This window comes from Mesoplodon mirus (assembly GCF_964341445.2).
Source record: "Mesoplodon mirus genome assembly, chromosome: 2".
Taxonomy (NCBI): domain Eukaryota; kingdom Metazoa; phylum Chordata; class Mammalia; order Artiodactyla; family Ziphiidae; genus Mesoplodon; species Mesoplodon mirus.
The window spans coordinates 150,338,170-151,326,839 of NC_138977.1; the positions used below are offsets into that span (position 1 = coordinate 150,338,170).

General features: G+C 38.0%; 7 protein-coding genes and 4 pseudogenes across 51 annotated transcripts in view; 7 read left to right on the plus strand and 4 right to left on the minus strand.

Moving 5' to 3' along the window:
• The window catches only part of CAMK2D (calcium/calmodulin dependent protein kinase II delta), a gene marked incomplete at its 3' end in the record, with an annotated part of 288,766 nt that extends 279,405 nt beyond the window's left edge, over positions 1 to 9,361 (plus strand). For 3 of the 8 annotated variants that reach the window (XM_082611545.1, XM_082611541.1, XM_082611542.1), the window contains 4 exons: positions 1,915 to 2,009; positions 3,957 to 4,185; positions 6,049 to 6,144; positions 7,306 to 9,361. In XM_082611545.1, the coding sequence (XP_082467671.1) occupies positions 1,915 to 2,009; positions 3,957 to 4,185; positions 6,049 to 6,115 (391 nt within the window). Of the gene's footprint in view, positions 1 to 1,914; positions 2,010 to 3,956; positions 4,190 to 4,607; positions 4,655 to 6,048; positions 6,145 to 7,305 lie in introns of those variants that run through there. The other 5 variants (XM_082611546.1, XM_082611544.1, XM_082611547.1 and 2 more) reach the window with 3 other exon arrangements.
• Positions 9,362 to 91,999: 82,638 nt separating this feature from the next.
• Positions 92,000 to 802,376, minus strand: ANK2 (ankyrin 2). 25 transcript variants are annotated; one of them, XM_082640899.1, is made up of 49 exons: positions 692,510 to 692,698; positions 609,369 to 609,429; positions 494,710 to 494,870; positions 314,560 to 314,661; positions 270,146 to 270,244; positions 267,865 to 267,963; positions 247,123 to 247,221; positions 242,798 to 242,983; positions 242,330 to 242,353; positions 239,303 to 239,401; positions 237,499 to 237,597; positions 230,685 to 230,783; positions 227,951 to 228,148; positions 225,428 to 225,526; positions 225,164 to 225,262; positions 219,843 to 219,941; positions 214,894 to 215,091; positions 212,035 to 212,133; positions 211,398 to 211,496; positions 207,291 to 207,488; positions 202,819 to 202,917; positions 202,348 to 202,446; positions 182,213 to 182,311; positions 181,212 to 181,310; positions 172,534 to 172,606; positions 162,897 to 163,041; positions 156,416 to 156,503; positions 155,614 to 155,717; positions 142,338 to 142,562; positions 139,399 to 139,553; positions 136,656 to 136,867; positions 136,148 to 136,352; positions 133,918 to 134,014; positions 130,966 to 131,194; positions 129,772 to 129,897; positions 127,481 to 127,603; positions 125,463 to 125,495; positions 123,505 to 123,526; positions 112,699 to 112,773; positions 110,419 to 110,550; positions 109,012 to 109,155; positions 106,025 to 106,307; positions 104,103 to 104,394; positions 101,460 to 101,552; positions 100,880 to 100,963; positions 100,602 to 100,766; positions 99,415 to 99,597; positions 97,394 to 97,485; positions 92,000 to 94,261 (listed from the first exon to the last, which is right to left on the minus strand). In XM_082640899.1, the coding sequence occupies exons 3-49, from the start codon at positions 494,842 to 494,844 to the stop codon at positions 94,078 to 94,080; spliced, it is 6,090 nt and encodes a 2,029-aa protein (XP_082497025.1). In that variant the 5' UTR covers positions 494,845 to 494,870; positions 609,369 to 609,429; positions 692,510 to 692,698; the 3' UTR covers positions 92,000 to 94,077. The 25 variants fall into 25 exon arrangements, with proteins under 25 accessions (XP_082497025.1, XP_082497024.1, XP_082497009.1 ...); XM_082640898.1 differs by having other exon boundaries at positions 156,416 to 156,518; positions 692,510 to 692,697; XM_082640883.1 differs by lacking the exon at positions 211,398 to 211,496 and having other exon boundaries at positions 156,416 to 156,518.
• On the minus strand, positions 144,726 to 145,606 carry LOC309798666 (ER membrane protein complex subunit 3-like; annotated as a pseudogene). The gene has a single exon. The product of its transcript is annotated as an ER membrane protein complex subunit 3-like (transcript).
• Positions 382,554 to 406,462, plus strand: LOC309798667 (peptidyl-prolyl cis-trans isomerase A-like; annotated as a pseudogene). The gene is made up of 2 exons: positions 382,554 to 382,727; positions 405,936 to 406,462. The product of its transcript is annotated as a peptidyl-prolyl cis-trans isomerase A-like (transcript).
• Positions 419,424 to 420,142, plus strand: LOC309797327 (thymosin beta-4-like; annotated as a pseudogene). The gene has a single exon. The product of its transcript is annotated as a thymosin beta-4-like (transcript).
• LOC309798622 (ubiquitin-conjugating enzyme E2 N-like) lies at positions 420,495 to 420,991 on the plus strand (annotated as a pseudogene). Its single transcript has one exon. The product of its transcript is annotated as a ubiquitin-conjugating enzyme E2 N-like (transcript).
• Positions 722,153 to 722,953, plus strand: LOC309816870 (ATP synthase F(0) complex subunit C1, mitochondrial-like). Its single transcript, XM_082644683.1, has one exon. It carries the CDS (start codon positions 722,224 to 722,226, stop codon positions 722,632 to 722,634), a length of 411 nt encoding a protein of 136 aa, XP_082500809.1. The 5' UTR covers positions 722,153 to 722,223; the 3' UTR covers positions 722,635 to 722,953.
• A 41,560-nt stretch (positions 802,377 to 843,936) lies between the features above and the next one.
• On the minus strand, positions 843,937 to 863,603 carry LARP7 (La ribonucleoprotein 7, transcriptional regulator). 2 transcript variants are annotated; one of them, XM_082629719.1, is made up of 13 exons: positions 863,452 to 863,603; positions 857,384 to 857,594; positions 856,797 to 856,897; positions 856,641 to 856,724; positions 856,349 to 856,513; positions 856,177 to 856,270; positions 855,750 to 856,097; positions 855,522 to 855,666; positions 853,487 to 853,638; positions 852,577 to 852,695; positions 849,021 to 849,180; positions 848,681 to 848,772; positions 843,937 to 844,256 (listed from the first exon to the last, which is right to left on the minus strand). In XM_082629719.1, exons 2-13 carry the CDS (start codon positions 857,583 to 857,585, stop codon positions 844,176 to 844,178), a joined length of 1,743 nt encoding a protein of 580 aa, XP_082485845.1. In that variant the 5' UTR covers positions 857,586 to 857,594; positions 863,452 to 863,603; the 3' UTR covers positions 843,937 to 844,175. The 2 variants fall into 2 exon arrangements, with proteins under 2 accessions (XP_082485845.1, XP_082485846.1); XM_082629720.1 differs by having other exon boundaries at positions 843,938 to 844,256; positions 855,750 to 856,100; positions 863,452 to 863,601.
• A 225-nt stretch (positions 863,604 to 863,828) lies between these two features.
• Positions 863,829 to 936,149, plus strand: ZGRF1 (zinc finger GRF-type containing 1). 5 transcript variants are annotated; one of them, XM_082631047.1, is made up of 28 exons: positions 863,829 to 864,036; positions 867,392 to 867,481; positions 868,613 to 868,693; positions 875,396 to 875,455; positions 877,526 to 877,711; positions 878,023 to 880,234; positions 889,753 to 889,826; positions 891,862 to 891,909; positions 906,154 to 906,256; positions 906,347 to 906,444; positions 909,640 to 909,763; positions 911,592 to 912,247; positions 912,968 to 913,106; positions 913,606 to 913,790; positions 915,386 to 915,582; positions 916,784 to 916,923; positions 919,197 to 919,340; positions 920,623 to 920,737; positions 922,167 to 922,429; positions 924,122 to 924,281; positions 927,825 to 927,902; positions 928,108 to 928,255; positions 929,972 to 930,099; positions 931,775 to 931,898; positions 934,333 to 934,509; positions 934,647 to 934,781; positions 935,500 to 935,761; positions 935,937 to 936,149. In XM_082631047.1, exons 2-28 carry the CDS (start codon positions 867,461 to 867,463, stop codon positions 936,092 to 936,094), a joined length of 6,216 nt encoding a protein of 2,071 aa, XP_082487173.1. In that variant the 5' UTR covers positions 863,829 to 864,036; positions 867,392 to 867,460; the 3' UTR covers positions 936,095 to 936,149. The 5 variants fall into 5 exon arrangements, with proteins under 5 accessions (XP_082487173.1, XP_082487174.1, XP_082487176.1 ...); XM_082631048.1 differs by having other exon boundaries at positions 863,829 to 863,984; XM_082631050.1 differs by lacking the exon at positions 863,829 to 864,036 and adding an exon at positions 896,112 to 896,297 and having other exon boundaries at positions 867,446 to 867,481.
• LOC309809721 (uncharacterized protein) lies at positions 930,113 to 969,693 on the minus strand. 5 transcript variants are annotated; one of them, XR_014294896.1, is made up of 4 exons: positions 969,478 to 969,693; positions 957,582 to 957,728; positions 935,403 to 935,584; positions 930,113 to 931,139 (listed from the first exon to the last, which is right to left on the minus strand). XR_014294896.1 is itself a non-coding variant. In XM_082631111.1 (4 exons), exons 1-2 carry the CDS (start codon positions 961,560 to 961,562, stop codon positions 957,655 to 957,657), a joined length of 339 nt encoding a protein of 112 aa, XP_082487237.1. In that variant the 5' UTR covers positions 961,563 to 962,116; the 3' UTR covers positions 935,711 to 935,753; positions 950,814 to 950,888; positions 957,582 to 957,654. The 5 variants fall into 5 exon arrangements, 4 of the variants coding, with proteins under 4 accessions (XP_082487236.1, XP_082487238.1, XP_082487237.1 ...); XM_082631111.1 differs by lacking the exons at positions 930,113 to 931,139; positions 935,403 to 935,584; positions 969,478 to 969,693 and adding exons at positions 935,711 to 935,753; positions 950,814 to 950,888; positions 961,298 to 962,116; XM_082631110.1 differs by lacking the exons at positions 930,113 to 931,139; positions 969,478 to 969,693 and adding an exon at positions 961,298 to 962,116 and having other exon boundaries at positions 935,455 to 935,584.
• Positions 969,694 to 969,939: 246 nt separating this feature from the next.
• On the plus strand, positions 969,940 to 971,097 carry NEUROG2 (neurogenin 2). The gene has a single exon (XM_082631094.1). It carries the CDS (start codon positions 970,077 to 970,079, stop codon positions 970,893 to 970,895), a length of 819 nt encoding a protein of 272 aa, XP_082487220.1. The 5' UTR covers positions 969,940 to 970,076; the 3' UTR covers positions 970,896 to 971,097.
• Positions 971,098 to 988,670: the final 17,573 nt, after the last annotated feature.

Here is a 988,670-nt window from a genome sequence, read left to right on the forward strand (position 1 = left end):
TTTGTCTGTAATCTGGCTTGATTTTGTACACTCAGACCCAGGGATAATCCAAGAGGACCTTCCATTTGGGAGCTTTTTGCATGGTAGAATGTATTGGTACAGTCCTGTCAGCTGGTCCTTAGAACACCTGTTCAGAGCATACACACCCACAGGTCAAGTGGCAGCTTTGTGAATCTTTTATTAATCCAAAGCCTGTGATAAGAGAGAGAGAGAGATACATACATACATTACTTACATAGAAGAAACATATGAGAGAGAGAAAGACCACATTAACAGGTTTTCAAGTATATTGACTCAATGGCTGGGTAAAAAGGTCCATCATCATACAGTGATTCTCAGGTGATTTTGGTGCTGATATAAAGTAGTAAAAAATTTTGATTCACTAATGTTGACAACCAAAAGTCATATTTATAGAGAAAGTAATAGCCCCTGGCAGAATAAAGTCCTGTTACCATGGGAACACTGTTTTTCCCGTTTTACTACTTAGAAAGAGATTATGTATATTTAACTTTGAGCTTTAATACCTGCCCACCAGGAAGTCTGAGGCAAAGTTTAAAATCCCCATCCACTCCCACCCCACCCGCAACTAAGGCTTTCTTTACCACAACAAATAACCACTGTGATTTTTTACTTTAAAAGTATTCTTAAAAAAAAAATCAGTTCCAAAACTCTGTGAACCATACGTTCAAGAACCTTAATGAGTGAGCCTTTTGAAACTTGCATTTCTGTTGAACAGTTAAAATATTTTACCTCCCAAATGGGCAATTTCCATACAAAATTAGATGTAGTCCCACCAAATTAATAAATGATCCAAAATTTTTCAGTATATATTCCTTTTATCTAACTTTGTGAACTACTAATTCTTCAAATCCAGATTTTACAGCACCTTCTGTGAGAAGCCTAAGCTGATCACCACAGGCCCAAGGAAATATTTTCTCCTCTGTTTCCATGGGACTTATATACATACCCAGTCCCAGTGCTCACCATATCAAGCAACTACCCATCATTCCCCAACCATACTCTGCCATTGTACTTGCTGCCCTCCTCTGCCTACCCCCTTCCACACACCTGGAAAACTCCTACTCATTCCGGAAAGCCCAGCTCAACTTTCCTTTCTCACATATAGGTCATCTGGTTTTTGAGCACTTTGTATTTATTTCCATTCCAGTATTAATTGTTGTGTTATAATTGTTTGTTTCAAAGAATATCTGCTACATAGTAGGTGTTTAACAATTCTTTGTTGAATAAATAAATTTTTCCAAGAAAGCCCATCGGCTTTCTCTGAATATTTAAAATAGTATATTTTTTTCTTGAATTGCATTTCTAGGATTAAAAAGAAAACTAATGTGCATTTGAATCTCTCATTAATTTTATTTTAAGTCAATTAAGCTTGTTAATTAAAGTTTACTTAAGTCTGTCAGACATTGCCAGAAAGTGTAGGATAAGACACCTGCCTTCAAATCAATCATATATACGTTTGATATGAATGTAGATGGTGTCAAAAATTATTCTGAAAGTATTTAATTTCAGAGCCAAAGTTGATTTTATAGGACTTGGAGAGCATTTAAAAAATAATAAACTTATAACTAAAATACTAGGGAATTAGAAAAACTGGGGAAAGCCTAGAGAGTTCACCTTGGAAATTGAAAAGTAGACATTTTAAAAAAGGAAACTTCCTAAAGTGTGATAGATTCTCGCCTGCTGGAGCTGGTTTTATTGTCCTGCCCCCGTCTGAGGTCTCTGCAATATTCCTTTTTAGGGTCTGCTCCTCAAACCACCTTGCCAAGCCCTGTGATAGAAATTTTATATTTGTAGTGTTTTTTTTAAAAAACTCCTTCATTGGCTGATAAATAAGAATAGATATGTGTGAAACAACGAAATACATTAACTCATTTATTATTTTTTTTCCTACAGGAAAATCTGTGACCCAGGCCTTACTGCTTTTGAACCTGAAGCTTTGGGTAATTTAGTAGAAGGGATGGACTTTCATCGATTCTACTTTGAGAATGGTACATTTATTCTATATTTAATATCATGCCTTTTCCAAATTCTCTCTGAATTTCTCCCAAATTTACAGATTCTTTGGCTCTTTGCTGCAATGAGAGTTTTTACCTTAGTCCAGCATTTTGCATCGTATTTTAAAATTTTTGTATTTGAAATTGAAAAACATGACAGCCTTAAGAGTTTTGGTATGTTTTGAAAAGTATCTAAGTTTATATAAAAGTGATGTTGATTGAATATACCCCATAGAAGTCCCAGTGAATGTATAATATAAGCTGTCAAATTAGTGACCAAAAATTGTTGAATTTTTCATAAAACATCGTTTTATGAAAATGGTTTTCATAAAACATTGTATATGAAAAGATAAAAGAAACCACAGCATGCCAGAATATTTGACATAGAGGAGGGCTTTCAAGCATAATTAGTGCTCCTTTTCAAGGTAAAATATAAATGAAGATGGGTAATCAGATAAATATTTCAGTTCCAATTACAAGAATTTTAATGGCCTCAGGGGAAAGAGAAAGTGACAAAACAAACTCCTGCAGAATTGCTTCAGGTCACCAAGAAAAGCGTAAGCCAGAAGTTCCTTTTCCTCACACCTAATGACATTAGGTATCATGTTGTGTTTGCATGATGCAGGGAGGGAATTCACCTTTTGCAGTGAGATTTTGATGAATTAAAGAGGAACTGTAGTAATGATTAGGATAATCAAGCTCACGTCCAGTAATTATAAGCACTGAAAATGTCTGCCTTGGCATGGATTTTTACATTTAATGAATTGCTTTGTCTTATATGCATTATATAATGCATATAATGCATATAATATAATGTCTTATAGACATTTGCAAGCAAAGATAATTATGTGGTAAATTGGCCTTAACAAAGCTTCAGTAAATGTTCTCTTGTTCTCTCTGTTCCATCCCGCACTGTGATTGACAGCATCTCATAATGTTTTTCTTCAGTTGACTGTCAATTGACACCATCTCACCTGTAGTAAAAAAATAATTAACCATTAATATTTTAACTTACCTCAACATAACACTGTACATCATTACTTTCCATAAATACATATTCTTCATAATAGGATATTCTTTTTTACATGACTGTAGCACTAAGTAATTTATTCAGATCTTTTCTGAAAATGGAGGATGTGTTTGGATAACAGGTAAAACAGTTCTACCTCTTTCAGTGATCTAAGAGAGTAGCATCATCAATCAATTATCTGCACTAAATCTTCATATCTCTTAGTCATTGAATAACTAGAATAAATAGCTATTGTCAAAACAACAAAGGCTGGAGCCTAGTGAGGGCTTGCTCAACCAAAGAAGACAGCTAGAAAATCAGAATCAGGCTATATGGCCAACACTAAATTTTGGGTTTTTACTGGATGACCACAGCTGGAGTAACATAGAATGGATGCTACTAAATAAAGGAGCCACAGGATGAGATGGGGAAACAGATTCACACTATGGCCAGACTGTTTAGGAGACAGCAGTCTCCATGCTTGATATGTTCCCCTTGTCCCATGTACTTCACCAACTAACAAAAAAATGAACAAGCCCACAGGATACCCTGTCAACTGCCCCAGTGGTTCCTTCATTAGAAAGACAGGAACTGCTCCGTGTACCTGGGCCAGCCCTTCTCCATCTCTATTCATATTATGGCTTGTTGCTAACCACTTCCCAATATAAATAAATATGTCTCTCCAGCTTTCTCACTCAAAGTTTTCAGAGTGGCATACGATTTAACTACAAAGGGAGTCAAAGAGAATAATGACTGTATTTACTTCTGCTCTTTTTCTTTATACTTTGCACAGTACCAGGCATTCAATTAATGCAAAGAATTAATAGTTGAATGAATGGCATTCTATTTATTGGTCCCAACTGAAGTTATTATTGGTTTTGGTTTACTTTACATAGAAACTAAATTCTCTTTTCCATGTTGTTCTCTTTCAGCTTTGTCCAAAAGCAATAAACCAATCCACACTATTATCCTGAACCCCCATGTACATCTGGTAGGCGATGATGCTGCCTGCATAGCATACATTAGGCTCACACAGTACATGGATGGCAGCGGAATGCCAAAAACAATGCAGTCAGAAGAGACACGTGTGTGGCACCGCCGGGATGGAAAGTGGCAGAATGTTCATTTTCATCGCTCGGGGTCGCGAACAGTACCCATCAAGTAAATATTTCCAGGCTGTCAGCTTCTTTGTTAATATACCCCTGGTCAGCGTCTTTTACTTATTCCATTGTTAATAGCATGGCATCTGTTATTTAATGCTAGTGGTCATTTAGTGGTCAGTTACACTGGTGGGAATTAATGTTTCATGAGAAGCAGTCTGTAATTATCCAGAAAGATCAGACTAGCCTTTTGTGGGTTGAAACTTGCCCTAGAAAGTACACAATAGTTTTAGATAGCAATTAGAGGATACCCTATTAAGCTGATTTCTCTTATGGTTAAATCAGGGAGAATTCATGTAATAAGGTAAACTATTTATGACTTCATTGTCACAATTGGCAGAGGAAGGGGAAAAATTAGGGGAAAAAGTTTCTAAAATGACCAATACAGTTGACCCTCCTTATCCATAGTTTCCTTACTCACAGATTCAACCAGCCTCAGATTAAAAATGTTCAGGGGTGGAGAAATTCCAGTAAGTTTCAAAAAGCACAACTTAAATTTGTCTTGCAGGGAACTATTTACATAGCATTTACATTGTGTTAGGTATTATAAGTAAACTAGAGGTTACTTAAAGTATATGGGAGGATGTGTGTAGGTTATATGAAATACTGTGCCATTTTATATAAGGAACTTGGGAATCTGCAAATTTTGATACACTTGGGGGTTCTGAAACCAATCCCCCACACACATACTGTGGGGAGACTATAATAGCAGGAGCTTCATTTCATAGATTTTTTTCTACTGGTGCTCAATTACAAATATTAGGATAAATTTATGAAATACAGCATTTAAAATGCAAGTATTAGGTATTTCAGCATCTTTCTCACTACACCACTCTACCTCAGATGTCATGTTTGCTCTTCCAATCAATAATTAGACATATTTATTGCACATCACATAGGTGCTTAACTTGTGCCAGGTAAAATGCAAGATGAAAGATGTTGCCCTTAAGGAACTTATATTCTGGTTTAGAAAGCAACTTATCACCAGTACCAAAGAAAAAACTAAAATAAAGTTTATAATCAACTTCAGTGTAGAAGTGAATGAATGACCAATGTAGCAAACTGTTTATAACAGTTTGGAAGTATACTGTATATAAAAGATAGAATTTTGAACAAGGTCTTGAGGAGTGGAATTTGGAGAAATGGAAGGATAGAAAGAACAAAAGGAAGATAGTCCAAGTTCAAGGAGCATCATGAGGAAAAGCACAGGGTCAGACGTTAGCTTCCTGTGGTAGAGGATTGTCAGTAAGGAAGGCTGGCTCTAGCTCGAGTCAAGGGAAATCATGGGAATTAAGGTTGCATCAGTAAAGTGGGGTGAGATGAGAACAAGAAGGGGTGTTCAGAATCAGTAGAAGTTCGGCCAACTGCTGATCTCATTCCAGATTCTCTCACCAGGATTACCTGTTAATATCTAGGGGGCATGGGATGGGGAATCAAGGCCACACAAACAGCCATTCAACTCACTCCAGAGAATCCATCAAAATGTCTTAGTTTAATAATGTCCCACCACAGTGGTTTTCAATGGCCTTCTCTATAGCCTTATTATGTATCACTGTTGGATTTGTAAAAAGTGGGTCAGTAAGGAAAAAAGAAAAAGGTTGAAATTCACTCCAAAAAAAAATAGCTAAGTAAGAGAAAGACAAAAAGATGTAACGATAATGAAGACAACTGTGTTTGTGCATTTCTGTGTTTTTTACTCCAAAGAGGTACAACACAAATTGCCAGTTAATACAGAAGGGATTACATTCATTCAGTACTAGAAGGTTAGGTTTTTCTACAATTCCCTAAAGTGTTTATGGGATAGAGCCTATTTAAGAAAACTTCATTTTATGCCAGGTGGCTTAAATGGGGCTTCTCTTAATAGGCCATCTTGTATTCCAATTGGGAAAGAAAACTTCTCAGGAAGCACCTCTTTGTGGCAAAACATCTAAGGCCTGAAAACCCTTCATATGTGGGTCTTGTAAGTAACACCCTGCTCCATGATACTTTGTGATTGGAGCTAATGACTGAAAAGCTGCATGGCTGTTTTTCCTCCCTTTGAGGATATTTTCCTCACATTATTTCAGTGAAAACCATATTTGCATGAGCTCTTGAGTCTAACGTTTGGCACCATTGTGTAGCATAACCCATATTTTCAAGGTATTAAGATGCTGAGGAGACCCTACCTTCAGCATATGGATTGTGGCAGGTTTGGAATATCCTGGAGTTCTCACATCAAAAGTCAATTCTATCTGGGTCAATTCAGACAACTCTCAATTATCCAGAATTAATTTATATCAGGCTCTAGGATGTTTTGGTGTCTTACTGTTGTTCAAGAGGTTACAGTTCCTGTTCTGTGCTTGGCTAAGGTTAATACGTAGATTAATTTGCCTTGCCTGACTGAGTATAATGGTATTTGACCACGAGGAGGAAGTCAAGCTGAAATTTAAAACTCACAAAGTGAGTAATTCCAGAGGATAATTGAAAGTTGACTGTAATTCAATTCATGCCTGCATTGTTATTTCCTAAAATTTGCTTCTTACCTTGGATTAGAAGAATTCAGATATGTGTGGTACTGTTGTGAATTTTTTCCCCATTCAAAGCACTGAACCTTGTCAGACCTTGGAAGAAGTAGTGCTCCCAGCTGTTGGTTTAAAGAAAGAAGACCTCCAATTTAATAAGAACAATCATGTTTTCCCTTCTTTTGAGGCTGTAAAATTGACTTCTAGGTTTGATTTCCAGCAGAGTCTAAGAATAATGACAGAAGCTAGAGGATGAATTTGAACTTTTAGTCTCTTTCAACCAAATAATGCTATTCATTTATTAATTTGTCTGGTAAACATGAATGCTTGAACTGTATGTTTAGATTTAATCATGTGATTGCAGCCTGGGTCCCTGTCTATTTTTAGCTTAGCTCGGTGTGGACAAATTGACAGATTAAAGTAGAAGATCCATATTAATTGCTTAACATTGTGCATTTTCTCTTTTAATGACTGCAAGCAAAGATCTCTTATACATAGTATTTTCAATCTATTACTTAACTGCTGAGTTATGAAATCGTAGCCTAGCCTAATCTTTGGCAAAGCAATTTGGTGATACTTTGTAAAACAGTTTAATTTATGTCTCCCCTCTCTCCTTTCAGCTAAGTATCAACAGTGCCACTTCTGCATTCTCTGTTCTCACCTGGATGGTAACCCTGGGCCGTCCTCTCCTCCTCTTCATGCATGTTTCTGAGTGCATGAAGTTGTGAAGGTCCTACGTGTAATGCATATGTGATGCATCATCTTGTCATATATTCCTTCCTATACATTGTTTACACTTCAACTATGGAGATGTTCCATGCAAACTTCAATCACTGTTGGCAAACAATAGGGGGAGGTCAGACAAAAAAAATTCCACAATACTCCAAGTACAAACCTACTCATCTAGTTTCTCTGCTTATGCCAAGACTTAACAGACTTCAAAATTATCGTTCTTTGAATGACAGTTTGTAACAGAAATGTAAGTTTTTAAAAACTCTTTGCTGTTCATCTGTTTTAGCTTTTTTGTTTAACAAAAAAAGGCAAAAGAAATTACCTTCAGTTTCCTGGTGTGATCCTGGTTGAAATGGATGATTTTTCACTGAAAGCTGTGTTGCTGTTTAACAATTAAAGGGGTTGATATGTGGGCAGAATCACTTATGAATGTGGAAGCGAGAATCGGTGGGTTTGCTACTACCTAAAGTCATGTCTTTTTTGGTCAAACTGTGTAAACTGGAAAAACTCACATCATTGACGAGTTTGATCACTTTAAGGTATACTTGCACTGTTCTGGTGAAATTTGCTGAATTGAATTTTTTGTTCCTTTCTCAAACCTATGCTCTTTTTTCTTCATTTTCTCCTATTTCTTTATTACTTTTGTTTGCTTCCTTTATATTTTTCTGTTTTTCGTTCTTTTTTCTCTTTTTGTCTAGTAGTGTGAGAAAAGTGGAATTTGCATAATGAAGGTAAAATGCAAACTGAGGCCTAAACTAGTGCTTTGTTCATCTTCTGGGCCCATAAAAACGATGTCAAGGATTTCAAAAGTTTGTAATTCTGCTCCAGTTGGGACGTAGGGATCCTAACTATGTTGGAGGTATTAGAATTGTTTAAACTTATAATAAAAGCAAGTAGGTTCCTACTGTACCTGCACCACGTCTTACTGATTGGTGCAGTTGCCAGGAGGGTACCAAGCTGGTCGTCAATCAGGATTTTGTGCAAAGGCACTTCCTTCTGCCTTGCATCACTGTGTCATCACTGGCTAGTTTTCTGAAGTTAGAGAGGCCTGCAGTTGTTTTCCATTCTCCTTAGTGTTTGTTTTGAACTCTGTCTCTGTGACTTGTGCTTTTGTAGCTTCGCTCATGTGTCAGAGTAACATTATCTTCCTGCGAGGAGTTAGCATTTTCCTATTTAAGAAAAGGGGGGGGGGGTGGGAGGGATTGTCCCTGTTTTCTCTGTGCTTCTCATTTCTCCTTTGTTTATTCAATTCCTGTGGGGCTTTTTCTCCTCCCTGAAATGCTTTATAGTGCATGGTATCTTCATCAACGTTATTTTAACAATAGTAATTCACAATCCTCAGAAGCCTATTTTTAAAGCAGAAGCAAAAAATAAACAAAAAAATCAACCCTCCCTCTTTTCTCTCATTTCACCTTTCTGTGTTGATTACTAATCACTTTAGATATTGTTGCTAGTGGATGTATGGTAGATGGATTGAAGCTTTTCTGATAATTATTACACGATTTAAAACAATATATATTTAAAATAAAATAAATATATACAGTAAATGTATTGGGCCATGTTAACCTGCCAATGAGATCTGTGAAAAAGTAATGGCCTCATTTTTCCCTTTTTAATTTCTTTTACCTTTTTGTGCAGCAGTTATACGTGGCATACATGTATTTTTTAAAAAAAAAAATAGGTATAGAGTGTTTTTTTTTTTTTTACACTTTTAGCATGTGGTGTTGAAGTATTACTGTAGATCAAGTTTGTCTTCCACACTAAGACGTGAGGAAATTGTGATTTGTTCTCTCCACCACAATTAAATTACACATTTATTAATTATCTTCTCTCATTTTGAAACACTGCAGTTTACCGTGGGACACTGTATATATTTCTTGCCATAATGGTAAATGACTGATTGATATATTTAAGAGTTAATAAATTTGTGATTTCTGCTGACAATGTGTCCATTTTTATTTCTTAAGAGGTACTGTATTTATTTATGCATGTGTGACACTGGCTAGTGCCAATGGCACTATATGGTCTCATTAGTCCATAATTTACCTTTGACATAAAGATGAAGCTACTGAGCTGAGCTTCCTTCTAAGAATGTACTTGGTGATGATAATGACAAGTTTACTTACTGTGTGCACAAAATCTGTCTCTCCTAGGGAAATTTTTTCTGAGAACAAAGCAGTTAAAATAAGAGTCCTAAAAATTTCTAAATGTGCCTTCCACTCCATCCTTCTCATGGCTGCTAGCTAGATTCCATTTTTAACCCAAACCTGACCCTATAATACTTTTGTGTTATCATCTCCAACATACAGGCAAGTGCCTCATCTCCCGCTACTCCTCAACTTGAACTTGAGTGTATTAAAAGCACCACACGTTTATGTTTCTAGAATATTCTTCCCCTATTTCTTCAACCTAATTCTTACTCATTCCTTGAAATTCAATTTAGACTATCATCCCCTCCAGCAAACCTCCCTAGACCATGCTCTAAGCTCGCTCGCTCTCTCTCTCTCTCTCTCTCTCTCTCTCTCTCATTACTGGCATAATAATTTGTGTTCACCTCTTCCACCAACCACATTGTTTTGGAAATACATCTTTGTGTGTTCTCTACTGGAGTAATGCCTCTCTAGGCAAGAACTGTGTGTTTGTATCCGTGGCTCCATATAAGGGCCAGGAAGGGAGACGTTGTTAGTAGTTGCTGAACTGTGGCCAAACCATAAATGGGAAACTCACAGTGCAATCGGAGTCCTGGGTTTATTGTTCGGTTCTGTCGTTGTTGTCTTTGACACTCTGAGCAATTTGCCTCTTCCCTCTGAACCTTCATTTTCGTGTTTATAAAATGAGAAGAAAAAAAAAAAATAAGCATATTGTGAAGGTTAGAGATAATAGGTACAGAGTACCTAGAATACTATTTGGTGGAAAATATTCAATGGTAGCATCTCTAACTGTTCTAATCACTGATAGTAATACTCCCAATGTTCTAGTTATTCCTTACTCAGAAGCGTATAGAACTCTTATTTTGATATGAGCTGCCCTGTTTACGTAGATTTACTGATATTGGTAAGGATATACTCATATTCAAATGTCTCAGCAGCAAAATGAGGAATAGCAAGGTAGTAATCTAGCCGAAAGTAGGGAAAATGAAATGGAGTAAATCAGTATGTTCTAGGGAAATTCAAAGAATCTTAGCCTACAGTAACTGAAATTTTGAATCTCTGTAAATAAAAACTATATATAATTTAAGGGTGAACACAGAAAGCACAACCTTTGAGTGATTTCATTAAATAAAATTCTACTGACTTCTACAAATGTTTGTTTCCATGGTTTCCTTTGTCAGATGAAAGTGAGAATATATATTTATTTTTAAAAAAAAAAAAAAGAAAGAGAGAGGGCTTCCCTGGTGGCGCAGTGGCTGAGAGTCTGCCTGCCGATGCAGGGGACACGGGTTCGTGCCCTGGTCCGGGAAGATCCCACATGCTGCGGAGCGGCTGGGCCCATGAGCCATGGCCGCTGAACTTGCGCGTCCGGAGCCTGTGCTCCACAACAGGAGAGGCCACAACAGTGAGAGGCCCGCATACCACAAAAAAAAAAAAAAAAAAAAAGATAATGACTATCAGCACACTAAACCATGTGTCCGTGATCAGAACAATAAGCAGTCATAAAACACCTTGGCCTGAGAGAGCAGCACGATGTATTTACGGTACTTCTGCTTTTCTGTCAAATAAAACAATTCTCAAAAGTAAGCTGAAATGTTCTCCTGAGGACCTGGCTTCTGACTTCACAGCAAGAAATAAAGCCATCTCTGCATCTCTGTCTACGCACCTGGCCTTCTCTCCCGTTGCTGTGGATAAATAGTTTGTGCACCTGGCAGAGGCCGACACTCTTCCCCCTCACACCTGATGGCAGGCATTGCAAGTCTCCCCGCCTCACCCCATCATCATAAATTGCTTCCTCTACACTAGACATCCCCACCAATGCCCCGTTTCTTTCCTTCATGTCCAGATTCCTTGAAAGGCCTGCACGTGCTTGCTGTCTGCCACCTCTCTCCTCCTGTCCCCTTAAGCCCACCCTCATGAATCCACAAAGCAGTTTTTCCCAAAGTTACTCATTCCAGGGACAAATTTTCAGTCTTCATTTTACCTGCTCTCTCAGCAGCATTTGACACAGCTTCCTGTCTCAATCTTGAAACATTTTTCTCTTGTCCTTCAGACAATACACTTGCCCAACTTTCTTCCTACCGTTCTAGATGCTTCTTCCCAATCTCTAACTGGTCCCTTTTCAAAAACCTGGTTTTTAAATTTTGGAACGCTTCTATTTTTTTCTATATTCACTCACTCCCAGGATAATTGCACCCAATCTCAATGACTTTAAATTATGTTAATGACTCTCAAATATGTCGTTATCTCCAGCCTGGATCACTCTCTTAAACTCCAAACATGTAGATCCAACTGCCTACCTAAAACCTACATTGCAGATCTACTAGGCATCCCCAAATGTCCAAAGCCGAGCTTTTAATCGTCTTGTGTCAAAACCTGCTCCCCTTACAGCTGTTTCCAAGAATTGACAATTTAATTCTTCCTCTGATCAGGCCAGAAATCTTGGTGTCTCTCTTAATTCCTCTATTTGAAATCCCGTCATTTTAACCTCCAAATTATAACCAGAATCTGACCACTTCTGACAATGGCTTCTGCTACCTCCCTTGGGCCAAATCACCATCGTGTTCTCTATACTGTTGGAATAGCCCCCTAATTGGATTCTCAGCTACTCTTATCTCTCTTCTGTTTACTCTTAATGTAGCAGCTAGAAATGAGCCTGTTCAAATAGAAGTCAAAGCATGTCACTTCTCTGCACAAAACCCTCCAGTAGTTCCCCTTATCACTCAGAGTGGCCTTCGAGGCTGGACCTGATACTGCTCCTTTACCTTTAACACTACCTCTGTGAACATGTTAGCATGCTCCCATCTCAGGGCCTTTGCAATTGTCTTTTCCTGTGTTGAAACACTCTTCCTCAGAGATCCAAGTGGCTGTCTCCTTCACTTACTTATTTGTTTGCAAAATTAGGTCACTTTCTCAGTAAAGCCTTCCCTGACCATCTTATTTAAGACTTCAAACCATCTTATCCGAGACTACAGACCTAACTCTCCTACAGGACACTTCATATCTTCCTTCCCCAATTTTTTTTTTTCTCCTTACAATGACTATTTAACATATGGTTTCTTCATTTTATCTATTATATGAGGGTGGAGATTTTTTTCTTTCTTGTTCGTGATATATTCCCAGCTAGTAGAACTGTGTTTGGAACATAGTAGGTACTTAATAATTTGTAGTTGAACAAATAAATTAATGAATTGCTCTCCTCTTTTACAGTTAGAAAAGCTGAGGCTCCCAGCCCATATATGAGTTGCCTCAGAGTAATGCCAAGGGTTGTGAACTGCCTACATCATAATTACTTGAAGAAAGAAAAAAAAAAACTTTAGTTAAAGAATAAACTTTCAGCATCAATGTACAAATTTGGAACTTTTTTAGGCTGCAAGGAACAGAAAACTGAATTCCAAATAGCTTAACAAGGAAAATGCATTATTTCACAGAACGAGAGATGGATGAATTAGTTCTAAGGTTGATAAACAATCTGGATAAACAACCTGAAAAATTCAGTGACAACAACATAAACATTTTCCAGCTTGCCCTTCCAAGGGTATAAACTTTATAATCCAGTTTAAAAGACCTCAAGGTCCCAAAATACATGACATGGTTTCTAGTGACACATCTGGACAGGACAACATCCAATGGAAGGTTGGATTGCTCTCTCTCTCCTCTACCTGCCACCCCTCACCCCCCAGCAAAGAAATATTTCTTAGATCACATACCTTACCCTGTTCAGCTTAGACTGATAAGGACCTGCCCCAGGGCTAGGGGTGGGCTACTTCCCCGTAGACTATGGGTGTCTACAGAAGGGAGGAGACCTGTACAGAGACTGGATCAAACATTCAAAAAGTTTAGGAACAAATATTGTCATATAACAAATACATTGGGAAGGTCCAAAAAAATCTTTGTTTTTATCGTCCCCTTTAAAGCTGCTATTCTATACATGTAATGAGAATGGTGAAAAAAGAAAAAGAAAATGAATTGTTATCTCCTCCAAACTCTACATCTCATCCACAGAAGCCTCTCTCTTGTGTTATATTCCTGATGTGCCCAGTGAATTCAGTGCTAGAGAATTCTCCCCCAACAGAACTCCTTAGGAGTAAGAAAGTTTAGTCATTTCACTCCACTGTAAGTTCTTCCAAGAACTCCAGTACCCAAAAAAGGGTCCACTTAAGCCCTCCAGACACCCTGCCCAAACTTCAGTGAAAAACTCGAAAAAAAAAAGTAAAAAACATTTGGTGCCTGAAACCACATTTAGTGATCAATTTCTTCAGTGCTGTTTTTCTTTTTTTTTTTTATCACTTTAAATAAGTAAAGTAGGAAAGTGGGATGTCGAGCCCGGGGAGTGTAACAACTAAGTACACATCAGAGGCCTTATTCACCATCCACCCACTGGATTCTGCTCCACAAAGTGAACAAAAGAACAGGCAGTTCATCTCTAGAACCTGTTCCTGCGGGGTCTGAAGCAACAGTTTGCTGGTGTGTGGGAAGAACTGATTTGTGATGACGTGGTGTTATGTGTACAATGCTCTTTTTGTATCACAGTCGCAAATATAGGTGACTCAGGCATCTTCCACTGAAGATGGGGTTGGTCACCAGTCTCTCTTCCAAAAGGCTTAATTCTCAGACTTTACCTTCCTCTCATATTTGCTCTTTGAATATATTCATAAGCACCTCTTCACCCCCAAACAAAAGAACTAGATTCCCTATTACTCAAACTATGAGGGAGGGGCTCCCTCTAGGGTGCAGGGCTAAGAGGACAAATTTGAAAAGTGACCACTGATCTCACGCTCCCACCTCCCTTCATTCAGTTTGTAAGAAAATTAGCTCATCCAGGGCTTCCCTTGTGGCGCAGTGGTTGAGAGTCCGCCTGTCGATGCAGGGGACGCGGGTTCGTGCCCCGGTCCGGGAAGATCCCACATGCCGCGGAGCTGCTGGGCCCGTGAGCCATGGCCACTGAGCCTGCGCATCCGGAGCCTGTGCACCACAACGGGAGAGGCCACAACAGTGAGGGGCCCGCGTACTGCCAAAAAAAAAAAAAAAATTAGCTCATCCACCTTGAGACCACTCTGCTAAAAGATGAAATGCTAAATATACACAGGCATAAGCTTACATATATATGAAGAGACAGGGAGAATGAAGCGCTTTGGGATGGCAAACAGGCACCAGGCTGGCAATTGAACGTGATGAGTGGGAAAGACAAAACAAAACTAAATGCCCTTACAGGCAGGAAACAAGAACAGAAGGAAACATTGACCAAATACCTACTCTGTCACAGGCTCAGTGATAAAAATTGTCCCAGGAGAGGGCCCCTTGCCAGGAGATGGCCGCTGTGGGTGTCTACCTTGTTCTTAAACTGGCTGTCCTGCTCTCTGACTCACGCTAAGGTCACCAAACTCCCTAAAATTTACACAGGTAAACATATCTCACATTCGGTAGACGTCAAGAAAGCGGTCTCTCACCACCCAATCTGTTACCATTCCCTAAGAGCCGTCCCCAGGGTTTGAGGCACGGAGGCTGCAGAAGCCTCCTTGCCTCATACTGTTTCCCCCTGAACAACGCAGGTCTGAAGAGCACGGATCCACTTACATGTGGATTTTTTTTCAGTAGTAAACATGACACCACTGCAGGATCCTGGCTGCTGGAATCCTCAGATGCAGAACTGCGGATATGGAGGAACCGTGTATAGGGGGAAAGCTGACTATAAATTATGCAAGGATTTTCGACTGCATGGAGAGTTAACATCCCTAACCCCCATGTTGTTCAAGGGTCAACTGTATAATGTTTCCTATATGATTTCTATGCTGATTCAATGATGCCACTTGGCAGGAAAGAAGGAAAAAGGGAGTTAAAAGATAGAGGGATAATGAAGCTCTAGATCCCAGCAGCCTGAAACCTCAAGTTTCTCTTTTGAGTTAATCCCACCTTTGTGCTCCACATTCACTCTTTTCTTCTTTTTTTTTTTTAACATATCTGTTAAAAACATGAATACACACACCCTCCCAAGAACAAATATTAATTCTTCCAAGACAGAAAGTGATAAAAGAAATTTTTACATATTGAGATATGGGGAAGTCATTCTGGCTTATACATGAGTTAACTTCAGTTTGATGCTAACTAAAACAGCCTGTTTGTGGCCTATCAAACATACACTGTACATCTGCTTTAATTATTAGAGAAAAAGACACAATGACCATAAGTAAAGAATATACATGTTGGACTTCCCTGGTGGAAGACTGGTTAAGAATCCACCTGTCAATGCAGGGGACATGGTTTCTGTCCCTGGTCCAGAAAGATCCCACATGCCACAGAGCAAACAAGCCCATGCACCACAACTACTGAGCCTGCACTCTAGAGCCCATGTGCCACAACTACTGAAGCCACACACCTAAAGCCTGTGCTCCGCAACAAGAAAAGCCACTACAATGAGAAGCCCGCGCACCACAACGAAGAGTAGCCGCTGCTTGCTAGAACTAGAGAAAGCCCATGCACAGAAGACCCAATGCAGCAAAAAATTAATAAATAAATAAGTAAATAAATAAATTTATTTCTTTAAAAAGTCCATGTTAAAAAACAAAGATTAAGTGCCTCTCTTCCTGGCATGCCAGTGCTGATTATCCTTTGATGATAATACTCCCTTCCCAGGTGAACGGCCATGCTAACTTGCTATGTACATGATGTACGTTTTTGGTTTTTTTTTGAAACTTTGAGAAAATGTAACCCTGATGTGGTTAGTGTTCGTTTCTTTGTTCTGACAAGATATAATACTGTGCTGAAAACTCTGCTACTCCAGAGCAGTTTCTCAGAGTAATCCGGGAAGTGGGCTTCCAAGCTAGTCCTCAAATAAAACTCTTTTCTATTCTTATTATAGATTGTTTACTGATTATTTTCATTGACAAAAGGAAACACATTGCTAGTTGCCTCATGATCACCAATAGCCTTTCTCATTCTTAATGGATTTGGTTTCTTTCCTACTTCTCCTCCAAGCTTACTAGAAAAATGACAGAGCCCTGTTACCTTTACTGATTATTTCATAAGAGAGGCTTGTAATGCTGAGGATCTTTTGTTTTTATCATTCTTCATCTACAGGAAGGAAAAACTCACTGTTCAGTTCTCCCAATTACAGACATAAAACAAAAATAAGATGATACTATATGTTCCCTTATATAAGTTTTTTTTTTTTTTTACTTGCTGGCATATAATAAACAAATTTCATTTCAATATGCTCCTATACCATTACTTTTAGTAACCTCATACTAAACTATTTACCCAAATGATATACCATTATTTATTTAACCAATTCTCTATTGGTGAACATGCATGTTTCTTTTTACTTTTATTCCATCAACAATAAGTCATGAACATCCTTGTAGCTAACTTTTTGCACAGATCCTTGATTATTTCCTTAGAGAAATTACCAGAGAAGAAAATACTGAGTCATCCATTTAATTTTAGCCTCACAAAAACAGTTATGATTTACAGGGAAGAAATAATCAGAGAGGAGAGGAAACAAGATGGCAGAGTAGAAGGATATGCTCTCACTCCCTCTTGTGAGAACACCAGCATCACAACTAGCTGCTGGACAATCATCAACAGGAAGACATGGGAACTCACCAAAAAAGATACCCCACATCCAAAGACAAAGGAGAAGCCACAATGAGAAGGTAGGAGGGGTGCAATCACAGTAAAATCAAACCCCATAACTGGTGTGTGGGTGACTCACAGACTGGAGAACACTTATACCACAGAAGTCCACCCACTGGAGTGAAGGTTCTGAGCCCCATGTCAGTCTTCACAACCTGGGGTTCTGGCAATGGGAGGAGGAATTCATAGAGAATCAGACTTTGAAGACTAGTGAGAATTGATTGCAGGACTTTGACAGGACTGGGGGAAACAGAGACTCCACTCTTGGAGGGCACACACAAAGTAGTGTGCATCGGGACCCAGCAGAAGAAGCAGTAACCTGAGGGGAGACTGAACCAGACCTACCTGCTAGTGTTGGAGGGTCTCCTGCAGAGGCGGGGTGTGGCTGTGGCTCACCATGGGGACAAGGACACTGGCAGAAGAAGTTCTGGAAAGTATTCCTTGGAGTGAGCCCTCCCAGAGTCTGTCATTAGCCCCACCAAAGAACCCAGGTAGACTCCACTGTTGAGTCACCCCAGGCAAAACAACCACCAGGAAGGGAACCCAGCCCCACCCATCAACAGTCAAGCAGATTAAAGTTTTACTGAGTTCTGCTCACTAGAGCAACAGTCAGCTCTACCCACCACCAGTCCCTCCCATCAGGAAACTTACACAAGCCTCTTAGATAGCCTCAACCAGAGGGCAGACAGCAGAAGCAAGAAGAACTACAACCCTGCAGCCTGTGGAACAAAAACCACATTCACAGAAAGATAGACAAGATGAAAAGGCAGAGGGCTATGTACCAGATGAAGAAACAAGATAAAACCCCAGAAAAACAACTAAGTGAAGTGGAGATAGGCAACCTTCCAGAAAAAGATTTCAGAATAAAGACAGTGATGATGATCCAGGACCTCAGATAAAGAATGGAGGCAAAGATCGAGAAGATGCAAGAAATGTTTAACAAATACATAGAAGAATTAAAGAACAAACAAACAGAGATGAACAATACAATAACTGAAATGAAAACTACACTAGAAGGAATCAATAGCAGAATAACTGAGGCAAAAGAACGGATAAGTGACCTGGAAGACAGAAAGGTGGAATTCACTGCCGTGGAACAGAATAAAGAAAAAAGAATGAAAAGAATGAAAAGAAATGAACACAGCCTAAGAGACTGCTGGGATAACATTAAATGCAACAATATTTGCATTATAGGGGCCCCAGAAGGAGAAGAGAGAGAGAAAGGACCAGAGAAAATATTTGAAGAGATTATATTCAAAAACTTCCCTAACAGGCTTCCCTGGTGGTGCAGTAGTTGAGAATCTGCCTGCTAATGAAGGGCACACGGGTTTGAGCCCTGGTCTGGGAGGATCCCACATGCCGCAGAGCAACTAGGCCCGTGAGCCACAACTACTGAGCCTGCACCTCTGGAGCCTGTGCTCCACAACAAGATTGGGCATGATAGTGAGAGGCCCGTGCATCGCAATGAAGAGTGGCCCCCACTTGCCACAACTAGAGAAAGCCTTCACACAGAAACGAAGACCCAACACAGCAAAAATAAACTAATTAATTAATAAAATCCTACCCCCAACATCCAAAAAAAATTTTTTTTAATTAAAAAAAAAAAACTTCCCTAACATGGGAAAGGAAATAGCCACACAAGTCCAGGAAGTGCAGCAAGTCCCATAGAGGATAAACCCATGGAGAAACATGCCGAGACACATAGCAATCAAATTGGTAAAAATTAAAGACAAAGAAAAATTATTGAGAGCAGCAATGGAAAAATGAAAAATAACATACAAGGGAATTCCCATAAGGTTAACAGCTGATTTCTCAGCAGAAACTCTACAAGCCAGAAGGGAGTGGCATGATATACTTAAAGTGCTGAAAGGGAAGAACCTACAACCAAGATTACTCTACCCAGCAAGGATCTCATTCAGATTCCATGGAGAAATCAAAAAAGCTTTACAGACAAGCAAAAGTTAAGAGAATTCAGCACCACCAAACCAGTTCTACAACAAATGCTAAAGGAAGTTTTCTAAGTGGGATACACGAGAAGAAAAGGATCTACAAAAACAAACCCAAAAGAATTTTAAAAATGGTCATAGGGACATAAATATCAATAATTACCTTAAACGTGAATGGATTAACTGCTCCAACCAAATGACACAGGCTTGCTAAATGGATACAAAAACAAGACCCATATATATGCTGTCTACAAGAGACCCACTTCAGACCTAGGGACACATACAGACTGAAAGTGAGGGGATGGAAAAAGATATTCCATGCAAATGGAAATCAAAAGAAAGCTGGAGTAGCTATACTCATATCAGATAAAATAGACTTTAAAATAAAGAATGTTAAAAGAGAAAAGGGGGGCTTCCCTGGTGGCGCAGTGGTTGAGCGTCCGCCTGCCAATGCCGGACACATGGGTTCGAGCCCTGGTCTGGGAAGATCCCACATGCCACGGAGCAGCTGGCCCCGTGAGCCACAATTACTGAGCCTGCGCGTCTGGAGCCTGTGCTCCGCAACAAGAGAGGCCGCGATAATGAGAGGCCCGCGCACCGCGATGAGGAGTGGCCCCCACTTGCCACAACTAGAGAAAGCCCTCTCACAGAAACGAAGACCCAACACAGCCATAAATTAAAAAAAAAAAAAAAAAAAAAAAGAGCTGGTGACACGTACGTGCGCCAAGACAGCGCGAATTGGAGAAAAAAAAAAAAAAAACCTCAATAGGTTACCAGAGTAATTCAAGGTAAACTACAAATAAAGGATAATTGAGACAGAATTAAAAAAAAAAATAAAAATAAAAAAATAAAAGAGAAAAGGAAGGACACTATATAATGATGAAGGGATCAATCCAAGAATAAGATATAACAACTATAAATATATATGCACCCAACATAGGAGCACCTCAATACATAAGGCAACTGCTAACAGCTCTAAAAGAGGAAATCGACAGTAACACAATAATAGTGGGGGACTTTAACACCTCACTTACACCAATGGACAGATCATCCAAAATGAAAATTAATAAGGAAACACAAGCTTTAAATGACACAATAGACCAGATAGATTTAATTGATATTTATAAGACATTCCATCCAAAACCATAAGATTACACTTTCTTCTCAAGTGTGCATGGAACATTCTCCAGGATTGATCACAAGTTGGGTCACAAATCATGCCTCAATAAATTTAAGAAATTTGAAATCATATCAAGCATCTTTTCTGACCACAATGCTATGAGATTAGAAATGGAATTACAGGGAAAAAAACATAAATAACAGAAACACATGGAGGCTAAACAATACGTTACTAAACCACCAAGAGATCACTGAAGAAATCAAAGAGGAAATCAAAAAATACCTAGAGACAAATGACAATGAAAACATGATGATCCAAAACCTATGGGATGCAGCAAAAGCAATTCTAAGGAAGTTTATAGCTATACAAGCCTATCTCAAGAAACAAGAAAAATCTCAAGTAAACAATCTAAACTTACACCTAAAGCAACGAGAGAAAGAAGAACAAACAAAACCCAAAGATAGTAGAAGGAAAAAAATCATAAAGATCAGAGCAGAAATAAATGAAATAGAAACAAAGAAAACAATAACAAAGATCAATAAAACTAAAAACTAATTCTTTGAGAAGATAAACAAAACTGATAAACCATTAGCCAGACTCATCAAGAAAAAGAGGGAGAGGACTCAAATCAATAAAATTAGAAACGAAAAAGGAGAAGTTACAACAGACACGGCAGAAATACAAAGCACCCAAAGGGACTACTACAAACAGCTCTATGCCAACAACATGGACAACCTGGAAGAAACGGACAAATTCCTAGAAAGATATAAACTTCCAAGACTGAACCAGGATGAAATAGAAAATATGAACACACCAATCACAAGGAACGAGATTGAAACTGTGATTTAAAATCTTCCAACAAAAAAAGTCAAGGACCAGATGGCTTCACACGTGTATTCTATCAAACATTTAGAGAAGAGTTAACACCCATCATTCTCAAACTCTTCCAAAAAATTGCAGAGGAAGGAACACTCCCAATTTCATCCTATGAGGCAACCATCACCCTGATATGAAAACCAGACAAAGTTACTACAAAAAAAGAGAATTACAGACCAATATCACTGATGAATATAGATGCAAAAATCCTCAACAAAATACTAGCAAACAGAATCCAACAACACATTAAAAGGATCATACACCATGATCAAGTGGGATTTATCCCAGGGATGCAAGGATTCTTCAATATATGCAAATCAATCAATGTGATACACCATATTAACAAATTGAAGAATTAGAACTATATGATCATCTCAATAGATGCAGAAAAAGCTTTTGACAAAATTCAACACTAATTTATGATAAAAACTCTCCGGCAAGTGGGCATAGAGGGAACCTACCTCGATGTAATAAAGACCATATACAACAAACCCATAGCAAACATCATTCTCAATGGTGAAAAACTGAAAGCATTTCCTCTAAGATCAGGAATGAGACAAGAATGTCCACTCTCACCACTATTATTCAACATAGTTTTGGAAGTCCTAGCCACAGCAATCAGAGAAGAAAAAGAAATAAAATGAATACAAATTGGAAAAGAAGAAGTAAAACTGTCACTGTTTGCAGATGACATGATACTCTACACAAAGAATCCTAAAGATGCTACCAGAAAATGACTAGAGCTAATCAATGAATTTGGTAAAGTTGCAGGATACAAAATTAATGCACAGACACCTCTTGCATTCCTATACACTAATGATGAAAAATCTGAAAGAGAAATTATGGAAACACTCCCACTTACCATTACAACAAAAAGAATAAAATACCTAGGAATAAATCTACCTAAGGAGAAAAAAGACCTGTATGCAGAAAACTGTAAGACACTGATGAAAGAAACTAAAGATGATACCAACAGATGGAGAGATATACCATGTTCTTGGATTGGAAGAATCAATATTGTGAAAATGACTATACTACCCAAAGCAATCTACAGATTCAATGCAATCCCTATCAAGTTACCAATGGCATTTTTTATGGCACTAGAACAAATCATGTTAAAATCTGTATGGAGACACAAAAGAGCCCGAAAAGCTAAAGCAGTGTTGAGGGAAAAAAAATGGAGCTGGAGGAATCAGACTCCCTGACTTCAGACTATACCACAAAGCTACAGTAATCAAGACAATATGGTACTGGCACAAAAACAGAAACATAGATCAATGGAACAAGATAGAAAGCCCAGAGATAAACCCACACACCTATGGTCAACGAATCTATGACAAAGGAGGCAAGGATATACAATGGAGAAAAGACAGTCTCTTCAATAAGTAGTGCTCGGCAAACTGGACAGCTACATGTAAAAGAATGAAATTAGAACACTCCCTAACACCATACACAAAAATAAACTCAAAATGGATTCGAGACCTAAATTTAAGACCAGACATTATAAAACTCTTAGAGGAAAACATAGGCAGAACACTCTATGACATAAATCACATCAAGATCCTTTCTGACCCACCGCCTAGAGTAATGGAAATAAAAAACAAAAATAAACAAATGGGACCTAATGAAACTTCAAAGCTTTTGCACAGCAAAGGAAATCATAAACAAGATGAAAAGACAGCCCTCAGAATGGGAGAAAGTATTTGCAAAGGAATCAATGGACAAAGGATTCATATCCAAAATATATAAACAGCTCATGCAGCTCAATATTAAAGAAACAAACAACCCAATCCAAAAATGGGCAGAAGACCTAAATAGACGTTTCTCCAAAGAAGACATACAGATGGCCAAAAAGCATATGAAAAGCTGCTCAACATCACTAATTATTAGAGAAATGTAAATCAAAACTACAATGAGGTATCATCTCACACCAGTTAGAATGGGCATCATCAGAAAATCTACAAACAACAAATGCTGGAGAGGATGTGGAGAAAAGGGAACCCTCTTGCACTATTGGTGGGAATGTAAATTGATACAGCCACTATGGAGAACAGTATGGAGTCTCCTTAAAAAACTAAAAATAGAATTACCATATGATCCAGCAATCCCACTACTGGGAAAACCCAGAGAAAACCATAATTCAAAAAGACACATGCACCGCAATGTTCATTGCAGCACTATTTACAATAGCCAGGTCATGGAAGCAACCTAAATCCCCATCAACAGATGAATGGATAAAGAAGTTGTGGTACATATATACAATGGAATATTACTCAGCCATAAAAAGGAACGAAATTGGGCCTCCCTGGTGGCGCAGTGGTTGAGAGTCCGCCTGCCGATGCAGGGGATACGGGTTCGTGCCCCGGTCTGGGAGGATCCCATATGCCGCGGAGCGGCTGGGCCCGTGAGCCATGGCCGCTGGGCCTGCGCATCCGGAGCCTGTGCTCCGCAACGGGAGAGGCCACAACAGTGAGAGGCCCGCATACAGCAAAAAGAAAAAAAAAAAAAAGGAACGAAATTGAATCATTTGTTGAGACTTGGATGGACCCAGAGACTGTCGTACAGAGCGAAGTAAGTCAGAAAAACAAATATCGTATATTAACGCATGTATGTGGAAACTAGAAAAATGGTACAGATGAACTGGTTTGCAGGGCAGAAGTTGAGACACAGATGTAGAGAACAAATGGGGGGAAACTGCAGAGGGGTGAGGATGGTGGTGTGCTGAATTGAGCGATTGGGATTGACATGTATACACTGATGTGTATAAAATTGATGACTAATAGAACCTGCAGTATAAAAACACAAACAAACAAAAGCAATTAATACTAAACTTTCTTTGGGTTATTTGTAAGGAAATATATTAATATAAATGTTTCAGACATTGCATGAAATTTCTAAAAATCGTATATGTTCTGGTATAATGTTACAAGTCATAATTCTAGTTATTATTTTAAAATGTATATCTCAGAAATAAATAAATTTCCTTGTCAATTACATTACTATGAACTTTCATCAAATCTTTAACCATGGTCATTTTTAAGTCTGTTGTCATGTACAGACAGTTCTGGGTGTACTCTGATGCTTTTGCAAAAATGTTCCTATAAAAGGGTTTCATCTTCCAGGAATTCATGGAAAAGACTCTGACTAGTACAGGTTTCTGGTAACTGACTATACTGCTGTACTGAATGAATAAGCATTTTCAGATCTCTAATGGAAAACTAATGAATTCATAAAAGTGCTAACAAAAGATCAAGATGGAAAAAACATTAATTACATGGGACTGAGTGAACTGATGAGGATGATTATAATTTTTGTGACTTTGTTTGAATAATAATAATAAAAAAATCCCACAAGGACTCAGAGGCAAAAAATATACATATCAATTTTCACTGCAAAGTAAAGGAGCTGTTACAGTGGAGGATTACTGGACTGAATGTCAATATTGTGACATAGTATGAGTGTGTTTCATGTTTGGTAATTGCAATCATTTTTGCTTTTGTTGTGGTCATCCATTTACAATGCTTGGTGTCAGTTTATTTATCTCTTGTAAAAATAAAATACAGTGTGTGTGTGTGTGTGTGTGTGTGTGTGTGTGAAAAAATTATCAGAGAGATTAAATTACATATCCAAGCTCACTCAGTGACAAAATTTTATCTCAAATCCAAGTTTCCTCATTTCATGTCTAGTATACGCTCCACTGCCCAATCATCTGAAGTTCCTTTAAGCCCCCATGCTCTACTCTGGTCACCATAGTGGAAGGACAAGGTACCACATAGGAGGGAAATTCCAGAACACTCTTACTATTCATAGTTTTAGTTTTGAAATACTTGTTCTTTCAACCTGATTACATACATCTCCAGATCTTCCTACACATGGACCTTGCTGTTTAGGCCCCTGTTTGGGCTTTTATTCTTTTTTTTCTTTTTCACTTCCACTTGTCCTTTAAAATTGACATATCTGTTTTTCTAGAGATCATTTAGGTTGCTGTTAAATATTATTGGGGTTAGCAAGTTCCCTTAGACAGGCCTAGGAAGTCCTGATGGAATTACTCAGCCTGGATAATCAGTCTGGTAACAACAGATGGGTGAAAATGACTATGAACACTCAAAAGGATCCAAGATCCTTTGAAACTTCCCCTTGTTATTTTTGTTCTATTGGTTGTATTAGTTAGGGTTTTCTAGAGAAATAGAACAAATACAATATATGCATATATAAAGAGATTTATTATAAGAAATTGGCTCACATAATTATGGAGACTCAGAAGGCCCATGATCTGCCATTGGCAAGCTGTAGACCCAGAAAAGCTAATGGTTTGGTTCTAGTCTGAAAGCCAGAAAGTTTGAGACCTAAGAAAAGCCATCTTTCCATTCAAGTCAGAAGGCAGGAAAAGACCAACCAAAGTCCCAGCTCAAAGGCAGTCAGATGGGAGGAGCTCCCTCTTACTAGAGGGAGGGTAAGCATTTTTATTCTATTCAGGCCTTCATTTGATTGGATGAGACCCACTCACATGAGGGAGAGCAGTTTGCTCTACTCAGACTGCCAATTCAAATATTAAACTCATCCAGAAACACGCTCACAGACACACCCAGAATGACATTAACCAAATATCTGGGCACCCCATGGCCCAGTCAAGTTGACACATAAAATTAACATTCACACCAGTATTAGACGTAATAGAGAAAAAAAACTGTCTCATTTTCAAGAAGACCAGATAAATTGACAGCTTATAGATGGCATCCAATCTAGTAGCCAATCTTGTGAGAAATAAGACCCAAGAATTGGCAAATAGCTATTACCAATTTTAAATGTGGAATGAAAAGGATGAATTTATGAAACCTAGAGCAATGTTTCTCAAACACGTGAGTCTTTGGACACTTTGTTCCCTTAAAAGCAATTGACAAACTCATAAAGGTATTGTTGATGTGGGTACGTTTATTGACATCTACCAAATTAGAAATTAAAACCAAAAAAGGTTTTCAAACATGATAATATACAAGCACACCATCCATTAGACCTTAGAGCAATGCTGTCACCATATGTCATGCAACCTCTAGAAAAACCTACTGCCATCATGAGAGAATAAAACAGGCAGTTAAGACTTTAGTATTATTATGAAAATAGTTTTGACCTTATGTAAACCTTGCTAATGTCTCAGGGACCCCTCAGATATTCTCGGGTCATGCTGAGAACTTCTGGCCTAGAGGAAATAAGAAAAAAGTGTGGAGTAACTAATCAGAAATGCAGTAATGTTCCTGAAGTCTTCACAGAAAGAAAGCTATTTACAATCCACTCTCCCCCAGTACATTTATGATGATAAACACAAACAGTGATTAGATACTAAACAGAGAATTAATTAAATGTAGGATGAGAACAAGGTGAAGGTCACCACTGATTAATAGAATAAGATGTAAAAAAGATTTGGACAGAAATAAGGAGGAAAAAATGCAGCCAAAGGCAGAAATTGACTGTATGAATATGACAATTGGAGGATAGGAGAGAGAAGTCAAGCATCCAAAATTAAGTATGTCAAGATGGAATACCAGGGGCTGAATTTACCCTCCTGACTGAAACAATTTTAAAAACAGACAAAACAGTTAAAAAGCAAACCATGGTTTTCAGGCGTTAGGTATTAGGTGCCACAGGACAGTGACCTCTGAGAGATAGGAAGAAACAAGGTAAACCCTACGATTACCCAAGTTCACTGCCTGGAGAGAGTTTCCAGCCGTAACACAAGGTGAGGGTGGGGGCCCAAGAATTACTCAATAGTCTCCTTGAGTTGAGAAGAAGGAGGTGTGAGAACAGGGAGGCCAAGGCAAGTAGAATTCACAGGACCAAGTTCCAGGAAGAAGAGAACTGCACGGAGAGTTCTGTGGAGATTTTCAGAGGATCTGCTTCGAGTCTTCAGGTGAGTAATGATTAGCAAGTCTGGGGGGAAATACCTGAGAGCTAACCATGAGGGGTCACATAGGCCTGGGAATAGTTTGTGCTTTCACTATCCAGAGTGGGAAATCCTTGTAATTCACAGGCATCAGATAGAGTACTCAAAAGTACACTGCTCTTGTAGTGGAAGAAAATTAGTCCTACAGGATTTTCTTATCCCACCTAACAGATCATTTTTAAAAACCTCAAAAAGAATCAAATTCTTTCCAAGTAACTTAACTGAGCCCCAGAAAAAAAGTTTTTTAATAATTACAAGAGTACAAAATACCCAGCAATAAATAAGGTAAAATTCACCGTCTGGCATAAAATAAAAATCACCAGGTATGCAAAGAAGCAGGAAAACACAAACTATGTTCAGAAGAAAAATCAATAAGATGAACAGATCCAGAGAGGGCACAGATGATAAAATTAGTAGACAAGGGCATTAAAACCGTTACTCTACTTCTTGTGTTCAAGAAAGTAGAGGAAATGTTGAGAATGTTAAGTAGAAATTCAAATATAATAGGAAAAGGTCCAAAAAGAACTTCTAGATATAAACATGACAATGTCTGGGATTAAAATACACTGGATGGGATTATTAGCACATTAGACACTACAAAAGAAAAAAAATGAATGAACTTAAAGACAAAGCAATTGAAACTATGCAAAATGAAGCATGGAGATAAAAACTGAAAAAGCAAGAGCAGTAGTTTAATGTGCTGTGAGCAACTTCAGGCAACCTAATACATGTATACTTGAAATCCCAATAAAAGGAGAAGAATAGGAGGAAATAAAAAAAATTTGAAGAAATTATTGCCAAAATTACCCATATTTGATTTTAAAAATATAAGCATATCACTATGGTTGTGTATTTTCTCCATATGATGTGTATTTTCTCTGTATTTCTTGTGCTTGGGGTTCATGGGCTTCTAAAACTGTCAGTTATATGACACAGGACTGGGTCGGGGGGGGACAATTACAGGAGCAAAGTCCTTGAAAGGAGATGGGATCCAGTACCCCAGAAGAAGGGTTGCCTTAGATGGAAGCACTGGCAGACCTTTTATATAACAGGAGGAAAAGTGGAGAACAGTAACTCACTACATACAGGATGGTAGACGGGCAGCATGAAATTCTCTTCACTTTTTTCCTACTGTTTCAATTAAATAGGAAGCAAAATCCCCAGCTTAGTGAGAGGACAGAAGATGGGATATTAGGCTTTGAGAGGGGAGGAAAAGGTAGGAAATATTGCTGAGGGAGGAAGAAGGAGAAGAGGGAGCAGGTTAGGGAAATGTACTTGTGTTGACAGTAAGTTCTGAGAGCCCACTAAGGTTTATGGTCACAAATAAAATATGAGACAAGTCAGCACAGTGAAGTGTTTTTCTCCTGTCATATTCATCTGCGTGGGTGCTGGTATAGAGCAAATCAATAGTTGGATTTTGTCAGGCTTATGCAAGGCAATTATCAAAGACTTCAGTTGAGCAGGTACATATGTTAACATTTGAAACATTAATAGAAGCTTTCTAGAAGAACTAAAGAGGAGATTCAGGTAGATGGAACAACATGTGGGAAAAAATGAAAGGCTAAAATGTCATGATACATTCAGAAACCTACAAGAAGTTTAGTGTTGCTGAAGCAAAAAGTAGAAGAGCAGGGAATGTGTCAGGAAATAATACTAGAGAGATTGGTGGTTTAGTGTTTTCTCCTGGCAGGTAAATCTACTAAAAGTAGCAGATAGCAAAGGACATGCAATATCATGTATGGTAAGAATAACAGAACTTATACATAATGGATAAAGAGACATTAAGGAGTTGTGATGATCCTTCCAAGACACAAAAGTTAAGGACCAGATGGTTTCATTAGTGTATTCTTACCAAACATTTAAAGAAGAATTAATACCAATCCATCTCAAACTCAGCTAAAAAACAGAAGATTAGGAAACACATCCAAACTCACTTTATGAGGCCAGTGTCACCCTGACACCAAAACCAGATAAAAACACCACAAAAAAAAAGAAAAACACAGGCCAATATTCCTGACGAACATAGATGCAAAAATCCTCAACAAAATATTAGCAACCAAATTCAATAATATATTAAAAGGATCATAAAATACAATAAGTGGGATTAATTCCAGGGATGCAAGGAAGGTTCAACATAAGAAAAATCAATCAACATGACACACCACATTAACAAAATGAAGGATAGAAACCATACAATCCTTTCAATAGGTCAGAAAGAGCATTTGACAAAATTCAACATCCAGTAATGATAAAAACTCTCAGCACAGTGGATATAGAGGGAATGTACTTCAACATAATAAAGTTCATATATGGCAAGCCCACAGCTAACATCGTACTCAATGGTGAAAAGCTGAAAGCTTTTCCTTTAAGATCAGGAAAAAGACAAGGATGCCCACTCTCACCACTTTAATTGAACATAGTATTCAAAGTCCTAAGCAGATCAATTAGGTAAGAAAAAGAAATAAAACTCATCCAAATTGAAAAGAAAGAAGTAAAACAGTTATTATTTGCAGATAACATGACATTTTATATATAGAAAACTCTAAAGACTCCAACAAAAAACTGTTAGAATTAACAAATTCAATAAAATTGCAGGATACAAAATCAATATACGAAAATATGTTGTGTTTCTATATACTAATAATGAACTATCAGTAAGATAAATTAAGAACACAATCCCACTTACAATTACATTAAAAGAAAATACCTAGAAATAAACTTAACCAAGAAGGTAAAAATCTTTATACTGAAAACTACAAGACATTGATAAAAGAAATTGAAGACATAAATAAATAGAAAGATATTTGGTGCTCAAGGCTTGGAAGAATGTTGTTAAAATGTTTACACTGCACAAAGCAATCTACAGATTCAATGCAATCTCTATGAAAATTCCAATAACATTTTTCACAAAAATAGAACAAAAAACCCTAAAATTTGTATGGAACCACAAAGACCCTGAATGGCCAAAGCAATCTTGAGAAAGAAGAACAAAGCTGGAGGCATCATGCCCCCTAATTTCAAATTATATTCAAAGCTATTATAATCAGAACAATATGGTATTGGTATAAAAACAGATATATAAATTAACAGAAGAGAGTCCAGAAATAAACCCATGCATATACAGTCAATTAATTTATGACAAAAGCGCCAAAAATATACAATGGGAAAAGGACAAGCTCTTCAATAAGAGGTGTTGGAAAACTGGACAGATACACGCAAAAGAATGAAAATAGACCACTATCTTATACTGTAAACAATAATTAACTCAAAATGGGTTAAAGACTTGAATATAAGACCTGAAACCATAAAGCTCCTAAGAAGAAAATGGGTGATAATCTCCTTGACACTGGTGTTGGCGATGATTTTTTTGATTTGACACCAAAAGCAAAGGCAACAACAATAACAAATAAACAAGTGGGACTACATCAAAAAAGTGTCTGCAGAGCAAAGGAAACCATCAAGAAAATGAAAAGGCAACCTACCAAATGGAAGAAAATATTTTCAAATCACCTATCTGATAAGGGGTTAATAGCCAAAATATATAAAGAACTCAAACTACTCAATAACAACAACAACAATCTAATAAAAAAGTGGGCAGAGGACCCAAATAGATATTTTTCCAAAGAAGATATACAGATGGCCAACAGGTACATGAAAAGATTCTCAACATCACTAATCATCAGTGAAATACAAATCAAAACCAAAATTAGATATCACCTCACACTTGTTAGAATGGTTATTATCAAAAAGACAAGAAATAACAAGTGTTGGTGAGGATGTGGAGAAAAGAGAACTCTTGTGCACTCTTTTTGGGAATGTAAATTGGTGTGGCCACTATGGAAAACAGTATGGAGATTCTGCTAAAAATAGGGTATTTACTCAGAGAAAACAAAAACACTAAATCAAAAAGATATATGTACTCCCATTTTCACTGCAGCATTATTTACAGTAGTCAATATATGGAAGCAACCTAAGTGCCCATCGAAGGATAAATGGATACAGAAAATGTGCTATATATATATATATATATATATATATATATATATATATATATAATGTTTTTCAGTCATAAAAAAATAAGAAAATCTCTCCATTTGTAACAACATAGATGGACTTTGAGGGTAGCATGCTAAGTGAAATAAGTCAGAGAAAGACAAATACCATATGATCTCACTTATATGTGGAATCTTAAAAAAAAATACAGCTCATAGATACAGAGAACAGATTGGTGGTTGCTAAAAATAGAGGATGGGGGTGGAGGAGGGTGGTAGGGGAAATGGGTGAAGGGAGTCAAAAGTGCACACTTCCAGTTATAAAATAAATAAGTCATGGGGAAGTAATGTACAGCATGGTGACTGTAGTTAATAACACTGAACTGCATATTTGAAAGTTGCTAAGAGAGTAGATCTTAAAAGTTCTCATCATGAGTAAAAAAACTGTCACTATGTATCATGATGTATGTTAACTAGACTTACTATGGTGATCATGCTATAATATATACAAATATCAAATCATCATGTTGTTTATCTGAAACTAATATAAGATTTTATGTCAATTTTATGTCAATTATACCTCAATTTAAAAAAAAATTTTTAAATCATGTATGTCATAGGACACAACAAAGTAAACTGGGAAATTACGAATGTTCCTGCTTCTGTATCTGATATGCATTTTCTCCAGTTGGTGTGATCTCATTTGATTCTTCATATTAGGTTTGCTTTGAGAAGTGGTTTTCCAAAATTGACTAGTCTAGTAATAAATTGTACTACTTCTCAAAAAAAATTGTAATGATACAAATTATTTTGTTAGTTTTGTACTTTAGAGAGATCACTCTGGCAGCAGTGTGGAGCATATATTGAAGTGAGTCAAGATTAGAGACGTGGATTCTGGGGTAGGCAAAATAATAACCCTTCAAAGATGCCCATGTCCTAATTTCTGGCACCTGAGAATATGTTATCTTATATGGCAAAAGAGATGTTATGCATGTGAGTAAATTAAGGATTTTGAGATGGCAAGATAATCCTGGATTGCCTGGGTGGACCTAGTATAATCTCAAGAGTCCTGATAAGGGAAGAGAGGAGGCAGGGAAATTAGAGAAGATATGACTACAGAACCAGCCATGAGAGAGAGAGAGAGAGAGAGAGAGAGAGAGAGAGAGAGAGAGAGAGAGAGCGAGCACAGGAGAGATTTGAAGATGCTATACTGCTGGCTTTGAAAATGGAGGAAAAGGTTATGAGCCGAGGAACACAAGTGGCCTCTAGAAGCTGGGAAAGGCAAGGAAACAGATTCTCTCAGACAGCCTCCAGAAGGTACACACTTTAGCCCAAGGAGAGTTCCGACTCTCAGAACTGTAAGAAAATAAATATGAGTTGTTTTAAGCCACTAAGTTTGTGGTAATTTCTTACAGCTGCAGTAGGAAACTCGTACAGACTTCAACTAGGAATTTAAGGCAGTAATCCAGGTGGACGATGGAAACTCCTGAGCCCTGATGGTAACAGTGCATGTGGAGAAAAGAGGATGAATTCACTGGGTATTTATTAGTTGCCACCATAGAAAATTAGTGTTCTGGTGTCCAGATCAAAAAGAAATTTGCCCTAAAAAAGGAAATGTGGCAGATGACTAACTTGTCACCACAAATCATTCTCCTTCCTAAGTACAATTGTGTCACTGGAAAGTCGCTGCCTGGCCCTGGGGAGGGATTGCATGTCTTAGTCCTCCCCCGCCTCCCCCCCCGGCAACGAGTGGTCATGTGACTACTTCTCGCCAATGGAATGTGAACAGAAACATCGTGTGGCACTTCTAAGGCCAAAGACCTGAAAACCCAGGTGTGCATTCTGTCCTCTCCCCATCCTTTGTCTGAGTGAGGATTCTGAGGCTCTGGGTGGCAGAAGAGTAGGGCGTGCAGAATCACAGTGTGAATGGAGGTCCCCAAATCTCTACATGGAAGGTCACTTGCTGACAAGGAACACCCACATAGGTCTGTGTGAGTAGCAGGAAATACACTTCTATTTTTTCAAATCACTGACTGAGACATTTGTTTTCATCCTAAAAATTGGCACTGCAACTAGTATGCTGTTCTAACAGAATCCTACAGTAAGTGCCATCATTCAGGGGATGGCAGAAATTGATGGAGGAATTGGAAAGAGGGAGAGTCATGTTATGCGGTGGCAACTGATTTGAAAAAACTTGGCTGCCAATAAGTAAGTACCAAGCTTGCAGCTCTAAATTAGAATGCTAGTTGCGTTAGCTCGTTACTGGCTCTTTTTAGCACGCTGTTGGAAGAAAGATGAGCTTAGGCAAGAATTGACCAGTTTGCAAGCAAAAATGAAAGGAAGTATAGAGAATGCAGCTCTCTGGCATTTCTCACAATTGAGAAGTCTGCATAATTCTAGCAGACATCAATAGGTAACTGAAACCTCAAACATCAATAGGTAACTGAAAAGTTTTCGAACAACAGAGGTCCTTTATGTTTTCAGTTAAACAACGTGACTCAGTCTTGGGACACAAAATCAGAATAAAGATATTTCCTTCCCACCTAGGCTCGTTGTTTTAAGATAGTTTTAAGATAGGCATCACTAAGTTACGAGGAAGGTGTGGGGCAAGAAATCCAAGAAATAAAGCAGACCTGAGAATGAGGTCTGGGATAAAATTCTAGTTGTAAGTCCTGGTATATGAAACTGACTGGGACAGGAATCTACTGTAAGTTATGGAGGGAGGAAGTTACATTGCCAAGGAATCCACAATCCTGAACAAAATGTCTGCTGATGGTACAGCCACTATAGAAAACAGTGTGCAGTTTCCTTAAAAAACTAAAAATAGAATTACCATATAATTCAGCAATCCCACTCCTAAGCATATATCTGGAGAAAACCATAGTTTGAAAAGATATATGCACCCCAATGTTCATAGCAGCACTATTTACAATAGCCAAAACATGGAAGAAACCTAAATGTCCACCGACAGAGGAATGGATAAAGGAGATGTGGCACATATATACAATGGAATATTATTCAGCCATAAAAAAGAATGAAATATTGCTATTTGTAGGAACAAGGATGGGCCTAGAGATGATCATACTAAGTGAAGTCAGACAGAAAAAGACAAATATCATACGGTACCACTTATATGTGGAATCTAAAAAAAAATGATACAAATGAAATTATTTACAAAACAGAAACAGACTCACAGACTTAGAAAACAAACTTATGGTTACCAAAGGGGAAAGTAGGGGGGATGCATAAATTAGGAGGTTGGGATTGACATATACACACTACTATATATAAAATAGATAATCAACAAGGACCTACTGTATAGCTCAGGGAACTCTACTCAGTACTCTCCTCAGTACTCTGTAATAACCTATTTAGGAAAAGAATCTGAAAAAGAATAGATATATGTATAACTGAATCAGTTTGCTGCACCCTTGAAACTAACACAACATTGTAAATCAACTATACTCCAATATAAAATAAAAATATAAAGAAAACAAAGATATTCAATGCCCATGAAAAAAATTGCTGTTGAACATTTAAGCATTATCCTCAAACCTCAAAACTTGCACAAACAGAAAGCTCAACAGAAACAAAGGACAGTCTCTGACGCCCACTCCAATATGACCATTCCCACCAGTGGAATCCCTACTAGAAAGCTGGTTCCATATTGAAGCAAGGGACACTTCCCCCACCTACCACTCACCCGCTGTCTAGGACAGATGGACTGACTTCACAATGCCACAAACTCAGCATGATTTCAACTTTGCCAGGGAACAGGGACTTCTGTGTGATTCCCATTTTTCCTCTGAATTGTTGAATGCCCCAGTGTCATTAGTCTGTTAAAACAAATCTAAATATTTTAGACCTCATTGCAGTAAAAGAGATCACTGCCTCTTGGAGGTTTAGCTGTGTCTCAGGAAGGAGAAGTCAGAAATGGGATATTGATAGATTTCAGAGTCCAGGATCAATTGGTTTAGGGCAAGTCATTTAAGGTGAGGAAGTATTTGAGTTAAGGCAAAGTATATGTTATAATAGTTTAGGATTGGTAGATGTAAGTGAAAGGGAAGGTCTTGAAGCGAAGCCTTGATAAGTAAGTTGTTACTGATAATTGAGCTATTTACCCAGGTGAACAGACCATTGTATCTCAATGAAAAATCTGTGAGGAGCCTTGCCACTGGTTCCAGCAATGTGAATGCGATGGGAGTAGAGATGATGCAGGTCACTTTCAAACTTGAAATCTGTGAAAAAGATGTGCATTCTCTGTTTTCTCTTTCTCCATCTGCCACTGAAGGCAAACTATTTTCAAACTCTAAGGGAGGACCAAGCCACAAGGGGAAGAAGCCTGGATGCCCGAATCCACATGTGAAAACTTGCCCACAGACCAGAGCTACTCACAGTGGTTTGTTAGGTAAGGTAGATATAAGCTTCTCCTGGGTTAAGTCACTGAGATTTGGCAGCATATTTATAATCATAGGTAGCATTGTCCTAACTAATACATAGAGCTTATTATAAAAGCTGGAAAATATATATCAGTAGCAACAGTTGATATATTCATTGTAAAAGCAGGACAAGCACACATGAATGGAATCATGCTATCTTTGTAACAATCACCATCTATATAAATAGAAGAATCAAGGAAGAATATCCATTAAAATTTTAATAAACAAATCTGAATATTGTCATTACTGATAACTCCTGTCTTATTTTTTATGCTTCTCTGAATTTTCCAAATGCTCTGTAATATGAAACTTTTTTTTTTTTTTTTTTTTTTTTTTTTGCGGTACACAGGCCTCTCACTGTTGTGGCCTCTCCCGTTGCGGAGCACAGGCTCCAGACGTGCAGACTCAGCAGCCATGGCTCACAGGTCCAGCAGCTACATGACATGTGGGATCTTCCCGGACCGGGGCACGAACCCATGTCCCCTGCATCGGCAGGCAGACTCTCAACCACTGCGCCACCAGGGAAGCCCATGAAACATTTTTGATATAAGGAAAAAGAAGCTTTTTTTAAGAAGATGTAGCTATTAATAACCATATGTCAGTGTCTCTAAGACAGAAACCATTACTACTGTGTCCTGGCACATAGTAGATCCTCAACAAATATATTCTTAATGATAATAATATTAATAATAAAGCTCTCATACAATACCCTTTAGTTTCCCAGGGGTTGGTGATAGAGTAGAAGTGGAGTGTTGCATAGGTGATTTTTCAGGTTTGTGTTTGAAGATGTTCTTTTCTCAACAAAAAGCAACTTCATTAATAAGTCATTTTTTAAAAATAAGAGTGTTTGGAAAGTAATACCAAAATGAACTTTACTCAGGCAAAGTTTTAAAAGTGTAAGACTAAAACAACAGCTTTCCAGACATGCCTGACTTAATACTGCTGTGACTCATAATTAAGAACCATCACCAGGGTAAGCAACTGGTTCCTGAAACTGCCTGCGACCAGAGTGGAGTTGCTGGCAGTGGTGTCTTTCTCCCCAGGGGAATGCTGAAGTGCCATCCAGTTCTGACTACCTCTGAAAACATGCCTTCTATCACCATAGCAGCAAGGCTGATCATCTCATCTTGATTAAAGAGGTCTCTGCTCTCAATTCCATGAGGGTAAAATCAGCACTTCCAGACGCAGGATGAGTCATTGTTTTTGGCCTCATTAACATGGTACAGCCCTTCTGTCTGCTAACAACCAGATATTTAAATAAAATTAAAAAACAAAGTCAGTTAACCAAGTGAGTAAAATGAGGCAGCCAGGCAGTGAGAATTACAGCAAATAATTCCAAATCCCAACTTTGCTTTGGACGAAGAAAAGGTGAACTAAAAAACAAAACAAAAAACACAACTCTAAAAAACTACATTAACCCTTTAAATGTGCATGTTCTCTAAAGAGCCAGGACCACCTGGTTGTTAGAAGAAAATGTTAATTCAAGTATGTACTTAGTTCTGAAGAACAAACAAGTTTGTTATGATGAAGGATTCCCGGTTGAATGTGCCTCTTCAGAAGAGATTTGGAGCCAAAGCAGAGGTTGTGTCTTGCTGCTGCTGGAATGGAGGGTTTGGTGGACAGGAAATGGAAAACCCAGTAACAGCTTTGCATGGAGAGGAGCCAGTTAGGCAGTTGGGAACATTCTGAAGCAACCTTGTGGCTTTTGGAACAGTAGATATGTTTTGTTAAGTAAGAGAAGGCACATGAAAGAGACTGAGCTGGACCAGAAGAAAATGCAACTGTTCAGCTCAAAGTTGTCTAAGTAAGGATTTGTAATCATATTTTCCCAGGGTTACACACACACACAGCATAGAAAATAGAGTTCAAACTAGAATTTTTTCCACTCCCCTCACCACAAAAATGTACAGACAGCCTTCAACACTAATAGCTAATTGAAGCCCCATTTTTTTTTCCTTGCAAGGATGACCCTCTAAAATTTCACAATCTTTAATACAGCAACTGGGTTAATATTCTTATATGGAGACCCTTCCTGATGATTCTGGTTCCAAAGAGAGCATATCTTGTGGACTGGGATGGCAAAACTAAGACGCTCCATTAGGATGAAAGGAGAGGCTAATAATTTGTCAATAAAAGTTATGAAGAGCAAGCAGTAACTTTAAAGAGCCCAAGTGAACATGATCTCATTCTTAAAAGCATTACAACATAGAACAGGTTGGTAACAAGACAGAAAAGTTGAGGAAAAGAGATTTCATCCAAGACGGCAGTGAGATCGACAACATGCCTGTGCAAGTGGAGAGCAACTTAGAGGATCTCCTAAGGTCAAATGTATACTGTGGATGGAGAACAGCAAGTAAGTTCTCAGTTACTCTGAATGAAACCTATCTCAATGTCTCCAAATGAAGCATTGGAAGAAATCCAATAAACAAAATAGATTCAGGCTCTAGAAACCTCTAACAAAATGTGGTTACTGAGGAGAAAACACCCAAATGTGAATTGTAAACTAAACAAGTGCAGGAAATAAAGAGCCCAGTGACTATATTTAGTTTGCAATGTACTAGTAAATTAAATTTCACATTTCCTAAGGCAGTCTGATTTTGCTTGGGTTGAATGGATACATGATTTTCCACAGAAAAGAGCATAGCAGTTGAAAATAATAGAGTACATATTAACCAGTGAGATTGGTGACAAAATGCTTGTAGACATGATAAGATTGTCTTTTAAAAATCTGTGGTGCCTAAGATCTACTAACAACACATTGTCCATGTTAAGGGCTACTGGACAACCTCTTCCTTAATTTCATGGGACATCTACCTTGCTTAGAAAATTCAGGTAGGTAATTGCTCATTGGTATTTTCTCTCTCCCTCTCTCCCTCACCTTACATAAAAGCTTCAGAGAAGAATAAATGTTCCAACTAAATCAAGGATATGGAGTTTGTTTCCTACTCCACCCTAGATAAAAGCATATTTAAAGATGTAGGAAAGAAATCCCTTTTCCTCCATGCATTACATTCAAATATCAGATTAACAGTTAGGTAGTTGTCGAAAATCTTCATTTTGCTTCTTTAACAAATTGAACTGGAAGCCCTCTGTGAAGCAGTACAAGAATCTGTGACAGGGGCTTCCCTGGTGGCACAGTGGTAGAGAGTCCGCCTGCTGATGTAGTGGACACGGGTTCGTGCCCCGATCCAGGAAGATCCCACATGCGGCGGAGCGGCTGGGCCTGTGAGCCATGGCCGCTGAGCCTGCACGTTGGGAGCCTGTGCTCCGCAGTGGGAGAGGCCACAACAGTGAGAGGCCCGCGTACCGCAATCAATCAATCAATAAATAAAATAAATTTTTAAAAAAAGAAGAATCTGTGACAAATTCAGATAGTGTTAATATTTTTCTCGTGTGGTAAATATCTAGTTAGAATAGTCTACATCAATAGAACTAAGGTTAAGAGGTTTGAGGAGTCAAGTAGTATTGAATTTCTACTTTGTTAAGGATTGTTCCATAGGATAGCCCATGTTTGAGTAAAAGTCCATTTTTGGATTTATCTTTTGAAATTTCCAAATTTTGGAAATTTTTTGTTTTGTTTTTTGTTTTCAGTCACACTGCCATTAGACATATGAGGACCTCTTTCTCTGAAATCTTTCATATTTACTTTCTTACCAAGAGCCATAAAATGCCACCATTCTGGATATCTCAGTTTTATGATTCCAACGCAATCCTGGAAACAATACACTAGAGGTAGGAAGAAGTCATGATCATCATTCTCAAATGATCACAGTCATTAATTCTTTCATAACACCAACCCATCCAGGAATGTCCCAGGTTGGATTGCCAAGAAAAGGATGATGAGATGAAGTAAAGGCACAAGACATTTATTAGGGATCAACACCTATGAAGATCCCTCCCTCCCTCCTGTCTGTCTTTCCTTCTTTCTTTCTTTCCTTCCTCCCTCCCTCTCTTCTTCCTTTCACTCTTTCTTTTTTCTTTCCTTCCTCCATCCCTCCTTTCTTTTTTTCTTTCCATCCTTCCTCCCTCCCTTCTTTCTTTCTTTCTTTCTCTTTCTTTCTTCCTTCCTTCCTTTCTTTCCTTCTTCCTTTCTTTCTCTCTCTCTTTCTTTCTTCTACTAATTCTTTCTTTCTACTTTTTCTCCCTTTTATTGTGAGCTGGTTAGATGAAAGTCTATTGGTGCTGCAGCCAGGAGTCAGTGCTGTGCCTCTGAAGTGGGAGAGTCAACTTCAGGACACGGGTCCACAAGAGACCTCCCAGCTCCACATAATATCAAGCAGCGAAAATCTCCCAGAGATCTCCATCTCAACACCAGCACCCAGCTTCAGTCAACGACCAGCAAGTTAAAGTGCTGGTCACCCTGTGCCAAGCAACAAGCAAGGCAGGAACACAACCCCACCCATTAGCAGAGAGGCTGCCTAAAAATATAATAAGGCCACAGGCACCCCAAAACACACCACCAGACGTGGACCTGTCCACCAGAAAGACAAGATCGAGCCTCAACCACCAGAACACAGGCACTAGTCCCCCCCACCAGGAAGCCTACACAACCTACTAAAACAACCTTAGCCACTGGGGACAGACACCAAAAACAACGGGAACTACAAATCTGCAGCCTGCAAAAAGGAGACCCCAAACACAGTAACATAAGCAAAATGAGAAGACAGAAAAACACACAGCAGGTGAAGGAGCAAGATAAAAATCTACCAGACCTAACAAATGAAGAGGTAATAGGCAGTCCACCTGAAAAAGAATTCAGAATAATGATAGTAAAGTGGATCCAAGATTCTATTTCCAAGATCCAAAATCTTGGAAATAGAATAGACAAAATGCAAGAAACAGTTAACAAGGACCTAGAAGAACTAAAGATGAATCAAGCATCGATTAAAAACACAATAAATGAAATGAAAAATACTCTAGATGGGATCAATAACAGAATAACTGAGGCAGAAGAACGGATAAGTGAGGTGGAAGATAAAATAGTGGAAATAACTGCTGCAGAGCAAAATAAAGAAAAAAGAATGAAAAGAACAGAGGACAGTCTCAGAGACCTCTGAGACAACATTAAACGCACCAACATTCGAATTATAGGAGTTCCAGAAGAAGAAGAGAAAAAGAAAGGGACTGAGAAAATATTTGAAGAGATTATAGTTGAAAACTTCCCTAATATGGGAAAGGAAATAGTTAATCAAGTCCAGGAGGCACAGAGAGTCCCATACAGAATAAATCCAAGGAGAAATACGCCAAGACACATATTAATCAAACTGTCAAAAAATAAACACAAAGAAATCATATTAAAAGCAGCAAGGCAAAAACAACAAATAACACACAAGGGAATCCCCATCAGGTTAACAGCTGATCTCTCAGCATAAACTCTACAAGCCAGAAGGGAGTGGCAGGACATAATTAAAGTGATGAAGGAGAGAAACCTGCAACCAAGATTACTCTACCAAGAAAGGATCTCATTCAGATTTGATGGAGAAATTAAAAACTTTACAGACAAGCAAAAGCTGAGAGAGTTCAGCACCACCAAACCAGCTTTACAACAAATGCTAAAGGAACTTCTCTAGGCAAGAAACACAACAGAAGGAAAAGGCCTACAATAATGAACCCAAAACAATTAAGGAAATGGGAATAGGAACATACATATCAATAATTACCTTAAATGTAAATGGACTAAATGCTCCCACCAAAAGACACAGAGTGGCTGAATGGATACAAAAACAAGACCCATATATATGCTGTCTACAAGAGACCCACTTCAGACCTAGAGACACATACAGACTGAAAGTAAGGGGATGGAAAAAGATATTCCATGCAAATGGAAACCAAAAGAAAGCTGGAGTAGCAATTCTCATATCAGACAAAATAGACTTTAAAATAAAGACTATTAGAAGAGACAAAGAAGGACACTACATAATGATCAAGGGATCGATCCAACAAGAAGTTATAACAATTGTAAATATTTATGCACCAAACATAGGAGCACCTCAATACATAAGGCAAATACTAACAGCCATAAAAGGGGAAATTGACAGTAACACACTCATAGTAGGGGACTTTAACACCCCACTTTCACCAATGGACAGATCATCCAAAATGAAAATAAATAAAGAAACACAAGCTTTAAATGATACATTAAACAAGATGGACTTAAATGATATTTATAGGACATTCCATCCAAAAAGAACAGAATACACATTTTTCTCAAGTGCTCATGGAACATTCTCCAGGATAGATCATATCTTGGGTCACAAATCAAGCCTTGGTAAATTTAAGAAAATTGAAATTGTATCCAGTATCTTTTCCGACCACAATGTTATGAGACTAGACATCAATTACAGGAAAAGATCTGTAAAAAATACAAACACATGGAGGCTAAACAATACACTACTCAATAACGAAGTGATCACAGAAGAAATCAAAGAGGAAATAAAAAAATACCTAGAAACAAATGACAATGGAGACACGACGACCCAAAACCTATGGGACGCAGCAAAAGCAGTTCTAAGGGGGAAGTTTATAGCAATACAATCCCACCTTAAGAAACAGGAAACATCTCGAGTAAACAACCTGACCCTGCACCTAAAGCAATTAGAGAAAGAAGAACAAAAGACCCCCAAAGCTAGCAGAAGGAAAGAAATCATAAAGATCAGATCAGAAATAAATGAAAAAGAAATGAAGGAAACGATAACAAAGATCAATAAAACTAAAAGCTGGTTCTTTGAGAAGATAAACAAAATTGATAAACCATTAGCCAGACTTATCAAGAAAAAAAGGGAGAAGCCTCAAATCAATAGAATTAGAAATGAAAAAGGAGAAGTAACAACTGACACTGCAGAAATACAAAAGATCATGAGAGATTACTATAAGCAACTCTATGCCAATAAAATGGACAAGCTGGAAGAAATGGACAAATTCTTAGAAATGCACAACCTGCCAAGACTGAATCAGGAAGAAATAGAAAATATGAATAGACCAATCACAAGCACTGAAATTGAAACTGTGATAAAAAATCTTCCAACAAACAAAAGCCCAGAACCAGATGGCTTCACAGGCGAATTCTATCAAACATTTAGAGAAGAGCTAACACCCATCCTTCTCAAACTCTTCCAAAATATAACAGAGGGAGGAGCACTCCCAAACTCATTCTACGAGGCCACCATCACCTTGATACCAAAACCAGACAAGGATGTCACAAAGAAAGAAAACTACAGGCCAATATCACTGATGAACATAGATGCAAAAATCCTCAACAAAATACTAGCAAACAGAATCCAACAGCACAGTAAAAGGATCATACACCATGATCAAGTGGGGTTTACTCCAGGAATGCAAGGATTCTTCAATATACACAAATCAATCAATGTGATACACCATATTAACAACTTGAAGGAGAAAAAACATATGATCATCTCAATAGATGCGAGAAAGCTTTTGACAAAATTCAACACCCATTTATGATAAAAACCCTGCAGAAAGTAGGCATAGAGGGAACTTTCCTCAACATAATAAAGGCCATCTATGACAAACCCACAGCCAACATCATCCTCAATGGTGAAAAACTGAAACCATTTCCACTAAGATCAGGAACAAGACAAGGTTGCCCACTCTCACCACTCTTATTCAACTTAGTTTTGGAAGTTTTAGCCACAGCAATCAGAGAAGAAAAGGAAATAAAAGGAATCCAAATTGGAAAAGAAGAAGTAAAGCTGTCACTGTTTGCAGATGACATGATACTATACATAAGGAATCCTAAAGATGCTACCAGAAAACTACTAGAGCTAATCAATGAATTTGGTTAAGTAGCAGGATACAAAATTAATGCACAGAAATCTCTGGCATTCCTGTACACTAATGATGAAAAATCTGAAAATGAAATCAAGAAAACACTCCCATTTACCACTGCAACAAAAAGAATAAAATATCTAGGAATAAACCTACCTAAGGAGACAAAAGACCTGTATGCAGAAAATTATAAGACACTGATGAAAGAAATTTAACATGATACAAATAGATGGAGAGATATACCGTGCTCCTGGATTGGAAGAATCAATATTGTGAAAATGACTCTACTACCCAAAGCAATCTACAGATTCAATGCAATCCCTATCAAACTACCACTGGCATTTTTCACAGAACTAGAACAAAAAATTTCAAAATTTGTTTGGAAAAACACAAGACCCCGAATAGCCAAAGCAATCTTGAGAACGAAAAACGGAGCTGGAGGAATCAGGCTCCCTGACTTCAGACTATACTACAAAGCTACAGTAATCAAGACAGTATGGTACTGGCACAAAAACAGAAAGATAGATCACTGGAACAGGATAGAAAGCCCAGATATAAACCCACGCACATATGGTCAACTTATCTTTGATAAAGGAGGCAGGAATGTACAGTGGAGAAAGGACAGCCTTTTCAATAAGTGGTGCTGGGAAAACAGGACAGCTACATGTAAAAGGATGAGATTAGATCATTCCCTAACACCATACACAAAAATAAGCTCAAAATGGATTAAAGACCTAAATGTAAGGCCAGAAACTATCAAACTCTTAGAGGAAAACATAGGCAGAACACTCTATGACATAAATCACAGCAAGAAACTTTTGGACCCACCTCCTAGAGAAATGGAAATAAAAACAAAGATAAACAAATGGGACCTAATGAAACTTCAAAGCTTTTGCACAGCAAAGGAAACCATAAACAAGACCAAAAGACAACCCTCAGAATGGGAGAAAATATTTGCAAATGAAGAAAGTGACAAAGGATTAATCTCCAAAATTTATAAACAGCACATGTAGCTCAGTAGCAATAAAACAAACAACCCAATCCAAAAATGGGCAGAAGACTTCAATAGGCATTTCCCCAAAGAAGATATACAGACTGCCAACAAACACATGAAAGAATGCTCAACATCATTAATCATTAGAGAAATGCAAATCAAAACTACAATGAGATATCATCTCACACCAGTCAGAATGGCCATCATCAAGAAATCTAGAAACAATAAATGCTGGAGAGGGTGTGGAGAAAAGGGAACACTCTTGCACTGCTGGTGGGAATGTGAATTGGTACAGCCACTGTGGAGAACAGTATGGAGTTTCCTTAAAAAACTACAAATAGAACTACCATATGACCCAGCAATCCCACTACTAGGCATATACCCTGAGAAAACCATAATTCAAAAAGAGTCATGTACCAAAATGTTCATTGCAGCTCTATTCACAATAGCCCAGAGATGGAAACAACCTAAGTGTCCATCATCGGATGAATGGATAAAGATGTGGCACATATATACAATGGAATATTACTCAGCCATAAAAAGAAACGAAACTGAGCTATTTGTAATGAGGTGGATAGACCTAGAGTCTGTCATACAGAGTGAAGTAAGTCAGAAAGAGAAAGACAAATACCGTATGCTAACACATATATGTGGAATTTAAGAAAAAAAAATGTCATGAAGAACCTAGGGGTAATACAGGAATAAAGACAGAGACCTACTGAGAATGGACTTGAGGATATGGGGAGGGGGAAGGGTAAGCTGTGACAAAGCGAAAGAGAGGCACGGACATATATACACTACCAAACATAAGGTAGATATATAGTGGGAAGCAGCCGCATAGCACAGGGAGGTCAGCTCGGTCCTTTGTGACTGCCTGGAGGGGTGGGATAGGGAGGGTTGGAGGGAGGGAAATGCAAGAGGGAAGGGATATGGGATCAGATGTGTATGTATGACTGATTCACTTTGTTATAAAGCAGAAACTAATAAAAAAAAAAACACCTCTGCAGAAAAGGAGAGGAAGCAGGACTGGGGATAGGAAGAAGTCAAACTACAACGGACTACCAGCAAACCTTGGCCAAGCAGACCAGAAACTCTTGAGCAAGTGTGGCCTGTCAAGAGTGTCACACATTGAATGGAAATGGTTGGTCTTTAGATTCCTGCTCTGGTCAGTCATTCTACGTGGGCTGCCCTGGGAAGGGCATGAACTTAAGTGAGGAGATTCTTTGCTGCTGAGGCAGACATTGAGGGAACTGACAGATTATCAGGTCATCTAGTAATCATACTCTCCACAAACTGAGTAGCAAGCTTTTCTTTGAAGGGGATCTAGACAGTGCTTTTTCATATTTATCAAAGGAAATTTTTGAATTTCCTCTTAAAAATGGCCATGACTCATCTGTCCACACAAAAACTTATACATTAATGTTTAGAGCAGTGTTATTCATAATAGGCAAGAAGTGGAAACAACCCAAATGTCCATCAACTAATGAGTGGATAAATACAATTTGGTATATCCTTCCAAAAGAATATCATTTGGCAATGAATAGGAATTAAGTGCTAATAGATGCTACAACATGGATGGATCTTGAAAACATAATGCTAAGTTAAAGAAGCCAGTTACAAAAGATCACATATTATATAATTTCTCTTCTATAAATATCTGGAATAGGAAAATCTACACAGACAGAAAGTAGATTAGTGGTTGCTTAGGACTTGGGATGGGGATGGAAAGGAAAATGACTGATAATATATATGAGGTTTCTTTTGGGGACGATGAAATATCTAAACTTAGATGGTTGTGATGCACAACTCTGTAAATACACTAAAACCACCCAGTTTACCATTTTAAATCAGTGAAATTTATACTATGCCAAGTAGATTTCAATAAAGTTGTTTTTATAAGGGTCACCACTGAAGTCAGGTCGGCAAATGTACTTATTGCTCTCCTCTGAACATATTGGACTAATCATTACCATTGGCAACATCATTATTATCATCATTAATATTTACAGGCACTGGTACCAGGCACTCATCTAAAATGCTTTGCATCCATTTTCTCATTTCTATATCAACCAACAATTATTTACTTCCCCATTTTATATATGATAAAATTTAGGCTTAGAGAGAATTAAGTAATTTGCCTAGGACTACAGAGTTAGTAATATCAGAACTATGATTCAATCTCTTTCTGATTCCAGAGTTGCTTAATGGCTACATTACCTGTGTTTTAGAAAGAGATCAAAACACCTGTGTTGATTTAGTGGCACTGTCCTAAAATTAACCCTGTATGATGATATGATGATTTTACATTTTATATGCCCTGTCCTCTATGAGGTTTAAGAGAGCTTAAATCATATCTTCTAATTATTCATTTTGATTTTATTTGGATAATCAAGTTTTAATCCATTTCTCTACTTTTGGGAGCAGATTACCACTCTACCTCCATAATAAAATAATTATTTCCTAGCATATAGAGAAATCTGAAGAGAATTAGACAGTGGTTGAGTGTTTTCCATTGAAGATATTAAATTTTCTTTGCATGTGGGTATATAACAAACTTTACAAGAAGATAAAGAGACTGAGAATGGGGTGACAGTAAGGTTTATGTAGAATGTTGTTGGATTTGTACAAACTTGTAGACTAATAATTTTTTTTTCTTTATAGACAGTTGCAAACTTTTTGAGGCATGGCATGGGAACATTCTTTACACTATGATTTAATATGCCAGAAAGTAGGACTGAAAACAAAAGACCTCATGGAAACAGTCTCAAAAAAATATTCCCTGGGCTTCTCTGGTGACGCAGTGGTTGAGAGTCCACCTGCCGATGCAGGGAACACGGGTTCGTGCCCCGGTCTGGGAAGATCCCACATGCCGCGGAGTGGCTGGGCCCGTGAGCCATGGCCGCTGAGCCTGAGCGTCCGGAGCCTGTGCTCCGCAACGGGAGAGGCCACAACAGTGAGAGACACGCGTACAGAAAAAAAAAAAAAAAATGTGCCCTGACACTTTATTTAAGGCCTTGGGGTTATTTGTGATGTTTCTTCAGTTAAGTGGGATTTTAATTTGTTATATATTAGACCATTTGAGTCTAGAATCTATCTCTGGCGGGTGCTCCTTGCCTGGGAACAAAATGATATCTGAAGAACTATGCATCTCATCAAGAGGGAGTCAATTCAGTATACACCCCAAGGAAGTTTATTTTAAAAATAAGAAATTTTGACAAAGTGAATAATGACATTTTGGACAGAAGCAAATTTTAAAATTCAGAGATTTAAAAAATTATTGTTACCAAGAAAAAAAGAGAAAAGACACAAAATACTAATATCATAAATGAAAAAAGAGTCATTAACACCAATCTCCTGGATGTCAAAAGAATAATAAAGGAAAACTATGAACAGCTCTATGCTCACAAATCTGATAACTTAGATTTAATTGACTAATGTCTTGAAAGACACAAACTACCAAAACTCATACAAAGAAAAACAGATCATTTAAATAGGCCTAGGGCTTCCCTGGTGGTGCAGTGGTTGAGAGTCCGCCTGCCGATGCAGGGGACATGGGTTCGTGCCCCAGTCCGGGAAGATCCCACATGCCGCGGAGTGGCTGGGCCCATGAGCCATGGCCGCTGGGCCTGCATGTCTGGAGCCTGTGCTCCGCAACAGGAGAGGCCACAACAGTGAGAGGCCCGCGTACTGCAATCAATCAATCAATCAACAATCTTGTATCTATTAAAATAACTGAATCAATAATTAAGAAACTTCCCCAAAAAAGAAAGTGCCAGGCCCCTTTCACTGGTTAATTCTACTGAACACTTAAGAAAAATATTATATAAATTCTCCACAATTTCTTCTAGAAAACAGAAGCAGAGTGCACACATTCTATAAGGTTAGTATAACCTTAATATCAAAGCCAGATAAAGACATTATAAGAAAGGAAAACTATAGACCAATATCCCTCATGAATATAGATGTAAACATCCTCAATAAATATTAGCAACTTGAACCCAAACTTTATTTAAAAAATTAAATACCTGGCTTCCCTGATGGCACAGTGGTTAAGAATCTGCCTGCTAATGCAGGAGACACGGGTTCGAGCCCTGGTCCGGGAAGATCCCACATGCCGCAGAGCAATGAAGCCTGCGCACCATGGCTGCTGAGCCTGTACTCTGGAGCCTGTGAGCCACAACTGCTGAGGCTGCATGCCTGGAGCCCGTGCTCTGCAGCAAGAGAGGCCACCGCAATGAGAAGCCCATGCACTGCAACAAAGAGTGGCACCAGCTCGCTGCAACTAAAGAAAGCCTGAGCGCAGCAATGAAGACCAAACACAGCCAAAAAAAAGAGAAAAACAAATACCATATGCAGCCAAAAATAAAATTAAAAAAAAAGAAAGCATAACCTTTAAAAAAAAATTAAATACCATAATCAGATGGTTTATTCTGAATATGCAAGGCTGGTTCATCATTTGAGAATCAATTAATGTAATCCATCATGTCAATATGTTAAAAAATATGATCATATAAGTTACAGAGAAAGCATATGACAAAATTCAACACCATTCATGATAATAAGTCTCAGCAAACTAAGAACAAAAGTGGTTTTCCTTGAGTGATGTCAGCAAGATAATGGAATAGGAGATATGAGCCTTTGCTCCCCCTTCAAACCCAACAATTAGACAGCTATCCATGAATGAAAATAATGCTGGGAGGGCTCATGAGTACAGTAAGAACATGCAGCAACACAGTGGAACAAAAAACAGAGAATAAATGTAAACAAAGAATTGCTGGGGAGATTGGCATAAGTGAGATTTCTGGAAATGGCTAGGAACAAAAAAGAATGGTGGGAACTCTCAACATCAGCCATGCATCAGGTGACACCATGGTTTCCAGTGGTCCTTGTGGCAGCTGACAGCTGCAGACTCCCTATAGTTTTCACAGCTGAGGGCCCCATAGTGTTCATCAGTGTGGAGCCTAGGGGCCTGCACCAGCAGCTTTTGCCACTGATGCAACCAACAGCCATCACTGCAGTGAACCCCTGGAGAAGGAGACATTGCTGCATGCTCACCCACTCCCAAAAAGCAGCCACTGTTGCACCACCCCAAGACGAGGTCTTCCCTACCCCCACAATCCTTCACACACCCCAGATCTGGAGCTGCAGCCACTATGCGTGCCCACACTCCAGACCTCAGCTTTGTGGCTACTCTGCCCATGCCCATGCTACAAATTCTGACTCAGCAGCCAGTCCATGAGTGCCTGTGCCTAGAGCATGAGCTCGGCAGCAAGAGCACCCACACCCCAGACCTGTGGCCTCACTGACAGAGCTGCATGGAGACTATTCTGCTGCACCCTCCCCGGTGTTGAAACCACCACCCAGCCAGTGCTCTCACACCCACTGGTAGATAAAGATCTTTCCCTACCAAAGCCAGTCCATAACGTTTGGAAGAGATAACTGTTGCATCAAACTTGTGCAGACATCAAGGCAAGTCTACAAGAAACATGAAAAAAAATCAAGGGAAATGATAGTACCAAAGGAACACAATAATTTTCCATAACTGTCTCCAAAGAAATGGAGACTGAAGACTTGATGGACAAAGAATTCAAAATATTTTTTTCAAGGAAGCTCAGTAAGCTATAAGAGAGGATAGACAGAATGAAATAATATCAGGAAAAGAATCCATGAACAAGAAGGTCAACAAAGATAGAAATTATGAAAAAGAACCAAACAAATTCTGAAGCTGAAGAATTCAATGACTAAAATAAAATTGCAGTGGAGAATGTCAACAGAAAACTTGATCAAGCAGAAGAAAGAAACTGTGAACTCAAAGATAAGTCATTTGAAATTATCCAGTTAGATGAACAACCCCACTCCCCCAAAATGAATAAGGTTAAGGCAAACATATGGAATTTATTGGACATTATCCAGTGAAACACATTAGGGGAGTCTATGAAGTAAAAGACAGAGAGAAGGGAAGAGAAAGCTTATTTAAAGAAATAATAGCTGAAAACACCTCAAATCTGGGGATAGATATGGACATCTATGTGAAGCTCATAGGTTCCCAAGTTCAATCTAAAGAGGATTTCACAAAGACTCATTATAATAAACATGTAAAAGTCAAAGACAAAGAGAGAATTTTGAAAGCAGCATGAGAACAGAAACTCTTCATATATAAGGGAATCCCATAAGGCTATCAGTGTGTTTTTCAGCAGAAACTTGTAGGCCAGGAGAGAATGAGACGATATATTCAAAGTGTTAAAAGAAAAACCTGCCAACCAAGAAGACTTTACCTGGCAAAGCTGTCCTTCCAAAATGAAGGAGACACCCATGGTCAATTAATCTATGACAAAGGAGGCAAGACTATACAATGGAGAAAAGACAGCCTCTTCAAATAAGTGGTGCTGGGAAAACTGGACAGCTACATGTAAAAGACTGAAATTAGAACATTCTCTAACACCATATACAAAAATAAACTCAAAATGGACCAAAGACCTAAATGTAAGGCCAGACACTATAAAACTCTTAGAGGAAAACATAGGCAGAACACTCTGACATAAACCTCAACAATATCTTTTTTGATCTTCCTCCTAAAGTGATGGAAATAAAAACAAAAATAAACAAGTGGGACCTAATTAAATTTAAAAGCTTTTGCACATCAAAGGAAACCATAAAATGAAAAGACAACCCACAGGGCTTCCCTGGTGGCGCAGTGGTTGAGAGTCCACCTGCCGATGCAGGGGATTCGGGTTCATGCCCCAGTCCGGGAGAATCCCACATGCCGCGGAGCAGCTGGGCCCGTGAGCCATGGCCACTGAGACTGCACGTCCGGAGCCTGTGCTCTGCAACAGGAGAGACCACAACTGTGAGAGGCCCGCGTACTGCAAAAAAAAAGAAAAAAAAAAAAAAAAAGAAAAGACAACTCACAGAATGGGAGAGAATATTTGCAAACAAAGCAAATGACAAAGGATTAATCTCCAAAATATACAAACAGCTCATGCAGCTCTAGGTCAAAAAAACAAACAACCGAATCAAAAAATGGGCATGACATAGTGTACTTCCTTGTCTCTTCTGACAGTCTTTATTTTAAAGTCTATTTTGTCTGAGATGAGTATTGCTACTCCAACCTTCTTTGATTTCCATTTGCATGGAATATCTTTTTTCATCCCCTCACTTTCAGTCTGTATGTGTTCCTAGGTCTAAATTGTGTCTCTTGTAGACAACATATATACAGATCTTGTTTTTGTACCCATTCAGCCAGTCTGTCTTTTGGTTGGAGCATTTAATCTGTTTACATTTAAGGTAATTCTCGATATATATGTTCCTATTACCATTTTCTTAATTGTTTTGGGGGCTACAGTAATCAAGACACCATGGTACTGGCACAAAAACAGAAATGTTGATCAATAGAACAAGATAGGAAGCCCAGAGATAAACCCACTCACCTACGGTTACCTACTCTATAACTAAGGAGGCCAGAATATAACGATGGAGCAAAGACAGCCTCTTCAATAAGTGGTCCTGGGAAAACTGGACAGCTACATATAGAAGAATGAAATTAGAACACTCCCTAACACCATAAACAAAAATAAACTCAAAATGGATCAAAGACCTAAACATAAAGCTGGATATTATCAAACTCTCAGAGGAAAACAGAGGCAGAACACTCTTTGACATAAATCACAGCAAGATCTTTTTTGACCTACCTCCTAGAGCAATGAGAATAAAAACAAAAATAAACAAATGGGACCTAATGAAACTTAAAAGCTTTTGCACAGCAAAGAAAACCATAAATAAGATGAAAAGACAACCCTCAGAATGGGAGAAAATATTTGCAAACGAAGCAACTGACAAAGCATTAATCTCCAATCTATAAAAACAGCTCATGTAGCTCAATATCAAAAAAATAAACAACCCAATCCAAAAATGGGCAGAAGACCTAAATAGACATTTCTCCAAAGAAGACATATAGATGGCCAAAAAACAAATGAAAAAATGCTCAACATCACTAATTATTAGAGAAATGTAAATCAAAATTACAATGAGGTACCACCTCACACCAATCAGAATGAGCATCATAAGAAAATCTATGAACAATCAATGCTGGAGAGGGTGTGGAGAAAAAGGAACCCTCCTACACTGTTGGTGGAAATGTAAATTGGTACAACCGCTATGGAGAACACTATAGCGAGGTTTCTTTAAAAACTAAAAATAGAACTACCATATGATTCAGCAATCCCACTCCTGGGCATATATCTGGAGAAAACCATACATCAAAAAGATACATGCACTCCAATGTTCATTGCAGCACTGTTTAAAATAGCCCAGACATGGAAGTAACCTAAATGTCCATCAATAGAGGAATGGATAAAGAAGATGTGGTACATATATACAGTGGAATATTAGCCATAAAAAAGAATGAAATAATGCCATTTGCAGCAACATGGATGGACCTAGAGATTAGCATACTAAGTGAAGTAAGACACACAGAGAAAGACAAATATCATATGATATCACTCATATGTGGAAGCTAATTAAAAATGATAAAACTGAACTTATTTACAAAATAAAAACAGACTCATAGATTTTGAAAACATACTTATGGTTACCAAAGGGGAAAGGTGTGGGTGAGGGATAAATTAGGAACTTGGGATTAACATACACACACTACTATATATAAAATAGATAACGAACAAGGACCTACTGTATAGCACAGGGAACTCTACTCAATATCTGTAATAACCTATATGGGAAAAAAATCTGAAAAAGAATAGATATATGCATATGTATAGCTGAACACTTTGCTGTACACCTGAAGCTAACACATTGTAATCAACTATATTCCAGTAAAATTTAAAAAATAAATTTAAAAATTTATACAAAAAACCCACAACAAAATGAAGGAGAGATAAAAACTCTTTTTAGACAAACAAAACCTGAGGGATTTCATCACCACAAAACCTGCCTTACAAGAAATGCTTAAAGCGGGAGTTATTCAAGTTGAAATGAAAAGACACTAATTAACATAAAACATATGAAAGTGTAAAACAATGGTAAAGGTAAATATATAGTCTAATTCAGAATATTATAATACTGCAATAGTAGGTGTAAGTCACTGTTAACTCTAGTATAAAGTAAGGTAAGTATTAAAGACAAGTATAAAGATAAGAGTGTTAAAAATAACTATAGTTATAATAATTTGTTATGGATAAACAATATAAAAAGTAAATTGTGACATCAAAAAGCATAAAATGTGGGTAAGGGAGTAAAGGGGTAGAGTTTTTGTATGCAATCAAAGTTATTATCAGCTTAAAATAGACTGTTATAGCTATAAGATGTTTTATGTAGCCTTATGGAAACCACAAAGCAAAAACTTATAGTAGATACACAAAGGATAAAGAAATCAAAGCATACCACTACAGAAAATCATGAAATAACAAAGAAAGACAGCAAGAGAGGAAGGAAATTACAAAACAGCCAAAAAACAATGAACAAAATGGCAATAGTAAGTCTTAACCTATTAATAATTACTTTAAAGCTAAGTGTATTAAACTATCCAATGAAAGACAGAGTGGCTTAATGGATTAAAAAATAAGACCCAATTTTATACTGCCTACAAAAGATTCACTTCAGCTTTAAGGACATACATAGGCTGTAAGTGAAGGGATGGAAAAAGATATTCCATATAAATGAAAATCGAAAGAAGAGAGGTAACAATAATAATATCAGACAAAATAGACTTCAAGTCTGAAAATTTAATAGGAAACAAAGGTCATCATATAATGATAAAGGGGTCAATTCATCAAGAGGATATAACAATCGTAAATATATATGAACATCAGCCCCTAATTAATATATTACTATGTTAAGCAAGGAGATTAAATCAGTTGTCAAAAATCTCCCAACAAAGAAAAGTCCAGAACCAGAGGGTTTCACTGGTATATTCTAGCAAACATTTAAGAAAAAATTACTGCCAGCCCTTCTCAAACACTTCCAAAAAGTTGAACATGAGGAAATATTTCCAAACTCACTTTATGAGGCCATAATTACCTTGATACTATAGCCCGATAAATTACAGGCCAATATCCCTGATGAACACAGATGCAAAAATCCTAAACAAAATATTAGCAAATCTAATTCAACAGTAGATTAAAAGGATCATACACCAAGATCAAGTGAGATTTTTCCCTGGGATGCAAGGATGGTTCAGCATATGGATATAAATCAACGAGATACACCATGTTAGAAGAAAATGAAGGATAAAAATCATATGATCACCTCAATAGATGCAGAAAAAGCATTTGACAAAATTCAACATCCTTTATGATAAAAACTCCTCTTAACAAGTTAGGTACAGAAGGAATATACCTCAGCATAATACAGACAAGGCCACAGCTAGCATCATACTCAACAGTGAAAACCTAAAAGCTTTTCCTCTAAGATCAGGAACAAGATAAGCATGTCCTCTTTCTCCATTGTTTTTCAACAGAGTACTAGAAGTCCTAGACAGACTGTTTAGGCAAGGAAAAGAAATAAAGGCATCCAAACTGAAAAGGATGATTTAAAATTGTCTGTTTGGGGCTTCCCTGGTGGTGCAGTGGTTGCGAGTCCACCTGCTGAAGCAGGGGACACGGGTTCGTGCCCTGGTCCGGGAAGATCCCACATGCCTCGGAGCAGCTAGGCCCGTGAGCCATGGCCGCTGAGCCTGAACGTCCGGAGCCTGTGCTGGCCACAACAGTGAAAGGCCTGCATACCACAAAAAAAAAAAAAAAAAAAAAAAAAAAATTGTCTGTTTGCAGGAGACATGATTTTATATATAAACCTAAAGACTCCACAAAAAAGTTGTTAAAGCTAATAAACAAATGCAGTAAAGTTGCAAGATGCAAAAATCAAAGTGCAAAAATCAGTTACATTTCTATACATTAACAACAAATTAACTGAAAAAGAAATAAATAAAACAATTCCATTTACAAGAGCATCAGAAAAATAAAATATTTAGGAATAAATCTAACTAAGTAGGTGAAAGATCTGTACACTGAAAACTACAACACGTTGATGAAAGAAATTGAAAACACAGATAAGTAAAAGAATGTCCTGTGTTCATGGATTGCAAGAATATTTTTTAAATGTCAATACCACCTGAAGCAATCTACAGATTTAATGCAATCCCCATTAAATTTCCAATGGCATTTTTTGCAGGAAAAAAATCCTAAAATTTGTATGGAACCACAAAAGACCCCAAATAGATAAAGTGTTCTTGAGCAAGAAAAGCAAAGCTGGAGGAATCATGCTTTCTGATTTCAAATTATATTACAAAGCCATAGTGATCAAAACAATATTGATCTGGTATAAAGACAGACACATAGACCAACAGAACAGAATAAATAGCCCAGAAATAAACCCATGAATATATGGTTAACTAAACTTCGACAAAGATACCAAGAGTACACAGTGGGGAAAGGATAGCCTTTCCAACAAATGGTGTTGGGAAAATGGGTTACCCACGTGGAAAAGAATGAAATTGGACCACTATCTTACACCATACACAAAAAATCAATTCAAAATGATTTAAAGATTTGAATTTAAGACCTGAAACTGTAAAACTTCTAGAAGAAAACATAGAGGAAATCTCCTTGACTTTGGCCCCAGCAATGATTTTTTGAAGTTAACATCAAAAGCACAGGTAACAAAAAACAAAAACAAGTGGGTCTACACACTTTAAAAAGCTTCTACCCAGCAAAGGAAACAATTAGAAAAATTTAAAAGTAACCTATAGAATGGGAGAAAATATTTTGAAAACCATATCTAATAACCATATCTAAATATCTAAAATATGTAAGGAACAACTCAATAGCAAAAACCAAAACCAAAACAAACAAACAAACAACTAATTAAGAAATGCACAAAGTACCTGGATAGATATTTTCCAAAGAAGACACACAAATGACCAACAGGTTTATGAAAAGATGTTCAACATCACTAATTATCAGGGAAATTAAAATCAAAACCACAATGAGATATCACCTTATACTTGTTGGGACAGCTATTACCAAAATGCCAAAAGATAATAAGTGTTGGTGAGGATGTGGAGAATAGAGTACCCCTGTACACTATTGGTGGGAATGTAAGTTTTATAGCCATTATGGAAGACAGTATGGAGTTTCCTCAAAAAATTAAAAATAAAACCATCATATGATACAGAAATCCCATATCTGGATATACATCTAAAGGAAATAAAATAATCATCTCTAAGAGATAGCTGCACTCCCAGTTTATTGCAGCACTATTCATGGTAACCAAGATACGGAAACAATCTAACTATCCATCTGTGGATGAATGGATAAAGAATACACACACACACTCACACACACACACTCTCTCTCTCTCTCTCACACACACACACACACACAACAGAACATTATAAGGTCTTGATAAAGAAGGAAATCCTGTCATGTGTAACACAGAAAGACAAATTTACTGCTGACCTCACTTACATGTAGCATCTAAGAAAAAAGTCAAACTCATAGTAGCAGAGTAGAATGGTGGTTGCCAGGGGCTGGGGGGTAGGAAGAAAAGGGAGATGTGAGTCAGAAGGGACAAACTCTCAGTTATAAGCTGAATAAGTTCTGGAAACCTAAAGTACATCATGATGACCATTTTAATAATAATGTATTGTATACTTGAAATTTGCTAAGAGTAAATCTAAAGTGTTCTCACCACAAAAAGGGTGGAAGTAACTATTGGCAAATATATTAATTAGCTTGATGATGGTAGTCATTTCACAATGTATATGGATATCAAAACATCATATTGTACAATCCAAAATGTATACAATTTTTATGTAACATAAAAAACTGGGAAAAAGAAATGTCCTTTCTCAACTTGGTAAAGCACATCTATAGAATACCAACAGCTAATATCGTACTTAGTAGTGTAAAACTGAACACATTCCCCCTAAGATTAGGAACAAGGCAAAGATGTCCACTCTCACAACTCCTATTCATCATCATATAAGAACTCATGCAATAAAAAAAAGTACACAGATTGGAAAAGGGAAAAATAATTTTTTTAAAACAAATGACAGGATTGCTGATGTTGAAAATCTCCCAAAATTGACAAGAAAACACCTGGAGTGAATAAGTGAATATTGCAAGGTTGTAGGATACAATGTTAATACAAGAAAATCAATTGCTTGTCTAAGTAACAGCAATGAACAATGTGAAATGTGAAGTTTTAAAAAAATACTATTTACAGTAGCACAAAAAAATGAAGGACTAACAAAATATATGCAAAATCTGTATACAGGAAAATACAAACTCTGATGAAAGAAATCAAGAAAGATATAAATTAAGAGATATTCCATGTTTATGGATAGGAAGCCTTAATACTGTTACAATGTCATTTCTTCCCAACTTGTTCTATAACTTCAGTGCAACCCAATCAAAACCCCAAGAGGCTATTTTGTAGATAATTGACAAAATGATTCTATAATTTATATGAAAAGACAAAAGACCTAGAATAGCCAACACAATACTGAAGAACACAGAGGACTTACATTACCCAATTTCAATACTTATTATACAGCTCCAGTAATCAAGTAATCAAAACCAGCATTGAATTGGTGAAAGAATAATACACTGATCATTGGACCAGACTAGAAAGCCCCCCCCAAAAAAATAGACCCAAACAAATATAGTCAATAGATCTTTGACAAAGGAGGAAAGACAATTCAGTGGAGAATTGATACTTTTTTCAATAAATGATGCTAAAACAAATTGGATGTCCATATGCAAAAAGATGAACCTAAACATAGACCTTACACTTTTCACAAAAATTAACTCAAAATGCATCATAAACGCAAATATAAAATGGAAAGCTATAGCATTTCTTCTATAGTTTCTTCTAAAAGTAGAAAAATTCTAGGAGACAAAAATCTATGTGACTTTGTGTTGGTGATGATTTTTTAGATACAACGCCAAAAGCATAGTCCATGAAAGAAAAAAAAATTGTTAAGTTGAACTTTTGCTCTGTGGAAAACACTGTTAAGAGAATGAAAAGACAAGTCAGACTGGAGGAAAATACTTGCAAAACACATATCTGATAAGGGACTTGTACCCCAAACATACAAAGAACTCTTAAAAGTCAAAAATGGAAAAACACAGTTTAAAAATAGGCAGAAAAAAACACCTTAGACACCTCACCAAAGAATATATACAGATGGCAAATAATCATATGACTCAACATCATACATCATTAGGGAATTACAAGTTAAAACAGCAAAGTGAAAGCACTGCACCCTCATTAGTTTGGTTAAATTTTTTTTAAAAACTGATAATACCAATTGCTGGTGAGAATGTGAAGCAACAGGAACTCTCATTCTTTGCTGGTGGGATTGTAAAATGGCACAGCCAATTTAGAAGACAGTTTATTAATTTCTTGCAAAGCTAAACACAGTCTTACAATACAATCTAGCAATCACACCCCTATGTATTTACCCAAATTGATAAAACTGTATGTCCACTCAAAAATCTGTATTAGAATGTTTATAGCAGTATTCATACCCCAAACTACAAGCAACCAAGATGTCCTTCAAAAGGTAAATGAGTAAACAAACTGGTACATGATTACAATGGAATGTTTTTAGCAGAGGGGATAAAAAAAGAGGTATTAAATGACAAAAAGCCATGTATGGATCTTAAATCCATATTGCTAAGTGAAAGAAGCTAGCCTGAAAAAGTACATACATGATTCCAATTATATGACATTCTGGAAAAGATACATTTCTGGCAATGGTGAAAAAGAATTAATGGTTGGCAGAGTTTTAAGGGTAGAGGACACACTGAATAGGTGAAACATGGGACAATTTTTAAGGTTGTGAAACAATCCTGTATTGTTACTGCAATGGTGAATAAATGACACTGTGAATTTGTCAAAACCCATAGAAGTTTACAGTACAAAGAATGAATCTTAAAGCAGATTTAAAAAATATCATATAGGAGGTCAGGGGATCCAAGGATGGAATGCAGAATGTGACAATACAATCTAACTGTATCACAAATGTATGAAAAAAATCTCACAAAAGAATGTGAGGGAAAAGGTCCTTATCAAGGTAACTTTGCAAAAGAGTGGAGTGTAAGACTGAAAGCAAAAGAAATTGTATATAAGCACTGTACTCTAATTGATAAATTTGTTTCCAATGGGGGTATTGGTTAATAATTCTGATACCACTATACATATATACTAGAAGCAAACATTATATAAGTGAAAAGCAGCTGGTTTGAATGGGAGATAAGTAACACAAATGAATGGTAAGATAAGGGGAAGAGACTAGAATGACTCATGTAGCAATGGATTAGAGTTGGAGACATCAATATGAACTCATATGTAGCCTAATGTAGATACAGATGGTTACAGATAATATTTTTCAATATATGTATATGTGAGGGTTATTATACACAAACATTTCCTTGCTCTGTCAGCTGAGAAGACCTATGAGAAACAATATTTCAGTAGCAGTGAGCACACTTAGTGCCCAGATCTTTATACCATTCTCCAATGAAAGGAACCGAGAAATGGCTGGTTCTAGGACTAGAGCAGGAGATAAACAAGATGAGCCCTGAATATCTGTAGTGCCAATATGTAAAGAAGTGCTTAAAAAAATACCCCACAGTGATGGGAATGTATCAAAGGGAATACTGGAGCCAAATGAAAGGGCTCCCAATGACCAAAGCTGAAACAATTTAATCAACAAAATAAAGTTGTATTGGATTGTAACTCAAGATATAAAAATGTTCCTAAGTCCATACTGATATAAATAAATGATCAAATAAATGGAGGGAACAGGTAAGTCTCCTTTGCATAAGAATTAAAAATAATTCATGGACATGTCTCCCTCAAGGAGGTGGAGCATAACTATCCACTCCTTACGTGTGGGCTGTGAAGAATGACCTTCTTCCAAAGTTCAGAAAGGAGGGAAAGAGTAACTTTACAGTGGAGAAAACTGACAAGCACGACCTGAGCCAGGTGATCAAGGTTTAATACCAGTAGTGATGTCACAGTGAGATGGGTACTATATACCCCTGAAATATGATAAAAATGGTACATTCCCTCTGGGGTTTTTCTCCCTCAAACATATAACTCTGGTCTAATCATGAGAAAAACATCAGACAAACCCCAATAGAGGGACATTCTCTGACCTGTACCCCTCAAAATTGTCAAGGTCATCAAAAATAAGAATGTCTGAGAAACTGTCACTGCCAATAAGAGTGTAAGGAGATGTAACAACTAAATGTTATGTGGTATCCTGGGATAGAAAAAGGACAGTGGGTAATAACTAAGGAAATATGAGTTAGTATGAACTTTAGTTCATAATAATGTATCATATTGGTTCATTAATTGTAACAAATGTACCATACTAATGTAAGATGCTAATAATAATAGAGGAAATTGGATGTGAAGTATACGGGAACTCTTTGTACTTCACATTTTTTTCTGCAAATCTAAAATAAGGATTTTTTTTTTTAGTTACTGTTAGAGAGGGGTTACAAAAGTTTACTTTGATAGAAAAAAGTTGACCAAAGTACAGAATCCCTGCCTTAATTTGAGCTTATGTGTATAATTATCAGAGAATACCATGATAGGTGAGATAGCCAACCTGAAAAGTATATTTCTTGAGGCATAGCTCCTAAAAATTAGAGCCAATTTCTAAGTTTAGGAGATAAGATTTTCTCAGCAAAGCATACCAGCAGTTTATGAATATTAACTTTTAGTTCAGAAATGAAGCCACTGCTCCATCAAATTATGATTCTTGTTGGACATCCTGCAGTGATGTCCAACAAGTCCTTCCAAACCCGGAGGTCTTGATAAATGCGGCTCACTTTCAATTGTATCATTCAAGATTCCCTGTTTTTCTTTGCTGTGTAAAATCGCCATCCTGCCTGAGATCTTAGAAATTCTAATACTGTGTCCATGAATTTTAGTCGATTCTATAACAGTTCCTGCTTATCATCTAATGATAATAGAGAAGGAAAGAGGGAGGGAAAGAGGGAGACATCACATGCTTATCTTGCATGTCACCTTCAAACCATATAAAGCAAATGTGATATGGAGGAAATAATTACTCCTGTGTCCCTTGAAACCTTAATTTCCTTGCTCCTTTCAGGTGAGTAAACATTGCATGTAGCTACTGAATGACTGAAAGTCTCCCGGCAGAAACCTAAAACCCTTGCCTCCTAAGCCAAGGCTGGATTCTGGAATCATACTGGCAGACAATGATGCCTGTCTCTGAGTTAATCACTTTGTGTAATAAAGTATATGGAATTGGTTCTGCTATATCAAGCTTCTGTTCATATATCCAATATGACAGCTTTGTAAGCTAAAAGCTATTTTTTGGCCAGCAATTTAACTTCCTGGGTCTCAATTTCATCATGTGAAAAAGGGGAGTTTGTGACATATTATAAGAACCCTCTCAGCTCTATCAGTCCACACCCAGTGGCCTGAGATTAATTTGAGACCCAGAGCTTTTGTACTTGGTCTCTGTTATTTTAATGCATGGTAATTCTATTTCTATCTTCATTGCTTTTCAGAAAATTTGACTTCAACTTGAGTTACCTCCTTGCCTATCAACCTTATTTTCCCACCCTCAATTTCTAACAGTCCATTTACCAAACCAGAAAATTCCTTAGAAAATTCTTATGTCCCACAGAGAAAAGTTCTACAATTTCATAACATTTTAATTTGTTCTTTTTAATTCTAAATATCATTTTCAAGAAGTATTTTCAAGAAGTATACCCATTTCCAGGGGCTGCCATGACAAAATACCATGAACTGGGTGGCTTAATCAACAAAAATGTATTGTCTCAAGTTTTGGAGGGTGGAAGTCAGAAATCAAAGTGTTGGAAGGGCTGGTTCCTTCTGTGGTCTGGAAGGAAGAATCTGTTCCATGTCTCTCCTAGTTTCTGGTAGCCTCAGGCATTCTCCCCATGTCTTTACATTGCTTTCTCTCTGTCACGTTGTATTTCTGGGCCCAAATTTCCTCTTTTTATGGACACCAGTCATATTGGATAGGGCCCACCCTAATGACCTCATCTTAATTTGATCATCTGCAAAGACCCTATTTCCAAATAAATTCACATTCACAGGTACTGGAGGTTAGGACTTCAACATCTTCAACACAATTCAATCCATAACAAGAAGAGAAAAATTGTTACTCCTAATAACAGGTAAAAATGTTTCCTCTTCCAAGTTTGATATTTATAAAATGACACTGACATCTAATGTCTAGTTGGCATAATCTTGCTTTCTTTTCATATTTATATAATTCTCTCCTTCTCCTTTTTCCCTTTCCCAATCACTTTTTATTTCTTTCTTCCTACATCATATGAAAATCTAAGAACCTGATGCAGACTTTTGAACTTTCTGTTTTTTCTCATTCATCAAATTAGCTTCAGCCAATGCAGATCATAACCCAGAACTATTTGTTTAGCAGGGATGGCTAGGAAAATGTACTTAACCCCAGGAAGGAGGGAGAGTTAGAGCAAGGGAGGGAGGAGTCAGCATCAGCTATGAAATGAAAAGTGGCCAAGGAAGGGTGAGATTCTACCTGCATGTCCATTTGCCCAAGCCTGGATAATTAAGAAAATTGCTTGGGGAGGGTGTAAATTGGAAGATTGGGATTGACATATACACACTACTATATATAAAATAGATAACTAATAAGGACGTACTGTATAGCACAGGGAACTCTATAATGGCCTATATGGGAACCTAAAAAAGAGTGGAAATATGTATAACTGATTCACTTTGCTGTACACCTGAAACCAACACAATATTGTAAATCAACTATACTCCAATAAAAATTTTTAAAAATAATAAAATATTGTAACAGATTGAATGGAGAAACAGTTATGACAATCCAGCTCTTTTATTATTAAGCCAGGTATTAAAGAAATTTTGAAAATTAAAAAACAAAGAAAATTGATTGTAAAGCTGCTGATAAAATTTGTATAATTCTTCTTGGTTGTAATAGGACACCCCCTCACCCCAGATCCTGACTGTTATCATGGAATAAAATTGGCTCTGGTTTGAATTTTGTACTTATACCAAGGTACCATTAGTGTCTATGAAATAGATCTTGAACTTAACATTAGCAAGATACACATAGTGCCAAAGCCAATTAAGCCCATGAGGAAAGCTACTTAAAGCTCCTGGATCTGAGACTGGTCAGCGATTAGCATCTCTGTGCTTAGCACTTATTAGCAAAGAGGATTCTAATGCTGAAAGGCATGTAGCATATTTAAAGTTGTTTGCCCCTTCTTTGAAAGGCATGATAGATACACGGAAGAGGAATCTGTGTCTCTGCCCGCACCCATGGTAAACCTTCCTCCTGCTGTTTACATATGCAGCGTATCTAGTAGTTTCATGCCACATGGATAGAACTATTTTATAATTCAGCAAATTTGATAAATAGTGATTTTCGGTCTCCCTAATTCTTTTCAAGTCCAGCTGAAAGATATTGTTTATAATCTTAGCAGGTCCAAGAAGAAAGCATCAATCTGTTTTCTTCATGCATTTTTGCTCGATATAAATTGTGTTTCAGTGGTTTCTGGGACTGCAATATAATAAGTATTATTCTCTTTTTATCCACATTTATTATCATGGGTTAAATGTATTCCTTATATCTCTCTTTATGTTCTTACTTTACATGTATATCTATGCCAGATTGTACTCTAAGATTGTAAACTACCGTAGCAGTACGCCTAAACTGTGGTGTGCATAAAATCACTGAATTTTATTTTTAAAATGCATGTTTAGGGCCATTATCCAAACAGATTCTTAATCAGTAGATGTGGAAGAGAGACCCAAGAACCTGTACTTGTAACAAGCATCCTATATGGTTCTGATGCACCTGGTCCTTGGACCCCACATTAGGAAACAAACTGAAAGGATGGGGATTAATTCCATTTAAGTTGATTTATACCATGCTGGGAGATATTTAACTAACTCTGGGTGTTAGCCGCTGCTGACTTCCTCCTAAGCACTCCTTATAGCCAACTTGCTGTACAAAAATGGAGTTTTACATGGTTCATTAGCCACTGAGAAACAGGAGAAAGGGCTGATGGATTTTTTTTTCCTGAGTAGTAGAGATGGCCATTAATTCCTAGACAAGTTACTCAGATGCCCTCTTTTCTTCAGTGCATACAATCCCTTTGGCTACAGCAGTTCTTATAGATGGCTATTCTATCTATGACTGACAACACATGAATGGAAAAATGTTTAGAGTTTTAGAGATGTACTCATTTCTCTTTCTGTTTTGCCTCAGCATGTCACTTCTCTTCACATTTGTCTGATGTCAGTTGAGGAAGATGCATTTGTTTTATCAATTGCAAAAGTATTGCACACGAAGGAAAGTACCTAGTAGGCAATACCACGCCACTAAGGCTAAGGTTTCTGTACAAAGAGCTCTGCAACTTCAGTACCCCTGGCAGATACTTCACCTGACCCCACATGATGTAGTCTAGCATCCTCTGCCCACCTCACTCCTTTTCTAGTCTCCTACAGTACAGTGTCATAGACTATTTACTTGTCTGAATCCCACTGTCATTTCTCCTTGAGGGTAGGAATTATGTCAAAACCATCTGTATCCACAACTCTTGGAAAATGCCTGACTTAAAGTAAACAATGTAAAAACAAAGGCAAAAGGCAAGCTTAGACCCATGAAGGGGGCGTGTGTGTGTGTGTGTGTGTGTGTGTGTGTGTGTGTGTGTGTGTGGTAGGTGGGAAGTTAAAGGCATTCTCACAGATTATAAAGCTTCTGAAACTAACCGTTCACAATTTTCAAGTGAATAATCAGTTTGGGAAAATTATGGGCCACAGGCTGAAATCACAGCATTATGGTTAGTTCTCCCACTGAACTTAAAGGGATCTTAGGATACAGAATTTAGCTTATAAAATCTCTATATATACAAGCTTTATATTAAAGCACCTGTGATTACTTCCATTAAAAGACTCTTCTGTACTTCACAATAAAAATTTTATAGGAAATTATATGCTATGTAGCTGGAGATTTTAAAGACAATTTTTCTACATATCCAAAGCAGTATTTTCTACCATCCATGAAATCAAGAAGCAAAAAAGACTGTGGTTACTGAAAATAAAATCTTCCTAAGACATCATTTCATACAATACAAAAATAATCTACTGCTGGCAGAAACGGTCCCTTGGAAATAGTGGCTCATTTGTTTAGAGTTCTACTGTTATTAACTTCTGGTGATCAGGGAGTGAGAAATGGAAAGGATGCCACAGAGAATCATTAAGAACAACACACCAGACAGAGAGAACCATTTAGCTGACAAGCCATATAATGCACTTTGGATTAAAAGCAAACAAACATAGAAAAACAAAGAAAAAGTTTAAAGCCACTGCTGGAGAGCATGTCCCTGAAAATCCTGGCAGATTCCTGAGGTCTCTACAAAGGAAGAGGTCACTGCAACTTTATTGTCCCAAAACAGTAACAAATGCCTAGTGCATTTAAAAGGAGCTAGGAAAATGAAAAAGAGACATTCTTATCTGGATGTTGGCAATGTTTAAATGAGAGATTTGAAGTGTCTAGTGGCTCATGACCTTTTGTGAACTTAAATGCTCAGATGCGTTGGAGGGGCAGAGCCTACAAGGTCAGGCCTGACTTGACTGCAGAGACCTATCTGAAAACTTCTGTGAATTTCCAGAGAGCCTTGATCCCTTTGGGTTATTTATTTATTTTTTTACTGTACTCTCTTTGTGCTGCCACTTACTCAAAATGATAGAATGAGGCTTTGAGCTCTAAGACTAAATTAATCATTGTGTCCACACTGAAAACTTTCCCAAACACTTGGTGAGGGCAGAAACTGTACTGACCTTCAAGAAGGTGAGGGTGTGATGGACCCACTTCAAGCCCAGAGCAGAGCCCCCTCTCCAACACAGGAAAGATATGAAGGATGCTTATCCCCTCTTCTTGGGACTTTGACAAAGTCACCATTGAGTGAAATCAGCTAAAGGGTTAGAGCATTCTTGCCTTCTTACTATTTTCTTCCCTATAGTTCCAAAATCCCTATAGTTCCTCATTTTGGAAAATAGGATAATAATTGCATAGGCACCAAAGGATTTCCCAGTGCAGTTATTCAGATATGGAGGAGATGACCAGGATTCTTGATTCCACACACAAAACAGTTTAGGGATATTCTCAGTCATTAATAGAAGATTCAGGGATGTGGATCATATCAGGCTTGCAAAATGAAGTACCTTCAAATTATTAGATTTATTTGACTCATAAATAGAAGCTGGAAAACCAAGTCACGTTTATTTGCCCTTGAAGAAAGACTTTTACCTGAATTCATTTTCGAAAATTTAATCTTATTGTGGTAAGAACACTTAACATGAGATCTACTTTCTTAATTTTTTTTACCTGAATGTATTGATCACTGTCTCATACCTTTACTTTTTCTCTATCAGAGAAGCTTTTCTGTTATTTGTCATAAAAATAATTGCTTCAAAATGAAATGCAGTTAAATCAGTTATTTGATAAAATATAGTATGTTTTGTTTGAATTTAACAATGCCTTATATAAACAGATTTGACTGTTTTATTTTAAACACAGCCATTTTAGACAAAATCTTTTGAGATTTCTTCACATTGTTTTATCCTTCCAAACCAATTAGTTAATTTCATAGGTGTCTCAGTCCTTTTGGGCTACTAAAACAAATTACCATAGTCTGGGTGGCTTATAAACAATAAAAATGTATTTCTCACAGTTCTGGAGGCTGGCTGCCAGAATGGCGGCGTTCTGGTGAGGGCTCCCTTCCAGGTTACAAACTGCCTACTTCTGGGTGCATCCTCACAGGGAGGTAAACAGTGAGAGAGTTCTCTAGCTTCTTCTTGTAAAGGCACTAATCCCATTCATGAGAGCTCCACCCTTATCACCTAATCACCTCCCAAAGACCCCCTCTCCAAACACCATTACATAAGGATTAGTCTCAACATATGAATTTGGGGGGAACACAACTCACAGTCCATTGTAATAGGTTTCAGCCATAAACACAATCATTATGGAACTATTTCTCCTTTTTGCAACACAAGGACCAAAAGGAATCAACCTATATATAAACGACAACACTCACTCTTCTTTCTGACCAGTCCTTCTTCCCCACATAGCTCTAAGCCTCACTCTCTTGCCTTTTTCAAATCTTTACTCAAGTGTCACCTTAGTGAGACCTTCCCTGCCCAGTCAGTTCAAAATTACAGTCCCACCCCTACACCCTAGTTCTTATTATGCTTCCCTGATTATTCATCTCAATAAGACCTTTACTATCTGTGTTGCTATATATTTTATTTCTTTAGGAAAGCCTCCCATTTCCATGAGGGAAGAGATCTTTGTCTCTTACTTGCTGCTATATCCCCAGGATCTAGAAGAGTACAGACACATAGTATGCAGTAAATAAAGACTTATTGTATGAAGGAAGGAGAGACTTGTTTAATTGAAAATTTGCTTTGCAATCATCTCTGAAGTCACTTTACTATGAATGGAATTAATTTATAGATAGTCCCCAACTTACTTAATGATTCTACTTAACGATTTTTTGACTCTGCTACGGTATGAAAGCCATATGCATTCAGTAGAAACCACTCTTTGAGTTTTGAATTTGGATCTTTTCTTGGGCTAGCGACATGTGGTACCACATTCTCTCGTGATGCTGGGCAGCGGCCACAGCTCCCAGTCAACCATGTGATCAAGAGAGTAAACAACCAATACACTTTCAACCATTCTGGACCCACACAACCATTCTGTATTTCACTATCAGCACAGTATTCAACAGATTATATGAGATATTCAACACTTTATTAAAAAAATAGGCTTTGTGTTAGATGATTTTACCCAAGCTGTAAGCTAATTAAGTGTTCTGATCATGTGCAAGATGGGCTAGCCTCAGCTATGTTGTTCGGTATCTTAGGTGTATACAATGCATTCTCCACTTAGGATATTTTCAACTTACAATAGGTTTATGAGGACATAACCTCACTGTAAGGTGAAGAAGATCTCTATATATCCAGGAAAAATATATCATAAAAGGTCTTTGCAGGGTAAATCAAACAAACAAAAACAAATAATGATAGTAAATTATACATTATTTTTAGATGTTATGAAATAGAACAGAGAAAGGGCAAGCTCTGTGGGGGGACAAACATACAAATTCTATATTTGAGTAGAGAGACTAATTCTCAAAAGGGCTTTACAGTGCTTGGAACTCTACTACAATAAATAGGGTGCATGGTCATAACTATTATAAATGGGTGAGTTGGCTGCAGTTTACTGTGGGTTTTCAGTTCCTTCACAGGTGACTGAAGAGGTTGCTAAACCTCGTGAACTGAAACCAAAGGAAAGATTTCCCTGAGCTGCTGACAGGCTCTGACTGACAAGGGTTTGATGTTTCTGATCTAGAGGTGCAGTTGAACAGCAAAAGAGACTTCCTGTAGCTAACGAGCCCTTTTGCAGGTGCTCTGCATTGCTGAGGCCTCACAAAAGTCAACACCATATCAGGGATTGCTCAAGGGAACTTTCTGGAGCCAAATTGAGCTTTCCAATATTGTCATTAGGCACAACTATTGGTATGCCCTCAGGTGACCCAAGCTGCCTGCTCTGTACTCATTGCCGCCTTCTTTATCACCCGCTAGAGAAAAGTTTGCAATTTGTTGAGTTACAGGACAGAAAGGGCAGAAAAGGATTTAGTGTGAGGCATGATGGCAGCCATCTAACCTCACAGGAGACCTCCCTCGTAAGCTAGGTAGACCAGTCAACAGAACTGGGACCAGCAGCATCTATTCTGTCCTGTGTGTGGAGGACAAGGGTACACAGTGTGGCTCCCTCTCTCTGCTTTCCATTTTCTCTTGATGTTAACTTCCTTCTCCTCTTATAGTAGGCTGGGTCTCTAAATTCCATGACCCAGGCATACCTTGGAGATACTGCGGTTTGGTTCAGACCACTGAAATAAAGCGAATATAGCAATAAAGCAAGGCATGCAAATTTTTTGATTTCCCAGTGTATATAAAAGTTATGTTTACGTCATGTCTAGAAAAACAACGTCCATACCTTAATTTAAAAAATACTTCATTGCTAAAAATTTCTGACCATAATCTGAGCCTTCAGCAAGTCAGAGTAGTATCATCAAAGATCACTGATCACCATAAAATAATAATGAAAAAGTTTGAAATATTGTATTACAAATACTGACAGAGACAGGAAGTGAGCAAATGCTCGTGGAAAAATGGCACCAATAGACTTGTTCGATATAGCATTGCCACAAAGCTTCGATATGTAAAAAACACAGTATCTATGAAGTGCAGTGAATGGAAGTGCAGTAAAACATGGTATGCCTGTACTCTATCGCCAGCTAGCTGGTTTGATGAAGTCTGTCCAGGGAGCATTGCTTTAATGACTGAGTTAACAAAATAGAATGGGAGATCTCAGCTCTCGATTCGATATTTCATTCCACTCTAACCCCATGGAGGAAAGGAGAATATCACAGATTAATTCACTTTCTCAAAAGAAAAATATGTTCACCATACTTTCTCTAAGAATGAGTATGCCATAGTTTGCTATTAGAATATGGAGGGTAATATAAAGGTTCAACTCTTGGTTTCTACAATCAGATAGCACTGCTTCTTACTAGGTATGTGTGCTTGGCTATGGCCCAATTTTTGTGACTATGAAATAAGGGTAATAAAAGCATCTACCATTAGGGTTCTAGTGAGAATTAAATGAAACCATGTACATAAAGTATTTAAGACCATGCTGGACACACAATCTCTCAATAAACATGCACTGTTACAATGATTTCTTGTTACACTGTTGAAAAGAAAACACTACAGTTCTTCCCAAACGTGTAGGAAACAAACAAACAAACCCAGTCTTTCCTTCCTATGAGTCTTTCTTCTGTTTTTCTTTCCCATGTGTCTCCTTTACTACTCAACACAGAATACCTCACTCCTGACACTTCTCATCACCAAATGTGTTGGGGTTTTTCCCCACACCAGGCAATTCTCCAGGCCAACTGGGTGGCCTACAACTTAATTCACTTCTGAGACTTTCTACCCAGCTACATCATCAGATCCCACGGGTTAGGGGCTCAGTCGCATCAGATTGCTGCTCCCCATTTAGATGCTAATTCCAAACCCAGGTTGTCACCTGTGTTTCTGACCTACAAGCTATAGATTAGAGCTTCCAATGATCCCCTCCTTGAGTTTGATTGATTTGCCAAAGGAGCACACAGAATTCATGGAAAGATTTTACTTACGTTTACTGGTTTCTTCTTAAATGATATGATAAAGGATACAGAGGAACATCCATATGGGACGGATGCATAGGACAGGGTTTGGGGAAAAGGCACAGAGCTTCCACGACCTCTCCAGGTACCTCTACTCGTTCACCACCCTGGAAGCTCTCCAAACCCAGCTTTTTTTTGGAGTTTTTATGGAGGCTTCATTACATAGGCATGACTGACGAACTCAGTGGCCGTTGGTGATTGGCGCAAGCTCCTGCCCTTCTCCCCTCCCCGGAGGTCGGTGGGTGGGACTGAAAGTTCCAACCCTCTAATCATTTTGTTGGCTCCACTGGTAACCAGCCCCCGACCCTTAAGTGCTTTCCAAAAGTCATCTCATTAACATAATAAAAGACATTTATTGCTCTCTTCATTTAGGAAATTCTAAGGGCTTTAGGGGTGAAAAAGGGGACAAAGATCTAAAAGATACTTCTTATTATAAATCACAATATCATAATGTGAGGAAAAAACGCTTTAAACTCTTCTTCCCATGAAGATGTGATAAATTTAGAGTGTTAAATAATATCACAGACACCTCTCAAGTATCTGCGCATCTGAGACCAGGAGGAGATAAAGGACGATCATCAACAGTTCTAACTGCATTTCAGCTGCAACTGGTCAACTCCATTTTCACCAGTTTTAAGAAGTAATTAACAGGCTTGTGTTTAAGCTCACCATCTCTAGCTCCTCCTCAACATCTAGTTCAGGTGCTAATTTGCAGTGAAATAGTTGAGGGAAGAGAAGAAACAGAGAAAAGAGGAGAAACCTGGGGCCAGGCTGATCCCAAGCAAAGCAAAGACCCTGAGTTAGTAAGCAGGAGCCCCATCTGGTCCAGTGGCATGTGGGATTGACTCCTTGAGTTCAGGGTCTGCTTGGAGCAGTGGAAGAGCTGATGAATGGCTCTGGGTCAAGTGGCCACCTATATACAGGTCCATGTTGTACTTTTCTACCATTACAAACCTAGGGAAAACTACAAAGGATTAAATGACATTAGTGAGTCTGTCTGAAAAATCCTGGGAATTAGTTTAAGCCACAGCACGAGGATTCAGCTTATGTGGTGCCTGGCTACAGGACATGGTTTCCTGACTGTGTGAGGAAAAAAAATCTGCCTCTCTTCACCCTCCAGAGCAACAAAGCTCCACACTCTGGGATTTTGGCTGAAACTCTTGATTATCTGCCCAAATCCATCCTCCTTTTCTTCCAGGGTGATAGGACTCTAATGGGCAAGACCTTGCGGCCATGGGACTGAGTTCTCACCAGTGAAACGTTAGCACAGGGGATTTTGCCACTTCCTGATGGGAGCTTTTAACAGAGCAGCAGGGCCTCTCTACACTCTTTTCCTTCCACCACTGTCCGCATGCACCTGTAAGGCCTAGCACATGGGTCTCTGAATCGCCATGTGAAGAAAAGTTATCCAGTCACCCAAACATCCACACTGGATTGTTGCGTGAATGGGATATAAAATTCTGTTGTATTTGACCGATGATATGGTGGTTTAGACCGTCCCAATTAATCCACCACCTTCAATTCCACTGCTGGAAATGTACTCCTTTGGATTAGAGACTTATTCCTTTGTCCGACCCCAATAAAAGACAAATATGTCTGGGATATGCAAAATAAATGTTTTCTTAGTCATTTTCTCCTTAGCGAGATGATTCAATCAAAGATCTCTTGAAAAGTGATTATGACATGGATCACAGAGGAGGAACTATAAAAAAAACAGGAACATAACATAAGAAGGGAGAAGAGATCAGGACCTTGAGAGAATAGGTAAGAGTGACCTTTAAGTCCTTTACAACTCTGTGTGGAGCCCGCTCTAACCAACATGGTGGACTTAGTAAGACCAAACCCTATCCTCTCTGTGTTTATAGGATGAATGGCTTTTCTCTCAGCCTTGCTCAGGAAACCACTCACATGGTATCTGCTGTTCTCTGGGGCATGTATAAAGGAGTTCCTCTCTGTTGACTGAGCACCTACCATGTGCCAGCTAATGTACACAATGTCCCAAAGAGCTACACCCCCCCAGGAGTTACCAGACCTCTGACACTTATGCCAGGGCTTTCCACAGGGTAAGGTGGGGTTCACATCTGTACCCAAGGTCACCACGGCTGGAGGATTCCATTGGACAAAGTGATAGCTGATGTTTTTCATAAAGGTGGCTGATTCCAAAGGAGCTTTGATCTACTAGACTCACTGGGCTTGGCTGCTAACCAAATATATATATATTTCTCATTATAAATCACAATAACACAACATTACAAGGAGGAAAAAAATACATGAAACTCTTCTTAACATGAATATGTGATAAAGTCAGAGTGTTAAATAATCTCACAGACACCTCTCTCAAGCATCTCTCAAGCATCTGTGCCTATGAGACCAGGAGGAGATAAAGGATGATTAACCACAGTTCTAACTGCATTTCAGCTATAACTGGTCAACTCTATTTTCATGAGTGTTAAGAAGTAATGACCAGGCTTGTGTTTATTTCACCCTCTCAATCTTCTCTTCACCATCTGGTTCAGGTGCTAATCAGCAGTGAAACAGCCAAGGGTCTTCCTGAACCAAACAGCCATTTCCAAACTACTTTCATTTAGTAGAAGGGCATTTATTGAGTATCCACTATGTGCCGGGAATTAGGTATTTGTTAGAGCATTAACTTTCCTCTTTCTCCTTTGAGACGAAGAACTTTACCCATATGTACACATCTGCCCATGTTCTGGGAGACTGAAGTTCAGAAGAACAGGATCAGCCTCCACTAGTGCAGGAGCTGAGGGTGAGGAAGAATCCAAGCCATTGTGGATAGAGAGGCCAAACAGAGAAGCCTTCTTCCTCATCTCTGCCCCCAGCCTTCCTCCCCCAACAAGGCTTTTGACCTTTCCTCAGCTCTTGGCTCTTGATTCAAATTGGCTCCTAACACAAAACCCTGGATCAACACCAAACCTTGATTCTCTGCACAAAATCTTGGACCATTATTGAGGAATCCAAGCCAGAAACAAATAAGACCTCTATTCATCAGTTTCCATTTGTTACAAGGCTCATAGTTTGTTTCAGGGATAGCTCAGTTACCAGATCTTCCCCTGATAGGGAAGGGCATGAGGCCATAATGATCTGTTTACTCCATCATTCCTAAGCCAAACAGAAAGACCAATAAACACTGCTGTTAGCTCTGAAACTGAACTCTTATTTTAAAACTCCTTATAATTTACTCTCTTCACTTTAATGATCATTAAGTCCATTCATTTAATCCAAAGGAAGGAAATATATAAAATCCTAAGTAAAGCACTAGTAAAAGAACACCATGGATATTGTGAGAACTGATCCACCAATCACCTCATTGCATCTACAGAGTCCTACATTTTTAGCAATAGGAAAAAAGAATTCAGACATGTTCAGTAGTAAGCATGACATTTATTACCACATTCCTCATGTTGCTAAAGAGAGTGCTCTATTCCCTATGAATGAACAATTTTTGAAGAAAATGATTTCTTTTCCTCTCACCTTGCTATGGCAGGTCCAGAAAGTTTGCAGGACATATGTCTTCTTGTAAGACATTACCCTGCTGTAACCAAGCAGGACTCTAGGGGGTCTTCTCGGGAGAGACACCCCCCGCCCCCCATGTCCTCCATCTACCTCTTGTTTGTGGAAAAACTTTACCCTCCTAGGCCTTCCCTGAGTTCCAAAGAATAAATTTAATCAGAGAAGTGAGAAAATGCAGAAACAAAGGCAAACAGTCAAGCAAGACAAAGTAATAATAGTTTAGCCATTAAACAAAGTCAGGGACCTTTAGTTCCTCCTCAAGGGCTAGAGATAATATTCTGAGACATATTCTAGAGCTATTTTGCAGATACTGAAACCCCCACCAGCCGGAAGAAGTTAACTGTATGCTGACCACAAGCACATAGACCCCAGACCGGTTGGAATCAAAAGGTTGATGATGTTGACTCCTGGTTACCTCACCACCAACCAAATAGAATAATGTCCATGAGCTGATCACACACCCCTCAAAATTCTCCCTCACCCCTGAGAGCCAGGGGTGTTCAGGTCTTTTGAGCATTAACTGCCTGGACTCCTTGTTTGATGCCTGCAATAAACACTGCACAACCCACTGTCAGTAGATTGGCTTTACTGTGTGTGGGTGAGTGGGCCCAAGCTTGGTCCAGTAACACTGCCACTACGTGAAAAGTAAGGTCATCAGGGCAAAGCCTCTCCACCCACCCTTTCAAACTGGGTGGAAAAGTCAGCATAAAAAAGTGGGAACAGAGTAGGAAGCCCAATTTTGGCCCAAATCCTTGCCTACTCCTAATTTATCTTACTACCAAAGTAAAGCTGATCTTTACTCCTAAACTTTTCTCCATCTGGTTGAGAACTCTCAGGAGAGGGGATGTGATTCATCATCACCTTCAGATCCCACGGCAAGCAGGGAGGTGGGTAATTAAAGAAAAATATTCACTTCCTTATACATAAACTCAGATTTGGTTTATGAAAACTGTTTTCAAAAATTTATTTTGAAAGTGGAAATTCCAATATCCCTTTTGAATGATATTTTGAGTTTGTTGACCAAATTCTGGGTTACCTGTGACTCTCACTGGAGATGACCAGGTGGCTGACTATGATACAGGAGGCCAGAACGAGAGGACATTCAGAACCTCCAGTTTGTGGTGAGATAAGCAGGGTGGGGGGCGAACTTCTGTTGATGTTATGTGTGTGATTCCAGGCTTCTGTTGTGATTATTTGAAGGAAAGGAAGAACATTCATGCATTAATCAGATTTTCTAAGTAAATATTTATGAGCCACAACCATTTCTAATGCAATATAAAGCCCCAAACTGAACTTTCAACTTTCAAATGTGAAATCAGCACAATTGGAAGGTCTTTTTTTCAAGGTGCAATAACTTAAAATATTTCACTGATTTTTATTACATAAGTTAGTAAGGATTTCTGCAAGGTAAAGAATGAAACCATAAATTTTCACAAATAGAAACAAGTCAAATGGGTCATTAGACATATAAGAGAGGAAATATTCTTTCTCTGAGGAGTTTTACCAAATTGGAGTAAATTACATAGAATTTATTTTGCTTTTATTCTTACATTTTACAATATTTAATATTTTGTTACTTGTGAAAGTAACATATTTTCAAGGCAGAAAACTTGGAAAGCACAGAAAAGCAGAAAAGAATTCCTTTTTGTACTCACAGAAGACTATTGTCCATCTTACCCTTCCTCCATGTTGTGCATGAGTGTATGAGTGTGAGTGTGAGTGTGTGTGTGTGTGTGTGTGAGAGCCTGTGAGTCTGAGCAAGAGAGTGTGCACATATGTGTGTGAGTGTGTGCGTCTCAGATGCTAAATGGTCCTTTCCTGCTGACTCACAGCTTGGAGCTTTTGTGAACCCCAAAGGGCAAGAACTATAGGTGCTCAGCCAGTTTGGCAACCCTAGCTCATCACTCACTCTACAAGAATTGAACCGAACGGGGAAGGTAGGGGAAGAGCCAGGCCTGATGATGTGGAGTACAGGTTGCCCCCCAACCCCCGCTATCTGAAAGCAGAGCCTTCCTATAAAACCTTTGTAAGCCGAAGTGACATACAACAAAGACGCAATTACCTTAGGGACATGTCTTGCTCTGGATACACAAAATAAATGGAGCAAAAGACCAGATGCTCACAGACACAGGTCAAAACTATGGTGGCCTGATGCTGAGATGCTGAGTGTAGTTCCCAGGTAAGGAGCTTGGCAGGGCCCCTCTCAGGGCTGAGGGTGCACACTGCCTCTATAAAGGCTCCTGCAAAACAGACACTGAACGCTCTTTTCAATTTTCGCCTTTTTCCATAGAGGCGAAAAACCTTTGGCATTTCTTTCAGTTGGTGAAAACAAGTATTAAAATTAGGTCTTTTGTAAAGGCGATGTGGCATAAAGCAAACTTTAGAGAAGTGGGGATGCTTGTACTTTGCAGAGACTGCTGATGTCCTGTGAATTCCGCTTTCATTATGCAGGGGGAGCTTCAAGGAAACCACTTGTGCAGATAGGTAAATGTACTCTGCAATTGGGGAGATTGAAATCGCCTGACTCAGGCCCAAAGAGTCTGGAATGGTCTGTGGTGGCAGAGCAAAGGCAAGAAACAGGTCTGCTTTGGTATGGCCTGAACTTCCAGATATTAACAGGGCAAGAATGCACAAGAGCCAAGTGGACAGAAAAAGGTGAGTGGCCTTGAGCTGGCCTGAGAAGAACTCAAGATGAGGACACACAAAGTGAGGTGGCCCCCAAACAGATTATTGGTAGCTGGGGGTAAGGGGGGTTAGCAAGCAGCCAGCTGACGGGCTCCAGAGATGGGGGCTGCAGTCAGAGGGAGAGGATGGAGGTAGCGCCTCAGGCCAAATCACACACACAGACGAGCATGCGCGCACACACACGTGCAGAAGACCACCCTGTCCCTCCTAATCCCCCTTAGTTTTTTTCAAAGCATTAGTTATGTATACATGTATTCGTATGTGCATTTCTCCTTTGCAAAATAACATTTTACTCCACATACCAGTAACTCTCTTCAAAAATTTTCCACTCTGCGTAAAATCCCATGTATAAACACATTTTTTAATACTAATTGCAGCTTTATTTTAATAAACCCTGCCCTTGGTAATTATATCCTACTTTTCCAATAATGTTCTTATTTTCAAAAAGTTTGCTCTTGGTAACACCATCAGGATTTCCTTTTCTTTTCCACGTTTGCCAGGCTCTCCTTCCTACACCACACAGCACAGCTTTCTGTGTCACCTGTCTGTGTCCCTTCAACGTATTCTACCCAGCGCTTTCCTAATCAAATATCTGCTGTGGCTGCACAGGGCTAACCCCATAACATCCAAACTCCACAGCTTGGATTAAGACTTTCAGTAATTTAATTTTTTAAAAAACTTTTCAGATTTACTTCTCATCATTCCCCAAAACCAGCTTCCACTGTCATGAATACTGGTCTATTAGTACTCCGTGAATATGCCGTCCACAAGTCCTCCTCTCTGGGTGTGCTCTTACATTCCTCCAGGCTCCTCTCCACCTACCAAGGAATAGTAGGTGAAATTTTTGGCCTTAAGGTTGGGGAGGAAGAGATATGGAATGTATTTGGAGGAAATAGCAGATTCTAGTCAAGTTTGTTTTAAGTTAGGCTAGAAAACGACATGGGGAGGTGGGAGACATTGCCAGCAGCTATAGAGATGGGGGCGGAGAGAGATTAGCGCAGAGATCAACAGCCATTGCAATCAACAGATGACAATGCTTTTATGGTAACAAAATATTGTTGAAATAACAAGGTATGGGATGCAATTGCATGATTATATGCCTTGGAAAAGCTCCCAAGAAAGTCATTTTCTTAAAGACAAAACTATGAATTGCCAGCCAGATGCAATTAATGACATTTTATTAGACATTTGGCTTGCCTTTCATTGCACTAGTTCCCAGCATGATGGAGCAGTTATTATAAAGGTGGCCTCTGGCACCAGAGCTCTCACATCCTGGCCCTACCCCTCCTGGCTGAGAGACCTTGGGCAAGTTACCTCCCCCTCCTCTTCTGCAAAATGGGAGCGTTAACTGCAGACACCTCAAATGGAATGTTGTGTACAAGCAAAGTGCTTAGAACAGTATCTGGCTCATAAGAAGCTCTCCATAACTCTTAGCTTTTTTAAAAGGAATAGAATGGTATCTAAACAGAGTTTGGCTTAAATAAAGTTTGTTTATTTAATGGTTAAACTTTAACGTGGTTAATTTCTAACTGTGCCCCTGTAGTCACTGAGTCTAACTGCAAGTTAAAATCACAGCTTGTTAGAGCTGGCAGAGGTCTTAGAGTCTTCCAGTCCACAACTCGTCCCCATGTCTAATAAAATGACATTAATTGCATCTGGCTGGCAATTCATAGTTTTGTCTTTACAGAAAATGACTTTCTTGGGAGCTTTTCCAAGGCATATAATCATGCAATTGCATCCCATACCTTGTTATTTCAGCAATATTTTGCCACTTCCCGGTAAAACTGAGATCTGGAAAAGTTCAGCAACTTTTCCAGTCGCAAAGCTCCTGAGCTGGGCGATTCCCACTCTTATTGTGGCAGCTACCACCTGGAGCTGTATGGCAAATGACCCATCGTCTGCTGCCCTCTAGTGGCACGTTGGGGAAATCCTCTTATGTACAATGATCGCTAAGAAAATTGTACTAATGATAGTACAGTGGATCCTTGAATATGGGAGGACAGGGGTTAGGGGTGCTAACCTTACAAGCAGGTGAAAATTCGGGGGTAGCTTGTAGTCGTCCCTCAGCATCTGTGGTTCCATATCCACAGTTCCCAGCTGAGGATCGTGAGGTACTGTACTGTTTACTATGGAAAAAAATCTGTAACTAAGTGGACCCTCACAGTACAAACCTGTGTTGTTCAAGGATCAACTGTATAACAAGAACTGCTTATTTGTAGAGGGCTCAACAGGCATGGACCAACGTCTCTCTGTGTTGTCTCTATAATGAAGTGAAAGTTAAAACTACTAGATGTTTGTATTATTTATGTTTATAAGTAGCTAAAATTCTTTCCACACAAATAATATAAGGGATTATTCCTCTTTTATATACAGGTCTCCCTCATCATACAATGGGGTTACATCCTGATAAACCCATTGTAAGTTGAAAATATTGTAAGTCAAAAATTTAATACACATAACCGACAGAACATCATAGCTGAGTCTAGCCTACACGCTCAGAATACTCACATTTGCTTAAAGTTGGGTAAAATCACCTAACACACAGCCTGTTTTATAATCAAGTGTTGAATATCTCATGCAATTGAATTCTGCACTGAAAGTAAAAAACAGAATGTTTGTATGGGGACAGAATGGTTGTAAGTGTATCAGTTGTTTACCCTCATGATCACATGGGTGATGAGAGCTGTGGCTGCAGCCACTGCCCAGCATCATGAGAGAGTGTGGTACCACATATCGCTAGCCTGGGAAAAGATCCAAACTCAAAATTCCACATATGGTCTCTACTGAATGCATGTTAATTTCACACCATCGCAAAATTAAATGATCATAAGTCTGCGACTGTCTGTATTTACATTTCCCTGTTTCATGTACCTCCCCATTTGTTTAAAATTAAAGTGTTGTTTATGTATTAACAATAGCTCTTTATCAGTATCTATATCTACTTGGGTTTAATCACCTATTGAATAACTAGATCATCTCTCTCAAATAGTATGTGGTTTTTAAAAAAAGAAGAAAGAAATTAAACACAGCCAGAGGCTACATAATACTGGATTAGTCTCTCGTGCATACAACCTGGGGAACAACCGCCAATAGATTCACACATTCTCACCAACACATATATATTAAGTTCTACACAGATGTGGACATACTATACCCCTTCCTCTGGACTTTACTTATTCATATAAGACGTACTTGAAGATAACAGCTACATACTCTTCCATTATGCATCCTATTATGGATATAAAATTTGTCTCCAGGGTTTTTTTTTTTTTTTTTTTGAAGGTACAATATTTTCCTTTCCCATGGAGACTATCAAAAAAATCCCTTCAGGTAAAACTGTTGAGTCAAAGGATTTGTACATATTTAATTCTGAAAGGCATTGCTTTGTAAATTATTTTTTATTCCCACCGGCATATAGGTGCCCCATTTTCCCACACTTGGGCTAATACTTGGTCTTAATGAAAATTCTAAGAGTGCCTAAATTGATAGGTTTAAAAATAGCATATTATTGTTATTCGAACGTTAGCATACTATTGTTTAAAAATAGCATATTATTGTTATTCGTACGTTAATTCAGGGGCCTAATTGAAGAAAGCGCAGACTACTGGTCAGAGCATCTAGGCTGGCAGAAACCGTCAGCCTAAGGTGGCTGAACAAATGTGGGGCGGGGTAAAACCGCCCCCCCCCCCAGTGTCTCTGCGCATCTCTTTCCTGGACCCTTAAAGGTCATTAGAATCTATAACACTACCAATGCTGGTGCTCAGGCGGATGAGCAGTGAGGCAGGAGGCCTGGGGACATTCAACTTCACCTGGAGGCTGCTGGGGAGAAGTTCTGCCCCTCCCCCCCGGGTGTGAGGACTCCCAACTCAGCAGGAAGCATTTACAGAAGAGGGGTCTGCACCCTCAGCACGCCAAGAGACGGGGCTATTTTCCCAGGTAAACAAGTCATTTGAATTTCTTCCTATACCTCTGTGAAGTCTGTCCGTATCCTTTGCTGTTTTCATGTTAGGTTGTTGACATATGCAGTCTCTTTATATAATCAGTAAATTCATACTTTTTCACTTATATTTTAATTTTGCTTATGTTTTTTCTGTGTGCAAATTTAAAATATTTATATCATCAAATGTATGGATTTTGTTCCACCTGGGCTTCTGGTTTTTTTCTTGACTACAAATATCTTCCCTATTGAAGTTAATAAAAAATTTGCTACTGCTTTCTTTTATTATTTTTATGGTTTCTTTAAATATTTTTGCATTTAACTAATTGAACTATCTATAATTTGCTTTAGTGAAGGGAACAAATAGGGATTTAGCTTTATTTCATCCCCAAAATAACTAGTCATTTGACCTGCTCTTTTCTGCTTGATTTGAAAGACTACATTGATCATATACCAAATTTCAATTTATTTTGGATCAATTTCTCTTTCTGGATTTCCCATTCTATTTCATTGTTCTTGCTGTCACTTACTACACTCATATTAAACTAACTTAGAAACAGTAGCTTAAAATACATTTTAATATCCAGTCGGGCTACCTTGTTACAAACATTCCTTTTTTTTAGGCCCTAGAATCTTGATTAATTTCACATGCTTGTTTTTGTCATACAAACTCAAAATCCTATAAGAAATTTTATTGTGATCATATTAGGAAATAAATTAATGGAAAATTGACATCTTTACAATATTTTATAATTATATACAAGATAGTATATCTATCCAATTACTTAAGTAAAGCCATTACACATTTTTTAATAGGTCCTGTACATTTCTTGTTAAATTTATAACTAGAAATTTAATCTCTTTTGTTGCTATTGTAAATTATATGTATTTTTTCTTCCATTTTTATTTTTAATTTGGAGATTTCTTATGTTAAGGAAAGTTATGGATTTTCTATGTTAATATTGAAAAGAGTGACACAATTGTTGACTAATTTTTCTTTCAGTCTGTCTCTGGTTTTCCTGTTTCACAAACATATTACTGGTATAAATTGATGTTTTCCACTTCTTTTCTAGGTTTTATGCTTTAATTTCTTTGTTTTTTATTCAAATTTGCATTAATACTTCTTGATCAATTCTGGGCACTAATGGAAATAATGGACTTTTTTGTCTTGTTCAGAGTTTTAAAATAGGAATGCTCCCATTGTTCAAGGTTAAAAAAGATGAATTATGGTGTAAGGGGCACAAGTCCCCTCCTTAGTGCCCTTAATTCATTAAAAAATAATCTGGGTTACAAGGCAAAAAAGCAATGAAATAAAAGTTATTTTCTATGAAGTACAAATTTTGCTTAAAATTGCTACATTATCTGTGAATTATGAAAAGGAAATTCTTTCTATTTGCAGTATATGTGTAATGAACAAAAGAATACTCTATTGCACATTCTTTCTGTTCTTATGCTTTAAATAACTTAATGAATGTACAAATTTTGAAACTTCTACATGTGAGGATTCATAAATATTCCAGAAATGATATCACCTTGCAAAGAGACAAGCTTGGATACAAATGAAAAGTTGCTATTTGAAACAACCTGGATAGACTTGGAGGGTATTAATGCTGGGTGAAATAAGTACAACAGAAAAAGACAAATACTGTATGATATCACTTATACATGGAATCTAAAGAATACAACAAACTAGTGAATAAAACAAAAAAGAAGCAGACCCACAGATAGAGAGAACTAGTCATTACCAGTGGGCAGAGAGAAGGGGGGAGGGGCAACATAGGAGAAGGGGATTAAGAGGTATAAACTATTAGGCATAAATTAAGCTATAAGAATACATTGTACAACACAGGGACTATGGCAAATATTTTATAATAACTGTAAATGGAACATAACCTTTAATATTGTGAATCACTATATTTTACACCTGTAACTTATAACATTGTATATGAACTATACGTCAATAAAAACAATTTCATTTAAAAAAAGCCATGGGGGATGGGGAGGGAAGAAAAGAGAAAGAAATTCTTTCACTGGTGATAAAGGAAATCGTACATTGGGACCCACAAAATAGAGGCCACCCCAGTGGTCTGGCCCACGTCACAAATTTGTCAGCTGCCACTTCCAGGAAACACATCACTGTCAAGGAATCCTAATATACCAATCACAACCCTCCAACTTAGGTTCAACTAGCTCTCCTGACCCTAGAAAATAAGGCCTGCTAGCCTTATAAGGAAATCCTCCACCTCCTGGCCAATCATGCCCTGATTCTTAGTTGTCTCCTCTAATGCTCTGTGAAACTCCCTCTTGTCCCAAACCCCTCAGGAAGAGCGCCCCACCTCTTGGGAGGCACTGCATTCCTTCAAGCCATTTGTTGCTTTTCCCTTGAATAAAGAATATCAAACTCATTTGATATTAAAACTAAATTATTTTCTTTTTGTCATATGACGCTGGTGATGCAGAGGGCTAGCACAAGGCAGTTGAGGAGAGGCATGTGGTTTTGTGTGGTGTGCAGTCAGAAAGAAGGTTTTCTCTATTACTGCAAAAGCCGGGCTCAAATGGGCATGATTTAAATGCGCTCACCAAATTTATTTGAACATTTGTTAAGGAAGTGTTGTTTATACATACACATGTATCATGCGATCATTTTAAGGAAGAATATATTTCTTCTGACTTTCTTAAAAAGATACAAAAATGAAGACTGGAGGGGCTTCACTGGTGGCGCAGTGGTTAAGAATCCGCCTGCCAATGCAGGGGACACAGGTTCGAGCCCTGGTCTGGGAAGATCCCACATGCCGCGAAGCAACCAAGCCCGTGTGCCACAACTGCTGAGCCTGCGCTCTAGAGCCCATGAGCCACAACTACTGAAGCCCGCGCACCTGGAGCCCGCGCTCCACAACAAGAGAAGCCACCACAATGAGAAGCCCACACACCGCAACGAAGAGTAGCCCCCGCTCGCCGCAACTAGAGAAAACCCGAGCAGCAACGCAGACCCAACGCAGCCAAAACATAAATAAGTAAATAAATGCTTTAAAAAAAATCAAGACTGCATGCTACATTTTACCAAATGCCTCTTGCCCAACTGTGGGTTTTTCTTTCACTTTTCAATATGGGTAATATATTAACAGCTATTAGTAATGAGCCACTTTCATCTTGGAATGAAGCCACTTAGTCATAGTTTATTATTTTTAAAAATGTGTGCCAAATTATATTTGCTATTTTGTGATTTTTGCATAGCTATGCCTTAGTAAAACTGGTCTATGAGTTTTTTTGTTGCTATTGTTATTTTGGATGTTTTTTGGTCGCATTTTGTCCAGTTTTGGTACCAAAGATATACTTGCTTTGTTAAAAAAAAAACTAATGGGAAATTTTCTTTTCTCCCAGGGCCCTGTGGCAGTTTAAATGGTATTGGAATTGCCCATTTACTGAAAGCTTAATATAATCCATCTGTGACAGCACCAAGACCTGGAGCTTTCTTGTGGGGTTAAGTCTGGCTACTTTCTCAATTTCTTCCATGGTTATTGGGTGTGTTAATCAGTGTTCTCCCGAGAAACAGAACCAATAGGATATATATAAATAGATAGAAATTAGACAGAAGGAAAGGGGGCCAGGGCACAACCTTTAAAAGAATGACACAGCCATTGATGGGTTAGAACAAATTAGATCCAAAATGGTGAAATATTCAACTTCTAGTGGACCTTGAGCTTCACTATACGTTCATTGTAATACATCAGCATCTAAATGACACACCCACAGACGCCATGACAGCCCCGAGGCCGACCATAAAAGGCCAAGAAGTGGGTAGTCGCCCAGTTCCTCAAAATCCTCACCCCTTCCCCAAAATAGTTGGAATAATCCTCCCATATACTAGCCTATGAAATTACCCACCCTTAAAAACTGACCACCCCTGCAGCCCAGGCCACTCTCACCTTCTGAGACAGACAGCATTCTGCCTATGGAGTGTATATCTCTCTAAATAAACCTGCTTTTACTTCACTGTGGCTGCTCTTGAATTCATTCCTACATGAAGCCAAGGACCCTCCTTTGGCAGCCCATCCCACAGACTCACCTGCGACCTGAGACATGACCATCCTTTCGCGCCCCATTCCCCTGTAACGGAAAGAGATTCATTGTGAGGAATTGACTTACACAGTTATGGCGGCTGCGAAAGCCCCACGGTCTGCTGTCTGCAAGCTGGAGGCCCACGGAAGCCGGTGGTAGAGTTCCAGTGAAAACCCAAAGGCCCGGGAACCAGGTGGTCCATTGTATAAGTTCCGGGCCAAGCCCCGAGGCCCGAGAACCAGGAGCAATGACGTCTAAGGCAGAAGATAAACGTTCCAGCTAAAGCAAACTCGCCCTTTCCTTGTCTTTTGTTCTGTTCAAGCCTTTAATGGGATGCACGATCCTCACCTGCGTTGGTGAGTCAGCGTCTTCTTTACTCCGCCTACTCATCAAATGCTACCCTCTACTAGAAACAGCTGAAGTAATGTACCAGCTCTCTGGTCATCCCTTAACACAATCAAATTGACAGGCAAAATTAACCATCACTTTGGGGTTTACCTTTACTATCTCTTCTGTGATCAATTTTTAAACAAAATCATCTCTTTTATTCAGGTTTCTGCATTTACTCACATAAAATTAGGTAACATTTTCTTATAATTATTTCCTCCCTGATTATCTTCCTAAAGAGATTCTACTCCTCATTCCTGTGTGTGTGTGTGCGCGCGTGTGAGTGTGTGTGTGTGCATGCGCGCACGTACTGGCTAGGTGGAGGGGGCAGGCGGGGGGAGGGTGAGGATTCCCCACCCTAAGGAGCAACCCTCCAACACCAGCTGGATGGGGTCGATTCTGACACTATACCCGGAGACAGCATCAGACCCCACATGTTCAGGGCTCAGTCTTACAAGACTGTCCCCTCCCCTACTCCCCCCCAACTTCAGACACCAGTCAAAAGCCCAGATTGTTACCTGTGTTTCTGAACACTAGCTATAGAGTTTCCAATGACCCCCTCGCTGGGTTCAATTCATCTGCCAAAGCAGCTCATAGAACTCAGAGAAACATTGTACTTACTAGATCGCGGGTTTATCATAAAAGGATATAACTCAGGAAGAGCCAGATGGAAGAGCTGCACAGGGCAAGGTGTGGGGAAAGGAGCTTCCATGTCCTCTCTCTCCTAGCGCCCACTCTCCCCACATCTCCAAGTGTTCATTCACCCATCCAGAAGCTTTCCAAACCCCAGCCATTTGGTGTTTTATGGAGGCCTCATTACGCAGGTGTGATTGACTAAATCACTGGCTGTTGGTAATTGATTTAACCTCCAGCACCCGCCTCTCCCTGGAAATTGGGGGGTGGGGTGGTGGACGCAATATTCCACCCCTCTGTTCACGGTTGGTTCCCCTGGCAACCAGTCCCCATCCTTAGGTGCTTTCCAAAAGTCACTGCATTAACATAAACTTAGGTGTAGTGGAAAGGGCTTTTTAAGAATAACAGGACATCTATTTCACATTTGTGGCTCTGAAGCCATTTGAGGAACTGAGGAAAAGAGACCATATATTATAACAAAAGACGCTCCCATTGCTTTTGTCCCTCAGGAAATTCCCAGGGTTTTAGGAACTCCATGCCAGAAACCAAGACCAAATATATTTCTTATTATAAGCCACAATATCACACTCCCCCATTCTCTTTCTTACCATTGCACATTTCTGCTTTCTCTGACCTCTTATGTTAGTGGCAATTATCTGTATAGTTATTTCAAAAGACGGCTCTCAGATTTTTCATTTTTACTGTTTTTTTATTGTAATTGTAATTAATAAATAAATAAATTATTTTATTGTAATTAATAAATTGATTCTTGAAGGTTTATATTTATCTCAATATATATCACATGTGGCACACTCTCTAAGTTTGCCACAGGCCTTACTAGTTCTTATTTTCTTTGCCCAGACAACTCACACATTATTTTCCTGTCTGGCCACTCTAGGCATAAAAATTATGACCCTTAGTTTAAGGCTTTTAGTTTTCCTTTGACCTATGCTTAGACATATCCCGTCGTTTCTAACGCATTAAGTTTGTAGATTTTTTTGAAGCCAGACTTGAAAGAGGATTGTGGAAGAGGAAACTGGGGAAGCATACGCAGGGAGAGAGAGAGAGAGAGAGCATTGGTTGCCAGGACTGGAGGATAAATTTGTTTTCTCAGAAACTAGGAGAAACCTGAAAGTGTGCCTAGGCTGGAGAGAGAGCCAGGAGAAAGCATAATTGGTGAGAACAGTGGGAGCTAGCGTGCATGTGGATATGGATAATTTGGGAGGTAAGAAGAGGAAAAGCATTTGTGATGGTTAATTTTATGTGTCAACTTGACTAGGCCCTGGATGGTCAAGCATTGTTCTGAGTGTGTCTCTGAGAGCATTTCGGGATGAGATTAACAATTGACTTGGTAGGCTGAGGAAAGCCAATTGCCCTCTCCAACGTGGGTGGGTGGGCCTCGTCCATCAGTTGAAAGCCTAATTAGAACACAAAGGCTGACCCTCCCTTGAGTAAGAGGGAACTTCTTCTGCCTGACTGCCTTAAGTTAGGGCATGGATCTTTTCCTGCCTTCAAACTCAGACTGAAACATTGCCTCTTAAATCTGGACCCTGCTGGCTCTTGGACTGAAACTATACCATCCTGGATCTCAGCTTGCTGACTGCAGATCTCGAGACTGCTTGGCCTCTAAAATCACATGAGCCAATTCTTTATTATAAGTTTCTATTTATGCATACATCCTACTGTTTCTGTTTCTCTGTAGAACCCTGACCAATACAGCACTGAAGTAATTAATGCCCATTGAAAACTAATTACTTATAAAACAGAGTCAAGGTCATCAGCTGAGTATGAAGCAGGTGAGGAAGAGAAAGTCAGTTTTGGGAGAGATTTTGCAGAAGGATAGATGTGAGGATGGTACTGAACAGGGCTTATTTCCTTATAAATAAGGTAACAAGGTATTTCTCTAGAAGAAACTTAAATTTTAATTAATTATTTGTGAAATTATTGGTTCCGTATGTCTCTGCTGCAAGATTATAAACTCAAGGGGTTTGAAAGACTATGTCTTTCAAAGATGGTTTGCTATCGGAGTCATCTGCTTGGGTTCTTATCCTAGCTTTGTGTTTTTCAACTGCACGATCTTGAGTGAATTACCCAAGCTCTTTGTCCCTCAATTTCCTCATCTATATATACTTCATAGGATTTGGTAGAAATTAAAGAAGTTTCAAGGGCACTTTCAATGGCAACTGGCAATGGTAAAAACTCATGATCATCTTGGCCTCAAACTACCCTAAGTACTTAGCAAAATGTCTGGAATAGAGTAGGTCTTGAGTGCATGAGTGAATGAATGGATGAAGACTGTTATTCTGTGGCTCAGCCCCTGTGTTTTTGCTGCTCTATTCTATATTCTTCCCTGCAGGCAGGGGAAGATGCTCAGAGCTATATTTCTTGGAATCCCTTTCCGGTGGCATTATGTGATACATTCTGCCAATGATAAGTGTTTGCCTGATGTTTGAAAGGGAAAGAAAAGGAAACAAATTATTTGTCAAGGGGAAGCTGGGGAGCGTGCCTGGACTTTGGCAGAAGACAGAGGAGGGTTTTGTGCACTCATGTCTGGGCAAGCACACACTTCTTGCTGCAAAGAGCCCAATCCATCAGTGGCTGTTTGGAGTTCTGTTTTGGAGTTCTGATTTCTGATTTCTGCACCTAAGAAGTTTCTTCGGCTTCCTTGCCTTCACTCTTCTGACTCTTCCAATATTTGTGTAAGCATCTAATTCCCTGCATTAAATCCTTCCCTACTTAAAATACCTAGTGGCTTTTGTTTTTTTGGACTAAACCCAGTTGTGGGTGGAGCTGTGTCCTCCAAAAACTCATATGTTGAAGCACTAACCTTCATTTTGTCAAAATATGACTGTAGTTGGAAACAGAGCCTTTAAAGAGGTGATTAGTTTAAAATGAGGCCAGTCGGGTGGGCCTGATGGAATCTGACTGGTGTCCTAATAAGAAGAGATATTTGGATGTACAAAGAGACACAGGGATGCACACACACGTGAGGGCACAGGGAGAAGATGGTCATGTGCAAGCCAAAGAGAAAGAGTAAGGCCTCAGAAGAATCCAATCTGCTGACACCTCGATCTCCGATCTCTGGCCTCCAGAACTGAGAGAAAATTCATTTCTGCTATTTAAACCATCTAGTGTGTAGTGTTTTCTTATGGCAGTCCTAGGAAACTAACATACCAGTCTAAAGGCTAATGGCATTGTTGGAACAACAGACTCTCCAAATTGTTCCTCTGACTTTTTGGGGTGAGAGACTGGGTGGCGGGGGGAGGTGTTTCTCTAAGGTATCAAATATTTGTGAGTCATTTGGAAAATACACACAAGGTCCAACTCATCCAGAAGTTGCTGCTAGACTAGTGTCACGTAAACCCTATATCCTGGCCTGGAGGAGGGCTGAATTCTGATCAACGCCCAAGAGAAACTGGCAGGATGTGGATTTCACGCTGACATTGTAATTCAATTGTTTCTGCACAACCGCAAAGGCAGCTGTTGTGTTCGGATCCACCTCCAGTCCAGCCCAGGGCCCTGCCAGCACTTCTTTTTGCAGTAGCTAAGCTGGACTTAGGGGAGTTTGGGTGGCTTTATCTAATTCTCTAGTTTTGAAAGTGGAAAAGAAAGAAAACCCGAAATAGAGTATGTGTGGGAAGTTTGAAAAAGGACTGGAGACCAGAACTGTGCGCTAAGAGCCTGATGAGAAAAAGAGATCCTGAAGAATCCTTCCCCAGAAGGGGAAGTGAATCAAAGGGCTTCATTGACAAGCATGTCCTGCGAGTCCCTGAGAGGAAGCAGCTAACTTTATTTTCTAATCTAGAGGGCTAACACCTTCAATACCAATCCAGAGGCTCACTCCTCCCCAAAGAAGTGGAAGGTCACAAATATGGGTCCATACCTAATGGTCTCCAAGGACACATAGGCCACAGCGGCATTTCTGGATTAAAGGGGGTGACAAATGGGGCAGGACTTGTTGCCCTTCCCTGGGTCTGGTAAGGCCAGAGGGTTCTGAGGCAAGTACAGTCAGCCCTCCTTATTCGAAGTTCTGCATTCTTGGATTCAACCAATCATGGATCAATTTTTCACCTATTGAATCCCTGGATGCAGAACTCGCAGATTTGGAGGGCTGACTCTACTACACAATTTTATGCAAGGGACTTGAGCATCCATGGATTTTGGTGTCCGCAGGGGGTCTGGAACTATCCCCCGTGGATAATGAGGGATGACTGTATTATCCTCTCTTATTTTACTGATAAGGGAATTGTGTTCCAGTGGGTAAACTTTCACAAAGTCACATAAATATTGATATAGCTGGATTGATTCCAGTCCAGTCTTTTCCAAGATCATCTATTTAACCCTTGTGTCATATGGCCTCACTGAAATATTTCAAGGATGTATTAACTGAGCATTTCTAGTGATTGAAGATATCTGTTGAAGTACTGCAAATACCACTGTCAAGTATTTCTGGCTACCATACATAACAGCTCTACCCAAAGTATATTTATGTGTATCGTTTACTCCATAGCTTGGAGCTAATCCAAAGCAAGGGAGTACTTCTTTTTTTCCCAGGAGTATAACCAAAAAAGAATATTTTAACTCGTGTGCAGGAGTTGGGTGGGAATGAAGGTTTTTCTTAAGGTCTTTAAAAGATTTTCTTAAATGTCCTATTCTTAGAGTGAGAAAAAGTTGTATTACATATTTACATAGGTGATTCATTCCAAGATTGTAATTCTAGCTTTAATTAGATCAGAAACAGAAAGCATACCTTAACTGAAGGAAGGAGAGTGTAGTTTTTAAGCAGGGAGTGGTGACTGACTTGTGAACAGACTTGTTCAAACAGCTTTTTTATATATATATATATAACATAATGAAAACAAGCAGACCATCTTTATGAAATAAGAAAAACTTGCAGTGATTTTGGTTCTCATTAAATATTCGTTTAACTTCCCTTTATCTGTTTTATTCATGTGCTTGTCTACTTGCCCACACCCAGACCTTCCGTGATGACATAAATGACACAGGCATCTCAAGTTCAAATTCAAGTTTGTTTCAATGTGCATGTATTTAATTTGCAACTCTTTATGGTTAATTCAAGTCATTTATAAGATATGCATAATCTCCCCTCAGTCTGGAGGGTTTCCCCCAACTTCACATTTTAAATATATTTCTGTAAAAGGTCATATGATCACTGTTCCTTTTTTTTTGCTGGGGTTTGCACACCACATAATTAAACATGGGAAGACACTGAACATTCTCTGATGCTTTAACCTCCTTAATCAAATTCAAGGCAATGGAAGCTCAGAGTCCCTGTCAATAGAAAGCACAGCACATGAAACAAATGGGAGGAAGACGGATGGTCACACAGACACTCCCACTCTGGAAAAAAATTTTTTTAGCTTTGACTCTCTTTTCTTTGAAATACTTCAAGCATAACTGGTACTTTAATTTTGGAAGATCTTGTAAATCATCCAGGCAGATAAGCCAGATCCAGTGAGTTTCCTATCTCATACTAGATAAGATTTAAATAAAACTTAATTTTTAAACCATGTCTTTCTGTTCTGTTTTTTGCAGTAAAAAATGCTATAGCAGCACTAAAGGGAGTTTTCAAAAAGCAAAACCCAAAATCGTCTCCAAACAAAACTGATTTCAGTTTTGCATATTCCTGCCCTGTCTTTATTTCTATTAACAGATCCATTTCATTTCTAATTCTCAGTCAATGAGAGATAAATAAAACCCCAGAGCTAAACACTGTTCCCAAAGGCAGAAGGTGTTTCCTGAGAGCCATGACCTTACAGGAGAGAAGTGAATCCGGGGTCCCTCTCTGTGCTGCCCACCCCTGGATCCCCTCTCCTCATCTCCTCCAAGCCCACAAGTTCCTATTTCTCATTTACTAGTGATCCCAAAACTAAATCTTTGTTTTTCTCCCTTTGCATAACGATAGCAATAAAAGTTCTTTGAGAGCAGGGATACAACCTTTCTGTTTCTCCCAGTGCTTAAACAGTGTTGGGCATACAGCATATTCAGTTACCAAATAAAAAGAACAAAGGCAAGCTGTTTTTCTTTTGGCTTCACATCTATTTCATCTCTTTAATAATGTCTTACCTCCTGAAATCACAGGTGAGTGCTAAAGAAGAACAAATCATTGTTGCCACACTTAACACTTGTACATTTTATTTAATTAAATCAGCCATTGTACACATTGCAGCTATGTATTGTTAGTGTTGTATTTTTTTCCATTAACTAATACATGCCCTCATAGATATATTCAATTAGTGTTATCACCATGGGAACAAGATGCTGATTCATCAACTGAAAATTCACTTCTTCTCACATTATTCAAGTTTTTTGATTACACGGCAAAAATCAAAATCAAAAAAAGGTGATTAACCATTATGTTGTTACACAGACATCATCTGCACTGCAAATAACACAACAGAAATGCTTTTCTTGAGCTCCAGTGAAGGTGTAGACAAGGAGGCCATGGTATGTCCAAAATGTTTCACCATTGGCCTCCTTCATTTTGGCTGCCAAAGATGCTTTCTTTCCTATCCAGCTGCCAAATGTGCTAGCATTCGAGGCTTAGGAGATTTGGCTTGTGGGAAAACTCCCTCCCAGGAAATCTTCTCTCTTGGCAAAATTACTTGAAATGATGAAATGCCATTGTTTGTCATCTTTGTTTTTCCCATTCAGAACAATGAGTCATTTTTGCACAACAGGAAAAGACCAGATAGAATTCGAAAAGGTTTAATCCCTGGAGGATAGACTCTGGTTTTCAAATTTTTTTTTAATTTCATCTTCATTGAATATACTTTTCTTTAACAAATAACTGATTCAAAATGTATACCGTTTATATGAATATATTTGTGAATATATATATATATGTTAAAATGCTACACAGCTTCAACCACTAGAGGAATAAGGAATAGGACATGGAAATCACTCAGATGATTAAAGTCCCTTCTTTGAAACAAACAAACAGGAAAGTGCACAAAGGCACTTCAGGGCTTCCAAGGGAGTTTGGATTTCAAATAAATAAACCCAAAATTTTAACCCAAACCCAAATTTTCAGGATTTCTCAATCTCATCTGCAAGCTAAAAAACAGACCTAGCTGAAAAGTGAAAAGTGCTTGCTGAGGGTAAAAAGAATGAAAACCATCAATATGATTAGAAGATGGGTTTGAACTGTGGTTTGATTCTTAAATGCTACATGCAGGTATTAGAGAAGATATAAACCTGGAAGAAAAAAAATGAAAGAAACCACTCCAGCACGGTGAAGGAGTTTAACCATTTGTGTAGGGGGCGAATCTTGTTTCCAATGAATTATCTACAGTGCAGTGGCCAGGAGAAAGTACCACCAATAAGACAGCGTGGTTTGCTAAAGCAGCAATGAAAACTGGAAAACTACAGTAGTTATAGCTTTTTAAAATACCCTGCCAACATGTCCCAAATCTAAAGGACCTGAAGATGCTAGACAGCTGCAGGATGCCACTGCTGGCAACTGAATACCTCACTGCTTCACCTCGTTGCCACGGCTCCCTTCCTCACTTCCCTCGGTGGCTGCTGGAGAGTCATAAATCACAGCTGGCCAGCACCAGCAATAAGTGCTTAGTTAGGACAGTTCTTCAAGGTTATGAACCCATCTTTCACTAGGAGCCAGGGCTACTCTGGAAGTTCTAAGGACATGGTAGGTCTGAAGTGCTTCTTTTGCAGGAGAACTGTATTACGTTCGATTGTGTTAGCAATATCTTAGTGAACCATTGTTCAGCAATTCCTAGAGGCCTTTTATTCCGTGATGCCCAGTGTAGTTATGACAGGCAGTGGTTTTAATATGTTGTTCGTCTGAGCATTTTAGCTATATATATTGTACACGGGTATCTCTTTGAAGGATTCCTAGGTATCGTCATTTGAAGAGGTCTGCAGGTGAAGTTCTTCTGTTCAATGGATTTTCATGGAGCTTGTGCAGAAGCCAAGAAGAATAATGGAGGTGGCCAGGTCCCAGGTGAGCACAGACACAACAAAGGAGTGGATACAGCATCCAGGATGAAGGATGCTATCTTTGGTCACAAATTAGCTTACAGTTAAAGAGGATGGGGAAAAACTCAAATAAAATGCAGTGTATATGCTAAGGGTGGAAATCCCATTCATCAAGCCAGTTAGTTCACTCCTCTAATGAAACGGGAAGTTGCATATCGAGTGAATGTGTGGTTTCTGCTGTGAGAATTGGACAGCCTCTCATTTGGCCTCTTGCTTCAAGTCCTCCTTGCAGAAATGCCGAAGGAGTTGCTTGAGGTCATGCTGGAGGTCGTCCTGGTCTAGTGCTTCTGGGACATCCTCCAGGTGCTCCAGGTAAATGCGTTTTCCATGCTGGTCCTTCACCACAGCCCTCTTCTGGGTTCTAGCTTTACTCATTGTTGTCCTGGAGGAAAGCAGACAAGAGAACATTATATTCTTTCTTCACGGCTAAAAGGCAGCCACTACCTTTGGTATGAGAGAACCCATGATAGGAAAGTACTGCTTACTGTCTTAACCTCTAGATATTTCTGCACTGGGCTATTAGTAGAACAAATACAGCCATCTTTTCCCTTCTTTCTTTTAAACATGGTTCTCCTATCTGAAATGACTCATGAGATTCTTAAAAAGTATTTTGGAACAAGGAGTTTTTTTTAAACCTTTAAGAAATATTTCAAATAAATGAAACTGTGCTTTCATATGATTCTCTCAAAAAGTAACCACACAATCATTCATGTTTTGATTAGGAAAGAACATGGCTCCTCCTGAAATAGTGATTCCATATGTAATTTTTGACAGGCTACGAAAAACAGTTTTTAATTTAATTTATTTAAAATACCTTAATCCTTAAAGTACTACCCAGCTCAAACTTCCCGAAAATGTCCTAAGAGAACTTTTCCATGGGATATAGGTCTTTAAAAACTGGAATAATATTCTATCAGCATAAAGGCAGGTGACTACCAGCAAGAGTTGCAGGTTGGCCCAGGCCTCTGAAGCTCCATCTGGAGACAGTGGGGAAGGGAGAGGGAAAGGAAAAAAAACCACTGAGAGACAAATCCTTCCTCTGTCTTCCCAGAGCGCAAGTACTGGCCCATTTTATACCTCCTACAGCTACTCAACAGTGTGCTGCTTTCTTGGCCCTTCATCAGACTGGCGATTACTTGAGAAAAGCGGCTCTGACGTATTATTACTATTATTTTCCTGTATCCTTGCTTGAAAATGATCATACTGTGATTTGTTCCCTCTCAGTTCTTCTCCCTCTCTACTTGTTTATGTATTTATTTTTGGCTCCATTGGATCTTCGTTGCTGTGCACGGGCTTTTCTCTAGTTGTGCCGAGCTGGGGCTACTCTTCGTTGCAGAGCATGGGCTCTAGGCGCGCGGGCTTCAGTAGTTGTGGCGCACGGGCTTAGTTGCTCCGCGGCATGTGGGATCTTCCCGGACCAAGGATCAAACTTGTGTCCCTTGCACTGGCAGGCGGATTCTTAACCACTGCGCCACCAGGGAAGTCCCTCCCTCTCTACTAGTAAATACAATTCTTCATTCGGCAAATATGTGGTGAATGTGCCTTATGGGCCAGGTACTATTATTATAATAACAAGTAAGGAAACTGGATCTCAGAGAATTTAAGCAATGCTCCAAATAAAAAATAATCCAGTTACTACACAGCGGGGCCAAAGGTCAAAGATTCCAGAGCTTGAATCTGTAACCACGACGCCATGCAGCCTTGCTTTACACCACCATCAGAAGGATCAGTTTTCGTAGCTTTATCCAGCATTTTCCTTATGGATTCCTAGTGTCCAGAAGCTGGGGGCTCTGCCCATGGGCTGCCTTTAGCATTACTCTACCTTCCAACACCTCTATGCATTTCTTAAGATCACCTTGATTTTTAAAAGATGGCTGACTTCAGCCAGAACTCTTCTGGCTTTCCTTTGGACATCTTATCTCCTTCCTTCTTTTGTGTTTTCTTACCTCCTCTTTTTTTTGATTCTACATGAATTATTTTGTATCTGAAAGCAAATTTAAATTAGTTCCTTTTGATAAAAAGGTCAAATTTGGTTCCAGTGGTTGAAATCAGATTATGTTTTCTAACTATTCAGCATCCACATATATTTTTTTTCTCCCAAAAGGCAAATATCTGACTATCGCTGCCAAGAGCTAGTAAAAACCTCTATGGCATTAGTGTCAGGGGATAAGCTTCTATCATAGGACATTCCCTGGTGTTTTGTGCTCACACATGTAGATGAATATGTTTACAAATATGCATATGTATACGACTCAATCAGCGGGTATGATCAAATGTCTTCAGTAACATATAAGATAAAGTGTTGCAGGTCACAAATAGACTTCCATGACTAAGTAGCTGTGGAACTGGATTGAGATGTCTATATCCCTAGCTTCGCAACTCACCAGCTGTCATTGCGAATTTTGGATTAATTGATCTCTAAATCTATTCCCATGTGAAGCTCTCATGATGCTAGGGTGTCTGTGGTTTATGTGGTTCCATATGAATGATTGAGTAAAAGACTTAAAAGTTCAAAGTATAAGAAGCACTTTATCCTTAATTCATATATAGCATTTTTAAAGTTCTGTGAGCAATTACTCTCTTTTACATTCCTAGCTGGGGCTGTTTTTCACATGTGGTTGGAGGGTGGAATTGTGACAGAACCTTTAACTTCACTGTTCTAATTATTATGTCCTACAGGCTAAACATAGCTTTGTAGAGTACTATAAATGACAATCTCTTCTTTTCAATGAAGTGAAAAGCACAACAGTAACTTCAATTTCCATTGTCTGTTTTCACTGCAAAGCTGAGAACGTTTTCTCAATCCTCACAGTGCTGCTAGAGGCCCAGAGAGAGGTGAGGGTAGACCAAGGCAACAGTGAAGTTTACACATCAAATAGGTGATGGGGATGGGGGTGGACTAAAAAGCCTCATAGCTAGTCCCTGTTCATATGCACAAATATGAGTTGCTTACTGCTTTTATGATACTTTCTTAACTTATTAAAGCCCCTGGTTTCAGCCTCGCTAGGTGCATTGAGGTTCAAACCTCAATGCTCATGTTATTTGCCACTCATGCTCATGTTATTTGCCACTCACATGCAGAGTCATGAAGCAGCTTGTTTAAAACAAAAACAAACAAAAAAAAAACATGTGCCATTCAAAGGAATGATTACCAAGAGCTGAAGGCAGCTGGTCACAAGATTAGTTTGTGAGCAATTGATTAGATTCCTCTTACTGTGCTTGACAATGGAATATCCCAGCTGCTTGGCCTCAACGAAATTGATGACTTGCTGAAACCCAGGAAGCGATTGTGTAAACAGTTGTCTGACTATCATCATGCCTTAGTATTATATTTAAAGCATCAAGAGGACACTTCAGGGATGACACACTTGACAAAAATCTTACAATGCAGGGAGAGTCTGCAGTTTCCAAGGGGTTTTAAGGTAGATGCAGGGGCGCTATTTTTCTTTTCTTAAAGTTGGAAAACTTTTTAAAGGTGTTAGTTGGCAAAGCTTCACCCCATGCTAACCCAAACCTTCTAAGTATTGATCCATCCTCCTTCAGGACTTCATTCTCTACTAAACTGGGGGAGTGGACTTTCATGTGGCTACCTGTGTAACTCAGAGCCTGAAGTAAGAAAAAAAAGAAAAGAAGACAAAACCCATCATAAACCATAGACTCTAACATAACCTATTACTCTGCTTAATGAATAGTATAAAAAAACATGCTTGAAAGGATAAAGAAAAACAATTCTTAGGGGCAGATCTAATTATTGAGTTTTATTTAGCAAGTCTGTTAAATTTCTCCCATTTGTGAGGGAGATTTGTTCTATTGAGAATTATTTTACAATTCTTGCAAACTATACTGGTTGACTTCTACTTTCGTGCTTGCCTCACCTGCATTCTTTCTGCAGTGGAGACTCTAATAACAAATACAATGAATAATGACCAGAGGCAAAAACAAGCAACGAACAAATAAGGCCCAAAGTGTATAATCAGATAATACATCTTTTGATTGTCCAAGGTCACCAGCTGTCAAAATGTGAAGAACTAAAAGTATTTAAAATAAGGTATGCTCTTAATATCCCAATGCATTCATATAAAATCTCAATGCATATTGTGGGTATAAAAGAGGACATACATGTAACATTTAACTTCAAAATGTTTCAATAGCAAAGAATGTTTTGAAGATGTTTGCACATGCCCGCCGTCCCTTAGTTGAAACCTTTGGGGCCAGATGTGTTTTAGATTTCAGAATTTTTTTCCTTTTGGATTTTAGAAAGGTAATATGATGTATATACTGTATATTCTAATAGCTCAGATAGGATAGGGACAGCATCCTGTAATCAAAGCCATTGATATATCAATAGCAAAACATGAACATTCACTCTTGCAGAATAAAAAAGACTGCCAAGTCATTACAGCCCCATGTCAGTTCACATTAAGTTTTATTGCCAAATTAGCTTGCTACTAACTTATAAAACTTGTTCTGGTTTTCAGAATGTTGGGATTTTTTTTTTTAAGATATGGAAATTTATTTCAGATGATCTTCACCAGCACCATAAATTCCATTCACTGGATCAAAATTCTTATACCAACATTTTGATATCTTCAGTGTTCCAAATCCAGAATTAAAAATAGAAAATTGTGACATTTTATTCAAATTGACTGCTCATTTATTGATTTGACCTAGAATGTGTAGTTTGAAAAACATTCTAGACAATAAGCAGCAGCCTGAAACCCTCTTTTAACTGGTGATATAGAAACAAAATATTCAATTATTATATAAAATAAGCCAATTCATTTTTAATTGCAAAATGCTAATATAAGGTTATCAATTATGGCATTTGTAGCATTACCAATCTATTAGTTGTGGGGGTTTTTATTAATTTTTATTGGAGTATGGTCGCTTTACAATGTTGTATTAGCCTCCACTGCACAATAAAATGAATCAGCCTATACACGTAGAGATATCCCCTCCCTTTTGGACTTCCCTCTCATTTAAGTTACTACAGTGCACTAGGTGATTTCCAGAATGTTGGGATTTTTGAATTGTAATAAGTGTTTGTGGATGTCACTGTGGACCTGTTTCCTAATTATTGAAAATCAGAACTTAACTAATAAAAGATACCTGAATTTTCTTTAATGCCTATCATTGGAAATATCTGAGAATATTAGCTAGCAAAGATAATGTACAATATCTGTTTCTTTCCCTTACTAATTGGGAGTGCAAGTCACTTCTGGGACTTTTAGGCAAGACGTACAATCATGTCCCGACTTCAGAGATTCTGATTCTCATTGAGCTGAAGTGAATCCTGGTCATTTGGATTTTTTAAAGCTCTTAAGGTGGCACAAATCAACACAGTAAGTTGAGTAAAATATTATTTCACTGTACATATTATTCAAACAGGAATTCTACTCTCTTGAATTATTCTGCATCCTTCCATGAATACATGTATGGAATGACACAATGATAAATCATTTTCTTCTCAAACACAAAGCACACATAAAATACCTCCCCCCTCACACACACAGACAAAGTGATGATGCTTTATACCTCTTCAAAGTCATCTTTGGCTGAAGGAAGATCAGTGGCTAAACTAGAATCCCCCAGATGCTTCTCCATCCTCTCTCCATGTACCACAGTTGTTTTAACAACTTTGCTGACTCTACGGCCTTCCACTGGTTCAGCCTGAAATTGTGAGGTACTGGACAAAATGCTGGGCTCAGACAAAGTTACCTGATGAGTGAAGGACATACAATATACAGTTTCTGACTGCCAAAATGTAACAATGATGAATTTTTCTATGTTAAAAAACACATTACAATGGTATATCCTGAAAACAGCATTTTGTCAACAAGAAGCAGTTAGAAGAAAAATCTAGAATCAGTTGGTAACATCTATATTATGACTATATGTACACAGTACCAAATCAACCACTTAACTAGTCACTTGAACGAAAATTGTTCAGGAAGCTTCATGACTGAGAAATTGACTGCTCAGTGCAGTGCAGACATAGCACCCTGTGGATGAACTCTCTCTTCCCATGTGTAAATGCTTTGTTTTGACATTATGAAGTCAAAATTAACCTCCAAAGGAGGAACTGTCAGAGCTATGAGAAACTGAAAATGCAGATTTTTAGAGAACCTCATGTGTATAATAATTACATTTTGAGGATGTGAATGAATGCAAGATGGTAAGAATCTCCCAAGTTACATGTCAAAAAGAGTAAATATGTTTCTGAAAGAGGGAAGTAAAACAGAAAGAAATAAAACTATAAATCAAGTGAGTTTCTGGATCCTGATTTCAGTGACTCTGAAATGCAGAAGTTTGTAAATCAAATATTTATCTAAGGTGCCCTACAGAAGGCTGCTATTACCGACTGGGCAAAGCACCACAGTCCATTTGCACAAGTTTTTTTTCGGAACCTACTGCTTGCCAGACGATGGGATCGCTGTCTTTTAAAATTTGACTTTTGGATTTCTGCTGCAGTCAACTGAATTAAAGAGAAAGTAGAACTAGAAAGGACCAAAGACAATGAGTATAATGGTTACAAATCTCACTGATGGTTATCTAAAAATTTCACAAAATCATGAAGAAAAAAATGAATGTGTAACTAAACGAAGACTGCCTTATAAAGGGGAGAAGTGAGGCCAATAGGAATAAGCAATCTCGTCCATCTCTTGTGAGCTCTATTTTAAACCTCTTCATAAAATTAGTTCTGGAGAATCAGATGGTCTCACCTCCGACTGTTCAGTGTCACTCTTTAACACAATGCGCTTTATGACTTTGGAATAGCCATCCCCTTCCTCAATGTTGATGGGATCCTGTGGTGTTCCCTGCATCGTAATCTCTTCTTTCTCTGTGCCATCAGAGGAGACGTACCGCCTAATGATTTTCCTAGTAACCTGGAAGATATTTTATTCATGTATCTTGTTTTTGAGTGACAGGGTGCCAGGGTACTGATACATTTTAGACAGGAGGCTTGAAATGAACCATGGTAAGATACTTAAGATAATACCTTCTTTACCACAGTGTGTCCCTGCTCATCGATGTATTCTTCTTCTGTGACTGTTTCCGGGGGTATGTCAGGCATATCATCTCCCTACACATTTGAAAGAAAAGGGTCACTTCCATGTTTGGCATCAATGCTGAGGAATTACTCCCAAGTGCTTACAATGCCAGGAACGTTAGAAAATTAAAGGGGCTTTGAGAAGCATTGCTGAGATGCCAAATCCTGTCAAGTAGTATGTTTAAAAGAAAAAAAAAAAAAAAGGTGGGTAACAACATGCTAGAGAACCTGACCAAAGTTAGCTCAAACTTAAACAAACAAACAAACAAGCAAAAACAGACAAGCCAGAGGTGAGGTGGGTGGAACTGAAGAGGCTAAATCTTGCTCTTTGCTCTCTTGGAGGTATGTGGCGAATGTCATTATCGCTGCATTTCTTCACAAACAGAACTTAGGAGGGTTACGGGATCTGCTTTCTGAAGGCCATGCACTACCAAAGGAGCATGCCAAGCCCTCCGTTCCAGGTCGGTCACTCTCGAAGGGTTACGGGGACAGAACTGTCCCGGACGTGCAATAATTTAACAGCTGGTACCTGAATAATCACTCGTCGGCGGACAACCCTGGTAGTTAGCATTGCTTCCTCATCTGAGCTGGCCTCCAGCTCACCTAATTCCTCTGTTAGCTCCTGGTGGAAGCATGGAAGCACTTTTTTTTTTATCATGCTAAGGAATGTCTTCACTACTGGTTTCTGCTTTAGCTCACACTGGTTTCTGAAAGCTTTATTCATGGTGATTTTGGTGGAAAAGCCAGCAGGGGTGAAAACAGTGCATGCTGAGCTCAAACTTCAGTGAGAATATAGCTTTTTGTTCATTGAATGAAAAAAAAAATTCTGGATTCTGAAAGCTGTCTGAGCACCCATCTGTCAAAATCCATCAGAAGAAACAAGCAGCTTGCCAACATTACATCTTGGACTCAAACTCCTAGTGAATAACCAAATGTAAACATAGACCCTAGGCAGCACAATAAATACTTGTGAGCCATTGCCTCTTGGGCTTAGGCTTAGAATGATCCAACCAAAGGTAGAGAAATGTCTTAATTCTTGTAGCAGAACTTTCTGCAGGAAGTCAAAATTTCCTGTAGCTATTATCTGGCCAGTAGTACATTTCCCTACTGGCAAGATAGAGGAAGAAGAACAGGCTACAAATAGTATTAGACTCATTTTGCAGAGAAGTTGAGGTGCAGAGGCCAATCCAATTTTATGGGTCTGGCCCAAAGCCAAAGCTGGAGCTAAGAACATAACTTTAGATTAAAACGTATGTCTTGGGAGCTATATATCGAATCACTCTTTCCTAATGGAATGCTATTAAAAAAAAGAAAAGAAAACTCAACTAAATTTTGTCAACACAGTTTAAAATACCACTTATATTTCTATATTCTTTCCTGCTAAAGGAAAACATGTACATTTTAAACCAAATTATTCTTTAAATACACTTAGGAATCTGCTGCCTAGAAATATGGTCAGCAAGAAAAGTGATTGAAATTGGACCCTCAAGTCAGGGTCATGAGAAGATAAGGGTCAAAATAGGAAGCTGAAGAATTGGAAATTCATCAAGAATAAGTAGAACAGGCCCATATAAATAATGTGGAATACAGGTCAACTTGTCAAAATTTATTTACATACACAGAACAGATTAAATATATGAATTATCCAGATAACTGTCTCAAGCCTATGCTTCAATTGGCCTATAGATTCTTAGATTAAAATTGGAAACTTTTAAGTCCAGACAGCATCTACCAAACATTTTTACTAGGATTCATTTAAGCCAAAAACTTGGAGATGAATAATTTTATACAAAGGCAAACTTGGAATAAAAATCCATTCATGGGATGAATTCATTATTTAAGATAACTGCCAAAATTTCGAGCAGTTCTCATCTGCCTGGACCTCCGCTAATTTTAAACTATGATTTTAGATAAATCCGGCTAGCAGATATCACACTCATAGTGAACAAAAACAAATGTAGATGTTAAGCCCAAAGATATGCCGTATCACTTTCTCCCCCAGAGTTTTAACTTTTTTTTTTTTTTTTTTTTTTTGCGGTATGCGGGCCTCTCACTGTTGCGGCCTCCCCCGCCGCGGAGCACAGGCTCCGGACGCGCAGGCCCAGCGGCCATGGCTCACGGGCCCAGCCGCTCCGCGGCACATGGGATCCTCCCAGACCGGGGCACGAACCCGCACCCCCTGCATCGGCAGGCGGACTCCCAACCACTGCGCCACCAGGGAGGCCCCAGAGTTTTAACTTTTATAAAACATTCTTTCCTAAAAGATGTATATTCATGCTTTAAAAATACTTCAACATACATTTTTGAATCCAAAAAGGAAAAATATATCTAATTTAATCCTCTACAGAGTTACTGAAATGCAGATTCTTCTCCCCTCTCCTCCCCTCCCTGGGATTCATTCTGATTCAGGAGTCCTGAGTAGGGAGGGATCAAGCTCTCCAGTTAAAGCTGAGGGATATGAACCATTCAGACCACATTTTGAGAATAAATAGTTTAAATGAGTTTCTCCACCTCTCTTCACAACATCAAAGCTCACTTAAAGACAAAGGAAAGACAGTGATGCATATTCATGCTGCTATCGATTTTCTGACATTTAGAACCAGACATCAATATAGGCATAATGTCCCTTTTCTGAGTCATTCTTAAAATAAATATAAGGAGATCTCGCTTGGAAATAATCCTTCCTCTAATGAGAAAAATTTGTTTTGGGAGTAAACCCCACTCAATATCCACAGTTTGTGTGCTCATCACCTGACAGCACGGACCTAATGAACAAGAGTGCAGGTTCCAGCAATTTCCCATGGCGGGCCGACTTACTTACCTGAGGTTCGGTTAATTCCCCTCACTAGTCTTCCTTATGCTCAAGATTACTAATTTTGAAAAGCTACATCTGGTATATTGTTTCACCCCAGGGTTCATTTTTCTTAGCAAAAGGGTTTCCAGCTATAAAATTAGGGCTGATGGTCAAGTAGCTAGAATTGGAACCATGTATCATCTTTTTCTAGATTCACTGGTTCTCAGATATTAAAAGGGATTGAGGGCTTCCCTTGGCCCAAGTTAATTAATTTGGCAAACCTTTCTGTGAAAACATAAGCCATCAGAGAAATGGAAACTGGGAGAACGTTTGTAGCTTTGTTACATGTGGGCAAGGAAATAGAGGAGGAGATTTTACCTTTTGAAAAGCAGCATCTTCATCGAGCCTTTCAAAGGCCTGTGGCTGGTCATCAGCAGACTCCACTATTACGAGGCTGGTTTTTCGAGGTGAACTCTCTTCCCTACGTTCTGGGGGCTCTTCGGGTTCTTGCACAATGGGAGAGTCTCCCCGCTCACTTGATGTCGGGGTCTGGAGATATGGCCTCTCCTCCTCAGTAGGGGTGCTGATTTCCTCAGGTGTCTTGGTGGGAGAGCCAGATGCTGCCATAGCCTTCTGAGTCTCTGACACTTCTGTCCCTGGGGTTGTCACACTGAAACAGAAAAGCCCAATTATACCATGAGAGCATATGCATTTCTGCCCCTGCTGATGCAAAGGATTTGGAAGGAAAGATGGAACTTGTCTTCACAGTCCGTGAAGGTCTAAAGAGGTTTTGTAAATTTGGCTAAGAAATGAAATGTGAATAAAACTTATATGTAAAATATAGAATATAGTTACAGTTCATTGATCTAGCATTGATTGAGAAAAAATGTATTCTAAAATAATAAAAATTATCCTCAAATGTATTACCATTTCCTAATCTCCACAAAGTAGAGATAATTAATAAATAATAATTTCATCTTTCCTTTGATAACTCAAGGTAATATTGATGATTTGAGGAGGTTTATATAACAAAGATCTGTAGACAATAAGGCTTTTGAAGCAAGGATCAAAATTTGGCAAAATTTAAAAAAAGCAATATATAAACCCCATGTTAATATAGTTACCATAATCATAAATATAGGGAGATTCTTATTATCCATCCAGAAAGCTGCGTTACTTGATAGGAAGATCTGTTGGCATTGAAACTTTTTCTACTGATATAGTTTGGAGATAAGCAATGTAATCTTTATAATATTCCTAAAAGAAAAAAATGATCTGCTTTTTCTGTTCCTTCTTTCTAAATTTCTGTCACTCCATAGATATTGAATGCCCAAAGTGCCTTTCTGATAGCCCCTCTTTGCTTCCCATCTTTTTCTCTTTCCTTCTCTCTTTTTCTGACCTCTTCTTTATGCTCTCCCCTACAATCTAAAGGTAGATGGGTGAGGGGGCAGTGCTCCATGGAAGAAAAGCTCATTTCAATACCCCTTTCACCCTTTTCTCAAGTTCCAGTGACTCCAGCACAAAACTCACTCAAGGACAAAGGAGATGCTGTGTTACAGCCTCCTGACACGCTATTCTCACATTTCAGGGCTGGGACACGCTTGCCTTTCTCATGATCTGGTTGCTTTTTCTAGACAATAAGTGTCATTTATACAACTCTTTTTTGCCTTTGCTTCCAGAAAGCCCAGAACTTGAGTTCTAAGTCGACTGCGCTCTGCAGCTTCCTTTAGGCAGAAGCGCTCTAGAAGACTTCTCTTTATTCCCACCCCAACCCCTAATGGGCTTTCATTCTGTGTGAGTAATCTGTGTTGCATTTCTATTTTTATTGCTAGCCACCTCATAGCTTTGTTGAAATACACAAGGGCTGCTTCACCTACACTGTCACTGTTCACCTTCTGAACCAGCCAGGGTGTGACAGGCACATATACAGAGAAGTGAGGTGCAGCAAACATACAAGTAATGACTGTGTGGTCTACAGTTTCAACAATGGTTTCACAGGCATATCCTTGACCTTTGAGCCTGTAAGATGAATAAGGTGTATATTATTATCATAATTTATAGATGTGGAAACTGACACTCAAAGGGCTTACGCCTTTGCCCAAGGTCATGGAACTGGAAGTCGGTTCAAGCAGGCTTGTGCCATACAACGCCGTCACAGTCATGTCTCAAATACTTTGCTTTTTTCCCTGTAGTTCTGAAAACTATTTGAAAACGATTTACGCTTGTATATGCTTGGCACCCTCTGCATATTGGCTTGTGTCTTTGCAATGACACTGCATAGGCTTTCTTTTGGAACTCACAAGTATTCCTGCTGTTCAAGAGCTGACTCTTCAGGCAGGTCTTGCATTTTCCCTGAGAAATCCTGTTGAACTTGCTCCTTGTGAGTCTGGGGAAGGAGCTCTGTTACTGAGCCGTCGCCCTCAGTTTTGGAGATGCTATCCTGAAAAGCGGAGTAACCGACAGAAATGTCTTCCTCCGAGACGATGGGAGGGTGATCATAGGACTCGTCCTCTTTAGAAGCAGCTTGCTCTTGTTTCTGCTTGTGCTGGGCAGTGCATAGCTCCTCTTGAAGTACTGAGAACCCTACAGGGGAGAACGACTTAAATTAAGTATTTAATTAAAGCTAAACTATATTAAGTGGGTATTTATTAAGTGACCACTACATGCCATGTCTGTGATCGGTCATGGTTACAAAGCTGAAAGAGGCACTGTGTCTGCCTTCAAGATGCTGACCATCTAGGGAAGCTCAGGCAAGTAAGAGATAATTAAATGCAGAGTGACTGGGCCACAGGTGCCAGTCAATGAATGCCGAGCATCCAACTCAGGGTTAAAGAATCAGGAAAAAAAATGCAGAGGGTATGACATCTTAAGGAGGCCTAAAGATAGGCAGGTATCAACTGCGACAGTTGAGGCATAAATCTACATGATAAGAAGAGCATTAATAATAAGAAGAATAAATAGCTAACACATTCTGAATATTTACTATGTGTCAGGCAACATTCTAGGTGCTTTGCAAGTATTAACTTGTATTAAACAACACTCTGAGGTTAGTACTCTTTTGATGAAGGGTCTCTTAGGCCAAGCTAAGGAATTTCATATAGCAAGGGCAATAAGGAGTCACTGAAAAACTTTCAGCAGAGGTGTGATTGACCTTCATCTATCTAGTTATTCACTCAGTAGATATATATTGAGTATCAACACTGTAGTAGGTGCTGTTAGATGCTGGATACATAGCAGTGAACAAAACAGAAGAGGCTTCTGGCCTGACTGAACTTGCATTTCTGCAGATTCATATTTCTGAAACCAGGGTAAAGAAAGGTACAAAGAAAAGAGGGTCAGTTTTTTAGATAGATTTGTCAGAAAAGGCTCCTCTTAGGAGCTGATGTTTGAGCAGAGGCCTGAATAAAGTGAGAGAAAAAGGTACCTGGTGATCTTAGGGAAGAAAACTACAGAATGCAGGGAAGAGGAAGCACCAGAGCCTGGAAGCCTGAGAAGGTGTAGGGTGCCCAGGGCACAGCCCAGAGGCCAGGTGTGTGGGACTTGGGAAAGAGGGAGAGAGATGGGAGATGGGCCGAGCTATGAGGCTCTTGCTGAACAGTAATACATGCCATCATGTAAACCTATGGAAAGTAAGCTGCAGAAAGACATTGAGGAAGACTGTCCTATAAAATAAGAAAATAAAAAAAAAACAACAACAAGAAGAGAGGTTATCATGGAAAGTGAGTGAAGAAAATGTCTTAAGAAGAAGGGATTAATTTTCTGTGTCAAATGTTAAGAAGAGGTAAAGGAAGATGAAGACTGAGAATGGCTCAGTGCATTTGGCAATGAGGAAACAATTGGTTAATTTTGCAAGATTTTTTTCTGTTGAGTGGTGATGACAAAACCAGACTTGTGTGGACTCTAGAGACAGTTCTAGAGAGAAGGGAAGAGAGAAAGTAGAGAGTGGTGACAGAAAAGTTAGACTATTCTTTTGAAGAGATTTCCTATGAAATGGATGGAGAAACAGAGCAGTCATACAGGGGAGCATATTGGGTGAAATGAGTTATTTGCTTTGCTTTGTTTTTAAAGCTGGGATCTATTAAAGCACGTTTCAGTGCTGCTGACAATGTTCTAGTTGTAGGAGCCAGAGTGGGTGATTGCAGGAGTGAAGTCAATAGTTGGTAAAAGGGGATGAGATCCAGTACAAAAGAAGAGATGATGGCTTTAGCAAAGGAAGACCATTTCATACAGCAGGGAAGGTAGAGTATAAGCACTGAGATGCACTTAGGTTGAGAGACTTTGTGGTGAAAGAACATGGACATTTGCTTACAGGTATTCCTATTTTTTTCTAAGGAATATGAAGTATGGTCATCAGGTTGGAATAAATAAAAAGAAGAGTAATGTTGGAGGCTTGAAACAAGAGAAAGTGTAAAAATAGCAATGAGACAGAGAGAAGGAGAAAGAATGGGAGTGAGTGAGCATGGAAGTGAATGAGGGTGGATTCGAGAAACTTTAATACTGAAAAGGGGGTAGGACCAATGACTAGAGGTCCAGTGGGTTTGCAGAATTATTGTGTAGAAGTAAAAGAGGATGTAAGTATAATGCTTCAAGTTAGGACTTGGAAGTAGTACAGTCACTGATAATGATTTAGTTTGGGTTGTGGGCACAGAAATGGGTCACTAAGGTAGAGTAAAAGACACAAGTATCAGAAGTGTCATCAAGGAGCTGAGGAAAGGGCACTGGATGGATCATCCATGTTGATGGCTGTTATGGACTGAATGTTTGGTTGCCCTTCAAATTCATATGTTGAAACCCTAGTCCCAACGTGATGGTATTCAGATGTGGTAACCCTGCGAGGTAATTAGGTCATGAGGGTGGAGCCCTCATGAATGGGACTGGCACCCTTATAAGAAGAGGTCAGAGGGCTAGCTATTTCTCTGTTCCCTATGTAAGGACAGAGCAAGAAGACAGCCATGTACGATCTAGAATAGGGCCCTCACCAGAACCCAGCCATGCTATCACCCTGATCTTGAATTTCCAGTTTTCAGAACTGTGAGAAACAAATTTCTGTTGTTTAGGCTACCCAGTTCATGGTATTTTGTTATAGCAGCCCACGCTGACTGAGACAATGATGAAATAACAAAGAACGAGAGGGATGGGGGCACCTAAAATGGGCAGGGAATTCTCAGGAGAAGAACGTATCAGCAAAGTCCATGGTCGACGCTCTGAAAAAAGGAAGACAGTGGGTCCAGCTGCCTGAATTAACCATACATCATAGACACACATACATGTACACAAATTGTCTGACCTTCACTATGATCCAGTGTAATGGTCTGTTCAATCTCTGCATAGCTATGACTGATGTGCTCCTGGAGAGGCTCTGTGCTGGTCTCCATGAGATGAACAATATCCATTCGGTTGATCTTGGTGAGACATTCAATGAGACTGGTATCTGGGATATTAGAGAAAAACTATTTATTACATCTGAGGGCTACTCTTTTAAAAATCTCTTTCATTTAGTTGCCTTACTGAATTTTTTTGGTGATATATTTTAAGCATAGGAAAAATTTACTAAAATTTTGATGTTTGTACAAAAAACAACCGAAGCCCAATTAAGGGTCTTTGTAAAAGTAAGCAAACAAACAAGACCTATGTACCAAATGGGTGACACAGCATGGGCATAAGCCCTAAAAGTAGAGTTGCTAGATAACACATAGGACACCCTGTCAAATGTGAATTTTAGATAAAAAACAAATTTTTTTTAGTAAAAGTATATCCCCAATATTGCGTAGGATATACTAGAAAAGTATCTGTTGACTATCTGAAATTTAAATTTAACTGGGTGCTCTCAATTTTTATTTGCTAAATCTGGCAATCCTACCTAGAATAATGGTAAGAGAAAGAAAGATAAATGTGGGCTAGATGTAAATAAGGGAGGTCTCTAGGTAGGTCTTCAAAGAAGCATTAAACAAAGTGGCAAACTTAGACCAGCTGAGAGATAAGAAGTAGTTATGTTCTGTATCACTTCCCATTTTATTTTATGTGGTCAGAATATCATATATAAATCATTATGTAGAATATCTACTTGACATTTTCCCCCATTTTATTTTATTTTATTTATTTATTTATTTAATTTTCTTTTTGTGGTACGCGGGCCTCTCACTGTTGTGGCCTCTCCCGTTGCGGTGCACAGGCTCCAGACGCGCAGGCTCAGCAGCCATGGCTCACGGGCCCAGCCGCTCAGCAGCATGTGGGATCCTCCCAGACCTGGGCATGAACCCGTGTCCCCTGCATCAGCAGGCAGACTCTCAACCACTGCACCACCAGGGAAGCCCCCCCCCATTTTAGTTATTTAGGAGTAAAGGAAGCAGGAACTGAATGTAATGCACCATCAACAAGACAATTGCTAATAAAGCAAGTGTGTCTGCTGTCAATACATAGAAAATTTTAGGACTTTAATAACTTTCCTGTTAGCAGCCAGTGCTAGTATCACTTTCCACTAGTTAATACTGTTCAAAGGAACACAGTACAAGAATTTTTATGCAACATGCCTATTTGAGAAATGTTACAGCTTCTTCTCATTTGCTTACAGTAGCACTTCAGGTTGATGGCACCTGTCATTTTATCTTTTTACTGAATTTGCATAAAAGGTTTGTTGAACAAGACTTTTTTCTACCTCCAGCCTATTGCCTTTTACATATAGCTCTCCACCTACCTGTCGCATGTTTCCCATCCCTTTCTAGCCAGTACTTCAAAAGTGCATGACTCTGGTCTTGGAGGGAGTTAGGGTTCTCAATTCGAATTTGATGAATTTGTTCCTCAGTGAAATCCAGTTCTCTTGCTAATTCTAAAAGAGAAAATACTCCTTTGTAAATACATTAACTTCATAGTTTGAGTCTCTACACCTTGCATTGTGATTTTGTAAATGATGTGTTCTTTGTATTGCTGTAACAGAGTTCCTTTATTTTTTCCTACTTATTAGAAATGACTCACGTATACCTTTGTTCTTCTAGCACTAACTGCAGATATTTTCCTTAAATTTGGGTATAGAATTGATCACTGTCATAGTGGCAATAGTAAGTTTGAGGCAATGGTGATAAAATATGTAAATTCAGGACCATTTAATTCCAAAATTTGGAAGAGACCATTAATACTGGCTTATACTCTTAACCAAGACAATGGAAAATAAATGACTGAAAACAGTAGAAAGAGACAATGTCTCACTTTTAATCATAATTAGGGGACTTGCAAATACTATAAATTCTGTTTCTGGGTACTTGGATAAATACTGGTTGTAGCTATATTATGGTGGTTGGATAAACTCCTTTCTGTGATTTGATGTCACATAAATAAAAGGTCTGGGAAGGATTAACTGACCTAGGGAAGAAGCCTCAAAGTTTTCCTTTAAAGTCTACCATTAACATTCTATATGGTTGCTTATACATTGAGGTGTGTGTGTGTGTGTGAGTGTGTGTGTGTGTGAATGAGGTGTCCTTTTTGGAGGGCAATTTGCCAATATCTTTCAAAATTAAAAATATACATATATTTACGCAGCTTTTTTCCTTCTAAGAATATGCCCTATAGAAACACCCACAAAAATCTATCGGTGCACAAAGATATCTACTGCCACTAACAGGAAACAACCTAAGTAGCCATCAACAAAGGCCATTGATAAAATTATGGTACCTCCATACAGTGGAATTAAATAGCCATTTAAAAGAATGCCATAGATATTTCTATGCTGATGGAGTATTTATGAAGATTACTGTTAAGTAAAATTTTGCTTATTTTTAAATAATAAGCATAGATGTGGGCACTGCAGATTTTTTTCTAAATACATGAGAAAATGTTAGCAGTTACCTTTGAGGAAAGGGGCTCAAAGACGAGATGTAGGTGTGAAAGACTTATTTACTTTTCATTTTATACCATTCAGTGTGATTGTAAGGTTTGAATTTTCACCAACTATAATAGATATTATGTTTAATATATACACTCATAAATACTTAAGAAGCAAAATAAATAATTCTGAATGCTACCTACTTAGTCAGTCAATCAGGGATATTTTGATACCCTTCCTTCCCCTAAATCCCTCAATTAAATAAATCTGCTCAGTATTTTTAAATTACTTTAAAATGCTTTAGTCATTTATTCTACATTATCAATTATCTTTGTTAAGGATATTATGACTCCTATCTCCTTGTCATACCAAATTTTTAAGAAACTGAAAGGAGATTAATATTAACTTTAAACTGCTTGTTTCAATTAAGTAGTCACAAGTGACATAAAAGGAAGTCAGACCAAACAAACAAACAAAAACAGAAAAAAGAAAAAAATCCAGTTGGACAATCTTGCTTTAATATGTTAAATAGCAGGAAAGATGAAAGGTTATAGCTTTTAAAACCTACGACTCATAATTTGTAAATAAACCATATTGATTTTAGAATTCACTTTCCATTAAAAAATTATTTAACATACAATTTCTAAACTGAAACATACCCATCTCTCAGAAAATTATTAAACATCTCATTCATATGTACTTAAACATTCATCTGAAGTAAATTTTAGTACTGTTCAGGATGAAGATATCTGATTCAAGGTATCTAAAACAAGGAGCCCTGGTTGAATCTCAAATTAAATTTTATGACAATTACAACTAACAATGGTTTTGAAACACAATAATCTCCCCAAAGTTTAGATATCCACAGCTCCCAAAGGAGGGTAGTGGTGCTTGTTATATTCTCAAAATCTCTTAATGTAAAGTTTTATTATTCAAAATGCCAGAGACAATATAAGGCCTGCCCTGGTTCACACAGTGAGTTAATGGAGACCCTGGATTTTCTAGTTCATAGTATCATTCTTTTCACTATTCCATGTGGTCTTCCTCAAGGAAAGAAAAAAAATACCTTTTTTCATTGTTAATGGCAGTTGGCTGATGCAACAATGTCATTTAAACTAAGCAGGTTTTGTTGAAAAAAATGGGTCACACTCATTTTACCTGTCCAGCTGAAACCAAGGTGATCAGCAATATAAGCCAGCCTTTCCTCAATCCGTTCCTGCTCATCCTGTTGATCTACAGAAGGTCAAAAACAGAATGGCCAAAGGTTGTCCATGACAGGAGAGGAACCACAATACTGATCATCCAAAGAAAGGCAGTAAATTGTCCAAATATTTGATTATAGCACAAATTAACTATTACATTTTAAATCATATTAAACTGTGTGTTTGCCTGATTTCTGGAATGGAATGGGGAATAAATGTAATAAAAATCATGAAAACCATCTGCTTCCATATCTCTTTAATCAAGACTAGTCACTGGACATAATTATATAAGTTACTGATTTTTATTAATCTTAGGACTTTCCTCTTAAAATTATCTGAGAGGATACTGCCCACCCGAAGAGAATCATCTAGCTCATCAAACACCAGAAAAATCATAAATGGGATGGAGAAATGGAGTAATTGGTTAGGACCTCCTATTATTGCCTGTGGCAGTATAAGATCACTTCTGGGTCATGTTGCAAAGAAATCACATCCAAGATTCACAAGAGACCAAGATCATGGGTTGATCAGACCATCCTGGCTTTTTTCAGTATGGCCAGAAACAACGTTTGTCTTGGTCCTGGTAACCTTGGAAGAAGGAAGAATGAAGTGTATGTATATGTATGTGTATGTTATATTAGTGTGTATATATGTCTTTTGGGCAAAGTTTCTGTCTGCTTACTACTAAGTAAGCTCATATAATACTCCCACAGACTATAATTTTCCCTTTGATTTTTAACCCCCATTAATTGATGGGCAGCATTTTAGGTCATGGTCATTTTTTTATAACACAAATTTAAGAATAATAGTCTTTATTGTAGAGATATTGGAAGACCAGAGGCTACTTCTCAAAGCCATCCATGGTTTCCTTTTTTTATAATTCAAAGAGCCATCATCCCCTCATAGTCAACTTAAATCATGCAAAGTTTGAGTTTTTGTTGTCTGCTGCATCTAATCAGAGTCCATTCTCCATTCATCTGCCACATAAATGAAAAGCATGTTTTTAACCTTATGATTGTTTGCTTAAAATGTTTACCAATGGTATCTGAAATCCAACCTTTCTGAATCAAAAACAAATCCTCAACAATTAGAATTTCATGGTATGTGAAATCTTCTTGTGCAAATGGCTTCCTAATCATTAAAAAATTGTTAAGTACTTATTAAAGTACTCAAAGGTAATTAGAAAAAGCAATGAATCTTCATAATATGAAACAAAGCCAAATATATCCGTATACTTAATTTAAGGCTAAGCCTGGAACATCAGAACAACAAAACTCAAAGCTTGCATGGCCTCACGTGCAGCAGTTAGAGAAAAGGCAAGATCCCCATTGCCTGTCGATCATGTTTATGTTTTCCATAAGCATTCTCATTACTCAATCTTGAGATTGTTTCCACAGACAAGAGTATACAGAGAAAGCACAAAACACAAAGGGCTTACACAAACATAGTAACCACTACAGAAAGCTTAAAGAAAATGAGACACAAATCACCAAATAAAACAGACACACACAAAAACTATATCAAATTTATGACATGCGTAGCACAGGGAATCCCAGTGGCTGGCAAATACCTTCAACATGGTCATGGCCATTTTCATCAGGGATGCGTTCAATCAGAGTCTCAATGGACTCATCCCAAATGGGCCTTGTGTCAAAGATGTCCTCAGGAATTGAGTTCTCGGTCTCAACAGGTGGCAGATTTTCAATTACTGAAACTTCCAGGGCACTACTACTTTCGTCATCTGAAACTAACTCCTGTTCCCTTTCTGACTGTGTAAGTCTATCCACTAACTTGGAAGCCTCATCACTAATCTCCTCAAAGAATTCTATGGAGTTCCTGTAAAGGTCAAAGAAATGCTCCTTATTTTCTTTTGTGGGGCTCGTGGGGCCCCTGCAGGAAGATGTGGTGCTTTTGCTCTTTACTGGCAATCGGGATGCAAATATCTTTGGTTTTGTGGCCCCTTCCTCTGATTCTAACTCAAGCTCCTCTGCCCACTCTGTGCTTTCTGTTTCTGTCTCAATGTAACTTCTAGTTTTTACTGGACATTTGGTCTTTGCGTCCAAACTGGCATCAGATTCAGGTTTGCTTCTATTACTTGGCGCTCTGCTTGTCATGTCCTGTCCCTGAGGAGCCTCTGTTTTCTGTAGAGACAGGTCTAGATGCGAAGGCTGCTGCTCGACTCTTTGGACGGGCACTTTCGTGGGGATTTTAGACTTTGGTTTTGTTTCATCCTCTTTACTTTCCTCATTCAGGCTGGGTAGAAAATCTTCAGAAAGGGAGCTCTCATACTCCACAGATGGAGGTGCTGGGGTTGAAGTGGGTATAGTCCTTACAGGGATTTTGGATCTGCTTTCAGTAGAAGGCACATTCTCCATGGGTGCAGTAGGGATTTCAATGACTGATTTCTGTTCCTCTGGGGATGAATCGGGAGAATCATCACCCCGATCTGCATATACAGACCTAGTGACAGTGGAAAAATCTAACTGAACTTGTCCAACTGGTTTAGGGGAGTCGGGGCAAGCTGTCTGCTTCACACTGGACAGGGGAGGTGTGTCACCCATTCCCATGGAGGGGAGGTCCTCAGCTCCCGAAGAAGTTGCCTCTTTCACTGATGTTTCAATGGAGGCTGAAATCCCCATTTGGGAGTTAAGTGGAGCATCTGAAGCGTGTATTTCTTCTACTTCCTCACTCAGGTCATCTGGGAGTAGCTCTGCTTCATCATCCACTGTTTCTTTCGATTCTAAGAGTGCTAATGACTCAGCTGCTGTCTCCAGCTGTAGAGGCTCAGCACCAGTACCCCCCTCTCTCATGTCTTCAGAGAGAGTCTCTTCCCTGGATTCTTGCCCAATTTGGAAAAAGTGAAAACTTTCATCTGCATAGGACCTTTTGGTCATATCAATGGCACCACTTCGGGTCATCTCAAACAATTTTCCTTCCTGAAAGAGAAATGGATTTTGCTCACTGGTTGGGGTCCCCTCTTCAGTTGGGGTCCTAGCAGGAGTGGTGTCAGGGGTGGTACCCTGCGATTGTCTGTCTACCATCAAACCAAATATCTTCTGTTCTTCCTCTTTCACTCGAGCCTCAAAGGCTTCATCATCCTCACGGATTTCACTCCAGGAATCAGAATCCACATCAGTTTTTGTGATGATGACTTTGCTTCTCTGTTCACCAGCAACTGTTGATGTACTTGGTACAGTTGGCTCTAAAGATGAGGAGGCTCTATCCAACTGCATTTCGCCCAAGGTACTTTCTTGTTTGGGTCCTATGTCCAGGTTCTGGTCCTCAAAATTAGATTCTTCACTTGAAACAGTTCTTCCAGAGGAGCTTGTCACTTCTACGTCTTCAGTGGAGGATGTGATGGTAACAGAATACACTTCAGAAGAGTGAAAACTTGTGTGTCTTGTATCTGTTTGGGTTTTGCTTTCTTCACTAGAGAAAAAAGATTGGGAAGGAACATTTTCATAAGGGCTTATGATTTGAGGGTCAGAGATTTCATCAGTGTCTGCTGGGTCAGATACTGGAACATCCAAGGACGATCTATCAGTTTGAGTAGTAATGGATGGGTCTCGAGTGGACCAGTCCTCCAGTAAGCTCTCAAAAGCTTGGTCAGGTTTTGTGACCTCCATTTTTGTAGCAGAAGATGTAGAGACTGTGTCTTCATCTAATTCTTTTGCTTCAGATGCTGGACAATGATGCAAAGAGGACAAAGATGAAGAGCTTTCACTGGGGCAATCTACTTGTGGAGATTTGACTCCAGAAACATCAAGCTCTTCTTCTGTATCTTTTTCAGCAGTGTCTTGGAGAGCTAATGATTCCTTATGGATAACTAGCTGCTCACTGACATCATCACCAGTGGAACTGCGGAGACCTGAAGAGACTGGAGTGGCTGAGCCACTGGGACTCCCTGCTTCATACCCATGGTCATCACAAATTTTTTGTTGATCAGCATCTCTGTTTAGATCATCATAAGACATCTCTGGGCCATCAGTAGAAATAGTATAACTGTCTTCAGGTAAATGAGATTCACGATCTTTTTCTTCCTCTGATTTACCTGAATCTTCCTGAGTATCTTCATTCATCTTAAAAGTATATTGTTTGGAAACGACAGGCTGGAATTGTACTTCTTCAGGACTGGAATTTGAGTCTATGCTGGATGGAAGTGGGGAAGGGGGTTGCACTTGAATAACTGGCTCTGATAAGAGGCCTGAGTCATCACCTTTTTCCAGCTGTGTCAACTCAGGTTCACTTTCTGAGGAGGAAGAAGCCTTTCTGCCCTCTGATGTTACAACCACAGGGACATCACTTTCATCCTCTACACTCTCCGTGTGTTTTGTTTCATCCATGTCTGCTGAACACTCAACATCTGCATCAGAGGATGAAGAAGATTCTTCTTGCTTGGGTTCTCTTTTGTAGTCCCTTTTCTGCTTTGCCTCTTGTTCAAGTTCATCAAACATTTTGATTTTGGTTACCATTTTAAACATTTCCTCTTCAGGTGTGAACCTCTTTCTCTCCCCATTTTCTGAGTCATCCTCCTCTGCACATTCAGGAATCACAGCTGGTTTTGGGGTGCCTGCATCTGTGGTTTTGGGTGTGACCTCATAGCTAACTTCTTCGGAGCTGGGGGTGTCAGGGGAAAGGGGGCTCTTCCCTGAGCTCTCCATGAGTGACGTCTGCTCAAGGCTGTCATCCTCAGCACTGCCGTCCGGGTCTCGGAGTAGCCGGGACCGCATAGAGGCCACTTCCGTGAAGAGTTCTGTTTTGGCAACGGCTGAAGGAAGAGGAAAGTGACTCGGCAGAATTCCAGCCTTCATCTTTGGTTCAACAGGGCTGCTTTCAAGAGAATCATGGCAAGGGGATTCTTTCAGAGGACTCGGTTCCAGAGAATCCGGAGTTTTGTGTGAGGAGTTATCCTCCAGCACTGGGCTGGCTTCCAGGGAGTCTTTGTGGCTCACTGTGAAGGATTCATCAGCCCCAGGGCTGAGGACCTCACTATCACGGTTAGGGAGTGCAAGTTCTAACCCTTGGGGACTTCTAATGACTCCCTGGGGCTTTGATTCAGCCCTTGGACCTGTCTTTACAGCAGCATCAGGCAGAGGCAAGACCTTTGTCTCATCTGAGGGCTTGGTGGCTATGGATTCCTGAGCTTCAGTATCAGTTTGTGTCTCATGGGCTGAACTAACATATTTAAGTGGACCTTCATCACAGGACACTTCCTCAGTCAGTCCTTCGGATGTTTCTTTTGCTAATGATACACCTTGACTGCCAAGGCCGTCACCTTCTTGTGGGGGGCACGTGTCTTTGGAAGGGTCTAGGGTGACCTCCTTCAGCAAACACTCAGCAGAGGGCTCTGTGCCCCCCATGACTGCAGCATCTTGCCCTTCAGAACCATCAGTAATGTCTTTGGTTGAGGGATGTCCTTTTTCGGAATGAATTTCTGGTGGTGTTTTTAACTTGGTAGTTTCCTTTGTTTCCCCAATTTGCTCCTCCCTTTTCTTTGGTGAGAAAGAAAGGCTTTCTGGACTTGTCTCAGGGGTCTCTGCTAGGCCCTCATGCTTATAGCTTTCTTCTGAACTAATCTGAGGGGTCCCTTCCATCAGGCTGCCACATGGAGAACCTGCTACCCCCTCCTGCTTCAGGCTTTCAGAACTGCCATGTAAGGCACCGCTCTGTAAAGACAGGGCTGGGAGGAACTCATCTTTCATGTAATCTAGTGGGAATGTTGTGTTGAAAGGACTAGTGAGCACTTGGTCTAAGTGAAGCTGCGCCTTCTCAGTCTCTTCACTCAGGCGGAACTGTTGGTATTTGTCACTGTCTTCCAGTTCCTGCTTAATGATGTCAGAAAAGTCAGTAGAGGTTTTCCTGTCTGGGCTGATCTGGAGATCCATGTCTCCCTGTTCATCAGCCAGCTTTTCTTTGGGGACTTCACTATCTTTATGGCTTTCTTCTTCAGGTGCTGGCTGAACAGGTTCAGGTGTTTTGTGGTTGACCGCTTTCTCCTTTTCTTCAGCTACGTCTTCTCTCTTTAACCCTACGGAGGAAGCACGGACTGCTCTTCTGGATTCTGAAGGTCCCGTGACCAGGAATCTCTGGCCTCGTTTGATTGTCTGACTCTCCGTTTTCTGCGTTTCTCTCGGGGTTACTATCTGCCCCTTTTCTTTTTCTGCCCGAACTTTGCTTTTTTCTTGTGGCTGTTTTGGTTTTGCTGATTTGTGCTCAAAGAGTCCAGTCTTATGTTTAGATGGGTCCTGACCTGACTGGAAAGCTTTCATCAACTCCCGAACAGACATTGTCTCCTCGATTCTTTCTGTTTTTGAGGTGGGGGAGACAGGTGGTTGCTTGTCTGTTTTCCCAGAAGGTGACACAGGCAGGTGCTTCTCAGTTTTCCCAGAGGTTGAGACAGGGGAATGCTTTTCCATTCTTCCAGCTGGTGATACAAGCAAGCGTTTCTCTATTCTGCCAGGTGACACTGGTGGATGTTTCTCTGTTCTCCCAGAGGGCGAGCTGGGTGGGCGTTTGTCTGTTTTACCTGAAGGCAAAACAGGTGGGTGTCTTTCTGTTTTTGTAGAGGAGGATACAGGGGAGTGTCTTTCAGTTTTTGCGGAGGGTGACAAGGGTGAGTGTTTCTCAGTTTTACTTGATGATGACACAGGTGAGTGCTTTTCAGTTTTTGCGGAGGGTGACAAGGGTGAGTGTTTCTCGGTTTTACTCACTGGTGATACTGGAGGGTGTCTCTCAGTTTTTGCAGAAGAGGAAAGAGAAGAGTGTCTTTCTGTTTTCAAGGAGGGTGACACTGGCGCATGTCTCTCGGACTTCAGAGAGGGGGATGCAGCTAGATGTGTCCTTTGTGTTATCTTTTTTGGTACATCTTCTTTGCCTTTGACTCTGACAGGCAACTTGCTTCGCCCTTTCTGTTCATCTTCCACTCGTTTTTGAAGGGCCTTCACCTTGTCTTTTATGGAACCAATGGGAGTTTCTTCTATCAAAGGTGACGTAGCTTTTACAGGGGGAAGAGGCTCGGGGGCTAAACCTGGGTCCTCATCTAATGACTCTTCTGAACTACCTTTTTTAAGTTCAGTTTTTTCTGCACTAGCTTGTGAACTATCCTCTTTTTGTTTTTGTTTCTCTTTTAATTTCCTTCTCACTGGCTTCTTTATGGCCAGGCTTGGTTTGGGCTGTTTCTGTGTACTCTGTGTCTCCTCTGAAGATGCTTCTTTATCTTTCCCTTTGCTTTCAGAGCTCCTGCAAGGACCCAGAGCCTCACGTTTCTCCCCTGCCAGATCTTGCACTGTCTGTGGTGGCTCTTTATGAGGAGACACGTAAGAATTTAGATCCTCAGTAAGGTAGTTCACTAGCCCTGTTGAGTCTTTCTCTACTTTTACTTTGGTCTCTTTCTCTATTCTAACTTCTGCACATGGGTATTCGGTGATTTCTAAAGATGCTTTTTGCTTAGCCTCCTCTATTTCCTCATCACTGACAATAACCCATTCCTCTTCTACTAATTCTCTCTCTGGCTGAGACCTTGGCACACTGTCTTCATCTCTCATGCAGGTTCCACTTCTCAGGATTTTGTTCACCTTCTCTAAGTCCTCTTTAACTCTTTCAACAATTTCAAAAGGCTCCCCTGGCTCTTCCTCAGCAGCCTTCACCAGCTCCTTCACTTTCAGGGGACCTGCCCTATCAGATCCATCTGTCGTCAAGATGGCAGTCATTTTGATCAAATCTTGTTTCATCTCAGAAACTTCAGAGAGCAAGTCCGGACTTGCTAGGACAGGAACTTCATTAACCAGGTGACTTTTCAGGACAGATGTTTCTGTAGATTCTGTCTCATCATCTTTGATGTGAATGAAAAAACATTGAAAGTAAAATGGAAATCAAAAAAGATATTGGCAAATGTAATCAGGACTGAAACGACACAGTGTCTTTTCCTGTCGTGGTGGGTGGAACAACAAAAATGGGCTGGGAATGGTGGATCCACAAGGTCTCAGGATACAAAAGCAAAGCAAGGCTAACGGAAAAAAAACTGAAAAGGAAAAATGAGCAGGAAATAACTTGCTTAATTTTCTCACTTGTAGCACATCCACACATACAACAAAACTGTAACAAATAATCAAGACACACAAAACAAAGAACGAACGCAGTGAAATTACACAGAGATATCTCAAGATTGTTCAGATGTTACAGATCAATGTTGAAAAAAGATGAACATGGGAAAAAAAAGGAAAAAAGCATTAGAAATTGCAGAAAGTTGATTTCCTCTAGGAGAAAGCCAGTAGTAGCAAACTCAGAATATCGTCTAATGATGCATAGACATTATTTAATCATACAAAAATCTGGAATTCAGTATGTTTAGTTCTGCCAATATACAATGACTATATAAAATATATCTGAATCAGCTGCAAACCGGCATTTCATCTAAGGGAAATTCACACTAACAACGAAACAAACAGTCTTGTGCTGAGAGGCATGGTCCTTTCCTTGGAGCAACCTCCTTGTTTAGACACGTAATGGACAGACCAAGGAGGGAAAGAAAGGAAAGGAAAGAAAAACAACAAAAACAACGACTGTGATTAAACTTATATGTGAGTCCAAAGTTAAAATGTGATGCATGGCAACCCAAATCAGAGACAGTCACACAGGACACACGCACAGTTTATGTAAGCCAAGTTATTTCCATGCAAAGCAAAGATGGAATAAAACTGGTGGGAGAGGTGGCCTTGCTGAAATGTGCAGGCAGGAGAATGGTAAGAAATTAGAACAAATATGGAAAACATTACTGTGGTGAAGCGTATTTACTTCCCTAAAAGTCCACATACAAGATGCTCGATGCAGTATGTTTGAGGCGTAGGTAGTTGGGGCTTGCATCCATTAAAGGCAAGGGGGAAAACTCAAACTCTTTTAGGATTTACTCATGAAAAGACCTTAGGAAAGAGTCATTTCAACAGAGCCCTCCTTTGGAGATTATTTCATGCCTGGTTGAAGATTATTTTATGATTGTCTTTATACTAAAAGAAAGCCAAACATGAGTCTATATTTGAAACTTTTAAAGCAGTCACAATACCTGGGAGTCATTCAGGAGGATCTATGACATTATAGCAATATAGTAACTTTTTTAAAATGATTGAGCCAGATGGATGAATTTTTAATTCCTACTAGCTTGTATCCAAGGAACAAAGGCCCATTTAAATAAACATAATAGTCCCAGAGAAGAAAGTGGGATAATAAAATCTCTTTTAAAAAAGGAATTGGGCTTCCCTGGTGGCGCAGTGGTTGAGAGTCCGCCTGCCGATGCAGGGGACACGGGTTTGTGCCCCGATCCGGGAAGATCCCACATGCCGCGGAGCGTCTAGACCCGTGAGCCATGGCCATTGAGCCTGCGCGTCGGGAGCCTGTGCTCCCCAACGGGAGAGGCCACAACAGTGAGAGGCCCGTGTACCGCAAAAAAAAAAAAGGAATTAATGAAGGCAATGATAATGTAAATTTTTTATAAACATAAATGCCTTCTCTTGAGAGAATCAGTATATGTTGAGGAGCTATACTACATGAAATGCAAATACAAAGATATATTAAACTAATTTATATCAATAGATTTGTTCAGATATAAAACAATGAAAACATCCAGAATTTCAAATATTCTAGTCCTGAATAATGATTTAACATGAGGGTAAGGAGACCCTCATTTAAAAGTATTCCAATAACTTAGCAGTAAATTACATTGTGCTAGGACTTCAAAAGAAGGGGAAAAAAAAAAAGCCTGAAGATTATTGCATAGGGCCTGATGACCATATTAAACATGGTTCTAAGTTTTCTCCTTTTGGGAATAGCACCCTGAAATACAGTGAATCAAAATAAATCTTAAAATGAATAAACATTAAAAATTAGATTTTTTCTAGAGCATTTGGGGCATAAAAGCAAGAAGGAAACCTGAAAAACTCAACTTCTTCCACATAAGAAGCTAGAGTCACCAGAAACAGTCCAACAAACTAAAAATTTAATTGAATGTTACAAACCTGAAATGAACTCTAAGATAGCTCTCTCAAAGTCTGTAAAGACCAGTTCTCTTTGTACTAGATTACGTTTAGGCTTTGAATCATTACTTAAAATTAGCATTATTATGACATACTGTTGTGATTAATAATTTCATCCAGGAGGTTTTAATTTTTGCTTCTCTGGTTCTTATTTTTTTCAGAAAGTTTTCACAAAAGTCCATTAGACCTCAGCCCTAGAAAAGTCAGTTATACTTCACCACAGTAAGAGGTGCAAGGGGTAGGGGTCGGGGTGGGGTGAGGGGAGAGTTAGCTTTAGCTGAAAACTATTAAGACAGTATCACTTTTGCAGGTGTAGCCTACATAAATAATGAGCTCTCTACTGATGTCAGTTGTTGCTTGATATAAAAAGTGATACTGCCACATCAGAGCTTAAAAAAAATGAGATGACAATATTATGCTAACAAATGGACAAAAACGGTAGGGTAGGTTTCTAAACAAGCATAACAGCAATAGCAGGGTTAACAGGGATCTAAAAGAAAGTGAATGCTTAGATGAATAATCATTGCATTTTACTGCTAATTAGCTCGCAAATTAGATATATTCATAATTTAACTGGCCAAGCTGCTTTTCTAAATGAATATTAATGATTAATAAGGATAATATAAAAACATAATTATTATAGTGGTTAGTAATGGCAACTAGCTTGCATCTTGATTCATGCTTTTCTTTATTGTAGCCAGCTTTCAAACAAAACTCAATTTTATTTAAAATCTTACTTTTTTCTGATGTCATATCGATCTGAAAGAAAACATATATAAATTGAATGGTTACAAATAGCATCTTGCCTCACAGTCCCTGATGTGTATAGTAAGCTCCTATTTTATATACCTGGGAAATGCCATAAGCTAGAGGAAGGTCAGAGTAATTTGCTACCGGTCTTCCCTAGAGTCTCTGATTCTTATCCTAACTTTGCAAAAACAAATCTCCTTTCTAGACACTATGGGTGGAAAGTCCTTTCTAATATACTCCTGGGAAGGTATGATGCAGGTATGTTTGACGTTAGAAATACATATTACGGAAAAGGCCAGGAAAAAAGTGAAGTAGGTTTTAATCAGTAGGTATCAATTTAGTTGAGAGAAAGGAAAGAACAAAGAGCATGCCAGGGTGTTACATTCTACAGAAGTAGTTTCATTATTAGTTATAAGCCAGAATTCCAAATCCTGAAAAGAATACAAACTGGATCTGTCGCCCTGAATAGTTCCTGAAAATACTCATTAGAAAAATCATAAGCCTAATGGAAGAACTCATTTGAACATAGCAAAGTTGGTTTCATAATTGTGTTGCTCTTTCAACAAGGTATGCACGTATCATTTTGAACACCTTGGGGATCGAGTCACCAACTACAGAAAGGAAACTGAATATGAGAGACAAAGAGTGACTGCACATTTGAGGGAAAAAAATGACTTCAGTCTTGTCGTAAGTTTATTGTGTATCTGGTTAGACATAGCAGGACAATGAGTCTATAATCACCCCTCTCATCCTGCCCCACTGCCTGGGTATCAGTAAAGAAGTGAATTCAGGGGCAGTCTATGAACTGATAAGGCCTTACATTTTAAGCTGGTGAGTACAAGGGTGTTTATTATGTTTTTCTTTATGGTTTTCTAGTTTAAATCCAACAGAACAACATTAAAAAGTAAAATTAGTATATTTGACAACATTTACGTGCAACTAATAACAATTCCATTTGTCTATCTTAGAAAGAGGAAGCAATATGTTAATCAGTTAAGTGTAAGGACTTTTCCAATGATTTCTTTCATTTCTATGATAATGTTTGGGCATTTTCAGACCTTTATAAGGGAAACAAACACATACTTGCTTTGACTATCGAAGTAGGTATAATTCAAATGGCTATTTATTCAAGGTAACCTCTCTAAGGCTCATTTTCTTCATCTGTCACATATCATCTATGATATGATAGCACACAGCTCATAGGGTGATTGTGAGATCAGTGTTTGTGGGGTATGTGGAGCACTTAGTAAAGAATCTACCTTATAAGAAGTGCTCATTACATGTAGAGTTCTGCATTATAATATTAGTATAATCAAATGGATGAACTATATGCTCCTTAAAGTTTTTTATTTCAGTGGTTCTCAAACTTTTTGTTATTAACCCACCTTTACACTCCTAAAAAAATACTGAGGAGTCTGAAGAACTTCTGTTTATGTTTAACATATATAAATAAATATCTGTATTACAAATGAAAGCTGAGAATATACAAGAACCCAAGTATACACAATCACACATTCCAGAGTGTCAGGGTGATGATGTCATCACATGTAATGGAGCCTCTGGAAGACTCCTATGTAGCTTGTGAGGATATGGGAGCTAAAAGGCAAATAATGTCTCAGTACTATTAAGGAAAGAGTTTTGACCTCCAGGCGTCTCCCGACCAACCTTTGAGAACCACTGAGATAATGGTTTTGGTCTTCAGCTGTTGGTAGAGAAATCTATATTGTTGCATAAAGACAGGTAACAATTTATAGGGAAATTTTACTGTCCTCTGAAATCAGTCCATAAGATGAGAAAACAGGCTCAGAGAGGTTAAGTAAGATCATGACCCTTTAATTACTAAGGACAATGGTGTAACCCTTCTAAGACACAGGTAACCATGTGCTCTTATCAGTGGTTATAGCAATAACACAGCCATTAACAAGTGACAATGCCACACAATTACCTCTTCCTCCTGTTCTTGATCTGACTCTGATTCCTTGCCGCCCCAAGATGCCATGCAAGATGGAAAAAAGAGAGCAGGAAGAGTAGAGAGTATTTAGAAGAAAAGACAAGACTAAATACCCTGACAACAGATATCAATAGGTAAGCATACGTCAGCATACTTGTATTTTTTCTTACTAACAGTGTACAGAAAACAAGCACAAAACTTAAAGAAGATTGATTTAAATGCAAATGTCTGTAGATTCAAGAGACAAAAGAACCAAGATTATAAATAGACCAATCTACTAGACAAAAGAACTAAAAATATAAATATACTAATTTCAGATGCTTGGTTACCAGCAGCCTCAAAGTTTGACATTTAATGGATTTGATGGCATATGTCTACAGAAATGGTGATGACAATATCTCAGCCATTACAGATATTGGCTAAAAATGTTAAAATCCACAAATAAACATATGGTGAAAATATTTTCAATACACAGGCAATATTTAGGAGTTCTATTATAATAAAGAGCTACTAAGTTCTAAAATATATCTGAACTATACATTGTTTGGCAATTTTTTCTTTTGTTTTGAGTTACTAAATGGAAAGTTGTCCTGGAACATCACAGCATTAATAACTGTGCCTGATACATCTTGACTTAGAAATAAAAAGTAATAATAAACTAAATGCTTTCTTTTATAGCACATTGAAAGCTCATTGAAATCAGAGACAAAGCTCATTCATCTTTACTTATCACTTAGGTGGATCGCCCCAGCAGTACATATTTCTTTGTGGTTCTTATTTAGTATTCTGCTTCAGTGACTCAAAAGTGATCAGCACTACAAACTCCAAAGTACATTCTGTACCATTGGAGTGCAATTACAGTACACTCACTGGATCAATATACCTATTGCTGTATTCTAATTCTTGTAATAATATGTAAATTTATGTAAACAGATACTGGTATTTCATTTAATTTTTATCATTTAATAAGAATTTACAATGTTAAGCATGACACTACATGCTTATCTCTATGTGACTGATCTCTAATTTATAAGAATAATTAAGTAAGAAAAATATACTGTGGTGAATAAAAAGAAGTATAGGAAATGTTTTGTTTTGCAGGGTCAAGATTTAGGATTTTAAATATACTTCTACCTCTCCTCCAGGTCTCACCTGCCACTACTCACCCCACTTCCCAACCTCTAAAATTCACACTGATAACTTGCTATAACCTCCTGTAAATTGCCATGTGGGAGCTTTCCATTAAAAGGAAAGGGATACTGGTTAATTTTTTTTAAATAATAAATAAAGTTCTCCCCAACATTTAATTCATCCCCCTTGCCTTCTTTGATTTGATCAGAGTAATCAAAGAATTCTATAATGGGGAGAGGTTTGACTAGAAAGTAATACCTGTAGGTAGATTTGGGTCAAGAATTAATGAATTTTCCTTTCAACAATGTTTCAAATCTACTCCTATAACATGCGAGTATTTTATACACTAATCATGTTAAAATAGTTGAAAAATTAATTTGATGCTCCTAAAACAGCATAGGTTACAAGATGAACAAATAATTATTTTAGCAACAAGGTAAAATATCCTGTTGTTGCTCTGAATTTCATAATACATAATCCACCTGTGAACTGGTAGTAAACCGAAGCTAATAGACTCATAAAGTTTTGGTAGGGTGAAATGTACTAGTATGGTGCCAGGAGGGCACATAAAAACAATAAGAAAGGCAAAGTGAATTATTTAATTTTTAAAAATTAGTCCAAAAAATTACATCTTAAATTTGAATTTTCTCTCTTCCATATCCAATATGTATTTACAGAAAATTTTCCATCAAAGTGAATTTAATGTGAAATAAGGTAGAGCTACTTTTTCCCTTACTTAAATGGAAAATAATAAATTGGACAGGGTATCAAAAATGACTGTTATATATGGTTGCATTCAGTGTCTTTGCTTTTATTTATTTTAAAGAATTTGAAAATCAAATCCTATACTCCCTGCATTGCACTACAGCAGATTACAATACCTTCGCATAAATTGGCAGAGTGATGTTTAAGTTGCAAATAGCTTGATGCACCAGGCCTCTTGTAGATTTTGGCTCTTTCATAAATGATAGTCGTCCACAAGGTTCCTGAGTTGTATCACGTACCTTGAACAAGAAAGACATACATGCTTCATCCATATGATGCACACTATTTATTTTAATGAGATGATACTCAAAAGAATCAGGAAAAATCATTAGATAATGCTAAATAAGGATTTGGAGGTGTTCCTTTTTCCCTTTCCTATTATTTAGAATGGTTAAAAAAATCATTTAGCTTAAAAAAATGTGGTAAAATATACATAACATAAAATTTACCATTTTCGTTTATACACTTACCATTTTCAAGCATACAATTCAGTGTCATGAAGCACAATCACAAAGTTGTGCAATCATCACTACTATGCAGAATTTTCCATCATCCCAAACAGCAACTCTGTACCCATTAAGCAGTAATTCCCCGTTCTACTCCTCCCCCAGCACCTAGTAACCTCTATTCAACCTTCTGTTGCTATAAATTTGCCCCTTCTATGTGCCTTGTATAGGTAGAGTTATACATTCACGTTGCAACATATATCAGAATTTCGTTCTTTTTAAAAATTTGTGTTAAATTATACATAAAACATTTCAACCATTTTTACATTCACAGTTTAGTAGCATTAAGTACATTCACACTGTTGTATAACTATTACCACCATGAATCTTCAGAATGTTTTCACCTTCACAAACTGAAACCGTTTCCATTAACTTCCCATTCCTTCCTTCCCCAATCCCCTGGTAACCACCATTCTATTTTCTGACTCTGCATTTGACTACTCTAGGTACCTCATATAAGTGGGAACATACAATATTTGTCTTTTGTGTCTTTTGAGCTAATTTCACTCATTTTAAGGCTGAATAATATTCCATTGTATGCATATACCACATTTTGTTTATCCATTCATCTGTGGATGGGTGTTTGGGATGTTTCCACCTTTTGACTACTGGGAAGATGCTGCTATGAACATTGCAAGTAACTGAGTCCCTGCTTTCAATTCTTCAGGAATTGCTGGATCATATGCTAATTCTATGTTTAACTTTTTGAGGAACTGCCATACTGCTTTCCACAGTGGCTGCACCATTTTACATTCCCACCAGCAATCAGTGCATCAGGATCCCAATTTCTCCACATCCTTACCAACATTTGTTATTTTCTGTTTATTTGTCTGTTTGTTTTTGATAATAGCCAACCTAATGGGTATGGAGTGGGATCTCACTGTGGTTTTAGTTTGAATTTACTTAAGCTTTTGAGCATATTTTCATGTGCTTATTGGCCCTTTGTATATCTTGCTTGGAAAAATGTTTATTTAACTCAATTTCCTATTTTTGTATTGTGTTGGTTATAAAATGACTTTTGCACATCAATAATATCAAATATTAGCACAATTATACAGCTGTTTTTGTTAAATAGATCCATTGCCCCTCAGCAGTTAGTGCTTAATGTGTGATCTGTAAGAGCCTTTCTTTAATCAGGCAAAACAACTGAACCAGAAATGGCACAATGAAAGCCTGTAGTAGAGATCTTGAGAAAACTTAACAGACTTATTAAAACTTAAGTAGAATTATTACTTCAATTTCACGAATCTCTCACTCATATCCATTTTTGTCCCTCTTTAGAACTGGGAATCTAGGATAAAACTTGTATATGTTACTGTCAAATTCCTAACGTGGATTAATATTCCTAAAGAGGGACAACAAATTTATGGTACACTGAAGTGTCTCCATAAATGTTTGTTGAATGAATTTATGAAAGTATATCCAGTCTACAGCTCTATCTGGGATAATCTCTTAATAGATTAAGTGAGATCCTGGGTCTTTTGAGAGTTTTTTATTACAAAAATTTGTCACTAAGAACTCTTTTGGTCTCTACAATTGTGAAATCACATGTTTTAAAAATTTAAGCACAAATATTTAAAAGAAATAATAGTAAAAAAAAAAAGAGAGAGAGAGAGAGAGACTTCCCTTAAAATTTGGAAAAGAATGGCCAGTTTTTCTAATTAATGAATTGGCTATTTGTCCCTCATTCTTAGCCTTAAACATAGTCTATGACTAAAAATTAAGGTTGAATTTGAAATTTTTAAAAATGGTTGGTTTTATAGGACTTGAAAATTTTACAGAAATCGTTTAAAAAAATCACTGGAAATGACTGAAAAGCAAATATTTTCTTCTACTAAAGGAAGTCAAAGCTTTACTTGATCTTTAATTAAATGCATTACAAAGTTCCATGTATATATTACCTTGACAAAGAGAGGAAGTCTGTTTTCTTTGAAGGCAAAAAAACTGAATATATGATGTTGGCCACTCTTGGTTAATGGCACGAGGTTGCCAAAACAATCAACATAGATGGGTTTTCCTTCTAATACCTGGTGGAAATAGAGAAAAACAACACAGAACATAATAGCTGCAATTATTACTTGTTATTTACATGAAGAAGTGGTGGTATTATCTGGAACATTAAAATTCTTAAAATGTGCATACAGTAATCTTTAAACTCCTGACTGACATTTGGTCTTATCTGTGACAAAGCATGTACCAGCACTCCCTCTTCTTGCTAGTAATGGGAATCTTCAAATGCATAGTGGCATTTAATGTTAATGGTCTCATTTCTAATCCTCTAACATGTTACCTTCCCAAACCAATATATCTTTAAATCCTAAATTTAAATTTCTTTTTGACATCACAATGAGTCAGGTTACTTGAGTTCAGTACCCAAAGGCCCACAATGATGGAAAATTCTGAAATAAGAAAAAGTAATGTAGAAAAGCCCTGGATATCATACTTTCACATTTTTACAAAGTATATACTTCCTGGACTGTTTTCTTCACTATTAAAGAATAATAAGAAAAAAAAAAAGAAATCAAATAAATATTCACCTCAAAAAATAATAACAAGGAAAGATAAAAACATATAAATTTCCATATTCATTTACATACTTTGGATTTATCAATGACATATAATTTTTCCCACAATAATCTTTTAAGAGTCCTTTTACCTCCTCACATACACTGAGACTATCCCAATTGAATAGGTCCAAACTGGCTAAAAATGACTGATTTTAGACCTTGACCTTCTAACTGATCAAGATGTCAACTGGTGGTCTTCCCTGGTGGCGCAGTGGTTGAGAGTCCGCCTGCCGATGCAGGGGACACGAGTTCGTGCCCCGGTCTGGGAAGATCCCACATGCCGCGGAGCAGCTGGGCCCATGAGCCATGGCCGTGAGCCTGCGCATCCGGAGCCTGTGCTCCGCAACGGGTCTCAGAGGCCACAGCAGTGAGAGGCCCGCGTACCATAAAAAAAAAAAAAAAAAAAAAAAGATGTCGACTGGTCTTTTTTTTTTGATGGCTCTATTTATGGTATACTATTTTAAATATAATTTATTAATAAAGGTATAAACAACATATTAACAAAAATTGGTTTTTCAAATACAGTACCTCCACATCCCTGCTTCTGGCCACCTCAGCAAAGTTTTCTTGTTGTTCAAGCGTCTTATCCACTTTATCATCAGTCATGCAGAAACACCTCAACCTGGCTTCAATGGGGTCATGTGATTTGGCAAACACTACAAATTTGGCCATATATGGTACACAAATAATTTCTCTATACACTTGTGATGCAAAGGTAACGGACTCCTGGATTTGTCGACAATCTATCAGCCAGAACCTATAAAATAAAATATGGTCACTTATCTGAAATTTAACGTACAGTTAGCCCTCGGTATATATGAAGGACTGGTTCCTAGAACTCCGCAGATACCAAGATCCACAGCTGCTCAAGTCCCTTATTTAAAATGGTGGAATACAGTCAGCCCTCTGTGTCAGTGGGCTCCACAACTATGAATAAGGAAGGCCAACTGCATGAAAACCAAGTCAGTTTCTTCAATATGATCAAAGTAATCATTAAATGCCTCTTGGAAAAAGAAGGGAGCAAGAAAGGGAGATAATAAGAGGAAGTAAAAAGGAAGGGAAAGAAAGATAGGGAAGGGAGGAAAGGTAGGAGGATAGATGGGAAGGAGGAAGCAGGTGAGGGGAAGAGAAAAGAGGTACCAGGTGTTTAAGGTCAACTATTAAATACTGTGTTTGTAATTTTTTCCCTTGGAAACTCTTCTGAGTATTCAATCTCCTGAATATAGCTTCAGTGTTTAGAATCCTTGAGTGGTATAAGCCCAGTATTGGACATTATGACAAGTATCTCACTGGATGAGTTTCTGTTTTCCATGATTGCCCCTCCTGTTCTTCATTTCATTTCTGGAAACTCCTTTCAACAAAATCTACCTAGCTTTTTTCCTCATTCCGTCATTCTTTTCCAAAGGACTCACAGTCACCAAAGTTGGATCAACCTAGCCACTTAAAAAAAAAATCTGCTTTTGCTTCAGAACTCCTAAGTATTGCTTAATACAATTAATAGAAGAAATTATTAGCTTTGTGACTAATTTATGATTTCTAGCCTCAGCTAAATCTGTGACATATTTTGGCAACTTCTTCCTCAGATACCATTTTATTCAGTACAGTAATGGTGCTAAACCTTTATGATACCCCTGAACCTTCCCCCTCACCTCAGACCCTCAGAAAGGTAACTTCACTGAGAAAGCAGAGACAATCAGACGGCCATTCTCTCAATTTGCTATTCATACACTTCAAAGATTTATTCCACATCCTCTTACTTTGAAACCTTTCTCCATCTGTGATCACTCTCCTTCCCCCAACTCATTGCCCATAATCTTTAGGTATTCTGAGATTTCCTTATCTTCTTAGCCTTTCTTTCCTTCAGTTCCTAACCCATCTTTCTTCTTCTTCCTTTCAATTGTGATAAAATATATGTAATATAAAATTTACCATTTTAACCATTCTTAAGGGTGCAATTCATTGGCATTAAGTACGTTTACAATAGTGTGCAATATGACCACTCTCCATTTCCAGAGCTTTTTCATCATCCCAAACAGAAACACTGTACCCATTAAACAATCACTTCAGATTTTCCCCTTCACCTCAGCCCCTGGTAACCTCTATTAAACTTTCCGTCTCTATAAATGTGCCTGTTCTAGGTACCTCATTTACATGCAACACCTGTCCTTTTGGGTCGGGCCTATTTCATTTACTATAGTGTGTTGAAGGTTCAGCATACTTCCTGGCTCTCGGCAGGCACTCAATATTACCTTCCTCTTTATACTGATTGAACTATACTTTATTCACTGCTTCTTCAATTGTCTGAAAAACTTAAATTATTAATACAATAACATAATAACTCATGATTTCTTAGTCTATCCTACAAGGCCTTCTGTAAATAATGTTGTTAACCAACATTCCAGCATTATTGCTGAATTACAGACTCCATTGTTGCCAGCTCCCAATGCTCTTCTGCATCTTGGCTCATGTTACTGTCTTTTCCACTTTTATATATCTGCCTGTTAGGTTCCTACCTATCTCATGAATCACCTCTTCTCAGACATCCTCTGTGACCACCCTGATGCAAACACCCTCCTCTGAATTCCTTTAGTACCGCTTTTGTACCTTTCCATTCAGAACTTGTCATTTTCTGGCATTAGAGCGTGGATGCCTGAGTGGCAGGGCACACTGACACATAGAACCGGAGACTCAAAGTTGAGCCCTCCGGGTGGCTCGAACTATAAACATGTGTCACCACACCCAGCTATTGCTATGCACTGTTATTCATGCATCTATCTTTCTCCCCCCCCGAATAAGAATTTAAGATTTAACCACTCTCAACTTCAGTTTTCTCATCTGTAAAATGGACATAATGCTTCTTGCCCTTCTTAAGTCACAAAGTTGTTGTAGTAATCAAATTAAATAAATGGGAAAATGCTTGGCAATCCATTAACGATCATGCAAATGAGAACTCATATTAATAAACTGAGTTAGTGTATATACATGGAATAAAACTAAATAGCTTAAGCTTTTTAAAGATGTGTGATACATAAGTGGGCAATATGTAAATGTGCTATGATGCATAAGCATCACTGAAACCTCTAAACTGTTTAAGCAAACCATGATATGCTTTGTGTTTTGGTTATCATTCTGCTGGAAAAAGTAGTTCAGGCTATTTTGTTGACAGCAGGAAATCTATCATTCCTAAGACCTTTGGGCCTGGAAAAATCAGCAGTGGCTGCTAAAACGAGAGTCTGGGTCATACAGTAATAGCCAACAATCATTTATTTTCTTTAGATTTTAATCTGACTGGCTGTTCTTTGTTATTGCATTATCACTATTACATTTATTGGCAGGTCTAGTTTATAATATGAAGGTAAATGCAGACCATATTTAAAACCATACCCAAAAAAATGACTTTTAAAGAATGTAAGGAACAAAATAAAAGACATCAGGGGCACACAATGTCACAGTAGGTTTTTCTGTGCAGCATAACCATACCTGGCAGACACATTGGTTGTAAAGGAAACACATTCATTGACAAATGTTAATGGCGTAGTTCCTGTAATATCTTCCCACTGAGCAGGGGTGGTTCCACCTGAAATAATATGATTGTTGAAAAAAAATTAGGCAAAACTCCAGACCCTGCATTGTAAAATAAAGTCTTTGTGGTTCTAGCTATGTTCACTCACCCTTCAAGATGACACATTGGAAGCAAAATGACTAAAAATTGTATGCTAAAAAATGACGCGTTGAAAACAAACAACAAACACCACACTTCACGGAACTAAATTTAAGGGAGGTCATTTGAATAACTGCTTCAAATTACTAGGCACTCTATTCTCTGCCTGACATTCTAAAGCTTTTATTGTAATTGCGAGGCTCTGAAGATAATTTTGAATTATATATAAGTGATGATTTTAAAAGATCCTTTGACCAACCAAGGAGCTGGATGCTTTGTTAAAACAAAAATCCAAATATTCTTTTGTTCTTTAACTTCATATTTTATGCAATTATTTTCAAGAAAGAAAATTTCCTCTCAATTTGTAATTGAAGGCTGGCAAAAAAGTGCTTGGAAAATATTAAGAGCTCAATAAATACTGCAAAGTGAATGAGCAAATGATTGAATGCCAAAGGATGACCTCTGTGTGCAGACAAATCACTATGGAGGGTGATGCTGATTTCTATTTCCACTGAGAAATTAAGTTGGCATAGATAGGGAAAAATTGTCTTCAAGCACTGCAGGAGAAATATATGCTTGAGATGAAAACAAATTTTGACAAAGGTTTCTTAAAGAAGGGAATGAGTTATCAAACAAAGGTCATGGAAACTTATTCTTGGAGGCCTCTAAAATATACACTGTAAGCAGAACCATAAAATATAACTGAGCAAAACACAAAAATCCAAACACCTATGTTAACATATTTGTAAAAATGAATAGATAAATTAAAGAAGTTGTTTGCTACAAATCCATCCAAAGACAGAGGGCTGGAATAACTAGATCAGATGGTGCCTAGGCCCATGTGGTATCTTCATTTTATCATCTATAAGGGCAGGATGTGCCATGGACATTTTTCAATCTGACTTGTTTTGCATCCATGCTATTATGCTGCACATTGTAGGAAGGTTAATCATATACACATGGACCAAAAAGTATGGGAAAGATACCCAGGAATGCTTTGTAATAACCAGAAATGAGTAATTGGGAAGAGGTCATAGGTGAAGCATATGATTTCCCACTACCCTCATTTTAGTCCATGTACTTTAAAATTATGTCATATTATTAAACTTATGCAGTAAAGTCTCAATGATTCGCTATCAAGAGTACAGAAAAAACATTAATAAGAAGGAAGAATGAAAGAGAGAATAAAAAAGGGTAAACATTTCTGCTAATATGAAGAAGAAATGAAAAAAAATTTTAACAATACTTAAGCAAGCAGAGATGGTCATTATTCCTACTGACAACAGTAGGAGTATTTACTGAAAGCCAATACCATGTAGTTATTGTTAATTAGGGAAATTATCTGCCAAATTGTGTAGTTCTAACACAGGTTACTTGTGTGGATTTTTTACCTCTCACCATTTGTGGTGGTATTATTGGCAGAGACAGCCAATATTCTGGGAATGTCTTTTTGGAGTTTGGTAGCTGACTGAAAGCTATTACAACTTCCAATTGAAAAGACCAAAATTCAGTTAATCATTAAAAATCTTCCTTTTGTTTTTCCAAAGTTAGTTCAGCAGACCAATGATAAAGACATAACCAATTCCTGGACAGAAAAGTTTGAATTATTGGGTATAATTATTCAAGATATTATTTATTTTTCAACAGGTATAGGATGATGTCTTCAAAGAAGGCTTAAAGCTTGGGTTTTGAGGAATATGGGCTTGGGTTTGAATCTCAACTCTGCTAGATATTTATGGTATAATCTCAGGCAAGTTATAGAATTTCTCTCAATCTTGGTTTCCTTTTCAGTAAAATAGGATTAAAGTTTCCTCACTTTAGGGCTACTGTGGAGATAAAAACAACAATGTATATGAAGTGTCTAAAAGTTTCCCATACAGGCTTTATTTAGTAAATATTAGTTCATTTCCTTTCCCCTAGTTAGAGTGCCTTTCCTGAATTAATGCATATAACCTTGCAGGCATCTTATGACCAAAGTAATTTAATATTTACGACAATCTAAGTTTCTTCTTTCAGAACTTTCTACTACAGTAGTCACATGTGACTCACCTGTGATGCTGCATAGTAATCTTAAGGTTGGTGCATCTCCCCCAAAACCATTCAACATGACATCACTTGAAGCTTTGGGGACAGGAATGGTCATGGTAATTGGCTTGTGAAATTTTCTTCTTCTAGGTTCCAAAGTGACTATAGGGCTGAAGGTAGCTTTGTTGCCTAGGATCTTCTTAACCAACTCACTGTGCATAGGTTGAGCCTTTTAAAAGAAAAAATAAAATAAAATAAACAATATATCATTATATTCCATGTCAAGTTTCTTAATTCATTGCTCTTTATTTCATAAATCAGTTTTCTGGCTTCAAATATGGCAACTGAAAGTTTACTACTGTTACCAAATGCTCATCTAAAACTTTATGAGACATATGATCTCCTAGGGCAGCTTTTGCACACCCAGGAATAATTTGATGCTTTAACCATTTAATTCCCATTTGAAAAGTTGATTCTTAATCACTGGAATAAAATCCACGTTCGGTTAACTTGCATCTTGATGTGGGCATACCTGTAGGCCTACACGGATCCGCTTGGTTAGTGCCCCCTCTGGGAAGACGGCCTGCACCTGGGGTACCACTGTGCTGCTCAGCACGCCTCCCTCTGGGCCAATCAGGTTGCTGTCCTGTTTGATGCGAGACACCACTGCAAAGTACTGTGGGAAGTCACGGGTGATGATGCGGCAGATCCGTTTCTTTTCTAGGTCTTCCGGGCTATCCAGCACTGAGACAAGAAATGACCCTTCTTCATATAGCAAGAATTTCCTTCTGAAAGCATTCTAGCGCACTCACTGGCATAGTTAATAGTGAACAGGTGTTGTAACAAAACACTTCCTTTTTTAAATAATAGGAAAATTTAAAAAGTAAGCCTATCCTAACAACACCAGAAAAATGACTGCAATCTTTCAAGACCTGTCAGCATTTAGCTGGCACATTTTCTCTCTTTGTGGAAAGTAGGTCTTTCCAGGGCACTGTGAAAGAAAAGCATCTAGTTCCAGATGCGGTATTGCAGGGCTGCCTTTGTAAATGAGGGGGTTTGAGGGCAAACCTGGAATGAAAATGAACCTGTTCTATTCTCGGCTCAACATGATGGAGAGGAAATTTGTTATGGGCTCCTTTTCTTTGCAAATTTCAAAGTTAGCTCAAAAACCAGTTATTGTGGTTTTAAGAAGTAATATGGCCCTTTCAGTTCTCAGGGGAGCAGTGCAGGAATAAAATCTGTCTTGGAAGGGTAAGATTCGTGTTTGTGTGTTCATTCCAGTGGCATGGTTGTCTCTGAGATAATCATTGTGAATATTAAAAAAAAAATCAGTGACTATAAATTCAGGGTTTCAATATTCCCCTGAAACCATTAACTTACCAAACAGACCATCTAACATCAGGAGAATGGGATAATGGGCTCTTTATAAATTGTATTAGTGTAGATATGTAGGGCAATACAATAAATCTGACTGGTTTAAAATGCTGAAAATTTGAACTAAGTGGATCACTGAATTTTAAGGGATTATGGAACTGTATTCATTTTTAGAAATCATTTACAATTCTTATAGAGGCATGAACAGCAATCATGTTTTTCTTAACTATTGAATATAACTAGAGAGCAAAAGTCAGAAGTCCCAGGATCTGATCATTCATGATTGAAGATCGATGCATTGGCAAATACTAGCTTATACTTATAAAAGAACAGGTTACCACAAATAATGAACATAAAAATATACAAATCTGATTCTCTGTTTTAAAATGAGCCTTTTACATATGTAAAAAGTTATAAGAGTGGGTTCCCATCCAAGGACAAGATGGCAGTGTTAATGATAGGTAAATACTTCAGATGGAAATATCCTAAACTAAATGCAAGCAAAATAAATGGTTTCAAGGAGTAGAAGCAGCTAAATACTGCACAGAACAAGCCTTATCAGTAAGAATCCTGATCTTTACATCTTGCATGGAAGATGCTGACCTACACATCTAGAAGGCATAATTTCCTCTTCCATCCACCTCCTGGATAGGGTAAGCCTGGCCTCTCTTCTTATTCAACCTCAGCAGGGTGCAGAAAGAAACGTTAGAGCAGCTGCTGTCAATCTACACTTTATTATTCATGAGCCATACCTGAAGCTACAGCCAGTGGTCCTGGAAGACTGATAAAACTTGATAAACAGCCACACAGCTGTGTGTCTACCTCTGTGCAAACTTTGGTAGGCTCTTGGGACTTAGGCAGAGAACTTGCCCTATTTGTGTAGTTACATAAAGTGCAACATATCTGCAATTATCAGGACTGAGAGACCTCATCTCTGTGCAACCTCGGGAGGCCTAAGAATGAGGCACCTCCCTCTAGTTCAGACTAAGATATTTCAACCTGGGGCTAGATGGCCTAAGCTGGATTTGGGGTTTACAGAGATTAAAGCCCTAATGAAAAATAAGTTCCTTAACTATATGTGTACATTTGTATATGAAATTCAACCCTAACTAACTCCCTGTTCAAATTATATATAAAGTGTGAGTGAACTTAATTTTCCTATCTCCTTAATAGAAAGTTAAAAATTATATTATCCTATAATGCAGTAGTTATGGTTAAATGTAGGTTTTCCTACAGAAAAGCTTAACACTTTTTATCAGTGTCTTAAATATCTAAATGTTCAAGTTAGGCATTTTTTTAAATCATGGATTTATTATCCAGTATCAGTCATTTTGTTATGAAACAAAAATATCTATTCTATCTCACATTTTAGAAAAGTTTGCACTAAAGATAGAGATGGGCTGTATCTCTTTATTAAAATGAGATATTTACTATTAACGATTTTATTTTCCCAAATGTAACAAAAGTAAGACTAGACAAATATATTGTATACTCCAACACATCACCATTGGAACATACCAGAATACTTGCTGTGGTAAAATAACAAAGGGACACATTTGTTACTAAACCAAACTTGGGTCTGCTTACCCTTGTGCAGTAGAGCCAATCTATTGACACCAGGTTGTGGTGAAAGAAATTGTGGCATTTACTGCAGGTGCTAAACAAGGGGTCTGGGCAGCTAATGCTCTAAAGACCCAGACTCCTTGTTTGGTACCTGCAATAAATGCCGCACCTTCCTTCACCACAACCCGGGATCAGTAGATTGGCTTTACTGTGCAATGGCGAGTAGACCCAAGCTGGATTAGGCAACACACACACACACACACCCGTAGGACATAAAGAAATGCATCATTATCATGCTTTCACTTCAGAGTTCTTTTAAAACGTTTAATATGAAGTACCTTCATCCATGCCATTAAGGATTTCATTCAGTTCATCTTCAGTGTATTCGCAGTAATGCTCTTTCCAGCTGTCCCCATTCTCACTGCGCAGGACAACCAGTTCCCTCTCTTTTCCTCGAAGGGCAGCAAAATGAGGGATCTCCACGATCACAGGCCTGACACAGTAAGGCAGAACATTCAGTGTGGACAGGAGCTAACCAATAGCAGGACAAGCACCTTGACTCTGTTGCAAAGTGACCTGGAATTCTTCTCTTTCTGGGGACAGGGACATAGTGGGCCATCCTCTGAAGCCCTGAGGCTAGCAAATGGTCCCATGGTAGCTAGCACTTCACCTCAGGGGCACCAATCCTCAGGGCCATGCTGCTACCTTAAACCAATGATGTTTCTCTGTGAGTGCATGTGGCATTCTGGAACTTTTCCTTTGATAAATGTAAGGATAACACATTTAACCAAAAGAAATGTACATGCATATCTATGAGGTGTGCCAATCTCTTAAAACGTTTTCTACAAGGTACAAAATGACAAAATGGTTTAAGAGGAAAAATGGCTTATACGCTGTATACGCTGTAATTTGATGTGTTGTAAATGTTGTAAATGTGTTGTAAATGAGGAGATGTCAGAAAAGTCAACTACTTGGTAACTAGAAAGACATGCACTCGTGGGATTTTTTTCCTTATATTTTCTCCATTCAAGAAAACAATAGGCATGTGTACACAGTGTGGCCCTAATTGAGCACCTCAGCAGGCAGCCCAATTTGTGTCCAATGCCTATTATGTTCAGGATCCGGAACATGCACTGCCCTACTGTTTTTAGGTCACTCTCAAAATTTAGAGAGGCTTTTGATTTTTCAGTCCAGGTTGCTTTGATACAGACTCCAAATTTATCATAATCACATCATAACTAGCACATAGTACAACTAGGCAGATCTCATGCTTTAAACGAAAATGAAGGTCACAGCACTTTAAGGGAAAAGATAGAAAAACATCACTCGAAAATAAAAGTCACATACCACAAGGGTCAGAAATGGTCCACTAAAGATAGGTTATACAGAATTTAAATCATAGAGAGGGACATGTCATGGGCACAATGACAAAAAGAGAAATCATATTGCAGAAGAAGGAGAAGAATGGGGGCCAGCAGCCATCAATTTGTTTTAAGTCACTCCTACCCAAGGAATTTGGTTCCAGGAGGCCCCAGCTGAAGGATGCGGCTGACCAAACTTTCTCCCTCATTAAGTGGGGGAGGAGCCGTTGGCAGGTGAAGTTTACTGAGTACATCCAAAGCAGCAGTGAAAGAAAGAACATAAGTAAGCTTCAGGTGTTGTTTTCCACAGAACCCCAGCGTCACCAGCTGATGAACAGGGTGAAGTTTGGTTTCACACTGCATTTGGTTCTGCCCCCTCCATTGGTCACAAAGAGCAAGAACAGAGACCCAAAGTGTACAATGGAGGCGCGTGGAAGGAGGGAGTGTGGGGGTCGGATCTGTCCCTACTTAGGTTCACCGCCAGGGCATGAGCCAAAAAAGAAAAAAATATGCTCCACTGGAAAAACAGAGCTGTTGGGGATATAGTAAAAACTCTGACTCCATAGCGAGGTCAGAAGTTTTCATGGATATTCCTCAACAGATGTGATGAGTATTAAAAAGCCTACAACTACCTGCACATGAGGGAGGGGAAAGGACCTGGTACATACAGAATGAAAGGAACCACTGGGGAATTACTCCAACCACAATGACATCTTCTGATGCAAACCAGAACTTCACAGGCTCCTTCTAAATCTCTGGTCTGTCTGACAGGAGGACATGGGAGTGGTTTCCATAATTTGGAAATACAGACACACCACTTTTCACGTGTGAACATAATTTGGAGCAACCTGTTAACAGTTTGCTCCAAATTACAAGGCTTTAGAACAGTTCCTGAGTTCTAAAGCAAGAAATCCTTTCCCCAATATGACACTGGCAAAGCAAGAGTTCATGATTAATAGGATTTTCTCCCAGTTTTTGAGCACAAAGAGTTGATATGACAAGACTTAAATACAATTGATTTGTTTCAAAATATTTTGAAACTTGTCCCCCTCCAAAACTTCATAGTTTTGTCAGTTTTCAGCAGTAGCTACTCACTTCTTGGCATACTGAGATACCACTTAATATAATAGCAGCCATACAAACAAACAGAAGAAAGAAGAAATATTTATTTCTGCTCAAAATTGCTAAAATGAGCATGGTGAAAGTTATTCTTGATTTGGTCCTCTTAATGAACACTATGCCTAAATAAAATGCCAGTATAATTATAAGACTCAAGGTAGCAATTTTGACAACAGAAAAGACAAATCACATAGACTAAATTTTTGGATGTTCTATAAAGAATACTGCTCTCCAAAGTGAAGATAATGATTCTGTTTTGTAACTATACAAGACTTTATATTTGGAATAGACTAGTACAGTTGACCCTTGAATGACTAGGCAGGTCCACTTATGCCCTGATTTTTTTCAATAGTAAATATTACAGAACCACACAAGCCGACTCTAAGGTGTATGCAAAGTTTCGACTGCGTGGAGGGTCAGCATCTCTAACCCCTGCATTGTTCAAGGGCCAACTGTATTTTTTCTCTATGACTTCACCACTTAAATCTCAGATTAAAAGAATACCTACCATTGACCAAAACATGATTATTCATATTGGGAATCTAGCATCTACTATCACATTCAAAGAGAAAGAGTAATAGTTAACCTGAATGTTTAACCCATTAATGCCTAAAATAAGAGGCATTTAAGTGGAGTCAAGCATTGAGGCATTACTTCTAATTCTTAAAAAAATTTAATAGAGGCCAATCTTCTTTCAAAATGTTTTGACGTACCTTTTTCCATTCCATCCTAGTGATTTCATGTGGAGGACACAAGCTCATCGGTGACTAAGTGGGAGGTTTATCAGAAACCCTTACCCAAGGAACTGAGCACCCGAAGGTCCGACTTCAATCAGGCGACTGGCCAGGCCTTCTCCTTCCACCATTGGAGGCATTGTTGCCAGTCTATGGCGTTTGACCAGTCGGCAGGTGACTCGTGTTGGGGCAGTACATTTCCGAGGCGGAATGATGATGCGGAGCCCATTGTGTCTGCATCCTCGCATAGCACCACCTCGGGCATCCACCATAAAACTAACCAGGAAACTAAAAATTAAAATAGAAGATTAGATGTGTTTAGAAATATCAATGGCAGATAAACAAGCTTTGTCAAGTTATTTTTTTTCCATAATGCTCTGTTCTTAAAACATCTCTTTTTTATTTATATTCATGGTGGCCAAAAATTTGCCCTTAAAAGTTATTTTACTTTATACCAATGCCTTTATTTTAATTTGGTTGTTGTTTTAATTTTTGTATTTTTTGATCTGTAACTAAAGAAGAGTTCTAATTTTTTGATAATGGTAATATTAAATATAAATTGTAAATTAAAAATATATCCAATTGACTTAGAAAGTAGAGTGAAATTACATAAAGAATATTGATGAGTTTCCTTTTGTTATAAATGCAAATACTTTTGCTTCCTTCTATGTGTGTCCTGAAAAATCCATATTTTGAAACAATATAAGGATAGAGCAGAGGGGAAAGACTAAATTGCAACTTTTCTAAGTAAACTCAACTTGACTTTTAAAAATTACATATTGTCCAGATCATTTTAGTATAATTCTATGACTTAAAAAAATTCACAGGCCTTCTCCCAAGATCAAACCCATGTACACGCATCCTGCTCCAACATCGTCTTACCCAGGATGCAGGTTTTTAACCCAATACATTCTAAAAAAAAAAAAAAAAAAAGAGGAAAAGCAAAATAATCAAGTGTTTTGGATAGAACCAATTTACTGGTGAAAATGGACTTTTTCACTTCTTAGGTAGAAATCTCTCTGCTATACCATTCTAACTGAAGGGGTAGATAGGAAACAAAGATTATAAATACCCTCTAGTCTGGGCTTTGAAGTGGGAAAACCTGGGCTCATGCTAATGGAGGATATCTGTGCATCATGATTTTCCCCAAATTATAATAAATTGAATATGGAAAGTCATACGTAGTAATTTAGAAATGTAAAGGCATCTCTATTATTTTTGCTCCTTTTTTGCCAAGCTAATTACTTGTAAATAGGGGAATAATGATCCAAGGTGACTTGGTTTGTTTATTTTAAGTGTACCAAGAGAAAGGGTTTATCTTAACTTTGAAGTTGTTTCCTTTGGGCTGTTTCTGCAGCTTAGTTTGAGTTTTTCTCGCTATGTTAGTGTAACACTCATTAAAGACTTGGAAGCACGCACTGTGTCAAGGAGCAAAAATTAAACCAGGCAATCTGATGGTCATACACATATACACAAAGACACACACAGTGTGCACACCCTTACACAAATAACATTACTGTCTTTCCCAATTCTCCTTGCATTTGCAAGCTTTTTATACCAAAACAGAAAGAGGAAAGCACCATATAGGTGTATTATGGATCTACTGATAGCTTAACCAGCACAGAACTATACCAGATTCATCACACCTAGATATTGCATCCATGACAACATGTAAAACATTTCAAAGGTGTTTCATCAAAGGAAGTTATGGGATAGAAACACAATACATTTATGTTATTTTTAGGTAAGTGAAGGAAAAATACCTTAGCGTCCTCTTTATAGCAGATCACAACTCATTGAGCATGCTATTAAACAGAAACCCTGTTGCTAGTAATACAAATGGATGTGAAGGAGCCCAGACTGCCTGTCTGAAGCAGGTTGTGCAGGATGAGACCATGAGAAAAGGCGACACACTTCTTCCCATATGCAGGAGCCGGTCTAGACCTACCAATTCATACCCAGTCCTCTAAGTTTTTAGTAGGGGGCACAAACTGGACAGTATAATCAACAGTTAAATCCTGAAGTGTGGATATTTCCGGTCTTTATCAAGTCACAATGAGAAAATGTTGGCTTTTTTTTTTTTTGATCCCAAGAAAACAGGAGTTTACTGTGGTTTAGAATTCAGAATGACTGTACATAATAATTAGGTTTAACTGACAACACTTCTCCTGAAATTTCTGAATTTTTGCTAAGTTTTATATATTATCACTAGCTTGAGTTCCCCCCTCTCTCTTACTTTTATTACTAGAGTCACCAGAAGGAGAATTTAAAATATTTCAAAAATAGCTGTTTCTGGGCAAGTCACCCAGCACACACTCCTAATGTTTCCTCTGGTTTCAAACATAAAGGGGAACCCGGCTCAGACAAGAACAATCCTTGCTGCACACCCGCCGGCTCATGTATCCCCCTTTTTATTCTGAGAGGCTCCAGCTCAAAACAAAAGTTACAAGGTTAAGCGCTACTCCGAGTTCCTGACACAGCTGACTCCTGCTTCATCTTCAGAAAAATAGAAGTCTGTAATTCCTTTTTGAACATGTATTCGAAGTGGAGGTCTTTGGCCATGAGCTCCTTTCTGACACCATCTAGTGCCCACTGGTGGTCCGTCAGCTCCAAAGCTTCCCACTCTGTCTTAAAAGCTTTATTGGTGTCTGTGGGCATGGGCATGGCCATGGCTGCTCCAGTCATCTGTTCCTGCATTATCCGTGATTGGTCAGCAGCATTATCTTGGCCCAAAATCATAGAGTAAACACTCCAAAGCCCAAAGACATTGAGGAAATACCAGGATGCAGAACTCACCCAGGAGGCATCTAATGTGAGTAGTTCAATTTCTTGCTGTAGCATAGGCTTAAAACAGAGGGTCAGTGGAAACAGGACCTTGGTTATGACAAAGCCTGAAAATGTCATGTTGATCCATCCACCAATAAGAATCATAGGGAGGACATTTGTGACATTGCCTTTCATCATGTTGGTGAGCATAGTGGGATCAGTCATAGGAGAAGGAGGCACAACATTCCTTTTAGTTTTTTGAAAAAACCCATCCTCTGGGTTGTTGAAGTAATATTTTCATGTCAGGAAAGACTGTTTGGGAATGTTTTTCCGTTTTCCCTGAGGACTCTGCTTCAAATTAGGACTTGACTGTCGGAGACTTGTTCCTGGGTGAGCTTCTTGTCACTCTGCAGCAGGATGGACATGTAGTGGAAAATCATGCCCATGAAGAAGGTGATGATAACGATGGGCAGGACCACCCAGAGGCAGATGTTGGAGTCGAGCAGCAGCTCCGGCCCTGCCATTTTCACAGAGAGCCGGCTCCTGGCCGGCTGTAGCGGGGTTGATCTTCACCGGGGCTTGGGCTGCGGGGCTCCTCGTCAAGTTCGCCTCCGGACCTTCTCACGACCCTCAGCCAGGTGAGCCTGGGACAAAACCACAGCCTCGGCCCTTGTGCCCTGCCCACCGCCAGGCCGCCAGGCCGCCCACTAAGTAGGAATTCTCAAAAAATTATTTTCTACTTGCCTTTTAAAATGCACTATTGCTCAAAAGAATGAGAGAACTGGTAACGCTTCTAGATGACTATGAAGGTTTCTTTTCCATTTTACTATTTTCTTTTGACTATGATATTTATGTTGATCTTTATAAAAACTAGAAAAAAGTGACTTAAGTTTCAACCAGTGCTGTTCCAAACTCATTGCTACATTTCTGACTTTCTCTACTTTCTCTGATTTTGTTTCATCTTTTGAATACTAGCAGCACTGGTAAAGAACAGGGACTCAAACTAGTAAGGAACTATAGTACATCTGCTTGATATTATCAAGCTTCAATACTATTTGTACCATTTGAAGGCATTTAGGGAATTTCCCAATTCATGTTACATGCTGTTATATTTCCACTATGTTTATCCCAGTGATGGCTTAGGGCCTATATAACATCTCTATTTAGAACATCTTCTAGGGGTGCATTCTCTAAGGCAGGGGTCCCCAACCCCCGGGCCATGAACTGGTATCTGTCCATGGCTTGTTAGGAACCAGGCCACACAGCAGGAGGTGAGTGGCGGGCAAATGAGTGAAGCTTCATCTGTATTTACAGCTGCTCCCCATCGCTCACATTACTGCCTGAGCTCCGCCTCCTGTCAGCATTATGGTGAGTTGTAATAATTATTTCATTATATATTACAATGTAATAATAATAGAAATAAAGGGCACAATAAATGTAATGCACTTGAATCATCCCAAAACCATCCCCCTCACCACTGTCTGTGGAAAAACTGTCTTCCATGAAACTGGTCCCTGGTGCCAAAAACGTTAGAGACCACTGCTCTAAGGAATGAATTGAAGTAGCTATGTTCTTGGCTGTAACAATGTTAAAGTAACTATATGTTTGATTACTTTCTCTGATTTTGTGTCATTGACTGATCTTTTTAAAATTCTCTTTTGTTCTCATTTACTCCATAATTTCCACACCCCTTTTCATGCAACAATTTGTTACCCTCCTAGTAAGTGCCAGGTGTCCTGCTAGGAACTGAGTGAGAATACAGAAAGTAAAGACATAGTTGCTGCTGCCAACATACTCACAGCCTAAGCCCCAAATGTCACATGATGGTTTCACTTACTCAGAATCAGTTCTTTCCTGGTCAATGAGAAATGAATTAAACCATATATAGAAGCCATATCAGTGCCACAATGGCAGTGACCTTGTTCTCCATATTTCTTCCTGTGTCCCCCCAGTGCCTAGCACAATGTAAATAGAGCACATAGTAGGTAGTTAATAAACAATTGCTGAACAGTGAATGAATGGAAGAGTGAAAATGGTAAGTTGTGAGAAGCTGTATATATTTATTTCTAATTGAGAAGAAGCCTAAAGTAGAAGGCTATTTAATTCTCTGGTCCCTGGACAAACAATCCAGTCAGACCTCATTCAAATTACTACACTCAGATATTTCAGCTCATAAAATAGCAAAACAGTTGAGAAGGACCGACCTCAATGCTAAATATTCCTCTATAGGTATTTTCCTGCTCCAAAATGAGAGACCCAATATATTTATTTCCCTTGATAGAGGATGAAGAAAGACCAAAGATTGGAAAATAAAAGAACTTAAAGACCGGAGCTGCAAGTAGATAAATTTAACTGTATGTGTCTTGGTGTCTTCACAGATCTGGAAAATTATATTTAAGTACTGCACTGGAACACAAAGCAAATTGGAAAAATTTAGGTGCCAATGTGCATAATTCAGAGAAAAGAAAAATTAAATTTCCAATGAAAACAAGTTTTTGTGTCTTTATCAAATAACTAAAGGAAATGCAACAGAGTAACAAAAAGCAACAAGCTCTATTGAGGGAATTATTTGATGAGAGAGAAAGAAAGGGACAAAGAAAGGGGTGGGGAGGGAGGGAGGGAGATGGAGAGGAAAATAAATCAGAAGGATATCAAGAAAGAAACAAAAGCATTGGAAGTCATGAAAGAGCTAAATACTGATAGTAAAAATGAATAAAAATGTCTACAAATTTAGCAAGAAAACACCCTAAGCCAATCAGACTCAAATAATGTAACTGCAGAATAAACAGCTAATTAAAAAGCTGACTATGTAGAACTCTATACCAAAAGAAGTCTTTTCTTCAAATAAGAGGGCATAAGAGAAATAATGATTCAAGTTTATATCTAGTGCTGATGAAAAATCTTTTAGATAAAAGTCAACATGCTAATCATTAATCCCAATAGTTTGTAATATAAAATTGGTTTAGCATTTGAGCATTTTCATTTAAAAAGATCAGAATCAAAAGGTGTCACTATTTGGATAGGCAGTAGAATTAGTGGATAGTTATTTTGTGATGTATAAAACAATTTCAAGGGACGTCCCTGGTGGTACAGTGGTTAAGAATCTGCCTGCCAATGCAGGGGACACAGGTTCGAGCCCTGGTCTGGGAAGACCCCACATGCCGTGAAGCAACTAAGCTCGTGCGCCACAACTACTGAGCCTGCGCTCCAGAGCCCGTGAGCCACAACTACTGAGCCCGTGTGCCACAATTAGTGAAGCCCACGTGCCTAGAGCCCATGCTCCTCGACAAGAGAAGCCACCACAATGAGAAGCCCATGCACCACTACGAAGAGTAGCCCCTGCTCGCCACAACTAGAGAAAGCCCTGGCGCAGCAACGAAGACCCAAAGCGGCCATAAATAAATAAATTTATTTAAAAAAAATTTCAAAAAGCAGATTATAAAAGATCATTTACTTTTTTTGGTACCATAGGAAAAAGTGAAAAGTTGGAAAGGAGGGAATCATGAGATGAATCAGTTCACATACTAGGTTTGATTAAGTAAATATGATTTTCTCATATTTTCAGATTAAAAATGGGACAAGATAATGCCTATAAACAGTTGGAGATGAAAGGAGTTGAAGTAAAAACATGTAATTAAGTATGCACAGAGGTATCATATATGGATTAAAGCTCAGCTCCACTGTTTGTGAGCACTGACTAAAGCCTCTTCTGTCAATGAAGGATAATCATACCACCACTTAAGGGCAGAGTGAGGATTAAATCATATATGGGTAAAGCATATAGAATTCAATAAATGCTTGTTCCCATCATTTTCCTTTCCTGGCACCGTATGATTTTATATATTTTGAATGTCTTAAAAATTATAGTATAACATAATACCTAAAAAATAAACAGAGAAACTAACATTTATTAAATACCTACAATGAGCCTGGAACTTTGCTAAAGCAGTTTAATATGGAGTTTTCATTGGTTTATGAACTGTACTTTTCAAAGAAGATATAAAAATACTATTATCACAGAGCACAAGATAATGCAGCAAGTACCATGCTGTTTCCTAGATACAACTCTGATCTACCAAGAGATCTATCCCTGTCTTGAATTATTGCTGTAACCTCGGGCAAGTCACTTAACACATTTAGGTTTCAGTTTTCTCATCCATAACATGAGAGACATTAAATTCTTAAACTCTAATGTGGCCTACTGGTGTTAAAATTCTAACTAGGTTAGGCAACCTATTGTAATTTTCCATTTCAGATGTTTTGGAAGCATTCTTATCTGGAAAATAAACTGCTTCTCCTGCAAGAAATATACACTATTTTTGCTGTATGGTTAAAACAGTCAAGGAGCAGTTTTGCAGAAAATGTATACACATACTGCACTAAACATTGACTTCAGACTGTACAGACAGAAAACATCACGTAACATACTTGGTTTTAATTGTATATCTTACTCTCCAAATGAAATTCAACAATCATGCAAAGTAGAAACTCTTATTGACGTTTTCTAAATTGTGAGATATGATGTTATCACAATTTAAAAGGAATAAAAGCAAAAGCAATCCACCATTATTATGCAGATGACTTGCCTAGGAATATGTAGTTGATTAGCTAGACAGGTACATGCTTCAGAGGAGGCAGCAGAAAACAATGATTCTGCAATTTTGAGGACTATATCCTCCACCCCAAAAGTTATGTATCCTTAGGTTTACTTTTAATTCATCCAGGACCATGGGGTGGGGACGGGGAGGACACTGCAGCATTCATAGTTAGTTATTGATTGAAAATAGGGGGAAAAATGTCATCAGGGTGCTTCAGTGATCCACATATACATAGCAAGAGGGCCTTAAATTAAATCTGATTTCTGGGGTACTATGAGAAAACCATATGATGAGCTTTTTCTCCTCTATAATTTCCTTAATTCCTTCCCAATCTTTGAAATTCCATGAACTGAAAAAGTGATGAAATACAGCTTTGAAAAAAGTGCCTCAAACTTGTTAAAATCACCAAAAAAGGGCTTCCCTGGTGGCGCAGTGGTTGGGAGTCCTCCTGCTGATGCGGGGGAAGTGGGCGCGTGCCCCGGTCCGGGAAGATCCCACATGCCGCGGAGAGGCTGGGCCCATGAGCCATGGCCGCTGAGCCTGCGCGTCTGGAGCCTGTGCTCCGCAACGGGAGAGGTCACAACAGTGAGAGGCCCACGTAACGCACAAAAAAGAAAAAAATCACCAAAAAAGTATTTATCACTCACTATGTTCATCCATAGAGACATAATATTTAGTGTGTATTTCAGAAAAAAGTAAAAGAATGGATGTAAATTTTTCAAAATTGAAAACTGTTTTATTTGTAGACAATCTTTAGCACCATGATGGATGACTGTAAAATAAAATACAATAATCAGCAGTTTGATAAGAACCTTTACTTTATTAAAATGAAATAGAATAATGGATATCTTTAGAACACTGGAATCATTCTATAGCACAATTTGTAAAATATCAAAAGGCTGCATTTAAAGTAGTACTAGCAAGCAAATGCACTATTAATAAACTTTTAGCCCTTGGTTCACCTAGAATATAGTTTAAAAAAAAAACTCTGCTAAGTGACACTTAAAATTATAACCTTTACTATAACTTGAAAATAGCTCAACCAATTTGCATAAGTGCTGGAATAGCATTTTTCAGCTCTATGTAGCACTTGTTCTCACAAAAGAAGCTGAGATATGGAGACCCATGACCAAGATAGGCTCTCACTTTAGGTCTACATTCATTTTGGTATAACCTCACCTAATTTCCAACAAAATAAGAAATACCCACTTTCTCTTTACCATATGGCCATGATTTGGAGAAAATACATCATCCTCGCTCTCTCTCTCTCTCTCTCTCTCTCTCTCTGGCTAGGTATGGTCACACTAAAGCATCCTGAGGCAGGGTATATGCAGAAGGAAATGACAAAAGGAGGAGAGGAAGAGGCAACATGTTCAGAGAAAGAATTATGCAGAAGTTCACCTGCTGTTGTCACGATCAAGACATGGAGAGGTGCGGCTGCAACAGAATAGATACTTTAGCACAGAGAAGGAATGGATAACGTGAAATATAAAGAAGGAAATCAGAAGTGACTTTCAACTGAGATATATTATTTATATACCAATATCGTATTCATTGAAAAAAAAGATGGAAATACAAATGAGATACAGCTCTATGCAAATGCTGAGAGAAGAGCCAGGTACGGGGGCTATGTATCAACTCCCAGGTTAGGGAACTGGGATATTATAAAATCACTGGACATGGATTTGTAGCCTTCTTCAACTCTGGCTTACGTGGGCACTTAAAATCTAAATGTCCAAGAAGCTACAAAGCATCAAAGGGCATTATAATGAGAGTTACAAAGTTTTCGATTTGATGTACATAGTTTTGCCTCCAAGCTTTTCTTTCATACTTTTAATACTTTCAAAATAATGGTAATGACATTTTGGGCTCTTACAGAAGAAATGCAAACAGAAAAGGCACAATTTAAAAATTAGCTCCAATGACACACAATAGCATAAACTGTAAGGCAGAGTAGGTAACATTAATTACCTACTAGTAAGTAACAAAAACTATGCAAACAAAATCTTAGTGCTTTTTTCAAGACTTTCACTCCCTGTTTTGGGGATTGCTGTCTTCCTTGCTGGTCGTATTGTTGAATCCCACTTTAAAGTCCTGCCTTTCACTCCTCTTCTACCTGAGTCTGCTCTTCCTCAAAACACTCCATACGTTTTTCACAGAGTTCACTTGGGTTTTCAACACCTGATGATATAAAAATGGATATACATATCCTTTGGACCAGAAACCCAGCCTTACAAAACAGTTGTTTTACTACTTATAAAATAATTTTCTTCATCCAGAAGAATTTACCTTCATGTATCTTTAAAAAAAAGGAGTGTTTGAAATACACTAACAGCTAAATTAACCACTATTTGTACTTAGATAAATATTAACGTTGTCAAATGAGAAACAGCTTTAACTTCCTTGAGTTTCAAATATCACCTTCCACTATTTGAGCTAACATCTTTACTTTTTTTTTTTTTAAATAGACTATATTGTTTAGAGTAGTTTTAGGTTCACAGCAGAGCCATCTTCAACAAGTTTTTATGAAAAAGAAGTCCTTTAAAAGATTACTTTCTTATTGACTTTTAGTTACCATATCTTATAGTATAACATCATGAATTGACATTTATTTGTTGGCACTTGGCTGTTATTTAAAAAGTATAAAAAGAAAGACTTTCTAAATAATATTTCAAATGAGTCACAAAACTAGCTCTCACTAGGAACTTGTGCCTTATATCTGTTGATTCATTATGCACTTATGAAATAGGGAAGATTAAATTCAAATTCAATCTTGTCCAACCTTGTGTTGGATGTGATTATGACTGGGATACTAGAAATAATAATTGTTGGTTAGAGTGTGAATCAGTAAGGCAACTTCTTCAAGAACAACAACAAAAATATTACTGTCAGCCTTTCTTTTGCTAGCTATTGGCTGTATCTCTTGGTCAGAACAGATTTTTTAATCACTGATACCTATTCTCCTATAGTGACAGGCATTAGTCATCAGAAAAAGAAGTAAAAGAAAAATCATTAATAGTGCTTATTGGTAGAAGCTGTGTCTTCCATTAATCTAAAATCCCTTTATCTAATCTAATAGAACATTATACATCAAATTAGTGGCATATGCATATAAAAGCTAACTTTATTATCCCTTCTATCAAAAATTATTTTTTTCTTACATTTAGGGCAGATTTTGAAGTGGCTTAGGAATTCACCCAATTAATTAAAGAGAAACTCAGTTCCTTGAAAACTATATAAAAACTATTACTCAGGAATCTGGTGTATAATGAATAAAATTACATGTCATTGTTACATGATATATTATGAATGTTATTCATATACATTCATATCATGGTAGCTTTCAAATACCATCACCCTCAGGATCATTGAGTTTTCAGTGGTAACTACTCATCCTATTAGAGTCATCTTTTGCACTGTGTTCATTCAAATAATATAGTAGAGACACAACTTTATGATGGATTACCTGATTAAAAATAATAAGTCAAACACTGCCATTATGAACTGTACCACACTGGTTATTGTCATTTAGAGGATTCAGAATACATTTTGTTTCACTGATTTGGAATTTGTTAAAGATGTGGAAAATGTGTATGGGGATTGTATAAATACTAATGGCTATAATCTATTGAGTACTTATTCTTTCTAGGCAAAATACTAACTACTTAAGAAGCATCTAATCCTTAAAGCTCCACTATGGAATTCATAATATAACATTCATCTTATAGGTAAGTAAACTGAAACTTATATATTTTATACAGCTTGCCCAGTGTCACATATTGAGTGTCAGGGCCAGGATCTGCATTCTGATTGATCTGATTCCAAACACACTCTTAACCATCATGTTATCTCTCTTCCAGAGATTGTCTTCCAAGTTCCAATAACAACACATAGGTGTGTTTCTTAAAGGTAGTGGCTAGGTTTTACTCATATATTTTCCTTAGTGCCTGGCACAAGGTTTGATACATTGTAGAATTCAAAAGTGTGTGAAGAACGAATACTTAAGTAAATGGAAAGGATAAAAAAAACTTGAAGTAATTAGTCATATGTTCATTACCTAAGTCACCCTTAAAGTCAAACTTTTACTAGGCAATTTTGTTCCTTTCTAACAGTTTGTATAAAACATATATATCTGTTCCATTGGTACTTGTAGAAAATACCAGTGCCAAGGCCCCAGTGACAGAGACTGTGATGTAACTGATTTGAGTTGGGGCCTAGGCATCAATATTTTTTAAATCTCCCAGGTGATACCAATGTACAGCCAGCGTTGAGGATTAGCATCAGTGATCAGGTGTGAAGTTCACAGAAAAACTGATTTGTTAGAGATCAAGATTTTAAAGATCCTTATTTTAATGAGTGATTAAACTTTAGCCACTGGATATTCTTGTTTCATCATAAGTAATCAATTCTAATTACTTATACATGTATCTAGTTTTATACTATTGGTATGTATATTGATGTACTTCATCTGAGTATTTTACTGCCCTTCAGTAGTTAAGACTTCTTTAAGAAATTCATTTTTTAAAGTAAATTATTTTGGAAATTGAAATATCACCATAACATGTTGACTCTTTTATAAAGTCGGTTACTAATAGTTAATTACATTTTGCTTAAAATAATCTTGTCACTTTGTAGGCTGGGTATGGGCTTCAAATACTAGATTATGGTTTCTAGATTCTGAACTATTATCCATCAACACTCTAGGTCCAACTTTCTTTTTTTTTTCTTCTCATCACTGTTGAAAAACTTAGTAGCAGAATGCAATGTTATGTTTTTTGAATAATTTATAGCTGTCAGATTTTAATTATTTTATACTTAAAAATATGTAAGTAAATTTGGATGAGGTTTAATTGATTTTTATTCCCTTGAATAACACCTGTATCAAGAACTAGCTTTTACTTATTTAACAAAGAAGAGTATTGTGATTATTTTCAATAACTAATTTTACATTCATTCTCCGAAACTTTAACAGATCAGGCTAAGAAGTACAACACTTTTAATTACAATATCTTAGAATGCTTTCCTGAAAGGAGAATATTTTAGAATAATCAGAACAAGAAAGGATCTACTAAAAATAGTTCTGGGGATTATGGAAAAGGAGTTTGGGATAATAATTTAAATCAAAATATTCTAGTTAGTTAGATAAAATATGAGCAGGGATTTAAAGTGATTAAATAAAAACATCTTAAAAGTTTATATGTAATTATGAAATTACTATACAAATTGGCACCATTAAAATGTAAGGGAAAAAAATGTAAGGAAAAAAGCAATCATGAAGAGTTTACAATTTAAAACTCCTTAAGGAATTTATATTCCACATAATTGAATTCTTATAACTTAAGGACATCTTTAAGAATGTTTAAAATTATTAACTCAAAGCCCTACTTTTTCATGAGTTAATATAAATAGGCAGCATTTCTTAAGTAGTGGCATATATATTATCTGGATGACTTTTAAAAGATAACTGAGAACCTGACTGGTTGCATTCAAATTTTCCTTTTTAGAATATCCTTACTTCAAACAGCTTGTGAAATCCTCTATACATTTGTATGACTCACACTTCTGTAAACATTATTTTAAATGCATTAATACATAAGCAAAGGCATTTATTAAACTAGTGAATCTTAGTAAATAGAAATTTCAAAAAAGCAAATGATCTTGCCCCTCTTTTCAAGGTCATCTTAAAAACGTGAACAGTAAGGAGGCCACTGGTATACTCTGGTTAGTTAGCAAGCTGTTTGACGCAATTCTACGACTTATTTTAAAACAACGGTCAGTTCTTCTATGCTGAATTCAACACTTTTTGCTAGTTTGTTTGTGTGGATAGAGTCCATGGTGGATAAAGCAGTGACAAGTTTTAAAAAAGGTCACTTCCCCTGTAAGCTAGCCATCAGCTAAAGCTACTGGACAAAGCTGTTATTTTCACTCATCTCTTTTTACCTCTTGATCTGGATGCATAATATTGATTTACTTACCCTGAATGAATAGGGCTGGAAGAAAGAGCCACGTTGTCTAAGTTCTCGGTGCCCCAGCTTAGACGATAAGAATTCCTTTCTGCCTCCTTGGCTAGAGTTGACACCTAAACACAAAGAACACTGGATTTAATAAAAAGACGTTCCTTCAATTAAATTAAAATATAATGAACTTTAAAAAAATGGCATTATAGGAAAGTGGTATTACCTGGAAAAACGTTCATTTAAAAATGTGATAGAAGACCAAGGTATTTAAAATGTATCTTTATAATGCATTCCTATTTAAATTATATTATTGATATAAGATCACATTTCTGTAATTGTCTTTGAAAAGAGTTGGTGTTCATCTACTTCCTATATCCAGCCAAGCTGATAAAATTATATCCAAAATGAAAATATTCCATAACAAATTCTACATCTTTTCTAATAGAAAACAATTTTAAATGTAGAGAGACATATTTTAACCTGTACCTTTCATCTTATACCTTAAATGCATCCTACCTTACATTTTCCTTTAATAGAGATTTTAAAAAGGAATTGAATTCTATATATAATGTCCACACGGAAGAATCCAGTATAGCTGAAGAAACAAGCAGTATGTTATTTTAGAAAAACTCTGCTCACTGAAAAATGCAGCAAACATTTTTTATGTTTTAGAAAAACTCTTAAATCCCTTATCCTAGATTATCAACTGAATTAATACAATATTTTTTAGATTAAAAAACTTCCTCTGGACATTTCCGGCATCAGATAATGCTAAAAAGCTCTCCAGAAAGCAGAAATGTGAAGGCAAAAAGTCACATACCTGGTGACTGGGGATCACAACTGTGTCGTCAATCATGGCACTGTCCCTCAGGTATGAGGCATGGCTCAGGGTGTGAGACCTGTCGGAACTGAAGGATCGAAGGCTGGTAGGTTGGCAGGAGGTCATGGTCATATACCAACAGCAGTAGTAGGGTTGGGAGGATGAAATGATGAGCCGAGCAGGAGAGTGAAAAAAGCGTGCTATTAGCTAACAGTGCAACTTCCAGGGGGACATAAATCGCAACCGTGGAAGAAGGAAACACAGGTCTCTGTGTTGCCGTACCTCTCTGTCCAACAACTAAACTAATGTATCTTTTGACTGGTTCCTACCACTCAATGGCAAGGGCACAAGGGAATCCAGAAGATAAAATTTGATACTCCTAATCTGATTCATTTTCTTCCCAGAAATGCTTGAAACCAACAACTGTAGCTTACTTACTGCCAGTATAAGAAATTCACACAGAAAATAATTCCAGGATAGATTGCTTAAATCTGTGTTAAATGTAAATCTCCCTGCAACTAAGAAAAATATTAGGGGGTGGGGGAGGGGAATAAGACGACCCTTGGAGACAATGAAATGAAAGCACAGGTTTCATTTTCACTCATTTTCCTTTCCCTCCACGCCTCTTTTTCCTCTTCTCCAACTGTGAATGACTGAATGTTGGTGCACACCCCTGGAAGCTACAGAGTGAGATGAACTGTGGCCAGATGCATGTTTCCTGCGGAAGTGGTGTTCCTCCTGTTTGTCCCTGGTGTTTCCAACAATGCTATTTCAAAGGATAGCACTGTTCCTTGTGAATGTCCTGTGTGTGGTGAGTGAAACACCAAAGAGTGCTGGTTGCTGTGGCAATGAGATGCAAGAGCACAAGAAACTGTTTCCAAGACCAACCCACATAACACACACATACACCAGCACGAAAACGAATTGCCAGTGGACACCGACCAAAACTGAGGTTTGGCTTCAAAATGGGATTTAGGCCTTGATAATCAATGCTTTACATTTTTGATAAATCTGAATTTCAAAGTTCTGAATTATATACTCAAATGACATTGGTGAACCTTGACATTTGCATAGATGCAATTTCATTCCTTCCTAGTCAATTTGTACAGTCAAATGACAAATAGATTGATAACTGAAATAAACTATATTTTATACATGTTAGTCCAAGTATTAAAGATCTGTATTCAAAATATTAGCCCAAAGCCCATAGGGGAAAATAAAGAGATATGCAAACTTTCACAATATTGATAGAAGCAAGGTTTCATTTACATTTAGCTAGTAGGTATTTGGCTAGTGAAGCGCTATAGAATTATGGACTAAATGTCAAGTTAGCATATTTATTAGTAGAAGCTATTTTCTTTTGCAAATATACCTAAGTTTGTAAGCCACATACTGCCATCTTTATGAGGTGTCAATATTGCCAACTTCAATTATTTTTGAGGAAATCATCACTTGCTAGATAATTCATAGTAATTTGGGGCCTTCTCCTATTCTGCTGTAGGATTTATGCCCCCAAAGTAAATGCTGAATATTAGAGGGTAAGTGACGTGAATCAAAAAAAGTTTAACTGTCTGATCCTGGGACTTCCCTGGCAGTCCAGTGGTTAAGACACCACACTCCCAATGCAGGGGACAGGGGTTCGATCTCTGGCTGGGGAACTAAGATCCCACATGCCACATGGTGTGGCCAAATAAATAAATAATCAAATATACTTCAACAAAAAATAAAATAAATATTTAATTGATCCTATGTTTTTACACCTATATTAATCTGTGTTTATAATAAAATTAAATCTAAATAGAATCTGACAATATACTATTTTATGTTACATAAGCTCTTGGGGAAGATTGAGGCTCCTGACACAGCCAAGGCAGGAGCAGCCTGAATGCCTAGCAAACCTATTCACGGGGGTTTTAGTCCTGGCACTTGGAAGCAGCTTATATATAGCTGTTTTTACAGTTGTGCAGTTAGATTTTGATGGTGCGCTTCATAAACAGGCTGCTGTGACTAACCTTGGTGTGACCTTGAAATTGAGGATGGGAAGGCAATTAAATTATTGGGGAAAGGGGTTTATAATCTCAGCAAAATCTTGTCTCAATTAGTGGACTGAGCTTTTTTTTTTTTTTTTTCTGCACTTGTTTTGTACCAGGCAGCACTAAGATCACAGCTCTTAAATACTATTATCCTTTATTTTGTTTTGAATTGAGCCAAGAGAGGGAAAACAGTAGAGAGGTCAACCTCTTGAAATGATATGGTGTCTACAGGCTCAACCACCTGCCCCCATTAGTTCTGTTGGGCTCAGATTTGTTAATTACTTAATCTCTATCCTCAGCTTTAAAATTCAAAGATCCAGATGGTGACTTTACACATTTAAAAGTGCTAGATTCATATGAATGAACAGTACTAAAGGACCAACAGGCACTGGAGTAAAGGAGTAAAAATGCCTGCTCATAACAACAAGTAGAGACTTCGTCACTATGTAGATTAACTCTTAAATGCAGCACTGGAATAGTAGAAACACAGGTCTCAAAGGGGAAATGGAAATTTAGCTTGGATGGGAACAATTCGAATGGCAAAAAGAAGGTACTTCAAATAAGACCCAGTGAAGTGGCTGCCACCACTGTAAATGTGTGAACTTTGAAAAAAAAAGGCAGCCAGGTCTCAATGGCCACTCACAGGGAGGCACCATAACTGGGTGGATGTCTGTCTGCTTTAAGAATGAGGAATTAAAGAGCTCATTTGGCTGTGAATGTAGAGCTACATCCTGCAATCAATGTATCAGTAATAAAGGTGGATTATTGATATCCATCTACCTGATACCTGGGTCTATCTTTCAATTGGTTTTGAAACAGGAGGAGCAAAGGGGTGTTGGTGCTATTTTTTGTCTTTCCTAGAGCCCCAACAGGAAAGAAATACAGGGGGAGAAGAAAGGAAAGAAAGAGACAAAGTGACTGACCACAAAAAGGAGATTGGGGTAGGGAGAAAAACACATTAGAAGATGCAAACAGTGAGTGAGGAAAGTTGGAGAGACAGAGGGAGAGAGAATAAGTTGAAACTATATGTCTAAATATCTCTATCCTCTGATTTTATTCTAGTTCACTCTGTTTACTACCTTCTAAAATGCTAATTGGTATTTAATCAATGTTTATAGTTCTAACTGATCTTTTTTCTATGACATCATAGAATCTACTTAAATGAAATAAATGAAGAATATTCCAAGAGTAAAGAAATTATTCTCTCTAAAGGAATCATGACCAGCACAAAGGTCTGGGATAATTCAAGTCTCTGGATCAGAAATTGCCTACCCTGATTTAAAACAGTGCAAGCAAATTCAAATATTTTGCAACAGAGTTGCCATTTTTTTCCCAGTAAGTCAGAGGTGGTGCTGTTCAGTTAATCAATCTGCAATAACACATATCCATAAAAGTGTAAATTTTTACTTGCTGTTTAGCTAAAGGATAGGCCAAAAGTTTTGTATGATCTTAAATTTATACTTTTTTCACCATGATACAACTGGTTTCTGGACACATATTACGTGGTATCAAAGTCTGTAATTCCACAGAAAACTATAATAATTACTATCTTAGGAAGCTTCAGTATTTATTAGACATCCAATTAACGGTGTTTTCAAACCTACTGAGCAAGTGAATATCCAAAAATTTCAATATGTCTGCTTTAATACATGGAGAATCTTTTGTGGTTCATTGTTATTTAGTGTTTTACATTGAATTTGAATAGTATTTTTAATTTGTGAGTAATACTAAAATAAAATGGACACAAAATCCAACGAATCAACTTGACTGTGTTTCTATTCAATGTGATTAAAATTTACCTATTTTTATTCTTCTGCATCCATGTACATTTTAGGTATCTGAATCATTTTTTTTTTTAATCATCAACTATACATAGGCTAATTAGGTTCCTTTTGAGGGAGCCATGCTAATGTTTTATCAACCACAAGGTGGAGCTGTGACCACAGACTTTGATTCTAGTAAAATATTCACCCTTCTAGCTTGAATATTCAATTTAATACATAAAAATCCTAATTTGAGAATAAATCCATAATTCTAGAATATAAGCACCCGCTGCCAAGACACACACACACACACACACACACACACACACACACCCCTACACACACATTAAGCAGGGAGCAGGGAAATGTGGATGTATCCAGGAAGGTCATGTTTTCATGCTATGTAATACCTACCTGGGCATGGTACTATTGAAAGCACACCAAATAAAGAAATAATGAAAAGGAAAAAAATGGTTACCGAGAAAAGGTAACTTATATTGAATTGTCTAAGCAAAATTTAAAAAATAAATAAAACACTGCATTGCAATCATGAAAATTAGATACTGACTATAATTCCATCTTGGAGAGCATGAATACATCTGGTGTTCTAGAAATGCAAGTGTGGACCTGGACAACAGCTCACGTCTTCATTGTTTCATATCCCCTGTCTTTACAAGCTGAGAAGTATTCAGTTTAGGTAGAATCCTCCAACCACTGACCCCTGTCTTATAGAAAGTATTGTTCTAAATCTTTCTCAGTACTAAGTACTTTCAAAGAAGGCAAAAGGATCAAATCAAGCACTTATTCTTAATAAAAGAAATCAAGCTGAAAAAAAAAAGGATTTTTGGATAACAGTAATATGATTATTCATAGCTTATTATGAATTTTTGCAAAGCCATAAACATTTCACTTTATTGAAATTTGAAGCCTTTTAAGAATTTCAGACTGTGAGGCCCAAATCAATCAGTGTGTCAAAATTCAATATCTAGAACACTGACACCATCACAATCTCCCCTACCCTCACCCACCAGATGGCTTCTCCTTCTGTACCCTGATCCCAAGGACCACTCTCTATCTAAGTCATTGAAGCCAAGGAGCCAATCGAGTCTTCTTCCTCTTCTTCACCCACCTCATGAAATCCATCGCCAAATCTGGCCAGTTTTACCTCACAGATATGTTCTCAAATTTTTCATTTCTAAAACTCTCCCCATGACTGCTACCACCCAGGTTAGAGTTCAAGTCGTGTCCTAGTAACTTCAGCGAACATTACCGCAATAATTTCTCAGATGGTCGATACTGCCGAGTTTAGCCCTTTGACAACTTTCCTCTAAAATTCATCCTGTATATCACTGTCAGAGGGATCCATCCAAAATGTAAATGTGACCTCCTCTCCTTCATACTTACACTCCAGCCACACTGCACTATTCTGTTTCTCTCACACACCACGAGCCTTTGCTCACTTTATTAAGGCTTCAACTGCCCTGCCCACCTTTCTTCACCATCATCACTATTATTCTGTCTTGGTTTGGGCTCACTCCCTCCAGGAAGCCTGAGGCTCAGGGCTCCAGTTGCACTCTGTGGGTACCACTAGCTTCATCTCTTTCTCACCCCAGTAGATTCTGAATTTAGCAATTACATATTAGTCATGTTTGTACCTCTGGCACCCACCACAAAGCCAGCCCAGAAAGGCACTCATTACATGCACACTGAATTGTTTAAAAAAAAAAAAAGATAGGAGGGAGGCATTAGTACTCAAGGGAAAGGCCCAAGAAAAGCTTGTTTTTGCTAACTGTCCATTCAGAATTGACTACTCTTTAAGGCATTTATTTCTTACACTCCAAATGTGCTGGATACAGCCAAGAATAGAGCCAATACTAAAGTTATAAACCTAAGATAATTGATTAGCAAAAGACATTACATTATATGTACAACCACATGCTTAACTTAAATTAGCAGTCATACTTTTGATGAGGCACCATGGAATGTTCTTAATCAGTTTACCTCAAAAAATAATAAACACCTAAAAAATAATAATAAACACCTGGTATGCTAGTTAGTAATAAACCAAAAAACTGATTGTATATTTCAGAATATAATATAAACCTCCTTGGATTTGGCTATAAAATCTGGGCTCCTTCAGATTTTGCTATGATTGCTTTTGGCATCCAGGCTCTTTAGGGATTCTGTTCTGATTCTTTTTCATGAAAAAATCAGTTGCAGGCAACATTTCCTTCTCAATTTGTTACTTTTTAATCCTCTTCACAACATACTTTTGTTCACAGAAACTATGGCCCTAACAGAAAACCCCAAGGAGATTGGGAGGATCTTATAACTGTCATTTATTAAGAGTGTCCATAAGGCAAAACTGTCCTTTTAATTTGCCTAGAGAAAAAAGTTGCAGATGATAAAAAATATCATATTTTAATGGTTCAGAGCTCTTTACTGATCATGGCTCTGATTCTTACAATGCTTGACTTCCACTAAACTACTTAATCTCTCTAGGCCTCGGTTTCCTTTAAAATGGACACTTGAAGTTGTTAGAGAATGCAGTAAGATAACATGCTAACTGCTGAGAGTAGGGAGATACCTATCGAGTATCAATAATGGTGTATACCTTTTTTTATTATTATCATAAAAGTGTGTTGCACTCACTTCTGATACCAAGGGAAAGCTTTATGTGAATACCTGTCAGAGCGTCCTCCCTCCAAGCTGTATCTCAGGTAATTCATCCCATCCAGGAACTGGCTGCTAGGTAGGGAGTCATCACCCAGTTCTTTTAGATCCTCAGGTCTAAGGTACTCTCCCCCATCACCTGTCATTGTGTCATCACCTTCAAGCAATCAGAGATAGATGGAGAATTACTTGTTGAATGTAATATCAACTACAAAATACGATTATGATTGTGAAAAAATCAGCATAATAGCACTGACATCACTGAAACACTGCACACTAGAAAAAAAAAACAGAACACATGCAATTAAAGAGTGCTAAAACTCAGGTAAACAATATTTGACCCATTTTCCTATTACCTACTAAGAAGAAATAATTACCTGAATTGGAATTCTTTTAATATAAGTCAATTTTCTTTACTCATTTCTTTATCCCGATAGCTGATTTATCATGATAGCTGATTTATAGCTTTATATTTAACTTAACAATTAGTACAATATGTAGACAACTTAGCTTCTGTCTATAGTATCAATAATTTTGTACATAATGTCCAGCATTAACAGTCTTTTCATGTAATTGACAATATGCTAAGAAATACTTACTGCTCTAAAACAAATAAGAGGCATATTAAATGGAATAATATGACTTATAAGATTAGCAAAATATGCACATTAGGGAAAGAACACTAGAATGAAGTAGACAGATTGTGACATTTTAATAAACAACCTGGAATTTACTTTTAAAATCATTACAGAGCATAAAAAGCATGCTTTGTTGGCAACTAGATGGTTTCCCAAAGGTGAAGTACAGGGAAAAAAGTGAGATAATAATTAAGCAGTGGCAAAAAGCAATGACTAAGTGTTGTAGCTCTCATTTGGAAGCACAGATGGTATGAGTACATTCCCTGCCCATGAACTGGAATAGGACACTTTCAAAAATACACATTTCAGGAAATTCAATAAATAATACCTCATTCACAGAAATGCTCTCCATACCAATAATGTACTGGGATGGGGGAATAATTTAGCTGAGAGAAATTATTTCTGATGGTCCTTTAAGAGCACTAATCACACACTGAAAGCCTGATAACCAATGTAAGGGAAAATGTGAAAGAATCTAATTCATTCCTATAATTAAATTAAATATTTATTTTAATCTCATCTGTTTAAAATAACTGTTCTAAATCAATACTAATTTATTTATAAAGATACAGCATTAAAGACTTTTAAGAGGAATATGTCTTCAGCATCTCATTACTTCCCTGTATATATGATCCTAAGAGGCCATAATCAAGACTATTAGCTCTCTAAATTACTGAAAGGCAAAGATGGTTTGAACAAAAGACCTTCCAGTAAATAGAAATGTAACTTGTTCACCACTAATTTTTTTTCTCAAAATCAATGCATTTAATATTTGGCAGTTACAGATCTCATCATTAAAATTACTTTTTTGCTCCTCAGTGAAATCATTAGATTTTTATTTAGTTTTAGCTAAGTGAATTAGGCTATACAGAGTAGTTATTAAAAGTTTAGTCTTTAAAATCAGATAGACCTGGGTTCAAATTCTAATTCTACTACTTACTGGCCAGTTAATCTTCCTAAGCCTCAGTTTCCACAAGAAGAAAATGGGAATGATACTAATAATCTATCTCACGTGTCAGTTATCTGAATTAAATAACATATAAGGATGTATAACAGAGTTCTGCAATATAGTAATTGCTGGCTATTATTTTTATCAATACAAAGTGATCTAAGTGTTGACATACCAATGAAATATGACCTAAATTTCATTTATGCAGAATAATTTTTGAAAAATTTAAAGAAAAATAATTGTACTGTTTAAATATTTCATAAACCTGACAACTCTAATGAAAACATGAATGTTTTTTAAATTAATTTTGTTAAAGTGGTTCCCCCCAACTCTTGTATATATTCTCTTCTTCAAAGTGTTCCCTCACAAAACACGATGCAGCAATAGCAGCAATCCAGAGATAAATAACAACATAGATGAACATGAAATGCATGATGCTGGTGAACTTTAAGAGCCAAAAAGGTCAGAGGAGGGAGAGATCACTTTAGAATAATGTAGTGGGTTGAGTAATGTCTCCCCTGCCCCCAAATTTCATGTCTACTTGGAAGCCCAGGATGTGGTCTTGTGTGGAGATAGGGTCCTTGTAGATGTAAGTAAAGTAAGGATTTAGACGAGATCATACTGGATAATTGCAATGAGGGTGTTTTTTACAAGAGGAAGAGAAGGACACACAGAGACAAAGAGGAGAAGGCCATGTGAAGGCAGAGGTTGGAGTGATGTGTCTACAAGCCAAGGAACACCAAGGATTGCTGACAGGCACAGAAGCTGGAAGAGGCGAGAAAGGGTTCTTTCCTAGAGCCTTCGGAGGTTAGCATGGTCCCACCATGGACTTCCAGCCTCCAGATCTGTAAGAGAATGAATCTGAGCCACCAGCTTGTGGTAATTTGCTGTGGTAGCCCTAGGAAATTCCCAAGGAAGCTGGAGAAGGATCACTGAAGGAGGAATGGGAGCTGGTCAATTGTTTGGGGGCAATTTTGATGGGCAGAGATGATGGTATTTCAGGTGAGAGGCTAGTGTGTAAAGGGTCATGGAGGGCAGTAAAAACAGTATGAATAAAAGAGTAATATGCATTACTTACTTAGAGAATACTAAGTGGAATAACTTAGCAATAGTCAGTGTCCATGTTAGTGAGCAATGGCAGAAAGTCCAGGAAGAAAGCTGGTGTCTGAACAGAGTGACAAGATCACGAAGCTTGGACATTTTATTATAGGACTTGTAGGACTTATGTGTTCCACTATTTCCCCCTTCTTGTAAATCTTTATATAGGAGTATTTTTATGAGTCAAATAAGTTGGGATCCCCATTGTTTTATTTCTGGGAGAAAAAAAAATTCTAAGATCAATCCTAAGACTTGGTTTACCAAAACACAGGCATTGTCTGGTTTGGATATAAGCCTAAATTATTTTCAGAAAAAAATATGCAAGTCCTGTTAACATTTCAGAAAACTAAGCCTATTCTTATTTATGAAAAAGTGAAGGGAATGACTGAATGCAGGATGTCATATAATACAAGCTGTACCTTATGAATCCCTTGAGCAAGAGGCCTACAAAATTATGTAAAACCCCAAAGCCTGCTTGAATATACTCTCTCTCTCTTTCTCTATTCCCCACTCTACTACCCACCCCCACCCCTAATCCCCAAGAAGCTAAAATAATTGAGCTTTGCTTTCTAGCATCTAATTCCTAATTTCACCCAGATTAGGGCATCATGCCCATCCTCAGAGTCAATCTGCTTTTGCATTTCATCTTGCTTCTCCTAATTTGCCAGTTCTCACCACAGTCTCTTAGAAACCAAGATGGTTACAGAGAACACAGACAACTTGAAATAAGCTTCAATTTCTTGGTTCTTAAAATTACTCAAAACTCCTTAATACAGTAGGGTCTGCACTTCAAGTTTTCTGTCTTATTCCTCTTATCTTCCCCTCTTGCTATTCCTTGGTAAAGAGAAGGTTTATAAGAGTGAAGGAAAGAAAAGAGAAAAGAAGGAAATCTAGCTGGATTGACTCCTAGTATGGAGAAGCAAGGCCCAGTGTCAGCAGTTTTATCTTGTAAAAGATGCAAACAAACTACATGAACTTAACTTTCCCCGTCTTGCGCATAAAGAAACTTACTATAAGACAGAAGGAAAGCAACTGGAAGAGTACATTTTTAATCAAATGTATCAAATTGTGTGCCTCTGGTGTTGAGTCAATGTACAATTTCAAAACCCCTGATTACACTGAGTTTGTGAAATAGTGGATGTCCTTTACATTCTCCCTCATTTCTGCATTTTGATAGCTTTATTACAATGCTATCTGACTAAGACAGCTGCTACATTAAAAAATCCCCTCCTAGGTTCTGTGTTACCAAATGTGAAGTTTAGGGGTTTGGGGACACCTATGGTGGCCTTAGGTGTATATCCTGATGTCTTGATTATGTCTCAGAGAGAAATGGCCCAAAGATGCAAAATCCCTAAATGCTGTTGTCAGTGGCCAGATGCTAACCCAATGTTGGAATTAGCTGGAAAGGTACCTGTTTAGGTACTAATCTCACCAGTGCTACCATAAAATGTCTCTCCCAGGATATGTGTGTATAAAGCATGCTATGCGATAGTACATATCTGCAGTGTGGGATGGAAAGTAGAAATGCCTGTAGAAAATGAAAAATCAATTTGGGAAAAATATAATACAGCTCAACACTTTAAATGTTATTAATGTGTCCAAAAAATAAGATAATCATATCCTTGCCTTTCATCTTGGTAAGTGAGACGACCTCTACAGTCCAAGTCTAGCCTATCCCGGCCTTTAAATCCTCATCTTCTTTCATCTTCCTAGATACCTTGTCTGCTAGACCCTTCATCTTCAACCTCTACTTCTCTGTCAGCCCCTTCTTTCCACAGTAACATCATCCATATTTCTGCCATCTTTGAAATACAGCTTCCTCCGGCTCTTTAGGCCTTCTTTACTTCACACTCTGAGTCCTCTTCCTTTCATAGTCAAACCTATTAAAAGAGGCTTTCTATTTTACAAATTAATCAGTGGCCAAGAGGTGATTTCTTCTTTGGAAAACTACCCTCCTTAATTTCTCTGACATAAATCCCCCCTGGTCTTCCCCCTACCTCTCTGAGTCTTTCTTCTCAGTCTCTACTCTCCTTAAATGTTGATACTTCCCATTTGGCTTTTCTTCTCATTTGACAAATTATCATGTGTTTTTAAAACTTCAAGGACCACCTATATTTTGCCTACACATATATCTGCGTCTATTCCAAACCTCTCTCACAAACTCAACATGCACATCAAATGCTTCCTGGACTCCACCTGAACTTCCTATAAGCATCTCAGATTCAGCATGGTAGCACACAACTCATCTTCTTCCCCACCCCACTCTCTGCCCATCTGCTTCTCTGCAAATTCCCTACAGCAGTAAATAGTACAACTACTTCCCTACCCTAGCCAAGGTGGGGGGTGGGGAAGGGATGAAGGTCTGCTTTCAAATAAGATTTTGAATTTAAATATTTAATTCTTGTTTGAGTACAGTTCTATTAGGCTTGGAAAGAATTTTGCATAACTCAGAAAGCTTATGAAAGAATGGTTATACCCTAACATACTTTCTTTTATCAACTTACTTATTTGATGTAAAACAAATAAACAAAAAGCAACCCCTATGTTTTTGCATCATAACAAACCTAAAGTGAATTTCCTTTTTGTTTCCTATACTTGAACAACCCCTTCCCTGCCATTACATATTTACTTACTTAATAGAATTCTGACTTCCAGGTTTTAGGACTTAACTTTTTTTCATTGTATTCTCCAATCTTTCCAAACAATTTTATGAAAACCCTTTCCTACTAATTGTATAGCATTGATGTATTACTTGCTTTTAAAGTTTCATGCTTTAATATCTGGAAACTACAAGATTCCTCAGTGATAGAGGCACATTTAGCCATGACCAGCCTCTATAAGACACAGATCACAAGAGTATGGGAATAAATTAAGATAAAGTGGGAAGGTCCCAAGGATTCTTCATTCTGACAACTTTTCACAGTGCTGGGAAGAAGGAGATTCTCTGACATGTCACTGAGCTCTCTCTCTCTCAAGAATACTCAGCGCTTCTGCTGATAAGTGGGTAAAGGACTGAAACCTCGGGTGAGGAGCCCCGCTAACGTCAAGCATCCACAGTGGAAGTGTGTCAAGAGGAGAAGGTAGATGTGCCTCCGTATTTCATCCCAACACTCAGTCATTCTGGAGTTCTCTTGATTATTAGTACACATCGTCCCAGAGAACTACTGGAGAAGTTTATACAAACCACCCACTCACAAATCTCTGAGTATAAGGGATATATGGGTCACATTTCCACAGGTAATTTAGTTACACAGGTGTATAACCCCTGAGCCCTACCATATAATTTATGGCTATGGAGCTGAGTCAGCAAAGACAGGAGTCAGCTCAGGATCCTATGAAGATGTAGAGGATTACATTTACAGCTTTGTTTTAGTCTTCACAGTAGAATATTCCTAGACTGAATTCCCATTTCTCTTTTTCTTCCATTTCTCTGCCATCTTGCTCCATCAGGACTCATTTACATCATGACTGAGCTATTACAACAGCTTCCAAAGTGGGTTTAGATTCCACATTCACCACTTAGTAGCTCTGTGCCACTGAACAAACTACTTAACGTGTTTAAGCCTTAGCCTCCTCATCTTCAGGTGAGCCTTTCTCACCTGAAAAACAAATGAGGGGAAATCCATAGCCTATCCTATATGGATGCTGTAGGGATTAAATGAGACAATGCACCTAGCATTGTGATGTCTAGTAAATGCTTTCTCTTCTCTCAGATACCTACTTCCTTCCAATTTCATCCTAATGCACTCCTTCGGTGTGCCACTGCTGATTTAATCTTTGTACGAAACAGATTTAATTGTTTCAATCATTAATTGAAATCTTTAACACATCCTAATTTCCTTGACTTTTCAGTTGATATTCCAAACATTCCACAGCGAAGCCCCGTGTGTTTTAATGTATCAGCCAAAATGAATGACTAGATTATTTTGTCACTCTGTGTCTCTCTCTTGCCCTTTCCCATATCGGGACCTTCCCATACTGTTCCTTCTCCACTCCCTAAAACCTGTGCCACCCTCCTATTTATCTCTCAGCTTTCAGCAATTCCTTGAGACTGTGCTAGGTCTCTCCCTCTCTAGATTTTCCCAGGCAGATATGAAAAGCAGATGACATAGTGTCTTTAGCTATGCTTCATTAATTTATACATTACCTCTCCATATATGTTCACTTTTGATTCCCCCATGGTACCAGTCATAGAGCTTTACACACAATAACATCACATTCATTATCTGTTGATTGGATTCATGAGTGGAAAATTCTGATTGCTTCACTATAGCAAGTTAGCCTGAAAGGACATCTGTACTTGGTTTGGATATTCTTCTCAGTATCGACACATAGACTATCATTAAAATAGTAGAGCTGTAAAGAAAACAGGGACTGGCTAATACTATCCAAATACATGTGGCTGCACTTTGTCCATATAAATAAATGATGGTAGGTTCTGTGAAAACATTTTAAGAGCACACAAAATTAAAGGATTGGCAATGTCAACTAGTCAAATTCCTTTATACTAATTGTTTGTACTAAAAAGTTACTTCACAAAACTCAAATATATTCTATACAAAAATATTATTCAACTTGAATTTCTTTCTGGGGAAAAATGTTAAGTTTTTGGCTATATCTAGACATGGAGAGCTTCCTCCATCACCATGAAAGATATTCTTGATCATTAGCCAACATTCCTCTCAAATCAAGAGTTCTTATCACTAATAACTTTTAATATATAATAGTTTTAACAAAAGTGTACAAGATGTTATACCTAGGTCTTATATTATGCAATGGGCAGGTCCAAGAGGATGTTTCACACAAATGGAATTTCTAAAAACCCAGTAAATACTTTGGATGCATTAGCTATTGGAATTCTTTAACAATTATTTTGGGAAAAAATAACTATTTTTAAATTAAATAATCACTATCTAATTTATCTGATTTATAAAGTTAGATTTTCATGTAATAGGTTTGCTTAAAGTGGTACCACATATACTTTGGAAACTTCTTGCTAGATAGAATATTTTATATTATTCATTTTTCCCTATATGCCAAAGTGCTCCCTAAATAATTTTTAAAGGCTACTTTATTCCTAGCTAACTTTTAAAAATTAGATTATAACTACTAACTTAATATATTTCTAACCACATCTAAAATATATCTTTATCCAGGAATGGGATGACTGCATATCAAGTAGTCTAACGTAGTTGTTAACATGTTCATGTTAATTCAATGTCAACTTATCAAAAAATTAATTTTTCTCTAAATTTGTATTCTAAGAAGAAATATTAGTTTTGGGAAAATATTTATATAATGTTCATTAGATAATTTAATTATGTTAATAGGTCTCAATAATAGTTTCAAAAATCATTAATAGTATAAGCAATTCATGGTGTCAAGCTTCCAAGTTAATAAAAATCTACACACCCAAATGCACACACAAGCAATTCCACTCATATTACACATGCTATTTCAAAAACCACCAGATTAGTATTAGGCACCCAGATTTAATTAAGCTAGTTGCTTCTAGCCAGTTAAGAAAAATTAAAAGCAAAGACAAACTTTCACTTCAACAATTTCCTCTAAAGGTACCTGAATCACTAAGCACTTCCCCATCAATAAAGTGGTCACCAAACTGTTTAAAAGCTGTTCAACATGTAAGTGAAGACAAGAAAGAAGATCACATGAAACAAAATATAGTGTGCATGTACGGATGCTGAAAATTGGCAAGTATTACCATGGAACGCAAGATTATTATAATAAATACTTGGAACCATTAGCTTTGGCAATACCTTTTAATTTACTTACAATAATACATTGACCCAACATTTGTTTGTTCTTGTCGTAAGTTCTTATAAAAGCTGAGACAACTCAATGTCTGTTACCAATAGGTGAATTAACAAATTGGTTCCAAATAAGGGCGTCTCAATGTAAAGTTTTACCTTCTGAATACATCTTGAAGAACCTAAAGAAATACTTTTAATATTTCTCCATAAAAGCAGTTAGTATTGGGCCTACTACTAGGGTCAGTATGGCAATAATTTTTCAAACATGTATACTTATGTACATGTATTCATGTATACATGTCATGTCATGTATATACATACATATATATTTTTCTAACAGGTACACTTGACCAATAGCTGAACTACTGAAACTTGGTTGCATACTTTATGTGCTGCATTCATGATTTTTTCAGCAGATTTTTCTTTTTGTTCAAGAAAAGTCAACTACTCTAGTTGAAGTAGAGGTGGGGAGCCAGAAACCCTGCTGGCAGTACCTCTAGCATGATGCCCCATACCCACCCCAAGGCAGTCACTGGTGCTCCTCGTAGAGCTTCTCAGACCTTTGAAATCCACTGGCTTAGATAATTTTTATCAACTCTAAAACTATAGGGGGCATACAGTTCTTCTGATTTAAAGAATCAAATTCTTACGTTGAATTTGTATGACTTACTGCTGCGCTATTTTTAACCTTCGTTAAGGCTCTTTTTTTCTATATATTTATTAGTTTTAAAATATTTTTTTCTATATATTAGTTTTAAAATATATTCTGTATGTTTGAACCAATTAGAAAGGAGAGATTTCTCAATATACCATTGATAGAGTATATGTTAAGTTCTTTTACTTTAAAGCATTTTAATAAAAAATGTATTTTAGCATAGTTAAAACATATTAAAAATAATTGTATTATCAGGTAGATATTTTAACAGATGGCCAACTTCCAGTTTCTCTCCCTTGTCCTAGTCCTGTTATTTAGTAAGTGATTAAAGATAACAACAGTTGAAAATATATAAACAAAATCCTCCCTCCCCCAAATTGAAAAAGTAAATGTATTGAAACAAAGGTGAAAAGGTTACTTTAAGTGCTAAGATGCTGTCATCCACATCCACTGTACCAGCTTGTTTCCTGAAAAAAATGATGGTTTCCTTTGTGTAAGACCATGACAGATGTCATAGAAGAGTGAATAAAAGTCTTACCCTCTTCATCAGAAACATCAAGAACCTCAGTCATGGTCTCTGGAACATTTAGCTTGTGTTTTTCAGTGATAGTCTGGAAAGACAAAAATCATTAATGTTCAACTTAAGAACAAAAATCAAACAAAAGATCAAAAGAATCACAGAGGAGGCCATAGTCAACAGCATCAGCAAGCGATCAGGCCCCGAGCACTCCATCTTCTCCACATGGACATTTTGGAAGCTTAGTCTCTTATTCTCCTTCATGGAAACTCATTTGCTCTTTCTGAAGATAAATGATCATTTACTCCAGTGAAGTTGTACAAGAGAAAGTTCATTATTTTGAATTCCCATTTGCAAAATAAATTCTTTAGCAATGGCATTAACAGCCATATTGAGAAAGCAGATTCAGGTTTTCAGGGCTTCCCTAAAATGAACTAAGTAATGTCTCCAGAAAAGCTTTAAAAAGAAGCAGTGAATATATGCAATTTATGAAAAACAAAGCCACTGGAATGAAGTTGTAAACAATGTGAAAGATATAAACTTTGGGGCAGAAAATGTGATGCATCTCTTCTGGGATTAGAGGATCAACAGTGGAGAATCACCCATCCTTATAGTCTTTCATTGGTCTACAATTCTGGCTTGCTGCTTATTTGCCTTCCATAATAGCCCTCCAGAGTTGTCAGATCCACTGCCTTCCATCTCTGATGGATGATGTAAGGTTAAGAGACCAGGCTCTGGAGTCTGGCTACATGGGTTCAAATTCTAACTTCAGCATTTATTAGCTATGAGGCCTTAGCAAGTCCCTTTGTTTCTCTGTGCCTCAATTTCATCATTTGTAAAACAGGATAATAATACTACTTCATAAAATTGTTATGAAGATTAAATGAAATATATAAGAGCTCTAAGAACAGTGCTTAGTATATGTTAGTATTCAATAAATATTAGCTAGCATAATTTATCATCACTATATTTTGATATTAAATTAATCTTAAAAACAAAGGGCCTCTGAACTTTTTAGTCATTCAGGCACTCAAGAAACATTCTGAGTGCCTATTGCATGCCAGGCACTGTTTCAGACGCCAGGGATACCACAGTGATAAAAAAAAAAAAAAGGATAAAAATCCACATCTCATGACTTGAAATATCACCTAAAGATAGTTGAGTCTCAAATTCCCGTCTCTAGTTTCTGCACTGAAAGTGTATTAAGTACATCAATTGGCATTGTTATGAGAAATTTAAAAAACTAATCTCCTGAAATAAGAGTAAAATCTTCAACTAAAGCCACCAAAATACAGCAAATAGGTTGTCTAGGTTGTTAAGCTTTGCTACCTACAGACTACAGGCTTGTTTGGCTACAATACCCCTGCCACCAACTCTTTTTTTTGCAAAAGCAGTAGAGAACTTCAAATAATTTTACAGGGAAATTCAACTGATTAATTTAAGAATACATTTACATACATGGGTATAATTTCTATATGTTAAGAAGGACTGATTAAATCACAATGTGATACTGTATAACCTTTCAGTGGCTTCCCATTTTCTTCAGAAGAAAACTTAATACAGTTGATCCCCGAACAATGCAGGTTTGAAACTCATGGGTCCACTTACACATGGATATCTTTCAATAGTAAACACTACATTACTACATGATATGAGGTTGGTTGAACCCACGGATGCAGAACCGTCCATACAGATGGCTGACTGTAAGTTATATTCACATGAACTCCCCGGGTTGTTCAAGGGTCTGGCAAACTGGCTGGGAAGATGCCTGGTGATGTAGTAAGGAGAGGCAGGGAGGTCTCATCCCTCCACCACACGCTACAACCGTGTTGGCAGCCATGTTCTCTTATGCCTCTGCTTTTTTTCCCCATATATCCTTTTCTTTACCAGAAATGTTCTTTCTTCTCTTGTCTTGGCTCATATAAGATGCAACTTCCTTGGAGAAACACTCCCTGACCCTCCCCAATGAATGTGTTTGTTCAACCGTGTTTATCTGCTGCTACCCACTCCTATAGCATCATGTGCCCCACATCACACACACCTGTACGTGCCCCCTCCACCTCCCACATGAGTGTGAGTCATGAAAGAAGCTGTTTCCACAGAACCTGAAACATAGTAGGGGCTTCTCAAATACATATTGGAATAAATTGATGACATAAAATTATGCAAAATACATTTAAAATCCACATAATGACCACATAGATTTTCTTTGGGAAGAAGAGAAAAGGAAGAAATGCAGAAAGGAAAGAAAGTCTCATGTTATCCAGATGAAGGCACAATTGAAGACTAGAGTAGTAAACTAAGCTTTCCAGCATGTTGTTTCTGATGTCTAAATAATTCCATAATGTCTTATTCACTGAAAACAGATTAAACACTGTAGGAAAGACAAAAGCTTCTATCCAAAGTTCTGGAGAATAACAGGTAGTCAATAAGAATTTGATGAGTGAACAAACTTAAAAATACACCATTTAATTATAATATTAATTAATTTATGAATTTAATACAGAAAGATGATAACCTAAGTTCTATATTAACGGTTCTCAGCTCTACCTGCATATTATAATTATTAGAGAAACTTAAAACATATTGTTGCTTGGGTCTCAACGCAAGCCAATTAAATCCTCATCCCTGAAGAAAGGGCCCAGCTATAGGTATTTTTTAAAGTTCCTCAGGTGGGTCTATTGTGCAGCTCAATTTGCAACCCAAGTTCCTGCATTAGGAAAGTGTATAGATTGCAGAAAAATGACTTACATTTAAAATAAAGGATAGAGACAATGACACTCAATTAAACTATGACTTTTGGGGAAACTTTTAAAATAAGTGTCTAAATGTACATTAAATGATTAAAAATTTTAAGGGATACCTACTGCATTAGATCACTCCAGAAAGTCCATTTTTTCAGAAATGTTCTAGAGTATTTGCCCTTCATAGGAAACATTTCCACAAGAAGATGCTTCTCCATTTGAAAATAACTGATGGAAATACACTTTAAATGATTAAATTATATTGCCTGACATTCTCAGTTTCTACTTTCAGATGCTGATAATGTGACTATATTTTCTTTGAACTTGTGAGAGTGGAAATAACTTTGCTTTAGTTTGGTTATTGAATGCTCTTAAGGTTATTATCAGCAAATATATGTGGCAATAGAAAAAGTAACACTGATCATATTGGTCATGGATATTTTTTGGCGCAGATATTAAAACTGCTTTCTATATACAATGTAGTAAATATAGTATGCATTTGTACATGACATAGTGCCTGACCCTTAAAAGGTCGTCAGTAAATATTTGTTGAATGGATAATAAATAAGTCTTCCCACTCATTAGTAATGTGATAAGAAATGAAAAAAATTGTCCCTTTAAATGAAGTGTCCTTTGAAAACTTGACTAGCTAAACATAAATATGGTTTTATGCAAGTACATCTGAATAGCCCAAAGAAAACAAGGATATAATTAAATGATCATGGGCATCTTCTTCTGCTATAGAATCTCAGATTCTATGGTCAAGATTAGAAACTACTTTAAAAGTTAAAATGAGTAGTGCACGATGCATAAGTTTAATAGGATGTAATTAAATCATATAATGTGGCAAAACAAATAGAATGCGATAGAAGGCAGACTTAATAATGAGTTTTTAACATTTATCATGATGTAGAAAATAAAACATGAGTCCTTACATGGTGTTTTATAAATGGGGGATAATATCTGCTTTTTCTGTGTGCAAAAGAAAAAGTGTGCTTTACTGCTCTTCATTTAGCCCATCTCTCTGGTCAACCACTTCCTTTGTACCACTTACTCAGCAAGTCACAATAAGTCACAGTGTGGCGAGTGACCTTGGCTAGTATGCCACCTTCTAGTGCCCACATACATTGGCTCCCATCAGTGCTACAAGCTAAACCTGGTTTTGCTCCCAAACCCTCTTATACCAATTGTACATGTTAACATAATTTTTATATATAAGTTAAATACTACATAGGTAATATTTTTCTTAAAAACTAAGGTAAATGGTTTGCAAAGTCTCAACAAAGGTGAGTCTCCAAAAATAACTGCTACTCAGGTGTGGTTGAGACAATTATAGCACGTTGGGGAAAAAATGTCAAAAGTTTAAAAAGGTTCTGCACTCAGAATAGTGTCTCTTTAAGATAATACACAGGATAAATTTTATATAGATATAGATATTATAGGATAGACACATACACACACAATACAGTATGTATTATAGACGTTCTTTGTTCAAGAAGGACAACTTAGCCTTCTAGTCAATGGATCTGTATTCAAAGAAAAGTTCTTGACTCCACTTAAAAAGTGTCAAATGGGCTTCCCTGGTGGCGCGGTAGTTGAGAGTCTGCCTGCTGATGCAGGGGACGCGGGTTCGTGCCCCGGTCCGGGAGGATCCCGCATGCCGCGGAGCGGCTGGGCCCGTGAGCCATGGCCGCTGAGCCTGAGCGTCCAGAGCCTGTGCTCCACCACGGAAGAGGCCACAACAGTGAGAGGCCCGCATACCGCAAAAAAAAAAAAGAAAAAAAAAAAGTGTCAAATGACTTTACATGTATTTATTGCACTGCCACTTTTATGATTCCCATTTTTTTTTTTTTTTTTTTGCGGTATGCGGGCCTCTCGCTGTTGTGGCCTCTCCCGTTGCGGGGCACAGGCTCCGGACGCGCAGGCTCAGCGGCCATGGCTCACGGGCCCAGCCGCTCCGCGGCATGTGGGATCTTCCCAGACCGGGGCACGAACCCGTGTCCCCTGCATCCGCAGGCGGACTCTCAACCACTGCGCCACCAGGGAAGCCCTGATTCCCATTTTAACTGACTTATGGCATCAGATAAGATTTAGAACCAAAGCTTAAATGGTAATATAACTATAATGTCATTTTTATTTTAGTAGCTTATTCAGTAATTTATGCTCTATATATCAATGATTATATGCAACGATCACTTTAAAACTATGCAAATAATGGATGATAGCTTATCAGTAAGTAAAGGGATGAGTCATATCTCACAGTTCTTCCAAACTGCATTAGGAGACTGAGCTTGCTGGCTTCTGCTGCCAGAAATGTGTCCCTCCCACTCTGATGTCCATTCCGGCAAACAGACAATGATTGTAATCCCCAGAGAATGCTCAACTGTCTCATATCCTCTGCTAGGTCTTACGAAGTAAAGTTAGAAAAGCAAAGGTTAAGGAAACAAACCATGATTCCAAAAATGTCTCACAAATTTCTGAAGCAGTGACTTTTCCTTTACAAACTGCTGCCTTACTCTTCTCTCCACACAATGACTTTATTCATATTTTGAGGTGAAGAATTCTGGAAGGAGGAATAGCAAAGGAAACTTTCTCTGATGGCAGAGAACTCACATTGCTGCTCAAATGGCACATCGTATGAAGCCAATGATGTGAAATTCGTATGTTAGATGTATGGCTGTAGTTCAACTATTACATTCAAATGGTAGTAACATTAAATTTAATTTGATTAATTTTACATAATTATTGCCTTGTGCTATTTGCCTACCACCAGTGAGTAGTTCCAAATTATTTTTAGTGAATCTGTAGATTTTAGAAAATGATACTGAATATGCTAATTCCATGAAAATCAATAAAGGGCGTTATTTAAGTGAGTTTTTAAAAGTGGAAAATTCCTGGTAAGCTACTTTTAGCAAAGCCAAGATCAGTTATATCAGAGTGGTTAAGAATATGGATTTTGGAATCTGACAACCTAAATTTGAATCCTAGATCTACCCTCAGTGTCTGACATATTTGTAACTACTAAATTTTAGTTATAGTTTTTAATATCATTATGTGGGAAAAGAATGAATGAAAATCTCTTCTGAAAGAGAAGAAGTATAAAATAAGAAGACTCACATCACAGAAGGAATAAGTTCATATTTTCAATCCTTAACCCCAAATTCCATTTCACAAAACAATAAAACTCACAGTTCTAAGAATCCAATTCTAAGAGAAGAAGAAAGTAAAGATAGGGCAGCATTAAAAACATGTAACCAGGGCTTCCCTGGTGGTGCAGTGGTTGAGAATCTGCCTGCCAATGCAGGGGACACGGGTTCGAGCCCTGGTCTGGGAAGAGCCCACATGCCGCGGAGCAATTAGCCCCGTGAGCCACAGTTACTGAGCCTGCGCGTCTGGAGCCTGTGCTCCGCAATAAGAGAGGCCGCGATAGTGAGAGGCCTGCGCACCACGATGAAGAGTGGCCCCCACTTGCCACAACTAGAGAAAGCCCTCGCACAGAAACGAAGACCCAACACATCCATAAATAAATAAATAAATTAATTAATTAATTTTAAAAACATGTAACCAATAAAACTACCCATTTAGATAAAGGGGGTACTTGTTTAGTTAATGTGGGCAATGATTTCTTATTTTCCCAACTGAAAGCAGACATGCTATTATGTTTTACATTTGTTTGTTGGCTTTTCACCTAGAAACTTGATTTCTAAGTATGGTGGTTTTTGTTGGAGCAATGATTAGCTAGGCAGCATAGAGACTAATAGTTACCAGAAAAGAAAAAAAGCTCACAGAAAGTTTTATGAGGAGTTTTCACATCCCCCTAGAGCTACATGTGTGGAGATATGACCATAAGTCTGATTTCTGACAAGGTATCTGAGAACTTTAGCAATAGTATTTTTTTAAATTCCTCCTCTTTTTAAATATAGACCTGTATAGTTAAAGTTATTCACTCTAAGTAATATTTATGAGCCTGAGATCTCTTTGAAATTAGACATGTACGTTCTATAATTCTATTGATATTAAACAAGAATTTATTGATATTTTCTTACAAAACTTAATTCTCATTCTTCACTCCGACTACACTGTAAGTTGCTGGTAGGGGGGAGTAGTGTTTTCACTGTTGATGACACTTCAGCACTGAGCACAGAACCCAGCACATATTTTATATCCAATAAACACTAAAGGAATGAATTAATGAAATGAATGGAAGAAAAAGCAGGTCATGATAGCTAAAAGATGCAAGTTTGCCATCTAGTGGTCATCTGATAAAAATGTACATGCATAATTCCCAGAACATGCAAGAGGCAAAGTTGAGAGAAAACATGACTTCTAAGAACAAAAGTGTTTACCCAATCTTGCCACCAAAACCTTCACTTATCTGTGGTGTGCACATTGTTTCAAAAATGCCAAATAAAGATATATGTACAGGTCCCCAGTATGAAGATTTTCCTGGTATAACAAATCATATAGTAAGAAAAAGCCATTACGATTCAGCCATATATAGTGACTCAGAAGTATAGTGCTAGGTGATGACAAGACTTGTTTTTCTCCCATATAATTTATTGACACTATACTTTAAATCTTTAAAAATATTGTGGTACACTGGCCAAAGATTTTGCTTGAGAAAGCAAGCAGTGCCATTCTCTCATCTAAATTCAGTCTCTGTCTTGTAGTTCATTAATAAACCATACTCCACTCTATTTAAAACTCCACATCAAACCAACTACCTCAATATCTGTCAACAGGGACTTGCTGTCAGCCTGAGGAACAAAATTCCTTTCTTTTTCCTTACATCTATCAAAAGAACCAAGTGTTCCAAAACTCGTTTTTACTAGAACTTTACTAGAACCTCATTCAGAATTTTATATTTGTTGATTCATGATCTGATTGTCTCTCAGGAACATCTAAATGTTCTGCTGTCGGTCTACTTTTCTACTTTATGAAGAGAAATTAAAGAGTTGATGCTTAAGGAGAAAAGTTAATAAATATATGCAAAGAGAAGAGCACTTTCAGCTGTGAGTTTCCTCCCAGGAGGCCTCCTTTTAAGCTTTGCTCCAGCTGAATAGCACAAGAGCATTAGGACTCATTAACATCACGTCCTCACTCTTCCAGAGTTTCTCTGGCAAAGGCCAATGATGATCACTGTTCTCTCCTAAAGAATCAGCAGTCATATTCCAAACAGTGAAAATAAAAAATGTTAAATATTTATTCTGTCAAGATACAGACACAGGGCTTCCCTGGTGGCACAGTGGTTGAGAGTCCGCCTGCCGATGCAGGGGACGCAGGTTCGTGCCCCGGTCCGGGAAGATCCCATATGCCGCGGAGCGGCTGGGCCCGTGAGCCATGGCCGCTGAGCCTGCACGTCCGGAGCCTGTGCTCTGCAACGGGAGAGGTCACAACAGTGGGAGGCCCTCGTACCGCCAAAAAAAAAAAAAAAAAAAGATACAGACAGTTTCTCTCTTAAGCACATTCGATTTTCTTTTTGAATAAAAAATAATCAGAAATAGGAAGAAAAGCAGGATGAATTGTTCTCACTGGGAATGCATCTGACCCAGTCGTGAGCATAGCAGGGATCAGGGTCTTCCCAGAGTCTGGCGTGACCACCGAGCTAAGATAAAAAGTTTGCTGTGGAGTGTCCTACCACTTTGCCAGCGGTAGGTGTCACACCCAACTACAGCAACAGGGCAGAGGAGCCAGAAAAAAAGCAGTCAGTCACAGAAAAAGGAACTAAGTATTATAAAATTACATTCACACATTTTATATGGATTTATGTTGACCAAAGGAAGCTGAAATCCCCGTTACTAGTTGTGTAAATGCCTTTACATCTGCATACTTCAATGTATGCTCTACAATAAAAGAAGTTCAAAATCAAAAGCTCAAAACATTTTGTAAGTGAAAATGTCTGTGGCTTAACAGCCACGACAAGGGAGCCGAAGCCGATGGGTTCGTTTCACTTACCGTGGTGGTGGTGGTGACCTCCTCGGTTACAACCTTCAGGGTGTCCACCACGGAGATGTAGCCCAGACGCTTAGCAATCGCCAAGGCAGTGTTGCCATTCTGAAGACAGAGTGAAAGAGAGAGTGAGAGCCGGGAGGGAGGACGGCGATGTGAGCCAATGAGCTCACCCTCGGCTCCACATGAGCCAGCATTTCCTTCCAAAACAGGCACAGCTTAGGAAAATCACTAGTTTTTACCATTACATCTGAATCTTCTTTGTAACTTCTTTAGACTATAGCCCAGGTCACCATGGTAACACAACAAGCTGCAGCTGCTTGCTCTTTCTAATAAGAAGCGCTTGACGGCTTTAACCCTGAAGTTGTCAAACCCCTCTCCGAATCCTGTACTATGATTAGGAAAGTAACTCTTGAACTGAGGATGAGGCCTCCGAAGAAAACTATTCAAGTACCAAGTACACTCTCTCCTCAACAGAGGTCAGGCCATCTGTTGCAGGTAAGATGTTACCGCAGGGAACACAGTAACATATTTAGCTGCAGCTGTGCAGAAGCTCACTGTGCAGCAAAAGGACACAAGCAAGCAACGCAGGCTCCAGCGGCCACTGGGGATCCCGGTTTGTTAAATTGCACCGCTTAGTTTACAATTCAATGGCTCCACATCCCAAACAGCTTAGTCTGAGCCAGCAGCCTCGGAAACTGTGCTCCCTTAAGAAGGCCGGGCGGGAGGGGCGGACTCCGCGCCCAGCCGAGAGCCAGCTGGAAGCCGAGCTCGTTCCGGCAGCCCGAGCGCAGGGCCCCCTCCCGGGACGAGCGCTCCCTCCCGGGACGAGCGCTCTCAGCGAAATCCCAGGCTGATTTCTTGAAATCCCAGGCTTTCCAGAGTGCGGAGGCTCATTTAAGGAGGCTGTATGGGGACTCAGCTCAGCCAAGCGGCCCCCCTGGAGGGGGATGGGGGCGAGGGCAAGAAAGGAGCTGCGCGGAGAGGGGCAGCCGGCGCCGCCTTACCGCGGTGGTGGCGTTGGGCTTGGCCCCGTGCGGCAGCAGGACGTTGATGATGTGCGTGTGGCCCTGCTGGGCGGCCTGATGCAAAGGCGTGTAGCCGTTCTGCAGACGACGGTGGCGGCAGACCGAGCAGAGATTTGCAAAAGGAGGAGGAAAACTAGGTTAGCCTTTATTTTGAATTTCTTAGTCTTATTTACAACCAAACCGTCACGGATGCCTGCGTCTTTGGAGCACAGTATCACCAGCAGCCCATTTTCTCAGCAGCAAAACTCCCCCCCACCTTATCGTCTGCTAAACAAAGAGGCTGGCTTATGAAGTAGCAAGATTAACAGACTCCAAATCATAACTAGAGTTATATTTTCACCAATTAGCATTTTAGTTAGCATTAAAAATGTGTATGCTGGGCCTCCCTGGTGGCGCAGTGGTTGAGAGTCCGCCTGCCGATGCAGGGGATACGGGTTCGTGCCCCGGTCTGGGAGGATCCCATATGCCGCGGAGCGGCTGGGCCCGTGAGCCATGGCCGCTGGGCCTGCGCATCCGGAGCCTGTGCTCCGCAACGGGAGAGGCCACAACAGTGAGAGGCCCGCGTACCGCAAAAAGAAAAAAAAAAAAAAATGTGTATGCTGAGAGAAGATTTATAATGAGAAAGAGCATTGTCACAGTGATTTCTTCCCTAGGAAAAAGGAACGGTCAAGTGTTTCACTGAAGCTTCGGAGGATCATACAAACCGCTGCTTGTTCATCGTGACTTCCTTCATCATTAACCTCTGGGCTAGCTTTAAGAATTCTAAGTTAATGAAAATAAATCTAAATCTTATATTCCTTTCAGAGAACACCTCAGTCAAAGACGTACACACTTAAGAGAAGAGAAGATTTCATTGGAAGCTGAGTGGCCCACTTTCAATTAAAAAATGTCTTTTAAAAGTAGGTTCTTTTTAACATTCTAGTCTAAACTTTCACTCAGATGAAAGTTCTGTAATCCGTGATTTGTGAGGAATTGTTGTTGAGGTTAGTGGGAAGCCAATCTTGCTCAAAACTCTAGTGGGTGGTGGGTATGGTACAGGTTGGTTGCATATGCACATTAATTAAACTGCATTGCAATCATTGGAGGCACAGCGAAACATTAATAGCTATTGTGTATTAAGCATCCATTTTACGCCAGATATTGGACCTTATATTTATTGTCTCTCTCTCTTTTTTTTTTTTTTTTTTTTTTGCGGTACGCGGGCCTCTCACTGTTGTGGCCTCTCCCGTTGCGGAGCACAGGCTACGGACGAGCAGGCTCAGCAGCTATGGCTCACGGGCCCAGCCGCTCCGCAGCATGTGGGATCCTCCCGGACCGGGGCACAAACCCGTGTCCCCTGCATCGGCAAGCGGACTCTCAACCACTGCGCCACCAGGGAAGCCCTATTGTCTCTTTTAATCTTTACTACCATTCTGAAAATGAGAGTGCTTGGTACACAGTAGGTGTTTTATAAATAATGGGTGCCTAAATGAGGGCATGAACAAATGTCTGAATAAATGAATAATTTTCTCCCCATTTCAGAGATGATGAAACCGAAAATAACAAGGCTAAGTAATTTCTTCACAGTCATTCAAGGTTCAGATCCTATGTAGAAGAGCATGATAGACAATGACTACCAGATTACTTTTTTATTGTCTACCTGCCTCACCCCCGATAAAATTTCATCCATGTATGTCAAACCCAAGTGTCCTGGGCACAAAGTCCTGAGTAGCCCATTCATACCTTAAACTTGTAAGAGTATATGTCCCATATATCTAGTGTCACTGCCTCCTCATGACCAACAGGCACATTTGCTTCTCCTGTCTACATGAAGTGTCTGTGCTGTTGAAAAGAAAACCACAGGCCCAAAATGGAATCACTTATGCTAAGCCACACCACCATATTGGGGCTTAATACCTAACCTAATTGAAATTTAGTCTTAACCAGGCAGTCAAGAATTTTCTAGTCAATACCAATGAGGCAATACATTCATTCCCCAAAGGAAGATGAAGTAATCTGCCACATAGACCTTTTCTGTCCCCCATACATAGGTTATCTAAGCCTGAAATAATCTTGCTTGTCCTGCCTTTAAAAATCTTTCCATTTTGGTAGCCCTTTGGAGCTCCTCTCTACTCACTAGAAGGATGCTGCCTAATTCGTGAATCATTCAATAAAGCTAATTAGAGCTTTAAAATTTAGTCAGATGAATTTTGTTTTTTTAACAGATTTGGTGGCAGCAGTGTGATCCAAAGTGGAGTTCTGATGGCATTTTGGGACAACAAGAAACACAGTCGTGATACCTGCAAACTCCTATCTGAGTTCACTGTCTTTCTCTCCATTTCTGGGGGCTGTTGGTAAGTTCCTCTCAGCTTGAGCTCCGCTCTTTTTGCGTTGAACTCCAGATCTAACTGGCTTTCCAGTTGGTCCCCAATTTGTTTGGAATCACTAGTTCCATGTTGGGTACTTCTGGTAGTCCTGACCACAATTTCCTATTTGATTGGAAACCCCAGCTTATGGTTCTGTCCCTAGATTCCATGTTGGGAACTGCGAGCTACAGTTCCCCATTTGTTTGGAATCAGTCCACAGACCCTATTTGTTGAGGTCTGCTGGTTCATTTCTTCACCTCAGCCTCAGGTTCCAAGTTGGGAATTGTTGGTAGTGTACCAGGGCCTTTTTCTTGGCCAGGCTGCAGTATTTGGTATTTACTGTACTTAATTCTGCAGTGTTATGGTACACATACTTGTTTGTCCTGTTTTGTGTAGATAAAGGCTAGCTAAAAGAGATGGGATCTTTAATTTCTAAAGAGTCAAGTGCACCACCTTCTGGCACAACTGCCTATTTTATGTCTAAGAACTATAATCGCAGAAGCTATACATATCTACAAAAATGTCAAAATCTTACTGTGTCCTGAGAGTTTTACCTGGTAACTATCATGTTGGGGATCCCCAAAATATGACCAGACAGAAATGTGGGTGACACTCCATTTGTGGCAAAATATGGCTGGACAGAAGTGTGAGTTGAACCTCATATGAAGCTAGGGTCCTACCAAACTGCTGCCAGCCCTCAGGGAAATTACAATGGCCATTATGAGGAACATTCCAATTAGATAAAATCTTTTAAGAAGTGAACTTAAAAGCAAGGGATACATAATTTAATTGGTATGCAAAAGCCTCCAAAAGGCTTCAGAATTCCAAAATAGCTCCATTGAAAGTTCTGTTGCAAAGAGCTAAGAAAAAATTAAAGATATAAGAGGTTCCTAAAACAAAAGACTGTAAGACTGACATAACTCCAGTGCTCCCCTCTTTCCTCCTTTACTTAAGTATTTATTCTAGTAATCCTGTCTGAATTGTCTTTTCCACTCTAAAGAGACCAGGAGACCGTAAACAAAAGCCCACCATGTTATTGGCCTTACAGACACCATGTCTATCTTCGAAGGAGGGCCCCCATGTGGACACCTCTCAGAGTTGATGAGACTTTGAGGGATTTTCTGGTAAACTGCTACACTATGCCCTTAAACTGCCAAGGAAAGCTAAAATTAAAATGAATAAAAAAAGGAGCCTGCAGAGGGGATCCAGGGAAAAATGGCAGAAGCCAGGGAAAGGTAAGAATTCTTACCAAATCCAGTTCTACTGAACCTGTCTATAGTGCCCAGGTGAAAGAGGAAAATAAAATTTCAACTTGTCCCTTCCTTTCCAAATACAGATCCATTGGTTATTGATCCTTTCTCTCCCAGGGATAGCCATTGCCTTCTTGCTTGTTTTGCTTGATGCCTTAAGTACCTGGCTTGGCTTTCTGCCTGCCTGGGACATGCAAGTTGTCAGTTCTTTCTTTTGCTTGCCTGTGGGTGACTCTAGATCTTGTGAATATAATATCTTTTGCACCCTTTTGGGGGACACCTCTTGAGTCCAAGAGTTTGTTCAATATTACCAGAAATATCCATTGTTTGTCCTGGCTGAAAACTGACAAGATATTTGAAAGGATTTAATAACTTTATAACCAGAGGTTTGGCCAAATTGGAAGCTGATATTCAGAGCCTGACAGATTAAAAAAAAATTATTTTTGGCCATCTTCTCTAAGCTAAATGTAACCAGAGAGAAACATTCCAACATAGGTAGAGGGGTATGTCAGTCCATTAGCATCCAGGCTCCAACCCAGTTCTTTAAGGAATTGAGAACAACTGTCCTTATCTTAAAAGTCTTTGCAAAGCTAGAAGTATAGCTCTAGAGAACTGCAGAAAAAAAAAAAAAGGAGGTGGAAAGGGGACTTTAAAAGAAATATACAAATTGCTAAAGCAGCACTCTTGCCCAAAAATCTAGTTCAAGGAAAATTTTTAAATGAAAAATGTAAGATCTCTGTTTATGTCTGTCTGTATGCTCATGTGTGTCTATATACGTGTTGTAGGTGTGTGACATTTTTCTACCTTCGAATGGTATTGCTAAAGTTAATTTGTAAAAGAGCTCTACTTAACTGGCTTAAACAAGCAAGCCTTTTACAAATTTAGGATTCAAACTAACCCAAATGCTTTTCAAGTTCACATGATCTGTGATAATGTTTGGTAAATAAAGGCTAGTTTAAGTTTGATGGTTTAATGAAAATAGATATGACTTTAGAGTTAATAACATTGAATATAATGCAAACAAAACTTTTTATTCTACCTGGGCTTATTAGTCAAATAAGTTCATGTTATCTCTTGCAAAATTTGTCAGCCAGAAAAATAACCTAGAACATTAACAGACTTTGTCTAATGTTTCATGAGGTTTTTGTGGGTGGTCTAAATATAATTATTAAAAACACATAAATTACATAAGTGTAAGTGAGAGAAAAGTTTCTAGACGAACTTTCTCAGTACTTACCCCATATCTTTCTAGTATCCTGAAACCTTAAAGTTTTGCTAAGTTGAATTAAATGACGGATAGTCATTGAATATCCAGATCATTTCCAAATAGGATAAAATATTGAAACATTTATTACTGGGCATAGGTTTATCCACTTTTTGCTTCCTTTCACAGAGGAATTAAAGATATTTGGGTCTATTAGCAAACATGCTTTGTGCCATTGTGAGAAGCATATTTCCAGAAATTATAAAAAGTATTTATAAGTCTGACAGTCAACAGAATGCTGATATAAATGACAGTTTATAATGCTTACTTCTTAGGTTTCACTAGAAATTAAAGGTTACTAAGAGTTAAATATTCTTATATGTGCAGTTAGTTAAGCCTACTAGAAATAATAAGGAAAAGGAATTTTACATGTGGTCAGGACTAGATAAGTAGAATGAATTTAGTTAAGTAAATAAGTTTGAATATCAAAAGTTGGCTGGTGCAAAATTGGAATTTGGTTTTTTCTCTGTTAGAAGGTCAACATTTTTTGTTTTCTGTAAGTCTGTTCTTGAAAATAAGAGATTACGAAAGGTTTTTCTTTAAGTAATCTGCCTAGAAAAAACAAAGATATTATGTCTTGTCAAAATAATCACCTATGTTCTATGTTGTCATTATCAGGTCATTGATTAAATAAACCTAGTCCTCTAGATATTAAAAGAGCTAAGTTTTGCTCAGAACTATGTAACCTTCAATGTCTACCTAGGAAATTTTTGTTATTTTGATTAAATAGGTAACTAAGTATTGTTTCACAATGACCTATGACCCTATTCGATCAAGTGTTATAAGATCTTTTGATATTTTTGACAAACTTCCCCAAAATCAAATTCTAAATGAAGTCTTTTTGACCTTAAACTAACATGGAAATTTTCCAGAGGGTCCCTGGAATGTTTCAAAAGATTTGTTCTCTCTCCTTATAAAAAGGGAGATGCTTATTTGGTATTAATTATGTTTATTTGGTACGTTAAGTTACATGGGAAGCATGTAAGAAGTAATACAAAGCCTTCTTTATGTTGTGTTTATACAGGTATATGTTATAAGTATTTCATAAATTGTGTGAAATTCCTGGAAATCTGATATGTCCTAATTCCAGTTATTATCTAAAAATGTTGTGTGTCACAGAAATAACTAAATATCCTTGTTAATTACATCAGGTCTTTAATAATGGACATTTTTAAAGTCTTCTGTCATTTGCAGAGAGCTATTGTTTTACTCTGACACTTTGCAAAAGTCTTCCAGCAAAAGTATTTCATCTTCAGAAAAATTCAAGAAAATAACTTTTTGACAAGTGCAGGCTTCTGTTAACTTTAAGATCATAAAACTGAATTGGTAAGAACAAAGCCTGCCTCTGAATATTCTTGGAAGGGATTATACCAAGTCCCCTTTACTATTCAGATGACAGCTAAACAACAATTCAAGCCTTGGGTACATATTTCACAGTTAACAAAGACTCCAGCTGACATCTGGTCCCATCCAAATGCTGGAGACCTCCAAATTAAACTGACTAGGAAGAGAAGTAGCTGACATCAAGGTAGACTGCTTCTTCCCAAGACACCAGATCATGACTTCAAGCTTTAACTAAACGTGAAACCCTCTCTTCTCCTTCTTTCCTTTACTCCAGCATTGGCCTGGAAAGATAACACCACTATTCATATCTCCCAGGCCACTGCTAAGAGAAGTAACTTTTCAGACTGCTGGATTTGTCATCAAAAACTCGGATCTGTCCATGAGGTTAGAGACTCCTGGTATGTTTCCCTGTCTCTTATTAATACCCCAAATTTGGGAAACTTTGTGTCCAGGTTCTATGCAAAGAAAGGGATACAAGGCAAGAATAACCAGAATGCAACTGCCTACATGGTCCACAGACCCTTAATACCAGGAGGCATTCATGATTCCAAATTAACTCTCTTTGACAGACCCCTACATCCCTGATTAGGAGTAAATGTTAATGAGGAACCTCTCTTTAACTTTTGAAGATATTCCAGATTCTGTTGCTAAGATAAGAGCTGCCCAACAAAGATCCTTAGACTCTGTGGCCAAAGTTATTCTTGATAATAGGATAGCTCTTGATTATGTTTGAGCTGAGCAAGAGTGTGTGTTGCAGCCAACACCCCCTGCTGCACTTGGATTAACACTTCTGGGGAAGTTGAAACAATTACATAAAATCACTGAGCAAGCCACTTGGCTTAAAAAGGGTGACTCCTTCAATGAGGACTTTCCTTGACTTAGCTGATTTCGGTCTTGGGCACCATGGCTCAGAAGTTCACTCCAAACATTGGGAATTATCCTGCTTATAATAATTATAATAATCTCCCTGGTGCATCGTGTTCTTGCAAAAGCTTTAAATACATGTTCACAGCCACTACCACAAAGCAAATGATCTCCCTAAGACTGAAACATCAGGAAAGGAACAAAGAGAATAACCAATTTAAAGATTGTGAACCTGAAGCTCTAATCTGTGAATATCATCACAGGGGTAGGAGAAACATCATAACCTATGGATACCACCAAAGGGATGATAAAAACCATGAGAACTTCAGAGAGGTAGCTGAGAGTGATGCTAATGCCTTAAAGTTTGATCACTTCTTTCAGTTAAGCTGAAAGTCTGATCAAAAGGGGGGAATTGTTAAAAAGAAAAGCCATAGGCCCAAAATGGAGTCACTTGTGCTAGACCACACCACAAAACCGGGGCTTAATACCTAACCTAACTGAAGCTTCAACCTCCCCAGAAATGTAGTCTTAATTGGTTAGTCAGGAATTTTCTGGTCAGCACCAAGAGCATAATCTGTCACGTGGGCCCTCACCATCCCCCAAATGAAGATATGGTAATCTGCCACTTGGACCCCTTCTGTCCCCCATATGTAGGATACCTAGGTCTGAAATAATCTTTTTTCTTTATGACTTCCTTGTTCTGCCTTTAAAAACCTTTCCCTTTTTGCAGTCCTTTGGAACTCCTCTCTACTTGCTAGATAGATGCTGCTGATTCATGAATCATTCAATAAAGCCAATTAGATATTTAAAATTTACTTGATTGAATTTTTTTAAAACAATGCACAGGGTGCCACATGATTCCTTCTATGCTTTCACTCTGGCCTTTCCATCCATGGGGATGTACCACATCTGTGACAGTCTATTTGTCTGACTACCCCCTGGCTGGAATGTCATCAGCTCTGCCTTGTCTGTTATATATCCCTACAATAGAATGACCCCAGGAAACCTGGAAATATAAATCAATTACAAGGACTCTGAGGAACTTATAGCTACTGCAAGGACTCTGCTCTCAAATCAAGTAATCCATGGATATTTCAGGAGCATAAAGTAAGTAATATTTATTTTCCTAAAAAAATTACTCCTTTCTATTGTGTTTATAAAGATTATACCAAAGTTTTATAAAATTTTCCAAATTTTTATACCAAGTGATGAATGTTTGATGAGTAAATGAAATACATATGTTTATATTTTCATAGCAACAAAACAATTTTTTAGTAACTATGGTTACATATGGGATGTGAGGAAGAAAACATGATTCCTCCTCCAAAAATGTCATTTTATGTGAAAAAATTCTGAAGTATTTATTAAAAGAATGTCCTTTGAGGTATGTATCTGTCCACTCCCCTGAAGATATATGAAAATATATATTTACTTCCAAAAGCAGGTAAAATCTACATAGTTCACTTTTTAAAAATCTGAACAGTTAAAATGAGATTTTTCTCTCAACCAAATGTCCATTTGAATGCAGATGAAACCCAGGGGAGGTAAATGATGTTATATAGACAACATGTCTGGCTTCTAAATATCCTAACCATTTCAACAAACACTTAACAAAAAAATATGGTAAACGTTTTCAAGTTCTGACAAAATCTCATTGCATTGCTGCATTTATGCCTTTCAGGAGAATACCTGGATTCCAACAAGAAAGTCTTTCCAGTAATACTTATATGTGAACTGACTCAGCAAAAAGGTATCACACACTAAAGCCTGAGAATTCATATGGAAGCTTTTAAATAAGTCTCAAAGTGCAATTTCATGAAAACTCAAGAACTGCTCAGAAACTAGGGAATAGTTATTCTTGTTAGAGTCAGATTAGAAGTTTTGAATCTCAAATGTTATTAGTATTATTAATAATTTAAAAAATCACTTTATTTTTAATTCAGTTACAAATAAGCTTATGTATAGGCATGCTTATGTTTCTACTTCAAAGAGGATATAAAAAAACTGAGTTCCAAAACTTATGTTTCTTTTTTTTTTTTTTTTTTTTTTTTTTTTTTTTTTTTTTTGCAGTATGCGGGCCTCTCACTGTTGTGGCCTCTCCCGTTGCGGAGCACAGGCTCCGGATGCGCAGGCCCAGCGGCCATGGCTCACGGGCCCAGCCGCTCCGCGGCATATGGGATCCTCCCAGACCGGGGCACGAACCCGTATCCCCTGCATCGGCAGGCGGACTCCCAACCACTGCGCCACCAGGGAGGCCCCAAAACTTATGTTTCTAATTAGTAGCAGCTTTTTTTTTTTAACATCTTTATGGAGTATAATTGCTTTACAATATTGTGTTAGTTTCTGCTGTATAACAAAGTGAATCAGTTATACATATACATATATCCCCATATCCCCTCCCTCTTGTGTCTCCCTCCCACCCTCCCTATCCCACCCCTCTAAGTGGTCACAGAGCACTGAGCTGATCTCCCTGTGCTATGCAGCTGCTTCCCACTAGCTATTTTACAATTGGTAGTGTATATATGTCCATGCCACTCCCTCACTTCGTCCCAGCTTACCCCTCCCCATCCCCATGTCCTCCAGGCCATTCTCTACGTTTGTGTCTTTATTCCTGTCCTGCCCCTAGGTTCATCAGAACCACTTTTTTTTAGATTCCATATATATTTGTTAGCATACGGTATTTGTTTTTCTCTTTCTGACTTACTTCACTCTGTATGACAGACTCTAGGTCCATCCACCCCACTACAAATAACTCAATTTCATTTCTTTTTATGGCTGAGTAATATCCCATTGTATATATGTGCCACATCTTCTTTATCCATTCATCTGTCGATGGACACTTAGGTTGCTTCCAGGTCCAGGCTATTGTAAATAGTGCTGCAATGAACATTGTGGCACATGACTCTTTTTGAATTATGGTTTTTTCAGGGTATATGCCCAGTAGTGGGATTGCTGGATCATATGGTAGTTCTATTTTTATTTTTTTAAGGAACCTCCACACTGTTCTGCATAGTGGCTGTATCAATTTACATTCCCACCAACAGTGCAAGAGGATTCCCTTCTCTCCACACCCTCTTTAGCATTCACTGTTTGTAGGTGTTTTGATGATGGCCATTCTGACCTATGAGGTGATACATCATTGTGGTTTTGATTTGTATTTCTCTAATGATTAGTGATGTTGAGCATCCTTTCATGTGTCTGTTGGCAATCTGTGTATGTTATTTGGAGAAATCTCTATTTAGGTCTTCTGACCATTTTTGGATTTGGTTGTCTGTTTTTTTGATATTGAGCTGAATGAGCTGCTTGTATATTTTGGAGATTAACCCTTTGTCAGTTGCTTCATTTGCAAATATTTTCTCCCTTTCTGAGGGTTGTCTTTTCGTCTTGTTTATGGTTTCCTTTGTTGTTCAAAAGCTTTTAAGTTTCATTAGGTCCCACTTGTTTATTTTTGTTTTTATTTCCATTTCCCTAGAAGGTGGATCAAAAAGGATCTTGCTGTGATTTATGTCATGGAGTGTTTAATGCATGACATTTAATCCATTTACATTTTTTAACATCTTTATTGGAGTATAATTGCTTTACAATGGCATGTTAGTTTCTGCTTTATAACAAAGTGAATCAGTTATACATATAAGTATGTTCCCATATCTCTTCCCTCTTGTGTCTCCCTCGCTTCCACCCTCCCTATCCCACCCCTCTAAGTGGTCACAAACGACCGAGCTGATCTCTCTGTGCTATGTGGCTGCTTCCCACTAGCTATCTATTTTACGTTTGGTAGTGTATATATGTCCATGCCACTCTCTCACTTTCTCACAGCTTACCCTTCCCCTTCCCCATATTCTCAAGTCCATTCTCTAGTAGGTCTGTGTCTTTATTCCTGTCTTGCCCCTAGGTTCTTCATGACCATTTTTTTTTCTTAGATTCCATATATATGTGTTAGCATACGGTATTTGTTTTTCTCTTTCTGACTTACTTCACTCTGTATGACAGACTCTAGGTCCATCCACCTCACTACAAATAACTCAATTTCATTTCCTTTTATGGCTGAGTAATATTCCATTGGGTATATGTGCCACATCTTCTTTATCCATTTATCTGTTGATGGACACTTAGGTTGCTTGCATGTCCTGGCTATTGTAAACAGAGCTGCAATGAATATTTTGGTACATGACTCTTTTTGAATTATGGTTTTCTCAGGGTATATGCCCAGTAGTGGGATTCCTGGGTCGTATGGTAGTTCTATTTGTAGTTTTATAAGGAACCTCCATACGGTTCTCCTTAGTGGCTCTATCAATTTACATTCCCACCAACAGTGCAAGAGGGTTCCCTTTTCTCCACACCCTCTCCAGCATTTATTGTTTCTAGATTTTTTTGATGATGGCTATTCTGACCGGTGTGAGATGATATCTCATTGTAGTTTTGATTTACATTTCTCTAATGATTAATGATGTTGAGCGTTCTTTCATGTGTTTGTTGGCAATATGTATATCTTCTTTGGAGAAATGTCTATTTAGGTCTGCTGCCCATTATTGGATTGGGTTGTTTGTTTTTTTGTTATTGAGCTGCATGAGCTTCTTGTAAATTTTGGAGATTAATCCCTTGTCAGTTGCTTCATTTGCAAATATTTTCTCCCATTCTGAGGGTTGTCTTTTCATCTTGTTTATGGTTTCCTTTGCTGTGCAAAAGCTTTTAAGTTTCATTAGGTCCCACTTGTTTATTTTTATTTTTATTTCCATTTCTCTAAGAGGAGGGTCAAAAAGGATCTTGCTGTCATTTATGTCATAGAGTGTTCTGCCTATGTTTTCCTCTAAGAGTTTGAGAGTGTCTGGCCTTACAGTTTGGTCTTTAATCCATTTTGAGTTTATTTTTGTGTATGGTGTTAGGCAGTGTTCTAATTTCATACTTTTACATGTACCTGTCCAGCTTTCCCAGCACCACTTATTGAAGAGACTGTCTTTTCTCCACTGTATATTCTTGCCTCCTTTATCAAAGATAAGGTGACCATATGTGTGTGGGTTTATCTCTGGGCTTTCTATCCTGTTCCATTGTTCTATGTTTCTGTTTTTGAGCCACTACCATACTGTCTTGATTACTGTAGCTTTGTAGTATAGTCTGAAGTCAGGGAGCCTGATTCCTCCAGCTCCATTTTTCGTTCTCAAGATTGCTTTGGCTATTCAGGGTCTTTTGTGTTTCCATACAAATTGTGAAATTTTTTGTTCTAGTTCTGTGAAAAATGCCAGTGGTAGTTTGATAGGGATTGCATTGAATCTGTAGATTGCTTTGGGTAGTATACTCATTTTCACAATGTTGATTCTTCCAATCCAAGAACATGGTATATCTCTCCATCTATTTGTATCATCTTTAATTTCTTTCATCAGTGTCTTATAATTTTCTGCATACAGGTCTTTTGTCTGCCCAGGTAGGTTTATTCCTAGATATTTTATTCTTTTTCTTGCAATGGTAAATGGGAGTGTTTTCTTAATTTCACTTTCAGATTTTTCATCATTAGTATATAGGAATGCCAGAGATTTCTGTGCATTAATTTGTATCCTGCTACTTTACCAAATTCATTGATTAGCTCTAGTAGTTTTCTGGCGGCATCTTTAGGATCCTCTATGTGTAGTATCTGTCATCTGCAAACAGTGACAGCTTTACTTCTTCTTTTCTGATTTGGGTTCCTTTTATTTCTTTTTCTTCTCTGATTGCTGTGGCTAAAACTTCCAAAACTATATTGAATAATAGTGGTGCGAGTGGGCAACCTTGTCTTGTTTCTGACCTTAGTGGAAATAGTTTCAGTCTTTCACCATTGAGGACGATGTTGGCTGTGGGTTTGTCATATATGGCCTTTATTATGTTGAGGAAAGTTCCCTCTATGCCTACTTTCTGCAGGGTTTTTATCATAAATGGGTGTTGAATTTTGTCAAAAGCTTTCTCTGCATCTATTGAGATGATCATATGGTATTTCTCCTTCAATTTGTTAATATGCTGTATCATATTGATTGATTTGCATATACTGTAGAATACTTGCATTGCTGGGATAAACCCCACTTGATCATGGTGTATGATCCTTTTAATGTGCTGTTGGATTCTGTTTGCTAGTATTTTGTTGAGGATTTTTGCATCTATGTTCATCAGTGTTATTGGCCTGTAGTTTTCTTTCTTTGTGACATCGCTGTCTGGTTTTGGTATCAGGGTGATGGTGACCTCGTAGAATGAGTTTGGGAGTGTTTCTCCCTGTTATATTTTGGAAGAGTTTGAGAAGGATAGGTGTTAGCTCTTCTCTAAATGTTTGATAGAATTTGCCTGTGAAGCCATCTGGTCCTGGGCTTTTGTTTGTTGGAAGATTTTTAATCACAGTTTCAATTTCAGTGCTTGTGATAGGTCTGTTCATATTTTCTATTTCTTCCTGGTTCAGTCTCAGCAGGTTGTGCATTTCTAAGAATTTGTCCATTTCTTCCAGGTTGTCCATTTTATTGGCATAGAGCTGCTTGTAGTAATCTCTCATGATCCTTTGTATTTCTGCAGTGTCAGTTGTTACTTCTCCTTTTTCATTTCTAATTCTATTGATTTGAGTCTTCTCCCTTTTTTCATGATGAGTCTGGCTAATGGTTTATCAATTTTGTTTATCTTCTCAAAGAACCAGCTTTTAGTTTTATTGATCTTTGCTATCGTTTCCTTCATTTCTTTTTCATTTATTTCTGATCTGATCTTTATGATTTCTTTTCTTCTGTTAACTTTGGTGTTTTTTTGTTCTTCTTTCTCTAATTGCTTTAGGTGCAAGGTTAGGTTGTTTATTTGAGATGTTTCCTGTTTTTTAAGGTAGGATTGTATTGCTATAAACTTTCCTCTTAGAACTGCTTTTGCTGCGTCCCATAGGTTTTGGGTCATCATGATTTCCTTGTCATTTGTTTCTAGGTATTATTTGATTTCTTCTTTGATTTCTTTAGTGATCTCTTGGTTATTAAGTAGTGTATAGTTTAGTCTCCACGTGTTTGTATTTTTTACAGATCTTTTCCTGTAATTGATATCTAGTCTAATAGCGTTGTGGTCAGGAAAGATACTTGATAAGATTTCAATTCTCTTAAATTTACCAAGCCTTGATTTGTGACCCAACATATTATCTATCTGGAGAATGTTCCATAAGCTTTTGAGGAAAATGTGTATTCTATTGTTTTTGGATGGATTGTCCTATAAATATCAATTAAGTCCATCTTCTTTAATGTATCATTTAAAGCTTGTGTTTCCTTATTTATTTTCATTTTGGATGATCTGTCCATTGGTGAAAGTGAGGTGTTAAAGTCCCCTACTATGGTTGTGTTACTGTTGATTTCCACTTTTACAGCTGTTAGTATTTGCCTTATGTATTGAGGTGCTCCTATGTTGGGTGCATAAATATTTACAATTGTTATATCTTCTTCTTGGATGGATCCCTTGATCATTATGTAGTGTCCTTCTTTGTCTCTTGTTATAGCCTTTATTTTAAAGCCTATTTTGTCTGATATGAGAATTGCTACTCCAGCTTTCTTCTGATTTCCATTTGCATGGACTGTCTTTTTCCATCCCCTCACTTTCAGTCTGTATGGTTCCCTATGTCTGGAGTGGGTTTCTTGTAGACAGCATATATACAGGTCTTGTTTTTGTATCCATTCAGCCAGTCTGTGTCTTTTGGTGGGAACATTTAATCCATTTACATTTAAGGTAATTATCGATATGTATGTTCCTATTCCCATTTTCTTAATGGTTTTGGGTTTGTTATTGTAGGTCTTTTCCTTCTTTTGTGTTTCTTGCCTAGAGAAGTTCCTTTAGCATTTGTTGTAAAGCTGGTTTGGTGGTGCTGAATTCTCTCAGCTTTTGCTTGTCTGTAAAGATTTTAATTTCTCCATCAAATCTGAATGAGATCCTTGCTGGGTAGTGTGATCTTGGTTGTAGGTTTTTCTCCTTCATCACTTTAAATATGCCATGCCACTCCCTTCTGGCTTGCACAGTTTCTGCTGAAAGATAAGCTGTTAACCGTATGGGGATTCCCTTGTGTGTTATTTGTTGTTTTTCCCTTGCTACTTTTAATATGTTTTCTTTGTATTTAATTTTTGATAGTTTGATTAATATGTGTCTTGGTGTGTTTCTCCTTGGATTTATCCTGTATGGGACCCTCTGTGCTCCCTGGACTTCATTAACTGTTTCCTTTTCCAAATTAGGGAACTTTTCAACTATAATCTCTTCAAATATTTTCTCAGTCCCTTTCTTTTTCTCTTCTTCTTCTGGGACCCCTATAATTCGAATGTTGGTGCGTTTAATGTTGTCCCAGAGGTCTCTGAGACTGTCCTCAGTTCTTTCCATTCTTTATTCTTTATTCTGCTGTGCAGTAGTTATTTCCACTATTTTGTCTTCCAGGTCACCTATCTATTCTTCTGCCTCAGTTATTCTGCTATTGTTCCCTTCTAGAGTATTTTTAATTTCATTTATTGTGTTGTTCATCATTGTTTGTTTGCTCTTTTGTTCTTCTAGGTCCTTGTTAAATGTTTCTTGCATTTTCGCTATTCTATTTCCAAGATTTTGGATCATCTTTACTATCATTATTCTGAACTCTTTTTCAGGTAGACTGCCTATTTCCTCTTAATTTTTAGGTCTGGTGGGTTTTTACCTTGCTCCTTCAACTGCTATATGTCTTTCTATCATCTCATTTTGCTTATCTTACTGTGTTTGGGGTCTTCTTTTCGCAGGCTGCAGGTTTGTAGTTCCCGTTGTTTTTGGTGTCTGTCCCCAGTGGCTAAGGTTGGTTCTGTGGGTTGTGTAGGCTTCCTGGTGGAAGGGACTAGTGCCTGTGTCCTGGTGGATGAGGCTGGATCTTGTCTTTCTGGTGGGTAGGTCCACGTCTGGTGGTGTGTTTTGGGGTGTCTGTGGCCTTATTATGATTTTAGACAGCCTCTCTGCTAATGGATGGGGCTGTGTTCCTGTCTTGCTAGTTGTTTGGCATAGGTTATCCAGCACTGTAGCTTGCTGGTCGTTGAGTGAAGCTGGGTCTTGATGTTGAGACGGAGATCTCTGGTAGATTTTTGCCATTTGATATTACATGGAGCTGGGAGGTCTCCTGTGGACCAGTGTCCTGAAGTTGGCTCTCCCACCTCAGAGGCACAGCACTGACTCCTGGCTGGAGCACCAAGAGCCTTTCATCTACACGGCTCAGAATAAAAGGGAGAAAAAATAGAAAGAAAGAAAGAGGATAAAATAAAATAAAATAAAATAAAGTAAGATAAAATAAAATAATTAAAATAAAAAATAAATATTATGAAAAAAAATTTTTAAGTAAAAAAAAAAAAAAGAACGGATGGACAGAATCCTAGGACAAATGTTGAAAGCAAAGCTATACAGACAAAATCTCACACAGAAGCATACACATACAAACTCACAAAAAGAGGAAAAGGTGAAAAAATAATATATCGTGCTCCCAAAGTCCACCTCCTCAATTTGGGATGATTTGTTGTCTATTCAGGTATTCCACAGATGCAGGGTACATCAAGTTGATTGTGGAGATTTAATCCGCTGCTCCTGAGGTTGCTGGGAGAGATTTCCCTTTCTCTTCTTTGTTCACACAACTCCCGGGGTTCAGTTTTGGATTTGGCCCCGCCTCTGCATGTAAGTCGCCTGAGGGCGTCTGTTTTTCACTCCGACAGGACCGGGTTAAAGGAGCAGCTGATTCAGGGGCTCTGGGTTACTCAGGCCGCAGGGAGGGAGGGGTACGGGATGCTAGGAGAGCCTACAGTGGCAGAGGCCGGCGTGACATTGCACTAGCCTGATGTGCGCCATGCATTCTCCCGGGGAAGTTGTCCCTGGATCATGGGACCCTGGCAGTGGCAGGCTGCACAGGCTCCCGGGAGGGAAAATGTGGATAGTGACCTGTGCTCGCACACAGGCTTCTTGGTGGCAGCAGCAGCAGCCTTAGCGTCTCATGCCCGTCTCTGCAGTCCGCACTGATAGCCGCGGCTTGCACCCGTCTCTGGAGCTGCTTTAATCAGCGCTCTTAATCCCCTCTCCTCGTGCACCAGGAAACAAAGAGGGAAGAAAAAGTCTCTTGCCTCTTTGGCAGGTCCAGACTTTTTCCCCGGACCCCCTCCCGGCTAGGTGTGGCGCATTAGCCCCCTTCAGGCTGTGTTCACACAGCCAACCCCAGTCCTCTCCCTGGGATCTAACCTCCGAAGCCTGAGCCTCAGCTCCAAGCCCCCGCCTACTTCGGTGGGTGAGCCCACAAGCCTCTCGGGCTGGTGAGTGCTGGTCGGCACTGATCCTCTGTGCGGGAATCTCTCCGCTTTGCCCTCTGCACCCCTGTTGCTGCGCTCTCCTCCATGGCTCCAAAGCTCCCCCGCTCCGCCACCCACAGTCTCTGTCCATGAAGGGGCTTTTAGTGTGTGGAAACCTTTCCTCCTTCACAGCTCCCTCCCAGAGGTGCAGGTCCCATCCCTTTTCTTTTGTCTGTGTTTTTTCTTGTTTCTTTTCCCCTACGTAGGTATGTGGGGGAGTTTCTTGCCTTTTGGGAGGTCTGAGTTCTTCTGCCAGCATTCAGTAGGTGCTCTATAGGAGCAATTCCACGTGTAGATGTATTTCTGATGTATCTGTGGGGAGGAAGGTGATCTCCGCATCTTACTCTTCTGCCATCTTCTCCTTGAGCCCCAATCCCTTTACTTTTAAGGTGATTATCAATTTGTATGTTCTTATTACCATTTTCTTAACTGTTTTGGGTTTGTTATTGTAGGTCTTTTCCTTCTCTTGTGTTTCTTGCCTAGAGAAGTTCCTTTAGCATTTGTTGTAAAGCTGGTTTGGTGGTGCTGAATTCTCTTAAACTTTGCTTGTCCGTAAAGGTTTTAATTTCTCCATTGAATCTAAATGAGATCCTTTTTGGGTAGAGCAATCTTGATTGTAGGTTTTTCCCTTTCATCACTTTAAATATGTCCTGCCACTCCCTTCTGGCTTGCAGAGTTTCTGCTGTAAGATCAGCTGTTAACCTTATGGAGATTCACTTGTATGTTATTTATTGCTTTTCCCTTGCTGCTTTTAATATTTTTTCTTTGTATTTAATTTTTAATAGTTTGAGTAATATGTGTCTTGGTGTGTTTTTCCTTGGATTTATCCTGTATGGGACTCTCTGCCCTTCCTGGACTTGATTGACTATTTCCTCTCTCATGTTAGGGAAGTTTTCAACTATAATGTCTTCAAATATTTTCTCAGAGCCTTTCTTTTTCTCTTCTTCTTCTGGGACCCCTATAATTGGAATGTTGGTGCATTTAATGTTGTCCCAGAGGTCTCTGAGACTGTCCTCAATTCTTTTCATTCTTTTTTCTTTATTCTGCTCTGCAGTAGTTATTTCCACTATTTTATCTTCCAGGTCACTTATCCATTCTTCTGCCTCAGTTATTCTGCTATTGATTCCTTCTAGAGTATTTTAAATTTCATTTATTGTGTTGTTCATAATTGTTTGTTTGCTCTTTAGTTCTTCTAGGTCCTTGTTAAACGTTTCTTGTATTTTCTCCATTATATTTCCAAGATTTTGGAACATCTTTACTATCATTATTCTGAACTCTTTTTCAGGTAGACTGCCTATTTCCTCTTCATATGTTTGGTCTGGTGGGTTTTTTACCTTGCTCCTTCATCTGCTGCATTTTTCTCTGTCTTCTTATTTTGTTTAACTTACTGTGTTTGTGGTCTCCTTTTCGCAGGCTGCCAGTTCGTAGTTCCCATTATTTTTGGTGTCTGCCCCCAGTGGGTGAGGTTGGTTCAGTGGGTTGTGTAGGCTTCCTGGTGGAGGGGACTGGTGCCTGTGGTCTCGTGGTGTGGCTGGATCTTGTCCTTCTGGTGGGCAGGGCAGTGTCTGGTGGAACACCTGTATATCTTTTTTTCTTTTCCTTTGTGATTTTCTAGTTTCACTTGAAGTGCACCCCACTCTTCAGACCAGAGTTTCTAGTGTGAAATGGCTGCACCCAGCACCTCAGCTTGTCAGGCCATGTGCCTGAGCGCTATGCTCCACACAGGCAGCTCTCTCTCTCTCTCTCTCTCTCACTCTCTCACTCTCACTCTCTTTCTCTCTTTTTCTGTGTCAATTGTGTAGTCTGTCAGTCTTATCCCCCTGGGAAGCCTCACCAGCAGCTCTGCCCAGCCTTGGAGCCTTTTTATTTTCTTTGTGCTTATTCTAGTTTTACTTGCTCATAGGGTACCGCATGCAGAGGCCTCGAACCCAGTGCTTTAGACCAGAGTTCCTCATGGAAATCGGGACACCACAACAGCTCACCTCAAGATGGTGGCGGCTAATTAGTATCATCTTGAATTATGACTTTGAAAACTCCCAAATGTGCTCACACTAATTTCCTTGAGCCTATTCACACAGCTGCAATTAGTGATTTCTGATACATGAACTTAAAAAAATGCAATTACATACTTCTTTGGATCAAGAAAATTGGAGCTGCAGGTTATATTATGCATAGTAGCAGTAGTTATTTTACGCATTTCTCTGCCTTGAAATAAGTTGAATATACCGAAGTATGGTTTTATGTTCCCATAATGCTTTGCAGGATAGGACCCTTCAGATGGTACTGGGAAAAACAGTCAGCTCTGCATTATCTTTGAAAACTTCCAAGCCAGGCCTTACACAGTATTGCCTCACTGAGCACAACCACATGGTAGTCCAAATGTGACAGAATTCATTAAAAATGAAAGGCATGCAGTCCAGGCTGCCTGTCTGTATTTCCTCACCAGAGACTGAGAGCTAGGGGAGGGCCAAGGCCCTGAAACAATGTAAAGGAAATCGGCCAGAACATCAAGATATTCTAGCCAGCATCTATTGTATCCTGTAGTAAATTGTTATATCGATGTCGCCTACATGGTTGTCAAAGGTTATTAGAATGAAAAGTCCCAAACAATTGTACAAAACTACATCACTTATTCAAAATCACTAAGAAGAACTAAAAAGAAAATATGTTTGTAACTATGGTGAGCTACTGAAGTGTCCATATGGCCAAACCATTTGCTTTTAGAAAATAAAAATGAGTACATGTATTTTACCTTGGTTTTTGCATTGACATTTGCTCCCTGCTTCAGAAGAAAGTTGACCATTTTCACGTTTCCATAGTGACAGGCCACAATTAAAGGAGTGTAACCAAGCTATAAATAATAATAAACAAATATATTACTACTCTAGTAGTTAATACTCAAGGGGAAAGGAGGGCATGGAGGGAAGCAAGTACAGGAAAAAAAGTGCAAGTCATCCTGACTAGCTGAAGTAATGAGGGAGAGAGGGTAAACCTAAGTCTGCAAAGTTGGAATCTTTTTGCAAAGATTCCTAATATCTGCTATCCATTTGGACTTGATTTCAGCAAAAATGGAGAACCATTATAGATTTGTGAGCAGGAGAGTCATAACTAATTCAGAATGGGCTTTGAGGAGGGAGAACTTGGACTTTTGGTGACCTGAATGGGGGCTACTGGGAATAATCCAAGTCAGAACCTGTCACAATATTACAGTGATTCGCTTTACCTTTGTGTGTGCATCCTGGTCAGCCCCATGCTTGGTGAGAATATCAGCAACATTCACTTTATCTTCCTGGGCTGCAAGGTGTAAGGATGTGAGTCCACTCTATAGAGAGAAGGGAAGCAAAGGGGTACAATTGAAGAAGAAAATACATTGTATCATCTATAATACTATGTCTTGAAAAATCCTGAAAAATTCATAGCCTCTCTCTAGAAACTGCATTTTCTGATATCTAAGACAAACCCTCCAAGTTAATATGACTTTCCACCTAAGACATACTCTCTAAGTTACTCAACACTTTCTTCAAATTACATTTTCTATACTCTGTACTTATATTATGATGTGAGCCTTTAAAATAACTCAGCTAATAAGCTTCCAAACAACATTTATTTCAAACCCATCTGTGCCTCCTGCTGAATCAATTTATTTCCTTAAATAATGGACCAACCGGTTACTACTTCTACATTATAACCACAGCAATAATTTATATTTTCATCAATAAAACATCACATCAATGAAAAAAATGTCCAGAGTTACAGGAAATGAGTTCAGAATAATTTTCTCCAGCATCCAAAGATAGCATATTATTTTGGGGGTTCCTCTAAGTGCTAAATAGTGACCCCATCATTTATATATTGCCCCATAAATTTGTCCAGTTTTATGTAAATGTCCTGGCACACATATATCAAGTAATTATTTTAATTATTTGAACATGCAATTAAAGTACAGTTAAGAATTAATAAAAGATGAAAGAATAGAGAAAGGAGGAGGGAAAAGTGGTTTATTCAGTCAATGCCACAGTCTAGCAGTGTCACTACATATGCAAGTATCTCCCATCAAGCAAAACTGAAATTTAAAGAGTATCTTTAAAACCTAAATCATTTGTATGTTTAACCAGTGGTTTTATTTATTTATTTATTTATTTATTATTTTTTTTTGCGGTACGCGGGCCTCTCACTGTTGTGGCCTCTCCCGTTGCGGAGCACAGGCTCCGGATGCGCAGGCCCAGCGGCCATGGCTCACGGGCCCAGCCGCTCCGCGGCATATGGGATCCTCCCAGACCGGGGCACGAACCCGTATCCCCTGCATCGGCAGGCGGACTCTCAACCACTGCGCCACCAGGGAGGCCCGTACCAGTGTTTTTTGAGTACCTTTCACATGCCAGGAAGTGTTCTAGGCACTCGAATATATCAGTGAATAAAAGTTTCTGCCCTTTTAGAGCTTATATTCCAGCTAACAGTATATTCATGCCGTATGTTTCTCTCCTGCTATATTGTTCAAATACCTAGTATATTTATCCTCTTCCTGTACATCCTGCATCAGTATACTGAGGTATCTTACTTGTCCTCTGAGTTGGCACCCCCTCTCCCCCAATTCACATCCAATTAAAGTTGACTAGCCCTCTTAACCATGGCTCTGCAGGCCTGCTTTACTTCTATAAACTAAGTTCTCTGACCTTTAAAAAATCGAAGTGATATTTACAGAGGAAGAAAAATTCTCCAACTAGAGAAAGGGCTTTATATTTAAGAATCCAAGGCTTTTTGATTCTTAGAGTTCTGGCTGAGCTCAGTTTTTGTTTTTCTTTTTTTTTTTTTTTTTTTTTGGCTGTGCCATGCAGCTTGTGGGATCAGTTCTCCAACGAGGGATCGAACCCAGGCCCTTGGCAGTGAAAGCTCTGAGTCCTAACCACTGGACCACCAAGGAATTCTGGAGCTCAACTTTGAGTTTCATAAACCATGAGGATGAGGTGGAATATGCACCCTTTTGCATTAAAATGTTATCACTTCTAAACAAATAGTATACAGTCCTAAAGTATAAACAGTATGAATATTAGGACAAAACAGAAGATTATTCTTCATGTTGTTTTTGTCCATATTAAAATAGCGAACATAAAAATATTTCTCCTTTGAGATCATCGGTCTTTTAAAAATGTTATTGAAGTGATCATCAAATATCTCAAAGGCATCTTTAATGGCCTTTCAAATATATGTGCTGTTTTCTACATGATTTTGCAGAATGGATTTTCTACAATATAAGATTGCAAACTAACAACCAGTATGAAAATCCTCTATAGTTTATTATGGTAAGCTTGCATACCTAAATCAAATTATGTAAACCTTCCTAATAAATTAAGAAAATAGAAGATGTTGAGGAGTTCTTTTCAAAAAAAGTAATTTATTTCCTAAGACGTACTGGTGGACTCTACAGTCGGTTTTATTTTATTATTACATGGTGATTAGATAAGGAATGTAATATCATTTCTATATTACAGTTCTTACTGAGAAATAATCATTTAGAGAATATGAAATTACTGATTTTAGTTGGTCTTAAGTAGAAAAACAATATATGTAATTTACAAAAACAGGATAATTTGTTATCTGCTTTGCTTATTACCTGAGATACTTTCATGGTTGCATTATCATATAATTTATTTATTTCATATATAACTTATTTATTATTATAATGTATAATTATAAATAATACCAACTAAAAGCCAGGGTTATATTTTTATATATTATATTGTTATTCAGATATATCTTAACATATTTACTAACATTTTACTCTAGTAGCAAATATCAGTACATCATGCCTTTGTCTTTAAGACACCGTCCAATGTTGAAATCATTGTTATAAAGATAACATAAATACATTGTGATTCAAATTGAATATTTTTCTCCATTGCTGAGTGGAGAAAATACTCAAAAATACTCATGAAATATTTGCTGATTGACTGCTATAATTCTCTCAAAGGAAGTAATATGTTTAGAAGAATATTATCAGGGAGAACATAGTGAACTGATTCCAGATATGTATCTACAATTTTTATGAATTAAAAATTATACCATCAGAAGCACTGTGTGATCAGTTTCATGAAATGTCTAGAATTTCCATTCTACTCAAAATTTTGCCTGATTTGTTTATGGATTTCTTGTGTTTATTTTTTAATGAAGATCTGTTTTTAATGGACAATAAACACTTACATGACTCATTTGTATACTGATGTTAAATGAAATATTCTACTATTGGTTTCATGGTGACACTATCCCCAGTGGGGTAAAAGACCACCTGAGAGGCATGATTTTAATGACCACAAGGAAATCCATGCCCCGGACTTTAATGACTGTCTGACACACTGAATTTCACCATAAGGCTTCATCATGTTCATTCTTGTTAAAATGCAAATATCTTTTGGAGGGCTAACCATGTAATTAGTCTCACCATGCCTTAAAAAAGGATCTCAGAGGCCTTTTGATAGAGAAGAGAGAAGTGCGTAAGGGCAAGGGATGTACTGGAACACTTCTGAGTGATAAAGACACAGAATAGGGCTCTAGAGGCATTCAAAACAGCCTGTCTTTTTCACAGCTCTTTCTAAAGGACATAAGCTACACGACCCATTTACAAATGTTATTAAGACCAACTTACTACTGAGTCTCCAAAAGTACTAATTAATTCAACAGTGAGTTGTGGAAAACATCTTATTTGTATATTTGTGGAAAATCCTAAGAAACTTAATTTTCACTAAACCCACACCACGTGTTACAAAAAAGTATTAGGAGATCTAACTGATGAGCTAACTTACAAATACAGGCTCCAATTTTTTGTTTCTCAGCAGCTGGCTCCAATGGAGTACATAGAAGTATATATAGATATAAATATATAGATATAGATACAGATATAGATAGATATAGATATAGATAAGATAGATAGGGGTATAGCTATATATGGAGAGAGACTGACATGTACTTGTAAAAATCTAAATATTTTAATATTTGAATTATCTCTTTTTCTGATATGTCCCTAACTATTACTCTATTAGAGCTAATATGCTGTCCACAAAGGCTATTCTCTGGAGAGGTGTTTTATCTGACCGCTTCCACAGCAACCAGCCAAGCTAGGCTCAACTGAAGCTGGCTCAGAAATCTTTATTTTACTGAGTTCCCTGCTCCCAGCCAACAGGTGCCTCTGAAGCTCAGCCCAGCTGAAAATGACTTAGGTCATGGGTATAGACCAGCAGCTTAGAAGCAAATGTTTGGGCCAGAACACAGATGAAACTGCCACCTCTCTCCCTCTCTGGAATTTGGAATTAGGACCAGCAGGTACCATGGCAATCTGGACTGACTGCTTGAATTGCAGCAATGCTGATTATTGGCAGCTATAGGTTAGCCTCTTTGGTCACATACACAGAGACGCTCAGGAAGCAGATCCACAGAGAGAGGCAAGTGAAACTGACTTCTCGGGAAAAGTCAAGACACAAACATGCAGCCCTGCAGGCAGAGTCTGTGAGCCTCATTCCTTGCTTCATTGTGATCTTCCAGTCCCTCATGAGGCTTGACTCCTTTGTTACACTTGAATTCTATGAGATATTCCCGTTTCTCTTTAAAACCTGCCCCCTTTTTGTTCCAAATTATCTTAGATTGGTTTCTATTTACATTCATTCAGAAGACTCTTCACTAAAGCAAGAGGCAAAACCGGAATACCTTGGTTGACATGTGGATATTTGCTCCCTTATCCAGAAGCAAGGTGACCATATCTGTGTGCCCCTCTTGCGAGGCCAGATGGAGTGGAGTGACTCCTTGCTTTGTCACAATGTTCGTCTCTGCTCCATAGTTCAGGAGTGTGGAAGCTATCTGCATTTGATTCTTCTTGGCAGCAATATGTAAAGGAGTATAGCCATTCTAAAAAAGTAAAGATAAAACACATGTAATTTGTAAGCTTAGCAATGGCCGTGATATATGTCTGAAGGAAATAAGAATCTCTAATCAACAGAAAAGTTAAAAGTGCGTTTATAGTAAATCAAAATTCTTGCCCATCATAAGTTTCCATCCAACAACACCCAAATCTTTGCAAGCCCCATGTCACAAGGCACCCCATTCTACTTACATGTAAGACAGATATAGACACAAATGCCCCAAAGCTTAAAATCTCCCCCTCATAATGCTGCTCCTGAAGAGCAATAAGCCAGATTGCTCTTCTATATGACTGTCCTTTAAATACCTGGTGATGGTTTTCATATCTCCCTTTAGTCTTCACTTTTCCAGGCTAAATTTCCCATTCCTTCAACTATTCCTGACAGAAGCCCCATTTCTAGAGCTCTCTCCATTAAGGATGACCTGCTCTGGACTGATTCTAGTTTGTTGATATAGCTCTTGAATTGTGCTGCCTGGAACTGAATACTACATTTCACACATGGTTTTAGTAGAAGAGAATAAAATGGAATTATTTCTATGGTCTTGTTATAACATTCCTACTAATGTGCTTCTGGTTGGGTTGTACTTTTTACTCACTCAACAACTATTTAGTAGGTGCCTAGCATATGCTCGTCAGTGTGCTATGTGTGGGGATATAGAGGTGGACAAGACCTGATCCCTGTCTTTAAGAGGCTGCATTCTGGTGAAAAAATATTAATAAAATAGGCTTCTATTAATCCTATTAGGTTAATTATTTAATTAATCCTATTAGGTGGTCAGTTAAAATCCTGGATCCCCCCTTCATCTCTACAAAGTGCTCAAAAGTAGCAATCAGAGGCTACTAGTTTTATGTGGGAGTTTGTGGAGAGGACCAGAGGAACTCATACTTTGTTTACAACAGCCAAACTTTAAACCCCATACTTAGTTAAAAAAACAAACAAACAAACAAAAGCCTGGAACAAGTGTAAGTCTGGAACCTGTATTGTTTCCTTTCCTTTTCTTTATCTAGTCAGGTAGAATTTTCCATGAAAAATGCGTGATAGAAATGAAAAACAGTGGCTTTGCCACTGACTGTGGCATGCTGAAGGGAAAGACTGCATATTGATCAAGGGCTTCTTGTGAAAGTCTAAGAATTTTAGGTCAAGGGATTTCCTGAAGTCTAAGTGCAAAGAGTACCAAAAAAATAAAAAGGAGTTTTGAGAATTTAAATGCCCTTATGTGTTGTCATGAAACCTTGATCTTCAAACGTCCCTACATTATCTATCTATTCTGTCTTCCTTTCTCCAAGCCAAAATAAGCATCTTTCAGTTCAGATGAATGATATTTCCCTCTAAGCTACTCAAGAAATTCAGCAGCTCTTCTTGGAAGTCCTTTCATAGGTCCTTGATGTTCCACGTCCTCTAGAACATTGCATTTGGACCGTGGGCTCTATTAACTAAAAGGGCACATAGATTTTTGTGGAACCTATAAGTTTAAACACTTTTTTGGCTACAGTGGGCTTTCTTCAGCCCCAACTCCCCCTATTTCTGCAGCACAGGCTTCACCAAGGCTAAGCAAAGAATCAGTAGACCTACCAAGTTTAGGTAAAGTCAGAGACCTATGTAGAGGAGGACAGGGAGGTTTTAACATAACAACATAAGAGATCATCAAAAAGAGTGTCAAATTTTTAGTAATATAAGAGGTCTGACTGTCCAGCAGATACTCAACCTGCAAGTCTGAAGAACCCTCCTAACTCCACATAGAGTCAAAGTTTTTGGAACCAAATAACAATAACAACAACAAAACCCAATGAAGACTAAGAAAAGATTCCGGATTTTGGTAGAAAGAAGCAAAGAGGTTCTAGGGTTCAAGGGACCACGTGTGTTGAGAGGTGGGATGGGGAACTGTAGTGAATAGAGTGTCAAAAGTGGAGTTAGGGGTGGGGTCCAACCAACTGGCAGCCTCTCAGACCGGCCCCCGAGCTACAGGACTCATGGTGATGGACAGGCGAGGTCAGATGAGTGGAAGACACTAGAGGAGCCTCCTGAAGCCCCCCTACTGCAGACCCTGGAGTAGAGGATGCTCTCCCTAGTCTTCTGGACTTTGTTAACGTGTGCCAAAGAGTAAGGACCACACTCTATAGAGGCTGGAGATCATAGGTACATTTGTCTCTTTAGAAGAACCATACACATTACTTTAAAAGTTAGGTCTTCTCTCCCTGGTAGATTGAGAGCCCACTGTGGGAGGAGAACAGGTGTTTTATAGTTTTACTACAATCCCTTCTTTATACATACGTGTTGTATTGGGTGTTGATAAAGTCATATCTTTGTTCAAAATGGTCAGCCTAGAAAGTTAATGAAAAAAATACTGGCATGTTAAATGAGCATATTTTTTTATTCCATTGGAATAGTCGCTCAGTCTTCATTCTTCCATTCAAACTTATTGAGACCCCACATAATACTGAATGAGACACCTCAGAGCTATGCAAAGATGAATATGACATGATTAATGTCCTCAAGTAGTTTATAATCTAGTAGGAAGAAAGACATAAAACAAATGCATGATTGATGAGATTACAGAGAAAGGGTTATAAAGAAATAAGAATGGTATGTGCAATAAAAACATTTGTCCTGCTCTTTTGACAGTGTAAATATTTTATTATAAGCCATATATTTGTACCAATAAAATATGCATATGTGTGTATATATACATACATATATAGATCTATATATAGGTATGGGTACAAAGTTATACATATATAATATTTTATTATATATAATTTGTTTATATACAAAATATACTTTCACATAGAGTATTCCATTTTATTATATATGTATAATGTGTATAATTTAAATAGACATGTGAGTATATATGTACATAGTTATATAATAGAAGTGGAATATTTCTCCTCTACTGCTTTGGGATGCAGTAGACCTAGTGGTTAAGAGTGACGCCTCTAAAGTCAGATTGTCTGAGGTCAAATCCTAGCTCTGTCAATTATTAGTCATGTGACTTTGTACATACAAAGTAACCTATTTAAATCTCACTTCCTCATCTGTAAAATAGAAATCATTATAATACCAATCTCATGAGATTATTATGAGATTAAATGAGATATTGCATGTAAAATGCTAGGCACAGTGTTTGGCACGTAAGTGGTAATAGTTGTTGCTTTATTATGTCATCTAATATAGCATGAATATTTTCCCACAAGAAATATTTTTCTTTTTAAATAAACTATGACATCTTCTCAATATATATTTACTGAATGAATAAATGAAAGATACATTGATGACTTTATCTGTTATATGACATTTATGTATATTTTCAGTGTAATAAAGAGGCAGCTCAAATGGTGGGAAACACTCTGTCCAAAGGTTCAAGTCTTAGTTGGAGCTGTTTTATGAGTTGGTGCTACACATACCCCCAAAATGCATTCCTAGCCTAGGAACATGGAAGGGTGTATGCTACAGTTAACACGAATGAAACATGTAAAAAACAAAGAGTCTTTCACATAGAGCACAGTGAAAAATTTGAAGTCAGAAGGAATGAGTGAATAAAAAAAAGGGTAGGTGTATCATGACATTCTGTTTATACGAGAGAAGGGAAAACCTGAACTGCCTTTCTTACGTTTAATTTCTCAAAACTCATACTTGTGTGTCTAAAACACTGAGTGTTGGCAATCAGAGTCATCTGTATTGGTTCCTGGGCACGTCCCCTTAGTATTTGCTGACTTGTAAAAAATCTTAAAAGGCTTTGTGGAAGCAAACGGTCGGGAAAAAAAAAAAAAAGGACAATACCAAAAGCTACTATTGCCAGGACTGGTTGCAGTTATATCAGCACCATGTGCTTAATTCCCATGTCCGGTCAGATTAGAGTTACACCCTACAGTCTATAAATCCTTTCTGTGGTCCTCACCTTGGCAGTGGCATGAGGGGAAGCACCCTTCTCCAGTAACAGCAGCGCCACCTTCTGGTTGTCATAATGAGCAGCAACATGGAGCGGGGTAAGGCCATTCTGTAATGGGTGTGTTGAAGTTTCAGTATTAATAAATTAGCATTAGCTGCCCTGAAGCTGCCAGGATGCAAGGAAACTGGTATCGATTAAGTCCATGTTAATTAATTAATATAGTCAATAGGAAAAAATAAAAATAAATACCTCATGATTTTCTTATTAGAAACATAACTAAAACTGAAAATGATACGTTGAGCTTTCAGTTAGCACAGGGCATCTTGATTCCACCATAATTAAAAGTCTAAAATGCCATGTAAGGATTATCACGTTAACATTGCAAGGATCCTTCTTAACATAGAGAAGTTCTGGGCCCTGTTGTGACAGGAACACACATTTGAGGCACAGCTCTTTTAAACACCTTCTGAATCAGTGTATATGTGGGCAGGTCACGGACACCACCATCATATCTAGTTGGTATAGTTTCATCCATTACATTCATATTCCTTTAAGAAGAGTGAGCAAAATATCTTGAAATGCAGATCTCCCAAGCGTCCAACTTGACCGAGTTATATAACAAACATATATGCTTGAAAACTTTTACCTTCCCTGCAGAATCTGCAGCAGCACGGCGTTGTAAGAGAAGTTTTGCCACATCCAGGCTTCCATACTTGGCTGCTACGTGCAAGGGTGTGAAACCCTTCTGAAAATGTGAAGAACAAAAGTAAAATGTAGCAGTTTTCTTTGTGACAGCTAACAAAATCTTTTTTTTTACTGGTTAACATAGTAAGCAAACTTATGTTGATTTTCCATTTGGGAAAAATACTGGGAGCATTCAATGTTAGCCATAAACGAGGACTAGGACAAAGAATAAAGTGTAACAAACAAGAGTTTGGCTTGACAGACTGAACAAAAGAAATTTTATTTTGAGGGCTTAGAGACTGAAATTTGACTTTCTAGGCTTGGAATGTATGTGTCAGTAAAATGGTTCTGATTTGTGAGTGAAAAAAAAAAAAACTGTCTTTTTCTTGCCTCTAAAATTAATAGGATTGAGACAGTAGTACTTCCTGTCCAGGCTTTCTCGTTTTTCCTATCCTTTTTGTAATACCTGAATTCCAAAGTTCTTTATTTAAGGTTTAGAGTATTTCAGCAGCTATGATTAAAAAAAATTATTTGTGGTTCAGTTGATTGCATTTTCTGCAGAAATAGCAAGATAAAATAGTGGACAGAAAAACAGTTCACCGTTTAAAAAGCACTTCTCATCCTGACTTTTATCCCTTGTCTCAAAAGACCCACACTTTATATAAGACCAATTCCTTTCAGAAAATACACTCTACTTCTGGCAGGATGTTGAGCTGATTAACATCAAACTTTTAAACTGCTGCTCTCCTACACATGTTTACACGTACAGATTCAATGTCTTGTGTGCCTAACCAATGTCACTCTCTGTAATTAGCAGTGTGTTACAAATACAGCTAGGTCCCTGGACTCAGATCTCAAGGATGGCACAGTTCCTACACCATGATCTCAAATCCATCCTCTTGGCCAGACAGTCTAATCACTTGTTCTTCTGGCACTACATTGGGAGTGGGAGAATTCTAAAGCTGACCCGGGCTTGCAAAACACACACAGCAAACATGCCTGGGTTAAATGGAAGGAATCACACATCTTCCTTCTTCCCCTATGTTAATCTCATCAGGATTTCATTTACCCTCTGATATTTATCAACACTTAAATAGCTTTACTGATGGTGAGTCAATTACCCTTCAGAACCCCAGTCAGTTCCACTGTGGAACTGTTTTGTTTAATAGTTTCTTCCATTTAACTCTCCTAATTTACTATTGCTTTAGATATATTTTTAATTCTAAAAATCTTTGGAAGACAAGGGATTATGTTTTATTCCCTATTTCTGTATTTTATATATATAAGTTTCATTTATTTATCACCTTCATCTGATGAGACAATCACCCAGTCTCTCTTGGGTTATTATTACTATTATTATTATTATTACACAGTTGCCCCTTGAACACAGGTTTGAACTGTGAAGGTCTATTTATATGTGGATTTTTTTCAATAGGAAATACTACAGTACTATACAGTCTTCAGTTAGTTGAATCCAAGGGTGTGGAACCATGGATATGAGGAACACAAGATACAGAAGAACTGCGGATATGAGGACAGACTATAAGTTATATGAGGATTTTCAACTGTGTGAAGGGTGGGCACCCCTAACCCTCTCATTGTTTAAGGATCAACTCTATGTTTGTTGTTTCGTTTATGATTTTTTTAAAAAAAGATTTTAAAAATCCTTTCAACCCTTCTGATTTCAGCACTTGAATAATTACCAACTTCTTACATCAAAGCATGTTTTACAGCCATAGGCAACCAGGTAAGTCGTAACAGCCAGCAGGCTGCTCCTACCTCTAAGAGAACAGATGCCACCACAGTACTTCAGTTCATACTTGCAAACTCCCTTCTCCCCCAAATGCAGTATTTATGCCCGTTCCTTAGTAATCTGAATCACTGTTGTATTTGTGGGAATTATTTTGCCCTGTGAATAATTCACTTTTTGTAGGCTGTAATCTGTCTCATTCTTCTTCTCTTCTGTACTAGTCCAATTTCTTTTTCTCCAATTAGCTGTGTTCGTGTTTTATTCTAAGTCATATCCAAAGAGGGGATCTCAAATATAATGTATCAAGTGGAGATAAAATTACTCTGCCCTAGCTCAAAACTTTGAACATAAGTAAAATGCTTTGTTAGATGACAAATAATACAACTAATAAAGTGGGACTCTCCAGCCCAGTTCTGTTTAGCCACAGTGTAGCTGGTAAAGTGTAGGGAGCATAAAGGGCATAATAGCTGAAACCAGGGATGGAAAAATGCAAGATTATGTGAAGTGAACTTTTAGGTAGTACTAAAACTCAACAGATACAGTATTGCCAATCTAATGCAATATTATCTTCCTCAGTAGTAATACTAGCTCAATGTATTTGGGAATTGTATTTTTTTTCTATAATATATTCATGGCAATATATTATAGATTTTTATCATGGAAAGTAAAGAGAAAAAAACACTTGCTTAATGGAAATCATCTTAATTAAAGTTCTAGAGGGAATTCCCTGGTGGTCCAGTGGTTAGGACTCCGTGCTTCCACTGTAGGGGGCCCGGGTTCGATCCCTGGTCAGGGAACTAAAATTCCACAAGCCACACAGCGTGGCCAAATAATAATAAAAATAATAAAGTTCTAGAAACAACACTGGCATTAATTAGAAGAAGAGAATCCAGTCCTCCTTTTGAAGATATTATATGCAATCTCACAATCCCCCTTGGTCATTTAGAAAATGAATCTAAAATATTCAAAGAGGAAGAAGAAGTCGGAGGCCTACAGGAGATCTACCCTTCTTGACACTCTATGATTTAGGATTGCTCTTGGTCCATGTCAGCATGAAACCATTCCTCTTACCTTGGTAGCTAAGGAGTGGGCGGCTCCTGCTTCCAGGAGGACTGATGCCACGTCTACCTGGCCTTCCCTGGCAGAGATGTGCAGTGGTGTGTACCCATTTGTAGTGGCCGCATCTGGATGAGCCATATGTTGTAGAAGCAGCTGAACAATTTCTGTCTTACCCAGGCGAGAGGCAATATGCAAAGGCGTCTGTTCCTCCTACAACTCAGATCAAGTAAAAAGTTAGTGCCAGGACAGACCAAACTTCACTAGTAATACATTTCACTCAGACGTTTCACGATGTCTTCTTGGAATCTCCAGGAGCCCCTATCCAAAAGGAAATTACTGCTACTCTGACTACAATTTATATCTTGTTATAGAATGACCTGTTTGGTCACAAAATCTTCCTTACATTTTTTTAAAAGTAGATATTTCCATGAACTTGGTCATTGTTTTCTGGGCATGGCAAAATGTTTCTCAACTCATTAAGGTCTCAGCCTTCACTTATGTTTAAATATAAACCAGCTCATGGTTCTGAATAAGAAAGAAATCTAGTCCAGAAGTCCTAAGACCTAGATTCTCATCCAAAAGCTTTCACTAAGAGACAGTATTTATTCTGGGAACTGTATCAAGAGGGAAAAAAAAGAGGGTTGCTGGGAAAACTTTGTTCTTACTCCACTCAGCAAGCCAAGGATACACATGCTGGTTATTTTCTTCAAGGAGAGACTGTGGATAAAGAAGATGTTGCAATCTGATTTAAAAAGTTGTTGTTCCAGGAAATGTTGCAGATGGGTCTGGGACTTACATCCAGGGCTTCAAAGATGAAATGGAAGCCTAGCGAGGAGTAAATGGGGTTAAGTGTTTGCCAAGTGCTTCTCATTTAAAAACAGGGAGAGGAGATAGCTGGTATAAGGGACAGGAAGGACACATTGTAGAAGGCTCAAGAAATCACCTGACTCTAATGTGTGATCAGGAAAATGTTTTCAGTGTTAAGAAAATGAGGCCAAACCATTGTCTTGATAAAAGAAAATTGTGTGTAACCTTAGTGATGAAAAGAGGTATATCTCTATAATCTGCCCAAGGGCATGTCATAACAAAGGTGAGAAAGGAAAACCTGGGCCAACTTCCAGGGCTAAGAATGAATGGAGAAGGTAGAATAGAATAGGGAGAACTGTTCAAATAAATGCACTTTATCTTAAAGTTATAAGGAAAAAAGTATTAAGTGGAAGGTACAGGAAGAGATGAAATAGCACTGTACGCATTTCAGGGTGGTAAGAACTAAATAATAAACAGTAATAATACAATTATTTTAGCAATAGAATTGGAATTTTAGAAAAATTTGCACCCTATAAACTTCTTTCATGTATGATGCATACTTGACAAGTCCTATACTTAGACCTGAAAGGAAGGCGTAACATATATTATTCAACCATTTTCCAGAGAAAAGAGATTAAGAGGAATTAAATGAGTTTTCCAGGATTGTCCAAGGTTATGCAGCTATGAAAACAGAACTTGAATTCAGGCATTGGATTCTAAAGACATTTCTTTGTCTATTCATTCCACAGAAAGAGATACAATATGATGGCCTCTAAGAAAACTAACAGGACAAGAGGTTTCTCAATAGGAAGGGAGACAGAGAACACTTAAAAGATACAACTTTCTCTGAAATACGGAGGAGAAAAGAGAGGAATGGAGAGAATTAACAGTTACAAAAATAAATGGACAGCAAAACACAATCAAAGACCAAAGAACTTGAGGAGAGCTATCATGAACATCTGTTGTTTCTGGGTTTCCTGCTTGGACTTCTGCCCAGCAGAATTTGATTGAGGTGGGTATTACAAGTGACACACTCTAACATGTGCTTTCAGTGAGCGAGGGGGAGCGTTAGGGCAATGGTGACCCCTTAATCCATAGCTGAGAAGCGGCAGTCCTTGACTGGCGGTGGCCAAGTAACTGGTTAAATTATCGAACAGTGTCTCTTGGTTCTCAGAGCATTAAGGTACTTATTTTAAAAAAAAGAAAGAAAGTTAAGAAATAAGCTGTTTTGCCCATTTTCTTCAACTTTTGGTACGCTCCTATCTGAAAGTGGAAAAGGGAAGAACCTACAAATCTGATAAGAAAGTCTTTCCACCTGTAATCAGAGATTATAAGACCTTGGAGGTTTGGGTAATTGTTTCCCTGTAGAATTGCAAAAGTTGAATTTGCCACCCCAAGCTAAAGCTAATTCAATCCAAGGCAAAGAATTGGGAAATCACAGAAGATAATATTCATGGGAAGAGCTAAAGAAAAAAATGTGGGCAGCTTGATCCTCTAGGCCTCTTCCGAATATAAGGGGCAATAATTCTCTCATCATAAAGCATCACTGACAGTGATACAGCCTGATCCAGGAAGACGTGAGCTCTGCCTTACCATCACTTCTAGTTTCCAAAATTAGGGAAACTTGCTGAGCCCCAACTCCTTTTACCAAAAGACAGAAATAGCAAAGGCTGGGACAGGGCTCAAATGTTTGATAAAATTTCTGCTATAAGTTACTAGCTAACAGGATTCCCAGGAACCATATATACCAGCAGTTAACTAAAGTTTAAAGTGAGTTAAGTTTCAAGTGAGTTTAAGACTAGGGGCCCTGTGATTGCTCAATCCCTGGAGCAAATGCCAGGCCCCTGTATTGTGCCAACAGAATACGGGCACCTAAAGCAAGAGAACTCCCAAAAGGGCAGGTCCCAGCGGCCCTCTCAGCTATGTCCATGGAGGACACTGGACAAGAAAGCACCTTCCTGAGGGCAGGGCCCGGGGGACAAGCACATTGGCTGACCCAGGAACTTATGCCACTGCAGCCCCGGCCTTCAGTCTGTACAGCAAAATATGTCTTGTGCTCTTGACTGGTGAATAGAGCATGCTGCTTGCACTTTTAACTGAGAGATATTATTGTGATGATATGACTTTTCTTTCATTATATATCGGGAGTAGGCATAAATATGACTTAGCCCCATGATTATATAACCATGAGGTATTATTTCTACTCCTGATAGAGAAGAACACAGACTACCCAGAGATCTTGACCTTGGAGATCAGTGTAGTAACTGGGTATAATTTTAACTGCCTCCCCTTTGGAAGGGAGTGAATTGTAGAGCAATGGTACTAGGTTAAGAGAGGGAGTTTTCAGAAGTGCATGCATGTGGGAATTTGACTACAAACTATTAAGCAGTTTTATTTTATATTAAGAGGGATTAATAAGAAACCCTTTTATTATTAAGTATGGATTACAAAATATTTACCAGGAACACTACCACAATTTCTGGTAAAATTAATGCAGTTCATGATATTCAGATCGCATTGACGGACCATAAATTTTTTTTTAACAGCTGAATTGCCAGGTAAACTTAAAAGGAAATGAGACTAGGCAGAGCACAGAGGATTTTTAGGGCAGTGAAACTACTCTATATGATACTATAAGGATGGATACATGTTATTATACATTTGTCCAAACCCATAGAATATACAACACCTAGCGTGAACCCTAACGTAAACTAGGTGCTTGGGGGAATAATGATGTATCAGTGTAGGTTCGTCACTCATAACCAATGTACCACTCTGGTGGGGAATGCTCATAACTGGGAAGACTATGGGGTCAGGGGGCCTATGGGAAGCCTCTGCACCTTCCTCTCAATTGTGCTGTGGAACTAAAACTGCTTTTAAAAAATAGTCTTTAAGGGGCTGGGGAAGGGAAACAAGAAAAATGCCAAGGCAGGGAAGAAGAGAGTTTGAATAACAAAAGCATTTAATACATAAGAGCGTAAAATGCCAATGATGAGTACCAAAGAACATAAATTACACTACTTGTACAATGTATAGAAAGGCAGAAAATAATTAAAACTACTAGAGTAATGAAGGCTGCCCACGTATCACTGGATTCTGCATGAAGGTCTGTGGGAAAAAATGCTATAAAATTCATAGAGTCAGAGAATGTTAAGAAGTCTGGAAAGGAGTTTCAATGTTTCTAAGTCCAATCCTTATCTTTTAATAATAAAGACCCAGAAGTGAAATGACTTGTCTGAAATGACAATTTGTATGTTTCCAGCTGAATGTTTTCATTCCAATACAATACTGTTTTGAAAATGGACTCACTACAGTAGGATTCAAGGTGAAGTGAGTTCTAGCTTAGATATATCAAATATTGAACAAGAAGCGAAAGTGTTTAAATATTCCATTAGAATCCCAAAGGTGCTAGTGCGAAAGTTAATGAAACAGCGTGGAAAAGGAAACAGAAGATATTGATAAAGTATTCAGTGTAAAGGAAGAAGGTGAAAAAAGCAACTGGGAAGGGAAATTTTTTAAAAAGAAGAAGAAAAAAATCAAGTGGTGGGAATCAGAAATAGGAGAATCCAATCACACAATCTCCTGGGCCTAATTCATTTTTTTTTTGGAATAGTGGAAGGGTAGAATGCCTAAATATGGAAAATCAAAGTAAGAAGAAAAGTAGAACTCATTATAGAAATGAGGAAAGTAAAACAGATGAAGGGAAACATTAAAACTTTGAATATGGTTTGTTTTTAAGTTACTAGTAAGGAATGTCTATGGAAATTTGATTGGCTTTGGTGGTAAGAAATAAATTTTAATATATATAGTATCTATATAATATAGGTTAAAATGTTAAAATTCATGAAAATGAAGATATATGTGGAAGTGCTTTCATAGGTAAAAAAAAATTATTAAAATGTTAGTCAATGCCAAATTTCTTAGATACTAAATTGTATTATTTTTTCAAATGTTAGTGTTTCTGAAATTGAAGTGCATTTTCCATTGTGTATATTTACTGTACCATTTCACTTTTGCCTGAAAAACTGTCACTGAATTGATGTTTTCACTTACAGTCTTTGGCATTTCCACATCAAGAGATGAAGAATAGCAGCATCTCTTAAGGATAGAACTCATGCACGTTACAGAAGAAAACCGCAAGCACCAGCACCTACCCTGGCTCTGGCATCGACAAGGGCACCATTTCTCAGGAGGCATCGGACCACTTCCACCTGCCCCGCCCGGGCTGCCATGTGCAGTGCAGTCTCCCCACGCTGCCAGGAAACAAAGACCATTCAATCATAAGTAACCCATTGCTCTGCATGGCATAGAATAAAAATGTGCCTTTTTGTGAAAGATAGCATTATATCTAAAAATTTAAGAAATCTATGAAAAGGTATAATTATTTCATAATTGTTTAGTCTGGAAAAACAGTATCTTCTCCATCTTCAAAAGGTTAAGACAAGTGTTTAATTTTTTTTTCCACTCATGTCAAACCAGTGAACTTACCCAAACATTCAGGATACCCTGAGGTTTAACTTCACCATCAACGTGGCATAACCTAAATTGCTTTTGGTGATATGAAGTTACATTTCATCCTTCAAATCTAAAATCTGTGACACTGAAATATGTGATTACAGCTCTATCCCGTTTTTATGAGAAACTCTAGATGCTGAAGATCAAGTCAACGCAGTGCAAAAAAATCACATCATCTGTACCATACATGTCATTTTTTTTCAGAATTCAAAATTTACTTCTGAAATAAACTATTTTTTTTTTTTACTTTGGCTTTATCTTTGTGTTATGAGACTAGATAAAGACTGTTCATACGTGGAATCTGATTTGCCCAGGAGGTCCTCTGCTTATTATTGATGAGCATATTTAATTACAGACAGTTATTTGAGAGAAATACTGAGAGATGAGTAAAGCAATGTTAACAGTGCCATCAGTTGAGGTGGGCAGCACTGAGCTTCAGGTGTCTCCTCAAGTAGCTTCATGCTGCATCAAGGAAGACACACTTACCACAAAAAGGTAGCTTAACCTGCAGCATGAAGGATGATGGTTAGACAACAGAGAATTTTCTCATTGGGAAGCCTGTTAATTACTGCCTCTAAGAGAAGGGATTTTTTTTTTCAATCCGCATATTTTAAAACCACATGTAGTTCTAAAGAAAGCAGGGATTCGTTCTTTCAAACAATTTTACAGTTATAAAAGAATAAGATACTGGAATAAAAGTTATTTTAGTCACCACAACTATACTAGAAAATAAGGTTGATTTCAACCAGGTAAACTATTCCAAATAAACTAAATTGATTTCAACATTGGTTGAGGTAACTGGATAACGTTTGACAAATTCCAGTGAATAATTTCTTCTGATTACTTGCACAACAAACCCTTAAACCCAGATTTAAGACAAACTTTAGTTTGATACTTAGCTCAGAGTTCGTTTTTTGCTAGTATTCAGAGACCCATTCCTTATGAAGTTATGAGAAATTCAATTCCAATGATTTGAATTTGAGAGCATTAAACTGGATGTCTATGCTATTCTTCTTTTTGTTGATAATTCATTTATCCTCTAATGGCCTTATTTTCTGATGACATCTTTTGACTTTTGTAGAGTAAATGTATTTGGAATATGTTATTACATAAAATAACATGACTGGAACAGCAGTACTGTTTTCAGACTTTGGATGTATGGCAAGGCTTTTCCTCTTCAGACAGCCATGATTTCTAACTTTTCTATATCACTTAAAACCTGCCTCTAAATAGATGAAGCTGGATCTTCTAACTATTAAAAAAAAATCCTCAAATCTTTATTCCATTTCTAAGTCTTATAATAGTACAACAATTTTACTAATTTTAATAGAATGAAGACAAAAAATGAGTTTCCTTATAAGAAGTTAAGTCAAAGAGGCCTCAGCAGTAACTACTCAACAATGAATTTATACTCTTACAAGCCAAACTTTATCAATGAGGGGTTTTCAAAATCTAAAAGGTTTCAAATATTAGTCTTAGTATTTCTAGTACCTTTATTTATGCTTAAAATAAGTTGTTTTTATGATGTTTACACATTTGAAATTGACAAGTTAGATATAAAACCTAATCTAAAGTATTAAACATTATATACAAAGAAAACATTATATATACATATATATATATGCAAATGGTCTCTCTACTTTAAAACAATGGTCTTGTTTAATTCTTATTTAATGATTTTTGTGTAATTGACCTTTATGTAAATTGCCTTTACCCTTTTATATTATGTTACCCTTGTTTATACATAAGTATAAATAAGAAAATGAAAGAGGGTATATATATTTTAATCAGTAGGTTCCATTTCTTAGTTATTGGGCACCTCATCTTATTCAATGCCCTGTTTTCCTTATCTTAAGCTCATTAACTTTAAGGATTAGGGGAAATTCTTAAACATAATATGAAGTGTGAACTTAGTCATGAATCCGTTGATTTGCTGTAAGAAGAGAAAAACTTGATTGTCCCCCACTTTGCATTCTGGACAGCTCCAAAAGTGCTGGGTTTTCTACTCCCACGGTTGTCAATGAATACTTTGGATTATGGATGTATTACAACTGGCAGTTCAGCTTTCTAGGTTTTCAAGTGCATTTGTGAGCCTTCTGGAAAGGGAGATTTGCGGTAATAATATCTGCACATGATTGAGTTATTGGTACACTTCACACTTGGAGTGAATTTTGAGACAAAAACAACACTGGCAGGAGAATGGGTATGCTCATGTCCAAAGCAGGTACTACATTTCATGCCCCTCCCCCAGTTGTTAAAACTGACTCTGCTGACAGCTACATTGACTTCCACTTTGGCTGCATCAGTTGTAAAGCATCAAAGCACAACAGACAGCATTGCATTCAAAAATGCAACATGATTTCAGGCAACACACAAAGGCTTCAAGGGTAGGGTACTTTGGGGTCAGGAAATGACCAACTCTGACACAGCAAGCAGGCAGTCAGTGTTCACACCGTTTCTTAATCAACCTGCAAAGAGTTTTGGATGCAGCAGCTATATCCTCACGTTCTGAGAATACACCAGTTCACAGGCATCCCACTGCTAGAGAAAGTTAAATTCCTCTAAATGTAGGGTTGCCAGATTTAGCATATCAAAATACAGGATGGCTGGTTAAATCTGAATTCCGGACCAACAAAGAATATTTTAGTGTAAGTGTGTCTCAACTATTGCATGGTACATACTTATACTAAAAACAATTATTTGGTGTTTATCTGAAATTCAAATTTAACCAGGAGTCCTGTATCTTATCTGGTAACCCTATGTACATGGTATCTGCTCCCTGAAGGACACATCATACAAAAATTAAAATGAACAAACAAAAAGCAACTAGGAAACACATTTGAGAAGAGGATTACATCGGCAGGTGGCTCTCGAGTATTTGTTTTGAGAAGGCTGAAGAGACAGATTATGTAATGGATGAATGAGAAGATAAAACAAAATGAAGAACTTTAATTTGTTTTGAGAAGGCTGAAGAGAAAGAGTATGTAATGGATGAATAAGATAAAACAAAATGAAGAACTTTATAATGACCAACAGGTGGAATTTAAAGTTTAATATAGCAATTGCCAAATTTGGGAGTATTCAAGAACCTAAATATGTCACCATTTTTATTGTTTTAATTGATATTTTGTTTAACAAATAAAATTTGTTTTTTATTTGAAAATCTATATGTAGCCCATGTAGTTTTTTGGTTTTGTTTTTGTTTTTTTTGTGGAGTGGAGTCTATCAATATGGAGCAAATACATAACCATCAAATTATTTGGAATTGGTCAGTTAAGAAGCAAATTAAGAGTGCCACAAAATCATACAATCATTTCATGTGGCTTTTCTTTGATGATTTTGCAAAAATCTCCCCTCAAAACGATTAACATGGGGCATTTCAATCAAGCATTGCATAGAATATACTTGTCTATGTTACTATGATAATATGAAAATATAATTTCACATAGTATTACCATTGCTCCTGAGATCCTGTAGGCATTTTAATGCAAAGAAGGAAAATACAGTACAGTGGGAAAGTACTCAGAGAACTTCTTTTAAAAGGTACCGGTTTGTGTAGGTCTCAATTTTAAAAAGGGAGGTGGTCATCTCTGAACAGAAAAAGGATGCTATTGATTTCTTTTAAAGTTCTAAGAAGTGACCATAAATTAAACTCAAATTGGCATGTTGTGAAATTACTCTTATCCTTAGTGGAGAAATTTAAAATTAGCATATATTATTACTTTAGGATCAGTAAACTGTAATTAGGGGGGCTGTATAAATACAGACTATATTTCAATTCTTTAATGGTTTTATACTCCAATTGTGAATAATATGAAGAGAGGTATTAACTCATATTTAAAATCAAGTAAATTTATTTCACATGGATTTTGTCCATGCATCAGAAACTTCAGCACAGAAACAGTGTATAAAATACAAGGAAATGAGAAAATGAAAGGGAATATGAATAAAAAGTAAAATTGAACATTCTGTTTCACAACTCAAAAGGAATGGAATACCAAAACTTAGCAACAATAGTAAACCAATTGCTTTTGAAAATATGATTCATTTTAATAATAAGCACTAACATTTATTTGGGGAGTTATTTCTGTTGAATACTTTTTTTAAAATTTCAATTTTCCAGTGGGTCCTGGTGAGCTTCAAATATATGACAGTATTTTGTACAGAGCAAGTTCTCTTGCTCAGGAGAAAATCTGCATTCAATGATCAAAGTTTAACTGGGCTGACTCCAAGAAAATGAGAGAAATATAAAAAAAATGAGAAGTAAAAATCCTAATTTAGATTTAGAAGAATTCTGGAATATCCAGCATTTATTGTCAGAACAGAAGTTGTCTGAAGACCAACATGGATTTCAGGATACATGAAAAAGTTGCAAGTTATAACTAATTCAGCTAACCAAATCAAAAGGAAAAATCAAAGTAAGGTTGGAAAATGGAAAATCCATGTAACTGAAGGAGGGAGGGAGAATTTGATATTAAGTAAAAAATCTTCTAATATTGGTCTATCTCTGGTTAATCATTTGATAGAATTGATTATGGTACTGACTTAATATTTTAACCAAAATTTCCTGGAATATGATTCACTCAAGCAAGTAGGGTGAGTCCTGAACATTTTATTCCAATCAATCATTCCTTCACGTTCAGAGGAGCTTTTAAAATGTATTTTGTTTTATAAGTGTATTTAAGATGCATGTTCAATTTATCTGCACCAGGAAGCTGACACAGTCTTATTCCACAGCTTCCATTTTATTACTTTCTAAAACATTGTTTACCCTATGGAGGTTCCTCTCAGCGACCTTCTAGCAATTATTTCAATAATACGTTATCACGGGGGCTCTTCTCAAAGCTCAGCCGCTGAGCTTTGATCACACACACAGACACACACACACACACACATTCCTACACACCCACACGCTTCCTCTCTTTCTCCCTGTGGTTATTCTGACCCAAGCCATACTCACAATGTTAGTGACATCTGGAGAGGCTCCATTCTGCAGCAGAAGTAGGACAATGTTCAAGTGGCCCATGAAGGCAGCCACATGTATTGGTGTGAGGCCAGACTGTGAAACAAAGCGACAGCAGTTTTACTCCTCTGCACCGGTGGGGGCTTTGGGGCTTCTTCAGATAAATAATACTTGAGTGAAGAGGACAGAAGATGGGCAGAAGGAAGGGGAAGGAGGAGTAAGAGAAGGAATGTTTCGTGACAAGCTGAAACATTTTTCTACCTCTGTTATAGCTTGGATTGAAGCCCCATATTTCACCAGCAGTTCCATGACTTTGATGCGGTTTTTCTTGCAGGCAATGTGCAGTGGAGTAAAACCATTCTGTGCAAAAGACAATCAAGTTAGTTGAAAACATGCAGAAATGATTCTCACACAACTCCATGCTGGCACATTGCAGGCAGTAATGTTACATCCTCATGTAGTGTGACCATTTCTTCAAGTGCTGTAGGTGTTGGATTTAGAGAGAAAGTGGTGGTGTATTCCTGGAGGCTCTGAACTTGGTTTATATGTGGTGGGTAGGTATGGCATTGTTTGTGTGGTTACAGAGAAAACAAAAAGGAAGAAAATTACATGGGCCTACTCTTCCAAGAAGGAAAAAACTGAGACAATTCTACTTTACAAGTTCTAAAATGTTTTAAAGTATACTGATTGGTCAGATTATGGAATGGCTTAAAGATGCATCAAAGATAAGCATGTGTTTTTCTGATGATGAGCTATTTCTTTTTTTTTTTTTTTTGGTGGTACGCAGGCCTCTCACCGCCGTGGCCTCTCCTGCTGGGGAGCACAGGCTGCGGACGCGCAGGCTCAGCGGCCATGGCTCACGGACCCAGCTGCTCCGCGGCATGTGGGATCCTCCTGGACCGGGGCACAAACCCGTGTCCCCTGCATCAGCAGGCGGACTCTCAACCACTGCGTCACCAGGGAAGCCCGATGAGCTATTTCTTAAAGCGAAAAATCGTTACCTGTTTTACTTCAAAAATCTAAGAACATGACTATAATAAATGTTTCAGCCTAGCTACTATTTTCTTTAGGGAATAGGTATTACAAATTAACAGAGATCGTTATTTGTGTTGATAATTATTTTATATCCAGAAGTTATAACGTTTATATTAAAAAGTTTTTATGAGGACTTGTTGCATGTTAGTGGAAATCATTATTTATGTTGATAATATTTAATACCCAGAAGTTATATTTCTTATATTTTAATATAACATATTTTTTTATAACTTATGTCAATCACATATATTTTGTTTCAAAAAGGAATGATTATTAAGTTCCCAAATATTTTCAGAATAAGTATGGGGAATTTTTGGAATAACTGGATGAAGGTACCTCTTAGAAGTAAAGGAATGTGGAGAAGTCTTTAAGGTACTTTCTAACTTTCCATACTGGGCTAATGTGCAGCAATTAGGGGAAACTACATAAAAATTTGTTAACTATCCCCATGCTTAATCCTTATGTGTTATATTTAAGTATTATATTTTTATCTGAACAATGATGTCTCTATATAGAATCATATCTATTCTGCTAGTTAACAATTTTGCATGTCCCAATAGGGACTGTTTATCAGTCAATATTTTTCTATACTAGCAGTTCTCAGGAAAGCATATGATTTTCTTTATCCTAATGACATTATTGTTCACAATATTTGTTAAGTAATTTCCCATTTATGAGCTATGTAATAAGCCAGATATAAATAACTACATGTATGTGCAGCACTTAAAAGACCTGCAGTGATTAGAGTGTGATATTTTACATGCTTATTGACCACTATCCAAATGAAAATGAGTACTTTCCTCCTCATAAGAAAATAAATATCCTTACATAATTGCACATAAACCTAAAAGTATAGTTGCTTCCCAGGCAATAATAAATAAATTGATTCCAATGGAAAATTTCCAATAAAAATAAGATTCAATATTTGCTAATTCTAATGACATTCTCTTAAATATTGATTGTCTAAAGACTAATTTAACTTACACAAACCATTTAACAAATAGAAAAAAGGGTTTGCTTTTAGTTGGAGAATTAAGAAACAAGAGGCATAAATTAGTACGTCTAATACTTCCAATGATTATGGTTAAAATATAAGTGAAGCAAGAAGATTTATTCAATATTAGAACTTGGGAGAAACAGAAGCTGCTCTAGGGACAGCCTCTTGCAGATTTCTCCTGAGCAATTCCTGAAATAGTTTATATAAAATGCTTCCTGAGGCAAGAAGATGCTAAGCATTACTTTTCTATTAGCCTGTGGCTGAGTAATCAGGTCAATAAGGAATATCTCCAAGTGAATTCTTCACAGGCTTACATTTTACATTATCTTATGTAGTAAAATCTATTCACCACTTTAAAACTTTCTTTGTCAAAAAGAGATTAATAAAGTTCAACTTTTTTACAATTTTATTCTGACTCTATATAGAGGTGTCTAGAACTTACTTGATAATTGCCTATTTTTCAACTTCTATTTTCCGTTTAAAAATGCTTATCACTCCAGAAGTTTCATACCTGTCTATGAGTTGCTAATTATGGAAATGTTACCTTGGTGTTCTCTTAAATCTATCCTTGACATCATTTAATAGCAAACTATGAAGGCATGAAGTAGGCAGGCAGCTTGTGGGAGGTGACAAATTTAGAATTAACTACACATCTGTAACCATGCACTGCTGTGTCTACAACTATTGGTAAATCAATGCGGGTTTGCTTATGTTGACCTGTATTCAGTTAATGTGGACTGGGCTAGGTTTACCAGGGCTCTGGCGTTTGGATTAGCTCTCTTGTCCAGAAGGAGTTTGGTTACACGGTAGTGACCACAGTGTGCGGCAACGTGGAGGGCCGTCAGGTAGTCCAGGGTGACGTCATCAACAGGCGCCTTGTGCTGGAGCAGGTGCTTCACACATTCCACGTGGTCTCCTTGGGCAGCCATGTGAAGCGGAGACAGCCCATTCTGCACATCAAAACCAAACCAAACCAAGACCACATTTTAGTCACTACTTTCAGATTCTGAAACATGACAAAGTCAATTCTTGATCTCTGGAACCATTGGTAGCAGAGAAAAATAATTTCCACTTGACACCTAAACATACAGCAGATTATGTTTGGCAGAGAGGAAAGATAAGAGAATGTTTAATTTCATAACTGTGATATTCTTAGGCAAAAATTAATAGCTATTTCATGAATGAATATATAGTACGTGTACCAATTCAGTTGGCCCACAATTATTAGGGTAATATTAGATGTACAAAAACAAGTAATAGCTGATGCTTAAATTATCTGTATCCAATTCCATACATAGAAATCTACATTCAATTCATCTCTCTGCATGAATTTCTTTACTTCTCAATGGAGGGGAAAGTGGATGCAGGAGGAGCAAGTGGGTAGGTCAGGGAGAGAAGGAGTCTTTGATCATCTCTTAGATCCACACTGCTCGGAAATTCTGCAACTTCTTTTTTCTGTCATGAGACGTGAATTGGATTTGGAGAAAGCAGTCAGATAAGAGCTAGAAAAGTATAAGGCAAATATGGATCACGTGTCAATGACCTCCCAACTTTAAAATTTTGAGGATAATCTAAATTTATCATCATTGATACTGCCAAAAACAGCTTTAGACTTAATCCTCAGAGAAGGTCAATAGCAGGAATACAAGACAGCCAAGTAGTTCACTGATAATTATTAGTCTAGGTGAGACTGTCATTTTAAAAAATTAAATAAATAAGCTTACAGGAAAAAGCTAAATTAGAAAACATTTGCTCATTAAAAGAAGGGGACTATTGTCCTTTCTTACTAATCAATGCAAATACAGTCACTAGAAAAAAACTGTTGACCAAGGATTTGGCAGTTTGGCAGTCATTACATTCAAAGAAGCAGAAACTGTCTGGATAAAGAAGCTAGAATAGGCCAAAGGCCCAACATTCTCAACAAGGAAGGTGACTTCAACAGTGTAGGACAGTCACAGATTATGCAGTCACAGATGCTTTATGCTGTATGCTTATATATGAATGCTTTATGCTGTAACCTTATATGATGCTTTATGCTGTATCCTTATATATGAATGATATTTGATTTTACAAGAAGGCCATTAAAAAAAGTTCCATCTAGGTAACCCATGGTCTTCATTAGTGATATGACAATTACTGGCAGATTTTGTAGATGAGATTATTTTATGGTTTGTGCAACAGTATATCTACCTATCCTCAATTTGATATAGGCCTTTTATTGGTTATAACATGACTAGTCTGAAATTGTGTTATTTCCATTTAAATTTCAATCCGTTTCCTCAAGAAAACTTTCCATAATTATCTTTGCATGACCCAGCCCAAAATGTTACATTTTAAAGACAGATCTCTACAACATTCTTAGTATAGGTATGAGAATAAAAATAATGCAGATGATTTATTTCTCATCTTCATATATTTCTGATTTGGAGCCACCCTTTCATGATCTGCGTGGCACATCTCTAAAGACTGAGTTCATTCTATACAAATTTTGAATGTGTGGGCCAGTTTTGCTCCAAATGATATCAACTAAATATTCAATTAAGATATAATATAAATTAAAAAATATTTGCTGTTTGCTGCCTTATTTTTCTCAGCTTACCCTAGTAACAGCAACAGTTGATATGAATCATGTTCAGGGTATAGGGGAGATGAAATAGGGAGAAAATATTAAGACATGTCCCTTGTCTAAATTTTTGTTGTATTTAAGGATCTGAGGGTTGTTACATGTCCCATTAAACAACTCTGTGTGATTATCTTCAAATTTCATCTCATGATATTTTCTGGTAACCCAAAGAAAACCTCCAACAAATCAGCTCATCACTGGGTTTCTATTTATATGGATAAGAGTTTTCCCCATGGTTGGGCATGTTGATGAAATGAGACAAAAAATACTAGATGTACTGTACCATAGAGAACAGTATGCTTGTTTATTGGTTCTTTGTAGCTGGCCTATCCTAACTCATGCTTTCCACATCACCTATTAATCCCAATTATAATCAACCAACACCACCGGTGAGTAATTCTTTTTACTAGTATTGTCTAAGAGATAAAGATTGGAGAGCCAAAAGACTTATCTTGTATTGCTACTTGTGCTTCTCTAAAAGACAGTTTTATATATATTTTATAGTCATCTCAGAGTACCATAAAAATGTAGACTAATAGAATGTAAGAAATTTTCTCACTTATATATAATATTCTCATTCATGTATAATACAGTAATATTTACATTTCCATCTGCAGAGAGAATAGCAGGTAAAAATATAGAAAGAACTTGAAGTTATACATTTAATACATCTTAATGCATTTTTATTTTAAATAATTTAAAGTTTGATATCTATTACTCATTCCTTGAACACAAATATTGATCAATTAGAATATGTTTGGCTGATGCTTTGATTTCAAGAAGAATAGAGATATCAAAGAATAGAGATTATCAAAAAACTCTTAAAGAGTTTGTTGGATTCCATCTTCCTCATAATGACTCACCTTCGTCCTTGCCAGCAAGGGAGCCCCCCGCTCCAGCAGAAGCTCCACCACTTGGTCATGTCCACTTCTTGCAGCGCAATGAAGGGGCGTCAAGCCATCCTGCCAAAAGAATGAAAGATAGGCCTGAGTTCACTTTTTTTAAAAAAACAAGATTGTATCTATTGCCACCTTGAAGAGAAGGTTTCTGAAACTCAGCCCTAGAGACTCAGTAGATCAGTAATAGAATTGCTATCAGTTAAATGATAAAGAACAGTAAGAGAGAAAACAAGACAGAGATCTTGGCAGAGAGAAAGAGAATGCGAAAGACAGAGACAAAACAGAAAGAGAGAGAGAGCAAGAGAAATCCCATGTGTGGCGGTTTAATGTAAAAAACACTGTGGCTGGTCATGTGTTTGCATATTTAGGAAGATGGAAAAGTAGAGGGTGTTGCATTTGTTGAACTTGAAAGCCCTACCTGCCTGGAGCCACACCCAGAGATTATACTGTTATACTATTTTCATTCTGGTTGTCCTAACACAACTCCTAAAAATTCTTCTTAATCTGATTTGTCTATCTTCTCTCTTGAATTGTCATTATTTTCATAAATTCTCCTAAAATGCTCCCTGAGGCTCGTAAAAGGGAAGGGTCATTTTTTTCACATTCTTCTAAAGGTTTCCACTATTATTTTTCATCATTTTACAAAATACATAATTATTTTTCAAAACTTAAATTTATTATCAATAAATAGCATTAAAATAGTGTCAATAAAACTATGGCACAACTGTATGTTATGCTATCTATAAAACTTTCTGATCCTGATAACCTCACAGGTAGTTTCTGATTCTAGAGCAATCTCCAAATACCCTCTGTCTTCTGGGTTTTATTTCTCTTATTCATGGCCAAAAAGCAGAATAGCTGGAAAATATGAGGCAAAATATAAGAACAATGGGCAAGAAGTGAAACAGAAAATAAAATCATGACTACATAAACTAACTGGTGATTTCAGACTTAAAGGATTGTCTCAGGGAAAGAGGTTGAGAAGGTAGGTAATGGTCTAGAAAATGAGGGATGACGAGAAGTTAAGAGGACTTTAGGGGCTTCCCTGGTGGCGCAGTGGTTGAAAGTCCGCCTGACGATGCAGGGGACACGGGTTTGTGCCCCAGTCCGGGAAGATCCCACGTGCCATGGAGCGGCTGGGCCCATGAGCCATGGCCGCTGAGCCTGCACGTCTGGAGCCTGTGCTCCACACCGGGAGAGGCCACAACAGTGAGAGGCCACAACAGTGAGAGGCCCGCGTACAGCAAAAAAAAAAAAGAGGACTTTAGAAGCTTCTGATTTATCCAGAACTCTAATGGACCATATCTCTGGGTTATGCTTTCCTCCTAATAAATATAATTCACCTGGATTACAACACTTCCTGATTCAACATTCTGGGATTTCTAAGCTAGCTATCTTCCATTTGCCCTTCCAGATCCATGCTCCTCCCTTCTCCACCGTTTCTTGTCAGCTGGTCTGATCTCTCTCGATTGTATCAGTGGGCTACCCTGCCCTCTGGCTTCTGTTTGGGGCTGGCCAATGGGATCTGCAGCAAGACAAAGAAGCAACTCCCTGAAGTATCTACTAGATCTGGCTGTGACTCTTTGCCCAAGGTTACGCTCCTGCCAAATCAGCCTTCTCCATACAATTTTCTCCTTTGAAAGGATGGTAACCTCTTCTACTTCTCACCTTTCAGGTCTAGGGTTGGTAATGAGCCCTGCTGTTAACTAGCCCCAAGGGTGTCCCACTATCCCTTGTGCCTCACCTTCAGTCTAGCCACAATGGTATAAATAAGCCCTTTAATAATCTCTATTCAAATTATCAAATTTGAGTGTGTCATCTGTTTTTGTCTAGGACCATGATGATAATTATTCCTTGCTTTGTTAAAGCTATTTAGCCAGTATTGAGATACTAAATAACCAAAACAGACCTTGCAATTTTGGTTACCTGGGAATTAGCATGAAAAGACTGTCTTCTGAGAAAAAAGTATGTAACTACTGTAGTTGGGATGCCAAGTTATTTTAAAGTTTGCCAAAAGGAGCTTAAAAAACAAACTGTGTGGGCAAAGTGATTAAAATGATGATGATTTCGTATCTTGTCCTCAGTGCCCTATGGTGGAAACACAGAGCATTGGTTGCTATATAAGTGAAATAGCAGTTAGCTACAGCTTGATTTCTCAAACATATTCTTGGTGGGAGCTTCATGGAGATCTAGAGTTTGAGAAATCCAACACAGCGAATGAAGGCATGATGTGCACGGTCCAGCGGGTAGGCCCTGGAATCACAGAGCTCTGGGTGTGAGTCTCAGATCAGCCCATCATGGGTGAAGCTCTCTGAGGCTCAGCTTCATGATATGTCAAATGAGGATGCTTTTTCTTACCCTGTTTAATTGACAGGCTTGTTTGAAAAATGAGGGGATGCTGCCTTACATCATTTTTAAAAAGGTAGAGTATTGTTTTCTATGGATTACATGAAATATTCATTGTGTAATCATGTTGAAACCTCTAAAATACTCTCAGAACAACAAAAGGAAAACATGGAGAACACTTAGTAAACCCGCAAGAACATCAAGTAACGATAAGGATTAAGTAATTGGGTCTAAATCTTACAGTTTAGTGATGCAGTTTATCTGCTCTTATAAAGGATATGTGAATTATATCAAATTCACGTTGCCCAACATGCTCAATCTGGGTAGATTTTGGATATTTTCTACAAAGTGCAGTGTCTCATTATTGTCCCCCATAAAATCTTTATCAAAAGGTTTTGTATTCAAGAACTTTTCAACTTACTCTTTTAAATTAGTTTTTACTCTTAGAGACTATGATCTGTTCATTATCTTTTTTTTTTCTTTTTTTAAATTCTTAAGACTGTGTTTGAAGTTTACATTTTCCTCCCCTCCAGAGTCCCCTTCACTGTGTTCTCTCTTTTTCTTCACTGGAATCAGTTCAAATCACATGGTGCTGTCAGTAATTCTTAAAGGGACACCATTCATCTAGCTGGTAACCCACAGCGTTAGATTCTTACTACCATTTCTCTCCTTATCTTTTCCTCTCTTCCCTCTCAGCTTAGATTATTCTTCCAGCAATGTATCCTGAATTCTGTGTACTAATATAGGCTCTGCTAATTACTAAGCTGTGTGTCCTAGGTTAAGTTATATAACTCCTCTGGAACTCATTTTTCCCCTTGGTAGTCTCATTTCTCAAATGGAGACCTCCACATTTTCTCAACAAGAAAACAACTTTGTAAGTTGTTAGGAAGATGAATTAAGATGATATTTGTATAGTACTTAGCAGGGTGCCCAGAACATTGTGTGCATATGACAATTGGTAGCCACTATTGTTATTATTTTAATTATTACTCCTAATAACAAGTAGCAAGGGTGATCCTTTTTTCTGATGTATTGTTTTTCATTCATCACCCTTTAATGTTTTTGTATACTTTTATTGTTTGCATTGAAATATGTATTTCAATATTTTAGCCATAATCCTTATAGGAAGTATTTCCACATTTAAATAAAAAATAGGTTTAAAAATAAAAATCAATAATGCCTTTAATAAAACTTGAATTAATAATATCATTTTAGCTATAATGTTTCTGTTTTAACATTAAAATGAGTTTTTTCAGATACCAGAAAACCAGGGCTCTGGTGAAAATGTCTCAGAGTTTCACACTAGATTCTAGTCAATGATGAGAATGCCAATGAGATGCAAAATGTCTCAGTGACTGACATAGTGCTGGTGAAAGTGGTGGAGAAACTACAGGTATGATTTTTTTTTAATTACCCCAAAGCCTTTATATATCTTGCTCTTCTCCTAATGAAAACATTATAAGTGAGAAAATAATAAGACCAAGGGAAAATTGTTGATGGAACATACTAAATTCAGAATGTTTATGACTAATTTGACTGCTAAGGGAAATTGAGACCTCTGGGAAAAAAATGAAACAATAATATTAATATTATTTTAAATTCCATATAAAGACACACTATTGTTTTACCTAAAAAGATAGTCAAAAACAAGTATAACATTTTTTAATTTACAAATATATTTTTAAAGGACAAAAGAAAAAGCAAACCATATTCCCTTAGTAATCAAATATTATAGTTCCAAAAAAATAAGAATAAAAATATTATAGTTCCAGAATTGGCCTCCTGATTCCAGACCACAGTACTGCATTTCAGTATTTACCTCCTACTTGATTTTACTTTTGGTAAGAAGGATACAGTTCTGATAGTTATAGCCAAAACTGAAAGAACCTAACTGTTTTTAAAATCCTACTCCTTAGAGATGAGGAAGTATTTTCACTTACAGGGAAAAGCTCAACACCACCTTCATTATTGTGACTGATCCTTAGGGTGCACTGGAACCAGTTTGCACACACTAGTGAGAGTCAATTTTTTGCACATCTTTTCCCAATTCTGCATTCAGTGATACCATATTGGTAGCTCCAATTGGCCACGGTGAAAATATCGAAGTATTTACACCATGGAAATCATCAAAGGCAAAGGTTACAAATCAGAGCTTTTTATTTTATTTTTTTGAAGAGCTGATTATTAAACTTTTACCAATACACTGCTAACCTAATCCCTTGGGTAGTGTTGATTTGCATCTCTGAGTAAAGGGATATAGTCTGTCTTGTTAACTGCTGTTATCTCTAGGGTTCACAACACCAAGTAGGAAATCAATAATTATTTGTTTAAGGAAGGAATGAACAGAATGTCTGTACAATGTATAATTAGAAAATCCATTTTACTTTATAAATTCTTGAATGAAATTTCATTTATTTGCTATATCTAAAGGCTACACTGGATGAAATACAGTCCAAATATTCCCTTCAAGAATAATAAACCAAGGCTTACATTTCATTGTTAACTTGCTCAAGGGCAATTAGTTAATGGCAGAACTAGCATAAGAATCCATTTCTCTCCATTTCTTAGTACTCTTTTATGAAAAAACAATGCCTATTTGGAGTTAGACTTTTAAATTGTATATGCAAATGTATGTAGGGAATGCAAATTAGAGCATCTTTTAAAGAATAAAGCAAATATTGTGATGATCAATAAAAACAAAATCAATTGCCTCAATAATGAATGAATACTCCAGAAAAGCATTAATAAGAGCAATGTGCATCCTTAAGACATTGACCAAGATAAAAGTTTTTTGCATTTACAAAGTGCTGTCTTTCCATTGGTACTCTCAATTATTAGAGAGTCTCAAGAGAAACAGAAAGGTAAGTGGAAAGGGACTCATTATGTTTGAAATGTACTTAAAGGAGGAGGTACAGAAACTCTTTCCTTTAAATATAGAGAACAAGTAAGCAAAGCATGCAGCATTATATGTAATTGTTCCAAATTCTGCACACCTACAGCATAACAAGGGAAAAGGCATGCCATCAAAGCAAAGGGTAGAAACCATATAAAACTCTGATGCAAAGATAATGGACACCACAACAAAGATCTTGATAGACAAAGCAAACCACTCCAGAACTTCCACATGATAATATGACACAAGTGGTCTGGACCAAATGTCTTAGAGAAATGAGATGAAGAAAGCAACATTTCCTGAGGCCATTAAAACCCAAAATGTATAGTCTGGGACTGGTGTAGTTTCTAGAAGCTCAAAGATGATAAGGTTTATTAAACAAAATATTTGTTAGCCTCAAGATTTGCAAGGGAATTAAATTAGATCCTTATTCCTTGGACTATGAGAATGCAAAGTCCCAGAATTAAACAAAGTGAAGTTAAAATATCACAAGGGACATATTCTATCTACTAACTTCCATAGACTTCTTCCACCATATATTTCAAAATTTTATATAATAGGAATGTTTAAAATTTTACTTAAGTCTATGATTAATCAAGTCTACTCCAGAGAATTAGTATTAAAGTACAATACTAGTTTAGCTTTATGTTTAAGCAAGTAATTGTGCATAATTTCCATTACATAATAAAAAATTATGAGTAGCTAAGTAATTTAATTAACACCACATAAAAAATACCTAAGAGTTGATTCTCACACGACCCTATGAGGTAGGTAGTATTATAGCCTAAGCTCAGAGAAGGCAAGTAAATTGCCAATGTCATTCAGCTTGTAAGCAGTAGAAGCAGGATTTGAAATTAGGTAATCTGCATTCAAAGTCTGCACTTTCAACAGGTGTACTGTCCTGCCTATCTTATTATTTATTTGTTGGGAGTATGTAAAAACTCAGAATTATATTTAACTCAACAAGTTTGAAATGAATGAAGGGCACTGCCTCTTAGCGAGTTGACATGAGTAAAAGTGCAACATAATAACTGTATGCCTTTTTTTCCATAAGCATAATAGGAGATCTCCTGCTCAGATCCCTATAGCATAACCACTTAAGAAAAACGACTTAGGAGCTGAAAAGTTCGAAGCAAAAGATTTTCAACATGTATTAAAATATTTTACATAAAAACCACACTCTCATAGCTTAATGTATGCAAATGAGTTTGGGTCCTTGATACTTACAGCTAGCCAAATCAGAGATGAGTAAGTTCAATCTTTGGTCTTTGTTCCATGAAAATCAATAAGCAAGGACTTGAAAAACTGTCTCATTGAGGAGCTAGCATTCTGTTTCTCCAGGTACTTATGAGCAAATATTAATTCCACTTTACATATGATGTGCAACCTTTAAATGCTGTATAAGGTTTAAATCGAATCCAAGAAAGCAATTTCCTTGAAAACACATTGCCTGTGTTTAGGGACTGGTATTTTAAAGTGTCTGCTAAAAGAATACAAAAAATAATAATGGTAGGAAATTGAAAGAACAGAGACACTCACCCTAGTTTTGGCATCGATCTGACCACCACGATCCAGTAAGAGCTTCACCATGTTTGTGTTTCCCCTTTTGGAAGCCACATGCAGAGGAGTGATTCCATTCTACACCGTGGAAAGACCAAACAAGAGCATGTTGGGTATGACAGGGCATGATGGTGATGGCTTCATATTAGCACAAAGGAGATTGTGACCTATTTTGTAATTTTATCTGAGGTTTCTATGGTTTCAATGTTTTTTATTTTTAAGGAACAAAAAAGCACACAAACCACAAAGCACTGTAGAGAATGATAAATGGAATGAAACTGCATAATTAAGTTAGTCAATAACTAAAACATATGTACTGAATGTACACATCACAGTCAAAAGACAAAGGGAACACTTTGGCATAATATTCAATAGAAACAAAATTTCAGATCCTACCTAGATAGAGCCCTAGGTTAAAGTCTATCTTTCTTATTATAACACTTATGTACTTAAAGATTCTGGGATCCTAAAGTTTACTATGCTTAAAAATAGAGTATACATATACATATCAATACCCAATGGAAAAATGATTCTTAAAAACACCTTCTTCAGAATAATTCAGTATGAAAAACTTGAAAATAACTCAATGTAGTTTCATAGAAGAAGACTTCTAAGGACAAAAATACTATATACACGAATTATATGTATTTCCTTACTTGGCTATCATATACCATCATTAGATCAAGGATGTGTACCTGATTTTTTGGTATGTTATGATTTTGCAAATATTCAAGTACTGCATTTACTGATTCATATTAAGTACACTGAGTTTTATAATTGTCATGTAAGTGAATTCTTTCCAGTGAAAGCATACCATTAAAACTATAACACAACATAATGTCTTTTTACTATTTCAGTAAGACTCCTCATATAAGCAAATTCTCAATTTATTAAAAAAAAAAAATCCCGGGACTTCCCTGGGTGGCGCAGTGGTTAAGAATCTGCCTGCCAATGCAAGGGACACGGGTTCAATCCCTGGTCTGGGAAGATCCCACATGCTGTGGAGCAGCTAAACCCATGCGCTGTAACTACTGAGACTGCACTCTGGACCCCGCGAGCCACAATTACTGAGCCCGTGTGCCACAACTACTGAAGCCCGCGCGCCTAGAGCCCGTGCTCGGCAACAAGAGAAGCTGCGGCAATGAGAAGCCCGCGCACCGCAATGAAGAGGAGCTCCCACTTGCCGCAAATAAAGAAAGCCCGCATGCAGCAACGAAGACTCAACACAGCCAAAAAAAAAAAAAAAAAATCCCTGTCAAATTGTATGCCCTAGAGTCACTGTTAGGACATAGTATAAATGTAGTTATACATTTTATACTTAATGTTTTAACAGTTTAACTTTTTATCGACTTGAAGCTGCTTGTTCATGTTTCGTGGTGTGACCTTTAAATGTAACTGCTCATACTGATGTCAGAATCAACATCTTCCTTACTGCAAATGATTTGTGTGCATGTGAACTGACACACTATTTTTCACGTGTTGGGCTGTGACGACTTCCTGTGATTTGAAGGGAAAAAAATGGAAAATCTAATATCTCCAGCACAGATAAATCCAGGTAAGGAAAAGGAAATAAAATATTTATCATTGTTAATCTTTACTTTAGTAAAATGCCAAATTCTCTGGTGGTCCATTGATTAGGACTCCACGCTTTCACTGCCAAGGGCCCAGGTTCAATCCTTGGTCGGGGAACTAAGATACTGCAAGCTGTGCCTCATGGCCAAATAAAATAAAATAAAATAAAATAAAATAAAATAAAATAAAAAGAAACTATTTTAATCCATACCCTGGCTGTGAAGTCCACAGCAGCTCCCCGGTTTAGAAGAAGAGTTGCCACATTGACGTTTCCATAGTGGGCAGCGATGTGCAAAGGGGTGAAACCACTCTGTGGAAAGCAAAGAAAATGACAGTCAGTAAAGCATTTCACCTCTGTATGTTGCAGTCACTGGATTAGAGAAGAAAATCACATCTACCTAATAGGTGAACAATGTAATTCAGATCATAAATGCTTTATAAGACTTTTTAAGTTACAGTGCTATTATTTAAATTTAGTGGTAAATAAGTCAACATATAAACAGGTAAATAAATATCCTACATTTCTTGGTAACATTATTTCCAATCACATTAACAATTTATCTATTTATGAGATTTGTTATCTGTATGAAACCATGTTTCTTGAGTTGATTTAGCTTTAGAACAAAATGATATGATTAAACAGCATATTTTTTCAGCCATAGAATTAATATAATTATGAATAAAAAATGTTTTCTCCAGAGGAAAATCTCAAAACTTCTATTTTTTTCATTTGTTTGTGTTTTGGTTTGGGTGTTTTTTTAAATGAAAAACAGCATTGGTTGATATTGTATCTTTGGAACTATGAAAATATTGTGAGAAATTCTTACAGAACATATACAATTCATCTTACATCATTTACACTGTCCTGACATTTCTATCCTCTTTAACAACTATGTTTAGTCAGACTATATTGTTATAATAAAAAAAAAGTTTAAAAAATTAAACAATATAATTGGAATTAATATGAATATAAAATAAAGAAAAAAAGTAAGTGGAACCCAATTTTGAATGTTAATTAAACCAAACTTGATCAATAAAATAAGACTGATATAGAATAAAAAATAAGCAAGTTGAATCAATTACATGAGCATTAGAGAACAGTTTGCTATCAGAATGTTTTAAAAATGAGTCTGAAAATCTTAAATGGAAGAAAAGCATATTTCCTTTCTTTTTTTTTCTAATGAAAATTTCGTTAGAAATCTGCCATTTTCACAGTAGAAGCATATTAATTCTTTTCTTATTAAAGTATGAAAAGAGGCATTATTCTTGCTCTCCATAATATTCATTGCTTAATAAAAGATTATAGGAAAAATAAAGACTGTTCCTGTAAAACTGGATATCAAATCCTGCAGTTTTGAGGATATTTTGCATTGTTCTCTTTTATTTGAAATGAACTTTGATGTGTATAATACTGTTTCTAAGAAACATTATCTAAATCACAGCCATTATTTTTCTATTCACTTGATATATAGATTTTGGTGACTTTATTTTTAAAATGGCCTAAAGAAGCATTCAGATACCTTAGGTAATAGAAATTCCTCTGTGCTATCAGCCAAATTATCTGCAAATAATTTCTGACTATAGCAAATCAAGACACAAAATAAGAATAGTAACTATCAATCCAAATCCTACTCTTGTGGTCATGATATTTTTATTTTGTGTCTACATGATGGCAAACACTAATGTCAATATAGAAGAAAAAAATCAGTCTACAACCTGGCTATTATTTTATAAAATGTCAAGCTTTAGTATTTTAGGAAATAATTCACTAGATGTTTTTCATTTTTATCTTGATATTTCCTGTCACCCAGTTATATCCTGAATATGCATCTTTTATTCAAGTTACAATTTAATTTCAGAAAAACATAGTGACTGCTGATGAATCATTTTCAATTTATTCAAGTATAATAATATTATTTTTCCTATTTGCAGAAATAAACTAATTTATCTTCTGACACAGCCTCATTGAAAATCCATGATGATGCCTCAGGCTGTGACTCTTGGATCAACACGAGGCTGGTATAAGCCCCTCGGAGGAACTTTTCCCTGAGTAACGTGGTGGTGGAAGGCTCAGGTCACCCTCCTACAGGACTATTGATGGAGGAGTTTTCCCTCTTTGTTATTCTATTGTCCCCGAAGAAATATTTCTAACTCAGCCTGTATCTACTCAAACTGCTTCTTTCAGCATAATGATTAGAGCCAATACTGCTTTAAAAAATGTAAACGATTACCAAAAATCACCTACAAAAGAAAGGTATTAAAATCAGTAATTAAGATATATCAATTTGTATGATTCCAGTCTTGAGCAATTTCACCAAGCAGTTGGGCTTTTTAAAAAAAATCTCTGACCTAAGTTCCACACACAGATATGGAACAGAAGAAATGATATGAATAATTCAAGTATATTCACATCTCACTGGGTAAATTTGTCAAGAAACAAGATATTAGGTTTAGAAATACACTACTCTCCGTAAATACTAAGTGTGAATGCTCAAAACTCCCATAGGCCCACAACCCAGTGATCATATGAGATGTTAGTCTAAAGAATTCCCTGAGCAAAGTGAAAATCAACCTACATAAGCAGTCGCTTGCCTTTGAAAGTTAATTTTTATAATATAGGTTAATTTTTATAATATACTTTCAACAATGTTTGTGTTAGTGCCTCTTATACTCTTAATTGATGGGACTTATTTAGGTATGTGGAAAATAGATGATTTCATGACCACTGTTGTAAGAGCAAGACAAAAGTAAATGTTTTGCTCATGATAGGCTCAATGTTATTACTGATTATATACAGTGTGGTAAAAATAAAGACAGAATAGAAGGGCAACTGCAATTAGGTAAGAGGATGAAACAGTGGCAGAGAAACCTCCTTAGATTACACTTCACTAAATTCTAAATGGAGAATTCTCATTAAGAAAGGAGGTCACATCTCTTATTGGAAAAAAGTTAATAATAAAGCTCACCTAGTAAAATATATATTATGGAAGAGTCTTGTTTCATGCTCTACTCTAATAAGCTATTTAAAGTTTCACTGATTAAATAATACTTCAAATACATGCTATATTAAAATTTTTGAATTATCCACTTGCCTTAATTATGGGCAAAGTTTCCAAATTAATTAATTTCCTAATAATGAAAATTCCAATCATTAGTATAAATTAGTGAGCATTTATTCTAATTGGACAAAAAATAAAATAAAAACAAAGTATATTTTGATATAACCGCAATACTGTACCTCGGTTGTCCTATTCACCATCATCTGAAGCGGTGTTGTATGGGAAAAAGAGGGAAGATATTACACAGTGCAAAATTAAGGAAACATTCTGTTCTCTGCAATTGAATATACCGTTCCGGCATGCCAAAATGCATTCTACTGAAAAAAGACAACTATAACATTATACAATTATATCTTTCTAATTCTGTTTCTACTATTTTTTACCACAAATAGAAATAGAATGAATAAGCAAATTTCTAAAAAGCTGAACCTCACCTTTTAACGAAAATTATCTTGAGGTTTTTTTCTGTTTTCTTACTGTACTCAAGAGACAGTCTCCTTTTTTTCTGAAATACCTCTGAAAGTAAAGTATCTCTTTTGATGACCAGAAGTAATTTTGCATTATCACCATGGCCTACTTCTTTATCATCTCCCAGGAGGAATCTGGTGGCCGAAGAGTGCCTTTCCACAAATGCATGCAGCTTTTACCTTGGATTGTACGTCAGCGTTGTGATCGTTCTGAAGCAGGAGTGCAGCAGATTTGGTATCATCTTTCCTAGCTGCAATATGCAGAGCTGGCAGCCTCACTTTCCCTTTGGTGTCATTCTCCAAGAGGATGGCCACTGCCTGATTGTGTCCCTGCTGGAGCGCCACCGCTAGGGGTGTAAAGCCATCCTGGTAAAACAGAAGAAAAAAATCTTCCATCAACTTTTGGAAGCCTGGGATTCAACTCCAAGAAATAGTGCATCTAATTTTCAAATTAATGATTAAGATTGACAAGAAAAATGAAAGGATTAATTATTACTGTGAAGATTAAAGCAAATTATCATCATTTGTTGTACTATCACTGGCTTCATCAGATTTTTTTAAATACCCATTCTATTTATTTTTTAAAACATCTGCATTTCCTAACAAAGTGTAATGCACACAGGATGTATTCAAATGTGTTTTGAAAATAAAAATTAGAACCAACCCTAAGTAATGCCTGCTTATGGAAAGGAAAATGTGGGAAGGGTAGAAATAATGGAGAACAAGTCTGACTGAGAAGCAAAGATATGGTAGCTAAGACAGGGAAATAAATTACATGATTAACTATGCAAGTTGCTAAATATCTCACAACAACTGTAATGGAATGGTCTGTTACCAATCAATTTGGGAAGTTTAGGACATAATATGATCTAAAATTCTTTGGCAAATAAGACTAATTCATTAAGTTTGCACTTAGTTGAATTGTATATTATTTAACTCATTTAGATATAAAATTGTGCTAAGTAATGTAAAGAAAATCAGTCTTTCAATTCGAAACTTAACAAACAATTAAAAAAATAACAAAGATCATCAAAGTTAGAGGAGCCTTAGAGGTAGATGGATAACCACATTAGAAAAATTAGAAGCTATGTTTTCTCTCTAGAAACAAGTATTCAGCAACGAAAAGGTGATGAATAAGTAGAAAAAAATATACGTATATATTCTAGGCTCTGTTAATGTGAAAACCTCCTTTAATTCACAAAAGCTTGAAAATGAGTCTCAGAGTTAAATGTTTCCATTCACAGAAGAGATGAGGGCAATTGGATATGGTACATCTATTGAATATATTCCAGAGACAATGGCAATTTATCACCATCTAACTACTCCATTTGTTTTCAACAGTATTTTTTTAAAAGGTAACTTTAGACTTCGGAGGGAAAATCATTTCCCTCAAATGCACCATAGCATGTATGCACTACCACAGTAAGGGTTGAATTTTTTAAATTAGAATTGAATTTTAAATAAATACATTACTTAATGGAATGGAAGAGTAATGCATGTAGTGTTGTAAGATGAAAGAGAGTAGCCTAAATTTAGAACTTTGTTTGGCACAAATTAAGCCCTCTGTGAAGGAGGAAAGAACAGGCTCATTATCATGCACACATTTAATTTGATTCCCCCCCTGCAACACTGGGATAGTTTATATTAAAAGAATGTGAACTTTATTTGTTCTTAGAGACAAGGCATTTGCTGACAGCACCGAACCTAATTAAAAAGTTTTTAGCCTTCAATTTTGGTAACATTCAGGAAGAGGGAAGAAAGCAGAGAATTATAAAAATGGTACTGGACAGACAGAGAAGTCCTTTCAGAGAATTTAACTTTGGACCTCCACCACATGGATTTCATTCTAATCTACAGTTCATGGGAGAAGGGTAAAGATTTGAAATGATTTTTTGAAGTACCTTCACTAACTCTATGAAAAGGAAACCTATATTAAAAAGCTGTAGCTTAATTTTTCATCATTTATTTACCAATGTTAATTGCTATGATTATGGGAAATTTCAACACTTGAAATATTTCTTTTCAAACATGAGTTTCATTGCCATACTGAATGATCTCATAATTATCTGATTTTTAAAGTGGTCACAATGTCTTGATTAGTAACTAAGTTTTGCAAATTAGGGCTACTAATGGGTTCAGGGTAATTGTCTTCTTTAGGTATATTCATACATGTACACACAACCATAGAAGGTATTTAGCAATATAGCCTAAAAGATCAAATAGTAATCAACCATATAGCCCTATGAAGATGTTATTCATTCACAGAATGATATACTAAAAGGGAACATGCAAAGATTTTTCCATTAGTGTATCTCCTGATAACCATTCGGGCCAGTGGTATGGAATTAATCAACTAAGTTTATACATAGCCAGTCAGGGAAAATTAATTTTACTTATTTAAATGATTAAAAAACAAAAATATGTTCGTTTAGAGGCATATATGTGTCTAAACTAGGATTCAAAACTTCATGTGATTTACTTGCAACAGTCATATTTCTTTGTGGAAATAAGAGACAGTTTTAATTCTCTGAGAATCAGAGTGTAACACGGACTCCACTGATGCAACATACATAAAAGGGTATTTCTGGGGCTTCCCTGGTGGTGCAGTGGTTGAGAATCTGCCTGCTAATGCAGGGGACACGGGTTCAAGCCCTGGTCTGGGAAGATCCCACATGCCGCGGAGCAACTAGGCCCGTGTGCCACAGCTACTGAGCCTGCACATCTGGAGCCTGTGCTGTGCAACAAGAGAGGCCGTGATAGTGAGAGGCCCGCGCACTGCGATGAAGAGTGGCCCCCACTTGCCACAACTAGAGAAAGCCCTCGCGCAGAAACGAAGACCCAACACAGCCATAAATTTAAAAAATAAAAATAAATAATTTAAAAAAAAAAAAGGGTATTTCTGGAAGCAGAGTGAGATGCTACAGAGGTCCAGACTGGAGGAGTCTTGAGAAAGCTGACAATGCTGTCAGGCTGCATTTCCCTAAATCATACACTAGAACAGTCTATTTGGTGAGTAGAACTCTGTAGTGTAAAGGTTTCTCTAGGTAAATGATTCTGCTTTCAAGGAAATAAAGTAAAACAAATGCGTATTTCCATAGTTTGGTACATTTCTCAGAGGTCCTAATGCAGAGATACAGTCTCGTACTGTTATCCAAGCTTTGTCTGAGGATATTCATGTGCTACTCATTGACAGAATTAATGTCTCAGAAAGTCATAAAATCATAATCATAAAAATCACGCTGTACTCATGTGGTAAGAGTGTAAAATCTGTGTGTGCTGAGTAGAGAAGGTGAAATCATTTCATACTAGGCAGTTGTGTTTTCCAGTCATAAACAGGAAATGTGGTCCCATTAATAGTGATGTCTTGGGATTGTTTTTAACTAAGGAGAGTAAGCTGTTAGAAAGTTATTGCCAGGCTCCATAAAAAGTTTTCTCTCAAAGGGCCTGGACATGAATTTAATAGATTATAAATGACCTCTCCCCACAGTGCAGGGTAGAAGGGATTTCATGTTTGTTTCACCTAAAGACTTAATTGCCCAGAAAGGAGGCCATATTAGACATTAAAGGTTATCAAGATAGTTTCTGGGTGACAGCCATCTATCTACCAGTCATCTTTCACTCCAGGGAAGGAGTTTTAAAATTTTCTCAGTGGAGCCACAGAACGTGAAATAGGAAAACTAAAGCCTGGTTGCTTTTGGGTGAGGAGAGGCATGTCCCAATGGAGCTCTCTTCCCCTCCTCTCCTGTGTCACCTACTCCCAACCTTCCAGTGGCCCCTGAGGCACTTTCTCCAAGCTCTAAAGCATCCTAAGCATCACTTAAAAATCACTGTTCCAAACAATCACTGAACTCCCTCCTTCATCTGTTTAGGCAAAAATGAGAAGGAAAATACAAAGGAGGTTCAGCTTATTGGAGAACACACACAGGAAAAGGAAAGTGATGTTCTAAGTTGGCCCATTCCAACCCCTTTTTATGTCTAGATGGCCTGAACGTTTTGAGACTGGATTGATTTTGAACATTCTATTCAGTTGTTGCCATAATCACAGTCACACAACCACATGTCATAATTTGTACTTCATTAAATATGAACAGCTTTCTGATGACATATTCCTCATGAAATTGTGTGAACATAAATAATTCTGAATTATTACATAATCATTAAAAAACTTTCCTTTAAGGAATTGTATTAGATCCTAACAAAGATAAAACATTGATGAAAAGAGATGGATAAAATTTACTATAAATTGATTTTAGAACAGTATAAAGCTCCCAAAAGCTAGAGAATGGCAAATTGATGGAAGCATGATTTCACGTAAGAATAAATTGACATGAATCCCAAATCAAGGCATAAACTCATTGAACTGTGTGCACTGGGTCATTCGTTCATGGCCACTGTTGTAGATTACAATAGTAACATGAACACTCGTAGGATAAATGTAATGGAGACCCTTTGCATCTGGATACAAAGAACATGGACATTAAGATCAAAGAATTCAAGTGTCTTACCTCAGTAGCAGTGCTCTGATTAGCTCCATTTTCCAGCAAATATTTTACAACATCAATGTGGTTCTCTTGGGCAGCCATGTATAAAGGAGTGAAGCCATTCTGAGGATAAACAGTGAAAAAGGTATCTTCAACCATTTGTAAAGTTTAAACCAGGGAAGAATACAATACAAAGAAAGAGAGAATACTGTGAAGCAAAACTTTGAAATGGTGAAACATATAGCATACCTTCACATTGAAGAAGTCATACATGCATTTACCATCAGAAAACTAGACAAATCAAAGTTAACCAATTCCCACCCACAATTTTTGAAAGAATGAGGAGAAAGGGAAGAAGTATCCCCCTCATTTCCTGCCTTCATTTCAGCACCAGAGATTCACATTTCTTATCATCCAACACTGTGTTAAAAACTAAAGATATTTAGTATCTTAATATCTATATAATTCTATATCATTCATTATATATAATATCTATATAAAGTAATATTTATGTATCACCTATATTTATCAATTTATAACCTATTTAAACAGATGATGATTATCTTGAATATATACATTTCAACACCCTTAAAAGTATAAATTATTACTCATATCAGAATAAGCTGAGAGATTGCAAAGCTGATTGAAAATTTTAAAAATCTGTATTTCAATGTTCTGCTGAGGTAGCATGATTTATACTGAACATCTTTACATTACTTTTTAAAAGCCATTCTGAAATTCTATCATTTGTTAATTCTCATATTCATTTATTCAATTATTTAATAAAAATCCAAGCACTGGTAGCTGGGCCATCACTGGGAAACAATAATAAACAAGACAGACATCTGCCCTCATGGAGTACATACTACGGTAATATGATAACATTATGTAGTCATAGGTTTTTTTTTTAAAGCACTGAAATTTTGTAACATGAGTTTGAAACTAAGTATAAACTGGCAAATTTTCTTTTCATTAGATCATTTGCAATATATAATACTTCATTAAGGTAAAAACCCACAAAACTTTATTTAAAAAAGAAAACTTGTGAAATAATTCATCAACTCTCAAAACACAGCATTCTCTTAAAATTATGTCAGAGTCTTAAAGACAGTTGATTACCTTAAAAATTCCACACATTAATGAGAATGAGTAAAAACATAGATGAAACTTCAGGTATTTCCAAAAATTTACAAGGAGAGAAAATTTTTTTCTTTTTTGAAAAATTCTTCTGTATACCTTGTATAAGTGTGGAAACATTATTCAAAATGGTCAAGATAGAGCAAAATACAAATACAGAGTATACAAGTAGAACAAGAAAAGTAACTTTAAATTTGATTACAAAAGAAAATCTGTAGGTTTCAAATGATGGTGGAAACTTTAAAACTAAGAAACTTTACAAACGGAATGAACTGACAATTTTGTAGGATTCAGGAATAACTTGCTAGCTGGAGAGCATATTTTTTAAAACACAGAAAATAGGTGAAATCTTGTGTATTTTAAGAACTGAAGAGGTGGCGGAAGGATGGAATTAGAGATTCAAAGGAAGGGAAAGCCAGTGAGGATGGTTAAAAACAATGAGTGGGTGTGGAATGGGGCTCTTTCACGACAAGTAAAAGGCAGGGATGCAAAAAGAACTTTGAACAGAATAAAACAATTTGCTTACATGTTTCCCTCTGACAGAATCATGTGTGTAGATCAGAAGAAAGGGAAATAGACTGTGGTTACCAGATGAATAGGGGAAAGGAGAGATGTGCCATCCCTAGGCTCTTGTCCTGGGTCCTAAACTTTAGAGAGACCTCTTCTAGCTGAGCAGGGCAAGGCATCCAGAGGGCCAAGGGGGCATGCCCATCCTGACCCTGCAGCTCCCCTGCTTCCAGATCACACACCAGACATGAAACCACCCAGAGTTCCTGCCCACACAGCCCCAAGTGTGGTTCCAGTGCTGGCTCAGATTTCTTCCTTGGGTTCATCCTCCCAAGGGTCCATGGGTAGGCATACCCTACAGTAGGCTGAATATCGCCCCCAAATATGCCCACATCCTAATGGCCAGAACCTGTAAGTGTTAACTTAATGGTAAAAGGAACTTTGTAGATGTGATTAAGTTAAAGATCTTGAGATGGGGAGATTATCCTGAATTATCCAGGTAGACTTGATATAATCACAAAAGGTCTTTATAAGAGGGAGGCAGGAGGTCAGAGAGAAGATACCACATTGCTTCTCACTTACAGCCTCAAGTAGGAACCAGAAGTGCCAACACCTTGGTTTTAGCCCTGTAGGACTGCTTTTAGACTTCAGACTTCTAAAATTATACAAGAATAAACTTGTGTTATCTTAAGCCACTGAATTTGTGATAATTTGTTACAGCAGCAACAGGAGTCTAATACACACTCTTAGAGTTGTTTGTGAGGGAGGGTGGAAGTTAGGAGATGAACAGAGCTTGAATGTGCAGGCTGGGGTGTGTACACCTTTACCCATGATGCTCTTGTGGTGTGGATGGACCACGGGATGAGGAGAGGAGAGGGGCCAGAGTGCAAAATCAGCCCCAGTCCTGCATGGAATGAACTCCAAGGTTTCTAAGAAGTCTAAATTTAGACCTATCATATTGCTAGAAAGATATATTTATCAAGGTAGGAGGATAGGAGAAACTTATTTGATAGTTTATTAGCTTGATATATAGCTTTTAGTTTTAAAAATATATTGTAAGTGGACCTCTTTTGCAGTCTTGTCCTGGGCCCTGCAAGTGTTAATGGTGGGCTAGAGTAATAGAGAAAGAAAAGGGAAAATATAAAAAATAGAGAAATATCAGGGCTGACAACATATAGTATCTGGTGGGGAAACGGCAGTGACAGACAAATGATCAGGCTCTTGGTTGCCACAACCTCAGCATGCAAGGGCTTCCAGCAGAGTGGGATGCACGTATAAAGAATGATAAAAATAAAAATGATTTATTGAACTTCTGCTCTATGCCATTCACTGTGGGAAATGCTTTGACTCTACTGCTTCAAATTACCATGACCACATGCTCTGGTTTCCCCAGGATGGTCTAAGTTTATGCATAGTTATCTTGGAGTAATTATTAAGAGTATCTCAGTTTGGATGATAAATTAAATGGCCCAACATCATCTCTAATCCTTAGAATAGTGCTGTAACATTGGTATTATTATCCCCATTTGAAATAAGGCAGCTGAGACTCAAACACTTAGGTAACTTGGCCAAAGTCTCCCAGCTAATAAGTGAACTGGAAGTGACAGACAGGAGCCAGTACATGGACAGCCTTCTTCCCCATAAAGGAGTTGGGATTTGATCATGTGGATGTGTGGTTCGCAGCCTGGCTGTGTTATAGAATCTCCTGTGGAAACTTGTAAGAATGCCTAGGGACCACCTTGCCTCTCCTGAATTGTAGTCTCCATAAATGAAGCCAAAGTACATGCGTTTTTTAAAAAAGCTCAATTTTAAAAACTGCCCTAAGGACATTGTTTTAGGTGAGGCAGAACAACTGAGCGGTTTTGGGCAGGGATCACATATGCATTTTGGAAAGTTCACTCTGGTGATCATAGATGCCTTGGTTTGGGATGGCAGGATTCAAGAATGGGAGTAAGGGATTAATCAGCTTTTGCAATATTTGCGATAGTGTATTTAAATGATGAAGGTAACATGAGCTAAGACAGCACCTTGGCTAGAAGAAGGGGAAGCTATTCACTGTTACTAAACGTATGAAGTAAGAAGGCAGTAAAGATTTACTACAGGTCCTAAAGATGTGGGAAATTATCCTTCCTTAACTTACTGATGCTATTTAAGAAGAACTAGTCCACCAGAGAATGTGAAGCACACCTCTGGGTAATTGGGAAAGGGCATGGCAGCACTTTAACACCATTGTAAATTTTATAGGAAAGCTTTTACCTTCCCACATAAATAGGTCAACCACACAGGATTATTGGCTCCTATGTCCATGTACCCAAGTGCTTTCCAATATATTATGTCTCCACGTTTTTTTAAAATAGTCTGGCTGCAGGTAGGTATGAAAGTATATGCATTCTCTCCTTTTTGATATTAAAAAAGTCAAAGAGATTCGGAGCCCAAGTTGATACTTGAAGGATGCGTACAAGAACAGCATGATTTGTTGCTAGGGTAATTCCACGGTGACCAATACGTGCCTCTACCAACTGGTTATTAAATATTTTGAACATTATCCCTCTCCATGGCAAATTATTAACTATTTGCCATTCATTTATATTTACTCACTAAAACTGCGTTTGGTGACTCTTCACTGCTAGGCATTGTGCTCAGCTTTGGTGATTCAGAGATGAAAGCTCCCTGTTTATTAGGAGCTCACTGTCCAGGGGCTGAGATGGGTAAGTAACCAAACTACTGTATTACAGTTCAGTGAACACATATATAGTTAGTTTCTTTAAAACAAAAATAGTTATGGGGCTTCCCTGGTGGCGCAGTTGTTGGGAGTCCGCCTACCAATGCAGGGGACGTGGGTTCGTGCCCCGGTCCGGGAAAATCCCACATGCAGCGGAGCGGCTGGGCCCGTGAGCCATGGCCGCTGAGCCTGCGCATCCGGAGCCTGTGCTCCGCAATGGGAGAGGCCCGCGTACCGCAAAAAAAAAAAAAGTTAAGTGTTGGGTATAACGAGAACATAAAAGGACACAGAACTCAACTGGATAAAAAATTACATCTGAAGGAAACACTGGGAGTGATACTTGGAAGACACTGGGAGTGATTGGGTTTGAGCTAAGATATGAAGACACTGAATTTAGGCACAGAGGCAGGAAAGGTATTTCAAATAGAGGAAACCCCATGAGAAAAGAAAACCCTGACCACATAGGGATCTTTGGAAAATTCACTGTGACTAGCGGGGTGAGGAGGCTGAGACAGACAGGGATCAGCCCCCATCCGTCACGCTGAGGCACCTGAATTTTATTCTGAACTCTTGGGTGTCACTGAAGGGTTTTAAGCAGGCGTTTGACATGGCCACATTTGTATTTTAAAGAGATTAATTTGCCAGAGAGGGGAGGATGAATTAGAAAGTGGCCAGAGAATAGTCTGGAGGAGTAGAAAGAAAGTTTTTGTAATAATTCAGATGAGAAGTGAGGATTAGAAACATTAAAATGGTTTTGAGATTTTGAAATGTCATTTAGTATTCATGTATTTATATTCCACTTAAAGATCAGAAGTGGTTTCAGTCTGCATGAGTTATTTAGTTATTGATAACATTTCTCAGATTTATTAAAAAGTTAAAATACTTTTCTTCAAATCTAGAAATTGTATCCTATTTTAGAGAATTCAAACACTTAATTACCAAAAATGTTGTTCCTATTTTCATTAGTGGTATATGAACCAGTAATCAGGTTTTAGCCACTGGAGAAAAAACTTTCTTTTTTTTTTGATAATTGGATTATCTGGGAAAATTGAATGAACATGAGCTGATAATCCTCCTATCAAATGTTAGATTTATTGCAGTTTGGGGGAACATTTTAATGCAATAAACCTATTGATATCTGTATGTTATTTCAAATAAATTATATAGAGACAAATAATGTCAGTATGAAAAGTAATAAATGGTTTAGAATCAATGTTTTGGATAAGGATCAAAACTCTAAGAAGTATCAATATTACCTATTTTTACAGAATCTTAACTTTTCAGACATAATTTTGCCAGAACATATAACCTTATTCTTCTATTACACAAATTAAGATTCATCAGTCGGATGACTTGAAATGATCATACAAAATCACTTTTATCTTAACATAAAGGTCAATGTTCAAACATATGGACACCAAGGGGGGAAGTGGTGGGGGGTGGTGGTGGGATGAACTGGGAGATTGGGATTGACATGTATAAAATAGATAACTAATAAGAACCTGCTGTATAAAAAAATAAATTAAATAAAATTCAAAAAAAAGTCAATGTTACTATTCAATTCAAAAGGTCTCTTTTTAAAAAATTAGATGCAATTAACATGTTATATTAGTTTCAGGTGTATAACATAATGATTTATTGTTTGTACATATTGAGAAGTGATCTCCACAGTAAGTCTAGCTATCATCTATCACCATAAATAATTTTTCTTGTAATGGGGACTTCAAAAAAAGGTCTCTTTTTATAACACCAAATTTGTTCTAAAGTTTTTCACCTTGACACTGGACTAGGTGCCAAGTAACAAATATGGACATAATACTGTTCCTGCCCTCAAGAGCAGAAAATATAACAGATTCACTGACTACATGTATATGGAACCATAGCACAAGACATACTATAGTTGCCAAAAGAGAAGCATGAATAAAATGCTGTCAGAGCACTAAAGAGTTAGCAATTGATACCATGAAGAAAGGCATCTCAGGCCCAAGCACACAGACCTAAGAGGAAATTAGGAGGCCTTAATGAAATCAAGACAGAAGATCTAAAGAAAAGAAAATGTTCTTTGCCATTTTTTTCTATTCTTCTTTCATTCTCCCTCTCAAGAAATGTGGTGTTTGTCTGAAAAGTCAGAGTGTATTTGCTGTAGGCATATATCACTTGGGGAATTCTGTTCTCTAAGCACAATACTGAGTCTAATGAATTAAAAAAAGAACTTCAAGTAAATTTACCAAACACGAGTAAAATCTAATGCAAGAATGCATCTTGAAAGGAATTCTTACAGGTCTAAAGTTTTTTTTTTTTAATTTCAAAGATCTCTAATTCATGTCTAACATATTACCACCCAGCTAAAGATATACTTTAGGTAATTTCATAGATTGAGTGTAAGCTTAAAGAGTAGAAACTGATTATAGAAACTTCAAATGGTATATAAATTAATTTCTCTGTAACTGCTCACTGTCATTTTACTTGTTCTTACTTTCAGTTCTATGCTGGTAAAATTATTAAGTATATTTCAATGATTAAAAGAAATTGCCCTATTTTTCTAGATGAAAATGTTATAGCTAAAAGGAGACTTATCCTTTTACCGTTGAGGACATTTTAACCCAGAGATTGAGTAAACTTCCAAGTGGACTGGGCAGTTAATAGAGGTTAAGGAGGGAACAGGAGGTTAGTAGGAAGTAAATGGACACAGCAGAGGCAAAGATGCTTGGAAACTTTTGCCCTTTTCTTTTCATCTTTCAGGAATGACACAAGTGTCACCCTCTCTGAGAGGCCTTATTCAGTGCCCATAACAATCTTAGCACATAGTAGGTGTTCAATAAATATTCGTTAAATGGATGAATAAATAAAGTGGAATAGGATCCAAGTTTCTTTCTACATCTGTGGTGGTTTTAAACTATGTCTACAGATTATTTTCCCATAAAGGTTATTATAGAATACTGAGTAGAGTTCCCTGTGCTATAAAGTAGGTCCTTGTTGGTTATCTATTTTATATATAGTAGTGTGTATATGTTAATCCCCAAAAAGAATAGACATATGTATATGTGCATGTATAACTGAGTCACTTTGCTGTACACCTGAAACTAACACAACATTGTAAATCAACTATACTCCAATATAAAATAAAAATTAAAAAAAGAACAATGCATATGTCTAAAAGCTCAAAACCTAAGTATAAATTATGAAGAGAATTCTGGAAAAGAATTGTGTTGTTAGCAAAATGGCATCTTAAAAAATCAAAAAAAAAATTAAAAATTCACACACAAAAATATATGGCTGTGAATTCTTTGACACTCCTCCCTTCAAAAGTGGAACCTAACTCCATTTCCCCAGAGTGTGGGCCAACTTAGTAATTCACTTCTAATGCATTGATTATGGTGGAATCGATGATGTGTGACTCCTGAGGCTAGGGTTCAAAGTCACTGTCCTATTACTAGGTTTCTCTTGGGTGACCTGCTCTGGAGGAAATGAGCTGCCATGCCATATTAACATTCAAGCAGCCAGTGGAGAGATTCACATGAGATGGAACTGAGACTTCCCACCAACAGCTAGTAACGACTTGCCAACCATGTGAAAAAAATTACCTTGGGAGTGAATTCTCCAGCCCCAGGAAAGCCTTCAGATGGCTTTAGCTCTGGTCAACATCTTCACTAAAGACTCATAAGAGACTCTGCGCCATAATTTTACAGCTAAGCTACTACTGAATTCCTGATCCACAGAAGCTATGATGATAATATATGTTTATTGCTGTTTTAAGCCACTAAAGTTTGGGATAATTTGTTACACAGCAATAACTAACACAATGTCTAACAAGGCCATACATGATCTGGCCACAGCCTACCTTGCCGACCACATCTCTTACCACTCTTACTCTATTCTACTTCCTTTCTGCTTATGAAAGACATTCAGATCCTAGATAGTTTTTTTTTCAATTTTTCTAGTCATATAACTCTCTTCAAATGCTATCTAACCTAAAAACTCTGAAAACAAAATATTAAACACTGCTGCTCTGTTTGATGTTGAATGAGCTATAACTTTCAGCAATGTCTTCCTTATTCTCAAATTACCAGGACAATCGTTTGTAAACTGTGCTGTGTTCCAAGGAGGTATATCAGGGATCCTTCTAGTAGAATGGTGAGTTTAAGGAGCTATCACTGTTTGAAAACACAAAGACAGACTAGCCTGACATGGTAGTCATGTGTTACTTTTCTTTTAGTTTTTTGCAATTAAAAATGATATAGCCTTTCCATTAATAAGAAGGAATGAGTAAAGTAGGTAGTTGTGTATATTTGCTTAGATGGAGCAATCTATATCTGAGAGTCTGAAAACTGCAGCTTTAAATATTTATAATATCCTTAATTCCCTGTGCCATTTGCCAGTTAATAAGAACATTACATATACTCTCCACATCTACTGGAAAACTCATCAACAGATTACACAATCAATCCCAACAGTAGAAAATGGGAATGGTTATAGATAGCTCTGGGTTTAAACTTAGCAAAAGTAGAATTCCCCTTTTGATGAAACCTTCTTGTCTTTTGCAGGAAGGTCACTGTTAAGATTTAGATTTTTTTCACAAAGCAGAAGTCTTCAGCAGACTTAGCTATGAAATGGTAGTAGGCTTTTTGTCACACACCGGTTAGCACTGGTTGGGAATTACTACTCTAGTTTCTATTCCAAATACTATGTATCATCTTCTTCTTTTGAATTAGCATTATGAGAGAGAAGTTTGGGAAGCATCCCAAAGTTATCACACAGCTTTAAGGTCAGGATAATTCGAATTATTTCCCTAAATATACTGTAAATGCACAGCTGCAAAGGATGTAAAAAAACCAATGGGTACTAATTGTAGTCACAAAAATAAAGACTACTTTATGTACTTTGCGGGTGTGCTCAGGGCAAAAGAACAAAAGATACAATTATATGCTTGCTTGGTAGTTAAGAAGGCATTTTATTAATTAAAATGTCATACAAATTTTCTCAGATAATCAGAACATGACAATTCTTTACCAGGGTTAGGATAAGTTATTTTAACCTCTTCTCTCCGAAGGTCCTCTTTAAAGGATTATAGCTAAACCATTAGATGACATTAAGATGATTAATGTACTAAATCTTTCTAGGAAGGTTAAACTTTATGGAGTGTTTACTATGTCATCGTGTTTCATCCCCACCCCTATGCTATTAGGGCCACTTAAGACTACAGCTCATAGTCATTCATCCAAGGGCACACCCACAAGTGGTGTGATCAGGGTCTGAAGACTGAAGGACTCCAAACACAGTGCTCTTTCCACTCCCCTCAGCTGTCCCCTACAATCGGGATCAGATTACCTCAGAGAACAAACACACTTTTCTCCAGTAATTGGACAATTAGCCTTTTCTTAAGCTCTTCACTAGAAATGACAGTATTGGAAATGCCATGACTTGCTTAATGAAGAATGTCCAAGCGCCCTCTTAGGTACAAGAATTCTTCCAGTCTTTATTTCCAGTGATTAAGAAATTTGGGGTGGTGGTAGTGAGGAGAGAAAGCTACACACTTTATATTTGTTATTTAATCCTAACAGCCCAGTGAAATAAGTAATATATCTCTATATGACTTAAGGAAATTAACACTCACAGGGATTAGGAAGCATTCCTAAAGCTTCACATCACTTACAATGTGGAGCTGGGATTTGAATACACATATAACTAATTCTAGAGCTCATGTTCTTTCTACTACACTATTCTGTCATGTGTTTTAGCAGCAAATTTGACAGACAGTATTTTATCATGTCTGGGTATTGCCAGCAATCAGAACCACCACTGAAAATACTGTATTCCCATAATCACTGCTTTCACCTCCTCATGGATAAATTACCAAGAAAACATGTGAACTATTTTACATATTTCAAGTTACTCACTCCAGTGCACCCTATACATCAACCTGAACTAATCTTCCTAAAACTATTTTCAACACTTTCCTGAATTGATTGTCATCTTACTGACCATAATTAAATATCAGTTTTTCACAAACCATGGCTAAAGATGAAGACCTTTTATACCCTAGCTCCATTGTCATATTAAGAACAAACCTTCAATACACATTCTGATGTTGTTCCAGACCAGCTTGTCTCACCAATATTTCTACACTCACCAAGCTCAATTGTACCTCCCACCACTGTTGTAACTAATCTTCCCATGTGGAAAGTCTTCTGTTTCAATTTCCCCTCTGCAGAACTTTCAGTGATGGGCTCAGTTCCTCTGAGAATTTTTCATTAATAGAATTTGGCCAATTTCAACCTTCCTCTCTAGAATATAATCTAGAGAGGAAGGTTGAAATCATCTACCATCTTCTGTTGTTTGCCTTTGTTCCTGGTGTACTTGTCCTGACTTTGCAGGTAGCCTATGTACTTTTAAAAGCAGCTTCCTGCCTGACACTTGTTTAGAATCCTCCACAGCAATGAGAACTCTGCTGAGTACACAGTAAGCACCCAATAAACAGCTTCTGACTAACAGTTTACCCTCAATTCCTGACAATGATGAATAACTTAGATGTATGCTTCTCTCCTTTATTCGTTTAAAATTTAAATTTAACAGGTGACTTACCACCAGTTCATTCTATAAAGGAGATGAGATGGCTGGTGATGTTCTATTCATTCTCACATAACTCCAAAATACTGAAAACATTTATCTCCGTGTTCTACTTTACAAAAATGAATAAATACCTCATTACATTGTTAAGCCATTACTGATAGCTATAGAGTTAATCTCCTTGGATTTGTCAACAAAAAATGAGAAGCAAATGAATTTTTAAATAAATATAGAGAAAGCAAATGAGTTTTAAAAGAAAGTAAGTGAAATTTTAAAACTGAAGAAAGCAAATGAATTGTTTTTTTTATTCAGAGTCCAAAAAAAAAAAAAAAAACACAAATAAACAGATGTAGTATACAACAAATATAATTTGTAATGAATTTTTTAAATGGAGTGCCCAAGATATATAATAGGTATTGGTTGATGTCTACCCAGGATCCCTCCTCTTTTTTTGAAAGCATCCTGGTTTTTCCTTAGAGTATCTGTCTTTACTCACATAGTTCATGTAATTCCAGCAAAGCTGAACTTCTCAGCTTCCAGCTCCAGGAAGAGCATCAGATGACTTAAGCCAATCAACACATTCGATTCTCTTAGATACAATGAGTGGTTCAAGTTTGGGCAAGAGATTTAAGATGGTCTAATCAGTCAAACTCAGGATTCTCTTGTCGAAAGCTGGGACAAAGTTCCCTTATTTTAACAACAAGAAAATGTCTGACTCTAATCTTAGGTCCACAAAAAGAATAAAAATGACAACAGTATCTAACATAAAGCGCTTGCTATGTGTCATGGTTTGTGCTGTATACTTCACTCCTCAAAACAGCCCTACATTTTATGTACTATAATTACTCTTGTTTTACAGATGAGTAAATCCAGACACAGATATGATAAGTAACTTACCCCAAATCACAAGGGTAGGAGGTGGGTGATGGGGGCAGGATTCGGGATTCAAGATTGTCTGACCCCAGAGATGTTGCTCTTAACCACTGCTAAACTGAAGCCTTTCCAAGTTTAAATCAACTGCTTATTACGCTGGTCTTGATTGGTTCTCATTCTAGTTCTTCCAGACCTGCTATTTTTCACTCACTGTACATTAAGAATCAAGAGTCCTCTGGACAAGTACTATAAAATTTTCAAATTTTTGGCCATATATCCCAAATTTTCTTTATCACCTCACTTTCTCCAATCTGAAAAATTTCCTTAAAACCTAGACCCTCTTCCACTTCTCCTTGGCTTCGCTGCTTTGGCAGTCTCATTCAATCCACTGCTTTGATAACCACTTCTGTCAGATGATGCATAAATGTCTTCATTTCATTCCGGAATTCTCCTCTGAGCTCTAGACTTGCAGCTGAGACTTACCATTAAAACCTCCTCTTGGATGTCTAACAAGCACTTAAAATAAAACTCATGCTCTCTACCCTCCTTCCCACCCCAAACAAAAACAAAACCTTGTCCTTATCCCATGTTCTCTATATCAATGGACTGCATCACCATCCATACTGACAGAGGAGAAATCCAAAAGTCATCCTTGTACCATCCTCTTCCTCACCTCCCTTCTGCCATCATCACCAAGTGCTCTGAAAGAGGTCCTACATCTCTCTCAAAGCAGTTCCCTTTCACCATCACCCAAAGCAGCAGCAAGCACTCCACTCTAACTAATATCACCGACTGTCTAGAGTCAACCTCTGTAGCAGTCTCCAAATACTTTGCTTTGCTTCTGTCTTGGCCTCCCTCCAAGCTGTTCTCCGAACTGCAGCAGGTGAGCTTTTCAAAATCCAAATCTTGTCTTGCTCTATCTCCCACCTCCACCTCATACTGGACTTAGGATAAACATCTTAAAATGAAATCCTTAATATGGCTCACAAGGTCCCATAGGATCTGACTTTCTCTCTCAGCCTTCATATAAACCACATTTCCCACTCATGTTTCAACTCCCAGATTTCTTTTAGGCTCTTGCACGTATTATATCATTTTCCCATAGCACACTTTATCTCCTCTTACCCCTAGTTTTCATATCAATCCTTTCTTTAAGAGAATAGGTCATTGGAGGTCATTATGCTAAATGAAATGTCAGACAGAGGAACACAAGCAGCACGTGGTATCACTCATATGTGGAATCTAAAAAAAAAAAAAGCCAGACTCATAGAAACAGTGCATAGAAAAGCAGTTGCCAGGGGCTGGGGGTTGAGACAAATAGAGGTTGGTAAAGTGTATGGACTTTCAGTTATAAGATGAATAAAGTTTGAGGATCTAATGTATAACATGGTGGCTATAGCTGATAACACTTGTATGACTGAAATTTGCTGAGAGTAGAACTTAAATGTTGAAAGAAAGAAAGAAAGAAAGAAAGAAAGAAAGAAAGAAAGAAAGAAAGAAAGAAAGGAAAGAAAGAAAGAAAGAAAGAAAGAAAAAAGAAAGGAAGGAAGGAAGGAAAAAGGAAGGAAAGACGTGAGGTGATGGATTGTTAATTAACTCAATGTGGGGGGAATCCTTTCACAAAGTATATGTGTATCAAATCATCACGTTGTACACTTCAACTATCTCACAATTTTACTTGTCAATTATACCTCAATAAATTTGGGGAAAAATTTTTTTTAATTATCTATGAGTTTAAAAAAAAGAGAGCAGTTTAGTCATCACTTCCTCAGACTCCACCACCTCCACCTATTAGAGAGCACACATTAAATTCCCAAATACCTACTAAGTGAGTGAGGGAAGAAGGGAGGGAATGAATGATTACTTTCAACAATTTTCTATTGGGAAGTTTTATTTAGTGTCATATTTTTCCAATTTTGCTTTGTTTTGTGGTCTTTGCCTTAAAGGATGATTGTTTTGAGGTCTTCCTGATGGTTTCACCTACATCTTGGTTGCTGTGGAATGAACACGTTAAGCTGTGAGATCTGAAGTAAGAGGTAGACTGCTACAGTGTTATTCTAACTATTTTCTGCTGGAGTAGCTTATCCTCCATATTAACTCAGAAGGAGAGAGAAAGAATAGACTTCTGTATGAAATTCAAACTCCATATTTATTAACAGAAATTTGGAGCTATCTTTGACATTTTACTCTTCTCCCTACAAGTCTTACCTTACTACAAATTTATTTCCTTTAAAACGCAGTAATATTGGACTTGGATAGGCTTGTGAAGGGATAAATAAATGGGACATCTACCAAAGAAATAGATTTGATGATGCTTATGCCTTAATTCATTCAATTTTTAAAGATATCAATTCTCATCATTTCTCTAAGCATATTGGAGGATGGAGAACTGGAGAAAGCATATTTCCTTTATTTAATTTGGAATGCTGAGGAATGCAGATGCTCTTGCAAACTTGTAATCACCCAATAAACTGACTTTCAGAGTCAAAAAGACAACAAAAATATCCTGACTTCTCTCGTACCTCTGGTCAAATGCAAGTAGATGCCATCATCTTAACTTTAGAGAATTTGTATTACAATAGTAACTTTCCCAATTAAAAAATGAAGAACCTTATTAAAAAAGAACCATATGTATATGTTTGGAAAAAAAGCTGAAAAGAAAACCTTTTTTGGAATCTGTGATCATGGATCCCATTTTATACTGTGTGTGTGTGTGTGTGTATGTGTGTGCGTTGACAGAACGGAATGTTCCATTATGAGTTTTTATTTTGAGAGGCAAGGATGGCTCTACGGCCATATGGAAGCGATTCAGTGTAGTGGGCATGCTGGCCAACTGTGTAGGCTTTCTTCCTCTTCACAACCCAATTCAAATTACGTTTGACAATGGGTGAGTGCCAATGAAGAAAAAACTATTGGAAGCTACACCTGAAAAGACATTTATCATTGCATACATTGTATGCACCCCTAAAATTCTGGGGGTGTAATCAATGGTCATGTAATCTTGCAACTGGCATTACTGGTCATAATCTGAACATCTGAAAGCTAATAAAATAACAGCCTAATCATGTCTGTGTTACAAATAGGAAAGTCTTCTTCTGGAATAAAATTTCCAGGAGTAAATGAACACAGAGTAGTGAGCATAAAATAGGCAAAATGATTCAAGAAAAATAGAAGTAAATTCAGTAAAATATGGTATCAAGAATACCAAATCAGAATATCTTATTTGGACTAATTACCATCAAAATAAAATAAAAAGAAAAATATAGTGTTCCTGAAATCCTCATAAAAGGATTGAAAACATAAGAAATTCCAAGAAAAAGTAGAACAATGTAGACAGAGAGAATAAAAATGAATCAAAACAATCACAAACCACATTTCAGAAAGTATAATCTTCCCTGTGTTAAAAATTGTTTGGTAAGAGAACACTCCAAGAAAATGGATGGCTGAGTGTTCACAGTGCTAATGAATCCCCTTACTTGCTAGTTGTCTAGCTTCTGTGAAATGCTTTTAGTATCCCCAGCATCTGAGTGGACAGACCAGGAGAGAATGGATGGCATTTAAGCCATAGAGCTGGCTCTTGTGGGATGTAAGTAGGATGTAAGTAGGGTCTTGGACCTCCCTAGAGGAGACAGAAGGTCTCCTGGGAAACAGTGAAGTATGCTGAGGATTTTTGGAAGGGAGGGGTCCATGTCATTTGGGTTTGTGGCTCCATTGCTAATTTTTTATAAGACCTTGGTTCTCTTATTTGTGCCTCAATTTTCCCCATATCCAAAATGAGAATAATCACTGCTGATTCACATCATTATGAAGATAAAATGAGATTAATGAACACATAAAAACACTTTTTAAAATTAAGAGTCTAAGTGCAAGATATTACAATTGGGCTGTATTTCTTTGGCATCTGGAATCTATTCCAAGCAACACTCAGCTCCCTGGACGTATACTTCTAAATCAGTCTCATGAGAGCTTCTAGCCTATCCTTTCTTCTCATGAAATCACATTTTCCTCTCTCTATATAACTGTCAGAGAACTCAAACATCATAGGCTCCACTGAATAAGGTAAAAGATAGAGAGCTACAGCTGACCGCAAGTTCTATGCTCCCCACGTTCCACAGTTTCACTTAGCTGTATGGAGATATCACCTATTCTAGGACCCAGTTTGCTTTATAAGCTGTGGTAAAATATAAATAACATACGTCAGTTTTCTTTGTAAAATCAAAAACCAAATACCTATTTTTAAGTCACTTTGTTATATTTCAGCGGTCGTTCTGATTTTAATAATTTTATATACGCACACTATAATAAAGATCTAAAACCAATACACTCATATACGAGGAACAAGAAGTAAATTTTGGTAGAGAAGATTAAAGAGGGGCGATTTCTCAGGCTAGATTTCCTTGGAAGAAACAGCACTTGGTTCATGCTTTGTACATTTTGCAGAGATACAGCGTTTATAGTTCACAAAAAGTACCAAGTAAAAATTTTTCACCTTAAACCTTTTGCATGGATTCTACTTCAGAAGAATCAGCTTACTTGGACCTAAATAGGGTTTGGGCCAAGAGAAAGAGGAATTTTAAAAATTATTCTCTGGGGTCTGTAGTGAAGGTAGAACTGTTACAGGAACTATGAGAAGCAGTTTTGCCTGGAGAAGAAAATTATGAGCAGGTAAATGAACCATCTTTGTCTCAGTCTGTCATCAATACTGACAGAGTCAATGAAGATCAAAAGACATAATGCACACAATGCACCACAGACAGTGCCTGGCAGCCGGTATTATTATTTGTACTATTATTAATATTAACATCTACTGTTAGGAATGACTGGAATACGCACCAAAGCTAATTCTTATACATGAAGAGGATACATGCATATGTTTAGCCTCCAGTTGTAAGTAAGCAAGACACTGTGCCAAATCCTAAAACTATAAAGTACGAGAAAAATTATCTGCTCCCAAGAAGTTTACCACCTTGCAGAAACTGTAACTATCCATTTAAAAAATAAACCTGAGATGGGCAAATATCAACAGGCAAAAAAGTCTACAAGAATTTAGAGAAACTCATCACTCTGAGAATATTATTAAAACCTTCTCAAAGTATAATTTCTTTGATAATATATAATAGGAACAATTTTTAAAGTCATATCGCCAAGTCTAATAGGTTTACAGGTTACAAAAGTGACAAACAAATGTCTGCACAGATAGCTGGAAAGCATTCCAGCGTTACTTATATAGGACTGTTTAAAGGATGTTAACACGCTTAAATTTTATGAACGTGCCTGTGTTTTTCAGAAAGCAAGCAAACACCTTCAAAGCAAATAGCATTCCTCAAATCACTCTAATTTGACTTCCCGCCCCATTATTCCACCAAAACAGCTTTCACTGAGATCTTGATGAGATCTTCACACCATTAAATCCAGGAGACTAAAGAACCAAGCCAGAGAGCTACATGGTCAAGGCAAGGCTTAAAAATCACACCAAGAGCTGACTCAGTAGAGACTACACTGCTACCACACTGAGCACAGAAACTTAAACATTTCTTGACTGTCATTGTATCAGTCACATGATTCTATTTAAAACACTTAAATTGCTCCTGCTAGTATACTGGAATTCTTTATGAATTAAGCACACTGCCTACCAGAATTGGCTCTGTGCCATGTTGAAGGTCAGTCTCCTATGGATCTCATAGCTTACGTAGAGAATGCAGAAAAATTCCATAGAGGCGTACATCTCCATAACCTAGGAGCCTGTAAATGTTTACTGAGTGATTGTTCCTTGGAGCTTTTCAGAGAGTTTCCTACCTTCTTAATTCAACAATAACCTTAGTGCTCCATTTCCAAGTAACTCGAAAGTTTGTCAAATGTAAACTACTATGCAGTCACTCACGTTCCTATAATAACAGAGTATTCTGCACCCACTTTGTATCATGTTCTTAAAAAGATGTAGGAGAAGGTATAATTTGAGTACAAACTTCAGAATTTATGTTGTGCATCTGGGATTCCTATGCCCTTTTTCTGGTTCTCAAAAGGAGTGACTATTCAACTATCATGAACATGGCTCCTATGCCAATGGTTCCTCCATTCACCTGACATTCATTGTTGTCACACAAGAAATTTGTATCGTAAACAAGACACCACCACCAAGAATCATACATAGAGAGGGGCTCACATTCCCCCTCAACAATCCTTAAAACCATGCCTTTGGAATTTGACCACACACAGGGCAAAATAATCAACCTCTTTTATATAAATTCCTGCATTTTAATTTCAATTATTAAATTATAAACTATTCTAAGTAATAACAATTTGTGTTAATTGTTAATGATGGCTACCTAAATTTAATAGCAAATGATGTTACAGGTCTTATCATATGACTTATGCATTTAGAAAAACACCCTAAATTTTAATTACTAATTGTTCTTACAGTATAAATTAAAACTTTCTCACAATATAAAAATCAGTGTGAAACTATCTGTCAGGATCTCCTACAATATAATCTAAATAGAGCTAACTGAGTACAGTACAAATAAAGATTATTTTAATCTCATCGATAATATAAATTTTCCTTTAAGATCTGTTATTATCTGGCATGATTGTGACTATGAAGAACAGCCTCATTGACACTGAAAGCAAATCACTGATTAAATGGTTTTAGCTTGTTTTCCTTGAAAAGTCTCCAAAGCATCTAATGTCTAATAAAACAGTATAACAACTGATACAATTTTTAACAAGTTTTTACCTTGCAGCATTAGATACCTGTCAACTTTTATGAAATCACTATGTTCAACTAGTCATTTTGAGGAAAGTAACCAAGCTCTTTTTATAGATATTAACAGCACCAACACATATGTGAACTCCCTGTCAAAAGTAACCTCCTACGGGCAATGGAAGGCTTTTACTGCCATGCTTTTTTAAGAACACAAACTACTGATTCATGCATGTAGTTGAATCTATATTTAAACATTCTTACTGCGATATTCTTACACTCAGTTTTCTCTTACATTCTCTAAATCAAAGGTTCTCAAAGCATAGTCCCTGGACCAGCAGCACCAGCACTACCTGATAACTTGTGAGAAATGAAAATTCTCAGGTCCCTAGCCAGAACTGAATCAGAAACTCTAAGGTGAGGCCCAGAAACATGTATTTTAACAAGCCCTGCAGGTGACACAGGCTAAAGTTTGAGAACTTCTGTTCTAAAGCAAAAAGATGTTCTCCAGCTGTAAAGAAAAATTTTTATCCCTTACTTTGGAACAGTCAATTTTGTAGTATCCTATGTCTCTAAGCCCAAGATGCTATTATACATTATAGAATACACCAGAGTTCTTTACAAATGATACCAATTTTTTAAAGAATTTCATTTAACCAAGATTTTAGAATATGGCATATTCTCAATAAATGTTAAAATATTGATGCACACTTAACTAAAAATGTGGGTTGTAAGGGGAAAATGTGGTTATTCAAAGCAGCATGATATTATAGAGATAAAAATGGATAATGTCTTGTCTGTCATAATTTAAACAGATTCTTCCCTATAATTAAGGTCAAAGAAAATAGGGCTGTTTCTAACTTTTCCCCATTGGTATTTTATGGGTCCAGAACTTGTGCCATTTATACAAGTAGAGTCATGTCTGCACGACGAATGAATGAACAATATAGGTAACACATATTCCTATACAAAGGCCTTCAAAGGCCCAAAGAATGGATAGAGAGGAACTGGTTTGTTTGCCAATAGCCTGCATGGTGTGGCCTATGTTATTAGAAAGGCGAAAAACTTTAAAAAATAGAAGAAATGGATTTGATTATAAAGATATGCACCTCAATTTCTGCATAAATATATAACAGATACTAAGAGTAAAGCTTTGGGCAAAGCAATATTTTCTTCCCCTTTCAATCAGAGAAAAAATAGGGATCAAATTTATAGTATGATGTATTTTGATTATTCTTTTAAAATTGTACTTAATTTCATTTTAAGAATATCATTCCCTATTCTATACAATTGTTATTACATGCATCATAAAGCTGTGGGTCTCAAATTTTCCTTTCCCTTAGGAGCTTTGTAAAAACCATATTTTACATGCGAAGTACCCAAAGTAGTGTGATTCCCACTTTATAGCAGATTTCCCATTGGAATACAAATCTTTTGAGAATTTTTTAAATTTAAGAAGAGAAAATACTTTTATAGAGCAACATAACTTGCATGAATAATTCATCTTTCACAGACATCACTGTCATTCTAGAAAAAAACACTATATTTTCTTTTTTTTTTTTGCACTTAAAGACAATGATAGATTGTGAACTTGTCAAATTTTCAGTTATATTAAGAGGAGATGATGTGCTAAGTGAAGTAAGTCAGAAAGAGGAAGACAAATGATATCAAATGATACCATATGATATCCCTTATATGTGGGATCTAAAATATGACACAAATGAACTTATCAATGAAACAAAAACAGACTCACAGGCATAGAGAACAGACTTGGTGGCTGCTAAGGGGGTGGTGTGGTGGGGGAGGGAATGGGAGTTTGGGATGAGCAGATGCAAATCATTATATCTCTATATGGATAAACAACATGGTCCTACTGTATAGCACAGGGAACTATATTCAATGGTTTTCTATATGGTTTTCCTGTGATAAACCATATGGAAAAGAATATGAAAAAGAATGTATATATATGTATAACTGAATCACTTTGCTGTATAGTGGAAATTAACACAACATTGTCAACCAACTATACTTCAATAAAATAAAAATAAAAAAGAAGCTAGAAAAAAAGAGGGAGATGATGACACATCACGAAAATAAGAAATGTCATGGCATGAGTTAATAAAATAACTTGCCTGAAATAAATCACAGAGCATTTATAGTGAATCTATCTACCCAACAGCTGGCTAAACCCATTAAATCAATTTCACAAGGCTGTTCTAAGTTAAATTCATTTATATAAGAGAAAATCTGAATGTAATACCTGAGACTGTGCATTAATATTGGCTCCTTCCTTAACGAGAACTTTGACAACTTCTGCTTGTCCAGCCAAAGATGCAATGTGAAGAGCAGTATTTCCTTTCTGTTTTGGAGAAACAAAATGGAAAATGTTGGAGGCTTCCAAATTTTGTAGAAATCAAAATGTACAGGTATTTTCAATTTTGCTGATGATTTGAAGCGGTTAAAACTTGGCATTCTATCAAGATTGCAGCCCACCTTGGGAAAAGATAATTTTTACCATCAAAACATTGGCCATCCCATACAGTGTCTTCCTTTTCTATCCTGCACAATTCCAGTTTAGTGTTAAGAACATGAAAAGACTGAGTTCTTACTGAATCATATAATCTGGGATGTGTGTACGTGCGTGTGTGTGTGTGTGTGTGAGAGAGAGAGACGATATTACCATTCACGTTATTACCACAAGAGTCCTACCCCAAGATAATATAAACTAAAAAAAAAAAAAAAAAAGTTTATCTGAACCATTGAATTTATTTCACCTTGCAGAGAAACCTAGGAATTTTCAGTGGTAGAAAAATTGACAATTCACAGTTGTATTTCGAGTCACTGGAGCACACGGTTGTTCAAAATATTTGGGGAATAAAATAATAAATTTCACATGAACTATACAATGTTACCAGTAATTTCTACCATTTGCTACATCAAAATTTATCATCAACAGTACCAAACAAAAATGAAAAATAATTTAAACCTATCATGAAAAGAAAATATAGGCTAAGAGACTGAAAGATGCCTATCATGGGATTAAAACAAATAACAAAAAGAAAAATAAAAACCAAGCAAATCTATACATTCAAAGCCATAAATTTTGGACACTAGTTCTCTTTTTGCCACCTACTCACTGTGGGCCTTTATCCACTCATACTATTTTGAAGACTTACTTGCCTTCTCTTTAAATGAGGAGATTTAATGAGATATTTTTCTGGATCTAAAATTCTACAATTGTAATCTGTGATTAAAAATGAACCTATATTTTAAAACATCAACAGAGTTTAAAGGAAAGGAAACAAATGATAATAAACAGTTAAGCAATAAAGAGTGATTGGTTTAATGAATATATTATTATGAGCAACTCAGGGGAAGCAGATAATTTGATATACATTCAAATTGACATTCTTAAATATTTGTTTAACATTTATCTCATGTTGTCAAGGGAAATGTTAATAAAAATGTTTATTCTCTCTTTAAAGTAAGCAATTTCTTGCAAAGCAAACATATTTTAACATCTTTGGAACTGCCAAAGAGTTCTTCGTTTGTTTTCGTTTTTGAATTTCCACTAGAACTGCTGTACACTATACTGTGAGCAGGGTCAGTCTACATTTTGGCAATTATGTATGAGGTGTTGGAAACCCAGGTTAACTGGCCATATCCCTAATTTACTCCAGGGCTCTTTCTGTCTATCCCTGATTAGACTAATGACCAGGCTGGGGGTTTGAGTGCTTGCCACCTCTCTCTGCATCTCCCACGACCAAACTGTCACACTGCAGCCCTGGTCAAATGGCGTGATTCTGATTGGCTACTGTTTTTTTTCCAAATTAAAAGTTCACCTTCTAAAGATAAAGATTTGTCACCACTGACATTTTTTTAAAACACCTGTTGCTTCTGAAATGATCCCCCAAAGACAATGTTCAAATATATTTAACCAAAAGAAGTATCAACAAGGAAGTAACAGGTCGTAGTATACCAAGCATCTTGTAAATTCCTTTAAAAATGAGTCAGATTTCTTTACAAACACACGTTACAGTGACAAAATCTAATTTTACCCTAATAATTCAATCCATGATCCCCAAATCCCTTTTCCATTAGAGTATAAAGGATCTGTATATTCTCTTACCAAGTTAAATGAATACATTAAAAGATATAACAATTTAATGAAAGCATGAATATTATTTATTCATTTTCATTGAGAAGTTTATTATATCAATTATTTTAAAAAATGAATTAACCTTGGGAAAATAGGTGCTTTTGTCTACAGAGGATTATATTAGTCTAGTCTCTCTGTGAATCAAAGGAAAAAAGATAGAATACTAGAAACTAGAGATACAGAATTCTTCAGTCTCTGATAAGTCCCTAAACGAAACCATTCAAACTCTGCAAAGTTTAATGGACAGGATTTCGATTTCAGTTCTGCACTGTTAAGAATCTTTGGTGTTCCAGCAAACCTCTGAAATGTATAACCCGGGAAGAGAAGCTTTAAATCATTTCCTCTTTTCCAAGGAAATAAATCCTACTAGCATAAACATTACCTTAGTGGCAGAATCCACAGCAGACCCTCTTCCCAGTAGCTCATGAACCAGCCCCACATGACCTTCCTTGGCAGCCAGATGGAGAGCGTTGAGTCCATTCTGAGAAGAGAAACAAACAAGGCCTCAGAAGTGGAGTAATGATGAGGCAGACAGTGGCTGATCTTATGCAAGTATGTAACCCAGAAGATGGACAGACTCGGATCCCCTCATTTTCTCTTTCTTTTTGCATTAGCTTGAAACTATTAATTTCAGAGAGACTAATTTCTAGGGATTTTGATTCAGAGAGGCAAAGATATTATCCACATTAGAAATGTGGATCTGCCACTTCATTTCAACAAACTTTCTTTTTAGACTAAGAAATATCTAAATACTTTTCCAATGAGGAAAGAAAAAGAGCAACTCTATATCATTTGTTGTGTCAGCCAGAAATAAAATTCTGTAGTTTCTAGAACATAAAGAACTTTAAATAAATCTTACTTTTTTAACAAATGGGAGAGAAATGTCCTCTTCATAAAAAGTAATTAGTGTCATAGGACAAATTCTAAGGTAAAACAATTTTGTAAGGACAACACTGTACTTAAAAAAACATTTAGCACTATGTCACTAATTTGTCTTGAGGGTTTTTTTTCAAAATTTTATCTTATAATCTATGATAGGACTGTAATATCTGGTTCCCATCTATCTAAATTCCTGAAAAATTCATTACTCACCATAGCACTGAAAAAACTCTTTGAAAATTTCACTAAATATGGTATCTACATATATTATACTGACAAAGTTTGAAAGCAGATCTTGTCATACATATAGGAAGAACCAAATACAAGTACAAATTGCTTCATGGTAAATTTCCAATTTGTGGTCATTGTATATCTTATACTTAATGGTTCTCTTATGAAAAGTATTCAGGCTTTTACATGTGACTCAAGAATAAAGTAATATTTGTTTTTCTTCTTTGCAAAACATGGTCCCGGTTTGTCACCAACATTTAACTTTGAGTAGCTGACAAAGTTGTATTCAGTACTATTAATACACTCATGTCATGGTTTCCATATATTTACTGGCACAAAATGATAAGAATTAAATTTATTATTATCATTTATTAAATTAAATTTTGAAATTTATGATTATGTATATTCCTAGAAAATTTAACAAATGAATTGACAATATAATAAAAACTTGAAAAATATGAAGTTTTATGATCCCTGGATTCTACTAGTATGCAAATGATGTCAATGGTGTTGACTGTACACAAATGATTCCACAAAGAAAATTAATTTTCACTCCCTTTACCAGACCAAGGAAAGCATTATATTTTAAAGTTGTTTTCTGAGTTAATTACTCAACACCCAGTCTCCTTGGCAACAGGAAGTATTTGATTTATACAGAGGTAATCTATTTCACGAACAGTAAACTCATTCTAACAAATAAGGAAGGGAAAGCAGTATGTCCGTTGGGTAGGATTTTTTTTTTTTTTTTTTTTTTTTTTTGCCGCATGCGGGCCTCTCACTGTTGTGGCCTCTCCTGTTGCGGAGCACAGGCTCCGGACACGCAGCCTAAGCGGCCATGGCTCACAGGCCCAGCCGCTCCGTGGCATGTGGGCTCTTCCCAGACCGGGGCATGAACCCGTGTCCCCTGCATCAGCAGGCGGACTCTCAACCACTGCGCCACCAGGGAAGCCCGGGCAGGAATTTTTAAGGAGCTAACTAAGCCTGATAAGTTAAGAGCCTTTAACTTTCCCGATATCTTTTTACTTTATATATTCTTCAGCATGACATTTATTGATTTTCCTAAGTTGTTTACAGTAAGAAATCTTTTACTCTGTATCATGAGCCATTGCTTAAATGTTTTGGAGAGTGGGTCCATTCTTTCAGTCTGTAAGAATCAAATGTTCCAATCCTTGGGAATTGTTGAAATAGCCTAGCAAACTAATATTTAAATAATTTTGCATTTTAAGATGTTTCTTTTTTTTAAAGATGTTTCTTGTAATAAGTTACCTTTCCTTTTCCTCAATTCCTACCCTAGACTGGCTTGAAAATGATCTCAACAGTGCATTCTGAATGTAACTTTCTATGAAATTTAAAATAGAAAGGTTTGAGAATTAAGACTTTTTAAAGGTGTAAATTTTTATTTGATTACATGAGTGACTAACTTTCTGAAGGTTAGAGCATTTGCGATACTCTTCTCAATCTCCCCTCTGGGAGATATTACTCCCGTCACTACAGCATCGGCTCAGCTGAAACCTTTAACTTGCTGTAGACCACACTGTTAGAACACTAAACTTACTGTGTCCATGTTTCAATAAATATTGACAAAAACTTTTTAAAACGTTAACAAAGGTAACAAGACACCATCTCAAATAGAATATAGTTGACACAATCTAAAAACTTATGAAGTTCAAATATATATTTAACTTAAAAAATTTCAGGAGACATTATTCTAAGGAGGACTCCAATGCCAAACTATTTCTCTTAGTTTACTCCAGACTTTTCATGAATTCAAAATGTAGCCAACCTCATTTTCACACACACAAAAACACAAACAGAAAACATTTAAATCTGCAGAACAGGATAGAACATTTTCTCAATAATTGGCTAGCTTTCTTCTCAATTAATTACAAGGCTGGGATCTAAATTAAAAGAATTTTATGAGGACAAAGTACCTTTATGGGGGGGCACAAAGATCCTACTACAAATCACTGCAATGTAGTTGCAATTTATTTAAAAAGTCATTAAGAATATGATTTAAATTTTTTATATGAGGGAATAGTTCAGAAACAAAATTGTCTATAATATGTAAATCGAATTCAGGATATACATATGTCTTCAAGATTTCTGTAACAAGGGAGATCAGCTCGGTGCTTTGTGACCGCCTGGAGGGATGGGATAGGGAGGGTGGGAGGGAGGGAGATGCAAGAGGGAAGGGATACGGGAACAGATGTATATGTATAACTGATTCACTTTGTTATAAAGCAGAAACTAATACACCATTGTGAAGCAATTATACTCCAATAAAGTTGTAAAAAAAAAAAAAGATTTCTGTAACACTAATACTACCAAATCTAGAGTGATTATAAAGACACAGATGATAATAGGTGAAATTCTAATTATAAATGTAAATTCTTAAGCTGCCTTCTTTTAAAATACAGTCAAATTGGGACTGCTATCATATCGTTGAATTCATGTCATTCAGCTGTAGGAAACAGAAGACAAGCAACTTTCTTTAAGCTAATGTTTTGGTTTTAGAATTTCTAACCCAAAATATATTTAATTAGCAATTGAATATGTTGGGTAATTGTTATCAGAAAAAGCAACTCAGCAGCAACTGGACTTAACACCAAAATGTTTGATCTTGTGAATATGAGCTAACATATAAATTAATCATGTTTAAAATAGAAAGTGATAAATAAACCTACTTAATAGTACAGCTCAGCTAACTCTTTGAGAATGTATTTTGTAGTTAACCCATTTGGGTGAGTCCCTCAGATCATACTTCTAAAAACCAAATTCCCCATAGGAGCTACGCTAACGCTCTTTAGCTTTCCACAGTCAATTACCAATACTGGCCCACATTCCAAAGGATGTTTTGTTGTTAGATATTTTTCACTTTGTTGGATGTGGGGTGGGAAGGAGGTAGACGTGCAAAACTGGTCAGACTTTTTGTATTTCGGTTCAAATACAGGGCAGGGCTTAGTATTTTCCCAGTAATGCCTCCCACACATATGGTATTTGAGGCACATAGGTCCTTTTTTATATCAAAACAGAAGATATTGTCACTTTCTGCATTTATTAGAACACCCATGATGAGCTTACTGAGCTTACTGAGCTCTGGCCAAAAAGTGTTCTGAGGCAAACTCATATTTAACAGAAACATTAACTATTCATTCTCCTAGATTAATATCAGAGTAGACATTCAGTGAGATCACCAAAAAGCAACATACCTGGGACATGTTATCTCTATTCTCTACAGAAATGGCTTCACGGAATCATAAAATGTTACGAATTTGATTTTTACATAAGGCAGATACAAGCAATGTCCATTTGAGCAATATTTATGTCCTTGTGTCTATTTTTAGATGGGTTATTTTGATGAACTATTGTTGAGTTCAATAGCAGGAAAAATTTTAGTAATAGGAAAAGCCACTATGATTATTCTCACTAATCTTTAATTTAGGAAAATTGCATAATTCAATGTGTTTGTCTTTTTTCACAAGTTTAGAGGAAATACAGAATAAATTCAGTATCCATTGGAATTAAGTAACACACATCCTTATTCCTCTCGTCTTTTTACTTGGTTTTGCTTTTGTCTTGTTTAGTTTCATTTTTAATAATATCAGAATTACAGTATACTAGTGAGTGTGTATATATTGAATATATGTTGTGCCACCAATACTTCATGGCAAAAAAAAATTGTCAGTGATTTTGCATCTCAGAACAGCACTATGGGGCTTCCCTGGTGGCGCAGTGGTTGAGAGTCCGCCTGCCGATGCAGGGGACACGGGTTCGTGCCCCAGTCTGGGAAGATACCACATGCCGCGGAATGTCTGGGCCCGTGAGTCACGGCCGCTGAGCCTGCACGTCCAGAGCCTGTGCTCCGCAACGGGAGAGGCCACAACAGTAAGAGGCCCGCATACCGCAAAAAAAAACAAAAAAACAAAAAAACAGCACTATGCCAAGTACTATTCTCACTTAGTTTTATGTATTCCCTACCTGATAGGATTTATAGACAGCAATCATACTTTGATAGACAGAGTTGCTGATTCTAATTAGCTACTCAGTGACTCAAAATACTGACCAACACTTTGGAAAAAACTTAGAAAATTTTAAATGATTCAAAAATCAGAAACAAAATTTTAAGAGAAAAATTCAAGAATTAATTAAATCTGAAAAATAGTAGGCTAAGCAGTAAGTTAATATCCTCAGTATGTTTGAGAATAAAATCATTGGTATTATAATTCTGTTGAAGCAAACCTGGAGGAAAATAAATAAATTCCCAGTAAAAAGAATTTATATGAGCACTGGAAGAACATCCTTATCACTGAGTTAAAGAATATTGGAAATATTTCTTTTTAAGGTTTTAAAAGTTTAAATATTTCTCATTTGTATGTGATTGACTGAATGTGGGGATTTTCTTCCTTTTTCTTTCTTCCCTTCCTTTTTATCTTTTAATCCTTCTTCTTCTACTACTACTTTTTTTTTTCTTTTTTTCTTTTTGAGACAGTGTGGTCAACTGCAGGAATAACATGGTAATGGGAATGATAAGAAATGCAATCTTCTCCTTGCTCTACTACTAACCAGAAGTGTGAATTTGGGCAAATCACTTAACCTCTCTGTGGTCTAATGGTCTTATCTACAAATAATATTTATAATGATGACAATGAAAAACAATGATGATGATGGTAAAGAAATAAACATTTATGAGCACCAGTTATGTGCCCATCATTGCTTTAGCCTTTTTCGGGGGGTCGGGGCAGGGAGGAACATAAATTTATTGAAACTGGTTTTGGGGAGGATGGGTGAGTGGATAGTTATGGGTTTTCCAAAAAGAACTGTGGGTAGCAGCCAGCGCCCAGCCAAGAGGGTGTGGGTGCTCAGCCACAGACCCTATCTCAGTCCCAATTTCTTCTTCTGCTTCTTGCACTCAAGGCCCAGGTTCCGGGTCTTCTACGTGCTCTTCTGCAGCTTGGTGGGGCGCGAGCCTACGTACTTCACATTCATCTCAACACACGGAGCGCACATAGTTGCTGGGGTCCTTAAAGCTGAAGAAGCTATAGCCCATGATCTGCCAGTGCGCTTGTCACAGATCCCCTTAGCCTTAAAGAAGCATGGGAAGGGGAAGGGGTTAAAGGTGAGTTCCAAGATGGCATCTCCATTTCATTGCCCAGATCCCCACAGAAGATTCAGAAACCATCTGCATCCCACTCCAGCAGGCTGGGGTCCTCCCAGCTGCTCCCAGCTGCCGGTGAGAATGCTGTGTCAATTTCTCTGGCTTTCCTTTCTTCTTGTCCTCACCCAGGGACTCTGGGATCTAGAGGGTCACAAGGCCAGGGCGAGGGGGCAGGGGCCAGGAGCTAAGGAATGTGCGCTGGAGGCAGTAAGCCTGACACACTACTTCCAGCAGGAGGGGCAGGGGCTCAGGCAAATCCATGGTCAGGGCCAGTGGTAGGTGGCCAGGACCCAAAGACCAGGACCAGCTGGGGTGCTTCCTGCCCTCACAGCCACCAGCACCCTAGCCTCCTCCAGCCCAGCTGCTGCCACCACCACTGCCTCTTCCTTCTCTTCCAGAATCAACTCCAGGCTGACGCCCAGCTCTCGGTATGCTGCTGGCTCTTCTAGGAGAGGCCTCAGAGCAGCCATGGAACCCAGGGAAGGGCTTCGGGACACCGAGCCATTGGTGACAGCATTAGAGGTGGTCCTGGGGGGGTGGGGGTCCAAGCAGAAAAGGGGGCCCACGGGGGCCTGGTGAGGGGGCAGCAGGGCCATGGGGTGAGGACTGCCTGCTGCAGAGTAAAGAGCAGAATGTGCTCTCTGTAGCACGTGGGGGACTAGTGCTGGATACAGGAGAGGAGCCCTCTGTGGTGGGTGCCACAGCTGTTCATGGCAGGAACAGGGCTTCTCTAGCCTTTGGACAGTCCAGTTGAATCCAATCATGGGGGCCAAATGCACCTGGAAAGGAGGTACACCACAGAGGGAGGGTCACCCACCATGGGAGGAACCACTGTGGCCATGGTGACTGCCCAGGTCTGGAGAGTCTGTTGGACCTGCCAGTATGTTGGTCGCTATCATTGGGCAGGCACAGGAACTGCTGGGAACTGCATCGCTTCTACCATGGGGACTATGGGCACTGGGGTACAGCAGGCATAGCAGTTGGGATTCCAGTTACCAGAGCCCCAGAACTTCCTGCTCAAACAGGGCCGTCTCTGCCTCCACCTCTTCCAAGCTTTCCTTGCTGCCCTTGCCCGGGTGCTGGCACCAGGGCCCAGGACCACAGGTCCTCCTGCACCTGGAGATCACAGGGCTGGCCTGCCACCTGCTATCATTACTGTGGCAGCATCCTGAATGGGGACCAACCAAAGCAGGCTACTACTGATAAGTCTTTGATATTGGCTTTATGTAAGTTAACGTGGATAAAAGAATATGAACTTGAGCCGTTTGAAACAATCAAGAAATATTCATTGACCTGGCTTATTGTGAGCAAAATATTGATTGGGCTTATAGATCTGTGAGTCCCAGGCAAGATATCACTTTGATCTACAACTTTTGGAATAATTCTATTTCTATATAATATCATTAAAATGTCTAAATATACCATGTAGTTTAAAAATAAGATCTTAAGGCTACTTTGAAACAACCATGTGCACATTAATCAACCTTAAAGGACAGAGTTATCTTTTTTGTTTAGCACTTCTATTAAATTTTTATAAAGCAATATTATAACATTTTGTTTATAATCAAATTTTGCAATAAGCTCTATTCTCCATTTCTCTTGATGATTCTATGAGATATTTTGCCCATTGACTGCTTTTCTGTGATCATATAAAACTAGTGGATGAAACCCCAGGTAGAACTAATAAAAATTTTATACCACCATTTGAGCATTGGTTACATTTCTGGCACATACGGAAAGTGTAGAGATTAGTCCATTTTTAAAAGTTGAGGAACAGATTCAAGAAGATACAGCTAACAATACATGAAACTTAAATGCTTGCATCAAAATCCATTAAACTGTTTTGGATCTTAGGACAAATCTGTAATTAATATAAACTTATCAGTTAATCAACAAGCATTTGCTAGTTACCCACCAAGTACTCAGCTCTAGGTGCTAGGTTCTAAGGGAGGACCAGTGACATAGTTTCTGTCCCCAGAGAGCCCCCCAAATATTTATTATTAAACAATTGAAAATCACCTCTGTGCTAGCATATACTCATCCATGATTTTTTCAAATCTTTGGCTATTCTACTTTGCAAATCTTACATGTTGAATTAAGGGTCCTCCAGTCTGTCAGAAAAGTACAACTAAATATATAACTTCCTTAATAACATTAAAATTTAAATATTTGAAAGGAGGCAATTGCAAATATGAGTTCTTGAAAATATTAAAGGAAAAAGATGGAGGGCAAATGGATACATCAACGAGAAAATAATAGAGAAGAGAAAGTGAAATTTGTTCCCTAACCTCCACCCCACCCCCACTCATAACGGGGCTCCTGTGTCAGAGACATCCTAAATGAGGAGCTCTTTTCAAGAGGAACTACATGCCCACATATAGAGATACAAATAATTATGAAATGCAGTTTACAGTTTCACTCTGCCATTACCATAAATGACACTGGTGAAAGGAATCATCTATATAATGGGAGGAAAAAAAATCAAACTCAAAATGAAAATGACCTGTTTACATATTCCCAATCCAATTCCCACTCAGTATACTCATCCATAATCTATCTGCAACTTTCCCACCTCTTTCATGGTGGTTGCTCTAAACTAAGAGTACTCACTATGATGGAATTAAGAATGTATTTAGTTTTCATGAAGATGGGGAAAAGCAAAGCGCGCGTCAACTTTTGTCAGTTGAACTGATCTTACTGTGTCTTTGATGTCCAAATATTTCTGATTTAATATATAAATCAAACTATGGATGACCCAAGAGGAAACTTGTTTTATTAGTGAGTTATTCTCAAATCCTAAAGGCTTTCTTTTTAATTCCAAAATGATGAATATTTAATGAGGATTTGCTAAGTCTTCATCAATTTAAAAATATTTACAATGAGGCTTGAAATTTGGTGGCTCATTGGTCATTTCATAGGGAAAAAGCTTAGAATAAGAGCGCTTCAGGGCTTCCCTGGTGGCGCAGTGGTTGGGAGTCCGCTTGCCGATGCAGGGGACACGGGTTCATACCCCGGTCCGGGAAGATCCCACATGCCGCGGAGCGGCTGGGCCCGTGAGTCATGGCCGCTGAGCCTGCGCGTCCGGAGCCTGTGCTCTGCACCGGGAGAGGCCACAACAGTGAGAGGCCCGCGTACCGCAAAAAAAAAAAAAAAAAAAAAAAGAGTGCTTCAAAGATACGACTTTATATAGTCTATTTCTGGATCTCCATTTCAACCATAGTGGAAGCCCATCTAGCACTCCTGGCTGGTAGCTCCCTTTTTAGCACTGGTCTTTTCCCCTGTCTAACCCCATCAAATGTTTCAATCATACAATCCCCCACATACGGAGAATGACATTAAATATGATGGTGAGTTAGCCTGGGAGAAGAAAGAGTTATGAAAATTCTTCAAAATCTAACTAGGACCAAGAAGGATGAAAGATTATGAGAGCTGAGAAATAAATACTTAACAAATGAAGCAGAAGCTTCATAACATAGATATCATTATTACATTTTACATTTTACATATATTATTATATTTTATAGATGAAGATACTAAAATTCTCAGAAGCCAAGTGATTTGCCCCAAAGATCCTTACCACCAAGAAGAGGAAGAGCAAAAGTTCAAACTTAGATCTGATTTCCAAACTCATGCTTTCAAAAAAGCTAAAATAATTAAGCTCCACACCAGTGTTTCAAACTGTAGGTCATCATGCACAAGTACGTCATAAAATCTGTTTAATGGATTGCCAATCAGTGTATTTCAAAACATGAAGTAGAGCAAAGAAAAATAGAGTGCACTGAGGATGGCAAGTGTTGATTTTGTTTTGGAGGGGTTTCTTTGGTGAAACTTTACATACACACACATGTGTACACATGCCTGAATGTGTGTGTGCATGTGGTGTGCACCTGTGTGTGTGTGCATGTGCACACATTCTTCTCTAGATTCCAAAAAAAAAAACTAAGGAAGTTTAGGCAAGACCCAAGACATGAAGGCATCTTGGGGAAACAAGATGTTGTTTCAGACCAAATAAGTAAAAAAAGCTGATGCTCACAAAGGGCATTCTAAGAGAGGAATGGTTTTTATGATATGCTTATTTGAATTTTATGAAATCAATAATTTTCATTTTAGATGAGTGCTGTGATGCAAATAAGATGAATAACGTTGGGACAAATAAGAATTCTTCTTTTTGAAAATACTAGCCAAATCATGGTTAAACCACATCCACATCTGGAGTTCCAAGAGGGAGTGTGGAATAGTGGAGAACACACATGTTAGAGTTCCTATTCTGTCTCTCCATTACTAGCAATGTAATTTAGTTCCTTCACTAGTAAAAGGGGAAGTTTCCACCTTGCCTTCTATAGATAGTTATTTAAAAGAGAATATAGAGGAGCGCCTTCAAGATGCTGGAGGAGTAAGATGTGGAGATCACTTTCCTCCCCACAAATACATCAGAAATATATCTACATGTGGAACAACTCCCACAGAACACCTACTGAACGCTGGCAGAAGACCTCAGACTTCCCAAAAGGCAAGAAAATCCCCACGCAGAAGGGTAGGGCAAAAGAAAAAAGGAAAAATAGACACTAAACAATAGGGACGGGACCTGCACCTCTGGGAGGGAGCTGTGAAGGAGGAAAGGTTTCCACACACTAGGAAAGCCCTTCGCAGGCAGAGACTGTGGGTGGCAGAAGGGGAAAGCTTCAGAGCTGCGGAGGAGAGTGCAGGAACAGGGGTGCGGAGGGCAAAGCAGAGAGATTCCTGCACAGAGGATCAGTGCCGACCAGCACTCCTCAGCTCGAGAGGCTTGTCTGCTGACCCGCCGGGGCAGGTGGGGGCTGGGAGCTGAGGCTCAGGCTTCAGTGGAATCCCAGGGAGAGGACTGGGATTGGCTGCGTGAACCAGCTGGAAGGGGGCTACTGTGCCACAGCTAGCCAGGAGGGAGCCCAGGAAAAGTCTGGACCTGCTGAAGAGGCAAGAGACCATTGTTTCAGGGTGCGTGAGGAGAGGGGATTCAGAGCACCGCCTAAACGAGCTCCAGAGACGGGCACAAGCCGCAGCTATCAGTGCGAACACAAGAGAAGGGCAGGCATGGGGCTTCCCTGGTGGCGCAGTGGTTGAGAGTCCGCCTGCCGATGCAGGGGACACGGGTTCGTGCCCCGATCCCGGAAGATCCCACATGCCGCGGAGCGGCTGGGCCCGCGAGCCATGGCCGCGGAGCCTGTGTGTCCGGAGCCTGTGCTCCGCAACGGGAGAGGCCACAGCAGTGAGAGGCCCGCGTACAGCAAAAAAAAAAAAAAAAAAAAAAAAAAAAAAAAAAAAAAAAGAGAAGGGCAGGCATGAAATGCTAAGGCTGCTGCTGCAGCCACCAAGAAGGCTGTTTGCAAGCACAGATCACTATCCACACCTCCCCTCCCAGGAGCGCGTGCAGCCTGCCACTGCCAGGGTCACGTGATCCAGGGACAACTTCCCTGGGAGAACACACGGCACCCATCACGCTGCTGCAACATCACAAAGGCCTTTGCCACTGCAGGCTCGCCCCGCATCCATACCCCTTCCTCCCCATGGCCTGAGAACTCGGCACACTAAAGAATAAAGAACGAAAAGAATTGAGGACAATCTCAGAGACCTCTGGGACAACATTAAATGCACTAACATTCGAATTACAGGGGTCCCAGAAGAAAAAGAGAAAAAAAAAAGGACTGAGTAAATATTTGAAAAGATGATAGTTGAAAACTTCCCTAATATGGGTAAGGATAGAGTCAATCAAGTCCAGGAAGTGCAAAGATTCCCATAAAGGATAAATCAAAGGAGAAACTTGACAAGACACATATTAATCAAACTACCAAATAGTAATACAAAGAAAAACTATTAAAAGCGGCAAAGGAAAAGTAACAATTAACATACAAGGGAATCCCCATAGGGTTAACAACTGATCTTTCACCAGAAACTCTGCAATCCAGAAGGGAGTGGCATGACATATTTAAAGTGATGAAAGGGAAAAACCTGCAACCAAGATTACTCTACCCAGCAAGGATCTCATTCAGATTTGATGGAGAAATTAAAACCTTCACAGACAAGCAAAAGCTAAGAGAAATCAGCACCACCAAACCAGCTCTACAACAAATGCTAAAAGAACTTCTCTAGGCAGGAAATACAAGAGAAGGAAAAACACTTGCAATAACAAACCCAAAACAGTTAAGAAAATGGAAATAGGAACATACATATCAATAACTACCTTAAATGTAAATGGATTAAATGCTCCAACCAAAAGATATAGACTGGCTGAATGGATACAAAAACGCTTACATATGCTGTATACAAGAGACTCACTTCAGACGTAGGGATACATACAGACTGAAAGTGAGGGAATGGAAAAAGATATTCCATATAAATGGAAATCAAAAGAAAGCTGGATTAGCAATTCTCATATCAGACAAAATGGACTTTAAAATAAAGTCTATTACAAGAGACAAAGAAGGACACTACATAATGATGAAGGGATCGATCCAAGAAGAAGATATAACAATTGTAAATATTTATGCACCCAACATAGGAGCACCTCAATACATAAGGCAAATGTCAACAGCCATAAAAGGAGAAATCGACAGTAACACAATCATAGTAGGGGACTTTAACACCTCACTTTCACCAATGGACAGATCATCCAAAATGAAAATAAATAAGGAAACACAAGCTTTAAATGATACATTAAATAAGATGGACTTAATTGATATTTATAGGACATTCTGGCCAAAAACAACAGAATACACTTTCTTCTCAAGTGCTCATGGAACATTCTCCAGGATAGATCATATCTTGGGTCACAAATCAAGCCTTGGTAAATTTAAGAAAATTGAAATCGTATCAAGTATCTTTTCTGACCACAATGCTATGAGACTAGATATCAATTACAGGAAAAAATTTGTAAAAATTACAAACACATGGAGGCTAAACAATACACTATTAAATAACCATGAGATCACTGAAGAAATCAAAGAGGAAATCAAAAAATACCTAGAAAGAAATGACAATGAAAGCACGACGACCCAAAACCTATGGGATGCAGCAAAAGCCGTTCTAAGAGGGAAGTTTATAGCAATACAATCCTACCTCAAGAAACAAGAAACATCTCAAATAAACAACTTAACCTTACACCTGAAGCAATTAGAGAAAGAAGAACAAAAAACCCCAAAGTTAGCAGAAGGAAAGAAATCATAAAGATCAGATCAGAAATAAATGAAAAAGAAATGAAGGAAATGGTAGCAAAGATCAATAAAACTAAAAGTTGGTTCTTTGAGAAGATAAACAATATTGAAAAACCATTAGGCAGATGCATCAGGAAAAAGCATAAAGACTCAAATCAATAGAATTAGAAATGAAAAAGGAGAAGTAACAACTGACACTGCAGAAATACAAAGGATCATGAGCGATTACTACAAGCAAGATGGACAACCTGGAAGAAATGGACAAATTTTTAGAAAAGCACAACCTTCTGAGAATGAACCAGGAAGAAATAGAAAACATGAACAGACCAATCACAAGCACTGAATTTGAAACTGTGATTAAAAATCTTCCAACAAACAAAAGCCCAGGACCAGATGGCTTCACAGGCGAATTCTATCAAACATTTAGAGAAGAGCTAACACCTATCCTTCTCAAACTCTTCCAAAATATAGCAGAGGGAGGAACACTCCCAAACTCATTCTACGAGGCCCCCATCACTCTGATATCAAAAGATGCCACAAAAAAAGAAAACAATAGGCCAATATGACTGATGAACATAGATGTAAAAATCCCCAACAAAATACTAGCAAACAGAATCCAACAGCACATTAAAAGGATCATACACCATGATCAAGTGGGGTTTACCGCAGAAATTCAAGGATTCTTCAATATATGCAAACCAATAAATGTGATAAACCATATTAACAAATTGAAGGAGAAAAACCACATGATCATCTCAATAGATGAAGAAAAAGCTTTTGAAAAAATTCAACACCCATTTATGATAAAAACCATCTAGAAAGTAGGCATAGATGGAACTTACCTCATCATAATAAAGGCCATATATGACAAACCCACAGCCAACATTGTCCTCAATGGTGAAAAACTGAAACCATTTCCACTAAGATCAGGAACAAGACAAGTTTGCCCATTCTAACCACTATTTTTCAACATAGTTTGGGAAGTTTTAGCCACAGCAATCAGAGAAGAAGAAAAGGAAATAAAAGGAATCCAAATCAGAAAAGAAAAAGTAAAGTTGCCACTGTTTGCAGATGACATGATACTATACAAAGAGAATCCTAAAGATGCTACCAGAAAACTACTAGAGCTAATCAATGAATTTGGTAAAGCAGCAGGATACAAAATTAATGCACAGAAGTCTCTTGCATTCCTATACACTAATGATGAAAAATCTGAAAGAGAAATTAAGGAAACAGTCCCATTTACCATTGCAATGAAAAGAATAAAATACCTAGGAATAAACCTACCAAGGAGACAAAAGACCTGTATGCAGAAAACTATAAGACAGTGATGAAAGAAATTAAAGATGATGCAAACAGATGGAGAGATATACCATTTTCTTGGATTGGAAGAATCAACTTTGTGAAAATGACTATACTACCCAAAGCAATCTACAGATTCAGTGCCATCCCTATCAAACTACCAATGCCATTTTTCACAGAACTAGGACAAAACATTTCACAATACGTATGGAAACACAAAAGACCCCGAATAGCCAAAGCAACCTTGAGAAAGAAAAACAAAGCTGGAGGAATCAGGCTCCCAGACTTCAGTCTACACTACTAAGCTACAGTAATCAAGACAGTATGGTACTGGCACAAAAACAGAAAGAGAGATCAATGGAACAGGATAGAAAGTGAAGAGATAAACCCACGCACATATGGTCACCTTATATTTGATAAAGGGGGCAAGAATATACAGTGGAGAAAAGACAGCCTCTTCATTAAGTGGTGCTGGGAAAACTGGACAGCTACATGTAAAAGAATGAAATTAGAACACTCCCTAACACCATATACAAAAATAAACTCAAAATGGATTAAAGACCTAAATATAAGGCCAGACACTATAAAACTCTTAGAGGAAAACATACGCTGAACACTATGACATAAATCACAGTGAGATCCTTTTTCACCTACCTCCTAGAGAAATGGAAATAAAAACAAAAATAAATAAATCGGACCTAATGAAACTTAAAAGCTTTTTTGCACAGCAAAGGAAACCATAAACAAGATGAAAAGACAACCCTCAGAATGGGAGAAAATATTTGCAAATGAAGCAACTGACAAAGGATTAACCTCCAAAATATACAGCAGCCCATGCAGCTCAATATCAAAAAAACAAACAACCCAATCCAAAAATGGTCAGAAGACCTAAACAGACATTTCTCCAAAGAAGATATACAGATTGCCAACAAACACATGAAACGATGCTCAACATCACTAATCACTAGAGAAATGCAAATCAAAACTACAATGAGGTATCACCTCACACCGGTCAGAATGGCCATAATCAAAAAATCTACAAACCATAAATACTGGAGAGTGTGGAGTAAAGGGAACCCTGTTGCACCGTTGGTGGGAATGTAAATTGGTGCAACCACTATGGAGAACAGTATGGAGGTTCCTGAGAAAACTAAAAACAGAACTACCATACGACCCAGCAATCCCACTACTGGGCATATACCCTGAGAAAACCATAATTCAAAAACAGTCATGTATCACAAAGTTCATTGCAGCTCTACTTACAATAGCCAGGACATGGAAGCAACCTAAGTGTCCATGGACAGATGAATGGATAAAGAAGATGTGGCACATATATGCAATGGAATATTACTCAGCCATAAAATGGAATGAAATTGAGTTATTTGTAGTGAGGTGGATGGACCTAGAGACTATCATACAGAGTGAAGTAAGTCAGAAAGAGAAAAACAAATACCATATGCTAACACATATATATGGAATCTAAAAAAAAAAAAAAAAAATGGTTCTGAAGAACCTAGGGGCAGGACAGGAATAAAGACTCAGACATAGAGAATGGACCTGTGGACACAGGAAGGGGGAAGGGTAAGCTGGGATGAAGTGAGAGAGTGGCATGGACATATATACACTACCAAATGTAAAACAGATAGCTAGTGGGAAGCAGCTGCATAGCACAGGGAGATCAGCTTGGTGCTTTGTGTCCACCTAGATGGGTGGGTTAGGGAGGGTGGGAGGGAGACGCAAGAGGGAGGAGATATGGGGATGTATGTATATGTATAGCTGATTCACACTATTCATATGTATAGCAGAAACTAACACACCTTTGTAAAGCAATTATACTGCAATAAAGATGTTAAAATAAATAAATAAAAATATAAATAAAATAAAATGGCAAAAATGCAAAAAACAAAGAATATAAAGTAATGTATGTTTATGTTATTTGGACTCTTACAAATGTAAGATATATGATTTCGTGGTTAGATGCAGAAAGTAATAAATTCACACATATTCCTAACTCTTTCTGTTTTCTATCACAGAGATCTGGTTAAAGATGATGAGCTGAATTGAGTGTTTTTTCTTTCATGGAAGGGGCCACAAGCAGATGGCACTCTGAAGTCAGAAGTCCACATTGAGTTTCACCGGGCTAAAATCATGGTGTCAGCAGGGCTGCATTCCTTCCAGAGGTTCTAGGGTAGAACAGTTATTTTTGCCTTTTCCAGCTTCTAGAGGCCATCTGCATTCCTTGGCTTGTGGCCTCTTCCCCCATGGTTAAAGTCCACAGAGGAGCATGTACAAATCACTCTTGAATTGAGTATTTTGGGTCTAATATATAATGCTTACCTGGGCTGGGAAAATTATTAAGTTAGACAGAAATGATTATTTTTAAATGTATTTTGAATTCTAATGAAACCTAAAAAGCAGATGGGAACCTGGTCTCTTAGTAGTCATCCTGTCAAAAATTCAAAGAGCTGTTATTTTACTACTGAGTTTTAACTCTCCTAAGTTAAATGTCATTTTCACATGGTCTCATTTCTCTGGTTAAATTAATTTTATGAGAAATGATAGATAAATTATTTCTTTAGTATTTGACTTAACATGTGTTAAAGCAAGACATCTGACTTAACATGAAGCTCAAAGACAGAAAATTATTTGAGCTACTTACTATAATAATCATGGTTTAAAGAGATTTAGACATTAAAAGTCAGCAGCAAATTATTTAAATAAAACCTAAAACTTATTACAGTTTATTCTCATGTGTCAGGCTTAGATCTAAGCTTTTAATTGCATTAACTCATTTAACCCTGAATTGAACACTATGAGTTATGAACTACCTGGTGATTCTAGCTCAGAAACTGTACTCTTAACCCCTACCATTAAAACAAACAAACAAAAAAAAACCTATGGGCTCTGCATTATAATTCTATTTTGCTTTCTTTAGACCTCAATTTCACATTAACTCTTAGTTGATATTTTTTAGAATAAAAATATCTTAGCCTCTGATAATAAGTCAGTAGTTAAGGAGAAAAATTATTTCCTTTAGGCCTCTAGACTTACAATCTCTAAGAGTGTCAAAATTAGAAAGGAATTCTATAATGAATTCTAGACAGTTATAGTATTATGTCCATGCCAAGCTTAGTTAGTTTTAATTTAACTTAAAAATGGAGGAAAGGGGTTATGTTTGGTTGATCCCATAAGTTACTTACAGTACAGTAAAATTCTTTGTTCTTAAATGACAAGTAATGAGAGTATAATTTCCAGAAGATTTAAAGAAAATATCTACTAGATGAAGTCTCATCTTTGTATATTTATCACTGACTCATTTAATATTTCAATCAACTCATCTTAAAAAAGGGAATTAAAAACATGGATCTTCTTCTGACATAGAATTTATCAAGATTGGCAAACAGGGGAAGGAATGTATATCAGAATTAACCAGTAACTTTATTTTAAATGAAATGAGAAAACTCCTCTAGTGGGGCAGCCTGAAGTGGATGTGCCTCCAGGGGCCAAGGGTGAGATTGAAGTGAGAGAGGGAAAAAGCAGCAGGATCTCAAAGGGAAGGAAGCAAGACAGGAGCATGCAACCTAAAATGGCTCCACTCAGCTCATTCTAGTATGTGCTGTGTCCGCCTACTTCTAGTGAGACACAAGAATGTTGTCCACAATATTAAACTCAGATAAAAACATGGCACAGAGTTTCAAATTAATGTAAACTAGAGAAAGCTTAAATTCAATAATTAATAATAACTGAATATCAATTATTCACCTAAACTTTTTTTGTACATGTATGCCAAGCATTGTGCAAGGAACCAAGTTTACATTTCCAGGTACCCACAAAAAATCTAGTAATGTTATTAGATAATTAATAATATCCCCCTTTTTTACAATTTTAATTAAAAATAAGCCAAATTTGGCTTGCTGGGCTCTGAAAGAATATGGGAAGAGTGAGGAGGGAGCCATCAAACAAGAAAAGTTAGCTTATGGGAGTCTTCCAAGTACCACATCATCACTCTGCTTTCCATCATAATATTGGGTTGGCCAAAAAGTTCATTCAGGTTTTACCAGACGATGTTATGGAAAAAACTTTTTGGCCAACCCAATAAAATGATTCCTGCAAATTGCATTCAGTATCAATTTCAGGTTTGTCTGTGATACACAAGCCAGCTTAGTCACTTTATCCTCTGAACAATCACAAAATTTGGTTCTTTTCACAATTGATTGTATTTTGTGTTCTATTTATCTTCCCAACAAGGCTTCTTATGAACAAAAGTCAAATCTATTCACCTTTGTAACCTCTACGCCTAATATAGTACCTAGCACAAGGCAAAGGATACTGCAGTAATATTCTTGCAATGAATGAGCTAATGAATAGTATGTACCATGCAGAGGTAACCAGGATTTTGTTTAATTCATCCAGTCACTGTGCATTCTATCAGGAAATGTGGTCAGTGCACAGACAAGTCAGGTACAACTACATCCACCTCTAGCCTTTGGAAACACAATCAGGAAAAGTGCACTCTCCGAGGCTGAAGCTGGTTAATATTAACGTGTATAAGAGCAAATTATACCGTGAGAGAAGGATTTAATCTAAAGTGGCTTTTCCCAGCCTGGAGTCCTTGGATGTGCTCTTGAGGATCTCAGAATTCTCTGAGAATTTTTTTAATCTGATATTTTCATTTAAGTGCCAATCTCAAAAAAATTAATAGACATATATGCTAGATCATCTGGGTAAATCACATTTAATTAAATATCATCTAGTAATTTCTTGTTCTTGTGTTCTTGATTGATTCCAAGGGATCATTTAAAGGAACATGAATCTTAATGCAGGATTTCTTAAACTGAAGCATACAGATGTATTCTCAGGGTTCCCCCCAAAATCTCCTTCTCTAATAAGAGAAATACTACCTCAAGAGATGGTCTGTAAACATAACCTGATGAAACTTGGGTCTTTCCATTCGGAAAGCAGAATAGATGCTTGAGGAAGCAAGACTAGAACCTTCCTAAGTGTTAGAAGCTTTACTATTTCCCACAGAATTACAAGTTGTCTGAAAGGAATAATGACAATTTTGATTAAGTTGGAAGGAATAAACTTGTTAGAACTTATCCAGAATTTGTCCATCCAGCTACACTAGCTTGAGTGAAATCATCCATTGTGGCCAGCCCAACTTTTTGTTAATTAACTTCTCTCCAACTGCAACTGTCACAGCCATAATTTGGTCTCCTGAATGAGTGTGTGCAACACAGTGGGTTTTCTCACATATCATTTGAGCCCAAAGTAGTCTCCCTTTAAGGTAGAGAAGTATGTTGTGAAGATTACATACATAAAGTATGTAACACAGTGATGAGCATGTAGTAGGCATGCAATAAAGAAACTATTATTTGATATCATAGGTATTATAACTTCCCATTTCACAAATGGATTATTTGACTCAGAATAATTTAAGTGATTGGTTCAATGTCTGTGTTTATTCAATTATTCATTTATCAAATATTAATTGGAAACCTACTGTGTGCCAATCCTGGGTCTTATTCCTTCCAGCAAAGTGCCCTTTTCACTAAACAACACTGAAGCTTAAATACTAGTTTATAAATCATTCTTTGTGATCTGGTTAATATAAGCTAGTAACCGTATTTAGATTGGTATACTTCATGGGCCTTTATTTTTAACCCCCTTAATTTTCCTGTGTTGTTGATGCTCCAAGTTCCCAGTTTGTGGATCTTGCCTTCCTTTCTGTATTGCTAAATTGTTAGCTGTGAACACAAATGGTTAATGAGAATCTAATGTCTTCTTTAGAGGCACAGAAATCTCACTAAAAGGAGTCATTAAAAAGGGCTGTAGAGACCGTCTCCAGTTTGAGGTTAATAATTAATAATTAATAATTTCAAGGGAACTTGAATAACAGATCTTTTGATATAACTTCTGGTGGTTGCTTTGGATGAGAAAATATATTTTCACCTCCCTGGTAAATTGCTTCTTTCTCATGCTACTTCCCTCCTCTGCCTCCCATGGGCACTACTGTTGTCTTCCCTCATTCCTTAAGGGAAATATCACATCACAGGTTCTCCAATAAACCTCTTTCCCAAGGGCAGTGGCATGCTTCTCTCACCCCTGCAGTGAGTCTGCATACCCACTCAGGTGCAGGGTTTAATTTCAGACTGTCCCCTCTGCCCCCTCTACCCTGCACAAAGAAGTTTTCTTCTTTTTATTGATGGTAGCTTTTTTTTTTGGTGGTGGTAGCTAGGGGAATGAGGGTGTGGGGAGAGCCAGGGATGACCTCTTCCAAGGTGTGCCCTTATGAGCTTTTGTTCATCTGCATCTTAGACTCTTTTATCCTACCCTGAAGACCTTTCATTTCTGTGGGAAGAGGCTGAAAAGAAACTGAGTAAAGGACTAAAATTAGTCACCTACATCAAGTTATATGCATGTACATATACAGGCTTATCAAGAGACAGGTAGCCCCTGATCATGTCCACCTCAACAACCACTTTTTCATATGGAGCTGCTGAATTTTCTTCTCTTTTTCTGAATCTGAAGAAGGTATCATCTGAAAACAAGGTTTCCTTTTTTTCCTTCCTCCTTATTCCAGAAGACACAAGGACTTGAAAAGACTAGAGATCCTAGGATTTGGGGTTACACCTTTATAATCATCAAAATACATACACACACACATGAAAGGAGAAGGAGAAATCTATGAGGGTAAGGAGGGATGGGAGAGGCTTGGGAAACTTCTATAGAAGAAAGGAAAAAAAAACTGTTTAGAATAAGTGATCAGCAAACAAAGAGACTGTTAGACTATGAGTGGACAAAATCTCAGTTACTGCAAAGGGGCTGGTTGATTTTTAATGGCACAAAGAAAATAACCAAGCAGAAAAATGACTAAGCAAAAATGGCATCTACCTCTTACCTCACACACCACCTGTGTTTGGTTGTAGTGAATATCTGAAGAGCTGTATTGAATACGTGTTTGGATCAAGATCTTCCCTCTGTTGACCCTCCATAGCAGAAATCAAGGTGGGACTCCATAGCTCTATGGGCTCCTGGCTAGACTCCCTGCTGCCTCTTATCTTTCTCCAGACAACTCTCACAATCTCACCATCACCATCTGGTTGGGACCATGTGGACTAAACTTATCACACCCTGTATCCCTATTGTGCCAGTCACCGGGTCAATCCTTATCCCTCCAAATGCAACCCCTCTATGCCTTGCTATCCCCTTTTCTAACCATGTCTCTGATCACTTCCCATGTCCTGAAACTCTTATACAATGTCCTCTAGAACACATGAATGTGGTTATTAGCAGCATCCGTGTCTTAAATCTTTTCTCTGAGCATTCCTTTTAACCTTTCTGTTCTAAATGAAACCTGAAGCTACTGCTTCCCTGAAGTCTACTCAAGTGATAATATTTATCCCCTACACCCCAATTAACCACTGGACTCAGTGGAGCTATGCTAATGCTCCTTGCTCTTCAAAACTATTTTTTCCTCATCCTTTTACATAAACCTCCAGAAGCCACCAGCCTATATGTTTTATTTTATTTATTTATTTATTTATTTATTTATTTATTTATTTATTTATTTTTGCAGTACACGGGCCTCTCACTGCTGTGGCCTCTCCCGTTGCGGAGCACAGACTCCAGACGCTCAGGCTCAGCGGCCACATCTCACGGGCCCAGCTGCTCCACGACATGTGGGATCCTCCTGGACCGGGGCACAAACCTGCGTTCCCTGCACCGGCAGGTGGACTCCCAACCACCGTGCCATCAGGGAAGCCCAGCCTGTATGTTTTAGATCCCATCCTCATCTCTTGAAGATTTTAGCTTCTAGTTCATTCCACCTTTTCCAACATATATGAAGGTGGTTTTTCCAGAACTCTACACATTCAGGTTCCTGACTTTTCTACCAATAATTTTTCTTCTCTCTACCTCATCTACTCTTTCCACGGTCATTTCCAATGATATAATCTTCCTCCAGGATTTCAACTTCAAACACCTGAGCCATTAACTTCCATTTACCCTCCTGCCAATCTACTGACCCAAGTCAAATAATCCTTCAGCCCCTGACACCTAGAGTCTGTTCACCTTTTCACTGTGTCCATTTCTTTCCTCATTCAGCCTAAATTCCATGCATAATCTTTATAATCATTTTAGTCATTCCTTTGTATGCATCCGCAGTTCGCTTGCCCTTCTCTGGCTGTACTATACATGCTTAGCTCAACCACAGTCTCTGCAACTGATCCCATGTCTGAATGTGGCTGCAGAGATACACATACGTGCTCGCTTGTCATAATCCTTAAGTGGGCCCTTAACACTGCCTGACAATCATACTCTGTTACCCTTAATCACTCTCTCTCCCACTCTCTTAGATGATTATTTCATATCTTCTGTCTCCTCAATCTCCAACACCTCCTCTCCCATCTTAGCTCTCTGCTGATGACATTCATATTTCACGAAAAACTAGAAGCAATTAAAAGAGAATTTCCGTTCCACATCCAGCTCCCAGCACCACACCCACACCACTTCTTGGTCTTTTATCCCTAAACCTTTCTTTTTCCTGAACTATCCATGTTCTTAGCAAAGGCCGACTCCCCCACTTGTGCACCAGGTCCCATCCCCTCTCACCTACCCTAGGACACCATCCAGCAAGTCTACCTTCTCTCTCATGCATCATTGATTTTTCCCACCTCTACTTCTTTTTTCCATTAATGAAAAAAAAAATGCTATAATTTATCTCACATTTTTTTAAAAAAGCCTCTCTTGATCCTACCTCCTCTTCCAGATACGTCCCCTGTTCTCTCCTTCCCATTACAGAAAGAGACCTTCCAGTAGTATCTGGTCTGCTCATTACCGACTGACTCAACTCCAGTCAGGCTTTCACCCCACCAGGCAACTGAAAATGCCTTTAACAAGTCATTAGCTACCACCACTTTACTACAGCATTTGTTCTGTTCCTCAGCTTATTTGATCAACAGCATTTTATAGGGTTGATCATTCCCTCCACCTGAAAATAACTCCTTCACTTGGCTTCTGGGACACCACACTCCAGGGTTTCTTGCCACTGCTCTGGGCGCTCTTCCCCATTCTCCTTGCTGGTTCCTCCTCATCTTCCTGACCTCTAAGAGATGGAGTGTCCCAAGGCTCAGTCCTTGGACCTCGTCAATTTTTCATAAAGTTTTCACTCACTGTTTTGGCAACCTTGTCCAGTTTCCTGGTTTTACATAACATCTGTAACCCTGAATGCTCCAAATAATAGATCTCTGACCAAAATCTCTCCTCTGAACACCAGACGCATCTATCCAACTACATGCTCAATATCTTGGATATCAACTAGATAAATCAAATTTAACATGTTCTCAAGTGACCTTCTAATTATTCCCTCAAACCCACTCAAACCACAGTCCTTCCCATCTCAGTTAATGAAACGTTAGCCCGCATTCGTCTTGCGACCCCAGCCTTCATCCCTGACTCCTCCCTTTTCCACTCATCCTACTTTCTGCTCGGCAATCATTCGCTGTTACACTTAATCACTCTCTACCACTCTCCTAGACGATTATTTCACACCTCTCTCTCCTCTCAGGTAATGAATCTTCCACCCTCATTCTTCTCTTTGTGACCCCAGCCTTCATCCCTGACTCCTCTTTTTTGCTCTTAGACTACATGAAATCCATCAACAAAACCTATCAGTTCTATCTTCAAACTATATTCAGAATCCAACCACTTCTCACCATCTCTCCTGCTTGCTTGCCTAGAATAGAACACCTCATCTCTCACTGAAAGTATGACAAAAGTGTAATACTCCTTTGTAAAGTGTAAAGTGTAATAACCCTTTGTAAAGTGTAAAGTGTAATACTCCTTTGTAAAGTGTAATACTCCTTTGTAAAGTGTAATACCCCTTTGAAAAGTGTAAAGTGTAATACTCCTTTGTAAAGTGTAATACTCCTTTGTAAAGTGTAATACTCCTTTGTAAAGTGTAAAGTGTAATACTCCTTTGTAAAGTGTAATACTCCTCTGTAATGTGTAATACTCCTTCTTGGTAAAGTATTTCAAAAGTGTTCCCTCCTTCTGCCCTTGCTCCCTTTCAGGCTAAGGGTCACTATTCAAACTTAAGTAAGCTTATGTTCCTTCTCTGCTAAAAACCCTCTAATCACTTCTCTTCTCTCAGAATTAAAGCCAAAGTTCTTAAAATAGCCTACATGCTCTCTGGTGCTGCCTTGGGCTCTCCCTGACCTCCTACTTCTCTTCCCCTCCCTCGTTTTACTCCAGTTACACTGGCTTCAAACACGCCAGGCATTCCCCCTCCTCGGGGCTTTCTTCCCATCAAGACTTCTAAGATATACTCCCTCCAAACAGTGCAGGGCTTCCTTGTTCAATTCCTTCAGGTCTTCCTCTGACCATCCTACCTCAAGTAACATGCTGCTCCCCTTCCCCTCCCTCTCCTCCCCCCCTGCTATATTTTTCTCCCTGTCATTTACTTCCATCTCTCCTTCCAGATATTTTACTTTTTTCTTTGGTGACTGTCTCTCTCCTCTCAGGTTGTAGATTATAAGCTATATAAGGGCAGGGTTTTGCCTCTCTCTTCATGGCACCTAGGACAGTGCCTGCCACATAGTAAATACACAATACATGCTTGAATAAACAGATAAACAAATGGTAAGCCTGAGTTCAGACTGGCCGAAAGACTGCTATGATGATAAAATTTGAGATGACTTAGGGAGGTTTGAGTGGCTGCCTGGGAGTTATGTTTTAAAATCCACATCTTTTAGTCATAGAAAAAGAGCATTCAAGAGAATTCTTAGAATATAAATTGTTTTGTTCAATCTAAATCACATTAGCAGGGTACTTAAGAAGACAAGTCGGGATTTCCCTGGTGGCGAAGCACTTAAGAATCTGCCTGCCAATGCAGGGGACATGGGTTCAATCCCTGGTCTGGGAAGATCCCACATGCCATGGAGCAACTAAGCCCATGCACCACAACTACTGAGCCTGCGTTCTAGAGCCCGTGTGCCACAGCTACTGAGCCTGAGCTCTAGAGGCCGTGAGCCACAACTACTGAAGGCCGCGTGCCTAGAGCCCAAGCTCCACAACAAGAGAAGCCACTGCAATGAGAAGTCCGTGCGCTGCAATTAAGAGTAGCCCCCGCTCACCACAACTAGAGAAAGCTCGCGGGCAACAACAAAGACCCAAAGCAGCCAAAAATAAATGAATAAATAAATAAATTAAAAATAAAATAAAAAAAGACAAGTCACAAAAAAATTTGAATGAAGCTACCCTTGGCAATTTTTAAATGAAAGAAGAGTTGCATTTCAAACATCTTCATAAACCTGTGTAGTTACATACAAAAGCAAAGCTTTTTAGAGGTATGGACAAGTAGTTGAGGAAGTCTCTACTGGAATCACTTTACATTGAATGACTTATCAACACTGAAATTAAAAATTCTAAGTTCTCAAAATATTTAGCAGACATTATTCAACTCCAACTTAGTGCTACTCAGTATAGAGCAAGAATTGGTATTAATGTATTAAAAAAAATCAGAGAATAATGCAGAATCCAGAAACAAAAGAACACACATTGCCAGAACTAGACAGATGCAACACATTTTGCTTCTTCTAAATGAGGGGTCAAAATAAACTCATAGATACATAACAGGATTATTTGTACAAATATTTTTACCTCATTTAACTTGTTAGAAAACTATATATAGTTCATTCCATATTCCATTAATTCTATGAATTCAATTCTCAGTTATTTATTTTTGTTGTTTCTGGCATTTTTAAATGTCGTTTCTGGCATTTTTAAAGAGAGATCCTGACCAGATGGATCCAAATGGCATTTATAAAAATGATTTTAGGGCTGCCGGCTCTGGCCCCGTCGCCCGAAGCCACGACAGTCGTGGTGACGGCGGGCCCGTTGTTTCAACAAGTAACTTAAAGACAAATGGAAAAACAAGGAGGTTTGTGCCTGAGATCATGTTGATGTGAAACCAGGGATGGCCACCTTGTGCCAGTCCTAGGTGCAAATATTAAAGTGATTTCCGAGACGAGGGGAAGATGGCAGATGAGTAAGACACGGAGATCACCTTCCGCCCCACAGATACACCAGAAATACATCTACACGTGGAACAACTCCAACAGAACACCTACTGAACGCTGGCAGAAGACCTCAGACCTCCCAAAAGGCAAGAAACTCCCCACGTACCTGGGTAGGGCAAAAGAAAAAAGAAAAAACAGAGGCAAAAGAACAGGGACGGGACCTGCACCAGTGGGAGGGAGCTGTGAAGGAGGAAAGGTTTCCACACACTAGGAAGCCCCTTCGCGGGCGGAGACTGCGGGTGGCGGAGGGGGAAAGCTTCCGAGTCGCGGAGGAGAGCACAGCAACAGGGGTGCGGAGGGCAAAGCGGAAAGATTCCCGCATAGAGGATCGGTGCTGACCGGCACTCACCAGCCGAGAGGCTTGTCTGCTCACCCGCCAGGGCGGGCGGGGCTGTAAGCTGAGGCTCGGGCTTCGGTCGGAGCGCAGGGAGAGGACTGGGGTTGGCAGCGTGAACACAGCCTGCAGGGGGTTAGTGCACCTCAGCTAGCCGGGAGGGAGTCCAGGAAAAGGTCTGGAGTTGCCGAAGAGGCAAGAGACTTTTTCTTCCCTCTTTGTTTCCGGGTGTGCGAGGAGAGGGGATTAAGAGCGCTACTTAAAGGAGCTCCAGAGACGGGCGCGAGCCGCGGCTAAAAGCGTGGACCCCAGAGACGGGCATAAGACGCTAAGGCTGCTGCTGCCGCCACCAAGAAGCCTGTGTGCGAGCACAGGTCACTCTCCACACCTCCCCACCCGGGAGCCTGTGCAGGCTGCCACTGCCAGGGTCCCATCATGCAGGGACTACTTCCCCGGGAGAACACACGGCGCCTCAGGCTGGTGCAACGTCCCGCCGGCCTCTGCCGCCGCAGGCTCACCCCGCACTCCGTGCCCCTCCCTCCCCCCGCCCTGAGTGAGCCAGAGCCCCCGAAGCAGCTGCTCCTTTAACCCCGTCCTGTCTGAGTGAAGAACAGACGCCCTCTGGCAACCTACATGCAGAGGCGGGGCCAAATCCAAAGATGAACCTGGGGAGCTGTGAGAACAAAGAAGAGAAAGGGAAATCTCTCCCGGCAGCCTCAGGAGCAGCAGATTAAAGCTCCACAATCAACTTGTTGTACCCTGCATCTGTGGAATACATGAATAGACAACGAATCATCCCAAATTGAGGAGGTGGACTTTGAGAGCAAGATTTATGATTTTTTTTCCCTTTTCCTCTTTTTGTGTGTATGTGTATGCTTCTGTTTGAGATTTTGTCTGTATAGCTTTGCTTCCACCATTTGTCCTAGGGTCTATCCGTCCGTTTTTTTTTTGTTTTTAGTTTGCTTGTTTGTTTTTAATTTTTTCTCTTAATAATTATATTTTATTTTAATAACTTTATTTTATCTTACTTTATTTTATTTTACTTTATCTTCTTTCTTTATTTCCTTCCTTCTTTCCCTCCTTTAGACAACGAATCATCCCAAATTGAGCAGGTGGACTTTGAGAGCAAGATTTATGATTTTTTCCCCTTTTTCTCTTTTTATGAGTGTGCATGAGTATGCTTCTGTGTAAGATTTTGTCTGTATAGCTTTGCTTTCACCATTTGTCCTAGGGCTCTATCCGTCCTTTTTTTTTAAATTTCTTTTTGTTAATAATTATTTTTTATTTTAATAACTTTATTTTATCTTACTTTATTTTATTTTACTTTATCTTCTTTCTTTCTTTTTTTCTTCCTTCCCTCTTTCTTTGCTTCCTCTCTCCCTCCCTCCTTTCTTTCTTTCTTTCTTTCCTTCTTTCTACTTCTACTAATTCTTTCTACTTTCACTCCCTTTTATTCTGAGCCGTGTGGATGAAAGGCTCTTGGTGCTGCAGCCAGGAGTCAGTGCTGTGCCTCTGAGGTGGGAGAGCCAACTTCAGGACACTGGTCCACAAGAGACCTCCCAGCTACACATAACATCAAATGGCAAAAATCTCCCAGAGATCTCCATCTCAACAGCAGCACCCAGCTTCACTCAATGACCAGCACGCTACAGTGCTGGACACCCTATGCCAAACAACTAGCAAGACAGGAACACAACACCACGCATTAGCAGAGAGGCTGCCTAAAATCATAATAAGGCCACAGACACCCCAAAACACACCACCGGACGTGGACCTGCCCATGACATCCACCAGGTCCACCAGACGTGGACGTGCCCCTTTCTGGACCTGCCCAGAAAGACAAGATCCAGGCTCATCCACCAGAACACAGGCACTAGTCCCCTCCACCAGGAAGCCTACACAACCCACTGAAACAACCTTAGCCAGTGGGGACAGACACCAAAAACAACGGGAACTACTAACCTGCAGCCTGCAAAAAGGAGACGCCAAACACAGTAAGATAAGCAAAATGAGAAGACAGAAAAACACACAGCAGATTAAGGAGCAAGATAAAAACCCACCAGACCTAACAAATGAAGAGGAAATAGGCAGTCTACCTGAAAAAGAATTCAGAATAATGATAGTAAAGATGATCCACAATCTTGGAAATAGAATAGACAAAATGCAAGAAACATTTAACAAGGACCTAGAAGAACAAAAGAGCAAACAAACAATGATGAACAACACAATAAATGAAATTAAAAATACTCTACATGTTATCAATAGCAGAATAACTGAGGCAGAAGAATGGATAAGTGACCTGGAAGATAAAATAGTGGAAATAACTACTGCAGAGCAGAATAAAGAAAAAAGAATGAAAAGAACTGAGGGCAGTCTCAGAGACCTCTGGGACAACATTAAATGCACCAACATTCGAATTATAGGGGTTCCAGAAGAAGAAGAGAAAAAGAAAGGGACTGAGAAAATATTTGAAGAGGTTATACTAGAAACCTTCCCTAATATGGGAAAGGAAATAGTTAATCAAGTCCAGGAAACACAGAGAGTCCCATACAGGATAAATCCAAGGAGAAATACGCCAAGACACATATTAATCAAACTGTCAAAAATTAAATACAAAAAAAAACATATTAAAAGCAGCAAGGGAAAACAACAAATAACACACAAGGGAATCCCCATAAGGTTAACTGCTGATCTTTCATCAGAAATTGCAAGCCAGAGGGGACTGGCAGGACATATTTAAAGTGATGAAGGAGAAAAACCTGCAACCAAGATTACTCTACCCAGCAAGGATCTCATTCAGATTTGATGGAGAAATTAAAACCTTTACAGACAAGCAAAAGCTGAGAGAGTTCTGCACCACCAAACCAGCTTTACAACAAATTCTAAAGGAACTTCTCTAAGCAAGAAACACAAGAGAAGGAAAAGACCTACAATAACGAACCAAAAACAATTAAGAAAATAGTAATAGGAACATACATATTGATAATTACCTTAAATGGTAATTAAATGGACTAAATGTTCCCACCAAAAGACACTGACTGGCTGAATGGATACAAAAACAAGACCCATATATATGTTGTCTACAAGAGACCCACTTCAGACCTAGAGACACATACAGACTGAAAGTAAGGGGATGGAAAAAGATATTCAAGGCAAATGGAAACCAAAAGAAAGCTGGAGTAGCAATTCGCATATCAGACAAAATAGACTTTAAAATAAAGACTATTAGAAGAGACAAAGAAGGACACTACATAATGATCAAGGGATCGATCCAAGAAGAAGATATAACAATTGTAAATATTTATGCACCCAATATAGGAGCACCTCAATACAAAAGACAAATACTAACAGCCATAAAAGGGGAAATCGACAGTAACACATTCATAGTAGGGGACTTTAACACCCCACTTTCACCAATGGACAGATCATCCAAAATGAAAATAAATAAGGAAACACAAGCTTTAAATGATACATTAAACAAGATGGACTTAACTGATATTTATAGGACATTCCATCCAAAAACAACAGAATACACATTCTCCTCAAGTGCTCATGGAACATTCTCCAGGATAGATCATATCTTCGGTCACAAATCAAGTCATGGTAAATTTAAGAAAATTGACATTGTATCAAGTATCTTTTCCCACCACAATGCTATGAGACTAGATATCAATTACAGGAAAAGATCTGTAAAAAATACAAACACATGGAGGCTAAACAATACACTACTTAATAACGAAGTGATCACAGAACAAATTAAAGAGGAAATTAAAAAATACCTAGAAACAAATGACAATGGAGACACGATGACCCAAAACCTATTGGATGCAGCAAAAGCAGTTCTAAAAGGGAAGTTTATAGCAATACAATCCTACCTTAAGAAACAGGAAACATCTTGAATAAACAACCTAACCTTGCACCTAAAGCAATTAGAGAAAGAAGAACAAAAAAACCCCAAAGTGAGCAGAAGGAAAGAAACCATAAAAATCAGATGAGAAATAAGTGAAAAGGAAATGAAGGAAACAATAGCAAAGATCAATAAAACTAAAAGATGGTTCTTTGAGAAGATAAACAAAATTGATAAACCATTAGCCAGACTCATCAAGACAAAAAGGGAGAAGACTCAAATCAATAGAATTAGAAATGAAAAAGGAGAAGTAACAACTGACACTGCAGAAATACACAAGATCATGAGAGATTACTACAAGCAGCTCTATGCCAATAAAATGGACAACCTGGAAGAAATGGAAAAATTCTTAGAAAAGCACACCTTCTGATACTGAATCAGTAAGAAATAGAAAATATGAACAGACCAATCACAAGCACTGAAATTGAAACTGTGATTAAAAATCTTCCAACAAACAAAGCCCAGGACCAGAAGGCTTCACAGGCGAATTCAATCAAACATTTAGAGAAGAGCTAACAGCTATCCTTCTCAAACTATCCCAAAATATAGCAGAGGGAGGAACACTCCCAAACTCATTCTACAAGGCCACCATCACCTTGATACCAAAACAAGACAAGGATTTCACAAAGAAAGAAAACTACAGACCAATATCACTGATGAACATAGATGCAAAAATCCTCAACAAAATACTAGCAAACAGACTCCAACAGCACATTAAAAGGATCATACACCTTGATCAAGTGGGGTGTATTCCAGGAATGCAAGGATTCTTCAATATACACAAATCAATCAATGTGATACACCATATTAACAAATTGAAGGAGAAAAACCATATGATCATCTCAATAGATGCAGAGAAAGCTTTCGACAAAATTCAACACCCATTTATGATAAAAACCCTGCAGAAAGTAGGCATAGAGGATTGCAGGGAAGATGGCGGAAGAGTAAGACACAGAGATCACCTTCCTCCCCACAGATACATCAGAAATTCAACTACACGTGGAACAACTCCTACAGAACACCTACTGAACGCTGGCAGAAGACCTCAGACCCCCAAAAGGCAAGAAACTCCCCACATATCTGGGTAGGGCAAAAGAAAAAAAGAATAAACAGAGACAATAGGATAGGGACGGGACCTGCACCAGTGGGAGGGAGCCGTGAAGGAGGAAAGGTTTCCACACACTACAAGCCCCTTCGCGGGTGGAGACTGCAGGTGGCGGAGGGGGAAAGCTTCGGAGTAGCGGAGGAGAGCACAGCAACAGGGGTGTGGAGGGCAAAGCGGAGAGATTCCGGCACAGAGGATCGGTGCCCTCAGGCACACACCAGCCCGAGAGGCTTGTCTGCTCGGCTGCCGGGGCGGGCGGGGCTGGGAGCTGAGGCTCGGGTATCGGCTTTCAGTCGGAGCGCAGGGAGAGGACTGGGGCTGGCGGCAGGAAGAGAGCCTGAAGGGGTTAGTGCACCACGGCTAGCCCGGAGGGAGTCCGGGGAAAGGGTCTGGAGCTACCGAAGAGGCAAGAGACTTTTTTCCCTTTTGTTTCCTGGTGCGCGAGGAGAGGGCATTAAGAGGGCTGCTTGGGGAAGCGCCGGAGAGAGGCGCGGACCTCGGAGACGGGCGTGGGACGCTGGGGCTGCTGCTGCCGCCGCAGGGCTTGTGTGCGAGCGCAGGTCACTGTCCGCCCCGTCTTCTGGGGGGCCTGTGCACCCCGCCACTGCCGGGGTCCCGGGACCCGGGGACGGCTTTCCCGGGAAAGCGCACGGAGCGCCTCGGGCTGCTGCAACGTGACGACGGCCTCTGCCGCCGCAGGCCTGCCCCACACTGCGCGCCCCTCCCTCCCCTCTGCCTGAGTGAGCCAGAGCCTGCGAATCAGCAGCTCCTATAAACCCGTCCTGTCTGAGCGAAGAATGGACGCCCTCCGGCGACCTACGCGCAGAGGCGGGGCCAGGTCCAAGGCTGAGACCCGGGAGCTGTGAGAGCAGAGACAGGGAAATCTCTCTGTGCAGCCTCGGAGGCAGCGGATTAAAGCTCCACGGTCCATTTGATGTGCCCTGCGTCTGTGGAGTGCATAAATGGACAGCGAATCATCCCAAATTGAGGAAGTGGACTTTGAGGACAACATTTAAGACTTTCCCCCCTTTTCCTCTTTTTACAACGAATTATCCCAAATTGAGGAGGTGGACTTGGAGAGCAAGATTTTTGATTTTTCCCCCTGCTCTCTTTTAGTGAATGTGTATGTGTAATCTTCTGTGTAAGATTCTCTCTGTACAGCTTTGCTTCCACCATATGTCCCAGGGTTCTATCTGTCCGTTTTTTTTTCAATAATTACTTTTTAATTTTAATAACGCTACTATATTTCATACTTTATTCTATTTTACTTTACCTGCTCTTTCTTTTTTTCCTACCTTCCCTTCCTCCCTCCCTCCCTCAGCTCCTCCTTTCCTTCTTCCTTTTTCTTTCCTCCCTCCGGCCCTCCCACCCTGCTTCTTCCCACTTTCTTTTTCTTTCCTTCCTCCCTCCCTCCCTCCAGTCTTTCTTTCTTTCGTTCCTTCCTCCCTCCCTTCTTCCATTCACTCTTCCTTTTGCTTTCATTCCTCCCTCCCTCCCTCCTTTCTTTCTTTCCATCCTTCCTCCCTCCCTCCCTCCCTCCTTTCTTTCTTTCTTCCTTCCTTCCTTCCTTTCTTCCCTTCTTCCTTTCTTTCCCTCTCACTTTCTTTCTTCTACTAATTCTTTCTTTCTACTTTTTCCCCCTTTTATTCTGAGCCGGGTAGATGAAAGGCTCTTGGTGCTGCAGCCAGGAGTCAGTGCTGTGCCTCTGAAGTGGGAGAGCCAACTTCAGGACACGGGTCCACAAGAGACCTCCCAGCTCCACATAATATCAAGCAGCGAAAATCTCCCAGAGATCTCCATCTCAACACCAGCACCCAGCTTCAGTCAACGACCAGCAAGCTACAGTGCTGGTCACCCTATGCCAAGCAACTAGCAAGGCAGGAACACAACCCCACCCATTAGCAGAGAGGCTACCTAAAAACATAATAAGGCCACAGGGACCCCAAAACACACCACCAGACGTGGACCCGTCCACCAGAAAGACAAGATCGAGCCTCAACCACAAGAACACAGGCATTAGTCCCCCCCACCAGGAAGCCTACACAACCTACTGAAACAACCTTAGCCACTGGGGACAGACACCAAAAACAACGGGAACTACGAATCTGCAGCCTGCAAAAAGGAGACCCCAAACACAGTAACATAAGCAAAATGAGAAGGCAGAAAAACACACAGCAGGTGAAGGAGCAAGATAAAAACCTACCAGACCTAACAAATGAAGAGGTAATAGGCAGTCTACCTGAAAAAGAATTCAGAATAATGATAGTAAAGCGGATCCAAGATTCTATTTCCAAGATCCAAAATCTTGGAAATAGAATAGACAAAATGCAAGAAACAGTTAACAAGGACCTAGAAGAACTAAAGATGAATCAAACATCGATTAAAAACACAATAAATGAAATGAAAAAATACTCTAGATGGGATCAATAGCAGAATAACTGAGGCAGAAGAACGGATAAGTGAGGGGAAGATAAAATAGTGGAAATAACTGCTGCAGAGCAAAATAAAGAAAAAAGAATGAAAAGAACAGAGGACAGTCTCAGAGAACTCTGGGACAACATTAAACGCAACAACATTCGAATTATAGGGGTTCCAGAAGAAGAAGAGAAAAAGAAAGGGACTGAGAAAATATTTGAAGAGATCATAGTTGAAAACTTCCCTAATATGGGAAAGGAAATAGTTAATCAAGTCCAGGAGGCACAGAGAGTCCCATACAGAATAAATCCAAGGAGAAATACGCCAAGACACATATTAATCAAACTGTCAAAAATTAAACACAAAGAAATCATATTAAAAGCAGCAAGGGAAAAGCAACAAATAACACACAAGGGAATCCCCATCAGGTTAACAGCTGATCTCTCAGCAGAAACTCTACAAGCCAGAAGGGAGTGGCAGGACATAATTAAAGTGATGAAGGAGAGAAACCTGCAACCAAGATTACTCTACCCAGCAAGGATCTCATTCAGATTTGATGGAGAAATTAAAACCTTTACAGACAAGCAAAAGCTGAGAGAGTTCAGCACCACCAAACCAGCTATACAACAAATGCTAAAGGAACTTCTCTAGGCAAGAAACACAACAGAAGGAATATACCTACAATAACGAACCCAAAGCAATTAAGGAAATGGGAATAGGAACATACATGTCAATAATTACCTTAAATGTAAATGGACTAAATGCTCCCACCAAAAGACACAGAGTGGCTGAATGGATACAAAAACAAGACCCATATATATGCTGTCTACAAGAGACCCACTTCAGACCTAGAGACACATACAGACTGAAAGTAAGGGGATGGAAAAAGATATTCCATGCAAATGGAAATCAAAAGAAAGCTGGAGTATCAATTCTTATATCAGATAAAATAGACTTTAAAATAAAGACTATTAGAAGAGACAAAGAAGGACACTACATAATGATCAAGGGATCGATCCAAGAAGAAGATATAACAATTGTAAATATTTATGCACCCAACATAGGAGCACCTCAATACATAAGGCAAATACTAACAGCCATAAAAGGGGAAATCGACAGTAACACAATCATAGTAGGGGACTTTAACACCCCACTTTCACCAATGGACAGATCATCCAAAATGAAAATAAATAAGGAAACACAAGCTTTAAATGATACATTAAACAAGATGGACTTAGTTGATATTTATAGGACATTCCATCCAATAACAACAGAATACATATTTTTCTCAAGTGCTCATGGAACATTCTCCAGGATAGATCATATCTTGGGTCACAAATCAAGCCTTGGTAAATTTAAGAAAATTGAAATTGTGTCAAGTATCTTTTCCGACCACAATGCTATGAGACTAGACATCAATTACAGGAAAAGATCTGTAAAAAATACAAACACATGGAGGCTAAACAATACACTACTCAATAACAAAGTGATCACTGAAGAAATCAAAGAGGAAATTAAAAAATACCTAGAAACAAATGACAATGGAGACATGACGACCCAAAACCTATGGGACGCAGCAAAAGCAGTTCTAAGGGGGAAGTTTATAGCAATACAATCCCACCTTAAGAAACAGGAAACATCTCGAGTAAACAACCTGACCCTGCACCTAAAGCAATTAGTGAAAGAAGAACAAAAGACCCCCAAAGCTAGCAGAAGGAAAGAAATCATAATGATCAGATCAGAAATAAATGAAAAAGAAATGAAGGAAATGATAGCAAAGATCAACCAAACTAAAAGCTGGTTCTTTGAGAAGATAAACAAAATTGACAAACCATTAGCCAGACTCATCAAGAAAAGAAGGGAGAAGACTCAAATCAATAGAATTAGAAATGAAAAAGGAGAAGTAACAACTGATACTGCAGAAATACAAAAGATCATGAGAGATTACTACAAGCAACTCTATGCCAATAAAATGGACAACCTGGAAGAAATGGACAAATTCTTTGAAATGCACAACCTGCCAAGACTGAATCAGGAAGAAATAGAAAATATGAATAGACCAATCACAAGCACTGAAAATGAAACTGTAATTAAAAATCTTCCAACAAACAAAAGCCCAGGACCAGATGGCTTCACAGGCGAATTCTATCAAACATTTAGAGAAGAGCTAACACCCATCCTTCTCAAACTCTTCCAAACAATATCAGAGGAAGGAACACTCCCAAACTCATTCTACGAAGCCAGCATCACCTTGATACCAAAACCAGGCAAGGATGTCACAAAGAAAGAAAACTACAGGCCAATATCATTGATGAACATAGATGCAAAAATCCTCAACAAAATACTAGCAAACAGAATCCAACAGCACATTAAAAGGATCATACACCATGATCAAGTGGGGTTTATTCCAGGAATGCAAGGATTCTTCAATATACACAAATCAATCAATGTGATACACCATATTAACAAGTTGAAGGAGAAAAACCATATGATCATCTCAATAGATGCAGAGAAAGCTTTTGACAAAATTCAACACCCATTTATGATAAAAACCCTGCAGAAACTAGGCATAGAGGGAACTTTTTCAACATAATAAAGGCCATATATGACAAACCCACAGCCAACATTGTCCTCAATGGTGAAAAACTGAAACCATTTCCACTAACATCAGGAACAAGACAAGGCTGCCCACTCTCACCACTCTTATTCAACCTAGTTTTGGAAGTTTTAGCCACAGCAATCAGAGAAGAAAAGGAAATAAAAGGAATCCAAATTGGAAAAGAAGAAGTAAAGCTGTCACTGTTTGCAGATGACATGATACCATACATAGAGAATCCTAAAGATGCTACCAGAAAACTACTAGAGTTAATCAATGAATTTGGTAAAGTTGCAGGATACAAAATTAATGCACAGAAATCTCTGGCATTCTTGTACACTAATGATGAAAAATCTGAAAGTGAAATCAAGAAAACGCTCCCATTTACCATTGCCACAAAAAAAGAATAAAATATCTAGGAATAAACCTACCTAAGGAGACAAAAGACCTGTATGCAGAAAATTATAAGACACTGATGAAAGAAATTAAAGATGATACAAATAGATGGAGAGATATACCATGCTCCTGGATTGGAAGAATCAATATTGTGAAAATGACTCTACTACCCAAAGCAATCTACAGATTCAATGCAATCCCTATCAAACTACCACTGGCATTTTTCACAGAACTAGAACAAAAAATTTCAAAATTTGTTTGGAAAAACAAAAGACCCCGAATAGCCAAAGCAATCTTGAGAACGAATAATGGAACTGGAGGAATCAGGCTCCCTGACTTCAGACTATACTACAAAGCTACAGTAATCAAGACAGTGTGGTACTGGCATAAAAACAGAAAGATGGATCAATGGGACAGGATAGAAAGCCCAGAGATAAACACACGCACATATGGTCAACTTATCTTTGATAAAGGAGGCAGGAATGTACAGTGGAGAAAGGACAGCCTCTTCAATAAGTGGTGCTGGGAAAACTGGACAGCTACATGTAAAAGGATGAGATTAGATCATTCCCTAACACCATACACAAAAATAAGCTCAAAATGGATTAAAGACCTAAATGTAAGGCCAGAAACTATCAAACTCTTAGAGGAAAACATAGGTAGAACACTCTATGACATAAATCACAGCAAGATCCTTTTGGACCCACCTCCTAGAGAAATGGAAATAAAAACAAAAATAAACAAATGGGACCTAATGAAACTTCAAAGCTTTTGCACAGCAAAGGAAACCATAAACAAGACCAAAAGACAACACTCAGAATGGGAGAATATATTTGCAAATGAAGCAACTGACAAAGGATTAATCTCCAAAATTTATAAGCAGCTCATGCAGCTCAATATCAAAAAAACAAACAACCCAATCCAAAAATGGGCAGACGACCTAAATAGACATTTCTCCACAGAAGATATACAGACTGCCAACAAACACATGAAAGAATGCTCAACATCCTTAATCATTAGAGAAATGCAAATCAAAACTACAATGAGATATCATCTCACACCAGTCAGAATGGCCATCATTAAAAAATCTAGAAACAATAAATGCTGGAGAGGGTGTGGAGAAAAGGGAACCCCCTTGCACTGTTGGTGGGAATGTAAATTGATAGAGCCACTATGGAGAACCGTATGGAGGTTCCTTTAAAAACTAAAAATAGAACTACCATACGACCCAGGAATCCCACTACTGGGCATATACCCTGAGAAAACCATAATTCAAAAAGAGTCATGTACCAAAATATTCATTGCAGCTCTGTTTACAATAGCCCAGATATGGAAACAACCTAAGTGTCTATCATCGGATGAATGGATAAAGATATGGCACATATATACAATGGAATATTACTCAGCCATAAAAAGAAATGAAATTGAGCTATTTGTAATGAGGTCGATGTATCTAGAGTCTGTCATACAGAGTGAAGTAGGTCAGAAAGAGAAAGACAAATACCGCATGGTAACACATATATATGGAATTCAAGGGGAAAAAATGTCATGAAGAACCTAGGGGTAAGACAGGAATAAAGACACAGACCTACTAGAGAATGGACTTGAGGATATGTGGAGGGGGAAGGGTAAGCTGTGACAAAGCGAGAGAGAGGCATGGACATATATACACTACCAAATGTAAGGTAGATAGATAGTGGGAAGTAGCCACATAGCACACGGAGATCAGCTTGGTGCTTTGTGACCACCTAGAGGAGTGGGATAGGGAGGGTGGTAGGGAGGGAGACGCAAGAGGGAAGAGATATGGGAACATATGTATATGTATAACTGATTCACTTTGTTATAAAGCAGAAACTAACACACCATTTTAAAGCAATTATACTCCAATAAAGATGTAAAGAATAAATAAATAAATAAAGTGATTTCCAAGAGGGTGGTAAATAAGACAGCTATGTTTATGCTCCAAAATTAGCAATAAAGCATAATACAATTGTAAATGCAAAAAAAAAAAAAAAAAAAAAGATTTTAGTTCCAAAAAAAATTTTACTTTAAAGAAACCCAGATAGGGGCTTCCCTGGTGGCGCAGTGGTTGAGAGTCCGCCTGCCGATGCAGGGGAAACGGGTTCGTGCCCCGGTCCGGGAAGATCCCACATGCCGCGGAGCGGCTGGGCCTGTGAGCCATGGCCGCTGAGCCTGCGCGTGCGGAGCCTGTGCTCCGCAACGGGGGAGGCCACAACAGTGAGAGGCCCACATACCGCAAAAAAAAAAAAAAAAAACTAAGAAACCCAGATAAACAGTAACTGTTACCAAATTGCTACTAAACGTGATCTTTCCTAATTGGTGACACAGGCTATGATAATACCTTTTATGTTCTGTCCTGCCTGTGAGAACCAGCACCACTTTTGCTAAAACTTAGGTTGACAATCAATATAAAAATATTTGCTAATATTTATTGAATACTTGCTCTGTTAACCTTGTTTATAATATTGTAATCTTATGAACACTTACTAAATAAATTTAAAAAATAAATATATATGAGTTTCAAAAATAGGGAGCAAACACTAAGATTTATTCTCTTCTGTATGTACAAGAGATTAAAAGATAAATAAGTACATTACCAGCTTAATCTTTTAAGGAAAATGAAAGTTAACAAATTAACAAATTAAGTATTTGGGAAAGATAATGAAAACAAAGTTTTTTTTGTTTTTGTTTTTGCGGTATGCCGGCCTCTCACTGTTGTGGCCTCTCCCGTTGCGGAGCACAGGCTCCAGACACGCAGGCCCAGCAGCCATGGTTCACGGGCCCAGCCGCTCCACAGCAGGGGGGATCTTCCTGGACCGGGGCACGAACTCGTGTCTCCTGCATCGGCAGGCGGACGCTCAACCACTTTGCCACCAGGGAAGCCCCAAAGTTTTTTTTCAAAGAATATTATCTTGTGTCAAATTTATGAATTTTTCCCACATCCTTTAAACAATTAGAAGCCAAGTGGTATTTTTCAATTAAATTTCAAAATTCTCATGGTATTTATGAGACCAATTTTATAAAGAAAATGATTTTCATTGAAATTTCAGTTTAAGGAATCTTAGCACGCCAATACATGTGGTATTTTTTGGAAAGTTGGTACAGCCCAGATTGCCTTTCATTGAGAAATACAACAGGGTACAGAAAGTCCTGCTTTATATATACATGACATAATGCTCCCCAGAAACTCAGGCTTACAAGCAAACTAGAGATTACTTTTTCTTTTTTTCTTTCATATGTCATATTAGCTTTGAGCTTTCACATATTTAGAAATAGCAGTACTTTGGCTGAAGAGTTGCCTCTTTTGCCCTCCTAAGTGTTTGGAAATTATATTCTGTTCTATATTTTATTTGAGTTTTAGTAGTAATCCTGGTGGTGGTGCTCTTTGACTTAAAAGTTCCTTTAACTACATATTATGTTGATCTGAGGATGAATAAAGCCCTTTTTATATTAGCAATGGTAGATTAAAAATAAGATTCAAACATCTCAGGAAGGCGTTCTGAAGTAGAAAAGATTTATATATGAGAGACAGATCTGTGTGACCCTGGGGACATTACTTAACCACTTGTGGACTCAGTTTCTGCACTTATAAACTCAGGCGAATGCCTACCTTATAACATTTGTCTCTGCTGATTGATGAGACATCACACATAAAGCCCCCAGCACAAAGCCTGATATATAGCAGCTAACTAGTTAACATTAGTCACTTCATTTCCCTAATCTCTATTTAATGTACATTCTTGAATGGTAATAATAAAGAACCAACACCAGACAACAACATTTACTTTCTACCTAGTAAATTCAGGTGACTGAGGAGAGTCAATCCCATACTTTGTGTGGAGGTCAATTTTAATTTTTCTGATTCTTGGTAGACATACACAGTAACTGCAATTAGAATAGGTACACCTTAGAAAGTCCTTTCATATTTCATATTTAATTTACACTGCAACTCGGTGATGTAAGATTGAATGTATTATTACTTTCTTGTTTTAGAGATTAGAAAAATGTCACTTTCTGAATTGAAATGACTTAACAAAAGTGGAGATGGAACTTGAACTGCTGGGCTCTAAGTTCTGTGCGGTTTCATGACATTTTGTTGCCTTCTTACAAAAATACATGTTCTTCCCCTTTATAGTAACATGCTAGTGGACAGTCATCCACTACACGAAAAATATGTTAGGCAGCTAAAAACTTCTCAAGGTAACTCAAGAACTGAGGTTGGTCAATAAAGCAAATAAGAATTGAGTGTTTACTGCTGAGAGTTTATTTTTCTTTAAAAATAAACTCCAAGATCTTTTATAAGATTAAGATATTTCTTATACTTTAGGATGAAGTGGACTTGGTTTGACTGAAGTTAACTTTATTTTCCTTGGGTTCATCTTTTGGTATCACTTACAATGATTTTACCAAATGAACTAATAGTTCTAACAGTTTCATCGTCTATTTTCCAGCATACTGCAAATTTAGAATGTTAATGAATTGATATTAAAATTGGGGGAATGTATTTAATATACTTGAAAAAAGCCTAAAACAACATGTGAAGGGACTTCCCTGATGGCCCAGTGGTTAAGACTCCGCACTTCCAATGCAGGGGCACAGGTTTGATCCCTGGTCAGGGAACTAAGATCCGGCATGCCATGCAGCCAAAAAATAATAAAATAAATAAATAAAATTAACATGTTTAAAATTTAAAATATTTCATATTCAATCTCACAGGTAGTTTTGGAAGAATTTCATATATCTATATCTATATAGGAATTTGGATGTTGTCTTTCTCTTTTAAAGTAACTAATGTATCTAAACTTCAAATTATTTGTTCAAAATGACACAAAACATATCAAAAAAAGATTCATAATGAAGTATAAGATGGATAAGAAACAGAGATGTAAAATATGAAGATCTTATATATTGGGATAAAGGAATTTAGTCTTATTCCATAGGTCAATGTCAAGAACTATGTAAGGTCTGGGATTTTATCTCACCTACAAGCTAAAAAGCTTAACTGCTACTATTTCCTGATACTGGTAGAAGACATGAGTCTCCTGGATCAGAGACAATGGACTTTATAGTTCATGGCAAAAGGAGTGGCTGAGTGTCAACATGTTGCTTACACCAGTTCCCTATGCCCCCTCCCAATCCCATGCGAGTGACACACAGGACCAGTGATGGATGCCTGTGAATGTCGTGGGTTATGTTAAAGAAGAACATTAACCTTGGGGAATTCACAGCTTTTAAAATAAGAAAGAACAAGCCTAATTCTTATCTGGAGGAAAGAGTTACCTAATCCCTCAAGGTTGCTCACTGCAATCACTGCCCCGAGAAATGCTCCAGATAAAGAGCATACAGTGTCTTTCATTCTTGACACACACAAAAGAATATATAGGGATGCTCAGGGTGACAGCAGACTGCTATTCCCTACAGCAAGCAGCACTCAATATTTTTGATGCCACGGGAATTACTCCTCTAAAGGATAAGAAATACTGCCATCAATGACAGTGCTTCTTAAGCCGGTTACTCTCAAGAGAAGCAAGGAAAATCCTGCACCCTTTGCAAAAGGCTTCAGGTAATTTTTAATTTTTTTTTTTTTTTTTTTTTTTTTTTTTTTGCAGGCCTCTCACTGTTGTGGCCTCTCCCGTTGCGGAGCACAGGCTCCGGACGCGCAGGCTCAGCGGCCATGGCTCACGGGCCCAGCCGCTCCACGGAATGTGGGATCTTCCCGGACCGGGGCACGAACCCGTGTCCGCTGCATCGGCAGGCGGACTCTCAACCACTGCGCCACCAGGGAAGCCTGGCTTCAGGTAATTTTTATACAACTATCTTACTGACCTAAGCATTGGAAGCCATAGAAAGTTTGATAGTGAAAGGAGTGCCATAATCATATATTTATTTTAGAAAGATGACTCAAGACATAGTGTGGAGATTGACCAGAGTGGACAAGATGAAGACAGGACCTAATTAAGGAGGCTGTTATGGCAACCATGGTAAGTGACCATGTTGTGAGTTAGTGCAAATTTGTGGATGTAGAAGATGAACCGAAAAAGGAGTGCTAGACTGGCGTAGGGGAGAAGACACGGGTGGAGAGCTGTTGGAACTAACATATTGGTGAGGAAACCAGCAGGTAGGAATTTGAGAGGAGAGTAAGTTTGAGTATGAAAAGATATCAGGTTGTTTTTGAAAAGCTGTACTTGAAAGATATACTAATTTCAGACGACTGTAGATGGAACATAACTGGGCTCAATATATATCAGAATATATATCAATATATATCACAGGCATTCTATAGATGATTTAGAATCTGCCAATGAAATTCATCTCCTGGTAACTTAACATTACTCAGGATTATTCACTTCCCAGTCAGCTCTGTCTCACACCCACACACAAACACACACACACACACACACACACACCACACACACATACCAATGTGCAACATTTAGCACACTCTATTGAATACTGGAGTCCACTAGACACTTTAATTCATGGCATTAAAATCTTAGTTAAAAATAACACAAAAATCTCAACATCCCTGGGACCAAATAATATCCAAATGTATAATATTGTCTAAAGTCCTTAGTGAATGGATGTGATAAATAAATAATCCAAATACCTCACTTAAGCCAACAGTTGCAACCTCTTCTCATTCAAATTTATATTTTAAAACTAATTGGGGGGATCATTTTGGTGGTCCTAGTCAGTGTAATAGAGCATAAAAAATAAAGGCATAAAGTTGAAAAAAATAAAAAACTAATTAGGGGGAAAGGGAGGGATAATTTTGATTTTATCCTCTTATTTCTCTATCCCAAATTGTAACAATCAGTTACCCCTAAGTAAAAGGCATACAGCAAACAAGAAAAGAAGCCAGAGTCTGGATAACTAGTTGATAAATGAGAAGTAAAACATCATTCTTGGTCAACATTCCAGCTCAGGGCAGCCCAGATCATTTCATAGGCAAAACTGATGTTCAATTATTTTTGATCTATCTAATTTGCCCACCTTATTAGCTCTAGATACAACCATATGAGGCTTCAAAAGTTGGTAAGGATGAAAAATGGACTTTCATAATTCTGAATTGCTGCTATTTGAGTAAATTCAACAAGCACACACAAAAAAACTGGGCTCTTGGAATGTATCTGCAGGTAATAAGAGTGTCTTCAATGTATAATACAGAGCCAGCGGCCGTGCTCTTACCTGGTTGCAGGTATTGATGTCTATGCCCCCTTTGAGATATTCCACTACTTTGTCTAAGTTGCCTGCTCTGGCAGCACGGAGGAAGCTTGCATTGCTGTCAGACTGTGAGAAAAAGAAAAGACCTTTAGTGAATTACTGATAAAATGAAGACACATCAAAGACAGAAACACAAGAATGTTTGCACCATGCATCAGAAAAGCTTCAGTTGCACTGTGTCCATCGACAGATGAAAGGATAAAGAAGATGTGGCACATATATACAATGGAATATTACTCAGACATAAAAAGGAATGAAATTGAGTTATTTGTAGTGAGGTGGATGGACCTAGAGTCTGTCATACAGAGTGAAGTAAGTCAGAAAGAGAAAAACAAATACTGTATGCTAACACATATATGTGGAATCTAAAAAAAAAAGGTTCTGATGAACCTAGGGGCAGGACAGGAATAAAGACGCAGATGTAGAGAATGGACTTGAGGACACAGGGAGGAGGAAGGATAAGCTGGAACAAAGTGAGAGAGTAGCATTGACACATATACACTACCAAATGTAAAACAGATAGCTAGTGGGAAGCAGCTGCATAGCATAGGGAGATCAGCTCAGTGCTTTGTGACCACCTAGAGGGGTGGGATAGGGAAGGTGGGAGGGAGATGCAAGAGAGAGGGGATATGGGGATAAATGTATATGTATAGCTGATTCACTTTGTTATAAAGCAGAAACTAACACACCATTGTAAAGAAATTATACTGCATTAAAGATGTTAAAAAAAAAACAAAGAAAAGCTTCAGTTGCAAAATATTTCAATCCTGAGTTCAAAACACTGAATAATAATTCACAGTACAAGTCAGCAACTTCACAGTATTTCTAGAGAGATGTTTAAGGACATTAAAGTCAATAGGAAGTCAATACTCTGCTGTATTAAAGAGTATAAAAGAACAATAGAAATAAAAATAATTATTACCGCTTTACTCCAAATCTTCAGCCAATTTGAAGATGAATTTACACTACCCCCAAATCCAGTTATCCATTCATTTTAGCTTCAGGAAGCTAGTGACTTTATACTGAGCCTAACATCGAGCTAAAAAACAAATGAAATAAGCTACTGGGTTTCTTCTTTCTCTTCTTTTACTGTTTGGTTTTCAGATGCATCTGAGGGAGAGTACTGAGTATGGGTCACCTGACAGTTTGTCCTCATTATAAGGGAATAACAGAAAGCTCCAAGGATGCTTTGAGGAAAGCAGATAGCACTAGTTGGCAAGTGTGGACTGGGCCGATGCAAATTTTGTGATCCCAGTGATTTTGGAAAAACAAGATTAAATTTAAAACAGCTGACATAATATCAGGCTCAAATCTCTTGGTAAAGATGATCACTCTGGGTACAAAGTGCTTTTTAAGTCCTCATCTTGTGCCCATTCCTCTCAAAATCTGATTCTGGGAGAACAGCTGAATTTCCCCCACAAAAAGTCTCGGGGAGGCTACTCAAGAGATGTAGCCACAATCGCCCTGCCGCTCTGACTTGCTGACAAAGTCTGATTTTCAAACCTTAACACAAGGATGATGATAAACTTTCGTTAGGTTCCAAGACACTGGCATCATTTTATAGTTCTTTGGGTGGTACAACATCTGACTACAGAGAAAATGGTAACATGAAAAGGGACCTACTAGGAATTAAGATTCAGGTGGGGCAGCTCTTAATCCATCCTCCTCCTCAGTAGGCTGCCCTGCCCTCCCTCGAAGAATGGACTTGGCCAGGGCCCTTGGCACACTCTGTCAGGCCTATTTATTTTGACTGGTGATGACGTACGGAGATAGAAATGGAAGCGTTTTTCTCTGGGAGTCTCAAATACAGAATTATTTGCATACCATTAAAATGATTTACACAGGGGAAGACTGAAAACCCTAGGACGAAATTACCTCATATTTAACCCAAATACCACAATGGCGTATAAATTTACAAATAATATAGGTAATTTATGAGGATTTGAGAGGTATGACTGAAATCTACACATCTGGAATTCATGCTCGGAGTCTTTACAAATGTACCCTGGTATGACTAACATCGCACTGTTTCTCGTCCCGCCTGCCCTGCTACGATGCCTCATGCTGCATCCTTCCTGAAAGCTGTGCCCATGGCAGGGTGCCCCAAGTATATCTGCAATGCTGCAGGGACTGAATTATGACTCGTTTTTAAATGCCTATTCTATGAATGTATTTTGCGGCTTGCAGCAAATTCTAAATTCCAGGAAGATTTTCCGCCTTCAGGTTTCTTGCCGCAGTACTTTAAAGCGAAACATTATACTCTGCAGCATGTTCTGTCAATATCCCACAAGAAACAGCATTTACTAAAAAACAACCAAAATTAAGTAATATTAGGTCACAGAAAGTATGATGTTATTTCCCATAGATTTTTAAAATAAATGTTATTTCCCATAGATTTTTAAAATAAATCCACATGCTCTATATTATATTAAAGAGGATGCCTAGAAAGTACTTCCATCTTATACATGAAGCTTCATAATTATAGGTAACATTTATGAGTGTTTACTGTGGACCAGGCACAGAGCTAAGAAGTCATATGCATTATATAATTATTACAATAAAACTAGGAGAAAGGAACTATTATTACGCTCATTTAATAGGTGAGGAAAGAGGCTTGGAAAATTTCCAAGGTCACATAATTTTTCAGTGGAAGATTCAAGATTTAACTCATGTTTATCAGCCTCAAAGCTAGTCTTATCTGCTACTCTACCTCATCCCTGCAAAGTATCAAAGCAGATGTTAGTACAAATACCTAACTTATGAGCTATAAGTTTGTTTCATTTGTAATAACCTCAGTATGCCCTTGGTCTACATATTCGCTCTGTAAATCATGGCACTTGCTAAACAGAGTGTCTTAGCTGGAGAGGGAATTCTTGGCAGACAGCCCTAGCCTCAAATTTATCAGCCATCTATGCACCTAGAAAAATGAAGAGCTGGCTTGAGACAAACTAATTAGAAACATACTCACTTGGGAATAAAGAAAGAGATGGTAAAGTACACACTGCATTAAAAAGCCAGTTGACTGTCTCTCTCTACATGTCTAACATGACTAAACTCATGAACTAAGATCAGGGTGCTCTATTATTCTTGTAAAAAAAAAAAAAAAAAAAAAGAATGCCATGAACAAGTAGAGCCAGAAGGGACACTTTAGGGATGAAGAAACACCTGGAGACACCTTGTGGAAGCTTACAGAGGCAACTGTTGGTATGAAGGGGGCTTCTGGCATCACGGAGGGGAATCTATTAGACCCTCTTAGAACCTTCTCTAGGGACTGGGCATGACATTGAGGATTGCTTTTGCTGTTACATAACAACACGTTTTAATAACTATTTTTCTCTTTTCTGAATCAAACTACTAAAAAGTAGAGGCAAGTCAAAGACTTACAGCCAGTCCCTGGAATTTTAGCAAAAAATGCTCCCAGTGCTTTAGAGGGGCTAGAGACAGTGGAAGTGTAACATCTGAGCCATCCTGCCAGGGACCTCTTCAACAGTTGAGTCACAGTAGATTTTGCTATAACTTGGATTCTTCTAGAACCCCACTAAGGGATTGAGTTTTCCCAAAGTGAGAAAATGTATTAGAAATGCATTTTGCAAAAGCAAATAAGTGTGTTATTATAAAACGGTTCCAGAGCATGAGTTTCAAGAACAAAATTCAAATGAGACTTCAAAATTTATATGGAGATATTGACATCTTTGAAGGTTTAAAGTATAGACCAGCATGGAAGTATATATTTTTCTCCTACTTCCACATAAACACATGCAAACCCTATGCTACAAAGAGGTCAATCTGTGATTAAAGCTCTTAACACAAGAGCTTAGGATAAACAGCAGTCAGTCTGGTTACCTTCAATCAACACAGAGATAAAAGAGGATTCAGGGACTCATGGTGAGAGATGCAGCAATTTTTACCATGCTATGTTTCCCTCTGAGTATGACAAAAGTAAGAATTTAAAAATTAAAATTAGGTATTAGTAGGGGAGAAGCATGCTTTCAAAATAGACTGTTGTCTCTTGCCTCAACCAGGAGATTTCACACATAAAAAGTACAAGAAAGAGAAAATGAGGCAATAGCAATTCCTTTGGGGGAAAAGTCTCAGACAAATAGACTAACCTCTTTCTGCTTTGCTGCTTTAGGTCCCTAGAACTATCAATCCTAAAACCAATTGTACTTATGCCTATAAAGTGTGGCTCTGGACAAGGCATTCAAATGCTGAGCTCCACTTATTTTAATCTGCAACAGATGGATGTCATTAAAACTTGTCCCCTTTTCAACCTGAGTGTGTCATCTCAAGCCGAGAAAGAAAAATTTCCTCTTCAGTTCTTCTTGACACAGTTCTGTACACTTTTGATCAGAATGTTAGAAAAACAAAACTTTCTCAGCATCCAGCAGGGTGGACATGAAAGGCAAGGAGGAATGTGCATTCACAGAGCCACATTATGTCCTAAACGAGTGCTTCCCCGAAGGGCCCAGGGGCACACTCACAGAGATTCATGAGTTTGCTCCGAGATTTTGTAAAACTTCTATGCTTACAGTTCAATAACAAGCTAATAAGGAGAATATAAGCATGTTCCAGGTCATCTAGATGGCTACCCTTTAACTGAGTACAACCATATAATTTTGGTATATGCCTTTGTGTTTATAATTCAGTGCATAACAGTTGAAATAAGGATGGAATATAGACAGATGCATGGGATGCAAAATATTTTGCCATGGGACAGAGACTGATCAGAGAATCTGGCCATCATACAAGGTAGGATGTACCAAAAGAACCTGAGCACAGCACTCAGTAGTACATTAAAGCTGCAAATAACAACAGGCTCAGATGCTATCTTTGTATGATCCAACTTGCCTGGACTATTAGCAGTGACTGTAACAGAAAATCCAGAGTAAAATGTTTTTCAGTTCCCAGTTGCAGCTTTTTTTTGGATTAGGTACACATCTTTACCACAATACTAATTTCATCTCCAAGTAAATGAAGAGACCTTTAAATGATTATCAAATGGCATGCCATTAAAATTGGCATTGGCAAAGTTCTCTAATCACTTTAACTATCCTGAAGTAGGAAACAAAGCCTTAAATGTATTAATAATGGTTGTACAACATGCTTATAAAATGTACACTCTATATTATCTTTATTGAAGTCAAATTCAGAAATGTATTATAGAAATCTTAGGTTAAATCTTTTTACTGTTAAATCCAACACCTGTGATTTAGTTTTAGACAATCCTATCCATTCTATTACATTGGTGTTATTTATTTGAATAATACTAGTTTTGTAGTTCTGTTCATGCTTAATTTGTACAACTTTCTTTTTAGTAATGGTCTAAGAGTTTAAGGAATTTTATGTAGTTTTATTTTTGCACTTAAATTAACGCTATAGGGCATTCCCTGGCGGTCCAGTGGTTAGGACTCCATGCTCTCACTGCCAAGGGCCCAGGTTCAATCCCTGCTCGGGAAATTAAAATCCCACAAGCCTCACAGCATGGCCAAAAAAAAAAGTCTTTTTTATTTAAAAAAAATAAATTAACACTACAATAAAAATAACAGCACTGGAGGTCACAAACTTTTTTTATACTTCAAAAGAGAGGAATACATTATTCAAGTTTGAGAAGCAGGCATCCTCTAGTGTGAGTCAGCCACCAGCCTCAGCTAGCCTAGGGAGTGACATGGGGCACCTCCCCTCACAGCCTCTGGCTTATCCTGTACCCTCCACAAATATTTGCTGACTGATTAACCATAGGAAAGCACATGCTTCTTGTGGAATTTAGGGAATTTGCTTATTTTCTTAGGATGCAGTTATTCCTTTGTAAAAACAGGGTCATTTACCTGCCTACTCCAAGATCCACATTTTTATAGTAATACAAAATAAATAAAATATATTAAAGTTACTTGAAGGGAAAACCTTTAATATATACATAATGAAATAAGGGACATTTCTACAATTCCTTAGGTCTTTTCCCAGGAATGTTGGATAAGTTAAAACCATGTCCAGCAAATCATGAGTTGTATGATCTTGAGTCTTTGTGGGTCTTAATTTCCTTATCAAAAAATAAATGTATTTTATAGAGTTGCTGGGAGAATGAAATAAGATTTGAAGATGCTTAGCTCAATGACAGGCACAGAGGACACTGACCGAGTTTTTTTAATAATTGTAGTTTTTCTTGTAAATGATAAAGGCAAAACAACAATGACAAATCAAAGGATAGATGCATACACATTATCTTCTTTAAATAAAAAGGTTGTTGCCAGAAGACCAGAGTGTTTGAAAATATTTTGCTGTGTGCAGGTACAAAAGGAAAAAAGGAAGGCAGACCTGGGTGTGGTCTGTCTCCAAAGATGAAGATTTTACAAAACACCCTCTTTGTGATATATGAATGCTTTCACTTAAATAATCATACTTTTGTATAGGGACTGCTGGATTGCTTAAATGTTTTAGCTCTTTTAGTAGCTCAAATTGTTATCACCATCTTGTCATAAACCAAAAATTGGGGGGCAACTGAGAACCGCACACTAGATGTACTGAAATATTTCAGAAAGAATTCCACAAGTTGCCTTCCTGCAGTTAGAACATATAAATGACCAATAAAACACTTTATACCATGAAATCCTACTTAATTTCAATTCAGCTGGACACTAATAACAAAAATTGCTATAAACCATAAGTTTGTACACTGTAGCTCAACCATGCTGATTAAGCTCCATTTTTAGCATCATTTCAATAGGTCTTTACACTGCTCTTAAATGGGAAATGCAGAAGGAGCTATGATCTTCAGAAAGAAATAATGCAATTTCTCTAAAGACTGTTCCTACTTCAGTGACCTATGTTTTAAGAAAATTGGTTCAGGCATAGGTGTTTCTATTTTACTTTCAAAATGTTACTTAACAGACTTCCCTGGTGGTCCAGTGTTTAAGACACTGTCCTTCCAATGCAGGGGGTACGGGTTCGATCCCTGGTCAGGGAACTAAGATCCCACATGCCGCATGGTGAGGTCAAAAAAATAATAATAATAATGAAATAAATGTGTTTTAAAAAATAAATAAAATAAAATAAAATGTTACTTAAGATAATTAATGATTAACACATTAAATTAATTATTAACACATAAAATATCAAAACAATAACTAAATTCTGCCTGCATATTTTAAGTAAATATCTTTTTGATATGTGAGATAATTTGGAATTACACTTTTATATAAAGACAAAGTTTTTTTTCCCTTAACTTAGTATTACACTTTGACACTGATTTTTCACTAGTATGCTAAAATTATTTCATTATCAGTGTCTTCCCTGAGATTATCATCCATGAAAAGAAAGAACTGCCTATAGCATACCAATTCCATCCCTTTCAAAGCATTAAGAATATTTTGCAATACTATGTAGAGATTCATGAATCCCTTGTACAATTCTTACACTTCAAAAAAGAGTCAATCTAGAATATTACATAACAGTGGGAACACAAGTGAATGAACCATATCCACGTGGAACATCGACAGATCTCACACAAAAAAAAGGCTAAGCAAAATAAGTCAGACCCAAAAAGGACATCTTTATGATTCCATTTATTAAAGTTCAAAAACTGACAAAACTAATCTATACCGTTAGAAGTCAGAATAGTAGTTTCTGGAAGTAGGCAGGAAGGGCCTTCTGGTTGCTGGTAATATCATAGTTCTACCTGCTCATTCTGGGTGTTGTTAAATGGGTATGTAAACTTTGTGAGAAATATCAAGATAAACAATATAATTTATGCATTTTTCTGTATGTATGTTATAATTAAATGAAACATTTACTTTAAAAAGATGGTGACACTGAAAAATAAGTTGTTCCTAACTTACACAATAGTGACAAAATCACTGAAGAGTAAATAGATGAAAAAATTAGTATTCAAAATCAGTATCTTTTTCTTACTATGGAGGCAATTTTTCTAATGCAGACTATTCATATTATGCAAGGCTTTTAATGAAAATTTTATTTGCATATATTTAAGGTGCTACACAGTCTAAGAGAAAATGCAGACTACTAAATGCCCATGGCTTTGTGCTTGAACCCAGAAGAAGGTTGTTGCTAACTCAAATTCTACAGCATCTTTTTATTATACTGTACAAATAGTACTCCTCTGGTCTTCAAAAATATTTACTACAAATCCAAGAAGACCAGGTCTGGTTCAGAGATCTCGGTTGTTACGTCTTCTGGGATAAATATAAGTAAGTTCTAAGAGACAATTTTATACCTTAAAAAAATTTCTGTACACTCATTTTCTGTGTCACTCACTTTTCTGAAAACTGAATCAAAATATTAATAATGTGACAATATCTTTCTCAATAAATTAGAAATACTGCAAGAACACAAAACTAGTAGGAACAAAAACCCTAAATCAGAAAAAAAAAGTTGTGATATATATTTGATAAATATTTTATACTTCAGATTCCCTGCGATTTTGAAATTTTAAAATGCTTATATATTTTTATAGATATTCATTTTAAAATAATTATTGAACAGAAGAAATAGGAATTCCTGAGTTAGTATATTATGAGACAGTAAAAGTCTATCTTGCAAAGTAACTGTTCTGCTGACATGAGTTTGGTTCCATAAGATGTTTCTACAACTAGGCTCAATTTGAAGATGTCAATACAGTGAGACATTAAAACTTTCACTAAAATGGGAACTTTTACAGAGATAGGTAGAAACTTTCTTAAGTTTCTTAAGTTAACTTGCTTATGTCTCAGTTTCCTATTGAACTTTATTATAAGTTGAAAATTTAAGCAACTTCTCCTAAGGCAGGGAAATCAACAAGTTTTGATTACTTGTATTCTAGACATATGCTCTGCCTATGACTCCAAAACACCTACAGAACTCAGAAGTCCTATCACAAAATAAAACACACCAATTTTTTTTCTGAATTTAAATGGGAAAATGGTAAATTTGTAGATGGAAATATTTGTGGCTCCTCCACAACATTGACAAATCTAAGAAAATCAGAATAATGAGGGAAACATTTTGCTGTCACTGTAGGTCAGACATCAGATTACATAATTGGAGGATCATCTTAAAAATTTAAATTGAAGAACACTGCAACTGAATGCTTCAGATTGTCTCAAAGGATAAGACGCTCTTTGAGAGGCTTCAGTTACATGAACAGATTTTTTTTAACATCTTTATTGGAGTATAATTGCTTTACAATGGTGTGTTAGTTTCTGCTGTATAACAAAGTGAATCAGCTATACATATACATACATCCTCATATCCCCTCCCTCTTGTGTCTCCCTCCCACCCTTCCTATCCCACCCCTCTAAGTGGTCACAAAACACTGAGCTGATCTCCCTGTGCTATGTGGCTGCTTCCCACTAGCTATCTATTTTACATTTCGTAGTGTATATATGTCAATGCCACTCTCTCACTTCATCTCAGCTTACCCTTCCCCCTCCCGTGTCCTCAAGTCCATTCTCTACGACATGAACAGATTTAAGACATTATTGCTTTGGTTAGGTAAGCACCTTAATGATTGCTTTAGCTATTAAACTATTTATCAGGAGTTAATATTTCTTCCTAAAGAGTGTATCATGCTTTGAGAATATGGCATATGATTAGGAGATTATGACACCCCACTTTCATCACTGGTTCCTCTTGAGGTAGAAATATCTTGTCACACCATGTTTTAATGCCATATACAACCACTAACACTATTGGGTGAACTGATACATTTGAAAAGTTCTGCTTTACCTTTTTTTTTGACTTTTTAAAAAAAAATTTTTACTGGGGTATAGTTGATTTACAATGTTGTGTTACTTTCTGCTGTACAGCAAAGTGAATCATATACATATACATGTATCCACTCTTTTTAAAATTCTTTTCCCATATAGGTCATTACAGAGTACTGCTTTACTTTTTATGTTCAAAATGTTGACAATGCAAAGACAAGCAAAATATTCTACAAATCTTATACTGAATATTATACTTTCTCTATAATATTCCCTAAATTTTCAATATCTAATGTAACATGGATATCTGCATTTAACATGCCAACAATAAAAATAATGAAAATCTAGAGCTCCACAATAGAAATTTAATAACACATACCATATCTATATAGGATTGAATTCTAAACGGTTCTCTATTATTGCTTTGGGATCTCCAATTGGTTTTGTGTGTAAAATAATGAAGCATTATTTTTAAAACAATCTGTATCCCAGGTCTAATATCTTTCCTAATTTTCAATGAGCTGGACATCTCTGTAAAAATGTTCTGCCAGCATCTTAAACTCAAACGAACATGGGCCAAAACATGGAAGAGCTTATCAAGCTTTTATGCTGTGTACACAAACCTCCAAAGGAATTTCCCTTTGGCCCACAGCTGGCCATAAAAAGAGTAGGTTTTATAAATGAATAATAACCTACTATAATAATACTTGGGTCAGGAGAAAAAAGAGAGACCTTTTGATATAATTTGGCAACAATAGTTTATTTAATGCTTTCTTTAAGAAATCTTCTCTACAGGAAACTCTTCATTCCCTGACTAATCAGTGTGTTAAAATATTACAGGGCATTTGGAGGGAAAGATATATTAGAGTTTATCCCACTGCTATACTTAAATATCAGGATAAATGGAACTGAATTAGGTTTTAGTCTCCTTTGAAGACCTTTAGAACTGTCAGGATATGAAAAAGCCAAACCCAACCAAGTGAAAATATCTTTCATCAATTCTTTATTATGCCAGGCATCCGACAGTGTTAATTTACTATTGCCACCTTGAGGTAGGCACCAAATTTCTATCCCCATTGGTCTGATTATTCATCTTCAGACCATCTGCTCTGAAACAAACATCACTCAAACAGAAGCAGCTTCGTGACACAGCACAGATGAGGCGCTGACCGCAGCCCCACATACTGCATACACTAAAAAGAGGACTGTTTCTCTTGCATCGAATTATTCAAGATGGAACAACAAGAAAATATACTCTTGGAATGAAAGCTTCACAGTGGCTTACCTCATTATATGACCACTATTTTAAAAGAACTTGCACATATTTTTGTATCCTTACACTGTTGATTTTAGTGTAGCCCTGTTAACATGCACATGGAAACAGAAAAGGGCTTTCTGTTTACCACAGTCCAGTGTACATCTGTAGTTGTCAGTCAGATGGATTTTCTAGGGGGTATCACTTAATTACAGCTCAGCAAACATACACAGTAACAACCTGACTCTACTTGTTTAAATGTAATTCTGAACTCATACTGTTTTCAAAAAAGACTAATTTAGAGAAAATGCATCAAAACTGAGCTGCTAACTCAATTTTTTTATTTTATTTTTTTGAGTGCATAAGTTCTGCAATATTAATGTCTACTCCAGAATAAATAAGAATTTGAATTCATCACTTTCTAAAAAAAAGTGATTCAAGATCAATTTTTGTCCCAAGACAATATTTTAATTTTATAGGAATAATAGACCCAAGAACTCTATTTGTGCCACCCTTGGAGTTTCTATGTTTTTGGAAATCTTTCTAATTACTGGGTGTCAGAAATTTCAGCATGATAATCATGTTGTTTATTAGAAATAATCTGTGTCTCTAGTCCCTTTGGTTAAACTGCTACTAAGTTCATTGTCATCTGTAAAATGCAAAAGCCCTTCTTTCTAATGTGCATATAATTTTTGAGAAGTTGTTTATTCAACCCATTCTCCTAAGTATGTGGGTCCCAAAGGAGCATGGACAGTTTTCAGACTCTTTCGCACATTTCTGATGATTTACATGGAAAGCAAAATTGCAATTCTCAAAAAATCTGCATCATCCTAAATGTAATATAGAAAATCATTTTTACATTCATTTCTTGACCCTCACCATGCTGGTCTGTGATGAATGTCAACAGACCTGTTAAAAATTAAATTAAAAATTTTAAAAACCTAAAGAATATGCAACATGTATGCTGTATAAGAAGTAAATAACTTCCAGTTTGACTCACTTTATTAACTTGATTAAATTTCTGAAAAGATCTATAGTTGTACCTATCTAAACGTGTACATATTGGAAAAATCACAGCTTCAGGGGACTTCCCTGGTGGTGCAGTAGTTAAGAATCTGCCTTCCAATGAGGGGACGTGGGTTCAATCCCTGTTCGGGGAACTAAGATCCCACATGCCGCGGGGCAACTAAGCCCACGTACCACAACTACTGAACCCGCACACTCTAGAGCTCGTGTGCCACAACTAGAGATAAGCCCGTGCACCACATGAAAAGATCTCGCATGTCACAACGAAGCTCCCGCATGCCACAACTAAGACTCGACACAGCCAAATAAATAAATTAATTAAAAAAAAAATCATAGCTTCAGTTTGGAAAAAAGTGAAAATAAATTAGTCAAACAACAGATTACTTTGATAATAAATATTATATATAGAATGGCTAAACAACAAGGTCCACTCTATATAGCACAGGGAACTATATTCAGTATCCTATAATGAACCATAATGAAAAAGAATATATATATATATATATATATATGAAACTGTCACTTTGCTATACACCTGAAACTAACACAACATTGTAAATCAACTATGTTTCAATAAAAAATAAAATTTAAAAAATTAGTTAAAATAATTTAACCAGCTCCTAACAACCAGGCTAAGACAAATATTTTGGAAGCACCTATTGTATGTCAGGCAGTGTGCAAGGGATTAAATGTAGAAAAAATAAACATGATCCATCCCTTCAAAAGATTTTAAGATCTGCATTAAAAAAATTTTTTAGCTGCAACATATTCCATGAATTAGATAGAAATGGGTAAAAGTGGATCCAGGGAGATCCATTTAGAGACAGTAGTCCAAGCGATAGATGCTTGTTTTGTTTTACAAATATATTTTACATTTAGATATAGATTAGGAATAGCAACATAGCATTTAATAAAGTTCCTGGTGATAAGTTAGGTGGAAAACATAGCAGGCACAGGGACTAATGAGTGCAACATCATAGTGGTAGGAAAGAACACAGTATGAAGAAAATTATAAGTAATGCAGTGTGTGTGAATTATAAAGATCGTGTTGGAAATGAGAAAGAAGTAAAATTCTCAAAGTAAGGCAGGGCCCAGACCATGAATGTTCTTATATACCTTCATAAGAAGGCTGAGCATTACCCTCTAAGTGAAAGGACAGGAAAAGCCAAGATCAGAATACTGTTTCAAAATAATCACCCTATAACATATGGAAGATGAGTTAGAGGGGAGTCTGTGAGACAATCTGGGATACTATTGCAACAGTTCTGGCGAGCAGTATATCAGGGACAGCAATGTGAAAAAAGTAACGATTTGTCATAGATGAAAGGAAAAGAAGCTATAAAACTTGGGGAAATTGAATTTAAGGGTTTATGGAAAAGAAATTTAGGAAAATTTGGCAACATCTAGCTTTGGCATGTAATGAGCGACATTACTAATCAAGACCAGAAATTTGGGGAAACAGAATACCCTAAAATTGGAGAGAACACAATAGCTTGGTTTTGGTCTGGTGAAATTTGATGTGCTATCACGGCATGGTAGTGTGTTGAGAATGCAAGACTAAAAAATCCAGGAGAAGATATGGACTACAGACAGAGGCCACAGCCTAACCTCTGGGAGATGGTCTGGGTTTTTTGGAGCAATACTGGATTTTGCTTCATTCCTTACCATTTCTCTGTCAATAAAACTCCTGGGAATAGGGAAGCACTTCTTGTATTGCCTCTGGAAGCAAATACTGTTGACCTATCAACATCTTGCATTAAATGCCAGGAAGTGCTGATAAAATAAAAAATTGTAAGATGTATGTATACTGCAGTATATGTGTATACATATACACCAGTGAGACTAAAATAGATTTCTGTACAGGAGATTTTGCATGAGCTCAGAATACTAATTTCATGCAGCTGACATTTCCCTATAAGACCAGGGTACAACTGAGCTATTGCTTTATCCACAATGGATGTGACCTGCTGTAACTTTCTAAATTTACCCTTGTGCTATGAACTGCAATTATCTAGACTAGTTTGAGCTATTCAATTCTAACTCTATGCAAGGTAAAGAGCTTCCGTAACTTTACACTGAAATGTAAAAAGAGGATGGAAAACTGGCTTTAAAAAGGAATGTGTTTAATTAATTACAGTACATGACACATGGCAATGGAAAAAGACTAGCAAATCAAGTATTTGTAGCTTGCACTGCCTTTTTTCTTTTTAAAAATATTTTAGCTTATACTACAAAATCCCTCAGTTGGAAATCAGTCAATAAAAACCCCTCTGGTTATTACTGCATTTCAGAGAATATCTGAACTTCTTCTGAGGCAGCTATCAAAACAAATTCTTGATTTGTTGGGTTAAGAGCATTGGCATCAACTCCAAAGAGAATTTTGAAAAGTAAGGAAACTCAAAATTTAAACATAACTAAAAACAAAAATAGGGTTAATTTATCTCATGAAACTAAGCTTTGGTTCAGATACCCAAGACCATTTTTTTAAAAAATCGGGCTTAAGCCAGCCAGGTTTAATGAGAAATGGAGAATTCTCTGTTAGTTGTTTTTTATTATTTGACTTCTACGAAAAGTTGTATTAAGTGGATCCTATGGGCGTATTCCCCAAAGGCTTGGGATAACTTCTTCACAACACCCTCCCAACCTACCCTTCTCCCCTCAAGTTTGACCAAGTTCCTTTACTCTGGGGTCCCATAACATGCTGAGAATTCAGTCATTCATAAATGTTTGTTGACTACTAGTTATAAGCACAACACTACACTAGATATTGTGAATGGCTCTAGCAGGATCCCCAAATTATCTGTTTACATATGTATCTCCCCAGCTATCCTGGTCCTCCAGGATAGATGAGGCCATGACTTCCTCACCTTTGTGTCTCCACTGCCCAGCACAGGTCCCAACACAGAGTAGATCAATAAATACTTGTGGAAATAAAACAAAATAAAGGAAGAACTTCAACAAAGTGAAGGTGGCCAAATAGACACACGAAGCAGCATTGGTCTGTATGAATTAAACTAGTGAAAAGTTTGCTGAATCAAGGCTTCCCTGGTGGTGCAGTGGTTGAGAGTCTGCCTGCCGATGCAGGGGACACGGGTGCCTGCCCCGGTCCGGGAGGATCCCACATGCCGCAGAGCCGCTGGGCCTGTGAGCCATGGCCGCTGGGCAAGTTTGGTGAATCAAGTAAATTTATATAGACTTACTAAATTGTAAAGCTTGATTTTAAATCCTGATTAGCAAAATTTATACGTGTTATGTTAATTCTATTAGATAACCACAATAAAACCAAATCCTGTCTAACTCTTCCTAAGGGTAAGTGAATAAAGAATAATGGGTCAGGATGCCCTCCATCTGTATAATTATTATCTTACAATTGAAATCATGGGAAAATGACTGTACTTAGCAATGGAATTGATTAGACAGGCTATGGAGCTCAACATTCTCTGACCTTAATTAGTTTAACAGATAATTGCCAACTCTGACATTAGTAATGAAATTAAACATAGAAAGAAATGGTATCATACTGATACTGACTACACAGAATCATTAGTATCCTGTTTCTCAGAAATAAGAAACTATAATTTTGTTCTTTTCTGGGGGGAAAACTTTACATAGAGCAATAACATAAGCTTTTATTATTGTATAAATTATCCAAAGAAGAGGGGAATTACTGAATGCATAACAACATATGGTAATATACTGCACTATCCCCAGAAGTTACAGTAAGACTAACTTCTAAATAAAAGAGATCATTGGTATGTTTAAATTATTCAATGAAGATACAGAGGAGAGAGGCTGTTTTCTTTTAGAATTATTATGCATGTAAAATTCACCTCACTTCAGTCATAGGTAAAACTATATATTTAATTCTACCTCTACATTCTCATATAAATATCTACCTGTAATATGACATGTAAAATTAAACTATCCTATTTGTGCATATGTGTATGTGTGGTATGTGTGTGTAAGAATGTGTGTGGAGAGTGGGAGAGTCATATATCCCACCAGTCAGAACAAAATTATAACTTCTCTTGAAGACAGAAGCTATGCCTTATAATTCTAGAATTTCCAAAGCATAGTTTAGTGCCTAAAATATATTAGCCAATAAAGATGATTATGGTGACAACAGAACCTTGGGCAGAGCAATATCATATTTTTTAGTCTTATGCAAAGCTGAGAACAGGTAACATAGATGCAAGATATTCTAGTTTTAATTGCTCAAAACTTAAATTTAGAAATTAAAGAAAAGTTAGATTACTTTTGTACATATAAAAATATAGCATTAGAACTTTTTTTGCAAAGCAGTAAACTGTAGCCACAAAGACCTCATTTGTCCACCAAAATTAACTTAGTTGATATATCAATATTTTTTCTTAAATATTAACAGCATAGAACCTTATTTTTGGTCCTTGACTAAGAAGCAGGTGGCAGGCTACATTTGTCTTAGTAATTAAAGGCCAAAACTTGTGAAACTAAAAGATACTAAGATTTTCATTCAAAAGATGTTTAGCCATATATGAAAAACTCATAGCTAACATCATAGTCAATTGTGAAAAGCTGAAAGCATTTCCTCTAAGCTCAGGAACAAGACAAGGATACCCACTCTCACCACTTTTATTCAATATAGTATTGGATGTCCTAGGCAGAGCAATCAGAAAAGAAAAAACTAAAATGAATCCAAATTGGAAAGGAAGAAGTAAAACTGTCAATGTTTGCAGATGACATGATACCATACATATAGAAAATCCTAAAGATGCCACCAGAAAACTACTAGAGTTCATCAATGAATTTGGTAAAGTTGCAAGGTACAAAATTAATATACATAAATTGTTGCATTTTGATAGATTAACAATGAAATATCAGAAAGAGAAATTAAGGAAACAATTCCATTTACCATCACATCAAAAAGAATAAAATACCTAGGAATAAACCTACCTAAGGAGGTAAAGGACCTATACTCAGAAAACTCTAAGACACTAATGAAAGAAATTGAAGATGACACAAACAGATGGAAAGATATACCATGTTCTTGGATTGGAAGAATTAATATTGCTAAAATAACCATACTGCCCAAGGCAGTCTACAGATTCAATGCAATTCCTATCAAAATACCAATGGCATTTCTCACAGAACAAGAACAAATAATTTAAAAATTTATATGGAAACACAAGAGATCTCAAATAGCCAAACAGTCTTGAGAAAGAATAACAGAGCTGGAGGAATCATACTCCCTGACTTCAGGCTATACTACAAAGCTATGAAAACAGTTTGATACTGGCCCAGAAACAGACACATAGATCAATGGAACAGAATAGAGAGCCCAGAAATAAACTCACACACTTATCGTCAGTTAATCTACAACAAAGGAGGCAAGAATATACAATGGAGAAAAGACTCTTCAATAAGTGGTGCTGGGAAAACTGGACAGCCACATGGAAAAGAAGTTAGAACATTCTCTAACACACACAAAAATAAACTCAAAAGGCACTAAATCCTAAATGTAAGATTGGAAACCATGAAACTCCTAAAGGAAAACAGGCAGAACACTCTTTGACATAAATTGTAGCAATATCTTTTTGGATCTGTCTCCTAAAGTAAAGGAAATAAAAGCAAAAATATACAAGTGAGACTTAATTAAACTTAAAAGCTTTTGCATAATAAAGGAAACCATCAACAAAATGAAAAGACAACCTACTGAATGAGAGAAAGTATTTACAAATGATATTACTGATAAGGGGTTAGTATCCAAAATATATAAAGAGCTCATACAACTCAACATCAAAAAAACAAACAACCCAATTAAAAAATGGGTAAAAGAACTGAATAGACATTTTTTCCAAAAAGGAAATGCAGATGACCAACAGGCACATATAAAGATGCTCCACACATCACTAATCACCAGGGAAATGCAAATCAAAATCACAGTGAGATATCACCTCACACCTGTCAGATGGCTATCATCAAAAAGAACACAAATAACACATGGCAAAAATGTGGAGGAAAGAGAACCCTTGTATACTGTTGGTGGGAATGTAAGTTGGTGCAGCCACGGTGGAAAACTGTAGAGAGGTTTCTCAAAAAGCTACAAATGGAACTACCATATGACCCAGCAATTCCACTCCTGGGCATATATATGAAAAAAAAAACAAAAACAAAAACATGAATTTGAAAAGATACATGCACCCCAATGTTCACAGCAGCATTATTTACAATTGCCAAGATATAGAAGCAACCTAAGTATACATCAACAGATGAATGGATAAAGAAGCCATGGTATATACATACAATGGAATACTACTCAGCCATAAAAAAGAATGAAATTTTGCCATTTGCAGCAACATGGATAGACTTGGAGGGTATTATGCTCAGAGAAATAAGTCACACAGAGAAAGACAAATACTGTATGATATCACTTATATGTGGAATCTAAAAAATACAACAAACTAGTGAATATAACAAAAAAGGAGACTCACAGATATAGAGAACAAACTAGTAGTTACCAATGGGGAAAGGGAAGAAGGAGGTGTAATTAGGGGTAGAGGATAAAGATAAACTATTATGTGTAAAGTAAGCTAACAGGATAAAATGTACAGCACAGGGAATATAGCCAACATTTTATAAATTTATTTGTAAATGGAGTGTAACCTTTAAAAATTGTGAATCACTATATGGTATTGTACACCTGTAATTTATATAATATTGTACATCAACTATACTTCTATAAAAATAAAAATTAAAAAAATAAAAGATGTTTGGATTGTGCCATTTCTGATTAACAATGTTTAACATGAGAACCCAGCACATAATGTGAAGCTTGAAGAGAACTTGGGTATATATTAAAATCCTGTGGCATCCCTACAAGGTACAGTCTTTTATAGTTGGAGAAGCTCCACTTCTATTTGGTTTCCTTTTCCCACATATAAGAATTGTGGCATATTTCAGCAATTGAGTTCCCTCTACTAATAATATCTTTTCATAAATGTAACTATTAATTTAGCATGAATTATGTAAAGTAATCATTACAAAAATTTAGCCTGACCTAAAGCCTTTCTCTTCTGGTTATGATTTCAAGTAAGAGAATTAATTACATGTGTTTTGATTGGGGTGACTACACTTTTGTTCACTATATTTTGCTTGAAGATAATTATCAAAGTCACATTTGAGCAAGTCAATTTTTCATCATTTTTACATGATTTGTTTATATTTATGTAGTTTTAGTGATTTTTTTTACTTAAATTTAAAAAATATTTTCTTACAGAATATGAACTGACATACACTGTATTAGAATTTTACATGCCACCTAGACTTGCTTTTTATTTTAAGTCATTCATCTACTCATGAGATTCCATGACATGCAGCTTGCTTTGTGTGCATACATTCTGGCTGCTCAACTTCTTGAAGGAATGAATAATAGTTTGTACTTTTTGTCAAAAAGTTTGTACTATTGTACATACTACTACAATATTAATGTAGTATGTCAAAACATTTATAGTCTCATTTAATCCTCATAAAGCACCCAATTGAAGAAACTGAGGCTTAGTGAGATTAAAGCACTTGTCCACAGATACTTGGTAATAAATGCCAGAGCTGCAGTTGGTACACAGTCAGTCTTACTACAGAGGCCATGATCATACCACCGTGCAGTACCACTTCCCTAGCTCCACCTAAAGATGCCAAATACCTTTCCACTGTTGAATGATTTGTAGAAGTGACTGCTGCTTCCTGTTCTGGGGAAGAACTACTGCAATCACATTCCTGGCCTCAGTGATCATGTTAATGTTGTCCTTGTTGCCCAATTCCCTTTCCTGTGCTAGGGGTAGGGCCTAAAGTTTGAACATTTGCCACTGACACCTCTGGACTACCAAGATTTCTTTTCTTTAATGTTGCTAACCCAAGAGTTGTGACTTTAAGGGACTCAGTTACAGTACTTCAAAATATTATTGCATATTATACTCGACAAGTGAATCTAGAGCAATGTCTCCATCACCATTATTATTACTACCATGCACAGAAAAAAATATCAATCTCCACAGCACGGTAGGCTTCAAAGACAACAATTGTTCCTCTGTTTTCAAAGCAGCATGCAGACTTTTACAAGCTCGTACTGACATATTTTCGTGAGTGGGATTTAAACCTGGACTGCTTCCAAGGTGGATGAAACCTCTCTCAGCTGTTTTTAATTAATCACCACACCTGCTATTTAAATGTTGATTACACCTATAGAAATGATCATAGTAAATCTTATTTTCCCTGTAAAAACTTAGTAAAATGTACCCATAAAAGTCCTCTCCTCCAAATTAATTGAAAAGCTAAATAAGTGTAGAATATTAAATAAAATAATAATTTGTTATGAAACCTAAAGAATACAGAAATACATATTCCATCAGAGCATTTATCTAAAACTATAAAACTTTCTAGGTTCTTTAGCTACTTTTTTGTTCTTACGATCTCTCTTCTCTTAAAAAAAACATAGGGGAATCATTATAAAAACATATACATATTCTCACAGAACATTTAAGAAATGAATTTTAAAAAATCAGCCAACAGCCATAGTCCCATCACTCAAACTTAACACTGCATATTTTGATGCATTTTCTTTTAGAATTTTTCTACACATACACTGTATCTGTGCATGTAAATAATATTTTTACAAAGTTGGGATAATAATACTCTGTCTTCTACTTTTAAAAACTAACATTACCAAATAAGTATTGCCTACAGCATTCAGAAGTCATGAAAGATATTCTAAATCTCATATAGTAGTTTACAGATGGGTTACAATTGTTTTTAGCTTTCCCTAATTATTTGTAGAACTAGTGCCTTTGTTTTCATTGTTGTCAAGAATGCTATGATAAAAAGTTAGGTACATAAGTCTTTGTCCTTGTCTTGATTGTGTCCATTGTTTAAATTCCTGAGGGTGGAATAATGATGTCAAAGGATGTAGATTCTTGGTACATATTGTAATATTGCAAAACTATCCTTGAGAGAGGCTGAAGCAAAAGATGCTACCATAACTGTTTGTGGAAGAGCCTGTCTCAACTTAATCACATGCTCAAATTTGTTTTGCTCAATTGATATGCCTATCTTAACGGTTTTGATTTACCTTTTTCATTTTTGAAGAGTTTAAAAGCTCAGTCATACATTTAATGTCAATTACAATTTTTATCTTCTTTGACTTGTCAACATTTTTTGTCCTTTCAGAGTTTCAAATGTCTCTTTTATTCTTAAAAACTTTATATAGACAGGATAACACTTTTCCAAGTTTGTTATTTTCTCTTTAATATATTTTTTGACTTTTACAAGTTTTAAATTCTATAAATTGAAAAGTATAAATTTAGATCTTTATTCCATTGCTTTCATGCCTTTCAACCCTGAAATCAATAAAATACTTCTTCTCATTTTCTTCTGGCTTAAAAATAATTGCTTTTCTTTCCATTTAACTTTTAGTAACCTGAAATTTGTTTTGGTATGGGGCATAAGTGACAATCTTACTTGAAATTTTCCAAGCAGGCAATTTTTTTCAATTGTTGAAAATCATTCAACCCCATTTAACTTCCCCTAATGTCTCCTCTTTACATTTCTCTGTCTTTGAAAAGTTAGTCTAATATAATAGCTTCAAACTACTTTTTCAAGGAGAGTACAAATGCAGGGCTTTTAAAATGCATTTGAAAGTAAGAGACCAGCAACTTAAAACAATCACGTATATGTATAGACTGCTATTTAAAAAGTCCTCATGGTAACCAAAAGCCAAAAATCTATAACAAATACACACACAAAAAAGAAAAAGGAATCTAAACATAACACTAAAGATAGTCATCGAATCACAAGAGAAGAGGGCTTCCCTGGTGGCACAGTGGTTGAGAGTCCACCTGCCGATGCAGGGGAAACGGGTTCGTGCCCTGGGCCGGGAGGATCCCACATGCCGTGGAGCGGCTAGGCCCGTGAGCCATGGCCGCTGAGCCTGCGCGTCCGGAGCCTGTACTCCGCAGCGGGAGAGGCCGCGGCGGTGAGAGGCCCGCGTACCGCAAAAAAAAAAAAAAAAAAAAAAAAAAAATCACAAGAGAAGAGAATGAAAGAAGAAAGGAAAAATCTACCTTTGCAATCCTGGTTCTATCACTTACCACGAGTTGTGTGACCATGAGCAAAGTACTGAACTCAAATAAGCCTCAGTTTACTTGTCTATAAAATGTATAGGATTATATGGACTAAATTAGATAATATATGTAAAATCCCTAAGAAGAGAACATTGGAATAGCAGACAATCAATAAAAGTAAATTTTAATACTTGATTCACAGAGCTATCATAAGGAGTAAATGAAATTTATATATGTAGATGGTATGTGGAGCACCATTACAGAACCTGGCAAATAATAGGGGCTCAATAAATGATAGCTATTATTATTATTAATTAACATAGAACCTCCCCTACATTTCCACTTTCATTTATTTATTTATTTTCTTTATTTTTTATTCTCCTGCTATGTTCCACATCTAAGTCAACTGTCGATCCTGAATAGAATAGATCTAGTCTCAATGCAAAAATCAAGTGGTTAGGGGTAGACCAGAAAGCAGCCCAGTATCAATAACTTGGCTGACAGTGTTATGGCTAGGATCTGACATGTAGCTCTAAATGCTTGGGTCACATTTTAAATAGAAATGAAAGTTGACATGTCCATCTGGATCACTGTTTAATTCTTCAAATAATTAATTGGTGAGTTTACACAAATCAACACCAAAGAAAAGACTGATTCTTTAATCTGTATTTATATATTATATAACAAAAGAAAGAAAGAACGAAAGAAAGAAAGAGCATGTAGACAGTGGAATTCATTATTTACTTTCGTGGAAGAAACTGATTTAATACTTAATTTTACAGGTCTTTTAGAAATGCATATATAATTTTTTAAATTGAAAATGTACAGAGTGAATATTTGACACCTCACATTAGTTGATGTACTAAGAAATTTTAATGAGGCCAAAAGAACTTTGTTAATCATCTCTCACATGCTGCATGACATTTTAGGCAGAAGTGTGGAATTTAGCCAGGAAATCGTACTGGACTTCAATTCCAAGAAAGGATCAAATCATTCAGAACAATCTTACTGTTCAAGCTGGCTGCTCAATAGTGGAATGAAATTCTGATTTCTAAATAACTGGGAGACACATTTTCATAACAACATCTTATGTTGTTAGCGCCTAGATTTCTGACGGGAGTTTACAAGCTTAAACAATGAAAGGACTCTATATAGGCATACAGCAATTATTAGTTTTAGGAAGTGGAGGTTAAATTTACTTTAAGTACTGTGATTTAAAATTACATTGCGATACAATGCAGACACCTTCTTACTTTCAAGATAATGCATAGGAACGTAGGAGGCCCCATTCGCTGGCAGAGCAGCCTCTGTCCCCACGTGTCCTGTGTGGTCTTGGTGTCTTTAATTGCCAGTAAACAGAATTTGGCAATCAGTTGAATTAACCTGGATTAGAAGAAACTTAATATAATGTGAAGGGTTTTAATACTCTTATGCCCTTATGTGCCGTTGTTACATATTCAGCCCCATCTTTTCAGTAAAGTCAACCTCTTAGAACATAAAGCAGTGGTTATCATACAATAATGCACTTAAGGGTTACTTAGAGATCATGCTTAATCTTGTTAAATAAATATTCTCAGCTCCCACCTCAGAGATTCTAATTCTGGAGGTCTGGAATAGAACTCAGCAAGCTACATCACTTTAAAGCACCCCAGGTGATTCTTCTGATGTGGGCAGTTCATGGAGCACACTTTGGAAGGTGATGACATAAGGGATTAACTAGACCTTTCATTCTATGTATTTATTACACAACCCAAAAACACTTTATCCCTGATGTCATCCTCAATCATGTAGGCAGTCAGAATGTATGATGTAAGAATGCATAAGAAGCTGAATATGATAAACCAGTTTTTAAAGAAATAATTATGCATTATAGACATATGGACAATTTTGTGAAACATACACCTTACTAACAGAAAACTGTTGAATGTCTTTTACTTCTGAAAAAGTAGTTTTTCCTTTTGTAAATCTAAAGAAAAAATTATATGTGATGACCAGTGGTTTTCAAAAAGAAAAGAGCCACAAATTTTCCTATGTACTTCTGTTTTACTAGATGTCTTAGTACATGCTTTCTAACTAATTTCCTTCAGAAGGCTAACAATCCAGAAAGATATGATTCTAATGTAGCACATCTGAAGACACTTCAACTGTAGTTTTAACATATTATTTCTGTCTGGAGCGATCTTTTCCGTGATAAAGTGAGAATTCCTCATTAGACAAATTAACAATCTTAGATATTTAATTTTAAGTACATGATGTATTTATTTAATAGAGTTGTTAAACTAGATAGAGAAAGTGCTACGGTATCAGGAAGAACATAAGATTATACTTCAAAGCCCCCTTTTGATAACTGAGGTAGGTAAAGAGTACAAAAAAATCCAAATTTTAAAATAATATGTCAGTAACATTTATAATTCATCAAAAACACTGTTTCAACTCACAATCTCTACTATTCAACACCTGGCTTTCACATAGCTTTTAGATACAATTCATTAGCTCAAAGATGCCATTGAAATGATATTTCCGATGATCGTTGTAGTATTTTTACACCTTATAAGCAAATTTAAAGGTACAAAATAGTTTTACTATAGTCACATAAGCCCATACAAATATGACGTAAATGTAAGCTTTGAAAAGTCAAACTCTTAAAAGTCTGACAATGAAATGTAATTTAAGATGCCCCAAATTTCAAAGAGAAGCCTTTAAATGAAAATGAAGGAACCAGTAGTTTTTTCTTATGGCAAAATAAATTTTAAATTTCACCCATTAGGAAGGCATTCAATCCAAAGCAGCAACTGAAAGTGGGTAAGTAACAGCAGATGTCTGTGTGGGAAGGAAGCAAAATATGGTTGAAAAGACAGCTCTCTCTCCACAGAGTATTCTCAGCTCTACCATACATGTGACCCTGAAAAAGCCACTGTATATCCAGTAGAACCAATGTTATTAAATACAGAAGAAAGACTTAAAATTATTACATAGTTCAAATTGTATTTGGTTTGGATGAACCTCATTATAAGAAAAATATAATGGAAATAGTATTAGATATTGATTGTTTATATTATAATAATAATTCCCCTTATCACAGTGTAACATTTCACTGAAAGGCATCTATTGCATTTTATGTACAATTTCATATAGAGATTGCATAATAATTCAAGGAATTATTATAGTAAATATGTTTTATACAATTAATATTTCACAGCAGTAATGTGTATACACTTGCAGTAGGGTACTTTTTTTTTTTTTTTTTGAGCAGAAGGTTATAATTAAATCTTCTTAGTTTTAATTCTTAGTTTTTCCAGGTTCTTTAAATATTTTTAGAAATGCCTTTTGTATCTCCATCATTTTTTCAATTGTCACAGCCTTTGGTTTCATCTGGGGGCTTGTCACCTGCAGCTGGAAAATGCCCACAACTAGATTCGCTATCTTGGGTGGTTTCTTAGTCATTAATTTCTTCAAGTTTTCCAAAAATATTTATTGAGCATCTGTTAGGTACTAGGTGCTTGGTTAGGCACTGCAAAGAGAGTGGAGCTTCTGATACGCAAACCACAACCTAATTGGTTCTCCTAAAACAGCCTTTGTCAGTGGTCTTTCAGTAGAACAGAGTCCAAATTCTGAAGCTTGGTGTATGAAGCTCTTGATAGTCTGATCTCATGTATATTAACCAAATTTCATGAATTCCACATGTGTCCAAAAAAACGAGGTGTTACAGCCATGGGGATTCATACACTTCTTCTCTCATTCTAATGTTACTATTGACTCCAAGACTGAGCTTGTGATCTGTTCATAATGCTTCAAGATTGGACTTTTCTGTAACCCTCTGAGACTGAGTTGTCATTCTTAGGTATTCCACAACACCCTGTGCTTTCTCACCACACTGTAACACCATATTGGGACTCTTGCTCTGTCCATCCTTGGATTACGCTCCTTCAAGCTAAAGTTGCATGTCTTATTCATCTTGGTAAGCCCAGTGCCTGGCACTTAATAAATGCTCAATAAATAGTTACTGAATGTGCCTTCTTCCCAACAGGAACCAAGATTGTACTCTGCTTCCAAGATCTACTGTAAGCTAGCACATCTATACAATGGAATACTACTCAGCCATAAAAAAAGAATTAAATTTTGCCATTTGCAGCAACCTGGACGGACTTTAAGGGTAATATGCTAAGTGAAATAAGTCAGACAGAAAAAGGCAAATACTGTATGATATCACTTATATGCAGAATCTAAAAAGTACAACAAACTAGTGAGTATAACAAAGAAGAAACAGACTCACAGATTTGGAGAACAAATTAGTCATTACCAGTGGGGGGGGAGCAAATTAGGGGTGGGGATTAAGAGGTGCAAACTACTATGTATAAAATAAATAAGCTACAAGGATATATTATATAGCACAGGGAATATAGCCAATATTTTATAACTATAAATCGAGTATAACCTTTAAAAATTGTGAATCACTAACTATGTCATATACTTGAAACTTGTATAATATTGTACACCAACTCTACTGCAATAAAAAAATTAAAAATAAAAATTTTAAAAATCTACTACAGGCTCCAACTTCTCCATTAGCAGAATGGATGTTCAAAATATTTAACAACTGGTACAGTTCACACACCAGCCAATCACAATGGACACTGTCTGTAGCACTGGAGGAAGGTGGTCCTGGAGGCCCCTAGCTGGTCCAGGCATCATTCCTCTATTTGTTCATTTTGGGGTTGGAAGTGGACTGGGGAATCCTGAGGATGGGCTCCAGGTAGCCACAGTAGAAGGAGCAGCTTAGCGGGCTCATAGAAGCAGCTATTTAATTAGTCTGCATGGAATCATTTCAAAGTATAAATAATTGGTACAGCTGTTCTGCTCCATACCAGCTGAATCTCAGCCCTGTCCATGAGACATTCCCAAAACAGTATGATCTGTACTGTTCCTCTTCTTCCTTGTCATCTTTTAGGTGCTCATTTCATCACTCACACCGCCACCTACTCTCCTATTGACTTTAATAGTTAATTAATTACATGTGGGTTAGTCCTGCTTCTAAAACTAGATTGAAAGTTCCTAGATGACAGAAGCCATATCTTATCTTCTTTCAATATTTATCTTTAAATAAATTAACCAAAAGTTACATAACCATGCTCTATATCATTTCATATTTTTAAAAATGCTTTCTTTACCAGAAAGATTTTCATCATACTCTTGGAACTTTTTAGGGTTAATAACAAAACTATAGGAAGAAAGTTTTCTTATAATGGTTATAAAAAAGGCTACCAAAGATAATGTTCACAATATCATTTAAAGTCTCTTATTTCTATCCTCTTAGAACTCAAAACTGAAGAAAAGTTTAACTCTCTTGGCATACTGTGCGCTTCATAGATAGGGAACCATCTCTCTTTCTTTCACACACACACACCGTGAGCACACACACACACACACCACTCCACCTTAGTAAATAGCACCATCTTGTACCCAGTTGCTTAAGCCAATAATCCCTTCTCTTTCTTTCAAGAGCCAAAACAATCCTTCAAAAAAAACAAAAGTACATCCGGAATCTGATCACTTCTCTCACCACCACTGTTAACACCCTAATTTAATCCTACATCATCGTTCACCTCAGGGGTTTCTGGGACAGCTTAAGTTGTCCTCCCTTGATGGAATTTACAATCCATTCTCCACCAAGCAGAGATAGAGAGACAGAGAAAGACAGAGATACAGACAGAGGCACAGAGAGGGAGGGAGGAGGAGAAAGCTCACGCGAGAAAGATCTTTTGAAGCATAAGTGAGGTTCTCCTATTTCTCTAAAACCCTCCAGAGGTTTCCCACTGTACTTTGAATGAAATCCAACATCCTTTACCAAGGCCCACTACATTTAGAAAGAAATCTAAATTTCTGCCAAGGTAGGCCTGTGCCTGCCTCTCAGACCTCATTGTCAGCCCCTTTCTTCTCTGTTCACAATGCTTCAGCCATGCTGCCTTTTTGTCCCTTGGACTCACCCGGCACATTCCTACCTCAGCTGGGCAGCACACTCCCCCCACCTCCCTATGCAAGTTTAATGTTTGTCTCCCCCTACTCTGTCTCATCCACATATGGCCAGCATTTAGATCGATACCTAGCTCAATAAATATTTGCTGATTGACTTACTACCTTTTGATTCAGCACAGCAGAAAAGTACTAAATTGTTTTCACAAAAACACCAGAATTCAATGCCCATGGGCTAAGGTCACAGGAAAATGTATACAATAACAAGAAGGCTGAAACAAAGAAGATAATTTTTTTTTTTACTATAACTGAAAAAATGTTTAAATAAATGAAACAAGAAAATAAAAATATCTGAGAAAAAACTGGTAAAACGAGGAGGATAACAATTTAAAAGTCATCTAGGACAGATAATCTAAGTAATATTTGTGATGAAGCATCACATTTATGGTTTTGCTCTTGGGACAAAGCAAATTGATATGGTAAAGAAACTACAGTGTATATATGTCCATGCCACTCTCACACTTTGTCACAGCTTACCCTTCCCCCTCCCCATATCCTCATATATACACTACCAAACGGTAAAATAGATAGCTAGTGGGAAACAGCCACATAGCCCAGGGAGATCAGCTCTGTGCTTTGTGACCACCTAGAGGGGTGGGATAGGGAGGGTGGGAGGGAGGGAGACGCAAGAGGGAAGAGATATGGGAACATATGTATATGTATAACTGATTCACTTTGTTATAAAGCAGAAACTAATACACAATTGTAAAGCAATTATAGTCCAATAAAGATGTTTTTTTAAAAACAAAAGAAACTACAGTGAAAAGTACATGATCTCAATGCAAGACAAATATAAAGAACACTTAGACCAATATGCAAATATTTAAATGATGCCCTGACAAAAATACAAGCCAAGAAGAACAAGAAATGAAGATCTATTCCTGACGCTGCTCTAGTCTGCACTTTACCAAAGCATGGTCAAGAAGCCGTCTCTCTGGAGCCCACTTAGCCCTTGCATGGCTTTGCGGACTCATGTCCCAGACAGAGCTCCCCTAAGAATCCAGGACAAAATCTATAAAACATCTCTGAGAGCTTCTTCTTTCATAAGTAAAACTGGAATATATATACCCATCATCTGTAAAAAGGAAAAGGTATCTGAGAGATCATGCAGTTTTCCCTTCTGTGATCAACAGAAATATTTAGAAATATCACTAGGACTTACTCTGAATAAGAATTTTAGTACAGCTGAATTTTGTTCTCAACTCTACTACCCCACATGCTTCCTCTTTTTGGAACTGTCAAGCAGATTGTGATAATAGCAGATCTTGGAGACCTTTAAGGACTAATGTAAGAGGCAAACACATTTCAGAGGAAAACTCTAACATAGGCTCATAAGCCTTACATCTTCATTAGGAAGGCAGACATTTTTTCTCAGTAGATTTGGAATAAGGTGTCTCTGGGAGTAGAGTTCTCTCGTGCCCTCAAAGTTTGAGTGAAGGGAGGGATGGACTTGGGAATACTCACAACACAGGGGCTGGAGTCCAGTGCAGTTCTTTATCTGTGGTCGGGGGTGAGAGTCTGCCCTGAAGGTTTGCCTACTCTTTTTCTCCATGCAAATATCTCCCTGCTACTAGAGTCCTGGCTGCACCAGCAAAATGAAAAAGAGACACTGTAACTAGTTTGAAATGTATTTCCAATTTGCTTTCCAAATACTTAGAAAAATTTACAGCATACCCTGGAATGTCTACCAGTCTCAACACACTCTTCTAAGACTGAATATTATTATATTTTATATCTTTGTTAACAGACAGAATACCTTTTATTGTTTTAATGTATATCTTTACAAAATAGGAAAAGAATACTAAAATTAATATTTAGTGACTGAAAAATTTATCAATCAAAAATTTAATAATAGAAAAATGTAGCAATTGTTGGAAAACAGCCAGGTCGATTTGTTGCCCTACTGTCTAAGGCTGCATTTGCTCTACAACCAACAGGGCTGAGGAGCAGCAACAGAGACCATGTGCCCACAAAGCCTATAATATCCACTCTCGGACCCTTTACAGAAAGAGTTTGCTGGACTTGGCTTTGGAATTTAAGTATTAATTTGAATACACATTATAAAATATTATTTGTTCAGTTATAGAACTTTAAAATTTTGTGGCATATTAGCTGTTCATCATTTTTGCTATAATCTTTTTTTAAAAAATATGTATTTATTTATTTTGGTTGTGCCAGGTCTTAGTGGTGGCAGACGGGCTCCTTAGTTGCAGCTCCAGGATTTCTTAGTTTTGGCTTCCCGGCTCCTTAGTTGCGGAACATGGGCTCTTTAGTTGCAGCATGTGAACTCTTAGTTGTGGCATGCATGTGGGATCTAGTTCCCTGACGAGGGATCGAACCCGGGCCCCCTGCATTGGGAGTGCAGAGTCTTATCCACTATGCCACCAGGGAAGTCCCACTATAATCTTTTAAAGTTACTTTAAAACTTAGGAAATTATTATATTGCCACAATAATATTTAGTTTCATTTTCTACTTTTTTACGGTATAATTTCTGGGTTTAATTATGTAGCATATCTGGAAATAATTATGGTCTGATTTTTTTATCTTATAAAAAATGTATAAGCCTATTAAGTGGAATTTCAAATATTCACATACCATAATATTGCTCTAGAAGAAATTATTTTTGTTTGCTTACTTTCAACAATTCCTGGTAACTGATTTATTCCTCACTGTTATACTTATATATACAAACAAATGTCAGACTATTCAAAATTCTAAATAAAACTTATAGAAAAGAATGAAGTATTAATTTACATAAAGCTCAGCAGTTTTAGAACTTTAAATTTATAGTTTTTTCATGAGTTTACTTCCGATTATGAATAAACCTGGAAATTTATTTAGTTGAAATTTTTGTCCCCCAAACACAATAAACTCTATGAAACATTTCTAAGTTAATTTCCAGAAGAAAAAAAAAGTGCTAAGGACCTCTGTTTCTGTTTTTCCCCCCAAAAAAATATTATTATAAAAATAAAAGTTAATAAGTTCTGAACCTCTTAACTTAATCATTAATAATGACAAGGATAAATGATGAAAAGGGACTAATTATGAAATGTATCTAGATGATGTAAGGAGTGAGTGGCTTCAGTCTTACAGTACCCATTTAAAAGTAAAGAAAGATGATAGATTTCTTAAACTTGGGAAACTTAAAGCTAGATAGAACCACATATTTTGCTTGTCATCTTTGGTATTAGCTTTTTTTTTTTTTTTTTTTTTTTTTTTTTGCCCATGTCTAACGTGGTGAAATCCTAAGTAAAATATCAATTCAGAAAGTAGACAACAGGTGCATTTCCACTTTTACCATACCTTTCCATGTTACAACAATCATTATATGCTCCTGTCCATAAAATCTTTGACAGAAGAGATTATTCAATGATCAGCAGGTTATATTATTTAATTCAGAGAAATCAGATTGTAATAATTTTTAAAATATCAACTCTAATTTTTTTCAGGGCTAATATCTATATTAAAATGGATAGGAGGATTTTAACAAGGGAATGATATCGCTATTGATTATTTCTTTTAAAAAAGTGTTTAATCATTTTCTGAACTCGAAAGTTTTGAATGAATTTCTTATTTCAGCCCTTGAATTTAAAAATCACGCTAAATCTTGCTCTTATTTACCCAAAAGAACCTATCAGTGCATCAAAACATCATCACTTCTGTTCTCTATGTTTTAAAAATAGGCTTTTATATTTAATTTTTAAAATACCTCTAATTTAATTTCATGCTTTACATTTTTCTTAATGGTTTTTAAAAGGTGAAAACAGGGAATACACTTGTGTAGCTTAAAAATATTGAGGGAATTATTAACTAACATTTTAAAGAATGGTCTTAATGTTAAATTAATGAAAAAAAATTCCTAGAAACTACCTTTTAAGCAAGGTAGCCACTTATTGGAGAATATATTCATATACTGCAACTAAGCAAGCTTGTAGAACTACTAAACAGTTACCCAAAAATTCACCTTTTTTCACCCCTTCAGTCCAGAAATTGCACTTGAAGTGGCCACTCAGAAATCCTGAATGATGCTGCTGGTGGATGTGGATAATTTAAACCATAAAACCATAACCCAGAATGAGAAATGCAACAGCCCCTGGTCACAAACCTGGGCAGTGTGGTTGTTAAGGCAGGTGTCCTCCCTCCCCACCCTTTTGCTTAATCTCTTGCCTGGGGTGGCTTCTCTCCAATTTGGGAAGCACCATCCTCATTTGCACTACAGTGCTGACAGACATTCTTTTCACTGCAGCTATCTGGAAACACTGGCTCTGCACGTTGTTCTTACTGGTAAGTTCTTAGTTTCTCTTTCAGTTTCACTGTGGTCTGACAGAATTTCAATGCTACGAAATTATGAAATTCATCCAGGTCAGAGTAAAAGCCAAAGAGAGTAGGGAGTCACCTCAAAGTCCTCACTCCTGGAAATATCAGGCACACACTTCAAAGTACAGAGTATGTTTCTCTGATTCAGAAATCTTCCTTATCTTAGTTTCATGGTTATGCTCTGAAATACATGACTTGCAATAAGGTCAAATTCCTGCATCTGACAGATCAAAGAGAAACTTTATCCTCCAGCAAATAGGAAAATCAAAATATTTCAGGAAGATTTTTGCCCCCCCCCAAAAAAATCACAATAAGCCTTTGTAATCATTTTAAGAAACATACCATGACTATGAATTATTAAAGTCTGAAAGTCAACTTAGATATCTGATGGCTCGACTTTTAGGCCTCTGCACAAAATATTATCATCATAATCAGAACAGTATTTAAAGGGCTTTTCACTGAAGTTAGTTAAATATTAGAAGAAGAACGCCTTTATAGGCTGAAACTGGGGAGTTAGTGCGTGCTTTTTAATCCTAATGAAAAATGATCCTAATGAAAAATGAACTATGAATATATAAACAGGCAAAATAATTTAACAGCCTGAATGTAAGTGAATCTTTGCAATATTGCTGCAAGTCACTCCATAATAAAATATATGTTCAGCTTTGGACAAAACTTAATTAAAGAGACGGCATCCTTGCTTATTCCCAAATGTCAGTTCATAGCTAAAGCCAGCTCAGAAGGAACAAACATGAACATTGCAGAACACGAAGAGGAAACAGCAGCAGGCCACTGAATCAGAGGCAGTCAGCTGGTTTGATCACATTGGTTTTATTCTGTCAACTTCCTTCCAGGAAGTTTAGAGTTTTAACCAATGAGGTCCAGTGTTGATTCTTGGGCCACCATCCTCCTCTCCTCCAGTCTTTGACTTAGAACTTACCCGCACCCCAAGTTCTTTGGTGTCCTCGCTGTTACAGCCATAGTAGTCTGGGGTTTTGTCCAATTCCTGCAAGTGTCCCTGTGCTCTTACACTCTTATCCGCATGACAAGACGGGCAGAGAGCTGCATTACCCATCTCAGTGTTACAGTTCCTGCTGTCAGTGGGGCCGTCCTTGCCCTCTGTGCTCTGTCCAGGGCTCCCAGGGGGACACTAACGTGGCCGATTCATCCAGACGATCCTGGGTTCCTCTGCTCAATTCCCCTACACGCCCCTCACCAGTTCTCCCCATCTGCTGGCTGGCTTGCTGGTGTCAGAGAGAACTCAAAACCCGAGCAACTGCAGGCTGCCTTCAGTGACCATTTCCAATTCAGGCTCTGCCAGTCTATTTTTACACCTACCAGGCCAGCTATGCATGTCAATGGAGTGAGGGGGGGCGAGGCTAGGGGGGAGCAGGGGAGGGGGCAGTGTTGTTTTGTTTTTCGCCATGCAAGCAGCCTCCTTTACACATGGACTGAAGTTCCTGCTGTGTAAAATGTCTCTACATAGGAGAATTTTTGCATTACTCATGAATGTCTTTGATTTTCCCCCTCTCCGTCTTCTTATTCACACAGAACACTAAAGTTGCTAATGACCTCACTTCACCAGCATAACAGGTAAAAGTTACTTTTGTGATTGCTTAAACCAAGAAGGATTCACTTGGCTTACAGATTTTTTTTTTCATAATCATTTACAGAAAACAATTAGCCATCCTTGCAGCATTTAAAATTCACTGGAAACACATCAATCAAAATAGCTCATTTTACACCAGTATGGATGTTTTAAATTTAATAAGTTTTCCACGGTTTTTCATTATTCATGAGTGTTCCAGTAAGAACAAACATTTTGCTTCATTTATATATTTTTTTTAATTTTTACTATTTTGAAAATGTTTCCCTCAGCTTTACAATAGATAATCAAGAATGGCTTTCAAGGGGAGGGGAAAAAAAAAAGAATGGCTTTCAATATGATACATACTATCTTTGAAACCATATTACAGATTTTGAAAGAAATTGTTTCCCACTGAGATGAGCACAGCAAACACACCATACATTTTTTAACATCTTTATTGGAGTATAATTGCTTTACAATGGTGTGTTAGTTTCTGCTGTATAACAAAGTGAATCAGCTATACATATACATATATCCCCATATCCCCTCCCTCTTGCGTCTCCCTCCCACACTCCCTATCCCACCCCTCTAGGTGGTCACAAAGCACTGTGCTGATCTCCCTGTGCTATGCAGCTGCTTCCCACTAGCTATCTATTTTACATTTGGTAGTGTATATATGTCCATGCCACTCTCTCACTTCGTCCCAGCTTAGCCTTCCCTCTCCCCACACCATAGATTTTTGAAACCAATTATGATATTTTTAAAAATCAAGACATTGTTATAGACTATTATGGGTTCAACTTCATTCCCCCATTGAATTTCCTCTACAATATTATATATCTAATTATTTTAATAGTCCTGTCCTTCTTTATTTGTTATTTGTTTTGTGTGTGCATATTTTCTCTTCCAAATAGGTTTTAATCTCTTCACTGGTAGGGTCCAGACTTGATTATGGTATCATCCATCCATATGTTACATATTAAATATTAAATGTTTAAGAAATGTACTGAAATGAAAGCAATCATTTGGGGAAAACAGGAAGTAGAAGATATCAATACTTAGGAATTAACCACATTACATTTGATAGAATTCACCTTTCAATTTGTCATTTTTTGAAAAAAGTAAAAATGCTTTGTCATTTTTTTGTTAAAAACAGCATTCCTGAAATAGTCCATCACTCTGTATTTCTGTCCAAAGCCCTATGAACTCAAATCTGCAATTGGCACTTTTGGATTGTTGATTTCCACAAGAGCCCCACAATGCTTTTTTACCAATCCTGTTTTGAATAACTCTTTATCCCAGAGTTCATGAGCCTAGGGTGTTACTAAATATTGGAGCCCTACACGTCAGTATCTGAGAGGCATTATCAGCATTCAGTGAAATTATTTTTACCTTTCAGCTATAGGTGAAGATATTGTTTAAACCTTTCTTAAAAAATTAATTGACTGAACCAACAATATTAGGACAACAATGGAGGGGTGGAGATGATTTCTCCATTCACGTTAAAGAGGAGCATAGTCTAAACATTTAAGATATTAAAGATTTGGGTGACAGTATTAAAAAAGATGGAGCTTCAGTATCAGTAACAAGATTAGACTGGTAGCTGAGAGGTATCAAGCAAAGCCTTCCAAGTTGCCTGAATTATTCTTATATAGACTAAACTAATGATTTTTTATAATGTGGTAATTTTTCATCAAACGTTCCATATACTTTGAACCATGTACTGTAGGAATTAAATAAGCTATGATGTTTAATGATGTGGTTACAAACTCTACCAAAAGGATATGTTTTAATTTTTCCTATCTTCTCTAGAAGAAGGTTCATAAAGCCGTATAATGCCTTACAAAGTCTCAAGACAGCTGCTTCTTCTTGAATATATATGAACTATTTTATTCAAAATAGAAAACAATATTTCACCAACCGTTTACATTTACGCACATTTAGAATTAGTAAGTTGACTATTTTTAAAACAAGAAATTTAATATTTAACAGTCTTTTGATATAAAATCATGCAACTTAAAAACTGGAAGCAAATCCTGAAAATTCTCTCTAGCCTCCCCCCCTCATTGAGCTGTACTTATACATATAAAAGAAATATTTAACGACTCGGATTGGAAAAGATGTTCCTAGGTGCTTCATAAATTCTTCTACAGTGCTTTAACAGCATGAATTGTTTCCTGGCATGTTTCTGTCGTGTTAGTACATTACCCATTCTACCACTGTGTCTTATGCTTCTCTTTCAGCCAAGCATGCATCTCCCTTCCTCTACCAGTACAAGTTCACTGTCTTTTTCAAAACTCATCTTAAAATTCACTTTCCCCTGGAAGTCTTAATGACACCTATGTTAGTCTCTTAATTTGTTCTATCTTTTTGAATAAAGTTGAGACTACTATCAGCTCTTGTCTTTTTACATAAAATGCCGCATCTCTCTCACTGACCTTCTCACAGAAGTAAAACACACACAGGAGTATTAAATGTTTGTTAAGTAAATGAATAAGAGGCAGCCCCAAATAGGAGCACAATTCATAATATCAATATTTAACTGGACTACACTGACCTAAACATCTCCTTTTACACATTAACAGATTTGAAAATTATAACAGCAACAGATTTGAAAATTATAATTATAATTAACAGTAACAGATTTGAAAATTATAAACATTTTAAGCATAACAAATCTTTAATTTTATTTCCAGATTTGTAATAAACACCCCTTTTAGTGTTTGGAAAAAATATTAACATTGTTTGGTGTGTATTTTCCTAGAAAATAATTTGTAGTGCTTTGTTACAAGAGAAAAAAAAAAGTCTAAAAGTACACTGAATTATAAACCAACAAAGAAACATGTTGACAACTCTTAGAAGATACTTTTTCTAAGTGACTAGCCATCAGTTTTCTACCCTTCTCTCCCTTCATCCCAGGGAAATCTTCTCATTCTTTCCCTACTAGAGAAACTTCATGCTTGTTGAAGATAACATCCATGCTCCTATCATTTGGGCTGCCCAAAATACGCCCCATAGTGGTACCAAAATCTCACTGCTAAAGTTGAATGCCTAAAGAAGAAGGAGCAGAGGAAAGACAGGTACACACCGCTTGTGCTCCTGTGATTGCTGAAATTTTCTATTTTCTGGCTGAACAGATTTAAATTATCAACCTGGAAGATATGATTGCTACGAAAACATAACTTGCAATGAACAGCTTTCACATTTGTGATCACTCCAAACTTTGCCAATGGTCTGATGCTTTCAGCCTGATCAAAACCAAGGAGGAGAAGGGTCCACAGAAGAGGGTATTTACTTCAGAAGTTAAAACATTTCCAGTTTTACTCCTAGTGCTTAACTAAGAGTGGCACCTGACAGGTTTGTCACAAAGGCTTGGGTGATGTGACAGCCTATATACCTAACATTGTGTCACAGAGAAGGCAAGATTAGCAAATACTGTGCAGCACCCATGTCTTAATAATGTGCCTGCAGACTACTGGGATCTCTGTGGACATAACAAGGGACATGTTTTCTGCCAGGGCAGAACAATGTCACCACTGTTTCTCAAAAATGCTTCAAAGTCATTAGGGCAAATTACTCAGAAAGCAAATATTTGCATGCTTGGCCACACTTGGATACTTGAACTTAGTATATGACATAGAAAGTGAAATTCAAGACACCCGTGCTGTGACATATTTGCAATATCTTCTTAAATTCCCAAGCACTTTTACTGGTATTATTTCATCTGTATTGCTGTGTTTCAAATCCATCAAAAGAGAGAAGTGATTAAGGACTGAGAACAAAGGCCAGCTTCTCAGCTGTAATCTTCTGAAAGTAGCTGCGAAGGTCCCTATGACAGCAAATCTGAAAACCATCCACTGCAGTTTTAAATTTCACCTCTTAAGTAAGAAGCAATGATTACAGAATCATCAGAAAACTAACACCTTGGAAAAGAAATAACTGTCACAGTTCTATAATTTAACCTAAAGACTTAGATCACAGCTCCTGTAGAGGTGTGAAAAGACCTCTTAGCTAGGAGTAACTAATCCCAAATTTTGGTTCTACCACTAATTTACCTGTGTGGATGTGTGTAATCTTTATCTAATCTGGGCTTTCATTTTCTCTTTTTTAAAATGAGGGAGTTAGACTGAATGATTGCTAGATCCCTTCCAGCTCTGAAGTTCTTTACTTCTATGAAACAGAACTTGTTAACACTTGAACATAACATCTAACACTAGGTGGTCTGAAGCTGACCATCTATTTAGTTTGTTAGCGTGAAAAACAAACAAACAAAAAGGATAAGAACTACTCAGTGTCTTGCATCATGGATTCCTGTGCTAGGAGCTGACTATGATCCATAGCATTTCCCTGGGAGACTCACAAGGAAAGATGAAAGGACCACAGTGTGAAATACGACCAACTCTTTGTTGGGATCCGGAGCTCTTTTCCAGGATGTAGACCCTTTTGCTCTTGCCCCACCCTTCCTGAATATTAGCCCCACTGAAAAACTTCAAACATTTTGGAAAACACACCCTGCCAGTTTTCTACATCTCACAATTTGTAATAGAACTTTCACTCTGAATGGTCTCACTCACCAAAACAGACGTGGTAGGACAGCTTTATAGGACTTTGTAGAACAAGTTTTTGCAAATCAACTGCAAACACTAGTAGGAGTTTTATTCTCCTTTAAATATTTTGATTCGCTCATTCTTAAAGGGCAAGTGCTATCATATTAAAAATACTGAAAAAAAATATTTTGCCGAAAGTCTTTAAAGTGGCAAATCAGAAAGAAAATTTCACTCAGAGTCACGGAAATTATTTTTTTCCTCTCTTCTAAGTTCTAAGAGTTATGCAAGAGTATCCATCACACAGATGAAAAAAATCAAGGTAGAGTCTCCCTTAATCTAAACTATCATGTACAAAATGCACTGTCCTAACATGATATTCAGTTAACACTTTGTATTTTGCAGGTCATTGTTAACATGTAAGATTTACATTACCTTTGCTGAATTTAGAAATCTGCTTAGACTACAAAACATCTCTCCCTTTCCTCTTTTTTTCCCCATGGTAGTCATAATTCAAGCCTACCCAGTATCCATTCTGTACTACCTCCTTAGAAGCAGAGTCCTGAGTATTCTGCCTAACCAAAACCTTACATTTCCTAGTCTGCACTTCAGATAAAGTTGCACATTAGGATTTAAGAAGAAGTGGGAAGAGAGTCCTAGGAAAGCTCTTTAATGGTGCGCTCCCTTTTGCCCTTCCCCCTTTCTCCTTCCCATTGCCTGGGATGTGGATATGATAGCTGGCACTCTAGCAGCCACTGGGACCATGAGGTGACCTTGAAGATGGAAACCTATGTTAAAGACTGTGGAACAACAAGATAAAAGAAGTCTGGATCTATAAGAAGTTGAGGTTATATATTATAATCTCTAGGGTAGCCACTAAAAGAAAAGAATATATAACTAAGAAATTCAAAGAAGAGGAAAAAAATGGAACAATAAAAAATAGCTGATTAATCCAAAATAAGGCAAAGAAGAATAGGAAAAAGAATATAACAGGTGGGACCAATGGCATACAAATAGTAAAAAGGTGGCAATAAACTCAAATAAATCACAAGCCTAAAGGCTGCTGGAATCCGAGCTATCACACCTACACACTGACCCAACGTGGGAAAATCTGCACCTCAATAGGATAATAAAAGCACTGGGTTGAAACTCAAAAAAAAAAAAAAAAAAGACTGTTTTGGTCGAATGTATTTATCTGATTAAACTAATATTTCGTTACTCTTATTGTGTGCAAAATTCTCCATGCCCAACCACATGAAACCAAGGACAAGTTCTTCTAACTTTGGGAATCACTGACCTGTGGAAATAAAACTGGAACATTTTGTGCAACAACAGAGGCAGCATGTTATTTTCTCCCAAGTCTGGGTACATTCAATATCATTTCTTTGGCTAAAAGTTAAATATGTAATGATTTTCACCAGTTGGATCTGTTATATAACTGATCAATCATGAAAACTGTTGCATAATTTATAGATCTACACTAGATTCCCTATATTAACATGTGGCATAACTTTTCTAATTGAGGTCAGTACAAAGGAGTTTTACTGTTTATGCTGTACACAAATGAATCAAAATGAATATTGCCAAGCTATTTATGTGCCCACAAACATTAATTAACCAATTTAATTTTACATTCCTGCCAGCGACTATTTTCATTCCAGACTGCTGCCTCTTGACTTCTAGTACATAAAGGAGGACATTCTTTAATAAACAGTGCTAACAACTTGAGAAGTTTTCTAAAGGCTACTCCACACAATGCCCACTACAAAGTAGGCACTCAATAAATGTCGTGGGCTGACATTAAAGAGACTATGAGGCATGAAGTGTAGGGTATGCAAAGCTAGCCATTTGACCAATTCTATGCCCTGTCATATTAAACTGGATTTTGAAACACAACATGAATAAAACAATTTAGCCATTGTGCACTCCTACTTTCTCCGAAGAAAAATATGTGTGTACATAATACTCAGAAAAAGGCAAATTACTAAAGCAGGGGTTCCCAGCAAGCTTTGTTTATAGAGAGGGTCAAGCGATGAAAATAAAAAAAGAGGAAGAGGGCTCTATTACAATCTGGCTTTAATTGTTACCGTTTGATACACAAGTCAGTGTTATAGTTCACTAACATTTCTTGTAAGTTTCTATCTGTAAACTAGGAAGACTGCTGACAGAAGTAATCTGAAAAGTACTCTGTTAAGGTGATTTTAAAATCAGTGAATGGTGCATAGCACAACTGTGGATTAGTTAATGGGGAAAGTCTAGTGCTCAAAGGAACAACGTTCTCAGAGGCTGGGGAGAAAGCTGACCAGCTCTGCTCTATATGTTGTGTGCCACAGTTGTCTAGACCCATCTATCAGAGAGGTCTCTGACACGCCACAGTGGTTAGACACAGGGCTTGAGCCTTAGGACAAGATGAACAGAAGAGCTGTACTAGTGAGAATTTATAATCAACCTCTCCAAATAATGTTCTCCTATTAAGCATATAGGGAACCCCACTACTAAGCTTAAATGAATTATCCATGACTGAGACTAGCAAATAAAAATTTACTAATCCTTTCTATACTTCTCAATTCTCACTTCACTCAGTATCTGGACAGTGTTTTCCTTTGATGGTTCACAGGCATTAAGCTACATGTATTTATATTCTCAGTTTGTACATTCACCTTAGAGGTTATAGAGAAATAGCAACTTTTCATCAACTTTGGGGGTTATGACATACAATATGATGGTTTAAATATTTTGATACATTTGTCATTACTGCAAGAATGTCTTCAGTTGTAAAACAGAGCCCAGTTCAATGTAATCATATACTGACAAATATTTTAATCTATTGGTCTCAAAATATTTTAAAATAATATTTTCTACACAAATTAATGCACATGTATACACACACACACACCATTTGACATACACTGCCAATCACTGATCAATCAAGAACAAATTCAAGTTCAAGCTAAATATCTAATACTGGCTCAAACTGAAGTAGATATGAGTGTTCATCAAAATTACCAATTAAACTGATTTATTATGAGGATGATAACTGATATCCTCATACTATATTAAAACATTGAATCATGTAGGTTCATCCAGTTGTGTTGCACTTACCTCAGTGAGTGATTGTAAACTATGGTATCACAAGTTTTTTTAAATGGCATGTTAAGTGTGCATTTAATCAAGAATTAAAAGAACTAAAATTATCAAGTGATAGACTATATTGAACTTATTTCAAAGTCTGTGAAAACTTAGAGCACCAAAAAGAATCTGAATTGCATTGTCCAACTGATAATTCATTTGGGCTCTTTTTCAAGATCTCTCTAGAGCAAATTTATTCTTTGTACCTTAAAGTATAAATAATTGTTTATAATCTTTCACTTATTATTCATACTGGAATAAATATCCTGATTATTATATATCATTTGTTCTCCCTGAAAAATGGGAGAAATTGTTCAAAAGATTTTAATTATGCCCTAATTTTTTTGAAGACAGAATAGTTTTATAAGCAATCAAAAATCGTGGTAATATAAAGATTAAAATATCATAAAATTCATATTGTTAATTCAATTCTTCTAAAATTGTGTCAGTGTGGTCTTATGTCCTCCAAGATACAATGTTATTGGCCACATGTTGTTAAGGAATGAATACTGGACAGAGCACTGTCAGCTGTCATATTGAAATTTGTTCTCATCTGTATAATAATGAGCTACAGTAAATAGACTCATGCTAATATGTGTATGTGTTTAATCTTTAGAGTTATAAGTCTATAAATCATGCCATGAGGTCAGCAGATGATTTATCTTCTCTGCAGAAGGAAGAAGGTAGGAGGAATGGAAGGAAAGAAGGAACATAAATATGATAAGAATACAGATCTGTTTCTAAACCTTAAGAGTTTTTTTTTAAGAGGAGTTATTTTAAAAATCTTTTTAATAGAAATGTTTTTCCTTTTTACTAGATCTTTAAAGCTAGTATTTAAATATGCTCAGGGCTTTCCCGGGTCAATAAACATCTCTCCTCGGAGCTACTGTTCTCCCCAAAACTGCTCCTGACCCTGTCTTCTTCCACTCACCGACCAGCACCCCTATACACACCTTGCTGCTCAAGCTGGAAATGTTCATGGTTGTGACATTCCCTCTTCCATACACCCAATCCTGAAGAGTCTACTTTTGTCCATCCTTTTGCCACTATGTTAGGTCAGGAATTCATCATTTCCTGACTGATTTACTGTAACCATTTCCTAAATAGTTTCTTACTTCTAGCCTTGCTCGATTCCAATCCATTCTCCACACCATAGCCAGAGTGATCTTTCCAAAGCTTAAACCTATTCAGGGCACTTCTTATAATCTTCACCATAAAAGAGAGAATCTTTAATGTAGTCTACAGAGTCCTGTAGTATCTGATCCCCTCCTCCCCTCATCTTAGCCTTTTCTCTTGTGATTTCTTCTGGACTTTTATAAACAACTAATATTCCATCTGGATCACCTCCCTCCCCCCCTCTTTACAAGCCTCTTTACAAGGCTTCTCTTGGAAGCCCTGCCTGGCCAGCAGGATTAAGAGCCTATTGTGAACATAGAGCCATCACAGTGATTGCTACACTGAACTGTAATCATCTTTTTCTACGCCTCTCTCCTTCACTAGAATATGAGCTCATTATATTTTATTTTTCTGTTTTGTCTTTAGTGCTTCTGATAATGCCTCTAATATAGCAGACACTCATAATTGATTACTGAATATAGAAAAAATAAAGATCTTCCTTAACACAGTTAAGATAAGATTGGTTTTTACAAACATTTATTTCATCATCCCATAAATATCTATTCAGCACTATATGCCAGACCAAAACATATCATTTAAATAAAAAGAGGCAAATGTGTAATATTTCTGATGTACACACAGAAATGCTTCAACAAGTCTCTGAGAATGTCAATCCACAGCAATCTATTCAATTACCAGTAAATGCTCCTTGGTTTTGTTCACATTACTATTCTGTCAGCTCTCATATGATTATTTTTTTAGATGTTTGATTTTGTCATGAAACGGTCTAGGCACTGAACCTATTGGTAATCATCTGAATATGAGGAGGATTGAAAAGCACAAAAATACAAATGACCACAAACCAGAAGATGGTTTAATGTAAGAGTAAGACAATTGATCACACCATGGATATTTCATCCATGCCTAAAACCTATGGAGAATAATCACTGCTAATGCCAGAGAAATGCAATGAATACTCTTACAGTGAATGTCTACACACACACACACACACACACACACATTATGCTGTGGCTTGGCCACCATGGGCCTCTAATGTGTTACGTGTGGTGGAAACTCATTTTCATTCCATTCTTTCCACCTGGAGAACTGCTCTGTGATCCTTCATTATTGGCTCTTTTTTTTATTGATGATGATAGATCATCAATAGATCCCTGCCCTTACTGTCACATATAATCCCCTTCATAGCCATCACTTCTGTACAGCCAGAACCTCTGACATTGCCTCCAATCTATGACACCCACTTCCTTCTCCTCTCTCCACTGTTTTTCTTTATTTCTTCACACATACCCTTACTTCTAATATGTCTTACCTCCAGTGCAAACACTAACCTCTTGTAGACAACAACAAACAATACAATCACAAATTCATAAATACAAAAACACCTCACAGTGATCAGCTTATCATAGGACTCATAGAAAATATGTACATTTTCTACTTTTGTTCATGAAAAACAACGAATTCAGGTGCTCAGGTGGAACTCTCCAATCTTTGACACTATTAGACATCAGTCATCCAGATATATGGTAACTGCAGTAAATGTGCATCTTGAAGAAGGGAACACCATAAAAATTCAACTCTTGCCTTCTTTTTTTATGTCACATCTAATGTTTGAAATTAGAATTTACAATTTCTAAATCCCTATGGCAATAACATTTATTTCTGACTTCATATTTTGATAACTCATAGGGCTAATCAGATTTTGTCAAATTTTAATGAACACATAGGTAATGTTCTATTTGGCTGACTAAAAAGCATGTTATGATAACTTAATTTTTTTAACATCTTTATTGGAGTATAATTACTTTACAATGGTGTGTTAGTTTCTGCTTTATAACAAAGTGAATCAGTTATACATATACATATATCCCCGTATCTCTTCCCTCTTGCGTCTCCCTCCCTCCCACCTTCCCTATCCCACCTCTCTAGTTGGTCACAAAGCACCGAGCTGATCTCCCTGTGCTATGTGGTTGCTTCCCACTAGCTATCTATTTTACGTTTGGTAATGTATATATGTCCATGCCACTCTCTCACTTTGTCCCAGCTTACCCTTCGCCCTCCCCATATCCTCAAGTCCATTCTTTAGTAGGTTTGAGTCTTTATTCCCGACTTGCCCCCTAGGTTCTTCATGGCCATTTGTTTGTTTGTTTTTTAGATTCCATATATATGTGTTAGCATATGGTATTTGTTTTTCTCTTTCTGACTTAGTTCACTCTGTATGACAGACTCTAGATCTATCCACCTCACTACAAATAACTCAATTTTGTTTCTTTTTATGGCTGAGTAATATTCCATTGTATATATGTGCCACATCTTCTTTATCCATTCATCTGTCGATGGACACTTAGGTTGCTTCCATGACCTGGCTACTGTAAATAGAGCTGCAATGAACATTGTAGTACATGACTTTTTTGAATTATGGTTTTCTCAGGGTATATGCTTAGTAGTGGGATTCCTGGGTCGTATGGTAGTTCTATTTGTAGTTTTTTAAGGAACCTCCATACTGTTCTCCACAGTGGCTGTATCAGTATACATTCCCATGAACAGTGCAAGAGGGGTCCCTTTTCTCCACACCCTCTCCAGCATGTACTGTTTGTAGATTTTTTGATGATGGCCATTCTGACCGGTGTGAGATGATATCTCATTGTAGTTTTGATTTGCATTTCTCTAATGATTAATGATGATAACTTAATTTTTATCCTAAATTCTTCCTAAAAAAGAATCACCAATAAGCGTGAATGTGGCTTCCATTAACCACTGACATTTTAAAATGTCAATTTTGCTAAAATATGTTCTTTCTATTTTAATAACATTCGATTTTAGCCACTTTGGGGATCAAATGTTAAAACCATATCTTATAACTTTCCTTCTCTTTGCTCTGGAACCCAGAATAGTTCAGTTTATTATTAGCCCACACTAAAATAAGGGAAGATCGACCTCTCTATATTATAAAGATAATATACAGATCCTGGACCTCACTGTTAAGCGAAGCAGAAATGGCATTCAAAGACCTTTACGTGCTGCCCACCTTTTTGTGTTTGGAGTCAACAATACCCCAGTGGTCTTCCTTTTCCAGTTTGTTTTGTATTTATGTCCTTGGGTTCTCTCTGTGGTCCAGTGAAACAACTAATTTTCAAGAAATTTTAGAACTACGTGCATCTGCAATTTGATAAACTGACTTCAAATTAACCAACCATTTGATATTTTGGATCTATGAGACCTACATCATCTGTCCTCCACTCTTACAACAGATTCCTGTTGAAGACATCTAGGACTTAGACATCTGCTTTGAAGGTATTTTGATTGTTGGAGATGCGAGTCATACTTGAGCACTTGATAATTTTAACCATTCTGTCCTTCTTCCTATAATCTTATTATTGAAGACCTTCATGTAGTGTAGACCACATTATGACTCTTAAGAGGCCCCTCTATCCTGTTTGCTTTATTCCTGGAAGTGTTAGAAATATTTTTGTGTATCTTAGTGACATATATTCTACAGCTCAGCTACTTTTCTCTCTAGCATTATAAGTAGGAGAAGTACAGATACAAGTTGTCCAGAGCTTTCTCTTTCTTCCTTCTTAAACCTCACTTTTCCCACTTGACAAAAGGGGTTTATAATCATTTCTACCTCATGGTGCTGCTGAGAGATAAAATAAGTTTCTGTATCTTAAATGCTTAGCATAGTGCCTGGCACATAGCATTGTTCAGGAAATGTTAGCTACGATTATGTTTCCTCAGCTTTACTCTTCCTTGTTTGAATTGTACTTGTATCTATTTATCTGTTCTATAATTTAATTTAAAACTACTACAAAATTAGATATTGTGTCATAGTACATACCAGCATGGTTTAAAGAAAAAGCATGAGCTTTGAAATTGGATATCTGTGATCTATTTGCTGTGAGATTTGGGGGCAAATGAATTAGTCTTTCTAAATCTCATTTTCTGCACCTGAAAAATGAGGCTGAAAATATCTACCTCATTGTGATAATCAAATAATATAGTGAATAATTGTTTAAAAAAAAAAAGTACAGGACCTATATGGTCTTATTTCCCTCTGCCTCCCATCTGCTGCCACCATTCATCCTTAATTTCAGAATAAATGGATCAGACTTCCTCAGGCTTCCACCTAGGGGTAGCTCACAATGAAGTCATCTTCAGGAAAAGTTCCTCTTTCTCCCCTGTCTCACCAACCATTTAGAAGCAAGTCCTTGTACCTTCACCTGTATCTAGGGACAACCAATAATGATGTCACCCTAAAGTATAACTTCATTTTCCTCTACATGTTGTCACTGAAGAGGAGTAACCCTTCCTTCTAAATTTAGTCTGTGTGACCAAAGCTATAGTGTCTCTGGTTGGAGAGCTGCCGTGAAGAAGACTGTGGGTGGTACAACTTCCAAGTTACATTCATGACATTTTCCTTTCCCAATATCAAAGCTTTATCCCATAATCAATACCAGTGAGTGGTATCATGCTGGCCAAGAAGAGATGTTTGCTTGATTCCCAAGCTGCTGAAATTCCCCATTTCTATATTCCCCCTGCCCAATAAAAACCCCAATGTTGACTGTTTTCTACATTGTGGATGAGGTAATTATGTGATAACATGCCTGGCATACCTGGCTGGGCCCAGTCTCTGCAACTATTTGGGTCTAATGCCAGATCCCAAACGCACCCATCCATCTCCTGAGCTATGTCTGTCTGAGACAGCGTCATCAGGCCTCAGGCTAGAGTTGCAAGGTATACAAAGCAGTGCTGTGAAATGATTCTATACTTTAAATTTTGATACTTTTTAAGTTACAAAATTTGTTTTCAATTTCACACACTTATGACAAAGATCACTTCTTTTGTTGATTCTTATTAAAATGATCATTCCCTTAAGTACACTTGAAATACATACTACAGTAAAACTGCAATGCTGTAACTTCAATATATTGAAAACTCAGGGGGAGAAAAAATAGACAGAGAGAGACATTATTAAAACACATATAAAAATGGAAATAGGGCTTCCCTGGTGGCGTAGTGGTTGAGAATCTGCCTGCTAATGCAGGGGACACAGGTTCGAGCCCTGGTCTGGGAAGATCCCACATGCCACGGAGCAACTAGGCCCGTGAGCCACAACTACTGAGCCTGTGTGTCTGGAGCCTGTGCTCTGCAACAAGAGAGGCCTGCGCACCGCGATAAAGAGTGGCCCCTGCTTTCCACAACTAGAGAAAGCCCTTGCACAGAAACAAAGACCCAACAGAGCCAAAAATAAATAAATTAATAAATTAATTTTTTTTAAAGTAACAAATGTTCAAGTACAATTGGTGTCTTAAAAAAATGGAAATAAAATTTTGAGAAATACAGATGTATAGACTATTGATACGTATGTACATACATATACATACACATCATACCTTAAGAACAGAATTCCAAGGATAGGTTTTCTCAAAGAAGAACCTACTTCAAAGTGAGCTAATAAAAAAAAAACCCTCTAATCAAGTTGCATTAGTATTTATGATCTGATAGTTGTGACATCTCAGAATAGTATCCTATTTTTTTTCTTTTTTATGGTAGAGACACTTTCCTAGTCAACTTTACTACTCTGGTAGGTCAAATTCTTGACCTATCTACTCCAAGGAATTAAATGATCATTGAACTCAAAGAGGAAAGGGGGAAAAAAAGCCTTTGAACTCTAAGGCTTTTGTCTATACATTTCATTCTTATATCTTGCCTGGATGTGTTTTTATCCCTGAATCTTTCATGAAAAATGCATGTGGTTTCACACAGAGAAAAACTGCTTCTTCAGGATATGTAGCATCACAAAGAGTCTCATTTAACTCTACCACACTTTCATGTGCAGGAATGTTAGAAGGTTTATACTCAGTTACAAAAGTGTGCCTTTAGTGTTCTGTTCTGCAGGTTGGTCTCCACTTGAGAGTCTATAGAATATGCTGACATGCCAGCCTTTAAAGTCTAAATGAGCTTCACACTTCCTTGCTTTACTTTTGCATTTCAACGATGTGCATACTTTCCAGCAGCTTTCCAATTGGAGAGACCTATATGTATCAGGAGAGGTAATCCCTCAAAAGTTTTATAAATCACTAGAACTCTGATATGTCTCCCAAGGAATGAAACCTAGATTTCAGTAATGCAACCTATACCTAAATAAGCTATATGCCCAGGTCACTGGCATGTAGACACATCGCAGGAGCCTGGGTGGCATTCATCAAAATAGAGCAGGAAGAGAACAAGGAAATTTATGGAGTTTGGCCATGCTTTAGGGTAGCTAAATGTGCTAAACATGAGTGTGAACAAGGATCAAGGTTAACAGGAGAAACAGGGCAAACAGGAGTCGTGAGAGAGTGTTGCCAGCCTAATGTAGTAGACTTCATGTACCACAGAGGAAAGTTTCAGGTCCTACAAAGATGAGAGAATTTGTATTGAAAACAGTAAAATTAATAGTTTACAAATTTACTAACATAGTTTTAAACGTTAGTGTGACTTTAAGATGCAAAAACAGTGCATTAACATTTAAGTATACAAATACAAGGGAAGATAGAAAATATTTCTCCAGAAAATTTTTTGTCTCATCCTTCATAACATCTTTAATTTCCTTATTAATATATATAATTGAGAATAGCTGTTCACAAAATGTTAAAACCTCTGGTTCTGTTGCATTCTGTGATAACTGCTTATGCTACAATCTACAAGTTGCCCAAATAAACTTCTTTCTAGGTTTGACTCAGAAGACTAGCCTATGATAAATTTGAGTTTAGGACACAAAAAGAGTAATTAGATTGTTTAGAACCGGTAGGGTATCTACTGTGACTTAGGCAATGGTAACATGATATAGGAAGAAAATCAGTAGCCATTCTGGGCACAGCAAGTTGGTCATATACCATGACATCCAGGTATTAGGCTGTTCCATGAAGGACACTGTTCTCATCATATGCATTAAAGCTTCAAAGTACGTAGGCTTAGAGAAAGAACTTTGTCTTCCTAGGTAAACACATTAGTTACCACTCTATCATACAGTCATTTACACAGAGAGAATGCATGTAACGTTAACAGAAGTACTCGTGTGGGCTCTGATCCAGGGTCAAGTGCTCTCTGCAGGAGGTTGTTTAAAATACATGCTCAACTTACAGTATCATCATACATTTGATTACAGCTAAGAATTTAGTGTCAAGAGTGAAACAGCATTACACACCTAAATATTTTACCAAGCTAGATTGAGGTAGGCAAATGAATTACTATAGGCAAAGGAAAACAAAAGGAAAAATTTTACTAACTTTGGCCATGCGGTAGCAAAGTTAATTAAAAGGAGAAACGGAGTGCACTTTTTGGAGGGACCAGGGAGTGAGTCATTAGTTGTGAGATTATCATCTGATACATGGAGAGCAGCTGCCTGCTCATGAAAATTATCAGAGAATCAGCATGGTAAATCAAAGAGAAAGTCAATTCTCATGGTCAAAGTGGACAAAGGACAACTCTGTCATGTATTATCACCGCTGAAACAGGTTCCTGCAGATTCACAGTGTGTCTTAGTTACAAAAAAGAGACAGAGAATTAGGACAATTATCTCAGTAATCAAACTATGTAAAATTATAATTTTGCACACCAATGGGAAGATGAAAAGTGCTCAACAAATGTTAGTTGCCAGTGTAATTTTATCACCAGCAAAGAAATATAGCCCACCTATTACCAAAACAAGGATCTTTTAAATTATCATTTTACTCAAAAAGGATTCAGGAATAAAATGAAAAAAAATAAGAAAAGCATTGCATCGATGCCAACATCATCTATGTCAAGAGTGCAATATTCAGTATAAGGCAGACATATGATTCATACAGACACAATTTAGGTAACTGAAAAATAGCAATGTCATGAATAAAATATCATTCTGCTAATTTGGTTATATTATTTGATATACTGTATATAAGTTCTTTGCATGTGCCTTTTAAAAAATATTAATTTATGTAAAAACTTTCAGAAATACATATAAAACAAAAACCCAAAACAATTCTGTTTTGCATTTATAATTCCATTATATCTTTAAAATAAATCATTAAAAATATCATAACACAATCTCTTTATCTGAATGTGTTTGGGAGTTCAAAAGTTATTCTAAACTATACAAGATAATTGTGTCTCCTAAGTTTTTCCCTCTTTGAAGACTTAGGCACAATCAGTTAATTATTACCAAATTATTCAGCTAAAAACAATTCACTGATAGAACTTTTAATAGTTTGAACTATCTAACAAGCTAGATTGCTGTTCACCTTGATATTAATCATAATTTATATGATTTCCTCCAGATTTGTTAATTGGAATTCTACTGTAAGAAAAATATTCCCCTTCTCCTTATTTATTCATTTATCCAATTATTTATTTCTATAGTATGGATTCACAGATATTTATTTTATTCTATAAATTAATATCCATTACTTTCATTATTTATTTTGTTGCTGAAATTTCTCTAATAGCAGGTCGTTGTGAGCTTCTTCAGGTTGACATGCCCCATCATTTTTTGAGCACTTTCTTACTTGAATCAGCCATTTCCCCAAGGGATTATGGTTCCTTGCATTGGAAAATATTTAGAAAAGGTCTGGGCTACATATGCCCATTGCTACTGAAACATCATTGCGAGATATATGTATTTACACATACACACAACATAGCTCTCTATATTTCTCTTTATATCTATATGTATGTATAGATATTTAAAATAATGAGTTTATATCAATACTTTCATGAACTTTTTTAATCCTTTGAGTGGTCAGTGTATTTCCTTTTCTCCTTCTCCCATGTTAAAAAGGGGAAAAGTTTGGTGTATAATATTTAATATTATCATGTGCATAGTGCTTTCAAAAACATTGTTTCATTTTAGTCCTTACAACTACTCTGTGATACATATATATATTATTAGAGTTAGTCATCATTCACATAAATAATGATTCTGTAAATCATTATTTTCTGACTTGCAGAAAAGAAAACCAAAGCTGAGGATCATATCACCAGAATGTGGTGAAGCAAAGCAGGATTCTGACTGAATTTCATACTTCTTTCACTATACCAAAACAGAAAGAAAATAGTTTTATTTTTTTGGCCTTTATGTATAAAGTCTCTGTATTTAAGTAAAAGAGATATCATCTTGCTACCATATATAAAGTATACGTATTTTTATTTTTTCAAACCCTCCATATATAATGTATATTTATTTTCCCCCTGAATTGCACTGGAAGTTTTTATTTCTGTCAAAGATACCATCATTTTTAATATTATTCAAATGCATGACCTTAAGGTCATTTTTATTCACCTCTTTTGTTCCTTATTCTTAGTTGAGTGCTAATATCCATCCTGTTTCCCTCTCCACCGATTTTCCTGTGCAACTCTTCTAATCCAAGCCTGATTCACATCTCTTGGATGAATTTACAGTCTCCTGGGTGACCTCACTAGCTCCATTTCCTCCCCATAAGCTTACATCATCACAGAAACTTCCATAGTTTCTTATTTTTTGCTTCACTGAGCTCAGTTACCTCTTCCTTGTTTTAAAGGCTCTCCTGTGCCGTCAGCTTTATTTCCAACTATCCACAAACTCCTATCCAGCCCTACTCTCTGGTCATGCCATGCTAGGCTGTTCATCAGCTTCTATGTCTGTCCTCTGAGACAGCCTCTCCACCTAACTCAACCTTAATTATCCTGCTAACGCCCAACTTGAAGTCCACAACCTCTATAAACATAAAAGGCTATTACACCAATCTATCACTGTCCTCTAATTTTTTCCCCATTGACATCAACCTTAAATGCCTATCTAGAAGGGAAGTTGTTTGACAGAAAATATTTCTTTTACTCAATCAAACATCTTTACCGGGCTTCCCTGGTGGCGCAGTGGTTGAGAGTCCGCCTGCCAATGCAGGGGACACGGGTTTGAGCGCTGGTCCGGGAGGATCCCACGTGCTGCGGAGCGACTGAGTCCGTGGGCCACAACTACTAGAGCCCACGCAACTAGAGCCCATGCTCCGTGACAAGAGAAGCCACCGCAAGAGAAGCCTGCGTACCACAACGAAGAGTAGCCCCCCCCCGCAACTAGAGAAAGACCGCAAGAAGCAACGAAGACCCAATGCAGCCAAAAATAAATAAATAATTTAAAAAAAAAAATCTTTACCACTCAACTTAAAAGTTAGCTCTGGGCTTCCCTGGTGGCGCAGTGGTTGAGAGTCCGCCTGCCCATGCAGGGGACACAGGTTCGTGCCTCGGTCCGGGAAGATCCCACATGCTGCGGAGCAACTAGGCCCGTGAGCCATGGCCGCTGAGCCTGCGGGTCCAGAGCCTGTGCTCCGCAACGGGAGAGGCCACAACAGTGAGAGGCCCGCGTACCGCAAAAAAAAAAAAAGTTAGCTCATAGTAGTTATTCATTTAATAATTATTTTATCCAAGAACTGCAATATCCTGAATTATGTTACATCTGAACTCATATTAGAAATAGAGAGGATGATTAATGGGAAATGAATTGTGATTTTTTTAATCTAACACAAGAAAAAAGAGGAATTAACAAGTACAATCTAAAAGCTTCTGGGTGGCTCTAAGTGAAAAATGTAAAACTCTCTAGCATAATTATCTGAGTTTCTTGACTAATTGAGTTTTATAGAATTTTAAAGATCATTGGAGTGACTACATTGTTTTGTAAGCTCTTATACAACTTACTATAGAATACATAACCCAGAAGGCTCATGTGTGGAGGCTAATTACAGTGATTAAAGAGACATGCATCTCAGTTATCAAGCTGCCTTTGATAACAAAAAAATTTCTCATATTAGCTTACTACAAATTCTTCTTCCATCTTTCTAGTATAAAAGTCAAAAGTTCTGAAATATTGCCTCTTGTGTTAAATGGCTGAGTATGAGTATTTTATGTTATATACAAAATCCTTTATATGATTCAATATAGTGTAGTCATAGGGCTGGCATCTGCTACTGGGTCCTTTGTCATCTGCTTCCTCCCCATTAACGACAACTTGTGCTTTCACAGATGGCTTTTTTCTCCCCCACCCACGCCCAGTCTTTGATTCCTGTCCCTCAGAGCCCACATTGCAGCCCCATGTTTTGTAGGTGACTGCCCTGAACAAAAGCTCCTCGTTTCCTAAGTGACCTCTTCCTCAAAGGAGTTACTGTTTCCAGGTAACCTGTGCTACTTACACTTTATTGGTTTCAGTCATGTTAGAATGTGACATAGTTTAATTAAGCATCTGGCCCAGTTTGAGGCAGGAGCCATAAATAAGGAGGAAATCTGCACTTCTACCCCAGAAGAACGCAGGAGATGTCTTATTTTCCCTGAGCTATACAGCTAAATGGTTTGTAAATTGCTGAGGTTTCTTTAAGTGCTTACCATGGGCTCTTGTTAGCCATAGCGCCCTGTGGTTCAAAGGCAGTTACCATTACTACCATTGGACCTTTGTAAAATGATTAACAACACGGTGATGATATTTGTCTGCGGGTTTATAAGTAATGGCAGTACCAGTATACACAGGCTTAATAGAAAATAAGGGAACCACAATAAACTTCTTCCTGTGAAATGACTCAAATCAGTACCTAAAATACAAACAAAAACAACTGCAAGCTTCATAAGATTACTTCATTTTCTATATCTACTGCCTTAACAACTTCCAGAAAATTTCAAGTACCATAACAGGAACAATTTCCCTCCATTATTTCTTCTGCCAGATAAGAGCTAACAAATACAAGACCTATTAAAGAAAACTTGCATCATATATACAAAAATAGACAATTTCCATTGCAACTTAATGGCCCAAATAAATTTTATTCTTGTTATTTGTGAAAGTACCTATCACCCCAGGTGGTCTGAGAGCTTCTTGGATGCAGAAACTCTGTCTGAGACATAGTGTCAGCTCAAAAAAAATCCTATTAGATGAAAAAAAACTTGGAAATTCCATTGAACTATCTCAATCACTTACAAAAATAGAAAGAAGCAAAGACAATTTAAAATGGTACAGAATCATACAAGAACAGAAAGACTTCTAACAGATTTCAGGTCCTCATGATTTTATAGGTGAAAAAACTAAGGTCAGGTCAATAATTTACCCAATGTCACAGTTAGTTGACAGAATTACACACAGGTCTCCTGAATTTGTTTTTGTTTTGTTTTTACGGTACGTGGGCCTCTCACCGCTGCGGCCTCTCCCGCTGCGGAGCACAGGCTCAGCGGCCATGGCTCACGGGCCCAGCCGCTCCGCGGCATACGTGATCCTCCCGGACCAGGGCACGAACCCGCATCCCCTGCATTGGCAGGCGGACTCCCAACCACTGCACCACCAGGGAAGCCCCCTGAATTTGTTTTTATGGAGCTTTAGAAGTATCTGGTAATTTTGTGTAAATATCACTTATTAAATTAGTAAACAGCTTTCTGGTATGTGGCCTGTTCTTTATAACCTTAGATCCCATATCCACTTCTAATCATGCTGAATGTCTTGAAAGTGTTGTCAGCTAAACTTAGTTTCAAATGCAAAAGTAATATTTGATCCCTGTATATTAATAAAAAAATGAAAGTAGATTCTTAGAGTTCATGTTTGTGATGCTAATATAATTTATTTTTAAAAAGTTAATCTAGAGATTAAATAGCTCCCCTGAAAAAGACATTTGGTAAAACCAACATTACTCACATACAGATACATAGAGGTCAATGTCAGTTTTGATTTCAACCTCTTTTTACAAACTGTAAACAAATGAGTTAAAATTGGTAATGAACAGGTCTCTATGCAAAATATAGAGAGAGCCAAGAAATATATATATATATATATATATATATATATATATATATATATATTTTTTTTTTTTTTTTTTTTTTTTTTTTTTTTGCGGTACGCAGGCCTCTCACTGTTGTGGCCTCTCCCGTTGCGGAGCACAGGCTCCGGACACGCAGCCTCAGCGGCCATGGCTCACGGGCCCAGCCGCTCAGCAGCATGTGGGATCTTCCCGGACCGGGGCACAAACCCGGGTCCTCTGCATCGGCAGGTGGGCTCTCAACCACTGCGCCACCAGGGAAGCCCAAGAAATATATATTAATGTGAAATTACTAACATGAAATAACACTATCACTCCTAACCAAATAAAAACTAGATTATGTGTTTATAATAACTGTTGTACCCTGATATTTCTCCTCCTTAATACCACATGGTTTTCTATCAAGGTGTTCCTCATGACACGAGCAGTGCAGTAATGATATACATACAATAACGGGAAGTCTCTAGAAAAAGGTTAAGTCATACAATAAAGGGACGTCTCTAGAAAAAGGCTAAGTTGGATTACCATGAAAGTCTAATGGGAAAAAGAAGTTTTTCTTTTTTTCTGGCAAGCTACGAATGAAGTGATGGAAAATGGAAGGAGTAATTCCAACTATACATGCTAAAAAGTCCATTCCAGACTTCTGTACAACCTAAGCGGGAATCCCTTTCTGGCTGCCCTGGCAGCTGCGGTGAGCCAGGAGGAGAGTGAGAGAGCAGTTGATAAAATATTCATGCAAGAAACCAAAAACATAAACAAACAAAAAACCCTGACATTGTAAAGATCCTGTTGAGTTAGAAATATTAAAAGGAAATATCTGGGGCTTCCCTGGTGGCGCAGTGGTTGGGAGTCTGCCTGCCGATGCAGGGGACACGGGTTCGTGCCCCGGTCCGGGAAGATCCCACATGCCACGGAGTGGCTGGGCCTGTGAGCCATGGCCGCTGAGCCTGCACACCCGGAGCCTGTGCTCCGCAACGGGAGAGGCCACAGCAGTGAGAGGCCCGCGTACCTCAAAAAAAAAAAAAAAAGGAACTATCTGAAGAATTGGGAGAGAGAATTTTTCTATGAGTTGCTCATTCCTTCTTCCTTCCCCACATTCATGGATTTTATATAATTTTGAAGATATGAAAAATCTAGCAAAGTCAAGTACAAAGAACAAAAAGTAGTTACTGACTTGTGTTTAGGAGTTCCAGAAGTGCTGACATCTCTAAAGGTTTGAGGTCTCCAAAGGCTGCTAAATTACCAATTAAATTCCCAGGACATTTACTTGAGTTCATTCAAAACAGCACAATCTGTTTAAGACATAACTTTTAAAACACACTTCAGTGATTTTCTTTCAAAAATTTAGCTTGGATAACACCTCGATTCTCTATGAGCTTAGTTATGTATGTGTATATACACAGAAGCATACAAGCCTCATTCCTGAATATCATACCATCAGGGCAGAGATAGTCATACTGCATGCAGATCATGAAGCCTTACAACTTACCTATTAAACACTCTTTCCTCTTTTCCTGGCTCAAAATTAATTGGTTATTATATAGACCAATTAGTCTCATTAAACATTCAAAAAGTTGCCAGGGTGTCTCCTATATACACATGGAAAATTTTTCTCAATGGCAATTTAGAGTAATCCTGATTATTAGAAGCAGATCTGTTATTGCTTCAAATCAAAGATGGAATAGAGTAAGAGTTGGTGGTGGCATGAAAATATTTATTGAAGTGGTTTCCAGTTCTGGTTGGAATCACCAGGGGAGGTTTAAACATATATAGATTATGGTCTTCTTTCCCTTTCAGTCTACCCCAGGATCCTGATTTATCATGAATGGAATGGAGCCAGATGACTCTAATGGGATTTTCCACAATCTACATTTAAAAATGACAAGTCACCTTTGAAGTAAAAGGGTCACACTCAAACAGCTGATGATTCCACTAGCAATTTCCACAGAACTCCAAAATTTTGGAAGTGACTTCTTTGTACTATTCTCCATTTTAATATACCGTGTCTCTGTCTCTGATGCTAAAAGTAATCATTCTTTGTGAAGAAGAAATTATTTCGAGAAATACAAATGAAAAAGGGCGACATAATGGAAAAATAAAAGCACACACAAAAAATCATTAAATATGGCATGAGTAGAATTCTTAACTTCCTTGTATTTTCACTGACTCCTATAATACTTTTACAAAATATTTTCAGTATACTTTATGATGTAAAAATGTGCTGTAAATATCATTACTTTTACCCAAATGATGAATAAAGTAACTAATAAAATTAAAATTTGATAACAAAAGTCACCAATGAAAACTGTTTTCATAAAGAATAAAACATTTATATGAATTCAGATTAACACAACTAAAAAGGGGGTGGGGAATTACATTGAGTTTGTTTAAAGAGTTTAGATTCCAAAAATAAACTCATGCACAGTAGGTTTTTTTACTTCAAGATTTTGTCTTTTAACAGTCTTCCTAAAAACTTACCTCAAGCCATATACTTGGGACTATTTTTGCCACAGTCCCACAAATTTGACAGCTGTAACCCTAAGCTAGTAGTTAGTCACCCACTCAAATGGTTGAAAGAGGTTCTTTATAATTAAAAAACCAATAAAAACCCAGACTTAGGATGCTGGCCAAGAGTGCCATTAATAGTGCAAGTCACTTATATAAAGATAATTATTCTAGTCCAGAAAGGGTTTCTGAATTGAACTAAGAAAAGGGGATAGAAGGAGGATTAAAGAAGAAGAAAATAGGTTTTAAAAAAAATCATGCTTCTGCGAGTTCCCTGGTGGTCTACTGGTTAGGATTCAGCGCTTTCACTGCCGTGGCCCGGGTTCACTCCCTGGAGTTGAGATCCCTCAAGCCACACGGCATGGCCAAAATTTAAAAAATCATGATTTTATGGAAGCCTCCACATGTAAATAGATATGCCTGAAAGTATTTATTTAGACTGAAGTGAACATTAAGTCATCAAAAGAGATTAAGCTGTCCAGATAAAGCTCAAGACCTCACCAATCTACTTTATGTTAGTGTGGTTTCTAGACATACTGATGTATTGATGAAGGGGTTATAGGAAATTATATAAAGACAATTTGATGTAAATGCTAAAAAATGTTACTGGAATTTTCCATGTTTGAAGAGTTCTAGAATGTAATACATTATACAGGACAACATTATTGTGTTGTGATTTGTACTTTTAGTCACATTGCATTTGGTTTGGTGTCCAGAAATCTTTGCATGCATGGTTCTTGACTAAGTTTTGCTGGTCTCAGAGCTGGGCTTCCCTTTGGAATCAGGTTGGGTGCCCAAGCAAAAGACTCAAGGACAAAGGACAGGAGAGATAGCTGGCCTGTCCACTCTTCTCCCTACACAACTGGGTTCACTCAAAGACCACCAGGGAAGGCAGGTTCAGCTGGCCATTATATTTTATGTTTATTTACAACTCTTAAGTCAAAAGTTGCAGAATACATTCCTCTCCACACTTGCAAATAAGCATTCTTTCATTTTAACAAAGTATACTAACAGAGTAACTTTTAAAATTCTTCATCTCTTCATGTTCCCTTACAACTTAGTAATAAGTCCATTATAAATACTCAGTAAGTATTCTCATTGTCATCAACTTAATAACAAAGTGGACAAGGAGAATATGGTTGGGGCAGTCCCCCAAAGGTTATCCTAGAAATAAGAAGTCTTATTCCTTCCAAGATTTTAATTATATACATGTAAAAAAGCAAATAACTGATCAGAACCCTCTTCTATGAAATTCAATGAAAAGGATGTGGAAAAAAGTTTGCTTTTATTTTCTATTTAATCCTATGCAAGGTCACCTTTCAGTGTCAGTTTAATAAATGTAAATATGCAAATACATTTTGAAGTCTTGGTAAAACTGTAACAAAGAATGATCATATATAATCATCCATCATTGACGGCAACTGCTATATTTAAGAACCAAATGTGGACTCCTAATAGCTGATTTTCCAAGAAAGCTCATGAAATGTTTTGGTGCAATCACGACAGAAGCATAACCTTAAGTTTATATAATTTCCTCTCAAATATGTCATTTAACTTATTCTCACAGTAAATTTCAGTTATAGGAAGGTATTTTGGAGGTTAAAAAACCAAGGCATTGGCAGATTAAATGATTTACTTATGCTCTAGATTCAGTGTAGGTACAAGACCAAGCAATCATATTCCGTTTTTTTCCCAATGAACTTTGGAGCCTGGGGATCAAATCCCAACTCTGCTATATACCAGCTGGGTATGATTTAAGCAAGTTCCATAATGCTGAGCCTCAGTTTCCTCATTTGTGAAATGGGGAGAATACCTAATATATAGGACTGCCATCAGGATTAAATAGTACAACGTGTGTGCCAGACACAGGGCCACATTGGTACTCAGTAAATATTCTTATCATAGTTTTTACAGGAAATGTAAACTCTGGCATTTTAATAGTATAAATTAAAATAATAGGAATACCAAGAACTAGTCATACAAATTGCCTTTTATGCATTACAATGCCAAGGACTAGTCATACAAATTGCCTTTTATGCCATATGATTTCAGTGAGTGGTGCAGACATTATGATGGACTAGAGAATGGTTTGTCCCTGCTGAGAAATGGAGAACATTTCTCTTATTTGAAAATAACTGGTAATCATAAGTTTAAATGAGGAAGAGAATTTAAACACATGCTTTACATCAAGAATGAAATTGTTTTGTTTACTGATTCTCTGAAAATTATTTATTTTTCCAAATTAAAAAAAGTACAGTTGGGAAATAGTATATGATTGTAGAAAGAATATTATACTCAAAATCTCATTCTAGAACAAAGTCTTACAAGTCTGTGAGAAAGCATTCCTTTTGGAATCCTTCTCAAGTCTAAAATTCTCAGTGTTTAGAATAGAAACTAGACATCTGGACATACAAAGAAATGACTGAAGTTAATATAAGCTAATAATGAGCCCTATCTCTGTAAAAAGCTGGAATATCAATGTACTCTTTTGAACAAATAAATGGTAAATTAGTCTGCTTCAACTAATCTTAATCTTGGTCCATTAGCTTGAAGCTTAGTTTTATTCTAGGTCTACCACAGTATGACACATATACAATATATGTTTGGTACCTACTATATTTAAATATTAGCTCTCCAGACTGTAGCCCAAAGAAGCCTGAACATTTTATTCCAAGATAAATTCTGCTTGTAATGAGGTTGAAACTAGGTCCCTTAGTATACAAATCCAGCCATTTACAAAAACCATAGCACTGAGAAGTTGGTAGAGGGCTTACAGCCAAGCATGCAATGTGTTTTAACTTTACAAATAATTAAAATTTATTTTAAATGTTTTATGGAGTACAAAATAATAATGCAAAGATTCTTTTAATTAGCAGTGAGTTTACAAAAGAATATTAAAATGAAATCCAAATATATGCGGTGAGTTTACAAAAGAATATTAAAATGAAATCCAAATATAAGGCTGCTTAATTGATTTGTTTTAATACTCAATAATTTTACTTCAGTAAAAATCTTTTCAAAACCAGTTTGTTTTTTTCAAGCTCCATGGTTGGCTTTTATTGCCACTAGGGCAGGTCTCATCTGAATTTTCGAATAAACAGATTCATCTGCAACGCACTTTACAAACGGACATGCAAACGATAAACTCAATCATCTCTACAACTGATGTATTCCCTTATGGTTATAAAATGGCATCAGCAAATAAAGTATAATGATTTTTAGATTACTTTATGGAGATGCTGTTACAGAGTGCTACTAATAGGCAACCATCCTTTTTCTATTTCTTTATGAATTACCATTATATATACCTTAAGGAATAATTATGAGGTAAAGTTTTCTTCTTTTAAACCAAATTTTAGAACTGGCTCAATTGCTTATGTGTGCATGGGGCCAGGGGAGGGGGAGGTATAAATGTATCTAAAAAATAAATCTGACACAGCTAAAAAACCCAGCCACTCTTTCAGCAAGCATTTGTTCTGCTATGTAAATACCTATGTAATGCCACATGCACCTGAAGTAGAAAAGGGAAGGGGACCAATAGATGTGTATATATATATAAAAAAAGAGGAACAAAAACAAATAGTAGCTATGCCATCATTCCCCCAATTTCTCTGGTTCTAACTTAATGATATTATCTAAATACGAAGATCAGATGATCCTGTCATATGATCACAGTATCAACCAATGATCTCTCTCCTGCCGTGCTGGATTCAAGCTAAAGCAATGCAGCATCCAAGCAACTGAGGTTCTCAACAACTATTGGCACTTTTCCATCTTAATGATGTGGTTTTTCAATTTTAAGAAAGTATAGAAAAGGAAGAAGCTTGAACTAGATACAGAAACAAACCAGAGTGAGACCAAGAGATTTGCCAGGTGTATGCGTGGTACTCTAGGTGAGTGAAGTTACTAGGTCACACTGTGTACTGAACAAGCACTCCCCGGCAAAAAATAATAGACTGTGTTTTGGAGAACAAAAGATAAAAAAGATGTAATCACAGGAAACTGCTTTATGCCGTAAAGTTCCATTTAGACGATTAGAAACAGAACTGCAGTAGCTGTCGAGAAGGGTGCCAACTCCCACAAAAATGGCCAAAAATACTTTTGATATTATGAAAAAGAATTAATGCATCCTTGAAACAAGGCCTTTTAAAGGTCAGACAGGCAGCGTTAAAGTTTTCCCCAGAAGGGAAATGATAATATACTGCAAATTTTATTTATTCGTGTTGCCCAGTGACAGTCATTTGATCTAACTACTGATGAAATAAGTAGTAAAACTGAAATGTAAGGAATCCCTATGCAGTAAGATCTCAACTTAATGCGGGTCCTCAAGTGTCCTTCCAAAAGTAAGGCAAAGCTAATATCCCCCAAATGGAAAGGTAAACACATCTATTACTGAAGAAAAAAAAGACATTGAACACATGGATTACTAAGCCTATGGATCCCCAGTGCATCCTTAATCCCAGAGCTATGTTTAACAGCTTGTATACAAACCACGATTTTTATGCTCTGCTAATGTAATATGCCATTTATCGTCTTCTGAAATTATTCAGTGACCTACTTTGTTAATTAAAGCATTTACAGAGATCTTCTTCCCTTATAGAAACAGAGCACTAGCTAAATGAATATAGCAGTTCCATCAAGTTGTAAGGTTGTTTCTATTTTAAAGAAAAACAATATTTTAACAGACAACGATTCTACACTTTATCGTAAAGGGAATCAACATTTTGTCCCATTAGTTAACCTTGGTCTTTTCATTTAGTTGCTATAGTCAGAAAAGAAAATCATAAGATTAATAATGAAAACCAAAAAGTGAATTAATTAAAATTAAAAAAATTCTGATACACGGCTCACTGCACCAAGATTCTTAGCGCAGTTTTACATAGAACAGTGTCAACCTTCAGAAGGCGGGGGGGAAAGAGTAAATAAAACCTGTTGTTTATTCTTAACCAGAGATCTACATTAAATACATGGAGTCAGTGAGAAGGCACAGACTAAAGATCTTGTAGTAGAGGTGAGGAACAAGAAGAAAATACTTTAACCCTCCAACCATAAACCAATCCCTTCCTTCTTCTAAGACAAGTGTTCAGAGTCACTTGGAGAAATAAAAACACCTGGCTTTGAGACTGAATAAAGATATTGAGAAAAGCAGAAAAATGAAGTAGAGACATTTTCTTGATTTACTTGGTTAAAGCCAAGGAAATGTGCCCTGCTCAGGCATCTCCTCCCAATGCAGCAAATTTAGGCATGAGCTATAGGCTGCAAACTGAGCTTGGAAATGGTGCAGGGGAATGATGGAGGGAAAGAAGGAAGTTGCCGGTTCTGAGGCTCATGGTTTTACACAGAGCCACAGAGGCAAAGGGTTAAAGGGATGCTCCTCATACCTTTCTTTTCCGTTCCATACGTTCCCTGGGGATTTTCCGTTGTTTTTTCCTCTCTCTCTCAAGGATTTTTTCCTTTTCATCCAGTTCAGCCTCTCGAACTTTTTTAACAGAAGCAGCAGCGTGAGCCATTTTTGCAGAGGGAAGCAGCAGAAGCAGTTGCCGCGGCTCAGTTTCCACTCCCGAGCAATCCAGGTGATTTTAGAGCTAGATGGGGATGTGATTTTCCCCGCTAGGGCAATGGCTGGCAGCCAGAACACTCACAAAATAATCCACTCCACCCCCGAGCTAGGTCGTACTCTTGCTCCAGCCTCTGCAGCACCATAATTCACCACAACGTACCAAGGTCCCAGGCCAAGCCCCCCAGGAGCACACACCTGCACACACGAGGGCTTAGGTGTGCGCCCACACTCGGAAATGGTCCCACGGGAAGGCAGAGCACTAGACTTCGAGCTCTTCAGCCGTTGGGTAGCCGCAAGTGCAGACAAGCATCCTACTAGTTGAAAAAGCCTTCCTTAGGCACACATCACCAATAGGGACTGTCTTTGGGGACTCCTCCAGACAGTCTGTCTTCCGACTGGAGCCAGGAAGAGGCCACCTCCGTGGAACTGCTAGGGGGTGGGTAGTTTATTGCCGCTTCCAACCACACCTCTATGCAGGGTGAGAAAAAAATGGTGCAGTCGCGCTAAATGACTCGCTTCTGCTGCTGCCGCTGCTGCCGTTGCTACTGCTGCTCTGCTGTAGCACATGACACGAATCCCTGCCTTTTAAATCTCTCAGCCCTTCCCTTCTCCAAGGTTCATTTAAGAAAGAAGAATCAACGCTGCCGTTTGGGGAGAAGCCGAGCACAGTTGGAGTTACTTGCCACTGCCAGCGAAACACAGGGCTGTGCACCTCTGAGAAGGGCTGGGAGAAGCCCAGTCCTCGGTGTGTCAATTACAGACCTACGTGAGGCTGCCTTAGGGAGCTGCATTAAGCAGGGAATCGAAAGGAGCTGTCAGTGAGCACGCAGCATAATCTGGGCTCAGCCAGGTTATCCTGAGAGAAAGAGGGCGCCCTCAAAAGAGGGAGAGGAGGACAGAAGCAGAGAAAGGGAGAGAGGGAAGCAGGCAACACCTGAATCACTCTCCATCATTCTAAGAGGCACACAGGTGCTCATTATTCATTACCAAAAACTTTCATTAAATACCAAATTAACATTAAATAATGTGATGAAGTAACGCAGAATTAGTATTTCTGGATGTTCCTGTATGTATACCCAATAAAGAGACACAGTGAAAGAAGAGAAAGGATACAACCTGTTAATTCAAGAAGATGAAATTCTCTATAGTCTTCCAATTGCATACACTACCAATTTTTCAGAATTTTACCACAATTTTATCAAGGGCCAATAAGATGTCACTCATTTCTTAATTATTCATCCCTGGACTCTGGAGACAGAGTCATAACACTGTGTTGTACACAGTGGATTACGGACACCACCACTCTTACATACAATCACACAATTGTCTCATTTTAGAAGAAAAGTTTTGATAAGTACCTTAACTTTTGACATTTAAACAATATAATTCGATTTTATATATATATATATATCCTATTAAGAAAAAAGTAAAATAATATTAAAAGTGTCCTTTTAGAAAATGACATATTTTTGTAGCCTAACTCTATGACATATCTACTTACATAAATGGAAAATGTAAAATTTCATTTCAGTACTATTTCTAGGAGGGAAAACACTAATTTTCTATACTGTGGGTGGTCACTACATGTTTTAGCCTATTACAACAAAATTTATAATTTTTCTTTTTTACCTAAATTAAGTTGAAAGCTGTAGGATTAATAAAATATCCCACAAGCAAGCAAAATGCACTCCATGGCATAGAGAACCCACACTTAATTGGATTCAAAAGTCAGTCAAAGGAGAGAATAATTGCCAGGGCATGAGCCAGCATTGTATTGGAGCCATAATGGTTCATGGGTCAGTTAACTTCCAGGCAGCATGACTAGTTTCATATATATGGGGAGCATAATCTTCTCTCACTTGAGCAGCTGAGAATTCATCTTCTAAAAAAAAAAAAAATCAGCTTCTTATTAACTCCCTCCTCTGGAAAATATTTACAAAGAAACACACATAGACATTTAGTCTCCTTAACCAGGTGAGTCATCACCTGCCACTTTATATAATTCAAACATTTTCTCCTCTGAGGTACTTTGAAATAATTAGCTGTGATGGTGTCAAAGCAGTCATTAGGAGTGAAAGTGGTTCCGTGAAAGCATCAAGACTGGAGCACAGGTGATCTTAATGCCATCTGGCATTCTCTTTTCTTTTAAAGATTTTTTTTTTAAATGTTTACAACCAACAAGTCTTACTTGATTTGTGACTATCCTTTTAACTTAATAACATGAGTCCCAACAAACTGTAGTGGAGCCTCCTACAGTAGATTCCCTTTAGTGAGGTTGACTCTTCTGGGCTTTGTCTAGGATAATGTCCTTCCCATGGCCCCTTTAGAACCTGCTTATACTATATCACAATATTTTCTCCCCTCTACAGATTTCCCAAAAGGAAACTGAAAAACTACAAGCAGTAGCTGAGAAGAAAGTGGGGAGTTCCTGTTGTCAAAAACATTAGTTTATTTCATTAGCCTTTAATGAACTCAATAGACCTACTTGTAAAATTGGACAACATCAATTCAATTATGTGATTTTCTAATGCCAGGAGAATTACACATTTTTAAAACTTCAATCTAATAACTTTAAAAAAAGAATTTAGACATGGTTAACAAAGTCTTAGTCCCCTAGATTCCCTCCATTTTTCTACAAAAAGTATGAGAGCTCTTTTCTTCACTTTGTCACATGAAGAAAAGGTAATGAGTCAGATGCTAGTTTGTTAGATGTTAGTTTGACATTCATATTTCACAAAACACCATGATTGTCAAATCTTTAGAAACAATAATTACACTACTTTGCTTACATTTTCTCATATCTTTGGATGCAACCCAGAGAAGCAAAGTCACCATAATTTTACAGTGGAGGACCCTAGAAGGCAAATGACTTGTTCCAGATAGCCCTCCCCAGGAATGGCAGGAGGCCTGGTTCAGTGCTCTTAAATCAGCCCACCTCAGGAGAAGGAATCGACTCATAAAACCCTCCTGTGGGCTCCCCTACTGAAATCACAAAACAGAAAATCTCAGACTAGTATGAATACTTTTATATAAAATCAACTAATCACAAGTTCTTTTTTAGCATGTGATTTTTCATTTATCCTTTTCTCAATCACAGAAAATTTTGCTCCCACATGAGATGAACGAAGACCACATAATCCTTTTTGGAGCACCAGGCAGATTAGACATTCCTATACAACTAACCTATTCCTATACAACTAACCTATTCAGTAGTAAACTGTTGAGAAAATAATTTCCTAAAATCATTCCTTCTTGTATATTTGTGTTGCTCAAACTTTCCTATAATTTCTATTTGAATGGGAAAAAAATCAGTATCAGTTTTCTGGAGAAAGAGAGCGGCACACACTCACCAGCTGACCTCTGCAGAGACAGGGCACCAGGTTCCAGTCCCAGGAGCTCCCGGCCATTTAAATGATGCTCGTACCACATTAAAGGAGTCTTCCCATCAAGCCTCCAGCAGAGATATAATACTGGCTGAATTTTGAACTTGTAACAAAAGCTGTTTCCTTTCACAAAGCATCTTGGCCATCAATGGGATAAGCTTGTGTCTGCCTTCAAAGTAAGGAATACACTGTCGTTTACATTTAAACTTGAGATCCAGCTTAGATAGATCACCCTTCAGGGAGGACATACTTCATTTTAAAGACAGGAGAGAAAATGGCCATTTGCTGTTCTCAGTGTCCAGCATTCCATTGATCAGAATCCAAAGAAAATCCTCTGCAGACATCAGGCATCAGTCAGGATGTTGTTCAATAACAACTGAGCTAGCCATACGCAATTTAATCCCCCTGCTCTCTCCCCAGCCTCACCCAGGAGAAGCGGCTATGCAATTAAATAGCATATATTGTCACTCTTCCACAAATGGAATGTGGGTGGTAAGTGGGAAAAGAAGCAGATACACTACAAAGACAGTTAAAACATCACCTAACCAGAATCAAAAAAGGCTCTGCTCACTTGAACTATGAACCAAGAGTTCATTCTACTCAAGTTCAACGGTGTTTATCCATATTTAAAAATTTGTGTGTGTTCTGAGACTAATGAATGGTCAGGGTAAGGTAAAGCAAACCTAGCGAGTGACTACATTGATATATCACCACCCAATTTGTTTTACCTGAAGCCAAATCCAAAAGTCAATTTGATAACATGAATTAATAAAGCAGAGCTTGCTAGTAATATAATAGATCTTACTTTCTGTTGATAACAGTTTCTGAAGGAGATGACTTCATTAAAATTAGAATACCCAAAAGGTATCTTCCTTCTACTTCTGCCTGAGGAATGGAAACAGAGGGTTTCCATAGCTCAGGATGGAGAAGCAAAGCAGTCTCAAGATCCCCACCTTCCAGCCTCTGAAAGAAGCTCATAGCACTTCTGAGGTTTCCCAGAAATGTTCAGCTGGTAACAATGGTAAGCCGACAAGGAGTGAAAAGCTTCCCTCTGGAGATGCCTTTACACATAAAGAAGATCAAGCCACACAAAGTGTAGGTCATAAATATAGATAGCATTTTGTGACCACAGGTCTCAGCTCTATAATGACGGTGAGGATGGTCAGGGGATTACTGGCAGCAGTTACATCTGCAACGGGCAGAGGTAAGAGAAAGGCACAGAGAAAAGACAATTGAAAAAGCCCAGTTCAGAAGAAAAAGAGAGACAGCCTATTTCTCCTTGCGTCCTCCCAACCTCCATCACCAATCATTCATTCCCAGAGTGTGAATTTAGATGGACAAAGATGCCGGTGCCTTAGCCTCGCCTGCATAAACTGGAGTCTGTGGACATGGGTTGGATTTGCTCATTGTGAAAAACTCTTCTGACAGAAAATCCTTTCACTGAGGCTTCTTAATCAAATTTATTTTCTCTGTGCTCAGTTGGACAGGAAAAAAAGAAACAAGTTCATTCAGGAATCAGAAAAGCCCCACAATGCTAAAATCTTCCTTCCTTTTAATTTACTCAATGGTATCTTGGATTGAAAGCCTAGGAATTAATCTTAAAGTGTGCTTTTAAAATAAAAACTTTCTCCCTGTCCTCATCTTGTTACTGCACAGCTTCTGTCTCTGGTGCCATCTTTTTATTGAATACAGTTACTGAAGGCCAGTCAAGGAACACTGGGGATCTAGTAGTAAAAATGACAAAGTCCCTGCCCTCGTGGAGTTGAAAATCCAGCGGTTATATATTTTCAGACTTCCGGCAACACCTCAGTCACTTCGTAAAATCTGCAGTGACTGGAAGTACGAATATTCAGATCTTGACTAGAAAGCTGCTTCACAAGCTTCACATGCCTGGTTCCAAGTTTCCAACTATTTCTAGATATCTTCAAATGTCTCCTCAAGGCCACTCTCTTCTCATAATTAAACTTTTATTCTGAAAAACATACTGATCCTGGACAAGAAAGCCCCATAGTCTATTAGAGATTGAAATATTGGGGTTAAATTCTAACTCCTACTGAAAATTTACTGTTGTGTTTTAAAAAACATAAAACTTCCCTTTGGGGTTCGTAACAGCTTTTTATAAAACCTGTGAGCGTATTTTTTAGCCCTTTTGTTTTGGTCAAATAAAGAGTACTGAATTGTGGTTAAAATGTAAAAATGCAGTCTCAAGCCTGTTAATCCTGGAGACCCCTGAAGACGTTCTGTGTGCCTATTAGCCATGAAAACATTTATATTTTTATTTTAGAATTTTTTTTTACTCAGGAATTATTATCTGTTAGTAGCTCTAGCATCGCAAAGGAAACAACTTATTGGTAAGAGAGAGAGAAGTCTGATCAATACTTGAAGGTTTATATTTGCATAATGTCAATTATAGAAGTGTTATTGGGATAGTTTGATAGAACATGTTTTAGTTAGACACAAAAAAAGATTACTTTCTTGGTTGTGACAAAACTCTTTTTAATTGTTATTCTTTATGTGACTCCAAATTTAAGCCATGGGTGTCTTAAATTTTCATGAAATAATTTATATTTGCATATAAATCAGTAAGGCTTAACCAGTAAATGTAGCTTTAAATGACTGGGTTATTATTCTACACTTTTTATGGACCATGAATTATAGCCCTCTAACTCAGTATTTCCTGGCCAGTAAATTATTAGCAAAAAAAGATCTCATTGTTTTTCAAAATTAACTGTAGAAAGATGGCAAAATGTAATCTTAGAGTATAATCAAATCTGCTGAAGATCAAATATCAAATCAGTGATAGACACTTCGCATCTCTGATTTTCCAACCCTATGCCCTTATCATTAAACCATACACATAAACACTTTCAGCAATTTCAACAACCAATGCCATGCCCAGCAGTTTCTGTGTAGTAGATACTGCAATAAATATAAAAGACTTATAAAATATCTTGTTTCAATAACACAGACATTCAAAAAAACAATCCCCTTATGGCTGCATTGATGGTACCAGAAAACTGAAGTGCTCTAAAGTGCTACTGATGTATCCATGGGTAGTTAGCAATTTTTATAAAGGTCTGGATTATTTCTGGACGCTACTACATGTATTTAACTGTCTCCTCCCTGCCCCACTGAGTGTCCATGAACTGCTTCACATAAGATATTCTTTTTATTGCAACCTCTGTTTAATTAACTTATAAATAAAATCTGTTGCTAGGCAGTCAGTGTTTCTTGCTTTAAGCATGACCAGCACTTTTCATTTTATACTTACTCATGCAAAGTCATCGTCCCCGAATATGGAAGCCAAAGTATAAAATTAAATCAAACTTTCTTTGGAAACCACATTTTCAGAGGTAAGGCATAGTAACGCCTTTTATGTGACATGGTGTTTGTATCACTTCTAAATCAAATCAATCATGGAAATACTAAGCACTGTACAGTATGTGTTTCCAGCTAATAGGAGCCAGGTCATTCAGACCCACCCTCCCAATGAAACACATTAAGCATGCTGGATAAAACATAAATAACTTCCTATTAAAAGCAACAAATAGCTGACATGATAATAAGGAATTCCTAGGCAAAACTGAAGGAAAATGGAACCACTGGGAGATAAACAAGCAGAAAAACTCCTTTTGTTTCCTGAGTGTATTTCCTAGAAAATTTGAACTTTCATTTTGAAAACTTCATGAGCAAGAGGGCAGAAATCAAAGACCAATGTCTACACAAGGTGCAGAGTCTAACAGGGGGGCTCCCCACAATTATCTGAGATCTCAAAAAGCTATATTCTTAAGCTAGGGGTAGAATAATAAATAACCTGCTCTCCAGCAGAGGTTTTATTGCCTGGATTTTCAACAAAGCTCAAACCTTGAACTTGGTTAGGGTGATTTCCAAAGCATTTGTGACCACAGACCCTGGCAGAAGTAAATATATATCTTCTCTGCAGAAGTTACCTTCATCCTTGACCTCAAATTATCTACATAAATAACTTTGCAAGAACAATGCCCAGCATGTAATCAAAGACAACCAAGCATACAGCAGAAACCACAGAGCAGAGAAACAGACTTATTAAGACTTGAAGTAATGGAACTATGAACAAGGCCCTGACACAAAAGAGGTGAATTAAAAGAAAAAAAAAAATCAGTTCTGGTCCCCCAAAGTAAGATCACTTAGTTGGGAAGTTAAGTAATCCAAACTCTTCAAACTAGTTTTATTTCATTTTTTTTCTGTACCTTTCCACCAAACTATACTACTTTGCATAAGAACAAATAATAATAAATGTTAGATAAATGAGCAATATAAGCATCAAATGAATTGTAGAAACAATATGTACTCTAGGACTTTAGAACATTATAATTATTTCTTTTCTTTTTTTTTTTAAACATAGAGTAGAAGTTCTCTTAACAAACCTTTACTTAGCAGAATGTCTCCATTCCCTCTGCATACTGACTGATGGCCACCGTATTAAAAGCTTGTAGCTTAATAGCTTTTCTTTACTATGTGTACATTCTTCACCCACCAGTAAAGTCGTATGCTTCCCAAGAGCTAGGTATGTTTATTACTAACCTTTTCATCCCAGTTGTAACTGTTATTGCAATTATGTGATTTAAATGAAACTTATGAAATATGGGTAAAAGAGTTGTGGGCTTTTTGAAAATTAATATAAATACTTTGTAAGGACTTGATAAAGATGAATCCCTAACAAATATCGCTGTTGAATTATAGGTATGGTTGAAATAAATGTAAAAGATTGGGGAGGCAGCTTTGTAAATCTAGAAATTCTACAATCAGATTGTTTTGCAAGTGTCTTTTAAGTTCTGACTCTAATTAAAAGATGCCAAACTGGGGCTTCCCGGTTGGCGCAGTGGTTGAGAGTCTGCCTGCAGATGCAGGGCACACAGGTTCGTGCCCCAGTTCGGGAAGATCCCACATGCCGCGGAGCGGCTGGGCCCGTGAGCCATGGCCGCTGAGCCTGCGCATCCGGGGCCTGTGCTCCGCAACGGAAAAGGCCACAACAGTGAGAGGCCCGCGAACCGCAAAAAAAAAAAAAAGCTAAACTGGAAAATATAGATGAAACAATACCTTTAAGTAGGTATTGTTTATTCAAAAAAGATAAGGTGAAGCCCCAAACAGTGGGAAATTCGTAAACAAAACATTCTTTTTTTTTTTTTTGCGGCACGCGGGCCTCTCACTGTTGTGGCCTCTCCCGTTGTGGAGCACAGGCTCCGGACGCTCAGGCTCAGCGGCCATGGCTCACGGGCCCAGCTGCTCCGCGGCATGTGGGATCTTCCCGGATTGGGGCATGAACCCGTGTCCCCTGAATCGGCAGGCAGACTCTCAACCACTGCGCCACCAGGGAAGCCCAAACAAAACACTCTTACACGAAAGATTATGATCCTACATCAAACCATTGGTAAAAGAATTCCAATGTATATGTTTCAAATAAAAAAAAAAGTTTAAAGTATGTATGTATCATTGTTTTTGGTTCTCCACTTTAACCACCTTTTTTTTTTTACTAAGGGATAAAAATAATAGCTTTGATAATGTTATAAAATAGAGCTTCTTTTGTGTGGTAAAGGGTCTTGAGTTTGGGTTTTGAATTCCAACTTGGGCTTTATAACTTTGGGTATATTATCTAGCCTACAAAGACTTCAATCTTCTCTTTTTTTTTTTTTTTTTTTTTTTTTTTGCGGTACGTGGGCCTCTCACTGTTGTGGCCTCTCCTGTTGTGGAGCACAGGCTCCAGATGCGCAGGCTCAGTGGCCATGGCTCACAGGCCCAGCCGCTCCGCAGCATGTGGGATCCTCCCAGACCGGGGCACGAACTCGTGTCCCCTGCATCAGCAGGCGGACTCTCAACCACTGCACCACCAGGGAAGCCCCTCAATCTTCTTTTGTATAAGTGGAGATAATGTCTATCAAATGGAACCAAGAGAACTCGCATATGTAAAACATCTAGTAGGTGCTCAATAAGTAGTAACTACTATGATTATTGTTCTGAGAAAAAAAAACCATGAATATAAAAGCATGAAAGGGAAGGAGAGTAGACTTGTAAAACAGAAAAACAGGGAATAAATAGGAAATGAGATAGGATCACCCCTCAAAATAGTGTGTGTAGAAGGACAATGCTGATCACTTTGGTTAATCAACACCAATAATATGTTCACACTTCTTAAGACTATATGGTAATAATGAAATCCAACACAAACCTTGTAACAGAATAAATCGCAAAGTCAATGAACATGTGCTATGGTCTGAATGTTTGTGACCCACCCCCAAAATTCACACCTTGAAATCCTAATGCCAAATGCAATGGTATTAGTAGGTGGGCCTTTGGGAAGTAATTAGGTCATGAATGAGATTAGTTCCCTTATAAAAGATACCCCAGAGAGCTCCATGCCTCCTTTCCACCAGTGGAGGATACAAGGAGAAGCCTGCACCTGGAAGAGGTCCCTCATCTCACCTGACCATGTTGGCACCTGATCTTGGACTTTCAGACTCCAGAACTAGAAGAAATAAATTTCTGTTGTTTATAAGCTACCCAGTCTGTAGTATTTTGTTATAGTAGCTTGAACAGACTGAGACAACATATGTGCCTTGGAAAGTATTTATTAGCCCCTATGAAAGCACAGCTCTTTACAGTTATAATACTTAAGTAAATTCAGTACCAAAGATTTAGACCAGGCCTCAATCAGAATAAAGGGACATCCTACAAAAGCTTCATTTTGATGGAAAAACAAAGCAAAGAACAATTATCATTTGGCTAGGAGGTAGGCATAGTTCCAAATGGAAGGCTCTGTAATGGTTTCTTTTGCAAATTGATTTATTACCAAGGCAAAGTAACAAATAGGCAAGAGATGGAATGTTTTTTCACTCTCATAATTAATCCCTAAAATTCAGTTTTAGTAAAGGGCAAAACTGGTCCCGTTACAGGAATAGTTTTAGAAGTACAGTCAAACAGTCCATCAGTTTGGCACACCTATGAAATATTGTGAAGAAAATTTGTCAAAATAAATGCCTTTTTCACTCAAAAGATTGGAGATAAAGATGCCATCTTTCCCGAAACAAAACAAAAACAAACAAGACATATAACCACACAGTAGGAACTACAATTGAAGACAAAACCCTGTATGAGGCACTTTCATAACTTGAACATTATTCTGCTTATATTTTTTCCCTGCAGTGTCAGCATTAGGATTTTTACGGAGGGAAAAATATTTACGACTATACTCAAGAAGAGCTGACTTTGAATTTGGAAGAGTATTTCCGGATAAATCAGAGCAGAGGGTTTCAATTATCTTCCACACCTCACTGGGGTTTCTGCAGAGGCAGCTCGGGGGTCCTTCTGAAATTAAAGCAGCTCCATGTGCATCTCCCTTATGTGTTGGAAAACTCCATTTTAAGAAAAGGGTCTGGTGCTTAAACAAACAAACGACTAGAAAACTGAAATAAACTATATAAATTTGTAGTCATGTGTGTAACTTGAAATTGATAGAGTTTGCTAGCCCTCTGCTGGATGAAAGATATTAAATCCAGTTGCTCTAAAATATTATTTGAGGAACTAAACGTTTTCATAAGGTTTATAGGACAACTTTAATGCTTGTTATATGCATTTTTTTGTTTAGTGGATATTTTTCTGTTATTGCAGAAGAGAGATAGGAAATATCCTCTCTGCCAAGCCATATAATGTAACATTAAACTAGAAGAATCTAATGCAGGTTATAAATTAAAATACTGTGCAGGTTTCTTAAAAATAAAAATAGAAATGGAAAAAAGCAAGTAAAATTTGCAGACAAGAAATATATTTATAGGTTGTCAGTTGTCAAATCCCAACCCAGGATTTCTCTTAACCTCATTCTAAGTTAGATCAATATATTTATAACCAATTTAAAAAATTATTTGTTGATGCAGTCTCAAACTGTATACTAATATGCATTGTCAGATCTAATCTTACACACATTTGATTAATACAAGATAGTCAGGTTTTTGTTTAGAGTAAGAACATTTCTAAACATCATGGCAGAATCAGTCTAGAATATTCACCTCTTAATTTGGATGTGCAATTTCTGAAGCAAATCACGTCCTAGAACAATACTATTTTTACAAAAATTGTTTCACAATTTAACTTTCATGCTTACATCAAACCCAAATGGAAAATTAGTTCATGTATATTTTTAAGTCTCAATAGTAAGCCTTATAATGAGTGAGTCTTGAAATAGTCTGTTTAGGTCTTGGATCAATTTCTGGTTAATTTTATTTCACATATCCAATCTTTTCAAAATCCCATCTTCCTGTTGTAGGACTTAAAACTGTTTCTTACTTTTAACCCTCTCTTCATATGCCCAGCCTCTGTCACTACTTCTTCCTAAACCAACTGATAAGGTTTTGCCTGGTTCACAGTCTTCAATTTTCCCAACCCCACAGCAAAGGCCACTTGATGTTCACTTTCAAATTCTGCTAATCTTGTCCCAAGGCAAGAAGGGTTTAAGGAATTCATTTCCAATTCTCCAAAATGCAGAACCAACTCACTTTTACATCTCAGTTTAGATAACTGGGCTTATGCTTTGATGTCAAAATTAATCCCAACCTGAGTTGGTAAAATGCCTATGACTTCAAAAGTGCTACCTACTGACAAGAGTTGCCTGTTACCAACTGCCCATCATTCTACCGAATACCCAGAATGACTCTCCTCCTGGATTTCCAACTCCATGCCTTACCTGTCTGCTGGGACACCGCTGTCATGCATATTAGACCCTCTCAATCTGTTTGGATTATCACCTATTTCCTGGAGCCATTTTCTAATATCACCCTAACCACTGAGTATACTGAATCTAGCTATTTCCTGTTTCTGCTGTTCATTGTCCTTAACCAGACACTGCTGGAGGGGTTCCAAGGTACTACGTTTATTACCAAAATTATGTTCTTCACCTTCACCCATTATATTTTATTTCACTTATTTTAAATCATAAGACTCACTTCACTTGCTTTTTTTAATGATCCTGCCTTCTCCTTCAGTTTTTTTCTCAATTATACATGTTTTTCACAATTCTTTTCTCTTCTTCAAAAAAACTGTCTAGATTTATAAAGCTCTTTGTGTTAATAAGGTTTTCAAATTTTTTTTAAAGGCAAAATCTGCTTTTCTTTTTCTTCTCATTTGCCAACCCAGAATTCCCACAATGTCTCCATCAAAATCACAAATCACTAACTTTTGGGAAAAAGGACTATAGCATTTCACCCAGGGAACAGGAACATTAAGTAGGGGTTACATTCTTAGCTTACTACTGAAAAAAGAAACAGGCTGGGGAATGAAAATGCGGACAAAGGAGGTTTACCCTTCAATCTGTTCCTAACGTTAGCAAATACTCATCACACCCCAGGTTTCTGAGACCCTTGATATTTTAAAAAGTACTGCCCAAGTCAGCATTTTGTCTGTCTTCTAAGGGAAAGAATAAGAGGCATGTAGGAGGACAGGGACACAAATGACAACTAATATTTTTTAACTTCCTAAAATCCAAATATTTGTCTTTTATTACAAAACTAGGCTTAAACATCTTCCCCTTATTTTATATTTAAGTAAACATTCCATGAGATATTTATACAATATCCTAAAAAATTACAAATGGATATATCTAACGTGTATACTCTATCAACTTTATACAGCTGACTTTTAAAACACTGGCAATAAAACTTATATTCCTAAATGATGATGAATCATTCAAGGCACAAATCATATTCAGTAATGCATTTCCAGAGATCCTATGTGCTTCAAAAGTACTAAGCACTATTTTAACTGGATTTTGCTTAGTGCTAAGCAGGATTCTAAACTATTTAAGTCATTTACAGTATATTCATGATGATGCATTACTGGAGCAATTTTGACTACTTTCAAAAATTGCCATTAAAACATCACCAAATGAAGAGGAATTTTTCCCCCTTAGGTAAAAAAAAAATCACTAATATACATTTATTTCAAAAAACGTCTTCTACTTAGAAGAAATCTTCAGTCTTAGATAACACAATTTTTAAAACAGTTGATGCCTTTGTACAGCAAAGTCTATCAAATGTAATCAATTCCTGACCACGTAAGCATTTATTTCTTAGCATTTAATGCCACATCTTTTCTTATATGAACATTATAAAAAATTAAAGAAGTGAAAAAAGGTGAAAAAGTTCAAGTCATCTTGACATAAGCCGTGTCACGGTATTTGTGTTCCAGATTAAGGCCAATTTCATTTTATGCGATGGATTACAGCAAATTAAGTTGCAAAGAAAGTTCTATTTGTGATTTAATTACATCAGGAGTAGACAAAACAAGGATGTAGTCACATGGGTTTGATGAAACAGATAATATTTTATTATTGATTTTCCTAAGTAGAGGAAGGTAAGTAAATTAAGTAAATCTAACAAAGAGGAAAAGTAATTCTATGAAGGATGGTACAAAATAATTATATATTGAATATACGTTGTATTAACTTTTTCTTTTGTCCTGTTTCATTCTCCCTGTCTCCCCTCTCCATGTGTCACACTTTTCTTTTGGCTCAAAGGGAGGAGAAAAATTAGACAGATAGGGGAAAATAACTTGGAGCAGAAAAGAAAATGAAGTCATTCCTGGGGACAATACAATGATGAGAAGGCTAAAGAAGAGGATGTTCTAGAAATCCAGCTCAGTCTAGTTATGTGCTTTCAAGACACCTGGAAATACCTTACTAAGTTACCAGTGACCTCCATGCTTCCAAATCTTATAGAGAGTTGTCAGTCTTCATATTATTTGACCTTCTAACAGTATTTCATATAACTGAATATTCCTTCCTCTTTTGGAAAACTCTCTTTCCTCAGTTCTGGCTCTAGAATCTTCTGTTCTTCCTCCCATCATTTTAGCTAGGCTTCAGTATTCTGTGGGGTGGACTCATTTTCCATCATCTGAACTCAGATGTTCCAAACTGTCCTGGAGTCTTCTCTCTTCTCACACTACACGTGTTCCCCAGCAGCAGCAACTTCCATGAATAACAGCCAGCCAAAAACCTGGGAATTGTCCACATTCAATCTATCTTGTATCTATATTGTAAATTTTTCACTTAAATGTGTCTTCATCATGTCCTTTCTGGTTTTGGTATTAGAGTAATGCTGGTCCATAGAATGGTTCTATTTTCTGGAAGAGATTATAGAGAACTGATCTTATTTCTTCCTTAAATGTCTGGTAGACTTCATCAGTGAAGTCATCTGGGCCTGATGCTTTCTTTGTTGAAAAGTTATTAATCATTGATTTAATTTCTTTAATAGATACAGGCTTATTCAGATAAGTCTTATTCTATTTCCCTTTGTATGAGTTTTGGCAGATTATGTTTTTCAAAGAATTGGTCTATTTCCTCTAAGTTGTTCAAAATATTTCTTTTTTTAAAAATATTTATTTATTTATTTGGCTGCATCAGGTCTTCGTTGCGGCAAGCAGATCTTCGTTGCGGCATGCAGGATCCTTTTGTTGCAGCGCGCGGGCTTCTCTCTAGTTGTGGCACGTGGGCTTAGTTGCCCCGCGGCATGTGGGATCTTCCCCGACCAGGGATCGAACCCACATCCTCTGCATTGGAAGGCGGATTCTTAACCACTGGACAACAAGGGAAGTCTCCAAAATATTTCTTTACTGTCTTTTTAATCAGTAGTGATAGTCCCTCTTTCATTTCTGACATTAATAATTTGTGTTTTTTCTCTTCTTTTTTCTTGGTTAGCCTGGCTGGAATTTTATCAACTTTGTCTTCTCAAAGAACCAGCTTTTGGGTTTGTTGATTTTTTACATTGTTTTATTATTTTCAATTTCATTGACTTCTGCTCTAATTTTTATTATTTCTTTTCTTCTGCTTGCTTGAGGTTTATATTGCTCTTCCTTCTATAGCTTCCTAGGGTGGAAGCTTAGATTATTGGATTTTGGATCTTCTTTTCTTAAACTGCATTCAAGGACATAAATTTCCTTCTAAGCACTGCTCCTGCTGTTTTGCTTTGCTTTGCTCATCTTTATTTTTTAATTTTTCAAAATAGATTCAACACATATTACACATATAAGCAAACATAGAAAAGAAATGGAAACTTTGAAACATGGCTAGAACTTATTGATCACTAAGATGTTAGGCCTTATTTATCACTTTATTCAAATCATACGTGTATATATGTGTTTATGTGTATGTGCAAAAGAAAAACATCTATAGATATTTTGATTTTTTTCTCTGAGCCAACAGTTAACCCAAATTTCAAAACTAGCTTTCTAAAAGGTAAGATAATTAGCAGTCCTCAAATATCTGCAGCATATGAATGTTCCTGAATCTATGTCCACAATTTCTCTTGACTGTATCTGAAAATTAATATCCTTTCAAAGAGGATCAGCCTTAGGCAAAAATTAGAAAGTTTTTCAACTATACAATGCTTCCTGAAATAAATATGTATCAAAAGCAGATACCTCTAAAAATGACCTAACATTAATTGATCCTGATTTATTTTCCCTTTGGATTAGGAAAAAGAGTAAACTTTGATAGGAAAATATTCCCAAGCTGCGTAAATTGGGCACAACTGCATTCTGGAATCTATTATTCTTACCATCACAGCTTGAAGCAGCCAGATCTACCAGAAAAAAACATAAGCTAGGACTCATTTAGAAAAAAAGAATTACGTGCTGAGTGTCTAGAAGTCCACAATAAACAATCTGCATGAGTACTATTAACTCTAGCAGATGGCCCCATCAGAAACATACCTTTCTGTGGCCAGACTTTAGGGGAGTGAATACTTGTCATCAAAGCGTGCCATCTGGTACAATCTGGTGCAAAGATCACATCATACAGAGAATTCTAGCACAGCAGAGAGAGAATGAGTGACTTACTTTGAGCAAGTCCAATGAAAAAAGGAAAAGGAAAAGTGGCGCTGGACAATTCTATAAATGACAATCTTAGCTAGAAGGGAAATTAAAGGAGTGGTAATATTTTGCCATAGAGAGGGCCAAATCAAATAGCCCATGATGGCATTGGAGCCAGTTAATACTGGTTTGGCCCAAGGTCAGCTAGTGGGTGGTCCAGAAAACTATTTGCATGACCATTGTGACAAAGCCCACTTGTTATTCCTCAACAGCTATTCTCTCTATTGCCATAATAAAGGCTATATTTTTCAGTTTCATCTGAAGCCAAGTATAATAATGTAACTATGTGATAACCAATAGGTTTTTTTTTTTAAATAATGACCACTGCAACTTTTGAAAATGTCCTCAATGACAAGGCATGAATACCCTTCCCTACCTTTCCCCTTTCTGTTAGATATGATGATTAGAGCATGAGTCATTAGTTCAGGCTGTGAGGTGAAAGCCTCACGGTGAGGATGACAGAGCCAAAAGATAAAACGACACTGGATTCCTGACCCAGTGGAGTACCTTACCAGTCCCAAATTATTTTATGTGAGAGAGAAATGAACTTCTCTCTCATTTAAGCCACTGTTACTATGGGTTTTCACTGGTTCTAGTGATAGATGAATCAGTCAATTAACTAATTAATTTAATGATGAAGAGAGTAGTGAGCCTTTTGGTAAACAAACAAACAAAAAAACTCATCCAATCTTTTTATCAAGTGATGTTGAGAAAGCTGGATGGCCACATGTTAAAGAATGAAATTAGAACACTCTCACACCATACACAAAATAAATTTAAAATGGCTTAATGATGTAAATATAAGACATGATACCATAAAACTCCTAGAAGAAAACATAAGCAAAACATTCTCTGACATAAGTTGTAGGAATACTTTCTTAGATCAATCTCCCAAGGCAAAAGAAATAAAAGCAAAAATAAACAAATGGGACCTAATCTAACTGAAAAGCTTTTGCACAGCAAAGAAAACCATAAACAAACATGTTTGTTGTCTTGAACAAACATACGTTGTTCAAGACAACCTATGAACTGGGAGGAAATATTTGCAAATGATGCGACTGACAAAGGATTAATTTCCAAAATATACAAATAGTTTATACAGCTCGATATCAAGAAAACAAACAACCCAATTAAAAAATGGGGGGAAGATCTAAATAGACATTTCTCCAAAGAAGACATACAGATGGCCAAGAGGCACATGCAAAGATGCTCAACATCGCTAATTATTAGAGAAATGCAAATCAAAACCACAATGAGATATCACCTTACACCAGTCAGAATGACCATCATCCAAAAGTGTACAAATAATAAATGCTGGAGAGTGTATGGAGAAAAGGGAACCCACTTACACTGTTGATGGGAATGTAAATTAGTATAGCCACAATGGAAAATAGTATGGAGATTCCTTAAAAACTAAAAGTAGAGTTACCATATGATCCAGCAATCCTACACTTGGGCATATGTCCAGAAAAATGAAAACTCTAATTTGAAAATATACATGTACCCCAATGTTCATAGCAGGACTATTTATAATATCCAAGACATGGAAGCAACTAAGTGTCCATCAACAGATGAATGGATAAAGAAGATGTGGTGTGTATATATATATATATATATATATATATATATATATATATATATATATATACACACACACACATAATGGAATGTATATATACTATATATATACAATATATATGTGTGTGTGTATATGTGTGTGTACATACACACACACATGCACACACACACACACACACTGGAATATTACTGAGTCACAAAAAAGAATGAAATATTGCCATTTGCAGCAATATAGGTAGACCTAGAGAATATCATACTAAGTGAAATAAATCAGAAAGAGAAACACAAATATTATTATACCACTTATATGTGGAATCTAAAAACATGTTACAAATGAACTTATTTGTACAACAGAAACAGACTCACAGACACATAAAACAAACTTATGGCTTCCAAAGTAGGGGGCGGGGGTCAAGGGATAAATTAGGAGCTTGGGATTAACAGATACACACTACAATATACAAAATAGATATATAAGGACCTACTGTATATAGCACAGGGAGTTATATTCAATCTTATAATAACCTATAATGGAAAAGAATCTGGAAAAGAAAATATATATACATATATAAAACTGAATATATATATAAAACTGAATATATATATATAAAACTGAGTCACTTTGCTGTACACCTGAAACTAACACAACATTGTAAATCAACTATACTGCAATTAAAAAAAAAAAAACTCATCCAAATGGAAAAAGAAGTGAGACACAGAAGATTTATGTCATAACAAGGTCGTCTTCATAAAACAGGAAGAGCTGGCAGCTGTCACAGATATTTAACTCCTTATAAGCTCCTGAGTCCTCTCATATTTGAACTTTATAGAAAGAATTGGAATGAACTCTGTAAGACACTGGGACACAAGCTACACTACTGTGGCCGCCCTTCAGTGTAGCACAGTGGGGAATGAGTTCCAATCAGTCCCTTGGTACCTCAAGGGCACTGGTGCTGTGTCAGTGGAACCTGGAGACAGAGCCGTGGGCAGTGGAAGAAAAGGAGTGATGTGCTCAAACGCCTTATGGCAGCCGATGAAATAGCTCACCAGACTTGATCATGAGCACGTGCTAGATCCCACCTAGAGACCCCACCTCCCAAAATACAAGAGTGGTGAATGAGGGCAAGGAGAGTAGACTTCTCAGGAGAGCGAGATGGGGGTATGGGTCATAAAATAAGACATGTGACTATTAAACTGACATCATTTGTATCCATGGCTGGTGAGGTTTAAGAAAATTTGGACATCCAGATGTTGTTTCCATCTGCCAGTGCCTCAATTACAGTTAACAAATACAAAATGCCACATACACAAAAACTATAGAAGAATATAAATGTGAGCATGCACAGACAGTGACATGTACAATATAAATGTATTAAGATGAGAAACTAAAGCAAGGGATAAAGATTCCATAGTTCCTGGAAAGCAGAAGGAAAAAAAAATATGCAGTGGTGGTGGCCTGAAGGAGGTGAGCAGAAAAATCTTAGAAAAAACTTAGTAGTGGTGCAGATTTTCTCACAATTGGTCCTAACCAATCTAATTGATATTTGAGGTTCTCCTTTTAGTATTTGAAGAATTTGACTTTCTATAGATGAATTATTAACATACTTATAATCAGAAAATTACAATATTTGATTCACCTATTCTAATCTAGACTCTTTCCCTGATCCCCATCATTTTATGTCTACTGCTGGGGACAACAGAATAATAGAGAGAAATAATAAGGGGAAAGGACATGCCAAAACATAGTTCAAGGTCTGAACACTCCCTATCTTCAGGCAAACCTCCCAGTTACCCAAACTCATCATTAAAATGGCTTCAAATTAACAGGGCCATTGTTTTGTGGATCCTTCATTTTCACCTATATAGGCACAATTTCAGAGTTCTTAGAGTATCTAACCAAAATTAAAAGCTGCCAGAAAAAAAGGCACAAAAGAAAAAACAGGTAATACAATAAAGATATATGTTGAAGAAGTGTCAGCATAGCAGAGAGAAGACAGCCAGAGAGAAGTAAGTCTCTTCTCTGAGAAAAAGAAAATCAATATAAACCTTCCTCTGTGAAAAAGTCCTGAGCAACAACTGCATTAAAGTGTCACCCAGTATCAGAACACTATTTCCATATTGGAGGAATCCCAAGACTAGAGGGAGACAGTTCCCACCTCCCGTTATGGAAGACCTGATGTTCCATTTCACGAGCCCTGTGGATTAGCACATGGCACATGATCTTAGCTGATGTGTCATTGCTCTTTAAATTCACCTGTTGCTTTGAATCTAGCAGTGATGCTGTTCTGCCTAGACACCACTTGAAGCCAGTCACGCTACAGTATGAATTGCAGCCACACTAAATTAAACATATACTTACATCTAAACTGTATTTACAAAAACAGTGCTTGTGACCAAACACAAATAAAGGTACACAAATCTAATTTTAATTTTAAAATTCAATATAATAGTAAAAATTTTTTCTGGAGAAGAGATGGGATTTGGTTTTGACATTTCAGTTAAACACCTCCATCAATCCAAAGATAACTAAGTATGTTGATTATCTTGATTGTGGTGATGGCTTTACGGTTTATACGTATGTCAAAACTTATCATATTGTACACTACACTAAATATGCACACTAAATATTTATGTCAATTATATCTTTAAAAGCTGCTAGTAGAAAAGAAGATACAAACACACAAGAGTTATATACAAACACATGCATACACAAATACACACACATATACACACATACATATACACACATACATATACACACAGACACATACACACATACATACACTCATACATACACACATACACACACATATACACACACATTCACACACAAGAGCTACACACACACACACACACACACACACACACACGAGCTATACACTCGTCTCCAGATCAGTAAATTTTTTCTGGCCCTCTCAGTGCTGAAGTAATCATTTTGAATCCATAACCAAAGATCTTTCTTCATATAAATGTCCAAATTTTTAAACTTTATATAAACATGGTTCCCTTGAGATTGTCTCTTTTCTAAGGACACAAAGCCTTTTCCTCAGAGATATGTTGATAAGAAAAGTCTTTATTTATTTGTAAATCTGATGACAAGCAAAATAGCATTCCTATGTTTTTTAAGAAACCACTCTTTTAAAAAAATGTTTTTAAGTTATTTATTTATTTATTTATAGCTGCATTGGGTCTTCATTAATGCACATGGGCTTTCTCTAGTTGCGGTGAACTGGGGCTACTCTTTGTTGTGGTATGTAGGCTTCTCATTGCGGTGGCTTCGCTTGCTGCGGAACTCTTTTTTTTTGAATCACAGAGTACCTCAATGGGATATGACTTACAGATGTATTAAAATAAGCAGAAAAAAATGACCCAACTTAATTTGCATTCACTTTAACATTCAATTCAATTTAAATATTTATTAAATGTGCTGGCCACATGTTCACCAGGAAAATTTACCATCACTAATTGAGAAAGAGAAATAAAGGCAGCAAATGAAGAAAGGTCCAAGAAGTTCTACTCATTTATAAAAGTTTCATAATATACTCTGGTCTAACATAAACCCTGGCTAAGTTGATTATGAATCTGGGACAGGTTTTTCAGGCAAAGAAGAATTAGTCAACTCCAAACACTTAAGTTTTTGGTTATCGTAGAGTTGATATTTTGCTATAAACTTTATACCCAGAAAAGAGAAGCAACAGATTTCAGAGAGTTTTCCAATGGAGAGCAGACAATTAGGGTGAAGTCACTGTCTTTCACTCAATGAAGATTTACTGTGTGCCTGCAATGATTCAGCCAGTGTGCTCACATAGTGCCTAGACAATAAGGTGACAGAAAGAGGAGAAGACAGCAGACTTTTATTTGAAGCTTTGATAAATGAGCTATTACATTTTCAAATAACAAATTATTTCCTAAAGAAATAATGGATTTGGGATTAGATATAGGCAATTAGGGTATATATGTGTGGCTGAAACAGTAATTTAATAATTTGAATGATTTTCTGAAGCTTCTAAAAGTACCCAATACAGTGCCACAAAAGAGCAGTCATCTGAACACAACTTCTCATCATTAAGATAATAAATGCATAATAATTGGGTTTTGCCAGTTCTATAAAATCTATAAAATAGTACTATAAGCATTTTGTAGCATTTTATGTTCTCATATAATATCCATGAAATCCAAAGATGTCAACTGACAGGTCCAAGGTCAAGAGAATGGGACTAGAGTATAGTCTGTCTAATCCCTACTCCAGTGTTTCCTCCACTGGGCTCTTTAACTAGAAAATCTTCCTCCTTTTAACTTCAATTTAAAAGCATATTTATATTGGTACAACTTGGGAAAACAATTTTGTATTGCCTCATAAAATTGAAAATGTGCAAAAAAAAGCGTATCTATTTATAAGTATAGGGAATTCTGAAATAAATGTATTATCTCACTTGCCATGTGATCAGTAAGGTAATACAGTACATCAGATAAACAATAACTAAAATAACCATTGCAGGCATTTATTAACTGCGTACTATGTGAAGGATGGTCCATACACCTTTTAATCATTACTTCATTTAATCCTTACAATAGGATGAGGTAAGTATTGTTACTACCTCTATTTTCCAAGCAACTAAATGAAGATACAGAATTAACTGGTCCAGAATCAATGTAGCAAGTTGCAAGGAAGGAGGAAACTAAAATAGAGGTATAGTAAGTGACTTATTCAAGGTTGCACAACTAATTACTGGCAGAATCCAATATCTCTAGCCCAGTGATTCTCAAACTTTAGTGTGTACATGAATCACCTGTTGATGTAAATATAGGTCTGATTCCCTAGGTCTGGGCTGGCATCTGAGATTATGCATTTCTTACAAGGGGATGCCCATGCTTCTGGTCTATGGATACACTTTGATTAGCAAGGATTTATACCATTGTTTCTGCCTCTATATCAAGTTACTTCTCACTAATTTTTCCGTATATTTATTAAGCTTAATAGTTATTAAACCCCAGTCCCCACCATCAAGAGTAAGGGCAGTTCTGCACTGTGATAAGTGCTATATATAACTTTGCTCTTGTGTATAGTATAGACTTTGACCACATGGATTTTAATCCTATAGTCAGACACTACTTTAAATAAATCCAAATATTCTAACCTTAATTTTCATCTTTGTACATTACCAAATTTTAAAAGTAACTTTGAGAATGTACACTGACTCTATTCAAACCATCTTAGAGTAGAAAAATAATGTTTAGAGTAGAAAAACATGATTTTATTTTATAAGATTCTACCAGTCTTCATATTGATGAATCTTGTTTTTATCTGTCATTATAATACCTATGATGAAAATTACTTAAGTTTCATACAATACGTTCCAGAAGCCCAGTACACTTTAGACTCTTGCACATTATTACAATGTCTGAAAACAGGCCTTTGTGAAATTCAGTGGAGGCTGGAATGTGTGTCTGAGAGAGACCAGCAGAGAGGAGGTAGAGAAGAGTGATTAAGAGAAGACTTGGAAATCAGACTGCCAGGAAACAGATCTCTGTGTTCTGTGAATTTAGACAAATTTTATTCCCTCTCTATGGCTCAATTTTCTTATCTATAAAGTGGGGCTGGACTTCCCTGGTGGCACAGTGGTTAAGAATCCAGCTGCCAGTGCATGGGACATGGGTTTGAGCCCTGGTCTGGGAAGATCCCACATGCCACAGGGGAACTAGGCCTATGCGCCACAACTACTGAGCCTGTGCTCTAGAGACCGCAAGCCACAACTACTGAGGCTGTGTGCCACAACTACTGAAGCCCATGTGCCTAGAACCCGTGCTCCACAACAAGAGAAGCCACCGCAATGAGAAGCCCGTGCACTGCAACGAGGAGTAGCCCCCGTTCAACACAACTAAAGAAAGCCCGCACGCAGCAACGAAGACCCAATGTAGCCAAAAACTAATTAATTTTTTTAAGTAGGGCTACCTAATAGAAACAAATGAATTAATTAACATGGAACTTAAAATACTGGCATGTAATAAGCTAACAAGAATGTTAGCTAGTGTTATTAAAAACTAATTTTTATAATTTTCAAAATTATTCATGCTGATCCATTCTTTGATTCAGAATGGAGAACTATAGACATTTGGTAATTTTTTCTTTCTAATCACCCTTAAAATTGCCAATTTGCATGAAATTCATAACTATACTCTGGGAAAAATTTAATAATGACAAACATGGCAGAACACATAACATTTAGAAATAGAGAGATATCAAGGAACACATCTTATAAACGCTGTCCCAATCCAAAATATGATCAAAAGATTTGACTACTATTTTTTTTGCCTAGATTCCTGAATTCAGAATTCAAGGCAACTTGGAATTATATATATATATATATATATATATATATATATATATATATTTTTTTTTTTTTTTTTTTTTTTTTTTTTTTGCGGTACGCGGGCCTCTCACTGTTGTGGCCTCTCCCGTTGCGGAGCACAGACTCCAGACACGCAGGCTCAGCGGCCATGGCTCACGGGCCCAGCTGCTTCGCGGCATGTGGGGTCTTCCCGGACCGGGGCACGAACCCGTGTCCCCTGCATCGGCAGGCGGACTCTCAACCACTGCGCCACCAGGGAAGCCCTATATATATTTTTATCCTTTGTAGCTTTATAAGAGAGAAGTCAAAATTTCATGCTGTGTTGGTCTGCATTTCAATATGATGCTAAAGATGACTGATAAGAAGTATTTTTTAAAACAGCAGGTGCAATCTGTGCTGAAATATTACTGCCAAAATCAGGTTTTATGATATAATTCAGAGACAGGCAGAATCCATACCACTGTAGTTCAGGAGGCAGATAGACGGAGTTTCTTTTTTTCTCTTTGCACCCATACACCTGATGGTCTCCATACTCTGTTACTTGTATACCGTTGACACCCGTTGTAGCCCCCAAAGTCTTTGACTATCAGACATCACAGGGATGTTTGGATCCTTTCAGCCATAATTCCTTCGCTGTCTCAAGCTCAAATGCCTACACAGGCATTTGCAGGTTAGGTAAGCATAGGAAGTGGAGATGATGGTGACCAGATTGCATATGCCCCATCTAAAGAGGGCAACTTCTATTCAGCTTCAAACCATTATGTTCAAGTGGGAATGCTGGCCCAATATTATCAGATATTATTTTTTTTATTGGAGTATAATTGCTTCACAATATTGTGTTAGTTTCTGCTGTACAATGAAGTGAATCAGCTGTATGTACACATATATCCCCTCCCTCTTGGACCTCCCTCCCACTCCCTCCATCCCACCCATCTAGGTCACCACAGAGCACCGAGCTGAGCTCCCTGTGCTATACCAAATATATCAGATATTCTGATTTTTGTAGAGAAGCTGGAATTTCAGACTTTTATGTAAAATCTTCTATCAAAATATTGACAACTAAGTCAATTTTTAAACATTACATAAGCAAAACAGAATATGCCTGTAGCTTAGGCCATGTATTTTCTAATCCCCAGATCTTATCATACAGGATGCAATTTGAGCAGACAAACTTATATAAAAACAAACCAAAAAACAACCAAAACGCAAAAAAAGGAAACTTTAAATCCTTCCAATGTCAGTTACTGGCGCCATTTAAGAACAGATCACTCAGGGTTAATTTTCAAGAACTTATTCCTAAATAAAGTTCCCAAATCTCAGGCAGCCTCCTCTTAGAAAAGAAATCTCAGGAGGATATCTCTTTTTGTAGCACCATTTAGGTTTTCCATTTTAGAACTCATTTTAGCACACCGCAATAATATTTTGAGATGCCAAAAGAAATTAGATTTTGGAAGGAGAAGGAGTTAAGAGTAATAATTTATTATGTAAAATTGTAGTTTATCAATTATTTGGTATTTTTATGAAAGTCATATTCAAGGTTAGAATAATTCTTAGACAGAGAGGATGTCACTGAGAAATCTTATATTGGGGGAAAGCCTTTAGAGTTAGCAGGTATTTCTGCATTAGCCAGGACCATTCCATGTCCATAATATGATTCCACAGACTTCTTGGTATGAGAGCACTGGATCTAATAGTATTAAGTATCTGAAGGATGGCAAGACTTTGACTTCACACAGCTTTTACTTATTGCTTGATTCTACACAACAACAATCAAAAAATTCACATTTCATAGCATTTTAGAAAATTATTAATGCCTCTGTAAGTCTAGGTGAAAATTCCTATGCCCTATGAACTAGAGATTATGTTTCACATTTCTTTTTCATCTCTTTTTAATCTATTAAAAGTTCCTTTCAACTGCAAATCTAGCATCTTCTGTAACACCTTAGATTACAGAGGGCTCTATTTATAGGTTTTCAAGGTATCTTCATGCTCCTTCACAATGGTAAAGTAGGACAAAATTAGGAGACATATTCAAGAATCTAAAATATTGGGCTTCCCTGGTGGCGCAGTGGTTGAGAGTCCGCCTGCCGATGCAGGGGACACGGGTTCGTGCCCCGGTCCGGGAAGATCCCACATCCCGCAGAGCAGCTGGGCCCGTGAGCCATGGCCACTGAGCCTGCGGGTCCAGAGCCTGTGCTCTGCAATGGGAGAGGCCACAACAGTGAGAGGCCCGTGTACCGCAAAAAAAATTTTTTTTTAATTAAAAAATAAAATGTCATTTTCTAACATTCTTTAGTGCTTTGGTAATAATGCAACATAATATAACATATTAAAAATTAAAAACAGAAAAGAATAGTGACCAATTAAACATGGTCATAAAATGTTTGCAGCCATTCCCATCAGGAGACAAATTTTTTTTTCCCACCCATTGAATCTGGGCTGGCCTTGTGACTTGCTTTGACTAATAGAATGTGGTGAAGCAGCACTGTGGGACTTTCAGAGCCCAGGTCTTAAGGCTCCTTGCAACTTTCATTTCCATCTTCTTGGAATGCTTCCTTGAGACCACCATGAAAAAAAGATGATCGAGCCTGCTAGAGTATGAGAGAATCTAAATTGTTTTAAACCATTAAGTGTTCTGCTGGTTTGTTATGCTGTGATAATTAACTAGAGCAGAACTATGGCTCAGAACAATCAAATCATGTGTTTTAGCAGAACTGGGACTCATGATAGGTAAGACCATGGACATTAGAGCCAGAAAGACTGTATTCCAATTCATGATCTGGTCATCCAACTTCTCTGAGCCTTAGTTTACTCATCTGTAAAATATGGTGCTAATGATGTCTGTGTAACAAATTGTGGCACATGAACTAATGTAAAAGACCCAAATACAGATAACTGTTAGCTGCCTTTCCAGCTCAGGTCATTTGTCTTCTGTTTCATTGTCTTTTGGAGACATAAAATGTTCTTCTTTTCTAAATAACATTTTGTAAAAGATTAATATTCTGAGGTTTTTGAGCTTTGTTACATAAAGCTCATTAAAGCAACACTGCGATCATGTTTTTAGGCATGTGAGACCAGTTGTTGACGATGGTGTGCTCTGGAAGTCCCCACTTTAAAATTATGTTTGAAAATTAAGGAAGATGCTAATGTTTCTGCTCACATGGACACGCATATGCTAAAACACCACCGCTATCTGCTCATTCCTAGACGAACTGTGACTGTTGCCAACCGCTAATGAAAGGCCCCCTCACATAGCCAGAGAGGCTCCTGTGAAAAACTCCTAGTGACCCAACTGTGCCTCTCAGGGAGCTGCCTACACCTCCGGAGAACCCCAGAGTCCCTGAGCTCAGGTTTTACACAGACTGCAGTATCCCAGCATCAAGGGATAGCTGACATAGCAATTTATCAGCCCTAAACCTATCCAGTGAACAACACTCATGAGTGAATTAAAACTTCTTATAGAGAGCATACAACGCTGTTCTAGGAATTCTCGAAGCACTTAAATCTTCAAAAACAGTATAATGAGGCTCTGCAGATGCCACCAACACCAACACCCAGCCAAGGTCAACCCACCCTGTTCTTTGACATCACAGTCAAGGGTGAGACCTTAGGCCACGTTTCCTTCAAGCTATTTGCAGACAAAGTTCCAAAGACAGCAAAATACTTGCATTCTGAGCTCTGGGGAGAAAGGGTTTTGTTGTAAGGGTTGGTGCTTTCACAGAATTCTTCTGGGGTTTGTATGTGATAATGGCACTAGTGGCAAGTCCATGTAGGGGGAGAAATTTGATGATGCAAACTTCTTCCTGAATCACAGAGTCCTGGCATCTTGTCCATGGCAAATACCGGGCCAACACAAACAGTTCCCAGTTTTCCACTTGCACCGTCAAGACAGAATGGTTGGGTGGCACATGCAGGTAACGCGAAAGAGGGTATATAGTGGAAGCCATGGAGCACTTTGGGTCAAGGAATGGCAGGACGAGGAAGAAGCTCACAATTGTACACTGTGGATGACCCTAATAAATTTGACTTGTGTTTTAACTAAATCACCAGGTCATTCCTCCTGTAGCTCAGGAGAGTGCCTGCCCACCCCCACCAGCAGGCAGCATCCTGTAATCTTCAGGCTCTCCCTGCAATTCTTCAAGGTCCCTCTTTTCCTATATCCCGGCAGGTCTAGTTGGCTTCCAGACTTAGGTTTATGATTATAAAATAACAAACAAACAAAAAAGAGTACCAATGAAAATATTACATTGAGAAAATTTATGTTCAGAGTCTAGAATTTATTTATAATTTATTTCTAAAAGCTTCCAGCCAGGATGTAAGATAATAAAGCAAATAAATTTTAAGCAATGATAACAGTCATTCAAAATATGTGAAATCTCCTGAAAACTAATATTACTTAAGCATGAAACAGTTGTTAAAAATACATTACCGGATGGACCTAGAGTCTGTCATACAGAGTTAAGTAAGTCAGAAAGAGAAAAACAAATACCGTATGTTAATGCATATATAAGGAATCTAAAAAAAAAAAAAAAAATGGTGCTGATGAACCTAGTTGCAGGGCAGGAATAGAGAGGCAGACATTGAAAATGGACATGAGGACAAGGGTTGGGAGGGCGAAGCTGGGGCAAAGTGAGAGTAGCATCGACATATATACACTACTGAATGTAAAATAGTTGGTTGGTGGGAAGCAGCAGCATAGCACAGGGAGATCGGCTCGGTGCTTTGCGATGACCTAGAAGGGTGGGATAGGGAGGGTGGGAGGGAGGCTCAAGAGGGAGGGGATAAGGGGACATGTGCATGCATATGCCTGATTTGCTTTGTTGTGTAACAGAAACTAACACAGTATTATGAAGCAATTATAATTCAATAAAGATCTAAAAAAAAGGTACATGTACACCTTCCCTATGACCCAGTGATTCACTTCTAGAGAAATAAAAACATATGTCCACAAAAAGAAAAAAAAAAGTCACCTTGACTCCCGTGTTCATTGTACCATTATTCCCAGTAGCCAAAATGTAGAAACAACTCAGTGTCTATCAACAAATGAATGGATAAACAAAATGTGGTCTATACATACAATGGGATATTATTCACCCATGAAAAGGAATACATTGGTGATGTATGCTACAACATGGATGAACTTGAAAATATGTTATGTAAAATAAGGCAGTGACAAAAAGACAAATATTGTATGATTCTATTTATATGAAATATCTAGATAGGCAAGTTCAGAGAGACAGAAAGTGGAGTAGAGGTTCCCAGTGGCTGGGAGAAGAGGTGGATGGGAGATATTGTCTTATGTTTATAGTTTCTTTTTGGGGTGATGGAAAAGATTTGGAAACACAGAGCAGTGATGGTTGCACAACAGTGTGAATGTAATTAATACACTGAATTGTACAATGAAAATGATTAAAATGACATATTTTTTGTCATATATATTTTATCACAATAAAAAATGTTTAACCCCCCCAAAAAAATACATTACCATATTTATATCTCTAGAACTTGCAAAGAGTCAATTTCTGTGAGGAAATCCATCATTTTTAGAAGTTAAATAATCATTAAATAATATATATATAACTTTGAGATCTTGATTTTTTTTTCCCAAAAACTAAAAGTTAAAGTAGCCTTGGAAATTCTCCTTGTTTTCCTGCACTGAGGAAATGAATAAATCATCTCTATTTGATATTATTAATTGATTGTTAACAATTTTCCCTGCTTTTAAGGAGTGCCAAAAAAAAAGAGAAAAACAATGAGTTTAATATAATGGATATACATTTTAAACTTCCATAGAATAAAATAACTCAAATTAAGAAGGAAAAACAGTCTAGAATACTTTACTGTAATGTCTGAAATATTTTTGTAACTTGGGACCTTTACTATTTGGTTCCATTCTATTTTCCAGCCTCATCTCCCATTACTTTCCAATATACATCTTTGGTTTTTGTTTTGTTTTTTTCTTAATCTCATTAAACATTTTTCCAGACCTAAAAATATGCCTTGGCTTTGCCATGTGCTCCTCCTTTCCCTTCCTGGAAAACTCCTATTCATCCTTCAAACTCCATTTCACCATCATTGCCCCCACCCTGCACAGTGCAGTTAGTTATGCTATCTACTGCATTTTGTTCCTTTCTTTATAATGGCACCTAACACATTGCATTGTAATTTATTTGCTTACACATCTCTGCGTATTTGAATATAAGCTTCGTGAAGCTAAGGGCTGTCACTTCTGTATTTCTGTATCCCAACATATACCTGCCACACACAGTGGCACTTTCGTGACCTCTGACCTTATCTCTGACCATTCTCTTGGTGTTTCAAGGTCTATACTAAGAGAGTACTCTGGTTCTTAAATGAGTTCTGAGGTAGTTTTTATGTTTATATTAACTATAATATAGTACCTTAGTTCTACTATAATCTTCTGACCAATGATCAATAAATATATGCTTTGGACCAACTTTTGGGTCACACAAAAGGAAAAACCTGTAAGTAAACTGACTTGGATTTTACAGGGACTCGAAGCTAAAAGCAATCTTGCTAGGTCCTCTGTTCTTTCCATTTTTCCCTCTCCTGTCTATATTCATGCAGAGCTTCCAATAAACTGTTCCAGAAGATGAGAAACAATTTCTCTTAAAGAAAAATAGATCCAGGTTTTATAAAGCCTAGTGACTGAACGTTTCTCCCTCCTCTAAACGCCTTAGGCTGCCACCTAAGCCTGTGCTGGTGGGCTTCCCCACCATGTTCCCACAGCCAGCCTTTCTGCTAACAGGGCCTTCAGGTAGTTCAACACTTTCACAAACTTGTGTTCTAGGTCTATTTTCTCTATGATGAACTTTCTTTGATCTGCCAAAGGACTTTAATATGTAAAGTCACAATTTACATCCATTGGTGACTTCTAGGTAGGCAATAAATATTACCACTGGGACTAATGAAAACAAAAAGCCTGCAGAAGCAAAAGTGCCACAGAAACCTATGGAGGACAAAGACTGACACAATAAAGTTGGGCATGAGTAACCCACATGGAAACAAATACACATCATAAGTACATCAGAGCAGGTGCAGGAAATGATTCAATGCGCGATTAGCCACGGGTAGAACAGAGACGAGTAAAGGGAAGGATAAACTACAAATCGAGAAATACACATAGGTCACAATACATGACAGGATAGAATAAGTTCAAGTTAATTACAAATCTAACCATAATTCATGCCTACTATAATATCTTATTTTTTAATTGGTTTTATTTCCCAATGTTTATGACTCTCTACTGAGCTATCCTTTAAATTACTTTTCTGAAGCCCAGATGTGCATATTATATTTTCATATTATTTCAGAATTTTAAGTCAAATATTGATAATGTAACTGAACTTTGTATTTTACATCTTAAAAAATACTATGTGTCAGGCTTCCCTGGTGGTGTAGTGCTTAAGAATTCGCCTGCCAATGCAGGGGACACGGGTTCAAGCCCTGGTCGGGGAAGATACCACATGCCCCGGAGCAACTAAGCCCATGCACCACAACTGCTGAGTCTGCGCTCTAGAGCCCGCGAGTCATGACTACTGAGCCCTCATGCTGCAACTACTGAAGCCCGTGCACCTAGAGCCCGTGCTCCGCAACAAGAGAAGCTGCTGCAAGCCTCCACACCACAACGAAGAGTGTTCCCTGCTTGCTGCAACTAGAGAAAGCCCGCATGCAGCAACGAAGGCCCAATGAAGCCAAAAATAAATAAATAAATAATAAATAAATAAATAAATTTATTTATTTAAAAAAATAGAAGTACCACATGTCTGTTTTGAACTCGCACTCATCCTTCCAGAATCAATTCAAACATCACCTCCTCTGGGATACCTTCTACAGCAATCACTCCATCCCACCCAACACTGAGGTAGCCTCTACTCTAAGGGCTTATAAGCCTCCCTGAATATTCTTCTTTCATCAACTTTACCAGATTGAGAAGTCTCTGCTTACTCTCTAACCCTCGTGAGACTGTGATCTTCTTGAGAAAAGCAACTTTGTCTTTTATATCTGTACTGAACAATTTTAGGCAATAAAAACTCAATAATGTATCAGTGAATAAAAAGTTTAAAAGTTATTTATACTAAATAAAATCATTTTTGAAAAATATAGAAGAGTTATGGGTTCATTTAGAAATACACTGGAGCTACAGCTTCGATGGCCCTTGTGAATTAAAAGAAAAAGCCTTAAGATCTGTCCACTCCTGGAATTCTACTCTATGAATATTTAAAAGCTAATACACAAGATATGCCTACACCAGCAAAATGAATAAACCAACAATGCTGATCTGTTATTTCAGTCACCTTGAGATTCTCACATCACCTGCATCAGTGGTCATTTTTATAGATTGTACAAACTGCAAAATTCAAACTAATGGTCCTTTCCAGTGTCCAGATAGATTCAGTCATGTAGGTAATGAAAAGAGCATTACAAGATTACAGTTCTTGCTCATCTAATCCTTACAATCCAAAGTATTTTAAGCTGGTTATTTAAACACTGTGAGTCTATATTTCTTTTTTTTTTTAACATCTTTATTGGAGTATAATTGCTCAGTCTATATTTCTTGTCCAAAAGGGGGCTAATAATATCTTTTCTATCTTTCTCAAAGTCTCATTGATGAGCTCAAGTGGCATAAGGATTTAGAAATACTTTGTAAAGTACTATAAAGACACAGTTATTCTTAATCACAGAACTTTATTTTAGCAGCACAGAATGATTATATGTCAAAATCATTATAATACAAAAGGATGTGTTGTATATATCTTCTAAATAAAACTAGCATCTTGCTTAGCAATTTTATGTAAGCAACTACAGAAAGAGGGCTTTTTATCCCATTACTTAAAAATAATCACCTGAGGGAAAAAAGTAAATAACTATTTTGAACATCCAAAATCTAAGAATATCTCCATAATCATCCACACGGGATTCTACTTGATGACACAACAATCCTCTAGTTCTAAAACAACAGTCCTAAATATATTCAATTATGGATTGATAATGTTTAGTTTTCATTTTTAAAAATAGCCTTATTTTTAATACCATTTCTCCAAAGACAATTTTCAGTTGTTGCTTGAATACAGCAATAATAATCACTCTCTTACCATAGCAGAGGAAGCAAGCTATTTACCAAAAATTCATGCTGTCCTTTCACAGAGAAGTGTTGTTTTTGGAAAATGGCCACCCACTGTTAACCTCATCTTCCCACTCCTTTTGCATTTGGTTAGACTGTAAGACAGATTATGGAACCCAAGTAGAAGAAATACACACCCCTCTCAGATAAAAGTCCACAATTCTCCACATTTCATTTCCTCAGTTGGTCAACCCCGAGAGACACCTCAGAAGCCCAATGTTACAAGAAGCAGAGTTTTTAATCAACCTGAGTCTCTAAACAGACCTGTATAAACCCAAGTCCCTGACAATTGTGTGCAGAATATATAAGAACCTCAACCCACAAAACACCATCATCACACTAGACTTTATGTGAACAAAAACTAAGCTTCTTTTGTGCTAAGACATGAAATTTCAGGCTTGTATGTTATAGTGACCATCAACCATAACTCTTGTATCACCTAAATTTAGCATAAAATCTAAATATCTTTTTTTAACATCTGTATTGTGTATAATTGCTTTACAATGGTGTTAGTTTCTGCCGTATAACAAAGTGAATCAGTTATACATATACATATATCCCCATATCTCCTCCCTCTTGCATCTCCCTCCCACCCTCCCTACCCCACCCCTCTAGGTGTTCACAAAGCACCAAGCTGATCCCCCTGTGCTATGTGGCTGCTTCCCACTGGCTATTTTATATTTGGTAGTGTATATATGTCCATGCCACTCTCTCACTTCATCCCAGCTTCCCATTCCCACTCCCCATGTCCTCAAGTCCATTCTCTATGTCTGCATCTTTATTCCTGTCCTGCCCCTAGGTTCTTCAGAACCATTGTGGGGTTTTTCTGTTTCTTTGTTTGTTTAGATTCCATATGTGTTAGTATATGGTATTTGTTTTTCTCTTTCTGACTTACTTCACTCTGTATGACAGTCTCTAGATCCATCCACCTGGCTACAAATAACTCAATTTCGTTTCTTTTTATGGCTGAGTAATATCCATTAGAGATACATTTTCAGAAAAAAGTAACCTGAATGACTTGCTTATTTATACCAGATATATAAATATTTTACATACTTGCTATTGGCTAGTTTCTTTAATGAGACTGAGATTTCTTATTTCCTAAGCAACACTGTCACTATAAATCAATACATATATGTTATGGTTTTGAAGTTCAATGCCCACATGATTTTGTTTCGCTCAGAGGGCCTTATAGATTACATGGTGGGAAGAAAACATTGTAACCCCCCTTTCCCACTCCTTATACCCATCAGTGATGGAACTGATTTGTGCTTCTGAAAGAAGATGGAGTTGAGGACAAGATGCAAGTCACTTGTGTAATCTAACTGCAGAACTAACTAGGAAATTATAGAGAAATGCACTGTCCTGTCCAATGGAGCTGAGGGCATGTATCAGAGAGTAACTCACACTACTTGTGCCCAAGCTGCCCAGACATGTTTCCATCTTTGAGACTCAGACAGATCTTGTAGTTTTAAGCAGGACCACTTTCACAAAGATGGCTCAAAATTTATAGCAGAATTTATATGATATTTTAAGAAACATAACAATGAACTCTAAATATAAAAAATTTAAAGAGAGAGCTAGGAATAAATTACCAAGGCATTCTGTCTGGTAATAGTCATAAGATGCAAAGTATATTGAGTCAGAATATTTAAACCACTTTTTCTCTCCTCTCTTGTATAATATTCTCAACTGAAGCAATTATCCACAACAGAGGAATCCACTCATTGTATTTCAAATACTGAAGCTGAATTGGTTTTGTAAACAGTCCAATGGATAAAATGAAAGGGTAAATTGTGCACTAAAACTAAACATGTTTCATTAAGTTTTAATAATCATGGCATTTCATCATTAATAATAGTATAAAATTAATTATTAAATAAATAAAATGTATAGCCATTAAAAAATCTGAATATAAATGTAATCCTGCAGAAATAAGAAGTAATGTATTCTTGTACCAAATGAAGCTGAATTATTGTACACATTTGCTGCATATTTAAATGCAAAATGTAGATCATGCAAATCCAAAACCAAGTTAGTACAAAATGTAAAATTTCTGTACATTACAGATTTTCATGTATTATTTATTCAGCAAATATTTATCATGTACTTAGAAGGTGCAGCCACTTACTAACTGCTGGGAATATAAGTAGGATCAAGTTATTTTACAGGGTGTAACATGGAAAAGCGTAGAATGTAATGATTGAGTTTACTTAAGTAGAAAAGATTTCCTTAAAGAAATAGCATCTAATCTGAGACTTGACAGATGATTGGCCAGTTTTGCTTGTTATTAATAAATAATTTTTCATCATCATTAAAAGCACTTATCATTTATCATGTAAAACCATCTGAAGTCTAAACCAACAGCTATTATGTGTTCTCCACTAGTGATTTAAATAATCTAGTCAACCATCAAAACACCTTGACTGTAAAGCAGAAGAGCAAGATTCTGCTAAGAATAGTTGCCATGACAGCAAAAACTTCCCCAAGAATTGTCAATGAGAATAAAATTTTTACATTAAAAAATAGATCTTTCTTTCTATTAAATATTCAGCTTCTTATTACTTTATTACTAAATGGTCCTTAATGTAATGCTGCTAGGATAGAGATAGTTGAATTAGTGATTAACTCAATTAAATGGAAGCCAGCTTTATTAATTTGGAAAAAAAATGTCCAGTCATTGTAGCAGGGCATCAAAGACTGTTATCCTGGAGTGGAATCATGTTCCTTAAAGGAACTAATGACTATTTAGAAATATACTCCTTTTAAACTTAAAAGCAATCATCATACGTAGGAGTTTCCCGCTGATACCAGTTCACACTGAGCTTAAAAATCTAAAGTGGTGGTCTTCCCTGGTGGTGCAGTGGTTGAGAGTTTGCCTGCCGATGCAAGGGACACGGGTTCGTGCCCCAGTCCGGGAAGATCCCACGTGCCGCAGAGCGGCTGGGCCCGTGAGCCATGGCCACTGAGCCTGCACGTCCGGAGCCTGTGCTCCACAATGGGAGAGGCCACAACAGTGAGAGACCCGCGTACTGCAAAAAAGAAAAAAAAAAATCTAAAGTGGTAAGTGGAACTAGATATACACAGTAAAAATATTAACAGGCCTAATTAAAAGACAGTCTGAGTTGGTGAAAACTCTATATTATAGTATTTTTAAAAAGAAATTCAACTTCTTTAAAATACACAAGATAATAGATTTCTGGATTCTGATAATAATAATATATATTCTGTAAGTAATACCTTTGAAGTGCTTGAAAACAGTTTGTTCATGTATTTTATAGATTTAAATTTTCCCATACAATTTTGTTTATACTGTCAATGTGTTGATAGTGGATCAATGCAGAGGTTACCACACTGTCCCTAATGGGCCTTCCTGTGTCTTTTTTCTCTGCCATCCTCTCCCTCCCCATGCCTGCTATTTCCTACCTACAGCATCCCTGGTCTCACTTTCTCCCACATCTCCCTTTGTCTTTCTGTCCTAGGGAGATGGATTCCAAATACAAAGGTGTAAAAAAGAATACAAAATCAGTGGGTTACTTGCCCACTAACCAACAGGTGACAGGGCACAAACAGGAAAACTAGTAAGCAGGTGAAGCCAGCTACAGATGTAACGGATTTATTTCCAAGTAGCAGGATTTCTTGCCTTCCATTTGAACAGTTTCTAATGGCCTTTCATATACATATGCTAATTCCAGGCTTGAACATTTTAACCTGTTTAAGAGTATAGTCATGAAGTTGGTTTTCCTGTGTAGCTTAGTCACTCACAACTGTAATCGCCTAAAAATTGGTCATGGCTTGAAGGTTCCTTTAAAAGCTAAAAACAGAGTTATCATATGATCTAGCAATACCACTTCTGAGCATATATCCAGAAGAGATGAAAACTCTAATTCGAAAAGATACATGCACCCTAATGTTCATATCAGCGCTATTTACAATCGTCAAGACATGGAAGCAACCTAAATATCCACCAACAGATAAATGGATAAAGAAGATGTGGTATATATATACACAGTGGAATATTAGCCATAAAAAGGAATGAACTAATGCCATTTGAAGTAACAAGGATGGGCCAAGAGATTATCATACTATGTGCATTAAGTCAGACAGAGAAAGACAAATATATATATATATATATATATATATATATATATATATACATATATATATATATATATAACTGAATCACTTTGCTGTACACCTGCAACATTGTAAATCAAATATACTTCCATTTTAAGAAAATTAAAAATAAAATAATAAAAATAAATAAAAAAATAAATTGGTCATGGCTCAATTTAGAAAGTGACCTTTCAATTTGATTAGAACCTAAGGTTTATAGATAGTAGAGTCTATATCCATTATTTTGGGTATATTTTCTCAAAACGATATGGGAAGGAGGCCTTCCAAAATGTGCACTTAGTAAGCAAAACTGTTTTTCCATCAAACAATTTAAAAGGCTTTCCAGGGCTTTTATACTTTATACTGATTTTTAAAGTCTTCTACTGATAAAGAATAACAATGGAAAACATAACCATTAGGGGTTGACTGTGAAATGACAGACTGCTCTAACAATAAAACCAATTCTACCTTAATAAACCACACACAAATCTCTTCCTCAGGAGAGCAATAGCAACTGTTTTGCTCTGGAGATCATCTTAAAGCCTAGCTAACCATGTGTCAAGTCCATCATGCTCTGAGGTCACAAAGGACCACAGCCAGATTAGCTAGAACTGCAGCTGCCAGAAGCAAGACATTAAGAATGTCAGGGTTGGGCTTCCCTGGTGGCGCAGTGGTTGGGAGTCCGCCTGCCGATGCAGGGGACATGGGTTCGTGTCCCGGTCCGGGAATATCCCACATGTCACAGAGCAGCTGGGCCCATGAGCCATGGCCGCTGAGACTGTGCATCCAGAGCCTGTGCTCTGCAACGGGAGAGGCCACAACAGTGAGAGGCCCGCATACCGAAAAAAAAAAAAAAAAAAAAAGAATGTCAGGGTGACAACTGGCTCTCCTCTCTTAAATGAATGGTTAAAATTGCTTTCTGTTATCATCTTTGATTACGTTTGAATATTTTTTGCTTTAGTTCTTGTGTAGGTTCCACCTGTTTTACTATGAGAATTTTAGGAGGAAATGAGCCTTCTCTAGGTTTTAATTTCTAATTTTTAGAAAATAAATGGGTTATATGAAATATTCTGTGACTTTCCATCTTTGAAACTCTCCTCTAAGATTCTCTAATTTGGGAATGAGCAATTTTACTTGTATATTAAACTATGAGTTTGAGAAGAAAGCAGCTTACTATTTTGCATTATTTTTATATGAATGGCTAACCCTAAAATACACTCTGGCAGTTATTTCTTCTAAGTGCTTCAATGTTCCTTTTTGAACTTTGTTTAGAATACTTATGGGTAAACATTGCTAGGTACTGTGCAGTAGAGGTTTGACAATCAGCCTACCTAGGAGGCTCCAAATTTTGGTCCACTACTTACCAGTCAATTGACCTTGAGTGTTTTGCCCAGTTTTTCTTAACCTCAGTTTCTTCATCTTTAAAATGGCAATAACAATGGTATACCATAGTACTGATAAGAAGAATCAATAAGATGAGGCACATAGAATGTTTTGTATAATGCCTAGCACATGTGAATTGTTCAATAATTGCACTTACATGTTTTTACATTTCTTTTCTCTACTAGGTTGTAACTAGACAGAGAACATTGGTAGCTACCTCTTGATGTGTCACCCTAGACACCCAGTCTAGAAACCTGTTTACACCCAGTCTATACCTGTTGATCTCACCTCCTTAATATTTCTTGAATTCTTCTTCCCATCCCTGACTACCAATGTGCCCACTGAAGAAATCCCCATCTATCCCCTGGATGATAATAGCATTCTTATATGTCTCCCTGACTAGACAGCTGCCAAAGTGACTTTTCTATAATACAAATATGGCCATCCTTTCCTCTCTTGATCAAAACTCCACTGCCTAAAGGACAACGTAGCTTGGCTTTTAAGGCTCTCAAAAAATATGGTGCCTGATCAGCTCTTTGCATACCAGGCTTTAGAAAAAAAACCATAGAATGATCTCATGGAGAGCATCAGGGAAGGTTTAATCAATAAGGTAGAAAGAGAATCAGAACAGTATACTGTTCTATAACAAACATCAATAGTATTCCTCCTTTCTCAGAAAGATAGGAATACTGCTCTATAAATTTAGTAATAAAACAGCTAAAGAAACCATAGCAGGAAAGGCTCATACCTGGGTATTTTTCTATTCTGACAAGAAAGAGGAAAATGTCTATCTACCACAAAATTAATAAACTTTTGAAAGACAAAAGAAATCAGTGCTGATAACTCTATGAGGTTTAAGCTTAATTTTAGAAAAAAAAATCATAATTCATCTGGGTCCAGCCTATGCCTCGGACAAGCTGTAACCACTAAATCATTAGTAACATAGTGCTTCACTTGACCTTATTTCCCCAGACACCACTGCCACTACTGACCAGCAGCATCCAACATGCTGAGAGAATAATGTCATAAAAAATCCTCAGCAACTCTGCCTTCTGGAATTGCTGCTCCTGCCAGTGACGTCACAGCTTGTCAGCTCAATATGCCACTGGCATATGGGTTCACTTCAAGTGGTGCTAATAAATAGCATCAGGCCATCCAGATGCACTCCATTTTGAGATCACATTACAAAGCTGCATGAAGTCCTGGGCAAGGCAGGAGGACTGATGCTATTTTACTGTCTCTTTAGCATCATTATATACTTGAAAAGGAAAAGAAATCATGAGAAAAATATGAACATAATCATCTAACAACTCACTGTAGTTTACAAACTTCTTTCTTACATGCTTTACAGGAGATAGATAAAGCCAATATGATTCTAATTTTAAAGATAAGTAAACTGGAGTTAAATTGAGTTTCCCAAGGCCACTCAATAAGATGTGGCCCTCATGTCTTCTGTCTTCATATTTTCTGTATGTATTGCATGAGCAGAATCAGATAGACCAGGCCTCGGTGGTGTCTGCTTCTTATGCAGGCATATTCAATACAGGGGAGCAGGGTCCCTCTTGAGGAGCTTGGACTTGGACTATTGTTCTCCGTAATAGCATGGATGGCCAGATGCTGGCTTTGGTTCAGTAGCCAGTTGTAAAAAGTGAACAACACTTGCATAGAAGCAAAGTAGAAAGCAGCCCTCCTTGGGGACAGCTTGAACTCAATAAGTAGCTCCATTAGTTTAAGGCTGGAGATATGCACAGGGATACAGATAGAACTCACAAAGGCACTGTTTCTTTCTACCTTTACTAATTGCATCTAACTTCTTTCAGTTGTTACTGGTTAATAGGACTGCACAGATGGTCCTTAGAATTGAAGGGACATTAAAGGTTCATTTCTCCCATATGCCTGTTCTTAAACAGAACCACCCTTAACACCATATCAGATTTTTTTGTTGTATTTCCTTAAAATTGTTTCCTAATTATAAAAGTCACATAAGCTCATTGAAAAGATTTTGAATTATACAGAAAATTATCAAGAAAAAATTAAAATCACCTACAATTCAATACTCTAGATATGGCCGTTACTACATTTTGATGTGTTTCCATTCAATTTTTTACATGTATGTTTCTATCGTTTTCAGAATTAATTTTATTATATCCTGCTTTTTTTCTCTTAACATTATATGAGCGAAGCTTGATTATATGATGAGAATCTTCCTATTAAATATTCTTGAAAAGTATTAATTTAAATGGCTGCACTTTTCTCTCATATGGATACACCAAAATATGTTTACCCTTGTTTCTACAGTTCAACAGTCAAGCTTACTTTGTTATTGATAAAGAATGCTGCAATGATCATCCATTTACAGAAATGGTTGTTCAAGTTTCTGATTATTTTCTTAGACAATCCTAGAGAGGGAATTACTAGCTGAAGGAGCATTAAGATTTTATGACTTTTGGGCACTCGGCGGCGACCACTGCGCAGCTTCCTCTGCAGCCATGTCTGACAAACCCGATATGGCTGAGATTGAGAAATTCGATGTCGAAACTGAAGAAAACAGAAACGAAAGAGAAAAATTCACTGCCTTCACAAGAAAGTCGCAGCTATTGAACAGGAGAAGCAAGCAGGCAAGTCGTAATGAGGCGTGTGCCGCCAATATGCACTGTACATTCCATGAGCATTGCCTTCTTATTTTACTTCTTTTAGCTGTTTAACTTTGTAATATGCAAAGAGGTTGGATAAAGTTTAAATGACTGTGCTCCCTCTTTTCACATCAAAGAATGGAGAACTACTGACAACGAAGGCCGCACCTGCCTCCCATCTGCCTGTCTGGCTGGCAGGGAAGGAAAAGAACTTGCATGTTGGTGAAGGAGGAGGCTGGGTGGGACGACAGTGAAATCTAGAGTAAAGAGCAAGCTGGTCCAAAGTGTCCTGCAGGCTGTAAAATTCAGTTTAATCAGAGTGCCATTTTTTGTTGTTGTTGTTGTTCAAATGATTTTAATTATTGGAATGCATAATTTTTTTAATATGCAAATAAAAAGTTTTAAAACCTGAAAAAAAAAGATTTTATGACTTTTAATACAACTTATTTTTTACTACAACTATGACTTTTTTTGTTTTCAAGAAAGCTCCAGCAACATATGAGGGACGCTTTACATTCATCAGCTTTAAATATGTTCTATATTTGTTTGAGTTTGCTAATCCAAGAGTTTGTGAATATTCCTGAAATGTATTTTCTTTTTAAAGACATTCAGAGAATGAGATTTGACATCCTCCCTTGACATAACCCTGCATGACTGATTGAAGATAAACTGGCTTTGAATATAACAAAGTTTAAAATGTTACAGACACTTGTTGTTGTTGTTTGATGCAGAATAAAATTAGGAACAAGAGATAAAGTAGGCCGGAGACCAGACCAGAGGCCGAACTCGGGATCCGACAAGATGGCCGGGCTGCCCCGCAGGATTATCAAGGAAACCCAGTGTTTGCTGGCAGGACCAGTTCCGGCATTAAAGCAGAACCAGATGAGAGCAACGCCCGTTATTTTCATGTGGTCATTGCTGGCCCTCAGGTATTCCCCCCTTTGAGGGAGGGACTTTTATACTTGAACTTTTCCTTCCAGAAGAATACCCAATGGCAGCCCCTAAAGTATGTTTCATGACCAAAATGTATCATCCTAATGTAGACAAGTTGGGAAGAATATGTTTAGATATTTTGAAGGATAAGTGGTCCCCAGCACTGCAGATCTGCGCAGTCCTGCTGTCGATCCAGGCTTTGTTAAGTGCTCCCAACCCAGATGACCCATCAGCAAATGATGTAGTGGAGCAGTGGAAGACCAACGAAGCCCAAGCCATAGAAACAGCTAGATCATGGACTAGGCTATATGCCACGAATAATATTTAAATCTATCCAATCATCAAGTGTACATCACTTCTCCTGTTCTGCCAAGGCTTCTTCCTTTTTTGTTTGCATTTAATGGACACAGTCTTAGAAACATTACAGAATAAAAGCCCAGACATCTTCAGTCCTTTGGTGATTAAATGCACAGTAGCAAATCTATGTCTTGTCCTGATTCACTGTTGTAAAGCATGAGCAGAGGCTAGAAATATCATCTGGATTGGTGCAAAATGTTTAAAAGCAGTGGCCCTTCTCTGCTTTTATTCATTTCCCCCATCAGGGTTTAAGTATAAAGCACTAGGAATGAAGGTAGTTGTCAGGGTTAGCTGCAGGGGTGTGGGTGTTTTTCTTTATTTTATTATTTTTTTTTTAGTGGTGGGGGGGAAGGTAGTTTTACTTTAATTTTTTGGGCTCCTTACCCCCTTTTTATGGTGATCTAATTGCATTGGTTAAAAGCAGGTAACCAGTTCTTTAGAATATGCTCTCTAGCCAAGTCTAACTTTATTTAGACACTGTAGATGGACAAGCTTGATTGTTTGAACCAAAATGGGAACATTACACAAACATCACAGCCCTCACTAATAACACTGTGACTTTGCTGTCAAGTGTAGAATCCTCCCTTCAATTAAAAGCTTGTGACCACTTTGTATGGCTTGTCTGGAAACTTCTGTAAAACTTATATTTTAGTAAAATATTTTTTGTTATTCTACTTTGCCTCTGTACAGTTTATTTTACTGTGTTTATTTCATTTTTCCCAACGTGACAATCGTATTTAAAAATTAAAACTGATGGAACATTCTATTTTGGTCTTCACCGTCTGACAAATTGAATGGTGAGAGATAGATTTTGCCAGTCTCTTTTCACTGATGCAAATTTGTATTAAGATATATCACTGAATGGAGTATTTATAAGCTGGCCCTGAGCATGTCTAAAGCATCAGTATGTGACATTTTTTAACTCCTAGAAATTTGAAATAAATGTGTTTGTATTGTCTGATTAGTTAGACGATCATAGAGTCACAGCACAGCACACTTGTGACTGGCTTTGTGTGGGACTTTCACATGTGCCACATTTGTGTCTGGCATTTGCATTATGACCTTGCTCTTATTTCTTGTCTCAAAACTTCATGTGTGAACACTGGTGTGTATTATTAGGAAACACCAATCTGATAATCACTTGGGGTTTGCTGAGGCATTTATGAGTCTTTCTTACAGACCTGCTGAGCAAATCTCAAGCAGCCAGCTTGCATAAGTGTCATCAGAAAGGTTTCTCCCTTAGAAGGCATCATATCTTCAGTTAATGATTCTTACTGTCATCCCTCTAATATTAGCTACGGGAGCTCCTTTTATTCTTTAATTTGATAATCAGCTCTTTTTTCTGCATTGACAGAGTTCCTCCCCCACAAAACTGTTCTTTCCTACCATTCCATATCTAATTCCTGATTCTTGTTGTTTTTAAGACATAAATGCAGTCAGTCATAAGTATGTAAATGTTAACCTGTGGGTTGGAACCTTTGTCTCTTTCAGTTTAAGGTAATGTATATTGTAGCCCATCTGAATTTTCCCCACTCTTATTCTTGTAACTTCTGGAGTTTCTTCAGAATGTGGTGTATTTTATTGTGCTCCTATGTAAGATGAAGCATTATCTATTAAAATTACATTTTCAACATAAAAAAAGATAAAGTGATACAGAACATGAAGGTAATTTTGATCATACTACATCTCAAATAAAAGGTTTCTTCGTGTCTTAAGTAACGTAAATCAAGTACATTGTTCCCCCTTACTGTCAAAAAGGTATTTCAAATTTGTCAACCTGAGTATTTTATCTCTTCTATCTTCTTCTGTAATACAAAAGGTCTTAGCTCCATTTTATATGGGAATGCAATAAAGTCATTGACTAGTCACAGTTGTAAAAGTTCACTGATAAATTATGGAGGAGAAATGATACAAACTCCCCACTTTCTAAGATAAAACCTGACATTGACCCATGCAGCAGATTGTCAACAGGACAACTGTTATCTAATATTTCTCAGCCTAGTGAATGACCTCAAAATGGATAGGAACATCCGTTCCTATTTTCTTATTTTCTTTTTTCTTTTTTCTCCTTCCCTCCTTTCCATCTACAATGGTAAGTATGTATGGAAAACAACAACAACAACAACAACAACAACAAAAAATTTCTAGCCCAGTAAAGTCAGATACTAATTATAAATTTCTTACAAAAAAATGTACTGAACTATTTCCTACAAAAATGCAACATGATCAATAATCAACTATAATGGATTGTACATTTCAATGCTTAGAATATGAAATTCTACAGTGAATAAAAAAATCATTTTCTAATATCATCTCCTTCAGAAAGCTTGCATGATCAAGTGGATTAATCTACAGTTTACTAAGCTTAGGTAATAGCCTGACAATTAGGTTTTAGCTAATACTGATACTGGAAGAAAGTTATCAATTCCTAAGAATATAATGCCTACAGCAATGTTTTTTCAAAATGTAGTATTCTTAGATCCAATAAAAGAATCTCCTGGAATATTTGTTTCAATGCAGATTCCTGAGCCATTTCCAAGTTACTGAATCAGAATCTCAGTAGAAAGGAATGTCTTAATAATTATTTGTGAATATACAGCCTTTTCTTGAATCAGAGGCACTGTTGGAAAATAGCCATTCATAAAATATTCTGCCATTTAGCAAAATCTCTCTGAATCACTATTTACAGTTATGTGTTAACTTCAGATTAAAGAGGTAAATAATGCTTAAGCATCTATGCTAGACCCTCTCCCTATGTACATCAGGTCTATTCTGGCATCCAGGTTTCCATGTATGAAGTTTCACAGGCCCCTGTCTTTCTTTCCCATCTGCCATATGCCACCAAACCCACATGTAGTAGGATGGCAGTGGTATAGTATAGTGGATTATAATGGGTTTTCAGAGGTGATTTTGAGGACATCTATTTGAAAAGCAAACACAATATTATCAAGGTCTAAAGTAAAAAGATCTTCATTCAGGACATGAGGATTGGAACTGAAGAGGAATACCTCTGAAAGTCACATGAATTTAAATGTATTAATCATGCTTAAGGAAATTATCATATGGGAAAATAAGGTGTGATAGATATTTTTAAAATCTGATAAAAAGACACAATTATTGCCTATCAATATTATATATTGTTCTCATTCACAGTCAAGTATAATTTAATTTATTGAAACATGTGCTTACTTCTCTACTGTCCTCAGTTGATTATAACTGTATAGTTGAAATAGTAATTTAGATACAAAAGTAGTATTTCTCAGACTTTAGTGTATATACAAAAATCTTTCTAAAATGCAGATTTTGATTCTTAGGTCTGGGGTGGGGCCCAAGATCCTATATTTCTAACAAACTACAGATAATATGAATGCTGGTGATCTGAGGACCACACACTGTGAATAGCAAGGTGCATTTTTACAACCATTTTTAATTGAAGTATAGTTAATTTACACTGTTGTCTAAAGTACATTTTTAAATCTATACCTACTGCACCATACATAAGGCACTTTTAACTTTGTGGTTTTAGGAGTAATGTTAAGAGCATGAGAAAAAAAAGTTGTTGAAATATCCCACCATTTCATAAATGTATCTGGACTCTTACTAGCTAGCCAAAAATTACAAATCCATGGTACTTTTCATAATAGCAGTCAACCCCATACTACTTTTCTCAAAATATGCATTAGCTACTCAGTGTTCACAGAGCTGGCCCCATTCTTTCTCATCTTTGACTTTGACTCTCTTCCTGGACACCCAACTCTGCCAGTCAAAATTTTACACATTTAAAGTCCATTGAAATATTACCTCCTTCATGAAATTTTTCCTGATGGCCTCAATAGAATGTAATTTTTCCTCCTTCCAAATTCTCATACTTATCAAATAGACAAATGATATAAACACTGTCCTTTGAACATCTACTTGGACTTGGCCATCTACCTTTTCACTTCCTTTAGACCAGTTGTTCTTTCTCAAATCCAGTGGCACATTATGCATATGAGGAGACATATGACAGAAACTGAGGCCACAAGCCTCACCTAAGACTAATTAAATCACAGTTTCTGGGTAGTGAGACCCAGGCATCAGAATTGTTTTAAATTTCTGGGATTCATGGCACCACAGTTGAGAATCACCATCTTAGATAGTAGGCTCTCCAAAGGGTTGCACTAGGTCTTAGGCATAAGCATTTATAATAGTATACTCAATTCAACTCAATAAATATTTACTAGGGGCCTTGAACACTTAATAGTAGGCACTTAATAAATACACATCAAATTGAACATTTAAATTTGTCATAGTTGAACACTGGGAAGAAAAGGAAAGCACATTAATCAAACATTTTAATTCTTCACAACACATTCTTAGGTGATAGACTATCAAAACAGACAAAATCCTTTGTATAAAAAAATTTTGAAATTACTGATCTATTCCTCAACTCCTCTGCCATCACATGTTCACTCTGTAGATTAAGATTTTCCATAAGACTGCGTCCAATTTACTCTTCTTTTTTCAGAAAAGCACTTTTCTCCTCTCTTCAAGTTGAATACATATTACAAATCATTAATGGAATTTGCAGCAGCAACCATACTGGAAATAATCAGCTGACATCCAAGGTAGGGCACACTTTTTGCTGCTGTCAAACAAAATTAATCACAAATTTCCAGCATGCTGAGTAGAGGCGGCCTGGGCTCCATCAGATGAGGTGTTTCTACAGCCTGGCAGCCGTCGATGACCAGCAGGAGAGCCAAGCTGTTTTCAGAAAACACTGCAATGGGTTTCTGTATCTTCTCTTCTTTTCTTTCTTCTTTTCAATTCCTAAGGGAGAATCTCCTGGCAATGTACCCAGGAGATTCCAATGCCATGGAAACAAGGAAGTGGAGTGTTTGAAAACCTGGATGTAGGAAAGAATGCCATTCTCCTTGCTTTGTTCTACCTCTGCGTTATAGTCTTTTGCAGAGGACTCGGGGAATTATTTAAATAATTCAGGCTGAGTCCTAGTTTCACCTGAGTTATACAGATGATCCAGGTATACTAGGTTGCCCTGGACATATTACCCAGATATACCTATTCTAGTATTCTTCAGTATTATTTAGTAGAGATCTAAGTTGTATATGCTCAATCAACAATGAGTTAACTTACTCATTATTTAAAAAATAGGGCTTCCCTGGTGGTGACGTGGTTGAGAGTCCGCCTGCCAATGCAGGGGATGCGGGTTCGTGCCCCGGTCCAGGAAGATCCCACATGCCACAGAGCGGCTGGGCCCATGAGCCATGGCCGCTGAGCCTGCGCATCTGGAGCCTATGCTCCACAACGGAAGGGGCCACAACAGTGAGAGGCCCGCGTACCGCAAAAAAATAAATAAACTGCCAGGTATCGTGCAAAACTCCAAGAATCGACACAGTGGAGAAAATAGGCAGGTCTACGAACAGTACATTTCAATTGTCATAAATTGTATAACAGAGTTTGAATAGGGACACTCTAATATTTTTAATTACAGCACCCAATAAACAATAGACATGTACTTTGGGAGCTAGAAAGGAAGGACAGCAAAAAAATTTTTCTTGAAGTAACTGGTTTTTTTAAGAAAAAAGAAAGAACAATCAGAGTCTTCATGGTAATTTCTTACACTTACATTTTGGTTGAGTGTTGACTAAGGCATTGTTATTGCCTAAACAACCTCCCTATACAACTCTCTGAGGTGATCTCACACCCCATGCCCCCCAGTACCTCTAAGGAAATAATCTTCTAATTTTGAGAATACCTCATGCTTACTTTATTTGAACATTACAAAGGCCAGTCTAGCAAGAAGACTGACACTTGAACACCTGGATAGACTGGCACTTGAACTCTGCAGCATTCATAATACAGTTTTCCGGTACTTCCCTGGTGGTCCAGTGGTTAAGAATTCGTCTTGCAATGCAGGGGACGCTGGTTTGATCCCTGGTCAGGGAACTAAGTTCCCACATGCCGCGGGGCAACTAAGCCCATGCACTGTAACTACTGAGCCCGCACGCCACAGCTGGAGAGAAGCATGTGCACCGTGATGAAGACCCCAGGCGCCGCAACTAAGACCCGATGCAGCCAAAAAGTAAATACATATTTAAAAAAAAAAAAAACACACAGTTTTCCCCCAGAAATTCAACTGTCTATGTTGCTTGAGTTTGCTTGTTATATGACTCCATACAACTGAATCTCTGATTCATTCCTGCCTGCTAGAGATGCCCTAGACAGAGGATCTGGTTTGAGCACATAAAGACTGTTACAGAAGCTGTGTCTTATTGGCCTTCTTTCTCATACTAAGTAACCCTTAGGTTATCATGAAGCCAGAGCCCCCTCCTACTTATATCAATAGGATGATGGTAAAAGTGTTGGTAAAAGTGGGGGGTTAGTTGGTAAATGCCTCCTCAAGGTACTTGTCTTTCTGTCTGATCTCTTTGGCTGTACAGTGCTGATTTTATTAAAAAGACAAGGGGTAAGGTGTACCGCTATCTAAGCCTAGACCAGATTATAAAGCTATTATGGCAACAAAAAGGAAGCAGTTAATCCTACCAGGGGTTCGGGTAGTGAGTAGGGAAGAGTAAATATATTAGTGGATCAAGGAAAGAGGAAGCCTGGTTAAGGAGAAGGTGGATTTAAATTTGGAAGGAGGTTTTCTGGCAGCCAAGGTAGGTTACAGTCCAGGTAAGGTACAAGATATGAAATATACGGAGATGTTCACAAAGTCCTGCCTGAGCCCTTGGTCTGAATAGTGAACTGTACTATGCATTTCTTTTTTCTTTTTTTTTTTTTTTTTTGCGGTACGCGGGCCTCTCACTGTTGTGGCCTCTCCCGTTGCAGAGCACAGGTTCCAGACGCGCAGGGTCAGCAGCCATGGCTCATGGGCCCAGCCGCTCCGCGGCATGTGGGATCTTCGCGGACCGGGGCACAAACCCGTGTCCCCTGCATCGGCAGGCAGACTCTCAACCGCTGCACCACTAGGGAAGCCCTGTACTATGCATTTCTATAGCACTCTTTAAAAATATGTAGCATGGCCTTCATCGCAGTGAACTGTAAATGCTGTTTATTATCTAGCCTACCACCCTGTCAGCTGACTGACGTTGGAAATCATGCTATTGTATCTGCCAGTCCCTGTCTCTAATCTGAGTGAAAAGACATCAGGCCTAAGCTTCTGTCAGCTCCTATTTCATTTAGGCTTTATTTTTAAGTAAATGTGAGGCAATTAAGACGTACAATATACATGAGAAGCAGTCATTATTTTAGGACTATGGGATGGTTGTCATCTCAATTTAAAGTGGACTCAGTCTTATTCTTAGGGCTTTCTCCTGTCTATTATTTCTTTCTAAAAAAAATCTAACTAGACATTCTTGGCTATCACTTCTCTGGGGTGTGATAGTGTCCTTTATCCATCACCATTACTGTCATCAAAACTGGATGTTATGATAGGTACCAAGGGTTTACTAAGCAAGTAAATATAAGCATTTCATATGTCCCAAGGGCTTATTGTCTTATACAGAAAAGACCAAGGCAGAATGGAAGGTTAATGACATATGCCATAAATTAATTAGTATGTAAGGGTTTTCAAGAGACTCAGTGCATTCAATGGCAGCAGCGAGTAAAGTCGGGAAAGTTACACAAGGGAATGAGGGCACGGGATCTCTATTCAAGGACATGTAGTACAGTCTGACTGAGTAGGAATGGTTGCTGCAGAAGAAAATAAAGAGTGTTTAATTGGTTGATTTTGAAATTGTAGTGATAGACTTACAGGGCAAATAAATATTCTGTCTTTCAGACAAATGCAGTGCTTTCCTGATATAGCAAAACCAAGCAATTCAAGTAACTGCATTTTTGCTGGAATTCAAACTCAGAGTCACTAAGTTTAGTTGGAATCAGATGAAAAAATTCAAACAGTGGCAATGCGATTTGTACTGATTAGTCCCAGAGTAAAAGATGCCAAGTACTCATGTGCTTAGAGAATCAGCACTACACTTCTAATTAGAACTCACAATTTCATGAACTCTAGTGATGCCGAGACTTTTATTTATTTATTTATTTATTTTGCGGTATGCGGGCCTCTCACTGTTGTGGCCTCTCCCGTTGCAGAGCACAGGCTCCGGACGCGCAGGCTCAACGACCATGGCTCACAGGCCCAGCCGCTCCACAGCATATGGGATCTCCCAGACCGGGGCACGAACCCGCGTCCCCTGCATCGGCAGGCGGACTCTCAACCACTGCGCCACCAGGGAAGCCCATGCCGAGACTTTTAAAATAACAAAGTGACAATGTTTGCATTCTAGGAATAGAGCTCAGTAGAGGACAAAGGAAAGCAGATCTGCTTTGTCTAGCAGAAGGGAAAGCATTCCACGACAAGAGAAATGAATAATAGTACATTTTAATTTGGAGAATATAAAATGTCTCTCTGAGCAGAAAGGCATGGAGAGGAGAATTTATGTGCCAATCCTCAGCAGTGTCCACCCAGGATGAAGAACAAAATAGACAAGTGGTGTAAAGACTGACATGTGGGCTGACCCTTGACACAAGAGGGTCATACGAAGCCACAATATTGACCAGAACATCCAGCTGGGATTGACCAGAACATCCAGCTGGGCTTGGGATAAGATGGGTTAGATTATTCCGGTCAAGTGTCAATACAGAGGGAGATAATACCAATTTACAGCACAGTGTAAAGCTATAAAGGCCCCACACCTAGAAAACAAGATGAAAGGGAGGAGGAGGTTACCAGAGTCAAACAGAAGAGAGAACTCTGGCAGTAGCACTGCAGGTAGAATACTCATGCATCCTTGAGGGAGGCCAGAGAAGGAGGAATGAATAGGGACTGTGGTAAAGGTAGAAGTGATGAGTTACAGGAACACACTGGATATTCAGTATGAGAAAGAACAATGAGCCACATGCAGTCCCCAAGGTTAAAGAGAAACATTACCCTTTAATGGAAAAGTTTAGCATAAACGATGATGCAATAAAGAGATGAGCAGCTCTTTCTTGTCCTATTTAGTTTCATTCGGTAGCAAAATACTCCGTTTGAGATATCATATAGTTGTGTCAAAGGCCAGATGCATTATCTGACTTTTAAAAGACTGATTACAATAGGGAAGTCTCATGAACCTATGTGGATCTTTGATTGTGTTATCCCTTCTCTTACTAAGTACATCTTCTCCTCTCCCAGCCTTCCTGAGGCATGTAGCTGTTGCTAATCGTCCACTGTAGCCCGTGCTGGAGACCTGGATGACAGCCTGCTCTAATTTGGCTTATTTGATGGCTTGTGCCAATAAATTCTAAAATTCGGCTCTCCAGGTGGCAAGGCTGTTTTGTAACAAATTGCTGGCTAATTAGGGCATAAATGTTCTTTTCTTCATTTCTCCCTGACCTTGCTGATTACATGCCCAGCATCCTCCCTCCCTCCTTGTTCTACAGTATCCCCTGCGATCTGTTCACATCGCTTATTCCTTCTAGGACTTTGATCTTCATTTCCAACTTTCTTAATCTGTTGGATCTGATATCACTTACTTGATTTTATATCTTTTCAGTGTTTCCCTAAATCTAGAGTGGTACTTTATTATTTATTTATTATAAAATTGCCTACATTTTAGGACTCTTAGCCATGTCATTATTCTCTTGGTGACAAATATACAATCATATGAGTCATTTCTGATCATTCTCTCGATGCTCATTTGATATCAAACTCTAATCTGAAATCTGGGAAATACATGCACGTGCTTCTCTAGGCACTTTTCTAATCCATTACTAAAATAGTATATTTTTATTTGCTTTTCATCATATGTTATCAAGTTAAAATTTTCCAAAGTTTTTAGGGGATGCCTATTTGTATGACATTCACAATACAGCAACTGGTAGAAGCAAACCAGGGTAACACAAGTTTAAAGGACTTCCAGCGACCTCTAGTTTGCAAATTATTTTAAAATAACAAAGTAAATATTCTTATAATAATTTCCATCACCACTTACATGTGACACATCCAGTATATACATAACTAATTGCCTCAATTTTGTGTATCTTTACAATTCTTTCATTGTGTAAGAGAAATTCACAATGAAGGCAGGAAAAGCTTAAAGATTTTTTATCAGCTAGTCATAGGCAATTAATAGCAGATTTTTTTTTTGCAAAGACGTGGCTATAAAGTTCAGATCTTTCCAACACTCCGGAGAAAACTGAAGAAAAATATCACAGAAAGAGATGATTTATTTTGGGTTTCTTTGGGAATAGTTGCCCAAATCACCTCTTTAACTTGTGATCTTTAATGATCTCTTTAATTTAGGAATAACTGCCCAAATGATATACTTAATGCCCCAACTGTACAGACTCATAACAGTATGCTTAGAAAATCAACTAGCATTACTCAGTGGCCCCAAAGACACAATGACTGTGTGACCAATGGACAGGAGAACAAGCTTGGTCCACCTAACCAGGGAGAAACATGTGACCAGTTAACTTATTTTCACTGTGGCCATGCAGCCTGGGTGAAAAACCAGGCAACTTTAGACTCATGGTTTGGGTTAGCATATGCAAAGGGCAGCCTTAGAGGAATACGTGTTAGAATCTAAGCCTGGCACTCTTATGTGGGGAAATCATACCTGGAGGCAAAGATGAGCATGTACTCTTTCCCAGCTCTCCTAGGAGCTCTTCTATCTCCTTTTGTTGTTTCTATCCTAACAATTTCTTTCTTAGCCTTTCTTGTAACTACAGGTGTCGCTCCAAGACTGTCCTCTATCTATGAGTGATTTCATTACTTCTCATGATTTCAACCTCACCACACTGATGGTTCTTAAAATTATACCTGTCCTGATCTTTCCCCCAAGTATCACACATCAAATGTTTGTTGGACTTTTCCCTCTGCATGTTCCACAGGCACCATGAGCCCTACAGGTGAAAATCGGAACCCAGCCCCTTTCCCTCTGAACCTGCTCCTCTGCTATTAGCTCTGTCAGTTGCTAGTACCAACAGCCACCAAATCACCAGAATTGGACACCTAGGAGTCACTTTTCACTCTTACTCTTCCCCCACTTCACCTCACCACTAAGTCCACTCAGTGGCTTAATCAGACTCATTTACCTTTATCTGTCCCTTCCTCTCCACAGCTACCACCACTACATCTTAGTTTATTCCAAGATCACATCTCCCAAGTTTTATAGCTCCCTAAATAAACTCTGTCTCTAGGCTTTCCCATTCTCTGCAGTCTCCACAGTGATGGAAAAAATAAATCTGGTCATGTCACCCCACTGCTTAAAGCCTTTTAAAGTCTCCTCTTTAAATATACAACATACAGTCCAAGCTCACTACCATGAGGCACAATAGCTTTACTTCTGCCTCATGTATCATATGCTCTACTTGCTTTTCATTTTGTAATCTAGCAACAGAAAACCTACATGATGCTCACTATTGCCAAGGCTTATTCTATGCACTTTACATATATTAACTCACGTAATTCTCACGGAAACTCTATTAGGCAGGTTCTGTAATTATCTCAGTTTTTACATATGAGGAAACCGAGACTCAGAGAAGCTAAATTATTTGTCCAAGCTTACACACCTCGCACACGTCAGAGCCACTGTCCCATTCCAGACTCCAACCTCAGCCCCAATATGCCCTCCTTTCCAGGGTGTGCAGGCCTGTTTTCACTTCCCCATGACATGAGTCATGCTCTAACTTCTGTCAGAAATGCTTCTGTTGCACCTGTGCCTGGATCACTCCTACTTATCCTTTAAAGCTCAGCTCAGTCATCAGAACTTGCAGGAGTTCTTGTCCGGTCTTTTCTGTGCTCTTGTACTAGACTATGCACATTTCCATCATGTCAGTTATCATGTAATAAAATAATCATCTATTAAATGAGGGAGACATATTCCTGGGCCTCAAGGAATTAGTATTCTGTATTTTGCACCACACAATGTCCTGCCATTAAGAAGCATTCAATAAATGTGTGTTGAGAGAAGAATTAATAATACATGGATGAATAAAGAATACCCCCACTAGTAACCAAGACCCTTTCTTAATAAGAGTACCAAAACAACGGAATTTTAAGCACTCACAGAATGGGTCCAGTAGCCCCTAGAGTCAGCTTACAAAAACTGTAAGAGGCCTAAGTGTGTGTGTGCGTGTGTGTGTGTGTGTCTTGTGGGGGGAGGACAACATGAATCAAGGTAGGAAGAGATTAAAAATTGAAGCTACACAGACTGTTCAGTAAAACCAGCACCTTTATAAGATGGATATATGTTAATGGTTCAACAAATCCATATACAGTTTCCTAATAATGCTTTGATTTTGGCTACCTTTTCAGTTTGTTTTAAAGTTCTAATTTTAAAAGGTCTTAAAGTATCATAGGGCTTCCCTGGTGGCGCAGTGGTTGAGAGACTGCCTGCCGATGCAGAGGACATGGGTTCGTGCCCCAGTCCGGGAAGATCCCACATGCCACAGAGCGGCTAGGCCCGTGAGCCATGGCCACTGAGCCTGCACGTCTGGAGCCTGTGTTCCGCAACGGGAGAGACCACAACAGTGAGAGGCCCACGTACCGAAAAAAAAAAAAAAAAGTATCATAAAATATATACCTGGACCCGGCGGACACCAGAGTCATGACTCCAGCAAAGTAGCCCCCCTTTTACACATCCCAGCCGAAAAACAGCCCTAGATTGGGAGCACTAGTATAACACGTTCTCATGAAGCATTTGATTAGCAAATATCAAGAAATTAGCTTTTGCATAATAACCTTGCAAGTGAAAATTGGCACATCACTTGGTGTTAGAAACATGGCCTGTCCTCACTGTCAAGCTGACCTGAGTCTCCTTCATAAGCAGATAAGGGGCCTTTGTAAAGCTGTACCTCGCTCAAAATCAACACTTAAATACTCTTCTCACTGCTAGGCTTTGACTGCTCTTTAAGATGACCTCTAAGCAATAGAAAGATCACTGTTCTACGGGTCAGGAGACCTTAAGTCTAGGCCCACATCTGCCCTTAATGACTTACATGATTTTGGTATTTGATTTCTCTGCATCTCGGTTTCCTCATATAAAATAAGACATTGGGATTTTGAAATTTTAAGCTAATTCTAGATCTATTTTAAGCTACTTGGAGCCCTACAAGTTTATACTCTCGAAGAAACTAGTATGAATCACACAGTAAATTCACTTGCATGCATACACACATCAACACACAAACACTCTCAAAAGAGAGAGAGAGAGAAAGAGAGAGAGAGATTGAGGGTTCGTAAATATATTGGTTTTGCAATAATAAAAATATTACCTTTATTATACACATAGGATAGGTGCTAAGGATATTTAAGAGGTATTACATTTGATTACATTTCAATTCTAAAATTGTTTATTTGTTAGAGGTTCTACAGATGCACAGAAAATGAATTGCAATTTATGACTTAGATCATAAGTAAAAGACTGTTTACTTCCCAAAGAACCATACAAGGCCATAGTGTTCACACTAGTCTGGATTTTCTAAAAACGGGGAAAATGAGGGGCTTCTGGCATGGGAAAAACAAAAGATGGCTGTGTGCCACACCAGAGTATAGAACCCTCCTGGTTAATCCTGGCTGAATCCTGACTGGCATGCCTGCTGTTACGTATATACTCACTGAACAATTGGCATCTGCATATGGGAAACACGATTAAAGCAAGCATAAAATCCTATCATCATGATAAGCCCCTAGGAGTATTGTTGAGGGAACTTAATCCACACAGAGAGATGAATGAGGTAGGTGGAAGGGACCTTTTTTTTTTACTGTTAGACTCACAGCAAAATCCACTATGTCATATCAAACTGTAAAGGGTTTCAAATTCATAAAGAATTAATGAGGCAAAATTTCTCAAAAATAAGTAATATACATCTTTAACACCAAAAAGCAAAACAGCTTAAATTGGACCACACTGCAAAGAGTTCCAAAAATGACTTTCAATGGAAGGAAAGCCATTTGTACTGTACATATCTACTGAAAAAAAAAAAAAAACAAAAAACCTTTTTTTGTGTTTTTGAAAAAAATCATATTTCAGTTTAATGTTTTAGGTCAACCACAAAATATAACGTTGTACTAAAATGAGCTGAGTGGTGAGCACTCCATAAATAAAGTGACATATGAACCATCAAATGAAATACAGAAGCAGAAAAATATTTTTCCCTTTGCAACTTAAACAAATTCTAATGTATTTAGTTGAAAATTAGCAAGAACTGGGAGCTTCCCTGGTGGCGCAGTGGTTGAGAGTCCGCCTGCCGATGCAGGGGACATGGGGTTCATGCCCCGGTCCGGGAAGATCTCACATGCCGCGGAGCAGCTGGGCCCGTGAGCCATGGCCGCTGAGCCTGTGCATCCGGAGCCTGTGCTCCGCAACGGGAGAGGCCGCAACAGTGAGAGGCCCGCGTACCACAAAAAAAAAAAAAGAAAATTAGCAAGAACTATCATAATGTCTACTCAAGGTAGATTGGAGGTTTCTTTTTCAGCCTTACTTTTATATTTGCTTTGAGTTTGGTTTCATAATTTTAAAGGTAGAAATATTTTATTATGAGACAAAATATCATTTTCCATAATTCAGTTCTTTGATTTCCAAATTTACATTAATTTTCAAGAATTTTTAAAATTAAAATATAAAAACAGCTATCTATAACTGCCAGCAACTGAAAATAATCTCTAATAAATATCATAGATGTAGATTACTATTTACCAGTTTATTTGGTCTTCCATCTTCTCCCAACTGAGAAAGTGGTCACAAAAAACAGAAAATGTTTTTTGATTGTGACTAAAAGCAGTTCTTTTTCCAATGGAAAATGACATATCTGCATCATTAAAGAAATACAAACTTTGACTAGATACATAGTGAAAGCAAACTCAAGAACTACAACAAATTTTCTAAGAAAGTAATACTGAAGTCCACCTTTCTCAGAATGTCTTATTTTAATAATGACTGTTATCAAATATTATCTTATCTGCAATATTGGCTGCAGATATGATTTTACTAAATGATAACTGAATACTATCACTTAGAAAACATGGCAAATTTTGTGGTATCTTTTGCTATTATTTGGTAATATCCAAAGATTTATTATACATACACATATATATGAATACATGTTCATATATATTCCACTGGATGTATTTTTACCAAATCTCATATTCAACTTCAAAATGTTAGCTTCAAGTAGAAATTACACTATAGAACTTGAATTTTGGTCAGCTATAACACAGACACTTATCATCTGTTACCTAAGTTGGTATAAGCACCTCATTTCCTCAAGGTCACTTTAGGGTCAACAGACATAGTTACTTTTCATTGTGGCAGGCCTATGGAAAATAATCAAATTAGTACTGTAGAAAGAAAAAGCAAAATATCAATTCTATTTTTAAATATGTCAGCTATACAGCCTTGAAATTACTGGATAAATAATAGGTGAATATGTACTTGACAACTGCCATTGAACAGAGGCAAGGGATCATTCTCATACCCCAGAATATTCAGTATATGGAAAAATATAGTCAGCCATATCTGCCTAAGTATCAATCACCCCCATGAGGTACTTATTTGTATCAAAAACATTCTAGGAGTTCCATGTTGTATCACATATTCTCAGTTTACTGAATTATTCATAACTGTTCATTTCTTCAATTCATACAGTGTTAAATAATCTCTACTCAAAATAAGGCTCTTCTGGAGGTTTAAAAAAAACGTACTCTGAAAGGGTGATATGCATTCATATAGAAATATACAAAGAGCTGTATAGTCAGGAGAGAATATAACAAGATCTAAACTCATTGATCACCTTGAAATGAATTTGAGAAGCCATTCCAAAGAGTAAAACTTCCAAAATGCAAACTAACATTACTTTCTTTATTACAAAGTATTAAGGCAAAATGTACATGATATTTGAATTATAGATTAGGCCATCTAGGGACTTCCCTGGTGGTGCAGTGGTTAAGAATCCACCTGCTAATGCAGGGGACATGGGTTCGATCCCTGATCCGGGAAGATCCCACATACCGCAGAGCAACTAAGCCCATGCGCCACAACTAGTGAGGCTGCATGCCACAACTACTGAAGCCCACGTGCCTAGAGCCCATGCTCCACAACAAAGAGAAGCCATCACAGTGAGAAGCCCACACACTGCAACGAAGAGTAGCCCCCACTCTCCACAACTAGAGAAAGCCCCTGTGTAACAATGAAGGCCCAATGCAGCCCAAAAATAAATAAATAAATAATTTTTTTTTAAATAAATAATAATAGATTAGGCCATCCCATGATAATCTCTACATGACCCTTGACTCCTGGGTTTAAACTTGAGACAGCCATGATAGATCTTGGCATACACAGATGAAAGTAGCCAAACCCACCCTAAGGGGAAGGAAGCCTGTTTGAATATTTGGAAATTCAATTTATAGCTTCTAAGTTAATAATCCAGCTGTAGACAAGAATCTAAAACCTATACATGGCATATCACTAGGTTTAGAATGAGGATAATTCATTATAGAAACTTTCTATGACAACAACAATAGTGAAGACACTTCAAACATCCAGGCAGCTATGAGTTAGAGTATGGTTATAACTTTTTTTTTAAATCAAAAGTTTCTAAGCCATTTACAATATATCATAGCTGAAACTCAGAGTAATACAAATGTGTATGTACGTTTGTATAGAATTTTTTCCTAAACTCTTTGACATTGTTATAGGCAGCCTACAAAAAGTATATCCTAATAACATTTTTGAAAAGAAAAATTAAGGAAAAAATACTTCCATTCAGCTAATTGTCTTCACATCTGGATAAATTATAAATAAAATGTTGTAAAAATATAATCATCCCTTAAAATTATTATCAGAAAGAAGCAATAAGGAAAGGAACTTCACTATTTCATTGGACTCTGGCCAGTGACTCAGAAAATTGTCCATGAGTAGTTCTTTATCTGATCAAGGCATTCTGTCAAAGTAAGAGTAAGTTCCCAAACCACATATACTTGCTGTTGCCTAAGAATTACCTTTACAAATCAGGCATGGAAGCCATTTCGGGTCAGGCCATCTGGAAGAATTTGCAGATGGAACAGACCTCCTATCCTCTCAAAAATGGAGGTTCCCACATGGGCCAGGAGAAAAATGCCTGATTGCCCCATGTAATAGCCCAATCACTCCTACTGATTCTTTAACAACTGGAAAGAGGTCCCTGCTGTGTAATGAGATTATGGAACACATGATAGATTAGTGACCTTTTGAATTAGGACAAGCAACATGAACTCACTAACAAATTCCCCCTTATATTGGAGAGGCTATGTTAAGGATGTCAGCCATTTGACTAAAATAGCTGAAGCACAGATGCAAATACCAATGTATAAAGCTTCATTCTTCAGTGTTCCAGTGCTAAGACTGAGAACTCACATCTGGCTTGGATATTGTGAAAGCATCTGATAATTTTAGTCAACAACTACATAAAAAACATTTTCCTATTTGGATTTATACTTGTCTTTTAAACTATATTTGAAAAAAATCAATCAAAGTAGCTTTTTAGATTCATTGACCAATCAGTGAAGGCATATTGGTACAATGGGTTTTGGACAATGGGTTTATTCTTTCATTCTTGATCCTATTTTAATTGTTTAAAACTTTGTTCTATTAGCACAGCACAGGGTTTTGGAGACAGGCAGAATGGTAGGTTTGACCCAGGGGAAAACCTGGGAGAGCTACATGGATTCAATCAGGGAAATCTTTCAATCCCTTTAGACATCAATCTCCTCATCTTTAAGGTGAGGATAATATAGTACCCATTCATCAGATTATTGTGAAGAGAAAATTAGATAATCTATGTAGAACTCTTAGCACAATGGCTAGCACCTAATACTATGATAAGCTCTCAATATTTTTAACTATTGCTTTTTATTTTTTTTACTTATTCTTGTAAAATGTTGTTCCAATGAGGTGAACTATTTTTCCTAATGAATAATTTTTCTATAGTTAAATTGCTCATCTTATTGGATAAAACATAATTTATTCAAACAAGTTTGACTTTGGTAAACACCATAAAGCCATAGAGAACCTCCATTTTACCTTCATTATTTTACTATTGTTACTCCTCATTTGGATCTTCTAGACAAGATAGAATTCCTTATCATATTAAGGAGATAGTAATTAGGGAATAATCTTGACACATAAATACATGTCAATAGAGTATCCATTTTTAAAAAGTGTGTGTTTGGGTAATGGATTTAGGTTTGCACACATCTAGCAGGATCTGCCTTCTCTGTCTCCCTTTGATCATCTACTCTTTGAGGTTACACATGAAGTCCATGCCTTTGAGACTGAAGAGAATTGGTCTGTATGGAATATAGTGGCTAGACTAGCACTATACCCTAAATAGCTGAGCAATTCAAACCAAAACCCAGTCACTATTCATCCTAAAACCCCAGTACATGGACTTATTCAGAGTCTCAGAGTAATGTGTTACTCACACACATTTTATTAGTGCTATTCAAATGTGGTTTTCAAAACAGTCTAAATTTATGAAAACAAATGGGTAATTTACATTAAGGCTTTCCATAGTCACTACTATAAATTATAGGCTACGAGGAAAGTGTTGCCAATTTCTGAATTCTCAAAGCACAAATACAAAATTCTCAAAGACTTTTACACATATACTTTATTTTACTCCTGTCACTTGTTTCATTTTGTTCTGTATGTTGTCCTGGGAGAACCAAATCCCTTTTCTAGAACTAGGGGTAAACTCTACAATGTAAATTCTATTCTAATATCAGATTTACATGTTCAAAATGATCAAACGATTATAGTGTCTTGAAACCCACACCAAAATAACTGTTCTGCAGATAAACCTCAGATACAAAATTATTTTATCCTTCTGAATCACAAACTTTGATGCATGTCTTCAGAAATAGTTGGAAGAGGAGCTACTTATGGGACATTTCCTCAATCCTTCTCCTCACCTGTACTACATAGGATAAAGCATTATCATCAGGATAGAGCAGTACCTTGACTTTCTACAGAGGATGGGAAGCTGACAATCATACTGAAAGGCATATTAGCTTTCTTCAGGAGATTTAGAAGTAACATCACAACTCTGAGTATGACAAATTTGCCTCCACCCTGTCACAGGCCCACATCCCCATTACATGCTGTGTGACCCGGAAACGCACAGGTGTGTGGCATATAGCCACATCAAAGTACTGGAACAGAGGAATGCTTACACAAATACACCGTTATGATAACCCCCTCATCTTCATGCTGAGACAGAACAGAACTGATTCCTATAGGCTATTTATGAAGTCTCTCCATTGGCCATTTAAACATAAGCTTTGGAACAACTTTTCTACACAGATGATGATACATGATAGATCATGCTAAGCCTCAGCTGCATAGACAATTATTAAATATACTACTACAGCTCATGACAACAATATACATATACCAAATTCATATGTAGATCTCGTCTTTTGAATTTGACTGATTTAAGAGGACCCTGAAATGATTTACTGTGTCAGTTACACAGAAAATATTGGCAATTGTGGCAGGTGAAACACAGCTAACACAGATTTGATTGGATGTGTGAAAACTAGGTAGATATTCATATTCATTTTAATAAGCCAATAGCATGGATAGTGCTAATAATTCTAATGGTATCTCTAAACTACTGAATGAAGAGTGTCTGTATTTGTCCTAGTTTTTTTTCTTCCTGATTTTCATTTTTGAATATCGGTTTTTAGCTTTGCTGCCACCCCTCTGTGCAATGATTACAAGATAATGCTACAAAATAAGAGAGGAGGGCATCTTGCCACCACACTGTCTCAAATCAGGGCAAATATTGAGAACACCCAGGAAAAGGAATATTTAGGGATACACATTTTATGAAAAGAGAACTGAAATCCTGACACAGAAAATACCAAATTTCTCATACATAATTCTCATAATGTTTTGCTTCTTTACAGTTTTCAATATTTTTTTAAAAGTTAGAACACCCTCACCTAAACTGGCTCAATTTGCCACATAGAGATATTTGTTGCTAAAGATCAGCATTATAGTAAATTATTACATTAAAATACTTATAAAAAGGTATCACTTTCTAGTACTTGGTGAAACAGTCTAGAATGGTCCACCTTTCATTTTTAACTTCTTCAGACTTGCACAATCCACACAGATCCTAACATTTATTTCTGTTTTCATAGTTTTACTTCTAAAACACTCCTTTACTTCTTTCTCTTTAAACTTAAGTGTTCTCTGAAGTGGCAGCAGCTATAACTGTCCTTGCTTTATGGGTAGCAAGTCCAAGGCAGCCAAAGGTAAAATAATTGGCCATGAGTCACTCTGCCTACCCGTGAAGATGGACAAAGACCAAGGGCAGAAACCTGTAGATAGACCAAGCAAGTGGGAAAAAGGGAAAAGTCATGAATTTCACATTCAAAGATCTGAAAATACAACAGGATCTAGCTACTCAGAGTGAACTCAAAAGTATGCCAACACACAAAGTAGGCTAACATACAACAGATATAATAATAACCAAATGAGAAAAGCCATTTTCAGCTAATATGTAAAGTCTTAGAAATTTCTGTGTAAGTGTTCTAGGTAATTACAGCCCTGGGTTAACTATACCAGTATCTCTTAAGGTAAAGGCAGAGGTTGATTATTTGTATAATTTCAAAAAGCATTCCTATGCTTATTTTTTGGAATTTACTATTGACTACAGAAATAATGTACAAACATGAATAAATATGGGGCAAGACCTTCATAGATGAGTGATCAGTGATACATTCTATAAGAGAAGGACACAGTATAATCCCCCAAAAAAAGTGGATTCCAAGATGTAAGCCTAGAACTGACCAAGGCTCAGAGCATAAGGACATGTCAGAGAGAGTTCACTCACAAAGTTTATAACTGTAAACTACATTAAATGTCTCACCAGTTTCTTAATCTTTAATGTAGCTTGTAATTATATGGCTGAGGTTGCTCCATCTGATTGCCTGTGTATCCCCTTCCTTCATACTTAAGTATTAGTTGAAATTCAAGGCTCAGGGCTATTGTTCACCCATTCATATGGCTTAATGTTTTAACAAAATCACACTGATCCCTTGCCCTTCTCCAGGCTCCTGAGAATTAATTTTTGGCAATGTACAACATAATAATTATTACTTATAATATAGGTATTACATAATATTTATAATATTTCTCTGGATGGCTTATTTTTTTGATAGAAATGTCTGCTCAGTCAGATTATAAACTCAGTGAGGGAATCAATCATTAACTTTTAGTCCAGCAATGCCATAGCAGCTATTGCAGTACTATACACATAGCAAACCAATGGTTGAATTAAAGGAGCTTTCATATGTGTTAGGAAGAAACATCTAAATTAAACTGAGTTAAACAAGTTGATTCTTAGAAATCAAAGCTCATTAAGCAAATGTTACAAATCAAGGTCTTTGTCTTAATGAGCACAAACACAAATTAGTGGATAAAAGAAGAAGATATTTGTCTGTGAGTTACCAGAAAAACATGAGTAAAAACCAGGTCTGATAACTAAGTAGAAGCTTACCCTCTAGATTTACGTGTATCATTAACTAGAACATTTCTTACTGTCTCCCTCCAGCTTTAAAAAATTGGCAAGTATTAATGGATTTCAAAGAAAAGAAATACCCTATCATACTGACTTGAACTCGAGTATATAAAATAATTTTTTTTCTATCAAAAGATTGTCTCAGCTTCCCTGGTGGCACAGTGGTTAAGAATCCGCCTGCCAATAGAGAGGATGCGGGTTCAGGCCCTGGTCTGGGAAGATCCCACATGCCGCGGAGCAACTAAGCCCGTGCGCCACAACTACTGAGCCTGCGCTCTAGAGCCCATGGGTCACAACTACTGAGCTCTCGTGCTGCAACTACTGAAGCCCGTGTGCCTAGAGCCTGTGCTCCGCAACAAGAGAAGCCACCGCAGTGAGATGCCTACGCACCCCAATGAAGAGTAGCCCCCTGCTCGCCGCAACTAGAGAAAGCCCGCGCGCAGCAACGAAAACACAATGCAGCCAAAAATAAAATAAATTAAATAAATTAAAAAATTAAAAAAAAAAAAAAGATTGTCTCATTTGGTAGCAATCCCAACTCTGCCTTTCCAAAGTAAAAGGAAATTGAGATGGTAAGTTCATTTGTTGTGATGAATCTTGCCAGTGCCCACTGAGATAAAAATAAGCAGTGGCTTTGTTTCTGCTACCAACAGGAATTAGAACAGAATACAAGCAGGAAAGAAATAAAACTGTAGACACATTTATAATCTAGTATGCTCTAACAAATGCAGATTAAAAATCTTAATTCTATTTCAATATGCAATCACTTGTCTCTTCAGAAACGTTATCAAGAAGATAAAAGAAACCTCAAACACTTCAGAGAAGAGTGTATGAAAAAGAGCCTTCCATAGAGCAATTACTGGGAATATCGTACTAACGAAGTTCCTCAAGAGAATAATTAGAATTCATATTGTGAAAGAAGGATCAAAGTTTTTGGGGGTTTTTTGTTTTTGTTTTTGTTTTTTGCGGTTCGCGCAGGCTCAGCGGCCATGGCTCACGGGCCCAGCCGCTCCGCGGCATGTGGGATCCTCCCGGACCGGGGCACGAACCCGTGTCCCCTGCATCGGCAGGCGGTCTCTCAACCGCTGCGCCACCAGGGAAGCCCCTTGGATCAAGTTTTCATGTTAGCCTAATTTAACACGCCTAAACCACATGAGGATACCTGTTTGCTTCTTTTGTTGTCCCATTCCTTTCTGTGGATTTTCAAAGAAACATCTGAAAGAAACTGAAAGAAACATCTACACCAACATATCAGAAAATATAATGGAAGCAAAATGAAGAGAAAGAGGAGTACTGCTTGGAAGAATATTATAGACATCCAGGAAAGACATCCTCTTTACACATTATTCCCAGAGATTAGAGTGGGCATTTTGAAAAACATAATCAACTGATGAAAGATAGGAAGCAACAATGGGGGAAAAGATCTGGAGGATATCTTGGCAGAAGATGAAGCTATAGATAGCTTAGAAGCTTTGCTAGAGGCACAGGAATAGCTTAGCATAGAATAGTTTAGCATCTGGTTTCCATGGGAGAAATGGTTCAAAATATGTCATTTGTTGATTGGTGGGGAAAATGTCTATCATTTCTCCATCTCCCTCTCTGTATAAAGTCTCTGAGTCTCCAGCTGCTCATCTACAAAACTAGGATAATAATACTCAATGGGAGTTATTTTGAAGATTAAATGAGATGGTGTATGTGAAGCATTCTAGGTTCTAGATGTAGAATAAGAAGAAGATGGGAGAAAAATGCTTTTGCTTCTTTTGTATCAATGCTGTTGCCATCTAGCCTTAAAAGAAAAAAATGTAAGAGCCAAGTAGCAATCTAACACATCTAATTGAAATCAGAGATTCTTCTTTCTAAAATAACTCGACTTCATGACTACTGACCACTTTCTAAAGCAATGGTTCTAAACTCTAGCACACATCAAAAAGAGTGGGGTGCCAGTTAAAAACCCTCAAAAGTGACTGAGCAGGTCTAAAGTAGATCCTAAGAATTTTGTTCTTTTAGCAGGCAACCCAGGTAATTCTAGTAGTTGTGGTCAGCAGACAGCACTTTACTCTAAAAAAGGATATTTTAGGATTAATTTCTAGCTATTACGTACATATGAAATTAGCAGTGAAAAACATCAGTATCATGAAGGTGGGTCAAAAGAGATGGAAAGAGAGAGACAGACATAGAAAGAAAATCACAGAATACTAGGTTATAAGGCAGGGGTCCCCAACCCCCGTGCCACGGACCAGTACCTTTAGTAACCAGGCCGCACAGCAGGAGGTGAGCAGTGGATGAGCTAGTGAAGCTTTACCTGCTGCTCCCCATTGCTCCCCATCACTCACATTACAGCCGGAATCCTAACCCTAACCCTCACCCCCAGCCATGGAAAAATTGTCTTCCACAAAACCAGTCTCTGGTGCCAAAAGTCTTGGGGACCGCTGTTGTAAGGGATTTTTCCATCCAGCAAAAAAATTTCCGTTATCTCTGACAGATGGTCATTTTAAATACTTTCAGGGATGAGGAATTGCTGTCTTCAGGCAGCACACGCTATTCTGGGTTATAAACTGATGTAAAATAAAGGGTAAATCATAAGTTTTTGGAAAATTGAAGAAGTGTGGATATTATTCAGGGTAAATTATATATTAAAGCCTTTCTAGACTTGATTGGACAAGATAAGGCACCAACTAAATTCAAAACTAAATTGACTGCAAGACAAGTTGAACATCCAAATGTTGGATCTGCTATCTGATTCCACTAAAAAAGCCATGCTTTCCATGGCTGCTGTAAAAATAAACCTTTCACTATGTCTCTCATTCACATTTCAATGGTTCACCATTTCAATCACACATCTGGCACTACTTTCATCTCTCCATTTAGGCAGTGGCAAGTAAACAGCAATAAAATTATATAAACCAAAAATATTTTTGCAAAGGTCACAAATATTTTCAAATAATGGTCCAGGTCAAAACTTCTTAAATGAATATAAGGTAACCTACAAAGCCATTTTATCTTACTACTTTGTTAAAAACAACACTACATATTTATACTTTCATCTTTATACAGTTATTCCACCAAATGAGGAAAATGGTTATTAAGCCATTTAATTATTTACTTGTTTTAGAAGAACTCACCAAGCCTAGTGGTTTCAGATGGGTCTGTCACATGTGATTGACATTTGAGCATTTCCATTATCATTTATGTAAATTATCTAAGGCTCGTGCAGCCTCTTCCAGTGCAAATCCACTGCCATGTAATTGATACAAAATTGGAAAGTATGGGGTGCTGCCCACTAATATGGTCTTGGATTCTTTTCATCTAATCTGCCAAAATATTGTCTCGGATAAGAAATTTTTATAGAGTTGGCTGGGATTTAGAACGGGCTAAACACTTACCCTGATACATTTCACACAGTTGCCAATGCTTCCTTTTAGTCCAGGATCCCAGGTGAGAATTCCAGTAGTTTCCACATCCTCTTCTCCACTGAACCCTCACTAGAACATCAATCCCAAATCTGTGTCCTAGCTAATATTTATTTGTGTGAAATAACTGAGCCTTAAGGAAACTATTTTTTTGAAGTATTAGATGAAAAATGTTTCTATGAATATTTTAGCAACAATACTATCTGATTTATTTTCCTTGGACACTAACGAGCATCCAATAATAAATAAATCTCTCTCTCTCTCCAAAAGTATCTTTGTGTTCAAGCTTGAGAAAGAGAAAAGCAGCCGCTGACATCCAGGAGCTGGCCCGTTACTATCAGCTTGACCTCGGTGTTTTGCTGTTGAACATAAATCATTTCACAGGGCATCATCATCAGACCAGGCCACTCTGTGACCACGATGGAGCAGGACAATAATGGCACCTTAGCGTGTCTAAACACAGACAAAATATGTACATTGTCCAAGCCACAAAATTCTAGACATCCCTCTCTCTTGCTAACTGAGAGATTGCCACTTCTTTACTGACTACAGCTTTAGTCTGCCCTCCTAGAGCTAAGATTTATTGGGATACACAATCATAAAACTGTTCCTGCTTTCTGAGAGCACCCAACCCAGAGTGAGTCCCCACTTTCTTGGACCCTCCCCCAAATCACTCATTCAAAGCCCAAACCTAATGAGTCATTTCAAACTCAGTTCCTTGTGATGTGCATCCTCTCTCACTACAGTGAGTCGGAACCCCAATACATCCAACGACAGGTGTTTTCCTGGTGGTCTTTGCGGGGAGAGTGCTGACAAGCTCAGTTACTAAAGCCAGCACACACATTCTTAAGAAAAGCTAAAAGAGTTTCTATCTTCCAGATACTCACTAAAATTCTAATACAAAATAAACTCCTTGAGCTTATTTTCTCACATTGTGGCTTTTTTGGCAAAGGGCCCTTTAGTTCTATCCCTCAGAAGAATTGCTTTTGTGAGGTGTAGAATAAACAGGTGGATTATGGCTCAACTGTTAAATATTTACTCAAGGAAGAGGCACATTTCCAAAAATTATGATTCAACATGTTAGGTCAACACCCAGGCCACAGTGAGCCTGATGGCCCATAATCCTGGATGCTTATGTAGAATCCTATACTGGGACTTCCCTGGTGGCGCAGTGGTTAAGAATCCACCTGCCAATGCAGGGACACGGGTTCGAGCCCTGGTCCGGGAATATCCCACATGCCATGGAGCACCTAAGCCCCTGGGCCACAACTACTGAGCCTGCACTCGAGAGCCCAAGAGCCACAACTACTGAAGCCCATGCACCTAGAGCCCATGCTCTGCAACAAGAGAAGCCACCGCCATGAGAAGCCTGTGCACCACAACAAAGAGTAGCCCCTGCTCTCTGCAACTAAAGAAAGCCCACGTGCAGCAATGAAGACCCAACACAGCCATAAATAAATAAATAAATAAATAAATAAATAAAATAAAAGAATCCTATAGTGGATTCAATGTGAACCTCTAGTAGAAAAGCAGACAATAGAATTAAGTGGTGTGGCACTGACTTTGCTCCAATTCTTGCTTTTCTCGGATTTCATCCTTATTAGGGATGAATATCTCTCAATTATTATTTCCCCATCAAAGCACATTTAATGTTCTATTAAAGTTAGCAAGAAAGGGGGATGTCTGGTGTTTTCTGGCTTGGACAATTTGGAAGTTTCTAAATATGAAAATTTAAATTGCCTGCTGTGCAAAAGATGTGAAGCAGTAATCTAAAGACCTGGGGTACATTTATATAAATCTCAATAATTTGTATGAGACAAAATGTTTCCAATTATAGCATATAACTTTTGACATTTTGAAAAATGACTAGTAGCCTTTGCAAAGTACCAGTAGCATATTCTGCCTCTCTCTAAATTATAAATAGACTTTCCTCTACATGGCTTATTCCAATAAATAATTCCATTTAAGGGAAGAGCAATAACACCTAAAAGTTATTGTCATCATCTATATATTAAATACTGCTCAAAGAATTTTATACACATTATTTCTAATCCTCACAAAATACCAAAAGGTATACACAGCTGTTCACATTTTACAGATGAGGACCTGGATCAGAGAAATTAAGTGATAGGTTCCAAACACACAACAGTAAATGATAGAGTTAAGGTGAAAACCCATTTTCGTCTGACTTGCCAAGCTGAAGGATGTTTACCTGTGTGTATGTGTGGTATGTGTGTGTGTTCTTTTTAGGTGAAATTACTTTTAACATTCAAAATTCACTGTGTTTTAACAGCTCATTTAATATGTGCCTTTTAACGTATGCACAAACATACACACACACTCAAAACTTGCTATTAATTGCTATCATTTTGACTGCAAGTTTGGAAAAGAATTTATTCCTAAAATAAATATGTTTGAGAAAATGGAGCTTTAAAAATACTACAGTTATCCCATATGATGATTTCTTCTTCTCTAACCCCTCAAATACTTTAAGATGGCTCTGGTCGTGTTAATTTAGTATCATCACTCAGAGCTTAAAATCTTCTTGAGATACATTCTCTACCCCATTAATAGTTCTAAGTATATTGTTTCTAATACAGCACAGGGAATTCAGAAAGAAATTAGGAGGATTTTGAAATGACATTGTGAATTCAAGCAAAAATTCCCTTTTTCTTTTTCCCAATCTCTTGCTCTCTTTCTCTTTTCTCGCTGTTTTTTTCTTTTTTTAAAAAATGTTGATCAATTAGCTAACACTCTGTAAAAATGTCCTCGAGGGCTGGGGGATCCAGAATCCTTAAGTACAAAAGGACATTCTACCAATGTTCCTGCCTGCCCTGAATTATCCTTTTGCATTTATCAGATTGCATCACTATCTTCATGCTATTATCTAAAAACTGTCATATGTGGGCATGCTTTTTTTAATCAAATTACATGGCACTGTACAAATATACTAATCCCTTGTTTGCCAATGATCTTTTCAATATCAGAGGTCTGGAATTATTTCAAAATTTTTAGATTAGGAGACATTTAGTACATCAGAGATCTACGACTTTGAAGCACAATGCAATTTCAACATTATCAAAATAAAAAATATTCATTTGCTCATGATACTTATTTTTTTTAATCTGCTCCTTCAAAATCCCAAACCAGCTAGCTTTGGAATCCATTTACATTAGAATCATAGATCCCGCCCATATTATTGACTCAGGAAATAAATGGATTTTAGGAGACTTTATTTAAAAGGCATCTCCTTGAGAGGTGGAGCTCAAAGAGCTCTGTGAGGCTGCAACAGTTTCCCAGGAGTCAGGCCATAAAGAAAGAAGTGCTGGCACTGGGTGGGGCTGAATAGTTCACATCTTTTCCCACTGTTTCTCACTGGTATGTTTCCATGAAAGTCAAGGGTGTGGGAATGTATGACAGGGTAGGAAATCCTACAGACTGCTTTGTGTGCCCAACCCACCCTAACCCATAATATCTTTAGCTGTTTATCTTAATCAATGAAAGAGCTATCACATTAATGTCTGGAAAAACTGCAAAAGAGCTAAGCACACCAAAGAAATGTCATGCTGGGGATCAAATTTCTCCTGTCACATCAGTCTTTTCTCCTTCAGAAGAATACACTTAGCATGGATCCAAAAGGCATTTGCTGTCCAGCCATCTCAAGATCATCACGCAGCCCAAACATCTGGCCCCGAATCTTCCTTTTGCTCCACAATCCACCTTGCTTAACCGTTCCTTTTAAACTCACCCATTCTAAAAATAAAATGACTCTCTCTGTACCCAGTTAATACCAGAAGCATCCATCAGTGGCCACAGTCCTCAATAATCCACATGCCAAACACACCTTATCTCTGTGCACTTCACCACGCTCCAGTCAACGTTATCTATTATGAACCGAGGTCTCTTTCCTATTCTCAGAAAGCAGCGCTTTGCACCTACCTCTTTAAAAAGCAATGCTTGCACAGCTGTAGTCTGTAGTTAATTTTAATGCTCCATGGTTCCTACAGCCTCATTGATATTACACATTCACACGTACACACACATCTCTACACAGACGTTCCTAATTCCAGCAGTTTACCTTTTTGGGTCTTTTTCTTCTCTGACTACTGCCATTGAACTTCTCTCCACTGTCGCTTTTCTGAGCTGCATCTTCGTTCATCATTTTGAACAGTTTGGAAAGAAAATAGCGCTGCCATTAAACCCTGCCGCCCGTCCAGACCACTAGCGAGTATGCACTTACTGGAGGAAAGCTGGAGAAGGAGGAGGGGTGGGGAAGGGGCGCGCACTGGGAGGGTGAGGACGGTGACGTTGCCATGGCAGCAGCTGCCACAACTGTTTATCTGACTGCATTGTTCAATCTGATTCAACCAATTACCATCAGGGACCGGTTACAAGGAAGAAAGCCTTGAAAAAAACATGCCAGGGACTCGAATGATTTGGGGACACTGCTGGTTGGTTTTTGACACACCCGCAGTCCCAATGGCTCTCAACCCACACACAAAACCTGCACTTAATTTTCTTCCTACAAGTACTTCAACACAGAGCAGATACAGTGCGTAAGGAGAAAACTATAACATCCTTGAATATCTCTGACCCTGAAGAGGCACATTTTACCTGGCGAAGAGGCTACTCAAGGAACAGGATTAGCTATTAATATCCTAAGGTAAAGGTAAGAAATTTACATTTTTAAGATGTTATTCACTTGATTCCAGACGATAATCTTTCAAAACTCAGCTCGAGGATGATTTCTGTTATAAAGCCTTGCGAGCAGGCTCCCCAGCAACCAGGTAACAGACCTCTCCCTCTTCTGTGCCTTGCCTTTCCACGGAGCCTTTCTGACATAGCAACCGCAACACTGTTTCACAATTGCACGGACATAGCACCCATAACACTGTTTCACAATTGCACATTTACCCAGCTGTCTATTTTCGACAGGCCAAGAGCTTCTTAAAGCCAGAGATTGAGCTTTGGGTGTGTGCGTGTGTGTGTTTGGGTTGGGGGAGATTGCTGAATTTCCCGGAACCAAGCCTGATGCAGTGGTACATTAAAGACACTATGGGTAATACAAATATAAGAAAGTTGTGGAGTTAAAACATTTTATAACTGATCTTTTAAATCTTCTTATCCTAATTCTCTTTATTGACTGATGAATAAAACACAATTCCTGCTCTCCAGGAGCTTATAAAGTTCCAAAATTCTTCTTGATAAGAAAAGAAATTAGAGCCTGTTTTTATAACAAGAAACCCAATTTTATCCTATTGGATTGAGGTGGCCATATTTGTATGCTTAAACATGTTAAATTGTGGACGCACCAGAGCCCAACATGTTTCGTACAGATACACACATGCACACACTAAACACTCATCCCTATTCCTAGAAAACAAACTCAAAGCATAACACACAGAATACTGAAATGGGAAAATAGTGTAAGGATTAAACGAATGAGATAATGTATATAAATACACTTTGCAAATTGAAGGTCCCTATGTAAATGCGTTATTGCTATTGTTAATCCTATTATTATAACAAATATAGGTAATTTTCAACTCAGGAAAGTATATCTTAAAAAGGCTTCCTGGGGGCTTCCCTGGTGGCGCAGTGGTTGAGAGTCCACCTGCCAATGCAGGGGACACGGGTTCGTGCCCTGGTCCGGGAGGATCCCACATGCTGCGGAGCGGCTGGGCCCGTGAGCCATGGCCACTGAGCCTGCACGTCCGGAGCCTATGCTCCGCAATGGGAGAGGCCACAAGAGTGAGAGGCCAGCGTACCGCAAAAATTTTTTTAAAAAGGCTTCTTACAGGAAAACGGCTACCAAAATTGGGAATTCATCTTTCCAGTAAACACAGTAAGAAAAATTCACCTTCTCTCCCCACTGCTGTGGGATTGCTCTTTATTTCTGCCTGACCTCCCCTGAGATCCTTGCCACTTCCTCATCTAGGGTCAGCCCCACCTTGCTGCCTCTCATTCCCTCCACCCTCCTTCTGCTTGAGCAGACCCATCCCACCGTGATGCCTTGGATCCCACAAACAGAACAGAAGCAATAGGACCCTTTTTTCCTAAGCAAAACCCTACAGGAACTTCTACAGAAGCTTCTAAGAGCCCAACTCCTACTGTTGTCAGAGTCTTCATGAAAATTCCTCCTGATATCAGCCCACTCCTCCGCTATCCCCTCAGCGAACCCCTCACTCATTCCCTCACCTGTCCCCATTGTGCCTCCCTTTTTTTTTTTTTTTTTTTTTTTTTTTTGCGGTACATGGGCCTCTCACTGTTGTGGCCTCTCCTGTTGCAGAGCACAGGCTCCGGATGCGCAGGCTCAGAGGCCATGGCTCATGGGCCCAGCCGCTCCGCGGCATGTGCGATCTTCCCGGACCAGGGCACGAACCCGTGTCCCCTGCATCGGCAGGCGGATTGTCAACCACTGCGCCACCAGGGAAGCCCTGTGCCTCCCTTTCTGACCTTTCTTAGGAGCACCCTCAGCCTGGAAACTGGATTAATTTACTCAACAAATATTTATTGAATACCTACCATGTGGTAGGAGCTAAGCACTAGGGACACACTGCCCTAACCACAAGGGATATAATGGTGAACAAAACAGGCAACATTTTTTGCAATCACGGTGCTTATATTCTAACAGGGAAACTAGACAGTAAACAAAAATAATAGTGGTAAGGGCTATGGCGGAGAAAAGTAGGATAAAGAGTGATGGGGAACAGATGTTATTTTAGATAAGGTACTGATAGAACACTCTCTAGAAACCTGAATGAAGTTAGGGACCAAGCCAAGCAATTATCTGGAGGAAGATTGTTTCCTTATTGCATTTAAAAATAAACTTTGGGTCCCTATTATATGCCGTGCAATGTGTTAGGTTCCAGGTGGGATGTAAAGATAGACACTAATCCTGCCTTCAAAGCAAAGAGAAAAGCAGTTCAAAAGTCCTAAAATGGGAACTTCTTGTCAAACATATTAGGAAAACTGTGATACTCCAAAAGGGGAAAAGAAGGGAAAAGGAAAACTTTTCTAGCAACTGGATCTATAGGAGAGATATGTTACTAATACCCTTCATGCTCATGTGACACCAGAATAGGTTTTTCAATCAATCGGTTTGGTAGCCCAATTTGGAACCTAATCATTGCTTTTACATCACCTCTGCAGTGTATATCGCAAACAGATGTACTTCATATTTTACTACTTTATGAATCAGCAATTTTTTTTTTTATTTTTTTGGTTGCACCAGCTCCTTAGTTGTGGCACATGGGCTCCTTAGTTGCAGCATGCACGTGGGATCTAGTTCCCTGACCAGGGATCAAACCCCAGCCCCCTGCATTGGGAGTGTGGAGTCTTAACCGTTGCACCACCAGGGAAGCCCAAAGCAACTTCTGATTATGTTTGAACCGCCTCTTGTAACAGTGCCTTCTCTGTCAATATCCAAATATATAGTACACGGCCTAAACACTCAGATGCGGGCCTCCGATTTTGACAATGAGCTATAACCTCTTGCTGCTTCTTCTAAACTTTTATACAGTATACTTTCTTTACAGAGTGAAAGTACTGCACACATACTAGACCAGCATACCACAGAGGTCGACACCCATCCTCAAACTGTAAAATAAAAATCTCAGCACGTAGATAAACAGGTGCTAGTAGTATTATGTTCATTACAGCATTAGAAGGTACATTTTATATGTACAGAGAACATCAACAACATGTTATGGTACTGTGAATGTGGGGGGTTTCTCTTTTGAAGCTTTCAGTCAATTTCTCAGTGCTTCTCTAGTGGGCACTCCTCTCCGCCCGTCCTCATAGTGCAGGGTTTTTTTTTTTGTTTTTTTTTTTGTTTTTTTGCGGTACGCGGGCCTCTCACTGTTGTGGCCTCTCCTGTTGCAGAGCACAGGCTCCGGACGCGCAGGCTCAGCGGCCATGGCTCACGGGACCAGCCGCTCCGCGGCATGTGGGATCTTCCCGGACCGGGGCATGAACCCATGTCCCCTGCATCGGCAGGCAGACTCTCAACCACTGCGCCACCAGGGAATCCCCATAGTGCAGTTTTTTGTGGGCACGTGTCCAACTGGACGCTAAGATCCTTGACGGCAGGATGTCTATCTTTGCATCACACGTGGAACCTAACATATTGCGTGGCATATAATCGGGGCCCAAGGTTTATTATTAAATGCAATAAGGAAACATTTTAAATATCTACCATGAGTCTATGCTTATGGTTAAACTTCTAATGGGTAAATTCTTCATTTCTTAGATTATTTTGTGTACTTTCTGACCTCTAGGAGCTATGCATAATTTCAAATAAGATTTTTAAAGTTACTTGAGAAATTGGAGTTGCTGCAGATAAAATAGTAGCGATAATAGTACGTTACATTTTAAAGCATTTTATAATTTGTATAATTTTTAGCTCCAAAATAGAAGATCCATGAAGACTAAGATCTCTGTCTGCTCACTGATATATCCCAAGCACTTATAACAATACTGGCAATATGACAGACACAAATATTTAGTAACTTTATGGGATTCTCACAACCACACATGGAAAAAGGTTAAGATCAATCAAACTGAGGTAAAAAGCAGTTTTGGTGACTTTCCCAAGATAACAAGGTTAATAAGATACAGAGCTAACGTTCTTCTGATTCTAATGTCACTGTTCTTTTATTAAATCATGGCTGGCTTCAATGAAGAGCAGCCACTTAATAAAGTGCAGTAAGATGGAAAATGCCAAGAGCGGAAACTATAGTCAGATGACAGTGACCTGAGTAGAAAAAGGAAAACTTTATTAGTTTTATGTTTAGCATATTTTTATAGGCATGGCTTTTTAGAGGTGATTATATTAATTTTAATAGGCCTGCTGTTCCATGTTGTTGTCCAACTGGAGCTGGGAGGAGAACCCTGGGTACATGACAGAGTGGACATGACTCCAGACACAGCAAGAGGGGCTCAAAGTGGGACTGGCCCTGGTGATTGGCATCAGAGGGAGGCAGTGGTATCATGGCTTGGTTCAAATCATATCAGGATATGTCCCGTGCCCAGCAGTGTTTTGGGCCAAGGGCACTGACTCTGTACCTCATTTCTTTTTTTTTTTTTTTTTTTTTCAGTACGCGGGCCTCTCACTGCTGTGGCCTCTCCCTCTGCGGAGCACAGGCTCCGGACGCGCAGGCTCAGCAGCCATGGCTCATGGGCCCAGCCGCTCCGCGGTGCATGGGATCCTCCCGGACCGGGGCACGAACCCACGTCCCCTGCATCGGCAGGCGGACTCCCAACCACTGCGCCACCAGGGAAGCCCTCTGTACCTCATTTCTATCCTATCTACCCATTCTTGATACTTTGCTCCTTCTGTCATTTATTTGAGCTGGGTAAATTTCCCTGAAGTGTAAGCAACTGTGTCTATGTTTAAGTCCTAACCTCCAGCACTGTGAATGTGATGAAATCATGTTAAGATGAGGATGGGTGGGTTAGGGCGAGCCTTAATCCAATGACTGGTATCCTTATAAAAAGGGGGAAATTTGGGCACAGAGACACTCAGCGGGAAGATGGCCATGTGAAGACTGAGGCAGAAATAGGAGCAATGTAGCTGCAAACCAAAGAAGACCAATTGCCAACAACTACCAGAAGCTAGGAAGAGGTAAGGAAGGATCCCTCTCTAGGACTTTCAGAAGGAGCATGGCTCTGACAACACCTTGATTGCAGACTTCTATCCTCCATAACTGTGAGAGAATAAAGTTCTGCTATTTTAAGCCACCCAGTTTGTGGCCCTTTTTTATGGCAATCCTAGGAAAGTAATACAGCCATATTTTCCAGCCACCCTTGCAGCTGGACCCAGCCATATGACTTAGTCCTAGTGTTACAGAACGCAAGTCTGTGTGCCCAATGCACAGTGAGGCCAACCAATACCAAAACTTCAGAGTTTAGAGCAGCAAAATGTTTATTGAAGGGCCAGACAAGGAGACGGCTGGCTCATGCCTTAAAGACCCCAAACTCCCTGAAAGCTTTCAGCAAAGCCCTTTTATAGGAAAGATGAGGGAGTGGCATGGTTAGTTGTTGCATACTTCTTGGGGTCATATCCTTTGTTCTCTTTTTTTGGTTTTCATGATCCTTTGTTCTCGGTCAGGTCATGATGTTCTGTTAACCTCCACCAAAACAAATGTTATTCTCTGGTCTGACCAGAAAGCGCAAGGTCCCAAAGCTCAACTTTCGCCCTCTGAGGTCCAGGCCCTGGCTAAGAGGAGGGGGTCCCTGCGCGGGCGGTTACTCTGCCTGAGAACATTCATCCAGCACCCCGTCTGGGTCCTCCCAGCACTGCCCAGGCCCAGCTGAGGGGGCAGATCTCAGCTGGCAGCGCCCTCAGCACCAGGTCCCCAGACCCTGCCCAGCCATCATCACTGAGGGAGCCAGGTGCCCAGGACCCAGCCAGCCCTCAGGCTTTTCATTTAAACTGGAGAGAATCATTTGTATGGGATCGATAGGAATACGTGTTGTAGCAAATACCCATCAGGTGAATCCTCAGCTCACGACAATTGCCCTCTTTGAGAAGAGCCCCAACCACAGAGGCAGACCTGAGCTAACGATGTGCAGTGTCCTTACAACGTAACCCCGACCTCGGGCCACCTCCTTGGGGTAGACAACTGACCTAAACTGGACCAATTTTTGAAACTTGAACAGAGAGACTCAGACTGGTTGAAGCTGTTACCTTAATGGCAGTGTTCATATACTCCAGTTGCTGAGGCCCCCGTGCACTGCGACCCATGGAAACTGGAGCCACCATTCAGTCGTGGGGGGCGGGGAGGGGTAGGGGTTCGCCACTGCTTCAAGGCGTGGGCCCAGCCAGCGGACGCCATGGCCAAGGCCCTGGGGCTCTGCGGGCCACAGCCCTCAGCCGGTCCCAGGGCCCCTCAGCTCACCCGCTGGCCCTGGAGGGTCCCAGAGGGCCTGGAGGACCCCAGGGAGAAGGCCGCAATCCAGCTCTCACCGTGCTCTCTGCTGCAAGGACCACTGCCAGGCTGACTGTTGGCGGAGCGGGACTAACTCACGTGCTCAGGCTCTCACACTAACAGCTGTGCACCTGCTCCGCCCCTATTACACTAGCCTGTAGAATGTGGGTGGGAGTGTATGCCACTCTCAGGCCTAGCTAATACAACCTTCCCATGAGCAAGCTTTTTTTTTTTTTTTTTTTTTTTTGTGGCCATGCCAAGTGGCATGCAGGATCCTAGTTCCCCAACCAGGGATCTAACCCAAGCCCCTGCAGTGGAAGCACAAAGTCTTAACCACTGGACCACCAGGGAAGTCCCCCCATGAGCAATCTTACCTGTTTTTCCCATCTAGTGGCTGAATACAGAGGAAGATATAACCTGGAAGGTGGAAGAGCAACAGGTCCAAAACAGCCTGAGTCCCTGAATCACAGTGTGGAGGAGGGACCCTCTTCTTCCCGTTCCCTCCTCAACTGACCCTCATTAAACCTGAGTAAATTTTCTCATGAGTGCTTTGTGGTTATGGTGTTGTTTGTTACAACAGTTAGCCTGTGGTAACTAATCATATCTACTCATGTTCTCCAGGGATTATGTAGTCACATTTCTATTTTAGGTTGCCTGTTACATGAATGACACTTGCAGTGCATCAAAGCTTTTAGCCATTGGAAATGGATCTTATGCCCTGGAGCAAAGGTGCTAGTCTCATTTAAAGGACAAAAAGAAAAAGGAGGAACACAAGTAATTAGAGGTGAGCAACATTGTTGATTAGTGGTGGGTAGGGGAAAGGGCTGCCTGACAGCTCTATGGGATCAGAATCTCAGAACAGCTTTTGTCCACTTTCCTCTTCCTCCTGTCTCTCTTCCTGGATAAATCCTTCATTTCTTTTCCTAGTTCCAGAAGTCATTACTTCTGAGCATAGTAGTCTCCCATCTCTGTCCCACTGAGTATGAACACATAGAATGCAAGTCTATCATATAAGCAAATACAAAACCTTCTTGAGGTTCTCTAAGGATTTTTCTTTCTTTTTTAAAAAAATATTTTTGTTATCAGTGGGGAGAAAATGAAGGAAAGATAGCAAACAAATGAAAAAATTAGTTTCTCAAAGTTCACAATGGTTGGAATGTACATAGTGTTGGACTCAGAACTGCTCTCCTCTGGTGCTTTTTCTGAATTGACAGGAGTTCTGCACAAGTCTTATTCCATATCGTTTATGTTCCTTAGGAGAACTGGAGGGGGTCTATTTAACAGTTACACCTCCTTGGAAGCTAAAGTCAGGCTCAAGGGCCAGGCAAGAAGCCTTCTTCATTTTCCTCTCCCAGTTCTTTGCTGTCCCACCATCAGCATCAGCAGAAAGTACTTCCTCTGCCTCCCTGTGATCCTCTCCTCCTTCTCACCTATGTACTCCTCTTCCATCATTCATCTATTTCATGTAACACATATTCTGTTGGATGACAGACTGCTATACGCCAGGCTCCCTGCTTTAGGGGCTTTAGCATGAATTAAATAATCTTTGCTTTAGGGCCTTTAGCATGAATTAAATAATCTTTGCCTCTAAGGAGTTTACAGTATAAAAGTGGTGACGGTCATTGAACTAGAAGCACAATAACTCTATAGGGGATTTTAAGGGTCCTGTTCTCTTAGGAGGATGCTTTTTAAGCTTTTATGAAAGCATAAAAAAGGGACATCCAACATAGTCTGAAAGAATAGAGCAAGTTTCTGAGAGGAAGTGACTCGAATATTGAGAAGACTTGAATGATGACTAGGAATGATCTAAGTAGAAAGGGAAGTATTATAAGGTGAGATTTGGGAAGGATGATTCAAGCAGAATCAACAGCACAGCTGAATGCCCTCTGGTGGGGAGGAACATGGAATTGGCAGAACTGAGACAAGGCCCCCATGGTTGTATGGGGTAGCTCCTAGTCAGGCCTGCAGTCATGACTTAATCCTGGGCCTTAACGGTTCAACAGGTGTGCCTGTCCACAGACTGGTTATTGCCCCATGTAGATATCCAAGTGTGATACCTAAACATTATTATATAACTTGTGAATCATGTAGCAAGATGACCCTATTAGCTTATAAAGAATATGTACTCAGAACTAGGATGTTAAAACCAGGTGGAGGTGGCCAGAAAAAAGCAGATTTTGCAACCATGTAACATACTTACTCTGGAGTTTCGAGGAACACATTTGGAGACAGAAAAAGCCAGTCCTCACCCTGGACTGGAAAGATTCCATGATCACGAAACTGAGTGCATCTCCTATGAAGAACTGGGAAGACTTAAGAAGCCACACACAGCAACATCCCTCAGCCAGATGTCACCAGGTGTCCTTTGGCAAAAGTATATCCTTTGTGCTTATTGCAGCAAATTTAAACTAAAACAAAGTAGTCATCTTCACAAGCCACCCCTTCAGTCTTCTGTGGGACATTCTAGGCCACAGCAAAGCAAAGAAGAGGGCGTCATGAGAAGAGGCCAGAAGTATAGGTAGGAACTGAAGCGTAAAGAGTCCAGTAAGCCATGTTAATGATTTGGGATTCAGACTGCAAAGTCATGTGAAGTAAGGAGAGAAGTAAGATGATAAGATATGTTTTTTTAAGGACATTCTTTATAAAGAGCTATTCAATGAGACCTGAACAGAGAATGAATGTGAAGAGTTGTGTTTAAAAGGCCATATCAGCAGTCTGGGAGAATAATGATGGTGGAGCAGACAGATACATTAGTTAGTCTGTCACCATTAACAGTGTTACATTCATAAGTTCTGGAAGGAAGTGAGAAGTAAGAAGAGGGCAGTGGGGAGACATCCTTCCTAAATAGCAAGAAGAAGGAGACCTCATCTTCGTCAAAGTCTCATATTGAGAAGAGGCCTCAAAGAAAAATTTTGGAAATCCATTTCATTTAACAAAGAAAGAACAAGACTCAGAAAGATCAGAAATTTTTCCCAAGGTTCCATAACTAGTTAGTAGTATAAGAAAGACCAGGATCCAGGACTCATGCCACCTCACTGAGCAGCCTTTACACCATGGTAATCTGCACATGGGTGAACTTAGAAAGCCTATGTCACATCTTATCTATTTTTATTTTAAGTTAAGGAACCCTCAGCTCTTACATAAGGTGTAACAGAAATTAGAGAGAAATTAGTCCACTAAACAACCATGCCCCTCAGGGAATGATTGGGAAGAAGGACCCTTGTTTCTCATGTAAATATGGTATTGTCCAACCCCAGACTGGAGCAGGCTCAGTAGATGTTTCACTGAGATGGATCTTAAAGAAGCAGCAGCAACAATTGATTAGGGACCTACTTCTTTCCCTTTAAGCCAGTCTTACATAAGGTTTACCAAAGAGGTATTTGGTTGCAAAACTTACCATGTCCAGCATAAAAAGGAGCTTTTGGAACCCATGGCAAACAATTTTAGCACCTCACTTCACCTGAGGCACCCACTTATTAAAATTAGCATAGTGATTGATTACAGTCTCATTTTACATCAAGATCAGCAACAATACTTGAGATCAAAGGTAGAATTTTATGGGAGAATAACAAAATATGGCTGAGCTCACCATGTCTGTGTCCCTGTCTAGGTCAGTTTTTTAGGACGTGCTGTTACTTGCTTGCTCTACTCTAGGGTCTCTCTGCTCAGTCTCCAGTGATGTGAGTTCTTGAAAATAGCTGTTATAATTGGGTTTCCTTACAGATGCAAATGGATAGCACATTGGGGCAGGCTGTGTCCTTGACAGACATTTTTTTTTTCAAAGCAATTTAACTTTATTACTGTAAACATTTAAAACCTTAAACTGGCTTGAAAGTAAGGGCATTTTTTTTCTCTTTTAACTATGAAGAGAAAGTATGGGGCCATTGATAAATACCCAACATAAAAATAATCTAGGGCTTCCCTGGTGGTGCAGTGGTTGAGAGTCCGCCTGCCGATACAGGGGACACGGGTTCGTGCCCCGGTCCAGGAAGATCCCACATGCCGCGGAGTGGCTGGGCCCGTGAGCCATGGCCGCTGAGCCTGCGCGTCCGGAGCCTGTGCTCTGCAACGGGAGAGGCCGCAACAAGGAGAGGCCCGTGTACCGCAAAAAAAAATAATAATAATTTAGAGGCTTAAGTCTCATATAAACATAAATCATATTTGGAAAGATGCATAACCATGGTGGTAATAGAAGTGACAAAACCACAAAGAATCACAATGTTAGAAGGTAACTTAGAGACTACTGTATCCAGCTCCTCACTTTTTTTTTTTTTTTCTTTTTGCTGTATGCGGGCCTCTCACTGTTGTGGCCTCTCCCGTTGCGGAGCACAGGCTCCGGACGCGCAGGCCCAGCGGCCATGGCTCACGGGACCAGCCGCTCCGCGGCATATGGGATCCTCCCAGACCGGGGCACGAACCCGTATCCCCTGCATCGGCAGGCGGACTCTCAACCACTGCGCCACCAGGGAGGCCCCAGCTCCTCACTTTTAACAAGTAAGAAAATTGGAGCCCAACGTGGTTATGCTACTTACCCAACGCTGTACCTACAGTTAGTAGCACTTTGAATTAAATTCCAAGTTTTCTCATTCCTAGTCTAGTATTGATGTCTTCCAGTGGGGTGTCTCTCTACTAAAATGAACTTTAAGAAGCCCTCCCAAAAAAAATTAAAAAAAAAAAAAAAAGAAGCTCTCCCTTCTCAGCAAACATACAGGCCCAGTGATGGCTCGTTACTCACAGAATGGGGGAAAAAAATTATATGATTCACAATACACCACGCAGAAATGTTTCAGGCATTAGAAGTAGGGAACTGAATAAGACAAAATAATATATTTCTTAATGTTGCAAAACATCCCAAGTTTAGACCAGGGTTTACTATAACAGAATCATAGTAGGAGAAGGCAAAGGAGGATCAATTGTTTTTCCACAGTGTTAACTCTTTGCCAAAGACTCTCGAGAATGATAAAAAAAAAAAAAGTAGTGATAATATGAACATTAAAGCTCCAAAGAGCCTTTAAACAAACGGCTATAATAAAAAAGACAGATGACAACTGAAACCCGTTTGCTATCTTATCACTCCTGATAATGAATTATTAATAAATGACCACTACTATTCCTCCCATTTAGAAAAAAAAATGTTCAGGGTGAAGAGTTTATTATCTGTTAGTGCTCTCGGACTTCTAGCTACCATCCAGTCCAGACTAATGGTATTCTAAATATGTATTGCCATTGCAAACTACCTCATAAACTAGTGGTTTAAAACAATAATTTTATTTTGCTCACAAACTTGTGGACCTGGGATTCTGGAAGGTCTCAGCTGACTGATTCATTCATATTCATGTGGTAACAAACGAGGCAGCTGGGGCTGGAGGCTCCACTTCCACAATCGCATCCTCACTCATATATCTGGTGCTGATTGGCTTCTCTATCCACGTGGCATCTCATGTTCCAGGATCTCTCCACATGGCTGAGGCTTCTCACTGTATGGTGGTCTCAAGGTGGTTGTATTCTTCCATGATAGCTGCTTCTAAGAGGCAGGACTTGGAAAGTGCTGGACCAGTTAAGGGCGCTTCCATATTTTATTGGTCAAGGCAGTCACAGGGCCAATCCAGATTCAGGAGGTAAAAAATGGACTCCAGGGCCTCCCTGGTGGCGCAGTGGTTGAGAGTCTGCCTGCCGATGCAGGGGATACGGGTTCGTGCCCCGGTCTGGGAGGATCCCATATGCCGCGGAGCGGCTGGGCCCGTGAGCCATGGCCGCTGGGCCTGCGCATCCGGAGCCTGTGCTCCGCAACGGGAGAGGCCACAACAGTGAGAGGCCCGCATACCGCAAAAAGAAAAAAAAAAAAAAAAAAAAAAAAACGGACTCCATCTCTTGATGGGAAGGGTGGAAAGGTCACTTGGCAGAAGAACATATGGGATGGGAGCCATCTTGGAAAATTCAATTTGCCACAGATGTTTAGCAAGTGAAGTAGGCCATGAGGGAGATGAAGTACAAGGGCTGATCTTGCATACTATAAACACAAGGTCTTTTCCCAAATGAACAGACTCTGCTAGCTAGAAATGCAGTCTTCTGCATTCTTTTATTTATTTATTTTATTACAAAAAGGTTATCAATATTAATTCCTGGAATGATTAACTACATATTACTGGGTCAAAGTCAACTACTTCCTTTCAAAGCGGAGTCTCTGTTGATCTCTGAAGATGAGTTTCATGTATTACACTTTCTGACTGTGAGCCACTGTGGCTAATAAATTCACAGGAAGTATTTTACATTTGAAGTACAGCTTGTTTTGCACTTTTTCTTTTTACTCTTTCTTTCCACTCTCCTTGGCCTCTCACTCACTCTTTTTTTTTTTTTAAATAAATTTATTTATTTATTTTTGGCTGCTTTGTGTCTTCAGTGCTGTGCACAGGCTTTCTTTAGTTGCAGCGAGCGGGGGCTACTCTTTCTTGCAGGGCATGGGCTTCTCATAGCAGTGGCTTCTCTTGTTGCAGAGCACAGGCTCTAGGCACATGGGCTTCAGTAGTTGTGGCTTGCAGGCTCTAGAGCACAGGCTCAGTAGTTGTAGCGCACGGGCTTAGCTGCTCTGTGGCATGTGGGATCTTCCCGAACCAGGGCTCGAACCCGTGACCCCTGCATTGGCAGGCAGATTCTTAACCACTGCGTTTCTCCCTCACTCTTTCATCCATTCTATCCTTCTATATAATATCAATATGACCTCATAACAACCTTAAATTCTCCTGTACAAAAAATATGATAATAAAAAAGCTTAAAAATAAAACAAAAGTATATAAAATAGCTTAGAGCTAACTTTAGCTAATGTCTAAAAAGAGAGACATACAGTGCACCCATATTCATTGTTAGCTTTTAACTCTATACCAGGAAAATGATTGGAGGCAAGATTATTAACTTGTTAACTACACAGTTACTACAGCCCAGAATTTAGTCTTTAGTGCTGATTTGTGTAAATGTTGGATATTATTTGTTCTGGGCCTTAACAAAACCTATGTATCTAGTGGGTTCTCTTTATCATTCAATATTTGTGGTATTCTCTTCTATTTAGGCCTCACATTTCATGTTTATGGCTTGGTAGTAAAACTAAAACAGACAATGTCTATTTTAATTATTCAATCTGCTTAACTACCAAGAACAGATTGTGCCTCAGGCCTTGATAATATAGTGATAAGCAGACCTGGAAAGAGAGATTCCAAATTCAGGTAGGAAAAAGAATTTTCCTCAAGGAAGTTCTTGCAAAATTCAGGAACTAAAGTAGAGTCAATCCATCCATTTTGGTCACGTTGACTATCTATACAAATTACTGTATAATATCTGCTTGCCAGCTGATCCTGCAAAAGTGTCCAAAAATAACTTTTTTCAGTATGCAATTCACAGAAACATTCAGAATATAACAATAATGTATTCAATGCTATATGGGTTGTAAAGGGTGATAGCGAGTGTTATTTCACAAATCCTACCACTGAGCCTCAGGATATTAATGCCACACTTGGATCTTTGGCTGTTGTATCTAAAACTATAGAAGTCTAACCAAGTAAAAACTGATATACAGCATTTCAAATTTTCTTTATGCCTAGCCAATTATCAGACTTTTCCAGGGTCCACAAACCTCTCTACCTAGAAACTGTTAAGAATTGTGAAGGGTCTGAGATCTTACTTGCAAGCTAACAAGTTAGCCTGCTGCAGTTTCATGGATGCTGCCAGAAGATATGAAACTCCTGGGTCTGAGACAAAGAATTTTATTACTCATGGCATAGCAAGCAGCATGGTCATCAGCATACTTGTGTCAGTTTCCCTTACTCTCAGTTTTCACAGAGGTAACTTGTATGGTCCAAATGCATACCTGCACACTCATTGGGTTGGCTGCACACAGGAGAGGAACCCTGAGCATTGGGAACCTGAATCTTTTATAATAGGCAATAAGCATATCTGTACTTTGCTCCAGAGGGAGCCATTATCTTTACTATATTGGATAGTAAGCATGCCTGATCTTCTCTCCCCTATCTTGCAGGGCTATTTGCTATACCAACATCTTGGAAAAAATAGTTTGGAACAAACACAGCCAGTGCCTCTGCTTGCAAAATGTACAGAAATGTAAGAAACTGACAGAAAATTATCTCTTCAACAGACTTTCAAAAAATACACATTATCCTACAGATGAGGAGATAAATGCCAAATTGCTCTTCATGACTATCTAAATTTAAGTGGAAACTAAACAAATTCTCTGCAGTCATATATACATGTCTGTGTAGTAAGTTTTAACAGTTAGCTTGGTTGTAAACATTTGGAAGATTTCACACACAAAGTAGTTTTGCAAGAATTACTATAGCATACAATAAGGAGCAATGGTTTGAAAGGCAGCACACGTAGGTTTTCATCAGCATTCTGTCAACTAACAACATGCTCACAACAAATCATATAATTTACCTGGGCCTTAGTTTCTACATATCTCTGAATGTATGATCATTCTCTTATTTTTCCTAGATAATTCTCTACTTCTATATTGCTAAAAGTCCTTGAATCTATGAACCTACATTTTAAAGGGGAAAAAATGACTCAAAGAGAATTTAATAAGCAGATTAAATAGCCAGTGATTCAGTATCAAACAGAATGTGATGTAGCTGTCTTCATTTTCAATTTCTTTTTCTTTTTTCTAAGAGACAACAATACATTGGAAAACATATGAGTTACAGAACCTAATTTTCTCAAGGTCAACAAATGAAGTAAGAAAATAATGAGGGAAAACAGAAATGCTGACAGTTATGATACAACTTAATTAGACCTAGAAAACAATTTTGGCACCCGTAGAAATGCTGTGGAGTTTTACCCACCAGTCTGGACAGAAATAAAGTCTACTAGGCTTAAAACTTCTGTCATTTTCCCTTCTCTTTTTCCAGTCTCTCATACCCAGTAAATAAAACTGTTTTTGTTTCTACTTTGGAAATATATCTTATGTATTCTTATTTTTTCCATTCTATTCCTATCACCACAGTATCACCTCTTTTTCTCTCATATATATGAACTATTTTAATCAACAGAATTTGCTGTCTCACCACCTTCAGGTTTTTCTCCTCCAATCTGACCTCCAGACTGTTGTAATTTTTTTCTTCATAAAACATTTTTTTCTAGTCTTCAGCATCCTCAGAATAAAGTTCAAATATCCCCAATTATTACTCAAATATATCCATCTTTAAGTGTTTTACTCAAAATGGTCTATTTTAAAGGAGGTGGATAAATCACAATACAATATGTTCAGCTTTTTGTTAAGGAAATGTTACCAGAGCTTTTAGGGGGAGGAGCATCCATGAACTTCATCAGTTAGGTGGGTCAGTGAAAAATTCACAGTTAAAAAATACTATCCTTATTTTCTTCCTTCTCCCTAAAATCTACCCACCTCAAGTCCCAAACTGATCATGGAGCTTTTTCTAACAACAAACTATGTTAAAATTTCCTTCTCTCAAGATTGCTATGCTACTTCTCTGTATTAATCACACAAGCTAGTTAACTGCTTAATATACATCTATCTTTTATGCCCAACTAAATGCCTTGCAAAGTCAAATAAAATAACCATGGATAAATTCAGGACAATCCCCCACAGCACCACTTATCCTTTGATAAATATCTTTTTATCTTGAGTGAAAGGCACTCTTGATATTTATTTCCTCTACAGAGTCATAGCAGCAAGAATAGTAGAAAAGCCTACTAGGAAAAAAAAAAAAAAAGGTGGATGTGAGAACCTAACTTAGAAAAAGGATTGGGTTCCCAAGTTTGAACACATTTGGTCCTAGAAACTATATGTGACTTGATGAGTTCCTGGATATCCCACAAAACCCTTTGCATCCCCCCAAGCAGTTTTCAATTACATCTAAACTGCTGTTTTAAGCATGTCTTCTATAGGGAAATGAATTTCACTCTCCACTAGGGATGCCAAAACACACTTCCTCATCATGGCAGCCTATGCAGGGAAATGAGGAAAAGTGGAGAGAGGGAGGTCATTAGATGGAAAAGAATGAAGTAATTCACTCATTCTCTACATTTGCCCAGAAAGATTGCAATACTCCTTCAGCAAACATTATTGTGCACCTGCTAAGTGCCAGGTTCTGTTCTCTCTTCTAGAGGTGCAAAGATAATTAAGATATGATTCTTGCTCTCAAGGGTATGCACGAAAAGGCACTCTCTTCTCATTGAGAACTCTCTGTTCCTGCCTTCACTGTAAACTTAGGAAGGTTAAAACCACCCCTGGGAGGTTCCTGTATATTGGCTGCAGTCTTTTCTCAACAATAATTTCTTTCCAGTAATGCTGGTCACACAGCAGACAGTGCATATTTCTTGATCAATTGCAGATAAATCAATTATTAACTCAGTTATTATTAGTTTAATTGGAAAACTCCATATGGTTATAAGCTATGTAAAAATACAAAAAAAAAATAGCAAAGATTCCTCTTTTTGGCCCACCTAGAAAGCATTGTGACATAATTAAAACTGATCTTGATTTCCTGTCTTGTATAATTTCATTCTCATATTCACCCATCTTCAAGGTTTTCCTGTTCCACTATTCAACCTGGCTCTTCCCTTGAAGTAAGAGCCTCTTCCTCTGGAACTTTTTTGGTAATTCCCAGCAAATTACTCATTCCATTCTGCTAGCTAATTTGACTGGTAATTTGACATGGCAGCATACTGACAGAAAAATGAAGCAAGCAGGAAAAGAGATGGTTCCCCAGCACCAGATCTATGCACTGAGTTCTACTAGGAGGCTCAACCGGGAAGCCAAGACACAGTCTTCAGGATCGTTAACAAAGCTCATCCTGTAACTCAACCAGTCATCCAAGACATAGGAATGAGAGAATGTAGGAGAGAGAATCAAGGCAGGTGATTGCTGGAAGTTGTCAATATAGGGGTCAAGTGGTAGTAACAAATGGGCAATTAGATTGTCCCTACAATGCTGTCTGTCTCAGAGCCTATACTTGTAGAACAAATGAAAAATGCCCATTTAATTTGCTTTTTACCATAAGAGTCACATACCTGGCTGGGCTTCATGATACTGTTGAATGAGGACAGTCATGAAGATGACAACTTCCATCTGACCAAACTTGAAATGGAATCCACAAACTTCTTTTTCAAATTGTCAGTAGCTATTATTAGAGAAAGAAATCCCTCTTCTCCAAAAATATAATAAAGGCATATGATAATAATACAAAGTTTGCATTTGATGTGGAAAAGTTCTGTTTTGCTTTGTTTTGTAAAGTACTTCTCTAGTTTCTAAAGTTTAATTCCCTAGAGAGAATTTTGGTCTGCTCTATAACATAAGAAGTCAGGACTCAAGAATCCCATTCCTGGATCGACCACTAATTGGATTACATCCATGGGCAAGTCACTTTACCTGCATAAACTCAGTGCCTTTATTTCTAACATAAGAAAGTTAAACTATAGTTATGATTTCCAAGGTTAAACTATAGGTATGATTTCTGAACTTGCAATCCTGGTATACACTCTGTCATTCCCACCTCACGTAACACAAGATTGTGCTGTTATCCTGCATTACATTGGCAACCACATGGTGTTTCTTGAATCACTATTTATCATGTTTCTTAAGTCCAGATAAGTGGTCTTTAAAACACAAGAAAGAGGCTGTTTCATTTTTCTCAAGTGTAATCTAATTTAAACGGCCCTTGTGGGCAAATACAGCAGTACTTGTTATTCCACTAAGGTGCACATGCTTTTCCTGCTAATGGAAGCTCTTTTGTAGTACAGTGAATGTCACCTGGACCCTCTTCCAAAACTCACTCTAAAATTTTATTCTCTGGAAGGAACTCATTGCTTTCCTGAGTAGAGAAGAATGTTTCACCTGGCTGATAGTAGATATTTTCAGAAAAGATATATCTATTAGTGTTTGAGTTGGTATTTTAACTCAGCCTAGGAACACTATCCTATCAGAAACAGAACACTATGGGGTAGCTATCTCTAGATAATAAAACAAATGAGACTCACTGAATTGTAAGAGTACCTTCCTTCTTTCTCAACTGATTCTTACATCTTTCATTGGTATCACTGACTTCAGAAAACAGAAGAAGCTACCTTTGGGAAATACCTCATAGACACGTTACGGCCTTCCTCATTGCTCAGTGGAAGATTTGGGAACCACACAAACATCTCTAGATCTACTTTCAGAACTCCAACACCAAAATTACCAGATTGGGAAATTAATAATCTATACTCTCAGCATGGAATTCCTTTGGGAAAAAAGTTCCATGTGAATACTGTATGTTATCACTTATAGGTAGAATCTAAAAAATAAAATAGAAACAGACTTACAGATATAGAGAACAAATTAGTGGATACCATTTCAGAGAGAGAAGGAGAGAGGGGCAAGATGGGGATGGGGATTAAGAGATACAAGCTACTGTGTATAAAATAGACAAGCAACAAGGACATATTATGCAGCCTATGGAAATATAACCATTATTTTGTAATAACTTTAAAGGGAGTTTATAAAAATATTGAACCACTATGTTGTATACCTGAAACTAATATAATATTGGAAATCAAATGTATTTCAATTAAAAATAAAAATTATTTACAAATGATCAAAAATGAAAAGGGTGAAGGTGAGAATGAAGAAGAGCTGGCAATAGAAAAGGGACTCAGAGAAAGAAAGATTGATTTCTCATGGCTCTGGAATCCCTCTTATGCCCCACTGGGAAAATGGAGTTCAGTTCCCCAAGGAGAAACCAAACTGGTACTGTAGCACATGACATTCACAAGGTGACTTCACATAGATTATTGCCGTTAGTCTGCACCATAACCCTCTATGAAGAGGTTCTCCTTGGTTCTCCCATTTTACATGGTAGGAAACTTGTAGCTCAGAGAGGTTAAGTACTAGCCAAGGCAAACCCTAGTTGGTGGCAGAGAGGGGGCTTCAATGCAGGTCCTTCAGTTCCCATTTCCACTGTTCCACATTCCTTATATTTAACCTATGCCCTTGACTCTCCATACAGTTTGTGCCCCAGGTCTGGGACAAATCTGTGGAACAATAGGTTTTCTATATGTAGAAACCAACTGGAAATATAGAAAAAAGAAGAGATGAATTCAAAACATTCTTTATGTTTTTCTCCCTCTCAAAACCACAGATACATGATTTAAGTTGCATATATTTTTCAAATAGTCTGTGTAGCCAAATAGTAGTACAGTAAACAGAACTGTTAATTAAAGTCAAAATAATGCTTTGATTCATGTGTGAGGGCATTAACATTCCTGCCATGGATATTTGGGATGCTTTAGTTTGAGAAGCTCTTTATTTCTAAAGGACTCTATTGGGCTCATAGAGGAATTACACTACAACTTGATCACACAGTAATTACATCGAAGGGGGTTACCTCAAAACATGCTGTGCTTAACGTGAGTAAATACAAGTGTTTTGTTTTAGAAAAAGAAAGAAAGAAGAAAAAGAAAGAAAGGAAGGAAGGAAGGAAGAAAGGAAGGAAGAAAGGAAGAAAGAAGAATGAATAAGGTTTACGGCAGTTCTCACATACCCTTGCATTTGATATTAAGGACCTCACTGTTTTATTCATCATGTGTATTCCATTTATGAAATAATAGGAGGAGGGTATTCAGATGGGATTTACCAATTTTTCTTTAATGAGAGGCTTCTCCTAGCTACCTCCAGCTGAACCCTGCAGTTACATCTGTCCTACTCTGATAACAAAAGAACAAACCACTGGTCAACTTAAGGTTTCATCAGTGATAACATTAAGTCATCAAGTCAAACCAGAATACCAAATATGAGAAATAAGTGGTGGGTAGGGGAAGTGAAATAATATCTTTATTTTTATTTATATTTCCATGATTGAGTAAACCTCATTTTAAATGGCTCCTATCCCTTAGGAAGAAGTATAAAGTCAAACCATTCCAGCTTACTAATAAGCAAGAAATCAGCCCCTCTGCCCTTTATTCTGCAACAGTCCCCAGGGCATCTTCTCTCCCCATAAATAAATATATCTAAGGCAAGATGAATGGATAGTTCACAGAGAGAGAAATATCTCCAAAAAAGATGAAATAAAGAGAAATTTTGAGCCAATTAAGAAATTAATTATAAAATGTAATTTTATAGTTAATTATATCTCTATGCATCTATATCGAATGCATCTCTATAGGAGTCTCAAAAATAATGTTACATAGCTCTGCCTTTCATTTATTTTAATTAAAATTTATAATTTATTTCAGAGTTTTTGGCAAACTTCAAATTACAGTCACAGGAATGGTAGACAAGATGATTCAAGTCATCTGCTAAGTATTTTTCAAGCAAATAAATATCTCAAATCTTAAGGAAAAACAACCATTCATTATCTCAGTCAAGATTTCCAGGATGGTAATTTCACAAGTCTCCTTGTCTCCTCTAATATTTATCATTCTCATGGTCACCAAAATGTCTTTTTCCTTTCACTGAGCCCATTTTCCCTCCATCTCAATATAAAAAGGACATAATTAACACCCCTTACTAAAAAAAAAAAAAAAAAAAAAAAAATCCCTTCCTGTACTTAAAAGCATCTATGTAAGTAATTTTTAAGCTTATCTGTTTTTTTTTTAATTTTCTGGATTGAACCATCCTGATTTCTTAAACTGGTACTCATGTATGACCTCCTTTTTCTTTCTTTTCTAGCATTTGGATTACTTTTCAACACTCTTCAGTTTTACCTTTTAGTTCTTAAAGTACATTAGCCATCCGCAAACATGGAACTAATAAAAACCACAGTCAGCACGGTGTCGACATTTTTAAACAATGGCATTGTATTACTGACTCATATTCAGCTTGTACCAAATTTTTTTCCTGGTCTTTTCCTTCATTTCTTGTGCTGAGTCCAATTCTGTATTTAAGTTACAAAGAGCACCATACTTCTCTGTATAGAAATATTATTTCTGTTTGTAAAACTACTTGAACTTTACTTCTAACCTTTGGGGTCTCACCTAGGATTTAAGCATCAAGTACAAATCTGACAAACATATTCCAGATTCTTTTTTTCAGGTCCTCTGTAAAGATATTAAAGCAAAGGGGCCCCAAGCCCAGTCCTGTTGCTTGATATCTCATAAGAAAGGAACTGAGCTACAGAGAACTGTGTAGGTTCTTGCTTCAAGCTCTCTCCTCTTCAAACAATCAGCCAGGCTAGAGGTAACTACATTGTTTAGGAAACTATCAAGTGTGTCAAATATAAGACTTTCCAGTCTCTAGATGGTTGGCTCCTCCCTGCAGGTTATCTGATTGTTTTTACTATTATATTAAGAATGTACTTTTTCTTCTGATTTTAGTTCCATAGATGAAATACATGCTTCATTTTCCATATTACCCATCTCTACACTATCATCCTGTTGCCTTTGATGATATTTAAAATTCATATAGTACACTAGATTTTTTTTTTTTTTTTTTTTTTTTTGCGGTACGCAGGCCTCTCACTGTTGTGGCCTCTCCCGTTGCGGAGCACAGGCTCTGGACGCACAGGCTCAGCGGCCATGGCTCACGGGCCCAGCCGCTCCACGGCATGTGGGATCTTCCCGGACCGGGGCACGAACCCGTGTTCCCTGCATCGGCAGGCGGACTCTCAACCACTGCACCACCAGGGAAGCCCACTAGATATTATTTTTAATATGTATTTTTATTCTAAATAATAAATAGAATTATTTACTTTTCATTGAAAAAGTGTAACTTAGTAGCAGGTAAATTAAAAAGTAAACCAGATTTTACATTTGAATTTCAAATGGAACAATGAGAAAACCATGTAAAATTGTGTGACTATTAAGTGATAAGGTATATACATTTTATTATTTCTCTCACTTTAATTTTTTTTTTTACTTTTTTTTTTAAATTTTTTGCCTTATAACAAATTTAATCAGTTATACATATACATATGTTTCCATATCCCCTCCCTTTTGCGTCTCCCTCCCACCCTCCCTATCCCACCCCTCCAGGCGGTCACAAGGCACCGAGCTGATCTCCCTGTGCTATGCGGCTGCTTCCCACTAGCTATCTACCTTACGTTTGGTAGTGTATATATGTCCATGCCGCTCTCTCACTTATAATTTAAAAACAAGTCAACAGACATCCCCCTACCCTACCTCTTTAATCTACCTGAAGCATGGAGGTACAGAGAAAAGGCACAGGCAGGAATGAGGAAAGGTGCACAGGTGAGGCTCTACGTGTGGGTGTGTCATTCTGAGCAGGTCACTCCAACTCACTGGGTCCCCATGGGCCTCAGACTCACTGATCACCATGGTCTCTTAAGCTCTAAAGGGAAGAGCTAAGGGAAACTTCTACCACATTTATTTGTAGTATCTTTTGTCAAATACCTAAATCCCCACATATCAGAAAAGTCCTTACTTTAGAATAATTTTTTCTTAAAATAATATTTTTCTAGGAATTAATGGCAAGTAATATATAATCTATTCTTATTTATACATTAAAAGTGCCTGTAGTTTTTCTAGCTACTCTGAATCCAGGTTTTCATTTTATGTATTCTTTTATTTTTTTATTTTTTTTACCTTTGGCCATGGCTTGCAGGATCTTAATTCTCTGACCAGGGATTGAATCTGGGGCCATGGCAGTGAAACCGCCAAGTCCTACCCACTGGACTGCCAGGGAACTACTTGGGTTTTCATTTTAATCTTCTAAATTGTGTTGACACCCAATATGATCAAGCCTTCAGAAGCTGAATTGCACTAAAAGAACACCTAGCAACACAACACTCTAAGATATTAATTTATATTAGTACACAGTACTTGATTTATATTAGTACACAGTACTTGAGTTGATTGTGTACTTCAATCCTTTTCCTGAGGAGACTACACATATTGGGTTCACATAAAGCAAAATATAATGGAAGTAGATGGCCTTTAAAGTATCTCCTGCAATCTCTGAGTTAGCAAACCATTATTCTTCATCATGGAAACAATCCCCCAAATAGAATGTATAGACACTCCACAAGCATCGTTCTGCTCACTTATTCTAGGTTTCTTATTCTGAAACCTGCTGAAAGCAAACATATTATCTAGGTAGTACAATCTTGAATTCAGAATTAAGCTCCTAAATAAAGACCTAACAAAAAGTCCCTTTATCGTTTGGATTGTTGTAAAATAAATCTCCAGCCTTCCTTAGAACCTCTAAACATAATTGATTATTCCTTCTTCATTCTACTGCAGCCTTTGTACATGTCTGTCTATTCCAGTATCTATATACTGCTCTGCAATTATTTGTTAATGTGTCAATGTTACTTCTTGACTACATAGTAAACACCATGAAGACAGTTGCTTTGATTCTGTAACTGATTTTAGTAGAGTGCCTGGCACATAATAGGTGTTTAATATATCTGTTTGTTGGATGAATGAGAGCTAACAAATGTTCTCTCCATTTTTCTGAATTGCTGTGTCCTGACTGACCTCTGGGACAGTGTCATCACCTGCCTTTCTCTCTGTTCGGAATCACCCCCTCCCTTTATTTCGTTCCTTCCTATGCTACTTCAGGTCTTATGCCACAGGTGACTTCCTCTGAGAAACCTCTGTCCTGTTAGATTAGTTGCTTGCTCACTCTGTGCTCTCATGGCATTTTACACTCCCTACCATGGCACCTGCCACTCTATTGCAACTGCTTAACGGGCCATGTCCCCTGCTAGGTACAAGTAAATACGTGCAAATTGTTTACCATCACCACTAGGGTATAATCCACAAAGGTGCTAAATACATGTTTGTTGGATGAATGACCGTCAGTCACCTATTTTAATACCTTCACCAGAACAGAAGAAATAAATTTGAAGGGAATTAATATGAAATTTGAAACAAATAAATGGATGAGCACGTTTTTACACCATCACATTTGTGTTATTTTTAACATCAACAAAACTATGCCACATTACATGACAACACAATGCTGTATTGTAAACAGAGAAATCAAGCATTTCATCCAAAGTCACCATTTCCAGATAAATCCACTAGTCTCCCCTCCTCTATATGAGATATATTTCTGTGGTTTTAGGGAATTTCAACAAAGAAAACAGATATCTATTTCTATTTATTGCCTGTATACCACCCAACAGAGGATTTATGTTTAACTTCAGCTAACAACAGGCTAACAGGAATTTTAAAGTTTGTGAAAATGGAAGTGTGTCATACTGTTCAGTAGAGATAAAAGAAAATGGCTGTAAGACACCTGGGGACATGAGCTCTTCCTTAGCTCCTGGCAACCTGATATAATGCTGGAGTCCAGGGTCCAGAGCACGTGGGTCAGCTCAGGTAATGGTGGCCCCAGGAAGGGGACAGACACAGAGTTCAGAAGAAGGGCTATGCACAAAGAGGTAGAGATCCAGTTCTGCACAGCCAGCAAAAATAACCACAGAAGACTCTTGGCTCAGCTTAGCCCCACAGTCATATTTCTTGAAGTACAACCCACCTTTAAGGAACTAAGACCATGGGTCTGGAGACACTATTACATGCTGGAGTGACCTTCACACATAGGAGAGAATTTACCTTCTGCAACCTGTGAGGTAGTGAAGGTACTGAACTTCTGAATATACTCTGAATATGCTGAGATTATGAGTCATCATTTTATTAATCATCCCATGCAGAAGCTAGCAAGAAATTTTATGTTTCAACTATACACACCAGAGAGGGGTTCACATATGTCACTAGGCATGCAAGTCAAAAGAAGTCACTTACTTTCCAAGATACCAGTGACAATGAAGAGAGGGTATCACCATCCAACTTCAAGCAAGCGCAGGTGCTCCCCATTTCCAACACGCCGTCTTCCCTGAAATGAATGGATTCCTCTACTCTCACCCTAGTCCCTTTTCTCTTTGTATCCAAGCTCCTGGAAAAGTCGCATACCTCTGGTGCTTCCAGTTTCTCACCTCTCACTCCAGTAACCTTCTCCAACCTGGCTTCCATCCCAACTCATACAAAGGGCCACCATTTCCAAGGTTTCCAATAACCTCCTCTCAGCCAAATCAAATTGCTTCTTCCCTAGACTAATCATTTTATTTCTTTCCTCCAGAAAGCCAGTCAGCACAGTCCACTATTATGAATAACTCCCTTCTCCTTGATTTCCTATTGTCCTGTACTTCCAGACATAATTCCACCCTCTCCTGCTATTCCTGTCATTTTTCTTTGCATCCTATTAAATCTTTTCCAGCCAGATTTGACTATGTTCCACAGCTTAGCACTTTCTTATAAATGGCTGTCCTCATAATTATCAATGTTCTTTGTCCACTAAAAATACTTCTGTAGGTCAAATTTCCCCATAAAAATTCAATCCAATGAAAGTTTTGATTAAAATATTTCTCTCAGTTGCTGATCCATAGTAGCAATGCTTTGTTGATATAGTTAAAGAGCAGACAGTTCCTGCCCTCAAGGAACTTAGAATAGAGCTTTCTAGCACAGAAAGGAATCTTAGAGGCTATCTAGTCTTTAGGAAACATATCATGGCAGGCCCTGGGTGGCATATGACTTCGTTGTGTGGTCTCATTGTGTTTAGTTTGGCCTATAGTTTCATTTTTGTTAGAGGTCACTTTAAAAAAAGCCAGGAGATTTTGTATCAAAATTTCAATTTCTGGTCTTCCCTGGTGATGTACTGGTTAAGAATCCACCTGCCAATGCAGGGAACATGGGTTCGAGCCCTGGTCTGGGAAGATCCCACATGCCGCGGAGCAACTAAGCCCATGCACCACAACTACTGAGCCTGCGCTCTAGAGCCCGCAAGCCACAACTACTGATCCTGCGAGCCACAATTACTGAAGCCCGCATGCCTAGAGCCTGTGCCCTGCAACAAGAGAAGCCACCACGAAGAGAAGCCCACACACCACAACATAGCATAGCCCCCGCTCACCGTAACTAGAGAAAGCCCGCGCACAGCAACGAAGACCCAATGCAGCCAAAAATAAATAAATAAAATAAATACATTTATTTAAAAAAAATTTCAATTTCTTAATTCTTTTGAAAACTCAGATCTGGCCACATTGAGCTCACATTCCTACATGGCAACAATAAGTAGAGCTAAATTGCCACAGTTCCCTTCAGACAGGGCATTTGTTTTCCACGTATCAGGTCCCAAGTGTCAGCTGCCATATATCATGGCACTTGTGTTTGTACTTTTTTTCCCTTAAGAAATTTATCTCACACTCTGTGTCTGTCAAATGTCAAGTTGCAAAGTGATCAAGAAAAAACAATGAAATGCTTATTAGGCCCGTCCAGCTTCATTTATTTATTTAACCTGCCTGTTCCTGTTTTAATTTGTTTTCCTGATCTCCTAATTTTATAAATTAGGAAATTAACACACATAAAGATGAAATAACCTTCATAAGTTCAACCAGGTATCATTTCTCACAATTTAAAGTTACACTGCTATTAGTTATACCACACATAACTCCACATCTCTGAAAAACTTTTCTCCCACAAAGTAATTCCTGATCCCACCATCAGAGTCAGACCCCCTTCCCCCCAATCCCCTCAGCTCCCTTAGCAATTTATATTTACAGATTACATAGAGAGAAAGAAAGAGGTACTCATTAACCATTCACAAGAACCCAAGAAAGAACGAAGAAAGCTCATTACAAGTGCATAAGGAGATAGCTTCATTCAGCTTGAAAGAATGTGGGTATGGGCTTCCCTGGTGGCGCAGTGGTTGAGAGTCTGCCTGCCGATGCAGGGGACACGGGTTCGTGCCCCAGTCCGGAAAGATCCCACATGCCACGGAGCGGCTGGGCCCATGAGCCATGGCCGCTGAGCCTGCGCGTCCGGAGCCTGTGCTCCGCAACGGGAGAGGCCACAACAGTGAGAGGCCTGCGAACCGCAAAAAAAAAAAAAAAAGAATGTGGGTATGACTGAAAAGAAGCTTTAGAAAGCGTCACAGAGATTAATTTTTAGCGATGTTTTGAACAGAAGAAACATTATATCTCTGGAGTTCAGAGATTATCCATAAAGGTACAAAGAAAAGAGAAATTTACACTCGTTTGGACAAAGTGAAGAATACAACTGGAGATGGGCCTATCAGGAAACACTGTAAATCAACTATACTTCGATAAAGTTAAAAAAAAAAAAGATGTATAGCTAATTCACTTTGTTACAAAGCAGAAACTAACACACCACTGTAAAGCAATTATACTCCAATAAAGATGTTAAAAAAATATAAAATTTAAAAATTAAATAAAAAGAAAGAATACCCAGGGAGACTCCCAAAGTGCACATATACACACAAACTTTCTTTTTTTTTTTTTTTTAGCATCTTTCTTGGAGCATAATTGCTTTACAATGGTTCATTAGTTTCTGCTGTATAACAAAGTGAATCAGCTATACATATACATATATCCCCATATCTCCTCCCTCTTGAGTCTCCCTCCCACCCTCCCTATCCAACCCCTCTAGGTGGCCACAAAGCACCGAGTTGATCTCCCTGCACTCACTATGCGGCTGCTTCCCACTAGCTATCGATTTTACATCATATAAACTTTCTTGCTCTGTCGTGATTCTTACCTCATGGGTATGTGTTGTGAGGGGTGAAGGGTGGAGAGTTCATGGAGACAGCCACTTTATACATGTTACTGTGTTTTCAGAAAATGCCATGTGGGCAGAGTGGCATCTGAAGATTGATCCTGCCTCTTATGTTTAGGATAAAGTGGGGAAGAGAGCAGAAAAGAGCAGAGGAAAAGAATATGGAGGTGTACTTTGAACACGAATTATGAATGTAAGAATTAGGGGAAAAAAGATGATGACTTTCAGAATTTTAGCTTTGGAATAATAATGAAAGAACACTTACAGAGTAATAAATCAATTATATGCTACAAAAAACAAGAGGTACAAAACTAACATGAAACACAATTTCTAAAAATTGACACAAGTAGATTAACTATAAATGTAAAGATAAGGGGTTCCTTGTGGAATCTCTGTACCTTACTCTTAATTTTGATGTGAACCTAAAACTGCTTTAAAAAAATAGTTTTTTTAAGTAAAGAGTTTTTTTAGTTTAAAATATATTTTTAAAAAGTATGCTGGAAAAGACTAATCATTAACATTTTTAATAATACATTCTTCATACTTGTTACTATTATCACAGGGCCTGAAATTTTGTGACTAACAAATATTTAGAACCCATAACTTAAATTGTACTATTTCTAGCTTCAACAATAATTTATACACGGCATTCATTGTCTGTTCTTTGTAAGGCTGGGAAGTGGAAGTGTATTTAAATTTGCATTATGTCCTCAGAGTCTTTAACTTACAAGCTCTACGATCCTTACAAACAGAGAATGGTTTGTCCTGGCGTACTTCACAGTTATCCTGCCGGCCACAGGCCACGTGACTATCGCTATAGTTACATAACTTCTGGCAGGGACATTTTGTTTGGAGGAATATTCCCTTGAGTGTCTTGGATTTTTTTTCCTCCTTTTAGTGTTTCATTTGTTTTTGTTTTTGTTTTTGTTTTGTAGATAAAGGAAAATTTCTGCATCCTTTTAAGAATGTTTTCTCTATGTGACAAATTGACAAAGTAAATAGGTGAAAAATTTTAATGAGGGAAAAGCAATCTGACATCATAAAGTTGAACAACAGACCATCTCACCTGTGTCTCTGAGAGAACATCTAATATGTTCGCAATTTTTAAGTAAAACAGATGAACATATACTGCTCATTATGAAACCCTGTCTCTGCAATGGAAGAGGATGCTCTTTGGGTAAATATACAGTTTTGTGCTGTTAACAAATTTAAAAGTTCCTTTATATGTATCTTTTTTGGTTTCCATTCTCATTTCCTCATCTCTTTAAGCCTGGTATGAGTATATGTTCTGTGTTAATTGACTAGAATAGATGTAAAGTTACTAAAGTAAGAGCTTAAATATTTTAAGTTCCATGAAGGAAGGGACTTGATCAGTTTCCTTCACTGTTACCTTTTAAAATTATCTTCTTATGAAGGAACTCATTGATTTTCCCCCAATTATTTATTAAGCACCCACTAAGTGCCAGGAACTGATCTAGGTGCTGGGAATGTAGCAATGAACAAAACAAAGACCCCATCTCATGTAGCTTGTATAATAGAGCAAGGAGAGAGAAAACAAGCAAATGAAGATGGAATACAGCCGATACTGATAAAAAGACAACACAAGGTAAGGTAGTAGAGAGTGGCGGGTGGAGGGATTTTAGATGAGGTGTTTAGACACAGTGACTCAGAAAGTGGTATTTGTTCAGGGACCTGAAAGGAGTGTGGGAATCAGCCACTAGCACATCTGAACAGAGCATTCCATGCAGCAGAGTAGAGTACACCTGCATGGAGCACTTGGTGAGGACCAAGAAGGTCCAGGCAGGTGGAGTGGAGGATGGGAGGAGGACATGTAATGGGGCTGAGGTAGCCGGAGCCATCCAAGGAGAGCCTGGCTCCTGCTGGATTAGACTGTTGGTGGGGAGTTTTTGTGAAATGAGATGAGGGCTTAATGATAAAGAGTGGCGTGAAATTTAACCTGTGATCTGAATTCACTCTATTCTTTGGTCCATATTTATGGACTGACTCACTCCTCATTTCCTCTCCCACCCATACTATAAACTGTTTTTGAATCATAGATACCCCCTGGAGCTATGTACAGATTTTTCTTAAAAAATCAATCCTAACATTTATTACTTTTATAAAAATTCAAGTAATGGAAGGAGAAATCATCTCTTTTGCTGTAGCTCCATTGTATTCATTATGCCAACCTCCTGAAATTCAGCAACAATTCTCCCGTGAGGATAGGAAAAACATAATAAGAGGAATTTGGCTAATTTTTCAGGACTCATCACTGCATCACCCAGTCAATGAAAAGTGGTATGAAGTCTCTGCTAAAAATAGGCCATGGTTATTATGACACTAAAGCTACTCCCTGGACCCCCTCAAGGTTAAGTAAATTAGTGTCACAGCCACACTGAGAGAAGTAGCAACTATATATTTAGTTTTTAAATTTCTCTATCATGATTAGCTCTAAATGAATGATATATACCCTAAAAATTCATTCACATACAGTCAGTGCCTCCTGGCAGGCAATGGTCAAGTGCCTGCAGGATGTGACCAGGATTCTAGGCCTACAAAGAACTGAAAAATCTCTGAGTCACTGTGAAAAGTGATGAGTTCATACTAGAGCCCCTCCCAGTTGGAAAATGCTATTATCTTGGAACTGATTATCAAACACAATTTGGGTGAGGAGTGTCCAATTTAAGGATGAGGAATTAGAATAGATTTTAATAAAAACAATGCCTTTTCTCTTAGGCTTTCATTTGCAATCTGGTAAAACATGAATTTCATAAATGACGGGAGCAATGTTGCTGAATTTGCCCCAAGTATACTGAGCAGTTAATTTATGTGTGTTATCAAATACATGTGATCAGCAACATCATATGGACAAATTGATAATCTGCCCTAGTTTCCCTCCCCAGGTAGGGGAAAAACACACACAAACACACACATGTACACACACATATATTCTTTGTAAAAACAATTTTGCTGGACCCCCTGACCAAAGAATCCCAAAGTTTTTATCTATTAATATAAAATTACCAAAACTTGGGAAAAAATTTAGAAGTTCTGAAAGATTGGAAAAAGGGGAAAATGGGAGAGAACAAGAAAGCAATCCAAAGACTGTTCAAAGTGGGAAAGTTAGTTTACTTTAGTTGTTAATTAATATTTTAAAACATAGTTAATTCTTATAACAGTTTTATCTAAGTTTCCTTTCTTTCCCTTTAGATTCCAAGCTCCTCAAAAGCCATAGCTCAAATTACCTAATACATATGTATATGTAATACAGCTTTAACAATCACATAGGGAAATAGAGGGACGTTGCCATAAATACATATTACGTCTCAGTCAATGAATTATAAACACTTGTACATATTTCAGAAAAGCAACTCCTTATAAAGATGGCAACGTTATTTCTCAAGATAATGTTTCTTGACATTAAAATATCATACAAAATAGATAAAATGAGATTCAATCCAATAAGGGTAAATAAAAAATGTCCACAGAATTTACCTCCCTGCTCCTCCAGAATCCAGCCTGAATTTCTTCCCTGACTCTACCATCAATATGTTTTCTCAGCTCAAGATCCATCACCAGAGGCTCTCTATATCACCCCCCTCCCATATCTTTGGGAAGCTTTTTCACCACAAAACTGAAGTAAATGTCACATATTTAAAGTTTCTTTTAAAAAATAAAAGAAATGAAGCATCACCTAGGGTATCAATAGTTACTTAACTGAGAGTAGTACTCACTATTTTCAGAATTAATACAAGGCTTATAGCTTGTAGGTTACATAACCTGCAAGTTTTGCACCCCTGAAAGAAAAGCTTCTTTCAGTTGTATGAGTTTCTCATTAATGAATTCCTTTATTTTGCAGACTCCTAAACTTCAGTAAATATATGGGAAGGATTTTTACTTAAAGCTACATTACCTTAAAAAGGAAAACAAGAATGGAAAATGAGAGGATATACTGGATTCAATCACTGGAATAAGTGGTCAGTCATTTTGGCTAACTTGGTCTCAGCTGGGTCATTAGAGAATCACGAAACAAAATTTACAATTGTTTTCAATGCTAGTTTTGAGTCAGGTTGGGCTGAATCAGATGGGTGACCTAATAATTAATGGACTATTTTTAAAAATTGTGACTTTGAATGAGCTGCATTGTTGAAGTTAATATCAGCAATAGGATAAGGACGTTTCTGATATCCCAAATTGCTTTTATTTGAGAAATCAAGAATGGTTTTCTAAAATATGTTTGGTCTCCATTACAGGCAGAGAATTATTCTGAATGTTTCTAAGGAGCTATTGAAATTCAGTGATGAGTCTACATCGGGTGGAACAGCAGTGATATGTCTTTTCTATTGAGATTGCCTTAGGAAGTAAATTCATGTTGTCTGTACTAGAACATTTTCTGAAAATGTAGTTTTAAGGAACAAAAAGACAGAAAAACAGTAAAGAAAACTTGATAGACCTCCATCTGATACTAAATTGTATCGCAATGTTCTCTTCCTCTTTTGAATAATAATAATTATTATTACTTAACTAGTGCTTTATTGTTTACAAAGCTTATTCATATTATTTCAGTTGATCTTCTCAAGAGCCCAAAGAGGTAGGTAGGTTTATACCAGCAGCAAGGGGAGCATTTGAAAATGCAAACACTTGCTTCTTTCCTTTCCCTGGGATTCTTATTTCCTTAATCCTTTTAGGTTTTTACCCCCCAAATGCCACCTTTTTCTGTGAGACCATCCCTGGTGACCCCACCTAAAATTATAAATCATCCCACGTTTCACTGCTGTTTCTTTTTTCTTTCTTCTTTGCACTTACCACTCCAATATATGATATATTTTCTTTTTAAAAAATTTCATTCATTCTCCTTCCCGATTAGAACATAGGCTTATAAGGGCCCCAGCCCCTGCCTTTTTTGTCTGTGTTGTTCATGGCTACATCTCCAGCATCAAGAAAATGTATCTCGCATGTAATAGGTGTTCAGTAAGTACTCTTTAAATGAATGGAATCAGATTCCTCTCTGTACTTTTCTTTCTCTGTAAAATGTTTTAATAGTTCCTATTACTCAAGGTTGTTAGGGCAATTAAATCACCTAAGGCATGTAAAGCACTTAAAACAGTACCTAGAATGTAATAAGCATAGAATCAATAGAAACCATTATTACCTCCATCTTTCAGATAAGTAAACTGAGATTTAGAGAATTTAAATGACTTTTCTAAACCACCCGGCAAGTATTTAGTGGTGTCTGATCAGGATCTGGTTTGACTTCCATTTCAATATGTTTTTTAAATGTACAGAAACTATTCAATACCATAAATGTCACCTTCTGTATACAACGAACCTACTGAAAAGTGCTTAGGAATAAAATGCCTAATAAAATAACTACCATTTATTCAGTGCTTACATGAGCCAGACATTTTGCTTTGCATAAATCTTTTCTGTTAATACTCATTAAGGACCCTATGAGATCCTCATGCTATTGCTAAAACACTGAGGCACAGTTGAGTAACATGCTCTCTATATTAAGAAACTTGACGGAGATCCCAGCGCTACAAAGAGGCAGAGCTGGGATCTGCTCTGAGATCCTTCGACTCTGGAGCCCTAATTGCCCCGCTGCACTCCCTGCCAGCTACACTCCCAGCTTGGCATTGCTCCACACCCTCTCCTTGCAGAGATCTTACAGGGGTTCACCCTAAGTTGACTAGCAGGGGTCCCCAACTGCCGGGATCTAATGCCTGATGATCTGAGGTGGAGCTGACGTAATAATAACAGAAATAAAGTGCACAATAAATGTAATGCTCTTGAATCATCCCGAAACCATCTCCCTCTGGCCCCATCCTTGGAAAAACTGTCTTCCATGAAAACGGTCCCTGGTGCCAAAAAGTTTGGGGGCCGCTGCTATAGTGTGTTCTGGTTCTGAGTGATTCGTGGGAGAACAGAATAGTCTTGTGTGACCAGAAACCCCTAAAACATCTTACTCTAAGTATCTGGTAGAATAATGGAACTATATAAGGGGAAGAAGTGTTGTGCTCAAAGAGCACAGGACTCTGCATCTTTTCTTTGTGTATAAAGGCTTCTATTCATTGGGATTTAAGAGAAAAAAACAAAATCCCCTTTACTCTGTGTGCTTTGAAGGGTTTACATCATTGCTTCTCACATTCCAATAATTCAGCAGCAACAGCTGTTCTGCTCTCCTGGGCAAGAAGCCATGAACTGCATTCCGAAGAACGTGTTCCACACCGTCATTATTTATTAATTAATGTTATAGCTCCTAGCTTGTAATAAATGAATATCTGCCCAAAAGAGTAAAAAAAAGAAAAATAATTTAATTTCTCTAACCCAAAGCAATACCCTGATTTTATACCCCTACCCTCTAAATGAACTGCTATGTCAGTCTCTCCATTTTGCAAATAAATTCATTAAGAATCCTTTCTTGTCTCTGCTAGAAGGTAGACCAGAAACATTTTATCATTTAAACTGCTTCGTAAGCAAAAGTGAAAGTTTTCTTTGGCTCAGGGAGTCAAAAAAATATAAACAAACAAACAAAAAATCCAAGACAGTGAAAATGGGAAATGTCTTGCATATAGATTTTTTTGAATGATAAATATTCAAAATAGAAAAATTCTGCATAGCTAGTATCAATCTAATCACTAAAGCCTAGCCAGTTACCCAGGTCTTCTGAATCATGGAAAGACCAATACATCATTAATAAAATTAACAACATCTAATCTTTGAAGTTTACTCCTTACCTATACAGTTGTATCTATATATTTATTAGATGATAGAGAATACCTTCTGAGTCTATATTTAGTTTAGAAATAAAATCCACAACATAAATATAAATTCAGTTGCTTTTAGGAATACATGCACTATTTTTCTGAATTTTTATGGTCATAAAAAATAGTTTTGCTACTTGAGGTTTTAAATTAGTGATCTAACTCTTTCAGAAAACAGAAACATGGGCTTCCCTGGTGGCGCAGTGGTTGAGAGTCCGCCTGCCAATGCAGGGGACACGGGTTCGTGCCCCGGTCTGGGAGGATCCCACGTGCCGCGGAGCGGCTAGGCCCATGAGCCATGGCCGCTGAGCCTGCGCCTCCGGAGCCTGTGCTCCGCAATGGGAGAGGCCACAACAGTGAGAGGCCCGCGTACCGCAAAGATCAAAAAAAAAAAAAAAAGAAAACAGAAACATGGGACCTTTCTCCCTAAAACACAATAAAGCTCCAAACCCAGACTCAGAAGTACTGAAATTTTGTTGAATAGCATTATAATTTTCTCACATACAGAAGGTATTTTTCATGCTCAAATGATGTTTAATCTGTGTTCATGGAAAACATATTTTAATTTCTATTTAAGATTAAAAATTTTTGAAAGAAAGGATCCATATACTAATATGAACAAAAATAGTTTTATTTACTCAATCATCAAAAACAATTATAGTTTTTTCTACAATATTTTGTATGTTTTGTTTTCTCTGATTTATTTCTGTCCAAAAAATCAAAGGCTATACAAGATCACATAAAAACATTTAACTGAAAACATTTTGCTTGGGAGAATTGACTTTTATATACCTAGGGCAGATTTTAGATACAAAAAGTGTGCTCACAAGTTTATTTAGAAGTGTGATTAAATATACAGTGGAGAAAAGACAGCCTCTTCAATAAGTGGTGCTGGGAAAACTGGACAGCTACATGTAAAAGACTGAAATTAGAACTCTCCTTAACACCATACACAAAAATAAACTCAAAATGGATTAAAGACCTAAATGTAAGGCCAGACCCCATCAAACCCTTAGAGGAAAACATAGGCAGAACACTCTATGACATAAATCACAGCAAGATCCTTTATTACTCACCTCCTAGAGAAATGGAAATAAAAACAAAAATAAACAAATGGGACCTAATGAAACTTAAAAGCTTTTGCACAGCAAAGGAAACCATAAACAAGATGAAAAGACAACCCTCAGAAGGGGAGAAAATATTTGCAAATGAAGCAACTGACAAAGGATTAATCTCCACAATTTATAAGCAGTCATGCAGCTCAATAACAAAAAAACAAACAACCCAATCCAACAATGGGCAGAAGACCTAAATAGACATTTCTCCAAAGAAGATATACAGATTGCCAACAAACACATGAAAGAATGCTCAACATCATTAATCATTAGAGAAATGCAAATCAAAACTACAATGAGATATCATCTCACACCAGTCAGAATGGCCATTAACAAAAAATCTACAAACAATAAATTCTGGAGAGGGTGTGGAGAAAAGGAAACCCTCTTGCACTGCTGGTGGGAATGTAAATTGATACAGCCACTATGGAGAACAGTAAGGAGGTTCCTTAAAAAAATAAAAATAGAACTACCATACGACCCAGCAATCCCACTACTGGGCATATACCCTGAGAAAACCATAATTCAAAAAGAGTCATGGGGCTTCCCTGGTGGCACAGTGGTTGAGAGTCCGCCTGCTGATGCAGGGGACACGGGTTCGTGCCCCGGTCCGGGAGGATCCCACATGCCGCGGAGCGGCTAGGCCCGTGAGCCATGGCCGCTGAGCCTACGCATCTGGAGCCTGTGCTCCGCAACGGGAGAGGTCACAGCAGTGAGAGGCCCGTGTAACGCAGAAAAAAAAAAAAAAAAAAAAAAAAAGAGTCATGTACCAAAATATTCATTGCAGCTCTTTTTACAATAGCCAGGACATGGAAGCAAGCTTAGTGTCCATTGACAGATGAATGGATAAAGAAGATGTGGCACATATATACAGTGGAATATTACTCAGCCATAAAAAGGAACGAAACTGAGTTATTTGTAGTGAGGTGGATGGACCTAGAGACTGTCATACAGAGTGAAGTAAGTCAGAAAGAGAAAAACAAATACCGTATGCTAACACATATATATGGAATCTAAAAAAAAAAAAGAGAGAAAATGGTCAGAAGAACCTAGGGCCAAGAGGGGAATAAAGATGCAGACCTACTAGAGAATGGACTTGAGGATACAGGGAGGGGGAAGGGTAAGCTGGGACAAAGTGAGAGAGTGGCCTGGACATATATACACTACCAAACGTAAAATAGATAGCTAGTGGGAAGCAGCCACATAGCACAGGGAGATCAGCTTGGTGGTTTGTGACCACCTAGTGGGGTGGAATAGGGAGGGTGGGAGGGAGGGAGATGAAAGAGGGAAGAGATATGGGGACATATGTGTATGTATAACTGATTCACTTTGTTATAAAGCAGAAACTGACAAACTATTGTAAAGCAATTATACTCTAATAGAGATGTTAAAATAAATAAATAAATAAATAAATAAATAAAAAGTGTGATTAAAGTAAAATATTCTCTGTGTATTTATTTCACACTATAAGTATAGTGACAGAGAACTGATGAGAACTTTCAACTAAATATTGTTGAAAAATACAAAACATTTTTAACTAGGATATTTAAAAAATTTTAAACCTACTGGCAGTAAGTTATTAACTACCTTTTCTTATACACAGAATCTGTAAGTACATGTATCTTTAACTATATATATGTACACATATCTTTCATTGCTACCTTAAATTAAAAGTTTTGAAATCCTATCATAAATGCTCAAGAATAAGGAAGTCCCCTAGTTCCCCTCAGTTGGTTAATTTGAGGAGAAATCCAATATTTTAGGAGATTCAGCTACACCTTGGATTTATGTGACTACTTAGATGAAAAGAATAATAGCGAATCCCAGAGAATTGCAGAATTAACACAAGAAATTGATATTCTTGCAGGAATCAACAAGCCAGTTCTGTCCATTCGCTTACCAAGGAAATGGGGAAAATGAAAAGAGTGGTGCCACCCACAAAGTAGCCCATCCGAAAGATCTGAAAGCATGCAGTTGCCTACTGGTGGCTGAAACAAGGTCAAGGGCAACCTGGAGAAGCATCCTCCAAGCCTCAGGCTCCTGTGCTTCTGTGAAATGATAGGAGGGGAAACCTGGCTGATGATAGAATTGGCATATTCTTTAGTTTTGCTTTGGTTAGCCCTGGCTATGTCCCTAAAACATCATCCATGTTTACCACAAGTGCTAAAGGAAGCACCCTTCAGACTTTGTATCTAAACTCTAAGTTTCTGGACTGGTGAGCTGTCAAAGAGTAAAGAATGATTTAATTTTTCTTCCATTCACACAGGCTTTTCTCCTAAGAGAAAGTGATCAACCACTATGATGTTGATTCTTAACACAATGGTTCCTTAGAAATTTTGCTACCAAAGCAAAATCACGCATTTTAATTGTAAGCTGGTGTTTTGATTGATGATCAATGACTACTATCCCTCAAAGTATGGCCCTTACCCCAAGATACACTTAATTTCAAATTTTCTCCAAGTCACAACCACTAGCTTTGTAAAATGGCTTCCTGTCAAGTTGCCTGTGTTTTATATCATTAATTTCAGCCAGCTACCTCAGGCAACAGAATACTGGTCTTGTCAGTTTGAACATACAGACTTGGAGAATGACTGACAAATAAAGCACTCCTTAAAAATCAAACACCCTGAACAGTTCATCTTGTTACTTTCAAGGGACATGTCATCAAAAATTGTGATAAATTCCCATTGTTTTCACAGGTATGACTTTGAACTTTTCTTCTTTGTATCCATTAAATTCTCATAAGAGGGAGTGCCTCAGTGGCCCTTTTGCCCTTAACCTACCACATACAATTATGTAGAAAATGAATGCTTTCTATAACTGAGGATCAGGTCTGCTGGGTCATCTGACACCGAAATAAAGGTAGGGATAAAAAGTTTTTCAGAGCAATTGGTATGGATCTCATTGCATCATATACCACCAGCTCAGTGTCTAGTTAATAGGGGCTTCCATAAAAACTGCATGCTGCAGCTAAAATTCAATCTCACTGGCCAAGTTTTCAAACCCATTTTTAAGTGCACTTAAAACAATTGGAGGAGTAAAGGTCCCAATGAAAAGCTACATGTTAATGAGATATGCAAATCCGAGGTTTGGATGGAACCCAAATAATACGAGTTTCTAAAAGATTTATAGTTGCTGCATACTTTATGAAGAGAGAGTCCATCAACTAAATTACAGAATCTTCGGGAAATGTGCTAGAGTTCTAATTTCTGCAATGTTGGTTTAGCTTTTCTCTTTTGGATAGGCCAAAGTAGAGTTTTCAGTCTTGCAGAATTTCCTCTTTAAAGAAAAAAGATCAAAGACTACTATGCTATACATGAAGCACACTGGGCTTCATCCTTCGTTTTTCCTATTTTTATTTTTTGCAGAGTTCATATTGTCAAGCATAGTTATTCACAGAATAGAAAATTGATCAAGTCAGAGTTTCCAAACCCCCAATACATTTCTTGAAAGTGAAATGGGTGCTTGGGAAATTTTAAGCTATACAATGTACTCAAGGAATATGAAATAAGTTTAATATTTCGCTAAACAAAATAGGAAAATAAACCCTTGCAAAAGAAAATTCAGCAGCAAACAGAGGTCAAAAATCAGCTACAAAGTCTTTTGAAACACTTTTAAATTAGAAATTAAGAGCTGCTTATTTACTATAGGTGCCCACAACAGTTTCAGAAGTGGTCTGCCACCTTTCTAAGTATATACTTGCTTAGAAATGAAGTGAAGGGGATGGTAGGGAACGCTAATAGTAATTCTCCTTCACCTGCTGAAGAGAAGAGGCAGGCTCGGGGTATGGAGACATGGCTCCCAAGCCCTCCAAGTTGCTGTGAGGTAGGGTCATCCGGGACAACCCACATGCCTCTGACCCTCAGAGACTGAGACTCGGCAGGGTAGCCTCTTCTCACCTCCTGGCCCTCACTACCTCTCAACAGCCGCTCCGGCAGAATGTATAGGTAGGCTCTGCAGAACCAGAATCCAGCTTCCTTTCTGCACTGCTACCTTGGACCCATCTTCCTATTGTATAATTTTTCATTCCTTTGGGTCTTGACAACAGCCCTTTTAAGAAACACAAACCCTATGCTGGGGGAGATGGGTCATGGCCACAAGAGGCAGAGGGAGGCATCAAACTATCGGTTAATGCCTTCGTTAGCATTTAGCCCTTTGCAGGGCCCAGACGGCAGCCCAGGGAAGAAGGGGAGACCCAGGGAAGAGCATCTTGGAGCAGAGAAAAGATGATAGGAGGTCTGAAAATGAAAAGGCTGGTTGTCAAAACAATACGACAATGTTGCCATTTCCCCAAAACTGTCTTGCATCACCATTTGACACATGAGCTATGAGTTGCTGAGCAGAAACTTGACTCTCAACCACTGCGCCACCAGAGAAGCCCTTCCATATCTTTTTTTTCCTGAAAAATTTGTATGGGTGTGCTTTGCAAATATTGACTTTTAAAGACCATATCATGATCTCCTTATTAATCATTTGCTTGTCTCCCCAAATATACAAGATGTTATTCCTCAAAACTTGAGCATAACCTTTTAAATCTATGCTGAATTATCTTTAACTCTCTAGGAATTAAATGAGCAAAAATTCATGAAAGTAAAAAAAATATGGACCAAAAAAATACATGCACAATTGGGAATTCAAAATCTGTCAGGTTTTTATACTTCCAAATTCCTTTTGTGAATTGGCATCCTCCATAACAATAATCATTAGACCATATAGTTTGCATGGAAAATGGAACATGATTCAATATGATCCAACAGCCTATATATTTTTCACTATTCATGAAGTAAAACAAAGAGAAAAAAACTTCAGATGGCAAAAAAAAGAAACAAATAAAATAATATTATGAATGACCTCATGAACATATTAAATCATGACATTTAATTCAACAATTGAAAATGCAGTAAACAGTGCATACAGGGCTAGGGTTAGATGCTCTCAAAGTTTGTGCATATAATAACGAAAGTAAGACCCTTTGAAATTTCAATTACTTACACTATTAAAAAGAAATAGTCATTACCATTTATTCAGGGCTCTGAGCTAAGTCCATTCTCATCCTATCCTTAAACTCTATCACAACCTTGAAAATTAGGTATTACTGTATCTCCTCAAAGAAAGGAGGAAATTAGGCTTGAAAGAGGCTAGGAATTTGCCAGAAGTCACATACTTTTAGATGCCAGGGTTATTTCTAAAATTTCTTTAAAGCTGCTCCATAAACAACAGATAAAATTTTATGATACTTATTTACAGAAGTGATGTCTCTTAAATCCAATCCACATGAGAAGAACATTGACTCCCATGTACTAAGAGCACTATGTGACTGACACAGTAGTAAGTGCTTTATACACTTTCTCATTTAATTTTTTTTAAATTTTATTTATTTATTTATTTATTTATTTATTTATGGCTGTGTTGGGTCTTCATTTCTATGCGAGGGCCTTCTCTAGTTGTGGCAAGTGGGGGCCACTCTTCATTGCAGTGCGTGGGGCCTCTCACTATCACGGCCTCTCTTGCTGCAGAGCACAGGCTCCAGACGCGCAGACTCAGTAATTGTGGCTCACGGGCCTAGTTGCTCCATGGCATGTGGGATCCTCCCAGACCAGGGCTCGAACCCGTGTCCCCTGCATTGGCAGGCAGATTCTCAACCACTGCGCCACCAGGGAAGCCCCTCTCATTTAATTTTTACAGTAACTTTAAGAGAGTGTCTTAATCCATTCAGGCTGTTATAATAAAATACTACAGGCTGGATAGCTTATAAACAACAGAAATTTACTTCTCACAGTTCTAGAGGTTGGAAGTCTAAGATTAGAGGGCAAGCATGGTCGGGTTCTGGTGAGGGCCCTCTTTGAGTTGCAGACTGCCGACATTTCATTGTACCTTCAAGGGCACAAGAGGCAAGGGAACTCTCTGGGGTCTCTTTTAAAGGACACTAATCCTATTCATGAACTAATCACCTCCCAAACACCCCACCTCCTAATACTATCACCTTGGGCATTAGCTTTTCAACATATGAATGGGGGGGCAGATTCAATCTATAGCAGAAAGTTCCTTATTATTTCCATTTATAAAGATGAGAAAACTGAGGCTTAGGGAAGTAGCTTCTAACGGGGATGTGGAGGAAAGGGAACCCTCCTACACTGTTGGTGGGAATGGACGTTGGTACAGCCACTTTGGAAAAAAGTATGGAGGTTCCTCAGAAAACTAAAAATAGAATTATCATATGATCCAGCAATCCCACTCCTGGGCATATATCTGGACAAAACTCTAATTCAAAAAGATACATGCACCCCTATGTTCATAGCAGCACTATTCACAACAGCCAAGTCATGGAGACAATTTAAATGTCCATCAACAGATGAATGGATAAAGAAGATGTCGTACATATATATAATGGAATACTGCTAAGTCAGAAAAAAAACAAAATAATGCCATTTGAAGCAACATGGATACAACTAGAGATTATCATACTAAGTGAAGTAAGTCAGAAAGAGAAAGACAAAATACCATATGAAATCACTTCTATGTGGAATCTAAAATATGATATAAATGAACCTATCTATGAAACAGAAACAGACACACAGATGTAGAGAACAGACTTGTAGTTACCGAGGAGGAGGGGGGAGTGGGGGAGGGAGGAGGTTGGAGTTAGCAGATGTAAGCTATTATATATGGAATGCATAAACAACAAGGTCCTACTGTATTTAGCACAGAAAACTATATTCAATATCCTGTGATAAACCATAATGGAAAAGAATATGAAAAAAAGAATGTGTATATATAATATATATATATATCTGAATCACTTTGCTGTACAGCAGAAATTAACACAATATTGTAAATCAACTATACTTCAGTAAAAAATTAATTAATTAATTAAAATGTCAAAAAAAAAAAAAAGAGAGAAGTAGCTTCCCCCAAAGCACATACCTATTAAGTGGCAAAGTCATGATTGAACCCTGTCTGCTGGCCTGCAAAAGCCATGGTCCTAAACCACTTTGCAATATTGCCTTAACCTCTTCAAGTTGGTCAGCAAATGAAGTGAATTCTCATTTATTGTTACAGAAGGTGAGCTAAATGCATGAAGAAGAGCAAGTTATTACCTACTGGGTAGTTTTTATCCAGCATACTGTGATGTGAAAGTGCTTTGATTTTAGATGACCTTTTTTTTCCTTGACAGCAATATATTCCTAGAATTAAAGAAAATCAGCTACAATGAAAATGAAAACTTATTTTGAAAAATAGTCATTCTAACTCCATTTTCACCAGAACTTTCTGATTTGTACTTTGGTTCCCTGAGTAGATCTGTACAAAGAAAATGAGACGTGCTCTGTGGAGATGACTAGTCCATGTTTCAGAAAAAGTTGTGTCTTTCTTTGTAAATGGTTTATATTGTTTATGCATTTACTTACTGTGAGCAAACCACTAAAGACAGTGCACCCCTGGATGAACTGACAAAAAACACAAGTCTCTGGACCAGCAAAATTGCAGATCAAATCATGGGCCATGAATATCCCCAATAGAATGGCTTAGCCTAAAACAACCACCCAGTGTCCCTCAGAGCAAAGCACAGTGGTTTTAGAAGATGACTCTGGAAGTAGTCCAGGTTTGATTTCTGGCTCTGATACTTAGTAACCATGCAACCTTGGGAAGTTGTTCAAATTCACTCTGCCTCAGTGTTCTTATCTGTAGAATGGGGATAATAATAGAACACTCATAGGGTTATCAGTAGAAATAGAACCCCTGTATGGTATCATAAGGCTTAAGTGTGTTAATAATGGAAATCTTATTAACAGTGCCTGGCACATACTTAGCTCTCAAAACATGTCAGCTATTATTATTTTCTCTTAGGTGCACAAGCAGCTCAGTATTGATTAGCCAGCCATCCTATGAAATCTTCAAAGATCTTCTGTTTTATTTCTCATTTATGGGTCACCATGAAATGACAAACAGTAGACAGAAAGTCCTACTTATAATTCATGTCTGATGCAAACCCATACTCAGCCAACCTAAAGCCAGCTCTCCAGGCTTCAGTGCTCAACCTGTTAAAATATGTGCTTATTTTAATTATTTTAATTAACTGTTTAAATGAAACAGTTACACATTCTCTTTCCCTCACTCAAAAGTTTAGTGATGAAAATAAGAAAAAATGCTGGCTTTATGTTCTGTTAAGATGGTGATTAACCAAATCCTTAAACCAAATATTTTGAATACCTCTTGGAACAGGACAAAGCAGATATTTAGTAAACATGGAGGATTTCAACTTTATGACTAACCCCTGACCATTTCAACGTTTCAGTGTGCCTGTGGAGGAAAGAACGGTGTCAAAACCACAATAGAACAAACATGAAGACAGTGTTAAAGCAGGTTAAAAATTCAATGTAAAGGTACCTTCAAAAAACACACTGCTGGGCTTCCCTGGTGGCGCAGTGTTTGAGAGTCCACCTGCCGATGCACAGGACATGGGTTCGTATCCCAGTCCGGGAAGATCCCACATGCCATGGAGCAGCTGGGCCCGTGAGCCATGGCCGCTGAGCCTGCGCGTCCGGAGCCTGTTCTCCACAACGGGAGAGGCCACAACAGTGAGAGGCCCGCGTACCGCAAAACACACACACACACACACACACACACACTGCCGAGGAAACAAATACATTGTACATCTCTTCATTTAGCAGCTATAGATATACGTGATTTTTACCACAAGATGTACAAAGCAGTTAGCTCTAAGAGATTTTTAACTATGTGCTTTATGCTTGCTAAACTGTCTGCATTTTAGAAAAGAAACGTGTAATAACTATAACTAAAAAGTTATTTTCATCTTGGAAAAGAGAAATACAAATACTAATATAATTTTTGGAGTTCTCAAGCATTCTGATGCATGACAGAAATATGAAATAATATTTTTGCTTTCATATCATCAATGTGTGATGATTGATGGCCTGACTCCTTTGTGGGCCCTTGGAAGAGTCAGGTGGAAATGACCTTGAATTAGGCAGTATCTGTGAAATCAAAACACTCCAAAAAACAGGCTGCTAAATTACCACCCTGGTACTAAAGATTATATATGCTGGACTAATCATAAACTAGAGTGCAATTCATTGGGGATATCAGTTCCTTTCCAAAGTATGGAGTTCCTGCCTTATGCTAGCTAGGATCACTTTAAAATACCAATGAGATAAACAATGTCTTTCACTTATGAATTCCAACTGATTGCAGGGAAACTTTAAAGTCCTAGCAACACTGTTGCTATAGCAATGCAACCTGATTAGATATTCTTAGCAACCAGCCACAACTCACACCCACAGAGTCCCTTCATTTATTCCAAGAAGAATAATGTTGACATTCCAGTTTCTAAAATATACAGAACTCAGTGACAGACATTTATGGATGAGAGGCCTGTGAGATCCAATAGAATAGCAAGTTAATAAATAATATACCAGAGCCTTGAACACATCTTATATGTATACAATAAACATATATAAATGTGTATTCTACATGGCTAAAAATTGAAGACATTTCATTTGGCCCGTGGAGTATATGTAAATAATAGCAGAATCCTTGAATTTCATATTATAGTAGCTAAAGTTTACATGTTTCCCAGACAAATAGTATATTTCATACTGAATTAACAGAGATAACAATAAAATTTCATGTTTGCAACCAACAGCAGTAATTTGACATTTTAATTCTAAAGCTTTCATCAGAACTGGTATCACACTTGAAAATCCACAGGCACTATTGAGAGTGAGGGTATGGTTAATTATGAGGGTGCACAGCAGAAATGTGGCCTTGATATCACACATGCTTAAGCAGAGCTGATACAAGGGACTGACTGAGTTACTGCTCTGAAGGAAAGGATCTGTCACATTCTGAGCAGGGTAAGATTTGAAGACTAAATTCTGGAGTCATCCCCAGGCTGATCTTAATCAGGATGGTCAGATGCAGGATCAGATCTATGAAGGCTCAGAAAAGACAACAACAGCCCAGAAATATACAAACATGACCCATGGTTCTATAACTAAATAAAGGATGCTTTTCTATAAACCCAGATCCTGAATCATTCTGTTTTGATATGGAAAAGAAACTTAATTACATTCTTGCCTTCCCCTGAATGGCTACATTCTGTGGTTAATAATCCAATCTCTCTCTCTATGCAGTTTCTGTTACAAATGGAGCGTGGTGAGAAGGAATTAAGGTAAAAATAACCAGAAGCAATAACCAATGCTTTTTTTGTTGTTGTCATTGCCTTTGAAAGTTATTAAATTTGAGCCATGGATATGATATTCTGAAAATAATTACTCTCAGCTAAGCTACAGAATTAGAAAGCCCTTTTGAGAAGTCTCCAATTTTGATAAATTATTTAAAAATATCAACTCTATATAAAAAATCTGCATCAAAACCATGTTGCACATCCCTATATAACAATTCAGTGTATCATAAGAAAATCATTACTGTGTACATACGCATGGTTAGAAGAACGTTCATTCCAGCAGTCGAAAATAACAAATAACTTAAGGGGAAACAGTCTAAATATATAAAAATATGGCATTAACTAAATTAATTATGGTGTTTTGTATCATGAAATCCTGCTCCCCCCTTACCTATCATCTTGAAACCTAAAATCTATAAAAAATCAAACACTTATATATAACCTAATTGGCAGAAAAACCTGATCTGACCAGAACTCATCTGACACCAAAACTTAACTGGAAGTGAGACTATTCAGAGGCTTTATTTATCTCACACAGCATGATTATTCTTATGCTTCACTACAGAAATATTCATGTGTTTGATTACAGGGTGCTACCCTAGACACTGCTGAAAATGTTTCCTAATATATGAATTTAAATATATTACATTCCAAAAGTTAAAAAAATTCTGCCTATATAAAATCTTGTGGACTGTGATATACCCCACGTTCTCTCTGCCTGAAATACTCTCTCCCTGACTTTTACATGACTTGTTTCTTCTCATCCTTCAGGTCTGGACTTGATAAATCTCCTCCTAGGGCTGGTTCCCATCTGCCAAGTCTGAAGAGAACCCATGTAGTTACTCTTCATCATGTATGCTGTTTATTTCCTTCACAGCACTTATTACAACCACTGGTGATCTCCTTTGTTTCTTCATTTGCACATCTAATGACTTTCTCCCCCCACTAGCTCCAGAAGGGCAGGGACCTCATTTGCCTTGCTCACTGCAGTGTCCCCACATCTCACACAATGTCAGGCAACTAGTCTGTGCTCAGTATATATTTGCTGAATGAATGAATGAGTGAACAAATGAGTTTTTGTAAATATATGTGCATTAAAAATGGAAAAAATTACCCAATATTAACAATTTAGTGCAAGTAGGGGTATTTTTTTTCCCTTTGGGGCTTATCTTTATGTTTCAAATTTTCTGTGAAAAAAGTATTGCTTTTGTAACAGTGGGAACAACTTTTAAGTGGATAGTATATCAAGTGCTTAAATTGATTCACATACACAAAACACTTCTCTGAAAGCACTTATTATTACAAAAAGTACACAAGCTATCAAGAATTTCTTCAAGTCAGGATCACACAGTGCAGTTCCACCAAAATGAGAAACCAGGCAAAATAAAAATGAAAGATAAAACTAAGCCTCTCTAGAGGTTCCATATTTTCTTCAATTCTTTTGAATTTTCAGTTCTTCACCATGTGTGGATTATTATATTATTTGCTCTCCTGCCTAATTCTCAGGCCAAAGCATTGCCATACCGCAAGCATAACAGGTGTGTGTGTGTGTGTGATCTCTCCCAACAACGAGGCCTTGAAAAACATGGAACCTATCAAAAACTTTAGGCCTGTTTATGAAGAGAGGCTGAGAATTAGAGACACAAACCTACTTCATAAAGGTAAAACATTTTTTAAATCCACAATGAGGCATTTCCAAAATTGACTTATCATGCTGAGTTACTATGGATTAGTTTACAAAGGGCACATACAACCAAATGTTAAAATTTCCAAATCCATTCCCAAGATCCTTTTTATCCTGAGAAGCCGCCCAACACTGAGCTAGAGAAAGCACCGTGTCCTCTGACCCAGCCACATGCAGGCTCTAGAACTGCAGAGGGTCTGGAAACAGAAAAGTTACATTATATTATAGCTACAGTTACACAAAACATTCTCAATATGCTTTTGTTCAACTTCCAAACATGTTTTCAGGTGAACAACCTCTAAATACCCTGGTGTTTGCAGACTTTTTAACACACTCTGTTTTGTACTTATTGCACCTTTTTCAGATTAACACCTGGGCCCATTGCTTTGAAGTTAGAGGTACTTCAACTAAAAAGGTATCTGGGGTTTCCCTGGTGGCACAGTGGTTGGGGGTCCGCCTGCCAATGCAGGGGACGCGGGTTCGTGCCCCGGTTCTGGAGGGTCCCGCATGCCGCGGAGTGGCTGGGCCCGTGAGCCATGGCCGCTGGTCCTGCGCGCCCGGAGCTTGTGCTCCGCAACGGGAGGGGCCGCGGCGGTGGGAGGCCCGCGTACTGCAAAATAATTAATTAATTAATTAATTAATTAAATGAAAAGATATCTGGACAATGAAGAAATACATCCTAAACACATAAAACTTTAAAATAATTCATGTATATTTAAAAGTTTCAGAATTTTTGGACCCTGTAGTTTCCAGAATACATTTAAACCAAAGAACAGCATGGATTTGCCATCATTTTGAGGAATCACTGGACACCACACCCATCCCACTTATTTCTTGCTCTAATTTAATAACAGCTCAAAAAGCAAAACAAAACAAAGCCACTCACCAGAACAGAGTTCGCCTTTATATGCATGTATGCTTGTTTATAATTAAAAATCTTTAGTTCAGGCCTAGTGGAGGAATAAGTTCCCGACAGCCCTCCTTGTAGACTACTGTGGGCAGGTGTGTTGTGTTGTATTTAAAACATGCTGTTTAGAACATTGAATTCTTTCTCTGAGGCTCCTTAAGTGGTGAGGCAGCTGAAGACCAGCAGCTGCAAGTCTTCTGCTTTATTCCTGAGCTTGTCATTGTTAGCTCTGGTCACTGAGCCCTTTTCCCTAATGAACAGGCTAGGTCTGGGGGGGGCAGCTGGATGGCACTGCTCCTATTCACCAGCCAGACATGGAATACAGAACCCCAGAGCCACACCTGCCAATGGCTAGCAGGCATGGTGCTTACTTTAAGTAATGGAGTATCTGGGATATTAGATAATAAAATTATCCCACTAATGATACAAAATGAAAAATCACCATTTGATTCAATAATTTTCTCCCCAGTGTTCTCCAAATAGTATTTGGATACACTTATGTTTTACTTTTCTACAGTGGACCTCATTCCTTAATTCACATTAAAACACCAAATACCAAAGGCTTATTTCAGGGCCCCCCAACTACATAATAAGCATGAATTAAAGTAAACTTTTTTATTGCCCGTTCTATTTTTTGTAAATGATTTTCAAACTTTTAGCCTAAAACTGGCTTATAATCAGAGGTCACAAATACTCTTTCTGGTATGAGAATTAAATTTCCTGTCTAAAAACATCAGTCTTGACTAAAGCTAAAATAACATTCCCATTGGCATATCAGAACTAAATTTTAAGGCTACACTTGCAAAAACAGATGGTAATCATGTGAGGTTTTGCTCTAACTACCAAAACAAGACATATGGACAAAAACCTACATTTAACTGCCTTTAAAAGCCAATAAAGTGTAGCACACAAGGCTTTATACGTGTTTACAGTCCTGTACAAATGAGAAATCCTGAAATTACAGCCTGAGTTTATTTCCATTAAAATTTAGTTCACAAGGAAAAAAAGAAAATTCTTTTCAGAAAAAAAAAAGAAAGAAAGAAAAAAGCTTAAGAAGTGAATGGTGCAGATACAATATTACCAGGGTAAAAGCTACTATAAAATGTAAGAATTAAAACTGTACATGATGGTGGCTCCAAGGAAGAAAATGTTTGCTGTTCTTAACACTGAAAGATTTTAGAGTAGCTGAATTGGAATCCTGAAGCCCACTAGCTTGGATTTACACAGTGTGGAGAAACAGCACTCTATAATTCCTGTATGCTGCATTTTCATGCCATATTACTACCATATGACAGTATTGTTTCACATTTAGTGTACAATCCACTCCAATACTTGTTTTCATTTTAGCTATGCTTATGTTTGTATAACATTGCCTTTTTATTCACTTCCATCTTTTTTGCTTCTGTTTTTAAATCTTAATGCTGTACTTCCAGGTGCAAACTTCCTCATCATTAACAAATTCAGTATGCATGTTCTCTGTTTAGCAATCCAAATCATTAATTAGTTAAACGTGATGTGATGCTAAATAACATTTTCTTACATCAAAGTCTTTCAGAGCTCTTTCTCTTCTTTGAGTAATAGTTTTCTCCTGGGATGGGGAGAATAAAACACTCTCAATAAAGTACATGGGAAAAATACATCTACCCACTTTGGCAGATGGCACTTTGGGGGACCTGTAATGGAACTATTGATTCTTCACAGTTTCTGAGCGTAGTTGTCAGGTAAGGATAAATCAGGGGTTCTGGGGCCAGGGTCAGACTTAGCCACCTGCTTCTGTAGGACAGCACAGCAGGTAGCCATATGTGTGAGAACTCCATTCTGAAAAGCTTAAAGCTTACTTTGTTCCCCAGAGGCCAAGACCAAGGTCAAAATATTTATAACCAACTGCTCCACAAAACACTAAACTCAGGTAATTTCATGTATTATATATTTTTCCATTTTTCTTATAAGTTGAAATAAGTAACCAACATTCGATCAAAGCATGTACCCTAAAAGATATAACTGACTTTAAAAGTAGGTATTTTGGAAAAGCAATGGATGGTATATGCCAATGTATAGTGTATCTATATATATTTTTAGACCACTTACTTTCTCAGGCTAAATAAAATGTTAGCATTTCAGCTTCAAAGTAGAAGATAAGAAGAGTAACTCTTTTCCTTCCTTTAAATTTTCTAACTGTTAGCAATTTTAAAATTATGAGTTTCTGTGGAAATGTATTTGTCAGAGTCATGGTGGATCCATGACAAAGTTTTATATGTTTGAAGCAAAATATAGGGAGACACATTGCCCCAGCAGGGGGTGGAGAAAGGGGGAAAGAAAAAGACAATGCTGAACTAAAAGATGGTGAAATAAAGGTTTTTAAAAACAAAATTCATTTAATTTTAATTTAAATTTTTATTTATTTTTTAATATAGGAAGTACATTAACACAGTTTTAAATATTTCTGTGAATTAAATCCCTACACGTAGAATTACTGGATCAAAGTGTATATTTATTTGTAATGTTGATAGATGTTGCCAAATTGCCCTCTATTAAAGTTGTATCCACTTATACTCTTACCAAAACCCTATAAGAAAAATTGTTTTCCCACATTTTCTAACACAAATTATCGTCAGAATTTTTTCATTATTGCTAATCAGAAAGATGATATATGATAATCCAATGAGCTTCAATGTGTACTACTCTTGTGAGTGAAGTCATGCCTCTATGCATATGTTGAAGAGACACTTATTTCCTTTTCTGTTAACTATCTCCTGTCTTTTACCTATTTGTATTAGTTCATTGGACTTTTTCTTATTCATACGTGAGGGCCCTTTATATATTAGCTAAACAAGTCCTATGTCCTGATACATGTTGCAAATATGTTTCCCTGATTTAGAGATATTTTCTTGAACTGACTTATAGTGATCTCTGCATGCAGAAATTCTTTATTTATATGTAGTTGAACTTGTCATTTTTCTTTCTTAAGACATTATTTTTATGTTATACTTAGAAATATTTTCCCTACTCCAATTTTATTAAAATATTCTCCTATGGCTTATTGAAATATTTACTTTATGCTTCCATTCTTCATATTTAAATCTTTAATTCATTGCCATTTATTGTGGCATCACGTGATTATTTTTTCATACCTGATCAGTGGTTCCCACAGATTTGAGATGCCACCTTAATCATATATTCAATCTTTATATGTATCCCAATCTATTTCTTGACCTTCCATTTGGTTTCATTGATTTGTCTCTTTTCATATTCCAATACTATGTTCTATGTTTCATGGTTTTATAATATTTTTAAATACTTAACATTTTAAATATTTAATATAATATTTTAAAATATTTTAAATATCCAGGCTAGCTCTCTTCCCATGTATTATTCTCCTTTTCCAGAATCTTTTAGTCAATTTCTTTTAGTCAATTTAGATTATTTTATTTTTTCATTTGAATTTTAGATTCAGTTTGTCTAGCTCAAAAAAAATCAGTAATATTATTTTGGGGGTCATGTTAAATGTATAGATTAACTTAGGAAAAATGTATATGATATTGAATTTTCCTATGTGAAAACATGGTATGCCTTTCCATTTGTTCATATTTGTTTTTGAGACCTCAGGAATAGCTATAACTTTTTTTCATAAAAGCTCACACATTTCTTGTTTTATTTATTCTAAAGTATTTTGTCTTTTCTGTTGCTGTTGTAATTGGGGGTACAAAGAATTGCAAAATAAGATTTCCATGCTCAAAGAGTTCAAACTCCAATAATAAAACATTCAAGTTACTAGAACCACTGAAATATGTGATGCCTGCCATAAAAAAAAAGAAAAAAAAAAAAAAACTCTGGAAAAACACACTATGGGAATGGGACCATGGAGATTACCGCACAGAGGAGTGTCACCTGAAGGATACATAGGTGTCTCCCAATAGACAACGAGACTAAAGGCACTTTAGATGGATGGAAGAATCTGTACAGTGCCACAGACACCTGAGAGAAAGAGGTGACTTGATGAACTGTAAATAGTTTCTCAGAGCAAATCTGTCAGAATTTCTTTTGCACAGGCTCCGGACGTGCAGGCTCAGCGGCCATGGCTCACGGGCCCAGCTGCTCCGCGGCATATGGGATCCTCCCAGACCGGGGCACGAACCCGTGTCCCCTGCATCGGCAGGCGGACTCTCAACCACTGCGCCACCAGGGAAGCCCTTCCTGTCAGAATCTTAGAGGGAGTGGGAGGAGATGAGGCTGAAAAGGTGGACAAGAGCCCAATCACAAGGGCTTAGACTTTACAGATATCGAAGTGTTACAAACAGAGAAGGTCCAAAGTGCCCCAGAAAGGGGCTAGCCCAGAAATTAGAAAATAGGAGAATATTTCAAACTTCAAGGTAGGAAAAAACAAAGATCTGCAATATGGAGCTCAAGGAATGGATTAAAGAGATTTTCAGGGGCTTCCCTGGTGGCGGAAGGGAATCCTTGTAAGACTGACAGGAATAACCAGAACTGTAAGTGGATTTGACTCAGTGGTGTCTCAGGATCCAGGGCAGGACCAAATTCACAGTGAGTGAGTGGCCAATCACTAAAATCAAAGGTAAAATAATATTCGAATAATGTTCACCTAATCAGAAACATAGGGACACTTGAAATGCTTTAATTTTGGGGGGTCGAGTGGGATGGGGAAGGAAAAACCTTAGTTAAATATTTATTAGTCTGACACACTCCCAGAATATTCAAGAATATATCAATCATTTGACTGCAGTCTTCTCTTTGGTAGTTTTGCTTCATCATTTATGTTTTTCTGTATAATAAAGGTATTTTTATTAACAGTCAATTATAAAGGTTCACATTATTTTTAAAGAAAAGAAGCAAGAAAGTGCAATGGAATGATAGAAAACGTTCAACATTCATCTCATATCTTTAGCATCACAGACATGAGCTCAAAATTTTGTAGAAATTACTCCCAGGTCTTTTGTAAACAATTAGGAAAAGTGACAAACAATTATCAGTTTATGTTCTTCTTTACAGTGATGATTGTTTGGGTGATAAGGAGAATAATAAAATCGACATCATTCAGTCATGAAACTATAACAAGGAGCCATGTGAAGGCATCTGGACTTTTGAGTCGATTTGCTGGGATCTGAACCACCCACATGTTTTCACCAGAATCTGTGTGCACAAATCTAGTTTTCCTGGTTTACCCAAATAATAACTCTGTCTTTAGCTACCATATTCAACTTTTCATTTTTTTCTTGGAAAACTTGCAACCACCTTATCAGATTACCTTCCTCCATTAATACATTGGCCAGTGTAGTATGATGAGAAAAATATTGGACAGTGTATTAAGAAATCCAGACTTTACTCCCGATTGCCCCAGCTTTATTATATGTTATTGAATAAGTCCCTTTATATGTTATTGAATAAGTCCCTTTATGTCTCTAGACCTCAGTCATTTCTAAGACCCTCCAGATTTCACGCTCCCAAATCAACTTTCCTGTGATGTTTGCCAAGAAAAGCCAGAAAGAATTCCAGGGATTCAAATAAAATTAAAATTCACAGCCAAACCCTTCATGGTTGGTATTCTGACAGTGGATATGGGCCCTTTTTTTTTTTGTTTTTTTTAAAGGAGGAGGAAGCAGGGTATGGGAGAGAGGGGAGACTTAGTATATTGCTAGAAATCTCCTACTGTTTTTGCAGTATAAAATTTTAGATGTTCTTTGGTGAACCAAAACAGTGAACTGAAAACTTCAAAACTATGTATAGCCTTTAGGAATTTTTGTCCCTTTCCCTCCTGAGATGCAGGCCTAGATCAGGCTGTGTGGTCTTCAGCAAGTCATTTAACTTCTCTGATCTCCATTTCCTCAGTGTAAAAGAAGGTCAGGCTGTGCCTCTCTACCCTGCAGTATGATTTTGAGAACTAAGTTAAACAATATATTTAAAATTTCTTGGTGAACTGTGACATACAAATATGGAGTATTACATTACAGTTACTCTTTTGAAACTGTATTCCTTATCGTTATTTTATTGTTAAAAATTTGGGTAAAATATTTTCAACCATGAGGACTGGTCTCTTCACATCTATCCGCATTGCACAGGAAAATGGGAGGGCAGAATCCATGACAGGAAATTGTTTATTTTAATATTTAAAAAGGCATAATGTGCACATACAGAGCATTTTGTCTAATATATGTCTTGCAATACTTTATATATGTATATACCTTCTACAAGTATAGAGACAAGGCTACTCTTGCTAAATTCATAATTATTGTTCTGATTTCTCCTATTTCGATTTGCAATTAAAATATATACCAAAAGGAGCATATACAGAAAGATTTCTCCAAAATAATTTAGAAGTATGTTCAATTTTTGCAAGATGTAAATGGGTATTTTTGAATTAAAAAAAAAAAAGATGCCGTGATCAATATGTTTAGTCAATGCTGTGGACGACATGCTTATCTTAGAGATTAAGAATACAGCAATTTATGAAAAGTTCCAAGAAATCCTGCAACAGAGGAATCTGTTCAACTTTATTTAACACAGTTTCCCAAATTTATTTAACGTGACACTCAATTTTTTTTAACTAACCACCTATTAATAGCTTATGAACTTCTAGTGTTCTGCATAACACAGTGCAGGAAAAGCTGAAGTCTGTTTCAAATATGCAACAGTCACTATGAAAATAAAAAACACCCAGTGTTGACTTTAAACTAGGCTTGCTGAGCACTTTTTTCCTCACTCACTAACATTTCAACCTAAAAGTCATCCTGGAAAACCCTGGCAAATGCAAATAAAAACATGCTGCCATGTGACTGAGATTGAATGAAAGACAGAGGACACTTCTGGCAAATGGTACAAAGTATTACAGTTGTTAAACACCATCACTCATTTTGGACACAAAACCTCTTCTGAATTATACCCTAAGGGCCTAGTGGGTGAGGGGAAAATTGCACCTAAAAGGAGGCAGACATAATTGACTTCTACTTGAAAGAGTCGGTTTGCCCTTGGCAAAATGGCTAAATGTACCTTGAAAATGGCAATTATTTATTACCACTAGATTATCTGAGATTTTTGAAAAACTCACAGTGGGCCAGACTCTATAAAAATATTAACCTCAACTAATGGACTTTTTTTATGATTCCCGTAACTTTTGAGAATAAAATGTGAGGAATTACAACCATCATATTTAGGACCACATGCTCAGAAGTTGACTTTTGTATAGGTTACAATTTCCCACATGCTATATAATTAAACAAAGTAGTCATTGGCACCAAAGTTTTGTGAAAACTGACACCACAATTAGAAAATAATGACCAAAATATTTGTGTATACTGTGAGAATAGAACAAAACGCTACGTTCTTCAAAAACAGGGGAGTTCTGTTGACTCTTAAGTGTGTAAGTGGAAATGAGTTCCAAAGGGTGAAAAATCCAAGAGATATGATGGAGGCATCACATCAGCCTCTGAAGAGTTTCAAGGTGAAGAGCTGGTTGACACTGTTGTGTGTTTGTTAAGCACGTTGTATCATCAGTGGTTTCCTGGGGGGCAAGGGGGAGGTACAAGCTGGGGGAGGGGATTGTGGGAGGGAAGCTCCCACAGATTTGGTTCTGTCAGATTCCACAGAGTGGGATGTATTTGCAGTTTGAAAACCTTTACATATTCTTACTACAGGAAAAGAAACTCCATCATAATCTTGATTAGTGAAGATACACTAGTGCAAAAGCACTAGGAAAGAACCTTAAAATTTATGTGGATTAAAATGAATGAAATATTATGATACAAATAAGTGAACGGTGCAATAAAAGGAGGTGTTCCTATTGCATTCTATAACATAGTCCATGTTTGATGTGTAAACATTATACGCATTCTGTTTTGGGGGTTTTTTTTTTGTTTTTGTTTTTGTTTTTTGTGGTACGCGGGCCTCTCACTGTTGTGGCCTCTCCCGTTGCGGAGCACAGGCTCCGGACGTGCAGGCTCAGCGACCATGGCTCACGGGCCTAGCCACTCCACAGCATGTGGGATCTTCCCGGACCGGGGCACGAACCCGTGTCCCCTGCATCAGCAGGCGGACTCTCAACCACTGCGTCACCAGGGAAGCCCTACATTCTGTTTTTTAATATAGTTTTATTGAGGTATCATTGATGTAAAATAACCTGCATATATTTAAGGTGTACAGTCTGATGAGTTTTAACATATGTATATACATAGAACATATGTGAGCCATCACCACATTTAATATAATGAACATATCCATCACCCCCAAAAGTTTCCCTGTGCAGCTTTGTCGTCTGTCCCTCCCTATGCCAAACCTTGTCCCCAGAAACTCACAGATTTGCTGTCTGTCATTATGGTTTAGTTTGCATTTTCAAGGGTTTTACATAAATGGAATAATACAGTATGTGTCTTATATCTGGCTTTTTTCTTTTAGATAATTATTTTGAGATCATCTCTATTGTTGTATGTATCAATAGTTTGTCTCTTTTTGTTTACCCATTCGCCAGTTGATGGATATTTGGGTTGTTTCAAGTTTGGGGCTATTACAAATAAGGCTGCTGTAAATATTTGCATATTAATCTTTGTACGGATTCATGCTTTCACTTACCTTGGGTAAATACTTGGGAGTGGAACGGCTGGGTATGGTAGGTGTATATTTAACTTTTTAAGAGACATATTTTTTTCAGACTATAACTTTTACATTCCCACCAGCAGTGTATGAAAGCTGGAAAGGGTGTGGAATCCTCACCAATACCCCATGAAAATAGATCATACTATCAAAAACCCAACATATATATCACAAAGAATTTTTTAAACTAATGGAGACTTAATCATGACAACTTGCATTCCAAGTACTGCCAACACTTTATTAGTAAAGGAAACTCCAAAGTAGTTCTTAGCTAATTCTCTTATGAATTATTGACCTAGCTAGGTTATAAATGTTCAAATTTTGTAAAGAATCACATCATTTTTCTTTTTGTTATTAGTTGCAATGAATCGACCAGTAAAGGGAATTATATCTATCTGTTTATTGCAATATGTGACAAAAACATGGAAGAAGAATGTCTTTTCCTCAGTGTCAGAGGGAACCTGTAAAAATATCTTTGAGATTAAGTCAAAACAAGAAAATTGGCTGGATTAATTTCTGTTTTTATTAATGTATTCATTGTTTCATTCAGGTCCAAGCATCAGCATACAAACCTACCTAGAAATGAATAAGAGGCTCCAATAAGATGACTGTCTGTCCAATGGAAATGTGTTTGTGTGTATGGATGTGCTCAGGAATTTAATTGCCAGTAGAATGTAAGCTCCATGTACCTGGGGACTTTGTCTAGTTTACCTCTGTGCTCCTAGCACCCACAACAATGCACAGAATACAGAAGGTATACAACCAGAGAAACAGAATCAGTAGGAGGTATATATTAAGAGATTCACTGCAAGGAATTGGCTAACACGATTGTAGGGCTGGCTAAGCAAGTCTGAAATCCATAGGGCAGGCCATCAGGAAAGGCAGGCTGGAACTCTCAGACACAGGCTGAAACTGCTGTCCTCAAGAAGAATTTCTTTTCATCAAGAAAACCTCAGTTGTTTTTAAAGCCTTTCAACTGATTGAACCAGGCTCACTCAGATTTTCTAGGATAATCTCCCTTATTTAAAAGTCAGATAATGGACTTTAATCACATCTACAAAACACCTTTACAGCAACACCTAGATTAGAATTTGATGGAATAACTGGGAACTCTTATTGTGGACACATCAAAATGACCGTCACACCAGCCATGCAATCCAGGGGCGGGGTGAGGGAGTAGGGGAGAGAAAATGCTGATGCTCTAAGTGTACTCTGTCCTGTGATAAGCATAGAAGATTCATACAAACAAGCAGTGGATCATTTACTTCTTTGTCTATTTTGCCCCCCAAATTGGTACCGTCACCTTTTTTGAAGTGCCTATCATTTGAAAACATGAAATGCTGATTTACACGGGTGCATTAGAAATGATAAATTGGACTGTCTCTCTGGAACAGACTCAAACATGTATATGTAACTCTTAGGTATGCCAAGACAAAAACATACACCAAGGGCTTCCCTGGTGGTGCAGTGGTTGAGAGTCTGTCTGCTGATGCAGGGGACGCAGGTTTGTGCCCTGGTCCGGGAAGATCCCACATGCCTCGGAGCGGCTGGGCCTATGAGCCATGGCCGCTGAGCCTGCGCGTCCGGAGCCTGTGCTCCACAACGGGAGAGGCCACAACAGCGAGAGGCCCACGTACCGCAAAAAATAATAATAATAATAAAATAATAATAATAATAATTTGCCCCACTGTGTTGCTTCTTAACATCTGATAATCTAAGACTTATTTTATGAGACTATAATGAGAACATACCGTACAAGACTGCTGAGTCTTTGAGGCACCAGGGCTTATTTTTATCCCCAGAATCAATTAGCTACAATAAATATAAAACACCACCACAAATAGAAGGAAATATGGTAGGTAAATATTATGGCTAAGAAGGATCAATGAATCAGTAAGAGCACATGTTTTTATCATATGCTTGTGTCTACAGATTTCATTTTCATCAATATTATAATGTAAATTGCCCTATTAAAGTTATTTATGAGTTTCTGTTATACTCTTAAGTAAGAATTTTTAACTCGGGAAACTGATGACCTCTTTGTGTCTCAGTTTTCTTATTAAAATATGAGAAGAACTAGATCTCTAGGGTTACCTCTAGTCATAGTGTTGGTTTTTACCTGCTTTCAGAAAAACACAGCTTGGAGATACATCTACACATAAATTAAAGTAGCATTTGTCTACACAGAGTTGAGCAGAATCATTCCCATGGCATCAGGCTCACCTAGAAAATCTGCCTCCCTCCCATCAGACTGCTTTAAAACAAAGCTCTTTTTCTCTCCCATGTGGATGAAGAAAGTCACCTGCCATATCAGTAAACAAAGGATGTTGCAGCCATCAAGATATCAGCCACTGCAGCTGCCCTTGATTGTGTACCCTGAGGGGATCCAGATTGGAAAAAAACAGGATACTGGCCCTAGATAGTCAAGGTGCATATCAAAGGAATGATTTCAATAAGCCCAGACTCTTGCATCTTCCCATACATAGCAAAGTGCTAAATTCTTTAACTTGAGATGTCTGGTTTTCCTTTAACAATAATCTTTTGATGTTCAGACTACCTGGTTTTTTTGCAAAAACTCCTATATATCCTGGCTCCTCCCTCACCTCTTTGGAACAGTCCCTCTGAGCTGAGAGGCTGCCTCCCAGGCTTAAGTCCTCATTATGTCTACTGAATAAAAAATAATTCTCAACTTTTAGGTTGTGCATTTTTTTTTCAGTCAACACCCATCAGGGTTTTTTTTTTACCATTTGGGTTACCCCGCAAAAGCATATATATTGGTCTCTGGTTAAAAGCTAGGAGTAGAATAAAGACTCTAACCTCCATCTACTAGTTCATCTACCTGTCCTCATGCATACATCCAGGTTAACATTACATGTCCCATTTATCTAAAGGGTTCTGTTAGGTTCCAAATGGATAAGTTAGGTGAAAGAAGATTGTAGATCATGAGGCATTGCATGTACTTTAGCTGTTACCATTTAACAAAACAAAGAAACAAAAAAAGCTAAAATATATCCCAAGTTAATCAGTCATTGTATCTCCAGATACTATTCTCCAATTTCCATCCCTAAATCTGGGGACTGGAGGTGACTGTGTTTGATTGGCCTGTAGCAAATTGTTTGCTCTCCCTTTGAGAGTAAGTATATGCTGGATTTCTCAGCTCAAATCTTCTTTCCATTGATTCCCGAAATCCTTGCTTCCACATCTCAGGACCCACCGAAGTTGGGGGCTGGTGTAAAACATGGAATAACAAGTCCACATAAGTAAGAAGTGGATCACCCACTCTGGTACTTCAGCCATCATCCTGTAAGCAACGCTCCTAACATGGTCACCAGAATAACAGGTACAAAGGTCTGTTGAGGACACTTGATTCCCACAACAATGTAAGTGACAAAAGAGCAAAGTGTTTTCTCTGTTTTACTTAATGTTGCATCCCAGTTGCTGGAATAGTGCTTGGCACATACAGTAAGCTCAGTAAATATCTAATGAACAAATTAACCTGCTTCAAGTATGCTTCCTTAACAACTTCTAAAAGATTTCTTTTCTTACACAGCAGCCATATATGTATAGCTATTATTACTCTGCAGTGCAAACCACTGATTTCTTTTCACTAGGGCACTGAGAAAGTGCTAGAGCATAAACGATCTCCAAATTTGGAGCCCATTTCTCCTTTGTTATGCTAGTTCTTCTCTGCTATCTGAGTCACCTTCCCTGTTTCTATATTCTATTCTGTTGCACACTAATACTGTCACTTCCTGGAATCTGAAATAATATATAGGAAATTCCCCTTTTTTTAATCATAATGTGCACCTGAAAAAAAATGTTACAGTTTAGTGTCTGAAAGTTGGGCAACAGTCCTGCATGTTATAGTTGCTCCCTCAGAAACAAGACATGAAAAATAATAATTCCTGAATCAAATTTCTTTCTAGTACTGACTTTCCCAGAGACAAGCAATCCTGTTGGTGGATGATAATTCTCCCAGGTATGTGGGAATTGCTGACCTGGGAGCCAATTGGTTATTTCCATGTCCTGCCACATTTAATCAGGCATTCCCTTCCCCAAAACATGCCACTTTCTAACAAAGGTGGGTTAGAAAGCCAGCCTCCAATCTGAACCTGGTTACTACCTGAAACAAAAGATAAAGGATTATTGTTTATCGCCTGCCTTATCAACCAGGAGAGCTGAGCATAGAGGGCGCTGCTACCTGCTTACAGCCCAGCACTGCCCACAAAGCTGGAGTAGAAGGAATTTGAGCCAGAAGAGCAGATATCCGCCCTGTATGTCAACTTAAGATGAAGAAGACGGGAAGATGGGACCACAGACGCATGCAATATCTTGAAATAATTAGGTAGCTGATATGTGAAAAGTTTAATTAGGTGTATGCAATGTGTGCTGATGTCCGTTTAATCTGCCAAAGTGCAAGTTCAGTGAAATTTGAACAGAAAAGGTGGAACACAGCACAGTCTTATTGTCTACAAGCACTCAATGTTCACTCTAAACAGCTACACTTACTTCATCACCCAAAATACTATTACCTTATTATATATGTAGTATACTCATAATGCTATTTAGCTATTTTTCCCATTGATATTTCACAAATCCAAAATACTGGAATGCTTAACAGTGAAATGCCTTAAAAGCACTCTATTACTGGCTTCCGTAAAAATGTCACCTACAAAGATATCTGTTGCAGGCACACAATATATAGGGCATCTTAGAAGTGTTGAAGATTTTCCAAGACAAATGTTACCAGGAAGATTCTTCCCCACAGTCAAAAGTCATTTCTTCTCTGCATGTGTTCCTTCTCCCACTCTCAGCAGTTCCCTGGCTGGAATAACTTAAGAGAAAACCCTGTGCTGGCTACCTTTCTGGGACTTTTACAATTTGCTGATTTTGTGCTCATGCGGGTTACCAAAACACATGCTTTTATATAAAACTAGCATTGTAAGCATTTCAAATGCTATAAATTCCTATTTTTATAAATGAAACTTCTATGTTTTAAATCTTAAAATGCATTTGAATGGTATGACATTCAATTAGAAAAAAATGGCTATTTATATACAGAAGCTATACATTTCTCTAAATGTATCATACAACTCAATGATAAACAGAAACTAACTGACCTTACTGGGATCTTAAACCCTGATTCTATTAACCTAGACCAGAGTATATTTCTTTAATCAGAGCCTAGGATCTCTGAATATTCAGTCCCAAAACCTGCCTTCCTGGGAAAACTGTGGAGCCTAATCAGAAATGCCCATCAGACAACTTGAGTAATGAGACTGCAGGTAGACTGCTATATTACTAAAGTAATATAGAGATGTCCTCTGAAACTAGCAGCTTCAAAGAACTAACATTAAACCAAGCAGGTCCCTGTGGAAGAGTGAATGTCCTCATAAATCTCCAGATAAGAGCCACTTTACAAATATGGAGAATAAGGACTATCCTCAATAAAAGCTCAGAAATAGGTTTCTTTCTGTTAAAACCACAACATAGCTGCAGAAGGAAAGCACACCGCTGTGAGAGAGCCTTCTCTAGAAGGCTTTTTGCTCTCACTGCCTACCTTTCACCCTTAGATAAATGACAGGAGAGAAGTGGGGAAGAAAACAGGCTTGTGTTAGCATTCTTAATATACTGGCACAGGTGGGTGTTGTGGGATAGTCTCAATTGTAATGCAAATCTCTAACCTGTGAGAGTGAAACATCACGTTTGCAGACACACTCAACTGATTAATAGCTGGAACTATATCTCAGTTGGAGTGGTTTAGACATAGAACAGTATTCAAAAGTGGATACTGGGAATTCCCCGGTGGTCCAGGGGTTAGGGCTCCGCCCTTCCACTGCAGGGGGCACAGGTTCGATCCCTGGTTGGGGAACTAAGATCCCACATGCTGCATGGTGTGGCCAAAAAAAAAAAGTGGATATCTTAAGGGAGGACCTTAGGTGATGTAGTAGACAGGTTAGAAATACAAATACTTCTACCTTGATAACAGCAGATATAAGATAAACTTACATAAAAGTTTAATTATAGAATCTAGGTGGTAAGTATATGAACAGTACAAGTTTTCTGTATATTTGAATGTTTTCATAATAAAATGGTGGACATCGGTGAAGGGACAACAAGCTATAGAGAAGGAGTTAGTTCACTGAGCTCAGTTTATCAGGGACTGCATGTGGCTCAACACATACTGGTAACAGAATTGAACAGCCTGAATCCAAAGACGGTCTGAACGTTCTCCCCAGGTTGGCGTGCATGAGCTCACTCTTGACTGCTAGGATGAACTTTAATAATAGTCAGTGACATTTGCAACAACATGGATGGAACTTGAGGGCATTATGCTAAGTGACTAAAGCCAGACAAGACAAATACTGCATGGTGTCACTTATATGTGGAATCTAAAAAAAGAGTCAAACCCATAGAAACAGAGAGTAGAAAACTGATTGCCAGAGGCTAGCCAGTGGAGAAAAATTGGGAGAGGTTGGTAAAAGGGTACAAACTTTCATCTGTAAGTTGAATAAGTTCTGAGTATCTAATGAAAACATGGTGATTATAGTTTATAACATTGTATTGTATAATTGAAATTTGTTAAGAGATTAGAACCTAAATGTTCTCAACAACAACAAAAAAATTTTAAAGAATAAAAATGTGTAGTGATTAATATGTTAATTAACTAGATGCGAGGGGGAATCCTTTTACAATGTATACATATATCAAATCACTATTCATGAATTATACCTCACAATAAAGCTGAAATTTTAAAAAAAATAGTAACCTACTGGGGGATGAATTTCTGGGGCTCTACATACCCAGTCATCTCTTTTCTTTACATGGGAAACCAGAGGTCTGGTAATAAAGACCTGGGCTCTGAATCATAGCTAAGATTTTACCCCATCACTTTATACTCATCAATCTTCTTGAGCCTTTCCATACATCAGAAAAACCAAGATACTAATTTCAATTGCACACAGTTGAACACATTGTAGGAGAACTTTGGTCATGATTCCATATTGACTGAGCCTCTGCCCAGGCAAAGAATTGTCTAGAACCTTACAAATTGCTTTTAGGCAATAGGATATCAAATTATCATTATTATTTTTTCTTCAAGATACTAAAAATATAGACAAATTCTTTTAAGCAGACTCTGTCTTTACTAACTTCCGTACATATACATATGCAACCTAAAATATTTGGGTTGTTAAATGATGACCCTGAGGTCCTGAAAATTCCTAAAGTGTGTCCTGAATCTTGTCAGGGTGATGAAAGGGAAGAAAGGGAAAGACAGCTGTTCACTCTCCTAGAACTCAGTTCCATCTCTCCCATTTTATCCATTAAAATATGAAGAAAGAAGAAAATAAACAGCAGGAGATAAATTTATAAAGAGAGTTCAATTTTTTTAGCCCACATTTGCACAATGCTGTTAGAAGTCTGTGCACCTCAGATAGAGATTTAAGGCACCCCAATGCTAAGGAAACATAATCATTTTTGTCACTGTCTGAAAAACTATTTTATAATATGTATATATGAACTAGAAAATAAATAAGAATCTTTTATTCTTTTTTAAAAAAGAATATGTTGAATAAAATAAAATATATAATGATGTGAGGAAATACACCCATTATATTCAGAAATGCATATTCTTTTACAATCCTGCATGACAGCTTTTCTTCAAGAAAATAAAAAGAATTTTGACTTTAAAGGTGGCTATATATACACCAATATGTATAAAATGGATAACTAATAAGAACTGGCTGTATAAAAAAATAAATAAATAAAATTAAATTTTAAAAAAGATGGCTAAAAATACTGCTTAGAGTTAATGAGAGAAATGAAAATGATTACTATTATTAGTCTTGTTGGGGTGGCTGAAATGCTGTGTGGGTCTGGTACCCTGGTTGCCATGGTGTATATTGTTGCATTCTTCAAATAGAGGATAAAACAGTTCTGCAATCAATAACAAATATTGAAAGAATGAATTCCACTGCACAGACCACAAAACAACTTTCCCATCTCTGTTTCTTCCTTCAACTACCAGGAGGAGCCACAAAATATACACTAAATGATGGAACTTACTAGAGCTGCTTAACTGAAAGGTATAAACTGTGTCTTCTTGGTGGTTCAGTTTCAAATTTGGCCAGGTTTTGTGTCATTTTCTCCCCATCTGCAGGATAAGTTCAATTCATGCTATTCTTACAAATTAGATTAGTCTGCCATTCTGATCACTCTATACTAATGGCTCTATATAAGACAATAATAAGACTTTTCAGTATCTGTCAAAGATGATGATCCTATTTCAGAATTTAAAGCTGGGGGAAAAAATTAATGCTGGGGATCACTTACCTCTAACTCAAAATTTTCTCCTATCAATTTTATGCTTCTCCTTGTACCTCTCAATGACCATATCTCCTGCATTCTCCACTTTCTCTTCAAAACAGACATTTCTTGAAGTTTCTTGCTTTGATAAATTTTCTTCTCTATAATCTTTTCCTCAGTGACCTCATCCTTTACCATGGCTTCAAAAATGTCCTCCATGAAGATACCCACCTCAGTCTAAAATAATGACAGTTCCCAGTTTTTCCCTTCAACACCCCTCATTACAAATATACATGTGTTTCTAAATTTAATACTGTATTAGTTTGCTAGGCTAGGGCTGCCATAACAAAGTGGCTTAAACAACAGATATATATTTTTTCACGGTTATGGAGGCTAGAAGTCTGAGGTCAAGGTTCCTTCTAAGGGCGTGAGGGAAGGATCTGTTTCTGGCCTCTATTTGGATGGCCACCTTCCCCCTGCGTCTTCACATTGTCTTCTCTCAGTATGTGTCTATGTCCAAATTTTCTTACAAGGATACTAATCATATTAGATTAGGGTCCACCTTAATGGCCTCATTTTAACTTAATTATCTCTGTAATTACTATCTCCAAATATGGTCACACTCTGAGGTACTAGGGGTTAGGACTTCAACATGTGAATTTTGGAAGGGACATAATTCAGACCATAGCAAATATTATATGATTGCATTTTATTGAGATATGATTATTCAGTTAAAACTTATAAAATTAATACTACCTTATTGTTGTTATGGGAAGAATATTATCCAAGTGAGTTCAATCTTCATGTCAAAGACCCAAGAAAGAAATAGATACACACACAATCAGGATAGACCCCAGCTATGGAACTAACCTGTCTATCTTGGTCAAAAATCTTGAGGAAAATGATATTAGGATAGGGATCCTAATAATATCCTAATAATAAAGATATTAGGATTGGAATCCTGGATGGTGGGTTTTGGGATAGCCATTGCATGGAGGGAGTCTGAGAGCCATGGGGGAAAAAAAAACAAACCATGCCCATAGTAGGTCCCAACTAAAGAGAACCAAATTATCTGTCATGCTTAGTATTTTAAAACTTATTCTCCATCTCAAATTCTTTTAAATTTTCAGCATTCTATAGCTTTCTCTCAATGGTTGACAGTGAATATTAATAATAATAATTAGTATTCACTCTAAAAATAAAATGAAGTAAAATAAAACAAGATTTTACAATTTTTAAAAAATGATTTACCTTTGTTTAACTCCAGCATTTCCAAGCTCTTTTAACCGTAGACATTTTTTTTCCCCACGGACCAACAATCCTTATTTCACAGAACATATTGAAAGGGGCTTAGTTTGGCATAGGTTTGTTTGGATTTTTAAACCTTGTCCCAGCTGTTCTCTGGGGTCAAAGTGAAAGTCCCACTGCTTCTATAAGCATAGCACTGGCAGAGACAATTGTGAAAAGGCAGAGAAACCCTTTCATAACCCCACTCCCAGGAAGATGCACCTTAAAATTGTTAAATGAATAAAGTTAGAATCACACATGAAAAGATGCTCAACATAGCTAAACGTCAGGGAAATGCAAATCAAAACCACAATAACATATCACCTCACACCTGTCAGCATGACTATCATCAAAAAGAACACAAATAACAAATGTTGGCGAGGATGTGGAGAAAAGGGGACCCTTGTACACCATTGCTGGGAATGTAAACTTGTGCAGCCACTATGGAAAACAGTATGGAGGTTTCTCAAAACACTAAAAATAGAACTACCATATGATGCAGCAGTTCCACTCTGGGATGTATATCTGAAAAAAACAAAAACACTAATTTGAGAAGATACATGCACCCCAATATTCATAGCAGCATAATTTTCAATTGCCAAGATGTGGAAGCAGCATAAGTGTCCACCAACAGAAGAATGGATAAAGAAGTTTGGTATATCTATACAATGGAATACTGCTCAGCCATAAAAAAGAATGAATTTTTGCCATTTGCAGCAACATATATGGACTTGGAGGGCATTATGCTAAGTGAAACAAGTTAGACAGAGACAGAGAAATACTGTATGATATCACTTATATGCAAAACCTAAAACTTACAATAAACTAGTGAGTATAACAAAGAAGAAGCAGAATCACAGACATAGAGAACAAACTAGTGGTTATCAGTGGGGGGAGGGCAATATAGAGGTGGCAGAGTAAGGGATACAAACTATTGGGTGTCAAGGACATATGGTATAAATTGTACAACATGGGGAAATAGCAAATATTTTGTAATAACTGTAAATGGAAAGTAATCTTTAAAATTGTATAAAAATTTTTTAATTGTATTAAAAAATTAGATTTGGTAGATTATAATTAATTCATTAATTAAAATAAAGTTAGAATCGCACAATCTGGCCTCCTCCTAACCTTGGAATTTAAAGATTTGTTTTTAAGGAAGAGGCAGTGCTTCACAATCCCAAGTTCCTACCTCTAGCCCAGACTCTCTTTTGCCCTTAAGTTTTTTTGTTTGTTTGTTTGTTTTGTTTTTTTGTTTTTTGCGGTACGTGGGCCTCTCACTGCCGTGGCCTCTCCCGCCGCGGAGCACAGGCTCCGGACGCACAGGCTCAGCGGCCATGGCTTACGGGCCCAGCCGCTCTGCGGCATGTGGGATCCTCCCGGACCGGGGCACGAACCCATGTCCCCTGCATCGGCAGGCGGACCCTCAACCACTGCGCCACCAGGGAAGCTCTGCCCTTAAGTTTTGCAGTACCTCCATTCTTTTCCACTAAAGTTGATATTCCTCCAGTGTATCTTCCTTTGGTATATTAGCAAAAAGACTAATCTCTAGACTCTTAAACTCAAAATACAAAAAACCAGAATTCTTCACCTACTCCCCAGCTTCTTCCTCCTTCTGATTTTATTATTCCCATTAATAGAACTATCATTCTATTAGTCCTTTCAACTTAAAACTTTAGTCGGTCCTTCTCGCCTCAATTTCTCATCCAACAAGGTACCACTAAATCCTGTGGATTTCACTTCTGCAGTGTCTCTTGAATTTATCCCTTCTTTTTCATTCCAAGCTATCACCTTAATCCAGCCGTTTTCATATAAACTCTTCTGATATTCCTCTTCACTGTTCTCAATCTGCCTCCCACCTTCCCTTCTCCATCCTCTACATTTCTACTCGTTAGTTTTCATGAAGGCAACTCTGACATTTCTGTACCTAAATCTTTGATATCTTGCCATTGCTTACCAAGTCAAACACACACAACTGGCATTCTGCCTAGGATATCTACTCCACAATTTCATATCCAAATTGCTTTTCCAGCCTTACTACGCATCCTTCCCTACTCATATACCAGTGAAGTCTTAAGCATGTGCCTCACTTGAGCACATCTCTGCCACTTTTATCTGGAATGTTCTTCCTCCACACTCTTCTCCCATATCTTCTGCCAGATCCATCTCAAATATTTACACTTTCAGCCTGAGGCATGCTGTAGTAAAATGGTGAGCACAGGTGTGTACAAGCTTGGTCAGCAGGCAGATCTTGACTCATACTAAACTCTGACTCCTACCAACTGTAAACTCTCTCTAATCCTTAGTGTCCTCATGTGTGAAATGGGGATAATAATCTTACCACATAGGTTTTCATAAAGATTAAATGAAATACATATACATACACACGCATGCACGCACGCACGCATATCTGGCACATAATCACTGAAAGCTTTCCCAATTTCCTCTATTTTGAAATGATCCCTTTCAATTACAAATCTCACAATTAAAAAAACTTCACTTTATTGACACAAATTCTGCGTTATTGTGCTTACTAATTCCTACCACAGCTCCCACCCCAACCCTAAGCACCGCAAAGAGGAAGGACTACACCACCTGTTAGCATACAGTAGATCAGTTAACATGATGCCTGATTAAAGCACTCAGCACATACATGTTTAAATGAATTGAAGCAGTGGGACTGGTTTGCAATACTCTTCTCACAGGCAGAACTAAATGTCAATTCTTCACTTACCATCCATAGCAATCAAGTGTTATGCTATTATTATTTCCATTGTAAAAATGTGGACACCTGGTCCCTGAGAGACTAACTTACTCAAGGTCACATGGCCAGTGATGTACCGAGTCAAGATTTGAGCCTATATGGAGCCTAACCACACTCTATGGTCAAAGGATTTGGTAAAATATATGCTTGTTGAAGTACTTTAAAATTGCTAAAATTACAGTCCCAGAAGCATTAAATTATGGGGAAATTTTTTTAAATGGTTGTAAACAACCCAAAGGTCCACTGATGGATGACTGGGTAAACAAAATGTGGTATACACATACAATGGAATATTATTCCGCCTTAAAGGGTAAGGAAATTCTGACACACACTACAACATGGATGGACCTTGAGGACATTACAATAAGTGAAATAAGCCAGTCACAAAATGACAAACATCTTATCACTCCACATACGTTAAGTACCTAGAGTAATCAAATTCATAGAGATACAAAGTAGAAGGGTGGTTGCCAGGGGCTGCAAAAAAGGAGGAAAGAGTAGTTGTTGTTTAATGGATATGAGGTTCAGTTTGGGAAGATGCAAAAATTCTCGAGAGAGGTGGTGGTAATGTTCTCACAGCAATGTGAATGTACTTTATGCCAGTGAACTGTACACTTAAAAATGCTTAAAATGGTAAATTTTATGTTATGTATATCTTACCACAATAAAAAAAAATGGAACAAAATTACATTGCAAACTCAGAGTAAGAGGAATTTTTAAATGAAAGTAACAGAAAACAAACTTTTAAAAAAAGACTCAATTACTTTCTTTTTTATCAGAATCTTATGGGGAAAAATCAACAAATCAATGTTGTGCTTAAAGAAGAATGACGATACACATTAGAAAACATAATCACATTTAAAAGAAATTCAGAAGAGACATTAGACTCAATGATTCAAGCTCAGTTTTCAAATTTCTTTATATTATAAAATTAATATAAAACTATTCTTGAAATTAAATTCCACAAAGTACTTTCTAAAAGTTTGTACCTTGTTGAAAAAGAAAAGTATACTTTGCTATTGTTAATTTCAACAATATCATTTAAGGGAGAAAGGTAATTATTCATAACAAAAAACTTTATTTTTTTTCCATACCAAAACAGTCAATTTGACATCAACTCATTTCTTTAAAGATGAAAGAAAGGCATATGAATACCGCTTAATTCCTACTATTTGCTCCCCCTTTCATAAAAATCTAATTTTTAAAATAAATTTGGCCCAAGATAAACTATTCTTTTAGCAGGGCAAACCTCTATTTTGTTTAAGAAAAGAAAAACAAGTGAAAGAATAAAACACACAATTCCTGCTTTCCAAGATGCCAAATTAAATCTAACTCGACAAGGACTTGCAAGAGCATATAATTGGAAACCCCCAGTACGAGATGCTAGGGCTACAAAGATGACTAAGGTGTTTTCTCCCTGCTCTCAAGGGATTAAGTCCATGGGAGACATACATGCACGTAAATGCATCTCCATGTTGTGAGTAGAGATTCAAAGAGGTAGACTTAATAAAAGAGGTAGATTCAAAGTACAGTAGGGGCACAAAGAAGTAGTCAACTCTAAGTTGGTGATTCTGGAGCTCTCTTAAAGGAAAGAGAAAAAAGAAAAGGAAATTACAAGTCTCTCTAGTTTGGAATGGATGTCTTTAGAAAAAAGCCAATATCAACATTAATATCCCCTTACATTTCTAATATCACCCTATGTTTCATTGTAAAATTTATTAAGCAACTCTTCATACACTACTGGATATAACAGCCTGTTGAGGGCTCTATGATTACTCCCATATTTCAGAAGAGGAAGGTGTCTCTCAGACAAGCAGCCAGCTCAAAATTACGCAGGCCTATTTATAATAAACACTTTTAATTCCTAAACTGCTTCCTCACTGCACTTCCCACTAGCATACTTACAAAAGAAAGGCATAGAGAATTTGTGGATTGCAAAAACAAGTCTGCAAGAAGTGAAACGAAGAAATGTCAGAAGCATGATTTGGCATATCACATTTTCAAAATGAGAAACATCAATTATATATAAAATGGGAGCAACTACTTAGCCATCTGAGGCTTTCTGAATAATAAAAAACTAAAGATTAAACTAACATCCGACATAGATTGGTTATATCCAAATATACCCACAAATGGTACCCATTTACCATGTTGAGAGAATTCTCTAGAAAGTAATTAATCAGTGCTGTAATCTAATAATCTAAGAGTTTAGATGAAATATCTGATTATCACAATATAGAGGAACCACCTTGAACCTGATTATTGTCAACATTAAGGAAAGCATCTGTGCAAAAAAACCACAAAGAATGGTAAAAGGGAGTTCATTTGATTCCAATCCTGCTGTATGTTATTTATAGAAGGAATAAAAATTAGAGTGGTTGATGATGTTTACTTTCAACTCATAGGTCACATTAGATAAAACTGTCAGTCCTTCCTTTTGATTTATTTCCTCCAATTTAATTAAACCCATTTTTTCTGTATTATTGAATACACCAAACAAGAAAAAATCATTTGAAGTTGTGTGTAATGTTTTCCAAAAATTTTTTTAGGATCCGTTAAGTTTTTTTTTTTCCTTTCAAGTTTATATTTACCTTAGCTATACTTGACAGTCTGAAAACTATGAATATATCATTTTATTTGAGAGAGCAATGGCAACTTCAAATTCACTCTAGCAAAAAAAAAATTGTAAAAAATAATCATCATGAACTTAGGAAAATTATGATTCCTCCTAAGTGAACATAAACATCAATAAAATATACTCATCATATACAAGTAACTAAATGGAAGTTCCTAAGCAGCATATTCCTTTACAAAAAGACTATGTCAGACAGATCAATAACCTCACGTAACTTAAATTTTTCAGGGGGCATTTTCTGGATTTGAAATGAAGAAAAGCAATGTGATATACAAAAAGTACTAGCGTGGGAATGGGCAACATTAGTTTCAAATCCAGGTTTACTTCTAGCTAAATGTTTTACTTATTTTGAAACTATAGTTAAGCCATATGAAAATGAAAATGTTGGACTAGATAAACTGAAAATTCTTTCCTATGGTATTTCCTCTCTTCTTTTGATAACCCTGCTTCTTCACTTTTGAACAGGCAAAGGCCACATCTATGTTCTCTTCTTTTCTTCTTTTTTTTACGTTTGCCAAGGCAAAATTAGGAGCTAAGGTGGAGAGAAGAAACAGAAGACATTTCTATGGAGAATGTGAGTTATTTACAGAAAACTAGCTAGGGAAACAAAACCAGACCAATTCTGTTAATCTCTCTAAACTTCACTGTGCTCATCTATAAAGTGAAATAATAAAATGATCCCAAGGATTCATGAGATAATCCATATGTAGTCCCTGCTGCATAGAAAGCACTTAATAAATTCTGGCTATTATCGTTATTGTTTATTTATAGTGGGGAGATGGAAGGAGAAATAGGACTAGTCCAGGATCATCTATATCTTCTCTTCCTTCTTTTTATTTTATTTTCCCTCTCTTCACAAACTACTTAGCCATCTGAGGCTTTCTGAATAATAAAAAACTAAAGATTAACTAACATCGGACATAGATTGGTCATATCCAAATATATATATATTCACAAACATTTACAATTCCATTTCACTCTGTGCTATGATCTATATGAAATATCAGTATTTTAATTTAGTAACAAGAGAAAGTAAGCCTTTTGAATTAGCATTTTGTGTTGTTTATTCAACCCCCCTAGCTCTTTATATTGGACACAGAAAATTAGCAAAGTCCCCTTTTAGTGGAAAATGTTTTCTTGCTAAATCTACATTGCTTTCTAATTTAGGCCCTTGTCATTGTGTTCCCACAAATGACACAATTTAACAGTGCATGGGTAGATTCTCTAGAGACTGAGAAGTCTCATGAAAACATGCATAAGAGAGGTGTGTCATTTCCCTCAGCACTACACACTGCACCCAATTTAGAAAGCCAAACTCTCAGCAGATGGGTCTCCTGGCCCCTTTCCAATACGTGATTTGAATTGTTTTTAAAGACACGACAAAGCAAAAGCTGACTGATGTTGCAAGCAATTTTTATGTCTCCGAGAACCAAGAGACAAGGTCACTGCTTTTAATTATTATACCTTTTAATGACTTGCTTTTTCAAGTATGGTAGCTGGTTGCATAAGTAGTTTGAGGCTTTCCTAAGATTATAATGAAATATTTCTTACTTTTAGTTATCTATCCAGTCAGACGGGCAGTGACTGACCCCTAACGATAGTGTTGTGGCCTATAAGGAATACATTTCTGGTTTTAATCCAGTTCCTTAATGGAGAACCACCTACATCACACAACCCATCACCCAAAATGTGACAATTCAGACTGAAGGAATGATAGCCAGAAGTGGTCCTGCATCTGGATTAGTAAATATTTCTATCAATATCCTAAATGATGGCACAAGGAACATGTTATTAAGTCTGTATAGGAAGCCATGTTGGAAGGAAGGCAGTGGCTGGCATCTGAGAAAATACTAATCAGCTCTCTGTGACCATGTCTAATTGGATCCTTATCAAAAGCAACACAACAAACTCGGAAGGAGAGTACAAGCACAGTGGGAGGGGAAAGATAAGACAGAAAAGCACTAAACTAGTCAGAAGCACTGGGTCAAGACTTAACTCTGCCATCTACAGATAAATCTATAATACAAATTTATTAGTATACTATTATAATCATATAATATAAATATATATATTTTATATTTAAATCTTGAGCACATCACTCTGCTTTTCTATACTTTGTCAGCTGCAAAAGGAGATAAAAATATCCTACCACAACTATTTGCTAGAGTTTTGCAAAACTCAAACTGCATCTGCTCATTTGATTTTAAAAATAAAAACACGAAAAACATTCACTCCAAAGAGTGCATTTCTCATAATCTCATTTCTTTGTTGTCCTACTCATATGAAAGTTTTACTGAGGAAATTGTATTTTTGGAAGACTATTTGATTATTCCCTCCCCCATATTCACTATTTGTGCTATCCTACTGCCAAGGCCACTACCACTCATTCACCTTTCCCCTCCAGGCCCTCCCCTGGCTTAGAGTAACACCTGTATACTGACAACTCTCAAACACTCATCACCAGGTCCCTTCTCCCCTCTGAACTTCAGTCAGTTCAGTCCACCTGACATTCGCACTTGCATATCTAAGAAGCACATAAAAACTTATTTTATAGTAAAAATAATAATTATAATGACGATAATAGCAGCTACAGATTATTGAACACTTACTTCATTCCAGGCACTATGCTAAGTATGTTTTCAATATCGCTTTATTGTTCCTGCCCTGGCAGGACTCCTCTCCCTTAAATTTCACACTGCTCTTGGCACAACTGTCAAAAGAGCCCATTGAACCTTCGGTGATTCTTCTGCATCCCTTTGATAAGAACCATTGCTAGAGGTGGATCACGTAGGCCATCTTAAAGTCAAATTCTTGGACTATAATTATTTTTTCCACTCCCTTCTCACTCTATCCGTGTCCCACTGGAATTGCTTTCTCTGGGTGGATTTTAATGTCATGTTTGAGGCTTCCATCACATGGCACTCTAAGAAAACAGCCCTATGACATCTGTTATTGCGTTTGCTGGAGAACTGTTTTGAGGACCGTGGGATGTGTAATTCCAAGCCCTCACCCCAACCCCTGACCCACAATCTGAGGCTCCTCAGGATATACTTGCCTTTTCCTAAGAATTGATGTATTTATTCTTTCCAACCATAAAATCTTCTAATCTTTCATATCTTCTATTCTCTTTGGCTACCAGAAGACCTACAACTAAATGCAAATTTCAAACATATTGATTAATAGGACCTTACAGCTAGATTGTGTACTTATGGTCCATTTCCCACCTTGCTCTTGATACTTTACAGTAATTTTTTGAATTATTTGTCAGAAAAATTATCTGAAACCTGGAAATAGGAAAAAGAAATTACTGAGTATGCTTTCGGTGCAGTACTGTGCTTGACATTCTATTTCGTGCCTGTTTACAGCTCTGTAGGGACAGAAGTTAAAACGTAGATTCTGTTCAATAGAAATGCAAATAACGTCTGTCCAGTAGAACCCGAAGGTTATGGTTTAAGGCCCAGTTTTATACCTAATTTAGCAGTCCAATAAATTGTAATAAATCTAATAAAACCCAAACCAGTCTTTGGACTGGTTTTTAACATTTTACTGGTTCCCTCATCAATTAATAAGATGAATGATATCTGTGACATGCAACCATTTTATACTTTTATGAGTCAGGATTTTTCATTTTTAAAATCATAATTTTGGAAACAATCCCATTTACCATCACATCAGAAAGAATTAAATACCTAGGAATAAACCTACCTAAGGAGGCAAAAGACCTGTATGCAGAAAACTATAAGGTCCTGATGAAAGAAATCAAAGATGACAAAAACAGTTGGAGAGATCTACCATGTTCTTGGATTGGAAGAATCAATATTGTGAAAATGACTATACTACCCAAAGCAATCTACAGATTCAATGCAATCCCTATCCAAGTACAAAAGGCATTTTTCACAGAATTAGAACCAAAAATTTTACAATTTGTGTGGAAACAGAAAAGACCCTGAATAGCCAAAGCAATCTTGAGAAAGAAAAATATAGCTGGAGGAATCAGGCTCCATGACGTTAGGCTATACTACAAAGCTACAGTCATCAAAATAGTATATTCCTGGCACAAAAACAGAAATATAGATCAATGGAATGGGAAAGAAAATCCAGAGATAAACCCACACACCTATGGTCAACTAATCTATGGCAAAGGTAGCAATATTACACAACGGAGAAAAGACAGTCTCTGCAATAAGTGGTGCTGGGAAAACTGGACAGCTACATGTAGAAGAATGAAATTACAACACTCCCTAACACCAAACACAAAAATAAACTCAAAATGGATTAAAGACCTAAATTTAAGGCCGGATACTCTAAAACTCTTAGAGGAAACATAAGCAGAACACTCTCTGACATAAATTGCAGCAAGATCTTCTTTGATCCACCTCCTAGAGTAATGAAAATAAAAACAAAAATAAATAAATGGGACCTAATGAAACTTAAAAGCTTTTGTACAGCAAAGGAAACCATAAACAAAAAAAAAAAAATGAAAAGACAACCCTCAGAATGGGAGAAAATATTTGCTAATGAAGTAACTGACACGGAATTAATCTCCAAAATATAAAAACAGCTCATGCAGCTCAATATCAAAGAAACAAACAACTAAATCAAAAAACAGGCAGAAGATCTTAACAGACATTTCTCCAAAGAAAACATACAGATGGTCAAAAAGTACATGAAAAGGTGTTCACCACCACTAATTATTAGAGAAATGCAAACCAAACTACAATGAGATATCACCTCACACAGGTCAGAATGGTCATCATCAAAAAATCTACAAACAGTAAATGCTGGAGAGGGTGTGGAAAAAAGGGAACCCTCTTGAACTGTTGGTAGTAGTGTAAGTTGGTATAGCCACTATGGAGAACAGTATGGGGGGTTCCTTACAAACTAAAAATAGAACTACCATATGATCCAGCAATCTCACTCCTGGGCATATGCCCAGAGAAAACCATAATTTGAAAATATCATGAACCCCAATATTCATTGCAGCACTATTTACAATAGTCAGGACATGGAACCAACCTAGACGTCCATCAACAGAGGAATGGATAAAGAAGATATGGTACACATATACGATAGACTATTACTCAGCCATAAGAAAGAACAAAATAATGCCATTTGCAACAACATGGATGGACCTAGAGATTGTCATACTGAGTGAAATAAGTCAGACAGAGAACGACAAATATCACATGATACCGCTTATATGTGGAATCTAAAAAAATGGTACAAATGAACTTATTTACAAAACAGAAATAGAGTCACAGATATAGAAAACAAACTTATGGTTACCAGGGGGGAAAGGGGAGGAGGGATAAATTGGGAGATTGGGATTGACATATACACACTACTATATATAAAATAGATAACAAATAAGGATGTACTGTATAGCACAGGAAACTACTCAATACACTGTAATGACCTACATGGGAAAATAATTTTAAAAAGAGTGGATATATGTATATGTATAACTGATTCACTTTGCTGTACACCTGAACCTAACACAACGTTGTAAATAAACTATACTCCAATAAAATTTTTTTTAAAAAAACAAAAAAAGGAAAAAATAATAAAATCATGCTTTAACATATTTTATGTAATCATGATTTTAAATTTCTATTTATAGCTTCCCATTTTTTTATACATATTTTTTGTAAGCTGTTCTGAATCATTTATAATTTACACATCATATATCATCTACATAGAGAGATAACATATAAAGAGAGAGATTTATATCATATATATATAGTTTAGCACTATTGTCAGATAAAACAGTATGACAACACCTTGCATCAAAAATAGTATTTAGGGGACTTCCCTGGTGGTCCAGTGGTTAATACTTCACCTTCCAATGCAAGGGGTGTAGGTTTGATTCCTGGTCAGGGAGCTAAGATTCCACATGCCTCATGGCCAAAAAACCAAAACATAAAACAGAAGCAATATTGTAACAAATTCAATAAAGACTTTAAAAATAGTCCACATTAAAAAAAATCTTTAAAAAAATATATTTTAGAATTAGATGTTAGCCCTCTTATACTCGTCACTAATGAGACTAGTATATTAAAGTACCACGTAAGGACTCAGCTATGAAGAAGCATAATACTTATCATCAAATACAAAAGGAGGCTGCTGAATAACTGCTATGCATATCCACCAAGTACAGAACAAGAGGATACTGGCGCACGGTACAGGGCAAACATTGGTTTAGATGTAAGACCAAATATTCTATAAACAAAATGTCCCAAAATATTTTGAAAACCTGGCTAGATGAGGTTTGATTGAGTTTTTCTCCTCCACACCATTCAGTTCATATTCTGCCTCTTCAGAACATCACCCTCAGGCTCATTTTTCCATTCTCTTCATCCCTACCGTTCATTTTCCTTAAGCCTTACCCTTGCAACCTCTAAACTTCTTTTGGAAACAGTATATATTGTTCAGCATTCAAGTCCTGGGCAAGACCAATGACATGAGAAGTCAGAAAAGAAGGCTGAAAGGATAAGAATTGAAGAGAGAGATTTGGAAGTAAGAAGGAAAATTTGGGGAATCGGTAATACCTTTATCCTGGACACTCAGGAAATGATAGACCCTTCCCCAGGAGAAATGACATGCTGCATGTCCAAGGCAAAGAGTATTCAGTACATTTCTATGTCCTGAAATCTAAGTGGAGCTGCAAGTAACTCTCATTAACAGAGCTGTTGTAGATTCAAGAAAAGAGCTCCAGTGCCTGAAGTCTGAGAAATATAGATACCACCATTTATTAACCATGTGGCCTTGGGCAAATGTCTCCCAGAGCCTCATTTTCCCATTTATAAAATATGGATGATCACACCCACTTTGCAAGACAAAGGTGAAGATTAGACAATGTATGCAGAGGCTCCAGTGTAGTTCCTGGGCTATTCAAAGTAATAGCTAAATAATTCTAATCTGTAATTATTATTAAGGAAGAGAGCCATTCTGAGTTCAGGCTGTGGTGATGGATTTGAGGCCAAGACACAAAAAGATCCTGTTTCTCCAGAGATCTAGGACCAGCTTAAAATGGTGTAAACAATCAAGGAAGGTCAGTATCAGTAGAGAAATGAGCAACTAAAGGGTTATAAAAATATTAAACTCTCTAAAACAGATTGTTTAATGCTTTAACCCTATACTAAGCTAATTATGTAATAAAGGATTGTGTCCTGTATGGAAAAAGCATACAATTTCTAACTGGGGATTCCTTCCCATTGTAGCAAAAATTGCTGTGAGTGTTATAATGGTGGTTGCTATTGGCAACAGCGGTCACAATGTGGGAAAAGAGGAAAAACAGAAAAGGGTGATTCTATAAGGAATCTGTCTTTGCAGATATTCTGTATCCTCATTCCTCTGTTCTTCATTTGGGGGGCAGGATAAATTTACTAGAGACAAGTAGAAGAAAAAAATCAGGCATGAGCAATTTCTCAACCAAAGACTCACTCTTTTCTCTGGGATGGCCACCCCCTTCAGCTAACGGCATGGTATAGGAGAGCTGAGATAGGAAAAAGCAACGGCCAGCCAGTCTAATGAGCCCTGTCAATGGTGAAGTGACAGATGTCCCATTCAATTGCTCTAACATCTGAAAATAAAATCTGTGGCTATGAGGATCAATGGATCTGACCATTATTTAATAGCACTACTACCTCTCTGAACCCTGTTCAGTGATAGAGATCTCAAGTTAAGAATTTCACTAACCTACTAATAATTCATGTTCAATTATAATTAATGATTCATAGAAAAGTCCTTCAGATGAACAATCAACTGAAAGAAAGTTCAATGCCTTCAAATTTTAAGTATTCTGTGACTGAATAAATCTCTCTGGAATAAAGAAAGTCAAAGATGAATAAAAATCACTATGAGAATCATCTAATTTTACTTCCTAACATAAGTAATCTACCATCAACTACTAGGGAAATGTCTGTATGGTAGACAAAATGGATCAGTTAGACTTCCTTTCATGAGACAATGGATTTGACAATCTTCCTTGACATGTCCACAAGCCTCTTCTATTCACCTCAAACTGAGAGAGGAAATGATTAAATATTAAAATAAGCAAGCTGCTATCTCTCTGTTTCTGCCACCCACAGCTAAGGATTTTGCATTTAAGATCTGTCTGAGTGTGGTTAACAAGCTAAAAATAAAGGATCTAACTAAAATAAAAATCAATATAACATCAAAAATATACTGGCTTGACATTTTTTAAAGGAGAAATATGGAATTTTTAACACTTTTGACTTACTACAACTTTGATTTCATCTCTGTTCAGTTTTATTTTTTATACCTTTGGAAATGTATACATCATTCCAGTAGCCATTTTCACAGATTAAAAAAAAAAAAGCAAAAGCCATTTAATAATGGGCAACTTTATCATCTAAACTACTATTTTGATTATAAAATAAAGGAAAGAGACTTCTGAACCTCTGTACAAAATGGTGGTGAGAGGAAAGGTGATCAAACTAAAGCCTTAAAATGCAAGTTTCAGCTCTGGCACAGAATTATGTGGCCTGGGGGAAGTTGTTTAACCTCTTTAAGTATCACTATACTCATGGGCAAAAAAAAAAAAAAAAAGATCTGGATTAGTCTAATCTTGATCTTGACTCTTTGTTTCCAGCCCCAGAAGGTGTAAACCATAATCCAGCCCTTGTACCTGACAAGAGAGCCAGGCCATACAAACAAACTCTCAAATCGCACCTTCCTGGAGGGTGGAGATTACATTGCATTCACTTTCTTATTTGAAACTCAGTACAATACCATAATATTTCAGCATTTTAAAATAATAAGTACTTATTTCATGAAGAGTTCCACTGAGAAAATTTCTAAATTATCTGTAGAGAATATATTTTCTCCTACCACTCAGAATAGCTTAATGTGTCTTAAGAACATCCCCAAACAACTATTATGACAAAAGAACCAGCAATTTGCCCTGACATGCTAACCCCAAGGCTCTCATCAAGCTTTCTTACATTTATTGACAGTGCTTGTTCAGGCTGAAAATGAGATTTTGCTATTCCAAGAGGGAAGGGTCAGAGGAGTAACACTTTTATTTAATAGGTTTTACAACATTTTATGTATCAATCAAACACCACCAATCAAGATTTTTTAATTGTTTATAAAACAATTTCATAATGGATTTTTAAAGCCTTTTATAGAATATATTGTTTTATATATCTACCATCTTACATATGGCTATGGTTCTCAGTGATACTGAAACATAGACATCTTTAATTCTCTAGAATTGACTCTATGTACAAAAATGTTTACTGTAGCGTTACTTGAAATATTTTTTTAGAAAAGCAACAATGATAAGAGAACATTTTCTCAGAATATTTACAAACATGAAGAAATTCTCATTATATAATTAAGTTGAAAGATTAATTTTCAACATGACCACAAATTTGCTTTTAAAAAGTATATATATATACACAAACTCATTCTATAGAGACATTAACACTAATTTACATGACTAATGTGACTAATGTGAATAATTTTCTAAATTTTCTACTAGTAAAATTTTTACAATGAAAAATATATTTGAAAAGAGTTATATTAAAATTGCATAAACAAAAATTATTTTAGTATACTTTAATTTTTTAATGAGTCATATAATCTTAAGAAGGAGAAGAAATAAATTTAATCAAATATTTATGATATAACTTGGTTTCACAACAGAAGTATTCATGAGGCAATGGAAATATATCATCATAGTTTCTTCCTAAAGTACTTTTAAACTTGATACATGTAATTAAATTATTATAATTGAAGATGTTTATAGATTTAAACTTTTTGTTTTATAATTAACAATGTGACATGTATAATTCTATCTAAACACACTGAATATAATTTGAAAATGTCATTAAGACTCTTTTTATGAATTTTAATCGTTTTGTAAAATCAGGCAATAGCTATTATTATAAAAAATCGTATTACATTTTTGGCTATAACAGGAATATTCTAATAAATGCAATTCAAAATATCATCTAGACAAAAGGATAGTAAAAATTGAGTATCATGTTTTACTGTAAATAATGTAAGAATACACAACAGGGATACAGTTGAATAATAATACAATGCAGCCATTAACATGATGCATAGGATGACTGTATACAGTCATGAAGTGGTTACAAGACATCAGCATCAGTAAGTATAAACAGTTGGCTACTATAAATAATGGGGGTAAAGACAGCAAAGGATCACAAAAAATGAAATTGTGCTAGTATGTGGGTGTTATCCTTTGCTATATATTTACTTTATATCAAGGTTATGCTAGATGTTTTGATTTATAACTATTTGATTCTTGCAAACATCACATTCTATAGAGACATAGTTAAGCTTCCATATTTTACAATGTTTTTTTAAGCTATGTTTTTCCTCAAAGAAAATTTGTGAGAAGTTAACAAATATTTTATTATTTCCATTTTATATATATGTGATGATTTGTAGGTACCTACAGTACCTACAGGTAAGCCAAGGCCCAGTCTCTAAGGCATTTTAAAGTATTTAGAACCTATTAAAGAAATGAGGATCTGATTAAACACATACTTTTCCTTTCTCAATCCTTATGTTTAGAACCTTTATGTTCGTAGCTTTGTTCTGGTAATTTTGAAGTAAAAACACGTTCTGTTTGATAATATTTTGAGATGGAAACAAGTAACTATCACTCTTATATACCTATAAAGCCATCCTTTAAGTCAGTTCTCTTTTTCCCACCGACACTGAAAGTAGCACACAAGAGTACTGTTGCATTTGATATACTGACTTTTAGAATCCAGAGAAAGCACTTTTTTTCTTCACACAGAATACATTGCAACTAGATCAGACAAACACTTTCCATGGGCTGTCTGCCCAGGCAAGAAAATAGCTGTTTGTACAGAACTCTTCTCTGTAGTGACATTTTTGTAATGGAATTTTATCTGTAACCTATTTGTCTCGATTAAGCTCACTATTATAATAGCAGTTACTTAATTTACATAAACTAAAGAATTTACAGTATACCTTTAAAAAATAACAATGCTGGGCTTCCCTGGTGGCGCAGTGGTTGAGAGTCCGCCTGCCGGTGCAGGGGACACGGGTTCGTGCCCCGGTCCGGGAGGATCCCACATGCCGCGGAGCGGCTAGGCCCGTGAGCCATGGCCGCTGAGCCTGCGCGTCCGGAGCCTGTGCTCCGCAACGGGAGAGGCCACAACAGTGAGAGGCCCACGTACAGCAAAAAATAAAAAATAAAAAAATAACAATGCTACACAAGTTTGATATGGAAATTGCATTTTGCAAATACCTTACAAATCTGATGATTTGTGAAAGCATCTGATGATAAGGCCATGTGGCAAACTGAGAATAACGTGGAACTTAGGTCCTAAGGAGAAGAGCAAATTATTATTTTCTGAACCTTGGTTTTATCTGTAAAATTAGAGTAATGATACCTACATCAGGACACCGGGAGGGGGAAGGGTAAGCTGGGACGAAGTGAGAGAGTGCCATGGACATATATGTATACACTACCAAATGTAAAATAGATAGCTAGTGGGAAGTAGCCGCATAGCACAGGGAGAACAGCTCGGTGCTTTGTGACCACCTAGAGGGGAGGGATAGGGAGGGTGGGAGGGAGATGCAAGAGGGAGGAGATATGGGGATATATGTATAAGTATAGCTGATTCACTTTGTTATACAGCAGCAACTAACACAACAATGTAAAGCAATTATACTCCAATAAAGATGTTTAAAAATTTTTAATTAAAAAAAATGATACCTATGTCAATATCCTCATGGGGATATTGTGATGGTTAAGAGGAAAAAAGCATGGGAGGAAACTTGACAAATCAATATATAAAATAAATTCCTCTTAATACTATAAAATGCAGTTAAGTAAAATATTGGTAGAGTTAAATTTTAATCTTAAGAATTATCAGTAACTTGTTATCTTAAAGAATACATTTATCAAGATAATAGTGTTTGTTTATTTTAAATTGATTTAATTCTGGTCTTGAGCTGAATACAATCTAATTTTAGGCATTATGATTGCACCAAAGATTAGGACAAATAATTTCTTTTAAAATAAAAGATGGGGACTTCCCTGGTGGTGCAGTGGTTAAGAATCTACCTGCCAATGCAGGGGACACAGGTTCAGTCTCTGGTGTGGGAAGATCCCACATGCTGCGGAGCAACTAAGCCCGTGAGCCACAACTACTGAGCCCACACGCCACAACTACTGAGCTCGCATGCTGCAACTACTGAAGCCTGAATGCCTAGAGTCCGTGCTCCGTAACAAGAGAAGCCACCCCAATGAGATGCCCACGCACCACAACGAAGAGTAGCCCCTGCTCATCACAACAAGAGAAAGCCCGCATGCAGCAACAAAGACCTAACGCAGCCAAAATAATTAAATAAATAACTAACATAACATAACATAAAATAAAAGATGTTCTGGGTTCTGGTTCTTAAAAAAAAAAAAAAAAAAAACAGCAAAAAATAAAGAAAAAAACAAACAGGCCACTCTCACCTTCTGACTTGGACTGCATTCTACCTATGGAATGTGTATCTCTCTAAATAAACTTGCTTTCACTCTACTTCAGCTTGGTCTTGAATTCTTTCCTGTGAGAAGTCAAGGACCCTCACCTGGCGGCTTGTCCCAGGGACTCACCTGAGACCTGGGGTATGACCATCCTCTCACGCCCCATTCTATTACAATACCCTGGGGTCAATTATATCTCAATTTGAAAAAATGGTACTTGCAAGCTGCATTGCAAACAATTATAACAGTGAGTGGAGGTCACATCCATTTTCTAATGCATGTAGAGATGTGTTTAAGGACAACTGAAATAAGGATTTTCTAAAAATCCTAAAAATAAATGAATAAATAAATTTTAAAAAAATTAAAAAACAAACAAACAGTGATTATACTTGGGAGCCAGAAAAACTATGTTAGAAAATGGAAACTTCTTATATGTCCGGTATAATGCTCAACTCATCTATTTTCTGTCATTTTGAGTGGCTTTGGAAATGAGATACCAAAAGATAACAATAAAATTTTTTTAAATGCAGCAAATATTCACACTGTTCCTTCTCTGGTTTAGAATCTACCCTACATACATTTCATCTACGGTCATCCCATTTAGACCACCTTGCCCACAGAAGGAGGCTTTCTGACTATATATAGGTCCTCAAATCTAGTGGCACCTCCTGACACTCCTGACACAGATGGGCTTCATATTATTACAGTATGGTTTTCTCAAAAGTTTTTCTCTTAGATGTTGCTATTCATCTGAGTTGTTAGGCTTGGATACACAAAATCTTTTCTCTCCACCTAGGTTATTTTAAATAAACTCTTATTATTACCAGTGTCACCACAGGAGGCAAACACAATGAAAAGCTCATCAGAGTTTCCATTATGCACTTTGTTTTGCTGGTTTCAAGCTATTTCAGCTGCTTAACATTAAGTTTAAGCCTTGGCCTCCAGATTGCAGGAACATTTGTAATTGTTGACAGTTCTGAGGCAGATTTCAAAGAACAGGGTGTCTAAAACTGGGCTGACATAAGGTACTTCTCAGGGACTGAGCAAGTATTGGTAGCTGGATTTGACAATTCTTCTCCCAATCTTCCTAGAGTCTATTAGCCAGAATTTATTTTTCCTTCCATTCTTTATTCTTACTGCCAGCGCTTTCAGTAATAGCACTTATATTTCTACACATCAATACATTTGAGGTAAGAATTCTGGTCATAAAAGGCAATTATACTACAGACAGAGACTATCTCAAGTAAAACAAAATATTGTTTATCTACCTTTCCATATGCATGTGTGTGTCCCATAATATCTTCACAACGTCCCCAAGCCTTTACTTTTTCACCTTTGCATCAATTCAATTAGGCAAATACTGATTAAAGCATTAGAGACCCACAAATAACTTTTTTAAATCCCTAAGGAACATCCTCTTATTTGTGGCAGTAGGGAGGGCTTCATTAATAAAATAACATTTCATATACTGAAGCTTATTTTTTCCCCAGAAAACATGCTTCTTCAGGGGTTAAGTCTGCATTTCAACCCCCTTTTTCCCAATAAAAGAAACCATTATCATTGGCTAGGGACAAACACTTGGCTCCATACATTAACAATAATTTGTCATTACATGTTTTTCAAGTACAGTCAACTCAAAAACAACTGACCATATGTGGTACATATTAAAGCTTTAAGGCAAAGGAAATATTGCAGATTCACTTTAGGGAAATTTAAGAGGCCACTTTAAAGAAATATGTCATAATCTACAGAGTATAGACAGTGTCCACCTTCCTATCCTTAGCCATTATATTTAATTAATACCCAGAGCACTCAATGTCTTTATTCACTTTATTCCCTTCTTTCAATTTTAGTTTTTTCATCAAGACCCCAAGTGGTAATGACTTAGAGATTATCCACAATGATTATCTCAGGATGACTAATATTTATAAAATGCAATGGTTCTCTTTGAAGGGAAGAATAAAATAAGAATTTTTAAAATGTTTTTATATGTCTTTGCTAATCATTATCTCTCCTGCACTAAGTACAGCAATTGGCACATAGTAGTGATTTATAAGTACCTATTAAGTGAATGAATAAATTAACAAATGCCTGTACTTGCTGCAAAAAAAAAATTATTTAAGAAACAAGATGACATCCATACAAACTTTCCTAAATAGAGATATGGGTCCTTCATTGTCCCTCATCCCTCAAATGCTACTAATCAAAGATTAGTACATAAATATTGGTACTTATATATTTAATGTTTTATATGCCCAGCATATTACTGCATATAATATGTTTGTTTTTAGTAAGTAACATTCATGACATGATAAACTAGAATCCCATTGTATCAGGCTGTATGTGTGCCATGTAGTAAATTGGTAATCCCTTATGTAATCACATAGACAATAACTTCACTTTGATTAAAAAAAGTTTTTTTATAATAAGATGTTTTGGGGTTTAAAAGATTTTGGACTAAGAATTAAAAGACTGGGGTTTTAGTCTTCCTTGCTATAAATGTTGTCACATTTACATGTCAAATGGAAATTTAGAATATATGATCTCTAAGGTTCTGGCCCTTTCACTATTAAAAATTCTTACCTTGAGCATAATCTTAAATTATTACAGGGGTGAAAAATGGTTTGTATAATCATTAGACCTAGGTTAATGTGATGCCTATTTCTGGATGAGGAATGCGGCTTCTTATTTTTCATGTTCTTTATTATAAAAGTAATATGATCTTTTTAATTTAAAAAAAAGTAAAACATATTTAGAACACAACCACTATTAGCATATTGAGTATTTTCTTACATAGATAGCTTAAACTGTTGCCTATTTTTAGTGAACTTTATTTGACTTGTATCAAAGAAAATTATTTCTATCTTCTTTTTTATTTACATGGTCATAAATTTTCATTTTATTGCCTTGTTTTTGTTAATATAATTGTAATGTGAGCACAGTTAGTATGACTTCATACCTCTTGCCAGAGATCTACATTTTTCACAATTATACACTCATTTGGCCATGCACAGTTTTTTTTTTTTAACATATTTAGGATTATTTCCTTAGGACTGATACCTAGAAGTTGACTTCTTGCTTATGCGTATTTTCATGTCTTTAATATATATTTCCAAATTATTTTCCAAAAATATTACCCCATCTTATGCTCATACCAGCAGACAAACCCTATTTATAATACTGTATCTACACAGAATTTGTATCTACATACAAAAAGCAGAGGTGGCTTTTTAACTCTAAACTTTTTCACTTCATAAACTATCACCTTTCTAGTTTAAGAAGATGGGGCTTCCCTGGTGGCGCAGTGGTTGAGAGTCCGCCTGCCGATGCAGGGGACACGGGTTCGTGCCCCGGTCAGGGAAGATCCCACATGCCGTGGAGCGGCTGGGCCCGTGCGCCATGGCCGCTGAGCCTGCGCATCCAGAGCCTGTGCTCCGCAATGGGAGGAGCCACAGCAGTGAGAGGCCCACGTACCGAAAAAAAAAAGATGTTGCCTTCTTAAAGACTTTATTTATTTATTGCTATTCTTTTTGTTTTGAAATAAATGCCAGTTAATGGTCAAATAAAATTAAATCTATTAAGAAATCAGTGGAGGTTGAAAACCAGGAATTACTGGTCTAGGGATGTAGTATGATTTTCTACTGAATGAAGCCCAGAAGCCACCACCTGTTTAACAATTTAGAGTTCTTACTAGTGTGTTTATATTCGAACTGTGTATGTGATACGAGGCATATGGGCTCCTGGTGCACAATCCCTTCCATTTAAAAACTTTATCTCATTATTCCCATAGACAATAGATGGCATAACTGGAGTTCAAATAATATTCTGCCTCGGTTCAGGAAATAAGTTAATGGAAGTGCTTTTTGCCATTCTAACTCTGTAGAAGGAACTATGCCTTTTTAGAGTTGATATGTTGCTGAACTGACTTATGGAAAGATAAGAAGGAAGGAAGGAAGGAAGGGAGGGAAGGAGGGAGAAAAATGGGGGGAAGGAGAGAGAATGTCAAAAGTTCAATATCCAATGACAAATATAATTCCATAAAAGTGAACCAAATTATTCACATGGTAGTAGCAATTAGGTAATAAAATTCTGTTTGGGTTTAAAATGTGGACAAAAATTACTGTAATTTTCTCAGTCTTTAAAGTGTCAACCTATTCTGTCCTGTAGCCTTTTCTTTTTTTCCTTACACTGTACAAAAGAAGAAAAGATCTGTTTATGTAACTTCAACCACCTAAGAAAAAACTTAAAAATTGGGATAACTGAATAAAGTGGATAAAATATCTGTGGCTAGTTCCTATCTCTTTTCACAATGTATGAAATGCTTAATATTAGGCAACCCAAACACCTGATAATATCCTCCTGATAATATCCTTACCAAAATTCAAGGGGTAAGCTTTAGTGCCAATCAAGCAAAAGAACTACCTTCCTACAGAGTGGAGAGCCAAGTATTAGACCTCTAGAGAATGCCAAAAGTTCAATTTCCTCAATCGGAAATTAGTATCTAGCAGAAGCAGTCCCATATGAGAAATGCTAATGTCAAAGCATTGAAATTAATGCAAACTAAACACATGTAATCCTCTCAACAAACTAATGATGGGATTCTCCCCACATCCACGTGAGGGGGCTTGGGAATGGTAGGCAGGGTGGCCCTCACCGTGAACATCTCCCTCATTGGAACAGCAGAAAAGACCTCTGGCCTTGGAGTTTCACATAGAATCAAACACCTGAATTCAGCACTTTACTTCTTTCTGGAATGATGCAAAATAGAAACGTGTAGCTGAGAACAATGAAGCTGTATTATTGGGTGGTTAATTGTTTAAAAATAGGTGATCCCCTACACAGTAGAATATTGTTTACCAAGTTAGCAGAGAGAACCTCACATGCAACAAATGTCAGCAAACAAACAAAACCCCACAAAGATGTGGTATGATAGAGTATCTGTTACAAGAAATCAGTTATTTTTTAACATCTTTACTGGAGTATAATTGCTTTACAATGGTGTGTTAGTTTCTGCTTTATAAAAAAGTGTATCAGCTATACATATACATATATCCCTATATCTCTTCCATCTTGCGTCTCCCTCCCACCCTCCCTAACCCACCCCTCTAGGTGGTCACAAAGCACCAAGCTGATCTCCCTGTGCTATGCAGCTGCTTCCCACTAGCTATCTATTTTACATTTGGTAGTGTATATATGTCCATGCCACTCTCTCACTTCATCCCAGCTTACCCTCTTCCCCCCAGTGTCCTCAAGTCCATTCTCTACGTCTGCATCTTTATTCCTGTCCTGCCCCTAGGTTCTTCAGAACCATTTTTTTTTATTCCAAATATATGTGTTAGCATGCGGTATATGTCTTCTGCATTCTGACTTACTTCACTCTGTATGACAGACTCTAGGTCCATCCACCTCACTACAAATAACTCAATTTCATTTCTTTTTATGGCTGAGTAATATTCCATTGTATATATATATATGGCACATCTTCTTTATCCATTCATCTGTCGATGGACACTAAGCTTGCTTCCATGTCCTGGCTATTGTAAATAGAGCTGCAATGAACATTGTGGTACATGTATCTTTTTGAATTATGGTTTTCTCAGGGTACATGCACAGTAGTGGGATTGCTGGGTCGTATGGTAGTTCTATTTTTAGTTTTTTAAGGAAGCTCCATACTGTTCTCCATAGTAGCTGCACCAGTTTACATTCCCACCAACAGTGCAAGAGGGTTCCCTTTTCTCCACACCCTCTGCAGCATTTATTGTTTGTAGATTTTTTGATGATGGCCATTCTGACTGGTGTGAGGTGATACCTCATTGTAGTTTTGACTTGCATTTCTCTAATGATTAGTGATGTTGAGCATCCTTTCATGTGTTTGTTGGCAATCTGTATGTCTTCTTAGGAGAAATGTCTATTTAGGTCTTCTGCCGAATTTTGGATTGAGTTGTTTGATTTTTTGATATTGAGCTGCATGAGCTTCTTGTAAATTTTGGAGATTAATCCATTGTCATGCTTCATTTGCAAATATTTTCTCCCATTCTGAGGGTTGTCTTTTCATCTTCTTTATGGTTTCCTTTGCTGTGAAAAAACTTTGAAGTTTCATTAGGTCCCATTTGTTTATTTTTGTTTTTATTTCCATTTCTCTAGGAGGTGGGTCAAAAAGGATCTTGCTGTGATTTATGTCCTAGAGTGTTCTACCTATGTTTTCCTCTAAGAGTTTGATAGTGTCTGGCCTTACAGTTAGGTCTTTAATCCATTTTGAGTTTATTTTTGTGTATGGTGTTAGGGAGTGTTCTAATTTCATTCTTTTACATGTAGCTGTCCAGTTTTCCCAGCACCACTTATTGAAGAGGCTGTCTTTTCTCCACTGTATATTCTTGCCTTCTTTATCAAAAATAAGGTGACTATATGTGCACGGGTATATCTCTGGGCTTTCTATCCTGTTTCCTTATCTCTCTTGACTTTGGTCAAGTCACTTAACTTTTCTGTGTCCCCATTTCCTAACCTGTAAAAATGAGAGCAATAATATCCCCCTTAACTGGATTGTTTAAAAGTCAAATAAGACAATATGAAGAAGCATTTTAAAAATGTAAAAGGTTTACATTATAAAAGTATCACTGAGAGATAGTTTAGTTCAGATAATTGTGTCTGCATGGTAATAATTTCACTCGGTAACTGGGAGCTTTGCATACATCTTTTATGTTTTCTTCCCCTTTTTTTTTTAAACAAGATGCTCAAAGACTTAAAAGGCGCATGTGAAGCAAGAGTCAGCTCCTTAATTACTGTATGTTAAGGAAGTAATTACTCTTCCTTAACATGTACTAATGGCAGATAACAATAAAAATGCCATAATACACTGCACAAATACAAATTAGAAACTCAAAGAATGCTTCTATTTCATGGTTCTGGAGTTTTCCCAGAACAATAAAGGTAACTGAGAAAACAAAGATAAAAGCTTTATTCAGAAGACACAGACATAGATAATGGACGTGAGGACAAGGAGAGAGGGAAGGGTAAGATGGCACGAAGTGAGAGAGTTGCATGGACATACACTACCAAATGTCAAATAGATAGCTAGTGGGAAGCAGCCACATAGCACAGGGAGATCAGCTCAGTGTTTTATGTCCAACTAGAGTGGTGGGATAGGGAGGGTGGGAGGGAGACACAAGAGGGAGGAGATACGGGGATATATGTATATGTATAGCTGATTCACTTTGTTATACAGCAGAAATTAACAAACTATTGTAAAGCAATTAAACTCCAGTAAAGATGTTTAAAAAAAAAAAAGTTATATTCAGTGGTGTGCTGTAGCTGTCTCACACAGGCGTGCAAGGGCCAAGTGTTAAATTTTCAAGAATTCTGCAAGTCAGTTGTTAATGATCATTAAAGTTATATAAACTTACAATTAAGTACATTATATTAAAAGTAAAGATAAATGCACATTTCAAACTTATCTCCTCCTATTTATTTTACTACATTTACTACAATTCACTATTATACCTTTTTGTTGAAAATACTATATAATGTTGTGCTACTGTGCATCTGTTCCCAAATCCATGTTCAGTGATGTCACAGTGATTAGACTGAGACTGAACATGGTGGGATATTTACACAACAAAAATTTACAAATGCTACACAAAAGGGCTTGATTTAGTGCTAAAGCTGAGATTTGAGTTTAATGAATATAATTTGTACAAGAGGGATAAATAGTTACACAGTAGATCATATATAATTGGGAAAAGAGTTAGTGGATTGGGATACAACTCTATGTGTCAAATCATGGTTGAACTCACAGTGAGATATCACCTCACAACATTCAGAATGGCTATCATCAAAAAGGTTACAAATAATAAATACCAGAGAGGGTGTAGAGAATTGTAAATTGGTGTAGTCACTATGGAAAATAGTTTGGAGGTCCCTTAAAAAACTAAAATAGAACTACCATATAACCCAGCAATCTCACTCCTGGGTATATATCTGGAAAACTCAAATTCGAAAAGATATATGCACCCCACTGTTCATAACAGCACTATTTACAATAACTAAGACATGAAAATAACCTAAGTGCCCACCAACAGATGACTGGATTAAGAAGATGTGGTATATATACAATGGAATATTAATCAGCCACAAAAAAGATTGAAATTCTGCCATTTGCAGCAACATAGATGGACCTAAAGAATATTAGTAAAGTAAGTCAGAGAAAGACAGACACTATATATCACTTACATGTGGAATCTAAAAAATAATACAGACATTCACAGAAGATAGACAAGATGAAAAGGCAGAGGGCTATGTACCAGATAAAGGAACAAAATAAAACCCCAGAAAAGCAATTAAATGAAGTAGAGATAGGCAACCTTCCAGAAAAAGAATTCAGAATAAAGATAATGAAGACAATCCAACCTCAGAAAAAGAATGGAGGCAAAAATCAAGAAGAAGCAAGAAATGTTTAACAAAGACCTGTTTAACAAAGAAAAATTAAGGAACAAACAAACAGAGATGAATGATACAATAGCTGAAATGAAACCTACACTAGAAGGTATCAATAGCAGAATAACTGAGACAGAAGAATGGATAAGTGACCTGGAAGACAAAATGGTGGAATTCACTTCTGCAGAACCAAAAAGAAGAAAAAAGAATGAAAAGAAATGAAGACAGCCTAAGAGACCTCTGGGACAACATTAAATGCAACAACATTCGCTTTATAGGGGTCCCAAAAGGAGAAGAGAGAGAGAAAGGACCAGAGAAAATATTTGAAGAGATTATAGTTGAAAACTTCCCTAACATGGGAAGGGAAATAGCCACCCAACTCCAGGAAGTGCAGCAAGTCCCATACAGGATAAATCCAAGGAGAAACACGCCAAGACACATAGTTATCAAATTGGCAAAAATTAAAGACAAAGAAAAGTTCTTGAAAGCAGCAAGGAAAAAACGACAAATAACATACAAGGGAACTCCCATAAGGTTAACAGCTGACTTCTCAGCAGAAACTCTACAAGCCAGAAGGGAGTGGCATGATATACTTAAAGGGATGAAAGGGAAGAATCTACAACCAAGATTACTCTACCCAGCAAGGATCGCATTCAGATTCGATGGAGAAATCAAAAGCTCTACAGACAAGCAAAAGCTAAGAGAATTCAGCACTACCAAACCAGCTCCACAACAAATGCTAAAGGAACTTCCCTAAGTGGGAAACACAAGAGAAGAAAAGGACCTACAAAAACAAACCCAAAACAATTAAGAAAATGGTCATAGGAACATACAAATCAATAATTACCTTAAACGTGAATGGATTAAATGCTCCAACCAAAAGACACAGTCTTACTGAATGGATACAAAAACAAGACCCATATATATGCTGTTTACAAGAGACCCACTTCAGAGCTAGAGACACATACAGACTGAAAGTGAGGGGATGGAAAAAGATGTTCCATGAAAATGGAAATAAAAAGAAATCTGGAGTAGCAACACTCACATCATAAAATACACTTTAAAATAAAGAATGCGGGCCTTCCCTGGTGGTGCTGTGGTTAAGAATCTGCCTGCCAATGCAGGGGACACAGGTTCGAGCCCTGGTCCAGAAAGATCCCACATGCAGCGGAGCAACTACGCATGTGCATCACAGCTACTGAACCTGCGCTCTAGAGCCCACGAGCCACAATGACTGAGGCAGAGTGCCACAACTACTGAAGCCCATGCACCTAGAGAAGCCACTGAAGTGAGAAACTGGTGCACCACTTGCGGCTGTGCAAAGAGTAGCACCCTCTCACCGCCACTAGAGAAAGCCCATGTGCAGCAACAAAGACCCAACGCAGCCAAAAATAAATAAATAAATTTATAAAAAATAAAGTAAAATAAAGAATGCTACAAGAGGGCTTCCTGGTGGCGCAGTGGTTGAGAGTCTGCCTGTTGATGCAGGGGACGCGGGTTCATGCCCCGGTCCGGGAAGATCCCACATGCCACAGAGCGGCTAGGCCCATGAGCCATGGCCGCTGAGCCTGCGCATCTGGAGCCTGTGCTCTGCAACGGGAGAGTCCACAACAGTGAGAGTCCCGCGTAGGGCAAAAAAAAAAAGAATGCTACAAGAGACAAGGAAGGACACTGTGTAATGATCAAGGGATCAATCCAAGAAGAAGATATAACAATTATAAAAATATACGCACCCAACATAGGAGTACCTCAATACATAAGGTAACTGCTAACACCTATAAAAGAGGAAATCAACAGTAACACAATAATAGTGGGGGACTTTAACACCTCACTTACACCAATGGATAGATCATCCAAAATGAAAATAGACACAGAAACACAAGCTTTAAATGACACAATGGACAGATAGATTGAATTGATATTTATAGGACATTCCATCCAAAAACAGCAGATTACACTTTCTTCTCAAGTACGCATGGAATATTCTCCAGGATAGATCACATCTTGGGTAACAAATAAAGCCTCAGTAAATGTAAGAAAATTGAAATCATATCCAGCATCTTTTCTGACCACAAGGCTATGAGATTAGAAATGAATTACAGGGAAAAAAAAGTAAAAAACACAAACACATGGAGGCTAAACAATACATTACTAAATAACCAAGAGATCACTGAAGAAATCACAGAGGAAATCAAAAAATACCTAGAGACAAATGACAAGGAAAACACAACAATCCCAAACCTATGGGATGCAGGAAAAGCAGTTCTAAGAGGGAAGTTTATAGCTATATTATACAAGCCTAACTCAAGAAACAAGAAACAAGAAAAACCTCAAATAAACAATCTAATCTTACACCTAAAGGAACTAGAGAAAGAAGAAAAAACAAAACCCAAAGTTAGCAGAAGGAAAGAAATCATAAAGATCAGAGCAGAAATAAATGAAATAGAAACAAAGAAAACAATAGCAAAGATCAATAAAACTAAAAGATGGTTCTTTGAGAAGATAAACAAAATTGATAAACCATTAGCCAGACTCATCAAGAAAAAAAGGGAGAAGAGTCAAATCAATAGGATTAGAAATGAAAAAGAAGAACTAACAACTGACACTGCAGAAATACAAAGAGTCATGAGAGATTACTACAAGCAACACTATGCCAATAAAATGGACAACCTGGAAGAAATGGACAAATTCTTAGAAAGGTATAACCTTCCAAGACTAAACCAGGAAGAAATAGAAAACATGAACAGACCAATCGCAAGTAATGAAATTGAAACTGAGATTAAAAATCTTCCAACAAACAAAAGTCCAGGACCAGATGGCTTCACAGGTGAATTCTACCAAACATTTAGAGAAGAGCTAACACCCATCCTTCTCAAACTCTTCCAAAAAATTGCAGAGGAAGGAACACTCCCAAACTCATTCTATGAGGCCACCATCACCCTGATTCCAAAACCAGACAAAGATACTACAAAAAAGAAAATTACAGAACAATATCACTGATGAATATAGATGCAAAAATCCTCAACAAAATACTAGCAAACAGAATCCAACAGCACATTAAAAGGATCATACACAATGATCAAGTGGGATTTATCCCAGGGATGCAAGGATTCGTCAATATATGTAAATTAATCAATGTGATATACCATATTAACAAATTGAAGAATAAAAATCATATGACCATCTCAATAGATGCAGAAAAAGCTTTTGACAAAATTCAACACCCAGTTATGATAAAAACTCTCCAGAAAGTGGGCATAGAGGGAACCTACCTCAACATAATAAAGGCCATATACAACAAACCCAGAGCAAACATCATTCTCAATGGTGAAAAACTGAAAGCATTTCCTCTAAGATCAGGAATAAGACAAGGATGTCCACTCTCACCACTATAATTAAACACAGTTTTGGAAGTCCTAGCCATGGCAATCAGAGAAGAAAAAGAAATAAAAAGAGATACAAATTGGAAAAGAAGTAAAACTGTCACTGTTTGCAGATGACATGATACTCTACATAGAGAATCCTAAAGATGCCACCAAAAAACTACTAGAGCTAATCAATGAATTTGATAAAGTTGCAGGATACAAAATTAATGCACAGAAATCTCTTGCATTTCTATACACTAATGATGAAAAATCTGAAAAAGAAATTAAGGAAACACTCCCATTTACCACTGCAACAAAAAGAATAAAATACCTACGGATAAATCTACCTCAGGAGACAAAAGACCTGTATGAAGAAAACTGCAAGACACTGATGAAAGAAATTAAAGATGATACCAACAGATGGAGAGATATACCATGTTCTTGGATTGGAAGAATCAATATTGTGAAAATGACTATACTACCCAAAGCAATCTACAGATTCAATGCAATCCCTATCAAATTACTAATGGCATTTTTTATGGAACTAGAACAAAAAATCTTAAAATTTGTATGGAGACACAAAAGACTCCAAAGAGCCAAAGCAGTCTTGAGGGAAAAAAACAGAGCTGGAGGAATCAGACTCCCTGACTTCAGACTATACTAGAAAGCTACAGTAATCAAGACAATATGGTACTGGCACAAAAACAGAAACATAGATCAGTGGAACAGGATAGAAAGCCCAGAGATAAACCCACGCACATATGGTCACCTTATCTTTGATAAAGGAGGCAAGAGTATACAGTGGAGAAAAGACAGCCTCTTCAATAAGTTGTGCTGGGAAAACTGGACAGGGACATGTAAAAGTATGAAATTAGAACACTCCCCAACACCATACACAAAAATAAGCTCAAAATGGATTAAAGACCTAAATGTAAGACCGGACACTATAAAACTCTTAGAGGAAAACATAGGAAGAACACTCTTTGACATAAATCACAGCAAGATCCTTTTTGATCCACCTCCTATCGTAATGGAAATAAAAATAAAAATAAACAAATGGGACCTAATGAAACTTCAAAGCTTTTTCACAGCAAAGGAAACCATAAACAAGACGAAAAGACAACCGTCAGAAAGGGAGAAAATATTTGCAAACGAAATCAACAGACAAAGGATTAATCTCCAAAATTTACAAGCAGCTCATGCAGCTCAATATTTTTAAAAAAAACAACCCAATCCAAAAATGGGCAGAAGACCTAAATAGACATTTCTCCAAAGAAGACCCACAGATGACCAAGAAACATATGAAAAGCCGCTCAACATCACTAATTATTAGAGAAATGCAAATCAAAACTACGAGGGGCTTCCCTGGTGGCGCAGTGGTTGACAGTCCGCCTGCCAATGCAGGGGACGTGGGTTCATGCCCTGGTCCGGGAAGATCCCACATGCCGCGGAGCGGCTGGGCCCGTGAGCCATAGCCACTGAGCCTGAGCGTCCAGAGCCTGTGCTCTGCAACGGTAGAGGCCATAACTGTGAGAGGCCCGCATACCACAAAAAAACAAAACAAAACAAAACAAAACTACAATGAGGTATCACATCACACCAGTTAGAATGGGTATCATCAGAACATCTACAAACAACAAATGCTGGAGAGGGTGTGGAGAAAAGGGAACACTTGCACTGTTGGTGGGAATGTAAATTGATACAGCCACTATGGAGGTTCCTTAAAAAACTAAAAATAGAATTACCATATGACCCAGCAATCCCACTACTGGGCATATAGCCAGAGAAAACCATAATTCAAAAAGACACATGCACCGCAATGTTCATTGCAGCACTATTTACAATAGCCAGGTCTTGGAAGCAACCTAAATGACCACAGACAGATGAATGGATAAAGAAGATGTGGTACATATATACAATGGAATATTATTGAGCCATAAAAGGGAACGAAATTGGTCACTTTTTGAAACGTTAATGGATCTAGAGACTGTCATACAGTGAAGTAAGTCGGAAAGAGAAAAACAAATATCATACATTAACGCATGTATGTGGAACCTAGAAAAATGGTACAGATGAACCGGTTTGCAGGGCAGAAGTTGAGACACAGATGTAGAGAACAAAAGTATGGACACTAAGTGGGGAAAGCCGTGGTGGGTGGGGATGGTGGTGTGATGAATTGGGAGATTGGGATTGACAGGTATACACTGATGTGTATACAATGGATGACTAATAAGAACCTGCTATATAAAAAAAAATTAAATTAAAAAGTTAAAAAATAAAATAAAAAATAATACAAATGAATCTATATACAAAACAGAAACAGACTCACAGACATAGAAAACAAATTTATGATTACCAAAGTGGAAACGGGGGGAAGAATAAATTAGGAGTATGGGATTAACAGGTACAAACTACTATACATAAAATAGATAAACAACAGGAATTTAGTGCATACCACAGGGCACGATATTCAACATTTTGTAATAACCTGTAATGAAAAATAATCTGAGAATAAATTTTTACATATATATATGTCAAAATCATTTTGCTGTATACCTGAAACTAACACAATATTATAAATCAACTATCCTTCAATTTAAAAAAATCATGGTTGAACTGCAGACATTGGTTACCTACAGACACAAGTTCAGCAAAAAATCAATGAAAGCATTTTGTGAAAATGAATTAGGAATATATAGCTTAAAGAGTATTTCCTATTTTATTATGACTTTTAAATTGTGTGCTACCTTCATATTAATTGTGTGCATCTTTTATGTGAGTAGAATTTGTTAAAAATTCATTAATATATATAGCTTTTCAGAGACCTGGTTGTTAAACATTCATCAGTACACTGCTGGTTATTTTTTATTTTTATTTTTAACTCTTAAATAGTGGGAAAAAGCAAGCTGTAATCTCAAATAGTAAAAAAGTAAACAATTCCTCACCCACTAGGTGGCAGTAACAAGAATTAAGAAAATAGAAAACTAGCTAGAAGGAAAAGGAATTTACAAAGAAATTATTTCATTTATTTTCTTTTCATTTGATTTATTAAATAATATTGGAAAAGAAAATTATGACCATTTTAAGGCTGCCTGTACTAGCTAGTTATCAAAATAACCCAGTTCTGTATAAAAAATTCATAAAATGAACAAGGACATATAAATTAAGTAAAATGACTCATAAAATGATTAAAGAATTAAGTGCTGTCAATATTTTGGTGAATATCCTTATAGACATTTTACAAAAACAGGATCATATTACACATACTTCTTCATAATATTATTTTTTCCCTACTGTATCATAAAAATTTTTTCCATCAAGAAATACAGATCTAGGGCTTCCCTGGTGGCGCAGTCTTTGAGAGTCTGCCTGCCGATGCAGGGGACGCGGGTTTGTGCCCCGGTCTGGGAAGATCCCACATGCCGCGGAGCGGCTGGGCCCGTGAGCCATGGTCACTGAGCCTGTGCGCCCAGAGCCTGTGCTCCGCAACTGGAGAGGCTACAACAGTGAGAGGCCCACGTACTGCAAAAAAAGAAAAAGAGAAATACAGATCTATACATCATTTTTAGTGATTACATAATATTTGGTTGTTTGGATGTACTATAATAGATCAATTTCCTATTTATTAATGAACATTTCACTGCTAATAACTTTTCCCGTCATAAATAATACTTTGATAAACAACCATGTGCATGTATCTTTGTGCATAATTTATCCAACAATATTCTTAGCATAAGTTCCAAATTGTGGAATTACTTGATCAAAAGGATGCACATTTTAAAATCTGATTCAAATTGCCAAATTTTCCTGCAGAAATATTGCGTTAATTTATAAGAATACATTATTTCACCCACACTGTGTATTTTGTTTTCAACCTTTTTCAATTCAATAGGTAAATATTGTATGTAATTGTTTCAGTTTATCTACTATTAACTCCTTCATTCATTTACACAATTATTCAACAAACATTTGACTGTCTACTGTGACCAAGCTCTAGACATATATTAGAAAAAACCCAGAGATTAGCTTCCTGACCTTAAAAAGTTTCTATTCAAATAGAGTCAGACAGGCTGTGACACAGAGGGTTACTGAGCTGAGGGGCATTAGACTGAAGTCCTGAGGGAAAAGGAATCAAGCTTATAAAATTTGTGAGGAAAGGAAGGAAACATTTAATACAGGCCAAATAGGTCATCTGTGAGGCTGAACATATAATCACAGTTGTTTAATGATCAACTGCATTTCTTCTTTATCGAGTTGCCTATTTCTAGCCTTTGTTCTTTTTTTTTTTTTTTTTTTTTTTTTTCTTTTTGCGGTATGCGGGCCTCTCACTGTTGTGGCCTCTCCTGTTGCGGAGCACAGGCTCCGGATGCGCAGGCCCAGCGGCCATGGTTCACGGGCCCAGCCGCTCCGCGGCATATGGGATCCTCCCAGACCGGGGCACGAACCCGTATCCCCTGCATCGGCAGGCGGACTCTCAACCACTGCGCCACCAGGGAGGCCCAGCCTTTGTTCATTTTTCCATCATATTTCTATTTTTCTTAATATCTCATATATTGAGAATATTAACCCATTTTTCAAATTATTTCTCCACTGTATAATTAGTCTTTTAACTGTTAATGGTGCATGCCATACAAAAGTCTTTAATTTTTACATATCTCAATTGAACATTCTTTTCCTTTATGGTTTCTTAACTTTGGCATCAAGTTTAGAAAGGCCTTTCCAGACTAAGATGACAATATCTCTTTTTTCTACTACTTTTATCAACTTTATCCTGCATTTTAATCTTTAACCCATCTCAGGTTTATATTTGTGTGTGGTATTAAAACAGAGATCATACTATTGTTGTTCCAAATGGTTAGCAGGATATACCATACCATTTGGAAAAAACTTTCTCAAACATATATGATTATTACATTTGAAAAACATTGTGGAATAAAACTCTTTGTTTTGGCTCAGAATTTAAGCTGAAGCCCCAGTAGGTCAGCAGTATCTACAAATATTCTAACAATAACCAATAAATAGATCCATCATCTTCAGGAGAATCAAAGATTACAACAGTCAGTCAGTGAATATGTACAAGAAAGCTATAGATTCATTAAGACTGTTTCCTTGATGACAATTTTAGGAGGAGAATGTTCTCTGATGTCTCCCCTCTGTCAAGCCTTGTAGGAAAAGGAGGGACCAAGAGAACCAATTTGGAGATGATTGCAAGTTTTACCCAGCTGAGGAGATACCAATCTCTTCTTTCAAGCTAAGACCAATGAAACTAGATTGAAATAGCTAAGCTAGACTTTTTGTGGACTTGATAGGCATTGCCAAGAGAGCTGCTGCCTGCTGGGGCAAAAGGACCCAACAGGAAATGGTGGGAGTTGAATTGCCTGGCGCAAAAGCTCAGGGATGAGAGAAACTCTGAGACTCACTGGAGAAATCCAACGGGAGATCTTCAAAGAACTCTAGTGGCCTCACAAAAGAGGCAGCATCTGAATACTTGAAATAAAGAAGACATTTGATACAAGGAAAGTACTACAAACAACAATACTCATTACCCTCTTTCTCCCAACCACAGAAGATCTGAAAGCGAGGAGAATATGGGGCAAGAAGAGTAGAAGTACAGGCCATACTCCTCCTTCCCCTCTTCTGGTTCCGAATTCAACCAACAGTCAGACCTGAGCGGAAAGGAGACAGGGCCTTTAGATTGAGTATCAAAATAAAGTTTTGATATACATGGACTAGACTTTTTAAGGTCTGAAAATGAGATCATTTGGGTACACGAAAGTGACCAAAAGCTATCAGATGACTTGAGATGATATCCAGAGCCAGGAAAGAAATGACAGAGCTTGAATGAAATGCTAGGAAAAAATCAAAGCTGTTTCCTGTGTGCAGCCCCTTCATTGAATCAAACCAGTTACACATTTATCATATAATTGGATTTCTTTCTGGATTCTACCCCAGCTCATTGATCTGTCTGTCTCTTCCTTCACCAGGAATAGTTTTAGTAACTAATTACTGTTACTTTAAAATTGCTCAAACACAAATAACAAATACGTTCAACTTTAATCCAAACAGTTAAAATTTTACATCAATTCTCACAAAAATAAACCACAGATAGGAAGTAGGCAGGGGGTAAGTATATGTGTGTGTGTGTGTGTGTGTGTGTGTGTGTGTGTGTGTGTGGCTTCTCCAAGGTGCTGATTTTTAGTAAGTAGGCAAAAGGCAGCTGCCAGCCCCTCAAGCAGCCTTATCAACTGTCAGTGCTCAGTTTTCCAAGGCAAGTGGCACACACTTGATCCTCTGTGATAACTTACCCCCAACATCTCCATTTCTGATCTTTCTCTACTCTGATTTGGATAGAAAAATGTGATGAGGAAAATGATAATCATGGGTCTGCATGTAACATTAGGAAATGCATGTAATAAAATGACAAGGGTCACGAGGGAAGAGTGGCTCTGAGCACTTCCCAAGACCAGAAATTTTAAATCTCATCATGAGGTTGGCAGATATCATAAGGTTCTCCTATTTGCCACAATATGTTCTCCAGAAAAACAGAAAAGATGGCATCTCCAGTAGATTCGCTGACTTCTCAAAATAGTCTTTTAAGTGTTGGGCTTAAATAACGATAACAGTAATTACTGTTTACTGAGTGCCTACTTAGGTCTAGATGTTTTACACATTTAATCCTCAGAACAACCTTACAAGCTAGGAATTACAAACTCCATGTAATAAATTTTTAAAAATCAGTTTCAAGATTATTATCTAAATTGCTGCAGGTGACATAACTACTAGTGAGAGAGCCTGGATGTGAACCCAAGTCCACCTGACAGACTTTGCCCTGTGTGTTTTCCATTACTTCCCACAAGCTCTCTGGCTACCTACTATAAATTGCAGCAATTTTTTATTTTATAAATTAATATTTTTAACTTTATCAGTATAACATCTATGCTAAATATATACTTCCTCATTGTCTGGAAACAGTAAGATTATAACCTTCAGTTGTACAGATTTCAGTGGGCTTCCCTCTGTGGCTTTGTTCCAGATGCCTGCATGCTTTTCTTGTTCGTATCTTAAGATTATGAAAGCATAATTAAATAATTCTACTCATTTTTTTTGGCATAACTCAGAACAAAGTGTAAGTACCTTATTTGATAGCAAGATCCAAGAGCAAAGATTTTCATTAAAATTTGGGGCATATGTCATCAGTTAATGAGCTACATAAAATGCCTAACCATAAAAAAACTACACTTCATAAAATCAGCCATTAATTGAAGGGCACCACACCAAGAATAATAATGGGGGTTAAATAACTGTTTAGCTATGGTTCCTACTCCCAAAGGGCATACAATATTATGTGGAAGATAATATGGACTTAATTAATGCAGCACGCATTCATAAGAGTGAATCATTCGAGAGAAAATACTGCTGTTTCTGCATTGGTTTCATATCAGTGTTAACTGGGAAAGGGAGTCTAGAAATGTGGGGTGAGTAGGGTCTTTGAGAAAACATATAATTTTCAACTTAAAAGCAGAATTGATCCACTGAAAATAATCACCTGTGCAAGTGTATTTCAAAGGAAAGCAGATGTTTGAAGCTTAGCACTGTGACTTTCCAGCCGTATAATGTGAGGGAAATTACTTAATCTCTTTAGGCCTCAGTCTGCTTACCTATAAAATGGAATCATAATATCTACCTCATAGGATTGCTCTGAGGAGTCAATAAAAAAATCTGTATTTACTATAGTACCTGGCACTGTTTAGTAGTCAATTTTAAGAAAAAGCAGATTTTTTACAGTTGCAAATACCAAAATTAGTCGGTCTGATATTGTTCCTGGTATATACATGGTAGAGGCCTTATTTATTTCTAAGTTAGAAATGGTCAAAATAGACAGCTGTGTCTGGTTGACTGACAATTTCACTCTATTTGCCTTTTAATTCTCCCCGAGTGCCATCTTCCTCACTTGATTTGCTTTAAGCACTCCTTTAAAGGTCCATTAGCTGACTGTGCCTTAATCAAATTATAGGCACTCTTCCATTTACAGGAATCCTCACACCACTGTTCTGACTTTAGCAGCATTTAAGGCGTATCAGTCCACCTGTTCATTTCCCCAGCGTTCTGGCTCCTAAAAGCCCACCTCACCCTCAGTTCCACCACATCCAAGCATCAGGAGGACGGCTCTGCCAGGCAAGGGCTTCTTTCCAGGAAGGGCTCTGGTCTTCATCTTCTGGGATATCCCTGGCTCTCAGCCTCAGACAAAGCCCCTCTCGCAGGCCCAGGAAAAACAACAATAATAACTGGACTTCTGTAGCAAAAGCCCAGAAAATCGTTAATTTATTTATTATTTTATTAATAATTTTTTTTACTTATTTATTTTTGGCTGCATTGGGTCTTGGTTGCTGCACTCAGGCTTTCTCTAATTGTGGCGAGCGGGGCCTACTCTTCGTTGTGGTACGTGGGCTTCTCACTGCAGTGGCATCTCTTGTTGCAGAACACAGGCTCTAGGCACGCGGGCTTCAGTAGTTGTGGCTCGCAGGCTCCAGAGCGCAGGCTCAGTAGTCGTGGCACAAGGGCTTATTTGCTCTGTGACATGTGGGATCTTCCCAGACCAGGGCTCAAACCTGTGTCCCTGCACTGGCAGGCGGATTCTTAACCACTGCGCCACGAGGGAAGCCCAAAATCGCTAATTTAAAACACTTTGTTATAGTAAGAGTATGAGCACGACTACCACGCAGAGCCGAGATCAGTCACCCTTCCCTCGGGGAGTCCAGCTGGTCCAGCTGCACCAACTCTGTCTCCTGACCCTCCACGGCCCCAGCAGTCAGCTGTCCCACGGTGCCAGGCTTGCTGCAAACTAGCAGAGTATGTGGATGAGCACATGTACTTCGAGGCCAGACAGGCAAAGCTCCGTGCTACTCGGGAAATGGTACTTGACTTCTTAGAGCCTGGGCTGCTTGTCCATAAAATGGGCATTACAATACCACCATCACTTATTATAAGTTCTATAGGATATAACCTTGTATTTCTCAAACCAGAGTCTGTTGAATTGAATTCTTGAGGTAGGGGGTTACAGGGTGGGAGTAGGGTCCTGTGTCTGCTGCAGTACTCATGTTGAATTATTTCCAAAGGAAATAAACTTTTCCTTAGTGATAATTTGCAATTAATAGGTATTTTCAGAAAATAAAGCTTCAGTTTCTTAAATCGGGACTCCTCAAACTGCTGTTCATGGATGCATTCCCAGGTATACTTCTCAGAGTGACTGCTGTGGTTACTGATAAGAAATAGTAGCCCTGACCCAGGGATTTATTCAATAATTTTTTGTGATTCGTCACTATGTCCATTTTTCCTTAACTAATGTACTACTTTTAAACTCTTGACACTAAATAGTAATTGGAAATATATTTTGCTCCTTTTGGTTGAGCTTGGTGCCATTCACCAATATTTCTGTTTCTCCTCCTTTTTGGGTACAAGGTAGGACTGCCCTGTTCCTGCACTTGCTTTGGTCAGTGAAGTGTGAGTAGGAGTAACATTCCTTTCTTCCAAGGAGAAGCCTTTCACAGTCTGTGCCCATTTCACCTGTTGCTTCCCAGTGCCATGGCAGACAGCAGTATTCCAGGTGCTGGAAGCTCTGCCAGCCTGTGCCTTGAATGAGGACAATGCTGGGCAGCAGCCTTGCCAACCCAAGATACACACGTGGCATAAGAAGAGCTAAATCTTTGTGGTTTTAAGTCACTAATAGCCTTAGCCTGAGAATGTTAGATTTCACTACGGCATTGCCTTTTTCAATAAGCTACCTTTCCCTAAAATGTAACCAGCCCTGAGAGGGACAACTACCTGCACGAAATCCTATTCTTCCTCAAAGGTGAGGTGTCATCCTTACCAGTCCCCTGATGGTTGTGTTACCTCTTTCCCTCTAATGTCCTCTACAAGCCATATTTTTATTCTATACTACCTGCCTCAGCTCTCTTTGCTGAAAATAAGCTAGTCTTTTCATTTTATTTTCTATGTTGCACCTTAGCCTTGGAATCACTTCCCAATTGCCATGTGCAAGCAACTACCCTGCTCATCAAACCTCAGGGATCCTCCCATTCAGAGGTCACCATCAAGGAGTGAGGAGATGTTTATTAGATGGATATAAAAGAGAAAATTAGAGTTTATATAAAAGAGAAAATTAGAGTTTAGAGCCTCCCTAGGCTGTCAAAGTTAAGGGTATCTTTTATGTGCTATAGCACTCATTAAATGTATTCATTATTGATAATAATTTCCCCTTATCCTATCACAAAAAGGTAGAATGTTTGCATCTTTGAAAAATTCCAAATTAGCCCATGATTTTATTTACCCAAGCTAAAGAAAATACTACGCTTGGCAGGTCTTTCAACTGCAAAAATCATTTCCTCAGTTTATTAACTGGAAATGAAAATACTTGTACAGTAGTCTGTGGGTGAGATCATGGTAGACAAATAAACAAGGCAGCTAATACAATATATCATTTCTTGTCAATTACTAACAGGCCATAACAAAGAGATGCATACCAAGTCCAAGCCTTCCCAGAAGTGAAAGGCTTGTCCAGAAATGGAAGAGGGTGTAATGGCTGATTTCTGTGTAGATAACCCTTATACATGTTTTCTCTAGTCTTTGTTAAAGATATATATTAGTTCAATGGACTGAACATTCTGCAAAGTATACCTCAGGCTTCTCTAATTAAGGGCTACCAAAACCCATTCTCATTTCACATAAATAGTCTGAAGTCATCTAATTACATCTGACATACAAATTAGGTTTGAATCCATAAAGCTTGTTACTGAATACCAACTCTTTCCTAATTAAAAAATATTACCTAAGAATGCCAGAAAACAAATCAAATTATATTCTCTGAGCAATCTTCTCTTTCCACAAACCCTATTCCATCCCCCAAATGTTTACAGCAAAACATGGTAGAGGAAAAAGTAAAAATCATTATGGGCTCCATTTTACTATTATTTTTGTGAAACGTTATTAATCCTGACATTATCGTGTATACACACACACACACACCTTTGATATACAATAAAGTTAGAAGAGTTTAGAACTGAAAGGGTCTTTAGACGCCTAAGGCCATTATTGTGAAGATGAGAAGACAGAATCCTACAGAAATCAAATCCAGGACTGGAACCCAGATCATATGACTTCTAGTCAAGGGCTGCTCTCACCAGGGTACAATGGCCACAGGTGAAGATAAACAGAAAGGAGAAGACCAACAGGAATCTGGTTCTCCCAACACCTCTAATTTTCTCCAGCAGTTGTTCAATCACTACAGTTAACTGTTAATTGAGGTTGTCTACATTTGCAAGTGGAAGGAAGGAAGGGATAAAGGGAGGGAGGGAGGGAGGGAGGGAGGGAAGGAGGAGGAAAGGGGAGAAGGAGTGGGGAGAGAGAAACTTTCAGTTTAGTATGAGAGATTTCTCACAGAGAATACACTTTCCTTTCAAGTTGTACATTTGAGACATCAGCATCTAGGATCTAGGATAGGAAGACTTAGCCACCTGCTGAGCCCCATCTTTCTACTTAAATCTGATCTCAGAGTCAGGGGTTCATTATGAGACTTAGACTCTCCCATCCTCCTGTTCACAGAAGTCTAGAGTAGGAAAAGAAAGATTAAGAGCTGCAAAAATGGTTACCAAGTTTAATTATTTATATGTTGGGCAAGTAAAATTGGGTTCAATTTAGCCATTTGTTTTCTTGCTAATACTTTAGATTACCATTAGTTTAAAAAGCTCCTCTCCCACAAAAGAGACAGTCTGTAAGAAATTAATGGAGAAAATTATTTTCTTAATTTTATGAATAGGAGGTAATATACAGAGATAAGCAAATAAATATAAAATTAAAGTTGATAAAAATAAAAATGATTTGTTTGGGAAATTATAAGGAAAGAATTTGGTATGTGTACACATGCAAACACATCTGTAAAGCATGCTAGATAGGTACATATTCCATTCCATTCTTACCAGTTTTATTTTTTCAATCCCAATAACTATTTCAAATATGTCCTATATTATTGGTGTAATTCCCTAATAGTATTGCTTTGATCATTGTTCCTCATTTTTCTTATTGGGGGCCATACCCTTTAATAAAATTACCTGGGTTCAAACCCTGACCCCACTATTTGCTTGTTGTGAGTCAGCTTGGTTTTCTCATCTGTAAAATGGGAGTAATATCATTAAATAACATAACACATAAAACTAAAGCACAAAGTACTAAGTGACTATGAATTCCTTTAAACATATCCTTAGCTTTCATTCGTTCAACAAATATTTACTGAGCACAGACTAGGAACTGGAAAAGCATTAGACACAAAGGAAACTAAAATCACCAAGACCCACACAGCCCTCTCAGTGAAACTTACAGCTTACTGAAGACAATCCTCACACAGATAAGGAATTACAATATCAGTATGTGCTGCAAAGGAGAATGATAAGACCCTATCTACCCCTCTAATGTTTGGATGACAGCATTTAGGAACTAAAAAATATCCTAGAAGTAGATAATATATTTTTAAATAACTTAATCATAAAATTAATATGTTGATTATAGGAAATTAGGAAAATAAAGTAAGGAAACAAAAGAAAATAAATCTATATAACAATAATCTATAAAACACTATTCATAGCAATAAAGATGACAATAATAATAGCTATCATTTATAAGAGACATTATTCTAAACATTTTATAATTATTATTTTATTTAATCTTTATAACAACCCTATGAAATACGTCCTGTCATTATCCTCACTTTTAAACTGAAGAAACTGAGGCACAGAGAAAACGTCTATCAAAGTTTTTTGTTTTGTGTGTGTGTGTGGTACACGGGCCTCTGTTGTGGCCTCTCCCGTTGTGGAGCACAGGCTCCGGAGGCGCAGGCTCAGCAGCCATGGCTCACGGGCCCAGCCACTCCGCGGCATGTGGGATCTTCCCAGACAGGGGCACGAACCCGTGTCCCCTGCATTGGCAGGTGGACTCTCAACCACTGCGCCACCAGGGAAGCACTATCAAAGTTTTGATGTATAGCTTTCTTTTTTTCCTGTGCATATATATTATATATTTTTTCTTTTTAACCAAATTAGAGTAAGTTTATGTTCTTTTCTAATATGCTTTAATATGTTCTATTTACTCAACAAAATAGCATGGACATTTTCCTATATTATTAACTATTCTTCTGCCATATGATTTTAATACAGTATTATATAAATGAAGAATATAAATATCTTAAAGATGCTTTTAATAACATTCATGACAAAGTAGCCAAACTCCTCTGACAATTTTTCAGTGTACGTTTTCTCAACCTTTAGAAATGCCAAAATCTTATCTACAACAGCTTGGGTGGGTTGAAAGTATCTGTCCCTTTCACCCTCTGATCTAAAGTTCTTAATGAGAATTCAGGCATTAAACTGTGCTCCAGTACATAAATAAATCATATGCCTTGACACAAGAATCCCTGTTTGGCTACACTTTCACCAAGACAGAACAGATGCCTCAGGGACAAATCAGTGTGCTTTAAGCTATCTGAAATTAAAATGCTGCTTTTCCATGCAAAAAACAAACCAAAAACATGTTCAAAGATTTTCAATAGATTCCTCCACTTTGGGTTCCTTTATTCGAAATGTAAATACTGAGCTGACATTGTAGGTATGATTCAGAGGTTGTTATGCTAAATGAAGTCCTACAACAGTTATCCAACTGACCATATGTCAGACAGTCTGAATCCCAAGTGCATGATATTAACGGGTACCCTAATTTTCTGTACAATGCCTCCGGCATTTGGAGAGTCTTAAAATGCTAATGACATCACTTCTCATTATAACCAAATACTGAAAGTGATCTGGTGTCAGTCATTTTTGTTACGTAATTAGACATTCCCTGTGTGTGTTCAGATACAGCCAATTTTCAAAATGTCACTAGCTTCTTCTATTTATGTGTCCCTAGGTAGAATTTGTACCACAAATGCTCTACATAATTATTAGGTGATTTCTACAGTCTCTAGTATAGTTTTAGGGTCATAGGAGTATTTAAGAATGACTTGTCAGGTAAATATGTATCTTGCGTGTCTACTGGTTTCTTAATAGCAAATTAAAGAAATTAGGCAAAAACTAGCCTGGGTAACAAGCAACTAACATTTGATAGTATAAAATGCCTGTAATTGTGTTTCCTTGCCTGCTGATATGATTTCAGGATATTACTAAGGCACTAGAAACATGAGATGGCTTGGTGGACATTTACAACAATCTGGTAAAACTCTCAGCCAACATACCGAGAACCTGTGTAAATAACTCACATGCAAATATAAATTTATTGTGAAAACTAACTTAAGAAATTGACAAAACTAAAATAAGAACTCCTATTTAAATGTAATTTAGGGAATACCTAAAGGAATTTTTTTCAGTGGGAAAACACTGCCATTTCTTTTTTTTTTTTTTTTTTTTTTTTTGCGGTACGCGGGCCTCTCACTGTTGTGGCCTCTCCCGTTGCGGAGCACAGGCTCCGGACGCGCAGGCTCAGCGGCCATGGCTCACGGACCCAGCCACTCCGCGGCATGTGGGATCTTCCCAGACTGGGGCACGAACCCATGTCCCCTGCATCGGCAGGCGGACTCTCAACCACTGCGCCACCAGGGAAGCCCAACACTGCCATTTCTAATAATTAAAAGCATATTATGAAAATCGAGAAGACTAAGTAACTAATTTTCCATCAAATTTTGTCCTATATAATAATAGGTTTAAGTTGTATAGTAGTTTTATAATAATAGGTACAATTTTATAGACAGGCATATCCACTTGCAAACATCTAAGACATCTCAGGAAGGATACATGAGAAAATAACATTGGTGGCTTCCAGGAAAGGGAACTGGTTAGATGAAGGACAGAGACAGGGAGGGAGAAGTTTCACATTTTTTGTACTTTCTGAATTTTGAGTCACTCTAATGAATATCCAATTTTAAAATAAAATTTAAATTTTAAAGAATGATTGTTCCCTGATATTATGTTTTTTTAAATTCAGTCTCTTCTGAACTTGATTAATATGCTTACAAGCTTTCCCATTTTCTACTGACTGACTTGCCATTTCCCAAGCAAATTTAAAAAACTAGTCATGAAAATATTTCCACAAGCTTTATTTTAGTTAAAAAAAAAAACCTGTTTCAAGTTCCTCCAGATATTAACAAATAAACTTTATGATAGGAGCTAGGATCCAAAATTATAAAGTACAAATAAGACTTACAAACTTGTTTTTATATATGAACTGCAGAAAATTCTCCAGCAAAAAGGAAAAGATGAGTAATATTTTTAATTTAAAAAGTAAGTCAACTTTAACAATTAATTCATTTAATGAGTGCTTACTGAGTTCCTACTGCGTGGCAGGCACTGTTCTGGATTTGGGGATACGGTAATGAAGAGAAAAGAAAAATTATGGTGCTTACGTTCCAGTGTAATATTCCACTGATGAGTAGTTACCAGTATACTAGAGATTCTGAGGTGGAAAACAGACCCCATGGTTACTTTTCCTCTTTCATTGTTTTCCATTTATTTCCACTTTTTCCTCTTGCCTCCTCTAATTTTTCTTTCTTAGCTCAGCTATCTAGAAAAATTCCACTAGGTGGCACTGTATTCATTGATCAGAATAAAAAGTAACTGGTTGTTCACGCTGTATTCTTTTTGTCTCCTTTGGCTTTGTTTTTAACTTGCTTTTTTTGTGACCAAAACACAACTTAAAATATACCATATGGGGAAAACAAAAAATATACAAAAAGATGAGATATTAGTCTGAGTTTGCTAGAACATACTACCTTCTAACACATCACTAAATCACATCCCAACACACATAGTGGTGGATAGAATCTTCACCACAAACGAATAGAACTCCTGAAAAGAAGTAGCATAGCATGATGGAACAGAAGTCTGGAGAAGGTGTCTAGAGATATGCATTCTCAAGTCCTAGCTTTAGCTCACCTTTAACCCACCTTTAGATGAACAACCAGGGACAATTCACCTAATCACCATGAACGTTAAGTTTCTCATTAGAAAAATATTGGGAGTAATATATCCTTACTCATCTAAGAGGGTCTTGTGAAGATCAAATGATTCAAAATCTGTGAAAGTGCTATTTTGGACACATTTAGCTATGCGGTTCTGACAAGATATTTTGGCTGGGAGAAAATAACATGATTTTTGGAATTATGAACATAATATTTTCAATTAGTGCTTACTATGTATCATGAATGGTTCTAACTGCTTTAAAATACTAATTCATTTAATATTTAAATGTAACACTGTGAGGTAGATACTATTGTTATCCTCATTTACAGCTGAGGAAACTGTGTTACAAAGAGATACAATAACCTGCCAGAGGCCACTCAGCTATTAAATGGCAGAGCTCATCTCTTCCCAAGGACCACTTCATTTCTATAAACCATCCATTATATGAGCTGCTTGAGGAGCACATACACCACTGAAAACATCATAACCAACAGAACACTTAGGGTGTGCTAGGACTAAAGAACAGTAATTCCTTTCAGAGCATGATGGAGTAATGAATATACTTCACTACTTCAAGCAGTAATGAATACTTCTTCATACAGGGAAATCCAGCTACTCAGACCTAAAGATGCCCAAATTGAAAGAGTAAGAACTGTGATCATACAAATAAAGTCTATACTCACATATCTTGGGTACTTTATTTATTTATTTATTTTTCTTTTTTTTGCGGTACGCGGGCCTCTCACTGCTGTGGCCTCTCCCGTTGCGGAGCACAGGCTCCGGACGCTCAGGTTCAGCGGCCATGGCTCACGGGCCCAGCCGCTCCGCGGCATGTGGTATCCTCCTGGACCGGGGCACAAACCCGTGTCCCCTGCATCGGCAGGCGGAATCTCAACCACTGCGCCACCAGGGAAGCCCAATCTTGGGTACTTTAAAAAAAAATTTTTTTTTAATGTTATTTATTTATTCCTGGCTGCGTTGGGTCTTCATTGCTGCGCGCCGGCTTTCTCTAGTTGCAGCGAGAGGGGGTTACTCTCCGTTGCGGTGGGCGGGCTTGTTGCGGTGGCTTCTCTTGTTGCGGAGAACGGGCTCTAGGCTCGTGGGCTCAGTACTTGTGGCATTTGGGATCTAGAGCACAGGCTCAGTAGTTGTGGCGCACGGGCTTAGTTTCTCCGCAGCATTTGGGATCTTCCTGGACCAGGGCTCGAACCCGTGTCCCCTGCATTGGCAAGCGGATTCTTAACCACTGCGCCACCAGGGAAGCCCAGGGAAGCCCTTGGGTACATTTATAGCTGCTCCAACATAAAGTCTGCCATCCGAAAGGTAAGTAATGAAAGGTAAGACTTTCAAAACCTACCACTATTTCATCCAATCCTTCAAATACATGTAAGCTCTTTGAAAACAAGTTCAGATTTATTTGTTGGCAACTTTTTAAAAAGTTGTTGAAGTATAAATAAACTTTATCAGTAGAATAGTTTGGAACATGATCTCTGTAGAGTACAGACTGTCTTGGAGAATTTTGGCTCCCCACCTGCCAATTAAAAGATTTGGGGAAAGTTCCTGAGCCCCGCATCTGTAAAATAGGGGCAGTAATAATACCTTAGAGTTGCAAGAGAAAAATGAGTGAATATATGAAAACGCCTAGAATAGGACCTAGCACATAGTAAGAGCTCAATAAATGTTAACAGTATTCTTGTTGTTCCTACTTCTCAAATCACATGAGCTCTTTACACTCAGTGGTCAAATCATCTGCCATTTAGTGGTGTACAATACAGAAGCGCCTCCATTTACAAACTTTCAATTAACACAATTCCAGAGACAGACAAAGAAATGCTCTAGAAGAAAAGCATCTATCACTGATAGATGGTGAGAGTGGTCACTGACATATCGTCATTCTGAACTAGTGACAGATTAATTTAACAAGTCTTTCTGTCCCAGGAAAGATAAACACTCACTATTTTACATCACTGCTATTCCTTTGTCATTCTTAAATTTTAATTTCTGTATATCTTTCCTTGTCTCCTGCTATGAATGATTGTAAATTCCTTGAGGCAGTGGTTTTGTTGTATATTTTTGTATTCTTCATAATATTGACCAAGGAAGACTCTCAAAGGGTGTTTGTCATCCTTGTTATTCTTATTGTATTCTTCAAAAATCACAGAACTGAGAAGACAAGACGCCAGATGGATGGTCTCAAAGGCAGGGACATGGCTTAGATATCTTTTTCTCTCACGACTGATCACTATCACAGGTGTTATAATCCCATGGTACATGCCCCCAAATATTTATTCAAATAAAAGATGATATCACATTTGTCTTCACGGTTTTAATCTAAGTTTTTTGCTTGTTTGTTTTGTTTTGTTTTTTACTTCCACCTCCAAGAGTGTAAACCCCGAGAAAAAGAAAACATTAAAATGCAATTTGGATCCTGTCACTTCTCAGCTAGAAATCCTCCAATGGCACCCTGGATCCCACTAGGAGGAAAGCTAAAGACCTTACATGGCACAGTATGTTATAGCACCCCAGCTGTACCCTTACACACACACACACACACACACCCCTCTGACTGCAGTTTCTACACTCTCACTTGCTTACCCCATTCCAGCCACAGTGGTCCCCTTGGAATTCCTGGAGCAAGCCAAGCAGGCTCTAACTCAAAGATTTTGCCCTCACTGTTGCCTGCATACGGAATGTATTTTCCTCCGATATTCACACTGTTCTCTTACTTCCTTCAGATCTTTGCTCAAATGTCATCCAATCAAAAAGGACTTTCCTGTCTAATTTATATATTTAAAAAACCCTCCCCTCCATACTCCCTATTCCTTTATCTATAGCACTTATTACTATCTAACAAATATATTATTACTACTTTGCTTTCTGTCTTCTTCCAAGAATATAAACTCCATGAGAGCAAGGAAATTTTGCTTATTTTGTTTAGTGCTGTATCTCCAGTATCCAAAATATTGCCTGGCATGTAGAAAATGCTCAATAGTTATTTATTATAAGTTAATTTTATATCATCTTCCTAATATATAACTATGTGTTCAATAAAATATGAAGAAATAAATACTGGGAAAAGGAAAGAGGTGGAATGACAGTGACCTTTAAGGGCAGAAAGAGAAAATATGATAATGGAATCTAATAAAATACCAATGAACTGACTTAAACCCTGAAAAAATAGAGATGTTGACAAAAAATTCAAGTAGAGAGGAATTAGGAGGCCAGAGGGAGAAGAAAAGAATGTTGAGAGAGAGTAATGTCTGGGATAAAATGAAAAATAGAATGATATGGAGTGACAGAGATCAATGAAACCACAGACAGCTGGAAGGTTTCTCAGGGCTCCAGAGGATCTAACCTCCCATTTAAAGACAGAAACACCTCAGCGGGGGTCGATAGTAGGTCACTAGATTCCACTGAAAGCTTCACACAGAAATAGTCTTATTTTACAAGATAATTAAATTCTATTTGAGGAAAATTCTCATTAAGAAGTCCTTCCAAATTCTGAACCCAAACCTTCCACTTTATTCTCCCATAAACTGGTCCCATTCTGCCTTCCAGGACTGCACTGATTCTCTTTCCACAGCTCTTCAAATATTCAAAAGAAACAAACAGGCCCCAACTCCCCCAACCATCCTTCCTGTAGGCTAAATCTCCCCAGGGTCTTTGGCCACTCTAATATGACATCATTTCCAGATGGTCATCCTCTTAGTCAATCTCCTTTAGATCTATCATAATTTTTCAGTTTGCTTTTTTTAAAAAATTATTTTCACAAAGATAGGACAAAGTTAAGTGATTATTTAATAACCTGTACCTTATTTATGGAATCACTTTCTAGTTTCTTCAGAGTTCCTTCATGTGAATTATATTAACACTCACTGTAAAATGACTTTTTTAAAATTTTAAGTTGGAAAAACTGAGAATCAGGAGAGCTTATTGACATATCCAGAGCGTAGGTCCAATATCAAATACCTGTCTCTAGGTTTGTTTTTACTTAACTTTCTATTATGAAAAATTTCAGACACACAAAAAGCAGAGAGAGATTTGTAAAGTGAATGCCCATATTCTCTTTCCCTAGATTTAACGATTATTAGCACTGGCTTCATATAAGTTTTTCTATCCTTTGGCAAAGTATTTTAAAGCAAATTCCAGACATAGGCATCCTGGCAATTCATCACTAAATCTTTTAGTATGCATCTCTAAACCATAAGAACACCTGCTTACATAACCATGAACTGGTATCACATCTAACAAAATTAACAATAATTTCTTAATATCACCTAATTTGCCTCTCCATATTCAAATTTTCCTACTTATATCCAAAATGACTGGATTTTTTCAATTAATTTATTCATGAGTCATATCCCTTAACTCCTGATCCATTCTTCTTTCTACTGTACCGTGGAAATTATAAAGAAAATGGAAAAAGGTATGCTTAAGAAAGCAAAAATGAAAGAGGAAATTGAGTGTTGAATAATCAATTAACTGATATTTACATTTTCCTGAATATAGGAAGAAATAGGAGAATATCAAAGGTTACATGAAGTTAACTCCTTTGATTAAATGAAGGAAAATTACATTGGCAATTTTACTAGCACATCATTTTCCTTTAGCTTTACATTAGGGAAACTTTAATATTATCTAGTATGAAACCACTCTGAAAACTAATTGAAAGAGGTTTTTGAAGAGTGAAATTATATGCAGTAATCTGGAAAATACTTCCAAGAAGTTTTCTTTCTCATTGGCCTTAAAATATTCTACTAAATCTGATTACAAACAACTTAAACTTTGGATTAACACTAAACCTTATATCCTTCGTAGGCAGAAAGCCACACCTACAGACATGAGAATGAGGCTAGCTCGTTTAAGACTGTTGAGCATTTCAGCCAAGTGTTTTATCTTTATCACTATCAGGCTAGAGGCTGACCCTTGCACTTATTAAACAACAAATTAACACTCACTGATAAATAACTAGTTCTTAGCAGTGGGAACACTATGATATTTTGTTGTCTTTTTACATATGAATTAAACTGAATCTTCAGCACCCATATTAAGCTGCAATTTCCAATTTTTTAGAGGCACTCTAAGCTGCATTGTTTGATTCCATGACAACTCCCAAATATGAATGAAAATTAATTTTGTCTGTAAAAAATGTGCAATTCCTATTAAGATAGAGATACCAGGATTGGGGATATAAATCAGTATGGGATGCTGTCTGATGGAATTATCACATGATTCTCTAGTCAAGGCATCAAGAACAACCTGCAGTTACTTCAAACGAGGGGGGAGCCTTTGTGGAACTGATTAAAGTAGAAATCCTGGAACTGTACATAAAATAAGTAGTATGCAATCAAGCTTGTCATTAACTTACAAAAGACATAGGGCTTCTTGAATCCCTATGGATTTATGCTGTGAGCTTATGATAAAATGGGATTGAAGGTAAGACCAAGTTTGTAGGGTGCCAGCCTCTCTATTTCCAACCACTAAGGATCTGGCCTCCAAGGCTCTGCTCTGCTCAACCACTTTCCCAGAAATGTCCCCCTATCATCTGCACCAGGCTGTCTCCCTAGTCACATGCAGACTCCACAATGGGTTTAAAAGTTCTTATCATCACCAAGAGGAAAGGACTAAAGTACTGTTACAAATCATCAAACTTCCTGCTCATCTACACCTGATATCTTGAAGCCTCGGTGTCCTATTCCACTTGTGCTCTGACCAAATCCTGGCAGTTATTCTCAATCCTTGCTTAATATAGTTTCCCTGCTAAGATGCTGTACACTTGTAAATGGAGACCCCACTCACTATTCCTATCTGTTGTCCTTTATCACTTACATCACTCTTTTTCCCCCATACACAGTGCAATCCAGCCTTCTCTCTCTGCTCCTCTTACCCAAACTCCTCTGCTTGGTATTCACAGGTAGCACCCTAAACAACACTTGAACATTTTCAATAATCAGGAAAATGACTGTACAAAGATGAGCTCCCATTCTGATAAGAACTTCCACCCCCAAATACTCTATTCCTCTACTCCTTCAGCAACATCTTTTTCACCCACTTTTTATGGGCCTGGAAGCAAAAAGTGCATTATTCTGCTAGTTGCCAGTCACTCAGAGACTACATTTCATGAGTCAGAGCGTCTATCACAGTCTCCTCACTGGGCAATGTCTAACTCATTGTAAACTGGGTATAGGACAGTTCTTCCAACATCTGTATAGGCCGCTACTTTCTGGGAACAAGAGAGAACAGGCCATTATGCCAGTCCTCATCCCATAGAAGGATATCACTAGACTTGTGGTCATCAGAGAGTGAGAATCAAGGTTGAGTCTGCAGCGCAGATGGTTAGATGAGAGCTTGCCGCCGGATGCAAGGACAATCACTCATGGTAACCCAGACTCATTTATCACTGCATTCACCTAGAGACACTCATTTGAGGTGAAGAAATGGAAGATTTCTTAGGGGAAAATCAGCTTGGCCAGCTGGCTAGTGCCTAGGTTGGTCATGACAGAAACAAAAAAGAAGGATTAATGCAATGACTGAACATGAACACAATTACAGACTGAATCCTAAGAAAACTAAGAATATTTGTCACAGCAAGCCTACTAGTTCAGGAGCTCCCTTCCCACAAAGTTCTCCTCATTTCTTCATTATTTTCATAATCCTAAAAACAATTTGTTTTTATCATGGCAAACCCTGGTTAGAATAAATATATGTCTAAAGAATAAATAGTATGCCAATCACTTTTAAATGAAGAGATACATAGTAGTATAAATCAGGGACTTCCTAAAAACAGAAGTTGACTTTGACCAAGAAAATAAGCCAAATAAATGTTGACTGGTAAGCACAAATTAACCTACTTACAGACTTTAATATACATGGTTCCTTATCCCACCTTGAACTCAGTGAAAAAAAAAAAACTTAAGACTGGGTATCTTAAACAAGACAAATATATTTTCTCACAATTCTGGAGGCCAAAAGTCCAAAATCAAGTGTAGGCAGGGTTGTTTTTTTCTGAAGCCTCTCTCCTTGGCTTATAGATAGCTGTCTTCTTCATGGATTTTCAATTTTCAAATGGTTTTCCCTATGGGTGCACCTGTGTCTTAATCTCTTCTCACACAGACAACAGTCATATTGGACTAGGACCCACCCTAACGACCTCACTTTAATTTAATTATCTCTTTAAAGCTCTATCTCCAAATACAGTCACATTCTGAAGTACTGGAGCTTAGGACTTCAACATATGAAATTGGAGGGGACACAGTTCAGCCCATAACAATTGCTATTCCAAAAAATTCTACCTTAGGTGTTTTAAGTAAAATGTATATTTTAATGATTGACAATGGAAACATCTCATAGTGTCATTTGTGTTTTCTATCATAAGGGCTAATTACATGAGAATATATTCTTTTCCTATTTAAAATATTTCCTAATTGCATCAACTTAGGAAAATGAAAGGTACTTCCTCCTGTCAATTTTAATTACTGCAAAAGCTAGTTCAAAAAAACCCAGCAACTGTTTTATTCTGAACGCCAATATATTATTCTTTTCTCTATATTTGCATTACTTAAAACTGCAATTATATTATTGTAAAACTTAATGAATCTGTTCTCACACATGAGTCTATTCTTTGGCAAACTGTTTTTTCGATATTTCTAAAAGTGTACATACTCATTTATTTTTTGATTTTTTTAAATCAGAATGAACGTACAAGACTATTAGAACATCAGAAAATGCTTCTAAACTTTATAGGCTAATGGCACAGCAGGGACCTTCTTAATCAAATACCAAGAATATCTAGAGATTGCCTTACATGGGCTCTGATCATGGTATGAGAAGGTTTATTGGTCTGGAAAGCAAGAGAAGATATCTCTGAATTGTTTCAAGAGCAAAGTCACATCTCCACAGAAGAGGTCAAAGAAATAAGTACAATTTATATATAACTTTGACATAGTTTGCCTGTTGCCATGGTAGCAAAGAACGTTTCTCCAGGGAATGTGTTGGGGATTATGACCACAGCTTAGCAAAAGATGTAAGAATGATTATGATGTAATTAAAAGATGCAGGATAGTTCATTTTTGTCAATAAATCTGCCAGAATAGATTTTTCAGAAAAAGACAGGGTAGATGATTTTATGAATTTTTTCTGTGTGATATCAGAGAAGAAATCATCTCAACTTATGAAAGAAGCAGTGATGGGCAAGGAGGATATATATCCTAACTCCAGCTCCATTGCCAGGTAGTGATAAGTGAGAAAACAGCCACCAGTTGGAAGAGCAGCAGGTATAGAAATATCCCTGATAAGAAATCCTTTCCAAAGGCAAATCTAAATCATGCAGGGATTTATAGTTGAGAAAGCATCATTTTCAAAAAGGTAAAATCATAACTATCATTCAAATATTAGATAATACATGTCAAAGATTTCATATAGCTAATTAATCACAAGATCAGTAAGATGTTAAAACTGGTTCAAAGGAGGATTAGAAGAACAGACTTATACATGGACCACTATGTATGCTAAATGCTGAAATAATTTCCTAGTATGTACAAAACTGGTTAATATCCTATTGGCGATAAAATATTATGTTTTGGATGATCTTTTCTATAAAAGAGAAATTAAATGTATTCATACTGGACAAAATCTATTAGCATTTCTACGGAAAAGAATCATTTGCATTCCTATCAGTTTTCTACAAATTAACTTCTACCTCCACAAAGCTGTAAAATGGCCTGGAAAGAAAATTAAATATGCAAACCATTATAAAATCAGATAATTCCAGGAAGGTCTGCTTGATAACACTTACACTCAACTGAACAGACACCCAGTAATCTCTTCTGCCCATTTCATATCTTTGACAATTTATTCTGACATAGTTGAATCAATCAATCGGCCTGTTCTTTGCCCTTGTATTCCCGACATGGTAGACCCTTAGAAAATAAATATAATGTGGGATGAGAGCTCATGACAGAAAAATATCTTCTCTATTAGAAAAATAAGTATTTTATCTATTTTAAAAAGTAGACTCTGACAAGTCTCTTAGATAGCCTCATCCACCAGAGGGCAGACTGGAGAAGCAAGAAGAACTACAATCCTGCAGCCTGTGGAACAAAAACCACATTCACAGAAAGATAGATAAGATGAAAAGGCAGAGAGCTATGTACTAGATAGAAGGAACAAGATAAAACACCAGAAAAACAACTAAATGAAGTGGAGATAGGCAAACTTCCAGAAAAAGAACTTAGAAAAATGATAGGGAAGATGATCCAGGACCTTGGAAAAAGAATGGAGGCAAAGATCAGGAAGATGCAAGAAATGTTTCACAAAGACCTAGAAGAATTAAAGAACAAACAAACAGAGATGAACAATACAATAACTGAAATGAAAACTACACTAGAAGAAATCAATAGCAGAATAACTGAGGCAGAAGAACGGATAAGTGACCTGGAACACAGAATGGTGCAATTCACTGCTGTTAAACAGAAAAAAGAAAAAAGAAAGAAAAAAAAAATGAAGACAGCCTAAGAGACCTCTGGGACACCATTAAATGCAACAACATTCACATTATAGGGGTCCCAGAAGGAGAAGAGAGAGAGAAAGGACCAGAGAGAATATTTGAAGAGATTATAGTCGAAAACTTCCTTAACATGGGAAAGGAAATAGCCACCCAAGTCCAGGAAATGCAGCGACTCCAATACAGCATAAACCCAAGGAGAAACACGCCGAGACATATAGTAATCAAATTGGCAAAAATTAAAGACAAAGAAAAATTCTTGAAAGCAGCAAGGGAAAAACGACAAATAACATACAAGGGAACTCCCATAAGGTTAACAGCTGATTTCTCAGCAGAAACTCTACAAGCCAGAAGGGAGTGGCATGATATACTTAAAGTGATGAAAGGGAAGAACCTACAACCAAGATTACTCTACCCAGCAAGGTTCGCATTCAGATTCGATGGAGAAATCAAAAGCTTTACAGACAAGTAAAAGCTAACAGAATCCAGCACCACCAAACCAGCTCTACAACAAATGCTAAAGGAACTTCTCAAAGTGGGAAACACAAGAAAAGGACCTACAAAAACAAACCCAAAACAATTAAGAAAATGGTCATAGGAATATACCTATCGATAATTACCTTAAAAATGAATGGATTAAATGCTCGAACCAAAAGACACAGGCTCGCTGAATGGATACAAAAACAAGACCCATATATATGCTTTCTACAAGAGACCCATTCAGACCTAGGGACACATACAGACTGAAAGAGAGGGGATGGAAAAAGATATTCCATGCAAATGGAAATCAAAAGAAATCTGGAGTAGCAATACTCATATCAGATAAAATACACTTTAAAATAAAGGATGTTACAAGAGATAAGGAAGGACACTACATAATGATCAAGGGATCAATCCAAGAAGAAGATATAACAACTATAAATATATATGCACCCAACATAGGAGCACCTCAATACATAAGGCAACTGCTAACAACTATAAAAGAGGAAATCAACAGTAACACAATAATAGTGGGGGACTTTAACACCTCACTTACACCAATGGACAGATCATCCAAAATGAAAACAAATACGGAAACAGAAGCTTTAAATGACACAATAGACCAGATAGATTTAATTGATATTTATAGGACATTCCCTCCAAAAACAGCACATTACACTTTATTCTGAAGTGCGCACGGAACATTCTCCAGGATAGATCACATCTTGGGCCACAAATCAAGCCTCAGTAAATTTAAGAAAATTGAAATCATATCCAGCATCTTTTCTGACCACAATGCTATGAGATTAGAAATGAATTAGAGGGAGAAAACCGTAAAACACACACACACATGAAGGCTAAACAATATGTTACTAAATAACCAAGAGGTCACTGAAGAAATCACAGAGGAAATCAAAAAATACCTAGAGACAAATGACAAGGAAAACACGACGATCCAAAACCTATGGGAGGAAGCAAAAGCAGTTCTAAGAGGGAAGTTTCTAGCTATACAAGCTTACCTCAAGAAACAAGAAAAGTCTCAAATAAACAATCTAACCTTACACCTAAAGGAACTAGAGAAAGAAGAACAAACAAAACCCAAAGTTAGCAAAAGGAAAGAAACCATAAAGATCAGAGCAGAAATAAGTAAAATGGAAACAAAGAAAACAATAGCAAAGATCAGTAAAACTAAAAGCTGATTCTTTGAGAAGATAAACAAAATTAATACACCATTAGCCACGCTCATCATGAAAAAGAGGGAGAGGACTCAAATCAATAAAATCAGAAACGAAAAAGGAGAAGGTACAACAGACATCGCAGAAATACAAAGCATCCTAAGAGACTACTACAAGTAACTCTGTGCCAATAAAATGGACAACCTGGAAGGAATGGACAAATTCTGAGAAAGGTATAAGCTTCCAAGACTAAACCAGGAAGAAATAGAAAATATGAACAGACCTATCACAAGGAATGAAATTGAAACTGTGACTTAAAATCTTCCAACAAACAAAAGTCCAGGACCAGATGGCTTCATAGGTGAATTCTACCAAACATTTAGGGAAGAGCTAACACCCATCCTTCTCAAACTCTTCCAAAAAATTGCAGAGGAAGGAACACTCCCAAACTCATTCTATGAGGCCACCATCACCCTGATACCAAAACCAGACAAAGATACTACAAAAAAAGAAAATTACAGACCAATATCACTGATGAATATAGATGCAAAATTCCTCAACAAAATACTAGCAAACAGAATCCAACAACACATTAAAAGGATCATACACAATGATCAAGTGGGATTTATCCCAGGGATGCAAGGATTCTTCAATATATGCAAATCAATCAATGTGATACACCATATTAACAAATTGAAGAATAAAAACCATATGATCATCTCAATAGATGCAGAAAAAGCTTCTGACAAAATTCAACACCAATTTATGATAAAAACTTTCCAGAAAGTGGGCACAGAGGGAACCTACCTCAACATAATAAAGGCCATATACGACAAACCCACAGCAAAACATCATTCTCAGTGGTGAAAAACTGAAAGCATTTCCTCTAAGATCAGGAACAAGACAAGGATGTCCACTCTCACCACTACTATTCAACATAGTTTTGGAAGTCCTAGCCACAGCAATCAGAGAAGAGAAAGAAATAAAAGGAATACAAATTGGAAAAGAAGTAAAACTGTCACTGTTTGCAGATGATATGTTACTATACATAGAGAATCCTAAAGATGCCACCACAAAACTACTAGAGTTAATCAATGAATTTGGTAAAGTTGCAGGATACAAAATTAATGCACAGAAATCTCTTGCATTCCTATACACTAATGATGAAAAATCTGAAAGAGAAATTAAGGAAACACTCCCATTTACCATGGTAGCAAAAAGAATAAAATACCTAGGGATAAACCTACCTAGGGAGACAAAAGACCTGTAGGCAGAAAACTATAAGACACTGATGAAAGAAATTAAAGATGATACCAACAGATGGAGAGATATACCATGTTCCTGGACTGGAAGAATCAATTCTGTGAAAATGACTATACTACCCAAAGCAATCTACAGATTCAATGCAATCCCTATCCAATTACCAATGGCATTTTTTATGGAACTAGAACAAAAAATCTTAAAATTTGTATGGAGACACAAAAGACCCCGAATAGCCAAAGCAGTCTTGAGGGGAAAAAAAAGAAACGGGAGGAATCAGACTCCCTGACTTCAGATTATACTACAAAGCCACAGTAATCACGACAATATGGTATTGGCACAAAAACAGAAACATAGATCAATGGAACAATATAGAAATCCCAGAGGTAAACCCATGCACATATGGTCAACTAATCTATGACAAAGGAGGCAAGGATATACAATGGAGATAAAGACAGTCTCTTCAATAAGTGGTGCTGGGAAAACTGGACAGCCCCATATAAAAGAATGAAATTAGAGCACTCCCTAATACCATACACAAAAATAAACTCAAAATGCATTCGAGACATAAATTTAAGACCGGACACTGTAAAACTCTTAGAGGAAAACATAGGAAGAACACTCTTTGACATGAATCACAGCAAGATCTTTTTTGATCCACCTCATAGAGTAATGGACATAAAAACAAAAGTAAACAAATGGGACCTAATGAACCTTAAAAGCTTTTGCACAGCAAAGGAAACCATAAACAAGATGAAAAGACAATCCTCAGAATGGGAGAAAATATTCGCAAACAAATCAATGGACAAAGGATTAATCTCCAAAATATATAGGCAGCTCATGCAGCTCAATATTAAAGAAACAAACAACCCAATCCAAAAATGGGCAGAACACCTAAATAGACATTTCTCCAAAGAAGACATACAGATGGCCAAGGAGCACATGAAAAGCTGCTCAACATCACTAATTATTAGAGAAATGCAAATCAAAACTACAATGAGGTATCACTTCACACCAGTGAGGTGTGAGATATATACCAGAGAAAACCATATACCCAGAGAAAACCATAATTCAAAAAGACACATGCACCCCAATGTTCACTGCAGCACTATTTACAATAGCCAAGTCATGGAAGCAACCTAAATGCCCATCGACAGACGAATGGATAAAGAAGTTGTGATACATATATATATGATGGAATATTACTCAGCCATAAAAAGGAACGAAATTGGGTCATTTGTTGAGACATGGATGGATCTAGAGACTGTCATACAGAGTGAAGTAAGTCAGAAAGAGAAAAACAAATATTGTATATTAACGCATGTATGTGGAACCTAGAAAAATGGTACAGATGCACCGGTTTGCAGGGCAGAAGTTGAGACACAGACGTAGAGAACAAAAGTATGGACACCAAGGGGGAAAAGCTGTGGGGGGCGGGGATGGTGATGTGATGAATTGGGAGATTGGGATTGACATGTATACACCAATGTGTATAAAATGGATGACTAAAAAGTACCTGCTGTATAAAAAAATTAATTAAATAAAATTCAAAAAAAAAAAGTAGACTCTGCACTCTTTCAGAGAGTAAACAATGTGAGGACCAGCCTGACATCTTATTTCTTCATGTCCTCAGTGGCTTGTACATACAGCCCAGTCATTCTCAATTTAGGCTACACATCAAAATGACTAGAGGGGGTTTTATGCTTCATTTTGTTTTGTTTAAATATAGTCACCCTGACCCTACTGAAATCTACTGAACCAGCTTCTCCAGGCACAGAATCCAAGTCTCTGAACTTTTTTAATGATTTGGATGTGCAGCCCACAGGAAAGACACACTGTTGCCTGACAGAAAAGGTTCAAAGAAGTTATTTCTGAAATTGTTGTGTAGGAGTCCAGAACACAAACTAATAGCTGACTTTACTTGCAACTATTCTATTAAAAGCAAAGTAACACTGTATTTTCTTTTCATGATCACTACAAACTTTCTCTCTTAGCTGACAATAGGTGCAGTCAAGAGTGGAAGAATAGATAGATTACCAGGGAAGTGCAGGAAAGAAATTTATTTCATGCTCTACAACTTTAATTAATTTTATATTCTGTACCAGCTAACGCTTCTGAATAATCTCTAAAAGTTCTTCCAAGTTTATTCCACTAAAGTAGTCCCAAAATGTTTACAGTATACTGTAACCAATGGATTTTATTATTTAAAAATTCCTTTGAGTTACTTACTATCACTATCACTGGGTATTAGGAGGACTATACCAAGTTCACCTTGGTGGGGATTTGCCAGAATTAAGCTATTATTTTCTCCCAACCACGTGAAATTTTTCTTTCAGAACATAATTCATATAAGCAATGGAACATATATTAGGCAGATATATCTTCTATATTAATGATAAAGTAAAATATACACATTTCTAAAAATGTCATACAACTTACCATGGCAGAGGGAAAACAGATGAATGCTATTCTTCTAAGACAATGACTGCTAATCTTGAGAGGTCGGCTGAAGCAGCTGATACCAGTTTCAGGGTAACGAAGGTATTTTTGCATTCATTGTTGTATTTTTCCTCCACGCATTTCAGAAAAGAAACTAGCTTTTAACATATACTTTTTTTTTTTTTTTTTTTTTTTGTGGTACGCGGGCCTCTCACTGTTGTGGCCTCTCCCGCTGCGGAGGACAGGCTCCGGACGCGCAGGCTCAGCGTCCATGGCTCACGGGCCCAGCCACTCCGCGGCATGTGGGATCTTCCTGGACCGGGGCACGAACCCGCATCCCCTGCATCGGCAGGCGGAGTCTCAACCACTGCGCCACCAGGGAAGTCCTAACATATACTATTGATAATGATTATTTTCACCACTGTAGAGTGGAATAAGATTTGGAATCAATAAGTTTTTAAAACTGTAGTCTCCAATTATAAAAGGTAATAAATGTTCATGGTAAGAAAAATTTGAAATTAAAGAAAAAGTTAAAGAAAAATGGTAAGTATCCAATAAAACCACTATTGACATATATATATATATATATATATATATATTTCTTTTGTATGTTTCTATGCATATGAATAATATAGTTGAAAGTATATTGAATGCATTTTTTCGTCCTGAATTTTTAAATTAATAAATCATGGGGCTTCCCTGGTGGCACAGTGGTTGAGAGTCCACCTGCCGATGCAGGGGAAACGAGTTCATGCCCCGGTCTGGGAAGATCCCACATGCCGCGGAGCGGCTGGGCCCGTGAGCCATGGCCGCTGGGCCTGTGCATCCGGAGCCTGTGCTCCGCAACGGGAGAGGCCACAACAGTGAGAGGCCCACATACCGCAAAAATAAATAAATAAATAAATAAATAAATCATGAGCATTTTTCACGTCATTAACTTTTCTTTTAAAAACTACTTTTTTAAAATTAATTTATTTATTTATTTGCATTTGGCTGTGTTGGGTCTTTGTTGCTGCGCGTGGGTTTTTCTGTAGTTGCGGAGAGCGGGGGCTACTCTTCATTATGGTGCACAGGCTTCTCATTGCGGTGGCTTCTCTTATTGTGGAGCACGGGCTCTAGGCATGTGAGTTTCTGTAGTTGTGGCACACGGGCTCAGTAGTTGTGGCGCACGGGCTTAGTTGCTCCGCGGCATGTGGGATCTTCCAGGACCAGGGCTCTAACCCATGTCCCCTGCATTGGCAGGCAGATTCTTAACCACTGCACCACCAGGGAAGTCCTTAAAAACTACTTTTAGAATGGAGGCATAATATTCTCTTTTATGGATAAACCATAATTTATTTAAAATTTCCTTATCATTAAATACTTTGTTTTCAATTTGGGGTCATTATAATAATAGTAAATCAGCTTTTAAAAAGCTGTTTTCTCACCAAGCAATACCCATATCATGCACTAATTGTCTAAGACAAAGTGTCATCCACGTATAAACCACTCGAATTTTCTGGAGATGTTTCAAAAAATCTAAAAACACCATAGCTTGAAAATGTCAGTATATACTTTTTAATTAATTTCAAAATCATTTTTAGGAAAATTAAAACCATAATAAGATATCATCTCACACCTGTTAGAATGGACATCATTCAAAAGATAACAAATGCTGGCATGGATGTAAAGAAAAGGGAACAATTGTGCACTGTTGGTGGGATTATAAATTGGTGAAGCCACTGTGGAAAACAATATGGAGGATCCTCAGAAAACTAAAAATAGAACTACCATATGATTCAGCAGTTCCACTTCCAGGAATATATCCAAAGAAAATAAAAACACTAACTCTAAAAGATATGTACACCCCCTTGTTCACTGCAGCATTATTTTCAATGGGCAAGACATGGAAACAACCTAAGCATCCATCAATGGATGAATGAATAAAGAAGTTGTAGTATAGATGTAAAGAAAAAACATATGGATACCAAGGGGGAAGCAGGGGGTTGGGTGGGAGGAACTGGGAGATTGGGATTGACATTTGGATCTGGTGCGATAAACAAAGAAATAGATGATAAATGCCTCTCAAAAAAAAAAAGTTGTAGTATAAATATATACTATGGAATATTATTCAACCATAAAAAACAAGGATTTGTGACAACATGGATGGATCTTGAAGGCATTATGTTAAGTGAAATAAATCAGACAGAGAAAGATAAATACTGTATGATCTCACTAATATGTGCAATTTTTTTTTTCTTTTTTTTTTTTGCGGTATGCGGGCCTCTCACTGTTGTGGCCTCTCCCGTTGCGGAGCACAGGCTCCGGACGCGCAGGCTCAGCGGCCATGGCTCACGGGCCCAGCCGCTCCGCGGCATGTGGGATCCTCCCAGACCGGGGCACGAACCCGTATCCCCTGCATCGGCAGGCGGACTCTCAACCACTGCGCCACCAGGGAGGCCCAATATGTGCAATTTAAAAAAAAAAACAACTCATAGAAAAGGAGATCAGACTTCTGGATACCAGACATGAAGTGTGTGGTGAGGGGGAATTGGAGGAAGGTGGTCAAAAGGTACAAACTTTCAGTTATAAGATAAATAAGTACTAGGGATGTCATGTACAACATGATGAATATAGCTAACAATGTTGTATGTTATATAGAAAAATTGTTCACAAAGCAAATTATAAGAGCTCTTATCACAAGGAGAATTTTTTCCTTATTTTCTTTTTATTGTATCTATATGAGAAGATGAATGTAAGCTGAAACTATTGTGCTAATCATTTTGTAATATATGTAAATCAAACCATCATGCTGTATGCCTTAAACTTATACAGTGATGTATGTCAATTATTTCTCAATTAAACGGAAAAAAGATTTTTTAAATAAATTAAATAGGAAAAAATCATTTTAACATATCATCCTTTCATTTTTTACACCAAGACTTATAGAATTATTTTTGGGGTCATTTAAACAGAGGTGTGACTAAGATGTTTCACAACTGGAAGAATAATTATTTTTAAATCTGTGCTGAATTTAAGAGATCATTTCCTTTTGGTTTGAATCAAATTCTGAGAATTTGGGCGTTTCATTGTATTCCTTTCCAAATTCCTCACTCCTCTCTATTCCAATATCTAAAATATCTTAACAACATAGCAAAAGTAACCAATTCTTTTTTTTACAGCTTTACTCAAGAGATGACATAATGTTAATATTTTGGTTCCCATTTTGTTCAAATCTCAGCACTTGTCCCTTTGGAGTATTTAAAATGAACATTCTAATTTTAGAGCAGTCATGAACTTTTTTTACTTAATATCTAATTCATATTTGCAAAAGACAGTGCTTTTTCTTCTCAGAAATACCTAGTTCATCTTATTTTCCCCCAACTTCATTTATTACTTGAGCTTGCTATTTGTTGGGATTTTATTAGTCCAATGCTCTTTTAAAACAATACAGCAACAATTACCTTAATAATCAGCTAATAATCAGCTTCCAAAAGTAATTCCATATTACAGAGTTTAACATTTTAGTTAGCAGTTTAAGTACCCACAACACACTGTCTACTAGAGCGATTGTTTTAGCATTTAATTTGGACAGGCAAAGAGGCAACAGCATTAAATACATTTTTAAAAACTCTTCATTATTATCTTCTACAGTAATTATTTAAAGTGTTGGAAAATAAATAAATTTCATTTCTCTGATCCCTAGTTTAGTACTAAGTGTTAAGTGGGAATGGCTTTGAATCTAGTGCTACTAAATGCTAAAATACAAAAATGTCAATAAATAGAATAATGTGTCCACTAGAGTATATTGGTTAATGGAACTACACTTCCATTTTGGAACTACTTATCTTGTGACATTTAAATCTATGCCATTCTAACAATAAATTCAAGGAATTATTTTCTTTGTAGTTAGAAAAATAATCTTAGCATTATGTAAGAATGTCTTTCTTTTTTTTAAAGAAAAACTTATCCTTTATAATACTAGAAAAAGGGGAAACAACCTAAAACAAGAACTCTCTTCCCTTTGCTACTGCATCTTGAGTTTTGCTAGTTTGGTGTCAGTGACAATGAATTAATATTCATATTCACAGTCATTTTTTATTATAGCTGTTTTTTTCAGGGTTTGGCCATACTTAACTAAAATGTAACATTGATATTGAACTGTGTGAATTGATTAATGTATAAAGTCAGCATCAAACTTCAAAATCTTCTCTTTGAAACTCCAAGTAAGCAAGCTCTTTATGAAACCTTTACTCAAAATAAGTGATTCACCCCATCTCTGACTCTGTCGCACCAGGTTGAGCAGTCTGCTACTATCTCAAATATTCCTAAGCAAACTACACTTTATTCAATATGCACTTTATGCGAGATAATAGAAAATATATATATTAGTCTCTGCCACTGGCTCCTGGCACAGAGCTCCTAAAACCCATGTAAATAATAAGAGCAGAGCAGAAGAAGGTAATCCTTCTGTTCTAATATTTGGTCTTTGGCCCCGGTTCCTGCCACCAATTTGGAATTTCCTGTGTGACAGAAGTGCCTCTTGTCCTAAAGAGATGACTCTTAGTGGGGTCCTGGATGGAGGCTGGTCACCGGAGAGACCAAGCCTTGATTAGAAGCTTGTTATTTTCAGCCCCACCTCATCCCCACTCTCCAGAGAGAGGAGAGGGCCTGGAAATGGAGTTCATGAAGAATCATACTACATGATGAAGTTTAAAAGTAGGGGATTTGAAGTGCCCCAAATCTGGTTGGTGAATACATGGAGATACTGGGAGAGAGGATGGAAATTCCTCTCCCCTTCCCACAAAGCTTGTCCTACACATCTCTCCCATCTGGATGTTCATCTGTATCCTTTATCATATCCTTTTATAATAAACCAGCAAATAGTAAGTGAACTGTTTTCCTGAGTTCTATGACCCACCCTAGCAAATCAATCAAACCAGAGGAGGGAGTTGTGGGAACCTGCAATTTATAGTTTCTAGGTCAGAAGCACAAGTAACAACCTGGGTTTGACATAGGCATCTGACAGGTGGGGGCAGTCTTGTAGAACTGAGCCCTTAACGTGTGGGATCTGACACTATCTCCAGGTGAATATTGTCAGACTTGAGTTAAATTGTGGGACACTCATCTAGTGGAGCACAACTAATTGGTGTGGGGAAAAGACCGGACACATTTGGTGACCAGAAGTATCAAGTGTTCTGTGTGAGCAGTAAAGGAGACACACAGAAGAAGTGAATTTTTCCTACTCAAATGTCTTTAAGCCAAGTCCTCTTTTACTTCTTTGTATTACTTTACTACTGAGCCTTAATTGAGAACACTGTTACAGTTCAAAGTTTGCCAACATAAATCCTAGTTGGGCTACATATGTTGAAGAGGATTTCAGAGTTAGTGAATATTCCTTGTCAATTATTTTATCATTTTATTTTAACTATGGCTCATAGGGATAGTATAGAACCTGGTCTCAGAACTAGATGTGCCGTCATGAGCACAGATGCTAGAACCCTTGGGCTCCATGAAAAAGAGGATTGAAAGACCAACCACTAAAAAAATTACAGAGATCAGGACAAGGATAATTCAAATACAACCCCATACAGAGCTACTCAAAAATTGTTTACTCTCCTCAAAAATCCTAAAAATAAGAAGCAGTCTTCCCTCTCTAACTGACCAGCTAAAGGAAATCAAGGGTTCTAGAGACTGGTATATTTGGGCATTCACAAGATCAATTAGAGTAGCCCTGCAATTTCATGAATTAAAAATATTTGAACTAAAAAGGACCTTAAAAATCATCCAGTCCTACATCTTCATTTAACAACTCAGGAAACTGAGGCCCAGAGATGTTGGTCAGATGTTCAAGGCCACAAGATTAAACAGCACTGGAGCTAGAACTAGCACCCCAGTCTTCCGACTTCCAGACCAGACTTCTGTTCCCTCTGCTGAGTGTCAGATGACAGTCCCCAGGCAGACGAATACAAGGACAAATGAATGAGAGATGAATTGCTGTTGCTATGGCAACAAACTTTTAAACACATGAACAAATGGAGGGAAATGAAAAAATGTGGAATTGTATTTAAAGTCGCTCTTAAAAATCTGATAAAAATTAGAGAAATGGTATCTCACATTTCTCAACATACCTTTACTTAACTCTGAATCAGAGCATATAATAGTGACTATAAAGAGAATGAAAGAAACCTAATGCAGGAAATTTTCTCATAAGAAAATGATACTTAGAATTATTCATTTGGACTAATCACCATTAAAATCGTACTGATAATATATTTAAATAAATAAGATCCCCTGAATATTTCTTAACTAGAAATCCCTGAGCTATACAAACCATAGTTTTGTTTTAAGGTAGGGTTTTAAATGTAAATTTTAACAATTTTATATTTGGTGTTTAAAGCAATATTAAACAGAAAGGGAAGGAGTGTGGAAGGGAGAATTCTTGATCCTTAAGTACGTGTGTATGCAATAAGGTATAGCCAGAATTAATGAAAGTCTACAAAGTAAACATGATAATTTGATTATACAAGAATAGAACAGACCATCTTTGATGGCAGAATCAAAATCTATACACCCTGTACCTCTGAGGATGGTAAGCAAATAAATGGCTTCTCTGTGCCAGTTTGAACACTATTTATAACCAAGATGGTAAATCCTTCAAAAAATCCAAGAGAATTTAAAATATTAATGCTGAAATTGTTATTCATAACTGAAAATAATACATAATTGTTAGTAATCAAAAACCCTTTAATTTTGTTTTACTTTGTTCAGATTTTAAAAGCATAGCTCTTAATAAAAAATAAATCTTTCTTTTTTACTGTTACATTCTATATACTCTGATATGTGTGTAATATTTTGGAAACATTTATTATCTCTTAGCTAATTGATTTTCCATAGGGAACACATTTTGTTTAGCTGTGGGAAGGTGTATGTATATATTGACATTTCCCACTCAAATGTCATGAGATCATGTCTCTCACCTAACACCATCTCAGGAGTTTTTGCCAGCACATAATGTATTTTACAGATATTTGAGGAAAGAAAATTGAACTGAGTCTCCTCAGTGTTAGAAATGCAGCCTGACTTTGTGTCAAATAAAAGGTTTAGTGGATATTATATACCATAATCAGAGGTAGCACTGAGTGAGGAACAACATTCTGAGCTTAGAGGTGGAAGAGGTGAGGTCTAAACCTGGCTTTGCCACTAACCAGCCAGGTGGAGAACCTTTACTTCTACAGCACTTAAAATAAGATCACTGGACTGAATGATCCGTAAAGGTCCTTTCCAGGAGACATAAAGTTCTAAAATTTTATTATTCTATTCTAAAATAAAATAAATGTTGTTAATATCTGCATGAGGAAAAACTATAAGCAGATTGACAGATTCATTTATTAAAATATTTATTACCTAGACAAATAATTTTTTCATTAAGATGTTCAATTTTCATTGATGGCAGATATTTTAATGCATTTAAGGTTCTTTTTTTAATTTTTATTTATTTTATTTATTTATTTTTTGGCTGTGTTGGGTCTTCGTTGCTGTGCACGCACTTCTTCTCTAATTGCGGCAAGGGGGAGGCTACTCTTCATTGCGGTGCACAGGCTTCTCATTGTGGTAGCTTCTCTTGTTGCGGAGCACGGGATCTAGGCGTGTGGGCTTCAGTAGTTGTGGCACACGGGCTCAGTAGTTGTGGCACACAGGCTTAGTTGCCCTGTGGCATGTGGGATCTTCCCAGACCAGGGCGTGAACCCGTGTCCCCTGCATTGGCAGGAGGATTTTTAACCACTGAACCACCAGGGAAGCCCCTTAAAGTTCATTTTTTTATTTCCCAACTAGAACTTTAGTTTGGCTACACTTAGCTACATTTGCAAGCATTAGCAAGACGCTTAATATAATTAAAGCAAACAAAAGATTATTCCCTATTACAGAATTATGAGCAAAATGCTGGTTTATGAATTTTCTACTTGTTATTTTTTGCTAAGGGAATTCTATTTGGTAATGCACTTATTTCATTTGTCTTAGGAAAAATAAAGAGAATAAAAGCTCTATGAATCTCAAAATTGTTAGGATTTAGGTATATGTTAAAAATAATTCAATATATTTTCAAATTAGCTACATTAATTATCCTCTATTGGCTTTCATAAAGTAAACTAATTGCTTTATTTCTTCATTTGAAGGGTTGGATTTCAACCAATGTTAATGACAATCAGTGAGTGAACATAAGTTTTCTATTTATTTTAAAATACCATTTGTTTTTTAAAAGCATAGTTAATACTTACAAAGGAAAATATCTGTGATAAAGAAATGAAACCTGACTAAAGCTAATGGAAGTATAAACTACACTTCCATATAGTTACTACAAGTCTTCAATGTCACCTATAAACCCATTTAATATAAAAGATGGTTCTCACAAGAAAAGATGCTCAACATCACTAATTATTAGAGAAATGCAAATCAAAACTACAGTGAGGTACCAGCTCACACCAGTCAGAATGGCCATCATTAAAAAGTCTACAAATAACAAATGCTGTAGAGAGTTGGAGAAAAGGGAACCCTCTTACACTGTTGGTGGAATAGTAAATTGGTGCAGCCATTATGGAAAACAGTATGGAGGTTCCTCAAAAAACTAAAAAAGGAGTTGCCATATGATCCAGCAATCCCACTCCTGGGGATATACCCAGACAAAACTCTAAATCGAAAAGATACATGCATCCCTACATTTATAGCAGCACTATTTACAATAGCCAAGACATGGAAACAACCTAAATGTCCATCGACAGATGAATGAAAAAAGATGTGGGGTGTGTGTGTGTGTGTGTGTGTGTGTGTGTGTGTGTATATGTATATAATGTAATATTACTCAGCCATCAAAAAGAATGAAATAATGCATTTGTAAAGCAACATGGATGGACCTAGAGATTATCATACTAAGCGAAGTATGTCAGAAAGAGAAAGACAAATACCATATGATATCACTTATATGTGGAATCTAAGTATGGTACAAATCAACAATCTATGAAACAAAAACAGACTCACAGATATAGAGAATTGACTTGTGGTTGCCAAGGGGCAGGGAGGGCGGAAAAGAATGGAAGTTTGGGATTAACAGATGCAAACTATTATATATAGGATGGATAAACAACAAGGTCCTACTGTATAGCACAGGGAACTATTCAATATTCTGTAACAAACCATAGTGGAAAAGAATATGAAAACGAATATATATATATATAACTGAGTCACTTTCCTATACAGAAAAAATTAACACAACATTGTAAATCAACTATATTTCACTAAAATTTTTACAAATAAAAACTAAAATAAAAAATGCTTCTGCCAATTTTCAATATGGAGCTAAAGCCAGCGGACAATACTGATATGCATATCACAGTATACTAAGACATTTCTACTAAGCTAGGAAGAGTTCCATTTTAGTCAATCCAAAAGGTCATTTGCATGGAGAAAATGGTAAATATTTACCAAATACAAAGTGTATTTACCAAATACCAAATACAAAGAAAATAGAAACTCAATTGCGAGCATATAACACAACACTGTAAAGCAACTATACTCCAATAAAAATTAATTTTAAAAAAAGTGAGCATAAGTAATGGGGGGTCAATTAAAGCAGAGCATGTTGCTACCCCTGATTAGCATTATATAGACTTAAATAATTATGCAAAAATGACGATAAGCAAACACTAATCCCAGTTCCCCACGTACCTGGGTAGGGCAAAAGTAGCCAATTAAAGAACAGATAGGAACATAGGAAAATAAATTGCCATGAAAAACTTTAACAATTTTTCAAAAACAGAAAATAATTGGCATGAAAATTAAATTAAAAAATAAGGAATACAAAAAATCAGTTGCAATCCAAAGCCAATAATTCTTTTGGCATGCCAAACAACATAAATATAAAATGCAAAACACTAAGAAGACAGCAGATAATATCATTAGTATTACTGCCATGCTTTTTTATTTTATTTATTATAATGTGGCATAATCTTCAGGTTAAAAGATTTTGAGAGAGAATGTAAACAGTATCAATCAGTTTACACCCCACAGAATACTTTGGGAACAACAGCATGAATAACATTGAAATTATTATATTTTGCAAACTGTATTCCCTCACATATGTTCCTATGTAGTTATAATGACGGTAGGCTTTGTCATTAAAACAGGCCTGGGAAGATGGCGAAAGAGTAAGATGCAGAAATCACCTTCCTCCCCACAGATACATCAGAAATACATCTACACGTGGAACAACTCCTATAGAACACCTACTGAACGCTGGCAGAAGACCTCAGACCTCCCAAAAGGCAAGAAATTCCCCACGTACCTGGGTAGGGCAAAAGAAAAAAGAATAAACAGAGACAAAAGAATAGGGACGGGACCTGCACCAGTGGGAGGGAGCCGTGAAGGAGGAAAGGTTTCCACACACTAGGAAGCCCCTTCGCGGGCAGAGACTGCGGGTGGCGGAGGGGGTAAGCTTCGGAGCCTCAGAGGAGAGCACGACAACAGGGGTACAGAGGGCAAAGCGGAGAGATTCCCACACAGAGGATCGGTGCCAACCGGCACTCAACAGCCCGAGAGGCTTGTCTGCTCACCCGCCGGGGCAGGCGGGGCTGGGAGCTGAGGCTCGGGCTTCGGTCGGAGCGCAGGGAGAGGACTGGGGTTGGCGGCATGAACACAGCCTGCAGGGCGTTAGTGCACCGCGGCTAGCCGGGAGGGAGTCCAGGAAAAGGTCTGGAGCTGCCGAAGAGGCAAGAGACTTTTTCTTGCCTCTTTGTTTCCTGGTGCGCGAGGAGAGGGGATTAAGAGCGCTACTTAAAGGAGCTCCAGAGACTGACGCGAACCGTGGACAACAGCACGGACCCCAAAGACGGGCATGAGACGCTAAGGCTGCTGCGGCCGCCACCAAGAAGCCTATGTACGAGCACAGGTCGCTATCCACACCTACCTTCCGGGGAGCCTGTGCAGACCGCCACTGCCAGTGTTCTGGGATCCAGGGACAACTTCCTCAGGAGGACGCACGGCGTGCCTCAGGCGGGTGTAACGTCATGCCGGCCTCTGCCGCCACAGGCTCGCCCCGCACTCCGTACCCCTCCCTCCCACCGGGCCTGAGTGAGCCAGAGCCCCCGAATCAACGGCTGCTTTAAGCCCGTCCTGTCTGAGGGAAGAATAGACGCCCTCAGGCGACCTACACGCAGAGGCGGGGCCAAATCCAAAGCTGAGCCCCGGAAGCTGTGAGAACAAAGAAGAGAAAGGGAAATCTCTCCCAGCAGCCTCAGGAGCAGCGGATTAAAACTCCACCATCAACTTAATGTACCCTGCATCTGTGGAATACCTGAATAGACAACAAATCATACCAAATTGAGGAGGTGGACTTTGATAGCAAGATTTATTATTTTTTCCCCTTTTCCTCTTTTTGTGAGTGTGTATGTGTATGCTTCTGTGGGCGATTTTGTCTGTATAGCTTCACTTTCACTATTTGTCCTAGGGTTCTATCCGTCAGTTTCTTGGGGTTTTTTTTACTTCAAATATTTTTTTTCTTAATATTTTTTATTTTAATAGCTTTATTTTTTCCTTTCTTTCTTCCTTCCTTCCTTCCTTCCTTCTTTCTTCTTTTTCAACCTTTTATTCTGAGCCATGTGGATGAAAGGCTCTTGGTGCTGCAGCCAGAAGTCAGTGCTGTGTCTCTGAAGTGGGAGAGCCAACTTCAGGACACTGGTCCACAAGAGACCTCCCAGCTCCACATAATATCAAACGGCAAAAATCTCCCAGAAATCTCCATCTCAAAACAAACACCCAGCTTCACTCAACGACCAGCAAGCTACACTGCTGGACACGCTATGCCAACAACTAGCAAGACAAGAACACAACCCCACCCATTAGCAGAGAGGCTGCCTAAAATCATAATAAGTCCACAGACAACCCAAAACACACCACCAGACGTGGACCTGCCCACCAGAAAGACAAGATCCAGCCTCATCCACTAGAACACAGGCACTAGTCCCCTCCACCAGGAAGCCTAAACAGCCCACTGAGCCAACTTTACCCACTGGGGACAAACACCAAAAACAAGGGGAACTACGAACCTGCAGCCTGCAGAAAGGAGACCCCAAACACAGTAAGATAAGCAAAATGAGAAGACAGAAAAACACACAGCAGATGAAGGAGCAAGATAAAAACCCACCAGACCTAACAAATGAAGAGGTAATAGGCAGTCCACCTGAAAAAGAATTCAGAATAATGATAGTAAAGATGATCCAAAATCTTGGAAATAGAATAGACAAAATGCAAGAAACAGTTAACAAGGACCTAGAAGAACTAAAGATGAATCAAGCATCGATTAAAAACACAATACATGAAATGAAAAATACTCTAGATGGGATCAATAGCAGAATAACTGAGGCAGAAGAACAGATAAGTGATGTGCAAGATAAAATAGTGGAAATACTGCTGCAGAGCAGAATAAAGAAAAAAGAATGAAAAGAACTGAGTACAGTCTCAGAGACCTCTGGGACGACATTAAACGCACCAACATTCGAATTATAGGAGTTCCAGAAGGAGAAGAGAAAAAGAAAGGGACTGAGAAAATATTTGAAGAGATTATAGTTGAAAACTTCCCTAATATGGGAAAGGAAATAGTTAATCAAGTCCAGGAGGCACAGAGGGTCCCATACAGAATAAATCCAAGGAGAAATATGCCAAGACACATATTAATCAAACTGTCAAAAATTAAACACAAAGAAAACATATTAAAAGCAGCAAGGGAAAACAACAAATAACACACAAGGGAATCCCCATCAGGTTAACAGCTGATCTCTCAGCAGAAACTCTACAAGCCAGAAGGGAGTGGCAGGACATATTTAAAGTGATGAAGGAGAAAAATCTGCAACCAAGATTACTCTACCCAGCAGGGATCTCATTCAGATTTGATGGAGAATTAAAATTTTTACAGACAAGTAAAAGCTGAGAGTTCAGCACCACCAAACCAGCTTTACAACAAATGCTAAAGGAACTTCTCTAGGCAAGAAACACAACAGAAGGAAAAGACCTACAATAACGAACCCAAAACAATCAAGGAAATGGGAATAGGAACATACATATTGATAATTACCTTAAATGTAAATGGAATAAATGCTCCCACCAAAAGACACAGATTGGCTGAATGGATACAAAAACAAGACCCATATATATGCTGTCTACAAGAGACCCACTTCAGACCTAGAGACACATACAGATTGAAAGTAAGGGGATGGAAAAAGATATTCAAGGCAAATGGAAACCAAAAGAAAGCTGGAGTAGCAGTTCTTATATCAAACAAAATAGACTTTAAAATAAAGACTATTAGAAGAGACAAAGAAGGACACTACATAATGATCAAGGGATTGATCCAAGGAGAAGATATAACAATTGTAAATATTTATGCACCCAACATAGGAGCACCTCAATACATAAGGCAAATACTAACAGCCATAAAAGGGGAAATCGACATTAACACACCCATAGTAGGGGATTTCAACACCCCACTTTCACCAATGCACATATCATCCAAAATGAAAATAACTAAGGAAACACAAGCTTTAAATGATACATTAAACAAGATGGACTTAATTGATATTTATAGGACATTCCATCCAAAAACAACAGAATACACATTTTTCTCAAGTGCTTATGGAACATTCTCCAGGATAGATCGTATCTTGGGTCACAAATCAAGCCTTGGTAAATTTAAGAAAATTAAAATTGTATCAAGTATCTTTTCCGACCACAACGCTATGAGACTAGACATCAATTACAGGAAAATATCTGTAAAAAATACAAACACATGGAGGCTAAACAATACACTACTTAATAATGAAGTGGGAGAAAGGGAAACCTCTCCCAGCAGCCTCAGAAGCAGCAGATTAAAGCTCCACAATCAACTTGATGTACCCTGCATCTGTGGAATACATGAATAGACAACACATCATCCCAAATTGAGGAGCCCGGAGTCAGTGCTGTGCCTCTGAGGTGGGAGAGCCAACTTCAGGACACTGGTCCACAAGAGACCTCCCAGCTCCACATAATATCAAACGGCGAAAATCTTCCAGAGATCTCCATCTCAACACCAGCACCCAGCTTCACTCAACGACCAGCAAGCTACAGTGCTGGACACCCTAAGCCAAACAACTAGCAAGACAGGAACACAACGCCACCCATTAGCAGAGAGGTGGCCTAAAATCATAAAAAGTCCACAGACACCCCAAAACACACCACCAGACGTGGACCTGCCCACCAGAAAGACAAGATCCAGCCTCATCCACCAGAACACAGGCACTAGTCCCCTCCACCAGGAAGCCTACACAACCTACTGAAACAACCTTAGCCACTGGGGACAGACACCAAAAACAACAGGAACTACGAACCTGCAGCCTGCAAAAAGGAGACCCCAAACACAGTAACATAAGCAAAATGAGAAGACAGAAAAACACACAGCAGGAGAAGGAGCAAGATAAAAACCCACCAGACCTAACAAATGAAGAGGTAATAGGCACTCTACCTGAAAAAGAATTCAGAATAATGATGGTAAAGATGATCCAAGATTCTATTTCCCAGATCCAAAATCTTGGAAATAGAATAGACAAAATGCAAGAAACAGTTAACAAGGACCTAGAAGAACTAAAGATGAATCAAGCATCGATTAAAAACACAATACATGAAATAAAAAATACTCTAGACGGGATCAATAGCAGAATAACTGAGGCAGAAGAACGGATAAGTGAGGTGGAAGATAAAATAGTGGAAATAACTGCTGCAGAGCAAAATAAAGAAAAAAGAATGAAAAGAACAGAGGACAGTCTCAGAGACCTCTGGGACGACATTAAACGCACCAACATTCGAATTATAGGGGTTCCAGAAGAAGAAGAGAAAAAGAAAGGGACTGAGAAAATATTTGAAGAGATTATAATTGAAAACTTCCCTAATATGGGAAAGGAAATAGTTAATCAAGTCCAGGAGGCACAGAGAGTCCCATACAGAATAAATCCAAGGAGAAATACGCCAAGACACATATTAATCAAACTGTCAAAAATTAAACACAAAGAAATCATATTAAAAGCGGCAAGGCAAAAACAACAAATAACACACAAGGGAATCCCCATCAGGATAACAGCTGATCTCTCAGCAGAAACTCTACAAGCCAGAAGGGAGTGGCAGGACATAATTAAAGTGATGAAGGAGAAAAACCTGCAACCAAGATTACTCTACCCAGCAAGGATCTCATTCAGATTTGATGGAGAAATTAAAACGTTTACAGACAAGCAAAAGCTGAGAGAGTTCAGCACCACCAAACCAGCTTTACAACAAATGCTAAAGGAACTTCTCTAGGCAAGAAACACAACAGAAGTAAAAGACCTACAATAATGAACCCAAAACAATTAAGAAAATGGGAATAGGAACATACATATCGATAATTACCTTAAATGTAAATGGACTAAATGCTCCCACCAAAAGACACAGAGTGGCTGAATGGATACAAAAACAAGACCCATATATATGCTGTCTACAAGAGACCCACTTCAGACCTAGAGACACATACAGACTGAAAGTAAGGGGATGGAAAAAGATATTCCATGCAAATGGAAACCAAAAGAAAGCTGGAGTAGCAATTCTCATATCAGACAAAATAGACTTTAAAATAAAGACTACTAGAAGAGATAAAGAAGGACACTACATAATGATCAAGGGATCGATCCAAGAAGAAGATATAACAATTGTAAATATTTATGCACCCAACATAGGAGCACCTCAATACATAAGGCAAATACTAACAGCCATAAAAGGAGAAATCGACAGTAACACACTCATAGTAGGGGACTTTAACACCCCACTTTCACCAATGGACAGATCATCCAAAATGAAAATAAATAAGGAAACACAAGCTTTAAATGATACATTAAACAAGATGGACTTAATTGATATTTATAGGACATTCCATCCAAAAACAACAGAATACACATTTTTCTCAAGTGCTCATGGAACATTCTCCAGGATAGATCATATCTTGGGTCACAAATCAAGCCTTGGTAAATTTAAGAAAATTGAAATTGTATCAAGTATCTTTTCCGACCACAATGCTATGAGACTAGATATCAATTACAGGAAAAGAGCTGTAAAAAATACAAACACATGGAGGCTAAACAATACACTACTTAATAACGAAGTGATCACTGAAGAAATCAAAGAGGAAATTAAAAAATACCTAGAAACAAATGACAATGGAGACACGACGACCCAAAACCTATGGGATGCAGCAAAAGCAGTTCTAAGAGGGAAGTTTATAGCAATACAATCCCACCTTAAGAAACAGGAAACATCTCGAATAAACAACCTAACCTTGCACCTAAAGCAATTAGAGAAAGAAGAACAAAAACATCCCAAAGTTAGCAGAAGGAAAGAAATCATAAAAATCAGATCTGAAATAAATGAAAAAGAAATGAAGGAAACGATAGCAAAGATCAATAAAACTAAAAGCTGGTTCTTTGAGAAGATAAACAAAATTGATAAACCATTAGCCAGACTCATCAAGAAAAAAAGGGAGAAGACTCAAATCAATAGAATTAGAAATGAAAAGGGAGAAGTAACAACTGACACTGCAGAAATACAAAAGATCATGAGAGATTACTATAAGCAACTCTATGCCAATAAAATGGACAACCTGGAAGAAATGGACAAATTCTTAGAAATGCACAACCTGCCAAGACTGAATCAGGAAGAAATAGAAAATATGAACAGACCAATAACAAGCACTGAAATTGAAACTGTGATAAAAAATCTTCCAACAAACAAAAGCCCAGGACCAGATGGCTTCACAGGCGAATTCTATCAAGCATTTAGAGAAGAGCTAACACCCATCCTTCTGAAACTCTTCCAAAATATAGCAGAGGGAGGAACACTCCCAAATTCATTCTACGAGGCCACCATCACCTTGATACCAAAACCAGACAAGGATGTCACAAAGAAAGAAAACTACAGGCCAATATCACTGATGAACATAGATGCAAAAATCCTCAACAAAATACTAGCAAACAGAATCCAACAGCACATTAAAAGGATCATACACCATGATCAAGTGGGGTTTATTCCAGGAATGCAAGGATTCTTCAATATACGCAAATCAATCAACGTGATACACCATATTAACAAATTGAAGGAGAAAAACCATATGATCATCTCAATAGATGCAGAGAAAGCTTTCGACAAAATTCAACACCCATTTATGATAAAAACCCTGCAGAAAGTAGGCACAGAGGGAACTTTCCTCAACATAATAAAGGCCATATATGACAAACCCACAGCCAGCATCGTCCTCAATGGTGAAAAACTGAAACCATTTCCACTAAGATCAGGAACAAGACAAGGTTGCCCACTCTCACCACTCTTATTCAACCTAGTTTTGGAAGTTTTAGCCACAGCAATCAGAGAAGAAAAGGAAATAAAAGGAATCCAAATTGGAAAAGAAGAAGTAAAGCTGTCACTATTTGCAGATGACATGATACTATACATAGAGAATCCTAAAGATGCTACCAGAAAACTACTAGAGTTAATCAATGAATTTGGTAAAGTTGCAGGATACAAAATTAATGCACAGAAATCTCTGGCATTCCTATATACTGATGATGAAAAATCTGAAAGTGAAATCAAGGAAACACTCCCATTTACCATTGCAACAAAAAGAATAAAATATCTAGGAATAAACCTACCTAAGGAGACAAAAGACCTGTATGCAGAAAATTATAAGACACTGATGAAAGAAATTAAAGATGATACAAATAGATGGAGAGATGTACCATGTTCTTGGATTGGAAGAATCAACATTGTGAAAATGACTCTACTACCCAAAGCAATCTACAGGTTCAATGCAATCCCTATCAAACTACCACTGGCATTTTTCACAGAACTAGAACAAAAACTTTCACAATTTGTATGGAAACACAAAAGACCCCGAATAGCCAAAGCAATCTTGAGAACGAAAAATGGAGCTGGAGGAATCAGGCTCCCTGACTTCAGACGATACTACAAAGCTACAGTCATCAAGACAGTATGGTACTGGCACAAAAACAGAAATATAGATCAATGGAACAGGATAGAAAGCCCAGAGATAAACCCACGCACATATGGTCACCTTATCTTTGATAAAGGAGGCAGGAATGTACAGTGGAGAAAGGACAGCCTCTTCAATAAGTGGTGCTGGGAAAACTGGATAGGGACATATAAAAGTATGAGATTAGATCACTCCCTAACACCATACACAAAAATAAGCTCAAAATGGATTAAAGACCTAAATGTAAGGCCAGACACTATCAAACTCTTAGAGGAAAACATAGGCAGAACACTCTATGACATAAATCACAGCAAGATCCTTTTTGACCCACCTCCTAGAGAAATGGAAATAAAGACAAAAATAAACACATGGGACCTAATGAAACTTCAAAGCTTTTGCACAGCAAAGGAAACCATAAACAAGACCAAAAGACAACCCTCAGAATGGGAGAAAATATTTGCACATGAAGCAACTGACAAAGGATTAATCTCCAAAATTTATAAGCAGCTCATGCAGCTCAATAACAAAAAAACAAACAACCCAATCCAAAAATGGGCAGAAGACCTAAATAGACATTTCTCCACAGAAGATATACAGACTGCCAACAAACACATGAAAGGATGCTCAACATCCTTACTCATTAGAGAAATGCAAATCAAAACTACAATGAGATATCATCTCACACCAGTCAGAATGGCCATCATCAAAAAATCTAGAAACAATAAATGCTGGAGAGGGTGTGGAAAAAAGGGAACACTCTTGCACTGCTGGTGGGAATGTGAATTGGTACAGCCGCTATGGAGAACGGTATGGAGGTTCCTTAAAAAACTACAAATAGAACTACCATATGACCCAGCAATCCCACTACTGGGCATATACCCTGAGGAAACCATAATTCAAAAAGAGACATGTACCAAAATGTTCATAGCAGCCCTATTTACAATAGCCCGGAGATGGAAACAACCTAAGTGTCCATCATCGGATGAATGGATAAAGAAGATGTGGCACATATATACAATGGAATATTACTCAGCCATAAAAAGAAATGAAATTGAGCTATTTGTAATGAGGTGGATAGACCTAGAGTATGTCATACAGAGTGAAGTAAGTCAGAAAGAGAAAGACAAATACTGTATGCTAACACATATATATGGAATTTAAGAAAAAAAAATGTCATGAAGAACATAGGGGTAAGACAGGAATAAAGACACAGACCTACTAGAGAATGGACTTGAGGATATGGGGAGGGGGAAGGGTAAGCTGTGACAAAGTGAAAGAGCGGCATGGACATATATACACTACCAAACGTGAGGTAGATAGCTAGTGGGAAGCAGCCGCATAGCACAGGGAGATCAGCTCGATACTTTGTGACTGCCTGGAGGGGTGGGATAGGGAGGGTGGGAGGGAGACGCAAAAGGGAGGGGATATGGAAACATATGTATATGTATAACTGATTAAATTTGTTATAAAGCAAAAAAATAAAATTAAATTAAATTAAAAAAAAATAATGAAGTGATCACTGAAGAAATCAAAGAGGAAATAAAAAAAATACCTAGAAACAAATGACAATGGAGACACGACGACCCAAAACCTATGGACGCAGCAAAAGCAGTTCTAAGGGGGAAGTTTATAGCAATACAATCACACCTTAAGAAACAGGAAACATCTCGAGTAAACAACCTGACCGTGCACCTAAAGCAATTACAGAAAGAAGAACAAAAAAACCCCAAAGTTAGCAGAAGGAAAGAAATCATAAAGATCAGGTCAGAAATAAATGAAAAAGAAATGAAGGAAACGATAACAAAGATCAATAAAACTAAAAGCTGGTTCTTTGAGAAGATAAACAAAATTGATAAACTATTAGCCAGACTCATCAAGAAAAAAAGGGAGAAGACTCAAATTAATAGAATTAGAAATGAAAAAGGAGAAGTAACAACTGACACTGCAGAAATACAAAAGATCATGAGAGATTACTACAAGCAGCTCTATGCCAATAAAATGGACAACCTGGAAGAAATGGAAAAATTCTTACAAATGCACAACTGGCCAAGACTGAATCAGGAAGAAATAGAAAATATGAACAGACCAATCCCAAGCACTGAAATTGAAACTGTGATAAAAAATCTTCCAACAAACAAAAGCCCAGGACCAGATGGCTTCACAGGCAAATTCTATCAAACATTTAGAGAAGAGCTAACACCTATCCTTCTCAAACTCTTCCAAAATATAGCAGAGGGAGGAACGCTCCCAAACTCATTCTATGAGGCCACCTTCACCTTGATACCAAAACCAGGCAAGGATGTCACAAAGAAAGAAAACTACAGGCCAATATCACTGATGAACATAGACGCAAAAATCCTCAACAAAATACTAGCAAACAGAATCCAACAGCACATTAAAAGGATCATACACCATGATCAAGTGGGGTTTATTCCAGGAATGCAAGGATTCTTCAATATACGCAAATCAATCAACGTGATACACCATATTAACAAATTGAAGAAGAAAAACCATATGATCATCTCAATAGATGCAGAGAAAGCTTTCGACAAAATTCAACACCCATTTATGATAAAACCCTGCAGAAAGTAGGCATAGAGGGAACTTTCCTCTACATAATAAAGGCCATATATGAAAAACCCACAGCCAACATCGTCCTCAATGGTGAAAAACTGAAACCATTTCCACTAAGATCAGGAACAAGACAAGGCTGCCTACACTCACCACTCTTATTCAACCTAGTTTTGGAAGTTTTAGCCACAGCAATCAGAGAAGAAAAGGAAATAAAAGGAAACCAAATCGGAAAAGAAGAAGTAAAGCTGTCACTGTTTGCAGATGACATGATAGTATACATAGAGAATCCTAAAGATGCTACCAGAAAACTACTAGAGCTAATCAATGAATTTGGAAAAGTAGCAGGATACAAAATTAATGCACAGAAATCTCTGGCATTCCTGTACACTAATGATGAAAAATCTGAAAGTGAAATCAAGAAAACACTCCCATTTACCATTGCAACAAAAAGAATAAAATATCTAGGAATAAACCTACCTAAGGAGACAAAAGACCTGTATGCAGAAAATTATAAGACACTGATGAAAGAAATTAAAGATGATACAAATAGATGGAGAGATATACCATGTTTTTGGATTGGAAGAATCAATATTGTGAAAATGACTCTACTACACAAAGCAATCTACAGATTTAATGCAATCCCTATCAAACTACCACTGGCATTTTTCACAGAACTAGAACAAAATATTTCAAAATTTGTTTGGAAAAACAAAAGACCCCGAATAGCCAAAGCAATCTTGAGAATGAAAAACGGAGCTGGAGGAATCAGGCTCCCTGACTTCAGACTATACTACAAAGGTACAGTAATCAAGACAGTATGGTACTGGCACAAAAACAGAAATATAGATCAATGGAACAGGATAGAAAGCCCAGAGATAAACCCACGCACATATGGTCACCTTATCTTTGATAAAGGAGGCAGGAATGTACAGTGGAGAAAGGACAGCCTCTTCAATAAGTGGTGCTGGGAAAACTGGACAGGGACATGTAAAAGTATGAGATTAGATCACTTCCTAACATCATACACAAAAATCAGCTCAAAATGGATTAAAGACCTAAATGTAAGGCCAGACCCCATCAAACTCCTAGAGGCAAACATAGGCAGAACACTCTAGGACATAAATCACAGCAAGATCCTTTTTGACCCACCTCCTAGAGAAATGGAAATAAAAACAAAAATAAACAAATGGGACCTAATGAAACTTCAAAGCTTTTGCACAGCAAAGAAAACCATAAACAAGACCAAAAGACAACCCTCAGAATGGGAGAAAATATTTGCAAATGAAGCAAGTGACAAAGGATTAATCTCCAAAATTTATAAGCAGCTCATGCAGCTCAATAACAAAAAAACAAAGAACCCAATCCAAAATGGGCAGAAGAACTAAATAAACATTTCTCCAAAGAAGATATACAGACTGCCAACAAACACATGAAAGAATGTTCAGCATCATTAATCATTAGAGAAATGCAAATCAAAACTACAATGAGATATCATCTCACACCAGTCAGAATGGCCATCATCAAGAAATCTAGAAACAACAAATGCTGGAGAGGGTGTGGAGAAAAGGGGACACTCTTACACTGCTGGTGGGAATGTGAATTGGTACAGCCTCTATGGAGAACAGTATGGAGGTTCCTTAAAAATCTATAAATAGAACTACCATATGATCCAACAATCCCAGTACTAGGCATATACCCTGAGAAAACCATAATTCAAAAAGAGACATGTACCAAAATGTTCATTGCAGCCCTATTCACAATAGCCCAGTTATGGAAACAACCTAAGTGTCCATCATCAGATGAATGGATAAAGAAGATTTGGCACATATATACAATGGAATATTACTCAGCCATAAAAAGAAACGAAATTGAGCTATTTGTAATGAGGTGGATAGACCTAGAGTCTGTCATACAGAGTGAAGTAAGTCAGAAAGAGAAAGACAAACACCGTATGCTAACATATATATATGGAATTTAAGAAAAAAATATATATCATGAAGAACCTAGGGGTAAAACAGGAATAAAGACACAGACCTACTTGAGAATGGACTTGAGGATATGGGGAGGGGGAAGGGTAAGCTGTGACAAAGCGAGAGAGAGGCATGGACATATATACACTACCGAACGTAAGGTAGATAGATAGTGGGAAGCAGCCGCATAGCACAAGGAGATCAGCTTGGTGCTTTGTGACCGCCTGGAGGGGTGGGATAGGGAGGGTGGGAGGGAGGGAGACGCAAGAGGGAAGGGATATGGGAACAGATGTATATGTATGGCTGATTCACTCTGTTATAAAGCAGAAACGAATAAAAAAATTTAAAATTTAAAAAAAAAAGAATTATTATATTGAGCAAATCTCTTATTCTCTCAATATCCTAATTACCTTGGCTCAGAAAGTGGGAATGATAATAACTTTACCTATTCAACAGGGAAAGGAGTTACACTGGTCAAAAGCATTTACAATAAGCTTCATTTTGCTGTAAAATTGTACTGCAAAAAGATACTGAAGTGCCAATGACTGATATTTTATGTAAATATTTCATATTATATAAATATTTATTATTCAGGCAATATTTAATATGGCACTATTTGAGTGTTATCAGATAATGTGGGTAGTTACAATGGGAAGAACTAGCAACAATAGATGTGAACAACTATGTAAAGTACTCTAACCACAAGCTAATATTAATTCTACTGTTACATAGGTAACCTGGGCCAATGTAGTGCATCTTGTTCCAATACTTTATTGACGTATTATATCAGAAAATTATAGATCTGGAAGAAACGTTAGAGACTTCAGTAAGTATTCAGTTCAGTACATTTTTTTCCCTAATATGTTTTCCTAGAGGTATTCATTATCATGCTCCTGAAGGATACAGACCATATGGAATTTTAATGTAGATTTATAGTAAGTGAAACTGATGGACCAAAACCAAAACTCTACATATGTTATGGGGTGGGGGGGGACTCTAATTGCTAATTACTTTTCCACTCACTAGCAATGGCTAATGATGTATTTTGTAACTCCACCACATACAGTCTTCTCTATCACAGGGATGCTTTTGTGACTCCCCAGTTTCAGTCCTTTGGGAGTAACATTTACAAATAGAAATAACTTTATGTCAGTGCTACTCTCTTGACACCATCCTAACTCTACACTTCCTGCAAAGTTCTCAGCCTAATTATCTCAATAGAACTGCAACATTTTCTAGTTGTCAGTGTCCCTATTTAAGAACAAAAAAGTTAATCTCTTCCTCATCCATAATTTCAAATGATTCTCATAATAATCAAGTAAAATAAGCAGATCTATTTACTTTTTTAAATGGTCACACACTCAATAGCAAAGTTAGGACTAATAGTTTTTCCACTATGTTATTCTCTTTAAAATATGTACATATTCCCTTAGAAAAATAAATATATATATATATGTGTGTGTGTGTGTGTGTGTGTATTAATACACACTCATTGAAAAAAGATCCAAACAATACAGAATGTATTTATAAAAATCTCCTATGTCTACTCAGAGTCCTATTTACCAAAGGCAGCCACCATTAACAGTTTAGTGTCCTTCAGATATTTACTATGGACAGGCACAGAAATAGATTCAATCATAGGATTCTATGCCTTTCTTTTCTTTCTTTTTTCTTTTACGTTGGCCATGTTTCCACCTCAGAACATATATATTTATTCATTTTATTTAAAAAACTCTATCTACCAGTCTCCTCTTAAAAGTGCATGTTTTCTTTAATGTTCCTATTTTAAGCACATTAAATATTTTGTAATGCCACAACTGTAACTAAAAAATTCTACAAAATGTGAAAATCAAGGATTTACATTTCAAATAAGTCAGTCCTCTCTACTGCTTTGTATGACTTAACTTTTTTGATAAAAATACTTAAAATATGTATAATGGAATTTAAAACACTTAGGTCCAATTACTTTAAATTGCTACAATAATTTGTTCTGAAAGACCGTCATCCACCCATCTCATATATTTTCATACAAACACATATACTATAAAACACATACTATACTATATGTTAATATTGATATATCAGAACATTTTCATATATGCCAATATTTTCTAGGAAATATTCTCTGGAGATAAACTCATCTCTACTCTTTTGTAGCTTGTTTTTCTGTAATGTAAATAATCTGAGTCAGTAAACAGGGTTTGTTTCATACAGATACATAGTTAGAGAAATAATGGCATTGGTTTCGTAACGATGAAACTACAGCAATAAGCAGCAAGAAAAAAAAGATAATGAAAGAGAATTTTTTAGTTAAAAGGCAAACAGCAAATAATAAACAAACATCTTCAAATTATAAACCATATGGCTTGGACTATTGTTAATTATGATAAATTATTTAGGGAGCACAAATGGGTATTAAAAACTTTTTTGAAAAAGGCTAAATGTAGGTTTTTCTTTCAACATTTTTCAAACGTTGCTTCTAAAATCTCTTAGCAGTTAATCATCTTCCAAATATTATCCTCTTTCTAAGGTGAAAAAAACAAAAGATAATTAGTTCCTCTGGAAGTTTCTATGTTTGCCTGATTGTTCTGAGTAGAAATATGCACATTTGCAGATTTGCCAAGTTCAACCCATTTTGCTGGAGAATTCCCAGTGCACTGGATTTTTGCCAAAGAGCTAAGCTAGGTTGTTGAAAGTTCCTTTTTATCCATCTGCAAAATTTCACTCTCCCTCTGCTGGCGGCCATAGACACCCTTTTCAGATTAGGTTTAGATGTGCAATGAAACAAACATTTGTTCCCTTTAAGCTTTACAACAATGCACACTTCAGTATCCCCTTCTTACAAGTATTTTACTTTAGAGCAGCTCTCACTAACTGGCGTTCACCATTCCCTGTGGAGTTGAATAAAGCTTTTCTGTGATAGGCTCTTCCTATAAGATTTGCAACTCTTACCATTATTTGAAGAGTTCAGAAGCACTTCCAAAAGCTGTAAGCATTTTACAATGTTTTCTTTGCACCACTGAACAGCCCCAGCTGATGAAAGCAAAATGAAAAGGGCCAGATGCATGCTGAGAAGGGCATGATCTTTTCTGTGAGATCAGTATTTCCAGCTTCAGTCCACTGATCAGGGTAAGGCCCTGCTTTTCTCATATGTTTGCCTCTAAGCATGCGGACTCAGACATGGAGATTGCTGTGATTCATGTGTTTGTGAAAAAAAAAAAAAAGGCTCTCTAACATGCCCAAGAAGAACACACTTACTCTACTGTTACTTTGTTAGCAAAATTTTAAACACTAAAGAATATGGTTGATAAAAATAATTAACACAAATTTTACTGTTGTGCCCCTGATTATGTGACCAATATAGTAGCTGTAATAAAGAATTACTAACGTTGCTTGAATTACAAATAATTTATACAAGTTGAATGGAGGGACTGTGGGAGAGGAAGGCAAATTTTTCTTTGAGAGAAGTAAGTAATCAATTAGCTCATTAGAGCTTTGTTCATTTTATCAGATATCAATTCTTTCTACACGGTCTGTGCTGTACATAGACTGACCACAGAGTGAGGGATTAGTTCCCAAAAACCTTGTCATAGAGTGAACACGTCCCCCCCTCAAAAATTATCTTCTTTTCTTTCAGAAAAATCAGTAGTACTTTGGTTTACTGAGTTTTCATTTTCCCCCTTTCACAGCGAAGACAGAAAAAGAGTCTTTATGCCTATTGTAAACAGCTTTAACCAAAAACAAAATATAATAAAACAGGAAATAGAATGAAATGAAAAAAGATTCTTATCTTCAGTCACAAGAGCTGTATGTAAAATACAATTACAGTAACACAAGGATAGTATATCTATTAAATTTAGCTGAGGAGAGAGAGACCAGAAAGCTGCCACTTTGATTTGACGGTTAGTAACACTTAAATGGGTTAATATGAACAAATCTAATTCTATCATTATTCCCAATTATATATGTTCTCCAGGAAAAAAATATTCCAGAAGGTACAGAGCTTAAGAGTTTGAGTTTTCTAAATTAAAGCAAGTTATGTTATAATTATTGATCAGAACAGAGGGTCAATATTTCATCACTGTAGGAAAGTCTCAAATATTACATTTGATTTACACCAAAAGATAAGAAATTGACACCACTGAAGTATAAAAAAATGTGTTTGACATCACAGACAAACAAATGTACATGTATTATCAATGATCATGTCCATGCAGGCTATTCTATTCCCTAACATCTGAGAAGTTTATTAGTATTTGCTATTTTCTCCCAGTAACCCTACACATTTTAAACAAGGCTTAAAAAATCTTTTAAAAACTCAAGATTGTAAACTTTATATCTGGCTCACATGATGTCAAACTTAACCCTTTTAATTGTTCTTATTTCCTTTCATTACTTTCTTCTCCATAACTACAACAAGATTTCCCATACTAGGAGATACAGATCTTAGTGTGTGATTCAGGGATAAACACCTGAATAGAAGATGCCAGGACACAACCCAGAACTGAGCTCCTTTTCCTTCCCCAGGAAATGAATCTTGGAATGAAAAGACAAAGCTCTCCCCATCAATGGCCAGACTCTCAAGTTGGGGACATCATGGGGAGTCCTCAGCCAGCTAGAGTTTTTCCCATCTGACCTCAGTGCTAAAGCTCTTGGTGGCATAAGCCCCAAGTGACCTGAGCCCTGAAGGGACAGTCCTCTAATCACCATAGTATTTAGAGGAAGGATTGTCTGGAGGCAATGAAAAAGGCAGTAGATTTTAAGGATACAAACCGTCATTGGACTGTCAGAATCACTTCTTTCTCATGGAGCTATTGGAGGTACTTAACTTCCTGGGAAGCACTCTGACGTGGAGGACCAGCCCTCTTCTAGCTATGTCTAAGAGTTTAGGACATTGCCTTCACTTCAGCTACTTCTAGTTCCAGCTGGCTGTTGAATCTGACTTCACTAGGCCACTTTGGTGATGAAATAAAATGATCCGGATCTCAATTTTGACCCCACTACATTTGCCGGCAACTCACTGTGTGAGTTGGACAAATTGCTTAACCTCTAAGAGACTTCATTTCATCGAATATAAAATCAAGTCATAATATTTTCCTCATTCAGTTGCTATGACTGTTCAAAATAACTCAAGCAAACTATTTGACATTGTATGTGGCACAAATCGTATGTTCAATACTGTCCCATATTAGTTTGACTTTATAACTCTGTTAGCAAGTTCCACATACTCCACTTTAGCTTTCTTTTGACCATTCCCTATATCTACTTTATCCATGCTCTAGTTTTCAAAAAGGTACTATTATTTTCTTGAAAACATCCAATTCCATGTCTATGGATACTGTCAGTCATAGACAAAGTCATACCCTAACAGAAGAACAACATCTTCGTAACTTATAACAACATACTTTCATGGCTACTCAAGACCAAGGCAGTTAAATCCTCCCTGCCATAGTCCTATGTCCATCCTCTGAGGACAATAAAGAACAGTTCTATTCCTGAACTTAGTAAAGGGGTCCCCGCTTACAAACTTTGGTCATCCTGACCTGCAGAATTAATTAAACTGAGTGCCTGGCTTTTCAAACCTCAGATTTGCAACATAAATAGCAGTGGTTTCTATGGAGTTGCTTTAGCCAAATTCAGTATCTATTATATTATCATTAAAATTAACAATATAAGATAATTATATACTTTGGGTCAAAGTAAACACTAACCTGCCTATTTTATTAGAGAGAGAAAAATTATCTTAAAGCCACAGCTAACTTATGTTAAGAACTTTATATTTTAATGAAATTCAGTAGAGTTGTGACCACCTAGAATTGTAATTTTCAAGCAATGTTTCATAGAGGGTCAATGGTGATGTCTCAGGGGACCTACCCGAAAGTGGGTGAAGAGGAGGGGAAAGAGGTGACCTGAGTAATTGGGCTCCAGGTCCCCCATGCCTACTGGAACCAGAATAGTTCTCTTTTTATCTTTATTTACACCATATTTTATTTTTCAGCGTGGTTTTGCAGCTAAAACAACATCTGAAAGTCCCTCAACTAGAGATCTCTTCCGTTTTATAAAAAGCCCTATACTCTCAAGTAAACAGTCTAAAAAATCAAAATGGGAAATAGAAATTTAGAGTTTCTAGTTAAATAAGCATATTAACATTCTTATAATTCAAAGTCAACAAATTGAAGTCTTTCATCTTCAGGCCTGTTAATACTTCCACAATCTGACTAGACCATCCAAAGGACGTGCACCAGAGTAGGAAGAACATGCCAAACCAATGATACCTGAGTAGCTTTGGACAGCAGGCTCTCTTCAGTCATGGCAAACAAGATATAAGTTTTGAATTAAAAATAAAAATCATCTTTTCTTCAAGGTCAAACAGTTTCTTAAATTTTGCCATAAAAATACTGTCACTAGGAGACACACACCAAAAATGGCTACCCGAGAAAAGAATACTCAATATCTTTCTTTTCCCTTTCATCCAAGCCAAATATGTCTGATTTCTGATTTTTAGAAAGAAATATTCATGCATATAGTACACTTATAAACACACATATGTTCATGCAAATTAAGGGAAAACACCACACTTAGATTAATGTCTTCAAATATGGCTCTATTTTAATTCTATGGGAGAAGGTCATTATATATTAGGTTTCAATAAATCCTTCAACCACCTAAGGCTTGTCATGGTCTACAATGGTTGACTGAGAATTGTAATCAGACTGGAAGCTTAAGTCCACTGGCAAAATTCAGGGAATCGGATGACACAGTCATTAATTCCCAACCATTACAAATTCCCAGTCATTAATACCAACCTAGTCTAACACTGTCCCCAGTGCAACTTTCCCTCTCCCATTCTCCACAAACACTACTTCAAACTCTTTGCATTTCCTCAAATCCTTACTAACTATTCTGACCACACCCTCTTCCTAGAGAAAATAGAAACCTTTGTTGATACTCCCCTAAACTACCTACCATGTCTATAACCCTATCTGTGTCTGTACATATCCTACTGCCATTGCCTTAGTTATGTTGAGGCGGATTCCTCCCATCAGCTATGAGTAATCCCCCTTCCTGCACTGAGGCTCCACTCCTTCCTTCCTTCTCAGAAACCCATGCCTTTAATCTCTCCTCTTCTCTGCAATGTTCCCATTAACACGTAAACATGTTCGAAACTCTGTCATCCCAACATCCCTGTCCAGCTACTGGATTCTCCCCACTTTTACTTACAGACAAAATTTTCACAAGAACTATCTTTTTTGCTAACTTTTTCTCCTAACCTCCCATTTATTCTTCAACCCACGCCAATATGGCATATGCCCCCACCATTCCAAGAAAACTTCCCTTGCCAAAGTCACTAAGGACCTTTATGTGGAAAAATTCAGTGGGTTTACTGAAGTCTTCATCTTCCTTGACCTGTGAGCAACATTTGACACTCCAGCTCAACTCATCATTCTCTCCTTTTCTTCAGGTATTGGAACTGGTCCTCTGTTCTTCATCATACTATAATCTCTACAAAAGTGGTCCCATTGGTTTCCACAGTCTTGGTTACCAACTGTGAGACAATGGTTTCCAAAACCTACCATAGATCTCTGCTCTGAGTTTCTAAGACTCATCTATCTATCCAACTGCCAACTTAGCATTTACACTTGGAAATCTCACTGATATCTCAAGTGAAGCAAATTGTATCATAACATATTCATATAATAATACAGGGTAATATCTGCCCTTCCTAAAAATAGCCCAAGCTAATTAGTGCTCTCTCATTATCAGTATTAATAAAGTTGCCTAATTCTCATTTGACATTCAAAAAATAGCCACAAAGTAGAGAAAATTCATGCTAGTTAAATGGTCATCATTGGAAGAGTATAAACTTTTTGGTGTAAAGTTATTTCCTTAATGGTTTTTTTTTTTTAAACTTCTCTTCAAATTAAGCCTCTTCATAGCACTGCCCTGAGTTCTTATAAGCCCCTTCAGCAAGATTTGAATTTTTTTTTAATTGTGGTTTTATACAGATAAGTTGAGTTCTTCTCTTTTACTATTCTCATATATCTTCTATTCATTGGAATGAATTTTTAATTTAGTATAAAGGGACAATACATGCTTTATTGCATCTAAATGTCACTGGTCTTTTGCATAATTGTCGATGGTAGTGGAGTCACACAGATCATCTAATAGCTCAGAGTGCAATTGTCTCCCTCTCAACCAGATGTCATGGTTTCTATAATATTTTAAAGATTCTTTCTTGAAAATAAAGAGATTCTTCTAGATAAGGTTCATAACTTCAAAAAGGAATCATATTTCCCCAAATCATGCATGTGACAGATATCCAAGATCTCTATATTCTATTATTTAAGTTTAATATTTCCTTCTTCCCTCCCTCCTTTTTATTTAAATTTTTTTCATATAAACAGAATCTGGTGAATTCTCCACACTGATGCAATCCATTTGAATTATCCAAAATCAAACTGCCTTATTGACAAGCTTAGAGCAATCAATTTTATGAGCAATTCTGAAGATAATTTTTTGATCACAGGAAACAAACCATAAGCCCTTGGAGAAAACATACAGCTTTGATGCACAAATCTCAATGTGTTCACTTTGTTGCATCTAATTTCTTTCCCCCACCTCCCTCATTCCACCAATGAATATTTTGACAAAGTGATCAATTTATTTATCTTTCCATTCCCAAATAACACTTACAATAATTTCCTAGACTCAGAAAGAAAAGTCCTATCATACAGGTATTACATTTCTCATAATTAAAATATTATCAAAACTATAACATCTTTAAATCTATTTACACAAAAAATTATTTTTACCAAAATAGAATTTATACATTCCAACCTCTGTGTCTTTTTATAGTGCTCCTTCTACAGTAATATTAAAATACCAAAAGTACCTTTTGCAACATGGTTGTCATTTGAAATATCAGTTCTTCATGTCCCTGTTCAGTTACTTACCTAAAAGAACAAAAAAGAAAACATAAGTTTGAAATAATTTCAAATTATCTTTAAGAACAGCTTTTACATTTCTAAAAATAGGTTTGTAGTAGGCACTGATAAACTGGTTAATAAGAAAATTGTCACTGTATTATAAATGTGAAACAACAACCAAAAAAATGTAAATCTTTCAAGAGCTCAGAAAAGTAGGCAAAACAGAGTAGAGGAAAAGATGGAAAAATAGCATGTATAAAGGAACAGATTTAAGAAATTATGAAAATGTTCATCTAATCATGAGGAACTTTAAGCAACATTAGTAGATTTGAGATGGACAAAATAATTGAGAACAAGATTAAATTCTGTGTTCATACTTCAGAATTATTTTTTATTGGTTCAAGTTTCATATGACAAACATCATCTAGCCAATACACTTTGGTTGATGCTTTAGTCATAGTCTATATAAAAGTTTACATAATCTACATTAAAACTTTTATTGTTAAAACATCACAAAAACAGTTAGATAATTTTAGGAACAACAAAAATCATTCTTGTTTTGTTTTGTTTTGTTTTGTTTGTTTTTGGCGGTATGTGGGCCTCTCACTGTTGTGGCCTCTCCCATTGCGGGGCACAGGCTCCGGACACACAGGCTAAGCAGCCATGGCTCACGGGACCAGCTGCTCCGCGGCATGTGGGATCCTCCCGGACCGGGGCACGAACCCGTGTCCCCTGCATTGGCAGGTGGACTTCCAACCACTGCGCCACCAGGGAAGCCCCAACAAAAATCATTCTTATTCCACTATCTGAATTCAACAACTATATTTATTCATGTTCTTTCTCTTTTAAATCTATGAATATGAATATGTACTCATTTAAACAGGTGAACATACACTGAGCACGAATATGAGTATGTACTCCTTTAAACCTGGCATATATAATACATTATAATTACAAAATATTGTATTCCTTTCTTACCTATTATTTATAATTATTTTTCCATGTGTCTGTCTACTGTTCATACATGTCATTTTAACATCTGCAAGTTTGTGCTGTTTCATAATTTACTTAGCCATTATCTTTTTAGTGACATTTAAATTATTGTCAAATTTCTATAAATAATAATTCAAGTACATGTGTATACATATCCTTTTTATCTCTTTTCACTTCCACTTATCTTTAGTCCTAACTTTGGCTGATTTACAAGTGTCCCTACATCTGGTAGGATACGTCCTTCCTCACTGTGGTTCCAGAATATACTTTTATATTCATGCCTATGTCTTTTCCAATTGAAGCTTAGTAACAATTTGTTGAGAGTTTAATTCCTTAAAGTCCAACAAGGCTTATTAGGATTACATTCAGTCTATAAACAGACTTGATAAGAACTGACATCCTAACAATCATTTGTCATCTTATCCATCCCTTATTCAAATCTCCCTTTTCATCTCCCAAAAGAGTATTCAGTTTTCTTTGCATAGTCCATGCATATCCTTTGTTAAGCTCATTAAGAAGTACTTCATAATTTTTCTTGCAGTTGTCAAAAGGAAATTCTTTCTAATTGTATTTTCTTTCTGATATACATTACTACTATTAATTCCTACACTTTTATTTTGTGTTTTTTCTCCTTAGAACGTTTATAGCCTCTTAAAAGTTTTTGACATTTCTCTAATTACATCACAATTTTTAAAAACTATAAGGAAAATTCACAAACTCTTCCTGAGTATTCCCTTTATAGAAGTTAAAATAGTTAGACAGACTATGATATTCAGAACAATCTGTAGTTAATGACAGTGAGGACGATTAAGATGACTTAGCCTCATTTCAAAAGCAGGCTTTGATTTTAGTGTGTCCGTCCATTTAGAAATTATGCCGCCTCATACATAATATTCAAACTTTTTATACGTTTGCATGAGGAGCCTGTAAGTACCAACCTAAATAGTTTTCCTGAACAGATTTTCAGAGAAAACTTACTACACAATTATATCCTTTGGCTTTTCTTAGGAAGCTATTATAAGTGCATTTGCACCTTATGGGAGAAAAGGCCAAAGGATGTGAACTGCAGTTTAACAGCAAGAGGCCTGGCTTTGGGATCATATTGGCCTGGCCTCAAGGCCTGACTCTGCCACTTGGTAACAACAGGCCCTGCACAAATGGCTTACTCTGAGCCTGAGTTCTCCTCCTGAAATGAGGTTACTTGGAGGCTTGGAGATAGCAGGTAGAATGCACCTGGCATAAATTTGGCACTCAAAAACTGGTAGGTATCATCATCCATTGACAGAAGGCCATGTCTAGACCTCATCCTAAGCATTTTACATATGTTTATTCATTTAATTTCACAATAGCCATGTGAAATACTATGCACATTTAATCCACGAGGAATGAGTTCAGAGTCTATATTGCACAAATTTACGGTAGTATTCAACACTGATCCAGGATTCTAGCCATTGTTTCTCTGATCCTAAGTCAATGTCCTCTCCACTATGACATCCTATCTTCCATTTTCATTACTTTTCCCTACTAAGATCTGGGATTTCATAATATTCTACAGATTTCCTTTTAATTTGAAATGATTGGAAAAGAGCCTTTTCTAATTTATTTTAAAATCCAGTGAATATCGCCTATGATCTTGAAACTGTCATTAAAAACCATTTATCATCTATCTGACTCAAAATAACCTTTTCCAACATTATCACTACTTCCCTTTACTCATCCTACAACAAGACCAAATTCCTTGATTTTCCCCTTTACATACATACAAAATTTTATCTAACTTTCCTGTCTCCATACTTTACTTCAAGGTAATTCATTTTTAAAAAATGTATTACAAAAGAAATAACTGCTCATGCTGGTTACTTTCTAGGCACCCCTCAGCTCCCATCTGTTCATTTTTCTTCTCTGCCCTGTTCTCATCCTGTGAGGTTGACCCCTACCCTGTGTCACACAAACTCTCCTGCCCACTGGCATCCATTTGTGTTTGCTCAGTTGAATGCACCAGCAACAGATCCCAAAATAGAATCGGAGAGAGATTAATGTATGTATTCTTCATGTTCCCTCCCTGCTTTGACATCCAGGCAGTAGCTGCATTCCTCTAGCACCATAGCTTCCATCAGACGTTCCCTCCTCTACATTCTAGTAAACACAGCTTCCTCTACCTCTTTCAGATCTAGCCTAAGAGTGATGGTGGTTGCCCCATGGTCCCTCACCACCCCTTGATGGTTCCCTTAACCTGACTCACTTCTCTTTAAACTACCTCTTCATTAAAGTCTCTTCAAGAATCCTGGTGAATGTTTCATCTATTCCTTCTCATTAAAAAAAAAAAAAAAGTGAAAGCATATAAAGTACAAAGAAGAATATTCTATATATAAAGCATATAAAAGTAAAGAGAAAGGTGTTCTTGGAATAACCAGGCTTGACAAGAAACACACTATTTCCAGAATCACTTTATATACATACATATAGTTACTGTCTTAAATATTATATAGTATTGTTATTATATAACATTGATTTTTTTGCCTTCATGGTCCTTAACCATGCTAAAATATAAAAACTCACTTCATCTGTTTAAATTTTCTTAGCATTCCAGAAAATATGCATATAACATATACCTATTTAATCAAAGAAAGACATGCTTTCTATTACACAATATCCAAAATCAGTCTAAAATTTTCTTAGTTTTAATTTATATCTTCAAGGGCTACATTCATAATTCTTACATGAAAGAAACTTGAGGGGTGATGTCTACTTTCAAAGTCAGTCTCAAATTCATACAAAAGCACTGGTCGAAATTGCTGTTCAAGGAATGTTAAGCTGGACAGGCCTCTCTTGTCCCAGTTAAATTGAAATAAAAAAACTAAGAGATGAGAAGTGCCTGTGTCCTACTTTTTCTTCTTCCTTCTATAACTACCATTTATTAAACACAATATGTCTCTCTGTTTATATTATCTATTTATTCTTCATGACATGTAAGACAGGAATTACTAAATCCCTTTCACAGATGAAAAAAGGTTAAGTAATGTGCCTAGCTCTAAGTGCTGAAGCCTGGAACTGTCCATCTCCAAAGTCATCTTTTTTTTTCTTTTTTCTTTTAGTCTTCTTTTTCATTATATCTTGCTGCCTCCTTTAAAAGATTTGATTTATTTACATTTTACTTGATATCAGGAGATAAGCAACTTTTTCATGCCAAAGTCTTGTTATATTATATCAGGTTTTGCTAAATGCTCATCATATTTTATCACAATATATCATATTTTCATAAGATGTGATTTGGCCTATGATATCATTAGGCCATTAAAATATTATAAAACAAAAACAAAAAATATTGTAAAACAAATATTGTAATGTTTCCATTTTATTTTCTCTTACTCTTCAAGGCATATTAGAACTCTAACAGTCTTTAACTGACAGTCAAGTTATAAATAGTTATGAAAATATGAAGGACCCAAGTACTAAAGAGTTAGTGATGTCCCAGTGGCTTGGAGCCCCTAGACCAGTGTCTCTGGGCCAGTTACAACAGACCAATCACTAAAGGTGCTTTTTTTTTTAAATCACAGAGTCTTGAGCCTCACTCCAATATAATTTTTTGACTTTACACTTTTTACAACTTCTGCATATTAAAGTTTGAGAGAACAAGGCAAGAATCATTGCTTTATTTCAGAGATTCCAGGACCAGCAGTATATCAGCATCACCTAGAAACCTATTAGAGATGCAAAATCTTGGGCCCTACGCCAGACCTTCTGAATTAGAAATTCAGGAAATGGGTCCAATAATATGCATTTTAGCAAGGCTTCCAAGTGATTCTGATACAAGTGAATGTTTGAAGACCACTGCCCTATGTGAAGCAATTTCCTGGATCATTTGTCCTATTTGCATTCTCTTATTATGGGACTATTCTAGAGCCACTATGGAGCCAAGGCATTGTCACTCTTCACTTTCCCAGGAGGCTCTTTGAAGTCCCAAAAAGAGACTCTCTGGTACACACATTATCAAATGCTTACCATTTCTCTTTCCCTGCCCTTATCTATTTGACCTACCCTATGTCTAGATTAAAAGATTAAAGTTTCAACAGATGCAGTGTCCACACTCACATAATCTTATTAGGAGTTACCAAAATCAGAGAGGTATTCAGACACTTAAATCAGAACGTCATTTCAAATTCCTTCAGAATCACATATGTAACCATAGAGATCACATAGTTTGCATAATACCATTTAGAAAGTCTTCCCCTAGTCCACTTTTTCTCTGGTGAACAATCCTCTCTGTGCCTTAGCACCAATTTAGAAAGTACAACATTTAAGCATTCATAAGATGTTTCCATGGAAAAGGCCAATCAAATTGAAAGAAGAAAAACATCGCCTCCAGGTGTCAAAAGAATAAAGCAAGTTCACAAATACCTTGTCCAATTAAAGTTCAAGGCAAATAGGCAATAACATCTCAGAACAGTAATTATGGATGGAGTTGCCTTCCAGCTCTTATATTCGTGAATGAACTCACAGGGACCTGATTCAACATCTCACGCAACAATGTGGAACACAATAGGAAAATCAGTGTTGTACACCACACGCTGAGCAAAGTGTTTCATCTGACATTTAGAACTGGTTGCACTCAACTACTTTTAATTTTAGTCCCAATTTCAAGAGACTGCCACTGACACAGAGCTACTACGTGAAGTCCTTGCATCCAGCTCCCATCAGGCTGTTCTGTCGAGCCTTTGAATAGTTTGAGCTCCACTGACAGAACACACATTATTTCCTTTTGAAACTGAAGACCAGGGCCTGGGCATTTGCATACACGTTTATTCTTCTCCAAGAGAATTGAGAGCAATTTACGTGATCTCCTCTTCACTGTGAGCCTGTAACTCTCCTCTCTTAATGAGGCAGTGTCTTGTGCTTAGCTTGGTTTAAAATGCACTTTTTTGGCCTCCTTCAGATCCACAATTCAACTGGATTCTCCTGGCCTCTGACTGTGAATAGCTTCCTGTGGTGAAATGTAACACACCTCTGATTTTTCTTCTTTCAAGGCAGAGTGTTTTGCTTTGAGGTTGGCAAGGAAACAACGCGGAAAACCATTTGCAACAAATAAAATATTAACAAGACAGAATCTCTCAGCATCAGTTTCTCAACATCTCTCTTTCCTGCCTAAACTTAATAGAAAACCCCATATAAAGACAAAGACTCACTAATTTAATCATTTGGCCTAATTTTAACTCCTTATATAGGAATAATAGCTACAGTTGCTTTCCCTTCATGTTCTAGTCATTTTTCACAATGTATGTTTCTGTTCATACCTTATAGCTGTCCAGTCAAAACTGACTACTAAAAACAATATCTGGACAAGTAGATCAATATTTAGATGACTATGTAGGAGCCCCAGGGGCTAAAAGTGGTAGGTCAGAAACCTAAAAAATATGACTGCCCACAAAATGACACGCAGTATCAACAGTGTACAAAGAATTATTTAAAGGCCTTTCAGTCAAATTGGAGATGATGTAATTAAACAAAATAAAATAATTAATAATAAAATATCACTTATACAATGCTTCCAAGTACCAAAAATTGCACTGACTACTTTACACACATTACCTCAATTACTATTCAAAACAACCTCATGGGACTTCTCTGGTGGCGCACTGGATAGGACTCCATGCTCCCAGTGATGGGGGCCTGGGTTCGATTCCTGATCAGGGAACTAGATCCCACATGCATGCCACAACTGGGAGTTCACATGCCGTAACTAAGGAGATGGTGAGCCGCAACTAAGGAGCCCACAAGCCACAATGAAGGAACCTGTCTGCCGCAACTAAGACTCAGTGCAACCAAATAAATAAATACTAAAAAAAGAAAGAACAGCCCCATGAAAATCATCCTGTATTTATATTCTAAGACAAGGATAGTGAGACTCTGAGAAATAAAGGGACTTGCCGCAAGACCCTATTACTAATAAGTGATTGGACAGAAAATCAGATCCAGGTCTTTCTGGTTTATAAAGTCTAGGTCTTAGCCACAGCTGGTGGTATAAATGAAGGCAAGGTAAACTAAGTGGCACATTGGTGGACTGGGCATTAAATGGCTTGGTTGTGTGTAATCTTAACAGAGGTGATGAAACTTGTGCTGAGCTTTGAAATAGATAAGAAGAGAGAATATGGGGCTTGCCTGGTGGCATAGTGATTAGGAATCCACCTGCCAATGTAGGGGACACGGGTTCCAGCCCTGGTTTGGGAAGATCCCAAATGCTGTGGAGCAACTAAGCCCGTGCACCACAACTATTGAGCCTGTGCTCTAGAGCCCGCGAGTCACAATTAGTGAGCCCGTGTGCCACAACTACTGAGCCAGCGCGCCTAGAGCCCATGCTCCGCAACAAGAGAAGCCACCGCAATGAGAAGCCTGCACACCACAACAAAGAGTAGCCCCCGCTCACCGCAAATGAAGAAAGCCTGCATGCAGCAATGAAGACATAATGCAGCCAAAAATAAATAAAAATAAATAAAAAAATTGAAAAAAAAGAGAGAATAGGAAAAGAAATTGGAGGGAAGGAGAGGGAAGGGAAGAGAATGACCCAAAGAAGAAAGTAAGATGCATTACTATTGGCCTAATGTAAAGATACAGAGCAGATACTCAAGGTAAGTTCAAAAGACCAGTCTGGCTGCAGTAGAGTTAACAAAACACAAAGATAAAATTGAAAACATAAGTTAGGGCTTTCCTTCTGGCGCAGTGGTTGAGTCTGCCTGCCAATGCAGGGGACGTGGGTTCGTGCCCCGGTCTGGGAAGATCTCACATGCCATGGAGCGGCTAGGCCCGTGAGCCATGGCCACTGAGCCTGCACGTCTGGAGCCTGTGCTCCGCAACAGGAGAGGCCACAACAGTGAGAAGCCCATGTAACGCAATAAAAAAACAAAAAAGCAAAAAAAACAAAAAAAAACCCCATAAGTTAAGGTCAGACTTCAAGGTCTTAAGTGTCAAGCTAGGCAGTTTGACCTTTATTGACAGAGTATGAGTCATACTTTAGGTTTTTTGATAAGGAAATGACATGATCAAAACGGAGTTTTAAGAAGATTCATCTAGTGAGCAGGCAGGCAGCTTGTATAGGAGTTAGAGAGAAATAACTGCAATGGAAATAATGTTCTAATAAGGACCTGATGACTGGGAAACACTTCAAGTCTTAATAATATCTTAGCTCCTAAATGCCAAATCTGCATCAGTTAAATCTTCTGGACTTACTGCTGAACATCCTTTCCTCCCTTCCAGGTCAAATCTAGTGCTATCACCTGCAGAGGCCCCAGCCACCAGAATGCAAGCTCCATGAGGTAGGGATTGCTGATGCTGTTTTAACTGTTGAAACTCTGTGCCTAGGACAGTGCTTAACACTGAGTAGGCACTCAGTAAGTACTTATTGAATGAATGAACACATGAACCAAAATGCTCGATCATGAAATGGCTAATTCTAGGCCTAATGTTATTAAATGTTTAAGTAGAACAGAGAAAAAGTGAAGCAGAAATAAACTTTTTATGCAGACCATCATTTACCCATCTTTTTTTGTTGTTGTTGTTTTTGGGGGTTTTTTTTTTGGTTTTTTGTTTTGTTTTGTTTTGTTTTTTGCGGTATGTGGGCCTCTCACTGTTGTGGCCCCTCCCGTTGCGGAGCACAGGCTCCGGATGCGCAGGTTCAGCGGCCATGGCTCACGGGCCTAGCCGCTCCGCGGCATGTGGGATCTTCCCGGACCGGGGCACGAACCCGTGTACCCTGCATCGGCAGGTGGACTCTCAACCACTGTGCCACCAGGGAAGCCCATTTACCCATCTTTGACATAAATCACACTCGCCTATAAGTGATGATTAAATAAGGCCTCACTGTAAGCGAATGCAATGTACGGGTCTTCTTTGGGTTCTGATTTGAACAAATCAACTGTAAAAAAAAAAAAAAAAGCAGGTTTGAGACAATCAGGGAAATATGAAAATTAGATATTTGGTATTAAGTTATATGAATGAGGTGTGATAATGGCAGGGTGGGAAAAAATGGAACTTACTAGGTAGAGGCATAATGAAATATTTATAAGTAAAATGACACAGTAGGGCTTCCCTGGTGGTGCAGTGGTTAAGAATCCGCCTGCCAATGCAGGGGACATGGGTTCAAGCCCTGGTCTGGGAAGATCCCACATATCGTGGAGCGGCTAAGCCCATGTGCCACAACTACTGAGCCTGCACTTTAGAGCCTGTGAGCCACAACTACTGAAGCCCGCATGCCTAGAGCCTATGCTTGGCAACAAAAGAAGCCACCGCAATGAGAAGCCCGTGCACTGCAACGAAGAGTAGCCCCTGCTCGCCACAACTAGAGAAAGCCCGCGCGCAGCAACAAAGACCCAACGCAGCCAAAAATAAATAAATAAATTTTTTTTTTTTTAATGACACAATGTTTGGTGTTCTCTTTCAATTACTCCAGCCAAATGAAACCAAAAAAATGTAGGATGGGAGATAAGGTGAAACAAAATTAGCAAAATGGTGCTGATTTTTTAAGCTGATTGGATACATGGAGATTCATCATAGTATTCTCCTTACATTGGTCCATGTTTGAAAATGTTAAAAAAAAAAAATGTTCCTCAAAGATTTTTTTAAGAGACTCATGAAGGGTGGGCAATAAAACAAAAAGAGATGCCAGTATTTTAGTCTATGCATGAAGATGTCCACCAGTTATCCTCCAAATATACTCATTCATTCATTCATCACATGGTTACTGAGTCTACAATGTACTGGGGGTTATTCAAGGTGAATGAGACACTGTCCCTGCCCTCAGAGATCTCATCATCATGTAGGGGAGGCAGGACGAAAAACTAGTGATGGCAATCCAGAGTCATTGTGATGTGCAGATATGAACAAGTTACAGTGGAGGCATAAAGGACATAATTAAATTTAATATTGAGAAGGTGGGCTTCACTGGTGGCGTAGTGGTTGAGAGTCCGCCTGCCGATGCAGGGGACATGGGTTCGTGCCCCGGTCCGGGAAGATCCCACATGCCACGTGAGCGGCTGGGCCCATGAGCCATGGCTGCTGAGCCCGTGCGTCCGGAGCCTGTGCTCCACAACGGGAGAGGTCACAACAGTGAGAGGCCCGCGGACAGAAAAAAAAAAAAAAATTGAGAAGGCAAGCTCTGGCTGCAGGGCACTTAATAGACTGAAGAAAAGCAGAGAAAATGTGGATGAGAACTGAAGCAGTAGCACTAAAGAAGGGATGGATCCATGAAATTTTAAGAAAGTAGTAGAATTCTCACATTACTTATAATTTACTTTTAATATTAATAAAATAGCTACCTCTATTTGGTGCCTACTTTGTACCCAATTCTGTAAAGAAAATCATGTTTTTGATCCTGTCATCTGTGCTAATGGCTAAGAAAATGGTGTTGGTATATGTGGGCCAGAGGAGGAAAAAGGAAATTGTACAATACATGCATGCACAAAGCAGTCATAATGTAAATACTCATTGACAAAAGGAGAAAAAATTTTATGGAGAAATATATAAATAACTAGTATAAAAATCATTTTGGACAACACTAAAAATTATGTAAATACACATTAATCTATACAATGGGTTTTATTTAAAGGGAACTCCTTTTGCTAAATTCACATATGTGGTATTTAGAATTCAAATGCTACAAAGTATATCTAATTATAAGGTCACATCTGTATTCTGTTAAGGAAGTTATTTTCCTAACTTTCACTAATATTAACATATGTGACAGGATATTTAAGTAACTACCTACCTGAATTATTCTTCATAATACTTCTTTCACTCAATTTTAAATAAAAATAACAAGCCTGAGCCCATAGGAAAAGCTTCACAATCCCATCAACCTGGATAGAGTCAGGCTAGAAAGATGCAGACGAGGATTAGGAAATGCCTTTTCCTTCTTTCCCTGAGCAAGTTGTTCCAAAATGCTGAGAGTACCCCTGGATGGTAACTTCTTTAAATGGCTCTCAGACCAGAATGAAATGTTTGAGTTGACAGTCATGATCAACAGGGCAGTGATTCCTTCCTGGGGCTGAAACTTCCCAGAGAAAAAGATCATCTTCTGTTTCCTCCCTTTTTATCTCCTGGCGTGTCACCTACACACACACAAAATTTATCTCTCTTGGACAGTGGTCTCGGTAAATGACTATTCCATTTGTTTCCATTATGCTGAAGGCCCTTTCCTCATGCTATTTTCCAAATTAATTTCCAAATCTAGAACTCTTATTTGAAGAAATACTCAACACAGGTTTAAAACTAGTTGGCTTCCTTGGAGAAATCTGACAAACACTATTTCAGTCAGGCAACCAAGATTCACATCAACAGTGATAAATCATATTGAAGGTATTACCTTTGATCAGATGTGATGAGAACAGCACTTTATTCTGGGATCTTCCTCTCAAAAACACATAACCCAATCTAATCATGAGAAAACCATCAGACAAATTTCAGTAGAGGGGTATCCTCCAGTACACCTAATCGATACTCCTCAAAACTATCAAGGTCATCAAGAACAATGAAAGCCTAAGAACTGTCACAGCCAAGAGGAGCCTTAGGAGGCATGACAATATGTAATGTGGTATCCTGGATGGGATCTTGGAACAGAAAAGGAGCATTAGGTTAAACTAAGGAGATCTCAATAAACTGGACTTTAACTAATAATAATATAACTAATAACTATAATTTGTAATACTTTCTTATTAATTGTAACAAATGCACCACACTGTTGTAGTGCAGTGGTTAAGAATCTGCCTGTCAATGCAGGGGACACAGGTTCGAGCCCTGGTTCAGGAAGATCCCACATGCCACGGAGCAACTAAGCCCGTGCACCACAACTACTGAGCCTGCCCTCTAGAGCCCGCGAGCCACAACTACTGAGCCCACGTGCCACATCTACTGAAGCCCGCGCACCTAGGGCCCATGCTCTGCAAGAAGAGAAGCCACAACAGACAATGAGAAGCCCGCGCGCCGCAACGAAGAGTAACCCCTGCTGGCGACAACCAGAGAAAGCCCGCGTGCAGCAACGAAGACCCAAAACAGCCAAAAATTAAAAATAATTAATTAATTAATTAATTAATTAAATTCTGTTAATTTTTTAAAGGTTCGCTTCTCCCTTGAAGAAATAAATCAAAATATAATTTTACCTTTTAAATTTATATTTCATTTTATAAATTAATACTATGACTAGATATTAAATCTCTTGAGCTACTTGAGAGGAATATATTTTTTTCTCCATTACCCCAAAATAGATTTCCCAGTCTCAGAAAGGAAATATGAAGGAATCTAGCTCTTATAATATTCTTGGAAATAATAAGAATAAAAAGCTCTTCCAGAGACAAGAGGCCTGATGCCTTCTGGAGAGGCATTCTGTTGCTGCCAGCTGAAAGGGTGAGCAATGGGAATTGCAGTGCAGTGGTATCAGAAATCCCAAACAGATGTTCAACCCATTGATCAAAAAGATGAGTAGTATAAAAGCTGAGCATCCATCTGTCCTCTCCCACAAGGAGACAGAGCATCATCAGTGCATGGAAACTTTTAGCACTAGAGAGACCCTTATGAGATCCTTTGCTCTAATCCCTTCATTTTCACAGATGAGGGAATTTTAACGGCCAACTAATTTCTGATAAGCAATCCTCTCAATACTTCTCTGAAACATGAAAAGTAAAGACCCTGATTCTAAGAGGTTAGAGAAAATCAGCCTCTTTTCTTTATCATCGTGTATGCAAATGATTTTTGCTTGAGACAGGAGATTTTTTCCATTTGAATTCCTATTATGGAGAATGAAAATGAAACAGTAGCAAGGACGAAGACACAAATAAGAGTCACTGGGCAAAGAAAGAGAGGGTTGGTAGACTAAGTCAATGAACTTGAAGCTCAAGGGAAAATCCAGGAGAGAAAGAAACTTCTGTCATGGGGTCCAGAAGCCATAGCCATACAAGGTTTTTGGAGGCAGATAGTTTTTGTTTTGCTTGAGTGAAATCCTGAGTACCCATTGCCAGATCCCTAAAGAACTGTCCACTTCCTCAGTTACCAGTTATCAGAGAAGCTCAAGTAGAGAGGGGACTCTAGCCTTGGCTGTAAGAGAAAGAAGACTTGTCAGATCACCAGCTGGAAAAGAACCAGTGGGAGTGCCCTGGAGAAGGGAAATTGAAAAAAGGAATTCGTGACTAAGGAATGATCTTCACCTAGGATACAAGAGGCTGCACTGTCACTGACACTCCTGTAAACAGTTAATGTGCTCAGTAAGCTCACACTTGGAGTTAAGTGGTTTGTTCTCCTCTAAAGGACAGTTTGACTATAACGTCAGTAATGACTCAGTGGAAGGAGCTGTGCTTAGAGCAGGGAAGCGGCAATGGCCATGGCCATGATTCCAAGGTCAAATACAGACAGAAGCCCCTAATAAGGTCTCAGTTTGGTGACAACAGAAGTGACAACCTGACAAAGCCGCCAGTGTGAGCCCAGCATTCATAGGGTTTATCCAAACCAGCCCCATAGCAGCAATAAAAACCTTGGCCAAAAGCCCTTTAACCCCTTTCTCAGCGTCTTTGATGCCCTAAATGAGAACTCAATGGCTGCCTTTCTCTACCCTGAGGAAAGGGTTACCAGCACCCAGACATTCATTTATCCCTTCTGCAAGGATAGAGAGATTTCAGTAAGCTAGTTTTATGCTGTGTTCCTCAATCTTTTTTTCTCCCCCTCTTTATTTTGTTCTGGTGAAAATGGTCTCAACTTTCCAATGCACAGATTTACCTCTCAGAATCGTCACTTACTTAGACAAAGCAAAGGGCTTAGCAACAAATGGAAAGTAGGAGAAGTTCATGCTTGCACTTGAGAATACAACCCTGGTGAATAAACAGAACTTTTTCAAACCATAGTCTATATCACCCATGGCAAAAGAAATAATATTTGCAAGTATACTGTAGCTCCTCCCCTGTGGCTGAGAAACAACATACACACAGCTAAGCTCTCAAAATAACCAATGGATATAAATTAAGTCAGTGCTTTACTCCAAGTCCAGCAATCCTGCTGACCCTTCAAAGCATTCTAAAGTGGGTTCCTTTTTCTCCGTTAGAGTTTGGGCACAGTGGCCTGGAACACAAGCAGTGCGGTGGCAGGAGACTGAGAACAAATGCCTCCATTGTTCAGCTTGCTAAGACAAAAATGAGAGTTTGACTCACAAATACAACACAATTAGAGGCAGCCCAGAGGCCACAATGGGCCAACATCGAAACACAGCCGGTTTGAACGCTTTCACTTTGATGTATTCCCTGAGTCCAAAAGTTCTCCAGCTTGCCCCTGAAATTACGGCCAACCAAGGAAACTATTTTTAAACCGCTTTTGTTCCTATTTTGATTTTGGAATTCATGAATACTTAGGAAGGTAGACTTGACTCGATGTCTTGCCTGGTTTGTTGTTGTTTTTGTTGTTGGCAATTTTTTAACATTAGAGTCTTGCATTTCTCTTTAGTTTGGAGACACATGGGTCGGAGACACACGGGTCGGGGAGGGGGGTGTTAGGCAGAGTTTCAAAGTAACTGAACTATACAATGCAGTTGCTTACAAGTTAAAAGTGTTCTTGGAAGAGATATGGGAACATATGTATATGTATAACTGATTCACTTTGTTATAAAGCAGAAACTAACACACCATTGTAAAGCAATTATACTCCAATAAAGATGTAAAAAATAATAGTAATTAAAAATAAATAAATAAATACAGTTGGTGAAAATGAAAAAAAAAAGGAAAGAAAAACAAGCCATTAAAGAGAAATTCTTCCGAGAGAATTAAAACATGTTATATACCTCTGAAAAAAAATAAATAAATAAAATAAAAGTCTTCCTTTAGGTTCTTATCACTTGTCTGAAAAACACAGAAATGCCAGCATCTGCAAGCCCTGGTGCTCTATGAGCATAAAAGTAAAACTGTGACCTCACTGGAGCATTTAAAAAATCTATTTAATTCCCCTGAAGAACAGACAATGATAAATTTCTGTCACTCTGGGGAGAAGTTGATGGCATTTTTCACCTAAAAGGTCATATAATTGGTGGGGAAAGTAATCCTGATCTCTTCACTATGAATGAAAATTCCTTTTACAAGTCCTGCTTTGAATGATTTTTTTTTCTTTTAAATTGAAAATAGGCTTACGTTTAGACTTGGTTCTGCTATTAAATAACTTTGTAATTTTAAACATATGACAGCCTTTCATCACTCTCAGCTGTAAAATTAAAATTGTTGAACTAGAAAAAAAAAAAGAAAAAGAAAATAGGCTTACCTCCTCAAGTCTGGGAAAGAGAAAATTCACTGGCTTCATGGTGACTGTAACGAGTTCTCCCTAAGTACTGTATTGATATCATCCATTGTGGCATTAGGCTAATTAGGCATTATGCCTGTTTTTAATGCCATCTGTATTTTTACTCAGACAAATGGAATATGATAGCAACGATACTAAGTGGTTCAATGCTCATCACAATAAAAATTTCCATTAGGAAAATATGTTTAAGAATGCTCAGGATAACTAAATTACCCTTAGGTCATTTACCAGTACATTGATGCTTCATTTCTAAGCATCTCCATTGGAAGCAGCCTTATAAAACTACTGCACAAAATGTGTCTAATGCACCAGCATCCTGATGTCACCAGTGGTGTAATTGGTACATTAACCCTGCCAGGCATTTAGTGAATTGCTGAAATTTTATCACTTGTTAGTCATGAAAATTGAGGGGAAAAAAGAAATATTATATTCCAAACATGGCATTCAACCCATGCAGTCTCATCATATCTATTAGCTCAGCTGTTCTAAAGTATGTTTCATTGATGTGACTCAAAAAAAACCACAGCTAAATCATTAGTATACCAGACTCCCCTCTTGTTTCCACTCCTGTGAAGTCATGCTGGAATAGCCAAGGGATGGTGAAAAAAGTGGGGTGGTGACTGAATCCAAGAGAACATCATGCTTCCAACGAAGAATGACAGGGAGTTTGAGTATTTGTGTTTTACTGTGTTTCTACATCTAACTCTTAGGCAATTGTGGAACATTCTATAGCACACCCAGAGAAAATAAGTAGTCCAAAAATTTTTATGTCAGTCAATCTTATGTCATCAATCTCCCTGAAAAGAAAAGACTAGCAGATGCCATCTATACAAATGAATGGAGTCCTCCTTCCCCATAGAATTTTTTTTTGTACTCTTTATTGGAGTATAATTGCTTTACAATGGTGTGTTAGTTTCTGCTTTAAAACAAAGTGAATCAGTTATACATATACATATATCCTTATATCTCCTCCCTCTTGCATCTCCCTCCCACCCTCCCTATCCCACCCCTCTAGGTGCACCGAGCTTATCTCCCTGTGCTATGCGGCTGCTTCCCACTAGCTATCTATTTTACACTTGGTAGTATATATAAGTAAGTCCAAGCCATTCTCTCACTTCATCCCAGCTTACCCTTCCCCCTCCCCGTGTCCTCAAGTCCATTCTCTATGTCTGCGTCTTTATTCCTGTCCTGCCCCTAGGTCCTTCAGAACCTTTTCCTTTTTTTTTTAGATTCCATATACAGGCGTTAGCATATGGTATTTGTTTTTCTCTTTCTGACTTACTTCACTCTGTATGACAGACTCTAGGTCCATCCACCTCACTACAATCAACTCAATTTCATTTCTTTTTATGGTTGAGTAATATCCCATTGTATATATGTGCCACATCTTCTTTATCCATTCATCTGTCAATGGACATTTAGGTTACTTCCATGTCCTGGCTGTTGTAAATAAATTTGCCTGTGTAGCTTTGCTTTTACCATTTGTCCTAGGGATCCGTCTGTCCGTTTTCTTTTTGTTTGTTTGTTTTTAGTATAGTTTTTAGCACTTGTCATTGGTGGATTTGTTTTTTGGTTTGGTTGTTCTCTTCTTTATTTTTTAATTACTTTTATAATTTTTTAAATTTTTAATAATTATTTTTTATCTTAATTATTTTTTGCCTTTCTTTCTTTATTTTTTTTCTCCCTTTTCCTCTGAGCCATGTGGCTGACAGGGTTTTGGTGCTGCAGCCAGTGTCAGGCCTGTGTCTCTGAGGTGGGAGAGCAGAGTTCAGGACATCAGTTCACCAGAGATCTCCCAGCTCCATGTAATATCAAACAGCGAAAGCTCTCCCAGAGATCTCCATCTCAATGCAAAGACCCAGCTCCACTCAACGACCAGCAAGCTACAGTGCTGGACACCCTATGCCAAACAACTAGCAAGACAGGAACATAACCCCACCCATTAGCAGAGAGGCTACCTAAAATCATAATAAGGTCACAGACACCCCAAAACACACCACTGGATGTGGTCCTGCCCACCAGAAAGCTAAGATCCAGCCTGATCCACCAGAACACAGGCACTAGTCCCCTCCACCAGGAAGCCTACACAACCCACTGAACCAACCTTAGCCACTGGGGACAGACACCAAAAACAACAGGAACTACAAACCCGCAGCCTGCGAAAAGGAGACCCGAAACACAGTAAGTTAAGCAAAATGATAAGACAGAGAAATACACAGCAGATGAAGGAGCAAGGTAAAAACCCACCAGACCTAACAAATGAAGAGTAAATAGGCAGTCTACCTGAAAAAGAATTCAGAGTAATGATAGTAAAGATGATCCAAAATCTTGGAAATAGATTGGAGAAAATAAAAGAAATGTTTAACAAGGACCTACAAGAACTAAAGAGCAAACAAACAATGATGAACAACACAATAAGTGAAATTTAAACTTCTCTAGAAGGAATCAATAGCAGAATAACTGAGGCAGAAGAACGGATAAGTGACCTCGAAGATAAAAAAGTGGAAATAACTACTGCAGAGCAGAATAAAGAAAAAAGAATGAAAAGAATTGAGGACTGTCTTAGAGACCTCTGGGACAACATTAAACGCCCCAACATTCAAAATTATAAGGGTCCCAGAAGAAGAAGAGAAAAAGGGACTGAGAAAATATTTGAAGAGATTATAGTTGAAATCTTCCCTAATATGGGAAAAGAAATAGCTAATCAAGTCCAGGAAGTGCAGAGAGTCCCATACAGGATAAATCCAAGGAGAAACACGCAAAGACACATATTAACCAAACTATCAAAAATTAAATACAAACAAAAAATATTAAAAGCAGCAAAGGAAAAGCAACTAATAACATACAAGGGAATCCCCATAAGATTAACAGCCAATCTTTCAGCAGACACTCTGCAAGCCAAAAGGCAGTGGCAGGACATATTTAAAGTGATGAAAGGGAAAAACCTTCAACCAAGATTACTATACCCAGCAAGGATCTCATTCAGATTCAACAGAGAAATTAAAACCTTTACAGACAAGCAAAAGCTAAGAGAATTCAGCACCACCAAACCAGCTTTACAACAAATGCTAAAGGAACTTTTCTAAGCAGGAAACACAAGAGAAGGAAAAGACCTACAATAACAAACCCAAAACAATTAAGAAAATAGTAATAGGAACATGCATATTGATAATTACCTTAAATGTAAATGGATTAAATGCTCCAACCAAAAGACATAGACTGGCTGAATGGATACAAAAATAAGACCCGTATAAATGCTGTCTACAAGAGACTCACTTCAGACCTAGGGACACATACAAACTGAAAGTGAGAGGATGGAAAAATATATTCCATGCAAATGGAAATCAAAAGAAAGCTGGAGTAGCAATTCTCATATCAGACAAAATAGACTTTAAAATAAAAACTATTACAAAAGACAAAGAAGGACACCCCACAGAATTTCTCAAAGACAGGGACAATGTTGTATTCACTTCTGTATTACTGGGGCCTAATACATGCCTAGCACATAGTAGGTGCTCAAGAAATGAAAGAATTAGGTTAAAAAATATATGCTTATAAGTAGTCAACTAGGACATTTTGAATTGAGACATCACTGAGCTTCAAAACTAGGAATCAACATGACATGGTGGAAACTGCACAAGCTTTGGGGTCACAGAGGCTTGTGTTTGTATTCTGATTTTACAATTTCCTCTCTGTGTGATGTTGAATAAATAACTCAACCTCTGTGGAGGTTTCCTCCATCTCTAAAAAGAGAAGAATCTTGCAAGACAATTATGGAGAATGTATGCAAAATGTAGAGGTTGATAAATGGTAATTATGATGATACCCTCATTTCCTGAGGTTACTTATAGCAAGTTAAGATATAAGGTGCATTATTATTCATGTTCACAATAATAATATATCACACTTGTAGGTATAATGCACTTTTCTAAGCATCTCATAACTTTTATCATGTTAACCCAATAAACAACCATATAAAGTAGTATTACCTCCATTTTATATCTGAGAAAATTGAAGTTCACACTCCTAGGTACATTCACAAAATTAGAGTTAGAATATCAGAATGGGCTCTGAAGGAAACATAAAAACAATTAAATAGAAAACCTTACACATTTATCCAAAATGTGGTTGAAATGACTATTTTTTGGGTATATTACCTGTTTTAATGAATAATTTGTAAAAAATACAAATAAGATACTTAAAGCACATGTAAATGCAAGAAGATTATCTCTTCTCACCTTAAAGGCCACTGATGCAGCAGCATTCCAAATATGTGGAGTGAAACTGGTTTTTCAAAGATCTTTATTAAGCTCAAAACTACTTAAGCCTCATTTTTTTCCAAGGGAATTTAAAAAGTAGTTATGCTTTAAAATTTAACCTCAATACATTCTTAGCAAACACATCAGTCACAACCTCGACTCTTGAATCCTTGCTGCTCTGACCACGTGAATATGGAACACTGCTGTTTCCTAAGAACAGCACACCCAAGGTCCAGAGATTGTAACTAGAACAATGTCAGCATTCATAGCAGGGCCACATCTTTGTAAAGCACTTTACAGTCACAAAGAGCTTTCAAGTACTTGACTTCAAAATTCTATGAGTAAGGTAGTTGTTACGATCCTTAAAAATTATAAAACTATCATTTGTTGAATTTCTACTATGAGCAAACATTATATTCATGTATACACACACATACTTCGTTCTAATCCTTACAACAACTCTATAAAGGAAATATTATTATCCCTAGCTTTCCAGTGAAGCAGCTGAGGCTGCTTGCCCAAGGGACTTACTCAAGTTTAAGTAAGATAGTCTGATTTCAAGGGCTGAATTTTCCTGCCATGCAAGAGCTATTTCTCTTTTCCTAGCATATAATGCCAATAAAATCTTTGTGCAAATGACATTTGTCTAAGGGCCTCTTCCATTTCTACCCCTTCTTTCCATCTGAACTCTAGAAGTTTTACTGGTCCACAGAACTTGTCTAGAACTCCCACATCCCATCTGAGTCTGCCCCCCACAAAGCTCCACACAACATTTCTCCTACCCAAACTCCCATCCTCTACTACCACCGTCAAAACCTACCTACCTATCTCTATTCTTTTATGTCTCTTTAAAATACAAATTATCTTTGTAACACAAATGGATGCTAGTGCATTTTATTTCTCTGGAATATTATATTCATTTATTCATTTAATAAATATTTATTGAGAACTCATTATGTGATACTTCCCCAAAACTAATGTTTTAATTCTAAGAACGAATAAAGCTACATTTATTGTCAGACAAGTGTTTGGAAGGCATTCAAAATTCTCTCTCTATGTATAATAATAGATAATACTCACCAAGTGTTTATTCTGTTTTAGTGATATACATGTATTACCTCATTTAAATCAATGACCTTATAAAATAGGTACTAATAATATTATTCCCATTTTATATATAAGGAAATTGAGGCATAGTGGTGAGATATTTTGACAAAAATTATTTGGCTAGTAAATAGCAGAATCATGGTTTGAAGTAAGATCTATCTTGAGAGCTGCTCCTCTTAATAAGCTATACTCACTTTAGGGTTCTTTGTTTGTTTTTATATAAAATTAAGGCATGTATACATTCTAACTTGCCTGGGATAATTCTGGGATGAGCCTGTTTTCCCAGAATAATTAATAGCACCCCCTTTCACTCTCAAAAGTGTCCTTCTTTGGAAACTTCCCTGATGGTCCAATGGTTAAGACTCCGTGCTTCCACTGCAGGGGACACGGGTCCATCTCTGGTCGAGGAACTAAGATCCGCATGGTGCGTAGCCAAAAAAAAAAAAAAAGTGTCCGTCTTTGAAGAATAAATTATATTGTCACCCTATTGCCAATAAAAGAATAATAGTTAACTGGACATGGCCAAAAGAGAAAACAGCACAGGAATATTCTACAACATAGTCACTAGGATACAAAGGGACTATGGAGAGGAAGGAAAAACAAAAAACTAGGAATCAATAGACCTTGATTCAAGACCGGGCTCTGCTACTAGTCAGTTGTGTGCCATCGGCCAAGTTGCCTCTGTGAGTCTCAATTAATATCCTCTATAAAACAGAGTTAAAAACAGCAACTCCGGGCTTCAGTGGTGGCTCAGTGGTTGAGAGTCCGCCTGCCGATGCAGGGGACACGGGTTCGTGCTCCAGTCCGGAAAGATCCCACATGCCGCGGAGCGGCTAGGCCCATGAGCCATGGCCACTGAACCTGCGCGTCTGGAGCCTGTGCTCCGCAACGGGAGAGGCCACAACAGTGAGAGGCCCGCGTACCGCAAAAACAATAAAAAATAAAAATAATAAAAATAAAAAACCACCAACTCCCAGGGCTATGGTGAAAAGCACTTAAGATTACCTAGGAAAAGTACCTGGAACATGATAAGGTCTCAAAAAAATAGATGTTTAGTTATTCTTTGGAACAGTTTCTCTTATATTTTACATGATTTTTCTACTGCAAATGAAAATAAGTTCTTAGAGGAATTAAACAGACTTTGGACAGGCACCTAACATTCAGAACCAACAGAAATTTATACCAATAATTCCTGCTGTAATCTTAATTCTTCAGAGTTACAGAATTGGGAATTATTTACAAAAATGAATCCATTATATAATGCATTTCTTGAAGGCCACACAATATCCTAAAGCCCGACTATCAACTCATTGTAGGTGGTCTTACCACGTAGGTTGAAGTAGGAAAACCACATCACACTCTTGGATACATATTTTTATTCTAAAATCTGGGACTTCAAAGACTGAGGAACCAAGTTTCAAGACATCTTAAGGGAACAGGAAAGGAAATGCCAGAGCAGCAAGGTAAAATGAAGCTCTTTTCCTTTCTCCCAATGTGAAAGAAAACTATTTGGCAAGGATACTATGTTTGTATCTCCTTGTACTATGTTTAAAAGAAGAAGAAGAGGTGAGAAAGAATGGAGGGGGTGTGAATGTATTATAAACCACTAAATATTATTAGTTTAACATTTCCTAAGCCTATGTGCTTATTTCATCTTTTAAGTAGTCTTCCTTCATAGCATGGCTTGGCTAGATAGTCATGAGGCAAGATGCTAAAGAATTATGTGTTTTCACCTAACAGGCTATAAAAAAAAGAAATCAATTTAAAATGGCACTCAACTAAGAAAACATCACAGTCCCACAGACCTCTGGAACCCTGAATTCTTGAAGAATGTAGATTTATCCAGCACTGGGTATCACTATATTGTGGGGTGATTGTGTTTCCTTAAACTCAAATAATTCATGCCAATTACAGAACTCATGCAACTCCCTATGGATTTAGTAATTCCCTAACAGCTGGGATGTGAAATAAAGACCATAAACTCAGTTCTTTTCAAGGATAAATTAAAACATAAACCTATTTTTTCATGACATGCTTTACTAATAAATAAAGAAAGTATCATGGTGTACTTTCATTTCTCACATCAATTTTGTGAAGTAGAAATAATTGGTCATTTTTAAAAAGGAAAAAAAAAAAGAAAAAAATCAGGAACCCAGCAAAAAATGAGGAAAAAAGGAAAGATCTTTAAAAAATAATGATATCCCAAAAATCTACAGTATGACATCCAAAATACAATTGAGAAAAGTGCTTATTCTATTCTATTCAGTGTAGCTCTGCAGAATTATGGGCTCCACTGCACCTAGAAGAATGAAAATAGGCCATGTAGAGCATACATCTCTAAATGTGCATAATAGCCTGTATGTAGTACTCTATTATAGAAGCAACATCAAGCATCACTCACCCCAAAGAGAAAAGTCAATATCTCCCATAAAAGAGGTGATTAATAGTAGCCATAGTGTTCAAGTGAATTTAAAGTTAATCTTTTTGAACGAGAACTTCAAGAGAAATAGCACTCAAAGAATTCAGGAACTGTAACTGAAATAGTTTCTATTTAACAAGCTTAAAAAAGCTGGGAAGTTTTGTTATTTTAAGGAAACCTTCATAAATTGATATTTTAAGGAGAAGAGAAATGTCATTTACAGGAGAGTTAGGAATTGCAATTCACATTTTTGTGACACCACTTGATGTATGTTAGTTGATAAATCTGTATCAGTCAAAGGGACCAAATATAATGTGGGGTTTATGCCCTGATTTCTTTTTTGCATCACTATTAACAAGCCTTCCAGAAAACCCACCAGAGTCAATAAGGTTCAGTGTACTGGGGTCAGCATTCTGAATCATCCCCTTCTTTGTTTGGCTATCCTGACATGATACTTGTTGGTACCACAACAAGGACAGCTGACAACTGCTTTTCCTATTTGAAAAGACTTTGCCATTCAACTTGAACCAAAAACATTTGTCATGTTGTAGGCAGTGGATTAACTATAATCGGACCAAGCCAGTGGTAGTGTCAGTGCCAGGTTGAAAGAATCTTGTGGAACAAAGCCTGGATTTATCTCTTTGAGCATTGTTAGTTTGTTTCTTTTTTGGGGGGGTGGAAGGGTGAGAGGTTAGAAAACAGGCAGAACTCCCCTTTCTGTAAAGTAAAAAGAAAATATCAAAATTAAAATTATTTAGAGCTCTTTACCTTGCTAAAATTTTCCCCCAAAAATACGTCTTGATATTGAGTATTTATCTTAGTTATATTTTAAAATGTAAACATCTGTTTATTTTCAGAATGCAAAAAAAATCTTCTTTGTGTATTTTTATTTGAAAAAAGTTTTTATTAATTTTCCAAAATATCAATTTATCCTGTGAACTACTCTCTTTAACTTTCTGGAATTAATTTTTCATCACCTCTAGTGATTAGATGAATCTCTAGGGTCCATTTTGGCTTGAGAATGTGATGACACTAAACATTCTGTTAACCACTGCCATGTTTTATATAACTAGCAATTCCTCATCAACTGAATATTTTTAACTTGTGAGTTGTTATCAAAGGGAGAATAAAATTACTGTCAGTATGATATGTATAAATAGCAAATAAAATCTTCAGCTGAAACCATCTTGAAAGAAACTAACAAGGCAAAGACTACTTATCTTTTGTTAAAATATAGATTTTAGTTAATAGGACTTACATGCAACTATCATTTCGGAGAAAAATTATTTGGAAACTCTGAAGGCTTTTCTTGATACACTTAACTGGTTTAAAATAAATTATCATAAAATGCTAAAATGTGTACCATATTTATCAAAGTTTGGACAAATACCAGTCAATGTAAGAAATTTAATAAATATTTATTGAGCATTTACGATGTGACACAAATTGTTGAAAATACTGGGGATACAAACAAAGTCTCTATTCTCAAGGAGCTTACATTCTAGTGGAGAAGATAGACATAAATAAATTTATATTCAACGTTCTAGGATAAAAACAATAAGCAATTACTTTTCCCATTAATACAAAAGGAGTGAAGACTAATCACTTCAGCCTACTAATTTTTGGAAAACTCTATGAAAACTCATGATTCATGATAACATTGCAGAAGATTTTCCACTCATACACATATGTACCTAAGTAAACACAAAAATTTCAGAAAGCAAATATTTTTAAAATGGGAATAAAGAACAGAACACATACATATTTTACTCATATATTCAAAAATAATTTTTGAGTGCTTACTATATGACTTTAGTGGGTAAATACATTACTGACTAAAAAGATAAGGAAATACAATCCCTGACCTCAACCAAGAAAATAAAATATGCATGGAGGTAAATATAATATAATATAATTAGGTACCATGGAAGAGGCATAAATCAGTGAGAAGTCAAAAGAGAAATAAATTATTTCAAGTTGGAGGAATTCAGGGAAGCTTCTTGAAATTTTCCTACCATTTAAATAGAATCTTGAAGGATGTATTAAATATTAACTTTAAAAATGGGAAAAGGCACTACAAGTTTTTGTGGGGTGGTAATATCTGGGTCATCTCAGGTACACCTTCTATTGACTGCATTATTTTCTTGATCATGGGTCTCATTTGGCTTTCCCACATGACCAGTAATTTCTTTTCAATGTCTAGTGAACACTGTTGGTGATAAATTGTAGGAAGTCTGGATTATGTCATCTTCCTGTAAAGTATGTTAAGCTTTTTTCTGGAAGGCAGTTAAATTACTCAGACACTTTTAGTCCCATCAGAATCAGTTTTGCATTCTTTGTTAGGGCAAGTCTACTTTGAACTTAAACTTAAGGCATAGCTCTTATCCCTACTCCACACACTGAAGTGTGGTCTTTAGGGAATCTCAACTGAACACTTAAGGTGCCCAATGTGGTGTCTCCATTCTTGCTGGACCAGAACTTGAACATCTCCCAGCATAGTACAAGCTCTGTATCACATTCACCTCTCAACCCTGCACCAGGCAATTTCTGCTGGGCCTCCTGGAGCCTTGCCTTATATATATATGCAGGTCTGCCTTTGGCCAAGGATGAACAGTAAGTCCCCAAGACTTCCATGACTCTCCTCTTCCCCAGGGCCCTGCCCTACAAAGCCCAGCTACTTCAGCAGGCTCAAACTCTGATCCCAGCCTCCTCAGCCCAATGAGACTGTGATTCATTTGGGCTCCACCTCCATGTGTCATGGCAGGAAAGTGTTCCCAGGAAGAAGTTAGGGCCACCTCGTCCCTAACCCTTTAGATATCCAAAATATATTATCTCAGGAAAAACTAAATGCCTTAACTCAGTAAGGAATACATGAATACCAATATAGACAGAAAGCTTTATTGTTATTGTTGTTAGTTTTTTAATAAACCGGAGACTTCAGCATGATTATGAACAAGGAGGGAAGTCAATGGAGAAAGATTAAGTAAAGATAGAGAAATAAAAGGATATTTGAGACCAAAGACCCAAATCAAAATGCTTTAAAACTTAATGAAAGAATAATAAATATTGTATTTTGATAGCAAACATGTCAATCTATTAAGTATTTATCCTTCTATGTGCTCAGTACTATGCTGAGGGGAATTAGAGGGAGTATAATACATGATCTCTGATCCTAGAAATTATAATCATAAGAATCAAAGCTCACAGATCTGGAATAATAAAGGACTAATTCACACTAATCACAGGAAAGAGACCGAAGGTACTTAAAAGAATTTGAAAGCAAGGGACACACCTGAGGGAAGCTGGGAAAGTTATGAAGAAAGGCAGAGGAATTAAGCTAATTCTGGATTAGAAGACACAAAGAAGCTATTCCAGGCAATAAAAAATGTGAGCAAAAAAAATGTGTTAGCAAATATGAACACAACGTGTTTCTGTTTTACTGAAACATCCTGATTAGGTCATGAAAAGGCAATGCTGGATAACTTGAATGAGGGATAGATCAGGGGTTGGCACATGAGGGCCCAAGGGCCAAATCCAGCCTACCATGTGTTTTTTTAAACAGCCTGTGAGCTAAAAATGGTTTTTATGTTTTTAAATGGTTGGGAAAAAATCTGAAGGAAGAATAACATATCATGACATGTGAAAATTATATGAAATCCAGATTTCAGTGCCCATAAATAAAGTTTTATTGGAGCACAACCATACTGACTCATTTACATGTTGTCTACGGCTGATTTGGGTACAAGAGTAGAATTGAGTAGTAACCATATAATCCACAAAGCCAAAAATATTTACTATCTGGTCCTTTACGAGAAAAGTTGCAACCCCCGGTCTACAAAAATGAAACTCCTAATTTATTCTATTACTCACAGACGAACAAGTTTCATAACTTAAGTCAAAATCGGTCAGTTCTTTTCATTTTTGTGATAAGACAACTAGAGAGAATTTTAAAGATTACAAATTTATATTGTTGTCGATCACTGTTTTGAAAACCTTTTATAAGAATTTCAAGTTTTCCTATAATTACTTACCAAAAGTACTGATGAGTCTAAGTCACATTTTCAGTCACTCAGGGGAATTTATGAAATGAGACCAAATTTGGTTGAACCATTACTGAATCTTTTTTTTTTTAATCTCTATTGAAAACCACTCACAGTGCTAAATCCACTCTTATCTCCTTATCTAGAGCAAATCAGGTCCAGGTGTTGACTGATAAATTGAAAAAGTTAGAACGGAGAATTAGTTTAAAAGATGTATACGTAACTTAAATATTTTATTTTAACTTAATTAAAAGTGCATTTATTCACCATTTATTGCAAAGGGACAAAACCCCTTGTTTAATTTCATGTCTACAATATGGAGTTCCAAGTCTTCTTCCTTGCAATTAAACCACATCCTCAGTAGATATTCTCCTACTTCAAATTTCAGTTTCTTTAAGTGGAGGAAAAATGTCAAGCCAAATGTGAGGCAATCTGAATATAGATCCTTCATGATTTATATTTATATAAAAGGAAGTTCTCTCTAATCTTTTACAGTTTTCTGGCCCACCTTGACTCACTTTTATCATCTTTCCAAAGCATTCCATTTTTCATACAAATAACATTTTTTTCAAATATGTTTCTTCTACAATGTAACATTTAATCAGTTTGCATAACTATAATAACAAATACAAAGAGACAGAAACACAAAGGACTATGAGTATGCACACAACTCCCAGGCAAACCAGAAAGTGGTCACTCGCCACATGCATTCAGCACATCACGGCCATATTCAGCATATTCTCCAGGGGAAAGGAGTATATAGGTTAATCCAGCTTGATGACTTTGTGAACACTTATTGTACTCTGTTAAAAGCTAATAAAGTTTTGTATCCTTTGTACAAGACTTATTTTCATGGAATTTGTCTAGAAATATTTTTCATATTCTCAGAATTCCTAAAAAAAATTAAGTATTTTCTGCTTATGTTAAGTGATGAAATCAATAGAACCTAGGGATTTTTGCTTTGTTTTGTTTTTTAATCTTTCAATTATTGATGCATTAGACCTGGTATTCTTGCTTAATTCTAATTTGGATAATTCCATGTTGCTTGCATAAATTTTCCCAAAGTTTCAATTAGATATGGCATCCTTTGATTCTGATCCTAAACCAACATTCTTATTGTTCTGAACCATCGATCAGCTGCCAAATTCCATTTCCCAGATCAGGTTTCCAACCATTCCAATTAGTAAACATCATTCAGAATTTGAGATGGAAAATACATTTTAAACTACTAATGAATATTTCAGCAACTTCAAAAAAATTAATATTTTCTTCTTTTCTAACTAAGCTGGCAATCTTGACCCTAACATTGCTGGAAATTACTTCTGTATATTTTTCCCTATATGTGGGACTATAAAACAATTCAAGGGTCAAAAGCTTAGCGAAAAAAATAATCTTTATTCACAGCAGCTGATATATTCAAATTTCATTAAACAGTATAAGTTAGCTATTTTATATTGTGCTATAGAACATATTTGATAACATAATAATTCACGATATAGTAAGTAAATAACACTTAAAATGTGTGGTATATTTTCATTGTTATAAAGAAGAATGAGAATTCTGTTTATACTAAAATATAAAATAGTTAATAAAACTGTAATTGTAAAAAACTATATATATGTAGTTATTTCTGTATGTCAGGCATAGTCATGACTTTTACTTTCTTTTTTTAGCTTATCTGTACATCTGATTTGAGGCTATTCTCCAAGAAACAAACAATTGGAGCTATTCTCCAGGAAAAGACTGTATTAATTCATGAATTCTAATCTAATCCTAATTCATCAATCTCTTTGAGGAATTTATAGGGAAGTTACCAACCTCTGGTCTAATAAAATAGAGAAAAGAGAAAAAGGAAAGAGGATCAGAGGATACAGATAGGGGATGCTCTGATCAAATTTCTATGTGATAATTAAATGGAAACAGCAAGTTTTGTTTTTCTTCTACCTCAATCAAAAACTACAAATCTCTCTTTCAACCTATAAAGCTAACTTTTCTAATTACAGTCAGAAGCTAGTTTCCTGGAGGAAGATGATGCTTTGCTGTTGGCATTTCACACTCTGCTCAATGGTGTAAACTTACTATATCTCAACCGATCTGGCAAACAGATCTCTAAAACCCAAGAGCCATCTCATCACAACTGTCAATAGATAGAATTGTTTCCCTGCACTATTATGTTCCAATGCTCACCGACTTCGTAAATAACTAGTGTATTAACTACAACAAAATAAAATGGGGTATTCTTTACCAGACTTACACAAGCACTTTTCAATAGAAATTTCTGTAATGATGGAAATGTTCTATAATTTGTCCAAAGAAGTATAATTTGTCCAAAGTAGTTTGGAGAAGAAGGGGGTGACGTGAGAGGAAGAGGTTTGGAGGAAACTTTTAAGCATAATGGATATTCACTATCTTGACTGTGGTGATGTTTTCAAATTTATTTTAAATTTATCAAAGTGTATGCTTTCAATATGTCCAGCTTATTATATTTTAATTATACCTCTATAAAGTTGTGTGTGTGTCCCACTGTGCTAGTAATATGTAGGGGATATCACTTTTGTTAAAGAGCTGCTTTAGGGTATACAGCTGGAGTTTCAATTCAAGAAGCTGATCTTTGTTGATCCTGGAATTCCAAAATGTCAGAACATAGATGAAAGTCCAGGGGAACCAGCACTAATTATCTCCTGGCTGGAGACGCTCAAGAGGGAAATGGAACCAGATCACATAGACTGGGTAAGTGCAAGGAATTCGAAATGTAATGAGAAACCATTGGGGGATTTAGGGAGGAATTTAATTTTCAGAGCTCCCTTTGTAGTTGCCGTTGCTGTGTTTGTTTATACATATAATACACTCCCATGGTTCAAGAGTTCAATACCTATAAAAATGTATACAACAAAAAGCCTTCTGCATTAGTTTTCTATTGCTATGTAACAAATTACTCTAAAACTTAATAGCTTAGAACAATAAACATTTATTATTTCACAGTTTCTGTGGCTCAGGGATTTGAGAGTGACTTGGCTGGGTGGTTCCGTCTCAGGTCCCTCACAAAATTGCGTCAAAACTCAGGCCAGGACTCCAAGCATCTGAAGGTTTGCCTGGGGAAGAGGATCTAACTCCAAGAAAAGACACACATATGGCTGTTGTCCGGAGGCCTCAGTGCCTCAACAGATGAACCCCTCTACAGGTGTGGAGCTGTTTGAGTGCCCTACACTAAGGCAGGTGGCTTGCTCTATAGGTACTGATCCAACAGAACAAGATAGAAGCTGCATATCTTTTTCTTTTTAAGAATTTTATTTACTTATTTATTTTTATTTTTATAAAAGATATGTGGCTTGGGACTTCCCTGGTGGTCCACTGGTTAAGACAAAAAGCTCAATTTAAAAATAAGTAACATATCTGAATACACATCTCTCCAAAGAAGACTAAAAATAACCAATAAGCATATGAAAAGATGTTCAACATCACAAACACAATGAGTTACCACTTCACACCCACTAGGGCAGCTCTAACCAAAAAGTCCTGGGATTTCCCTGGTGGCCCAGTGGTTAAGAATCCGCCTTCCAATGAAGGGGATGTGGGTTTGATCCCTGGTCAGGGAACTAAGAGCCCATATGCCGTGGGGCAACTAAGCCCGAGGCACACCACAACTACTGAGCCCGCACGTTCTGGACCCTGCACGCCACAACTAGAGAAGCCCAGAGGTCACAACAAAGATCCCACCTGCCGCAACCAAGAACCAATGCAGTCAAATGACAAAAATTTTTAAAAGTCTGATAATAACAAGAGTTAATGAAGATATAGAAAAATCAAAACCCTCATACTTGGGGCTTCCCTGGTGGCGCAGTGGTTGAGAGTCCGCCTGCCGATGCAGGGGACATGGGTTCGTGCCCCGGTCCGGGAAGATCCCACATGCCGTGGAGTGGCTAGGTCCGTGTGCCATGGCCACTGAGCCTGCGCGTCCGGAGCCTGTGCTCCACAACGGGAGAGGCCACAACAGTGAGAGGCCCGCATACCGCAAAAAAAAAAAAAAAAAAAAAAAAAAAACCCTCATACTCTGCCAGTGAAAATTCAACCTCTTTGGAAAACAATCTTGCAGTCTCTCAAATGATTAAACCTAGAGTTACCATGTGGCCTAGCAATTCCACTCCTAGGCAGAGCCAAGAGAAATGAAAACAAATATCCATGTGAAAACGTACATGAATGTTTATAGTAGCATTATTAATAATAGCAAAAAAGTGGAAACAATATAAATATGTGTCAACTGATGAATGAATAAACAAAGTGTGGTGTATCTATACAGTAGAATATTATTCAGCCATAAAAAGGAATGGAGGACTGATACATGACAACATGGATGAATCTTGTAAGCATTATTCTAAGTGAAGCCAGACACAAAAGGTCATATAATATACTGGCTTGGCCAAAAAGTTCCTTCAGTTTTTAAGTAAAAATAAAAGACACATTTTTCATTTTCACCAAGAACTTTATTGAACAATGTATTCACCATTTTGTTCTACTACCTTCTGCCATTTTCCAGGCAACTTCATAATTCCATCTTCCCAAAACATTTTATCTCTTTGAGCAAAGAACTGTTCCAGGTGCCTTTTACAGTCTTCCAGGGAATTTAAATTTTTTCCATTAAGAGAATTTTGTAAAGACCGAAATAAATGGAAATCCAAAGGTGCATTGTCTGGTGAATATGGTGGATGAATCAGATCTTCCCAGTCAAGCTATAACAGTTTTTGCCTGGTCATCAAAGAAACATGGGGTCTTGCGTTAACCTGATGGAAGATTATGCATTTTCTGTTGACTAATTCCGGATGCTTTTCATTGAGTGATGCTTTGTTGGTCTAATTGGGAGCAGTACTTTTTGGAATTAATTGTTTGGTTTTCTGGAAGGAACTCATAATAGGGGACTCCCTTTCAATCCCACCATATACACAACATCATCTTCTTTGGATGAAGTCTGGCCTTTGGTGGTTGGTGGTGGTTCATTTCTCTTGCCCCACGATTTCTTCCATTCCACATTATTGTACAATATCCACTTATCATCACCCGTTACAATTTGTTTTAAAAATGGAACATTTTCGTTATGTTTCAGTAGAGAATCACATGCAGAAATATGGTCAAGAAGGTTTTTTTCACTAACTTAGGTGGAATCCAAACATCAAAGCGATTAACATAACCAAGCTGGTGCAAATTATTTTCAATGCTTGATTTGGATATTTTGAGTATGTCAGCTATCTCCCGCGTGGAATAACATTGACTATTCTCAATTTATGCCTCGATTTCATCATTATCAATTTCAACTGGTCTACCTAACCATGGAGCATCATCCAGCTTGAGAAATCTCCAGCATGAGACTTTGCAAAACACTTTTGACACATTCGATCCGTCACAGCAACTTCTCCATACACTACACAAATCTTTTTTTGTGTTTCAGTTGTGCTGTTACCTTTCTTGAAATAATAGAGCATAACATGCTGAAAATATTGCTTTTTTTCTTCCAACATTAAAATGGCTATACAAAAATTCACCAGTTTTGATGAATTTTTTAAAAAATGCATGCTGATATGACAGCTGTCACAGTACAATCTAACAAAATTGTTTCAAATCAAGTTAAAGACAACTAAGTGCTACTAGAGCCATCTTATGGGAAAAAAAAGAACAAAACTTTTAGCCAACCCAATATGATTCCATTTATATAAAACATCCAGAATAAGCAAATCCACAGACACAGAAAGTTTATTAGTGGTTGCCAGGGACTGGGGGGAAATGGGAATGGGGAGTGACTGCTAACAGGTACAGAGTTTCTTTTTGGGGTGATGAAAATATTATGGAATTAAATAGTGGTGTTAGTTGCACAACTGTGAATATGCTAAAAAACCACTGAATTGTATCCTTTAAAATGGTGAATTTTATGGTATACGTATCATACCTCAATTTTTCAAAATAGAATTTATACAAAAAAATGAAAAAATGAAGAAAAACAGAAGAAATAAATAACAAATACATAGGTATACGTATTATACCTCAATTTTTTAAAATAGAATTTATACAAAAAATGCAAAAATGAAGAAAAACAGAAGAAATAAATAACAAATTAAGAGTATTAGCCAGAAAAATGCTCCCAAAGACACATAAAATTTAATCAAGTATATTAATACAATTTTTAAAAAAACTTTAAAAAGTAATTACCTTTATAAAATAAGAGCACAAAGTAGAAATACAAGTACTTAGGGAAGAGAGGGAAATACTTTCAAAGGAGATAAAACATGAACTGGTAGAGTTCAGGAAAAAAATGAAAGAAAAAAATTAAAAGACCTCAGGAGTTCCCTGGTGGCCTGTGGTTAGGATTCCAGGCTTTCACTGCCATGTCCCAGGTTCAATCCCTGGTTGAGGAACTGAGATCCCACAAGCCATGTGGCATGGCCACACACACACACACACACACACACACACACACACACAATTAAAAGCCCTCTAAAAAGGAAATCATCATGAAAGCAGAAAAGAAGTACATTACAAACAAAGCATAAGGTCTTTTGGAGTATATTAAAGGAGAACTTAGAAATTCAGTATAGCATGAATCTAGGAAATAGCTAGATCTATAGAAATACAAATAATTTTTTAGTGTATGGAAAGTAAATTTGAATTGCAGAAACTTAGATTTATTTACAATTTATGTAATTTTAGTTACAAGGAAGTAACTATTCTGACACAGACCAAGACTGATAAACCACCATAAAAGATTATCAGCAGACAGTGTAGAATTGTGTGGGAAAAAGAAAAGACTATGGTTTTCCTTCAGATATATTTAACTTTTAAGAAAAAGTTAAGAATTTAACATTGGGACCACAGCATAAACCGCCCATCTCTTTAAAAAATAACAATAAACATGAGGAAAAATACATTAAAAGTTTACACCAGTGTTAACATCAAAAATTAACTGATAATTTCTGGGTGGTAGGATAATAAATGAACTTTATTATCTTCATTTTGCCTATTTGTGTTTTGTTAATGTTTTATCATTTTTCTGCAATAACCAAGTCACAATAAAAGAATAAAAAAGAACAATGCTGTACATTAATCTTAGCTTGTTATGTAAATATAATTATGTACCTGAAGGTACCTGAAGAGTATTCAAATTCCTATCATTCTTATTCTGCTGTTTGGGTTTAGTCACTCTATCTTTTTATTGTCATTATATAATCTCACATAAATGGTTCCCCCAGGTATGTTGACTAAGACCTTAACTGGACCTCTACTGCGATCAATACTTTGATACTCTTACCCAGCAGCTGGATAAGCAGCACCTATTGTATCATGCTACTTAAGGATTTTTCCTGTCTAGGATTTACAGGAGGTAAAAAGACATAAATTACAGTCACAAAGTGGATGCCCAATAATGAATAATTAAGAATATTTAATTCTCCAAAAGATATTTTTCCTTGCCGTACCATATACCACACCTCAATTAAAAAATAGTTATGGGTGGTATTTGTTTAAGAAAAACAGCAGTGCTGACTCTTTAAAACAGAATGCTTCATAAATGTAGCAAAATGATCCACCAAAGAGTTAAGTAAGGCCAAAAGTAAGCGTGTTTGCGATTTCCGTTGCGATGAGCATTAACTTGCTATGATTGTGTCACGGTGGAGTGCAGGTCCTTTCCTGTGGATTATACCAAAGGGAGAAGAATGAATGAATTGAGAAAAGCTGCACTCACTCATGGAAATCGTATTTTTTCTTGTATCATATTCAAATAAAAACATGTTTTGTAAAAGAAAAAAAAGAAAGAAAAAGTGTGTTTGTGTGTGCATGCGTGTAATTAATTTCCCACAAAACACTCTTAAACAATTGAAATGCACATTACTATGGAAAATAACAGGGTACTTAATTGCTTTAAACTTCGAGCAATGATTTTTTTGGAATGAATATGTAAGAAACCTAGTAAACCATTCCTACCAATAATAGATCTTTCTAAAGGTGCAAGGAAATTTGTGAAGCTCATCCATCTTCAGTGTTTCAAGTATATATGTCAGGAAATAAATCTTAGGTAAATGACAATATATTTTTAAGGTTATGGTGTTAAATTAAATTAGATTCCTTGTGGTATTGTCTATGAATTCTAACTGCAGCAAAAATTCGTTCAAGTGACTCATTATGTTTCCCTTCTCCATATCCCCACACCACATTTTGTTTTGTCCTCACCACTCTGTAGTTTATTCATCTAGTTTTCATGGGTGAAGCTGGCAGTGGAGTGAGATTACTGCAACAAAGTACATCCTTTTTACATGGCACAGAAATGCTTTTCATATACCCAGAAATCTTTTAAAAAGTGACTTTTAAACCATTTTTTTAAATTGAAGTATAGTTAATTTACAACACTGTGTTAGTTTCAGGTGTACAGCAAAGTGATTCAGTTATACACACACACACACACACACATATATATATATATATATTCCTTTGCAGATTCTAAAAAGATTTTTTTTAACGAGTTAAAAACAATACACAAGCATTCTCAGTGAGACCTTTTACAGTTGTGAGTTTGGTATAAACCAAAATTCATTGTAACTACAAGTAACACAGCTTTCAAAAAGTTTTGAGAAAATGAAAGATGGGAAGGTTAATTTCTTTACTGCAATTTTTAAACTCTCCACATTAAGTTTCAAGACTGTATACAGTGCTTTTGGAAGATTATGACTTAAAAATGCTGAGCCAGAGTTCTCCCATTACTTTGGCAGCCGCTGAAGTAACCTGTACCATTGGGTGGATCAGAGTCATCATAATGCACAGGTCTTAGCTAATGCCATTTCTAAGGCTAATGAATCCCTAGTTTCTACTCCTAACTGTCACCCAAATTAAAGTGCCACCAGCATAGCACCTAATTGTTTTTATATGGTTTTAAAATACAGCATTAGTTAATCACTTTTGACCAAGTAAACATTAAAGAAAAAAATCTTGGAGGTGTGCAGTCAGAATGGCTATCATCAAAAAATCTAGAAACAATAAATGCTGGAGAGGGTGTGGACAAAAGGGAACACTCTTGCATTGTGGGTGGGAATGTGAATTTGTACAGCCACTATGGAGAACAGTATGGAGGTTCCTTAAAAAACTACAAATAGAACTACCATATGACCCAGCAATCCCAGTACTAGGCATATACCCTGAGAAAACCATAATTCAAAAAGAGTCATGTACCAAAATGTTCATTGCAGCTCTATTTACAATAGTCCAGAGATGGAAACAACCTAAGTGTCCATCATCGGATGAATGGATAAAGAAGATGTGGCACATATATACAATGGAATATTACTCAGCCATAAAAAGAAACGAAATTGAGTTGTTTGTAATGAGGTGGATGAGTCTGTCATACAAAGTGAAGTAAGTCAGAAAGAGAAAGACAAATACCATATGCTAACACATATATATATGGAATTTAAGAAAAAAATGTCATGAAGAAACTAGGGGTAAGACAGGAATAAAGACACAGACTTACTAGAGAATGGACTTGAGGATATGGGGAGGGGGAAGGGTAAGCTGTGACGAAGTGAGAGAGTGGCATGGACATATATACACTACCAAACATAAAATAGATAGCTAGTGGGAAGCAGCCACATAGCACAGGGAGATCAGCTCGGTGCTTTGTGACCACCTAGAGGGGTGGGATAGGGAGGGTGGGAGGGAGGGAGACGCAAGAGGGAAGAGATATGGGAACATATGTATATGTATAACTGATTCACTTTGTTATAAAGCAGAAACTAACACACCATTGTAAAGCAATTATACTCCAATAAAGATGTTTAAAAAAAAAATCTTGGAGGTGTGGACTCAAACCCTAATAAAAGATAATGCCTGTTTTTTGTTTTTGTTTTGTTTTGTTTTGTTTTTTGTATTACAGGCAGTACATAATATCAACAGTCACAAGTGAGAAATCTGATCTCCTCAAAGAATTAACATATAAAATCAGCTCATAGTGCAAAGTCATCTTAAAGAGGCAGAGCAGCAGAAGTTAAAATAAAGGTAATGTCATACCTGCCACTCCCCTGCCCTGATCAGCGCCTGCTACATAATAAGGGTCTCAACAAATATTCATTGAATGAATGAGTGGCAGTCTCTGAGATCATTAACACTCTGAGATCTCATTTACTATATGAACATATCCAAAGTAAGAATGTACTCTTTCGAATTAGAATTCATCAATAGCAGAGGAACACAAAAGGAAAGTCATCAATGCAGATGGTGGCAATGTCCATCTAAAAAAAAAAATTTTTTTTAAATTCTTATCAATGTGTTAATTAACTAGATGGGGGGAGGGATTCCTTTCACAATGTATACATAGATCACCAAGATGTACATTTTAAATATCTTACAATTTTGTATGTCAATTGTACCTCAATAAAGCCTAAGTTTTAAAAAAATCCCTACCATTTAATGAAAATGTTACTGGTCCTTCCCAAAATGTCATAATGATGAGATGGCACTGAGAATCAGTGATGTATCTGGTTAAGGGATATCTTGATCCCACTTCGAACAAAATCTTTGTTGAATGCTAAATGAATGTTAATATTCATTTATTAACCAGAACCCTTATTTTAGTCCTTCCCTATTATTTTTAATTTGTTTTCTTCCTTCTACAAGTAATTTTTGGCTCTTCTCCATAATACCCTATCTAATCCCTCTTTCTTCTTCTCATGACCTCTACATTTAGATTTTTTCTGGTTGCATGTATACCTACATAAATGTAAGGCCCTTGGGGACCCCTAAGTATACTGTCATTTACCTTTTATTAATTCCTTTAATAACAGTATTTTATCATATAATATTTGACCGGCCTTTGTTTACAAATATTTGATTATTTTCCTTGTAATATTACAAAAGATGGAGTTGCTCAGTTATAGTCATCACCAAAATCAAATACATATAAAGATACTCTAAAGTTAGATATTTTCCCCAAAATTACATAGGAGTAAAAAATAAAAAACAAGATTTTTAAAAAATTTATTTACTTTATTTATTTTTGGTTGCATTGGGTCTTCATTGCTGCACACGGGCTTTCTCTAGTTGCGGCAAGCGGGGGCTACTCTCTTCATTGCAGTGCGTGGGCTTCTCATTGCAGTGGCTTCTCTTGTTGTGGAGCATGGGCTCTAGGGATGCAGCCTTCAGTAGTTGTGGCACGTGGGCTCAGTACTTGTGACTCACAGACTCTAGAGTGCAGGCTCAGTAGTTGTGGCGCACAGGCTTAGTTGCTCTGCGGCATGTGGGATCTTCCCAGACCAGGGCTTGAACCCGTGTCCCATGCATTGGCAGGAAGATTCTTAACCACTGAGCCACCAGGGAAGCCCAAAACAAGATTTTTTAACCTTTAAGATAATGCTGAAATCTCAGGCTATTGAATTTATTACATCTTACATAAAATTAGAAATTATGACTTTTTAATTTGGGAGTAATACATGATCATTAATATTTTTTAATGAGACTATTTGAAAGATAAAAAACTTTAAATCACCAATGTTTCCACTACCCACACATAGCCACTCTTCCTCCTAGCCTTTTTCTCTGTTGAAAGACCCCTTGGATTTTTATAGTTACAATCACACTAACTATGTATAAATTAATATCCTTTAAAATCTTTTTTTTTAATGAAATAGCATATTTGGTGGAGGGGAACATAGCTTACTAACCTTTTGTTCTAGGAAAAAAACATAAACATAGATTAGAAGAAATTATAAAATGGCAAGGCATTTAATAGATTCCAAAATCTTTACTTCATCACAAAAGGTACATGTGATCATTTATGTATAAAAACTGTATTTACAGGAAAATTCAAATTCTGGAATTGTCTGAATCCTCTAGAGTAAATGGTTTTCATTTAATTTTTTATTCATAGGAAAAACATTTATCTCATGCCTTAAGAATGTTTTCCAAGTCAAATATATAAAATAACTGAAAAGAAAAAAAACAGTTAATCAAACAATACGATTAGGTCATAAGACTTCACATTTGAGTATTTGACTGACTAATTTCATTGCCATCTAATTTGAGGAGAAATAACCCTTCTCAATGGAATTAGACTCAAATCAGAGTCCATAAACATTTCCTCCACTAGTTTTGTTTCTGAGCTTTTTTTAAAATCCCATAAAAAACCACTGGGACTCTGGAATACAGCTGCCCTTGTTAGCATTCCAAAAATTAAAGCTCTCATCTGCCTTGGCCAGGAATACTCCAGAAATAATGAAGCCCAGCTTTCACATGGAAGATAAACATGTTTAAAAATGTAGCTCAGAAGTGCTCTCATGGAACAAACCATCTCTATCTCTTTATGATATCAAAAAGTAATAATTGGATACTAAAAATAATGAGATGAATTTATTCCAAGAGGAAGCATCATTCCTTAAGTCTGTCAAATACCACCATATAAAAGCTCTTTGTTCCTGTTTTTGATATTGAGTGCTCAGCAATTTAATGCTAGTGGTGGAAGTAACGATGATCCTTAACTTCTACTAGGTGTTGGGCAAATGCCAGATATTTTCTTTCCATCCTTTATTTCCTTTCATCTTCACAACCACCCCCAGTGAAACCAGGACCCCCTAAAACTGAACTCCTCTGCTGAGTTTATGATCAACCTTCCACCCAAAACTTTATTCCCTTTCTTGTCCCACGCCTGTTCCCCCTCAAAATTAAGGGTTATCAAAGAAAATGGGGATTGAAACTGAGCAGGATTCTGCGAGGTCTTCCCAGGTACAAATGCCCCTATGTGCCCCTCTCTTTCTTGTTTGTAGCAAAAAAAAAGAAAAAAGGCTTTAGTCTCCTAGGCCTCCCCTGAGTTCCAAAGAGCAGGCTTAAGCAGTTAATCATTAGGACAATAAGTCACAGGACTTAGTTCCTCCTGAAGGGATATATATCTGATGATGAGTTGTTCTACAGAAACTGAGACTCTCACCCAGGTGGAGGACGGTGACTACATGCTAACCACAAACACTGGACCCCAGACTGGTTGGAGCCAGAAGGTTGAGATTCTGGAAACACCACCCTGTTACTTCACCACCTACCAGTCAGAAGAAGGTCCATGAGCTGATCATGCAACCTACGACCCTCTCCCTTAACACTATCTTTGAAAACCCTCACCTGAAAGCTGGAAAGTTTGGATCTTTGAGCATGAGCTGCCCGTTCTCCTTGCTTGGCCCTGCAATAAATCTTTCTCTGCTCCAAACTCCGATGTTTCAGTTTATTTAACCTCACTGTGCATCAGGAACCTAACGTTGAGTTTGACAACACTAGGAGTATTATTATCTTCACTATTTTAGATGAGGAAATTGAAGCAGAGAAGCTAAATAACTTGCCCCAGTCACTTAGTAAGTGGCACACTCTAGATCTGAATCTAGATTTGAACTCAGTGCCAAGTTCTTGATGCTTTTATATTATAGAATAAGGAAAATTTTTCTTTATGTTCTCCACATAGCTTTGAATACCACCCCCTATTCTTCCCTCATTTTCTCTCACCACCTTTTTGTTTGCTTGTTTTTAACAAAGAATTATCTCAATGCACATTTATGATAAAATGTTGCACCCTGAAAGAGCTACATTTTAAAACATCATACCAAGTAAGAATTAGAAGCACTATCAGGTCCCTTGGGACACGGACCATGCCATTAAATTTTATTTAATCCTTTCAATAACCCTTTACATACCCCATTTTATACAAAAACTCAAGTAATTCAAGTAACTCCCCTCAAAGCAAATAGCTATTTATAAAGCTGAAATTTTTTACAGCCAAATTTGAAACCCACATATTGTTTACTCCAGAGTCCATGCTCTTTAATAGGCTAAAATATGTGCACTGCCATGCCTGCAATAAACAGGGTATTTAAACAACCCTCAGTAAATCAGAGTAACCACATGTTTAGTTTGGGTCTCAATCTAAATCCTCGTTAGTCAAATATGATCAGCCTTTGGGAGAACCCTAAATTCCTCAGAAATGGATTTAGAAGTTCCAAATTTCAAGGAATTCCAACCTATTTAGTAGTCCATATGCAATTTCAACCTTTCCTTTCCCTAAGAAGACAAAGAGTGTAGCCCAGCTAATTAGGTCTTTGTCAAACAATAGTTCTTTTCTTTAAATCTGTGGCTTCTCACCCAGATGATAAAAAGGTATTTCAGCTCAAGACTTTTACTCAATTGGTTTGCACCCTCCCAGGGACCTCCTGGGCTCCTCCTGCATATCCCCACATCAGAGTGTAGGGAGAATTCTCTGCCTGCCAGCAAAGCACAGTTCTAAGATTTATGCCTGGCTTTCATGTTCACCCAATGAATTAACTGGAAAGGCTTTGCTCCTATTGCTGCAACTACCTTCCCTAAGGAAAGCACTGCTTCGGAAGCTTGTGCATGTCAAAGGAAGTTTGTTTACCATTAGAAAAGTCCACCAGAATTAACAGTGAAGCGATTCTTTTGCAGCCTTTGGCAGCCCACATAGCTAAGGACCCCAAATCCCAATAGCCTCAGTCACCCAAGCTTGGAATGCAAAACTCACATCCAAAAACTAGCCATTATAAAATCTTTCCACTTTAAAATGTTAACTTTTTAAATATTCTACTGGTACTTTTTAAACCCACATATTTAAACAAGCTCCTAATTTAGCAAGTATTGCCTTATGTTGTAACTATATGGTGATACAGTTTTAGACCTAAGGATACCAGTAATCATTTTTTCTAACTGCTTCATTTTTCCAGATACTTAAGGACCAGAGGGTTCAAATATCTTTTCCAGTTAGTAGCAGGGCAGGTCCAGAACCCAGATCTTCTCAATTATTTCTTAGTGTTCAAATAAAAACTTTTTTTAAGAAAAGGAAGAAAAAAAACTCTGTTAAAAACTTGGGTCACAATAAATGGTAAATTTGACTCCAAGAGACTGGGAGGAGAGAGTGACTGGGAAAGGAAGCACAGTCAATGGCACTTAATCAAATAAATGTTTTATTCTCTGAGTGATAGGATGTTGTAATAATGAAACACTGACATGAATCTTCCTTTCACTACAGCTATTTTCCCCCACAGAATGGATCAGATTTGCTGGCATATACCACCCACCCAATGTAGAGAATGGTATTCTGTATTCTGTACAGAATGGCTGCTCCATGATTGGCAGATCAGCCAGTGAATTCACATCTGTTAGGAAGCAAACAAACATCGTGGAAACCAGGGCGAATTTAGTAAGCAACTAAAATTTCATCTTTTCATTATTATTTTTTTTCAAGCAATAAAGGTTATCAGTTCAGGAGAGTGCTAGCTCTCTTAACCATCTAAGCGGAAGTCAGTCAGGTGAGAGGGAGCCCCAGAAAGGGCCTGTGGCCAGGCAGGGTGGTCACAGATGAGTAGGGATGCAGCTGGCCCCATGCCGATTGCACACACACTAGCTGCTCAGCAGAGACTTTATGAAGGAGACTTCAGGCAGCAGAACAAAAATCTCTGGCTTCCTGCCATATAAGCTGGCAGCAAATAAGAGACAACAGAAGGGCACAAGCTTAGGCACAGCACCGCTGAGGGTTGGAGCCTTCTTGGACGTGAGGAGGAGGAACCTGCTGAGGCCAGACAACTCAGGAAGACTGACATCTATCTGGGCCCACCTGCACTTACCGTTTCCCAAATGCAGAAAGCACAAAAGAAGAGTACCAAGAGTATAAAAGGCATGGTATTTTAATGTAGATATTGAAACAAATGATCATAATTACCTTAGTTAAAACTATAGCATTGGGCTTCCCTGGTGGCGCAGTGGTTGAGAGTCCGCCTGCCGATGCAGGGGACACAGGTTCGTGCCCCGGTCTGGGAGGATCCCACATGCCATGGAGCGGCTGGGCCCGTGAGCCATGGCCACTGAGCCTGCGCATCCTGAACCTGTGCTCCGCAACGGAAGAGGCCACAACAGTGAGAGGCCCGCGTACCGCAAAAAAAAAAAAAAACTATAGCTCTTTGAGAGAGTATGGCTAAGAAAACCCGGAAGTTCTCTCTTTTTGCTTTGCCCAGGAGCTATTCAGCCCAGTGACTACATAGCCCTTGGCCCAGACATACTTGTCTGTCATTTACTTCAAAGACTTCAGGATAAGCAGTGGGATAATGTGGTTGTACACTGATTTTAATCCACACTCTGAGGGCAGCTAAATCACGTTTCCTAGGGGGTGGTTTCTGGCACTGGACAAACCCTCACGAAGAGTCCAAATTCCCAAGGTTGCTTGGGCAAATACTTCAGTCATCTCCCTCTGAATCTGTGCAAGAGGGGTCATTAATGAACACAAGGGCCTTAGATATAATCTATTAATGGTGAACTGAGTGGTGCTCAGGCAATGGGGACTGGCTGGAAATGTTGGATGGAAAGCTCTGCCCTGCAGGGTTGAGCACCTGTTCAGCCCAGCAACATAACAATTTTAAGACAGCTCTTATGACAAAAACTTCATTTGTTCCTATGTCTGTCACATAACAGAAAATTCTGTCACCTGATCCAAATACAGGGTTAGGAGCCCTGATGCCAGCCCATCATAACATTGCCTCAGATGAACCTCCCATATGTTGGTGATTTCAGGAAAGCATGAAAGGGTGGAGACCAGAAGTTGCATTCCAGGTTGTATGACTGTTTTTGTGCTAGCTCGCTATTAAACGTATGTTCATGGAACACAATTTGGTCCAACATGTGCTTTTATTGTATTATGTCACATGGTAGTTAGGTTGTAGATGGGAGAGAATACAACTCTCACTTGCTTCCTCTACTCATAACACCTACTATGTGCACAAAAAGAACCTGAGAACTGTGACTGCCCACACTCTCAAGAGAGACCAGTTGTGGGTGCCACTGGATCCCACCACTGCCCATCTCTGCTTGTGTTTGTTCTTCCTGAACAAAGAGGAAATTAAAAGGGAAATTTCCCACATGTAAGTCCCCCTCTAGAACAGGGTATTACTATAAAAATTGTGAAGTTACATCTACTTCTATAATCTCCAAGTTTGTTAGCAAAATGATAAAACAGTACAGATAAGAATGCTATATATATGGGTGACATGTGATGTTGGTGGCTGAACTTTGATTGATCCCACTAACCGCTGACAAGATGAGCACTGTGGGATTCTAGAATGACTAGAGGCACGGCCTCTGAAGTTTAAGTAAGCTGTGAAATGCACGTCCCTTTCAGTAAATAGGGTCAGTCAGGCCCTTTGCTTTGGGTTTTGTTTTTAAGCCTTGTCAGATTATATATCAAGGTTTTTTTTAAATATATACAGCAGGTTCTTATTAGTTATCCACTTTATACATATTAGCTTATATATCAAGTTTTGTTGTTTTTCGCCAGAAAAAAATTATACAACGGACTTTGCTGCCAGCATAGCAATTTACTGAAAATACCTGTGTATGTGTGTTAATTCATTGATTAGCATTTGTAGTATATAATCATGAATCAATACTCCAGGTCAAGAAAAGAGAAACTTTCAAGGAAGACAATAAGAGGGTAAATATTCTCTAAATCATCTTTGTCCTCAAAGATTTTACATACAGCCATAGTTCCAAAGAAAATCATTAAGCCAAGCTGGTCTTCTTTTCCAATTTTCCCTTTGTTTCAGTCAATATAAGATGGAGTGTAAAGAATAGAATCCTCCTGGAAAAATAAGAGACCTTGACATCATTCGCGTTACCAACCCCAAAATTGCTCTTATAGATTAGAAACAACTTAAAAGTCAAGCAGGGCTTCCCTGGTGGTGCAGTGGTTAAGAATCCACTTGCCAATGCAGGGGACACGGGTTCGAGCCCTGGTCCGGGAAGATCCCACTTGCCGTGCAGCAACTAAGCCATGTGCTACAACTACTGAGCCTGTGCTCTAAAGCCCATGAGCCACAACTACTGAAGCCCACGTGCCACAACTACCGAAGCCCGTGTGCCTAGAGCCCGTGCTCTGCAGCAAAGAGAAGCCACCGCAATGAGAAGCCTGCCCACTGCAACGAAGGGTAGCCCATGCTCGCTGCAACTAGAGAAAGCCCACGTGCAGCAACAAAGACCCAATGCAGCCAAAAATAAATAAATTAAATAAATTTTTTTTAAAAAGTCTAGCAGATCTAAGTTCAAATTTCCCTTCTTTCACTGCAGATACCTAACTTCTCTGAACTATGATTTCCTCATCCATCAACAAAACATATTTAATAATATCTACCTTGCAATGTTGTTGTAAGGACTAATACAGATAATAGATAAAGAGCACCTGAAAGAACGCCTAACACATAATCTGTGCTCAATATATGACAGTGTTAGTATTTTTCTTATTGACCTTATTTTTGCGAGTAATAATATTGTCATTCATTAGGAGCTTGCCTAGAATGAAGAAAGCAGTAATACCTATAAATAATTCATGACATTCCATGAAATAACAGTCATCTTCATTGCCTGGAAGCAATAAATAAATTAAAATTCTGATTTTCTTCATGATGTGACAAGAATGTGAAGGGGATCAAAATATGCTGTCCCCAAATATGCCACTTTGGCATAAAAATTGTTTTGAGCTGAAGGCAATTAAAAAGCAGCAAATGTAGAATGTAGAAAGAGATCTCTGCTCTCACCCTATCTGCCTAAAAGTGAAACATAAATTTCCCTTTTTGAAGTTGTTCTTCTTTTCCTCTCCAAAACCAGGAAAAGGAAAACAACCATTATTACTGGAGACAGAAAGATGACACCAAAATCAGTCTGCACAAACAAACCTTACTAAAATAAATTTTATCTTTCATTACTTTCCCCCACATACTTACTTTCTCCCAATATACTTTCCCTAGAAGCCCAAACCCTTTTTCCTTTGTCTAATCACTTCTCCACAATTTATCACTCTTTGTTAAAATGGTATATGAGATCTCAAGGCTAACTGCTTCTTTAGATCTTCATTTCCTTTCTATGAAGGGCTCTGTACCCTAAAATTAAACTATTAACATCAAATAAAATGTGTATGCCTTTTCTCCTGTTAACCTTTTTGTCAGATTCAGTCTAACTTGAACATCTCAATAACAGAAGGTAAAGGGTAGATTAAAAGGTTTTTTTTCTTCCCCTACAAATGTGTATATGTTTTGAAACTAAGAACTACTCATCTTAATTTTAGGGGAGACAAGTAAATAAACAGTTTGAAACAGCACTTAGTGCTATTCCTTTTGAGTTAGATCTTTACTACACATCCAAGGACAAGCAGAATCAACAGCACCTGGGAGCTTGATAGAAATGCAAAATTTGAAGGCCTATCCCAGACCTATGGAATCAGAACCTGCATCTTAACCTCCAGGGGATTTGTATGCACTTCAAAGTTTGAGGAACACTGGACCCTTACTATCCATATTCCTCCATTTGCCAGCCAACTCAGAGTGGTGATATTCTATTATTCTGTTTCTAATCAGTAGGAGGTGACTAAGTAAATTATTACAGCATAGCAACTTGTTACTTCTTTTTTAAAACCCAGTTAGAACCTTGTACAATGTGTAAAAGGCTCGGAATATCCATGGTGCCAAATTCTGGACAAATATATTCTTGTGAATTTAAACATGGTGGAAGAATATTTCCTAATGGTTTTTCAAGCTGCCTAAGCCTAACCATGGGCACCTGCCCTTTGTGCTATGGCCAGTGTAGCACAGAATACATTTTACATAATATGTTATAGTGAGCTCAAAAAGTAGACTGTCTTACATACACTGCTGATTTGATATTTCCTGACTTTTTGAAATACGAATGCTCAATAAGTCTGAGGAATACCTTCCTCCATTTCTTAGAAAACTAATTTCATCCACATCACATGTCTATTGTTCACAGTCCTTTTAAAATATTTTTTTCTTTTTTTTTTTTTTGCTCTAGTTGACAAAAACTCACTTTACCAAAATTTAGTTAGGTTCCTTTGAGCCCTCAACTAAGCCTCAATCTTGACCCCCATCATTGCTGGGACTGGATAGCCCAACTTTAGAAAGAATCCTGCTAAGTCAGTTTAGAAAGAATCTCCCACCCTGGATATCTGAGCAAATTCTTGATCTCTCATTCTTGATATCTAGTCACCTGGCTTGCCTCCAGCAAGAATCCTGTTAAGTCAGTTCAGCAAGAATCCTCCTACTCTTGATGTCTCCTCTTATTATTTTCCATCCACTGGCCCCCTCACTCTGCTCACTAGTTCTAAATCCCCAGCTGTCTTTGCTATATTGAGAGTTGAGCCTGATCTCTCACTTCTATTACTGTAGTCTTGACATCGTTCATAATAGTTCTAAGTAGTCTTCCTTACCATTTTAACAAGTGTCAGAATAATTTTGTCTTTAACAATACCCTTTTTAAAACTTCTTATTAAGAAGCAGCCAGAAAAAAAAAAAAAAAAAAAAAGAAGAAGCCGCCAGAGCACAGAAACATTGGCAAGAACTGTAGCTTACTCACTGTGAACTGTAAAACACTGGGAACAGTTTGTTTGAACAAAGTTTATTTTATTAAAAGTATATTTGAGACTATTTAGCTCAAAACAAAACAAGTTAAGTTATTCAAGGCTCTGATTTTACCCAGAATGCTAGATAGAGATAGTCTAAATAAAATCAAACATCTAAACAATGGTCCAAAAATGTGAAGCCCCAAAATATTAATGATCTATTTCTGTTGGGAGTATAAATAGAAATGAGCAAGCTGAACAGAGGTCCAGTGATCCTGCATTAACTTACCTCTTGGGCAAGTACCCACATTTAAGTTTCACTCATACTGCTCAATTTAAGTCCCAGAAACGAGACAACAGGAGACTCTTCTCACATCTCTCCAAAGGCCATCAAAATGACAAGAGGGTGGTCAATTTCCAAAGGTCCGGGCACTCTACATAATACTGCCCCCATCGCATCAAGCATTCCCACTGGGAATAATTTTTATTTTTAAAAAAATATTTATTTATTTATTTAGGCTGTGCCGGGTCTTAGTTGTAGCATGCAGGATCTTTAGTTATGGCATGCGGGCTCCTTTATTTTATTCTATTTTTTTAGTTGCAGCATGTGGACTCTTAGTTGCGGCATGCATGTGGGATCTAGTTCCCCAATCAGGGATCAAACCCAGGACCCCTGCATTGGGAGCTTGGAGTCTTACCCACTGGACCACCAGGGAAGTCCCCCACAGGGGATATTTTTTAAAAGACCTCTAAATACTCTCAAGTCTAAAAATTAACAAAATAGGTCAAAGTAGATGTAGTTACTAAAATGTGGATAGATGATAAGACAATTTCAGGCCACTTTTACAGGCATCTCCTTGGTTGAGTGCTTCATTATCCATACCGTGTTTCCCAAGGCTGCATTCTACAGAACACTAGCTGATGAGATGTTTTCAAAAAAAAAAAAAAAAAAAAAAGGTTCCTTGATCAAATTAACTTGGAAAAGAATGAATGCTCTATCCTCCCTGAAAAGAATCATATGTTCATTAGCATACAAAAGATTCTAAATCATATTAGCATGTAAGGTTCTGAAAAGTTCCGAAGGAAAGGAGCCTGTATAACTTTCTTTAATCCGGGGTTTTCCCAAATGCAATTGCCACAGAACATTTTCTTTAAATCCCACATTGTGTGGGAATTCCCTGGTGGTCCAGTGGTTAGGAGTCGGCGCTTTCACCGCTGAGGGGCTGGGTTCAGTCCCTGGTCGGGAATTAAGATCCTGCAAGCCGCGTGGCCCAGCCAAAAAATAAAAAGTTTATTTTAAAAATCTCACAATGTGAATTACTCATTGAAAATTGCTGAACCTTATGGTGAGGACTTCATCTTCTTGGGGAAAGAAAAGGAGGAGGAGATGGGAGGGACGGGTGTCTTATATTATCAGTGAAGCTTATTAAAAAAAAAAGGATTAAGGTATGGCATTCACAATACTCGCAGACACACAAATACACTACCATCATTACTTCTCATCTCTCCAAAAGTATAGAATAATGGGGAAATTTTGCTTTTCCTTTAAAGGTGGAGAGCCTAGAGGTAGAGTGCCGTCATCCAGAAGAGCCCCTACTGGTAAGAGTTAGAAAGTGAGGACAGGCATGGAGGGTGAGAGGCGTTCCATATGGGGCTGGGACGAGACACCTGCACCTGACAAATCATTCCCATTTATTCAGAAGGATGAAACACAATCACTGAGGGCACTAGAAGACTGGGAGGAGGGCTGGAGAAAGCAAAGAATGAGGAGGGTAACAGAGGCGATCGCTGCACCCATTGTTATTCACCATTTGTTGTTTCCTTGAAGAGATGGGTAACTTGGTGGTTAAGCTCAGGGACTCTGAGTCTGAGCCCTGGCTCTGTCACTCTCCAGGTGTGGGGTCTCGGATAAGTCACTTAACCTTCCTGTGCCTCTAGTTTTCTTGCATATAATCATACTTACCTCATAGGGTCGTTGTGAAGTTAGTATATGTAATTCGATTATGGCAATGCCTGGCACACAGTAAGTACTAGAGACATATTAGCTATTATCATTACAGGTATTTCTGCTATAGCTTGATGTATACATCCTGAAAAAAATTCTATATTCTACAAAGCTGTGCTCTAAAAATACAGTCTATGGGGGGCAAAAGAGGAATAGAAGGACTTCTTAAAACCTATGCAACCTGTCATCAGGGGATTACCAAAAACTATAACTGCTATTGCTTGGACTTCCTGGACAGGCGACTTAGCTGAAAGTTGCCTCAGCAGGTGTTCAAAATGCACAAAGACAATCGAGTAGAAATGTGGACAATACTTCAGTCTGAGCAGGCTGGTAGGTACCAAGAGAATGCAGATGGACACAGGACTCTGGGCCAGAGGGGCTGGCACTGAGGTGATCCCAGAAGGGCAATGCAACCCACCAGGAGTCATAAGCTGCATGCGGCCAGGGGTGTGTCCATCTGGGAAGGTAGCCCTTGGTCCAGACACTCGTTTTTAATTTTCACAAAAGCAAGCAGAAAGTATCCCTGGTAACAGTGCAATTTATCTATTTCAGGGTCTCCACTGAGAGAAAGAGACAATTAGGAAGCTCACTGTTTCCACACATCTAAGCCACATCCTTTCACCCAGCTTTTTCAGTACTACAGTTAGTAGTTTGCTGTCTGTTTGCCTGAATCCTTTGTCATTCTCAGTTAATTTTTAACTCATGGGGAAAAGAGGAGTAATTATATATTAGCCCCCTGCTTAATACATTTTCCCATTTTAAGATGAGGAAACTGAGGAAAAAAATCACTAACTTGCCCAACGTCACACAGACATGCAGAGAGCAAGTTCACAGTCTGTGCCCAGAGAGTGGGTAGCCTGTCTTATTCAAAGTATCTGTGGGATTAAGAAACTGAACTGCAAAAACAACACTTGTGTCATCCGGAGCTTAATGTTTAGAAAAAAACTAAAATCTTTTTTGAGGTTTGTCTATATACCTTCAACCTAACTCTTCAACACCCAATCAGAAACACAAGTAATATTATACAAAGACGCAAATAATCAAAATCAAGCCACAGCACCTCACGCCCCCATGCTACCCCATTCCTCCCACACGGAGCCCCTTCTCAGCACCCGGGCCTCCCATTCTTTTTCCTCACCCTAGCCCCCACCTCTGCACAATTGGTCCTAAACTGAACCCTCCATCACAAGCTCATTATGAACCCATTATCCATCTCTATCAGGTGTTGCTCCTGAATCCACTCTTCCTCCTGTAACTCCAATCTTGGTCAATCATTTCTCACTCTCTCTTAAGCTAGAACTCTTCAGCACCTTCTTGAAATACTACTTCCAGACAGCTGAACTGCTGATTCATGTGGATCTAACCTCTCATTCCTACAGTACTGGCACTTATCGTCTGTCCCGTGGAGTCTACAACACTCTCCCAACTTATCTCCTGTCTCCCTGCCACCACCTATGGGGTCTTCTACCAATGTGACCGCGCTGGAGCACAAGGCTATACCACCACCACATTAGGGCAGGCCAACCATCATCTGGACGGCCAGTGGACAGGCCGTCCACTGTCTACAGTTCCTCTCCTACCGCGGGCTTTAAAGTTCCTTAAACATGCCAGATTGGCTCTTAAATTTTTGGTCCTTCAATCATGTGTTTCTTTCTGCCTGAAAGACCCCTCCTCTACTTCCAGGCCCCACCTCCTCCAGTTCTACAATCTATATAACCTACTTCCTACTACCCACCCCCCAAGTTTATAAGACTCCATTTAAGAATCATTTCCAGAGGAGCGTCAAGATGGCGGAAGAGTAAGACGTGGAGATCACCTTCCTCCCCACAAATACATCAGAAATGCATCTACATGTGGAAAAACTCCTACAGAACACCTACTGAACGCTGGCAGAAGACCTCAGACCTCTCAAAAGTCAAGAAACTCCCCATGTACCTGGGTAGGGCAAAAGAAACAAACAAACAAACAAAAACAGAGACAAAAGAATAGGGACGGTACCTGCACCTCTGGGAGGGAGCTGTGAAGGAGGAAAGGTTTCCACACACTAGGAAGCCCCTTCGCGGGCGGAGACTGCGGGTGGCGGAGGGGGGAGCTTTGGGGCCACGGAGGAGAGCGCAGCCACAGGGGTGCAGAGGGCAAAGCAGACATATTCCCGGGTGGAGGATCGGTGCTGAGCAGCACTCACCAGCCCGAGAGGCTTGTCTGCTCACCCGCCAGGGCGGGCGGGGCTGGGAGCTGAGGCTCGGGCTTCGGATCCCAGGGAGAGGACTGGAGTTGGCTGCGTGAACACAGCCTAAAGGGGTTAATGCACCACGGCTGGCCGGGAGGGAGTCCGGGAAAAAGTCTGGACCTGCCAAAGAGGCAAGAGACGTTTTCTTGCCTCTTTATTTCCTGGTGCACGAGGAGAGGGGATTAAGACCGCGGCTTAAAGGAGCTCCAGAGACAGGCATGAACCGCGGCTATCAACGCGGACCCCAAATACGGACATGAGACGCTAAGGCTGCTGCTGCTGCCACCAAGAAGCCTGTGTACAAGTACAGGTCACTCTCCACACCTCCCCTCCCAGAAGCCTGTGCAGCCCGCCACTGCCAGGGTCCCGGGATCCAGGGACAACTTCCCCAGGAGAACACACGGCACACCTCAGGCTGTTGCAATGTCACTCTGGCCTCTGCCGCTGCAGGCTTGCCCCGCATCCGTACCCCTCCCTCCCCCCGGCCTGAGTGAGCCAGAGCCCCCGAAGCAGCTGCTCCTTTAACCCCATCCTGTCTGAGCAAAGAACAGACACCCTAAGGGGACCTACACACAGAGGCGGGTCCAAATCCAAAGCTGAACCCCAGGAGCTGTGCGAACAAAGAAGAGAAAGGGAAATCTCTCCCAGCAGCCTCAGGAGCAGCGGATTAAATCTCCACAGTCAACTTGATGTACCCTGCATCTGTGGAATACCTGAATAGACAACGAATCATACCAAATTGAGGAGGTGGACTTTGGGAGCAAAGATATATACATTTTTTTCCCTTTTTTTCTGAGTGTGTATGTGTATGCTTCTGTGTGTGATTTTGTCTGTATAGCTTTGCTTTCACCATTTGTCCTAGGGTTCTGTCTGTCCGTATTTTTTTTTTTTAGTATAGTTTTTAGTGCTTGTTATCATTGGTGGATTTGTTTTTTGGTTTGGTTGCTCTTTTCTTTCTTTCTTTCTTTCTTTCTTTCTCCCTTTTATTGGGAACCATGTGGATGACAGGGTCTTGGTGCTCTGGATGGGTGTCAGGGCTGTAACTCTGAGGAGGGAGAGCCAAGTTCAGGACATTGGTCCACCAGAGACCTCCCAGCTCCACGTAATATCAAACGGAGAAAATCTCCCAGAGATCTCCATCTCAAAACCAAGACCCATCTCCACTCCATGACCAGCAAGCTACACTGCTGGACAACCTATGCCAAACAACTAGCAAGACAGTAATACAACACCACCCATTAGCAGAGAGGCTGCCTACAATCATAATAAGGTCACACACACCCCAAAACACACCACCACATGCGGTCCTGCCCACCAGAAAGAAAAGATCCAGCCTCATCCACCAGAACACAGGCACCAGTCCTCTCCACCAAGAAGCCTACACAACCCACTGAACCAACCATAGCCACTGGGGGCAGACACCAAAAACAATGGGAACTACGAACCTGCAGCCTGCAAAAAGGAAACCCCAAACACAGTAAGTTAAGCAAAATGAGAAGACAGAGAAACACACAGCAGATGAAGGAGCAATGTAAAAACCCACCAGAACTAACAAATGAAGAGGAAATAGGCAATCTACCTGAAAAAGAATTCAGAATAATGATAGTAAAGATGATCCAAAATCTTGGAAATAGAATGGAGAAAATACAAGAAATGTTTAACAAGAACCTACAAGAACTAAAGAGCAAACAAACAACAATGAACAACACAATAAATGAAATTTAAAATTCTCTAGAAGGAATCAATAGCAGAACTGAGGCAGAAGAACAGATAAGTAACCTGGAAGATAAAATAGTGGATATAACTACTGCAAAGCAGAATAAAGAAAAAACTGAAAAGAATTGAGGACAGTCTCAGAGACCTCTGGGACAACATTAAATGCACCAACATTCGAGTAATTGGGGTCCCAGAAGAAGAAGAGAAAAAGAAAGGAACTAAGAAAATATTTGAAGAGATTATAGTTGAAAACTTCCCTAATATGGGAAAGGAAATAGTTAATCAAGTCCAGGAAGTGCAGAGAGTCCCATACAGGATAAATCCAAGGAGAAACATGCCAAGACACATATTAATCAAACTATCAAAAATTAAATACAAACAAAAAATATTAAAAGCAGCAAGGGAAAAACAACAAAAAACATACAAGGGAATCCCCATAAGGTTAACACCTGATCTTTCATCAGAAACTCTGCAAGCCAGAAGGGAGTGGCAGGACATATTTAAAGTGATGAAAGGGAAAAACCTACAACCAAGATTACCCAGCAAGGATCTCATTCAGATTTGACAGAAAAATTAAAATTTTTCCAGATAAGCAAAAGTTAAGAGAATTCAGCACCACAAAACCAGCTTTACAACAAATGCTAAAGGAACTTCTCTAGGCAGGAAACACAAGAGAAGGAAAAGACCTACAAAAACAAACCCAAAACAATTAAGAAAATGGTGATAGGAACATACATATCGATAATTATCTTAAATATAAATGGATTAAATGCTCCAACCAAAAGACACAGACTGGCTGAATGGATACAAAAACAAGACCCGTGCATAGGCTGTTTAGAAGAAACCCACTTCAGACCTAGGGACACATACAGACTGAAAGTGAGGAGATGGAAAAAGATATTCCATGCAAAAGGAAATCAAAAGAAAGCTGGAGTAGCAATTCTCATATCAGACAAAACAGAATTTAAAATAAAGACTATTACAAGAGACAAAAAAGGACACTACATAATGATCCAGGGATCAATCCAAGAAGAAGATATAACAATTGTAAATATTTATGCACCAAAAATAGGGGCACCTCAATACATAAAGCAAATGCTAACATCCATAAAAGGGGAAATAGACAGTAACACAATCATAGTAGGGGACTTTAACACCCCACTTTCACCAATGGACAGATCATCCAAAATGAAAATAAATAAGGAAACACAAGCTTTAAATGATACATTAAACAAGATGGACTTAACTGATATTTATAGGACATTCCATCCAAAAACAACAGAATACACTTTCTTCTCAAGTGCTCATGGAACATTCTCCAGGATAGATCATATATTGGGTCACATATCAAGCTTTGGTAAATTTAAGAAAATTGAAATTGTATCAAGTATCTTTTCCAACCACAATGCTATGAGACTAGATATCAATTACAGGGAAAAAAATCTGTAAAAAATGCAAACACATGGAGGCTAAACAATACTTAATAACCAGGAGATCACTGAAGAAATCAAAGAGGAAATCAAAAAATACCTAGAAAACAAATGACAATGAAAACACGGCAAACCAAAACCTATGGGATACAGCAAAACCAGTTCTAAGAGGGAAGTTTATAGCAATACAAAAATATCCTACCTTAAGAAACAAGAAACATCTCAAATAAACAACCTAACCTTACACCTAAAGCAATTAGAGAAAGAAGAACAAAAAACCCCAAAATTAGCAGAAGGAAAGAAATCATAAAGATCAGATCAGAAATAAGTGGGGAAAAAAATGAAGGAAACAATAGCAAAGATCAATAAAACTAAAAGCTGTTTCTTTGAGAAAATAAACAAAATTGAGAAACCAGTAGCCAGACTAATCAAGAAAAAAGGGGAGAATATGCAAATCAATAGAATTAGAAATGAAAAAGGAGATGTAACAACAGACACTGCAGAAATACAAAGAATCATGAGAGATTACTACAAGCAACTCTATGCCAATAAAATGGACAGCCTGGAAGAAATGGACAATTCTAAGAAAAGCACAACCTTCCAAGACTGAACCAGGAAGAAATAGAAACTATAAACAGACCAATCACAAGCACTGAAATTGAAACTGTGATTAAAAATCTTCCAACAAACAAAAGTCCAGGAACAGACGGCTTCACAGGCGAATTCTATCAAACATTTAGAGAAGAGCTAACACCTATCCTTCTCAAACTCTTCCAAAATATAGCAGAGGGAGGAACACTCCCAAACTCATTCTATGAGGCCACCATCACCCTGATACCAATACCAGACAAAGATGTCACAAAGAAAGAAAACTATAGGCCAATATCACTGATGAACATAGATGCAAAAATCCTCAACAAAATACTAGCAAACAGAATCCAACAGCACATTAAAAGGATCATACACCATGCTCAAGTGGGGTTTATCCCAGGAATGTTAGGATTCTTCAATATAGAGAAATCAATCAATGTGATACACCATATTAACAAATTGAAGAATAAAAACCATATGATCATCTCAATATATGCAGAAAAAGCTTTTGACAAAATTCAACACCCAGTTATGATAAAAACCCTCCAGAAAGTAGGCATAGAGGGAACCTACCTCAATATAATAAAGGCCATATATGACAAACCCACAGCCAACATTGTCCTTAATGGTGAAAAACAAACCATTTCCACTAAGATCAGGAACAAGACAAGGTTGCCCACTCTCACCACTGTTATTCAACATTGTTTTGGAAGTTTTAGCCACAGCAGTCAGAGAAGAAAAAGAAATAAAAGGAATCCAAATTGGAAAAGAAGAAGTAAAGCTGTCACTGTTTGCAGATGACATGATACTATACATAGAAAATCCTAAAGATGTTACCAGAAAAGTACTAGAGCTAATCAATGAATTTGGTAAAGTAGCAGGATGCAAAATTAATGCACAGAAATCTCTTGCATTCCTATACACTAATGATGAAAAATCTGAAAGTTAAATTAAGGAAACACTCCCATTTACCACTGCAACAAAAAGAATAAAATACCTAGCAATAAACCTACCTAAGGAGACAAGAGACCTTTATGCAGAAAACTATAAGACACTGATGAAAGAAATTAAAGATGATACCAACAGATGAAGAGATATACCATGTTCTTTTATTGGAAGAATCAACATTGTGAAAATGACTATACTACCCAAAGCAATCTAGAGATTCAGTGCAATCCCTATCAAACTAACACTGCTATTTTTCACAGAAGTAGAACAAAAAATTTCACAATTTGTATGGAAACACAAAAGACCCTGAATAGCCAAATCAATCTTGAGAATGAAAAATGGAGCTGGAGGAATCAGGCTCCCTGACTTCAGACTATACTAGAAAGCTACAGTAATCAAGACAGTATGGTACTAGCACAAAAATAGAAATATAGATCAATAGAACAGGATAGAAAGCCCAGAGATAAACCCACACAATTATGGTCATCTTATCTTTGATAAAGGAGGCAAGAATATACAGTGGAGAAAAGACAGCCTCTTCAATAACTGGTGCTGTGAAAACTGGACAGCTACATGTAAAAGAATGAAATTAGAACACTCCCTAACACCATACACAAAAATAAGCTCAAAATGGATTAAAGACCTAAATGTAAGGCCAGACACTATCAAATTCTTAGAGGAAAACACAGGCAGAACACTCTATGACATAAATCACAGCAAGATCCTTTTTGACCCACCTCCTAGAGAAATGGAAATAAAAACAAAAATAAACAAATGAGACCTAATGAAACTCAAAAGCAAAGGAAACCATACAGAAGATGAAAAGTCAACCCTAAGAATGGGAGAAAATATTTGCAAATGCAGCAACTGACAAAGGATTAATCCCCAAAATTTACAAGCAGCTCATGCAACTCAATATCAAAAAAACAAACAACCCAATCCAAATATGGGCAGAAGACCTAAATAGACATTTCTCCAAAGAAGATATACAGTTTGCCAACAAACACATGAAAGAATGCTCAACATCATTAATCATTAGAGAACTGCATATCAAAACTACAATGAGATATAATCTCACACTGGTCAGAATGGCCATCATCAAAAAAATCTACAAACAATAAATGCTGGAGAGGGTGTGGAGAAAAGGGAACCCTCTTTCACCATTTGTGGGAATGTAAATTGATACAGCCACTATGGAGAACAGTATGGAGGTTCCTTAAAAAACTAAAAATAGATCTACCATATGACCCAGCGATCCCATTACTGGGCATACACCCTGAGAAAACCGTAATTCTAAAAGAATCATGCATATATACACTACCAAACGTAACATAGACAGCTAGTAGGAAGCAAATGCATAGCACAGGGAGATCAGCTCGGTGCTTTGTGACCACCTGGAGGGGTGGGATAGGGAGGGTGGGAGGGAGGGAGATGCAAAAGGGAAGGGATATGGGGACATATGTATATGTATAACTGATTCACTTTGTTATAAAGCAGAAACTAACACACCATTGTAAAGCAATTATACTCCAATAAACATGTTTAAAAAACAAAGACAACAACAACAGAAAAAAAGAGTCATATACTACAATGCTCATTGCAGCTCTATTTACCATAGCCAGGACATGGAAGCAACCCAAGTGTCCATCAAGAGAGGACTGAATAAAGAAGATGTGGCACATACATACAATGGAATATTACTCAGCCATAAATAGAAATGAAACTGAGTTATTTGGAGTGAGGTGAGGGACCTATGATCTATCATACAGAGTGAAGTAAGTCAGAAAGAGAGGGCTTCCCTGGTGGCGCAGTGGTTGGGAGTCTGCCTGCTGATGCAGGGGACACGGGTTCATGCCCCGGTCCGGGAGGATCCCACATGCCAGGAGCGGCTGGGCCCGTGGGCCATGGCCGCTGAGCCTGCAAGTCCGGAGCCTGTGCTCCACAGCGGGAGAGGCCACAACAGTGAGAGGCCCGCATACTGCAAAAAATAAAATAAAATAAAATAAAATAAAGACCGCTACAACTTCAATATACTCTCATTAAAAAAAAAAAGAAGAAGAAGAATCATTTCCATTGTTGTGTCTTTACAAACCCACATTCCCTCCTCCATCCGCCAACTTCTGTAGAAGTGCCCATCGCTTCTTTTTGGTCCCCATTCTTTGTCATATAAAGTTCCACCTTAGTCCCTATAACACTCTTATTGCCCTTATTTCCTTCCAGGTACATCTCAGTCTACTACACTCTAGGCTCCTTGAGGACACGTACTGTATCTAAATTGTTTCAGTTTCTCTGGTGCCTAACATTATTCCTGGCATGTAGCTGTGGACTATTAAATGCTTGTTTACTGAATTAATGAATGACACGTATGTTTAAGGTATTTATTTCTGCAACATTTTGTGGTCATTCCTAGACATGGCACCTTTTCCAGGATCCTGAAATCCTGTGAATTAAGAAACATTCCCAGTTTTTCCAAGATTTTCTCCTATTCTTAGCAGTTCAAAATATTCATAAGGGGCTTCCCTGGTGGTGCAGTGGTTGAGAGTCTGCCTGCCGATGCAGGGGACACAGGTTCGTGCCCAGGTCTAGGAAGATCCCACATGCCGCTGAGCGGCTAGGCCTGTGAGCCATGGCCGCTGAGCCTGCACATCCAGAGCCTGTGCTCTGCAAAGGGAGAGGCCACAACAGTGAGAGGCCTGCGTACTGCAAAAAAAAAAAAAGAAAAAATATTCATAAAAGATGGAAGACTCAATTGATTAGCTAACTTGTAATAGTTGTTCTACTATTAAAAGGAAGACTTTTTTAAAAACTGAAAGTCAAGAACAATAAAAGCTCAGGGAGTCGACCTCTCAAATTATTCTGTATTTATTAGAAAAAACAACTGTGTGGATGTAAGTTAGACAAAACTTCTGCTTTTAATATTTTCCTTTAGTAAATTAAGTTCCAGTAGATACTTCTAGAGCATCCTTTAGCCTTTCCATCACATATCTATGCTGTTGTACAAAGTCAATTCAAATTTACCACTATATACATCAGAGAGAAACCAGAGTCATTATAAATGAATAACTTATTTTCTAAGATGAAGGGTCCAGAAAGTGGCTTTAAATATTAAATATACCCAAATGTTTTCTTTTAAAATCAATAAGCCCAGATGACAACATGTCTTTTCTCCAAATTCCTGCTTAATTCCTTCTGATGCTTTCTTGATTGAGGCCATGTGTTATCTTGAGAGCTTTTTTTTTTCCTGTCAGTATTCCATTCCAATACTCTCACTTAGGATTCAGCAAAGAAAAGGGTCTTATATTCCAACAAGGAATGCATCAGAAGAACTCTAAATTGGATACTTATAAATGTCATGTCATTTACAGAAGTTCTTAACTAGGAAATGGAGAAATTTTTTGTTGTTTAGTATGTAAAGACTCACATCTTAGCCTGGAAATTTAACCTCAAACATAGTAAATAACTCATGTTATTCTAACTTTCTTGACTAATCAGTTCCACTGATTTTTTGTTGTGTTTAGCCCATAGTAGACATGTAGGGAAAGGGAGGGCAGACATAAGAAGTAAAGGAAATCCTCTTGACCTCAATAAAATTAGTTGAAAAAATAAAAAATAAATAAGTTGAGAATTATAAAATAATAATTTTTCAGTATAATAGCAGAGATGCCAACTAGAGGTACACAAACAGCCATCTAGGAGAGATGGACATTGAATTGGAAATTTAAGAATATAAAGGGTCAAGGGGCTGCCCTTCAAGCAGAAATGTCCACTTGGGCAAAGATGCAATAGGAATGAGCATGGAATGTTCCAAGAACATTATCTTTCTAAAGTGCTGTTTGTAAGCTGGAGTATATTGTAAAAGAATGTCATGCATTAGGGCAATGAAGAGACACTTGAATGCCAATGTGCATCTAATCTAAAATACCTTGGATTTATAAACATTCTTCTTTAGGAAGCAAACCAGAAGTGAAGGAGAACACTTACAGATTGGACAAATCTATTCGAGGGTGCTAAGGGTCCGTCATAAGTTAATGGTAGCAATACTGGAGAATGGACAAATTACAGAAGCATTTTAAAGAAAAGGAATGATACTAAAATACTCAACTTTGTGGCATATGAGGGAAGTCAAGTTAAAGGTGGTGAAAAGTTCTAGTGTAACAAGACCAGTCCGGGAGGAAAGCTGTCTTTGAGGAGAATATGATGAACATGGATGCGGGATGAGAGTGGGAGATCAGGAAGGAGACTTGTGTGTCAGGGGAGGAGGAGAAATATTCCTCCCACTCCCGATGTTTCCTCCATGTGGACATATGTCCAGTAGTGCAACCCCCTCGGCCTTGCTCCATCTCCTCACTCACTTCTCCCCACAGCAGGCTGACTGAGGAACTTGAGAGCAAAAGCTGGACATGTACAGCATCTCTCCTTTTTCTTCTTATCTTTGGGCAGCAATTGCCAGTAGGAAGTGCATCCTGCTGTACACCACCTGTTTAAGTTTTAAAGTGGACTAATTTTAGGTCCAGCATTAGGAACTCTATTTCTCCCAAGTATAAGCCACCTTTTCCAGTTACAACTTTATTAATAATAAAGATGGTACTTTGGTTTCATTTGTCTTACTCCTAGCCTATCCGTTAACTGGCTCATATCTTGGGTGTGGAGGATGAGTGCTAGTCATTGGTCCCCTAAAACCTCAGTAACATCCTTGAGGCAATGAGATCATACACAGCGATGCTAACTTAAGAAATATCAACATATAGGCCAAGGTTAAAGATGAATTCCCTAGGAGCAAGTATAGAGAAATAAGAGCAGAAGATGGCAGAGAGAGAGATGAATGACCAAACAAGGGTCACCAGCACATGCTAATGAATTCCAAACAAAAAGACCAGCATGGGCAAAGTCAGGAAATTATGGGGCAATGCAAGGAAAAGGTGATTAACCTTGTTTAACTAAACTATAAAGTCTGTGTAGGGAATAGGAGAAAGGAACAAAGGATAGGCTGTAAAGGTAAGTCAGAGCCAGATTTTAGAAAAATTTAGACATTTCTGCACAGCAATGGGGAAACCTTAAGTATTCTAAACAGATCTATGACTAGACATATGTTTCTTTAAGAAGCATAAACTGGAGGCAGTATATTGACAAGCCTGGAAAGGTGAGAGATATCATATAAGGATGAGAAAGAAATCCATACAGGAGTGATAAACCATGTATGCAGTGGAATGGAGACAGAGAGAGAGAATGGATATAAGAACTATTACCGAATTGAGTGGTCTTAGGCAACTCTTCATTATAGGGGACAAGGAAAAATAGAAAGAGATATTTCAAGACTTCAGAGCTGTATAATACAAAGACCGGTAATGTCATTGAAAGAAATGAAAAAAGTTGAGTAGGACACCAAAACTACAGGCAACAAAAGCAAAAATAAGTGAGACTACATCAAACTTAAAATCTTCTGCACATCAAAGGAAACAATCAATAGTGTGAAACAGCAATCTACAGAATGGAAGAAAAAAAATTGTAAGGCGTATATCTGATAAGGGGTTAATATCCAAAATACATAAGGAAATTTCACAACTCAGCAACAAGGACAATAGCAACATCCAATTTTTAAAAAATGGGCAAAGGACTTGAACAGACATTTCTCCAAAGAAGATATTCAACATCACTAATCATTAGGGAAATGCAAATCAAAACCATATGAGATAGCACCTCACTCTCATCGGGATGGCCACTATCAAAAAAATGGAAAATAACAGGGATGGTGAGAATGAAGAGAAATTGAAATACTTGTGCACTGCTGGTGGGAGTGTAAAATGGTACAGCCATTACTGAAAAGAACATGGAGGTTCCTTAAAAGATGAAAAATAGGGCTTCTCTGGTGGCGCAGTGGTTGAGAGTCCGTCTGCCGATGCTGGGGACACGGGTTCATGCCCCGGTCCGGGAGGATCCCACATGCGGCGGAGCGGCTGGGCCCGTGAGCCATGGCCTCTGAGCCTGCGCGTCCGGAGCCTGTGCTCCACAACGGGAGAGGCCACAACAGTGAGAGGCCCGCGTACCGAAAAAAAAAAAAAAAGATGAAAAATAGAATTACCATATTATCCACCTATCCTACTTCTGGGTATTTATCCAAAAGATTTCAAAAGAGAATCTCAAAGATATCTGCACACCCATGTTCATCACAGCATTAACACAATAGCCAAAATACGGAAATAATCCAAATGTCCACTGACAGATGAATGGATAAAGAAAATGTGGAATATACAAATAACAGAATGTTATGAAGCCTTAAAAAGAAGGAAATCTTGTCATGTGCTACCACATGGATGAACCTCAAGAACATTATAAGTGAAATAAGCCAGTCACGAAAGGACAAATGCTCTATGATTCCACTCATGTGAAGTATTTAAAGTAGTCAAAATCAGAAATAGAAAGTAAAAGGGTGGTGCCGAGGGCAGTGAGAAGGCAAGAGGAAGAATTAGTGTTCAGTGGGTGCAGAATTTCACTGTAACAAGATGAAAAAGTTCTAGAGATCTGTTGCACAATAATGTTAATATACACTACTAAATTATACACTTAAGAATGATTATTATGGTAAATTTTGTTATGTTTTTTACCACATTAAAATAAAAAGAAATAGAGAAGTAAAGAAGAGGAACTTGTTTATTTGTTTGGTAGGGGGGAGTTGATGTTAAGCCTGATTTTGTCACATATATATACACCCTGCACCTAGTGCCAAAATGTCCTCTATAAAAATAGCAGATTATGTTGTCAACTCTGAATGCTTGAACACATCAATTTGTTTTACATGTCACTTTTTTGGGACTGTGCCCCACTTCAACTTTGGCCTCCACACAGATGCTCCTGTAAATCCCTTACATGGTTCAATAAACATGGACTATGAAACAACATTCTACCCTACTGATGCCAAAACAAAACACTCCAGGATAAATGCAATTTTGCAAATTGTTTCACAGTCCAGCAGTTGCTATTTCATGTTCAGAATCAGAAGTCTGCTCCTTTTTATTGTAAAACAGCATATGTACAGCCATCAAACTCTTGTTCCATTCCTTATGAGAAGGGTAAGTCAGAGCCAAAGAAACTGATTGACCTTTTTTTTTCTACTACAACTCCATTTCAATTCAGTTCAATGCATTTCAGTTTAAAAGACATTTATTTTATGTCTATTTTTGCCTGGCACCAAAGATCAAAGGTGAGTCAGTCAAGACTCCTATCTTCAAAGAGCTCAAAATCCAACAGGTGAGACAACTATATACATAAATAAATATAATAATAAAAGTTCTCTTATAGAAGCATTATCAAATGCTATAAAAACAGACTGGGGAAACCAACTTCTTCCTGCAGTATTCTCTCTCTCTCTCTCTCACACACACACACACACACACACACACACAATACGGAAGTGACATTTAAGAAGGAGAGAGAAGGAAGTGGCATTTTGAGGTTCTCCTATGGCCTGGGTATTTTATGTAGATTCTCTTATTAAACCCATCCAATGAGGAAACCAAGGCTCAGATGAGGCTCTGAATCCAAGTCTGCCTAGCTCCAAAGCTCATGCCCTTTCAGGTGAGTAACGGTGTGGCCAGTGTACAACAAGGAGGCACCACTCAGGACTGAAGGAACAAGAGCAAACACAGACCCACAAGGGCCTGAAGTGTGTGAGAGGGGTGATTAATGCCATGTGACTAGAGCAGAGAAGATGATGGAAATACTGGCTAGAGGTAAGTTTGGGAAGGTCAGCTGGGCCTGGATTGTGAGGGTCTTCTATTTACCAGCAAGTAATCTGAATTAAAATCCTGAGGCCAGTAATTTTCAAATGACACTCTAAGGACAATGCCCATATAAGAAGTTCTGAATATTTTTATATGGGGAATTTGGGGTAGGATTTATTTTAAGAAAAAAAATGAAAAAAAAAAAGAGGTTCCGTTTCTAAAAATTGCATTTAAAGAAAACCCACAGGAGCAAATGGAGGGTCACTACAGACTTTTAATCATCCACATGTGCTTTAGAAAGATAAATATGGTGGCTGTGTGGGGAGGACAGTCATCTAAGGAAACAACTTTTGGACTGGAGACCAGTCAGGGGGCTTCAGAAATAATATAAGATAAAGCTTTTTAGGGTCTGGATAGACACAGACAGTGGTAGAAGGATGGATTCAATAATTAAAATATATAGAACTTGGTGGCAAATTTGTTGTGGGGAATAAAAAAATCAAGAATAACTAAGTTTTCTAGTTCAAACAACATAGTAATGACCACTAACTAAGACTGAGAAAGTTTGGTAAGAGGAGTAGACTTGGAGAAAACAATTAGTTCACACTTGTTTCGTTTTGACATGTTGAGTTTGAGGTGTCTGCAGGACACGCAGAAGAAGACATCACATGTGTGAATTAATTAGATGGGGGAATTCTTTCACAGTGTATATCAAACCACCACAATGTATACTTTAAATATCTTATAATTTTATATGTCAATTATACCTCAATGAAGCTGAAATTTTTTAAAAAGAACTAATGAACCATAAAAAAAAAAGCACCACAAAGTAGACAGATCTATGAATGTGGTACATAAGAGAGTGGGGCTGACCAACTCATTTAGCAGGGACCACTCATTTTGCCTTCTCCCCTTCTTCCTCATAGTTATTAAACTCACCGTTTTCACAGAGCACATGGCCACTCATTTCCCAGCCCCTCTTGACGCTACAGGTGGTCAGGAGACTATAACCTCATCAATGCAATTTCAGCAGAAACACTGTGTACAATATCTTTATCACTTCCTTTGGAAATTCTTGACCTTCACTTCCTGGGTGTTGGAACATAGACATGGTGCCACTGGGCTACTGCAGATGGTGCAGATAAAGACAGTGCCTTAGGGGATGGTGGAGCAACAAAAGATAAGAAAACTGAGATCCTGGGTGACCAGATGGAGCAGAATCACGCACCTAACTCTTTGTTACAGCAGCTTAGCCTCACTCTGACTAATGCATGGGGCATCAGCATATAGTTCAAACCTCAGGATGAATGAGATCACCAGAAAAGAAGAGAGAAAACTTAAAGGAACACAAACATGAACAACAATCTCTAAAAAGTGAAGAAAGGCCCTTTTACAAGACCAAAAAGAAACAGCCGTGGTGTAGGAGAAGGTCAAGAGAGAGGAGAGTACCTCGAACAGGAAGAAGACTGGTTTAGAGATATACAATGGGGCAGAGGAAAACTAAGATGGAGATTTAAAAGAGGCTAATCAATTTGGTGAAGAACAAAATGATCTTTGTTCTTGGTCAGAACAAAGTCAGTGAAGCAGTAGCCTATTAAAAGTTAATAGGAAGGAAGGAAGCAGATAGAGGTGCGGAAGACTACTGTTTCAAGAAGTAAAGAGGGGGCTTCCCTGGTGGCACAGTGGTTAAGAATCCTCCTGCCAATTCAGGGGACACGAGTTTGAGCCCTGGTCTGGGAAAATCCCACATGCCACGGAGCAATTAAGCCCATGTGCCACAAATACTGAGCCTGTGTGTCACAACTACTGAAGCCTGCATGCCTAGAGCCCATGCTCTAAAACAAGAGAAGCCACCGCAATGAGAAGCCTGTGTACCACAATGAAGAGTAACCCCCACTCGCCACAATGAGAGAAAGCCCGTGCGCAGCAACAAAGACCCAATGCAGCCAAAAATAAATAACTTTAAAAAAAAAAAAGAAAGAAAAGGGAAGAGAGATGGAAAAAAGTATTTTGACGGTCATTTTATACAGGCTTAAAACTCCTAAATGTATGGTGACTCAAAGGAATTAGAAAGCAAATAAGAAGGCTTATTTTCCATTCTATCGATAGATCTGATGGGTTCCCCTTGCCAGCACCAACGCTGTAAGTCAGAAGTGAGGGAGGAGGCCAGGGTAAGGTTTTATCCTAACCTTACAACTTCCAATAGTTAGACAACATCCCAAGAAAATCTCTAAGATTTAACAATAACTTTTGGGAATTCACATTTTTGTAAACTCTTCAGTAAATTTTTGCATGTTGACAAATATCTCCAAACTGACATTGGTGTTGCCTCTGTTACAAGTTGGCAACATAACATCCACACGGGCACATAAGGCGGGAAGTGAGTGATGGTTTTTCCATCACAATTTCCCAAAAGACATGCTATTTCCATCTATCACATCCCTGCAGTTACAACACTCCCATCCAACTTTCCCATCCCCAAGAGAGGGCTCCAGGTGCATGCTCTTCTTTAATTGGTTTCTATCCTCACCTTCCTTTTAAGTCATCATTTTCTGGGATAATTGGTATCTGTGAATTCTCACTAGAGTCCGTTTCCTTCTACTGAAAAGGAACTTAAATTACAGGCTGAGGAAGAAATATATTCTCTGTTTAACTGAATTTTCCCTGTTGTTTAATAACTAGTTCCATTTGCTGTATTCTGTAGTTATACATAGAGAGAAAAGTTAAAAAAAAAAGTAAATGATGTTCATCAATATTTGAGCCCCATCTTCAGATAATTGATTCTATTAATTGATTACAATTTATTTATTCTAATACTAGGCAATAGATTTTACATTATTCCACATTCATTTCTTTTACCTGCTAATGAAATTTTATATACACATTTATTGCTAAGTACAGGTTTTGCAAAAAATGTTTGAAAGCTATGTTGCAGTTTCCTTTGAATCACAGGATTTCATGAACCACTGTTTATCCCTTTCTACAGCTTTACTCTTCATATAGGCTATGGTGGGGATGCTATCAGTATAAACCAAGGGTAATATAAGAAATTTCTCTTTGAAATGCATCGCTGTGTTTAAAGATAAGCTGAATACATTATTCTTTATATTACACAGTAAACTCCTTCTGTTATACCATAAGAAGAGTTTCTCTCTGGTCCTAATTCCAGGAATAACTGTTTCATGTGAGCAACTGACATCATAATTTTCTAGATATTGAAAATCAAATAACCAACTGCTTCCTTCATAGGTTTCCAGTAAGCTTAGCACCAAATTACTGTTCTCCCCTTACAAATGCATAAGATTTTGTGGTATATATTTTTCAGAACTAGGCTCAGTCCTAAATCCATTTTACTTTCCAGCCCTTATCTTTCCTTTGCCTTAATTGTCTTACCCAATTTTAATTTAGCATTTTCCTTATTCTCTCTATATATATTTGGAAGTTTCCTCAAATTTTAAGTAGGGAAGGATATAAATGGATGGATCAACTGATGGATTATTGACATACACACTTGATATTGCTAGGATTTCCATCCTAATTAATCATTCATTCATTGAGCCATTCATTTGACAAACACTGGTCCAGTTCCTGCTAAGGGAAAAGCACTGAAACAGGCACATGACAGATATATTGGTGGCTCCTACCCTCAGGAACTTTACTTTGTGCAGGTAAGCCATAATATACAACTAATAATATATAATTAAAAGTGATCAGTGTCATAAGAAAGTGCAATGAAAGTCTTATCTGACAAAGATTGCATTGCCAACCTATGCTAAGGACCATCTTTCCATGAACCCAGAAGAGGAGGCTAAAGCTCTCTTCACACCACTGTTGAAAGTTTCAGGTGAATCAACATAAGTTATCAGTTACCATTCTGGACCCCTTCAGAGGAACTGTCTTCTCAAAATAGGGAAAAGATTAATATAATTTTTAAACTAATGGATTCCAGTCCAGCGATTCAGAAATAGTATTCACAGTAGTAAATTTTTCTACACACCTTGAAAAACATCAAGACATTATCTTGCTTTTCAAAACAATTTTGTTTGTGTTGTCATAGTCACAAAATATTTTATGTACATAATATTATTCTAAATATTTATTAACAGAAACTTAAGTTATTCTTAATATCAGGTTTTTCATTTAAATTATGAAAGTTGGTTGCTTTACAGTCTAAATAAACTAACTTCCACATAAGTAGTAGAGACAGAATTAAATAGGAAAATGTCATTTAGGAGATATTTAGAGTCAGCTCCACTATGCCCTTTTTATTTTATTTATTTATTCAGGGCAATATAGTTAGTTAAGTTTTAGAATGAAAGACCACATTAAGAACAACAGTTCGTGAACATGATACATTGGTATCCTTGAAAAGGTCATTAATAAGCATTCTTTTTAAAAAAAAAAAATATATATATATAAAGAGAAAAAATATTTCATTGTCAAATACATTTGGAATCATAGACAATAGCAAGAATTCTCAGTAGCTTTCCCATATGCTAATGTGTATTAAAGAGGAAGGTGGGTGGGAAATGTATAATAGCTAGTGGGAAGCAGCCACATAGCACAGGGAGATCAGCTTGGTGCTTTGTGACCACCTAGAGGGGTGGGATAGGGAGGGTGGGAGGGAGACGCAAGAAGGAGGAGATATGAGGATGATATGTATACGTATAGCTGATTCACTTTGTTATACAGCAGAAACTAACACACCATTGGAAAGCAATTATACTCCAATAAAGATGTTAAAAAAAAAAAAAAAGAGGAAGGTGAGTGGGAAGGAGCATACAATGTATTGAATATTTCAATCTTATTTGACTCAGAACTTTTTTTTTTTTTTTGGCTGCATAAAGTGGCTTGCAGGATCTTAGTTTCCGGACTAGGGATTGAACCTTGGGCCACGGCAGTGAAAGCATGGAGTTCTAACCACTGGACCTCCAGGGAACTCCCTCAGTACAATTTTTAACACAGAGCATCTTTAACATTTCATGGGCCACTAGAGCGCCAGTTTGGTAAATGTTGCTCTAGGGCCCACTTCACATCACTGTCAGGTGTTCTCATATAAATCAAATGTGAGACCTTAATGGAGCTTCTGGTATTTGGATGAAAACAGAAAGAAGAGTTGAGGGAGACGTGCTAATTTAATATGAATTTCTCCCACACAAAATCCCTGAGCAAATCAGCGTCATATATCTCTGTGGTAGCTAAGTAATGCCTCCACCACAAGATGTCCACATCCTAATCCCTATAACCTGTGAATGTCACCACAGATGGCAAAAGGGACCTTGCATGTGTGATGAAGCTAGGGATTTTGAGATAAGAGATTATCCAGATGGACCCAGTGTAACCCCAAGGATCCTTATGAGGGAGGCAAGTAGATCAACAAGGGAGAAGGTGATGTGATGACAGAACCGGAGGCTGGAGTGATGTTTTTTGAATATGGAGGATGGGGTCAGGAGCCAAGAAATGCAGGCAGCCTCTAGAATGTGGACAAGACAAGGAAACAAATTCTCCCCTAGAGCCTTCAGAGGAATCACAACCCTGCCAACACCTTGGTTTCAACCCAGTGAAACCCACTTGGGACGGCTGATCTCCAGACTCTAAGGTAATACATTTATGTTGTTTTAAGCCAGTAAATTTGTGGAAATTTATTACAGCAGCAATAAGAAATTAATATAGTCTCTTAATAGTCAAAAATTTTTAAATAACACTTATGAATCATAACTCTAGCTTTCAGCGGCTTAAACTATTGTTTTCTTTGGTGGAAAAATGGTTTTAAGAGAAGCACCAGATATCTGTGAACACTGAAAATAATTGGGGGTTGAGCGTCACTCACCTTTTACTTCAAATATTTCTTCTATTGAATTTTTTATAAGAAGCACTTCTTATTTTAATGGAAAACAATTAGTTGAAATTAATAAAATAATTTGGGTTTGGATATTCAGTGGGGTCTATCAGAAGTTCATGCATCTTTTCATAGTCAGAAATAACCATGCCCTTCTGTAAAGCTGCAAGAGTTGAACCAGTTACGCAAGAGTATTGATGAATGCAGGGATAAGTGTTTATGCAGCAAACCTACACCTAAGAATGATTTGGTCAGTGTTGGATTATGTTTTGTGGGTGTAATTCTTCCAACAAGGAGGCCAGGAAGATGTCTACATTGCCAGACTACTGGGCAAAATTTCCAAGAAACAGCAGGCCTCTTGTTCCTCATCCTACAGAAAAAAAGAGAGCCATCTCAGTTCACCAGTTTCCTTCTGATTCAAGACAACTCCAGATCTGTTTGTAAGCCAGGTCTCTGTCAGCTGGCACAATATGTAAAAATGTTAAATAGCTCCTGAATAAGAACTCAAGCCAAATAACTCTCCATGTCAGAAGCTCAGACAGAGTTCAAAAGTATTTTTCCTTGTTAACATTTTTTAAACTTGTTAATAATTAGCCATGTTACTGAACACACAACATGAAAGCTTTTAGATACTCGATCTGATATTAAAATCAAATAAAAGAAGCTAAAAAAATTTAAAAATAAAAGAAACTGAAAGGTTGTTCAGACTTCTAAATATGCACTGTGAGTTTGGGGTTTTTTTTGTTTGGTTGGTTTTGTTTTGTTTTGTATCACACACTTGCTTAAAGACTAAGATGTTGAGGCCTTAATCTCTAAAAAGAGTGCATCCAGTCTTCACTCAGGCAGTGAAGTGAAGGACCACGTCTTCTGTAACAGGGATTTTCACATGCATCTAGATTGTAAAGTAACAACAAAAAGAAGCATGTAATTTCTTCTCTAAAACCGAAGCCAGTCCTAAAAGCATTTAAGAGGGCAGCTGGGGGCTTCCCTGGTGGCGCAGTGGTTGAGAGTCCTCCTGCCGATGCAGGGGACACGGGTTCGTGCCCTGGTCCGGGAGGATCCCACATGCCACGGAGCGGCTGGGCCAATGAGCCATGGCCGCTGAGCCTGCGCGTCCGGAGCCTGTGCTCCGCGACGGGAGAGGCCACAACAGTGAGAGGCCCGCGTACCGCCAAAAAAAAAAAAAAAAAAAAGAGGGCAGCTGTCAGGGCCTCCAGAAGTGTTCTTTGTGTGGCCCACGGAGGAGGGAGGATATTACTTGGTGAAAAGCTGAAGAAATCAATGCTCAAGTAGAACAGTATGAAAGGTGTGCACTTCCGCTTTACCATTTTACATGACACTGCTTCTAAGAGGCAGCTGACTGCAGTGGTAATGAGCTAACCTTCTGTACTACACTTATCTGTGTTGGAATCCTGGGTCTTCTAGGGGACTTTGAGCATTGCTCAACCTTCCTGTTTCTTCATCTGTAAAATGAGGACAATAGTACTAACACAGTTACTCATAAGGTTGTTGGGATTGAATGAATTAAATATGTCAAGTGCTTCTAAGCACCTACGTATAACAAGACATTGCATATGTACTAGCTCTTATGGTTTTACCTCTACATTTTTCTGTTCTTAAATGAATCTTCAGAATATTAGTTGCCAGCTATATTCTCCCCTTGAACATTCCAGGGACTAAATTATGGACCCTCTACGGGTACAAGCCCTTGGCCCTTATCCCCACCACCACCACTCCTGACCCAACCAAGAATCTGCCCCTTGATCCAGGACTAAGACTTTCTGGAGGACAGAACTCATACCATTCCCAGAAGCCTTTACACCAGCACTCAGCTTACCCCTTCCAAGGGAAGCTCCGTCAAGCCAAGCAAGGTGTTCCCCTTCTGTGGAGCCTCCCAGAAATATGAATGCTGAGTGGAAAGAAAGCTCTCTCTGAGGGATGTGCTGCACTGCATGCTGGCTGTTACTCTCCCCCTTAACCACCTTATTCCTACTATGCTCTGGACCAATGCATGAGAATCATCTGATGAAAATGCAGATTCCTCACCCTATCCTGAGATTCTGACTCGGTAGCTGAGGTAGGGCCCCAGGAGAGGCCACAGACCACACTCTGGGAAACCCTCCCTGTTCCAGGCAGAGATGCTTAACCTAGTGCCAGCTGTTAGAGCAGGACTGCATCTTATTTGTCTTTGTACCACCAGATCTAGCACTTAGTAGTTGCTTAATAAAATTATTGTTACATGAATGAGTGAGAGCAGGAGGAATAACACTTGTCCTTCATAGATGGGAGAAACAATCTATTGCCCAACACATAGAGGAGTGCAAACCTAGCAGAGAAAGATCACAAGTTGACATTTTTAAGAGGTTTTCCTCTTTAGGAGTTCCAGGTACAGAGAATGTACAAGACAAAATTTCAACTTCTACATATAATTTTTTAAGTCATCCTTCATCCTAGGTATAGAATTTTGTGTGTGTGTGTGTGGTAGGCGGGCCTCTCACTGTTGTGGCCTCTCCCGTTGCGGAGCACAGGCTCCGGACGCGCAGGCTCAGCGTCCATGGCTCACGGGCCCAGCCGCTCCATGGCATGTGGGGTCTTCCCGGACCAGGGCACGAACCCGTGTCCCCTGCATCGGCAGGCGGACTCTCAACCACTGCGCCACCAGGGAAGCCCTAGAAATTTTTTGATTGAAGAACGGACATGGGTCATTCCTGCTTAAAATTGATCACTGACATCTGAACTAACTTGTCATGGATTAATCATAAAGTGACTGAAAAAATAAGTGGCCTCTGTGTTCTTGACCTTCTTTCCTCTGCTTTATACTTTATTTATTTATTTTTGCGGTACGCGGGCCTCTCACTGTTGTGGCCTCTCCCGTTGTGGATCACAGGCCTCGGACGCACAGGCTCAGCGGCCATGGCTCACGGGCCCAGCCACTCCGCGGCATGTGGGATCCTCCCAGACCGGGGCACGAACCCGCATCCCCTGCATCGGCAGGCGGACTCCCAACCACTGCACCACCAGGGAAGCCCCTATTTTTCATTTAAGTAGCAAAGCCATTCTATGAGAGCTTGTGATACTCCAAATCTCAATTAATATACCAAATGGCAGTCATCTTAACCAAAACCACACCTTAATACTTAAAAGTCATTCAAATTTGGCAAAATATTTAGCCTCACCACTCTTTAAAGACTCAGCACACATTCATGGTATCTTTCTGTCAAAGAAGAGTATCACTAGAATTACCAAAAGTACCTCTTGTTTTCCAGACTGTTACTAAAATATGTGTGTGCTCCTTCAGCAGATTTCATTGAAAATAGCCTGATCCTGGCATCAGGGAGCCAACCATCCTCATCCAGTCTGCAGGGCTGACTCCGTTATTATCTTTGGCATATCATTTCAAATCACTTAACCTCTCTGCATTCTGTATATCTAAGAAACCTGGGACCAGTGAGAGAAAAGTGCTTGTCAGCTATTCTGTAGGAACATGGGGAAAAGAAATGAGGTAATGCTGAGAAGGGCCAGTTTTATCCAATCACATGAACAAAGGAATTGTGCAAAATGTCTCCTTACTTCATGGACAGATGGTGCTTCTGAGAATTGAAAGATTAGAGCAGAATGTAAGGAGAGGAGATGCAAGAAGCCTAAATCCCTAGGGGAAAGAGGGATGAGTGGCCATGATTTGATAGGGGAAAGCAGAGGAATAAAGCTAAGATGAAAACCTCACTAAGATGAGGAATACATGGGAAAGAGAAATGCCAAGAGCACAGGAGAAATAGTCATTCTCATGAGTTGCTAGCAAAAATAATTTAGCATATCAACTTTCAGGCAAACTGCATTTATTCTAGAGTAATGTTTGATGGGAATGTTAATTTGTCATGGTTCTATTTGGTCAGGGATAGCAAGGCAGAGGAGAGGAACACTCTATTTCTACTGGTCATGGTTAGAACTTAGTGTTGTTTGCATTCTACCTGTTCTTTTTTTGGACTGAGACAACCTGAAAAGCAATTTCTCTGTATGTAGCCAGGCTTCCGCGACAGGAAGCTGCGGCCCAGAACTTCTAGGTGGGTCTCTATCAAGGCTAATACTAGAGTGATAGAATGGTCTCTCAGCAAAAGGCTCAGAGGAGCTAAGACTTTTTGGTTTTTATTTTTTCATTCCTGAAAACAGTTGGAAAAAGAACAATCATTACTGCTCAGATTGGGGGGAAAAGTGAAGAAAGGGAGAAAAGTAGCACTACGTATTGAGCATCTATTTGCCAGGGGCTGTCCAATGGACTTTGCATGTGTTATTTCATTTAACCCTCAAATGTTTAAGTTCATCTTACTGAGCACTTACTATGTAGTAAGCACTGTACCAAGCATTTTGATAGTTTGTTTCAAAGATTAAATAAAATCAGGAATTGGATATTACTGTTATTCCCGATATATGAATGAAGAGAATGAGGCTTAGAAAGGATAAATAAGTTGCTCAAGGTCATGTGATTAATAAGTGATCCAGGGTTAAAATACATGTCTGTGTGACTCTAACTCTTATGTTTATACTAAACTAACACTCAGAAAGTAAAAAATCCAATAATTATTTCTCTATTAAAATATAAATATCTTTAAATTCTATAGTTTTCTCATATGCTTATGTATGTATAATGAATAGTAAATACAGTATGAAAAAATATTTAATCCAAGAAATAGCAAAAGAAACACTCTAAATATCCATAAATAGGGACCAGTTAAATTATGATACAGTAAAATGCTATATGGTCTTTAAAAGAATAAGCCAGCTGTACTTAGACTAATCAAAAAGTTGATATGGGGAACTTCTTTGTTTTGCAATAAATGCAAAAATGAATGGAGAACTAGAAAATCATTTTGCAACCCCTAATGGAATAATGGACTGAGGCAGTAATAAACACTGGATGCCAAAAACATTAGATAAAATGTTGATGGGAAGCTTTACAATAGGCAGATCAGATTGACACCACCCAAATCCTCTGCTCAATCTTTGAATCACTCAAAATCAAATGCGAGACATATGAGCCTCTTAAGGTGATGCAGCAAGAACACAGCAGGCACCATCTAGGAAGGATTCTTGCCAAAAATATTCAATCTGAATCCAATCAAGCCTCAAATACAAGGGACAGAGGAACAAGTTGAACAACACATGGAGGGAACAGGCAAATCCAGAAGGTTCAGTTTTCTACAAGATAAATAACTTAAGTTTCTTAAATGAATAGAAGCCTTTTTTTAAGGAAGAGAATTATTAAAGTTTAAAAGTGTTAATGGATGCCATATGTGGACATATTTGACTTTTAATTTAAACAAAACAACTTTAAAAAGATATTTTTGAGAAAATTAGGGAAATTGAAAAATAGACTGGATTTTAGATTATTAAAAAATATTAATTTTCTGAGATGTGATAATGGCATTGTAGTGGGTTTTTGTTCAGTATGTCTTAGGAATACATACTAAAGTATTTATGGGTGAAATTACATGATATCTTGGATTAATTTTAAAACACTCCTGAGAAAAAAGGAGAGCTATAGTTGAAACCAGATTAGCAAAGGTATTCTTAAGGAAATCGTCCAACATATACAATAGCAGAGAAATAATACAATGAATCTGCATTCATCCAACTTCAACATTTTGCCTATCTTGATTCAAGCTATTCCTCCCACACATATCTTTTCTTGTATATTTTACAGTAAATCTCAAACATCAGACAACATATCATTTCACTCATAAATATATCAACATGTATCACTAATCAATAAGGAGTTTTTCTTTTTCACATAACAACTAAGCCAATATCACATGGAACAAAATTAATGATAATCTCTTAATATTTTCTAACATACAGTAAGATTGTCAAAATATAATATGTATGTTGAAGCTGGATAATAGATATCTGGGGGGGGTTATACACGCTAATTTTGTGTATGTTTGAAATTTTTCATAATAAAACACTTGCTTAAAAAAATAAGGAGGGCTTCCCTGGTGGCGCAGTGGTTGAGAGTCCGCCTGCTGATGCAGGGGACATGGGTTCGTGCCCCGGTCTGGGAAGATCCCACATGCCGCGGAGCGGCTGGGCCCGTGAGCCATGGCCGCTGAGCCTGCGCGTCCGGAGCCTGTGCTCCGCAACAGGAGAGGCTGCAACAGTGAGAGGCCCGCGTACCGCAAAAAAAAAAAAAATAAGGAACTTTGTATGTACTGATATGGAAAAATGCTCAAGACATATTAAGTGAAAAAAGACACAGAATAGTGTATGTACTATGCCACAATTTGTGTTTAACAAGATATAGAGATATGTGTGTGTACATATATACATATATATATATGTATATATATATATAGAGAGAGAGAAATTCATGAAATACAACCAGAAAATACACATGGAACTAAAAACAGTGGTTGTCTCTGAGGAGGGGAACTAGAGCACAGGGGAAGGAAGAAGATATATTTATCCTTTTGTATGTTTTGAATTTAGGGTTGTATATTATATATTCAAAAACATGAATCATTCATAAATTTTAAAAAAAACTATGTATAGACACCTGGTGTATCATGTATCATCAAAACTAATCATTAATTGTGATTATCAGTCACAGCTTAAACGAATCTAACTTTGGTATCCTACCAGATTTATGTTGGAAAATTGCTCTGATATCTCTAAAATCAGAAATCTCCAGCCATCTGTTTAATCCAATATTGTGTTCTGGGTTTTCAAGCTACTATGGTCTAAAAGATTGCCACTTCAGCTTATTGTTATCTCCCTTACTTATTACCTCATGTTTGGCTTATTCTGGTTCAAACCTTTTTATATTTCTATGTTCCAGCGTTTCCTCAGTAGAGCAAAGCCTCTCTGTTTATTTCTCTGGTGGTTAAGTTGAAAGCAAGGCCACCTTTCAAAACTGTCCCACATCCAAATGAGACCTGTATTACAATCCAGCTGCTACAGATCATTTTCTGCCCTTGCAACCTAGCTAAGTGTTGATCAACTAACATATACCAGTCTAGCTGTCATTAGGGGGGATTTGTCTTTTTTCAAAATTAAATTTTAAATAATTTAAACAGATTAGTGCCTAAGCACAAAAATATATAGTTGTCTCTTTACAGCAACAATTTAGATTTAACTGAGGCAGCATATTGGGAGCTTATAAAGCACCAAGGCATCTCCTTTTTAAATATTTTTTTTCTAAATTTCTTCTTTTCAATCCCAAATGGAAAATGAAGCCAGAGTACATAACAAATAGAAAATCATGGAATGTTATTCCCTGTGTGAAACTTTAGAGCAACAATTATTTTTAGTAACATCTGGGCCAAATGTTCTTACAGGATTCAGTTTATTCTGAAATTAAATACCATATAATATCAGGATGAGGAGTTTAAAATTCTGCCGTATTGCTCCACAAGTAACTTTGCAACTAGAAAGAATATGCTTTTATATATACCAACAGTTTTAGTAAGCATAAAATATACAACATGGAGAAATAATAGTCTTTTCTGGACAAAACATAATAATTGTGTGACTGTAAAATCATGCAAAATCTACTTTGTAAATCAGCTTCATTCTTCATTAGGGACGGTTTAATGTTTCTTTTATTATAAAACCCAATAATACTGAGTTATGAGGAAAAGTTATGAATGGCAGAGTTGATGTTTCAACACCAAGATGAGAAAAAAGATCTAATATGTAAAACTTTCTGGAACCTATTTTTCATTAACACTTGAATAGCACATTTAAGGGTATACTTTCAAGTGTCACAAACAAAACCTGCAACAATGGGTAGGTATTCTGAATGGCTAGCATGAAAGGATTTGTCAAATTGCTTTGCTAAGAACCAAGGCACAAGCAGTTCAGTTTGGATTACTTAGATTTTTTCTGTTTTTCTACATATATTCTCTTAAGAAGTCAAAGAAATCCTACTTTGAAGTTTCAACCACTAAGCTTACACCTTTAGAGAGCTGGCCTCTGAGTGGATGACAATTTTGTGAACAAGCAACATCCTGTACCAGCTACTGTGCCCAGCTGAGAAGGCAAAGGTAAAAGTCGGCCTCTCTCTCAAGGAACTTAAAGAAATCTAAACTATGCGGGCAACTGACTACCCAAGTTCGGGAACGTGAACTAAAATACAAAAGGAGGAAAATATAACAAATATGATAATGTGCTTTTTTAGATATTTAGTAATATCGTTCTGTGAAATAATTGTATTAGTGCATTAAATTACATTGATTACCTTTAGGAAGTCCTTAATCATTGCAAAACTTTATAGTAAAGTCTACCATGTTTTGGATAAAGCTAAAAGAGCTACCCTTTTAATAAGAAGGACCTGTAATGCAAAATTTTGTTAAATTACATTTTCATTAGGAACTTGCTATGGGGACTGTCTTCTAGATACTGAAAGTAGAACTAACAAGCAGGTAAGTATTACTTCTAAGCATTCTCCATACCTTTCAACCATATCACACCATGATTCATTAACACGAAATCTTACCTAAAATAAAGGTATTCCCTCCTCATCTGTAAATCAACATCCCCCCCATTACCAAATCTGTGCTGTATGTAGATAAAAAGGGCTTTGTCACAACCTTTTAGTTTGTGTACAAAGCTCAATAGAAATCTATAGTTGAAACAATAAGCATAAGTTATAAGAGAAAGCACTTTAGACTTCGAAAGACCCGGCTGGAATCTCAGCTAACAAGTCATGTGCTTTGGTGCAAGTTTACCTTACCGTCTGTGAAATGTCCATAAATAAATGAAATGTTGGTACCAGGTATAGCATATGGGAAGTGCTGAGCACGTGGTAATTGCTATTGTTATTATTATTATTGCTTATGATACTTCCTCAAAATATGATAAAAAGGCACAAATCAAATGGGGCCAAATTAAAATAAAGGATCTAACTGAGTCAGTAAAACCCAATACTGAGTCTTGAATGATAGAATTGTCTTTACAACTGAGGACAGTAGATAGTCTTTTTCTAAATCAGTATACACAGAACTGTTTTTCTACCCAGTCTTCTCAAAGGCTGTGATGTAGTGGTGCTTTCAAATGGAGTGTTGTGCAATAGATCTTCATGCCTTCTTTTCCATGCTCAAGACAAAGGACAAAAGTATGCTGAAGACCTACACCAAACCCAAAGCCCAAAAGACAATAAACAGTTTTCACAAGGAAGCCCTCCATCTAAACAGTTTAGAGAGTTGGGTGTAAATTAGGTTTAAGAGATTGTTCTAAAAAGCAGCATTAATTAAAACAGACCGGAGTGTAGAAGCTTGAATTCATGATCAGAAAAATCAATCTATAACTTCCATTGACCCCAAACTGCAATCTCAGATTTCACATTGAAGCTGGCAGAGTTACTAGCACAGTAAACAGTAGCATCTGGCTCTCATGTGGGATGGTGTATACAATGGACCGATCCATAACTTTAGTCTACTTTAGACATTTAGATGGATGGGCTAAGAGCCCAGTGTGTTATAATAACCCTGAAAAGCTTTTGGCTCTGGCTGTGAACACATTAGCATTAACTTAAATCTGTTGCTTTGTTTACCACAAGAGGTATTTTCTTGTGCTTTCAGCCTAAATGGAACCAGTTAAAGGCACCCAAGACCTAAGAGTGAAATTTACAACCAGGACAGCAGCTATTCACTGTACTGAGGCTCTGGTGAACATCGTTTTTTTTGGGGGGGTGGGATTTCCTCTTAAGTTACATCTTTTTAAAATAAGTGGTACCTTTATTTGGAGTCTCTGTCTCTCCACAGTAGGAACATTAATGCCTAATTTCCCTTTTCTGTTTTTTTTTTCCCCCCCTCCATAACCTGAAGCTGAAAATAAAAAAATCAGAGGGTTCCTTGACTATGTCACCATTTAGAAATGTCACACGTGCAGCCATTTGTTTCTAAGCTAGAGAGTGCAGGCTCTTTAGAACAGTGTTCCAATTATTCTTGTTGAAACCACTCAAAGCTACCAGAACTAATTTCTCCCAATATATCACTATAGTTTAACATCTAGAATGAAAAGATGCCCTCACTGGACCAGTAGAAACTGATTATTGCACATTAAGGATATACTCAGAGGGCCTCTGTATTGTAGTCAAGGTTTCCAAAAAATGTAATTAAACAACACCCAAGCTAATTATGGGTTTATTGCTTTTACAAATAGCATTAACACAGACAAATTACATGTGACATTTATTCATATTTATATTGATTTCAAACAAATATGTGCATCTCACCCTGACTAAAATTAGACTGAATAATTTACAGATGGGCATTCTAATACCATTAAGGAACAGCATAACATTGTGTTACATTTTAAATTTCATTATACTCATAAGCAGGCATTGTAGTATTCTGTATGTTCTATCACTCAATCAGTAAATATTTTTTGAAATCTCTTTGGGGTCTAGCAGTAATCTAAGGAGAGGAGGTCAAGCTGAAACTTTATTTTGAATTAAACATCCCTTATATGTCACCATAAATAGGGCCTGCATAAACAAAGAACATTAATATCACTCCAAAAACTACCCAAATGGGAAGAAGCTTCTAAATGATCTTGTGGTATTTGATTTGCCAAAACTGAACAATAATCCCTTTAGTAATTAGGGTGGTCCTCATTTCCGGTACTGCAAGATTGGAAAACTAATGATCAGGTATTTGAGATCTCATCACATGACCTGCAAAGAATATATACATGCCACGCCCCTAAGAAAAAGAAACTTAATTTTTTCTTTAAGGACTTTCCAACCTATTCCAAGATATTCTTAGGCAAGTGAAATGGCAGTGGTTTTACTATTCCAGCAATACCATAGCTAAAGAAAAAGAAAAAGAACCTGAAATTGAAAAAACACCTAAGTTTGTAGGAAAATACTCTTTCCTTAAGTTATGTGACTGCGGAGGTGCACTGAGATCTAGGTTCTGGTCCTGATTCTGTCACTCATCACATGTATAACTCTGGCCAGTTTCCCCCTCTGTCAGTGAACTGTCAGTCCTTAAGGTTTGTTCAGCTCTAAGTTCCTAACTGCGCATGTCTTCCCTGAAAAGAAGTATGGGGTATAGATGGCCTCTCTGCATTAATCATAACCTGCCCAAAGTAATGATTAAGACAAGGGAACAGAAAGACAGTAAACGGAGCTTGTGCGAATGAGATGGGGAAATGGGTAACTTTTCTTCCATTTCTTTTCATAGCAGTGTATTAATTTTTGAAGAAAAGAAATTCTAAAACTCCCATAAATGGACATCTCTACCCTGAGAAGCCAGACTTGTTTGCTTACAGAGAGATGAGGGCTCCTCAAGTTTCTATCCAAGGAATCAACACGCCCAAGCATGGACATCCCTTCATCAGGCTTCCCCTCAGAGAGAGATGGTGTTTGGCACATGGCCAGAAAAGGGGGTGTGGTCCCAGGCTGGTCAGAGAAGGCAGAGAGAGAGGGCTGGGTCAGTAATACCTCTGAAAACATTCCTCACACTGGGCTCACCTATTCTCCCCACCCCACCCCACCCCCCCGGCAGAGTACCAGCTGCATTTCCTCTGCCCTTTGTCAGCGTCTCTGAAATAACTCACAAATTTACAAGCAGTGATAGGGCCCTTTCCAGCATAAATCTGCCTTCACTCAACAATATGGAAGGAGGACAAGGTAGGGTGGGGCAGGACAGGGGGAAGCTCATTTTTCTATGCTTCATTTGATTTGGTTTGTACTCTATTCCACAGAGCTCACAGGATGAATTGGAACCCTTTCTGCACTGAGTGCTCATGCGATTTAGTGGAATAAAATGGCAAGTGAATAATCCATGTTCACAGCACTATGGGTGGGGCAAGCTCTTGTCTGTTGTTTGATGTTCTGTGACTTAAATCATCTATTGCAAAAGGCTATAAAAAAGAATAGACCTCATCTCAGCTTACTTTCTTTGCTCCCATCTCACCGTCTTTCCCACCCAAAAGTTTCTTCAGTGGCTACATGTTTCTGGAACCGGCCTTTGGCCCCAAAGCCTACAGTTTGTGCAGAGACTCACAGAAAAGACTAGGGTTATCCCTCAAAATAAAACAAAAAAGGAATAAATATTTTACAGTGCATAAAGATATAGCCTAATTATTTATTTGCTATTGTCTTTCAAGTGGACATCCTATACCTTGACCTAAAACTCTGTCAAGTTTTCATAGAAAAGTACTAAGGCAAAGAAACAATTTGTTCTCCTAAATTTCCCTTTAAGGTCCCTTCCAACCACACACACTTATTTTCACTTATCTCTAAAACAAATTTAGTGTCATATGCCCAGGAGAAACAGTAAGATGTTATTGAATTTACTCCCTTGCTCTCCAAAAAGCCCACACCTAAACATTGCCAAGGTGAGGATCTCTTCTGATGCATGAGTGTGGGGATGTGATGCTTGTTACCAGCAAAAAACCAAAAAGCAGTGCTTAGAAATCTGCGCTCTGGCACTTACTGCTCTTTAATTGGGCTTTTGAAGCAGGCAACAATTTGCTTGCTGGGAAAAAGGGGAGAGAGCTCCATCATTCTTCCACTACCGGCACCTGTTCTGCCAGCTGACCCCACCTAATATAAATTAGACCATTAAAAAAATGCAATTTACCAGTAACTACCAAAATCTACATGATCCTCACTGCTGGTTCACCCTCCTTCCTCTCTCACCACCCACTCACCCAAAGCAGAAAAGAGGCGGCAACCACTAAATATTTATCCAGCACAGACACAGCCAATATCTTAAGAGAAGCAGTGATTCTGACCAAGAGAGCCACCACCCTTTTTCCCCTCTCCCTGCTTACCATACAGAGAATACCAAGTCCACTCATGGGTCTGTGAATCTGAAATCAATTCGCTTTAACAAGCTCTAACAAATCTACCCTACAATTACAAAAATAGAAAATGAAATTCAGAAAGACACATCACGTGGAGAACAAACAGAAATCAGGGCTGGGGGACATTTGCACATCAGTGCTGCCTATGAACTCCAGGATGGCACAGAAAGCAATGCTGCCCAGCCCAGATCCGGGAGAGTGTTTTACAAAGGGCTTCCAGAAACCCCCATCAACACCAGTGCTTCCTTTCTGCTTCCAAAATGCTCTGAATAAAGACCTTCTTTAAGCACTTACTGGGAGCAGCAGCTTCTCTCAGCAATGCACCCGTGAGTCACGCAGCAGGAGGGGTCCCGGAGAGGGGCAAATCGGAGAGCCCTCAGCTTCCCAGCAAGCTGATGTCTAGCAGACAGTAGCCCAGGAGCCGACTTTCCCATTACAGCCTCAGACTGTAATCCATGTGCTTTCGGCGGGCCAGTCCCAGCTGCCCACAGAGCACCACATGATCTGCTCTGACATCAGATCAGCCAGACGTGACAGCCCATCGGCCAGCCTCTTCCACACTCATGGGTTGCATCATTTGGGTGCCTTTAGCTTGCCTTTAAGCAGGTGGTACAGAGTAAGGAACTGTTGTTTTCTCACAAAATGTGGTTTTTTTTTTTTTTTTTGCCTGATTCCTTCTGTTTCTAACAGAAGGAAAAAATAAGTAAGAAAGCACTTGGATTCGTTTGCAGCCAGAATTTATCAGTTATATGGGAAGTAACTGGACTTCCACACCTGGTTCAGGGAAGGTGAGGAATGAGCCACTGTCAAGATGCCAATACCAGGGGGGTGATTTCATCTGCAAATCACCACCACCTCCCCCATGTTTCTGTAGATCATCATGTATATTATATATGATATTATATATATCATAAAATAGCAGTGGGTTTTGTGTAGATTTTATAAGCTAGGCACCACTGATGTTAGTTCATGGAAGATGATCTCAGGGAGGCAACCACTAGACTCAGTGCCAATTACAATAATTCCACCATGAGGGCACTCATATACAGTCCAACAGAAATAGACTTGTAGATCTAGACGGACAGAGAGGTAAGTAGGTAGAAAGTCAGGATGATCTATTCTTGCTTGTGTTCATTCATTCAGTAACCATTTATTGATCACCTGTTAGGTACCCAGCACAAGGGGGGAGTATTAAATTGGGGGGTGAATATTTGAACAATACGCATAGCTTCAAGTTTTTTTTAATTTGGCACAGGGCTTCTAATTCTATTTCTGTAATATGTTGTGGAAGTAATAGCTTTATGAAGGCTTTTTATGATATGTTCTGTGTCGAATACTGAACCTGACGGCTGATAACAAAACCATGTTCTACCCTAATTTCATTATGATAAATGGGGATAAACGTAACCTTTAAGGTAAGAATAACCAAAATTATTAAGCTTTTATGAAGCAAAATCATAGCCAAGCTAGGCAGCAAGGGCCAGAAATGTATTCTTCCCTAATCAAGAGGAGAATTCACTCTGTCTGCTTTAACTATATTACTTCCTGTGAATTTGGTTAATCAACTGCATTTCAGATATTTATGTGGAAAGAGGAGCTCCCTAAGCAGCTTAGAAACCCACTGAATGCCATGTACCTCGGTATTATTTACAGTGATTTAAACATAATAGGTGTTCAATAAGTAGTAAGAATAAATGAATTGACTCAAACAGTTTTATTCTTTATGTGGCTTATTCCCAATAGAGATCAAATGAAAATTAGTTGCCTCATGGAATCTCATATTGAATTCCATAGTCACAAGCAACCAGGTAATCTTCTCAGGGGTAAACATCACAAGTTTGATGCAAAACAAATAGATAACTTAAATATTACATATAAAATAACAAATAGATTATTAGATTAATAATTATATAGATAAAGATTGTTATTAGATTAGATTGTTTCCATAACAAAGAGGATATGTAGATACTATCTAATCATTGATATTATAGCTTTAATAAATGCATAAGAAAACAATACAGTCCACTTTAAATATAAAGAACATCACTAATTATTAGAGAAATGCAAGGTAAAACTACAATGAGGTATCACCTCACAGCGGTTAGAATGGGCATCATCAGAAAATCTACAAACAACAAATGCTGGAGCGGGTGTGGAGAAAAGGGAACCCTCCTGCACTATTGGTGGGAATGTAAATTGATACAGCCACTATGGAGAACAATATGGAGGTTCCTTAAAGAACTAAAAATAGAATTACCATATGATCCAGCAATCCCACTACTGGGCATATACCCTGAGAAACCCATAATTCAAAAAGAGTCATGTACCACAATGTTCATTGCAGCTCTATTTATAATAGCCAGGACGTGGAAGCAACCTAAGTGTCCATCCACAGATGAATGGATAAAGAAGATGTGGCACATATATACAATGGAATATTAGCCATAAAAAGGAACAAAATTGGGTCATTTGTAGAGACCTAGAGACTGTCATACAGAGTGAAGTCAGAAAGAGAGAAAAAAAATCATATATTAACGCATATATGTGGAATCTAGAAAAATGGTACAGATGAACTGGTTTGCAGGGCAGAAATAGAAACACAGATGTAGAGAACAAACGTATGGACACCAAGGGGGGAAAGTGTTGGGGGTGGGGTGGGGAGATGAATTGGGAGTTTGGGATTCACATATGTACACCAATATGTATAAAACAGATAACTAATAAGAACCTGCTATATTTAAATAAATTAATTAAATTAATTTTAAAAAAACAAAGCTAAAATGTTTTTGGTTATTCTGTAGGAAAAAGCATATTAATAAACTAAGATACAAGAAAATGAAAATGATATATTTTTCTACTTAAGAAATGTCCTTTTGTTTAGTTCCTTGGCAGTTTGCTCACCTTTAACTTTATAAACATAATTAACTTGAACATTTTAAAATAATACTTCCCAGATATGTGTCTGTACCAACACTCCACTTAGTGATTTTTTGCCATTATCTCTTACTATATGGGCTAAGTAAAGTGAGAAATTTGGCCTCACAGACAAAATGCTACTTCCAAATCTATACAGCTAATAAAAATGTAATATTCAAAAGACTACCACTGCTACTGCTATAACCCTAGTTCAAACTGCATCATCATTTGTCTCCTAGACTATGGCAACTGCCTCCACTCTGTCCTCCATTCAGGAAGCAGAATGTTCTTCTTGATCAAATTGAATCACTCTTTTACTTAAAACCTTCCACCAGTTTCCCATCTCATTTAATTCCTTACCATGGCCCTTAAAACCCTTCAATAATAGTGCATAGATGTTTCTCAAGAGCCTTTCCTCTCTAGTAAGTAACATACTGAACAACTACTCTCCTTGACTGAATTATTGTTGTTTAAGGAATTAATACATTTTCTATAATTGATTTATTTCATTAGGGTAGACTATCAGAAAATGGAATTATTGCATCAAAGCATATGGTCTTCTTCCAAAGTAATAATGTTTAAGCTAGATACATAGTTGACTGTCCAAAGACTAGAGCTCCCAACCTCCCTTGCAGCTGGGTGTGGCCTTGTAAGCAGAATTCTACCTCTCTTGCTTAAAAGAAAATTGCTTGGCTTAGAGTTCTTTTTTTCTCCTTCATGCAAACTGGAACACAGACTTGCCTGTGACCGAGCTTCAACAACACAACTTTAACACTTTGGAAATGGCAGGGCAAGAGAATGGAAGGAAAAGTGGCCCCTGAATAATGACAGAAAGCAGAGCTGTTCTTCCAACCCAGACCACTCACTATGGACTGTTATATGAGAGAAAAAGAAATTTGTTTTTTTAAGACACCTTATTTGGTACCTCTTTGTCACAGAATCTTAGGCTCTATCCTAGTATAAGTGGTCATAACTTTCTTTTTTTTTTTGGATCACAACTTTTTAATATTGAAACTTAATTCATATTGCACAATTACTTAGCAGAAAGCCAAAAATCAAGTGACATTTCCACCAATGTGTACAAGATTACAGTTTTACTGCATTCTTGTCAACACTGAAGCTTATTTCTTTTAAAGAAAATCTACTAAATTGATAAAGGAAAATAATAGTATATGTTCTCTCTTTTATTATTAGGAAGTTAAACATGATTTCTTGTTCATTTGTATTCCATCTTTTGAGAATTGCTTATTCATGTTGTTTTTTATTTTTATTGGATTTTTAGTATTCTTGTCCATTTTGTTGACCTTCAGAGTTTGTCTTTTAATTCTGCTTTTGGGAAACATGCTGAAATGTTTTGTCATCAAATTTGTAATTTTTCTACTACAACTTGTTCCATGGAAAGCATTCCTAATGCCCAGATATTGAAACCAAAATACCATTACCTCACTAAAAAGAGTCAGGGTTTTTAAGGGAAAAGGCTGATTTCAGATCTGAGGCAGAGAAGGTACAAGGTAAACTTGGGACTTTCTCTTACGCCAGAAAGCAAGGAAACTATTGAAGAGCATTGGCGTCGTGTCAAAGGACATAGGAATCAATTTGGGGAGGCTCGCAAAGGCCAACTTCATCAAAGCATCTGCTCTAGTTACTATGGATACGTAAGAGCCACACCAAACTTGACTTAAAACAACATTTATTTTTGCTCAAATCTTTAGTGTCGGCAAGGCTCAGTGGGTCACCTGGTGTCTACTCTACTCAGTCAGTATCAACTGAGCATCTCAAAAGCTGGAGCCTGGGGACTTCCCTGATGGTGCAGTGGCTAAGAATCCACCTGCCAATGCAGGGGTCACGGGTTTGATCCCTGGTCTGGGAAGATCCCACATGCTGCGGAGCAACTGAGACTGTGCACCACAACTACCGAGCCTGCGCTCTAGAGCCCGCACACTGCAACTACTGACCCAGCGTGCTTCAACTACTGAAGACCATGCACCTAGAGCCCATGTTCCACAACAAGAGAAGCCACCACAATGAGAAGCCCGGGCACCGCAACAAAGAGTAGCCCCCGATCGCCGCACCTAGAGAAAGCCCGCACACAACAACAAAGACCCAACGCAGCCAAAAAAGAAAAAAAAAAAAAAGCTAGAGGCTGAAATCTACTGAGAGCTTGTTCACTTGCATGGCTGTTGTTGCCTGGACGTGAACAGCTAAGGAATGGAACAATCTGGACTTCTTAGTTAACTCTCTCTGTCTCTATGTTGTCTTTTGATATGCTCTTTTCAATGCGATGTCTTCAAGGTGATCAAATTTCACTAAACACTCATGTCCCAAGAGAGTGCCAGGCAGAAGTGATGGAGAAGTGTCAATATCACATTATAAGAAGAACATGTGAGACCAAATATATTGGTGTAGCTTTCTTTGGTAAATGTAATCACAGCATAATAAAGAATCCTATCATTGACTGATGTACTTAAATATATAAAAATCCTAATGACACTCAACACAGGGGAAAAAACCCACATTTGCCACTAATTGAGATGACAGTTATACCAATTCCTTACTCAAAAACTGGTAAAGAGAGAAATTTAAGTATTAATTCTTTCTTTTCTACGTGGAACTCTATTTCAGAGTAAAAATTAGCTCCAGTTGATGAGGGGAAGCTCTTCTTGACAGAAGAATTCCAATTAATGAATGCAAAAGGACTGAGGAAGTGGAAAAAAATCACCATTTTTCAACTTGTAATGGGATAAGTGGTTCAGGCAAGAATCAGCAATGGATGCTGAAAGCATTCAATATGAGGTTGACAAGGGACTGGATACTAATCTGCCACAAAGTTATCAACACACAGAATATTTACTTGTCTCAAGGGGAAAAATCATTACTTTACAATGGAGTGATGTGGCAATTTTCACGTTAACCATTAATCCAGTGATGGAGCTTAGATTATTAAAAAGTAAAACAACTAGGTATTATGCAACCCCTAAATTAAACAATATAATATGCACAGCACCGGGTCTTCCCTGGTGATCCAGTGAGTAAGACTCGATGCTCCCAATGCAGGGGACCTGGGTTCAATCCCTGGTCAGGAAACTAGATCCCGCATGCATGCCACAACTAAAAGCCCACATGCCACAACTAAAGATCCCGCATGCCACAACAAAGACCCGGGGCAGCCTAAAAAATAAATTAATTAATGAAAATATATATATATTCACAGCATCACCTATGAATATTCTTGACAAGAATGTTTTACCTGACTTTAGTCATAACATGAGATCAAAATTTCGTGTTTATAGAAAATACAGTGGAGAGTTAATGAAAAGTTAAATGAAACCAGAAGAAAACAATCATGTGAGTCCAGAGGGTGGAATTCTACCAGAAGATTGACCCAGTCTCTTCAACAAGTAAATATAATTTTTTAAATGGGGGAAATAGAGAAGGGTGGAACTTTCCTGAACTAACAGAGAAATAAGACCTACAATAGCCAAGTGGTAAGAGCCGTGTAGATCATTGATTAGATCCTGGTTTGGGAAAATTAGCTAAAAACAAACAAATAAAACAAACAAACAAAACAAACCACACCCTTTGGGGACAACTGAGGAATGTGTATTGGGTATTACAAGATATCAAGGAATTTTTGCTAATTTTTTAGATGTGATAATAATAGTATCATGCTTAGGAAAAATATCCTTATTTTAGAGATGCATACCATAGAATGTAGAGACAAAACATGACTGTAATTTGTTTCCAAATGTTTAAAAAGAAAATTAAGTAAATACGGCAAAATGTTAATAATTAGTAACTCCTATATAGGAGTATGTGGGTATTTGTCACGCTATTCACCCTATTTATTTTCATATTTCATAGGTTTTATAGTAAAACATAATAACACAGAAAAGTACTTCCCAAGTCCAGGTGTTTTCTAAATATTTACTTCTAATTTTTCTAATTTTTATGGTTTGATTTTTTTTTAACCATTTAACAATTTAAGTTACCTGGACTGTTTTTTGCATTATTTTGTCTTTCCCCAATTATGAAAGCAATTGCCCTAAAAAATTATTAAATAATCCTTCTATTTCTCCTCAACTGTTATACTTCTTTTGTCTTTTATTAAATATTGATATATTAGTCTATTTCTAAGATAACCATTTCATTGATATATCTTATCTATAAGTGTCATTTTAATTTAATTATTATAGCTTTATGCAATGATAAAACAATCTTGTCTTTTCAATTTTTAAAGCCATTACTGTCCATTTGTTTTTCTGTTGTTATTATATTCACAAGTTTGGTTTATTTTTTATATTCCACATATAAGTGATATCATACAGTATTTATCTTTGTCCATTTGTTTTTTGGGGTAATTTTTGAAATTTGCCCCCAACCTACAAAAAAATCCTATTTTTGTTTGTTTGTTTGTTTTCTATTGGGGTTTGATTAAAATTGAATTGGAAAGGATTATCATCTCTATATTACTGACAATTAATACTTAATCTCACTCAAATATTAGCTCTAGTTTTAATTCCTCCTCATATTGAGTTATTATGTGCTTTCTTCAAATTCCTCAACCTCACAGTTTTAGTTCTGCTCTCTGGAGTGACATAAAATTTGTGAACTCCTTCTACATAATTGAAGAGAGCAATTAAGGTCCCAGTTTATTCAGCCGTTTCCTGTTTGACATGATTTTTCACTCTCTTCATTGTCCTGCTTACCCACTTCGAAATATGCTCCACTTTGTCAGTGTTTCCTCTTGAAATGTGAAGCCCAGATCTAAGGACTCAAGACTCCAAATATATGTGATCTGAGAAGCACAAAGAAGGGATTATTATTTACTTTATCCTGAACACTCAGTTGTTATTAATGCAGTCTAGATTTGTATCCAGTTTTCTTGGCAGTCCTCTACACTATTGGCTCAGAATGAGCTTGCAGCCAACTAAAATCATTAGAACTTTTCCACGGAATTGTTCTTAAAATAGATCTACATTTTCTTGAATATAAGCAGATGAATGCTGAATCTATTTGTATATATATTACTATATGTACCCTTGTGAAATTTCATCTTTTCAACCTTGGTCCATCATTTCAGCCTGACTATAAATCCTAATTTTACTTTTCAAGGAGTTAAAACTTAGTCATCAGCAAATTTAATAAACATGTCTGACAAAGAGTAAAGAACCAAGTCCAGTGACAAAATAACCAAATGCTTCATTCTGGGGGATTGCCCAAAGCTGAGTTAAAATATTGGATCTTCAGCATTTCCTTACCAAATAGGAGACCTATGAGAAAAAGGAGCAAGGTTACTTTGATCTCACCTGCTCATCGTAAACCCATACTGATTCCTAATGATTATCTCTCCCCAATCTGAATGCTCATACACCTCCTATTTTAAAATTCATTCTAAATTTTGCTGAGAACCAACGTCGAACACAATTATACATCAAAATCCAAAGTTTATCCCCTTTCTGAAAATATGAATAAAAATCATCCATCACCTAGAATCTCTGCCATTCTCCAGCTCTCCTCAAAGAATAGTGACTGTGAATTCCACTTACACATTTTTCATTGTTCTGCTATACCATTCCTTAAGTCCTAGAGCCATGAACTTATTATAGTACCTGCATGTACTTCTGTGAAGGTGTTTGCATACACATTTGTCTCCTCAATCAGATTTTAAGTTACTTAAAGAATACTGAGTCACATTCAGTTCAATTCAACCTACACTTAATGAATGTCAGGTATTTTAACAGCAACTGTGAGAGAAGACAGGGAGGCAACAGAGAAAACAACAGAAACAGAGATGCAGAACAGCACAGTGTGTACAGGGACTAGAAACAGTTCTGCACTGCTGGACTGAGAGTTATGGAGTAGCAGGAAATAAGAATGGAAGGTACTTTTAAGTAACAGCCTTTTAAAGACCTCAATCAGAGAGTCCCTTGGAAACCATGGTAAAAAACTTCAACTTTATCCTTTAGAAGAAAGTGGGAAACAGGCCACCCAAGAGCCAGGTTCCTCTGCAGTCTCATTTTGTTTGCCCCACATAATAACAACAACAACAAAAAAAGATACAAAAATCCACAGACCTATCTACTTTGTCACAGTCCCTACATCTTTGTGGTCTTAAACTGCAACCAGAATATTGGCTCTTGGTACACTGGACCTTTGTCTGGATCCTTTATAATGGGCTCCTCAATGCCTAGGTCAGTGCCTTAGTATGTTGCTGGTGGTGGGAATGTAAATTGATACAGCTGCTATGGAGAACAGTATGGAGGTTCCTTAAAGAACTAAAAATAGAACTACCATACGACCCAGCAATCTCACTACTGGGCATATACCCTGAGAAAACCATAATTCAAAAAGAGTCATGTACCACAATGTTCATTGCAGCTCTATTTACAATAGCCAGGACATGGAAGCAACCTAAGTGTCCATCAACAGATGAATGGATAAAGAAGATATGGCACATATATACAATGGAATATTACTCAGCCATAAAAAGAAACGAAACTGAGTTATTTGTAGTGAGGTGGATGGACCTAGAGTCTGTCATACAGAATAAAGTAAGTCAGAAAGAGAAAAACAAATACTGTATACTAACACATATATATGGAATCTAAAAAAAAAAAAAATGGTTCTGAAGAACCTAGGGGCAGGACAGGAATAAAGATGCAGACGTAGAGAATAGACTTGAGAACACAGGGAGGGGGAAGGGTAAGCTGGGACGAAGTGAGAGAGCAGCATGAACATATATACACTATCAAATGTAAAATAGATAGCTACTAGGAAGCAGCTACATAGCAAACGGAGATCAGCTCGGTACTTTGTGACCACCTAGAGGGGTGGGATAAGGAGGGTGGGAGGGAGATGCAAGAGGGGGGCATATGGGGATATATGTATAGGTATATGTATAGCTGATTCACTTTGTTATAAAGCAGAAACTAACACACCATTGTAAAGCAATTATACTCCAATGAAGATGTTTAAAAAAAAAAGACTATGTTGGTTTCACCCCAATAGATGCAAAAAAATCATCTGACAAAATTCAACATCCTTTCATGATAAAACCCTCAACAAATTGGGTATAGGAGGAATGTACTTCAATATAAGAAAGGTTATATATGACAAGCCCATATCCAATCGTACTCAACAGTAAAAAGCTGAAAGCATTTCCTCTAAGGTCAGGAATAAGACCAGGATGCCCACTTTTGCACTTCTATTCAACACAGTACTGGAAGTTTTAGCCAGAGTAACAAGGCAACAACAACAAAAAAGGCAACCAAATAGAAAAGGAAGAAGTAAAATTGTCTCCGTTTGCATATGACATGCTCTTATATATAGAAAACCCTAGAGACACCCCCCATAAAAAAAAACTATTAGAATTAATAAACAAATTCAGTAAAGTTGCAGAATACAAAATCAATGTACAAAAATAAGTTGTGTTTCTATACACTAACAACGAAGTATCAGAAAGAGAATTTTTTTTTAAAAATCCCACTCACGATAGCATCAAAAATAATAAAATACTTAGGAATAAATTAAACCACAGAGGTAAAAGAGCTGTACACTGAAAACCATAACATACTGATGAAAGAAATTGAAGATGACACAAATAAATGGAAAGATACCCTATGTTCATGAATTGGAAGAATTAATATTGTTAAAATGTTCATACTCCCAAGGCAATCTATAGATTCAACGCAGCTCCTATCAAAATTCCAACGGCATTTTTCACAGAAATAGAAAAAAAAAGAAAAAAACTTCTACAATTCATATGCAACCACAAAAGACCCTGAATACCAAAAAAACCCTGAGAAAGAAGAACAAAACTGAAATCAACATGCTCCCTGATTTCAAACTATATTACATAACTATAGTATTCAAAACAGTACATTACTGGCAGAAAACAGACACATAGACCAATGGAACAGAATAGAGAGCCCAGAAATAAACCCATGCACATACATTCAACTAATCTTTGACAAGGGCACCAAGAATACACAACAGGTAAAGGATAATCTTTTCAAAAAATAGTGTTGGGAAAACTAGACAGCTACATGTAAAAGACTGAAATTGGACTCTTATCTTACACAATACCCAAAAATTAACTCGAAATGGATTAAAGACTTAAATGTAAGACCTGGAACTGTAAAAGTCCTAGAAGAAAACATAGGGAAACAACTTCTTGGCAATGATTTTTTGGATAGTACACCAAAAGCACAAGCAACAAGAGCAATACTAAACAAGTGGGACTATATCAAACTAATAAACTTCTGTACAGCAAAGAAAACAAACAACAAAATAAAAGAGTGACCTACAGAATGAGGTTGCTCACATATCCAATAAGAGGTTAATATCCAAAATATATAAGGAACACACACAACTTAGTAGCAAAAAATATCTGATTAAAAAATGGGCAGAGGACATGAATAGACATTTTTCCAAAGAAGACAAACAAATGGCCAACAAGTACATTTTAAAATGCTCATTGCTAGATTGTTTCAAGATGGTGGAGTAGAAGGACATGCTCTCACTCCCTCTTTCAAGAACACGGGAAGCACAATTAACTGCTGGACAATCATCAACAGGAAGACACTGGAACTGACCAAAAAAGATACCCCACATGCAAAGACAAAGGAGAAGCCGCAATGAGATGGTAGGAGGCACGCTATCACAAAAAAATCAAATCCCATAACTGCTGGCTGGGTGACTCATAAACTGAAGAACACTTATACCACAGAAGTCCACCCACTGGAGTGAAGGTTCTGAGCCACACGTCAGTATTCCCAACCTGGGGGTCCAGCAAGGGGAGGAGGAATTCCTAGAGAATCAGACTTTGAAGGCTAGTGGGATTTGATTGCAGGACTTCGACAAGACTGGGGGAAACAGAGACTTCACTCTTGGAGGGCACACACAAAGTAGTGTGTGCACTGGGACCCAGGGGAAGGAGCAGAGACCCCATAGGAGACTGAACCAGACCTACCTGCTAGTGTTGGAGGGTCTCCGGCAGAGGTGGGGGGCAGCAGTGGCTCATCAAGGGACAAGGACACTGGCAGCAGAAGTTCTGGGAAATACTCCTTGGTGTGAGCCCTCCCAGAGTCTGCCATTATCCCCAGCAAAGATCCCTGGTAGGCTCCAGTGTTGGGTCGCCCCAGGCCAAACAACCAACAGGGAGGGAGGCCAGTACCACCCACTAGAAGAGAAGCGGATTAAAGTTTTACTGAGCTCTGCGCACCAGAGCAACAGCCAGCTCTACCCACCACCAGTCCCTCTCATTAGGAAACTTCCTCAAGCCTCTTAGATAGCCTCATCCACCAGAGGGCAGACAGCAGAAGCAAGAAGAACTACAATCCTGTAGCATGTGGCACAAAAACCACATTCACAGAAAGATAGACAAGATGAAGACACAGAGGGCTAGGTACCAGAGGAAGGAACAAGATAAAACCCCAGAAAAACAACTAAATGAAGTGGAGATAAGCAACCTTCCAGAAAAAGAATTCAGAATAATGATGTGAAGATGATCCAGGACCTCGGAAAAAGAATGGAGGCAAAGATCAAGATGATGCAAGAAATGTTTAATAAAGATCTAGAATAATTAAAGAACAAACAAACGGAGATGAACAATACAATAACTGAAATGAAAAATACACTAGAAGGAATCAATAGCAGAATAACTGAGGGAGAAGAATGGATCAGTGACCTGGAAGACAGAATGGTGGAATTCACTGCTGCAGAACAGACTAAAGAAAAAGGAATGAAAAGAAATGAAGACAGCATAAGAGACCTCTGGGTCAACATTAAATGCAAAAACATTTGCATTATAGGGATCCCAGAAGGAGAAGAGAGAGAGAAAGGAACCAAGAAAATATTTGAAGAGATTATAGTTGAAAACTTCCCTAACATGGGAAAGGAAATAGCCACCCAAGTCCAGGAAGTGCAGAGAGTCCCATACAGGGTAAACCCAAGGAGAAACATGCCGAGACACATAGTAATCAAACTGGCAAAAATTAAAGACAGAGAAATATTATTGAAGGCAGCAAGGGAAAAATGACAACATACAAGAGAACTCCCATAAGGTTAACAGCTGATTTCTCAGCAGAAACTCTACAACCCAGAAGGGAGTGGCATGATGTACTTAAAGTGATGAAAGGGAAGAACCTACAACCAAGATTACTCTACCCGGCAAGGATCTCATTCAGATTCGAATGGAGAAATCAAAAGCTTTACAGACAAGCAAAAGCTAAGAAAATTCAGAACCACAAAACCAGCTCTACAACAAAGGCTAAAGGAACTTCTCAAAGTGGGAAACACAAGAGAAAAAAAAGGACCTACAAAAACAAACCCAAAATAATTAAGAAAATGGTCATAGGAACATACATATTGATAATCACCTTAAACGTGAATGGATTAAATGCTCCAACCGAAAGACACAGGCTCGCTGAATGGATACAAAAACAAGACCCATATATATGCTGTCTACAAGAGACCCACTTCAGACCTAGGGACACATACAGACTGAAAGTGAGGAGATGAAAAAGATATTCCATGCAAATGGAAATCAAAAGAAAGTTGGAGTAGCAATACTCATATCAGATAAAATAGACATTAAAATAAAGAATGTTACAAGAGACAAGGAAGGACACTACATAATGATCAAGGGATCAATCCAAGAAGATATAACAATTATAAATATATATGCACCCAACATAGGAGCACCTCAATACATAAGGCAACTGCTAACAGCTATAAAAGAGGAAATCGACAGTAACACAATAATAGTGGGGGACTTTAGCACCTCACTTACACCAATGGACAGATCATCCAAAATGAAAATTAATAAGGAAACCAAAGCTATACATGACACAATAGACCAGATAGATTGAATTGATATTTATAGGACATTCCATCCAAAAACAGCAGATTACACTTTCTTCTCATGCGCATGGAACATTCTCCAGGATAGATCACATTTTGGGTCAAAAATCAAGCCTCTGTAAATTTAAGAAAATTGAAATCATATCAAGCATCTTTTCTGACCACAACGCTATGAGATTAGAAATCAATTACAGGGAAAAAAACATAAAAAACACAATCACATGGAGGCTAAACAATATGCTACTAAATAACAAAGAGATCACTGAAGAAATCAAAGGGGAAATCAAAAAATACTTAGAGACAAATGACAATGAAACCACGACGATCCAAAACCTATGGGATGCAGCAAAAGCCATTCTAAGAGGGAAGTTTCTAGCTATACAAGCCTACCTCAAGAAACAAGAGAAATCTCAAATAAACAATCTAACCTTACACCTAAAGGAACTAGAGAAAGAAGAACAAACAAAACCCAAATTTAGCAGAAGGAAAGAAATCATAAAGATCAGAGCTGAAATAGAAACAAAGAAAACAATAGCAAAGATCAGTAAAACTAAAAGCTGGTTCTTTGAGAAGATAAACAAAATTGATAAACCATTAGCCAGACTCATCAAGAAAAAGAGGGAGAGGACTCAAACCAATAAAATTAGAAACGAAAAAGGAGAAGTTACAACAGATGCCGCAGAAATACAAAGCATCCTAAGAGACTACTACAAGCAACTCTATGCCAAATGGACAACCTGGAAGAAATGGACAAATTCTTAGAAAGGTATAAGCTTCCAAGACTGAACCAGGAAGAAACAGAAAATATGAACAGACCAATCACAAGTAATGAAATTGAAACTGTGATTAAAGATCTTCCAACAAACCAAAGTCCGGGACCAGATGGCTTCACAGGTGAATTCTATCAAACATTTAGAGAAGAGCTAACACCTATCCTTCTCATACTCTTCCAAAAAATTGCAGAGGAAGAAACATTCCCAAACTCATTCTACGAGGCCACCATCACCCTGATACCAAAACCAGACAAAGATACTACAAAAAAGAAAGAAAACTACAGGCCAATATCACTGATGAATATAGATGCAAAAATCCTCAACAAAGTACTAGCAAACAGAATCCAACAGCACATTAATAGGATCTTACACCATGATCAAGTGGGATTTATCCCAGGAATGCTAGGATTCTTTAATATAGGCAAATGGAATAAATGGCTGTTGATTTTGGAAAAGACACCATGTATTTGGTGTCAAGGAGGTTACAAACTTCAAAACTGCACCCTGTGTGGAACTGGGCATACCACAAAATTGTTCTTAACCGCAGTTTCCTCATTTATGAGCTGTGCATAATGCTTCCTTTGCAAGGTTATTATACAACTCAGAAAAATTATACAGCAACCTCAAATAAAACTTGACTTTCACAGGTTAAAAAATAATTTAAAAAAATAAAAAAGTAAAATGCCCATCGCTAATCATCAGGGAAATGCAAATCAAAGCCACAATTAGATATCACCTCACACATGTTAGCAAAAGAACAAAAGATACCAAGTGTTGGTGAGAATGTGGAGAAAAGGGAACCCTCATAGACTGTTCATGGGAGTGTAAATTAGTACAGCCATTATGGAAAACATCACAGAGATTCCCCCCAAAATTAAGAATATAATTACCATGCAATCCAGCAATCCCACTTCTAGGTATATATACAAAGGGCATGGGATCAGCATCTTGAAGAGATATCTGCACTCCCAAGTCACTGCAGCATTATTCACAGTGGCCAAGATATGGAAATAAGCTAAGTGTCGATGGATGGATGGATAAAAGAAAACGGGGTATATATATGCAATAAAATATTACTCAGGCATAAAAAATATAATCCTGCCATTTGTGACAACATGGATGACCCTAGAGGCCATTGTCCTAAGTAAAATAAGCCAGACACAGAAAGACAAACACTGTATGATATCACTTACATGTGGAATCTAGAAAAGTGAAAACTCATAGAACCAGAGAATAGAACAGTGGCTGCCAGGGCTTGGGGGTGAGGGGAACGGGGTGATGTTGGTCAAAAGGTGTAATCTTTCAGTTGTAAGATGATAAGTTCTGGGGATCTAATGTACAGCACTGTGACTATAGTTAATAATACTATACTGTATACTGGAAATGTACTAAGATAGTAAATTTTCAATGTTCTCACCACAAAAAATAAAAATCAAAAAATCGGTAACTATGTGAGGTGATGGCTGTGTTAATTAATTTGATTTTGGTTATCCTTTCACAATATATACATAGAATAAATCATCACATTATACAGCCTTTAAAAAGGATTATAAATAGATTAAGGTTATTTTAATTATCATAAGAATTTTTGATTACTTAAAAAATACCCATTTACATACGATTAATGATATTGATATCAAATTATTCCTATTTAGTGACATTTTCTTGTGCTTCGTTACTCTGTCTTGAAGTACTGCCAAAGAATGTATGTCAAAATAGAGAATGTAATTTTTTCAATCTTTCTTTAAATCAGACTTTAACTAATTCAGACATCTTTCCCGATTAGTTTAATTTGTGAGGCTGACATCTATGATATCACATACAAGACCTGGGTTCTTCTACTGAATATTCCTCACCATAGACAGCAATCTTGGTAGAATAATTAGGGAATATTATATAACGTTTATGATTCTAGACTCAAAACCCTATTCTGCTACTTACTAGCTAAAGGTAAGTTACTCTACCTCTTTGTGCCTCAGTTTTCGCAACTATAAAATGGAGATTAAAATAACATCTATTTTTAGAGGGTGTGGAGAGAATTACGTTAGTTAATGGGTATAATGTGTTTAGTATACTACCTAGCATGTAGCAATGGCTTTATAAAGGTTCATTGTTATAAGAATCAGAATTGAGTCACTAATTTTTTAGATATATTTTCTCTATATTAAAGATATTATTTTTTATATTACAATTACCAATAATTAATATACTAATAACTAGTATTTATATAAATAATACAACAATCTTTAAAGAAGGTATAAGAGACGAGCTTCCCTGGTGGCACAGTGGTTGAGAGTCCGCCTGCCGATGCAGGGGACACGGGTTCGTGCCCCGGTCCGGGAAGATCCCACATGCCGTGAAGCGGCTGGGCCCGTGAGCCATGGCCTCTGAGCCTGCGCGTCCAGAGCCTGTGCTCCGCAGTGGGAGAGGCCACAACAGTGAGAGGCCCATGTACCGCAAAAAAAAAAAAAAAAGAAGAAGAAGAAGGTATAAGAGAAAAGTGAACTTTCTAAGCCATGGTACTTGTGAAATTTACTTTTAAATTTTAAAGAATTTTTAGGTCCCAAAGTAATAAGCATCATTTTGAGGTGCACAGTGAAAGAACAACAATAAATACGTATTGATTGACCTGTAAGCAAACAAGTAATCTTTCTTCTCTGACACATTTTGTACATTTCTCTGACCTATTTTTCCTATTCATTTTTCTTTCCTCATTCTTATGTCTTCATACACTTTTAATATATACAATGTTCTTTGTCAATTAAACCTCAAGAAAGCTGGAAAAAGAAAAGGTTCTCTCAGCTGAGGTGCTGGACTGGACCACTTCATTGGTTCACGCTACCTGTTATGAGGATGGGTAACCAACAGCAGCTGCTACAGATGCCTTCTGGTTTATTCTCCTCCTATAAAAACGTGTGAAGCTTAACTGTAAAATTTTCTTTTTAAAAGAATTTTCTGTTTCTCTGGCACCTGCACATCATTCAACATCCTTATGATGCAATTAAACCTGAATTTTTGAAGCCTACTTTTCCTACAAACCATGGTCTAACTAAGCCCAGCCCTCCATTCCTTGGCAACTTCATATTCTGGGATGATATGACCACGTGGTCATGCCCTCCCTCAGTGCCAGTCACTTCCACGTTTCCAACCTGTTCCTCCTTGGCATTCAGAATCAAGTTCTGGATGTCCATTCTCTTGATTGCTTCCTTGCTATTCTGAGAGGTGAAATTAGCAGAAAAGCTAGTTGAGGGTTCATGAGCTGCTTTGTTTTTAGCAGAACAAGACTACCAGAAGTTATATTTACCAGTCTCTGTGCCTATGTTTCAATTTAGACTTGGAAAATATTGGCCACGTCTTCTATCTTACCCGGCATTCTATAGCAAGCTCCTTTAATCATAGAAGTCTCGTTTTGCTCTCCTGTCATTCATATACAAATGCTTATCATTCTCCACTTTCTGGATTCTTTTGGAAAGATACAGTATCTTGAAATTCAGTGCTATTACTACCACACCCCTCTTTTGCTGTACAAATGTACACATACTCATAAATATATACACACAAAACAAAACCACCAGAGCTGCTTATTTTAAACAAAGTATTGTTTTAAAAACTGTGAGATTGGCCATGCATTGATGATTATGGAAGCTAGGTGATCCCTACATGGGGTTTCATTACACTATTCTCCCTACTTCTGAATATATTTGGAAATTTCAATAATAAAAATACTCTCTGACTATTTGTAAAATTATTAGGTTATTTATTTACTAATCAAACATCCATTTTACCAAATGCTGCTAAACAGTAATATGAAGGTTAACACATGATCTCTATCTAGGGTTACCAAATAAAATACAGAATGCCTGCCCTATTAAATTTGAATTTCAAATAAACAACAAACAATAGGTTTTCAGTATATTTAAGATATTTATTGTCTCTGATTTCTGGAGTTAAAGAGCATAAAATCAGTTTCGCTAGATCAAAATCAAGGCGTTAGCAGGGCTGCATTCCCTCCCAAGGCTCTAGGGGAGAATCTGTCCCTTACCTCTTTTAGCTTCTAGTGGCTTTCAGCATCCCTTGGCTTGTGGCCACATCACTCCAATCTACAAGGTCGACATCTTCAAATCTCTGTCTGCTCCACCTTTACATCATTGCCTTCTCTCCTGTGTGTGTGTTAAATTTCTCTCTGCCTATCTCTTATAAGGACACTTGTAATGGCATTTACAGCCTGTCTGGATAACCCATCTCAAGATCTTTAACTTAATCACATCTTCAAGGATCCTTTTTCCAAATAAGGTAACATTTGAGGGTTCCAGGAATTAGGACCAGATACCTTTGGGGGTCATTGTTCAGCCCACCACAGGAGCCATGATAGACATCTATCAGGGAACACTGGAAAAACAGAGAAGGAGTTGACAGTTCAACTTGAAAGGAGATGGAAAAAAAGCAGATGCCAAGAAAGGTTTTCTAAATCAGGGGTGCCAGAGAGTATAAATAACTAAAACAGTAGTGATAATAACAACCAGTAATCAGACCAACCATAACAGACATTAGCTATAAATAACCACTACAGCCTACCAGGGAGTGCCAGTTGAGCATCAGTCTTGCTAACAGGTATAATGTTGGAGGCTTGCTACAGGAGAATAAATAAGCAGCAGCAACTGAATGACAAACATTCTTTATGCATGGTTCCTGATATACCACTTAGGGAGGCAGGAAAGCAGAAACACCTGTTCCATGTAGTTTGTGGAGTATCCCCACATCTCCTATCTCACTTCCAGTCTTTTTTTTTTTTCTGTGTCTTCTGCATTGCCCTTCAAAACTTCCCCAACACTTCAACTACTTTTTTCAACTCCATGTACTCAAAATTTTTACTCAATTATTTACTAAATAATTTTCATTTTATTACTTTCATAAAAATAAAGTGCTTTGTGTAAAAAAAAATTCTAGCAATATAGAGGTATATAAAGTAATACTTCCCTCTCCTCCAACTAAACCCACTTCCCAAAGATGAACACATCAACAGATATATCAAGACCTTATCTATGTATATATAACCACGTATATATTTAAGTAAATAGGAAAAAGCAATCGTTTAGCTGTTGGCAGAAAGTGATAATCAAACAATGCTACCTCAGGCCATTATGCTCCCAAGAAACATCAAGTTCTATGCTCCTGCTTGTTATATGCTTTGGATCCAATCCCACAGGAAATATCTCTAATTCACAAACTACTTATTTTATAGTGGCATCCTAAGAGAGGATTGGCAATAAGGGCAAGAATTAAAACATCAACAACAATAATTTCCCCTAATCTCCCCCTAAACTTTTCACCCCAAAAGGCTTCTTGCTTGTTGCACAGGCACCTCAAATATAAATTATCTAAAATTGAATTTACTGTCTTCCCTAGGAAACCTGATACTCCTAGTATTTTCCATCTAATCCAATGGCCAAGCCAGAAACCAGGGAGTCCCCATTTTCCCCCACATTGTATATCCAGAAAGCTACCAAAGTCCCAAAGAGGGATTATAATATCCTAGATTAGTGAGCTCCTGCTTATCTCTCTGGCTTCATCTCACACCCTCACAATCTGGTCTCAAACCGTCATGTTCACATTTTTTCATTTTCTTAAGAGTGTATGCTTACCCACACTGGGACTTTGTATGTGTTGTTTCTTCTAAAAAGAGTTTTCCCTCTCCTTGCTTAGCTAACTCCTATTAAATTGATAGGTCATAATTTAGCCATCAGTTTCCCCAGGAGGTCTTCCCCCTGATTCTTCTGGTCTGAGTTAGGGGTCTCTTTTCTGTTCTACCTCAGCATCCTGTGCTTTCTGTCACTTATTAATACTTAGCAATTATAACTGCCTATTCATTTGTCTTTCACCACCACTAGACCACAGGATCAGTTCACCTTTGTATTATCAAAGTATTATCAAATACTACCTAGCCTAGTAATGGGGACACAGTAGGATCTCAATAAATACTTGTTAAATAAATGGAACTAAATAGGTAGAAAGAGCAATGCTGATCCCAGTAGCAAAGGTACTGTACATTTTTGTTCAGGGAGGCAGTTCAATGCATGGCTTCAGTGCAATAAACAAAATGGCAGCATGATTGTTTACAGCATTTTGTTGACTTGGGCATAAGGCAAATAAACCCAAACACCACCACCCCATCCCCTCTCAAATAAGCCCATTCTCCTACAGGAAGAAAACCAGACTGTGATTCAGCTGTAAATTTGTTTCCACCTTATCTTTCTGAATATATACAGAAAGTAAGAGCAGTAATGTAACAGCAGAGTTGACTGATTCCTGCATGTTTCTGCCATTATCATGGTCCAGTGAACAGTCCTCAGCTTTGCAGGCTCAGAAGCTCAATTTTATTATTTCACTCAAAAGTGGAAAGTCACTGAGGCAGACTTTCTCAACAGGGGTTCTTCATCTGAACACAGAATACAGAAAATTATTTGAGAGATTATTTCTCAATTCTCCCAAGGATGGCAAATAATTACTACCATTCTAGATGCAATGAGAAGTTAATTCATTACATGCAGTGGATGCCTAATAACCATTAGGGCTTATTTCACTCCCAGAATTCCAGAGGGCTTGAATCCCATGAAGTAAACTATATATATACATATATATATATGTATATATATACAATTTTTACATATATATGTATACATGTGTGTAGGTATGTACATGTATGTATTATATTTACTAATTGGTAAAAGAAAATCATGTGTCACAAAAACTAGAATATAGTATCTAGTTATAATGTGGTTAATTATACTAATTATAATGTGGCTTGGAAAATATGGACTCTAGAGCCAAAAGGATTAGATGTTTTTAAGGATTCATTAATTAAGCTGTCATATTTTGGTGACTCAGCTTCCCTCCTTGGAGAGATAAGAGACTGCGAGCTCTTTGAGAGAAGGAAAAACATTTGTCTTGGCTTCACTTTTTATTGAAATTTGAACTCCTAGTAATTAACATAGTGCATGGTACACACTCCATTTCATTAATGGATAGATGAATAAGTTGTATTGTAATACTTCTAATGATATTTCATTTCATATATGAAATGTGAATTCTTGCTCATTCATTTAACAAGCACCTACTATGTGCTTGGAGCCTAGACAGGTTATGCATTATACATCATTTCTTTAGGATTAATCTATCACTTCACATCCATTAGGATGACATTAACAACAACAAAAAAAAACCCAGAAATAACAAGTGTTGGCAAGGATATAGAAAAATTGGAACCCTTGTGCACTGCTGGTGGGAATGTAAAATGGTGCAATCGCTATAGAAAATTTGGGGATTCCTCAAAATATTATAAATATAACTATCATTTGATCCAATAATTCCACTTCTTGGTATATACTCAAAAGAACTGAAAGCAGGGACTTGAACAGATATTTATACACCTATGTCTATAAAAGCATTATTCACAATAGCCAAGAGATGGAAGTAACCCAAGTATCCATTGACAGAGGAATGGCAAAACAAAATGTGATATTTGCATACGATAGAATATTATTCGGCCGCAGTAAGGAAGGAAATTCTGACACATGCTACAATATAGATGAACCTTGAAGACATTGTGGGAAGCAAAATAAGTCGGTCACAAAAGCACAAATACTGTATGATTCCACCCATGAGGTATCTAGAATAGTCAAATTTATAAAGAAATAAAGTAGAATGGTGGTGACCAGGGGCTGGGGGTGGTGGGGGTGGGGAGTTATTGTTTAATGGGTATAGAGTTTCAGTTTTGGAAGAATAAAAAGTTATAGAGGGAATTCCCTGCCGGTCCAGTGCTTAGGACTCAGCGCTTTCACTGCCAAGGGCCCAGCCATGTTCAATCCCTGGACAAGGAACCGAGATCCCACAAGCTGCTTAGCGAGCTTAAAACAAACAAAAAAATAGTTCTAAAGATGGATGTTGGTGATGAGTGCACAACACTGTGAATGTATTTAATGTCACTAAACTGTATACTTACTTAAAAATGGTTAAAATAGTAAAGTTTATATTATATGTATTTTACCACATTTTTTAAAAGATTAATACAGTTGTCCTTTCTGATCTTGTCCCTGGATCTTGACATCTATCTTACTTTAGCATCTGTGGCTCTTGTTCATCTTTCATAGAGAATAACAGTAACCACCTTACCTGAGCACTGGGACTCTATAAGCAACTGGGAAAAATCTTGGATCACTTCACCCTGGAACAAAGGCCTCGTTATCATCATGTCAAGTTTCTAAGTAATATAGCCAAAGATGAGGCTTCTGGGAATTGGAACTAATTGGATTTGCACTGCTTGAAGTTAGAGCAGGGGTCAGGAAGGGGACACAGTGGAGAATGGTAACCTCAATTGTATTTAAAGGCAATGTCCACAGATGGCTTCTGTAGTAGCCCAGTGTGCTCTGTCCCCACTTCAGTTATTCTGCAGTTTAGTCTCCAAAGAAATCCGAAGGAAGTAGAATTGAATTTGTAGGGAGACAGGGAGGGAAATAAGACATGTAGCATGTACCATATACTGCCATTGGTGCTTGACATTCATTATTTCATTTGATTCTTATAACAAACATATTATTATACTCATTTCATAGATGGCCAAATTAACGCTCAAAGCAATTAGTATTTCCCAAAGTCATTTGTCTGCAAGTCCTAGGACTAGGATTCAAACTTGATTATTTTCTAATTCTTATAGCCCAGGATCATTTTATTGTTCTGTCTCACAGTTGCCTATAGAGTCAATTTCTGCCCTTGGCTCCTCCTTGGAAAGTGCTATGTTACCCTGAAATAAAAAATCTATACCCAGGGGCTTCCCTGGTGGCGCAATGGTTGAGAGTCCGCCTGCCAATGCAGGAGACACAGGTTCGTGCCCTGGTCCGGGAAGATCCCACATGCCGTGGAGTGGCTGGGCCCGTGAGCCATGGCTGCTGAGCCTGCACATCCGGAGCCTGTGCTCCGTAACGGGAGAGGCCACAACAGTGAGAGGCCCGTGTACCACAAAAAAAAAAAAAAAAAAAAAAAAAAAAGAATTGATTCCCAGCTAGAATAATTAGAGGCAACAGAAGAAAGTGCTTCTTACCCCTGCATTCAGTACCTCCCTTGGCTCAAGAGGAAAACAGCCACCAACTCATATTGATGAAAGAAATTAAACCTGATGCCTAAAAATCACTAAGTTTAAATTCAGCCTTGGATATTGTACTCCCCTACAAGCATTCTAGACCTTGTACACTTAATTATATTTAAATTGCATTTTCAGGAGTATTTCTTATCAGATTGATTTTACTTTATTGGCTAAGAATAAGCAAAGCAATAAACAAATAGGATAACTATATATTCTGTTCTTATTACTCATTTAAGTAATTGAATATCTTCCAACAAGTGACCTGATCCTCTCCCAGACAACAGCAGACTTGTCTATCAAAATACTGCATTAAATACATCAAATTCTTATAAATGAAATCTTACTACACAGCAATTGATTTTATGACTTCCAAATTAGAAATCTACACAAATTAACTCTTAACTGAATGAAAACTTTCCAAAGGATTTTCATGACCTTTTATGGCTTGTCCTAAACTGAAATCCACTTTTGTCGTAGAAGCACTTCAGAGTCTCCTGCATTGTTAATGTATCTTCCAACACATTGGATTGCGGTGGGGGAAATCAACAATTCGTTATTCCACAAACCCCACCAATGAAATGTGATGAAACCCGATGGGGTTGGGAAGGCAGGGGAGCTGCTAGTTACTCAATGGAAGAAATTATCTCATTTCCATCTGAGCTGCAGTTTTCTCATCTATGAAAGATGGAATTGAGCAAAATCATCTCTAATTATATTCCAGTCTTTGAGCTTCTATGATTTGGTTATTCAGCAATGTGATAAACCAAAATACAAAATAGTTCCTATCTAATTTTTAATAACTAATGGCATGATGAGATAAAACTTTTAACAAACGGTTTGCAGGGTAAATAATAATGATTAAAAACTACATGTCATAACTACTTTTCTAAGTTATTACAGTATAACTAATATGCCTATAATATAATTAAATTCTTTGAACAAAATACAAATAATATTCCAGGCTTTCACATCAATAATCTTGATATGAACGATCTTAACACCTTAACTTTTGGCTCGTTTGTGACTTGTTTTAATTTCTTGGGCAAAATAATTTAATAAATGGCACCAAAAGATAAAAAATTAATTTGAAGATTTTCTTATATTTTTAATACTTTTAGGTTCTTAACTCTAAAAATTGAAGTTCTTTTTAAAGTAAACCACACTGTTGTGGTTTTATTTTATAATTTTGGATCAAAAGGGATGAGTTCAAGTTATCCAAAAAAAAAAAAAAAATCTAGTTTTGAGGTAACAGATGGTAAGTTTAAAAAGAATGCACTCTTTTCCAAGTGTTCTATAATAAGCATGTATCAAATTTATAATAAAACAAAAACAAAAGAATAGCATACCATGCAAATAAAATTCACATTCTCCTTTATATCAGGACAAAACTTTTCTATTTCTCTCTTTCCTTTTGGCCCTTCATTTCTCTACATTTGTAAAATAGTAGCAAATCAACTAAGCAGGGAAGGTAGAAAATTATATGATGTATAGCATCTATACATTTCTAACATTTCTTGTCGCAAACCAAATATTTTTTTCTGCTGCAGTTAGCATAAAGTATAAATTTTTGTGAGACCCAAAGTAAATACCAAGCACCTAAGATGACCATCCACCTAGTAGCCAATCTATGGTCATCAACAACACTGAACAATGTAGACTATCAACTATATTTCGTGCTAAAAGGATTCAAATTCCAATGCAATAAACCTGTATATAAGAATGTTTTCAAGGGCTTCCCTGGTGGCGCAGTAGTTAAGAATCCGCCTGCCAATGCAGGGGACATGGGTTCAAGCCCCAGTCTGGGAAGATCCCACATGCCACGGAGCAACTAAGCACATGCGCCACAACTACTGAGCCTGCACTCTAGAGCCCACGAGCCACAACTACTGAGCCCAGGAGCCACAACTACTGAAGCCCGCACACCTAGAGGCCATGCTTCCCAACAAGAGAAGCCACCGCAATGAGAAGCCCATGCACCACAAGGAAGAGTAGCCCCTGCTCACCGCAACTAGAGAAAGCCTGAACACAGCAACGAAAACCCAACAGAGCCAAAAATAAATAAATAAATAAATAATGTTTTCAAGTCATTCAAATGCTGATTGTTATTAGGTCCAATTCCAATATCCTAACAGAAGCAAAATTTACCTCACTGCTTACTGAAAAAGGAACTCTGTCAGGACGTGTTAAAGAATAAAATGAAATGAGGTTTATGTTCTCAAAAAGTAGTTATCAACATCCAATAATTACACAACATATTTATAATGTTATTATGAATTTGTCCTTTAAAGAACCAGCTACATGACAAATACATATGTATTCCCTTTATTTCTGTTATTTATGAAGATTAAGATATTTGGAAATTCTATCTAGGTAGATTCTGTTTTCAATTCTCATAGCTAACCAAGTACAGGCAGCTCTAGAGGTAAGAGGTTTTCTTTACTTCCACTTTGGTTTTCCAACACCTATAATTTTGGTTTCTAACAAGTTTCCAGAATAAAATCAAACCTTTTTTTTTTCCAAATGTGTGTCCCAATATATGCCTATCTTCAAAAATCTACAGCTTGACCTTGTTCCTTCAGATTTAAGAAAACTGAGATCATCTGGCCAAGCCTCTCCTAGTCTGAGGATCCCCTCTAAAGCTTTCCTGACAGATGGCAACCAGTTTCTATTTAAACACTCCAAGCACAGTGTTCTCCTGTTTTGTTTGTGTCCCCCCAAAATTCATATGCCAAAGCCCTAACTCCAATGTGGCTGAGATGGAGCTGCTAAGGAAGCAATTAAAATTAAATGATGTCATAGGGGCCCTGATCTGACAGGAATTAGTGTCCTCATAAGAAGAGACACCAGAGCACTCATTCATTCTCTCTCTCTCTCTCCCTCCATATATGTACTGAGGAAAGACCATGTGAGGACATAACGAAATGGCAGCCATCTGCAAGCCAGGAAAAGAGCTCTCACTAGAAACTCAATCAGCCAGAACCTTGACCTTGGAGTTCTAGCCTCCAGAACTGTGAGAAAATAAATTTCTCTTGCTTAAGCCACCTAGGCTATGGAATTTTGTTTTAGCAGCAGACTAATACACCTTGCTTCACAAGGTGGCCAATTCCACTCTCAAACAATTCCAAGTGTTGGAAAGTTCTAATTTTAAGCAGAAATCTGCTTTCTGCAGCTTCCACCCGATAATCCAACGTCTGCCTCCTAGAGCTACATGAAATAAATTTAACCCATGTTCTCAATTTTAAAAAAGATTACATGAAGAGTCCCCAATATTTTAACAACTCTTCTCTATCCTTTAGCCTCTTACTTAAACATACTCCAATTTACCAAGACCCTCTTTAAAATGTGGCAGCTAGAAAGACTCCTTAAGTACTCCATAAATATGAATAATATGGGGCACAATACTTTGCTAAATTAGTCCTAAATTTTCCTGAGGAAAAGCTACTCTCTAAAAACCCCTCAAAATCCTTAAGAGGAAGGGAACTTCAGTCCATGAGACCACCTATCTATGAAGAAAAACCTTCTGTAAGGTCCCCTCTGCTGGAAATCTAGTCAGCTGGCTCAGAAATCAACAAGATAGACTTCAAGATCAACTGGCTGGAGACCTGATACTTCATGAAAATAAATGAGTACATCATTGAGGACAGATTATTTCTATTTACCTCAAGGTCACTGTGGACAAAGAATCCATTCATTCCTTCTCACCAGTAAAATTCATTTATTTTTTATCACCTTTCTTATGTCCAAAATGTCTACATTAGTCTTCTTATTCATTCTCTTTTTTTCCATAGGGATAAACTAGTTAGTCCAATGCACATGTAAACTACTATATTAGAAGAGCAAATAAGCCTAGTCCTTTGGTGCCTGGGGACCTCCTCAGTGAATCCCTTACTGTCACCATCTTGGGTAACTCTCTGGTGCTGCTTCCAAGGACCAAAGAGTGGGAGTTTTTTTTTTTTTTTTTTTTTTTTTGGCTGCATTGGGTCTTTGTTGCTGCGTGCGGGCTTTCTCTAGTTGCAGCGAGTGGGGGGTTACTCTTCGTTGTGGTGCATGGGCTTCTCATTATGATGGCTTCTCTTGTTTTGGAGCACAGGCTCTAAGCACACAGGCTTCAGTAGTTGTGGCTTGCAGGCTCTAGAGCACAGGCTCAGTAGTCGTGGCGCACGGGCTTAGTTGCTCCGTGGCATGTGGGATCTTCCCAGACCAGGGCTTGAACCCATGTCCCCTACATTGGTAGGCGGGTTCTTAACCACTGCACCACCAGGGAAGTGCCGAGAGGGAGATTTTTGCCTTCAAGTCCTGCACCTTTTGGTTCATGTCCTCTCCCATCCCTTTTTTCTTTTTCTCTAGCTTATTCCATCTGCTGTGCTTTTCTTGTAAATATGTCATATCTGAATTGTCAAAAGAATTACTTTGAATACTAACTGCTGTGGTCCACAACACAGAGATCAAAAGCACAGATTTACTAATGCCATTTGAAGCAATGTGGTTGGACCTAGAGATTATCACACTAAGTGATGTAAGTCAGACAAAGACAAATACCATATGATATCACTTATAAGTGGAATCTAAAAAACAGTACAAATGAAATTATTTACAAAACAAAAACAGACTCACAGACAGAAAACAAACTAATGGTTACCAAAGGGGAAGGAGGGAAGGGATAAATTGGGAGTATGGGATTAGTAGATACAAACTATCATATATAAAATAAACAACAAGGATTTGCTGTAGAGCACAGGGAATCGTATTCCATATCTTATAATAAACTATAATGGAAAAAATAAAAAAGAATATAAATATATACATATATATGTATAACCAAACTGCTTTGCTGTACACTTGAAACTAACACAATATTGTAAAGCAACTATACTTTAATTAAAAAATAAACAAAAAAGCACAGATTTACTAGAGTATAAAGGAGATAGGTGATGTAAACCACATACACCTGAGTAAATCGTTGGTGAGATCTAAAGAATTCAGTAATCTTTGTTGTCCTTGTTAGTGCATGTTGCTTCTCCCCGCACCTCCAAGCCCAGAATAAATTCAACTCCAAATTTAATAAATATTTTTATTTTTGCATTCTTACAGAGTGTTGAAAAAGTCATTCCTCTCTAGGCCCTTAACTTCCTTGGTCTCAAATCATCACTGTGCTCTGTGATGATCCACTAAAACTTCAAAGATGGAAGATATCAGTAGACTGCAATAGTTGGGGCAGGCTTTGCCTACCTAACTTATTAATATTTCAGCTTGGTAAAATCAGAATATGTGTAAATTCATAGGGAACACCCTATGGATAAGAGAATAAGTGTCAACAAAGGCAGAGAGGTAGAAACACCTTAGACATGTCTTGGACATAGCAGTCCCAGGGTCACACAGAAAATCTCATTCTTCTCACTGAAACTGCCTACACATGACAGTGGTACTACTTTTTCTTTACTCAGAAATGGCCACTGAGTAAACCAGAGTGGGCCTGACCCAAGGGCAGCAACTCCACAGTCTTGACTCATGGGGTGGCCCAATTCAAAGGACTCTTCCTACTGGAGCAGTGGAAATTAGTCCAATCAGACTATCTCCCTCCAGATTTTTTTTTTTTTTTTTTGCGGGACGCGGGCCTCTCACTGTTGTGGCCTCTCCCGTTGCAGAGCACAGGCTCCGGACGCACAGGCTCAGCAGCCATGGCTCACGGGCCCAGACGCTCCGCGGCATGTGGGATCTTCCCGGACCGGGGCACGAACCCGTGTCCCCTGCATTGGCAGGCGGACTCTCAACCACTGTGCCACCAGGGAAGCCCCCCGTCCAGAATTTATACTGGAGAATGCAGAGAAGATTGAACAGGGGGGGAGAAAAATAGAGAGCAATCACCCAGAAAGACATCAGAAAACAAAGTCTAGGTCCTTGGTGTTTACAATAAACCCCTTTTATCTTAAGATTACCTGAATGAATCTCCTCCTTACAACAACAAAAAGCCTAGTGCAATATATTTTAGGAACAGGCAATACACAGGTCTACCCTGATGAAGGGTTTATCCAGGGTACAGCAAAAGGTAAATTCAGAACAGTAGATTAAGGTCTTCACTTGTGAAGAACTTTGAATACTAGCTATATTTTTCTTTCTTTTTTATGTAATCTTACTTTCACTTTGCCATTGCACATTTGGCAAAACTTAAAAAAAAAAAACAGAAGAGTGCCTGTCAGTCAAGACTGAAATAAATTAATCTGCAAGAGATATATGTGACTTGAGGAGTCAGTCACCTCAAGCCAGGCGAGCACTGTGGGCCGAGCAGGGGCAGCAGGGCAGTGGGAGTGCAGACTGAAAAAATGCAGACCACTGGGGCACTACTCATTCCTCCTGCTCTGATCTGCTCTTGTACCAGAGGTCCGATCAGGCCTGTGTCTGCCTCCTTCCTGAGGAGGCCAGAGGTCCCATCTGAACAGCCTTCCTACAGCAGTGTCCCACTCCCCATGGCCAGGCGGGAGTTCCAGATCAGTGTTGTCTCCCGGGACCCTGACACAGCGGCCAAGTTTATAGGCGCTGGAGCCACCACAGTTGGTGTGTCTGGTTCAGGGGCCGGCACTGGCACAGTGTTTGGCAGCTTGATCATTGGCTATGCCAGGAACCCATCTCTGAAGCAGCAGCTCTTCTCCTACACCATTCTGGGCTTTGCCCTGTCTGAGTCTCTGGGGCTCTTCTGTTTGATGGTCACCTTCCGCATCCTCTTTGCCATGTGAGGCTCCATGAAGGTCACCTACCCACCCCTGATGCTTCGACTCCAGGCCATGCCCAGTGCTAGAGTGTGCTAAGCTTTACCATTAAACACAATGCTTCTCTAAAAAAAAAAAAAAAAAAAAAGAGAGAGAGAGAGAGAGAGAGATGTGACTTGAATAGCGTAAATAACAATGTTTGATTTTATATCTATTTGTCACAGATAACCAAACGTATTTAAAAATCTAGTAGTGTGTTGACATAATAATGACGCTCTCTAAATCTTTTTTTCACACACAAAAAAGATGTATATCTCTCACTAAGATCAGGTATATGGAAAGGACATCCCCCTCTCACCACTTCTTTGCAGCATTATAATGGAAGTCCTTGTTAATGCAGTAAGGCAAGAAAAGGAAATAGAAGGTACACAGGCAAATTGGGAAGGAAGACATAAAACTGTCTTTGTTTGCAGATGACATGATCATCTATGTGAAAAACCAAAAGGATTGAACAAACTCCTAAAGCTAATAAGTAATTATAGCAAGGTTGCAGGATACAAAGTTAATATATAAAAGTCAATTGCTTTCTACGTACTAACAATGAACAAGTGGAATTTGAAATTCAAAACACAATAACATTTGCATTACATCAAAAAAAAATACTTAGGTATAAATCTAACAAAATAAGATCTATATGAGCAAACCTCTGATTAATGAAATAAAAGAACTAAATCAATGGGGAGATACTGCATCTTCATGGATAGGGAGACTCGATATTGTCAAGATGTCAGTTCTTCCCAACTTGATCAATTGATTCAATGCAATCCCAGTCAAGATCCTAGCAAGTTATTTTATGGATACAGACAAGCTGATTCTAAAGTTTGGGGACTTCCTTGGCAGTCCAGTGGTTAAGACTTCACCTTCCAATGCAGGGGGTGTCGGTTTGATTCCTGGTCGAGGAGCTAAGATCCCACATGCCTTGCAACAAAAAAACTAAAAATATAAAAAACAAAATATGGTAACAAAGTCAATAAAGACTTTTAAAATGGTCCACATCAAAAAAATCTTTAAAAAAAATAAATAAAGTTTATACGCAGAGGCAAAAGACCCAGAGTAGCCAACACAATATTGAAGTAGAATAACAAAGTTGGAGAACTGATGCTACTCAACTTCAAGACTTACTATAAAGTGGCAGTGATCAAGACAGTGTGGTATTGGTGAAAGAACAGATAAATAGATCAATGGAACAGAACAGAGATCACAGAAATAAACTCGCATAAATATAGTCAACTGATCTTTGACAAAGGAGCAAAGGCAATACAATGGAGCAAAGGTAGTCTCTTCAACAAATAGTGCTGCAATAACTGGACATCCATGTGCAAAAAAATGAATCTAGACATAGACCTTACATCTTCACAAAAATTAACTAAAAATGGATCATAGGCCTAAATGTAAAATGCAAGAACTATAAAGCTCCAAGAAGATAAACTCCCAGATAACCTTGGGAACAACACCACCAAAGGCATGATCCATGAAAGAAATAATTGATAAGTTAGACTTCATTAAAATTAAAACATCTGCTCTGCAAAAGACAATGTCAAGAGAATTAGAAGACAAGCCACAGACTGGAAAAAAAATATTTGTAAAAGACACATCTGAAAAAGGATTGTTATCCAAAATATACAAAGAACTTTTAAAACTCAATAATAAGAGAACAGCCATATTAAAAAATAGGCCAAAGGCCTTAACAGACATCTCACCAAAGAAGATATACAGATGGCAAATAAGCATGTGAAAAGATGCTCTACAACATACGTCACCAAGGGAATGCAAATTAAAACAATGGGATACCACAACGCACCTATCAGACTGGCCAACATCAAACACTGGCAAGGATGTATAGCAACAGCAACTCTCATTCATTTCTGACAGAAATGCAAAATGGTACAGCCACTTTGGAAGACAGTTTGGCAACTGTCTTGAAAAATTAAACATATTCTTATCTTACAATCTAGCAATCGTGCTCCTTTGTATTTACCCAAAGGAGTCGAAAACATATCCACACAAAAATGTGCACACAGATGTTTATAGAACCTTTATTCATAATTGCCAAAACTTAGAAGCAATCAATATGTCCTTCAGTAGAGGAATGGATAAACGCTGGTACATCCAGACAATGGAATGTTACTTAGCACTAAAAAGAAATGAGTTATCAAGCTATGAAAAGCCATGGAGGAAACTTAAATGCATATTTCTAAGTAAAAGAAGCCAATCTGAGAAAGCTACATACTGTATGATTCCAACTATACGATATTCTGGAAAAGGCAAAAATATGGAAACAATGAAAAGATCAGCAGTTGCCAGAAATGGGGTTGGGTATGAAGAGACAGAGCATAGAAGGGTTTTAGGACAGTGAAAATACTCTGTATATTATGATGACATATTATTATATGTCATTATGCATTTGTCCAAACTCATAGAATTAGAGTATATAACACAGTGAACCCTTAAGTAAGCTATGGACTTTAGGTAATAATGATGTGTCAATGGAAATTCATCCCTGGTAACAAATGTACCAATCTGGTGAGTGATGTTAATTATGGGGGAGGTGGGAATTCTCTGGTTGGCCAGTGGTTAGGACTTGGTGCTCTCATTGCTGAGGGCCCAGGTTCAATCCCTGGTCGGGGAACTAAGATCTCACAAGCCACACAGTGTAGCCAAAAAAAAAAAAAAATTATGGGGGAGGCTATGCACATGTTGAGGCAAAGGGTATGTGGAAAACCTCTGCACGTTCCTATCAATTTTGTTGTGAATCCAAAACTGCTCTAAAAAATAAACTTTTAAAAAAAAGATGTACATCTACATCCAAATCTCATATTGCCGTATTTTTTTACACACAGTGAAGAATGGATTTTGCAAGCCAAAATATTTTGATTAACATTGTAAAAAATTTATAGGCTATCTCAAAATAAGATTGATTTTTCTTGTAGTTGAATTTAAATATTAAAGGCTTTATGGTTCCAATTGGTAATGCATAATAACTGGGTCTGCTTTATAACAATTTTTTAAAGCAAAGCATAAATAGCAAGAAAGTTTAAAGGAGTAAGATGCTAAAATGTTCTTTCCTGTGTCTAGTAGTATGCTTTAAAAAAATTTTTTAACCGTAATTCTTTAATTGAAATATCTTCCTTGACTCTGTCTGAAGACAGCTGAAACCTTTTAATATTCAAAGAAAAAAAAAAGCAAGTATCCAGTTTTCCAAGATAATCTCAACTAAGAATCTACCTACAATGCAGGAACATTGACTACTAAGTATTGCTAACATGGGAGAAAGAGAAAAGCTTACAGTTAAAAAACAACACCGACTGGTAACGATTTATTTTCCAAAGTCATTCCAGCACCTCTTACCTCTTTCTACAAATGTGTGTACCAAGAGCACAAGGGCCACGGCAGCTTGGCAAAGAAGATTCACCTTGGTATGCCCAGTGTTCATTATTGAAGCTCAGGCTTCCCTGTATCTTTTCAGGTTTTAGGTAAGAAAGAGTCACTACTTCCAAGGGCCTCAAAAGGTCATCAGAAAGGCTAAAGATATATTAGGTATCAAGCAGAGGTAGCAAAATAAGCGTGAGAGAGTGGGCAGTAAAAATGGATAAATATTCCCACCAACAATCCAGATGTACAAACTCTTCCATCACTTACATCCACAGCCCACCGTAGGCTCTTTCTTTCTTTCTTTCTTTATGGCTGCACTGGGTCTTCGTTGCTGCACACAGGCTTTCTCTAGTTGCGGTGAGCAGGGGGCTACTCTTTGTTGCAGTGCATGGGCTTCTCATTGCAGTGGCTTCTCTTGTTGTGGAGCATGGGTTCTAGGCATACCGGCTTCAGTAGTTGGGGCACACGGGCTTAGTTGCCCCACAGCATGTGGGATCTTCCCAGACCAGGGCTCGAACCCGAGTTCCCTGCATTGGCAGGCGGATTTTTTAACCACTGCACCACCAGGGAAGTCCCCCGCAGCCCATAGACTCTTGAAGATGGATTTCTCTCAAGAGCAAGCAGCTGTTTCACCAAAGCTACACTGGCGTTATTTCTATAAGATAATATATTACTTTGTGAAGACTCCCTCTCTCCTCATATTTCTGGTTCTTTCCCTCTTTTTTATGTTATTGGCCACAGTATCAAACTGAGTAAAATTTTCCAGCTCAACCACATTATCTGCTTTGTCTATCCACACACACACTTAAAGTTGCTCTTAAGGGGGGCTATATTTTTCTGTGAGAACAGATGAAATACAGTCTGTCATGACAATCAGTGCAAACCAGCTGTAATATTTTCAGGAAGGACCAAATAAAATCCAATCAAATACGTTTGAGAAGCAACAGAAGTTTAAGGTGGTGTTTTTATCCACTAATTGTAAAGTTTATAAATTGCCGTTGTTGATAGGTGTTTATCCTTTGAACACACTCATATGAGTATGCCCTATATATTTGTAGGAGAGTGCTTGTCATAACAAAAGACTAGAAACAGCCTAAATGTCTATCAGTAGGGAGCTGCTTAAATAAATTAGTTTACCCAATACAATGAATGGATACTATGCAGCTAATGAAAAGGAATGAGGTAGATGAATATTTCTGAGATGGAAAGCCCACCAAAGAATAATAAGTGACATTGAAAACAAGTTAAAATGAGAAGTTTAGCTTTAGTTCATGTATTTTCAATTGTGTACTATGCCAGAGTATGAGTATACCACAATATATTTATAAAATATATCAACATAAATGTATCTCATAAACATAAATTGAGGGCAAAATGCAAATTGCTAAAATACTAACAATATTATATCATTTATGGGCTTCCCTGGTGGCGCTGTGGTTGAGGTCCGCCTGCCGATGCAGGGGACACGGGTTCGTGCCCCGGTCTGGGAGGATTCCACATGCCGCGGAGCGGCTGGGCCCGTGAGCCATGGCCGCTGGGCCTGCGCGTCCGGAGCCTGTGCTCCGCAACGGGAGAGGCCACGGCAGTGAGAGGCCTGCGTACCAAAAAAAAAAGAGTACAAAGAAATGCATGGGGATTAGGAGGGACAATGTAATTGGGACAAGGTATTGGGTTAAACCACATGATATTGCCAATGTTCCACCATTTTTGACCTACAAAAACAACAATGTCATATATGGTTCAACGTCACATGTAAGTGGTCTTTGACTATGTTAAGTAGGTTTTACTTTTTAAGCTAAGAGGAAGATACACATAGGTTCATAGGAACCCATGTGGATCCACCATTATTTAGCTCTATGATCCAAGACAAGTTATTTAACCTAATTTCTTTATCTATAAAATGGGGATAATAATGAAACATATCTCACAGGGGTACCATGAAAATCAAATAAGTGAATATATATTAAGCACTTAAACAGTACCTGGCACATGGGTAAGCACTATTTGATTCAGCTACTATTATATTCTATAGCTTTTTGTACAGCTGTAATATTTCATGAAAATATTTTTCACTTATTTTTTTCACTTATTATTAGGGAAAACTGTAAATATAAACAAAAAGCAAGGAGACTAGTATAATAAGCCCAAATGTACCAATCATTTTGCTTTAATAATTAGCAAAGCATGGCCAATATGTTTCACTTCTACCCCCATTCCCAGAAACGCACATTAGATTATTTTGAAGGGAATCCTAGATTTCATCCATAGATACTCTTTATATGTCTTTAAAACATAAGGATTTCTAGAAACATAACCAAAAATACCATTACCACATTTTAAGAATTAACGATTCCTTAATATTATCAAATATCTAGTCACTGCTTCAGTTTCCTTGCTTATCTCATAAATACTTAAGTAAATTTTGTTTTGCAGTATTTATAAGTACACAGCTTGCTGAATTTTTACAAAGTGAACATTCCCATGTAACCAGCCAGCACTTGGAAGAAGAAATAGAATGTTGAGTTTTCCATCTTTTTGTGTGTTTTTTACAATTTTTTTTCAAATCAGGATCCAAATAGGGGCATATCTTACAAATGGTTGACAGTCTCTTTCACAGTAATTTTTCATTTTTAAATTAACATTACAGTGATGAATGATATGAGCCTATTTCTACTTTTTAGACAATTTAGGTGTTTTTCATTATTTCTAAAGTAATATATAAAATACTGTTTGTTACCACTGGCAGTGAAAATGGAAGTCAGAAATATGCCAGGGTAGTCTTTCAAGGCATTACCAACAAACAGCATTTTTAGAAAGGAAATACCACTGAAAATTAAAAACAGATTCAACTATGGTCATTAAAGTATAGCAAACAGCCAGAGATCTCTTCTCCACCTAACTCAATATAGAGATTCGCTTTTAGAATTTACTTGTATTTTTCATTATCATAATTGTATTCTACCTTAACTACTGTGCTTCCTTACTTGGGTTTCCAGCCCTGGGTCGAAATGAAATGAAAGTGTCTCAATGGTGCGCCGATAATAGAATTTGAAAATCTTTATTCTGAGATATTGTAGTTTTGCAACCCTTAATGGCATTGTCCTTGACTGGAGATGCACAAGCAAATTCATTTCCTGCCAGCCTCTCTGAGGCTAATGGGCCTTCCAACTGCAGAGTTTTCACTGACTTCTAATGACTGGGTGCAGCAGAGAGGGGCCTCTGGGAGCAGGATGCTGTCTTCTGGCAGAGTTCCTGGGAGAAAGGAAACCTTGAAAGATGCACTGCAATAAATCCCTTGTTCTGGGAAAACAGAAAGTCAAGCTCTATCATAAATTTTTTATTTTCCTCCATAATCCGATTTTAAGATTATGTTCAGGTGAAAGCAAGAGAAGATTGTCTGATAAAATAATTGTGAAAAGGTCTGAAATTAAAATATGTATAAATGCTTATGTAAAACAGTCATGTAGAGTACTCCACTCTCCAAGACTTTGAGAAAAATGCTAAATCTGGTGATAAAATCTGAGACTGTCTCTCATACATTTGTAAAATTAAGATAATTATGTGAGTAAATGAGAAGAAAATGAGAAATCTATATACTATTATATTGCATTGTCAGTAAGAATAAGGTGACTGATTTTTAAAGAAAATGCAGAATTATCCCCCCAAAAATCACTTACTTATTCCACATTTATATTATAAGATGTGTGTAGCTATTGAAAATACACCAGAACCTCACCCGGAGAGTGTTTCCACAGTCCGAGAAGACAGCATTGATAAATGGAAGTTGCATATCACACAAACTGAATGGCGAGGTAGAAACCTTGCACAGAAGCAGGCTTTCATTTCTGACCACTTTGGTACAAACTAGATTTCCCTAGAGGTTCAAGTTGATGTAAAGAACAGGCAATTTAAGCTAACTCAGCAAGTCAGAAATCAGTGGTAATAATAAGTGGTAAGTGCCTGAAAAAGGTGATGTCGAGAAGTCGGAAGCTATTATAAATTCAATTTCCCCATACAAAAGAAAAATTAGCAAAGCAACAAATGCAGCTCCAGTCAATGGTGTGCAGGATGGTTATCTGATAGTCAAGCCACTCTCTCATCATGCTCCCACCCCCCAAACACAAACAAGAATAATTTAGCTAGCCAATCCTGTTGCAGTCTGGCATCAGTTCTCAAAGATTTGGTTCCATGACATAGTTATGGCAAGGGGGTAAGCAAGGTACAAGGACCTGCTGTCAGAGGAAAGGAACCTACCGACCTCTCAAGGAAAAGAACTGTGTGTTCTATTTACCCTTGTCTTCCCAGCTCTTAGCACTACCAGGTCTCATTGTATCCTCCACAGATGTTTGTTGACATTGCAGTTGGTTGGAAGTCACAATATTTCAGGATTTGTGTTAAGCCAGACCTTGAAGTAGCATAGTAAAGAAGAAATCAGCTATGTGTATGAAACTGCTTTTAAAAGGATACATTATTTCATGAATAAGTTAAATTTTGTCAGCACCCTGCTACTTCAAGTTCTGGCTAGAATAATTATTATCCTGATTTACAAAAGCTGTTTAAGACTACATGGGACTTCACTAAAAAAACCAAGATAGGTAACAAAGATGGGCCTCAAACTCTGGTATACTATATCCAGTGTGATTTTCTCCATACCTCATCTGTTGAGCTATCAAATTCCAACAACCACAGAAAAGAGAAGGGCGGGTGACAGCCACCCTGATTGGCTCTTCAAGGTCTTACTGTTATTATCAGCAGGACCCTGGTCTTGTTTGTAGCCAGTACAGAGATCAACTGTCTTGACAATCCCAGAATCAGCTGTGGCCCCAGGGTCAGCATAGACTGTTTTCACTACATTCTGATGAGTGTTGGAGATTGGGAATATTCATCTGGAAGTAATAGGCAAGATCAGAAGTGACTGGAGGCAGGTAGAGCAGTTAAAGGACCACAAAAATAGCCCTAGAATAAGAGACTCTCTTAAGTAATATAAAAGGAAAAGAAATATACATCAATAGCTGAAACACAGATAGATAATAGGTGGGTAGATATATATCTGATAGATATCAGATACATACATATAAATTAGAATGTCTTAATTCTGAACTATATATCTTTACACATCTAATGTTTCTGAAATAGGGATGCATTTTATAATCAACGTGCATATTTAACACAGCAGTCTTTTTTTCCTAACACTACAGAAGGGAAGAAATATACATGTAATTTCTACTGCCTAACGACTTCTTTCCTTTCATTTGGAACTGTAGATCAGAGAGTGGTTGATCAATAAACTAAATTTGATTATCATTTATACTCTTCTTATATTTTTGCCTTACTACATATGATCTCTCTGAGACCAGAGGCCCCATTTTACTTATCTCTATAATTTCCCATAACACCTAATATTTCTTGATACACAGAGTTTAATACATATTTGCTAATGGGTATTGTTAAAAGTTACACACATACAATTAGCAAAAAAATGTCTCAAGCAGGTGATTCATGTCCAACAAAATGAAAGAAGTTGAGGAAAATAAAACTGTTGAGCATATTTAAACACTAGATACATACATTAACTCAGATGAGATATCATCTAAATATCTAAACAGCAAGGAGAATGTTGCCAAAAATTAATTTCTGTTTATGACATTTTAGTAGAAATTCTCTATCATACAAAAAAGAACATTAATTTTTACCTCACTGTATTTTGGTTAGAATAAATTTTAAAAAGGAAAAAACTGGAGGCAATAGTTAAATTATAATACAACCATAAACTAGAATGCAGTGCTGCCAATAAAAAATGAGGTTTCCAAAAGATACTTAATGACCACATTATAATATTTAGTGGAAAAAAGCATGATATAAAATTAAATCAATTATTTGATTTAAGTTTGCTAAATACTGATGGAGTTCAGAACATGCTGTCCCCAAAATATGGCTCCATGACATACTGAATATTTTAAGCTAAAGGAATTTGAGAAATGACAGATATGGAAAGGACTCTCAGACCTACCCCATCTCCCCTGAAACAGGTGATAAGACCGTCATGTGAGAGGTGTCATCCTTATACCTGGAAGAAAGTAGTGTCCTTATCTCTGAAGACAGAGGGGCACCAAGAAGAATCCCAATAAACAGGCCTTGCTAAGTTTCCCCCAGTTTACTACCCTTAGCTCGTACTTCTTTGTCCATGACTATCTACTCTTCATCAAATCTAGAATAAAAACACTCAGGTTTAACTGTTTCTTCAGGTCTTCATTCCCTTATGAAGGCTACCAAGTCACATAAAACTTAAATAAATGTGGTTGCTTTCCTCTTGGTAATTTATCTTCTGTCAGTCCAATTTATGGGGCCCCAGCCAGAGAACCTAAGAGTGTAGTAAAAAGAAAAAAAAAAGAAATCTTCTTCCCCTACAAAATATATGAGACTAGAAAGAAATATACCTAAATCTTCATAGTGGTTATTTCTCAAATATGAAATTACAGATATTTTTAAAAACTAATTTCTATAATTTCCAATATTTTTATCAGCAGGGCTTTTAAAAAGTTTACCTTAATGAGCAAGTTCCCCACAGTGTGATTTTGCTCATTTGAGTCTTCTATGTGCATATTGCTGGCCAGCTGTAGCTTACCCCTCAGAACAAGACTGTGTATAGAAACGACTCAACCCAATTAACAAGAATATACTACACCAACCTTTACTGTTATTGTTACCAATATTATTTTTATTGTCCTCCTAATAAGGAAATTAAAATCTATTTCAATTTTTAGAAGCAAATCACATGAAATCTCAGATTATAAACTTGGTCTGACTTTTCTGTTCCAGGAATGGGTTAAACTGATCAGTTAATGAAAGGACTAGCTGCTGAGACCTATAGGAAATGGATGACACCCAAATGAAAGCCATTCAGGGATTAAACAGAGTGAGAGGGATTCCTCAAAAAAGACCAGATTTCTGGGATTCACAGCATCCTCTCTTTCTCCAGTTCTCCTCTGATACTTCTTATCTAACTGTATACCTGAAATGTGCATATTTTATGTGCAAATATATGTGTGTAATGTACACATTTAATGTACAGTTATTTTTATTACTAAGCAAGGGAACACTAAGATATATCTATAAGTAGCTCTCACTAGCTCCTCTTCCTTCACTTCCTCCTTAAGCTGGGCACTGCCCCAATTCCCACCCTCAGCCCTCTTCTTTCACTACATGTTTCTTTAGGCTGATGCTTCTCCAAGTGTGCTTCCAGCCCAACAGCATCAGCATGACCTGGGCGTTTGTTAGAGCTGCAAATTACTGGGCCTATCCCACACTGAATCAGAAACTCCAGGCATGAGGCCCTGCGGTGAGTTTTAGCAAGGCTTCCTGGTGATTTTGATGTGTGTTGAAGTGTGGAAAACCACTGCCTCCAGGCAATCTCATCTGCCTCTTAGGTCTGTGGCTATAAACCTGTACTTCCTGGCTCTGACCTCTCTTGTGAGCTCCAGACCTGAGTTACCATCTGCCTGCTAAATCTCTCTATCTGAATATCCCCAGTGTAACTCAAACTCAGCAAAGTAATAAGCTTCGACCTTCCTACCCCTCTCCCTGACCACCTCTACCCTAAAGTCTGCTCCTTTTCCAGCTCTCCCATCTCAATTAATGATACCTAATATCCACCTGGTCTCTTAGCCTAGAAATCTTAAAAATCATCTATTTTAGTTTTCTTCTGGTCACAAGTCCTGACTCTACCTTAACGATGTCTCTCATGTCCTACTCTCCTTTCTTACTTTCACTACCGTACTGCAGTTAACACGTCTATTCACCACTGGTTGATCCCCACCCAAATCCATCCCTCACACTTCTGCTGGACAAAACAAATAAGAGGGAGAAAGACTATGTTGTACATCAATATAATCCAATTGCTGGTTGCTCCAAAAGATTCTTTTTCTGGGACTTAATTCTCTCTGTGACCCTGTTGCTCGTAAATATTAATAGTATTGTATTATTTTTCCAAAACATCAGTCTTTTCCTGTTAAATCTCTTCTCAAAAACTTTCAGGAGGAGGGGAAGAAAAGAAAAAAACAACTTTCAAAACGTCCCATTGTTGAGACTTCCCTGGCAGTCCAGTGGTTAAGACTCCATGCTTCCACTGCATGGGGCACAGGTTCAATCCTTGTTTGGGGAAGATCCCGCATGCCATAAGGCCAAAAAAAAGAAAAATTTCCCATTGTCTATTTAAAAATCTCAACTCTTTAAAATGATGTTTTTAAACCCTTGCCCCCTGCCATGACAGTGTGGTCTCACCCCACACTTTCACTCATGCTCCTCCTTGGATCTGGATTTCACCTTCCATTTCCATCCCTCTTTCTTTACCATTTTACTTTTTATCCTTCAAAGACCAGTTTGAATGCTATTTGCCTATCAGAACTCACAAATCAGTTATCTTTGTGCCACCCATGGCACATTTCTTTTTTTTATAATGTATTTATTTCTTTACTTTTTGGCTGCGCTGGGTCTTTGTTGCTTCGTGCAGGCTTTCTCTAGTTGCGGTGAGCAGGGGTTACTCTTCGTTGTGGTGCACAGGCTTCTCATTGCAGTGGCTTCTCTTGTTTCAGAGCACAGGCTCTAAGCACGTGGGCTTCCGTAGTTGTGGCTTGCAGGCTCTAGAGCGCAGGCTCAGTAGTTGTGGCGCATGGGCTTAGTTGCTCCGCAGCATTCCCGGACCAGGGCTCCAACCGTGTCCCCTGTATTGGCAGGCGGACTCTTAACCACACTGCACCACCAGAGAAGTTCCCCATGGCACATTTCTTACATCGCCGTGAGAGCTTCCTTTCTTCCAGGTATAGCTGTTATTTGCTTATCTGATAACACATGCCCTAAAGGGCATGATGGAGACCTTAATTCATTTCTATCTCTTAAACTACTTAGCCTACTTTGAAAGCACTATGCTATGGTCTGAATGTTTGTGTCCTCCCAAAATTCATATTTTGAAATTCTAATGCCTAATGTTTATAGCATTAGGAGGCAGAGCCTTGGTAAGATGATTAGATCATGAGGGTGGAGTCTTCGCCAATGGATTAGTGCTCTTATAAAAAGGCTCACAGAGCTCCCTAGCCCCTTCAGCCACGTCAGGATACAATGAGAAGCTGCCAACAGGGAATAGGATCCTCACCAACCATGCTGACATCCTGATCCTGGACTTCCCAGAGTCCAGAACTGCGAGAAATAAATTTCTGTTGTTTATAAGCTACCTAGTCTGTGGTATGTTGTTATAGCAGCCCAAACAGACTAAGACACACTCAATAAACACTAACTGAGCGGAAATACATATTGTATCAATTACCACACAAAGGTTAAGCCAAACCAACCTAACTATCTTGGCACAAATTAAATGGTTGAATGAGTCTCTCCTAGTTTCTCCAGAACAGGGGCTGTCACACCTCGGTGATGGTGAAAGAAGAGGGCTGGGGATGGAGTTTGCAGTGTGCCCAATTTAAGAAGGAAATGAGGGAAAAGGAGCTAGTGAGGGATATTTATAGATATGTTGTAGTGTTCTCCTCACATTGTAATAAAAATAGTTCTACATTCAGTATGTACATTTCTTCCCCAAAAAGTAGATTCCCAGAATATTATCTAGATAAAAACAGGGGAAAGCAATGAGTGATAACTTTTTAGTACAGGAACTAAGGAGAAAAGCATGGAGGGAAGTTTTTACTATATTAATGTTCCAATATGTTCATTTTTCTATTCTTAATGCCAATATAGGTTATCTGAGTAGAGGAATATGGGCCAATGTTATGGGGTTTTATTTTTTATTTTTTTATAACTTTTAAAAAATTTATTTATTTATTTATTTATTTATTTATTTATTTATTTATTTTTGGCTTTGTTGCTGTGCACGGGCTTTCTCTAGCTGCGGTGAGCGGGGGCTGCTCTTCGTTGTGGTGCACTGGCTTCTCATTGCGGTGGCTTCTCTTCTTGCAGAGCACGGGTTCTAGGTGCCTGGGCTTCAGGAGTTGTAGCTCACGGGCTCTGGAGCGTAAGCTCAGTAGTTGTGGCGCACGGGCTTAGTTGCTCCATGGCATGTGGGATCTTCCCAGACCAGGGATTGAACCTGTGTCCCCTGCATTGGCAGGCGGTTCTTAACCACTGTGCCACCAGGGGAGCCCCTCTTATGGGTTTTTAAAAAATAGTTTTCTGTATTTTTTTAAGACCTAATACATTGTATTAAAATTAAATTAAAATACAGATTCTAAGGCCTCATTCTGGAGGTTGTCAGCTGATAACTCTACAGTGGGAATTTGCATTTTTTTCCAATCTCCCCACATGATTCTGGTACACCCCCCAGGACACATGTTCCCCAGTACAATAACCTCCTACCTCTGGTGGTAAATGGGTGGGGCAACTTCTGTTAAAAGTGTAACAGAAGAAGAAAGCAACTTCACCAGCAGATAATAAAATGGACTTGAAGGTGTGACCTGGCTACAAAATCCATCACACCAAGTGTACCAAACAGACTAAACAGCAAGGGTCTTGGCCCTCTCCCTCTTGAACACACATTTCTCTCCTGAGGTTATGCTGTACTATTTAGTGAAGCTGCATTTGCCTTTACTGCCTTCTTTTCCCCTCAAAACAGTCCTTCACACTCTTTTAAGCCAGATTTTAGAAGAATAAAATATTGCCTAGCCAAAAGGGGAGGGTAATCCAGGTGTGACACACCAGAGAGGGGATGGTGCTCTTGGCATTGTCGCTTCTCCGAGGTAGAATCCCCCATCTTCACATCTGAGCTCAAGTTATGGAGGTCCTTGTTAACCATGCTGAGGAGTTGGGACTTTATTCAGAGATAAAGTACCTTTCAAAGTGCAATTACCAGACCATCAGTATCAACACGGTGCTAGGAACCTGTTAGGAAATGCAATTCTTGGGCATCACCCTAGATCTACTGAACCAGAAATCCTGAAGGTGGGGCTTAGAAATCTGTGTTTTAAAAAGCCCTCCAGGTGATCCTAATATACATGAATCTGAGAACTACTGATGTAAAGGAAAGGTAGTGACTGGTGGTTTAAAACAAAGAAATGATGTATTGAATACTTTTATCTGTGTTTTAGAAAGGTAACTCTGATTGTATAAATTAAAGCAAAGAGAAACTCAAGAAATCAAACATTTATACTGCACCTACAATGTATCAAGTACCAGGTACTTTACAGATATTTATGTCTTGTTTGGACTGAAAGCCAGTGAGGCTGTCTATGAACAGACTCCCAGAGAGCCCTCAGTGCAGTTCTCCCAGTAAGGGTCCCCTCAAACTGCCCATGCCTGCTGCCCTACCGCCCCCTCTGCCCACTCTCTATTCATTCTGTCCTATGTCCTTCTTAGATGCTGACCTTTGAGTCCCCCAATTCCTGTCTAATGGCCAGAACTGGCTTGCATGGACCTCAGTGAGGCACACTGAGATAATGCAATGTCTGCTGGGCCCGTGTACCTTTTGGGCCTTTGCCACAAAGCTCTAGAGCTCCTCGGATCAGAATGGTAAGTCAGCACCAAACCTTTCAGTATGGAATCCCTCCTCCAACCCCTGTGTCCTAGGGCCATAAACAAAAAAGAGACACTGGTGCCAGATCTGGATGAGACACTTGCTAACTTCTACCACAATAGTCTTAGGGTCACAGTCCTCCCCAAACACTTCCTCACTTCATCCTCGTAGTAGAAATACTCCAATATCACCCAGCTTTCTGGCCAAAAGAGATTTTAGATTTTCTTCTAGAAATGTTGAGCCTATGGCACCAGCTGCTGTTCTTGTAGAAAGTATGAAGATTTAAGGCTCTGAAAGGCATCAGCAGAGGCATGCCCAAGAAGAGATGCCACAGAGAGACACTGCCATCCCAACCAAGATCTGCTTTTAGTGACCTTCTGTGAGCCCAGCGTTAGAGGCCTCCAGAATCTGTTTCCAATGCTGATGCATCCAGTTCTCTGCTGATGAGTGTACTATGGAGAACTGGAATCTTCATCAGCATTAGCTACAGTAAAAACTGCTCTCCTGGGCTTGCCTGTTGGAGCAGTGGTTGAGAGTCCGCCTGCCAATGCAGGGGACTCGGGTTCGTGCCCCGGTCGGGGAAGACCACACATGCCGTGGAGCGGCTGGGCCCGTGAGCCATGGCCACTGAGCCTGCACGTCCGGAGCCTGTGCTCTGCAATGGGAGAGGCCACAACAGTGAAAGGCCCACGTACCGCAAAAAACAAAAACAAAAACTGCTCTCCTCCCATTTAACCAGGGATATTACCAGTGAATGGAGCATGAGTCCTTGGGATGCCTTCTGATACCCTATGGGTAACTGAGCAGGACCCTATGGGGCCTGCCCGGACAGACCCCTCCCCCATATCCTCTGCTTAGGTCCTCTCTTAAGTACCCAGATAATACTATCTCATGCATATTTCCTGAATTTTTCAGATGCTAAAAACCACCACCAAATGGAAGAAATTAACTACTTGATGATCATGAGAATGTAGCCCTCAGACCTACTGGTGCCTAAGGATTGATAATGTTAATCGCCCTGTTACCTCAACATCAACCAATCAGAGAATTGTGCACGTGCTGATCACATACCCTGCAACCCCACTCCCTTACCTGGCCTTTCAAAATGCTTTGCTGAAACCCTTCAGTGGATTGAGGTTTTGGGGGGCATGCCTCCTTGCATTGTCCTACAATAAAGCTTTCTCTGCTCTGAACTCTGACATTTCAGTATTGTTTGGCCTTACTTGTGTTGGGCACACAAACTTGCTTTGGGTAACATATCCCATGCTGGATGAACAAACAGCACAGAATCTGCAGCAGGCTCACCCAAACCATATGTCCACACTCCCTGGAACTCCTGACTGGAGCACAGGACTAGGAGGGCTTAAACATCTCTGGGGTTGTGAGTCAGAACTTCCAGAAAAGGGAAACCAAACTGACGGGGATCTGCAGGGTTCATGGAGAAACTGAATCAGTTTTGTTGTGATCTGATGTAGAACTTGATAAAACAGGGTGGGGGTGGGGAAGCCTACCAGTGCAAAGACTGTTACAGTAATTCAGGAGAGTGATGGTTAAGGTCTTAAATCAATCAGCATTAGTGGGCACTGATGAAGAGAAACAGCTGATTCAATTCAAAGGAAGAATGAAGACTGGATCAAAACTCTTAGAGGAAAAGATATGCAGAACACTCTTTGACATAAATTGCAGCAATATCTTTTTGGAACCACCTCTTAGAGTAATGAAAATAAAAACAAAAATGAACAAATGGTAACTAATTAAACTTAAAAGCTCTTGCACAGCAAAGGAAACCATAAACAAAACAAAAAGACAACCCACCGAATGGAAGAACATATTTGCAAATGAAGCAACCGACAAGGGATTAATCTCCAAAATATACAAAGACCTCATATAGCACAATATCAAAAATACAAACAACCCAATCAAAACATGGGCAGAAGATCTAAATAGACATTTCTCCAAAGAAGACATACATATGGCCAATAGGCACATGAAAAGATGCTCAACAACACTAATTATCAGAGAAATGCAAATCAAAACTATAGTGAGGTACCACCTCACACAGGTCAGAATGGCCATCATTAAAAAGTCTACAAATAACAAATGCTGGAGAGGGTGTGGAGAAAAGGGAACCCTCCTACACTGTTGATGGGAATGTAAATTGGTACAACTATGGAGAACAGTATGGAGGTCCCTTAAAAAACTAAAAATAGAACTATCATACGACCCAGCAATCCCACTACTGGGCATATACCCTGAGAAAACCATAATTCAAAAAGAGTCATGTACCACAATGTTCATTGCAGCTCTATTTACAATAACCAGGACATGGAGGCAACCTAAGTGTCCATGGACAGATGAATGGATAAAGAAGATGTGGCACATATATACAATGGAATATTACTCAGCCATAAAAAGAAACGAAATTGAGTTATTTGTAGTGAGGTGGATGGACCTAGAGTCTGTCGTACAGAGTGAATTAAGTCAGAAAGAGAAAACCAAATACTGTATGCTAACACATATATATGGAATCTAAAAAAAAAAATGGTTCTCATGAACCTAGGGGCAGGACAGGAATAAAGATGCAGACGTAGAGAATGGACTTGAGGACACAGGGAGGGGGAAGGGTAAGCTGGGACACAGTAAGAGAGCAGCATGGGCGTGTATACACTATCAAATGTAAAACAGATAGCTAGTGGGAAGCAGCCACATAGCACAGGGAGATCAGCTCGGTGCTTTGTGACCACCTCAAGGGGTGGGATAAGGAGGGTGGGAAGGAGACACAAGAGGGAGGGGATATGGGGATATATGTATATGTATAGCTGATTCACTTTGTTATACAGCAGAAATTAACACAACATTGTAAAGCAATTATACTCCAATAAAGATATTTAAAAAAATAAAATAAAATAATACCTGGAAAAAAAAATAAGAGAGAGAGATGAAGTAAAAGGAATTCACAATCCTGTGTGTGATAAGAGGTGAAGGGGAATGAGGGACACGTGATTAGAAGGGTAAACTGCAATGGACTTTTAACACAAAGGACTCAGATGCAACCCAGGTAATCCAGGAGAAGGCTCGCATGCCCAGCATCCAGCTGAGGGAACCATGATGGACGGACCTGGCTGGGGTCCAGGGAGAAGACATGGGAACGATGTTGAGGAAGACCATACCTCTGTAGAGAAGGAAAAAGGGCTTCATACACCAGAGATGGGAAGAGCAGGCAAAGCAAAGCTTCCAGCCAACACTCAGCTAATAACAGACATGTGAGGGAGCCAGGCCAAGCCAAGAACTAACCAGCTGATCCAGAGATGCACAAGCAACAACCTGTGCTTGTTATTTTCAGCACCAAGTTGGGGGAGGGTGGGCTGTTTTGCAGCGGTAGCTAAGGGATGCATCAAACTCAGCAACGTTGAGGCAACCAGAGGTAACTTCAGTACCATCTCCATTTGAACCAAGTATTTTCTTTGCTGTCCACCCTTTTTGTGTTGTTTATAAAACCTCAAAAGTATATAATTCACTTCAACATAATAAAGTCTATATATTCTATATGACAAGCCCATTAAAAAAATACTATATAGATCATTCCTGGAATGTGACAAATTCAAATTTTGCTTTCTGGAACTTTCTGGAATTGTTTGTTTGGTTTTTTTTCTGGATATTTTTGATCCATGGTTGGTTGAACCTATGGAGGTAGAACTTACAGATACAGAGGGCTGACTGTATTTATATCTTGTTATATTTTTTAACCACGATAAAAATTAAAATCACTGAAAAAAAAAAAGACATGGAAGCAACCTAAATGTCCATCAACAGATAAATGGATAAAGACAATGTGGTACATATATACAACGGGATATTACTCAGCCTTAAAATAGAATGAAATAATGCCATGTGCAGCAACATGGATGGACCCAGAGATTATCATACCAAGTGAAGTAAGTCAGACAGAGAAAGACAAATATCATATGATATCACTTATACTTGGAATCTAAAAAAAAAATAAAAGGATACAGGGACTTCCCTGTTGGTCCAGTGGTTAAGAATCCGCCTTCCAGTGCAGGGGATGCAGGTTCTATCCCTGGTCGGGGAAATAAGATCCCACATGCTGCAGGGCAACTAAGCCCGCGCATCACAACTACTAAGCCCGCACATCAGAACTACTGAGCCCGCACACTCTAGAGACCCTGCACCACAACTAGAGAGAAGTTCGCGCACCACAATGAAAGATCCCATGTGCCGTGACTATTTTTTTAATAAAAAATTTAAAAATTAAATTAAATTTAAAAAAAGGATACAAATGAACTTATTTACAAAAGAGAAACAGACTCAGATTTTGAAAACAAACTTATGGTTACTAAAGGGGAAATGTGGTGGGGAGGGGAAATTAGGAGTTTGGGATTAATATGTACACTCTACTATATATAAAATAATCAACAACGAACTACTGTATAGCACAGGGAAATCTACTCAGTATTCTGTAATAACCTATATGGGCAAAGAAACTAAAAAAAATGGATATATATGTATAACTGAATCACTTAGCCATACACATGAAACTAACACAACACTGTAAATCAACTATACTCCAATATAAAATAAAAATTAAATTTAAAAAAAGAAGACATGATCAACTAACTGCATGGAAAGTAAAGGGAATAGAGAAACCAAGGATACCTGAGTCAAACTTAGAAAAGTGCAGTAAATTGATTCCATTAATGGCCCCAATTAAAAGGACTCCCATATCTAGACCCTTTACCCTATATTTAGTTCCCTCTTACTCTGACTCTGGGCTGGGCTCTATGACATGCTTTCACCAGTGGAACAATATCAAGCTTGAAGCAAGCAGTGATTTGAAAAAGCTTTTAAGAACTTCTACCTTCTTTTGCTTCTCTGTGATCGCTATGAGCATATTCTCCAAGCTTGCTTGAAAACATGCTCAGGCCAGCCTACTACAAGGACTTGAGAAACATGTGCATATGAGAGACACTTGAAGAAGAGCCCAGTTATCCGACTAAGGTCATGTTAGACCAGCCTATAGCCAGCTGCTCCTCAAACATGTGAAAGCCTAGGGCTTCCCTGGTGGCGCAGTGGTTGAGAGTCCGCCTGCCGATGCAGGGGACACGGGTTCGTGCCCCCGTCTGGGAGGATCCCATATGCCGCGGAGTGGCTGGGCCCATGAGCCATGGCCGCTGAGCCTGCGCGTCCGGAGCCTGTGCTCCACAACGGGGAGAGGCCATAACAGTGAGAGGCCCACGTACTGCAAAAATAAAAATAAAAAAGTAAAAAAAAAAAAAAACATGTGAAAGCCTAGTCAGGCTCATCAGAACCATGCAACCAAAGGGCACCTGACTTCACACTACATGCGCAAAACCAGCTGAGACCTGTAAGCCATAATAATGACTGTATTTTAAGCCACTGAGCTTTCAAAGTGAACTGTTACACAGCATTTTTATAGCAACAGGTAAAGGTAACTGAGATAGTTAAGAAACCCAGTGGTTCTCTTTGCAGACTTTGAAACAGAGGCAGAGCATGTGAGTAGAGAAAGAAAAATTCAAGACTAGACATCATGAGTTTAAGATCATTATAGGACAACTAGGTAAAAACATGCAAAAGTAACATAGAAACACAAGTCTAGAACCCAAACAAAATTTTGAGCTGGCGACATAAATTTGCTCCTTCAGCATAAACTCATCTCAGAGAGCACAAACAGTAAGATTTCTTTTTTAACAGCAAAATATAAAAGTAATAATAATAATTTTTTAAAAAACAGCAAAATAAGAAATTTGGGGAACACCATTTAAAAGATAGAGGGCTTCCCTGGTGGCGCAGTGGCTGAGAGTCTGCCTGCCGATGCAGGGGACACAGCTTCGTGCCCCGGTCCGGGAAGATCCCACATGCCGCGGAGCGGCTGGGCCCGTGAGCCATGGCCGCTGAGCCTGCGCGTCTGGAGCCTGTGCTCCTCAGCAGGAGAGGCCACAACAGTGAGAGGCCCACGTACCGAAAAAAATAAAAATAAATAAAAAATAAAAGGTAGTCAGAAAAACAGGTATTCTCTCCTGCTACAGAAGAAAATAATACCACAAAATATAAACAAACAGAATTTCAAGAAGGCAAGCATGAACAATAGTACCAAGTGCTTCTGATTTCAGTTCGGATGAGGTCTGAAAATGTATATGCCTATTGATTATGGAGTAATATCAATGCAGATAGAAGGACAACATATAAAGTTAAATATCCCTTACATCCATATTCCTTACTCCCATTCACCAGTAGCCATTCAAGAAATCTTGCACATCAACGTTGTCTTCTCAGGTTTCTTCCTCCTTGCCCTCTCCCAGTCTCCTGCCCCTTTTGTGCCTTTCTGGCACTATTCCTTTCTTCCTCTGATTGTTTTCAGCTAAAAGGCAAAGGGAGTATTTCAGACCTTGATATGGGATTGAGGAGATGGGAAAGGTATTCCTATAATAGGAGTATTTGATTGTCTGGGTCAGAAACCCCAGGCTTTTTGAGCATTAGTTCCTTCTTTTTTTTTTTTTTTTGAATTTTATTTTATTTATTTTTTATACAGTAGGTCCTTATTAGTCATTAATTTTATACACATCAGTGTATACATGTCAATCCCAATCTCCCAATTCATCACACCACCACCACCACCACCCTTGGTGTCCATGTTTGTTCTCTACATCTGTGTCTCTATTTCTGCCCTGCAAACCAGTTCATCTGTACCATTTTTCTAGTTTCCACATATATACGTTAATATATGATATTTGTTTTTCTCTGACTCAAAAGTCCAGCATTAGTTCCTTTTAAAGTTGAAAAACAATGTTACTTCTATCATCTGCTCAGGTAACAACAGCGGCCAAAAATGCAACCAATAAGGGACTTCCCTGGTGGTCCAGTGATTAAGACGCCGCTGAGCTTCCATTGCAGGGGGCACGGGTTTGATCCCTGGTCGGGGAACTAAGATCCTGCATGCCGCATGGCCAAAAAAAAAAAAAAAAAAAAAAATGCTACCAAGGAATAGACATTTAATTTTTAACAATAGCACCTACATATTCAAGACATATCCAAAAAGAAAATTTAGTCTATAAATAATATTTGCCTGCTGTCCATTCCCTTTGCTCCAGAGGTGAAAGCTAGGAATATATGGACTAAACTATATTTTTAGAAATTAAATTTAGCATTTGAACTCATACTACCTTGAAGTGTTCTTCAATTATTTTACTAGAAATTTTGTTACCAAGGCTGTTGCCCCAGAATCATACCCCTGCCCCTCCCTTGAACAGAAACCAACTAATCTAAGTTTCAGGAAGAAGCTGCAAACAGAAAAAATAAAAAATAAACATGAACTGGTTAGAATCAATTAGGCCCAAGATGGGGGAGGATTTGGCTTCCAGTAGACCTGGAGCTTCATTATAGCTAATTGTAATGCACTAGATTGCTAAATGACACACCCACCAGAGCCATGACAGCTGATGATTACCATGACAACAACTGGAAAGCCCAAACAAGGAATGAAAAGGAGAGTTGCATCAATTCCAGGTCCAAACCACACCCCTGTTCTTGGATAACTCAGGAACATTCCTCCTACTCTTTCCAATTTCCTCCCTTTTACCTCCACCCTCCTATATATTTGGTGTCTCTGCCTGAATTGAGAGGATGATTTGTGAACTATGTTCTGGCTTCTCCAATCTTTGGCCATTGAATAAAGCCTGTGCTGTTCTAGTCTCAGCATAAGTTTCCGTTATTGGCTGCACAAATCCTATCAGAAAAAGAACCTCCCTGGCCGAAACCTCCTATCTCTCTCAGGCTAGGACCCAGGCGCCGGTCTGGTCAACCAATTCAGTACAGTGTGACACTACAAGTAGGCCTCAAGAAATACCTGTAGAATCGAATTAAACACTTCAGTTCTATTTGGGAATTCCCTGGTGGTTCAATGGTTAGGACTTCCAGCACTCACTGCCTAAGGGCCCAGGTTCAATCCCTGGTTGGGGAACTAAGATCCCACAAGCCACGTGGTGCAGCCAAAAAGAAAAGAAAAGAAAAAAAAAAAACACTTCAGTTCTATTTGGAATATTCCTTTAGTTTCTAGTTTCATGGTAAGACAGGGATGATGCTTTACATCATAAGATATTCAAAATACACAAATAATGTTTACTATTTAGTATTGTATAATAATGTTAAAATTATACTGTATAATTACATTTTTAAAATCTGTCCCTGGTTCAGATGATGATGACTGAGTGAATATTTGATTGGTGTTCTGTACTGAGTGATGGGTTTGAGCAGTGGAAATGCATGCTGTTTTGCTGTTTCCTGCTCAGCATCTATCCCCTCTTCTTTTGATAAAAGCATCTGGTGAAGACGGGCTAACTTCAGTGCCTGCCTTGAGTGAAGGACAAGAAACAATCTTGCCTGACCTGTTAATGTACCCCATCTCCTCTGGTGATTGGCTTAGGTATGAGCAGGTGATGCAAATGACTCTAGTAAGATGAAAGTGTGGGTTGGAACTGTTAGGAAAAGGAAATTCTCCTTTCTCCTGGACTTCAGGGTAAGGGATATAAACCTTGAGCTGCTGGGCACTCTCTTGAGGAAAGAGCCCATCAGAAAGTGAAGCCAATATTCAGAGTAGAAAGCCAAAAGTTAAAGGAGATCAAGTGCCAATAATACAATTTACGGCCATGGATCTGGCAATTTCTGAAGGCAGATACCCCTGAACTTTTCAATTACATAATCCAGTGTGGACTGAGTTTTTCTCACTTGTAATTAAAGAAGTTCTAACAAAATAATTTTGTGTAATGTGTGTGTGTGTGTGTGTGTGTGTGTGTCAAAACAGTCTGCTTTAAAAGGTCAAATTTCAAAATTCATTCATTCAACAAATATTTATTGAGCACCTACTATGTGCTGGTGTATCAGTCAACCAAAAGTAAATTACCTAGTGTCATCTACATAGTGTTTTCAACATGGGCACTATTATAACTTTAGGCTAGATAATTCTTAGTTGCTCAGGATTATTCCAAGTAAGGAAGAACATTTAGCATCCCTGGCCTTTGTCCAATATACATGCCAGTAAGCCCCCGGTCACTGTGACAACTGAAATTGTCACACATTTCCAGAAATTCCCCTAGAGGGCAGTACTACTCCTGATTGAGAATGACTGAGGGGCGAGGAGGGGGGAGACCCTGATCATGACATCACAGAACTAAGGATTTTAGAGCTGTCAGGCATGTCCAGTATAAAGGACATATCAGAAGTACCCATCAAGGAAAAAAAAAAATATATATATATATAGAATAGGAAAAGTTGTTCAAGAAGTCAGAACAGAGTGATATCTACTATTAGAAGGTAAAAGACAAATAAGGGTTTCAATGAATAGAAAGAGATATGAAATAGCAAATGATTAAGGGTGTAAAGAAAAAAAATGCTTGAGGTCTCCAGCAGCCAGGGGCAAGACAAAACAAGTTAATAATAAAATAGAGCTTCAGTCTGACAAGTTCAAAAAGGAGACATTCTGCAGTCAGTTGGTCCTCCCTCTCAGCAAGGCAAGGTCAAAAAACAAGTTGGGGCTGGGGAGCAGTGAGAACTATGCTAGATTAAGAGACCTAAGGAACAGAACAAGCTAATGTGATAAGTATGCTGAGCGTGCTTGAATCCCGATTTGAACAAATTCGCTGTAAAAGACATTTGGGGGACAACTGGGAAAACCTGAAAACAGACTGGATCTTCGATATTAAGAAGTTGTTGTCCAGTTTGTTTGATGTAGTTATATAGAAAAATCTTCATGTTTTTAGAGATGTATAACTAAATATTCAGGGGTAGACAATCATCATGTTTGTTAGTATGTTAAAATATTTCAGATGAAGCAAATACGGCAGAATCTTAATAACTGTTAAATCTAGGATACTGTGTTAGAGATTCATTTAGCATTTTAATTCTCTCTTTAACTGCTTTTTTAATTATTTTGTTAAAATACTGCTGGATATATAGATTTTCACTAGCCTATTCTCTCTACTTTTCTCTCTACTAGAAGAATTTTCATAATAGAATGTCAATTAAAAATTATAACTTTATCATAGTTAATTGAAGAAATAATACATATGCATCCTTCCTACAGTTTTCTATTTCTTGTCCTACATAGTTTCTATATACTGATACTATTTAAAGATTCATTTAAACAACTTCCAATTTTTTAAATAAATAACTGTTTATTTAAGAAAACACTGAAGGGTATGAACTGTGCTATAATATTTTGGTCTCCCCACTCCTTTTAATTTTAAAGCTGAAGAAAAACTAGAGAAACAGCTTAGCCTACACACTTAGAACATCATTTCGAAACTACTTGAATCCAAAACATGGGCAAGTTGCTTAAAATCTCAACACCTCAATTTCTTCATCAGTAAAATAGAGATAATACTTATTTTATATGTGGTTGAGATTAAATGAATTAATACTTGTAAAGTGCTTAAAACAATACCTGGCACATATTAAACTGCATATAAATTCTTTTTAAAAAGTTCATTTCAGTTTAATAAGTGACAATTTGGAAGGAAAAAGCAAACTCCTCATAAGACATTCTAAAATAATGGTTCTCAATTATAATTGTATGTTAAAACAACCTGGGTACTGGAGAGTATTTTAAACTTCTTTGTAGCCCCCCCCCCCCAAGACAAATTAAATCAGAAACTTTGGGAGTAGAAACCGGGCATCAGCAGTTTTTAAAGCTCCTCCGGTCCTGTGAGCAGCCAAGTTGATAACCACTGACCCAAATTTTATTCTGCATTCATTCATGTGTGCATGCAGGGGTCCCCCACCCTATCTGGGTGATGCCCTATCAAATTCCTGATACCAACCTGCAGTTCGGAATTTATACTGGCTTGAGTCAAGAAGGGGTTTTTTAATAACCATGACCCTGCCTTTCAGCATTTGGCTACTCTTTCTTCTAGGGCCATTCTCACTTTGTGACCCAGTTCTGAAATCTGAGATAAACTGACTGGGTATCAACATCCCCATTACTATAAGAAGACACTGGAATGTAAATATATGAAAGATCTTCATAATTGAAGAAGTTTCTGATCCAGATAAGAACTCAATATCATGATTATTAATATTATTTATTATCATCCCATTTTGCAGACATGGCTCAAAGATATTAAGGACTTGTCCAAGTTCACAGAGCTCATAAACAATGAAGGCAAATCATAATCAGAGGCCTCTGCCTCCATGTTCAATGCACTTGAAAAAAGTGAAACCACAGGTTAGCCCTGGCCTGTGCTTGAAGAATATAACTTTAGCAAGTGTATGCAGAATGAATTAGACCGGAGAGTCTTAAACTACAAATTCCTGAGCCCCATCAAAAATCTAGTAAAATGTAATCTCAGGTCCAGGAATCACTCTAGCTAATTCTCATCCTTTGGGAAAAACTGAATTGGACTCATTGGTTCTTTGTAGAATGTAGAGGGAAGAGAAAACAAAGTATATTGTTGAGGGTCTGATATAGCCCGGGTGGTTTGAGAGGAGCAGAATAGAAAGTTCTCTAGGTGATCTTGCTTCATGATGACTACCTGTGCCAGCCCTACCAGTCAAGACCGTAAATTAGAGGGGATTTATGGTGAGGTCAAGGAGACCAGTTAGAAGACACAAGGGAAAAAAATCAATGAGAAATATAAAAAAAACACAAAAGTGACTGGAATAGAAGGAGCCATAGATTAGAGAGCTACAATAGAAAAGAGATCAATGGGACCAAGAGCCATCTGATTGGATATGCAGAGTAAGTAAAGTCAAAGATGATACCAATATTTAGTGGCTGTATAATGGGAGGATAGTGGGGGGGAAATAATCATGAGACCCAGAAGGAGTAAACGTGGGAGTTATGTTAAATTTTAAGTGTAAGTGAGATATCCAGGGAAAGCTATAGGACAACCAGGTGGCACCAATCACCAAGTAGGCCAATAGAAATGTTATCTATGCATCTCTGGAGATATGTACCTAGAAACACAGATTTAGGACTACTCTGCATGAAAACAGTGATTAAAGCATTGGCAGTAAATGAGATCAGTAAATGTAAAATAAGAATGTTGAATATAAACGCACAAATCTTGACATAGAAGAAGCCCTTAGAGCTAGCTCCCCGTGGCCTTTAAAGATAGATTCCAAGTGTGCACACAGACAAGGAATGCCCTCCAAGATATTCTCCTCACCCATCTCCCTAGTTTAGCTGCAACCTGCTATGGACATTTAGCCACACTGAACTTTCATGTCACTAAGGCCAAAGCTAGACTCATCAACTTTCCCTACAGCAAGACCTGCTCTCACATTTTCTATTTTACAGTCTGATCTATCTTTAATGACCGTGTCAGAAGCGTGGAAGACTTCCTCAACCCCTCACTCTCTGGCTGACGTCCAATCAACACCAGGTCCTGAGAAATCTATCTCCTGAAGCCATCCTGTCTTCCTGTCTCCTGAAGCCTTCCTGTCTTCCTATTACCAAGGCAGCCAGCAAAGACAGGCCTTCAACTCCTACGTCTCTCCTGTCTCAACACCCTTTTAACTGGGAGCCTGGCTTTCAGTCCAGCCCCTGCAGCCACAGAGAGAGAAACTCCCTCAACCACAAATCTAATCCTTTCACTTGCCAGTGAAAAAATTGCCTTTGGGATAAAATCCTAAGCAATTAACATGACCATTAGGGTTTGGCCTCAGCTTGCAGGCTAATGTCTATTCATTTATTTTAGATCTCAACTTTAATATTACCATGTTCTTTCTTGGTAGTACTTAACTCATCACACCGTAAACTGACTGCTTAACTGTCAATCTCATATGCTACACTAGAGAGTAAACTCATTGAGAGTAGAGACTGAGTTTGTCATTCCTAGCATAGTACCTAAGCATAGGTACTCAAAATCTATCAGGTGGTTGGAAGGCTATGGAGTCTTCCAAACTTGGCAAACTCTTTTTACGGTTTTTTTGTTTGTTTGTTTGTTTTTGCAGGATCTCACTTCCCTGACCAGGGATTGAACCCAAGCCATGGCAATGAAAGTGCCAACTCCTAACCACTAGACTACCAGGGAAATCCCCATGTTTTTTTGTGGTTTTTTTGTGGGGCTGCGTTGGGTCTTTGTTGCTGCACATGGGCTTTCTCTGGTTGCAGTGAGCAAGGGGTACTCTTCGTTGCGGTGCTCAGGCTTCTCATTGCAGTGGCTTCTCTTGTTGTGAGCACAGGTTCTAGGCGTGTGGGCTTCAGTAGTTGCAGCATGAGGGCTCAGTAGTCGTGCCGCACGGGCTTAGTTGCTCCACAGCATGTGGGATCTTCCCAGATCAGGGCTCAAACCCGTGTCCCCTGCATTGGCAGGCAGATTCTTAACCACTGCACCACCAGGGAAGCCCAATCCCCATGTTTTAAATGTATGTTTTATATGCTGTAACCTCTGCCCAAAATGTGCTTACACCCCGTCTTAATTAAATCTTCTTCAAACTTTTTGACCTTATTAAACATTTTTTTAACTTTCAACTCTGGCATCACTACTTCAGTTCTCACTGCTCAGTTTGTAATTTCCTAGGACCCCAAGTATCATAACCAATGTCAGAATAATGCCATAGCAATGCAATCATACTGTACTGTAATGGTGTGTGTCTTTCCCATAGTAGACCTCAAACTCCTCCTCATTGTACTTACTTGTTTTTAAATGTTTTCTTGAAGACTAATAAAGTGCACAAATCATGATGTAGGGTTTTATGAATTTTCACAAAGTAAACACATCCATATAGTAAGTAATCAAGGAATAAAACATAAAACACCACAGAACCATTTTCCAATGTCCAAAGACTAGTACAGTGACTCTCATCTTCTCTCATACATTCACACACACACTAAGTGAATGAATGCCTAAATAAATGCATTTGGAGAAGGACCAGTCAGATTGATGTGTCACAGAAAACAAAAGAAAGAGCTTCAAGAAAGAGGAAGGACTTAACAATGCCAAGAGTAAATGGAGGTTAAAAAAAGAAAGAAAGAAAATATGTTAGAAAACTGGTGATTGCTGATCTTAAAAAAAAAAAACGTTTTGATTAAGAGCCAGAATGCAGGGAGTGGAAGAGTAAGCAGTTGATAAGGGAATAGAGATAGTGGATTGATTTTGGTGATGAAAGGAAAAGAACATGTTGACAAGATCAGGGAAGGATTTTAAGCCAAAAAAGAAAGAAACAAAATGCCTGCATAGCACTGTGGTTGACAGCAAGAACTCTGGAGTCACACTTCTAGATTCACATCTTCACATCACCAAACACTAGCTGTGTGACTTTGGACCTCTTGCTTCACTTCTCCATGTTTCATCCAGTTCCTCGTTTGTAATACCAGGTTCATAGTTTGTACAACACAGGGAATTTAGGCAATGCTTTATAATAACTATAAATAGAGTATAAACTTTAAAAATTGTGAATCACTGGGCTTCCCTGGTGGTGCAGTGGTTGAAAGTCCGCCTGCCGATGCAGGGGACACGGGTTCGTGCCCCAGTCCGGGAAGATCCCACATGCCGTAGAGCAGCTGGGCCTGTGAGCCATGGCCGCTGAGCCTGCGTGTCCGGAGCCTGTGCTCCGCAACAGGAGAGGCCACAACAGTGAGAGGCCTGCATACCGCAAAAAGAAAAAAAAAATTGTGAATCACTATATTGTACACCTGTAACTTATATCACATTGTACATCAACTATACTTCTATTTTTTTAAAAAATAAAACAAAAATTTCATAGTAATACCTCCCCCATAAGATCATGAGGATTAAACGAGAGGCTGCTAGAAAATACTGAAGTACTAAACACCTAACATTCATCCTTGAAAAATCTCAGTAGGTGGACAGGTATTTGAAAAAAAGAGACAAGGTCAGAGGTCAAGAAGATAAAAGAGAGACAGTAATTCAGTGGCTAGAACACTGGACCAGGATCTTGGAGACGTAAAATCTTGTCTTGGCTCTGCCATTATCTAGTGAACACTATCCCCCAAAATGTGGCACCTTGGCATACTGAATGTTTTAAGCCAAAGGAATTTGAGAAATTTGAGGAATTTGAGAAGAAATTCTTCGGCAGATGCAGGAAGGACTCTCTGACCTCCATTTTCTCCTGAAACAAGTCTTAAGACCCTCATGTGAGAGGTGCCTTCTCTATACCTGGAGGAAAGGAAGATTCTTATCTCCAAAGATAGAGGAACACAGAGAGGAACAGGCCTTGCTAAGTTCCCCCCAGTTTATTACCCTTAGCTCATACCCTTTTGTCCTATCACATTTTTCCATGACTCTTCACTCTTCATCAAACCTAATTCAAAAACTCTCAAGATTAACAGTTTCTTCGGGCCTTAGGAAGGCTCCCAAGTCACATAAAACTTATGTTAAATAAACTTGTATGCTTTTCTCTTGTTAATCTGTCTTTTGTCAGATCACTTTTTAGGGCCCCAGCCCGAGAAAAAATAATTTTTTCAGTAGGAAAAAGAATTTTTGTTCCCCTACGCTAGCAAATCATTAAATGTTTCTGAACCACATCTGTAAAATGGGATCACTATAACCTATCCCATAAGGATAGTGTAAGATCAAATGAAACAATGGGTGTGTACAAATGTACATCCATTGTTCATATATGGATGGTAAGTAGTCTAAGTAGAAAGGAGCACAGAAACAGCTGATTGAAAGAGATGGACTAACCAACCAACTCACTATAAAAGCAATTACGTCAGAACTAGGTGGAAATGATTTGGTAGACCCTATAGGGAGGCTGAATATCAATGACAAAGGAGAGCCTTGAAGAACAAAGTCTGTGCCAGAATCCAAGAGAGGTAGCCACTGGGAGTATTGTTGCCTCTTCACTATAGTTTCAATTTAGAACTGAAATAGAAACCCTGGGCCCAGATATGAAGCCAGAGCACAGTCTCAGCATTCCTAGTCAAAAGAGAGGCTGGAAAGTCCTAGGGGGCATAGGCAGTGCAAAAAAAAAGGTGATTCCAGTGAAAGAAAAGACAACAAGATATGTTGAGAAGCTTTGCCCTAGAAATGTTTGCAACTGTCATTGCTTTAAGTTATTTTAATACTGTGACACAAGCTAGGTTCCTCTGGCTTACTTAACAGTCAAGATTCCCTGGAATTCCTGAAATTAGCTTCAGCAGTTGTATATGGGTTCTCCATTGATTGGGACGATGAACTACTGAGTTAGAGGGAAGGGAGAGTGCAGTCAGGAGACTAATTAGAAGATTCAGGGAAACACCTCAGTGGAAGAAAATTGTGTGGATTCCAAGGGAATGATTTCTTTGAGGGAAAACTTCCTGTTTGCCAGGTGGTAGGTTTAGTCAAAGTCTAGAATGAACCCTTAGGTGAGTGAACCTTGCATTCCAGAAGCCACCTTGGAGTCTGACAGTGTTAACTCCCACAGGCAGATTCCAATGGGGAAAAGCAGCGTTTTTTTTCATGGGGCCTGGATCTTAATGGCTGTATCCTAAATAAAGTGATAATTGATATTAAATGTGTTTTGAAAAGTTTCAAGGACAATTCATAAAGTTGAATGGAAACATCCCAGAGTCCCCCAACAAAGACCCAAATGAAGCCCTAACAGTTACATAGTAAAAAGAGAAAGGTGCACAATAAACACTATTCACAGATCCAGAGAGAAATGTCTAGTCCCATTCCCTTGGGAGACTAATTCTACATGCCTTTATTGACCTTTCAGACCTAGCCTCCTTTATGCATTATAGTTGTGAACTCAGAGACTGGCACTATTTTCAGAATGTCTTAGCAGTTGCCAAAAGCCTGGTTGAAATATCCCTTTTGAGTGGCCCTCCATCTCTCTCTGTCTCCTCATGCCCTGCCTAGTAACAATAGTAACAAGTCCTAGCAATAAAAATAACGTAATTTTTAGGGATTTCCCTGGCAGTTCAGTGGTTAAGACTCCGTGCTCCCAATGCAGGGGACACAGGTTTGATCCCTGGTCAGGGAACTCAGATCCGCATGCCGCAAGGCATGGCCTAAAACATTAAAAAATAATAATAATACAAAACAAAAAAAACTAATTTTTAAAGTTGTTCTAAAATTAGCAAGTGCTTTATCTACACACTTCATTCAAGACACAAAATCAAACTAATAAACATTGATATTACAATTTCCACTTTACAGATGAGAAAACTGAAGCCCAGCAAGGATAAATGGCAACAGCCAGTCAGAGTTGAAGCAAGTGTCCAGACAGCCTCCAGACTCTGGATCTTGAGCCCACCATTGGGGTGATGGCAAACAGGGTATTTTAAATATTGTGGGCACCACCCTCCCACTGGTGAGGTGACCTTGAACTAGAAGCAAGGTCTTTTATTAAAGTTTTCAGCTGCATGATTCTGCCTTGAGTTCTTCAAAAGAAACATGACAAGTTATCTGATACTTTGTACCTCTGTAATCTGATTTCTGGGATCAGGGAAAATTCCACTGCCCTTCGTTATCTTTTGAATACAGCAGACTACTGCCTCCCAGGGGCAAAATTCCCTAATTATTGAAGATCTATAGATGAAAGAAACTATGTAAATTACCACTCCACTTTGTATGTTCTTGATTTCCTCTTGATTTGATATACTTAGCTTCCTAGATAAGTGTATCAGCTCCAAACTACATACCATAACACTTTTTGAGAACTGTAGCCCACTGATTCTTTTTTTTCTTAAATGAATTTAATATTCATCAAATGTTCCAACAATGTTTCTAGGAGTTATTACTTTATGTTAATCCAAATTAGTACTTCCTTCTCATTAGTTGTAAGCCTAATTTTCTCCTAATGAATGTTGAATATGCATAAAATTAACTATCAAGTAGTATTGAGCGTTTTCAAAACACTAAATTAAGGATTTAATAGTTCATTCCTGCCACTAGAGGGCACTAGAAGCTCAGAAGCACAAGCATTTAAAAAATACCATAGTTTTTAAGTTGCTAAAAATTCAATTTTTAAGTATTCAAAAAATAGCGTACAGGTTAGAGCGCCAAAATATTTAGAAAATCTAACTCATGGCTTAATTTTATTCTTTTCCATTAAATATTTTAAAACTGATTTTTTAAAACTGACACACTATTTGAAACTCTTACAAAAGTAAAAAATTATCAGAATTATATTATCGAGCTTATTGCAATTTTAAATTAGAAGGTATTCTGCTTAAAACAATAAATTACCTCACTTTACTAAGGGTACAGATTTGAGCTTAGTAATTTTCATCTTAGCTAACATATTTCCTTGCCTTCTCTTATATTCCAATGATTTATTTAATCAAAAGTTAAGAAAACTTTTTTTTTTTTTTTACCTCTTTTATTCCAAAGAAACAGACTAGCCCTCAGAGGTCTATGTTTCAATCTTTCAATGCACTGATCAACTGGGGCAACAAGTCACACCTAAAATGCTGGAACTCTCCCTACCTTGGTGATATGATTCCTTTTACCTGAAACGTCTTTCCTCCAGCCCAATAAGTTTAAGGACCAGCTCAAATACTGGTCCAGCTGCCTTTCACACTATGTCACCTGTAGAAAAATTAATCATTCCTTCCTCTGTGCTTTTCTGTACTCCTACAACACTTGGTGTTTCCAGTGTCATTAGATGAAGGAAATATTTCTTAAAAGCCTACTATATGCCGTGCATCAGAGGCTTAGCTTTTTCCCTCAAGGAATTTATATCATGGGGTTCAGAACACGCTTCCCTAAAATACGCCATCTTGGTATATTTAATATTTTAAGGTGAAGGAATTTGAGAAATGGCAGGTGGAGGAAGGACTTTTTGACCTTCCTCTAAAGCAGATCATGAAACCCTCCCTATACTCAGACAAAAGGATCATCCCTATCTCCAAAGAGAAAGGAACACAGAGATAAATCTGAATGAACAGGCCTTAGTAAGTTTTCCCCCGGTTTACTGCACTTACTTCATACCCTTTGTCCCATCACTGGGACCTTTCCAAAACTTTTCACTCTGCAGCAAATCTAGCATGGAAACACTCAGGTTTAACCATTTTGTTTCATTAGGTCTTCATTTCCTTATAAAGGCCCTGATACCACATAAAAAATATTAAATAAACGTGTATGCTTTTCTCTTGTTAATCTGTCTTTTGTTGAAGGGGTTGCAGTCCAGAACTAAAAAAAACAGAGAAAAAAGATATTTTTTTCTCCCCTACAATAGGTAATAGAGTGACATGAGAAAAAAAAAATACAATTACATGCAAAAATAGGTATATGATAATGGAAGAAGCACAGTAGAGGAAGATTAGCAAACATTAAGTAAGCATTCATTACTGAAAAATATTTCCAAGTACTATCTTTGCACTCAACTTGGTAGAGAACTTTATTTTTATTAATTGAGATCCAGCTCAGAACACTGTATTAAACACCGTGAAGAAGCCTACAAAAGAAATAAATGGCACAGTTTCAAACTTTAGATATTTTAAGCATACACACCCAAAACTTCAGTACATTACAAAAGCAATATACATTCAAATGTAATATATTTACTATAAAGACAGTGCACGCATGTTTAAGAAAAAAAGGAATAGTTTATAAAGAAGGTACACATAATTAACCCACCTAAAGCACTTTTGATTTCATATATCAGAAAATAAGTCCCATTAAGTCTAGAGGAGAAAACTGAGCTTTAAGAAAATGGAATTTGAAAAATATTTTCCTCCTAACTCTACAGAGTGAACTGGAACTGGGGTGAGAATGAGGATGGGGGTGGGGACTAAGCAGTCAAACTGTGATTTATGGCCTGGAAGGCAGTGGTCCAGAGACCTGCAGGGGGCAGGGGCGGGCAGGGGACCTATAATCTTGCCAAAGTTACATAACACTCATATCTCAGTTTCTTCATTTAACAGATGATGTGTTCACATTAAATGGTCTCTAAGGATTCTTCCAGCCCCACCATGCTGTGATTTTTATGGTATCAGCTACTAGAATGGAGGGGTTGAATCTAAAAGACATAATAGTCAGGGAATCAATAGGAACTTAACAAAAATTGGGTAGGGAGAAGATGAAGGGGAAAAGGAGTGAAATACATCATGGATGCAGAAGCCCTCTGAAAAGCATAAAGTCCTCTACAATGTATGGAGCTCTAATAATCACTAATTATCAAATAAAGGTTCCAAGTCTGGATGACAGGAAAATGCTGGAGGGATACCACTGAAACCAATCAAAACCACAGAAGTTAAGGATGAGAGAGAAAAGGGACTTTCCTTTCATATGCTAATTTACTCACCACCACCACCCACTTCTCTACAGTATTGAGATGGAATTTACCACCAAGAAATGGGCCAGAGGGAATCCTCTTATTTTTATGCAACTTCCACCTTTGTTCTTATTGTCTGATACCAATTCCTAGGAAGATAAAAGAAAATAGCAATTCAAGTTTGGTAATTAGAAAGATCTCCTGCCTTGTAAAGACTGTTCTGACAGTTTAGCAGATCTGATCCTTAGTACCGTTTTCTGAAAATCATAAATAGAAAAACTAATTTGGAAGGAATGCCATTCAAAACTGATCAGAGAATTAAAATATATTTAGGCTTGCATTTCAAATCCAAAATAGACAATAAACAGAAAAAAAATTCTATTTTTCTAACTTAATGTGAAAACTTGTACATAATCATACACCTAAAACACTGCATTTTTGGAAAGATTACAACAGGGTTCATAATCGGGACCAACTACCCAAAACATGGTGCTTTGGCATATTAAACATTTTAAGCTGAAGGAATTTGAGAAACAGCCAGTGCAGGAAGAACTTTCTTACCTACCCCTGAAGCAGGTCTTAAGTTCCTCCTGTGAGAGATGCCATCTCTATACTGGAGGAAATGAGCATCCTATCTCTTAAGAGAAAGGGACACAGAGAGGAATCTGAATGGACAGGCCTTGCTAAGTTTCCCCCAGTTTACTCCACTGACCTCATACTCTTTGTCCCACCATATCTTTCCATAACCTTCCACTCACTGACAACCAAGCATAAAAAACACTCAGGTTAGGGCTTCCCTGGAGGCGCAGTGGTTGAGTCCGCCTGACGATGCAGGGGACACGGGTTCATGCCCCGATCCACGAAGAGTGGCTGGGCCCGTGAGCCATGGCTGCTGGTCCTGCGCGTCCGGAGCCTGTGCTCCGCAACGGGAGAGGCCACAACAGTGAGAGGCCCGCGTACAGCAAAAAAAAAAGAAACAAAAAACACTCAGGTTTAACTTCTTCAGATCTTTCCTTATAAGAGCTTGCATGTCTTATAACACTTATATCACATAAATTTGTATGCCAAAAAAAATGTATATGCTTTCTCCTATTAATCTGTCTTTGTCTCATTTTCAGACCCAGCCCGGAAACCTAAGAGGGTCAAGAAAAACGTTTTCTTCTCCTACAGTTAACAACTCCAAATTATGAAGCCCTTGATATTTCTGTCTTTTACCACATACACCATTTCTCAACCCACAGACTTTATTCCTGTGTTAGGATGGGATGGCTACAGACACAAAAAGAAGATTCACCCTAAAACCTAGCAGGCAAAATGTTGAAAAGTGTAAGACATTCATGCTTGAGAAACTCTATGACTTCAATTTTGTAAACTGTGGATTACTTATTAAGTGACGAACTGCTCAGAAGTAATCTACCATAGACTAACTCTCTGTACTTCCAATTCCTCATCTATGAAACCAGAGAATATAGTAGATCCCGTCTCACAGGATTATTGTGAGACTTAAATAAATTAATACATGGAAAGTGCCTGACACATGGGTGCCATCAAGGTAGACACATTAATACTGTTAGACAGTTACTAATAAGAAATGTCACTCTCATTAAGAGACCACAGGAAATGCCAAGTTAACTGTCAACAATGAAATTGTAACATGGGAATTGCAGGATGATGTAATCACAAATGGAAAAGGTGAAATCACAAGAAGGCAGGGATTGACTTTAAAACACTATAGCAACAAAAATAAAGGAAAGGGGCTTCCCTGATGGAGCAGTGGTTAAGAATCCGCCTGCCAATGCAGGGGACACGGGTTCGAGCCCTGGTCTGGGAAGATCCCACATGCCGCGGAACAAATAAGCCCATGTTCCACAACTTCTGAGCCTGCGCTCTAGAGCTCGCATGCCACAACTACTAAAGCCTGCGGTCTAGAGCCCGTGAGCCACAGCTACTGAAGCCCGCATGCCTAGAGCCCGTGCTCCGCAACAGAAGAAGCCACAGCAATGAGAAGCCTGCGCACCGCAACAAAGAGCAGCCCCCGCTCACCTCAACTAGAGAGAGCCCGTGCGTAGCAGAAAATCCAATGCAGCTAAAAATAAATAAATTAATTTTAAAAATAGGGTTCAGATGAAGCAAGAGCAAATATTAATAACTGTTGAGTCAGAGTGATGGTTATAGAGAGGATTATTAAACTATTCTCTCTACTTTTCTACAGGATTGAAAACTTTCATAATAAGAAAAGTAATTTTGTAGGTTTTTTTTTTTTTTTTGGCTGTGTCACGCAGCATGTGAGATCTTGGTTACCCGATCAGGGACTGAACCTGTGCTCCCTGCATTGGGAACGTGGAGTCTTAACCACTGGGTCACCAGGGAATTCCCAAGAAAAGTAATTTTAAAAATCAGAAGAGCATTAAGAAGTACACAACTCCTAAAACACTATAATTGCTATTATTTATTGTTGAACTTATTGAGAGCTCAAAAGGTTTTTTTTGATTGTTTGTTTTTTTCAAAAGGTTTTAATCAACTCAGTTTTATTTTTGCTGGCTTGTTCTTCTTTGGTCCTATTGCTGTTAATAAACTTGGCTTTTAAGTCAAGTTCCTAAATAAATCAAAACTGAACTTCTTCAATGTCAGATGAAGGCAAGTTTCTTCTCTGCTTTCCTCTTGTGCAGTCTGTCCACACACTGGAATTTAAGGTTTTTAGAAGAATGATATGGCTGCATGATGTGATGAAAGATACCCTCACCTGGGATCCAGGCCACATTCTGTTCTCAACCAGCTGTGTGGCTCACCTTTCAGAACCCAACTTACTCACTTCTAAAATGAGGGATTTGAACCCCACCTTTTAGGTTCCTTCCAGATATAAAATATTTTGACTTCTAATTGCAAGAAGAGGGATTTCCTCAATCACTGATACACTATTTATCACCTGCATTTCATAAGGATAAGGGATAAAAAGGACTAGATTTCTCGACAAGGAATAACCTGTCTTTCTAGAGAATGAGATGGGGATTTGTTGATTTTTTCAGACATTTAGTATAACTGAAACTCCACACATTTATGTATGGCCTGTTTTTCCTTTTAAAAATTAGATGCATAGGGGAAAAAAACAGAAAAGCATACAACAACACGTTAACAATGATCATTTTCAAGTGAACACTATCAGGCATTTTTACTTTTTTTCTTTTTATCTGTTTTCTTATTTTTATTTTTCTACATCTATAAGATATCACTAAAACTATTTTAATTACTACTTTCAAATATTTTAAGATTCAAAAGTATCCTTCCCCTCCCCCAATATAATCTCCTATCCCCATAGAGAACAAATAATATCAGCTTCATTAGAATCCTACAAAATATGGTCTCTCTGTTTACAAGAAAATACTTGGACATTGCTTTGCAATATGGCAAAAGAGTGTTTTTAAGCAATAAATAAATAAACCACCAGTGTTTACTTTCTATTCTAGCCCCTCTTTGCACTGGCCTAACACTGGATCCCATTTTTCACTTGGTAAAGGCTCTAGTAACCAGAAGTCAATCCTGTATTCCTGCTTCATTCAGGGGCTAGCTGAGCTCCCAGCAAGGAAGGCCCTTTATTAGAGGAACTGAGGGGTCTTTCTACCTGAAATATATTTTCCACTCATAGTCATTAAGGAGTTCAGAATATTTTCTTCCCTTTTTAAAAACTATTCAGACACATACTGACTCACTTTAATAATAATTTCTAATAAAGAAGATGATGTTACACAGATAAATAATGTCGAAAACTTATGAACACAATGGTTAGGAAATAATAATAAAACCATTACCCTATTTATAAGGATTGGCAAGGTTAGTCAAGGTTACAAATCAAATATGGGGAAAAGCAATGCTAATTAAGTGCCATCTAAGTAATTGTTATTTTACTTGGTGTGCTCCCAGTCTTTCTGAATTGCAACGTCTTCACTTTTTGCCTTCACTTTCTTGATTTAATATGCCCATCCCCTCCCCCTACATCACACTGCCAATCTTTGTTCACACCTCTTCCCTACCTCCCCAGTCTGTCAGCAGTCAAGGGGTAGGAGGGTCCTTACACATCATGTACCTTCTCACACACAGCAAGAACTTAATGTCATTAATTGAGCTATATAATATAAATTGAGGTCAATAAAGATATATCAGAGAGAACCTTTTGGAGTCTCAATTTGTTTTCTATAAACTATGTACAAGTTTACCCACTCTCAACAGTCTATGATTTTATGAAGGCTAGTGCTATACTGGTATTTTTCCAACAAAACTTGATGCAAGGGCAACAATATACTTTGGCTCAAAATTAAAATAGACATTTATTCTAAAAATTAGAAAAGGCAGATCTACAGAATAAACTAGATGACTTTCCTGAAAAAAAATCGTAAATAGTACATTTGATTTGCGCATTTGGCAGTGTGAGATTTAAGAGTGTATGTTTTATGTGGGGTTTTGTTTGTTTGTTTTTTTGCCTGTATGGGTCTTTGTTGCTGCACGTGGGCTTTCTCTAGTTGCAGCGAGCAGGAGCTACTCTTCATTGCGTTGAGTGGGCTTCTCATTGCAGTGGCTTCTCTTGTTGCAAAGCATGGGCTCTAGGCACCCGGCTTCAGTAGTTGTGGCATGCGGGCTCAGTAGTTGTGGCACACAGGCTTAGTTGCTCCGCAGCATGTGGAATCTTCCAGGACCAGGGCTCAAACCCATGTCCCCTGCACTGGCAAGCAGATTCCCAACCACTGCGCCACCAGGGAAGCCCTGTTTTATGTTTTTAACAAGGTTGGGAAGTCCAGATAGACCTGAACAGAGCTTGCAGGGTTAGATTATTAAGGCTCTGATTTCCTACTGTTCTCTGTAGCAGTAACATCCCTGAATAATAGCACTGATAAGGTAATTGCAGAAAGACCATAGTCTTCTATTGAACAAATATTTAGGAAGAACATTCCACCTGACCTTAGAGAATCTAGTCTTGCATTTTTAAACTGTAGAAACCAGGCCCATATAGTTCACAGGGCAGGACCAAAGTCAGATGACGTGCTGACATGCTGGAGCCCAACGACCTCCCCTGGGACCCATTTAGTAAACATCCTCCAGTGCATGGTGAGACCAGATGCTGACAAATTCATGGTCAGATATACTGGAACCATTATCCCAACAGATTCAAATCACATCAGTAAACCTCAGCCAGCCAAGAATAGCCCAAAGGATCCTAGGAACCAACTTTGGAAAAAATACTGAAATATATGCTTGTCTCGAGTATACAAAGTAATAATCTTAAGATTAATAGTTCTCTTATTTCAATGCAATAATCATTTATTCTGCACCAATATCACTCTGCAGGGCTTATAGGCTAGTTAAAAGAATGAACAAGAGTTGTTCCTGCCACAAGGTATATACATTGGTCTACCGTCGGACTTAAAATCTTGACAGAGTAAATATTAGTTACTTTTAAGTTTTTGATGTGCCTGAAAGTTTTCATCTTGGATTTTCCCCACTTGTAGATTGTCAGGACACAGAGTTTAAGGTAGAAAGTAAAAGTTTCCTCTCCACGCCTCCTCCTCTGTCTCTGTTTACAGGGGTGACCGCTGTCAGGTTAGAATTTGTTATTCAGTATTCATCCCCCTCAATCTCCACTCCTGGTTTTTCTTTACATGATCCCTCACTCTCCCTTCTACCACTTTCCTTTCTAGCAAGTTGTCCTGGGTAGTTTTAGGGCAGGGGCTCAGATACAGTACATACAGTGGTTAGGAAATAACATGAAAAGCTGAAACAGGCTTGTGGACCTGGGAACTAGTGAACTTTATCCAGTCTGCAGGTGGTGGCCACAAGAAAGTGGCTCCAGCTGACATCTATCTTAAGGAATCCAAGTTTTTTCAAAAGAAGCTGGAAATCCATACTTTTATATGAAGGCTTTTAACCATTGGATACTAAAAATTTTTGAAATCATTCAGCCCACATATGCAACAAAAACATAACATGGACCCAACTCAGCCCACAGGTTGACAGCTACCTACGCTTTTAATTTACAAGAAGCTTTAGCTTGCTTATAGAAATTTAGAACTGAAAAGGATTTTAGAAATCATGAAGTGCAAAAAACTTTGTTTTATGGCGGAAAGGAAACTGGGGCCCAGAGAGGGACCATGGCTTCAGTGCAGGTGAACCAGTGTTAACTGGGGTTGAATTACTATGCCAGGCAGAGGACACGGATGCCCTCAAGGAACTGTCCTCAAGCTGCTCAGTCTAGTGGAAGAAAGAACCTGTGAACACTTGGAAATCTGTGTCATCAAGTCCCAAGCAATAAGAGAAGATTGTTTAAGGCTCAGAAATAGAACAAAGGAGCAAGTAGTCAACTCTCTGATAGCCAGCTGATGTCTGTCCTCCCAACCCTGGTCTCTTGTTCCAGCCTCAGGCTCCTCCAGGCATACCAGACTGCCTTCCGCCTCCTACAAACAACCCCAAACCCTCACTCCAAGGAAACGGAGCAGTATAAAATGTGGCCGTGCTTGCCAATACAGAGAAAAGCTGCCAGTACTTAGAATGCCATATACTAGAATCAGGCAACCTGTGAAAGAGAAGAAACACTTGGGCTTTAATTTTTAAAATACGATGGTGCAGCTAACACAGCCCTGGGTATGAGAAAACAGAGGTCTAGTCCTGGCTCAGCCATTAACTAGCTCAAGGATTAGGCAAATACCTAAACCAATGAGGTTAGACTGGAAGGCGACTTAAGGAGCTGCCAGTTCAGTCATCCTAAGACTTTTTATGACAGACTTCATTGAAATTCAAAGAGGAAAGATATCATTGTGGGCAGGAAACATTGGGAGCAGAGGAAACTTTGCAGAGGAGTTATGGATTAGATTAGGTCCTAAAGGATGAGAAGGATTAAGTAGTGAGGTGGGGGGAAGGGATGGAATTAGAAGTGGAGGTGGGGGGTCGGGAGAGCTGAAGGAAACAACTTTAGCAAAACTGTAGGGACTGGAATGCATCCTGAGATATGCTAAAGTGTGGAGGGAGTTTACACCAGATGGCAGAGATCTTATCTCTAAAGGAGGAAGTGAGGTCTATCTGCATAAGGAATCCCAAGGGAGCTGTTAAGGACTTAAGAAGTGGGGCAAGTTTTTGGACCTTTTCTTGTGGGGATGTGCTGAGGTCTCTAGAAGTGATGTTGCAGCAGAGCTGAGAAGCCTGTTTAGTGAAGATGGTGACATCTTACGGAGCTGCTTGTACTATCAGTACGATGATAGGGGGAATATAGTTTGGGGCATGCTCTGGTGTTTTTGCTACAATTCTTAGGACAAATTACCTGAAGATAAAAGACGATGGAAGCCAAGACTTCTTATATACATGGCACAACCTGATCCCCACTCCCAGGAACTCTAGTTTCTTCAGGAGACGGAAAATCGAGGGGGAAAAACCCCAATCCTTTATTCATCCATCAGTCATCCACTGAGTTCTATACGAGACCCTCTTAGGAACCTGACTCTGTGTTCCTTGTCCTCATTAGATTACTAACATCATTCTCTGCTCTTTACCATCTGTTTCGACCCCACCAACCCTCCTTGAGTGACATGCATAGGTGTGTTCACGGTAAGCACTCCACTCACACCTGGGACACAAGGATGAAGCAAGAGAGTTGCTTGCTTTCCGGGTCATTAAATTTTGGGCCATTGGTGCCTCTTGCTTCATTCTAGGCCCGGCCTTGTAGTGTACACACAGCCTTTCCTTCCCTCTCTTCTAAGCAACACTCTCTTGGTCGGGTTTTTCTCTTTTCTTCACTGCCTTCATTTCATAGCGATGTTCTCAGCAGCTTTCCAATGAGCCTGGTCCCTCTCTTTCCACAGGCCTCTGTTCCAGGTTCTTTTCTGTAGCCCCAGGCCCTTTCCTTCATAGAGTACCTCATTGCCTCTCAAGGCCTCACCTGGGGGTTTCTCCTGGGCTCAGAGCACAGGTCTTGCTTCATCTGCTGAGATTTGAAGGATTGCACTGGCAGGAGGTAGAAAGAGTTTAGGAGAAATCTTCACCTCCACAGATATATATACAATAGATACAAATAGTTCTATTGTAGTAAATAGTAATATTAGATAGCAACATTGAGTCTGGTTAAAAGGCAGTGTGCTGAGATTCTTGTCTGCCCTTATAACTCAACCAGATCTAAATACATAAAAGTCTGAAAGGTGATTTTTCTGAAAAAGAGGTAGATATTTCCTACTTAATGAGCTTCTGTCTCAAGGGCTTCCATTTCTCTTTGTCTTTCCTTGATGTGCTCAATCACAAATTCATTGGAATGGGGCAGGGGATCCTGGGGGTTTCTATAAGCACTGACTCCTCCTATTAATTACAGTTGAGTTAACCTGAGATTTACCCCTTCACTATCTGCTTCCTGTAAGAGAAGGTGAATGTCCTTACAGATCAAATAAAGCCTAATAATATCCATGCTCCAATGCATGGAAATAAACAGGTGCTTACTTACTGTTGATCTGTTTAAATTTTTCTCACTCATGAACACTAGGGTAATCAAAAAAGTTTGGGGTTGGAGGCATCTTTCTTGAGTTTCCAAGTAAAAAATTACGGAAGTAAGAAAATAATGTGTTAGAAGGTGCCTAGAGCTGAATAATAGTGAAATGAACACCTTTTATTACTGTGATAAATCTCGATGTCAAAAATTTGCTTCCTTATTATCCAGCACCATCCAGAACATCATGGTGCAATCCTAGAAAATACTGCTGTGATTGTTTTCAATCCAGTGACATTATTCAGTAGCCAACCATCTACCTTACAAGCACTGCAGGGTTGGAACAGCTGACTTTGGGAAGTTTTAGAGTGAACAACCCATGCTTTTCCATACTTTATCTGAATGTAACATTTTTTTCCCCAAATTTCAAGGTTTATTTATTTAGGTCCATAAGCAAATGCTTGCCATTAGTATCTATGGATCTAGTTTAATACCTAAGTGCTAAGTTAACCAAGACATTTTCCCACTAGAAATTTGAAATCCTCACATATATATTACCAGTGACAACACTTTATAGATGGCGATAATTGCTGAAATGTGCAGGGGTCATAAAAGAATTGATTAAAAGTGACTTAGAATCATGAATCAGTCCAATGCCTTTATTTTAAAGAACCACCTCTACTTTTACCTGTTATTTACTAAGTTGATTATCTGCAATTCTTGTTTCCAATAATTTCAAGCACTTAAAAAGTATGATTGTTGTTCATAATGTTCTCCAACAAAGTGGTTTTCAACTGCCTTGCTTCAGGGGACCATAAAGCATGTATATGAGAATCTTGTTTTCATCCATTCTCAGAACACATGCAGGAAAAAATCATCTTGTAAGAAACTTAAGCCCAACAGCATTAGACTTAGAGGAAAGGAAATAAGATTAAACAGGAATGTGTTTTCTGTGTATGAAATTAACACACCCTTATAGGTTAACCATAAGACAAAGACAGAGCCAACTACAAAAAAAAAGACAGATTTAAGGAAAGAAGAATTTATCATTGTGAACTAGTCCTCTGCCCAGGAATTAAAGACACTAGGGTCACTCACTTTCCTAAAAGTAAGTGCTTCAGGTTTGTTATGAAGATGTTCTCAACCTTTCCATAGGAGGTTCAGTTGTAGCAAGTCTGAATTAGATCTACCACACTTGGGGACCTTGAATTTTACTTCTGACTTGTGCCTCCATATTTATGCTATGAAATTCACAATGACCATTTTAATTTGCTATCTAACAATTATTACATGGGAAACATGTTTGTGTAAAAAGGCGAATTTGGTGGTTTAGCTCCTGATTAAAAACTGATTTTTGCCTCAGGTATCCCTTGTAAATTGGTACAGAAATTCAGGAACAAGAGAGTGTTCCAGAAGGGCTTTTAGTGTTCTACATCATACAATATTAATCACTACGTTTTCTTGATGTCCTGAAGATATTGAATCACTTGGAGGATACCTTACCAAAAAAATGTATGTATGAAAACAGATTTTACTATATCTCAATAGTAAATGTAAAACTCATTATATTCTAGGATGATAGACAGATCTTTTCATCAATGGAAAAAAAAGTAAACATACATATGATGACATCTTTGGGAATCTTTACAATAAAGAACTATTAATTAGCTCCTTGTGCCAGGATTATCCTGATAACATCAGCAGATGATGTTAGATTTAGAAATACTTATCAATTTCTACCTTTTATCACTTAATTAATATTTCTCCTTTTCAACCCTAGGATACTGAAGGGTTAAAGTATTATTTAAAGTCTATTGTTACTTCTTTCCTATCACTCTTCATACTTCTCCCACCTTCTTTTAATTCTCAATATTAAGAGGGCAGCTGAATTCCAATAAGTAGAACCAGAAATTAGAGAATCACCATTTAAAAAAATCACTTACTTCAGAGCAAAGTCAACTTGCTTAACTGTCAGCACTTAATATTTAACTTTTGATTTGCAAAATAAATCTACTTTTAAATTTAGTGCTTTCATGTAAAACTGTGCTTCCCCTACCGCCTCCACCCCAAAAGAACAGCCACCTTCCAACACCCCTACAAAAGGTATTCACCTAACCAATTTGCGCATAAACCACTCATTTTCACATGCAAATATCCTTGTACTTTACCATTTAGCACCTTTAAATGTGATTTTTTCCATTTAAAGTCCAGTGGCAAGGCTTTAGAGATCCCAGCCTGTGGTCTCTGGATTAAGATTTCATTTCTAATTATCATTTCCTTTAGGTGCTAATGTGTTTGTTCCTTATTAGTGCCACTCACTGGCCTGGATGTAAATCAGATTAAAAGAAATTCCTTGGATTGTCCTGGTTTCAAAGATACAAAAGAATTTCTCACTTTGAAAATCCCCACAGAGTTTTGGGTGAGGAATGTATCACCTCAGGATGTTGATACCCTTCATTATAACTTACATTCTTAGGAATTCCTCAACCTCAAAAGACCTGGTTATTGTTGCTCCTTTCTTTTGGGGAAATTGGAGTCTGAAACTATTAATTGTACTCGATTCCTGAAATAATATAATACATATTGAAATTCATTTTAGAAATTTTATAAATACGTGAATATAGTTATAGACCTAGTTACTGCTTAAAATTGAATATTTGAATGCATTTGAAGTATTTACAGAAAAATAAAATCATGTCTTTTTTTGGTCACCAATTAATAGGAATAACTTTAATAAGCTTCATCAGGCATTAACTATGCATAGTTAACATTTAAAATAATAAATCATAAAAATAAATAAATCATTTACACCTATTTTAAAGTAATAAAAATTAATAAATTCTTTTAGATTAAATATGTATTAAGTATTTGTTCCTATTTTACAAATATTCAGATAAAATTAAATATTATTTAACAGTAAAGCATGTGCAAAACATAAGGAGCTCATCATCTGCATCTTTCCAATTCAAGAAAAATAATGATATTTTTCTTTATCCAGAAAATTATGCACGTTAGAAAGAGGTAGGTATTTAAAGGCGTTTTCTGGTCCCCAAGTTAACTCTGCTACCTCCACAATCCAAATAACATTTTATTTGGACTCTCCTTTTATTTGCATCATACTTAAGAGATTTAAAAAAAAAAAAGCAGTTTTAACTGATGTAAAACATACAAAAACGTGCTCTTTAAATATATTTAGGAAACTACTCTTAAGATTAATATAATTTTTCAATTTTCTTAATTCTTGTACATTTTAATGATCAACAAAACCTGGCCATACATGCTAATGTATTTGTCATCCCAAATATGTGTAATCTTATCTAATAACTTCCAAAATATCTTAGCAACTGTATAATTGAAAAGTCAGTAGATTTCTTTCCAGGGATGAAGTGAGGAGCAGGGGTGGGTTAGAGGAAAGACTCAATGCTGTGTTGCAAAAAAAAAAAAAAAAAAAAAATGTTATTATAGTTCTTATGTATGAATTCATATTTGATGCTTATGTGTTGGTACTTGTACAACAGGCGTATATGTAATTTTTCTTTTTAAGAATTAGGGAAGAAGTATATAATGAAGGAAAAAAGAGTGGTAAATATGACTGCCTGCTTATGAATATAATAAAGAAACACTATGATAAATGGAATCCAAGAATTCCAATCCAACTGCAAAAAAATTAGTTGATCACATATGACTTATACAAAAAGTCCTCACAAATCAATTAAAAAGAGACCAAAGCACAAATAGAAAATGACAAAGACTGTGAACATTCACAAACAAGGACAATATAAACGGCTAATAAACTTAAATATGTTTAACCTAATGACAAATGAAGAAATACGTGTTAATCCAACGAAATGTGTTTTGACTGTCAGGTTGGCAGAGATAAAAAAATGAGAGGAGGGCTTCCCTGGTGGCTCAGTGGTTAAGAATCCGCCTGCCAATGCAGGGGACAAGGGTTCGAGCCCTGGTCCAGCAAGATCCCACATGCCACGGAGCAACTCAGTCCGAGCACCACAGCTACTGAGCCTGAGTGCTAGAGCCCACAAGCCACAACTATTGAAACCCGCGCGCCTAGAGCCCGTGCTCTGCAACAACAGAAGCCACCGCAATGAGAAGCCCTCGCACCTCAACGAAGAGTAGCCCCCGCTCGCCGCAACTAGAGAAAGCCCCTACGCAGCAACGAAGACCCAAAACAGCCAAAAATAAATAAATAAATTAAATAAACTTTAAAAAATGAGAGGAAAGATTTATCATTGGCAAGCATTTGCTGAAACAGGCACTCTCATATTCTTTAAGCAGGAATGTAAATTTGTGCTGTAAGTATAGAGGACAATTTGGCAATATACTCTAAATTCAAAATACACTGAAATTTGACTTCTAGGATCTCATCCTAAGGAAATATTATAGGTAACATGAAAACTGGAAACAATGGAAATGTCCCTAGAGTAGAATTACCCATTAAATGTAATACTCTGCAGCCATTAAGTAAATGTATTTATGCTATTTTATCCAAAATGTTCAGTGAGATATATAAACTACAGAATAATATACATCTGCATGTGTTGGTTTAAACAACAGACACGTGAAAAAGTTGGAAGACTGTACTAGGGAAGGTATCTTTAGGGAAGAGATTTGTATTTTCCTTTAATATATTTCTATAATGTTTCAAGTTTTTACAAGCAAATACTATGCTGTAACCAGAAAAATACATTATTTTAAAATAAAATTCAATATGTAGAACTGAAACAAAATATGTAAATAACAATTTAGTAAATAAACAAAGTGACTCACAGGATTCTACTCTAATGGACTTGTCAGATATTGACCATAGCCTGACTGTATTTTCATGTTTCTGTCCCAAATGGAAAGGAAAGATCACAGAAAACCATTAAAATGCCGAGACTGGGGAAGAAGCCAGTTTCCTAATGACCGTGTTATTGACCTAGCAATGCAGTGAGCTGATGTGGGAAAAGATTTGCTTTCACAGCCTAAGGAAGATTAAAGTTCCATATTCTTCATGCAAAAGATCAGAGTCAACATTTGGGCTTTGACCTGATTTGGTGGCCCCAGTAGAACTCAGAAGGACACGTGGAATGAAGATGGAAATCTCCAAAATCTGTTTATGGATTGTTATAATGGAATTTTGGATCATCTGGCATTTCATTTTGGGGGACTTTTACTCAATTTTAGCTTTACTCTGTTTTAAGAAGAAACAAAGTAAATCTGATCATGTTACTTCTTTGCTTGCAAATCTATTACGGGGAACCATTGTTCAAAGGATAATTCCCAAACTCATCCTTATCAAGGCAAACAGGACCTTAGCATTCTGGCCCCAACGTACCTTAACCAGTCATATCTAGGATCTCAGTTCGCCCAATTCCACACCCAACCTACACACACACACACCACACACAACTCCGTGAAAAGTTTGATGAGGACACAGTGCTAACATAGGGTGAACTTCATCTCCTCTATGGAGCCTTCCCTGAGTTTTATCACACTTTATTTTATTTGTTTAAGTACTTATTCTCTGCTGTAAACAGTAACTTATTCAAGTAAAGTGTAAGGAAAATGCTTTGAGAAGTGTTTTGAATCCAATACCAATTTTAAAGATTTACAAATCAGCCATTTCACAGGAAGCATAATGAAATCCAAATGGAATGGAGAACAAAAAACAAATTTATAATTATAAAATTATATCCAGAACAAAATCTGACTATGAGTGATTATCCTAGACAGCTCTACAGACCCCAGCCCTGAGACAGATGGCTGTGCTGAGGGACAGCCAGCAGCTCTGCAGACCACACTTCCCAGTTCCAGCCCTCAGACAGCATGCACAGGGCAGCTTGCCTTGTCCAGATGATCATGTAAGGAAAAAGGAAGCTCTCTACTGATATAGGGCCAAGTGTAGAAGTGTCACCCTTGTTGGAAAGAAGAGGCCTTATTGGAAAGTGCTTTTGGAAAGAGGAAAGCCTACTGGCTAGGGGAAAGCCTAGTGGGAGCAGTTAGATCACTGAACAGAAGAGAGTCATGCTTATATCTTGCTCCTGGGTGTTTATGTCGGGGTGAGAAAAGCAAAGCTCAATCTCTGGATACAGAAGCACATGATAAATGGTTGTTGCTAGGGAGAGGATGGTTGTCATAAGTGATAATAATCCTTCAGAGAATAATACTTTTGCCCCTTTGGTAATACCTATTTGTTTCTGCTTTTCCTTTCTCCCCATCCCCTCAGTAAGAAACTGGACTGCAAATACTGACAGCTAACCACATTTAAAAGCAGCTGGCTGGTGGTGAGAATTTGGAAAACAAAATAGCCAAGCTAGAAAAACCGGCCTGCAAGCAAGATTTTACATATATATACATATAATTTGTTTGTTTTGTTTTGTTGGCCATGCCGTGCATGTGGCTTGCGAGATCTGAGTTCCCCAACCAGGAAGCGAGCCCATGCCCCCTGCAGTGGAAGCACTGGACCACCAGGGAATTCCCAAGATTTCATTTCTTAAGAAGGGTTTTTCCCAAGAAAAACATTACCATTCATTTAACAATTCATATAACATACATCTTGTGCCTCTCTGCACCATGCACCATGCTAGACACTGGGGATAAAATGAATAAGGCAGAGTCCACGCCCTCCAGGATGTTATAGATATTAAGACAAAGAAGTGCATTAAACTGTTAGAGGTGGCAACAATGAAAGCTTAAAAAGGTGGAGGGCGAGCACAAAGAAAGACTGATGAATTCAACCTGGGAGACTCAGAAAAGGCTCCCATAGAGGGCTGACTCTTAAGATGAGTCTAGAGATAGAAGTAGACTCCGTGGGTGGCAGGAAGGGGGAAGGCTTGGAATCCAAACAAAGGAATTTGTATAAGAAGCAAAATTTGCTTGGCCCATTCAGAGACCTGGGGCCTTGCCCAGAAGGGACAATGCAGACTGTGGAGGATCTTAGAAGCCTTATCAAGAATCTGAACTTTATCTTAAAGGCAATGAAGAATCATTGAATAGTTTCAGGCAAGGAAATAACAGGATCAAATTTGAGTTTTAAAAAGATCTTGCTGGCAACAAAATAAAGGATGAAATAGAGGACACTAGGAGACAAGCTAGTAAGAGAAGAGAGTAAGAAAAGCAAAAAAGCAAAAAGGGACATGTAAGAGATGTTACTTTATCATTCTAGCGGCGGGGTGTGGGGGGAGGCAGGAAATACTGACAAGGATTAAATTTTAACCTATTGTTTTAGTATCAAAATGTTTGTACTGTACACCTCTTCTTCCAGCCCTGAAACTCCAGCCATACTTTCCTGATAGACCCAGAAGAAAGCATATAGGCGTTTTCTAGCCCAGCATGAGTGTTAATGCTAATTATGCACTGGCAGCTAGAGGAGACCAGGTTTCTAATTCAGGGCAAACTGTTAGCCTCATGGAAATAGGTAAATAGAGGAACCACTCATTGAGAACTTAACCTGACATTTACCTGGGTTTTCTTAGAGCTAGAAAGAATCTCCTAGGATGAACAGTAATCCAATCCATCTGGACTATGTCAAATTTCCCACATCTTTCTGAAGAAAATATGGTAACACAAGGTCATACTGATGGGACTGAAGATTGTCCTCCTCAAGTATCCATCATCCAATAAATAAGTCAAAATTGTTTATTATAAACAAAATATTTTAGATATAAACTTTAAAAGTATATATAAGATTATATATATTATATGTATGTATGTAATTTATATATATATATATAATATAATTTACCAATATTTACTTAGTTCCGATTAGGTTTCAGGGTAAATGAACAGTGAAAAATGAAACACATTCCCTGCCGTTGTGTAATTTACACTTGCACAACAACAACAAAAATTTTTATATATCCTATTTTCTGAATATATATGTCATAAACGTAAATTTGAAAATGTATTTCATAGCATACTTTTTTTTTTTTTTTTTTTGCGGTACGTGGGCCTCTCACTGTTGTGGCCTCTACCGTTGCAGAGCACAGGCTCCGGACGCGCAGGCTCAGCGGCCATGGCTCACGGGCCCAGCCGCTCCACGGCATGTGGGATCTTCCCGGACCGGGGCACGAACCCGTGTCCCCTGCATCGGCAGGCGGACTCTCAACCACTGCACCACCAGGGAAGCCCGTAGCATACTTTTGATTGTATAAAGCATTCAGATATTTCTGAAGTTACTTCACCCTGTGCCTACATTTCTTTTTAAATGGTTTAGACTCGGTTGATTATTTTTAACATTATTAATGCAAGATGACAATTTGGGCAATACAGAAAGTATTAGGAAGAAAATGTAAAATTATTCGAGCTATTATTTTTTAAATCACAAACCTTGTATCTTATTGCGTCCTTTCTTTCCCTCACCCACCAACCACAGCCAATTTATCAGCAAGTCTGCAACTCTATCTTCTAAATACATTCAATACCATCCACTTTTCTCTATCTCCATTGATAGTACTCTAATTCAAGTTACCATTATCTCTTCCATGGATTGCTATAAACTATCTTAACTAGTCTTGTTAACACTCTTGTCCCCATTCCACCTAATCTCCACCCAGTAGTGATTGAATTTTTTAGAAAGTAATTCAAAGGATTTCCCTGGTGGTCCAGTGGTTAAGACTCCACGTTTCCAATGCAGGGGCTGCAGATTCGATCCCTGATAGGGAAACTAAGATCCCACATGCCGCGTGGCACCGCCAGAAATTTTTTTAAAAATAAAAAATAGGGCTTCCCTGGTGGCGCAGTGGTTGAGAGTCCGCCTGCCGATGCAGGGGACACAGGTTCGTGCCCCGGTCTGGGAAGATCCCTCATGCCACAGAGCGGCTGGGCCCGTGAGCCATGGCCACTGAGCCTGCGCGTCAGAAGCCTGTGCTCCGCAACGGGAGAGGCCACAACAGTGAGAGGCCCGTGTACCGCAAAAAAAAATATATATATATATATATAAATAAAAATAAAAAATAATTCAGATGATGTCACTCGCATACATATCTTTCAATGTGGTGACTAATAAGCAACAAATAATAAGCAGCTCTTTATAGAAGTTCATCATCATGACAGTGACCTTCTGTCCAGCAGGATAACTGTTGCAGTTTTTCTCTACTTAATTTTTCCATGGTCATGAAACACCCCCATTCCCTCGAGTATTATCCTGTCGCATTATTCCACATTAAATGAAGTCTGAAAATGATTCAGCTGCAAGGGATCTTAAAGGTCATAAACTCCAGTGGTTTTTCAGTTTTGTTTTTAGCTGTATAACTCAAATGAACAATTAAACAACAACCCAATATATAAGGTGATAGGAACTGTATTTTATTAGGATAAATGTGCTATATAAATTCAAATCTATATTTTTTTGTAAAGATACTTGTTAAGACTTATCTAAGATAATAACTTGGGGCTGGTTATGTGCTTGACTCTACTTGGTGCACAGAGCATGCTGGTGCTGATGGGAGCTTGTAGAAGTTCTCTTCTGATGGCTTCAGCTTTCTCAGTGAATCCAGAAGGAAGGTGAGAGTGAAGGTGAAGGAGGAGATGTTAGAAGTTTAAGAGAATGGAGAAATGAAATTATGAAATAGAGTGAAAAAGTGAATGGTCTATGACACTAGTTTGCAAAGTGTGGTGCCCAGACCAGCAGCACTAGTGTCATCTGGGAATTTCTTAGAAATTACAAATCTCAAGGACCACCAGACTTACTGAATCAGAAACTTAGGAGGGGAGGTACTCCTGGATGTCTCGTTCTAACAAGTACTCCGCCCTGGTGAGATTGATATGCAATGAAATCTGAGTACATGGGATGAGGAAGTGCAGTAACATTTCTGGACAACATTAAGAGCCCCTGGAGGTTCAGGATTATGAATCTAAAGGGAAACCAGGCACCACTGTTGCATATTTTTCTTTGGCCAAATGTAACGGTGGGGTGCAGGCTTGAAGTAAATGGAGATTTTAATTTGACTCAAATTTGTGGTTTCCTATTATAGTACTTTTATTTAATATATTTCAGTGCTACGCTTTTTTTCCAATATTTAAAAATGAGGGGCCTCCCTGGTGGCGCGGTGGTTGAGAGTCCGCCTGCCGATGCAGGGGATGCGGGTTCGTGCCCCGGTCTGGGAGGATCCCATATGCCGCGGAGCGGCTGAGCCCGTGAGCCATGGCCGCTGGGCCTGCGCGTCCGGAGCCTGTGCTCCGCAACGGGAGAGACCACAACAGTGAGAGGCCCGCATACCGCAAAAAAAAAAAAAAAAGAAACAAATATATTTAAAAAATAAAACCCGAACCACATCGCTTTCATTCCTAAAGCAAAAACACCATATGAAACCTAAACCATGGGATCTAACCCAACTTTCCCATTACACAGATGAGTATGCCTCATTTGATTAAACTGGCCCTATTTTATTCCAATTGATAAGAATTCATATTTTGAATAGGAAATTGGACAATGGTTATATCCAACAATGACAATGATATTTTTAAGAAATATTGGGAGGGGCTTCCCTGGTGGCGCAGTGGTTGAGAGTCTGCCTGCCGATGCAAGGGACACGGGTTCGTGCCCCGGTCCGGGAAGATCCCACATGCCGCGGAGCGGCTGGGCCTGTGAGCCATGGCCGCTGAGCCTGCGCGTCCGGAGCCTGTGCTCCGCAACGGGAGAGGCCACAACAGTGAGAGGCCCGTGTACCGCCAAAAAAAAAAAAAAAAGAAATATTGGGAATTCCCTGGAGGTCCAGTGGTTAGAACTCGGTGCTTTCACGGCCTAGAGCCCAGGTTCAATCCCTGGTTGGGGAACTAAGATCCCACAAGCCACGCGTCACAGCCAAAAAATATATTGTTTTTTTTCTGGAAATTTCTTATCATACTTGAGTTAAATCGGCGGTTCTCTAATATTTTCCTCCGCTAAAAGAGAAGGCAACAACACAGATTTATCAGAAAGAGAGATTGGAGGGGAGGTAGGAGGAAATTGCTCCCCCCACCAAGGAAACATCAGGAAGTTGGTAATTTGGCATAAGGGGGCATGGGCATAGGTAGCCTTTAAAAGCTTCCATCTTGTGCAGTTTATTTATTTATTTTTAAGTAGAGTTGATTTACAATATTGTATTAGTTTCAGGCGTACAGCAAAGTGATTCAGTTGTACACATACATATACATATCCCATGCACATTTGCCTCTCCCTCTCTGGAACCACTTGGGAATTTTGCTGATAACCTCAAGGTCGAAGGATCAATCCCTAGATTCCTGAGTACCAAATGCGCACTCCTCTCTGCTTGCTATTTTGCAAGCACACGCCCGTGGCTCTAAGTTAGAAAGCAGTAAAGAAGCAAGCAGTACAACCTCAGCACGGCTGCTACAGAGAAGAATCACTCACCTCATTCACACACACACTGGCTTCCATTCTCAGCACTGGGCTTTTTCATCTGGAATGCTTCCTCCCCTACACCTTACCATTTCAGGCGTTTCACATCATTTAGTACCCAGACAAAAGAGACTTCTCCTTACCTACTTTAACTCTGCTTCTCTCCTTTCATTTGAACTCCTACAGAATGTATTGTTTTTACCTAACAGTTCAGAATTTTCCTGAACCCGCAGACTAGGTTAAGATCTCTGCTAAATCCTGCCAACATATAGTTCTTACCATTCTCAGAGCACCGTCAAATCACAAGTTAGTGAAATCACTTGTTTAATTGCCTGATGTACGCTCTATCAAGGCAAGGATCTTGTACATTTTGTTCACTTGTGTATCCCTGGTGCCTACTACAAGCCCTGGCACAGGATAAATGCTCAGTAAATAACTGTGGAAATAACAAATAAATATCCTCTTATATACCAAGGGTAGTCAAATATTTTTATTAGATTAAAGGTGTGGCAGTCTGTTATATTAATGGACCCCGATGAACCACACCTCCTACTATTCACATCCTTGCGCAGTCCCCTATTCTTGAATCTGACACACTTTAACCAACAAAATACAGTGGAAGATACTCTGTGCCAGTAACCAGGCCTAAACCTTAAGAAAGCTTAGCAGCTTCCTTTTTTTGCACATTTGGAAGCTAATCCATGTACACAGTCCAACTACCCTAAGACCATCAAGCTAGGAGGAAGCCCAAGTTACCTATATGCTGGGGCCACATGGAAGAGCACTGAGAATGCAGCCAACAACAAGAACTGAGGACTCAGCTGAGCAAGAACTGGACCTCTCCCCCAGCCAGCACCAACTTCCCAGGCATGTGAATGGGCCATTTTAGAAGTGGACTATCCAGCCCCAATCAAGCAGCCCCAGCTGATGCCACATGGAGCAGAGACAAGCTGATTGGCCAAGTCCCGCACAAATGGCAGAATCATGAACAAATAAACGATTTGCGGTAGTCTTAGCCCACTAAATACTGGAAGGGTTTGTTATGAAGGAATTGATAACTGAGATAGATGGTTGACAGACAAATATTAAATTTCATACAAATAATACCCAATAAATAAGTATATACACAAGCATACTCAAAGATTTGCTTCAATGAAAGGCAACAAATTTACAGAAAGAACTTGTATATTTTCTGGACATATGAGAGTCTGATGTGTTATTAAATCAAGCAGTATGAAGTGTTTGTATACTGTAGGCATCACTTAATCCTCACAATGATTCTGTGCTACACATATTATCCCCAATTTACAGATGAGGCAACTGAGGGTTAGAGAGATGAAGTACTCTAACCAATCCAAGGTCACACAGCAAGCAAGATTCAGTGCCAGGATTTGAACCCAGACAATGTACCTTCGGATCCCAAGATCTTAAAAACACTACAGTGATTTTCAGAAAAGAACCGCTGCCACCACCACCCAATCATCAGAACCATTTAATTGTGCTCCTTAAAGGAAGAAGACAGCGATCTGTCACACTAACCACTTCTCTCTCTAGTTTCAGCCGAGCTCCTCCAGGGCTACTGGTCAAGTGGGAGAATCGGTAACATTTTATCTCTAAAAAGGGTTTGTAGAAAGACAGTCAACGTTGCCAACATTCAGCACCTAAAGAAATAATGTGATTGCAAAGAAAACCTGTCTGACCAAAAATTTCTTCCCCAACTGGTAGATGCATGAAGTGTGCCATCACAGAAGGGAAGTGGTATTGATCACTGATACTGATTACATACTTCTGTAAACCCAATTCTCTGGACTCAAATTCTTCATGTGTAAAATTAGAGAACTTTATTTTTTAAATTCTATGGTTCTATTTTTTAAAATATTTTTAAGATAAATTTAGCAGCTATGTCATTAAATTAGGTAAATTAGGGAATGTAGCTGTTTAAGTCACTAAGTTACATAAAGGACTATAAAATATCATGACTTAATTGAAAGGTACTGGTAATACATGGGGTTTATTTCTATTCTGAAACTTATAAGAAAAGAGAGAGTTTAGGGAACACTTAGTACAAATGACTCCCAGACAAATTATCTACATTAAATCTGCCAGCAAAGTTAAAACTTGTTGAGAAAAAAAAAATTTTAAACCCGAGAATAAGAAATGTTACATAAGTAGCCCTCATGGTCTCCACTAGTATGCACGGCATGTAGCTAAAGCAATTCTCTGTATGAGTCAAATTGCTTTATTCATTTAACACAAGTTTATTGAACTTTTTTTTTTTTTTTTCTTTTTGCGGTACGCGGGCCTCTCACTGTTGTGGCCTCTCCCGTTGCGGAGCACATGCTCTGGACACGCAGGCTCAGCGGCCGCTCACGGGCCCAGCCGCTTCGCGGCATGTGGGATCCTCCCGGACCGGGGCACGAACCCTCATCCCCTGCATCGGCAGGCGGACTCTCAACCACTGCGCCACCAGGGAAGCCCTATTGAACATATTTAACTAAAAATTTTCTGTTCTATGCAACATGAACGATCAGAAAATGCACATTAAAAAAGAAAATGTACATGACAATATCTTTCTGGTAGCTTAAAATCTGATAGGAAAGAAAAGATGCATCTGTGAATAATTGCAATCAAGGAAAAATATAGTATATGAAATACTGTGTGATTCTACTTACATGAGGTATCTAGAGTAGCCAAATTCATAGAAATAGAAAGTAGAATGGTGGTTACCAGGGGCTGGGGGAAAGGTGGAAATGTGAAATTGTTGTCTAATGGGTACAGAATTTTAGTTTTGCAAGTTGAAAAAGTTCTGGAGATGGGTTGCACAACAATGTGAATATACTTAACATTACTGAACTGTATGCTTAGAAATGGTTAAGATGGTCAATTTTGTGTTATGAGGTTTTTTTACCACAATAAAAAAGAAAGGAAATAGAATATAAATACCACATGAATTATACAGATATTAAGTAGTGCAGGGGTTCGAGGAGACGAGAGATACATTTGTTTGGTGTGAATGTTAGTGTGATAAGGGAAGCTTTCTTGTAGGAAGTAAAACTGTGACTTGAGTCTTGACAGGTAGAGATAGGGAAGATTGAAGCGATGAAAAAAACTGGGCAAGTAGAAAAGGCCAGTGTATTGGGAGATCAGAAGAGAACCACTCTGATTTTGCACTAAGCAATGAGCACAGAGAAGAAATACTTCAAGAACCAAAATCCAGGGAATTTTAACTTCACTGTAGTAAGAGTTATATTTCCACTGTGCACCATTTCATACCTGAGACAACATATGAGGTTGCCCTAGGGAATGAACTTTTTATTGCTTCAATCTTAGATTGGTAAGAACATGTTATAATGTATCATTAGTAACAGCTAATAACAGTAATGATTTAATAAGTTTAATGTAATCTAAGGCAATTTACAAATAAACAAAAATTAAACCAAACTGGGCAAAATGCCCAGATTACTTCCTACACACACCAACAAAGTACTATACAAAGTAAAAATGGAAAAAATAATGCTGGTCATATTTTGGATGGTAAAATAATGAAAGACTTTTTTCTTCTTCTTCCCTGTATTACTTTTTTTTTTTTTTTTTTGCGGTACACGGGCCTCTCACTGTTGTGGCCTCTCCTGTTGCAGAGCGCAGGCTCAGCGGCCATGGCTCACAGGCCCAGCCGTTCCGCGGCATGTGGGATCTTCCCGGACCGGGGCACAAACCCGTGTCCCCTGCATCGGCAGGCGGACTCTCAACCACTGCGCCACCAGGGAAGCCCACCTGTATTACTTTTTATTTCTGTTTTACAAATAAGCATGAACACCTTGTCAAATGAAAAAAACATTTCATGAAATAAATTTCCAATATAATGAATGACATTGGAAAGTGGAAGAAGTATTCTTTGAAAGATGGGGATCCTCTTTGATAAAATAAGGGGACATATTCTCTTGGTCAGATTCCCTCAAAGCCTTCTCAGACCACTCTCCACATCTATGTATCACCAAGCAAAATGGGGATTACAGCTCCATGGTGGCAGGTAACTTGTGTTTCATTGATTTTACATACCCCTAACAAGGCTCTTTCCAGCATACTTTCTCAGTAAATAGTTCTTGAGGATTAGTGACTCTGAACACAAAAGACAGGAAGCACTAAGCCATCCCTGGGGTTCATCTTGGCCCTGAACTTAACTAGAAAGAGGGAACAGTGGGAATACTCCCATCACTTATTACGTTAAGGAGAATGTTTTATATAACTTGTCAAGTCCCATCAGCGAGCCAATTTGGGGAGTTAGTTCCCTCACCCAAAAAGTAGAAGACATGGCATCTTCTCATAAGAAGACACTGCGAGTAGGCTTACAATTGAACTCACATTTTTCACCCCTAAAAAAAACCAATGCTACTAGTTTCTCCCATTTTCTTCCATATTCTGTGTATATAGACACAAATATGTATTTTACACACACACACATCACATCGTATTACATCACATAAGTGATCTCTGTGTCCGATTTTCCAATTTCTTTCCATCCCCAATATATTCAACCTCTACCCATAGTATTAATCCTTGTTCATTTGAATTGAATTGTTCAACTGAATCAAAGAAAATTTCACTTATTCATTCAACAAATGCCTAATTTGAGCTAGATGCTGAGTCTACACTGGTGAACCAAACAGACAGGGTTTCTGCCATCACAAACTTTAGAGTCTAACTTGCAAAATCATAATAAGCTATTAGTCTAAAACCTACATAATTTATGCGGAAAATACACTTGTATGAAACAACTAGAGAAAAATTACCAGTGGAGTCAAATGCTTAATCACTGATAGAGCTACAGGCTACACATGGAACAGATGCTGAGTCTCCAAACATCAGGGCCAAGAGGCAGAACTGGACAGGCTTTGGTTAAGCAAGAATTTTACACCTAGAAGACATTGTAGATATAAGAAAATTCAAATTCTTTACTTTTTTGGTGAGGAATCTGAGTCTCAGGAAGAATAGTGAATACTATTTAGATGCAGAGGGAAACCCAGGCCCTTTCCAATCCAGAGTAAACGGTATTGTCTGGTGTTGATGAAAACCCGTATAGATGACTTTTAAGAGTACATTACAACCTTCAATTGTGAGGCTGCATTTTTTTTTTTTGTAGAAAACACTGTAAGGAGAGAACACCTCTTTGGGAATAATCAATAATAGCAATGCAAAGCGTTTAAGGCCATGAACTCCAGAGCCTGACTGTTGCAACTAAAATTCCTACTCTGCTACTTATTATCTGAGTGACCATGGGGCACTGACCTTAACTTCCCTGGCCTCCATTCCTTCATCTGTAAAATGGGAATGATAATGGTACTCATTTTATGGAGTCATTTTGAGATTAAAATGAGTTGATAAACACACAGTGGTGTGATGGAAAATGTTTAACAACTGGCCTGTGAGATAAGATTGCTTTGTAGAGATTGCCTATTTCCTTCCACAGCCAATTTCAAGCTACCAACATAAAAACAATCCGCTCACAGAATTCCTGATATTTGAACAATTGGTTCTCTCAAGCTGGTACATGGCTCACTACTGCATGCAGAACATTATAAAACACACACACACACACACACACTACGTAGATATTAGTTACTATATATACTAATATAATACATATGACAGCATTTTCTCTGATTTTGTATCATTCAAGTACCCTACAATATTCAGAATAACTGAATTTATAGTAGTGCCCAGGGGGCCCTACTTCCCAGGAGTACCCCCAAAAGCATACAACCTAACTAAAATAGTATGCTTACTATGCAAATACAGATCAACACAGATTCCCCCAATGTCTCTGCCACTTCTAGTCAGATTTCCACCCTTATTCCCCTCCTAGAGTAGAGCCACTGTAAATGCATGAATGATTCCTATTTGAATGACATTATTAATGATACATGATTTATAATTTCATGACTATTAATTGTGTATCCCATGTGCTTTACTTACAATATCTCAATGAATCCTTACAGCCACCTTATTAGGTGGATATTATCCCCAAGTGAAGAAACTGAGGCTTAGAGAGGATTCATAACTTTCCAAAGGGTACACATCTAGGAAATAATATAACATATATACTTAACCTAGTCTTTTGAGGGTAGAGCTTAGCTTGCTCCATTATCCCACATTATTTCATAATTAGCAGAAATTTTTTTTTTGTTTTTCATTTTTTATCAGTTCCATGTAAAAATTTGGGTTAGCTTATATAATAGTATTTTAACAATAACTCTCTCTGCTGCATACTACAGCTACTATATACTGAACCATGTATGTATTATTTAATTTTATATATACCGTCCATAGTAAGCTCTAGCTGGATATTTATAAACACTGAGAAAACTCATCTTAGTGTATATTTTCCGGTGAATTACCCATAATACCAAAATCAATAAGGCTTATACTTCGATTTCTGTAATTTTTAATTTACTTTCACAATAATGGAATTCTTAAAATAAGCTTTAATTTCTGACTCTGAAGATTTAGACACAATGTTAATTCTGTAATGTGAACATTCTGGAAACATATTCCTTTAGAAGAATGGCAAGAGGGGGCAGAGTTGGGGGGTTGAGGGGGTGAGAATCATACTGAATACAGTTTAGGGAATGTGTGAGCTAACACAAATGTTCATCTGTTAACTGCAGAGGTATAGAGAGTGAAACATACATGATTTAGATCAATACAGTCATCTGCTTTCCAACAAACCGACACTATGCCTACAATTATAGAGAAATATAACACCCATATTTTATTCATGCGAGGACATGTTTATACACACTCAGTACCATAACCTGAAACACGATCTGTCCACCCCCACCTCTGCGAGATCTCATTCTACCACTTTCCTCCTCACCTACTTTGCTCGAGCTACACTGGCAAGCTCCCTATTCCTGGAACATACCAAACTGGTCCTACCGTTGACCATTCCCATTTGCTTTAACATCTGCCTAAAACGCTCTTCCCCCAGAGGTGGGTCCCCTCCTTCACATACTTCATGCCTCTGCCTGACTGTCACTCATTAGGGAGGTCTTCTCTGATCACCAAATATAAAATATCAATACACACTCCTCCCCGGAAATCCCATGTGTTCCCACACTCGTCTTGTTTTATCTCTTCCATGGCCCTTATCACCACCTGACATTTTATTTCTTTTTAATTGTGGTAAAATATACATAAAATTTACTATCCTAACTAATTTTTAGTGTACAGTTCAGTAAAGTACATTCACATTGTTGTGCAGCCAATCTCCAGAATTCTTTTCATTTTCCCAAACTGAAACTTTATATCCATAAACCACCACATTCTCCCCTCCCCACAGCCCCTGGCAACCACCATTCTACTTTCTGTCTCTATGAATTTGACTAGGTACCTCATATAAGTGGAATCAGACAGTATTTGTCCTTTTATGGCTGGCTTATTTCACTTAACAATGTCTTCAAGGTTCATCCATATTGTAGCACATGTCAGAGTTTCCCTCCTTTTTAAGGTTGAATAATATTTCATTGTATGTACAGTCAGCCCTCCATATCCATGGGTTCCACATCCATGATTCAACGAATCACACATCAAAAAAAATTTTTTTTAATTTTTCCAGAAAGTTCCAAAAAGCAAAACTTGAATTTGCCACATGGCCGGCAACTATTTACATAGCATTTACATTGTATTAGGTATTACCAGTAATCTAGAGATGATTTAAAGTATACGGAAAGGTGTGCATAGATTATATGCAAATATTGATACTAGACCATTTTATACAAAGGACATGAGCATCCTCAGATTTTGGTATCTGAGGGGGTCCTGGAACTGATCCCCTATGGATATAAGAGATTACAAGAGATGACTCTCTCGCCCTCTCTCTCTCTCTCTCTCTCTCTCTCTATATATATATATATATATGTATATATATATATATATATATATCATAATATATATATCATATTTTGTTTATCCATTATTCCATTGATGGACACTTGGGTTGCTTTCACTTTTTGCCTATAATGCTTCTATGAACACAGGTGTACAAATATCTGTTCAAGTTCCTGCTTTCAACTCTTTTGGTTATATAGCTAGAAGTGGGATTGCTAGATCATATGGTAATTCTATTTTTAATTTTTTGAGGAACTGCCATACTGTTTTCCATAGCAGCTGTGCCATTTTACTTTCCCACCAGCAGTGCACCAGGTTCCAATTTCTCCACATCCTCACCAACACTTATTGTTTTTTGCTTTTTGATAGTGGTCATCCTAATGCAGGTGAGATTATATATATTTATTCTTATGTCTTTATTTTCTATCTTTCCTACCTACTAGAATATAAGCTCCATGAGGGCAGGGACTTCATTTTTGTCACTGTCATATTCCCAAATCCTGTAACACTGCCTGATACATATTAGTTATCCAAAAAATATTTGTTGAATGAACTAATGATAGCCACCTTAAAGATTTCATTCATCTTAGCATAACTTTCAAATTGAAAAGACAAGAGAATAGTTATTGTAGGAATTATTACATAGACCATCTTTAACAGAACCCCTCAGAAGTTTGAGTGTAAAATTGAGACTCTTATCACTATTGATGACATTTTAAAATTCAAAAGCAGATGTAACTTCAGTAATGTAATGCATACATCACATCAGCTGAAGAATCAATTCTTTCAAAACACATTCTCAGCAACTGTCAAGAACCATATTTGTTTGTTCCTGTGATCATCATCTAAACAGTTTCCTTTGCTGTTAGGTTCTAAAGGAATGCTCTTAGATGACAATGTTTTTGATAACCATGGAAACATCAACCACAAAGCTTATATCAAGCCCTTGTAGAAATAGCTAAACAGAAAAAGGATTTTAAAATGACTTTTTTCCTTCCATTGAGGTAGATAAATTGAACACCAGATACAGCATTTAAACCAAATTATGGTAAATATCCAGTAAATTAATTGCAGATTCATGAGCTCTAAAATGCAATTGAGTTCTATCTATGTAGAGGTAGCAGATTTCTTGGTTGGCTACCAAACACCTTTCTCTAATTTTTCCCAACCATTTTAGTTGAATGATAATGTATCCAACCTCAACACATGGCATCCTGTTCATTTTTAGGGATTTTTCAAGGGATAGGCAGGCACATGATCCAGTTCTAACAATGAAAGGAAAGAAGGCTTTTGCAGGATGGCTTCTAGGAAAGATTTCCCTCCCTTATGAGAAAAACGTATGACCAGAGGAAGACCTGGCCACCACCTGCCACCTTCACTTTACCCTTGCTTTAGGCTTTGGCTGTTACACAAAGACACGATACTTGGAACTGTGGCAGCCATCTTATGACCAAGAGAGATGACATAACACCTGAGGACTGCAAAGCAGAGGAATCAGAGAAGCTTCAATCACTCATAACATTACTGAACCACTGAACCAAACTTCCTGGGACTGATAACTTCAGCCTCCTTGTTAGCTAAACAGTAGATATCTGTATGGCTTAGGGATGTGTGTGAATGTGCATGTGTGTTTTAGGTAGACTCTTCCATTAAATAGCTGTAATTCTAGACCACAGCTTCATCTTTTGCAAAGAGAGAGAGGGACAGAGAGACAGAGAGACAGAGAAAGAGAGACTGTTAGGTGGTTCAAACTTATAAGCTTTGGGGACCAGAAGTAAGGATGAGTTAAAAGAGAGTTGAAGACTAAACACAAGATAAACTGCAACTATATTATGTTTGTGAGAACTGTCCCTGACAGCCTTGAAGCAATTTAGAGCATACAAAATGGTGGTAGCTAGTTAGAAATCACTCACATAATATGTCTGCAGATACAGGAATCTGTGGACATAAAAGTTAACAAAGCAAAACCTTTAGTAAAAGTTAATAAAACAAAACCTTTTATGAGATTACATTTTTTTCTATTAAATTTGAGGACAACAAATGAAGTCTGATAATAATGCATGCAAGATAGGCAAATTCCCTCTCTGATGCCTTCACTTCTCTTCTAAAAGAAACTCATTTTAATCACTCTCCATGCCATGAGTTTAGATTAGTGTGATACCAGGTGATTCACTTACTCAAACAATGACTTACTTTTGATATCTTTTCTGTTAAGGCTCGCAATTCCACTTCCATCACACCTGCATGTGAGTTGCTAGCTAGACATAATAACTTCTGACACTTTCAATTCAGGATTCACAATTTCATTGTTACGTTTCCCTTTGAAAAGAGCAATAGCTTTGGAATCATTTCTCCTACTTTCCACTTCTCCCACATTCTAATGGAAACTCACAGCCTTTTTCCAGGTGTACAGGGACACTGCCTTCCTCAGGGCAGCCAAACTCCTAGTCAGCTCCAGGGTGATGAAGGAATCTCTATTACCTTCATCACAATGGCAAACCCAGTTCGAAGAAACACAAAGGAACTCTTCATCTTCTGTCCTCCCTTTTCCTCAGCATCCTTCTCCCACCCTACCTTTCACGTACCCAACCTTTAGAGTGGCCTGGGAGCATACAGGCTTTTGAACTTTAAGAAGAGAGTAAAAAGAGTCCACAAATTGAGGGGGATGGCGTGGGGGACTTTTTAAAATACTTAGATAATCCCATGTAACTTTTCAGAAAAACAACAGGTAGGCAAAACTTCTTAGTCAGGACCCATTATATCTTTCATCCCTCACTGGTAGTCACAGCCAAATTTAAGCTCTTTTTCAGTACATAATGGCTTTTCCATTTGTCAACACAATCTCTAGACAACACATATCTGAGTTATTCATTACATAGTAAAGCACTCTGAAATAACTTAATTATTAAAAGTACACTATAAAACCAAACTCTACTTTTTTCCTTCAATCTAGTCCACATATGTGAGACTTTTTGTGGGGTAGGGAGAAAACAGTGACTTCCTTTTAGACAATATTAAGTTTGAAGGACCTGAGGAATAAAAAGGAGAAGATTTACAGAGGTCAGATGAAAATATTAAGAGAAGCATTGGCGCTAAGATAGTGATGGAAGAAAGATCAGCATTTGAGTGGTAATGGAGGCTATAGGACTTGATGATTGGGTCTGGGAAGAAGTATAAACACATAAGAGAAGAAAATCAAAGACAGCAAGCAGAACTCTGAGAGACACTAATATCTAGATAACAAGGGAAGGAAGAGGAAGAGATGCAGGAGAATGATAAAGAACTGCCTGGGAAAACACTAGAAAGAAAATCACAAATGAGTCAAGATAATAAACAAGGCTTTTTATGATCTGGCTCTAGACTGACTCACCAGTCTCATCTCCTGTGACCTCCCCCAGACACTCTGCTCCAGCCATTCAGGACTGCTGACCACTCCCTAAAATGTAATATGCTTTCTACTTCCATGCCTTTGCACCTGCTGTTTCCTCTGCCTGGAATTCCCCCCCATCTTAGTCATGTTGCAAACTTTTACTCTTCCTTCAAGCACCAGCTTCTCCTTGAGGCCTTTGCTGAATTCCCTAACCAAATAAAAGCCCCCACTGCATTGGATCATACCTCCATATCAAAATCATCCCATTCTACCTGTTTAGTTTGTTTTCCCTATAACATATATGCCATATAACTAGAGCGTAAGTTCCATGAGTACTGAATGTTTTCACCTCTGTATTTGAGGTGTTTTCACCTCTGTATTTCCAGTCCCTACCAGGGCACCTGGCATGAAGAGGTGGTATCATATGCTCTGTTTAAGGATTAGGGTTCTGATGCCTAACACATGTAAGTATGAATCCCTCACTCTGCCATTTACTTGGCTGTGTGATCGTCAGCAAACTACTAAGCCTCAGTTTCTTGATCTTTAAATTGGGATAATTATTGTATCTACTTCATAAAATGGATGGGAGGATGAAATAAGATAATACATGTAAAGAACCTGTCACAGAGCTTGGCACACACTCAGGCTCAAACAAGTGTGAACATCATGACTTCAGAGGAGTTAATATAATTATTGAACATATGAATGGAGATCTACAGTCCTACCGGGAAGAGTTTGAGGAAGGAGAGAAAGATCAACAGAATCAAAACTGCTGAGAAGTCTAGAAGGGTTAGGCCTGTCAGTTTGCTAAATTCTCAACCAAAGCATCCTTCTCTCCACAGCCCTTGGGTTTCCTTACCCTCACCATCAGGCTCACCCCTGCCCTAGTCTCTATAACAATGAAGACTGAAAAATTGGGAAAAAAGAAAAGCACCTCCTGAACATAGTCAACTCCTAGGACAGGCAAAAGGAGTGTGATTGAGGTCAGGATAATTCTTCCTCTGAAATAGGAAGGAAGAAAGCAAGAATATGTGAAAATACGAGGTTTAGAGATAGAGGTATGTTCCTGGTTTTCTTTTATAACTGAAGAAGGTGGCTATAAAAGAGGCATTCATGAATAAAACATTTTGTACTCTCAGATGAAAGAGTTAATTCAGTGATAAACAATCCAAGCTTCTAAGTTGCCATACGAGGTCTTTTATCCAATTGGAAGTCTGATTTAGTCAACAGCTCTGTTGTACATTTTAGCTTCTTATATCTATAAATTCATGTTTTTTTAAGTAAATATTTATTCATTGGTGTCTAAATAAATTGTATGAGAACTTCTAACAAAGCTATACAAATACTTGATAACTATCATGGGTAGGGAATAACACTAAATATACTGATTTACTGAATATTATTTTTAGCTCAATGGTGCAAATGTACAAAACAAATATTTTTCTTTATAAACTGGCACTATGAAAGTGATTAGTCCATATAATTTACGTTAAATATAACTGTTACTCTTAAATTTATAAGCTTGCACAATTTAAGCAATATCACAAAATCATGCATCTAATACTTTTGCTTGCGTTCATGATTATCAGTCATTACATGGGGCAGCACATTGGTTAAACCAGGTCAAATCCAGTTCCAGAAAAGGTTTATTTGACTTGCCTGATCCCAAAATAAACTAGGGTGAAATAACCTTATGATATTAAAGCAAAGACAGACATCAAAAGAGAAACACAGTATTCATAAAACCTGTGGGAAGATTTCTTTTAGTTTTATAAGCCTATCCTTTAGAACAGTCAGAAAAAAGGTCAGACAAACCCAATTTATATTAGGTCATACACTGAAGAAAAACGTGATCCTTCTACATTTATTACCATAAGAGTTGAATAAAGGTTAATGGATTTGAAAAACTGCATTTCCAGAAGTCTGGTTTTTAATACCAAGTGGCTGGCAAGTTACCATCTATTATAAAGGAAATTTGTTGAGATAAATAACTTGTGTATAAAGATAGTGTAGCAGATTCAAGGAGATTTGTTACTACCTCAGTCTACGTGAAATAAAGCATTTAACAGAATACAACTGTTTTCAGACCTCCTCAGGTAAAACAAAAGAATGTTTGTTCAATTTCCATTAAAAGAAAAAAAAATAAATTGCAGGTGTAGCTCTTGACAAGAACTCAGATCTTGGAGTTTCCTCTAATTTCTTTCAGCTGTGAGATACCTTGCTCCACGAGCACGATCGCATCTTTGCTTTCTTGTTAGGCTTCCATTGTCTAAACTTGAGTATATCACCACAGATTCTGCTTCTGGTCATGTGTGACACAGGAAGTACCAGCAGTCTGCCCAAGGGGTTCTGTGTTCAGCCTGAACTCTCATCAAGAAATGACCTAGTGGGCTTCCCTGGTGGCGCAGTGGTTGAGAGTCCGCCTGCCGATGGAGGGGACGCGGGTTCGTGCCCCGGTCCAGGAGGATCCCACATGCCACGGAGCGGCTGGGCCCGTGAGCCATGGCCTCTGAGCCTGAGCGTCCGGAGCCTGTGCTCCGCAACGGGAGAGGCCACAACAGTGAGAGGCCCGCGTACCGCAAAAAAAAAAAAAAAAAAGAAATGACCTAGTAAGCTGTAACTTAAAATACCCCTCCCATCACCTACAGCTCACCAAATGATGACCATGGCCAAATACACATTCTCAAGACAGAAGACACTGATTAGAGAGATATCATTAACAGGTTAATAGATATATAATGGTAGAAGATTTGCAGAGTAAAGTGACAGAGGCACAATAGCACAGAAATCAGATGATAAAAGTTAGTACTTTAAATAACATTTAAATTAATTTTTAATAAAATCAACTAATTTAACAATTTTCAAATTAAATCCCATTAGTATTAAATGAGATTAATATGCAAATAATGATAATGGCCTTAAAGAATTTATCAACTACAGCACAAACATTACTGGGAAAGATATGGGATTCAGAATGTGATCAGGCTCTATCTGGAAGAAAGGAGATCCAGACAGGACCAAGAGATACTGAAGAGGCACAGAACTTCGTATCAAAACCCCACTGAATAGTATTAATAACTGCAAGGATATGCTTAACTTACTGTATCTTTAAAGACATGTAATTTTTATTCTATATTGTGAGCTCCATTATTCCCTATGCATTCTTTTATTACCTTCATAAAGTCCTGAATTAAAGAACTTTTTGAAAGCATTGTTACAAAAAAATATCTAGTTTAATTCCCAGACATTAGTCAAGACTCTGGAGCTCAAATGAGACAAACCAGATAAGCAATAACTATTACAATGTTCTTTTTTTTTTTTTTTCTGAGTGTTCTACAAGTTACATTTACACAAAAGGATCTGAGTGAGAGCTATGATGTTAAATCTATTATTGTTCAGGCTTTGAAATCAATTATTCCTTCAACTAAAATCTCGACATGCAGCAACAGCTCCAAAATTTTTATTCAAGAGAAGGTAATCTGATAGGAAGACAGAGAGAATCTAAGGGAGCATGGCATGAAGTTATTTGTGCAGAGAGTAAACATATGGTTTTTCTTAGATTTTATGTTACAGAATTGATGAAAATAGCAATGTTTCCTAAAGTAACTTTTATTCACCTTCTAGTTAAGATTGTGAAAATATGGTTTATCCATGATTAGGTGATGATGAAGATGATGATTTTATTTGAAGGTAGCTTTTATCTGAGGATGAGAGGGAGGTGGACAATAAAGCCAAACCCTAGCAGGAGTATGCATATTCTAAAGAATAAAGACCAAACTCTGGTAAACTGAAGACTTTCCATGATGTTATACCAATTATTTTTCCAATTTTATCTTTCACTAATCTCTCCTTGTCTCCTACTCTGTAGCCAACTGGGATTGATTACTAACCATTCTGCCTACCCTCTAATATTTTTCCATCTCTATGTGTCTCTTCATGCTGTTTATTCTGGATCTAAAATGCTTTTTGTCTAATCTCTACCTGTCAAAATGAAATCCATTCTTCAATATTCAACTCACATTTCAACTGTTTCACTAAACCTAATATGATTTCCCCCAATCAAAATAAACTTCTTTTATCTCCTCCCATGGTATTTTGTACTCTATTATTATACTTACCATATTCTATCTGCATTACAGTAAGCTGTGTACACTGCTTGATTTCTTCTTCTATAGGATTGTAAGATTTTTGAGAGCAGGGATAGATCTAATATCCTTTTGAGGAAGAATTTTCCAAATGAACCATAACTTATTTTATATAATGATGGCTTTTCTTTTGAAAAATCTGAGGAAGTTATCTCTTAAAATGACCACTTAGGGGTATTCTACACCTGATTTGTTAAATTTGATTTCTCATTTTAAGAGCTACTTTCTATATATCCAAATATATACTATCTATATCCAAGTGAAAATATAAAGGGGAGTTACATTATTAGTAACCTTCCACCAAATGATAGTTAAAATTGAAAATGTGATCAATTGCTATCTTGTTGTTTGAAATGCAATAAAGTTCTATTGGTTAAAAAGCAAATAGTTACTAATCACGGCCTTGTTCAGACTGCCATTCATTTGCTAGGTAATTCCAAGCAAACTATACTCTTTGTGCATCCACTTAACTAATCTGAAATCTAAAATATGGATTATCTGCTTTCCACGTTGTTACACATATTGGTCATTGTGAAATTAAGAATTATAATGAAGGATTCTGAGAAGTGAACAGAAATAATACTTGTTAATAACACTCGAACTTGAATAATCTAAAGTGATCTAAGGAAAGAATAGATTTAAATGAAGAAAAGTTTTCAGCCAAAGTAGTATGATCCATAATGATGCATCGCAAGATTATGATGGCTCTTTTCCTAATATGTTGACATTTGAGCATGTAACATTTAAAAAATGGAGAAAACAAAAAAGGATTAGCAAAATATAAAGTTGACTGACAATTATACACCTAAGACCAAAATTGATATAATTCAGTTTTGTTACTTGAGGGTTTCTACATTGTTGAATATAGTATTCAGAAGTGAGAGGGAGTAAAAAGTAGCTTTTGATCCAACAATTTGACTTCTGGAAATTTATTTACCAATACATGTGTTCAAAGACCCATATATGCCCACATACATTCTTAAATACAAATGTACAAGATTTTCACTCAAGCAAAATACTAGAAACAACCTAAATGTCCATTCACAAAGAGTGAAATGAATTATGATACATTCATTTAATAAAATAATATGTAACAATAAAAGATCAAGTGTATGTACCAAACTGGACCAGAATAAATTTTTATGAAAGAAGCAGAGTATCAAGCAACGTGTATAGTAGGCTCCCATTTGTGTAAACAAAAGGGGGGAGGAGTATGTACACAGAAAAATGTTTCTATAAACAGAATATCTCTAAGGGAATACATAAGAAATGATTGTTTCAGGGGTAGGGGATTGCAGAGTTTGGGTTTGTAGTAAGGTTTACTTTTCAAATATATCCATCTATAAAAATATTAATTTATTACCACACTTTTTTTCTTTGACCACACCACAGCTGGCAGGATCTTAGTTCCCCAACCAGGGACCGAACACATGCCACAGCAGTGAAAGCGCCAAGTCCCAACCACTGAACCACCAGGGAATTCCCTACCACATTCTTATATGATTTCTTCAATTTTAAAAAAAGTATAATAAAATTATGTTTATAAACTGTTAGAATAAGTTCAATTAGTTAACCAAGATGCTTAGGGCACAAACAATTCAAATCAAAATTGCATGTTTTTTCACAATAAAGTATACCTCTGTATTATTTTATTGTTTAGAAGTACCTGCCCAAATATTATATCAAAGTTTAATAATGGGTTTATGAGATAGAATGATAATTATTTGCATTTTATAGATTACAAAACTATGGTTTAGCAAGATGAAATTATTTACTCAGAATTACTCAAATAGCAACCAGGACAGCTGTACAAGCCTGATTTCTGACTTCTCGGAGGCTCTAGAGCCTTGTGTCTAACGGTGGTACTATGCAACACCCTCCAAACTCCACAGGCAGAACCCAAGTCCAGGACTACTAAGCAATCGAAAATCAAACAATGTGAAAAAGTACAGTGTTCGCACAGAGTGATTTAGGATATTTAAGTGGGAAAATATTTCCTGTGAAATACTTATTTAACCAGTTCTTGTCACATCTGTGTCACCTCCTGATCCAATGACAAAAATAATGTGCCGAATATAGCAGCTTACTTTGTATTAACTTAGTTCTCACTCTGTGGTAGATCATATTTTCAAAGGTGGCCAAATAGCCTATCCCACATGCATTTCTTACAATGTAATGTTGATATTCATCCCTTACATAGGGCAGTGGGGTCTATTCCCCTGCCCTTGAATCTGGTTGAACCTCTGTGATTGCCTCAACCTAGAGAGTATGGCATTAAGTAACCCTATGTGATTTCCAAGGCTAGGTCATAAGATGTCCTTTACTTCTGCTGTGACGTCTGGGGACTCTTACTCTTAGACCCCAGTCACTATGTTGTGAGGAAGACAAGTATCCACCTGAAGAGGACTCATATATAGGTGTTCCAGCCAATAGCCCCAGCATTGGCCAGTAGACATGCAAGTGAGCAAACCTGAGATGATCTGTCCCCAGCCGTAAAGTCACCTCCAGCCTTCCAGTAACCCCAGCTGATTCCCAACGTTCTCATCAAGCCCTACTCAAATTGCAGATTAATGAGCAAAACATATGATTACTGGTGTTTGAAACCACTATGTTTGAGGTGGTTTGTTATGCAGCAATAGATAACCTAACCTAACCTAAAAGCTAGGTTTAGACTATTGAACTCAATGCCATATGTGTCACTAGGAACAGATAATTAGCTCCTTAATATACCATATCTACACATATAGTAATGCTTTATAAAAAGTGAAATGCTAATCTTCACCAAAGCCTATAGTGAATGAAGCTTAAAGTCCCCATTTATTTCTCATCTCACTTCCATATTCAACATAGCTGAGTTAGAAACTGTTTTCTAAAAACTTCTGGAAACTCTTTGTATTCATCAAATAGGGTACACCATGTCTTTTTTCCATTTGTTTTCTTGATATAGTTTTATTATATGCATTTCACTTTCATAAACTGTTTCCATTCCAGACAAATGAGCTTGCCTTGTACATTAATTTGATGTTTAGATTGAAAACTATGTAAATAACATTTAAAAAACAAAGTCAAAAGCATGTTAATGTCATTAGATTTTCTAAAAATTACATGATACATACTTTTTTCTGAAATCTGAAAAACTCAAAATATCTAAATCCAGAGGAGAGAGTCCAAATATTAACTCATACCAATACGTCAATTGATTTTTTTTTTTGACGAAGATGCAAAGGCAATTTAATAGAGCATAGTCTTTTCAACAAAGGGTAATGGGATAACTGGATATTCATATACAAAAAAAAAAAAGAAGAATCTTGAACTACACATCACAAAAATCAACTCAAAGTGACTGAAAGACTTAAATGTCAAACGTTAAAATGATAGACTTTTTAAAAAATGGGAGAAAATCTTTGTTACTTTGGGTTAGGGAAAGCGTTCTTAGATACAACAGAAGGACAACCCATTAAAGAAAAAAATGATAACTGGACTTGATCAAAATTAAAAACCTTTGCTCTGAGAAAGACACTAAAAAGAGAATTAAAAGAGCAGAGATAGACTAAGATAAAATATTTTCAAATCATATATTTAGGGCTTCCCTGGTGGTTCAGTGGTTAAGAATCCCCCTGCCAATGCAGGGGACATGGGTGCGAGCCCTAGTCCGGATGATCCCACGTGCCATGGAGCAACTAAGCCCGTGCGCCACAACTACTGAGCCTGCGCTCTAGAGCCCACAAGCCACAACTACTGAAGCCTGTGCACCTAGAGCCTGTGCTCCACAACAAGAGAAGCCACCGCACTGCAACAAAGAGTACCCCCGCTTGCCACAACTAGAGAAAGCCCACATGCAGCAATGAAGACCCAATGCAGCCAAAAATAAAATAAACAAATTTATTTTAAAAAATTATATATCTAACAAAGAACTTGCCTCCAGAATATATAAATAACTCTCTAAACTCAACAAAAAGAAAACCCAATTTAAAAGATGGCCAAAATATCTGGACACTTCAACAAAGAAAATGTTGGCAAAAATATTCAAGTATCATTAGTCATTAGAGCAGTACAAATTAAAATCACAATGAGATACCTCTACAGATCTATTAGAATGACTAAAGGAAAAAAATGACAATACCAAATGTTAACAAGGATGTGGAGCAACAGGAACTCTGGTTCATTGTTGAAAGGAATGCAAAAGCCATACAGCCACTTTGAAAAATAGTCTGGCAGTTTCCTATAAAGTTAAAATATGCTTATCATATGATCCAGCAATCCTATTCCTAGGTATACACCCAAGAGAAGTGAATACTTATGTTTACACAAAATCTGTATACAAATATTTAATAGCAACTTTATTCATAATTGCCCCAACCTGGAAACAACCCAAATGTCTTTCATCTGAATGGCTAAACAATGGTACACCCATACAATAAAATACTATTCCACAATAAAAAGGAACAAAATATTGACAAATGAAAGAAGTTAGATGGCTATTAAGGGCATTACGCTGAGTGAAAAAAAGTCAGTTTCAAAAGGTTGTATTCTGGATGATTCCATTTATTTGACATTCTGTGAAAGGCAAAAATATAGGGACAGAGGACAGCTCATTGGATGCCAGAGGTTGAAGGTGGGAGGATTTGTTTGACTACAGTGGCATTAGCACAAAGGAATATTTCAGGGAAATTCCCCAGCAGTCCAACGGTTAGGACTCTGCACTTCCAACACAGGGGACACAGGTTCAATCCCTGTTTGGGGAACTAAGATCCTGCATGCTGCAGAGCCTGGCCCAAAAAAAAAAGGAACATTTCAGGGAGCTAGAACTGTTCTACACCTAGATTGTGGTGATAGATACACAACTCTAAGGATCTGTCAAAACTCATTAAACTGTACAAAAAGTGAATTTTATTGTATATAAATTAAAAAACAAAATCAAAAATCTAAACCAATTATATCAATGCATCACTATATTCACTTATTGCTTTTATTCTCTTTTATCCCTTCACTGTCTAAAGGATATTATCCTCTTTTTGTAACTCAAATACGTGCATAACACGAAAATTCAAAATATAACTTATCTTGACAAGCATAAACAAAGCATGGAATTAATATTGGAAGAAACTAAAAAACTTGAAAATGAAAGCCTCCTATTTATTTATGCCTGCTCAAGAAGACTCTCCATTAATCCAGCTCATTCTTAGAACTATTCTTCTCAGGACCAACGTGGAAACAGCAGGAATAATTGAAGAGCTCTCAGGGGAAACAAGCTAAATGAGGGCCTTAGTCTTTCCTCTCAGCAACCATGAGGCTGCAGAAATTCTCCCTTAGAGAATACAGAAGTGCAAATGGAATTCAAGTTATTTTCATTTGATGAATTTAAATAATGAAAATTTTTTTCAACTCTGTTGTAAATCCTACAGTTAATCAAGGCAAACTAAAGGAGAATTCCTGAGAATGGTTACAGAGGGCTCAAAGTAGAAACAGTGCTAAGAAGATCTCCCCCAATGGTTACAAATTAGAAGAGAAAGACAATAAAATAACAGTGAGTGTGAAATGAGGCATCATGACGACGTTTTAAATCCCTTAGTTGCATAGTTGCAGCTTACTAGCTATGAACTTGAGGATGCAGCTTAGTTTCGCTAAACCCACATTATTCATCAGAAAATGGGAATAATAATATCTCCTTCATAGGACTGTTGGGAAAACTGTGCCTTGCTTAGCATCACACCTGGCCCCTTTGTAAATATTTTATCATTACCATATGAGAGGTTTCTGAGTTTCTTCAACAAAAAAAGAAAGAACACTGGTTTGCTTCCATAAATGAAATAACACTAAGAACCACAGATCATGGAGAAGGATCGATCATGAAACAAAAAAAAGACACTAAATTCTACTGGCTCCAATTATAAAGGATGTGTTATAGCTCTCCAATTCTCAAATCAATCAATGCTTTGGAAACTCCCATCATAGCTCATCAGAAAGATGATAAGGCCCAGAAAGATGTTAGCAAAGTATCTTAACCTCAAGATCTCAATAAATACTCATTTAATTAACTGTTTTAAGTTTTCTGGCAATGGCCATAGAAATCATATGGATCTCTTGATACACATAATATATGTAGAAAAACTATTTAAAAACTTAGTGGCAAAACTATCGTTTCTTAATCTTTTATGGTCAGAAAATGAATAAAGAATAAACACGTAATGAAATCCAGGAGATTTGTCTTTATAGTTTGGTAGCTAATTTGACTTAAATGGTTTTAAAAAGTAGTGAAACTTCTGTACCATAGTTATCTTGTATAGAAAATAAAGAAAATATAACCCTTTTCTTAAAAGAGGAAAAAAAATAAATATCTAGTATCTTAGGAGCCTGAGAAGACAGAGCATATTAATAAATTTTTCTCTCCCTTAACATGACACAATGAAGTTGAAGGTCATTTTCCCTTGATCATCTCATTTTTGGAAACCTAGATTTTAACTGCACTGTGCAAAGGCACTGGATTACTTTAGCTATTTCATGCTATATCAGCAATTTCCAGAAGCTTAGAAAATAAAAATAAAACTTTGTCCAAAAGATTAAGTTGTAAAAATAATATATACAGTTTCTGATATATCATTCTATAACAGATTAAATAATTAGAACAGAAATATATCATATATCAAACGGATGCAAACATTAATTCAGTCATACAGTGACTTTTTAGGCATATACAAACCCAGGAATTATTTAGACTCATTATTAGAGGAATGATCAAAACAAAAAGTTGAGAAATATATTTTTAAATAATGTGGAAAAGCCCCTATAAGCAATTCAAATTTCAGATACTTTAATGCTTGTCTTCATTAAAAACACCTATACCTCCTAATGGATAACACTTTTATCTTCTTCATTTCTTTATCTTTAGGGCATGAAACATTACTCTGTGCTGAATAAGTGTTTGTTGAATAAATGAATCTTCACATAGAATATTTTCATTGAAATTAGCAGTCAAATATACCAATTTACAAGATATAAATATATATTCACTGAAAGCCTTTCTAAAATATTTTATTTCTAAATTTCTGTTATATAATTAAAATGATGAATAATAAATTTATCTGTTGCTAAAGCCCATGCCATGTCTCTAATTAAAATCTTTCAACCTTTGGATTTCTATGTTCTTTCAATTATACTTTTTCTGTCAACTATGGTTTAAAAAGAGGAAAACAATTCAGACTTTAATTCAATTCTGATTCAATCCAGAATTGATTTGAAAAAGAATTACTGAAGAACAAGGAGAAACATGTCAGGGAAACAGTGACACAGTTAAAATATACTGGGACTGGGACCTAAAATATTTCACCACTTTGCAGGAAAACACTATTATCCCTTCTGGTTTTTTTAATTTCTAATTTGCTCAAAATCACTTGCAGGAAAGTGGTGACACTGCAGTCAGAGGTTGTCAGGACTTCCGTTCCACCTGCCTAGATGAAGCAGGTAGACTGGAATGACCAATAATTCCAGCAACCTATTTCTACACCTTATGCAAATTAATGCACCAATCACTAAAAGAGTGCTTCTGTAAGGTCATATAAATGAAAAGCTGAGCAGAGGACACCAGTCAATTCCTTGAATGTTGCAGCATGATGTCATTTACACAGCTTCTAATTATGAGGTCCTCTAAGTAGAGTGTCTACTCTGCAAAATAGCAATGACCTTTCATACAAATTTTTTCTCCTGATCATTTTCACACATACTATTTCTTAGATCAGTAAAATTATTCTAAATATAGAATGAGGCTTCACAGAGATTCTTATGAGTACATATAACTATATACACAAACGTACATATATATTTAGCCAAATAGGTATAAAAATGATTTTTCACATAGGACATAGTTTTTCTTACATTGCAAATAGCGGTGATTTCACCATCATTCTTAGACGCATAAATATGACAAATACAGATGTAATGATGCCTGCTACCACAATGCTTCAGGAAAAAAAAATAACTCCAAGTGCAAGTAAAAATGCATTGTCATCAAATTAGAGTCTTGGACTCTACAAGCATTTAAAACCCTAACAATTTCATTGGGATACAGAGGGCCATTAAAAAAAAAGTACACATTGATTTTTAGTCATTGCACTAAAAATGCACATAAACAAAGGTTATGCCTAAAATAACATTATCTGTACACATTAAAATTCAAATGTGGCAAAGGCCTTGTGAAGTGTCAACCAAATTTTACTGTCATGTTTTCATAAATTCTAAAGCTTCTGGGTTCTTCAAAATTTCCACATTGCCCTGAAGAAAAGCTATTCTGTTGGGTATTATCCTCCTGCTGCATTCACCAGTTTTACCATATTTCTAAACAGGAGTTCGATTCTCCTTGGTAAAGAGGTTGCCTATCTGTAGTCAGTGGATCATATTCTCACATCCATACACTTACACTGAACAGGGCAAACTGACGCTTGCGTTGCTACCGCGATAACCTAAAGTGCTAATGCTGTATTTCCTGGCAATGGTAGCACAAAAAGAAGAAAGCTCCTTTAGATACCAAATCACAGATCACAACCAGATGCAGTACTCCCATGTTTTAATATTACCATACAAACAGAAAACAGGGTTTATTCAGACAGCCAAAGAAATGTGCATCACCCACCCCACACCCTCCCTTGCAGTGTTGGGGAAAACTGTCTCTGCAGACAGAGACAGTCGGGAGAGCAGGAACACATGTTTTCCAGAACTAATGTCTAATACAAGGCTGCAATTGTTGGGTGTAGCTCTATCTGAAAGTTGAGAACTAGTAAGCAACCTCTAGACACGTTCCTTCTCTCCTGTGGGTGGGAAGTGAATGCTTCCAGCAGTCCCTCTTAAGGTCCTCGGGGGTTTGGGGTCTGGGGTGGATTTCCCCCCTGAGGGCACCAAGGGCTCCTCCTTAATGGTGTAGCTCCGCAGTGGGTCACGTGACAGCTGGGCGTGTGTCTCTGTGCGCGGCGGGGGGGATGAGTTTGGGGGGTGAGTTTGCGGGGTGTGTATGAGCGTGTGTGTATGCATAAGTTACACATCTGGTTTTGGAAAGCGTGTTTTTCTAGGAGTGTGTGTGTGTGTGTTTCTGTGTCCATGTGTGAAGCGAGACTGGGAAAAGGGCATTCAGAGAATGGTCCTGGACCAGGCGACGCGGCCAAGTATGCCTGTGTCAGTCCCACTCCTCGTCAGCCCCTGCAGTGGGGCGACGTCCCCGTCCTTGGGGAAGGCGAGAACAATGGGGTGCGGGCGCCCCTCCCCGCACTTTGTGCACCCACCTGACGAATCCGCGGCGGGTTCGGCGGCGTGGAGGCCCCGCCTTCCGGGGCCGGGGAGGTGGGAGAAGCCATCTTCCTGGTGCTCCGGTTTCTTCGTCCTGTCACGCCCGGGTCCCTCGGGTCTCCTAGCTCCTCCGTGCGGGGCCTGCGGCCCGCGGCCCCACACGGGCCGGGAGGTTCCGCAGCCGCCGCGCTCGCGGCCCCGCCCGGCTCCTCCGCCGCAGAGCGCGAGGGGCGGCTGCCCGCTTGGCTCGCCCGGCCGCAGTGCTGGCCGGAGCCCCTCGCCCCTTCCTGCGCCCACCTACCTCCCGGCGGGGAGACTCCGGGCCATGGCGGGCCAGGGTCGGGGGCGACCTTGGCCTCGGGGTTGTGCCGGCGGCTGCTCCTTCCCGGCGCCGCGCGCTGCGCGTGTGAATGTGCGAGCGGCGGGGCTTATTCTAGCGGCGCCGGGGGGAAATGAGGCTGCTTCCCTCGCTGCCGCCGCTATCGCCGGGAGAGCGATGAGCTCATGGACAGCTCCCAGAAATATGTCTATATGCACCACTGACTGCCGGAGTTTGGGAGGTGGGTGGGGAGAAGGAGGCTCCTCAGCGGGCGCTCCCGCATCACAGGCAGACGTTCCCTCGAGAGGCCCCCGGCCGCTGGGGCGCCGCGTGCAGCTCTTCCCTGCCCATCTCCACACTCACTGGCCTCTTTCCATTCATACCTTGCACACATTGCCTAGTCCCACGCATTCTCCCCTTTCGCATTGTGATAGGCACCCACCCAGCCACCCCTAGCCTCCGCAGACACACATTCTTTGTTCCGCCAACCACTCCCTCTTGATTAGGAGGAATTAATTTCTGGAGTGAATGCGGTGTGAAATGCGAACTGCGACTTCAACCCCAAGTCAGATGTGGGCTGGTGAGTGAAGCGACTTCAGCCGCGTGTCTTCCACGCTTTGGGCGTTTCCGCCTTCCCCAAGATCAAGCTTCTCCCTTCCCACCTTCTTCACTATGAGAAAGCATCTTTCAGCTACTGGACAGGGTAGTGACGGCCCCCCCCCGTCCTCACTAAGGCGGAGAACACGTCTTCTGCAACCCTGTGAAGAACTTAAACAGCAGGACCAGGTTTTGCAGACCTCCATCTGTGCCAGGCCTGGTGGCAGGAGGGGTGAATCCCCACAGGGGCCAGCCTTGTGTACATCACTGTTTCTCAGGGATGCAGTTGGAGCTGTCATTTTTTTTTTTTTTTTTGCGGTACGCGGGCCTCTCACTGTTGTGGCCTCTCCCGCTGCGGAGCACAGGCTCCGGATGCGCAGGCTCAGCGGCCATGGCTCACGGGCCCAGCCGCTCCGCGGCATTTGGGATCCTCCCGGACCGGGGCACGAACCCGTGTCCCCTGCATCGGCAGGTGGACTCTCAACCACTGCGCCACCAGGGAAGCCCTGGAGCTGTCATTTTGACTGAGGGCAAACCACTTTCCAAGACCTGATCCTTATCTCCCTTCATTAGCTCAGTTGCCCCATGGAGGTGGGAGTTATGGCTTTTTACAGATAAGATGACCCTCAAGAGATTAATTTGTTCCCTCTCTTATGGATCTCCATATAAACATACTCCCACCTTTGAAAAATGTTTTCCTTTACCGCAGACACCCTCCTCTCCCCTGCAGCTAGTGTTCCAGTCTCAACACCACTTCTCAGCAAGATCTTCCACAAAGTTTTAATACCTCCAGTTCCTCTCTTCACATTCTTCATTGAACCTACTCCATTCAAGCTTTTTACTCCACCAAACCTTCTCTTGACAAGGTTCCAAGTGACCCCCATGTTACTACATCTAAATGATCAATTTTCAGTCCTCATTTGGCTCAACTTCTGAACTTCTAAGCTTTGAAATGTCAAAGAGTTCAGTTCTGCTCCTCCTTTTCCTCTCCATGTATATCTTCTCTATCTCTGTACTCACTCTGTTGTTGATCTCACAGTTCCATGGCTTTATTTATTTTTATTTACTTGTTTGTTTGTTTGTTTTGGCTGCACCGGGTCTTAGTGTGGCACGCAGGATCTTCCTTGTGGCTTGTGGACTTCTTAGTTGCAGAATGAGAACTCTTAGTTGCGGCATGCGGGATCTAGTTCCCTGACCAGGGATTCAACCCAGGCCCCCTGCATTGGGAGTGCGGAGTCTTACCCCCTGGACCACCAGGGAAGTCCTGCATCACTTTAAATAGAATCTATATTCTGATATGCATTTCCAAATGTATGTCTCCATCCGCAGTCTTCCCCCTTAAGTTCAAACTCCTATTGCCAACTGCCTTCACCTCTACCTGATATCTAGGAGTTTCAAACTTATCACGGGCAAAACCGAGCTCCTTTTTATCTTCTCCTGCCAAATTAACTGCTCCAATATAGCTTTTCCCGCCTTTAAGATGCTCAGGACAAAAACCTCAGAGATAGTCTTAATTCCTTACTTGCTCTCACAATCCACATTTGCTCTAAGAGCAATTCATACAGAATCCAACCACTTCTGTATTTCCAGTACAATCTGTCTAGCCTAAGCCACCATTATCTTTCACCTGCCTGATAGCAAAAGTCTCTAACCAGTCTGTATTCTTCCACCCTTGCTCCTCACACGTGGCTTACCAGAGAGCAGCTAGCAGTGCTCAAAGCCCTCCTGTGTCTTCCCTTCTCACTCAGAGTAAGAACCAAGGCTTTTCCATCTTTTGATGTAAGATGTAAGATATCCTATGTAATCCATCCTCCATTCCTGCCCACCCCTGTCTAACCTTATTTCCAGCCATCCCCTCACTCACTCACCATGGCCACACTGGTCTTGTTTCCACCTCTTGAACATTCTAGGACCTGGTCTCAGGTCCTTTGTATCTGGACCACTCCTCCCTCAGATATCTGCATAGATCATTTCCTTACTTCCTTCAAGCCCCTGTGCCAATATCATCTTATCAGTGAGGACTTCCTGATTACCCTGTATTATGGGGTAAATTGTGTCCCCCCCAAATGCAGATGTTGAAATCCTAATCCCTAGTACCTGAGAATGTGACCTTTTTTGGAAATAGAGTTATTGCAGATGTAATTACTTAAGGTGAGGTCATATTGGAGTAGGATGTGTCCCCAGTCCAATATGACTGGTGTCATTATAAAAAGGGAAAATTTGTCCATAGACACACACACAGGGAGAACACAATGTGAACATTAAGGCAGAAATTGGGATGATGCACCTACAAATGGAGGAATGCCAAAGTTTGCCAGCAAACTACCAGACTCTAGGAAAGTAGCATGGAGCAGATTCTCCCTTGCAGCCCTCATCAGGAACCAACCCTGTAGATATTGATCTCAGATTTCTAGCCTCTAGCGCTGTGAGACAATAGATTTCTGTTGTTTAAGCCACCCACTTTGTGGTACTTCTATAGAACCCCTAGAAAACTAATATATCCTATAAGATAATAACACTCCACCCTTTTTATATCTCTTACCTTGCAGTACATCCCTCCTGTGCACTTACCGCTATCTGACAGAGTTTGTATATTTACTTGTTGATTTATTGACACTTGCTTGTCACGGGAAGGTAAGTTCCATGAGATCAGGGAAGTGATTTTTTTTTTTTTTTTTTTGCGGTACGCAGGCCTCTCACTGCTGTGGCCTCTCCCGTTGTGAAGCACAGGCTCCGGACGCGCAGGCCCAGCGGCCATAGCTCACGGGCCCAGCCGCTCTGCGGCATGTGGGATCCTCCCGGACCGGGGCACGAACCCGCATCCCCTGCATCGGCAGGCGGACCCTCAACCACTGCGCCACCAGGGAAGTGGTTTTGTTCACTGTTTTAAACACCTAAGGGAGTTCCTTGGTGGCCTAGTGGTTGGGATTCTGGCTTTCACTGCTGTGACCTGGGTTCAATCCCTGGTTGGGGAACTGAGATCCTGCAAGCCGCCTAACGTGGCCAAAAAAAAAAAGAGAAAAACAAACAAACAAAAAAACAAGCAAACAATTAACATATAGAACCTCCAGTACCTTGAACAGTGCCTGACACATTGAAGTTCAATAATTATTTGTTGAATGAATTAAATATTTCTGTCAAGTTTATTTAGAAGACTGGAGAGTCATGATTTGAACTCTAGTTCAAATCTTAAAACCCAAACTCTATACTATAACTCAAACACTATATTACAGTTTCTCAAATGTGTGGATAAGAATTACATTCATATTCAAATATGAAAAACTCGTTATGAAGCTACATCATAAAAACTGTTTTCTTTTTTCCTTTACAAGCATTTCCTCAAGTCAATCAATGTGAAAATTTTTATGGTGGCAGTGTAGTATGCTTTAAGATGGTGAACTTTCATTTCAGTTTACTACCTTGAAATTCTAGTTAATTAACATTTCTATACTTTAGTTTCCTTATCTGTGAAATGGAAATAATAATAGTACTAACTTTACAGGGTTATTGTGACTATTAAATGAGATAATGTACATAAACATTATAAACACATAATGTAAACACTCAATAATATAGTTATTACTATTTATTTATGTAATGATAGCTACCTAAAAAATAGGAGGCTGAGTCGGGGGAGGGATAAATTGGGAGTATGGGATTAATAGATACACACTAGTATATGTAAAATAGATAAGCAACAAGGATTCACTATATAGCACAGGGAACTATGTTCAACATCTTGTAATAACCTATAATGGAAAATAATCTGAAAATATATATATAACTGAATCACTTTGCTGTACCCCTGAAACTAACACAATACTGTAAATCAGCTATACTTCAATTTACAAAAAAAGAAAAAGAAAAAATAATAGGAGGCTGAGGATAAAGGTGGTTAAAAAGAAACTCTTTATTTCAGAGAATCAGGGGAAACTTAGTGAGGCAAGTTAAGTGACAGTAATTTGGCTATGACTTCCTGCTCTTCTGTATCATGACTGGGCATACAGAAATCCAAATCAGGTTCTTCAGTCTCTAGTGGCCTGGGGTGATTAATTCAAAATTAACAAGAAAGGAATATATCAATAAATAATGTTAAGGTTTAAAGTAGACAGATAGGTAAGTAATAGGTAGATATTGAGATCGATAGATATGGATAAATAGATTTATAATGTAATCTTGTGAGTGGGAAAAGAGTCCCATTTTTACCTTCCTACATCTTGGTATCACTTGCACCTGCAACAGCATTGAAGACTACTCCAGGAAAGTGTTTGCTCCAGTGCGTTAAGTAATGGCATTATTCAGTCCCTAGAATATGAGACGAAGTAAAACACATCCCTTTTTTCTTATCCATCTCCTCTATCCATCCATATACACAAATACGCAAAAAAACCTGCTGCATCCTGCATTCCTAATCTGGATGAAGATTCTCAGCATCAACTGAGTGACTCAAACGAGAAACTGTACTGTCACTCTAGGCCTCTCTACATCTCTCACACTCTATAATAATCTCTCACCAAACCCCAGGAATTCTCATATGGTAATGTCCTGCTTCTTTTTCTCCATATCCATGGCTTTATTCTAGGCTTTCAGCTATACCTAGTGTATTGTAGTTTCTTAATAATGACGCTGCAGAGCTTTTTCTATCCTGGAACATCTTGTTACTTTCCTTAAAAAAAAAAATATTCTCTCATTTCAAAAGTCCTGATGGCTTTCCATTGCCCTCAGGATAAAATCTACATCCCTTTGCTTTGACGTAAAAGCCCTTCTTAATATTAATATACTTTTTGTGTTGAGGGAGATTTTTCAAGAATGATAGCTATGGGGCTTCCCTGGTGGTGCAGTGGTTGAGAATATGCCTGCCAATGCAGGGGACACGGGTTTGAGCCCTGGTCTGGGAAGATCCCACATGCCGCGGAGCAACTGGGCCTGTGAGCCACAACTACTGAGCCTGTGACTCTGGAGCTTGTGCTCCGCAACAAGAGGGGCTGCGATAGTGAGAGGCCCGCGCACCGCAATGAAGAGTGGCCCCCGCTCGCCGCAAATAGAGAAAGTCCTCGCACAGAAACGAAGACCCAACACAGCTAAAAATAATAAATAAATTAATTTTTTAAAAAAGAATGATAGCTATAAAATAATAAATAAGAAAAAGATTGCTGGATGTTTTTTCTACATAAAATTATAAAATTTCTTTATGTTAAAACTTGTTTTATTATAATTTGGGTATGAAAATGTATAATACACATAAATGTGTGTATGTATTTGTGTGTATGAAAAGAAAAAAATTAAAAGTTAAATGACCCCAAGAAAAAGCATTTATACAGTTTTTATGGACAGATGGAGTTAATATCCTTAATATGTGGAAAAGACAATCACTTTATAAAAAGGGAGGAGGGGTTTTAGGAAAACTCACACAAGAATAGTGACTTCCAATGAGCAGATGAAAAAAATGTATAGACTTATTAAAATTAAAGAAATGTAAATTCAAATGACAAAATACTATTTTCACATATAAACTGTCAGAGAAGAGATTTCTAGTGAAGAAAATTCCCCCAGAGCTTCAGAAAGAATATTCAGGCATTGTTGATAGAGCTATAAATTGGTACAAACTCTTTGAAGGTTACTTTGTCACTCTAAAAAAGCCCTAAAAATATACATAACTTTTGACTTCGAAAATAATCATGTACAAGAGCAAAGATTTTTTCTACTTCAGCAGTCTTTATAATAGTAAAACAAATAAACAATAACAACCTGGAAATCACCTAAATATTCTAAAGGAAAAATTGAGTGCATACATTATATAAATTCCGCATATTGGGATGTATAATGGAATGCTATTCAGGCCATTCACATAATACTTTAGGCAACTATTTCAGGTATAGTTGTTGTCATAATAAAACTGTTTCAAGTTATTAGTTGGTCGGGGTTTTTTCCCTTTAGTGCCTGCCCTTCCCAATCTTTCCACAGCTGGCCTTTGAGCCTGTCTCCTTCTGTTTCTCATTCATGTTCTTTTCCTGCCACTCCTCAGTTCTTAAAAGCCAGCCTTGCCTGTGACTGGGGCCTCACACATGCTGGGTTCTCTCTGCCAGAATGCCCTCACCTCTCTTCTTCATCTGACTAACATCTGTGTACCTTGCAACACCTAGATCAAGAGAAAGCCATCCTGACTCCCTCAGACTGATTAGAGTTTTGTTCTCTGTGTCCCACAAGCAATTTTTCCTAGTTCTATTTTAACACTTGACATCTGTAAATTGTCTGTCTACACAGTTATCTCCCCAACCAGACTATGAGCTCCCAAGGGTTAAGACTGGGTTTTATTTTTTTCTGAACTCCCAGTTCCTAGCATAATTCTTCACATTTAATAAATACTCAGTAAAGCTTGTGATTTAAAGAAGCACAACTTGAAACAATATTGAATCAAAACCTATAACTAGAGATAGCTGATTGCACTGAGGTTCCACCAAACTATGTGTGTGAAAGAAAGTGTGTGTGTGTGTTTGTATACATAATTTGGAGAGACTATTGTATCAAATATGAAGCAAAGAAACATGACCACTTAATTCTTAACTTACAGTTCTCAGAAATCTTCTCAAAGGTCGATGCTTTGTTTCCTCTAAGAGATTATAACTTCTTACAGAGTAATAGAAATGTACATATAAAATTAAAAAAATCAAAATAAATTTATTATCTTGTATTTTCTTAGATTCAAAACTCCCCAAATAGTATTATATACATAATGTAATATATATGTTAATAATATATTTTAAATATGTATTAATAAGCACTTCAATCAAGCTTCAAAAAACACAGGGCCCCCAACCTCTCAAATGTTTCCAATTAGCTCCTGATCTCTGTTTCATAACAGAGACTCATTACCCTCATTGCCAGAACACATAGATATTTGTGCAGGTCCAAAAAAGTAAAGGTACGTATGTTGGTGTGACCAACTTGGCTTTGAGTTTGGATTCTGTCTCTTATAATCTGTGACGTTAGGCAAGTTACCTCTCCAAACCTCATGGGTTGTTTTGTGTGTGTATGTATGTGTCTAGTGGAGTAAAGGCTCTAAATGCAGTATAAAACACTCTTTACTGGGTCTGGGAACTAAATGAGTGAGAAACAATATTGGGTATTATTTTTTCCTTAATCTGAAGTTCCCATTAGGATTACTTTTTCATTTGCAGGCTTTTATACCTATCACACATTTGATCTTCACAAATACAACGTGGAGCAGCAAGACCACATTACACTTATGTTACAGTTAAGGAAAATAAGACCCAGAGAAGTTTAGTTCTATGACCCTAGTCACGTGGCTAGTAATCAATGTTTTCAGAGTCCTTGTCAAGCACTTTCTGCTGAATTATACTACTGTGGAACTTTATTAAAATTCCCAGGTGTTTTCTAATTCTGACTAAAAAGCACTCTTTTCTTTCCTTTTCTCATCTAACTCTGGAGCTTGATTTCCCTCCACCTGCTTTTACTCATTTGCTCAGATGAACTGAAGACCATGAATAACATGAAATAAATGCTTCAATGTGTAACCAGACTAGATCATGTGAAATGCTGAATTAAATTCCTAGGAAGTTATGGGTCTGCCACTAATGTGCCATTACTCTACCCTTTCTGATGTTTATCATGGGCTGCATTCCCGAGGATCAAATATATATGATAGCACACTGTAAGTGATAAGGGCCATGGCATACAAATGTCAAGGATCATTACCTGCAGCACACCACCTGGCCACAGCATTTGTAATTAGCTTACAGGTATTTCCTCCCCCTCTACCTCCATATATAACTGGAAAAGAAGCTAAGGACCCATCTTACTCATAAGAGAAGATAGTTTTAATACAGTATAATTGATACTTTAGCTGGGATTTGTAATCTAAAACCCTAGACCTTGGAACTTCCCTGGTGGCACAGTGGTTAAGAATCCGCTTGCCGATGCAAGGGTCACAGGTTCGAACCCTGGTCCGGGAAGATCCCACATGCCGCGGAGCAACTAAGCCCATGTGCCACAACTACTGAGCCTGCGTGCCACAACTACTGAAACCCATGTGCCTAGAGTCCATGCTACGCAACACAGACAAGCCACTGCAGTGAGAAGCCCATGTGCTGCAAGAAGAGCAGCCCCCACTCGCCGCAGCTAGAGAAAGACGCGCACAGCAGCAAAGACCCAATGCAGACAAAAATAAACTTTAAAAAAATAAATATAAAAAATAAAAATAAAACCCTAGACCTTGCTTTCCACACTATACCCTAGCAAAGGTTTAAAAAGTTTCTCGCCAGCTTCCAGACAAAATTGAGAGGGTAATAAATCTCTAAAGAGAATTGGGCCCTTTTCCAAATAAACATACTAAACCAATATGCAAAGGTCCAAAACAGTCTTAAAGCTGATCAACTAAAAGGACAGGAGTTTCAGTTACACAAAACAAATCAATAGGCTGAAATTCAGATATTCTATCTTATATAGATCTTGATCCAAGTTCTATTTTCATATTAAATATAGACTGAACATTAGGAAGCTGACATGAAGACTTCACATTAGAACTGATCTGCTTCTTTTCAATTTTATTTCCTATCTTTTCTCTACATAAATCTTTGTAGAGCTGAACCAGTCTACTCTTTCTTAAATAAGTCCCCACATTTATTTTGGCCTGCTAGCAAAAGTATTATTGGATTTTCCTAAACTTCTGTAACTACCTCATCCTCTGATAATTTATCAGCACTTACTGTCTGTAGCAAGTATATAACTCTTACATATATATAATATTTATGTATAACACTTATTATACAGTTATCTAGATTTTATTTATATACTCTATTTCTCAGTAGCTATATCATCAACATCTTGAAGTCAGAGGCTATGTCATATGCTTGCTTTTATTCTCAGAACCTAGCACATGCACTACAAATAGTAGGCATGAAATAAGAATGATGATTGGTTTTTGGGGTTTTTTTTTGCGGTACGTGGGCCTCTCACTGTTGTGGCCTCTCCCGTTGCGGAGCACAGGCTCCGGATGCACAGGCTCAGCAGCCATGGCTCACGGGACCAGCTGCTCCGAGGCGTGTGGGATCTTCCTGGACCGGGGCACGAACCCGTGTCCCCTGCATCGGCAGGCGGACTCTCAACCACTGCTCCACCAGGGAAGCCCCGTTACACAGGAACTTTTTAAAAAAGGATTATTTTTCTCATTTTCAAGTCATTTTTGGCTTCATCAAAATAATAGGAAGGGGCTTCCTATTGAGTTCTCCATTCCTCATTATTCTAGTCCCATGACCCAGCAGTAAACTACCATAAACTGTTTCTTATTTGTCCTTCCAGAATTCTTAGCACACATATCTGCAAAGATATAAGTATAATTTAGGGATCGTGTTATACAGCCTACTTTTTTTTCACTTTACAATATAGTGTGTTTCCATATCAGTACACATAAATCTACTTTCTTTCTTTAACTTTAATATAATACTTGATACCTACAAACAACTTATGTAACAAATATATAATAATTAAAACAAAATATGAGCCTATTTGAGATAACTGTAGATTCACTTGTAGTTGTAAGAAATAATACAGCAAGATCCCCTGTACATGTTGCCCAGTCACCCTCCATGGTAACATTTTACAGTTATAGCATAATATCACAACCAGGATATTGACTTTGATACAATCTACCAATTCAGATTTCCCCAGTGTTATATAAGGGGAATCATACAGTATGTTACCTTTTGAAATTAACCTTTTAGTTAAGTTCCCAGTTAAGTTGTTGCATGCATCAATGGTTCATCCCTTTTTATTGAAGAGTGGTCTAAGTTAGAATCTTAATACTATAAGCAGCATGGTATTATCAGATGCCACAGCATCTTCTATCACAACATATTTCAAGAAATCAAATCGAAGTGACTCTAGAAGTCAAGGGTTGTGTTATGAAATTAATATAGGCCCAGCTTGTTTTCAGGAGTGTAATGGGAACTTTATGAATATGGTCCTGGGTGAGACCCAGGACAGTCTTTCCAGTAGAAAATGTATAAAGTTCAAAAATACCATTCCATTTGTACGTGTTTTATCATTTGGTAACATGATTTAATTTGAACTTAAGAGACAAAAACAGCAACCTTAGGTTGAAGGAAACCCAGAACACTTCTGACCTTCTTCTCTACTGGGATATCCTCCAGCTCACCCAGGGCAAAATGCCTGGTACATGAAGAGCCAATGTGAAAACCAGCTATCTGAGTAGGTCAAATGGGTAAGCACCCTTTTATGGACTTGCTCTAGTGTTTGAAACAACTTCCTGTTTAAGAACAGGGAGTATCTTAGTGTATTAAGATAATATTGCCCCTTCAGAGCAGGTAGCAAACTGTGAAGGAAAAGGAAGACTGAGGAAAACTACAAATTTAGGACACATTTAACCTCACAATTGCTGAAACAGCTATATAAAGTGTTTCAGAAAATGTGAAATAATATGCTGTCAAAAAGCACTGTTCTAAAAGAGGAAACTAGAATAGAAAAAAAATTTACAAATATATAAGAATTCTTCCATATCGGGGCTTTCCTGGTGGCACAGTGGTTAAGAATCCGCCTGCCAATGCAGAGGACACGAGTTCGAGCCCTGGTTCGGGAAGATCCCACATGCCGCGGAGCAACTAAGCCTGTGCACCACAAGTACTGAGCCTGAGCTCTAGAGCCTGTGAGCCACAACTATTGAGCCTGCGTGCCGCAACTACTGAAGCCGGTATGCCTAGAACCTGTGCTCCGCAACAAGAGAAGCCACTGCAATGAGAAGCCCGCACACTGCGATAAAGAGTAGCCCCCTGCTCACCGCAACTAGAGAAAGCCCGCGCACAGCAACGGAGACCCAACACAGCCAAAAATAAATTAAATTAAATTAATTTATTTAAAAAAATAATAAAAGAATTATTCCATATCAGGGCTTTCCTGGTGGCGCAGTGGTTGGGAATCTGCCTGCCAATGCAGGGGACACGGGTTTTAGCCCTGGTCCAGGAAGATCCCACATGCAGTGGAGCAACTAAGCCCATGCTTCACAACTACTGAGCCTGTGCTTTAGAGCCCGCGAGACACAACTACTGAGCCCGTGCACCACAACTACGGAAGCCCACGTGCCTAGAGCCCGTGCTTTGTAACAAGAGAAGCCACCGCAATGAGAAGCCTATGCACTGCAGCGAGGAGTAGCTCCCGCTCGCCGAAACTAGAGAAGAAAAGCCTGCGCGCAGCAGCAAAGACCCAACGCAGCCAAAAACAATAAATAAATAAATAAATAAAATAAAATAAATAAATTTATTTTTTTTAAATAATTTTTCTATATAATAGAATTTTTTTCCTTAGCGATGTTAGTTCTTAGAAGGGAATACAAGCACAGGAAATCAAGTTAGACGTAGGTTTATAGATGGGACAATGTGCATTTGACCTTTTATATTCTTTTTATCAATTAAATTGTGATCTAAGAATCTGTAAATAGAAGCAGAGTATTCATAGGCAACTAGGAAAATTTGAATAGCAAATTTCATTGGTTTGCAGATGGCACATAAATGTGACTGTAAAAATAGATCAGAAAGAACGGGAGAGAAATGGAGAGTAATTTATTTCAGTGACAAAGAAAATAATGTCTGGATCTCCAAATTAAACAATTATTTTCCTATTTCTGCAAAAATGCTTATATGTTAGCTTTTAAGATAAATATCTCTATTTTTTTCAATTTGACACGCAAGCAAATTTCAGTTTGTGTCCTTGAAATACTTTCTTCACTTACATGCATCTTTTTTTTTTTTTTTTTTTTTTTGCTAGGCCTTTTGGCTTGTGGGATCTTAGTTTCCCTACCAGGGATTGTACCTGGGCCCTTGGCAATGAACGCAAGGAGTCCTAGCCACTGGAATGCCAGGGAATTCCCTACATCCTTTTTTTTTTTTTTAGCAGTGCAAAAGAGGATATGGAGAATAATAATGAAAGACTAGAATGAGGATTAAACATTCTTTATAGGTCAACTATTCAGGCCCAGTGAGCATCTCTAACTCAGCATGTCCACAACCACCTTGGCTGCTTCTCTGTGTTCTCATAGTGAAATCCCAGAGATTCAGGGATTATCCCATTCTCCTTCCTCTTTTTGTCTAATCATCCCCACATCAGATATTAAATTCCCTTTATACCAATTTATTTTGTATCAGTTCCCTTCCCTTTCTTCACAGGTGCCATAATCTCAATTCAGGCTCTCACTGCATTTTTTTTCCTGTTTTACTGCAGGGATTTCTTGACTGGTCTCTCCCACTTCAATCCTGTGATCTATCCTGGAATGATATTTCTAAAACCAATGTTTAATCAGGGGGCACATCTGCTTCCACTTCTTCAAAGGTTCTGCATAGTATTCAGGATAAACTCTAAACTCCTTAGTTCAATGCACAAAGCTCTTCACAATCTGGCCCCTGCCTGTGGCTCTTGCATCATCATCTACCATTCCTACACACTACACACTGCACACTGCACACATTTTTCACCATCTTGCCTTCAGACATCCTGCCCCCTGTAACTCAAACGCTCTTCCCCTATTTAAAACACAACTTAAGCTCCTTTTTTGGGTTCTGCTACCCCTACCCCACCATCAGTTTAATTTAAATTCCTCTGTCTTGGGGACTTCCCTGGTGGTCCAGTGGTTAGGACTCTGTGCTCCCAATGCAGGGGGCCTGGGTTCAATCCCTGGCTGGGGAACTAGAGCCTGAATGCCGCAACTAAGACCTGGCACAGCCAAATAAATAAATAAATAAATATTTTTTAAAAAGATAAATAAATTCCTCTGTCTTATGCTCTCATTTTACCTGTGTTACTCCTTCATTCATTCAACAAATATTTGAGTGTCTACCATGTGCCAGGCATTATATTATATTGTCACAATGTGGTGATGATTTATGTCTCTCCTCTCCTCTTAAATGTAAACTCCTTGGATACTGGGTTCAATTTGAATACAGTGTCTAGTGGGTGGATGAGTGGATGGATGGATGGATGGATGAATGGAGATATTTAAGGATGGCTAACAGTATTCCTTATAAGCAACAAAAATATTTTTATATTAATCATTTTATGTAGAAAAATTTCTAAGACATATTATAACCTCCCTGCCTTCTAAAAAATTACTAAGACTGTTTGACTCTTCTAAATGACTCCTTATTACTATTCTTTGAAGTAGTTTTTTTCTATATTTTTCTGTTAGCTTCCTTGCTGACATGAAATCACTTGTCGCTTATTACTGTTGTCGATATGCCACCTGAGTCAGCTGTTCTTCCTCTAATACCATTCTGATCTGTTACAAGTTTGGGAGACACATCATGAAAATTGCTATAACTGTATGCAAAACACAAGTAGATTCAAAATGAGGTCCTGGACACTCTCTTATGAGAATGGTCATGAACTCTAGGGCAGTAGTCTTAATGACAATTATATTTGCCTAACAGAATACTTTCCTTACTTCATGATTCTTTGGGCTCTGGATAGGAATGGTATTAATGTGTAAGTTTAGTACCATTTCAGAAACTAAATCTGGGACTTCCCCAGCAGTCCAGTGGTTAAGGTTCTGCTTTCCAATGCAGGGGGCACTGGTTCGATCCCTGGTTGGTGAACTAAGGTCCCACATGCCGCAGGGTGCAGCCAAAAATTAAAAGAAAAGAAAAGAAAAGAAAATCTACCAAATAGAAATAAATATTTGAACATATACCAAATTAGGAAATAGTGGTAAGATATGGTATTTTAAAAAGACATATCACAAAATCAATTTGATTTAAATATCTGACACAGTCTATGTTCTCTTCAGCATATGGTGAAATGAAAAGAGCATGGGCTTTGGAAACAGATAAATTCAGGCCCAAATCTTTGTTTATTCTTTGGATGACTTAGCTATTCTCCCTTGATTTCATCTATAAGATCCCTAGGCTGGAAAATGGAGATAAAAACACTCTTCTTACTGAGTTGCTAGCAAGTAGATTAAGATAATAATATAAATAGTCAACAGTAATGTACATTTAAAAATATGTTGAGAGAGTAGCTCTCATGTTAAGTGGACTTAGCAGTAAAATAGAAACGTTTTTAAAAGATAATATTTAAGAGCAGTTGCCTATTTGGCATTTCCTCTTGCAAAAATGAGCACCTGCAAAATAAGATAGTGGTAACATCAGTAATTAGAAAAAGAAAGCTAAAGTCTTAGCAAAATTATAGATCATTAATGGTTTACTGGGCAAATCTTGTAAATCCTTGCAAATGTATGCTCTCAGTGCCTCTTTCAAGCAACCTTGTGACCTTTGCTAACTCATGATTACAGCCTTACTCAGCCTCCTGTCAGGAGATCTCCCCTCCTCTACTCGGAGTGGCAACAAGCTCCTCTTCCCCTACAGACCACCAGGCCATTCTTGGAGAGGGTTTTGTTTTATAAACTCTGAAACTGTGCTAAGCACTTCATAACTAATAACATTTAATCACACGAGAGAGGGTTTTTTTTAATGTTATCTTAATTTTTTTTTTTTTTTTTTTTTGCGGTACGCGGGCCTCTCACTGTTGTGGCCTCTCCCGTTGCGGAGCACAGGCTCCCGACGCGCAGGATCAGCAGCCATGGCTCACGGGCCCAGCCGCTCCGTGGCATGTGGGATCTTCCCGGACCGGGGCACGAACCCGTGTCCCCTGCATAGGCAGGCGGACTCTCAACCACTGCGCCACCAGGGAAGCCCTTAATTTTTTTTAGTGAGGTATAATTGACAACACTGTATTAATTTGAGGTATACAACATGATTTCAACATTTGTATTACTGCAAAACGATCACAAGTCTAGTTAACATCCACCACCATACATAGTTACAAAATTTCTTGTGAGAACTTTTAAGATCTACTCTCTTAGCAACTTTCAAATATGCAATACAGTATTATTAACTATAGTCACCATGCTATCCATTACATCCCCAGGACTTATTCATTTTATAACTGGAAGTTTGTACCTTTTGACCTCCCTTTACCCATTTCACCCACCTCCCCACCCTCCAGACCTTACCGTTCTTACACACACTTTACAGATAGGAAAACTGAGGCAGAAGTTTAAGCCTGAGTTGTTCAACACAGTAGCCACTACTAGCCCATGTAACATTTGAGCACTCGAATTGTAGCTTGTGTGAATTGAGATGTAGGGGTGAAGCACATATAAGATTTCAAAGACTGAGCACAACTTGAAAGATTGTAGGGCTTCCCTGGTGGCGCAGTGGTTGAGAGTCCGCCTGCCGATGCAGGGGACGCAGGTTCGTGCCCCGGGCTGGGAAGATCCCACATGCCGCGGAGCGTCTAGGCCTGTGAGCCATGGCCACTGAGCCTGCACGTCCGGAGCCTGTGCTCCACAATGGGAGAGGCCACAACAGTGAGAAGCCCGCATACTGCAAAAAAAAAAAAAAAAAAAAAAAAAAAAAGATTGTAAACTATCTCATTAATATTAGTTTACATTAGGGAATTCCCTGGCGGTCCAGTGATTAGGAATCTGCACTTCCACTGCAGAGGGCATGGGTTCGATCCCTGGTCAGGGAACTAAGATCCTGCAAGCCACAAGGTGTGGCCAATAAATAAATAAATAAATGTAAAAGTTTACATTGATTGCATGTTGAAGTTACATTTCGTGTATATTGGCATAAGTGAAATACATTATTAAAGTTGATTTCATTTGTTTCTTTTACTTTCTTTAACATGGCTACTAGAAAATTTTAAATTGCTTATGTGTCTTCTATTATGCTTCTATGGGACAACTCTGGTTTAAGCAAGTTGCCCCAGGTCACCCTGGTGGTGTCAGAGGCAGGGTTAGAACCAGGTGGTCTGGTCCCAGAGCAAGAGCTCTTCATCGCTGGGCTCTAAATATGCATAAAGCACTTAGTGCTTCCGGGCATATACTGGTAGCACAAATTCAGTGAATGCAGTTTCCTTCTATGTTCGCCAATGACATATCCCTTTTCTTGCACCTCTGCTTCCTTCTAAAGTACTTAATAGATAGTATATGATTTAATTTCTATAATAAGCCTATTAATTGCCTGCTATCATTATCTCCATTTTACAGACAAGGATATTGCAGTTTAGAGAGGTTAAGTCCCTTGGCCAAGATCACAAAGCCAATGAGGAGTTAAACTATCTCAGAATATGTTCATTAACAAGGATCATAATATTCACTCCATCTAAACTGCCTGAGACAACTGTATGGGGCATGCTCTGTGGAACCAGTATTTCTAGGTAATTGTTAAGACAATCTGCTATCCGGAGGTTGAAATCAAGTTTCAAGTCCCCGGAAGTCATATTCATAGAGACACAACCTCAGAAAAGTATCAAGCAATAACTGCTGCCATATTTCTTCTGTCATAAGTTATACATCATTTTCAATATGAATTAATGCTAACCAATATATTAAAATTTTTAATACAATCAATCAAAATATTTCTAACTTGGTACACAAGGTATATTATAGTACCTTGTATGCCAGATGTCTAGTAATTCTCATTGTAGAGTTCAGCCTAACACATTAGTTTTTAGCACTAGGATATTTTGGAACCTTTCAGCATTCAAAATTGAAGTTAAAGAAGAAATGAATTTAAGGTGCCCTTATTACAAGTCTGAGATAATTCAGAGAGGGGTACATATCAATAATCTTTTAACAGTTAGTTACTGTTTTAATTTTCAAAAAATTAATTTTGTGTCTAGCAGTAAAAAAAACAACAAGAAAATCCCTTGCGTCAATGGAGCTTACATTCTAGCCGGGGGATAGGAGGGTAGATAGATGTTACAAATGAATATGTATTATTTCAGGTGGTTAAAGGGGCTATGAAGAAGAACAACGCAGAGTAAAGGCACAGAGAATGACAGGAGAGTGATGGATGGAAATGGTGCTATTTTTAGTAGGAGAATCTGGGAAGTCCTCTTTCATATGTTGACATTTACACAGGGGTCTAAATGAAGTGATGCACGCTTTGCAGTTATTTTGGGGAAAGAATGTCAGGCAGAGGGAAAGGCAGGGGCAAAGGACCTAAGGAAGGAACCAAAAGCTAATATGGCCAGAACTGAGTGAACAAGGGTAGATCATGAGGTTAGAGAGATGTGGAGTGGGGGCAGATGCAGAGTCTGCGAGGTCTCTGTAAGGACTTTTGACTTCATTTTGATTGACACTGAAAGTCATTGGAGGTTTTAGAGCAGAAGAGTGAGAAATTCTGAGTCACACTCTTACTGCTTTATGGAGAATAGATTGTAGGCAGCAAAAATGAAAGTAGGGGTGTCCATTAAGAGGCTATTGCAATTGCCCAGTTGTGCAAGTTTGGTAGCTTAAACTAGGATGGTACCAGTGTAGGTGATGAAAAAGGTCAGATGTGGGTTATTTATGGAGGTAAGGCCGACAAAATCTGGTTGGATGTGAGATGTGGGAAAAAGATAGCAGTTAAACTGGCCTGAATGCATAGGACTTTGTTTTCTTTCATTCATTCATTCACTCATCCTTTCATAGGCTCTGAACTCTGCCACTTGTCCTGTGCCCAAACCCAAAATCGTGCTCATACAGAGTAACCCCTCTTGCTCTTGGGGTTTTTTTGTTTGTTTGTTTTGTTTTGTTTTTTATTTATTTTTGGCTGCATTGGGTCTTCGTGGCTGCGCCCGGGCTTTCTCTAGTTGCGGCGAGCGGGGGCTACTCTTCCTCACGGTGCGTGGGCTTCTCATTGCAGTGGCTTCTCTTGTTGCGGAGCACGGGCTCTAGGCACACGGGCTTCAGTAGTTGTGGCTCGCGGGCTCTAGAGTGCAGGCTCAGTAGCTGTGGCGCACAGGCTTAGTTGCTCCGCGGCATGTGGGATCTTCCCGGACCAGGGCTCGAACCCGTGTACCCTGCATTTGGCAGGCGGATTCTTAACCACTGTGCCACCAGGGAAGCCCTCTTGGGTTGTTTTTTGAGTGTTTTGGGTTTTTTAAAGATAATTTTTCCCTTTTAAAAGCAAACTACATCTATAAAAAAAAATTTTTTTGAAGAATATAGGGGGAAAATCAACCTAATTTCATCTCCTTAAATCTAATTTTAATATTTTGTATATTCTTTTCCTAGTACTTTTGCAAAATGCACACAAATTTTTACATAATGACATTATTGGGAATAACCTATCATCTGTATTGCATATTCAACTTTGCCTTTTGTCTACATGGTATTCAAAAGTAGCATTTATAATTGTTGTATAATGCAGAGTATATATATTACTATTTCAGTCACTATTTCACTTACAGCTTCTTCTAATTCTTCCTTATTATAAATAGCCCTGAAGGAACGTTCCTATTTTGGGATTATAATATTAGGTCAAATTTTCAGATTTGGATTGCTGGGTCAAAAATAATGAATATTTTGTCTAATATATTAAAATTCATTTAAAATATATCTCTCTATTCAGTAACTGTATAAGACCAAAATTAAACTGAACTTGAACATAAAAATTTTAAAAAGCTTCTAAATTTTCAGTGAAAAATCCCAATATTTCTCAAATTGTTTAATTAATATATGAAAAGGAGTTACTTTTAAATTTTTATTACCATGGCTTTACTGTTTATTTCAAATGTAACACACTTACTTAAAAATTTTTAGAAATGCTGAAAGACAGAAGTAGGAAAAACACGTTACTCATGTCCCATCCTCAAAGTCACTGATAGACTATTAGTGGATTTCCTTCTAATCTTTTTTTAATGCTTAGATTATTTTTATTTTTAAAAAAACTTATTTGTATTCCTACTATAAATACAATTTCACATTCCAACTTATTCATTTAACATTTTTCCACATAATTAAACAGTTTTCATAAATATACTTTTTTTAAAATGTTTATTTATTTATTTATTTTGGCCATGAGGCTTGTGGGATCTTAGTTTCCTGACTAGGGATTGATCCTGGGCCCCAGCAGTGAAAGCACCAAGTCCTAACCACTGGACCACCAGGGAATTCCCATCGCAACATACTTTTTTTTTTTTTTTTTTTTTTTTTTGCGGTACGCGGGCCTCTCAACTGTTGTGGCCTCTCCCATTGTGGAGCACAGGCTCTGGACGCGCAGGCTCAGCGGCCATGGCTCACAGGCCCAGCCGCTCCACGTGATGTGGGATCTTCCCGGACCGGGGCACGAACCTGTGTCCCCTGCATCAGCAGGCAGACTCTCAACCACTGCGCCACCAGGGAAGCCTGCAACATACTTTTTTAATGACTGTAATGTTCTGTGGAATTTACTTGGATATTAGTATGATCTATCTTTGACTATTGTTAACCCATCCATCAGAGTTTAATCAGGTTGACCCGTCAAGCTAAGTGGTGGTTTTAGCCCTTCCTTAGTACACCATTAGGGTCCACTGAACAAATTTTCCCAAAAGTTGGCTTATAGACGTCTCCATGCTAGACCCTCTACAGATTTTCCTTAACTCTTCACCTATTATTTTTAGTTTCTTTAATTCTATCTTGGTGCTACATCTGTCCTTATATAGCCTTTCCAATTTATATATTGTTTTCCACTTTTAAATATATTGGTAAGTCATCATATATGCATATTTTAAAATGAAATGTAATCTTCATCTTCTTTATTAAAGAAGCAATACCTGTTTACTAAAGAACATCATAAAATATACAAGAAAAAAAAAGGAAAAAGAAATCCAAGAGATGTATTCCAAGCAACAATGTTAATTCCTGGCATACACCGTACTACATCTTTTTTTTTTTTAATGTATGTATATATACCCCTTGCACTTCACCTGCACTTGTCTGTGTTATTTATCATCAACAATGGAGAATAACCTAATTTTTCATCTTGGAGGAATAAAAGCTGCCTCCTTGAGCTGAAGTTTCATATTGTTGTAATGTTTTTCTCAGAGGGATTTAGGAAACCTCACCTATTCATTTCAGGGAACAGAAAACACAAAGTGAGAGAAGGTTGATGCTGGATATAAAAGAAAGTGGAAAAAATAAGTCAAGGTCAAAGAGGAAGGATGGGTTTCAGAGGCCCTGGATCCTCAGCTGCTGTTGCTTCTCATCTTGCACCTGGCCTCCTGCCGGACACCAGTGCCTGCCCTTAACCCCCCTCCTCCATCCTGACCTTGAGGAGACACACATTAAGACATGGTAAGCCTAAACTCCCACTCTCCTGTTCTAACTGCACAATGCAAATGCCCATGACATTTAGGCTGGTACTGTGTGATCCCTTAGGGTTCCTAATGATCAGCATTGCTTTAGGCAACTTCCTTGGGTTTGGGCAACATTCCCACCTCAATAAAAGATCAAAGAGATCTGTCTTGCCATAGGGATACACAATTTAAAGAGTTTACTTATGTTTAATGTTCCACGAAATAATGAAACTATATATGGACTGTATGCTTGATATTTATATTCTATTTTACAAAATGTTATCATTTGTGCTGGTAAAACATGGGCTTTGATGTCAGATAAACTTGAAATCTTACTCCTGACTTTGCCACTTATTAACTGTGGGAACTTCATTAAGCAATTTTTAAATCTCTAAAGTTCAATTTGTTTAGACGAAATGGAGCTAATAGTACCCAACTGCAAATTTAAGTGCTAAATGAAATAATATATTCAAAAAGACTAATAAAGTGCCAGGCAGATAGTTTTTTTAAACCTTTATTTCTTAGCACAGCTAGAATGGTGTCTCATGTGTATTCGTTGCAACTGAATTAAATAGATGAGCACATAAATACATGAGTTTAATTCTTTGCCAGCATAGGCATCTGAGAAGTTTTGCAAGGGAGAGAGAAATCTCCTTGGCCCTTCAATGTCACAAAATGGTGCCCAGCACTGCCACTCACATGTACATACCCCAGGTTAAGAAGTCTACTTTGTTCCATGTCAAAGAAAAGGAAGAGGTTGAGAATTTAAGAGTGGCCAGTAGGACACAGATCCAGGAATTTTCTGCTGTGTTGCCATAGAGCCTGCACTACTGAATTGACAGCAGAGCCACACAGGACTTTGCATTAGCCATCAACTTCAGGGACTCTCAATATAAATCTGGTTCAGGCAGAGAATTTAGAAAAGGAAGAGGAGAGAAATAATGGTCCTGCCTCATCCTAGAAAGAACTTAGGATCCAACAGGAGAGAGAATATGAAATGCTAAGAGTTGGTCAGCATATTTTTATAATGAGGTAGCAATGATGGGTCCCCATCTAATGATGGGTTTATAGTAAGAATAATATTTCTGGAACAATGTAATTTGAAACTTTTCTCTTTATTTCTTATTTTACCTCTTGTCACTAAAAGAAGACCTTCATTCTCACATCGCTACCAAAATTCAGGGTACTACCTTGCTGGTCCTGTCTATAGATAAGGGAAGAGAGAAAATGAGGTGATTTCAGAAAGAAGATATCCCTTGCCCAAAAATATCTTCCTACCCCTGAAATTCTATTTCAGAATCTCCTTGTAAAATGCCTATCACAGTGCCAGCACATATTTATTAATTGTTGAATATATGATGGCTATTTCTATTACCATATAATATGTATAATATTACATATTATCTTTAATTTTTTGTGGGGGTCCATGTTGCGTGGCATGTGGGAATCTTAGTTCCCTGACCAGGGATCCAACCTGGGCCCCTTCAGTAGAAGCGCAGACTCCTAACTACTGAACCACCAGGGAATTCCCTATTTTTACTTTATCTCTACAGTTTTGTAGTCTAGGAAGGGACAGTACTCTAAGATGTTTTAGATCACATCATTCTCCTCAAAACCCTCCAGTGGCTTCTCATCTCCCTTTGAATCAAAATAAAAAATTTTTACAGTGACCACACCCCCAAGGCCCTACATCATCTGATCTCCAGCTCCATGCTTACCCTCATATTCTACCACTGTTACCTACTCCGCAGCTGCTCTGCTGACCTTCTTTTTGTACCTCAATATCCAAGGCACACTCCCACTTCAGCGACTTTGCATTTGATGTTCCTGGACTTAAAACCTAGACTCCCCCTATCTCACATCCTTCAGGTTCTTTGCTCAGATATCACCTTCTCAATGAGACCAATCCTTCCTGGCTTTATTTTTCTCCATAGATGTCTCATAATCCAAAATAGCACATATGCATTTATACATTGATTGCTATCTCTGTCCACTAGAGCATAGGCTCAACAAGGTCAGATATATATTTTATTGCTGAGGCTTAGCCATTAATAGCTACACAATAAATATTTGCTGAAAGAATAAGTGAATAAATCATATACCTTGCCATTTGAAATGGATTATCTAAGAAAATATTTTCTAAAAGTACAATCATGAGAGGAAGCATGAGAATCAGATGGGACACACATGGAGGTAAAGGGCATGGAACGGGACAGTCTTGGAGGTCTGAAAATAAACTCATCTACCTGATCATTTTGCAGAAAGCCAAGCCTTTTTGGTGGGCCAGAAACAATATTGCATTAATCCAGGCAATTGAAGAAAACCCAAACCTCATCTCAGAAATTCCACTGTATTAAAACTCTTTTGTGGCCATTTCTCATTCATGTTAATAGATCTCTCTTTTTCCTCTAAGAGCAGTAGAGGAAAAAAAAATTTACTTCAAGGGCCCGGAAGGGAATGACTTAACTAAATACAGCCACATCGTACTGTAAGAAATAAAGACTAGGTTCTGCCAAAATTAGATCCTATCAACAAGGAACACATTATGTTATTCCTGGTTGCAACCTTGAGATAGGAAAGTTTAAGAAACTAAGATTTGCAATTCTCTATTTTCATATAATAATTAGAAATTTAAATGGTCTGGTATTTGGACCATCTTTTCCAAGCGCAAACTGGATATTTAAAGGCAGGGGCTACGTGACTCCAGACAAAAATACACTGTATCATATTGGAAGCCATGTATGCCTTCCCAGCAGGTGCAAGAACATTTGTCATGTGGTGACAGCATTCTTCTCACTCCTGATAGCACGCACACTCTCAAACCAGTACCCAGGGCCTCTTCTAGTCTTTGTGAAGTCAATTTTCAATAACTCTTTAAGATTAGAACAACGTAAGAAAGGTCTTAAGTCCCCTCCTACTTTTTCAAACCGTTTCAAAATTAAGAATGAGATCAGTAGAGACTACATTTCAATGATATGCAGTTTGGGGCCAGAGGTGTAGTGAAACCAAACACTTCTTCGGCCCTGTGCAGGGTCTCACAACTCTAGGATTAAACATCAGCTTTGGATGCCAACTAAAGCAGAGTCATCCAAAACTTGCTCTGGAAAACTTTTTTTTTTCTTTTTTTTTTTTTTTTCTTTTTTTTTTGTGGTACGTGGGCCTCTCACTGTTGTGGCCTCTCCCGTTGCGGAGCACAGGCTCCGGATGCGTAGGCTCAGCGGCCATGGCTCATGGGCCCAGCTGCTGCGCAGCATGTGGGATCTTCCCGGACCGGGGCACGAACCCGTGTCCCCTGCATCGGCAGGCAGACTCTCAATCACTGCGCCACCAGGGAAGCCCTGGAAAACTTTTAATTATAGCTCTTTCTTTCTTGGCATAGGTAAGTTAGGAAGCAGTGATGGAAAGAAATGCTATTTAGAGGATGGTAGTCTTTTTTACTTAGAGGGTTTCGGGGAAGAAAAATTAAGTATAAATGAAGAGGGGTTATGTTGGAAGCAGACAATAAGTTACCTCACAAGGGAATACGATGTGGGGTTTAAGCAAGTAGAAGAGCCAAGTGATATGCAAAAATGTATTGTATGGGATAGTAATACACTTCCATGTATAATCATGAGATAATCTCAAGAACAGTGGTCCTAAATTGTGGTCCCTGGACCAGCTGCATCAGCATCACCTGGGAACTTGTTCAAGATGCAAAGTGTCAGTCCCACCCCAGACTTACTGAATCAGAAACCCTGCGGGTAGAGTGCAGCAAGCTTACCCAGCCCCCCAAGGATTCTGCTGCACAGTAACGTTTGAGAACCATTGAACTAGTGAATCTCAAGCCCTGGTGCAGTAGTTCTGCAACCTTAATGAACATTAGGATCATCACCTGGTGATAAATCACAGCCTCTAATGCCCTGCCCAAAATAGGCTCTTCATCAATTCTTGTGGGCTTGTGGACAAAAGGAAAGGTGGGAAGGGAGGAACATATTCATAATATATCAAAGAAGCAGAACTTATCAACTTCCATCACTCATCTCTCATATTTTGATTTTTGTTATACTCAAGCAAAGTTACAAAGAGATCCAAACTACTATGTATAATAAATAAGTAACAAGGACATATTGTACAGCACCGGGAAATATGGCCATTAGTTTACAGTGACTTTAAATGGAGTATAGTCTATACAAATGTTGAATATGTTGTATATCTGAAACTAATAAAATATTATAAGTCAACTATACCTCAATTTAAAAAAAACAAATTTACAGAAAATATTAATCTCTAACGCTGTTTACATTGTATGAAGTACACACAATATTTTACCTGAGTTGAAATCAGTGTATATGTACTATTTTTGCAATATGATTTTAATTTTTTTATTTCTGCTTTACCTTTATCTATTAAGGATTTGAGGCTACTGCTTCTTTTTCACTTGTTTTATGTACACACTTCCATGTATCAGTTTAGCCAATATGCTTTTTATTGTTATGCTTTACAGTCTTTCTGTGTGTTTCCTTTTCAGTGGCTTAAAAATAGAAAATAACTAACTCTGATTTTTACGACAAACAGTGGCAATAGCATTTGAATCTCCTGCAGAAAACAGCATTGAATCCTGCCATGTACTAAATTCAACTCAAGTAACAGAGAAACAAACAATCAGTCCCTGTTCTGTTGAGACAACAGTCAGTGAAGTAACTTAAGGAAATAAGTAAGAAGCACCACAGTACTTAAATGATTAGAGAATACGCAGTAAAGAAGTGATCAGAATGGGAAGGCTTCCAGAAGAAAGTTAAGTTTTGGATCCGCACGAGAGGAAGTGATGGATATGATTGGCAGAGAGTGGGAAAGCCATTCCAGGTTTAAAGAATGGCCTTTCCAAGGGCCAAAAGAGAGGAACTAGCAAGTCATATGCTGGGTGCTATCTGCCAATTAACTTGGCTCAAGAAGAAGGTCATGTTAGGGAATAACAAAAGTTGAGGTTGGAGAGTTGACAGTGAGCCCAGAATGCTAAACTGAGAGATACGGTAACCAGTAAACAGAGAATTTTGATAGATTTACAATGAGGTAGTGATGTGATAAAAACAATAAAAAAAGGTTCACAACCAAAATGAATACTGATATAGAAGTAAAATCCATGGGTTTATATTGTTGGCAATATAAGCCACTTAAAGCAAGAATTGTGAATAAGACACATAATAATTATTTGCACTATTATGTCTTTCTCCTTTTTGTATACTTAATCTGCTTTAACAAGTCCCTGCCCTATTCCCCCCCACCCAAGCATCAAAACAATGTAAAATAATTCTAATGTAAATTTGTGCTGGAAAAAAATAACCTCTAATACACCAAATTTTTATCATGCAAAAGGAGTTCAGGTTTTTTTGAACCAATCCTAACACTGTATTTCTGAACTACATTTCTGAACCTCCACTTGCCTTGAGCTGTAAAGGCTGTACCACTTAACCTTGGTCAAACCAGTGAAGCCTCTGCTTGCTATACATTTGCATACAATGTCAGCTTCATTTAAGGCAACTGCATCTAGACTTGAATTTCACCATCTTTAACTGGAGCAGTAACAAGGCTGAAAATAGCTCTTAAAAACCTTGATATTTTAAATATGTCAAAGATATTAAATAAAAGGGAAAATGTGGTGCTATACTGTCTAGTACTAATCCTGAGTTTTACTGTTCTTTTTAATTTTGATATTCTACATACATAAGAAGTCATCTATAATTCAGCTCTAATTGTTCACTCTGGGGTCCACATAACTCAAGGATACTGTGGAGAATTTAAATCAAGAGCAGATTTGATGGATAACAAATCAGTGTAGGAATTTTGCCAAGACTTGATAGCCTGGAAGTGATGACGTCAAAGGGAAACTTTCCAAACCTGTCTAGGACTCTAAGAGCTAGGGAGAGCAAAGTATTGAAAAGCAGAACCTGTAGATTTCATTCAACATGTGTTAAGGGTCAACACTAACTTTTGGCCAAAAGTATAGAGAAATGAGTATTGCATTTTGGGAGAGTAAGTCATTGGGATGGCAAGAAAAAATGTGTAAGGATTTCCTACTTGATATAAACCAAAGAAAATCACTGGGTAGTTTCCTCACCAGCAGATGCACATCATTCTTGTATTTTCTTCTCTGTTCCCACTATTTCAGTTCCTCTTGTGGTTCTATGGGCCCATCAACTATGGTAGAGTCAGAAAATATGTACATTGACCTTAAATAGCAAACCATACACACTCAGAAAGAAGATAGGGAGAAAATGAGGGAGAGAGTGAAGAAAAGGAAGGAGAGCGAGAGAATTGAGAGTGTGACAACGATGTAATTAAGTCTCCTTAATTGGGAAATGGGAATATGCTCTTCCCTGACTTTTTAAAAATAAATTTATTTTATTTCTAGCTCAGTTAGTTCCTTGTTGCTGCATGTGGTCTTTCTCTAGTTGTGGGGAGTGGGGGCTACTCTACTGCGGTGTGTGGGCTTCTCATTGCGGTGGTTTCTCTTGTTACGGAGCACGGACTCTAGGTGCATGGGCTTCAGTAGTTGTTGTGCATGGGATCAGTAGTTGTGGCTCATGGAGTATAGAGTGCAGGCTCAGTAGTTGTGGCACATGGGCTTAGTTGCTCTGCAGCATGTGGGATCTTCCTGGACCAGGGCTCGAACCCATGTCCCCTGCATTGGCAGGTGGATTCTTACCCACTGCACCACCAGGGGATCCTGTTCCCTGACTTTTTTTTTTCTCTTTTCCTCACATTCCTCTATGAGTGTGGGCATGAAGCTACACTTAGCATTTAAAGATTCATTTGTTGAGAGGGCAGACAACAGAAGGAAGAAGAACTACAATCCTGCAGCCTGTGGAACAAAAACCACATTCACAGAAAGATAGACAAGAATGAAAAGGCAGAGGTCTATGTACCAGATGAAGGAACAAGATAAAACCCCAGAAAAACAACTAAATGAAGTGGAGATAGGCAACCTTCCAGAAAAAGAATTCAGAATAATGATAGTGAAGATGATCCAGGACCTCAGATAAAGAATGGAGGCAAAGATCGAGAAGATGCACGAAATGTTTCACAAAGACCTAGAAGAATTAAAGAACAAACAAACAGAGATGCACAATACAATAACTGAAATGAAAACTACACTAGGAGGAACCAATAGCAGAATAACTGAGGCAGGAGAACAGAAAAGTGACCTGGAAGACAGAATGGTGGAATTCACTGCTGCGGAACAGAATAAAGAAAAAAGAATGAAAAAAGAAATGAAGACAGTCTAAGAGACCTCTGGGACAATATTAAATGCAACAACATTCGCATTATAGGGGTCCCAGAAGGAGAAAAGAGAGAGAAAGGACCCAAGAAAATATTTGAAGAGATTATAGTCGAAAACTTCCCTAACATGGGAAAGGAAATAGCCACCCAAGTGCAGGAAGTACAGAGAGTCCCAGGCAGAATAAACCCAAGGAGAAACACGCCGAGACACATAGTAATCAAATTGGCAAAAATTAAAGACAAAGAAAAATTCTTGAAAGCAGCAAGGGGGGGCTTCCCTGGTGGCGCAGTGGTTGAGGGTCCGCCTGCCGATGCAGGGGACGCGGGTTCATGCCCCGGTCTGGGAGGATCCCACATGCCGCGGAGCGGCTGGGCCTGTGAGCCATGGCCGCTGAGCCTGCGCGTCCGGAGCCTGTGCTCCGCAGCGGGAGAGGCCACAGCAGTGAGAGGCCGCGTATTGCAAAAAAAAAAAAAAAAAAAAAAAGAAAGCAGCAAGGGGAAAACGACAAATAACATACAAGGGAACTCCCATAAGGTTAACAACTGATTTCTCAGCAGAAACTCTACAAGCCAGAAGGGAGTGGCATGATATATTTAAAGTGATGAAAGGGAAGAACCTACAACCAAGATTACTCTACCCAGCAAGAATCTCATTCAGATTCCATGGAGAAATCAAAAGCTTTACAGACAAGTAAAAGCTAAGGGAATTCAGTACCACCAAACCAGCTCTACAACACATGCTAAAGGAACTTCTCTAAGTGGGAAACAAAAGAGAAGAAAAGGACCTACAAAAACAAACTCAAAACAATTAAGAAAATGGTCATAGGAACATGCATATCGATAATTACCTTAAACGTGAATGGATTAAATGCTCCAACCGAAAGACACAGGCTTGCTGAATGGATACAAAAACAAGACCCATATATATGCTGTCTACAAGAGACCCACTTCAAACCTAGGGACACATACAGACTGATAGGGGATGGAAAAAGATATTCCATGCAAATGGAAATCAAAAGAAAGCTGGAGTAGCAATACTCATATCAGATAAAATAGACTTTAAAATAAAGAATGTTACAAGAGACAAGGAAGGACACTACATAATGATCAAGGGATCAATCCAAGAAGAAGATATAACAATTATAAATATATATGCACCCAACATAGGAGCACCTCAATACCTAAGGCAACTGCTAACAGCTATAAAAGAGGAAATCGACAGTAACACAATAATAGTGGGGGGCTTTAACACCTCAGTTACACCAATGGACAGATCATCCAAACAGAAAATTAATAAGGAAACACAAGCTTTAAATGACACAGTAGACCAGATAGATTGAATTGATATTTATAGGACATTCCATCCAAAACCAGCAGATTACACTTTCTTCTCAAGTGTGCACAGAACATTCTCCAGGATAGATCACATCTTGGGTCACAAATCAAGCCTTGGTAAATTTAAGAAAATTGAATAAATAAAGATTCATTTGTCATATGACATGACCCACATGTTCACTGGTGTCCACCTTAAGGAACAGGGACTGCTTCTAATAGTGGCAGAAAATTGGCTCTGTTGAGTTTCTTTTGTTTTGTGTTGTTTCATTTTGTTTTGTTTGCTTTTGGTCGCACCACGTTGCACGTGGGATCTTAGTTCCCCAACCAGGGATCGAAACTGTGCCCCCTGCAGTGGAAAGTGCTGAGTCCTAAGCCCTGTCCAGCCAGGGAATTCCCTGTTGAGCTTAAAGAACAAGTTTTTCAGGCTTCCCTGGTGGCTCAGTGGTTGAGAGTCCACCTGCCGATGCAGGGGACACGGGTTCGTGCCCCGGTCTGGGAAAATCCCACATGCCGCGGAGTGGCTGGGCCCGTGAGCCATGGCCGCTGAGGCTGCGTGTCCGGAGCCTGTGCTCCGCCGCAACGGGAGAGGCCACAACAGTGAGAGGCCCGCGTACCACAAAAAAACCAAAATTTTTTTTCCACTGAGGCATATCCGTGGGGGATTTTTTTCCCTAGGATAAATTTGATTATTAGTGGTGTTTCTCCTTTATTATGTTGATATACATTCTTCTATACCTAATTTGTTGAGAGTTTTATAGTGAAAGGATGTTGAATTTTGGTAAATTCTTTTTCTGTATATATTGAGATGACCAACATATTTTTCTTGATGCTTCCTATGCAGCAGGCACAGATCTAGGCACTGAAGAGATCTGGTTTGAAATCCCAGCTCTGCCATTTACTAGCTGTGCAGCCTTGGACAAGTTTCTTAATTTCTCTGATCCTCAGTTTCCTCAAAGGTAAAATGTATCTATCTCATAGGATTGTTATGAGTGAATAAATGCATGTGCTTGTAACAGTGTCTGGCACAGTAGGCAGCTGTGAGTATTCTTTTATTGTTAATTAATACAGAAATGTATAATGTAAAAGGTGAAAATCCATACCCATCCCAAAATGCATACATAACCAGTGATAATAGTTTGGTTTATATGTGTCCTATTTTTATACACATATACAAATTTTACATCTGAATGTATGTGCATAATTGTCTTACATGAGTGGGCCTATTCTGCTCTTGAACTTGTTTTTTCACTTAAATATATTTATTTTATAATCAGAAAGAAATATGTATATATATGTATGTATGTATATATATAGTAGAATTAAATTCACTATACATAAATTAAGCCCCTCCCATACATACTCATAATCAAATTTGGACAGGGTACTGACTTCCAGGCTGCCTTGAACCAAGCTGTATAGTTTCTGGTTAGAGAGGATAAATGTGTAATAGAGAATATGGTCCTTTGGTAAGCTGGTAAATCTATTTATTCATTGACAATGATTGAGGTCAGCCTTTCTTCTTTAAAAATAATCTAAGAAATCTTGATATATGATATATGAAACCTGAGACTTATGCTAGATCCAACCAAACCAAAATATGCCCATAGAAGCAGAAAACAGTCCTGAGGGCTGATCTTAGGATCAGTGGGGAATGTACATGAATAGCGTAATGTGATCAGAAAGTTGCAGACAACTTATTCTTAGAAAAGCAGTGTTTTTAATCAGATTACTAAAACCCTGAACACACAATTGGGAAGAAGGAGCATGTCTGAGTATTCATGCTGGCATCGACAGTGAGCAACAGTTCAGCTGGTGCTCAGAAACAGGACAGGCATACTCAGAGCTAAGAAAAATGTATAGTGTCTTAGAAATTTCTAATTAGGTGTTCCGTTCTTCCAGTTTCTCTTATTTCATTTTGAAGATGGAAAGTTAGATTCTTTAAAGTGGTAGGAGAGAGACATGCCCAGATTACTTCAGAATATGACACATATGTCAACTCATCAGGCATTCCAATCAAGCCTGTGATGAAAGCAGTCCTGTTGGAGAGCCACCCAGGAGCTCAGCTTACTCTGCAGCGACCTATCACCCAAGAGAGAGGATGATGCTGCGTCCAGTGGTACACCGACTGGAGGGACTGGATTCCATCAGGTCAGCACACACGTGTGCCTTTGGCTCTGGTCTAGTCAGTCATGGTCACAGTAGCGAAGTAGGTTCTTGACATGCATGGCACAAACCATATTAACTTTGCAGGAGGGGCAAAAAAGGCTTTTAGAAATATTTAGCAGGCCCTTACTTAGGACTGCATGGCCCAACCTCCTCCGTACTCCACCAGCTACCTGCCGTCAACACTTCCAGGAATTTATCCTAAGCATACACAAACACTTATAATAATCCAAAAATAGAAAACTAAATGTCAAGTAATGATGGATTGATTAATAAATTATGGCAGATGACATAATGGCACACCAGATAGCTATTAAAAATAAGGATGCTATTTTTAAGAGATTTGATGAATGTTTACCATATGCCATGTATGTGCTAGATGGTAGATAATATTACTATTTCTATTTTGCAGATTAAAAACCTGACTTGAAGGTAATATTTATTGACAGAAAAATCTTTACACTATACTACTCAGTAAACATAGGAAGTTATGAAACAGTGTAATATGTATAGAATTCTGATGACTTCCTTTTCTTTTTTCCACATATATTTTCTAATATTTTTCCTCAGAATTTGTGTTATTTATGTATTTGAATTATAATAACAGGGGAAGAACTTTTTAATAAAAAATTTAAAGTTATTTTCAGTACTTGAGATAATTTAAAAATAAATATATTTTCATTCCTGTATTTAGTCTTCCTTCCTTACCCTTTATCAAACATTTTTGCTTTTTTTTTTTTTTAAATCTAGAGAAAGGGCAAATAAAGTTGGTTTCCTTAGTAATAGCAGCTAAAGCTTCCAAACATTCTTTCTTTTTGTTTTTCCCATTACTTTCTTTTAAAACTGTTTGGATTTCCTGAGTAATAGATATGCATACTAATTATCAGTCTGATTTTATTCTAGGGGTTTGAAAATGATGACTGTGAAAATGGCCTGATTCAAAGTTTAAACCAACAATTGTTAACAGCTTAAATAAACAATTTTAAGTGGGTCACCATTTCCTCCTAGAATTTTCAGACACTTTCCAATACTACAATTTAAGTTCAAGGGCCAACGTCTTATTGCACAGATGGCAAGAAGGGTTCTCATATTAAATGTAAGGATTGTAGTCAGAGGATTTTTCAACTTTCTATTCATATTTTTAAAATTAAATACAAGTAATGCATGTTTATTAAAATATGGAAACAGGACAGAAAGATATAAAAATTAAAGTCTTTGTCATTACTTCAGCTCTTCTTCACCAAAGGTATCACTATTATCAAATTTCCTGTGTATTATTCTAAAATGTGTTTAATGTATATAATAGTACATATATGATACATGCTTTTCTAAAGGAGATATATTCTCTTTAATATGTTTACCCAGATGGGCTCGTATAATATTATTGGTTTGTAACATCTTTTCTCCACTTCAATCTTAACTGCTACAGAGCATTCAATTGTATAAATTGTACCATAATGTAAACAACCAGTCTCTTTTTGATGACTTAGGATTTTTCTTTTAGAAACGATCCTGGAATGAGCAAACCAGTGACCTAAAAAGAACATCTAAATGTTTGATTCTGTTTGGATAAAGCACAAAATCAGCTGAAACTAATCTACGCTGAGTCCTCCCTTGGTGAAGGGAGTGGGAGTGCCTGGAAGCAGGGGTTTTTCTAGGGTGCTTATCTGTTTCTCGATTGGGGTGCTCTGCTTACCCAAGTGTAGTCCTTTTGTAAAATTTCATTGATCTTTACTAAGCTTTAAAATACAGTTTTCAGTATACATATTATACTTCAATAAGTTGAAAAGAGAGTTGTTACTGTAATTGCTCTTTATAAGACTTAAACACTGGTGCTTTTTGCAGCACAGCGATTACTTAGGTTACTTTTAAGTTTTAGCTCTGTGCTTTTGAATATTTAAGTGACTAAATATATAATAATTACAAATAAATAATTGACATGTGATCTTATACCCTCTTTTCCAAAATACTGCTCTAGCATCACAGCCTCAATAGCACAGCTATGTGGGAGAAACCCAAGTCCCTGTATTTGGCCTCTTGTTATTATCTGATCGTGGTTCCTATTTGTCCGACGAACTGTAGGATATTTCCACTTAGAATTCTACCCCCAGATTAGTACATATTAAAAAGCTAGGGCTTCCCTGGTGGCGCAGTGGTTGAGAGTCTGCCTGCCGATGCAGGGGATGCGGGTTCGTGCCCCGGTCTGGGAAGATCCCGCATGCCACGGAGCGGCTGGGCCGGTGAGCCATGGCCGCTGAGCCTGCGTGTCTGGAGCCTGTGCTCCACAATGGGAGAGGCCACAACAGTGAGAGGCCCGCATACCGCAAAAAAAAAAAAAAAAAAAAAAAAAGCTAACAGTCACACCTCCACCTCACTGGTCTACCTCTTGAAAAATCAACTCTCATCTTAACCTTTTTTTTTTTTAATCAACTGCTGTGTTCCGCCATCCAGCCTAAAATCTCAGGCTTTGGCTCTTCAACTTCCATCAACATTTATATCTGATCAGTCACCAATGATTGTCAGCTCTTCCTCAATAATACCCTTTCCATTTTCACTGAACTCCACTTCTTCATGACACAGATATTCTAGTGGCTTTCTAATCCAGTTTCACTGATATCTGTTCTTTCCTTCATCACTTCAAAGAGTTACATATTGATGTTGGTTTTATTAGACTGATATTTTATGATATCTTTCCCGTGTTTAGAATCTTCAGTTGCCTACAGGTCATACCCCTGAGTCTGACATTCAAAAAATTTCTATAGACTGATCCTTATCAACTTATCCCATTCTTTATCTTTTCCTACTTTCTTTTTATCAGTCTTTTCAGCTGCTGAGATTCTTTGCTGTGTCCCAAACATGCCAGACAAGTTCCAAATTTATTACTTTTACATATGCTGTTCTCTCAACTTTACTACTATAATAGAATTAGTTAGGTAAATATTCAACTAACAACCTTTGCCCTCTTTCGGAAATACTTCCAAACCTGTAATCAATCCTAGTGTGACTATTCAGAAAATCTACTCCTCTGGCCACAGCTGATTGATCTAAGAATGCACCTGACCTGGGCTTGGTCTGTCAGAGTCTGTCTTCTGGGAATTGGAAATTTGGAATTGAGAGTTACAAGCCTGGAGAGCACTGCTACTGAGTCAAGTGAACAGTTGAAGTAGGCTCTCTAAAAACTCCTATTGTCAAGAGGTCCAGAGCTGCCCAGGGTCCTGCACTTCTTGAGGCTTTATTATTTATCTATCTCTTCCACAAAGTTCATGTGCCTCCCTTGTATTCTGACAATAATTTTTTCCTTTGCTTAATTTAATGGAGTTATTTTCTGTTTCTTGCAACCAAAAAAACTGTAAATAATACAATTTCTTTCTCACTCATTCTTGCACACTTATTCTGTAAATATGTTGCTGGGCCCCGTATTGACCTATTCTTACTCTGATTGACAGGTGAAGAAAATCAACAATCACTGAGTATTTATTTCATGAGCTGGGCAAGTTCCAGCACAGCACAAAAGCTCTGGAGTTATTCTTGTGTCCTATGCATGGCCCAGAAGTACCATGAGAACTATTGAGCCAAGTATACAAGAATACCTTTGCAGCTGGAGTGCATTCAAGACTTGTAACTTCATAAATGGAACAGTGGCCTTCTCAGATATATTTCTGGAGATAAATGGTCCCCTCAAACTTCATATTGCATAGCCTTGAGAATTTTGACTCAACACTAAGTGAAAGGGAGAGAACCCTAAATTGACTGAGATTAAGAACATTTGTGGGTGTATCAATTTACATTCCCACCAACAGTGCAGGAGTGTTCCCTTTTCACTACACTCTTTCCAGCATTTGTTTCTAGATTTTTTGATAATAGCCATTCTGACTGGTGTGAGATGATACATCATTGTAGTTTTGACTTGCATTTCTCTAATAATTAGTGATGTTGAGTATCTTTTCATGTGCCTCTTGACCATCTGTATGTCTTCCTCGGTGAAATGTCTATTTAGATCTTCCACCCATTTTTTAATTGGATTGGTTGTTTTTTTGATATTGAACTCCATGAGCTGTTTATATATTTTGGAGATTAATACTTTGTCTGTTGTTTCATTTGCAAATAAGTCACAAAGAGAAAAACAAATACCGTATTGTAACACACATACATGGAATCCAAAAAAAAAAAAAAAAAGGTACTGATGAACCTAGTTGCAGGGCAGGAATAAAAATGTAGACATAGAGAATGGACTTGAGGACACAGGGTGGGAGGGGGAAACTGGGGCGAAGTGAGAGTAGAATCGACATATATACACTACCGAATGTAAAACAGTTAGCTAGTGAGAAGCAGCAGCATGGCACAGGGAGATCAGCTCGGTGCTTTGTGATGATCTAGAGGGGTGGGGTAGGGAGGGTGGGAGGGAGGCTCAAGAGGGAGGGGATATGGGGACATATGTATGCATATGGCTGATTCACTTTGGTGTACAACAGAAACTAACACAGTATTGTGAAGCAATTGTACTCCAATAAAGATCTATTAAAAAATATATTTGTGGGATATGGGGCTTGAAATAAAATTGTATTACGGGAAAATAAAGTTATATTTCTTGCATACCTTCGTTTGTGGGCTGATTTCTATTGCAACAGAAATAATGGTTTTGTAATATTTTAGGTAAAGATGTACATTATTATTTTCCATACTCATTGGTTCAGAATGTAATTTATCAATTAAATAATGAATTCACTAGTTAACCCACAAGGTATGAAGATTAATTTTTAAACAGCCATCCTATTTTTGTATACTTCACTTTATATTAAAATAAGGATTTGGCAGGGGTTTGTTTGAAAGGTTACTTCATAAGTAATTCCATGAAATAAATGTTCTTTAAGTACAGGAAAATAAACTCCTTAAATTGCGACAATTTTTATTTACTCATGCCACTAAAGACTCTTGGAAATACAAATTCAGATCTATTCTAGTTAAAAGATAACAGAGCAAGAGGCTTATCAAATGGACTCAAGGCACAAAAAAGCCTTTTTTTTCCCCTGGCATCAGCTAAGCCTATTGTAGGGATATAAGGATGCTGATATTGTCAGTTGATTCTTTCAAATAACTGTTCATTGGTATAAGCTATTATTCTAAATACTACCGTGGATTCCAGTTGCATGGTGGTAAAGTTCTATCAATTCACAATACAGTATATAATATTACCCTTTTACCCTTATCCCTGACCATACAGGATAATACTAATACTAATCTTTTTTTTTTTAATTTTATTTATTTATTTATTTTGGTTGCATTGGGTCTTCGTTGCTACCCACAGGCTTCCTCTAGTTGCAGTGCACGGGCTTCTCAATGTGGTGGCTTCTCTTGTTGCAGAGCACGGGCTCTAGGAGCATGGGCTTTGGTAGTTGCGGCACACGGCTCAGTAGTTGTGGCTCCCTGGCTTAGTTGCTCCGCAGCGTTATGGGATCTTCCTGGACTACGGCTCGAACCCATGTCCCCTGCATTGGCAGGCGGGTTCTTAACCACCAGGGAAGCCCTAATCTTTTTTATTTTGTCAATCTAATCGACCCATAAAAGGGCAGGGTGCCTCATTTTATTTTCATTTTCATTTTCTTGATTACTAATGAGTTCATGGGTCTGTTCATTATGTTTACTGGCCATTTATACTTCCTAATCCTCATCCATTTTTCTATTAAGTTGTTTAATCTTTCCTCATTGGTTTGTAGGATTAAAAACAAAAACACAACACTTTTCTTAAGACCAAGCCTTGTTTAGTCAAGATAAAACAAATCTAAAACCTTCCAGTAACATAAATTATATTCCATACCCTTGGAATATAGTTATGATTATAGCTCTAAGTATTGGCTACAGAAAGAATAATAATGAAAAACTAATATTGTCCTATAGTAGGTCAAAATCTCAGGGCAATGGACCACCTTTAGAGATCACTATTTTAATTCCTGTCCCTGAAGTCTCTACTTAGATGATTTGGTCTATATTACAAATCATGCCTCTAGGTTTGGATCACCCCAGACCTGGACTACTTGTAATGATTTATAAGAATGTTAGTTTTTTGTTCTGTTTCCTTCAGCAGTGGAAGAATATTCTCAAATACAAAAAGCTGAACATCCTTGTGCACTGGGCTGCCACGTATGGTGGGCAGATTGTGCACTGCACAAATCCAAGAACACCAAATCCAAGAACATAGGTTCACATTGTAACCTATGCAAATGCTGCCATCAGTGCATGACCTGTGCCTCAATATGAAAAAGGCAGCCTTGTTTGTGTGGTATCATTAAGGTCAACAGACAAGTGAGGACTAAGTACAAGTGATAGCGTTGACTCTTTGCTAGCGTGACTCCTTTCTAGTTTTTCATTCCAATTGCTTTTCTGTATTATAAACTTCCTAAGGCATTTTCAAAAACGTGTGATTTAAAACCAACAGGGACCTACTGTATAGCACAGAGAACTATATTCAATATCTTGTAATAACCTATAATGGAAAAGAATGTGAAAAAGAATATATATATGTACATATAAATCACTTTGCTGTACACCTGAAACTAACACAACATTGTAAATTAACTATGCTTCAATTTAAAAAAAATGGTTAAAAAAAAAAACTATGGAAATTTTGGGGAAAAATTTTAGATGAATAGTATAACTTGGTCACAGCAGCTCTCTTAAATCCAGAGAGAGGTAAGGAAGCAAGATAGCACAGAAATATGTCTTTAAAAAGACCAAGGATGTGGTTATTAGCATGTGGAATTCTCTGGAATCAAGGAAGTCTACTGAGTTCTTGAGAAATTACTGCCTAAAAACTCATGAACCTAGACAAAAAAAAGTAATTTATTTTTGAAAGAATGATATTCCTTTTAATTAAGGTTGTACTGGCTGCAAAGGATGGACTCACTCATGCTAACTCAAGAAAGATCTCTGCTTATGTCTCTATCTTCTGGATATCAAAATCAAACAATGAGGTAAAGACAGGATTCACAGGTTTCAGACTGGGAAATCATGTTCTGTTAACAGCAGATTAAAAGATATGGCTCTGGGAATTCCCTGTCGGTCCAGTAGTTAAGGTCCAGTAGTTAAGACTCGGTGCTTTCACTGCCACGGGCCTGGGTTCCCTGGTTGGGGAACTAAGATCCCACAAACCATGTGGTGTAGATAAAACAAAGACATCACTCTGTAAAAATATAAAATATCTGTAAAATAAATGTTCTATAAACCAAGTTGAAAGGCAAGAGATTGAATGAGAAAATATTTACAAGAATGTAGTTAACTGTTGCTGGCAGTGAAAATTTGTACAGCGTTTTTGGACTAATTCAGTCATGCTATGTAAAATATATTTCTGCCCTGGCAATTCCTATTCTAGAAATCTATACTGCAGACACACACACGTCAACAAAGGTGGACACACAGCATTGCTTTTGGTAGTAAAATAAAGCAGATAACTACAAGAAATTGCAGTACATCTCTACTATGAGAGGCAAAGCGTTGGTTGAAAAGAAGGAAATAAGAAAGGAAAAAAAGTGGGAAGAGGTCAGGAGAAAGGGAGGTGTTCTAATCATTTAAATATGTGATCTTTAGAGTAGGAGAAACTGAGTTTAAATCCTAGACTGGCTAGCTATTTTGACCTTGGGCAAGTGCTTCAGTTTCATTTTTGAAGTGATGATAATAGTGGCACTTACTTCACTGAAGTAACACAGTAAACAGGTTAACAAAAGACAATGACCATGGAGGTTTTCTTTGTGACAGTGGTATTGAGCTACTGCAAGGTGCTTAAATAAAATTAGCATCGCAGTTAAGGAAGGAAACCCCACTGACACGCACAAAGACAGGTATGTAGTAGGCCCTTAAAAAAAAAAAAGGAACATGAGTACTGAGAATCAGCAACTTGAAAGAGAAAATATCCTTTATGCAACTAAATCAGCATCTGATCTTGGGGAACATCCTGAAGCACACATTCAATTCAATTCAACAAATACTTACTAAGCAATTACTAAGTGTTGGATAATGAAGGGAATACACTTACCCAAAGGATCAAAGGTTAGAGACCTTGAAAGGTCATGAAGAATTATGACTTTGCTTTCAGGAACCCATCCCATATCTGGAGTAACTTGTCCTGTCACTTACATTGTATCACAACTTTATGTTGACTTGCCTGTCTTCCCCAAGGCTGTAAATTCCTCAAGGGTAGGGGACCTTCCTTACCTCTTCTTTGTATCTCTAATGTCTATAGTGTCAGTGTCTGATATATATCAGGGGCTAAATAAGTATTCCTTTACTTAAGTGAATTAAAGAATAAATGAAAGAATGAATGAATACGGTTTTCTCCTCCTCCACCTTTTTCCATCTGTCCCTAGGACTTATCTAACCAACTGTGTGATTTTTACTTATTTTTGTTTCTTTTCTCTATCTACTGCTGAAACATAAGCACCACGAGGGCAAGAGTGTCTAAACACAGATATTTGTTGAATGATTGCCTCTCTTGTTTTAAAGACTGCCAAGAGATTTGAAATTTTATCTGATAACCTCTTCGAAGTCACCTTATGACAGTCCTCCTTGAGATTAACTCAATTCTTGAGACATACACCTACTTTTGATTATTCTAGATCAACTGGAGCATATTTAGTCACAATCCTCACAAGAGGGTTTAGCAACTATTCACTGATCATTCTTTCCCTTCACAAGTGTGTACGCCAGCTTTCCTTCATGGGGACAGAAAAACTAGTGAGTCAGTGGCAACCTGTCAGTATACCTTTTTTTTAAAAAAAAAATATATTTATTTATTTGTTTGTCTTTATTTTTGGCTGCGTTGGGTCTCTGTTGCTGCGTGCGGGGTTTCTCTAGTTGTGGCGAGCAGGGGCTACTCTTCGTTGCAGTGTGCGGGCTTCTCATTGTCGTGGCTTCTCTTGTTGCAGAGCACAGGCTCCAGGCACGCAGGCTTCAGCAGTTGTGGTGCGTGGGCTCAGTAGTTGTGGCTTGCGGGCTCTAGAGCACAGGCTCAGTAGTTGTGGCACACGGGCTTAGTTGCTCCATGGCATGTGGAATCTTCCCGGACCAGGGCTTGAACCACTGTCCCCTGCATTGGCAGGCGGATTCTTAACCACTGCGCCACCAGGGAAGCCCGAGCATACCTATTTTTGGTACTGATAAGCTGTTGCCATCCCAACCAGTGATGCAGCCAATCTCCTCAAATTTTTGGCCCATAGGAGTGAATAGATTCTTGATCCTTTGCTTCCCACAATGCATAGAAGGGACAGCCAAATTAGTCCCTCACTGCTGGACAGCGCTGATGGAACTAAAAATAGGTTTGTAGCCCAAGAAAATGAACCCCAGGGCTGTCCAGAGTATTTTCCTGATATCTGGTGAGAGATTAAGCTGCCAGTCACGTACATGCCCTGCAGGTTCAGTTCTGGGAAGGCCTTCAACATACCATTCTGTGATTTTCCCGAATAAAATGACAGACTTTGGTTATGCCTAAGGCTGATTCCTAGATTTTTTTTTTTTCTGTGTTCACAGCATCTGGTACATTTTATTTTGTCTAACCAAAATAAAATGTTTATTAGCTTCATTTATGAAAACAAACTCACTTAACATTTTAATTGGAAACAGTTCATATGGTATGTTCAGTGGAAGCTCAGGCAAAGTGCAATAAGCAGAATGAAATATCACACATACGTCTCTGCATAAATCAACATGAAAAAGTATTTAAGATGTTTCAAATGGAAAAAGCAAGCTACAAAATAATAAGTACAGTGACAGTTCTCTGTTAAACATTTTTTCCTAAACTATTTATGTATTATTATTTTTGCAAAAATGTCATTGTTTTTGTAATACAAAACAGCAAAATTAATGATGTTTGGAAAAAAAGATAATGTTCAAAACACATTTATTTTCTAAAACACTTTGAGGTTGATTTATATCAGATAATTTCAACAAGTACAATATTTAATGAAAAAACTGTAATATAGTGTAATTGTCTCTGGTCAAATCAAAAGTCTTGTTTACAAGTTAAGGAACAAAACTATTTCTTTTAATTAAATGTAGGCTTTAGAAAAACATTCATTACACATTACTACCGTAAAAAAAAAAAAAAAAAAAAAAAGAATTCCCTAAGAATAGCTCTAGCATCCAGTGAAATCTTAAGAGGTGAACCAAAATGTTTTTTTCAATCATATTCAGAAAATCTAATGTGTTTACTTGCTTGTTGAGTCTTTTCGAGTCTGATCTTTTCGGCTTTGGTGATTAACTACAGAGAAAGAAATCAGAAATTAGAATGTACTGGATACCTAAAAAGAGAAAGATAATTATGACTAGAAAAATCTCATAACTATTAGCTTGAATAAAACTTCTTAAAAAGGGGAAGAAGAAAACAAATGAGATAATTAAGCTTAGATCAAATCAGTTACAGAGAGAACTGTCTAGATTATGGCTTATTAAACAGATATTAAATCTCTGAACTACCTAAGATCCTCTCATTTTAGTTCCAGATTACTAAAAAAATTTTCAATTAAAAATAACCATTCCAGGGCTTCCCTGGTGGTGCAGTGGTTGAGGGTCCACCTGCCGATGCAGGGGACACGGGTTTGTGCCCTGGTCCGGGAGGATCCCACATGCCGCGGAGCAGCTGGGCCCGTGAGCCATGGCCGCTGAGGCTGCGCGTCCGGAGCCTGTGCTCCGTAACGGGACAGGCCACAGCAGTGAGAGGCCCGCGTACCGTAAAAAAAATAAATAAATAAAAACAACCATTCCACCAACAAGGACCTACTATACAGCACAGGGAACACTCCTCAATATTCTGTAATAAACTAAATGGGAAAAGAATTTGAAAAAGAATAGATACATGTATATGTATAACTGAATCACTGTGCTGTACACCTGAAAGTAACACAACATTGTTAATCAATTATGCTCCAATATAAAATTAGGAAAAAAAAAACATTCCACGCTGGTAATTTTTTTGACATTTTAGGAGGCTTAAGGACCAACCTTTGTTGTTTCATAGCCCTTTGGGCCTGAGTATTATTTATCAAGACACTTCTTAAATGATGTGTGGTCTTTAATAATTATATTGTGCTTGAAAATTCATATATTATTTGAATGAGACAGCATATTTTGGGCTGAGTGCTACACAAAGGTTTGCTTACAAATTTAAAAAATATTCCAAATAAGAAACTGCTATTAAGAGTACTTATTAATTACACCCTTATATAAATACTTGAAAATTGTAAAGAAGGCAAATGAAATTATGTGGAATGCAGAAGAACCTTTAAAATATCTATATATTCCAGAAGCTTTCTTGATTAAAAAAACTTAAGGTATCTTATTTAGCTTTGGAGGAAATGAAAATTTTATTCTCTTAAAAACACAGATTCTAATGAGTATCCATTAAAATAGTTTATTTAATCTGGTGATAAGTGGCCACTGGCAGGAAATCACTTTCAGATTAAACTAAAAGCCTTTTTATCAGTGAAGTGAGTCAAAATGTAAGTGTTTAAAACTGTCACACCGATATGCTCTTCACAAATTTTATGAATTCTACCTATACCTGCTTAATATCTGACCTATCAGTACTTTGTAAAGGAAAGAACATTTTGATAAAAACATTAAAAAATTCAAATATGTTTTAAAAGCTAAAGAGAAATGAGAAAAGCCTTACTGTGTCTCCAGTACCTGTTATCTAATTTTACCAACGTGCTCAAAGTGATAGGGTACACTATAAAGATTTGGTCTAGGTAGAATGAATCAGACCCCTTTTGGCAGATCTTTCCTTCATCTTACTGATCTTTTGTCAGAGGTCTTAATTTAACTTATCTGTACTTGATTTTTATGGGTAAAAGTATCATACATAGAAAATAAAATATTTCTACCAATTCTTTTGTCTTTTAATTCTGTGTAAACTGACCAGATCTCAGGAAAGTGTCCCCAGTAGCCTTCTCCTCCACAATGTGAAAATAAGAACCAGGATTTTTTATTAGTGCTTTTCTTTCACTCAATTATGGACCAAGTATAATGTTAACTGTGGAAACAGTAGGCTGGCATGTCAGTGAGGTATTTATGCTACATTTTTGGCTGCTAATTTTTTCTAAAATACTTAATTTCCATTACTAACATGCTTGCTTCCAGTACTTCAGCTACACTGTCCTCCTAGTCTCACAATCTCCTTTCAACGCCTCCGCACTTTCTTCTTTTTCTTTTAAAATATTTTCATTTATTTATTTATGTTTTTGGCTGCGTCGGTTTTTAGTTGCAGCATGCGGGCTTCTCTCTTGTTGTGGCATGCGGGTATTTTTCTCTCTAGTTGTGGCATGTGGGTATTTTTCTCTCTAGTTGTGGCATGCAGGCTCCAGAGCGCATGGGCTCTGTAGTTTGTGGTACTCGGGCCCTCTAGTTGAAGCGGCGGGCTCGGTAGTTGTGGCACACTGGCTTGTGGTTGCCCCATGGCATGTGGGATCTTAGCTCTCCGACAAGGGATCAAACCCTTGGTCCCCTGCATTGGAAGGCAGATTCTTTACCACTGGACAACCAGGGAAGTCCCAAGGCCTCTGCACTTTCTTTGCCTCCGAGTGGAAAGCTGTGCATCTAAATTTTTTTTTTTTTTTTTTGTGGTATGCGGGCCTCTCACTGTTGTGGCCTCTCCCATTGTGGAGCACAGGCTCCGGACACGCAGGCTCAGCGGCCATGGCTCACGGGCCTAGCCACTCCGCGGCATGTGGGATCTTGCCAGACCGGGGCATGAACCTGTGTCCCCTGCATCGGCAGGCGGACTCTCAACCACTGCACCACCAGGGAAGCCCTGTGCATCTAAATTTTCCTGGCTTGCTTGCTCACTTCCCTAAGGTCTCCTCTACTGTCACCTTTGCAGAGAGAACTTCCCAGACAATCTCATCTCATGTATCCCATTATACTTTTGAGTTTTCTGTACAGCACATGTCATCATCTGACCTATTAATATATTAGCTCTAAGACTCAACAAAGAAGGGGATTTTGTTACTCACAGCTATATACTCAGTTTCTAGAACAGTGGCTAACACAAACTGGCACAAAAAATATTAATTAAATAAATTAACAAAGAAGTAAACTAAATTATGGTCTAACCCCCTCTCCTCTGAGAAGCTTCTCTGTGTGGTACCTTTTTTTCATTTCATGATATGAGCAAACTAGTTACATCCATAGCTTTAGCTAGGATTCTATACTTTCAGAGGTTTATCACACAAATCATGTGTATGATAAACCTGATGGTGTAACAGGTAAAGGAGAACTCTCCCAATGATAGAACTACTCACTGCTTTCCAACCCAATTTATAAAATTCCCTATGTCAACGTTTATTTCCTTGTCTCAAATTTAATTTGCGGAGATGGAATCTTTCTGAAAAACAAGCTTTCTGATTTCTAGTTTTAAAAATATATACAATTGGGGCTTCCCTGGTGGCGCAGTGGTTGAGAGTCCGCCTGCCGATGCAGGGGACACGGGTTCGTGCCCCGATCCCGGAAGATCCCACATGCCGCGGAGCGGCTGGGCCCGCGAGCCATGGCTGCGGAGCCTGTGTGTCCGGAGCCTGTGTGTCCGGAGCCTGTGCTCCGCAACGGGAGAGGCCACAGCAGTGAGAGGCCCGCGTACAGAAAAAAAAAAAAAAAAAAAAAAAAAAAAAAATATATATATATATATATACAATTTAAATGAAATTTCACACCAATTAGAAGGATAAGTATTATTTAACAAAATGATTTCATTTCAGTTGTCAGTTCTGGATTAATGATTTTAACATTTAAATACTCTCGAGCAGGCTTTGAAATTAACACCTCATGGACCTGAAAAAGTCCTTAAGAAGGGAGGCCTCCCCATCTCAGCAAATTCAGTCCACATTCACAGAAACAGAATTAACAAAGACCAGTAGAAAACCTCCTCCTAAATCATCTTAAATTCCAATGAATCCTAGGCTATCTAACACTGATGAAAAAAACTTAATTTTCCAATTAAAAAAAAACAAAGAATTTTATAAATAGGACCCTAAAGCAACAAACCTAGAACACAGGAGGTATGACCTTTCAAGTGCTAATCAATCATAAAAGGATGTACGTATATCTTTCCATATTTTACCTATTTTCACAATATACATTAAAAAATTGATATTAGTAATATTACTATTATTATGTGCACATAATAGGGCACAGTTATTATGTGCCCTATTTTATTCTTCTAAGCACTTTAAGATGTTCTAACCTTTACATGTATAATAATGTTTTAAAAGAATAAACTAGACAGCTTACTAGCAACAATATCTGATAAATTTAGTGTCATTTAAAATAAAATTATTGAAAGAGAGGCTTGCTTTCAATTATTTAGTGTACTTATTTAAGCTTGTTTCTTTCACTTGTCAGCTAGTCTAGAGAAAAAGGAATAAAGCTTACCGTTGCTCATAGTCTCTCAATCTTATCTGTGGAGGCTCATATTTTTAAAAAGTACAATCTAAATACATTGTGTTTTTTACCATTAAGACAATCTTTAAATAATCATTCACCACAAAGCCATAAATGAAAGCAGCCAGAAATTTAAATTACATCACTATTTTCTTTTTAAAAAAAAATTATGTACCCTTGTGTGGAAAATAATTCTAATTTCATATATTTCAAAAGCTAGAGAAATAAAAAAAACAAATATGAATTGATTACCTTCTCAGTGCCTCTTTTCTTTTCACGAGGCTGATTAAGTTTGGCCTGCCTATCTACCAAAATCTTCTGCCAATACCTCTGTTCATGGTCACCTTAAAAAAAACAGAACAAAAAAACCCACAAAAATGCTGATCATAAGGATACAGATGAGGAAACATATTCAAGGCTTTGTATTGTCAACAACAGAACCAGAATAGTCTGATTTTATTTAATGCTACTTTATACATATTATAGTACCAAAAAACCCCAACAACGTAGTTTCATTAGCCAAACTCAGAAATTATAAAACAATCACCCCACAATAAGAATTGTTAAAAAAGAATGTTCTATAAAGTTTTACCAGAAAGAATCTCTAGTTTCCAGCAGTGTTTCTTTTTAATTTCCGTATATGCATTTATTACTGCTTGAGCATCCTCAGGAGTTTTAAATCTAGCATGGCATTCTGTATCTCCTTCCAGCAAATCGACATAAACAACTTCTGAGATTACTGCCAAAGTATCCTGCGTTAGAGTTAAGAAAGGCTTAAAATAAATAATAAAAATGTTTCAATATAATTCTAAAATTATTCCAATGGTTGTACTAGAATCTATTATAAAATTGAGCTATATGTCATTTAAAATGAGGAGAAACTATCCTATATCAAACATTTCTTCTAAAATATATACAAATGGGGAATTTCCTGGTGGTCCAGTGGTTAGGACTCTGTGCTCTCTCTGCTGAGGGCCCAGGTTCAATCCCTGGTCGGAGAACTAAGTTCCCATAAGCCACATGGTGCAGCCAAAAACCAAAAACCAAAAAAAAAAAAAAAAAAAAAAAAAAAAACCGGAAAAGAAAAAGAGAAAGAAACCCCCCCCCAACAAAAACGAATGCTCTTAAAAAGTGACTTGGACAAAGTTGAGAGCCAATTTAACATCAACTCTAATAATAACTTTCCTTCCTTCAACAGCATCCTTAAAATCTTAACTGGAATGGGAATATTGCATAAGGAAAAGAGATTTGTAGAGCGGAATGTAGAAATACAACCCCAAATTCAGAAGAAGGTTTCCAAGTCTGGGTGTAGTTAAAGAGTAAAATTAAGAACAAACAAAATCGAAAAGGGATTAAGGAAGAAGGTGTGTTTCCACTCACCTGTACCAAATCACTTATGACTTAAAATATAGGTAAACTTTTTATAACCACTTGTGAAAAAAGTTTCAAGGAATATACAAAGTAGTTCCCAAGTAGTCTATGGAAATACAGATAGCTCAAGAGCTTTTATTCTCTGATAAAAATACCTAAGCAACCTCTTCTAAACAAGTTGAGTCACACAGCAAGGAAAAGTTTTACCTATACGGCCTGCTGTGAGGGCAAATTAACAAGATTCCTGCATTCCTAGCCTTTTTTTTTTCACAGCAGGTTCTACAGTGTATGCAATGCAATTATGCAGGAATGTTACACTAATTCTTAATTCATCAACTTCCATTCATAAAGCTAAAGAAATAACTGAAGGTTCCCAACTGGGGGGAAAAAGTCTTACCCACCTCACCTCCTTTAGTTTTAACCCCAAATTTCAAGGCACGACTAATTTAGATTACTTTTATTTATTTATTTTAAAACATTTATTATTTTCTTTGGCCCCGCCATGCAGCTTGTGGGATCTTAGTTCCCCAACCAGGGATTGAACCCGGGCCCTCTGCAGTGAGAGCGCGGAGTCCTAACTAGTGAACCGCCAGAGAATTCCCTAGATTACTTTTAGACATTGGATTTTTAAAGTATGACTTACAAAAAGAACTCAGCAAAACCTGGAAATATTTTTTCGTAAGAAAAATTTATAAAGTAGTAAAAACCTGTGTTTATGTACAAGCCAGGGACTAAATCTTAATTCATCCCAACACTTAAAAAACACTGCCTATCACAAAATAGGCTCTTAATAAATGTATGCTAATTCAATGAAAAAAAATTAAGAGAACTGGAGAGAAATATACCTGCTGATTCTTCCCATTTCTCTATCTAATCAGTATTAAATTTAGACACAAAGCAAGAAACTATGGTTTGAAGTGATGAAATTTTAATGTATTCATTGGTAGTAGTGAGAGTTTTATAATTAATTTATCAGACAGATTAGATTACTACAATTCAAAAGATATTTACTAAATATCCATTATAATGTCAGGCTAATCTCCGGATTTAAAACCCTTCTTAGAATGACAAATTAACCTGGTAATCACATGGGCAAGTCACAGACAGCAGTAACAATCGTAGCTCAGTTTTTGTTCCAGCAAAATGTAAGTAATTACTAACTTGGTTAATGCAGTTATTTTACGATTTTGGTGATCATAAATGAAGAATCTGTAATTGACATAATTACTATTTAGATAATAAAAGCTATTTGAGAAATATATTTAAACCTATGTCAGTCATTCCAAATAACAAACTTTGTGTAATTTTTCTGTTAAATCTTTTTCAATCTAACCACAACAGCGTTTACATCCTCAATTTTTTATCCTTCTTATTTGAAAGTCTATACTGTGACCAAACGTTGAAATGCAAGCTGGTAATACCAATTTGGGATTGACCAGGTTCTTCATTAATACTGTAATGAGAATCTAAATTTATGTGTTAGTGACAGTTACAGGATTTTAGGGGATAGGGTTTGAGATGAAGAGTGCTTACAGATGGTTACAGTGAGCAACCTTAATGGTTATGCAAGTCAAGAAATGTGACTGCTAAGAGTCTATGCAAAAGCAAAACAATATACTACATGGTGCTGATGTCAGTATCAGAATTTTAAATATATTTGCTATGTTACAGAACATGTTATATAGTTTAAAAAGAAAGCGTCTTACCTAAATGGGTGACAAGGTTTAAAGTAAATAAAATAGGGTACTCCCACTCAAAGGAATATGTGAATAAGAAAGAAATATTGCTGTGCTGGTACAAAATGCTGTAGAAGATAACTTTATAAAGTGAAAAAAGAAGACTAGTACTGTATGAATAGCAATTTAAAGTGTAAATTGTGTAGAAATAAAGATTTATTTGCATATGCCTGTAAAATTTTTGGAGCTTTGCAAAATAGTTTACACTTTTCTGTAGTTGTTGCAAATTTTTAAAATAGCATGGATTAAAAATACCAAAATTTTTTAAAAATAAAAATTTTAAAGGTTCTTTTCTCCAAAAAAAACCCTGCCTTTCTTTCAGGAAAAAAAATTCAATTCCCAAGAGGATTCACTAACAGACAAAAATAAACTAAGCCCATGGTAAGTGAAAAATATGCACATTATCCCTTTTATTCCAAAATAGTTCTGACTTGTTTTAAGTCACAAAATCTTTTAGGAATCTATTGAAAGCTAAGAGCTCTAATGAAAACAAATTACAAATTCTCTAGTTTGCTCCAAACCAGACAACGGCAGATAATTACAATTTTATTTTAAAAATAATTTCAAACCAACTCTAATGTTGATTAAATATTTTTAAAAGTTTTAGCACTAAGTATTTTCCTAAAATCTAGTTTCTCTAGATTTTTCTGAAAACAGAGGAAGTCCCGTAAAAAATGAATACTGGGAAACATTTTACTTTATCTACCCTATTAGTTATAATAACTATATAGTATGGTTTACTCATCCAACTATACAACCACCATTAAGGGCACCAATAAAAATAAGCACAAATTGCACTTTTCCTATAAATGGATTAAACTATGTTCACTGTAAATATGATCCAGTGAGGAATTTCAGTCTTTAGAATTTGCTTCAAGTCAAACTTAAGGGTTATTATGGAATCAAAACCAGTAAGCAGTTTACCACAAGAGAACAAATTCTAATTTGATTTGCTTCATTTTCCACATTCAAAACACCTTCACATGGGGGAGTTTTTTAGAGGAAAGAGAAAAAACTATCCTGGGGATTCAAAAGCATTACCCTGACTTGTTTCCTGCCAGGTAAAGGCTCAGTGCTAAGGATCTTCACAATCACACCACTCACAAACTGTGGTCCTGCTGCATTAACCTTCTCCTGGGGACCACCCTCTTCACTGTCTGCTGTTTGAAAAGAAAAAGACCAGAAATAAATCTTACACTTAATAATTTAACCCTTAGGAGGCCCACTTTAGAATAACAATAATGATTTCTCTGCCTGATTTAAATAATTTAAATTTACTCAAAGTCATTATGTTGTAAGTTACACTATTTATTGTAGATTACCATGAAGTAAAATAGAAAAACCTTTATTATTGTAAATGCAAACTTTTACCATTAGAAGAGCACTTGTAAAACCTTAAAAAAAAAAAAAAAGCTCCTTTTCAATGAACCAAGTAACAAAGTGCTTTACTCAGTGAAGAAATAAACAGGCACAGGATAATATATAAGAATATTGTATATAAATTACAATTCAAATGTGAAATTTATATTTTCAACTTACAGGAATTTAAAATATATCCTAATATTGAAGATTTCACAAAAATCTTGTTTTAATTTGTTCCTGCTTGTGGTTAATACCAAGGAATAACATGTCAGGTGAGAAATTATCTTCTTTGTTTCTACAAACCTGCTCAACTCAAACTAGGCACTCAATTACTAAATTTGATTAATAATGAAAACTGTAGAGAAAACTTATATGATTAAAAAAGATTCTGTTTAAAATGAACCCTTCAAATATTCTTATGTTAAGAATAAATCACACGTCTCGACAACTTGACAAATCAGTAATTGTTCTAATAACAATCACTGTATAATCAAGTTTTTAAAACTAAAGTTTATCATATAATAACTCAGAAAGTACATTTAGTGTAAGTACAATATAATGCTACAAAAACTATCATAGTGATGCTTACTTTTTTCATTTTTCATTTCGGACTTAGTAGGTACTCCATGGTTTGTTTCTATTTCTGACTCTGATTTTATTTGGGATATTGTTTTTTTTAAAGAAGCCATGCTAGCTTTTTGCAGTGCTAAATACTCTTTTTTCAAATCCAGCCATTCGGTCCTGTAATGAAAAAACACTGTACTTTTAAAATAGTGACAACAGATCATTAAATAAAAAGTAAGTTATCTAATACAGACATTCAGTGACTTACAATCACTCCTCCTCCCAACCTTTCTTCCTTGAAACACTTACACTCAAATTATTTCCTGAGTTCTAAGTCCATCTGGCAAACAAGCAAAGGGGAGTTCCCTTTGCCCCAACATTCAGATTAAATGTTTTATATTTGCTGATTCAATTATTGAGTATGTTTCAAATATTTGAATTGATGAAACTAAAAGTATTGAATTAATTAACTAGTAACATTTACTAGAAAAGTCAGTCAACTCTGGGGAAAAAATGAGAAATTAAAATTTAAAGATTTGTTAAACTGCTTCCAATTTGAGAGACAACATTCCTTAGTATTTACTTGAATCAAAAGGAATTTCTAAGAAGAAAAAAACACCCCATGGAAGCAATTTATTTATTTACATACATTTAACGTGTAAGATGTTTCTTCAAACAGCTAGAGCTCCTCCAGATAGAAACACAATGCCTCGCCAGGCTCTGCAGGAGCACTCATTGTTACCCTAATCTATGCCATCAAACAAGCAGATAGGGGATTTTTTTTGTTGTTGTTGTTAAAGAGAATATCTGTGGTAATGGTTTTAGCTGTTAACATTGACATCTGTATACTTCAAAAAAAAAAAAAGTATCCAGACCCACCCAGGACCATACATTCCCTGAGAGCTGATACATTAGAATAACAAAGGGCTCTTGTAATGATTCTCTGAGATAAAAAGGCAAAAGGAATTCAGGAGTTAAGAATAGTATAAATAGAAGTACCCAAAGTCCTTGCCTTTTAACCCTCCAAGAGGAAAACTGGATTCTTTGGAAAGTAATCCAGGAAGGTTAAGAAAAACTCTCTTCTAAAAGGTATGCCATTTGCTTTCTTCTACTTATCTCTCACCCCTCGAGTAGATGGACTCCCTTTAACTTTAACATGGAAGTACTTTCTGTGACTTTTAAAATAGTAAGTGCTTCCATGTTTTAGTAGAAGTGAATCCAAATTATGCCTCCGGATTTGAGATGGCAACCTTTCTAATTTACAGAAGCCAAGGGGATCCCCTTTGCTTTAACATGGGGGTACCTGCTGTGTAAAACAAAAGTAAGTGCTTCCATGTTTCAGTGGAGGTGTCCCCAAACCGACACTTTCAAGGATTCAGATCTATTTTTATAGGATAAATTGTCGAAACTGGCTACTAATGAAGCTCTGAAAATAAAATAATGAAAATACAGCATTGCTTGTTTAATTTTGAATAAAGGATAAAAATATATAATCCTTACGATGAAATTTTACTTAACTTAATAGACCTTTGTCGGACAGGTCCAAACTGACGCGTTTGTTCTGATCCCAGATTATTTTCTAAATTTCCTTTACAGGTCAAAGGACATTCATGATTTTTATTTTTCTTCCCAAGACTGGGCTCCCCACCACTTAAACGTGGATGTACTTGCTTTGAAACTAAAAAAGTAAGTGCTTCCATGTTTTAGTGATGGTAAGTCTTCCTTTTTCATTTTAACTTCAAGAAAACTTCAGGAGTACTTAACTGAATGGCCGGTCTATGGTACATTAAAGCTGTACTTCTAAATCTATTAAGGAACACCCTCTACTTTAACATGGAGGCACTTGCTGTGACTTGATAAAAAATAAGTGCTTCCATGTTTTAGTGCGGTGGTTCCTTTTTAAACCCCAATCGTGTTATAGCAACTTGTCTGCAGATCATGGCTTCAGGCCATTACTGTTGCTAATATGCAACTCTGTTCAATACAAATTGGAATTGCACTTTAGCAATGGTGATGGAGTGTGTCAACTGCCAACAATATAATTTGTACCGCTGACTTACTTTGATAGTACTCGTAATGGTATAACCTCTTCTCCCATTTTATGCCTCTCTTTATGTTTTTTCTTATGCTTTCTTTTTGCTTTCAAGAGGGATCCATCTTTTATATCTCCAGTGTCTTTTTCCTCTTCGGTAGAGACTTCTAATTCTAAATTAAATAACAATAAAGATGTGAGTTAAGAAAAAAAGAAAACCTTATTTATCGAATCGTAAGCTGAAAGTTAGAAATACCTTTGTTTTCTTTACAAACTTCTGAAGCTTCTTTTTTAATGTTGTCTTTCTGAGCCACTTTTTTAAGTTTTGATTTGGGAGTTAGGTAATCTGCATCTTCAGAGCTACTTCTCTTTCTCTTCCCTGTTTTGCCTGAAGGTAAGCTGGATACTTCAGTTCTTTCTCGTTTTTTCTTCTTCTTTGTGGGTGGCTTTTGGGGTTCAGTAACCTCTACCTCAGAGCCCTCAGATGTGGTCCTCGATCTTTTTTTACAGAAGCTTTCCTTGCTTGTGTCCATATTTGACTCTTTGGTCTGGATACTGTCGTCTTTCTTCATTCGGACTTTTTTTTTCTTTTTCTTTTTCTTTTCTTCTGTAACAATTTTATCTTTTTATTATTTATTATTTTACTTCAACTACATCTACTTTAAAAATATTTAATAACTCACCAGCTACCCTAAGGGCAGGAATGGGCTTGTTTTTCACTGTCTTGGGAAATATACCAGGTTTTCTTGGAGCTTCCTCTGGTGGGTTATTAAGAAACTGAAATGAAATAAAATTTTGTTACTATTTAAAACAGTTGGTAATTTTCTTTTCCTTTCTTTTAGGTTCTGGACCTACCTCAATAGCTTTTGCTGCTTGTTCTTTTGTTTCAAATTCCACAAAGGCAAATCCCTTTGGATCTCCAGTAGACTTATAATGTGGTATACTTATATAAACAACATTGCCACATTTCCCAAATACTCTTTCAATCCAGCTGTGATTAACATTTTTGGGAAGTAATTCCTATGATAAATTAGAAGCAATATTAAATAAAATGTTAAATCTAAATAAATTTTTACTTAACTGAATATTAAAATGTTTCTGTTTTTTGGGGACGACACTTCTGAGCTTTTCCAGAAAAATGGCTTACCACATATACAGTCCGCTCATCCTCATCCTTTGGTCTTTCACCCAGAGGCTTTTTTCTCCTGATTCTGGTGCCTTCTAAATCCAGCTTTAAAACAGTACATAAGGTTAATACACTAATACAATATTATGTGACATAATAAGTTGTAACAATTCTTACCTCTACAACAGCTGAATTTTTCAGTGCTCTGGCTATTAACTTTCCATCAGTGGTCAATTTTTTCATTTTGTTGAATGACACAAGAAGTGATATATCAACATCTAATGAAAACAAGTTAAAGTGAATAAATATAATTAAAAAGAAAACATTAAAAAATAAACCAGCAGGATAAATGGTACTTGGGATGAATTTAATCTTCCCCTTAAGTTAGGCACAGCCCTACTGGTCACGGTTATACGTTCATAACAGAAAACTGATACAACTTCCCTTCAAAACTAGTCAAAGGTTTTGAAATGAGGACTAGGTAAAATGCCTTTCTGTCTGAATCCTGCACATACCTCCATGCATTCTCAAATAAACATACGTGGTAAATGTTCATCTGCTTTGAAGTTGCTAGAGGCCTAGTGAGTCTTTAAAAATATAAAGGCTATAAAAAGTGATCTGCAATAGTTCTCGTAAAATTATACACATTACACAAGCGTAGTGTATTTGATGCTATATACACTATATTATAGAATTACATACACTATCTTAGAAGTAGATACACCTCTTAAAACTAGTTCAATTATACACTGAAGCAAACTTACATCCATCTCTAGATTTTTCTATCTGCTCTCGAAGAAACCTATCCTTGTGAAGATTTGCATCTCCAAACCAGAAGTCCACCTGCTTTGCAATATCTGCAAGCACCTGTTTTACCCGAGACCTTTTCTTTTTTTCTACTTCTTTTTTCTTTTCAGTGTTTTCCTCTTCCAGTGCCTTTTCTTGATTTCCACTTTCAGTTTCCATTCCTGTCAACTGGGAAAAGGTAAATATCAACTCAGTACAAGTAATTAGTAATACAGAAAAAATGTTTAGTTTAGCCTTTGTCTGAAGGGAAATGGACTCAAATTTGACTGCCAGAGAACAAACTTCAGGGGAACACTTCAGACATTTTCACCATCAGCTCAGGAGACTTTCATTGGCCTTCTTCAGTGTTTAATTTTTTTTTTTTTTTAGTTCTTTCTCGTTCACTTCTCATTTGGCCTCGTTTTTACTTTTAAAATAATTTACCTCCTGTGTTATGGAGCATAGCTTCAGTATTTTATGTCTTAAACTGCAGAACCAGATTAGCCTAGTATAATTTATGTCTACATTTATATCTCAAAGTATAACATTAGGAACTGAAACATTCTTCGTTTTGAGAAACCTCAAAAAAGTTATTCACATTTTAAAATACAACTTCTAATGAAATAAAAATTGATTCTTGATTTTTAAAAATGTTAATTTGTTTACTAGAAGCAGAATTCAACTGGTAAGTCACAGAATCCACCATCTCTTTTTCAGGTGACCTTCCTGTCCCAGTGTTTATTTCTTGGGCAGCAACTTTCAACCCCCTCATTCCGCAAGTCACTGTGCATGCCTCTTTGCTCCCTCCGCTCCAGCCATGCTGCTTTTCTAGCTGTTGGTACAACCCGTCTGGCAAACTCAACTGAGGGATTTTTGATCTTGCTACTCTCTCTAAAATTATCCCCTAGATAACATGGCTTGCTTCCTCACTTGCTGAAGTCTTGTTCAAATGTCACCTCAGTGAGATCTCCCATAACCCTATTTAAAACTGCAAAGTTCTGGACAGATACTGTATCTCTCCAGTCTTTTTTCTATTGCACTTACAACCTTCTAATATTACTATACATTTGTTTATTCTTTATCCTTCCTAGAATGTAAGATTGATGAAATCAGATTTTTGTCTCTTGGTTACTGATGAACCCCCAGTCCCTGGTACACAGTACTCATTCAAAAATTCGTTGAATGCATTGTGTCATCTTAGTTGAATCACTAAAGGTATGCACACAAAAATGAGTAGATGAGCAAAGGCTTAACATGAGGCCTGGGGTGACGCAGCCTTGCATAAAAATAACCTCAGTCTCCCATAACATGTTTTTTTTTTTTGAAACAGGAGCATTAAGACAAATGGGGAGAGTTTCATCTGTCTCCTCTGTCACACTGGGTTGGGAGCTGCTTTAGTTGGTATGCAGTCCTTAAGGCTGTGACCAGAATGACACAATAGATTGGTGGGCAAAAGGGCTAAAGCTTTTACATATCAAGGTGACCCAAAACACCGTTTGCCTTTATCTGTGGAAGCCAAACTTGTCTACTGTAGATGGGGGGGCTGGGGGCAGGGGAAGCAGTGGACTTGGGTAAATGCTGGGGCTAGGCCTCCAGATGAGTTGAAGATTCTGTCCCTACTGTATCTTCTGCCTTGTATCCTTTAAAGCTCAGTAAACACAGTATTAGATTAAAGCCTATTTGTGTCTCCTGAGTCTGACTGTCAGCTAGAATCTGTCACTGCAGCAGTGATGCTGCAGACAGTAACAGAAATAGTGGTTCAAAGTGACATCCAGTAAGAGGGTACAAAGCCATTAATGCATTTCACTTCAATCTCCAAGTAAATGTGCATTCTCACCAAAGTCAATAGAAGAGTATTCTGGTATTTTTAGAATAGGCTTCTGCTGATTGGTTAAGCACCAATTTTTTAAATATACAAGTAATGAAGTATTTATTTAGATGATGCTAGCATAACTCATAAAATGGAGGAATGTGTCAGAATTAATCATTAGAAAGACAATCAGGTGTCATTCAGTGCTGCATAACCACAGTCCTCACCTTGTACTCCCACTCCAACCCATCCTGTCAGGCTTTCCTTTCCACCTTTCTAATAAAACTGAAAACAATTATCTCCGCTGTCTACCGGACCTCTCAGCAGCATACACAGTTGGTAACTCCCTCACTGAAAACATTTTCTTCCTTTAGCTTCCAGGCGTATTCTTCTCAATTTCCTTTTCTGGACCCTCCTACTCTGCTCTACCTTTACATGCTGCCTAGGATTGCATTCAGTCCTGAGCCCCCTCCTTATGTACACAGACCTCCTTTCAGAGGGCGTCTGGTTTTAAGCTCCTTGGCTCTATGCTGATGTTTCACAAATCTATCTTCTCCCTGACTTTTCCCATTAGCTCCCCCTTCCAACATGGAACTGTCCATTTGACCTCTTCACTTGTTTACTTCTTGTGTATCTCAAGCTTAAATTGGCAGAAATTGAACTCTAATTTTAACAAACCTATTTTTTGCCTAGTCTTCCCCACCTCAGAAAACACCTGTGACAAAATTGCTGAGAGGGCAAAAACACTGAAATCCTTCTTAATTCTTCTTTCCTCACACCCCACAGCCAATTAATTAGCATTTGTTAGCTCTACCTTTTCGAAATACATACTGAATATGAATCTTTCTTATTTCTTCCATCACAACCACCTGTTCCAAGCTATCATGGTGTCTTGCCTGAACTTCTGCAAACACACCCTAACATTTGCTTGCTTCTACTCTTCTTCCATTATCATCAATTCTCCAGATAGCAGCTGGAATAATCATCTAAATATGTAAATAAAATGTCAATCTCTTGAACAAAATCCTCTACAGGTTTCTTATCACACTCAGAATAGAATCCGAAATCCTTACTGTGGCCTATAGGCCCTATTTCATCTGGCCTGGGGATCTCGCTCTAACTTCATCACTCGCAACTTCTTCCAGGGTGCTCATTCCAACCACAACACACCATCTTTTTGCTCCTTTTTAAACAAGCTAAGGCCATTCCCATATCAAGGCTCTAACTACCCTGCCACACCTGCAAGGATTACTTCCTGGTTCATTCAGGTCTCTGCAAATGACACTTTCTCAAAGAGGCTTTCTCTTTCACCCAATCTAAAATATCCTCTCCCGGCCAACCTTAACCCTACCCGCCCCCTCAGTCACCACTTACTACACTGTATCCTCCTAGCCCTACCTGGAATTATAATTCTATTGCCTGTCTGCCTCACTAGAATATAAACACTATGAAGGTAGAGACTTCAGTGTGATCACAACCTCAGCATTTGTTGAATAGTTAAATAATATATCTAAAAGGATCTAATAAACTGTAAAGTGTTAAGCATTTCAAGTTATTTTGTTAGGGGGTAGAATTATAAACAAAATACAAATGTAGGGTATGACTGTCACTACAGCAGGATCCACGCTAACTTTCCCTTCTGAAAAAACTACAAATTATAGAGGGCAGCTCTCCCATTTCTTTGCATTGTCAAAGCCACCATCTAAGGAAATAGTGGACAGAACTGCATAAGCACAGAAAGTCACAATTCTCCCAGAAATCAGACTCTTCCCATCATTCTCATATCTCAGCCCAGATACTCTCCTTCTTTCTTTCTCCTAAAGATTTTTTTGTGGCTTGGAGAATTTACTTCAGAAAATCTTGCCTAGTGTGAATAACACTCATCTGCAATTTTCGATCTTAAAAATATATTCTATAGATAATCAAATATACCTTCACTTTAGGGGAAGACATGAATTAAACAGGAAATAACAAGCCATGGTACAAGTTAGCTTCCCTACACAATGGTTGCAGAAGATCAGGAAGTTACATGGCAGTACTTCTGTTACAATTTTGATCTTCATAGTTTACTTTCTCAATGTCCTATGATAACCTATGATAACAAATATGTGTGCTGTCATTCCATACATTCCAAATCAAACTTATTATCTTTCCTACCCATGACTGTTCTTCTCACCATCCTCATTTTATTTAAGGATTACATATTCCACTTAGTTAACCAATCAAGCTATTTACTAGCTGTATGGATTTTGAGCAAGTTACCTCATCTTTCTATGGTCTATAAAATGTGAATAAAAATTATACCTGCATAATAAGAGTTGTAAGAATTAATCAAAATAAATAAACCACTTCCCATTGCTGCTATATAGCACACACTCAATAATATGTAAGCATTATTATTTATTATCATTTTATCATTTACCAATCTGTTATTAAGTCCTATCAATTCAACCTTTGGAATGGCTCTTATCTCCATCCAGTGTTGTCCACAACTACTGTCACTACAATATGGAACTAGTTTATAAATTGTTCTAGAAGTCATCCATCTTTCACAGAAGCTGTGTAACTTGTCTAAAACACAGATCTAATTTTCTGACTGTGACATTAAAACTTTCAACATTAGAAACTCCTCAGTACCTTCTAGTAACATAATCTGTAGTTTTAAAAAATTGTTAAATGAATGAACTGGTTTCATGGGCTTTAAACAAATAAAAGTTACTGTGTAACAATGCCAGTTACTTTACATACATTGTTTTAAATCCTCATAATCCCTCTAGGTTCTTTTAACTTATTTTTACAAAGGTTCAAAGATTAAGTGACTTGGCTAAAGCTAGCTGGGTAAGTAAGCTCAGGTATGCTTGACTCCCACACTGCCTACCTTTTAGTAGACCTTCTTGCAACCTGTTACCATGCACTCTATGTTCTGACTCAGAAATCCTTAATCTGAAGTCCATGGAATTTGCGATGGATTTCAAGAATTCATGTGAATCCCATGAAATTTTCAAAAGATAAATTTTAAAGAAAAGGTGAAATCATGACTCTTCTACATATATAAAATGAACACGTGTCAAATATTTTATTTAAGCAATCAACCAGGGAACTAGCCAAGTGTTAAAAACCAGGAGTTTTTAACTCCTGGTTAAAAGGAGTTACTCAAAAACTCCTTTTCAAAGGAGAACTCAAAAATTAGACACGCACAAGTACAAGCAATCAGGAATGTTGAAATGAATTTGTTAAAATAGATTGCAATACTAATCAAGGCAATAATTGCAAGACTGATTTCCATTATTGTTTTCTACAACTTACACAATTGTAAAATAGCTCAATGACAATGAAAGGCAGAGATAACCTGGAACAGTGAGCTAGACAAGACACCACATATATGTGTGTGTGAATATATATATAGGCCATTTCAACGTCTTCCACAATTTTTCTTAGAAAAAGTTGTAGCAAAATGTTTTGACACGTACATGCATTTTCCTGGGATGCTCATCCACAGCTTTAAAATAATGTTTTAAAAGGAAATGGTGTGCCCAAAAGGTTAAGAACCATTGTTCTAGTCACAGCTGACTCTTCAGCAGTACCCACTTTCTTGTCTCTTGAGCCTTGGCTTTAAATGAGTCTTCTCGTCTTCCTTGCCTTATAAACTCCTATACAATTTTCAAGGCCCAGGTTAAATGGCATCTTACTCTTTCTAGCCTTCCACTACCACATCTCCCGTAATCCCTCCTCATCTGTTTTCCCTTAAGTAAGTCTATTATCGTACTCGGTACACTATTTAACGCTTATTATTTGTTCCTTCCATAACTGGATTTTCAGCTCTCTGAATGACAAGGACTAGAGTTCTGAGAAAGAAAATGACTTAATTTTAAAATACAAGTCCTCACATTCGCTTTTAGCCAGCAAAACTCGAACCTGTGAAGTAATGCAATTTCACTTTTGACTACTGCCCCTCTCGGTACCCGTCCTTCCGCACGGAAGCCGCCAAACGCTGGACGGCCCCGAACCTTCCAACACCGGACAACACGCGCCCCCAATCACTGAAAATTGGGAACTACAAGGGCTGCCGGAGGACTTTTGCGCGTGCGCACAGAACACTAGGACAAGCGAACTGATGGGTTGATGGGAGGGGGCGGGGTGAGAAGGACAGATGATAGAATGGGCTGCATAAAAAAGAACTGAGAGGATTCAGACCTCACCCAACCTGGGCGACCCTATAGTCCACTTAGAACTTACTCCGTCCAATTCCCAAAATACAGGGCCAGAGACTGCGTCCTTCAGTCCTTCCCGTCTCCCGATCCTTAAAGTCGTAGTTGTTTTCGCGTCATAGGAGGAGCGACAGCGTTCTTCCGTACGCCTCGGAAAAGACAGGCCCAGCGACTGTGCGTCCGTCGTTTACGTCACAGGCGTGGGCTGCCTCAGCCTGCGGGGCGGGACATCGTAGAAGGCGGCCGCTACGGAGGCTCGCAGACGATAAAGAATTTGATTGGCGGTTTGAAAACGGCGGTTTGAAAACGACGGTTCTCGCCGGAGCGGTGGCGGGCGGGCTAAATATTGGAGCTTGATGTGGTGTGGTCGCGAGTGGATGACGTTACGGCTTTTCGCGGGAAACGTTCGAAAATGGATTTTGTGCAATAGATGGGTGAAGTGAGCTGTTTCACGGAGTTTCCGGGGAGTAAGGAGGGTTAGGCTGGAGTTTTGAGCGAGAGGTGGTGTTACTGATTTTGGCGCGACTGGACGAAGGAATTTGCTCCGCCAGAAGCGGACCGGTAAGGAAGCCGTGTGGAACCAGGATTGGATCACAGGGTTCTCGGACAACTTGTAAGAATTGGTGTCTCCTCTTCACCGCCTTTCCCAGCCCTTGCTTTGCAGTTCCCACATACGTGTGAGAACCAGAGATGGTTTTGCTCTTTGTTTTTAGGACTGACAAAGGGTCAATTCTCCACTGTCATTTGGTTACACAGGATCATGGTAATTAAACTTTGGCAAATGAAATATGAGCTTCTTTTGGTTATCTGGACTGGATGCTTTCTTAAAAAGCTATCGGGTTCGTGACTCTTAAACTTTTAAATCTGTGAATCATTTAGGGATTCGAAAGATCTTGCTTGTTCCAAAAGAAAAGGACCAAAGATATCTCGTCGTACTTAACAGAAAACATCTCATATTTTAGTGATAACACAGAATTTTATACATAAGTCTATAAAGCAGCACAATAATGTATGTGTGAAGATATGTATGTATTTCTGTACTTAAGTATCACAGAACATCTGGGGTCTCCATGCCAAAAACTTATTTGCACATTAAGCTTTCACCCACTAGAGGTGGGTCAACACTTGAATTGTTTTAGAGATATGGATAGATGAATACTTTCAGAAAGTTTTTTATCTTTGCACCTCACTGAAATATATGATGCTTTTCGCTAAAATCGTTTTTCCTGTTTAATTGTAAGAAAGGGGTGTTGACTCACCTTTGAATGTGGGAATTAGGGCTTCTTCTAAATATTTTAAGATCCAGTTAGCCTTTTTTTTTTTCCGATGTCTAGTCCTATAAACTAACTTACCACATATATGAGTTTGGACCTCCTCAGTTCCTTTTAAATTTTAAACAAGTAATATTTCTAATTTAGGAAAACAATGGGAAATTTTATTTTGCAATTTGTAAATAGCATATAAGCAATCCTAAATTAGTAAATACTGGATTTCTAATATGTAAATTGTGGTGGTAATAACTACTTTTTAGGATTATGAGACTGATAAATATATGTAAAGTATCTAGTCCCATTCCGGCCTGATACAGTAGGTGTTCAACAAATAGTCACATAATGTAGTTTTTGTGAATATGAGCACCATAATTTAGACTACTTAATTTTGAATTCTGAATCTGCCATTTATTTACTTCATGATCTTAGGCAGATTGCATACCTATTATACCTATTCAGTTTCCTTTTTTGTAAAATGAATATAAAAAATAGTATCTATACCATAAGGTGTGAACATTTAAAGCATTTTAACAGTGTCTAGCATATAATTGCACTGAGTAAATAACAACTGTTATTAAAGGGACCTAATGTTAACAACTGCCACATGCCAAGCATTGTTTTGACACCATGTAGTCTTACCTACATGTATAGGATGTCTAACCCATTCAGTGGCTAGAAGCAAGTTGCTATAAAAGCAGCAGTGAATGATGTATTTCTCTGGACCTCTCTATTATCTTCTTGGCATTCATTGGGCATCTAGCAATCCCGTGGGCTGCAGGGGAGGGATATCGGATATGGGAGTTGTATTTCTGAAACGCAGTGCCTCTGTAGGTCTGGGTCCTGTCCTGTGCACTGTGTCATGGGGCAAGTATTCACATCTCATTTGCGTACCCCTTGCCACACCCCTTCTCCATTTGGCAGCCAGAGCAATCTTTGTAAAAGCCAAGTCACATTATGTAATCTTATTCTTAAAATCCTACCTTGGCCTCCTACTGTTTTTATAGAAAGTCCAGACAACTTAGCATAAAACGGAAGGCCCCTTGAATCCTGTTATTGCTCACTTTTTCAGTGTTATCTCTCACAACTCACTATCTTACACTTGATTGTACTGGAGTTCCTTGATTATGCCTTGCTGTGTCTTCCACAGGCTTTTGGACATGTTGATTCCTATTTGGAAATACCTTCCCTGGCATTTTTCCTTGGTTAATGATTATTTCAGTTTACAGCTTAGATATTATGTCTTTCAGGAAACCTTGTTTAATACCCTAGACCGAGTTGGGTGCCTCTCCTGTGCTTATTCCTGACACATTTTATTGTAATTACCATTTATTACCCTGCTATACTGAAAATTCCTTGAGACTAGGAATAGTATTTTGTTCAGTTTAGTATCTCGGCCTAGCACAATGTCTGGCACGCAGTAAGTACAAATATATGTGATTTATAAATAATATGTAGGTGGCCTGTTTTTATATATTTTATATGTATATAGGATGAATTTAATCCAGAATTGCAAATTATAGCTTTATTGAATCCGTCTGGGTTTCAAATTTGAGCATGTATCACTATCACCTGCAGGGCTTGTTAAATTACAGGCTATCCAGCCCCAACCCCAGACTTTATAATTTAATAGGTCAAGACCTAAGAATTTGCATTTCTAACTGGTTCCCAGGTGATGCTAATGCTGTTGGCCCAGGGACCTAAGGCAGTGGTTAAAAATAACCTTCTTGGGGCTTCCCTGGTGGCGCAGTGGTTGAGAGTCCGCCTGCCGATGCAGGGGACGCAGGTTCCTGCCCCGGTGCGGGAAGATCCCACATGCTGCGGAGCGGCTGGGTCTGTGAGCCATGGCCGCTGAGCCTGAGCGTCCGGAGCTTGTGCTCTGCAACAGGAGAGGCCACAACAGTGAGAGACCCACGTACCGCAAAAAAATAAGAAGAAGAAGAAGAATTTTCTTTGGCATCTCTATTTACTTCTTCAATTCACCCTCTGATTTTAGATTTCCAAATTTGTCCACAGTAACAATTTTATCCAATAGCGTAGGATAACTACAGTACTCACTGCAATGATATTGGAAAGGTTTTTCCTTGGAGAGGTATTATAATGTATATTTGGTCTTAGATACTGCGTTATATTGACTTTAAAATGTAAAATGAAAAATTTGAAATGCAAGAGGGCCATCTTGTGGTGATGGTAGCAATTCAGAAAATTTTAAAAATTGAAGCTTTTTCTGTAAAGAATCAAGCTTGGGGGGAAGGGAAGAATCATATTTTCTGATACATATTATGGCAGCTGGAAAAATGTTTGCAGCCTACGGATTATTTTATATATTTTACTTGGTTTTCTCTTTACTTGGCAAATTCTTTTTCCACAGTGTAGTGTCACTATTCTATCGTGTCCTCAGTGGCAGATAATTTGATTAAACCTGTGGGGTTTTTTTTTTTTTTTTTCGCCGTGCCACATGGCTTGTGGGATCTTAGTTTCCTGACCAGGGATTGAGGCCGGGCCCTCGTCAGTGAAAGCGTGGAGTCCTGACCACTGGAGCTTCAGGGAATTCCCTATACCTGTGTTTGCCTTGTTAGTTACATAGTCTCAGGACGCTTAGATGCCTCTCTCTGGTCAAGAGTTTGTGGGGGAAAAAATTGTATTTGATACTTACTCTGTTCATCAGGGTTGAATATTCTTTGTCATTTTTCATTTTAGGTGATATAAATTGTTGAATGACCACTGATTATTTTCTGGATCTGACTATATATAATTTCAGAAGAAACAATGGAAAGCCAAGAATTTATTGTAAGTCTTATCAGTTTTCACTCTTTCCTTTTTTCTTCCTAATTTCCATGTTTCACAAATGTCTTGCCAGATTTAGCAAAAAAACCTAAAAAAAAAAAAAAACAAAAACCTGAAACCTGAAAGGACACTCAGTTAAATTTGAATTTCAGATAAACAGTGAATAATTTTTTAGTATAAGTATGTACGTCCCAAATATTGCCCTATATTGTGTCTGGCAACCCTACACATTGGTTATACAAAGTCCTTTGGAACAAATTCTTTGGAAGTTTGGGACCAGGAAATAACTTCTTTCTCTTGAAGGACTGGCATGCCTCTTCTAGATTAGTGGTTTTTAACCTGTTTGGTCTCAGGACCCTTTTATACTCTTAAAAGTTATTGAGGACCCTAAAGAATTTTTGATTATGGGGCTTATATCTATTGCTGTCTTTCATATTAGAAATTATAATGGAAATTTTTTAAATGTTTATTAATTCATTAAAAATAATAAGCCCATTACATTTAACATAGATTACATTTTTAATGAAAAGTTTATGGCCCAAAAACAATAACAGAAACATATTGTAAAGAGTAGCAATGCTATGCATTTTTTGCAAATCCCTTTAATATTTGACTTAATAGAAGACTGCTAGATTCTCAGATCTGCTTCTGCATTCATTCAGAAATTGAATCTTGCAATATTGCATATATATAACCTTGGGAGCTTCTACTAAGTACATGACCAAAGGAATGAGATTGAAATGCATACAACATCATGAAAACAGCTTTGACTTCACAGACCCCTGAAAAAGTCTTGAGGGGGGCACCTTCAGGAGTCTCTGTACTCCTGGACTTTGAGAACTGTACAATTTTTTCCTTCCCACAAATGACTAGGAAGCTCAAAATAGTTTTTGTTGCTCAGTTAACTTTTCAGTTTCTTCCTTAGATTTTACCTCTCCTTTCTCCCCTCCCTTGCCTTTTGCTACCAGGTTTCTTTTGTTGTTGGTGTTTGTTGTTATTGTTATGATATCTGTGCCTTTATTTTGATAAAAGATGTCTTAAATATTTTTTGTACATAGGAAGGGTGTAAAAATATATAACATTTAATACTTGTAAATGGAAACCATTTCTTTCCTTTGTACTTTTGGAAATAAGGTCCTATATACTCATCAAAAGATGAAGAAGTCGAAAGTGTGGCAAGATGGAATTCTGAAGATCACTCACTTAGGAAACAAAGTAAGTGCAAAGCAGTTGACTGCAGAGTCTAAGAGTTGGGTTCTTGCCTTCTGCTTGAATATTAAGAAAACTCTGTAGATGATAAAATCTTAGATATGTCCATAAGCTGATGTGATATGAAAACAGAAGTTGTCAAATGATTCCCATACCACAGTGATTCATTTGTGCATTATAAAAGTTCAGTTAATACTATTTAATTTCTTCTGATTTTTTTTAAAATTAGATTTTCTATGAAACTTTTCAGGAATTTTGGCACACTTTTTTCTTTCTTTGTTTTTTTAAAAATTTGTTTATTTATTTATTTATGGCTGTGTTGGGTCTTTGTTGCTGCATGTGGGCTTTCTCTAATTGCGTTGAGTTGGGGGGCTACTCTTCACTGCAATGCGTGGGCTTCTTATTGCAGTGGCCTCTCGTTGTGGAGCATGGGCTCTAGGCGCACAGGCTTCAGTAGTTGTGGCACGTGGGCTCAGTAGTTGTGGCTCACGGGCTCTAGAGTGCGCAGACTCCGTAGTTGTGGCGCACAGTCTTAGTTGCTCTGTGCCATGTGGGATCTTCCTGGACCAGGGCTCGAACCCATGTCCCCTGCATTGGCAGGCGAATTCTTAACCACTGTGCCACCAGGGAAGTCCTGGCACACTTTTTTTCTTTGCAGGTAATAAGAGTTTAACTATACAGAAGAAACTACTATTAAAATATATTTCTAACACAATAATGCTCACAGTGTAATGGTACATACAGAGTTGACATACCATTTTAGAAAAGCTGCCAGTTTCTGAAATTATGTATAGAATTCTATTTTTGGATTTTCTTTGAATCTGTTATTTTATGATATGATCCTATCAGTCTTGAGAAAATTATTTACTAGGATAATCTTTGACCCTACTAGATATGGTGATCCTTCCTTGGGCTTCTTTTCCCACCCTGATTATCTCCATCTGTCAAATTTTCATGTTCTCTTATCAGTTCTTGTGACCTCATTTAACACCCTTGTCTCTTCCATTCTTCACAACACCTCTTCTTCATTTGACTTCTGTGACACCATGCTCTCCTGATGTTGCTTACTGCCCACTTCTGAGTATTTTCTGTGGGCTCATTCTCTTCCCATACTTAAAATTTTTACTCAGGACTCAGGCCTACATGCTCATATATAAAGATATATAAATTATCTCTGTCTCTCTCTCTTTGTCACTCTCTCTATGGAGAAGACAGATTTATTGTAAGGAATTGGCTTATGTGATCATGGAGGCTGACGAGTCCCACCATCTGTAGTTGGCAAGCTGGAGACCCAGGAGAACTAATAATGTGGTTTTAGTGTTTATGCCAACAGGCTTGAGACCCAGGAAGAGCCAGTATTTCAGTATGAGTCAGAAGGTAGGAAAAAACTGATGTCTCAGCTCAAAGACAGTCAGGCAGGAGGAGTTTTCTCTTACTTGGCGGTTGTGTTCTATATAGGCCCTCCACTGATGGGATGAGGCCCATCCACAGAGCAATCTGCTGTAGTCATTTATTTTATTGAGGTATATTTTTGACATGTAACATTTAAGTTTCAGGTGTACAACTTACTGATTTGATATTTATATACATTGCAGAATGATCATAATAAATCTAGTTACCATCCATCACCATCCATAGTTAGAAAAATTCTTTTTCTTTTCTCTTCCTTGTGATGAGGGCTTTTAAGATTTACTCTCAGCAACTTTCAAATATACAATACAGTGTTATTAACTATAGTCACCATACTGTACATTATATCCCCATGACTTATTTATTTTGTTAGTGGACATTTGTATCTTTTTTTTTTTTTTTTTTTGCTGTACGCGGGCCTCTCACTGCTGTGGCCTCTCCCGTTGCGGAGCACAGGCTCCGGACACACAGGCTCCGCGGCCATGGCTCGCGGGCCCAGCCGCTCCGCGGCATGTGGGATCTTCCGGGATCGGGGCACGAACCCGTGTCCCCTGCATCGGCAGGCGGACTCTCAACCACTGCGCCACCAGGGAAGCCCTGGACATTTGTATCTTTTGACCCCCCTTCACCCATTTGGCCCATCACCCTGTTTTGATTTCTTTAAAAAAAACTTATCAAGTGCTTACTATGTACCAGACATAGTGCTTTAAATGTCTCAACTTACTTAGTCTTTATAACTCCCCTATTAGTTAGGTACTATTTTTATCTTTATTTTATTGATGATGAAGCTGAGGCTCAGAGAGATGAAGCCCATAGATCTCACAGCTAGAAAGTGGAGGAGTCATTTATTAATTTAGATTTTTTGGCTCCAGAGCCCATGACCTAACCATTCTATTGTTTCTTTTAATATTACTAATTTAAAAGAAGAACTTTATTATAGATGAGTTGATAACATATAGGACACATTGACAAGATTGTGGCCTCCTGAATGAAGCCAGCAGTTAAAAGATCTCTATATTCTGTCCTTATTCTACATATCTATCACTCTGAAATTATCACTAAGAGAAAATTTTATCATTTTTTAAATTAACATTTGATTTATTAAAACAGAAAAGTAGGAATTCCCTGGTGGTCTAGTGGTTAGGACTCTGCACTTTTACTGCCGAGGGCCCAGGTTCAATCCCTGGTTGGGGAACTAAGATCCCGCAAGCTGTGCGGCATGGCCAAAGAAAATAAAATAAAAGAGATGGTGGGGAAGGAAATGAGCACTATTCTTTAAAAACAAAAACAAAAACAAAAACAAAAAACAAAAAACCAGAAAAGTAAAAGAAAAACTAGTTTTGCCTTAAGCCTTCAATTTCAGCTTACAGCTCCTATTCAGTTTATAAACCTAGTTTAGTTTAACTTTTAGTTGAGTCCTAGCTTAATATTTAGTCAACTTAAGTCAAACAGGCTAGATACTTTTAAACTAATTAATCCATTCACTGTCCAGTGCTGTTCTGTAAAACTCTGGGGTTTTTTTTTGGGTGTTCTTCCTATTCAGTTAAGGCCAAGTCTTTAAAATCTTATAGAGTTTTTGTTGTGTTAAAAAGACATGTGATTGGATTGGGGCCTCCCTGGTGGCGCAGTGGTTGAGAGTCCGCCTGCCGGTGCAGGGGATGCGGGTTTGTGCCCCGGTCCGGGAGGATCCCACATGCCGCGGAGCGGCTGGGGCCGTGGGCCCGTGGGCCGTGGCCGCTGGGCCTGCGCGTCCGGAGCCTGTGCTCCGCGACGGGAGAGGCCGCGGCAGTGAGAGGCCCGCGTACCGCAAAGAAAAAAAAAAAAAAAAAAAAGACAGATGATTGGATTCTGCCTGTCTTTCATGTCTTCTTTTGGTACAAAATCATAAGTATTAAGGTTATGCTAGTGGTATTATCCAACTTTATCTTCAACTATAGCTTATATTTATTGAGTGTCCATTATATACCTCACACTGATAGGTTACAGGAAAGCAAGATAAATACAAGTTAGTCCCAGAGAGTTTTTCTATGATCCAGGAAAATTAATAATCTCATATCCTAACCCTTGTTCCCAAATCCAAGCTATTGCTTACAGTATTTTTCTTGCTAGTAATGCCTTTTATCTATGTATTCAGATTCTTACTGTCAGGGTTATTCATCTTCCATTAACTGAGTCATCATTCAGTAAACGTATATTGCTGCTGGGCAGTGGGAAAATTCAAATAAGACGTATGGAAGCAGTGTAGAAGAGCAGTTAATGTCAAATAGACATTAGCCTGAATCCTGCTCTTCACTTACTAGATGTGTAATCTTGGCAAGTTATCTAGTTCCTCAAGGCGTATGGTCTCTTCTTTGTAAAATGGGGAAAATGATACTTCATAAAGTTTTCTTGAGGATTAAATAAGAAAACAAATAAACCTCTTAACAAAGTACCTGGCACATTTTAAGCATGCAATGGATAGTAACTGTTATAGTTTTTGTCTTCAAGGGAATTTTATCTAAGGGCCTAAGGATTAGAGTATATACAGAGATATGCTTAAGGGTCTATGAGATTACAAATGAGAGATATCAAAACTGGACTCTGGTTCAGAGAAGTCTTTCCAGATGAAGAGTATTTTTTTGAGTATTTGTTTTGTTTTGTAAACAAAAGTGATAGGTCGGTAGGAGGGGAGCTGAAGATGGTGTCATTGCTGTAATGGTGTGGAGGTGTGGAACAGTGTGAAATATTTCTGGGGAACTATAAACAATTGACTCTGGCTGGAATGAAGGTCCCATGTGCGGAAACTGTAGAATACACAGCTAAAGAGGTAGGCAGGAGCCATATCATGAAGGACTTTGTATGCTCAGCTTGAGGAGCCAGTGAAGAATTAGGAGCAGAAGAATGACATAATCATGTCTCTATTTTAGAAAGATCACTCTGGCATCAATGTCTAACATACCTTTTAAGTTATGTAGGATGAAAGACTGGATTTCGGAAGACAGTTATAATAAAGAGGCTATAGAATAATGTAGATGAAAAGTGATGGGGGTCTGACCAAGGAGGCCTTAGCACTGACAATGGAGAGAAAGGATGATGAGAGCGAAATTGTGAAAATATTATAGAATCTTAAGGTCTTGGATATGGAAGGTGTAGAGAATCCAGAATGACTTTCAGGTTTCTGTAGTATGATTATGGTATTGAGTGAGATAGGATACCTGAAAAAGAAAAGCAAGTTTAGGGGGAACAATGAAGATCTGCAGTTTCATTTTGAACATACCGAATTTGCAGTGTCATCAAAACACTCAAGTAATTGGCGATAGGGACCTGGAACTCAGGAAACAGTTTTGGGCTACTGATGTAGATTGGGAGTACTTGGCATTTAGATGATATTTGAAGCTCCTGGAGTGGATTCGTTCATTCATTTATTTAACAAATACTTTTTGAGCACCTGTTATGAGTTACACACTGTTCTAGCGGATGCAGCAGGTAACAAAACAGTTAAATCCCTGGCTTTGTGGAAATAACATGGAGGAGATAGACCAGTAAACTAAATGAAGATGTATGTCTAGTGAGTTAGGCAAACAACAAGTAGAGTGAGCAAGGGTAAGAATGAAGATAAAGGGGACTATGTAGGCCTTATTGGCTAATGTAGGGACTTTTGTCTTATTCTTTGGTAGCTGTGGAGACATTTGAGCAGGAGTGTGACATGAATTTTGTGAATAATATGCTCAGGGATGGAGAATAGAATGTAAAGAGTAGAGAAGAAAAGATAGGAGACCTTAGAAATACCAAAATTTTTAACTGCTTTATTGAGATATAATTCACACATTTTTCATTACACCCATTTAAAGTATACAACTCGATATATTCACAGAGTTTTGCAACTATTACCGCAGTCTAATTTTAGAATATTTTTGTCACCCCAGAAAGAAATACCATAAAGACACTACTCAGTACCCAACCCCCAGTCCTAATCTACTTACTGTCTCGACACATTTGCGTATCCTGGACTATTCACATGAATGGAATGATACAATAAGTGGTCTTTTGTGAACAACTTTTTTCATTTAGCATGTTTTCAAGGTTCATCCATGTTGAAGCATGTACCAATACTTTATTCCTTTTTATTGCTGAATAATATTCTACGTTATGGATATATCCCACTTTGTTTATCCATTCATCAATTGATGAACTTTTGAGTTGTTTCTACTTTTTGGTATTATGAACAGTGCTGCTCTGAACATTTGTATGCAAGTTTTTCTGAAGACATGTTTTCATTTCTCTGTACGTATATCGTACTTAGGACTGGAATTGCTGGGTCATGTGGTAACTCTGTGTTCAATCTTTTAAGGAACTGCTAACTATTATCCAAAGTGATGGAAACAGCAATGTTGAGGGGGCTAGTAGAGAAGCTGCTATGAAAAATGGCTAGAGAGCTAGAGAGACACGAGGAGAAAGCCAGAAAATGATAATCACCTTGGTTTCCTTTTTCTCCCATATCCTGCACGTTCGATAAGTTTTACTCTTTTTTTAAAAATAAATTTATTTATTTTATTTTTTTATTTTTGGCTGCATTGGGTCTTCGTTGCTGCGCACAGTCTTTCTCTAGTTGCGGCAAGTGGAGGCTACTCTTCGTTGCGCTGTGCGGGCTTCTCACTGCTATGACTTCTTGTTGCAGAGCATGGGCTCTAGGCGTGTTGGCTTCAGTAGTTGTGGCACGCGGGCTCACTAGTTGTGGCTTGCAGGCTCTAGAGAGCAGGCTCAGTAGTGTGGTGCACGGGCTTGGTTGCTCCGTGGCATGTGGGATCTTCCCGGACCAGGGCTTGAACCCATGTCCCCTGTATTGGCAGGCAGATTCTTAACCACTGCGCCACCAGGAAAGCCCAAGTTTTACTCTTTATGCCTCTTATACAACTGTCTTATCCCAGTGCTAATGACTTATTTCAAGCTCTAATTATCTCCTTGATCCTTCATATCACACCATTACAATAATCTCTTTACTGATTGTGTTTCCTGTTTTGCCTCCTGTAACTCATTCCAGTTCTGTCTTCTTCCTGATTCCATTCCAAGATTCTCCTGGTAGGGAATAAGTTGTTGAATTTATGTGTATGCCTTTGCTCTCTTGTGCACATTGAATGGATGCTTAGTAAACATTTGAGATAGATGCACTTTCTAATCCAAGTTTACAAAGTGGGTAATCCTTTCATTACATGATTTACTTATATAACAATTTTTGATTTGCTTTGAAGATGCTTAAGAAAAGTGGAATTGTGTTGTGTCCCTTTTTAACATTTTAACACTTTTTTTGTTTTAATATAGGCAATTCTATACGATGACAAAGGAGAATGTTTGGAGAGTTTATTTCTTAAGTGCCCTGAGGTATTTTAATTTATCTTATTTTTAAGTTATTGTTAAGTCTTAGTTCCTTTGTGAATATTGTTAAATAGTATAGTAATGGTACTAATACTAATAATTATGGCTAGTATTTATTGAACATTTATTATTAGCCAGACTCTGCTAAAAGCTTTTAGGTATTGTTTCATTTAATCTTTATACAACCCTGTGATTTTTATAGATTAGGAGTATAGTACTGAAAATATAAATAACTTGCCCATGCTTATAGAGTTAAAGTGGTAAGGCTGGGATTTGAACCCAGAAAGTGACTCTAAATCTATTATGTGGTTTTGCTAAGCAGAGACCTACAGTGGGATATATTTTGTGAAATTATTCCTATTTAAAATATTTTCTCAAATATTTATTCCATGTTTTCCTCTGTTGGAAAATGGAAGGGAATATTTTAGTGTAAAGAACAAGGATATTAGAATTTGTTTGTTCTTGGTTTATTTCCCACTTTCACATACTTCCTAGCTAACCTAACCGCTCTGTGTTCAGCTTCTCAGCTGCCAAATGTAGACCGGAGACAGACTACTCGGTTGGTGGGAAAGTTAGAAATAGCTTAGGCAAAGTGCCTAGCAGTTTAGTACAGTGATTCTCAAAGTGCTAAAATGCATATTCTTATTATCACTGTGTTGATTTTGGCCATGGTACTTAATCTTTTTTAAAATTTTATGACAGTAGTGGTTGTGGAATTTTTATACTTACCAAAAGAGGGTCTTGGAGAAGCACTGTTTTAGCAGATACTTAGTGATGGTAATGACTGTTGTTATTATTTCATTTAAAATTATTTTATGAGTAAAGATTGAGCCCATTATCTGTGATAATACACAGATTTTGTATATTATCAACTAGGTTGATAATCTTTTTATGCTGCAGTCAGAAGTGGTGGCAAGTGTTGTATTTGTTTATTAAAGTGATTAAAAATGCTTTCTTGGGAATATGATTAAGTAACTAACAATTTATAATAATTTGTGGTAATTATGAGTATGTATCTAATTCACAATAATTTATAAAGATATATATAACTGATTATTTAATAGCTCTAATTGTTTTTTAATTAATTTTTTTTAGCTGCATTGGGTCTTTGTTGCGCACGGGCTTTCTCTAGTTGTGGCGAGCGGGGGCTACTCTTTGTTGCAGTGTGCGGACTTCTCATTGCAGTGGCTTCTCTTGTTGCGAAGCGCGGGCTCAGTAGTTGTGACTCACGGGCTCTAGAGCGCAGGCTCAGTAGTTGTGGCGCACGGGCTTACTTGCTCTGCAGCATGTGGGATCTTCCCGGACCAGGGCTCAAACCCGTGTCCCCTGCGTTGGCAGGCAGATTCTTAACCACTGCATCACCAGGGAAGACCCTAATAGCTCTAATTTAAACATTACATTTAGTTTTATGAATTCTAGGTGAATTGAGAGGAGGCATCTTTTCCTTGCTTGTCTTTGTATCCCCAGCATGTAACAAAAGTTCTCATATAGGTCCCTAATATGTATTTTTTTAATATAAATTTATTTATTTATTTTTGGCTGTGTTGGGTCTTCGTTGCTATACATGGGCTTTCTCTAGTTGCGGCAAACGGGGGCTACTCTTTGTTGCGGTGTATGAGCTTCTCGTGGAGGTGGCTTCTCTTGTTGTGGAGCATGGGCTCTAGGCATGAGGGCTTCAGTAGTTGTGGCTTGCGGGCTCTAGAGTGCTGGCTCAGTAGTTGTGGCGCACGGGCTTAGTTGCTCCGCGGCATGTAGGATCTTCCTGGACCGGGGCTCGAACCCGTGTCCCCTGCATTGCCAGGCAGATGCTTAACCACTGCGCCACCAGGGAAGTCCCCCTAATATATATTGTTGAATAAACAAATCAGTGAATTTTTTTGTTGTATTACTTTTTTTTGTGCTTGTTGATAGTTAACTAGTGCATAGTAATCAATAATTTAGTCTTTGATTCATTCATTCAACAACTATTTATTGAATATCCATTGTGTCTTTGCTTGTGCTAGAAGCTTATTGGAACACATAGGTAATCAAATAATTAGATGTATATGATTTTGATGTTAATTCTTTAAAATTTAGGTGAAACCTGGAGATGATTTAGAAAGTGATCGATACTTAATCACAGTTGAGGAGGTTAAAGTTACTGGAAGCACAGCTGTCAAACAGGATGTTGTTAAAGAAGCACCAGCATTGAATTCAAAGAGGTTTATATCTTCTGGCCGGTCCCTTGGGTGTCAGCCTGCTAGTTTAAAAAGGAAGTTTGCTGTAAGTTTCTCTGTTGAAAATAGTAAAACAATATATATTTATAAAATTGTTTTAAGAAGTAGTGAATTGTGAAGCTATTGTACTGTATGATTAAAACAGTGCTTCATAGTATATGCTTAGGTAGAAAGGAAGTAAACCTTAATCTTAATACAAATGAGTGTTTGCATTTTAGCTTAGCAAACTTTGTATCTTAATTATTACTTTACCTCGTAAAACACCCACATTCCTTTTTCTTTTTTTTTTTTTAGTCAGTTCATTTTACATTTTCTTTATAGGTTATAGAACAGCTAATAATTGTTTAATATTTTTAGGGTTTTCAAGGACCACGTCAAGTGCCAAAGAAAATGGTTATTACAGAAAATAATGAATCAGCTGCTTCATTTGAAGCTAAGAAGCCTGGTCCTATTTTTCTTTCTCCGTTCTACAGCACACCTCCTTTGTTTTCTACAGTTGGCAAGAAAGATATAAATAATATACCAACAGACCCTGAGAACATTGCCACTTACGAGAACAGAGAGAGAAATGGCATAGCTTTTTCTTCGCTTGTCTCTACTTCGTCCTTCAAGCTTAACCCAGAAATGCTATGTGAAGAAAATTATTTTTCCTCTCCTGTCAATTTTGTAAATAAGCATTCAGATTCTTTACTGACCAATGAGCCCATGAAAAGAGATAGTTTGGTATCTCACAGTTTAGGAGTTTCACAAAATACTAGAAGCAAAGCCCAAATATTAGCTCTTCTGAAGTCCAAATCAACTAGTACATCTAAGGAACTAAAATCTGAGATTACAGGACATTGCCCTCAGATGCAACCACAAGGAAGTTTAAAAATTCCTACTAAACCAAAGTGCTTAATTGCACAGGAAGAGTATGCTGAGGTGAAGAGCACAGAAAGTTTACACTACCAGCATCAATCAGAAGATACCATGAGAAATAAAAGCCGGTGGGCCATGTATTTATCCTCACAGAGTTTGCCTATACATTCCTCTACTGTAGATGGAAATGATACAGAAAAAACCCCCAAGGCCCGAGTTGGTAATTTAAACTTGAAAGACCTTTTGGTGCAAAAAAGGGTACAGTTCTTTGAAACAGGTGCTGAAAATGGAAAAAACTATAACGAAGACAAGCCAGTAGATGATAATGATCAAACCTGGGATCAAGAAGGAAAATTAGAAATTCCTTCATTCTGTGAAAGCAGCAGCTTACCAGTTACCTGTAGTAACGCAGAAAATGATGGCTTGTTATCAGAATCTGACATTCAAGAAAATAATAAAAGACCTCTTAATCCAAATGACCAGTTGGGCATAAAAGGATCAATTCTCATTAGAAAAAAAGCTCAGGAGATAGATATACGTGGAACACCAGAAAAGGAGTATAAACATCTACAAATTGAATCTTCACTAAGTAACAATCCTGGGATCTCTGATGATAATACTGACATATTTTCTAAAAGTAGTACTAATAATGAACTCCTTAATAATATTCATGAACCTATGAGTAATGTAACACAGCCACTTGTGGAAATCACATTTAATCTAAAGAATTTTGAAACCAGTGACACTGAGGAGGAATCACAGGAAAGCAACAGAATTTCCCAGGATTCAGAGGGTTGGGTGAAAGAAACTTTGGTTAATGACGGCAATTCAAGATGTGAGAATATAAGCTGTAAAGAAGTTGGCAGTGAACACTTGCCTCTCTTAACATCTACTGGGGGCAAACTATCAGAGACATTTCCTGTGAAAGACATTCTGCCATCACAGTTTTGTGATAAAACGTGTGTAGGTTTTGACAGAAGACCTTGGAAAGCTGGAAACACTGGAAAAGAAACAGAGGAGGAGTGGAGTGACACATTAAGCAATTTTGACTCATCCTTAGAGTGGACTGATGATGTATATGCAGAAAATAATGAAGGCAATAATAAATCTATTAGTGCTTCATTCCCAAATAAATCTGAAAGTATAAACACAAATTTACATATTCCTCATTTTTTAAACATAGCCACTCATCAGAATCCTGAAAAAAACCTATTTTCAGAACAAGCTCAGCCTCGGCCTTTTATTATGGGAAGTGGCTTGGACAAAAATACCAACCAGGTTTTACCATTAACCTCTAGCAGTGACAACAGTATCCAGCTATTAAATGCCAGTCAGATTCACTCTGAAGAATGTATTGCACTTGATAAATCACATACCCAAGTTTCCAATTCTTTGTTTTACCCTTTGGGAGAAAAACATCCTATTTCCAAAGACACAGAATCACATATTCCTGAATCTGAAAACTTGGAAAGGACTAGAAGTTTACCCCAGGACCATATTGATGTAGAAACTGCTGGAGAAAGCAAACAATACTGGAATAATCCTAGACATTCTTCAGAACTTTCCAGATTAGTAAATAGCATTTCCCTATTAAAATCATTGTCTGAACACAGTACGGCTTTGGAAGGCTTGGAAGTATTGAAAAAGAGGAATACCGCTTTTAAACAACAAGGAACTCGGCAGACAGATGAGCCAGATAGCAATCCTGAAGGTTAGAATGTCATGTCTGTTTTGGATTGTTCTCTTTATAGTTCAAAGGATGAGAAGATATTTGCTCTGGAGGCTACATTAAGAATTACATGGTATTTAAATAGGTAATACATGTACTTGATAAAATCAACTCTAATAGAGGATAATATAGTGAAAAGTAAGTCTCCTTCCTACCACAGCCCTTCAGTCCACTCAGAATTAGCAATCTTCTTCCAGAGTATCCTTTCAAAAATATGTGTATATAAGCATATATAGGCACATCTAAGCAAATATGTGTGTGTGTTATAATCCATTCCTGTCGTTATACATTTTTGGTCATGTGCTAGGAGATACTTTTTTAAGAAAAAAGTCATGAGCTCATATTGATATCTCTTAACTCCAGTTCTAAACCACAGGGTTCTTCCTTTCTTCCCTTCATTCCATAATTGTGTTTCTTTATTCTCAGAGTGGAAAGGGTCCTGGTGCCCAGCAGCCTCAGTATATTTACTTCCTCAATTCTATGTTGCACACCAAATGGTTTCCAAATTGTTAAACCAATATCACTACTGGCAAAAAAATTTGTAAATTTGTAAAGTTTACCAATTCCTTGGAGTTTTTCTTTGTTTGCATTTTTTTTTAAAACTGGTTGTGTTTTGTTTCTTTGTGTTTAGAGTACATCCTGAGAGCATCGTCTGTATTTTGTATGAGGATATAGTTGATTTATTCTTAAAAAAATTTTTTTTCTGACTATGTAAAATATTAACTGAGTACAAAAATCAAAACTGTATAAAGACATATACTCAGATTCCTTCCTTACGCCTTCCATCCTATTCCTACCTGCTGTAGGTAACCAATATATCATACTTGTGGTCTGGTTTTTATTTTTATTTTTTTTTGCAAAAATAAACACCTCCCTGTATATATTCTTGTTTCCCCTTTTTCAACATAAGATACCGTGCTCTGTATTTTTTAGCACCTTGCTTCTTTTCACTTAATAATATATCCTGGAAATCACTACCTATCACTTCATAGGACTCATCCTCATTTTATTTGTTTATAGCTATATAATATTTTACTGTGTGGATGAACCATCATTTTTGCAAGCAGTCTCCAGTATTTTGCTATTGCAAATAATGTGACAATAAGTAACTTTATATATCTGTATCTATATAACTATATGGACTTTTTGCATGTTACTGCAGGTGTGTCTTCAGGGCAAATTCCTAGCAGTAAGGTTGTTGGGTAAAGGTGTGTCTTTGTTAGATACTTCAAAATTCTCTTGAAGGAATCATACCATTTCTCTTTCCCACCAATAATGTATGAGAGTACCTGTTTCTCCATAGCATTGCCAGTAGAGTATTTTGCCAAGCTTTTGAATTTTTACTAATCTAATAAATGAGAAATGAGAGTGTATTATAAATTTGTATTTCTATCACTACAAGTGAAATTGAGCTTTTCATATGTTTAAGCATCATTTGTATGTCTTTTTTCATGAATTGTCTGCTCTACTCTTTTTTCCAGTCTTTTAATGGTTGTTGGTCTTTTATTCTCTTTTACTTGGAAGAGCTCTTTATATATTAGAAATAGCAGCCCTTTGTCTATGTTGCAGATATTTTCTTTCAGTATGTCATTGATTGGTCTTTTGACTTGGCTTGTGGTACGTTGCCAATAGCATTTTTTTTTTAGAAAAATAATATTATAGGACATAAATATTATGTGCACGTGAATGTGAATGAACAGTGTACTCAAAAGTTAAAATTGAACTCTTCTTTGAATATCTCAAGGAATCCCTGAGAAAAATAGGAATAAATTATTGTACCTAGTAAAATGTTTCTTTCAAATGTAGTTAAATATGATGACTATTATTACAGTTTATTTTCTTTTTTAAAAAAATAAATTTATTTATTTATTTTTGGCTGCATTGGGTCTTCGTTGCTGCTTGTGGGCTTTCTCTAGCTGTGGCAAGTGGGGGGGCTACTCTTCGTTGTGGTGCACGGGCTTCTCACTGTGGTGGTTTCTTCTGTTGTGGAGCACGGGTTCTAGGCACGCAGGCTCAGTAGTTGTGACGCATGGGCTTAGTTGCTCTGCGGCATGTGGGATCTTCCCGGACTGGGGCTGGAACCTGTGTCCCCTGCATTGGCAGGCGGATTCTTAACCACTGTGCCACCAGGGAAGTCCCTACGGTTTATTTTCTAAAAAATTAAAAATAAGAAGAAACCTATTGAAAAATAAATATGGGTAGATGTAGTTATGCAATGTCATATAAGGATATAAATTCCTAATATGAAGGTTTAGAAATTACAGAATTTAGTTTTGGGAAATTTATTCTTTTTTCTTATCAAGTTGGAAAAGAAGATTACAGTTGATTCTCATTATTTGTGGTGGTTGTGTTCTATAAAGTTACCAAACAGTGGATTAGTGAAAAATAGGCCATTGCTTTTTGGAGAAATGCAGGGTTAGTTTCCTTCAGACCTCTGGTCAGAACATTTTCATCAACTGATGAGTACAAAACCTTGTTTTATGTGTGTTTTCATTTAAAGATGCCTTATTTAATATATATTGGTGATTGATTAACACTGAACTTATGACCAATAGCACTGTAACTAACTCATGCCTGAATGAAACTTACCACATGTTTCCTACATAAGGGACATCAGAGCCTTCTTGCACTTAGGAACACTAGGCAGCACTATGCTTAGGGAACATTTTAAATAGCAAAGTCACCAATAAAAAGCCCCCAAATATGAAAAATGTACTAAATAGATCACAAAAAGGACACTTGTTTGTAGCATGAGGGCTGGAATTAGAAGGCAGAATGTCGCCTTGTTCTACCTCAGCTGGGAATGTGCATGTCAAGCAACTCATTTTTTGTAGCTCTGCATGTCTGTAGATGACCTCAGAAACACAGTATTGATTTGGGGGTTACAGATAAATTTTAGCAAGTAGGCGGAATCTGTGAATAATGAGGATTGACTGTATTTTCTGACATAAATATATTTCTCTAAAAAGGATTAAGTTGGTTTTTTTGAGACAATTTGAGAATTGGAATTTTTTTTATTGGAATATAGCAAATTACTTCATGGATTTTAATACAGAATTAGAGAAGAATCTGTTTTACCACCATTTTAGAATGTGTGAAAGTGTTAAAAAACATTTTCTCCATTATCTTCAAGTTTTTGTGAGATGACTGGATATACTTTAGAAATGTTAATTTAGAATTTTATTCTTGAGTGAAGGCAGTAAAGGGAAAAATAATTTTCATCCAGTGCCTTTTTAAAATTCCTTTTATAAATAACCTCGTTCCAAAATCCACTTATTTTTGTTTCATTTGGTATAGTCTGAATGTTTACAGGAAAATAATGAAACCAAAAGTAACAATTGGCAAAAAGTGAAGTTTGCACTCGATATGGCTATTTTTTTTTAAGTTATTGAATGCCTTTTTAAAAAATTAATTAATTATTTGTGTGGCTGTGTTGGGTCTTTGTTGCTGTGTGCGGGCTTTTCTCTAGTTGTGGCGAGTGGGGGCTACTCTTCGTTGTGGTGCATGGGCTTCTCACTGCGGTGGCTTCTCTTGTTGTGGAGCACGGGCTCTAAGCGCGCGGGCTTTAGTAGTTGCGGCACACGGGCTCAGTAGTTGTGGCTTGCGGGCTCTAGAGTGCAGGCTCAGTAGTTGTGGCGCATGGGCTTAGTTGTTCCACGGCATGTGGGATCTTCCTGGACCAGGGCTTGAACCCATGTCCCCTGCATTGGCAGGCAGATTCTTATCCACTGCGCCACCAGGGAAGCCCATGGCTATTTTTTTTAACGGTAGTTATCACTAAAATTATAGTCTTATTGGTGATTATTGAATTTCTTTTAAGGGAAAAATCCCATTTTAAACAGATACCTGATAAGGTGGTTTGGCCTAACCACCATGTCCTCCTTTTTTTTTTTTCTTTATGCACTTTCCTTTCTTTCTTTTTTTTTTTTTTCCTTTTTTCCTTTAACAGCTTTATTGGAGTATAATTGCTTTACAGTGTTGTGTTAGCTTCTGCTGTATAACAGTGAATCAGCTATATGCATACGTATATCCCCATATCCCTTCCCTCTTGCGTCTCCCTCACACCCTCCTTATCCCACCCCTCTAGGTGGTCTCACAGCACCGAGCTGATCTCCCTGTGCTATGCAGCTGCTTCCCACTAGCTATCTATTTTACATTTGGTAGTGTATATATGTCATTGTTACTCTCTCACTTCGTCCCAGCTTACCCTTCCCCCTCCCCGTGTCCTCAAGTTCATTCTCTACGTCTGCATCTTTATTTCTGTCCTGCCCCTAGGTTCATCAGAACCATTTTTTTTCTAGATTCCATATATATGCGTGAGCATACCATTTGTTTTTCCGTTTCTGACTTAGTTCACTCTGTATGACCAACTCTAGGTCCATCCACCTCACTACAAATAACTCAATTTTGCTTCCTTTTATGGCTGAGTAATATTCCATTGTATATATGTGCCACATTTTCTTTATCCATTCATCTGTTGATGGACACTTAGGTTGCTTCCATGTCCAGGCTGTTGTAAATAGTGCTGCAATGAATATTGTGGTACATGACTCTTTTTGAATTATGGTTTTCTTAGGATATATGCCCAGTAGTGGGATTGCTGGGTCGTATGGTAGTTCTATTTGTAGTATTTTAAGGAACCTCCATACTGTTCTCCTTAGTGGCTGTATCAATTTACATTCCCACCAACTGTGCAAGAGGGTTCCCTTTTCTCCGCAACCTCTCCAGCATTTATCGTTTGTAGATTTTTTGATGATGGCCATTCTGACTGGTGTGAGGTGTAACCTCACTGTAGTTTTGATGTGCATTTCTCTAGTGATTAGTGATGTTGAGCATTCTTTCATGTGTTTGTTGGCAATCTATATCTTCTTTGGAGAAATGTCTATTTAGGTCTTCTGCCCATTTTTGGATTGGATTGTTTGTGTTTCTGATATTGAGCTGCATGAGCTGCTTGTAAATTTTGGAGATTAATCCTTTGTCAGTTGCTTCATTTGCAAATATTTTCTCCCATTCTGAGGGTTGTCTTTGTCTTCTTTATGTTTTCCTTTGCTGAGCAAAAGCTTTGAAGTTTCATTAGGTCCCATTTGTTTATTTTTGTTTTTATTTCCATTTCTGTAGGAGGTGGGTCAAAAAGGATCCTGTTATGTTTTATGTCATAGAATGTCCTGCCTACATTTTCCTCTAAGAGTTTTATAGAGTCTGGCCTTACATTAAGGTCTTTAATCCATTTTGAGTTTATTTTTGTGTATGGTGTTAGGAAGTGTTCTAATTTCATTCTTTTACATGTAGCTGTCCAGTTTTCCCAGCACCACTTATTGAAGAGGCAGTCTTTCCTCCATTGTATACTCTTGCCTCCTTTATCAAAGATTAGGTGACCATATATGTGTGGGTTTATCTCTGGGCTTTCTATCCTGTTCCATTGATCTATATTTCTGTTTTGTGTCATACCATACTGCCTTGATTACTGTAGCTTTGTAGTATAGGGTGAAGTCTGGGAGCCTGATTCCTCCAGCTCCGCTTTTCTTAAGATTGCTTTGGCTATTCGGGGTCTTTTGTGTTTGCATACAAATTGTGAAATTTTTTGTTCTAGTTCTGTAAAAAATGCCATTGGTAGTTTGATAGGGATTGCACTGAATCTGTAGATTACTTTGGGTAGTATAGTCATTTTCACAATGTTGATTCTTCCAATCCAAGAACATGGTATATCTCTCCATCTGTTTGTATCATCTTTAATTTCTTACATCAGTGTCTTATAGTTTTCTGCATACAGGTCTTTTGTCTCCTTGGGTAGGTTTATTCCTAGGTATTTTATTCTTTTTGTTGCAGTGGTAAATGGGAGTGTTTCCTTAATTTCTCTTTCAGATTTTTCATCATTAGTGTATAGGAATGCAAAAGATTTCTGTGCACTAATTTTGTATCCTGCAACTTTACCAAATTCATTGATTAGCTCTAGTACTTTTCTGGTAGTATCTTTAGGATTCTCTATGTATAGCATGTCATCTGCAACAGTGACAGTTTTACTTCTTCTTTTCCGAACTGGATTCCTTTTGTTTTTCTTCTCTGATTGCTGTGGCTAAAACTTCCCAAACTATGTTGAATAATAATGGTGAGAGTGGGTAACCATGTCTTGTTCCTGATCTTAGAGGAAATGGTTTCAGTTATTCACCATTGAGAATGATGTTGGCTGTGGGTTTGTCATATATGGCCTTTATTATGTTGAGGTAGGTTCCCTCTATGCCCACTTTCTGGAGAGTTTTTATCATAAATGGGTGTTGAATTTTGTCAAAAGCTTTTTCTGCTTCTATTGAGACGATCATATGGTTTTTATCCTTCATTTTGTTAATATGGTGTATCACATTGATTGATTTGCATATATTGAAGAATCCTTGCATTTCTGGGATAAACCCCACTTGATCATGGTGTACGATCCTTTTAATGTGCTGTTGGATTCTGTTTGCTAATATTTTGTTGAGGATTTTTGCATCTGTGTTCATCAGAGATATTGGCCTGTAGTTTTCTTCTTTTGTGACATTTTTGTCTGGTTTTGGTATCAGGGTGATGGTGGCCTAGTAGAATGAGTTAGAGAGTGTTCCTCCCTCTGCTATATTTTGGAAGAGTTTAAGAAGGGTGGGTGTTAGCTCTTCTCTAAATGTTTGATAGAATTTGCCTGTGAAGCCATCTGGTCCTGGACTTTGGTTTGTTGGAAGATTTTTTTTTTTTTTTTTGCGGTACACGGACCTCTCACTGTTGTGGCCTCTCCCGTTACGGAGCACAGGCTCCGGACGCGCAGGCTCAGCGACCATGGCTCACGGGCCCAGCCGCTCCGCGGCATGTGGGATCTTCCCAGACCGGGGCACGAACCCGTGTCCCCTGCATCGGCAGGTGGACTCTCAACTACTGTGCCACCAGGGAAGCCCTGTTGGAAGATTTTAAATCACAGTTTCAATTTCAGTGCTTGTGATTGGTCTATTTATATTTTCAATTTCTTCCTGGTTCAGTCTCAGAAGGTTGTGCTTTTCTAAGAATTTATCCATTTCTTCCAGGTTGTCCATTTTATTGGCATGTAGTTGCTTGTAGTAATCTCTCACGATCATTTGTATTTCTGCAGTGTCAGTTGTTACTTCTCCTTTTTCATTTCTAATTCTGTTGATGTGAATCTTCTCACATTTTTTCGTGATGAGTCTGGCTAATGGTTTATCAATTTTATCTTCTCAAAGAACAAGCTTTTAGTTTTATTGATCCTTTTTTTTTTTTTTTTGCTGTATGCGGGCCTTTCACTGTTGTGGCCTCTCCTGTTGCGGAGCACAGGCTACGGACACACAGGCTCAGTGGCCATGGCTCACGGGCCCAGCCACTCCACGGCATGTGGGATCCTCCCGGACTGGGGCACGAACCCGTGTCCCCTGCATCGGCAGGTGGACTCTCAACCACTGCGCCACCAGGGAAGCCCCAGTTTTATTGATCTTTGATGTTGTTTCCTTCATTTCTTCTTCATCTGTTTCTGATCTGATCTTTATGATTTCTTTCCTTCTGCTAACTTTGGGGTTTTTTTGTTCTTTCTCTAATTGAGTTAGGTATAAGTTTAGGTTGTTTATTTGAGTATTTTCTTGTTTTTTGAGGTAGGATTGTATTGCTATAAACTTCCCTCTTAGAACTGCTTTTGCTGCATACCGTAGGTTTTGGGTTGTTGTGTTTTCATTGTCATTTGTTTCTAGGTATTTTCTGATTTCCTCTTTGATTTCTTCAGTGATCTCTTGGTTATTTAGTAGTGTATTGTTTGGCCTCCATGTGTTTGTATTTTTTACAGTTTTTTTTCCTGTAATTGATATCTAGTCTCATAGCGTTGTGGTTGGGAAAGACACTTAATATGATTTCAATTTTCTTAAATTTAGTAAGGCTTGATTTGTTCCCCAGAATATGGTCTGTCCTGGAGAATGTTCCATGAGCACTTGAGAAGAAAGTGTATTCTGTTGTTTTTGGATGGAATGTCCTATAAATATCAGTTAAGTCCATCTTGTTTAATGTGTCATTTAAAGCTTTTGTTTCCTTATTTATTTTCATTTTGGATGATCTGTCCATTCGTGAAAGTGAGGTGTGAAAGTCCCCTACTATTACTGTGTCACAGTTGATTTCCCCTTTTATGGCTGTTAGCATTTGCCTTATGTATTGAGGTGCTCCTATGTTGGGTGCATATATATTTATAATTGTTATATCTTCTTCTTGGATTGATCCCCTGATCATTGTGTAGTGTCCTTCCTTGTCTCTTGTAACATTCTTTATTTTAAAATCTATGTTTTCTGATATGAGTATTGCTACTCCAGCTTTCTTTTGATTCCCATTTGCATGGAATATCTTTTTCTATCCCCTCACTTTCAGTCTGTATGTGTCCCTAGGTCTGAAGTGGGTCTCTTGTAGACAGCATATATATGGGTCTTGTTTTTGTATCCATTCAGCCAATCTGTGTCTTTTGGTTGGAGCACTTAATCCATGTACATTTAAGGTAATTATTGATATGTATGTTCCTGTTACCATTTTCTTAACTGTTTTTGTAGATCTTTTCCTTCTCTTGTATTTCTTGCCTAGAGAAGTTCCTTTAGCATTTGTTGTAAAGCTGGTTTGGTGGTGCTGAATTCTAATAACTTTTGCTTATCTGTAAAGGTTTTAATTTAACCATCAAATCTGAATGAGATCCTTGTTGGGTAGAGTAATCTTGGTTGTAAGTTTTTCCCTTTCATCACTTTAAATATGTCCTGCTACTCCCTTCTGGCTTGTAGAGTTTCTGCTGAAAAATAAGCTGTTAATCTTATGGGGATTCCCTTGTATGTTATTTGTTGCTTTTCCCTTGCTGCTTTTAATATTTTTTCTTTGTATTTAATTTTTGACAGTTTCATTACTATGTGTCTCGGTGTGTTTCTCTTCGGGTGTATCCTGTGGGTGGTACTCTCTGCTTCCCAGACTTGATTGACTATTTCCTTTCCCATGTTAGGGAAGTTTTCGACTAATCTCCAAATATTTTCTCAGACCTTTCTCAGAAGCTCTTCTTCGTTCTCAAGCTGGCTGAGTTCCCCCCATCCTCCTTTCCATTCTGCAGGCTTGCCAGCTTTTTCTGTCTCAAAGTCTTTACACTTGTTCTGCCTTTCACCTGAACACCTTTACCCCTGCATAGCTGGTTTTTTCGTGTCTTCAGGTTTCAGCATAAATGTTACTTCCTGTGAGAGATCTCTTCAGATCATCCTGCTAACGTTACTCTCTCTCATATCACCCTGTGTTATGAAACCCTTTTGTATCACAATCTGAATTTATGTATCTTCTGTGTCCCTTTCTTTTCAAGGGAGCTTGTTTGTTTTGTTCACTGCTGTTTCCCCAGTTCCTGGCATACTGTATTTTGGAAATAATTGTTATATTCCTTGTTTCACTCAGTTTTAGAAATACGTTTTTAAAAATTTTAGAGCACTACTATGTTTATGATGAATAAGATCATTGGATTTTGTCCATTCTAGCTAGGAAACCATTGACTGCAGTAGTTTCACAAGCTATACCAAAGTCTCCTCATCTGAACCAGGATCCACAACAGGTACATTTTTTTCTGTCAGTATATTTATTATTTTGATATAGAATGTTCTATAATTTGTAATGATACTATAGAAATACAGGGGTCTGAAGCTATGTTGGTTCATGACCTCTCCTGTATCTTAGAGTGATTTTTTTTACTGTATCGCTTGGCCAAAAGAAACCTAGCAGTACCATTTATTTAGTTAGTAGTATTAAAAACTTAGTAATTTGGTCAGCATTTTGTCTTTTTTTTTCCAGTGTTATTGAGATATAATTGACAATGTAACATTGTATTAGTTTAAGATGTACAACATCTTAACATTAGTTAAGATGTACAACATAATGATTTGATATATGCATATATTGTGAAATGGTTATGATAAGCATTTTATTTTTAAATAAACACAGTTACTAATGGAATGCATGCACTTGTTGGGCACTGTCCAACTTCTCAAAGCTTGGAATAGATTCAGTTTCTGGGTCCACATTGATTTTTGTATGGCAGTTGATTTTTAACATAGCAGTTTCCTAAAACCCAGCTTCACAAAGATATGATGTCACTGACAGAAATGACATGAAATCTGATGTTGAAACTGAGCTACCTTGAGTTTGCAGTTTGTTTCGTTTCTGACAGATGTCTAATGACACTCTGTTTCCCTCAGATTTAAAATGTCTTGTGGAGCCTCTGTTGAGTTCACTGTGTCATCCCAAAGTACCTTGTTACACCAGTTTGGGAACCATGGAAATAATATAAAAAATAATAGTACTAATTAGGATGAAATGAAATTCTAGAATAAGTTATCTAGATTAGTGTTTCTCAGTGAAGATGCTTTTAGCCCTTTTTTTTTTTTTTGTGGTACATATGCCTCTCACTGATGTGGCCTCTCCCATTGTGAAGCACAGGCTCCAGACGCGCAGGCTCAGTGGCCATGGCTCACTGGTCCAGCTGCTCCGCGGCATATGGGATCTTCCCGGACCGGGGCACAAACCCGTGTCCCCTGCATTGGCAGGCGGACTCTCAACCACTGTGCCACCAGGGAAGCCCTAGCACTTTTGAAGAGACAGTTCTTTCCTTGTTTCATTTACCCCCAGTTTGTATCATATTCTAATTTCCATGTTACTGTTTTTTTAATAATATCAATTTTTTCCTCCTTTTTTTTTAAATACAGAAAAAGGTAAAGAAAAAATAAAACTTACCATACCACCTGGAGATGATGACTATTAACATTTCCAACATTTTTGGCCTAATTTTAAAAATATGGTTAGATTGATGGGTACAAAGAGTTTTATATCCTTTCTCCCTAATATCATATTGTATTTTCTCACATTATTAAGAACTCTTACACATACCTTTTAAAGGTTACTTATCATTCTATATCGTGGATATCCTATGCTTTCGACAAACAGTTCCCTATTTTGTACATTTAGATTATTTCCAGCATTTTGCTTTTGTAAATAAAACTTTAGTAGATGTTTTTGCACATAATTTTTTTTTCTTTTTTTTTTTTTTTTTTTGCGGTACGCGGGCCCCTCACTGTTGTGGCCTTTCCTGTTGCGGAGCAGAGGCTCCGGTTGCGCAGGTTCAGTGGCCATGGCTCACGGGCCCAGCCACTCCGTGGCATGTGGGATCTTCCCGGACCGGGGCACAAACACGCGTCCCCTGCATCGGCAGGCGGACTCTCAACCACTGTGCTACCAGGGAAGCCCTTGCACATAAATTATTGTTTACGTTTAGTTATTTCCTTAGATTTGACTCTTAGAAGTGGAACTGATAACTTGAGAGGCCAAGAACAACTTTCTTAGATTGTTGATATAAGTCAAATCAAAATATCTTAATGTTTTACAATATGAATATTTGTTTCATTTCATATTTAGCAGTACTGAGATCTTTTAAACTTCTTCCTAAGTGAAATAGTATTTAATCAACACTTAGTTTTTATTTCTTTGATTATTAGTAATGGTGTCCTTGTATTTCTTAAGTCTAAAAAAATCTATATTTTATTTTCTAACTTACTATTACCTTTCGGCTTACCTTATATTAATGTTCTATTCCTAAGATGATAAAAGAAAATGAAGTTGAACCAAGTGAACTTCAGTCTTTGCAGGTGAGTTAACTTTTAAAATGTAACATAGCCAGAAATTGTATTCGCATATATAGGTACGGCATGTAATTATATGTTTGTATTCTATATTGCCAGTTTTCAAATTTATTTGTAATTAATTACCCTTTTATACTCATTTAGATGAGCCTACTGCCTTGTATAAGTGTCCTGTGTAGTCAGTAGAATTTGGGTAAATAACAAATATTTTATCATAAAGCTAATTTTTCAAACTTTCAAGCATTACCTAATCCAAGAATTGTCATTGACAATTACAACTGCATCTGCAGGCTCTGTTGCCTAGAACAGTACAAAATAAAACAAAATCCATTGTGGTGACTCAATCAGTTTTCACCCTTATATTACAAGATGAAGTGTATAAAATAATGAACAGTCAGCAGCTGCTTACAAATGATCACATTCTTACTGGGTTTTTTTCACTTGAAAAAAATACGGTTTAAACTTTTTCAAGGATAATTATCACAAAGTATAAACTGCAAATTAACACTACTACTGTTTTTCCCTCCAGGATGAGTTGCCATTTAAATAAATGTCATATATTTTTAAAGCAGAATATTTTATAATCTCACAATAATGTAAAAGGTCTTAGAATCTTTTGCAAAAAAAAATAATTTAAATCTTTTTAGCATTAATATCAAAGTACATTTGTGTTTTTATAATAGCTTTCTTGCTACAACTCTCTGAATCAAACTCTTCATACACACCTAGTGATAGAAGGAACTTTCAAAACTTAAAGTTAGGGTGCTCTTAATACTTAATGCCACCTTCACCTTATTTCTGTAAGTGTCATTAGTCACACAAAGCAAAAGAGCTAGAAGATACTATATGCTAACTAATTTTTTAAACTCACTATATTCAAAAATGCTAGTTCTAAAATATGAGTTGAATGTTTTTAAGAGCTACCTGATTGGCAGTTGTGCTTATGTATATTGTTATAAAAGGAAAGTGACTATTATTTGAATAAATACACGATTTAACCTCTTTTAGTGACAAATTTTTTCTCCATATTTATTAAACATAAAGAAATTGGGGCTCCCCTGGTGGCGCAGTGGTTGGGAGTCTGCCTGCCGATGCAGGGGACACGGGTTCGTGCCCCGGTCCAGGAAGATCCCACATGCCGCGGAGCGGCTAGGCCCGTGAGCCATGGCCGCTGGGCCTGTGCGTCTGGAGCCTGTGCTCCACAGTGGGAGAGGCCACAGCAGTGAGAGGCCCGCGTAACGCAAAAAAAAAAAAAAAAAACCATAAAGAAATTACTTCTACAGTTGAGTTCATTTTCTGAGTCTGTAGTTCATTTTAGAAATTATAGCTATTTTATATAGAACTAAAAATGACTAGTTGCTGTTGTCTGTATCTTGTGTTTTATGGCTGCTAGAAGATGATTCACTCTTTAAATAAACTATTATACTTCTTCAATTTTACACTAATTTTTGAATTAAATAATCTGCATTAACATAAATATTAGTATGGGATTTATAACATACCCAGCAATGTTAAAAAAGAATTCAATTAAAAGTTTAGAATTCCAATTTTCTAATATGCTGAGTTTTTAAATTAACTAGTATAGTACTTTGCTAGAGCACTCCTTTGCCGGAGGTAGCTTATTGTATGTATGTATGTAGAGAAGCAAGATGGAGATGACAAGTATCATCATTTTCAAAGGGCAGACTTAACTTTAAGTTTGAGGAATATTTTCCCATCAAACTCATAAACACCTACAAAACTATTTTAGCTAACATACTTATTGATATTTTATCCTAGTTCTTTTCCTTAGGCAGTGAAGAAGAGACTGCTTTTCTAGCTGTTATTCCTAAACAAATGGAGAGAAAAACCTGTGACCCCAAGATAAAATTTGTGAAGAATTGATTTTCTAAGCCACATTGTTTTCCTGCTGTTTTTTTTTGTTTGTTTGTTTGTTTGTTTTTTTTTGCTGTACGCGGACCTCTCACTGTTGTGGCCTCTCCCGTTGTGGAGCACAGCTCCGGACACACGGGCTCAGCAGCCATGGCTCACGGGCCCAGCTGCTCCACAGCATGTGGGATCCTCCTGGTCCGGGGCACGAACCCGTGTCCCCTGCATTGGCAGGTGGACTCTCAACCACTGCGCCACCAGGGAAGCCCTTCCTGCTGTTTTTTTACACAACTATCAGAGTTTTCATAAGCAGAAGGTTAGTGAGCAAAATGAATTAAGCTGGTTTTAAGAACAAGAGACACTAATGACTCCTACCCCTTTTTTTTGGTCTTGAGCCCTCTCTCTGTTACTAATGAACTAATAATGCATTATGTATGCATAGGATATCCTAGGGATTGGGCACAAAGATATGTAAAGTACAGTTAATGAATGTTCTGTGTAGAACAAAGTGAAGATGTTTATAACTTTTAATTCATTATAGTTTCCTCCACCACTTTTACTTCAGGCTGAAGGGATAGAAGTGTATATAACCCAAGCTCTAAGTAATGCTACCCACTCCACAGCAAAAATTGATAGAGACAACAGCATATAAATGGTTGGGTTTTGTAAATAGTGATTCTATTCTTAAAACTGAACAGATCTCTGGAAAAGATCTACATAACATCAAAGAAAGCAAGGCATCTGTTTGCTTGTAGAGAATTTGTATTCCACATCAAACAAAGCAGAAATACACAGTCTTTAAAGATTTAAACTTTTTTTTATTGATATATGTTATGTTTTAAAATTCAGAATAATGTTTTCAACAAAACTCCTGTTTCAGAGGCAGTTTAGTTCCTTTCAAATGTGTGATTTAGAATCCTCATTTTTAAATAAGAGAATATTCAGATATGTATTTTTGTCATTCTGTTAATTTATCAGTTAGAAATAAATTCATTATTTACATCCTTTGACTCTATGCACTCTTATTTTTCCACATTCTGGGTAGGCTTTGTCACCCTATGCAGAGTAAAAATCCTAGAACCCTCAAGGGGGCAGCAGAGAAAGCCATCTGAAGTCTGAAAGCAGACCAAGTTTCTGAGGGGGTGAAAGCACCCCTCTGAGGTACATGTCTGTCTTGGTACTCTTAGGTCTTTGTTCTCAGAGCTATAGGATCAGATCATCTGGGAAGCTGGGAACCCAGTATCCCTCTTGCTAATATCCTGATAGTTTACAAAACCCTTAAAGGAAAATGCTTCCTCTGTTCCTTCTCTCTTTCCTTCCTATTATCATGTGTTTATTGATTGTCTCCTGTATTCCAAGCATGGTATTAAATACAGGTGATATCCTGATGAAGCAGAAGAGTCTTTGCCCTCAAGGAGCTTGCCGTACAGTTAGTATACGGATAAGAAGAAACTTCATTGTAGTGTAATGTGATGTCTATAATGGAAAGTTGTGGGGAATTCCCTGGCAGTCCAGTGGTTAGGACTCCACGCTTTCACTGCGAAGGGCCCGGGTTTGATCCCTGGTCAGGGAACTAAGACCCCACAAGCCATGCAGCATGGCCAAAACAAAAATAAAAAACCAAAAAGTTGTGTAATGTATAGTGGAAGCATAGAGGAAGGAGCACCTGTGTCTTTCTGGCTTAATCAGCCCATTATCATTACACTCCTTGTGTTTGTAAAAAAACAAAAAAAAATCATACTTATTAATGTTGACCTTGAATGCAGTTAAGTCACTGCACTTTATTTATTTTTTAATGTTTTATTTATTTTTATTTATTTATCTTTGGCTGTGTTGCTGTGCACGGGCTTTCTTCTAGTTGCCATGAGCAGGGGCTTCTCTTCGCTGTGGTGCTCTGGCTTCTCATTGCAGTAGCTTCTCTTATTGCAGAGCATGGGCTCTAGGCATGTGGGCTTCTGTAGTTGTGGCACGCGGGCTCAATAGTTGTGGCTTGTGGGCTTTAGCACGCAGGCTCAGTAGTTGTGGCACATGGGCTTAGTTGCTCCGTGGCATGTGGGATTTTCCCAGACCAGGACTGAAACCCATGTCCTCTGCATTTTCAGGCGGATTCTTAACCACTGTGCCACCAGAGAAGCCCCAATCACTGCACTTTAAATTAGTCTCCCCTTAACATATTTTAGGATAATAGGAATAATTCCTGGTTTTCAGTATTAGTCTCTTAGTAATTATTTACATTAACTAATATTCAATAGAAAGCCAAATTATGCATTATTTTCTTGTATATGTGTATTATAAATATGTATACTTATGTAATACTCATTTTTAATAGTTTACTATAGCCTGTTGAATTTCAAGGGCATCAAGTGAAAGGATCAGCTGCTAGTGCTGTGATGGTGAGAGGACACAGCTCACAGCTTGAATGCAGTCAGTTTCCAGATAGCATTGTGTATGAAAACTGCACAACAAACAGTTGTTTTTTGACACCAGAGTTGCCTAGCACTTTTATGCAGATTGACTTCTTTCAGGTAAAAAAAAAATACATATATATATATATTTAAAATTAATTTATTTTATTTATTTAGTTTTGGCTGCATTGGGTCTTCAGTTGCTACGCATGGGCTTTCTCTAGTTGCAGCAAGTGGGGGCTACTGTTCGTTGCAGTGCACGGGCTTCTCATTGTGGTGGCTTCCCTTGTTGTGGAGCATGAGCTCTAGGCACGTGGGCTTCAGTAGTTGTGGCACATGGGCTCAGTAGCTGTGACTCATGGGCTCTAGAGTGCAGGCTCAGTAGTTGTGGCACATGGGCTTAGTTGCTCCGTGGCATGTGGGATCTTCCTGGACCAGGGTTCGAACTTGTGTTCCCTGCACTGGCAGGTGGATTCTTAACCACTGCACCACCAGGGAAGCCCTTAAAAATATTTTTATAGCTGCACCTTGCCAAATCATTTTCTTTATGTCAATACTAAATTTTGTAAAGAGAGTATATTTAAATCTTTGTACAGTTGTAAGTTAAAAAAAGTTTAGTAAATTGACAAGAAATATCATATCTTAAACTAAATGAGACAAAAATATTTGAAAGATTTACTGCCTTTTTAGGATCAGGAATTTAAAGGATTACTTTTTACTTCAGAGAATAGTAGAAATTTATGACAAGAGCAGAGAGGCAGATTACATATAGAAAATATATTTAACAGCTAGAAGATTTTTTTTTCCTTCTAATATCCACCCCTCTCCCTGCTAAGTATGACACCAAGTACCTCTCATTGCTACCCAAATAGAAAAGGTTATGGAGAAAGGATGTATTCATGTATTTGAAACAGTATCTGTTAAAGAGACTTTTTTAAACTTTTCCCTTTTTTATTAAAGCATAATGCACATACAAAATAAGTGCACAGACTGTAAGTGCTCAGCCCAATAATTACCACAAAGTGAACACACCCATGTAACCTCCACCCTTAAGAAACAGAGCATTACCAGCATCTCAGAAGTACCCCTTCTGCCCCCTTTCAATCACTACCCCTTCCATTCTCCCACCATTTTGACTTATAATACCATATATCAGTTTTGCTTTTAAAACTTTAAATAGAATAATACACAGTGGTTTTTTTGTGTCTGCCTTCTTTTGTTCAACATTGCAGTTTTGAAATTCATCCATGTTGTTGCTTGTGGCTGTAGTTTATTCATTTTCATTGCTGGTGTAGGATTCCATTGAGTAAATACACCCCAATACATTCTTCAGTTGTTTGGGTCGTTTGCATTTGGAGGTTATTACAGATAATACTGCTGTGAATAATCATGTACTGTCATGAATGTGTATACACATGACATGCTTCTGTTATTTACACTACCTAGAAGTGTGATTATTCAGTCACTAGATATGCATGTCTTTACTTTTAGTAGATAATGCCAAACTGCTTTCCAAAATGGTTATTAGAGTTTATATTTTCTATCAGGAATGTATGAGAGTCCCCATCACTCTACATCTTCATTAACACTTGGTGCTGACAGTTTTTTGTTTTGAATTTTAGCTATTCTGGTGGGTATGTAGTGCTATTTCATTGTGGCTTTAATTTGCACTTTCCTGCCTGATAATGAGGTTAGGATCTTTTTGTATATTATTAGCCTTCTCTGTATCCTCTCTCATGAAGTGTTTGTTAAGCTTTCTTCCTCAGTTTTTTTTTTTTTTTTTTTTTTTTTGCAGTAGGTACGTGGGCCTCTCACTGTTGTGGCCTCTCCCGTTGTGGAACACAGGCTCCGGACGTGCAGGCTCAGCAGCCATGGCTCACGGGCCCAGCCGCTCTGTGGCATGTGGGATCTTCCCAGACCGGGGCATGAATCCACGTCCCCTGTATTGGCAGGTGGACTCTCAACCACTGCACCACCAGGGAAGCCCTCTTCCTCAGTTTTTAATTGGCATGCTTATCTTCCCTGACTCTGACTTATCTTTCATTCTTAATGATGCCTTTGATGAATGGAAGTTTATAATTTTCAATACAATACAATTTATCTGTTGTTTCCTTTCTGATTATTGCTTTTTTGTCTTATTTTAGAAGTCTTTCTCTACCCTAAGGTCATAAAGATACTCTCATGTTATCTTGTAGAAGTTTTATTATTTTGCCTTTCATGTTTTCATCTGTAATTCACCTATAATTGATTTTTTTTTTTTTTTTTTTTTGTGGTACGCGGGCCTCTCACTATTGTCGCCTCTCCCGTTGCGGAGCACAGGCTCCAGACGCACAGGCTCAGCGGCCATGGGTCATGGGCCCAGCCGCTCCGCGGCATGTGGGATCTTCCCAGACCGGGGCATGAACCTGTGTCCCCTGCATCGGCAGGCGTACTCTCAACCACTGCGCCATCAGGGAAGCCCAGATAAGAGGTTTTTGAAATAAGTGTGACAGATTGCTTTCACACAGCAGTCTCTGAACTTTAAAACAGTCTTGTATTTCATCAAATCCTAAGATACTATCATTGATTGTAAGAAGCACCATTATAATATATACCACTAAGAAAGAGCAGTCAATTAGCACTACACAGTGTTTTTCACTGCCTTTTTTATTAACGTGGTAAAAAACATATATGTACTTATATCATAAGATTTACAGTCTTAACCATTTTTATGTGTACACTTTGGTAATGGGAAGTATATTTACAGTGTTATGAAATAGATCTCCAGAACTTTTTCACCTTCACTTGGATTTTTAATGTTATATTTAGTGGAAGATTCTCTTAGATTTATTTGAGCATAGTGTTTTATTGTATATCACACTGCTTTGTTCTCTTGTCTTTCTGTGAACACAATACTTTTTATTAACCTTTTTTTAATTTTTTAATTTTATTTATTTTTTTATACGCAAGATTCTTTCTTATTAGTCATCAATTTTATACACATCAGTGTGTACATGTCAATCCCAATCACCCAATTCATCACCCCCCCCACCCCCCACCCCCCACGGCTTTCCCCTCTTGGTGTCCATACGTTTGTTCTCTACATCTGTGTCTCAACTTCTGCCCTGAAAACTGGTTCATCTGTACCATTTTTCTAGGTTCCACATATATGCATTAATATACGATATTTGTTTTTCTCTTTCTGACTTACTTCACTCTGTATGACAGACTCTAGATCCATCCACATCTCAACAAATGACCCAATTTCATTCCTTTTTATGGCTCAGTAATATTCCATTGTATATATGTACCACATCTTCTTTATCTATTCGTCTGTCGATGGACATTTAGGTTGCTTTCATGTCCTGGCTATTGTAAATAGTGCTGCAATGAACATTGGGGTGCGTGTGTCTTTTTGAATTATAGTTTTCTCTGGGTATATGCCCTATAGTGGGATTGCTGGATCATATGGTAATTCTATTTTTAGTTTTTTAAGGAACTTCCATACTCTTCTCCATAGTGGCTGTATCAATTTACATTCCCACCAACAGTGCAAGAGGGTTCCCTCTTCTCCACACCCTCTCCAGCATTTGTTGTTTGTAGATTTTCTGATGATGCCCATTCTAACTGATGTGAGGTGATAACCTCATTGTAGTTTTGATTTGCATTTCTCTAATAATTAGTGATGTTGAATAGCTTCTCATGTGCTTCGTGGCCATCTGTATGTCTTCTTTGGAGAAATGTCTATTTAGGTCTTCTGCCCATTTTTAGATTGGGTTGTTTCTTTTTTTAATATTGAGCTGCCTGAGCTGTTTATATATTTTGGAGATTAATCCTTTGTTGATTCGTTTGCAAATATTTTCTCCCATTCTGAGGGTTGTCTTTTCATCTTGTTTATGGTTTCCTTTGCTGTGCAAAAGCTTTGAAGTTTCATTAGGTCCCATTTGTTTATTTTTGTATTTATTTCCATTACTCTAGGAGGTGGATCAAAAAAGATCTTGCTGTGATTTATGTTACAGAGTGTTCTTTCTATGTTTTCCTCTAAGAATTTTATAGTGCCCAGTCTTACATTTAGGTCTCGAATCCATTTTGAGTTTATTTTTGTGTATGGTGTTAGGGAGTGTTCTAATTTCATTCTTTTACATGTTGCTGTCCAGTTTTCCCAGCACCACTTACTGAAGAGACTGTCTTTTCTCCATTGTATATCCTTGCCTCCTTTGTCATAGATTAGTTAACCATAGGTGCGTGGGTTTATCTCTGGGCTTTCTGTCTTGTTCCATTGATCTATCTTTTTGTTTTTGTGCCAGTACCCTATTGTCTTGATTACTGTAGCTTTGTAGTATAGTCTGAAGTCAGGGAGTCTGATTCCTCCAGCTCCATTTTTTTCCCTCAAGACTGCTTTGGCTCTTTGGAGTCTTTTGTGTATCCATACAAATTTTAAGATTTTTCTAGTTCTGTAAAAAATGCCATTGGTAATTTGATAGGGATTGCATTGAATCGGTAGTTTGCTTTGGGTAGTATAGTCATTTTCACAATATTGATTCTTCCAGTCCAAGAACATGGTATATCTCTCCATCTATTGGTATCATCTTTAATTTCTTACATCAGTGTCTTACAGTTTTCTGCATACAGGTCTTTTGTCTCCCTAGGTAGGTTTATTCCTAGGTATTTAATTCTTTTTGTTGCAATGGTAAATGGGAGTGTTTCCTTAATTTCTCTTTCAGATTTTTCATCATTCGTGTATAGAAATGCAAGAGATTTCTCTGCATTAATTTTGTATCCTGCAACTTTACCAAATTCATTGATTAGCTCTAGTCATTTTCTGGTGGCATCTTTAGGATTCTCTATGTAGAGTATTATGTCATTTGCAAACAGTGACAGTTTTACTTCTTCTTTTCCAATTTGTATTCCTTTTATTTCTTTTTCTTCTCTGATTGCTGTGGCTAGGACTTCCAAAACTATGTTGAATAATAGTGGTGAGAGTGAACATCCTTCTCTTGTTTCTGATCTTAGAGGAAATGCTCTCAGTTTTTCACCATTGAGAATGATATTTGCTGTGGGTTTGTCGTATATGGCCTTTATTATGTTGAGGTAGGTTCCCTCTGTGTCTACTTTCTGGAGAGTTTTTATCATAAATGGGTGTTGAATTTTGTCAAAAGCTTCTGCATCTGTTGAGATGGTCATATGGTTTTTATTCTTCAATTTGTTAATATGGTGTATCACATTGATTGATTTACATATATTGAAGAATCCTCGCATGTGCTGTTGGATTCTGTTTGCTAGTACTTTGTTGAGGATTTTTGCATCTATATTCATCAGTGATATTGGTCTGTCATTTTCTTTTTTTGTAGTATCTTCGTCTGGTTTTGGTATCAGGGTGATGGTGGCCTCGTAGAATGAGTTTGGGAGTGTTTCTTCCTCTGCAATTTTTTGGAAGAGTATGAGAAGGATGGGTGTTAGCTCTTCTCTAAATGTTTGATAGAATTCCCCTGTGAAGCCATCTGTTCCTGGACTTTTGTTTGTTGGAAGATTTTTAATCATAGTTTCAATTTCATTCCTTGTGATTGGTCTGTTCATATTTTCTATTTCTTCCTGGTTCAGTCTTGGAAGCTTATACCTTTCTAAGAATTTGTCCATGTCTTCCAGGTTGTCCATTTTATTGGCATAGAGTTGCTTGTAGTAGTCTCTTAGGATGCTTTGTATTTCTGCAGTGTCTGTTGTAACTTCTCCTTTTTCATTTCTAAATTTATTGATTTGAGTCCTCTCCCTCTTTTTCTTGATGAACTGGCTAATGGTTTATCAATTTTGTTTATCTTCTCACAGAACCAGCTTTTAGTTTTATTGATATTTGCTATTGTTTTCTTTGTTTCTATTTCATTTATTTCTGCTGTGATTTTTATGATTTCTTTCATTCTGCTAACTTTGGGTTTTGTTTGTTCTTCTTTCTCTAGTTCCTTTAGGTGTAAGGTTATATTGTTTACTTGAGATTTTTCTTGTTTCTTGAGGTAGGCTTGTATAGCTATAAAATTCCCTCTTAGAACTGCTTTTGCTTCCTCCCATAGGTTTTGGATCATCATGTTTTCATTGTCATTTGTCTCTAGGTATTTTCTGATTTCCTCCTTTATTTCTTCAGTGATCTCTTCATTATTTAGTAACGTATTGTTTAGCCTCCATGTGTTTGTGTCTTTTACGTTTTTTTTCCTGTAATTCATTTCTAATGTCATAGCATTGGGGTCAGAAGGGATACTTGATATGATTTCAATTTTTTAAATTTTACTAAGGCTTGATTTATGACCCAAGATATGATCTATCCTGGAGAATGTTCCGTGCGCACTTGAGAAGAAAGTGTAATCTGCTGTTTTGGGACGGAATGTCCTATAAATATCAATTCATTCTATGTGGTCTATTGTGTCATTTAAAGCTTGTGTTTCCTTATTAATTTTCTGTTTGGATGATCTGTCCATTGGTGTAAGTGAGGTGTTAAAGTCCCCCACTATTGTTGTGTTACTGTCGATTTCCTCTTTTAGAGCTGTTAGCAGTTGCCTTATATATTGAGGTGCTCCTATGTTGGGTGCATATATATTTATAATTGTTATATCTTCTTGGATTGATCCCTTGATCATTGTGTAGTGTCCTTCCTTGTCTCTTGTAACATTCTTTATTTTAAAGTCTATTTTATTTTTATCTGATATGAGTATTGCTACTCCAGCTTTCTTTCTTTTTTTTTTTTTTTTTTTTTTGTGGTACGTGGGCCTCTCACTGTCGTGGCCTCTCCTGTTGTGGAGCACAGGCTCCGGACGTGCAGGCTCAGTGGCCATGGCTCACAGGCCCAGCCGCTCCACAGCATGTGGGATCTTCCCGGACCTGGGCACGAACCCATGTCCCCTGCATTGGCAGGCAGACTCTCAACCACTGCGCCACCGGGAAGCCCCTAGCTTTCTTTTGATTCCCACTTGCATGGAATATCTTTTTCCATCCCCTCACTTTCAGTCTGTATGTGTCCGTAGGTCTGAAGTGGGTCTCTTGTAGACAGCATATATATGGGTCTTGTTTTTGTATCCATTCAGCAAGCCTGTGTCTTTTGGTTGGAGCACTTAATCCATTCACGTTTAAGGTAATTATCGATACGTATGTTCCTGTTACCATTTTCTTAATTGTTTTGGATTTGTTTTTGTAGGTCCTTTTCTTCTCTTGTGTTTCCCACTTAGAGAACTTCCTTTAGCATTTGTTGTAGAGAGCTGGTTTGGTGGTGCTGAATTCTTAGCTTTTGCTTGTCTATAAAGCTTTTGATTTCTCCATTGAATCTTAATGAGATCCTTGCCGGGTAGAGTAATCTTGGTTGTAGGTTCTTACCTTTGATCACTTTAAGTATATTATGCCACTCCCTTCTGGCTTGTAGAGTTTCTGCTGAGAAATGAGCTGTTAACGTTATGGGAGTTCCCTTGTATGTTGTCATTTTTCCCTTGCTGCTTTCAAGAATTTTTCTTTGTCTTTAATGTTTGCCAATTTGATTACTATGTGTCTCGGCTTGTTTCTCCTTGGGTTTATCTTGTATTGGACTCGCTGCACTTCCTGGAATTGGGTAGCTATTTCCTTTCCTATGTGATGGAAGTTTTTGACTATAATCTCTTCAAATATTTTCTCTGGTCCTTTCTCTCTTCTCCTTTTGGGACCCCTATAATGTGAATGTTGTTGCATTTAATGTTGTCCAGATGTCTCTTAGTCTGTCTTCATTTCTTTTCATTCTTGTTTTATTCTGTTCCGCAGCAGTGAATTCCACCATCTGTCTTCCAGTTCATTTATCCATTCTTCTGCCTCAGTTATTCTGCTATTGATTCCTTCTAATGTAGTTTTCATTTCAGTTATTGTATTGTGCATCTCTGTTTGTTTGTTCTTTAATTCTTCTAGGTCTTTGTTATACATTTCTTGCATCTTCTCGATCTTTGCCTCCATTCTTTGTCCGAGGTCCTGGATCATCTTCCCTATAATTTTTCTGAATTCTTTTTCTGGAAGGTTGCCTATCTCCACTTCATTTAGTTGTTTTTCTGGGGTTTTATCTTGTTCCTTCATCTGGTACATAGCCCTCTGCCTTTTCATCTTGTCTATCTTTCTGTGAATGTGGTTTTTGTTCCACAGGCTGCAGGATTGTAGTTCTTCTTTCTTCTGCTGTCTGCCCTCTGGTGGCTGAGGCTAACTAAGAGACTTGTGCAAGTTTCCTGATGGGAGGGACTGGTGGTGGGTAGAGCTGACTGTTGCTCTGGTTGGCAGAGCTCAGTAAAACTTCAATCTGCTTGACTGCTGATGGGTGGTGCTGGGTTCCCTCCCTGTTGGTTGTTTTGCCTGAGGCGACCCAACACTGGAGCCTACCCGGGCTCTTTGGTGGAGATAATGGCAGACTCTGGGAGGGCTCACGCCAAGGAGTACTTCCTAGAACTTCTGCTGCTAGTGTCCTTGTCCCCACAGTGAGCCACAGCCACCCCCCGCCTCTGCAGGAGACCCTCCAACACTAGCAGGTAGGTCTGGTTCAGTCTCCCCTCGGGTCACTGCTCCTTCCCCTGGGTCCCGATGCTTACACTACTTTGTGTGTGCCCTCCAAGAGTGGAGTCTCTGTTTCCCCCAGTCCTGTCGAAGTCCTGCAATCAAATCCCACTAGCCTTCCAAGTCTGATTCTCTAGGAATTACTCTTCCCACTGCCGGACCCCCAGGTTGGGAAGCCTGACGTGAGCCTCAGAACCTTCCCTCCAGTAGGTGGACTTCTGTGGTATAAGTGTTCTCCAGTCTGTGAGTCATCCACCCAGCAGTTATGGGATTTGATTTTACTGTGATTGTGCCCCTCCTACTGTCTCATTATGGTGTCTCCTTTGTCTTTGGATGTGGGGTATCTTTTTTGGTGAGTTCCACTGTCTTCCTTTCGATGATTGTCCAGCAGCTAGTTGTGATTCTGGTGTTCTCGCAAGAGGGAGTGAGAGCACCTCCTTCTACTCCGCTATCTTGGTTCAGGGCCACAAATTTTGCTTCTTCCTTAATCTTCTCCCACCAAAAGTATCAGCTTTTGTGAAGGCACCGTCACTGGCTGCTTGTTTGTTGTATTTCCAGTGCCTCGCTGTGTGCCTGACAAATAGAAGCTATCAATGAATATCTTTTTTTTTTTTTAATTGGAGTATAGTTGCTTTACAATGTTGTGTTAGTTTCTGCTCTTTATTTTTGGCTTTATTGGGTCTTCCTTGCTGCACGTGGGCTTTCTCTAGTTGCGGTAAGTGGGGGCTACTCTTCGTTGCGATGTGCAGGCTTCTCATTTTGGTGGCTTCTCATTGCAGAGCACAGGCTCTAGGTGCCGGGCTTCAGTAGTTGTGGCACACGGGCTCTGTAGTTGTGGCTCGTTGGCTCTAGAGTGCAGACTCAGTAGTTGTGGCGCACGGGCTTAGTTGCTCCATGCCATGTGTGATCTTCCCAGACCAGGGCTCAAACCCATGTCCCCTGCATTGGCAGGCGGATTCCTAACCACTGCACCACCAGGGAAGTCCCCACAGTACATTTTTTTCAATGCTAAATCCTAGTGTGATCTTTTTGAAGACACTTAAACAGCAGAATTGCTTAATATGTCTAATGTTAAGAATGCACAAAGTCATATTTAAGTCATCATTATTTGAATAGTATGACTACTTTGCATATAGTTGCACTTGCACAGGCAAAGACAACTATGTCACAGATGTTGCCTGTGCTATAGAGATGTAAAAATGTCATTTTTGAGGTGCATCCCTATATCAAAGATGTTAAGATGTAAGAAACGTGAGTCATAAGAATTGATGAAATATAATGTACCCTGCTTTTCCAGAATGGAATTGGCTTTATAACATATTTCTTATAACATATTCCTTTCTGTTTGTCTGTGTCTCAAGTTATAACTATTAGCTATATGTGTAGAGAGAGATAGGTAAAGATATGGATATGCGCACACATTTTTTTCTGAACTGATAAGTGTATCTCTATTTTCTAGTTCCCAGATGAAGAAAACTTTTCAAAAGGAGGTATTAGCTTTAATATTGAAGAGAATTTTCAAGTGACAGCTGAGTCTAATAAGGACTCAGTTGAAAATGATTGTAAGTAAATTATAAATAAAATGTAACATTAAGATGTTATTTGACATTGAACAAACTATGTAAAGATCCATGCTTTTGTTTCTCCCACAGCAATTTTAGATTTCCCTCCTAAAGATTCAGAACATTTATATAATTATTTGGATTATAATTTTAAATCAACAGAGAGGACTTCGTGGGAAGCAAATAAGGTATAATGTAAACAAAGGTTTTTTTGTTGTTTTTTTTGCCTGCACCCTGCGGCTCATGGGATCTTCGTTCCCTGACCAGGGATTGAACCCAGACCCCAGCAGTGAAAGTGCTGAGTCCTAACCATTGGCCCACCAGGGAATTCCCTAAACAAAGTTTTAACAGTTGTGAGTAAAAAATATTGGTGGTCTTATAAGAAATGACTCTACTAAAAAATAAAATGATAAAAATCTTAAGACTAGATGATTTTTTAACATGATCAAGAAAGTTTATGAACAACCAACCATGATTATTTTAGTAATGAAACAGCACAGAATAATTTTTGTTAGAATAAATAACAAAATGTGGATGACTGCTATATTCTTTATTATTCAGATGTTTTATGTTTTGCAATGTGACATGAACTGAGAGGCATACATAATTCGAAAGGAAAAAATAGAATTAGATGAATCAGTTAAAAATGAGGGCTTCCCTGGTGGCGCAGTGGTTGAGAGTCCGCCTGCCGATGCAGGGGACACAGGTTCATGCCCCGGCCCGGGAGGATCCCACATGCCACAGAGCGGCTGGGCCCGTGAGCCATGGCCACTGAGCCTGCGCATCTGGAGCTCCTCAACGGGAGAGGCCACAGCAGTGAGAGGCCCGCATACCACAAAAAAAAAAAAAAAGATGTTTGAAAAGAATTTTGTAAAGGAGCTGAAGATAAGATAAACTTGAAAAGTTTAAAGCTTTCTTAAACCAAGTAGAAAATATAGCAGAAAAAGAGTCCCAAGAGTAGTAACAAATGATATACAATGAAGTGCCTAGGCATGATCTTAATTTGAAATGTGTGGAACATGTGTGAAATGAGCAATGAAATTTTACTGTGAAATATAAAATTTATGAATAAATAGGAATTCAGCAGTGTTTACTGAATGCCTTCTATAGGTCAGGAACTTGTAAGTCTTGGATATAGAGTATTGGACAAAACAGGAATGATCTCTGATTTTAAAGGCCAGAAGGGGAGAGAGATGTTACTCAAGAGAACAAACAAACTGAGATAATTGCTGTACAGAAAAGTTGTGAAGATACTCTGAAATTATAGGGGGAATCTACTTTATAGATGATTAGGAAGCCTTCTCCAGCTGTGGCAGCAGTAGGGGGAAGAACATACCATGTACAGAAACAGCAAGTGTAAATACCCTGTGATTGAAAAGAGTTGGGTGGGTTCAAGAATGTGAAAGGAGACCAAAGTAGCTGGATTGTGAAAAGTGACAGGGAAAGTGGTAATTAAATGAAATTGGGAAAGGGAGCAGGACCAGACATACAGAGCCTTGCAGGTCAGGTTAAGAACTTTGATATTGCTCTGTGTTCCCTGGGGAAATCACTGAAGGGTTTTCAGCAGAACACCCGTTACATTTACATTTTTAAGAGATTTTGCTGGCTGCTGTGTGGAAGATGCATTTGATGGGCACTGTGGTGGAAGCCAGGAAACCAGTCAAGAGGAGCCGTAGACAATAGTGACTTGAAGTAGAGATTGTGGCAGTGAAAGTACAGAGCAGTTGATAAATAGATTTAAGATAAATTTTGGAGTTAGAAGCATGGATGTTGCTGGATTGGATGTAGAGAATAGGGTGAAGGAAGGGCAGTAGAAAGACTCCTGGCTTTTTGACTTAACAGCGTGGACTGAGGTGGGCTTTACTGAGTGGAGTAAGATGCAGGACTCTATTAGTTGACTAGGGTTGCTGTAACAAAATACCACAGGATAAGTGGCTTAAACAACAGAAATTTATTTATTTATTTATTTTTATTTATTTATTTATTTAGGGCTGTGTTGGGTCTTCATTTCTGTGCGAGGGCTTTCTCTAGTTGTGGCAAGCGGGGGCTACTCTTCATTGCGGTGCACGGGCCTCTCACTATCGCGGCCTCTCTCGTTGTGGAGCACAGGCTCCAGATGCGCAGGCTCAGTAATTGTGGCTCACGGGCCCAGCCACTCTGCGGCATGTGGGATCTTCCCAGACCAGGGCTGGAACCCGTGTCCCCTGCATTGGCAGGCAGACTCTCAACCACCGCACCACCAGGGAAGCCCCCAGAAATTTATTTTGTAATAGTTCTGGAAGGTAGAAGTTCAAGATCAAGTTTCTGGTGAGAACTCTATTTCTGGCTTACAGATGGCTACTTCTCACTATGTCCTCACATGTCCTTCCTTGGTATGTGCACATGGAGAGAGAGAGCAAGAGAGAGCACAGCAAGTGAGAACTCTCTTGTTATAAGGACGCTAATTCTGTCAGATCAGGGCACCACTCTCATGACCTCATTTAGCCTTTATTACCTCTTAAAGGCCCTGTCTCCAAATACAGTCACACTGGGGGACAGGGAAAGGAAGAAAGCAATAATAAAAGGTGTTGAGTCCTGCTGGGAACCCTCTAAGAGACCTATAAAACAAAACTCAGAATTGTCCTCCCAAAGAATGAGGAAAGTAAGGTATTTATGCACCAATTTCCACCCCTCTTTGGCTGAAGATTACTCCTGGATATATTAACCAACTGGCACTTCTGACCTGCCCTACCTGCTGTCCCAGCCCACTGTCCCAGCCACTGTCCTCAGGCAGAATGATGCAGATGCTAGAGGTAGGAAACCTGAGACAGGTAGGGGAGCAATTCCCCAACTGTAGATGACCTCATAGATAGGCCAAGGAGACACGGCCAGGACAGCAACAGCGTCTGCTACAGTGGTTAATGGAAAGTTTAGGAAGTTTTCAGTGGGCTGTGCTTCCTGCCACATGGAGGAATCTGGTCTACAGGGAAAGAGAGAGAAGCAGACTTTCAGAGAAAGAGACGGAGTTAGAGACAGAAAGCTGTCCTTGGGTCTTCAGGAAGTTTTACCTTCACAGCTCCAAACATAAGATCTGATTAAGCCTGAGACCCTTAGACTGGAAACTGATCTTCACAACCAAATCCCCATAAACCAGATCAATCCAAATCAGAATCTGACCCATTTCAAATAAATCCAACAGGTTTTATGTTCTGTGTTTCACTTTCTATTATTCTTGTTTATTTTAGTGAGTTTATTCTGTCCTGCCCCTTTTGGAAGAAACTTTGCCCCACTATAGCTCTACACAATGTGCTTGAAAGCATTATTTTTACAATAGTTACTAGAATTCATTCAAACTATAGGGAAAAAGATTTTGATCTGTAGTTTTGTCTCTTCTTTCTGGATAGGTGATGTCACCAGAACAAAAGATCTCAACATTAAGCCCTGTTTCTACTTTATCTTTGAACTCAAGAGATGAAGACTTCATACTGGAATTCTCTGAGGAGTCCCTGAAAGCAAGAACTTTACCTGGTGATTTTCACTTTCTCAACTTAGACAGTTGCTACCATATGGCTCTAATCTGTCTGTCCATGTAAAGTGAAGTTTTTTATTTGAGAGACTGTTACTAAACTAAAAATAATCTTGAAACCAGATTCAATGTCTTACGCCCTCAAGCCTTCCCGCACCCTCTCTCCCTTTTGACTTTTTCTATTGGAGATGGCTCTTATTTCCAAATACAATACTCCCTTCCAGCTTTCTAGTTCCTCCTTATTTCTTCTCTCATCTTCTCATCACAGACCTCTAAAAGTGTCTTCTACCATTGCCAACACTTCTCACAGCTGTAACTCCAGAGCCCGGCCCCTCTATAGCGCCTTCCCCTCCCAGGGAAAGGATTCATTGTGAATGTCTGGTCATGGTTGACCTTAGCATAACCTCTTAGTTCCCCTCTTTTGCTTTGGGATCCTGTCAATATCAGGGAACTCTTCAGTTGCTGCTACCTCAATTGCATTCTCAGGCCTCTGTGTTTTCATACATTTTGACTCTTCCCTGTGAGTAATTTCCTGCTTCTTGTTAAGTATAATACATTCTGTAGGATCCCTTTCACTAACTTCTCTTTTTCTCTCTCTTTTCTTGTAATCTCACCAGTGTATCTTCCCTTGATTCTGAAGTTATGTTGGGTGAGGGGTGAAGTTGTAGATAATTTTTTGGTCATGGGTGGATGATATAAAAATAAAAACTAATGTGTCTGGGTAGCTGGGTTGAACAAGGTTTAGTAGGTGTGGTTGATAAGAGGAAACAAGGTAGGAAAGAGTCAGTACGGGAGCTGTGGGTATCTAAAACAAGTGAGGTGACAATGGCCTATAGATGATTTACACAGTTATACCATGAATCTTTTACTATTTAATGAGGTTTTAACTTTTCTGTCAGTGTTGCTTGATCAGCTTGTTAGAATTACAAGGTAACAGTTTATAAAAGAATATCATTGACTCACCTGCTGTTCTACTACCTTCCCAAGTGACCTCCAGAGTTTATTCCCAACAAAATAGAAACTCTATCAAGAAGGTACATTATTATAAAATAGGAAACCATAGCATTTCAGAGAAAAACTTTAAGCCTATATAGTTCCCATGCAGTATTATTCACTCTTTATTTATTCAACAAATATTACTGCTTTTTACATTTTCAGGAATATATCAATTACTAACGATGCTGACAGAAGAAATTATAAAACTCAGCCAAAATCTGCCATAACATGAGTTTACCAGAGTTGAACTCTTATCACATAACAATATATCAAAATAAAGCTAAAAGTCTTCTTTACCCTGAAGGTCAACATATTAGTCTGTGAATGTAATAAATATATAAAGGAAGTTGCAACACATCGATAAGTAAACCTTGAACTTCAGTCTCTGGAGAATATAAAGTTGAGAACAAAAAACTAGTTCTGGGTTCTTGTCTTAACTCTGCCAATTGGTAGTCATGTTACCTCTATGCCTTGTTGGCAATCTTGTCTATAAAATGAGAATGATGAATCCCTTCTCGGCTATAAAATACTTTGAAAACTTCAGTGTTATGTAAATATAATATAGTAATTGGTGGGGCGGTGGTGAGTGGAAATCCTTAGCTAAGAGGGAAAAGAAAAAGAGAAGGATTTCAAGTTTATCAACCTTGGAAAAGTTTATTTTTTGCAGACTAAAACCATTAAATTTTTTTAAAGGAAATGTGATTTTTTTGTTTGTTTTGGTACAAGGCATGTTGGTACTTTTTGCTTTTTTGTATGGATACCCACTGTTTTCTAGAGATTGGGTGATGTCCATAAATACATTTTTATTTAACTAGCTTTTGTTTTTTTTTTTAGTAATGAAAAAATCGAGTTCTCTGGAGATTAAGAACCTTCAAAGGCTTTCATTAGTAAGTGGAACCCGAGTTCCACTTATTACTTTGCCACCTGCCAGTGGGCCACCTGATGTAGATTCTTGTTCATATGTGATCGACTGTGACAGGCAAGAGTCTTCTGGTTCTCCCATATTCAACTTCTGTGAAGAGTCAGAAGTTCCTTCTTTTAGCTTTGGGTCAGAGGACCAGAGCGAAACTTCTTTCTCTAAAGAATCTAAGGAAGTGACTCCGAGGGATGTTTCACTTTTTGATAATATATCTACTCAAAGCAAGTGGTTGAAATATCAAAACATACTCCAGTGCAACTTGACTACTCCAAACAGAGTTGATCAGAAAGTAACAGATGGCTTCTTTGCTGAGGCTATTTCTGGGATGCATTTTAGTGACACGGGTGAAAGACAAAGTGGTGCTGTGAAGGAAAGTTCTGTAGACTCTGTGCATTTGCAAATCATGAAACACATGCTTCAGCAACAGCAGCAGGATTTTAGCAGTCAAGATTTGGTTTCCAGAAAGAAAGCGTTTTCTTTGAATTTAAAGCAGACTTCTAAGACTGAGGAAATTCAAAATGTGTTAAGAGGGTATGCCTACTACAACTGCAGTGTAACAGGAGATTTTCAGGTGAGGAAATGTACCAGCGTTTTGCATCTTTTTTCCAGTAGTTATTATCTGAACTTCAACAAAAGAATTACCAAAATCATGTAGGTGCAATGATTTTAGTCTCGAAGCCAATAGCTTTGTTATTTTTTTTTAGAGTTTTCCAAAACTCTTGCTACACTCACATTTTCTTTGACTTAAGATCTTTCCTAGAGTTTGTGAACTTTAAATGAAATTAATATTTGAAAGTGTCTGGTGCAGTATCTGGCACATAATAGGTACTTAATAAATTATAGCTCTGTTTCTACCATCACTTCCACTACTACTGTTACTATGATGGTTTTCATTTTTCACTCTCAGCTCAGTTTTGCTGATCAGATCATTATTAGGGTAAAGATACATCTTATTATACATTGGTTACGAACAATTCTTACTATAGTTGTAACCAGAAATAGAGATACATAATGATTCTCTCACATCAGTTAAGTTTTTCCCAGCAAAAATATTTAAAAACTTATTAAGGGGCAGACAAGAAAAGTTAGTCTTATTTATCATTAAAAGTGCCATGGCATAGCCTTTCTTGCTATACTTAGTTTCTCATTTAAAATTAGAAAATGGTTTTCATGGATTCTGGAAATCAAAAGAAAAATTTGTTTATTTCCTTTAACATATTTATGGAATTTGCTTATTAGTAAACAGTATTTTTCTGGAGTTGTTATAATAACTTGAATTGTTCCATTTCAGGAGATAAATGACTCCGAGCTATGCTTCCCAAGTAGGCAGAAAATAAAATCTGCATATCTTCCCCAAAGGCAAATTCACATACCAGCTGTTTTTCAGTCTCCTGCTCATTATAAGCAGATTTTTACATCTTGTCTCATAGGTATGACTGTTATCTTTTTATTTTATTATGATTGATTGCTGCTTAATGTAAAGAGTTTAGCTGTAAGAAAGTGTAGTATCTTTTATGAATTTTTACATTAAATTGTCTACTTGAGATTTGTTATTTTCTATATATTTAATCCAGTTTTTGACAGCAAGTTGTATTTTAATTTCAGATCGAAATTGAGTTTCGAGTGGGAAGTGACAGCATTATCTTTTTCAAGGTGTAGTTTAAAAAAATTTTTTTAACTGGAAGTGTTACAGATGGTTTTGTTAAATTAAGTAGGAAATTTTAAGTATGGTGCATAGTTTGTTTTGTTCAAGAGTAAAACTGGACTTTTAAAAAATGGATGTTAGTATTAGGTTATAGTTTACTCTGTCAAAAGGCTATTTTCAAATTTAGCTAATACATATCTGATACAAACGTGAAATTATTTTGTATTTAATTTTCATCTGTACCTATGTATTTTTTAAAATTATCTTAAAAATTTTTTTTGTAGAACATTTAAATATATTGCTGTTTGGGTTGGCACAAAGGTTGCACAGAGCTCTTTCAAAAGTTGACGTATCATTTTACACATCATCAAACAGAGACAAACTGAAAAATGTAGAAAATAATGTGCCATCCTGCCATCATCGTCAGCCTGCAAAACTTGTCATGGTTAAAAAGGAAGGTCCAAATAAGGTATTGTTCCCTCTTCCCCTCCTTTTATGAGACAAGTAAGTCTCATAAAAGGCTTAGGTACCTATTGCTTTACAACAAGCTTAAAGAGTAAGTCTTGACTGGGAGCCTTCTGCTTGAGACATTAGTAACTAACATATAGTAAACTCTCAATACATTTTTCCTGAAAGATGATTTGCATTCGATGATACAAAAATATGAGTTAAAATCAACCTTCAAGTTGCTTAGGAACTTGTTGCACAGTAGTGGATAGATAGAGATATATAAAAGGAAATTTTATATAATACTGTAATTGATAAAGTAGGAGGGATATGCCCAAATTACAGTGAGAGCACTGAGAAGGGAATATGTCCCAACCTGAGGGCTTAGAGAATGCAGAGATGAGCCTGAAGGAAGTAAAGGTTAAAACTGGTCTACTATGTGATCCCTAGTACGAGTAGCGTAACTGATAAGGCCAGGGGAATAGAAAAGCATATTGATTTAATTTATACTGCTGATAACATTATTATGGAAGAAGTTAAGTTAGTAAAATGTTTGTAATATTGACCAATGGTTTGTACTCATAAGACTGTGCTTTCACTCATAATAATACAACTTTCCTCCATTGCTTGCATATTCCACTTCATCATTAGTTGAGTATGTAAATTTGGTTTTAAATTTAGTTTTCAAAAGCAAGAATTCATAAAAATATTATAACCATAGAATAAAATATTATAGAGCCACTAAAAGTCTTTTTTTTTTTCTTTTTAAGATTATTTGATGACATGGTTGTCATGCTCATAGTATGTTGTTGGGTATAAGAGTTAGGTTATAGACTAGAAAATGTATTGTTATCTGAGTTTTATTAAAACAATATACATGTGTGTATCCTTGTGTGTGTGTGTGCATGCTTGCATTTACATGAGTGAGAAAAAAGTCTGGAAAGAAATGCACGAGGGACTTCCCTGGTGGTGCAGTGGTTGGGAGTCCACCTGCCAATGCAGGGGACGCGGGTTCGAGCCCTGGTCCGGAAGGATCCCACATACCGCGGAGCAGCTAGGCCCGCGAGCCACAACTCCTGAAGCCCGGGAGCCTAGAGCCGGTGCTCCGCAACAAGAGAGGCCACCTCAGTGAGGGGCCCGCGCACTGCAGCGAAGAGTAGCCCCCGCTCACCGCAGCTGGAGAGAGCCCGCGCACAGCGACAGAGACCCAATGCAGCCAAAAATAAATAAATTAAAAAAAAAAAAGTAAATGTTAAAAAAAACAAAGAAATGCACGAGATGTTCCCTGTAGTTGTTTTGGGGCAGCTTTCAGGTTTTCTATAGTGAACATGTTAAGTCAGAGATCAATAAATATTATTTTTCAAATAAGATTGAATTTTCAGAATAGTGTAATTTTTGATAAAAAGTAAAAAATGAAGAGTAGGTGGTTTTAAGTTTTAATTTATTGTTTAAATTAATAAAAAGATTAAGTTGTATAGCGGCTAATTTATTGGAGTACATTAATGCCAAGCAGCCTTTATAAAAGTCTTGACAAACATGGTACAAAAATAGTAAAATAAATAAATAAATAAAACCATTATTTTTCTTACTAAAGTTTCAATATCTTTTTCCCCTTAGGGTCGTCTCTTTTATACCTGCGATGGACCCAGAGCTGACCGATGTAAATATTTCAAGTGGCTTGAAGAAGTGACCCCAGGATATTTAACACAGGAAAAATCTCTACCTAGCATGGTTTTAAATGATATAAAAAGTATTGGCTTGTACTTAAGAAGTCAAAAGATACCCCTCTATGAGGAATGCCAGCTTTTGGTGAGGTATGTTTTATGGTGCCAAGTAATTGCCTCTAATTATATCAGAAAATAGTAACCTCACAGAATTATGATCAGTTTTCAAAGAGATTGAGATAGGAAGAATATCTAAAAGATAGAGTACCTCATTTTTTATGACTATAAAATGGGAATAATTCCCTAAAGCTATTTTTGGCCCCCTCTAAACATTGAGCGGTGTCAGCAATATCAGGATTACTGGCAGGAATGCCATTTTTCTAACCATTTTTACATATAATTCTAAGGGAAACCCTATCAAACAAATCACAAGAATAATTTTTATCAGCACAGGATAATACATATTGGTCATTCACAAGCCTGAACTACATAGTTTATAGGATGATAGAATGCTACTTTTTGGAAACATGTCTTACAAAAGTTGGATTACCCAAAAAGTAAATATAATGAGCATTTGCATGGTAATTTAATAATAACAGCATTTATTGGGAGCTTGTACATGCCAGGCACTTTTCTAAGCACTTTGCGTGTATTATTTCATTTAATCATCATAATTTATAAGAAATGGTAATATGATAATTTATTATTCCATTTTTACAGTTATAGAAACTGAAGTACCCTGTCTTTTAGATACTGTTCCTATCTCAATCTCTTTTAAAACTAATGATGTTTCTGTGAGGCTTGCTATTTTCTTCCTTTGACACAATGTATTTTTATTGTGTATATATGTATGAAAGTATATAAACATACACATTCCCTGGTTCTTTCCTCTTCATACTGTATTTTAAAGATTTAAAAAAAAAATTTGTACCTTCAAACTTCCAGTTATAAAATAAATAAGTCCTGCAGATGTAATGTATAGCATGGTGACTATAGTTAATATTACTTTACTGTATATTTGAAAATTGGTGAGAGAGTAAGAGCTCATTACAAGAAAAAATTTTTATTTGAAAAAAATTTTATACACGCAATGAGTTCTTCAGTGCTTTTTAAAAAAATTCAATTTATTTAAAAATAAAAACAGTTCACCCATTTTCTTCACAAGAAAAAAACTTTGTGTGGCAATGGATGTTAACCAGACTTATGCTGATACTTTCACAGTATATACATATATCAAATCATTATGTTGTACACCTGAAACTAATATAATGTTATATGTCAGTTATATCTCAATTCAAAAAAATCATACCTTAATATTCAAATTCACTTTTGTCTTTTACTCATTTTGCAGAAAAGGGTTTGATTTTCAAAGAAAACAGTATGGTAAACTGAAGAGGTTTACTACTGTAGATCCTGAATTTTATAATGAACCTAAGAGCAAACTTTATCTTAAGCTGAGTCGGAAGGAAAGTTCTTCGACTTACAGCAAAGGTAAGTTGATCTGATTATGTTGTGGCTGAGTCTAGCCTTGTATCTCAGTTACATACAGCCCTGTAAATTCTTTATATTAAAGAGATTTTTAAGAGTACAGTTTCATAGTACATATTGTGAATTATTGTATAATAAATTAGACCGTTTCTAAAAAGCATATTTTATTTTATTCCCCCCACCCCTAAAAAGCATATTTTAAATTTTAGTTTTTTTAAAAGCTTTATTATAGGCTACCAAAAACTGTTTAATTTTGGTTAAAGAGTCACACCAGTTTATTGGCATCATAAGTACACTGAATGAACTGTACCCTGAACCTAATATAAAGAATAAGCTGAAAATGTAATGAGTTTAGTGATACTTCTGTCATTGCTGCACAATATGACAACATTGGACCCCAAATTTTGTATATTTGGAAATAAAATCCTTAAAAATTTTTTTCTTTTTTTGGCTGCGTTTGGTCTTTGTTGCTGCGCACAGGGGCTACTCTTCATTGCAGTGCGCGGGCTACTCTTCATTGCAGTGCACGGGCTTCTCATTGCGGTGGCCTCTCTTATTGCGGAGCACGGGCTCTAGGTGCGCAGGCTCTGGTAGTTGTGGCACGCGGACTCAGTAGTTGTGGCTCGCAGGCTGTAGAGCGCAGGCTCATAAGTTGTGGTGCTCGGGCTTAGTTGCTCTGCAGCATGTGGGATCTTCCTGAACCAGGGCTCAAACCCCTGTCCCCTGCCTTGGCAGGCGGATTCTTAACCACTGCGCCACCAGGGAAGTCCCTAAGTTGGGTTAATTTTTATCTTTGGTTTCATGACCTACTCTTGTCATTGATCCTAACCTAGCATGCTTTTGTTATTTGATTAGTTATTTTAAATGATATAAGAAACTTTGAATCAACAAAGCAAAGCTAAATCTAGTACCTTATAGCTACCTACTTTTTTTTTTTTTTTTTGCGGTACGCGGGCTTCTCACTGTTGTGGTCTCTCCCGTTGCGGGGCACAGGCTCCAGACGCGCAGGCTCAGCGGTCACGGCTCACGGGCCTAGCCGCTCCGCGGCACGTGGGATCTTCCCAGACTGGGGCACGAACCCGTGTCCCCAGCATTGGCAGGCGGACTCTCAACCACTGTGCCACCAGGGAAGCCCCTTTTTTTAAAAAAATACATTTATTTATTTATTTTTGGCTGCGTTCGGTCTTAGTTGCAGTGCGTGGGCTTCTCACTGCAGTGGCTTCTCTTGTTGCGGAGCACAGGCTCTAGGTGCGTGGGCTCAGTAGTTGTGGCAAACGGGCTTAGTTGCTCCGCAGCATATGGGATCTTCCTGGACCAGGGCTCGAACTTGTGTCTCCTGCATTGGCAGATGGATTCTTAACCACTGCACCACCAGGGAAGCCCGGATGTAGTTTTCTTTAAACAACAAGTTTTTTCCTTCATACTCATAATGGGTCAAATAATATGTGATTAAGTTATATAATTATAATAGCAAATACAACTAGTATAAATAAGTTTTAGAACAAATGCAGTTGACTCTGTAAGTGTAAACTCCACTGATTGTAGAAATAGTGCATAGATATTCTGGAAAGCAGCCTACTAGCTATGAGTGCTCAGTGTATTATGGAGAAGAAAGGAGAACGTTAATTAATCTGGAACATATGTTAAGTGGAAGTCTGTTAAGAGAACTTGTATTCTATCCACGGATTGCCAACTTTATTTAAGCATAGAAACCTTTACATGGTGGAGCATCTTTTTTTTTTTTTTTCTTTTTCTTTTTTTTGCTGTACATGGGCCTCTCATTGTTGTGGCCTCTCCCGTTGCGGAGCACAGACTCCGGACGCGCAGGCTCAGCGGCCATGGCTCACGGGCCCAGCTGCTCCACGGCATGTGGGATCTTCCCGGACCGGGGCACGAACCTGTGTCCCCTGCATCGGCAGGCAGACTCTCAACCACTGCGCCACCAGGGAAGCCCGGAGCATCTTTTTAGACTAATATTCTACCTTGGGAAAATCAAATGTAGCTGTAAGAGAAAAATGAGTTAGATGTTGTCTTTGCTTTATTTACAGAGTTTTTTTAAAAATAATTATAAAGTAACTTTAAAAACATTAAACTAATTGAGTTAAAAACATGGAAATGAAGTGTTATGTGTTTGGGTCTCTGAGTAGAATCTTGTTGGTGATAATAACCAAGTTTGTTTTTTTTGAGAAATAATGTAGGACTGAGCATCAAAGAAATCCAAGGTAGCTTTGGATGGAGCATAGTTCTGAATCCTTTAAAAGTGTTTGTCTTTTCAGATGATCTTTGGGTGGTTTCAAAAACCCTAGACTTTGAATTGGATACTTTTATTGCATGTAGTACTTTCTTTGGTCCATCATCTATCAATGAGGTAGAGCTACTACCTTTGAAAGGTTATTTCCCTTCGAATTGGCCCACTAACAGTAAGTATTATTATGCCCATATTAATTTGTATTAAAAAAAGAATGAAAGACATGTGATACACTGTAAGCAAGAATGCTAACTTTGTGCGGGATTGTTTGATTAAAGCCAACAAAAAGCATCCACCTCTACTTCCTATTGTTGTGTACAGTATTCTTGAAATGTGTATGAAAGTTGAATATCTAAATATTTCTGCAGCTCAAGTCCTAGAGGGCTAACAATATAATAAAATCTTGACCCCTCACTTAAGTATTTTGTTAAAGTTGAATTTTACATGGTATATATCCGATTTCTAAAAATATAAATATTAAACATATAAATAAGAATTGTCTTAAATAATTTCTTATATCAAGTTCCAGTTCTTGATTTGTTTAATCCTCTTGGTTTATTATTCTAGTAGTATACATTCAGTAAACAAATCATTTATTTTTACATTGAGAGGGTCTTGTAGATTTTGCAAGAGATTTCGTGAGCAGTTGAGCAGGAGGTTATGATTTTTATTTGAGGCTGTTTTATCATCTGCCTTGAGAAATTCTTAATAAGACAGTAGGCTAATGAGCCTTACTTTTCTTTTAATAAAGGAAGCTTTAGTAAGGTGAATCCCTATCCAGTTCTATGAATCTGTATACTTCTCTATACATTTTGATCTCTGGAGTAATTTCTGATGGTCGAATTTGCTCCATATCTAATTAATACACAGCATTTAACGACCCATTTCAAATATTTCATAGACATTTTTTACTTGATTTTTTTTCTTTTAGAACTGAATAAACCTAGTCAACCAGTTTGAGTTCAATAAGAGCCTAATTAAGTGAACATTTGTCATTTTTTGAATGCATATTTTCATATTTGTTGCAGTTTCCTCACCAATAAAAGCATTCTAATTTTCTGCTTTCCATATATTCCTAAAAAATAATTGAGGAAGAAATGCAAGAAAATGTTAAAAAATTCCACAAACACTACTGTACAATGTATGCTGATTAAATCGAACTGGCTGTTAAGCAGTGTCACCACACCCTAACTCAAAACAGTTATTCTTATTCATTAACTGACATATGGAAGTCCAAATTTGATGTAAGTTATGCAATTTATAAAGTATGAATGAGCAGGTAGTATAGTGTAGTAATTTAATGGATAAAAGGACCTCTGCATGTCCTTAAGCGTTTATTTTATGTTGTGTGATTAATTCAGTAGCTGAACTCTGAGTTATGTGTACATTTAATAGATTTTTTTAATGGTTCATTTCATTTACATTAATGTTAATTTTCTGCATTCTGTCTACAGCAGTGGTCCATGCATTATTGGTTTGTAATGCTAGCACAGAGCTGACCACTTTGAAAAATATTCAGGACAACTTTAATCCAGCTACTCTACCTCTAACACAGTACCTGTTAACAATGTAAGTCATTATTTACCTTTGGGTCATTGGTATTAAAAAATGATGACTAATTGTAAATATGAAAATGTAATAAAAGTACATTACATAAATTTTTGCCAACAAAGTGTTAATTTTCTTTCAGGGATTATGAGGTTACTGTTTGTCAGTGGTTCAAAAGAGAAAGGGGAATACACATCATTTCCCAACAATCCACCCATTCATCTATCTGTTTATTTATTTATTGTGGTAGACTCTAGTAAGGGTTACTGCAAATTTTTTTCCTTTGTCAAGGAATAATTTCCTAAGGATCTTTTGAGTGTTATTTATTTATTTATCTGTACTTTTATGCTACAAATTATTTAAAATTTAAAACATTTAAAATTATGCAACATTTTACAGCTTGAATCCAGTATATATATTGATACTAATTTTATTCTTGACATAACCTATATCTCATTTTTAATTTCTCAAGCACCATGACCCTTTTTTAAAAATTGGGAGCAACATTATATTGAATTCACTAAAATGATAGAAAAAGTCTAGTTTCTAATTTGTAATATTATGATCTAACTTGTGGTATTTCATTTTTTTCACCATAATAAAGTCCTAGGTAAGAAAAATAAATATCCTTATCCATTATGTCATTTATCTACTTTGAAAGGAATGCAGTCTTTTTTTTTTTTAATTTTATTTTTGGCTGCTTTGGGTCTTCATTGCTGTGTGCCAGCTTTCCCTAGTTGCATGAGCGGGGGCTACTCTTTGTTGTGGTGTGTGGGCATCTCATCGCAGTGGCTTTTCTTGTTGCAGAGCACGGGCTCTAGGCACATGGGCTTCAGTGGTTGTGGCTCACGGGCTCAGTGGTTGTGACTCGCGGGCTCTAGAGCACAGGCTCAGTAGTTGTGGTGCACGGGCTTAGTTGCTCCGTGGCATGTGGGATCTTCCCAGACCAGGGCTCGAACCCTTGTCCCCTGCATTGGCAGGTGGATTCTTAACCACTGTGCCACCAGCAAAGCCCAGGAATTCACTCTTAATAGAAATAGAAATAAAACCAGTTCATTGCAGTTTTACCTTAAATGGAGGCTATATTAATTATCTAAGTCGGTTTTGTTTAATAGAACTTGGGCTTTAAGTCAGTATACGACTTATTAGCTGTGTGCTTTGGGGGAAAATTGTTAATATTTCTGTACCTCTATTTGGGATAATTAACTACTTAGTACTGTTGTGAAGATTGCATCAAGTAACATGTAAAATGCTTAGTATAATGCCAGCACATAGTAGGTTTTCAACAAATGTTAGTTCTCTTCCACCTTCTTCCAAATTGGGATATATGTTTATTTGTGTCTCCAAAAAAATGTTTGCTGTGATGCTTATAAAGTGAAGGCTAAGTTATGACTAGGTCTACTCACCTATTTCAAAAGCCTCTCATTTAAAAAAATTTTCATTTGCTTAGGTCTTCATCAACTACAGTGAGCAACAAGAGAGTCAATAAGAGAAAATTTATCCCACCAGCCTTCTCAAATATCAGCACAAAATTTGAACTACTCAGTATAGGAGCAACATTGCAGTTAGCTAGTGAGTTAATTCAGGCACACAAGTTAAACAAGGATCAAGCTACAGCTCTAATTCAGATAGCTCAAATGATGGCATCACATGAAAGTGTTGAAGAAGTGAAGGAACTGGGAATTCATACCCTCCCTATCACGATCATACATGGTAAGAAGCAAGAAAAGAAAACGGTTCTAGTAATTACATTGTCATATAAGCTTTTGTAACTCAATCTGCTCGGTTGTAATTTCCTAGTCAGACAAGATTCCAGAATAACTACATTTTTCAAATCTGGACCCATTTTAGTAAACTATTAGATGAGAGCAGAACTGACCACCCTAAAAGGGAGAATAGGCAGCATATCTGATGAATGGGTAGCATTATACTCTCATTATCAAAGTATCCAGATTTGATCTAGACATCTACGTGTTGCTCTCTATTAATTCCTAGTCAGCTCACCCTTCATCCTTCATAGTAGCTATTCCAAACCTTCATCCTTCCCATAATACCATCCTTGCCCCTGCCCCACTCTCTCTCTCTGAAATTGATGTTGCTTCTAAAATAGGAAATGGAGGTCATTAACAGAAACTCCTTTCAATGTCCTGCCTTCCTTTTCCAACTTACCTAAGTATGGACCTATTCTTACTCTTCTGGTTCTGTCTCAGTGAAGGATCTTTACTTTCTCCTCTTCAGAGCTACTACTTTTATCTGGAATCTGTTCCCTCTTTAACTTATTTCCTCTCACAGACCTTTTCCCCGAAGCTGATCCTACTTTTCGTCCTATTTTGAGGATTTGCTTCGCATCCACTCTGTTGACCAAGCTAGACACTTGGAAGTCATCCTAGATTATTTTTCTCCCTAGATTAAGTGACTTTCTCTTAATACTCTTCCATCTCTCTGTTTCTCACCCCTCATCAGATCAGTCACTGAGATGTCCCTTCTAGTTTGTACCCACTTTTCATATTGATTCTCTCTCCTCGCCAGCTCATTTGCACCTCCTCAATCCAAGCCTTCATCATGCCTCCTTATTATAGCCTAGTTGGTGAGACTACTCTGTAAAATGGGGTTTGATAATAGCATCTGTCTCATAGGTTTGGAGGATTAAATGAGTTAACATAAATAAAGGGCTTAGAGTGGTGTCTGGCACATGGGAGGCACTTAGTAAAGTTAGCATGTATTATTGTTATGATCATCTCACACAGCTTTCTAATTGACCTACCTTTAGTTTTACCTTCCTTCATATTTTCACTCAAGTAGTTTTTCTAAAAAAGAGTCTGATTTAGTTCCATTACTTAAAATCCTTCATTTATTTCCCCTGGTCTTTAAGATAAAATTCAAACTTTTAGCCATAGCAAGCAGAACTCTTGTGATTTATCCCCTTGCCTACCTTGTGAGACAGCCTCATCTCTTGCCTATTTGCTATAGGCTGTATGGAAATACTTGTCAGCTATGTGCTTTGTCATGCCTCTGCCTAGAATGACCCTCTCTTTAACAGGATATCTTATCCTGGAAGATTTAGTTCTGTTACTCTTTTTATTTTTAGGAAGCATTCCCATGTCCACCAAAGCAAAGAGAAATTTTCTTTCTCTGATACCAATAATGTTACTTACCATATTGTTTTATCATTGTTCTTTGCTTGTCTATCTTCCTAAGTAGACTATGGTCTCATTAAATATGGAGGTCTTTTGAATAGTTATCTATGTATTTATCCCTTGTCCTAATTAAGCACATAGTGAGCACTCAGTTAATATTTTTTAATAAATTACTTAAATGAAGGAGAGAGGGATGAAATATTTCTTGTGCTTTTCAGAAATTTATTTATGATATTGCCTTTATTTTTTTCCCTTTCAAAATAATTAGGTGTTTTTGGAGCAGGAAAGAGTTATTTGCTGGCAGTGGTGATTTTGTTTTTTGTGCAGCTATTTGAAAAGAGTGAAGCTCTTACAGTTGGAAATTCAAGACCATGGAAACTTTTGATTTCTTCTTCTACTAATGTAGCTGTTGACAGAGTACTTCTTGGGTAGGTATCACAGGTATATTTCAGTACCTAATGTTTTAGGTTATTGTTGAGAGAGGTAGATCACCATAGGCCCTGAGTGTCCATGCACATTTTTCCTGGGTATGCCAGACATGCAAGGCCTTTATCGCTGACTCAAGAACCAGCATCCATGAAACAGTAACAGGCTAACTTATTAGTTGCTCGTGTAAAAATTTGAGTCCAGCCCAGAACGTGTATTGTTGGGGGAGGAATCTACCGTGCAAGGCCCTGACCACTCTTACTCAGCACATTTCTTAGGGTTGTGTCTGCAGTGAGCAACCTTGACTGATGAGGTAGTATCTCCCTCCAGGACAAAGAGCAGGGTTACTTACTGCTTGTTATAAAAATAGTGGATTCCCAAGCTCAGTGTTCCTTTCCTACAACTCAATCCACTGCAGTGCAGGCATCCATCTGGATTCTCTGTGTCTCCTCATAGGACATGGGGACCAAGGGAAACCACAGTAGATATGTTGGTGCTTATGCTGCTTCCTGTACCATAAGTAAAAGTCCTTTGTCTCTGACCCAGGAGCTTTGGGTTGTTACCTTGGAAGTAGGCTAAAATTGCAAAACCAAGTCATGGGTTATTCTCTTATCCACCTGCCTATATGAACAAATAATAGTAAAATAGCTGAACAGTTTGATTAAATTATGTTTTTGGTTTCAATAAGAGGGATCTACCTTTAGTTTTACCTTTATCCCATCCCTGTACCAAAATTGTCAGGTTTTGTATTTGATTTTATCCTACTTACAGACTAATAAGTTAGCCTGTTGCTGTTTCATGGAAGGCAATAGCACAATCTGTTTTACAGGTGTAAAATTTTTGTGTAAATTTTATTAAAAATTGGGACTTCCTTGGTGGTCCAGTGGTTAAGACTCGGCGCTTCCACTGCATGGGGCAGGTTTGATCCCTGGTTGGGGAACTAAGATTCTTCATGCCGCGGTGTGGCCAAAAAAAAATGCAAAGAAAGTATTATGTAATGTTTTATCAATATTCCAGTGTTTAAATATCTGAATTTCACATAAATGATAAAGTTTGATTAGGAGAAATAATCTGTTATTTATAAGTGTAGACTTTTTAAAAATTAACTTTTATAATTACCTAAGTTAATGCTTATGGCAGAAAATATGCAGACAGTACAGATTATATTTTATTATATTTCTTTACAGACTTTTAATACCTATACACACACTCATTTTGTTTTCCAAACTTAGTATTCAACAGTATATATTGTTTTGTGTCCTGCCTTTTTTTTTTTTTTCGGTACGTGGGCCTCTCACTGTTGCGGCCTCTCCCGTTGCAGAGCACAGGCTCCGGACGCGCAGGCTCAGCGGCCATGGCTCACGGGCCCAGCCGCTTCACGGCATGTGGGATCTTCCCAGACCGGGGTACAAACCCCTGTCCTCTGCATCGGTAGGCGGACTCTGAACCACGGCGCCACCAGGGAAGCCCTGTCCTGCTTTTTTTTTACTCAGTGATTATTTCTCTATGGTATTAAAGCTTAGAAACCAAAATTTTTCATAGCTCTATATATTTTTTTTTTTCCCAGTACGCGGGCCTCTCACTGCCGTGGCCTCTCCCGTTGCGGAGCACAGGCTCCGGACGCGCAAGCTCAGCGGCCATGGCTCACGGGCCCAGCTGCCCCGCGGCATGTGGGATCCTCCTGGACGGGGGCACGAACCTGCCTCCCCCGCACTGGCAGGCAGACTCCCAACCACTGCGCCACCAGGGAGGCCCTATAGCTCTATTTTTTTTTTTTTTTTTTATTTAAGTCTAATTTTGACATTTGGTATGAAGTAAGTGTCCAGGCTCACTTTTTTTCATATGTATATCCAACTGTTTGGGCACCATTTTTTTTATAGCTCTATTAAATGCAATGGTTTTCTTATACAATAAGCAATTTTTGATCAGTAAGTTCTTACCAGATTTTTGCCACTATAAATAATATTGCAACCAAGTTCCTTAAACATAAATCTTGGTCTCCATTTCTTATTCTTTCCTGAAGAAGAAGTCCTAGGCCTAGAATAAAAGATATGAACATTTTTAAGCTTCTTAATATAGTTTGCAAGATTGCCCTCCAGGAAGGCTTTACCTGTGTGTACTCTACTGAGTAATCGAAAACAGTGGCTGAGGACATTTTTGATTCAAGATAATGACAAGTTACCTGGAGACTAAACAGCAAAGAACTTTAGATTGCTTAGCCTAAGATTAAAATTTAACTGTAGACTGTTAGAAAAGAAAAATCAAGAAGCTAGAAAAGTACTAACTACTGAAAAGTAACAAAAAACACGTAGAAGAGATTCTTTAGGGCTGTAATGAGTATTAAACAAGATAAGGTATGTTAAGAAGCTAACACTCTTCCTACTAAATCTCGATGCTAAATATATGGTAGCTATTGCTTTCCATATTATGTCTTTAGGGGCAACTTTGTTTTTTTGTAGTTTTGTTTTGTTTTTTGCGGTACGCGGGCCTCTCACTGTTGTGGCCTCTCCCACTGCGCCACCAGGGAAGCCCTGTTTTTTTGTAGTTTTTGTTTTTCTTTTTGGCTGCGCGACTTTTGGGATCTTAGTTCCCTGACCAGGGATTGAACCTGGGCCACAGCAGTGAGCCAAGTCCTAATCACAGGACCGCCAGGGAATTCCCAGGGCAATTTTACTTGTGATAAATTCTAACATAAATATTTTATGAACGTTTCATGAGCCCTCAACATAAGATGATATATATTTTTGGGCTTCCCTGGTGGTGCAGTGGTTAGGAATCCGCCTACCAATACAGGGGATACAGGTTTGAGCCCTGGTCTGGGAAGATCCCACATGCTGTGGAGCAAATGAGCCCATGGGCCACAACTACTGAGCTGGTGCTCTGGATCCTGCGAGCCACAACTACTGAGCCCACATGCCACAACTGCTGAAGCCCGCATGCCTAGAGCCCATGCTCCACTACGGGCGAGGCCACCACAGTGAGAGGCCCGCGCACTGCAGCAAGGAGTGGCCCCCGCTTGTCGCAGCTGGGGAGGGCCTGTGCACAGCAACGAAGACCCAATGCAGCCAAAAATAAATAAATAAATAAAGTTAAAATAAAAGAAAATAAAGGCATGCTTTAAAAAAAAAGATAGGCTTCCTTGGTGGCGTAGTGGTTGAGAGTCCGCCTGCCGATGCAGGGGACATGGGTTCGTGCCCCGGTCCAGGAGGATCCCATGTGCTGCGGAGCGGCTGGGCCCGTGAGCCATGGCCGTGAGCCTGCGCGTCCGGAGCCTGTGCTCCACAACAGGAGACAGCACAACAGTGAAAGGCCCGCGTACCGCAAAAAAAAAAAAAAAGATAATATTTTTTAAATTCTCTGAAACACGTTTTATAAAAAAGTCAACTACATTATATTTACTTTGAGTTTAGCCATTTCACATTGAACTACATAATATAAAATATACTGTTATGCAAAGTTAATTTTAATAATGTAAATATTATGTGAAACTTTTAGATTCCATTTTCTAAATAATCAGAATCTATTTTGCCCTGTTTTCTTTAAAGGCTTCTTAGTCTTGGATTTGAAAAGTTTGTCAGGGTTGGGAGTGTCAGGAAGATTGCCAAGCCAGTTTTACCTTACAGGTAAGAATGCTAAATTCCAGAAGTCACAGAATGTTCACAGAAGTATAATTTTGTATAAGTCTTACCTTAAATCTGGTTTCTGAAGAAGACTAGAGAAAGCTGTATCTTTTTTCTTGGTGTTAATTTAGGAAATCTGTATTTTACTTTTTTGTGATGCTGTGAAAATGGAATCAAAGGGTATTCTTTTATGTAATTCTTTTTTAAGTTTGCATGCTGGCTCAGAAAATGAAAATGAACAATTAAAAGAACTACATGCACTCATGAAGGAAGACCTGACTCCTGTGGAAAGAGTCTATGTGAGGAAAAGTATTGAGCAGCATAAACTGGGGACCAATAAAACCCTGCTGAAGCAGGTGAGGGGAAACAGCTTCAGTTTGTCTGTTTATTTAATTTATATATACGATTCAGATCCGTTTTATTCCTGTTGATAGGAGTATTATTCCTATTTATTTCCCTTAAATAAAACAAATGACTGTGAGCTCAGATTCAACTGAAGTGTGCCTGTCTATCCAGTGCACGTTTTATTTTATTGCAAAGCGTTCTTCAAATTTGTGAACACATCCAACTCTCCATGACAGAGTCATCTTTTCTCTTTCTCCCTATATGTATATCTTTTTATAGGCTTAAGGGGAAAGTGAAGAGGTGGGAATAGATTCCTGGGAAGTTAAACGAAACTTGGCTTTTTTCTAGGAGAAACAGAGGAAGAGAAAGTCTGACACTGGGCAAAATATCCAAGTTCATTTTTATCTTTGGTGCTTTCCTAGAAAACCAATCCTTTCAGGGTCTGTCTGATATCTATCCTAAGAATCTAGGAGGCTCAGACACAATCCCAGGTATTGGGAACCAACACTGGACACATAGCGTCTCCGGCTGCAACAAGTAGCATCATCTCCTTCATCAAGTTCTGATCCAGGCCAGTCTGGGCATCAGCTGGGAGGAGAGAAAGAAGTCATTTAGTAGCTTTCTCCTGTGAAAGGAGAGCCTGGGGGAAAGAAAAGGGAGTGGAGGAAAAGAGGGTTGTTGGCTTGTTGGACAATGTGGACATGGGTCCACTTTTTCTGCGAGAGATTTAGGGTAGTCAACCTGTTTGGGACCCTGTTTTGGTCAGCTATTGCTGAAATAATGTTGCTTAACAAACAAAATCTCAATAATTTAAGACAACAAACTTAACAACTCTACAGGTCAGTTGGTGTGGGTCAAGCCTCTCGTTGTGAGAACAGTTGTCTGTGGCATGATGCCCCTCTCCTGACAGACAGCAGAAGTGCAAGAGGGCAGGCAAGATCATACAAATACATGTAAAGCTTCTTTTTTTCTTTTTATTTATTTATTTATTTATTTATTTTTATTAGTTTCTGCTTTATAGCAAAGTGAATCAGTCACACATATACATCTGTTCCCGTGTAAAGCTTCTGTTCACAGCATGTCAGCTAACATTCCATTGCTATAACAGGTCATATGGCCAAGCCCGACATCAGGGGGCAGGGAAGTATACTCCACCTACTTCTGTGGTGGGAGGCACTGCAGAGGCACGCAGCAAAGGGTGTGGATGAGTAATGCTGTCACGGGGAAGGAGGGAATTGTAAATAATAATCTACAAGTTTGGGTTCTAGAAGTCCTCGGAAGCCTTCAGACCAGCTTTTTATTATCTGAGTTATAGACTTACCTTGCCTCTCTTCTCCCCAACCAAATCCAGAGGGGCTTAGTTTGACTACATTCAATTAATGCCAATTAGTCATTTATGTAAACTACTTACCATTTTATATCCTTATCCAGCATATTGATATGTAAGATTAATTATTAATGGTTTCTTTGATACCTTTCTAAGTGAAAGCCCGGTTTACTATAAACTATTGCTCATTGGTATCAACTGTTCATAAATAAAACTCTTAGAGGAATTTCCATTTCTTATGTGGGAATGATGAAAATGTAAAGTGGCCCATGATTTCTGATTGCCAGTGATTAAATTAGGACCTGCTCATTTCTGATTTTAGCCTGTAAGTTCTTTGGTAAATATATTCTCTTAATTTGTTTAATAGTTGTTAATGAATAACATTCTTACTGTAATAAAGGTCCGAGTAGTTGGAGTTACCTGTGCAGCCTGCCCATTCCCATGCATGAATGATCTTAAATTTCCTGTGGCTGTCCTGGATGAGTGTAGTCAAATCACAGAACCGGCTTCACTCCTTCCCATTGCAAGGTAACCTAAAAAGTTCTTTTCCAAAGATGCTCAGATGTTACAATTATTTCAAACATTTCCTCAGTTCAAACTCTTCCCAAACTTTTGTGAAAATTCCTAACAACGCAAGTACTAAACTGATTTTTTGAAAGAATCCAGAGGGAAATTTGAGGGAGGGGTTAATGTATCAAAATTTTGTTAGATCACAGTTGAGGCAGTTGGATCACGTACTTGGATCACAGTTTAGACATTCTTAAAGCCTTGAAAGTTCTAGTGCTAGGATTCTACTAGAACATTGCAGACTTCTCAACCAGACTAAGGTGCCTCTTTAGTCATAGTTTAAGAACCTAACTCTACTGAAGAATGTTCTTTAGTTCCTTACCTTGATATAATTCCAGTGTTTAGGTTCTGAAAATATTTTTTAGATTATGAAAGTAGATAAAGTAAAGAAAAATAAGTTGAAAATGAAAATTTGTCTACTAAAATTTAGGAAACTATGAAATCTTCTAAGGTGTCTCAGCCAATTGAAACACTGTGCTTTCAAAGCATCTCTTATTGAGGAATCCTAAAGGTAGGAAGGAGTACTAGACCAGATTCAGTAGGCTTCAGTCCTAGGCCTTGTTCTGTCCCCCTTGTTGTTCCGTTTTCTTTCTTCTTTATAGTAAATATTTAATCTTCTGATTTCCAGTTTGTAAGTGTTGAAAATGCACAAGAAAGATTTTACTTCACAAGTACTTTTATGTTAATATATTTTGATTCAATATATATGGCAATAAATCTCCACACATCATAACCAAAAGTATGTTTTTTTCCCCTTAAAAAATGGGGATGTAACATTAACAACCACTGTAAAATAAAGCACACAATTATTTTGGTGAATTTACAGTTCTTTTTTCCCAGGTGTAAGGATGAGGGAGTAGGGCATCCACTGTCACGATCTGCCCGGGACTTGGGAGGTTCCGGCATCATGGGGTCTTCAGTGTTTAAACTGGGACAGTCCTGGGCAAACCAGAATGAGTTGGTCACCCTACTCAGGAGCCAGGCATGGAGAAAGTAAGGCCCTGCATGGGAGGGTGGAGGGTTAATACTGTGGAACACCTACTGTCTACAACACATTACATACTTTATTAAGTCCTTACAACAGCCATGCATGGTATTAGTATATCAAGGTTACTGATAAGAATAGTGAAGCTGTAGAGATTAAATAACTTGCTGTGTCCACACAATATAACAAACAGAGCTAAAATTTGGATATAGGTTTTTCTTCAAAACTTGGACTTTTCCCCACTATATTCTATTCCTATTTAGAAAGACATTTTACCCCTGAGAGCCTAATTTGCTTCATCTCTAAAACAAGAGTTTAAGGCAGATGACTTCTAAGAACGTTTCTAAGTTTACAGATTCTAAAAATCATTGTTTCTCAAAGTGTGTTCTGTGAAATACTAAGTCCTTGCAGAGGCAGGGGACACTTACTAGGTTTTATGTGGAAAAAAGTAAAGTTATGTAAAGGATTCTTTACTGCACAACTTTTGAAAGCCTTTTAATACACTTATTATCACTGTTAAGCCTTGTTAGTTCTGAGAACGTGTCATGGTATTCAAATTCTTTGAAATACATTTTAGAAAATAGTGCAGTAAATGATGTTAATGCATGTTTCTCTCATTGCTTAGATTAATTTTTAGAATTCTGTTTTTAGGTTTGAGTGTGAAAAGCTGATTCTTGTTGGAGATCCCAAACAGCTCCCTCCTACTATTCAGGGTTCTGATGCAGCTCATGAAAATGGATTGGAACAAACTCTTTTTGATCGACTTTGCTTAATGGTACTACTGCTAAATTCATACAGAACTATCATTTATTGATTATACACTGTGTAGGTTGATAGAAAGTGAAAATATTAGAAGAACAAGTCCTTGCCCTAGAATTATTTTAATTGGAATTGTTTAGAAAGTACTCATCTTAAAGATAAGTTGAACCCTAATAATTTAAGAATGAAATGAATCTTTTCCCTGTGTACTTTCGTAGTGGTTAGTAAGTATATTGATTTTGCTGTAAAATAAAAAAAATCGATACGTCTGTTATCCATGTCCCCTATTGTAGAGCTGTTGTAGTATTCTACTTCACATTTTTTTAAAGAATTATTAATATAGTCTTAAGTTGAGGTGACATTCACGTAACGTAAAATTAACCATTTTATAATTGCTGCCATTTAGAGGCTCATTCTTCCATTTTTTTTCACTGGGATGGATGCAGATTTGGGGGGCCTGGGTTTATACATTTTGGAGTTCACTTTCAATGATGCAAAAATTAAAATTCAAAAGTGAATATTTATTTAAATGTGGAAAGTAATCATAACCAACAATAAATTTTACAAATCATCCCCCCCCAAATTAACCATTTTAAATGAATAGTTCAGTGGCATTCTAGTACATCCACAATGCTGTGCAACCTCTGTCTAGTTCCAAAACATTTTCATCCCCCCAAAATAAAAGTACCCATTTAGCAGTTACTCTGTATTCCCTCCCTCCAGCCCCTGGCAAGCACCAGTCTGCTTTCAGTCTGTATGGATTTATCTTTTCTGTATTTCATATCATACGGTCTTATAATTTTCGTATCATACAGCTTGAAATCATACAATATGTGACCTTTTGTGTCTGGCTTCTTTCACTTAGCACGACATTTTTGAGGTTTATCCACACTGGCAGCATGTAACAGTACTTTTACTTTTTTTTTTTTTTAAGTACATTTACAATGTAGTGCAACCATTACCCTATCCTTTTCCAGAACTTTTTCATCAACCCAACAGAAACTTTGTACCTATTAAACAATAATTCCTCATTCCCCTCTCCCCTGAGCCCCTGGTGACCCCTATTCTACTTTTGGTCTCTATATTTGCCTACTACAGGTGCTTCATATAAGTAGAATCATACAATATTTTCCCTTTTATGTCTGGCTTTATTTACTGAGCATAATGTTTTCACAGTTTGTCCATGTTTTAGTATGTGTCAGAATTTTATTCCTTGTTAAGGCTAAATAATAGTCCATCGTTTTATGTGTACACCACATTTTAGTTATCCACTCATCTGTTGATGGACATTGGGGTTGTTTCCGCCCTTCAGCTATTGTGAATAATGCTGTTAGGAAAATTGGTATCAATTATCTGTTCAAGTCTCTGCTTTCAGTTTTTTTGAGTATACACCCAGAAGTGCAACTGCTGGATCTGATGGTAATTCTATGTTTAACTTTTGAGAAACTGCCAAACTCTTTTCCATAGCTGCTGCTCCATTTTACATTCCCAATAGCAATGTACAAGGGTTCTCATTTCTTCACATCTTCACCAACGCTTGTTATTTTTCAATTTTTAAAATAACAGCTATCTTAATGGGTATAAAGTAGTATCTCACTGTGGTTTCCCTAATGTCTAATCATGTTGAGCATCTTTTTATGCACTTATCTTTGGAAAAATGCCTATTCAAGCCCTTTGCCTATTTTTGAATTGGGTTGTTTGTTGTGTTGTTGAGTTGTAGGAGTTCTTTATATATTTTGGATATTAATCCCTTATCAGATATATGATTTGCAAATATTTTCTTCCATTTGGTGGGCTGTCTTTTCACAAATTTATGCCCTAAAAGAGTACTGGGGATTGATTTTTTTCCTCACATATTTCTCCCCCATAGAAGATCCTTTGTCCATGTGATCACTAATCCTGCATTTTATTACATATTATTAGAGTGCCTTGTAACTACTCAAAATGTTCAAACAATATTACAGAACATTTTGCGAATAAAGAAAGAACATACTCAAGGAAAGCCCTGAAGTAGATGGGAGTTGGTTTATGATGTATTAAGAAAATCTGAAACTTCTTTGAAGATTCAGAATGAAAAATGGCTTGTACCTAAGGAGGATAGTTAATGAGTTATCAACAACAGTTTCTAATTTTTTAAAAGATTTATTTTCAATTTAGTGTTAGGCCAATTCCATATAGATTATGAAAGCATGATGTTAGGTACCATATCTATTAGATAGTCTAAGATTTGTTTATATTTTATAATTTTCTGGTATAAAAAGTTTACTATAAAAATATTTTTAGTAAATTCAAAAAAATTCTTTTTATTCATTTTATCATGGTTGTAATTAATTTACTAAGAGCACAATATGGCAGTATTTTTAAACTTTAAAATATTATTGTGGATTTTTTTTCACTAAGAAAAAAAATGCTGTTTTAATTCCTTATTTTTCTGCACTTAAATTTCTTAGGGTCACAAACCAGTTCTATTGAGAACCCAGTACCGTTGTCACCCTACAATCAGTGCTATTGCTAATGATCTGTTTTATGAAGGAAACCTCATGAATGGTGTGTCAGAAACAGAGAGGAGCCCTTTATTGGAATGGCTCCCAACCCTGTGTTTCTATAATGTTAAAGGACTGGAACAGGTAAATGACATTAGTGTTGATAAGAGTCAACACAGTTTAGTTTCCTGTTTTAATTTTATTGTTGTTGTCGGATGCTTTTCATGGTCTTTCTGTAGTGTTTCTGGGAAATGTAATTTAGGTTCTGTTTCTTATTCCAGATTGAAAGAGATAACAGCTTTCATAATGTGGCAGAAGCTGCTTTTACACTCAAGCTGATCCAATCACTGATTGCAAGTGGAATAGCGGGCTCTATGATTGGGGTGATAACATTATACAAATCCCAAATGTACAAGGTTTGTATTACCTATTATGATATTTATCGTTATTAAATATTATAATTTCATAATATTTTTATTACATTTGTAGTAGTTTGGTTTGTGTTGGTTTGGTGCTAGAAAAACTTTGGGGACTGTTGTTAATATATTAAAAAAGCAGCATTCAGACTTTTGTCTAGTCTGGCTGTTTTTCTGTATAATTAAATGTAAACCTAACAAGGTTTAATTGAATTCAGTTTACAGCTGTTGGGGCAAAAATGCAAATAAACAAATTAGAGGGAAGGAACTATGGTATATGCTTTGTGTTTTGGGACAGATAGGATTGAATCTGTTTTCCAAAATGTTCTTTCATTATTATTACATTTTATCAGTAAATCAAAGATAGATACCAGATATTAACCTACACACAAGCCAGTTACTTCTAACTAGTTTTCATTTATATTTATTTATTTTTAGTATTTTTCATTTGTTTCATTTAGTTTATCAGCTCTAAGTTAGCATATCTAAATAAGTTTCCTAGCAAAAGATAAATCATCACTTTGATTTTGTTTCATAACTTTCATTATCATTAGTTATTTATCATTTCAGAAATTAGCCAAATCTCTGTGAGTAATAAAAAAGAAAATGAAAATTACCCACTTTTAGTTAAATGATGATGGCTGCTGTGGGTAGGTTGAGAGGTGTAGGTTCTTCATGACGTCTGCACCACATGAGCCTTGTCTTCTTTCCTCCACAGCTCTGTCATTTACTCAGTGCTGTGGACTTTGAACATCCTGATATGAAAGCTGTGCAGGTGTCCACAGTAGATGCTTTTCAGGGAGCTGAAAAGGAGATCATTATTCTGTCTTGCGTAAGGACCAGACAAGTAGGATTTATTGATTCAGAAAAAAGAATGAATGTTGCATTGACCAGAGGAAGGAGGCATTTGTTGATTGTAGGAAATTTAGCCTGTCTGAGGAAAAATCGACTATGGGGGCGTGTGATCCAACACTGTGAAGGTAAAATAAAAATGTATTTAATTCAAGCATTTTGAATTAAAACTGACTTTTGGGTTAGTGCTTGGGGTGGTTCAGATAGGAACAGCTCTGAATTTGCCACTATGGGAGATGAGTGAAATGATAATATGGAAACTACTGTAAAGTATAGTTGTCTCATGTTTTGTATCTTTCTAAGGGAGGGAAGATGGATTGCAACACGCAAGCCAGTATGAACCACAGCTGAACCATCTCCTTAAAGATTATTTTGAAAAACAAGCAGAAGAAAAACATAAGAAAAAGAGTGAAAAAGATAAATCTAAAGATAAATCTTATTCGCAAAAAGACATGATATAGTTTGCATTTATATAATTTCAAATTCATTTTACACTATACATTTGTATATTTTTATTACCCCAAACCCATTATTGAAATAAAAGATATTTAAACAAAAGTAAGTAAACATATGTAAAATTTTTTTTTTTTTTGCTCTTCAGAAAAAGTATAGTTACTTATATTAAGATAGGCAGGGCCTCCCTGGTGGCGCAGTGGTTGAGAGTCCGCCTGCCGATGCAGGGGATATGGGTTCGTGCCCCGGTCTGGGAGGATCCCATATGCCGCGGAGCGGCTGGGCCCGTGAGCCATGGCCGCTGGGCCTGCGCATCCGGAGCCTGTGCTCCGCAACGGGGGAGGCCACAACAGTGAGAGGCCCGCATACCGCAAAAAAAAAAAAAAAAAAAAAAAAAAAAAAAAAAAAAAGATAGATAGGCAGATGTTGAAAGTAATACAAAATCTCACTAATAAAAATAATTTTTTTTTTCTAAAAATTATGGCTTCTGTTTGCTAAAGAAATGAATTTTACAAGGAGCAGGAAAAAGCCTTTATGGGGAATACCAATGTTACTTCAAAAATAAGTGAATATCTCAAAAGCTCATCTGTTAAAACATGTCTACACAGTTATACCAACACACTCCTTTCTGAACTACAGCTCTAGCTGAATCTTTTAAAAATAATTATAATGCCCTGTCATTTTATAACTAAAAACATATTCACAATAAAACTTTTAAGCAGTACAAAAGAAAGAAGAAAAGTGAACTAAAAGTTCATTCCTGAAGACAGCAGTGCTCAAAACTGGCCATGACCCTGGTATAATAGGTGCTCAGTAAGTATCTGTTGGATGAATAAATGAATGAATGAATGGATGGATGAAAGACTCCCTTTGGCTCATTTCATTCTATAGTCTTTTTCCTGTGCATTTATTTGCATAGCAGTTATTGGTATATATAGTATATAATGGATTTTAAAATATTATAAAAAGAAAACATTCCCCTTATAGGAAATCTACAAAATACAGAAGAGTATACAATAGAAAATAAAAAGCACCTGGAGATTCACTACCCAGAGATAATAATTGCTAACATATTGCTTCAGTCTTTTTTCTATGCCTATATTCCATATGTAAATAAGTTAAACCATTTGTTGTATGATTTTTAGCCATTATTAACAAAGGAACATTTATTTATCCTACATGGGAAAATGGCAAGGGCTTGATAATAATTAATGCCAATGAAATATTTGTCTTTACAAATTAAAAACATTTTTTATGAGTGATTCGAGTCACTTAATATTTATTTTAAAGATGCAGAAAATTGCTTACTTGAATTACTTCACTGTAAAAACATGACCAGTCTACCTCTATGAAACTCTTCTTTTGTTTGGGGGAAAAATAAATCTAACGAAGAAACAAAAGTTGTAATTCTCCAAGCCTTGTCCACAATGTGTTAATGATTGCAACAGCATTTGCTCTTTTAATGTAAGTGAAAGATGTGACTCGAGTTCCAGGCAATACCTGACTGGATAGGAGACACCTCAGAAATTACTCATTGCCCCATGGGGACCCTGGTGGGGCCCAAAAGCCCCCTGAGCCCAGCACATCCTCAGTAGATTCACTAGGACAGAGACCCGGGCCTGAAGATAGCATGTGAGATGCCACCTGTAGGCTAGACGGGGTGGGTGTCCCAGCTGAGCTCCGCATCACCATCTGGGGAAACAGGAGGGGAGAGAAGCCTTTAACAATCTGCCATTACCCCAAAGAGGTCTTGCTTAGTTGGAAGTTACTTTTCTACCCTGGAATTGTGTGTCTTACAACCAGAAGAAAAGGAGTAACCTTAATGGACCAGTTTACTTCCCAACTCTACTGAGAATGCAAACTTGAGTGCCACCTTATGTCAATTACATGGACAAGAAAGGAGCCACATTTTCACAAAACAAGATGGCAGAACAGAAGGACCTTGAGCTCATCTCCTCTTACAAGGAGATTAAAAATTAAAAAGACTGGAACCTACCAAAAAAGATGTTCTACATACAAAGATGTAAAGAAGAAACCCAACAAGATGGTAGGAAGGATACACATATGATATAATCAAATCTCATAACCCCTGGGTTGGCAACCCACAAACTGGGGAACAATTATATGACAAAAGTTCTACCACAGGAGAGTTCTGAGCCCCTCCTCAGGCTCCTCAGCCTGGGGTTCTGGCATCAGGAGGAGGAGCCCCCAGAGCATTTGGCTTTGAAGGCCAGCAGCACTTGAGTGCAGGAGCTCCACAGGACTCGGGGAAACAGACTCCACTCTGGGAGGTTGCACACAAGGTCTCATGCGCACCAGGACCCAGGGCAAAAGCAGTGACTTCATAGGAGCCTGAGCCAGACCTACCTGCTGGTCTTAGAGGGTCTCCTGGGGAGGTGGAGGGTAGCTGCTCACTGTGAGGACAAGGACACCAGTGGTGGGCATACTGGGGAGCATCCATCAGTGTGAACTGTCCTGGAGACTGTCATTTTGGGACCAAGACCTGGCCCACCTCAAAAGCCTGTGGACTCCAGTGCTGGGACGCCTCAGGTCAAACAATAGGGCAGGAACACAGCCCCACCCATCAGCAGACAGGCTGCCTAACAACTTCCTGGGCCCCCAGCCACCTCGACATGCCCCTAGACATGGCCCCGCCCACCAGAGGGCCAAGACCCAGTTCCAACCACCAGTGCCCAGGCACTGGCCCCTCCCACAAGGAAGCCTGCACAAGCCTCTAGACCAGCCTCACCCACCAGGGGGAGACACCAGAAGCAAGAAAACTAAGATCCGGCAGCCTGTGGAACCAAGTCAGCAGACATAGATCATAACCTACCCTGGGACCAGCTGGTCCCTGGCCCTTGGGTGACAAGAGGGAAGTGAACTGCTGGGACTCATAGGACACCTCCCACAGAGGGCCCCTTATCCAAGGTTGAGAAACATAACTAACCTTCCATATATATAAAAATACAAATATAGATGTAAACAAAATGAGATAGCAAAGGAATATGTTCCAGACAAAAGAACAAGTCAAAACCCCAGAAGAACAACTAAGTGACATAGAGGTAGGCTATCTACCTGAGAAAGAGTTCACAGTAGTGATCATAACGATGATCCAAGAACTCGGGAAAAGAATGGATGCACAGAGCGATAAGCTAAAAGAAGTTTTTGTTGTTGTTTTGTTTTGTTTTGCGGTAGGCGGGCCTCTCACTGCTGTGGCCTCTCCCACTGTGGAGCACAGGCTCCGGACGCGCGGGCTCAGCGGCCATGGCTCACGCGCCCAGCTGCTTCATGGCATGTGGGATCTTCCTGGACCGGGGCACAAACCCACGTCCCCCACATCAGCAGGCAGACTCTCAACCACTGCACCACCACAGAAGTCCCTAAAAGAAGTTTTTAACAAAGAGAAAACATAAGGAACAACCAGAGTTGAAGAATGCAATAACTGCAATGAAAAACACACTAGAAGGAATCAATAGCAGAATATATGAGGCAGAAGAATGGATAAGTGAGCTGGAAGACAGAATAGTGGAAATCACTGCCATGGAACAGAATAAAGAAAAAGAAATGAGGACAGTTTAAGAGACCTCTGGGACAACATCAAATGCATCAACATTCACATTATAGGGGTCCCAGAAGGAGAAGAGAGGGAGAGAAAGAGCCTGAGAAAATATTTGAGGAGATAATAGCTGAAAACTTCCCTAACAACATAAAGGAAACAGTCACCCAAGTCCAGGAAGTGCAGAGAGTCTCATATATGACTAACCCAAGGAGGAACATACTGAGACACATAGTAATCAAACTGATGAAAATTAAAGATAAAGAGAAAATATTAAAAGCAACAAGGGAAACCATAACATGTAATGGAATCCCCATAAGGTTATCAGCTAATTTTTCAGCAGAAACTCTGCAGGCCAGAGGGGATAGCACAATAAATTTAAAGTGATGAAAGGGAAAAACCTACAACCAAGAATACTCTACCCAGATTTGATGGAGAAATCAAAAGCTTTACAGATAAGCAGAAGCTAAAAGAATTCAGCACCACCAAACCAGCTTTATAACAAATGCTAAAAGAACTTCTCTAGGCAGAAAAGCCCACAACTAGAAACACAAAAACTACAAATTGGGAAAGCTCACCAGTAAAGGCAAACATATAGTAAAGGTAGGAAATCATTCACATACAAATATAACATCTAAACCAGTAATCATGAGAGGAGAAGACTGCAAATGCAGGATATTTGAAATTAAGAGACCAGCAATTTGTGACTTCCCTGGTGGCCCAGTGTTTAAGACTCCACACTCCCAATGCAGGGGGGCCCAGGTTCAATCCCTGGTCAGGGAACTAGATCCCACATGCTGCAACTAAGAGCCCGCATGCTGCAACTAAAGATCCCACATGCTGTGACTAAAGATCCTGCATGCTGCAACGAAGATGCTGTGTGCCGCAACTAAGACTTGGCGCAGCCAAATAAATAAATAAATGTTAAGAAAAAGAGACCAGCAACTTAAAACAATCATATATATATACAGACTGCTATATCAAAACCTCATGGTGACCAGAAACCAAAAATCTATAATAGATATACCACCACACACAAAAGAAAAAGGAATCCAAACACAATACTAAAGATAGTCATCAAATCACAGGATAAGAGAATAAAAGAGGAAAGGAATAAAAAAGACTTACAAAAACAAATCCAAAACAATTAACAAAATGGCAATAAGAATATACATATCGATAATTACCTCAAATGTAAATGGATTAAATGCTCCAACCAAAAGACACAGACTGGCTGAATGGATACAAAAACAAGACCTGTATATATGCTGTCTACAAGAGAGGCACTTCAGATCTAGAGACACACATACAGACTGAAAGTGAGGGGATGAAAAAAAGGTATTCCATGCAAATAGAAATCAAAAGACACCTGGAGTAGCAATACTCATATCAGACAAAATAGACTTTAAAATAAAGACTGTTACAAGAGACAAAGAAGGACACTACATAATGATCAAGGGATCAATCCAAGAAGATATAACAATTGAAAATAACATACACTCAACATAGGAGCAACTCAATATATAAGGCAAATGTTAACAGACAAAAAAGGAGAAATTGACACTTATACAATAATAGTGGGGAACTTTAACAACCCATTTTCATCAAAGGACAGATCATCCAGACAGAAAATCAATAAGAAAACACAGGCCTTAAATGACACATTAGACCAGATGGACTTAATTGATATTTATAGAGCATTCCATCCAAAAGCAGCAGAATATATATTCTTTTAAAGTGCAGATGGAACATTCTCCAGGATAGATCACATGCTGGGCCACAAAGCAAGCCTCAGTAAATTTAAGAAAACTAAAATCATATCAAGCATCTTTTCCGACCACAACACTATGAGATTAGAAATCAACTACAAGAAAAAAACTGCAAAAAACAAACACATGGAGGCTAAACAATATGCTACTACACAACCCATGAATCATTGAAGAAATCAAAGAAGAACTCAAAAAATATCTAGAGATAAATGAAAATGAAAACACAGTGATCCAAAACCTATGGGATGCAGCAATTCTAAAAGCAGTTCTAAGAGGGATGTATATAGCAATACAAGCTTACCTCAGGAAACAAGAAAAATCTCAAATAAACAACCTAACCTTACACCTAAAGCAACTAGAGAAAGAAGAACAAATAAAACCCAAAGTTAGCTAAAGGAAAGAAATCATAAAGATCAGAGCAGAAATAAATGAAATAGAGATGAAAAACACCATAGAAAAGATCAATGAAACTAAAAGCTGATTCTTTGAAAAGATAAACAAAATTGATAAACCTTTAGCCAAACACATCAAGAGAAAAAGGGAGAGGGCCCGAATCAGAAATGAAAAAGGAGAAGTCACAACCGGCACTACAGAAATACCAAGGATCATAAGAGTCTACTACGAAAAACTATATTCTAATAAAATGGATAGATTCTTCACACCGATCTTCACATACTTGTCTGCTGATGCAGTCACAAGACAGCCCTTGATTTGACTGCTTAGATCAAGATGAGAAATTTCATCATTGTGTGCATTAAGTGTAAGAATTGGCTGAACGTGCATCCAAATTATATACAAAACCATCATCTGTACTGGCCAAAAAATGACAAGGTGAAAAGTGATTCCAAGTCACTCTCAATCTGCCCACTGAATCGCCACATTTGATGGCTTTCCTCTGGACTTCGGCAGTCATACAAAGCCACTGACTTATCATATGATCCAGAAATCAGAGTCTGTGCTTCAAATGGATGAAACTGGAGAGTCTGGATCTTGTCTGTATGTATGGCAAGGCTGGCTGCTGTTTTCCCCAAGGACGTATCCCACAGAATAACAGTGTTCTCAGCTGATGCACTGGCCAGCACATTTCTGATCAGCTTATTCCAAGAAAGGTCAAGGACAGCATCGGTATGCCCATCTTTCCTTTCTTTTTCTTCTTTTTTGATAGCTTACTTCTAAGTGTAAAGACAGGCTCTAAAGAGTTACACTATATCAAAATCCCACATTTCAATAATGGGGGTCATGTTTCCCACAGCAATGTAATTTCCAGTTGAATCATCTGGGCTAGGATCAAAATTCAGCCATTCCACACTCAAAAGGTATGCAGACAACAGGATATCATGGTGGACATAAAAAGAATCTTCTTCTTGATTATAAACATGTACCTCTAAATTGCATTGGTCCTGTTCAGCTCTGCCACAAACTATGAGAATGTCATTGGGCTTAATCAAGAAAACTTCACGTTCGTACTGCTCCGTATCTTTCAGAGTAACATAAGGATCTTGATCATTACTCCCATAGACTGTAAGACCCAAAAGAGATTCACCAAGAGTTTCAGTATCTGGGTCACCTTCTTCATTATATTTATCTAAGTCATACTCGGCCAGCTCATCATCATCAAGCGTCCTGTCATCCTCTGGGTCACCATCCTCCAGGGGCTCCTGAGGTCGGGCCTGGGTACAGGCACCCTGCATGCCATCTTCTGAAGGATCGCCTGTCTCCTCTTCATCACTGCCACCTTTTTCTTGTAATTTTTCCTTTGCTTCAGCAATGAGATGTTTCACTTCTTTTTTACTAAGCTCTACAGATTCTTCTAGGTAGAAGAAATGGACAGGGGCTTCCCTTGTAGCACAGTGGTTAAGAATTTGCCTGCCAATCCATGGGACATGGGTTCGAGCCCCAGTCCAGGAGGATCCCACATGCCACGGAGCAACTAAGCCCATGTGCCACAACTACTGAGCCTGCGCTCTGAAGCCCGCGGGCCACAACTACTGAAGCTCGCGGGCCTAGAGCCCATGCTCCGCAGCAGGAGAGGACACCGCAGTGAGAAGCCCGCACACCAGAACAAGAGCAGTCCCCACTTGCCGCAACTAAAGACACCCCCTGTGCAGCAGCAAAGACACAACACAGCCAAAAAAAAAAAAATCTTAGTAAGAAAAGAGTGTAAAGTAACCTAGTAATAATTTTTTTAAAAAAAAGAAGAAATGGACAGATTCTTAGAAAGGTACAGTCTCCCGAGACTTAACCAGGAAGAAATAGAAAATATGAACAGACTAATTACAAGTACTGAAATTGAATCTGTGATTAAAAAACTCCCAACAAATGAAAATTCAGGACCAGATGGCTTCACAAACGAATTCTACCAAACATTTAGAGAAGAGTTAACACCTATCCTTCTGAAACTATTCCAAAAAATGGCAGAGGAAGGAACACTTCTGAACTCATTCTATGAGGTGAGCATCACCCTGATACCAAATCAGACAAAGATATCACAAAAAAGAAAATTACAGGCCAATACCACTGATGAACATAGACGCAAAAATCCTCAACAAAATACTAGCAAAGCGAATTCAAAAATACATTAAAAGAATCATGCACCATGCTGAGTGGGATTTATCCCAGGGATGCAAGGACTTTTAAAATTTATTTATTTTTATTTTTTATTTTTTTTGGCCATGCTGCCCAGCTTGTGGGATCTTAGTTCCCTGACCAGGGATCGAACCTGTGCCCCCTGCAGTGGAAGTACAGAGCAAGAACTTTTCAATATCTGCAAATCAATCAGTGTGATGCACCACATTAACAAATTGAAGAATAAAAACTATAAGATCATCTCAATAGATGCAGAAAAAGCTTTTGATAAAATTCAACATCCATTTATGATAAAAACTCACCAGAAAGTGGGCATACAGGGAACCTACCTCAACATAACAAAGGCCATATATGACAAACCCACAACTAACGTCATACTCAGTGGTGAAAACCTGAAACCATTTCCTCTAAGACCAGGAACAAGACAAGGATGTCCACTCTTGTGACTTTTATTCAACATTTCTGGAAGTCCTAGCCATGGCAATCAGAGAAGGAAAAGAAATAAAAAGAATCAAAATTGGAAAAGTAGTAGTAAAACTGTCACTGTTTGCAGATGACATGATAATACACATAGAAAATCCTAAAGACGCTACCAGAAAACTACTAGAGCTCATCCATGAATTCAGTTAAGTTGCAGGATACAAAATTAATACACAGAAATCTGTTGCATTTCTATACACCAACAATGAAAGATCAGAAAAGAGAAATTAAGGAAACAATCCCATTTACCATCACATCAAAATGAATAAAATACCTAGGAATAAACCTACCTAAGGAGGCAAAAGACCTGTACTCTGAAAACTATAAGAAGCTGATAAAAGAAACTGAAGATGACACAAACAAATGGAAAGATGTACCGTGTTCTTGGACTGGAAGAATCAATGTTGTCAAAATGATAGTACTACCCAGAGCAATCTACAGATTCAAGGCAATCCCTATCAAATTACCAATGGCATTTTTCACAGAACTAGAACAAATAATTTTTAAATTTGTATGGAAACACAAAAGACCCTGAATAGTCAAAGCAATCTTGAGAAACAAAAACAGAGTTGGAGGAATCAGGCTCCCTGACTTCAGACTATACTACAAAGCCATAGTCATCAAAACAATATAGTACTTGCACAAAAACAGAAATACAGATTAATGGAATAGGATAGAAAGCCCAGAAATAAATCCATACACCTATGGTTAATTAATCTACGACAAAGTTGGCAAGAGTATACAGTGAAGAAAAGACAGTCTCTTCAATAGGTGGTGCTGGGAAAACTGGACAGCTACATGTAAAAGAATGAAATTAGAACATTCTCTAACACCACACACAAAATAAACTTAAAATGGATTAAAGTCCTAAATGTAAGACCAGATACTATAAAACTCTTAGAGGAAAGCATAGGCAGAACATTCTTTGACATAAATCACAGCAATGTCTTTTTGGATGTGTCACCTAGAGTAATGGGAATAAAAACAAAAATAAACAAATGGGACCTAATAAACTTAAGAGCTTTTGCACAGCAAAGGAAACCATAAAACGAAAAGACAACACACAGAATGGGAGAAAATATTTGCAAATGATGTGACTGACAAGAGATTAATCTCCAAAATATACCAAAAAAAGAATACAGCTCAATATCAAAAATACAAACAACCCAATCAAAAAATGGGCAGAGGATATAGATACACATTTCTCCAAAGAAGACATACAGATGGCCCATAGGCACATGAAAAAATGTTCAACATTGCTAATTACTAGAGAAATGCAACTCAAAACTACAACGAGGTATCATGTCACACTGGTCAGAATGGCCATCATCAAAAAATCTACAAATAATAATTGCTGGAGAGGGTGTGGAGAAAAAGGAACCCTCCTACACTGTTGGTGGGAATGTAAAGTAGTACACCACTATGGAGAACACTATAGAGGTTCCTGAAAAAACTAATAGAGTTACCATATGATCCTGCAATCCCACTCCTGGACATATATTCAGAGAAAGCCATAATTCAAAGAGATAATGTGCACCCCAATGTTCATAGTATCACTATTTACAATAGCCAAGACGTGGGAACAACCTAAATGTCATTGCCAGAGGAATGGATAAAGAAGATGTGGTATATTTATATAATGGGTATTACTCAGGTATAAAAGACAATGAAATAATGTCATTTGCAGCAACATGGATGGACCTAAAGATTATCATCCTAAGTGAAGTAAACCAGACAAAGAAAGACAAATATATCGCTTATATGTGGAATCTATATAAAAAAAATGATGCAAATGAACTTATATACAAAACAGAAATAGACCCACAGACACAGAAAACAAACTTATGGTTACCAAAGGGGAAAAAGGGGAGGAGGGACAAATGAGGAGTTTGGGATTAACATATACACACTACTATATAAAAAATAGATAACCAACAAGTACCTACTGTATAGCACAGGGAACTATACTCAATGTTTTGTAATAACCTATAAGGGAAAAGAACCTGAAAAAAATAGATATTTATGTATGTATAACTGAATCACTTTGCTGTCCTCCTGAAACTAACACAACATTGTAAATGAACTATACAAAGGAAGGAAGGAAGGGAGGGAGGGAGGGAGATGTGATTCTCAACAGTTCCTTACATTGGGTAAGGAATAGTTAAAGGAAGTACTACAGAGCCACTCTTTACCTCTGAGCTGTACAATCTGACAACACATATTTAAACTTTATTCCTGAGTTTTGCTACCCAAACTTCCCCTATTTTTCATTTCTTGAGTCAATCCATTCTTGGCCATCTGGAGCTAGGTCTCAAGTAATTTTTTTTTTCCAAGAAGAGTGTATAAATGACATAACTTTTGAGGCTTGGTATATCTGAGGATATATTTTTGTTACGTATACTTATGAGAGCTATCTAAACACCATGGGAATTGCCCTTGGCCTCACTTCCTGTTCATTTGGATGACAGTTGACTTTCCATCTCAGATCTACACCTAGATGGCAGGCTGATTTTGCACAGCTCGTCGTCTAATTCCTACTGGTTTTCATCTAGTACTACTCAAAGACCTTGATACAGTCTTCCCCACCTGTGTTCATACTACCATTAGTTCCCACATCCAGTCTCTCATTTTGTCAGTTTTCAAGAAATTTTGATTTCTGCAATGATGTAGGAAGAGGTCTTGATGGTGTAGAGCAGGATCTCTCAACTTCGGTGCTCTTGACATGCGAGGGTAGATAATTCTTTGCTGTGGGGGGCTGTCCTGTGCCTCACAGGATGTTTGGCAGCATCTCTGGCCCCTGCCCCTTAGATTCCAGTTCCACCTTCCCCACACGCTGTGACAACTAAAAATGTCCCCAGCCATTGCCAAATATCCTGATGCAGAGTGGGCCCAGCATCCCAGCTATCTCCGAAAGAGGCAGCTGCACTTAGAAGTATGGCTGCCCCATTTCGTGGTTGGTGTCCCTCTTGTATTTTTGATCCAGGCAACAGTTAATAAAGGAGAGCGGAGAATCTTTTTATTTTTAGGTAGGCGTGCCTGCCCATTTCTAATGGCATTATACAGGGAGTCCACCAGGCATGTTCCCAGTCCACTGCTGTCAGCCTTACAGCTCATGACTCTTCCTCCCAACTTCTGAGCTTAGGTCAGCTATGAGTGTCAAATACTTATCTTATGTGTCTTCACAGTTATTTTAATGTGACAGAGACTACTGAAACCTTTTAAACAGGAACACATCAAAATCTTTAGAAGAACTTCTGATTCATTTAGCAATATTCTTATATAGAACATAATAATAGGTATAAATGTTAATAGGTATAGTAGGTGGTTAAGAGATTGATAGTATGGTATATGGTATTCTACTTTTGCTAAGGGGTAGCTATATCTTATAATTACATACCTAATTTTTTCTCTAATTTATAGTATATATATATATTTTTTTTCCTTAATGGCAATACTTTTTTTTGATAAGTTGACATTCCGTTTTTTTTTTCTTTTTACCTTTTGACCCCCTTCACCCATTTCTCCTGCCCCAGCCCCCCATCTCAACAATGATCTGTTCTCTGTTCTATGAGGTTTTTTGTTTTGTTGTTTTTGTTTTTTAGATTCCACATATAAGAGAGACAATATGGTATTCGTCTTTCTCTGTCTGACTTATTTCAGTTAGCATAATGTCCTCGGGGTTCATTGATGTTGTCGTAAATGGCAAGATTTACTTTTTTTTAATGGCTGAATAATATTCCATTGTATATATACAGTCATCCTTTGGTATCCGAGGGAGACTGGTTCCAAAACTCCCATTGGATAACAAATCCATGGATGCTCAAGTCTCCTATATAAAATTGTGTAGTATTGCATATAACCTATGTACATCCTAACATATACTTTATTTTTTAAATAACAATTTTATTCAACACTACAATGCGATAACCTTGCCTCTGCCAGAGATTTGTGTTTAATTCTTTTTTAAAATTTTTATTGGAGTATAGTTGATTTCAATGTTGTGTTACCTTCTGCTGTACAGCAAAGTGAATCAGTTATACATATACATATATCCACTCTTTTTAAGATTCTTTTCCCATGTCATTATGGAGTATTGAGTAGAGCTCCCTGTGCTATGCAGTAGGTCCTTATTAGTTGTCTATTTTATATATAGTAACGTGTATATGTCAATCCCAATCTCCCAATTTATCCCTCTGCCCTTTCCACCCTGGTAACCATAAGACTGTGGTGACTCTATTTCTGTTTTGTAAATAAGTTCATTTGTACCATTTTTTTCGATTTCACATATAAGTGATATGATATTTGTCCTTTTCTGACTTACTTCACTCAGTATGACAATCTCTAGTTCCATCCACGTTGCTGCAAATGTCATTACTTAATTCTTTTTTATGGCTGAGTAATATTCCATTGTATATATGTACCACATCTTCTTTAGCCATTCATCTGTTGATGGATATTTAGGTTGCTTCCATGTCCTGGCTTTTGTAAATAGTGCTATGAACATTGAGGTGCATGTATCTTTTTGAATTATGGTTTTCTCTGGGTGTATGCCCAGGAGTGGCATTGTAGAATCATATGGTAGTTCTATTTTTAGTTTTTTAAGGAACCTCCATAGTGGTTGTACCAATTTCCCACCTACAAAGTAGAAGGGTTTCCTCTTCTCCACACTCTCTCCAGAATTTATTGTTTGTAGATTTTTTGATGATGGCCATGCTGACCGGTGTGAGGAGATGCCTCATTGTAGTTATGATTTGCTTCCCATATACTTTAGATAATCTCTAGATCACTTATAATACCTAGTACAATGTAAATGCTATGTATGTAAATAGTTGCCAGAGTGAGGCAAATTCAAGTTTTGCTTTTTGGAACTTTCTAGAATTTTTTTTCAAATATTTTTGATCTGTGTTTGGTTGAATTTGTGGATGCAGAACTTGTGGATTAGAGGGCTGACTGTATACCACAATTTCTTTATCCACTAATCCACTGATGGACACTTAGGTTGTTTCCATATCTTGGTTATTTTAGGTAATGCTTCAGTGAACATGGGGTTGCATATATCTATATAATTTACAGTATATTAAAGTTAACAGAGTTCTAAAACCTAATTAACAGAAAACACTGGTGTTGCAGAATTGCTTCTGGGCCAACCTTTTCTCTTTTTTCTAGCCCACCTGCATAATTTACCATATTAAGCAGTCCTTTACACAAGGCTCTTTAGAAAAGAAAAAGAAGTAATAGTGGTGTGAGAAAAAAAGGGAAGAGATGGAAATGGCTCAGTCTATCTTCTTTTGCTTCCCTCAGCCCAGGGTGGAGATTCGCAGTTTAGGCTTTCTTTCCCTCTGGGTGGACATGACTTACAGTGGATATGGTGTTGGTGTCTTTTTCTCTGGTTCTCATCTTTCCTATCCTGGAGAGAGACTATCTGGATTGGCTCACAGAGCACCATCCCAGGGTGTACTGTCTGGTGCAGCAGGTCTGGTGAACATGCAGGGGTAAGAGCCTACACAGTGTTCTTTCCCTAGCTCCTGCCCATCAGAGCACAATCAGGCTTCACTCATTCCTTCTCCCCAAGGCTGTTACAACAGAAATGGGGTGAGGGACAGTTAGCTCTCACTTCTTTATTTCCTTCAAAAACTCACTCAGTAAGAGGAGCTGGGGAATCTATTGACTTTCTCAAAGATTAATTTAATAAATCAAAATATTCTTCTGATTGGGTGGTGTTGACCACTGTAGAGTTGTTTTTGGTTCATGATCTATTCTGAGCAAAAACATACTGTCTGAACCCTGAATATTAGTAGGGCCTTATTTTCTATTTTCAAGAAGAAAAGGGCCATAACAATTCTTGATAAAGAAAAATCTCCAAAATCCAGACTAATGCCTGCTTTATCTTTTTCATCTCAAGTACCAAGGTTAGATAGACACAAATTGAACTTTAAGGAGTATCCCATTCAATAAACAACAAATATTAAAATTTCTCAAGATTTTACAATATACTCAAAGTAGTAGGCCAGTTTTACAACTAGAGCCATCATATATTTACAGATAGCAATAATATATATATATATTTTTGGCCACGCTGCTTGGCATGCAGGATCCTAGTTCCCCAACCAGGGATCGAACCCATGCCCCCTGCAGTGAAAGCACAGAGTCCCAACCACTGGACCACCAGAGAAGTCCCCAGATAGAAATAATATTAAAACAATGTTTCCCACCTTGTGCTCAGTAAGTGATAGAATTAAATAAGAATGTTCTCTAGATTTTTATTTATAAAAAAGGTCTGTTAGTTTAGGCATCACATAATGAAACAATGAAATTTCTAGGCTTTAATCCACTCACCAATTGCCTTTGCTTTACACAGGGTATGTGTGTGAGGTTTCTTCCAAGATTCTTTCACAAACATCACAATGATCCCTAGGGAGGAGAACAGGTATTTCCCCCATTTTATAAATGATGAAGCCAACAGTCAGAGAAACTGAAGTGATCCATCTAATCTACCATACAAGGCAGGATACAAGCAGGGCTGGAACCCAGACTAATCCAGTGGAGTCTTTTCTGCTACACTGCACTGCCTGCGTGGTAAGTCACTTCACTTTATCAAGCAGTGAAAAACACTAAAACCAAAAATCGTCTTTGACTGAACCAAACAGGCTCATTTCCTGATAATTTAACTTGGTTAATTTATTATGCAAAACTTTATTAACATTTATTTGTTTGAAAAATCTATACCTTCCTGGTAAATAAATTTTGCTAGAAAATGGGATTGTTGATTTTTCTTTGAAGGTCTTCATTTGCTACTAGAAGATCTGTTTAGATTTAATGCAAGAAAAACTGATTATTAACAAAAATGTAGTAATAGCTGAGCTGGTGATTCTGTTCTTATTATCAAAAGTCAGTTAAAAACTAATAATTATGTTTCATACTCTGCTCCACTCTGCAGCCAACCCCTGTCCTTAGAAACATACATTTCAATATTTGAGTTACTTGTGAAAAATCACAAGTTAAAATCTGAGATTACGAAGCCGGGCTTAAAACTTCAAAATAAAACATAACTATTCGTATTGTTCTTTAATATTTGAACAAAAAGAATGTTTGATTTGGAGATGCCAAAGCAAGCCCCAAATGCTGCATGCTCTTGATTATGGTTTAATTTAAAGACAGCTGTGAAATAGCTTTATACTAATTTGATTTTTTTTATATTAAATAAGAATGAAATGGAAATTGGTGATTTACTCGACAGATATTGGACACTGAAAATTAAATAATTGTTCTAAAAGCATTAGCTCAACACTGATTTGAAATGCATGCTTTGTAATTAGTCATGAGTGAAATGTATGTTTAGTTCAAGTTATGTTTTTGGTTTATATTAGCATGACTTGATTATAAAGTAAAGGAAAAATACAATCCAAATATCTCTGCAAGCCCCTGAGTTCCTTTCATCCTGGAACACTAGTTAGGTTGATTTTTTAAAAAAAAACTCTTCTTGTTAGTCTCTTAATTATAGATATTCCTTACTATTCTACTTTCTAATTGGGCAAATCTGATCTTGATAATACAGTAAATGAAGGTGTGTGTGTGTGTGTGAAAAATCAGGAAGCAGTCAACTTTCAGGTTAAAAAATTAGTAAAGAAGACTTCCTAAGTGAAAGTTTTAAGGTACCTATTGTTTCTTTTAAACAAAAACTTCCAGTACATTGATTTTATTGGCTGAATGATGATGGATTTGTGGCTTCTTGGAATAGATTCTTTGGTTCCATTGAAGTCAGTGCATTCATTGAGCATCTACTCTGTGGCTGGTCCTGTGTAAATGGAGAGTAGTCTGGTTCAGTCTGGAAGACATGTGCAGCTTGTTTTATTTCTCAGCCCAGGCGTGGAGTATAGGTGAACTAGTTACATATCACTCTACCCCTACATGGGGCAAGCTAAAGCTCTCCCTGATGGAGAAACTTGGTGGAATTCTTGAGGTAAGAAAATTGGGCTTATTTGGCCATTCTTTTGGAATGTACACTTCTAAATGAAACAAGAACCAACATGGCCATGATGCTCTGGGAGCTCAGATACATTGTCCTCTACATCCTTAGGTTCCTTATCTCTAGAGTTAATGTCAGGCTTTCAGGCTTTGGGTTGTGAGGCAGAGACCAGACCTTTGAGGACCAAGTAAGGCAGTGAGAAGTAAAAGAGGGACGGATATGCACGGTGAGGAAGACACATGGTTGACAAATTCTGAGGCATGAAAAGATCGTAGGTCTTTCAGCACAGATGGTGTGTGTGTGTGGGGATGTGGGTGTAAAATCAGATCATCTGTGACTTCTTTTAGGTCTCACAGGCCTATCTAGTGTTTTGAATGGATAATAACCTTCTCAACCCGCATGGTGACATCACATGAGTACAGGATCAGGGCATCAGGCAAAGTGTAATTGCTGATTCTAGATGTTGTATTAGACTTGCTTTTTTTTTTTTTAATTATTGCCACAAGGTCAATCTTTTCTTTTTTTAAATTTATTTATTTATTTATTTATTTTTGGCTGCGTTGGGTCTCTGTTGTTGCGCCCAGGCTTTCTCTAGTTGCGGCGAGCGGAGGCTACTCTTTGTTGAGGTGGGCAGGCTTCTCATCGCGGTGGCTTCTCTTGTTGCGGAGCATGGGCTCGAGGCGCGGGCTTCAGTAGTTGTGGCACATGGGTTTAGTTGCTCTGCGGCATGTGGGATCTTCTCGGACCGGGGCTTGAACCTGTGTTCCCTGCATTGGCAGGCGGATTTTTTTTTTTTTTTTTTTACATCTTTATTGGAGTATAATTGCTTCACAATGGTGTGTTTCTGCTTTATAACAAAGTGAATCAGTTATACATATACATATGTTCCCATATCCCTTCCCTCTTGCGTCTCCCTCCCTCCCACCCTCCCCATCCCACCCCTCTAGGTGGTCACAAAGCACCGAGCTGATCTCCATGTGCTATGTGGCTGCTTCCCACTAGCTATCTACCTTACGTTTGGTAATGTATATACGTCCATGCCTCTCTCTCGCTTTGTCACAGCTTACCCTTCCTCCTCCCCATATCCTCAAGTCCATTCTCAAGTAGGTCTGTGTCTTTATTCCTGTTTTACCCCTAGGTTCTTCATGACATTTTTTTTCTTAAATTCCACATATATGTGTTAGCATACGGTATTTGTCTTTCTCTTTCTGACTTACTTCACTCTGTATGACAGACTCTAGGTCTATCCGCCTCATTACAAATAGCTCAATTTTGTTTCTTTTTATGGCTGAATAATATTCCATTGTATAGATGTGCCACATCTTCTTTATCCATTCATCTGATGATGGACACTTAGGTTGTTTCCATCTCCAGGCTATTGTAAATAGAGCTGCAATGAATATTTTGGTACATGACTCTTTTTGAATTATGGTTTTCTCAGGGTATATGCTCAGTAGTGGGATTGCTGGGTCATATGGTAGTTCTATTTGTAGTTTTTTAAGGAACCTCCATACTGTTCTCCATAGTGGCTGTACCAATTCACATTCCCACCAGCAGTGCAAGAGTGTTCCCTTTTCTCCACACCCTCTCCAGCATTTATTGTTTCTAGATTTTTTGATGATGGCCATTCTGACTGGTGTGAGATGATATCTCATTGTAGTTTTGATTTGCATTTCTCTAATGATTAATGATGTTGAGCATTCTTTCATGTGTTTGTTGGCAGTCTGTATATCTTCTTTGGAGAAATGTCTATTTAGGTCTTCTGCCCATTTTGGATTGGGTTGTTTGTTTTTTTGTTATTGAGCTGCATGAGCTGCTTATAAATTTTGGAGATTAATCCTTTGTCAGTTGCTGCATTTACATATATTTTCTCCCATTCTGAAGGTTGTCTTTTCATATTGTTTATGGTTTCCTTTGCTGTGCAAAAGCTTTGAAGTTTCATTAGATCCCATTTGTTTATTTTTGTTTTTATTTCCATTTCTCTAGGGGGTGGGTCAAAAAGGATCTTGCTGTGATTTATGTCATAGAGTGTTGGCAGGCGGATTCTTAACCACCGCACCACCAGGGAAGTACGAGACTTGCTTTTATGTGCTGGCATACTCTAAGCAAGCTGACTGAATATAAAGGACCAAGGACGAAATAGACAATATATTGTGAAGAAGCTACATGAATAACTTTAGTGCCAATGGCTCTTCAGAATCATATTTTGCATTAATAATTTGGGATCAGCACCAGCATAGTAGGTGCTAAGTGTTTAGCTATTAGATAATATAATCTAGAATGTCCAGTGATCTGCTTTTTTTTTTCTTTTTTGATTGCCTTCTTTTTAAGCATTTTCGTCTTTATTCTAAAACAAATCAGGGACTTCCCTGGTGGTCCAGTGGTTAAGACCCTGTGCTTCCACTGCAGGGGGCACAGGTTCGATCCCCGTCAGGGAACTAAGATCACACGTGCCACGTGGCTAATAAACAAATAAATAAACACATCAAATAGGGCTTGTTTCTCTTACCATCTAGTACTGGTTCACATGTGTGCCTAAGTGTATATATATATTTGAAGCATACCTTTATATGTGAAGCATGAATACCTCACTTTGCGTTCTGTTTTTCTTCATTATCTCACATCTATTTTCTTTTTCCTTGTTTTTAAATTTTTATTTATATATTTTTAATAGGTAATAACACACACATGGGTCAATATTCAAGAGGAGCAGAAGGGAAGAGAGCGAAAAGTCTCCTTCCCTCCTGTGTCCCCCAGCTACCTAGCTCTCCTCCCCAGAGTCAACTGATATTATAAGGTTCTTATGTTTCTTTCCAGAAATAACTTACTAACATGCAAGTACATACATATAAATGGTCTCCCCTTTTACCTGGTAGCCTACTATACACATCTTCCTGTATCTGGTCTTTTTCACTAAACAGCGCATCTTATAGTTCATTCCATGTTGTCTAGACTTCTAAAGAACTGCCTGGGATTTGTCAGCCCCTAGATTACTCCAGCACGCCACTGACCACAGCCTCTCCCTCACTTCCCCTACACATACTTTCCAGCCCCATCGTGATCTCGCATCTCCTGACTCCTTACTATTCTATCAGCTGCCTTTTTTCTCTTCCTGTCACCATTATTTTGAATCATTCTCAGTTGCCTTGGTGCATTGCCTCTTTGCTACATGTTTTTCCATGGATTAGTCCAAACATCCTCTTCCATTTTCTTACACCTGGGCTGCTGGTGCTCTAGGGAAAAGTATACTAATGTGCAGATTAGTGCCACAACACATTTATGATAACTGATCTCACAGGTCCCACAGGCCCAGAAGTTATACGTCCCTAATAAGCTCTTCAACTCATTGCCTCCAGTCATTCTTCCCACCAGAATGATTTTTCAAACATGCAAAAATCCCACTAATTCAATCAATCCCTCCACCCAAGGTAACCACTAATCCACTCTGTCACCACAGATCAGTTTGACCTGACTTAAAACTTCATGTAAATCAAACCATACAGTATCTACTCTTTCAAGTCCTTTTACTCAGCATGTTTTCAGGTATATCCACGTAATTACATGTCTCAGCAGTTCATTCCTTCTAATGCTGAGTCATATTGTCTTGTATGAATTTTGTTGTTGTTTTAAATCTGTTCACCAGGTCTTCACTTCTGAGATACTTTCATCTTCTCTATTTTCTCTATCCTCTCTGAAACTCCTACTGCTCAGATGATGGACTCTTGGACTGATAAATATCAACATCTTTTCCTTACTGTTGTTTAATCTTTGACTTTTTTTTCTATACTCTGGGAGATTCCTTTGAATTTATCTTTTTTTTTTTGAAAGGACTTAATTTTTTTAGAGCACTTAGGTTTACAGCAAAATTGAGAAGGAGGTACAGAGATTTCCCATATACCTTCTGCCCACACACACGCACAACCTCCCCATTATCAACATCACTCATCAGAATGGTACATTTTTTTTTAACAAGGATGAACCTACATTGACACATCATAATCACCCAAAGTCTAAAGTTTACCTTAGGGTTCACTCTTGGTGTTGTACATTCTAATTCTAGGGGTTTGGACAAATGTATAATGACATAGAGCCATCATTATAATATTACACAGAGGGACTTCCCTGGTGGCGCAGTGGTTAAGAATCCACCTGCCAATGCAGGGGACACGGGTTTGAGCCCTGGTCTGGGAAGATCCCACATGCGGCGGAGCAACTAATCCCGTGAGCCACAGCTACTGAGCCTGCACTCTAAAGCTCGCAAGCCACAACTACTGAGCCCGTGTGCTGCAAATACTGAAGTCTGCGTGCCTAGAGCCCGTGTTTCGCAACAAGGGAAGCCACCACAATGAGAAGCCCACGCACCACAACGAAGAGTAGCCCCTGCTCGCCGCAACTAAAGAAAGTCCGTGCGCAGCAATGATGATCCAACACAGCCAAAAATAAAAATATATATATATAGTAAAAGAAAAAAAATCATACGAGTGTTTCCCCTTCCCTAAAAAATCCTCTGTGTATACATTATTTGTAGACACTTAATGATAGCCAAATGACACTGTCCTAAGATTTCTCAATACATCTAAAAGAGAAAAGTGGTGGGCATCATCATATAATGCTGATGTGATACTAAAGACACCCAAACGTGAAACTTCACAGTGGCAGGCTGTATAAAATTTGTGTTGTGAGGTCCTTAGGGGGAAAAAAATATAAAATCTATCACATCAAACTAATATTGATTTGGATGGAATTGCCTTTATAGTTGTGCTTATATTTAATTAGTAAATTTGTTGGTTTCCATGGTTTCATAAGAGATATAAACATAAGAAATATACACCAAGATTTCTGTTTATAGATCTTTAAATAACATCATAACAATAGCCATGGTCTACACTGAGGGGAACACAGAGAATCTTTTCCTTTACAGAAGGATCAACATATTACTCAAAGAAGGGGCACAGGCCTGGAATTGTCAAGTCTTGGTAAACAGTGTGACAGGTCTAGACAGCGATCGGGATCCTGACCTTTAGCCAACATGTGACCTTGGGCAATAGTTTCTTCATTTGTGAAGATGGTAATGGCAACAACGCTCTCCTTGGGATTTGTGTGAAGACTAAGCAAAATAATATATTGAAAATTCCTACCTGGTACAGGGCCTGGCCCACTGTAGGCCTGCTTCCCCTCCACAAGAGGTAGTTCCTATTTCCTCAGTTTTCATCAGGTATCAGCCACAGATAAGCTTATGAGAAAGCACTCCAGAAAACGCTGCCTCCTTGGCCACTCACTGCAACCTAAAAATATAGGGAAAGACTAAATGAAGGCAAAACTGCAAAAGAAATCATTCCTGTAAAAGACAGTTCTGGGAATTCCCTGGGTGGTCCAGTGGTTAAGACTCAGCGCTTTAACTGCCAGGGAACTAAGATCCTGCAAGCCGGGCAGTGTGGCCAAAAAAAAAAAAAAAAAAAAAGACAGTTTTGTCAAGAGCGCTGATATTGATCTGCTCAGCCTTAGCACAACCATGAACTATGTACCATCCAATCAGTATTAATTAATTAAGAGGAGGAAGTGAAAAAAGTGATGGTCCTCATTCCTATGAATGCCTTGTTGACCTAAATTCTGACTTAGCTCCCCTACAATGATTACATTCACTCTGTGTTCTATAGATACAGATTTATTTCTTCTTAAATACTGAGTTAGAATTTCCAGTTGCCCACAAATTATGACTGAAATCACCATCAAGGTATTCTTTCTTGGCCAAATGCTGGGAACAAAGGAATGTATTACTGACTTCTTATTGGACTGTATGCATATGTTTTAATCTATTATTTTAAAATTCTGTGTGTTATATTTTATTTCACCCCTATTTTGTGTGGAAAAGAAAAACACTTTGAGCTTTTGGGATAAGAGGAAAGGGAAAGGCTGCTATTTTAATAAGACGCTACTTCATAATTAGCTTATTCTGAATAAAGGAATTGTTTCCAAGCACCAGCTCTAGGGAAAAGTAAGCATTGTTGATGCCAATTTCATGAGACTGAGGACCAAAGGAAGATTCAGAGAAAAAAACCAAAATACCATGTGATTCTTTGGGAGTGGCCAGCAATTTACCCTAAGGAACAATGCACAAAGCCCCAAAAAAGTCCTTAAACCTCCAATGACTCATTTTCTGAGAAACAGTGTTAGTCTCAAGTCCAGTGTAACTCAAATAATTTGTAGTGTAAGATTAGAGGTCACTAGATTCATGAAAATAATAAAACTGTACTTTCGTCTCATTTTTAGTGGCACATTAGATTCTCCACAGCTGGGAAATTTTTAAAAAGGAAGGGAAAAGCTATGTTCTATTTAAGGCATTAACAGGAGTTCAAATTTGGGTTAATATTGACATGAAGTTTTAGTTTTTAATTCTAGCCTGTTTTATGATTTCAGAATTTCTTAGTAAACATTTACCACAAAAATATATTGATTTTTCTGTACAATACTGTATTATGAGATTATTCTTTCTTTTCCTTCAAGAGAAAATGAACTCTCAAATCCTCAAAAATAAAAACCCTGGAGAAAAAAGAATTTGCTTAGAAGCATGCCATTATCCTCTTGTAAATCCTTTCCTTTCTCTTATTGAGTCCTGCTGTCTCATGCACTGACAATAATACAACATAGTTTCAGTGTGGTGATTGGTGCTATAAACATGCAGAGTTAAACAGAAACCCACAGTAGCCTCCTTCAGTGTAAAGTTGGCTTCTGTCAACAGAGAAAGCCAAAAGCCTAAAAGCATAGGAAAGCAAAACTCAGAGCTAAACATTTTCTGGATCCTGATTATTTTTAAAGTAGAAGCATCAGATGCTATATTTTCAAGCACAGAATGACAGAGGAGGAAAGTTTGTAATCACTACTGAGGAGTGGTCAAGAAACGCATTTAAGAAAGATTAGACATAAATAATTTCCTGTTACCAAATATTATTAAATAAGGGAACATATTACCTTAAGACATTGGTAAAAAATCTTTCTTTAAAAATCCATCAAGTCGGGCTTCCCTGGTGGCGTAGTGGTTAAGAATCTGCCTGCCAATGCAGGGGACACAGGTTTGAGCCCTGGTCCGGGAAGATCCCACATGCCACAGAGCAACTAAGCCCATGTGCCACAACTACTGAGCCCGTGCGCCACAACTACTGAAGCCCGCGCGCCTAGAGCCCATGCTCCGCAACAAGAGAAGCCACCGCAGTGAGAAGCCCGTGCACCGCAATGAAGAGTAGCCCCCGCTCACCACAACTAGAGAAAAGCCAGTGCGTAGCAACGAAGACCCAAGGCAGACAAAAATAAAATAAATAAATAATAATAAAAAAAATATCCATCCAGTCCCTGGGATGTGATCTCACATCTCCGGGAAAATTAGATGTGATTTACCCAGAAAAGAGAAAATAATAGCACGGAGGAGCTTTCCTTTCTCTGTCCAATCCCAGGAATTGTGATTTGACAAAAATTAAATTAAAAATTAGCCCTGAATGTTTCTCTTCTTTACAACGTTTCCATTATAGTTAAGTGTTCTTTTTTAAGTTATAGTATCCCATGTCAACACAAATGGTCCAGCTCCTGGGGCCTTAATTTTAACTGTGAGCAAGGTTTATGATATAACTCACCCCACTTCAGACATCTCTGATCTGAAATTTACTCCCAATCTTTAATGAAGACTAAAAAAGACAAAGGCATTTCCAGAAGACCATTGTTTTTTTTTTTAATAAAAATTTCTGACTATAAATGTTCCAAAATTTACTTGGAAAACACAAAAAAGAAAATTTAAATTACCAATAACAAAAAGATAAGTACATATGTGTTTATATTTCCCTCCAATCATTCAGAGATATAAATCATCTACATATTGGGGTCATACTAAGCATTATATCAAATTTGAAAAAAATTAAATATCCATCAAAAATATGATTTTAAAGTCTGCACGACATTTTGTTACTGTAGCAGTATTATATTTATTATTAGTTAGTCTCTACTGTTGGTAAATGTGGACAGCTTAAAAGATTCACAGGTAAAGTGCTAAAATAACACGTCCTTAAGTTGCCTTTGACACTTGGGAAAGCACAATTTCCCTGAGAAAGTTAAGAACAAGCAAACTTAAGCAAGAAAGAGATGAAGCAGAGCGGAAATAGTAATTCGGGCGTCTGGATCCAGGGGATGAGGCCTAAGGCGACTGGCACTTTGAGCCTCTTAGACTCCTCCCCCAACATTTTACACACATGACATCTAGCTCAAATGAGCATTAAGCACCAATTCGGAAGAGAATAAAAAATACCAGGGGGAGGGGGCTTCCCTGGTGGCGCAGTGGTTGGGAGTCCGCCTGCCGATGCAGGGGACATGGGTTCGTGCCCCAGTCTGGGAGGATCCCACGTACCGCGGAGCGGCTGGGCCCATGAGCCATGGGCGCTGAGCCTGCGCGTCCGGAGCCTGTGCTCTGCAACGGGAGAGGCCACAACAGTGAGAGGCCCGCGTACTGCAAAAAAAAAAAAAAAAAACCAGGGGAGCGACAAGCACTCTGGAGAATGAATCTGGAAGTGGCTCTGGGTGTGAGGAGAATCACAGATCTGTACTGATATAGTATACACCCGCTAAGCATATGAGGTCCTTTTAACAGTCTGCAGTCTAAGTCTTTCCCCCAAACTATTGAGTCTTGGCGTCGCTTCTAGCGGCTGAACAGCTAACTCCTCAAAACAAAAGTCTTGGGACCGAGGCCCGCTCGTTCTCAAACTTGGCAGCCATCAGAACCACTGGAGGAGGTGTCTTATAGGTCAATTTATTTCGGCTCCGAGGCGCACACCACTGACGCTTTTGAGCCTGAAGGTTACAGGTGGCCGCCTACCTGAGTTCGAAACCCGAGCCGCAGGGGAAGGCCCCAGAGCCGGTCCCGGGCCGGACTGCGAAGCGACGCCCAGCCCAACGCAGTGTCTGCGGCCGGCGGGCCGGGCAGGGGGCTTGTCCGCGGACCCCGCCAGAGGGCGCCAGGACCTCGCCGCGCGCCCAGCGGCCCCGGACCTTAGGCGAGACCTGAAAACGCTCAGGTGCGACAGAAAGGGCGCGTGATCCCGGGCCTCGGCGGGCTGTACGGGCGCCTGTTCCAAACCCATCAGCACTCCGGCTCCCTCGGCTATCGCCCGAGCGTAAGACCTTGTTTTGTGTTTTGTTTTAAAAGCCTTCTCCGCCCCCGTACTGCTTGAAGGCGTAAATGAGAGAGGGTGGGAGGGGTGAGAGGGGGAAACGGAGAAAAGAGGCGCTGGAAGGCTGAATGCCTTCTTTAAATTACTGCTGACACCTCGGTTCCAGGCCCCTACAATCTCAATCAACAATCCATTAGAACTCAACAGGAGTAAAACGAAATCCTCGTTTAAGTGTATTTATCCGATCTCCTTTCTCTCTTTCAAATGCTAAATCCATTTCAGCATATGCCCCCTTCTTTCTCTCGCCTTTCTCTCAAGACTGGCAGCCCATACCACTCTTGTAAATATGAAAGATGCTAATCATATGACATATCACGTCTCCGTCGGAGCCGGAATAAAGCCTTCAGATTTGGGATCATTGCCTCCAGACAACAGCTTCATCAGCCGGAAAGTTGGTTTTTTTCTCCTTTCCTTCAACTCTCAATCCCTTCTTTGTCTGGAGTAAAATGCAGCCGACTCGAGCCACCCAGGCCATATGGTTCACTCTGTATTTTCTTAGTTGAATTCTGAATTGTTTCTGTGACTTGCGAAGTTTTTTTGGAAGTGCGTATAAAGACATAGAAGAGCTACTTGTGCAGGGAGAGCTGCTGCGCGCGCCGCGGCCGCCCCCTCCCGGCCTGGAGCCCCGGCGACTCCGCGGAGTGTAACACCGGCGACTGCGTTGTCGCGCGGGCGGGACCAACGACCAGCAGGCCGCAGCTGCCCGGTTCGCTCGCGGTGCCTACTCCGCGCCTCGCACGGCGCCCGGCACACAGCAGGCGCTTGCAGAAATATTCGGGGGGAATGAAAAAATGAATAAATCAGCTACGCGGGTTGACCCCGAATGGTTTGTGTCCCAAAGTATCCTTTTGGATCCGTGAAGAGAAAAGGTAGCCTCGCCCTCTCCCGACACACAGTTTTCTGGCATGTAACTTTCTCATTTTTTTGGTCTACTTATTTGAATGTAAGCTCTATGGGGGTGGGAATAGTGTCTGTCTTGTGCATGGCATTGTTCCCAGGGGTTGGTACAGTGCTTGGCACACAGTGGGTGCTCATTAAGTACATTTTGAAGGTAAAAGGGAGGCATGATTGAATGAATGCGCTAACGTAGAAGGATGATATCTTATTTCCCAAAGGAACAGATTTAAGAACTTTCTCTGCTAAAGATTCGAACTTATTTACCCCACCTCACCCTTTTAATTTATATCATCAACAAACAATAATTTCCAGAAGATAATTCTGGGAGGTTATGTTTTTCCTTAGTGGGGAGAGGAGAGGGAAAATCGGCTTTCAGATCTTTATCCATTGCTTTGAATAAGTTTTGTGTTTTCCAGGTTCGGGACTGTCCGTGCAAGGGAGCAGGCTGCCAAATTTCCTTTCTCTCTGTCTAACTCCTTACACAAACCCCAAAGAGTTCTTTCACCAAATCATTAAATTCTACAGAGGTGGTCAAGCTCGCACTGCTTTTCATGAAACGGAGAAAGAAAAGGGTCCTTGAAGTTTAGAAGATGCCCAAGGAAAACTCCTTGAATGACATCAAAAGAATGAGTTTCCATAGCTGTTGAAGCACGAGGGCCGTGTATCCGCACAAAGAGGGACCGGGGCACCGGGACGGGCTCACCGCTCTGTCCCAGGACAATTGGGTCACTGAAATAGGGAATTAATTACCATTGGAGAGTGGGCAGCCCATTCACCACTGGCTGAGTTTTATTAAACGCCAATATAAATAACAAAACAACTCTTGTGGCTGCACTATTCCTACACGCCAAAGGAAGGATTATGCTGGGGATTAACATCTTAAAGTCTATGAGACTTTCTGACTCAAGGCTCGGAGCTGGTAATCGTGTTTGTCTCCTGGTTCAGCGATTAGTGCTCTCTTTCTTGCACTTTCCCCTGGATAGCCAATGTCCCTTTTTGCAGGCACAGAGGGGTGGGGGGCTTACTCTCCCTAGTGGGCCCCCAGCCCCCTATTCACGCGCCGGCTGTTCTTTTCCCCTTACCTGAGGAAAACAATCAGAAAGCTGGCGGAGATTGGCAAAATCTCCTACAGTGATTTCTTTCCTTCGTGGGAAAGAAGAGGGGTGCTTGGGCAGCGGGCCGCGTAAGGAGCGAAGAGAGGCCTGCCGGGCGCTGCCTTTCCGGAGCGGGTGGGGAGAGGGGAGAGTCGATGCAGAAGGAAGGGAGCCTTTCGGCACCTGCCGGGCGGATTTCGCCGCCATCAAGACGACCTGTGCGTCACGCTGGATTTCCTGAATGTTTGACTTGAGGCACCAAAGCACGTTAAGCGTGTTTAGGGCAAGGGTCTCGGAATGGGGGTCCCGGGGGAGGGGTTACGATCTTCTCTGCCTCTCTTCTCCTCTTGTAGATTCTCCCGCCTCTCCCCAAACACGGAAGTGGGAGGGGTTGGCGCGATGAAATGACAGCGCAGCATCCTAGCTCGGACCTCTGCAGGATTAGATTGACAAATCCTCCCCGACAGGATCCGAGGGAAAATCGAGGATGAGACTGAGAAATCCGCACAGGGGTCCAGTAAGAAGGTGGGGCGTGAGTTTACATTGTTATTGCTCTTGGCTTCCTTGGCTCCCCAGAAGGGGACTGCCAAAAATTCCGAGCTCACTCTGGCTCCCAAGCACTCACCATCACCGGTAATGAAATCTGACAGGGTGAGGAGTCCTCTGCTGGGGTGGGGGGAGCTGATCTTTCCCACTCGGGCCTCCTCGGCGCTAGAAACTGTGCTTCTAGTCCGCGGCGAAGAACTAAGGCTCTTCAGGACCGGCTAACTTTTTCTCTCCCTCTTTCCGCCTTTCTGAGAGCTCACCAGGTAGATTAGGATTTAGGCTACAAAGCCACCCTTGGCAGATACGTCATCCGTTCCTTTTAGCAGAGCAGAGTCCCTCCCTTCCCCTGCAGGCAGGGCGGTTTACTGTGAATTGGGGGACAGGCTTGATGGGCGGGCAAACTTTTGCTCCTGCAACGCTCTGGGAAAGGAGCCCTTCTCTGTCGCCGCCCTCGCCCCATTCACCCGCAACGGCAAGAGTATGGCATGGGGACCATTTGACCTCTCTGGCCACTTGTGAGGTCGAAGTGTGGAAGGGATGTAGCCTGTGGCTCCACAGCAACACCTACCCTAAACTTTGGGGCTTTTGGGTCGTCTCTAAGTTCAAACTTCTTAAAAACAACAAAGACTTTCTAAAGGTCTCCACCCCTTCCCCCCTCCCCTTACGTCACTTTTCTCTCCCTACACGCGCTCGGGCCCCCTTTCTTTTTAAGGCTTGGGGATGAGTTTAAATCACTGGACTCCCATTTCTTGATAACTGCCTGCTTTGAGCTTTTGTTCCCTTAAAGTAGGACTGCACACTGAAAGAGGGGCTGAAGATGAACAGCTTGACCCTTTAGGACAGTTCACGCAATGGACAGGAGCAGCTCTCGGTCACCAAACTCCCTGACGCTATTCACGCGCTCCCCTCCCCCTTCGCATAACATTTCAGCCTCGTTTCATCTGGACAATCTTTTAGACCACACAAGTGCCTCTTGAATTTATTTAAGTTAAAAGAGTGTAAGAAGAGTCCAGCTAAGGATATTTGGCGTTGGTCACATCTTTGCAAATCTGAGTACAAATCGAAATTGCTTTCTTTCAACAAAACCGAGCAAAATGCTGAACATATATAATTTTGCAACTGAGTGTGAACGGCTGATTTCTGGATTGCACTAGCAAGTTAATTGTTCTTGACATTCTTTTAAAAAACAATACTCTACATGGTGGGAAATATTTCCAAAAATATTATCAAGAGTGATGTTTCTCTTGAAGGCTACAATGGAAACACACAACCAAAATTCTTAAAATTCCATGATAATATAGAGGGTGACTTTTTTTTAAAACGCCTGTACTTTTGCACACATCACTGCATATACCCAAAGAAGCCCTTATTTTAAAAATAAAGTTATATAAACTCCCTGATATCTTTAGATTTACATAGATTAGAGACTGATTTATGTCATGTGACTATGTACACAATATATTAGTTTCTTGGCATACGTTTTCTTTCTGAAAATAATTTCCTTTCCTGGAAATTTCCAGAATCAGAAATGTGCAATTCATCCTAATAATATTTTACTGTTACTACATATCTGCACAGGATACACTTAAATACGCACTATTAACTTCTTACAGACAGTAGAAAAGTTTGGATTTTGACAAAGAAAAGCATTCACCGTTTCAGCGCATCATAAAGTCTGGGAGAACATAAAAACTGGGGGGTCAGATACCCAAATACTGTTAAAAATCAACTAAAGAAATCCATTGTGGGGCTGCCCTGGTGGTCCAGTGGTTAAGAATCCGCCTTCCAATGAGGAGGGCACAGGTTCGATCCCTGGTCGGGGAACTAGGATCCCACATGCCACAAGGCAACCAAGCCCAAGCGCTCTGGAGCCTGTGCGCCACAACTAGAGAGAAGCCCTCGCACCACAACGAAGAGCCCGGGTGCCACAGCTAAGACCCGATGCAGCCAAATAAATAAATTAATTTTTTTGTGTGTGTGGTACGCAGGCCTCTCACTGTTGTGGCCTCTCCCGTTGCGGAGCACAGGCTCCGGACGCGCAGGCTCAGTGGCCATGGCTCACGGGCCCAGTCGCTCCGCGGCATGTGGGATCCTCCCGGACCGGGGCACGAACCCGTGTCCCCTGCATCGGCAGGCGGACTCTCAACCACTGTGCCACCAGGGAAGCCCAAATAAATTAATTAATTAAGAAAAAAAAAAAGAAATCCATTGTGTTTTTCACTAGCCCTAACCATCAGAACCAGCTTGATCTCAGTGTTTGTTTGGAGTTATAAAAGCTAATCAGGTCTTCCAGTAAGCCTCCACTTAACTGGATTCTGATTCTATTCTTCCCCCCAATATATTTTATCATAAAATCAACCCAGTACTTCCTAGCTTAACCAAAAATTTAAGACCTGTGCAAAGAAGGATGTTTCTATGATGCTAAAGTAAACTTTCTTTTGTTTCTGTTACATTAACCTATTGGTTTGTCTTTCTTTGCAGGCAACTCCTTCCATGAGACGTAGATATCTAAAGACTGACACCCCATAATATCTCCCATCATTCCAGTATTTGTTTGTAGCAGTCTGATCATTTCCTCAGAACCTAGCTTTCTCATCCTCTGTTTCTTTTAAAATTAACACAAAAATCCTGCATCCACTCCCATGTGTCCCTTTAATTTTTTACCTTGGCTAGCCAAGACATTAGAGAGTTTTCTTTTAGGGGGGGCTGTAAAGAGTATTTACTTGTTTGGTATCAGTGATCATCACCTATAAAATAATGCTAATGTGTGCAACCATGGTAAGCACTTCTGCTATCTTTCACTACTGACACATCTTTTTTTGTTTTTGTTTTTGCGGTACGTGGGCCTCTCACTGCTGTGGCCTCTCCCGTTGCGGAGCACAGGCTCTGGACGTGCAGGCTCAGCGGCCATGGCTCACGGGCCCAGCTGCTCCGCGGCATGTGGGATCTTCCCGGACCGGGGCATGAACCCGTGTCCCCTGCATCAGCAAGCGGACTCCCAACCACTGCGCCACCAGGGAAGCCCCACTACTGACACATCTTTTGCTTGGTCAAACTCTTTTATGAAGTTCTTATTCTGAAGGTTCATGATACAGAGACAGAGACCCAAAGAAGTGTGAGAGAGGCAAATGCTGTATTCTGGAGACACTGAACATTTCTCCTCTTTCTTTTTTAATATCTGCATTTCTGCCTTATGAAATTAATCTGTTCTAAAAGGATTGAGGAGGGAACTGGGGAAATAATTCTTTTAAATTTAGGGAGTTTGTTTTTAAAGTGGAGGAGACGAAAAGCACAAATATCAACCAGCAAGGTGAAAATCGTGGCAGTTTTCAAATAAATTCAGGACAGAAGGAAGTCTGGAGGTTGGGTAGCTGCAGCGGATAACAGTCTCTTTCATGGGATTCTAATTTTCATTTTCTTTACTTTGTGCCTTCCAGGCCGGCTCATGATCTCCCTGCAGAAAACATTAAACAAATTGAAACCACTCCAAAACACTTCCATCATCCCCTTCTCTGAAATACAACTTGTTTCCAATTCCTACAATTCGAATGAGACCGAGACCACAGACAATATCCTTTTTCTCCGGCCACTTTTCAAATCCTAACATTCCAACTGTGCCTTGCTGAAACTTAAATCTGCGAAAGGGACTCCTCTCCAATCTACTGGAGTCCAGATCCATCCCCGCTACTCATGCACCGTCTAACACTCGGCCCAGCACACACTTCTTGGGGCTCTGGTTCTAAGAAGTCAGCCACTTCGACAAGAGGGTGGGCGTGAGCGTGAGGAGGAGGAAGAGGACGCAGGGAGGGCTGTTGAGCAATTCAGAACAAGTTCCCTTCGAGGTCCAGTAGCCCTCCAGCTCTTTTTTTCCTATTGAAAAGCCGGGAGAATCGGGAGGACGGGCCCCATGTCCCTACAACGCCCCCCAGAGCGGAGCAGAGGTCATGGAGATGTCAATGCAGCCCATTCGCTCGAGGGAGCTGCGAGTCGGCGCTCTTCCCCCTGCACCCACCGCCCCCCCACCCCGGCCCCGCGCAGGAAGCCTCTGCTGTCCGCCCCGCCATAAACTGGGGTTAACCCTAACGCCCTCCACCCACAGCAAACCAAAAACCTATATCCGTGCGCAGAGCCTCAGTGTGTCACACGTAAAATGAGGAGGTCCCTTTTCGTTCTCATATGTGAGTGCTTTTATTCTCACATCCCCTAAAAGCCTACTCTATCTGCCCTGGCAGGAGACGCCCCTATGAATCCTCCAATCTCCTCTCTCTTCATCCTCTCACGTCAGTCCTTCTGGAACCTAAACACGCTTGCCCACCAAGTGCCCACAGCTCGTCATCCATACCGCATTCCTCCTTTAACCAAATGAAAGCGTTTTTAAATAGTTTACTATTTGATACAGCTCCTAAGAAGCTTTGCCAAGAGACGTCCGGCATCACCAAAGGGCTAACTGCTTTCCCCAGGATTCTGACCCCCATTAACTAATTCCTTGGATCCCGACGTCCGGGAGCTAGGAGGCCGGGCAGCGCCCGGTGCGGTGCGCGCGCGCGCGCGCGTCGGGGCGGGGGTGGGGTGCAGCCGCAAGGACCCGGGCGGGGGCGGTCGCCTTGGTCTCCCCGCCGGCCCCCGGCGCCCCGGCCCCTAATGAGCCGCTGAAAGGGAGCGGGCTCCGGTGCGCGTGGCTCGCAGGCCTCCCGGAGTCCCGGGCGCCCTGATTGGCCAGCTGCGCCTCGCGACCTCCATTCATTAATAAATTAGCGGCACGCTCCAGCCGAGCGCGAGCCACCAATCACAATGGGCAGCGGCGGCGACAACAGCCGCAGCTTGAGCCGGTGCAGCCGCCACCGCTTCAGCACTCCGACCGCAGCCTCGAGCTCCAGCAGGAGCTTTAGAACCATTTTATGCTGATTAGATAAAGGGGGAGAAGAGAGGCGGGGGCGATGGGAGGAGGAGGATGGATGGCAGGGCCAGGGGAGGGGGGAAGTGGGTGAAGAAAGAGAAAGAAATGAATGATGATAATGCAATGAAAAGAGTAAGCCGGGGAGGGAAAAGCGGGGGAGAAGGGGGGCCGGCACAGGGGGAGGAGGCGGCGGCGGCCGCGGATGGGGGGAGATGGGGGCCCCGGGGGCAGATCTGATTGTTTTCTTGGTGGTATATAAGGGGTTTTAAGGAGAGTCGTGTGCCAGACACGCAGCCACTGAACCACAAGCAGCTTCGCTTTAACTGGAGTGCCTGGGAGTCGCGTGCCAGGAGCCGCACGGCCGGGGACTTACTGACAGACAGACACGCACCACCAGCACAACACACGAGACCCGGGCGGGTCGCCGCGGCCGCCGGGGCTCTTGGCAAACTCGCACGACGGAGAGGTCCCCCGCGGAGCCGCGCCGCAGTAGCGCCAGTCCCGCTGCTTCCAAGGCAGCAGAAGGGGCAGCACTGCGCTCCGGGCTGCTCGGAGAATCGCAGCACACGCCAAAGTAATAGCGAAGCCGAGGCACATTCAGAGAGCGAACCAAGTAAGTATCCGCGCGGCTGCTTCCTACTTGGAAGGGTGTTTCCCGTACTCCGTCCCACCACGCCCGAACGCCCTTCGCTCGCGCAGAATCTTTGTCACGGGGGCCGCAGCCCTTTCCGGGGCGGGAACACAGCTGTCAGGGCGGCCGGTAGAGTTCGGGACTCAGCTGGCTGGCGACGGGGCACAACAAGGGGCGCTCCTGAGCTTGGGGAGCACAGTAGGGGTTTCCTCCCCAATTTACCTTCCTCCTTGGCGCCGTTCCGAGGGGGTCTTCTCGGGTGCGCGCAGCAGTACGTCCCGGCGACACCAAGAACATGCCTCTGCTTCTATATTGACACCTCGTTTGGTTCTTTCTCCCTCTCTGCTCTCTTCTCCAGGATGTTCGTCAAATCTGAGACCTTGGACTTGAAGGAGGAGGAGGACGTGCTGGTGCTGCTCGGCTCGGCCTCCCCCGCCTCGGCGGCTCTGACGCCCCTATCTTCCAGCGCCGACGAGGAGGAAGAGGAGGAGCTGGGCGCGTCGGGCGGGGCGCGTCGGCAGCGTGGGGCCGGGGCCGGGGCCGGGGCGCGGGCTGGGTCGCCGGGAGGGGCCGAGGGCTGCCGGCCAGCGCGGCTGCTGGGTCTGGTGCACGAGTGCAAGCGGCGCCCCTCCAGGGCGCGGGCCGTTACTCGCGGCGCCAAGACGGCCGAGACGGTGCAGCGCATCAAGAAGACCCGTAGATTGAAGGCCAACAACCGCGAGCGCAACCGCATGCACAACCTCAACGCGGCGCTGGACGCGCTGCGTGAGGTGCTCCCCACGTTCCCCGAGGACGCCAAGCTCACCAAGATCGAGACCCTGCGTTTCGCCCATAACTACATATGGGCGCTCACCGAGACGCTGCGCCTGGCTGACCACTGTGGGGGCGGTGGCGGCGGCCTGCCGGGGGCGCTCTTCTCCGAGGCCGTCTTGCTGAGCCCCGGAGGCTCTAGTGCCGCCCTGAGCAACAGCGGAGATAGCCCTTCGCCTGCCTCGACGTGGAGCTGCACGAACAGCCCCGCGCCGTCTTCCTCCGCCTCCTCCAACTCCACCTCTCCCTACAGCTGCACTTTATCTCCTGCCAGCCCGGCGGGTTCAGACATGGACTATTGGCAGTCCCCACCTCCCGACAAGCACCGCTACGCACCTCACCTGCCCATAGTCAGGGACTGTATCTAGAGCCGCCATCTCGGCTACCCACGCCAGGCCTTAGTGGCTACCCTTTCCTGTCCCCGTTCAGGCCCTCCTCCCACACCTCTCCTGACCCCGCTTTCCATGCCCCAGAAACGATCTCACTACTCAGAGCAGGTGTAGCCGTTATGATTCCTCGGTTGTTTGTTACCTTCCTTGGCGAAGGGCTTCCTTCAGTCAGACGGGCTCTCTAATTTATTGGTGTGATGGAGCTTATTGTCAAAGAGGATGGTAGAGTTTGGGGGGCACTTCTTAAGGCTGAAAAGATGCTGGGGAGAGATGAAGGTGGCATGTCTAAAGAGTTCGCAGAGCGGACTGACGCTCTTCCCCTCTCTCGGTGCAGTGCGTGTGAATCTCCCAGGGGGAATGCAACTGGTTCCTGTGATCTCTTCACCTTTGCTTCTATGTAGAGATGTTAATGTCGAGTAGAAAGAAATGTATCTTAGCATCTGAATGATTTTTACCGGTAATAATATTATCCACAGATTTGCAATGGCTGGCATCTGCTTTATTCCCAGTGCTGTCTGCGGGCTGTGGGAATTTCACCTGTCAAACCAAACTTTCCCTCTCTGCTGTGCACTTTGTTCTGTTTCCCAGATTCGTCACAATGCCTATTGTCCCGCCCTTCTCTTTCCTTTTTCTTCTCCATTTTGCCATCTGTCTCTTATGATTTATAAGGGGGAAAAAGTTGTTTTGTTAGAGGGCCAGGTTAGAAGTCATTGTATAATTTGTAGGCTTTGTAATGATTGAATGCAAGCGTGGAAATTTAGGCTGAACTCTCTATCAAAAGGAGAAATGTGGAGGAAAAGGGAAAAATCATGAGGGAGGATTGCTTCATGTATTATTTATCTCGACCTTTTAAGGGAGAAGGAACTCCCCTATTCTTTCAAGAGATTAAAAATAAATCAACAGGCTGAAAACCTAAGCAGACACGGAGCATTATCAGGATCAGCCACACACGTGTTTCTTTCTATTTATTATAAAGAAAAATTTCATGAGAAAAGTATGTATTTTTTGTATATTCTACAGAGTTTATTCTAGTATGTATTTACATCTTGGAAGAACAAGAAAATTGTTCTCATGATTAAACTATAAATAAAATATCTAATTTTCATAGTTTTTGTGTGCTGTATTACAATTTTTTCCTGCTTATGTGGCTTTTAGAAGAATGAGTTGCATTTTTCTGAAATTCTCCCAATATCAAATTGAGTAGAGTACTTGTATTTTTTTGTCAATGTTTGTGCAGAGATTTCACTGACACATAAGGTCTAAGCAATCACAGGAAGCTGAATTATATTCGAGACACTAACACTGATATAAAAGTATAACTCTCAATACAGACAAAACTTAGTTTTTAAGAAATCAATTTCGGAGCAAACAAGATTAGTAAAAAAAATGGGGGGGAGCATTTATGATAATTTTATTTTGATATTAATTATCATTTTAATTAATGATAATTAAATCATGATAAGTGCCAATGTTCAGAAACCTTGATTTTAAAAAACAGTGAAGTTGAAATTTCTTGGTGGAGTATGTAGAAATTTGATTCTTACACTTCACTTCTTTGAGCTTCAGTTATCATCTATGAACTAAAGGGATTGGACATGATCTCTAAGGGCCCCTTCCAGCTCTAACATCTGTGACGTAACTGCGTATTTATAAATTCATTATTGGAAGCTGATTTCATATTAGCCAATCCAGTCTTTGTTAAAATAGTTTACACAACTTCTTCAAAGAAAAAGCAAAAATGGTTTCCTAATCTCCAGGGTACATAACTCTGTAACTTGTACCTCAATCTCCAAAGCAGAAATCAGTGACCTTTGGCCTTGGGTCAAAGATGACCAAGTGAACGTTGACCACATTCTAGGTTTAAGCCCTTTAGGGAAGGGTGTCCAGGACAACACAAGCTAAAAAAGGATCATGTCAGTAAAGAAATATTGGTTGTTCACTGTCTTGCCCACCCTCATGAACTTCATATCTGCTTCTGGTTTGAGCCAAATCCTCCACTCCTCTGCATAAAGCAATGATACCTCTCCTGAGACGCCTATCTGAAACTGCTCTTCCTCTCCATCCATATGGAAAATATTAAGTGTTTAATATCTCAATAACTCCATTTTTAATAAAAGGAAGAACCAACCCAGGGTTTGTCTGGCTTTCATCTCTGGATGTAAGGGAGACCTGTTGGAAAACCCCTTCTAGTTTAAAGATTGTATTATTCTTAGCCACTCGATTATCTAATATGAGGAGAAAGTGATTTTTCTCGTACATTCACCTTTATGTTTCTAGTGTTTAAAAAGCCAAGCCAGCAAGCAAAGCAATCGTAGTATGAGTTTTTTTTTTTTTACATCTGAGAGTTTTGAAAATCACGGTCTTAATGCCAAATAACTGTTAATTTAGTGATGATGATGCTTTTATGGTGATTATAGGCTTCTTTTGGAAACTTGCCAAGGAAACAGGTTCATGACAAGTCTGGGGAAGGTAAATCTTCAGGTGCAGGTACTCAGGAAACCTCAGCTGGTGAGGGGGGATCCTATAATCAGGTGGTGACCCTAACAGCTTATTTGGAGAGGCACAGATGGGGGGAGGGTTCAATAGTCATAGTTTTGATGGGTAATACACCTAATGACTTAACCTGCAACCTAGTTGAATCTAGCAGCCACCTCTGCAGTTTCTCCAGGACCAGAGACCCGTTCAGCAAGAGCTTGCAGGTCCTCTTACACACCAGCATCACGTCATATACGGCAGGAATTCCATCTCCCGTCTGTGATCTACACTCGGGCTTTTCCTCCGCTGTCTCCAGCAGACCTTATTTTACACTAAGTAGATGCAATTATTTTTTATGGCGTCTAATCACTTTTAGCGGTTAAGAACGATGTTCTTTCTGCCTCACTTCGCGCTGGGAGTTCTCCTCCCCACCCACTGCAACCTCCGCAGCCTGTGGGTTGAGGCCCAGTCGTCCTCTCCCGTCCCCTGTAGGGATGAGAATTACTGGTCGAAGCTTCAGCAGTAGGGAATGTAGTCGCTCTTCCATTTTACCCATTCGCCTCCCGCCCTGTGACCAGCTTGGTCTGTCTGCACCAAGCAGGTTCGTGGGCCACTGAGCCAAGCCATTCTATTTCTGGAGCTCTCTGCTGAGAGCCGTTTCAAGCAAGGCCATGAAGATGTTGTTCTGATGACAGTCCCACACCGCAAAAGTTGCCAGTTATTTCCAGCTCCAGGGGTGCGGTGGCGTGTTTACCTAAGGGCGGAGAGGTGCGAGGGTTGGTCCTGGCCCGGGTGGACCTCTGCTTCGGCGCCGCCAGGCTCCAGGCATTGATTGTATTTACTTGTTCTGAAGTGCCCAGGACTTAGGGCTGATTTTCCTTCACCAGATCTAAGACAAATCCATCTGAGGGTGAACAAGGAGAAAAAGGAGAAGCGGAGAGGTGGGCCGCCAGACGAGGCGGGGACTAGAGGAGTACTGGGGCTCCCGGAGCCCCCAGCACCTGGGCAGCAGCCGGGTAGTCTCCCTCCCGGGCAGAGCCCGGCGGGCCCGGCGGAGGCGCAGGCTTCCCCGGGCGGCCTTGGCCGGGAGGGAGCGAGGGTCCTGTTACCCGCGGAGCGCATCTAGGCCCAGGGCCCGCTTCTGCGGCGCCCACCCTCCGGCCCGGGTCGCCTGGGCGCCCGGCTGCGGCAGGGCCGAGTCTGAGGCAGAGGCAGGGAGTTGCGAGCCGCCGCCGCCCGCCGCGTGCACCCCCTGCATCGCACAGCCTTGGGCAGGTTGTGACTTCTGGGCCTCGACACCTGCAACCCGTTAAAAGCGCCTCCTCCTCACGCCCGGCCTCGGTGTCTTCCCCCACCCCCAGGCTCTCGGGTCCCAGGCGAGCTTTGAATGTATTAATTAAATAAAACAGGCAGCCCTTGAATCGCGCCAACGCAGGGCGCTCTCGGGAGCGTGAAAGTCCTGGCCTCCGAATCCGCAAAAGAAAAATGTGTGAAAAGAGAATTAGTGAAATTAGGTTAGACCAATAAAACGTGAGGGCTCCAGCACCCCCCTTCCCGCTCCCCCAGCCTGGGGCTAGAAGGGCTATCTGGTCTGATCTATTGTTTCCCGCCCTGGCAGGGGGTTCATTGTTTGATAAATAATTCCCCCTCCATTTTATTCTTTAAAAAAAATGGGTATTTGCATAATCACTGCTTTGATGTGGGCAGAAATCGGAGGCTTGGTCTCCCCAAGTCTGCTATTGGTAGCGAAGCAACAAAGCTCGATCCAGATCTTTCACTTCGCTGACAGCGTGTGGGGCTGATTGTCAGAAACGGCTGCGTTAAGCTCCTGCCTCCTTTTAAAAAAGGATCCACTTTAATGATTAAACCTAAGGAATGTCCCCAAAGGGGGAAGGCGGTGAAGGACGAGAGTTCTCAGCCCCCTCCACCTCCCTCTGTCCTCCAGGGTTCATTGTTCTCTCGGCAGTCTCTTTTCCAAAGCCCTTGCGGGCGTGCGCCTCGCTTGGGGCCTCCCCACGTGGCTCGCAGTGGGCACCCGCCGGGGTCCGCCAGGGCCGAGGTCTGCAGGAGCGGTCCTCCTCGCCCCCCAGCCGTTTTTCCTTTCCCGGTTTGGTTTACCCAGCCTGGGTGGGGTTCGTCTTATGGGGGACGCCGAAGTGAGCTGCTCTTTGGTCCCCGAGTGGAAACGAGGCGGGTGGGGAGGGCCCCTGGGAACGCAAGATGGGGGCAGTTTCAGATGGTCCCCGACAGGAGAGAGGAGCAAAGAAATTCAGTCATCCGGAAAGCGGATCGAGAAAGCCAGTGTGGCCGGAGCTATTATATCCCTGCACGGTGGCGGGAGTCGGAAGATGGAGTGGGAAAGAGTCCTGATGCTGTGTGCGCTACAATAAATGACTTTGTTTTTTTCCTTTCCTCTCGGTGCCGGGGTCGCAGGAGGAGGGAAGGCGGTGGGAGTTCTCTGCTTTCATCTCTGCTTTCTCTCTCACCCAGCTTCTCCAAAACCTCAAGCGCGAAGGGGGAAAAGTCAACTTGGATTACTGACTAGGAACGCTACGTGAAAGGCTGGGGCTTCCTGAGCAACCGGACAGCCGCCAGCTCTGCGCTCCAGTCTGGGTAGGTCTCACCTGTGGGAGAAACGCTCAGCCTTCTCGGGCCCTAAGCCCAGGATTCCGGGAAGGCGGGGGCGGGGAGACGCAGGCGGGAACGAAGGGGGATTCGCGAAGCACCTGCGCGACCGGGGTCCCATTCCTCATCCGAGCCCCCGCATCTCACCAAGCTGGACCCCGGGGCATTCTTCAAGTGTCCCACCAGCTTTTGGACTCAGAGCTTTCAACAGTTGTTTAGCTCATTGTAAATTCTCTTTTTACTTATCTTTCCTTTTTACTTTTCAAGGCTGTAATTGTATAAGCAATCGTTTTCCTTCATATCAAGTTTCTCACAAAAGTCATACTTCTTACGAAATAGAAGGACTTGGGATTCAAGATTTTTCCCAATGGAAGCATAATTTTAATTTTGTTTGGACTTTGACAATAGCCCTGTAGAGTCATGTTACCTGGTAGACACTGTAGGGTATACTGAATTCCAGAGACGTAAGAAATCAAGATGCAAAATGTTAGAGTTATTTCAAAGGACACTTCTCCCAGAGAGGCTGTTTGGACTGTAGCTGGTCTTTCAAAGATTCAAAAACAAGTGTATATCTTCTCTGATCTTGTTGAATTGTAGAACAGACTGTGCCACCAGTATTTTTCTTCATTCATTCTTCCCTTCTAATGATTCCATTACCACCTTCTCCTTGATCCTCTTCACTCCAGGACCTGGAGGCATACCTGGAGACATTAAACAACGAAGCAAAGAACCAAAATCTTTCACCTATCTTATTTGATCTAGAAACAAGTAAAAGTGCTGAAGTTCATGTTATATGGGAACAGGAACCTTCAAAATAAGCAGAGAAAGCTGGGGGCTGGTTTCCAGGGTAGCAGCTTGCAATAAAGCCTAATTCCTTGTGACAAAGAGGTCATCTTCCTTTTCACATGTGTTTATGATCCCTTTGTGCATTGTATTTTGGCATAAAAGCTTCTATGCTCTGTCAGGCCTCCACAGGCAGCTCTATGACTCTCAAGGGGGTTTATTGCCTCTTTGGTATAAGAATAGCAGAAAGAAGCCAAACTAGTGCCAGTGTGACAAAAGACAACCCCATGGGCTTGCCATTGCTTTCTTTCTGTAACATAAATTTTGCTATGCATTGAAATAATTAAAAAATGAGAGATTCTGGGATAACTTTAATTTGATTTTGTGGTTTTTCTTCATACCTTTCACATATATTGAAACACTACATGCAAACATGTACAAGAAGATTGATTCATTGTGAGGATATGATCAATTTTTTTTTTGCCTTACTTTCCAGATAATTTTGGAAGAGAAATCAAATGAGGTAAAACCTTTGAAACTATACGGAGAAAAGTCTAACCATAAACTTTAGATAACTATTGTATTAATGCATTAATACTTCTTTCATTTCACAGTGCCTAGAACATGATCAAAAATGTTTTTTTTTTCTGAATCAAACCTATCTGACCTAATATCTTCCTTAACTCAAAATTGCCGTGGCAGCAGCTCGAAATAGACAAAGAAGAAAACATGATTTTGCTGGTGGAGCACTAAAGCAACTCAAAAGTTTTGAGTTCAAATCCAGTGTTTCTCTTGAATTAGAAGAAAATGATTTCACCATATCTGCACGACATGGGCACTGCACAGGCAAGCCTTGCCAATAGAGCTCTTGATGGCTTTGCAAAAGAAGTTCCTATCATTTTCAGTAGACCTAGGAGAGTCTATATGACAGCTTTAGTCTGGGAAGAATCAGAAAGAGTGTAGTGAAAACTGAGTTTTATTTTTCTGTGAGCAAATAATTTAAAAGGGGTTTCAGTTCTACTTGAGTAAAACTATTCTGGAATCTTAAGACCATTCTGCTCTCCTACATTGGGGAGACTTGTCTAGACTTCCTAGAGTTTTTTTCAGAGCAAAATGGTTCTAAACTACATAAGATGAAACTGAACTGATGAAGGCACTGGCCAGAGTACTTCCCTCACCTTCACATTACTCTGAATTTCTCAGATACTCATGTCTTCGATAACAACATGTATAAGGTGGTAATGGTGATAACACATTACAAAGCAGGCTGGAGCAAATCCCTATGGTGGCAGCTACTGGTCATAGCTCTCCAGATAATTGCTAGTTCTATCTCTTTCCACCAAAAAGACACCAAAGTTCAATGGTTCCCTTTTCCTACCCCAGCAAAACAAGTGATGTTATAAGATCTTTCGTAAGGGACTAAAAGGAGAGTATTCATAAATGTTAGGCTTCTCAACTTTTTGGTATTCATGACACACTTTAGAATTTTGATAGCATATTTGAAGGGATTGGGAGTCTCCAAATAACATTAAACAAGGTAGCTATGATTACACCACACAGTAGCTTCACTGTCTCACAGAATCTGTAACAGTCACAACCGTCAGCCACTGCCCTTCATCATTGTGTCACTGTTTGAGTATTACCATTTCTTGTCCTGATAGCGCCTCCCATATACACTAGGCAATGTTCCTGCATGTTTCAGGAAACAGAATTTCATTGGTACTATCTTTATCCTACTCTGGAACTCTTATTCAAGGCCTGTGACTTCATTTCATTCCATCTGGACAAAATCCTGCTGCTGGATACTGTGGAGGACATTTCTAGTCTCCATGAATATCTGATGTTCTAACCCTATTGGGCATGCTCAGGCCCCTTACAGTAGGGTGGGGCTCCATCTCTGGTCTCTATCTTCCTCTTCTCTTGAGAGGGTGAGGCCAACATATCAAAGCTCGTTGGGCTTCTGAGTGATCATATAGAGAGTAGTGGTTCTTGTGAGTCACCTCAACTCACAGTGGATGTTACATGAGGGAGAAAAAAACTTGTGAGTTGAAAGCCAGGAAGATTTGAAGGTTGTTGCTGCATCATAAAAACCCACTTTGATTAATATGGAAGTATATTTATTTGAAGACTATATAACCTATTTGTAGCAAAAAAAAAAAGTCTGTAAAACTTGGTGGCTCACCTCTGAATAGTTTGAAGATTGTGTTATAAAAGACAATTTTATTTTTATTTTTGGCCATGCAAGAAAGCTTTATGTCTCAAAGTCTACAGCCATTCTTAGAGTGATTTTTAAAAATCATCTTAACCATTTTTAACTGTACAGTTTAGTAGTTTTAAGTATATTTGCAGTGTTGTGCAACCAATCTCCAGAATGTTTTCATCTTGCAAAACTGTAACTCTACACCCATCAAACAACAGCTCCCATTTCTCCTCCCTTCCAACCTCTGGAAACCAATATTCTTCTTTCTGTTCCTATGAATTTGACTACTTTACATACCTTATGTAATAAAAGCTATTTTTATTTTTAAAGCATATTGTGTCACTGCCCTCATTTTCTCTATTGTAATAAACTTTCTTTCTCCCTACTGCTGATGTAGAAGCATGTATGAAGTTCTGTCATTCACGACATATAACCTTTCTGCTATCTTGTGGGAAATAATAATATGCAGCTGTACTCACCTTTGTATAGTGTTACTGATTGACTGAAGGCAGTTTTGCAGGAGGGCACCCATTATCTGAAGCCATCTGTTCTTGAGAGAGCCCTGCACGTAATTATGTGTTTGCCCCATACTATCCAGAAAGCGACCGAGGTGCTTCCATAGGTTCTGGAGGTTAGTTTGAAGAGTAGATTGACTCCTGAGGTGCTATGGATAAAACTCACTGTGATAATGTTATTTGATCCTGTTGTACCCAAGCCTGTAAGGGGACAGTAAAGATAAATTACACATTTGGCTGAAGTACTATAACCAGCTTATTAACTTAGAGTATGTGACGAAGCTTTTCATTTTGGGGAAGCCAGAGCACTGGGTTGAGTCAAGAGGCTGAATTTGTGGTGAGGGTCCTTTTTGTCACTGACTGGCTGTGTGACCATGAGTAAGTCTCTCAGCCTGATAAGCCTGATAAGACTAGATATTTCCAAAGTCTTTTCTAGTTCTGATTTTCAAAGTTTTTATAAAATACTATAGATTTGTTTTTAGAAACACTTTTGGACAAACCCTAACTGTTTTATGTTGGTACATGTATTTTCAGAAGACATATTTTCAGAAGAAGAGCTGTGCTGATTTTCAAAAATAGATGAAGACACAAAATTTTAAGTTGCCTTTTATAACTGTGTCTTTAAAAATGGAAACTGGAGGATGGAGAAAGGCAACTGAAACGTCCCTCAAGCTAGGCTAATATTTAACACCGACATCTAAGACTTGCCGTGCACTTTGAATCCAATCTTGTTTTTTATTCAGTGCTTGCATTGCATAGAAAAAGTCAATCATTTTAGGTATGGAAGAAGAGCAAACCTTTAAAAAAGATTCTCTCTTTCAAGCTACCTCTGAGCAGAGGATGACTATTTCTTTTATTCAGAGACATATTTCTTTATCTACCTCCTTTCTCCCTCATCTTTAAAGGTATATCTTGATTTGGGCATCAAGGATCTACAAACACATCACACAAGTAATTTAAAATTGTTCTTCTTGGGGGGAAAACAGATTAAGTCTCAGCTCCCCATGAATAGCTCTGCTCTCTCCTTTTTAATAAAGAAGAGTTAGACTGGACCAGTGCCGATGGCATATTTACCTTCATGAGCTAAAAAAAAAAAAAAAAGAAAAGAAAAAGAAAAAAGTTAATTACTGCTCAGAGCAAGTTAGTCTGGCTGTCCTGAGCTGTCTTTTATTAGTTGTCCCCTTCATTAATTTCCCTCACTGGATTTGCTGCTAATAGCTGCCTGGTCCCAGTCAGCTCAAAGCCGCATCTGTGCCATCGAGCAGAAAAGTAGGAGCCTGGCCAAAGGGGGATGGAGATGGCGTGAGGGAGACGCTATTTACAAATCAACTCTTATTAACATGATGGTCTGGTTTGCTGAAGAGGGGAGACGGTGGGCCTCAGAGCAGAGAGCTGTAGAGCAGAGGAGAGGTAGTGAAAGCTGAAGGCACCAGCCCCAAGCATGGCAGTTTGGATTTTTACTTCATTCCTTATGAACTAGTGTTCTCCTAGCTTCACCTTAGATTAATGTCAATACTTGTTTTCCAAAGGCTGGATGAAGTATACTACTCTGTCACTGAACTTCATGAAAAGCAATAAAAGTATGGATCTTTTAGTAAGGAGGTTTGCTCTTCACCTTATGATGCAGAGACTTTGAGAGATCCAAGTCAACAAATGGCCTTTTTCCTTTTAAAGTTTATACCTTATTTTTAGATATTAATTCAATTGGAGACTGTATTGAATACATGTATGATTTGTTTATTCTTGTCCAGTTGTGTACATCGCTTTGGAAAGGTCAAACCATCTTTATTTTCCTCACACTTATCACCCACAGGTATAAGATCTTACTAAGTTATCATCTTGTTACAGTAAGCTCTAGGAGGAAGTGTGCGCGCAGGTGCACACACGCCCGTTCTCGTTCTCCAGCATCTGTAAAAGGGCCTCCCATACAGTAGGAGCTCAGCAAGTATTTGTGGAGTTAACGCTGACGAATGAGGAATTTTTTTAATAGACAAAGAACAATCAGTCCCAAATTCCTATTTATATGCATACGCAATTAAGAAACATCTCAAAGCTCTCCCCTGTTTTTATTTATTTATTTGGCTGCATCGGGTCTTAGGTGCAGCATGTGGGCTCTTCTTGCAGCGCCGGCTTCTCTCTGGTATTGGTGCTCCCGCTCCAGAGTGCTTGGGCTGGGTAGCTGTGGAGCGTGGGCTTAGCTGCCCCGTGGCATGTGGGATCTTAGTTCCCCTACCAGGGATCGAACTCACATCCCCTGCATTGGAAGGCGGATTCTCAACCACTGGGCCACCAGGGAAGTCCCAAAACTTTTCTTAAATAAATTTTTTTCTTTTTGATGTGGACCATCTTTTTGTTTGTTTGTTTTTGTGGGGTTTTTTTGGTACGCGGGCCTCTCACTGTTGCGGCCTCTCCCGTTGCGGAGCACAGGCTCCGGACGCGCAGGCTCAGCGGCCATGGCTCACAGGCCCAGCCGCTCCGCAGCATATGGGATCCTCCTGGACCGGGGCACGAACCCGTGTCCCCTGCATCGGCAGGCGGACTCTCAACCACTGCGCCACCAGGGAAGCCCTGGACCATCTTTTAAAGTCTTTTTTGAATTTGTCACAATATTGCTTCTGTTTTATGTTTTGGTTTTTTGGCTGTGAGGCATGTGGGATCTTAGCTGCCCCACCAGGGATGGAACCTGCACCCCCTGAGTTGGAAGGTGAAGTCTTAACCACTGGACCACCAGGGAAGTCCCTCTCCCCCGCTTCTTTGATAAGAAGAAAGTAGGGTGTTAAAATGTTAACCCTTCCCCCAACCCCTGTCATAGATGGATGTGGCCATAAACGGGTCTGCCTGAGCAATTCTTTTTTTTAATGCAACAGTTCATCATTTCTGGCTGCACCCAGAATCTTCCAAAGCTAAGAAGAGTAGACAGAAGACCTGAGAGGTGAGGTAGTGGACAAGGTGGGAGTTAGCAGTTCAGGGTATATGCTACATAAACATAATTGTTTGAACAGGTTAAGAGGTGACAGTAACGCCTTTTTTTTTTTCTCATTACACATTTTATTTCATAATGATCCTCTGACTCATATTCATTTTTATGTGATGACATATTGCTCAGTAACAAAGTTTAATACACAAACTTATGTGTGACTTTGAACTGTTGATAACAATGACATGCATTAAAATTTAGGCAATTTTATTAAGCCAAGGTATAGAGTGGATATCTTTCCCCTTAACGTCTTAGATTGTAAAAGTCTTAAAATTTCCATACTATTTTAACAATTTTAAACATTAAGAAGAAGAAACCCTTTTACCTGCATGAAAGAATAATGGAAAAAAATGTATGTTGTGTATATGTGGATACATACAAATATTTATCTAAAACATTTATGTATGGATGTTTGTGTTTATGTGTCTCTTTGTATGAAACATGCTTCTTGTATATGTATCTTTGTGTGTATATATATATATATATATGAAACATACTACAGAAACTTGCACAAATAATAGGCATGTAGCTTGATAAATTTTCACAAAGTGAATATAGCTTACAAAAAGCACCCAGATCAAGAAACAGAACCCTACCAGCGATGCACAAGCCCCCTTAAAACTCTTTAACGTCCAAAGGTAACTGCAATCCTAGCTTCTAACATATTGATAGATTAATTTTAGTTTTTCTCAGTAGTTTTCTTTCTTTTTTTTCAAGTCTGTGAAGCTTCAGAGCTTATATATAACCATGTTGGGGTAGGGGACTGAATGCTCAAGACCCCTCCACTTTCCAGCTGTGTCTCTCCAGTCCTTTATGATCACAATAGCTCTGCTGGTTTCCTGATCCCCAGCAGTTCTTCTTGGATGTGTAGTTTCCAGCCCTGCACCCAGAATCAGCAAATGCCTTCTGAGAAATGCTGCTGCAGAAAGCTGTGTGACCTTCCCACCCTTCTCCCCTCCGTGCATCATACCCCATCTCTTCTATTTTTTTTAACATCTTTATTACATTTATACACATTGCCTTACGATGGTGTGTCAGTTTCTGCTTTACAACAAAGAGAATCAGCTATACATATACATATATCCCCATATCTTTTCCCTCTTGTGTCTTCCTCCCTCCCACTCTCTCTATCCCACCCCTCTAGGTGGTCACAAAGCACCGAGCTGATCTCCCTGGGCTATGCGGCTGCTTCCCACTATCTATCTACCTTACGTTTGGTAGTGTATATATGTCCATGCCTCTCTCTCGCTTTGTCACAGCTTACCCTTCCCCCTCCCCATATCCTCAAGTCCATTCTCTAGTAGGTCTGTGTCTTTATTCCCGTCTTGCTCCTAGGTTCTTCATGATCTTTTTTAGATTCCATATATATGTGTTAGCATACAGTATTTGTTTTTCTCTTTCTGACTTATGTCACTCTGTATGACAGACTCTAGGTCCATCCACCTCACTACAAATAACTCAGTTTCGTTCCTTTTTATGGCTGAGTAAGTAGCACCTTTCTGTGTGCGTTGTAATATACTTGAGCTTCCATTCACATTGCTCTATCACAGTAAAATAGAAAAGTTAAATTTGAATCCTGAGTATCACATGCCTGGGCTTGGGGATCAGTCAGCTTGGGTTCAAATCTCATTTCTAATATTTATTGCTGTGTGATCAACTTAATTTTGGCTTTAGTTCCCTATTTCTAAACAGAGTTAAATGAGCTAGTGCATGTAATGTGGTTGGCACATAGTAAGTCCCAACAAATGGTTGCTATTTGGTTATTCTTTGGAAATATACGTGTATCAAATGTGAAACCAAGGGTAGTCACCAGTTAGAGCCTTTAAATTGTTTAATAAATAATGCACTGTAACGTACCTTCTCTGATAAATCTCCACTTTGATTATTTTTGCAAAAATTTACACATCCTCCAAGTGTCAGGTAGCCTAAACAATGTTTGCCCAAGTTCTATCAGGAAGTTGGAGTAAGCTGTGTCTAGTTCGAGCAGGTTTGAGGCGACTGACCCTCCAACTGGGCATGTGCAAGTGTCCACTGGTGACCCTGTGATGTCAGAGGGCCAAAACCTCCACCCTTACAGCATGCTAACCACGGTTTTCCTCCACGAAGAGGCTTGTTATTGAGTTGCACCTGTGGCATCTACAGGGCAGGACAATTACCTCACCTTTTCCTTATCTTCAGTCACCTTTCCCCACGCTCCTCATGCCTCAGCTTTATCCCATAAATATTCCGAGCCCCTCGCCTTGGGGGAGGCTGACTTGAGACTTGTTCTTCTTTGTCCTCACTTGGCTGCCTCCTGAATAAACCTTTTGTCTGATGCAAACCTCCACGTCTCAGCATTTGGCTTGCTGGACTTTGGGGAAAAGTTCAGTAACAAATGAACATGGTATTTTAAGTATAAAAATTATACAAACTTCGGATTTTTAGTTATTTCAAAAATAACATAGAGAACAAACTAGTGGTTACCAGTGGGGAGAAGGGAGGGGAAGGGGGAGGAGGGGCAATATAGGGGCAGGGGAGTAAGAGGTACAAACTATTAGGTATAAATTAAGTTACAAGGATATATTGTACAACATGGGGAATATAGCCAATATTTTATAATAGCTATAAATGGAGTGTTACTTTTTTTTTTTTTTTTTTTTTTTTTGCGGTACGCGGGCCTCTCACTGTTGTGACCTCTCCCGTTGCGGAGCACAGGCTCTGGACGCGCAGGCTCAGCGGCCATGGCTCACAGGCCCAGCCACTCCACGGCATGTGGGATCCTCCCAGACAGGGGCACGAACCCACGTCCTCTGCATCGGCAGGCGGACTGTCAACCACTGTGCCACCACGGAAGCCCGAAGTGTAACCTTTAAAAATTGTGAATCACTATGTTGTACATCTGTAACTTATATAATATTGCACAGCAACTTCAATAAAAAAATAAAGTGATAATTGAGAAAGGTAAAAAACAACATGAGTACTATTGAAGTATCAAAGAAAAATCCAGATTAGTAAAAATCTAGAATAATCGTAACTACCACTGACTTTAGAATGACATTATTTATAGTTAATAACTATAATTAATGTATTTCTTTGGAGAATGAAATAAAATGCTTCATCATTTGATAATACATCAGACAGAGAAATACAAATAGCATATGGTCTCACTTATATGTGGAATCTAGAAAACAACAACAAAAACCACAGGAACACACACACACACACACACATACACACACAAAACAGCTTATACCAGCTTTCTGTTTATTTAATGCTGTAGCCAAAGAGAAGAGAGCTAACTTCCCATTCAGGCTAACTTAAAATGAGGTAACGAGGCTGGGATTGGAGGTTCTCATTGCCAATCCTATTTGCCCCATGAGGGGCTTTAAGGTGACTTTGAAGCAAATGCCAGCTTGAGGGCAAATCCTACTAGAAAGTCCAGATTCACTTCGATGGAAAAGGAAGAAATTTCCCAAGGATGGAGCTGAAACTGATTGAATTAATCTGACTTTGAGAAGCAAGGAATAAATTGTAATCACTGAGTGTCCTTAAAACAATTATTATATTTTGAATTCTTTGTCAGGCAATTCATAGATTTCTATTTCTTTGGGGTCAGTTACTAGAAAATTATTGTGCTTCTTTGATGATATCATGTTCCCTTGATTTTTCATGCTCTTTGCTTGAAGTCTTACATTGCTGTTTTCACTTTTGAAGAAGCAGTCACCTCTAGGCTTTAGTGACTGGCTTTAGCAGAGAGATACCTTCACTTGATAGCCCAGCCAGAGATTCTGAGGCTTTTTCAGATCTTTTCTATGGGTGTGCCTGCTCCACACTTTTTGTTCCTTCTTGGGGAAGTTCCTAAGAGTGTATACCTTCTCTCAGTCCTGCAAAGCCTGGCTAGGTGTTGGAAGTGTCCCATTTGTTTTCCCTGATGAAGTGTTCTGAAACACTCAAGTCTGTGAGTCTTCATCTAATCTTGCAGAATTAGACTGGCTTTCTGTGCTTGCTTGCTAGTCACCTTCAAGTACTTGTTCTCACTGTTCACAGAAGACGGCTATGCGAGGAGGGGGGCAGTTAGGCGTTGGGGGTGCATGTGAGGCATCCATCATTTCTCATGGAGGAACTTTCTGACAAGAGTCTGTGAAGCAGTTAGTAGGCGGAACCATGAAGCAGTTAGTAGTATCCCTTTGCTGAATTCCGAGCCCTGGCTGCTGTACTCTCAACTTCTCCCAACACTCAAGGTTGCAGATCCCCTCAGTAATCTGGGTGAAGTGAGAAAGAAGCGGGTCTCTTGGGTAGCATCCTGCCTGGCTGGGGAACCCGGGCACTCACTCACATGCTCTGTCTTCCCTGTGAAAGAAGTCATGGCTGTGGGGGTCTTTCCTGGCACCGAGCCTGAGGAGAAGAGTGATGTGGGCAAAGTGAAACTGCTCCTCTTACCATCTTCAATGAATCTATTCCTGGATTCTTCTGCTTCAGTGGCATGCTGGGGTTTCTCTGATGGACTCCTGGACTCCCACAAGGGTGCTCTTATCCGTGGATGAGTGACTATAAAAGTTGATGTACTGTGGGGGGATGAAGGCAGAGAACTCCTATTCTGCCATCTTGCTGATGTCACTTCAATTATATTTCTATGTACCAGTAAAGAACAATTGGAAATCGAAACAAGAAAATAAGACTATGTACAGCATCAAAATATAAACTACTTAGGAAAAATTTAACAAAATATGGTCAAAATGTGCATGCTGAAAACTAGAAAGTATTTATGGAAACATTAAAGAAGACTTAAATAAATGGAGAGATGTATGGTACTCATGGATCAGAAAATTCCACATTGTTAAAAATATCAATTTTCCCCTACTGTGGTCAGCCTGCAGATGCACAATGGATCCCCTGCCCCATCCAAAATTTGGATGTCAAAACTGATGATGCCACACATGCACCAAAAGGGTGTGAGATTATTATTCACATAACACTTCTTCCTGGGGAGAACAAGGCAGCCTCCCAAATGAGTGTAAAATGGCTTGAAAGAATGGGCTTAGGGTTTTATGGAGTTTAGAGGGTGGGGCTGGTGTGAGAGTTCTTTCCACGGGCTGGGGTTTCATGCTTTTAACTTCCTGCTGGTGCCAAAGAAAAAAGCACCTAGGCTTTCTGGTCAGCCCATCCAGATGTGGGGAAGAGAGGTAAGGGACAGTGGAGGGGCTTCATAGCTGTCAATCATCAAACATCAAAAATGGAGTCAGACACTTTGTTAGATTCCCAATTTGATCCATAGACTTCATACTACCCAATTAAAAACCCTCTTTATCCCTGATAATTTTTTTTTCTGAAGTCTGTTTTGCTTGATTTTAGCTTTATGATGTATCCTTAATCTCAGTGATGCTTGTCTGCCCTGGCTAAAGGATGAACCACAGTCTTTAATTCACGAAACTTGAAAAACAGCCTTCTTAATGCACTTTAAAACACTTGGTTTCTGAGCCAAGACCAATTAATTAGGTCTTCTTTATTGCTTATTTTAAAAATAATTCAGTACTTTATTTGACACATATTATGTAATAATACATACAATGAGGGTTAGCAACATTTATTGATCATTTTAAAAATTAGATTACTAACACATTTTGGCCACATAATAGTAGAATACTCCTGGTGATAATGATGCCTTATCACTAGAATCCAAGAACAGATGATAACCAATTTCTCCAGAGTTATATGATTGGCAGAGATATAAAATAATGATAAAAATCAACATTAATACAACCCTGGGAACCATTATTTTTTATCAATTTTAATTCATGTACCCAAAATAGTTTAATTTTCTTAATTAAATAAGCACTAAAATTAAAATCATGGAAAATAAGAGGGGACTAAATCTCCCTAAGTGATGGAGCACTCATCACTCTTTTACTTTTTTACCCCACCGAAAAACAAAAACAAACAAACAAACAAACAGAAAAAACCTGTCCACCCAGGAGCTAATCCATTTTCCACACTCATTATCATTCAGATGAGTCTTTTGTAAGACAAAGATGGCGGCATAGTTTTTTTCAGTGTCTGAGAACGCCTTTCTTGTTTGGATTGTACAAATAAAGAGGACCCTCTGGATCTAATTAAGAGATTTTCACCTGCCATCATTCATTCATTCAGTTCACAAACATTTATGGAACACGTGCAATGTGCGTGGCCTAATGTTAAATAGC

What these genes read in the sequence shown, in the direction of transcription:
- ANK2 (XM_082640896.1), bottom strand. Translation starts at nt 450,142, where the DNA reads ATGATGAACGAAGATGCAGCTCAGAAAAGCGACAGTGGAGAGAAGTTC. An exon ending in TGGTGAATAGGACAACCGAG is followed by an intron (nt 239,402 to 242,329) that starts GTACAGTATTGC and finishes TGCTTTCCACAG; the next exon opens with AGTGGTTTCACCCCTTTGCA. An exon ending in GATGGATCAATACTTAGAAG is followed by an intron (nt 94,262 to 97,393) that starts GTTTGGGTTAGC and finishes GCTTTCCTCCAG; the next exon opens with GACAACAATGAGTAAAGCTA.
- LOC309816870 (XM_082644683.1), top strand. Translation starts at nt 722,224, where the DNA reads ATGCAGACCACTGGGGCACTACTCATTCCTCCTGCTCTGATCTGCTCT.
- LARP7 (XM_082629720.1), bottom strand. Translation starts at nt 857,585, where the DNA reads ATGGAAACTGAAAGTGGAAATCAAGAAAAGGCACTGGAAGAGGAAAAC. An exon ending in CCATTACGAGTACTATCAAA is followed by an intron (nt 853,639 to 855,521) that starts GTAAGTCAGCGG and finishes TTTTCATTACAG; the next exon opens with GACCGAATGGCTGGATTTGA. An exon ending in CGAAATGAAAAATGAAAAAA is followed by an intron (nt 852,696 to 853,486) that starts GTAAGCATCACT and finishes CTTTTCAAACAG; the next exon opens with CAGACAGTGAAGAGGGTGGT.
- ZGRF1 (XM_082631050.1), top strand. Translation starts at nt 867,461, where the DNA reads ATGGAAAGCCAAGAATTTATT. An exon ending in CCCTATCACGATCATACATG is followed by an intron (nt 922,430 to 924,121) that starts GTAAGAAGCAAG and finishes CAAAATAATTAG; the next exon opens with GTGTTTTTGGAGCAGGAAAG. An exon ending in ATGTTAAAGGACTGGAACAG is followed by an intron (nt 934,510 to 934,646) that starts GTAAATGACATT and finishes TTCTTATTCCAG; the next exon opens with ATTGAAAGAGATAACAGCTT.
- LOC309809721 (XM_082631110.1), bottom strand. Translation starts at nt 961,562, where the DNA reads ATGGGTTTGGAACAGGCGCCCGTACAGCCCGCCGAGGCCCGGGATCAC. An exon ending in GGCTCGGGTTTCGAACTCAG is followed by an intron (nt 957,729 to 961,297) that starts GTAGGCGGCCAC and finishes CTATATTTTTAG; the next exon opens with GTTGCAGTGAGTGGCCAAGG.
- NEUROG2 (XM_082631094.1), top strand. Translation starts at nt 970,077, where the DNA reads ATGTTCGTCAAATCTGAGACCTTGGACTTGAAGGAGGAGGAGGACGTG.